Source organism: Ursus arctos, unplaced genomic scaffold (genome assembly GCF_023065955.2).
Source record: "Ursus arctos isolate Adak ecotype North America unplaced genomic scaffold, UrsArc2.0 scaffold_37, whole genome shotgun sequence".
NCBI lineage: Eukaryota > Metazoa > Chordata > Mammalia > Carnivora > Ursidae > Ursus > Ursus arctos.
The window spans coordinates 19,872,977-20,895,599 of NW_026623053.1; the positions used below are offsets into that span (position 1 = coordinate 19,872,977).

The window sequence follows — 1,022,623 nt, forward strand, 5'->3', positions numbered from 1 at the left end:
AACAATGTGAGATGCCATGAAGAAGTAACAGCGATTATAATTATTATATTTGAATTATGAAATTTCTTTACATTGATAAGCTGGGCAGATAAAAAGGTTATAGCAGGAGTGTGGAAGAGTGTGTGTGTAGAAAACTGTTGTGTAGTAAGACTAGTTGGTGACAAATTTCAACCAAACTGTCAAAAGCCAGTAAAAAAATAGTTTTCCATGGCAGGGGTGGGGGGAATGTCTTTTAATGCCAAACCCTTGAGAATAATCAAATTCTTGACTTTCAAGATGCTCAGACTCAAAGTTTTCCATATGCTATTATATTAATTTCCTTCTTTTGTGATTGAGATCCTAATACGTGAATATTATTAATTAATTATATATAATATTAATTAATATTGAATAGGCATTAACAACACTATAAAATACATCACAAAGTCATTATAGACAAAACGGATTCATACTAGACATCTAGCTTTTATATGAAATCCCTTCAGATAGAAATTAGTGGGGATATTCTTCAGAGGGACATGATTTGCTTTACTTCCTGCTAGAGCTGTCCCTGTATGTGAACTTACCAGCCTGCGTTGGGTAGGTGTGTGTGTGTCTATGTGGAAAGGGATGAGATGTTATTTTTTTTTAAATCTGTTAAAAATTCTGAATCCATTTATGATTTCTCTTAAATTTCATGTCAGGAATACACATTAAAATGTAAATAATTACTTCATTTTTAACTGATGTTTTTCCCTCCGTGACAGTGATGGCCTCTGGCCACCGCAACACAGAAGGCATTAGAGATCATAGCAATAGTGAAATGCCACATACTTTAGATTTATGTCGTTGAGTAGTTTATATGCCATTTGTATTTTTGAGTGAACACTGCGTGCTGGCACAGTATTAGATTCTGTGAGTACATCAAAGAAATAGAAAAGATTACTCTTGTCCCCAAGGCAAGAGCAGTTTTACGCACTTTTCTCAAATGAAAATGTAATGTAGCTCCTGAATTGGTCAACTTTCTTGGGAGAACAGCATGTTTTCCTTTCTGAAGATCTCATAAAACATTTTAGCTCATACTGTCCCACCAGGTGGATTCAATGGAAGCTTCACATGGATTTAATGGAATGGGGGAGAAAGTTGGGGGAAATATCAGAATGTCAGCACTTCATGGAGAACAGAAAAGTGATGCCAGATAAGATGTTGAAAGCCTGTGAAACTGTCTTATGACAAAGGCAAGAACACATTTATTTGTGATTTCTGTTCAACAGTTCTGTGACAAATTTCTGTTGCATTTGTACAGATTTAATTGGTTGCCTTAGAACATTGATTTGAGAATTCATAGTCATCCTTTCTTCTTCTTTTATAATTTGTTCAAATGTCTAAGGCAGAGGGTACAGGTTGGAATGGGGATTTATACTTTTTCCATACTCTGTGAGCTCTTAAATGCAGATTTTTACAGTAACCACTGATATATATCAAGATAATGATTCTGGGTCTCATAATGGGAAAGAATAGATAAATTACCTTAGCACAGAATGAGGTATAAAATCCATTCCTAGATGGGGAATATCTTGTGGATGCACATATTAACAAGACATTATGAATACATTAAAACAATGGAAGGAGTATAAGTAGGGGCATGTAATAGGCATTTATTCCCTAAATTATCCTCAGTGTTCAACAAGGAGAGTAAAGAAGATGAGTCTGGAAGTACAAGTGGGAAATTATAAAATTATGAGGGAAATTACTAAGTTATAGTAAAATTAGTATTACTAGAAGGGGCCAGAAGCAAGGAAGAGAAGTAGCAATCAAGTAGGTATAGACTCTCCAGGGAAGAAAACATGTTGTCTGTAAGGGAGCGTGTTAGTGTGAATATAGATTATTTGCACTTAGTACGTTTTCGGATTTCCAAAATTCAGCTTTGGCACCTGAGAATAACCAGAGATTTTTTTTTCTATATTTCTTCTGTCACTCACATTTTCATTTTTAAAAGCTAGAGTGATTGAAGTACAACTTAATAAAATGTTTTTTCTAAAGTTGCACAGCCAGAAGCTGAAACCACAAGCTTCTGTATCTCCAAAAATTTTGCCCTAAATACTTGGGAAAATGGATTTTTCATTAGATTAAGAATGGGGATGTTTCTGGTAATAAAGAGCTACTTGTTATTGTCTCCTGACCAAAATCAAACCAAGTGGGCCGAGAAACTATTGTGTCCATAAGAAGGCCTAAAAAAAAGCTAGGGTGAGTATAGTAGGAGATTTTCGCTATGTATAACCAATAGAAAACTCTAAAAAATAAGATCGTTGTTATGGTAATGGATCTGGTACACTGGGCTCTTTCTTAACTCAGCACCTGCCTTAAACGACCATGTAATTGGACCTGGAGTTAATGGTGAGGTCTCCAATGTCTTATTCCTGAAACAAAATAAGATCTCTGCTTCTTTTGATATAAAATGCTTTAAGCTTATATGTATTAATTAGATTTTGTAATATTTTATTGTTTCCTGCTCAGAAATTTTATTCAGGAGAATGTATTATTATAAGCTTAAGATATTCATTTATTGGGTGATTTAGTTGAAGACAATTTACAGTTACAGTATTTAAAATAGAAATGATTCCCAGCCTACTCTCACACTTCATTAGACTGGAGAAAAAGAGAAAACTATATATTATACATACTTCACAGACGCATTTAAAATAATTTAATACCAAAGGTCTTTATAGTGTTAGAAATCATGTTCTAAGAAAGGGCTATTAGAATGGATTTTTAAAAGTCTTAAGGCCTAAAACACACACATACTGTCACAATTTGTGATGGAGTGAGCTAATAAATACATTGAGGGTCACAAGTGTACAAAAATTTAGCAATTGTTGCCCCTCCCCAATTTATGTGAGGAGGTAAAAGGGCCTTTCTTAGGGTTAGCTCTGAACAAATGACTAGACCTGAACCATCATAACTTTGTGATGATTAGAATCACCAAGTGGATTTATCTCCCCTATTAGCTACATTTCATCTCATCAGTACTCCTCCTTCGCCCTGGCCCTGCTCCCAACCATGCAATGGCTTCATGCAAATCCTTAATTGGACATCATATTGAATTATTTCATTGCACAATATTCCATTATCTTCTGGATAATTTTCATGAGCATAAAGTTGATAAATAGAAGTTGTGATTCCTATTTCTAAAACCATACTATTTACAGGTGAATTATTATGAAATTAATAAAAAGCTTAAGCTTCAGATCCCTTCCCCTGGTAGAGGTCTTACTAATACATTAATGTGGTTGAATAATTTTATAAATTTTCAAAAAATATTATTTTAACTGCGGTTAGTTAAGACCCACCATCTTTTATCATACTTCCTTTTCATTACACTTTTCCTTTAGTCAGGTGGTATTTTGTAATGGTATGCTTGGGTTGCAGCTAAAGGGGAAGATGAATTTAGTGGGATGTATTTGTGTTTTATAGTCATTTTGTTCATAGTTATTGCTTGCTATCCTGGTGTAGGAATGGTGTGCACAATTGCTCCCACACTCACTGTGCTGATTTACCTGACTTTGTGAGCCTAAGGTGTAGGACCAGAAGTCTCATTGCTACATGAACATGGTGCTGGGCAAGGGAAATACATGCGTAGTGCAAGTTAAACTATTTTAGCTATCTGGCAGCAGAACTAATTTGTGGAACCATTTCCAATTATTGGCACGTTTGCTAATGAGTGTTGCTGATTCAAAGAATATTTAATATTAGTCATTTCACAATAAAACATGAAATGCTGTGAAATTGTATAGTTTATATATGAAAGGAACTTGAGAGATTTTCAAATTTGAAAACAATCATAAATATTTAAATATTATCACTAATGAGCTATGAAGCTGAAACATTTCTAAATCACCAGTATTAAAAATTAAATATTAAATATTACAAAATTTTTTTTAAAATTTATTTTTTGAATTCAAGTATAATTAACATACAGTGTTATATTAGTTTAAGGTATACAATATACTGACTTAACAGTTCTATACACCAAGGCTAAATATCATTTGGAATTTATCCTGGAGTATGATATGAGAAGTAGTTCCAGTTTTTTTCTTTTTAGTTATTCTCAAGCCATTTATTAAAAAAATATATTTTTCTTAATAATTGGAGAAGCCACCTGTATCACATGTGAAATTCTGAAATGCAATTGAATTTTTTTCTGGGATTTTCTATTCTGTTCAATGGTTCTTTCTTTATATTTAAGCACCACACTGTATTTTTAAATTAACTTGTATTATTTGTTTCAGGGGTACAGGTCTGTGATTCATCAGTCTTACGCAACACCCAGTGCTCACCAAAACACGTTTTCCCTAATGTCCATCATCCAGCCACCCCATCCCTCCACCCCCTCTCCTCCAGCAACCCTGAGTTTGTTTCCTAAGATTAAGAGTCTCTTATAGTTTGTCTCCCTCTCTGATTTTGTCTTGTTTCATTTTTTCCTCTCTTTCCTTAGGATCCTCTGCCTTGTTTCTTAAATTCTGCATATCAGTGGGATCATATAATTGTCTTTCTCTGATTGACTCATTTCGCTTAGCATAATACCCTCTTGTTCCATCCACGTCGTTGCAAATGGCAAGATTTTATTTTTTGATGGCTGCATAATATTCCATTGTATAGGAATACACACACACACCACACATCTTCTTTATCCATTCATCTATCGATGGACATCTGGGCTCTTTCCATAGTTTGGCTATTGTGGACATTGCTGCTATAAACATTGGGGTGCAGGTGCCCCTGTAGATCACTATATTTGTATCTTTGGGGTAAATACCCAGTGGTGTGATTGCTGGATCATAGGGAACTCTATTTTTAACTTTTTGAGGAACCTCCATACTGTTTTCCAGAGTGGCTGCACCAGCTTGCATTCCCACCAACAGTGTAGGAGGGTTGCCCTTTCTCCACATCCTCGCCAACATCTGTCATTTCCTGACTTGTTAATTTTAGCCATTCTGACCGGTGTGAGATGGTATCTCATTGTGGTTTTGATTTGCATTTCTCTGATGCCAAGTGATCTTGAGCACTTTTTCATTTGTCTGTTGGACATTTGGATGTCTTCTTTGCAAAAATATCTGTTCATATCTTCTGTCCATTTCTTGATTGGATTATTTGTTCTTTGGGTGTTGAGTTTGATAAGTTCTTTATGGATTTTGGATACCAGCCCTTTATCTGTTATGGCATTTGCAAATAGCTTCTCCCATTCTGTCGGTTGTCTTTTGGTTTTGTTGACTGTTTCTTTTGCTGTGCAAAAGCTTTTTATCTTGATGAAGTCCCAATAGTTCATTTTTGCCTTTGTTTCCCTTGCCTTTGGAGACAAGTACCATGCTATCTCAATTATAGAGGCTTTATATTCTGTTTAATGTTTGATAAAGCTATTGTCATCATTTTTTTTTCAAAGGTTTTCAGGCTATCCAAGCTTTTTTCTTTCAAATAAACTGTGAATCACCTTAAATTCTTACTTTAACTTAGGAAATATTAGTATCTTTCTTAGTTTCCAAGGCTTGTCGTAACAAAGTTCCATAAACTGGATAACTTATTTATTATATAGTAGTTCTGGAAGCTAGAATTCCAAAAATCAAGGTGTGCGTAGGTCTATACTTCCTTTTTAAGGCCTCTAGTGGAAGATCCTTCCTTGCCTCTTCCTAGTTTCTGGTGTTTGCCAGAAACTTTGCAACCCTTGGCGTTCCTTTGCTTTGTTAGACTCATCATTTCAATCTTTGCCTATCATCACATGGCTGTCTTCTTCCTGTATGTCCCTGTCTTCCCAGGACATCAGTCATATTGGATTAGGACCCATCCTGAAGACCCATCTCCAAAGACTCTATTTTCAGATAAGTCCACATTCATTCACAGGTTCCAGGTATTAGGACTGTAACATATCTTTTGGGGGGACACACTTCAGTCCTTAATAGAATCTTTATGATGTTGTCGTACTATCTCAGAAATGGAGTGCCAATGTATTCACTTATTTCACTATTGTAAATGGAGTCTCCTGTGATATCTTCTGATATTTTTTATATGTATCAGGTTTTTTGAGTTTTGCATGTGGATTTGTTAATATTCCAACTATTTATAGTAAAATGAAAGCATACAATTATAAGGTTGAAGTGTCTTATTGTTGCAAAATATTATTATTTTGCTTTCTGCATTGCTATTGTAAAGTCTCATCCTTTCTTTGCTCTAATTGTATTTGTGGATACCCTCAACACAATGTTTAACATTAGTGGAGATACTGGGCAGCCTTTCTTTTTTCTGACTTCAGACATTTTCATTACGATGCTAGGTGTTGAGATAAGGTGTGTGTGTGTGTGTGTGTGTGTGTGCATGTATATATGTATATTTGTATTACTACAAATATTCATAAGGTGAGGATTTCTATACTTTTCATTGTGAGGGTTTGGGAAATTTTACATTCATTTCAAAAAGGAGATTTGAATGTTTTCTTCTTTTCCTATGCTCTAGACCAATTAGCATTTGACATAAAAGCATTTTTAGAGTAAGTTACTATCAAGCCATATGGACCTGGTACTTTTACCTGGGGGAAGAACTACTTTCTATATCTTCCGTTGTCATTGTTGTTAAAACTTTTTATCTCTACGAGAGTCAATTTTGGAAGCTATTTTTGTATAAAAATATCAATTTCTTCTGTTATCAATTTTGTTTGAATGGAATTGTATAAAATACAAAAATATATTCCATCTTAAAAATATTAAGTCTTCCAATCCATCTGAACATAGGGTGGTTTTCAATTTACTTAGGTCTTATTTAATTACATTCAACAATATTTTTTAAGTGTTGTACATACATCTTATACATCTTTAATTAAATGTTATTTTAAGTATTGAGTTATTTTGCTGCTCATTTGAATGGAATTGTTTTCTTAATTGCATTTCTTATTCATTGTTAGAGGATAGAAATAGATTGATTTTTGTATGGATTTTCTATCCTGCTACTTTGCTAAATTCATTAATTCTGGGATTATTTTTATTTATTTTTGAAGATTTTCTATAAACAACATCATGTCATCTGTGAATACAGATAGTTTTGGTTCTTCTTTTCCAATTTGAATGCCTTTTATTTCTGTTTTGTCTAGTTGCTGTGACTAGAACCTCCATGTAAGAGTGGACATCTTGCCTTCTTCCTAATCGTAAAAAGAAAGAATTCATCCTCACCATTAAATATAATGTTAACTGTGGGTTTTTCATAGATAACAATTAGAGTGAGGAATTCTTTTCTACTGTCATATTTTTTGAGTGTTTTTATAATGAAAGGATGTTGGATTTTGTCAAATGCCTTTTCTGCTATATTATCCATTATTCTATTAATTTGGTGGTTATATTGATTAATACTCATGTATTAAACCAATCTTATATTCCAGCAAAAAATTCCACTTGGTCATGGTAAATAATCCTTTTTATATGTAGCTGGATTCAGTTTGCTATTATTTTGTTGAGCCTTTTGTATTTATATTCATAAGGAATACTGGTCTGTAGTTTTCCTGTGATGATTTTGTCCACTTTTGGTGATAGTATAACACTAACTACAAAATAAGTTAGGAAATGTTACCTTTTCTACTTTTTTGGAAGACTAGGTAGGACTGGTATTAACTATTTTCTAAATTTTTGATAGAATTACCAATGAAGCCACTGGGTGTTGGATTTTATTGTGGGAGGTTTTTGTATTAATGTTCTTTTGCTGCTATAATCACAAACTTAGTGGCTTAAAAAAACACAAATTTATTATCTTACAGTTCTGTATATTAGAAATCCAGCACAGGTCTTGCAGAGCTAACATCAAGGTATTGGCAGTGCTGCTGCTGCTGCTTCTGCTTCTTTTTCTCCTCCTCCTCCTCCTCCTCCTCCTCCTCCTCCTCCTCCTCCTCCTCCTCCTCCTCCTCCCCCTCCTCCTCCCCCTCCTCCTCCCCTCCTCCTCCTCCTCCCTCTCTGTCACATAAATAAATAAATAAAATCTTTAAAAAAAAAAATAAAAATAAAAATTACTTATTCAATTTCTTTAAATGTTATAGGTCTATTTAGATTTTCTATTTCTTTCTGAATCTGTTTGGTTAATTTTTAGATTTTTTTTAAATTTTTATTTATTTGACAGAGACAGCCAGCGAGAGAGGGAACACAAGCAGGGGGAGTGGAAGAGGAAGAAGCAGGCTCCTAGTGGAGGAGCCTGATGTGGGGCTCGATCCCATAACGCCGGGATCACGCCCTGAGCCGAAGGCAGACGCTTAATGACTGCAGCACCCAGGTGCCCCTGTTTGGTTAATTTTTGTCTTTCTCGAAATTCGTACATTTGATCCAGATTATCTAATTTGTTGGCATACATTTCTTCACATATTTTTCTTATTACTGTTTTTATATCTTTAAGGTTGATGATGATGCCCCCTCTTTCATTCCTAATTTAATAAATTCAGTCTGTTTCCTGCCTCCCTCCTCCTTTCTCTCTCTCTCTTAAAAAATGTCTTGGTCAGTCAAGCTGAAACCTGATTAATTTTGGTGATCTTTTTAAAAAACCCTTTTGTTTTCATTCAATTTCTCTACTGTTTTTCTACCTCTATTTCTTGTATTTACATTCTGATCTTCATTATTTCTTTCATTTTACTTGATATGAATTTAGTTTGTTTTTCTTTTTATAGTTCTTAAGGTAGAAGTTTAGGTTAATGATTGGAGATATTCCTTTTTTTTTTTTTTTTTTTGAAGGTAGAGATTTACACCTATAATTCCCCTTTAGGAAATTCTTCAGCTGTATACCATTTTGTTGTTGTTGTTGTTTTTATGATGAAAAAATTTATATTTAGCTTTAGCCAGCTAGACTTAGTTTAGATGATCCTGATTTTGTTGGCAACATCCAAAGCATCACAGTGAGAAGCCAGTCAAACACATGCCTTCTTCCCTCCATCGGGCCTGATCAGGGTGTTGATCTTGGTCACATCACTGTCATAGAGCTTCTTCACAGCCTGTTTGATCTGGTGCTTATTGGCCTTGATATCCACAATGAATACAAGTGTGTCATTGTCTTCTATTTTCTTCATGGCTGACTCAGTATCAGCGGGAACTTGATGGCAGAGTGGTCAAGCTTGTTTCTCCTGGGGGTGCTCTTTTGAGGATATTTGGGCTGCCTTTAGAGAGGCAGTGTCTTGGGCCATGGGAAGGTAGGTGACATGCAGATTTTTCTTTTTTTTCTTTTTTCTTTTTTTTGTAACTGTGGATGTCTTTCAGCATCGCTTTCTTGGCTTTCAAAGGCTTTATTTTGGCTTTGGTTTTGGGAGGGCGAGAGGCTTCCTTCTTCCCCTTTGGTGCCAACTTCATGAAAGGGATTTCGAATACCATAAGTTTTAATGTGTTGTTTTTGTTTTTATTCATAGCAAAGTATTATCTAATTTCCTTTGTGATTTCTTCTTTGATCTATTGGTTACCTATGTGTGTTAATTTCCAAATATTTGTGAATTCTACAACTTCCTTCTATTATTAATTTATAATTTAATTAAACTGTTGTCAGAAAAGATACTTTGAGGATGCCTGGGTGGCTCAGTCAGTTAAGCATCTGCCTTTGGCTCAGGTCATGAGCCCCATGTCAGGCTCCCTGCTCGGTTTCCCTCTGTCCCTCCCTCCATTCATGCTCTCTCTCTCTATCTCATTCTCTCAAATAAATAAATAAGATCTTTAAAAAAAAAGATACTTTGTATGATTTCAGTCCTTTGAAATTTCTTGAGTCTTGTTTTAGGGACTAGCAATGGTCTATCCTAGAGAATGTTCCATGTACACTTGAAAAGAATGTGTATTCTGCTGCTCTTCAGTATATGTTTTTTAGTTCTAGTTGGTTTCTGATGTTGTTCAAGTTTTCTATTTTCTTATTGTCAAATGTTAATCTCATGGAGGATCCCTTTATTGTGACAAGTCACGTGCCACAAAGATCACTGTTTTTGCTGAAATTCAGCCTTTTTTCTTGTATCAGTGGTCCTGGAATTATTGCAATTTTTTGTTTAATTTCTAGAGTTGTGAAAGTGTTGCTTTTCATGATTTTTCCAGTGTTCGCCCTGCTTAATAAAGGGGAGAGAGAGAGAGAGAGTGTGTGTATAAATACTTCTTTTGGACATTGTCTATTTCTTTTCCACTATAACCAATATTGAATTTTGGCCTGTCCCTTGTTGTTTGTCCTGTCTTTTGTCTTGACGTGTCCCTTGTCCCTTACTATCTTCATAACCTCAGCAAATTCTCAAGTCCTGCATTTCAGAATCTCTATTTGTAAAAGCAGTACTATCATACCCACTTCATAGAGCTCTTGTGAGGACAACATGTCAAGCAATTAGTAGAATGTACCTGAATGTGGTACATGCCAAGGAAATGATAGCTTTTAGATGTCACTTGTTAAAGGAAACCCTTTCTTTCCCAACAGAGGATGGTATAGAAGTTTCTTCGAGTCCAGATTTCCAGACTACTTAGACTGTTCAGTGATGCCGATTTTAGTAAACAATGAGAGGCACATGTGGTGGTCTGTTTCTCACACTTGTGAATTCTTTTGCTGAGTCACTGTTCGGGTTCAATTGGATATTCACCTGCCCCACTCATTTTGAAAGTGGCAGATCGCATGGTTCTGGGAACTTACGAGTTTTACCAAATAGAAAATAAATTGATTTTTGTTCAGGATTGAGGGGGTTTTTTGTTTTTGTTTTTGTTTTGTTAAAGTGCATTTCTCTTTCTATGGTTTCTTTTCTTCATCAGAACGTAACTGGCACTTGGATATGACCTGCTATTGTGCATTCCTTAGGTACCTTATATGTCTGGTAGATTAGCCTTGGTCTTTTATAATTAATGTCTCCTAAGAGTCTTGTGACGCATTCAAGACTTGATCATTTGTCATTGTCAGTGACAATTCCTCCTTCCCATTTTCCTCCTCTCCCTTAAGTATAATGTTTACAATAGGCCATTCCTGTCTTTCGTTGTAAAAGTCAGAGGAACTCCATCAACTCTTGTAGAAGGAATATATGCACTCGATATGGACTTGCTTTTCAGAACATTTATAGCTGGGACTGAATTTGTAGCAGCTGAGGCAAAATCAAAGTGCTGGTTAAAATCTGTCCATTTGTGGACTCAGCAGCAGTTTGCCAAATGGTGGCAGAAGCATTGTTCTGGGTAATTATTGCTTTCGGCCTTCTAGAACTGCTTCAGTTTCTGCTCATTTTCCAAAATGTTTCCTTTTATAGTTGGTCTATCGTTGGTCCCCATTTCATAGAACTAAGAATCCCGTTAGATGAAAAGATATGCATCATCTGGCCAACCCTTCTTGGTAGCTTCATCATTTTGCCTGTCACTCTAGCTCAAATACTCTGTGCCTCAACCACACTGAATTTCATGCTGTTTTTATAAGTAGGAAGTTCAGTTTTCAATACCTGTATTAGTTTTATGTCATTGACATAACAAATTACCACATATTTAATGGTTTAACCAACAGTTTTTTTAATTACAGTTCTGTTGGTCAGAGGTCTGATTCAGGTATCACTGCGCTAATATAAGATGTTAACAAGGTTTTCCTTCTTTCTCGAGGCTCTGAGGAATGAGCCATTTCCTTGCTCATTTGAATTGTGAAGAGGATTGATTGAGGTCACTGTTGTTGGGCTGGCTATAAACTAAAGGTCATTCTCAGCTTCTACAGGGCCACAGAATTCTTTGGCTCCCTCTTTACCCATCTTCAAAGCCAGTAATTGCAGGTCAAGGTCTTGTCATGTATCACCTTTCTGAGTCATCTCCCATCATTGTTTCTCTCTTTGACCACAGCCAGGGAAGGTTCTTGACTGTTAGGACTATGTGGTTATATATTACATATAATACAGGATCATCTCCCCACATCAAAGTCTATATTCTTAATCACATCTGTAAAGTCCCTTTTGCCACATAAATTAACGTAGTCACAAGCTTCAGACATTAGTCAATGGACATCTTAAGAGACCATTAGTCTACCTACTACAGTCCACTCTGGTTTCAAAAGATTCACATTGTTACCACATAAAAAATACATACATTTTGTCCCACATCCCAATATCCCTCAAAAGTCTTGATGCTTTACAGCATTAACTCTTAAGTCCAAAGTCTTACCTAAATCTTATCAGCTGAAAAACCCCAAATATCATTATCTATATCATCCAAATTAGGTATACGTGTGGCTGTTATAATCTGTCTTTGGCCTATTTTCTCCCCATCTATGGATATGTGAAACTAAGGAGCAGACTATCTGCTTCCATAATATGTGATGGGACAGACATAGGATAATACTTACAGATACCCCGGTTCAAAAAGGGATAAAATGGAAGGAGAAAGGAGTCATCGGTCCCAACATATTTTGAAACTCGAATTGGAAAACTGCATTAGATATCGAGACCTGGGGATAATCCTTTATAGCTTGTGGCTCTACCCTCTAGGCTCTAGGCTATCCCCTCTGAGTCATTCTTCTCTTTTCGAAAAAGGCAGCAAGTGTTTGCATCTGACGGTTTTATCAGCTTGTTTCCTGCCAGTAGTATTTGGAAGGGTGGGTGGGGTGGTGCACAGCTATGGCCTTCTTTTATTTGGGACTCCTTGTTCTTTTTGGTCCAAGCTGGTGGTGTCTCTGCTTGTATAAAGTACTTAAGAACTTTGAGAGTCTCCTTACATATGTCACTGAGATTTATGTCATTAGCAGGAGGATTGTCCATAGATCTTTCCTAGATAATCCCATCCCTAGTTTTGACTTCTGCTGAGATGGCTGAGGGATAATGCCCTTAAGCTTCCTAGATCTTTTCCTAGTTTAAATGAGATCTGTGATCCACATTTTTAGTTTGTTCAAAGAGTTCTTCATGGAACTGAGTACTCTGACCCCTTGATCTTTCTGAGGCAAAGGTTGTAGAGCCACACTCCTGGGTATTTTGGTTTGGCTTGGTTTTTTGTCAAGAGCATGCTTCCTAGCAGTGAATCTCTTAATTTTAGCATTTTTTTGTGATCTGGGTAGTCTGAAAATTTCTCAAATCTGGAAGTTCTGGTTCCTATTCATTTAACATTTTTTTCCTCCTAAATTCTCACATTTTTACTATGAGCCTCAAGAAGATCATCCAGCACTTGCTCAGAAATCTCCTCAGCCCAATATCCAGGTTCAAAACCCACAAATTCTGTTTTCCACATAACTGCAGGTCAGAGTTCCCCTAAGCTTTCTGCCACTCTGTAACAAAGGATCACTTTTCTTCTAGTTCCTAGAAACACGTTTCTCGTTTCCTTCTGAGCCCTCACTGGAAGTACCTTCTGTGTCCATATTTCTAACAGTTGATTCATGATGGTTCATAAATCCTCTGAGGCAATTTAGTTTTCATCTCCATGCTCCTTACTTCATTCTGAGTCTTCAACAATAGAGTCATCAATATCCATATTTCTCACAACAGTCTGTTCAAATATACTCTAGACAGTTTCTGTCATAATCCTCATGACGAACGAGAAAAGAAATATTAACAAATTATAAATTTAGAAACTGACAAATACCTTAAACATCTGAAAATCCAGAAAATTAACATGCTGTTTTTGTTAATGAACTACCTAAAAAACGCCTGAATACTTTTCTCCCCCACCATTTGGTAGCCTACTCTGCAATTATTCCATCATATTCCAGTAATTTTATGATGTCAATTATATTGGAGAGAAGAAAAAGATAATTTGGCTATTCCTCTAACATCAATGTTTGTTTTTTTCTTATTTTGATATGTTAGAAATGTTTATGTCTCACACTTGTAATTGGAAATGTCATGTAGAATTTTAGAATTATTAAGTTGGTAAAAGCTTTTTTGAGTATTTTCTTATCTGAATTGCAAGTTTCCAGGGCACGTACAGTTTTCCCTTGTATTTTCCAATCTTAAATACTATTTGAATTGTTCATGGTCATTAATCAGCTCGTCATTGATTCATTATAGCTATATATTATGGGGATTTTTTTGGGGGGGGTTAGTGTCACTATTTTGTGTCAACTGAGAAAATAAAGTTAAATATATTTCCCATATGTTAAAATGACTTCACTTCTCTTCAGGAATTGGATTATCAAAAAAAAAAAAAAAATACCACAGTCTATTCAATATAACAACCATTGATTTAGTGGTGAATATATTTATACAAGAGCTTTATCATTGGGAGTATATATATTTTAGGCCATTTCAGTTTCAAGGTGGCATTTTTGTAAATAATTTCAAGGAAATGCAGTCTTCATGAGAACAAGATGCAACAGATGTACTAAGATATGGCCTCGTACACTGTAAAGCATCAAATATGTGACCTCACACATAGAATACTCCCTCTTTGTGGTACTTCTACAGATACAGAATTCTGATAAATTTTTTGTATGATTCTCACAAAATATTTATTGTGATCATAATTGTATAAACTGCATCATTGTGTGTAAGTAGAAGAAGACTTCTGTTTTGACTAGCTGACAATAAATGTAGAGTCTTGCATGAACAGTCTTATGTGTGTGATTAGTCAAAGAATTTTCCATGACTGAATTCTGGTTCAGTACATTTCAATCCTTTTTTTCCTCTCTTCCCATAGTTTTATTCCTAGATGCTATAGAATGTGTTCATTTGCACTCCCCAGTTCTCACCTTTATGTCACGATGCCAGATGAGTCATCACATCGGTAGCTGGAGTATAGGAGAATGGCTAGCAATAACTTTACATGGAAGATATATATATATATATATACACACACACACACACACACACACATACACACACACACACATACACACACACACACATACACATACATATACACACACACACACACACACCCCATTAGACTCAACCTGATCATATTTTCAATTTAAATGATCTTACGTTGGATCTTACGTTCACAGGCATTTGAAGTAGGAGCAGAATTATGATGGAGGGAAGATAAGGTAAAGTGAAATGGTAGTCAGCTGATCTGAGTTAAAATATTTTACTTCAAATTTCACAGAAAGATATGAACACGTGAACTTATTTTTAGGACCTCTTCCAGGTCTTGGAATGGGTACAGACAAATAAGGGACCATAATGCTTCAAGAAAAATTCCCTTTTCTAAGAAAACTGATCCATCCTAGGCCTTCTGTAACTCAGTTGATGGCAGTTCCCTTTTCATGTACCTTAGTTCAAAGAACTTGAAGTAATATTGACTTACCTCTTTCATTCAGTTTCTATATTTATTAGTAAATCCTTCAAAATATACTCAAGACTCCAAACATTTCTTCCCATCCCACTCTATCATTGTGGACTAAGTTGCCATCAACTTTCATTTATATTGTTTTAATAACCTCCTAATTCATCTCTCTTATTTTACTCTTACTGTCTTTCAGTCTACTCTCAATATGGTGATTCAAGTGCTATATTTAACATTCAATTATATGTAAGTCAAATCATGGCACTTCTCTCCTTAGCACCCTCGCATGGAATGTCTTCTTACTTAAGTAAGAGCCAAAGTCATTATTGAAACCTGTAAGGCCTACTTGATCTGACCCCCTTAGTTCTTTTTTCTTTTCTGTCCCCCCCTTTTTTATTATTATGTTATGTTAGTCACCATACTGTACATCATTAGTTTTTGATGTACTGCTCCATGATTCATTGTTTGCGTATGACCCCCTTAGTTCTTGACCTCATTTCCCTTTTCCTCTTTTCCTCTCCTTTGCTGCTGCAGTCATGCTGGTCTCTTCACTTCCTCAGACACACCAGGAAGTCGTACAGCTTGTGGTCTTAGCCCTCACAGTTCCTACTGCCTGGAATGACGGTGTTCAGATATTCCCAGGGCTTGTTTCCTCACTTCCTTCAGGACTTGACACAAAAGTTACCTTAGTGAGGATTTCTCTTGCCATTTCTGCTATAATTTCACCCTTTATTCAGCCACAGATTCTTCAGATTACTTTTCTTGCCTTAATTTTTAGTAAAGGAGCATGTGCTTTATTTATTTTGTTTATATATATAGTTTCATGTATAATCTATATTTACTACTAGAAAATAAGCTCCATGAGGCAGATATGTTTGTCTCTTTTGTTTATTGTGCCCCTCCCTCTAGTGGCTAGGAGAATGCCTGCATAAGGTAGGTGTTCAATAAATATTTATTAATGAATATTCACCAAAAAGGAATGAATTTTTGACCTGGGGAATACATAGTCATTTTTTTGTTGTTGTTGTTTATCAACCTCTTGGATTGTTCCCAAGTCCTTCAAAGTAGAATTAATAATATTAATGTGTTACTATAGTATTTTGCAATGACCTATAAAATATCATAATCCTGATGGAATCATACTTAGTTGTTTAGCATTCTTCTTTACTCTTTACAATATTAATTATCTTGGGTCAGGGTCTTTGTTATGATCATTTTCATATTCTGAGTATATCATCTATTGACTGTAACCGGTAAGAATTTGAGTAATATTCATTAAAATAATCCTAAAACTAAGTGAATATATTGGCTAAATGCCAGTAATAAATTTTATTCTGAGGCATAGAAAAAAAGGTTGTTCTTTCCTTGAGGGAGAACTCCAGATAAGAAAGACTTGACAGGACAGAATCTTTAATTGGAAAACCCCAGTCAGAGAATCCTTGGAGTTCTATGCTCAGCAGGAAAGTAGCACTTTAGTTGCTACAGAAGTTACAATCAGAGAGTAGTCCATAATGGATTACTCAGTTAAACCGGCTGTTTACAAATCCTGAAGCATGTAAAAAAGGCACTCTTGGGCGTAAAAGGCCTTTTAGTATTTTTCCTGTCAATGAAAAGGGGAGAATAACTTGAAACGTTCTGGAGATCCTCTTCATTTGTGGACTGCATTCCAGAGAAGCATCTCTCAAAGTGTGTAAAGAACATTTGGTTCATAGGATATTGGTAAGGTTATATAAAAAGAAACAAGAAGGACCTATCAGGTGAAATAAAGCTAAAATTATTTCTTTACTACAGGATTTCCCCCAGCCTTCAATATGTGTTGTGTTTCACCAAGGAGTAGATACAGAAGCCCACATTCTCTAAAAGTTTTTGTTTACAGAACCTTTCATTTTTGCTCATTTTTTCTTTGGTACCTTTACTTCTAAATATTTTTGAGAGGTGGCTCCACAAATAGCAAGTCTTGATGGGACATATGGTTCTGGGGAAGAGGTGTCAATGACAAAGACCCTGGCTTTAGATAATGTTCTTCATGGGTTGACACCATGTGTTGTAACAATAAACCAGCCAGAACCATCTTCTTATGGCACAAAGCCTTAACAGTCATTCATACCTATTCCTGAGTCATGTATTTCATTGGTACATTGAACATTTCTTTCCCTTTAGGAAGACGCATCAGCTGAGAGTTCACAGGATCTTCAAGTGCTACCTTAAGGTGAGTTATTCTGAGAAGCTACTTTATACCAGAGTTGTTCCTCAATGCATTCTAATGGTTTGAAACTACTGCAGTCACTTTGCCAACCGCTGGAGGTATTTTCAGGCACTGTGATCAAAATATTTTGCAAATATGAAACATTTTTCTGCTAATCCTGTTTGGGACTATCTGCATTCTCATTACATCGTATGGCAGAGGCTTCAGTATCTGGAATATTCTTTGTATCTGAAATATTGCGCAAGATGGTACAACAGCTGTAGGAAAAGCTGGTTGATTTCAAAGTCATCTCCAGCCTTGTGATTGTCCAAATTCCAAAATAGAATGAGCGTGATTATAGCCTACATAAAAGGTTACAGGGTACAGAAGGGCTGGCTGCAAATCGAATGCCAAATGATGCCACCATGTATTGTACTTTAGACTTGTCTAAAGCTGAACATAGAGAAAACACTTGATTTAATTCAACAAATATTTATTGAGTACCCATTATATGCAAAATAGTTTGTTTCATGCTAATCCTTGGAGCAAAATGACAGTCTCAAAGTTTAATCAGCAAAGCATTTATTGGACACCCACCAGCATGCTTCCTTTCAATACCATGTAATTCTATGTAGTGAACACTCATCCAACCCATATGAGCAGCAAATAAAGATAATTGAATGAGTGTCATTGGGAGAGGATTAGTAATGCTGTCTTTGTAATTCCACATCAAGTCCCCTTTTGATAAATCTGCATAAGAGAAGTCAGACTTGGTTTTGACAGGAGTAGATCCTGACAGGAATATGCCAGGGATTTTACCAATTATAGGTCAATTTCCAAGTAATTGGAAACTGAGCGATTAAAACCAGAGAGTGAAAGTTTTATCTAAGCCGAGGTTATCATTTTTAAGAGCTAGTAGGGAACATAAAAGATAAATCCAGTATCTGCAAGGTGAGTGCTCAAATGAGTCCAGGTGTGAAGGAAGCTAGAACTGTTCGATGCTGTGATGCAATTCAGGAAAGTGTTCAGGACTGAAAAGGGAATCAAACCATACTTAATGTTTGATACATATCAGCAACTGAATAAAGAGATGAACCCAAGTTGGGACTGGAAACCAAATCAGAAAATCTAGACAAAAAACCTAAAGAGAAAAACATGAGCAAAAGTTAATGTGATTTTTTAAAAGATTTTATTTATTTACCTAAGAGAGAGAGAGAGCAGGGGGTGGGGAGAGGGAGAATCAGGCTCCCTGCTGAGCAGTGAGCCAGAGGTGGGGCTCATTCTCAGGACCCCAGGATCATGACATGAGCTGAAGGCAGATGCTTAGCTGACTGAAGCGCCCAGGCTCCCCTAATGTGATTTGAATGATAGGAGAAAAGGAACCTAGGGGGAGGACAGCATTTGCTCTTTTGTTTCCATGTAGAGATTAATGCAAAAGATCTGGCTTTGGGGACTCCTCAGGAAGTTTAGATGCAACACTAACATGTATGATTTTTTTTTTTTTTCGTTTCTGAAAATCGTCCCCTGAGAAAAGCAATCTCTGGTTGTACCCATTCCATCATGTAAGCAGAAAAGAGCAGGGTCAAGGGCGTTTGTCCCATATGTTCTGGTTCATCTGGGGGTGCAGAGAACCGAGGTCAGAAATTTTCACTCAGTATCCCTTGCTCACCTATATTGGGGCACTTGACCACTTTTTCTCACTCATTGGAGGAGGGCGGTGCCTCTGTGAAAAAGTAGACAGATGCTTGTAGAAAAATAATAAGGATCACATCAGGCTTACTTTCAACTGTGTGCTCTGGAGTCAAAGTAAAAATCACACCTAGATCTATTTTTGGCAACAAAGATCGTTGCCGAAATACAAAAGTTGTATTGCCAATGTGTATAATATTATGTGTTCTTGGTAGTCAAGAGTTCACATGATCTCTGCATTTAGATAAAAGTGAGGGGTAAAAACTTTGTTGACTTCCCCTAGTATGTGATTAAGATATATTAGTATAATTCGAAATATATTAATTGATAGCCCTGGGAAACAAGATGGACATTTCTCTTCATCATAGAGCTTACAATTTATTATAACTACATATAATTAGTAACAAATACCTTAAGTGTTACAAAGGAAGGCTTACCTAGTCTAGTGAGTTAAGGAAATCTTTCCTGAGTAATTAGTAGTTACACTGAAACTTGAGGCTTACAGTTTGGTAACAAGCAAGCTGTGATGGAATGTACTTTTTCTAGCCCAGTGGTAAACCTGCATCTACACACACAAAATGACCGAGCTGAGCAAAGAAAACATCCCGACATGAGAAAACATCCATAATAGCTTCAGTGAATAAAAATCGTATGAAATGAGTGTGATGTTATCACTATAGGTTGCACAAGCCAATAGTAACTAACACTCGCAGACACTTGCAATATGTCAGCTGTTTCCTCTACCTTAATTCGTTTAATCCTGACCGTAGCCCGAGAAGATAGCTATTATCCTCCCCTAGGCAGAGCGATGAATTTTCCCAATGCTGATCGTCTAATCAGGTAGACACTGCTTTTAAATACAGGTCTGATTTCAAAGCTCATAACATCTTTATCCCATATTTCTTTGCTAGTGCCGCTTAAATACACATATAAAGAGGTACAAGGGGTTTAATGGTTGTAGCAGGTGCCCTTTGAGCTCTGCACTGCATCCCTTGGCCACCTCTGATTTCAGCCTGTAGCTGGGTGCAGTCATCCAGTAGCCCACTTCAAACACTCATGCTTTTCTGTCTCGGAGCCGTCCCTGAAACCAGGGGGATTTTCTCACCTTGGGTGAATTTGTGGGGCTTATAATATCCCCTGGAGTAACCCTCACCTAATGGCTGAGGTAGTCTAGTGCATAAAGGCCCCAGTCTGCTCTCTTTCAGAGGGGTGGTTCTGAGGCACCTTCTGCATGGTTCCTTAGAGGACCTGTGGGGAATTAAGACCCAGCTGTCCACAGAGGTGACCAGCTTAGTAAGACACATTCATTTCTCTTGCTTTTCTATCTCACTTTCTCCACTCCTTCACTCTAACTTCCTGAGATTATTTCCCAAATAAATCACCTGCGTCTCAGTCCTTGTGTCAGGTTTTTCTATCAGGAGAATTCAAACTAAGACAGTGGTTTTAAGCATTGGATTTTTAATAACAATTTTACACTGCATTCCTGTTGGAACTGTTAGATCTTCGGCAAAGAGTAATATGATATGACATTCTACTTGTATTTTACTACCGTATGGGAGTCCTCAGGTGCTTCGTTTAATAAATAAATAAATAAATAAATAAATAAATAAATAGATAAATAAATAAATAAATAAATAAATAAATAAATAAAAGCAAGAGCAAAACATGCATAGAACACGGCATAAAATCTGAAGGAAATTCAAATACTAATAAAAGTACCATTGGAAACATCTTTTATTATAGAAACTCAACTGCAGAATTAAAAGTAGTAAGGGCCGAATTCTGATAGTAGTAAGTATATTTATAAAGCCACCATTGTATCAAAAAATTGTTTATGCCAACCCCAGTAATCGCATTGATATTTACTTGACCATCTCACTGATATTATAAAGAGTAACTTCCCAAAGGCCGTTTTTAATGGATACCTCCTATAAACAAATTTTAAAATGGAATTTGTGTTATTTAATTCAGTATGTTGTATGGATGTAGCAATGATTTAGAATTTATCTGAAGTGAAATACCTCATGATCTTGTTTCCTTATAAAATGCCACATATTTTTCAGAAATAGTCTTCTAAGCTTTCTTTCTGTCACTCACATATATATCAGAAGCAATTGCTGTGATAAAAGGTTAGTCTTTGAAGGGTTTCTGTGTTTTTCTGTCTCCTTAAAGTGTCAAATCTGGGGACATAGAAAAAGCACACATATTGTATTGAACGATCTGTCATTCATTGGAAGGTGATGGATGGGGTCAGACTCATTCAGGCAGTAAATTCACATCCATTTTCTCAGAAAGTTGTTTGGCATAGTTTTGGAAGTCCGCTCTCTATGTAAAATATTATCTCCTGCCTGTTGCTCTTCTGCCCATTCCCTTCTCTCTTGTTTAGAAGACAGTGAAATTTTATTTACATTGAAGACCTTTTTAAAAATCAAAACACCTGACGTGTTTAATGAAAGTCAGCGCTTTCATAATCTAGAACTTGCCAAAGAAAACAAATGACTTTATGATTTGTCTTCTCATAAAATTCATTAAAATGAGTTAGAGGCAAAGGTAATTATTTGTTTCACACACTCAGAAACAGGTGTAGATGCTATTTGGAGATCCGAATGAACGTGCCAATTAGTGCATTAGGTTTATGTGCAAATGTCGTCTCACTTAATTGCTGTGTCTGAGAAAATTTGCCATGTTTATAAAGTGAGTTTTGGAAAACTACACTGCTGTTCATTCACGAGCTATGATGATAGAATGCTAATGAGTGAATAGAGAATGTCTACACAGTGCATCTGGACCTTTTTGGAAATGCCAAATTTGCAATGCCCTGAGTTCTGCCCCGTGATTAACACTTCGCATTATTGTATGTGTCGCTGGGGTTATGATACTGCCTACTGCCTAAAGCACAGAACTACAGACATCAGTTCTGATAGAACACATATGTGTTGATGATGGGAAATACAGAAAAATATGATGTGATATTTTAGAGGAATTTAGGCAGGAAAGGGCAGAAAAGCAGTGCCTCTCAGATCTAATACTGCATTTCAAGAGAAAGAGCAAAAATTAAAAAACATTTGTTTGAAATAATCTAGCTAAGGATTAGTGTTGAGATGCCTTAAATTTATATTTTTAATCTAATGGAAGAGAGTGAGAGGAAGGAGGCTAACTTTGTGAATGTTATCATCTGGCGTATAAATTATGATATTTTTAGGTCAGGAAGATTATAAATATTCAGCAGACTGAATTTCCATGAAGCAAGCAATGTATAAAATAATTTATTATTTAGAAGACTCAATTATGCCATGCAGGCTACTATCTGTGGTAATAGGTTGGTGATCTAGAAACAGCACCTCTTATGAAAAATGCTGGTGCTCTTGCAACCCAGCCACTTGTTTGAGAATCTCTGTGCTTTATTTAGAACATGAGGTTATAAAGGTATACAAGGGTTGTCCTGGCAGTGATGGGAAAAGACATGCCATTCTTTCCTGAGCAAATTTATAGCCTTTATAAATACTGGGCTTGCTCAGAGCTCTCTGCTTTTGTAGAAAATAATGGGAAACAATTTTTAAATATGATTTTTGATAATAATATATTTCGAAAAAGCTAGTTATAAAAGTATAGGACAGAAACCAAGTAACAGACTCTTTATAACTATAGAGAACAAACTGATGGTTACCAGAGGGGGGGTTGGCGCGGGTGTTAAATGGATGATGGACATTAAGGAGGGCACTTGCGATGAACACTGGGTGTTGTATGTAAGTGTTGAATCACTAAATTCTACACCTGAAATGAATATTACACTGCATGTTAACTAATTGGAACTTCAATAGAAACTAAAAGAAAAAAAAAATAACATAGACCAGAACATGCTAGTAGAAGTTAACCTAATTTAATCCCTTTTGTTCAGGGAATTGTAGAAGCTGGTTTACCTGGAAGTTATTACTCGGCCTGTACACAAAACAGTCAATTTTAAAAAGATTTACTACATAATATGCAGAATATTTTTTTCATTCAAAAATACTACTTAAGCAGCTCCTTTACGACCTCTTGGGATAAATGAAAGTGAGTTCAAATCTATAATTGTCTCCGCCATCCCTCAACAGACTTACAGGCTAATTGTGAAGTCAAGGCATGGTCACATGAATAAAACAGAGCAACTAAAAAGAAGAAAAGAAACCATCGTAGCAGTCTATGTAACCCACATACATGAGAAATATACTTATTTTATATGCAGTTAATATTCTTTTCAGAGCTGTTTTTTTTTCCTCCTCATAATTCTTGATTGAAACAATGATGGTCTTTTCTCTCTATTGTCACCATCCTTTGACTAACTTTTTGATATTTCATTTAAAAAAAAGAAAAGAGGGCTTTAGCTTTTCTCCGTGTTTATGGCTTGACTATCATAGTCCTTTGGTCCAATTAACTGCACATAGAATGGGAAGAGCTTAGAGTGTTGTTATCATCAATAACTTAATATCAGTCTCTCCTGTTTAACATCTCTAGTGAATATATTTTTGTTTCCTCCAATATTATTCCTAATCCTCTTCATTTTACATGTATGCTTTTGCTTGTTGTTTCTCTTGGCTTAGAGTTAAGTCTATGTGTTTCTTGGAAAGGAAATATTTGTTGAGAAGCTAAAAAATCAGTAAGTAGAATTTATGGTTGGTTTTAAGTTTGATTTCAGTGATACACTCCATTAAAGAAAACAGATTTAAATATCCTCTTCAGTCTATATTAAACTTTACATAAGGTCTGAATGTCTGTAGCATTTATTTGCCATATTCCAGAGTTAAAATGAGCATTTTTGAGAGACATGACTTTGTTCTGCTGGTATAATAGTCCATTTTGTTAGTCATAGGCTCCCAGCTGCTTCTTAATGAGATACAGGCATAATTCAGAGAAAAATAGACTAAGAAACCAAGACTATTAGTAGCAAACGATGTAATAAGAGTTAGAAAGGAAAGAATATGAGCCTCCAAAGGATTTTTTATCAGGCTACCCTGTGGTACACCCTGATTGCGGGCAGACACAAATTGAGATTCAACATTACATTCAAAAGTTACCAACTGTTAAATTGGCAACTTTATGATGGCAGGAGGAGGGGAGAGACCTAAAAATTCTTGCAGCTCTGTGTAAGAGGCGTCTTTAGATTGATATTTGTAGTGTTTTAACTTTTTTCTGGATAATTAAAAAGATTTTTGATGCAAGTTGTTTGAATTGTGATTACTGTCAAGAGTGCTTAAGCCCGATAGATATCTCGGAGATAGTGTAATTTTTCAAATGTTATAAATTGATCATTTTACCAGATATTTTCTGTCCTTTTTAGTATATACTCACAGGTTAAATCTGACACCTAGCCAATGCCAAATATATTTTAGATGCATATCTAAATTGCCAAATAGACAAGCAAACAGAATTCTAGTAGACAGGTGGAAGGGTATCCACTCACCTGAAAGATGCTAGAGTAATCCATTTCTCATTTTGTTGAAGAAAGTCCTCATGGATTTCACCCAAAGTGAACGACAGCACTTGGAGGAGTTCGCTGAGCACAAGCATTCCATGCACAATAAGTAGATTAGCCCCAAGCAGGTCCTATGAGATATTACAGTTGGACACTCACAAGGAAATGTCTGCCTTTCAAATTATCATGACGATCAGTGGAATTATATAAGGAACAATTTCAGCTAAAAAAAAAAGCTAAATTCACAATGGACTTGCCATTTTATTGTCAAGATATTTTTAAACACATGTAACCTTCTAGATATTCATTCATTTTCTCAGGAGGTTATGCAGTTGCTGTGAATTAACTCTGAAGGAGTAACCAGTTCGAGGTCATCTAAATTACTAAAGTAAAAGAAATTGTCACACATTTAGTAAAGAATGTGTGTAAGTGAAATCTGTGTTCGTTGCATTTGGTCATGTATAATATCTGAGGTCTCTCCTCTTTGACAGTATCAACTTAAATTGAAATAAAAATGTTTTGTGTCTCACACCATTCCGATATATCCCCACACATTAATTAGCATTCTTTGTAAGCTTTGTTGCGTCCTTTAATTTTTTCTGTGTCCCAATTTTTTGGTGCAGAAGACCAACCACTCTGATACAAAGTATCATCCAGTTCATCTTTATGCAGATAAGGAGAGTTTTACCTTCAATTTCCAAAACACGTGGTGGTTTTCCCTTTAAGAGCTCTAGGATAGAAATGTTGTGATTTCTTTTTTTCAAAAACAATTTCATCATTTAGTCACCTTTATACCAGGTATATATCTTTCATCTTTGCATCTAACATTTTAAAAATCTAGGTTATAGGTTAAACTGTTTTTTTTTTTTTTTTTTTTTTTTTAAACTCCGAGCTTTATCTCTCTAGGAAATAGCAGCAGAGGCCACTTGAAATTACTCTTCAAGTACTTGCAGACTGTTTTGCTTCCCTTCAGGTGAAATGCTTCTGTCATGCCGACCATTTTTTGTGAAGAAGCTCTATGCTGCTTCAGTATATATTAAATAATTTATTCAAGTGGTGTCTCTGGTTCTGAAAATTTTTTTTCCCTTTTAAAACGGAACTCTTTATTATAATGTTTTTAATAGTTCTAATTTACAGTAGTATTGAGTTACCCTTGAACAAAACACAGAAAATGGGGTACATTTCAGTAATAACATTCAGAATTGAGAAAACAGAAGATAGAATGTATTATAAACATTCTGAAGTTGTGTTTTTGAACTTTCAGGAAAAGAAGTGAGCATATCAGTTTTTAAATTATAGGTGGGGGTGAGGGGGTGGGGCAGTTAATGATGATTTGTTTGAAGTTTAAAACCTCTGTATGAGGATCTATTATTATACATGATGATGTGGGATATCTAAGGACACGAAGAATGTATACATGAATATGTCCATGTCCTTCTACCTAATTAAAAAGTTGGTAGAGAGATTTGGGGGAGAATTATTTGAGGCTTAATATTGTACACATTTTGTGTTTTAGTTCTAGTCATGTGCTTTCATTGAGGAGAATTGATCAGAGTCAGGTTTTAATTTATTTAGTTCATGTTTCTCATATTTGAATAAGCCAACAATATACTTACACTCAATATCTGGTCATTTTGTCAATATCTGAGCAATATTAAATCAGTTTAAAAAATGATTACACAGAACAAATTTAAAGAAATCCACTATTAATAAAATATACAGAAATTATAGTATATCCTTTGTAAAAATGACATTTAAAAAAAAGAGCATCTGTTAAAATACAGATACTCTAGAAATACAGTTTCAAATAAATAACTTCACACCTTACAATTGTTTAATTTCTAAGCCACTAGACATAAATTGAATAAAAATTGAGTGAGTACAACTACCTAATGCATAAATTGTCAGATTTGGATGGTTTCTATACTGAAAACAAAATAAATTTTTAAAAAGAAACGGAAAATGTGATTCTTGCTCAGAATCACAGAGACAGCTGGTTATTTATACATGCAGTAGAATATATATGATGGTTTGGAATAACCTACCATTTCTATTTAGAATTAGGCTATGCTCTGCCTTCGTAGTTCGTGTGCCTCAGTTTTTCAATGTTGAGTTGCCTCTGGGTAGTGCTGGGACCGCTCTGTTTTAACAATCAGCAACAGAAAAATGTCAGGAACCATTCCCATTAGTGTTTGGTCAGATCAATCAAAATGACATAAAATAGGATTTATTAAAGTCGTCAGTGTCTCTGGTTTACACTGTTCTATGAAACGACATGACAAATGTTTTGACAATGCTAGCCGGAGTAATAATTGCAACCATTCTGTAATCAGATGTTGAGACTCACATGACATGATGTTAGAGAAAAATGTAAACAAATATTTTTTGAGGCGTATGTTTAAGAGCTTTTTAAGTCTGCTTAGAGTGCTCAGGCCTATTATATATACTTGGTCAAATTCATTTATTTTACATATTCATTGATACGACCTCATTCCTAAAGGACTTGAGGTTTGTATACTTGATACAAAGACAAAAACCCATAAATATATCTAGTACTCTAGCCAGAACATCCTTTTGTAATTCATTCAGAGGAAATACTTTGCCCATGTGCATTGATATAGGTGAAAACGATTTTAGCTCTCTGTTCTATTAATATCAATGAGTTTTTCAATTCCTATAGTCTACCTCTTGACTTTCCTTTTAAATTTTATCAAGAAACAGAGACTGAGGAATCTTCAAAACAGGAACTGCAGATTCAGGAAATTCTTTGATGTCTTTTAACAATATGAATGAAAAAAAAATTCTTCATACAATTGCTTTTCCTCAAGAATAAGTTACTCTATTTGAAACAAGCCAAGAAAAGATATAATACATGGAAGCTTAGGAGGTGTTTGTCTAGAAATTTAGGTTTGTGAAATCATATATAATTTCAATTCCTCATTCTGTAACCTCTCTTAGAGACGTTATTCTGATTAATGGTGTAGCTCATTAAAATTGCTCTGCATGTTACTTAGACTTTTTGGAAAATAGTCACTTTACTGTATACTAACGTCAACTTCCTGAGGTCTAAGTTCTACTTATGACTCTGACACTTCAGTGACCTCAAGTAAATCTTTTCATATTTAGTAGCTGTGTTTCCATATCATTAATGAAATATTAATTTGAGGTTGTGTGTATGTGTCTTTGAAATTGGTTTTGCATGTAAAAATTACTAGGTAGAAATTAATTTCAGTTTAACAAATCTTAAATTTTGAAGTTCTAAACAAAATTAATTCTTAAGCTTTAAGCTTGGACAAGATGTTTATTCTCCTTCTAAAATGCAACATATTCTAGTAATCATTGCCAAAGGTAGCTGAATAATATTTGGTTCCATTCAAAAACTTAATGTTAAGTTCTTTAGAACTTTAAATAACTTATCATGTGTAAATATAGCATATGGAATTACTCTTAAATATTTCCATTTTCTGATTGATAATCTCTCAAAGCACTAAATCTTAAAAGTTTAATATATGAAACTATAAATATGGTAAAATTCATTTAATAGTCTAATAGTTAAGATTGTTTAATTTCAACTTAAAATCAGCAATAATTTATATATTTTAAATGGGATGTGTTGAAGCATTACTCTAATCAATATTCTCTTAAATATTATAAATATAAAAAAATAAATATTCATATTAACTGAAAGTGTGAACATCATTGCTTTGATTTTATAAATATTTTTATGCTTAATTATAAATCTTCCTTTGGATGCTTAACTACTATAGAAATGTATGTTCTTTCAATCAATTTGGGGAGTACCTCCCATATAATTTGGAGTAGCCTCTCAATTTTCTGGAGATAATACAGGGATTTAAGGAAGACTGAATTCTTATCAAAGTTGCTCTGTAACTGCCATTTGGGGGTGGTTACATATTTGCATTCAAGTTGCAGATTAATTACATAATTTTTTCTTTACCTGTAGATTCATAAATTGCTCCTGTGCTTTGGTCGTTTGCTTGTTTGACTCTGAAGATATGTAAATCCTTTTTCTAGCGAACTGGTAGACATTTGCATTTGTTGAAATCTTTATTTTCTTATTTCTAGAATCACGCTGATATTATAGATTTTCTAATAATAATTATTCAGTTTTAGACTTCTTTCATTGCTCCAGATGATTATTTAATTATAACTTTCAAGATCATCCAAATGGCATGAAAGATAATTTAGCAACATTTTCAGTATTAAGATTCAACTTACGTAAAAATTGATTATGTTTATACTACGCAAAAGAACACTTCCGGGAATTTAGAGCAATAAAGGGTTCATCATGATCTTGTCTTTCAGAGAGGTCGTGTTATAGAAAACTTTTGAGGACCTTGAACAAAGCCGAAAAAAGTTAGAAGATCCCTAGGTATATTATGGGAATAACTGGACAGAGAAGGAGTGAGAGATAGTATTAATGAAGCATGTAGATACCTCTACAGAAAATAATTTTGAATACTTGGCAGAGACTCTGAGTTCCATTCTATATGCAGAAGGAATATAGCTCTGACAGTCATGGACTGGGCACGTTTCTATGTAACCAGAAGCTAAAAACTCAGGGAGAAGATTGTGCTAAAAATATAAAATGAGGGAAGTCTTCATATAGGGCTTCCATCTAAGTAATGGAACTTGGTGATTTTATAAGGAATAAAGTGGTAAAAGAGTAGAGAGATCTGATCAGTAAGATTCAGGCTAAGGATGAGCAGAACAGAAGGAGCCAGGACAAGGGTCTTTAAAATAGTAACCAGCTTTGAAGAAAGATAGCCTTGTTTTGGAGAAGAGAAGAAAAATATGAAGGGTGGGTAGCATGGGAGATATTTCCTGGTATAGAGATGAGATAACACTTTTAGATAGGTAAGATCAGGACTCAACCTCATGGGTAGAAGAGAAAAGAAAAATAGAAGCTGTAGATATAAATGCAGTGTTCCATTTCAGTAAGTTTTGCGTTGAGGAAAATGAAGGGGATTGGATAGGTATCTGTGTGTATGTGGCAGGGGGGGATCAGTATTTTGGGGGTAATGGAATGTGAGACTATTAGGAGGTAAGACCCAAGGACCAATTGAAAAGGGAGTATTGAACACCAAGAGGGAAGAATTTATAAGCAAATCTAAAAGATAAGGAGGAATACATGTCTAGATAGAGGATCTGTTGGGGTGGGGGAGTGGTCTGAGACAGGACATCCACTTCTCCTAAGCCTGGAAGGAAAAGAATAAAGGGCAGATCCAGATTTTGAGGTGAAGTGAAAAATAACAATTTAGGGAATTCATATTAGTTGCACTCAGTGCTGTGAATGATTAGTTAGAAGAAAGGCATAGGTGAGGATACTTTTCCTTTCTATGCTTCTAGGAATAACTGTTGTGTTTCAACATATTTGAGAGGCAAAATGAAATCCAACAATATATTTTATAATTATTTATTAATGATTTTTATGGTACCTCTGGTTGGGAATAATTGGACAGAAACATCCCAATGCTTACAATTGAATTTGATATCTGAAATGTTATTGTTATATCCATTTGGAACAATTTCTTTTGCAGTGTGAGATTTTATTATATGTTGGCAGAAATAGTTGAATTTGTTGAAATACCTTTGAAGAGAGATGTAATATCTATAATATGTTAGTTTCCAGAAGTCAGTTCACCAATAGCAAAATTCACAAAGGTCAAAAATAGACTATTCACAAAAGATGAAATGCAAATGTTCAGTAAATAAGTGAAAATTCTATCTCACTGGTAAGAAAAATGGAAAGTAAATACATTTTTGACCTATTGGCAGAGATTTAAAAAAAAAAAAAAGTGGCACTGCTCAGTTTTGGTGAATATAGAGTAAAAATACTTCCCTGGGAGTAAGAACACAGTTTGAACAGTGGGAACATTAACAAAGTTCCAGGACCTTTTATATATAAGCGCAGCTAAGTTGAGTTTGAAAGTTTTATTTGTCCTTCTTATCTTACCTGAAGTCAGAAAAATATGGACAATATTCCAAGTAATGAGTAACATTTTATAAATCTCCTAGTAAAAATTTTAGGGAAATAAGTTTCTCCATCACTAGACAGACAATGAGGGATATCTCAGGTATAAAACACAAAGTGAATTTTATGAAATGCACATGCCTGCACCAAGCTTTGATCAAATCTGAAAATAGACATATAATCATCAAATATATTTCTATTCTATTAGTGGGGGTAATTAAATACATTTGAAGATGTTTAAAGGTTCCTTTAGGCTTGGGATCTGGTTTCTGTTCCATTAGTCTTGATTAGGTAACAGAAATGCAGGCCATGCATTAGAAAAATCCTTGACTATGGCTTTAAAGTTTTTTCATGAATGCAGAATTTTAATCATTTTGTCTATGCCATTACTGAAGAGCTGAATTTGTATGCTGTTGGCCAAAAGGGGGAACTGAGAAAGGAAAATTCTTCTTTACTATTGATAAGACTGGTGTAATACACATAGAAAAGGCCTGTTGCAAAATTAATAGGAAACAGTATTTCTCCCAAGAACATGTTACAGCTGTTAAGTGTAATAACTACTTCCTTCTTTGAATGACTATTGCTTTTTTAGTCACTGAGAAATGTAGTTCTCCAAAACCTTAGGCTGTTAGAAATTTTGCTGTTTGAAATTGCATCAATATGAAAGAAACACTGAACTCTCGTAAGGAGCCTCTGTTGTCACTTTGACATAAACAGCTTTGACTTAAAACCAGAATGTACAGCTTCAGGTACAGGGATTTCTGAAGACAACATTCCACATCTCTGTTAACTTTGTAGTTTATAAGGAAGAGGATCATGGATTCACTTTCTTTGATAATTTTCATATTTGAGGCTATTTTTCCATTTTACTTAAGTTGTTGAATTATTGGCATTAGGTTGTATATAATATTCCCTTGTTCTTTTAATGTCAGTAGGGTCTATACTGATGTCCCACCTTTCCAATTCATTGATTTCTAGGTTTATTATTTTCTCCTTTCTTCTTGGGTTTAATTTGCTTTTCAATTATTAGTTTCTTAAAGTAGACACTTAGATCGTTGATTAGTGAACTTTTTTAAATATGAGCATTGAATGTTACAAATTTCACTCTAAAGATTGTTTTAGCTATATTCCAAAAAATGCACTTTTATACTTATTTTTGTGTATTTTAATAATTTATTTGACTTTAATCCTCTTATATAGCCTATGACTCAAAATGTGGTTGATCTTGGTGAATATTCATGTGCACTTGAAAAGAAAGTTTATTGTGCTCTGCTTGGTAAATGTGTTTAATTGATGTTTTCTTTGTCAGAATAAGTTGATTAATAGTGCTATTTAGTTATTCCACATCCTTACTGATCTAATGCTGTCAATTATAGTGTTGAAATCTTTAACTGTAATTCTAAATTTTTCTCCATTGAGTTCTATCCACTTTTGCTTTATCTATTTTGAAGTTCTTATATTGGCTGCATACACATTTAATATTCTCCCTGTCTTCTTGATGCATTGATTTTGTGATTATTAACTAATTTCCCTCATTATCCCTAGTAATATTCCTTTCTCCCAAATCTGTTTTATCTGACAGTAAAATAGTCACTCCAGCTTTATTTTATTTAGTTGTAATATAGTACATCTAATATAATACATGTAATATAGTACATTTCCATTATTTTATTTTTTTTCTTTCTTTGACTTCATAATTAACATGAGTTATTTGTATGCTGCATTTAGTTGGGTTTTGCTTTTTATCATCTGACAATCACTGGCATTTTTTGGAGTGTTTAGATCATTTACATTTAACATAATTATTGATGTGATTGGGTATCAATTTTTAACTTATAATATTGTACTTTGAGATAATGTAATATGTCTTTGTATATTGTAAGAAAGTTACAACAGTATCCTGTTTTCCTCCTCATACTTATACTTTTGCTACTATAAATTTTTCTTCCTTTTTTTTAAAGATTTTATTTATTTATTCGAGAGGGAGTGAAAGTGAGAGATATCACAGAGGGAGAGGGAGAAACAGACTCATCACTGAGTGGAGAGCCCTATGCGGGGCTCGATCCGAGGACTCTGAGATCATGACCTGAGCCGAAGGCAGACACTTAACTGTCTCAGCCATCTATGCATCCCTATACATTTTTCTTTTATGTAAATTACAAGCTACACAGTTCACTGTTATTATTTTTCCTTCAAGTTGTACATTATCTTTTAAATAATTTTAAAATGAGAAAACATTTACATTACTAACATATTTACAATATCCTGTGCTCTCCATTGCCTTGGGTAAATGCAGGGTTTCATCTAATATTTTCTTCTACCTTAAAAAGTTCTTTTAACACTTATTATTTATTATTTATATAACATTTATTTCAGTGCAGGTTTTCTGGAAACAGATATTTCCAGCTTTTTAGTTTTTTAACTAGTTTTTTTGTTTCATATTCATTTTTGAAAGATTTTTTCTCTGAATATAAAATTCTAGATAAAGGTTTATTTAAAAAATTTAACACATTAAATATATCATCCATTGTCTTTTAGTTTGTATTGCTTCTAGTGAGAAATCGGTGATTCTTACTTTTGTCCTGTTTTATGTAGTATTTTTTCCCTGTCTGCTTTGAAACTTTTTCTTTCTTTATCTTTTGATTTTAGCAATTTGATTATCGTTGGCTTTCATGTGTTTTATTGCACGTTTATTCTTTTAGAATGTGTGGGCTTAGGGTTTTCATAAATTTGGAAGTTTCAGGCCTTTATTTCAATGTGGTTTTTTTGCCTCCCATTCCCCCAGGACTCAGTTGTATACATATATTAACTGTTTGTAATTATCCACTCAGCCTGTGTTTTTTTTTTTTTCTTTTTTCAGTCTTTTTTTCTTTCCGTGCTTCATTTTATATAGTTTCTATTTCTATTTCTTCTAGCTTACAGATTTTTTTTTTCTTTTGCAGTTTTAATCTCCTGTTAAATCTATCCAGTGTACTTTCTATTAGGTATTGAATTTATCTCCACAGTTTACATTTGGGTCTTTTAAAAAAAGGTTTTAGTTTTTTTCCTTATCATGATCATTTCTATATTACATTTTTAAACACGTGAAAAATATTTAGTAGTTGTTTAGTACCCTTGTCTGCTAATACCATTACCTCAGTCGTTTGTGCCTCTCTTTCTGTTGTTTGATTTATCTCCTGGTTACAGATCATATTTTCTCCTTCCTTGCAAGTTTCAAAATATCTGATCAGATCCAAGGCATTGTGGTTATTATGTTGAGCGCTAGGAATTTTGTTATGTTTCTTTAAGTAATGTTGGCTACTCTTCTGGTATACACTTAAGTTACTTGGATCTGTGGTGGTTTGCTTTGAAGAATTTTCCATTGGCACTTGGTTTAATTAAACCCCATTACAATGAAATAGCCTTCTGTGAACTTAATTCAGTGTTTCATGTCTTATGAAACGACAGCATTCTGGCTAAGAATGCAAACTACCCCAAGCTTTGTGTGGGCTTTAGGAATTTGTATGCCTCCACATTTCAGTGGTGGTTCCCAGATTGATGTAGTTTCTACTTTCAGTTGTGCAGATCTGTACTAAGCCAGAGACTTAAAGGAAGTCTCTGAAGATCTCCAGAGCTCCTTATGCGTGGTTCCCTATTCTTTGGTGCTCTGCACCATATTTTCTAAGTAGTTCAACCTCTCAAAATCTGATCTTTATCCCCTCAGCTCAATGAGACCACCAGGCTTTATGTGGGTTCCTCTTCCCTTTGTTGAATCTTTGGGCAATAAACTGGTATAATTTTAGGGCTCTTTTTTATTGATTTTCCTTCTCACAGGGAGTAGTCCTTAACTGCTTATTGTCTAATGTTTGAAAATCACTGTTTTATATATTTTGTCCAGTTTTCTAGTTGTCTAAGGTAGGAGTATAAATTTAATTTCTGTCCCTCCAACTTGGCTGAAAGCAAACATCCTCCAAATCCATTTTAAACCTGCTGTTAACTTTCACTTTTCTTTAATCCTTCCTGTGTCATCATTCTCCATTTGAATTTTCTATGATCTGTAATTCAGTCTGTTCAGTCCTTAGGGTTTGTTCGTATTTAATTAATGCCAAGTCTTTTTGCTTTCTAGTATCTAGGATGTACATCCAGCTCTCAACAAGATCATGGTATCAGGGGTGAAGGATTATTAATTAAAAAAAATCTGAACAACTCAAGTGAAAACACTTAGATTATAACAGAGACTCTGTCAAGCACTGACACCATAATTCTGTATAAGTTCTTACTGAGGTTAAGCACGTTTAATAAATCAAAGGATATTTTTTTCCTGCCCAAATGTGTTTAAAAGAGAAGCAAAATCTCTGCTTTTAATATTCACGTCTTGCTTAGTATTATGTGCCACTCCTGATGCACAGGGTTGACCTTTTTAAAATAATCAAGCATCAGTTCACATTTTATCAATGGCTCTTATTCTGGACATGGTCCATTGCACTTGGGGTCTACTTGAAGCCTTGCAAATTGGTAGAACATTGTGTGTATATATATGTATGTCCATTGGTTCTATACCTTCTGTAATGGTATAGGGCCCCATGATACAAAAAAGTTTAATTGCAAATCACATTATAACCTAAGCTATTACTTATGCATGTATTTTTGATGTGAAGGGATCACTAAAGAATTAATGAAATTATTGATTTTACTTTATCATTTGTTTTATTCATTTGTTCTTGTATTTTCTGTATATTCAGAGTTTATAATACAAAAAAAAAGGCCCCGTTACTCTGTCTTCAGGGATGAAGATAGAAATTTTTTTAAGCTTCCATTAGTAATGTAATCCCTACTATTATTTTAAAGAATGGCTGGGAATAATGACTGGTGAGAAATAACCGGGAATTATATTTCCCACTGGAATTTCTAAGGCTCATTTTTTGACTTGATTATTTGTTTTTTGGGTAATCAAAAGTTTCTGTTACTTCTCTGAAATCTTAATATTATTCAGGGAGAGGTAACTAGAAATAAAAAGTTTTTACACTGCAGTATGCCTTTTCTCTAGTAATGATGATATGGTGGTGATATTTGTTAATGTGCAGAGTGTATTGATTCAAAGGAAATAATTTGTGAACTGCAAAATGGTGCAGTAAAGAACATTAAATCTATTTTTGACAGTTTCACAGAACATATCTTGGTATTAAAAATATGTTTTTAAAGCTTTTTTCCTCTCAAATTGACACAAAGGAGTTGGCCTTTCTTCCATATTGCTGCAATGAAAATATGGATGTTTGTTATACCTTTACACATTTATTGAGGCATAACTTAATTTACAAAGCATAAAATTCATGCATTTTCATGGTATGATTTTTAGTAACCTTATAGCGTTACACAACCATCAATACATTCTATTTTGAGAACATTCTGTGCACCCCAAAATTTCCTCATGCCAATTTTCAGTTAATTCTGCTCCCATCCCCCACCTTGGTAACCCCTTATCTGCTTTCTATCACTAGATTTTCCTTTTCTGGAAATTTCATAAAGCTGGAACCGTAAGATACATAATCCTAAGCATTTGAATTCTTTAGTATAGTATTTCTGAGGTTCATCCATATGCCAGGATGAACAGTAGTCTGCTTTTTAGACTCTAGGGTGCATTCTAAATCAACATGAAGGTAATAATTACCAGTTGCAGGATGTTTTTATCAATTTATTTTCAAAACATTTCATATGCATTACATTAGGATTTATTTTTTTATGAATACATATTATTTTAGAAAATATTTTAAGGGGATTTTGAAATATAACTGAGTCATGTTTAATAAAGAGAATTATAGTAACATATATTTATGGTATACTCACTCTGCTATAAACATGGAGTTATATAGATATTTAAGACACATCTCCTTCCCTGAAGCTAACTCTATGGTAAAACACATGTGCTAATTCTTGTGCACAGCATTTCATATTCATGTATTTGTTGCTATGTAACAAAACACTCTATGTTAGGAGATCAAAGAAGGGTTCACAAATTATTCGCTGATGGGCCAGATCTGATCCATGGCCTGTTTTTGTATGACCTATGAGTTAAGAATTATCTTTACATTTTTAAAATAATTGTTTAAAAAAAAAAACAAAGAAGAATATGTGACAGAGACCGTATGTAGTTTGCAAAGACTAAAATATGGATGGCCCTTTACAGAAAAAGAAAAAAAAAAAGTTTTGTTCTCTGGTTTAAACAAAAACTGCTACTACCTCTAAAGATTCTGTGGGTTGACTCATTCCAAATAGATGGTTCTTGCTTTGAGTCTTTCATGTGGTGGTGAGGCCGTTCTTGACTGCAACTACAACCATTGAACTTGACTGATTGTTCCTTCACATGGCTGGCAGATGATGTTTGCTGTGGCCTGGAAACTCAGCTGGGAGCGTTTGCAGGAAATCCGTGCTTGGCCTTTCTATGTGGCTTGCACTTCATACAGCATGGTGTCCGGAGCATCCCCAATGGTAAACATTCTAAGAGATCTAGGTAGAATTTGTAAGGCTTTTTGGAAAGTCATGGAGTATAATTCTTCTGCAATCTATTGAATGTACAGCATCAGCTGAGATTCAGTGTAGGTGGGGTCCAGCACTTTGGGGAGTGAATACTGGGAGGTGTAGTTCACTGCCGGGGGACAGAGGAGGGTGGTCTTTGCAGACTAACGTCCACAGTCTTCTCTCTGGATTCTAATGGCTCCTTTCCCTCCCAAGTGCAAAACATAACTCAGCCCCTCCCAAGACTCCCAAAGTTTTATCTCATTATATTATCACAGTCAGGTTTAAAAACTAGCATTTCATTATCTAAATCAGGTCCAGGTGTGAATGAGACTCCTCAAATAAGATGCTTCTTAATCTGAAGATCTGAACATCAAAGAGACAATTTGCCTGCCTCCCACACATTCAGCATAGTCTGGGGGACATGATTAATACTATAGACCTATCCATCTAAAACAGGAAATAGAAGGCACATAAAAATCATTGTTCTACAGCAATGTGAAGTCCAGGTGGGCTCAGGTGATAATTCATCCTGCTTTGGTTGCAGGAAACATGCTCATTAAGGCCCAGTTCTGCCCCCTAGGACTGTTGACTTCTGGTTTTGGCTCTATTCTCCCAGCTCCAAACTGAGCCATTCCTTCTTTTCCATAAGAAATGGCCAAGCTCTCAGCTGAGTAAATTTTACAGCCTGCTTCTTGCTCATAGAAATTTGATGCCTGAAACACCTTTTCATTGTAGCTGTCTCTTTCAGTACAAGTTGGTACAATTATTTTAAAAATTTGTTCATTTTTATGTATCAAGTTGTAAGTCTGTTCTATTGTGTATTGTGGGCCCACACCCACATTTTTTTTTCTGAGAGGATCCCTTCTCTAGCTCACAACTTTAAAGAATCCTTGTCTAGTGAAGAGTATCTAAAAGGCAAGTCCCTTAGATTCATAGCAGACTTTTTTTCGAGGCAAGAAAATCTAAGTAGCATACCCTTAAGATTTTTAGAAAACATTTTATCTAGCTAAGAGAGTATAGAAGGCATGCCCTTATTATTCTTAGAAGTCATTTTTTTTTTCCTAGTGGAGAAGGTCTACAAGGAACTGCTTTAAATCTTTCTGAAGCCTTAACAAAGGGTTTTACAGATGCTCTCTCAATCTGAAATTTATCCTGAGGCCACATTTTACAAAAAGAGCCCTGATTTGATCTTTGTCCAGATGCCATTTCTTACTTTGAGAAAGTTATGCCGTCTGGAAAGACTAGGTGTGAGAAACAATTCTATATTTTAAACAAGCAAGTCCTTGTTTTTTATATTTCCTTTAAATTCTGATAAGAAATTTAACAGTCTTTTCTGTAGCTGTACTTTCTCTATATTTTTTCATATCCAGCTAAAATAAAATAAACCAGTTGGCATTTTTCATATTCTTCCAGGAAAAAAAAAAAATCCCGAGCTATATCAAATATCTCATTAAGTAAATTTTTGATACCAAAACAGTAGTGCACCATGGGGAAAACGGTCAGAGCAGTGTATCCAGAATGCAGGTAAAATGGAGTACATTATCTGTGAATTTTAAAACATGCTGAAATGATCTAAAAGTCATTCTTTATATTATCACCATTGAACAGCAATTCTAAACAATGTCACTGTGAAAATTCTCTGCTGGGGCAGACCATTCCACTACTCTCTCTTGCGGTTATGCTGGGATATCACTTCCATGGTTATGTTAGGTTATATGGCAAGGGGGGTTTTGCAGATGTAATTAAGGTTTCTAATCGATTGAGTTCATCAGCAGTAATATCCTGGTTGGGCCTGACCTAATCATATGAGCTCCTAACAGGGAGTTTAGAGGTTAGAGACAGAAGTCAGAGAGATGCAGTCCTGCTCACCTTGAAAACACTCATTTTCAGGTCACGAAGCGCCTTGTGACTTCAGCCTGGGGAGACCCTGACAGAAAGCCAGACATACAGATATTGTGAGGTAATAAACAGGTATTGTTTTAAGCCACTAAATTTATGGTGATTTGTCGTACTTCAATAGAAAATCAATCCATTTGGTTTAAATTTTGTTATGCTATAGTTTTCTCTGAGATAATGGTTGGGAATGTTGAAAGATGCTAAGTTACAAAATTCATTGCACTGTAACATAATTACAAACTATTTAAGTGTTAAATTCCTAAAATGGAACAAAAATGCTCTTGGAGATAAACATAACATCCTTTGGAAATACAGATGATGAAGCAATTACTTACCCCTGAAGGTTTTGAAGCAAGCTGCATCATGTTAACATTTGAACTAGGCCTTTAAGGATAAGTAACACCTAGCCTGGCTAACAAAGGAGGAAAGATATTTCTAGAATGAACAGCATGAGTTGTCCCCCTGAGTGAAAGTCAGATGCTTGGTATTATGGAAAAGAAACAGATTGGGTATTAAGGTGAATTTAATGTATAGTTAAGTTTACTGCCAAGAATCTAATTTTAAAGGATACAATATTTTGTTAGAGTTTATGGATAAAAACAGTGTTTTAAAAATATGGATACCGACAGAAGAAAAGGGCTGGGAAAAAGTAAAATCTGTTGTGTTTCTGGACTTTATTGATTAATATCACCTAGCGTATCAAGGTGGGACATGTCAAAGGATCTTGAACCAAAAGTAATAAACATTTACTAATCTATGATAATAGTCTTCATACAAATATTAATCTATCCAACTTTAGAGGGCTGCATGTTTTATATAGATTCATATGCTAAAAAGTTTTATAAGAAATCATGAGATTTATGATGTACATTGAGATGCTACTTTATTTTTAAAATATTGTCAATATTAACTATATATACCCTATTTGAACATATAACCCATAATAAAATTATTCCACATTTGAAAATCTCATATCAATGATAAATGCATTATTTAATCATAATGCGTAAGAAAACCAATTCAGATTAAACAGGAAGTTTGAAATACTTCCATTTCTAATTCCATTGTATATCATTTTTATGTGAAATCAGTTAAAACAGCAAAAAATGTGGTGACAAAAAAGGTAACAAATTCTGGCCATGCCACAACAATACTGAGATACTAAGCTAAAAGTAACACGGTTATTGTGTTTTTTTCCCTCTAATTTAACAGTGCTGCAGAGATGAGCCAGGCACTTGTGCAATCAACACGAGGAAACTGTAAATTAGCAAAAGTTCAACTTCAAGATTAAGTTTTTATAGTGAAGCTACCCAGTGGGGCTTATATAACAGAGTTCATATTTTTTGTCTCTTCATCCCTTATCTTGGTTTTAAATTTGACTGCTTTACTCTTTAACTATGATGCTTCTTTTTTTTCTGAGATGAGGAAATTGAGGCTCAGAGAGAACATTACGGAGAGAACATGACTCTCCTATTTAGAATGGAACACAGAGGTCTGAGTCACGAGAACCCTGGTGTGATATCCGTAAAGCTGAAAATATGATTACCTCTTAGAGGGTAAAATATCTTTAGGCTTGATATCTAGAAAGTATTCTCATCTTGAATCAAAAAACATTTGGAGGCACATACATTAAGCCCAATATCTTTTGCATAAGACAGCCTGCCAGATATGTAAAGATTGGTCTTATCACTGCAGTCTACTATCCACTAGACTAATTTTTCAGTTAGGCCAATGGTTGAGTAGGGGTTAAAATTCAGGTCTCTTTCTTCCCATACTTTATTTTTTACCCCCACTCCCATGCTGTCTGGGGGTAAATCCAGGATGTGTAAGTAGGAAAGGGCAAGTTGCCATTTCCTTCCATGAAAATCTTACCATAAGTTTTTACTAATATTTTTATATAGTTGAATTTTCAAAAAATGCTATATAAATGTGTACATCCAGAAATTACAATAGAAATTATGTATGGAAATTAGAAGTTATGTTAGCTTATACAATTTCCAAAAGGTTAGGATAAAGAACTTTACAACTTACGGAAAGCATCAAAGCCAGTTTAGCCAACTTTCTAAGAATATTGGGTGTACCCCTTCTAGGAAAGAATGAAGGACTATATTGCATTTAAACCTGCTTCCTATTTGATCAACTCTAACAGCCATGCAGTCTGTACAGATTGGCTCATGCATTTTTTTTCCCACTCTACTGTAATGGTCACTTATGAAATAATTTAAAGCTACTAGATAGGAAAATATCATGACTATGCTTTTCTAAACTGTCCAGGGAATATAATAGTACTTGCAAAGGCATTTTTAGCCAGAACTTATGATAATCTTAACAGTTGACACATGTGATTTGCTCCTGTCTTGTCATGGTTATTTTGAATGGGGAAAGATGTGCCATTAGAGGAGAAGTTCTGCCGGCTAATTAGCACATTACATGTTTTATCAGCCTTGCTGGCTTCCTGCAAATAGTATGGTTCAGTATATTCAGGTTTATTTGGCATGAAGAAGTGGTGGTGCGTTTTACATTGGAACTGGTATAGGTAAAAATATATATATTACAATATGCTATGGTTTGAAAGTATGTATCCCCCCCCATATTCATGTATTGAAAATCTAATGCCCAATGTAATGGTATTAGGAGGTGTGGGGCCTTTGAGAGGTGTTTAGGTCGGGAGGGCAGAGCCTACATGAATGTTATTATGCCCTTACAAGAGAGGCCCCAGAGAGCTAGCTTGCTACTTTTACCTAAAATATAATGACAAATCTCTGACTGGAAGAAGGCCCTCAGCTGACCATTCTGGCACCTTGATTTCAGACTATGCTAGCCTCCAGAACTATAAGAAATAAATTTCTGTGTGTGGTTTTTGTTTTGTCTTTTTTTCCAGCTAAAACAGTTGACAATTTTATTTTCACATTTCACAAGACAAATGATTTTTTTTTTTTAATCACACTACTCCTGCCAAAACTATTCTCTCTTTGATAGGAAGGAGGAACACGTCTTCCTTGTCCTGCTGTTAAAAAAACACTGAGTAACAGCACCATGATCTCTTGGGGAAGCAGAACAAGTAATATAAAATGGGTATAAAAGAGGCTCCCCCCTCTTTCCTCATCTGTCTGATCCTGAGTCATTCCTTGCCGCGTGGGTACCATCACGGGATGGGCAGGAGATCTCATCACTGGGGGCCCTGGCATTACTGGCATTTGGCCTCCCATAGGCAGACTCATTCCAGGAGCAGGTCCCACTGGCATCATCCCAGGAGGAGGAGGGGCCATCATTGGCATCATGGGAGGGCCTCCCATATTGGGTGCTGGCATTATACAAGGGTGAGGAGGACCTGGGAGACTGAGGGGTAAGTGGGATCCTTGTCCATGCAGGAGTAGGAAATATCTTTCCTTATTGAAATGCAGCAGTTGTTTTGTTGATCAAGCCCTGAGCCTGTGCTTCCACCCATTTCTGAGAGTAGTCTTTCACATTCTCTTTGCGTTTCCCACCACTGCAGTGTGTCTTTTTCACAGATGGACAGTCCTGGGTGAGCTATGTGTTTTAGTGGTGACAATAAAACGTAGGCATGTTGCTCTCAAATTTCTGTTTTTTTTATAAGCTACCCAGTCTGTGATATTTTACAGCCTGAATGAACTAAGACACAGCACAAAAGAAATTGTAAATTATGCTCAAGGTGGATTTATATTTCTTTAATTTGTATTTCATTAATTTTAATGTATTTCATATTCCTGTCTACACTCAAAGTCCAATGTAAATGCCACAAAGTATGGTTGTCTGACTATCAAAAAGGATCAATTTAAGTCTAGAGAATAAATAATACATTCCCATAATTATATGATATTTTAACATTTTCAATAAAGAAAAGGAACATGCCTCATTATTGCACCATATAACATAATAAGGGCATTGTAGAAATAATGTTTCTAAGTAATTTTATGTGGAATACTGAAATGGGTTTATAGTAAATCAACAGTTCAATTTTTAGAAGTATATAATTTTGCTATGTTCTTGTCACGGAAGAAATTGTAAGGGATTATGAAAAAAAGATCATTTCTAGCTCCATGTGTCTAGGTTTCCAGAATTTTATTCTAAACTCTCTAGGCAAAAGTAAAAACATCTGAACTAGGACCGTGAACCAAATATTCTTGTGAATGTTTAGTTTTCAAAATAAGCAATCTTAATCTGGGAATATTGGTCTGCTAGAGTTATTGAACAAATTTAAACTAGACAAATGTGGAAAGCTGTGGACTTGGGAGATGAGATACACAAGAACCAAAATAATAGAAAAAAAAATCTTCAATGAGTTTATGCAGCTTAGTAGTCCTTTCCCCCTGTTGTCTCTTCTTTATTACTCACCTGGTTCCACAGAGTAGCGATTACAGAGATTGCATTCCTTCTCCATCTCTTCCTGTGGTTGACTCATTCCCCTGCTTAGAAACAGTCAGAGGCCTCCTTTTGTCTTAAATGAGGAAATCTTTACCCGATCTTGCCTGTCACAACCTCTGTCATTAAATGAGACTTTTACGTTCACACGCCGCACACCCACAGCTTCATAAATGTCTTAACCAGCTCTGGCTCTTCAAAGCATTATGACCAACCCCAAGCTCTGCACTGGTGTTTTGCATTTCACTTCCCATCTTTACTGTCAGGAATTGTCACTATCCTTTATCTTATGTGCTTAGCTTTTCTTTCTCTAGTGGAATTTTTTCCCCACTAATTAAAAAATATATATATTTTCAGGTTTGCGTTGATTAAAAATCAAACAACACATGAATAAAGTCCCTTAGTTTACCACCTGTCCCCCCATCACTACCACCTCATCTCCTTCCTTTAATTACCAAATAGGTTTTAAGAATTATCACTTTTATTTTTTCAGAATTTCATTGTCTCAGTATATCCCACTCCCACTTAAAGCCACACAATCTAGCTTCCTGCCCATTCTTTGCCCTGGTAGAGCACTCAATAAATTCATCAGTGACCTCTCTGCTGCTTCTCCATCACTTAAAACTGATGCCTACCATCTTCTTGAAAACTACCCTCCCTGAGTTTCCATGTTAGTGTCCCCACCCCCATCCTTTTCCTTCTGAATTTCTATCCATTCCTTCTGTATCTTCTTTGCATTTTATCTCAGCACAGTCCTGGGGTTTTTTAATGTTCTCATTCTTCACTCCCTATCCCCTTGGTGATTTGATCCATATCCAGTGCTCTGACTATGACCTATACGGAGATGAAAGCTGGCCTTGTCATCTTTCTCTTCCAATTCACTACTTTCGTTGTTACTTATCTAAAGAATGGCACCATTCAGTGGCATAAGCCAAAAGGACAAGGTCAAGCCTGACACCCTTTCTCTCTCCCTTGTGACCCTTTATTCAGTGCTTTAACAAATCCTGCCAAAATTTCCTCTTAAATATTATTTGAATTTGCCCCTTTTTTTCTCCATCTCTACCATAATCACTACCACCCTCATCTAAGCTATCATGATTTTTTGCTTGGATGATGTCAGCATGACCTGACTATCTGCATTCACTCAGCCTTTCTTCAATTAGTTCTTTTTCTTTTCTTTCTTTTTTTTTTTTTTTTTAGATTCATTTATGCATTTTAGAGAGAGTGTGTGCAAGCTTGGGGGAGGAGCAGAGAGAGAGGGAGAGAATCTGAAGCAGACTCCCCACTGAGCATGGAGCCTGCTGTAGGCCTCCATCTCAGGACACTTAGACCATGACCTGAGCCGAAATCAAGAGTCAGAAGCTCAACTGACTGAGCCACCCAAGCACCCCTTCAATTAGTTCTTTATATTGCAAATGTTAATTTGATTATGTTACCATACCCCCTCCACACACTTAAAATCTTTTGATAATATCTCATTGTTCTTTGGATAAAGAAAACCTCTTTTAGATGACTTGTAAGACCCTATATGGTTTGTAAGAAACTCTTTAGTTTCTTTGCCCCATTCACAGTGCACTCTTCAATCCTTTGTATCCAATATACTTTCCAAAAATACCTCTTTATTTATTTATTTTTAATTCTCAAATTGCAATTCAAGCATTGCTTTCTCAATGTAGCCTTTTCTATCTCCATGATAATAGTCATCCCAGGATGGTCTTTTAGGATTCTCTTGTTTTCCTCCAGTTAGAACTTTGCATTTTTATCAGTGATTCTAAAAATAACTACCTTTGCTAGTCAACTATTAGTTCCACCAGGAAGGACATTAAGATTTTTGTTCTTTATTATTACGTAATTAATGTTCAAGAAATAATGTATTGTATGACTTAATGAATGCCTCCTATATTAGTATCCAACTCCTTTCTGGAGAGTTTATAACTCTGGATTCCATCCCACTTTTATAATCCTGCCTTTTTTTTTTTTTTAAGATTTTGTTTATTTATTTGACAGAGAGACAGCCAGTGAGAGAGGGAACACAAGCAGGGGGAGTGGGAGAGGAAGAAGCAGGCTCCCAGCATGGAGCATGGAGCCCAATGTGGGGCTTGATCCCAGGACCCTGGGATCACGCCCTGAGCTGAAGGCAAACACTCAATGACTGAGTCATCCAGGTGCTCCTATAATCCTGCTTTTGACCTTTCATTCCTGGCATTTGCTTCTTGTTCTCTCTCATTCTTGACTCTAAGCATCCTTCTAAGGACTTGATTGGATTTGCCCTCTGCCGCTCTATTCTGAGAAATTGTAGACTAGATAGTACACCTAGTCTACCACAATTCTAGAATTTGGACAGAGCCTTGGACCTACTTAAAGTTGCCATTCTCCTTTTCCCTTAGGAAAATCTTGCATTCATGCCTTTTACTCAGTTTACTTCAAATCTAGGACATTTGCTCAGTAAGATTTTTGAAGGTATTGTTTGCCTCCTTATTTACAGCCTTCTTCTTTCTGTTTAATTATAGCTACTCCTCAGTCTCTTTAGTCCTTTGAATTTTCTTTATTTCTTATCCTGATAACTCATCTATAGTTACAGCTTTGTTTTTAGCAGCTTTATTAAGATATAATTCACATTCCCATATAATTCACTATTTAAAGTGTACAGTTCAGTAGTTTTTAGCATATTCACAGGGTGCATATCCATTACCACAATCATTTTTATAAAATTTTCATTACCTGAAAAATAAACCACGCACTCTCCAACCATCACCCTGCAATCTCCCACCTCTTTCCTGCAGCTCTGGGAGACCACTAATCTACTTTCTGTTTCTATAGATCTGCCTATTCTGAACATTTCTTTTAATTGGGATCACATAATATGTAGTTCTTTGTGACTGGCTTCGTAGTCATGATTTTAAACTACATTGCCATGCAATTTCTCAATAATTTATTTCTAGACACAACTCCTCTTCTGAATTCCAGCAATGAATTGACAAATGTGCGGTCTATATAAATCATTCTTACCTCGGCATAATATACCTAAAGTCGAATGGCGACTTGACTTTTTAGCTAGCTTGCCTACCTTTGTTCCTTATTTCTGTCAAGGCACATGACATCACTGACGTGTACTCTCCCCAGCGTCATGCTTGCTGTAACCCCATCTGTTCAGCACTGAGCATGTAGGTGTTTGTTAAGTGCTTTTTGAGTAAATGAGTGATTTGACGGATGCATCAGTTACCCTCTGTTCAGTCTCATAACGGTTGGCCAGGCTTTCATTTCCTCAGCCCTGCTTCCAAGGGTCTTTCTACCCCAATAAGCCTCCAATTCATTATTTTTAAAATATCACTTTCCTATTTAGCATACAGTTGAGTTTTTGCTGGGAAAGCAGACTCATGCAATTCAAAGAATATAAGGTTTAATGTTATAAGGTCTGGATCTACGTCCTAATTTAATTACTTTCCTGCTGTGTGATTATGGGTAGGTGACTTTGGCCTTTTATGGGCTCAAGTTCTTTATCTGTAAACTGGGAGAGATAACATTAGTATTGCCTGTCCCACAGGAGATCGAAACATTTGAGGTAGCTGTTATATTGCAGGTACTCAAAAATTGGGTAGCAGGAGATATTCAAATGTGATTGTGTGTTATAACATACTCTCTAATTTATAGATTAATTTATTAATTTAATTAACCCTGTTTCAAGCTCTGAGAAACAAATAAAAGGTCTAAACCATTTTCTAGGAGCAAGAAATGTTGGTCTGTTGGCTTAATACAAAGTTGGATGATTCACTTTCATTAAAATGCAGTGGTTCAATGAGGAAACAATTCAGTGTTTCAAATATTGGAGTATGTTCTTCAATGAGTTTTGAAAAGATTGGTTCATTACTTGTGTTTGTACAGCTTGGCTTCTGAAGCAAGGCTACTCTTAACAAGGGTGAGCCTATAAATTAAGAGGAGTTAGAGCCTTCTTTTAGGGCTACATAAGGCATCAGGACCTGCCCTTGGTCTGCTTTGCTGCTGTTGTCCCTGCTGAGACCCTCTGGCAAGTGAGTTGTTTCTTCTTTGCAGAAGCAGTCGGGATCCTTGAGCACTTGTGGACTGCTAGAATCACTCTCTCTCCACGAGCTCCCTTGTCAGCAGCAGAAACTATAACCCATAGGGAACAATGAACAACAATAATTCTCTTGGACCCCTTCCTTTTCTCTAAAGGCTATGGAAAAGGGTTATGAATCTATGCTAATGGTGCAAAGAATCACTCATTTTGAGATAAAGAATTGCTCTGGAAGTAAGAATTTAGTTTTAATCAAACTAACAGATTCTCAGTTACTTAAATTATTGAAATAGTCTTGGGCTCCCTTTAATAGGGCTCCATAATCTGGTCTTCATATAGTCTTATAATCTATTTGCCGCTTTATTTTTATGTTAACCATATGATCCATGAAAAACCATTGCCTCAGTCATCCACAGACATAACTTTCTCTTTCTTGCCTTTTCACTTTTTTTTTTGTTCTTTACACAGGGATGCTTTTATTTTTTTTTTAATTGAGGTATAGTTGGCATATAACATTTTATTAGTTTCAGATATATAACATGATTTGGTATTTGTATATACTGTGAAATGATCAGTACAATAAATCCAGTTAAAATTTGTTACCATACTTACAAAAAATATTTTTTCTTATGATGAGGACTTTTAAGACATGCTCTCTTAGCAACTTTCACATATACGATATAGTATTATTGACTATTGTCATCGTGGTATACATTACATCCTCTTGATTATTTTATAACTAGAAGTTTATACCTTTGACCCTCTTCACCCATTTCATCCCAACTCCCACCCCCTTTGTCAACCCACTTCTGCACGCAAGGAATATTTTCCCCCATTGCTATGAAGCTTTCTCTGCTCATGGAGGTTAACAATCATCTTACCTTTTTTAAAATTCTGTAGAATTTATATTCAGCAGCACGCTGTTTTGGCACTGGACCTCCTCCCCAATGAGATTATAAAACACTCAATATTTTTTTTAAAGATTTATTTATTTATTTATTATTTGAGAGAGAGAGAGAGTGGTGGGGAAGGGCAGAGGGAGAGAGAGAATCTCAAGAAGACTGCCCACTGAGCATGGACCCCGATATGTAGCTCATTTCTCATGACCTCGAGATCATGACCTGTGCCAAAATCAGGAGTCAGATGCATAACCAGTTGAGCCACCCAGGAGCCCCAAAACTCTCAATAGTTTTTATATCTTTTTGCCCCACCAGTGTCTAGCATGTTATGAACATAGAGTGCAGTCAATACCTGTTTTTGTACAGATAAACAGGTGATTGCTATAAATAGCTGAGAAAAACAGATGCCATTAGGAACAACTCTCTTTAGAAGGTTGATTCAAGCAATTTTACTAAAACTTATTGAAAAAGGACTTAATTTTAAAACCAGAAACAGAAAAATACCTAAAGAACAATGAAACAGTTTATCAGTTAATTGAATTCTGAAATTAATCATTTTTGTATGCATGCAGTGTCCCTGTTTCTAGTCTAAGTTCAAGTATGAATGCCAGTGTTGAATTCAAATAGTGCTTTGGTGAATGAGTAACTAGCTCAAGGTCAGCAACAGGCTAAACATGCTGCTTGTCTGCTTTCCAGTCAGTATTGTGAAAGTTATGGGTGTAGCTGAAAGGTCACTATGATACCCCACAATTTGCATTATTAAGCCTTCTGGGAATATAATCCTATATCATGCCATCTCCTAGACTACTTAAGTTTTTAAAGCAGTGAGATTTTATGACCTTGGGAAACCAACTCCTGAAGCCTAAAAGAATGACGTAACACCAATGACATTGAGCATCCTTATAAAATATTGACAGGTTGAAAGGTATATCTAGGTGACAGAAACCTAAGCAGAGATAGATATGACTTTCACTTACTGGGCACTCTAAGTCAAATCAACTAATATTGATTAATTGGTCTTGCATCTAATTAAGTGGTGTTCTTTCCACATTGGTAAAGTCATTAACTGTTGTGTGTGTGCATGTGTCTGTGTCTGTGTGTATGTCTCTGTCTGTGGTAATGATGTTGAGACCTGTGGTCTCCACTTGCCACCAGCTCAATGTTGTGGATGTTTTAGAAAAGTAGAGGGGCGCCTGGGTGGCTTAGTCAGTTAAGCATCTGCCTTTGGCTCAAGTCATGATCCCAGTATCCTGGGGTCGAGTCCCACATCTGGCTCCTTGCTTAGTGGGGAGTCTGCTTCTCCCTCTCCCTCTGCAGCTCCCCCTGCTTGTGCTTGTGCACTCTCTCTCTCTCTCTCTGTCAAATAAATAAATAAAATCTTTAAAAAATATTGGATGTTTTCCCTCTAGGAAAATATGACTGCAAAGCTCACTTGAGAACTTCTCTTAACCTGGCGATTGAATCCAAGATTATTTTGGTTTGTTTGTTTATTAAGCAAAATGTTCTGAAACACTGATACAACCATTGTTGGATTTTCAAACTCATTTTTTAATTTATTTTGAATGTGATAAATGATAAAATTATGAATATAATTTTGTATTGAATGTGTACACAAGGTATTCTAAATCCATCACATTATTATCTACTTAAAAAGCAAATCATGATCATGTTGTTCTCTACACGCTGATCCTTACCCCAGGGGTGTCTCTATGAAAGGTCAAATGTCCTATGCATACAAATTTCGAAATCTGTCCTAGGTGAGGAACAGAGAATATTGGAATATATATATATATATATATATATATATATATATATATATATATATGACAGCCAACGCTTTATCCTGAGGCAGGATGAAAAGAATCTTAGGTTTTTACTCTAACCTTTGAAATATAAATGCATCTTTCCAAGAGTCCTATAAACCATGGATGTCTCCTACATTATGACCTGGATCTAATTCCAAGTTCTAGATTCTTATTTTTTGAAATGTAAACAAAGAAACAGTGCTTCCTATTAACTTGGGGCTTAACCTAGGGACCTAATTCAGAGCATTTGGCACTCCTCGGTTAGAGCAATTAACTACAGATCTAATTCTCATGGTATGTGAAGAGTAAAATGTTTCTAGGGGACTTGAAAGCATACATTCCCTACCATATGTCACATACCTTTCTGTGTCTTAGGAGGTTATGGCTTTTCACAGGAGCACTGAGAAATAAAGGGGCATTTTTATCTCCTCGCAGGTTAGGTTCGGAGATAGGTGCTTTCCATTTTATTACTTGATTGTCACAAGAAGTCTGCATGATAGCTATCACTGTGATACTTTTTGAAGTTGAGGAAAATGGGACTCAGCAAGTTTAAACAATTGGCCCAAGATTGTGAAGCTAAAGTAGTTATTTGTTTTGTTAAAAAAAAAAAAAAAAAAAAAAAAAAAAGTTCTGCCTTGTTCCAAGCCCATCCTCTTTCTACTATACCAAATGAAAGTTAAGGAGAACAATTTCAAGGCATCTCTTGTCCAAAGGTTTCTCTGACAAATAAAACAGATTTCACTTTATTTATTACTTTCACTTTATAGAGAGTTAAAAATCTAGGGAAATACAAATCCACATTGGTACCTGGTGTCTGGGAGGAAAAAAAACAACATGAAACTTTTCTTGTAATTTTCAAAGGAAAATTTTATAAGTATCTGATATCAGAAAGGTGACCTTTCTAAAAACCAAAATTACTACAAAATGTGTTATTTGGTGGTTCTGGTTACTTCCTCAGATGGACGCATCTTCTCTACCTTTTCAATGTCTTTGCATTTTTCCAAGTTAACATGAAGAGACCTATCCTGAGAGGCAAGATAAGTACTCCTAAGAAATTGTCTGATAGCACATCATAGATCTGAGAGAAGTTTTCCACATATCTGGAGCCTAAGGATAGAAATTAAATAAAGGAAACATGCTAAAGCTGGAATGCTAGGTATAGTTACTATACTAATGGTGCTTTTCCAGCCTGAAGTCAAATGCAAGACAAGAGATAGATAGTATCTTTCTTCTTGAAATAAAGAATTCCTGTAACTTCAGCAGAGAGATCAATTAGCAAATTTCCTTATTTCCTTAGTGTTCACATCCCTCACTCCACAATAAGACAAAAGAAATTGGTCAACTCAAATCAAAACCAAACACAACAAAACATAGCGACTTTATAAGATACGATTAATATGTCCTTTGCCTTTTTCAAAATGGAAAAAAATCATAAATTAATAACTTTTCCAGTTATTTAGAGTCTTAGAAATATTTTTGAACAACAAATGACATAATATTTTATACTCCTCAAGATATACAGTTTTATATTTTAATTGTGAGTAATAGGAAAACCTCTGGGAAGTCAAATGGCTAACAGTTGATTCAAGGACTCATTTGAAGAAGAAAGGAAAGAATAATATGATCCAAAATGGAATTGAAATCTTTTTTTTTTTTTTTAATTGACATGATTTTTAGGGGGAAGGGACAGGTAAAAAAATATGAATATGTGTATATTTTCTTGATCTTTCCCCTAGTAAATTACACGTATCAGGGGAAAAAATAGAAAAACATATACATCTGAGGTTCTAAAATTTGTATCTTAGGTTCTATTTATTTGTAAAGCACTTTTCAAGACTGTTTTTAGAAAGTGCTACAAATTATAAATAGCTGAGAGAATTGTGTGAACAGGGAAATGAGGGAATATATATTTCTCTTCCAGATATAGTAATACTGTACCTAGGCACTTTCCAAATCTACTGTAAAGCTTTCCATCATGCAAAGCCTCTTCAGGCTGATCTTCTATGCCTCAGAACCTCTAAGTACAAGAATCTGCCTGATTTTTATTTCTCAAGTGTAGGTCCTTAGATACATATCCAGTTGCCTTATCAAAGAGTATATTTAGTTGATTCATAATTTTCAAGTTTTGTCTTTTAGGTTGAAAGTCCCTTGACACCATGCATTTTCTCTTACATGCTATATAGCTTTACATAAAACCCAGTGGGACTAAGATGTTACTTGCAGAAAGAATTGTTGAAAGAAGTTTTTGGAATTATGAAACTTAAGTCACCAGACCTGAATGAAACATGTTTAAGCAATTCACTTAAATAGATTTCTCCCTCAGAAATATTCTAAAGAAGTGGACACCAGTGGAAATGGCTTTCATTAAATGTTAAATATATAATGCCTTTTGTCCTTGACCTTGGGATAATCAATATGTTACATTGACAGGTATGAGTAGCTAGGCATAACATTAAGAGATTTAAAAATGTTAGCATGCATCTGCAAAAGACTGAAACTGGACCATTTTCTTACACCATACACAAAAATAAATTCAAAATGGATGAAAGACCTAAATGTGAGATCTGAAACCATAAAAACCCTAGAAGAGAACACATGAAGTAACTTCTTTCACATCAGCTATAGCAACTTTTTTTCTAGATAGGACCCCTGAGGCAAGGGAGACAAAAGCAAAAATAAACTATTAGAACGACATCAAAATAAAAAGCTTCTGCACAACAAAGGAAACAAAACTAAAAGGCATCCTACAGAATGAGAGAAGGTATTTGCAAATGACATATCTGATAAAAGGTTAGTATCCAAAGAACTTACGAAGAACTTCTAAAACTTAACACCCCACCAAAACAAATAATCTAAAAATGGGCAGAAGATATGAACAGATATTTCTCCAAAGAAGACATACAGACGGCCAACAGGCACATGAAAAGATGCACATCATCACTTAACATCTGGGAAATGCAAGTCAAAACTCCAAAGAGACATCACCTTATGCCTGTAACAACAGCTAAAATCAACAACACAAGAAACAACAGGTGTTGGCGATGATGTAGAGAAAAGGGAACCCTCTTGCACTGTTGGTGGCAATGCAAACTGATGCAGCCACTCTGGAAAACAGTATGGAGTTTCCTCAAAAAGTTAAAAATAGAATTACCCTAAGATCCAGCAATCTCACTACTGGGTATTTCCCCAAAGAATACAAAAACACTAATTCAAAGGGAATTATACACCCCTAAGTTTATTGCAGCATTATTTACAATAGCCAAAGTGTCTATTGATAAATGAATGGATAAAGAAGAGATAATATGTGTATGTGTGTGTGTATGTATATATATATATATATATATATATATATATATATATATATATATATATATTCAGCCATAAAAAAGAATAAAATCTTGCCATTTGCAATGACATGGATGGAGCTAGAGAGTATAATGCTAAGCAAAATAAGCCAGTCAGAGAAAGACAGATACATATGATTTCATTCATATGTGGAAATTACGAAACAAAACAAGCAAAGGGGAAAAAGAGAGAGAGAAACCAAGAAACAGACTCTTAACTATAGAGAACAAACTGATGGTTGCCAGAAGAGAGGTGAATGGGGGTATGGGTGAAATAAGTGATGGGAATTGGGATGCCTGGTTGGCTCAGTTGGTTAAGCGTCTGCCTTCGGCTCAGGTCATGATACCAGGGTCCTGGGATTTAGTCCTATGGGACTCCTTGCTTAGCGGGGAGCTTGCCTCTCCCTCTGCCTGCTGCTCCCCCTGCTTGTGCTCGTGCATGCACGCTGTCTCTCTTTCTCTCTGACAAATAAAAATGTTTTAAAAAATGTAAGTGATGGGGATTAAGGAGTGTACTTACCCTGATGAGCACTTTGCCTCTCACCATTTTTTCCCAACAATTTGTGGTTTGTCCTCATGGTTTTTTTTTTTTTTTTTTCCTTTCAGGAGCCTAATAATTCTTTGAAACCAGCTCAAGCTAACTATTATCTTCCTAGATTATGTCCTAATTCCAGTGCATCTTGCCCCAACTATTTGGTAGGGGGGAAAAAAAAGTTCCTTTGAGAGGCATATAAATAAGGCAGCAAGAAAGTCAGCTTCTGGATCGTCTCCAGTTTGTGGCCTATCTGCTGGCAGTGAAAATCACTCGAGTTCGGTTGTAACTACACTTCTCTGTGCTTCCTTTGACACTGACAGGTAAAAACATACAGCTGAGCTAGGCCAGACTACAAAGGGCTGGTCTGACTGCAGAGCTTTGCAAGACAGATGACTTGTCCCTGTTTAAGCCTGCTTTCCCTCTGGCTTACTATGGGAAGCAAACACTCAGAATAAAAGATCTATAACATATAAAAATTTAAACGAGCAGACACAAAATGAGTGACCTCCCTTTCATCCCTCGGTTCCTCTTTTATTTTCCCGAGTTCTTCATAGAGGTGATTTCTGTTCTTAATTATGCAACTACTGCGGCCTGTTCCTAATAGGGGGGAAAAAAAAAGTTGGAGGTTAAAAAAGCCAGAAATTCCCTGCACTTTGTGTGGATAGTGAGAGTGTATGATGATTACCGTAGGCTTTGTTGCCATATAAGACAATTTTTATTTCTGAGCCAGTTACATAACTTTGGTACTCGAGTATTTCCGATGACATGAAATCCCATAGCAGGTCTGGCTGTGACCTCCCAGAAACATTTTAGCAACGTTGGTGTTTTGGTATCAGCCAGAGTGGATTCTTGGCAAAAATGTCTAAGAATGAATCATTTACAAATAACTCATCTCCCTGGAGAGAAATAAAAGATACCAATGATCAGAGATACAAACATGTTAGTACTTAGTGAATTAAAAAAAAAAAATGAAACTGCATTTTACTTAATTGTTGAACAGTTGTTCTTTCCTTCACTGCCTTGCCTTATCATGTGAACTAGATTCTTTTTTCATTTTATGCCCTTGCAGAGCACTGTGTTTCTTTTGGTTCTGGTCAATTTGCCAAATTCCCATCTCTTGTTTTATACATTGTTTTTCATTTTTTGTTCTTATATTCCTTTGGGATATTCCTACTTTTAGATTGTTATGGAAAGTGACATAGTAAATTGAAGTAATTATACCCATTTTTTCCATGGTTAAGTTGCACATGGCTCACTGCCCTTGTTTGTTGCAAATACCTTACCATCTGGGGATCCTCATTCTATTGTAAGGTAATGGACTAAAATAGATATATAGGGATCTTAACGTCTCTTAATATGACTTGTAAACCTTTCCCAAAATTGTGGTTTTTTAAGCTCTTCCTTTTTTAGGGCACATGATGTAATGAGCACTGGGTATAGCATGCAACTGATCAATCACTGAATTCTACCTCTGAAACTAATAATACACTATATCTTAATTACTTGACTTCGAATAAAATAAAATTTTTTTAAAAACCTGCTCCTTTTTAAATACAACTTTCTGATCAAAAATCTTGGGTGATTTTTTTTTTTATTGTACACTAGATATAATCCAAACACCTTTATTGTTCATTTGGGATCTCTCATAACCTTATCCTAATTTGAAATTCTCTCTCCTGCAAGCAATTAATTTTATATGTCCATTATCCATGACTTATATCCTATCACTTATTTGGGTAATTCTTTCTTTACCTCTCATCTGATATAAATATTTTTCATATCCAGCTCAAGTTTCACCTCTTTGATATTGTAACTCCTCCATCTTCTGAACTCCTGCATGATTTATATTCTCTACTATCCATTTTAAGCTTTTCATAAAGTTTTATTTATAAACTATGTTCATACATCACATACTTTTTCACCTAGATTGGAAATGTTATAAGGAAAGAGGCAGCTTTTTTTTTTTTCGTTTTATTACTACTCTAGTATAGCTTTTCTGATAGTAACTCATTTGCTTGTTAGACTAATACAGCAGATTATACTGTATTAGGTATAATTTAGTGTAGAATATTCCTGGGGTTTTTAGTCAAAGAATAGCTAGGATAAATGGGTTAATGCTGATGATGTTCATTAGGGCACAGAATGCAAAAGATGTATTCATGTGAGGAGATCAAATGCGACCCTCATTTCCCTCTGGTTTTGAGTAGATGTATTTATTGAGATTATGGAGTGACGTTTAAAAAAGCAAAGGTGAATTTGGCAGATAGTTTATTGGGAAATTTGTATTGATATTGTTAGCTAATAACCTGAGTCCCAAGACTTTATAAACATTTACATTTTTGACCAGGACTTATATAGCATGTAATACCACCCCCGTCCTAATACCACATTATACAATGTTCCCTCCAAAATTTAGCTTCATAGGACATATACTGGATCCACCAATATTGGATGACAAGGGATATGAGGGTATATTAACAAGAGAGAAAGGATAACTCTTTGATTTTTGCCCTTGAATTTCACTCTATTTTCATTTTGGCAGGTCTCGTCTTCTTATGACCTTTAACATCCATCACTAAGTTCTAAAAAGAAAAAAAAAAAGCCAACTGTGCTAGATATATTGGTGTTGGAGTCTTTCTACCACATCCAACAATAATAGATAAGCAGGTTACATGGCAACTAGAGAGAGGTTCAGTCATTCAAAGGTAGTATGGCTGATGGAGAGTATAATTATCACTGACTTGTTCAGGCTGACAGACAAGGAAAATACAATGATTGAGGGTTGTAACATTGCTCTATCCTGTTGTAGGTATAGCTCCACAAACTGAGAATATTAGAGAGGCCAGAATACCACCCACTTCTAACTTATGCTTTTCTAACATGGATAGTTTGAGTTTAAGGTACTCATGGAACATCTAAGTGGGGATGACCTTTATGTAATTGAGCATATGTATTTGGATCTTGACAAAATTGTTAACAACAATTATAGCTACAATATTTTGTTAATGGGTATATAACATAAAAATATTTAAATTGTGATATCAGCAACATAAAATGTGGGGGACAAGTAATGTGTAAAATATTTCTATGCAATTACAGTGAAGTTATCAGCTTAAGATAGACTGTTAAAACTGTTGTAAGATGTATATGAGAACCTCATGGTGATCACAAATCAAAAACCTATAACATATATGCATGTTAAGACAGAAGAACCAAAGCGCACCACTATAAGATCATTAATTCACAAAGACAGCAAGAGAAAAAGAAAGGAACAAAGAAACTACAAACAGTCGGAAAACAATTTAAGAAACGGTGATAGTATAAGTCCTTACATATCAATAAATTTTTAAAAATGTAAATAATTTAAATCCTCCCATTGAAAGACAAAGTAGCTGAATGAACTAAAAAACCAACAAGACCCAACTATATGTTGCATACAGGAGACTCACTTAAGGTTTAAAGACATTCATAGAATGAAAATGAAGGGATAAAGAAAGATATTGCATGCAAATGGTGACCAAATGAGGCAGAGATAGCTACACTTAAGTCAGAGAAAATAGAGTTGAAATCAAAAGCAGGATAAGAAGAGATAAAGAAAGTCATCATATAATGATAAAGGACTCAATTCATTAAGAGGATATAGCAATCATATATGTACCCAATATTAGCACACCTAAATATACTAAAAAATTATTAACAGATCTTTGGAGGCAGAACTGCAATAAAGATAGCAATGTAATAAAAGTGGAGGACTTCAGTACCGCACTTTCAACAATGGAAAGGTCATCTAGACAGAAAATCAATAAGTAAATAAGGGATTTAAACTACGCTTTAGACTAAATGGACCTCATGGACATGTACGGAACATTTTATTCAACAGCAACAGAATACACATTCTTCTCAAGTGCACGTGGAACATTCTCCAGGATTGAGCCTGTTAGGTCACAAAACAAATCTTAACAAATTTAAGACAACTGAAATCTTATCTCTTCCAGGCACAATGGTATGAAACTATAAATCAATAACAGGAGGAGAGCTGGAATTCTACAAATTCAAAGATTTGTAGAAATTAAGTGACAAATTTATGAACAGTGGGTCAAAGAAGAAATCAAAAAATATCTTGAGACAAACAAAAATGGAAGCACAGCATACCAAAATTTGTGGAATGCAGAACAAGTAGTTCTAAGATGGAAGTTTATAGTTATAAAGGCCTACATAGAAAAGAAAGATCTCAATTTGACATTATACCCCAAAAGAACTAGAATAAAAGGCAAAATTTAGCAGAATACAGGCAATAATAAATAATGGAGGAGAAATAAAAAAAATAGACTGAATAATAATAGAAATGACTAATGAAACCCAGAGTTGGCTTTTTTTTTAAATGATAAAATGTGTAAACCTTTAGCTAGCCTTAGAAGAGATTACTCAAAATAATAAATTAAGGAGGAAGCATTACAACTGATGCTACAGAAACACAAAAGATCATGACACTATACTATGAACAATTATATGCCAACAAAATTAGATGCCTTAGAAGTGGTTGAATTCCTGGAAACATGCAACTTACCAAGACTGAATCTTGAAGTAACAGAAAATCTGGACAGACCAATAGCAAGCAAGGAGATTGAATCAGAATAACTGAATTCAATAAGTTTTCCAGATAAAAAATCAACATAAAAAATAAGTTGTGAGGGACACCTGGGTGGCTCAGTTCATTAAACGTCTGCATCTGCTTTCTGCTCAGGTCATGATCCCAGGGTCTTGGAATCTAGTCTCGCATCAGGTTCCTTGCTCAGTGGGGAACCTGCTTCTCGCTCTGCCTGCCACTCACCCTGCTTGTGTCCCCCCCCCCCCCCGTAAATAAATTAAAAAATCATAAAAAAAAGTTGTGTTTCTGTGTACTCATAATGGATTATCTGAAAGAGAAATTAAGAAAGCAATCCTTTTTATAATAACATCACAAACAATAAAATACTTAGGAAGAATTTAACCAAGAAGATGAAAGACCTGTACACTGATAAGACATTAATGAGAGAGTGAAAAAAACACAACTGGAAAGATATTCCATGTTTTTGGATTGGAAGAATTAATATTGTTAAAATGTCCATGCTACCCGAAGTGATCTATGGATTCAATGCAATCCCTATCAAAATTCCAATGCCATTTTTCATAGAAATAGAAAATGATCCTAAAATTGTTATGCAACCACAGAAGACCCCAACTAGCTAAAGTAATCTTGAGCAAGAATAAAGCTGAAGGTTTCATACTTCCTGATCTCAAACTATATTACAAATATTTAGTAACTAAAACCGTATGATACATATTACAAGTCTATAGTAGCTAAAACCATATGACACTGGCATAAAAATGGACACCTAAAATAAGATACGTAGGAAAGAAAAGAGAGCCCAGAAATAAACCAACATGTATACTATCAACTAATCTTCAACAAAGGTACCAAGAATATATAAAGGGCAAACGATAGTCTCTTTAGTAAAAGGTGTTGGGAAAACTGGATATCCACATGCAAAAGAATGTAACTGGACTCCTATCTTACACCACTCACAAAAATTAAATGGATTTAAGACTTAAATGTAAAGCCTAAGACTATACAAGTCCAAGGAGAAATCACAGGGAAAAACTCCCTTGACATTGGTCTTAGCAATGATTACTTGGATAAGACCTCAAAAGCACAGGCAGCCATAGCTAAAATTAGTATGTAGGATTACCTCAAACTGAAGAGTTTCTGCACAGAAAGGAAAAAAAAAATCAATAAGTTGAAAAGGCAGTACAGAATGGGACAAAATATTTGTGTACCATATATCTCTTAAGGGGTTAAAATCCAAAACATATAAACAACTCCTGTAATTCAATGGGAAAAAGGCAAATAATCCAATTAAAAAATGGGCAAAGGACCCAAATAGACAATTTTCCAAAAAAGACAGACAAATGGCCAATAGGTACATGAACAGTTGCTCGACATTAATCAACAGGGAAATGCAAGTCAAAACCATGATGAGATATGACTTTTTGTTTGTTTGTTAGGATGGCTATTATCAAAAAGGCAAGAGATAACAAATGCTATTGGTAGGTTGTAGAGAAAAGGGAACTCTTAGGCACTATTAGTGAGAATGTAATTTGGTATAGCTAGTATGGAGAATAGTATGGTGGTTCCTCAAAACATTAAAAATGAAGTCATATGACCCAGCAATCCCATTCCTGTGTATCTGGAGGAACTGAAGCTGTATCTCAAAGAGTTATCTGCATTCCCATGATAAGTGCAGCATTATTCACAATAGCCATGATAAGGAAATGACCCAAAAGGTTTTTTGAAGAATGAATGAATGAATAATTATTAAATTTTCAAAGACAGAATGAATGAATAAGGAAAATGTGATACACACACATACACAAACACACACGCGCACACACACACACACACACACTCAAACACACATGCACGCAGTTGATCCTAAATAGAGATTGAACTGCATGGATCCACTTGCATGTGTATTTTTTACAGTACTGTAAATGTATTTTCCTTATGCTTGATATTTTCTTTTTTCTAGCTTTACTGCAAGAATGCAATATATAATACATATAACATAAAATATGTGTTGTTTATGCTATCAGTAAGGCTTCCACCTAATAGTAGTCTATTAGTATTAAGTTTTGGGAGAGTCAAAAGTTATACATGGATTTTCAGCTACAGGGGTTTAGCACCCCTAACCTTGTGGTTGTACAAGGGTCAACTGTTATTCAAGGTCAGACTATTATTCAAGCCATAAAAAGGAAGGAGATCTTGCCATTTACAACAATGTGTATGAAGCTGGGGGGACTAATGATAAGTGAAATAAGCCAGAGAAAAGGAAGTACTGAATGATATCAACTATATATAGAACCTTAAAAAAAAATGATTTCATAGAAATAGCAAATGGAATGATGTTTGCCCGGGACTGGGGTTGGAGGAAAAGGGGAGGTGTAGCTCAAATGGTACAAACTTTCAGTTATAAGATGAATATATTCTGAGGATCCAATGCATAGCATGATAACAATAGTGAATAATATGGTATTATATACTTGAATTTTGCTGAGAGTAGATCTTATGTGTCCTCACACCACACACATGCAGAAAGAGTTAAGTATGTGCAATGACAGATGTGTTAATTATCTTGATCTTGGTAAGTGTTCCACAAGGTATATTATATCAAATCATCACATTGTACACTTTAAACATGTACAATTATATTTGTCAATTATTCCTCATTAAAGTTGGGGAAAAAGTTTAATTCATGAAAAGTCCATGCAGTAACCCAGAGATTCAGGCTCCTTCCTGCTTTTGGCTTTGCCAGCTTTAACATGTGGCTTCCAAAATTATTCTGGTTATCTTCATCAAGCTAACACAAACGGTCAAGTTCATGTAGCATAGAGGAAGGAGATTTTATGGTACTGTTTAGGTACTTGTTCTCATATTTTGTTGGTTAGTACTTTGATCAACCTGAATCTAGCTAACTACAGAGGACTCTGAGAAATTTACTCTAGCCATGGACCAGCAAATAAGAGGTTAGATGAACAAATTTCAGGTTTCTGCCACACTTACTGATGTAAACTATTTTATTTCATAGGCTTTAAAACTATGTAGTTCTAGTTCACACTGGGACTAAATACTGTGTGAAGAAATCCTAAGATTTTTAACAGTAGCTTAAGATAGTCTTATGATGGCTTCATGCATTTTTTTTTAAATGAAGCATTTTTATGCCTGCTTTGGAATAAAATTAAACTCTTCGCCTTTTAAAATTATATATGAAAGTAATTTTTCCTACATAAGGAGTACAGTAAAATAAACCAGAAGCACTTTAATCTTAGTTCTTCATTTATTTTTGGCATTGAAAGGTTGAGCAATGAGCATTTATTAAATGTCAAAGTGCTGTAAATGATGAAACCAAGTAGATATAAAGCATATTTCTATGTTCTTGTGAATTTTTAATGAATAATAAGAGAAATCCAGTTTACCTATGACGAAATTGAGGGAAAAAATGCTTTCCATAAAGACAAATGTGAATAACACATTTGCTTTGATATTTAATATTCCTAATACAGAAGAAATTTTAATTTAATAGAGATCTATTTTCTAAAATACCTCCTAAAGTACTAATTAACAAACAAAGGGACAGGAATCTAAGTAGCTAATCAAAAACTTCCATTTTCTTCATTCATTAAAGTAGTAGAAAAAGATCAAAACATTTTTTTCTTTTTTATCTCTTCTCTCTCATCTTGCTGCCCCCTCCCCCACATACATACAAGACAAGTGAATATCCCGAGCAGAAGAAAATCTCATACATATACCATATTTTTTATTTGTTCACATTCACAAGGACAAAATGAAATTTGAACCTTAAATAAAGCAACAAAGAACAATAAAATGCCCCCTTCATTCTATGACACAAATATGGTAATTATTTTCCTTTGAAAATCCATTTGAATTTTTCTAGTGACAGTAGGTATACAAAATTACCAGTCATTATAGTTGTTGTTCACCTTGAATTCCTAAAATTACATAAAATAAGAGATAGTCTTCTTTCCTTTTAATAAGTTAACATCTCAAAAGAGTGGTTTTTTTTGTTTGTTTGTTTTGTTTTGTTTTTTTAGAAACTAGGGCATCATGCTTGCACTTTGAATACTCAAATTTGATACCTCGCTATACGCATTGTACAAGTGAAAAGCTGTAGGGACTAAGGTATAGCGGAGGGAAGAAAGTGACTGACAAAAATCAGGTCTGTGCTCATTGTGAAGATTTTAGCATTAATAACTTTATACATGAAATAAAAACTTAAAATGCTGTTTAGACATTCTAAAAATGTAGTTATATTTAGACATTCTCAAGACCTACATAAGCAGAATGCCCAACAGTTTCTAATCATTAAACACTATCTTGTATTTCATTATTTCCATTGTTTTCATTCTAAATTTGCCCCTGAATACTTAAGCCTTTTGCATGCCTCACTCTGAGTGACCACAGTGTGGTATGAATTTCATCATGCATGCAATTGCAAACTTTGAATTTTACCATGAACAATGTGTTCTTGGAGGGAGAGAAAGAGATGTGGAAGGAGATGGTTTGGAGAATAATGCAAGAAATTCTGCCCACTATTTGTACTCAAAGCACTTATGCCCCAAGGTGAACCTAGAAAGGAAAGTAGGATTTCTGCAATTGGGGGTGAGGGCTGGATCAGTGAGGGCATAATGTCAGTTTCTGAGAGCTTCTCATAGTGTGAGTATCTTGTAGCCTGAGTGTAATTTTAGTATTTGAGGATTCGTAATTGAGATGCTAATGACTCTAAGTGCCAGTCAAAACTTCCATCTGTTGCCAGCTGACAAAACATCTGTCTGATCTATTGTTGGAGCAAAAGCCAGCTTTCGTAGCATTATTGAGATATGATGATCTCTAAATTACAGAATTTTTATAGGGTAGTCAAAGGGATTCCTTATTGATTTATATACAACTTAGGAATTAAAAAACAATTTTAGAACATTTACCCTGTGTAAGATGGAAATCCATGGGATGAGATTTGCATCGTGCTACATCATTTTTCCCTGATCCATTTGTTTAATTAAAGAGTTTCCTGCATTAGGTGGGTACATTTCTCTTTATTTTTCTGAAGAAAACTTATTGTCATTCTTTCAGATTCTCAGAACCCAGTCTTTCAAAGAGTCAGAGGGCAAAAAGATGTAAGATGTATAACCAAAAAATCTTTTCTTAAATTAGAAAAACAGCAAAAAATTACAGGCTCCAAATATTACTGGAGAAAAGTCTATAAATGTGCATTGAAATTTATGAAATATTTTATATTTCCAAAGACATAGAGAATAATATCTTAAACATCCAGTGTAGAAAATGTTAAAGCATGGGAATAATTCGTAAAGATTTGAGTTTCAAGAAAATACCTCTTATAGTTGAATTAGAATAACAAGAAAGTGAAACCTGAGGAGCTAAATAGGAAGCTTTATGATAATGACAACACTGGTCACCAAAGTAAGTGTTGTGGCTCTTGCCTGAACTGATCCATATTATGCTGGATTTGTGTATCATTATTATATATTTGAATGTTTTAAAATTAGCTTTTTTTTTTTTAAAGATTTTATTTATTTATTTGACACAGAGAGAGACAGCCAGCGAGAGAGGGAACACAAGCAGGGGGAGTGGGAGAGGAAGAAGCAGGCTCCTAGCGGAGGAGCCTGATGTGGGGCTTGATCCCATAACGCCGGGATCACGCCCTGAGCCGAAGGCAGACGCTTAACCTCTGTGCCACCCAGGCGCCCCTAAAATTAGCTTAATATATAAATATGTCATATAAATGATTTATATATTGACCTACATATTTGGGTTAGTCCTAAAATTTATTTATGGTGGTTTATTTTCATTTTGGTGATTGCCAAGCCAGATATCAATATTCCGAATAAAAGAAGTGTCTGAGAGAGACTTTGTAGAGACTTATGGAAATAAAAACTTTATTTTCTTATAAGCATTTCTTAGTGCTTTTAATGCGACTATATACTTTCCCCCTGTTGACTAAAACTACAGTGTAATTTCAGAATTGATTTTGTAGAAACTTAGCTAATATTAAAAGCTTTATCTAAAGTGGGTTATGTTGTGTAGACTTTGAAGCGGGTTATAGTAAATAAACTTTCTGCCTTGCAGAGGCAGAAAGCTACAAATAATGTTGTGTGTCTTGTTAAATTTATATCATATTCATGTAAGTTATTGAGTAGGAAAAACCCATTTCTATCTGTCTTTTATTTTCACACTACAACCCACACTCAAAACACTTCAGATGCCTGATTTGGGATTTTGTTGTTGTTGTCTTGTGTTTTGTTTTCCCTACACCAAGCAGTTCTCTGTGACACCAGCTGGGTGTCCCACAATTTAGCTCCATTCTGACACTATCTACATGATGATAGTGTCAGATTCCAAAGGTTAAGAGCTTAGTCTCACAAGACTGTCCCTCTGCTTCAGAAGCCAATTACAAGTCCTTGGATTACCATAACTTCTGTCCAACTTGGCTACACATCCAAGATTCCCATGGCTTCCTTACCATTGAATTTGATTATTTGCTAAAACAGCTCACAGAATTCAGGGAAGCACATTTACCAATTTATTACATAATAAAGGATATGATAAAGGATACGGATGAATAACCAGATAAAGAGATATTTCAGGTGAAGTCTGGGAGGGTCCTGAGCACAGGAGCTTCTGTCCTGGTGGAGCTGAAGTACACCACTCTCCTAGCATGTGGATGTATTCACCAACCTGGAGGCTCTCCAAACCCCAGACTATTGGAATTTATGTGGAGGCTTTATCATGTAGGCACAATGCATCATTAATTCAGTTTCCAGCTCCTCTTCCCTTCCTGGAGAATGGTGGGGAAGGGTGTAAAATGTGGGGCTGAAAATTGCAAGCTTCTAATCATGGTTTTTCTTTCAGTCCCTGTCCAGGAGCCCACCCAGAGTCACCTCATTAGAACAAAGGCATTCTTATAACCCAGGAAATTCCAAGGGATTTAGGAGCTCTGTATCAGAAACTAAGGTCGAAAACCAATTTTAGAACAAAAGATGCTCCTAGTGCTCTTTTCACTTAGGAAATTGCAAGGATTTTAGGAGCTCTCTGCCAAGAACTAGGAAAGGAGACATATATATATATATATATATATATATATATATATATATATATATATATATATTTTTTTTTTTTTCTATTTCAGTCATGGACTGTAATCACGGTTCCTCTATTAACTTGATGTGTGTACTCTTGCTGTCTTGTCTGCATTACCTGACCTACAGGAGTTGCACTGGATGAACCTATACCTATAATGGAAACAAGCAGGCGATGGTTTGCAAGCTTGGGGATAAGGTGACACAGAATTAACAATGCTTCTAAACTCCTTAACTTAGGTGAATAAGGTATTAGCCTTATTAACTTGAGTATTTGGAATAAGGGAGGAGGGTCAGGAAAACTAAGTCTGGTAGTTGGAGTAGATTATATTTTGAAGTTAGTCAAGTGTGTTTTCTTGGTTATCATTTATGAGAAGTTATTTACAGGTTCTTTGGTTATTTAAAAATTAAGTGAACTTTTCAGCATCCCAGTGAAACAGGTTTATGTTTTCACTTTTAAACAATAACCCAATTCAGTAAAAGTAAGAACTCTGCTAAGAGTCACAGAGGAAACTAATGAACTAGGAAAAAAGCTCTTACTTCATTTCCATGTCATTTACATGTTCTCGTGAGTAAAAGAGCTAACTAAACACAAGTTAAAACAAAACAAAACAAAACAAAAAACGGGAAATGCTCCATTTATAATCTTATTTAAAATTTTATTTTTGAAAAATTTTTACTTTCTTACAAACTGTATTTTCACTTACATATGATTATTTGAATCTCTTTTCTTAGGGATATATGATTAGGAACAAATTCTAATTTGGTTTCACAGATTGAGAATCTGGCCAATGAAGGATGAGCTCCTTTTTGAGCTGTTGTAATTCTTCTAAATGCTAATGCGAATTCACGTTTTCTGCTTACTTTTAGGATTATATTTTGAGGAGACAATATTACTTGTGAATACAGGCTGAATCCTTAGATCAGTGTTTCTCAAAATATGGGTCACAATCAGCTAAGCTGCTTGTTAAAGGGCAGAGTTGTAGATACAATTGCTGATTGCTGAATGAGAATTTTTGCATGCAGGGCAAAGAATGTATTTTGTAACAAGCACCATCAAATGATTCTTATACTTATCAAAGTGGGAAAACCACTCTTTTAAAATGTACAAAGTTTTCTGGAAAATACAATATAAAAAATCTATGCATAACTTCTAGCTATATTTATCTGGAAAACATAACATGAAAAATAGGTATCTGTATGTTTTCATAAATCTGGGATGTTCTGCTATTTTATTTCAATATTTTAAGGATGTCAGTTTTTCTTTTTAATATATTCCTCAGTATTATAAAACTATATTAAAGATATTTATTGAATGCATCATTAGTTATCAAACAGTAATCTGAAAAATCTTAAAGAAAAATCTTGAGTATAGAGCATAGGTGAATATGTATTATGTTAGTGAAAAAGGCATTAACTGACAATTACCGTAAGTAATATGTATCATGCTTTATGCCCATTAAGTGCATCATTATAAAATTTTTTTCAGCTATAGCATAACCTATGAATTGTGACATAACCCCTACAGGGTATAACAGCATTTCATTACATCACTCAGCCATTGTATTGTGGAATCAAAATTTTCCATGCAAATGAAAGACTTATAATGAAAAGCAATCAAATTAGGCATGCAGAACATGGGTATTTCCTCTGTATCAGATAAACATGTGTTTGAAATATATAAGAGGGGGGAGAAGTTAAGATGGCCAAGGAGTAGGGGTCCCCTTTTTCAGCTGGTCCCCGGAGTTGAGCTGGATAGGTACCAGACCATCCTGAACACCATGGAATCAGCCTGAGACGTAGGAAGATACACCTGGACCTATACAAATGAACATCTCCAGCACTGAGTATTGAGGTATGAAGCGGGGAGCCGTGAATCCGCGCACAGATATTGGAAGATAAATGGAAGGGGGAGGGAGCCTCCATGTTCAGGTGCCGGGAAGCGGTAGTCACCTGCACGGGGGAGTGGGCGGACTCGCGGACCAGAACCCGCGAGATAGCAGACTGAGACCGTGAGCCTGGCAACCCCCGCGGCCAGTCTGAAAACCAGAGCTCTGGAGCGAGCGGGAGCGGCTGGTGACTGGTGGTGTTAGAAACACAAAGGATGGAGACGTGCTGGCCCTGGAAGTGAGGGCTGGGACACCAGCTGTGGGGTGCACATCCCGGAACGCTGCAGGGTTTAGCAGCACCAACAGAGACACAGTTAAAGAGGCAAGGAGAGCTCAGTGGAGAGTAGACTGCAATCTCTCTGTTCTGAGACAGAGGCTAGGATATGGCCACTGCTGCTCTGACTCTCAGAAGAGGCATAGCAAACCACCAGGGAAAGCCACCAGAAAACAAAAGTCCAGAAATACCGGCTCACATTGTGCCCATCCCCATCCCCACTCACAAGGGACAGGGAGACTCTACCCAAACAGGGTTGCCTGAGTATCAGCGCGGCAGGCCCCTCCCCCAGAAGGCAGGCTGAAAAATCAAGAAGCCCACATCCCTAAGGTCCCTATAAAACAAGTGCACACTGCATGGGTCCTGGTCAATAATTTGGGTGCTGGACAACCCCACAATTTCTCCTCATCAGAATGACGAGAAGGAGAAATCCCCCGCAGCAAAGAAAAGACAATGAGTCTGTGGCCTCTGCCACAGAACTGATGGATATGGATATAACCAAATTGTCAGAAATGCAGTTCAGAGTAACAATGGTCAAGATGATGTCTAGACTTGAAAAAAATATTAACGAAAATATTAACGAGAATATAGAATCTCTAAGAGCAGAAATGAGAGCATATCTGGCAGGAATTAAAAATGCTATGAATCAAATGCAGTCAAGACTAGATGCTCTGATGGCCAGGGTAAATGAGGCAGAAGAACGAATTAGCAAATTGGAGGCTGGGATGGTAGAAGAGAAAGCTAAAACAGAAACTTGCCTCAAAAAACCCAATCGCAAGAATGTAGATTACGGGAGATTACTGACTCAATGAAATGTTCAAATGTCAGAATCATCGACATCCCTGAGGGGGTGGAGAAAGAGAGAGGTCTAGAAGAGATATTTGAACAAATTGTAGCTGAAAACTTCCCTAATCTGGCAAAGGAAACAAGCATTCATGTCCAAGAAGCAGAGAGGACCCCTCCCAAGCTCAGCTACAACAGACCTACGCCACATCACATCATAGTGCAATTCGCAAATACTAGATCCAAGGATACAGTATTGAAAGTGGCCAGAGCAAAGAAATTTCTCACATACCAAGGCAAAAGTATCAGGATTACGTCAGACCTGTCTACACAGACCTGGAATGAGAGAAAGGGGTGGGGGAGGGCATTTTTAAAGCTCTTTCAGAGAAAAACATGCAGCCAAGGATCCTTTATCCAGCAAGCTGTCATTCAGAATTGATGGAGAGATAAGGACCTTCCAGAATCGCCAGTCACTGACCAATTTCGGAACCACCGAACCAGCTCTACAGGAGATTTTAAGGGGGGGTTCTATAAAAGTAAAAAGGCCCCAAGAGTGATACAGAACAGAAAGTTACAATCTATAGAAACAAAGATTTTACAGGTGACATGACATCATTAAAATCATATCTCTCAATAATCATTCTCAATGTGAATGGCCTAAAGGCTCCCATAAAACGCCACAGGGTGGCAGATTGGATAAAAAGACATGACCCATCCATTTGCTGTCTACAAGAGACTCATTATGAACCATCCAGACTGAAATTAAAGGGTTGGAAAACTGTCTTTCATGCAAATGGACCTCAAAAGAAAGCTGGGGTAGCAATTCTCATATCAGACAGATTGGGTTTTAAACTAGAGACTGTAGTTAGAGATACAGAAGGGCACTATATTATTCTTAAAGGATGTATCCAACAAGTGGATATGACAGTTATAAATATCTATGTCCCTAACAGGGGAGCAGCAAGATACACAAGCCAACTCTTAACCAGAATAAAGAGACATACAGATAAAAATACGATAATAGTAGGGGACCTCAACACTCCACTATCAGCAATAGATAGATCACCTAAAAGGGGCGCCTGGGTGGCTCAGCAGTTAAGTGTATGCCTTTGGTTCAGGGCGTGATCCCGGCATTGTGGGATCGAGCCCCACATCAGGCTCCTCTGCTATGAGCCTGCTTCTTCCTCTCCCACTCCCCCTGCTTGTGTTCCCACTCTCGCTGGCTGTCTCTATCTCTATCAAATAAATAAATAAAATCTTAAAAAAAAAAAAAAAGATCACCTAAGGAGAAAATCAACAGAAACAAGAGCTTTGAATGCTATACTAGACCAGATGGACCTCATAGATATATATAGAACACTACACCCCAGAACAAAAGAATACTCCTTCTATTTGAATGCACATGGAACATTCTCCAGAATAGATCATGTTCTGGGTCACAAAACAGGTCTCAACTGATACCAAAAGAGTGAAATTATTCCCTGCATATTCTGAGACCACAATGCTTTGAAATTGGAATTCAATCACAAGGAAAAAATTGGAAGAAACTCAAACACTTGGAAACTAAGAACCATCCTGCTCAAGAATGATTTGATAAACCAGGAAATCAAAAATCAATTTAAACGATTTATGGAGACCAACGAGATTGAAAACACAACGGTCCAAAACCTATGGGACACTGCAAAGGCAGTCCTAAGGGGAAAATACATAGCCATTCAAACCTCACTCAAAAGAATAGAAAAATCTAAAATGCGGTTTTTATATTCTCACCTCAAGAAGCTGGAGCTGGAACAAAGAACAGGCCTAATCCACGCATGAGAAAGTAGATCAATATTAGAGAAGACATCATGAATTAGAAACCAGGAGCACAGTAGAACAGATCAACAAAACTAGAAGCTGGTTCTTTGAAAGAATAAATAAAATAGATAAGCCACTGGCAAGACTTATCCAAAAGAATAGAGAAAGGACCCAAATTAATAAAATTATGAATGAAAAGGGAGAGGTCACAACCAACACCAATGAAATAGGAAGGATCATTAGAAACTTTTATCACCAGCTTTATGCCAATAAATTAACCTGGAAGAGATGGATGCCTTCCTGGAAACCTATAAACTACCAAGACTGAAACAGGAAGAAATTGATTTTTTTAAACAGACCAATTAATTATGAAGAGATTGAAGCAGTGACTAAAAACCTTCCGAAAAACAAAACTCCAGGGCCTGATGGATTCCCTGGGGAATTCTACCAAACATTCAAAGAAAAAATAATACCTATTCTTCTAAAGCTGTTTCAAAAAATAGAAACAGAAGGAAAAGTACCAAACACATTCTATGAGGCCAGTGTTACCTTGATCCCCAAACCAGGTAAAGACCCCATCAAAAAGGAGAATTACAGACCGATATCCCTGATGAATATGGACGCCAAAATTCTCAACAAGATCCTAGCTAATAGGATCTAACAGTACGTTAAAAGGATTATCCAACATGACCAAGTGGGATTCATCCCTGGGATGCAAAGGTGGTTCAACATTTGCAAATCTATCAGTGTGATAGATTATATCAACAAGAAAAGGGTCAAGAATCATATGATCCTCTCAATAGATGCAGAAAAAGCCTTTGAGAAAATACAGCATCCTTTCCTGATTAAAACACTTCAGAGTGTAGGGATAGAGGGTACATTTCTCAATCTCATAAAAACCATCTATGAAAAGCCTACAGCAAATATCATTCTCAATGGGGAAAAGCTGGAAGCCTTTCTCTTAAGATCAGGAACACGACAAGGATGCCCACTCTTACCACTATTATTCAACATAGTACTAGAAGTCCTTGCAACAGCAATCAGACAACAAAAAGGGATAAAAGGTATCCAAATCGGCAAAGAAGAATTCAAACTATCTCTCTTTGCAGATGACATGATACTCTATATGGAAAACCCAAAAGAATCCACCCCAAAACTACTAGACATTATAAAGCAATTCAGTAATGTGGAGGGATACAAAATCAATGCTCAGAAATCAGTTGCATTTCTATACACGAACAATGAGACTGAGGAAAGAGAAATTAGGGAATCCATTCCATTTACAATAGCACCAAAAATCATACATTGTCTCGGAATTAACTTAACCAGAGACGTGAAGGATCTATATTCTAGAAACTACAAATCATTCTTGAAAGACATTGAAGAAGACACAAAATGATGGAAAAATATTCCATGCTCATGGATCAGAAGAATTAACATAGTTAAAATATCCATGCTACCCAGAGCAATCTACACTTTCAATGCCATCCTGATCAAAATACCAATGACATTTTTCAAAGAACTGGAACAAATAGCCCTTAAATTTGTGTGGAACCAGAAAAGGCCCTGAATCACCAAGGAATTGTTGAAAAGGAAAAACAAAGCTGGGGGCATCACATTGCCGGATTTCAAGCTGTACTACAAAGTTGTGATCACAAAGACAGCATGGTACTGGCACAAAAACAGACACATTGACCAGTGGAACAGAATAGAGAACCCAGAAATGGACCCTTGGCTCTTTGGGCAACTAATCTTTGACAAAGCAGGAAAAAAACATCCGGTGGAAAAAAGACAGTCTCTTCAATAAATGGTGCTGGGAAAATTGGACAGCTACATGCAAAAGAACGAAACTTGACCACTCTCTCACACCATACACAACGATAAACTCCAAATGGATGAAAGACCTCGATGTGAGGCAGGAATCCATCAAAATCCTAGAGGAGAGCATAGGCAGCAACCTCTATGACATCGGCCACAGCCACTTTTTTCATGGCACTTCTCCAAAGGCAAGAGAAACAAAAGAAAAAACTTGTGGGACTTCATCAAGATCAAAAGCTTCTGCACAGCCAAGGAAACAGTCATAAAAACTAAGAGGCAGCCCACGGAATGGGAGAAGATATTTGCAAATGACACTACAGATAAAAGACTAGTATCCAAGATCTACAAAGAACTTCTCAAACTCAATACATGTGAAAGAAATAATCAAATCAAAAAATGGGCAGAAGAGATGAACAGACACTTTTCCAATGAAGACATACAAATGGCTAACAGACACATGAAAAAAATGTTCGAAATCATTAGCCATCAGGGAAATTCAAATCAAAACCACCTTGAGATAGCACCTTATGCCAGTTAGAATGGCAAAAATTGACAAGGCAAGAAACAACAATTGTTGGAGAGGATGTGGAAAAGGTGATCCCTCCTGCATTGTTGGTGGGATGCAAGTTGGTACAGCCACTCTGGAAAACAGTGTGGAGGTCCCTTAAAAAGTTAAAAATTGAGCTACCCTATGATCCAGTCATTGCACTACCGGGTATTTACCCCAGAGATACAGACATAGTGAAGAGAAGGGCCATATGCACCCCAATGTTCATAGCAGGATTGTCCACAATAGCTAAATCATGGAAGGAGCCGAGGTGCCCTTTAACAGATGACTGGATTAAGATGTGGTCCATATATACAATGGAATATTACTCAGCCATCAAAGAGAACGATTTGTCAGCATTTGCTGCAACGTGGACGGCACTGGAGGAGATAATGCTAAGTGAAATAAATCAAGCAGAGAAAGACAATTATCCTATGGTTTCACTCATTTATGGAACATAAGATGTAGGAAGATCGGTAGGAGAAGAAAGGGATAAAGAAAAGGGGGGTAATCAGAAGGGGGAATGAAGCATGAGAGACTATGGACTCTGAGAAACAAACTGAGGGCTTCAGAGGGGAGGGGGTTGGGGGAATGGGATAGACTGGTGATGGGTTGTAAGGAGCATACGTATTGCATGGTGCACTGGGTGATATACACAACTAATGAATCATGGAACTTTACATCAAAAACCAGGGATGTACTGTATGGTGACTAACATAATATAAAAAAAAATTATTATTAAAAAATATAGAAGAGAGTGAATAGATCATTATTAACATTGCATGAATTTCGTTCTTGTCATTTCAATAATCTTTAAGTATAGGAAAATAGTCCTTTCTTTATTTTGATATTTGTAAATCCAATTATTTGGCACTCAACTCAAAGCATTATTATTTTTATTAAGACTGTATTTTTCAGGGATGCCTGGGTGGCTCAGTTGGTTAAGCGGCTGCCTTCAGCTCAGGTCATGATCCCAGGGTCCTGGGATCAAGTTTCTCATTGGGCTCCTTGCTCAGCCGGGAGCCTGCTTCTCCCTCTTCCTGCTGCTCTCCCTGCTTGTACTCTGTCTCTGATGAATAAATAAAATCTTAAAAAAAGAATGTATTTTTCAGTCATTTTAAAAACACATTTCAAGTGTTGCTCTGATAGTCTAATGTTATCCTTTAATATTAGAATTAGGCATGCCAAAATCTGCCTTCTTATTTAGTAAATGAGGCAATTTTTTCTAGCAAGAGAAAGAATTATGTAAGGAGCAGATTTTGAAACGATAAACACATTTTGAAGTTTTAAACATTCTAAGATGTCTGGATGGATACATTCAAAGAGTTCCTTGGTTTTTTAAAATACTTCTTCTTTCTTGATAATTTAAAAAATTATAATGTAACATACAGATAGAAGAGTATGTACAGTTCCATAAGTTATCACTACATGGATACACTTGTAATCTTGTTGTGTGTGGGTAGTCTAGAGAGTCTTGTGAATTCTTTCAATTATACTCGTGTAATTGATACAGTGGTTATGGATTTTTTTCAAGGAATGAATTATAACCTGTTTTCAGCTTTAATTTATAATTATTTCACTGTAATATTGTATAATGTTTAATTAAAAATAGATAAATATTTTCACAGATTATCTTCTTTAAAATATAACTTCTCATAGATAGTAATTTTTTTCATTCTTCCTAAAACTCAGTAAAATAGTTAAAGGCTTTAAGAAAGATAGGCTGCAAATCAGACTTTCACTTTATGAGATGATGTGGCTACAGTTTGATCACTTCTTAACTTCCATATGTCCTATCAACTTTTAGGGCCAAGCTGTATTATTTTCTGAATGTGAGTCTCTCTTTTTCTCTTATGTAATAGCATGGAATAAATTTTATAAATAAAGTATGTAACTTTAATTGTAAAATATAATTTTAAGCTTTGCTTCTTTCAAATGATTTAAAATGAATTATGTTTCCAATTTACCCACAAAGTCTAGGAGGAATACTTCCTAGAAATATACTCTCCTTGTTAAAGGGCTACATTTTTGGGGGGATTTTTACATAGCCAGAGAATTCCTAAAATGAACTTTGAGGCAAAGTCACGTCATCATTGATCTCCTGTTCAACAATCCTTGAAGCACTAATAACTCAAAATGGTTACAATATTTCATTACCATGGAAATTGGAAGTGATGGCTGTGACCTTGATGTTTGAGCTGGTGACCCAAAACATGTAATGGATTCAGAGTCTCAAGGTGCTTGAAAATTATGTTTGTATAACCTTTTGGGATCAAAGTATAGTGATCCTAAAATGAATCCATTTAAATCTGTTGGTAAACTGCATATTTAAAAAATAATACTGCTACTCTGCTGCTCTTTTCTATTTGAATACAGTACAATTTCTGATGAGGCTATATTGTTGAATCAAAACTACTAAAGCATCTTGAAATAATGCTGTTCTTTAAAAGAATATTTGGATAAAAGATTTTAAGATAGAAATAGTCATAGTTAGCTAACCAGCCATGCTTGTTGGTTAATCTGGAATGTGTATACTTTTCAAACTGTGTGTTTTCTTTTTATCATTTTTTTAAGCTGTTACTTTGAAATAACTATTCCCAAATTTTATAAATCCTTTTGTGACAAACATTGGCCACATGATCACTATAATTATCTCCTCTTTCCAGGCTCCCTTGCAGTTGTAGTGGGGGAATGTGACCTATTATGGTAAACAGAATACTGGCAAAAGTAATGTATACCATTCGTAGTCAGTCCCGTATCTCCCAGGAGATCTTCCACATTCTCTAGTCTCCCAGTTGGATGCGGAGGAATCAGCATAGGACTGTATATAGCCCTAAGGTACAATAGCACCACGAACTGGAAGCAACCTTGATTATGGAAGTACTGCTAGTAGGAGAGTCAGGCAGCCAGCAACATCCATACTATACTTTGCATAAATGATACATATACTTTTTTTTGTCTTAATCCACTGAGATTTTAGTTTAGTTTCTTAAAAATCAGTTAGGATGTTCTAATGCAGCCTCTTACTTCATTAAAAAAAAAATGTGTACCATATCTGAATTGTCACATTTGTGGTAGGAATTCTGACATGTCATGACTTCATTGATTAAAATTTTCTAAATTGTGTTTTTCCCTAAAAACACAGTTACACTGACAGCAGATGTAAAAAGGTAAGGTATATTCTGATTTTATTGCTTACTTTGGAGAGGGTAGAGTAAGGGTCAAGATAACATGTAATTCCTTTTGCTTCTAGCTTTATGACTATAATTTTAATACAAAATGCTATCTGATTATGAAGTCCTTTTAAAATGGCTATTCTAGGCTTTCATGTTATCTGTAAACATTTTGAAAAGCCAACCTTAAATCTCTTATTTCAATACATTTTTCTAGGCTATTCTTTTTTTTTCCCCCATCACATCCATGATTTACTTTGCTTTGGTAAAACACTGTAAAGTGAGACACAATTTCATTCAACATTTACTCAATACAAATTTATTGAAGACCTACTATCTGTCAGACAGTATGTTAAGTGCTGAGTTATACACAATGAACAAACCATATCTGAATCCTGCCCTCTTAAATAAACTTGGGATCTAGTAAGGAAACAGATTCCCAATAATTAATTGTACATGTAATCTACAATAACAATTATGATAAGTAAATAGACATGTGGAGGGATGTGTAAGAGAGTGTTAAAAGAGACCTAATCTAACATAGGGAAATAGGGAATACTTTCCGAGAAAGGAACATTTATATTGTGCATTACAAAAAAAAAGAAAGAAACAGAGAAACAGAGAGAAAGAAAAAAAGAGAAAAGTCCCAGACGTGGTTAATTTTGTAAGGAGATACTCCCGTCAGTTTAGCAAATTACATCTCTGTAATTCTGATCATAAAGCATAGATCTGGGGGCCCCTTGGTGGCTCAGTCAGTTAAGCATCTGCCTTAGGCTTAGGCTCAGGGGTCATGATCCCAGGGTCCTGGGATCGAGCCCCACATTAGGCTCCCTGCTAAGCAGGGAGTCTGCTTGTCCCTCTCCTTCTGCTGCTCCCGCTGCTTGTTCTCTCTCTCTCTCTCTGTAAAATAAGTAAATAAAATTTTTAAAACAAAAATCTTCAAAACAAAAACAAAGCATAGATCCATATTATCCAGAGGGGAATTTTAGCTTAGAATTTTTACTTATTTTTATTTTATTTTTCAGAATTTTTATGATGAAGAAAGTTCTTTGAAGAGTCAGGTTGACTTCAGGAATTACATTCTGATCTCTATAATTTGTTAAGATGGACTCTCCAGGGACGCCTGCGTGGCTCAGTTTGTTAAGCATCTGCCTTCAGCTCAGGTCATGATCCCAGGGTCCTGGCATTGAGTTCCACACTGGACTCCTTGCTCAGCAGGGAGCCTGCTTCTTCCTCTGCCTGCTGCTCCCCATGCTTGTGCTCTGTCTCTCCCTCTCTGACCAAAAAAAAAAAAAAAAAAAAAAAATGGGCTCACCAAATTTCACAGCTGAAGACAAAAGCTGATAGCAATTGAGATCACTTTAACTGCCTAAAAATTGAGACTTTTATCAGAGTGAATTGATTTACATTGTAATTTAAAGTTTGAGATTCAGAGATGAGAATGATTTTTTTTTCACATTCGGTTGGACTTTCACTTAAACTAAAACTAAAATATGTCCATTAGATTTCTTTAGCCAGACTGAAGGATTAGAAAATAAGCAAGTGATTTCATATTGGGAGATCTGTGCATGCTTATTTTTGCAGTTCTGTTCCATTAAAGACATTCTTTTTTTTTTTAATTTTTAAAAAAATTTTAAAAGAGTTTGTTTATTTATTTGAGAGAGAGAGAGAGAGAGAGAGAGAGGGTGAGCATGAACAGGGTGAGAAACCGGTCTCTGCTAAACAGGGAACCTGATGCAGGGCTCAATCTGGGGATTCTGGGATCATGACCTGAGCCGAAGGCAGACACTTAACCAACTGAGCCACCCAGGCACCCTCATCGAAGACATTATTGAAACTTTCTTGTTTTGTTTTTTTTACAGCAAGTGCATGACCATGAAGAAAATGATGACCACTAGTACAGTTTGGCACCACTGCCTTGATTGTGCTAAGGTGCTAGAAGTTTTATCCATCATGATTTGCTTTATCATTCAATATAGTGAAAGGCAAATAATGTCTTAGTGTATACTGAAAATGGGTTTGATCCTGTAACCCCCTTAAGAGATTCTCAGGGAACGCATTGACCTAGGGACTGGTTCATTTGGTTTGGGAGTAGCATGTTACCCAGTTCTAATCAATGAGAGATGAGGGAGAGTCTGCCAAAGGGCTTTTGGATGGGTTTCCTAACTCTTAAGTAGATACAATGAAAACATAACTCTGTTCTTCCACAAGTTATTGTCTTCTCTAGATATTTACATGTGTGGAGTTGAATTTTGGTACTGCTTTGACCAAGCTGAAACCATGATGGTCATTAAGAAGAAAGAGCTGACACAGAGAGAATGGCAAAACTGAAGCAAATAAACAAACAACAGTAATAATGAAGAAAGAAGCTGGATCTTTGATGATGTCATTGAGCTACTCTGAATTAACTAACCATAAAGCTGGCTAATCACCATCTATTACTACATGAGATGATAGTCTTACTACTTAAATACATTAGAGTTGAGATTTTCTGTTACTTTTAGTAGAAGATATTCTGGTAGATAAGTTCCATTTTCTTTTTATCCAAAGAAATGGAAGAATAATCAGTACATAGTTATAAAAGAAATTCTCTCTGGGTCACTCATTTTGAAAGGAAGAAACAATCCCACAGGAAAATCTCTGTGATTAGAAGTGGGAAACTATATCAGATTGCTACAGAAACAAGTGTGTTTGATTTTGGGAGACTGCTCAGACTCCTTAAATTACCTATGACTAGAGTTAGGGGTATTTCTATATTATGGGATGGGATTGAATCTTAAGGAAGAAGGCAAAAGGTTTCAATTTATAAAATTATTAGGTATAAAAGTAGGGAAATTTTTAAAAATCCACAAAGAGTTAAGAGATCAATTGATGTTACCCACATATTTAGATATTTAGTAACTTAGAATGTTCATTTACCAGCTTCTACCTATATCATAAGAAACTGGGGTTATCCTAGAACATGCATGTTATATATATATATATATATATATATATATATATATATATATATATATATAAAAGTCTTGTAAACAAATTAGACAACATCCGTTATAAAGTTTCTTTGTGAAACAGCATTAATTTTAATTCAAGTAATACTCATTGCACTCACTCTTGCCTAGAGGTAAAGTACCTTAATGAAACTTGTCAAGTGAATTGATGACCAAAATAAGACATAAAATACCTACACTGTGGATAATCCTTTGGTTTGCATAGGGGAAAGTTACTCAAATGCCAACATTTCTAATAGTGTTGAAATTGTTTTAAGTAACCACAGTACACATCACTTAAAATGGCAAAAAAAACCCTAAAAAAACAAAAAACCCACATATTTTCTTCCTTAAATCATGTTGCATTGTAAAAACAACCTGTACATGATAAAGAAAATTTAGTAAGCAAAAGAAAGATGGAAAATGTTTACCCATCATCAAAATACCCAAATACAATTTTATATTCTGTTTTTATATTCTCAGTTTAGTCTTTTTTATTTAGCATCTTTTTGCAAAGTTAAAGTCACACCATTGTATCTATAATTTATATTTCATACCTTCCATATTATAGTATTATTTAATGGAATAAGTTTAAACACTTGTGAAATGAAACACTGAATGAATTTGCATAGGTGACTTTACCTCTTGCCTCTGGGTGAATATTCAAATTATTTCTCAAAAGTTACTATGACATATAATATTGAGATGAAATCCTCTTGGCATAACTTTAATGTTTAATAAATATGTAGGTCTACCACATTATTATGGTTTTCCAAAGCATAATTACCCGATCGAATATGAAAAATAACATAGTTATTTATATATCACCTAAACGCATTAATCTATACCTATTACATAGTAAACTTACAGCTTTGTGAGCGCACCTATTTTATCAGTTCTTCCTTGTGGTGTTACAATGTTAATATTTGATAATATAAATTAAGTAGTTAATAATATAACTTCACTTGCTTCTATAATTTTTGTAACCATTTAGACATGTGTGTCTAATATGAGAAAATCCTTGGGCTTTCTAAGTATCTAGCAGACTATACTGTATTATTTAATTATTTCTGTTTCCGTATTTGTTAAATATTTAAAATTTGTCTCATAAAATGACACAGCCCAACAGGACCCAGGGAGGCAAATGACTTGGGTTACTGAATAGAGTCAGATTATTTTTTTTACCTAAAATTTTGATATTCTGTTCATTGTAGATTTTTTGCAAAAATTTTACATTTTATTCTTTAATTTTTCATTAAATATTATTGTTATTAGTGAGTTGTTATCTCAACTTTTGAACCTGGAAGTATTTTGTATATATTTGCTCAAGGTAAATAAGTCAAATATTTTCCATAAACATCTTAAACTTAATTTTAAAGTCACTCTATTCCTAAGAATAAGTTTTATTTCATTTTACTCTTCATCAAGATTACACATTGTAATTATAGCCTCAGTCAATTAGAGATGCCATGGTCATGTGGGCATACAGTACTTTATAATATATTATTATTAAAAATGTAAAGGCAGACTTTATAATAAAAATGTAACATGACAAAATCAAGCATTCCAATTTATAGAAAAAAATACATTTAATTTTAAAATTATCATAATAAGACCAATTCATATACATAAACAAGACAGATCAGAGATGCTCAGTGGAACTTTCTGTGGTGGAAATGTTCTATACCTGTGCTGTTCAGTGTGGGAACCACTAGCCGATGTGGCTGTGGCCACTTGCAATGAATAACTCAACTTTACATTTTATTGAATTTTTTTTCATTTAAATTTAAACCTAAATAGCTTCATGTGTCTAGTGGCTACTCTAATGGATAGTAGATTTGGATCCTGTGCCATGTCTTACAGAATGAGCTATAATATAAACGGCTTACTTCAATTTACATCAGATCTAAAATGTTACCTGGGCCTATGGATTTTCCCAAACCTAATGTCTGCAGCTTAGGAACAGAACCATGTATTATACATCTTTTAAAAAGTAAGGGACTTGGAAACTTGATGTGGAATATTTGACAAATAAGTCTCATCAACCACTTTTTTCACAAATGCTTTATGGCTTCCGAACCAGTTGCAAATTTTTCCCAGGCTTCTGTGTTTAGGAACATATGTGCCTCCATAGGATCCCCCTTACAAGTGATAGAAACAAATTGTATCAACACGATAATCCTGGGGCACCTGGGTGACTCAGAAGGTTAAGTGTCTGCCTTTGGCTCAGGTCATGATCCCAGAGTCTGGGATCAAGCCCTGCATCTGGCTCCCTGCTCAATGGGGAGCCTGCATCTCCATTTCCTCCTCCGCCTGCTTGTGCCTTCTCAAATAAATAAATAAAATCCTTGAAAAAGAACAAACCATGATAATCCTGAAATTTAAGTTAGCTGCAAAACAAACAAAAACCCCACAAAAACATTAGTGTATAATTTGCATAAGGCAGAGCCCAGGAAGCCTATCTTTGATAGTCGGCTGGAGAATTTTGTGTTATCATTTCAGTGTAAACCTGATGAGCACCTGAGCTCTGTACGATCACAGAGCTGAAAGTGCTGTGATCACGTGGAACTCCTTGCTAGTTTCTACATCAGGATATAATGCAAGAGCCCACAGATCCTCGAAAGGAAGGACAGGTCTTAAGGGAAATACGATGCTCTTCTTGTCAGGCATATAATTGTATTTAACAGTGTTGACTAATGATATCAGACAGCAACAGTTAATTATCTGAAGTGATTTTAAGTAGCTTGCTTTGAATAATTAGTTTCCTTAAATGATAAGCAACATTCAAAGCTCCCTCTTCTGATGGGTTTTGCAAATGATTCTTGAAAACTAAGAGAAAGCATAGTCTTTGTTGGTAGACAATAGAACTCTGTATGTGGATCTGTGGACTACTGTTTGTATGCATTTCTGTGAGTTTCTCCTTGCATCTTAAACAGATGTCAAAATAATTATTTGCGTGCTGTAACATGGCCACTGTGGATTCTGTCCTAAATTAAGAAAAACAAACAAACAAAAAAACGAAGAAGACATGTAAGAAAGCAAAACAATTTTTAGAAGAAAATAAAAAATATTTTTTCATGAATTCAAGATGGGGAAGGATTTCTTATACAAGCTTTAAAAGTGCCAACCATTAAATAATAAACATGATTGACAAATTCTACATTATGTTAAGAATACAGCGCATTGAAAGACATGAAGAAGGAAGTAAAAAAAAAAAAAAATAGCCACAATCTTGGAGATCTTTTTCATACATGTAACCGTCAGATAATTATTATTTACAATATATAAGAAAGTACAATCAATTATAAAATAAGCCATTAGAAAAATGAGCAAAACACAATAATAAGCCTATTCTAGGAGAGAATAGAGGAATGTCAATAAACATAAATGATTTTCAACTTCATTAGTAATTAGGAAAATGCTAATTAGGGCCCTGGTGGCATAACATTTTATGTAATCTAGGATGGCAGAAATTGATAAGAGCTTCTGAAGCATGTGAATGGGAGAAAACTCATATGGTAATGTTGGCATGTAGTTAGTACAGCTATACTGGAAAGGAACTTGGAATTCTCTTGTGAAGCTGAATACAGTCATTGGTATGCTCCATCAACTTCACTCCTAGGATTATAATACAGATATATTCTTGCATAGGCATACCAGGGGATATATGCAAAAATTTTCACAACTAATAATAACTGTATTAGCCAAAATCAGAAATGATTCAAATTATTTTGACAGAATGTGCACAACGGGATATTCTACAACAACAAAAATTCAATGAACAATGACCTGCAATAATTTAGATGCAGTTAAAAGAATACATCAAGTGAATTTATTTTCTGAAGATGTCATAAACATTCCTTTTTTGTTTTTTGTTTTTTTTTTTTAAGATTTTATTTGAGGGGCATCTGGGTGGCTTAGTCGGTTTAGCATCTGCCTTAGACTCAGGTTGTGATCCCAGGGTCCTGGAATCAAGCCCCACATTGGGTTTCCTGCTCAGCAGGGAGTCTGCTTCTGCCCCTCCCTCTGCTTGCTGCTCCCCCTGCTTGTGCTCTCTCTCTCTTTGTCAAATAAATAAATAAACTCTTAAAAAAAAAAGGATTTTATTTGAGAGGAAGAGAAAATGCCAGTGGGAGAGCACAAGCTGGGGGGAGGGGCAGAGGGAGAGGGAGAAGTAGACTCCCTGCTGAGCAGAGAACCTGAGCCTAAGGCAGATGTTTCACTGACTGAGCCACCTACTCACCCCCAACATTCCTTTTTTTTTCATAAAGGTTATAAAAGTCCCTAATTAAGCAGTATGTTTTTAGTAATTAATACATACTCAAGAAAATAACAGGAAAATTATTTTCTCGTGTTGCAAAAATGATTATGATTGAGATGTACATAAAAGTACTGGGTGGAGCCGTTACTGCTAATCTTTAGTTCTTTGGTTGGGATTTGAGGTTACAGATTTGTATTTGATAACTGATAATATATGTTAATAAAATTCTTATATTTTGCACATATTACATTAAAAATTAAGGTCAGTACACCTTGGTTTGTTAGTTTATTTATTTATTTATTTAATTATGTTCTGTTAGCCAACATATAGTACATCATTGGTTTTTGATGCAGTGCTCAACTATTCATTAGTTGCATGCACCACCCAGTGCTCATCACAACACGTGCCCTCTTTAATACCCAAACCTTGGTATATTTAAAACATTCCATTGCCGGATCTAGGTCTGATTTGTGTTTTGCTTTGTTTTGTTTTGCTTCTTCCAAACTTTTATTTAAATTCAAATTAGTTAACATATAATGTAATATTGGTTTCAGGAGTAGAATTTAGTGATTGATTCATCACTTATGTATAACACCCAGGGCTCATGATAACAAGTGCCCCCTGTAATACCATCTTCCATTTATAGGGTTGATTTGTTTTACCAATAGATTTGTAAATGACTTACATAGTTACAAGTGCTTCCTGAAAAAGGTCATCTTCATTTCTGTATCTTGATTAATTATTTTCTGAGATAAACTATATTTCATTCCTTAAGTATTAGGCAGGATATCTGAAGATTTAGTAGATATAGATGATGTTAACATTAAATATTTACAGTAGTTTTCTATCACATAGATTCATTTTATTTAACCATTTGTATTTGGCCCTTTTCACTGTATTTTAATGTCCCAGAAAAATGTTCTTAGCAGTTTTTAGCCTCACTGTAACTGTTCACTGATTTCAGAGAAATGATAAAAAGCCGTCTCTGCTAATTTCTAGGTAAGTGGTACCATCTATATCATTGGGTTCTAAATGCCTGAACGTAACACAGGAATACAGGTGAGGGGGTGGCACATTATTTTGTGATACAGTGATGTAAGTTTTACATTTTGTTTCTTTTTTTTTCCCCGTGATTTTGAATAGCTTGCTGATCCATGTTTCCTCAGATGTATATTTTTGCTTATCACCCAACTGATATTTCTAAAATAGTGTCGAGCAAGTGAAAGATTGAGGCATTATCAATATAAACTAAATAGTTCGCTTTAATATTTTAATATTTAAAAATTACCATGTCATTTACTATGTAAAGAATCATTACATGATTTTTGTAGATAAAAATTATACTCAAGAATTTTTCTCTTTTTAAGTGTTTCAGAGTGATAGTTTATTACCTTTCAAAATGGAAAAACTTTTAGTGTAGCAAACAACTAGGAAAAGAATTGTGGTGATAAATGATTATGCATAAAACTGGATGTTTAAGTAAAAAAATTCCACTTTCTTAAAAATTTGGGTAAAAACTTATAGCAATTGTGAAGTTATTACATATAATTTTTACAGCATATTATTTCAATAATTATATTTTTATTACAGAAAATAATATAAACAAGATTTTCAAACTATACATTTTTACTACTCCCGTTACTAAAAAGTCATTATAATTGGTTTAAAATAATTTGACATGTCTGCTTTGCATAAAATAGATATAAACATTGAGCCTTATCTAGGTGATAGGAAACTGCCCATTCTCATTTTCTTTGTCCTTCTGTTTTATGATTTGAATTTCAGCTAGCTAAATATTTTTGAGATGAATATTGCATACAATAAAATGATTTTTCTGGGCTGAACCAACTAGATTAGTTACAGCTTAGGGAATAGTTTGCAAAATAATATTGCTATTCTTGCCTTGTGCTTTCCTATTTGCTGTTTTTATTTTTATATCAGTGAAAGTACATTCCACACTAGAGCTTTATAAAAAATAAAAATCATGCCTCCAGCAAAAGTACACTTTGTGTACTTTAGCACCAAGCAAAGTATTCTACCAATAAAATCTGATGTTTGTGTTCAGCTGTTAAAGGACTTGATATCCAGAGAGTGCATTAGAAAATGCACGAGTCAAACCAGATGAACCCAAAACTTCATCTAAATCAAATCTATTTCATCTTTACGTATTAATATTTATTGAATTAGCATGTCAAACTTAAATGAATTTAATCACCAGAGTTGGTATATATTATTTTGATATTTGTTATGTTTTAAATGCCTATGTATTTGTTATTCATTAGGTATATTACCTGATTATATGAGTTAAAATGTTGTTATTTTAAAGTTATAGTTATATAGCCTTGTTTTATATACATCACACCCAATAATCATTAAAAAAACTGAACTAAATATTTTGTTGATTGACCTGGTGGGTTGTAACTTCATTTGATGTAGCATTAGCCCAGAAGAGTTTCTTCCCAAAGATATTATATGTAATTTCTAGTTACTGCCTATATATTATTAGACCAAAACTTAATTTCATTAATTTTTTTTGTTTTTGTTTTTGTTTTTGTCAAGCAAGCGTAAATATCTGCAATTTACCATTGAAAACTTTAGGCCAAAGACATTGGGAGATTTATCTCTGGACGTAAGCCAAGTAAAGGAGAATTCCTTTACATTGTAATATTAAATTCTTAATTTAATGTATGTAATTAAAAATTCTTGAGTATAATTTTTATCTACAAAAATCATGTAATGATTCTTTACATAGTAAATGACATGGTAATTTTTAAATATTAAAATATTAAAGCGAACTATTTAGTTTATATTGATGATGCCTCAATCTTTCACTTGCTTGATACTATTCTAGAAATATCAGTTGGGTGATAAGCAAAAATATACATCTGAGGAAACATGGATCAGCAAGCTATTCAAAATCACGGGGAAAAAAAAAGAAACAAAATGTAAAATGTAAAAAATGTAAAATGTAAAAAAAACAAATCCACTAAATGGATTTGCCTATTAACTCATGTTGTGGTCTGCTCTTTTAATTGTTAAAACTTCTTATTTTGTTATTTTGTTTTGACAGATAGAGAGTATATGTGCATGCGAGAGTTGAGGTGGGTAGTTGGAGAGGGAGAGAGAGAATCTTAAACAGCCTTGAGTGTGGAGTCCAACATGGGGCTCAATTTCACAACCCTAAGATCATGACCTATGCCAAAATTAAGGGTTGGAAGCTTAACTGACTGAGCCACCCAGGCGCCCCATTGTGGTGTTTTTAATATGACTTTTAATTGACTTAACAAATTTCCTAAGCCTTTGATAAGAGATGGAATTAAATGTGTGATATTACTTCGAAAGTTTAATGCTTGCAACATCTTTTAATGGTAAAGTAACATGCCACTCCTTTAATGAATACAGCAGTAGAGGATTGCCATCTGTAGAATCTGCCAGGTCTGTCATAACGAAGTGCCATAGATGGGGTGCCTTAAATAATGGGACTTTATTTCATTATGTTTCTGGAGGCTAGAAGTCCAAAATCAAAGTGTCAGTAGTGTTGATTTCTCCTGAAAGCCTCTCTCCTCGGCTTGTAGATGGCTATCTTCTCCTCATGTCTTCATGTGGTCTTCTCTCAGAGAATATCCATATTCTAAGCTTCTCCTCTTATAAGAACAGCAGTTATGTTGTATTAACATCCCCTCTAACGACCTCATTTAACCTTAATTACCTCTTTAATGATGCTAACTCCAAATATAGTCCCATTGTGAGGTAATGAGGGTTAGGACATCAACATATAACATTTGGGGTTACACGGTTCAGCTCTTAACACCATCAGAGTTTCTGGCTTTTGCTCTCTATGTTGTATTTGCTTTGCTGGTGGATTAATTATAATGAAAATACATTATGACATTGCAATCTGAAAAAATATATATTTTTAAAAGGAATTTAGTAAAGATATATCAAGTAGCCAAATAGCATGTCACCACATTTGTCTTAAAATATGTAAACTTTATGTATAAGAGAAACCATTTCAATTCTTCACTAACAGGCAGTTTACCCACTTTCTAAACACACATCTAAACATATTTGCTTATCTGCCTTTTTTCCTGCAAATTACAACCAACAAACTATAAAGAGAAAGAAGACAACTAGAGGCTTGAAAATTGATATTAACTTGAACTTCTAGAACTCAAAGTGAAAGAGGAGAGAGAGATTGACATACACATGCCCACAAGCATATATGCATGTAGAAGTTTTGGGTCATTTAATGTAAAGGCAATCATTTAAACACCTCAAAAACTCATGTAATATCACTGTATTTTTATAAAGGGTAATAACTTATAATACTAATGGTAAACCTGGATCAATAAAAAAGTGTGAGAAAAATCCTTTGTTGAATAACCCAGATAATATTTAATATAAAATAAGACTGCATTTATTGAAAGAATGTTGAGATTTGATGTGCATGTAGGTTCTCTTCGTATTAAAACATTTTGTCAGGGCACCTGGTTGTCTCAGGTTAAGCCTGGTTAAGCCTCTGCCTTCAGCTCAGATCATGATCCCAGGGTCCTGGGATCCAGTCCTGTGTTGGGCTCCCTGCTCAACAGGAATCTGCATCTCCCTCTCCTGCTCCCCCTGTTTGTGCTCTCTGTGTGTCAATAAATAAATAAAATCTTAAAAAAAACATTTTGTCTTCAAGGGATCTAACTTGATTATAATATATTATTTTTTTCAGGTTGTTAGATTAATTTTCTAATATTTTGGGAACTTTTATCATCTATGTGCAAAAATGGGATTGATTTTATGTCTCCCTTTTCATAGTCCTTTTATAGTTCTATGATTTCATATTTACTGTATTGAAGGGTTTGGACAATATTTTCTCATTTTGTATGCTTTGTAAGATTGGAATGACTTATTTCTTGAAAGATTAGTAAAATTTGCCTTTAAAATTTCTGAGCCTGAGATGTTCTTCGTTGAAAAATACTTTAAAGTTTCATTAAAGGGATAATTCGTTATTGTTTTTGTATCAATTTTCATGTTATCTTATTCTAGGAGTTTTACCATTTCATCTACACTTTCAAATTTCATTATACATTTTTTATAATCTTCTTTTACTTAGTGAATTTTTAGTCCACTTATAAATTACTAGAAACTTAAAACACCTAATATGCAGGATCCTCTCCTGATGTCTATGCTACTGTTTAGTGTTTCACTTCTGTCATATTTTTAATCTGAATGTATTAGTTAGCTATTACAAAATGACAAGTAATCCTAACACTTAGTGGCTAAAAAGTGACGTTTATGTGGCTCACAATTTGTGGTTCTGAAATAGATGCTGGACTTAGCTGGTAGTTCTGGTCTCAGCTGGACTTAGCTCGAGTGTCCACAGCTAGGTGTCGCTATACTTGGAGTGAGCTGGCTAATGGCAGGAATGCATTGATTCTCCTTTGTGCGGTCTCTCAACTTCCAGCAGGCTAGCCTTGACTTGTACAGATGGAGTTGGTAGAGTTTCGAGAGAACAAAAGCACACAAGGTCGTTTGTGGCCTAGGCTTGGACCTGGAACATCACTTCTGCTTTATTCTATTGGCTAAAACAAACCACAGAGACAGATCTGATTCAGAGAGCTGGAAAGTAGTTTCCATCTTTTAATAGGAAAAGCTTGAACATCACATTGCAAAGGGTATGATACAGCGAGGGATGGAGAACTCTGGCCATTTTAACAATCTAGCATTGTTCTTTTAATATTGAAAACATTTGTTTATATTTATCTGCATTTTTACTAATTCCTTTTCTTACCATTCTTTCATCTCAAGTCATACTCCTGGGTGATTATCCTTAGTTCTCTAATACATCAACTAGAATGTCCTTTAGTGGTATTTTTGTTGTTTTGTGAATTCTGAAGATTTTATTTATCTGAAATATCTTCATTTTGGAACCATTCTTAAAAGAGAGATTTTTCTGGGAACTCTATTTCACGTTGTTATCTCAGTGTTCCTAAGAAAATTTTCAGTGTCATCTGGATTTCATTATTGAGATGTCTGATTGCTGTTCTTTTCAGAATCTTTTCTCTGGGGCTGCTTTAAGATCTTTTTGTTGCTTTTGTGTTCTGTAGTTTTAGTGCAATATGCAAGGGATGAATTTCTTTTTTATTTGTCCTGTTCTGTACTTTACATATCTCTAGATTTACAATTTCATGAGCCCTGGACAATTTCTAGCCATCACCGCTTCCTTCTAAATACACTTACTATCTATTCTCAGTGCCGATTAGATGTGTATTATACTTTCTCATTTTATTCTCTGAGTTTCCTAATCTTCGTATTTTCATTCCCTTGTTCAATATACTACATTCTAGATAATTCCTTAATGCTTACCTTTAGATTTATTCATTTTCTTTAATCAGCTATTCAAACCATCCAGGTTTTAATTTCAACATTCTTATATATCACTTCTGAAAGTTCTTTCTCATATTTTCCTGTCCATTCCTGATAGTCTCTTGCTCTAAAAATCAATGTTTAGTATTTTTTTTTTACTTTTAAAAACTATATTATACTAAGTTATATCATGCTCTAATTAGTACAATTCCTGGGTATGTAAATATGTAATTTGTTTTTCTTTTTCTATTGGCTGTCATTCATGATTTTATTATTGTGTTTAGTCATTTTCTTATTGAAAGCTTATATTTTTGAAATTTCATCACTGAAAATCATGAAGAGCCTGTGCCTTTCTCCTTGGAAGACTTGCATATTAGATTCCATGAGATTCCATTGGGAGTCACTATAGCTAAGAAGCATGTTATCCTACTTTAACTACCCTTGGCTAAAGGTGACATTCTCATCAGTCTCTCAATCTTGAAAGTCCCAAGGCTTAGAACCCTGGTCACTGCAGCGCTAATATCAACATTTACTTTTAGTGCTACTCCATCTTAAAGGTCTCTACTGTAGCTTACTTATCAGTTACTGTTCCCTTCTTGGTTTCAACTGTTGTGTGAGTGATTTGTGTGTGTATGAGTTTGGCCCTAGAGATTTAGATTACTTTCTAGTGAATTCAGTGATGTAATAAATTATATTTATTGTGTTTCAACAAAGATACAGTTGTATTTTACTAGGAGGGTTCTTCAAGTATCTGATCTACCATCCTTTCATGACAAGAAGTACACAAGATTTTCATCCAGAATTGTTACATGAGAAGCATAATTCAAAAAGATAACATATAATTATCAGTAAATTTAATTTATGTGACATCGTTCATTCATAAATATTCCATATGAATAAAGTAATATTTAATAATTTGATATTATTATTTCCATGATTCTATTTCTGTTCTGAACAGGATACCAAATTTTTAGATATTACTGGGGATGTGATTGAGTCAACAGAGTGTTTAATAGTTTTGAGATCAGTGTGGGAGAAGCAATGAGACATAATAAGTCAGACAAAAAGTCAGACAAATGACTTAGAAGCCATGTCCTTTTTTTTTTTTTAAAGATTTTATTTATTTATTTGACAGAGAGATAGCCAGCGAGAGAGGGAACACAAGCGGGGTGAGTGGGAGAGGAAGAAGCAGGCTCCCAGCAGAGGAGCCTGATGTGGGGCTCAATCCCATAATGTCAGGACCACACCTTGAGCCGAAGGCAGATGCCTAACGACTGTGCTACCCAGGCGTCCCAGAAGCCATGTCCTTTGAGCTAGTTAAAATCTCTAGATTTCAAATAACTCTTATTTAATGGGGATAATAAATACAACCTTTTAAGTGCTATTTATTTTTTGTTTTGTTTTGTTTTATTATGTTCAGTTAGCCAGTAAGTGCGATTTAAAGGATTAATTGAAATGCTGAACCAAATCTGAAACATGGCAAGTCTCAAATGTTCAACAAATAATATCCCCGATTTGTTAAACGCTTACTGAACATCTCTGCTAGGCATTACTTTGCTAGTTTGGGGGATATAGTGTAGCTTCAAAGAATTATAAGATTCTTTAAATTTTTGAAATCTTGTTGTGAAGACAGTATAAAACCACATAAAATTAATTCAAAGGAGTGATCCCGGCGTTCCGGGATTGAGTCCCACATCGGGTTCCTCTGCTGGAAGCCTGCTTCTTCCTCTTCCACTCCCCCTGCTGTGTTCCCTCTCTCGCTGGCTGTCTCTCTGTTATATAAATAAATAAAGTCTTTAAAAAAATTTAATTCAAGAAAACTTACTGCATTCTTAGTTTTAGAAGTGCACCAAAGATGATGTATTCTGATAATAAAGTAGAGAAGGATGGATAACAAAAGGTCTTCCTGAATCTTCCTTTTCTTAGGGAGTGAAGACACCTTTTGAATTCTGATTTAAAAAGGAAACAAGGGGTGGGAATGCACACTGGTGCAGCCACTCTGGAAAACAATATGGAGGTTCCTAAAAAAATTAAAAATAGAATTACAGTATGATCCAGTAATCCTACTACTGGGTGTTTACCCAAAGAATATGAAAACACTAATTCAAGAAAATATATGTACCCCTGTGTTTATTGCAGCATTATTTACAATAGCCAAATTATGGAAGCAATCCAAATGTCCATTGATAGATGGATGGATAAGGAAGATGTGGTATATTATACAATGGAATATTACTCAGCCATAAAAAAGAATGAAATGTTGCCATTTGTAACAACATGGATAGAGCTAGAGGGTATTATGCTAAGTGAAATAAGTCAGAGAAAGACAAATACCATGTGATTTCACTCATATGGAATTGAAAAAACAAAACAAATGAACAAAGAAAAAAAAAGACAAGCCAAGAAACAGACTCTTAACTATAGAGAACAAACTGATGGTTACCAGAAAAGAGATGGTAGGATGATGGGTGAAATAGGTCAAGAGGATTAAGAGTACACTTATCATAATGAACACTGAGTAATGTGTAGAATTGTTGAATCACACTATTGTATACCTGAAACTAGTATAACACTGTATATTGACTATACTGGAATTAATAATAAAAAAAGAAAAAGTCACATTTTTGAGACAGGTTAAAACTGTAAAAAACTAAAATGAAAAAGAAACAAGGTGGGGCACCTGGGTGACTCAGTCAGTTCAGCGTCCTACTCTTGATCTCAGCTCAGGTCTTGATCTTAGGGTTATGGGTTCAAGCCGTACATCAGGCTTCATGCTGGGCATAGAGCCTACTAAAAAAAAAAAAAAAAAAAAAAAAGGAAACAAGCTATCAGTATTTCCTTTTACTTCTCTAGACCAATAACAATATTTTTTTTCTTTCTATATTCAATGTTTGAAAGATTATGACATCTGAATTTAAAATTCAGTTGTTTGCTATTTAAGTAGATAATACTGTTAAAAGGATTGTGAAAATGTATTAACCTTAGAACTCTATAAATTGTTTTCCTCATGGAAGAGAGTAAAAACAATTGTAATTTACTGAATATTCTGTTTGTCTCTTAAATATAACTGTGGATGAAATATGTTAATTTAGTAAATCACAACTATGCCATCATAAGAATTTTCTCAGTTTGTGATCCCTGCAAATGTTAAATCTATTTTAATTTCATTTAAAAATGATGTAAGCAAATGAGCTCTGTTCAACTTTATTTATTTGTCAAAAATTGCTATGGGCAAAACTTTCCAGTGAGAAGTAAGAAATGAGATGGAAAGCATTAATGAGCCAAAACAAAACTAAAAAATAAAAGAGAGCCTATGGGGTTTCTTTCATTTCTTTTATAAACTATAAATATATTTCATCAGGTGAACTGTAGCAGAATTATAAGGCAGAAAAATGAGATAGTCCCGAGAGGCTTGGGGGGAGGGTATTAATTTGGGTTTTAACTGGTGTAAGGAGAATCTAAATTTTCACATTGCACATATTACCCCCTGCCTTTCAGTTTGAGGATATTACATTACCTTAAGAGAGGAGTGCAATTTGATTTCATGTGCTCTCCTAAGTCCATTAGCTTCATATAACCTCAGATTTACTCTATGTTTTTCAAAGATGGAAATAAAATATTTTAAGTTTAAGTGTCCGATAACTAATGAACATTCTTCTCTGAACATCATTGGTAAGCTCGTGAACGCTGGGAGTAGTGCTTGTGGTGGTAGGATGGTAGTACAGAGAAGGAGAACAAAACAATCTTTTGGGGAGAAAAGAATTCTATTTTAGTTGCTTTTTGCATTATCTCTTCTACTTTATTTATATTTTTTTAATTTATGGTAATACTACCCTGTACGATACCCTTTTTCAGAGTACCAGTGCCAGTCTATTGAAATAAATTGATATTTCTATTTGTATTATCATTTGGTGGGAACAAATAAGCACTACAGAAAGCAATAGGTCAGGGACAGATATAAGAGGAAGGAAGGAAAAGAATTCTACAATGTATCAAGATAGGAATAGCAGTATTTCATTTTTTAACCCTCATTTTTGAGATATAATTTACATATCATAAATTCAATATTTTTTTTTAAAAAAGATTTTATTTATTTATTCGACAGAGAGAGAGACAGCCAGCGAGAGAGGGAACACAAGCAGGGGGAGTGGGAGAGGAAGAAGCAGGCTCATAGCAGAGGAGCCTGATGTGGGGCTCGATCCCATAACGCCAGGATCATGCCCTGAGCCGAAGGCAGACGCTTAACCGCTGTGCCACCCAGGCGCCCCATAAATTCAATATTTTAAGCATATAATTTAATGTTTGTTAGTATATTTTCAGGGTTGTACAACCATCATAATACTCTAATTCTGAACATTTTCATCATCTTCAAAAGAAACCTCATATCCATTAGAAGTCACTTCTTATTCCCCTTTCCCCCAGCAGTAGATAACCACTAATCTGCTTTCGCTCAGATTTGCCTATTTATATAAATTGAATCAGGCAATAACCTATTAGTATTTGTGACTGATTTCTTTTACTTAGCATAGTATTTTTGAGGACCACTCACATCATAACATATATTACTACTTCATTTCATTGTTGAGTGTTATTCCATTGTACGGATGTATACCAGGTTTTGTTTATCTGTTCATCACTTGATAAATATGTGGGTTGCTTCCACTTCGTGGCTGTTACTAATAATGCTACTGTGAACATTTGTGTACAAATCTGTGTGTAGACAGATGCTTTTATTTCACTTGGGTGGATACACAGGAGTGGAATTTTGGGGTTTAACAGTTTTGAGAAATTGCCAAACAGTTTTCCAACACGGTTGCATCATTTTACATTCCTATTAGAAATATATGCAAGTTCAAATATCACCACATCCTTGTCGATACTTGTTATTGTTTGTTTTATTTTTTCATGATAGCCATCCTAGTGAGTATGAAATATTATCTCATCATGGTTTTGATTTGCATTTTATTAATGTCTAATAATTCTAAGTATGTTTTCATGTACTTATAGGTCATTTGTATGTCTTTTTTTGGAGAAATATTCAAATCTTTTTCCCAATTTTAGTTGTTTGTCTCTTTATCATTGAATTATATGAGTTCTTTATATATTCTAGATATAAAAACATCAGATATACAATTAGCAAATATTTTCTTCTACTTTGTGGGTTATTTTTTATTTCCTTGATAGTGTTGTTTGAAGTTAGAAGACTTTAGTTTTATGAAGTCTAATTTATAATTATTTTTGTGATATTGCTGCACTTCTCATGTATTATTTAATAAGTAATTGCCTAAGAAAAGTTGTGAAAATTTACTCCTTCCCTCCCCTGCCAAGTGTTCTCTGTAATTTTAGTTCTTGCAGTTAGGCCTATGATTCATTTTGAGTTGCACTTTGAACATGGTATGAAGTAGAGGTCCAACTTCATTCTTTTGGACGTGGATATCCAGTTGTCGTAACACCATGCTTAGCAAAGAGTACTCCATTACAATGGCTTTAGTCTCCTTGAAATATCATTGTTTAGCTCTGAAGCCTTTGTGATCCTTGCTGCTATTATGAAGAAAACATGCGTCTTACAAACTACTTTTTTTGGTAAGAAACACCTAGGATATTTACTACATGAAAATGGGCTTTATTCTTATGCTTGCCAGAGAAGCATAATACTTGATAGTACTCTAGATGAATCTTATAATACAGTGTTAAAATAGCTATTTTTTGATATGTAAGTATTTGATTAAAAGGAAAAAAAAAAAGAATGTTAACTTGATCCTCAGTCTAGTTTTGAACTACCAACAGGAAGGTACATGGTTTTCCATTATTTTCTATCAGAGAATAAAAGAGAACAAAAGATAGGACAATACTATCTAAAATAAGTTTTTTTAAAAAGAAAATTTCAAGACTTCTGTATGTATTTTGCAAAGAAAGGATACTATGAGTAGATGATTCTCTTAAGAACAAACTTTAATGATTTCTCCTGTTTATGAGGATGTAAATGCTAGGATCTAGTCTGGAAAGCTAAATCCCTCTATTAAAATGTTATAAAAGGCTATCTACTCTGGGAGCAGAAGTAACCTTTCCAAATTTATGTTACCTTCAGAAAAAAAAATTCATTTTCTTAAGGCTTTAGTTTTTTTTTTTTTTTCATTTCAGAAAATCTGCTTGCATTTGTGTTTGCATGTATGTGTGTTATATTTAAAATTTACCTAGTAGATGCAAAATATGAAATAGGTGTTTCAGTTTTTCTTAATGTTTATGTGAAGATCTGGGAAGGTATCAAACATGCATATTGAGCTGATATTCTAACCACCTTCATGGTGATATTCTTCTAGAGTAAATCGACTCCAATAAACCTGCTGCTGTGTATTCGCATAGTATACATATTTAGGTTAGGAGAAAGTTGCTTTAAAATAAATTTGTTAATCACAGGAGTGAGGTTTTACTAAAGAGGAAAGTGAGGATTGAAAAGGGGGTGCAGAGCTCTGAGGAGAAATAAAATAAAATAAAATAAAATAAAATAAAATAAAATAAATAAAATAAAATAAAATAAATAAAATAAAATAAAATAAAATAAAATAAAATAAAATAAAATAAAATAAAAAAAATAAGCAGATTTCACCAAAGGGAAGCCAGACTAGGAACTGGAGAAGGCCCGCCTGAGAGGACTTTAACATTATTCCAGGATTTTCTTTGGCCTTTGTTAACAGCATATTTATAATGTAGTTGCAAGGATATTTTTTTCACTATGTTTTGAGTGTAGATATTCCCACATTTCTAGCTCAGAAAATGTGTGGTGTCAGGGGGAATTCAAAAACTAAGTAAGGAAAGGGTAAAACTCAGCTCTGGGCTATATGGAGCAAACCATGTCATTTTGGGTAGGAGCCGTTCTTCATTTGGGGAGCAAGGTGACTAGACTGACTCAGAGCTATAGTTGATATGTAATTGAGACCCTCCCAAACCCCTTCTCCTTAAATGTCCTTGAAAAAGATTGTTCTGGAAAGGGAAGGATGTGGGGCGCCTGGGTGGCTCAGTCGGTTAAGCATCCCACTCTTGATTTTGGCTCACATCATGATCTCAGGGTCATGAAATTGAGCCCCGCCTTGGGCTCTGCGCTCAGCAGGGAGTCTGCTGGAGCTTCTTGAGATTCTGTCTCTCCCTCTCCCTCTGCTTCTCCCCCTGCTTGCTTACTCTCTCTGTAAAAAAAAGAAAAAAAAAAAAAAAGGAGGAAGGAAGGGATGTATACTGTGGTTGATTGCTCGTGTAATCAAACGTTAAGGGTATAGGCTTCTTGACACCAAGTAATTCCCAGATAATTTATTTTTAAATGTCAGTCAAGTTACCTCAATCAAATTTCCCTGTTTCCAGTGTTACAGCCTCCAAATTGTTCTCCCTACAGAGGGGAGGTCACCAAAGCAATATCTCTCTAAAAGCATATTTAATAATCTTGTTTTCTACTTAAGAATTCTTCAATAACTAATAGTAACCTGCAGGATAAAATCCAAACAATTTTGTAGGCTATTCTAGGCTCTCCAGCTTCCCACCCGTTCCTTCTCTCTTATTTCTTTATCTTCTCCTTCAGGAAAAATTTCATTTGGTCCATCTCCTACCCATCTTTTTAGGATATTGTATTTACCAGTAGCAGCATCTATATTTTATTTCTTTTACTTGATTTTCTTCTCCACGAGTCTGTGATCTCCACAAGAGCAGGTATTAGACCTTCCATTTCTATATTCTCAATGCTTGGTTCCTTGGCTAACATGTAGTAATGAACAAGAAATATTTTTAAATATAGTTAAATGGTATATATATTTCCAATTTTTAAAAATAATTTGGATGAAAATAAATTTTTATGGTATAATTGAAATATTGAAAATTTGAAATTGAAATTCATGCCTGTGAACGTGTTTACTTTTTAAGAAAATTACATCAGATCAGATAGCTAAATAATATCTAAAATACACATATCAATATTTAGTAGATTAAAGGAAAGATTAGGATTAATGTTTTAGTGCTTTAGATTCCCTGCTTACCTTTCGTTAAAGTTATTTAATTATGCAGATTCATAGGCTTTATCAATAGAATGGCCTTCTGAATCAAATTTTGTAATAGTCTTTTCTTTAATTGGATTTGGATGATTTATAGAGCACTGGAAAAATGATTTTAGACTCTGTAGTGTTGAGGCACACATCAGCAATGGCCGTTTCCCATGTGTTTCAAATGGTAAAAGTAACCAAACAGGCTGTTACTTTCTAGTAAGGAGGTGTCTGTTTGGTATCTTCTCTGGCTTTTATTTATTTATTTTTTGCCTCTTTAGATTCAATTAGGAATTACAGTTAGAAACTCTCTAAGCATAAAATAAATATACTATCTTTTTCTGTATTTCAAGTTTTTATTTAAATTCTTATTAGTTAACATATATGTAATATTGGCTTCAGGAGTAGAATTCAGTGATTCATCACTTACATACAACACCCAGTGCTCTCCTTAATACCTATCACCTATTTAGCCCATCCCCGCCCACCTCCCCTTCATCAACTCTGTTGGTTCTCTGTAGTTAATAGTCTCTTATTATGGTTTGCCTCCCTCTCTCCTTTTTTCTTTATTCCTTCCTCTATGGTCATCTGTTTTGTTTCTTAAATTCCACATATGAGCAAAATCATATGGTATTTGTCTTTGACTTATTTCGCTTAGCGTAATACAATTTAGCTCCACCCATGTCATTGGAAATGGCAAGATTTCATTCTTTGAGCTCTGCTGATTGTAAAAACTCATGAAAATCAGCCTCTCTCATTTTCCCAGTCAGTGGTTTGGGGGAAGTGTTTTTCTTGTGCAATCCCCTGTGCACTGCTCTTTCTCTGTCTCCTCTCTCTGTGATCAGGGCCTCCTCCCTTCCACAACACCCATGATTATTTTCTCCCCCAAGTCACATCTCTGCACCTTCCACCTTTCATGATGAGGCCTCTTTCCTCTCTCTTGTGCGATTTGTTCTCTCAGTCCTCTGATTTCTGGGGTGTTCAGGATGATTTGATATTTATCTAACTGTGTTTGAGGGATGAGGCAAGCATAGGGTCCCATTACTGCTCCACCATCTTAACTCCTCCCAGAATAAATACACCTCTAACAAGCTGGAACCTCCTACTTCATTGAATCCAGCAGACTATCTCTTATTACAGTTTACGATTTTTTGAACTTTAGTGAGAGGCAGTAAATTGTAACTTTGGTTTACAGTTTGTTTATTTTTAATTTGTATTTTTTTAGTTTGGTTTTTAGTTTAACTGTTATAGGTAACAGTGTTGTTTTTGCCATTTTTAAGAAGTTACAATTACAATTCAATTTGAAAAATGACAGGCATCATATTTCTTAGTTTTTAAATAATGTGTTTACACTTAATACTATTTATGATAAGATCAAAACTGGCTTCTACATTTAAATTTTACCTACACGTTTTCCTAAGTTTTAATATGTTTATAAGTTATTCATAGAAGGTGATAGAGGGTTATAAATGGATAACTACATCATATCAAAATTAACTCCTAACTCTTGCGCTTGATGACAATTCAGTCAGTCCAGGCATGAGTCAGAAAATTGCAAAAGCATTACCTTTTTGGAACCAATTGTGAGTATGTGAGAGGGTAGTGGCCAAAATTCATCCAACTTTTGACAAAACCAAAATGTCAAAACTAAAACAAGACAGTTGTGTTAAATATTTCTGTAAGAAGAAAAAGTTTTTGATGATGCCTTTTTAAAATTACTATTATTTTAAGGTTTTGAAAGAAGTGAGGATATTTTAAGGAAGCTTCCCAGCCAGGTCTAAAGGAAGATGGCATGCACTTACAAGCATAATGATTTTTTCCTTTACTGTGCTGGGCCGTACAAGTCTAATACAGTGAGTTTGAAAGTGGTGGCCAGGATCTTTCTTTATGTTTCTTCCTGAGACTCCACAGCTTTCTTACCACTACCTGAAACAATCTATTTTCTTAAGATGAGTAGGGTTTTTTTAAACTTATTTTTTACTCTAGTACACAGAGAAGAGCAATTCTCAAGATCTATTGTTAATTTTAATACTAAACAGTTGAAGATGCTCTCTGTCGTGGATTCTAAACATATGATATACTCAAATACAAAGGTGATTGTCTGATTTATAATAAATGCCCCACCTGCATGGATAGCTGGGTTGTGTCAAGATCCTCTGATGAGCCTTCCAAGGTAACTTGGCTTACAGAATTAATTTTAGAATCTCTACTTAAGACAAATCTAAAATGATTCAGGAAGGAGTAATTGGCAGAGAAATAGTATCATGAGTTCAAGACCTTTATTATTCATCAGACTAGTTATTTGCCCAAAGATGATACTTTTGGGATAATTGTAATGATACATAAGAATGTAATTGTTACTTTGCTTTGGAGAATCTTCATGTCCAAATGAGAATGCTTATGATTATGAGATTTCTCATTTTCTCATTAGCTATAACCAAATGCTCCAGTTAATTTTACTTCATTTTTTTCTTTATTTAAATTCCTTTTCCTAATTTCAAGGGTCTTTTTTTTAAACTGAAGTCAAGCCTACCTCATACTCTTATGAGATTGTTTTTCCAGTAACTTTCTGTTATTGCCCCCTTTTGACATATTTCAGTCTATTCCATGTTTTGTTACCAGAGTAATTAAAAAAAAAAAAGTTACCATGTGACTGTCATAGTAAAACTTTGGAATTCTAATATTTTAAATCATGGCTTTGGAGGAGATACAGTGTATTTAATGGTAATTTTGTGGAGCTGGGGATTTCTGGTTTCAACTCCAACATGTAAAGAGTTTATTGCAACAAGAAAAAGTTGAATAACTGAAAGTTAACTACTTTTCTTGGACTCATCAGCTTGGACACTGAGATCACAAGGAAAACCACCACCCTGAAATATGGAAAGACAGGCAAATCCAGAGAGTCACAGCTGAGATATGCTCTCCTGGATGGAGCAGAAGTCGCTGCAGCAATAAACTGATAGTGACATTTAAATGTAGTTTTGAAGAATTGCTGGAGGCAGAGTATGGACTAGAATGAGAGTGAGGAACTTTTGGGGATTCCATACTTTTATGAATTTTAACTCCAGAAACCCCACCAGGTTCTCCCTGTGAAGATCTGAGAAGATCCTCTAATGACTGTGTCAGGGAAGGGGGAAAGTAATCATGTGAAATGCTGCCTAGAGCATTCTCCATAACAAAGGCTTACTGGAAGGGAAAGAGACTACCAGAGCCTTTTCCTCCTGAGGGAAGGGTATTTTCCTGATTCCAACCCCCTCTAGTCATCTTGTCTTACCTATGGTGGGGAGTAGTTAAGCAACACTTGTGAAGGACCCAGCCCAGGGACACAGGTCCCCTGAAATACTGATTTTAATTTTAAGATCATAGGAAGCTTCCCATCTCTCATAACTTACCACTTCATCAAGAGGGCTCTAGTATATCAACAGTGGGTTATAGCTGAAAGAACTGAGAACACGGACACTATCTAAGGAGGAGTTCATACAAGAGCCTAAAAACAACAAAAGAGAAAAAATAAGGAAACTAGAGTAATTTCAAACCTATGACACCTACAGTTAGCATTAAACATAGTCCAGCTCCTAGCCAGATTAACAGAAATCCTCAAACTAAAGGCCTATTTACCTTAGTTCCTATTATCCAGAATATCATATTTATCATTGAACAAAAAATTACAAGGCATACTAAAAGGGAAAACACATATGGTCTGAAAAGACAAAACACTCATCAGAACCAGAATCAGATATGACACAGATACTGGAATAATTAGAGAATTTAAAATAACTATGATTAATATGTTGAAGGGCTCAATGGAAAAACAAATAGACAACATGAAAAAAAAAAAAGATGAGCAATGTGAGCAGAGAAATAGAAACAATAAACATGAATTTTTAAAAATGCTAGATATAGAAAATACAATAGCAGAAATGAAGAGTACCTTTGATAAGCTTCTTAGTATGCTAGACACAAATAAAGAAAAAATCAAAGAGTTTGAAGGTATAGATCCGTATGAACTTGCTAAACTAAAATGCAAAGAGTAAAAGGAATGGAAAAAAAATAACAACATAAACAAACAAGGACACCCAACAGGATCGAACATTCAAGAGTTGTAGGTCAATTAAAAAAAAAAAAATCTTGAAAAAAGCCAGAGGAAAACCGATCATCTTATCTATGGAGAAACAAGAATAAGAATCACAGCAAACTTCTCACCAGAAATCGTGCAAACAAGAGGAGAGTGTAGTCAAATATTTGAAGTATTGAAAGGAAATAAATCCACCAGCCCTAGGATTCTAATTCATTGGCATTATTCTTCAAAACTGGAGGAGAATATGAACTTTCTCTGGCAAAAAAAAACAGGGACTCCATTGCCACTGGACCTGCCCTGTAAGATATGTACTAAAGAAATCCTTTAGGATTAGAAAATGACCCAGGTCAGAAATTTTATCTGCATAAAGAATGAGAGAGCGTCAGAGAAGAAATAAATAAAGAAACATAATCATTTATAGTAATATTAGTAAATACATATTGGATAATTGTGGCCTATGGGTAAGTGAAATGAATAAGCCATGATCATAAAGGACAGAATACTGAGACTACTCTGTTATAGGCATTACATGTGAAGCAGTATAAGGTTTTTTTGAGGGTGGACTTATATTGGTTAATGTACATTTGAACCTCTAGGGAAATCAATAAAACCATTTTTAAAAGTACAATTGATATGCTAAGGAGAGAAAATTGAATCATAAAATGTTCCATTAAAATCTGAGAAGGCAAAAAAAAAAAAAAAGGAAGAATAATGCAATGATTAGCAAACAGTTAAAAACATGGTAGATATTATTTAAACTATGTCAATTATGTAAATGGCTTAAATACATTAATTAAAAAAACATTGTTAGAGTAGAAAAAATCCAATACTTATATTTACAAGAAACTTACTTTAAATATGAAGACTCAGGTAGATTGAAAGTAAGGGGTAGGGAACATACTAACACAGAACATACTAACTAATCAAAAGAGAGCTGGAGTAGCTATATTAGTTTCCGACAAAGCAGATTTCAGAACAGGAAATTGATCACAGATAAAGAAGGGCATTTCATAATAAGAGAGTTAGTTCTCCTAGGAGATGTACTTGTCCTTAATGGGTATGCACCAAAATTCCCTAAGCCTGGTTCCTTGTGCATGAAGCAGGAAACAAAATGTCCATTAGAAGATTTTGTGATATTAGAAACTGTAAAGTGACCACTCAGTGGTTAATGTATCTTATTTTTCTTAGTGTAGTGTACTTTCCATTCACAATCTGTCCCCATTTGCATATCTACTTTCAATTACTACTACTCTTCCCCAAGCATGCTTCCTGCAGCCATGCCAATTGCCAATGGTTTCATGAATAGCCCACACTATTATTGTTCATGCATGCACTTTTCACATGTAATTTCTTTTTTTTTTTAAGATTTTATTTATTTATTTGATAGAGAGAGAGGCAGCCAGCGAGAGAGGGAACACAAGCAGAGGGAGTGGGAGAGGAAGAAGCAGGCTCCCAGAGGAGGAGCCTGAGGTGGGATTCCATCCCAGGACTCTGGGATCACGCCCTGAGCCCAAGGCAGACGCTTAACGACTGAGCCACCCAGGCGCCCCCACATGTAAATTCTTAAGTTCTTCCAAATGGAGTGTTCTTCTCTCCCACCAAACTCAACCTGTTTACCTTAAAAAAATTTCACAAACTTGCAAGAAATTGATAGTATTAATTGCTGTGTTCTCACTGTTTTCATATAAATTGTAGTTAATTTCATGGAACTTGTTCCATTGCTTTATGTATCATTCTTCCCATAATTCTTCCTCCCCTTGTAATTAGAGTTTCTGATGTAGAGGGACTGCATGGTATTTCATATTTTATCCTTTGTACTTAGCAAAACAACTTGTATAGGACTGTGCTTAATAATGAATGAAAATTAGATTATGCCCATTCCCCAAATATATAATGAATTTACATTTTTTGTACCTTTGCATGGGTTATTTTTCTCTAATTTAGATCTGTTTCCTCTCTATGGCTGATACATTCTTATTCATAATTCATGTTCTTCCTCAACTATAACACTCTTAGGGTATTTTGTAGATGTTTTATAATTTTGGCTTATGTGTTTAGGTTTATGATCCATCTCAAATTGATTTTTGTGCCTCATGTGTGCAGGGGTAGAAATTTATTTTTCTTCTTTTCTTTATTCAGTTGTTTCAATACACCACTTGCTGAAAAATTTTTTTCTTTTCCCATTGAATTACTTTGCTGCCTGTCAAAATCATTTGATTGTAATTACGTAGAGCTATTTCTAGAATCTCTTTTGTTCCATTGATCTATTCGTCTATCTTATGCCCATACCACAAACTTGATTATGACAGCTTTATAGTAAATCTTGAAGTCAGGTAGTATAAATCCTCAAATTTTATTTCTCTTTTTTAGTAATGTTTGTTCTGTCTCGGTCTTTTACATTTCCATATAAATTTTATTATTCATTTGTCAGTAACAACAGAAAAGCCTGTTATGAAATTGATTGAAATTGCATTCTATCTTTGATTAATTTGGAAAGAATTGATCTCTTTATAGTATTTATTTAGGGTCATCTCTAATTTACCTCAAAGTTTGTAGCTTTCAGAGTAGAGGTCTTGCTCAGCTTTCACTAGATGTATCCCTACATGTTTTGTTTTTTTTTTTAACTATTGTGAATGGTATTGATTTTTAAATTCCATTTACCAATTGTTTGTTACCACTTTGTAGAAATACAATTGATTTTTATATTGATCTTGAATCCCAAGACCTTAATGAATCCATCTATTACACCTACTATGTTTTAAATATATTTCTTGGGAGTTTCAATGTAAACATTTTTTTTTCTATAGACAAAATTCCCTTTCTCCCTTATTCTTTCCTTCTTTCCTTTCTTCTTCCTCCCTCCCTCTCCTGCTCTTCCTTCCTTCCTCTCTCTCCCTCCCTTCCTCTTTCTTTCTTTTTTTTTCCTTAAATGCACTAAGACCCCTACCAAAATACAGTGTTGAATAAAAGTGGTGAAAAGTACACAGCCTTTCCTTCTCCCAAATCTTAGTGGTGGTGAAGAATGCCTAATATTTCATCAATAAATTTAAGTTCAGCTGAAAGTTTTTCACAGATTTTTTTCAGATTGAGGGAGTTTTCTTCTCTTTCTAGATGCTAATAGTTTTTTTTTTTTTCCCCATTGAGTGTTAGATTTTGTCTGTTTTTTTTTTTTTTTTTTTTTTTTGCCTCTGTCAAGATAACCATTTGACTTATGTCCTTTGTTCTTTTAAATGGGTGGATTATATTTATTGATGTCTGAATGTTAATATAATCTTGAATTCCTGGGGGTAACCTCTACTTAGCCATGATATATTTTCTAATTATACATATGTTAGATTGCCTGATATTTTTCCCACAGGTAATTACAGCATTCTGATCAGTTGTTTTTACATTTTCTCCCTCTCTGTAATTCCTTTAGGGTAATCTCTATCAAACTGTCATTAAATTCACTGATCATTTCTTCTGCAATGAATTTAATTCTGGTGTTTAATTCTGTGTTAGGACCATTTTATATTGCAGATCCTAGAATTTCTATATTCTAGGAGTTTTCTTTTCTCTGCTGACATCTCCTATTTGTTTATTCATACTTTGTTCCTGTAAATCCATGTACTTATTTAGAATAGTTATTTTATAGTTCATGTTTACCAGTTACAATATCTAGGCTATCTGTGAATTGTATTCTTTTGTAATTTTATCTTGATTGTGGGGCTCTAAAAATGTAGAATATTTTTCCTTCTTCACGTAGGTCATTATTCTTTTATTGGATGCCACACACTTCATGTCAAAGAACCAGGAGCACTGGAGTACACTATCATTTTGCTTTGTTTTCCCAGGGTATGCAAGATTTTTTATGTCTGGTAGCTAAATGAGAAAGTGATCATTCAAATTTTACCAATTGTTGAATGACTTAGATTCATTGAGTTTCTAGTTTTAAGATTAAGCTCATTTCTGATTAGCCTCACCAAAAACATCCAGTCTCTGGCTGCTGCCAGCTGCCTCTGCTAAACAGAGCTACTCTCTGTTTTATGAGAATTCGAGTGAAGAGTCAGGAGAGTATTAGATAAGAGATGTGGCATTTGTATTTACTCGCTCCTGCTGCTATTAGAATGGGTATTAGAGTTTCTAAAATGTGTGAATTATTTCTATTTTTCAGTCTCAATTTCACTGCCTTTGTTTCAGCAAAATTGGGAAGAAGTGAGTTTATGAAAATTATGCAAAGAAATTTTTTTGTTGCATTTGGGATTTCTCAGACTCTAATCATTCCTGCCTGCTTATGAGTTGCCAATATCTTTCCAGACCCCTTTCCCCTTGGTACAGTCTCTGGGTCTTTGGTAGGTCTCTTTATACCAGACCCTGTTGAAGAAAGCTCATTGCTTAAGAAGGAAATCGGTTGATCAAGGCTTTCTTGGATCAACCACTCTTCAATAACCCCATAGACAAATATGGTTCTCATATCTTCTGGATTTTTCTTGGTGTTTCCACAGAGATAAATTTCTTCTTCATCTTTTTACACCAACACTAGAAGCAGATCTCTGGAGAATATGCGTGTGGGTTATCCTAGTGTTGATTTCTCAACTCTGTCCTCTGAAGGGTCTCTAGGTGTTCAATGTGAAGGAATAAATGTTCTTCTGGACCCATCTCACTCAATAATACCCTGTGGAAAGTACTTCTGAACAAATTTTATAAATATAATTTATTTCTTAAATAGCTTTATATTGCTATTTATATTAAATAGCTATATATTAAATAGCTTTATATTCACACATAGTATGAATCTATCATAATTTAACCATATTCTTAATTAGAGTACAATAATTTTATTTCTGTGTATTTACAACTATGAACAATTCTGTGATAAACATTCTTATTATATATTTTTAGATACTGATACTTTTTTCTATGATGTGAAATCCTAGGAGTGGGATTGGTAATTATGTGTAAGGTGATTGTAATAGATATTACTGGATCTATTTTTTAAGTGGTAATAATTTCTATTTTCACCCATCGTGTGGCTTCTTCTACATCCTTGACAACAGTACAAATTATCAATCTTTTATAGTTTTTGTCATTTTGGTGAGTGTAATTTTATTTTGTTGTGTGCTTTCCTGACTACCAGAAAGTTTGAGCATTTAAAAATATTTCTATTATCATTTGATGTATTTTCCTTCTGTGAGTTACCAATTCATAGCATTTTATCCTTCTTCTGTTGTAAACTTATAGTTCTTTGTATGTTATAGTTCAGAGCTCTTAATCTGTTGTCTAAATTACGAATACATCAATGTACATCTTTGTACACCTGCGCTTGTGACCTATAAGCAAGCCAAAAAAAAAAAAAAAAAAAAAAAACCAAAACAAAACCCCCAAAACCTACTATGTAATAAATAAGTAGGGTATGTGAATGTGTCTGAGACTCAGTTTGCTTCTTTCTTCCCAGTGTACTGGCTGGTTAATGTCCCCTTTTATTCTCAAAAATTTCCTAGTGTGCTAAGGTATATGGTTGCCTCATATATGAGGACTATTTAAAAGAATTAGAGATATTCAAATTAGAGAAAATTCTTGCTTACATATATGATATTTAGGATATGTGTACATGTGTGTAATTGTTTCCCATTGGAGACCCTATGAGTACAACTAAACCACTATGTGGGAAACACAGGGTGATAAATTTTAACTTACTCTAAGGGAAATAGAAATATACAGTTTCTCAAAGTTGGAGTTGGCCATTTTGGGAAATGTTTGAGTTCATCACTGCCAGCCATAAATTTTACATGGATTAACTAATTAGTGGAGCTAATACTGTGAGATTAAATCCTCCAGAAATCTAGTATGTCTTCTGAGTATATATATTGTGATTCCACATGACTGACATAATAGAAGCCACTTTGTATGGTCAAAAATTATTTGGATATTCTGCAGACTAAGTGGTGAGGATTACAGGTTTTGGAATATAGCAGGGTTCTAATTCTGGCTAGGCCATTTACTTTCTACATGGGCTTAGTAACATTAGTAGACAGCTCTAAGCCTTGGTTTTTTTTTTTTTTTAAGATTTTATTTATTTATTCGATAGAGATAGAGACAGCCAGCGAGAGAGGGAACACAAGCAGGGGGAGTGGGAGAGGAAGAAGCAGGCTCACAGCAGAGGAGCCTGATGCAGGGCTCAATCCCATAACGCCGGGATCACGCCCTGAGCCGAAGGCAGACGCTTAACCGCTGTGCCACCCAGGCGCCCCTAAGCCTTGGTTTTCTACTCTTATAAAATTATAATACTTCCTGTGGCAATCTTAAGTTTTAAATGTGACTATGAACATAAACTATGTAGCTTAATGTTTAGTATGTAGTAACCATTCAAGCCATGGGGACAACAACATTGTCTGCGGGTCACTGTTGACATTGATCTTGAAATTTTTACAGAAGTTTACTTATTGAGGAGTCAGACTAAGGTTAGTGAAATAAGGTCAAAGTAGTATATTACTTAAAGTTTTCTTAGATATGGAAGCAGGTAATTAAAACAAACACGAACTCTCATATAAAGAGAAGCTTTGTTCTTTTATAGATCATACTAAACTATGGTTGGGACCACTCCTGAAAACGAGCTTAGAAATGTTTGGTTTTATAATGTCTTCTTCTCTTGCATAGAAACAGACAAAAAGCGCAAGAGCTAGAAATGCAAGCTGTACATATAATTAAACCAAGGACGTCTGTTAACCTTAACAATCGGATATTAGAAAGGGCTGTCACAGTGGTAGGAAAAGTGCTGAAATGGGCTTTTCTAAGTACAGATCTTGGAGCAAGCTGACTGGGCAAAGTTCTTACTCTGAGGAGCAAAACAACAACCTTTGTTTTGAGAAATCGGCATAGTTTTCACAGGCAGGTGGCTTCATTTGATTCTGCATTTTTTTTTTAACCCACGGAGTAACAGGGAAGGCAAAAAATAAGTGCGTTGGAAATGTGGCATGGAAAGCAAGGGGGTATCATACATAGGACCGTAGCTGGGGATCTCCCTTTAATGGGAAGAAATCAAGTTAAAAAAACCGGGACATGAAGACAACCTATGTTACAACCCTGGAAGAATTCTTGCTAGTTTGCAATTTTGTCTATAGCATCTATCTAATAAAAACACCAGAAACACTAATAAAGAACGATTTCTTTGCATTTGAAGACAAGTAATAATAACAAAAGAGGAGCCGATGCAAATATGTAGGAGAGAGGGGCAAGAATGAAGCATACACCAAAATGAATGATGGACAAAGGAAACACCCTCTAAAATTTGTCAATGATCCGATAAACCGTGATTAAAAATGCTGGCATGAGTGAGCATATCTTAATGAAACAAGTATGAACTCACGGCTTGGAAATAAAGCCCAAGGATAAAAGGTGAGACCACAGATGTGGAAGTAGCATGAGAAACAGAAGCCAGGGAATACTTAGATGTTAAAAATAAAATAATCACACACACACACAAAATAAAATAATCAGATATAAAGTTACCATGGACAGGGTGTATATGAAGATATTTGTGGAAAATACAATAAAGGTCATGAAGGACAGTTTTTTTGTGTGTGTGTCTTTTGTTATGTTTTGTTTTTTAATAAGCTGAAAGTATTGTAAATAAACAAATAATTTTAAGGATTAGAAATAAACCAGAATTTATGGAACAAAGGATCCTACATTAGCCATAATTAGTGTCCCTACATAAGTCAACCAAACAATTAGAAGAGAAAATAAACATTTAATAATATATTTCAAGGGGAATTTCCACAAATAAAAGACTTGAATTTATAGGTTGAAATGACATACTATGTCCTGGGAAAAAAAAATTCACACAATATGATTAACAGACACAGCCTGGTGATGATTTTGTCAAATATAAAGAAAACTATTTTTCATATCCAGGCAAAACAATCCAGACACCAGTGGGGAAATAAAATAACAATGCAAGCAGACCTTTTAAAAAAATGCATTCCACACAGGATGTGGAACAATGCCCCTAAATTACACAGCAAAAACATGACCTAAAAATCTTATGCACGGCCAAATCAATCATTGAACTATAGAGGATGGATATATATATATATATATATATATATATATATATATATATATATATATACTTTTTACATGTGCAAGAATGAAAGGTAATTTCCATAGACCCTTTTTGAAGAAACTGTTCCTCAGACAAAGAGGAGAAAAATGAGTAAAGAATGTCGAAAGGACTGGTGGTCAGTCTTGAATCCATTTCCTGAAAGGGAAGACATGGAAACAAATGTGTGAGTTATTCTACAAAATTGGCAATAAAGTTATATTGTTTATAGATGACTAGATTGTTTGCTAGGAAACTCAGGGGAAATCAAACAAACAAAAAAACTATGGGAGAATTTGGTAGTTGCCAAGTTACAAAATTAATAAACAAATGTCAACAGTCTTTATAAAAATATATTTAAAATAATGGAACACATGGTAATATTTGCAGGAGCAAAGGAAATAAGGAAGTAGCTAGAGATAAAATTAAATAGAAATTTATAAGAGGTAGGTAAAGAAAACCTGAATTACTATTCACGGACAGAGCAATCAATAGATAAACGTACCTTTTAAGGATAGAAAGATTCAGTAGTATAATGATGTAAATTATTTCTACATTAAGACATAAAAGATACAATTCTAAAGCAAATAGAAACTGAACTTTTAAACAAGAAAGTCTCATTATGATATTTGAATGGAAAAACAATATTCTATAAAGGAGAGTGAAAAGCAAAATAAGCACACACAAATGCTAGCATATAATATCAATCTAAAGAAATGACTACGTGGTACTCAGAAATGAGTGACAGGTTCATCAAAGGAGAAGAGTAGAGGGTGTGTAAACAGACGAAAGCCATACAGGAATTCACTGCATTACTAAGGCAGCCATGTTTATTATTTTGAAAAGGAAGGATTATGCAATAATTGATGTTGATACCATCTGAGACACTAATGCAAGGCTTATTTTACCTTTTATCCAAAGAGGAATTTCCAGATAAATTTCAAACCCTTAATTTCTAGGAAATAAGACGGAGATTTTTTTGCCCCCGTAATTCTAGAGTAAGATACAAAATCTAGAAATTACTGATATATTTAAATGTTTAATAATGTAAAAATAGAAAATACTACATGACAAAATTCTATTTTTAAAATATATGGCAGAAGGATAATTTCACTTATATGCAAAGAGTAAAATTGATTAGGAAAAGACTCAGTAAGAAATGAGAGAAAACACAAGAACTGACAGTTCCAAGTAAAAGAAATACAAACAGGAAACTATCCTTAAATTCCCTGGAAATGAGATTTGAAAATTAAAGTTATATGAACATTTTAAATTATCCCTAACATATTATATAAATGACAATTTTAGACCATATTGGTAAAAATTAAGGTTTTCTCTTTTTATGGTGATGAATTGGATTTTTCTGAACCTCACTTCAACTTTTCAGATACTTGTCATGGTCAGATTTATGTGTCAATTTAGCTGGATTACACTCCCCAGCTATTCAGTCAAACATTAGGTGTTGGGAAGATAGTTTGCAGATGTGATTAAGGTCCATAATTGGTCGAGTAAGGGAGATTGTCCTAAACTAACTGGGTGGGCTTGAGTCAGTCAATTGAAAGGCCTTACGAGCAAAACTCAGGCATTTTTCCCCCCCTGAAATTCCTTCCTAGATTGCAGTTTTATCCTGTGCTGGAGGGTTCCAACCGGCCCTACCTGACTGCCTGCCCTAAGGATTTTGCTCTAGCCTAGCCAACCCCACAATTACATAGCCTAATTCCTTGCAATAAATCTCAAGCTCTTAATATACATATCTTCTACTCCTTCTGTTTCACTGGTTAAACCCTTAATAACATAATCATACTCAGTATAGCTGCTTTTGCTCACAGGCAGCTAGATTCCTTCATGTTCCCAAGCCTGTCTCAGGTGGGTCCATACTTTAGTTTCTAAATTTAAGCGTAGAAGAGAGCTTAAATATAATGACATACCATGAATGATTCTGATTTTGCCCCAGGACATGGATTGAAATAGATATTAACAACATGATATTTTAGGTGGGTATACGAGTCTTTAGGAAAGCTAGAATAAATGGAGACTCAGTGAGATAAGTTCGGTTTGTCACTCTGTTCTACTGTTGATGAGCTTTAGTTTTTGTTTGTTTTTATTCCTCCAGTTCTCTTATAATAAAAAAAATGTTGCAAGGAAAATTCCTGCTCCTATGTTATGGTGCGTGTGTACAAGAGTTTCTTTAAGACAATGGTTCTCAACCCTGGCTATATAATGAAGTGACCTAAAGAGCCTTTTAAATATAATACTGATATCTGGGTTTCATCCCCAAAGATTCTGAATTAATTGGTCTGGGGTTTGTTGAAGAGAATAGGATTTTTTTTTTTTTTCAGATTTTATTTATTTACTTGAGAGAGAGAGAGAACACAGGCCGGAGGGAGGGGCAGAGGGAGAGGGAGAAACAGACTCCCCACTGAGCAGGGAGCCTGAAATGGGGCTCTGATCCCAGGACCTCGAGATCATGACCCGAGTGGAAGGAAGATGCCTCACCAACTGAGCCACCCAGGTGCCCCAAGAATAGGCTTTAGAAACCTTCTCAGATTGGTCTAATGTGCCAAAAAGGCTGACAATCTTCTATAACTAGGAGTGAAATTGATTGTAAGATGTGAATATGTTTATTTTTAGTGGGTAAAGACAAATTGTTTTCCAAAGAAGATATTACTATCTTTTATTCTGGACATCAGTGTAAAGGACTTTCCTTTCCTCTCTTAGTCATGTTTATCTTAAGTTTTTGCCAGTAAGGTGCTTATAAAGGTAACATTATGATTTTATTTTACATTTCCCTGATGATAACTGAGCTTCTTTATCTTTTCATATGTTTATAAACTTTTCAAGCTACCTTTTCTGCAAAATACTAGTTCCTATATTTTTCCTATTGTTCTGTTGGTAATTTATCTTTTTAAAATAATTTATAGGAATTATCGGATACCCTAAATTATAAGTCATTGTCAGTTTATGCAAGTATCTTCTTCAAATTTGAAGTTTTTTGTAAGAGAAAGACTCCATTTTTCGTGTTTTAACCGTAAACAGCTTTCAAGCCATCTCCTTTCTCCTTTAACCTACATGTGAGCAAGCCAATAAGAAAACCTCCTTCCGCCACCCCTTGGTGCTTGCATGAAGTTGAATCCTCATCCAGGCCCCACATCCTAGCCACAGCACAACCAAAACCACCAGTTTGCTCCTGCCAGCCACTCATGCCAGCCTTCACCTGCCTTGCTTTCCCTAGAAAGTACAGTTGTGTAAATAACTATTTCATATCCTTTCGGTGTATGTAGCATCATCAGGCTCAATAGGTTGGTGAAATTACTAATTATTTTTTATTATGTTTTATTTCCCGTTTTAACTGTGTTTTTGCAAGTGTTGTTCTGTTTGTTCAAACAGATATGTGCATTGTATCCACCGGTTTCCTTATATATTTCAGATTCTTGGTGTCTGCTCGTATTTATCAGTGAGGGTCTAGAAGGGAAAGCGTTGACAGCTGGAGTAGAAGTCATCAGCATAATTACAGTTTCTCCCTACAGTAATGTATTCAGATTATGATCATAGAAATTTTCATCCTGATGATTGGACAGGATGAGGGTTGTATGTGATTTTTGGATTGTCAGTTTTCTTTAGAATGTTGAGAAAAGTTTGCTTTCTGGGTGTGGGGCTGCACGTACTCCTCTGTGTGCAGAATTTGTCTGGAGCACTGCCTGATTTTATGCCCTGCCTCAGTAACTTGTTTAGCAGACTCCTGTATCAAACTGCCACTTTACTACCCAAAGGCAACAGCTCTTGGCAGCAATACTGGGATCTGGTGTAACTGATTTGCACTTCTTTCATTGGTATCCTCATGACAAAATCCAAAATCTTTTTTTTTTAAGTTGATTTGAATTTCAGTTAATTAATATATTGTGCAATATCAGTTTCAGGTACACAGTATAGTGATTCATCACCTCCACCCAATACCCAGTGCTCATCATGGTAAGTGCACTCCTCAATCCCCATCACCCACCCGACGCATCCCCACCACCCACACCTCCCCAGGCAACCATCAATTTGTTCTCTATAGTTAAGAGTCTGTTGCTTGGTTTCCCTCTCTCAATCTCTTTTTTCCCTTTGCTCATTTTTTTTAAAGATTTTATTTATTTATATGACAGAGAGAGAGCCAGCGAGAGAGGGAACACAGCAGGGGAGTGGGCGAGGAAGAAGCAGGCTCCCAGTGGAGTAGCCTGATGTGGGACTCGATCCCAGAACGCCGGGATCACACCCTGAGCCGAAGGCAGACGCTTAACGACTACGCTACCCAGGCACCCCTCATTTTTTTTTTTGTTTCCTAAATTCCACATAGGAGTAAAATCATATGGTATTTGTTTTTCTCTGACTTATTATTTTGCTTAGCATAATACCCTCTAGCTCCATCCATGTTGTTGCAAATGGCAAGATTTCATTCTTTTTTACAGCTGAGTAATATTCCAGTGTGTGTGTGTGTGTGTGTGTGTGTGTGTGCATACATATGTACATAACGCTTATGTATGTACACATATGTGTACATATGCCATCTCTTTATCCATTCACATTCATCAGTTGGTGGACACTTGGGCTGTATTCATAATTTGGCTATTGTCGATAATGCTGCTCTAAACATCAGGGTGCATGTATTCGTTTGAATTAGTATTTTTGTATTCTTTGGGTAAACACCTAGTAGTGCAATTGCTGGATCTTAGGGTAGTTCTATTTTTAACTTTTTGAGGAACCTCCATACTGTTTTCCAGAGTGGACACACCAGTTTGCATTCCCCACAACAGTGCTAGAGCGTTCCCCTCTCTCCACATCCTCACCAACACCTGTTGTTGTGTTGTTGATTTGAGCCATTCTGACAAGGTGATATCTCTTTGTTGTTTTGAATTGGATTTCCCTGGTGATAAGTAATGTTGAGCATCTTTTCATGTGTCTGTTGGCCATCTGTATGTCTTCTTTGGACATGTATTCATGTCCCCTGCCCATTTCTTAATTGGATTATTCAGTTTTTTTGGATGTTGAGTTTTAAAAGTTCTTAATGTATTTTGAATACTAATCCTTTATCAGATTTGTCACTTGCAAATATTAATTGACCATATAATTGTGGGCTCATGTCTGGGTTTTCTCTTCTGTTCCATTGATCTAGGTGTCTATTTTTGTGCCAGTACCACACTGCTTCAATGACTACAGCTTTGTAATATAACTTAAAGTCTGGAATTGTGATTCCTCCAGCTTTGTTTTTCTTTTTTAAGATTGCTTTGGCTATACAGGGGCTTCTGTGGTTCCATTAATATTTTAGGTTTGTTTGTTCTAGCTCTGTGAAAATGCTGTTGGTATTTTCATAGGGATTGCATTAAATATGTAGATTGCTTTGGGTATATAGACATTTTAACAATATTTGTTCTTGCAATCCATGGGCATGGAATGTCTTTTCATTTATTTGTGTGGTCTTTAATGTCTTTCATCAGTATTTTATATTTTTCAGAGTACAGGTCTTTTACCTCTCTGGGTAGATGTATTCCTAGGTATCTTATGGTTTTTGGTGCAATTGTAAATGGATTGATTCCTTAATATATCTTTCTGCCGCTCGTTATTGGTGTATAGAAATGCAACAGATTTCCAGGCGATAGCAGAATCCAAATTCTGCTTTTATTTTTGTATCCCGATTCCTCTGTTCCTGGGGCTATTCTAAGGTTTTTCTTTGATACATCACTTTTTAGAAAGTGCTTCTGATCATGAAGTGGTTTTGAGTTCCTAATTTCTAATAGGTTTCTTATATCTTATATCTAATAGGTTTCTTAATTCTCTTATATCTACCTTCTATTTCTAGAAATTCTTCAGTGTCACACCTGCTAATGACTCTCATCTCAGTTCTCTGTCATGGCTATGGATGTGTTTGTATTTTTATATCCCTTCTGTTGTTCCAAAGAAATTTTAAGGAGAGGAATAATTACCTATCACCTACCTATCACAAACCCTTACCTTTGTCCTTTTACTTGTTTTATTTACTTATTCCCTCCTTTAAGTTTGTCTATTCCTGGTATATAGTCTCTTGGTACTATCCCTAGGCTTGACTTTCCTAAGTAGGCTCAGTTTCCGCAAGACACATTTCTACTCATTAGATTTTGTGCAGCTATGCTTTGGACATGCTCGGTCTGATACAGTATTTCTAACCTGTAAGGATTCCGTTTCAGTCACACTTATCTTCTGTGTCCAGTAACGTTGTCTTCCCTCCCAGATAAACCAATGATGCTCGGCTTTGGCATCAATTTGATCTTAGTCTTACTATATTTAAATATAGGAAGCTCAGTTTCTGAGAATGAATTCAATTTTCAACTCAAAACAGTGCAGCAAAACAACCATACCATAGCCATGGTCACAGTGAGTATGTAATCATGCCTTTTCTTCTACAAAATCTCTTTTCAAACAAAAAAATTTCATTTACTTAACTTTCAAAGAATAAACTTCTCTATTTTAATTCAACACATTTTCCTCCAATTTTACACACCAAAGATCTAGGTTAGTGGTCTAGGTTATTATTAGGAAGGGATGCAGGAGTGAAGAGTGTCAAGGTCAATCCCACAGAAGTCAGACTAGATTTCTAACTTAGGGATACTTGAGACCAGTTAGGACGCAAATCAAGAAAGAGAGGTATTTAAAATCAAGAAGCAAAAGGACAACAGAATAGAAATCAGTGCTCCCAAATGGGGAGATCAGGAAGATCAACAGGAATATGAGCACACAGCATGTGGATAGTGACAATACTTGTGGTGGCCATTAGAAAGACAGCCTCTTTATTAGGCACCCAATGCCTACAGTCACTTTTATCGGAGTAATGAGACATTATTAAAACAAGTCAAAGAAAAAGTTAACTCTGGATGCCATAGGCAAACTGCATAAGACATCTGAAAAAAATTACTTAGGTTTCTAGAAATTTATTGTAGTGTTTCCATTTGAGGGGGCAGGGATGGCAGTGGCAGTGGTAGTCTTGAATCTCCACAGTCAGTGGGAGGCAGAAGTTAACAAGGTTTTGTGACTGTTATTATGGTACATATTTTTTTCTGACCCATCATTGCTTTCCTTAATTCCTCTCACAGAATGCTCTGGAAATACGTTACAAATGTAAAATGTCTGCCTCATTGAGTGAATGCTCAGTAAGTGGTTGTTGTAACTATGACCACATTTTGGAGGTATTACAATTACTCTCTTTTTCTCCTTTGGTCCTGGTCACTCTCATTTTGGGAAGATTCTGGGAGACTTATAATGGAGTTTACATAGTTTTTATAAGCACCCATCTAGATGTTAACAGCTATCAAGTTTTTATTTTTAATTTTATTTTTTTTAAGATTTTTTTTTTTTAATTTGAGAGAAAGATACAGCAAGCACAAGCAGGGGGAGCAGCAAGCAGAGGAAGAGGGACAGCAGACTCCCCAGTGAGCAGGGAGCCTGACCGGGGCTTGATCCCAGGACCCTGAGATCATGACCTGAGCTGAAGGCAGACACTTAACCGACTGAGCCACCCAGGCACCCCAGCTATCAAGTTTTAGATAGCACTTCAGAATAAAACATTTCTTACCAAATCATAACACCTCTCTCTCAGTGTGGAAGTGCATGGTGCAGTATTTCCATTAGGAAAAACAGCTACGAATAACTTTGGTCACAATAATTTCATGTTAATATTAGTTAATGACATACAACAATTATTGTATAGAATATTAACAATATACTTTATATAGTATATAAGAACTGAGAAAACCTGGACTACCAAGTATGCCTTACCCTTTGTCCCCATTTAAATCTTCTCTCCCTTTGTCTTTAAAATTATTATACTTATTTTGCTAGGGATTATATAGATTGATAATTATTAACCATTTACAAAATAGAATATGCAGTATAAGGGAAAAATAGCAATTATAAAATAAGTAGCCATGGTTACAATGGGATTTATAAAGGTTAAAGTAGAATAAATCCTTTGGAAATACGACACTTTTAAAATGCATTTTAATGAAATACACATCTCTTTGGTGGTTAAGTGGAAGGAAAAATCCATTATATTAAATCTTCAAATTATTTTTAATACATTTGGTTTTAGCTACCTTTTGGAGTCAATTATTTGTCACTTTTATTACGTATTTTTCCACTCCCAAGGCCTCTAATTTGTTGTATTCATTAACATCTGTGATTCTTCCTCAGTAGATGAATGATATATTTGAGCTTATACATTAACATATTTATTTTGCTGGAAAACAGATTTTGATTTTGAAAAGTTCTATGAGAAAAAGTGACAAATAATTTCCCCAGGAATTATTTCTATTTTCTTGCAGCAGCAGTTTCTTTATTTGATAATCCTTCAGATATAAGGGACTTGAGAATAGAAGAAAATTAAATAAGAAAATGAGGTGAGAAGAAATTAACCACTCTTTTTATAAATTCAGCTATTTCTGCAAAAATTTCACATCATATTATGTTTGGCTATTGAATTTTATTCTTGTTAATTTTAATCATAATTATAGTAAATTTGAGGAATGTAAATATTATGGTAAATTTGAGGAATGCAAATAATAAAAATAGTCAACTCATCTTTTTTTAAAAAAAGATTTTATTTATTTATTTGAGAGAGAGAGCATGAGTGGGGGGAGGAGCAGAGGCAGAGGGACAAGCAGACTCGGCACTGAGCACAGAGCCCCAGTGCAGGACTTGGTCCCATGCCCCTGATATCATGATCTAAGCCCAAAATCAAGAGTTGGACACTTAACTGACTGGGCCACCCAGGCACCCAACTGATCTTTGATAAGGGAGTAAAGGCAATTCAGTGGAGAAAAGATCTTTTCAACAAATGGTACTAGAATAATTTGGCACCCCCCCAAAAAATGCATCTAGATATAGATGTTATACATTTAACAAAAATGAACTGAAAATGGATCATTGACCTGAGTGTAAAACTCAAAACTCTAAATTTTTAGAGGAAAACACGGGGAATTTAGATGATCTAGGATTTGGCAATGAATTTTTAGATACAACACACTGAAAACATGACCTATGAAAGAAAAGATTTAGAAGTACAAATCATGCAAATTTTTATCACTCTGACTTACCTTGCTTTTATATCTTTAAGTGGTGTATATTAATTATTTTTCTAATTTTTTCCCTTAGCTACATAGTTAATTTTTTTTTTCAATATTCAATCTTGAAAGTGGCGGTGGCTCTTGTACGTTTCTTTATTAGTAGTTTGGACTACCATAACAAAATACCATTGACTGGTTGGCCTACACAACAGAAGTTTATTTTCTCAGAGTTCTAGAGACCGAGAAGTCCAAGAACAAGTTATAAGCCAATGTGGTAGCAAGTTACCTCTCCTAGTGAGAGCTCTCATCCTGGTTTGCTAGACTGAAGCATTCTTGCTTAGTTCTCTTTATGCCCTTCCCACATAAAATGCATTCTTTCTATCCCAACGATCCCCCAAATCTTATTTGCTTATTTTTTGATTCTCCAAATCTTAACTCATCCCAACTTCAATCCTTAAGTCCAAAGGCTCATCTAGATATTACCAAATCAGTTTGCATGATACTCAAGGTACGATTCACCCTAAAGAAAAATTCCTCCCCAACTGTGAACTTGTGAAACCAGACAAGCCACGTGCTTCCAAAATACAATGATGGGAATGCCATAGGGGAGACATACCCATTCCAAAAGAGGAAAGGAGAAGATGACTGATCCCAACTAAGTCCAAACCTAGCAGGCAAATTTCATGAGATTTTAATTTCTAGAATAATCCTCTTTGGCTTGATGTCCACCTTTCAGCATCATTGGGATGCTAGCCTTGCCTTCTGGACTTACTAGATCAGCAGTCCCACCTCCATGGCTCTGCTGGGTGGAATTATAGCACCAAAGCTTTGCCACATGAGGCTCCACAGGATAGCACTCCCCCAATCCTTTGACCAGAGGGCTTTGACCTGTTAAAATAGAAGCAGTGAGTGCCGCCACCCTTTAAAACTAATGAGGCAGCTCTGAGGGTCTGCAAATTACCTTCAGGAACATTCTTTCCTTTTCTTGAAGAATAGTGCATGTTTGCAGCTGAGTTAACTCTATGGTCCATGCCTGTAGGATCTAAGAAGTCATCCTTCTTTCTTTGACTCTTCCTCCCATCCATCCCACCTCATTTAGTTCAAAATGTTAGTGTATCTGCTGGTATAATTCCATCTCTATTCCTGGCTGCTGCTGAGATGGGCAATTAAGTCCCTGGGTCAGACCCACAATCTCTTCATTAAGTGGTTTTTCAGCTGTACCCTTAGTGTTCTCTTCAGAACAAGCTTCTCACTTTCTGCCATATGGATAGGCTGGTAATTTTTCAAATTTCCAAGTTCTGGTTCCTTTTTGCTTAACAATTTTTTTATAATTCATTTCTCTCCTCTCATATGTTATTGTTAGCCACCAGAAGGAACCAGGCTTCTCCTTCAGCACTTTTGCTTAGAAATCTCCTCAGGTAAATATATAGTTTCATCACTTACAGGTACTACCTTCCACCAAACACTACAACATAATTCAGCCAAGTTCTTTGCCACTTTATAATAAGACTCACCTTTCCTTCAATTTCCAATAACATGTTTGTCATTTCCATCTGAGATCTTACTAGAATGGCCCTTAATGTCCATATTTCTACTAATATTCTGCTCATGATTATTTATATATTCTCTAGGAAGATGGGAGCTTTCTCTCCAGCTCTCCTTTTTCTTTCTGAACTCTCATCAGAATCACCTGTAACATTCATATTTCTAACATTCACTTCAAAACTCTTTAACCTTGGGGCGCCTAGGTGGCTCACTCAGTTAAGCATCTGCCTTTGGCTCAGGTCATGATCCCAGGGTCCTGGCATTGGGCTCCCTGCTCAGCGGGGAGCCTGCTTCTCCCTCTCCTTTGTCCCCCACTCGTGCTCTCTCTCTCCCATGCTTTTCTCTCTCAAATAAATAAAAAAATCTTAAAAAACAAAACAAAACTCTTTTACCCTGTATCTATCACCCAGATCCAAAGTCTATTTTACATTTTTGGGTGTTTATTATAGGATCCCCTCCCCCCCGCCTTCTTGGGACCAAGATTTGTATTAGTCTGCTCAGGCTGCCATAACAAAATACCGTAGACCAGTAGCTTAAACAACAGCAATATATTGGCTTACAGTGCTGAATGCTGGGGAGTCCGAGACTGAACTCCTGGCCCATTTGGTTTCTGGTGGAACTTTCTTCCTAGCTTGTAGACTTCTGCCTTCTCTCTGTGTTCTCACATGGTCTTTTCTCATTGTGAGTGTGTGTATGTGTGTGTGTGTGTGTGTGTGTGTGTGTGTAAAGAGAGAGAATCTGTCTTCTTATAAGGGCACTAATCCTATTGGATCAGGGTTCTACTCTTAAGACCTCATTTAGCCTTAATTATTCTCAGAAGGCCCTATCTCCAAATACAGTCATATTAGTTTCAACATAGTAATTTTGGGGGTCACAATTCAATCCATAGCAATTTCCAGTTGATCTTTGTTAACAACGCTTATTTTTATTTTGCAAATAGCAGCTCTTGACTTGACAAAAAAGCAGACTGGAACCCCACACTTAGAAATTTTGGTTGTTGCTCAAAACACATTAGCATTCTGATTTAACATAGGATGTGGGTGTCTTTGGGAACATATTTGTTGAAAGCCATATGTTTTGTACATCATGTTACAGGTTCTTGGGGACAACTCTTCTTCATGAAGCCCAAACCCAGCTAATAAAAACCTCTTAGATTGATAGTTAGTGGACGTTGAGCCTATAGAAGAAACAAAGAAAAAATACACTCCAAATTCAGAAAGGCAAAAAATGAAATCAATAGCATATTTTTCCCACAACCATCCATCTTTCCTGGGAATTGTATATCATAGCATTATATTTATTTGGATCTTAACAGTAAATAAGAGCCATGAGCTTTATTTACCAGCAGAAAAAAATAGGGTATTCCTACATATGCAGAAAAGTGGGATATTCAGGAAGCTATTTAGTTGACTTAGAACTCCAAATATTTTTTCTAATAAATTTGGTAGCTATAGCCTTTCTGTGTTACTTTAGAAATATAGAAGCAATAGACTTCTGGCTAAAATGGCAATTTGAATGCAAGGTCCTATCTACTTTTTCGAATCTAAATAATTAAGTAGATATAAATGTACTTGAATTAATTCTATAATTCCTATGTTTTAATCTTACTGCAGTATTGAATTCAGTGAAACACTATACACAGTCTAGAAGTAAAATATGTACTTTCATCTCCCCAAGTCCACTTAAGGCTAATTTATAGCTCACAGCATGAGCTATAAGTTTTCTTGCCTTCCCTGTCCAAGTGTCCTGAAGGCTTAAACTCAAATCATCTCACTCTGATCACCTTACCCAAATACTCCATGTTACTTAGTTCCTGTGTCTTTGAGTCTGTCTTTCCTGATCCACACTCTCTCTAGGGTATCTATTATCCACACTCCTTCTGTTATACACATTAATTTCTTTGATATATTTGATAACATGTGAGCATTAGAGAGGAGCTGGGATCCCTCTGATATCACTGAGCCCTTTGGATGCAGAGGGACTGAGCAGGTGGGATAAATGGCTGTGAGTCCCCGCAGTTGGAAAAGGAAGGCTGTTTATCTGGGGGAGGGGGGGACTTCACCCTAGGGAGGCTTCCTTTTAATTCCCGAAGTGTCTGAATTTGCAGCTTTAAACATACTCTGACCTCTACCACTTGATTTCCCAGTCCTCAAGAAACACTGCAGCCTGTTTGACAACGAAGGGAACACAAAACCCGAGCACTTTTTGAGGGGTTTATTAAATCATAAGCAAAGATGCACATACGTTTAAACTAGAAACATTTCCACCATAACATTCTACATTTAAATTAAAATTCTATGTTCTTTTCCAATATGACAACTTGCTGAAATGTTTAGATTCCAACCACCTCACTCGATAAATAGCTCTTGAAAATATTTAGGTCATCTGATGTTAAAAGCACGCACATGAAATGCGAAGTAACAAAAGGGGTATGTAGGAGACTACAATACAGAGATTCTGCTGTCTTTTATTCCCCAGTTACCAAAAGCAAACTCCTGCATTCACTCTTGCTTGATCTAGACTGTGTCCAGAAACAACTCTCCTGTGATAAATGTTCTTAACCACATTTTTCAAAATTGATGCCACAAAAGCTTCCTATTGTTTTAAGACAATACGTTTTTAATTGAAAAATTATTTTAATCAAGTGTGAATAGTGCTAAATATCCCTGTCTTAGCATTATGTATAATAAAAGACAAATGGCTTGTACGGTGTTTATTGGCATCTGTATAATTAATTCAAGCAGGTTTTATAAGAAGGTGGTATTTCATTTTTGAAAACCTCCTGAAAATTTATAGATTGGCAAAATATTTCATAGCAATGTTTCAAATGCCTGATATCCCATAGTCCTTAATACATTCTCTCTGCTGATGTACGTATAGTACTTCCAAACATAGCTTCTCTGTCACAAGGAAGTTATCTTTGTAAGGAAAAAAATAAGTAATTCTTCAGGATATTCTTTGATTCTTAGCAAATAATTAAGAGGACTGATAGCAATCAGACAGGTATAGTTAGAAGTCAGTGAAGCAAAAGTAGGAGAAGAATGGAAGCAGCCAGCTCTGAAATCAATCCTTTAGACCCTATGATTCCAGATATTATTCATGGAAATTAATCATCATGCAGAAGATAAAATGACAACATTTTTGCCATTATTTAAAAGTTTTCACTGAATATTTATGATCCGGGATAGATAGGTAAGTGATAGATTGAAATCTGATAACCCAAAGCCTAAATCCCCTATCTCAGATTTCCCCATATTGTTAACTTTAGAAGGTTAACTTTCGCCTAACTTTCCCTAAGGAGTACAGATGCCTCATCCTCACTCCTTGTATGTTTATATCTCTGTGCATTTTATGTGGTCTAAAAAGTTTTTGCCTCTTTTAGGCACTCTGAGGGTCCAATTCCTCTTAAGGGCCCAGGTTTCTCTTTACTACTAAATCATACTTATATATGTATGCATATATATGAATTTGTTGGTAAAATATTTTAAAAGGCATTCAAACATATTGAAAGTGCAGAAATATATCACAATGACTTATAAGTGTCTAAAGCATCACTGTGTAATATAGGTTTGATCACCATTTTTTTAACCCATTGGTTTCTATAGAAGGAATTCTGCAAAAAGATTAAAAATATTTTTTTATAATTTCAATCTTTCTAATTCTTATAAATCAAAAATTTTGGATTGTGTTATAGTTACATTAGATTTAAAAACAATTAAAATGCAATATTTTTGTTAAAATAGGATTCCTCAGTCTTGGAACTATTAGCATGTTGCACCAGGAAATTCTTAATTGTGGGAGGATGTCCTGTGCATTATAGAATGTTTAGGAGCATTTCTGTCCTCTATTAGATGTCAGCAGCACCCCTCGGTTGTGACGACCAAAAATGTCTCCATTTTAAAAATATGTATTTTAGGGAAGGGGGCGGGGCAGAGGGAAGGGGAGAGAATCTCTAGCAGACTGCCTGCTGAGCACAGAGCTCCATGCAGAGCTCAATCTCATGACTCTGAGATCACGACCTGAGCTGAAACCAAGAGTTGGGTGCTTAACCAACTGAGCCACCCAGGCGTCCCTATAAAGTCTCCATTTTTGATGAGTGTTCCCTGACAAATGTCCCCTTGGGGGCAAAGTCATCTTCCGTTAAGAACCAGTGCTTTAAAAGAAAATATTCCATTATTTGTCATTATTAATATATGACATTATTAATAATAATGTCCTCATTTGGTGGACCATGGTGGATGTGAATACATATAAGACTCTATATCCCAAAAGAAATCTATATAATTCATTCATTCCCATTCAGTAGACATTTCCCAATTTTAGTGAATCTTGTAGAAGTAAATGCAAATCTGAAGTTCAACCAAATAATATCCTTCGTTTTTGGATTAAACTTGTGAGGACATTTAAATTCCTCTCCCTGTGTTTATGCCGTTCTCTTCCTTTGTTTCATATGTTAAGGCAGGAGGAGATGATTTGATTATTGCCTCTACACAGTTCATTGATGACATCTGCTGCTTTGCCCTCAGCACCTCACAGAAATTTCAAGGTAAATTAACAACCAGATGGCTTTACCTGTATAAAAACTTTTCCGGATATCCAGCCTGTTTCAGCATAGTACCTTCTGTACCTTCTGTCCTAAAGAGAAAGCCAAAAGTAATGTAATGCCATTAGGCAGAGTAAGATTTAGAAAATATGGTGTATTTATTCTTTAAAATCCAATTTCTTCTAGTTTTACATGTTTTTTCACTTCGGCAAAACTGCATCATCCCTTTGTGGTGCCCTTCTACAGTTAGTATTGCCTGCTGTGAATATTGTATCTTCCTTCCTCATGAAATTTTTGTAAAATATTATTTTAGCAACTTTGAAGCAAGTTTAGCTTTACATAAAGAAGAAAGGTGTGTCCATATTTAAGAAGCAGCTGTATGTTTGTGGGCCCTATCTGACCCCGGCTGCTGCTACTGGCCTGCACCACTATGTACCCCTGCAGTTTGCCAGATGTCACCAGCCTCCACTTCAGTGTGTGCCCACAGTGAGTTCCTGCAACCATGTGAACGCACGCCGACAGCCAAGGCCCCCACCACTGCCCTTAGGCCTAGAACCAGCCCTGACACATGTCACTGGACTGCACACTATTGAGCCCACATCTTAGCCCCGGCAGCTAGGCACCTGTACGCCCTGAGCCCCAGTCCTTTTCCCTGGCCTCCACTGCTATGTATGTGCCCACAGCAAGCCCCTGCAGCTGCAGGAGTGCATACCAACAGCAAAGGCCTAAGCTGCTTGTGAGTCTAGATCTGGCTCTAACGCCTGTGACTGGCCTGTGTGCTGCAAGGGCCTGTAGCTGGCCCCTGCATCTGTGTACCTGCACACCATCAGCCCCAGCTCCCATCACTGGCCTCACTGCCACGCATATAGCCATGGCTCGCGCCTGATGCCATATGAGTCCAGATTGCTGCTTGGGTGTCCAAAGATGTCCTGACTCCTGTCAAAAGTCTGTACCACTGCATGTGTGGGCAGCTAGCCCCTGCAGCAGCACACTTGCTCATCACTCAGCCCTGACTTCCACCGCTGGCACCCACCATTGAGAACACATCTATGGCTAGCCCCTGCAGTCGAAATGCAGACGTCCTACAGATTCAATGCAATCCCCATCAAAATCCCAGTGGCATTTTTCACAGAAAAAGAAAAACATAACTAAATTCATGGGAACCACTGAAGACCCTGGATAGCCAAAGCAGTCATAAGGACAAACCTTGCAGAATCATACTTCCTAGTTTCAAACTATATTTCAAAGCTATAGTAATAAAAACAGTATGGCACTGGCGTAAAAACAGACATATATAGCCCACTGGAAGAGAATCAAGAGCTCAGAAATAAACCTCCATATATATAATCAACTAATTTTGAAAATGGAGCCAGGAATACTCATTGGGAAAAGGATAGTTTCCTGAATAAATGGTTTTGGCTAAACTAAATATTTATATGCAAAAAAATGAAACTAGACCACTATCTTATACCACTCAATAATGAACTCTGACTGGATTAAGGACTTAAATGTAAGACCTAAAACCATAAAACTCCTAGAAGAAAACATAGACATCTCTTTGACATTGGTCTTAGCTAGGATTTTGGGATAAGACAACAAAAGACAACAAACAATGAAAGCAAAAATAAACAAATGGGACTACATTGAAAAGTTTCTGCACAGCAAAGGAATCAACAAAATGAAAAGGCAGTCTAAAGAATGAGAGAAAATATTTACAAACCACACTTCTGATAAGGAATTAATAACAGTATAAAGAACTCATACACCCAGTAGCAAAAAAAAATTCCAGTAAAAAAAAGAAAATGGGCAAAGAATGTGAATAGATATTTTTCCAAAGAAAACAGAAGTGGCCAACAGGTACATGAAAAGATACTCAACATCACTAATCATCCAGGAATTGCAAACCAAAACCACAGTGAGATACCACCTGACTCCTATTATCAGTTCCTGCTGTAGAGAATGAAAACATCTCAAGTTGAGAGCAATCAGCCTGCTGCTATTTGGACCTCCCTTTTAAAAATTGAGACCAAGACTCCCCATTAGCTCATCTCAGATGTATATCTGATCTGCTCAGGATTTCCACATTTCAAGTCTGTAAATATGGACCCAATCCCATTTAACCTAATTTGAGAACAGAGTGGCATTGGACCTTCCCTTCTGAGGGCTGCATGCTACTGCATTTAAAGAAGTACATTGACTACAGGATTAGCAGACGTCATCTTAGGCAGACTTTAATGTTAGCAGCACTTTGAGAACAAGTCTGAACGGGCCCATATGTAATGATGTGCTGTGAAAAACCATTTGCAGAGTGTGTTTCATTTTTGTGTGAAAATGAAATTAAAGGAAAAATGTCATTATCAAAAAGATGAGAGATAAGTATTGGCAAGAGCATGGAGAAAAAGGAACCCTTGTATATCATTGTTATTGGGAATGTAATTGGTACAGTCAGTATGGGAAACAGTAGGGAGGTTTCTCAAAAAACTAAAAATAGTACTGCCGTATGATCCAGCAACCCTGCTTCTGTGTATATATCCAAAGGAAACGAAATCATTTTCTCAAAGAAATATTTGTATTCTGTTTACTGCAAATTATTCACAATAGCTAACATAGCTTCATCAATCGATCAAGTAGATAATAAAAATGTTGTGTGTGTGTGTATGTGTGCGTATCCATCCACAATAGAATGTAATTCAGCCATAAAAAGGAAATCCTGCCATTTGAAACAATATGAATAGACCTTGAGGGCATTATGCTAGGTGAAATAAGTCAGAGAAAGACAAACACTGTAAGCTCTCACTTATGCGTGACATCTAAAATAGCTGAACTCATGGAAAAGGACAGTAGAATGTTGGTTGCCAAGGTCTGGGAAGTGGGGATAATGAGATCTTGGTCAAGGAATATAAAATTCCAGTTATAATATGAGTAAATTCTGGAGCTCTAAGGTACAGCATAGCGACTATAGTTAACAATACTATTGTTTGTATTTGAAAGTTGCTAAGAGAATAAATCTTAAATGTTTTCCCCACAACAATAACAAAAAAGATGGTAATTATGTGAGGTGGTGGTTGTGTTAACTGATCTTATTTTGGTAATAATTTTACAATATATACATGTACCAAATCATTAAGTGGTACATCTTGAACTTATACAGTGTTATATGTCAATTATACCTCAATAAAACTGGAAAATAAAAGAAGCATCTACATGCAAATCTATACTTACAAAGTCTAAATTTAAAAATCTGTAATTGCTAGGCAAATGAATATTTTTATTGCAGTATTATTTCCAATGTTTTTCTAATTACATATGTCCATTGTGGAAAATCTTTAAATAGAGTAAACTCAATAAAGAAAATAAAAATCATGCATAAATCAACCAAGAGATAATGACTGCTAACTCAAAAGATAATGACTCTTGAACCCCAGCCTCACTATAAAAATAAAATACACACACACATATCATATAGATAGATAGATAGATAGATAGATAGATAGATAGATAGAAAGATCATTAGATACTTAAAAGCCACGTCTATAGAACGTAGCAGTAAGGTAGAGAAATAATGTATGTTTTACGCTATGTTTGTAACCTTAGTTTTTCTCTTGGAGAGAGAGATTAGAAATACTTCATTACCCTTGGAAATAATATGCCAAAACTCTAATTATGCTATAGAATTTTCTGATCATTTTAAAACACAATATTCCTGTATGACATTTGGGAAGAAGTACCAAAATATACCTAAACATCATTTTTAAATGCTTAAGGAAATGTAGCAAGTGCAGTGCTTCCAAAGTAGTGACTAATGAACCTGGTTCAGTGTCCAGGGGACATCTTTACCTCTTTAGCCCTGATCCTGTAATTAGATCTGTGAAAGCTGGAAAAATTACATAAAAAAACAAAAAACTGTGTCAGTTCTATACTCCACACAGCAACTTATTTCTATTATTTTTGTTTGTTTTGATTGGTTTGATAATTACAGATTTCAACATATGTACAGATTGGCTGGGCTAGTATTTGTAATACTTATGAAAAAAAATCTAAAAACCAGTGGTTCCTGGGGCACCTGGCTGGCTCAGTCTATAGGGCATTTGATCTCGGGGTCCTGAGGTCAAGCCCCACGTTGGGTATAGAGCCTACTTAAAAACCCAAAACAAAACAAAAAACCGAAAACTTCTTGCTGGGTGTTTTGTTTTTGTTTTTGTTTTGTTTTGTTTTTCCCCATTGCTAGGGGTGTTAATCAGGGGTTCTTTGGACAAAAGCTTGTCTTTTTCTATCATGATTCAGAATGACTTATAAGTTTCTGCATAGTGAAGGCTCAAGGAGAATGTATGTGCCTCATCGCTGTGACTGAGTTATGGCAGGAACCATTCAGAAAAAGCAGCAGAGCCACAGAGATGGGAACTGTTAAGTGATCTATGTGCAGTCTTTTTATCTCCAATGACTTCTCCTCTGTGGTACCAGATAATGTTCATACTATTGTGTGATTTCATGCTCAGACAATTTCTTTCTTTTTCTGTGCAAGCTAAGAGATTTTGCTTTTTTTTTTTTTTTTTTTTTTTTTTTTTTTTTTTGTAAATTGCATTTTAAAAAAACTACCCTCAGTGTTGCTGGGTGGTTTAAGTTACTAAGCATTGTTTGTCTTACCAAATGTTTATTTTAGTACTTTGCCATTGTATATTAAAATGATTTATTAAACATGTTGCAGTTAAAATCTGTTAAAATTGCGTTTTGGAGGAAGTATTCTACCTCTGATATTTAATTCAATTCTAACAGTGTGATAGAAATACACTGTTTATGCACTAGAACTATTCACTCAGGCCATTAAGGTGCAGTAAGAAAATTGCTAATTCCAGTAAAATTTATGACAATGTGGTATCTTGAAATGGCTGATAAACCCCAAAAAGTACTATTTCTTGCTGGATAGACAGCTATAGTATATACTTACGAACTTTTAAAAACTCAATTCATATTTAATCAAAATTGTAGGGTATTTAAAATATTATATTTGCAATCGATGGAATGAATCACAATAGAAATACTCTCTTGGTCCTAAAGTAACCATTGACATTTATAGCTATTGTAACTAGAAAACAGTTATTTATGGTTATTGCTAGTAGGATAGAATAATTTTATATCGTTCTTGAGCCTCAGTTTTTTTGTCTTCTAAATATATTCAACTATAAAAGCAATGCTTATACAAATTTTGGAAAATACTAAAAATGCAAATGAGAGTGAACATAAACCATTCATAATTTTACACACACACACACACACACACACACACACACACACAATCCCACACATACTATTAACATTTTGAAAGATTTCCGTTTTGTCTCTGTTTTATAGAATGAGAGTCCCATTACTTTATAAACAGCATATAAACATTAGGTTCATGGATTTTGGACCCGGGCTGCGCACTTTGGAATCACAGTTTTATAATACTGGGCTAGTTACTGGTTACTTAACCTCCTCAGATTCTGCATGTATAAGGTGGGAATAAAAATAGTACCTAATTCATAGTGTTGTGTTACAAGAGAAAAGAGTATGATTGAATAAGAAAATTAAAAACAGGGAAAAATGGGAAATGCAGAGAATTGTATGATGCAATAGATATGCTCTAAAAGGACTAGCATGCTTGAAATTGGGACCAAAGTAGCATATTGGTTAGGACGTTTATAGAACTGATGAAGCGTAAGTGAAGAAGGTTCAAGAGACCCCGTAAATCTCCCATAAATCTTAACTGCAGAATCAAGCAGCTGGAAGGAAAGACTTAGTGCATAGACTAATATCAGATTCATGTAAAGTTCATGCAAAGTTTTATTGGCATGCCTGGTATTTTTTGTAGAATTCCTGATATTGCATGTGGAAATGATTGAGGCCTTGAATGATGTTTACATTTTCATTGTTTTTGAAAAGATTGGATTTTCTTCTGGCAAGGCGGAGAGATGGCATGCAGATTACCTTGATCCAGTTTAAAGTGGATTTCAGGTGTCTTTCGGCCGGTCTGTTTCTCCTTTGTACTTACTTCTGGGAATAACTTATCCAGGGCATGGGTCTTCTGGGTCTCAACAGGAACACTGGAGTTTTTAACAAAGTCCTTCTTGCTTTTGAGCCGTGAACTCTGACTTCTGTCACCCCAGCTCCATGAGATTATCAAAATCTCTGCTTCAATTTTCAGGCTCCAAGCACTGCTGTCTGCTTGCTTTGTTTGTTTTTTTCAGCATTTTGTTCATTGCATGAGAGGCTTAGGATTTGGCAAATACTTTGAAGAGAAATTGAATGGAGAATTTCGGGCTTGTATTTATGATTCTCTCTTCTCTAGGATTATGGCCCCTTAAACTCCTGCCACTTTCACATTCCTGAACTCTAGTGTTTGTCTCCAATGTCCAGTGAAGCTCCCACGAGCGCCTGGCCACCTGTATACTTGTTTTCTCGTCACAGTAAAGGAAGTTTACAGATACTCCGGAGGGAGTTGGAACCACATCTCAGTGTCCTTCCCTTCCTTGGTGGATCTTGGTCACTCGAATCCTGAAGTTTGATGTTTAATCCATGTTTTAGATTTATATTCATTGGGAGTGTTAGTCTGATACAAACTTCTCTATCGAGACCAAAGAATCCATGACTTTAAGATCTGGAGAATGTTTTGGGTCTCTGTACTGACACCAACAGGCGATAGGCTTCTGAAACTGCTCAGCCCCTATAGAGGCCTTCCTCCCCAGTACCATTTCCAATTGTAGCCTTGAGTGCAATATTTAAAGCAGATGTGCTTAGTAGATAGAGCAAAGGACTGACAGATGTCTAATCAAGGAAATTTTTCTCCCGATGAGACAGAGAATCCTTGATCTCTCCAGTTGTTAGAGACCGATTAGGGCTGTGCAGTCCCCATTATTCTTCATTCTTAAGGATAGTTTAAGTGTTTTTCTTGTTCTTCTGGATCATTGTTCAAATATATCATGAGCAGGTAGCTTGTAATTTAGTTTATGTATCTTCAAACCACAAGGAATCATATCTAGATCTGATGGGAAGGATTAGACATCACCAGGAGCTTATATTTTGACCTGACTGCCAGAAGGACAGGGCTTTCTAGCTGTCTCCTTTGAGAAGGTGGGAAGTAAGCCTTATGCCTGGGGAGACATGTGTGTATGAATGTTGTGTATGGATGTTGGAAGCTAAAATATGAACTGCAAGGGAGATTATTTATTCTCTACATAATAAGTAGCCTTACTTTACTCTTTACTGATCAAACCTCGGTTTGTTGTAAGCATCAAGAACTTCCCCAAATTTACAGTTCCTAACTTTCCTTGTGCGCAGAAATAGCCCCTGACTCAGTTCTACCAAATGACATATAAGCAGGAGTCATTGAGAACTTTTAGGAAAGGACTCTGAAAGTTAGATTAGGATCTTTTTTGTTGTTCTTTTGCCCCTCCGGCTTCCTCTTGCTTTAAATACTAATGTGAGAATTGGAGCGGCAGCTCTCTCTTCATTATCTTCATTCACATTATAAAGATAGAGCCAAGAGAATCTCAGTCCTGTCCCTGACAGCCATGACCAGTTGATAAAAATGTCAGTACCTGCCTACCTTCTGATTTTTTGTAATATGGGAAAATAAAGCTCTGAGATGTTTAAAGCACTGTACCATGATCTCTCTTCCTTATAGGTAAAGTCTGCAGTTTCAAATCTGCGTCATTATGTATAGAAAGCACCATACAATATTTTTTTCCTCAAAGGACCCTCAAATCTACATTGTATGGAACTGAATGTCAATAAAATGTATCTATTTATTTCACTCATACTTTAGCTTTATGAAAAAGACTTGAAATAGACTGGCTATAATTTGTGCTTTTGAGATTGGACACATAATCTTATATTTTTTCTAAGATTTGTCTCCAGTTGTTTAAGTGATAGAGCAATTAGAATAACAGTGGGCAATAAATCAAAGACAAGAGATTAAAGTTATACATTTTTTTTGCCATCTGTATTTTAAATAGATGAATGTATAAATGAGTATCCATTCATTGCTGAGCAATTAATACCCAGATGTTGTATAACGTTAACTGTTTGTTCGTGTTCGACTCTATTGCTATTTATAGGCTACAACAAAATGGACGATTGTATGGATAGTAAGACTTGGCCATCCTTATATTAAAATTTCTAGGTATTTGTGTCTAAGTCTCAGATGGGTATTTTTTTAAAGATTTTATTTATTTATTTGAGGGAGAGATAAAGAGCGTGCGTGCGCGTGCGCACAAGCAGGGGGAGGAGCAGAGTGTGAGGGACAAGCAGACTCTTGCTGAGCAGGGAGCCCAAGAGAGGGCTTGATCCCAGGATCCTGAGATCATGACCTGAGCCGAAGTCAGACACTTAAATGACTAAGTCACCTAGGCACCCCAGATGGGTACTGTTTTTACTGTTTTTCCTCTAGGGTTCAATTTTATACACTGATCATGTAATTATTCTATCTAATGTCTATCAGAGGGTAGGGGGAAAAACAGAAGAGAGGATGAGGACTGGAATGGGTAGAAAAAAAGAAAAAGAAGGAAATAATGAATAAAAAAGGAAGCAGAAAATGTGTGTGTGTGTGTGTGTGTGTGTGTGTGTGTGTGTGTGTCTGTGTGTGTCTGTGTGTGTCTGTGTGTGTTTATATATATATCTATTATTTGCTTCTTACCAGGTACTGGAGTAATGTCATTGTATGTATAAAGTCATTTAATCTTCTCAACTACCCTATGCAGCTGTTACTCTTATGATAACCATCTTAAAATAAGAAAATTAAGATGTAGTGATTTATGAGATTTGTCCACATTCTGACAAGCAATCTGAACAGAAAAGGGGCTCAATCCATGGTGCCTGTCTCAGGAACCAATGTCCCCTGGTTACACATAAACTGTTTTCTCAGACCTCTCCTTATTACCTAAGGCAGCAGAGGGTAGTACTGTGAGAGACAGGGGCAATGATTTTTTTCTCCCACAGCTCTTCAGTTCATACTACTGCCTGAGAACCGTGATCACTGTTTGAGGTTTTATTGGGATTTTTTTTTCTCTAAGGAAATATGGAAATTTAAAAAAATTCCAAGACATTTCTTATTTGAAATGGATCAAAGCCTCTAAATTCAGTTCCTTCATGACTGAAAGATGCATTGAACTAGTCTGTGAAAAATTTGTATTCATAACACGGGTGTATCAGGTCACCAATTTGGCATACGGTATGGTCCTTTAGGGAACTTGATGCTCCTTCAAAGTGTCTACTCAAAGTGACTACATAACTAGAAGGGATTCTTACATTTTCCGAGGAAGGTAACTCAGTTTTTAATCACTCTAGGCCATGTGTAAATCACACATTTAATTGTGGCTATCTGCTTGACACTCTGCCCAATCCTACCACTCTCAGCTCCTACTTGCGTTTCCAGTGCATACAGATATATGTCTAAAGATTGAACAGTGTTCTAAGTTTCCAAGTTATTCTATTACCATTACTGTTACCATTACTCTGTTAACCTAGTGCCGTTCCTTGCTACTTCCCCCTGTCCATTGGTAAGTGATCATGTGCCTTCAGACTGTATAAGATCCTAAGATCACTGACAAGCCAGCGATGGCTTCCATGGTTGCACCTGCAAAATGAGTTTCATCTATAAGAGCAGATAGGGTAGAGAGAAAAGTGAGAAGTCTGTATTTTGGTTTCTGCCTGACAACCAAGCAGCTAAATAAATGATCATTGAATAAATGGTGATTTATAACTTTGACAGCTGTCACTGCCAGATTAAGTGGGAAAAAAACCTATTCTTCTCCCCAGTTCCAAACCTTGGCATTAAGTGATTCCATCAAAATATCTTTTTCATAAAGAGTAGTGTGATGCATGAGAATGACATTAGGAGATCCATTGCATTTCTAACCTTTGCTTGACATCAACTAAAGAGGGATGTTATATCCCCAGTATGCTGGCCAGATGATTTTTTTTTTTTAAGATTTTATTTTTAAGCAATCTCTACACCCAATGTAGGGCTTGAACTTACAACCCAAAGATCAACCCCAAGATCAAGAGTTGCATACTCTACTGACGAGCTAGCCAGGCACCCCTGGCCAGCCCATCTTTTGCAGTGTATTTTATACAAGGTCCAACACTTCATAGTCGTAAGATGCTTGTGTCCATCTTCCACAAATACATTGAACTGAACATTTGAACACATACAAAGTTTAGAATATGCTACTACGAAAGAGCTGTTATCTTCTTTTCCACACCCAGAAGAGTTGGTTGTGAAAATCTACCTATACATTTACATACGTAGCACAGATTTTGTTTTTTTCACAGAAATTTACTACTTTGAGAATCATGGCAACCATATACACATATATTCTAAAAACCCCTATAATCAAAGATAACTGTGATTGATGAAATTATCAACATGATCACCAATCAGAAGCAAAGTTAAAACTTTCCCAATGAGATTGGATAGTGTTTGACATAGTACATCATCTGTTCTTGTAGAGGGGCACCTGCTCAAGGTGATGTTCATGGAATGCCGTGCAAGACTATATGTCCACCAAGGCAGCTTGCCTGATACTATGCCAGAATTTTCCCAGCGATTTTTAGAGTGTAGTGAAAGGGTCTGAAAGCCTATGATATGACTTCTCTGTATACATTTTTCTAGACTGATTTGGCAACAATCCAAGTACGTGAAAAGACTCAAGATGCTACCATAAGTGTCACCATCGGTAGACATTATAAAATTGCTGACCAAATAAGCAATGTAAGCATTACTAGAAAAACTATAGCTAGAACAAGGAAGGTGCAGACCTGCTGTGGCAGACTACAATTCTTCATCTGTCTTTGTGTCTGCATCTTTGTCCTGTGACTTTGCAAATCCTAATTCAAGATGTATTTCTCTGCCTCTTGATTTTGAGCTTGTCTGTGTAATTTGTTTTGATGATGGGATGTTAGCGTATGTGACTCAAGCAGAATATTGAAATGTGCCTGTGTGGTTGAACTTTGCTATTTTACACTCTGGCCACCATGAGAATACATGGTCTAAGAAAGCCCACTGGTGTCAGAGGAATGAGAGATTTGTAGAACAGACTAACCAAACATGCAGCTGTGAACCAAGCTGAATTAAGTCTTGCTAGTATCAGCAAAGACACCCCCAGATGACTTGCAGACATACAAATAAGAATAAGTGCTTTTTATTTTAAGCCACTGAGTTTTGGGGTGATCTAATATGTAGCTTTACTATAGTAATAGCTAACCATTGCAGAAGTTGGTACCGGGACATGAGGTGCCATTGCAACAACAACCTAAAGTATGATTTTGATCAAGGCTATAGACTGCAAGAAAACTTCTATAAGTGGCCAGAAAACAGTAAGGAAACTACGGGCTACTAAAAAAATTGTGACCTATGGTCTATAGTATTGAAACATTTACTAAAATTATTGCTTACAACTGAAAGGAAGATTATGTAACTGATAAACATACAGAAGTACTAAAAGAAAATGATGAAAGAAACAGCCAGTTTTTCAAGCAGTATTTAGAAGTAGTAGAGACAGTACAGAATTGCAGGTTGTTAAATAAAATTATTTTTCATCAAATTAAAAATGTAGCCATTAAGATATATCCTCAAGGAAAAGACCTAATTCAGAGGTTACCATTAAAAATCACCTCAGGATAAAGAAGCAGTGAAGGGTTTTGTCACCAAACCTTTTGTTTAAACTTCTTGAATAATCAACATGCCTGGTGGGTCATGTCTCTAAAATAACAAACATGCCATTCAGCAGGAGAAAAGTGATGCTAGGAGGAATAAAATAGTATTTTTACTGAAACGTGATACATCTAAAATATACATAATTGAATCTGGAGAGAGAGGCTGTGGAGGGAATTATGGACACAGATTTTGGCAGTGGACCTGCAAAGTGTATAGAAAATCCATAACCCAGTAACATACAGTTATGTTAGCAAAAAGTACCACCACTGTAGACTAGAAGAGATTGAGAGTTCTTGAGACGTTAAGTACTTGGTCTCCTAATTTCTACAAATAATTAACAGGTTGACAAAAAAAGACATATCTTCCCATCCTTTCTTTACAAATGGCCAAGGAGGATAATAAAAAAGGAGTGAACTCCCAGCAGGCAGGGCTGAGAATAGTGGTCCATAGACCTACTCCCAGAACTTAGGTCAAAGGATATTTTCTCCTCCAGATAATGCCAAATGGGATTTCAGAATGTCTATGGTCCAGTAACTGCTAAATACCTCTCATCATTCCCCTTTTATGAGAATTTGTGATAGTCATTATGTCTCTCTTCTACCATTATCTAGCAGATAATTTGACTTTTTAGTTCATGGGTCGTCAGATCAAGAGACACCGGATCTAGATCTCATCCAGATCATGAGATCCTGAGCATTGCACCTGATGTCATGATTGAGTGAAATTTTTGCAGGTCCTGTGATGAGGAAAGGAGAAAGAATCAGATGCTTGTAGGAAGACATGATCATAACTGTTAAATGTATAGCTAAAATTGAAATCATAGCCTAGTGGTTAAGAGTATATTGAGTAGCTGGGGCACCTCAGTGGCACAGTTTGTTGGGCAACTGACTCTTGGTTTCCATTCTGGTTGTGATCTCAGGGTCTTAGGGTCAACACCCATGTGGGGCTCCACACTCAGTGCAGAGTCAGCTTGGGATTCGCTCTCCCTCTTCCTCTGCCCCTCCCACTCATGCTCTCTCTCTCTCTCTCAAATGAATAAATAAATCTTTTAAAAAGAGTATAGAGTATAAGAGTAAATTGAGTAGCTACACCAGGATTTTAAATACTTACTAAATCTTGGTTATACTTCGTATTTAAAATGGTAGTAATGATATGTACCTAATCTTGTAATGAGTTTGCAATATACTAAATGCATATCTCTAATACAGATTTTGCAGACTGTAGTGACTCAGTACACTGAGGTCTATGTTGTTCTCGACTACATTACTAGTTTTATTTATACCTATTTTTGACATTAAAAAACTGAATTTTCTTTGATGCAATAGTTATGATGACACACAAAACCTTTGAATGATGATGAAATATTCCAACTATAATTCTGTTGTATATAATTCCGCCATTAACACAGAAATTTGGGCTGTTAGAATGTCCATTATTAATGACACAGTGACCTACATATGCAGCTTTCTATGCTGGTGATACCTGCTAATTTCAACTGTAAATTCTGGTTATCAAACTTTTGTAATACTAATTATAAGAAGAGCATATTGTTAATTGCTAAGAAAAGAGCACACTATTAATTGCTTAAGGTATATTTAATAAAATGATTTTAGGTCAGATTTTTCCCCTTTGAAATGTTTCTTGGAAATATCCATTTGTTAAGAATTTTCATTTGCTAAGCAGAAATACAGCCATTAGTTTTGCAATATTCATTTTAGTTTTCTATTTTTAATTTTTGGAAATAACCATTCAACCATTCTTTTGTACAACAAAGTGCTGTAACAGCACTCCTAATGTCCTATTAATCACTCTATTGTAATTATTATGACAGTCCTATTTAGCCAACATTATACCATTTATTTCAGAAACATATCACAAGTTTTAAAGGGGCCTGTTTCATACTTTTACCACACCTGCAAACAACCACAACACTCTCAAGGTGGGGGGAGGGGCAAGTCTGTGTCATAAGTCTTAATTGCGCATGATAAAGAGCTGTATTATTAACTTTCACAGGCAAATGGATAAAATTTGTTTACATCTGTTACTAAAAGAAGGAAACATGAATTTTAGTGGGTTCATAACATTAAGCCATTATGACAAACATAAAGACCTTGCCCTGGACTGCCTCTCTCCAAGATTTATATTCAGAGCTTTGGAAATGATGTGGTTTGGGAATCCTTACTGTCAGGTATTTCTGTCCATGCCCTGAATTTCTGTCTATTAAGAATGGGTGGGTGGACAAGTGGGCTAGTTCCAATGATGTCTTGCAGCTTCATGCATAAGGAGACTTTCAGTGGATGGTAAAGGCTAATATTCCATAAATGCTTATTTGGATGTACAGGGTACAGGAATGGACAAGGGCTAGTCCCTTGGGGAGAGTGGCCATATGTTTTAGCTGTTTTGCTTGGAAGATCTCATCTGTAATCCTTTTTTCTAGAACAAGAAATAATTTCCTCTGGAATAACTAGTTGGCGCTTCTATTTCTCAGCCTGAGGTAAATGAAAATTATTTCCCATCTTGAGCCCTTCCTATTTAATGTTGAGAAGTAGAGTATCTTCTGAGACTTGTACCATGTAAACAAAAATAGTTTATTGATTAACTTCATCACTAATTATGTCCTATATATAATTGACAGGACAAGTCACAAATATATACACTTTTAAAATATATTCCATACACTTCCAAAAATAAATCTACACTTTTGGCTTTTTCCCCTGTTGTTCATGTAAGACCACAGGTATTTATTTGTATCTTTATATATTGAAAGTAATACTGTTCACATTTTGATGTTATTATAATTAACAGTTATTTTCCTTTCTCTTTCCTTAGGCCTATGAAGTATTTCTGTTACTATTAGTACAATTGTAGCATATGGAACATATACATCATTTCACTTCCCTTTTTAAATTCACTTGTGGGTGTCTGGGTGGCTCAGTGGGTTAAGCGTCTGCCTTCGGCTCAGGTCATTATCCCAGGACCCTGGGATAGAGCCCCGCATCAGGCTCCCTGCTCAGCAGGGAGTCTGCTTCTCCCCTTTCTTCTTGCTCATGTTCTCTCACTCGATCTCTCTCAAAGAAAGGAAGAAAGAAAGAAAGAAAGAAAGAAAGAAAGAAAGAAAGAAAGAAAGAAAGAAAGAAAATATTTTAAAAAATTAAAAAAATTCACTTGTGACAAAGTTTTACTCGGGGGTGAGAAAATGAGATGAAAAATCCTTAGTTCAACAACTGTCAACTCTTAAGCAGTTAGTTAACTGGTAAATTCTATAATGCATGGAGTTTTGTGTTAGTGGAAAAGTGAGCTACCTTGGAGATGGAACTTCGCATAAATTTCCTGGTGTCAATACTGTGTCTATTGAAGGAAGCCAGTCGGTTTTTTCCATTTGACTCCCAGAGACAACCAACTAGGCGGCCAGCATGAGGTTTGATAACATATGGGTTAATTAGTAAAGTCTAACTCGTCAGAGGAAGTGTTGGATTTAAAACCATTTAATAAAATTAGACTTTCAAACATTATTTGGTGCATTAATTCAAATATGCAAATTGGCACAGCCCAGAGGCCCAGGCATGGAAAAAAAAAATGCGGACAGATAGGAATAAAATTAAATTTTAGAAAAGTATTAAAATACAAACACACTCACAACCTGAGATTTAGAACTGGAATTAGAGTTCTTTAAAAGTTTGTTAAAACTCACTGCTATTTGTATATGAAGCCACTAAGGTAGGAAGATTGGCAAAATTTGCAAGCAGGTATATATTTAAAATTAGAAATTATCATTTTTTCCCCAAACATTAAATTTGAGTCTTCTATACAGTCTCTCAGGTTATCGCTGCCAATACTGGAGCATCTTAAATCTTAAAGGGTTAAAACTAGCGCAACTTTCTATGACTTGTAATTAAGGATTTTTGCTCTATAACTGGTTTGGTATTTTGGACTCATCGTGCTAATATCTAAATATTTCTTTCTGCTGTGGCGATAGTCCCCTGGTAATTCAGATATAGGCCAGTGTAGAAACTGTGGAAAGAAAAGGTAAATTTGGCTCTGAGAACTCAACACCACTTAAATCAATTTTGAAAACAGAAATTAAAAATCATTAGAAGTATTTCTTGCCAGGTACTCTAAAATGTAGTATTTGGTGTACTTATAAGACAGCACTCATTTTTGTACTGTAGTTAGTAAATTAAAACTAAAATGAAATTAAAATAGGGCCTATTTCCACCATGTGTAAATGAAAGTTACTATAATTCAATATCAGATATGAATCAGTTAATTCTATCTCTGCCAAAGCTCTGATATTTCAGAGAACAGCAGATGTTACCCTTTCTACTACCCCATTAATATACCTCATCAGTTTTTCCACTATTTCCCCTAGGGTAGAGAATAAAGGCATATTTTCCTTTCTGTTCCTTAAGCAAACCTACTTGCTCCCTGAAGCACAAGATTTAATTATCCTTATTGCATTATATTTGCTTGAATAGCTACAGAAGTTATTAATGGGCATAACATTTTCTGATCTTTTTCATGAAATTCAGCTATGATATTTATGCTGATTTAATTACCTCTAGCACATTAATTAGTCTAGCAGTAAAAATTAAGGATTTAGGATTTATAACAAAATTTAATTTATTTCTATTGATTATTATGATATGTGACAGTTTGGATAATGAGAGTGTTTAGAGATAGAATTCATGTATGTATATATAAGTCTGGCAAGAAGGATATGGTATCCTATTATTTTACCTAGCTGTTTATGGGAATATCAATCAAGAATGAATCCTGGAGCCATACTGGGTGCTAGATCAACCACTAAATGGGTGTGTGACCTTAGGCAAATATTTTAACTTTCTGTGTCTCAGTTCCATCGTTTGTCAAGAGGAAATAATGGTAAGCCCTATGTTTCGGGGTTCTTTTTAGGATTTATTAGCTTAATGTCCATAAAACACTGAGAGCAAAATCTGGCAGATCATATGCTTGATAGAAGTATCAGTCATTGTTTTTATTACTGAAAATAAGGAGAGGAGATAGATTTTGAAAGAGTGATTATGTTCAGTCACTTTGCTAGATAGAAATCTTATGAATAGTTAAGAAGCACAGGGCTATTATAATTATGCATCTGTAGCTGTGGGTATATCAGAATTATGGGGGTAAATTTTGATAACATCAAACTGTAGTTAATATGTAAAGTCAAGAAATAAAGGGGGAATTTGAGAGAAAACATGAACAATTAAGGAGAGAGTTGGGACAAACATTGGGCATTGAATGAAAGAATTTTATCAGTCAGGAAAGGAATGAGGAATATGAAGGGTATTGGGTGGAGATAGGGAGAGGGTGGGTAGGAAAAGCAAGAAAAATTACAGTACAGAGGACATGGAAAAAGTGATTTATAGTATTAAGTGCAATAACATAATGACATTAAAAAGAAGTTAGTAGCTTCGAGTATGAAATTTATTGGTATTCCTTGAGTGTAGTTGCAGAAGAATTTTGGGGAAAAAAGCATGCTGACTGCAATAAATTGGGGAGTAAAGGTGAGTTGAAGCAGAGAAAACATTTTAGAAAACATCAAAAAATTAGGTGGTCAGGCTAGCTTCAAAACTTGATAAAGGAATGGAAGGGGAACAGTAACCACAACCCACATATAACATGAAATTTCGTCACCTGACTGTCTAAAAAACTTCAAGTTTTGAACTGAGTTTGATGTGTCTGAGCTGATCATGGCTCCAGTTGCCTGGGAGAAGGAAAGGCTGAGCCTCCCTGGAGAAACCTATTTCCAGACATACCTCAAATGATTCACATACTTAATGTTCCAGAAAAGGTGAGCCTTATGGGAAATCAGAAGACTCATAAGGAAATAAAGTGTCATGAGCAAGATTCAGCAGAAGCAAAGCAAAGAAGGTTCGGAAACAGAGTAATGTGAGATATTGGACTTATCAGACACGGTATTTAAAACAAGCACTTCTTAAAGAGATGAAAGCAGTAATAAAAGTATGAACAAAGAGAAACAGATCATAAAATGATTAAGCATATTTTGAAACAATAAAATACAAATTCCAGAAATGAAAAACATTTTATTAAAATTTAAAGCCCTTAAATTGTTATATTGTGGATATTTATCCTGTCAAAACATGAAGATGTACCTTTCTGTCAAATCCGTGTTGTATTTAAAGTTATATATGCATATAGCATGTATTAGTTTTCCATGCTGTATAACAAATTATTACAAACAACAATGTAAAACAACACACATTTATTATCTCACGGTTTCTGTGGGTCACGAGTCTGGGTATGGATTCTGTAAGACTGCAGTCAAGGTGTTGGGTGGGACTACGTTCTTGTCTAGAAGCTCCACAGGTAATGAATTTACTTTCAAGTTCACTCAGGTTGTTGCAAAAATCATGTTTTTGTAGTTATGAGACTGAAAGCACTGACTTCGTGCTAGCTGTTGTCCAAGGGCTGTCCTCAATTCCTTGCCTGCGGGCCTCCCAACATGGGCCCTTATTTTCTCAAGCCAGTCAAGAGAGTCTCCAGAGTGAGCCTGCAAGACAGATAAAAGCTGTTTATAACATAATGTAATTGTGGAAGTGGCATTTCATCCCTTTGCCCTATTCCATTGGTTAGAAACAAACCACAGGCCTTATCCACACTCAAGGGGAGGGAACTATATGAGAGCAGGGAGTTATATACAAGAACATAAGTAGTGGGATGCGGAATTTATGGGCAGTCACCTTCAAGTCTGTCTACCATATGGAAAAAATTAAAGCCGTATAGTAATATAACATGAAATGCGTACAATGAAAGTAAAAGTTTCCCTCCTCCTTTCCTACTCCCTTGTTCTTCCCAATAGTATCTACTATATATATAGTTTCTTTTGCATCCTTCCTGAAAATAAAATACTTTATATTCCCCAATATAAAAAATGGCCATTAGTAGATGTTATGGACTGAATTATGTCCGCCCTCCCCACCCCCACCCCCAGCCAAGTACGTATGTTGAAGTTCTAACACCCAGTGTAACTATATTTAGAGATAGTCCTTCAATTAAAGACAAATGAGGTCATAAGGTGGAGCCCTACTCCAATAAGACTGGTGTCCTTTTGAGAAAAGAAGAGACATGTGCACAAGGCTGCTTGTGCACAAAAGGCCATGTGAAGACACAGTGAGAGTGTAACAGTCTGTAAGCCAAGGAGAGAAGTCTCACCAAAGCCAACCTTGATGGCACCTTGATCTTGAAGTTCTAGTTTCCAGAACTGTGAGAAAATAAATTTCTGTTGCAGATATCCTTCAAAGGACAATCTAGAACAAAGCTGCCAGTATCTCTTCACAAAATGTACAGAAATGTAACAGGGACTTCTGGAGAATTGTCTCCCAACAAAGTCATTGCAACCCAGAAAGTCCATTGAATTCCAAACTGGGAGAATTTAAAGAAATTCTCACCTAGACCTATATCAGAATGAAACCACAGGATATCAAAAGTAAGGAGGAATAACAGAAGCAGCCTGAGGGTAAAGACAATTCAACCTCCAAAGAATGGCAGTAGCAAATAGCTGATTTCTCAACAGTGCCAATGGATAGCAAGCAACAATCAACCAAAATGATTTAAGAAAAAAAAAATAATTGTCAAATGAGAACTGAAGAGTCAGTCCCATTTTTCCAAACACAGCAATAGAACTAAGTTTGCTACCAAGAGAACCTCACTAAATAAAATGTGAAAGGATATTATTTAGTCAGAGTAAAAGTGATTCCAACTAGAAGGCTTAAGATACATGAAGATATGATGAGCAAAGAGTGTCAAATATATTTATATGTCTACACAAATATTGATTCTTAGAAGCAATATATATATTTTTTCCTGCGGGTTAACACAAGCTCAGACAACTCAGATACACAAAAATAATAGCATGTAAGTCAGGAAGGTGGTAATAGGAACTAAAGTGCTCAAGAGAAGGGTAAATATGTAACTTTGGATGATTTTAGAATTTAATAAATTTAGAAGGCATGTTAAAATGTCTATGAAAATTACTCTGAGATCAGAAATAGAGTATGTATCTTACAGAGTAGTAGAAGAAAATAAATGGGTTGTAAATGCTACTGTGAACATCCTAATAAGATGTTTGATATAATAATACTGGTCTTTAAATTATTGGATGAACTTTGAGTAGAACAAATAGAATGATATTATTTCTCCAGAGAAAGGGCCTACAAATGCCTTTAATGAAATTGCTTTGTCCAAGACTGCTAATGTAACAATAGTTGAAAGAAGATATTTTCTGAGGGTACCTGGGTGGCTCAGTCAGTTAAGTGTTTGCCTTCCACACTGGTCATGATCTCAGGGTCCTGGGATCAAAAGCCCCATGTCCTGCTCCCTCCTTGGTGGGGTTTCTTCTTCTCCCTCTGCCCCTCCCCCAACTCGTTCTCGCTGTCTCTCTCTCAAATAAATACATAAAACCTTTAAAAAAAAAGATATTTTCTCTAGATTAGTTTTAATTTTATTGATTATAAGGGATAACTTTGAAAACTGACCATCAAAGTCATTGTTTTTACACTTTTATATGTCAGTACATATCTATTGTAAGCTTTGTTTCATATTGGGTAAGCTAATTGATTACTTTTCTGACCTATAAGCCAAATTATATAATTTTTCATAGGTTTTCCAATCTATTAATTTACCTATTTATTTAAAGCTGCCTAGTTTTTTTGATAGAATCAATTATTTCAGTGTTTTGTAGACTCAACTTCAAATGATAAACATTTTGGTTTTCCATATCATATAAATTTATATATATTTTGAAAAAAAAGTTCTTTCAGTGAAAATCATCCACAAACTATATATATTAAATTTATCAAGAAATATAGAAAACAAAGTGTTTTGTAATTTTAACCATTTTGACTTGCTTTATCCTAATGATAGGTGTTATAAACTCAATCTGCAATGAAAGCGGAAAAATAGGGAATATGTTTTAATATAGAAAAGATTTACATGAATCTAATGACCCTGATACCATATAGCAATATACTTTTAAGTATATTGAGAATAAATCAAACATTCACAATTTCAATTGCAGTATATAAAAATATTTTTTAAATGAGTATGTTGCAGTGACATCTAATTAATTCATTTCAAACATTGATAGCATTCCTTATGACAGCCTGTAATTATACCCTTCACATGTTAGAAATTAGAGACAATGTATGCATTATAAATTAAAAATGTAAGAGGACTTTCTTTTTAAAATGGAAAAAAAATTATAAATGTAGAAAATGGCCTGAATTAAAAATGTAATAGGCTTATCTCTGTGTCTATTTAATGTGTTCTTTTCAGTGCGTGGCATTCTCTGTAATGGTACTCTCCCCAGAGGCTGAACACCTTGACCTTATATGGGTACAGTTGTAAAGCTATAACAAGTTAACTTGAAAAAGGTCTAATTATTGACAGAAAGTATTTGCCCTTTACTTTTTGATGCACACAGATATCAGAATATTGCGTTAATTATGGAATAGGGATTGCTTCACGGGTTTGATTTTTTGGGCAGCAAAAATCTATTCTCTCAAAAATCATTGTAGATGCATGTATTGTATAATTTCATGCAGCTTTATCTCTGACCCATCTCCTGGCTAATCATACGTTGAATGGAAAGCAGGCTAAAGTGCTGACGGGGGATCAAGTGGTATCTTCTGGTGACGGGAGAAAATGAGTAGGCACACCAATATGTAATGATATGCCTAGAAGCAATTTTCTGCCATTGAAAAGTTGAAAGTGATGGACAAAATGTATTCCTTCTGTCCTGATGGGAGGCTCACTGCAATTAATAAAAATTTCAGAAACAAGGAATGAAACCGTGTTGTTTCTCTATTTGAGAGTTGTTATGATATTGTAAAGTTTTATTCTGTCCAGATAATCTCTGAAGATAATATTTAGAAAATGTCTTTCAGAGTTCTCTTTAGAGTCTAAGGGATCACTCAGAGTTTTATCTGAACAAATTTCAAGGCTGAACATTTTAATACCCATTGACTGAAAGACACCTATTTCAAATATTTAATCCCATCAATAATTATCAATTACATTTTCCCTCCTCTATTAATAATACAAAGCTCCTGAAAAAATGTTTCCTTGTTTGTGTCTTTAAGTTTACACGGCATACAGGAATTAATAAGATTCAGGATTTAAAATGAAGAAAAAGAAAGAGTATGAGTCTGTGTGGTGTCATGAAACAAAAGGAGCACAGGAGTAGGACAACTTTAAATAACTGGGAACTGTCACCATTGAGAAAAATCACACAACCCATTTGTGCATAAGCTTCTTTGTAGAAGGCCCATACTAAAATGAATGATATCTTCTAGGATGAAAATAATTTTGTCTTTGAGTCAATGAATTCCAATAAATTAATTTCCCTTGAGCAGAGTTCTTTCTGTAATTAAAAAAAAATGCCAAGGTTTAAAATTTAGGTAATTTAAATGAAATTATATACTTGGTGTTTGTATAATATAGATCCAAGTTTTATTCAGGCTTCATTGTTTTTAATCTAAGTTAGCAAGGTGGAGGGGATTACAAAAATAAAGTCAGCGTTCCTGTATATCATCAAGGTTCAATTTTCAAGGTTCTCAATTTCTCATCATAATAGAAAATCAACACTGAGTCCACTCTGGGACTATTAGCTTCAATTTTTATATTGCAATTATTTAACAGTGTGTATTAACAGATTTAAAACTTTCTATGAACTAATTATATATTATTAAAAAAAAATAAAGCATGTTTTGTAGCTCTTTCACTGAAAAGGCCTAAGAAAAAGTGACCAACTAACTTGTTGAGAAAGTTCAGCAAATACCTCTTGAACCCAGATTGTGGTCTCAGAATGTGATTTAAAAAAAAAAAAAAAAAAAAAAAAAAGCTGGTATTCCTTTGAGAAATAGCTGAGTTCAGATCTGGAAAAAAAAATGTACAAGATGATCCTGGAGCATACACCATACAGGAAATCTAGAAAACAATACAAACTATCAAGATGTGTCAAAAGAATTCAAGAGCCACCAGGAAGGGAATCCTATTGCTCAAATATGGGACAATTTGACCAACAATAATAAAAATAACTGCCCTTGATAAAAAATAGCAAATATTTAAAAATCCTAATGTGTATCATAATATGTCATAATAATTTATAAAATACTAATTTTCAATGTTGCAGAATACTAGTAAGGCAATTCACTATTTTGAAAATTGGTAAATAAAGTGAAAAAATTAAGCCAGAAAAAGTACATAAGAGGGAGACTTTCTTTATGGAAAATTTCTAGGTAATAATATAAGAAGGAGTGGTAGGATTAGAATATCAACATTTTCCAACCCGTAATTAACTCATTGGATCGAAGTATTAATCGTCAATCATCGCCTATAAAGAAGTCCATTTCCCCATCCCAAAATTGAACTGGAGTTTGATCTAAATTGAATGTGTATTTTATGGGAAATCTAGAAGGTAGAGGAAGATGTTTATACTATGGGACTACAATGAGCAAAATCCAGATGGAGGAACATTCCACAGGACAAGTGACCTAGTTTCCTCAACAAATAAATGGCAAAGGAAGCAAAAAAGGTAAAAGAAATATGAGGCATGTCAACCAATCACAAAATGTGTACTTTATTTGAATTCTTATTTAAACTGTCAAAAAGAAATGTGACATTTACTAGACAACTGAAATCTGATCCACTTGATTTGATTAGATATTTAAAGGTATTAAAGATTTAATCAACTTTTTCCTATATTTTCTTATATTTTTCTTTATTTTCCCTGCTGAGCAGGGAGCCTGGTGCAGCTGGATCCCAGGACCTCGAGATCATGACCTGAGAAAATCAAGAGTCAGATACTTAACTGACTGCCCCCCCCCCCAGGGACCCCTTAACCAATTTAAATTTTATACTTAAACTTGTTTTCTCAGTTTTGAATTTTTCTTCTTTTTATTATTTATAGAATTTTATTTTACGTTTTTTATTATAGCTACATTTGCACCATTGTTTCTCTTGCTCTTTCATTTTAAAATTAGTATAAAGAGAATTGTGAAAATATTAGAATCTTGGTCCATCATTGCCAAAAGGCAAGCTTGTTTGTTGTTTTAAGTTTTAATACTTACTAAAATTCTGCCACATACCCTGATTTTCATAGTAATATAACTCAAAGTTCATAAGATCTAGATCTCATAGCATTTCTCTAATATTTAAGATAATCATAATAGGTCAAAAATAGTCAAGAACTGTATAATTATACACTTAAGAAAACAAACATAAATATGGTCATACTTTTTTTTTTAATGTCTTTATATATGTACAGATTATAGTATGGAGTTGATTTTTGCTTTTCTTTCCCCGTTTCCTGACTTCCACATCAGACCTTCTCTATTTTGGAAATTAGGTCATCACAGATTCTGGTCAATTCTTAGTATTCTTTAGTCTTCTGCTAAGTGGTCTGCTCCAGAGAGTGGATGTGCATCTGCTCTTTCCTCAGGCTCACCTGGAAACCAAGGCCTCTGCTAGGGCCTGGCCCCCAGCTGGGTGGTTTCCTCATTTGCCACCCTGAGAAGGTCTGCGTGGACCTTCGGTGCTTGCTATCTCTGACCTTCCTTTTCAGTTTTTACTAAATAATTCTCAACACACTTCAAGGATTTTTCGTATGGTGCAGTAGCTTTGAAACACCTTCTGTTTCTCAAGTTTTTTGAAGAGATCAAAGAAAGATTTTTAAGTGGAGTTCAGGTCTGCAGTAAATTGGCCTCCTTCTTTCAGAATCTTCTGGATTTTGTCCTTGTTAAGTTTCTTGTGTTTCTGAGCCTCCGCCATCACCTGGTACAGAATCCCCTCAAACCCATCCACCATCTAACTCTACCTCCAGGTTCTTCCTGTGGAGCGCCTCACACATGTTCTTCACCAGCAGGTGCCGCTTTTAAAACTGCCGCTTCCACCGTAGCATCCAGGTCCTTCGGCTGCACCGCCGCATGTTCACGATGGGCCCTGTGGGTCACAGCGCTGCAGCAGCCACCAGTGAACACGGGGAGAAGGACCCAGCTCAGGAACACCCGGCGTTCATAGAAAGCCCGGCTCCGGCGGCCCCGCCTCAGACCGACTTTCCGAGGGAGGTGCCTGCGTCCTGCGTCCTGCGGGCTGCGTGCGTCAGACGCAGGTGGCGCGGGTGTCAGAACGCTTCCCTTCCTGAGAGTGTAAGCTTGAGGAGCAAGGACTGTATCCTGAAGGCTGACTCCTTCAAAGAAGTCCAACACTGCCCCAGACAGTCCACCGCAGCCCTCATCTGGGTCTCGGACAGGCCAGTCGTTCGGGGTTCAGGGCGGAGGCAGGCTCTGAACCCCCGCTAAGGGGAAGGGGTGCCTGCTCAGTGGATGGTGGGAGCCTCCTTGGGGGCCTTTTCCTGCCTTGTCTCCGGGCTCCTCAAAGGAGGTGTCAGGCCCCGTCTCTTTGCCCGTTTTCTGGGCAGGGGGGTCCTTTTGCTGATGGCATCTTCAGAGAAGTAAAAATCTAGCCTTAGGGGTCCGTTCCCTGAAGAGTCAGCCGTTTGGCCCTTGGCCCCTCCAGCCAGGCCAGCCGCGGTGGTGTTTTCGGGACCAGAAGCATCCTCCGAGCAGGCTGGGGCCTCGCCAGGCCAGGCCGCAAGGGTCCCTTCTCGCCTGCTCCTTCACGGCGAGTAGCAGGAGAGGATGCACAGGCCGAGAAACGGAGACTGTGTGAGTTTTCTTCTGGGCTCAGTGAGGGTCCTCCCTTCTGTCTTGAGAAGCCATCGCGGAAGGGTCTCCTAGGAATTCAGAGGTGGGTGTAATGCTTTTTTCTAAAGAATAGGAACTAACATTTTCCTCCAAGGCTTGGCTCAGGAGTGCGAGACATTGATTCTGGAGATGCTACTTAGTTTTCAAGACCTCCCTGGGTCTGGGGAGAGCTTGAAGGGTGTAGGAGTTTCGTAAAATCCTATACATTTTCCTGTAAGCCCCGCTTTAGCTGAGTTTTGCAAATTGTAGTAAGTCGTAGTTTAATTTTCATTCAGTTAAAATATTTTAAAAGTCTTCTGGGTCTTTTTCTTTGACCTCTGTGTTATTTAGAAATGTGCTGTTTAATTTCCGTATTAGTGGTGATTTTCGCCTTTCTGTTATTGATTTATAAATTAATTTCACTGTAGACTGAAAATGTATAATTTCTATTCTTCTAAAATTAAGGTATGTTTTATAGACTGGAATGTGGCCTATTTTGGTGAATATTAATGTGAGCTGGAGAACAATGTGGATTCTGCTATTGAGAAGAGGTGTGTCAATTAAAGCAAGTTTATTGTTCAGGTCCTGCAAATCCATACTGAATTGATCTATCAACTACTGACAGGGATGTTGTTGTTTCTGACTATAATCATGAGTTGTTTTCCTCCTGTTTTTTGATGTGCTGTTGTTAGATGCATACACATTTAGGATTTTTATGCTCTGGAGAATTGATCCTTTTGTCATTATGCGATGTCCTTCTTCAAGCCTGATAATCTCCCTTCTTCCAAATATGCTTTATGTGAAATTAATACAGCTACTTCAGCTTTCTCTGGATTGGTGTTAGCACATTGTCTCTCTCCTTTTACTTTTCACCTGTATGTGGTCTTTATATGTAAAGTGTGTTTCTTGTAGGCAGCATATTTTTGGGTCTTATTTATTTTTCTTTTCTTTTTAATCCACTTCGACAATTTTTGTTTTTCAGTTGATGTTTTAGGACCATTCACATTTAAGATGATTATTGTTATAGTTGGATTATTATTTACTGTCTTTGTAATCTATTCTGTTTATTGCACTTGCTCTTTGGTTCCTCCCTTCCCTCCTTTTTCTACCTTCTCCGGTTTTAATTGAGCACTTAGGTGATTCCATTTTATCTCCTTTCTTAGCCTATCAGTTGTGCTTTTTAAAAATTATTTTTAGGGCCACCTGGGTAGCTTAGCCTGTTAATTGTCTGCCTTCAGCTCAGCTCAGCAGGGAGCTTGATCCTCCCACGCCCTCTGTGACTCTCTTTCAGATAAATAAATAAAATCTTTAAAAAATAAAAAAAGAAAACTATTTTTGTTTCCCTAGATTTTACAAGATATATTTTTAACTGCTCTAAGTCGACCTTCAAAAAACACTGTACCATGTCAAGTGTAGTGCAGCTACACATAATAGAACAATTGCTGTTGTTGGTCTTTACATTACTGCATTAACCTGCTTGGATTGCTATAACAAAATAATACAGATTGGGTGGCTTAATGAACAGAAATTTATTTTCTCCCAGTTCTAGAGGTTGGAAAGTCCAAGAATAAGCGGCCAGCCAATTCAGTTTCTGGGGAGAGCCTCTTCCCGGCTTGTATATGACCGCCTTGGTTTGTCTTCATATGGCAGAGGAAGAGCCTGCACTGTCTGATGTCTCTTCTTGTACATTAATCCTGTAGGATCAGAGCCCCATCCCCTTCACCTCATTTAACTGTAGTTACTTTCTTATAAGCTGTCTCCAAAGATAGTCACGGAGTTAGGACTGTCAACATATTAATTTCAGGGTGATACAGTTCAGTCCCCAGCAATTTGTGTCATCATTTCATTTACCCATATAATGTAATCACCCAATACACTACTAGTATTGCTTTAAATAAACTTATCTTTTAGATCAATTAAAAAAAATCATTTTACCTTCATGAAGGGCAAAACATCTGGCAGTGAACTTCCTGTTCATTAGTCTAAGGAAGTCTTCATTTCTCCTTCACTTTTGAAGAGTGATTTCACCGGATAATAAATTCCAGCTTGGCGTATTTTTTTTCTTTCAACTCTTTAAATATTTTGCCCAGGTCTCTTCTTGCATGGTTTCTACTGAGAAGTCTACCATAACTTTCATTCCTTGTTTATCTCTTGCTTCTTTCACTATTTCCTTGTTCTGTTTGGTGTTCTGCGGTTTAAATATGACATGCCTGGGTGGTTTTTGTTTCTTTGTGTTTATCCTTCTCGGTGTTTGCTGAGATTCCATAATATGTGTTTTGGTGACCCCCATTAATTTTAATAGCCATTATTTCTGAAAATCTTTGCAGTTTCATTCTTTCATTTGTCTTTTTCTATGATTCCAATTTAGGTATGTTACAACTTTTGAAATTATCCCATGATTTTTTTTTTTTTTTTTCTCTTTGCACTTCAGTCTGGGAAGTTTCTTTTGTTTGCTGGTAGACTTTATTTTTTTAGAGCAGTTTTACGTTCACAGCAAAATTAATGGAAGATACACAGAGTTCCTAAATTTCCTATCTTCACACATATACAACCATCCCCCAAATCACCACCTCACATGAGGGTGGTATATTTGTTACAGTCAGTGTACCTTCATTGACATATAATTACCCAGAATCTTTGGTTTATATTATAGTTCACTCTCGGTAGCTCAGGAAATTTTTTCGGTATAGCTTTAAGCTGACTGATTCCTCGGTTGTGTCCTCTACTGATGAGCCCATCAAAGAGCCTTCTTAATTTCTGTTACTGTGTTTTGATTTCTAGAGTTTACTTTTGATTCTTTGATTCTGTAGTTTCCATCTTTCTGCTAGTATTACCCATCTATTATTGCATGTTGTCTACTTTTTCTTTAGCGCCTTTAACATATTAATCATTGTTATTTTACTAATTAAGTCAACATCCATATCATATTAGATTCTGGTTCCGATGATTGCCATGTCTCTTCAGACAATTTTTTTTTTTTTTCCTTTTCGGCATGTGTTTTAATTTATTTCTGTGCATCAGACAGGTTATATTAGGGAATAGGAACTGAAATAAGTAGGTTTTCAGTGTGAGAATTTATGTTAATCTGGCTAGGAGTTAGTCTGTGTTTAATGTTTGTTAATAGTGGTAGGTGCCATAGGCTTCAAATTCCTCTAATGTCCTCCTTTTTATCTCTTCTTTTAACTTTGGGGCTTCTTTATATTGCTACTCAGAGAGTGTATGTGTCGTACAGCCTTTTTGCTATAATCTGCTGGAGCAAACTTAGTGGTGGAGTGTGGGGGAGAGGAAGATTTCTTTCCTTATTTATTGAAGTATAATTGACATACAATTTTACATTAATTTCACATGTACAGCATAGTGATTCCACAAGTTTATATATTATGCTCACCACAAGTGTAGCTACCATCTATCCACATACAACACTATTACAGTACCATAGACTATATTCCCTATGCTGTAACTTTTATCCTCATGATTTATTCATTCTATAACTAGAAGCCTGTATCTCCCACTCCCCTTCACCTATTTAGCCATTCCACCATTCATGTCCCATCTGATAACCATCAGTTTGTTCTCTGTATATGTGGGTCTGTTTCTGCTTTTGTTTGTTCATTTGTTTTTTAGATTCTACATATAAGAAATCATGTGGTATTTGTTTTTTCTCTTTCTGACTGTCTTCACTTAATATAGTATCCTCTAGATCTATCCATGTTGTCACAAGTGGCAAGATCTTATTCTTTTTTTTTTTTTTATTGGCTGAGTAATATTCCTGTGTGTGTGTGTGTGTGTGTGTGTACACATCACATGTTTATCCATGCACCTACTGATGGACACTTGGAGAAGGATTATTCTATAATCCAATTAAGTACCAATCTTTCAGTGGGCCTGTGTCTTGACCCTTTCCAAGTGTTTCCCTAATTTCACAGAAATCTTCCCTGATTATAATGTTCCCAGTTTATTTCCTTGATATCTTGAACCATGCTAATTATTTCATCCCCTTATAAGATAGTAAGTCTAGAGAACACTGTAAGTTGGGAGGAATTCCTTTCCCCAGTTTGGGTAAGGGTTCAAAATTGTGCTCTGATGGAGTACTATCTCATAGAGAGTAAGCCTTTGTTATGGAGAATGTTCTGGACATGTTTTACCATGTTGCTTTTCCTCCTCCCTCTACCATGACTATAGTGGATCTTTCTTAGATCCTGATTCTAAGAACTTGATGGGGTTCCTGGAAAGAAAGTTCATGGAAATATGGGCCCCATAATCCTGGGGACACCAAGAGTTCTTTACTTTCATATCAGTACACACTCAGTGTGCAGTCATTCATCAAAACGACCGTTTCAGTGTTCCTACCCTCTCATGGCTCTAGCAGCTTCAGCTGCAGGTAAGCAGATCCTAGCTGTGATTCTCTGGATCCACCTTTGTCTTCAGATTTAATAGTGGTGGTTTCCCTGAGACCTCAGTTCTCTAATGAATCCAAGAACGATCACTGATTTTCAGTTTGTCCAGTTTTTCCTTATTGGAAGGATGGAGAGTGACCACTTCTAAGCTCTTTATATTTTGGAACTTAAAGTAGAAATCCCACAACACCTCTTTTTCTAAAATTTTAAAATTGATTTTAAGTAGTTTAAATGTCTAAGCATTTCCATCTCAACTAATTTTAATTCAGAATACCTGAACAGTACCAAGTATGCTATAGCAATAAAATTTGCATTAAATATTTTGGGGCATGCTTCTGCTAACTTTTGCATGGAATCTTAAATAGAAATTCATGCTACAATGTTCAAGGATATCTGTTGAATTTTTTTTTTTTTAACTCTTCCATGGGTATAATATGTATACAAAAACATTTTTGGCTTAGTGCATTAAACACTTTTTTTTTTTTTTTTGGTATGTGCTGTAACCATTAGCTGTAATTTACTTGAATGCAGATTTATTAAATACTTGAGCACTTCTCTATTACTGACTTTGCTGAAGTGTTATTACCCTTTTTCCCAAAAGAGCTAAGTGAATGAATTTGGTTTGAAATGCTGGTAGTCGAAGGCAGTAGAGGTGTTTGAAGTTTTCTGGCTCTGTTACTTTGAAGAGGACATCTAGATGTTCCATTAATACTCTAGGTATGGCCACAAGGGAAAGACAGCTTATATTCTTTTAATTTTAAAGGTTTTGCTTACATTAAAAATATAAATTTCATGTTAAAGGGGAAAGTAAATCATTGTGACACTATCACTGAATCAGCAGCAAATTCTATTCATTCTGCTACTGTGTAAATTGGAGACCTCCTAGGATGAATTAGAGGTGCTGATTCTAAAAATTTCAAAAGTAAATGGGAACCAAAAACAGAATCAATCACAAACCAGTAGAAAATTATAATAGCATCCCATGATGTTGATTTTTGGATATTTTAACAAATAGATTTTAGACGATATTAATGATTTGAGAGATTATCCATTCAGGTACTATAAGTAATCTGAGGTAAATACTTAAAAAAAAATCTTGAAGTATGTGGGATAATTGTATTACAAGTGATATTTTTCCTGCTTTTATATATCACCTTGTCTACATTTCATTTTCATTTCCTTATCACTTTAGTTTAGAGATACGATAATTCAAATATAATTTTCAAAATTACCCTACTTTGAAATTCCATTTCCTTTTGATATTATGCTCCGTGTCTGACATGTTTCCAGTATAATTTAGAACCAAAATGACTAGGTTTCTTTAGTCATTTCTAATGACTGATTTCTAATTTGTTCTAAATTAAATTTCTAATTTGTTTGTAAAGTTAAATCACATTCAAATACCTTAAGAAAAAATCCTAGTGGAAACCTAGTTACTATTAAATAATAAACAACTATTAAATTAATTAAATATTAAATTAGCCATTACACTGACAGAAATTTTATAATTTCTTGGGTTATCTAAGTTTTAGTAATACCACTGAATTTTTATGGACAGACACATGTGTTTTGATTTATGACATAGATTGTAGATGATATTTAAGAAAATATTGTTCACTAAGAGTAAAAAAAAAAAAAAAAAAGAATAAAAACACCAAAGGGAAAATGCACAATAAGTTTTATCTGCTGTAGTAACTAGAAAATTATGACAAGTTGATGCATACATACAGCCACTTTCTGCCTAAAAATTCAAGATGCATAAGCCTCCTTACACAGAGACCGACACTTCATCATTTTCAGGCTTGGCAACGAGTGTCTCCCCAAAGAAACAAGAAGTGTCTTGTTTGCCCAGTTCCAGAATTATGTTTGACTGGTGCTATTTCTCAAAGTCACATCTTAATTTGTTTCCTGGGCTTCACTGGAAATTGCTTGATGCATCCTCGCATTCATGTTTGTGGTCTTGGAAGTGAATCTTTCCAGAATAAGAAGACTGGAGAGGACTTTAAAAAAGTGCTTAAAAATGAAAATATGTGACAAAGATAAAAACTATGGAGGAAAATAATCCTCAGCAAATTTGAACTCACAACATGTAAGGACTTGGGAAAGCAGTAATGCAATGTTATTTATGCTATTCTGTGTTCAGTAGAGGTTTATAGTCAAATCGTTTTAGTTCAAAGCAGAGTTTAGTAATGTTTTAATAAATTTAGTAAAATTTTTTATAATAAAATAAAACAGAAGCATAATAGAAAAGAGGATATCTCTATCTGAACTTATTATTAACACTCTATGAGGCAGTTGAGCCCTGACTTCAAAGTTTCATGTAGACAGAGATAAAAGAGGGCATTAGAACAGTCCAGTGTGAACAATAGCACATAGCATAAAAATGTGGAAAATATTCTCCATAATAGAAAATACCTCACTCAGTGGAATGTATGTGGTCACTAGAATTTAGAATTGAAACTTGGATATGGCTAGTTTTTTGAAGACATGGCTTCAGAATTTAGAAATATTATTCAGGAAGAATTTCTGACGTAGAAGTAATAAGGACATAATTACAGTTCTCCAGACAGTAGGAAAATATTTTTGGTAATATAAATAAAAAACTAGAAGGTTATGATAGTTTAGAGACAGAATTAATATTATTTAGTAACTGATTAAAAATTCAGGTGAGAAAAGAGCTGAAGATAACTAATTTCAAACTTTGATCATTCAGAGCTGTTATACCGTAACAAAATTGGGGGAAAATGAAGAGCAGATTTTTTTTCTGAAGATTGTATTTATTTTTTTGCAACAGAGAGAGGGCATGAGCAGGAGGGGGCAGGAACAGAGGGAGAAACAGACTCCCCCCTGAGCAGGGAGCCTGAGGCGGGACTGGATCCCAGGACTCTGAGATCATGATATTAGCAAAAGGCAGCCTTTTAATCAACTGAGCCACCCAGGTGCCCTGAAGAGTAGATTTTAAAGTTTTGTTTTGGATATCCTCATTATCAGGTGTTGTATCTGTCAGAGAATTCTTGGATTCATCATGATAACTTTCCTATATTATAGATGATAAATTCTAAGAGACTAAAGTCATATAATCTGAGTTACTAAACAGGTATTTAAACTCAAGGATTTTGTCTACAACAGCAGTTCTCTTCTATGATGCATACTTCTCTTTTTGTAAATATAAGTGTGGCAGGTATTATCACAGTAAGGGCTGGAGACTGTGCTAAGAAGGGGGCCAAACAGGCCAGGGAGCACCCTCTCACTCTGCGGTCTTTCAGTTCTGTTACCTACAACATCTTACTCAACCACAGTCTGTTTCAGTTTATTTACATGTGAAAATGTGATAATAATACCCATAAGCTTGTTGAAAGGATTATATGCAATAATGTCATAACAATTAAAATAATATAAAAGTAGGAGAAATTTATATAAAACTGGAGAATAAGTGGGTCCTGTCCACAGCCTATAAGTATCAAAGATTTTTTTTTTCTAGCTGAGTGCATACACATTAAAGGGTGACATCAACCATTGACTCCTACTCTCTTTATGTGAAAACAAGATAAGATCCTATTACATCTATTTGAGGCAATGGAGATGAAAACAGTATGAAACTATAGGACGGTTTGGGAAATCTGTTATTGGTCTTTTTGCAACTTACTATATCGTGGTTTTCAAAATGAGCAGCTTTCTACTTGTATGTAGTTAAATACTTAAGTAGTTATGGATAATCACACCATATATTTAGATTGAATATGGTCTTACTACATTTGTATCCTGGAGGCTGGCCCTGGTACATAGAACTCTTTAAGAATAGGAAGAGTCTACATAGAGAAAACAGTTACCCACAGATCTTAAACCCCAACATAGGGATTAGAAGTCCAATCCAAATGCCAATCAGCAGATGAATGGATAAGAAAGATGTGGTATATATGCACAATTGGATATTATTGAGCTATTTGTGATAATATGGATGGATCTTGAGCACATTTTACCAAGGGAGATAAGTCAGACAGAGAAAGACCAGTGCTATATGATACCACTTACATGTGGATTCTAAAAAAGTTAGACCTGTAAAAAACAGAGTAAAATGATGGCTACCAGGGTATTGGGATGTGGGGAATAAGAGTCATGCTGTTTAAGAGTACAAATTTGTAACAAGCAGTAAATAAGACATAGAGATCTAATGCACAGTATAATGAATATAGGCAATACTATCATACTATAGTTATGTAATGTGATAAATATAGCTACATCAGCAATCATATTACAATATATAAATGGATCCGAGTAACACTGTACCCCTTAAACTTACAATGTTACATGTCAAATGTATTAAAAAGAGAAGCATAATCTAGATTAAATAGAAATCTTATCAAGCTTGTCTTGTTTTAAATTCCTTGGAAAATGATTTTATAGCCCCTGATTGTAATAAAATTAAGAAAACAAAACAAAAGGAAGTAATTATCAACTGGGACAGCCCATGGCTCAGCTACTTTACTCTTCCTTTTAAAAGGCTGGGTTATTTAACTGGTAGTATAAACTGACATCACCTCCCAGTATGGCAAGGGGATATTTTATTTTAGGGATAAAAGAGGAAGTAAACTCACCAGACTTAATTAGTGTTTGTTTCTAGGGGTTACTTAGTAATCTTCCTTGCCTTACTCTCCCAAAGGATGAGAAATATCTGTGTTATTATAAGAGAATAGTAGTGATCTTTTAAGTCATACATTACATTATATAGTAGTAATAAGCATAGCTGTTTGTGTCAGGTAAACCTGGGTATGGATATCTGATCTATAGGTATTTGACTTTTGGTAAAATATTTAATTCACTTAGTCTCAATTTACCTGTAAAAGAGAAATAGTAAAAATAATATTAAAATAACGTTGTGGGTTGCTCTGTGGAATAAGTAAGATACTCATGTAAATATATAGCCTGGCACATAATAAACAGTTACTGAATATTAACTCATATATCAAGAGTATTTCCCATGAAAAACTGAATTTATTCCCTATGGGAAGAGCTATAAGAGGGCTTAAAAATTCATCACATTTCTTAACCTCTCTTTTTTCTTCTTGTGGTATAGTCTTCCAGTTTTTTATTTCTGTGTGACAAACTATCTCAAAACTTAATAGCTTAAAATATTTTAAAAATTATTCTCTCTCACAGATCTGTTGATTGACTGCACTCTGCTAGGTGACTCTATTGGAGTCTCTCAAATGGCTCTAATCAGATATTGGCCATAGCTGAGTCTACTAAAGGTTTGACCGGGCTGGATGTCTTGATGACTCACTGACATGGCTGATGGTTGATGGCTGGCCGTTGGGGGGGAAATCAGACTCTGGCCTACATATGGCTTCTCCCCATAGCTAGGATTTCTCAGAGAATGACAGTTGAGTTCCAAAAGAGAATGTCCCAAGAGTATTTCAAGGAAAGTAAAAAGTAGAAGCTTTCAAGTAAGTTGAGATTCATGTACAGAGCTGACACAGCTTTTTTTTTTTTTTTTTTTGGTCATATTCTGTTGATAAAGACAGTTGTGAGTCCTGTCTGTATTCAAGGATTTGGAAAAATACCCTCTACCTTTTTGGTGGGGTGAGAAGTTCACGTTACAAAAGAGCATGTGGAATAGAAAATATCCTTGTAGCCATTTTTGGCAAATGCAGTACGTTATAGTAGGCTTTCTTACCAAAAACAGTTTGCATCCCTCCTACAAGCAAAATACACTCACCTCCTCCCTTACCTCACTAAAGTCTCATAATTATAGCATCAAATCCGTGAGTGCAGGAGCTCTCATCTAAACCCAGGCCCATGTGCTAATTCCTTTGGAACTGTTTCTCAAGTAGTTCTTCTTGATCTAAAACCTATACAAAATATTTGCACCACAGCATACACGAGTCATCTTTTTTCTATCATCCAATAACAATTTCCTCTCTGTCATTTCAGTGCCATAAATAGTCTTTTTGTGGCCCTTCAAGCCTCTGCTCATTGCCTACTTCCAAAGCCAAAGTGTTATACAGTTGACCCTTGAACAATATGGTGGTTATAGGAGCTGACCCTCTCTTCATGCAGTCAGAAATCCATGTATAACCTTCTACTTCCCCAAAACTTAACTAAGCATACTGTTGACCAAAAGGTTGCTGATAACATAAACAGCTAATACATAATTTATATGTTATGTGTATTATCTACTGTACTCTTAAAATAAAGTAAGCTTTTGAGAAAAGAAAATGTTATTAAGAAAATCACAGGGTACATTTGCAATATTCCTCTGTATTTATCAATACTGTAAGTTTTCATCATCTGTTTACAACAAGATGAGTTGTCTGTCATTACCTATATCAGTATTTTATGATATAGAACATTGTAGATTTATATGTATTACTAACAATAGACCTCAAAAATTAAAAAGTATGAAAAATCATACTTATTTACTAAAATCATACTAATAATACATTAGTATAATGACTTGCATATTGATAATGAAGCAGCAATATGATTGCTTAATGGTATCCCAGTGTAACTGATACAATTACTTCACAGTAGCTTAGCCTATACACTAATGAATGAACCATTATAAAATTTTTATGGCATACAGTATTATAGTCATATTAATAATATATAATATTGGAAACATTATATATTTAAAAAAGTACATGCAATAATAGGCAGTTTCTCTAGTTATAAGAGGGAGGTATACTATACAATAATGTAATTCTTTGAAATTCTTTGAAAGTAAAGCCATAGAACAGTAAGAAAACTAATACATTATTAATTTACAATAAATATGACTTACCTTATGTCTATGTGTGGATAGACTATCCACTTTCATACAATCTTAGGCAATGATGATGGTGACACAAAAATATCTCATACAATTCTCGATTTAAAGTTACTAGATTTTCATATGAAGGCACTCACCTACACAACAGATGAATGTATTAACAGTAAAGGATGATAGTTATTTCTGTTCATTAAGTAGACGTGGATGATCATAAAAGTCTGTCTTTGTTTTCCGCATGTTGAGTAGACTGAGAAGGACTAGGAAGGGGAGGGATTAGATTTGCGCTCTTAGGGGTGGAAGAGGTGGAGATGGTGAATGGAGTGGCAGGCATACTCAGTGTAGCTTAGTGTGACGTAATGCAAATACGTCATAATTTCTGTCTGTTTTTTTTTCCTTTTTCATTTTTCTGTAAGTGTTTCTGTATGGACCAATCCTCCTTCCACCATTTGGCTTTAGTTTCAGTGTCTGTATCATAGAAGGGTACATGTCATAAAGGAAGTTAAAAGCCGTCTTGAATAGTCAGAACCTTTTGGGGCACCTGGGTGGCACAGTCGGTTAAGTGTCTGACTCTTGGGTTCAACTCAGGTTGTGAGCTCTGCTGGGCACAGAGTCTGCTTAAGACTCTCTCTTCTTCTCCCTCAGCCCCTCCCCCACTCTCTCTCTTTCTCACTCTCACAAATAAATATATATGTATTTTTTTAATAATTTCTATTTTGTTATATTAGTCACCATACAGTACATCCCCAGTTTTTGATGCAATGTTCCATGTTTCATTATTTGCGTATAACACCCAGTGCACCATGCAATATGTGCCCTCCTTAATACCCATCACTGGCCTACCCCCCCACCCCGAAGCCCTCAGTTTATTTCCCAGAGTATTTTTTTTTTTTTTTTAAGAACGCTTCTTCTGCCAGATTGCCTAATGTCATTTTTTTTTTTTTTTTTTCTGGCACTGCTTCTATGTCTTCTTTCTTACTGTCTGGCACTGGTTTGGAAGCCCTCAGCTCTCTCAAAGTTATCTTCTGTTAATTCCTCTGGTGTGGTGTCTGTTAGCTCTTAAATTTCTCCAAGATCCATATCTTAAAACCTTTCACTCCCACCCCACTTTTTTTTTGCCATAGTCACAATCTCTTTCATGATTTTCTTGATTGTCTTCATTGTAAATCCTATGAAGCCTGCACAACTGACAGTTGTCTCTAGCAGGAATTTCTAGTTTTAGGCTTGAAGGCTTTCAGGGCCATAACAACAATGTCATCTTTAATGGTGTAATCCTTACAGACCTTCGGGATCTTCTCCTTATTGGGATTCTCTTTGCTAGTGCTGACAATTCTTTCCATTGAGTTCCGTACTCATAAGGTACATTACATATGGGATCTAGAGGCTGACTTGAAACATGGTGTTTGGGGGCAAGTAGACCACTTCAGCACCTTCTGTGTTGAATTCATGGGACTCTGGGTGCATTGTCCAATATCAAAAGAACTTTAAAAGGCAGTTCCTTACCAGCAAGGTACTTCCTGACTTCAGGGACAAAGTATCGATGGACCCAATCCAGGAAAAGGGTACTCATTGTCCAGGCCTTCTTGTTATACAACCAAAAGACTGACAACTAGTATTTATCTTTTCCCTTCAAGGCTTGGGGTTAGCAGCTTTATAAATGAGGGTAGTTAAAAACCCTGCTGATCATAAACCCAACTGCATTTGCACAAAACAGTAGATTTAGCTTATTCCTTCTTACCTTAAATCATGGTGCTTGTCTCTTTCTTGCTAATAAATGTCCTTTGTGGCAATTTTTTCCAGAATAGGGCACTTCTGTCTGCATAAAAACCTGTTCAGGCAGATATCCACTCTCCTCAATGATTTTCTTAATGGCATCTGGGGATTTGTGTACTGCCTGTTGAGTTGGCAGAAGCTGCTTCTTTTAAGCTAAACCTCTTTCTAAAATCATCAAACCACCCTTTGCTGGCATTAGTTCTCCAGCTTGAGATCCTTCACCTTCCTTTTGCTTTAAATTGTCATATAAGGACTTCTTTTTTTTCCTCAAATCATATTACAGGGTATAGGTGTGCCTTAACTGTAGCAAGGCTGCACCCACATAAGAGCTGCATTTTCAGTGTGAAATAAGATATTTTGCAAAAAGTGCAAGGTTTTCACACCTGCTGGCATAACTGTAGCAATGGCTTCACAAATTTCCTTTTTTTGTTTACAATGGTCCTAATGCTGTATTCATTTATCTTGAAATGGTGGACAACTGCAGCTGCAAACCTCAATCTATGATATATGTCAAGAAAAACTTTTGCTTGTAATATCATGCCTTTTCTCTCCTTGAGAGCACTTCTAGAATCATTAGGGGCACTTAAACGGGTCCCACGGTGTTATTCAAGGTTAACTGTATTGCATTAAATACAATGAAAAATACAAGGGAACTGTGAAAGATCACTTTTTACTTCAGTACACATTACTGGAAAGACAAACTGGCTGTGTGGAAAGGATTAACATCACACCACATTTTAAGTAGATACTTGCAACACTTGAGCTCATTGTAATAGCAACAGGAGGTAGCTACAAAGTTATTACAGTAGTACAGTATATAGTACAGTTAATTTTACACAGTTATGACTTAATACTGCATCTTTACACTTGTTTACATTTCTCTCTACTGGGAATGGCACCATGTTGGGTCTGTCAGTGTTTGTGTGCATAAGTTTTGATGAATTTCAACTTTTTTATAATAGATTTGTCTGTATTTTATGGTAGTAAATTATAAAATAGACTAGTACCTACATATATTTTGTGCATTCATGACATACCAGACAGTCTTTTTAATATTTCTAGGCTACATTGCTCATCTGTGAGTTTTTTCAAATTGCCACAAATCTCCAAAAGTATTTCCAATATCTTTATTGAAAAAAATCCACCTGTATGTGGACCCATGCAGTTCAAACCCATGTTGTTCAAGTGTCAACTGTATTTTATGTTTCGTTGTAGCAGTCCTCCACTTCTAGGCACCAGATTCTGTTCTCGCTATATATTAATGGGTAATAAGCTATGACAAAACATGGTGCTTTTAAACAACAATTTATGATTGTCTCTCACAACTTTGTGGTTTGACCTGACTCTGCCAGGTGGTCTCCCCTGGGGTCTTGTACATTATTTGTAGTCAGATGTTGGCTAGAGTTGAAGTCATCCGAAGTGTTGGTTGGACTATTCTTCCGAGATGATTCACTTACGTAGCTGGCAGTTGATGTCTGAAAGCTAAGTTGGGCCTGCTGAGTGAAGCATGATCTCTCCATATGACTCTGGCTTTTTAGAACATGGCAACTGGGTTCTGAGGGAAAGCATCGCAAAAATGTGCAAGAAGGGTCAGGAGCAGGAGCTTCCAGGACTGTTAAAGTCTATGTTTAGAACTGGTGCAGTGTCACTTCTGACACATTCTATTAGTCAAAGCAGTTACAGGGCCTACCCAAATTCAAAGTGGTAGAGAAACAGACTTCACATTTTGTTTGGGAGAGTGGCAAGGTTGTAAAGTAGAAGATCTTAGACATTGAGAAATTATGTTGCAGCTCTTTTTTTTTTTTTTTTTTTGAGGTTTTATTTATTTATTTGGCAGGGGTGGGGGAGGGAAGAAAGAGAGAGAGAGAGAGAGAGAAGCAGACTCCCCGCTGAGTGTAGGGCCTGATGTAGGGCTTGATCTCAGGACCCTGAGATCATGACCTCAGCTGAAATCAGGAGTCTGTCACTGAACCAAATGAGCCACTCAGGCACCCCTACGTTGCAGCTCTTTTTAGAGAATATGGTCTCCACCCATGGTAAACAGGCCAGAGCTTTTTGTTAAAGTGAGTCCTTCTCTTTTTCATTCTATCTTCCTCTTTTCCTTCTTACCTTTCTCCCTTGTGTTCACCTTTGTTGCCTTCTTCTTTTCTATCTTGTTTTCACATAGCAGCCTTGCCAAAAGTTGTTGCTGCAGTTTAGGAATGACTAGGTGGGAGATTCTAGACATTGGGGACAAACTCTTGTTTCCTACCATGTCTCTTTAGATAGATTTTCTCAAGTGCTGGTGCATCTCATCTCAGTGGAATTATAAATTTTGTTATTTGCATGGCTTAGGGGAAGTAGGTCATTTTATTTGCTAGTCTACTGCAAATGAGACTAAAGTATTCCATATGTTCCATGTCAGTTCACCCATATCATTAACGTACTGCATAGCGGTTTGGTACCAAAGGTCATGTTATTCTTTTCTTTTCTTTTCTTTTTTCTTTTCCTTTCTTTTCTTTTCCTTTCTTTTCTTTTCTTTTCTTTTCTTTTCTTTTCTCTTTCCTTTCTTCTTGGTGTATTCCTTTGTTTGAGTCATCTTGGGAAATACGTAGCAGCCAGAACCAACTCAGGAAACAATGTGTGTTTCCTGGTCAAAGCCCTGGTGACATGAGTATCATATGAATATATTTCACATGACTTATAAAAAACTTAGTATAAAGCACAAAGAAAAGGAACCAATTTCTGTATTGGGACAAAATTATGGTCTTTGAAACAGTGTTTCTGTGACAAATAGGTGAAGTTTATAAATTTTCAATTCATATCTTTAATAAAATTCAAGGACATTTGATGAGATTGAATAGGTTAAAAGCATAGTCTTGAAAAAAGGTGTAAGAAATGTAGAGGAAACATGATTGACTACTTTTGCTTAAAAAGTGCACTTGGAGGGAGTATAAGACAGGGTAGTAGGAAAACCCATTTTGTGAAATAGAGAAGAAAGTTAAGAAATTGATGAATCATAAAAACAAAATATAAGACACAGAATAGATCTCAGATACCCAGTGTAGTCTCATTTAATTAATCTTTTTGCATATTTAGTGAGCATCTTTTATTTTATATCCAAGCACTTGTCCTGATTGCTTGGGACTAACACTTAACATAGTAGGTATTGTCCTTTTACTGAAAAACACTAAAATTGAGCAAATGAGACAGAAAATTAGGTAACTATAGTAAAGCATGATGAATTATCTGATCAGGGAAGTGAAGGTTGTCAAGAGTGTATAATGGATATGCGAGAGTTACTCTAAATAGGGCCAGAAAGTCTTCTTAGGGGAAGTGATATTTAAAGTGAGATCTAAAATATAAGTAATAGGTAAAGAAGTCAGTTATGTGGAGAGAGAGTTTCAGAGGAAATACTGTATGTAATACCCAGTTAGGACCATGTAGAGGACAAAGCATGGCACATCAAAGAAATGAAAAAAAAATTCTAATGGTTGAAAAATTGGTCCATTTCTTTCAACTGTCTGATTCATTGGGTTAAACTGAGTTAGGCCAGATACTTGCAATCTCTGACTCAAGCCAAAAACTAAGAACCAGTAGCAAGGTCTACTGTATTTAGAGACCTGCATGTTTTTAGTATGACTGTACAAGAATTGAACACAGACAGCAGATTTCACAGGACTTGCCCACAGCATCCTAGTAGCTTATTGCTACTTGTTATTTTTGACCATAGGTCTCATGTTCTTGGATCTATAAATATTCTCTATTACTTTGATTAGAGTAAATTCAAAACACTTTCCAAAATTAACATTGAATTAATTTTAAATTAATAAACAATTTTCTGTTAGATATCTTTATAGCCAGTGTATCCTTTCGATCTGAACTTTGAACAATATATATATTTTTTCTTTTTTTACTTTGCCAAGTGCTGTAATAATAATAATTAATAGTTATTGAATTTGACCATTTTAAGCATCTAACATGTAATAAAGTAATCTTCACCATAACTCTGTAATGTAGGGGTTTTTGTTTAACTTTAGTACTTTACAAATGAGAAAATTAGACAGGGAGCTTGAGTTACTGTTTAAAGTCACCATTGATAGAATATGCTGGTGATAGGTTTCAAATATATTTAATTTACATGCAGATCTACATTCTTAGTCATACTAAAAAGCCTATCTAATTATAGATACTATTTTTTACAGTATTATCATTGCCAGTTTAAGAAATGCAGGGAGAGGAGAAAAACAAATACAATAGGGGAAATTAGTGAAGAAGAAGAAAACTGGAGAACATTTCTCTGAACTGAAGAAAGAAGTGCATCTACAGCTTGAAGTACCACTCTAGCTTATTATAGTGAAATTTGGTTAGTTTATGAGATTATGTTTAAAACAGTATCATTTAAGCATAGAGGCCAATAAAACCCAAATTATAGTTTGAAAAGAAGTAGATTATGATAGCACATTTTTTCTGTAACTTTTTTTTACAAATATTTTTAAATTAATTAATTAATTAATTTTTAAAATTATGTATGTTAGTCACCATACAGTACTTCATTAGTTTTTGATGTAGTGTTCCATGCTTCATTGTTTGTATATAACACCCAGTGCTCATTCTGTAACTTTTACAATTCCATAAATAAATTTACTAAGGCGATGATTGCATATTTTAATGTAAATTATATTGATCTGGGAATTTTGTACACAGAAAATACATTAATCTTGTGTGAGACACGTATGTCATAAAAGAGTTTAGAAGCTGTACCGCTAACACACTCCCAATGAAAATATCTTGAGAAAAATAATGCAAACCAATAGGGTGAGAACTGACTACGTGAAATTCATTGTCCTTATAGCGGTAGAAGTATTGTGAATTGGAGTAGTTAAAAGGCTGCCAGGTTGGCTAGAGCCAGGAGGGAAGGAGCTGGTATGGCAAGAAATAGACCTGGAGAGGAGGAAATGGTAAGTAAGATCAGATAGGATCTTGTAAGCCAAGTTAAGTGGTCTTGCCTTTTACTTAGAATAATGGGATGCCGTTAGAAGATATTAGATTTAAGTTTCAAAATAATCTCTTTGTTTCCAATGTGGAGAATGGATGGAAAGGTACTGAATGAATGAGCAGACAGAAATCAAGATGTTATTAATAATATAGTTTGCTTGGACAACGGTGTTCGTGGTAGAGATAGGTAAAGTGATTTGTGCATGGGTTGAATATGTTTAGTCACTGTATTGAACACAAAATTTAGATGTCTCCTCAGGTTCCTTCCCAACCCTTACTCCCTCCAGGTCCAGACTACTGACACCAAAGTGAAATTGCTTTGAGATATCCTGGTCCTCCTGAATGGCTGCTGACTATAGCCAGGCCAATTAACCAGCCAAATATCTGGAGTTTCTCAGAGATGCCAGAACTTCTTGGCATAATAGTGAAGATCGACTGGAAAATTCAAGAAGGTTGGAATGTTAGAATTGACTTAGTATCTGTGGCTTGAGAATCCATCAGCTTTTCTTAGTGGATCCTTCCTTACTAAGGCAGTAAAGGAGGCACTAGCTCAGAGGATACTAGAATTTTTGAAGTTTGGAAGTGGCTGTCTTCTCCAGTCAAAATTGATGGTGGAGAGGTTGCCGTTGATCTGGGATAATATTAATCTGGATAATATTATGAACAAGTAATATTCATAAATGATCTTAGAATGATAAATACTGATAGAATTGCTATTGGCAGTGGCAATGTGAACTGTGATTACTTGAAATTGTCTTCAGGGCCAGAGTAGCAATCAAGATGATTAGATCTGTAGAGATTTGTGAAATGGCCAATATAACATGGTGTTCTTTTGGCAAGGTGGGAGCTAAGTACATGAAGTTCATTGTCCTAATAGTGGTGGAAGTATTGTAAATGGGAGTAATTAAAAAGCAGTCAGGATGGCTGGAGCCAAGAGAGGAGATTTTATTCAATTTATGTAATCAGAAAAACTCAAAAACTGGAAGGGTGCTTGTATGGCTCAGTCAGTTAAGTGTCTGCCTCCAGCTCAGGTCATGATCTTGGGGTCCTGGAATCAAGTCCTGCATTGGGCTCTCTGCTCAGCAGGGGGTCTGCTTCTCCCCTCCCCCCCCCGCTCAAATAAATAAATAAAATCTTTAAAAACAAGTAAACCAAAAAGTGAAGAACACAAGTCTATATCAGCTGCTATAGTGGAGAATATCATCTCCATAATGGGTTTCAGTATCTATGCGAGTTTACAGTAAACCCATTGTTTATTGATTGAAGGGAAGGTTAGATCTCCTTGAGGGACCTGATAACTCCATCAACCTATGTGCAATAAATACTAACCCTGAACTTTCTCCTACGGTGTCTCAAGTTCTTCACCAGGGTAAGTCCATACTGGAAAGAAGGGGGAAAATTTGTTGTTGTTGTTGTATTTAATATGTCCATTACATATGGAGTCTGACACTAAGTCCAGATTACTAAAAATGCCATATGGAAACCACGTGATAAATGGAGTTTTGGCACAAGTTTATTTTACAGTGGGTTCAATAGGACTTCAGGGTGACTTTGTCATTACTTGCCTATTTCTCTCTTTTTTTTTTTTTTTTTAAATGAGATAGTTCTACCTAGCATCTGGAGGAAGCCTCACAGTGATACCTTGATCATTGAAATAAGTCATATTATGGCACGAATGGCCAGGTGGAAGACCTCAAAACCACAGTCCCACCCCCTGCCAACAGAGTAGTAAATCAGAAGTAGTAATACATTTCTGGAAGAATTGCAGATATTATCATCAAAGACGTAAAAGGTCTAGAGATGGTTGAACCTGTCATTTTCTTATCATTAGACGTAGAGTAGGAAAAACAAGTGTGGATAGTGAATCTGCTTGTGGAAGATAGACTTAAAATTACCAAAAATATTTACCAAATAACTACCACATATAGCCCATATGTTACACTAAGAAATTTAAAACAACTACCAGTGTATGATTAGACTTCATCTTAGTGAGAGACTAGAATCATCGAACGATATTAAGTCTTATAAAATAATTCCTAAAAAAATAGATGAACAATAATGCATTTGTTAAAAAATATTGTTTGTATGCTAATATTTTCTGCAATTTGATAAAATGCTATCTGTGGCTGCTTTGTTTATTAAAGGAATAGAAACTGTAGAAGTTTTTTTTTTTTTAATAAAATGCTTAATTACATTTATATCTGTTCCATAAATATCATTGAACTCATGTTGGTTAATAATGTTGCTCACATTTTCTGTATCCATACTTATTTGGTTTCCTAAATATTCTATTAATCATCAAGATAGGTAGGTTAAAATATCTAAACATCACTTTGGATTTATCTATGTCTCCATTTATTCTCAATTTTTACTTCATATATTCCAAAATTCATTTATTAGGCACATACATATTTATGATTATGTATTCCTGATGAATTGACACTTTTTCCATTTTGGAAGTGTCTTACTTAACTTCAGTAATAATCTTTTTTTTAAAGTCTATTTTAGCTGATATTAATGTAGCCTCTCCAGCTTTCTATGCTTTCTCTTGTATATATTTTTTTATTTTATTTTTTTACTTTCAAGAGATAGGTATCTTTATATTTAAAGTCCATTTCTAGGAGACAATGTATAATTAAATCTTACTGTCTGAAAATCAAGGCCTTTAGATTGGAAAGTTTAGCACATTAATATTTTAATAGTTTTTTGTTATGTTTGCATTTATGTCTGCCACCTCCTAATTACTTTCTATTTGTCATATCATTTTTGAGTTTTTATTTTTTATTCCTGTATATTTTTCATTTCTTGATTTGTTTGGACTGATTGTTTTCCAGTATTCCATTTCAGTTTCTCTACTGGCTTTATTATTATTATTTTTTAAAGATTTATTAGAGAGAGAGTGCATGCATGAACAGGAGGAGTAGAGAGAATCTCAAGCAAACTCCATGCTGAGTGCAGAGATAGTGGGGCTGGTGCTTCATCTCATGACCCTGAAATATAATGACCCTGAGATCATGACCTGAGCCAAAACCAAGAGTTACCTGCTTAATTGACTGTATCACCCAGGTGCCCCTTTACTGGCTTTAAAGCTACATTTCTTTGCATTTGTTTTTAAGTAATTGCTCTAGGCAAGATTATAGTATGCATCCTTAACTTATTACAGTATTCTTAGAGACCGTGAACATATTTGTAATTTAATGTTTGAAGCCTATTTCTGTTAATTCCAACATCATGTTTATCCTTAGATTTGTTGCTATTGAAACTGGTTTTCTTACAATGCAGTTTCCTCTCTCACACCCTCAAGAAAATGTTCGTTAACAGCAACAACAAAATGAATAAGAAACAGAGTAAAATAGGAAAATCGTATGTATTTTCTAAAAGTTAGCCCAAAGTTGCCAGCCCAGATAGCTTTATTTTTTTAAAAGATTTATTTATTTATTTATTTATTTGAGAGAGAGAGAGAGAGAGAGCGCCAGTGAGAGAGGGAACACAAGCAGGGGGAGTGGGAGAGGAAGAAGCAGGTTCCCAGCAGAGCAGGGAACCCCATGCGGGGCTCAATACCAGGACCCTGGGATCACGCCCTGAGCCGAAGGCAGACGCTTAATGCCTGAGCCACTCAGGCGCCCCCTAGATAGCTTTAAAGGCAATTTTCATTAAAGTACAAAGAATTCCTTAAGTAATCCAACTCTTCCAGAATACAAGGAATTGTGGAAACTTTATAATTCTAGCACAGTCTATTTATGATTGACATGATTAAGCAAACAGCACTTTTAGTGTCCTTGGATTAGAAAAATTAGCCATATTTCCATATTACAACAAATAATCTCTAGCAGCCACCAACACAATTAATGATAAAACTTGATGGTCGAGTTGTTCTATAATAATTCAGTGGTACTTGCTATCATTTTTTTTGATTTACTATTATTCGTAGTATCCTATCTAATACAAAAATAAGAGAAATACTTTAAAAATTAAAATATATCAGAAAAGTGACAATAAAATCATTATTTTTATAATCCTTTAATCATGACTATCTTCTTGATAAATCCAGCAAATGAACTGAAACATTGCTATCCCAAATTAAAGTTCAATAAGATCATAACTTAGAAATAGACATACTTTGTGTAGTAGAGTGAATTAATCAAAGGTTTTTTACCTCACATCTGTCATAAAAATATGACATATATTAAAAAAAACAGATTTGTAGAAGACTGTATCTACCAGTATTTATCGAACCTTATATTTGAAATGCCTTTTTCTTGTACAAAACTCAAGGCAGAAACCATAGAGGAAAATAATTATGTAGTTGATAACAAAACAATGAAATATTTATAAAACAAAACAAAAAGCATCATTGCTAAGAAAAGTTTGGAGACATTTAAATGAAGGTCCTAGGGCGATCCGTGCCAACATATGAAGCTGTGAAGAAAAGGGAAGCATTTTCTGAGTGGACCTGTGAATTATATGCAAGGAGAACAGAATAAACAAGAACAGCTGGCTATGGAGACAAAGAAGATGCAGTCCAAGAGATGAGGGGGAGAAACAGTATCACAGACCTCAAGGGATTAGAGTTTCAGTGGGAAAATGTGTTCAAATGATTTGAAGGTTGAAGGAAACTTCAAGAAAAAAATTTTTAGAATTCATTGTTGAGAGGTCATTGGTGACATGTCATTAAATGGTTTATTTGGAGATATTTAAACTGAGTAAAATAGATTACTTATATCAGTCAACCAAACTAAACATATTGTCAAATTTTATGACATTTTAAATTCAAAGAAAATTATTTAAATTACTGTATTGTAATTTTTAAATGAGGTAATGTGTTCATGTTGTAGTGACTAACACAATGTTTAGCAAAGATTTGATATTCAATAAATTAGAACTGCTGGTATTATTTTTGTTATTACATTTTATTGATCATAAATTGGAAATTGCTAAGAGTTATATTTAGTTTAATAAATATAGCTGTTTCCAAAACTTTACAAACACCTCTTCTAAGATACAGACTCGTGATACATCTGCTTGGATATCAGCTTCTTCATTCTTTGAGAATAAAGTATATTTGCAAATTGTACCAGCTTTTGCAAATTCCAGGTAAAGTCCTAGTTTAGGAACATGACTCTATATATCACTTATCTATCTACCTTTTCAAATCACACCCATAAATATGTAATAAATACTATGTTCATGTAGAAAAATATTATTTTCTGAATATTATTGTTTTGAGAAATAATTATGTTTAAAGCTCTGACCTTTTCCTTTTTACTAAGTTTGTTGTATTGCAGACCCATTCTTAGAAGACATTTGAATAGTCAACAATATATTTCATGTATCTTAATTGAAGTGAGATTTTTATCATATTTTTAACGAAGTAGGTCTCATATTTATTTTAGGAAAATAAAATAAAGATTATGGTTTCTATATTACACACACAGATGTAAGCAATAAATATTCCAAAGTCATTTTTTTAGTGATAAATCAGTGAAAAAAGAGGTTGATTTTGGCTGAAGTAACTAGATGATCTATTTAATATTTATTTATTCAAGTGATATTTTTTGTCACATGACCTAAGCACAATCATCATTTTATGCATTAAATTGCATTTTATCTCATATAGGAATGTATGCATTTTCATATTTCATGTTTCATATTTCTATTACATTTTCCATATTTTATATTATTTTCCATGCTGTTATTTCTAGAGCAAGATATTTCAAACTACTTATCTTGGTGTTATAGTCATTCTAGTGTCTTAATATCGATTGCTTATACACAAGATGAAAGAGGTTATTTTCAGGGTGTCATTGTTTTAGTGGCCTTGTTTAAACTGCTCAGCAAAAAAGACCAATCTGAGTGTCTGTTTACTGCATTATAAATTGCCTGTGTCTTATATATTGGCATTAGGGACAGACTGAAAAATGGATACTCTAAGGTGGAACTTCTTAAAACCGTAAATTTCTGAGGTCCTTAAACATCACATACCCTAGAGAGATATGTTCTGCCTTGGAATGTAATTTAAGGACTCTGTTCATAATATTGTAGGAATTTCTTCTGTCAAACACTTGTGTGAGAAAGGAGAAAATCCTTTTATATTCTTTATGAAATTCAGATGGGAAAATTGAAGCTAAATTTGAGAAACAAATGATATAGTTAAACCTTTAAACAACAACAAAGAAACATAATGTAAAATACATTTTTTACAAAAATTGATTGGCAGCAAAATATCAAAGCTTATTTTACTACTGATTATAAAATTTGACAAAAACTGCATTGCACGGGAGCATAAGATTATTTTTTATTTTGGTACGCTGATACATATCTTTGGCATGTTTTATATTTTTATATTTCTGGCAGTTGATTATCTTCTTTTCAGAAGAACAAGGAAAGAGGCGCGTTGGTGGCTCAGTTGGTTGAACATCTGACCCTTAGTTTCAGTTCAGGTCATGATCCCATGGGTTAGGAGATCAAGCCCCCATGTCAGGCTCTGTGCTCAGCGGGGAGTCAGCCTGAAGATTTTCTTCTGCCCCTTCCCCCACTCGCACACATGCACTCTCTCTTGCTCGAAAGTAAATAACACTTAAAAAAAAAAAAAACAAAAAAGAACAAGGAAAAAAATATTTCGTTGAAGCTTACTAAATGTTGACTCCTCTGGGGAAGAGGTAGTGTTTTGTGATTCAATTGAATAAGTTGAAGTTGGCCTCGAGAGAGTTATGAATAAAATATTGATTTGAAAATTGTGAAAAATTCATTTTATTAATTGTAATTTACATAAGCCATATGCAGAGTATTATTTTTTTGCTGAAAATCTTCATATATCTAGCATTAATTTAATGCAACCTTTTAGTATTGATGGTAAGGAACATAGATGTACTCTAAAACAATTTATTTCTATTATTTTACTTGCTTTTCTCTGATTCCTACAAGGTAGTTTAGAGAAACTATAGTTTTGTTCCAATTTTACATATCGGGAAACTGAGCCAAGGACTATCAAGTAACAGACCCAAGCTCATTAAAGTCTATTGCTGTAATTCTCTATTAGTTATGTAACTGAGACTGGAAGCTCTCTCTTATTTACCCACAGGGTAAATAAGTAATATCTGTTTATTTTTAAATGATGGTGAGCTGCTCCCAAAGCTAAAGCCACATCCTGTGTATGTTTGCTAATTGTGCTATTTTGTTGGACCCTAATGTTTCTGAGTCCCCTTAGCATACACTAAAATGATTAAGAAAATAAAATGTTTTAATGATAAAGCAATCCTTATTTCTATTTGCTCACTGATGTGGAACTGTAACTTCTGCCCTAGAGGTAATGACAACAACATTATGTTAAGGATTATTAAGTATGGAAATTTTTCAAGGAAGAAAGAGATTAAGAAATTTCCCTTGTCCAAATCTCTTTTCATATAAAACACATCTGTTGTTTTGCTGCCCAGCATCTGTTTAGCTTTCTGAAAACAGCACTCTGACTTTTTGTGTGGGAAATTATCCTGCCATTTGATCTAGTGAGAGAGTTTGTCCAAACCTTGTCTCAGCTTAAGGGAATGAAACTCAGGCTAGGCCAAGCTGACTTTCTTCCCTGGGAATTTGAACTTTGAGCAAACTCAGTGTAAAAAGACTGAGCAAGATTGGAACTTATTCATCTACACTAATTCTTGGGACCTTGAAGAGACTTACATTGGTTCTCATTACCTACTGAATTATCCTTGGTTTCCTTCTGACCTAAAGCATTCCCTTTAGATTTTTGAGCTATCCACTACTTTTCCAATAAATCCCCTCTCTAATTAACTTAGCCTTTATCAGTTTAAGATGCTTGGGTGAAAGGAATAATGTCTGACAATGTTAAGCTGCTAAGCCTTTTCACTTTTCTCCCCATAAATCATGCTTCTTGGTCTTATTCTAACATCGTAACACTGGAGGAGGGGTAGGAGTATGGAAGATAAGATGTTAAGGAAGTCTGGGGGAAAAAAAGATTAAGTAGAAAATGTACTTTTTGGTCCCTGATAAATTTTAAGAAGAACAGCAGGTGTTGAGATAAATATTCCTACGTCTCCCTTATGAGGACTGAAGTTACTGAAGGAGAGAGTATTTAAAAGAATTAGTGGGAAAGGTCAATGAAATGTGGGGCTTTATCTTCCTCTGCTATCTGTTTTGAACTTTGAAATCTGACTGAACTATGACAAGGTGAGATAAGTACACCTGACTATCACCTGTGCCATCGAGTGTTTAGCCCCCATGAATGCCTTCTTTTAGCTTCTTTGGGTTACCCCTGAACTTGGTTGTTCTAGCCAGACACAAAAAGTATGATGTAGCCAGACACTCATGTGCAGTGTAGCGAAGATGTGATTCTGTAATCAATAGCACAGGGGAATCAGTTGATAGAGTTTGAATAAAGTCACAAATTTCAGAGGATCTGATGCAGCAGCAATAGGTGAAGTGGGGCAAAGTCAACAGGGGACCTGTGGTGCTAATTTAGTGGAGAGCAAACTATTCTCAAACTGCAAAAAAGTGAATAGTGAGTAGGTGGAGAGTAAATGCTAATGCTGCCAGGGTCAGAAGGAGAAGTTACATTAGGCAGAAACTGGTCTTTGCCAACCAGTTAGCAGCAGGGACCTAAGAAGAGCCAGAAGACAGTGGTGATCTGAGACTCTATCCTTTTCAGAGACCTCAAGAGCATAGTAAGATTTCCTATGGCCCCACATATCATCTTGGGTTGGGTAAAAGATAGGAAGCAGAACATAGAAAGATGAATGCTTTAACAATTTGAAATGAGGCTGTAATACCATAAATTGGCTATTTTAAAAGTGGCTCTTCTTTTTTAAGTCTGTCAGTTATACTAGTTGCAAAGCAACAGAATAACTGACCAAAGTGACTCAGACAACAGGGGCTTATTTTTAATCTTACATAACAAGAATTCTAGAGGTGGACGGTCGCAGATAGCACAGAGATCAATATTGTAAACTGGGCCCAAATCCCTTTCATTGTTCTGATCTGCTATTCTTAGTATGCCAGCAAAGTCTTCCATAAAACGGAGAAGGATGTTGATGAGCAGGTGACGAAGACAAGCTTTCTTATATGCCTTTCCCTTCTTATTCAGAGAAGTTTATTTCTGAAAAACCTCAAGCAGACTTCCAGTGTCTGGATATTTGGAAATCACCAGTCCATCCTAACAACAATAAAAAGCTGAACAGAATAAAATATCCACAACTCCTCTTAGATCTATAAGGGGAAAGAGGTCACTGGACAAATTGCTGCTTTCCAAACTGGAGAGACTGACAGGCTAATGCAGAGAATCACAACTTTTTTTTTTTTCTTTTTTAAAGAGAGACAGCCAGTGAGAGAGGGAACACAAGCAGGGGGAGTGGGAGAGGAAGAAGCAGGCTCCCAGTGGAGCAGGGAGCCCGATGCGGGGCTTGATCCCAGGACCCTGGGATTACGCCCTGAGCCGAAGGCAGACACTTGATGCCTGAGTCACCCAGGTGCCCCAGAGAATCACAACTTTTTGAAGCAGAAACCTACCAGCTAAAACTCATACAGTAACCAGTGCCAGAGTAGGGAAACCTGAACTATAGTTGATGAATTTCTTCTGGCTCAGTGTGGAAGAGTAGGAGATAAAAGCTGCAAGGTGACCCCATAATCAGGGACTGCACTCTTTTGTGATTTTTGCCTCTTAAACTCTGCAAGATTCTCACAGTGAATATCAGAAAAGGAACTCCAGCTAACTCTGGCCTTCAAGCCCATTCTAGCCATCCTGTCACTCCTAAGGATGGGGATAACTAGAAAGTATATGTGAAGTTTATAATCCAGAGGTTAGGCTTATATCGTGAGTGGAGTACTATAATCATAGGACTATAAACACTTCCTTTCCTCACACCTTACCACCACATTACTAAAGGCCTATTCACAGTAGTACCCAGTACCTTTTATCCAGTACATGTCTAGCTATTAAGAAAAAAAAAATCACAAGATATACTAAAAGCGAGGGGAAAAATATAGTTTGAAGGAACAGAGCTATCATTAGAACCAGACATGACAAGGATGTTGGCATTTTCAGGCCAGGAATTTGAAACAACTATGATTAAAATGCTAAGGGCTCTAATGATAAAGGAGACAACAGGCAAGAATAGATGTAAGCAGGAAACAGGAAATTCTAAGAAAACCAAAATATTGAATTTTTTTTCACTGAAATGAAGGATGCCTTTGATTATTTTATTATCATCAAATGCCTTTGACATGATTGAGGAAAGAATCTCTGAGTTTGAGTTTATCTCAATAGAAGTCTGCGAAGCTGAAAAGCAAACAGAAAAAAAAAAAAAAAGACTTTGGAAAACAGAATAGAATATCCAAGAATGATGGGACAACTACAAAAGATATATACGTAATGGGTTTGGTATAATTTCTTCCTTATGTGCATAATTTTCACATAATTCTATGTAGAAAATCGAAAAGAATCACCAAAAAATTCCTGGAGCTAAGAAGTGATTACAGCAAAATTGCAGCTCATAAGATTAATATAGAAAAGTCACTTTCCTTTATACCAATAGTGAATAAGTGGAATTTGAAATTAAAAACATAGTACCACTTACCTTAGCACCCTCTGAAATTAAACATTTAGGTATAAATCTAACAAAAGATATACAAGTTCTATGTGAGGAAAACTATAAAACTCTGATGAGTGAACTCAAAGAAGAACTAAATGAGAGATATTCAATGTTCATGGATAAGAAGAATCAATACTATCAAGATGCCAGTTTTCCACAACTTGACCTATAGTTTCAAGGCAATCCCAATGGCAATTCCAGCAAGTTATTTTGCAGATATTGAAAAACTGATTCTGAAGATTAAATGAAGAGGCAAAAGACCCAGAATGGCAAGCACAATACTGAAGAAGAAGAAAGTCAGTGGACTGACAGTACCTGATGTCAGGACTTACTATAAAGTACAGTAATCAAGACAGTGTGGTATTGATAAAAGAATATACCAAAAAAAAAAAAAAAAAGAATATACAAATAGATCAGTGTGACAGAATAAAGAGCCCAGAAATAGACCCACATAAATTTAGTCTGTTGATCTCTGGCAGAGGAGCAAAGGTAGTACAATGGGGCAGAGATAGTCTTTCAACAAATGGTGCTAGAACAACTGGACATCCATGTGCAAAAAAAAAAAAAAAAAAAAAAAAAAAATACTGACCTTACATTCTTCTTAAAAATTAACTTGAAATTGATCATTGACTTAAATGTAAAATGCAAAAATATAAAACTCATACAAGAAAACATAGAAGAAAACCTAGATGAAAAAAAGAAAACCTAGATGAATTTGATGATGACTTCTTAGAAACAACACCGAAATCATGATCCATGAAAGAAATAATTGATGAGCTGGACTTTACTAAAATTAAAAACTTCTGATCTGTGAAAGATAAAGTCAAAAAAATGAGGAGACAAGCCACAGACTGAGAGAAAATATCTGCAAAAAACACATAAAATGCAGATAAAAGATTTACCTAGAATGTACAAGAACCTTTGAAACTCAATAATAATAAAATAAACAACCTGGTTAAAAAATGACCCTAATAGACATTGCACCAAAGAAGACATACAGATGCCAAATAAGCATGTGAAAAGATGTTCCACATCGTATGTCATAAGGGAAATATAAATTAAAGCAATGAGATATGTATTAGAATGGCCAAAATCCAGAACGCTGACAACACCAAATGCCACCAAGTATGTGGAACTCTTATTCATTGCTGATGGGAATAAAAAATGGCACAGCCATTTAGGAAGATAGTTTGGCAGTTTCTTAGAAAATTAAACACACTTTTACCATGTAATCCATCAGTAATGGTCCTTGGTATTTACCCAAAGAAACTTACATCCATGAAAAAACCTGCACAGGGATGTTTGTAATAGCTTTATCCACATTTGCTGAAACACGGAAGCAACCAAGTGAGATGTCCTTCAGTAGGTGAATAGATAAATAAACTGGTACACCCAGACAATGGAATATTATTCAGCATTAAAAAAGAAATGAGCTACCAAGAGATGAAAAGAAATGCAAGAACCTTAAATGCATATTACTGTGTGAAGAAGCCAGTCTGCAAAAGCTATATACTGTATGATTCCAACTCTATGATATTCTGGAAAAGGCAAAATTACAGAAGCAGTAAAGTGATTACTGGTTGCCAGGAGTTGGGGGGGAGAGAGCGATGAATAGAATTTTTAGGGCAGTGAAACTTGTATGAAACTGTAAGGGTGCATACTTGTCATTATACATTTGTCGGAAGCACGGAATATACAACACCAGAGTGAACCTGATGTAAACTATGGACTCCACATGATAATTATGGGTCAGTGAGGTTCATTGATTGTAACAATTGTCCCACTCTGGTGAGAGACGATAATGAGGAAGCCATGAGAAGCTAGGAGGAACAAGGGGTATATATGAGAATTCTCTGTACCTTTCATTCAATTTTTCTGTGATCCTGAAAACTTATCTGAAAACAAACTCTATTTTTAGAAATAGTCCTCAAATAGACTTCCTCTTATGTCATATTGTTTGCTCCAAGTTGTAAATGTGGTGAGAAAAGAACATCTAGAATTTTTTTTTTAAGTTTTTATTTAAATTCCAGTTACTTAACATACAGTGTAATATTAGTTTCAGGTGTACAATATAGTGATTCAGCACTTCCATGTATCACCTGGTACGCATCACATCAAGTGCACTTCTTAATCCCCATCACCTATTTAACTCATCCCCAACTCACCCCCTTCTGGTAATCGTCAGTTCTCTATCGTTAAGAGTCTGTTCCTTGGTTTGCCCCTCTCTCTCTCTCTCTCTCTCTTTTTGCTCATTTGCTTTGTTTTTTAAATTCTACATGAGTGAAAGCATAAGGTATTTGTCTTTTCTGACTGACTTATTTTGTTTAGCATAATTCTCTCTAGTTCTATCCATGTCACAGCAAATGTCAAGATTTCATTCTCTTTTACGCTGAGTAATATTGTGTATATATACCATCTCTTCTTCTTAGTCGCCTTTTTTTTTTTTTTAATACCATCTCTTCTTTATCTATTCATTAACCAATCAACACTTGGGCTTTTTCCATAGTTTGGATATTGTTGATAATGCTGCTGTAAACATCGGGGCGCATGTATCCCTTCAAATCTGTACTTTTGTATACTTCAGGTAAATACCTAGTATGCAGTTGCTGGATTATAGGGTAGTGCTATTTTTAACTTTTCGAGGAAACTCCATACTGTTTTCTAGAAAGATTGTTCCAGTTTTGCATTCCCAAAAACAGTGCAAGAGGGTTCCCCTTTCTCTACATCCTTACTAACACCTGTTTTTTTGTGTTGTTGATTTTAGCCATTCTGACAGGTGTGAGGTGAAACCTCATTGTAGTTTTGATTTGCATTTCCCTGATAATAGGTAATGTTGGGCATCTTTTCATGTGTCTGTTGGCCATCTGTATGTCTTCTTTAGAAAAATGTCTATTCATGTCCTCTGCCCATTTTTTAAATTGAATTATTTGTTTTTTGGGTATAAGTTTTGTAAGTTCTTTATATATTTTGGATACTAATTCTTTATCGGATATCTCATTTGGAAATATCTTCTCTCATTCTGTAGGTTGCCTTTTAGTTTAGTTTTATTTATTTTTTTAAAGATTTTATTTATTTGAGAGAGAGACACAGAGAGAGGGAGAGGGCACATGTGTGTGTGTGCACACGAGCAGAGGGGGAGGCACAGAGGGAGAGGGAGAAGCAGGCTCCCCGCTGAGCAGGGATCATGGGACCCTGGGATTATGACCTGAGGTGAAGGCAGATGCTCAGCCGACTGAGCCACAAGGCACCCCAATTTTATTGATTGTTTCCTTCGCTGTGCATAAGATTTTTATTTTGATGAAGTCCCAATAATTTATTTTTGCTTTTGTTTCCTTTGCCTCAGGAGACATATCTAGAAAGAAGTTGGTACAGCCAAAGTCAGAGAAGTTACTGCCTCTGTTCTGTCTAGGATTTTTATGTTTTCAAGTCTCACATTTATGTCCTTAGTCCATTTTGAACGTATTTTTTTATATGGTTAAGAAAATGGTCCATTTTGATTCTTTCACAGCATGTTGCTGTCCAGTTTTCCCAACATGATTTGTTGAGGAGACCGTCTTTTTCCCATTGGATATTTTTTCCTGATTGGTCAAAGATTAATTGACCGTATAATTTTGGGCTCATTTCTGGATTTTCTTATTTCTGCTCCATTCATCTATGTGTGTATTTTTGTGCCAGTACCATACTGTTTTGATTACTACAGCTTTATAATATAACTTGAAGTCCAGAATTATGCTTCCAGCTCTGTTTTTCTTTTTTAAGTTTGCTTTGTCTATTCAAGGTTTTTGGGGTTCCATACAAATTTTAGGATTGCTTGAAGAACATCTAGAATTTTCAGTCTCTATAATGGGAAGAGGCTCTGGTACTACAGAAGTTTATCTGTTCTAGTCATGTTGTCATAAAATCCATCCTGGTATATTTCTTCCATCAAATCAGATGATCAGTACTTGGTAATAAGACTGGGAAGTAATATTTTATTGTGAAAAACCTAAAGTTTTAGTCAGAAGGCAGTGGATCAATTCCTTTCTCTTTAACATACAAGTCATGTGACATTGTGTAAGTCAGGTAAGTTCTTTAAATCTCTTCTTGCTCATTTGCAATATGAGGTGATTTGTATCACATGCATTTATGATACTTGAAATAATGCTTATAACTGCTTTTATGTTGAAAATATTATATAGGTATTAGTTATTACATATCATATTTACTTTGTAATTATTCAGTAATGTTTGCCGAACATTACTAGGTGCTATTTGCCAGGCACTGTTCTAGGTTCTAGAGATACAACAGTGATAAAACAATGCCACTGCTTGCATGTATTTTACTCTTTAAGGTGGGGATTGTTATGGCAGAAGATAGGCAATAAAAATAAACATATATCACCCCTTGTTAAATTAAAATACAAGTTTTACGAGAGCATGGATTTTTGTCTGATTTGCTCATTGATTAGAACGTCATCTGACACAGAGTAGGCACTTAATAAATGATTGGTAGTAATATATAATTGTCATGAAAAGAAGTATGATAAGGTGATAGAATGACAAGTAGGTGCTACTTAATCTAAGGTGGTTGATTTTTGCCTCACCTCTTGGGTGAAATAGCATTTCAGCAAAGACTTGAATGGTGAGGATATCTGGGTAAACATTCCAGGAGAGGGACTGGACTAGCATGTGCAAATTCTCAAGGAAGGGATTGTACTTAGCACATTTGAGGAACAGCAAGAAACCCAATATGGCTGGAAAAAAGGAGAGAGTGGGAGAAGTTGAAATCAGAGAGACAGGTAGAGACCAGATTAGGTAAGGCTTCGTAAGTCATAGGAAAGACTTGAATTTTATTAAATGTGATGGAGGAGATGAGTAGTCACAGCCTGAGATATATCATGATCTAATACATATTTTAAAAATACTATTTTGGGGGCACCTGGATGGTACAGTAGGCTAAGCATCTGACTCTTGGTTTCAGCTCAGGTCATGATCTCAAGGTCTTGAGATCAAGTCTTGCATCAGGGCTCTGTGCTGAGCACAGAGTCTGCTTGAGATCCCTCTCTCTCCTTTTCCTTCTGTCCCTCCTGCTCATGCTCTCTCTCTCTCTCTCTAAGTCTCTCTCTCTATATATATATATATTTACACACATATATATATATATACATATATGTGTGTGTTTGTGTGTACATGTCTATATTTATTATTTTGATTGATCTCTTGAACAAGCCTATAGAAGGACAAGAATCAAGTAAAGAAAGCAATTATTATGCTATGATTGTCATTATTATCACACTATTATTATTAATATTATTAACCTTTTTTGTCCTTCTTATTGAGAAATATTATTCTTTAAAAATGTCTTCACCCAAATGTTTTATATATTAAAACTATGAGGAAAGCAAATACATTAAAATTCAGATCTGGAAAAGAATCAAATATAAGTTCTAAAAATAATTTTAAAGAACACTATTGTGGAGGCAGCCCAGTAGATGCTGAAGAGATGAATGGATAAAGACGATGTGGCATACACAGGAATATTATTCAACCATAAAAAGAATGAAATCTTATCATTTTCAACAGTATGGATAGAGCTAGAATGTATTACACTAAGTGAAATAAGTCAGTCAGAGAAAGACAAATACCATATGGTTTCACTCATATGTAGAATTTAAGAAACAAAACAGATAAACAAAGGGGAAAAATAGAGAGATGAACCAAGAAACAGACTCTTAACTATAGAGAACAAACTGATGGTTACCAGAAGGGAGGTGGGTTGGAGGGATGGGTGAAACAGGTGATGAGGATCAAGGAGTACACTTATTGTGATGAGCACTGGGGGATTAATGGAATTGTTGAATTGTTACTGTGTTGTACACCTGAAACTAAAGACTGTATGTTAATGTACCAGAATTAAAATTTAAAAATTACTGTAAAAAAAAAAGGAAAGAAACACTATTGTTAACAAAAACCTAGTGGATTAATTAAACAACGGGTTGGACACAGCTGAGAACAGAATATGTTAACTGGAAACTAATTTGACATAATGAACTAGAATGCAGTTTGGAGAAATACAGAGGTGGAAAGTGGGAAATTAAGAGATAATGAAAGATAGGTTGGCAAGGTCCAAATATCACCTCAGAGGAACATATTAGAATCAGTGAAAGTAAATTTATGCTGGCATAGATGCTGAGAAATTTCTGGAGTTAATAAAAAGTGAGCATTTTCACAGTCAGCAAACACAGGAACTGACCGAGTAAGGCTATCACTCACAAGTCATCCCTGAAAACGATTATTTCAGAGAAAGAAAGCCAAATTCCAAAGGAAGAAATGAGATACAAGTAGGAAAGGTAGGAGCAAATAAATTAGTAAACCTAAAGTCATGCAAGAAAAAATGAAAATAATGACTCATTTTGAATTGTGAAAATAAGGTCAAATAAAAGTAATCAGAAAAGCAGGAAGCCATGAAGTGATAATTGTAGTTAAAACTTTCTAAGATATTTTATATTGCTTAACTTTAAGTTTTTAGGTCAAACATGCAAGTTCAAAATTAAATGCCATCCACAAAGGCAAGAAATAGAATGTTTAACATCCCAAACGGTAAAGGGTGGGGGAAAGGAACTAAAAACAAAGAAATTAACAACATATTTAATGCTAAAGAATAAAGAGGGGGTGCCTGGGTGGTTCAGTCACTTAAATGTCTGACTTCGGCTCCAGTCATGATCTCAGGGTCCTGGGATCTAGCTCTGTATCCTACTCCCTGCTCAGCAGGGAGTCTGCTTCTCTCTCTCTCCCTCTGCCTCTCTCCCTGCTCATGTGTATGCTCTCTCTCTTTCTCAAATAAATAAAATCTAAAAATAAAGAATAAAGAATACATTACATATTTAATAATGTATGATATAATACAGCAATGTTTAAAACTAAAATTTGTATCTTTACATACATTAAAAATAAAAATTACAATTTAATGATCTAAATATCCCTATATCAGTTACTAATTAAAGGAAAAGAAACAATGTGGAAGGAAAGGATAATAAATATAGGCATATACTTAATGATATAGAAAACAAATATGTTACTAGGATCTTTGAAGCTGTTCCTATGAAGAGTTTAAATAGTAAATTTTTTTTTTTTGTTGAGTCAAACCAAGAAAAAAAAATGAAATAAAAGGTATCTATAAAAGGGATTGGAAATACTATTAAAATTTTCATTGGAATATATTTGGAAAAAGTAGATTAAATAGGTAATTTTGGAGGGAAAATATAATGAGTTTTTTAAAGGAGAAATAAAAAATTGCAATATCATAGCCATTAAAGTACTTGAAATCTATACTAAAATTACATCAACTGCAAATTTTTTCTCTTACTCTATAAAAGTAATCCAATATTATACAGTATTAGAGAAAAGAAAAGGAGAATTATCTCATATTATGTTCATATAATCATAATAGAGAAATTAAGGAAGACAAAGAGAAAAATGTAAAAGTTTCACTTGTAAATATAAATACAAAAATCATGAAAGATATGTTATAAAACTGAATTCAGTAATATAAAACATAATTTACATACTGTAGTTATCCTACTTTACTGTATCCCAGGATTGCAAATATATTTTAATATGAGAAAATGTTATTAACAAATTAACAGAATAAAGTAAAAACTTCCTTTGACCTTTCCAATATATGCAAAAAACTGTGAGTCATGACAAAAACTACCTAGTTGTGACGAAGTAAATGATGGAGAGAAGTGAATGTCCTTAACTGATGGATAGCTACAAAAGACTTAACAGTTTCACCATTATTTATGAAATGCCAGAAAGTAAACAAGTAGCTGAGATGCAGCGATAGAAAGGAAACTTTAAAACGAGCCAGAGCAAAAAGAACATATACTTGGGAACAAGGATAAGATTGACAGCAGACTTCTCATCAAAATCTCTGCAAGGCATAAGATAACTTCAAAGTGTGCAAAGAATTCATATACAGAATACAAGAGAGCTCTCCCAAATAAGTAAAAAGGAACAAATTAAAAAGAGCAAGTAACATAAAAGTATTTACAGAGAAATAAATTCAAAAGGGTAATAATTATGAGAGTACTCCACTTTAGTGCTGATAACCAAAATGTAAATTCAACAGTGATATATCAGTGTCAGTCACACCTATCAAAACAGCAACATCACCAAGTGTTGGTGAGGATATGAGGAAACACGGAATCTCATGAATGGTGGGAGTGTAAATTGACACAAAATTTGAGGAGAAAATTTGGCAAAATATCTAATAACATTGTAGATTTGTACACACTAAGCCCAGAAATTGTGATCTTAGATGCACCTTTTAGTGCATAAAGGCATGTTTATCTTAGAGAAACTTTCAAACCTATAGGTATGTACATTGAAACACTGTTTCTCAAGGCAATACAAAGAAAAATTTTTAAATAAGGAAAAACTCCCCTGTATTTCAGCACGATGAAAGGATTTAAAAAGAAAACAAACCCCTCTGTTTTCTTCCTGTGTTGGGATAGTATATATTATGCAGCAGTTAACATGAATCTGCTACGTTATTATCTGAAAGTAGTCACTAATATATTATCTGAGAGCAGCCATTAGACTAGGAAGAAGACATGAGAAAATCTTTTGTAATAATAAAAATGTTACCACTCTTAACACTACCTGGTCTCCTGAAAAGGAGTTAAAGATATTTGCCTCGGTGCCCACTGGGAGGATAGTGTCAGAGAGTAGGAACCATTTTATGAAGTTCAGTATTATTAGAAAGTCTCTGAAGGATGGGGTGATCAGGAATGAAGGACCTCAAAACAGAAACTTCTCTTGGGCATAATGGAAGTAAATCTGGCCCCAACTTTTACACCAAAGTAGATGTGTATGAGTATTATCAGTGGTTGAAAGCAGATGGAGTAGGGTTGAGTCTGGTGGTGCTTATCTCTGAATGGAAACTGAGTGATAGTTCCATTTGAAAGTAAACTAAAGAACTACTAATTTATGGGACCAATCACATAGCAGTTGTGGGTTGAATGCCAAACAGGAAATCTGCAACCTGCACAGAGAATTCGGCCAACAAGAGCAACTACTTAGTAGTGGGGAAGGATGAAAATTGTTCAAAAGATATTTTCCACATTAAAACTTGGTGAGAAATAGCAGCCAAAAATGTCTCATTCTCTAGTTTTGTCTTTGCCATGAATTTGGAAGCAGGATGAGTTCCTTTGTATTTATATAAGGACAAAAAATGAGGTGGGAGGTTCCAAGGGAGAGAAATTGAATGTCCTTATTAATATGAACAGTGAAAGCCCCAGAATTTAATAAAAATATTTAAAAGAAAGGTGATTTACTTATTCCCAAACTAGTGTTTTGGGACCTAACCAGTAATACTAGAATTGTCTACATTTGTCTATGTACTTCTTAATTTAAAGCCATGAATTTAAATATTTATTAACTTCCTCAGTAAAAAGTGGGAAAAATTGAGGTTAGGAGATATGTTGTAAAACACATTAGTGGGCTACTTGGAAGTATATATCCCATTTAGCCTTTGAGGGCTAAAATTTTACCCTTATCTTTGGCTTTATTTTGGAGGAGTTCGAGCTTTAGTTACCACCCTGGACCTGCTATGAAATTGTGTAACATCATGTTTATGAGACTGCTTAAAACCAAACTTGTATTTTGAAGTATTTTAGGCAACGAGTATTTTCCATAATGCCTTATGTAAGAAAGCTGATAGCTATGGGATTGAAATGGGAACAAGAAAGTTCAAAACTAAAATATTTCTTTGTCATGTGAACTCGTTACCATATTATTTCTCATTTATGTTTTACTTAAATGATGATCTCATGGATTGGGGGGTTGAGAGGCGAGGGTATCATCCATTGTATTGATAGTTTTTCTTACCTTTTCATATATTTTCTTCAGTATTTTTATTCACTTCATTCTTATTTTCTACTATTACCAGAATTTCCTAATTGTAAAAATTTGAGGAGTAAATATCAAATGCAAGTAAAAAATGGAAACTGTAATAAGGAAAACAAAAAGCGAGATGCACTTTCAACCAGTTATCCACCCACCTCATATTACTTACAGTGCAGAACACTCAATTTTAAATGTAACTCTCCAATTCCACAGCACAGAAAATGAGACTATATATATCATTACAATCCCCAGTAGAGATAATGAGAGCATATGCACAGCTACAACTATCCATTGAGATAATGAGATTATAAATACTGTACTCCTACTGCTTCCAGGTGTAATGAGAAGCTACCGTTTTATGGTGTATTTCTGCAGTCATCCTTGAGACCAAGAAATAGTAAATTCGAAGATAACCTAATGAGGAATAGAAACAGATAACCATTTATCATAGCCTTTCCAAAAGCAGCTCATGAAAAAGGTACAAATGGCAACAAAGTTACTGAATATATTCATTTGTTAACTAACATCTGCTATTCTTAGAGAACCATGCTCAGTGAAGGTGTTACTAAGAAGCAGTGACCTGGAAAACTCATTTAGAGAGTTAAGGTCATACGGATAGCTCTCATAAAAGTAGGGTACGATTAAGACACCTTTTGAATTATTCATTTAATGAATTTCTGTTGAGGAACCTCCATACTGTTTTTCAGAGTGGCTACACCAGTTTGCATTTCCACCAACAGTATAAGAGGGTTCCCCTTTCTCTACATCCTTGCCAACACCTGCTGTTTCTTGTGTTGTTGATTTTAGCCATTCTGATAGGTGTGAGGTGATATTTCATTATAGTTTTGAATTGGATTTCCCTGATGATAGGTAATGTTGAGCATCTTTTAATCTATCTGTTAGCCATCTGTATTTCTTTAGAAGAATGTCTATTCATGTCCTCTGCTCATTTTTTAATTGGATTATTCATTTTTTGGGTGTTGAGTTTTATAAGATCTTTATTTTATATAAATATAAATATTTTATATAAATATATATATGGATATATACACACACACACACACACACACACACACACACACACATCCATAAGCATGGAATGTCTTTCCATTTCTTTGTGTCATCTTCAGTTGCATTCATCAGTGTTTAATGATTTTCAAAGCACAGGTCTTTCACCTCTTTGGTTAGTTTTATTCCTAGGGTATCTTATTTTTGGTGCAATTTTTGGTGAAATTGGTGCAATAAATGGGATTGATTCCTTAATTTCTCTTTCTGCTGCTTCATTATTGGTGTATAGAAATGCAACAGATTTCTGTACATTGATTTTGTATCCTCTGACTTCACTGACTTTGTGTATCAGTTCTTGCAGTTTTTTGGTGCAGTCTTTCAGGTTTTCTATATATAGTATCATGTCATCTGCAAATAGTGAAAGTTTGACTTCTTCCTTGCAGATCTGGATGCCTTTTATTTCTTTTCGTTGTCTGATTGTGGTGGCTCAGTCTTCTAGTACTATTTTGAGTAAAAGTGGTGAGAGTGGAGTCGATATCCCTGTCTTATTCCTGATCATGGAGGAAAACCCCACAGTTTTTCCCCATTGAAGATTATATTAGCTGTTTGTTTTTCATATATGGTCTTTATTATGTTGAGGTATGTTCCCTGTAAGCCTACTCTGTTGAGGGGTTTCATCATCAGTGGATGTTGTACTTAGTCAAATGCTTTTTGCACCTTTGAAAGGATCAAATCGTTCTTATCCTTTCTTTTGTTAATGTGGTATCACGTCAGTTGATTTGTGAATATTGAACTACACTTGCAATCCAGGAATAAATCCCACTTGATCATGTTGAATGATTTTTTTTTAAGAATTTATCCACTTCTTCCAGATTGTCTAATTTGTGGAACTTAGTTTTTTGTAATATTCTCTTACATTTGTTTCTATTTCTGTGGTGTTGGTTATTATTTCTCCTCTCTCTAGGTACAGTGGTTTATCTGTCCCATATTCCAAAATCTTTTCAAGGCCTTTGTTCACAAAGGGCTTAAATCCATTTCCCCAGGTAGAGAATAACTTACATTCTTCCTCTAGGTATCCAAGCAGGAGAGATTTGCCATTGCTAATATGTTATTTAAGAGACCAGTCTTTCTCCCTGTCTGCCCAGTCATGTTACTGCCTCACAATACATTTCCATTTTGTTCTCAGTAATTGTCATGAACTGAAAATATATTTTATTTCTATTACTTAATGTCTGTCTCCCCCACATGAATATAAGAGACAGGAGGAAAGAAAATTTTATTGTGTATGGTGATAAAACAGGAATATAACACATACCTATTATGGAGATAGATAGGTAGGTAGATAGAATGAATAACTATGTATAGATGACCATAAAGATTTTAGAAGAGAAAGAGTTGAAGCTATATTTACCTAATGCTGGATATGTATTTCTAGATGCTTAAAATGATTATATAGATATATGTCTGATTTACATATATAAATGGTAATTTTTATGTATAAATGATTATGTGTATGTATGTATATACAAACGATTGTATATATGTGTGTGTATATATGCATATAAAATCAAGGTATCAAGGCCTAGGCGCTTTGTGCGTTTATTGCTATGTCTTAGCTTCTAGGTCCTGTCATCAGACAGAATTAAGAAATATTTGTATGTATTCTAATTCATGAACACAAAGATATCTATCTTTATTTCTCTATCTGAATGCATATAGCTTTAAGAAAACACAGAAATTCATATTGATACATCTAATTTCTGTCTGACTCCACTAGGTTTATTTCAGCCTTCCACCTATCCTATTTGTAACTTTTTTTCTCTGACAGAAACTTTGCTTTCTTTTTCTCTAACGTATTTTCTTATTTAGCCATTCCTAGCATACATCCAAAGTAGCTTCAAAATTACTAATCCATAACCCTTCAAACTTTAGAGAATTCATAATTCCAAAAGAAAGATAAAGAAGAGATTTGACTTTCTTCAAATTGAGAGATTAGTTTTTAAAAAGACCTGGAGGAAGCCCCCCATTTACCAAACCGTTCTCGGCAAATCCCCTTTGCTTGCTGTTAACTTCATCTTCAGCTTTTTTGATTCCTTGTAAACATTTCCAATCTAAATCTGTGCTTCATCTCTCTATCATCTCTTATCTTCATCTGTCTAGCTATAGAATTAACAGCTGTTTTTGTACCTGAATTGCAATCTGACATCTTTATAGCACCCAATTTCTTATCTTTTGTATCTGGTTCATTTCAGAGCAATTGCTAGTAAGAATTATCCCTGCTACTTACTTAACATTTAGGAAATCTATCCCAAAGCAAATTGAGAGGGGAACAGAAGCATTTTTAATCTTTAATCCTTTTATCTCCTTACTTCCACCATTTTTAGCCTTATTCAAGACAACTATTCTTTAGAAGTCTCTCTTTCCCCTGATGACATAGCTACCCCATTCCATCATCTTTACTACTCAGGTTAAAACTTTAGAGACGTGATGATTCTGCCTTTTACTTTGTTTTTAAATCTAATTAATTGATTCATGGTTTAAATTTTATTATTTTTCTCAACTATGACCTCTTTAATGTTTTTATGCCTATGAGAGGTTTTGGTAATAATACAAACCAGCAGTACATCCTGCATGGGAAATTGCAATTAGTTGCCCCTGTGCCCCAATGTATTCTGAATACTGCTTAAAGTAACCTCATTAAAATAGCTGATGGTATATTTTCTAGGGTCAATTAGATCACACTAGAATTAAGTACAATTTCTTAATCAAATATTCAAGTCTTATGCTATGATTTCAACCAGGACTTCTGGAAGTGATTCTTACTCTTGCCGTTGACATGCACAACCCTCAAGTAAAAATAGAAAACTCTGTGTTCCCTGAACCTATCTTAATTTTAATTTTGCCTATATTATTTCTTTTGTATTTCAGAGGAAAAATTATAGCTCTAAAGGCATATATTTGAAATTATAAAATTCTGAGTTTACTGATATAAACATCTTTTTTAAAAAGCTAGAAAAATAATAGCAAATTAATCCTAAAGAAAGTAGAAGAAAATAAACTATAAAGCTATGGACAAAAATCAATGGAATAGAAGACTAACATGCATAAATAAAATCAACAAAGGTGAAAGTTGGTTTATTGAAATGTTGGTAAATTGACATTTTGATAAGACCGGTAAGACTAATAAAAATATGTGTATAATTTATATATGTCATATCTGTTATTATAATAGCTAAAAAAACCAATGACTTAACAGACTAAAGATAATACCTGTTTTAAAAGAAATATTTTATTATACATAGTTTGTTTTATTTATTTATTTATTTATTTATTTATTTATTTCTATCTCCCCCAGAGTGACAGAAGTTGAAATTCAAAATTTTATATATTGAAGAAATTGAAACTCCAAAAAATCCTTTCCTCAAAAAAGTAGAGTTTGTATAATTTTATTAGTGAATTTTTCTAAATAGTTCAGGTCAAAAACAAAATACCATTTTTACAAGCATTTTTCTTGAGATAAAAAAAAGGAACACAAATACTTGTTAGAGGTCAGCATAATTTTTATACCAAATCATAACAATATTACAGAAAGGAAAATTATATGTTAATCTCTTTCTGTATCTGAACATGCATGAATATATGCATATACCCTAAACAAAATATTTCAGATAAATTCCAGCAATATATAAAGAGGATAATATTTTATGACCAAGTGGGATCTATTGCAGTAATGCAAGGTTGGTTTAATATTCAAAACAATCATTGCATCTTACCTCATTAAAAGAATAAAGGAGAGAACTCAAATGGTCATCTCAAGAGATGCAGGAGAAGCATCTGATAGATTCAGCCTACATTTATTTATTTTTATTTATTTTTAAGAATTTATTTGACAGAGAAAGAGAGAAGGAGAGCCTGAGCTCCAGGGGAGGGCCAGAGGGAGAAGAGGGCTCCACACTGAGCAAAGAGCCCGATATAGGACTTGATCCTAGGACCCTGGGATCATGACCTGAGCCAAAGGCAGACCCTTAACCGACTGAGCCACCCAGATATCCCTCAGCCTACATTTAAAACTGTTTAAAAATATAGAAAATTTTGAATGGAATGGAACAGTCTTAATTTGATATATTTTATTTAAAAACACAGGAACCATTTTTCTTAATGGTTAAATATTGAAAAATTTTATCCTAAGACTGGGAAAATTAGAAGGATGTCTGCTCAGACTAAGTATATTCAATGCTCTATATTTGAGTCATAAGCCATTGCAATAAGCTAAGAGACAAAAGTTATAGACGTTAGAAAGGAATAAATAAAACTGATGAATATAACATTTTAATATATACAGAAAATCCACAAGAACCTACAGATTCTATTTTTTAAAAAAAATCAGTAGTTAATTTAATCAGAGTTTTAAAATGAAAGTCAGTATCCAAAATTCAATGAGTATTTCTGTATACTCTCAACAAATTGCAAAATAAAACTAAAATATTTAATTCCATAGCATTTAAAGGAAATGAAATGGATAGGCATAAGTCTAATACAAGTTGTGTAGGTCCTCTAAGCTAGAAAAAAAAAAAAAACTGTATTGAGAGGAACTAAAGAAAACTAAAGTCTCCTTGTTTTATTTACAAAATTAGTACCTGTCCATTCAAATTTTCAACAGGCTTTTAAAATTGGAAATTGTGATAAGATGATTTTAGAATATATGGAGAAATGAAAATGGACAAGAAAGTCAAATTATTTGTATCAGCTTTTTATTTTTATAACAGTTACCACAAATTTGGCAACTTAAAATCTGTTCGTTAGCTCACATTTTCTGTAGATCAGAAAAACAAACACAGCGCATCTGGGTTCTCTGCTTAGGGTCTCACCAGGCTGTAATCAAGGTGTTAGCCAGGCTGCCTGCTCATCTGAGACTTGACCGGGGAAGAATCCCATTTCCAGTCTCATTCAGGTTGACAGAATTCATTCCCTGCAGCTGTGAGGCTGAGGCCCCAGTTTTCTTGCTGGCTGTTAGTCAAAGATGACTTTCAGCTTCCAGAGGTTACCTTCGTGTCCTAGCCACATGGCCCTCACATAACATGGCAGCTTCTGTCTTCAAAGGTGGCAGGAGAATCTTTCTCCAGTTGTCTATGTGATAGTCTTACATAAGGCAGTGTAATCACAGCAGTGATAATCCCATTGCTCTCCATATAACATAAGCAAATCAACGGAGCCATTATTCCATCATGTTCCCAGGTCCTGCCCACATCAAAGGAAGGGGACTCTGCAGGGTGTATTCACCAGGGGTTGGGAAGCTCCAAGGCTATCTTAGAATAACGCCATGCCATCGTATTCCGTAAGAAAAAGAACTAAACTGGAGGACCTATACCACCAGTCATAAAGGCTAATTATAAGCTCATTAATAATGTCTATTATTGGTTCCAAGATAAACAAATAGAGTAATAGAAGAAAATTTAGCAATAGGAAAGACACCCACACACATAGAACTGCTGTTTGGTTTACAGTATGCTTTGAAGAAACAATGTTATATAGTGTTGTGTCAGTTGGATAGTTACTTTGGAAAAAAAGGAAAAACAAGCAAATCTTTACCTCCTACCTTACACCATACACAAAAATTAATTCCAAGTGGATTGAATGCTTAAATGTGAAAATTAAAACAATACAATTTGTAGAAGATAACATGGAAATTTCTTCAGGACCCTAAGTTAAGCAAAGATATTTTGAAGAGGAAACAAAAAGCATTAATCATAAAACTTTGGTAAATTTGGCTATTTGATTTTAAAGATTTTATTTATTTATTTGACAGAGAGAGAGAGAGCACAAGGAGGGGCTAGTGGCAGAGAGAGCGGGAGAAGCAGACTCCTTCCTCAGCAGGGAGCGGGAGGTAGGGCTCGATCCCAGGACTCGGTATCGTCACCTGAGCTGAGGGCAGATGCTTAACAAACTGAGCCACCCAGGTGCCCCAAGTTTGGCTATTTTAAATTAACAATTTACATTTGTCAAAAGTCTCATTAGAAGTGAAAGTACAATGTACAAATTAGAAGAAGATATTTTGATATTTTATGAAGTCTTATCACAGTATTTCAAGAATTTCTGCAATTTGATAGGAAAACTTAGATATCTCCATTTAAAAGATTGGGTAGTAGACTTTGGGAGTATAACAAAGGAGAATATCTAAGTAGTCAATAAACATGAAAATCTGTTTAATTATTAGTAATATGCAAATTAAACTCATAATATCATACCACTACATATCCACTGGAATGGCTAAAATTAAAAAAAAAAAAAAAAAAAAAAACCTGTCACTCCCAGTCTTGGACATTATGTAGAATAATTGGAAATTTCTTACATTATTGTTAGAGTGTAATTTGATAGAGCCACTTTGGAGAAAAGGCATGATGTGTCTACAAAAGCTGTCATGTTGCAAACCTTATTATTCAGGCATACCACTTCTAGGAAGTCATTCTTCTATATGCATCAAAAGATACAGAGAATATTTACAGCAGCACTATTTGCATTTGCCCCAATTTGGAAACGATCCAAATGTTTTTCAGTGGTAGAATGGACAAGTAAATTATGGTATACTCGTATAATGGAATGTAAATGAGAGATAGGAATTTATGAATTACTGCTGTATTCAAGAAGATGAATCTCATAGATACTGAACTAGAGAAATCATATGCAAGAACATGAATTACTCTGTGATTCAATTATATGAATTATAAGAATAGGAACATCAGTTGATTGTGATAGAAGTCAGGATAGAGATGACTCCTGGTGATGGAAGGAAAAAAACTGGGTGGGCCATATGAGAGCCTCTGTACTGAGAAGTCTGGTCATAGTTACGCAAGTATGGGCATGTTGTGAAAATGTGTTGAGCTATTCTGTTGTGGTCTGTACATTTCTCAAAATATGTGATGTATTTAAAAAAACATTGTCTTAAAAAAGTAATCTTCAACTTTGTAGGGTAGGTTTTAGGTGGTTTTATTTAACTTTTTCATTAAATTCGTACACACTTTAAAAGTTTATGATGAACTGTAATAATTAAAATAAGTTATTTGTTAATGTATTTATTTGTACGTTAAATGCTAAAATCAAGCCTTGTGCTACTAGAAGTAGGCTAGAAAGTATATGATGTAATTACAAATTATTCAGTTTATATCATGACAGTGAGAGGCTTCTTGTCAGCCTGAGTCTTGATGCTGACAGTAATTTTAAGCAATTTATTGCCATGTTTCCCAAAATGCATGGCATTTTTGGTCATATGGGCAATATATTTGTCTTATTCTCCTCCCCCCCGATATAGAAGCAATATATGCTGGAGAAATTTCTCATGTCAGTTTATGTAATGCCTTCACATTGACTCATGAAAACTTAAATTTCAAAGTTAACTTTGAGATTTTTGTAATTCTGATTTAGTTTCTCCATCAAATAAGCACATCTCTAATCAAGAAAGATAACACTTGGTGGTTTTGCATCAAATACCCATAAAACATTTTTAACCTGGGTTTTAACTTTTAGAAGGATTGCTTTATATTCTATGCTAGTCTGACATTTAAAAGATTAGGAAAAATGGTTTATTTCATTTCCTGAACACCTCCTTAGTCCATTTATGTTTATTTCTGATACTTGGTGACAAGTAAACTTGGCACTTCAGTGGACTCATTTTAAGAAACTTTACTCCCAGGGGCGCCTGGGTGGCACAGCGGTTAAGCATCTGCCTTCGGCTCAGGGCGTGATGCCGGCGTTATGGGATCGAGCCCCACATCAGGCTCCTCCGCTATGAGCCTGCTTCTTCCTCTCCCACTCCCCCTGCTTGTGTTCCCTCTCTCGCTGGCTGTCTCTATCTCTGCCAAATAAATAAATAAAATCTTTAAAAAAAAAAAAAAAAAAGAAACTTTACTCCCAGCTTCTAAAGGTAAAAATTTCTCCAAGAGTTATAGAATTTACGGAGTTCACAAAGCATTCATCCATAATAATTCGCAGGAATATAGTAAAACTGTAACTGTGACATCCTCCAGATGTTGAAAAAAACTACAATATTTAATTCTAACTACACTTACTTGCCCTTATACATAGGCTTAATGCTTTATTTATTATATTTCTTTTAGGCTTAATGCTTTAGGAATAAAATGTTGAAATTTTATAAAAGTCTGTAATGTTCTTACAAAATTATGTCAGATTTTTTAAAAAATCATTTTGTTGCTTTAAAACCTATCAGACTCTAATGTATTTCTATCCATGCATTTTTTTGAGTAAAGATTTTAAGGAATTAGGAGGCAAAATATATTTTTCTTTCTTGCCTAATCAAAGAAAAAATCAGCTTGGACAGGAACATATTCCAGATAACTGAAGCCTAACTAACTAAACATCAAAATGTTAAATTTTATTATTTTTAATGGAAATCAGGATGAACTATTTCAAAAACCTTCCTGCCTTCTTTGAACCTAGTGAGGATAGTTTGGCCATTTCTAGGTGTCTTAGATATTTCAGGCTACTATAACAAAAATGCCATGAAATGGGTGCCTTAATAAACCACAGAAAATATTTCTCACAGATATAGATATTGGAGATCCAAGATCAGTGTGTCGACGTAGTCATGTTGCGGTGAGAACTCTCTTCTGTGTTGTACTGCCAACTTCTCATTGTATCCTCACATGACAGAGAGTAGAGAGGGGAAGCAAGCTCTCTCATGACTCTTACAAGGGTACTAATCCCATTCTCATGACTTCATCTGGTCCTAATTACCTCTCAAAGACCCTACCTCCTGATACCCTGATATTAAATTGAGAGGTAGGGTTTCAGCATATGAGCTGGGGGGACAAAACACTCAGTCCAAAATGCTAGGTGACTGTTATAAATGGTTCAGCATTGTTCCACATGTTACCTAATTTGAGACTCTTTTATAATGAACCGTAGCATATCTTTCACCAGTCTACAGTTTTATTGAACTAAATGTTAGTAGTATAACTTTTTCCACTTCAGGCATTTGAAATAATAAGTTTTGGGGAATGTTTAAGTATTATCAAATTTAACGAAGAAACATTTATTGAATACTTTTTATATACTGAACACTGTTCTAAGTGTTCTAACTGTGCAAGTGTGCTAGGGGATAAAAAGATGAGTTTAGGGTACCTGGGAAGCTCAGTTGCTTAAGCGTCTGACTTCAGCTCAGGTCATGATCTAAGGGTCCTGAGATCAAGCCCCAGGGGGGTCTGATTGTCCTTCTCTCCCTGCTCATTCTCTCTCTCAAATAAATAAATATTTTTTTAATATGAATTGAAAAGGGCCCTAGTCTAAAGAGCACATAATAGTAATGGTTAAATAAATGTTAATAAAGCATAAGTTCTATCATATAGGTATGTACTAAAGTACAGTGATGGTAGAAAACAGAGTGATCTACCTAAGTGGAAAGAGCAGACAATTCTGCTTGGTTTTTTTTTCTTCCTAAGTTTAGAACCATGACACTTTCAGGATTCATAAAATCTTTCCATTAGGTTATGATCAGTATTAAAAAACAATAGATGAATAGAAATTATGAGATATATCACATGTAGTAAGATTAAGGATTTTTATGTGAAACTTTTTCTTTTTTCTTTTTCCCCATGTACCTGTCATCTTTTATTGGATGTTAATTCTCAGTGAGGATATGAAAGGATTCAAGGGTTGCCAGGCAAAGGTCATGGACCTGAATGCAGAGTATTCCTTCACGCTGGACCCTCTCCAGTGGTACTTGCACAGCTGGTCATGTTTGAGATCCTTGTAACAAGACTGTGGTTGAAAAGCACGTAAGCTGCCAGCACCATAGAAATCCCAGTGACACCCCCTTTCTTCACATTGACATACTTGTAATTCTGGTAGTAACCTCTTCAGAATGCTCCAACAATGCCTTTAGGGGTGAAATCCTCCATCAGTATCCAGCTTGGCAGCTCTCCTAGTTTGACATCCATGTGCTGCTGCTTCACGGATACAGATGACCGTATCTTGAAGTCCTGGGTGTTCACTCTGACGGGCTGCTGAAACTTTTTCTTATACACATATATTCAGACATACATGCAGATATTTGTGTACTTATATCTTTAAAATATGTATCTTTTGGGCAGTCAACATCTAAAAAGTTTCAAAGGTATTTCTTTGCATTACTGGAATAAAGAATAGCAGATGCAAAACAGAGACAAATAATATAAGATACCATATTCAATTAACTATAATCGGTTTGTCTGGATTGTAGAGTACGTGTTAGGAAAGTAAATGGAGGGAAGATGTCAGTGGAAGCTCCATAGTATAATGTTTTAAATGCTTTTTAATCAATTTACACTTCTGAAACTTGTTTTTAGCAATGGGACATGATGCTTTTACTGTGACAATATAAGCTACACTTTTTAATTACACATAAAGGTTAAATTTTAACAACATGGTGAAGTTAAAAGGAAGTGTTTATTGTTTATGTGTTACTCCAGGAATTCAAGGATTTGAGGGCAAGATGATGTGATTAGTATTTTTTTTTTTTTAGGGCAGGTGCCCAATGGGTTATACCAGCGTAATCAATACCTGCCAATCAAAATGAGACAGGAGTGGGTGGGGAGCACAATCCTTAAGCTCCTAAGCAATTAGTGAGGTGAAAGAGATTCAAGGGAAGAAAGGCAAGAATGCTTTCGAATGCTTCAGGAGCGCATGGAACTGCTGATGAGAATGGATGACTTGATGTCCTGTGTGATGCCTCTTCCCCATTTTCTTTTGATGCAGTCTGCAGAAGAATTTGAATAAAAATATTATAGTATGAAGACTATTATATAAAGTCAAAAAGTAATCCAGGAATGATACAGGAGGTTTTAAGAAACTAACAGAGCCCCAATTTTGCCCTATTAATTAATTTCAGCTTGATAGGAAGAATATTATAATTTTTGAATCAGAAGACCAGATCTTGACAGACATTAAGATGCAAAGTCAAGGGTAACTGGAAGAGTTATGTGATGAGGCAGCAAAAGAAGCAACATCTAAGGCCAGGAGAAGAGATGAAGTGACTATGGGCGTCCCTGGCCACGAGCAAAGAAATAGCAGAGAGAAAGGGACCAGGGAAGCTTATGGAAATGGGACCAATATTCGCTCATTTAGTTATCAATCATTTGCTGCACACAGGATAATTATGTGATATGTTTATCTCAATAATATTAATATTAGTTAAACCTTAATCTAGATGAATCTTCAAAGTTGCTTTGTTTTTTAATTACTTCTGCTCAGCACCTGTCTGAATGTAATTAATAAAACACATTATCATAAGTATCTAATCAAATCCTCTGCACTGTAGTACATAATCCAGTCCCTCATGGAAAGTTTCTGACTTGAAACTGTTCTAGTCATTCATTTACAAATATTATTGCATTGCATTAAGCCAAACTTTTCTATTCTCCTGTATTTTTATGTCTGAGGGCAGTAGTCTTTTATGCACCATTACCAACTCAGCCTTGAGCAAACCAGCTGGTGTATTCTGTGGACATCAGGAAATACCAGCACCTCACTTTGGTTATATTTGTTTGATATGGGCTGAAAATATTGCAAAAAGTTTTATATATATAATTTACTCTTTATATATCTTAATTTTCCTCCTAGACTTATTTTTTTTTCTTTTGGATGGCATTTAAATCATATATATGTCTGAAAATAACTATGTATATATGTATATATAGGTATACATAAGCATATGTCTGTATATAAATATATAAAACATACATTCTTGTCAATGACATATTCACAATTATTTAATAGATTGATAGAGGCAGAAAACAAAACCCAGGACCTTTATTAGATGATAGGTGTATATATATAATTTTTTTCCTATCAAAACAGATTTTTTCCTTGGCTCATACTGCATATTTTCAATTCAACTAAGTATTCATTTCATTCCAGATCTTAGGCACACAAATTTAGATCAGTTTACCTTATCCTCCTCAGTTGAGACATCATTTTTTTTCTTTAATCTTCTATTTCAGTAACTTTTCTTCTCATCATAAAAACATTGTCACAAATTAAATGCTTAACCTGCCAATCCTCCATCTCTACCTTTATTTACAGGTCTACATATGTGAGTACTACTTGAAGTTGTGTCATAGATGCTTTTAAAAATTGTTTAAATTTAGTGGACATATTCTACTACAACTTGCCTTTTCACTCAGTATTTTCTGAGATAATCCAAGCTGATAAAAACATATTTTGTTATGTATTTCATTAATTACATCCTGTTATTCTGCATTTTATCAACCCATTGACCCCACTGAAGCATATTGTTTCTTAGGATGCTACAATGGATATCCTCACACTCACCTCCTTTTGTACTACGTACAAATTTCTTTAGGATATATATGTATGTGGAAGAGTGTTTCTAGGGCCTAAAGGTAAATGCGTTTTCACTTTACTACCCAATGGTTCTTTCATACTACTGTGTTATAGGGTTATCATCAGCATATATGAGCTTCTCTTTTCCCCATACCCTCAAACGTCGATGTAATCACACTTTTAAAATTTCCCTACCTGGTGGGTGAAAAATGTTTTCTCCTTGTTCCAGTCGCATTTCTTTTGAGTACTAGTGAGATGGAGCTTCATGGTTCACCTAGGAATTGCCTCCTCATAGTCTCTGCCCATATTTCTATAGTTACCATTTCTTATTTATGTGAATTTGTAAATTCATTTTGATTTGTTCTTTCTCACTACCAGTCTTACGTGTTTTCAAACACAAAATGGTTTCTTCACCTATGATATTTTTTCTACCTTTTATAGTTAATCACATTAGCTCTTTTCTTTTCCTTTAACCCTCTGAAATTTTCTGGTAGGTACGTTTTAGTTTGTCCCAACAGATTTTGTTTTGTAGTGACTTCACTGGCGTTCTCTCTAAAACTTCCACAGATTTCCTCTGTATTGTTAGATTACTCAGGGGTGAGTGTGTGGAATATGGGGGGTTCCCTTTCTCCCTATGCAACTCAAAAATCTATCTTTCTAGATTTCTTATTGCATTGCACTGTAAACTAAGAAGTTATCCTTTTTTTTTTTTTTTTAGGTTTTATCCTGTTAAGTGAAAATTATGATAATTTCCTGAGATAGCCACTATTCTCTATTATGTGTCCAATATTTCTTAATATTTTTATTATGTGATGGAGGTTTTTATTTTCTATTCCTTGGGTATAAATTCTATTACATTATAGAATTATAATATAAATTATATTGTTTCTAATTTTCTGTCTGCTTGATATATTGACTTAAGGGAGAAATACATTAATTATGAAACTAAACATTATCCTTCTCATGTCAGTTGAGCTGCTGCTGCTGGTCTACCTCATCCTCTTCCTTCTTCTTCTCTCTCTTTTTGGTTAATATTTGCCTGATATGTATTATTTTTATGATTTTATCTTCAAATTATAAAGAAAAATATTAACTATATTCTATCCCTTAGCATATTTTGATATTCATGCTTATTTTAAATATTACTTCCCCTCCTTTTGTCCCACCCACCTCTTACCCTTTTCTTCTTTCTTCCCCAACCTAGATCCAATGTTTTTAACCTCTGGCATGTTAGTTCTGGACTTTTATGGAAAAAACTATTATTACTGGATAGGCATTAAGCAAATTTTAATAATTTACTGTTGTTCCTTATATATCTTCATCTTCCTTCTAGATTCATTTTTTTTTTCTTCTTAGATAGCATCGTTTAATAATCATTTTGGAGAGTGTCTCTGGGTGATAAACTTTTTTGAATCATTCGTGTGTCTGACAGTAACAACTCACATTTAAATATCACTCCAGCTGGAAATAGTTTTATTTTCAAAAGGGTTTTTTTTTTTTTTCAACTTTTAAGACTTTTTTGATTGCCTAGAATGTTGTTGAAGAGAAATCAGATATTAGCATAAGATTGATATCTGCTAATTAACTGTAGGTATTTTAGCAATCTCTTTGATATCTATTTTTTTTTTTTGAGTTTTCCAAAGATTTATTGAAGCAGGAACAAGTTAGTCCGATACTTGTTGGGGAAAAAGCAGTTTTAATGGTATTCCAAAATACTTTTTCAAAAGTATTCTAGCGCAAGTTTTCTTCATAAACTAGATTATGTTGTCAACTTTTTTTTCTAAATCTTTTAAGAGTGTTGATTCTTAAGAGCTAGAGGTTATTCCTATTCCAAATCTATCTTGCACTCCTGAAAAACTGCAGAAAATCACTTGAAAGCTTTTTCTTTAAGATATGGATTTATTTTTTTTTTACTCTTGCTGGTAATAATTGCTGCACCAGGGGCGCCTGGGTGGCACAGCGGTTAAGCGTCTGCCTTCAGCTCAGGGTGTGATCCTGGCATTATGGGATCGAGCCCCACATCAGGCTCCTCCGCTATGAGCCTGCTTCTTCCTCTTCCACTCCCCCTGCTTGTGTTCCCTCTCTCGCTGGCTATCTCTATCTCTGTCGAATATAAAAAATAAAATCTTTAAAAAAAATAATAATTACTGCACCAGGTATGTGCAATCATCTCTCAAGGTCATCGTGATGCTGAGAAGTTTCATTGATAACCTGTCCGTCTCTAGTTTCAAGCATGTTAATCAGAAGTGTGCTTTTTGAGTGAGTGTCAACCAGAGGGAGTGAATCCAGATTGGTTTCCGTCAGGTTCAGGGAAGAAAAGTTTGGAAGAGGCAGAGCACTCCTGCTCTCCTTGCCTTCCAGCAGCTTCCTGTAGGTCGCAGTCTCAGTGTTGAGAGCCATTTTAACATTCAGCAGGTCCTCGTATTTCTGAGGAACAGTATGCATCTGCTGCAGGTGTGCATCTTCCATATCATTAAAATAGTAGCAGGACTCAGTGTACTTCTCACTGGCCGATACCATCGACACTGAATTCAAGAACACTTGCCCCAACGAGAAGGTGGAGCTGCAGGATCTGAATGACCACTTCGTCAACTAATCAAGGTGCCCTTCTTGGAGCAGCAGAACAAGGTCCTGCTGGCTGAACTCGAGCAGCTTACGGGTCTGGGCAAGTTGCACCTAGGGGACCTCTATGAGGAGGAGATGCAGGAGCTGTGCCTGCAGGTGAACCAGAACACCAGCAACAAGACCCGTGTCAAGGTGGAGTGGGATACCCTGGCCGAGGGCATCATGTGGCTCCAGGAGAAGTTGCAGCATCCAGGAGATGCTTCAGAGAGAGGAAGCCAAGAGCACCCTGCAGTCTTTCAGATAGGATGTTGACAATGCTCGTTTGGCATGTCTTGACCTTGAGCATAAAGTGGAATCCTTGTAGGAAGAGATTGCCTTTTTGAAGAAACTATGTGATGAGGAAATCCAGGAACTGCAGGCCCAGATTCAGGACCAGCATGTCCAAATCCATATGGATGTTTCCAACCCGACCTCACGGCTGCCCTGCATGATGTACTCCGGCAGTATGAAAGCATGGCTACCAAGAACCTTCAGGATGCTGAGGAATGGTACAAATCCAAGTTTGCTGACCTCTCTGAGGCTGCTGATCTTTGATATCTTTTATAAGCTTCATTTATTCTTGATTTCATAAAATATCACTTCTCTGTGTCTAGAAAGGGTTGCTTTTTGTTTATTTCTTTTTCTTATACACGCTTGTCCTTTTTAAGCTTTACCAAAACAGCATACTTTAGTTCTGAGAATCCTTTACTATCAATTCTTCAAATATTTCCTTACTATCTTTTCTCTTTCTCTTTCTGAACCTTTTATTAATAAAATAGTAGCCTTTAGCATTCATTCTTTATTTCTCCAGTTTTATTTTATATTTTTCTATCCCTCTAGTTGTTTCTGCTTTGAACTGGGCAAATGATTCTAACTTGCTAATTGAATCTTTGTCTATGCCTACATCCCGAGTATCTGCTTTATAAAAAAATTTAATAAATTTACTTTTTATTTCCAATATCTTTAATTATTTCTTCTCACAGCTAGCCCAAACTGTACCATCAGTTTCTGGATTGCTTCACATCCTGTACTTATGTCCACTCTGCCTCAGTCTTAGTCACACTATGGATTATGTTATCATCTAAAATTTTAAAGAATAAAAATATTAAATTTTATTTTATTATTTTATTATTCTATTCTAACAACAACTTCCAACTGCTTAACTTCCACTCTCTCTACACCTGTTCCTTGTTTGTTTGTTTGTTTCTTCCTTCCTTCCTTCCTTCCTTCCTTCCTTCCTTCCTTCCTGCCTGCCTGCCTTCCTTCCTTCCATCCTTTCTTTTTCTTTCTTTTCGTCTTGGCCTCTTTTTCATACTAGGCATTAACCCTCTGGTTGAACTTCACAACCAGAGGCATGTTCTAACACATCTCTTTTAGAAACTAACAGATAAACATAATAACCCCCAAGTTACCAGTAAAATATATGGTTAAAGATAGAGCACATATAAAATTTCCTGTTTATAAAAGCAGAAAGTCTCATAACGATGACTGTTCCATATCATTTGCTACATATGATGATTGGAAACACAATCATTTTTCTCTCAGTGGAATGATTTACTGGTCAAAAAATCTAGTTGGCTCTAGTCCTGTCCACTAGAAGATTCTTCATTTCTGGGTCTACACCACTTTATCAACGGATTTCCTATTGTTGCAATTATGGGGGCCTAAGAATTGTCATTGGAATTATAGGTTAGGGGGCTCTTGGGTGGCTCAGTCGTTAAGCAACTGCCTTCAGCTCAGGGCGCGATCCTGGCGTTATGGGATCGAGCCCTACATCAGGCTCCTCCGCTAGGAGCCTGCTTCTTCCTCTCCCACTCACCCTGCTTGTGTTCCCTCTCTCACTGGCTGTCTCTGTCTCTGTCAAATAAATAAATAAAATCTTTAAAAAAAAAAAAGAATTATAGGTTAGCAATACAGATATATTCAGTCTCTGAGAGGACTGTGATCTGTTTTGTTTTGTGTTTACCTTATGTTCTTAGGAAACTCTGTGGATTGGTGACTCAGTTGGAAATCTTGCCTCTTGGAGTTATCAGTGCTACAGTTAGTATATGGGAAGATGCTTGTCTTTAAATGTCTTCATTTTTTTCTATATTTATTTTTCCATCTCTTTTTTAACATTTTTGGGAAAAGTATAAGTGTGTGTATGTATATAATTACAATTTTTAAATTTGTTTCCAAGATAACAGATATCGCATTTTTTTTACATTTTAAATTGCTTATAGTTAAAATATTTAATCCTTCTAAATGTGTATACTTTTGCTTTACCTTTGCTTTTTGGATTAGGCTTGTTGAAAATAATATATATACATTACATAAAATCATGAATTCTTAAATTCAGTGATGCTACCTTTTCTTTTTTATTAAAAAAATTCTATGTGTATATGTCATTTAACATTGGTCCATTCTGTTTCAGTTACATTTGTTTAATTATAAATATTAAATTCAAGTTTAGTTATGGTTATTTTTGTTAAATAATAAAAATGATTAAAGACTGCATTTTTCTCTGAATACACTTTTGGGGAGAGTCTGTAAGCTTTGACAGGTTTTGTTCTTATTATCCTCAAAAACTGCAATTTACATTAGGATTTATACTTTTAATTTGAATCTTAGTTAATGTGTTATCATAGTTTCTTGTTTAATAACAAAAATAATTAAACATATATTTTTCTCTAAGTACAGTTTTAGAAAAACTACACATTTTGATGTTTTGTTCTCATATTTATTTATCTTTAAAAATCCTGTAATTAAGGGGCACCTGGGTGGCTCAGTTGGTTAAAGCATCCACCTTCAGCTCAGGTCATGATCCCCAGGGTCCTGGGATCAATCCCCAAGTTGGCCTCCCTGCTCAGTGGGGAATCTGCTTTCCCCCCCCGCCTGCCGCCATGCCCTCTCTCTCAAATAAATAAATAAAATCTTCAAAATAATTCTGTAATTAGTGTTTGGATTTACTCATTGATCTAGACATTAGATGGATTTCTTTTCCCTAAATGATGTTTTTTTTTCTTTTCTTTGTTTATAGTAGTTGTTAATTTTTGTTGCTTGCATACTTTTTTATATTTGAAGTCAGTTAATTTTATGGAAATATTCTACATATTAGGGAATATGGGAAGTTAACTGTCCTTAGAGACAGCTTCGTGAATTTTTATTTAATAAGATGTAAATTTTCTTACTCATATGAGCTAAAATCTTAGGTATTTTTTGCTGCTTAATCTATAAAGTACTAAACAAGTATGTCATTCATCATCTTCAATATGAAATATAATTATCCTCTCCCTTTATTTGTTATTCATGTATGTCTGTAGTAAAGTACATATGCATTGGTTGATCGGTTGATTGATTTGCTATTTTTGTGTCTACTTGTTCCCAGAAGTAATAACTTCATTGTGGATTAACCACTTAATAGAATTTTTCCCTGGCAGGTAGTAACACCGCAATTCTTGTTTTTCTTTTGTTATACATTATGAAATTTCTTAGCTATTCTTTAAACTACTGCCTTTTAATGACTGAGATTTTATTAAGTATTTAAAGTGGCACATCAGCAACTTAGTGCAATTTTCTTTACTGAGGAATCAGAAAAAATTAGGAGACTCAGAAACTCCATACTGTCATGAGCACGCTATGAGGGCACATGCACGAATTGGGTCTTTCCACACTGTCAGCTTTATTTAGTCATAAAGTGAAGCTGAATCACAATTATAAAGCAGGTCCAGGATTCAAACCTCAATGACAACTCACCATGGGATTAAACCTGGCTTCTTACACAACACACAAAGTAAGACAGAAGACACGCCACATAACAAACAAGATAACAGAAGGGTTCAGGAAGTTAACAAACCAAATGCAAAGTCAGTCCGTGGGCACACAGTTGAGATAAGGACTCGATCTCTTCTCTGTTCCGGGTCCGCTCTTGGCACTTACTGCTTCTGATGTTCAAGCAGTGAAGGATCTCAGTTCTGTTCTGAGATCCATTGGGCAGAGCCTTCAGCGGCAGATGCCTGTTTTAAGTGGTCAGACATAGAGGGGTCAGGTCTGAAGAGTCTGGCAGTTTGCTGCCAAAATCCTTCCCTTTTTAAAGGGATTTAATCAGTTTTGGGTCTCTGCAGACCTCCTCTGGTTCTGCTCATTATCAGTTCTGAGGTGTCAGCTGACGTTGGTCCTGGCGATGTCTCCTAGCTGCAGTCCCTTAACTACTGGTGTCATTGCTTGACACAGGCCCCGGCTTGACATGAGAGACTGCATTTTGCTATTTACACTGACTTTGCAAGGTTTTAGGGAACTTTGAGGAGAAGACACGTTGTATTTGTAATACATAATATTGACCCCAATCGCTGTTTAGAAGGACTGCCTGAATTCTCAACCTACGTGAACTTATTTAAGTATTTGAAGACAACAGAGGCATATCTTTCAATGCCACAGTGAGTAGGGCCTCAGGCAGACACAAGAGGATGGGCATGTGTAATGTTAGGGCACCTTTTCAAGATACACTCTTTAAGTGTAAATACAAATCTAAATACGGAAGAAAGATAGGGAAATTCCCCTGTGTATAAAGAGAAAGAGACTTACTCTCTTTTCTTAGAGCGTTTACTTTGGAATACTTGTGAATTCTTTCTCTGCCCTGTTGAGATGTTATATAAATCTTTTAAAAAGCTAAATCAAAGCTTTTGGTCAGCTTTACAATTGGGGAATGTCTTTCTCAAAGACCTGGGATTCATCTCTTAGAAAAGTAATTATCAAAGAAGATAGTCCCCCACCCCCTCGGGGCCAGGTCTTCATCCCCTGAGAGTTTAATTTAGGTCATCTTGCTTCAAATTCAAATTCTGCCTACCTTCATGGAGATGTAAGTTTATTATTCCTTTGATGAAGGTAATTTGCAAAAAAAAAATGGCCAACCCAATTGCCCGGTTAATTTAAAATGAACTATGTATGAAAAATGATGCTGTCAAGTTCTCTTACTTGAGGGCTAGTTATTGTTTATTTTGTGAACATGTATGGCAATGGTTTGTGTTTCTGTCTGGTTGAAAGAGTGAGCTTTCTTTTTGTGTTTGTGAACTCTTTAGTGGTTGCCTGTCATGTCCATTACATTCTAATTTAATGCTTATCAATCATAAAACTCTTCTCTCTTTTCTCTTGTGGAGAGATTTTCTGGGTTGGCAGATAATTTTGTTTTTAATTATATTTCCCCAACAATTTCCAGTCCGTCTTTAGCAGGTGGTGATAGGAAGGTTAACAAATTCCAACTAGTTGCCTCCAGAGCCAGTTTAGTGTCTGGAAGATGGGCTGTAGCACTTGATTTGATTTCAGAGTGGCTAAGAGCCTCAGATTGACCTATTAGAAGTATTTGGCCATTTTGCCAATGATGTTCCATAAATCCTATTTTTAGAGGATGAGATAGCCCAGTGCTTGCTTGAGAGGGGGAAAAGAGAGATAGCAGGTGGCTGTTGGCTCTAGGCAACTTTTTCCTCCCCAAGTTAAAGATGTCTTTGTGCTAGAGGAGATTAAACAGTTAGAGTCTGTGCTTGCTCTTTGATAAGTCACCCATTCTCCATTTTAACAGTTTATGAGAAAGGATTGTACTGCAGTCAACCAAACCCCGAGTTTCAGTACCTACAAAATCTCCAAGAGAACTTTTTTTTTTTTTTTTTTTTTCACCTTGTTAGTAAAGGAAATAATAACAGAAGATGTTGGGCTGTGAATGTAAGGGGATGCTTAGGGTAAAAGTGTTACAGGATTTTTTCCTTTGGTGTCATTGGTTCTTGGTCAAGTCACTTCAGAGAATGAAGAGGTAGACCAGGCAGAGTGGTGGGTAGCAAAGCAAAGTTTATTGAGTGACAATACAAAACTCCCAAAGAGGGAGGGGACCTGAGAGGGTTGCCACTGGAGTTTCTAAATCTAGGGATTTTGTGAGCTTGTTTGTGGGCTGTTGTAATCTGATGAACCCTCCCTGCACCTGTCATCCAATGAGGTTTTTGTTTTTGTCATGTATGTATCACATGGAAAAGGGGGGAGGGCTCCGTCCAGGGTGGTGTAAGATCCTTTGAAGGGTGGTTTCCTCTTAAGGCAGGGTCTCTTGTCCCTGCCTGCCTTCCAACTCTCCTTCTTCGAAGTACACATACAAATATTAAATATATTTTTAGGATCTACCAGTTTTCCCCTCTGTTTAGCCAAATATGGAGAGAGAGGTCTTTCTAGAAGTACAGTTCGAAAGAAAAACACATTTTACATTTTGGAGGTATGTGCATAGTGAACAACTTCCAGAACTGGAGGCAAAGCATACAACTAGGGGAGAAGTAGACAAATTGCTAGGATCCAGTACATATAAAGGGGTGACACTGCAATCTGCAGCCTCATTTTAGCTGGGGAATACAAGAATGAGTATAGTGTAATACAGGACCATTCCACTCTAATTTTGCTTACTATGAATTTACCTCTTAGAAGGCTGGTTTCCAACACCTGAAAACAAACCCTTTTTTCCTAAAATTTAGAGAGTGGAACTGATGCTGGCAGCCTGGGTCTTAAGATCTAGAGTGGGCCTCAGAGGACTAGCCAAGAGGGTCCTTGGCTTCACATGGGATGGAAATCAAACGTGAGCCAGCAGGAGGTGAAAGCAGGGCTTACTGAAGATATATGGAAGAGAGAGAGAGGGAGGGTAGGGAGGGAGAGAGAGAGAGGAAAAGGGAGAGAGGGAGGGACAGATGGACCAGAGTCTGGGAGACTCAGGAAAAGAGCGTGAGTTTTGTCTTTACTTGGGGTCTGGGCGTTTTCTTAGCAGTCATGATCTGGTCCATGTGTCCTCTTAAGCATCCAAGAACTGATCAGAACAAGGACAGGGTTCAGGTGTCCTTCCTGAGTAACTCAATCCCTGAAGTCAGGGGTCTTGGGTCAAAGTGTTTGGAAATAATCTTGGAGAACTTTTATGACAACCCTGCCCAGTCCCTCCTTAGATATTATCTTTTGTGCTGGAAGTCTCCAAATATATCATTATCTCTTTGTCACTTACAGGGAGGAAATACGTTATTTGCATTACAAGGCAAGTGTAGAGTGGAGTGGAGGAGTGGGTCCTAGTAAGAACCGAAGACTGAAAAGCAAAGGGAAAAAAAACAAAAACAAAAAAACCCTCCCCCGCCATGGGATCCCTTCAGTTTCCCTGTCTCAGAACTATATAACTTTACAGCATAAAACTCGAGGCACAGACCCTTTTCAGTTCTGAGAAATATAGGAAGAGCCCACTATATAATGTCCTTTGGTGGTGGTATCATTGAAGTTAAACATCAATGGATTTCAAATGACTTTTCATTTTTTATCCTGACACCAGCATAAATTTCTGTTTAGAGATTTCCAGCTCCATTGTGTGTGTCTCAAATTGCTGTCAGTTGTCTCCTTCTGAGCATATCGCAATCTTTCCATAAATATCTTAACCTGGCTTTACCAGACAAAGCAGCAACAATACTGATACAAAATACCCCAAGGGCTAAACATGAATATAAGAGGATGTGGAACTTCCTTATCTCTGTCTTGTCAGTTTTATCAGGCTGGCAGGCAGTGTTCATTGTAAGCCCATTATCTCTCATCTACATCTGAATAAGTGTGTACCGTAGTAGCATTTTGAATAGAAATTAAGGTCATTCTGTCAGTGACCCAATTGAATTGCAATGCACATCACTTTCATCTTAGTATTGCAAACTTTTTTTTTTTTAATACTTCATAATGTGTTCAGTCTCTTTAGTTACAAGCAACAGGAAATTAGAATTGAACATAAGTATATTTTTCAGATAGAATGAAAGTGCGGATTCATTCTCCAGGGTCAGTGTGGAAAACCTTGTTTCTAATCATTGTAAATGACCTGGATCATGAACCAGCTATAAATCTATTAACTGAGAAGAAAAAACTGGGAAAGCCGTATGTGCCCAGCATGAAGCAGAGACAACTGTAAACGATATAGACCTACTATATAATTTTGCTATAACATGACCACAATTTAATATTGACATATGTATTATAATGGGGCAAAATTGTGCACGTATGTAATGATGTGGCAGTGTTGGGGTTTGGGAGTGAACAGTCAAAGAATTCTTGAGATATCTTTGGAGAAAAGGGTGGTTTGATTAAAGCATGGGGACAGGACCCATGAGCAAAAAGAGCTGTCCTGGGATTGTGAGGGGTGACTGATTTTATACCTTCAAGTTGGGACAGGGTTAGGGACAGCACAAGCCTCCAAGATATTTTGGAAACAAGGTTTCCAGGATCCTGAGGAGGCTAGTTATTGTTAGGACAAGGTCATTTATTACAGTCTGATAAAACCGTAGACTTGAGACCCTTCAGATGTGTCTCAATGGGCCATATGTTTGGAGGATGGTTGCTAACATATTTTGGGTGTTAGAGATGAAGTTTTCAAAGGAATTTTTATATGTTAAAGGAGACTTACAGGATCCTGGAAATCAGGATGATGTTAAGCTAAGATTGTCTTTTGCCCTTAACAAGAGTGTCAACATCCAGGCAGTTGTTGACCTTCCATAGAGGAAGGTCACTCTGCCTGTCTCAAGGATTTGTAAGTGGGGCTGTAAGTTGTAAGGAAATTGAGTTTTTTACTTTGCCTTTGTTCCTCATATCAGGTAACAGGGAAATAGTGATGAAGAAAAGGAGACAAGTCTGGATTACTTTAGTACAGGTATTGACAAAATAAGGTCTCTGGGCCACGTAGGGCTTGGCACTTGTTTTTGTAAATGAAATCTTACTGGAATTTAGCCCTGTCCTTTCTTGAGTCATTTTATGTGGCTGTTGTCAAGCTACAGTAGGAGTGTTGAGCAGTTCCAACAAAGACCTGAGGGCTCACAAAACCTAAGTATTTACTGTCTAGCCCCTTATAGAAAAAGTTTGCTAACTTTTACTGCAGACGATATTTTAATACATCTTGATAAAGGAAAAAGTAATAGTTAAGTTCTTGATGAATATTTACTTAAGTAGGTATGATACCCATCTATTGAGGAAATCTGAGTGTAGCACAAAACTTTCATGGGTGCTGAACATGTGTACTAATTTAGTCCTGAATTATCCTAAAATTTAATTCTGTGAATAGGAAAATACAGCATGCCAAAGCCATTTTAATGAGAATCACATAATTTAGAGTAAGTCAATAATTGATAGTATAATTATAAAAGTAACACATGCACGTTAAAATCTTCAAACATCAAGCCCCCCTTCAGAGATCCACTCCCTAGAATAACTTGTTAATTTTTCTTATTTATACAGCTAGACATTGTTATAACTTTAAGTAGACTTATTTCTAAATTTCCTATCAGCATAAACAGTTTGTATTCTCCCCGAAAAGGGTTTTTAATAGACCTACTCTTCCTTACATATCCTACTTCCACTGTCTCTTTTACTATATGTTGGCTGTGTTTGTTTTACATATTTATGGTTTTGTATAATATTTTTAAACAGATTTATTGAGGTATAATTGAAATATAGCATTGTTACTGGGGTGAGGGTCTGCATTGTGTGGAGTCTCTGTTCCTGGATTGCCCACGAAAAGACTGACATGAGATCTGTGCTGGAGTAGACAGCCAGAAAGGAAGCAGCAAGCACAAAGCAGTTCATTAAATCAAAATTATACTCTCAAGGTGTGTAAGCAGGCAGGTTCTGCCAGGTGGAACCAGTCCCCGGGTTGTTTTGGGATTGTGTATTTTTGGGTCTTTCTGGACTGGGAGGAGCTGTGACCTTTAGTGGGGTGGTTTCTAATGGAGGCTGCTTCCAATCATTTGGGGGATGCCTCCCACAGGTTGGGAGGGGGAGGTTTTGACCCTACAAATTGGTACCAGAACTGTAAAGGCAGCCTTTCTCCTTGGGGTGGGAGGCTATAACCATAATGCAAATACATTATTATGAGTCTAGGGGCAGAGGTGGAAAAGTAAAGTGCGTGCCTTGCACCTATGGCTCTTGCTCTGTCAGCCCCAAGGTCTTGGAAGCCACAAGGTCAGGATGTTGTGCCCCTGGCTTCTAATGTGTAACCTATTATCACCCCCCTTACTTCGAGGTCATGTCTCTATCATTCTCCCCTCAAGGACTTGGGACTCTGTGTCAGAAAGTTCCTTCTACTGGTCATAACTAGCTTCTACCTAACAGTATATTGATTATTTGCTAGCAAATATAAATTTTAGTCTGCATTTTGCTTTTAGGTTGGTGACAAAATTGAAACTCAGTAAAATAGAATGAAATATATTATTATGTAAACATTTTTTGTTGAAGAAGAATCTTTCCAACATCAGGATCAAGCTATCAGCACCAATTCTAAAACATACTCAGTAACTCCTGTTTTCTTTTTATGTTTTTTTTTTTTTTTTTTTTTTTTTTTTTTTGCCTCCTAGGTTCACTAAATTCTTAGACTCTTTTTCCAGTTTTTAAAATTATTTTCTGAGTGATTTAAAATTCATATACATCTACACATAGTTTTATTTTAGGCTTTCAAACTTTATAGAAAGATTGATCCCACAAGAAATTCTGGTTTAATATAATTTTTTTGTCAGAACTTGCATTCAGCTCTGTTGAATAGAAGTCTGGTATTAATTTGAACTTGTATGTTATAATAGGATTACCACCTTAGTGTTAGCCAATGCCTCCATCACAGTCACATAATTACCTTTTTTTTTTTTTTTTTGTGGTGCTAACATTTAAGATCTAGGCTCTTAGCACCTTTCAAGTATATAATACAGTGTTGTTAACTGTAATTACAGTACTGTGTATTAGATTCCCGGAATTTATTCACGTTCTAAAGATTTTTTTTTTAAAGATTTTATTTATTTGTCAGATCAAGGGAGCGCGGGAGCGCACACGGGGGAGCGGCAAGCAGAGGGAGAGGGAGAAGCAGGCTCCCCGCTGAGCAGGACCCTGGGATCATGACCTGAGCCAAAGGCAGACTCTTAACCAAATGAGTGTACCCTTTTACCAGCATTGCCACTTTTCCCCTTCCCCTTAGCCTCTGGTAACCATCATTCTACTCTGTTTCTGTGAGTTCAGCTTTTTTAGATTCTGCATAAAAGTGATTATCATAAGGTATTTGTGATTCTGTGTCTGCCTTATCTCACTTAGCATACTTGCCATCAAAGTCTGTCCATCCTGTCTCTCTCACTATTAAACTATCCCTGTGTTTACTTCTTTCTCTTTATCCTTTCTTCATGTGTTCATCATAAATTCTGTTCCCTTTGGCTGCCTTTTCCTTCTATTGCAGAAGTTCTCTAACCTAACACCAGAGAGCAATACTGCCATCTACAAGTTCTATTCATAGTTTTAGGCTCTAGAACACAATTATATCTGATCACAGACCCACAGATTGGTGACATTATACATTTACCCACTTGAATGGGTTAAAGTCACCAGGCAATTCTAGTTGTTCCTGATATAAACAAGGAAAACAAAACAAATCAAAGAAACAACCCTCCCACCCCCCAAAAAAAGAAAGCAGAAGAAAACTTTTACAATCCTTATGGCAACTATTCAATGACTCTAGTCATACTTGTTCAATTTTAGCAGATAACTGTGCTTGTGAGCTCATAGAAAAAGATAAGTTTTGTGTGAATTTGCTTTTCCAGCTTGGAATTCTTAGTTATAGCTTCTACAGTGTTCTGTTCCCTCAGGGGCTATGTGGTATTCCTTTTCACTTATGTTTAGTATCCTAAAACCTACCTTTGCCAGCTCCTCTCATAGAGCCTGTAAACTCTTATTTCTCATCCTGGTTTTCCCCTCAGTTATTCAAAGAATATTTATTAGAGACTAACTCCAAGCCAGGCTCCTTATCATTTTAGCATTTTGGTATTCGGTATTGTACAGAGCCAAACTTTCTACTTTATAAGACATACCAAAGTAAGCACACACACAGGACACACACACACAAATATAAGAATCTTGTCATTTACCACTTCTTTCTCTATCTACAATTCCAACAAGTTTCTAAGAAACCTTATAGTGTTTATTATTAAATTATTAAAGGTTCATTTTTATACATAGAGATAGCCCTGGGAAGATAGTAAAATACCAATAAATGTATAAATTATTGACAATTTAGTATAAAGTGTTTTCAATAAAACTTTTAACAAAAATGAATACAATTTTGGAGAAGTATCTTCAGGATATTGAATTAGAGGTAAATTCAAACGATCATTCTTGATGAGGAGAGACCCCTTTGCCACACATCTTGCTCAGTCTGGCCGGGGTCAGTACAAGTACCATGAGTTGGGGTACAGAAAGGGTGAGCAAGAGAGAAATTGGAACCACAAGGATGTTGATGATAGGCTTACTTTACACATCTACCCAGAACAAGCTTAACCCTGAGTGGATTTTATACTCCTTGTCTGTATCAGTATCTTTGGAGACCCCATGTAATATTCAGATTTCTAGACCCAACATTGGGGCCTCTGGAACTAAAATCATTAAGTGTGGGATTTGGGAATGTGTAATTGTAACCAGCTCCTGTGGGCTTTTTATGTACATGTGTTTTGATAGCCATTACACTGAGTAGTTAATGTGATAAATAGATACGATATGTGGATTTAGTCTGCTTATGAGAATTTTGTCTGCAACTCACATTCTCAATATTTCCTTCACCATATTTCAGGTAATTAGTTTCAGTTCTGTCACAGTGATCGGCATTAGCTATTAATTTATACCATTGTTTGGATGTTTGAAAAGTAAAACAAATTATAAATGTGATTACTATTCATTTTATCAGTCATAATTTTGATTTGGCATGTCATTAACCTGCTAGAATTTTGTTTAAATAGTAATGCCTACTGACCATTTGTAATGGTATTAGTTCTGATTTTAGAAGACAGTGAGCAATGATGTTATAATGAAAATCAAGCAATTGTAGGTATTGCCAAAATAACATTCTGGAAAAGGCAGGCAATTCCTACTGGTTGAGTTCTCAAATAATAATAATAATAAAAAAGAATATTTGTAGTATTTAAGTTATGTTTGATATCCACATTTTGAAAATTTACATACAGCCATTGAAATTCAATTGAAAGCAAAGCTATGAGATTTCTACCAATAGCTTGGGGGAGAATAAATTCAATTCAAATATGTGGTATAAAACCACAGTTTCTATGTGAAAATTTACAACTATAAAATACTAGGAGAAGTTGGTAGTATTGAAAACTATGCTGAAAAACACTAAATACGAGATCCAAATGGAAAAAAAAGTCAAATGCTTGTCAATATAGGACATTTTTCATGATTTGTTTAAAGAAGTATAATTTATGGGAGACTTTTCATGAACATTGGGTAAGAAAACATTTTTAAATAGAACACAAAAATGCACGAACTGGAAAGAGGTACATTAGAACTAAGATCTTGTGTTATCACTTGACAGAATTAAGAAGGTTGGTGAAATTGCAAGCCATGTAACAGGAAATATATTTGCAGGATATATAGCCAATGAGAAGCTTAGAAAACATGAAGAACTTACATAAATCAAAAAGTAGAAACAAACCATCCCACAGAAATAGGCAAAAGAATTCAGTAGTCACTTCATGAAAACAGATAGATACCAATAAACAATAAGTATATGATTTGTTCAACCTTTAGCCATCAGAGAAATGCAAACTAAAACTACAATGAAATATAACCACACACAGAACTGATTGGCTAAAATCTGGACATATCTGAATAAATACGTGAAAAGCTAAAACAGACTATGGTGAATATTGGCAAGAATGTGAAGCAATGGGAAATATCACATACTAGAGGTGATCTATAATCTGGTGCCAAATTCCACAAAGTAGTTAGAATGTAAACTGGTTCAACTTATTTGGAAAATTGTCACTATATTCTAAAACTAAAAATATATATACCTTTTTACTAAAGCATGTCATTCCCAAATATAGCACAAAAGTACACACACATCACACAACACACATGTAAGAATGTTTGTAGCAGCTTTATTTATAATAACTTCATATTGGAAACCATCCAGATCTCCATCAAGTATAAAATAGATTGTGATATATTCATAGGATAGGTACACTATAGCTATGAAAAAAAATTTTTTAAAAGCACAGATGAATCTCACAAGTATGTTGGGCAAAAGAAACAAACAAAATTCTATAATATTGTATGATCCTACTTATCTAAAGTCCAAAAAGAGACAAAATCTTTATTGTGAGAGTAGTCAGAATAATGGTTTCCTTGAGAAAAGAGAGTGAGTCTGGCAGTTGGGACAGTGCAGGAGAGTGTGTTCTCAGATATTTGTTTCAATTTGTTTAACTAAGTAATAGTTTCATAGTTTTATTCACTTTGTGATAATTCATTGAGCTATAGACTTATTGTTTGTGCTCTTATGAAGACTATAAATAAAAAAGTTAAATAATTCAGCTTCAGATATGATTATATTTGTGTAACTTAACAAATATAGTCCAGATGGAAAGAATTTAATCAACAAATTGAGCTGAACAAATTTTAAATTTGTGGTATTTAACCAAAACAATTTTCTCTGGGGTGCCTGGGTGGCTCAGTTGGTTAAGTGTCTGCTCAGGTCATGATCCCAGGGTCCTGGGGTAGAACTTCATGTCCCACTCCCTGCTCAGCTGGGAGTCGGCTTCTCTCTCTCCTTCTGCCCTTCTGCATGCTTGTGTTCTCTCACTGTCTCGCTAATAAACAAATAAAATCTTTAAAGAACAAAACAAAAACAATTTTCTCATTGTCTCACATGGTCCTACATACACTAGTTTAAAACAACATAAAATAATGTTAAGTAAAAAAGATAATATAATACAAAAATCTTTACCTCTTGTCATTTAACTGAGAATTGTAAAGTTCCCCTCAATGATAGTGTACATGCGTGTTCTGCTTTAGTAAAATATGCTTCAATTCACAAAATATGTATCAAGTTTTTAAATATGCAAGAGGCACTGTGATAGGGAAAAGGTAAGACACAACACTTTTCTTTAGGAAGTAACCATCTAAATCAATATTAAGGAGCATTCATTTTTTTATAGTTAATATATTTTTCACATTTTAATACATAATTTCAATACAAGGTATAAAGTAATCCCTGTTATAAGGTTCCACTGTCTGTGTCCCTAAGGTTGTTAAATAAAAGGGAAAGCTCTTTAATCGAAAGGTCAAGTTCACACTAGTAGTATAAAAAAAAAGTATCAGTGTGAAAGCAATTGAAAAGGAGTTTAAAGGATTGGGGAATGGCTATACTTGTTACAGGAAATAATTAAGGGTAAGGGTGAGACAAGGGCACTCCAGGAAAAGATGATTGCTTGAGCTGAAAAGGGACTGTTGAGAACTGTGGGATATTTCCAAATAACAGCTGGTCATACTGTTTTCCAGCTTTGTAAAACAAAAATCTGAAAGAAATGTAAGACAAGGTGTGGAAGTTAGTGTGGTTACTTTATAAAGGACTTCTTTAAAGCAAAACAAAACAAAAACAAAAACAAAAAAAAAACAACTAGGTTGACAATTACCTATTTAATTTGTTAGCAATTGGAGGATCCTTTGAAGAGTTTTGGTTTAAGATAATCTGTTTAGGAATATTAAGCTACTACTGACATTTTATGGATTAGAAGGGAAGGTTTGTAGTAAATTGACCTTTTAGAAGGATATAATAATAATCCAGATGAGTGTAAATAAGCAAATCACCTTGAATGGTAAAAGCAGGAATAGAAAAAAAAAAAAAAAAACCAAAAATAAAAACAAATCCAAGGACTATTGTAGATTCTAAAGGTCCTAGTGTTTCTTTCTTTTTCTTTCTTTTTAATTAAGATATAATTGACATATTATATTCATTTCAGGTGTACATAATGATTCAATATTTGTATATTTTGCAAAATAATCATCACAGTGGATCTAGTTAACATTTATTACCATATATAGTTTACAGTTTTTTTCATGTGATGAGGATTTGTAAGATTTACTCAAATGTGCTAATAAAGTATTCTTAACTACAGTCACCATGCTGTACATTACATCCCCATGACATTTATAATTTGAAGTTTGCACCTTTGACCTCTTTGACCCATTTCACCCACCCCAGCGCCTTTCAACCAGCAATCTGTTTTCTGTTATCTATGAGCTTGTTTTTGTTTTGTTTTATTACTTTTTTTTTTATTCCACATGTAAGTGAAATCATGCAGTATTTATTTTTCTGCTTTATCTAACTTGGCATAACTCCCTCTGGGTCCATCCCTGTTGTCACAAATGACAAGATTTCATTCTTTTTTTATGGTTGAGTGGTATTCCATTGTATTTATATATACCACAATTTATCCATCCATCTCAATGGATGCTTATTAGATCGTTTCTTATTGTGGCCATTGTAAATAATGCTGCAGTGAACATGAGGGTTATAGATCTTTTTGAGTTGGTGTTTTCATTTTTTTGGGATAAATATCTAGAAGTGGAATTGCTATATCATATGGTAGTTCTATTTTTAATTTTTTGAGGATCCCCCATAGTATTGTTTTCCATCATGACTGCACCGATTTCCATTCCCACCCTCAGTGCACAAGGCTTCCCTTTTCTTCACATCCTCACCAGTGCTTCTTATTTCTTGTCTTTTTGATACTAGCCATTCTACAAAGTGTGAGGTGATATCTCATTGGGCTTTTGATTTGCATTTCCCTGATGATTAATGATGTTGAGCATCTTTTCATGAACCTGTTGGCTATCTGTATGTTTTCCTTGGAAAAATGTTCAGATTTTCTGCACATTTTTTAATTTGATTGTTTTTTGCTATTGAGTTGTATGATTTCTTTATAGATTCCGGATATTAGCCTCTTATCAGATATGTGATTTGCAAATATATTCTTTCATTCAGTAGGTTGCCTTTTAATTTTGTTGATGCAGAAGCCTTTTACTGGTGTAGTGCCACTTGTTTATTTTTTATTTTTAGTTTTGTTGCTTTTGCTCTTAGTATCAGATTCAAAAAAATCGTTGCCAAGATATAGGTCAGGAACTTACTGCATAGGTTTTCTTTTAGGAGTTTTATGGTTTTGGGTCTTATGTTCAAGTCCTTAATCCATTTTGAGTTTATTTTTGTGTGTGGTGTAAGCTGGTGATCCAGTTTCAGTCTTTTGCATGTGGCTGTCCAATTTGCCCAGCACTGTCTTTTGAAGAGACTGTTTTTTTCCCTGTGTAAATTAATTGACCATATATGCATGGATTTATTCTTGGGCTGTATCCTGTGCTATGGATCTATTCTGTTTTTATGCCAACCATACTGTTTTAATTAGTCTAGCTTTGTAATATAGTTTGAAATCAGGAAGCATGATGCTTTCAGCTTTGTTCTTTCTCAGGATTGCTTTGATTACTTGGGGGTCTTACTGTTCCATACAAATTTTAGGATTTTTTTGTTCCATCTCTGTGAAAAATGCTTTTGGAATTTCCATAGGGATTATATTCAATCTGTATAGTTTTTTTGGGTAGTATGGATGTTTAAACAATATTAGTTCTTCTAATCCATGAGCACAGAATATCTTTTCATTTATTTGTGTCTTCCTCTATTTCGTTAATGTCTTTTAGTTTTTGATATACAAGTCTTTTAACTTTTTGGTTAATATATGCCTAGGTATTTTTTCTTTTTTGATGCATTTGTCAATGGGACTGTTTTCTTATTTAAGAACTAGAAATGCAACAGATTTTTGTGTATTGATTTTGTATCTTACAACTTTACTGATTTGTTTATTAGTTCTAACAGTTTTTTGATGGAGTCTTTAGGGTTTCCTATATATATCATCTGCAAACAGTGATGGTTTTACTTTTTTCTTTCCAATTTGGATGCCTTTTCTTTCTGTTTTTGTTTTTTATTTTTTATTTTTTTTGGACTAATTGTTCTGGTTAGGACTTCCAATACTGTATAGAATAAAAGTGGTGAGAGTGGGCATCTTTGTCTTGTTCCTGATCTCAGAGAAAAGCTTTAGCTTTTTCCCTTTGTCTGTGATGTTAGCTGTGGGCTTGTCACATATGGCCTTTATATGGTAAGGTACATTCCCTCTATACCTGCTTTTTGAGAGTTTTTATCATAAAGGGATGTTGAATTTTGTCCATGCTTTTTCTGTGTCTGTTGGATTGATCATATGATTTTTATCCTTTATTTTGTTGATACGGTGTATCACACCAACTGATTTGCAGATGTCAGATCATCCCTGTATCCCCAAATTAAATCCCACTTGATCATGGGGTATAATCATTTTAATGAATTATTAAATTTAGTTTGCTAATATTATATTGAGGATTTTTATATCTACGTTTATTGTAGATATTAGCCTGTAATTTTCTTTTCTTTTCCTTTTGTTGTTGTTGTGGTTGTGGTTGGCATCCTTGTCTGGTTTTGTTATCAGGGTAATGCTGGCCTCATTAAATGAATTCGGAAGAGTTCCCTTCTCTTCTGTTTTTTTGAGAGTTTGAGAAGGGTTGGTATTAATTTTTCTTTGAATTTTTAGTAGAATTCACCAGTGAAGCATTCCGGTCCTGCACTTTTGTCTATTGGGAGGTTTTTAACTGATTCACTATCCTTGCAAGTAATCAGTGTGTTCAGATTTTCTACTTCATTTTTTTTTTTTTTTAAGATTTTATTTATTTATTTGACAGAGACAGCCAGCAAGAGAGGGAACACAAGCAGGGGAAGTGGGAGAGGAAGAAGCAGGCTTCCAGCAGAGGAGCCTGATGTGGGGCTTGAGCCCAAAGCACCAGGATCACACCCTGAGCCGAAGGCAGACGTCCAATGACTGTGCCACCCAGGCACCCCCAGATTTTCTACTGCAACATGATTCAGTCATGGTAGGTTGTATGTTTCCAATAACTTATCCATTTTTCCTATGTTGTCCAATTTGTTGGCATGTAATCTCTTACGATCCTTCCCATTTCTGTGATAGCACTTCTCTTTCATTTCAGATTTTATTTATTTGAGTCCTCTTCTTCTTCCTTTTTTTTTTCCTTTTCCTAGTTAATCTACCTAAAGGTTTTTCAATTTTGTTTATCTTTTCACAGAACTAGCTTTTAGTCTCGGTGATCTTTTCTATTGTCTTTTTGGTCTCTATTTCATTTATTTCTGCTCTAATCTTTGTCATTTCCTTCTTTCTACTAACTTTGGGATTTGTTTGTTTTTCTAGTTTTTTTGAGGTATAAAGTTAAGTTATTTATTTGAGACTTTTCTTTTTTCTTGAGGTAGACATTTATCACTATGAATTTTCCCTTTTCGAACTGCTTTGCTGCATCTCATAGATTTTGATATGTTACATTTCCATTTTTTTCAAGGTATTTTTTGATTTCTCTTTTGATTTCTACTTTGACCCATTGGTTGTTCAGTAGCATGTTCTTTAATTTCTACCTGTTTGTGAATTTTCCAGTTTTCTTTGTGTAATTAATTTTGGAGTTTCATACCATTGTGATCAGAAAAGTCGCTTGATATAAATTCAGTTCTCTTAAATTTACTAAGACTTGTTTTATGCCTGGTACATGATTATCTTGGAAAAAGCCCCATGTGCACTTGAAAACAATGTGTTCTGTGGCTTTTAGATGTAATGTTCTATAGATATCTGTGAAGTCCCTTTGGTCTAATGTGTCATTTAAGACCAGATTTCCTCATTGATTTTCTGGCAGGATGATTTATCCATTCATGTAAGTGCAGTATTAAATCTTCTACTTTTATTGTATTTCTGTCTGTTTCTCCTTTTAGGTCTGTTAGTATTTGCTTTATATATTTAGGTATTCCTATGTTGGGTGCATAACTATTTATAAATGTATCTTCTTGTGAGATTGACTCCTTTATCATCATGTAATGCTCTTCTTTGTCTCTTATTACCATCTTTGTTTTTAAGTCTGTTTTGTCTAACTATAGTTACTCCACCTTTCTTTTGGTTTCCATTTGCATGGAATAGCTTTTTTCATCCCTTCCCTTTCAGTATGTGTATGTTCTTGCATCTAAAATTAATCCTTGTAGGCAGCATATAGATGGGTCTTATCTGTCTTCTCTTTCTTTTCCCTCCTCCCCTCCCTCTCTCTCCCTTCCTCTCCCTCTCTCTCTTTCTTTTTCTTTCTTTCAATCCATTCAGCCACTCTTTGTCTCTTGGTTGGAGAATTTAGTCCCCTTACATTTAAAGTAGTTTGTTTGTTTGTTTTAAGATTTTATTTATTTGAGAGAGAGAGTGCAGAGTGAGAGAGTGAGAGCATGAGTGGGAGGGGTGGCGGGGAGGGGTAGAGAGGGAGAAGCAGGCTTCCCGCTGAGCAGGAAGCCTCTTGCAGGGCTTGATCCCAGAACCTTGGGATCTTGACCTGAGCCGAAGGCAGACACTTAACTGACTGGACCACCCAGGTACCCCTAAAGTAATTATTGATAGGAATCGCTTATTGCCATTTTGTTAATAGTTTTCTGATTGTTTTTGTAGATCTTCCCAGTTTCTTTCTTCTGTTGCTCTCTGCCTTTGGGGTTTGATTACTTTATTTAGTGGTATGCTTATATTACTTTATCTTTTGTGTATTTACTATAACTTTTTGCTTTGTGGTTACCATGGGGCTTACATATAACAACTTGTATCTACTACAGTCTGTTTTAACTTGATAACAACTTAGGTTTGACCCCATTGTAAAGCTCAACATTATTACTCTCCCTCTCCTGACATTTTATGTTTTTGATGTCATATGTTACATCTTTTTACCTACATCTTGTGTATCCCATAACTAATTATTGTAATCACAGTTATTTTTACTACTTTTGTCTTTTAATCTTCATACTAGCTTTATAAATGATTAATCCACTATCCTTACTATATATTTACCTTTCAAGGGGAATTTATTCTTTCGTATGTGTTCTTGTTACTACTTAGCACCCTTTCTTTTCAGCCTAAAGGAGTCTCTTTAACATTTCTGGTAAGGCCATTATTAAATTTGTAATGAAATTTAAATTATTTATTTTTTTAAAAAGGTACTTCAAATATCAATGTGACCAAATGTGATTACCCTCATATTCTTGTTTTCTTTTTACCTAATATATATATATATATATATATATATATATATATATATATATTTTCTTTTTTTAACATTTACTCATTTTGTCTTCTTGATATATTACCTCAGAGAAAGTTGTATATCATCTCATTTTCATGGTAAACCATTTAACCCATTTCTGTGTTGAGAGCTACTCATTATCCAGGTCTTTAGGAACATGATTTAATGTTAACCAGCTATGTTTCTTGTACTTTTGAATTTTCCCTCTATTTTAGATCCTTTCCCTTGTATGTCAAACAAGCATATATCTTCCAGTGTCTCAAAACTGCCATTCCTTTGCTTGCTACATTTCTGTTCATTCAGTGGAAAACCTTTGCAAAGACCAGAATTTATATAATTTTACTTTCTTACCTTCTTACTCTTCAAAATTTTATAATATGAATTATGTTACTGCCGCCCTAGTGCAATTCCACTCTCAAATCATTAAAGTTATCATAGTCTTCTAATAGAATATCTTTTGTAATCCTTCCTTCTTTGACTTTCTTTAACATTTATGCCTGTTGATTACCTTCTCCCTCTTAAAAACCAATTTTAGTTTGGTTTAGGGCTAGATCTCTTCCATACTCTGCCGATTCTTTCTTTTATTCCACATTTTGTGCTGGGCCTTCTCTCTCTATAGTCTTCCACTGAAGATTAATTAGGTCACTTCAGCTACCGTTCTTTGTGACATTGCCACACATTTTTTTTCTATTGAATTCCATTATGAATGAAAATATGCATTTGTATTAGTAGCTTTATATGAATAACTTACTTTTCAAACTTAATAAATCTATAAACAAACTTGTTTTTTCTCTTCAGTATTGGATATTCCTCTAGCTTATTTAAGTTCTCTAAATGACACCACTATTTGCTTTGCTTGAATTGTTTACTTCGTATATTTCAATTGGGAGAGACAGATGTGTGAATTCTGGGATAGGATGGAAGGAGATTAGAGTTGCAGTTGGGGACTATGCCCAGACGATTATAGGACTTCTGAGAAACTTTGTGGCATGTAGCTAAAAATCCATCAACTGGAAGAGTAGGAGGGATAAACATTTAGCCAATGTCTTTAGTACTTTTTGGATAAGAATTGTTCTACTTGTTAACTCTCTCCAGGCCTCTGAGTTGTAAGTACCTGAGTGCCTAAGGATTCTGCAGTTATCTGACTTCCAGGCCTCTGAAGAAGCCGTGGGACAGAAAGAGGTTCACAGTAGGCAGCCAGGCAGTACACTTGAGTTACGCTTACAAGAAGCTGGCCCTATGCTGGGTAAAAACGCTTGGAATTAGGTCATTGCCAAAATATGAGATGAGTGGAAAGAATGTAAAGCAGTGCGTAAGAAGTGTTTGGCTCATTGTGATTATCCTACATTTTAACAGAATGGATTACTTTTCATTTAGCAAACTTAACCCCTCCTTTCCCACTTGCTTATTTTCATCAAGCAAATCTTACTTTCAAGTGCCCTTCCCAGTTCTGCCTATCCTAAATCCTGTCTTTCCTTTAATTCCCAGCTCAAATTATCCCTCTTTGATTTTGTCCCATTAATAAAAAGCCATTTCCTCCTCCTCTTATATCCCAGTGAAGGATCTCTGGTTGCCCTAGTGAAATGAATCTTTGTCCCAAGACGAGAATTTTCTTTCTTGTGTGTGTGTGTGTGTGTGTGTGTATGTGTGTGTGTACGTGTGCCTCCATACATGCACTTTGTAGCATTTGCTTTAATCCCAGCTTTTGAGTTTTGAAATTCTGTCGTGATGATAGTACATTTACAGCCAGTTATTAATTCCATTGGAGCCTCAACTATTTTATCTATGTATTCTGTGTTCATAGTATCTATTTTGCTGAGTTATTTCAAGCTTTAAATAATAAACTATAAGTAATGTGCTTACACAGAATGAATGCCCTCCGAAAGTTCTCTTCCCACCTATAAGGCCACAAGACAATTGATTTTTTTTTTTTTTTTTAATGTTCTTCTAAAGAGATTCATTGCAAATGTAGATGTTCACAGCTAAGTTCTTCGGTGAGAGTGACAGGGTTTTTTTTGTTGTTGTTGTTTAACTGACTCCTTGATTGCCGCAGAGATCATATTGTAACGATTGTGGGGAGGAGGGGTGGTATAGCCTTGGGATGAAGCCGGTGCTGAGGCAGACAGCAGAGAGCAGAATGATCTCACTGAGTGTCTTATTTCTAGAGCCTTCTCTTCTTCCAAGCTTCTGATTTTATGAAATAATGAATCTCCTAATTTTTCAGGCCTGCTTGATTTGGGTTTTCTGGTTCTCCGTGTTTAAAGTACTTAAAATGACACGTACTTCAATAATTATTAGCTCTACTGTTGTTTAGTATTTTCAATTATCTCAGGCTCTGCTGTTGTCCCCTCTGTAGGGTCAGGTGCTGGCACACTGTTAAACTACAGGAAACACAACAGCCTCAGAGAAATGTGACTCAACATGCAGGGTGGGGCAACTCAGGGCCCCTCCACTGCATAGCATTTGTTCTGCTTTCAAGGTTCCCCACGGCATCTGAAGCTTTCTATCCCTGGAGGCGACTGCCCATATGTTCACCTTTATTACCAACCTGCAGTTTCGAGGCATCTGCTAAACTACAATTTTGAGTGCTCAATGGTGATTTCATTTGCGTAAAAAAAGGAGACTTTTTGCCCCTTATTAAGTTAGAATGGCATCGCACCACAGTGTAGAGCTTGCATAGGTCTATTAAAAGAAGCCGTAGAGCTAAGAGGATTAGAGGCTTATGTGTGCTGTTAAAAGGTGAGGAATCAGGTCGTGTTCATGTGTGCTTATTGTTCTTTCTCAGAACAATAACGTAAACAGATTCTCTCTTCTGAGAGAAAAGGAAGTTTCAATAATGTAGAATTGGCTTTGCTTCTATCTGGAGCCCTTATGCCTCTTAACTGCAGAGAACATATCAGGGAGTCTGTAGGAGAACACTGGCAACATAGTAACAGGCTACAGAGGCCACCTAGCTACAGATGTTCCCCAGTTTTACACAAGCTGACTCTTCATGGTGGTTTCCTTTCTGCAAAGCTTCCAGCTCATTCTGTAGCAACACCTGATTAGAGAGCAGTGCCTGCAACATTCTTGGCTGTCCTTTCTCTCCTTGTTACCTTCTCTTGTCAGGGTAGTTGAGTTATCAAATGGTATAAGTGTTATGTCAATACCGTTTCAAATATAAAACGCTAGCCATGCAAAGGCTAAAGGAAATTGTTTTCTAACTAACTGCTGGCAGCCTGCTCTTATAGATTAAGACCAGGTCTCTCCACAAAGCACTGAAGCAGCAAATTTAAAAGGAGGCAAATAGAACGTAGACTATTTGGCATCAGAGATAAAACAGTTCATTACCTGGTTAATGTTTGCATTTTCCTGGTATAGAGCAAGCATAAAATTACAGATAACAAAGTGACATTTAATAGGCACTGGACATTTCAAGAGAAATGTAGCTTTTAAAGAAGTTTCTCTTTTATTCCTGGAAAAATTAAGGCAAATGGGAGGATTATTGTATCAGGTACAAACCTCAAAGGCAGAAAATGTAGGGGAAATAAAGTCTACCTTCAATCCTATGAATTATTAATTATGGAAATCTGGCCAAGCCACTTTCTTCCTTGCAGGGACTTAATTTTTGAATTTATTATACACAAATTAAAACACCTGTGTTCTCTACTACACAGGGTTGTGGCAGAAATGAAATGAAATCACGTATGTAAAAGTGCATTAAAAACTCCAAAGCACAACAACAAAATTTAAGCCACTCTTTCAGGTGAAGATCCTGAATTTGCAATGTCAGGTGTAATAACCCGAGAGCGACAAAGACACGACAGAGATTGTCATACTTCACCAAGATGTTATATTTAATCTAACTCGGCCTCTCAGAGTTAAGAGGTACTTTAGAAACTACCTAGTCCATCTATAGCTAGAATCCTGTCCTCTCTGTCAAAGAGTGTTTCTGCCTGTATTTGGACACATCCTATAATGGGGAGTTCAGTACTTATTTGAGCCCATTCTCTGCTCTTTGAGTGAACAGTATCATTTTGTGCATAAAGCACAGGATTTTATAAGAAAAGGGTTCAAGCCATTGCTTTGCCTCTTATTGTTTTCCTAACACTGGGCAATGTAGTTTTAGATTCAACTACCCCATTTATAAAAGTATAATAATAGTGTTCCACATGTCATAGAGTTATATGCCTACCCAAGTACTTTACACATGCTAGCGATTATGCGCAAGTGAGATGTCATGTTATTTTACTACGTATGTTATCTTATTTATTGCCCGAACATATGCAGTGATAATGTAGTACCAAAGATGATATGTGCCATTTAAATCATCTTAAATAAAACTTTCAGAGATGTACAATTCATAAATGTCACCTTGAACCAAAAAGGTTATTCCATTAGCATTAAGAGAAAATGAAGGATTAATATGAACTCTGAAATCCCCTTAAACACAGTTTAGTTAAATGGTACTGTGCATTTTCTTTAAAATATAATGCAGCAAATGAGAAGAAAAGAAAGTATTTGGACATCAGTGATCTTCAGTATCTTATGGAATAAAGTATAGGCTAGTAATCTTACTTTCAGAAGGGGGATGCTAAAGTTATTTGACATGACTAGTCACAGGCAGGAGTGAGCCAGAATTGTAATGTAGACCATTTATCCTTGTCACGCTTCTGTCTCTTGCTTTCCTCTTGAATCTTTCTGGGATGGCAGACTTTTCACCTTCCCATTTCCCTTTCCATATGCGTCCTAAGCAAGGAACTTGTCTTGTTCCCTTTGAGGGGCCTCATCTAATTTAATGAACATCAACAAATCAAACTAATTTCATTTGTTTGTGTGTGTAGGTAATTAACCTTCCAAAGTCTTCATTCAGTTACTTTGTCTAAAAAATGGTCACAGTAACGCCACAGCTTTAAGAATTAAATAAGGAAATCCATATAAGGCATTTAGCATATTTTCATACTCATGGTAAGCTTCAATGATTTCTAGATATAATTATGATATCATAATTAAGATAGAGTTTTATGTTATGCTTTCAAAAGTTAGATTAATCAAATGAAAATAGCTTTGGAGCCACAATGACTGTATTTGAAACTTGGATTTATAAATTACTTGTTGTGTGGAATTAGGCATTATTTCGACTTTGTGATTTTCAGCTTTTATAGGTGTAAAACAGGGAAAATAATAGTACATGCCCTCCAGTGTTACTGTGAGAGTTAGATGAGAAAATCCTTTTAAAGAGGTTAGCACAGTAAACACTCATAGTAAATAAATAAATGCTATTTATTATCACTGTAATAGTTCAGAGACAATTTCATATTGTGTTTTCTTTAAAGTGTTAAAATAGAAAAGGCTGTATTTTGCCCGTTACTAAAAGTCTGTGCAAAGAATGACATCTAGAACTATAGGGAAAAGCAACAAAAACAATAACAAAACATTTGCATAGGAATTAGGAGAGAATTCATTTATCTGAACTTTCTTCTTCCTGATCCTCTATTTCTGTTTCCAGAAATTGAAACTTAGGTTAGTATTTCCACATCAACTATTTTGCTTCTCAAAGAATGTTATAGATCTTCCTGTATTTCTGTGGGGAGGGGATGATGAAGATGAAAACGTCTTGATGGCCTGTATTATCTCTTAATATATAATATTATTATAGTTTTCGTATCAATTCTGTTGTTTTCAACCTGCTTCTGCCATCTATCCTCCTCCTGAGTGATTCAACAGAAATGAGGTGATTTAAGCATATGATGGTATAAAGTATATGCTCTTTAATTCTCGTAGGTGATAAATAGCTGGGCAAAGTATAGGGATGATTTGCAAAGTTAAATTGGGTAGCTTAATAGTGATAATGTGTAAAACTGAGTAATAGACAACCCAGTCATTGAATATTTATCAAACAGTATCTCATACTTCTTAACTGGATTCTAACATTATTTTTTTTAATTCACTAATATTTTAAATTATTTAGATAATTTGTGTATTCCCTTATCACAAAACAGTAAACAAGAAAACAAAAAATATATATAAAAGATTTAACTGTTTAAACATAATAAAGATTTGGATGTATTCATGCAATTGTTAGGGTATAAAAGTTAATATTGTTAACTTGTTCACAATAAAAAATAAATGTATCAAATTAGTATAGATGCTATCTATTGAGATATTATTTTATTATTTTATACATAGTCATTGAAAGAAAGAGTGATTTGCAGGAGAAGTTCCTATTTAAAATTATAAAAGATAATGTTTGTTTCTATATTTAACATATCAGGAGTAGAAGGAGTGCCCCTGCTTGATGCTCTCTCCTCCTCCCTGGGCCCCTCCCCCCTCCTGCCTGTGCACACTCTCTCCCTCTCTGTCTCTTCGCTCCCTCTAAAAATAAATAAATAAATATTTAAAAAAAGAAAAATTATTTTGAAAACAAAAAAAATAAAAATATTAGGAATTTGGAGTCACTTGAAATTATTTGTATTTTAGAAAATATTGAATTTCTGTTTTGAGAGATGAAATTTACAACTGATTAAATTATGTAATGTATATACTAATATTAATACTAGTTAATATTTATACTAACATTATTAATTAGGGATTTTCCATTGAGTAGCATGGGAAAAGTATATGGCTTTAATTGAAAGTATTACAAATAGTTTGATAACTAATTGGTTATATTTGCATTGAGAAAAAAAAACCTCAAATAATATTCTCAATTTGACAATATCTTTGACTAGAAATCTAGTTGATTGTTTTTCTTCTTTATCCTTTGTGAATTATTCCTCTACTTGTACAATGGTTATGTCTAATATTAATAATGGTAACATGTATTTAAGTGTACACAGTAGTATTCAGTATACAGTAGTGTATACAGTAGTATTTCAAGTAGATATATATACTTGAATATATATATATATATTTTCCGTTCCCACTTTATTGGTAACCTTTGTCATTGTCCACTGAAGACCAGCAGAAGCACACCTGTAGTCAGACAGTTTTGGGTTTATTACTTGTTCTAGGAGAGGAGACTGAACACCTTGGGAAAATATGGGTGTTTCAGTCAAAGGATATGCCAGGGTGAGGAGGGAGGAGAGGAGGTTGTTACAGGATTTGGGCTTATATTAGGAGTTTTTGCTAGATTGAGTCATGTACGAAAGTGGGAGTTATTTCATGATTAACTTAGTAATTTTTATATAAGAGGCAGAAAAAAGGAGAGGGGCTAAAGTTGTAATGGACAAAGAAACAGTTACTAATGTTAAGAGATGAAAATCTTTCATCATTTTTATGGTTTGCACTGAGTTCTAGTTTTTGTCTGTTAAAATGCTATTATGAAATGTTTTTGTTTTTGTTTTTGTCTTGTTCATTATGGATTCAGTGACTCTAATTATTTTGGTGTATGTGCACTGTTTAAGTAGGAACATTGTAGCCTAGCTATTAGTACTAGTTGTCAAGGCTATTTTTTCTTCTTCACATTCTTTATTATGGAGGAATTGTTTTCAAAGTGTAACATCAGTATCACCTGTGAACTTATTAGAAATGTAAATTCTCAAACTCCTTCCAGACTGCTGAATCAGAAACTGGGGATTAATTGCATAAATTGAAAACCTCTGCAATTACATAGTTTTTTTTTAAATGAACTTTTATTTTGGAATAATTTTTGGTTTTCAGAAAATTGCAAAGATAGTACAGAGAGGTCCTATATACCCCTTGTCCAATTTTCCCCATTGTTTACATCTTACATTGTCATAGTATATTTTTCAAAATTGAGAAACTGACCTTGGTACATTACTTTTGACTAAACTACAGTTTTAATATCAGTTTCGCCAATTCTGCCGTTAATGTTCTCTTTTTGTTCCAGGACCCAATTCAGAGTACCACATTGCATTTAGTTCTCATGTATCTTCAGTATCCTCTGGTCAGTGACACTTTTCTTACTCTTTTCCTGTTTTTGTTGTTGTTGTGTTTTGTTTTATGGCCTTGAATGACAAGAAGTATCCTGTAGGACATCCTCCAGTCTGATTTTTGTAGTGTTTTTCTGATGATTAGACTGAGTTTATGGGTTTATGAGAAGAACACCACAGAGGTAAAGTGCCCTTCTTATCACATCATATCAGGGGGGGTACGCGATATGCACCAGACATCACTGGGGATATTAAGTTTTATCACTTGGTTAAAGTACTGTTTGCTAGGTTTCTCCAGTGTAAAGTTATTTTTTCACACCTTTCCTATTCTGTTCTTTGGAGCATGGGATTACTAAGTCAAGCCTGCCCTAGAGTGTGTGTGTCTGTGTGTGTGCACGTGTGTGTATGTGTTACAAGCTCTACCCCCTGGAAGTGGGAGTGTCTGCATATATTAAATGGATTCTTCTGTAAGAAAGATTCATCTGTTCTCTACCAGCTATTTACTCATGTATTTATGTATGGACTCAGTATGGACTCATGTATATTTATTTTTTACTTTGGGTTATAATTTAATACTGTTATTTCTTTTGCTGCTCAAATTGTTCCAGCTTTAGCCACTGGGAGTTCTCTATAGTTAGATCTTTTGTCTCTATAACATGTCCCCATTCCTTTGCATTTTGAGTACTTCCTTACTTTCTGGTACTATAAGATGCTCAAAGCTCATCTTGTATTTTGCTTGTCCAGCCCTAGAACCAGTAATTTTTCCAAGGAACCTGGTTCCTTTTATTAAAGAATGGTATTGAGTTCTGGGCGCTGGGTATACTTGTTGTTGGACTGTCATTGTTTTTAGGCCTTGTCTGCAAACAGACTATAAATATATATGTAGACATGATAACCTATGAGAAGAACGTATCTAAATTGTTTTGCTATCTGTCGATCTTATTAAGCTGAACATTAGTTTAGTCTGATGATCCTGACTCTAATTTAGTACCACATGGTTTATTATCGTCTTATTTTTTGATTATGTATAACTTCTCTCTCTGAAAGTGAGAAAGTTAGCTAAATATACTTTATTTAAAAATTCTGATTTCAAGATTTTTCTTGTATTTAATCTTTTTGGCACCACCTGTGAGTGGGACGTTTCTTATATAGAACATAAGATTCATTAATTAATAAGACACATTTATCCTTTGAATATAGGTTGTTAATTTGAAATATTTTACATTAATGTAACTACCAGCTGTGCTTTGCATGCAAGGGAGTAGTATAGCAAGAGTCTAAAAATAATGTTGAGTGAATAATCAGATTTAATAAAATTATCCTTATGTGAACTGCAGTTATTTGAGCTGTGTATCAGTGGCCCTCAGTCTCAGCTGCACATAGGAATCATCTGGGAATTTTAAAAAATGCTGATGTGTGGTTCTCACCTGCAGAGATTCTGATTTAATTTGTCTGGGGTTAAGAATGAGGCCAGGGACTTGAAAAACTCCCCAGGTGATTTTGATATGCAGCCAAGGTTGAGCCAAGGTTCAGAACCTCTGCTGCCTTTGGCTAAGTTAATGCTGATTGCAGTATCTTCTGTGCTGTCTTGTTTTCTGAATAGGTATATTTCAAGCTAGGTCACCTGTGGAGTAGTAACATATGTTTGAGTTTGGACAGTGGGGCACATTCTGTTGTATACTAGGAGTGGACACTGGGGCACAGTTGTAGCTATTATAGTAGGGCTATCAGATGTCTGTGGTGATCTATGAGGAGTAATGTAGTATGTTGCTTTTTTATTTTAATTTCTAAAATACAGGAAAGACACTAAAAAGCTTCAAAATAAGGTCCTGCAGAAATTATATTTCCATAAAACTATGACCTGCAGATCTAAGAGTCTTGCCCACCTCAATCCAAAAAGCTCCCAAGTAATTTGAAAATATCCCTTTTTCACCAAAAACATAGGCACCATTCGATAACTGGAAGCCTGTGTCTCCCACTCCTCTTCACCCATTTTGCCTTTCCCCCAATGCCCTTCCCTCTGGCAACCATCAGTTTGTTCTCTGTATCTGTAGGTCTAATTCTGCTTTTTTGTTTGTTTATTCATTTGCTTTATTTTTTAGATTCCACATATGAGTGAAATCATATGGTATTTGTCATCTCAGTCTAACTTATTTCATTTAGCATAATACCCTCTAGGTCCACATGTGTTGTTGCAAATGGCAAGATCTCTGATGGCTGTGTAATATTCGTATATGTGTGTATGTGCCACACACACGTCTTTATCCATTCATCTGTTGATGGACACTGGGATGCTTCCATATTTTGGCTGTTGTAAATAATACTGCAATAAACATAGTGGTGCGTATATCTTTTTGAACTAGGGTTTTCACTTTCTTTGGAATGATTGGATCATATGGCATTTTTTTTTTACGATTTTATTTATTTATTTGACAGAGATAGAGACAGCCAGCGAGAGAGGGAACACAAGCAGGGGGAGTGGGAGAGGAAGAAGCAGGCTCATAGCAGAAGAGCCTGATGTGGGACTCGATCCCAGAACGCTGGGATCATGCCCTGAGCCGAAGGCAGACGCTTAACCGCTGTGCCACCCAGGCGCCCCCATATGGCATTTCTATTTTTAATTTTTTGAAGAACTTCCATATTGTTTTCCACAATGGCTGCACCAATTGACATTCCAGCCAACAGTGCACAAGAGTTCTTTTTCTCCACGTCCTGCCAACATGTTATTTTGTCTTTTCAGTTTTAGCCATCTTGACAGTTATAAGGTGATAATCTCATTTAAAAAGTATAGCGTAGAGAATATAGACAGTGATATTGCAGTAGCATTCTGTGGTGACAGATGGTAGCTACACTTGTGGTGAACATAACGTAACGTACAAAGATGTTGAATCACCATGTTGTACACCTGAAACTAATGTAGCATTGTGTGCCAACTCTACTCACCACAAGAAGTTAAAAAAAATAAAAGTGCCATGTAGGATATGAGTAGAGGAGATGTGATAGATACATATAATTATAAACCAAGGCCAACTGTAATAAATAAACAAAAAAGGTATGGCTTCAAAGGATATGGGACAAATCTATGAGAAGATGGTACTTTTAAAGGGTGAAATTTAGAGTATATGAATTATAGTCAATGAATATTATTAATAATACATTAAAAATTGCACTAAAAATACAATTAAAATTGTTGGACAGCAATGCCACTTTTGGGTGTATATCCAAAATAATTGAAATCAGGATCTCAAAGAGAGCCATGCACGCCAATGTTCATTGCAGCACTATTCACATTAGCCAAGCAAGGGAAATAACCCACATGTCCATCAACAGATGAATGAATAAAGAATATATGGTATATCCATACAACAGAATATTATTCTGCCTTAAAAAAGAAGAAAATTCTGTTATATGTGACAACAGATAAACCTGGAAGATATTATGGTAAGTGATATAAACCAGAAGGACAAATGATTCCACTTATATGAGGTGTCTAAAATAATCAAGCTCATAGAAGCTGAGAATAGAACAGTGGTTGGCAGGAGTGGGAGGAAGGGGAAAATGGGGTTTAACTAGTATAAAGTTTCAATTATGCAAAATGAATAAGTTGTAGAGATCTGTTTTGCAACTTTGTGGCTATAGTTAACAATACTATATTGTGGGACGCCTGGGTAGCACAGCGGTTAAGCGTCTGCCTTCGGCTCAGGGCGTGATCCTGGCGTTATGGGATCGAGTCCCACATCAGGCTCCTCTGCTGTGAGCCTGCTTCTTCCTCTCCCACTCCCCCTGCTTGTGTTCCCTCTCTCGCTGGCTGTCTCTATCTCTGTCAAATAAATAAATAAAATCTTTAAAAAAAAAACAACAAAAAAAAACAATACTATATTGTGCACTTAAAAATTTAATAAGGGTATATCTCATGTTAAGTGTTCTTAAAGCAACAAGAATAAAGAGACCCAAGCAAACTTTTGGAGGTGATGGACATGTCTAACACTTTGACTGCAGTGATGGTTTCATGAGTGTATGCGTATGTCCAAACTCATCAAGTTGTATACGTTAAATATGTGGAGTTTTTTGTATGTCAATTATACCTCAGTAAAGCTGTTAAAATGCATACTTGGAAAAGTAAAAAACCAAAAACCACACACACACACACAAAAAACCTCTAAAAAACAGAAAGCAAAAACACAGATACCATGCCCCAGTGTTGTAGACTGAATTGTTTCCCCCAAATTCATATGTTTGAAGTCTTAACCTTGAACGCAACTGCATTGGGAGATAGGGTGTGTAAGGAGGTATTTAAGCCTAACTGATGTTGTAAGGGTGGAGCCCTAATCAATAGGACTGGTGTTTTTACAAGAGGAGACACCGCATGCCCACACACAGAGAAAAGGCTGTGTTAAGACACAGTAAAAAGGTGAACATCTGGGGGCACCCGGGTGGCTCAGTTGGTTAAGGGACTGCGTTCAGCTCAGGTCATGATCCTGGGGTTCGGGGATGGAGCCCTGCACCTGGCTCCTTGCTCAGCGGGGAGCCTGCTTCTTCCCCTCCCTCTGCCTGCTACTCCCCCTGCTTGTGCTTGGGCTCTCTCTCTCTCTCTCTCTGTCAAATAAATAAATAAAATCTTAAAAAAAAAAAAAAAAGAGAAAGTTGGATGTCTGTAGGTCAAGGAGAGAGGCCTTACCAAAAACCCAACTCACCCAGCTCCTTGATCTTAGATTTCTAACCCTCAGAACTGTGAAAAAATAAATGTCTGTTTTTTACGGCACCCTGTCTGTAACATCCTGTTATTGCAGTCCTAGCCGACTAGTACTCCAAGCAATTTCACTTCTCAGTATATAATCAATAGATAATGTACACACATATTTCAAGAAATGTTCAAAAATATTCATGATAGCTTTATTCAGAATAGACCCTACATGGGCTTTCCTAGTTAATGCCTCACACTCATAAAACCTCACTTTTTAATTTTTTTCACTACAGATTACTTTTAGCTGTTGTAGATGATAATATAAATGAAATAATAAAAACATGGAGACCAGAACTACTTAATAGTTTGTCAGGAAAAAAAAGAAGGCTTCTAGTGTTTCAGTAATAGTTTTACTAAAAAATCCAATAATATTTTGATCAAACATAGTCTGTAAATACTGAATTGTACAAATCTAACTAAACAGAAATAAAATTAATACTTTTCCATAGTTATTTATTTTCATGCTTCAGGGCACATCCTTACCTCTGCTGGTATTTATCATGGATTATCATATAAATCTTAGACATGCCTCCACAATTCACTTTGGATTAAAATAATGCATCATTCTAACATGAATCAGTGATTTACAGCAGGGAATACAAAGTATTTGCAGTCGATGATTTATTCTGTTTAATAATATTCACCTGTATGTGTGTGGTTAATGCCTTCTGTGTTTCTAAATGTTCATTTGGGGCAACTATGGATGTCCATAATATCTGAACTCAGAATATTTTAATTGCATATTTTGAAGGCATTGATATATCAATGGATTTATGGTGGTCCTTACAAAATTAGAAGAAAAATGATGCAGTACCTGAGTGCACTTTTTTTCCCAGCTCAATTTTTACAAGATATACTTTCAGTGCTTTAAAGGGCTTACCTTTAAATTTAACCAGTGTACATTTAAAATTTGTAATCCTAGTAATAAATACTAATAAAATTACAAATTTACAAATAATAAATACAATAAAAAATACAAGAAGAGAATGATCTCAGCTGCTGCCCTTCAGGCTTAGCCTCAGAAGAAAAGCACATGGAGTAGATCTAAACTTAACCCACAGCTTGAATATAAGTCCAGATAAAATGCATCCTGATGGAGAGCTGTGTAGTTAATCCCAGTCTGATCAGCTGAATTGAAGTCAATCTGCTGATCAAAGAATGTGAGGTTTTGGGGTGCCTGGGTGGCTCAGTCGTTAAGCGTCTGCCTTCGGCTCAGGGCGTGATCCCGGCGTTCTGGGATCGAGCCCCACATCGGGCTCCTCCGCTATGAGCCTGCTTCTTTCTCTCCCACTCTCCCTGCTTGTGTTCCCTCTCTCACTGGCTGTCTCTCTCTGTCAAAGAAATAAATAAAATCCTTAAAAAAAAAAAAAAAAAGAATGTGAGAGTTTGAGTCTCGTGATTATACAGTAGAAACTAATGTGATATTACACCTAGTTAACCATCAATTATCAAGTGGGAGATATGGAAGTGAAATAGAACATGATCCCTTTCTTTCAAATGTTTATAATCTCTTGGAGAATGAAATGGAAAATACATGAAACTGTGGTGAGGAAAACCAAGGTTATTGATAAACCCAGGTTATTGAAGAGCCCAGCATTAGCTGGGTAAGGATAGAGATGTTTATTTGGTGAGCCAAAATTTGCTAGTAAAAGTTCTTGGAAAACTAAATAGGTAGGCTGTCCTATATATATGCTGCATAACTAAACACCCTACTTGCTCAAAACTACGATTATTATCTTTGATATTTATATTTGTTAATGTGGCCCAGCTGAGCAGTTCTGATTTGCGTCTCTCCTGTGGTGATAATTGGGTATCAGCTGGGGCTGTCATCATCTGAAGGCTTAACATTGCTGGATACCCGGAAGGCATGGTATGGTGCTCGGTGAGGGTTCTAAGCTGGGACTTCAGTTGTGCTGTCCACTGTAGCTCCTCCACATGGTCTCTTTGTGTCGTTTGGGCATCTCACAGCATGGTGAAGCTGGGTTCTGAGAGCAAGTGTCTCCAGAGCAAACATTTCAAGAGACCCAGGGAGATCCTGCAAAGCTTTCTGTGATCTAACCTCAGAACTTCCAGAATGTTCCTCTTACCACATTCTTGTCATCAAGCAAGTTACTAAGATCAGTCCAGATTCAAGGTAAAGGGATGTAGATTCTTTTTTTTTTTTTATAAAAGATATTTATTTATTTATTTATTTTTTATAATAATATTTTTTTATTCTATTATATTAGTCACCATACAGTACATCCCTGGTTTTTGATGTAAAGTTCCATAATTCATTAGTTGCGTGTCTAACTCTTCATGTGAGAAGCAGCATGTTACAAATAGGAGGGGAAAAATTGAAGTTGACTATCTTTGGAACTTATTTACCATGGAACTTTATTTGATTTAATTTGAATAAACAGCTTTATCTCTAGAGCGTCCATATAATTTGTCATCCACATCACTACATGTCTAATAGTAAAATGAACACTAAATATGAATACATTGGAACTTCTAAGAACTGGGATATCAGAGTGCTGCTTACTAAGCTTTTTTGTGTCTGCTTTAAGTTATCTTTCTATATTCTGCTTTGTAACACTGGGGCTGTGATTCTGCAAACCCCATTTCTCCTTCACCTGCTGGATCCCTCTTAGGCTCTGCCACTAGAAGGCAGTTGAGGGATGCTCAACGGCAGCTGGAAGAAGAAGAAACTTGCTCCTTACTGTTCCCATTAATGTTGTCTGTGCAGTCTCAGTACAGGCAGTAGTTTTCAGTCCCCAAGTTTGATTTATCCATATTCCCCAAACCAACCTCAGCTCACTCCCGCAGATTTATCAGCATCGGCAGGTAGCACCTCCTTTTCAGAGATATGAGAGTCCTGTAAGCTCTAGGTTCTAATAACCCCAACCTCTTTCCTTTGCTCTCTCTTCTTTAGAGGTGTGAGCTGTAAGCCCTTCAATGTCTGTTTACCCAATTCCTTACATAACATTCACTGCCAAAAAAAGTATGTAGTTTCTGTTTTCCTATTTTTCTGAACTTGATTGATACCACTATCTTATATACCTGACTTCTTTACTGACTTGAATAGATCATATTAATCCAGAAGTTTTCTAAATAATCAGAATGATATTGGCTATATACTGGGCACTGATCAGTAAAAGAGAAAAACCCAATTCTAGGAACATTTATAGATTGCTTGGAGTGAATTTGGAATCACTGAAAAACTACATGACATGACAAGGATTGGGTTCAAATAAATAAATTCTGTTACTGCTGTAATATAATTCATTTAGTTACTATTAAATATTGGAAAATGTCCCTAGCAATATAGTTTATGATATATATGCTTCTTTAATATATAGCAAACTGATTATATTATAAGGCAGCATTCACTGATTAATATGTATGTAAACATGGCATTATGCTATAGTGTGTATATGAAATCATTTTTGATCTTCTGTTATCTTATTCATGTATGGTTAGGGTTATTTAACACAGTGTATTGATGTGTATTCTATAAAAGAATCAGAATGCTCAGTGCAAATCCCAAGAATAGCAAGCAGATATAAAATTGGTACATAGGCTTTAGGAATTTATATTCCACGTGGAATCTCTTAGTAGATAATTTCAGTTATGCAAACCCACACAAGCAATGGATGTATTCTCCTGTAAAGTTAATTATTTATAGAGAACCAAGGCAAAATATAAGTGGAACTTTTTGTGTTACTAATTAAGAAACACCTGAAAATTTTAATTTATGTATATACTTTTTGAAAAACATTAGATATGCAGCACCTTTTTTATTCTTTTAAAATTTCTAGTAGTACACCTGTTTTGCTTAGTGCAAAATCCATGAATTGTAATGGTAGAAATTTTCATCTCTGTTTTTATTCTGACATTAGCTTTTGTTTTGTTTTGTTTTGTTTTGCTTAGTTTATCTCTTCTCAGTAGAACAAGAAAACATGCTGACCCAGGTGACTGCATGAATCCTTTTGTCAGGCCACTTACAGTTCATGCCATTTCTCGCTCTCCTTTGATGGAGCCAGTAGTACTGCAGATACACAACAAACATGTGTTTTGATGGTTCTTTTATGAAAAGTGCTATGCATCTTTGATATTAGATTTGTTTATTTAAAAGCATTTTAAATTGATATTGTCAAAGTCCTTGCTGTTAGAGTCTGCTACTTAATTATGCTATGGCAGCAGGACCTACCTATATTCTATAACAGATTATATCAGCAGGAGGCATAGCAGCTTAATTTTAAAAAATAGAATCTAATGATTTTGTTTTTTCAGTCAGCAGGTGGGGGGTTCCCTATAGATACACAAACCTGTGTCTGCAATGATGCCCGTGATTTGTCACTCGATTGTTATAAACCTTTGGGAATACGAGCAAAGATTTGAGGGATACAAATAATATAGAGAGGTAGAGAAAAGGTATCTTAGGCAAAGAAAAGAAAGTATATGTTTGAAAGGAGGGAAAAATAAAATGTCTGAGAAAGGAAGTTCAGCATTTGGAAGCTGGTTATTTTTTTAAAAAGTCCATATTTGCATGCCCTATTTCTTTATTATTGTTGTTACTATTGAGATGGATCATTTTCATGTGTGCCTTTTTAATGTGGGTTGATTATAAATGAGAGCAAAGTAGCTGAAACTGAAAAATTGTTTATCAAGCTTTAGTAAAATAGTATTAGAGATGACATTTTCGGACTAATATTTACCATCTATGTCTTACATGATTATGGCAATCAAAGGACCATAATATATTTACCACTCAACCCTAATTAAAAAAATCTGTATTTATTCTTTAGTAATTAGGAAAGCTTTCAGAATCTTGTAGGTTGGTAAGGTTCTCCAGAATGAGTCAGGGGCACCTGGGTGGCTCAGTTAGTTGAGACTCTTGGTTTCTGCTCAGGTCATGATCTCAGAGTCATGAGATCGAGCCCTGCCTTGAGCCCCCCACCCCACCTCAGTCTCTGCACTCAGCGGAGAGATTTAGGGTGGTATAACCCCATCCCTCCAAGAATTGCAGCATCCTCACCCAGGAGGTACTCAGGAACCATCACTAATCACAGCTTCAGTCTTGGAAAAAAGAGTAACTTAGCAAACTGAGGGCTTCATGAAAACACTGTGAGAACATATCTACAAAGAATATCTCTTTGTAGGGCACTTACTTTCCAATACAATCATTGGTGAATTGTTCCCACAGGTGTTTTGTCTGTAATTCCTGTTCAACTGACTCCAGTACAAGAAACAGCTTTTCTGTTTGTTTTCCTAGTAACTAGTTGAGCCACGTAAGCTAAATACTCCAATAACACTAAGAAGTCCACTTACTTGGAGAATTGCATTTGAACAACAGGTTTAGTTTAAATTTCCCTTCTTACTGGCACTTTGTTTGTGGTCTTTGAAATATACATAACCCCATACATTCTTCTTCCTTTCCTCCTCTTCTCTACCACACACATGACATTTTTGTCCCATGTGGTATTCTTTATACTTATCCTGTTGTTTTCCATCACAACCTATTTTCTTAAACTATATACTAGAGATTCTATTGCTTCTTCCGTTGGTCATACTTTTGTATTATTAAGTCCACGTAGAAATGGTGATAATGTAAAATAAAGCTCTATTTGGAGGATTTTTTTTTTTAACCATTTGTTACTACATTTGGGAGAAATGTCTGATTTTATCTAAGATTTAGATAACTGTAGAACTGCATTATGTTTAGGCACTGTCTGTGGAAAGGAATAAGTGATATTGAAAGAAAGTAAATGAATTTCAGTTGTGCTTTAAAGGAATGTTTAGTAAATGCATATTCTGAGTACAATATAAATATCTTAACATATTCTCTCAATAATTTGAGTGGTTTAAAATGGAAATAAAATGAAATTTTAAGTTTTTTTTTTTTTTTCCATCTGTAAGCCTTTGGCCTTTACTGTGTCTCCTCTTCTCCAATAACAAATCAATTTTTAAGAATTTTTTTTAAATTGTGACAAAATTTGAATGAGGGTCATTTATCCATATTCTACTAAAATATGGGGAAATTTGAGAAGAGAACAATAAATGAGAATGAGAGTTAAAATCACCAGGAGTTAAAATGTTGCCAATGAGATGGAACTTCATGTATGGTGCAGTGAAGTCCCATTGCCTTGTGGAAAATTCCAGCCCTCTCAGGTGTGCATTTTCATGCTTTGCTGAAGTTAATATTCAGGAGATGGTGTCTGTCCCTCTATCTTTGGTCTTATCACAGCTTTCTGTATTATGTAACTTAGGAAAATGTCCCCAGTAATCTAAATTTTGATATATCTCTTCAGAACACCATCAGTTTCATTATTCTACATCTCACTACACATATGAAAATTCAATGAAAAACAATCAAAAAGAAAAAGACTGCCAGAATTTTAACAAAAATTCCTCATGTGTGGTTCGTCTTTTTTTTGGTGGTGGTCAGAGGTAAGACTACAATATTTAAATGCACCTGTCAGAATTTGAATTTTAATGCTTCTTTGTATAATAAAAAATGTTAGACTACAACAAATGATGCACCTGCATTTCCATATCCAGATAAATATTTTTAGGAAAAGTTGCTTCTCCAGTAAGTTAGCTGGTTCAATGAAATTACATTAAAAATGCTATCCAGTATAACTATAGTAGCCAGTCATAACATATAATTTATAAAGAGCCCTATCATATTTTCAAAAGAAATAATAAAAATTTTACAAAAGTAAAATATACCAAAAAAACCCCAAATTTTACTTCAAATGATAAAACTATCATCTTAAGGAGAGAATCGAATGGAAAGAATGTTTCTGTTTGTGGATTATGATATCTAGTTTCATGTGTCAAATTTGCTAGTCTATAGTACTTATTCAATCAAATACATGTTGCTGTGGAGGTATTTTGTAGATGTGGTAAACATCTACAATCAGTTGACTTTAAGTAAAGGAGATTTTTCTTGCAAGTATGGATGGGCCTCATCTAATCAGTTGAAAAGACTTATGAGCAAAACTGAGGTTTTCCTGAGGAAACAAGAAACCTCCTTGAAGTTGCAGTATGAACTTCTTGTCTAAGAGTTCCAGGATACCAGTATGCCTTGAGAGTTTTGTAAGCCAATCCTTGAGTATAAGCACATTCCTTGAAATCATTCAGATATATGTGTGTGTGTATCTGTGTGTGTGTGTGTGTGTGTGTGTGTATTTCTATACATGCTACTAGTTCTATTTCTTTGGAGAACCTTGACTGATTTGATACAGGGATGCTTGTGAAAATACTAATCTACTCCAGTTAAATTATTCCCGTTAAATGATTCTGAAATATGACTAAATTTGATAAAAATTTACTTGACAAAAATATAAAAAAGTGAATATATAAATGGACAATAGTCAGAGTATATATGACAATATATGATCTATATCTTCTATGGCAACCAGCCAAGAAAGCCAAACTACAACCTCTGTAGCAATTAGTCCAGAGTGGACAGGACTTGTTCAGTGATTACCAACTTTACCCCTGTTGCCAATACAGAACCAACAATATAGAGTCAAATACTTCCAAAATTAATCACCTAAGATACCCTACTTCTCATTAGCCCACTCTCAGCTTCCCCATGTGAACAACCTACAATCGGAACATACATGAAGCCTTTCTCCCTCCCTCCCCACATCTCTCTCTCTTTCTCTGTTTCTCTCTCTCTCTCCCCACCCCCACCTCTCTCAAGCTTTGCCACTCCTCTGTCAGCCTTTGAGTTTCTGCCAAATCTAATTCATGATGGCTGACTCCCTTGGTAATAGCAAACTCTGGATAAATTGCCTCTGCTTATTCTCATTTGGGTGGTCTTTGTTTATTTCCACAGTTTTCCTGGAGGTTCTGTGGAGATAGAGTTTGCACTGCCCGTTGCCGTGGTTTCCAGTCATCGACCAGGTATGATATTCAGAGGCCTTTTATGCCTTGTTGCTCATGGCTTGTGGAGATCCTGCCTATGTGCTAAGTCAGCACCAGGTCAAAACTCTCCACTCTTTGCACTGAATTCCTCAGCTATTTATTCTCAGTTTGGTACTCAGGTTTTATTAGTTTCAATTTGTTTAACATACAGGGTAGAAACAGGAATTTTTTTGTCATCCTTTTTTTGTTCTTTTGTGCTTCTATTTTTGTATCATGCTGCCTAACAAGAGTTGCTTGTGATAAGAAGGAGAATCACAGGTTGAATCTCAAATTAAAATTAGGCGTAGGCTTTATAAGCCTATTGTTGGAGCTAGCCTTACAAGACTAGTGAATTTGTGATTCTTATCAAACACGCATCTATTTGAACAAACTTTGCTGTGGGTCAGCAATAAAACTGGATGAGTTTACCCTTACACCTTGAATTTTTGTCCTGAGACCAGTAAGAATGTCCTCTCTGGTTTTCCATTTGTTGCGGGGGTGCAATTGTCAGGTCTGTGTTTAGAGGTAGCCCGCCAGTCAGATTGGAAGACCAAGACATAAAGTATACAACTATTGCTGTAGAGTTACCATCCTTACCTTTTATGGGGTTGTCTAAATCTAAATCCTGTGCTCTTCCAGGAGAGGTCTCCTGCTTCTTACGTACTTGTATACTCTCCTTACAATTCTTATTATTGTTTCAGTCTCTACAAATGACATGTCAACAAAAATGATTTGTGAGAAATGTTTAATTTGAACAAAATTGTTTATTTGAGAGGCTCCTTAGGGAAGAAAGTGAATAAGATTTCTCAGCCCTGATGGACAGCATGATTTATTAGTGTATAGGGTTCTCTACACAAAATTCTGATTCAAAAATTGCTTCATTAGAAATAATCCTTGGCTAAAGCTAAGGAGCAATTTAAAAAACTTACTTAAGCAAAAATGAACTAGACTCATTTTCCTAGTAAATCCTCCTCCCAAAATTAAGTTGTATTATATTATAACTCAAAATATAAAATAAATATCCATGAGTCCATGCTAATATAAATAAATGATTGAATCAATAAATAATTGAAGGGAACAGACTAATATCTTTATTCAGTTTAATTCAATCATTTTATGTAGAGACTCCATCCACAAAGAGGTGGAACATGATTCTACAGCCCTTAAATTTGGGCTGTGCTTAGTGACTTGCTTCCAAAGAGTACAGTATGGAAAGGGGGAAGAAAAGATTAACTTCATAGTGGAAAAACCTGTTAAACACTACCCTAACCAGGTGATCAAGATCAACATAAACAGTGAGTGATAAGTCACATTGGTAGAATGTTCCCTTGATATAATATGATGAAAATAATATCTTACCTCTGTGGTCTTCCTCCCTCAAAAATGTAACCCCAGGGGCGCCTGGGTGGCACAGTGGTTAAGCGTCTGCCTTCGGCTCAGGTCGTGATCCCGGCGTTCTGGGATCGAGCCCCACATCAGGCTCCTCTGCTATGAGCTTGCTTCTTCCTATTCCACTCCCCCTGCTTGTGTTCCCTCTGTCGCTGTCTGTCTCTATCTCTGTCGAATAAATAAATAAAATCTTTAAAAAAAAAAAAATGTAACCCCAGTCTAATCATGAGATAAAACAGCAAAGCCCAATTGAGGGACAATCTGTAAAGTATTTGACCAGTACACCTTAAAACTGTCAAGGTCATCAAAAACAAGAATAGTCTGGGAAATTGTCATAATCAAGAGGAATTTCGGGAGGTTTGACAAATAAAAGTAACATAATATCCTGGATGGGATACTGTAATAGAAAATAGACATTAGTAAAAATAAGGAATATGAATAAATTGTAGACTTCTACTTAGTAATAATATATCAGTATTGATCCTTTAGTTGTGACATACTAACATAATACGTTAGCAATGGGCAAACTGACTAGGGAGTATATGGGAACTCTGTACTCTCTCCTCAATTTTTCTGTCAATCTTAAAATATTCTAAGATAAAAATGTTAGTCTAAAGCATTTGGAGTGTATTTTTTGTGAAAATTTTTTTAAAAAATTACACATTTAAACATTTTTCATGTAACTGTGGGTAACTCAAGCCTGATTCCCTTTACAAGGCATGGGAGTTATACAGGCTTTGAAAGAATATATAATTTAAACTAGAGTCAAAATTATATTTGCATATTTGCCCATGGGTCTCTGAAAAATATTTATTGATAACAATAAATATATTTATTTTGGGGTGATTTAAATTCAGCAATTTCCATGGTATTGTCTATGGATTTTCTCTGTTTATTGATCTTTCAATGAAATATGGTCAAATTTACAAGAAGATTGTAACCATAGTATTGACTAGGTGAAATACTGCTGTTTGGTGAAACGGAAATGAAATTTTTATTTTTAAAATACTATGTCCATTTTATTCCCACTTTCCTTATAGGGAGCTTTAAAAAATAGTTTGAGTTTCTTTAGTTATGAGAATGAAATAAGAGCATTTATCACATAGCTGCATCAGACTTACCTGTAATTCTTAGGTCTTTGGTAAATCTTTCACAGGAACGTGATGACTCTTAACATCTAAAACAATGAGTTAAGATGTGAAACATTTGGAATGTTAGTAATCTGTGAAAGCTATAGTTGGGTTAGTGCTTACCTGGTTTTATTATTAAAAAAAGAATAGATGGTAATCACATAAATTTTATGACTGAGTTCTAATATAACACACTGTATTAGGCTGAAATTAAATAAGGTAAGTATTGAGAACCCCAATATCACATAATGAGTTCCCTTTAACCAGTGATGACATTACATTAATTTTTAGGGTATTATTACAATGCTATGAAAGAAACAATTTCCAGAATCCAACTTTAGGTAGTAATAATAGCACAGAAACTGGATCTTTATTCATAGACTGCGTTTAGACTATGTTTATTGTATTCAGTATAAAGTATGATATAATATTGTTCCTTGCCTTCAAGAAGCTTATTGTGGGAGAAGGGCGCAAAGTTAAAAGAGCTAAGAAACCTTTTATGACAGATCTCTGATAAAGGAAACACTGGGTCCCAGGGAGGTACCTAAGAAGGATCCTTAACTCGGATTGATTTAGGAATTGAGATGGGATTTGGTTCCTAGGAAATGCAATGTTCCCAGTCTAAAAGAACAATCAGAATTTAGGTAGAGACTAAAAAGTTTATCTTTACAGAGCATATATAAAAACCGAGGCAGAACAGAACACTTCTTGGCAAAAATTGCCGTGGTTCATTGTTCTCAGGGCAGTTGTTGAGGCTGAAGAGGCAAGTGGCAGTCAAATTTAACCAAGTCAGTAACAGTGTACAAGTAATTTGTGGAAACTCACTTCATATTCATTATTTGTAGAATGCCAACAGGTATTTTTGTAATTTCATGATATTATGAAAATCTGTGTCATTGCTGAAATAGGAAATATTGATAATTTCAAAATAATGGTTAATTTGGATGTAATTTTTTATTCAAGCATAATTAATATACAGTGTTATATTAGTTTCAGATATATAATGATTTGATGATTCTATACATTACTCAGTGCTCATCATGATAAATGTACTCTTAATCCCCTTCGCCTACTTCACCCATCTCCCACCCACCTACCTCTGGTAACCATTAGTGTATTCTCTGCATTTAAGAGTCTGGTTTTTTGTTTGTATTTTATCTCTTTTTTCTTTGCTCTTTTGTTTTGTTTCTTAAATTCTGCATGAGTAAAACCATATGGTATTTGTCTTTCTCTGACTGACTTTTTTCACTTAGCATCTTACCCTCTAGATCCATCCATGTTGTTGTAAATGGCAAGATTTCATTCTTTTTATGACTGAGTAATATTCCATTGTGTGGGTGTGTGGGTATATGTGTGACATCTGCTTTATCCATTCTTATGTGAGTGGACAATTTATTTCTTGAGTATAGTTGACACACAATTTATTTCTTATTTGTGGATGGACAATTTATTTCTTATTTGAGTATAGTTGAAACTACCTTAGTTTTAGGTGTATAACATACTGATTCAACAACTTTATACATTATGTTATACTCACCACAAGTGTAGCTACCATCTGTCTCTATACAACTATTAAATGCCGTTGACTATATTCCCTATGTTGTAACTTTTATACCTGTGGCTTATTCATAACATAACCGGGGGTGGGGGTGGCAAAATGAGTGAAAGGGAGTAGGAAATACAGGTTTCCAGTTATGGATGTAATTTCTTAATACATGCCATTGGTCATAATTATTCAGCACCTGGAGTCCTGGTTGTGAAGGAAGGGAGAAGAGAGTGATTTAGATTCTTTATCTCATCTAGAGGATTCCAGTAAATGAATGGAATTGAGGGATGATCCCTACTGCTATGTAAGTGATAGAAAGTACAGTTTAGGGGCACCTGGGTGGCTCAGTCGGTTAAACATCTTCCTTTGGCCCAGGTCATCCCAGGGTCTTGGGATCAAGCCCTGTGTCGGGCTCCTTGCTCAGCAGGGAGTCTGCTTCTCCCACTCCCTCTGCCTGCTGCTCCCGCTGCTTGCTGTTTCTCTCCGTCAAATAAATAAATACAATCTTTAAAAAGAAAAAGAACAAAGCATAGCTGGTATATTTATGTAACAATGGACTTGGGCATGCTTGTTTTTATTTTTGCACTTTTTAGGGACAACCTGGTTGAAGATAGATTCTTTGGCTTCTGTTCTTTACCTTTCTAACCAAGCAACTTTGTTTACCTGTGTCTGAAAGCCCCCCAAACAGTCTATAATTCTAACTACTGCACTATCATCGTTACATAATTTGAGCTAAAATTATACTACTTTTATGTTTGTTTATATGTTTGATTCTCTTTTGTTGTAAATGGAAAGATAGGATTTATTTTCTATATGACTTTTATTTCCTTAAAATAATGCTGGATTTTTCACCATTACCACCATTTACTCTGGCAGTGCCCCCAATATTAACATGATGAGTGCATGAAACAAATGTTTAAGGAAGTTTAATGCTTTCACAACAGGAAGGCCATATGGGAACAGGATGATTTTTACAACAGAGCAAACTGACCTGACAAGGTGGCCAATTAACAGAGAATATTTATTAAACAATACTCTTTAACAGTTTCATAAAATCCAAGCCAATACTGGAGCAGAGCCATCTTCATGGGTACCTGGGATTTGATTCAGATAATTTAGACAATTTTATTTCTTTCTACATCAGAGATGTAATTAAGCATTGTTGACATTTATCTATTCACTAGTTACCTTGGACTTTTTGCCTGCCTGACTCTGAAAAATATGAATTGTCTGATTCAGGTTCAGCCATAATGGCTGGGTTTGGAGACAAGATAACTTATGGTGTAAAGTAGATGCTTTCTTGTCCTAGAGTAAAACCTAGTGGTAATTAACTGATAATAGAAAAAAAGAGCACACAGATAGCTAGAAGGCCAAGCCCATTAAAAACAAGAATGTAGGGGTATCATACTATCATCATTATAATTAAGATAGAGAGCTATATAATGAGTGTAGTCATTTTCTAAGCTCATTTTCATTCAACATTCATAAAAGTGAGTACTAATATAGTACAATAACATATGCACTGAAAATACTGAGGAAATAAAATATTTTACCAATTAAATGATATCACAACTCACTAAAGGAGACCAAGTAAACAAGTAATCCTAGAATTTATTTTGATAATGGACAGGGCACAGTTCTCAAATAACCCACACTCAACTTAGGAGTGATGCTAGGAGGTGCTGCTTGATCTGAACATTAAAAGACAAGAATTAGGTTTTCAGAGTATTGATAGAATAACATCCCAGTGAGTGGTAACCAGAATAGATAAAATTGCAGAAAAACGAAGAAATGTGGGTTTTGGGGGGTGGGAACTTATTTGTCGGTAATTAGTCTGGCGAGCAGTTCGTTGGAAGCAGATCAGTCACCTCATTCTCATCTACTTCTTTCTTTATCCATAAAATAGAGATAACCTCTTGTACTAGTCATGATGCTCTAACAAAGAGAACCAATAGGGTGTTTGTGTGTGTGTGTGTGTGTGTGTGTGTGTGTGTGTGTGTGTGAGAGAGAGAGAGAGAGAGAGAGAGAGATGTCTGGGCCCTTAGTCCTGCATGAACTGGGTTGTAATATTTTTCTATTGACTTTAATTACAGGTCATGGTAAAACTAAGAGACGTTCTAAATGATTCCAGACGTAGTTTTCAGTACCTCCATTGTGGCGTAGAAATCCAATTTGCCCTTGGGAATCAGGATCAGTCAGCCCAGTCAGAATAGTAACTTGTGTCTTTGCTTATTGATTCAGAGGCACGAGGTGTCCAAAATGGCTGGGTGGTAGTCTTAACTTCCTATTCATGGAATTATTGTTGTGTTTCCTGCTGGAAGCATTCCTCCCTTTGGAACTAAGACCTCTAGGCCAGGAGTGCATTACGATATAGTAATGGGAAGCATCAGTTTTGCTAGTGGGTCACTTGTGGTATACTGAGGAATGCCACTTCCGTTCCCATCCCTTGATTCCTTGACCTGTGAATCCTGGCTGTGGGAGGAAGAGCACATATATTGGATGCTGATTCAGAGCATTTACTGCCTCCTGGAGAATCGTGTTCCAAATCTGCTTCAGAATGGTGGGGAATATGATAAGACTAGTGAATTGAGGAGCATGCGCCTACTGCTGCAATTATTTTGCTGTGAAGTGAGCTTGTTGATCGGAAGCAATGATACGTGGAATACCATGACAGCATATAAGGCACTCTGTAAGTACGCAGATGGTAGTTTTGGCAGATGCTTTGTGTGTAGAGAAGTCAAATATGCTCCCAGAGAAGTGTTTATTCCAGTAAGGAAAAAACAAAACAAAACAAAAAAACCCACTTCCATGATGGAAGATACATAGTGTAATTAGCTTGCCACCAGGTAGCTTGCTGATCAGCCCTGGGGAAGAGCACCAGTGTTAGTCCTGGAGAAAGAGACTTAGTTTTAGTCTCTGCTGCTGGTATATTAGGCACTCAGCAGTGGCTGTAGCCAGGTTAACGCTGGTGAGTGGAAGTCCATGTGCTAAGCCAATGGGTCACTTCCATCCCTGCCACCGCTTTATTAACAGAATATAGCAGCAAAAGTATCTTACTTTAATTATATTCCATATGGGAGAAAAGAAATGTCAAGTTTAATGATGAACTTTATTTTATCGCTTGCAACATTATGAGCTATATTAATGCCTAGCTTAATTTTTCATGATATTTTCATGAAGTAATATTAGGAAATATTTATCTCAGTTGTATAAATCTCACCTTGGCTTATGATGAAAGAAATAGTGTCTTGATTCAAAGTAGTATATTCAGAATCAGTTAATAATAAGATTATAAAATGTTTAGAAAGTTCTCAGAAAAAAAGAAAATGTACCAATCAACAAACACAAGCATATTTTGCTTTTATTTCCGTAATGAAACATGAGTGGCATATTTATTACAGATTGAGCATAGGCATCAACAACATTATTTTTGTTCAGTGTCAAACAAATCTTGATGTGTAAATAACAGGGTTATTCCATCTATAAAGTACTGATGGTCTTTCAGGCTTGTAATTATTAGCATGAAAAGCATCAGTAAGTTAGTAATTATGCATTTTTCTTTTTGATGTTTTAAGATTCATTTTTCTGTCCATCATATCAAGAAGAACAAATTATAAGTCCTGTTCTTCTTCAATAATTGCAATTTTCTTGCTTCACTACTGTTTTAAGGCTAATAAATCAATGATACCTTCAACAAGAAAAAGAGAAGGTAAAATATTTTCAGATTTTCTGGATAAAAATTTCATTTAATTTGAAGAAGTCATACATACTATTTAACTTTTAAAATTCAAAATAAAAAATAAACAAAAATGAAATGACCTAGTTATCTGAGATAGTAAATATCCATGGTACTCTCAAGTGCAGAAGCCAGGACATAATAGACACAATTCCTTCTGTGACTGTGTTGAGATGATATAAAATAATGGGTGATGATGGCATGTTCTAATGACAGAGAAGTTTAGATTTTGACATGATCCAGGACCAGTACGATTCTGTTTGCTTGTTTTATTGTATTTCAACCAAGAGAAAATCCCTTCTGCTATTTTATTTTTTAATATGATTGACTTGCCCTAGTTTTATTCAGAACAGCTATTAAATGGCAGGTATTCTTGGTTTTTAGCTACATTAGAGAATAAAATAGACAACCTCCTTGCCTTTTTGAGGCTATATACTAAATTATTTACAAGTAAATAGATTTCATAGGATATTAGAAAACTAAAGTGTTATGGGGAAAGTAGAACAGGCTAAGAAGAATTAGCCTGTTCCATGGAGGAGGGTGGTTTGAGTAGAACCAGTCAAGAAGATGGCATTTGATTGAAAGCCAGTATTTGCAGCGAAGTGTACAGTGAAAATTCTTTTTATTGATTTAACATATGGCCTCAGTCATAATCAGGCTTATCACTTGTCTATAGGTAAAAATGAATCTATAATCTTAGAAATAATTTCTTCTTAAGCAGAGCGGGTTTCATAATGACTCTTTAAAAGGTATTTTTTCTTTTTTGGCATTTTGTAAGTGTTAAAATTTAGTTTCAAATGTATATTATATTTTGAGAATTATTTCTGTTTTTTAGGAGAAAAATTGAATATATTGATAGAGTGAATATTATAGGAAAGCTGTAGTATTTTAGTAAACTTCCAAGATCTTGAAACTTCTTTAGAGGTTGTTTGAGTCAAGGTCATACCAATGATAACAGATTATTTTATTTTGTTTGCTTGTTTTTATGTTTATTTTTGTTTTGTTTCTTAGGTAAAATTTTCTATAAATGATGCATGATGAAAATGAGTCTCTTGTCCCTGCATTTCTGCTAATTACAGTTTTCAGGTTTAATTTGAAATAAATGTTAAAATGTGCTTCATAAAGATTAATTTATTTTTAATGAGACTTGGAAAAATGCTAATGGCTTTTAATCCTTGAACAAAATGATGGTTTAGGTTAGAAAATTGAATAAGAAAGGCAAAATATTCATTTTTAAATCCGAACTATTTATTTTGAATTATTACTTTGATTAAATGTTTCTATACTCCCATTTATTTTATGCTATATTTATATGGTCTTAAAGATAATTTATCTGAGGTATTTCCATGGGTAATCCAAATACAAGTGAGCACTGATACCAAAATAAATTATAAAAGTGAATTGGAAAATAGAGTATAGAAGAATTTATTCATTATTCTTTTATAGTTAAGCACAGTAGGAGTCAAGAATGAGCCAGATGATTGTGAGTAGAAGAGGAACGTAGAATGTGTTTTAGGTACATGTAGCCTCTCTGCAAATGTACTTAGGAAAATAACATGGTGCATTCAGGACATACCAGTAATTTGATATCTGCAGAAAAAGGGTTCCAAGGGGAGAAAAAACATTGAAAGGAGACGTTGAAAGATTAAATAGAAACTCTGTAATGATTCTTGTAAGAATATATAAACAGAAAGATATAGATATTGAGATAGATATATCTTTCTATCCAATATCTATCTATCCAATATCTATCTATCTATCTATCTATCTATCTATCTATCTATCTATCTGACTTTAAAACTATTTATTTTAATAATTTTTTCCAGTTTTATTGAGAAATAATTGACATATATCACTGTATAAGTTTAAGGCATACAGCTTGATGCTTTGATTTACACATATTGTGAAATGATTACCACAGTAGGTTTAGTTAATATTCGTTGTCTTATATAGATACAATAAAAAGAAAAAAAATTCCCCTTGTGATGAGAACTCTTAGGATCTACTCTCTAAATGATGTCTTTCTATATCATACAGTGGTGTTAACTGTAGTTATGTTGTACGTTACATCTCTAGTACTTATTTATCATCATGTACCTGGAAGTTTATATCTTTTCAATACTTTCCTCCAATTTCCCCCATACCCAGCCCCCCACCTCTGATAAACACAAATCTGATCTTTTTCTGAGTTTGGTGTTTTTTTCTTTTTTATTCCACATATAAGCAAGATCATACAGTGTTTGTCTTTTTGTGTCTGTCTTATTTCACTTAGCATAATGCCTTAAGTTCCATTCATGTTGTTTCAAATGGTAGGTTGTTTTTTTATGACTGATAATATCCCATTGCATACATATACCACAACTTCTTTATCCATTCATCCATCAATGGATATTTGTGTTATTTCCCTAGTTTGGCTTTTGGGAATAATGTTTCAATGAACATGAAGGTGCAGGTATCTTTTCAAGTTTGTATTTTTGTTTCCTTTGAATATTTTCCCAGAAGCGGAATTGCTAGATTATATGGTAGGTTCTAGTTTTAATTTTTGGAGGAACTTCCATACTGTTTTCCATAATGGCTGAACCAATTTACAATCCTACCAACAGTGCACAAAGGTTTCCTTTTCTCCACATCCTCGCCAGCATTTGTTATCTCTTGACTTTTTGTTGACAGCCATTCTAACAGACATGAGGTGATACCTCATTGTGGTTTTAAATTGCATTTCACTAATGACTATTGATATTGAGCATCTTTTTTTTTTTAAGATTTTACTTATTTGAGAGAGAGAGAGAGAGAAAGGGAGAACACAGAGGGAGAGGGAGAGGGAGAAGCAGACTCCCCGCTGAGCAGAGAGCTCAATGTGGGACTCAGTCCCAGGGCCCTGGGATCATGACCTGAGCTAAAGGCAGGCACTTAACGGACTGAGCCACCAAGGTGCCCATTGAGCATCTTTTCATGTATCTGTTGGCTGTTGGTATATCCTCTTTGGAGAAATGTCTATTCAGGTCCTTTGCCCACTTTTTAATTGGATTATTTATTTTTTTGCTATTGAGTTGTGTGAGTTCTTTATATATTTTGGATATTAACCCTTTATCAGATATTGGTTCAAAAATATTTTTCTTCCATTTCATAGGATGTCTTTTCACTTTATTGATGACTTCTTTTGCTGTGCAGTAAATTTTTAGTTTCATGTTGTCCCGCTTTTTTATTTTGTTGATTGTGCTTTAGGTGTGATTTCAAAAAAAAAACATCATTATGCAGACCCATGTCAAGGAACTTTGTTTCTGTGTTTTCTTCTAAGAGTTTCATGATTTCAAGTCTTACATATAAGTCTTAAATCCCTTTCGAGTTAATTTTTGAGTGTGTAAGATAGCAGTCTGGTTTCATTCTTTTACATGTGAATATCCAATTCCATAGCACCATTTATTAAACAGACTCTCTTGTGCTTGAGTATTTTTGGCTTCTTTCAAGTGTAAGTTTAGTGCTAATGGGTTTATTTCTGGGCTCTCAATTCTGTTTCATTGGTCTATTTATGTTATTATATCAGTATCATACTGTTTTTAATTATTATAGCTTTATACTACAGCTTCAAGTCAGGAAGTGTGATGTCACCTGCTTCGTTCTAAGGATTTCTTTGGCTATTCAGAGTCTTTTGTGTTTCTATATAAATTTTAGGACTTTCTTTTTTTAAAGATTTTATTTATTTATTTATTTGAGATAGAGTGAGGGAGAGAGAGAACATGAGTCAGGGGAGAGGCAGAGGAAGAAGGAGAAGCAGGCTCTCCACTGAGCAGGGAGCCTGATGTGGGGCCCAATCCCAGGACCCTGAGATCATGACCTGAGCAGAAGGCAGATGCTTAACTGACTGAGTCACCCAGGAGCCCCAATTTTAGGACTTCTAAAAAAATTCTGTAAAAAATGCCATTGGAATATTGATAGGGATTGCACTGAATTTATGTATGACTTTTGGTAATTCTGACATTTTAACAATTTTTTTTTTAATCCAAGAACACAGGATACCTTTTCCTTTATTTTTGTCTTTGAATTCTTTTATCAATGTCTAGTAGTTCTCAGAGTAGAGATCTTTCACCTTCTTGGATAAATTTATTCCTAAACATTTTATTGTTTTTGATTTCATTGTAAATGAGATCCCCTTCCTTCTTTCCTTCCTTCCTTCCTTCCTTCCTTCCTTCCTTCCTTCCTTCCTTCCTTCCTTTCTAGAAATTTGTTAGTTATAGAAATGCTACTGAATTTTGTATGTTAATTTTTATTTTGCCATTTTACTGAATTCATTAACTCGTTATAACAATTTTTTTGAGTCTTTAGGATTTTTTATATATCAAATCATGTCATCTACAAATATAGACAATTTTACTTCTTCCTTTTCAATTCTGTAGCCTTTTATTTCTTTTTCCTGACTGATTGTTCTAGCTAGGACTTCCAGTATTATGTTGAATAGGAGTCCTGAGAGTGGGTGCCTTTGTCTTGTTCATGATCTTAGAGGAAAAGCTTTTATCCTTTTACCATTGAGTATGATGTAGGCTTGTTATATGTGGACTTTATTATGTTGAGATCCATTCTTTCTTTTTTTAAATTTTTTTTTAGTATTTTTTTTGAGATCTATTCTTTCTATGGCTAACTTGTTAACAATTTTTATTATGAATGGATTTTGAATTTTGTTGAATGCTTTTTCTGCATCAGTTAAGATGGTCATATGATTTTTAAATTTTATTCTATCCGTATGATTGATTGATGTAATCTGAACTATCCTTGCATCTCAGAGATAAATCCCACTTGATCATGGGATTTTAATGTGCTGCTGAATTCAGTTTGCTAGTATTTTATTGAGAATTTTTGCATCTGTATTCATCAAGGATATTGGCTAATGATTTTATTTTCTAGTAGTATCCTTATCTGGCTTTGTTATTAGGATAATCCTTGCCTTATAAAACGAGTTTGGGAGTATTTGCTTCTCTTTCATTTTTGGGAACAGTTTGGGAGGGATCAGTGTTAATTCTTTAAATGTTTGGTAATATTTACCAGTGAAGCCCTCTAGTCCTGGGCTTGCTTTGTTGAGAGAATTTTGATTACTGATTCAATTACCTTACTAGCAATTGGTCTATTAAGATTTTCTGTTTCTTCTTGATTCAGTCTTGGTAAATTGTGTATTTCTAATAATTTTTCCATTTCTTCTAGATTGCCCAGTTCATTGGCATATAGTTGTTCATAGTAGCTTATTTGTATTTCTATGATATCAGATGTAATGTCTCTTTTTTCATTTGTAATTTTGTTGGCTTTGGTCCCCTCTTTTTGCTACTGTGTTAGGCTAAAGGCTTGTCAGTTTTGTTTACCTTTTCAGAGAATCAACTCTTAGTTGAGTTAATCTTTTCTGTTGTTTTTCTGTTTTCTGTTTTATTTATTTCTGCTCCAATCTTTATTATTTCCTTTCTTCTGCTAACTATGGGCCCAGTTTATTCTCCTCCCCTCTCCTCTCCCCTCCCCTCCCCTCCTGTCCCTTCCCTTCCCCTCCCGTCCCCACCCCTCCCCTCCCCTCCTCTCATCTCTCTTTCTCTTTTTCTCCGTTTCTTTCTTTTCCAGTTCCTTAAGGCATAGAGTTAGGTTGTTTTTTGGGATCATTCTTGCTTCTCAGTGTAGGCTTATATTGCTGTGAATTCCCACCTAGAGCTCCTTTTTCTGTAACCCTTAAGTTCTGGTATTTTTCTATTTTCATGTGGCTCAAGAAACTTACTTTTTCCCTTTATATTATTATTATTGTTTTTTGGATCTATTGGTTGCTCAGGACAGTATTGTTTAATTTCCAAGTGTTTGTAAATTTTCCAGTTTTCCTTTTGTTTATTGGTCTTTAAGTTTCAGACTCTTAAGGGCAGAGATAACTCTTAGTATGATTTTAATCTTCTTGAATTTGGTAAGACTTGTTTTGTGGCCTAACGTATGGTCTGTGTGCTCAAGAAGATTATATAGTCTGCTTTTGTTGGATAGAATGTTTTGTATATGTCTGTTAGGTCCATTTGGTTTATTGTGTTGTTCAAATTTACTGTTTCCTTATTGATTCTCTGTCTGGATGACCTATCCATTGTTGATAGTGGGGTAGTAAAGTCCGTAATTAGTATTGTGTTGCAGTTTATTTCTCCTCTTAGCTCTGTTAGTTTTTGCTTTATACATTTAGGGGCTACAATAGTGGGTACATAATTACGTAAAATGGTTACATCGTCTTGATGGATTGGCCGGTTTATTATCATATGATGAGTTTGTCTCTTTTTGTCATCTTTAGTTTAAAGTTTATTTTGTCTAAGTAAAGTTTTCCCTGCTTTTTCTTTTTTTTTTGATTACCATTTGCTTGAAAAGTCTTTTCCCATTCCTTCAGTCTATTTGTGTCTTTAAAGCTAATGAGTTTCTTCTAGGAAGATATTGTTGGATATTGTGTTTTTGTTTTTTTTTTTTTATCCATTTAGTCATTTTATGTCTTTTGATTGTAGAATTTATTCTGTTTATCTTTAAAGGAATTATTAATGTGTAAGAACTTATTATTGCCATTTTGTTAATTATTTCTGGTTATTTTGTAAATCCATTATTCTTTGTTTCCTATCTTGCTGTCCTTTTTTGTGTTTTGATGTCTTTTGGCATCAGTATATTTTGACTTCTTTATTGTGTTCTTTTGTGTAAATATATAAGATTATTTTCTGGGATTGTCATCTTGCTTACATGAACTATCTTAAACTTTTAACACCCTATTTTAAACTGATAAAAACTTAACTTCAATAAAAGTTGTATACTTCACACTTTTACTTCTCCCCCCACATTTTCAGTTATTGCTGTTACAATTTACATGTTTGTTTGTTTGTTTTTTATATTCTAATAACAGATTATTGTATTTATGGTTATTTTTGCTATGTTCCCTAGTTGTTTTTTTTTTAACTTTTAAACTAGAGTTGTGAGTTATTCACCACTATGACCATATTGTAGATTCTTACTATGACTATAAATTTACCATTACCAGTGAGATTTATGCTACCTTTTTGTTTTTGTTTTTTTTTTTTTAAGATTTTATTTATTTATTTGAGAGAGAGAAAGAGAGTGGGGGGAGGGTCAGAGGAGATGGAAGAGAGAAACTCAAGCAGACTCTGTGCTGAGCTTAGAGCCTGGTGTGGGGCCTGATCCCATGATCCTGAGATCATGACCTGAGCCAAAATCAAGAGTTGGATGTTTAACCACCTGAGCCCCCTAGGTGCCCCTGCCTTTTTGTGTTTTTATAATGTTTATCAGTGTTCTTTTACCTCTGCTCAAAGATCTCTCTGTAGCATTTCTTATAAGGCAGGTCTGGTGCTAACAAACTCTCTCAGCTTTGTTTGGGAAAGTCCTTCCCCCTCCTTTTTTTCTGAAGGAGAGCTTTGCCACATATCGAATTCTTGGTTGACAGTTCTTTTCAATATTTTGAATATGTCTTCCCATTCTTTCCAGAGCTGAAAAATTTCTGTTGAGAAATCTGCCCAAAATCTTATTCAGGTTTCCTGGTATGTAACTTCTCTCTTTTCTCTTAAAATTCTTTCTCTTTGAGTTTTGAAAATTTAATTGTAATGTATCTCCATGTAGCCCTATTTGGTTTAACGTATTTTAAGTCCTTTAGACCTCATGTAGCTGGATGTCCATCTCTGTCTCCAAGTTTGAGATGTTTTCAGCCATTATTACTTTAAATATACATGCTATCCTTTTCTTTTCTTCTGGAATTCCCATAATGTATTTTTTTTCTTGTGTCCCACAAATCCTGTCAGCTTTCTCTCCTTCCTTCCTTCCTTCCTTCCTCCCTTCCTTCCTTCCTTCTTTTTTTTTTCTCTTTTTGCTTCTCTGATGGTAATTTTCAGTGTCCTATTTTCCATGGTTCTGATTCTTCTCTATGGTTGAGTCTACTTTTGAAACTCTATTGAATTCTTCAGTTTAGTTAGTGTATTTTTCAACTCTGTGATTCTGTTTGTTTTTGATAGTTGCTATTTCCTTGTCAAACTTCTTCTTTTGTTCATGTGTTGTTTTCCAAATTTTGTTTAGTTATCTGTATGTGTGTTCTTATATTTCATTGAACTTACCTAAGAGTATTATTCTGAATTCTTTGACAGTTCATAGATCTCCATTTCTTTAGGGTCAGTTATTGGAGCTTGATTAGTTTCCTTTGTTGGTGTCATATTTACCTGGTTTTTCATGATTCTCGATTCCTTACTTTGCTGTGTGCAATTTAAGTAATGGGACTCCTCTTTCAGATGTGAAAGGTTTGCTTTAGCAGAGACAGTTCTTTATCAGTCATCTCAGTTTGGGCTTCTGCCTGTACCTGCTACTAAATGGCTTTGGGCAGGTAGGGTTTGCAATTGGACTCCATTGTTGCCTGAATTTTCTGGTGAGGCTTACTAAATGGTTAGGACTGAGTACTATATTCAGTGATAGATGAGACTGTGAATTAACTTCCCTGCCCTGGTGGGGCAGCAGGCTACAGTCTTATGCCTGTATAGCTCTTTTGGGGGCTCCCGAATCAGGCCTGAGTATGCACTGAATTCCCTGGTCAGGTGAGGCCACCAGTTTTTCTCTCGACAGGGAAGATATGAGCTGTGCTCTCTGTTCAAGTGTCACTGTATGTAGGACTATTGTATGGATACACAGCTTTGTGTGCGCTCTGGTTAGGTTCCCTGATCAGGCAGGCTGAAGGCTGTATTCAGTGATGAACAGGGCTACAAATTAGATTTCCTGCCCAGGTGCAGTGGGAGATACGGCTCTAAAACTGATAAAGTTCTTTGGTTACTTAACTCAAGCTAACATGCATCCAATTTCCCTGGCTAAACAGGACCACCATCTTTGCTGTGCAAACTATTGATTCTTTCTGCCCTTTTTGGTCAAGTGCTCTTGGGCTGCACACCTTCTAAGATTTTCACCAGTCCTTCTCAGATGAGGCCAGAAGGTACTCTCCACAGTGGGTTGTGCTATGACTCAGCACCTTGCCTGGGCATGAGCAACCCAGGCTCTAGGGTGGCAAAACTCATCTCAGGACCTGAATCAGGCAGGTCTGCACCCCACCAGAATTCCCTGGTCAGAGTATACTACCAGCTTTGTTCTGCACATGAGCAAAGCCACTGGTTGGGATTACTACTTGGGCACTGTACATATGAACTCGGTCTGTCAAGATCTGTGTGCTGGTTGTTGTAAATCCTCCTCTACTTATTCATCACATCCAGATTCCCAGTGGCTGGGCCCCAGATATTCCCCTGCAATCCCTGTAGTATGAGGTCAGAGTAGGGGATCCCACAAAGAGACCCCCAATACTGGGGGACACTGGTTGTCCCCCTGAGTTTCCCTTTCCCCCTGGAGAAACCAGAGGTAGACATCTCCATGTGATGCTACTCTGTTGGGGGAGGGGGACAATGTGGTCAAGGTGTAGCCACTTTTCTTCCCCTTCTAATGAAGTCTTTCTTTTGTCTCCGTGGTGTAAGGAGTTGCTTTAGTTTCACTTTTGTGTTCTAGGACTCTCTCAGTAGTGTCTTGTTCTGGAATAGATGTTAGTTCTTTTTGTGAGGGGGTGTGAAGTTAGGAATGACATATCACCATCTTGGTGACATCACTTCCCCCAATTTTGTAGTTGAGATTTTTAACTGAATTTATAATAATCATTAAGTCTATTATCATATCTTTTGGAAAATAAACTTCTAAAGTTGTGATTCCAATGAAAAGATAAAGTAATTCATGAAATTATCTAAACAGATAAATTATTTGAAGCATCAAATGAAATTTGTAAATAACTTTCATCATTTATTCATTTATGAATTTTTCAGCTGTTTTGACAAAACCTGTGTGTCTCTTTTACTCTCAATACTCAGCTCACTAAATATTTCCTTTCTGACACATCAAATGATCATCAAACTTACATAGGAGTTTCCCCACACCAAGTAATTCTGCGATGTCAGATGGGTGTCCTACAGTTTAACTCAACTCTGATGCTATCATCCTGGAGATAGCATCAGATCCCACAGCTTAAGGGCCCAGTGCCACAAGAGGTACCCCCCTGCCCCACAGCCACCACCACCGCCACTTCAGATGCCAGTCACAAGTCCAGGTTGTTATCTGTACTTCTGACTTAAAAGCTACAAACACTTTCATTCCTATGACCCAATTCCTCAGTTTTCAGTCATTTGCTAGAGCAGCTCACAGAACTTAGGAAAACATTTTACTTACTACTATCAGCTTGTTATAAAATATACAAGTTAGGAACAGCCAGATGGAATAGATGCATAAGGCAAAGTATGGGGAAAGTGTATGGAGTTTCTATGCTCTCTCTGAAATGTCACCCACCCAGCACCTCCATGTGTTCACCGGAGGAAGTTCTCTGAAACCCTTTAGTTAGGGTTTTTAATGGAGGCCTAGTACATAAGCATGATTGGTCAAATCATTGGCCATTGGTGATTAACCCAACCTCCAGTCCCTCTTCCCTCCCTGGAGTTTGGGGAGTGGGTATGAAAAATCCAACCATTTAATCACATGCTTGGTTTCTCAGTCAACCAGTTTCCCATCCTTAGGACTTTCCAGAAGTCACCTCATTAACATAAACTCAGGTGAGGTTGAAAGGAGCTTGCTGTGATTAACAGGAGAGTCTCCTTTTGACTTTAGTGCTCTGAAACTATTGTAGAAGCTTCAGATAAAAGCCAACTATTACAATAAAAGATGCTGCTATCATCCTTACCATTTAGGAAGTCATAATGGCTTTAGGAGCTCTGGCCAGGAGTTGGAGTAGAGACCAAATATATATTTCTTATTGTCACAATCTGGTTCCCTTAGCCTTAGAACATAAGTAACCACCATGATTTGGGGAATAGTAAGTTGTAGGAACCAAGGCCTATGACGGAGAGCCCCAGCTGAAATCCCAGCCAGCTGCTGGGATCAGCTTGCCAGCCATGGAAGAATGCCATCTTGAAAGCTGAGAGTTCCCAGTCAGTTTGCCCCATCTCCCACGGAGCAAAGATAAACTGCCCATACTGAACCTTACACAAATTGCAGATTTGTGAGCAAAATAAATGACTGTTAATGTTTAAAGCCATTAAGTTTGGCAGTAGTATGTTACACAATAATAGATAAATGTTGTAATTGAAGTAATGTAGGACAGAGAGATGTAAGTCCTGGCTTGTCCAGAACTATGCTCACAGGCATGGTAATTATGCATTATTAGTTTCTGGAGGGAGAACTGATGGCATGTTTAGACTAAATAATGTGACCTTTACAATTTATTCTTCATAAACGTTTTGAAGGAAAAAAGAACAGTTCATATATTGTTGTATATATTATTCTATTAAGTGAGATCTAAACTGATCATTAGCATCAAGATTCTGGGTCTCAGAGTGAGCAAAGCAGTTAGGCATAACCTTTATTGAGTTCTAGGGATTTGTATTTAATGAAAATATGTATTTATAACTCTCTTATTTTATTGAACACATGGGTAGGAATATCCATTTAGGAGACTTATTAAAGATAATTTTCATATATTTGCTTAAATTTTTATGTCCCCCCCTTTAATGTTTAAAAGTATTTTATCTGCATATTTGAAAACTCAAAATAACATGTGTTCCAGTGTTATATAGTAAATCTAAAGTCAGAGTTCACTTTCTAGAGAGATATAGTGCTACACATTCTAGTTCTAGTTAAGTTTGGTGACTGTATGAAAATAGAATATTGTAAACAGGGGTATTCATGGGGTATTCATTTCTACCTATTTCAAGTTGGATAATTTTTGGTTATATCCCTCCTAGTCTTAAGTAACACATATGTATTTGATATAATTGCCATGATTCTTTGAATAATGCAATATACACTTTCCCTCAACCTGTGCCTATGACAATCTTTGTGAAAGAGACATGATTTTTTGATGAATTTACTTCCTCCTATGATTATAAAATTTCTAAGTAGGAGCTCCAATGTATAATAAAACCTTCAACAATGGAAGATATACATATCTTACCTTCTGATTTTGTGACGACATGAAAAGTTGCATGTTTTAATCTTTCTTTAAAATTCAGTGAAATGTGTCCACAAAACTTCAAATGTGTCTCATTTTCTGTGAACAATTTGTTTTGGTTCATTTCCTTTTGCAATTACATTAACATTTTATAAAATACAGATTAAAAAGAAGTACTCAAAATGGTAATTTTCAAAAAGATTGTGTCTAAGAGGTAGAACAAATACTAAAGGTAAGAAAATGGATTCTAATGAATACTTTAAAATATATGGTAAAGAATAAGTCATTTAATGGATTCCTTTTATATAAATTAAATTCTATTCCTAATGAGTATCTTCTTTGGAGTATTTTGCTAACATTCATTAATTATTTTAATGTTTATCTTACAAAGAAATGACATCAGGTAACTCTCCAAGAAAAATGTTCTCATACAACAATTAATGGAAAAAATCAGGACTATCAATGTCTTTTGAGAAGATAATGATTCATTTGAATCATAGTAAAGTAGAGCTCTTTTTCTGAGTAGTCAGATGCATTCTTCATACACTATTTCAATTTATTTTATCTCTTGAGTTCAAATACAGTAATACAAAATTTATTTAGCTTTATTATTTCTTTTATTGTTTAGATTATGAGGCCTATCGACTTTCTTATGGATATCTGTGAGCCCTTAATCAATAACTACTGGGCAATTCTGAAATAGTATGTACTTTATTTGATAATATAACTATTAGGAAGTAGAAAATATTAAAGCTTTAGAGAAGCCCGACTGTTCCACCAGTTGAATGGTCTGTGTCTGTCCTCTTGGATTCCACAAACCATGGAGCACTCATGTATTTCCTATAAATTTATTTTATATTCCCATAAACTTATCCTACTCTAAATAAGCTAAAAATTAATAAGTTAAAGTTGTCCAGTAGTCAAATTTTAACCTGTATATAGCAAATTAAATAATCATAATCTATGTCAAATATACACAAAATGTACACGTTTCTTAAGGTTTTTTTCAACTAAATTTTTGTGATCTGAGTCACATCAGCTTGAAGAGATGGGATATCATTAGCAAAAATGGAAGCAATAGATGAACTGTAACTAAGTCCTAGACTCTCCTAGTTATTGTCTTGGTCATTATTGTTCAGTATTTCTTTGACCAGGAGGAGTATGAGAGGCAGATGATTATCAAGGTCGAAATTCCTGTTCCCAGAATACACATGAGATCTAATAAGAATACAGTGGAAGAATCTGTCTTTCCATTTCCCATATGTACTTCCCTCATGTCATTTCTTTTTTCTTTCTGTAAAATATATTTCTCTTTTCTAGACTCAATGGCTATAACACTATCCCAGTTTTATATGTACCAACCTGTTATTTGCAATTCACATTTCTGGGGATGAGATAGAGCAATTAATGAGCCTGATTTTTTTCAAGTCTTACGTAAGATAGAGTACTATGCTTATTCCAAAAATCTCTGGAAGTCTGAACTGACTCTTGGCCATGGTACAGATAGATTGAACTAGCTAGGAATTTATATAATGCTGTTTAAAGCTCAGAATTCTCCTGCTGTCAAGCAGGACCAGCTCATTTGCATTACTTAGGGATGAGTAGATAAAAGTTTATACTTAGTTTAAAAGGTTACACAGCATTATTTGACTAGGTGACCTGTGGAGCATAAAGGACTCCTATGATAAATTTTCTCTGAATTCTTCTGAAATGAAGATTTCAGTAGTTCATAATCCTGAGGTGAAATTCATTCTACAAGACTAAGAAAGTTCTAAGGCAATTGCATCTAGGAATTGCTTGGACCTTCAAAGCTTGCCTGTGCTTTTTTTTTTTTTTCCCCTCTTTCCTATTATACTATTACTTTACATTTATTATAGTCTGTGTGAGTCCTTTCAATAATCTGAATTTGTGATCATTGTAGATCCAAATACCCATTATAATAAACTGTAGTAAGATTATAACGTTATATAAAAATAAAGAACGTGACTGGACGTACTGTTAACATACTGTCAGAGTAGAAAAAATGAGCACTTTTCCTAAAGACGGGAGGAAGCTTAGAGGGGTCAAAAATAAATAGACATCTACAAGATGGCATAATATGAAGCTCCAGGCCCTCATTATTTGAAATATCAAATAAATAACCAGAGACTGACTAAAATAACTTTATAGAATCTTTGGAAAATAGTAAAAAATCTGTAGCAACCAAGGTAAAACCTTATCAAATAGGAACCACATTCAAAATTGTAGGACGTTATGTGGTGTTTTTACTTGGTCTTACCCCATCCCCTTCCGAGTTAGGTGTGGGGTGACTGGGAGGAAGTGGCCCAATTCCTAGTTCACTCCCTTGGGCTGGAAAAACCAGAGTAGAAATACTTTTGCCACATTCTGGCTAGTCTGTAGGCTGCCTGAGGGACTAGTATCTGTCTTACCTGACTTGGAGATGAGATAGAAATGGCAGCCTTGTTTGGATTTCAGGCTAGAAGCCACAGAAGGCAGTAGTAGGCACTGTGGTGTGTGTATGTGAGACCCACAGATGCCTGAAGGCAGGAGATTATGGGCAGATGGTACAATGGAAGGTTTTAGGCCTTGAGAAGACCAATATAGGCCAATATGGAGGCTGAAGTGAGGCTCTCTGGATAACAAATATAATAAAAATAATCTCTCCCCCCACCCCCAAAAAAAGGCAGAAGGAGAGAAAAAAATGTAGGCCATGTGAGACAAAAGAATGTAGCTAGTGATCTTATGGATTTGTTCATCAAAAACACTAGTTAATGAAAGTAAACAAAAATAAAATATCCAATTAAAAGATAAACATAGTCAGGGGCGCCTGGGTGGCACAGTGGTTGAGCGTCTGCCTTCGGCTAGGGCCGTGGTCCCGGCATTGTGGGATCGAGCCCCACATCAGGCTCCACCGCTGTGGGCCTGCTTCTTCCTCTCCCACTCCCCCTGCTTGTGTTCCCTCTCTCGCTGGCTGTCTCTGGCTCTGTCGAATGGGTAAATAAAAAATCTTAAAAAAAAAAGATAAACATAGTCAAATGGGATAGATAATGAAACCCAGCTATATGCTTTTTAGCAGATATAAATAAAAAGATGGTAAAAAGATATGCCATATAATAGCTAATAAAAAGAAAGTTTGTGTAGATATATAGTAATGTCAGAAAAAAGATTTAAGAAAAAAGAAAAAGGTAGTGTTTTTGCTATATTTTGTTTTGTTTTTATTGAGAGAATGAGAGAGAGAATGAGAGGGAGAGGGAGAAGCAGGCTTCTCACTGAGCATGGAGCCTGATGTGGGGCTCAGTCCCATAACTTGAGGATCACGACCTGAGCCAAAGGCAGACGGTTTACTGACTGAGCCATCCAGGTGCCCCCAAAAAGGTAGATTTTGAGGGAAAAATAATTACTAGAGAAAAAAGAAATGTTAAAAATATTCAATGCATTAATAAAGTGAAACAAAACTAAATTTTATTTAATAACATGACTCAAATATATATAAAACAAAAATTAATGATCTGTAAGAAGCAAATGGATAAATTTGTTAGATTGGGGAGATTTTAGCATCTATTACTCAGAAAGGTATAAGAAGCAAAAATTTGAATTTCAAACTTGACTTAATGACATTTATGATTATACTCAACAGCTGGAGAATGTCTATTTTTTTTCATTCACACATTGTACTTGTAAGTAAAAAGACTACTTGGCACTTCAAAAAGAGTCTTGACATATTTGTAAGGAATGGAATAAAGAAAATCTTATGAGTACACAGTGAAGTTAAGCTAAATATTGAAAACAAAAGATCTTTTTAGGTTTTGAAAAGGCAACACACTTCTAAATATCATGAGACTGAAGAAGAGATCACAATGGAACTTAAAAAACATTTTGAAATAAATTATAATAAAATACAATATATCAAACCTTCAAAATATTTTGAAATAAATTATAATAAAATACAATATATCAAGACTTGAATCTGAGCTATGCTTTAAGGAGAATTTGAAGCTTTAAATGCACTCATTAGAGAAAAGGAGAAAGAAAAAGCCATTTAAAATGAATTAACATTGGTCTCAAAAAAAGATAAGCAAATTCAGCATAATGAAAGAAGGAAGAAATTAAAATCAAGAGCAGACATTAATGATATAAAAGAAAGCAATACCAAAAAAGTTAAAATTTACTTCTTTAAAAAGGCATAAAGTTACCTGAACAAAAAAAAAAATTGATAAAAGGCAAAGGAGAAAAAACATCCAATGGGACAAAAAGGGAATTGATTTAGAAAATAAAATGACCTAAATCGATATTATAAATAAATTTATGTTAGTGCATTTGAAAATTTAGATGAAATGGGCACATTTCTAGATAAATGATTTCAGAATGGAGATATTACAGAAACTTAATACATTATTAAAGACCTTCCACAAGGAAACCTTAGGCCCAAATGTCATCAGTGGCCCATTTCAAATATTTAAGGAATAAATAATGCCAAACACAGAAACTCTTCCAGAAAATATGACATGAGAAAGCACTGTCTAATTTATTAAATTATTAAATTTTAGAAGACCAATATAACAAAGCCTGAAAGGGCAGTAAAAAATGGGGGATAAAGTTAAAGGGCAAGCTCAGTTCTGAATATAAATGCCAAGATTCTGAACAAAATAATGTTAATTCAAATCTGTCAGTGTGTAAAAAGTATAACCACACACACACATGCATAAGTAATACATCACAACCAAATTAGATTTTTGCGCGAAAAGAAGTTTGCTTCAAAATTTAAAAATACATCTAAAGTAACAAAATTGAGATAAAGTTAAATATTCCAAATAAGTATGGCAATAGATGCAAAAAAGCATTTAATAAATTTAACATATAATCATGATTTAAGCCACTAACTACATAGGAATTTGAGAGAAAAACCTTTATCTGATTAAGGATATCTGTAAAATGTCAATAGAAAACATCTTCCTTAAGGAGAAATATTCAAAGACGAGTATGCTTACTATTAACACTACTATTCATCACACTGCAATTTGTAATCAATGTGAGCCCAGAAAAACAGATTTTAAAAATTAAAGTTTGCACCCCCCAAAAAAACCTCTCACAACTAGCAGATGAAATTATTTTTATGTAAAAATGTTAAAGGAATATGCAGTTAAATTATTAAGATTATTAAGTGATTTTTTAGCATGTTTTCTAGATTCAGGTTAAATGTAAAAATATTTTGTGTTTGTGTGTACAAATTTTAATAATGAAATAAAAAATAAGGTTGCCATTTGCAACATCATCAAACCCACAGAATTCCAACTAATAATTCAAACAAAATATGTGCAATATCTCTACACATAAACTATTTACTATGTTTCATTAAAAAAATTAAAAGGCCTAACTAAATATGGGAAGATACTTGTTCATGGATTGGGAAATTCAAAATTGTAAAGCTATCAATTCTTACCAAAGTGACTCATTTTGGTAGCAAACAAAATCTCAATAGGATGTGTGTGTGTATGTTCCTGTGTGTGTGTGTGTGTGTGTGTGTGTGTGTGGGCGTTCATTTGTGTGTATGTTTGTGTATGTGTATTTCTAAATTACCAAGATGTTTCTAAAATTTTATGGGGATACAGAAAGCCAAGAAAAGAATAGCTGTGGCACTTTTGAAGAAGATGGAAACATTTTGAGGACTTGATTATCAAGCTTTATTATCAAGCTTTATTATAAAGCTAAATTAAGGTCGCTTTTTATAATACAAGAATACACACATAGAAGAGTGGAACTGATTAGACAATCCAGAAACAGAGACTTGCATATGTGGAAATTGATTTTAAACAAACATGTCACCGTAGATCAACTTTCTTTTACAACTGTGCTGGGCCAATCAGACAGCCATATGCAAATTTATGAAATCTGACCACTTTCTATCACACAGAAAAAAAAAAACTCAATGCAAAACGCAAAATAATATTCTAGAAGTTACAAAATGAGAATATTTTAAGGATATGGGAGTCTGGAAAACTTTGCTTTCTTTGTTTTCTTAAAGTTATTGGACTACATAAAAATTAAAAACTTCTGTTCATTTAAAAAATGATTAAGTGAATGAAAATAAAAGGAACAGAGAAGTTATTTGTAAGATACAAAATAGGCAATAGATTTTTTCTTGAATATATAAGGAATCTCCACAATACAATAAGGAAGAAACAAAAATACAAAGGAGAAATGGGCAATAGATATAAAAAGGTGTTTCACAAAAGAATATATTAAATGTCTAATAAAAATATGAAGAGTTTAATCTTATTAGTAACTATGGTAATGTTCATTAAAATCATTATGATATGCCATAAAACATCCATCAAAATGACTAAAATTAAATACATACTACAGCTCCTCGTCATACTGAAAATATAAAGAAATGGGAATCTTCATACTCCTGGTAGTAAATTGTCACAGACGCTGTGAAAACTGGCAATGTCTGTTGAAGCTGAGCGTATAAACTCTCTGACACAACAATTGCACTCATATCTGTATACCCAATATAAATCCATGTTTATGTGTACAACAAGACTTACACAAAAATGTTCACAGGCACATTATTTATAATGCTTCTGTATTAGTTTGCTAAGGCTGTTATAACAAGTACCATAAACTGAATGGTTTAAACAGCAGAAATTATTGTCTCCCAGTTCTGAAAGTTAAAAGTCCAATATCAAGATATTGGCAGTATTGCACCCTTCTGAGGGCTAGGAGAAGGAATCTTTCTAGGTCTCTTGCCTAGCTTATGGTGGTTTTCCAGCAATCTTTGGCAATTTTTAGCTTGTATAAGCATCACCCAGATTGCTGCCTTCATATTTACATTCTCCAAATTTGTATCGGTCTCCAAATTTCCAATTTTTATAGATACCATTTAGGTTGGATTAGAAACTACCTTAACGTATTTTAACTTGACTACCTCTGTAAAGACCTTATCTCCAACAAGGTCGTTTTCTGATATACTGGGGATAAGGACTTCAACATGGATTTTGGGGGGATACAATTCAACCCATAAGAAGTCCTAAACCAGAAACATTACAAACGTTCAATAACATTAGAATGATGAATAAATTTAATACAGTAGAATAACAAAGAACAATTAAAATTGATAAAATATCACTCCATATATAACAATTATATGTCATAACATATTAAACAAAAGAAGGCAAGCACAAAAATATACATACTTAATAAATATTGCAGGATAAGTTTCCAAAAAATCAGAGAAAGTTGGGGCGCCTGGGTGGCACAGTGGTTGGGCGTCTGCCTTTGGCTCAGGGCGTGATCCCGGCATTATGGGATCGGACCCCACATCAGGCTCCTCCGCTATGAGCCTGCTTCTTCCTTTCCCACTCCCCCTGCTTGTGTTCCCTCTCTCGCTGGCTGTCTCTCTCTTTGTCGAATAAATAAATAAAAATCTTAAAAAAAAATCAGAGGAAGTTAAAATATAGTTTTAGAAATCAGCATAGCAATTAACCTTGGAATGTGGCTTGAGATGGAAATTGTTAAGAATAAGAGGCGGCTTCTGGGGGCTGTCAATGTTCTATTAATTGTTTGGGTGATTGTCATACGGGTGTGTTTGTGATAATCAATTGAATTGTATATGTTTTTAACATTGTATGTGTTGTGCTTCATTAAACATTAAATAAGAACTCACTTGATAGGTAGATAGGTGGATAGATAAGTAGATAATATGTATGTATTTTATATGATTATAGAACATAGGTCTAGGCATATACACACCAAAGTGTTATATTTATTACTTTAAGAGAGTAGATTTGGAGAAGTTAGGTAAAAATATACTGTTAACTTCTTTTATCTCTTTCTGTCCTTTAACTCGCTATAGAAAATATGATTACTTTCAAATTTAAAAAATTAGAAAATGTTACAGAAGGAAAGCAATATGACAAATAATGCATTAAGAAGAAGGCAGTGGCTTTTAAGGTCACATCTAGAAGACAGGAAAATCTTTGAGAACTGGCCTTCTTTGCATCCACCTCTTGCACCGTACATGTGGAACTCACAAGTACTTTGTTAGATATAGATGCATTCTCTTGCCATAGATAAATATTAATGAAACACTATGAATAGCTGATGAGTTCCTAATAGATTGGAATCTCAGTAACATAAATATGAAATTGAAACATACTTTAAAATTGTATACTCAAAGAATAATTCAAAATAAAGTAAGTCTTTTCATCTTAAACTTCATAGTTTAGGAGAAAGAGCTTAAAACATTTTTCAGTCATTATAAATTGCAGTTCACATTTCTCAGATAATTATGAGTTTATTGGAAATTACCCATCTATTTGAAATCTCTCTAGTAATTCTAAGATATTTAAGAAGAACCTACACTTAAGTTTTGAAGTGACAAGACTGATTCAAACCTATTGTATTTTTCAATTATAATAAAATATGTTCATATGTAACTTTGCACATTAAATGCCAGATTATTTTGCTATATGTTTAGTATCATCCAAGCTTAAGAAGACATTTTGTAAATATTAAAAAGTTGGAAGGAGGAGATTCTTGTGCTACTTCCTTTCCTTATCTATAGCATGCTTTAAGAATTCATGTTTTTTAAGTTTTTATTTAAATTCCAGTTAGTTAACATACAGTGTAATATTAGTTTCATGTGTACAATATAGTGATTCAGTTCTCCCGTGCAACACCTGGTGCTCATCACAAATGCACTCCTTAATCTCCATCACCTATTTTGCCCATCCCCCTGCCCACCTCCCCTCTAGTAACCATCAGTTTGTTCTATATAGTTAAGAGTTTCTTTCTTCGTTTGCCTCTCTCCCCACCACCCTCGCCTTTGCTTGTTTGTTTTGTTTCTTAAATCCACATATGAGTGAAATCATATGGTATTTGTCATTCTCTGACTGATTTTGCTTAACATAATACCCTTTAGCTCCATCCGTGTGATTATGAATGGCAAGATTTCATTCTCTTTTAGGGCTGAGTAATATTCCATCATATATATGATATAATATGATAATATTCCATATATATAATATTCCATAAATATTCCATAAATATATAAATAATATTCCATATTATAGAAGAAAAGAAGGCCAGTAATGAAATCTCAGCATAAAAAAGAATAGTCTCAGAAAACAAGTCTTCTTTATCTGTTTATCAATATATGGGGGCTGTTTGCATAATTTGGCTATTGTAGATAACGCTGCTATAAACATCAGGGTGCATGCATCCCTTTGAATAATAGGATAGTTCTATTTTTAACTTTTTGAGGAACCTCCATACTGTTTTCCAGAGTGGTTGCACCAGTTTGCATTCCCTTTGGATTCACCTTTCTCCACATCCTCACCAACACTAGTCGTTACTTGTTGATTTTAGCCAAGAATTCATGTTTTGACTCTCTAATTTGTGTTCATAGGTTAGTTATGAAGAAAGAGAAATGAGATAACTTTACCGATAAAAATGATAGCACCTTTTTTTCTGCTTAGTTAAGCTGCATTAGCCAGAGAGGCCAAGGCCAGGGTTTCCTAAACTGAATGAACAAGAGACCTAAGAGAAAAAGAAGCACATTAAAATATTTCCTATTTCTAGAGTGCTAACGAATGACAAAATCACCCTGAATCGAACCAAAGCCTGGGACTCTTGCCCCCTTTCTCTTACTTTTTTGTGATTTGCTTTCAATCAATAGTGCCATTGTGAGCATATACGAAAATATTGTGCATATTAATGAATCGCTTACTAATTATTTAAATCTACTCAGAAACTTTAAGGGGGGCTAAGTAATTTAGGTGGTAGCTATGATTTTATTAACTTAATGAACAATATATTTTGTCACAAGTCACATTTGCTTCTGTTTCCATTTGATGCATTTAAATGGAAATATAAACAATAACTACCTTTAGATGTCAAGACTCCTCATGAGATTAAAAAATTAATAAAAACTTTAAATAAATATGTATTTTTTAGTAATCATTGTGCTAGGTGACAGACTATGAATATGAATAATATATAAACCCTGGTACCACAAATTAAAAACAAAATTGATTCACTCTCATATTATGTGATGAGTACTTTAGCCAGGCTATACAAAAAATGCTCTGAAAGAACAGGGAAAGGCAATTAATTCCACGAGCAAGAACAACAAAAAAAGAAGAAAAAAAAGAGGATTTACAAAGATAATACATGACCTGAGATGTTGAGTAGGGTTATATTTTTAGATATAAATATATTTTATGTAGAAGACAATGTATAATCAGCTGCATGAAAATATGAGACCAAAACATAGCAAGTATTTTCAGTTTGCTGGAGGTTAAATTGAAAAGGACTGATAGAGAAATATCAGCATAGAACATTAGCTTTGGAGCCTGAATATAAAAGACAACATAGAGCTATTAAAACTTTTATTTTGTAATTATCATGAGAAAAATATAATCAGATCCATATTTAAAAAAATATTTGTAGTCTTTAATAGTTTAACTATAGAGAAAGGGACTGGAAGCAGATAGAATTATTTGGTGGCTTTTATATATGTGGAAGCAAACAATAATGAATTCGTGAACTATATCACAGAAGTGGGACCAAAAGGAGAGGATAACTCAGAGAGGCTTTCAGAATGAGAAATCGTAGGATGTAAACTGTAATATTTGAGTAATAAAGAAGAGAGAATCACTTTAAAATAGTTCTCAGATTTCTAACATTGTGTTTCTCTTATTTGAGTCATTAAACAAGGCAAATTTGAGGAGTAATTATTGAACTTGAGATTCAGTAAGAGACACAGTAAAGGAAGTGATAGAAATATGATTTGTTACGGGGTGCCTGGGTGGTGCAGTCCTTAAGCGTCTGCCTTCGGCTCAGGGCGTGATCCCAGCGTTCTGGGATCGAGCCCCACATCAGGTTCCTCTGCTGGGAGGCTGCTTCTTCCTCTCCCACTCCCCCTGCTTGTGTTCCCTCTCTCACTGGCTCTCTGTCAAATAAATAAATAAAATCTTTAAAAAAATAAAAATAAAAAAATAAAAATAAGACGAGAAGACCCATGATGAAATCTCAGCATGAAAATAATATTCTCAGAAAATAAGTTACTTTTCAATGGGTTCTTAGTGTTAATTCTCTCAGAAGCAGCCAAGAGATTTTACAGCAAAACAGTCAGGCTTCACAAGAAATATAATTCCTATTCCTTGTACACTAAATATTATACAGAAATGTAGGACAGTGAAGGACATAAATTGAAGGACATTATTTGAAGCAATTTATTAATAGGCTTTTGTCTTAAATATAGTATTCCAAAAATATTCTTGATACTTTATAAAAAATTATTAATAAATATACGTATTTCTCTTGATTATTTTTCATCTGAATTGGAGAATTGCTAAAGATTATTTTTAAATAGTTCAATGAAATACAATATATACATAATCTTTGATTTAGAGAAAAATAATAAGAGAGAAGACTGGGGAGATGTAAGGTAAATCTGAATTGATTGGAGCAAGAACAGTCACCCAAATCTCAGCTAAATATTATCATCAGAAAGATTCAGGGGTCAAAAAGTTCTTTCTTTGTACAGAGGCAAGTATAAAGGTTATGTTTAGTCATATCTTGATGTCAGTTTTTTCAGTAAGGATGTTTAATATCACAAAAGTTATTCAATTTAATGCTTTTGGGACAATTATCCTCAGGTGACTGGGAAATTGTATTTAAGTTAATGGCCATTTATTATCTCCAAAATATCTAAAATTTTTCTTCTGAAGTGTGGATGAAATTTGCTTTCAAATGATGTTGAAAATTATATACTCTGAAAAATCAGGAACTAACTCTGAGATGGAGATATGTTCCATAAAGCCTTTATTCAAAAATAAATTTAAGTAAATTATTTCCCCATGGCAATTCTTAAAAGTGAAAGAGAAACTCTTGACACTTATTTCTTTAGCTCTTTTTAATATGAGGCATATTTTCTAATAATAAAAAGAGAAAGCCTTTACTTTTAATAAAGGCAAAATTTCAGGCAAAATATCTTAAGCGGTTTTATGTTTTAAAGTGTTGACATTTTTAGTTGTTCTGCTCATGGAAAAGGTAAGTATGAAATACAATACAAAAAAATATCAGTTGGATGCAGTTCCCCACAGAGAGAAAATAACCTCCATAGAAAAAACTTTGGTATAATTGTCACATTAATACTGGATATGTTTTCTTGCATTGCTCTTAAATATCAAAATGGTATGATTATGGGGTGCCTGGGTGGCTCAGTCAGTTAAGCATCTGCCTTTGACTCAGGTCATTATCCTGGGGTCCTGGGATCAAGCCCCACATTGGGCTCCCTGCTCAGCAGGGAGTCATCTTCTTCCTCTTTCCCTCTTTCTCTGCTGCTCCTCTTGCTTGTACTCTCTCTCTCTGTGTCAAATAAATAAATAAATAAATTAATTAATTAATTAATTTTAAAAAGTGGTATGATTAGTAAAGCAAAAAATGTTAAAATTATCTGTAAGTTTGCAGTTTTTTGTTTGTGTTTTTAAGATTTTATTTATTTATTTGACAGAGAGATAGCCAGAGAGAGAGGGAACACAAGCAGGGGAAGTGGGAGAGGAAAAAGCAGGCTTCTGGGATCACGCCCTGAGCCGAAAGCAGATGCTTAACAACTGAGCCACCAAGGTGCCTCTAAGTTTGCAATTTTTAAAAAATAGTTAAATATTATATGAAAGCATAGAACTGATTATCATAACTTCTAAATTCATATTAACTTGGTCAAACCCGGTGAGCATTTCTCCAAGTGGAGAATTGAGTTGTCAAGCTTACTACATGTAATTTTTAAAAAATTGTTTAATGAAAAGAAAAATATGCTACTCCTCATGGTTCAGTTTTTCTCCAAACTTTCAAACTCTGAGGAGAGTGATAATTCGTACCAATGTGCTTTATTTATCTTAGAGAAACACATGGCCATAAAATATTACTGACAAATACATAGTATGTACATTAGTCTCTTGAGTGGGTCTATTATAAGCATTAAACTTTCTGTGAACTTGACTTTGTATACTTTCTGTAGAATTCTTACTCTTATAATATGTTTTCAAGATGAAAACCACAGCACCATTGCAGATAACATCTGTTCACAAGGATTCAATGACCTTACTTCAGATGACACAGATTTCCAGGTGTCTTCTTCAAACAAATTCCAATTTGTAAACAATCACATAAAATCTAAAATACAACATAAAATGTCTTGGTGTTTTAATGTTAAAATACATCAAAAATTAAACATATTACGTAAAACCTAGAGAGCAGAAGAATGACCTGGTATACAATAACCAGCCCATATTTTTCCTAAAGCAAATCCTATTAAATTAGAATACTAGCTAAATAAGTTTAGGAAACCTTTATTTGTACATCTTCCAAAGCCGGCAGTAGCCTTGAAAACCAACAGCCTTACAACAACCTAAATAAATGAAATGATGTCCTATGCTCACTTATTGAATGTCTCCATTTGGCTAAAGTGGAAATGCTCCCCCATATGATGTACAGACAGCACAATCTCTACGAAGATCCCAGCTGCTTTTTTGCATTGATTGACAAGCAGATGTCAGATTCATAATGGAAGGCATGGCACACAGGATAGCCAAAACATTTGAAAAGAAGCAAAGTTGGAGTACTCATATTTCCTGATTTCATTTTTTCCCCATATATATATAAATATATATATATATTTCCTGATTTCAAAACTTACTATATAAGCTACAGTGGTCAAAACAATGTGTGACTGGTTTCAGAATAGTCATATTGACCAGGAGAATAAAATTGAGAGCCCAGAAATAAACCGCTGCATTTATGATCATTTGATGTGCAACAAGGGCACTAAAATAATTCAATTGGGAAAGAATAGTCTTTTGAACAAATAGCGCAGGGATACATGCATATTCACATGCAAAAGATTTAAATTCCCTTTCCTCACCTAATTGCTATGTGAATTATATCTCGATAAAGTTATAAAAACAAACAAAAAGTGCTGGGCAGATCTGAGAATACTGACACAGAAGGAGAAAGAAAGGGAATAATAAAACACAAACAAACACCTTCTCTGGGAGGTAATGACCATTGTGCATCCCCTCCCTAGGATTTATACTCTCCCCGGGTGCACAGGGACCAAAGGCTCTCAAAGCTTGAACTTGATTTGAGATGAGCATTACTTGTAGATTCCCTAGTCCTTAAGGTAAATCCCCCTCAGAGGAGAGCACATTCACCCATGCTCATCGTGGAGTCTGCTTGAGAGTCTCTCTCCCTCTGGCCCCTCCTGCTCATACTCTCTCTCTCTCAAATTAAATAAATAAATCTTTGGGGGAAAAAAAGTCCTAAAATACAGATAAATTTTGCGTAAAGGTATTACTGGAGGAAATAAATGGATAAATGGAACTTAATGTTTAAAGGTTTTTATATATTCAAGGAACATATATATATACCTATTCCTATGAATATCCCTTGAATATTTATATATTGAATATATACATATATTTATGTATGTATGTATTTTTTCCTGAGAACTGTCAAATAAAAATGTCATTTGCGTTTTTATTTTATTATTTTTTATTTTTTTAGTAATAATTTTTTATTATGTTATGTTAGTCACCATACAGTACATCCCCAGTTTTTGATGTAAAGTTCCATGATTCATTACTTGCGTATAACACCCAGTGCACCATGCAATATGTGCCCTCCTTAATACCCATCACTGGCCTATCCCATTCTCCCACCCCGCTCCCCTCTGAAGCCCTCAGTTTGTTTCCCAGAGTCCACAGTCTCTCATGGTTCATTCCCCCTTCTGTATGTATTTAAAATATACTTTTTTTCCCCCAAGCATAAAGAAGGTTTAAAATAAATGGCCAAATAATTGGCTATGACCAAGTGTCAACAAATTTCAAAGGAATGTAATCTATTTTGTTTATTTTTGACCATATAGAATTAAACTAGAAATCTAATCCAAAAGGCAACTCAAAATGTGCATATTTTTTGATATTAAAAATATGTTATGTAATAGCCCATAGGTGAAAGAAGAGGTTGTAATTGAAATGGGAATTTTTTTAACTGAATGATATAAAACCTACTACATATCAAAACATGGTGGCTGCAGTAAAAGCTGTAATTAGTTTGACATTTATGACTTATAATAAATATATTGAAAAAGAAAAAAGACTGAAAAATCAGTATAATTATCCAGCTCAAGGCTAGTGTAGCCATTCTCAAAGTTTGGCATCTCAGGATCCCTTTACACTCTAAAATTATTTTTCTCTCTATCGCCAGTTATTGAAAGAGCAGTTTACACCATCAGAGAGATTTGACCTAATATATAAGGCATTGTAATGGGTTGAATGGTGGGCTCCAAAACGATCTGTCCATATTCTAATCCCTGTAACCTGTGGTTATGATCTTATTTGGAAAAAGCATCTTTGCAAATAAAATTAAGTTAGGGATCTCCAGATGAGATCATTTTAGGCTATCCTGGATGGATGCTAAATCCATTAGCAAAAATCCTTATAAAAGCACAGAGGAGGGATAGGGGAGCAGAAGAAAAGGTCGTGTGGATTGAGGCAGAGACAGGAGTTACACAGCCACAAGCCAAGGAATGCCTCCATCTGCCGGAAGATGCAAGAGGCAGGAAATGATTTCCACTGGAGTCTTTGGAGAGAGGGCAGCCCTACTAACACCTTGATTTTGTACTTCTTACCTCAAGAACTGGGGGAGAAGAGATTTCTGTTGGTTTAAGGCACCAAGTTTGTGATAATTTGTAACAAGTCCATAGCCCTGGGAAACGAATACAAATGTTAAAGGGATTTTGGAATAACAATCTTTTAAGTCTTTCAGTAATGATGTAATTGAGACCTATAACTTAATTGGGAGACATCTAAAGCGTTGGGGACTAGATCCATATAATCAATTTTGACATTCTTTTCTGAGTACCCACTGGAGGTTGAATACTTCTAAAATAGGGTGAATGAGTTGAGAGATACTTAAAGAGCTAATAGAACACCAGTGAGTTTGCTTTTCTTGTAGCTATCAGCCTTCTATATCTGTGTTGCTTCACATCCACAGTGAAAGGTATAATCAGTCTTTCCTTGTTTAAGTGACAGGTGTTTATATTTGTTGCTGTCATTTTCAGAAAATCTAAAGACTGGCTTACAAACCAGAGAGTAATTCACATATCAGAAGCCAAACTAATGAATGCCTTTTTCTGTCAGGGGAAGTTAATGGAGAAGATCCATATTATTGGATAGAAAGTACTGATTCCAAATGAATAGAGTCCTATATTATACCCACATGCAAATAGTTTTTCTCCTACATCTCTGCCTGTTATTTTTCAACTTTTTTAATATGAGCTACTTTTCCTCTGCTTATTTATGGTAGTGTCTCCTATTCTGTTATTCCACCCATCCATTCCTATAGTTTCACTGACCACGTATATATCATTTACTTCCAAATGGGTATCTCTGGCCCTGGACTCCCTCCTAAACTTCAGACATGGATATGCAGTTGCCTAGTGACTTTTATACTTTGTTTTTTCTGCAGGCACATAACTTCAAAGTACAAGCCAGTCACTTAAAAAAATCATCTTAACCTTCTCCTTTACCTTACTTCTCTTTGAGTGAATGGCATTAGGAATATTCCAAACCAGAATTTTGAATCGAGTCCTGAATTTCTGCCTCTCTCTTACCATGGCATACAAAGTTAATCACCAAATCTTCTTGAGCTTATCTACTTTGTATTTCTTGAATCTTTCCAATTTGTTCAGCTTGTCATCATCTTTATTAAAGTCCCAATTATCTCCTGCCTGCAACACTTAAGAACTTGCTAATTTCTCTCTTTCGTTCTTGTCTTGTTTGTTGGACTATATTCTTCACCTCTTGTCAAGATGATCTTGCTAAATCATGGACTCCTACATAAACTCCTTCAATATACATTACCACATCCCATCCCCATTCTTGACTATACCATCACTGATTGCTCAAGCTAAAGTCAAAATTTCTTGTGAACTGAATGGCTGAAGGGTTGATTCGCTTAACATATTTGTTCTCTAAGCCTTTCTTCTCACATTACACTGAATTGTATGCATTTCTCCAAACTTGCCATGTGTTTCTTCAAGGCTTTTACATTCTTTCCCTCTGCTTAGAATTTTTCCCCCCTATTCCCCACGGATGAGACCAAGTCCTGATATATGTTTACCCTAGATGTCACTCACCCAGAGTGAAGATGTTCCAGATCCTCTGACACAAACGTCCAGATTGTTTGTGTCACCTGTACAAGATTGTAAATCCGTGAGGGCCTACATGTGTCTTCATCACTGTTGTAGCCCCAGATTCTGGTGCAAGTATCCCAAATTCAGATGCTGTCAAGGCCAACTGTGTAAAGAAAATGTGCAATAACATTTAGAGGGCAATATGTGTCAGAAGTACAAGATTGTGATACTGCCAGTTACTGTGTTTTCAGGCCACATTTGGCATCCCCCAGCAGTCAATCTGACTGCCAAAATATTATATATTCTAAATTAGCTGTATACTCAAGTCGTAAGTAGGTTATCAATGAAAATTCATCCTTATATAAGTTGAAATTCATCCTTTTATTAATTATTAATTAATTATATTCTGAATTAGCTGTATACCCAAGTCGTAAGTAGGTTATCAATGAAAATTCATCCTATATAAGTTGAAATTCATCCTTTTATTAATCAGCTTTTGATTGAATGTTACTTCAGTATATGAGTCAAAACAAAGATCCTTACCCACCTCCCCTCCCTGGGAAGTAATTTTGTTACTTTAGGATAACCAAAAGATAAGTGACAAACTAGTGTTGTTAATGTGATACAATGGAGGCATTATAATGGTCAGATTCCTATTATAAATAAGCAATTTAGAGATAAATTGGAGGCCATTCTATTTTCTCTGTGAGTAATATAGTTTTTTTTTTTAGATAAATTCAAGGCAATTTCAATTTCTGTCTAAGTAATATAGATAGACATATTTGAAATAAACTTAAAATATTTTGATAGAGCTTATGAAATATGTTATAAAATTTTGTACTACTTACAGTTCCTTATAAAAGAAAAACGAGTAAGATAAAAATAATGAAAGGCAACATTGATTTATATTTTTCTTAGCAGACTTTGTTATATTAATACTTGAATAAATTCTTATATTTTGTCATTCATCTGGACATATATAGATAGGCTTGACTTTTGAATATGTACATGGAATTATATTTTCAACATAATGAAAATGAAAAATAAAGTTTTCTTGAACATTTTCAGATAAAGAAAATAGCTATTCCATGTATTTTTAATGTAAATATGATTTTAAAATATTGTTTAAAAATCCTGTTGTCAGAGGAGGATATGTCAATAATAAAATATATAAAATAATTATGTACAATGGTACAATCTTGTAGAACATTGCACATTTCAAGTAATATTTTGAACTTTCCATTTTCTTTCCTAACTAGATGCATAGAAATAAATCTGGTTTGTAAAAATATTTTCCTTCTGGGACAAGAGTTCCACAAATTTCTGCTTATCAGATTGACAACATATAAATCATATTTCACCATTTAACTGAGTGAATCATATTGTACTGTAGCAACTGATTTTCTGTATGGTTGTTGCAAACTTAAGAGTTACATGTTCACCTAACTTTGAGAGGGCTTATTTGAAATAATGCTACATTAAAATTAATTTATATCTTATAACATTTTGCATATGGTATCAAAGATTTAAACCTTCCAAAAGAATAAAAAATAAAGCCTATAAGGATGAAACTTTTGTCTCCTAATAAGTAGAAAAAAGAATCTTATATATATGCTATTCAGTTATTACCGTGTGCTGGTTTCAGATCCAACTCTGACCTTAATTTTATGCTGTCTGCTTCAGTTCTTCTTTGTATGCAGAAGTGATAAAACATCTTCAGTGAGTGAATATATCATGTTTACACAACAGTTGAGTTATTTGGAATGATTTCATTTGTTAAGAATGCAACAATATGAAACTGTCATTCACTTGAAGCACTCTTGGAAACTTGCCTTCTATTGTGATAAATTGTGCCTCTGTGATATAAGCAGAAGTTTTATCCCCTGTAGGATTCCTTTTTTAGTTTACTAATGAGGATATGTATTCAGAGCCATTTCAGAGAGTATAAAACTTTTTTTTCCCTTTTACCTGAATTTTATTTTGTTAATGTGAAAATCAGCATTTTCCTGCACAGCCAATTTACTGAATATTGGAAGGATTTACATTGTTCCTTCATATTAAAGTCACTAGTCTTTGGAAATGAAATCATGGCAAGCTTCAAGTTTATTTGAGCCACATATAAGTTACTTGACGCATATAGGATTCCATTGTAGCAAAAGTTGTTTTTAGTAAGTTGAATTTTCTGAACACTCTATTAAAAATAACTCAAATTATAGCTTTATCAATACCCTATCAAGTTATTTTTTTGGTGAGAATATGTAAGTATTAAAAGATGAAAGTTCAAAGGAGGAATTGTTTAGTTTAATGTCTCTGCTGTGGTGAGGCAAAATGTTCAGAAAGGAAGAGGCATATCAGGAACGAGTTAGGTATTTTAATGCTATTATCTATCAGGGTCTTAGGGCATTATTGTTTTTCAAAGGTTAGAATATTTAAATATCTGATTAATTTTATAGGTTGTTGGGAACAAAAGCATTATTATGGCATTCCTGAAACTATTAAGGACAAAACAAAAATGAAGATTCTGTTAGACTTTTGAGAAGAAATTAATATGATACATAGTGGGAGAAATGGAAATTAGTTGGTATAGAGAAAATGAAATATGTGTGTGTATATGTGTGTGTGTGTATATATGTGTGTGTGTGTGTGTGTGTGTGTGTGTGTGTGTGTGTGTGTGTGTGTATATATATATATTTTTTTTTTTTTCTTCCTGTAACGAGAGCAATGAAAGCATATTAGTGCTGTCAGGATACAAAGACAACCCTAGTGGATCCATCATATCATATAGGCCACTTACCAAAGAAACATACAAGCATAGCTCATGGTGAGTTAAAAGTGGTAATACCTTAAAGGAGCTGAGATGGTGGAATAGTAGGAGGACACTAGGCTTGCTTCATCCCTAAATCACAGCTAGATAACTATCAAATCATTCTGAATAACCAAAAAAATTAGCCTGAGGACTGATAGAAAAAACTGCAGGACTAGAGGAGAGAAGAGGTCACATCGAGGAAGGGAGGAAGTACAGAGGTGTGGTTTGGGGGAAAAAGAGATTGCAGATGCTGCTGAGGGGAGGGAGATTGTGGAGAAAGGTAAGAGAGAGTGGAGCACATGGGATATGCATAAGAACACTTCCCCAAAGCCGTTGGCTGGGAAAATAAGAGGGGTTGATTTTCTTGAGATTTTGCAACTGGTGGGGCTCAAAGACTCAGGTGTTAGAGATCATCAGCCTTGGCTGGGACAGAGACCTGAAGGCACTGCCCTATTCCTGGAGACAGGGCAGGTAAACAGCCCCAGGGCAGACTGCAAACTGAGGATCACCTTAGGGGCATGGGGAGAGACAGTCTGTACTTCTTAACATGTATCTGTGAGAGGTGGCATTGCCCCTCTGGGGACAAAAGAACTGGTGGATGCCATTTCACTCCCCTGTCCCTCAGCATAGGTGCAGAGACACCTGCTGAGGGTGACTAACTGGGACACTGGCTGCTTAGCCTGCTTTGCTTCAAATCCCATGCCCCTGAAATCTGGTGTGACTGCCCTCCTGGGTCAAACTTTCATCAGTCCCAACATGGTCACATCCTTTCCAAGAAGACCAGCACAAGTCCCCACCACACCAGGTCCCTAAAGTCTGGAGTTTTAAAAATTTGCAGGCTTGGGGTAGAGCCCAAAGTGCACTGTGCTGCTCAAGGCAGGCAAGCAACCCAGGCAGACGGTGTGAAAACAGTAATCTGAAGAACACCTAGGAAACATGAGGGGAAAGTATTCACTCCTCTGAAAGTGCTTCCCTGAGAGCAGTAAGCATGGACTCCCTCTCTGGGGACAAAGGAGCTGGTTGGCACAATTTCCCTTCCTTGCCCCTCAGCATAAATCAACTTCAGTAAACAGCACAGTGCCAACACTGGCTGCCTAAACTGCTTATTTACACCAAATCCTGCCCCCTGTGCTCTGCTGGTACTGCTTTTCTTGGGCAAGTGTGCCTAAGAACCACCAGGTCCCTTCCCCAGAAGACCATCATGAATCCCTACACACACCATATCTACTGGCCATAGGTTTCTGCAAACTTTCAGATCTAGTGGAAATAGCAAAGTCTCATTTAACTAGCAGACCAGAGCACACCGTGTTAAAACTTGCCAAACTCTGGCCAGATCCACACAGTGACCACTGCAAGCAAGGAAAACCACTGCAGACAACTGACCTGAAGGATAGAACAGTCAAAACATAGCAGCAGAGTGCATGCAGCACACAGCAGCAACACTTCCCTGAAGTGCCAGGCCCTGGACATTATATGACCTCTTCTTCATAAAGCCATTACTCTCAGGAGCAGGAAACATAACAGGATTTTCTAACACACAGAAGACAGAGACCTAGACAAAATGACAAGATGGAGGAATTCATCCCAATGAATGAACCCTTTCCTGTCATGGCCAGAGATCTAATCAACACAGATATAAATAATATGCCTCATGCAGAATTTAAAGCAACAATCATAAGGATACTCACTGGGCTTGAGAAAAGAATAGAAGACATCAGGGATAACCTTACCACAGAGATAAAAGAGTTAAAAACCAATCAGACAGAAACGAAAAATGTAGTAACTGAGATTTGAAACCAACTAGATGTAATGACCACAAGGATGGAAGATTCAAAGGAACAAAAATTGATATAGAAGATAGAATTATGGAAAATAATGAAGCTGAACAAAAGAGAGAAAAATGATTGATCATGGGAGTAGACTTAGGGAATTCAGTGATTCCATCAAATGTGATAACATTTGTATCATAGGAGTCCCAGAAGAAGGAGAAAAGGAGGCAAAAGGTTTATTTAAGGAAATCATAGCTGAAAACTTCCTGATCTGGGGAAGGAAACAGACATCCAAACAAGACAAAAGGAGTCCCTAACTTACAGGGGAAAACCCATAAGGCTAGCTGGACATTTCTCCACGGAAACTTGGCAAGCCAGAAGGGAGTGACATGATATAGTCAACATGCTGAAGAGGCAAAATCTGCAGCCAAGAATGCTCTATCCAGTAAGGCTATCATTCAGAATAGGAGAGATAGTGTCCCAGACAAACAAAACCTAAAGGAATTTGTCATCACTAAACCAGCCTTGATAGAAATATTTAAAGGGGACTCTTTGGGAAGGAAAGACCAAAAGTGACAAAGGCTAGAAGGGAACAGAGAAAATCTCCAGAAACAAAGACAAAATAAGTAATAAAATGGCACTAAACTCATATTTATCAATGATTACTCTGAATGTAAATGGACTAAATATCCCAATCAAAAGACATAGGGTGTCTGAATGGATATTAAAAAAAAGACCCATGTATATGCTCCCTACAAGAAACTCATTTTAGACCTAAAGACTCCTGCAGACTGAAAGTGAGGGGATGGAGAACCACTTATCATGCAAATGGACATTAAAAAAAAAAAAAAAAAAGACTTGTATCAGACAAATTAGATTTTTAAACCAAAGACTGTAACAGAAGATGAAGAAGCACACTATATCATAATAAAGGGGACTTCCAAGAAGAAGATCTAACACTTGTACATATTTATGCCTCCACCTTGGGAGCACCCAATTATGTCAAACAATTAATAACAAACATGAAGGAACTCATTGATAATAATACAATAATAGTAGAGGACTTTAACATGCCACTTAAAGTAATGGGCAGATCATCTAAGCAGAAAATCAACAAGGAAACAATGGCTTTAAATGACGCAATGGACCGGATGGGCTTAATAGATATATTCATAACATTTCATTCTAAAGCAGCAGAATACACATTCTTTTCAAGTGCATACATTCTCCAGTATAGATCAAATACTAGGTCACAAATCAAGCCTCAACAGTACAAAAAGATTGAGATTATATCATGAGCTTTTCTCACCACAACGTCATGAAACTTGAAGTTAACCACAAGAAAAAATTTGGGAAGACTGCAAATACATGGAGGTTAAAGAACATGCTACTTAATAATGAATGGGTTAACCAGGAAATTAAAGAAGAAATTAAAAAAATACATGGAAACAAATGAAAATGAGAACACAACGGTCCAAAATTTTTGGAATGCAGCAAAAATGATCATAAGAGGGAAGTACATAGCAATACAGACCTACCTCAAGAGGGGGAAAAAAATCTCTAATACACAACCAAACCTTAATGCTGAAAGGAGCTAGACAAAGAAAGACACATGAAGTCTAAAGCCAGTGAAAGAAGGCAAATAATAAAGATTAGAGCAGAAATAAATGATATAGAAACTAAAAAACATTAGAACAGATAAATGTAACCAGGAGCTGATGCTTTGAAAAAATTAATAAAATTGATAAACCCCTAGCCAGACTTATTAAAAAGAAAAGAGAAAGGACCCGAAACAATAAAATCACAAATGAGACAGGAAAAATCACAACACCATAGAAATACAAACAATTATAAGAGAATATTATGAAAAATAACATGCCAACAAATTGGGTAATCTGGAAGAAACGGATAAATTCCTAGAAACTTACAAACTACCAAAACTGAAATAAAAAGAAATAGAAAACTTGAACAGACTGATAACCAGCAAAGAAATTGAATCAGTAATCAAAAATCTCCCAATAAACAAATTCCAGGGTCATATGGCTTCCCAGGGGAATTCCACCAAACATTTGAAGAGCTAATAATACCTATTCTTAAACTGTTCCAATGAATAGAAATGGAAGCAAAACCTCTAAACTCATTCTATGAGGCCAGCATTATCCTGATTCCAAAACCAGGCAAAGACCCCACTAAAAAAGAGAATTACAGGCCAATATCCCTGATGAACATGGATGCAAAAATTCTCAATAGAATACTAGCAAATTGAATCCAACAGTACCCTGAAAGAATCATTTACTATGATCAAGTGATATTTGTTCCTGGGCTACATGGGTGGTTCAAAATTTGCAAATCAACGTGATACACCACATTAATAAAAGAAAGGATAAGAACCATATGATCCTCTCAATAGATGCAGAAAAACATTTGACAAAATGAAGAATCCTTTCTTGATAAAAACCCTCAACAAACTAATATCCTCAGCTAATATCCTCAATGGGGAAAAACTGAGAGCTTTTCCCTTAAGGTCAGGAACATGACAGTGATGTCCACTCTCAGCACTGTTATTTAACATAGTACTTGAAGTCCTTACCTCAGCAGTCAGATATCAAAAAGAAATAAAAGGCATCCAGATCTGCAAGGAAGAAGTCACATTTTCAGTATTCACAGATGACATGATACTCTATGTAGAAAACCTGAAAGACCCCACCAAAAAATTACTAGAACTGATACACAAATTTAGTAAAGTTGCAGGACACAAAATCAACGTACAGAAATCTGTTGCATTTCTATACACCAGTAATGAAACAGCAGAAAGAGAAATCAAGGAATCAATCCCATTTACAATTGTACCCCAAACCTAAGATACCTAGGAATATATCTAACCAAAAAAGGTAAAAGATCTGTACTCTGAAAATACAGAACACTTATGAAGGAAATTGAAGATAACACAAAGAAATGGAAAAAACTTTCCATGCTCATGGATTGGAATAACAAATACAATCAAAATATCTATACCACCCAAAGCAATCTAAATATTTAATGCAATCCCTATCAAAATACCACCAGTATTTTTCACAGAGCTACAACAAGCAATCCTAAAATTTGTATGGAACCACAAAAGACCCTGAATAGCCAAAGCAATCTTGAAAAAGAAAAGCATAGCTGGAGGCCTCACAATTCCAGACTTCAAGCTAGATTAGAAAGCTTTGGTCATCAAGACAGTATGTACTGGCACAAAAATAGACACATAGATCAATGGAACAGAATAGAGAACCCAGAAGCAGACCCACAACTATATGGTTAACTAATCTTTGACAAACCAGGAAAGAATATTCAATGGAAAAAACAAAAAACAACAGTCTCTTCAACAAATAGTGTTGGGAGAACTGGACAGCAACATGAAGGAGAATGAAACTGAACCACTTTCTTACACCATACTCAAAAATAAATTCAAAATGGATGAAAGACCTATATGTAGAGAGGAAACCATTAAAATCCTAGAGGAGAACACAGGCAATAGCCTTTTTGACCTGGGTTGTAGCAGCTTCTTACTAGACATGTCTCCTGAGGGAAGGGAAACAAAAGCAAAAATGAACTATTGGGACTTCATCAGATAAAAAGCTTCTGAACAGCGAAGGAAACAATCAACAAAACTAAAAGGCAACCAACGGAATGGGAGAAGATATTTGTAGATGACATATCTGATAAAGGGTTAGCATCCAGAATCTATAAAGATTTTATCAAACAACACCCAAAAACAATCCAGTTTGGGAAATAGGCAGAAGACACAAATAGGCATTTTTCCAAAGGAGAAAGACAGATGATTAACAGACACATGAAAAGATGCTCAACATCACTCATCACCAGGGAAATACAAATCAAAACTACAATATCACTCACACTGGTCAGAATGGCTAAAATTAACAACACAGGAAACAACAGGTGTTGGCAAGGATGCAGAGAAAGGGGAACTCTCTTGCACTGTTGGTGGGAGTGCAAACTCGTGTAGCCACTGTGGATAACAGTATGGAGTTTCCTTAAAAAGTTAAAAATAGAACTACCCTATAACCCAACAATTGCACTACTAAGTATTTATCCAAGGGATACAAAAGTGTTGATTTGAAGGGATACATGCACCCCAATGTTTATAGCGGCATTATCAACAATACCCAAATATGGAAAGAATCCAAATGTCCATTGACTGATGAATGGATAAAGAAGAGGTGGTATCTATATACAATGGAATTTTGGTCATAAAAAAGTATGCAATATTGCCATTTATAGTCATGGATGGAGTTAGATCATAGTATGTTAAGTGAAATAAGTCAGAGAAAGACAAATACTGTATAATTTCACTCATGTAGAATTTAAGAAATAAAACAGATGAACATATTAAAAAATGAGGGAACCTAGGAAACAGACTTTTAACTATAGAGAACATATTGGGGGTCATTGTGGGGGAGGTGGGCAGGGGGATAGGTTAAATGGGTGATGGGTTAAGGAGGGCACTGCTGTGATGAGCGCTGGGTGTTGTATGTAAGTGAGGAATCACTAAATTCTACCCCTGAAACTAATACTAAACTGTATGTTAACCAACTGAAATTTAAATAAAAACTTGAAAGAAAAAATATGATACACCTTATACCTTTGTTAGAAATTGGATTCCTCTCATTTCCTTTTCTTCACCATCTTTTAAATTATTTATTTTCTTATAAAAATATCTGTTCTAGAAAAGAATAAAATTATTACATTAAAATATTCATAATTTTATTCACTAAGGGAAATAATTGCTAGTCCATTAATAAATTTACTTTTACATCTTTGTACATACAAACATATAAATGTGTTATATGTGTATACTAAAAATATGATTATAATCTCAGTCTCGTTGTAACCTGCTTTTTCACTTAAAAAAGATAAATTATTTTGATTTTAGAAGAAATCATGTTAGACTTTGAACTTAAAGTGTCAGGTGTTATTACAAACACTAAAATTTTGTTCGTTTTATGAAAATTATAAAAATATTCATAAAGTTGATATCAATTTAGTTTATTATGGAAATAAAATTTTAGATCCCCTATAGAATTTTTTCCAGAATATAATCTGTCACTAGATAAAATTGAAAGAGATTGAAATACATTTTTCATTGTAAGAATATTTAGAAAAGCTATTTCTATAGAAGTTCTGATTATATAATACTTTATGTATCTGAAAATTATACTTGATCGATTAAATACTCTTTTGACTTTTAAAATCTTTATTTTATATATGTAATTTTGCAATGCTAACAAATATACTTCAAAAGAATATAACATAAGTGAGCAAAAAATGTAAAAGGGTAATTGCCTAGATTGGACGAAGGTGGTAGTTCAAGGAACATGTCTGTTGCACCTCGCTCAGTTTCAAGGTGATCCTGGGGCACTGCTTTGGAATTTTACAGCTATTACACAGAAGCCCTGGTAATCCTCCATATATGATGTTCCAACCTGCATTGTCCCTTACCAGCTAGTAGCCTGACCTTGAAGTGACATCGATGTGACATAAAAGAACCCCCCACTCAGGAGCTCTCTCCCTGGACTTGTTCATAGACCCAGTCCCTTACATTCGATCGATTCTTTGTTTTCAGATTGGATCTAGTTGAGAGATTCTGAGTTCACTTTCAGCTATCCAGAATAATCAGTAACCAGTCAGCCCCATGTATTTCTTCTAAATCTGGTTCCCAAATTTCTAGATTGCTTTAAAGAAGTCCAATTCTAGCCTCAGTTATCTATTTGTACTTTTAAACATTTTCCGTAGAAATAGAAGAGCAATGTTGTTAACGTATTTGTATTGAATAAAGCTTGGAGGAATTACATTGATATATTCATAAACACATATATATGAATGTGTGTACACACACAGCAAAACTGACTAGAGGCATTATTCTCTTATTCAAGATTATTTTTACAGAAGTTTTTGACTCCAAAGTGAAATTATTTTTTCAACTTCCAAATCCTGACATGCTTTCTGTTCCCTTCTTTATTTTTCTACAATGCATTCACTGCCACCTACCATGTTATTTATATATTTATAACATAGAATTGTATTTATTTAAATGTAATTCATAATATATACATATAATATATATACACATAATTTGTATATCTCTCTATATATTTATTATATCCTCTCTATCATCTCTCACTACAATGTAAGTTCCACAGAAAAAGTGGATTTTTTTTTTCTTCTGTGGTCTTAGTTCCTAGAGTAGTAACTTAGTTCCTAGAGTAACAAAGCATATGTACTTAATACATATTTCTTAAATGAATTAATGGACATATTACTTAATGATTGTTTCTTTGTTAAGATTTTGTTTTCGTTTTTTATGTAATGAATATTCAAGTGGAAAGTAACTTTTGAATTTTGAGTGAATAAAAAATAGAACTTGGCTTGTGTATCATTAGTACCAACAAATCAGAAAGAGAGTAGGGCAGCTCTGTAATTTTGTAAGACAGTTTTCAATCTACAGTATTTGCATACAAGATGAAAAGAAGAAGGAAGAATTTTTCTATCATTTCTCTAAAGTTAGAGAAGCACACCTCAGGGGGGAAAAAGGTGGGGGAAAAGGGCATAACAGGCAATCCCTTCAAAAATCTAAATCCTTAAGACCATTTTCTCTTCCCTTTAAAAATACAACTCAGACAATTTTAAACCTCTCAAAGTGAGGATATATTAATATGTCCAATATTACTAAAAATATGTTGGTATCAATGCCAAGCCATTCATCTATTCAGTTAAGTATGGAATAATTCAGACTAATAGAATAGTGCGCTGCTCACCTAACTAAGCCATTACCCAAGGTTTTACAGCTGTAAAAGAATTTCAATATAAAATGGAACTAGAGGATATAAAATGGTGAATCTCATGCATCTGTCCTTAGGAAGACAAAAGTTAAAGACTAAGGCTCATTTCCCACGGAAAACTGATGGTGTTGGAATTTTCTTGAATGATGGGAGGTTGATCAGAGGTATGAACCTTAGGAAGTTTTGCCAGGAGTGTGAGTGGGAGATGACCCAGGTTGCACTGGTTCTACAAATTGGGTGAAATTGAGCTGTGTTTCTGTGACTGTACTGATTCTGTCTGTTCAAGAAGTTTTTAAGGCTGGTCTCCATTTGCTTTTTATTTTCAAGAACTCTTAACTGAACCCTACCCTGTTTATACATCCTGCCCATGAATATAACCTACCCCAAACCCTCAACAGTGGCTTATTACAGTTTGCTTATCCTGAATTGCAGTTCTTCTGCTATTCCCAAATAAACTCATCTTTTTGAGCTTGCCTCAGTTTACCTCTTTATTTAGGTCAACATAGTCTGTGAGGGGAGTCACAGGTTCTACTAACCATTATGAGAATAGCTTGGAGAGTGGAGATAGATAAATACTTTAATGACCTACTTTATCTTGCTTTTATCGTAACAGGGAAAAATAGACCAACATTAGCTATCAAGTTGCACCATTCTTTTTTTTTTTTTAAAGATTTTATTTATTTATTCGACAGAGATAGAGAGAGCCAGCGAGAGAGGGAACACAAGCAAGGGGAGTGAGAGAGGAAGAAGCAGGCTTATAGCGGAGGAGCCTGATGTGGGGCTCGATCCCATAACGCCGGGATCACGCCCTGAGCTGAAGGCAGATGCTTAACCCAGGCACCCCAAGTTGCACCATTCTTTAATGATAACATTGTTTGAGTGTGAAGCTACATTATAAAAGGACTAACACGCCTAATAACATGTAGGTGCTGTGTAGGTGCTATATAAAAATCTCATATACCTGCTTTTCTTCCAGGCATCTCACTAGAGTCAATCTTTCAACTTTTAGTCTCCTTTAGGCACATTGTGTAAGCAGCTGTACAATTAGGATTTGAAATTTAAATTCAGCTTTTCAAAATATAGTCAATAATATTTCACCATTGCACACTTTTAGCAGTTGTCTGTTGCATAATCAGCATGAAATCTAACAAAACTGTGTACCAAAGAAACTCAAAGACATCTGCCTAACTGCTTTATTGAATGTTTGAGCAATTCTGTGGAAGCTTTGCCCATATCACCTGCGGTGGAACAGATGTGGCTACTGTGTGAAGCATATATTTATTTAGGGGTATAGAATACCTGCTAGAAAGAAATTCTAAATGCAGAAAAATATATTTTAGCTTATGAAAGGGGCCTCAAGGGAACCAAATCACCTTCTCCTATTACACAGTTATAGGCTGAAAAGAACATACCATGCAAGACAGATGTAGCTGAATAAGGATTTTATATTGAAGAGCTTGAATGAATTATAGTCTTAAAGTTTCTTATTTTTTAAAAAAATATTAAAACTCTCTCTTGGGTATAAAACTGGAAGTCACAATGAAGAAGTATTTTGTTAGGGGTTTATTTCAGTTTTTAAAAATTGCTTATTTGAGAGAGAGAGCAAGCAGGGGGAGGGGCAGAGGAAGGGGGCAAGAAATCCTTAGGCAGACTCTATGCTGAGTGTGGATCTCATGACCCTGAGATCATGACCCAGCCAAAACCAAGAGTCAATGTTTAACTGACTGTGCCATCCAGGTGCCCCTATTTCATTTAATTTTTATTTTTTGTTTAAATGAATCCTTTATCAAGAGAGTTTTTCAGGGAATTATGGAAAATGTATTTTGTAATATTTTGAGTAAAGTTTACACCAGCTCTTTAGTACTTCTTGTAAAAGGATGAGATAGTGGAAAAAAGTAAAAAAGTTCTAAAAAATACCTAAAATAAGAGTGTAGGAGAAGGATTCTGTCACAGTGGGACACTTGTATTCCACTCTTGGCTATCCAAAGGGAAAGACTTCAGATAGACCACACTCTCGACTCTGTGAATCTGGCATGAAGTACGTATGAAGCATATGCTAGTTATTCTGAAAGAAAATACTAAAATTTAGGGGACAAAGGAAGCCCATATAGCAATTGACATTCATTTCTTCATTAGGATCATTTACCTTGTTACAGCTAAAAAAAGAGATTTATTCCAATATAATTGGATCTACAGGGTAAAGGTAAGGCAACGATTATGAGATTTTTAAAAAGTTTAAGAATTTCTGTGGAAATATGTGGATGAGACAGATATTAATTTGCTCAGACTTTATTTACTCTATAATTTCTTAGAGGGTTACCAACACTTAGATCGAATCTATACACATGACTTCCCATTTATCTTTCTTCTAGCCAATCAGTGGTAACAGTGGACATAAATCAGCATTAGATATGGATCTTAAATGCGAATTTAATTAAAAATAATTTAAACATAATTCAGTGTATACATTATTTGGTTAAGATTAAATCATTGATTAATCTTTTGAATTAAAAATTCATATTCATATCTCATAATTTACTACACCTCTGAAATCTCAAATATCTTAGCCTTTGTAGTTTTCATAAACCTGTATTTCCTCTTTACATGAAGAACTAACCAGGAGTTTATTAGAAAGATGTGACTAGATGTCTAGGTGTCTAACAGTCTCTTGTTGTATGTTATTTTTTGCTGGAATTTCCTGTAATGGTCCACTTAACTTCCTTGTTGAATTGTTGTTTCTAAAGTCATTTTATTTTTCTGTTGGGTTTACTTCAGGGAGTTTTCAGAGACTACACAGGGCAGCTCTGACTCTTTTTTTTCTTTTTTCTTTTTCTTTTTCCCTCTCTCATTGTCTGTTTCCTCCTATTGTCTCTTGTTTTATGTCCCTCTTAGCACTACACACATTCCATCTTCTTTCTTCCCCTCCTTTTTGTCTTTTTAATCCTTCTAGATGGAAATGGTTATGTATTTTTTCTACAGAAATCCAAATCATTTTGAAGGAAAGTCCTAACAAGTGGCAAATCGATATGCATACCAATTCCCCAGGTTACAAATCCTCCATGTTAAAATCCAGAGCATGAATTACCTGAAAGAAGTAGCCAGCTCTTAATCTTTGTACTTTGTGACTAATAGATATAGTAGGTAGTCACTCAGTAATTTGAACCTAGACCTGTTTTATTTAATGCTGCCTTTGGGGAGAGAAAGGAAAAATGGAGGTGAATAATATTGTGAAAAAGAAAAGTCAACAGAACTTTGGGATTGATAAAATATTAAAGAGTGGATATTCAAGAGAATCAATGATTTTAAAACCTAACTACTAGAAGCAAGGTGGTTTCATGAACACCAATAATGTATGCAGGGAGGAAGGATTGTAAGTGTTATTTAGAATTACTGAAATTAAGTTTAAATGGGAAACATTCAGAAATATGTTGCTGAATGACACCTATGCAGAGTTTAAAAAACTAAGGGTGGATGTGAGTGAAACCATATTGTAAAAAGGTTTTAAATACTGATTTTATTCAATTTTAAAATTTGCTGTGTTATGTACAGTTATAAATGCAGTTCCCTCATAGAACTCTGGGAAGGATAGCTTATCTGTTGGCTTATACACATGCGCCGTTTGTGGGACAATGATCATGTTATTTCAAATCAAAAGGATCACTAAATGACTTTTGAGGGGTATTTAATCTTCCTTTATTAGAAATAATAACAGTCTTTCTTAATTTCTCACAATTATATTTTTAAATTTTTGATCCTTTTTTGGAAATCATGAAAGGTTATTTATGACAAAATTCAATGAAAGAAAAAGCCTAGGGGAGTCACAGCCTTCATATTTAAAGTATATTAAGCACATTCAAATTTTTATTATTGTATAGTTTGAATAATGTGCATTGGTATGTTTTGGTCTTAGTATTTTTCCTCTGGTTTAAATAGCATATACTCCATTCATCAAACAACAAATAATCTCATCATCCATTTCACTTTATTATTCATAGTAACTCATGCCTCTGAATATTAAAGAAATCAATACGCATATCTGTGGGGAAATAGCAATTGTGACAATGGCAGCAGAGTCATATTTTGTAAGGCTTTTCAGAATATTAAAAGCAGCTTTCAGATTTATCATAGAAACTTAAAAAATTGTTCATGGTTAATTGCAATCATAATTCTATGTAGTTAAATTCTATCTATACCTTTAAGAAATTAGGAAAATCAAATTTTAACATGAATTTTGTTAAATGTTAGCCATCTGGTTACCACTTTTAGAAATCAATTTTGCTTTATTTATTTATATGCAATACTTTTGGAATATTGAGTAACACTTATCAATCATCCACATTTATATAGAATGTGCAGGATTGAAGATACCAAATGAATATGTTCCAAGAACAAAGACTGTATTTCAAAAAATTTTTCATCTATTTTCCCTTATACCTTATTCAATCTCATCACCCACTCCTGAGTGTTACCTCCTAAATATATACTATATACTTAAAATTCTTACCTATTTCAATCTACGATCTTCTCCAGTTGGTTAATATAGTAGCCTACAAACTCACTTAAACAACTCTAGGCCCCTTCTTATATCATCTTGTAGAGGCTGCTTTTAGGCAACAGTCTTATCCCACATTTGGTGGCCTGCACAGGGACCCTCTGTCAGCCTGGGACTCTCCCTGGATTCTTTTAGAATTTCTTCGGAGTTTCCCTTGGTGGACCAATTCTAGTACTCCTTGGTTGCTGAAGTTACTCCTTGGTGAAGATCCAAGGCCTCAGGGGGAGCCCGCCAGATCACCCTTGCCCAAAGTGCAAGAGGGAAAAATATGGGGCACTCCAACCAGATGGGGGCTGGAAGCATGGGTGGTGAAAGAATTTACCCAAGGCAGAACAAAAGAGGTTCTCACCAAATACACCACAAGGAAGTGGTGAGCAGTACTGTAGAGGAGAGACTACATGCAACAAGGCAGTGAGTGGTGATGGGCGACAGTTACAGGGCAGAGTGAGGAGCATGGGGATGTATGGAATTTTCCCTTTTTAGTAATCTTAGGAACTGTGCCTGGTTGTAATTGGTCAGCTGGGACCTATGGCTGTCTCGAAGTGGGTCACTCAGTGAGCCTGTTTGCATTCAGCTCTGTGGTCACTGTGAGCCCTTTTGCCTTGTTCAAGTTTCTGTTGCTCAAGCCTCTTGCTTAAAAACGGCCTCTCCACATCTGCTATTTAAATTTATATTTTTTAGGATGCACATTTTATTCTGTCATAGTCAAATCTTTTCTCCCTTCACCCTGTACGCAAAACTTAAAAACCTTCAATGGATGACTATTGCTCTTAGAATACAAACTAGCACTCTTAACATGAAGTTGGCATGGATCCATGTGATTTGATTCTCACCTCACCAGCCTCATCTGGATTCTCTGCTCTGTTTCTCCACATGGAAGAGAAACTAATAAATTAGAACCTTCATGACCTAGCCCTTGGTGTGTGTAAGGGTAAAAATGTATACATGTATATATACTGGACACTTGTTAAAATCATCAAGGAAGACTTTATTAAAGACTATTATAATAGAGGAAAGAGATTGAACTCAATTAAGTTGAAACAAAAGGTGGAAGGATTTTGAAACCCTGGGCTAGATTTTTGAAAACCTGGAGTGAGCTAAAGGAAAGTAGCGGAGGATGTTCATGGGGAGGTTGGTCAGTGTGATTAGACCATCTGTGTTTTCTAATTGTGGCTTTTTGAAGTTCTGCTCTTCCCTTCCACGGAGACTAGAAGACTGGGGCCCTACCTTTCTTGATGATTACGTTTCAAAGGGTTGGCTTCCTGATCCTTAAGAAAGACATTTCTGGGTTGTATAAGATTTACATCACAAAGGAGTAGAAAAAGAATTTACAACTGCAAGTTTTCTAAAGTAAATGCAGTATAAAGAGACATCAAGGGCCTACAGCCAGGAATAAGCCTATCAGAAATTTAGTCAAGCATATCTTGGTCAAACAGAAGATTTGGAATTTGGAACTCCCCTTCTCCACAAAGTCTGCCTTTTAAAATTATTCCCTTGCTATGGAGTTACTAGGATTTTAAAGGTGATCAAAAATATTATTTTACTTGATGGTACCTGACTTCTACTTTCTCAGGGATAGCAAGGAAAGGCACAATGATTTAAGGGAGATAAATCACAGCCATAATGAATAAACTCTTAAGACATTGCTTAATACAGAATTTTAGAGCTTAGCTTCTGATGGTGTACATTGTATGAATAGCATTTCTGCTTTCTTTCTCTAATAATCTTTCTATTACTTAGTTTATTGTAAAGTGGAAATGAGATGGCACTTAGATGGCAAAAGTTTTGAGAGAGTAAAAAGAGATAATGCATGCCAGTGCATTGATAAGATTGGCTTTTTAGCAGGCACTCAATACATGCTAGTGACTATTTTTTACCCTTAGTACTGTTGTGAAGACTTTGTTTTGCTTCTTGAAATGGAAGAGTAGTGTTGGCTGGTCTAACATTCAAACTAAGTGATTTCTCCAAGTGATCCTAATGTGAGAAACAAAGGCAAAAGCAAAATTAAATTTCCTTACTTCCTCCAGCCAGTTGACCCATCCTTGAAACAGGCAGAGTGACATTCTGCTGGGAGCTCAGCTGCCTCGAAATTGACACTTTACTAAGGGCAAAAGGCAATCTCAGTCGACCCCCCCAGGATCCTGGGAGTCTACTTTAACATATAAAAATTCCTTTGGAAACTTCTTTATCTCTGCCCACCCAGATACATGTCGGCAGTCATCCCCTAAGCATATGACCCATCTGTATATGTCTGAAGGGTCTCATGACTGAGTTTTACTAAAGAGTAATAAATGACCTTTTCCTAACAAAAGCTAGCCCCCTCAAGGTCTTGGAAACCTTGTGTCCAAAATACCTTGGAGGCTTGTGCTATCCCTAACCCCCTCCCAACTTGAAAGTATACAGTCGGTCACTCCTCATTGACCCCAGTGCAGCTCTTTCTGCTCACGGGTCCTGTCCCCGTGCTTTTAATAAATAAATTAAAAGGTGTTTTTGCAGACACCTTTGACGATGTCTTAAGAATTCTTTCTTGGCCATCAGCTCTGAATAAGAACATCTTTCCTACATCAATCTGACCTAAAAAATGAATGAGAAAAATTGTGTTAAAACATAGAAAGAGGTCTAACATTTTTCCTCCCTATATCTCTCATGCCCTTCCCTCAAAAAATTGAAAAATAAGGAAGTAACTTTTAGAATCTTATAGTTTCCATGGGAAAATAGACTACTCCAATTAGCTTTGGTATCTGGACAAGGTGCATGTATAGCCTTTCAATGAGGGCATACCAATCAGTTATTGTCTAGAGTCCTTACTGCTTTACAAAGTGTTTGTGTTTCATTAGTCAGCTGGTCTTCTTTTAAGCAATGACAACAATCTATTTCTTAGATGATAGTAAACAAAAGGAAATTTAAATAATAAACCATATGAAACATATTTGTATTTTCCAGTATTTGCAATCTAATCAGTCCAAGTCTAATTCTCTACATTTAAATAAAGGAACAGATATTTATAATTTCTTGAAATATGTAGATAATTTATATCCAGGGTGAAGACTGTTTCCCTATTTAACTGACTTCCATGCTCTATCCCATGACTTGGTATTAGTTCCCTAAATACATACATTTTCCCCAGCAAGCAGTGAAATAACATGCTTAAATTAGGATGGGATGGCATATCTATGAATATTTGATTTTATGCAAGTGCAGCTCATATTGAGTCTTGTCTTAGCTATTAAATATCTGGTATTAGATACACTCAAATTAATATTCTGACTGCTTCGAATAACCTGATTATATTAGTCTGTGCAAATGAAATTAAGAAAGTGATGTATTAAAATGTCACATAGTAAATTTCAGAGTAAAACATAAATGACATATAGAGAATAAACTTTCTTGGCCTAAACATCTTTGATTCCCATATTTAGCAATGGTAACTGAGAGCCAAAAACATGAAATTAAACTGTAATTGTACACACAAAGAAATGTTTGTGAAGACCTTGCCAAAATATTCAGTGATGTAGTGTAAAATTGCCTAGCTTCTCTTTGGCTCCATTTCAAAAGCATAATTAGTTTTTCTGATTGTTATTTCTGACTTGTATTTTTTCAAAGCAAACAATAACTTACAGAAAACTACTAGACAGATACGCATGTGGTATTAAATCATAATTATATCTTGAATATTAATCTTACCTTTGGTGTAAAATTTGAAAGTATCACAGGAAAATTGAGATATATATCTACTTGTATGGCAAAGTTAATGGCATAATCTATACTGATAACCGGAGAAGAGAGTCTTTCAACAAGCTTATGAGCTATGGAATCTAGGAAGTTATTTGAATTAAATTAAGCACATTAACATGCAAACATGTCTACAAATGCCAAAGTGACCAATGATAAGTAAATAAAGTAATTCAACACCAAGTAGTGGCTGAATTGATTTGACTCTGACAAGACTAAATCTAAAAAAGAGCTTCCTATTCAAGCAGCTTATCCTGACTAATGTTTTTATCTTTTAGAAAATCTTCATTCTGGGACAGAAAGTCCTTCTTTTGGGAGTGGACATAGGAGAATAATGAGGTTATAACTGAAATATTTCAAAATTGGTTTTGAAACTAAGGTAGCATTTCTTACATATAAACAAACAGAAAAAAGGTACTGTTGAAGATTACCTACGTACTTCAGTGGACTGACCTTCTGAACTCACATGAGAGATCCCTTATCTTGGTTCTTTCCAATGGGAATAAATTGAATTGAAAGAAATTTAAATGCACATCACACATGAATACGTAGGTCTCATTTTCTGAGATATTTAGATGGAGATCTCATCTCTCAGGGCAAAAGATGATGGGATCAAGTAAATGGAAAAGACCTATTGCTTTTGTTTTGTGTGTGTGGTTTTTATTAAGATTTTTAATTAGTTAATTTTTCCTTACTGGAAAATAAAATCTAAAGTTTAAGAAAGTAAAAGTGGTTATATTATATTGAATGCAATGAGGAAAATCATTCTTTTGGTTTTCTTTAAAATTTATAGCTTTATTAAAAATATAACTTTATGTCTTTACTTCCCTTCCCTTTGGGAAGTATGGGAAGCTGTAAAATGGTATGAGAGGAGCAATTAATGTTCCAGTATCTGAAAGTCAACTCCACTGAATTAACTTTTTTTTCTTACAAGTTTTATTAGGAAAAGAAAAGTCAAATAAGTAAACTAAATGTTTTTCAGAATTATTTCCAGAAACCAATTTACATAATTTTATTCATTACAATTCTTTCAGCACTGTAGAAATCACTAGGTATATCAAAGAAAAGGATATTTAATAGAGGGAATGATAAGCTTATGGGAATGAAGTCAGAGAAGATGCTGCTGGTATGCAGGAGATCAGAAAACAGGAATCCCAGGAAACTCCTCTTGCTTTTAGCTGCATGAAACAAAGAAGTGGTTGCTTTCCAAAAGATCACTGGAAGTTATTGACCATAGGTTTCTGGGGCAATGGTGACATCTTATTCTCTTTGTCTTGCAAAACTTGTGCAAAACTTGTCATTCTGTTATAAAAGAAACCTCAGCTGGAACTCTGCTGACAATGGAGTCTATAAAATGTACTGTGCAGAACAAGGAGAGTATTAAGGTGAGAAGGAAGGGTTCACACGTCCTGGTATAATTACCTATTCTATGGTCAGTGGTCATTTAATCTGATGTCCTGTGTCTTCTACCCTACATGTAAAATATCCTTTGTGTTTTTAAATAATTTACACATTAGTTAGTCAAAGAAAAAAATGTAAGTTGTACAGAACTATTTTATCTATGGTTAAGATGGTATTAATTTTTGAAAATTGTATATAAGACTTAAAATCAGTGGATTTTCTGTTTAATCTTGTTTAACAAAGTATAATTCAGTGACCAACCAGGATTAGTTTCCCCAGGATTAAGGAGTTTCCTGGTGCTACAGAGTGAATTGTGTACCCTCAAAATTCATATATTGAAACCCTAACTCCCAATGTGACTATATTTGGAGATAGGGCCATTAGGAGATAATTAAGGTTGAATAAGGTAGTAAAGGTAAGGCCCTAATCTGAAAGGATTGGAGGCTTTATAAGAAGAGGTAGAGAGAAATCTCTTTCTGCTTTCATTCAGAGGAAAGGCCATGTGAATACGTATTGAGAAAGCAGTCCTCTGCAAGCCAGGAAGAGAGCTCTCATCAGAAACTAGACTTTCCAGAACCTTGATTTTGGACTTTTCAGCCTCCAGAACTGTGAAAAAAATTTTTTTTCTGTGACATAAGCCATGAAATCTGTATTATTTTGTTATGGCAGGTAGTGCAGACCAATATACCTGGAGTTCAGGACTTCTACAGCTAAAACTGGAGAAATCCCAGGCAAATTGGGATGGAATGGTCACCCTAGATCCTTTGGGATGAAAAATGTGCCATAAAAGAGTCTGATGAGCCTAAAGTTAGTAAGGTTAATATTCAAGAAATTTCAAATATCTGATACATCATATGATATGATGTAAAATACTGATGAATTTTATGATTCTTAGTTGTCTTAATTGTGATAAAACATGTACTGATATTTATTAATTTGTGCACCCACAAAAACCTAGGCATATAAACATACTAATATAACAAAATAAAAATTATTAAAAAAAATAAACATACAAATAGTCTCTATCATTTTGATTGCCTAGGGAGGTATTTGCTATTATGCTCTTAAAATGGACTTTGTAACTAGATAAATAGCTAAACTTTCAGTCTAAAGAAATACTGGGGAATTATTGTGGCAAAAAGAGAAGATAGTAGAAGGATATATATATATATATACACACACACACACACACACATATATATGAAGGATATATATCCTATATGAATATATATATGAAGATATACATGAAGATATATATATATATATACATATTCATATATATATATATATATGAATATATATATTATTCACTGAGATATTTGGGTAATATTTTGATCACTGCTTATAAAATCAATCAAATGCCACAGGGAACTGCTGAGCAAACTTCTTTTCATAATGGAGGCTTGTTTGTTTGTCCTTGGCATTATCCCAGAGGTGAGATGTACCTAGCTTTGGATGACTATGTAGAAATGACAAGAAGAGGGGAATATCTGCTAGACCCCAAACAATTTGACAAATCCTCCAAAGATCACTATTATGACACATACCATGCTTTGGTAATCTGTATCTTTCCATATAATATTTGTAAATCTCTCAATTAAGTGAAAGGAAGTTGGAATTGATATCGTTTCCAGGAAGCTCATAAAATGGTGAACAATTTCATGTGATCTAGAGGAGATGGAGTGGGTCAAACAAAATTTTGCATCTGATCATTTGGCAACATAAAAAAGATCCAATAAATAATAATAGAGTGTGTTCTTATGCAATCTGTACATATACATATGGATATATCCATAGCTATAAAGGCCATTTAAAGAGATAGCATTTCCTAGTGAATTTAACTCTCTGCAAGAATGCTTATACAAATATTCTGTTTTACAGGACCATTGGGATTTTTATGAACTCTTGGATTATTAAAGGGAATAAAGGGAGGCAAATATTGCAGTTTCAATACAAAGGTTAATTGCTATAATAGAAAGTTGATAAAAAGAAAATACATTAAATACCCTCTATCTTAAAGAAGATATATATTATTTATATAGTGTACCCAGAAGGATTATAAACAATAAGATGTTAAAACTAATGTGCTGGGATGCTTTAAATCCTATGAAGAAGAGATTTGAGTTTTTGGAAAGCAGGCCTTTTATTGCCCCAAAGATAGTATCCTAATGGAAATGTATATGCATTTGACAGAGAGACTGTTTAATCCTAGAACTATAGATAGATAAACCCTGAAAAGACCACATGCAATAGCTTGCATCTAGGTCATCTAGAAGTGTTTAAGAAGAGGAAGAAAAAAAAAAAGGGGGGGATAGATAGCTGTGTGGAAAGAGAACCGATTGCAAATGCAGAGAATAGAAAAACAAAACTAGTATGAAAGAAAAAGTAAAGAAAAGACAAGCTACTAAATGGGAGAAGATGTTTGTAAATGACATCTCTGATGTCATTGTTACATCTCTGATGTAAATTGTTAGTATCCAAAATATATGAAGAACTTCTACAACTCAACACCTAAAAAACCCAAATAATTGAATTAAAAAATGGGCAGAAGATATGAGCAGATATTTCTCCAAAGAAGAGATATAGAAGGTCAACAGACACATGAAAAGATGCCAACATCCCTCATCACCAAAGAAATGCAAATCAAAGCTACAATGAAATCTATCACCTCACACCTGTCAGAATGGGTAAAATAAAAAACAAGAAGCAACAAGTGTTGGCGAGGATGTGGAGAAAAAGGAACCTTAGTGCACTGTTGGTGGGAATACAAACTGGGGCAGCCACTATGGAAAAGAGTATGAGGGTTCCTTAAAATTTAAAACCAGCTGAGGTTTCTTTTATAATAGACTTAGCACAAGTTTGACAAGACAAAGAGAATAAGATTTCATTATTGCCTATGATCCAGTAATTGTGCTACTGTGTATTACCCAAAAAATACAAAAACACTAATTCAGGAAGATGCTTGCATCCTGATGTTTATTGCGGCATTGTTTGCGATAGCCAAATTACAGAAGCAGCCGAAGTGTCCATTGATAGATGAATGGACAAAGAAGAGATTTTATATATGATGAAATATTATTCAGCCATAAAAAAGAATGAAATCCTGCCATTTGCAACAATTTGGGTGGAGCTAGAGAGTATAAGGCTAAGCAAAATAAATCAGTTGGAGAAAGACAAATGCCATTTGATTTCATTCATATGTGGAATTTAAGAAACAAAACAAATGAGTAAAGGAAGGAGAAGAGAGACACAAACCAAGAAACAGACTCTTAAAACTATAGAGAACAGACTAGTGGTTACCAGAGGGGAGGTGGATGGGGGAATGTGTGAAACAGGTGAAGAGAATCAAGAATACCCTTATCATGATGAGCACAAGAGTAATGTATAGAATTGTTGAATCACTATATTGTATCCCTGAAACTAATATAACACTGTATATTAACTATACGGGAATTTAAAAGAAATAATAAGAAAAGGAAAAAAAGCACTATAATTATGTTCAGGAGGAATAAAAAATCCTAGTAATAATAGCAATATTATTTGAGAAAGAATGTATAAGTACCTCAAAAGTACAGTTATCTGAATTCATAGCATTCACCTCATTAGATCTGCTTCAGTTTGGGGAAAAGGCACTAGTTCATCTTATTGAACTATTATCCACTCTCTTAAGAAGAAACTCATGAGTAAAAGTCACTTTATAGTATAGAATATAGATAGTATATTTCACTGTATATATTTGATTTAATTGTTTAATTAATATGATTTAGTTTTATACAACACTGATTATTAGGCATTTTTTAAGGTAAGATCTCTAAATTTTTATTGTTTGTGTTTCTTGTGAATAGTTGGAGCCCATATTTTTGCAGATTGATAGGGCACTCAACTGCTGTACAAGAAGAGAAGGAAGAATTATGAATTGTTACCTAAGCAAAGATGCTTGTACAAATTTCATTGATAAGCCTTATTAATACAGAGTTACTGAGTTTACAGAGCATTCCTATGTATCCCTCAAATATATAGAGAAATCTTATAGATTCCAGGCACTGTTCTAGGTGCTTATGGTCTATCAGTGAACAAAAAGACCCCTTTCCTTGTGGAGCTTACACTCTAACAGGAGAGACTGATAGTGAAGTAAGTCCTATGGAAAAATAAAACATTACAGCAGAATTAGGGAATAGAGAGTGCAGGAGTGGAGGTATACGAAAATTGGAGTCCTCTAATTTTGCTCAAGCTTTACAAGGGTGATAGCAAAGTCGCTAATATTTTAGTTCAATATTAGACCTAATATAGTTTAGAGTCATGTTCACCACATTATGTCATGTAACCATTTTCTAGCAGAATGGAAATCCACCATGTTCTCCTTATGGAGGTACTACTATGTTCTCTTACGCTGTCAAATGCCATCTAAAATATGAATCATTATCAAAGAATAGACCTGTAATTCTAGTTTTCCCTGTCTTCAGTTGTTAAAACAATCACACATACTTGCTTTTATGGGCTTCTCCACCATGGAACTATTATTATCCGCTTCTGCTATCCTTGCAATATTCTTTGATTGATTTGCTAATAACTTAATTTCTCATTTTGTCATCTTGCAGACATTTTATACTAATTGTATTTAATGGACTGTGAGCTACTGAAATATTTAGAGCCATTGCTAGTAAATGCAAAATATGCTTACTGATAGAATATAAAAATAAGCAATTGGTAAACCAATGAAGATATACATTATCTGGGATCATTGAGCTTATAAAAGTTTAATGGAGGCTAGAAGAAATATATCGTTACCATTCTAAGGAACTAGAAAATAAGTACTGGGCAGATTCATGTAGGAAACTAATATTTAAATATACTGAAAGTCATCATGTTATTCACTGATAACTTTTAAATTTATTATAGCGAAGATTAATATCTTCCCCCAGTTGGTTGATTTTACAACCAAGACTCATCATACTAGACTATATCAAAAACTATTTTTTTCTTCATTTACTTTTTCTGTCATTTAATGTGATTATTTTGATCATGTTTGTTGACATTACTTTGAATAACTTCTATCCAAATTAGTTATTTTAGATGTTTACCTTTGTTGTTAGAGTACTTCAAATATATAAAAAGATATTTTGGTTTCATTATTTATTTTGCATATTTATTTATTGTGATAAAAATTGTTAAATTATAGAGTCCTCAAAGCTATTTCACCTGAGACTTTTATTTTTATTTTTTTTTTAATTTTATGCTTTGCCTCTATTTGTTCTGAGATTTTGGTTGAACATAGCATAATACAAGTAGGCAAATAAGGGTGATATATGTGGCAAGAAAAAATATTTCTTTTTAAATTTATTTTTCTAAAGATTTTATTTCAGAGAGAGGGAGAGAGAAAACGAGTGCGAGTGGGGGGGGGGCAGAGTGAGTAGGAGAAGCAGACTCCCCACTGAGCAGGGAGCCCTAACATGGGGCTTGATCCCAGGACCCCAGGATCATGACTTGAGCTGAAGGCAGATACTTAACCAACTGAGCCACCAGGCTCCCCAAGAAAAAATATTTCTATGTGATTCTTGAACTGTATTAAGATGAAACAATAGGGGGGCACCTGGATGTCTCAGTCAGTTGAGTATCCAACTCTTAGTTTTGGCTCAGGTCAAATTCTTTGGGTTGTGAGATCAAGTTCCACATCAGCTCAGCACTCAGCGCAGAGTCTGCTTGAGATTCTTTCCCTCTTCCTCTGCCCCTCCTCCCACTCACACGCACACACGCTCTCTCTCTCTCTCTCTCTCAAATAATAAAATATTTTAAGAAAAGATGAAACATGGGCCGTCTGGGTGGCTCAGTCGTTAAGTGTCTGCTTTCAGCTCAGGGCGTGATCCTGGTGTTATGGGATCGAGCCCCACATCAGGCTCCTCTGCTATGAGCCTGCTTCTTCCTCTCCCACTTCCCCTGCTTGTATTTCCTCTCTCACTGGCTGTCTCTCTGTCAAATAAATAAATAAAATCTTAAAAAAAAAAACAAAACCATTTTGGTGTCAAGGAATAGTAGAAAATAAGCTTTGATCATAATAATTAAAACCACTTATTCCTATGTACAGCATGTTTTTATATATTACCTCAAATGTTTAAAACAATACTATGGCTTAACTACAATTGTCTTTGTTCTACAGTTGAGTTAACAGAGGCTGCAAACATGCTAGTAACTAAAAGCTAGAAGAGGCAGAAGGATTTTCCTGATGACTCTGATTCTGAAGTTGGTGTCTTTTACAGTATGCTTCCCTGATCCTCCAGGGTGAAACAGTTAGTGCTACCAAGGATTCTGAGGAAGAAGGAGAAAGGCAGGTTAAGAAGTGTGTAGTTTATCCTTTAGGGGGTAATAGACCTTTGAAGCATTTGATTAAGGAAGTCATATGATAATCTCAATATCATAGGCAGATTGAATCTAGCCATGGTGTGCAATCGGAATTGGTTTTGGGAGAGGGGGGGAGAAAACAGCTAGCTAGTTATTATTCTACTCTAGGAACAAGTTGATAATTATATTAGAGGGTTGGTAATATAAGTGAAGAGGAAGAATGATTAAAAGATGTTTTTAAAGAAATAGCAGCAGGGTTTAGTTGTGGGCTGAGTGTAGGTAGAATGAAAAGTAGAGAATTACTCTAGCTTTTACATATTGCAAATGCTCTGAATTCCATTTTTGACTGCCACCATCCACTTGACTGATGCTCTGCAAAACCATTTACTCCATCCTGTCTCCTTTAGACGTTTTTTTTAGAAATTATAGGACATAAAGGTCTCTGAAAGTGCTTTATAAACAGTAAAAGCCCAACAGATGTAATATGACTTTTGTACTGTGGCTTTAAAAAATTACCGAAAAGATTTATTAAAAATGAATTTCCACCTCTGTAACAAGTCTGAGGGAGTCAATATTATTCAAGCAAATGACATTTTGGTGAACCTCCAAATTATATTCATATTCCATTGTTAGCATCTTCACTCTCTGCATGGAGCAAATGCAAGAGATAACACATCTATACCTCCAGCAGAGAGTCTAAAATATGATGAGTATAAGAGAAAGCCGCAGAAGTTAGAGTAGAATCAAGTTTTCATATTAAATCTGCATATTTTGGGTAACACAAATAATCACTATTGTAATACAGTGTTTTAACAGGGGCAGAAATGTGTTATGTGTTTTAGATAACCAGTCTATTGTCATAAAAGTTTTAGGGAGATTCTTCACTATTGATTCTTCCGGAACATTGAGATGGCCACATCCATTGATTTTCTTGAGGTAAAACAGTCCCTAATTTAGTCCAGTCCAACATTGTATTTAAGATGTGTATAGACCTGTTGGATGGACAAGAAATTTGAGATGTAGGTTAGACTTAAAAGGCAGTAGAACTTCTCAGAGATTTTCTGTGAGGAGGTTTGGAGTGTGGGCCACACTCAACAGCAAGCCTCAAAGGAGGGAGAGAGAATTGATCCCACGTGTATTTTAGAAGATGTTTCTTACCATTTTCTGGTATAGTCTATCCCTGAAATGTCAACGTAACATACAGAAGAGAGGGAGTGTGGAATAAAGGAAAGAACAGAATGGGTGGGAGTAGCAATACTGGTAGAGAAAAGCCCACTGTTAACCAGAGCTGTTAACCATAAATGAAAGAGTTCAGTAATTCAAAAAGGACTTTTACAAGAACAGTGATATGGTGAGTAAGTGACTAGGTGCAGCAGCTCGGGCCAGTGGACCACAAAAATGAGGAAGAGCAGGAACAGGACCAGAGAAATGGCAGAGGATTAAATATATTCTGGATTCCCCTCTCCTTTCCTGGTCACGTGGGAATACCTCAGAAGAGTAATGGGGAGGAGAGTGAGGATAAGACTGGATTCCTTACTAAAATACTGGATGAGTGTTAAATCCGTGAAATGGAGTATTACTTTAAATGTGATACACCAGTGTTCTATGGCAGGAGAGGGCAGAAAGATAGTTTAAAAAGCTGAGATTCATATGGTAGTTACATTATAATCCTATTTTCTAATATGTGGTGTTTTAAATTGAAAACAAAATCTCAGTGAAATCAAATAGTTGTTGTACCTACTATAATTTTTATTCTCTTTAGGCAATGTCTATCTAGCTCTTAAAATTTCAGAGAAAGAAAATTAGTCCACTAAATTGTCTTGTTATTTAAGAAAGCTTTTGCTGTATGTCCGGCTATGTCCCGTTATTTTTTCCAGATACAAAATTCTGAGGGGGTCTTCTCTCTGTTCTTGGTCTCTTCCCAGAGCTGTTAAGTTTATTAATCTTTTCGAAGAACCAAGTTCTACATGATTCCTTTATTGTGTATTACCTGTTATATTAATTTAATTTTTCCTTCTGTTTCCTTTTATTTGCTCTTTTATTTGTTTTCTCTTTTATTGGTTTCTTCAGTCATTAATTAACATCTTTCTGTTCTAATTATTTAATCTTTATATTTCTCACCAAGTACGGATGTTGATGCATCCCACAAATTTGATGTTATATTTTCATTGACATTCAATTAGAAGTATTATTTCATTTTATTTTGGTTTCTGTTTGACATAGGAAGTACTTAGAAGTTATTATTTATATCTGTAATTATTAATACCTCATTATTCTCACTATGTCTGTTGTTATTAATATTGCCTCAATATCTTGAGTAGTCTGTGTTTCTATTATAGTACATCTAGGTGAAGATAGTTATTTATCCTGATCAAAATTTTCTGGGCTTATTGAGTCTGAAGAAATAAGTCTTTCATCCGTTTTGGAAAAACATCCTTAATTATTATCTCCCCTTAATATTTTTTTTTTATCTTTGTCCTGAAACTATAATTAGAAGTTGTTGGACTTCTCTTTCAAAAATGCTTTTCTTTGTCTCAGTTGCATTTGGTGTAATTTTGGGGTTCTATCGTTTAGTAAAGATAGGTCTAATTTCAGATATTGTATTTCCTTTTTAGGAATTGTGTTTTTAAATAGTATCTGGTAAGCTTAGTAGTCTTTTTCTGTTTTTTTACAATTTCCTCTTTATTTCTTTAAGCATGTACATATTACTCATTGTATCTCTTTTATCTGGTAATACTGATATCTAAACCATCTTAGATTCGGACTACAGTTTGATTTAAATTTTTTTGTGTATAAATTGTGTAAATTTGACTTTTCCATTCACTCAACAGCTGGGCTCTGGACACTAATACTCAAGGAAGGATGTCATTTTATTTCAAATCAAAACCAAGTCTTACCTAGACAAATTTTTTTTCTTTATCTGGAGTTTGATTGATTGACTTAGGTTTATCCACTTTATGGGGATGCAGATACTTGCCTCATCCTCTTTACATGGGCTTTAAAACCAAAACTTCAATCCACTATATATTATAGGTACTGTCAAGGTATTCTGCAAAGCCAGTAATCTCTTCCCTGGATTCACTTCATAACTGACTATATTAGTTTTTTGTTTTTTGTTTTGTTTTTTTATCACTGCTAATGAATTACCACAAACTTTGTAGCTTAAATAATATAAATTTATTATTTTGCACTTCTGGAGGTCAGAAATCTGACCTAGGCCACAGTGGGTTAAAATCGAGGTGTTATCAGGAATGCGTTCCTTTCTCAGGCTCTGGAGGGGCATCCATTTCCTTGTTTTTTTCTGCCTTAAGGCTCCTAACCTTTCTTGGCTTATGACCCTCTTCCTTCATCTTCTAGGACAGGAACTTTTCATCTCTCTAACTCTTTATTCTCACATCCGCTTCTCACCGCAGCTGAGAAAGGTTCAGATTGGGCCTACCTGGATAATCCAGAATAAACTCCCCATCTCTAGATCCATTACCTTAATCATATCTACAAAGTCCCTTTTACCATGGAAGATAGCATATTCGTAGATTCTAGGGATTAGGACATGACCATTAATATCTCTGGAGGCCATTATTCTGCTTACCACAGTCATGAGGATTTCTCTTATTTGATGCAAATTTACTTACACATTTAAAAAAATATATATTTAATTAGAATTTTACATTGTTACTAAATGGGAGGTTATAGGATATATGTTGACAAAATGGCAGAAGGAGGAAACTGTCAGGTACTCTCCAAGACCCCATGTCCTCATCCATCACCTACAATTACCACCCACAAACTGATAGCTAAATTCATCATTTCAAGCAAATACTAGAGAAATATCTATCTTAATCTCACCAACAACCTTAAATGGTGCGGGATTTTCTTGGGCATTCACATGAAAGTCTCAACCAAGATAATTCACAGGATTTCACCAATTCTGTGTTCCTGTGAACCTCAGCAGTCCAGAGAAGATGGGCTGTATTTGGTCGTGACACAGGACACGCTCTAAGAATTACTTGTATGCTGCAGACATGTTTACACTGTATTCTAAGTAGCTTCAGGCTTCATGGGAACACAGTGGATTGTGAGATGCCCTTTTAATATTATTCATGCATGCACCATCTTTATCATGTCAGAACTGAAAATGTGCTGCCTGAGGTTCATAATAATGCAGATCAAGGAAAAAACTCCACTTGTTTCTGATTATGCCAGAGTCAAGCTACTTCAGGGAGTGGAGATGGCTTGAAAACTACTATGAGACTGAACACAGTTCTTAATAAGAAATTCTCAATAATCACAGGAAGAGGACAACATAGCAGTCAGGTATTTAGAGTCACAAAAGATAAAGTATAAAATTTGATGTGTTAGAAATGAGATATCTTCAAGTGTTCTGAGTTATAACTATGTCATATAAATAAATGTCATATTTGAGGAGATTGAAGACGATTAAGGTAAATACATGATTAGTGACTGAAAATGATTTTGCAATCACTTAGGATAATGAATGATAAGAAAAATGAGAACTATCAGTTAAAATTTAAAACTACTGAGAATAGTGGGACTCTACCCTAGAGGTTATGTCTCAAAAAAGAAGAGGTGGTGTGGTCTTCAAAGGAGAAAATTCTTGGAGAGAAGACAAAGACGATAAAGAAATTATGAAATAAATACAAGAGGAGCCTTTGGTCCTAGGCTTAATGTGAAATCCAGGTATCATAATTAAATTCAATCTGACATATGTAACTGTCACAAAAGATTTTTGTAAACTGTCCAGTAATTCCCTGAGTAAATCAGAATAGGTTACATAATTACTTTAAAAATATTTTTTGAATGCAAATAATTTTTGTCATCTTTATATTCAATGTGAATATTTATGTGTTAGCTTTGCTTTTCTTTTAATACAGAAATAGAATTATTTTTACTATTTCTGTCTTTCCTCCTCCTCCTCCTCCTCCTCCTCCTCCTCCTCCTCCTCCTCCTCCTCCTCCTTCTTCTTCTTCTTCTTCTTCTTACATTCTTTTAGTCAAAAAGGCTGAAGTACCAGCTATTGATTGTGTGACTATAATTGATCTGTCAGTGGAAAGTGAATTTTTTCCAGTTGATGCAGTGATTAGAATTGATTTAGCAGTAGAACTCATAAAGGAGTCAATAAAATACAGAGAATAAGGCAACAACTGCTCTTAGAAAAGACTGTAATTCAATTACAACACTCAGCTCTGCTTACCTTAATTAATCTAGTCAGCATTCAGCAGGAGACTTTAGTTGCTATTTCAGGTTGGCTCTTTAGAAGACAGAGTTCTTAGAAAAAGAGTCCTTCTCCATAGACTTTTTCAAATCTAGTCACATATTTACTGTGTCTTTATACCTCACTTTCCTGTTAGATCCAGATTCCTAAAAATAGTAAGTTGTGTGTTTGCTCCACGGTGTTAGTAGTTATAAAGTTCTGAGAAGCTTTATGTTGTTTAAGGTGTGCTATTTTAGAAATTCTTAGTAGTTACTGACAAAGTACTGTTGCGTTTATGGAATGTGTTTAACTCTGCTCCCCAATATCTTTCAGTATTATTCGAAATTATAGTACATGGTTCCTGTATTAAATTTTCTGTTTATTACAAGATAATGATTATTTATTTATTATATCTTTCCTAGTTTTAACAATTTTTGTTCTTCCTCTCCTCTGCTCAGTGTTTCTTCTTTCTTCAGTATTTTTATCTGTTCTAATTTTGTCTGACTCATCTAAGGTTTTATCATGTTTTATTATTTTGTCAAAGTTCTTATACATGGTTCAGATATTTTACTTAAGAAAATGTATAAATAAGTTCTCAGTATGTGTAAAATTATTTGATTATAAGCTCCTAATGAAGGCTGCAATCTTATAAACTCTTATTTAAAAATTGATTTAAGGGCACCTGGGTGGCTCAGTCAGTTAAGCATCTGCCTTCGGCTCAGGTCATGATCCTGGGGTCCTGGGATCGAGTCCCGCATCGAGCTCTCTGCTCAGAGGGGAGTCTGCTTCTCCCTCTCTCCCTCTGCCCCTCCTCATTGCTTATGCTCTCTCTTCCTCTCAAATAAATAACATATTTTTTAAAAAATTAATTTAAATTTTATCAAAGTAATAAATGTATATGGTTGAAGATATCCTAGTGCCAAATTGCTTATAATGTAAAATAGGAATCACTTCTGTCCACCTCATCCCTACGCTCTTTGCTGTTAGCATTTTTTACTTTTGAAAGTTTGCCTCAATATATCTTAATAATTTTTATACTGTTGTTTTTTACTCATACATTTGAGATAAATGTTAATTTCCTGCTCTATAATTGGAAAATTTAGCTTTCTTTACCCATTAGCCATTTTTATTTTCTTTTCCCCCATTTCTTATAACACTTTTGTTAGAATTTTTATTTGAATTCATAGCCAGTAAGCTGTTCTAATGCAATGCTACTCAAACTGCTGGGGCTACAACAGAATAAGGAATGCACACAGTAAAGAAAATCAATACATTTCCTTCCTGGAGGAAATCTTGTATGAAAAAGAATACCCTTGGAAAAAACAGTGTGTTTATTGATGTAGTTGATTTGCTCAAGTATATTTGGCTGAAGGTACTTTCTCTTTACTACTTGATAATACACGGTTTGAGGCCTGGCAGCCAGTTCAGGGAACCACATTTTGAAGAGCAATGTTAGTGTACTTTAATTTTTCAGTTATAAAACTTTTTTTTTCTTTGAATTAAGCATAATTCACTTTTTTCCCATTTGCTTACTTAAATATTTTTAGAGTCCAAAACTTCTGTCAATTTTTCTTGCAAATACCAATACTTTTTAATCTCAAACATCAGTAATGTATCATTTGAAATTATTGTGCTTTTTAAATAGTCTTTCTTACACACTTCTCTGACTTCCTGCCGCAATATGGATTGAGAGCTCTCTCTGCCTGTCACAAGTCTTCATCTCGGTATTTCCTTCACTCCTTGACTCTTGTGAATTCCGCTCTCCTGAATTCTAGATCTTTCTTTCCATTAACTCGCTCGTGTTACTGAATAACAAAATCACTTTTAAGACCTTCCTAATTTGACTATGAATAGAATTCTGGGATGAGTAAGTCTTGGACATATTTTTTGTAGTATTCCCCTGATAGCTTGTTTCTTTCTGTTTTCTGTCCTCTTTCTTTTTAGAACTCCTGTAATAAAACTCTTTGTATTTTTATTCTAATTTTGTTTCTTAATTTTTCCCCCTACTGTTTTTAACTTTTTTTTTCCCTTTTATTTAGGCATCCTATTTCTAATATCTGAAAGTTCTTTCTTGTTCTATTATTTTATTATCTTGTTTTGTGGACAGAATGCTTTTTTTGGTTTTTAATCTTTCTAAGCATTTCAACTATAGTTTGGCTTTTCAAAAGATATCTTCTACTTGCTAAATTTTTATATTTCCTTCATGTTCCCTTCTTTGTAAATTGCCTTATCTGTTTTGGTTTCTCCCTTTTATCATGGGGGCTTTTTCTGAACTATCTGGTGATCTCTGGTGGAGCCTGTCTACTTAAAAGTAAGGCATTAAACAGATAGGAATTGATATTGCCATGACCTAAGTTTATTAAGTATTGAGTGATTCAGAGACAAGCCAGCTTTTCCAGTGAGATGCTCTCAAGGATCAGCATTTTTATTTAATCATTTCTTTTTGGCTGTTATTTTCAGTAGTCTGTTGTCTTACATTGGAATAAACACTTCACTACCAGCATTTTGTGTGCAAAACACGCAAACTCTGTTCGTGACAGTTCATCAACTGTTTTGGAAGAGAGAAGGTGATAAGTGGTCCTGTTTCAACACAGAACTTTCACACATTTCCTGATCTTTAGCCCCTTTCCCGACCACTGATTGCATGGTATGTGGAAGTGCCAATTGTAGGACCTTCAGAGTATGGTAGATAGTATCGTCTCCCTTTTTCACTTATCTCTCCCATTCCAAACATTAAGTTTATAATTTCTTTCATAAGCTAAAACAGATTCTGCCAAATGTTCCCTTTTCCAAAATTTATTGAAATCCCACATCTATTTTTTTTAATATTTTTATTAGATGTGTAAGCAATACTTTCTTCTATTCTTTCCTACTGTCAGGTTAGTGGCTTTTTGAAAGGAAAGAGATAAATGCATGCAGTCATTCTGCCATCTTTAACTAATAGTCTACAAACCTGTTTATGTGGTTATTTGTTCATAATTTCACATGTATTTAACTCTAGGCATGATAGTATTTTTTGATTAATTTTAAATCATTAAGTAAATAAAACCACAGAAATGCATGCAGTTGTTACTTCCAACTTGTCAGCTGTCAGTATGAAAATTTAAAAATTATTGACCATGATATTCACAGAATCATCAGAATCATTAGCAACTTCAGTCCAATGATTATACGAAAAATTTCCTTGGTTGAAGTGAATAAATGTATTGAAGAATTATATAAATACATTTATGCACATAACTCTGTAAGTAACTTATTATACCTACAGATGTATAGTTGTATATGTATTATTTTCTTATAAAACACTTTTATCTTTGGAAATTCCTTGCCTTTTCTTTGTTAACAAAAACCCTTTCACCTGAAAAGGCGGCAAGGGTTACTTTTCTCTCCAGATATGTAAGAGAGCTGTTGCAGAAACTTAATTAGTTTATTACACAATCTTTGTACAATTCTGTGTCTTCCACTGAATACTTGGTAAGGATTAGAATAATTATTTTTCTCTCAGCTTTGGATAGAACTGAAACTTAAGTTCATTTTAAATTCAGGGATACCAGGCAGGTTAGAATTAGTCAGTGAAGGAGCTAATCCTAGAATCTTTATAAATTTATTTCTAACTCAGTAGTGTCTTTTTGTCACCCAGTCTTAGAATTAAGCAATGTCTGATTTGTTGTCTTTTCAACAAATGTCTGAAAAGCCCTAATATAATTCCCCAAGTGCCTACTATAATAAAAGGACAATGGTAGGTATTTGGAGTGGAGTTAGAGGGGAAGATGATTCAGACACAAATCCTACTTCCAAAGTGCTTATGGTCAAATGTAAGTGATATATTGTAAAAGATGTTCCTGAGAATTTCAGTATGAAACCTACATGTATACCTTGACTTATTATATGAAACCCGAATATTTGAGGCTGACCTCCAACAATATCCATACATGTCTGATATATTTTGTTTTTACTGGATATGAGACTGTAATGGTGCTGACATGGTGTGATAATTCATATACAGTTAACCCTTGAACAACATGCATTTGAACTGTGTGGATGCATTTATATGTGGATTCTTTTAGAGAAATACAGTCCAGTACTGTAAAGGTATTTTTCTTATAATTTTCTTAACATTTTCTTTTTTCCAGCTTACTTTATTGTAAGAATATAGGCTATAATACATATAACATACAAAATATGTGTTACTCAACTGTCTATGTTATTGATAAGGCTTCTAGTGAACAGTAGGCTCTGAGTAGTTAAGTTTTGGGGGAATCAAACGTTATACACGATTTTTTGGATTTTTGACTGCAGGAGTCAGTGCCCCTTACCCCCACATTATTCGAGGGTCAACTCTATTATGATGTTAATGGACCAAAGAGATTTGTTCAGAGCTCCTTCTAGTTTTAACACATATGCACATATGTAGTTTAGCTATGTGTAATGCTTTACATATGTAGCATAATTACATATTTATATATGTATATAAAAGTCTGTGAAATGGTTTTCAAACTGAAATTGTGAGGCTTATCATAAAAAATGGAAGGAAAATGTATTCTCTCTTTGAATAATAATTTTAAGAATAAGCATAGATGTTTATGGTCACAAATTATGCATTAAGTTCATTAAATTCATCTACCTTCCTGAATTCCCCTTGCTCAGTAGATAAGGAGGGAATGAAAATGTAGTTTTCTGCTATTTATACCGACATGCCCTGTAGTAACATTGAAGTGTTTAAAGGAGAACATGAACATAAAAGAGCATATAAAATGGTGAGTGAAACAAGATGAAAAATGAAATATTTACAGATAAATTTCTTATATGTCTTTGAACAATTTTGTTGGCTCAATTTCAGTTGAACCTTTTGATTCCCATGTGGTTGCATGTTTTGTATTTGATAGAGGTCAAGTTGGAGCTCATCAGTATAATTGCTTAGCTTATATCTTTATTCATTTTCTGTCTTTGAAACTGTTCTTTCCTTAGAATTTCCTTATTAAGACCACAGAAACTACATTCGAAACAGCAAAAGACATCTCCTTGATTCTCCCACTAAATCTAAATATTTAATCTCCTCATTAAAGAAACAAAATAGCACTCCCCTGTGGCAGTAAGAACATAAACTGCTTATTGGGAAGGGAAGCTGCCTTCTGCCATGAGACTTAAATATGAAATCTGATGTAAGCTTGTCCAATTCCACTCCCTCTGACCTAACTGAAGCCTCTATCCCCTCTCATCAAGATGAATTTCTTAATCTGTAAATCTGTACATCTTTTAGCACTGTATTTTTTTTTAAAGATTTTATTTATTTATTCGACAGAGATAGAGACAGCCAGCGAGAGAGGGAACACAAGCAGGGGGAGTGGGAGAGGAAGAAGCAGGCTCATAGCAGAAGAGCCTGATGTGGGGCTCAATCCCATAACGCCGGGATCACGCCCTGAGCGAAGGCAGACGCTTAACTGCTGTGCCACCCAGGCGCCCCTAGCACTGTGTTTTTTATCTTCATGCTATCGGCATAGTTACTTTGATAAAATGTATTTAATCATGCTAAGATTATTATGTAACTCCAAAGAAAGCCCAAGCTCTCTTGTATTGCATATCAGTCTGTACATTCTTTGTTTCTAACCTAGTTTTCCTCTGGATCCTCCCTTTGTCCTCCCAGGAACTCAACCAACACTCCCGTCACTCCCGCACTACCTAAATGTGTTTGAGTTTTCTTCTCAAGCCCCAGCCTCTGCTCCTGTTATTTCTCAATCAGTATCTTCTTTCCTTCTCTTGCATATTTCTTTAAACTGCCTTTAATTCAATTAAAATACAAAAACAAAGGAAAAAAAGACTTTGCAAGAATTAGCCATTTTAAACTGTGATTTAAAGTGCATTTTGGGGCGCCTGGGTGACGCAGTCATTAGCGTCTGCCTTTGGCTCAGGGCGTGATCCCGGCATTCTGGGATGGAGCCCCACATCAGGCTCCTCCGCTAGGAGCCTTCTTCCTCTCCCACTCCCCCTGCTTGTGTTCCCTCTCTCACTGGCTGTCTCTGTCAAATAAATAAAATTAAAAAAAAAAATAATAAAGTGCATTTTAACAGTCCTGTTGATCATGCAGCTGTCATTCCACTAAGTCCTACCTAATTCTCAGGGCAGTTTTCTATGAGTAGTGCAACATACACTTTCAAACTATTCTCTTCTTTTATTTTGTTTTGACATATGTAGTAAAAAGTAATTCTAACTGATACCAAAGTGCTGGAAGCTAGTGATAGGTAATCTGAGGGTTCTGCTAGGTAAGGCTTTTAAAAGAGATGATACGTTAATTCTCATGAAAAATAAATAAGATTTTTTTTTTTAAAGCATGAGAAAAGGCAGGCAGAAAAGGGTCACAGTCTCTGATAGTTATTAAAGACATACATTGAATAAAGGTTTTGTAAGTTGTCTAAAGCCCTCCAGAATTGAAAAGCAAAATAAGATCTGAAATAAAATAAAATTCAATTGTAATTGTTTTTTTCTCCATCATACACACATGGAAATGCTCCATATAGGGACAAAACGGGGGGAAAACATCCACTTCCCTGAACATCTCCTTTCTCAGGGTTGCCTGAGATCTCTAGTAGATTTTTGAAGAAATAACAAATTCTAAAAGACTTTTGGCTTTGATTGTAAGTATATCAAGGATTTTATTTGGTATTTTATTGAAGAATTTTTTTTTAATCTCTTGGGTTCTAATCAGACTATCCTCAGATTTCTAGCATAAATAAGGAAGGTGGAAAAAACTTACAACTCTTTTTCTAGCATTTAGACCAAGATCCTTTGTACAGGGGAAAAAATTGAATAAATAAAAATAAACAAATGTACAGAGTAACAGTTGAATTGACGCATTTAGTTGTTCCTTGCTCTGTGTCTCTTGAGAGTATGAGCAAGACAGATGGGAGATATTTTATATTTATATGAATATATAAAAATTTATTATATATTTATAAATATATATTTATATTCATAACATTTTTATTCTGTATTGCAGCAAAAAAAAATTGTGTAAATGGTCAGTGTGTTTCAAAGATATTTCAGAATGATCCTTAGGATTTAGCAAAACTCTTGATATGTGAGCCTACATAGTTTTGGAAAGAGAAAAAAGCTGGATAGTTAGAAACCCCAATAGAAACAGATAAATTAAAAATGTAGCTTGGTACCAGATTTTAAGAGCTCAGATATCATTCTCAGATATTTAGACAGGTGATGGCAAGTCTTCATAAATATAGGCAGAGGCTGGGCATAAATACATTGATTCTAGGTTTTAGAAAGATAACTAATAAGTGAAATTTAAACAAAAATGTGTGTTCTATAATTATTTTGTTAAATAATAACTCTAGCACAGACATCATCCTTTATTTTTCTATCATGGTAGGGAAGATAGGAAAATGTCACTATCTTCCTTTGTTATAACAGGTGATTTTATAAGCGTTTATACAAATTAGGGAGACAGAAGTATCAACTACAAAATTATTACTGTGGTGACTGGTGATTATCAGGTTAGATCCAACCTAGACCCTTATGTTTATTTTTGAAGTTATTTTATTAAGGTACAGAAATAATTTCAAAATCTTTGGAGTCCTGTGAGACCCCCTTATTCAAATTACACTTTCAGAGACTGTTTTACATTATGGGGAATAGTATATGGGGAACATTTATATTCTGTATTGAAGCAAAAAAATTGTTATTCTTCCAAAAGTTCTCAATTTCACACTTTATCAAATCAGATTACCTAAATTAGTTAATAATGCAATGCGATATTTCCTTCTACAGATGAAGGAAGAAGGAATATTGAGCTCTTTTATCTCATTTTGTATACTGTTTGACAATTAAAAAGAGTTACACATTTGATCTCTAAAATTTCATTTGTTAGCTTTCTAGAAGCAAAATTTATCTCTGTAGATGGAGTTTAATTTTACCAGCAGAAATGGGAAAAGAGATACACAGGATTAAACCTAATAATAATAAAATAAGAAGTATTTCTCATTTATTTTTCTCCCCAGAGTGGAATGGACATTGGTTTGCAAGAGACTACCACGTGTCGGAAGCCATTTAATAATAATAATATTGTTTAATTATTTTAAAATATTTCTTATATTTTAACTTAATTCTCATAGCAATTGTATACAATTTTCCACAAAAGGTGCAAGGTTTCTCGAAGAAATAGCTAGTCCATGTCTAGGACAGAAATTATGGAAGATGATCTGGGGGCATCTTAATGTGTCAGAAACAAAGAGTTCATAGATTAAGGAGATCATGTCAAAAATATGTTAACAACTAAGCTATAAAAGCACACATTGTCCAAATTTATGGAAATTTAACCCAAGAAAAGAACAGTGATTGTAGTTCATAAAATCACACCGAATCTATGAAAAGCCAGGAATCTACAATGATATATTTAAGAGATGAAATAAAAAAAATTTAGTGGGAAGTGGAATAGTTTATTACTCTTAAATCTTGTTAATCATGTCCACACTTCTTAACTATTTATTATGTCAATGTAAAATGCAGAAATTAATGTTAAATAGATAATTTAAATATTTTTCTCTCTACATAAATGTCAATTGAACAGTCCATGTAGTGTTACTTAAAGTAAGAAAATTACATACTATATTCAAATCTCAAATGAATACTATTTAAAATATCTGTGAGTTGGATAACTCTGAGGTTATAAGAAAATTAAGATTCCAACAAATTTAAGGGGCACATAAAAATATAAGCATACATTTAAGATTGTTTTGTTTTCACTTTTTTATTAGAAGAAAAATTTCATATTTTAAGATTCTAAATACAAAATCCAATAAAGTTATTGATATTCATGAAGCAGTGAATCTTTGAGACCAAATAAATGGTGATACAGTTTAAATGTAGAGATATGTTCCACATGAACCAAAATATATATTTTTTGCCAAGAGACTGTACATAGTTGGCATTTCACATATATATAATGCATAATTTTGACTATAAGATTTATAATCTTATAACTCCAATTTACGTTTTAATATAAATTATATAAATATATTTACCCTGCTTTAAATTAAAATCTAAATTTATTAAGATAACTTTGGGATTTTTTTATTTTTTGTTTAATTTGTTAGATTTGTAAAAAGTATTTAATATTATGGGTGGTTTTGTTTTTTAGGTAAGAAATCAAAGTTCATAAAAGTGACATTTTGTTTATAAAAGAAGTGTTTTAAGATGTGTAAGTTTATAAATAAAACTAAACATTATTCACAGATTTTTAAAAGTAGTTGTTAAAATATGCTATAAATATTAATAGGAATTAAGATTTACAAGATAAATCTCAAATTCTAAGAAGAAATATGTGAGTCCCAGTAGTATTGTGGGAATTCCAACCTAGAGTGAAAAGGAATTGCCCTGTGATAGATGAGACAGAAAGACTAGTGAATTTTGCAAAGTCTTGAAATACTTGGAGACACTGAGCAAATGACTTCAGTGTTTGTGATGTGGTCTTTAAAAACTTCTGTACTAATACTTTTTAGGAGAGTTCAAATATAATTTTCTAATTTTCTAGTCTGTGAAAACATGCATTCTCCACCAGTTTACCTTCTTTCTGCCAATATCCCCTCTCACTGTGGTCTTGGGGAGCAATTACCCTATCTTCCAGAGCCAGTCCTCATCTATCATCCCAGCATGTGGTTGTGCATTTTTTTGAATAGTCAACTACATTAGGAATCATACCATATATTGCCAATCATACTAAATGTCTTAATGTGCAACTCAAAAGAATGAATTGATGTGAGCTTTACTTAGTCTTTCAAGTTCAGAAAGCCTGTGGATCCTGCACCAACAGCTCCATGTGTTCAGCATATACTTTTGCATGGTTTCCTGTGTTGAGAGAGATTCTTGAATACAAAGTACTTCTTGTGAGAGATCTTTGGCTTATTTAAGTTGGAAAGCTGATTCTCTTATTCCACATGAAGAACATTTTGAATTTCTAGGTCCTAAGCAGCCTGGGGAGTTGAGTCAGTGCTTACTCTGTCTTTCTACCCACTGTTTTTTGGTTTTTGTTTTGTTTTTTTTCCTTAAATGAGAAATAATAGTAAATTATATAATCTTAAATTGAATCTGTTGTCTTTATTTTCACAACATTGACTATGGGCAATAAGATAAACAATGAATTAGATACAATTCTAACGTTCTATTTTGAGTACTCGAAGGAGTGAGGTTGCCATTAACTGGACATCTTTGGCAGTGGAATTGATAAGTTTAGTTTAAAAAACACTGGGTTGAATAATGAATGTCCTCATAAATAAAAACATAGAGGGGGCGCTTAGGTGACTCGGTTGGGCCTCTCACTCTTGGTTTCGGCTCAGGTCATGATCTCGTGGCTGTGGGATCACATCCCTCATTGGGCTCTGTGCTCAGTGAGGAGTCTGCTTCAGCTTCTCTGTCTATTTCTGTCCCTCTCACTCACCCTCTCTCAAATCAACAAATAAAATCTTTAAATAAATAAATAAATAAATAAATAAATAAATAAATAAATAAGAACATCGGTGATTAAGCCAAACTCACAGAATTGTGAATATTATTAAATTGGTAAACATGCAAGTTTTTCCTTTTTTCTTTTCCCTAGATCACACATGGCTTACCACTTTTCCCTTACCCTCCAGTTATACATTTCTAGAACATCCCATATGTTTCTTCTTTCTCTTTATTACTTTCCACTACCTCACTTTCTTCTAATAGGAAATTAATTGTGATTCTATTTATCAAAAAAGAGGTAAGAGCCTCAGATATACTTTTGTTACTGTGTTTTATGACCTGGCATGGTTAAGATCAAGTTATTAAGCTTGGTAAGAAGAGAAGCTCCAGTTCACACTCTGAATGTCAGAGAAACCTGATTATGAGTCTTAATTTTTCAGCTTACTAGCTACATGTTATTAGGATGTTATTAATTTACTTCAGTCTCAGTTTCCTCATGTGCAAATTAGAGTCTCTACTTCACAAGTTTATTGTGCAGATTAAATTTTAAAAATACACAATAAATTCTTAATCATAGGATTAGTTTCTTAATAAGTATTTAACAAGTACTGTTTTTATTATCATGTCAAGATGATAACTGAAACTATATTAGTGAATGGAGAACCCAGGAAGAGGGTAAAGAAAAAAGAAATGAGGACCATAACTAACGCTTATATTTAAGAACACAGAGGAAGAAATAGTGATAAGAAATTGCATTTTGAATGAGCAAAGATAAAAGAAGTATAATAGAAATAAGTAGTGTTGCAGAAGTAACATTCTTTAAATTCTTTAAATATTTAGTGGTAGCAAATATTAAAGAAACGAATAAGATAATAAAAACACTAAAAAGAAAACATTACATTTTAGAAAAGAGGAATTTATTCATCACTTTTTATAGCAGTCAGTAAGGATTGAACTTGAAAAGATTGCTGTGAATTAAGAAGTCAAAGGGAAATAATGAAATCTGTTAGTGTGGCTTATATGTGAGGAAATTTGCCAGCAAAATAAAGGAGGAAATACAAATGAGAGCTTAAGGAAATTTATTTGTTTTTAAACTGAATGACCACATATCAGCTTGTTACGGCAGAAGGAAGCAGGAACAGGGAAGTCATACTAGGCAAAAATGGATTGGTTATTCCAAGATTACTTTTCGTTGTATGAACAAATGGAAGTCTTGGAGCAGGGTCTGGTAATTTGTGCTGAGCAAGCAAACACCAATTCGGTTGACCTATGCCTTCCTTTTCTGCGATTGCTGAGCACAGAAGAGGTTTGGTTTGCTGATGAGGGGTTTAGCTTGAGTGACTCCATCTTGGGACTGATCCAGTTACTTTAACAGGCTTTGTGTCTAAGAAGGAAACAGAGTCACTAATGGGGGGGGGGGTGAGGCCTCGTAGAATGGAAATAGTAGAAATAGATCACAGAGGAAAGATTGACTTGCTTAATCCTGTAGTTGGCTTTGAAATATATGATACAGTTAGGCTCATAAGAAAATCCCAAAGCCTGGGATATTCAGTATCCTCCCCATATTTTCCTAGAGTTTTTGTGTCACATACGGTTTGTTTTACTTCAATTCTAGTTTCTATTGGATACACTCCCCACTTTGCCAAAACAGTGTTACTCGTTTCCATAAAAAGTCAAATTCCTTTTAATAGTAGATTTTATTCATTTGGGGAAGAGAGAGACAGAGAGAGCACAAGCAGGGGGAGAGGCAGATGGAGAGGGAGAAGCAGACTCCCCACTGAGCTAGGAGCCCGACATGGGCTCCTCAAATGTTCTTTGAAAATTCTTCTACTCTTCAGAATGAACTGTTAGTATCTATAGTGGTTTTATAGATTGAGCAACTCCTCTGAATAGAAGCAAAATTTATTTTCTTATCTGGATCCCAACATTGATGTATAAATTCAAGGCCATTTACATTACATAAAGTGAAGAGTAATACTGTGGGCAAATTTCATTTGATTTTGGTCAAATTATACAGGGACTCTTTGGAGCTTAAAATAATATAGCTATTAGAATTGGAAGGGGGAAAAAAGCAAGCTATGTCTTGATAACTATTTTTCAGAAAATAGATGTACTATAGATTTATAAGAAATAGCTTGTTTATCATCCACAGAAGCAAAATTTCATTTAATTATGAGTTGAAGAAATTGAAGAAATCCCCTCAAATTAAACATTGTGATGATGGGACTTATTAAACAGACTGGGTTCAAAACGTGAGGCAAATTTGAATTTGTGTTCAGCAGGGAGAGTTTCCATAGTTTATGACTGTTATGACTCAAGATGAAAAGTATATAGTTTGTTTATAATATTTGCATAAATGCACTAGAGTGAATAAGGACACACACTGAGAAAAGTATTTACAAATCACATTTCTGATAAAGGAATAGTAGCTAGAATATATAAAGAACTTTCATAACTCAATAACAAACACTCAGCCTAAGAAAAAAGTGAGCAACAGACTTAAATAGATACTTCTCCAAAGAAGATGTTTGGGTAGCAAATTAGTATATGCAAAGATACTCAACATAATTATTAAGAAAATGCTATTTAAAACTGCAGTGAAATACCATTATACACAAGCCGAAATGTTTGAAATTAAAAGTTTAACCACAAATAGTGTTGGAAAAGATACGGAACAACAGGAGTTCTCTGTACTGTGGAACGCACACTTTGGAAAACAGATTGACAATTGCTTAAGGATTTAAATGTACACCTACCATATGACTTAGCCATTTATCTCTTAGGTATTTAGGGTTTATACACAACTGTTCACAAATAGTGTACACAAATATTTGTAACAGCCCCAAACTGAGATTAACCAAATATCTATCAATAGGTGAATGAATAAATTGTGGTATATCTACATAATTGAATATGTTCTCATAAATAAAAACAAGGAAATATTGATACATAGAAGACAATGATGAATCTCAAAATAATTATTCTAAGTGATAAAAGCCAGATAATAAGTTTATTTACTGTGAGATTCCATTTACATAAAATTCTAGAAAATGCAAACTAATCTCTAAATAATTATGGCATTAAGTTAACCTTAATCTTTATTTCATCTTTATTTATTTATTTATTTCATCTTTATTTCTTCAAGATTTTTGATGAATTGTTTTTCAGAATTCTGTATTCCAGGTTGTTTCTGCTGGCATCCATTGTTTATAAAAAGGAGGCAGCCTATAATTTTTGTTTTCCTGTTTGTATAATTTGTTTTTTTTATTCTTCTCTCACTGCTTTAATATTTTTTATCTTTATTTCTGCTTTTATATATTTGACTTTGATATGCTTGAGAGAGAGTGTTTATCTTCCTTGTGTTGCTGCACTTCTTGGATCTGTAGATTTTTCACTGAATATGTGAAGTTTTCACTTGTCATTTCTTCAAAAAATGTATAGTGCTCCTTTGTCTCTCTCCTCTTCTTTTGGGACTCTGCTGAGAGTAGTTTATATCGTCGCAAGTCACAGAAGATCTGCTCCTCATCACCACCACCCCCACTTCTTTTTCTCTCTGTTCTTCAGGTTGATGATTTCTATTCACCTGTCTTCAAATTCACTGGCCTTTCCCCCCAGTGTTCAACCTGCTGTTAAGGACATAGAATGAATTTTTAAAATTTGTATGCTATAATTTTCAATTCTAGGTTTTACATTTTGTTGTATTATGGTATCTATATGTATCCTAAGAATTCTATGAATTTAACATTTTATATTATTTTCCATTTTAATTCTTTAACATATTTCTAATAACTGTTATAAAGTCCTTCTCTCTGACTTCAGCATGTTTATCATCTTGACATCTTTTTTTCTCTTGATTTTAGACCATGTTTTCTGGCCTTTTCCCATAGTATATAATTTTTTTCATTTTCTGCTAGACATTTTAGATGATAATGTGTCAAATTATATGGAGTGGGGATTACGTTTTTATCCCTTAACTGCTGTTGTTTTTTGTTGTAGCATAGTGAAAGAAAGCCATAATATCAATATAATCCAAAATCTTAGTGTAAAAATATATTTATAATTTTAACAACGGTTCTATAACCACAAAGAGATTTTAAAATAATAATTCTAGCATTAATTATGTCTGCAATAATTTACTTATTGTAGGAGTGAAAGCAATGGAATTAATTTTTAGAAACCTACTAGAAATCAGTGGAACCAGAAAGTGTATTAAAGAATAACACAAAATATCTCATTTAATTTTCAGAACATGAAAAATCCCTTAAAAGGCTAATTTAACACTATGAGAAGACATCGCCATAATGTTTATTAAGTGATAGTTTCTTTTTTCTTTCTTTTTTACAATTTTATTTATTTGAGAGAGAGAGCACGCATGAGCCAGGGCAAGGGGCAGAGGGAGAGGGAGAAATAGACTCCCTACTGAGCAGGGAGCCCAACAGGGACTCAATGCTAGGACCCCGAGATCCTGACCTGAACTGAAGGGAGACACTGGACCGACTGAGCCACCCAAGTGCCCCTGTTAAGAGATAGTTTCTGAGAAGATAATTTTATAAGTCCTAGATTTATAAGATGAATTATTTTAATCAATTATTTAAATAGTGTGTTGACAAAGATTGAATGTTATCTGAAGTTAATTGGGTGTAAGAGTGTACTTATTTATCTGATCCGAGTAGGAATTGGGATATATTTTCAACTGGATAAGTAATTTTATAATTGCACGTTTTATTTTTGCTACTAAATCTGAAATAGGCAAACATTTAAAATGGTTAAAGTATGATGATTTGGATATAAAGAGTACATTCAAAATATGCAGACTAAATTTATTCCTTGTCTAGCCCAAAATGCAGTAACTGACATTGTTTGACATAAAGTAGTTAAAACCCTAAATTCTTCATGAAATAACTTTGTGGCTCTATAAAATGGTTTTACATTTTGACAGAACTTTGCTTTATGGTGGACTTCATTCTGTGGATAATCTATTTAGTTTTATTTATGAAATGGAAGATTGGTCTTTTATTTTCAGACTGAAAAACTTCAGTGGGTATAGAAGAAAACATTAACATTGCTGCTTTTTTACCAAAAGGTAATGGGCCCATCTGTTGTTATGGAGGTTATCATAATGGTAAGAACTGTAGTATAAAAATTCTATGAAATATTAAATATTATGATAATCTGTTTTTAGGAGCAATGAATGTGGAAGCATTTTATTTGCAATTCCACAGTCTAGTATTATATTAAATGTGTATACTTAGACCTCTGTGTTATTACATGGAAATCACAGGTTACATATAGTTTAATAATTTCTCGAAATCCACTGTAAATAAATGAATTCTTTTAGCTATTACCTTAGGTGATAAGATTAAACAGATATTAAGGATTCTTTTCTTTTCCCTCTTGGCTTATGATTGCTAACAGCATAGAACTTTTAAGAGGTTTCAACTAAATAAAAAGGAAGAGGCACAAATACCAATATTCTGCTGGCTAGAAAGCTGCATATTTTTCACAGTACTATTTTACTATACCAAGCATGTGAGGCCATATTTAAGTACTGTATACGGTAAACAAGTAAACTTAAGTTGTAGATATTTATGTGGATACGTAATTACTGGTACCTTCACATCCTCTGCCTTAGTGGGCAGCATTATTTTAGATCTATTGGTCAGAGACAAACATAAGCTGTAAATACGTGTATAGATGTATTACAAACAAATTCTTTTCTCACTTGAGATAGAAATTGAATGTTAAGGTGATTTCTTAATACTTAACATTTAAAAATTTTTATTAAGTACAGACGCCATTCAGTTCCGGAAAACACACAAAATACTGATTATAGTGAGGGAAATCTCAGTGCCATTCTGTTCAGAAACAGCCTCTATTTATTTGTATTCGGGCATCTATAGAATGACAAGCCAAAGTTTTGGCAAGAAGTACATTCATTCAGACACAAAGAAAGGATGACTATTGTAGCATGGGATCACAAATCACGTTCTTTCTATGCTTTCGGGTTTTCTCTTCAACATTTCTTTAGACAGTCTAGGCAGAATTGCTTTTGGCAAAAGAGTCTGATTGATAGCAAGTCAGCTTACACTATATGTTTTTATAGTACTTTTTTTCAAATCCGTAAATAACAGAGATATTATCTCCTGGTGATTGTGTTGCTATGAGACATCCATACTGTGTCTTGATTTTCCAGCCTCAGCCACTTGCACAGAAAAAGTAATTTTAAGTAGCATGATTTACCAATAGTCCTAGAATAACATATAGTAAATTTTGCTCCAAGGATTTTTATAGTTAAACGTGAACATTGGTATGACCCCATGTTGCTTATTTTATTTAGTGTACATAATTTATCCCACTACTCTGGGCAGCAAATTACTGCATAATTAAACAGTTTAGCAATCACAAGAAAGATTTTAGATTCTTCATTAGCAGATACCAGGGCAAAGCCTGAGGAGTGAAATCTTTCTTTAGAGAGCAACACCATGAAAGGAAGAGGAAGGAAGGAGGATTGCTTAGAGACAGAAGGTGAACTGCCATCTAGGCCCTACAAACCCTCCGGCAACCTGGTGGAGAGCTCTGGAGCCAATGTTGACCCATCAATATCCCACATTGGGTGAAATGTACTGGCCTTCACGTATCTTTCTTGTTCAGTCACCGTATGCAAGCTGCCCTGGCCAGGGTGCAAACTCAGGGGAGAGATTGGGCAGCTGAGGGAGGCCGTAAAGAAAATAATAGCCGGAAGCTGGCTGCTCTGCCGCCGTGCTCTTGGCTGAGGGCTGAGTAGGAAGTCTTTACTGGATGCAGATTCTGGGTAGCTCAGGTCTGTGTTCAACACAATCACTTTAGGAAGGAGGCCATTGTTGCCCTGACTGGGGTGGGAGGGGACAGCTTTGATAAGATCCATGGTCAAGTTACCAATGAGGGATAAGCCTCCAATCAATAGGCCATGTTTTGTCAATTCTAGAATTTCATATATTTGGGATTATGCACCCCTTTTTGTGTGTCTGCATTGTTTTACTTGCCACAATATTTTTCATGTTAAAAATATTTCATTTAGAGACCCCTGGGTGGCTCAGTCAGTTAAGCAGCAGCCTTTGGTTCAGGTCATGATCCTGGGATCAAGTCCTGCATGGGGCTCCTTGCTCAGTGGGGAGCCTGTTTCTCCCTCTGCCTGCTGCTCTGCCCGCTTGTGCTCTCGCTCGCTCTCTCTCTCTCTCTCTCTCGTGCGCTATCTCTAGTGAATAGATAAAAATTCTTAAAAAGGAAAAACTAATGTAAAAATTTAAAAAATATTTCATTTATTTTTTTTATGTATCAGAAGTTCCTTTTCCTTGCTTTATAGTAGTTCATTTTATAAATATTTGTTTTTCTAGGACAGGAATCTGAGTTGTTTTCAATTTTTGGTTATTATGAAGAACACTAACATGGACATTTTCTGCAAGACTGTGGATTTAAGTTTTGTTTTTTCTTGGATAAATGCTTAGGGTTGGACTTGCTAAGTCATGGAGTAAATGTTTAACTTTCTAATAAATGGCAAATAGTTTTCTGAAGTGGTTGTTAATTCCACTTCCCTAACAGTTATAAATTAATCTCCAAAATTTGGTGTTTTAAGTCTTTTCCATTTAACCGTTTTAGTAGATGTGTAGCACTACGTCACTGTGATTTTAATTTGCATCTCCTCTACTATAATTTATGATAAATACTTGTCCATGTGCTTATTGGTCATTTGCATATATTTTGGGAAGTGTCTGATTAAGTCTTCTGCCTGTCTTTTATTTCATTATTTAATGTTTTTATATGCTGAATACAGATCCCTTTTCAAATGTATATGTTGCAGATGTTTTCCACTAATTTTGATGAAGACTACTTTGTCATTTCTCTGTTATGTATCATACAATCTGTATTTTGTCTAAGGAATCTTCACTTATCCCAGGGTCTTAAAGACATTCCTCTGTGTTTTCCTCTAGTAGCTTTATTGTTTTAGATTTTACATTTAGGATTATTATTTAATACAATTGATGTTTGTGTTTGGTGTGAGGTAGGGGCCAGAGTTCTTCTTTCTCATAGATAGCTACCTTTTGTTTCAACACCTTTTGTTGGAAATATTTTACCATACTCAGTTGTTTGGACCTTATTATTGAAAATTATTTAATCATATTGAATGGCTGGACTCTCTGGTTTAATTGCTTTATATGTTTATCTTTTTACTGATATCACACTATCCTGATTAGCATACATTTTAGTAAGACTTGAAGTCAAGTAGGGCAAATCCTTTAAATTTGTGTTTCTCTTTTTTTTATTTTTGTTTTGGCTATTCTTGTTCCTTTTCCTTTATAATTTTTTTAATGGATTCTTTGTCTTTATTATGAGTGATTTTTTTTATGATTTTAGCAACAGTTTTTATTTATTTTTTATTTTCTAAAAATTTTAAAGTTTTTATCTTAATTCCAGTTAGTTAACATACAGTTATATTAATATCAGATGTAAAATATAGTGATTCAACAATTCCATACATCAGCCAGTGCTTATCATGTTAAGTGTACTCCTTAATCCCCCTCACCTTTTTAACTTATCCTGCTCTCCTCTGGTAACCATCAGTTTGTTTTCTATGATTCAGTCTGTTTCTTGATTTGTCTCTCTCGCTCTCTGTTATAGTTTTTAATATGAAGAGCTTGTACATATTTTGTTAGACTTATGGATAAGTTTAATAGTTTTTTGATAGCATTAAAAATAATTTATTTTCTAATTGTTAATTATTAGTATATAGGAATAAAATTGACTTCTGTATTTTGGTTACATATCACTAAGTTTCATTTCTCAGTTCTGGAAGATTTTTGTAGATTTTAAGGATTTATCTGAAAATCAAGAGTTTTGCTTTTTTTTAGTCTTGTTTTACTTTTTTTTTTTTCTTATTGTTCTGACAGACCTCCATTACAATGCCAAATAGAAATGGTGAGATTGTACATTTTTGTATTGGTCTCTGTCTTAAAATCAAAGCATGCAGCAGCGCCTGGGTGGCTCAGTCATTGAACGTCTGCCTTTGGCTCAGGGCGTGATCCCAGGGTTCTGGGATTGAGCCCATATTGGGCTCCCTGCTCTGCTGGGAGCCTGTTTCTTCCTCTCCCACTCGCCCTGCTTGTGTTTCCTCTCTCGCTGGCTGTCTCTCTCTGTCAAATAAATAAATAAATAAAATCTTAAAAAAAAAAAAAATAAAGCATGCTGGATTTCACCAGTATGTGTAGTATAGGTTTTCTATATATGTTCTTTATCAGATTGAGGAAATTCCTTCTATTCCTAGTGTGTTGAATGTTTAAAAATAATGAGTTTTGTGTGGCTTAGTCAGTTAAGCAGCTGCCTTCAGCTCAGGTCATGATCTCAGGGTCCTGGGACTGAGTCCTGCATAGGGCTCCCTGCTCAGTGGGGTGTCTGCTTTCCCCTCTCCGTCTGCCACTCCCCCTTCTGGTGCATTCTCTCTCTCTCTCTCTCTCTCTCATAATAAGTAAATAAATAAATAAATAAATCTTTAAAAAACGAGTGTTGTATTTTGCCAAATGCTTTTTCTTTATTTATAGAAATGCTTGTCTAACATCTTTAACTTAATGTAGTGAATTACATTGTTTTTTGCATGTTAATAATTTGCATTCCAAGTTGACTATGCTGTATCATTCTTTTATATATTGTTGGATATTATTTGCTAAGTTTTTTTTTTCCTTAAGATTTTTTAAATTTATTTCAGAGGGAGAGAGAGAGCGCACAAGAGGAGGGAGGGGCAGAGGGAGAAAGAGAAGCAGACTCCTCGCTGATTAGGGAGCCCCACAGGGAGCTGAATCCCAAGACCCCTGGATCATGACCTGAGCTGAAGGCAGACACTTATCAAATGAGCCACCCAGGCACCCCTGTTTGCTAACTTTTTATTAAGATTTTTTTATATCTATATCCGTGAATGATACTAGTTTTTACTTCCATTGTCTTGTATTCTTTTCTGGTTTTGGCCTAAGGATTATAGTGGCATAATGAAATTTTCGTATCTTATTTCTAATATATCTTCTTCCCCTAAACCAGGTAGGCTTTTGTTTGGAAGACTTATGGTACAAGCCGCTTGTCTGAACATACCCCCCTTTCTTATTAACTCCAAAGCTGGGATAAATATAGGAGCCAGTTGTTTTCTCTCAGTAGTGGTATTAATGTATTTGTGATTTTCTTGGAGAACAGTAATCTTTCTGCTGCAGGCTACTCTCATGGGCAAAATGCAGACATCTTGTCTATATTTATTTATGTCCTCCAAATGTCCCTCACATTTTGCACTGTGCTACATTGACAGAAGTATAGTGGAAAAAGGAGTAATTTTCTCAAATTGGCATGATTTTTCCTTGCATTGACATTTGGCAACATTCAGAGGAATATTTGATTGTTAAGATTAGGGGAGAGGAGGTTCTGCTCGTATCTAGGGGGTAGATGCCCAAGTAACTCCTAATACATTCTGCAGTACACAGGAGAAGAACCCCCTACAACAAAAATTATCAAGTTAAAAGAGTCAGTAGTGCTAAGACTTGGCTTAGAGGTTCAAGAGCTCAATAAAATTTTAGTGGTAGAACAAAGTTTCATTGTCCTCTATGTACACAAACTATAGACTTTTAACCTGTGACATTTAGAAGGCTTAGTTTGTCCCTTGAAAAGGGGAAAACTTTCACTTCTTCCCACGTGTCAGAGAGAGAAAAAGCTCTTTTCTTAATGCCATGGTTTTTTTTTAAGGATTTTATTTATTTATTTAACACAGGGAGAGAGAGAGAGCAGAAGCAGGGGGAGCGGCAGGCGGAGGGAGAAGGAGAAGCAGACTCCCCACTGAGTAGAGAGCCCAACGATGTAGGACTCAATCCCAGGGCCCTGGGATCATGACCTGAGCCGAAGGCAGACCCTTAACCGACGGAGCTGCTCAGGCACCCCCTTAATACCATGTTTTTAACAAGCCCCCAATCCCAATGATTCCTAGTCTTTTTATTCCATTTCAGCCTTAGCTTACTTTGGTGAATGGTAAAATGGCACTGTAAACATATTTGTTTATTCTATTTTTCTGTCTTTCGTTGAAATCTTAAGTCAGTGTGCTCTGCCTTTGGCTGAGTTGAGGAGACTCCAAAGTATACTTTCTTTTTTCTGCTACACCTACTAGCTGTAGGTCCTAGTAACAAGTTCTGGGGAAGAGCAAAAGCCTTACTTAGCATCTGTTACAATAGTATGTTACAGTTTACTAAGTATTTTCATGTATATTTTTCAAGAAATCTTTACAGTGATATTGTATATTATGTATTATCATCATTAATATAATTTGTGGCTTAAATCAGGAAAATCAGTGATGTCATTGTTATGAATAACATTTCCTTCTAAGTTGTTTTTTTTTTTTTTTTCCAATTTTAAGTTCTCTATAAGGGGGCACTTATAATTCATTTAGAGAATTTAAACTCCTAGGAGTTTTGCTGTAAAGCACTCATACACTATCTTTTATATTTCAGTCACTTACCTAAGAGTCTTATAAATTCCATTCTCTGCTCATTCAGCCACATGATCAAAATCGCTTTCCTCCCAGACATGGAATTTGAGTGAAAAAATAAAATGAGAACACATATGCCCTCTTCATTCAATGATCACCTTGAAAGTAGGTGGGAAGAGTGCCTGACATTCATTTCTGAGCAGTTGCTGTGGATAGTGGAATCCTTTTGTGAACCATTGACACAAAATAGTAATTGAAAAGCCTTATTTCAAAGTGTTGTCAGAACTGAGGGTGAGAATAGAGAGAACTAATGCTAAATATTAACAGCGCATTAAAAGTGAGCAATATGTAAGTAATTACAGTCAGGTAAAACTTTATGCTGATTTTATTTGCATAATATAATAAAGAAAGGTTCAGAAACTTAAAGTATGATATCATGGATTTTGAAATGGACAGAATAGACTCTCTGTGAAGAACCAGAAAACCATTTCTTTTTTTTTTTAAGGTGGTACACAGTACAAGAGCATTATGAACAATGATTTCATTATTATTTTATTTTTTAAAAAAATTGTGAAGATAGTACAAAGACACCTAATTTTCACTATTGTTAACATCTTGCATTAGTATGGTACATTATAATAAGTAATGATTATTACTTATTATATTGATAACATTATTAATAGCTAAAGGCGAAACTTTATTCAGATTTCCTACTTTTATCATGATCTCAGTTTTCTGATCTGGAATACAACCCAGAAACAGTGTTACATTTATTCTTCATGTCCCCTAGCCTTCTCTTGCCTCTGAGATTCCTAAGACTTTCTTTGGTTTTTATGATTTGACAGTTTTGAAGAGTACTGGTCAGGTGTTTTATAGAATGTCCCTCAGTTGGGACTGTCTGACGTTTGCATCATGATTACGTTGGTGTTATGGGTTTTTGGAAAGAAGACAAGAGGTAAAGTGCCACTTTAATCAAGGATGACAAGGGTATGTACTATCAACATGACTCATCACTCTATTGATACTGTTAATGTTGACCTTGATTATGTGGGCTGTGGTAGTATTGTCAGATCTTTTTTTACACTTGCCACGCTGTGCTCTTTGGAGGGAAGTTACTATGCACAACCTGTACTTGAGGACCGAGGAGTTATGTTCTATGTATTTGAGTTGGAAGAGCTCCATAAATTATTTGGAATCCTTCTGCATGGGTGATTGCCTATTTTTCCTACTTATTCATTTATTCAATTATTTATTTAAATCAATGTAGACTTATGTGTTTGTTATATATTAGGTATGTACCCTGTCTCTATGACATACCCCCTTCAGTGTGTGTGTGTGTGTGTGTGTGTGTGTTAGTACTCTTTTACTTTCGGGAACTGTAAAATGCTCCATGCTCATCTTATATATGCCCCAGCTCTAGAATATCCCACATGTTCAAGTAGCCCTGGTTCCTTTTATTGAAGAATGACATTAGGAACCAAGATCTGTATACTAGAAGTGCCCGTTGCTACTTGAATGTATTTCTTCTTGTTTATTAACATCTATATATACACATAGTCATAAATAGTTTATGATATAAAATCATATTAGATGTTTGAAGAAAAAAATTATAATAACATCTGGCATGGTGCTCCACATATTTGGAGGGAATTCCTAAACAATTATAGATGATAATTAGGGAAAGATAAAGGGACCTACATGGACATGTGATTTCTAACACTTCACTTGAAGTAGTAGAATGTTGACACCATGTACTGTGATAAATTACCTATGCATATATTAATACCTATAGCAAAACTAAGAAAACTTTACAAAGAAATATTCTAGGGGCGCCTGGGTGGCACAGCGGTTGAGCGTCTGCCTTTGGCTCAGGGCATGATCCCGGCATTCTAGGATCGAGCCCCACATCAGGCTCCTCCACTATGAGCCTGCTTCTTCCTCTCCCACTCCCCCTGCTTGTGTTCCCTCTCTCGCTGGCTGTCTCTATCTCTGTTGAATAAATAAATAAATAAATAAAATCTTTAAAAAAAAAAAGAAAAAAAATATTCTAAAAAGCACTACATATAAAACAAAATGTTATTTTAAAAATGTTCAAGTACACGCTGGGATACAAGTAAAGAGAAAGAGGAACAAGAAGAGGGAACAAACAGAAGGAAAACGGCAAGAATAAATCCTAACATTTTAATAAGTACTTCAATGTAAATGACTTACATATAGCAAATGACAGAGATTGGTAGATTTGATACAAAACATGAGACAACTATATGCTGTTAACAAGCTCATTTCAACATCACACATAGATAAATTTAAAAGTAAAATGACAGGGGCGCCTAGGTGGCACAGCGGTTAAGCGTCTGCCTTCGGCTCAGGGCGTGATCCCAGCATTATGGGATCGAGCCCCACATCAGGCTCTTCCGCTATGAGCCTGCTTCTTCCTCTCCCACTCCCCCTGCTTGTGTTCCCTCTTTCTCTGTCTGTCTCTATCTCTGTCGAATAAATAAATAAATAAATAAATAAATAAATAAATAAATAAAATCTTTAAAAAAAAAAAGTAAAATGACAGGACATACCAAATCCTAATTAAGAAAAACAAAGCAGAAGTGGATATATATTTGACAGAGTAGATTCTAGAAAAAAGAAAAAGAAAACTACTGGAGTGAAAGAGAAACGTTATATACCGATAAAAGTACCTATCCATGGGAAGACATAATGATTGTAAATGTGTATGCACCAAAAGTCAGAGCCTTAAAACATATAAAGCAAAATCTGAGAGAGCTGAAAGGAGAAATAGACAAACCCATAGTTAAAGTGGAATTTTAACACCCCATCTCAGGAACTGATAGAACTGGTTAGAAAGAAAATCACCATGAAAACAGAAGATCCGACAAGCACAATCAACAGGTTATAATTGACATATATAGAACACTGCATATTGTTTATCGAGTGCCCAAGGAGCATTCACCAAGATAGTCAATATTCTGGACGATAAAACATGCCTCAACAAATTTAAAGGAACTAAAATTATGTGGTATGTGTTCTCTTAGAATGTTGGACATCTATATAGTTTCCTCTAGAACCAAACCAGAAAGTAGTAACAGAAAGTGGAGGAAACTTCTAAATACGTGGAAATTAACACACTTCTAAATAATTTAAGGGTTTAAGAGGAGGTCTCAGAGAAAACAAAAGAATAATATAGAACTAAATGAAAATGAATAGACATTTAAATGCATTTGGGGGGCGCCTGGGTGGCTTAGTCGGTTGAGCATCCGACTCTTGATATTCACTCACTCAGGTCATGATCTCAGGGTCATGGGATCAAGCCCGGCTTCTGGCTCCGAGCTCAGCAGAGAGTCTACTTCAGATTCTCTCTCTCCCTCTGCTCCTTTCCCATTCACAGACACTCTCTTTTTCTGTCTCTAAAATAAATAAATCTTTAAAAAACCAAAAAACAAAAAACATTTGGGATGCAGTGAAAGTAGTACCAAGAGGGAAATTTATACCACTAAAAGCTTACATTAGAAATGAGAAATTTCAATTCAGTAACCTAAGTTCCACTCCCCCCATGGAAACAGAAAAATATAGGCAAAAGAAACCATGAACAAGCAGAAGAAAGGAAATACTGAGTATAAGAGCAGAAATCAAGGAATTAAAAGTAAAAGGATACAGAAAATCAACCAAGCAAAATATGGTTCTACAAAAAAAAAAAAAATCAATATGATTGATAAACTCTAGCAGTATGGATGAAAATAAATGAGAAGAAAAACACAAATCCGCCATCTGTCTTAAATGCACACACATCCAACATACACATGGACATAAAAGTAATAAAATCTGAATAAGCTCAGTGGGTAGTATCAGTGATAATTTCCTGTCTTTGATATTGTATTACAGTTATGTAGGTTGTTACTATTTTGGTATATTGAACGAAGGGTACCATGAGACCCCCTGAACTTTTCTTGTTCCCTTTTGCAACTCCCTCTGAATCTATAATTATTTCAAAATAAAAAGTCAATAAAAACAATATACTGTTCCAGAGATTCTTCCTTGGGCAATATTCTTTGAAGACTCTTAAAGTGATTAGAAATTACAAATTGTAGGAGGGTCAAGAAAATGATCCCTAATAAAATGTATCTGTATAGGAACACTTATACATAATGGCTTAGTCGGGTAAGCATCTGCCTTCGGCTCAGATTATGATCCCAGGGTCCTGGGATCAAGTCCTGCATCAGGCTCCCTGCTCAATGGGGAGCCTGCTTCTCCCTCTGCTTGCTGCTTCCCTTGCTTTTGTGCTCTCTCTCTGACAAATAAATAAAATCTTTTTTTTTAAAAGAATCTGTAATTCTTTATTGGTTCTCCTCATTAATTTTCCTATATAGTTTCCTCCAACAAAGATTTCTTTATGTTGAGGCAATTCTCCATTTATTAGTATTTTTTTTGTCTAACTCTTTTCCTAACTTATTTACCAAAAACAAAAATCAACCTCTCAAGCTGATGGACCACTGTGTTTCTTGTCAGAATATCTAATAAAAAATAAGCCTGGAAATGTTTATTGTAGTTAAATTGACCATTTACTATAAGACAGTTTAAACTACACATTTTAATAAGTATTCTGCCAAAGACACTGCACATACATCTAAATAATCTATATCTACTTGTGTTTAAATTTGATTTTGTGCATTTCAAAACATTTAAGAGCTATTTCTGAATCATTTATTGCGCTCCCTTGAACATGGCAACTTGGTTATATATAGAAGAGCAGGATATTTTTAAAAAACTGTTTATATTATATGATGTGGAGATGATTGGATAATTATAATTGTCTCTGAGTTGGAAATTGGCATTCTTAAAGGCAAAAAATATGTATATACTTTTTACCATTACATCTAAATCTACTATATTCAAACTTTTCTAATGGAAGGAAAGATAGTAAATAATGTAGATGTTTTATTTAAATTAGTAAGCATCAAATTTGTAAATGTATGTTTTAGTCACTCTGTCTTCAACTGCTATTTGGAATTATGTAAACCAGTTTAAGAATTAGCCAATTTCATGTGGAAATAAAAGATAATGTCTTTATTCAGGAAAAATCACATGGAATTTTATTATTTTGAAAAAAGTGACATTATTTTTATTGCTTTTTCTAATGAGAATTGTATGTCTCTTCTCTGGCATTGATCAATTGTGTGTGTGTGTGTGTGTGTGTGTGTGTGTGTGTGTGTGTATTAGTCTTGATAAACAGAGTGGTCAAAGCTAATGATACAGATTCTTTAATCAGCCAGGACTTGTTTTGTTTTATTTAAAGTAAGTCACTGGGGCACCTGAGTGTCTCAGTCAGTTCAGTATCCAATTTGTGATTTCAGCTCATGTCATGATCTCAGGGTCTTGATATAAAACCTTGGTGCGGGGTGTGTAGCTTGCTTGAGATTTTCTCTCTTCCTCTCCTTCTCTCCCTCTCCACATCTCCCTGCCACCGCTCGCTCTCTTCCTCCAAAATAAATAAATAAATAAATAAATAGTCCCTGACGAGATTAAGAAAAAAAAAGCTTACATGCAAAGAACCTTGACATTTTCTTCTCTGAATTTCCATGATGTTTACAACAAAGCAGATGTAATCTTCCGTGATTTTGTAGGCAAATATAAAATCTATTCTTATGTCTTCCATATTCCTATTGTTTTATCAATACTAATAGTGTAAAGAAAACAGAGCTGATAACCCCTTTAAAAAATACAAATCACAACCTCTTATTTAAATCATACTGCCACTAGTAGTATGAATCAGATTAAAGATTTTAACTGCTTAATTATTTCCTTCATGCTGGGAAAAATACGATAGTCATTGTTCCATATTATTTACAGTAAAATGAATACAATTATCTTTTAAGTTCAGAGTACCACTTCTGGATAGATGGTTGGTTTGTAGTGATGTGTAGAGTATTTCCATCTATAACTTAAACACAGTGTGACTATAGTATGAATGTACTATGAGTACACATAGTATAATGCACATAATTTACAATCAATAAGAAATTTTATTTGTATTAACGGGAAGCAAGAAATTTGAACGGGGAAGTGACATATGGCACCATTTAAATTAGGTCTTGGATTCTGGCACTGTGAATACGCCGTGTTTCCTGAATATATTATTCAACTTTTTTTCAAACAAAGATCTAAGAAGCAGTCTACATTTAATATATATTATGCTATTTGCCCTCTTCAGTTTTCCATTTAATTGGTGGCTATGGCAGCCAGCCTCCAAGATGGTCCCCAGTGATTTTCATCTCCTGGTATCCATGCCCTTGTGTATTTACTCTCCTACCTTATATAGGGTTTGGTCTTTGTGACCAATGGAATTAGCAGATGTGATGGTAAATGATTTCTGAGCCTAGGTCCTTAAATTCATTGTCTCCTATATGTTCCTTCCTCTGAGAACACTAGTTTTGTAGAAGGCTACTTGTCATGATGTGAAGACACTCTAGAAGCCCTTATAGAGAGATCTACGTGGTAAAGAACTGAGCCTTTTGCAAACAGCCAATAAGGAATGTAGGTTTTCTGCCAACATCCGTCTTGGAATTGGATCCTCCAGTTTCCGTCAAGCCTTCAGATTACTACAGCCTTAGCTGACCAATTAATTGCAATCTTAGGAAGACTCCAGGCTGTATTTACTCGGCTAAGCTCAGCTAAACTGTCCCCAGATTCCTGAAATACAGAAACTGTGAGATAATAAATATTAATATTGATGTTATTTTAAGGCACTAAGTTTTAAGTAATGTAATGTATTAGTAGCAATAGATAACTAATATAGATTTTGGTACCAGAAGTGTTACCTTAAGAGAAAGGGAACCAAATTTGAGTGTCCTTGAAACTAGATATTGGGCATAATCTGGAAGAACTTTGAGGAAAGTGTTACTAAAAGCTTGAAAGTTGTTGAAGTAAATGTTTGTAAAGGCATGATGGCTTTTGAAGAGACTGTGAGTGAGGGCTTAAAGAGAAGTGAAAAAAAACATTTCTGGAAATTGGAAGAAAGGGTATTTTCCTATAGTAGCCCAAAGTTTAGCAACTCTGCTGCCTGTGGTAATATAGGAGGTAGGAAAATTTGCCATTTGGTGATATAACTAAAGAAATTTCCAGACAAAATGTATCTTCTTAACATTTACATGAAGATTCCAGAGGGGAAATGTGAGATAATAAAAAGATTGTTAACAAAAAATAAGCCTAAACTTACGATTTTGAAAATTCCAACTTCTTCAGACAGCAACTAATGCTAAAATTAAGAGAGTAGATCCTAAGTGTTCTTATCACACACACACACACACACACACACACACACACACACACAGGGTAGCTCTGTGAAGTGATAGATATGTTAATTAACCTGATTGTGGTAATCATTTCACAATGATTACAAATATCAAATCATTGTGTGCAACTTTAAATAAATATAATTGTATTATTCAATTATACCTCCAAAAATGGGAGAGGGGAAAAAGAAATTACTCTCAGGGAATGAGTAAGACCCTAAAAAGATCAATTGTGCCTCAGAGGGCATGAAGTCAAACAAAAGACACTGACTAGATTTTAAGGTTGTTTCTCAGGCATTTTGTTAATCAAATAATAGAAATCCTAATAAGCTTATAGACATTTTCTTTCAGTAGAGGCTGAAAGTAGATACTGTCTGAAAGAATATTTATGGGAGGCTTTTATCCAGTGGAGTGAATTTCAGTAAAATTTATCAGAAGCCCACACAGTTTTTAAGGGTATTTTATTTGTAGAAACACCACTGGATTAGATTGTAAAAGAGAGAAAATACAAAATGAATGGAGAACTTTGGACCCCCAAATTTCTGTAAGTATGAAGTAGGCTGAGAGATCTACTTCCCTGCAAACACATGCTACCTTTCGTAAAGAGAATGGTGATGAAGAGTTCAGAGCTATGAGCCGTGGAAAATTATTCCCAGTCCCTGAGTTCTAACCAACAAACTTTCAATGTGTACCAGGCTGAATTTCAAAATCGCTATGAAGTTCTTTGTGCTTCCAAATATTCTCCTTTTTGAACAGAAATGCCTTTTGCAGTTATCCTAAGCCTGTGTTATTATTATATGCTGTATGTATGTGGAGAAGCTAATTTATGTCTTTAGTTTTATAGTTTAAGATCGTTTATAGTTTAAGAAATACTTCTTTGCATGTACCTGACTTACATGACAAGATTCTAGACTTTGAGACTTTGAGCAGATGCTGTAATAGAATGAAGTATTAAAGAGGGTAGCTAGGAAAGGGAGGAATATACCTGTATTTTGTATGTGGGTGGATGTAAATAATTTATAGCCAGAGAGTTGATTGTGGTTTTAAAACATGTCCACACATACTTTGATACTTCTCTCTTTCAAAAGCTGAAAGCTAATTTTCCACCACTTATGGGTGGGCTGTACTTTGTGACTCATTTCTAATAAGTAGAATATGGTAGAAATAATGGTGTCATTTCTAAGATAAGGATATAAGAGGCAAATAGCTTTCTCCTTGCCCTTTCTCTCGGATCATCCACCTGGGAGAAACTTTTACTGTATAAATGTTCCTACTTACAGTCTCATTTATTGATCTCACCTATTTAAAAAAGTCATTGAAACTCTGGTAAGAAATTTCTAAACTTAGATTATCAAAATAATGGGAATATAATGTATATCAACAGGTGATGTGTTTTTGATTTTTATTTCTTTTGAAATTTTATAAAATACCAGCTATTTATTTTAATAGATTAAAAATTAATTTTTAGAAATGTCAGTCGACCGTGTTTAAAAATAACTTTTGTTCTTGTACATGGAGGTTTGTTGCTTAATATTTTGAATGATTAGTTTATTTTCCACAAAGTTACATACCAGATTTTTTGGAAGATTCATTACCTACATGATCTAGATTTTAGAGAAAAACTATTTACTCCTTAATCAGGACTTTGTATCCTAAAAGATTTTCAGAATAGCAGAGAAAAATATTTTATAATATGTTGAGAATGTATAAGCTATGGTGAATTAGTCTATTTGAATATAATTTGGTGCAGTCATTTTGAATATTTTAAGATGTCTCATTTTTAATTATTTAAAGTATTTTTATATCAGGAATTCTACATTGAATTTTATGTGAAAATCTTGAAAGAAATTTAATTAGAAAATATTATTTATATTATTACAGTTCCCATTTTTAATAATAACAATAAAGAAACAACATAATTTTTTTGCAAAATAATCCATTTCTATAAGATTACAAATAAATATTTTTGAAGATACCTAGCTAGTATATACAGTGCTTTATAAGATAAAGCTTATATTAAATGATCAAAATTCCTCAATGACTATTTCATTCCAAGTTTTTAATCTCAATACTTATACTTCAACATTTTTCTTTAAAGATTAAAACCATATTTTAAGTTATATCACTAAAACATGATCCCAGTTTTATTAAATGGTTGTTCATTTAGATTTGCCATACACTACCATACTGTTGTGGTTATTTTATTTCTTTTCATACAAAATAAGTTATTGAAACCAGAAACCCTATTTAAGGTATATGGATTTTTTATAGGTGTCAATACTTTTAGGTTTCAATTCTAAATTTTTTTTTGAGTTAGAAACAATATAAGTAGATGATATTTCAGTTTTAAAGTAAAATTCCCTTTTTGAATTTTTGAAAATTGACATAATTAGTAAAAAATATTGCCACCTACTTGATTAGTCTTTCCTTACTTAATTTTGTAAGCTTAACCATAATGTATTCCCACATAATGCTGTACATTTTTCTTCCCTTGATAACAGGTTAGAATTAATATATATTTCTAGAATTTTGACACATTACCAGAGAATAAGACTGGAGTTTGGTGTAGCAACTTAGTGAATTTCTATACCTTACCTAGTGCCTCACACATTTAAGGCCTTTAATTAATGCAATTAAATGAAAAGACAAATAAATACTTTAAACTAAATAGTGCATTGCAATTTAAACATTTGACTTTTGTAAATTTTCCTGTTTCTGATGCCATCCATGCCAAACTATATGCTGAGCATAATTTTATATCTACGTATCTTGGATTTTTGTAGAAGCATTAACCAGAAGATGTGTGTTTATTCTTATAAACCTTTATATTTCTCATTAGACATTGATAAATTATCCTCTGGTTTAAACAGTAGTCCCACATGAAGAATTTTAAGCTTGAGTTAGCATTCCATAATTTGATAAATCTGTGACACTGACCAAATCAACTTTTGAAGCAAGTAAATTTTGAACCTGAGCCAGACTCTGAAATGTACCGAGTTCAGGAATTAAGACTGCCAACAGATAACTAGAATATTTTAAGCTCTTATTAATATCCTCATATAAATTTCATTTTAAATATATTTAATGTCTTGAAATTATTTAAATTTTATTTTATAGTTAAAAAGGTCAAGCATTAATTTCAATATTTAAATGCAGACATAAAAATTATATAATATTGTACTTATATACTGCACTTTGACTATGAATGAATAAAAAAATGCTACTGTGATATAGGTACAATATGGAAGGTAACATTATTTGCAAGATATACAGTAAAGCGATTAACAAAGTGTAGCTAAATCCAAGTTACTTTTGATTTAGTAAATAAGAAAGAATAGCAACAGAGGAGTTAAGATGGCCAAGTAGTAGGGGGACCCTGGGCTTGCCTTGTCCCTCAAACACAGCTAGATCAACATCAGATCATTCTGAATAACTGGGAAGTTGATCTGAGGATTAAGAAAACAATCTGCACAAGTGGAGGGAGAGAATGTGACAGACGAGAGGTTCAGAGATATGAATTGGGAGAGAGAAAAGCCATGGTACTGAGGGCCCTTTTTGAGGAGCAAAGTCAGGGATAGTGGGAGAGAGAGCAGCAGTTTGAGTGAAGTGCTGTGGTGTGGGGATCCCCTGAGTCACTTGGGGAGAGAACATTCCCCTTCCTGGAGTGCATTTGAAAGAAGGTGTTTTGCTTTTTGAAGGACAAAAGAACCACCTGCCAGTATTGAGTGGCCATTCAACATCAGGGGAGAGAGGTGCATAGAGACAGTAGATGATCTGGTCACAGCTTTTCACTGTGTTTCAGCATAGACTCTGAGCACTCACTCTGTCACTCTGGGACAGAATAGTGCTAGGCACAGTGCTGCAAGGCTCTCCTCCAGGTGAGAAGGGTGGGTCCGCAGCCAGAGATAAAACACAGGAGAACTGTGGCACCAGGCAAGCCGGGGTCTGGGCACAGACAGGTTGAGGCCAGGGATCTGACGAAAGCCTTGGGCACAGAACAGGAGATGTTCACTTTTCTGTGAGGGACTCCTGAACAGCAGTGGCTGTGAGTTCCCTTCTCCAGGGATAAGAGGGTAGGATGATGCCATCTTTCCCTTCCCCCCACCCACCAACACAGTCGGACTTCAAGGGAGTACACAGTGCTTTGAGTCGCTTATACCAAACCCTGTCCCCCAGCTCCTGGCAGGGGCATCTTTGCAAGGGCAGGTCTGACGGTGAGCCAGTGCAGCAAGCCTCCCCCTGAGAAGCCCAACACAGACCCCTCCTCATGCATCAAGGCAACTGATCCTAGAGTGCTCCAGAGGGTCAGCTTCAATTCTGGTGGAAATAGGACCAGCCTTTTTTTTTTTTTTTTTAAATATTACATTTATTTATTTATTTATTTATTTATTTATTTATTTATTTATTTTCTTTTTGGCATCAGGCTTATAGTTTTTTGTTCATTTGTTGGCTTGTTTGTTTCCTTTTCTCGTTCTTCAGATCAGGCTTTTTTTTTCCCCTTCTTTCTTTTTTCCTTCCTTTTTTTTTTTTTCCTTTGGTGTCAGGCTTATACTTTTTTGTTTGTTTATTTGCTTTCTTGTTCTTTTTCCTTTTCTTGGGTCAGGCTTTTTTTTTTTTTCTTTCTTCTCAGGCTTATCTTAACAAACAAACCAAAGCACCCCTAAAGGCCCAAACAGTCCCCACTACAAACAAGGAGGAACTCTGCAGAGGACTGGCCTGTGGGAAAGAACACCCAAAACACAATAGCAGAGTGTATGCAGCACACACCAGAAACACTTTCTGAAGCACCAGGCCCTGGACAGTGTAGGACCCCTTCTTAATATAGTTTTATTCTCAGGAGCAGGAAGCATAACATGCTTTCATAACACACAGACAGAAACCGAGACATAATGACAAGATGGAGGTATTCTCCCCAAAAGAAAGATCAAGAAGAAACCACAGTTAGGGATTTGCTCAAAACAAATATAAGCAATATATCTGAACAAGAATTTAGAACAACAATCATAAGAATAATAGCTGGGTTTGAAAGAAGCATAGAGGACACCAGAGAAACCCTGTCTGCAGAGATAAAAGACCTAAAAACTAGTCAGGCCAAAATAAAAAATGCTATAACTGAGATGCAAAATCAACTGATACAATCACAATGAATGGAAGAAGCAGAGGAATGAATAGGTGATATAGAAGATAAAATTATGGAAAATAATGAAGCTGAAAAGAAAACTACTAGATCATGAATATAGACTTAGGGAACTCTGTAATTCCACAAAGTGCAATAATATTCGTATCACAGGAGTCCCAGAAGAAGAAGAGTGGGAAAAAAGGGGCAGAAGGTCTATTTGAACAAATTATAGCTGAGAACTTCTCTAATCTGGGAAGGAAACAGGTGTTCAAGACCAACAGGCACAGAGAACTCCCCTCAAAATCAATAAAAACAGGTCAACACCAAGACATACCCTAGTGAAACTGGCAGAAAACAAAAATAATGAGAGAATTCTGAAAGCAGCTAGGGTCAAAAGGTCCTTAACCTACAAGGGTGGACACATAAGGCTGGCAGCAGACCTGTCCACAAAAACATGGCCTGCCAGAAGGGAGTAGCATGATATATTCAATATGCTGAAGGGGAAAAATATGCAGCCAAGAATACTATTTCCAGGAGGCTGTCATTCAGAATAGAAGGAGAGATAAAGAGTTTTCAAGATAAGCAAAAAATTGAGTTCATGAACACTAAATGAGCTCTGCAGGAAATATTAAAGAGTACCTTTGAGTGGGAAAGAGAGACCAAAAGTAACCAAGACTCGAAAGGAAAGAGACAATCTATAGGAACAGCAACTTTACAGGTAATACAATGGCACTATAAATTCATATCGATTAATAATTTCTCTGAATGTAAATGGACTAAATGCTCCAATCAAAAGATATAGGTCATCAGAACGGATAAAAAACAAGACCCATCAATATGCTGCTTACCAGAGACTCATTTCAGACTCAAAAACACCTCCATATTGAAAGTGAGGAGGTGGGGAACCATCTATCATGCTAATGGACATCAGAAGAAAGCTGGAGTAGCCATACTTATATAAAATAAACTAGATTTAAACCAAAGACTGTAATAAGAGATGAAGAAGGGCACCATATCATAAAAAAGGGTCTATCCAACAAGAAGATCTAACAATTGTAAATTTGTATGCCCCCAACTTGGGAGCACCCAATAATTAATAATAAACTTAAACCCTACAATAATAGTAGGTGGACTTTAACACCCCACTCACAATGGACATATCATGAAAGCAGAAGATCAACAAGAAAACAATGGTTTTGAATGACACCCTGGACCAGATGGACTTAACAGATATATTCAGAGCATTTCATCCTAAAGCAGTAGAATACACATTCTTCTCTACTGCACATGGAACATTCTCCAGAAGAGATCACATACTAGGTCACACAAATCAGGCCTTAACAAATACAAAAAAGATCATACTGTGTATATTTTCAAACCACAATGCTATGAAACTTGAAGTCAACCACAAGAAAAAATTTGGAAAGACCACAAATACATGGAGGTTAAAGAACATCCCACTGAAGAATGAATGGGTTAACTAGGAAATTAAAGAAGAAATTAAAAAATACTTGGAAGCAAATGAAAATGAAAACACAACAGTCCAAAATCATTGGGACACAGCAAAGGCAATCATAAGAGGGAAGTATATAGCAATACAGACCTTCCTCAAGAAGCAAAAAATGTCTCAAATACACAACCTAATCTTATATCTAAAGGATCTGGGAAAAGAAGAGCAAATAAAGCCTAAAACTAGCAAAAGAAGGAAAATAATTAAGATCAGAACAGAAATAAATGATATAGAAATAAAACAACCCAGTAGAACAGATCAGTGAAACTAGGAACTGTTCTCTGAAAGAATTAAAAAAATTGATAAACCCCTAGCCAGACTTATCAAAAAGAAAGGAAAAAGAACTCAAATAAAATCACAAATGAGAGAGGAGAGATCACAACCTACCTACAGAAATACAAAACAATTATAAGAAAATATTATGACCAATTATATGCCAACGAATTGAACAATCTGGAAGAAATGGATGAATTCCTAGAAACATATAAACTACCAAAACTAAAAAAGAAATAGAAAACTTGAACAGACTGATACCAGCAAAAAAATGTAATCAGTAATTAGAAATCTCCCAGCAAGCAAAAATCCAGGGCCTGATGGCCTCCCAGGGGAATTCTACCAAACATTTAAAGAGGAGCTAATACCTATTTTTCTCAGGCTATTCCAAAAAATAGAAATAGAAGGAAAACTTCCAGAATTATTCTATGAGGCCAGCATTACCCTGATTCCAAAACCAAAGACCTCTCTAAAAAAAGGAGAATTACAGACCAATACCCCTAATGAACGTGAATGCAAAAATACTAAAAATATTAGCAAATCAAATGCAACAGTAAATAAAAGGAATCATTTACCGTGATCAAGTGGGATTTATTCCTGGGCTTCAGGGGTGCTTCAATATCCACAAAACAATCAACATGATACATCCCATTAATAAAAGAAAGGATAAATACCACATGATCCTCTCAATAGATGCAGAAAAAGCGTTGACAAAAGAAAGCATCCTTTCTAGATAAAAACCCTGAAGAAAGTAGAGATAGAAGGAACATACCTCAACATCGTAAAGACCACATATGAAAAACTCACGGCTAATGTCATCCTTAATGGAGGAAAACTGAGCTTTTCCCCTAAGGTCAGGAATGTGACAGGGATATCCACTCTCACCACTGTTGTTCAACATAGTACTAGAAGTGTTAGCAGTCAGACAACAAAAAGAAATAAAAAGCATCCAAATTGGCAAGGAAGTAGCCAAACTGTCACTCATTGCCAACAACATGATATACTCTATGTAGGAAATCTGAAAGCACCAAAAAATTGCTAGGTGATGAATTGATGAATTCAGCAAAGTCATAGGGTATAAAATCAACATACAGAAATATATTGCATTTCTATATACCAGTAATGAAACAGCAGAAAGAGAAATCAAGGAATTGATCCCATTTATAATTGCACCTAACACCATAAGTTACCTAGGAATAAACCTAACCAAAGAGGTCAAAGATCTATGTGGTGAAAACTATAGAACACTTATGAAAGAAATTGAAGATGACACAAAGAAATGGAAAAACATTCCATGTTAGTGGATTGGAAGAACAAATGTTGTTAAAATGTCTATACTACTCAAAGCAACCTACACATTCAATGCAATCCCTATCAAAATACCACCAGTATTTTTCACAGAGCTAGAACAAACAATCCTAAAATTTGTATGGAACCAGAAAAGACCCCGGATACAGATACAGCTGTATTACAAAGCTGTAGTGGTCAAGACAGTATGGTACTGGCACAAAAACAGACACATAGATCAATGGAACAGAATAGAGAACCCAGAAATGGACCCTCAGCTCTCTGGTCAACTAATCTTTGACAAAGCAGAAAAGAATATCCAATGGAAAAAAGACAATCTCTTCAACAAATGGTGTTGGGAAAATTGGACAGCTGCATACAGAAGAATGAAACTGGACCACTTTCTTACACCATACACAAAAATACTCTTAACCAAAAATGGATAAAAAGACGTAAATGTGAGATAGGAAACCATAAAAATCCCAAAAGAGAACACAGGCAGCAACCTCTTTGACTTCAGCCACAGCAACTTCTTACTAGATGTCTCTGGAGGCAAGGGAAACAAAAGCAAAATGAACTATTGGAGGACCTCATCAAGATAAGAAGCTTTTGCCCAAGAAGGAAACAATCAACAAAACTGAATGGCAGCCTGCGGAATGGGAGAAGATATTTGCAAGTGACATAGCAGATAAAGGGCTAGTATCCAGAATCCATAAAGAACTCATCAAAAGCAATCCCCAAAAATAAATAATCCAATTAAGAAAAGGGCAGAATACATGAATAGACATTTCTCCAAAGAAGACATACAAATGGCTAACAGACACATGAAAAAATGCTCAACATCACTCATCATGAGGGAAATATAAATCAAGACCACAATGAGATATCACCTCACACCTGTCAGAATGGTTAAAATTAACAACTTAGAAAACAATAGATGTTGGTGAGGATGTGGAGTAAGGGAAATCCTTTTGCATTGTTGGTGGGAATGCAGACTAGTACAGCCACTCTGGAAAATAGTATGGAGTTTCCTCAAAAAGTTAAAAATTGAACTACCCTACAGCTCAGCAATTGCACTACTAGATATTTATCCAAAGGGTACAAAAGTGCTGATTCACAGGTGTACATGTACCTTAGTATTTATAGACGCACTATCAATAGCCAAATTATGAAAGGAGCCCAAATGTCCATTAGCTGATGAATGGATAAAGAAGAGGTAGTATATGTATACAATGGAATATTAATCATCAAAAAGAATGAAATCCTGTCATTTGCAACAACATGGATAGAACTGCAGGGGATTATGTTAAGTGAAATAAGTCAAGCAGAGAAAGACAGTTATTATATGGTTTCACTCATATGTGGAACATAAGGAATAGCATGGTGGACCATAGGGGAAGGGAGGGAAAACTAAATGGGAAGAAATCAGAGAGGGAGACAAACCATGAGAAACTCTGTATTCCAGTACACAAACTGAGGGTTGCAGAAGGTAGGAGGGTGGGGGATGGGGTAGCCAGGTGATGGGTATTAAGAAGGGCACATGATGTGATGAGCACTGGGTGTTATATGCAAATAATGAATTGTTGAACACTACATCAAAAACTAATGATGTGCTATATGTTGGCTAACTGAAATAAATAAATTAATTAATTAATTAAGGGCACATGATGTGATGAGCACTGGGTGTTATATGCAAATAATGAATCGTTGAACACGACATCAAAAACTAATGATGTGCTATATGTTGGCTAACATAAATAAATAAATAAATAAATAAATAAATAAATAAAATAGAATTTTCTGCCATGATTGAATGTTCCATGTTTACTTATCCACTATGACAGCCATTAATCAGATGTGATTATTGAATACTTAAAATATTTCTACTGTGGTTGAGTTATATGTGTAATTGGGGGGGAAAGATTTTTTCAAAAGTAAGAGATGAGCAGAACTTGAATTAGGACATTTTTGTAATAAATCATCATTATTTTTTATATTTTTTATTGAAGAATAATTAATATACAGTATTATATTAGTTTCAGGTGTACAATATAATGATTCAATGATTCTATACTTAGTGCTCATCTTGGTAAGTGTACCAAATTGCAATCCCTAAGATCCCCCCAATATGCTTTGTTTGTTTTACAGCATCTTCTTGATAGACATAACTTGGCATAGTCCTTAGGATCCAAAGTGTCTTACCTTCATCCTGGCACTGCCGTAGAATCGATTAAAGTACCTTGAAGAGTCCATTGCACTCTGTTGTCTCTTTGGTGGCTTCAGAACGTGGTGGTAAGTCCTCTTGGTTCTGAACCTCCCACCTTGGTTGAGGTTCAGGCCTTTATTTGTATGTCTTCTGTTGGCTTTGGTCCTCATTCATTTCTGAGGATAAGATTCCATCTTCACTCTTTTTTGTATTTGTTTATAAAACTGTATTTTATTGAGTTTTCAAAAAAAGTAGAAATGAGATGTCTCTATTATCTTTTCATATTTACATACTTAGGAAAAGGAAGAGGGATTGGGAAATAAATTTGTCTTTACCATGCTACCTGAACTTTCCCTTTTTTTCCCATTTTTGTTTTTTATTATTTTTTTTAATTGAAGTATAATTAACATGGAAACAAAAATAAACTCTTAAATACAGAGAGCAAGCTGGTGGTTACCAGAGGGGAGGTTGGTGGGGGATGGGTGAAATAGGTGAAGGGGATCAAGAGTACACTTACCATGATGAGCACTGAGTAATGTATAGAATTATTGAATCATTATACAGCTGAAACTAAAATAACACTGTGTGTTAATTATACTTCAATAAAGATGTAATAAACTGTTATAAAAATAATTCTTGTCATAATCGCTACAGTAAGCAATTGTAGCATTTTGTAAGAATTAAATATATTGTCCACAATTCAGAATGGAAGAGAAAGGAGGACTGAAGGTCTTAAGTCATTCATTCATTTATCAAACATCTATGTTCTGTTATATGGCAGGTACTGTGTCAGATGATTCACATTAAAAAAAAAACAGACAGGATGTCTGCCTTCAAAACTAATATTTTAATGAGAAAGATTCATAACCAAACCTGTTTGGCTAATTTTGGTAAATGTTAAAAGAGTGATATATAAGACGATAGCTTTGGTTAAGAAGAAACTTTCCAGAGGATGTGTTGTGTGTTGAGCAAGGGAAGAAAGGATTACTTTGGAGATGGAGTGACTCTCAGTCTGAATCATGAACAATGAGTCATTGTAAGGTATTCCAGGTGGGGGGTGGGGAGATAGCTGTGCAAAATCATCAATTCATTAGGGAATTTAGTATATTCAAGGAACTTCCAGATGTCAGAACAGTTATAGGATACCGTGTTGGTTTTGAACAATGGCCTATCAATCAGTCTCAGGTTAATAATGTGGAAACCCCCATAAGGCTTTCCACAGAGAGGAAATAATTTAGGGAATTAGATACAGATGTTAGAAGGCTAGAAAAACAAATTCAAGATAAAACGAGATAATGAACATTAAATACAGGTACTAACTCTTGGACTACAGGATCTAATAGAAGCAATTAATGCTATAAGGATAGAGAAACTTGGAAGAGGGTACCTGTGAAGTTGGGGCTCAGATCTCTGAGGGCACAATTCTGCTCAGCCAGTGCTAATACCTTTGAGAGTTCATGATAAGTTAGTTTTGGTAAACCGAAGAAGCTGGCGGGAGAAAAGCAGGACATTGATTCTCCCTATTTTCTGTTTTAAATTCTTAGTGCATCCTTTGTAGAGTCTGATAAGAAGTCAGTGAGAAAGTAAAAAGTATATTTTTAGTGTCTCCAAGCTTAGCATCCCGACTAGGAGGCACCGTTTGGAATGGAGTAAAATAATTACTATCCTGGTCTACTTCATTGGTCAGGCAGCATTCAAACATGCTTCTATACATTTTAACTTTCATGTCATGCCAATATATTTATGTTTCCACCTAACAACATGTAATAATCTTTTGTACAAAAGAAGACTATTTCTATAGTTTGTTTGTTTACTGTTTCTACGAAAGTGTGAGAAACAAAACTCCAGCAGTCACAGCATGATCTTTGGGCACCAGTCCTGGTATCCATCAGCAAGCAATGTAGATCTCTCCACTCATTCAGTCACGGTGACTACAGAATATTCTGTAATTTAGGAGGTTAAGTAAAAAAGCTAACTATCACCAGGAATTCTTATATAAAATGATGAAATGGTAAGAGTAAAGGACAGAAGAGTAGTTAATATAAGTAAGAATAATTAATATAAACCTATGTGTGTGAGAATGTATATATTTTTATGTGTATACACAAAATACAAAAGGAAGAAAATGTACATAACTGCACCAGTTCTTGTTTGTATGACAGATAAGAGGCTGTGATTAACTGATACAGTTTCCGTCTTCAACCACTGATCTCTTGGTTAAGTTTCACCCAACTAGTACTTTAATTTGTCTGGTTTCCTTGTCTGGTTAGGTAATACAACCGTTGTATTACCTTTGAAACAAAGGCCTTCAAATTAGCAGTGGCAAAAATTGTGAATATAGAAAATGAAACTTGTGTGAGTAGATTATTAGGAGCAAATGCTATTACCAGCCTTTGATTCTTGGGCTCATTTATTTGAGCTTGGGCTAAATTGCAGCATATAACATGATTACTCAGAGTATATACTTCATCCTGAAAGACAGAAACATACTTTCAGCATGTTCTCTCTCAACTGGTGCTGTAATTGAGTCATTCTCTCATGCCAGCATCTTCTAAGTGATATAGTAATACTAGTGAATTCCATAGTCAGAAGCCAATTTTAAGATTTATTTTGCTATGAAATGAATTTCTTGACAAAAGATACTTTGCTATGAAATGAATTTCTTGACAAAAGATACTTTGGGTAGAATAATGAACCATAAGTAAGTCATTCCTTAATTTCACAGATTTTGATACTGGTGGAAGAGTTGTGGACATGAAATGAATGTTAACGGCATTACATGTTTACTTTAGTGACGTAAAGTAGTTGACATCTCCATGTTGAAAGGGATCCAGTGTAAGGAGTCTGCCGCCAGTAGTCTGGCTGGTCCCCCTACAGATTTGTGCCATATTGATAGCTCTCTCAGGTCAGCATTTGTCTTTGCTGTTGACAGATAAGGTACGCAGCAGTGGTGGCAGCCAGATCAGACTCGGTGAGGAAAGTTGACTTTTGTTGAGCACATATATAGGCTCCTTCTCTGTTATCATAAGCATAGCATATTTCGGTTTATTAAAGAGGCACCAGAATGGCTGGGAAAGGGGCTTACTGATGTCCACAGAGTATGTATATTATCCACCGCCTTACACATAGATGAGCATTCAGATGAAATCAAACATTGTAACTTTCTTTGTTCTTTTCTAAACATTTATACTTAGTCATCTTCTAATCATTCAGTCTTCCATCTAATTCTTTTTGGTTCCTGACAATAAAGCCAAACTGTTAGCCATCACCCATTAATTTGTACAGATCCATATTTCTAACCATTTCTTAGTATAAAGTAGATAATGTAAAATATGCTCTTCCAGGTTCTGCCTATTGGTAATATTTCTGTTCACTATGGCTTTCAGGGAAGTTCTTTTTTTTTTTTTTTATTAATAATGATTTTTTATTATATTATGTTAGTCACCATACAGTACATCCCCGGTTTTCGATGTAAGGCTCGATGATTCATTAGTTGTGTATAACACCCAGTGCACCATGCAATATGTGCCCTCCTTACTACCCATCACCGGTCTATCCCATTCCCCCACCCCCCTCCCCTCTGTAGCCCTCAGTTTGTTTCTCATAGTCCATAGTCTCTCATGTTTCATTCCCCCTTCTGATTACCCCCCCTTTCTTTATCCCTTTCTTCCCCTACTGATCATTCTAGTTCTTATGTTCCATAGATGAGAGAAATCATATGATAGTTGTCTTTCTCTGCTTGACTTATTTCACTAAGCATTATCTCCTCCAGTGCCGTCCATGTTGTAGCAAATGTTGAGAACTCATTCTTTCTGATTGCTGAGTAATATTCCATTGTATATATGGACCACAACTTCTTAATCCAGTCATCTGTTGCAGGGCATCTCGGCTCCTTCCACGATTTAGCTATTGTGGACATTGCTGCTATGAACATTGGGGTGCATATGGCCCTTCTCTTCACTACGTCTGTATCTTTGGGGTAAACACCCAGTAGTGCAATGGCTGGATCATAGGGTAGCTCAATTTTTAACTTTTTAAGGGACCTCCACACTGTTTTCCAGAGTGGCTGTACCAACTTGCATTCCCACCAACAATGTAGGAGGGATCTCAGGGAAGTTCTTGATTGAGGTTGTGTTGTTGTAGGCATCCAGTTCTGGTTGATACTAGTACGGGATGAAAAAAAAATGTTAAACAAGCGAAACATTTTTATTTTTAATCAGCCAGTGGTACTTATGTACTTAAGGTTGTAGGTGTGGATTGAGGGAGAGGAGAGGATGTAACTCTAGACGTAAATGCCCCAGGAGTCTTGTGCAACTTCTTGTGCTTCTGGTTCCGTTGAAGCCCAGTTTCTTCTTTATCTTCTTTGTTCTTGATGATAGACTGTTGCTATGAATGCCCAGCTTTTTGGATTACTGAGTGAGATAAGTGTGTCTACACTTCATGATAGGCTACTGAGATCCCGTTATCACTTGGTGTCATGTGTCAGGTATTCATTCTATGTCAAGGGCTTAAAAACAGGACAGGTGTTGTTTCTCACAAAGAGAATAGTTATCTCCGGTAGATTTCATGGTGTTGCAGAATCTTAGTCCTAGAATCACAGTGCAGAGTGTAGAAGGGGAGACTTGGAGCTCAGAGATAACAATTTAAATAGCATAGATGGTCTATGAGAGTGAAAGGGAGCTTGAAACCCAGCAGCAAAGAGATCCTTATAACCCTTGAAAAACACTTTATTTTCTAGTAGACAATTAGCCATTGAACCAGGTTGAGTTGGAGAGTAACACAAAGTGTTTGCTTTTTAAAAACAAAATTTTGAGAGTAGCATGAAGTATTTGCAATATAATAATAGATATTGGAGTGAGGAGGATGATACTAGAGATAGGAAATCTAGTTAAGATATTTTTGCATTAAAAAAAAAGATATTTTTGAATTAGGTCAAGCCAGAGATGGTAAGGAAATGAATATGTTAACTTACTTGGTGAAAGGAACTTTACACATTAAGGATCTTGAGATGGGAATATTATTTTGAATTATGCAAGTGTGCCCAATGTAATCAGAAGGGTCCTTTTAAGATGAAGGTAGGAGTGTGAGAGTTAGAGAAAGTGTTGAAAATGCTGCACTGCTGCCTTTGAGAATGAAAGAAGTGGCCATGAGCCAAGCAATGCAGGCAGCCCCAGAAGGTGGAAAACAGATTCTCTACCACAACCTTCAGAAGGAATACTGCCTTGCTGACACCTTGATTCAAGCTCTGTGAAACTTCTGACCTCTTGAATTGTAAGATAAGTGTATGTTCATTCTAAGCTTAAAAAAATGTGGTAATTTGACACAGCAGCAACAAAAAACTAATATAAAGTAGAAGGACCGATAGGGACTAGAATAGCAAATCTTCCAGCTACCAGTATGATTTTTAGGAAATGTGAGAATGCTACAAGGCCCACTACAAGCAGGCTTATTATCGTTTATCATGTTTCAGTTAATGTAAAAGTGTGAGAAATTTAATGAAGAATTTAAGTAGTTGTGAAGTTTGAAATGAATTTGAAGGGAATTTCGTGATGGATATGGGTGAGCAGAAACGAGAAAGTTCACGTTGATGTAAGAAAGGATAGCTCAGTGATGGTTTCCATTTACAAAATGACCAAAGATAAAAGTAATGTATGGCATTATATTAAATATTCAATCATGTCTTTAATTTTAGGATTTTATTTTTAAAATTTTATAATGTCCTTGCACAAAATAATTCTCTAAAGCATAGTTGAGTTTTTGTATGTTCACCTAATCCCCTGTCGTGTTTTCTTATTTTTCTCTTTTTGGAGGAAAGTTTTTAAAAATTAAAAAGAAAATGGCTGCACAGGGTAAAAAAAATGGCTTTATAGTTCGGTTTCTTATAATAAGGAATTGCACAAGGACAATTATTTAAATACACACACACAAACACATACACCATCCATACCAAAAAGCAGAATAGTATGAGTGCCCCAAAAGACTTTGTCATAGCACATTTATCATTCCTCTAAAAGATCACCAGTTTAATGATTTCTATTACTGACTTTTCTGGTTGTTTTTGAAATTTATATGAATGAAACTATCAGTATATATTATCCTGTAATTGGAATCTTTAGCTCAATATCTTAGTTTTGAGTTTTCTTTCAGTTGTTGAATGTAGTAGTAGTAGTAGGGGTTTTGTTTTTTTTTTTTGGTTTTTTTGTTTTTTTTGGTTTTTTTGGTTTTATTTTATTTTGTTTTGTTTTGTTTTCCCCAGCTTGGGACTATTATGAATAAGACTGTTATAAACATTCTTATATAAAACTTTTGTGCACAAAAATAAATACGTATTTCTTTCAAGTATGTACCTAGGAATGGAACTGTTGTGTAATAGGATAGTCAGGTTTTCAGATTTGGTAGCTATTTCCAAATAGTATTCTATAGTTTTATCAATTGGCACACCCCCATTAGAAGAGTAAGAATGCAAGTTTCTCTGCATCCTCATTAGAAATTGTTAGTTTCATTGTCATTCTTAGCATTTCTGTTGCGTGCATAGTGGAATTGCTTCAAGACTTTACTTTCCCTAATGAGTTAATTTTTCATGTTTATTAACCTTTGGGTATTATCTTCTATGAAATACTTTTTCAAGACTTTTGCCTACTCTTAAAAATATAGTTGCCTTAATTTTTAAAAATTTATTTTAAAATGTTTTAATATATTATGGATGAGTCATTTGACAAATGTCTATTGCAAATATATATTTATGTGTAATTTAATGCTTAATACTTTATCCATATTTTCCTTTGTGAGTAGTGTTTTTATGTCCAGTTTAAATAATCCTTGTCTATTCTAAAGTCATGAAGATATTCTTTTACATTATCCTTTAAAAGATTAGTATTCTCCTTTTTAATTTGTCTAAAAATTCAGCTGAAATTTTTGTTTATATTGTGAAGAGCAAGATTTATTTTATTTCCTATGTGAATATTCAATTGACTCAACATAATTTATTGAAAATACCACCACTATATTGAGGGACACAAATTATTATGTATATATGGGCTTATTTCTGGACACTAATCTATTCCATTTGTCTGTTTGCCTATCTTTTTGCCAAATTACCCTATCTGCGTTATGTTAGCCCTATAGGAGCCCCTAATTATCAGATAGTTTAAATCTACTAACTTTGTACATCTTTATTAAGATAGTCTTGGATCATGTTGGCTCTTCTTGATCCACTGCAGTGCCATATACATTTTAGAATCAGCTTGTCAATGTCACACACACAAACATACATACATAACTCTTATGGTTTTGGTTGTGATTGACATTATATGCAGATAAATTTGGATAGATTTGCTATATTTTTCAGTATAATTTCCAATCACTTCTCTGTATTTTTTAAATGAACTGTATCTACAGTACCACATAGAGAAGGAGATGCAAATGTAGCATCATAGTGTTTCTACTCATGAAATTGTGTAGAATTAAAAATTGAATCTAACAATCTACTAGTGGGTTGTAAGTACTTAATTCATATTACAATTAGTAGGTTAAAAAACAAGTCAATACTGATGTTAAAAACATAAACATTTTCATAGTAATAATATACTATTTAATTGTTTATGCTTTTGCTCCTTCTGTTGTTCCTTCTGTCTGTTCTGCCTCTTATAGTTTCTTCACTATAATTTTCCCATGTAATGTAAAGAATAATAAACTTTTGGGGCACCTGGGTGGCTCAGTCGGTTATGCATCTGCCTTTGGCTCAGGTCATGATCCCAGGGCCCCTCATTGGACTCCCTGCTTAGTGGGGAGTCTACTTCTCCCTCTCCCCTCCTTCCTGCTCGTGCTCTCTCTCTGTGTCAAATAAATAAAATCTTAAAAAAAAAAAAAAGAAGAATAAACTCTAAATCTGATAATCTGTATTGTGGTCCTGGCCATACCTGTAAATGACAGGACTTGGAGCAATGTACTTACCATTCTCTATAAAATGTGTCCTTAGGAACATAGTCTATGGAATTAAATTGCCTATGTCAAATCCTAGTTCCACCGTTTATAGCCAGGGAAATATTGTTAACAAGTTATTTAGCTTTTCTGTTCCTTAATTCTTTCATCTGCAAAACAGAGATGATTATGTATGGGGATTAAGTGAGCTAATACTTATAAAGTACTTTGAAGGGTACCTATCATATAGTAAGCATAAGTAAGTGTTTGTTTTTAGTTATTATAGCTATCTCTTTTATAGTGCTATTTTTAAAGTGAATTATTTTATGAAAATATGTGAAAATAATTTGAAAAAGCAAAAAGTGTCATCCAAAAGTAAAACTTAGCAATCATTTTGTTTTATAGAAGTAACTTTTATCAGTAGCCCAGATTATTTGTCTATATATTCATCTCTATCTACCATTGGAATAATTTTGAAAACTGTCAATATTTTCACTACACATGTATTTTTTAATATGTATCATCCATATAATATTACCAAAAGATTTGGAAATGTCTTCATAGACATCATAACTTGTTATTAGATAAAGATGCTTTCTTCGTTATTCCCACTCTTCCTAAGACTATACTCTTAGCAAATTCAAACTTGAAGAGGTTTGGCACTTAGGTTATAGGCCAATGTGCTTGGAAAGAGGAGAAATTGGATCACTTACTTATATCACTAACTTTGTGGCATATACTTAAAATAAGTTCAGTGGAGGATGAGAAACAATTTCAGCTGTCTGATCAAATTTGAAAGTCATAAATTTTAAGTCAAATTGAAAGATATATTTGAGTGACAAGGAACGAAATTTACATCTTAAAAGCCCAATATTGAAACTCTAGACATAAAATTCAACCTTGGATATCTTTAACCCCATTTTTAATAAAACCTTGAAGGATAGCAATTTCTAGGATGTCTAATATATAATGTCAAACATTATCTCCATTAACAAATGCCCTGTAAACAAAACTCAGATACACACACACACACACACACAAAATTATTCAGGGTTAAAATGAAATAAGCAAAAAAATTACCCTTATAGAATTTGTGAAAATATATAAAGATTAATTTATATCTTAGTAAATCAATCTCTTAAAGAAATGTTCTTTAAGAAGGAGTACTAAAAACTGATAGAATTTTGGTACAGTGACTACTTAATGAAAAATTCATAAGAAATTATTCTATACATATTAGAAATATTTGACCTTTAAAGTCTGGACTAATCCTATTTAGTTGGAATGTAATGAAGGTAAAATACAAAACTTAGATATTTTTCATAGAAATACTTAAAACTAAAATAGAAACATAATGTGATTAATATTTATTATATATTTTATTTAAACAATTATATATAAACTATTATTTCAACATGTATTCAGCGTAAAAAATTGATAGATATTTCACATTCTCTTATTTATTCATCCTAAGATTTTGAAATCCAATGTATATTGTATATTTAAAACATAGTTGAATTTGGAGTGGCCACATTTTACATGCTCAGTAGCTACATGTGACCAGTGATTACTGTGTTGGACAGAACAGATGCAGATGGTATGAGAAATTATAGGTGAGGTCTATACAAATGGTGCATATAGTGTACAGAGGTAGTTATCTGATTTTTGGCAACTTTTAGCCCTGAGGCAATTTTTAGCCCTTAAATCTCCCTGCCAGGTAAAAAGTTTTTAAGATATTTATGTCTTACTTTTTATGAAATATGTATGTGATAGATTTTATGTTCATTACTCCTTAAATTTCCAGCATATTTTATAAAATGTCAATTTATCAGCCGGTCTTTAAATTAAGAAAGCAGAAGTGAAAGCAGAGGGAGCTATTTAATAGTAAGAATTAAGGGCTTATCTTACCAATAGAAATGCAGAATATAGAAATCAGAAGACTACCTTTAGGAAATTTGATGTATATAGGCCACTCATGAAGGTCATCTCCAATTATCCCAGTTATCCACATAAACTAATGGAATTTATAACACCTGAAGCAAAGCCACTTTTCCTGACATGGGGAAAAGAGCCAAAGCAAATTAAACCCTGGACCTTAAACACTGACCTAAGAGGTGATACAGGCCACTTTTTCAGAGTACCTTGACCAATCCTAACTTTGGAGGAATGTGACATGCAATTCTAACATGTACAGAAAGGAGAAGTGTATTTGTGAACAGTCCGAAGAATTACCACAGGACATGATAGAAGACATGTTAAATAAGATAATGGCAGCCAACTTTAGTGACTTGATGAAAGTCACATATCTCCAGATTGAAAAGATACACTTAAGTCCTAAAAGGTTAATAAGTATTAATTCCATATCTAAATACATAGTGGTAAAATAAATCAGTGAGAAATATTAGAAGAAACTCTAGACAGGGGCATTTGGGTGGCTCAGTCGCTTAAGCGTCCTACTCTTGATTTCGGCTCAAGTCATGATCTCAGGGTTGTGTTGTTAAGCCCCTTGTCGGGCTCCACACCAGGCTTAAGATTCTCCCTCTCCCTTTGCCTCTCCTGCCCCTCAAAAAAAAAAAAAAAAAAAAAAAAAAAAAAAAAAAAAAAAAAAAAAAAAAAAAAAAAAAAAAAAAAAAAAAAAGAAAGAAAAAAGAAAAAGAAATAGGGAAGGAAAGGAAGAAGGAAAGAAACAAACAAACTCAAGACAGAAGAGAAATTATCTAAAATTGATACAATTTTTGATACAAGACTGGCAGAAGATTTCTATAAAAACAGTACCAGAGAATGTTAGTATATTTAAAGGAATTCAAAGGGAAATGTTTTAACAAGCAGTTGTGAACACAGGTTGTGGTAAATGTACTAGTAATTTGTAAATTTGATTAAATGGCTTGTTATTAGGCATGCTTGCTTGTGTGTGACTAAGCTGGCTTCTCTACAGTGCTCTCTTTGTAATGTGTCAATTTGGCTAGACAGAACTACATTTCCTCGAATTCCCTTCCCTGTGTGTTTCTAGTTGGTCTGGGTGAGAAGAGACATTTTTTTTCACAAGATCTGGCAGTCAGTAGTGAAGTAAAAGACATTTTGTTTTTATGCTTAGAAGTTTGGGGGAAGATGTTTGTTTGTATCTCACATGTCTTTGCTTATCTGGGAGGTTACCTTATTGGGGTGGGAGAGCTTTGGAGCAACAACTGATCTACCTCTTTCAGCTTCTCTGCTTCCTGGACCAGGTATGTACTTAGCACCATAAAGACACATTCCAACTTCTTTAGGACACCCAGATTCCAACTTCTAAATTTAGGACACCCAGTTAACAAGGTTGAAGATGATAGGAAGATGAGCACGAAGTTCCAGTCTTTCCTTAGGGATTCCAGATTGCTTATGGTCATATATCCCAGCTCATTCTCATGGGATTAAACTTGTCTCTATTCTCCCCTTATTTACATAAGATTTCATATTCTTTGGACTTCAACCTCCAGCATCAGACACAAAGACAGTAGCTGTAAAGACTGTTTAACCTCTGCCACAGTTACATAATGTCAAATCCCTGCGATGCTTTGCTTTCTTCATATGTAGGAGTGGTTATGTTTCTTTTATTGAACTCTGACTAATACAAAATTTGGCATTGATAGTGCTTCTGATAGAACAGAATCTTAAATATGTATTTTCTGAATTCCTTTTATACTATCTGAAATTGATCTGGTTAGATTTAATGGCATTAATGACTCTTCAATGATAAAGAGCACAATGGTAGCTTATGACATGCAGTGGTAAATTATTACCTATAGATAATTAATGCAAGTGTCTATCTCCAAAAGGTAAAATTCCTGGTGGCAAAGCGTTTTGCCATAGGAAATGCTAGTAAATATAAGGATTATATTGGCATCTCATAAGTACACTAGAGAACATGTGGTTAGAAGATGTTAAGCTCAAGGCCTTAAGTTAATTCTCAACTGGGGGCACCTGGGTGGGTCTGTCAGTTAAGCATCTGGCTCTTGCATTTGGCTCACATAGTGTCTCATGGCCTGGCGGGATCAAACCTTGCATCAGGCTCTGGGCTCAGCGGGAAGTCTGCTTAAAGATTCTTTTCCTCTGCCCCTTCCCCCACTTGTGCTTTCTCTCTCTCTCAAATAAATAAATAAATCTTAAAAAAAAAAAAAAGTCCTCAACTCAAGGTCTGCACTGGGGACCTGAAAGCTTCTGTGATTACTCTAAAACAAGCACTTATCTTTTGTAGCCAAGAGGCAGAGATTTCTGAAAACAATATCCAAAATCAAATCCTGCAAGTGGCTGACTTATAATGCAAATTTTATTTCTAAATATGTAATATATCTGAGGAAGGGATTCTTAAAAATTAGAATGCAGCCATATGGGCAGATTCCAATGAAGCTAGGAGGGACCTTGAACTCTTACTGAAATTTCTTTGCCAGCAGAAGAAGCCCTTCCATACTCTCCATATGGGTGATATTCTTTGCTCACCTGAAGACCCATAATGGCTTCACCGATGGTGGTCCCACAAGAGATTGCTAATCCTCCTCAGTACCTATCCCCGCCGCATTTTCCTACTTCTATATCTTATAACTAGACTGAATTCCCAGCATGCCTTCAACAATGAGATACAAATGTGAACCTTGAGAAGATAATGTTACATAACAACAGAATTGCATGACTTTGTCAGTTTATAGTAACAGAAATCTGTGGATGCTAAGAATATGAGATCAGAGTGTAAAGAATATAAGCTGAATCAGCACTCATTTATTGATATGGCATTATAAGCAGAGATTCTAGATTCAATGTGTAAGCTTGAGGATAATGATGCTAGTAGTTTGCTTGCTTGGTTGAATGAATTACCAACCCAAGAATGATCTACAATAAATTTAAATGTCAGAAGGTATTTAGAAAGGTATCCAAGGGCTCAGGGGGGTTGGAATGGTAGAGTGGGTTTATCATTCAAGACCTGCTCTATTTATCCCCTCACCTGTCCTCTGTGAATTACAGAGGCTAAGAAGTCCCACGGTATGCCATCTGTGAGCTGGAGACCCAGGAAAGCCAGTGGTGTAGTTTGTCTTAGTCCAAGGCCTAAGAAACCCCCAGTTTCATGGCAGGAGAACACTAATGTCCCAGTTTAAGCTGTTAGGCAGAGAAAGAATTCTCTTTTACTTTGCTTGTCTTTTTTATTTATGCTTCCAACAGATTTGATGAGGCCCACCCACATTGAGGAGAGCAATCTACTTTATTCAGTCTACTGATTTGAATGTTAATCTCATCCAGAAATATCCTCATAGACACACCCAGAATGTTTAACCAAATATTTGGGCACCCTGTGTCCCATTCAAGTTGACACGTAAAATTAATCATCATGTTCATATATTCAATTATTGTAATCCAATATCAGTTTCTTGAACTTACTTGCTTTCAGATTTATTGCCCTTTACAAGCTGGAGAGTTCCTCAAAATTAGGGACTCATTTTAATTCACATTCATCTTTATATTCCCAAAGATGTGAGCAAATTAGATAGAAGCACTTGATTAAATGAACCTGAAGAAAAACAGAAAAAAAGTAGAGTACATATTAGGTTCCAGAGATAGAACCAGGCATTCTCACTTGCTACCATGTCACTCATTGACATTAATGTTAACATTAATCAACAGAAAGGAGTAGAGTTACTTATACAAGAGGAAAATAATTTCTGATATTGGTAAAAACAAACACAACCTCTTAAATATATTATGATGTCAAAACGAATAGGAGTCATGCATGAACATTATTAGAGATTTGCACAGTAGCGTGTGAAATTCACAAAATGCTAGTTATGGCAACCCCTTAACTTGCTATGTAGCCTAACTAAAAACATGTTCTCTGGGCGAGGGGCCGGTTGTATGAGTTGGTTTTTTTCCCCTCCTAATTGTGGCTTTGGAGGAGATAACTTTCTCAGCTACTTATTTATCAGTTGACTGTAATAATAGTTACTGTTCTGAGAGTTGGATGAGGATTAAATAAATTGAGAACAGTGATTTTGTTTAGCAAAATTAAAGGTGTGTTAATTGATGAATGAAAAAAAAATTGGTTTTGAATCTTGAGTGGGGGAAGGACACCTCACAAACCACCAAAGCAGAGTAACACAAGCTAAAACAAAACAGATTCAGAAAGCAGAAAAATAAGGGTGTGCAGAAAACAGTCTCTACTACCTAGATTTCTTTACTTACAGTAAATATAAAAAGTAGCTTATATCTCTGGGTTATTAGCAAAAATGAACTATGTAATTATACAGAATTTTGAAAAATATGTTAAATACCTCTCAGGATGCTTTTTTTTTTTTTTTTTATTTTGCCCACAAGCCAACACCTCTTCTCTTTTTTCCTGTTCATGGTATATTTCTAATCTTTAACTTGAAGAGGTTGGTGATTTTCTTATTTATAATACCTTTAAGCCTTCAGTTAAAGGATCTGGCTTCCAGAATCAGATTGCCTAATTCTGTGCACCTTCTCTTAAATCGTAGGAGTCATGTCCTAGGAACGTACAATACTAGGACCAACAGCAATCGATAGCAACCCAAGCCAGGAACTAACTGGCAGAAAGATAGTAAGAATGCAATCAATAGTTTGCGATTTCTCTTCCATAGGTTTCTAATTTTCTTTCACCTTGTCACAGACATGTACCAATCGCTGTTTCAAGACAGGACTGGATTGACCAGAATGGATAAAGTTCCCAAACTACCTTTGTAATCCAGACATTTAAAATTGAAGAGTTAGGACTATCATTATTTCATCAATGAATATTTTAGTTCTGCCTCTTTTTTTTTTTTTGCCAAATGAAGAATAGGGAGAATTTTTTCATTAAACATTATTGCTTAACGTCTGACTCTTGATGTTGGCTCAGGATCGTGAGATCAAGCCCCAGGTTCGGCTCCATGCTCAGTGTTCTGAGAGTTCGGCATCAGCATGGAGCCCACTTAAGATTCTCTCTCCCTCTCCCTCTACCCCTCCTTGCCCACTGGCCTTGCACATACCTTATCTCTGTCTTTAAAAAAATAAATTCAAAAAATTATTGCTTTAGATTTCCAGTGAGTGGTGTTTCTTAGCTGCTCAGCTCAATCAACAGTGGGAGAGTGTCCAACAATACTAGTCTAGATTAGTGAAAAAGGAACATTTCATAGTCAATATTTTATTTTATACTATAAGCATTTTTTAATGTATTATACTTTTTCATGAAAGAAATCAGGACATGTGGTAGGTGTTCAGTGTAATATTTCATTTATAGGGGCGCCTGGGTGGCACAGTGGTTAAGCGTCTGCCTTCGGCTCAGGGCGTGATCCCGGCGTTATGGAATCGAGCCCCATATCAGGCTCTTCTGCTATGAGCCTGCTTCTTTCTCTCCCACTCCCCCTGCTTGTGTTCCCTCTCTCACTGGCTGTCTCTATCTCTGTCCAATAAATAAATAAAATCTTTAAAAAAAATATTTCATTTATAACCTCAAACCCTAAAAATTAGTTGTCATTGCCATCTTACAGAGGCAGAAAAATTAAATAACACATTGAAAGTTTTAAACCAGGAATCAAATGCATATCTGAAATACCTCAAGTAGATAAATTTGTAGCTTTTTATTGTCTTACAATCTTACAATTAGTGGTATTTATGCCAATTTCTTTTTGCAGCATTGGCTTGATTTTATAATTACTCAAGTTGAAATGAAATAAGTCATCTATCTATCATCACTATCACTCCTGCATTTTCTGCAGTTTAGTACATGTCTAATTGCATTCAAACCCATTCAGAGGCTTTTCTTTTCTTTCTTTCTAAGCCATTATTACTTAGATGGTCTCTCTTCATTAGGCTGAATAAAAGTGCAGATTTTCAATTCCTTGGAGAGACTCAAAGCTATCTGTCCCTGTTACCTTTTTATTATTCCTTCAGAGTCTCATTTTTTACCATCTGGCAAATTTCAAAGGCCAGAAATGTTCTCTTCAGACATGATTTCAGATTCTGAAATAAAAGTCATACCTGGAAGCTTAATATAAGAGAAAAGAGATGGAATCTGGAAGGGTTAGGGAAGTTTCAGTGCACTAACTCATTCAATTTCAGGATCAACACTTTGTATTTAAGTTTTGGTTTTCTTCCTTAGCAGAGCATCTAGTTTACAAAAACAGTTTCTACATACACAGTTCTTATTTATTTTCTGGATTAGTTTCTAATACTTTTTCCATCCATTTCTATGAATCAAATCTCCTCTTAGGATTTCTTCCACAGTTCTTTCCTTTGTGTCTAGGTCTCCTCTTTTTTAGCCTTCTCTGACTTCTTCTTTCATTGTGCCTATCATCTTCTCTTTTCACTGCAGCTGTTAAGTTAAAAAAAAAAATCAGAAAGCTATTGATGTCGCTATCTTTCTCCTGTCACTTTCATCAGAAAAAATGGAGTTCCAATGTGCAGCATACAGTTGCTTAGCAACAATATTTTCAGCATCTCTGTCAGCATGAAGAGTGTAAAGCTGTGTCTGCTAATGCGGCTGCATTACAGAAAAGAGCATAGTTGGAGTGGAAATAGGAAAAAATAAGCCCTGAAAATTTCAACAATCTCAGGATATAATGAATGCAGAAAAGGATGAGCATTTTTCAGTGGAAACTTTCTTTCACCACATGACATATCACTTGCAGAAAAGTTCATTCTCTAAAGCAACACTTCAGGAGTTATGCAATCAAAAATACCCACATGACTATTCTGCATCAAGTTACTACACTGCCAGATTACTTTATTTTCCTGTCCATATATTTACAATTCCAGGAACAACTAACTTTACTATGAATGTGTTAGGCACAAGCAAGAGTCAAAAATTTTAATTATAGCTTTTCAAAGTTTGTTACCCTTATTTGTTTTAATGAACAAGAGCTGATGGCTTTACTATATAAGTGTGCAAATGTATTCCTATTGTTCTTGTGACCGTATTTAAATACACCACATCTTTCCTGCTCTAATGGACACATGCATTTTTTCACGTCTGACATCTTTATAGTTGGCTCATTTTCAAATACAATATTTTGATTGCTTTATATTTATGTTGTTTATGTGTTTGAAAGTGGAGAGATTCTAGAAAAACAGACAACTGAAATTCATTATCAACATGATTAAATGTAAAGTTATTCTTTCAATTAGAAAATAAAAAACTATTTAAATATGCCTTATATTTTGCTAACTTACCATTTTAAAAATATATTTATTGCATACCATTTTAGAATTCTGTTTTATCAGCTCATATGACATTTATATACAAGTTTACAGAAAACTAATTATAAATTTATTTAAGTATTATTTGAATTTAATATATCTTAATATAATGTGTGATATTCTACTGTGGCAAAAATTGCAGAAGCTGTTATCTTGTGTTACCATTTTTACTTTGACCTTTATCTGCTTTGTAGCCTGGAACATGTTTTTTAGTCTGAGACTAAGGTTTTGCATCTTTAAATGAGAATAGGATTTCATAATATCAGTTCTACTAGAAAAATTAAAGTGAGATAATGAATGCAAAACACTGGGCATGTCTGATGTGCAAAAAATATTCAGTGATTTAAAGCTATTGTTGTTTAGAAATTTTTGTAAAATAGACTGCCTAACCAGATGGAATTTTTTCCAGACGCTTTCTGCCTTTTTTATATAAATGTATTTTTTAAACACTAAGTTGTGCTGAGACTTGCAGTATTCTTGATATTAAATGTTTAAACATATAGGATCCAAAGAAGCATATGAGATATGAATAATTAAAAATCTTAATAATAACCAGGAATATTGAGGGATAGACATTAATATTTATTAATATTTTTGAATGAAAGTATCAATAGTAGACTGTAGACAACATGATCGTAAAGCTCTTTATTTCCATAATTATGGCTTTTATTTTCTTTTATAGAAGGAAGTCTTCTACTTAAAAACTTTCTGTTCCTAATGGCAAAAAATTCTCTCCAAAGATCACAAAATAATATGGAAATATTATAAATGGTATAAGTTTATAAGAATGTAAAGAAGGGATGTAAAACCAGCAGCAAACACTGAGATTTAAAAGAGTTCATAGGACAATGTCAGAAAGGTTGCTGCCTGGGTTCTTCTGTAGGATTTTAAAGGTTTCCTATCTCACATTTAGGTTTTTCAACCATTTTGAACTTATTTTTGTGTATGGTGTAAGAAAGTGGTCCAGTTTTATTCTTCTGCATGTCGGTGTCCAGTTTTCCCAACACCGTTTCTTAAAGAGATTATCCTTTTTCTATCAGATATTCTTTCCTGCTTTGTCAAAGATTCATTGACCATATAGTTGTGGGTTCGTTTCTGGGTTTTCTGTTCAGCTCCATTGATCTATGTGGTTGTGTGTGTGTGTGGATGTGTGTGTGCGCATGCGTGCGCGCATGCCAGGACCATGCTGTCTTGATGACTGCAGCTTTGTAATCTAGCTTGAAGTCCAGAATTGTGATGCCTCCAGCTTTGCCTTTCTTTTTCAAGATTGCTTTGGCTATTTGGGGTCTCTTGTGGTTCCATACAAGTTTTAGAATTGTTTGTTCTAGCTCTGCGAAAAATGCTGTTGGTATTTTGGTGGGGATTGAATTAAATGTGTAGATTGCTTTGGGTAGTATAGACATTTTAATAATACTTATTCTTCCAATCTATGAGCATGGAAATAGACAGAAATGTAAAATTTTCAAAAGCAGTAAAAACAATTCCTAGAGCTGAAGGATGAGAATATTCAATTATAACGAATTTAGTAAATGCCTAGTCCAAAAATTAAATACTATCGTTTATTGACATATAAATTTTTAGAACATCAGTGATATGTAGCAAAAGTTCCAGAAGGTGAAAAATATTATTGATAAAAGAATGACCTTCAGAAACTTTTCATACAATGGGGCAATGAATTCAATAGACTGAAGGAAATTTATTTTAGATTAGGGATAATGTGCCCAGCTAATCTATTAATTAAGTGTGAGGAAAAATGAATAATATTTTCAGACATGCAGGGTCTCAGAAATTTCACATCCTACACACTCTTTGTTAGGAAATTTCTTAAGGATCTTCTTTTGCAAAATATAAATGTAAACCAAGAAAGAAGAAGTACCAAACCTGAGGAAAAGAGAGTCTATGAGATGTTTAGTATTTACAAAGAATAATTGTTTTAGATAGAAACATAAATATTTAGGACACCATGATACAAAGATCAAGGAACAAAGAAGAGCCGAGAGATTTTTATATCATCCTTGACAGTATACTGTGACTCAGAAAGATGATAAAGGTATCAATTCTAATTTTAAAAAAATAATGGGAATTTAAAACTCCAGGAAACAGAAAAATCCTGTATTAGAAAAAAAATGTAATCCTTGCACAATACTTGCCTGTTAAGTGACTATTTAAAAGTCATTGTAACATAAAAACAGGTATTTTGAGTGTGTTGTGAGCATTTAGTAATAACCCATAGACAAAGTATTAACAAATACATGACTGTACATAAATGATAGCAAACTTGACAATGTAAAAGTAGAAATAGAAAACAAAAAAGAAATAATAACCTTGCTTAATAAAGTTAGGAGTCTATGTATGCTTTCAAGAAATAATGGAAAAAATAATTTTTTAGCATTTATAATAAAATACAATGGACAATTAAAAATCATGATTTAACAGTAATGCAAAGGTGAAAGAGATGGTTTGTGATATACCCTCAGATTAGGGAATTAATAGAAAATGCCTAAAAGTAATTAAGTCAAGAAATAGTGATATAAACATATGGTTTAGAGATATAAATTAAATAAAATGCCCTTTAAAACATGAAATGTTTTCCTGAATTTGCATACGGGTAGGGTGAGAGCCAAGGAGCTCTTTTTTTTTTCATTATTAGCCCATCTGAGATATCATTTTTTCATCAAGTGCACACATTATTTACACAATTTTATTTGCATATATTAATATAAATGAATATATGGAGAAAAGTTTTAGTTTATAATTGTAATTTTTTGTTTCTGTATTTTTAAAAATTTTTATTTAGTTTGTTATTTGAGAAAGTGAGAGCAAGAGAGAGAGAGTGTGAGCAGGGAGGAGCAGAGGGAGAGGGACAGGCAGACTTCATGCTGAGCACAGAACCTGACACAGGTCTTGATCCCACGACCCAGGCAGGAATCATGACCTGAGCTGAAATCAATAGGTCGCTCACCCAACTGAGCCACCCAGGTGCCCTGTTCTGTATTTTTATAGTCAATGATAAGATTACATGCATTTCTTAAAAAAACCAAAAACCAAATAAACCTTGAGTTTCTTCTTAGAATTGGTGAATAACTTAAAGAGTATAGCTCTTGTCTCTAAGATTTATGATTGTTGAAATTAAAAATTTCAACATAAATACACCAAAAAACTGATACAAGATATTAAAAAGAAAAACTACAGGACACATCATACTTAATAGTAAAAGACTAAACTCTTTCTTCCTATGATCACAAACAAATCAGGGATGTCTGTTCTCACCATCTGTATTTAATATTTTACTGTAAATCTTAGAGCCATAAGGTAATAAAAAGATATCAAAGGCAAAAATTTAAAAAGATGTATTAAAATTAGTTTATAGTGATAGTTGCACAACTTTGTAAATATTCTAAAAACCTTTGAATTGTACACCTTAATTAGGTGAACTTCATGGTATTAAAGTCTATCCCAATGAAGCTATTATAAAAGGAGAAGTGAAGCTTCCTTCATTTATAGTCAATATGAAACAATAAGTAGAAAATCCTATTGATTTCACTCAACACTACTAGAACTTGTGTACAACACTACAGCAAGGTGGCAGGATACACAGTTTTGAATAGAAAAAAATAATTTTATTTCTATAAAGACTCACTAAATAATTGGGAAATATTTTTAATACGAATTTACAATATTACTGGGGCAATATCTAGTACCTAGAATAAATGTAAGCCAAATTGTGCAAGATCAATCTAGAAAATGACAAAAGATTGAGAAGATCTGAAAGTGAAGTTAAATAAATATACCATGTACTCTGTACATGGACTGAAATAAATGATATATTATCATCGGTTCACTTTAAACTGAACTGTAGGGGTGCCTGGGTTGCTCAGCCATTCAGCGTCTGCCTTCAGCTCAGGTCATGATCCCAGAATCCTGGAATCAAGCCCCACATCCTGCTCCCTGCTCGGCAGGAAGCCTGCTTCTCCCTCTCCCACTCCCCTTGCTTGTGTTCCCTCCCTTGCTGTCTCTCTCTGTCAAATAAATAAATAAAATCTTTAAATACATAAATAAACTGAACTATATATATCAACACAATGCAATTTTAATCCCAGTTTTTTTTAAATAGAAATTGACAAGCAGGTGAATGCTATAACTGTTGTAGAAACTGTACATAATTTCTAAGGTTTTAGTATGTGCTGATGTAACATCATTGCTTGTAATTCTAATTATTGAAGTGTTGTGTGTCACAGAAATAACTAGATTTCATTGTCAATTATATTATAATAAACTCTGATCAAATCTTTAAAAAGAAAAAAATAGCAGTTGACAAGCAGAAACTATTATTTGTATGGAAAGGCAAAGGCTCTAGAATAATCAAAAATTTTTGAGAAAAAGAAGAGCAAACTTGAAATACTACTCAATTTCAAATGTATTCCCATCATCAAGACAGTTGTATTAGAATAAAGACATATAAATAATGTAAAGGATCAAAACTGATATTCCAAGAACAGACACACACACACACACACACACACACACACACATTCTTGTTCAATTAATTTTTATTAAAGACACCACTAAAAAAGTAAAGTCTGTTAAAAAGTAAAGGAATACCATTTCAAAAATTGATGTTGGAATAAATGTGTAGAAGGTGAAAGAACCCCTATCTACCTCACTCCATACAAAAAATTAATTATTAATTGATCATAAATTTAAATGTGTTAGAGGTCCAAGTTTCTAGAAGAAAACAAGAGAATTGCTTTGTGCAATTAGCATTAAAAATATTTTTAGATAGCACTTAAGAAGAAGTAACCCTAAAAGAAAAAAAACTTGTAAATTGGGCTTTATAAAAATCACAAACCTCTGCTCATCCAAGGAAAATTATTTTAAAAAATAATGATGAGATTTAAGCTAGAAGAAAGTATTCACATATAAGTCTGTGAAAGAAGATTTGCATTGGGAATATATAAACAACTCCAATCCAACAGCAAAAGATAAACAGCCCAATTAATAAGTGTATAAAAATTTTGAATGGTTACTTTATTAGAAATAATGCAATGTCCAAAAAGCATAAGAAAATTTCTTACCATCATTAGCCATCAAAGAATTCAATGTAAAATCACATTTAGATAACATTATAGACTTGATAGAGTAAGTAGGCAAACAAACAAACAAAAACACTGACCAAACCGAATATTGATGAGAATATGGAGCAACTGGACACTCAGTATCACTAATGGGAGTATAAAATGGCACACGCATTATAGAATGTTTTCATAATTCCTAATAAAGTTCAACAAACATCTACCTGTTTACTCAACAATCTTCCTTTCAGTTATTTACTCAAAAGAAAGAAAACATATGTCTGCACAAAGACTTGTACTATAATGTTGGAAGCAGCCTGATTTAGAGTTAACAAAAGAATGGAAAAAAGAATGCAGATGCCCATCAAAGGAAGAATGTATAAGCCCATGCTGGTATATTCATTAAAGTAGTTTTTATTTAACAATAAAGAGAATACACACATAATACCCCAGATAACATACTTTAATCTTGAAAAGTTTATGTTGAGCAAAAGAAATGAGTCAGAAAGGAAGAGTATTTTCTTCATATAAATGTGGTCACATTTATATGAATTCTTTTTTTTTTTTTTTTTTACGATTTTATTTATTTATTTGACAGCGAGAGAGACAGCCAGCGAGAGAGGGAACACAAGCAGGGAGAGTGGGAGAGTAAGAAGCAGGCTCCCAGTGGGGCAGGGAGCCCGATGTGGGGCTTTATCCCAGGACCCTGGGATCACGCCCTGGGCTGAAGGCAGATGCTTAACGACTAAGCCACCCAGGCGCCCCAACATTTATATGAATTCTAATGGGAAAACTAATCTATAATGATGGAAATTAGTCAGTGATTGCTCCTGTGAGAGGGACAGAGATTACTGGAAAGAGTCATCAGTGGGCTTTCTGAGAGGACAGACATATTCTTTTTCGTGTCTGGGGTGATGAATACAAGGGTGTATACAGTTGTGAGAATTAATCTACTGAACACTTAAGCTCTGTGTTTTTTATGTATATGCATCAATTAAAATAAATATATAATTTTTAAATAAATATGTATTCTTTAGATTTTTTAAGAGTATACATATTTACTCACTTTAAAAAATATATATTCCTGAAAAAAAAATAAGTATTGTGCTGTTACTGTATTCTGTATTTTGCTTTTGTTTCGTGCATATCACTTAAATTGGCTTATAAACATTATTCATATGATTACATAAGCCATAACATAATTCTTAGTATGAAGAATAATAGTGATTTTAAATACTGATTGTCAGTGTTTCATATGGAAACTTAACTAAATTTTATTGAAGTATGTTTTATTCAAATACTGTAACGGCTAAATTTTCCTTGATGATATTAAGGTGCTTAATTTTCTTCCTCTGTTACAGCACAATTTTTAAAAAGCTGATTCCTGATAGTTTATTAGGCATAAATTCAAACACAGTGTAACACACTTTTTGTTTTGTGAACATTTATCTTCTCATAAAAGAAGAGATCAGTCTTTTCAGCTTTTTATTATGTAGGAATAAATCTACTTTTCGTGAATGGCTGGCAGCCAAGTTCAGTTGCTTCAGAATGGGAAGTAAATTTAAAATAGAAGTAGCATCAGTATATACATACCCTGGAATATGACTTACCCATATAAAAGAACGAAATCTTGCTGTTTGTGACAACATGGATGGACTTACAGGGTATTATGCTAGATGAAGTAAGTCAGAGAATGACAAATAATACATGATTTCACTTATATGTGGAATCTAAAAAAAAAAAAAAAAACAAATGAACAAACAAACAGAAACAGAATCATAAATACTGAAAACAAACTGGTAGTTGCCAGAGGGGAGAGGTATGGGGGAAGAGTGAAATAGGAGAAGGGGATTAAGAGGTACAAACTTCCAGTTACAAAACAAATAAGTTGCAAAAATGAAAAGTACAACATAGGGAATATAGTCAATAATATTTTATAATGTTGTATGGTTGCAGATAGTAGCTACATTTACCATGGTGAGTGTAGCTTAAGGTATAGAATTGTGGGATTACTGTGTTGTATATTTGAAACTAATATAACACGGGGTGTCAACTATGCTTAAAACAAAGAAGTAGCATGCAACTTCTTGCAGGTTTATCCCTTTTTTAGTAAATATATGGCTTGATTTATATTAATTATTAGAACATGCACTTTCTATGCACACGGCTGTTTTCATGACTGATATGCTAGTGTACAATAGTATATACGAGAGTAGTTCTAAGTAGTAATGACAATAACATAGTTCGTATTTTAATTTCATAATTATCTTTTATATCTGTTTAAACCTTTGGCCTCAGAAAAATTATCTGGTAATATGAGAAGAAAATAGGGCCTTCAACATATGTGAGTGCACTGTGCCAAAATTATGCACATGGCAAGTAAAAAATAACAAGTAATTCCCTCATTTGTTTGGAAATATGCAATTATTTGGTATTGTAAATATAGCAATATTTTCTTCCCAATAACAGTCTGTGAAAATAATTAAAAATAACATACCGATCGCTAAATTGTCACATATAATTACTCACAAAGGCTTCCTCTAAGGGAAAAAAGTCTAAAAATGGTTAAAATAAAAACAGTATTCTTCCTTCTTGAAACACTTTTTTTCCCTTGGATCCTGAAGATAATAACTTTCCTAGTCTTGAAGAAATTACATAAATCTGATTGTTTCTAATAAACTCTGACATAATGATTATTAAGTTGATTACACTCAATCCACCACTTTGGTCATTTTTCCTAATTAAGAAAGCCCATTCCAAATATACAATTTAGAGTATTTTGGTTAACTATACCTTTTATTTTTGGCATGCCTAAACACATCACTTAACATGTAATAGACACTCATGAACATGTGTTGCATATTAAATATATAATTTCAAAATTGAGAAATTTTCAGTTGACATCTAGAATGATCGACTGTTATTCATCTACATGATAAACCGAAGCAATAGAAAAACTAGGAATTATCATTCAGTGAATCTATGTATGTTATTTTATTTGACTTTATTTTTTATTATTTTTTAAAGATTTATGTGTGCTATTTTAAAGATTTATGTATACTGTAATGTTTCAGTCTCAAAATAAAGCATGATAGAGAGAGAAAGGAGATGATTTCATTGAGAAATCATTCTATGCAGAGAAGAGATACTGGAATTCTTGATCAGAAGCCAGAAATTTATCAACTTAATGCTTAAAAAATTAAGCAAAAAATATATATTATATATATATGTATATATACACATATATATATATAATAACTGAAGAGCCTTACTAATAAGTGATGGTACATGATATTTTGGAATGAACTTCATGAAAGTCAAGAATTTTATATTATGAATTTCCTTGACCAGGTGTGGCCTCAAAGGACCTGAGCTGGAGCAGACAGCACATACTCCTACTCCATTCCATCTTCCTCTCTACATAAGCAATAGATTTTTCTTTTCAAGTGGCCCAAGGACTTTTACTATTTTTCCATGGGTCCACAAATTATTTTGTGTTATTTGAGAGGTGATCCACAGCTCCAAGTTGCATATTTGTTGCATACTGCTTATCTCCTATTTGTTCTTTTTTAGAAGTCTTTTATAAATCTAGTACTAAATACTTGTGTGCCTCATTATAGATATATGAGTGAATAAATTAGATTTTTTGTCAGTTATGACAGGAAAATGTATACATGAAGGAATAGAGGAAAGTCAAATGTTATTAGCCATTGCATTGACAATCTTCGACACCAAATGTAGAACATAAAAAAAATATGTTTTTCTTAAGTTTAAATGTGATATGAGGAACGGATATAGGAGGAATTAAGCATGATTTCCAAGTTAAAATAATTCCTCTGATATTTGCTATTTGTAAGTCACTAAAAGTAGCTCTTAGTTACTTCTCTTTGGTTTAAAAGCTTATTTTATGGTATGATTGAGTGTTGGAATGTAGAGAACAAAAATACCAGAGAAACACAATTGCCATTCCATGGAGAATTCTTTAACATGGTCTTTGACAGTTGTTTTATAAAAGTTATGTTATGGGAAGATGATCATTCCTACTGACATTTTGACAGAGAAAGAATTATTAAGTTCCCCCCAATTCTACCTGCAGTGTTCTGTGATGTTGGTTGAATTTCTCTGTTTGCCCTTACCCCTGTGAATGTAACCCATTTCTCTGAATAGCATATTTTGTGTTTCAACCAAAATCCTAGAAATGCAAGTTTGAACTTTTGCAAAGGACTTTCCTGAACATGGGAGGTATTTTGTGTTGACACTGGAGAGCCATCTCCCACAAACATCAATCAACCATGTTTTAGAAGGACCTTGTTGTATGAATGTTCAAAAAAAGTAAATAAATAAAGGGCTCTGGAGAAAAATGTAAGCAACCTCATCTTTGAAGCATAATGACCATGACCCTGAAGTCAGATAACCTAGGTTCATATTCAGACCCATCACTTTCAAGATGTGCAACTCTGGTGAATTTACTTGATTCTTTGGTGACTTGATTTTGTTCTTGATTAATTATGACAATAATATATTTATCTCATGGTGTTGTAGTGAGCACAAATTCATGAAACATGCTTTGAATCATGCCTGTCATTAGGTGAATTCAATAAGTAAAATCAATGTTATGTATTACTACTATGATAAAAAATTGGCATCTCATTTGTAAGGACACGTAAGGACACCACATTTGTACGCCATGAACGTAAGAGGCCTTTCCGTTTCCTCATTGGTGGGAGAAGTTCAACATGTTGTTGCTGCATGTCTTATATTAATTTTTGCTCTAGAATATCTTTTCAAGTATATTTATATAGTAAACTTTCTTGGAAGATATAGTACAACACTGGGCACAGAAGGCAGCTCTGTTTTTCAGCTAGGCTAATAAAGGTAATGTCTCCTCTCCTATAAAACTTAAGCAGGTTGGCCAGTAGTTTCCTGAAAAGATTGGGGATTTCCTAAGCTCAGAGTTCATTAGCTATGACATATACCTGCTGTGTGTGAGCATTGCCCTGGGCTCTGTTTCTCATCTCCCCAGTGTGACTTTAATTTTGGGTGGGGGGGCAGTGGAACATTCTAGAAAAATGAAGTTCATTCGACTTGCTGCATTGTGAGTAATAATGCCCTTTTCCGTGACCAGGAATCTTGGGTACTTTGCCAGCTTCTATGAAACTGTGGTAAGCTGAGTTGCTAGCTTACGATTAGGGTAAGTGTATCAGTTCCTTCACTGTTCTTGACACTCGTTGTCTAAGCTTTAGCAGAAGTGAGGGTGAGTCTTCAGCCTTTAAAAGGTGCAACGATCAGTAAATGTAGCAAAATGTAAGAACACTGCAAATATTCACCTTCTCCTGTACCTTCCATGGAGAAGTATACTTTCGTACTGAAATGACTCTGTGTTTATCCTTGAGACTTACATTTTGTGATACTGTGTGAAAAAAAGCCTTTAGATGTGCTTTTGTGGGTTGCTTTGACCTCTTGCACTCCTGTCTTCCACTATGGGAAAAATATGCCAACTAGTCCTAGAATGTGACAAGAAATAAAGCTAACTTGAACCCAGTCTTTGGCTTAGAATGAAGTCTAGCTGCTTTCAGCCAATATTAGCTGAACAACTGGCAAACAGAACTATAAGAGAAAAATATTATTTGTAGTTGATGCCACTAATATAAAGGGTTATCCTGAAAAGTATATAATAAGCCTTAAGCAGTAGATATTGATTCCAGGAATCACTGGATAGCTGATTTTTCAAAAGTGTCACCTCTAACTCCAATTATTTCTACCTGCAAGCTCCAATTTTCCTCTAAGGGGAGAATATATAATTGGAATATAATATTTATTTGCTTCTGATAATCATAAAAAGAACCTTAGCACTATTATAGGCCTTTCAGATATACAAATTACAACTTATTTTTACTGTGTGAATAAGAGAATGAGAGGATTTCAGGGGTGGTTTTTATACATTTTTTTCAAACCTAAAACTTAGACTTCTTATAAACTTGTTTAACTCAAATTTAAACTACCATACTTATTTGCTACTTATGTTAATTACAATGTACACATTTGTAACTGAATAATTCCTGAGAGGATAATTTTATGAAAAAATACTTTAATGTTTTCTTCAAACAATTTTATCAACTTTTTATACAAATACTATTATTTATATAAATTTATGACGTTTGTTATACATACAATTTATTTATATATTACATACAGCTATACGCATGCACGTGTGCTCAGGTGCACACACACACACGCTGAAAATTGGATATTCCTAACTAATAGTTTTTTAAGATAATGACTAACATTCGCCAAGTTTTGGCCAGGGGATGTAATATCTGAATCTGACTCCTGAGGAGCAATCTCTCCTCTTAAGTCCTATAAGGAAATGATATTCTGCAAGGAAATAGTGAGCAGAGCATTAACTTGGTCTTGACCCCAGATAAGAGTGCATACCATGTCACCTCTCCAAACTCCACTTAAAACTCACCATTTATCCAATAAATTCACTGGGCTTTGGTTAAACTTCTCTAAAGGTAGAAAAACAAAATCCCATTCTGCTATTTTTTTTCTCATTATAGCAACCCTTGTTTATGTTTGTTAGTCCCTAAACCCAAAGAGAAGAAACTAAGGAAACTTGAGCTAGTATAGCAAAAACTCTTGACTCCTACCAGTGCAGTCTCAGTGCGCAAAGATGGAGCACTTCCTCTCCGCCTCTTACCCACCACATATTGTTCTGGTCCTAGACAGGACTGACATTTTTTTTTTTTTTCTGGACTTATGGCTACTGGAGGTGATACTATAGATACTTTTAATTCTTTACCCAAAAGTAGTTCTCACCTCCAGAAGCAATGATATTCCTGCAGTCTAAGATCACTGAGGAAAATGATCCTTAATCCGAAAAAAGGATTCCCTTATGGGCCATAACCAGATTCTGACCTTCATTTTGCAACTCAAAGTGCTGTCTATGGATAAGCAGCACTGGCAAAAAGTTGGAGCTTTTTTCCCTAAAAAAATGCAGGTTCTCAGGCCCTACCCCAGACCTAGTGAATTAGAATCTGAATTTATTTTTTTTTAACTTTTTAAAAAGATTTTATTTGTTTATTTGACAGAGAGAGACAGCCAGCGAGAGAGGGAACACAAGCAGGGGGAGTGGGAGAGGAAGAAGCAGGCTCCCAGTGGAGGAGCCTGTTGGGGGCAAGATCCCAGACCGCCAGGATCATGCCCTGAGCCGAAGGCAGACGCGTAATGACTGAGCTACCCAGGCACCCCTAGAATCTGAATTTAAACATGATTTTCAGTAATTTAAATACACGTTAAAGTTTGTAAAGCACTTGTGTAGCTGATTTCCTTCCAGTGCAAAAACAATGCCCATGTATAGGATTTTTCTACAACAAATGCTGATAAACTAAGTTGTGAGGTATTCAGCACTGTTCAATACAAACTTCCCGTGATGACAGAAAAATTCTTTATCTGTGCTTTCTGATATGGTAACCATTTGAGAAATGTAGCTTATCAAACAATTGAAATGTGTCTAGTATCATGGAGGAAGGAATTTTTATTTTTACACTATTTTAGTTAATAAACATTTAAATTTAGATAGCCAGATGTTGCGAGTTGCTACCATGTCATTCTTTGACAGTCTAGACAATGCTGTTTTGTCTCACTGTTAATGATAGACCTTTCTTTGTGCGTTCAGGACATTGAAAACAGTTTTGTGGTTAAGAGCATGGACACAGGGATTAAAATTGTCTGAGTTCAGATGCATCTCAACCACTTCCCAGGTGTGTAAATTTCTTAGCCTATGAAGCCTCAGTTTCCTCACCTGCAAAATTAGAAAATAGTACTTATTAGTATAATATTAAAGTAATTAATAATCTAAAGCCATTAGAGTGTTAGGGAAATAGTGCTAAATATGTGCTTATTAAATTAATAAATATCCGTCCATCTCTACTTGAGGTAGAACCTTAAAAGCTAAAAGAATGAGTTCTAACCATTTTTCTAAATTCAAGTACCATATTTCCTTCTGAAGAATCTATTAAACACAGTTAATGCAAACCTTAATAGAAATAATAAAGGAAGAATAATAACCGGACACTCAGACATTAGGAGAGTAGAAGGAAGTACTGTTGTGAGGGAATGCATTTGAAAATCCTCAGATCTGAGAATAGTTTGAGAAGTTTCTCCCAGAGATATTCTGTCATCTGGACTGAGAATCACTGCCCTAGAAGTGTCTGTAAATTGTTAACCTCAGCAGGTATATTAGTTGTCTTGCTTAAACTATGTCAAATGTAAGAGATGGAACCCATAATTATGACGTCCAGGGACACCTGCCAGTAAATTGATTTTCTGTATCTCAAGGTTGAATGCATTTAGGAAATGCTCAGAAGAAGATTTAAAAAAATAAATAGATACTGGCTGGGCCTTAGGCCCAAAACTTCAAAGCAAGCTTTGAACTTGTCTATACGTGGCTAGACAGGCTTCAGGAGCCTTCTTTATCATGGACCTTATGCTCATTTCTGCTTGGTAAGATAGAGTGTGGGGTGTCTGAATGGTCCTATCACTCCAGCTGCTAAGCAGAAAGCAAGCCTGAGGTGAGAGTATATCCAAGTACACTTGACTTTTAACTGGAAAACTGGCGTTTAAAGTGTCCTTGATTTTGACCAGTAAAGGCCTTCCTCCTCCTTAGAAATACTTAAAGGAGAATATTAAGTTTGAGCTTCTGCAAAAGGCAAAAAACAAACAACAACAACAAAAACCCCCCAAAACCCCCAACATTTTAGACCTTCCCTGCATCTGCGAAGATGAAAGGCAGAGTAGCCAAACAGTATCACAGACAGGGCACTCATCATGATCTCAGTAGGGGCCCGGCTGCCTGATGTGGTATCCTTCATCCTGGGCAGCAGACCATCTGAAGGGGAATGCCTGGACAGAAGCTGGGTCAACAAGAGTGTTGCAACTTATATTGGTGTACATTTTCCTCCTGCAGGTTCTTCATCTTTTTGGTATATAAAAGTTTTCCACAGCTTAATGATGTTCTGGACTTGACACCTCATTCTGCTATCCTCTTTAGTTCAGAGACACGTTATGTACAAATACTTAGCAGAGAAAGTGTGAAATGATACGGCAGGATGAACATCAGAGAGAACATCTCATCTATTACATTATGTTTTTGAGACTAACATTGTATCTGACTAATTGGTTTGTTATATATCCTGTGATAACATCTCTTGTGCCATTGAAAGTTTGGTTTTGGGAGGCACCTGGGTGGCTCAGTTGGTTAAGTGACTGCCTTCGGCTCAGATCATGATCTCCAGGTCTTGGGATTGAGCCCCGCACTGGGCTTCCTGCTCAGCAGGGAGTCTGCTTCTCTCTCTCTCTCTCTCTCTCTCCCTTTGCTCCTCCCCCCTGCTCATGTTCTCTCTCTCTCTCTCACATAAATACATAAAAATCTTAAAAAAAAAGAAAAAAAAAAGGAAAGTTTGGTTTTGGTTTGTGTATGCATGTGTGTGCGTGTGTGTGTGTGTGTGTGTGTGTGTGTGTTTCAGTTGACACTTTTCTAGGTAAGCCCTCTGATTTAGGATGGGTTGGAGATCTTACATATCTAACTGTGTAGCTGGGCTAGATTGTGTACTACTTACAGCACATCCCACAATATAATTTTAGGACACAGTACATGACCTGCATAAAATAGATGCTCAGAAATGTTTTTCAGATTTTGTTGATTTAAATTTTTTTTCCTTCTACCTCTTTAAAGAAAAGCACTTTATGCCAGATATTTTTTTAATGAGACAGGGCTAAATAAGATTTTTTTTTTTTTTAATCTCCAGTCTCTCCTAGTGGAGAGAAAAAAAATCAAGGTGCCTTTTTATAAGTAATTTTCTCATATTGAATTTTAATTTTCAGTAGAGAATTGGTTCATTTTTCATTATACTGAAATCAGCATTCACTATGGAAGAAATAAGGACCAAACGAGGTTTTTGCTTTTAAGGAGATTACATTTAATTTTGAAATTAATCAGTGGGCAAAGAACCCACTATTATTGTTTAATAATGGTGTTCAGCTTTTCTTTCCAATTTAAGTCCAGTTGTCTAGGTGCCAACAAGATGAGCAGATATCTCATGTATTGAGTGTCTGGTTATTAGTTAAAGTTTAGGTAATATTTATGAAAATAGATCTTTTTGAAAAGAATAATTACAACATCTTGTTTATTGCTAGTTTAAAAAATTTATTGACAACAAAAATTATATTAGCATTGTAAAATAACATGTTCATGGAATCCTTCAGAAGAAAGATTTTTTTTGTCCTTATCTCCTCATTTTAGAGATGAAATAACTAGAGAAATAGTTAATTTCAGTTTTAATTTTTTTCAACTAGTTTAATTTTTAATGAAATGTGATCATTCTGTGCTTAGTCTTGTATAACCTATTTGTTTTACTCATATTTTAAGTATTTTTGCATGTCAATTTATCTCTTACCACTTCATTCTTATTTTAGGTATATTCCATCAAGGGTGAAGGACAATTTATTCAGCCTCGTTTTTGGACATTTACATTACTGCAGATTCTTCTACTTTGTTTAACATGCCTGAAACTAGATCTTTGTTTATTTACATAATCATTTCCTAAAGTTGAAATTACTGGATTGGGGCACATTCATTTCTTACAATTATTGATAAATGCTATTAAATTATTCTCTAGAATTCTTCCTGGGTTTTTTAATTTATTATTCTTAAGAGGTTAATTATGAAATATTGAGTTATAGATATGAAAATAAAGTTGTAGGGATTTGAATTTTTAGTGATTTTTTCCAGGATGGGATCACTGTATTCTTATAGGAATTTTATGTATGCAGAATAAAACCCTGGCTTCCTTCCTCCCTCCCTCCCTCCCTTCCTCCCTCTCTCTTTCTTTCTTTCTTTCTTGGAGAGAGAGTGAGAAAGAGCAAGAGAGAGCATGAATGATGGGGAGGGGCAGAGGGAGAGGAAGAAGCAGACTCCCCACAGAGCAGGGTGCCTGACTCGGGGCTTGATCCCAGGACCCTGAGATCAAGACCTGAGCCAAGGCAGACAGACACTTAACCGACTGAGCTACCCAGGCATCCCTGTGTTTAATTTTCTTATCATTATCATAATCACCATCACCACCATCATTATCTCAGGATTAGCGGGTGCATCTATTTATGTTTTAAATCACCTCTTTAATAATTAAAATGAGGAATTTGTAAAAGACAATTTCCTATCAGATAGCTATTTATTTGGCTAGGGGGAAAAAGGTAAAAAAAGGAAATTGATATATTATGAAAAGTGCTTTCAGTAATAATGGTGGACATCTTCTCAAACACTATACAATGCATCTTCTTTTGTCACAGTCGTCATTCCCTCCTGGGATCTCCAGATCTCTTAAATGTTTTTCATTTAATTTTTATACATTAAGCTTTACTTTTTGTGCTGTAGAGTTCTACTGGTTTTGACAAATGCGTAGTGTCATGTATTCACCATTACATATCATTCAGGATAGTTTAAAACTGCCTTAAAAATTCCCCTATGCTTTACATATTCAGTTAAATTTATGTACCATAATACTATCTTCCATCTATAGATTTCTAACTCAGGTCATAATTCCAACATACTACTGAGGGACAAGGATCAAATCAAACCCAAAAGGAAAACGTCTTTTCAACACTGAGAGCTAGTCTGGTAACTAGTTTGGTATCTGGCCCCCAACCATCCTTACCTTCTAGTATTCGTGCTCATATGTGATATTTATGTAAAGCATCTTAACCTGCACAACTAACTCACCTGTCAAATATTAATGATGCTTAGAAACAATGCCTTTCCAGCTAGTGTAGTTTACAGTGCAAGCTTATTACATAGAGTATCAATGATGCTTGATATGTCTGTAGCTGATGAGAAGGCAGATAGAGCCTGAAATAAGTCCTAATAAGACAACTGTAGTAGAGATTGCAGTCCTCTTATACAAGTAAATATATCATTTTTGAGAAATAGTTTTGACATAACATATGGCTCTGATAGAGAATAAATAATATACCAGGGACAACAAATGACTGTCTAACATGAGCCAAACCATTATACTGCTGATGTCCTATTTAACTAGCAGCAACTTTAAATCCTGCACTCCAATATAGTACCGCATTCCATGAGAACTAGCTAACCCATTGGTTAAATGTTGGTTACATTGGACACTTTCCATTATGGAAAGATCACATATTTGTTCCCATTGAAATAGCAGTTTATCCCAGATTTACATTTTCTTTATATGCAAAGATACTTATATCATCAGTACTACCATTCTTGGATTTTCTGAATACTTTTATTCACCATTATTGTTTCTTATACAATATTACTTCTATCCAAGGAAGTTACTTTCCAATTAAATATGACAATAACCAATTAAATCCCAAGTTTTTCTGTTCTCTCAGTTTCCAGAACCATTAGATATATAAAAGATGGTACTGATATATTAAAGCTCATTACAGCAGCAGCCCAGAGAAAACATCTTGAATATTTGAAATATTATTTTAGTGATTGCAAAATATTCTGTCAACAAATGACCAATCTATGTTGTTTTTTATACCATAGCCAATGTACTCTGAGTTCCAAGAAACAAGAGGGGAAAATAAACTTTGCCCATTCTCAACAATTCTGATAACCATTTTTGTCACTCTAGGCCCTGCTTTTTGGAGCTCTTAGAATCCAAAAGTGAAATACTTCTATCAGGACACAATCCAAGTGAATTGAAGGTTGTGACCTGCCTCCGCCACCCCACCCCAATTAGCTCTCATACTTGCAGTACATCCAAAACTAGGAAGAAATAATGTTGGATTGAGTGATAGATTTGGGCTATCAAGATTAAAGAGAATTGCCACCTTAAAAATTAGGTAAAATAAAGGTAAAATGGAACCCTAGGAAAATGCTGGGAACATCTTAGAACTTCCATGATTCTCCAGTCTTTCTGATGATTCTGGATAACGTTCTTTTTGTAATATTTTAAAAGAAACTAGTTTTTACTCTTAACTTTGGAATAGAGCATATCCCTAATACATCAGTATTGTGAAGAATTTATTAAAGAAGACACTAAATGCACAAAGCATAAAGGAAAAGGTAGATCAATTTAACTAGATTATATTTTAAAATGTCAGACAAGAAATACTCATAAACAATGAGAAGGCAACTATTTGCCTTTTACAAAGCATACATTGATTCATATTATATCTTCAGTAAACTATAAACATTTTGATGTTGGGAATTATTTTATATTTGATGATGCTAAATAATTATTTTTAATTTAATTAAGTTCTTGGGGCACCTGGGTGGCTCAGTCGTTAAGTGTCTGCCTTCGGCTCAGGGCGTGATCCCAGCGTTATGGGATCGAGCCTCACATCAGGCTACTCCGCTATGAGCCTGCTTTTTCTTCTCCCACTCCCCCTGCTTGTGTTCTCTCTCTCACTGGCTGTCTCTCTCTCTGTCAAATAAATAAATAAAATCTTTAAAAAAAATTTAATTAAGTTCTTTTTAACTCAACTTGAATATTATTACCAGAAAAATGTTGTAAATAACCATATTCTTTAGAAAATACATGTGAAAGTTTATCTTATATATTTATTTCAAAATATAAATCTAAATTACCCAACAATTGAAACAAATTATACCATGACCCATTGTTGTATTTAACAGAATGACATTCTCTAGTGAATATGGGTCTTTTATATTGACAGAACACTTAAATGTCATCACAGGAGGGACATTAGGTGTTATTTATATTTATATATCTGTTTGGAAATAATACTTCAAATATTTTATAATGCTCAGATTTGCTTAATTTCTCTGTTCCTTTTTAATAAAGCCAAATAAGGATCACCAAGAGCGTGATCAGCAAAATATGAAAGACATATAACAAACACAATTAAAAAATAAAGAGACGAGCAAGGAAGCCCTAATCATGTAAAAAATCATAAAAAGTCATTCAAGATGCATCTTGGTTAAATAGTCTCCAGATGGCAGTCTAGCACTACCTCAGCCAAAAACTTGCGCTAGTGATGCTGGGCATCTTCTGTGTTCTTAATTTTTGGCAAAGGGACCACTTAATATTTACCATTCTCCTTGTGGAAAGTAGGAGTGAAAACTCGGTTTATTCAGTGAGCTATTTAGGGCTTTCATAAAACATACAAGGAGTAGTTCTGTACCATTTAGTTACTTTTGGAATCAAATATACATAGATTTAATTTTTCTCAGACGTATATTTTTTAAAATGAAAAAGGTATATATTATAAAACTTAATTTTTTATAATATTATACTTCAATCAATATGACATCCAGTCAAAGTCTAAGGAATAGCTGTTCTTTCCACTCTTAAAATGATGATACTTCCATTGGACCCACGTTCAGATAAGATCAACTGTAGTAAGTCTCAAATAGTACCTAGTTTTTAGTTCACTGTCAATAATGTAGAAGAGAAAAAAATCTTATTCTAATGTAACATTTCAGTAATTTAAAATTATGGGCCTTCACAAATACTCCATATTGTCTATTCTTCATTTAAAAATTACATCTTTTCTATATTCTTTGTTTATTTATTGTGTTAGTCAGTTTAGGGTGCCATGACAAATACAGTGTGATTGAGTGGCTTAAACAACAGAAATGAATGTTCTTTACAGTTCTGGAGGCTGGGAAGTTCAAGATCAAAGTGCAGGCCTGTTTGGTTCAGAGTGAGAGCTCTTTTCCTATTTTGCAGACACCACCTTGCACTTTGTCCTCACATGGCGGAGATCTCTCTCTCTTACATTCTTACAAGGTTTCCAATCCTGTTGGTTTTGGAGTCTACTCTTATAACCTCATTTAATCTCAATTACCTCCTGAAAGCTCAGTCTGCAAATAAAGTCACGTTGGGTGGTTAAGGCTGCACACATGGAAGGGTGTGTGTGGGGGTGGGGGAGGCGGAGGAATTCAGTCTATAACGGCTATTAAAACCAAAGAGCAAATGGCTTCAGTGTTTTAGTAGAGCCATTTTCCTTTCTGGCCAGATTGTTATAAATGAGAATCTAGTAATATATCTGCTTTTATTTATTTGGTGAATATTCTGTTAAATTCTCTACTGATTTCCACTATGAAAATGGGGAAATCATGGTTTTTGGTATAAATGAGACTTAAAGTGAAAAGTTAAATAAAGTATGAATTATGTATACTATATTAGAAAAAGAACAATAAAACTCACAAAAGAAAACTAATGAAAATAAAAAGAAGAGTTCAGTGGATATTAGGCATAATGAATGGTTTCTTTGAAGAATATGTTTGTTTGTTTCCAAACAAAAAGAGAATGGTTATAGTAACTGAATGGAAAAGGGATCAGAGGAATAAAATTAGTTGTGGAAAAGTATTTTAAAAACAAGGCTGTGAAAAGGAACTCACTTTTAGAACCAGATAAGATGAAAAAGGAAGTAAAAGAAAATCAGTCTGGTATGTTAACTAAATGCAATGTATGAATTCAGAAATTAATAACTTTTAATCCTAATATATTATAAATTTTATAATGTAGTAAATTAAATTATGTAACTGCATCCATTATTTTAAGAAACATTATCTGCTATTTTTAAACTGTGTCACTGATTACAAAAAAGGAAAGTATATAAAATGAGCAATAGCTATTATTTTTTAAATGCCATTTGTTTATTATGAGAGTTATATATTTTCCTTAAAGGAATTTGTGAAATATAAAGAAGAAAAATATATCATCAGAAAACAAAATTGACTAAAAGCTTAAAATGTACATCTTCTACCAGGGGTGAAAAAATAATCATTTAAATCTAAGCAGTTAATTGGAAGCCATAAATAGTAAGCCGATATTAGAAAAACTTCAGTAACTTTGTAGGCCAGAGAATTTATATGAGTACAGAACAGAAAGTAAAATTCACTAGAAAGAATAATAAAATAAATGTCTTTTAATTATGAAATAAGCTCCAGTATTGAACTAGAATTGTATTTTATACTGTTTTATAAATTTGCATGGCATATAGATGTATTTGTATTTTTGACGTTTAAAAAGTAGCTGAAAGCTGAAACTGTTGAATATTAAAATACATTTAATCATTTTAGTATCATTCATTATTCCTTGGGAAACATAATTTAATTATTCATTAAATTTGGTTCTCATTTATAATAAGTAAATCAGTCTGATGGAGTCTTAGGATTTCTCAATAGTTGTTTTTCCTGAAAGCCAGATGAAATCATATAAAAATCTTTTGAAATTTGATATCATTATAATTTGAATTAGAAAATGGGTAGAAAATTATCTCCTACAATCTAGGCCAGAAGCTATTTTCTTAACCTCCTGTTGTTGAAGGATAACTCTTACAAAATATGGAGAAGACTATTTCCTGTATTACTTAAGAAGGGATGATTTTTAAATGACCCTATCACCATTAATAAAGTGGTATAGACAAAACAATGAGAGCAATTGTGAAGGGAATTTCTGTGCCCATGTGTATCAGTCTGGGTCCCAGCAAGAACCTGAGGTACTCAACAAAGGAAAATTACAGGAAGATTTTAATGAAAAGACTGTTTCACCAACGTGTACACGCAGTAGAAGGAAATTACAGAGGATAGGTCAGTACCACTGTTCTTGTAAGAGTGAAATGCAACCATCCTGAGGCTGGAAAGAATGAGAGGCAGGAGCGGTTCCTGGAAACCAATAGTCATATACCAATGAACCCTGAACTTTGCAGGGGTTAGGTACGCTGACCTCCACACAGTTGAAAATCCATGTATAACTTTTGATTCCCCAAAACTTAACTGTGTAACTACTAATAGCCTACTGTGAACTAGAGCCTTAACAAGAACATAAGGTTGACTAACACATATTTTGTATGTTATATATATTATATACTATGTTCTTACAATAAAGTAAGTTAGAGAAAAGAAAATGTTAAGAAATGATAAGGAAGAGAAAATATATTACCAGTACTCTACTGTAAAAAATCTGTGTATAAATGGACCCATGAAATTCAAACCTATGTTGTTGAAGGGCAACTATACAGAAGGAGGACAGTTCAGTCCCTGAAAAGAAGCAGTGACCTTCAGTCAAGAGACAAAGTTATACAATGGCCACTCAGCAGGAAGAGAGCCAAAGAGATGTATAACTTAACTTCACTATTCTTCACTTTAATCTCCTACCAAGTCTACTAGTTAGCTGAGTTTTGTCAGAACCTAGAGTTCAGGGAGCGCTTTGATACAGTCTGTGCAGGTCAGTCTCCTGGGTTTGAGTCTAGAGGAGGGTTGAGAAGGGCAGAGAATGTGTATTAGTCATGCTTCCTCAGGGAAATAGAACAAATAGGGTATGTATAATAGGAGGTTATAAGAATTGGCTCATGTAATTATGAAGGCTGAGAAGTCCCATGATCTGTAGTCTTTAAACTAGAGAACCAGGAATGCCGCTGGTGTAAGTTCAGTTCAAGTCTAAAGGCCTGAGAACTGGTGGTCAATGATAGAAATCCCAATCCAATTCCCAAAGCCCAAGAACCAAGAGTGCTGATGCCCAAGGGCAGGAGAAAATGGAAATGTATCTGCTCAGGCTGGCAGAGCAGTTCCCTTTTCCTTTTTGTTGTCTTCAGTCCCTTAACAGACTGGATGTTGCCAGCCCACACTGCTAAGAACAGATATCCTTTACTCAATCTGCTGATTCAAAGGCTTAATCTCTTTCTAAGACACTCACAGACACACCCAGAAGTAATCTTTTACCAGCTGACTGGGATTCCTTAGTGCAGTCCAGTTGACACATAAAATTAACTATCACAGAATGGATCTAGTTGGGCAACTGGTAGCTCCGTCCATCAGTCCTTAGGAGATACTTACGAATTGAATATGGTAAGGATAGTGAGCTTCTATTTGGCTGATAAGTAACCTAGTTCAATTCCCATCAATAGATGCTTAAGATCAAACATTTTTAAAGCTGTTTAAAGTTCTGTATTAGGTCAGAGTTGAGTGGGTCCACTTATCCATGAGTTTTTTGCATTCCTAGATTTTTTATAGTATACTTATTCCATATACTTTGTGGACTTCCATGTGTCCACGGAATATACAGATTAAATTGTGACCTCCATGTCCTATCTACCATTTAAGAATCTCCTCAGTCTAAAATCACCGTGTCATTTTCTCCTTAATATTTTATGGGTAAATATTTAAAACAACCATTTCTATTCTTTCTGAGTATTTTAGCTTTTCTGTAGAAGCTTGATAGAGATGAGATGTCAACTATGTTATTAGGCCATATGTTATGGCAACAAGGACCCAAGTTTAGCAGTCTGTATCTAGACTAGGAGAAATAAAAATACTAAGTAAAACGTATCTTCAGGCTTTCCTGAATCTGATGTTTTTTGAAACTAGTAAGTCCCAGACAGAGACTTGGAAGCTGTCTACAGAATTGTAGCAAGACATATCCTAAAGACCATATGGCTTCATATTATTTCTATACCTGCCCAATAAATTTTATTTCATTGCTTCAGAAACCATCATTTGCTGAGGTATAAAGATCACTCCTGGATAGCTCTGTGGACTGCTGCAAGAACTGTTCCAACTGAAGATAAATATGTGAATCTGCCCTGCTGGCATGCTCTGTTTTCTCTCCTATAGTCTTCCAATGAATCTGATGCCAAGGTTGACCTTAGCTGAAGTATCTAACAAATTATCAATTTAATATAAATGGCAGGGGTAAATTCAAATACAACCCATTTTTTCCATTACCGAGGTTCCAACAACTGTACTTTATGAATCAAGTAGGAATTGCATTTCACTGATAATCCTAGTGACAGAAATACAGATGCTTAAATATTCTAGAGGTTTCTTTTTCTTCCAAGTTTTAATAAAAATAGAGTTAGATGTTCCCAGTCTAGTAGTATGGCTTCTCTAAATATTGTCAGTGAGACATAGGCTCCTCCTGTCTTTCTGCTGTGCCATTCTCAGTGTGTAGCTTCCCCCTTAAAGTTGCCTCATGATTACTTAGAGGTTCAGGAATCTTCTGTGTTCCATTCAGGTGAAACCAAAGGCTACTGGAAAGATATACAAGCCAGATGAATCACCCACCTCCCCCTTTGCTTTCAAAGAGCATTCCTGGATACTATGCTCAACAAATTGTATTAAATTTTTACTAAGTTGGCGAAAAGAAGGAGGAGGAGGAGGAGAAAGAGGAGACGAGGAGAGAAATGTAGTTTTTTTAGCTGAAACGTTTCCATTAACAAAATTAAAATGTCTTTAAAAAAAAGAGGTGAGGATAATATCAACTTTTGTAGGTTACTCTTTTTCTTTACTTGTTAAGCTTTTCTACCTTTTTTGTAAGGCTAATTAAAAAGGAAAGATATAATTGACTGAAACAGACTGATTTCTGCCTCAATCCCTCTGCTGAATCTATAGCATTGCTATGTTGAGGTCAACCTCAGCATCCCCTTTTGCTCCAAAAATTTTACAAAATGAATCAGTAAGAATTTTTGAATCACATTCTGTATGTTCAATTGTGTATTCCACCCAGAACCACCAAATTGAGCAACCTTAAAATAGTATGTGTAGACAAAACATAGTAATTCAGAGGAAGAGAGAAGTGAGAGTAGAAGGTATCAGAGTTTATCCATTGAGCAGCTTAGACTTGACCTGAACATTGAAGTCTATGTAGGAGTGTATATCCTAAGCAAAGGCTATGTAAGGTATAAAGAATGTTTAAAATAAAAGCTCTGAGTGGATCCGAGGCTTAGTTTTCAAAGGACCATATGTTTTCCGGAGATGTTCCCTATTGAATGAAGCTGAATGATTGTTGAGACTAGTCTAACACCATTCCCAAATCACTTAACTGTTTCATTGATGGCAAAATTATTCACTTCATGCCTTTGTGATTGTTCATTTTTGGGTCATTATCTTTATGAGTGATTATACTGTATTACACTATAGTATATATTATACTATATTATACTTCAAATGTTCCCGGTCAAATCCAATATGGAATTTAGCAAGTTTACATTTAATTTGACCTAAGTTTTGCTACAAGCTGACATGATTTTTAAGCAAAAAAACTTACGTAGAATAATGATTATTTTCTAAACTGTAGTTTTTAAAATTTCTTATTTATATTTTAAATTTTATTTTGTTGTGGTAAGAACACTTGACAGGAGACCTCTTCTGTTAACAGATTTTTAAGTGTACATACAGTATTGTTAACTATATGTTATACAATGTGTATATAAGTATATACAGTGTAATATAGTGTACGCATGTGTAATGTAAGTGTATATAAGTGTAATATAAGTATCATACAGTATTGTTAACTATATATATGACATTGTATAACAGATCTCTAGAACTTACTTATCTTCCTTAACTGAAGAGACTTTATGCCTGTTCATTAGCAACTCCCCATTTTACCCTACTCCAGCCTCTGGCAACCACCATTCCATGAACGATGGATTTTGTCAATTTGACTATTTTAGATATCTCATATAAAGTGAAATCATGTGGTACTTACCCTTCCAAAACTGGTTTATTTCACCTAGCATAATGTCCTTAAGGTTTATCCATTTTATTTCATATTGCAGAATTCCCTCTTTTGTTAAGACTCAATAATACTCTGTTGTGTGTATATATCATGTGTTCTTTATTCATCTAAAGATGGATATTCGGTTGCTTCTACATTTTGGACATTATGAATAGTGCTGCATTCAGATTAGGATTTCAAAGAGATATTAACACTCTAATCTTCTGTTTAAGATAAAATAAAGTTCAATAACTGAATTTGAGATTTGGAAATTTGTACTAATATTACATTAAAAATTGTTGAATAAAATTTACTATATTAGAGAATAAACTTATATTTATGTTCTAATTATGTATTATCCAACATTTATTTAGCACATCATGTATATCAAGTGTTATGTTAGTTGTGAGCATAAAGTGAAAATCTAACAGATACCCCCCCCCCCAGGTACTCATGGCACAAAGTAAGATGTATTATAAAGAAGCTCTGAAAGCACTGTAGTTCCAGTCTACTGGGAAGATCCTTGAATCCTGCCTTGGAATTTGTGCAAAAGCTTTAGGAAAGTGTTTACATTCGAGATTTTTTTTGTTTCTGTTTTTGTTTTTGTTTTCCTGAGGGATACAACCAGAATGAATAGGGAAGAATATTCTAGATAGGAAAACCACATTTACAAAAGAACAAAAATTTAAGAGGATAATCTGAGGGAAGCTTTATGTGTTCTTTCAATTTTTAAAACTGATATATATATATATACTATATATATGAATATATATAGTAAATATATATATAGTAAAAGTATACTTTTACTATATATACTTTTTATACTGTATACTTTTATTATATATAGTAAAAGTATACTTTTATTTTTATATACTTTTTTTACTATACTATATATAGTAAAAGTATACTATAGTAAAAGTATATATACATATATAAGTAAAACTAGCCTAGAAAAATAAAACAAATTGTTTTTCTTTTCTTTTTTTTTAAGTTGGACTTTAATTTGACCTAGACCAGCGGCAGTTCTTAGGATGCATACCCCCCCAACATATCTAGTAGTTGTCCGCCACAGAGTTACTGATTGACTCAGCTCATTGTCCTTTCTCCTTTGCTCCTTGACCATTTCTCTCATTATTTTTGAGACGAACTCCTGGAGCAAATAGACTGGTGAGCTCATTTTCATCATTTCTATTGAGTAGAGCCCTCCGATCAAGTCTCATCTACAGAGCATAGCCCACTTCTTTACAATGTGCCGTCTAGCTCTGCTTTTCCTGAATAGAGATCAATTTCAGAAGTTTGAAAGAAATTGTGACTGAGTAGCACAGAATAGGAGTTTATTTATTTGCACATATGAAACCCCTTTGTGATGGTGCAGTGTTTGGAGAATGTGTATGAGCTTCAGAACTTCACACTGCTTTTTTTCCATTCCATGATGGTCATGTGGGTGTTTAATAGATTATCTTTAATATACTGAGGAAGTGGTTTAGAGCTTCAAAAAAAAAAAAAAATGAGAAAGGAAGAGAACAAATATAAATGTGGGTTTCTTCTAATGTTATATGAAAATTTATCATCTTATATATTCAAACTATTCTTAACTGACCATCCTAGTGCTATTTAATTTTATGTAAATGTGTACATATTTAAATCCTATTGAGGACTACAGCAGAGATGGAGAGAATTCTCAGAATATTCCGAATGCATCTCATTTAAGAAAGATTAGACTTTATGGATTTCTAGTAGGGTTAGAAAACACTGTTATGTATTTATTTTTAATTAAAAAATATATAAAGATATGTAAATGATCATTGCCTATTTTGTAAAGAGGGTGACATTCATTAATTTTGACAAAGATATCCTTATTTACTTCAACACTGTTATTATTAAGCAGTGTTGTATCTTCTCTTTTAGAGGAGTATTTGTGTTCTGTTTGCTTATTTTGGTTTTATTTTTGCTATAGTCATTCAGTTATTAACCAGTTACCCCTTGAAGCCATTTTGAATGTGAACAAGAAATTATTGACAGTTTATCACTGACAAATACTGAATCCTAAAGGAGTTATTATAGAAATAAAATTACATCTTTTTATAAAACTTTCATTGGTCTTTCTGTACAAGTGCATATAAGTTAGAAAAATAGGTTAGAGGAATATATATATTTATTAATTTGTCCTTGGTTAGTAGTTTCCTTAGACTTGAAGCCCAGTTTTCTAGGCATGGTTTTTAGAAGATGATGTACTGCTGCAGCCCCTTGTTCTGTCACTGCTATTAATTTACTTACAAATAGCACAACGAAACCAGTGAATATTACTTATTGGTACCAAAAGCAATCATATTTTAATGAACTAGGAAGAGACTATGTTGTGCTAATTCTTCCCTGTTAGCCAATTTAGGGAAAGAAAATATATGAATGCTTTTAAGTGGACATATGTTCCATGGGATTGTTTACAGTGTAGTTTAGGAGTGTGTTAAAGGCACACCAAAATGGGCCTGGGTCTGCTTAATCTAGAGGTGTTCCCAAAGCTAAGGTGTGACTAGAAAATATAATATAGCTTGGATGATTACTTTAATATCTATTCATATGCAAGGGTCTCTTACAAAAAAAAAAAAAAAAAAAAAATGAAAACAGCCTAAACTGGGTAGGAGAAAAGACCAGGATTCTTGTACTACTTTCCGGGGCCTGCATTATACTTCACTTTGTAACTGGCAGGTTAAAGGTTTAATTCTGAGCTTCAGATTCCTTTTGCATAAAATGATGTAGTGTAATTTACTTTCTAACTGGTTATGAGGCAGTTCTTTAAATAATGGGAAATCCAGGTTTTATCAGATGAGATTTTAGGATTAAAGATATTTTCCAGGGGCGCCTGGGTGGCTCAGTCGTTAAGCGTCTGCCTTCGGCTCAGGGCGTGATCCCAGCGTTCTGGGATGGAGCCCCACATCAGGCTCCTCAGCTGGGAGCCTGCTTCTTCCTCTCCCATTCCCCTGCTGTGTTCCCTCTCTCACTGGCTGCCTCTCTCTCTGTCAAATAAATAAATAAAATCTTAAAAAAAAAAAAAAAAGGTATTTTCCAGCATGCCACTTTGAATGGAAGGGAGCTACATCTTGAAAGAGAAATAAGTGAATTGCTTTTGTGGCTAAGGGTAAAAAAAATAGCCACATATTTTATTTTATTTTATTTTTTACAGGTAAAAATTTAAATTTATTTTATTTAAACAGGTAAATTAAGCCAGTGAAAGGGTTTAATATCACACATGAGATATTTGTAATAAAAGTACAAGTTTGTTTACAGATTTTTACCTGATAGTGCAACAGATTTGCCACAGCAGAAGCTTTTCATTACCATTAAAGTTTTAGTTACCAAAGCTCGACTTAAAATAGAATGTGCAAGGAGTGTGCAAAAACACGGTTTAAATATGAATACATTTGACATCAAATAATGCTACAAAGAAAAGCATGTATCTACAGAAGAGAGAAGGCAAGGCTGCCAGTAAAATACAGACACCAGAATGAAACATGCTCTTAATCAGCATCCTCTAAAAAGCTGCGTGAGCCCTGAACCTCGAAGAGCTGCCTGATAGTACTTAAGAAGCAATGAGAGGAAGAAGCCCATATGCTACAGTGCATCCCTCAGGCTCAAATGGTCTTTTGGATTCAGTTTAGTGCTTGTGGCTGCCACACAAACCACAGGGTGGCCTTCCTCTTAATCTTGCCTAAAGATTTCAAAATAGCTTCCTTGCTATGAATAAAAGGCAAAATAAATTTTTTAAGAAGTTGAAACTTGTACTGCTGCCATAGGAACAGCAAAAACTTCAGCTACGTGTGTACAGCGTGGTCGGAGGGATGGCCGTTAGTGCAGGGGGAGTTACCTGTGGCACTGGTAGCAGTGGGCTGTGGTTCACCAGCCCCAGGACAAGATCACAGGCCAGGCGAGCCAGCAGCCAACATGGGTGCCATCTCAGCAGGCCCCTGTATTTTGTGGGGAAGTTGTCACTGCTGTGAGTTACTTCCTTGCAGGTGGTGGTAAACGCGTGACATGGAATACACCGATATACAGCAAGCACATGTATTCTCAGGGATGTTCAAATTTCCCTTATAAACCTGCTCCATAGCTTGCCCATCAATTTTCTAAAAACAATGAATAAAAAGCAAGTAGAGAAAATTGTGTCAGAATTACTTTATAACATTCTCAGCCTTGAAGTTTTGGGGCAACTCAATCTTCTCTTGTCTAAGATCTAAGTGGGTAAAGGAGAGATCTAAAATCTAAAATGGGTAAAGGAGATTAAAGAGGTCATTCAAGCTGTTTTTATCTATTACAAAGTATTAATATATTTTTATGGGTTCTAAAATCTCAAATTCTTTGAGATTGTTTTATTATGTTATCACTGTCATAAAATTAGTTCAGGGACCAGTTTTCCCCAGATATGTTTTTGTTTTATCTTTGCTTTTTCCAGTTTTGTATAGGAATTGTTAGCATTATGTTTGCATTCAGGATTTTCCAAAAGCCTGAAAGGTTTCACCAGCCAAATTATTCCTGCTCTGAAGGACAATACTTGAAAATACATGTCTTTGTCCTAACTGAAAGAAAAAAACTGTATAGAGTGTGCATTTCATGAATCCGAACATCAGATCAGGTACTGAGCTTTTTTCAAAGCTATAGAAAACAGTTACCTGACAGGAAAATTTATTTTTTTTTATTTTTTTATTTTTTGCTCATGGGAAAGGAAGGATATTTGATCACACAGAGATTTAATTGAACATACTTCAGAATGACTCTTGAGTAAAACAGTTGTTCAACAATGATAAAAGTGTAAGAATTTTCAATATTGTCTTCACTGGCACATTATTGTATCATTTTCTGATTGACTTAAGTAGAAATATTTGTAGAAGATACTGAGTTACAATATGACTAATCATCATAGAGATCTAAGGCTTTGATTTCTTACTGTACTTTTTAGTGTTTCCTATACAAGAAATTCTTGTGTGTGTGTGTGTGTGTGTGTGTGTGTGCATGTGTGTTTTTTTTTTCTTATTTAGCTTGAATATTTATAATTGGACAACTTTATGACATATAAAACAAAACTTTGCTCAAATCATGTTGCTCGTTTTTTGTAAGTCCTCTTTTTCCAAATTTTTTTCATCAAAACTCTTGTACCATTTTTACTCCCTTATCATATCCTACATCTACTCTCTTAGCATCTTTTATTTCATTCATTCCAAAGAGTTTTGTTTTTATATTTTAATTTTTTTAAAGATTTCATATATTTATTTGGAGAGAGAGAAAAAGAGAGAGTGAGTGAGTGAGGAGAGGAGCAGAGGAAGAGGGAGAGAATCTCAAGCAGACTCCACACTGAGAGTGAAGCCTGACACAGGGCTTGATCTCACGACCCTGAGATCATGACCTGAGCCGAAATCAAGAGTCCAGATGTTTGACTAAGCCACCCAGGCACCCTGTTTCAAAGAGTTTTAAAACATCATTGAGAAGTAAAACAAAAGAGCAAAAGTTCAAATGACTATGTCGTTGATTGTACAACTATAAAAGATTAATTCCTCTAAATCCACAGAATTGTGAACCGTGACCCTATTTGTATTAAATTAACTTTCTGAGTACTGACACTAACTCATTCATTTTCCACTCCTCCTGTCCTTAAAGATGGTGAATATGCCTAAATTAGCCTAAAATCATCTTAATTAGTGACTTTTTAAAACTATATTTTGCATTTTGGCTTTCTCTTAATATTTCTTGGTTCACCTGCCTGCTTGATTTTACTCTGCTTTTGTGTGTGTGTGTTTTTACTCATTTCTGGTCTATAACTGACTTTATTTTTTTGTTTTGTATTGTTTTTAATAGTTACTACTTTCATTCTGAGATTTCATTGAGCATTCCTTGAACCGTAAGCGCTCTCCATAATGTGAGAAGTTAGCAACTTGACTTTCTACCTCCAGGCAGGCAAAACTCACAATTACAGTACAAATACACAGAGAACATTTTTGACAAATATTAAGGGGAACGGTATGTGACTCAGCATTTTATGGCAGGTGTATGATCAAGTTAAATACTGCCTCATGCTTTTCCTTGACTTGCACTTCAATTGGAAATCAAAGCTTAACAATTTATCATACTTAAATGGAAAGGTTTAAACTATATTTAGATCTACTTGATGTAGTCTGAAAGGTAGTCACATTAGAATTATCCTCCATGAGTAATTTGGGCACTGTCATTTCCTTACTGGTTTATGGGAAGTGTGCCAAATACTTAGTCATTAACTCTATTTCCTGTGGAGCTGTGGTGGCAGACTTCAGGAGAAATGCAAACGCAAATACAAGCTACAGCCATCTCCTCAGACTTGACAAGAGGAAAATCCACAGCTATATGACTCTGGACTTCTGCCATAAGCAATCTTGAATAAATAACTCTGAACTTAGGATATATGAGCACATTGAAATTCAAATGAGGTCTCGAGAGTTCCACGGTTCATTTAAACACCCCAGGATGAAACATGATTAGCAGTGCTCCCAATTCTCTTACACAGATTCTCTGAGGCCACTGCCTGTCTATATCCAATTTAATCCTCAAGTCACTCTGCTTGTTCTGTGTATTAGGATTATGTGGATTAAAAAAGTAGTTAAAAGAAAACAATAATAAATGATTTGTTGATAATAGAAAACATTTTTCCTCCAAAAATCATTAATGAAGCAAAAATTCTGCAATATAAAGTCATATGAATTGATTTTCTTTCTACTTAATGACAAAATTACATTTTCTTGATTCATAATTTTTACATCTGGCAGCAATTGCTGATGTTTGTTAAAAAATAAAAAAGGATAAAAAGATGAGATTGATATAAAATAAAAAAAATAATAAAAATAAAAAAGGAAAACAAGTGTGTCACGTCCATTAAAATTATAAATTGGGTGACCATATCATTCATTGTCCAAACCAGAACACTTTTGAAAATGATGAAAATTGCTTTAGAATATCTCATAAACTGGAACACATCAAGACATATGGTTCCTTGAGTTTTGGAGGATGTATATGTACTGACTTCTCTTTTCGAGAGTAACAAATGTTACTCTCACTGGTGATTCATCTATACAACCAATCTTCCTACTCTCACAAATAGATCGGAGTGTTTTAAATAAAACCACATAGATCCATGTTATTTTCATTCATTCAGTTTTATGAAGTTGTTTTAAATTCTCCTAATTTTCTGTGGCTTTTGAAGGATATTTGGCAATTATTTCTCGGTTCCCGAAGTTAATCGTCTATTTAGATTTCATTCAAGTAATAAGCACAAAGATCGTATTTCATGAAAGTTTAATTTGGATGCGTATCAAATTTATTTATATGGAATTAGGAGAGAAATTAGGATGCGAACTAATTATTTGGGATTAGGAGGGATATAATTTTACTCCTATGTAACATTTTATAGCTCATTCTCTCAAATATTTCTAATGCTCAATGAACTGTAGCACTGTAGAGATTTTTTGTGTAGTAGATATTCTACGGTGTTTCATCAGAGTATATATTTAACATCACATGTGTATTTATTTTTGGTTCTTTACAATTACTGGAAAGATAGTCTGAGGGCTAATATTTCATTGGAAAAATCAAGCTGACTGCCCTACATTTGAGTAAGTGATATTATGTCTTTGATCAGTGGTGCAAAGCGGACATTTAACATTTAGTGTGGCTTCCTATAGCCCTTACCCATATAGTCTTCGTGGCTTTTTAGAGTGAAGCCAAAATAAAATCCCTTCCAAGAGCTCCTTTATCCAAGTCAACCTACATCAAAACACCCAAAATTACTTGAGGTGATTGGCTATTACATTTGATTAATTAAAATTTGATTTTAAATTCTAAGTAGGAAAATGATTATTTTTGCCTCAAGACTAGAAGATAATTGAATTAAATGAATTATTATTATTATTGCATCTAATAGGTATATGAACTTTCGATAATTCATCATTCCATTCTTTAGCAGGGTTTGAATCGCATAACAACTGGTATTCTAGACCCTGTTACGAATCCATTGGCCTACTGCAAAATAGAGGCTGTCCTGGGACTGTTCTCGTTTAGTTTCAACATTGGTTCCAAGGGCATAATTCATAAGAAAGGAACTACATTTCCTATTTTAAGAATGGATGTGAAAGTTTTACTTCCTTTAACAATGCCCACATTTGAGGCAACATTTTTATTCTTTTCAGATGTATATACTTTTATGTGATCGTGTGGTTTTTGCCCACAAGATGTCTTTTATGCCTCTTGGTATGCCTGAAAGTTTTTTTAAATCCTGAAATTCTTCTTAACTTTATCCTCTCATCCCAGATCAATGTAAGAGAAATAATTTACTTCCCAAATAATTCTAAATAGAAAACTCCCACATTGTGAAGAATTTACTATTTCTTGTTCTAAATATAAATTATGTGATGGCTCACTTTTTGCTTTTGAAATCCTGTGATTTATATCAAGATCTGTCTTGAAATGAAAAATTCTGAGAATAAAGAAAGTATTTTCAATGTGCTTTGAACAGTACCAAAGTGCCATTATGTGCAGTTTTGACGATTAAATATATTTCTGGTTTACAAAAATATTGTGTCCCCGAAGGATAATTCTATCCCCAAGTAGATTGGCAATGCTATCATAAGTGTTATTTTATTTTAAATTCCTTAATATAGGTATAATAATTGCTTACTGGCTAAATAAAATCTGAAATGTGTCTAAGTATCACTTTTTTCTTGAACAAGTTGGCTTACAAATTATATCATATTTTCCCTTAATTGTAAAATTAAATGTACTCTTTGGAGAAATGCAGAATAGTTTAATAGGCCCAGACAAGGTAAAACTCTGTGTCGTGAAAGTGTATTTAAAAAGCAGAGAATGGCTAATATTTTTGAAGCATAATATGTGTGTGTGTGTGTATATATATATATATATATATATATATATATATATATATATATATATATTATAGTGTATAATATATATATATTATAGTGTATAATATATATATATTATAGTGTATAATATATATATATTATAGTGTATAATATATATATTATAGTGTATAATATATATATATATTATAGTGTATAATATATATATATTATAGTGTATAATATATATATATATATATATTTTTTTTTTGCTAGTTGGTGACTTTAGTGATTTAAAAGGCTGGACTAGGTGCAGTGTCTATCTAAAGCAGCTGTTGAATTATGTCTAAAATATTTCATTTCTCAGTAGAAGAGAGGTTTCAGTTACACACATCATTTATGCATGTACTATACTCCCTTTGAAAATTAGAGGTAGTTATGCTGCACTTCAACATAAGGTAGTTCATGTACTTGCCAGAACGGTGATACACAGGCACCTCTGCAGATGTCTGTGTCTAGAGAGACGTTTCTGCCTATGTGTGATTTTTCACATCTTGGCTCACATTTTAAATGCAAATCCAACACTAAGGGACACTGTGACTATATGACACATGGGAGATCTTTTAATTCTGTGGACAAGGATTACACTTCTTTATGTATTCATCTTCTTAATGAGGGAAAATGATACAACACAAAAAAATGAGGGTGTAATTTAATTAGAGTAATTTGTATGGGGTTTAATTCAATTTTTAAAATGAGATTCAAATACCTGTTTTATTTCGGTTTCATCTCTCCACATTTAAAATGATACCTAGAAATAAATTTTATTTAATGAATGGAAACAGATGAATTCCTTCATTTGCTGGCTGGCTGGTAATGACTGAGGAATGGACTAAGTGACATACTAATGATGCTAAGGCCAATTATAAAATTACTTTCTTAAAATACATTAATTAAAACACAATACCTTCTTTGTTCACTTTGACCTACATTTTTGGAAGTATGGTAATCTTAGTTTGGTAATTAAGGAGAATTCCATTAAGTGGGGTTTTTTTTAAATTATTTTATTTGAGTATAATAAACATACAACATTACGTAAGTTTCAGGTCTATAACAATAGTGATTCAACATCTCTAGGTTTTTCTGTGCTCACCACAGAAGAGGGGGTAGTTTAGATATAAGTGGATTGTTCTGATTTAAGTAACTACAGTGGTAAAGTTTAGTCCGCAGCCATTGTATTTTCTTAAAGAAATTATTTCCATCCAGTAGGTGACAAAATAATGTCTTCTGGTAGACTTTGGATGTACATCATTTTCTTGAATTTAATGAGAAGTTTGTTCAGAACAAAATCCTACTTGTTTTATTATCAAGACTTGCAACATCACTCATCCAGTGAGGGACAGATCTAATATTCAAAACAAAACCGAGTCTTTTCTTTATTCTTTATGACTGTCAGTAATCCCCATTTTCTCCACAGAATGGGGCTTGGTGTTCACTATTTTAGGTTGCTGTATTACCTAACCTTCTACACAAGAGCTATTTTAATTTCCCTGAAAATTTAATGTAGCAGTAAAACTATGGAATAATTTAGTAAGCTCTTTTGTAATTATTTATGATGTAAATGAGTACATTTAAAAAAATAATTGTTTGTTTATGAATGAAGTAATTATACAGCATTCCTGGGGTGCGTAGCTGGCTCAGTTGGTTAAGCATCTGCCTTCGGCTCAGGTCATGATCCCAGGGTCTTGGGGTCAAGCTCTGCGTTGGGCTCTGTGCTCAGCAAAGAACCTGCTTCTCCCTCTCCCTCTGCTGCTCCCCCTGCTTGTTCACTCTCTCTCTCTCTCTGTCAGATACATAAATAAAATATTTTTTAAAATGATACAGCAGTCTTTACGTTTCAAATTAGGTTGCAATCCTTTTTAATGTTAGTATTCTTATATTTCTCACATATGCTGAGAAATGATTGATAACTACATAGAAATATGACAAAGTGGTGTTGGAACTCAGAAACTAATAAGCTTGTCTGATTTTTGGATACCTTTGACAAAATTTAGAAATCTTAAACTGCTATTGTAACTCAGTTTAACAAACACTGTTTTGTGAGGGACTAGGTAATTTTGGTGATAGAAAAATGCAACTGCTCAAGTTGTTATTACTTCCTGTTTACAGGCTTCCATATTCATTCCTCTACCTTGGAATGAAATTGGCCTCTTAGAAAACTTGAAATTGTTCAACTGTGCCAAGTGCTGGCAGCTACAAGTACATCGTTAAAACGCCAACATTAAAAAAAAATCAAATCTCAATTATCATACATGATAGATGCCTGAAGCAATGTGAATCTTAAAACAAGCAAACAAAAAAGAAACAGTACCCTGATGAATTATTGAACACTACATCTGAAATGAATGATGTACTATATGTTGGCTAATTGAATTTAAATAAAAAAATAAACACTGAAAGAAAAAAGAAAAAAAGAAAAAGAAATAGTACCCTAAATCTGCAAATAAAAAGTTTAGTCATTTTAAAAAAAATTCATACCTATCCTTCATGCTTCTTGATGATGGATCCTTTTTGCCTTTTTCCCTAAATACCTAAATATCCCTTCATTCTCTCATTTTGTTTATACCTGAATACATTTAGCAAATGTATTCATTCTCATACTAATGAGAGGCATTTCTGTAAAGATGATTGAATACCTCCTTGGATTTTTGACTACTAGGAACTTTGAGTAGACATCGTACCAGTTTGGGATGCTGAACTGTGGTCTATCCCGTTATTTTGCTGTTTGTTATTATTATAAATCATTTATGAATCAAAGAGTATAATATTAGTAGAACTGTTCATTCAGGATGGATGAAGAACAGTAATTAGTTGTACCTTTTTGTTAATTATTATCTGCCTGCTTCACATATTCATGAACTCTTAAAACATACCAAGGATTCTGTAAGACAATTATTCTCACCCAAGAAGTTTACTAATTATAATGTCCCATCACTCTCAATTTATATTTGGTAGTACTGGCTTTGTCTTCTTTTACTTGTTTTTATACTGCCTCATTTAGTGGGTCAAGTAATTAGTATATAAATTTGAGGAAATGAAAATTACTGTTATTATTTTGTTTTATGGACCTTGATCTAGTAGAGTAGAAAGAAACAGGAAAAACATAAAAATAGCATGAAGAGATGTGGGTTGTGAGCAATGACTAAAATGCAAGCAAGGGTTTAGAGTAAACAGCATCTACTTTACCCTGAGTTGATCAGGGAGACAAGAGTTGAATGGGACTATGATGAAGTCATAAATTCTGCCAGGACATTTAGGTGGATGTATATGATGAGAAGGTTAGAGGTAAAGGCAGGGAGATTTTAAGAGTATTTCTTGTCAATCAGATAGAATGAATTTATGCCTCATGATATGGAATAATAGGATGATTGATCACTCAACATTTTCATTTAATGAGTGCTTACGATAGGTATCTAATCAGTTCGCTAAAGCCAGAGAATATGTAATAAATAATAAATAAATAAATAAATAAATAAATAAATAAATAAATAAATAAAATTAGATAAATTATGTATATAATGGATTTAAGTCTAGATTGTAAAGACCATGATCTTGAATACAAGACAAGCGTAATTTGGATTTTGTTTAGTGGGATTATTTTATGGTAGCGCTGTGTTGCCAGTGGTAGAGGACTGAAGTTATATAAGCAAGAGGCCAGTTAAGAAGGTATTGCAATTGCAAAATGCAGGAGATAATACCATATGAAGCACTAAAATGAATACCAGACTAAAGGTGAAATGGATTTGGGAAATGCAAAAAAGAAAAAGAAAAAGAAAAAAATTGGTAAAACTTTATTGCTGGCTCTGAACAGTGTATTTGGTGTTCACAGTTAAAGACTGACAAGACAGAGTTATAGAGTTGTTGCATTTTCAGCCCTTGAACTACATCAAAGTGTTTCACTAATCGTCCTTTGTTATTTAGTTAAATAGTATGTAAGCAGTTTATTAAAAATGTAAAAACTCTTTTTATAGGGAATTTAATAAAGATTAAAAATAAAATATATAATGAAACCTAATCCAGCACAGACATATACAACATATGTTTAACTACATTCCTAGCCATATGTTTAATTATTTAACTTTAATTTAATTTTGTGTTCAATTAATATGCAAACATCAAGTTTTATATTCTGCTTTTTAAAAGTTTATGTCAGAATGTTGTCCTGTGACATTAGTGTTTTTAAAACTGCAGTATTAAAAAGTATAGCATGCAGTTTACTGAAGCATCACCTGTGGCTATGCATTTATGTTGCTTCTTAATTGTTAGTCTTTCCTATCGTGTTCTTTTGAGATCTTTATTACTAAAATCTTTGCACATTTTTAGGTTTCCTCTTGATGTGAATATCTAAATGCAACATTAAATTAGAAAATATACCTTCAGTTACATTCGCATCAGATATGTTAGAAGGCATCTGCATTTAACAAATTTCATTTATTCACAATTTAAACATTACAATGATTTTTCAAGATCTTTGCTAATTTGGCAGATTAAAAATGGTTTAGTAATTTATTTTTTCTTTCATTATTGGATTGATATTTCTAGATATTTATTAGTAATCAATATAACCTATTTGAAATTTCTGTATATGACCTATTCTCAGTTTCTAATTTAGTTATGAGTTATTTGTATAAATAACATGGATTAATTTTCAATGATTTTTGCATAATATTTTCAACTTTGTCTCTAATTTCTTACACAAATGTCATGTCTCATACATAACACTCCTTTCATGGTAAAATAAATTTTTTCTTGTCCTCATTTTTATAGTTGCTTTAACATTTAACAGGTCATTATTAGAGTTTATTTTGTTTTGGTGAAAACACAAATAGGTTCTTTTGGTATAAAGAAACTCCAAAGTTATTATTTATTGCAACTTAGGAAATTGATCAATTCTGTATCAAATCTAACACTGATATTTAATGTTCTGTCTCCACTTAGAATATAATAACTCCTTGAAAAATATACTTCCAAAATATATGCAAACTCTAGCTTTAAATATAACCATCTTTTCTTTTGTTTGTACCAAGTTATACTTTAACTGTCAGAGCTTGTGAGTTCCCCTTTCTCCACATGTTCCCCAATGTGCTTATAACTGGTCACACTTCTAATTTTTAACCAAATTGGTAAATACAAAATTGCTAGTACTAGTATATTAGCTTACATGAGTGCTAGCCATTTTGAGTACTCTATACTTATGAGCCATTATGGTTTTTTTCTAATTTATAAGTTATTTACAAACTTTTACATTAAATTATTGTGTTTATCTAACATTGACTTAGAGAGCATCTATATAATTTTGAGACTTAGCTCTATGACAGCTACTTGCTTTAAAAATATCATTTCTCATTCATGGCTTGTATTTCATATTTTATGATACATTTTATACAGTAGAATTTCAGTATATTCAAATGTCAATGTTATCAACATGTCAGTTACATCTTGCCAAACACTGAATCAGGTTTAGTTGTGTAGTTCTTCTGATCCAAGTGGCATTGGTTGATGTCAGGACGGCTGCACTGCACTAGTGGCTGGATTGAGCTGGAAGATTCAAGAGGCTTTATTACCTACTTGGCACCTCACTACACATCCACGTTTCTGTTTCTTCATGTGGCTCTCTTGGTCTTCCACACATTGTGCTGATCTCAGGAAACTCAGGTAACTTACATGGCTTCTAAGAAAGAGTATTGTAAGTATGAAAAAGGAAGTGGCAGGACTGTTGAGATACAATGTCAGACATTAACAAAGAATCATTTCCAGCATATTTACTTGACCAAAGCAAGTCATGGGCAAGATCATTTTAAGAGGATGGGAATATAGACTCTACTTCATGATAGGATATGTGGCAGAGATTTTGTGGCCATCTTTAATCTGCAATGGATTTGTTTCAGAAAAGATGCAATTATATATCTATTTTGAGTATATTTGAATCCAGAAATACATTTCTAAAGTTGTATGTGTGTGTACGTGTATGTGTGTCCACAGCAGACTAGTAAATTCAAAATCCCATTAGGGTGGAAAGTCAGAAAAGATGTTGCATCCTTGAGTCCAAAGTGACTAGGATACCGGTCTGGAACTCAGGCATGATATCTGTATTGCAGTCTTGAGGCAGAATTCCTTCTTTGGGATATCTCAGTTTTTACCCTTAAGACCTTCAACTGATGGGATTAAGGCCTTCACCAGCATTATGAAGGGTAATCTCCTTTACTTAAAGTTAACTGGTTGTAAATGTGAATAACATCTACAAAATACCATCATAGCAACATCTTTCATTGCCTTTGATCAAACAACTGGGCACCATACCCTGACCTAGTTGACACATAAAATTAATTGCCACAGGCCTGAGGCAAATGGGTGCACAGTTCTGAAAGAAGACCAGAGGGGAGAGTACTGAGGGTGTTGCAAGCTAAGGTGTGAGTATAGACCAGACCATTTAGATCCTTGTATTTTCTTAATAAGAGCTATAAGCATTCATTCAGTTATTCTAGTCTGCTGGACCTAATAGGCATCTGAACCCCAAATACCCCAAGACAATCATTGACTGGCCTTACCCGAGTCTAACAAATATTTCCTAAAAGTGACTACATCTTCTGTTAAAACCTTGGTCTAAGCTACCATCATTTCTTGCTTGGACAATTGCAACAGCCTCTTAATTAGAATGGCTTATTTCATTTCTACCTTGCTATTGTCCCATACTCACAGAACAGCCCAATAATAGTTCAAAAATGGTTTCAGGGTGAGCCATTTCATAGCTTAAAATCCTTCATTGTTGTTTCATTTCAGTTAGATTAAGTCCGAATTCATGGGTATGAACTCTATGGCCCTGCATAGTCTGACTGCTCCTAGTTGTCTACCTACAACTTCCTTTGTTTTCTTCTTTTTTCATAATCCAACAAAAAATTAAGTATCCAAGTTTTTTGCTTTACAGAAATAAAATACACATAACTCTTTAAAAATTACCACTTTAACCAAAGTATACATTTAAGGATTTTTAGTATATTCAGAATATTGTGCAATGATGGCCACTATCTAATCCAGAACATTTTTATCTCACTAGAAAGAAACCCGGGGCCCATTAAGCAGTCACTTTCCATTTCCTCTTTCCCCCATCCCTCAACAAAACAAAACAAATCTAAATTGAAACTTATTATCGGGAAACAACAAAAGAATACATTCTGTTTACCATAGAATAAGGGTGACTATGGTCTACCTGTGTTTGAATGGAGAAAAGACATGCTTTGTAACTGGAATGTACAGCACAGTGAATGTGACATGGTTAAGAACACCCCAAGGTAGCAAAATCAGGAAAGCAGTTAATAGTGTTAAAGAGATATTATGATAGAGTTTGTTCTTACCCTTGGAGAAACTCATTTTGAATCTGGAATCTGAGCTGGGGTTTATAATTATCATTAACTAGAATAGAAACCCTCCTATTGCCATGGAATACTCAACACACAAAAATACTGAGTGATGCTCCTTCTAGAAATGTTGCATAGATATTAAACATGCTTCAGTAGAAAGCTGCACTGCATAACTGAGTGAAGGCATCTGAAACATTGTAATCAGCCTTTCTTAGAACATATTGGAGCAATTAAACGTCTCTTCATTTATTGCTAATAGAATTTGATGATTAAAAGGCGTGTCTAAGCAATGACAGAAGTATAATTTGAGTACATGCAAGAGGAAACATGCAACATAGGAAAACACATCAGCTTGTTGAAGAAATAGCATGGGTTCCACAGAGAATCAGCAAAACTTGTAGAACAGTGAAAAAAAAAAAGATATCCTGAATTTAGAGCATAGGCAAAATTCTAGCAGTACAAGTTTGAAAACACCCAGTTAAAGGGCAAAATGTTAGTTCTCTACATCCATAATCCCCCTGGTATGTACTGTTGACCCTTGAACAACACAAGGGTTAGAGGTGCTGACCCCTAGGTCAGTCAAAAATCTGCATATAACTTTTGATTCCCCCAAAACTACTCACAGTCTGTCATTGGCCAGAGGCCTTGCCAATGACATAAACAGTTGATTAACGTGTATTTTGTATGTTATATGGATTATATATTGTATTCTTACAATAAAGTAAGCTAGAGAAAAGAAAATGTTATTAAGAAAATCATAAGAAAGGGAAAATACACTTACAGTGCTCTTCTGTATTTGTAAAAAAAAAAAAAGAGAGAGAGAGAGAAGACCCATGTGGTTCAATTCTGTGTTGTTCCAGGGTCAACTGTATATTCTTTAGAGTCTGTTATAAATGTTCACAAAGAGATGTACAGGGTTATTCATTGTAGCATTGTTGCAATGGAGTCCACTGATAGGGAAATCAGTAACTTAATATGTACATGTAATCTAATAAGAATATGAAAATCAGTAGATGAAATAATGGTTACCAACTATGTATCTCAGTATGAAATGACTTTGAGAACATTAAGTAAAAACATAATATTGCATAATTTTCATTTAGCATGGCACCATTTATATAAGAAAACACAAAACTGCTATCATAAAAATTGAAGAATCTATATAAAATGTAAAAATATGGACAAGAAGGATATATACCAATTCATGAGAATGATTGCATCCAAGGTAGATGAGAGGAGAAATGAGTCTGAGGAGTGACACAAGGTGGACTTTAATATCCTATCATCTCCACAAGATATGAAACAAATATTATAATATGTTGATTTGTGTTAAATTGTAGCAGTGGGTAGACATGCATATGCTGTATTAGTCTGTGGGAATTTCATTAAAGTCAATACAGAAACAATTTTAAAAGTAAGGGCAATTCTTATATAGGAGCATAAGGCCTCTCAGGGAAATTATTTAATCAATTACTATGGCATGTATCATACTTACATGCATAAGGGTGATTCCTGATACTTGTGAATAAGAGTCAAAGAAAACAATTTAGAAATGACTTGCAGAGCAAATTTCATTGTTGAAAAGTTTATGAGTTAAAACTCATTAATTGAAAAAATATTCTTTTTGCTTTTCCTAATTTTTGGACTCAGAGATGACATTTATTTGAAAGGAAATGTTAAACTTTTATATATCCAACAACCTCTTTAATTAATCTATTAGATTAAATCATAAGCAATATTTACTTAATTTTAAAATGATTACATAAACTCTGTTAAGTTCCTAATCTTAGAGGTAAACTTTCAAGTATTACACCATTTCATAATTGACTCATATTTTTTCTCTGTCCACTATATAGAGTTTCTCAGTTATAGAAATACTGGATTACTATAAAATTTTGGAGGTAGAAAGAATTTCTATTATAATAAAATGCACTTCAATTTTATAATCTTTATGTGTGATGTAAAGCTTGGAATCCAAATAAGAAGCAGATCTATTCAGGCAAAAATGTGAAGGCTTTTCCTGTCTTCAATCTATCATGTAAAGTTTGAAGACATACTGCAGGAAAAAAAGAAGGATTTAGTCATTATCTCAAAAGGTGTTATGTAGTCTATTTGTGTAGACATTAACACACCCATGGCCATACATAGGAAATATTTACCAAATTTTAATTTGAAGTGGTACTGCTCACCAAGATTAATGTTGATTACATAATGATGATTTTGAATTATCGTAGAACAACAATTAGTAGGAGAAAAAAAGAAGGGGCAAAATACTGTAGTTTTAGCTTCTGAATGTGTCCACATGTGCGCGCGCACACACACACACACACACACACACACACACACACACACACACACACTCATGCATGCCTTGTTCATCAAAATTCATACCAGAACAAGATTTTCAAGCAAGTGACTATCTAACTAACCTAATTTAGACATGCAAATAATAATATCATTTCTCCTCAAGAAAATAAGGAGGAATTTCTACTAGTAGGGTTTTTGGATGTTTGAGATTCTAGCATATTCACTGGTGAGTGAGGGAGGCCTCTGTCTGTATATTTCAAACCCAGAACAATATCAGAAGCTGAATTTGGCTAGCACACAGATGAAGACTTCAATTTGTGAATTATGAATTTGAGACCTTGCCCTTCATTTTTGTTTGGCAAATGTCAACTACTTGCAGCGTGACTAAGATTACATCTCTCCTCTAAGAGAAGGGGTTAAGGATTCTTTTTGTTGCTGTGGAATAGCAAGCCCCATTTAGGGATTGCTACAGTGATAACTAAAGGACAAGTGTCAGATCTCTGATGGGACCAAGAGGTGCATCACAGCAGTCATTTATAACATGATTAAGCAATCCTTTGGCCATCTTGTTTTCCACTTGCCCAATGTTGCTTATGTTTAGCATTGAATGGTTAACAATTTGTGGGATTTCTTGTTAGATTAAATTCATATTGTATGATACAGAAATTTAGGATTTGGTCCAAGCTGAAATGGAATTGTTTTATACTTATTATATAAATATTCTTGTTAATGTCTACTTTCTCTTTATGTATCCTCCTTTGGGTAAACCAACTTCTCCATCAGCCAAGGTAATTGGCATTGGCTACTCCTCATCATGCCTGTTCCACTTCCTATTTTCATTACTACCTTCAACAAAAATTCTCCAAAATGGAGCTGGGAAAGCATTAGCATATGAAATGCTTAAACTTAGTGGTTTGTGTCTTCAACATATTACCTCTTTTTTTCCAACAAGCATATTTTTTCATTAGCCATCTAATTACCACATTAGTGTTGCAACTGAAGTAAATTAGATAAATACACAGAGAAAACCAACATAAAAGCAAATAATATTTTATCTCAGACTTTAAATTAGTGAAAGGAAATGCAGTTTCAAAAAATGAAAAATGCATAATTAGACTGTCAACATATCACATGAGAAAAATATTCTAAAATATGTTTATTATCAAATTTAGCAAGTAATGGAAAAAATTATACCAAGAACAGTATAATCCCTCAACTCAGAAATAACTATTTTACCATAGTATACATGTTTAAGTTCCCAATAAAATTAGAACCTTAAGTGTGTTAATACCACAAGTTTATAAATCTTATGGTGATTAGTACTAAATATAACAACTTAAGGGTATTCTATATCTAAAGCAGAGTAAATAGAAAAGTTAGAAACAGGCTGCCTCGAGAAAGGGGATTTGTTCAGTTCTCCAACTTTATTTTTTACATTAATCTAAACCTGTAGTTTTTATTTTATTTTTTATTGTTTTTGACAATTGTGAATTTTACATATTGAATGTGTACAATTTGATTATTTCATAGACCTATACTATGTGAAAAAATCACCACATTCAAGCTAATTAATATATCTATCACCTCAGATTGTTACTTTTTTTTTTTTTTTTTTTTTTTGGTAATGAGAAGACTTCAGCTTTACCTCCTTGGCAAATTTCAAGTATAAAATAAAGTGCTGCTAAGTATAGTCTGCATTGTTGTACATTAGATCTCAATAACTTACTCATCTTGCCCAACATTTCAACAATCTCCCCTTCCTTCAGCCTCTGGTAACCATTATTCTACTCTCTGCTTCTGTGAGTTTGGTTATTTAAGATTCCACATGTAAGTGAGATCTGTGATTTTTAAGTATGTGTTTGAAGAGACTCAGATATGCATAAGCCTGTTTATAATATAGATATAGGTAGTTTGAAAAATTATTGCTTCATTAGGTTGTGAAAAATGAGCTAGTAAAAATTGTCAGAAAAATTTTTTGACTACTTCAATTTCAAGAATTATATATTTTAATATAAAATAACTTTCTGGTATAATTAACTATATACACATTTGAAATAATCTAACAAAAAGTTATTAAGAAGAAAACATAAAACATGAAGGGATGAAGCTGGAGAAGGAACGGAAAAGTAAAGTGAAAGAAATTACATAAATATAATTTATTAACCTTGGGAATAGTAATATATGAATTATTATTATTATTTTTAAAGATTTTATTTATTTATTCGACAGAGATAGAGAAAGCCAGCGAGAGAGAGAACACAAGCAGAGGGAGTGGGAGAGGAAGAAGCAGGCTCATAGCGGAGGAGCCTGACGTGGGGCTCGATCCCATAACGCCGGGATCACGCCCTGAGCGGAAGGCAGGCGCTTAACTGCTGTGCCACCCAGGCGCCCCGTAATCTATGAATTATTAATTCTTTCCTCAAGACTCCCAACTTGTTTAATTTTTTGGTCATTATTATTACATCATAACAAGAGTGCATGCTATCAATGTAGCATATCATCTTTTTTTTTTTTTTTTAAGATTTATTTATTTATTTAGAAAGAGAGAGAGAGCAGGGAGGGACAAAGAGAGAGAGAGAGACTCCCAAGTCGACTCTGCGCTGAGCACAGAGCCATGTGTGGGGCTCAATCTCAGGATCCTGAGATCATGACCTAAGCTGAAACCGAGTCAGATGCTCAACTGACTGAGCCACCCAGGCGTTCCATGGCATATCACTTTTTAAAAATTGTGGTAAGATATACATAACAAGTTTACCTTTTTAATCATTGTCAGTGTATAGTCCTCACTTACATTTTTGTGCAACCATCCCCACCATCTATCTCCAGATCTTTTTCAGTTTCCCCAACTGAAACTCTGTACCCATTGAACACTAACTCCTTATTCCCCTCGCCAACTATTTTTCAAGATTTTTTTTTTTCTGAGACTCAATGTTTGGATATTTGCCTTAGGAATGAATAGAGGGACCTTTTCAAAATAGCCACATTAACTTAGAATACTGGCATAACTTGGGCAAACTTATATTAAAGAAATGTTAGTTTATACAATGCATCCAATTCTATTATAGTAATAGGAAGACATTGTACAAACATGTATATACACAAGACACACACTTATGTACATATTTATACTTATATACATATTTACACATACACCCTAGAAATAATTTTTCAAACTAGTGCTTGTTAATTAATTAAAATATGAAGTACCTAAAGAAAGATAATGGTGATGGTATACCAAACCCTATGTGGCCAGTTAGTATGTCTTTAAGTGAATTATGTCCACAGTCAGGCAACTCAGAGCTTTCAAGGAACTTGTGCGAACAGTAGACTTGCCTCTTGGTAGCATAGTAACAACTAACAAAACACTGACCACCAACCCACCCCCCACCCCTAACACAAAGGGAAATATATTCAATGTTAAATTCTCATTATTTTTTTGAGATTTAAATCATTAATTCCCCCCCCCATTAGAAACAAGGAAATTATTCCCTGTAATTGGATAATTTGTTTTTATACTCTCTTGCATTTGGACGCTTCTTTATATATTCCAAATATTAGCCCTTTATTAGACATGGGATTTACAGATATTTTCTCCCAGTTTATAACATGCTTTTCATCTTCTAAGAGATTCTTTCTCCCAGTTTATAACATGCTTTTCATCTTCTAAGAGATTCTAAGAGCTTTTAATTTTGATGTCTAATTTATTTATTTTTTCCTATGGATCATTCTGTTGGTGTGAAATCTAAAACTTCAATGCCTAGTTAAAGATCTTGATGATTTTTCTTTTTTTCAAAAATTCAGTTTTGTTTTATATTTAAGTCATGAACCATTTTGATTTTATTTTAGTGTAAGATGTGAGGTTTAAGTTAATGTTCACTTTTATGTGTTTGTGGATGTTCAGTGCTCTAGAGCCATTTGTTGAAAAGGCTATATATCCTTTCTATATGGAATTTCTTTTACGCCTTTGCAAAAATCAGTTGGATATATTTGTGTGGGTCTGTTCTGATTTTTTAATTTTGTTTTATATTAACCTATGTGTCTTTTCCTCAGCCAATAATTATCTGTCTAAACTATTGTACTGAATAATAGGCTTTAATAGCAGATAATTATTCCCTCTTTACTGTTTTTTAGTATAGTTTTAGCTATTCCAGGGTCTATTCCTTTTCATAAAAATTTTGGAATTAGCTTATCTAAATCTACAGAAAGTACTGGAATTTTGATAAGAATTACATTAAGTCTATAAATTTGGAAAGAATTGGCATTTTTACTTTGTTGATTCTATGAATACAATATGTCTCTCCATTTATAAGTCTTCTTTGATTTCTTTCTAAATAATTTTGTAATTTTCAGCATATAGATCCATAAGTGTTCTGTTAAGCTTATACCTAAGCATTTCTTTTTTTTTTGGAGTAATTGTAAATGCATTTTTATTTTAAATTTGGTTTTCCACCTGTTCATTGTTAGTACATAGAACTGAAATTGAATTTTGTGTATTGATATTGTGCCCTGTGACTTTGCTGAACTTAAAATTCTAAGAGTATTTTTGTAGATTTTGGGGGAATAGTCTTTGTACACAATCACATAATCTGCAAATAAGAAGAGTTTTACTTCTTTCCAGCCTGTATGATCTTATTTCATTTTTATGCCTAGCTGTAATGGCTAGAATCTTAGGTACTTTGTTGAATAAGAGTGATGAAAGCAGACATTCTTGCCTTATTCCTGACATTACCGGTGAAGCATTCAACTAAGTATGATATTAGTTGTAGGTTTTTTCTACATGCTCTTCATCAAATTGAGGTGGTTCTCCTCTATTCCTTACTTGCCGAGAATTTTTGTCATGAATGGTTGTTGGATTTTTGTCAAATGCTTTTTCTGCATCAGTTGATAGTATCAAATAATTTTTCTTCTTTGGCCTATTGCTGTGGTGGATTACATTAATTGGTCTTCAAATGTTGAAAGAACTTATTTCTTCACCTCTGTATCCTGGGCTGATTCATTAACCAGTGATAGAAGCAACCCCTGCCATTGATGTCACGTGAACACATCTGGGCTAGCTAGTGGGATGACAGAGACTATGTGTACTAGAGACATAACATGCCACCTGTGGCTTTTCTAAAAGCCAAATCCCACACAATCCAGCAGCTGTTTGAAGGAACTTAGAGCAAAACAACTACCCACTAACCTGAAGACTCTTGAGCTATTAAATGCTTATTGTTTTAAGCAGTTGAGTTAGGGGTAGATTATTATGTAACGAAGCTTATGTGATACAACTTCAGCCTTATGAAAACGTAGTGTCAGAAAGTTTATTTTCTAAAATAAACTGAATTTAAAAAATTTTAGGTATTCAAAGAAAACAATAGACAAAGATTATCTACTTACCCAAGATAATTTGATGTTAATAAGATGGATAAAAACATAGTTTCCACACATATGTTCTCTTCTTTTGCGAAGCCAATATGGAGAATCATTTTAAATTGGTAAATATTAAACTCACCTTATAATTTTTTTTGAGAGAAAGAGAGCAAGTGAGAGAGTGTGAGTGGGGGGAGGGGCAGAGGGAGAGAGAAAGAGAATCCCAGGCAGGCTCCACACTCAGCACGGAGCCTGTTGTGGTGCTCAATCCCAGACCCCGACATCATGACCTGAGCCAAAATCAAGAGTCCAACACTTAACTGATTGAACCATCCAGGAGCCCCTAAACCCACCTTATAAAAAACCAAACTAAATTCCTTGACAAAGCGAAAACATACGTACATGATTTAATGAAGTAATATCCAAGCTCAGATGTACATTGTCAAATACTAAAAACAAACCAATTGTCATCATGAAACCACTACAGTGAATGTAAAAAAGCCAGGAAGACAAGCAAGGAGATTAAGGGAGATAAAGGCATTAATACTATAAAAGCCGTCGAATGGAGACTGAGAAAACTGTAGACTTCTTTCTTGACATTAAAAAGAAAAAAGAAAAAATCAATACAATAATAGGGAAAGCTTATTGAATTTTTAAAACAACCATTATTTATATACTAATTTCTGTGTTCTGAAGCACATCCCCAAAATCTCATTGGAGCATCACAGCTACTCATTAAGATATTATTTTATCCCTGTATTCAAAGTTAAGATGCTGACAATTTAGGAGATTTTGAATTGCCTAAAATGTTATCATATTCAAGGAACAGAAGTGGAACTGGATAGAATTCAAGTGTTTCAACACTGTATCCAGTGTAATATGTGCTTTGTCAAATTTCCTATATCTGTGTTCAAAGTGTTTTTTGAAACATTTTGTGGAATGAGTCAGAACCAGCCTTGGAACACATAATATGAATAAGTCAAACATCCATTGGGAATTTATCAGTGTATATTAATATGTGATTAAAATTGTAGGAAGTAAATACATTCACAAGTTTCACAGGAAATCAGCCAATGTGCATTCTTTATTTTATTTAATTTTATTAAATTAGTTCTTTTTATATTAAAATATTTTCAACTAATTTTTACATAGAAGAGACCACATTTAATTGACTTTATTGATTTTTATATGAAAATAATATAAACTCACACATGACACAGTGTTTAGAAATGTATACATGTGGGGAATAATATACTAAGATTAGTAAACCAAAATTTAGGATTCAATCAAGGAAGTTCCATTGTTATCTGAGTTGACTACAGCTGGGATATAGTGTTTAGTTCTATATATTGCTGAAAATAGTCTTTTATAAATAGTGTTTAAATAAAAATTTATTAACTACCTAATGTCTATTAGCCAACGTGTCATTATGTAGGTGTACTAAGTAAAATGAGATGATATTCTTGTTCTCAAGATTCCCATGGTCTAGTTGTGATGTTGGGTAGAAATACATATCTTTATTTGTAAAATGACATAAAAAATATAAAATAATATTCTCTGTGGATTTTAATGAGGGTTTAGTCCTTGATTAAATTGAGTAGAATGAATCTGAGTATCTAATGTAAATAATTATTGGAGAATATGGAAATAGTTAATATAAATTGTGAAGATTGGCAGTTGCCTTACAATTTATCTTAAATCATAATACTATATATACTATTAAATACTAGACTCTCTCTACATAAAGACTATATATATATATATATAGATATATATTAAGGCTCTATATAGAGAGTTATACTATATAACTCTAGCAGTTGGAAATTTATGTTTTTTGTTTGTTTTTGTTTTGTTTTTTTGTTTTATTGTCTTTTTTGTAATTAAGTACAAAGATATTCTGGGAGATCCCTAGACCTCAAAATAATGGAAGATATTTCAAGCAATCGGAATGTTCCTCGATTGATTAGATTATTATGAAAGAGAGTGAGCTCTCTGACAAGGAACATGTTCAAAGAGAAACTGAATTATCTTCTGATAAAGAAATTACAAACTGGGTTAGTGCTCAGCCTAGATTATATTGAAAGACTGTTCTGATTCATAAATTCCGTGAACTTGGTAGATACTTTCAGGGAATCCATTATGTCATTTATTATAAATTAACAGGCCCAGAACTGAATGATTAAATGAGTGGCAATAAATTTGTCATATCCTATTAAGAATGACAAAAACAAAATGCACTTCAGGAAAAATATATGAATCTTGAATAATATTTCAAGTTAATGAGTTGATAAGGGGCTGTAAATACTGTTAATTCTGTCCTTTGTTTCTTCTTTCAACTCACTCAAGAAAAGTAAACACATAGTTGACAGTGACTTAGAATTTTGAATGAGTTTAGTCAGATAATTAAACTGACTTGAAAAAATTCACGGTTGACCCTTGAATAACACAGATTTCAACTGTGCGGGTCAACTTATATGTAGACTTTTTTTTATAGGATTCTGTAAATGTATTTTCTCTTCCTTATGATTTTCCTATTAACATCTTTCTTTTCTCTTATTTTAAGAATACAGTAAGCCATGCCTCCTTTTGCCTTGTATCTCATATATGTCTTTTTTTTTTTTAGTTAAAAAGTAATGTGTGCTATATAAAAGAGACCAAACAATACACAAAGAAAATATCAATCATCTGCTCTTTCTCTATTCTTCCAATCTTATCTCTCTTTAATGAACCAAAACCTGCCAATCTGGTATATTTACTTTAATATTTTTTCATGCTTTTATATAGTATGTATTAGATATCTGGGGATACATATTTTTGTTACAATTTTATTTCATAGTATAATAAGCATATACTACATGCACTTATTTACAACTTTTGACATAATTTAACAAAGACCATGAATGAAATTTCAATTGGGCAAAAACAGTGATAATTCATTATTCTATTTAGCTATATAATTTTTTGAGAAGGCAAATATAATATTATTTAGATACAATTTCCCAACAATTGGTGATTCCTTTTCCCCACCCCACTGAGGAAAGTTCCATACTACAATACTTCTGTTAGTATGAATTCCAAAATTGGGGTCATTTGGCTTATATGCATTTTTAATTTTTACTATTATTTCCATTTGTTTTACAATGTTTTAACTTTTTAATTAATCCACAAACCCTTGCCTAAGTCCATTTGCCTTTTTTTCTTCAAGAGAACATACTGATATAAAGCCAACAGAGAATTTGATAATTGAGCCCTATGGTAAATTTGGGCACACTATTTTTAATGCTGTTTGTTGACATAGCTTGGGTTTAGATGTAAACTTCTAGAGCTGTTACCAAAAGGTGCTATTTCCTCTTTAATTACTTTCTGATATTCAAAAGCCTTGGTAATGTCTTGCGTGCAGCAGTTGCTCAATAAGCTCCATTGAATTACTGAAAATTGATCACTTGCCCTTATCAAATAAGTTCCCATTACACACAATACAGCTTATTATGGCCAACTATTAAGCTGTTTTGACTAAATGTATCTTGGTAGTAAGTTTCAGGCTCTAACTGTGTTTTTACAATGTGAAGGGCTACCGTGACCTATGAACGCTTTAGTTTATCTTGCTTGAGTCCTTTATATAAAATTAAGAATGTAATGTTCTAAAAATATTTTATTTTCCATTTACCATCATGTTTTCTTGAATTGGAAATAAAATCTTGAAATTTTAATTTGAGGAAATTCTTTATTTACCAGACCATCTCTGTTTCACTTTACGTTTGTTTTTGTCATTGACAATATTTAGTCACTGGCAAATTTTCTAAATACATTGATGGGAGGAAATGATGATGACTATGTTAATAAGTACTTCACTGAATTTTTGAACCAGCAGAGCATTAGCGTGCTATAGCCTATTTCTGGAAAAAATATGTCAAGCACCACAGCTTATTGGTGTCAAAACTCAGGAAGTTTTGATATTTGTTGGGTAGTTGGTAAGGAGGGCATGAGTAGGTGTGAACCAGTTCACTATCCAGGTGTGATATACCACTGAGAATGAAGCCTCCTGGAATTATGAATTTTCGGCCGAAGTGAAATGAACTCCTAAAATAGAGATGCTGTATCAGAACAAAAGTGGCTCTGGACAGAATCTACCTCCAGTAAATGTCTAACCTAAGGCAAATTATCATGATAATTTTCTTCATTGTGATTGAGAGCCCTGTAGACCATTATAATTCTAAGTTACCTAAAATCAGTTATTGCATTTAAAAAGTAATTTTCTAAAAGACCTAGAGTAATTAAGCCTCTTTTAAAAGCAGGCATGGTTATGATTTATACAGAAACATTATAAACTAAAACTTTTTCAGGAGGTAAAATGTTATATTCTGTGAACCTGTTGGAACCCAAAAGCTGCAGGTGCTTCTTTGAAAAATGACATTTCCATCATTTACCTGACAAGCAGAGCTGAAATATCAAAGTTATAAACATTCTGCTTGTGTGCCAGCTGCTGTTTCCGTGGAAACAGCCTGAGATGCAAAAGGAAGGTAAATGTCCTTAACATAAAATTGCGAGGTTTTGAATATTTTACTAAATATGTATTTGGATATATCTGACATTTTTGAGATAATTAAAAGGTCCATTTTGATTATTTTATTCATATGTGTATATCTATATATATAAGATCAAATGTTATTAAACTATTAAATAAGGGGCACCTGGGTGGCTCAGTCGATTAAGTGTCTGCCTTAGGCTCAGGTCATGATCCCAAGGTCCTGGGATCGAGCCCCGAGTTGGGCTCCCTGCTCATTGGTGAGTCTGCTTTTCCCTCTGCCTCTTCACCTGCTCATGCACGCTCTCTCTCTCTCAATCTGTCTCAAATAAATAAATAAAATAATTTTAAAACTATTAAATAGCATTTGCCTTTATTTTAACTTTAATCTTGCATGATATAATGTTATAACTTATAAAATGAATTATACTTATCACAAATATGTTAATTATTGATTATTTAAATGTTAATAAATATTGATCAAAACCTAGAAAACATAGGGAGAATGGCATATGTAATATTTTATATTTTTATATTATCTAGTAACAACTAAAACCAAAACAAGTTAATTATTAGTCTATAAATAAACTAACTTTATTATATATTGTTTATCTAGATTATTTCTACGAGGAAAGAATCAAATACATTGTTGGATTTATGTTAATGGAATCTAATATTTTTATCTTCTATTTCTCTGCCAATATGCACAAAGTTTGATATAGCCAAAAAAAGTTATGTCATCATGTCTGATGCAAAATAGCTAAGTATGGATTAATCTTAATATTTTCTTCTGCTACGTAACATTTAAATTTGTGATATGTGATAGGTCAGTGAAAGATTTTGTCCTCTTCAACATATCTTCTTTATACATGGAATTTATAAAGCAATAACTTTTATAAATTCAGGAAAGTTTAGAGTAAAACTTTATGATACCCTTCAATTGTGTAAGAACTGATAAGATTTAAAATAAACATATGTGCTAGACTCTAAGATCATAGCACTAGGTCATATTATTAGAAGATACGCTTTGCTCTGGTATCAATGAGGCATTGTTAAATGTTGCTTCCACTATTGCAGTTACTTGGGAGATAATTTTTTTAGTAGCAATGACAGTTATTTCAAGAGTTTCCTAAAGCCCAATGGATTAACTTGAATTTCAAAGGTACATAATCATGGACTGGCTAAGCCACTGGCAGAATTTGCCTCATCATCACTTCTTAGTTAACGCTGTTATAATCCAAGATACTTCATGTGTTCATCTCATAATATTTGAAAGGGAATTGATTCTATCGCCTCTTGCTAAGTAAACTAAATGGAAGATATATAGATCTCAGATTAAACCATTTTAAGTTTCTTAACACTGTTTATTAATATGTTCAAAATACTGGGATAAAAAATATATAGTATCAGAATGATTAAAAAGCAGATAATAAACATATACACATATAAACATTTTAACAACATTGGGTGATTTTTAGTGGTTTATGTTAAAAATACAGTTTAAGTGTTTAGAATGAGTAAAGATTATGAACTTTATAGCAATGAGTTTTCTTATTCTTCAGGTTATCTATCATTCCACCTATTCTGAAAGTGCTAGAAGTTAATGCTTCTGTATTAACTTTGATTCTTTTCTTTAGGACATTAACAAGCAATAGCCTGGCTCTTAGGCTGAGAAATGTGAATTTGTTGTGGCCATAGCATATAATTCAGCAGCAGAATTAGAAACTCAGTGAGATTCTACGTTGAATATTATATTTGAAAACCAACTTTAGTCTTATTAGGAATAAATGCCACCTTCTTTACCTTTTCCATGCTTTAATTAGCTAAGATCTATTTCTTCTTCTCTTCCCCTTTTCTGTACTTTTTTCTTCCATAATAACCTAGTATAATGCTTTGACCCCACTCTGAAAAAATAAAGTAATATTACCCATCCTCAGTCTGATTATATTTCATATTATTGATAAAAATAAATTATTTATAAACCGTATTGTTGGTGGAAAATATAAACTGCAAGCTTTCATTTTATCCAGTTATTATATATTAAATATATCATGTGGCTCAATCAGCCACAAACCATTTTTTCTGCTATCCCCCTGCTTCTCTAATCTTACTCTGTATCATAATACAGTAGAACTGGAATGGCTAAAGTGTATAACCCCTTAACCATGATTACCTAGTTACCCAAGGATAGAGCTAAAACTCAAACTCAGTTTATCTGTTGATAAAATTTCATATGAAATTGTACCATAATTATTTCAGCGTCCTTATATTCCAACTGACAGTGGTCTGCTCTTTTTTCCTTAGGACAGTGTGATTACTTCCTTTTCCCTCTCATAGTCCTAGTCACACAGATTTGAATATTATAGCAGAAAATGCACTAAATATTAACCAAAATGATTTAAGTAGGTTATTATATAAACAAACATGACAAATAAAATATAATTCACTTATACATGATTTTATAATAAAATTCATATATCATCTCATTTACTTGGTAAGGGTCTCCCTGATGCCTTCCATGCTTTTCTCAAGCCCAGCGAGTATCCTTATGATTGTTGCTTTGAATTTTGCCTCAGACATATTACTTATATCTGTGTTGATTAGATCTCTGGCTGTGACAGGAAAGGATTCATTTTTTGGGATGAATTCTTCCATCTTGGCATTTTGTCTAGATCTCTGTCTTCTGCATGTTAGAAAAATCCCATTATGTTTCCTGTCCCTGAGAGTGATGACTTCATGAAGAAGAGGTTATATAATGTCCAGGGCGTGGCGCTTCAGGACGTGTCTCTGGTGTGTGCTGCATATACTCTGCTGCTCTGTCTTAGCTGCTCTATCCCTCAGGTCAGCTGTCTACAGAGGTTCCTCCTTGCCAGCAGTGGGCAGTGTTTGGCGAGTTTTAACTGGGTGTGCTCTGCTCTGCTTGTTAAATGACACTTAATGCTGTTTCCACTAGAACTGAAAGTTTGCAGCAACCTAGAGGATAAAAGAATGGAAAATAATGGAAGCTGAACAAAAGAGAGAAAGAAGAATTATTCAACACAAGAAAAGACTTAGGGAACTCAGTGACTCCACCAAATGGAGAAACATCTTTAGTATAGGAGTCCCAGAGAAGAGAGAGAAAATGGGGAAGAAACAAGGTGGTTGGGGCTGGGTGGGAGCAAGTTAGGTGGCAGTGTAGGTACAACGCTGGTTCCCATAGGTAGTGGTGTGTTTATGCTGAACAACAAGAGGAAAATGGTGCCTGCCAGCTCCTTTCCTCCTGGCTGGGTCTCCTTGTGATCCCAGCCTTTCTGGGACAAGCTCTGAGACGAGCAAATAATTCTCCCTCCCATGAGCCCCAGGCATTTTTCAAACTGCTGCTTCTAAGCTGTGTTGGTCCTGGCTGTTGGTTCTGTGTATTTAAGTGGGGATGGGAAGTGGGGGGAAACTCAGCTTCCTAATACCCTCCAGGCTCTCCCATAGTCAAGTCTGCTGATTTTTAAAATTCCAGGCTTTTAATCCTGCTGGTTCTAAGAACTCAAGAAATTTGGCCCGTCTTGATTTCAAAGCCAAATGTTATAGGGATTCATCTTCCCCATGGGGGACTTCCCAGTGTGGTAATCTGTTTCTTACCCTTCACCACAACCCCAACTCACTGAACGTGGATGGCCACAGTCCACTTCCTTCCAAATTATGCCTCAGCCTTTCCTACCTTCCTGGATATGGGCTCTTCTCTACCTTTAGTTGTGGAGTTTGTTCTGCCAGTCTTTGGGTCATTTTCTGGGTTATTTACACTGATGTGGGCATTAGCTAGTAGTATCCCTAGGATGAGGTGAACTTAGGGTCCTCCCACTCCACCATCTTTCCAGCCTGTTATATCTTATATTTGAGTAATCATCTACGTTCACTTTTTTTATTTTTAATTTTTAAAGATTTATTTATTTATTTGAGAGAGAGAGAGAGAGTACACACATGCAAGCAGGGCGAGGGGTAAAGGGAGAGGAAGAGAATCTCAAGCAGACCCTCGCTGAGTTTAAAACCCAAATCAGGGCTTTGATCTCACAACCTTGAGATCATGATCTAAGCTGAAATCAAGAGTCGGATGCTCAACTGACTGAGCCACCCAGGCGCCCCTGTTTACTTTAGAACTAATATTTGTCTTAGTTCTAACTTGATAATTCATTTCAATATGTACATATTTTAAGAAACTGTCATTGTATGTAGGATTTTTGTTTTTAAATTAACAACTGAAGAAAACCTTAAGAACTCATCACAGTCACATTTGAATATGAACTGAGATTTGTTTTCTAATTCTTTATTTCACTAGAGATTTTAATTTGTCAACTACTATTAGGATTAAACAGAAGGAACAATATTGGAGAAATATACATATCATTGCTTTCTTGGTTCAGTTGTACTATTAATTTTAACTGTATTTTATCAGTTGATAGACTAATAAATATTGTTTCTTGTTGTGAATACCTCAAAGAGAAATGATTTATTATTAGAAAACTCATAAACATCCTATCATTTTCAACCACAAGAGTGATTATTATCTAGCTTAATAGGAATAGAATTGTCTATGTGTTGATTATGACTTACTTGAATGCAGTCTGCATGACAGCAGGTATCTGTCGACGTTGTTCATTTGTTACATCTAATGTGCCTATAACAGTGCCTACCATCTAGGAGGAATGTGATTGTTGAAAATGAAAAACTCAATAGTTTTAAGTTATTTTACTATTCTTTGATAGATGAAGAATATGCTATGAGCTGATTGTGTTTATATATACATATGCTTGTTGCATGTGTAACTTATATGTGTATGCTTTCTTTTCAACTTTCTAAGTAAAAAAACAAATTATTGCATTAAAAATGATGATCTAGGAAATTGAATTATAAAAATAAGATTTAAATAGGCCAAGAGATTATTGATATGGGGCAGTCTATTTTAGAGCCAGTTTAAGTCTTTTAACATAATTCTTTAATGTGATTAAAAATGTGTCTTAATTTTTGCTTGTCTCTAGTTAGTGGTAATGTTAATAGCATCTAGTTGATCAATCACTATTCTGTAGCATGCAGGGAAATTTCTATTAAATAGAATCTTATAATTATTAGCATATATAAAAAATAATCTAAAAACCCATAGGCCTGTATGGCATTTCATATTATATCATGCCTAGTTCCTTATAAATAGCTATTTAAATATTGTGAGAGTCTAAGCCATGACAATTTGAGTTTCTATTTGAAGTATCATAGATGCCAATTGAAACTAACAATAAACTCAGGGATTTAATATATAGAGAGAGTGACTTCAGGCATGATAGTGTGAGGAGCTCCATGAACCCTCTCCCAGGTGAAACTACTCAAAATAATTAAAAATACAAAAAAAATTGAAAATCTATGGAAACAGTCTTAAGGGCAAACAGCAAATGAAGAAAATCTATTGAAGAAAATCTATGAAAATTCAGTAGGAAAGTTGAATCTGTGGTATTTATTTTTTCCCCATTCTTTTTTCCGTTCTTTTTTTTTAATAATAATGTTTTTTTATTATATTATGTTAGTCACCATACAGTACATCCCTGGTTTTTGATGTAAAGTTCCATGATTCATTAGTTGCGTATAACACCCAGTGCACCATGCAATACGTGCCCTCCTTACTACCCATCACCAGCCTATCCCATTCCCCAACCCCCCTCCCCTCTGAAGACCTCAGTTTGTCTCAGAGTCCATAGTCTCTCATGCTTCATTCCCCCTTCTGATTACCCCCCTTTCTTTATCCCTTTCTTCTCCTACCGATCTTCCTAGTTCTTATGTTCCATACATGAGAGAAATCATATGATAATTGTCTTTCTCTGCTTGACTTATTTCACTTAGCATTATCTCCTCCAGTGCTGTCCATGTTGCAACAAATGTTGAGAAATCGTTCTTTTTGATAGCTGAGTAATATTCCATTGTATATATGGAACACATCTTAATCCAGTCATCTGTTGAAGGGCATCTCGGCTCCTTCCACGATTTAGCTATTGTGGACAATGCTGCTATGAACATTGGGGTGCATATGGCTCTTCTCTTCACTACGTCTGTATCTTTGGGGTAAATACCCAGTAGTGCAATTGCTGGATCATAGGGTAGCTCAATTTTTAACTTTTTAAGGGACCTCCACACTGTTTTCCAGAGTGGCTGTACCAACTTGCATTCCCAACAACAATGTAGGAGGGATCCCCTTTCTTCACATCCTCTCCAGTAATTGTTGTTTCTTGCCTTGTCAATTTTTGCCGTTCTAACTGGTGTAAGGTGGTATCTCAGTGTGGTTTTGATTTGAATTTCCCTGATGGCTAATGATTTGGAACATTTTTTCATGTGTCTGTTAGCCATTTGTATGTCTTCATTGGAAAAGTGTCTGTTCATATCTTCTGCCCATTTTATGATTTGTTTATTTGTTTCTTGTGTATTGAGTTTGAGAAGTTCTTTGTAGATCTTGGATACCAGTCTTTTATCTGTAGTGTCATTTGCAAATATCTTCTCCCATTCTGTGGGCTGCCTCTTAGTTTTTGTTGACTGTTTCCTTGGCTGTGCAGAAGCTTTTTATCTTCATGAAGTCCCACACGTTCATTTTCTCTTTTCTTTTTTTTTTTTTTTTTTGCCTTTGGAGATGTGTCAGGAAAAAGGTTGCTACGATGTCGTAGAAGTTGCTGCCTATGCTCTCCTCTAGGATTTTGATGGATTCCTGTCTCACATCAAGCTCTTTCATCCATTTGGAGTTTATCTTTGTGTATGGTGTGAGAGAGTGGTCAAGTTTTATTCTTTTGCATGTAGCTGTCCAATTTTCCCAGCACCATTTATTGAAGAGACTGTCTTTTTTCCACCGGATGTTTTTTCCTGCTTTATCAAATATTAGTTGCCCAAAGAGCTGAGGGTCCATTTCTGGGTTCTCTCTTCTGTTCCATTGGTCTATATGTCTGTTTTTGTGCCCTACCATGCTGTCTTTGTGATCACAGCTTTGTAGTACAACTTGAAATCCGGCATTGTGATGCCCCCAGCTTTGTTTTTCCTTTTCAACAATTCCTTTGTGATTCGGGGCCTTTTCTGGTTCCACACAAGTTTAAGGGCTATTTGTTCCAGTTCTTTGAAAAATGTCATTGGTATTTTGATCGGGATGGCATTGAAAGTGTAGATTGCTCTGGGTAGCATGGACATTTTAACTATGTTAATTCTTCCGATCCATGAGGATGGAATATTTTTCCATCTTTTTGTGTCTTTTTCAATGTCTTTCAAGAGTGATTTGTAGTTTCTAGAATATAGATCCTTTACATCTCTGGTTAAGTTAATTCCAATATAACGTGTGATTTTTGGTGCTATTATAAATGGAATGGATTCCCTAATTTCTCTTTCTTCATCTCATTGTTCGTGTATAGAAATGCAACTGATTTCTGAGCATTGATTTTGTATCCTGCCACATTACTGAATTGCTCTACAAGTTCTAGTAATTTGGGGGTGGAGTCTTTTGGATTTTCCACATACAGTATCATGTCATCTGTGAAGAGAGACAGTTTGACTTCTTCTTTGCTGATTTGGATACCTTTTATCCCTTTTTGTTGTCTGATTGCTGTTGCAAGGACTTCTAGTACTATGTTGAATAATAATGACAAGAGTGGGCATCCTTGTTGTGTTCCTAATCATAAGGGAAAGGCTTCCAGCTTTTCCCCATTGAGAATGATATTTGCTGTAGGCTTTTCATAGATGGTTTTTATGAGATTGAAGAATGTACCCTCTATCCCTACACTCTGAAGGGTTTTAATCAGGAAAGGATGTTGTATTTTGTCAAATGCTTTTTCTGCATCTATTGAGAGGATCATATGATTCTTGGCTGTTTTCTTGTTGATATAAACTATCACACTGATAGATTTGCAAATGTTGAACCACCCTTGTATCCCAGGGATGAATCCCACTTGGTCATGATGGATAATCCTTTTAATGTATTTTTGGATCCTATTAGCTAGGATCTTGTTGAGAATTTTGGCATCCATATTCATCAGGGATATCAGTCTGTAATTCTCCTTTTTGATGGGGTCTTTGCCTGGTTTGGGGATCAAGGTAATACTAGCCTCATAGAATAAGTTTGGTAGTTTTCCTTCTCTTTCTATTTTTTTTGAAACAGCTTCAAGAGAATAGGTATTATTTCTTCTTTAAATGTCTGGTAGAATTCCCCGGGGAATCCATCAGGCCCTGGAGTTTTGTTTTTTGGAAGGTTTTTAATCACTGTTTCAATCTCTTCATAATTAATTGGTCTGTTTAAAAAAATGAGTTTCTTCCTGTTTCAGTCTTGGTAGTTTATAGGTTTCCAGGAAGGCCTCCATCTCTCCCAGGTTGCTTAATTTATTGGCATAAAGCTGTTGATAAAAGTTTCTAATAATCCTTCCTATTTCATTGGTGTTGGTTGTGACCTCTCTATTTCATTCATAATTATATTAATTTGGGTCCTTTCTCTATTCTTTTGGATAAGTCTTGCCAGTGGCTTATCTATTTTATTTATTCTTTCAAAGAACCAGCTTCTAGTTCTGTTGATCTGCTCTACTGTGCTCCTTGTTTCTAATTCATGATCTCTGTTCTAATCTTGATCAACTGCTTTCTCGTGTGTGGATTAGGCCTGTTCCTCTGTTGCTGTTCCAGCTTCTTGAGGTGAGAATATAAAAACTGCATTTTAGATTTTTCTATTCTTTTGAGTGAGGCTTGGATGGCTATGTATTTTCCCCTTTGGACTGCCTTTGCTGTGTCCCATAGGTTTTGGATCAATGTGTTTTCATTCTCATTGTTCTCCATAAATTGTTTAAATTGATTTTTGATTTCCTAGTTTATTGAATCAATGTTGAGCAGGATGGTTCTTAGTCTCCAAGTGTTTGAGTTTCTTCCAAATTTTTCCTTGTGATTGAGTTCCAATTTCAAAGCACTGTGGTCTGAGAATATGCAGGGAATAATTTCAGTCTTTTGGTATCGGTTGAGACCTGTTTTGTGACCCAGAACATGATCTATTCTGGAGAATGTTCCATGTGCATTAGAATAGAATGAGTATTCTTTTGTTCTGGGTGTAGTGTTCTATATATATCTATGATGTCCAACCCGTCTAGTATGGCATTCAAAGCTCTTGTTTCTTTTTTGATTTTCTGCTTAGGTGATCTATCTATTGCTGATAGTGGAGTGTTGAGGTCCCCTACTATTATCATATTTTTATCTGTATTTCTCTTTATTGGTTTACTGGTTAAGAGTTGGCTTGTGTATCTTGCTACTCCCCTGTTGGGGGCATGATATTTATAATCGTCATATCCACTTTTTGGATACATCCTTTAAGAATAATATGGTGCCCTTCTGTATCTCTAACTATAGTCTTTAGGTTAAAATCTAATCTGTCTGATATGAGAATTGCTACCCCAGCTTTCTTTTGAGGTCCATTGGCATGAAAGATGGTATTCCATCCCTTTACTTTCAGTCTGGATGTATCTGTAGGTTCAAAATGAGTCTGTTGTAGACAGCAAATGGATGGGTCATGTCTTTTCATCCAATCTGCAACCCTGTGACATTTATGGGAACATTTAGGCCATTTACTTTGAGAGTGATTATTGAGAGATATGATTTTAATGATGCCACGTTGCCTGTAAAATCTTTGTTTCTATAGATTGGGACTTTCTGTTCTGTATCACTCTTGGGGCCTTTTTACTTTTATAGAACCCCCCTTAATATCTCCTGTAGGTCTGGTTTCGTGGTTACGAAATTGGTCAGTGACTGACGATTCTGGAAGGTCTTTGTCTCTCCATCAATTCTGAATGACAGCCTTGCTGGATAAAGGATCCTTGGCTGCATGTTTTTCTCTGAAAGAGCTTTAAAAATGCCCCCCCCCAACCCTTTCTCTCATTCCAGGTCTGTGTAGACAGGTCTTACGTAATTCTGATACATTTGCCTTGGTACGTGAGAAATTTCTTTGCCCTGGCCGCTTTCAATACTGTATTCTTGGATCTAATATTTGCGAATTGCACTATGACGTGACGTGGCGTAGGTTTGTCGTGGTTGAGCTTGGGAGGGATCCTCTCTGCCTCTTGGACACAAATGCTTGTTTCCTTTGCCAGATTAGGGAAGTTTTCAGCTACAATTTGTTCAAATATCTCTTCTATACCTCTGTTTTTCTCCACCCCCTCGGGGATGCCGATGATTCTGACATTGGAACATTTCATTGAGTCAGTAATCTCCCGTAACCTACATTCTTGATATTGGATTTTTTTGAGCCAGGTTTCTGTTTTAGCTTTCTCTTCTACCAACCCATCCTCCAATTAGCTGATTTGTTCTTCTGCCTCATTTACCCTGGCCATCAGAGCATCTAGTTTTGACTGCATTTGATTCATAGCATTTTTAATTTCTGCCCTTAGAGATTCTATATTCTCGTTAATATTTTCGTTAATCTTTTTTTCAAGTCTGCACATCATCTTGACCATTGTTACTGTGAACTCCACTTCTGATTATTTGGTTATATCTATATCCATTAGTTCTGTGGCAGAGGCCACAGACTCATTGTCTTTTCTTTGCTGGGGGGGATTTCTCCTTCTCGTCATTCTGATGAGGAGAGGTTGTGGGGTTGTCCAGAGCCCAAATTATTGACCCGAACCCATGCAGTGTGCACTTATTTTATCGGGACCTTAGGAATGTGGGCTTCTTGATTTTTCAGCCTGCCTTCTGGGGGAGGGGCCTGCCTCGCCTATACTCAGGCAACCCTGTTTGGGTAGAGTCTCCCTGTCCCCTGTGAGGGGGGATGGGGATGGGCACACTGTGAGCTGGTACTTCCCAGCTTTTTTTCTCTGGCGGCTTTCTCTGGCCATTTGCTGTGCCTCTTCTGAGAGTCAGAGCAGCAGTGGCCAAATCCCAGCCTCTGTCTCAGAACAGAGGGATCACAGTCTGCTCTCCACTGAGCTCTTCTGGCCACTTTAATTCTGTTTCTGTTGGTGCTGCTAAACCCTACAGCGTCCCGGAATGTGCACCCCACAGCCGGCGACCCAGCCTTCACTTCCAGGGCCGGCATGTCTCTGTCCTTTGTGTTTCTAACACTGCCAGCCACCAGCCGCCCCCGCGCACTCCGGAGCTCCGTTTCAGTGTGGTTCACACGCACTCTGGAGCTCTGGTTTTCAGACTGGTCGTGTTTCCCGGCTCACGGTCTCAGTCTGCTCTCTTGCAGGTGCCGGTCCGCGAGTCCGCCCACTCCCCTGTGCAGGTGGCTACCGCTTTCTGGCGCTGGAGCGCGGCGGCTCCCTCCCCCTTCTGTTTATCTTCCGATATCTCTGCGCACATTCACGGCTCCCCGCTTTGTACATCAATACTCAGTGCTGGAGATGTTCATTTGTAGAGATCCAGATGTATCCTCTTCCATCTAAGGTTGATTCCATGGGTTTTCAGGATGGTCTGGTACCTATCCAGCTCAACTCAGGGGAACAGCTGAAAAAGGGGACCCCTACTCCTCCGCCATCTTAACTCCCGAATCTGTGGTATTTAAACCAAGACCACTTACCCTCTCCTTCAGCTCAATAAGGCAGAGACTGTAATCCAGACTGGTGCGTGTAAGGGCAAGGCCTTCCTTTCTTCCCAGATCTCAGTTGGAAGTCTTTCTTCCCAGGAAGACGATGATGTCAGTTTTTCTCTTCTTGCCTCCAGCTATGTGTTGCTGAAGTTAAGTCTTACATAAGTTTGGTTAAGAGATAGGTATTTTCTTTCACCTAGCCATCACTCATGGAATGAAGGTTCTTCCTTGGGTATGGTGCACTGGGAATACTGGGGCTCTGATCACTCTTGATCTTTCTTGTGAGGGTGCAGTTCCATGCCAGGAGAGATGAACCAAGAGGACCTCAGACCTTTGCTCCATCTCCACCTAGCAGTCTGCTTCTAGAGCAGAGGTGACACACAAGAGAAAAGCTTGTCATTGTCACCATCCCAGCTCCAGAACCCCAGCTTAGTAATTTTACTGGGGAGGGAAGAATGCCTTTAAAAGGGAGAGTACCTGACCTTTTACAAAAGGAAGTGATTTCATTTTCATCAAAGTATGGAGAAGTTTAAGTTTAAGAGTGCTCTCAAGCATAGTAGGATTATACTGAAAGGCAATTGAGAGGGGTTTAAGAGACAGTCTAAACTATAGTCTAGTAATTTTCAGGAGAGAACTGGGGGATATGACAGCTGAGAGGAATCCTCCTGGGTCAAAGCAAATATCGAACACTGTCTTCAGAAACTGTCTCTTCAAAAGAACCAGGATTTGCTTGGATTACTTTTTAATTTATGCCAGAAGGCATTGTTGAAATAAGAGAGCAATCAGCTGGCAGTTAGTGGAGCTTAACAGCTGGGCATGGTCACGAAAGAGGAAAGGAGCCCTACCAAAATCACTGTCAATGCAAGTGAACTAGGTTCACTAAGAGGTCATCTCCCAAAGGAAGAGTCTCAGACGCTTAACACTGTGTGGGGTGGGGTAAGGTAGGGTTGGGTAATACTTCACTAAAATAATTTAACCAGTCACTAAACAAATAAAAAAGCAAATAACAGTAAAAATCCTGGTAGAGAATGAGACCAGTACCCAGAGTTACTACAATGTGTATTATCTAAAGTGTCGTGTTTCCAACAACAACAAACACAACAACAACAACAACAAAATGTGTTGCATATAGAAACAAGAAAGTATAACCCATACACTGGATAAAACCAGGCAACCAAAACTGCCTGCAAAAGTGACCAGATGTCAGACTTAACAGAAAAAATACTCTAAAGATCCCATTATGTTTACAGAACTAAAGGAAACCATGATCAAAGAAAAAAAAAGGAAGTTATAATGAAGATATTACATTAAATTGGGAATATCAATAAACAGAAATTATAAAAAATGAGCCAAGTAGAAATTATAAGAGTTGAAAAGTGCAACAATTGAGGTACAAATTTCTGAAGGGTTCACAGTAGATTTGAATTCAGAGGAGAAAGAAAAAGTAAACTTCAGATAGGGTAGAGGTCATGCAAACCAAGAACAAAAAGGAAAACAAAGTGAAGAACCTCAAAGAAATATGATGAAGAAGTATACCAAGAAATGCAAGTTGAGTGTGTCAAGAATTGGGAGAGACAGGAGAAGAAATAATGTTTGAAACTAATGGCTGAAAACTTCCCAGTTCTTTTGCAAAATAATAACCTACACATCCATGAAGCTAAGCAGATTCCAAGTAGGATAAATGCAAAAAGATCCACAAATAGGCACATTATAATAAAAGTATTAAAAGTGAAAGACAAGGAACAAATCTTAAACTCAGTAAGGAGAAAAATAAAAAAATTATTTACATGGAAATTTCAATAAGACTAATGGCTGACTGTTGAGCAGAAGAGCAGAAGAGATCAAGAGACAGTGGGATAAGAATTTCGAAGTGCTCAAAGGAAAAATGAACGGTCAAACAAGAATTCTATACCTAGCAAAACTATACTTAAAAAATGAAAGCTGATCAGTGACTTTCCAAGATGAAGAAAAAAATGAGTGAATTTGTTGCTAGAAGAACTGTCTTACAAGAAATAGCAAAGAAAGTTTTTCAGGTAGAAAGTGATCTGATGTGGTGATTCAAATCTACACTAGTAAAGATTACTATGTACTTATGTAGTTATATAACTATGTAGTTACTATGTAGTTAGTACTAATTACTATGTAGTTATGTAAAATCTACAAAGATACTATATAGGTATATATTTTTTTCTCTTCACTGTTTAGAATGTCATTGTACAAAATTATACATATAATATATAAAAATGTGTATTCATGATATATAAAATCTGTACTATGATATATAATGCATAATTATAACGTAATTATGTAATTATAACATAACATGTATAAGTATGTATTAGTATTTAATATATATATTTTATATAAATATTTATTGTTGAGGGGCGCCTGGGTGGCACAGTGGTTGGGCGTCTGCCTTCGGCTCAGGGCGTGATCCCGGCATTGTGGGATCGAGCCCCACATCAGGCTCCTCCTCTATGAGCCTGCTTCTTCCTCTCCCACTCCCCCTGCTTCTGTTCCCTCTCTCGCTGGCTGTCTCTATCTCTGTCGAATAAATAAAATCTTTAAAAAAAAATTATTGTTGGGACTATAACACAGAAGTTATATATGTGTAACATATTTGATAATAACAGCACAAAAAAGACACATGTGAGCAAAGGTGTACTGGCCTAAGGAAATGACTACAGATGGTATATAATAACTATAATGATGTATTGTTGGGTTTGCACGTTAATGCAATATGCATAATGATAATACTACAATGGGGGAGAAATACAATAGAGAAAAGTGTAATTTTTGTATGTAACACTAGGATTAAGATGGCATAAGTTGGAAGCTGATTCAGATAAGTTGAGATGTTATATGGTAAATCTTACAGAAGATAGTAAAAAAAAAAAAAACCCTCAAGAATACAGTTGAGTTATTAACAAAATTAAAATGGTACATTAGAAAATATTTACTTAATGCAAAAGAAAACAGTAAAACAGGAATAGAAGAACAAGACAACATAAGACATATAGAAAACAAAAAGTAAAATGGAAGATATAATTCCAAATATATCAGCAATAATGTAAAGGATGCAAATAAATGGGAGCAGACATAAAATATAAAAAGACATTTCAAACAGCAACCACAAGATAGCTAGAGTGGTTGTACCCATACCAGACAAAATAGACTTTAAAACAAGAAATGTTTCTATTGGTAAAGAGGGACATTTTATAATTATAAAAATACCAACGCATCAGGATGACAAAACAAGTATAAGCATATATAGCATCAAAGAGTAAACCAAAAAAATGTGAAGCAAAGACTAAAATGAAGAAAAGTAAATTCAATAATATTATTTTGAGACTTTGGTACTCCGCTGTCAATAATAGTTAGAACGTCTAGACTGAAGATCAACAAGGAAATAGGAGGCACAAAATGTTATAAACCAAGTAGACCTAACACTCATCAATGGAACATTCCACCCATAAACCAAATGTACTTTCTTCTCAACAGCACATGAAATATTCTTCAGGATAGACCATATGCTGGGCCATAAACAAACTTAAGTAAATTTAAAAGTATAGAAATAATACAAATTATTGTCACAAATTGTAAGAGCTCATCCTTTTTATGGCTGTGTAATATTCCATTGCATATATATCCCACATCTTTTTTATTCATTCATCTATCCATGGACTCTTGGGTTGCTTCCATATCTTGGCTAATGCAAGTAATGCTGCAATAACCATGGGGGTGCATATTAGTGTTTTTGTTTTCTTTCAGTAGTGGAATTATTGAATCATATGGTATTGAAACTATGTGACATTAATTGTCAACTATATTCAAATTTAAAAAAAGCAAAAGAAATTGTATAAAGATGTTTCATTTGATAACAATGGAATGATCAGAAATCAATAGCAGGAAAGAAAGTGAGGAATTCACAAATAAGTGTAAATAAAATCACATATTCCTAAATAAGGGGTCAAAAAGAAATCAAAGGGAAATCAGAAAACCTTGAGATGAGTAGAAATGAAGATACAAAATTTATAGGATGCAGCTAAAGCAATGCTTAGAGGAAAATTTATAGTTGTAAGGACCTACATTAAGAAATAAGAAATAACTCAATAACCCACTTATTGGGTAAAGAGCCTGATAGCTGTCTCTCCAAAGAATGTAAACAAATGTCCAGTAAGCACATTAAAAGATGCTCAGAATCATTAATCATCAAGAAAATGCAAATCAAAGCCACCATGAGATACCACTTCACACCCACTAGACATATATAATCAAAAATAGGTATTTCCACATCCTTACCAACACTTGTTCTTTTTTGTGTTTGGTTTTTTTATATAATTAACATACAGTGTTACATTAGTTTCAGATGTATAATATTGATTTAACAATTCTGTACATTATTTACTGCTCATCAAGATAAGGGTTCTCTTAATCTCCTCTATTTCCTCCATCCTCCCACCCACCTCTCCTCTGGCAATCACCAGTATGTTCTCTGTATTTAAGAGTCTGTTTTTGTGTTTTTCTCTTTTCTCCTTTGTTCATTTTTTTTTTTGCTTCAATTCCATACATGAGAGAAATCATAGACATTTGTCTTTTTCTGTCTCATTTCACTTAGCATTATATTCTCTAGATCCATCTATATTGTTGCAGATGGCAAGATTTCATTCTTTTTAATGACTGAGTAATATTCCATTATATATATATATATATATTGCATCTTCTTTATCCATTCATCTATGGATGGACACTTGGTTTGCTTCCATATCTTGACTATTGTAAATAATGCTGCAATAAACATGGGGGTGCATATATCTTTTCAAATTAGTGTTTTGTTTCCTTTGGATAAATACCCAGTAGTGGATCATGTGGTAATTCAATTTTAAAAGATGAACATCCATATTATTTTCCACAGTGGCTATACCAATTTATATTCCTCCCAACAGTTCATGACAGTTCCTTTTTCTCCAATCCTTGCCAACACTTGTTATTTCTTATCTTTTTGATACTAGTTATTCAGACTGGTGTGAATTGATATCTCGTTATGGTTTTGATTTGCATTTCCCTGATGATTAGATGCTAAGCATCTTTTTATGTGTCTGTTGGCCACCTATGTCTTCTTTTGAAAAATGTCTCTTTAGGTCTTCTGCCCATTTTTAAAATAAGATTTTTTTTGTTTTGTTTTTGGTGTTGAATTGTATGAGTTATTTATATATTTTGATATTAACTCCTTATTAGGTAGATCATTTTCAAATATCCTCTCCATGGTAACTATACTTATTGTGGTGAGTATTGCATAATGTATAGAACATCAAATCATTATTTTGTACACCTGAAACTAAAATAACATTGTATGTTAACCATACTTCAACAAAAAACAATGTTATTTTTAAAAGAATAAGCAGAAAATAAATCTACACTTCCCCATGTGGCAATAAGCATCCATTTCCAAAATGACTCCTCTCTGCACCATATAGATAGATGGGTATGAATATTTTATGAAATTGGGGTCATGCTGTACAGTGTTTTGCAACCTGGCATTTTCTTATAATATGAGTTGGATGTCTTTTGGTGTCAAACATAGATTGGACCATTGTGGCATATGTCAAGGCTGTAGGCTATATCGCTCTGCTATTTAATCTGGCTCCTGTTCTTAGGTAAATTACCCAAAGAGACGGAACTCCCCTTTGAAGAGCCCATTTGCTTTAAAAGAGTATATTAATTATGTGTCATTTAAATGTTTGATTAAAAGCACTTACACTGATATTCTGTCCAACCTTCTTTGTTACCCAAGTTTATATTACTCTGTATCTTCGAAGAAATTAAGCTGACATAAAACATTTTGAAAAATAGATGGATATAATCATTGTTGCAAGGACGTGGAAAAAATCAGAACCCTCAGACTTTGCTGGTGAGAATCTAAAATTGCACAGCTGCTTTTAAATACAGTTTGGCAGAATGAACAAAAAATTGCACTTGAATGTTAGTAGCAGCATTATTCATAATAGCCAGAAGTTGGAAACAGCCCAAATGTCCATCAACTGATTAATGAATAAAGAAAATATTCCCTACAAGGGAGTATAATTTGTACATAGTGGGAATGAACTTCTGATACGTACTAAAACATGGGTGAATTTTGAAAAAAAAATTATGCTAAATGAAAGAAACCAGTCACATATACATACTTTTATGATTTCATTAATATCAAATACCCAGAGCATAGAAATATATATAGTATGTATGGAAATATATATATTATATGGGAATATATATATGGAAACACATACTTGTATATGGAAATATATATTTATATTGTATATATGGAAATAAAAATATTTATATATATATATTTATATAGAGAGAAAGTAGATTAGTGGTTGCTTAGGGGTAGCTTGGGTATGGGGATAAGGGGGAATAGCTACAAAGTATGGGCTTTCATTTTGAGATTATGAAAAAGTTTTAAAATTGACTGGTGATTGCACCTATTTGTGAATGCTGTAAAACCACTGAATTTTTCATTTTAAATGGGTGAATTGTATGTTAAATGAATTCTATCTCAATAAAGCTGTTAAAAGTAAATAAATAATGTGTCAAACTAGTTTTCAAGAAAGTTTATGTCTAGTTTTATGAAATACAATGTTATCTGTTTTCAAATAATTGACTGAATATTCCTTATCTCCGTTTCTTTCTAGTGACAAGTATACAGAGCTCATAACTATTCCTGGAAGCTGATAGAATTCCAGAGTTCTGAGTCCTGCCTAAGACATTTGATCTTATGACTCATTTGTCTAATTGATGCCATAATTTGCTTACTTGACTTATCAGGCTTATCAAATATATCAGAGAAAAAGAATAGACCAAACTTGTTAAAGAGGTATTGTAGCTGGCTTATTTATTCTAATCTGTTTCCCTTCTCAAAGTTTTGAATTATGTATTCTTTTTTGATTTGTACTATCATGATACAGGTAGCCACAATTCAGTAATTTTCCCTAAATTTTGAAGATTCAGAAAATAACAAAACCATATGTATATAAATTAATGTTATTGTAGTATTCAACACTAGTATTTTGAATGCTAGTTGTAATGCTCATTATTAAAAATAACTCAAAAGGAAATAATTACTATCATACAAAATAAGTTATTCATAATAATGACTCTACTTACATCTTCTAATGGTACATTTATCACAACACCTCAGTTTAGGTAGCTAACTAGTATACCCCCTGGTATATACTTGGAGAGGACACCCTACTCTGGGGTGTATAATATGTGGTCTCTTGGGGGCTAAGGGCTAATGAAAAAATGTTGCAGAGTAATGCAATGAGAAACTAATATGGAGTAGGCAGATTTTCTCATGTAAATAAGGAAATGTCAAGACACTGAGGTTGTTAGGAGTAGAGCTAATGTATAAAGGAAGTTGAGGTATCTGTAGGAATATTAAATTTGTGGAGGAGGGGTGCTAGGGTGGCTCAGTCCGTTAAACATCTGACCTTTGATTTCAGCTCGGGTCATGTTCTCAGAGTCATGAGATTGAGCCCTGTGTCTGGCTCTGTGCTGGGCATAGAGCCTGCTTAAGATTCTCTTTCTCCCTCTCCCCTTACCCCTCCTCTCTCCCTCTCTCTCCCCCTCCCTAAAAAAATTGTGAAGGAGAAGAAATTAAGAGTAAATAGAAAAACCATATGTGGAGAGAACAAGGAAAATGGACAAGGGAAAGGAAGTCAGAATTCCTGAAGGGGAAACCATATGACATATGAAAAACTGACAGCCAGATACATCTTGATACTATAAAGATTATCTATGTAAATCTTGACATTATTTGCACTTCAGAAATGAGCAATAGGCTTCTTTATGTAGAAATTTGACATTTACTTGGAAAAAAAAAATCTTTGAGAATCATATTAACTAAACTTCTCAATAAAAACATGTTAAAATTCTCTTTTACACTTTTTTGAGGTAAATGGATCCAGAACGTGTTTATTTCTTTAATAGTCTTTCAGAAGTCCCTAAATATTGCCATGTCATTTAACTTATTCTTGACATCTTGACCTTTTCCCCTTTAACAACTGTCTCTATTACCAGCAGCAGTTTCACATCAATGCTTTCCTTGCCGGAATGCCAGAAAAGGTTTAATCTGAAGTTTGATTGTTTTGAGAGTGATAGCTACAATTCTCTAAATGATATAGCTCTTGAGCTTTCACTCATGAAATAATGTTGTCTTTCTAAGGTAATATTTCCAGTTAAGTATATACATAATTGAAATTATGTTCAGCAATGCCAGTGCTCTCCATACATTTTGCTTTTGTCAGAATCCTTGCATTTTTCCCCATGGCTCAAAACAGTGCTTGTGAAACAAATCACCATGTTTATAGAACAAAAATTAAAAATTTTCTTGTTAATAATTCTTAATAGAAAAATGATCAATTTAAGTGTTAATAATTTCGCAAGGTTACAGTGTCTGATATACTTCTTCCACTCTTATTAAAATATATGCTACGGTATGTATTAAAAAATAATGAAACAAAAGCATTGAATAAAATGGGTAAAAAATGGAAATGTGAACTTTAAAAATTTAAACTAGCCTCAATATTTAGGCATTTGCATATTATTTTAACTCAAAGTTGTGAAATATGCATACAGTGCACCTAAACTAGAATAGTTGCATGACAGCTGAGGATGGGGATGAACAACAGGAAGAGACTAGAGACTTACTTACCCTTTCTGTCCCCAATTCACGGACATAATATCTACCTATTTCAGAAACTAGGATATCAACTGTCCAACCACAGTTAAACTAAGAAAAAGGTCAGCTGAATATTTACCCATATCATCAAAGGACCCTAAAATGTCATTATATTACTAGAGTATCATGTAAATGAAAGATCAGGAGAAAAGAAATACCTTTCCAATTACCAGCCTATACTTTATGGATCCCCAGAAAGTAGAAGGAAAAGAGAAGTAATAAAGATGTGTGAAAACTATTTCCTAAAACAGAAAAAAAAAAAAAAAAAACCCTGCAAATTTTTCAGATGGAAAGATCTACTACATATTGAGTTAATAAAAAGGAACAAATCTAGACTATTGTGTTGAACATTTAGAAATTTAGAGTGAAGAAAATATCCCCAAAAATGTTTCCAGAGAATTGAAAAGAAAAATACAATGCCATCTACCGATGAAATTCGGTTTGACTACAGATATCTCATAATTAACACATTAGGCAAGAAAGCAATAGATTAGTATCTTGATAAGATCTTTCATAATCCAGAATGCAATACCCAACCAGGGCTACATCCCTGAAGAAGGGACAGAAACTTATGAAAGCCAAACATCAAATATAGTCTTATTAAAAGGCTGAGGCGTAATCCCAAAATTATAGAATGTTCTCTCCTCTGTATGTTAACCCTACACCATAAACCTCCAGCATAAAAACAGTGATTACATAAAAAGGTTTACATATATAGACTCTCTCTGTGTAGCAATACATATGTGAATCTGAAAGCCTACAAGTGAAACAAAAACAAGGACAGTAAACAAATTTGAAGCCTCTGGTACCTATATCTACAATAAATGTGAAAAATGTCCCAAATTCTAGTCAGATTATCATAAATCTTCACACTAAGGGCCCATTTACCTTAGTGTCTATTATCTTCTGTAACACGTCGTGCTTTTAATTAAGGAATTACAAAGGCAAACCAAAAAGTCGGAAAAAATATGCTGAAAAGACAGAATAAACAGAACAAGGCTCAAATATGACATATAGATTGGAATTATCAGTCCAGGAATTTAATATAAGAACTATTTATTTGGGGGGCCTGGGTGGCTCAGTCAGTTAAGTGTCCAGCTCTTGATTTCGGCTCATGTCGTGATCTCAGGCTCGTGAGATCAAGCCCTGTGTCAGGATCCCCACTCACAGGGAGTCTGTTTGAGATTCTCTCCCTCTCCCTTTGCTCCTCATCACCCCACTCATGGTCTCTCTCTCTCTCTCTTTCTCTCTCTCTCTCTAAAATAAATAAATAAATCTTTTAAAAAGTAAAACAAAATAAAATAAGAACTATTTATGTATCATGGGTCTAATGGAAAAAGTAGACAATGTGCAAGAATGGATGGATAATGAAGAACAGTAAAGAAATGAGAACTCTGAGAAAGAATCAAAATGAAATGCCAGAAATCAATAACACAGTAACAGAAATGAGTTATCCCTTCAAAGTCCTCATCAACTAAGGCGTGTACCAGGGAACTTGAAGATATGTCAATAGAAAACTCCCCAGGTGAAATGAAGAGTAAAATATGAATTAAAAAAAAAGAATGTCCAAGAACTTTGGAATAATATCAAAAAGTGTAATATGGTCATAATTGGAATAATAGAAGAAACAGAGAATGGCACAGAAGGTATATTTGAAGTAATAATGGCTGAAATCATTCCAAAATTAATGACAGGAACCAAAATCATATCCCAGAAGCTTACAGAAAATAAAGCAGGAGAAATATAAAACCAGAACAAAACAAAATATACAACACACACACTCATTGCTAAGCATATCATAGTCAAAGTGTACAAAATCAAAGACAAAGAGAAAATCTTGTTGAAGGAAACCCAATGAAGAAAGAAACACCTTAGCTGTAGAGAAACCAGGGTAAGAATTACAGTGGCCTTCTAATCAAATCCTATGCAAGTAAGAAAAGAGTGGAATAAAATATTTGTGTTAAGGAAAAAAAATGGCCACCAATAAGTCTATATCCAGTGAAATAATCTTTCAAAAATGAAGGAGAAATAAATAGCTTTTCAGAGAAACAAAAACTGAATGGTTTCATTGTAAACAGACCAAAAATGTTAAAGGAAGCTCTTTAGATGAGAGATAAATGATTTATATCAGAAACATTGAGGGGCGCCTGGGTGGCTCAGTCATTAAGCATCTGCCTTTGGCTCAGGGTGTGATCCTGGCGTTCTGGGATTGAGCCCCACATGAGGCTCCTCTGCTGGGAGCCTGCTTCTTCCTCTCCCACTCCCTCTGCTTGTCTCTCTCACTGGCTGTCTCTCTCACTGGCTGTCTCTCTCTGTCAAATAAATAAATAAAATCTTTAAAAAAAAAAAAAAAGAAACATTGAGCTACATAAAGTAAGAGCATTGGATTCAAGTAAGCTTTTTGTAAATATTGCCAAATTGATTCTAAGATTTATATGGTAAAGCAAAAGATCTAGAACATCCAACATAACTTTGGAAAAATGAATATTTTAAAGACTCACATTGTTGGACTTCCTGCTGTAAAGCTGTTGTAATCAAGACAATATTGTATTGGTAAGATAAAAGATACATTGATCAATAGAATAGAAAATTCAGAAATAGACTTATAAAAATGTAGTGAACTAATTTTTACAAGAGCAATTCAATGAGAAAGGGTAATCTTTTCTACATTGTGCCGAAACAATTGGATGTCCGTATGCAAAAGAAACAAAAAAGAACTTAAACAGACTTTACAACCTAGAAAAATATTAAAATGGAGTAGAGATCTAAATTTAAGTTTTTTTAAATGATTAAATTATTTTTTAATGTTTCAAGTTTTTATTTAGCGGTCTAATTAAAATGTAAATCTCTAAAACTTCTAGAATAAAACATGAGAAATTTGTGTAAACTTCTGTTTGGTGGTGAGTTTTTAGATACAATGACAAATGAAAGCACTTGAGAGAAATGTTTTGTAAGTTGCACTTTATTAATATTAAAAAATTTGCTGTGTTAAAGGCACTGTTAAGAGAATAAAAAGTACATCATAAACTGGGAAAAAATATTTGCAAAGTTTATGTCTCCTAAAGGACTTGTACTGAAAATACACAAAGAGCTGATAAGTCTCAACTACAAGAAACAAAAACCCAACTAAAATAGGGTCAAATGACCTGAATTACAGCTCACTCATGAAGATATGCCAATGGCAAATAAGCATATGAAAAGTTCTCCATGATATATGTCAGGGAAATGTAAATTTAAACAACAGTGAGCTATTACTGCATGTCTGTAAGAATGGCTAACATTTTTTTTAAATGAAAATTCCATCACAAAGATAAGAAATACAAGGAATTCTTATTCATCGCTGGTAGGAATCAACAATGGTATAGTCACTCTGGAAGAACATTTGGCAGTTCCTTACAAAGCTAAACATAATATTACCATAGGAACCAGCAATTGTGTGCCTAGATATTTGCCCAACTGATCTGAAAACCTGCATGTGAAAGTTTATGGTAGTTTCATTCTTAATTGTCAAAAGCCAAACCAACCAAGATATCCTTCAGTAGGATGAGTATAAAAATGATGGTATGTCTTTTTGGAATACCATTCAAAGATAAACATTAATGAACTCTTATTATATACATCAACATGGATGAATCTTAAATGCATATTGCTAAGTGAAACAAGCCTGTCTGAAATAGCTGCACACTCTTATGATTCTATTTATATGACATTCTTGAAAAAACAATACAGACCAATTGTTGTTAGGTGCTTGGTGAGGCTTTGAGTAGATGAAGTTTCAATAGATAGATGAAAAGCAGGGGGAATAACTGTTAATATGGCAAAGTTACTCTGATACTGTAGTAGTGATTACATGACACTGTGCTTTTGTTAAAACTCATAGAAGTTTGCAGCACAAATAACGAAACTTAATATATGTGAATAAAGCAAAATTAATTAGGGAATTGGGAGACCTCAGCATGGAATGTGGCAGGTAACAAAAGAATTTAACTGTGTTAGAAATGTATGGTATAACCTCACTTAATAGAGTTGGGGAAAAGATTTTTATCTGGGTGAGCTTGGAAATAAGTGAATGCTTTTAGGACAAAAAGAACTGTACATTAGACTGTACTCTAGTTATAAAGTTATTTCTCATGGGGATGTGGGTTTACATGTTACATGTATACTGAGATTTTAAAAAAGTAAGTAAATTGATGGTGGATCGTGGGAGCCAGGTTTCTCCCTGGTGACATGGGAGGTAATAAACAACATAGGAAGGCTAGGAAGAACCATGTGGTACTAGATTAGAGCTGGGTACTTCAGTATGAATTCATTCAAATTTAATTCTAGATTGAAGTAAACATATATGATCGCATATAGATAGAAGCAATAAGCACACCTGGTGCCCAGATCTTGGTTTCTAACACCAGTAGGAAAAGAGAGGAAAATTAACAACTTGACAGTAGAATAACCTGATGAACATAACCGCCATCAGGACATAGAAGTTATCATTAGTAACTTAAACACCCAGTATAATCATAAGAAAAACATTAGACAAACCCATGTGGAAGGACAGCCCAAAAATTATATTGCCAGTAATCCTCAAAATGGTCAATGTCCTCAAAAACAAAGAAAGCCTTCAAAAGTGTGACTGCCAGGAGTCACGATGACTATATATAATGTGGTGGAGTTTATGGGGTTCCAGAAGAGAAAAGAGATACTAAGTAGGAATTAAGGACATCTGAATAAACTAGGGTTTAGTTAAAATCATGTGTCAATATTCTTCATTTGTGTGACAAATATACCATAATAATGTAAGATATTAACAAAGGGGAAACTGGACATGGTATAAAAGAGAACTCTTTGTATTATCTTTGCAGTTTTCAATAATTGTAAAGCTTGTCTATAATTAAATGTTTACTTAAAAAGTAAAGATGACAGGTATAAGAGGCGAGTTAAGTAAAGATTTTAAAATGTTTTTATGAATATGATAAAACTCATTCCAGCAAGGGAATAAGAATGCTGTGTGTATCCAAAGTAGATCTCTGTTCCAGTGAGAACACATCGCACCACCTTCCATTATAGAATTAACCCAATATGGTCAGTAGGTCCACTCAAGGAATGGGGGCATATTGTGACATCAGTGTTAGTCTCTGCTCTTGGCAGGTTTGACACTCAGCCATGGCTATAACCAGATGATTCTTGCTGAATGAAGTCCATGTTGCTGAACCCATACATAACCTCCATCTTGCCCAAGACTACATTATTCATGAACCCGTGAGGCAAGAAGAAGGGTGGCTTGGAGAGAGGCTGACTAAATACTCAAGAAACCATTTTCTTGTCCATCTGATTATTAAGATTTTCATCTGCTTCTATTGTTCTTTTCTTAGCTTTGGCATGGGGCACAAGTATGTTTATTAGAAATGTCTGTCTATGTATCTCTTTCCTATCCTCCTTGTCAACAATTTTCCAATCATATTTCTTCCAAGTTCCTGACTCTCAAGCCAAACTGTTAACCACTGCCTACCAGTTGAGGCAGACCTAAAATCCTGATCATCTCTACTTTTGGACCAAATTAACAACAAGATACACTACTTGATGTAGGATTTTGTCCAAAAATTTCGCTTCAGAGCTACCTTGAGTAAGATGCTAATGCCACCGAGGTCCATTATTGGGAGATACCAGAATATAATGTAGAATTATTTGTAAGCCAGGCCAAGGGTTTTGTCCACCAAAAAGTGAGCGTTAAGGAATGTTTCAAGGGCCATAGTTGTCAGTTGAGGAAGGGGAGGCAATATACTTGTAAGAGAAATCATGGAAACATGAGCACTTTCTCATGTGATTTATTTCTGTTTTTAGTAAGCACTTGAGCCTTATTTGTTTATACCACCTCTATTTGAAAATTGAGTGCTGTTGTGCACACCCAGCTTAAAGCTTGATGGGTCATACAACACCCAATTAATGATGAGCATATGGAATTGGTGGGCAGAGGTCAAATGTTTAGTCTTTTATAGGGCCCCCAAACGAGCATGGAATTGTTTCTCCTCAGAAACAAGAACTGTTTCTCCTCAGGAGAGTAGTTATCTGCAGAGGTTGGAATAGCTTTGCTCCAAAATTATGAAAGTGTACACTGTGATTTACTCACAGGGGCCTGCCAAACATTCCAGCCTTCATTCCTAACTTCAAGTACCATTAAATCTGTTGGGTCATATGGACAAGTGGCCTAGCAATCTGCACAGTAGCCTGGACTTATCGTACAACCTCTTCTCTGCATCCCGCTCAAGACTGGCATACTCTAAGCTAATTAGGTAAATAGATTGAAATTGCAAACACAAATGAAGTATATATCATTTCCAAAATCCAAAGAGGCCCACTAGGCACTGCTGTTTTTAGTTAGATCTGCAAGTTCAAGTGATACATATTTCTATTTTCCATATTTTCTGCAGGAAAGAGTGCTGCCAAAATTCCCAACATGGGGCACCTTTTTCTGTAGCCTCCAATAAAAATTCCCTCATTTCCCTTTCAGTCTTTACTAATATTCTCCTCAGGGCCCTTCTAGCTTGCACCTGACAGCTGGTCCCAAAGCTGATCCATGTTTCAGTACCAATATTTGTTTAGGTTATCTATGCTGCATGACAAATCCATTTTAAAACTTTCTGGATTAAACAACAGTGATTTTTTTTTTTTTTAAATCTCTCATGATTCTGTTTGTTGATTGCGGCTCAGCTGGGTGGTTCTTTTGCTTCATGTCATTGTCATCAGGTGCCACAGGCATCTGGAGTCTATACTGGGCTGGAATGTTCAAGACATTTAATTCACGTGGTTCTAATTAATGCTGGCTGGGAGCTCTTTCATGGATGTTGATGAGAACAACACAGTTTCCTCAGTGTGACCTCTCCATGTGGCTTGGATGTCAAACAGCATGGTGATTGGTTTTTAAGAGGGAATGTTTCAAAAAGGTGCAAGTGGACACTTCGGATCTCCTAAGGACTATGGAACTTACACAGTCACTTCAGCTACACTTTATTGATCAAAGATAGTAAACAGGGTGAGCCAGATTCAATGAGAGGAGACTACACTTTGTGTGAATACTAGAAAGTCTCATTCGTTGGGGTCCATCGCTGTGGATCAACTATAGCAGAAGAGTTTCAGAACTTTTGTGGTCAAATAGATAACAATATTAATGCCTAAAATTCCCTCATCTTGAGCATTGCAGTATGTTTTGCCTATCTGTTTCTCTTTAGTTTTCTACTATCCGGTCCTTATTACTTACTGCCCCCAGAATGTTCTGTATAAAAACAGATCATACATATGTTTCCACTGCTCAATACCATTTAATGATGCCTTCATACTTTAGAATAGAGTTTTTGCTCCATATTTTATAGTGTTTATGGTTTTAGTTCTTAGCACAGGTTTGAGCAGGTAGTCAGTGCAAATACAATTTTATGAATGGATGAATAAATGATGAATGAAGTACCGTTTAGTGAAAGCTTCTCTAAATTTCAGTTGCGATTTTCAAAACCAAGAAGGCATATTTAATTCCTCTCCTCTATTAGAATATGATATGATCAGCATCCTCAAATTCAGAGCTTAGTAAGAAAGACAGATACAGAAAGTGATAAGAAAAGTACAGTATGGTAAATTACATGAAAATACATTTAAAAAGTACTTTAAGAGAGAAATGGGAAAGTACTTAAAAAGCATATGTAAAAAGACATGTACACATGCAAGACAGTTTAATCTCAAACTTATTCAGTGTTCCTTTGATAACATATCTTTGCTTTTGTATAAAATTTCAATTTATATAAAACTGTGTATATAAAGATATGCATTGGGAAAATGGTTTAATAGATAAAATATAGTATGCATATTTCTTTTTAAAATGAAAGATAAATGCATAGGCAAGAGTGTCTTATTTTTATGTTGTGCACTCAAGCACTCATATATAATGTAGAAATCAATTAGATTAATTTTCATCTTGTTTTATAAAATGTGGAAATAATAGAGTAAGTCATATGTATGTGTTACCTTCTGGCAGTAAAGTAATAATAATAATAAATCTATTTTTGGCATTTCAGTGTACACATATTTTCTCCTAATTACTTCTACACTAATCAAAAAATAAGATGTTGATTTAATTTGATTTTAAAGTATTACAAGTGCATAATAGAAAGCAGATTCCAAAAATTCCTAACTGACTTTGACACTTTTTTTTTTTTAAGATTTTATTTATTCGTTTGAGACAGAGATAGAGAGAGAGAAAGAGAGAGAGCATGAGCAGGGGGAGAGACAGAGGGAGAGGGAGAAGCAACTCCCTGCTGAGCCAGGAACCCAATGTGGGGCTTGATCCCTGGACCCCAGAGATCATGACCTGAGCCAAAGGCAGGCGCTTTAACCATCTGAGCCATCCAGGAACCCCAAACAACAAACTTATTCTTTATATAAATGATTGTCTTCAGCAAATATATTTATAAATATATTTTCTTACTACCATTTGCACATTTTGAAACCTTCTGCATTCTTGTTTTACTTATCACTTGAGAATGATATGGCTTCTTGATCTAGGCATGCTTAAATAGATATCATTTTGGACAGTGTGAGAAAGAATTTGTTCTTCATCCTGCTTTCAGGATTGGTTATAAAAAGCTTCTCTCCAAGACAAAGTCCACGTATTTTAGATATACTAAATGGTTTTAGAGAGTTAAGACAATGCTTTCCATCTAGATTTTGCATGTTATAATAAAACGGGTGTGTGTATATATTTATACAAACATAAGATTACACCATGATTAACTTTGTATACAACCAAATGAAATAGGCTTAATGCTGTAATTTTACTGTACTATATATCAACTTTAAGTGATAGTTTACTAATTTCTTCATGTAGATTTGGATATGATCATGTACATGCTTAAATTCGATTTTTAAAAATTATTTTACCTCGAAACACTTTCTTATACAATCCCCCAACCCCAGGTTAAGCCGCCTTCTCCATCAAGCAATCCGTATTAACAATTGAATATGTATTCTTTTATAATTTTTCTTCATGCTCATAGGATCAGGGAAGGGAAGGCAAGCAATAAGGGCATGTCATCAAGCAAGTTAACCATGGAAGCCACTGGAACATATAAGCCATTGTGGAATTTGAAGGGTCAGTATAGCACATGTACCTCAAATTATCTCTCCAAAAGGAATAAAAGAAATGGGGTACTTTTCCACCAGTTCCCATCAATTATTAGTTGAGGGCTGTTATTGAGGACATGCATTACTGAGCAGCACTGTGAGCCTGCAGTGTCTGCAGGCAAAGTGAGTTCCTATTGTCAAGGAAAGCCCTTAGGCAAGTGATGCAAATACTGGTGGTTTGAGAGCTGGCTGAAATACACTGCGCTGGTAAGTTCTCTGAGGCTCTGGACAAGATACTGCCAACTTTGCTGTCAGAGAAACCTTATAAATCACCTGCTGACAATGGCAGAGCCTTCATCAGTCCGTATTACTGAATAACTGTGTGGAACCCCTACTCCAGCGTTGTAGATTGGACTTTAATAGAGCAAGAAATAAAATCATACATGTTAAAGAATGGAGACTAAGGATTTCTGTGTTATAGCAGCCAATGCTAATGGATATCTGATGCTTCTCTGACTCTGAAGGACTCTAAAAATGAGGAATCAAATTTTCAATAGCCTTAATCCTTTGTTGGAAATCAGGATACCATTACCTCCACTTCAAATACTTTATTTAAAATTCTTTTATTTTTTGGATTTGATGTCCTCTTGTTTTTTGTACTTTATTTTATTATTTTTTTATTAATGTTCAGTTAGCCAGCATATAGTACAACATTACTTCTAGATTAGTGTTCAGCAATTCATTAGTTGTGTATAAAACCCAGTGTTCATCACCACATGTGCCCTCCTCAATACCCATCACCCAGTTACCTCATCCCCCAACCACCCTCCTTCTGTAACCCTCAATTTGTGTCATGGAATCCAGAGTCTCTCATTTCTTCTGATTCAGGTTTCCCCCTTCCCCTGTGGTCCTCAGCACTATTCCTGATGTTCCACATATGAGTAAAATTCTTCAAAGAGGGGGGTGCTTGGGTGGCTCAGTCTGTTAAGCGTCTGACTTGGTTTCGGCTTAAGTCATGAGCTCGTGGGTTGTGGGATGGAGCCCTGCATCAGGCTCCCATTCAGCAGGGTATCTGCTTGAGATTCTCTCCCTCTGCCCCTTCCCCTCCCACTCTCTCTCTCTGTCTCTAAAATAAATAGATCTTTAAAATTCTTCAAAGAGGTACTGAAATCTCTTTGTAACTCTCATTCTGCATTGCTATGAAGTAATGCATAAGACATTAGGTACGATTTGTTTTCAACATGACAATATCTTGCCTGCTAAGGTATTACTGGAACCATCAGAACCTTTGAACCTAACTGTATTTTTGTTGATGAACAAGGTATCTATAGACTCCATCATCAATCAATTAAATAGGAACTCTTCATTCTCTAATGTCTCACCCTTCCTTTTAAAATCACTTTAGCAAGAAATTTTTAGTGCCTTCTAGACATTATGGTAAGAACAAACAGGAAGGTAAAGTTTTTAAAATCTTAAAATATTAAGAAAAATCCTTAATGGTTTATTCTCACTTGCATTTTTAGCTCTCGTATCTCCTCTGATGTGTTGCCTGCTTCTTAGGTTTACCATATGTAGTCATTTTCACAGTTATTTTCCCCCTTTGGGTCTCAAATTCTTTAAGTGAATTAAAACCCAGTATGCTTTTATTATTCTCTTATAAACTACCTTTACTGCATTTATAGGAATTAATTGGCTGCTTATTAAACATAGAGAACTCAGAACAACAGTTCATGTATATTGTGCATTTTAGTCATCGTAAACACATTGTAGAATAGGCACTGATATTTTGATTGAAAATACCAAAGCTGTTGTCAAAGATTTCGAGCTGTTAAGTGACAAGACCAAGTTTAACTCAAATATAGCTAAGCCAATATATTCACTTTTGTGTACCTCCTCTCTCAGTAGATTTATTTTCTACAGTATCTGATGCCCAATGTTATAGTAACAGAAAAAAAACAGATTAAGATCCCATAATGTAAAACATTGAGATATTTAATGATAATATTAAATTTGAGGATTAAGAACGTTTCTTAATACTGAAAATATTTGTGGATATGCCTGTTCACTTGTAATGCTTATCTTAAGTTACAACAATAATGAACTGGACAAATTTTTTTTTAAAAAAAAGTATTATGTGCATTGTTCTCAGGTTATAAAAAGATAAATCAGTTGCCTTCGGTAGTTTATTCTAGGTTCAGAAAAAAACGCTATGCATATATTTGGCAGAGTTCTCTATTTGTTATTATCTGAAGAAATCTATTAATTTCAAATGTGTGGCATATTTGAGCAAAGTAAGAGAAAATAATTAATGTGGTACAACAACATTGTGTGGGATTTACTCATGTTACTTGCCAAGATTTGAGCAGAATGTAAGAAATTAGCATTGATCATCAGTGTCTCATGATTTCTTTCATCAAGCTAAATCCAGTCACATCTGGAGTCTTTAATTGTGCCTTACAATAAGTTTAGCATACTGTAATTGCTAATTAAAAGAATTGGAAAAGTCAACATGAGGGTAAGCAATTTCATGAAATAATGTATTTCTTTTAAGCTACTACTAGCATATACAATTAGTTATACAATTACCCTTTTATTTCCATTGTCTTGTACTTAGAAACTTTACTGTAATGTAACACTTTAGTAAATAGACATGTTCTTACCCTTCCATTTTCATTGCTTCTGTCTCATTTGCTTTCAAATTCTTATTCTTTAAATTTATAATTTCATTCACATTGAATTATTTTATTTAAACATTTTTTTCTTCCCATTCAGAGTGAAGGTGGTAATTTGTTAGGAGGTATGTATGTGGTTTTTGAAATAGGATTTAGCTACTCTTAGGAAAATACTGTAAATAAGCTCCCAAAGAAAGACTCTCCTGCAGCAGTACAACATAGTGCAGTGATTTCCAAATTTTAGTATGCGCGTGTCACCTGGGTTGCTTTGAAAATTTTCAGTTTTGGGGTGCCTGTGTGGCTCAGTCAGTTAAGCGTCTGCCTTCGGCTCAGGTCATGATTCCAGGGTCCTGAGATGGAGCCCTGGGATTGGAGGGGGTGGTTACCTCCTCTCTTCCCTGCTTCTGCTCTCTCTCACCATCTCTGAATAAATAAATAAAATCCTAAAAAAAGTTTTTTCAGTTTGTAGGACCCCATCTTAAGATATTTTATTTTCATAAGTGGAGAGGAGAAGTAGGAAAATGAATTTTAATAAATAAATTGGCAGATCTGATTCAGGTGGTCTCTGGTAATGGATAATCATTTATGCAGAATCTAAGAATAAAAGATCTGATACAAATATTATCAAGGAAGCCTTTGGTTGTCAGTCTATGTTTGTTCCTGGGAAAGAGACATCTAATGCCTAAGTCACCATGTTTACTTGTGCTCCAATGGGTCTAATAATAATGTGCAACCCCAGCTCGGAAATCTTTCCTATTGGTAGAACTTAAGAACAGACAATAGTTAGATCTATCTATTCTATGTCAATAATTCCAGCAGACTTTCCACTGGTCTCCCAGCCTATCTCATCTCCTCTGAAATCTAGTGCTGAAGGAGAGTGGTGCTGTCAGTTTGCCTAAAGCACAAAGGCAAACAACTCAGCGGTCCAGCACCCTCCTCTGAGTGGGTGGCAGAACGTTCAAGTTAAAGGTTCAAGTGTACTGAAAGCAGAATGTGGAAATTAGTTTTTCCTATTCGTAATCAAGTAGCCTTTCCTCTATGTGATCCTATCCTGGTTGTATATTGTAATAGTAATCCTGGTTGAAATGGTAGTATTGAATTTGATTATGTTACAAGCTTTTTGCTTCTTACCTAAAATAATTTTGTTTCTAATAAATGAAATTTCATTTTGGAGAGAAAGAAATGAATAATTTTCTTAAACACATATAGGCTTTGCACACAATGAGAGAGCTTCACATCTACATTTGATTATTCACATTTATGCTTCATGTACTTAATCATGACTCACTGATCAAAAGTGACCACACTAGAACCTCTCATTAAGCTTCCTGTTAATAGATCATAATTGCTTCAAAATGTCTCTGTACATCTTTAATATAAAACATGCCTTTTGCAAATTTAAGAAAACTTTATTAATATGGACTCATATATTTAAGAAATTATTGTAATTTGGATAGTGTTGTGTCAAAAATGTAGCATGAAAAGCGGCATTTATTATATAAGTTTATTGTTTTTAAAACCAATTAAGTTTTAGACAAGCAAATCTGAATAAAACAGTATAAACTTACACTGTCAGATGTATCTATTTAAACTTGATCAATCGATGATTAGCATTTTTTTCAGTTTAACATATTATTTATAGCATATACGAGGTAACAGTTTAAAGAAAAACTACTTTTCAAAAGTGTTTGCTGTTGTTCTAAAGAAATGAAAAGTATTTTCTCTAAAAGAGACTCCTCTTGGTGCAGTGCTGTGTTAGCCTGGGGATGGGATAATGCAGTCAGAGTGTAACTGCCCCTCTTACTTTTCTTTCTTTCTTTTTTTTTTTATAATGATTTTTTATTATATTATGTTAGTCACCATACAGTACATCCCCGGTTTTCGATGTAAGGCTCGATGATTCATTAGTTGTGTATAACACCCAGTGCACCATGCAATATGTGCCCTCCTTACTACCCATCACCGGCCTATCCCATTCCTCCACCTCCCTCCCCTTTGTAGCCCTCAGTTTGTTTCTCATAGTCCATAGTCTCTCATGTTTCATTCCCCCTTCTGATTACCCCCCCCTTTCTTTATCCCTTTCTTCCCCTACTGATCATTCTAGTTCTTATGTTCCATAGATGAGAGAAATCATATGATAGTTGTCTTTCTCTGCTTGACTTATTTCACTTAGCATTATCTCCTCCAGTGCCGTCCTTGTTGCCCTCTTACTTTTCTAATGTGATTCTTTTGGTCTCTGTGGTCCAGGGGGTCTTCCTCTTACCTCCCTGTTCTAGGATCTTTACAATGATGTCTCGTTTATGAATATTTGCTAGTTGGTCTTCTTTTGAGGGGGACTGAAGTCAGAAACAACCTATGTCACTATCTTGATGATTTCACGTGTTTTAAATGCTTGCACAAAGGTTCCCTTCCTTGTACAAGTTAAACAACTCAGCAAATCTGGAAACTCTCTTTTCAATGCTTGATGAAGGGAATCTAATACATATTAAGTGCTTACAATGTAGCAGGCACTTTGCTGGACAGCTTGTACAGTTATTCAAATGGTAATAATAACAAAATACCAGCTGTAATTTTACGGGTTATAAAAATAAGTACAGAATTTTACCACTGGAAATTTTGTGAAATAAAGAATCCAAAACTCCTCACTTGGGGAATGCCTACAAATGCTGAGTAAATCTGACGATTCTTTAAATTCCATACCTGAATTCTCAAAAAAGAAAAATTCCAGAAGCCAGTAACAAAGAACAAAACGGAAACAAACAAGAACAATAAATAAAAATCGAACCTTAGTAATTTTGAGGTGTTATTACCTATTATGATAGCCAAGAGACAGTGATTTTCCACAGTCTCATAATTACAGAAGAAACCTTGAGCATAAGCTGGCTGGAGAATAGCAGATGAAACTTCTTGGTTAAACCATCATCCTAAAAGGGCTAAATGTTTATTAAAAGGGTCTACCAGACACAAGCAAATATATATATATAATTCCACCCCTCCCCCCGCCCCCATGGCAAAGAATGAGAACAAATCAGAATGTCTGACCTGGTCTCAAGGAGGTATAAAAAAAGTCTCTCTTGAGAATTTGTAACCACATATTTTCCCTCAGATGTGGTTAGGGTTTGAATTGAAACTCCAAGATAATGAATTAACATGAAATATTACACTGAACAATAATAGGCCTGAGGTGACAGGAGGAAGAAACACAAACTAATTGGTGAGGGCAAAACTCTTAAATCTCAAGGAACATTTGATTTCCATATTGAAATGAATGCAAACTCCAAAATCACAAGATTCACAGCTAAAATAATTCATCATGAGTTAGAATTAGCAGAAACAAAACATCAGAATTGGCTTCTAAATATAATTTACATCTAATAGAATTGTTTTATAAAGAACATAGCAAAGAATTACCGAAGATAATTTATAATTATAGGATGCTCAGTTCTTCAGGAAGATAAAAGTTTTAAATATTTAAACAATAATATGGTTTCAAAATATACTTGTAGACAAATTCATAGTGTGAGATTATAACATTACTCTAAAAAAGTGAGAAAAAAAAGAATGCCCATCCATACTTTATTGTAGCAACAAAATTTTGGATATCACTAAAGAAAACTGCAGTCATCAAAAAGTTAAAGAGGATGTTATTAAAACTTTATGCCAGTGTGTCTGAAACTTTTAGATGTGTGGCCTAATTCTTTAAAAAATACACCAGCAAAAATGGGTTAAAAAAACATAGGAAACTCAACTATTTCTGCAAACGATGAATATATAGAATAACTAGTTAGAAATATTTTTCTACGAAAAAATCTAAGAAACCAGGAAGGCCTGGAAGGCTTCGCTCATAATTGTTGTACAACTATAAAGGGAAACATTTTTCTACTCACATTTAAACTACTCCAGAAAATTGAAATGAGAAGTTTTTCCTCTCTGTATGAAACAAAAAATCTTTGACACCAAAACTCAAAATGAGAGTTGACAAAAATAAAATTATTATAGATGTAACATTCCTAAGGAACAAAATAAAACAAAGAACTTTGCAAACTAAATGCTGAAGTGAATAAAAAGATAAAAGCAATAGAGCAAAATTTAATGAGTGTTATAAAAAAATCTTCCAATGGAATATTACTTTGCATTTTATAATATATTGCTTCGTATTTGTAAACTACAGAAAAATAATGACAGAAAGATCTTTCAGAATTAAAATCAATTTGAGACACTTTAAAAGATTTTAATAATTGAGGAGTCACGTGTTGCATGGTGCACTGGGTGTTTTATGCAACTAATGAAGCATCGAGCTGTACATCGGAAACCAGGAAGTACTGTATGGTGACTAACATAATATAATAAAAAAACATTAAAATAAAAAATTTTTTTTAAAGATTTTAATAATTGTGAAGTTTTAAGAAATGCTTAGCAAAATTGATTGTAGCCAAATTTAGAAGTATAAAAATAACGTTTGATTTTTGTTCAAATTTTGTATGGCTATAATACAGTGTTTCTTTAAAATTGGAAGTATGTAACAATTAAAAATTAATATTGATATTTCACTTTCATAGAATGTAAACTATGTGTTGTGGTTATACCTGTATGTCAAAATTTAAATGCTGTGCTGCTTAGTGTTTACATCTTATAAATCAGGGAGAGATCAGGCTTACAATCATATTCTGGTGAGCTTGAACGAAAAATTTAGGCTTTATTCCTACTCTTTCCATTGGAAGAAAGAGAATATGTAAGTTCATATTACTGTCCATCAAAGGAAATTGAAAGATACAATTCCCAATGCTGTTAATGTAATATGGAAATATTCTACACTTCATTACATTTATGGCTACACATATACTTTTGTATTGAATCATTTAATACAATGATTACATTTTATGATTGGAAATTATGAATATGTTATAATTTTGTTTTTTTGGTTACCGAATTTGTCATAAGAATAAGGCAGTACAATTTTAATTATTTCATATGCTCTGCAAATTGCAGCAGAATATTATATTTTCATTTATATCTACGTTTGATTTTTGAATAAATTTGTACCTTCCATTTATAATATTAATATCCTAGAAATTAGCAATCATCAGAAAATACTTAAAGTAACATAAAAATTGTGTACATTTTGGCTGGTAGTCACTCTTTAGGTTTAAATGTAGCTAGTGTACATAAAAAAAGAAAACAAAATGCAGATTTATATAAACCTGCTGGGTTTGGAACAAATCTTTAGGAGTTTTTATATTAGTCCATATTTTGGTCAAAAAAATCTACACTTCTAGGGGCGCCTGGGTGGCGCAGCGGTTAAGCGTCTGCCTTCGGCTCAGGGCGTGATCCCGGCGTTCCGGGTTCGAGCCCCACGTCAGGCTCCTCCGCTATGAGCCTGCTTCTTCCTCTCCCACTCCCCCTGCTTGTGTTCCCTCTCTCGCTGGCTGTCTCTATCTCTGTCAAATAAATAAATAAAAAATCTTTAAAAAAAAAAAAAAATCTACACTTCTAATGGTGGGTTCAGTCACAGAGACTTTGAATGCAAACAACACCAGATGACTCTCTGTGTGTGTGTGTGTGTGTGTGTGTGTGTGCGCGCACACACGCACATGTATTTTATTGAACAAAAGTCAATGACGTTATTTATATTCACTGGTAAATATGTCTACTTTATAATTTTATTTATTTATTTATTTATTTATTTATATTTTTAAAAAGATTTATTTATTTTAGAGAAAGATTGAGAGAGAGAGAGTGCTCAGGGGCAGGGAGAGGCAGATGGAGAGGGCAAGAGAGTCAGTCTTAAGCAGACTTCTAGCTGAGTGTTGAGCCCAAAGCAGGGCTCAATCCCAGGACCCAGAGATCATGACCCTAGCTGAAATCAAGAGTCAGATGCTTAACTGACTGAGCCACCCAGGAGCCCCTCTACTTTATAACATTAAATTAATTAGTTATGTTTTAGTTATATAAGCAGGAGATATTTAAAATTGATATTTCAAATTTTACCTTTACTTTTAAAAAAATATTTTATAGTTTATCTATTAGAGAGAGAGAACATGAGCAAGGGTCCGGGGGGGGGGGGTGCAGAGAGAGAAGCAGAGTCTCTGCCAAACAAGAGAGTCCTACGCAGGGCTTGATCCCAGGACCCTGAGATCATGACCTGATCTGAAGGCAGGTGCTTAACTGACTGAGCCACCCAGGCACTCTGGTATTTTAAATTTTAAGGTTAAATGTATACTTGGTAATCTTTCCATATAGTACACAAATGTATGTAATTATTATAAATTATCTAGTGCACATGAAAGCACAAGTTTCCAGAGAAACTATATTCTTCTAGAAATTTTCTATGCACATGTAAGCAATCTTCTAGGTTTTTAAAAAGTTCTTTATTATTTAATTTTTCAATATTTATGACACAATTGATGTTGAATTAAAAATCAGTTTGAAAGAGCATAGGAGAATTAATTTTCAGAAAATGAACATACTTGGGTAATGCTACTTAGATGAGAAAAGAGAATATTGCTAGCACTTAGAAGGATGTTCTTTTAAAGCTCTAAGACAGCAGCATATTTGGAGAGCTGTTTCATTTCATTGAAATGTCGTCATTTGAACCTCATACACCAGTAGCCAAAGAATCAAAAAACAGTTCACAACATTCCCTAATGAGAATGATGGTGAACATAAGGGATAATGAGGTTAATGGTACACAACAAGGAGGAGGAACAGGAGGGGTGGAACTCCGGGGATCCTGGGATACTCCCCTTTGAATGTCTTGCCCAGTGGAAGGTTATATTTACCTTAAAGGGGGAGAGCTACCAATGTGTAGTAACTCTCAGGAATAAAGGTTGTATCACTAGATAAATGCTTTTAAAATATGGAGGCAAAAAATAAATAAAAATAAAAATATGGAGAGAATGCTGAGAGAAAAGAGAATACAAGATACATATATGGAGGTGAGAAGGAGATAGAGATACTCAGGAAAGCAATCACCTTAATTTATGTCAGAATTAGGAGAGCAGTCACCTCATGTGGGAAGAGGTAAGAGTTTGGTTAGGTGTCTATCTATCTATCTATCTATCTAATCAAACTCTTACCTCTTCCCACTTGAGGTGACTTCTTTCCTGAATCTCATATGTGTTATTTAGTGGCTTTTTTATAACAGGTGTTCTCTTTTAAATTTTAGTTGATTTTCACTTTATGAAAAAGTGTCATATGGTTAAAAGGGTTGGATTGAGATATAGCTGACATACAACACTGTATAGCATCAAGGTGTATACAGCATAATGTTGTTTTTAGAATATTCCATAGGTCACTTTACTTGAATAATGACACCTGATGAGATGAATCATTTGCTCCACTATAAACTTAACTTTGTTAAGCTTAGATTGCTTCTCAGCACTTAATGTGTGTTAAAATAGAACAAAAACAAAACAAAACAAAAAAACCTATTCACTGAAGGGCAGCATATGTTGTATTTATTATATAATCTTCCTGTGGCAAGTAAGAACCAAATTAGAGTAATTTATTTGTAAAAGTAACTTGTGAGGCTCTTTTAAGAGAGATTAGGCATCTATTCTTCTTGGGGAGATGTAATTATGCTCAGTTTTGCATATGTATTCATGTTGAGATAGACCATTATTTCAAAATACTCTATTTCCTCTCTCAATCTCTTATAGTTCATATATGGTTTTTCAGTGAAATAATAAGAAATCCTGATTCCTATTACATACAAGGAAAATGAAAATTTCCAGTGTCTATTTATTTCATATTTATGTCATATTTACATTTACCCATGACAATCAAAAATCCTGGTGGAACTGATAAAACATTTTCTAAAAGATTATATATTATATAAAACTATTAAATGGTGAACAGTATCATTTGGTAATTGTTATAAAACATTTTTGTGTCGCGTAACAATTGTCTTATCCAATTTGACAACAGATTATAACACATGTAGCCATATAAGGTTTTTCATCTTTAGATGAATATCAGAAAAAAATAAGAGACTTGGCAAAAATTTACTTTGCTTTATTTTATCTTCCTTGCATGATATGCATGATATTTAATTAAGACTTTTTATCTTTATCAATTTGTGAATACACGGCTTGATACTTATTATAAAATATATCTTTTCTGAGCATTTTAACACCTGGGGTGAATTATGATAATTAAGTACTATATCATTATGTTCTTGCTTTTCCTTTCCGGCCCCTACTGTGAAAATTCAATTTCCAGATGCTTTTGATGTTTCCAGTTTAAAGGTGTAAAAGAGATCTGTCTTTTCTAAGCCCTCAGGTTTGTCATATTGGAGATTCATTTTATAGCACTCTTTCAGTGGTTTCTTGCTTCTCCAGCCAAAATGGTACGTGCATTTTTCAGGGGAAAGAAAGATTCTGCATGGATAGGTTAGGTTTCATTGAATAGATTTTAATATTTCAAATTATTCTAATCAGTATTTTTGAGAAGACAAGAAAGGGAGGTAAAATTAAAATTACATTGAATTTGTCTGAAAACACAAATTCCAGCACAGCTATGTCATCTTGAGTGGGTCATTAATAATCTGGTCATTCCCCCCCCCATTTTATCAAATGAATACAACCGCTCTCTAATATAAATGCAGTAAACATTAAATGAAATAACCAGTATAATGCATCAGATAAACTATATAGCTCTACATAAGAAATTAAGGTGGTATTGCTGTTGTTGCATTGATCATGATTTTTTTTAGATACATATTTTAGACTTGATCTTTGATGTAGAAAAATACTATGTAGGGTGTCTTATTGTTACATAATAGATAAAGGTAATTATCTTACATCTTTTAAAGGCAAAGTATATAATATTCAGAGATTTTTAAATTAGCTTAAGGGGATTATGCCGTTTTCTTTATCTTTTACTTACCTGACAGGCTGAATTTTAATGGCAAAATATTTAATATTATTTTTGTTTAATATTCTATAGGGGTTTATACAAAAATAATTCAAATGCAAATGCATGATAAATATGTGAGTAGTTGTGTGCATATAAATATACATAAGATATGTAATTATTTTTTTCTTATCTCAAGGATCTGTATAGATTATGGCTGAAACTATCTCAGAATTAACAAGTGGCATTTCTGAAAAAAAAAATAGGATAAACTAGAAATAGTGGGAGATTTAGAAGGTGGGTCATTTGATGCAAGTGTCCCCTGTATTCAAATTTGTCTTAAGATGTTACAGATGAGATTCAGTGAAAGGAAACAGGACACTGGTATGTTTTATTTTGTTATATTTAAGTAAGCCATTAGTGTCCGACTTTATATTCTACAATTTTAAAAATTGTGAAGACATTAAGGAGGGCATGTGATGTAATGAGCACTGGGTATTATATAAGACTGATGAATCACTGACCTCTACCTCTGAAACCAATAATACATTATATGCTAATTAATTGAATTTAAATTAAAAAATGGAAAAAAAGAGAAAGCTATCAATATATTTTTTAACTTTTTAACATAATTTGGACATTTATGACAAATTGGAGTAGAGTATTGAGAAATAGGAATGGAGAATTATAATTTTTATTTAGTATGGAAATTTAGAAAAAGATAATCAAAAAGAAGAGGGCTCTGGAGCAAATATTAGTAAGTCACTCTTCCAGACAAGTGTTTATATTAGAAAGGCAAGACAGCAAAATGGTTAGGACTTTGGAACCAGACTGGTATTAAAATCCTAATTTTACTATTTTCTATTGTGTGACCTTGGACACAGAACCGCTCAATATATTACTTATTAATTAGGAAACGAGGATTAATTCAAACAAATTTAAATAGACCCTGTCCAAGATAAATTAAGTTTTCAGTCTTTCACAATTTAGCCCATTGTAACTCAAGTGAAAATAAAGATTATTTTAGGTATCTATCAAACTATCTTAATCTTATAATTTATACAGTAAAATGGATCAGTCACAGAAGTATTATCTAAAAACTCTGTCTCTGTAGGTTGCAGAATAACACTGAGGTCTAACCCATGACTTCACAAAATGTCAAGCATTCCATGTTCTCAACCTGATGTGTGAATTGGATTTCTGATACTCAGAAATGTGATTATTGATAAGTCTTTAGGGGGTTCACATGGGAGGGAAGGCAGAAAAGACAAAAACTGAAATTCAGAAAAATCTATATTTAAAAGAAATCAGGGCACCTATACGCTAAAATAGAAACACAACCGCTACCAACAAGAAGAAAAACCTGACTCATAGATGTTGCATATCCCACTCTAGTTCAGTGTTAGGGCTAGTTTGGGTCCAGAATTTGTCATTATTGAGGGGGCCAATGTTCCCAAGTTTAAATTATATTTTAATGTAGTCCTGTTTGACTCATTTAGTGATGTTAAGGTTGATCAGTGAATTCCAGGGGTAACAGCCTAATGTCTTTTGTTGTCCTTCATGATGAGAACATAAAACAGTGAGTTGCATTTGGCACCACGTAACCATACAGTTTCCCATCAAATTTAACTTTTCAGCTAAAATTTCTTGTCATTTGCTGATGATCATTGCCCTAAAAATTATAGCATATTGCAAAATAGTAATATCGTCAAATTAATAGAATTAGATTTCAATTAAATATGAAGGTGTATTAGCTTTAAACTGCACGTTCCTAATTACACAGCTTCAATATATACATCAAGAGAATTACAAGGAAAAGTTGAAAAATACACATAACATTTGGATATTTTTATATACTTTCTTGGCAATTGAGAGAGCATGAAAACAACAAACAAAAAACAGCTTTGAAGAATCTGAAGAGCATAATCCCTAGCTTGACCATGGGCATTAGAGAACCATTTAATTGAATAATTTAAGAATATTCATTCTTTTCAAGCACAGGTGGAATATTTACAAATATTGGTCATATTTTATGAGTTTGATATTAATTAGATCTCAAAGCAAGATAAGGACAGAATTGAAAATTAAAATATATGTCAAATATTTTTTTGTCAACTCAAATGAGAACGTACTGACAAAATATTGGTCACTGCATTTCATAAATGGCACTTAACAGATCTCACTATATTCAGTTTATTTTAGGAATTTGAGATTATTTCTGTATTATTTTTCATATTAGCTAATTTATCGTATTAACCAATTAAAAGATAAATGCAAATAATCATCTCAATGGGTGCAGTAAAATATTTAGAAAGTTAAGAAACTATTCATGGAGAAAAACATTCAGTAAATTGAGGATTAAAGAAAACTTGCTTACTCTGAAAAAATTGATAGTAACCACAAAACTTATACAGAGTGCTCAATGAAAAATCATTAGAAGTATACTTTTAAAATCAGTAACAAATTAAGGATGCCCAAAATTGCTATTAACATTTTTCTGAAGTCTCTGTCCAGGCAATGATATATAAAAGTATAAAACTTTTTAAGTATTGGGAAGTAAGAATTAGAGTAAGTGTGTTTGTATCTCTCTCTTTTTCTCTCTGTCTCTCTGTGTTTCTCTCTGTCTCTGTTTCCGTCTCTGTCTTGTTCTCTCTCTCTCTCTCTCTCACACACACACACAAAGCAAAGAAAGAACCAAAAATACCTATTATTTAACCTATTACTAGGATCATCAAAAGAGATTGGCAAGGTGTTTGTTAAAGAAACCAATTATAAAATTATTGTTAATTTTTAATAAGCAATAGAAAATGTAAGTTAAAACGAGATGCATTTAAATTGCAAAGGGAAAATGCAAGGGATCTAAAAATATATAAAAGACAAGTGGTACAACTCTGGAGAAAATAAAGGGAAGTCCTCTTTCATGATAGGAAAAAACAATATTCTAAAAATGTTGACCTTTAGATCCAATAAAATTTCATTAAAATCTCCCCACTTTGTGTTTTTCATAAAATTTAACAAAAATTTTCCAAAGGGTATTTCAAATGTCAAATAACTAGGAATATCCAAGTTATTACTTTCAGAGTATCCTTCCATTTGATATCTAGATTTATTATAAATATGGACTAATTTAGAGGCAATAGCTAATATTTTAGTTTTATATCTTAATATATTTTCCAAAGAGTTTAAAAGAATCGAAATATTTTTCATTTCAATATTGTTTATGTCAAAGTGAAGTGTTCCTAATTAATATATTAAAAGTTAACTTAAAAATTGTATTCATAGTGTATGTGGCTTTAAGGAAAGTGTCTCATAATTTGCATCTTTTAAGTTTTTATTTAAATTCTAGTTAGTTAACATATAGTGTAATATTAGTTTCAGGTGTATGATATAGTGATTCAACAATTCCATATATCACAACAAGTACACTCCTTAATCCCCATCACCTATTTAACCCATCCAGCAATTGTACTACTACCTATTTATCCAAAGAATACAAAAATACTAATTCAAAGGGATACATATACCCGGATGTTTATAGCAGCATTTTCTACAGTAACCAAATTAGGGAAATACCCCGAGTATCCAGATTGATGAATGGATAAAAAGGAGGTGGTATGTATATATGTGTACACACACACACACACACACACACACACACACATGCACACATTCAGTGGAATATTACTCAGCCATTAAAGGAATGAAATCTTGCCATTTGCAATGACATGGATTAAGCTAGAGAGTATTATGCTAAGCAAAGTTAGGATTACTACATTTTAATAAAAATGGAGAGTTTCTTAAAATTTTTCCTGCTCTAATTATATTTAGTTTCTATGAAGATTTAATTAGAATTATTTACCTTGAAAGCATTTGTTTGTCAAGTTTACTATAAGTAGCAGATAGCAAAGTATAATTAATTCGATTTTTACTTTATAAAGTAAATCACACGAAGCACAGAAATTAGCACTAATGTAGAAGTCAGATCCAAGATGTCTCTTTAATAATAATGCGACACATTTGCCTCCTTTCAACTTAAAATCATATCCTTGCCATTTATCAAGTGTCATATAAAAATCAACATAACCTCAAGAAAATGCTCAGTACTTTTGGGATAACTTTACTTCATGCATGAAATAAGGATAATACAATAATGATATTACTATTACTGAATTTAACTAATTTGAGATTAATTTTTCTTGACAATCTGAACATTGAACATAAAGACATTTCTGATGCTAATAAATTCTGCATAGTAATCACTATTCACATATGATTATACAGGTACCATTCCATAATGATAGTTCTTTATTACATCACTTAAGACATAACTCTTGTTTTTAACATTTTTTTGTTGTTGAGATATAATTGATTTATAACATTGTGTAAATGTAAGGTGTACAACATAGTGGTTTGATACATATATATATTGCAATATGATTACAGCTCTTGAGTTAGCTAACATCTCTATAATGTCACATAGCTACTTCTTTTTTGTGGTAAGAACAGTAAAGGTCTAGTCTTTTAGCAACTTTGAAATTTATAAGTCAATATCATTGACTCTATTCGCTAGAGTTGTGCATTAGGTCTCCAGAACTTATTTATCTACTAGTTTCAAATTTGTATCTTAAACAACATCTCCCCAATCCCCCCATCTCTCAGGCCCTGGTAACCATCATTCTATTCTCTATTTTTATGTGTTCAGCTTTTTTTTTTAATTAAAGATTTGTATTTATTTATTTACTTGAGAAAGAGAGAGAGAACACAAGCAGAGAGGAGGGGCAGAGGGAGAAGGAGAAGCAGACTCTCCTCTGAGCAGGGAGCCTGATTCGGGGCGCCATCCCAGGACCCTGGGATCATGACCTGAGCCGAAAGCAGACCCTTAACTGACTGAGCCACCCAGGCACCCCGGTTCAGCTTTTTTAGACCCACATATAAGTGATATCATATAGTGTTTGTCCTTTTCTGTCTGACCTAAGTGTCCATCAACTAGTGAATGGATAAAAAAAGATTGGTGTATATATACAATGGAGTATTATTCAGCCATGAGCAAGAGGTAAATTCTGACAATTACAACAATATGGATGGAACTTGAGGGCATTATGCTAAGTGACATATAACTTTTAAAATAAGTTTGTGAGTGTACTTACAGCTTGAACTTGAAACTTTTTTCTCTCAATGCCAAAAATGTAAAGATTAGACTTTCATTGATACTATATACATAATACATATTTTGATGAATTTGAATTCATACAAATTGATTATTCATAGATAGAATCATATTGTGTGTATGTGCATGTACGTGTGTGTGTATAAAGCATTTTATTCCCCAATCAGTCTCAACAAATTGGAAGTCATGCAAATGCACAGTATTAAAATAGGTTTTTCATCAAAGGCATTCTTTTCTCCTAACTGTGTGTACAAATATGTTTTGGTCAGAGCAATTATGTAAATTTATGTAGTGAAGTTATTGCATTAAGTGATTTAGTCATCAAAACACTAATTTTTGTTATCACAATATAAATATGAAATTGATTACAAATTATCCAAGTAAAGCTATTTGCAATGGAAATGTAATTGAGGTGATAAGACAAGGAAATTAATGTTGAGGTGAATGAGGTTATTTAAAACACCTTCAGTTGTGATTGCATTATTTTAAATTTAACTTTCATTTGAAGAATTTAAATATGCAACAAGATGATACTTAAGATATGTGATTTTCATTTTTTGTGATATTTCTGCAATTTTAAATAAACCCATCTCTAATCAATTTCTTTTTGAGAAACATACCCAAGTCTCAATTTGTAAAGAAAATTTGCATTTAGAGTATTTGTTGCGCTAGTGTTCTTCCTTGCTGGTGAGCTATATACTGTCTTCACAGGCAACTTGACAAAAATGTAAGCACACCCATGATCACGACTCAGTACATTACTATGGAGTAAAACCAAAGTGTTTTAGTATGGCCTACAATCTTTATGTTAACTTTTTCTTACCTTTTTACTTGATTCAACCCCTTCCCCTTTACATTAATTAATGCACTTATTTATCCATTCATTCATTATATATGTGCTAAATATCTACTCTATGCCATGGATGCTAGAACAAATATATCTATTGTTATTTAGAAGCACATATTGAATCACTGCCAAATGCCTCAATCCCTGAATATATCATGTTGTTTCCATACCTTAATGGATTTATTTTTTCTAGTAGCACACCGTGGTTATTTGGCAGACATTCTATAAATTATTCAGAACTTTGACCAGCCTTAATTACTGTGATGCTTTCTATATAACAGAGTTCATCATTCATAGGCGTGTATAATTATTTAATTTCACATATGCATCCAGTACAAATGCTTCAGGTTGCAAGTATAAAACCTACTTAAAAGAAAAAAAAGATCTATTATAAGGCTGCATTTCTTCCATGTCGGGAAATATGCAATCCAAACAGTGCCTCAAACTTTTAGAGCAAAGAGAGAAAAGCCCTAGCATCTGTCATTCTATTACGGTCGCTGCTGCTCTTTCTCCTTACTGACACACAATATTGCTGTTTTATGTGGTCTTTTAACATTTGGACAACAAATCAGAGCCATGCTAGAACTAAATCCTGCAGATCCAGCTGTCAGCACAGATCAATATGATTTAAAGGAGAGAAAAAATCACTAAAGATGCTTCTCTCTCAGTATTATATTCCACATAGTGTGCTCTAACCTGGGTTTTTCAGTCCATAGCTCTTAAGTTCCATATAATTCTCAGATAACGCTTAATAGACATTTTCTTTTGAGGCCATTATACCAGAGGTTCAGTCTCTAGAGTAACTTAGATGTCCACTTCTATTAGAACCAATGCAAATTTTCCCTGGATCCAGGACCTGGGTCCCACCAGGATTTTGGCTAGTTTCCTTGTTAGCCCAAGGAACACAATAGGATCTTACAACTTTTCTCCTTGTCACAAGTATTTGATTACTCTAATGGGGCAAAACTTTGGAATACCAAAGTATTGTCTTAGAGTTTCCTTATTTACTCAACAGTTTTCCTTTTGCAAGTTCAGTACAAATGGCTTATTATTCCTGAAAAAAGAGACTAAATATAGACACCTGAAAAATGTCAACATCAGTGGGGTGGCAGAGGACACAATTCCTGTGAAAGAATAGATATGGACAGGGGTTGAGAACCAGGAGAAAATACCAGCACAGTAATCTTGTAAACATCAAGTCTAACAATGTTTCAATAGTGGAAAATACTGCAAATTGTTAAGTAGGATCAAAGGTGTGGTTAGATTTGGGACTTACATTCTTATTGTAATTGTTCAGAAGTATATGATGGGAGCATTGGAAAATAGGATAAGTTAAAGAATTATTGGAAATAGTGAAATAGAACAAGCAAAGAGGAACACCAGAAAAATAATTTTAGGTATTTCAAGAAGTTGAGATAGCAGGAAAACAGTGTTCTCAGAATGCCTACAGAACCCAGATCACCATGCATGGAAGCTTTCCAAATCAAAATCCTTACCAGTATGGAGCAATGTTTCATACATAGCCCTACCCATTCCCATGCTATATCTGATTTTATCATAGGTAAGTATCTTACAAAGAGATGTTGGTTCTTTTAATTGTGTAGAGAATTTGCACTTGGCTGGATTCACAAAAGAGCTTAAACAAATAGATCATTACTTTCTTAATTTTGAATTAAGACAGAGAGAGGCTGAGACATTAGGTCACAGGCTAAAAAGATGACAAGTAAAACCTGTGAGACAACAAGCTGAAACAATATGCAAGATGGAGATGTAAGGGTACAGAAACAATGAGAAAATGGTGGATGCCTGTCAGCAACGAGGAAAAAAAAAAAAAAAGAAATGTTGTAAGCCATAGTGAAAATAACCCATGAGAGCCTGCTGTTGAAAGACTGGCTGTCCCTAGAGATGAGATTTCCTTATGTAGTTTTTGTTCCCGCTTCTTCCAATCCTTAATAATAAATTAACTTGAAGAATTTAAGCTAGTGTTTATTCGTATGTAGTTTTTGCTTTGTTTTGTTTTGTTTGTTTCTTTTTATTTTTGTCAAAAGGGCCAAAACAAAACCCATGGTAAGATTTGAATGCTGTTGAAAATTCATTTACTTTCTAGCAGCAGATATTCTTCTCATACATGTGCTTCATACTCAGTTCCAAGACTTGGAGGAAGTACGACATAAGCAATATCAAATATAAGCTATAGATAAAGAGGAACAAGTCATAGACCTAGTTCCCAAGAAATGGGACTTTATCACAGTGAGACAGTGGAAATGGTATAACGAACACTAAGAAACAAAGCATGAGTGGAAACAAAAAAGGCTACCGTAAAGTTAGATTTCCATGCCTTTTAAATTAGGACTTTATTTTATTTTGAATTCTAAACTATGCTGCTCCTGGTTTGAGCCTTCAGCTGGAGAACTGGGCATTATTTTCAATTTAGAGCGGACCTCAGTTCTAGGTATTATTGTATCCATATTTGACTATTGTTGATAATGCTGTTATAAACATCGGGGTTCATGTATCCCTTTGAATCCGTATTTTTGTATCCTTTGGGTAAATACCTGATAGTGCAATTGATGGATCATAGGGTACTTCTATTTTTAACTTTTTGAGGAAACTCCATACTGTTTTCCAAACTGTCTGGACAGTTTGCGTTCCCACCAACAGTGCAAGAGAGTTCCCTTTTCTCCACATTCTCACAAACACCTGTTGTTTCTTGTGTTGTTAATTTTAGCCATTCAGATAGACATGAGATGGTATCTCATAGTAGTTTTTTGATTTATGTTTCCCTGATGATGAGTGATGTTGAGCACCTTTTCATGTGTCTATTAGCAATCTGGATGTCTTCTTTGGAAAAATATCTTTTCATGTTTTCCATCCATTGCTTAACTGGATTATTTGGGTTTTTTGGGTGTTGACTTTGATGAGTTCCTTATAGATTTTGAATACTAGCCCTTTATCAGATGTGTCATTTGTAAATATACTCTCCCATTCCATAGGCTGCCTTTCAGTTTTTTTGTTTCCTTTGTTGTGCAGAAGCTTTTTATCTTGATGATGTCCCGGTAGTTCATTTTTGCTTTTGTTTCCCTTGCCCCCAATGACATATCTAGTAAGAAGTTGCTCCAGCTGAGGTCAAAGAAGTTCCTGCCTGTGTTCACATTTAGGTCTTTCGTCCATTTTGAATTTATTTCTAAGTACGGTATAAGATAGTGGTCTAGTTTCATTCTTCTGCATACCGCTGTCTGGTTTTCCCAATACCATTGAAGAGATTGTCTTTTTTCCATTGGATATTCTTTCCTGCTTTGTGGAAGATTGGTTGACCATATAGTTGTGTGTCCATTTCCGGGTTTTATATTTTGTTCCATCGATCTATGTATCTGTAAACAATAAGCTTTTAAATGAAAATATATAAAATATCTCCATAACTTTTGAGAAGGCAAGAATTTCTTAAATATGTCACAAAAGTACCAAACACAAAAAATAAAATTGATAAATTAGACTATATTAAAATTATTAACTTATATTAACTAAAATACAACAAAGACAGTGAAAACCAATAGCATCCAAATATTTCAAATACATATATAAATGTCTTGCATCAGATTATAGAGAGTACCACTTAGCAAAAGACAATCTAATTGAAGGTAAGCAAAAAATCAAATGAGAATTTTACAAGGCTAAATCAGTCCATGAAAAAGTATTCAGTATCATTAATCACCTGGAAAATGAAAATTGAACTATAATGGGATCCTTTTGCATCCCCACTAGAAATGCTGAAATCAAAATGATAGACAATGCCAAGTGCCAGTCAAGAAACTGCGCCATTAGAGCTCTCATACATATATGGTGAGAAATTTGTTTGGCAGGTATTATATATGCATAGCCTATGGCCCAGTAATCCCATTCTTAGGCATGTCTAACAGACTCATATACACATGTTAATGAAAAGACAGGTAAAAGAATGCTAAAATTAGTACTTTTGTTTTAATACCAAACTGGAAATTGTACAACTGTTCATGGAAAAAAATAATAGATAAGCAAATAGTTGTATATTTAGACAATGGAAACATTTACAGCACTGAGTGAGAATGAACTATAATTGTAAGAAACGATATGGTTAATCTCACAAAAATAATGTTCAGTTAAAAAAAAAAGAAAGACAAAGAGTAATACAGTTTCATTTTAGTTACATGAAATTCCAACAGACAACATGAATCCATGACTTTGTAAGTCAGAATAGTGGGAGCTATAATGTTTAAGAGAAGGAAAACTTGTTTTGAGATTCTGGCAATATATGAATTACACGGGTGCATTCAATTTGTAAAATTCATGATCTCTGCATTTGTGATTTGTGCATTTTTTGTGTGCATATTGTACTTCATTAAAAATTTTAAAATGCAGGACGCCTGGGTGGCTCAGTTGGAAGGGCATGTGACTCTTGATCTCGGGTTGTAAGTTTGAGCCCAATGTTGGGTGTAGCGATTACTTAAATAAATAAATAACATTTACAAAATTTAAATGTACATATATATTTTATACACTTTTCAGTCTTTGTATGATTTTTTATAACAAAACTTAAAAGAATAAAAGAGGAAATTGCAAACAGTTTTTGTCAGATAAGAAGAGATTACCATTGGATTTGGCAACAAATCATCAGTGACCTTGATAAAGAACATCTTACTTGTAGTGGTTGCAGATTGGTTTAACCCAAGAAAAGTAAGAAGAAAATGTGGGATGGGTAGGTTGAAGATGTGATTTTAAAAAACTCGGAATTTTCCTGTGAAAAGAAATTTGAGGAATCTTGTGAAATGCTTTTATATGGAGGCAGTGATTTCTAATGACAGGTGCTCTTAGTAATTTGGTATTCTAAAGAGTATAATCTAGTATAGAGCAAAAAGGTGATGATGTATGAGACAAGGTCTTATTTTGTTGGAAATGTTCTAAAAAATGCCTAAAAGAAAGGGATCTAGACCCCAGGTTGAGGTCTAGATCTATCTTTTCATAAGGAGTGGGGGAACTTTAGGTATAATAACAGAGTGAAAGCAAAGATTATGGGTATGCTTAGGAATAGATTGACAGTTTGGGTGGTGAAAAACGAGAGCATTATGGTTGTGTTTATACTGCCTTCTCTACGATATGACACAAGGCCATCAGTCAATAGAAGGACTTAAAATAGGAAGGTTGAAGACAGAAGAGAAATATGAAATTTTCATTTGAATGAATAGAAAAGCAGACATCATAATGAACTGTGGTATAGGTCCTTTTCTCCCCCTTGACCATGAATTTATGATAATACTAATCAGTAAGAGTTTTGTGTTGTCTTTTCACTAGCACTCATGACTGCTGAGCTGAGTTAAAATGTTGGCTGATACTTGGGTTTAAACTGAGTTTGTGTCATGCTTGGAGAGTATAGATGAAGTATAATGTAGGGATTCTGCAAGTGACTACTAGGAAGTGAAAAATGAAGGATCAGTGTATTACAAAATGATAAAATTCAAGATTTTTAATACTAGAGTAGATGAGCTAAAATACGGGGATTGGTGGTCAGAGTTTAGGATGTTTAGAGTTTACTTTCTGACATGATACAGTTATTGATAATGAAAAAGTCAAATATGTAACAAGAGTGGTTAGAATGAATGGATGTAAGAAAAAAACAAATTTGGAAATGAAGTAGTTAAGATTACAATGGCAATAGACTAGAACCAATGCTGTCCAATAGAAAGATTATGCAAGCCACGTATGTAGTCACACATATATTTAAAATTCTCAATAGCCTCATTATAGAAAGGAAAGAGACAGACAAAATTCACTTTAATTTAATAATATATTTTATTTAAAAAAAAAATTTTTATTATGATATGTTAGTCACCATACAGTACATCATTAGTTTTTGATGTAGTGTTCCATGATTCACTGTTTGCGTATAACACCCAGTGTTTCACACAATACGTGCCCTCCTTAATACCCATCACTGGGCTAGCCCATCTCCCCACCACCCTCCCTTTAACCCAACATATAGAAAATGTTATAATTTTTACATTTACTTAATATAACATTTTAATGAGATTTATGTTTTGGTTATGTATAGATTTGCTTAGTAAATCTTTGAAGTGTTATGATTTTACAGTTTTCACATACTTTAATTCAAACTAGCCACATTTCAAGTTGTCAACAGCTGTTTGTGGCTGGCAGCTAATGTATTGAACAACATATAGCCAAAAATTAATAATAACAGTGATATACCTAGGAAAAGCCTAAATCTGGAAATGAAATACTACATTTCTCATGAAAATAAATGAAACCACTAGGGAAATTAGGAAATATTTTGAATTGAATGACATTGAAAATATAAATATCAAAATTTGTGAAATAAGTTGAAGAAGACACAAACAAGTGGAAAGACATCCCATGTTCACGAGTTGGACGAATTAATATTGTTAAAATGTCCATATTATTTAAAGCTACCTATAGATTCAATGCAATTTCTATCAAGATTCCAATGACATGTTTTTGCAGACATAGAAAAAGCAATCCTGAATTTCACATGGAAACACAAAAGACCCCAAATAGCTAAAGCAATCCCGAGAAAGAAGAACAAAGCTGAAGCATCACAATTCTTGATTTCAAGCTGTTCTATAAAGCTATAGTAGTCAAAACAGTGTGGCACTGGCATAAAAACAGAACCATAGACAATGGAACAGAATTAAGAGCTCAGAAATAAATACATTCATATATGGTCAACTAATATTTGACAAGGGAGTCAAGAATACTCAGTGGAGTAAAAGGTGTTCTCTTCAGTAAACACTGCTGGGAAAATTGGATATTCATATGTAAAAGAATGAAACTAGACCCCTATCTTACACCACTCACAAAAGTTAGCTGGAAATGGATTAAAGACTTAAATGTAAGACCAGAAACCATAAAACTCTTAGAAGAAAACACAGGAAGAAAACTCCTTGGCGTGGCTCCTGACAACAATTATTTTGATAGAACATCTAAAGCACAAGCAGCAAAATGAAAAATCAATAATTGGAACTACATCAAACAAAAACCATGCAGCAAAAAAAAAAAAAAAAAATCAAAATAAAAAGGAATTTACAGAATAGAAATTATTTTCAAATTATATGCCTCATAAGGGGTTAATATCCACAATATATAAAGAACTCCTACAACTCAATAGAAAAGAAAAAAAGTAATCCACTTAAAAAAATGGGCAAAGGACCTGAATAGACATTTTCCCGAATAAGATATTCAAAGAGCCAACAGGTACATGAAAAGGTGTTCAATATCACTAAATCATAAGGGATATGTAAATCAAAACCATGCTAATATATTAACACACATCTGTTAGAATGGCTACCATCAAAAAGAGATAAATGCTGGCAAGAAAGGAAAGGAAAGAATCCTCTTGCACTATTGGTGGGGAATTCAGATTGGTGCAGCCTCTATGGAAAACAGTATGGAGGTTCCTCAAAAAATTAAAAATACAGATGTAATGAAAAGAAGGGGCACATGCACCCCAATGTTCATAGCAGCAATATCCACAATAGCCAAACTGAGACATCCTTCAATAGATGAATGGATAAAGAAGAGGTGATTCATATATATAATGGAATATTACTTAGCCATCAAGAAGGATGAATACCCACCATTTGCACTGACATGGATGGAACTGGAGGGGATTATGCTAAGTGAAATACGTCAAGCAGAGAAAGACAATTATATGGTTTCACTCATATGTGGAACATAAGGAATGGCATGGAGGACCACAGGGAAAGAGATGGAAAACTGAATGGGAGATCAGAGAGGGAGACAAACCATGAGAGACTATGGATTCTGGAAAACAAACTGAGGGTTACAGAAGGGAGGGAGGTGGGGGGATGGGGTAACCAGATGATGTGTATTAAAGAGGGCACGTGTGGTGATGACCACTAGGTGTTATATGCAACTAATGAATCATTGAACACTACATCAAAAACTAATGATGTGCTATATGTTGGCTAATTGAACATAATAATAAAAAATTTTTAAAAAATTATACTTCTAGAAAAAAAGAAGAATTAAAAATAATACTACCATATGATCCAGCAATCCTACTTCTGGAGATATAGCTGATGGAAACAAAATCACTATATTGAAGAGCTATCTCTACCCTCATGTTCATTGCAGCATTATTCACAATAGCCAAGACATAGAAATAACTTGTATCCATCAACAGATGAATGGATAAAGAAAATGTGGGAAATATATACATATACATAATGGAATATTATTTAGCCGTAAAAGGAAATCCTGCCATTTGTGACAACATGGATGGAACTTGACGGCATTATGCTAAATGAAATAAGTCAGACTGAGAAAGACAAAGACATACTATATAATCTCATTTGTATGTGGAATCTAAAAAAAAATTAAAAAAAAAAACAAACTTAAAAAAAAATCAGATTTGTGGTTACCAGAGGTGGGGGGGATTGGATGAAGATGGTCAAAAGGTACAAACTTCCAGTTGTAAGATTAGTAAGTTCTGGGAATATAATGTACATCATAATGACTATAGTGAATACTGCTGTATGGTATGTTTGAAAGCTGCTAAGAGAGTAGATCCTGAAAGTTCTCGTTACAAGGAAAAAAATTAACTATATGAGATGAATGCTCACTAAATTTATTATAGTAATTATTTTGCAATATATGTATGTCAAGTTATTATGAAGTACACCTTAAACTTATACAGAACTCTGTGTCAGTTATAGCTCAATAAAACTGAAAAAAAAGTGTCGGCAGGGCTGCCTGCATACCTTCTGGAAACTACAGGGAATTAGATTCCTTGCCTTTTCTAGCTTCTACAAACTCCCTGCATTCCGTGGTTCATGGACCCCTTCCAGAAGTGGCATTTCTTTAACCTCTGCTGCTATGATCTCTTTCTCTGATTCTGACTCTCTTGCCTTTCACTTTTAAGGACTCTTAAGATTGCATTCAGCCCACCAAGGTAATCCAGGACAATATGCCTATCTCAAGATCCTTGATTTAATTACATCTTCAAAGTCTCTTTTGCCATTTAATTTGGGGGATTAAGATGTGGTATCTCTGGGGAGGCATTAGTCTACCTACCACATCAATGCCCAAACATAAGAAGCCAGGGGAGAAAGAGCAAAATAAACTGAAAGTAATTATAAATAAATAAATAATGAAGTTGATATCAGAAATTCAGTTGAGACTATTAGCAATTAACAATTCCTTCAAATGATCAACAGAATTGACAAACCTCTAGCTAGACTGATCAGTAAAATTAAGAGAGAACCAATTCATCAGTATCAGGAATAAAAACAGGGGTTTTCATCACAGATCCTACTGACATTAAAATGTTAACAGAAAAAAGTTCTAACTGCTTGGATGAATTGAACATTTCCCAAAAGTGCAACTCACTAAGGAAAAAGAAAGGAAAAATTTGAATGTCTCTATTAAAAAAAGTGAACGTTGTTGTTTAAAAAAAACAAAACAAGACACGTTCCTTACAATAATTGCCCAGACCTGTACAACTTAGAATTTCACTGAATTCTGTCAAATATTCAGGGATGAAATAGCATCAGTAGTGCTTGTTATTTTTTTAGGAAATAGAACAAAAAGGATCTCTGTCTAATCTGTTTTATGAGGACAACATAACATTAATACCAAAATCTTATAAAAATATAACATGCTAAAAATGTTACAGTAATGCAAACAAAATTATACGCAGAATAAAGGACAGAAATAAGTAACCAAAATGGAAGTTAAGAATGGGTTGTTTATGTGGCCGGGCTTTTTACAATTTTCCTTTAGTATGTTCCTATAAACATCTTCATTTGATTTAAAGAACACTTTATTTAATGGCTACATATATTTTTTAAGAGTAAACATCACAAGTCTTTTAATAAACTCAGATATTTAACAACAGAAGAACTCACATGATTGGATAGAGCAAGAAAACCAACATAATTTGACATAGGGACAGAAATATCTAACATTCAGGGGTGCCTGGGTGGCGCATTCGTTAGGCATCTGCCTTCGGCTCAGGGTGTGATCCTGGTGTTATAGGATCGAGCCCCGCGTCGGGCTCCTCCGCTGGGAGCCTGCTTCTTCCTCTCCCACTCCCCCTGCTTGTGTTCCCTCTCTCACTGGCTGTCTCTCTCTGTGTCAAATGAATAAATAAAATCTTAAAAAAAAAAAAAAAAAGAAATATCTAACATTCAATAAAAATCTGTTAGCTCCTCTATACCTCCTAGTACCCTAATTTGTGTGGGGTGATATGACTAGTTCTGGCTAATAAATTCAATCTGAAATAACTTGTGTTACTGAGCCAGTATAAAACACCCTTATGGCCAAGCAGGTCTCATTGTCCTTACTATGTTGACATAATACCCCACAGGTTGAGATTGTGGCATCACAAGATGGAGGCAGTCTGGATGACTGAGCCTAACACTGAGCTGGCCCATACAGTTCTTCTTCCTTAGTCAAATCAGCTACCCAAACAGAGTCTCTCGTTCTTCCCTCTACTTCTGAACTTGGATGGAGCACCACACTGCAGGGTATTGGATCTGGTTTCCTTAGAGTTTGCTCAAATGGGCAGAAGGATGACCTTCAAGCAATGGAATTTAGGAGGTAGGATAGAGCCAGCATATTAATACACCAGTTTTTCTCTCATTAGATATTCCTAACTTCAGTTTCCCAATACAGTTGGTCTGGAGATGTCACACATGACCAAACAATATTTTGTATCTATTTAGGCCTTGTCATGAAGTGGTGCTCAGCATGGAAATGCATCATAATTCACTTCTTACTCTTCTCTGCCTCCATGCTTTTTCCATCACTCTGCCTGCCCTGGGGTTGCACCTTATAAATAAATCTTTAGCAATTAATTCTTACTCCAGGTTTTTTATTTTCCTCTAGTAAAACAGGGAAAAGTTTACTGACATTGAAAAATGTTTTAGAAATATATTTTCAGGATAGGATTTTTGAGTTGTATTGTGCAGAATGGCAATAAGGTGATATTCTGGTGGTAAGTGGAGTAGTAATAACCCCTGTTAGGCAGTAGCATCACTCTTACTTAAGCTTTCCTTTGTTGTTTGGGGTGAAGCTCAAGTAGAAGACAAGGCATTAGGAGATAAAAAGATACAGTTATTAATCTGGTGGGATCCAAGGAAATTACATAACATTTGGGAAAGAAAATCTGATTAGTGGGACTAAAGACCGTAAAGAAAAGAAAATGTTAGACTCAAAGCAATTGACTGCTAACTGGCATTATGATCTGACCCGGAAAATTTCAATAGAACCTTTGGAAATAACTTTCACCTTGTGTAATCACAAGGCAGACTGTGCTGAGCATCAGAAAAGAATCTACCAAAAAAGATTAAAGAGGTGAAAAGGTAAATAAATGCATAGTCCTGACATACTTCCCCCGTTAAAGTAAGGACATTGATAGGAAAATAATGGGACACCAATACCTGGAATTAAGATAATTTTGAGAATTTTGAAGCCTCACATTTTACTGAGCCAGTAAAGAAACAAGCTCTTTCTTTTCACAAGAGAATATTTTATCTTTGTTGAAGAACATGGAATAATCTTAACTAAAGCAGGTACTTCAAAAGTTGAGGCGTATATTTTTAAGAAAAACTCCCACCACCTGTCAGTGCATCCAAGTTGATAACTAGCATTCATTCCAGCAGAAAAGAATCATGTCGCAGAAAAAAAATAACCTAAATGCTAAAGATCTGGGATTGATCGATCAATCGATCGATCGATCTATCTATGTATATATAGGTGCAACACAATGGATGATGTAGTAATATAAACCTGAAGAGGGGAGAATTCATTGAACAAAGGAGCACTTATCTATAATTTGACATTTGATGTTTTTTTAAGTACACTTGGTGCTTGAAGCTGGTCTAATATTCTGAGATGGCTTTTTAAAACCTGAATTTGATGATGGTCTATAGTAGGTATTCTTAAACTTTAGTATGCATAAGAATTATTTGGAGGTCTTATTAAAACACAAATTACTGAGTCCTCTTCCCAAAGGTTCTGGTTCAGTAGTCATGGGTTGGGGCCAAAAATATGCATTTCTAACAGGACGCAAATTTTGCTGATGCTGCTGGTTCTGGCACCATATTTTGAAAACAACAGACCTACAGTAAAAAGAACATAGATACTAGAAATTCCTTGGAAATTTTTGTGAAAACTTCCTGAAAATTCCCAGAAGATCCATTTTATTTGAATGAGGTGATTATATATGACCTGAGAAACCACCCCCTGAAGATGATCCCCAAGAGAGCCTAAGGGACAACTTCTTTAATAAAAAAGTAAGAAATGTGCTAGTGATGAAAATGCCAGCATATTTGAGAAGCTCAATAGGCCTAAATAGTGGCCAGGGTTGAGATTAGGAATGCTGCTATGAAAAGTGAGTTCTTCTGTATCTACAAGGATGGAATCCTAGAAAACACAGAGGCAGAGTAGCCATACTTAAGCATTAGAGTCAGAGGGGACATAATTCCACTTATAAGCAATATGAGAGTAGTAATCAGAATGCCATCTGATGATTGAGAGCTCTGTGGTAGATGCACTTTGTTGGGCATTTAGCTGTACTCATTCTGAAATGTCCATCCACATGTATCTTCCATGGACTTTCTTTGCCACCAGCTTCCCAATCTTGTTACTTCTAAGGTCTTGGGCATCAAGGCAAACTATTACCAATTTCTTATGAATTGGTAGAGATCTGTATTGATGGCCATTTCTTACCTCAAACTAAGTAGACACCGTCAGGTGCGAAAGTGGAAGTAGTATTCATCCTCATATTTTTTTTCTGATGTATCCCTGAGTGGGGCTCTAATGCTTAAACTACCAACCTATTCAGATTATGCAGCATATAATGTGTAGTAGTCTATAATCCTCACTTAAATTTCTCCCACCTTAGTCATCTAGTCATAAGGAACCTCCCCAGATTCCATAAGCATGGATTAAAAGAGAAGAGGCAAAACAATAGGAATAAATGTCCAGAGTCTGAGCCGTCTGCTCATGCAACTTACTTTCACTTCTGGATTTGCCTGAACGCATTCTCTTATGAATCATTTTCATTTGATGATGCATTGCTGCTGCACATGCTCCACTTTTATGGCAGGTTCAATCAGACAAGGCTCAATTTATGATGGGAAGCTTAGGCCTCATGATCATTAGATCTTTTACGGTTAGACATTATCTCTACTTAAGTCCATTAACAAGCCAGAGTTATTTGTCAAAAGAGTAGATGCCTGCAGAATAAGGAAGATATACCAGAGTTCTGGGCTAATGATTTGCCTACTGATCTTTCCGGAGGCTTCATGTAATACTGACACTTCTATTTCACTAGATCGTAAGGCTCAGGTACTAGAGCAGTTATGCTGCAGGCTGAATTTGCTACAGAGCCGTCTCTTGCTCTGGTCCCTAGAAATTGGCAGCCTAAAAGGTGGATGTGTAGGTGGGTTAATATAGTCCACACAAATATGGTATAATTAGCCTGTCAAATCCAAAAAGACCTAATACTATTGTTGTTCTTTTTTCAGGGTAAGTGATGTCAGGCTTAAAAGCTTGTCTTTGGTGCATTTATCTGAATATAGTCAAAATCATAGAACTCCCAGAAACTTTATTGAGGTAGAAATGCTCTTGTTTTTTTTTTCAGGTTTATATCCCACTGTCTTTTCCATATATCTCTTATTAAAACATCTAAAGAACTTGCTATTTTCTGTTCACCAGTCAAGTCAGCATAATATCATTAATACAGTGGGCTAGTATGATGCTTTGTGAAATTTCAAGATTATAGAGATCTCTCTGGAGACAATTTCTGCCTTAGAACAAAATGGAGTAACATTAATCTTATTTACCCTCTGAAAATAAACAACTAAACTGCCAAAGATAGAAGTGTCTGTTTCAGACAATAGATATCAAACATCCCAGTCAAGGACCCCTGAAGAAAAGAAACAAATGACTGAGTTCTGATATTGCCACAGATTACAGCTGAGAGAATTTTCTGGATGCAGCGAAGAAAGGGGGAACCTAGTCAAAGCACACCAATAGTCTTGAATTGTGAGTAGATGGAGTTAGAATCGTGGGAGTTCAAGGAACATAGAGTTTGCAGAACAAAGTGTCAGAGAATAGAGGTGTGAAAGCTAAGGGAGCTCCAATGCACTGTTACTCCATCGTGGCTGGAAGAAGTTTGGCGATGGATAATTTTTTTTTTTATCTATACAAATATTACTGAGCTTTATGCTGGAATATATTGAATCTTCTTGCAGACAGTTTGACCCCTTCACAGATTATTAGGTAGAAACAGAACAGCCTTCATCTAGGGCTTATTCTTCCTCCTGCATAACAACCAAAACGTTGGTGAAATCTGTGAAAGAATACATTGAACATCACGAGAAGGACAATGACCCTTGAAAGGCAGGAAACAAATGCTATAAGCACAAATTTGTCCAAGCTTACTGTTTGAAGAAATACAGGGTTAGGAGTAATCCCCGTCTCCACCAGTTAGAATGAAAAACTTCATTATTCATGGAATATTGGGTAAAGTACTCAAAAAGAATTTTGCCTCAGTAGAGAAGAAAATTATTCCTTGAGTAAATAATGCACTAATCTCACCTAACAGAGACTCATATTAGTCCATTTCAAATCCTTGGGCAAAAAGCCATTCATATGAATTTTATAGAATCATTTAAAACTTCCTTTTTTCCTGTTTCTACTGAATATGCAAATATAGTCATAGTTGATACATGATTTTCTTTTTACATTATAAAACCTTTTCTTTCCACAACTCAAAACAGAAATTCTTGCTGAAACAACTTATTTACTTATTATACAAATCCGTGAGAAAAAAGCATGTTTTTAGTTCAAATATTATCTAACTTTCATATATATGTTAAAGAAGATGAAAGTTTTTAGCTACAGTTTACTATATCTAATCATTGTAATTAGGTTATGTTGTTTTATTTGGCTAATGAGCTCAAATATTTTTACAGATGATATATGAATATTGAATTAAAATGCTCTGTTGAAATTAAAACTCAACTCCACTGTACCATGGCGTTTGAAATCTACTGCCAAAGATTTCATGCAGTCAATTAAAAAAAATTGTATATTTAACTTATTGAAAACATAAAGTATCTTTTCTTTGAAATTTTCATAGCATTTAATTAAATTTGTATGTACATTCATTTGGCTTATTTTCCATTTATTTTCTAGAACTAACTGATAATATTTGCCTTGAGAGTATTATTTTATATTCTGTGTCTGTGAAAGAAATGTCTTTTCAATGAATACAACAACAAATATTTTTACATTTTTCTCTATGATAAGGAACCGTTGCTTTCTTTAGATTCTCACATTATATATTATACCCAGATTGCATTCATTTTCATACTCTTAACTACATATAGCACATGGTTAAATTAATTCTTTGGGGGTATACTCTACTGTTTTCAATTGGAGTGTGTTCCTATTATTTATAGACTTATAAATGTATTAGGTACTACAAAGACTCAACTACAAAATCTATGGCATGCTCACTGCCATGGAGTAAGTTGAGTAAGGATGATGAAAGTAACATTGATGACTACAAAAGAAGATAAAATACTACAGGAAAGTTATTAATGATATAGGAAGATAGCATGTAGCTGTAATTCATATAGATAGGGGATAAAGAGGTAGCTTCCTAAAGTAGGCTGTATCATTTTGGAGTCTCAAGAGCTGAGGATTATGGTACAAATTTTCATTTCTGGGGTGCCTGAGTGTCTTAGTTGGTTAAGTGTCTAACTCTTGATTTTGGCTCAGGTCATGATCTCAGGGTGGTGGAATTAAGCCCCATGTCAGGCTCTGTACTCACTGGGGAATCTGCTTGAGATTCTCTCCCTCTCTCTCTGCCCCTCATTCCCCTCTCAAATAAATAAATAAATAAATCTTTTTTAAAATGAAATCTTCATTTCTACCAAACTTAAAGCTCAGCAGTGGAATGTTAGATCATGAGATAGGTGGAGATTCCATCCAAGAACAATAAAGGCTCAGCTCAGAATGAGAAAGGTGTTCACACAGGGTTTTGATTCACAGAGAGATTGCAAAGCCAATAAGCTTCTGAGAAAGTTTGCCTATTCCAGAGTATCAGAGCCTGGATAGGGAGAAGATATCTTTCCCCTGGTAGTGCAACCCAATGTGGGAAGTGAGAGTTTGACTAGGGAGAGAATAGCATTTGTGTAGGGGAGAAGGGCCCCAGTGGAGGTAGGAGATTTTTTACTTATGGAGAATTGATTAATTGAGAAAATATATTAAGTCAATGTAAGATGCCTCACTGCCAGAGACAGTAGTTAGAAACAAAGAGAATAAAATGTACTCTGTAGTGATGGACTAGAATTAGAGATCCATATGAACTCGTGGTTTTTCAATTGACAAGTAGATGTATTGATTGATAAATAGATAAATAGATGGATAAACAAATATAGACCTAGATGTACATATTTATTACAATATTATACTTACATACAAGAATTGCCTAGTTCTCTCTCAAGATGGTCTAGGAGCAGCAGCACTTTAAAGGTAATAAGCGTAACAGCAAAGCTACCACATAACTCTTGCCTTCTGTGACATTTTTCACTAAATAAATGAGGACACCTTGGAGTAATATCTGATCTGAGGTCTGGACAATGAAAATACAAAATGAGTCTAACGCATCTTGTTCTTCCAGAAAGTGAGAAAGTGTTCCCCCCCAAAAAGTGCTCAAAGAATGATACCATATCAGAAGGACACAGAAACCAGTTACCATTGGTCAAATCTAGGACAATTTAAGCTAAAGCCTAAGTAGCCATCTTAAAAAGTTATAATTCCTTGCATAAAATATAAAGACATAAATCTATTCTGATCTAGATAATGAGCAACAAATTTAAGTTTAATAAGGGACAAAATATTATACAATTACATGGTGTCTTTACACAAAATAATTGATTACAAAAGGGAAATAAGAATAACTTCATAATGAAAAATGATGTCAGTCTCCATCTTAATGAAGTAATCAAAGGGAACTTCATCAGTACTGGGACAAATTGAAACTGTTCACCATCTGTTGGCATGCGGTTGAGAACCCAGCATAACTGCCGTGATATTCCTGCCAAGTATACACACCCTGACTCAAATCGGAAGAAAATATCAAACACATTTGAACTGATGAGCATTCTACAAAATAAATGGCCTATACACGTAAAAAGGTTATGATAGTCAAGGAAAGAATAGGAACTTATTACCTTCATACTCTTTGTTTAATTATGTTATAGCTGAGAGTGTTCCAAATAGTCTCTCTATCTTGTCTGTTCCTTCTAAAATTCATAATTTTATTAAATCAATCAGGCAAAAGCATGGCTTTTTTCATGCTAACAGGATAAATCTAAAATTTTGGCATCATTATGTATCATGCTGGTCTGGAACCTTGCCCCACTACCTTCTCTAGCTTCTACTTCTTACTTATAAGAAAATTACTTCAAATCAAATTACTTTCTGATTATCAAATAGAACTCTATTTCACTTCATTCAGTTTTTTTCCTGTGAAAATATTATTCTTCAGGACTACCTCGCCTTTTGTCTTCTTTATGAAATTTTTTTGATTCCTTAGATGAATATAGCTTATTTCTCCAAACTCATATTGATCATATTTAAATAAATCCACCCTGCATTTTTGACATGTGTAAACAAATATTTTTCCAATTTTATGTATATTCCTTATTAGTAGAAATTCTGTTTTATCTTCCACACTAATTAGCAAAAAATTAGGTGCCTACGAAATTGTTGAAACTGTGAATTACTGCTGTTCACATACTTGATTGAAAAAAGTCATTGAGCACGTAAACATAGCTAAATAAGAAAATGACATATGATACTTTGTATAAAGAGACTCCTGCTATTTGGATAAATACTGGTAATTTTCCTTATATCTTAAATACAAAGCTAAGTGAGAATTTTTTTTTAGTAGACTCCATGCCCAGCATGGAGCGCAGCACAGGGCTTGAACTCACAACCCTGAGATCAAGACCTGAGCTGAGATCAAGAGGTGAAAGCTTAACTGACTGAGCCACCCATGCACCCCAAGAATTTTATTTATAAATTAATTTCAAAAGTTGGATTTACTTATTCCTTACCTTCTAGCACCAAGGAGTCAATACCCTATGCTATTCTTTCAAGGCATAATAAATACAATAGGCTATCACTGGGTTCTGCATGACCAGAATCATGAATGATGCAGTAAAATAAAGGGCTGAACTTTATGTCTTCACATTTTATCTTTGGAAGTTGCCAAGATAGGGAATTCAGAATAGACTCTAGAAGCCTCAAAATTCATGTCCTGATGAATAAATTTTATCTTCCTTATAAATCCATAGACCTCTATATTAATATGGCTCCATCTATCACCTAAGTGTCATTCACTCATCCATTCAATAAATATTTATTGAGCACTACACTGGTCAAGGTACTGTTCTAGGTCCTGAAGTGATAGATGTTAGTTAGAAAAACTAAAGCAGATTCTATAATTACTATATATATATATAGTATATACATATATATATACTCACTATTTTAAACTAAGATAATAGTGAAAATCTGTATGGTAAGGAGACATTTGAGCTAAGATCTGAATGAACTGAGAGGGAGTGTGCCCTGTGAACATAGAAGGGAAGAGATTTTCCTTGTCTAAACAACTGTCTTCACTACCACTCCTTGATATTCTGTCATCATTTGCACTTGATATTGCAGATATCTTGAACTATTGTGACGTATGTTAACATGAGACTTTATGCCTCTAGGCTTTAAATGGGATATTTCACCTTTGTGCATACCTATTCAACTCCCAGTTTTACCAAAGTTCTAATACCCAGCCTTAAACATGCATACCCATGCAACTAACACCTAAACAAAAAATAAGCAGAACAGGGGTCCCACTGCAGTCAGTACTATACCAAGGTTACCATTGTCTTGACTTCCTACACCATGACATATTGTTAAACTTAAATGAATGGAATCGTACAGCATTACTCTATTGTGCCTGTATTTTTTTAAAACTAAGTATTATGTGTCTATGATTTATCTGTGTTACTGTGTGTGGTGTTAGTGTGTAGCTATATACTCTTATGGTTATTTGACCCATATATGAATTTTTAAATAGGATTTTTATATCAAAGATTTTATGCTCATGAGAAAGAATATATCATGATTATTTTTTCTTGTCTCTCTTTGTGTCTCCTTTTGTCGCATTTTACTATTAGGCTTACCGTTAGGCTTAAAAGAGCATTTAAAATAATGTTGAGTAACTTCCTTTCTTTTCCTATTCTCCAGAACACTACAGCATGAGTATCTGCTGGGTTGGAATGGTGACTGGCTAACAGAAGGCTATTGATAAAACGTGTATTCTACTTAGAGATAATTATATGTTTTATTTGGCGTACTGCATGAAAAATCTGATTTAACCTTTACAAATACTCATTTGGTAGAAGGTAGTTTCAAAATTGCTACCCTTAAAATCATTTTGAACTATATTTTTAGAATCTCTGATATTTCACTTTATACAATCATTTCTCAAGTTTGCCTATAGTGTTGAGCAAATATTGATGTTGATGATGCATTTTTCTTGAACATATTCCTCTTACTCATAGTAACAACTAAGGAATCTTTCTTAAGAAAAAAACAATCAAGCAAATATTCCTGGCCATTTATAAAATAAATAATAATATTACTTGTGATGTTTAGTTGAATTTTCACAGATTTTTTTGCATTATCAGAGCTGATTTTTGATACTTTCTGGTCTACCTTAAAAGACTTATTTCATTTAGCTGCTATAACTTCAAATATACTTTTTTTTTTTTTTTGACGAGGATGTTTATTCAGATTTTAACTTAGACATCACTTTCTTCAGAGATCTTCCCTGACCACCCTAGCTATATCAGCACCATTAACTCTTTACTACAAAACACGATTTGGGGGCGCTTGGGTGGGGCAGTCGTTAAGCATCTGCCTTAGGTTCAGGGCGTGATCCTGGCGTTCTGGGATCAAGCCCCACATCAGGCTCCTCTGCTGCGAGCCTGCTTCTTCCTCTCCCACTCCCCCTGCTTGTGTTCCCTCTCTCACTGGCTGTCTTTCTCTGTCAAATAAATAAATAAAATCTTAAAAAAAAAAAAAAACCACGATTTTATCTTTGTCACTGCCCTTATCAACACCTGCCATTAACTTACCTACTCATTGGGCTGGCAAGATCCTCAAGAGCAAACACTTTATTTACCCTATTGCCAAGAGCAGTGCCAGGCCCCAGGAGGGGCTCATGTTTAACAGTTGATTGCTGTGTATTATTTTTTGTTTATGGTGCAAGAAAGTGGTCAAGTTTCATTCTTTTGCATATAACTGTTTAGATTTGCCAACACCATTTGAAGAGACTGTCTTTTTCTCATTGCATGTTCTTGACTCCTTTGTTGAAGATTAATAGACCATTTAATTGTGGGTTTGTTTCTGGTCTGTCTACTCTGTTATATTGATTTATGTGTCTATTTTTGTGCCAGTACTATAGTGTTTTGATTACTACAGATTTGTAGTAGAATTTGAAATCTGGAATTGTGACACCTCTATTTTTGTTGTTCTTTTTCAAGATTGCTTTGGCTACTCACGGTCTTTTGTAGTTCTATATAAATTTTAGTATTATTTGTTCTAGTTCTATGAAAATGCTTTTGGTATTTTGATATGGATTGCATTAAATCTGTAGATTTCTTTGGGTAGTATGAATGTTTTAACAATATTTGTTCTTCCATTCCATGAGCATGGGATTTCCTTCTGTTTGTGTCATCTTCAATTTCTTTCATTGTTTTATAGTTTTCAGAGTACATGTCTTTCACCTCCTTGGTTAAATTTATTCCTAGGTATTTTATTATTTTTGGTGTAATTATAAATGGATGTTTTCTTAATTTCTCTTTCTGCTATTTCATTATTAGTGTATAGAAATGCAGTGGATTTCTGTAGATTTGTTTTTATACTGCGACTTTAGTGAATTTGTTTATCAGTTCTAGTAGTTTTTTGGCAGAGTCTTTAAACTTTCCTATGTATAGTATCGTGTCATCCGCAATTAGTGGAAGTTTTACTTCTTCTTCACCAATTTGATGCTTTTTATTTCTATCTCTTATCTGTTTGCTGTGGCCAGAACTTCCAGTACTATGTTGTGTAGTGTGGTGAGAGTGGAAATCCTTGTTTGGTTCCTGATCTTAGGTGAAAGTTCTGTTTTTCACTGTCTAGTATGATGTTAGTTGTGGGTTTTTTATATAAGTCCTTTATTATGTTCTTATATCTTCCCTCCAAACCCTCTTTGTTGAGGGTTTTTATCATGAATGGAGACTGTAATTTGTCAAATGATTTCTGCATCTATGAAATGATCATTTGGTTTTTATCCATTCTCATATTGATGGGATGTATTGCACTGATTGACGTGTAAATTTTGAACCACTCTTGCATACTGGGAATATCCCACTTGATTGTAGTGAATGATTTTTTTTTTAACATATTGTTGAATTCAGTTTGCTAGTATTTTGTTGAGGACTTTTGTGTCTATGTTTATCTATGGCCTGTAGTTCTCTCTCTCTTTTGTACTGTGTTTATCTGGTTTGGGGATCAAGGTAATGATAATGCTGGCCTCGTAGAATGATTCTGGAAGCCTTCTTTCCTCTCCCATCTTTTGGAATAGTTTGAGAAAAATGGGTATTAACTCTTTAAATGTTTAGTAGAATTCACCTGTGAAGCCATCTGCTCCTGGACTTTTCTTTTCTGGGAGTTTTTTGACTACTGATTCAGTTTCATTGCTGGTAATGGGTCTTTCAAATTTTCTCTTTCTTCCTGGTTTAGTTTTGTTAGATTATATGTTTTTAGGAATTTGTTCATTTTTTCTAGGCTGTCAAATTTGTTGGTATATAATTTTTCATAATATTCTCTTATAAACCTTTATATTTCTGTGGTATCAGTTGTTATTTCTCCTATTTCATTTCTGGTTTTGTTTATCTTTTTTTTTTTTTTGAGTCTAGGTAAAGGTTTGTCAATTTTGTTAATATTTTCAAAGAGCAAACCCCTGGCTTCATTGATTTTTTCTATTTTTTTGTTTGTTTCTATTTCATTTATTTCTGTTCTAATCTTTATTATTCCTTTCCTCCTATTGATTTTGGGTTTTGTTTGTTCTTTTTCCAGCTCCTTTAGGTGTAAGGTTAGGCTGTTTATTTGAGATTTTTCTTGCTTCTTGAAGTAGGCCTGTATTGCTATAAACGTCCTCCCTAGGATAGTTTTGGTGCATTCCAGAGATTTTGGACCAGTGTGTTTTCATATTCACTTGTCTCCATATATATTTTTTAAATGTCCTCTTTAATTTCTTGGTTGACCCATTCATTGCTTAGCAGCATGTTATTTAATCTCCATGTGTTTGTGTCATTTCCAGATTTTTTTCTTGTGTTGGATTTCTAGTTTCATAGCATTGTAGTTAGAAAAGATGCCTTATATGACTTCAGTCTTTTTAAATTTGTTGAAACTTGTTTTGTGGTTTAATATGTGATTTTTATGGAGAATGTCCCATGTGCACTTGAAAATAATGTATATTTCACTGTTTTAGGATGAATGTCCGAATATATCTGTTAAATCTGTCTGGTCCAATGTGTCATTCAAAGCCGCTATTGATGGGGGTGTTAAAGTTCCCTATTATTATTGTATTACAATTGATTAACTTCTTTGTTATTAGCTGCTTTATGCATTTGGGTGCTCCAATGTTGGGTACATAATTATTTACAATTGTTATATCATCTTGTTGTAACATTCCCTTTATAATTATATAGTGTCCTTCTTTGTCTCTTCTTACAGTCTTTCTTTTAAAGTCTATTTTGTCCAATGTAAGTATTGCTCCCGTCCCTTTCTTTTCATTGCCATTTGCATGATAAATGCTTTTCTATCCCTTCACTTTCAATCTGCATATGTCTTTAGGTGTGAAATGAGTCTCTTGTAGGTACCATATGGATGGGTCTTGCTTTTATATCCTTTCTCTCACCCTTTGTCTTTTGATTAGAACATTCAGTCCATTTACATTCAAAGTAATTGTTGATAGGTGTGTATTTATTACCATTTTGTTACTTTATTATTTCTTCAAATAAATATTATACCCCCTTTTTTCTCTCTTTTCCTTCTGGGATCCCTATAATGCAAATGTTATTATGCTTGATGGTGTCACTAAGTTCCCTAAATCTATTTTCATTTTGTATTTTTTTTCTCTCTAGTGTTCAGCTTGAATGCTTTCCATTACTCTGTCCTCCAGGTCATTGATCCATTCTTCTATTTTTTTTCCTAGTCTACTATTTATTCCCTCTAGTGTATTTTTAATTTCAGTTAATGAGTTATTCATCTGTTTTCCATCTCTATGTTAAGGGTCCTACTAAGGTCCTCCAGTCTTTCCTAGAGCCCAGTCAGAGTCTTTATGATCATTATTTTAAATTGTCTATCAGGCATATTACTAATATTTGTTTTGCTTAGGTTTCTTGCTATGATTTTGTCCTGTTCTTTCATTTGGGACATAGTCCTCCATCTTCTCATTTTGTCTGAATTTCTGTTAGGAATTTCAGTAATGTCTCCTGCTCTTGAAAGTAGTGGCCTTATGAAGAAGACGTCCTGTAGTGCCCCATCATTTAAGGTCCCCTGTTCATCAGAACCTGAACCTTCTGGGTTGTCTTCTAGGTATGTTATGTGTGCCCTACTATTGTGGCTGAGCCATGTTTACCTTCAGTCCAGTCATATATAATGGCTGTCTTTGCTTATTGTGGGCAGGGTTTGGTCCCTGTGTTGTTTCGTGGGCTGGTCACAGGCCACCTTGGTCTTGAATTGAGTCAGACCAGGCATTTGGCTGAGATGGGTTAGCACCAAACTGCAGGGCACTTTCCCTGTGTTGTCCCCTGAGATGCTTTTGTTCGTGGGTGAGGCCTGTAGTAGACCAGATGTCTTCCCCCAGCCCACTGCTGGGGTTGGAGTCAGACTATTGTGTATAGTTATCTTGCCCTTTCGCTGGTGAAGGAGTCACTTTTGAGTGCTGGCCCCTCTGAGGGCTGCTTGCACACTGCCAGGCTTATGGTACTGCTTTGGAGGGGCAGGTCTGAGAAGAATACGGGGGGAGGGCACACAGTGTTAACAAGGTTTGTGCAGGTCTGCTGTGGGAAGAGGACCTGGAATAGAGGACTAGCTGGAACAGGCATGTCCACAGGAAAACTCCAGGGCCAGGTGCTGTTAGCAAGTTTACAAACTTTCTCTTGAGTATTGGCTCTGGGCTCATTCCCACAGGTGTCTGTCTAGGCTGGGGGAGTGGAGAAGGAAATGACACTTGCCAGCTCTTTTGTTCTTGGAGAAGTCTCCCAAGGATCCCTACCCTCCAGCCCAGTCTCTGAGATTAGAAAACAAATCTCCCTCCCATATATTCCAGGCGTTTTTCAAATTGCTTCTTCTATGCTGTATCTTAGAGGAGCTGTTTGTTGTGCTGTCTCTTCAATGGTAGGGACTTTAATGGCCAGGCTCTCCCAAAGCTGAGCCTGCTGATTTTTAAAGTTCCAGGTATTAAGCCCTTCTGCTTGGAAGAACTGGCAAATTCGGCCCCTCTCGTTTTCAAACCAAATGTTATGAGGATTTGTTTTACCCATGTGGCTTCCCTCTGCCTGGATGCCTGGTGTAAGGGTATGTTTCTCTCACCTCTTGGTGCCCACAGTGTCCTTCCCTCCCATGGACAGTCTGTAACTCAGTTTAGCTCCTGACTGCATCTCTGCCCTTTCTGTCTTTTATATGTGGCTTCTTCTTTACACTTAGCTGTGGAGAGTCTTACCGCCAATCTTCAAGTCATTTTCTGGGTTATTTACACTGAGGCGGATGTTATTTAGTTGTATCCATGGGATAAAGTGAGCTTAGGGTCTTCCTACACTGCCATCTTCCTTGGAAATCTCAAATGTATTGATGTTTGGCAGGTCATTAAAAAAAATGGAGGGATGCTTGGGTGGCTCAGTCAGTTAAGTGTCTACCTTCAGCTCAGGTCATGATCCCAGGGTCCTGGGGTCAAGTCCCGCATCAGGCTCCTTGATCAGCAGGGAGCCTACTTCTCCCTCTGCCTGCTGCTCCCCCTGCTTGTGTGTTTGGTGTGCGCTCTCTCTCTCTCTGACAAATAAATAAATAAAATCTTTTAAAAAATGGAAATTTTCTTATACACAGCACATTTTTCATTTAAATATTAGATTCTATTTCAATGGCTTTGCATTTAGACTATCACATGATTGCATGTAAGAAATAAAAATTAAAATATATTCTTAGTAAGCTAAAAATTTTTAATAAATGAAGACTTGGTGTTCATAATACTTACAAAATAAAAGGTCAAATGACAGATATTTAGGTTTTACCTATATGTGGCACATTATTTTAAAATATTTTGCATTTACTTATTAGTGTTTATAAATTTGTGACTTAAAATAATTATTTCATTTATTTTTATGGTTGTATAATGGTAAATTTCCAAGTTCCTTAAGCTTTTTATTTATTCTTTATATTCTTTATTTTATATTCTTACTATTGATGATGATTTTCTCTTCATTACAAAGCTAGAATTGAGTGATCAAATCTAATTTAGGAAGTTATTATGGAAGTGATTGACATCTATTTCAAATTTTGCTTGGAATCAAAGTTTTGCAGCTGCCTTGGAAACATGACTTGAATAAGAGTTATAATTTACATTTCATGATTTGCCATAACATTATCAACTTAAAACATAATGAAAATTTGGATGCAATACTCATGCGAACATATTTGAACTATTCTTTGTATCATCAATTATTATTACAATAAAAGCTGGCACTATAATTAACATTTACATAAAATTGAAAATTAATTGGTGAACACTACAAATTAACTTCAAAACATTACTGATTTTCCAAATGTATTGCTAATTTGTTGATAAATTCATCAACTATGTAAAATATATTTCAAAACAGTATTAAATTAAGGGGCACAAACAATGAAGCCAAAGTGAACACTACTTAGCATCTATCAATAAAAATGTAAAGAAATACAGAAATGTGATTTTAAGTTTTATAATAGCCACAGTTTTAAAAAAGTTAAAATATAAGTGAAATTAGTTTTAATAATGTATTTTATTTAACCAACTATACCCAAAATATTTTTATCTCCATGCTTAATTAAAATAAAATTATTAGTGAATTCTTTTTTTTTTGTAAAGTCTTCAAAGCCTCGTGTGTATTTTACAATTACAGTACATCTCAATTTGGATTTGTTCTATTTCAAGTATTCAAGAGTCACATGTAGCCAGTACCACTATATTAGACAGTGCAGATATTAAACAGGGGTCCTTACAGTGTCAGCTTCAGACCTTGAAAATCCTGATTCCATGATGGTTGGTAACGATATTGTGACTAAAGACCTTAGACATTTAAGGCAGGTCTTAGCTTCATGAGGGAGGTAAAATATGAAAAATACGTGTGTGTGTGTGTGTATGTGTGTGTGTGTATGCACATGTATATCATCCCCATTTAATATGAGGATTCTAAAGCTTAAAGAAAACAAAAATTACCCAATGTCACATATTTAATCATTTTCAGAGTCTCTCATGCCATTTTCTAAATATTCCCTTACAGCCCACATTTTTAATTACTAAATAAATTATCATTAAATTATCATGCCACCTAAGAATCATATTTAAGACTAAAATGCTGGGGGCGCCTGGGTGGCTCAGTCGTTAAGCGTCTGCCTTCGGCTCAGGTCATGATCCCATCGTCCTGGGATCGAGTCCTGCATCGGGCTCCCTGCTTCGCTGGGAAGCCTGCGTCTTCCTCTCCCACTCCCCCTGCTTGTGTTCCCTCTCTCGCTGGCTGTCTCTCTCTCTGTGTCGAATAAATAAATAAAATCTTAAAAAAAAAAAGACTAAAATGCTGGATAGAGGTCACATCTATCACTTAACTGGGTCATTCTTTTTTCTTGGAGGAAATAAAGAATGTGATATAAATCTTATTGATTATGCTAAATAATTTTCTGTTAGATACATATTTGCTTTCATCTTCTGGTTTGCTTTTATTTAATTGTGATATTTATTTCAATGTTAATGAAGTCAAGTAACTTCAAATAATTTTATTAAATTTACTCTCAGGGGATATTAGAAGGTATCATGATCTTACATTTCTGATTCCACAGCCTAACGATTTGTATATTTTATAATAAGCTTAATGATATAAAGATAATACCAGAAATATTGTGTATATGTCGTGTGTAGAGGAGCAAAACACATTGTTTTTATATTCTTCAAAATATAGTTGCATATAAACAATATACATTTACATTAGTTGATAGAATTTAAAATAGAAATTAATGTAGGGGCGCCTGGGTGGCTCAGTCGTTAAGCGCCTGCCTTCCGCTCAGGGCGTGATCCCGGCGTTATGGGATCGAGCCCCACGTCAGGCTCATCCTCTGGGAGCCTGCTTCTTCCTCTCCCACTCCCCCTGCTTGTGTTCCCCCTCTCACTGGCTGTGTCTCTGTCAAATAAATAAATAAAATCTTAAAAAAAAAAAAAAAAAGGCTCCAGAGAACAGGTGGGCCTCCAAGGAGGCTTACTGTCTATGGAGGATTTTAAAATAGAAATTAATGTAAGCCAATTTATAAGGAACAGTACCATTATCAATATGAGATATTTAAAGCATAGATCAGGCTGCTGTTCTGCTGTATATTGGATAGTGTGATTATAACTAGATCAGGCATTTGATAAACACATGAGCAGATCTATAAAAACAAGTCTTATTTATAAGTTTTTCTTGCTTAATTTGAAGATAATTTTTAAGGTTAATTCCTCTGGGAAAAATCCCTTGATATTTTCTTTAAAAATGCATTCTTAAATAGATATGAAAATGTTAAAATATTCATTTTAATATGAGCTTGGGAAATAGATCTCTTAGAATGAGTTCTCTGTTAGCTTTTAAAATGGTCTTGAATTATTTAATGTATTTCTAAGATCTTCAGTGAATCATGGCATGATACTTTTTTTATGAGTTCAGTCATCACAATGGTAGAATTTTACGGTTTTTAAAATTCATTTCCTTTTTACTTTGAAGGCGAATAAAATAACTCTTCAGCTCATATAGACCTAGTTTTCCCAAATTGATGGGGATATGTAATGAGAACTATAATGTCTGATGTTGCAGTTTTTTTGTGTAAGTATGAAGTTATGATATGTTCAATATAAAATTTATATATTTCCTGGTTTCTGTTTCTGCTGAGGCATCAAAACTCAAAAAACAAAGAGGGGAGGGTCTGAACTGCTAGGAGATTTATGTAAAACTAGACAAGAAACCATCTCAGGTCTGATGATTCATAGTCCATTGCAAACCTCAAGGAAATATAAAGGGATGGTAAGGAATTGATCAGAAACTTAGGAATAGGGAATTCTTTGTATAGCACTGGACTTGGATATTGTGCTTTTCCTCTCTTATCCTTCAAGTTACATCAAAGGATTTTCAAGATTTCTGTTCAGAAACTCTAGTATGTGGTCACCACAACTCAGGGGAGGATGAAAACACAGGGACTAGCACCCGAGTCCTTAGTGATTTAAACAAACAAACATCCTAAAGCTAAGAGGCAGATTGGAATGATCTGTAGTGAAAGGAAGTAGTTTAAAAGATTTTACAATGGTGAGATAAGATGCATTTTCCAAATGGATCTGTGGAATGGAGCCAGTCAGTCATGAACAAAGGGACTTGCTCCAAGAGGTTCACTGTAGTGTGATTGTGTCTGTGTGAGTATGTGTGTGTGTGAGTGTGTGTGTGTGTGTGTGTGTGTGTACGTGCACTCATGCTCATGGATGTGTTACAGGGGACTGTTCTTGGGACTTCAGGAGTGGAAAATTTTCAGAATAACTTTTGTATTTCTGCCACACCCAGAATGAACTAATGTTAGATTATACCCACAACAGCCATAACACTTCAGCCACTTTTCTCTAATTCCTCTCTTCACTGACCCTAACTTTATACAATTTCAAATTCATACCTTGTTGTGAGTGAAGGGAAAGAATTCTGTGTTTCCACCTGTCAGGAGCCCAGCTGAGTTTGGAAAAGAGAGAGTGGGCTGAGTTGCCCAGTGTCAGAGTAGATGATTAAAGCAACAAACCAAAAATGATGGAGTTAGGTCTAATCACTTACTGATATGGTATAAGCAAGAGTCTAAAACTTAAGAAAGCCCCAACTCCTCCTGTTCTATTTTCCTGCATGGAAAGGTGCTGAGGTGATCAGCACAGACATGGGGGTGGTCGTCCTACTGTTGAGGGAGCCCTGAGCAAAAAGCTCCAGCGGTTTTATGGACCCTGAGCTAGGGAGGAGTATGAAGGGAAGGGCAGGCATAGAAAAATACTGGGTTCTGAGTGAGAGTACAAAAAGTGTCTCCAAGGTTTCTCCTTTGTCCCCCCACCAAGGGGGCCTCGGTGAGGCAACAGAAGATCTCTGCTCAAGGCCTCAGGTAAAGGGATGTAGAAATGCACATGCCTGGGTCAGGAATGTAAATATACAAAGAGAATGACTGGCCAGAGTGGTATCCATTTATATAAAGTTTTTTTCTGACTGAATGCCACTAGCCCATCTCAGTCAATATACAAATTATACATAGGTAAATATTAAAATATTTCCTATTTAATATTTTTCTCAATATAAAAGCAGTGTGTGTTTGGTATAAGAAACTACCTAATAAAAATATAAGGTATAACTGAATTGTCAGTAACAAGAGAGCATGTCTTCAATTTCCTCTTTGCTCATACGAGCATGTATAAGACTATATAGGTATATTTGTCTTTTTTTTAATTTACCAAAAGCATCTTATAACTTTTTCTAATACTCTGCTTCCCTAATACGTGCTGTATCCTTACAATTAAATGAACTTCTGGTGAGAACAAACCATGTAAGTTTCTGTTAGTTCCAAGCACAGGGATAACTGAAGTTGAATCAGTGCCCACAAAGCACCTAAAGATGAATGTTGATACATTATTATTATTTTTTTTATTTCCTGTACATGCCTAGTGGGTTTAGAATTCAACCACAAAGAAACAGATCATCTAGTAATTTGCAGAGGATATAACTGAGTATTCAGGTACCAAACCCCATGAGAAGGGGGAGAACCCTCCTTTTCCTTGAGAGCCAGATGAGGAGTGTTCCTAAGGTACACAGTAGGTGCCCTTGAACAAGACTCTACCAGACATATCAGTGAAGTTCTGTAGGACAGACAGTGAGACAGGGAACAATCCAGACTATATAAACTTCCCACTATATCCAGTCATTATTAGGGACTGGAAAAAGCAGAGAAACTCCTTTTAAATGGAGTAGAATGAGGTTTGATGACACCTTTGAATTTTTAATTCACCAAATATATCCAAAAATTGAATGTATTCAATTTAAAGAAACTGATTAATGTTAGAAAATGCTAGTCTACTTTAAATTGGCAAAAGTTTTAAAAATTGTGTTCTTTTAAGAGTGGGCATGAACCTTCCTGGGAAATTTGACCTTTGTTATAAATAATAAAGAAAGCTACATATTTTTTGTATATTTGAACAGAAAAGTAAGCATTTCAACTTGACTCTAGAAATGAGATAAACAATTCAAGAAATTATCATTGAGGCTTAATTAAAATTAGATAAGCCATAAGCATATATATAAATAATAGGAGATACAAAATTAGGATATGAAATAGAAAGAATCTAGAAGTTAGAGGGGTTATCTCAGCTTCTTCGGTGATATGACATTAATCTCTATAGTTTAAATAAAATTATAGTTTAAATTAATGAAACAGAATTGACCTTAAATTCCTAATGGTATTCCAGTATTTTCTCCTTAACTTTCCCTAGAGAAGGATTTAAGAAACCAACAGTGCTTGTGGAGGAAAAAATAGTTTCAACAATTCCTTCTTTTCAGTTCTTTCACCATTAAAAGGGAAATATAATATTTTATTAAATAGGAAAATGAATGTGGAGTTCACACACACATACATACATGTATCTATGTACCACATATCTGTGATTTCTTTCTGTATATATAATCATGTATATAATCATAAGTGAGAAGGATAATACTATCCTGCCCATCCTGCCCATCACCTGCTCCCACCAGGCAGCTGAGTGGTGTTTAGCCCGCAGAGACTAGCCCAGAAGCTTGAGTGGGCCCCTGAGAGAGCCCGGTGCCTTGGGTAGTTTTCTGTCTGTTCCAGAGGTGCTTCATGGATCTTCCTATAATAGCAGGTAATGGAGAGCCTTGGATCTGCCTTGGTGGCAGTCATCTCCAAGTGGGCAATGGCTATTGGCCAAGACTTGAGTCTAGCCTCTAGGATGGGACCCCAGAGCCACAGTCAGGCTGGGCAGTGCTGCTCTCCCATAAGGTTTCTGGGGAGCTGGATTTTCTCTGCTGCAAACATACCCAGTATCTCTTTCTCCTTTTATTCCTGGATGGTGGGCTCATCATGGGGGCTCTAAGCAGGATGTACCTTGATTCTGGCAATAAAAATATTCTGGATGCTATATTAAAAAAAAATTAGCCAGTTAATTTACCTGACCTTTTTTCTAAAGGACCAAATGTTTATTCAGAGTTTTATAATTTGGTCGACACAAGTATCATCAAACGTGATCAAACTTGGAAAAAAGATGTTTTAAATTCACTGTATATGGACAGTTGAATTTCAGAATATCTCTTTTTTGAGAAAAAAATTAAGAACTTCTAATAGGTGCTAACTTGTCTGGCACTTATATTATAATCCTGTATGTAAATCTGAAGCTGTCTCAATGTTAGAAATGTTCAATGACAAGCAGATTAAGTCAGCAGAAATGTCAAAAATGACAACTCCCATCTGGGGTGTGTGGATTCTCAGCAATCACCAGGATGTCTCCAGTTTGTCAAATACAGACTAATAGGAGTAACAGAAAAACATACATAGTCCTGCAAGTGTAAGAAATGGACATTTCAGGAATAACTCAGCAACCTAGTGCACAAATTTAGTTATATACTTAGGAATGGCTGACTATGGTGTTTTTAATGGCATCTTTTTATTTTATGCTAAATATGGTGCTGGATTGAAAATTAGGACTTGCACAGGCCCAGTGTTTCTGAAATGAAAACTTGAAGTGTGTATCAAAAGAATTTAGAGAATTTGTATCCGTAAATAAAATATTTAAATTCTTCATTAAAAAAATAAAATTTTTCTATTTCCAGAATACCTCCGAGCATTCAGACCTATTTCAATTCTTTAAAATTATATTCTCTGATCCCTACCCTCCCTCCAAAAAAAGACATGCTTATGGGCTTATGGGGCCTGTGACAATAGAATTGTTTTCTTATCCAGAAGAACTGTGAGTGAAGAGCTAAAACATAAAATATGCTACCAAGTTGATTGAAGGTATCTCTTATTTAAAAAATATGATTTTACCCAGTATTTTAATAACATATAACATATACTCAAAGGATTATTTTGCCTTTCATCTAGCATTATATATTTATTTTATTAAATATTATTAAAAAGCCTCTGTGAAGAAAGTTTCTTTGGGGAAAAAAGAAGCAATATTGCTGATAAATTTACATACAAATCTAAAAAATGTTAAATTTTAAATTGAGTGTCACTGACTTTAATACTGCTTGACAAGAATTATTTGATATATGAATGGTCTAGGTTGTCTTCTGATGTAATAAAATCCATTTGTTTCAGAGTCAATCATGAATTAGTTAATGTACAGTTTTTCATTATCAACCTATTAAAATTATTTAGGAAACTATTTGCAATGGCTTTTAATTCTTCTCAGATGACTTTTGTGAAGCAAAAGAAAACTGCTTTTCCAATACTTTTGTTTAGGTGAGGGCTCATTCAATCTCTAAGCTCCTCAATCTTATTAATGCACATATGGTAAATGGAATAATAGAATCATTTGTTTTTGCCCAACTTTATCTTCACATGTGATTTAATTAAGTACTTTCCAGACTCCAACTATTTCCAGAAGACTTTTTTAAAAGCAAGTTATTTTTCCCTTTTATATTATGTCTCAAATAATTGTCTTATTTTCAAACTGGAAAAAATATATTTTGATTTCTTAAAGAAAAGTGCCCAAGTATACATGATTCACAGAAGAGTAAGAAATGTATTTCCTTGATTAATTTCCTACTTTAGACAATGTAATTTTGTATTTTAAAACAGATGTTGGAGCATGCTCATAACTTGCTTTATATTAAGTACAATCTTTATTTGGTCTCTAACTTCAATCGCAAGAATGACAACAAAATACTACTTTGTATTTTGTGGAAAGTTTGGCTACAATGCTAGTTTTTTGTTTTTCTTTCAGACATATATACAAATAATTGACAGATATGCTGTATGATAACATTATAGAATAAAATTCCATTCATATCTCAGTAATTTACCAATGGCCATTATCACAGAAGTGAACTAGTGTGTATTTTACTGTATATGTGAAGTATGGAAACTTCATTCATTCAGTATAGTTTGTGTAATGAAAATACTAAACCTCATTTTGTTTGTAATATACACTTTTCCTTTCTTCAACTTTATTTCTCTGAATGTGAGAATGAATGGAAGTTGACTCTTTTTAGAAGTGTTTTAGACTGAAATTTGGTAAGGTGTACTACAACATATTTATAAAATATATTTATAAAATATATTTCAAAAACTCTGGTTAAACTTGAAGAAATGTAAAATTAAACTTTATTAATACTTATAAGTTTTAAAATATTTCTTTGCCAACCTAAACACTCATATCATTAATGAAAGATATATTAGGTTCTCATATTCACATTATTTCCTCATTTCTGAATGATATTAATATCAGTCTGGTGTGGAAATGCTCTCCAGGATCTGTAAAACAGTGGCTATTTGGGCCTCATATTTCACAGTCTCCTAGAATCTTTGTATATATGTTCAGTCTTGGCAACACCAAAATGTTGCCTCCTTCAAAACACCCTGGCCAGTGATGACAGGCTAAGTAGCATGCCATTAAGAGGCAACACAGTGATAGCATCAGATATAATCCAATCAGAAAAACTAAAAACACTTAGCAGAAACTATTTTCAGTGTACTCTCACCTGCAAACTTTGCACCTCTGAACATTAAGGAGCCTGATGTGCTCAATATTAGGAAACATATTCCATTCACTCTTTCTTTTTCCTCCCAATCTTCAACTCCTCTAATACCAGATGTCCTTCATTATTTTAACCCGCCATCCCTTTTTTCTTATGCCACTTTAGATTTTCATTATGACTGGTAGGGTATTACAGAATCCTCTTCCCAAGAAACAGCACATTCAACTTGAACAGGAAGCACTCTTCCTAAGACTTTTGCATCATTAACCATTCTACAAAAAAAAAAAAAAAAAAATGTATTCTCTTTATACTTAACTTACATGGGACTACTGATGCTTATAAGTACTGCCTGTTCTTATTATAGTTTCAAATTTTCCTTAATCATCTGAATCACCTTTGATATACACCTTTCTTTTTTTTAATAATAATTTTTTATTATGTTATGTTAGTCACCATACAGTATATCCTTAGTTTTTGATGTAGTGTTCCATGATTCATTATTTGCATATAACACCCAGTGCACCATGCAATATGTGCCCTCCTTAATACCCATCACCCGCCTATCCCAGTCCCCCACCCTCCTCACCTCTGAAGCCCTCAGGTTGTTTCCCAGAGTCCATACTCTCTCGTGGTTCATTCCCCCTTCTGTTTTACTCATTCTTCCCTTCCTTCTCCTACCGATCTTCCTGCTATTTCTTATGTCCCATAAATGAGTGAAACCATATGATATACACCTTTCTAATTCAACAGATAGATACAGAACTAGAATTTGAGTTCTACAGGGCAAGCGCCTTTTCTGTATTGTTTACTGATCCAAGCTCCTGGAATACGTCTTGACACATAGCAGTCAGTAAATAAATATTTGTTGATTAAGCAAATGATTGAAAGTAGAATTTATATTCATGGTATTATATAGAGTAAATACAAGAAGAATGACTGTATATGGCTATGCAAATCTCAGAATTTCTATTTGACTATTTATATATTTCCAAATAATTATACACCATTGTATTATCTTTTGTCTTCTCCCATCTTGAAATATTAGTTTTGATAAATGCATTCAAAGTTAATTCAGTGAATATTTGTTGAACCTCTACAAAGCACCATGTGCTGAAAATAAGCTAGTGAAAAAAATTATAAATGAGAAAACTGAGAAAGTTCTTAAATTTAGATAGTGTTAAGTTTTATTAAAGAAAACAATAAAAGAATGGAAAGCAATTAGTACAATAGGTATCTGGGAGAAATGTTAGGGAGCCTGTAAGGAGAAGATATTTGAGCAGAAATATGGAGTCATGTGAATAAACAGCTGGGAAAAGGGCATTTCAGATGGAATGAGTAGCAAGGAAATGCCCTACAGTCTTGGAACAATCAGAAAACAGCAGGAAGCCCAGCGTAGATGGCACACAGTGAGTAATTAGGAGAATGGTCATGTTTTGCAGGTTGTGGTAAGGCATGGGATTTCGCTTGATGGTGATGAAGTAGTTTGGATTTTAAACAGAGGAGTGGTATAATCTGACTGTCTCCAGTCTCTGTAAAAATAAAAGCATCACTCTGATTGATGAGTGGAGAATAAATTATGAAGGATCAAGTGTTGAAAAGCATAATGAGAAAGATTTTAGGGAAAATATAGTTGAATGACCATGCAGTAATAAATAAATGTGAGATTAGTGGTCATATGTTTCAAGTGTGACTATTTGATATTGATGCTTGGAACAATCTTTTGAGCTTTATGGTTTTGTGAAATAAAATTACATTTATTTCTTGAAATGTAAAATAATAAAATGTAAATAAATGTGACATTAGTGGTCATATGTTTCCGGTGTGACTATAAATCAAAGGTAAAGCATGTCTATTATTTTTCAATTTTTAAAACTTATATAATAGGAAATTTATCATTATAAATTTCAGAAATATAAAATTCATGATGTGGCTAATATAGTTTGTGGATGTAGTGGAGAAATGATGTGAAAGAACAGTAATTTTTTCCTCTCATATTTTAAGAAATTAAGCCCTACTTAATAAATTAATAAATAAATAGTGCAAATTTTTATACTTTTTTAAAGTTACTAAAATAATCAAAAACAATAGTCAAAAGTAAGAAAAGTTAGATAAGGGAAATACAGGGGTAGATAGAGCAGTGCAAGTTAAAGAAGAGGGAAGTAGAGATTTAAGAATACTATTTAGTTTGAGATATATTTCTTAAAAATGAATAAAACAAACATTGAAAAGTCATTACTGCCAAAGTCTTGGACTGAAAATGGAAGCAGATTGGAAAGCTTCTAGCTTTTATTTTATAACTTCCCATGACACTGAATGTTACCCCCATGCGCATGTATTATTTTGAATTAAAAGATTTCTCTATTTAGATTAGATGTATGATGTATATGGATGAAGGTGACAGCGAGTTTCCACGGCACAGTGGAGAGTGTCCTTGAGTACCATTGAAGACAGATGGATTTTAGTTGTGTCTCTATCTTTACTAGCCATTGGATTCTGGATGCATTTCTTTTTTTTTTTTTTTTTTTTAAGATTTTATTTATTTATTTGACAGAGATAGAGACAGCCAGCGAGAGAGGGAACACAAGCAGGGGAGTGGGAGAGGAAGGAGCAGGCTCATAGCGGAAGAGCCTGATGTGGGGCTCGATCCCATAACGCCGGGATCACGCCCTGAGCCGAAGGCAGACGCTTAACCACTGTGCCACCCAGGCGCCCCCTGGATGCATTTCTTAATCTTTTCATATCTTACTTTCCTTTTATGAAAATATAGTAACTACAGAATAATTATGTATTTTTTCCTCCTGATTTACAGTGTGACATTCAATATCCACAAATGTGCTTTAAAAAACAAATAGTGTAAACTAGCTGGTGATGTTTTACTCAAAGTTTCAGTGTATAATTTTTCTCTTCTCCTTCTTATAGCTCTATAATATTCACAAATCTTGTGGTTTCAAGTAAAAGATTTGCTGCCTAAATAAATTACTGATTTAGTGTAAGAAAGGCCATGAGTGGCATTGTATCTTATACAGCATGTAAAACTAGTACTGTTTCGGCCACTGAATAAATTAAATATACTATGTACCAAAAAATAAAAATGTTGCCAGAAGTCATACGACAGTATCTAAAATAGGCATGTATTTTGGGGAAGAATGTGTGAATGCTTTGGCAAAATTTATAAAGGAATAAACTAGATCCTGTAATTGGGCATTGGCAATGATTTCTATAAAGCTCAATGTTATGGGCAAAGAAAGGATTCATAGTAATTACAGCTACTACTTTATTGTCATTTTAATTAGAATCATTAGGTCTTCTAAAATGATATGAAATAGTCCTATAAGGAATCACAGTGTCTTCATATACTTTACTTTCTATTATAAACCTTAAAGTAAAAAACATGAAAGTGTCATAATCACTATTTGTAGGCATTCAATGATTATTACATATAAAATATTATGTATAATGTGTTAATATTATATATTAAAATATTTAGCAATTATATTTATTATATAATATAGTTAACATATTATGTAACATAATACATTATATATGTATGTATGTATGCATATATGTGCACATATATACAATGCCAACCATACGTCAAATATGCCAGGACCTAGAAACAAGATTAATTAATAATCTACTGGGGACTACAAAGAAATGAAATAAGGAGGATGACAATAGAGATAACCACAAGTGCACTAAGATCAACTTTTTAATAGTAGTATGGCAATGGACATTTATATTTTAACATCACTCAGAGTTTTAATGAGATTAAAATTTGTCATTGAACACATAGTAAGGTCTGTAGAATGGCAAATTTACGTTCACCTCCTTAAGATCATGTATACACAATTACTTAATAGTCATATTAAGTATATAGAACAAAATGCACAGAATTAACATTGCTGTTATAACTAATGAACCTGAAGAAACTTTGACCTCATAAAATATGGCAAACCTAACGACACAAGAAGAAATTTGGATTCTGAATATAGACACTTCTTTATTGATTCACTGGGACATGTACAATTCTTATGCTATCTCGGTGAGACCATGGTATACAGATGCTTTAAAATCGATGTGTTTTTTATTCCCTGATCTGTGCTTTTCCTGATTCATGCTGCCAATAATTTAACTCTTTATAGCCTCAAAAGCACTTTTAATAAGATGGACTTTTATGAAGGAAAATATGGTTAAAGCATCACTTTTGTGTGTTTTTTTCAATTTCCTCTAGTGTAATCTAGGTGTCATAATACTTTCTCAGCAGTATTTTCAAGGAAATTTGTTATTGTGTTATTCTCTACTACAAATAATATGTACAGCTTCAACATATGTTGAGATTATCATTATGAATCAGGATTTAATATTTTCTCTTTGAAAACTTTCTCTAAGTTTAATTTATGTATTATGTGTTTATACATGCCCCCAAATAACTAAATTCATGAATTCATATGATGCTTTTGTTCTTAGTTTGCAGCAAATACCGAAAAACTTGAATTAAAAACCAAAATGATTTCCTGTCCCGAAGAGTTTGATATGCTTTTATATGAATTTGTAGATGCAGCATTTTTGAGTCTAGAGGAGAATTATGTAATTCATGTATTTTTTTTATCCCAAGGCTGTTTTTAAGCCCTACTGTTGTTGTTTTTGAAACTGATAGTATTAATAGGAAGGATGGCCATCACTAATAGTCATGTAATTGGTTTTACACAGAATGTTACCACCACTAGAATCTGAATAGTCAGTTTGATTTGGTATATAACCAAAAATAACTTTGTATTTTTTCTAGAGTGTAATTTAGGCCAAAAAAATCTATAGCATAAAAAAATATATTAACTCCTTCAATAAACTAGTCTTGTAAACAACTGCAAAAATCATGGTTTCTTATCCACTTTGTAATCACCTAGTAGTGTAAAAAAATAACTAAAAATCATCCAATCCAGATTAGGTGTTGCCGGGGTATACAAAGTTAAAGAGAAATTTAATTATTAAAATCGATGAACTTTATTTTTAAAGATTTTATTTATTTGAGACAGCACGAGAGAAAGCACGAGTGGGGGGAAAGGGCAGAGTCAGAGGGAGAAGCAGACTCCCCCTGAGCAGGAAGATCTTGATCCTGAGACTCTGAGATCATGACCTGAACCAGAAGCAGGTGCTTAACTGACAGAGCCACCCAGGTGCCCCTAAAATTGATGAACTTTGAAAAAGTTCTAGGCTCAAAGAGTGAAGAAGAAAAATTTTCATTTATAAAATATTACTACTATAACTACTAAAAATAACAAATCAGATTAAAGGTCAAAACCAGAACATCTTGTTAGAAAAAGAACAAACTACTTGGTTTGAATGCAGCATTATGGAGAAGGATGTTTGGGTTTATGCAGTACCCAGCGCTTACTGCCAAATAATCAAGTTCAATGAGATGGGTATACAGTAGTCCTCCATTATCTACAGGAATATATTGCAAGACCCCCAATGGATGCCTGAAACTGCAGACATTACTCAACCCTATATATACTGTGTTTTTTCCTATGCATACATACCCATCATAAAGTTTAATTTATAAATTAGGTCAGTAAGAGATTAACAGCAATAACTAATAATAAAATAGAATTGTTACAACAATACACTGTGATAGGAGTTATGTGAATGTGGTCTTTCTCTCTCAAAACATCTTATTGTACTGTACTCACCCTTCTTGTGATGATGTAAGATGATAAGATGCCTATGTGATGAGATGAAGTGAGATAAATGATGTAGGCATTGTGTGGTACAGCATTTGGCTACTGCTGACCTCTGACTATACATCAGAAGGAGGTCCATCTGCTTTCAGACCGAGGTTGATCACAGGTAACTGAAACCACAGAAAGCAAAACCGTGAATTAGAGGGATTACTGCACATGATCCAGAAAGTAGCAGGTTGTTCTTGGGAGGACTGCTAGCTTAGTGGACTAGATAACAGTGGCCATAAAGTTCTTTTTCTGTGAGAAGGGGAATCGTCCTTCCTCTACCTTCAAAACAATGTCCCAGATCTGCCTGATATGTAGTAATACAAGCCATGCTGGATTGGTTTTATGATGATAGAGATGTTCATCCAGGTAAATGCTGTGTTTATCTGAGCACCTTTTGCGCGGGCATTCCATGTAGACTCACTGCTGTAAAAATCACACAACCATCCAAATGTCTGTATCAGACTTGCTGTCTCAGCTTCCTCTTATAAGTTTTAAAGATGTTTAAAAAATTAGGGTGATTCACAAGAGAATGGGAAAAGACAGAGTATGAAAATATTTTTATGATTATTAAGAAATGGACTGGGTAAGGAGACATGGACGGGATTGAAATGCAGCACTATCAGAGGTGAGGTGGAATGAGTGGAGACTTTTACCATTCAAGGACCTAAACAAATCACTCTATTTAACCCAGTTTGGAGGAATTTTTAAAGCTAAAGGCAAAAATGGAAATGAGACACCTGACATCAAATCATCAGGGTTAAATTAATGAGGAAGAGCGTTGACAAAGGGACCAGGATCCTTTGGCCCAATGCCTGCCGTATGCACATGTATGGGTAAAATGGCCAGGGGTAGAGAAGAAGAAATCTTTCTGAGGCTCCTTGACATGGGAGCCCAAAAAACTGTGATGCCAAACCTTTAATGAAGACGTAACAGGGCTACAATTAGATTGAAAGGACATATTTGTGCAACTGTTGATAAATTAAGGTGAAGTTTGGATAAAAATTGCTTTAGAGAAGATAGGTGCCAGTATAAAAATTGTGGGGCAAGTTGAATTCACTTTTAATGAGGAACGGTATTCAGCAGAAAATGATTTGTTTACTAGAATGAGGCAATTTGAGGGAATTCTTTTCCAGGAGGAAGACACTACCATGACTTAAATTTTCCTGAAGCCTAAATGCTGTGTCCTTCCATGAAGCACTTTCTGTTTACTTTCATTGCTGTTCTTTACCCATTTTCAGAAGGATGTAGTAACTCTTCCCATCATGAGCCTTATACGTTTCAAGAATTACAGTACTATCTAGTGCCTTCTCTCTTTTTTTATATTAAGATCTTTCACCCTCCTCTCTTATTAATTGAGCTTGTCTCCTCTAATTCCTCACCATCACACCACAGAGCCATGAAATGCTCTGGTAGAATGCTGCTTCCATCCCAAAAAACCTATTCACCTGACAAACACTCAAGTTGTTTTAGACAAATCTATAGTGTGAAATTGCCTCTCTTAGTTTCTTTGCATCACTTAATTCCAAATTCCTTCATAGAAAAACAGGTTTTCTTTTTTAAAAAAGATTTTTATTTATTTGAGAGCGAGAGAGCATGTGCGAATGCATGTGCACACATGTGAGTGGGGGGAGAGGCAAAGGGAGAGCATCTCAAGCAGACTCCATGCTGAGCGTGGAGCCTGCTGCAGGGCTTGATCTGACAACCCTGAGATCAAGATCTGAGCTGAAACCAAGAGTCAGCGCTCAACTGACTGAGACACCCAGGCGCCCCAGTTTTCATTCTTATGTGTGAATCTAATAATTCCATGAGCATTAGTTTTCTATTATTGCTGTAACAATTTTGGTGACTTAAAACAACACAAATTTATTCACTTTGAGTTATGGAGGCCAGATGTCTGAAATTAGTTTGGGCTAAAATCAAGGTGTTTGCAGGGTTGGTCTCATCTGGAGGCTCTAGGGAAGAGTCCATTCCCTTGCCTCTCAAGGCTTCCGTAGGCTGCCTGCATTTCTTGGCTCATCTCTGCTTCCTCATATCATTCTAACTTCTGTTGTCACATTTGCTGCTTCATTCTTTTGGCCTTCTTATAAGGACTCTCGTGAGAATCTTTAGGGCCGACCCAGATAATATCCAGGGTAATTATCCAAGAAAGAAGATAATCTTGGAATCATCCAGGATAATTATCCAGGAAAATCTCCCCATCTCAATTTAGTTACATTCACAGGTCTGTTGCTATATAAGGTGACATTCACAGATTGTGGAGGTTGTGAGGTGAACCCATTAGGGACAGCCCATCATACCAATAACATAGTTTAAATTTCTTAATATCAGCATTTTGAGCTTTTTAAATTTCTGCTATTTTATCCTTGTTTTTTATAGGCAAGGTATACAGATGTTCCATGCATCTCTTTATCTGTTTTATAACTTGATTTTCAGTTTATGTGCAATCCACACATATCTGGTGTTTACTGCTAGTGGGGAAAAATAGAATGGAAAACACTTAAACATTGTCATCAATCTTTTTTTCTTAGTAATGAGATGCAAGTGACTTCTGACTTCTTGGTTGATTATCTAATCAGAATGTTAAAAAAATGTCTTCTTGAACTCTGGCCAGCTTAGATCTTGAAGTTGCTGTTTATGGGACTCATTTCTTTCCCTGCCTCATTAGTTTCTATCTATTCAGCCCATATTACATGAAATTTATCATCAAATTAACATTAATTACTTACCTCTCCCAAATACTCCCTTTATTATTCATCTAGGCATTTTCCTGTCACCTGTTTGACACTATGGTGAATTAACATTTCTAGAGTAGCAAGGATTTTAGAAATATCTAACTTTAGTAGTCAGAAGAAATGTCTGGAAGGGCTGCTTACGTGATTAAATAATTTTAATAAGTGGTAAAGTTTTGAAACCCTCCTCTCCTAAATCAAGTGAGTAAAATCTTGAATCTGTATCACAGTGGGTATAAGATAATTTGTGGGGCTCTTAACCTGTGATATTTCCAGTTTTAGAAATAGTTGGAACTAATATGTTAATCTTAGCAATTAATTCTATGAAAAGACCCTTGTGCCATAGAAATGGCATAGGTTTTAGAACCAGATACACAAACGGCTTATCTACATCTACCACTCACTTTTTGGGTGACTTGGCAAAATTCCTACAGTCTTTGTATCTCAGTTTTCTTTTCTGTAAAATGGAGTTAACAAATACTACCCGATGTTGTAAAGTAGTTTTGAAAGGCTGAAGAAATAATGGATGTAACCACTCTGTCACAACTTAGACATTCAATGAAGTTCATTTCTGCCGGATTTATTATCATTATAAAATTTATAATTTGGTAATGAATATTGTTTTTCCTAGACCAAATAGTCCTGGTGGATTGCAGAAGGGAGAGGAAATGTTCCAAAAACTTGTTGGTAAATAACAATACCTCTACTGATTACAGTAGGTTTCCTTGATTTTATCATAAGAATATGTTAGTTAGTTAGTTAGTTAGCCAAATTATGGCTTTTAAGCAATATAGTTATTCTTTTATCTGATTTTCTGCTATTACTGTTTAGAAAAAATTTACTAACTACATTGAATTGAGTTTTCTTTAATCATTGGTTCATAAGTATTATATGCCCATACAGAATATGTCTGTTTGCTTAATGATACCTGATGACCACTTTTATAGAAGCTTGATTATTTAAACACAAATTAAAAATTATGGAAGTGTATTTAAAATTTAACTTTATTAAATAGAAGCTTTTTCTACATATTTTAGCCATATTATTATTAAAGTTAAAAATGTCAAAGAATCTGCCTAGGTGGAACCAAAATATGTTAAAAAATTAAATTTTAATCTAAAGTCACTATTAAAAAAGAAGACAAATTTTGAAAAAAATAATGTGGAAAATACTATATTTATATTTATGCTCAAGTAAATTTTATTTGATTTCAATAATATTTAAAGAAAATAAATCAAGTTAATTGGTCTGGCATACAGTGTAGAAGAAGAAAGAGTGAGGAAGTTAGTCAATTTACATTCTCATCTCTACCACTCCCTCTCTAGGACCTTCATGGTATTTGATGTTATTTTCTTAGAAAACTAATACTCACAAATGAGACTACTATGATCCTTTTACTATAACATATATTGCTGATTTTACTGTGGCTTATAAAATAATTACTAGTTCATGCTGCATTTTTCTCTTAGACTATATAATCTATAGATGATATTGTTTTTGTGTATACTTTCATTCTCTAAAAACTCCTGGAACAATTCTGAGTTCTGAGAGTAAAGTATTCCCATTCACATGATATTAAGTTGAGGTTTCTGGTATTTTAATTCTTAATCTCAAATATAGTAAGTTTTATCCTCAGTATGATAAAATTAGACACTTTTAAAGATAACATTTCTGACAATATTCTTGTCCAAAAGTCATCATATTGAACAATACAGTGGGTTGTATCCCTAAGTTGAGGGTAAGTCTTATACAGAGCTTGGAACAGAAGTGGTATTCTGACTTGCAGTAAAAGAAAAGCACTTAGACCTATAGCTGTTATTACCTCCATTTAAATGTTTTGAACATTAGTTTCATTTTTAAGGGCAAAATGATAGTTAATTCTTAGCATTTGGGGTTGCTTACGTTTAGCCAGCTATTGTGATAGGTCTTTATATTTTCTTTTTTATTTTGAAAAACTACACTATGAAGTATGGATTAATAATACCCCGTTGTATAGAGGGAGACCTTTTTGTTATAATGGTGATATGAATGGCTTAAAGCAAAGAGCCCTGGCAATGTTACACATCTGAAAATCATTATACTATGGTAGTGGTACTCAAAGTATGGTTTCTGGAACTCTAAGGGAACCCTGATGTCTAAACTAGTTTTCTAGTAATTCTCAGACATTATTGGCCTCTTTTTACTGTGTTGAAATTACACTGATAATGAAAAGGCAATGGTGGGTAATACTGCTGGTTCCTTACCACGAATCAAGGCAGTGACAACAAACTGGGCAAGTATTATCGTATCCTTTACTACCATGCACGTGTGGAAAAATAAAACAAACAAGAAAGAAACAAAAGCAAAAAGCCAGTTTGACTTTACAATATCCTTGATGAAGTTTTAAAATTGATTGCTTTTATTAAATTTCAACCTGTGAGTATATGTCATTTTAATATTCTCTGTGATAAGAAGTCCACCTAAAGAAATTTGGTGCATATTGAACAATGATGCAAGAGAAACACTTGCGTAAGCGTGCAACTCCCAAGTTGCCCTCGCTACTTCTTTTAATGCTACACAATTTTTACTTAAAAGAATGATTGAAAGACAAACTATAACCATTAAGATTTGGATATTTTGTGGACATTTTCTTGAAAATAAGTTAACTATATCTATCCCTTCAAGGAAAACAAATGAGACTATTTGTTTCCAATAATTAAAGTTGAGTTTCTAAGCAAAAAATAAAAATTTTGACAAACTTTTAACCACTTTCATGAGCTTGAGAGCTCCCTAATACTTAAAATATTTCTGATTACATCAGTAGCTTTATATTATCAAATTTGATCTTCCAACATTGTATAATAAAATTTTTCAACTTCTGGAAGATCTCTGTAATGTAGTGAACTAGTACATTTCAAATGAGCAGAACATTATATTACATGCATGGGAAAATGATTCATTCAAAGTGCAAGGTAGATCAAAAGATTTTAGCATAACAAAGTAGGAAAAGTTCATTGATATGGTTTCAGATTCCATGCTGAAATTAATCCTTAAAAGTTATTTGTAGACTTCTGATGTTCCATCAATGAAGAATAGCCATAGTTATTTAGAGAAACTAATAAGATACTTCTTCCCTTTCTGAGTGAGATTGGGTATTCTTCATATACTTCAGAAGAAAATAAAATATTAAGACAGCTTGAATGCAGAAGCGTTTATGATAATTTGGCAGTCTTTTATTTAGCCAGATATTTAAGAGATTTGCAAAATTATAAACAATGCCGCTCGTCTCACCATTTTTGTTTTTTTGTTCGTTTTTCTTTTTTTAAGATTTATTTATTTGAGAAAGGGAGAGTGCAGGCAGGTGCATGTGTGCATGTGAAAGGAGGGGCAAAGGGAGGAAATCTTCAGGCAGACACCCCACTGATTGCAGAGCCCCAGGCGAGACTCCCATCTCAGAACCCAGGAGATCATGACCTGAGCTGAAACCAAGAGCCAGACGCTCAACTAACTGAGCCAGGCACCCCATCACCATTTTTGGTTTTGAGGAATATTGTTTTTTTCCATAAGTAGTGATATTTATGTAAACATGGAAGAGGTTATTATATTTAGTTTTAAATTAATTAATAAATACATGTATTTTAACTGCTCAGTTTTAATTTTAAGTACATGGCAGTTTAATTCCACAAAAGCTTTTCAGTACAAAGTGCCTATAGGTTTGGAAAGGTGGAGAATTGTTATACTACATGGCAAGAGAATAGTTTATAGAGATTCAGGTAAAAGGCACAGAAAGAAGTTAAGAGGTAAACAGTGGGGGTTCAATTAGTGACATTAGTAGCAAAAAGGGACAGATTCAGTGGTATTTAAATAAAGACAAAATCATTGTGAAACATGAAAGAAAGGAAGATTCAGGAATGATCCAGAGTTATCTAGCATGAACAATGATTCAATGGATGTGACACCATTTACTAAAATAGGAGCAATACCAGGCTCTGTGAGTGAGGGGAGGTGGGAGGGTAAGCTAGTGTAGAGAAGAATTATGAGCTCAAATTTGAAAGTAGTGAATCCCTTCTTTGGTTGGATCCTATTCTTTATTGCCTTTTCATGAACTATCACTCACAGGAATTTATCACACTTTAAAACTCTTCCTACTCTCCTGCTGTTGAGACTTTCCAACGCAAGTTTAGGTAAAACCAATCTCTTTCAGAATCTTATGCTTTTTATGAATCCCTTATTCTTGAAACCCATTCACCTTGGTTCCAGGAATCTGCTCCCTCTTGGGAATTTTTGTCCTCTTACTCTTGCAATCTTATCCTGCTCTACCTAGGTATCAGTTATTGGTTATTTTTAAGACTTTGAGTTAACTTTGTGCTTGACCTGGAAATGCATCATTTAGCTGCATCTTCAAGGTATGGAGAAATGAGGTCAGCAGATAGCTTTTAGATTTCAGCTCCTTTAGTGTCTGCTTCAGGTGAGGATTGCCACCTGTCCAGAGGGCATGCTATTCCCAAGACAGCCTATTTCTGATGACTGAACAAGGCAAGGGTATATTCCCCAGCCATTTCAGTTCAATGCTGGTAAGCAGTTCTCACAGAAAAAAAAAATCCCTGCCAGGCTACCTCTGGCTTTGTTGGAATTACATTGAATTTCAACTTCTCCCTCTTCTCAACCCTATTCCCTCCCCATTTTTTCACAGATATTGAGCTCACAAACTGCATCTCAACATCTGCTTCCAGAGAATAAAACCTGCAGAAGTCGATATTGGGAGTGGTTCTAGGAGTAGGTTATAAGATAAAGTTTTGTAGCTAGGTGACACATGACCCAGTTGGCACTGAAAACCTCATCACCAACATTTTCTGGCACAAGATGAAAGTCCAGTTGTTAAAACATTTATTGCTGGTGAATTGGGACAGTAAGAGTTGAATGGAAGATAGAGCAAGTATGATATGTCTTTCATTTCAAACTTATTACATGAAAAGTTACCTGAAAGAACAAGGGGATTGGATGCTTTTTGCTAAACTACACTAAACTACACTAACTCAATAGAAAATAATATGTTACTTAGGGAAATTAATAAGTGATTGAAAACCAAGAGGAAAGGCCAAAGGGTTTCTTCATAAGATAAATGAAACCTTCTTCTCCTTCAGTAGAGGAGCAAAGATATCTGAGAACGAAGGTAAAGACATAATAATGGTTGAGTGGCTTAACTTTATAGAATGATGTCTTCAACCAAAGCTGGTCTAGCATTCCAGAGTCAGGGCTCTAGTTGGGAAAACGTGGGATTTTGATAGGTGCAGTGGGATATCTAGGTAGATGTCTACAAAGATTTTGACCACACAGCCTCCTCTGAAAATTCTGAGCCTGTAGAATTAACCTACCCTTTCCTACAAGAACTGGAACTCCCAAGTTGTTGGGAAAAAAATTAGGAAAAACCCTAGAAATCAAGAGTGGTCTTCTTAGGCTACTTTTGTCCATTAGATCTACAATGAGGGTAATTCACAGTATAGCACAGATATGACATAAAAAGCCTGATATAAGGGAAGAAAGGAGTAAATTCCAAAGGACCTGGAAAACCTAGGTATCATATACCAGCAGGGGTAGAGGGGATACATGTGTGAGTGGATTCCGGGTCTGTGACACAAGGATAGAAAATTGGGAAGATTTGATTGACCTGAAGCACTCTCCCAAGATACAGGATTTTACCTGCTAGGAAAGACCCCAGGAAATGGTGTGACTTCACTACTAGGATGACTCCAAGAAGAAAATAAAACATGATAACCAATTTTGATTAAAGTTGAAATGTCAAAGCTGTCATAGGAAATGTTGGAGGAAGGGACTAAAAGGCTCAAGGAATTAGACATGCTAGAATGGATATACATACTGTCTATAGCTGGAAGATGCAGTAAAAGATGATTTTTCACCAGAAAGCTCAGAGGTTATACTATTCTTAAAATCATAAGGTTTTCACTGAGAAGAGGAATACTTTTACTACTAAAAAGTCTGGGTTTCTCTCCTCTCTAGGCAAGGGTTAATGGTATTGAAAACTTATTGCAGAACTTGGCCAGAAAACATTAAAAATTGTGATAAAACCCTGAAACAATAGAAGCCATGTGGTGGTGCTTAGCCACCAGAAGGCAAGTGGATACAATTGTCATAATGAGTGTCAGAGTCAAGGGACTGCCAAGAGGGCCTCACCACGTGGACATGCTTAATAGAGCATAATCACAGAGGGAGAAAATAAATGGACACCGAAAGAGAATTTTAGATTTATGTTGAAATCTGTGGGCATCTTGAATATCAAAATAAAATAGGGGACCCGGTTCTAGTTATCCGAGCTATGTTTGTTGGTTTTATAATTGACACTTGTAAGACAAAGTTTTTATGTGTGGGATATTAGGTAGAAAGAGTAGTCAATGTTTGCAAATTACTGTGGAGAATGAGCAGGGACAGGAAGGGCATTCAGGACACATAACAATAAATGAAGATGTGAGGAGAAATGAGCTTCAAGTAGGGCTGGCAAGGGAATGAAAAGAAGTGGAATGAAAATATACAAAAACTTCACAAAGGAAAAATAATAATTGGCTACTCCACAGATTAAAAGTAGGAATGATGGAAAAATAATGGGGAGTAATGGGAAATCAAATATGAAGTTAGTTATTTCAAATTAAGCTAAATAGGAAAATAAAACTTGAGTAAAATTTAGTCTTTATTTTATTCACTCAACACATATTTATTGCATGGCTTTTCTGTGCCATTCACTATGCTAAAATGTCAGTATTAAAATTACAGTCCTTAGTGATGAAATGAGAAGTAAAAAAAGGAACAAATGTTAAGGAAGAACTCCTATGCCCTTCTTTGAACAGTTAAAAAAATTACTCTTTTTAGGAGTAAAAGGGTAACAAATTTTTTTTATAGTAGTGGTACACAGAAGAAGATTAAATATTGTGGATTAAAATATTGAAAACATTTCAAATAACAAAAAGCAAATAGAAAATCCCCTGCCCACATCTCCCTGCTTCATGTAGTATATATGTTGAAATGCCATCTTAGTTTTAGTTAGTACTACTGAACTCTTTAAAGGTTTTCCAACATCATTGAGAAATTACCTTATGTCTCTTTAAAAAACTATGTTGGTCAGGGATACATAGGTGGCACAGTTGGTTGAGCATCCAGTCTGTTTCAGCTCAGGTCGTGATCTCAGGGTTGTGAGATTGAACCCTGCGTAGGCCTCCGTGCTCAACGTGGAGTCGGCTTGGGACCCTCTCTCCCTCTCCTTTTGTCCCTCCCCCCACGCTCTTTCTCTCTAAAATAAATAAATTTTTTTAAAGATTATGTTGATCAAATTTCCCTTTACACATGATCTAAGTATAGAAAACATATGTATTTTGATTACTATATTTTAAACTATTTAGATGAAACATAATGGATTGGGGCACCTAGGTGGCACAGCGGTTAAGCGTCTGCCTTTGGCTCAGGGCGTGATCCCGGCGTTGTGGGATCGAGCCCCACATCAGGCTCCTCCGCTATGAGCCTGCTTCTTCCTCTCCCACTCCCCCTGCTTGTGTTCCCTCTCTCGCTGGCTGTCTCTCTCTGTCAAATAAATAAAATCTTTAAAAAAAAAAAAAAGCCATAATGGGTTAAATAATTTATAGTTAATATGCATAATAGAATCATTATAAAATCTTGTAAATTTAGTGTCTATTTTGTGCAAAACACTGCATATACATTTTTTAATATTTTCAACACTATGTAGGAAATAGTATAGTTATCATCTGGCAGACATAGAAAATGAAGTCCAGAGCATCGTATGACTTTATCACATCAAAAAGGTACTAAGTAGCAGAGGTATATTTTTTCAAACTTTTTTCATTTAATTTTTAACATTTTTATGTTTAAGTTATACCAAAAAATTATTTCTGTATTCCTGAACAGTCATTAATCAAGTGCTTACTATTGTGAAAATATTGCCCTAGATTTGAGATACAGGAAGGATGCCCACATTCAAAGACCCTGAGGCCTAACTCTATTCTATAAACTTGGTCTCTGGGTCATTTGTACCAGAATTGCCTTGCTTCCTTGCAAAAAAAAAAAAAAAAAGGAGACTCTGGCTGCAAAGAATCAGGATCTCAGAAAGCAAGATCATGGGATTTATATTTTTACCTTAAACCTCAGATGACCTGAATACATATTACTGTTTAAGAAACACTGACAGTACTAGAAAATGAATGAAGGTGCATGCTGTGTGAATACCAAAATGGTGAATTTGCTCTCTTACATTAGATGGAAATGAAATATCTTTGCAGCAACTCTGAACTACAAATATGGATATTTTTCTCGTGTTTCCATATGAAGAAATGATCTAGGAAATCCAGATGATATCTCCCAAAGTGATACAATTTCTGGTGAGTCAGGATTCGGTCTTAACTTTTCAGTTGAATCCTCTTAAACTTTTTCTATGGTGACATAATCATTTTTGAAAATCCAAACGGATGTTGGTCCTTTATTTGCCCATGTCAATATTTTCACTGGAAAATGATCAAGAAGTAGAATAACCATATGCATTTTTTCCTCAGTTGCTTTTTCAGACTTTTGAAAACAGTTGTATCAACTGAAATTCATGAGCACCTAGTCATAAAGAACTCTTAATTACAAAGCTAAGGCAGGGATGCCTGGGTGGCTCAGTCAGTTAAGCGTCTGCCTTCATCTCTCGTCATGATCCCAGGGTCCTGGGATCAAGCCCTGCATTGGGCTCCCTGCTCGGTGGGGAGTCTGCTTCTCCCTCTCCTTCTGCCCTGCCCTCTGCCCCAGCTCCTGCTCTCTGTCTCTCTCTCTCTCTCAAATAAATAACATCTAAAAAAAACAAAACCAAAAAAAGCTGAGGCAGGATATGCATGAACTTCCTTTTTTTCATACAGGGTTTCTAGTTCTGAAGATTATAAAGAAGCTGCTAATTATTTTAAAAGATCCCTTTCCCCTACTTCTGGGCATCAGTGAGGCCACGTTTTCTAACGTTTCTCATTACTGGTAGGACCTTGACACTGAGTTCTAACCGTGAAATAGGAAAAGAAAGGAATATTTGCCACTTGCACGCCAGGATTCTGAAAACTGCCTTCTTTGCTGTTCCATTCTCTTTTCCTCCTCTCTTTGGCAAAGATGGAAACCCACAGAACTAATGTGTAAAGTATGTACTAAAGTAAGCCTAGGTTGCCACCAACCATTCTTCTATTTTATAAACTTAAAAAAAAAAAATCCTGTGTGTTTAAACCTTTAAAACTGTAGGGATTGATCTATCTATTAATGCAGGCTGGCTACAGTAATACAAAGAAGAAAGCTAAGTTAATATTTGGTGAAGACACTTAAATTTGACCATGTGGCAAGAAAATAATTAAAGCACATTTACCAATTTTAAGCGAAAACTATAATTTCATTTTCCTGGATCACGTGGTCTATTTATGAATGAATGGTCAATGTATTAAATGATATTAGAACCTCTTCTTAGATCCAAATTCTCTTTTGCCGAGTTGCTTGGATTTTTCACAATGATGGGTATTATAATATTTTGTGAAATTAGTCTTCCTGGGGCGCCTGAGTGTCTCAGTCCTTATGCATCTGCCTTCGGCTTGGGGCATGATCCTGGAGTCCTGGGATCGAGCCCCACATAGGCTCCTGCGCTGGGAGCCTGCTTCCTCTCCCACTCCCCCTGCCTGTGTTCCCTCTCTCACTGGCTGTCTCTATCTCTGTCAAATAAATAAATAAAATCTTTTTAAAAAAAAATTAGTCTTCCTGATTATAACTACTTCCCTAAATCTCAAAGAATGATATAGCCTGATGTGAATGTTTGCTAAAGCTGAAGTGTGATAGAGAGATCTCAGATGTCTGAACATTCTTTTCAAATACCCCTTGAGTCCCCTGACCAAAGGATATTTTGATTTTTGTATGTTACCTTTTCAAAACAGATTCATCTTTTCCCTTGGCATCTGTGGTAGTTAATAATTCATCCTGGTTCCCATCTGCAGGGATGACAGGCTAGATGCCCTTCTTTAGTATTTCAGAAATAACCTTTCTAGAGAATCACATTACAGTTCTTGTGACGATGCTTATCTACTGAACAGCTAAAACGTGATTTTAAAGAGCAAAGCCAGTTTTAGCTTTTCAAAAAATGAGGTTCAATCTAATTTAAAAATACAGTTCATCTTACCTTAACTAACCATCTTTCCTTAACTAGTTTATGTAAGTAAACATATAACTTCATTCTTTGAAGAACATTAGTCATCTGCAATTTGGTGGCAACAAACACCATGGGAGAAATTACTGCCACAAATCAGAAACCACTGGAGGACTGGAAAAAAGGTCGTGTATGTTTAAGGGGGAAAAGGATGTTTTAAAATTATTTTAAGAATATGTATAGTGTTAAGTATTCATATATTAAAATAGTATGCAGATATTAATAATCGTATTTTAAAAGAACTTTCACTGCCATTGAAAAGGGCTCAGGGTATAGTGGTGAAAAAAAATAAGATTTGAAACAGTGTGAACTTACTATGTAAAAAAAAAGAGAGAAAAAGAATAAATACAAAAAAAGGAGTGGTGAGAAATACAGTAGTCATTATCTGTTTGAGGGGTTAAATGTAGTTTTTGTTTCTTCCAGGTAATCTTTATTTTCTTATGTTTTTTGTGTTAAGAATCTATTAATTTTTATTATGAGTAAAGTGTTTGAAGCAGACACCTGCTTTTCATAAGTTAAAATTTTCTGAAAATAATCAGTGTCTTCTTTTTAACTATCATACAGGTATTTTTTTCTATCGTTGGTTAAAATTATTTTACAAAAAATAATGTAATAGTTATTCAAAGACTGAATTAATAACTTTCCACTGACTCTGCATATTTCTGTAAAATTGTGGACAAGTAAATAAATTTTAGTTAACCAAATACTTTACTCTAAAATCTTCAGTACACTAAATTATCTGATTATTTTTTTATATTTTAAAGTTGTATAAACCTAATGTGGAAATAGAGTCAAGTAATCCATTAAATATGTAATTGATTTTAATGTCAGTCTTTACAAAATCTTTTAAAATACTAATTGAACCTTGGTATTCTTTACCTTGTAATGTAAATCTTAAAAAAAAAAAAAAAAAAGCATTTGACATTGCCAAACCCATGCTATTGTCAGCATCAATAATCCAGTTCACTGATATCTTTATAATCATGGATTCTTACAAAGTTCATACTTTTTAGTAAGTTCTCCTTGTTTCTATTAAAGCCACATTGAGCTTCTAATGATTGGGATTACAATCATTACAAAGTCATAGGATTCTTGACTGCTTTTGGTCAAAGTTCAGCTATTAAGGTAAACCACATTAGTTGCTCAATTCCTGGTTTTCATTTTTATTTAAAGGTGTCATATTGTAATATCTCTCAAGTATAATATAGAAAGTGAGAAGAGATGTAAAGAGAATGCATACATTAGAATAAAATTGCCCAAGGTTTCATATAGTGCTTTTCAAACCTAACTTACCAGAAGGCTGTCTACTACATCATGTGTTGGTTAACGGAGTCTTGATTTAAAATAAAGGAATATATTATGATTTTAAATGAAAAAAAATCTAGCATTATTTAATTCATCTTCACAGTTTTATCAATAGATACTATTTGTATTAATGAACATTTGACAGAATTGAATATTTTTTTCAAAATTATAGGAAACTTATAGGTTTTAATTAATTGATTTGGAAAGTTATTTAGTGGTTTCTAAATATATATCTGAATTTAGATGGCATTTTAGATTTTTTTTTGCCACGAATATGTTTATCTTAACTAATAGTAAGCCAGCAGTAGGTAAACTTCCTTTCTGCTCTGAAATAAGTAAAGGTATGTATTGAAGTTACCAGAGCAAATATTTCATGTTAGGTAACCCCTGGAAGTTTCTGTAAGCCAAGGCCAAACCGTTCACAATATCAAGGTGCTGCCCCTGTTTCTAACTAGACTGTAAAGAAAGTGATGAAAAGCAGGAGTTGCTGATTCAGTGAATACATTCATAATAGATGGTTAGCTTTTTCTTGCTACACATTTTTCTTTATCAGTTTTTCTTTCTTATTCATTGTACTATGTACTTGACCTGAGTTTCTCTTTCCTCTTGAATTTTATAATCTACCATTTTTTTCTTTTATCCTTTTCCTCCACTGAAGAGGAGGCAAATTCTGACTTTGACTAATAGAACATACAATCAGAATATTTAAAAAATGTATATATAAATTAATTATCAAAACAGTCATTCATTAATTTTTATCTGATATTACGTACTAGCTGAACAGCATCTGCCAGAGACTTTCCAGAATGCCAGTGTAACAGATTTATTGAAACTTGCCATAGAATGATTGCTTTGAGGACAGTATTTTGGTCATAGTTAGTAGACGGACCTGTTTACCCATGGCAAATTTTAATGGACTCTGTCAAAAATCTAGATGTGCCCTAATTTGGGATCTGTATAAGTTGCTGCTAAAACCATAGTGAATATTACAATGAAAGTATTAGGAAAACACATTTTATTTTGATCTGTGGAACCCATCTCTATTTCCTTGGATCAAGGTACCCGTTTTAAAATGACTGCTACTCAGCATCAAGCTAAATATCACCTTACTGCTTGGCTGTTACCCATTCCTTTTAACTCTCGAAGTAGTAATTTAATATAAAATTGCAGTAGTTAATTAAATTACAGTTGACTCTTGAACAACATGGGTTTGAACTGTGTGGGTCCACTTATATGTAGCTTTAAAAAAAAAAATCTACAGTACAGTACCATAAATGTATTTTCTCTTCCTTACTATTTTCTTAGTAACAGTTTCTTTTCTCTAACTTACTTAATTATTTAAGAATATAGTATTTAATACATATAACATACAAAATATGTAATTGACTGTTTATGTTATCTGTAAGGCTATTTGTAGTTAAGTTTTGAGGGAGTTAAAAGTTATACACAGATTTTTAACTGTGCAGGGGGTTGGCATTTCTAACACCCATGTTGTTCAAGGGTCAATTGTATTTGTTTCAAAAACAGAGGGTAAAAAAAAAAAAAAGAGGGCAAAGGGAGATTGGCTTTGATGAATGTATGTTACATTGAATACAAAAAAGTAAGGAAAGAGGGATCTCCTTTTAAAAGGTTCCTAGGGTACAAAAATGGGAAGGTGATGTAAAGAATTATGCCAGAATAAAACTCTTTATTTTTCTCAACTGTATTAGTTATCTGTTGCTATGTAACTACCACAAAACTTAGTAGCTCAAATGAACACACATTCATCATCTCACAATGTCTGTGGGCCAGCAATATGGCCAAAGTTTAACTGGGTACTCTGCTTTAGGGTCTCTCATACCAATTCAATTAAAGTATGGTCTAAAGCTAGAGTCTCATCTGAAAGCTTGACTGGGGAAAGTTATGCTCATGTGATTTGATAGCAGAATTTAGTTTCTTGAGGGTTGTTGGATTGGAGGTCTCAGTTCTGTGTGTTTGTTGCTTGGAGATCAGCTTCAGTTCTTTGCCATATGACAGCAGTTCTGTGCAACATGGCAACTTCATTGAAGCATGCAGACCATGACAGCAATAGAGTATGCTAGCAGTATGGAAGTCTTTGGTAATCTAATCACAAAAGTGACAGCCCATAAATGTTCCTGGATTTTATAAGTTAGAAGCAAATTATCAAAGTGTTAAAATGAGGAGGTGGGGATCTTTGGAAGTCATCTTAGAGGATGCCTACTACACTGGTTCACAGAAATGTTTTGTGTGCTGCTGGCACCCGTGTTTTCTTGTGTTATATTTTTAAGTTTCAACCAAAAGCCATGTTGGCACAAGGTATTATTTCTATATCTTTAAATATTTTTGTAAGTATCTCTAAAAGAACCCTGAGTATGGCTATGCTAAAATTTAGGAGGGCAGCTATAACTTGGTCCAAGATAGGAGAAGGAGAGCTTTATTTTCTTACGCCTCTTAAATTAGACAATTCACTCCTAGGAATAGATGGCAGGGAAAGGACTGATGCAATTATACCTTTGCCAGATTTATAAGTCAGTTTGTGAATTATATCAAGAGAAGGAGAGTATGAATTAATTTGTGGATAATTTCAAATAGGTGTAAGTGGTTACTGAAAGTAAGGGATTCAAAAAGTGAGAGATAATGCTATTTATCTCTTCTATAAAGAACTTCTCAGAATAAGGGAATAACCTCTCTGGGTTGTTTCTCCTCAGTGATGGGCACTAGTAGGAAAAATGATCAGAATTGTTTTTTCTTCTAAATGCTATCAGACTGAAACCCATTTATGAGCTTTAAATGATAATTTAACTGATAACTGGACTAATATTGGAACTGTCTGTATCATTTAGTGATCAGAATAAGTGTCACTGGATTGCACTTCTCATTTGCTTCATGATTTATGAACCATACTTTATACATTAGCCAATTTCCAGAAAATCTGAAGGTTTACCTCTGAATATCACAGGCCAGTGACTATACAATAATGGGGCACCTGTACCATGGGACTGTGCTACAATATGGCACTGTGTTGAGGTGGTTACCTGTTTGATATAATGTTTTGCTGTAGTTTGCCTGGTCTACCAATGCTCACCATGTATCCTGATGTCACTCCAAAAAGGACAATTGTGAAGATGCTCTGAAAAGAAGAATAAATACTTTTCCTGAGAAATTTTTTAAGACTTATTTATTTATTTTAGAGAGAGAGAGAGCACGCACACACAAGTGGGGGAGAGGCAGAGGAAGAGAGAAAGAGAATCTCAAGCAGATTCCCTGCTGAGTGCAGTCTGATGCGCAGTTCCATCTCACAACCCTGAGATCATGATGTGAGCTGAAATCAAGAGTCAGACACTCAACTGACTGAGCCACCCAGGTTCCCTGGGAAATACAATTTTTATAGTTGTATGTTTAATGTATTATTGAGACCAATCTGCACTCATGTTTTTAGCATATGGTAGAAGCATGGAAGGAGGATGGATTAATATACATATGAATCATCAGTATCACTACATTGGTAGACAGTGTGCCTGAGTGCAACATTGAGAGCAGTCATGTACCCTCATCCAAAAGTGATAATGTAAGTTGACCCTTGGATAGTGCAGAGGTTAGTGGCACTGATCCCCTGCACAGTCAAAAAACTTGTTTAACTTAAAGTTATGTGTAACTTAAAGTTGTAGCCTATTATTGCCTAAAAGCCTTACCAATAACGTAACAGTTGATTAACACATATTTAGAATGTTACATGTATTGTATACTGTATTATTACAATAACTAAGCCAGAGAAAAGCCAGAGAAAAGAAAATGTTAGTAAGAAAATCATAAGGAAGAAAAAGTACATTTACAGTACTGTACTGTATTTACTGAAAAAAAATCCATGTATAAATTTACTCCTGTATTTCAAACCTGTATTGTTCAATGGTCAACTGTACTATGTTAATGACTGTACATGTTAATGACAGAATAGGATGTGTTCTAAGGACAGTGATCAGGTCACCAAGAAAGCAAGGCAGAGTAGCACTCTTAAGGGCACCGTTAAGGGGCACCTGGGTGGCTCAGTTGTTAAGCCTCTGCCTTAGGCTCAGGGCGTGATCCCGGAGTCCTGGGATCGAGCCCCATATCAGGCTCCTACGCTGGGAGCCTGCTTCTTCCTCTCCCACTCCCCCTGCTTGTGTTCCCTCTCTCGCTGGCTGTCTCTCTCTGTCAAATAAATAAATAAAATCTTTAAAAAAAAAATTAAAGGCACAGTTAAATCTGCCCATGCTATTATTATAGTATAACACCGGAAAATGTGTTCTTCACTGTTCTTCCCTTATAGTTGGATCATAGAGTTAACTATCCTGATGGGATAAACAGAGAAAACAGAACAATCCTGTATGTACCATGTCGTTCCAGAGCTCTTAAGGGATACTTAGAAACCATTATTGCTAAAATTTTGGTTTTGTTTTGTGTGTGTATATCTGTGTAATGGCAGTATTGCTATATCCCTAGACCCATTTGAATACAGTGTCTAATCATCAGTGACCTTTCGTGACTACTCCTATTTATGTAAATATATGGTAAATGTAATAGAAACCCTTTTGCAGAGAAAGATAGATATTTGGTGTAGTAAGCATTTATTTAATGTTTGATAAATGACATTTAATTAATTACTGTAGTATAAATATATATATACATATATATACACATATATATCTATAAAACAAGGTGATAATTGGTATGGTAAACATTTCTTTATATTTTATCTAGTGCTATCAGTGTAATAAAGAAACTTTTGTCAATTTAATGGAAATTGAGATTAATATTTTTGCTGATAAGCATACAGAAGATAAAAATGTATTTGGGGAAATTGGTGGGCCTAATTGAAAGCACACTATCACTATTCTGGATGTTCTAAATCATGCATACATACAGCATTGTAGTACTGTAAGTCTCCCCATAAAAAGAGATTTAATAAAACAAAAGAACAGGGGCACCTGGGTAGTGCAGTCGTTGAGTGTCTGCCTTCGGCTCAGGGCGTGATCCCGGCGTTCTGGGATCGAGTCCCACATCGGGCTCCTCCGCTGGGAGTCTGCTTCTTCCTCTCCCACTCTCCCACTGTGTTCCCTCACTAGCTGGATGTCTCTGTCACATAAATAAATTTTAAAAATTTTAAAAAAAATAATAAATAAATAAATAAATAAATACTAAATAAATAAAACAAAAGAACAGTTTGTCCATGAAGGTATTAATCTAGAGTCAGGGGTGGACCAGCAGATCTGAACTCTTTCCTCAGACCTAGGAGTGCCTGGAATTTAATTAGAATTTGCCTTCTGAAATCACCTCTGCCCCCTCAAATGAACAGTGAGCAAAGATAAATGTGGAGTATTCACTGGACCATCATTTGTGAATATCCAAATTGGTTATTCTTTAATAACTGCAGTGACAGCAGGAGGGGTGCTCTTGGCAATACTCCCAGAGAGGCTATGTAACAGAAACATGAGTAGATAGAGAAAGAATGGAGGGGTAATTTCTCCAAGTTCGTATGGAAGCGACATGTATCTGAGATGTCATGATAATTCCGAAGTAATCAACTGTTTGGCTGAAAGCTATGTTGCCTGTTTCATGTATTTGAAGTTGATGGGGTGCCTGGCTGGCTCAGTCTGCAGAGCATGTGTCTCTTCTCTGGGTCATGAATTTGAGCCCCATGTTGGGTGTAGAAATTACTAAAAAAAATATTTTTAATTAAATTTACCCTCTTTAAAAAAAAATAAAGTTGAGTACACTAGTAATTGATAGAGTGTGTATTATGTATCATTTGATCAAGCCCTACAATTTACTGATATAGAGACAGCAGTTGTATAGCATGTAATGATGAAACTTGTTACCATTATAACTTCCTTTCTTTTCTGTAAAAACTTTTCTAATTTTTTTAATTTGAGTATAGTTAACACATAATGTTACATTATTTTCAGGTGTACAACATAGTGATTCAACATCCCTATACATTATGCTGTACTCACCACAAGTGTAGCTACCATCTGTCACCATACAACACTATTGCAGTATCATTGACTATATTCCCTATACTGTGCCTTTTATTCCCATGACTTACTCATTGCGTAACTTGAATCCTATATCTCCCAATCCTCTTCACCCATTTTTCCCATCCCTCCACCCCCCTCCCCTCTGGCAACCATCAGTTTGTTCTCTGTATTTATAAGTCTGATTCTGCTTGTTTGTTTATTCATTTGTTTTGTTTTTTGGATTCCACATATGGATGAAATCATATGGTATTTCTTTCTCAGTCTGATTTATTTCACTTAGCATAATACCCTCTAGGTCCATCCATGTTGTCACAAATGTTAAGATTTCATCCTTTTTATGGCTGAATAATATTCCATATGTATATGTGTGTGTATCTGATATATATTTTGTGTATATATATATATACACAAACATATATATATATATATAACATATACATACCAATCACACCTTCTTTATTCATTTATCTATTGACATAGGTTGCTTCACATCTTGGGTATTATAAATAATGCTGCAGTAAACACTAGGGGGCATTTTTTTTTTCAAATTAGTGTTTTTGTTTTCTTTGAATAAATATTAAGTAGTGGAATTATTAGATCATATGGCATTTTTATTTTTGATTTTTTGAGGAATGTCCGTACTGTTTTCCACAGTGGCTGCACCAATTTGCATTCCCACCAACTGTAAAAGGGTTCCTTTTTTCTCTACATCCTCACCAACATTTGTTATTTCTTATGGTTTTGATTTTAGCCATTCTGCCAGGTGATATCTCATGGTAGTTTTGATTTGCATTTCCCTGATGATTAGTGATGTGGAGCATCTTTTCATGTATCTGCTAGACATCCCTATGTCTTCTTTGGAAAATGTCTATTCAGATCCTCTGCCCATTGTAAAACTTTTTTTACTATTATTATTCCAAAAGAACTCATGTTCATTTGAATAAAAAGAAAATTGTCCCTACAATACAAAGCAAAAGGCAATTCTTCTCTAGAGTTTTGAGGAGCAAAGAGTTTAGTTTAAATTTAAATGCATCAATGTTCCAATTGGCTCAAATTTGACTTCTATTGGAGTCTACTAGAACAGGGTTTACTGATGATGGGTGATTCAGCACAGGACTGCTGTCAACCAGTCTTTCACTGTTCTATGGATATGCGTGAGGAGACTGTTCAGGTCCTTCAGGTAGGAGCAGAAATTTCCATTCTTACCTAAGATAATCATTGCTATTGCCTTGTTAATATTTATAAAAATAAATTTTATTATTCTTGAGGGAGTTGAAAAAGGGGCAAAATTTTTGTCACTTTGGATATTAGAGTTTTCTCACACTAAACACTTACATTTTTGTATCCCTTCAAAAGAAAGACGCCATACTGACTTGCTTAATCTTCGGATAATATCAATGTTTTACTTTCAAACACACCAGTGACAATTATGCATTTGTTAACTCAATCTTGTTAAAGAGAAATATTTTTACTTTTACTAATGTTAAACTCATCAAGTTTAACTTCGATTTAAATAACTGAACCAGTGATAATTAAATTCTAAAGAAGAAGTATGTTTCTGGAAATGAATTCCTCTCTTGTAATATTTAGAGCTCAGCGGTAGTAAGATCTGTGGCAAGTTCATTATGTTGTGATAGATAGGAGCTGGACAAAGAGTAGTATGAGGGGCCCAAATCCCAGTCATAAGTCAAGACTTCTGTGGTTCATATATAAATTTAAATGATAATTTGAGACTGAGCTAGACCCCTGTCTTCTATCCATTTAAAAGGGAAGCAGTCAAAATAAGAGGCCTTTTCACTACTATCTATATCCATTCTGAGGAAGAATATCATGCATTTGAGACTCCCCTTTTTTTCAGACAGAGGATGAGTGATTAGTGTATTGGCCAGGTAGTGACATTTTCAGTGGCTATGACAGTTAAACCAATTGAGTCAACACACAATTATTATCTAATACCCACTACAGGCAAACCTTAGATATACCGTGAGTTTGGTTCCAGACCACCAAAATAAAGTGAATGTCACAATGGAGTGAGTCAAGTGAATTTTTTTGGTTTCCCAATGCATATATAAGTTATTGGTTAGTGGGTATTAAGGAGGGTACTTGTGATGAGCACTGGGCATTGTATGTAAGTGAAGAATCACTCAATTCTACACTGAAACTAATATTACACTGTATGTTAACTAACTGAAATTTAAATAAAAACTTAAAACTACAAAAAAAAAGTTATGGCTATACTATACCGTAGTCTATTAAGTGTGCAATAGCATCATGTCTAAAAGACAATGTATATACATCAAATAAAAAACACTTTATTGCTAAAAACCTGCTAACCATCATCTGAGCTTCCAGGAAATTGTAATCTTTGCACTGGTGAAGGGTCTTGCTTCAGTGTTAATGGCTGCTGACTGATCAGGGTGGTGTTTACTGAAGGTTGGAGTGGTTGTGGCAATTTCCTAAAATAAAACTGAAATTTGCTGTATTGATTGACTCTTACTTTCCACAAAAAAATTTCTCTGTGGTATCCAATGCTTTTTGATAGCATTTTACCCATAGTAGAACTTCTTTCAAAATTGGAGTCAGTCCTCCCAAACTCTGCTGCCATTTTATCAACTAATTTTATGTGATATTCTGAATCCTTTGTTGTCATTTCAGTGATCTTCACCAGTAGATTCCATCTAGAGAAACCACTTCATTCTCATTCATAAGAAGCAACTCCTCATCCATTAAAGTTAGATCATTAGATTTAATCACATCTTCAGACTCCACTTCTAATTCTAGTTCTCTTGTTATTTCCATAAAATCTGCAGTTACTTCCAACATTAAAGTCTTGAACCCCTGAAAGTCATCTATCTGTGAGGGTTGGAATTAACTTTTGCAAGTTACTGTTAATGCTGTATTTGACCCCTTCCTGTGAATCACGAATGCTCTTAATGGCATCTAGAATGGTGAATCCTTTCCAGAGGTTTTCAATTTACTTTGCTCAGATCCATCAGAGAAATCACTATCCATAGCAACTATGACCTTACAAAATGTATTTCTTAAATAATAAGACTTGAAAGTTAAAATTACTCTTTGATCCATGTGCTACAGAATGGATAATTTGTTAGCAGGCATAAAAACAGCATTAATCTCATTGTACATCCCCACCAGAGCTAACCAGGTACATTGGGTAACCAGGTGCATTGTCAATTTTGAAAGGAATCTTTTTTTTTTCTGAGCAGTGTATCTCAACAGTGGGCTTAACACTATTCAGTAAACCATGTTGTACGGAGAGATGCTGTCATCCAGGCATTGTTGTTCCATTTATAGAGCACAGGCAGAGTAGATTTGGCATAATTCTTAAGGTCCCTAGGATGTTTGGCATGGTCAGTGAGCATTGTCTTCAAATTAAAGTAATCACTGCGTTAGTCCCTACCAAGAGAGTCAGGCTCTTCTTTGAAACTTTGAAACCAGGCATTGACTTATCCTCTCTACCTGTGAAAGTCCTAAATGGCACCTTCTTCCAATGTAAGGCTGTTTTGTCTACATTAATAATCTGTTGCTTAGTGTAGCTACCTTCATTAATTATCTTAGCTGGATCTTCTGGACAACTTGCTGCAGCTTCTACATCAGCAAGTGCTGCTTCACCTTTCACTTTTATGTTATGGAGATGGCTTCTTTCATTAAACCTTATGAACCAACCTCTGCTGGCTTCCGATTTTTCTTCTGCAGCTTCCTCATATCTCTCACTCTTCACAGAACTGAAGAAAGTTAGGGCCTTGCTCTGGATTAGGCTTTGGCTTATAGGAATCTTACTTATGGCTGCTTTGATCTTCTATCTAGAACACTAAAGCTTTCTCCATATCAACGATAAGGCTGTTTTGCTTTCTTATCATTTGTGTGTTCCCTGGTGTAGCACCTGTTAATTTCCTTCAAGAACTTTTTCTTTTTTTTTTTTTTTAAGATTTTATTTATTTATTTAAGAGATAGAGACAGCCAGCGAGAGAGGGAACACAAGCAGGAGGAGTGGGAGAAGAAGAAGCAGGCTCATAGCAGAGGAGCCTGATGTGGGGCTCGATCCCGTAACGCCAGGATCACGCCCTGAGCCGAAGGCAGACACTTAACCGCTGTGCCACCCAGGCGCCCCAAGAACTTTTTCTTTGTATTCACAACTTGGGTAACTGTTTGGTACAAGTGGCCTCGCTTTCGGCCTATCTTGGCTGTCTACATGCCTTCCTCACTAAGCTTAATCACTTACAGCTTTTGATTTAAAGTGACACACATGCAACTCTCCCTTTCACTTCAACACTTAGTGGCGATGCTAGGGTTATTGATTGGCCTAATTTTAATATTGTTGTGTCTTAGGGAATAGGGAGGCCTGGGGAGAGGAAGAGAGACAGGGGAATAGCCAGTCTGTGGAGCAGTCAGAACACACACATTTATTAAGTTTGTCACTTTACATGGCCGTAGTTCATGGTGCCCCAAAACAATTATTATTATTATATCAAAGATCACTGATCACAGATCACCATAACAAATAAAATAATAATGGAAAGTTTGAAATATTGTAAGAATTACCAAAATTGTCATGGAGACACAAAGTGAGCAAATGCTGTTGGAAGAAAAGGTGTAAATAGACTTGCTCAATGCAGGATTGCCACAGACCTTCAGTTTGTAAAAAACACAGTATCTGCAAAGTGTAATAAAGAAAAATGCAGTGAAATGAGATGTGCCTGTGCATTCCTGTTAATGTGGTGGGTCCTGGGTCTACAATGTTTGCAAAATCAGGCATTGTCCTGACCCTCATAAACCTTTACAGGAGAGGGCAAGATAAATAATAAAAGAAGACCATACAAATGAATGTAAAATTAAAACAGATATAATTGCTATGAATATAGTTTCTCAATTTTAAAAAAAATTGTTAACAGGGACCCTATAAATCTGGAGATTCAACGTTTATTTCTAAGGGCATTATTTCTGTAGTGACTTTGGAGGAATATTATAGGTGCTGACTGCAAGAGGGAGGTGGGTTTGAGTAGAGCTCAAGGCAGAGGGAGGAGCTTGTCCAAATCCCCCAAAGAAGGCTTGTAGAGTAGGAATGTAGAGATCCAAAATCAATGATGACGGTAGTGTAGGATGAAACTAGGGAAGTAACCATGTGCAAACAAGTAAGATTTAACAGTTTTGAAGATTTTTTGTAATCCTAAATAGTAATAGGAATCTATTAGAGGGTTTTAAGCCAGAGTAATTTATTATGAATATGAATATTTGATATGAATTTTGGAATGTTCATTTAATTTGCACTATTGAGAGTAATTTGGAACCAGATGGGTGGTGCAAAATCAACAAGGCCACTATTACAGTAGTACAGGTGAGAGATGGTGGTAGCTTTCATTGAAGGGACTACATTTAAATGCATAGAATCCTTTTTTGTTGTCTGGTTGTTAAAGAATGCTGAATTTTCCTGAAACATGTATGTATTCCAAGGAGAATTTAAATAAGCTTGTATAATGTAAGCCATTTCTACCAGTGATTATTCTTCCAGATAATGTCTGCAATTTATTTTTATTACATGCTTTCTCTAAATTATAGAATTTACCTACTGTAGAGTGACTTCAGTTCCTTAAGTGTGTTTTGTAATTTAATTATCTCAAAAACTCTATGTTGTAACTATTATTATTCTTTTTTATTTTACAAGTGAGGAAGTTAAGTAATTAGCCAAAGATTGTTCAGCTAGGAAGTTTCAGAGTAGATAATGTAAATTTAAGTAGTATGAAACTCAGCCGTGGTTTCACCACCGTGTCAAATATAATAAGTAGGTATTGTCAAATATAATAAGTAGGTATTCACAAATATTATACCAAAGGGGCAAAGAAAATGTAGCTTTTTTATTTACTGTAAGTGATCTGATTTTCCTTATATGCGTCCATCTACTGTCTATGAGCATAGGGTGGTTGTCGAGCTGAAAAAAGGAGTGTTGGAAGAGTTTCCAACTCTTGGTGCTTGACCAAGATGGCATTAACATTCTCCTCAGCTTGACTAAACCTCAAACAGGTTTCTTCCTGACTAAAGGCCCTCTACCTCTCTTTATGTAGAATTTACTTAACATTTTCTTTAGAAGATTTGCAATTGTAAATTCTTTCTGTCCGCTTTAACTGTGTATAAATATTCTCCAGCCTCTTGTCAGTTTTGCCACAGGAATTGTCTTTCTCAAGGACCTGGAAATCATCTCTTTGAAATGTAAACATTGAAGGAGATAACACTCCAGTCTCCAGTCTCTGTGGGAGGTAGGAACTTAACCTCAGTGGGGGCAAATCAGGAAACTGCCAGCCTAATCACAGAGAAAAATATTTGCAAACTCAGGAATAATGTTATGTGCTGGACACATCCAGCTTTCCCCAGAAGTCTTCCAGTATTTTTCCACAAGCTCACCCCAGAGCTTAAAACCCTCTCCCTTTTTGTTTTGGCAAAGGTGAATTCAGTCTGTCTCTGCCATGGTAATAGTCTTAAATAAAATCTTCCTTGTTTAACTTTGGTGCAATGTTTGCTTTGACATGCTGAATACTTATTAGATACATTTTTTTTTGGGGGGGGGTCCTCTTAGTTACTACAAATGATATTTTGCCCACATTTTTTTTGTCACTACCTAGTATGGACACCATTTTTCCAACTTTTGTAAGTTTCCTCACTGCCCCATGCCTAGCTCCATGGCAATGCCACGTATTTCAGGGATTCCCCCCTCCTTTGGCAGGATCCCAGTTCTAGTACCAATTTTTGTATCCGTCAGCTACATCATCATAATGCCACGTGACAAACTACTACCCCCCAAATCAGTGGTATATACATATAATTTCTTATTTGTCCCGATTTAGTTTTTCAGGTCAGCTGGTAAGGCTCAGTTTTTGACTGTGGGTCTGAAACTGAGGTGTTGTAGCTCTGCTTCAGGATATAGTTTGGCTAGGCTTGGCTGTAATTTCTGGATCTGCTCCATGTGCCTCAATCTGTGTCCAGTCTGACTGGCCAGCAATTACACAAGATATGTTTTACTCTTGATACTGCCAGAAGCATACAAAAGACCAAAACACCTTCCAAGTCCCTTCTTACATTACATCCACTAACATCATATCAGCCAAAATAAGTTACAGCCAAACCTGAAATTAAGGGTGGGGAAGTATACTCTGCCTACCATGAAGCCATGGAAAGGGTGCAAATATATACAACTCTTTCAAGGGCCATAATATTTTTCCTAATTGCATTAGTATCCATACTTCCAGAGTCCATCGTCCAAAGCTGCAGAAACACATCTTGAGGAAACAGTAATAGGTTGATTTAGTTTTTAATTTGTTGCAGTGAAGTAGAGCTGAAGGATTGTTGGCATCTCGGAAAAAGGGAAAGTGGAAGGTTAGAAAATACTCAGTAAAGGATTTGGGCCTTTGGGCCTGTGCCGAGTGATTGTGAGGGGAGTCATGGAAATGAGAGACGGTTTTGGAGTGGGTGATGATTAAAGAAAGGAGCAACTGAAAGATAACATAGCTGGGTGGCTTTTAATGTAATAGGTGAGTACAACAGGGTTAGAGTTTTCATTGAGAAATGTAGTCACCCATGTTACCTGGAAGTGGAGGGTATTTAGTTGTCTTAATAGTTGCAGTGAGTTTTGTCATGGCTTCTGAAAGGTTTCTGCTTCTGTAAGGTAGATTTGAACAGATTCAGAAAGCAAGTAGGGTTTTATGCCTGTATGCTACCAAGGAGGATGCTTGCTCTTTCAGGTCTTCTCCCTGCCTCCATCCTTTCCTCTGAGCACCAGGTGGAGACTCACAGAAAGTTGGTGAGTAGGTGAATCTCACTTTGTGTCTGGGACTTCAGGGGACTCTTAACTGTTACCCCAGGCCACATTACCCCTTTAAAAGTCCATTAAAATTTTTCTCATTTTCATACCCGTGTTTATGGCTGCCACCTCTTTCTCCTATGCTTTGCTAGAGGTAAAACAGTTTCTCCTAGGAAGGGCTTAGTTAACCCTTTGGAATTCAGTTCACCTGGTTGCCTGGAAACTCTGATAAACTCAAAAATATTTACGATTTTGGAGATTGCATAGGTTTTTCTCATTGTAGTAGTACGTACATTCTCTTGTGACTTCTGTATCCTAAACCTCTAATCTGTAAGGTTTTATTTTTAGGAAAACAAACGTCATAGCATCTGATATATTAATTACCATCATCAAATGAATTAGTTATTATTTTCTCTTTTAAAAATGAGAAAGCCAAGTCTCAGAAAGGTTAAGTAATTTGCCTTGGGTCAGGCCACTAACATTTGATATGGCTAGAATGCAAATCTTGCTGCAATGTCCTGGTAAGTAGCACTATACTGTGCTGACCCCAGATGATTTTTCCAGGCCCTGCCTCCTCCTTTCATAAGTACCAGACTAATCTGTTGTGCACATAAATTGCATTCCCATGCCCTTCTCCATATTGTTCTTTCTGCCATAGAATAGTATCTAAGTTTTAAAAATTTAACTTGTATTAAACATGTGTTTATATTTTCATTCTTTTTCTTATAGAGAGTCCTCCAAATTGGCTAAGTACCAGGCTTCACAAACTTTGACCCACCTGTGTCAGTGAGTGCTAACTGTACATTAACCTGAATTTTAAATTGATAATACTCACATAATCCCTATTACATAACCATAGAGAATTATAGTCAGTAGCACATGCATACATGAAATAAGATGCTAGTTAGGAGGAGTAATGATAAAAAATTTTTAGGTATTTATTTTAGAAGAAAAGTTCTTTCCATTTTAAAGGGCACAGTAATTTACACCCAAAAAGTGGAATCACTGAAGCACAAAACCACTTTGACATCAAAATATGTCTTGAATTTTGTCTTAACTATGATTGAATTGTGTTTTAGATGATGGATCTTTTAATATTTTTGGTCAAATTTACTCAATGGAGCAGTCACAGCCTAGTTAAAAAAATGTCAAGTGTGGCACTATAGATGTTATGAGAATATTTTGTAAAGGAGGAATTGAAGTAAGTGATCTGTCTTGGATCTCCCTTTCAGCTAGGTAATGCTATTATAGTCCTGTCTCTTTATAATAGAGATGCTTCCTCTAAATGAGAAATAGCATCAAAAAGAAGTAAGAGGTTTGTGTGATCCCTACCAATGACTGCTTCATTCTCTGTGTTTAATGATGCCTGTAGGAAAGCTTACTTACTCTGACAAGATATTTCCATCAGCATCCTTGAGTTGAGCCGAATAAAAATGATGTGAAGATCATGCCTGCTTTTCATTTGGATGAAGATCATGGCCTTAAGTGTTTGCTTTTTATGTGGCATTTTAAAAATACATATTTCCATGTTAGAATTTTTAGCAGTTAGCATATACCTGGAAAGGTAGTAAAAAGAATTTCTTCACAACCACAAGTTAAATATAATCTATCAGTAGACACTGTTTTGTCTCAAATTCACATTTTTATGATTTCCACAGGTTGATGTATCAATAGCATTACATTGCCAGAAATACCTAAAATGTCTGTATAAAATGGTAAAGACATTGTGCTCTTCATGGATTTGCTGACTTAAGAGTTTGAGACAACAAATGTTTAGATGAAGAACTTAACCATAACAATATCAACATCATTTCATTATCAAGAATGTTGCCCTTAATGTCCAAAGTATATTATCTTTATTGTCATAATGGTAATAACAGCAATCTATTCAGGATGATTCATGACAGAATTGGATACGTCCATAAATAGATTAACAAGCTTATATTAAGGATCTAGGCAAAAAAAAAAAAAAAAAAAAGGATCTAGGCAAAACAACTTGTAAAAGTTAAAAATTTTTAATTTTAATTAAATTTTAATTTTATTTTTAATTAATTAAATTTTTAATTTTTATTTTAGTAAAATAAAAATTTTAATGATTTTAAATTATTTTTTTAAATTTAAAATTATTTTTTAAAAAACTTAAAATTATTTTTTAGAATTAAAATTTAAAAAAAAATTTTTTTAAATAAATTTCAATTAAAAATTTTTAATTTTAATTAAATTTAACTTTTAATTAATAAATACTATAAATGTGGAGATATACTGTTCCTCTACAAATTTTCATTTACTAATTATAGCATCAGTTGATGATTATTGCTAGAATGAGTATTGTCTTAGTTAATTATTTCTGTTACTTGACAATTGGTGATTATCTAATTCCACCATTACTTCTACATATATTTAATTTGTATTTTATTTTAGGAAATAACTTTTCCTATTTATTTACTTATTTATTTATATTGTCATGGATTCATGGATTCCTCATTAGATTTTAATTCATTACTAACATTATGTTGGAACATTTAGGTAAAGAACATTGTCTTAATGGTTGTTACAAATTTGGACAATAGGAGTCTTATTTCATTTTGTCATATTCTTGTTCTTCTATGAATACTGTCTTACTTTCTGGCAAAATATGTTGTGCCAGGCTCCCAACGTTTAGGTTCTCTGAGGAACCTTGGTTCACTTAAGTAGGGCATAATATTTAGATACCAATTCTGGACACTAGATATGCCAATTCCTGAGTGCCATTATATAGCATAATTCAGAGAATAGAACTGGGAAAATATTTTTATAAAAAAATTGGAAGTTCATACTGATACTGAACATTGAATCCAGCACCACGTTTTTTCTCTTCTTTCCACATTTTACATTTACATCATCCATTTCCCACAATGAAAACTGTGTCCTGAACATAATATATTTACTCATTTGCCTATAGTTCACTTCTTGCATCACATAAATTCCTATTTGCTCTTCCATTACATTTAGCTCCCATGTTAAAACAGTATGCCTCTATATTAATGAAAACAGGATGCTCACTTCCTATCGAGGGCGGGGGTGAAAGTACAAGTAATTATCTACAAAGTGTTACTCAGCCTTAATTTATGAAAAAACTAAACAGATTTGGTAGCTGTAGTCATATCCCTGCAGCTGGTCCCAAAGCTGTAAGTGATTTTTGTCACCTTATTCCTCCGCGACTTTCTAGTTTTTCTCATTCTTGATCTGAAGTTTGATTGGCTTTAGCTGCTTGTTGGATACAGAGACACAACTTTATCTCTGAATGACCTTAAGCCTTAGATTCCTTACCCTTATTAAGCAACAGTTCTTGAAATTGCCTATTTGCCATTATTACTGTGCATGGAAATGCCAAGAGCCACATCCACTGATCCCTGAGTTCAAGAATAGGCCTGTTTGTTTGTCAGTATGTAATCTCTTTCTCAATCAGCCGGGATAGAGTGTCCAATTTATCCATTAGATAGTCTCAACTTCAAGTTTAGTGGAATATTCAGTTAGCCTTTGAAAGAAGATTGTATTTTATGGAAATCATCAACTCAGTCTTGTAGAGTCTAAGGTGTGGGAATGTAAAACAAATTCAAGAAGTATTTCAGTTAGAGTTACAGTATGGCAGCCAGGACCACCTATCTTTCCTGGTTCCATCACCTATGTATTCCAGTGCCAGATAATAGCAATTATTTGGCGAATATACTATGTCTCAGAGGACAATGTCCCAAACCTGAAGGAAGTTATCCCTGAGTCAGCATCTTTGCCAAGCCTATATCAGGCCATTGTATTATGACTCACTGCTTTTAGATATTGTATATAGGGATATGTATATGGTATATGGTAAGATTATATGATAACATTGTCAAGAACCCATTGTCCCCACTCTTCTTTGATATGAGTCAGTATCATGTGGAATTCCATGCTGATAGATTTAGTCATTTTGTAAGTGATGAGAAGATAATGCTGTAGGAAGCCTGTGGGCAAGGAAGGTAAGCACAAATCCAGAGTAGGTATCTGTTCCGGTAAGGGTGGATCAATGTCCCTAACAGGGCTCCATTACAGTCTCCATGTCATTTAATGGCTGACTTGCCTCCTTGAACAACATTTCCATAAAGAAGTCTCAGTATGCTCTCTGCTACCAGCAGACTGGACATTCATAGTGACAGTAATTAGACAGTTATTGAAGATAACTACAGACAGTCCCCAACTTATGAGGGTTCAGTTTGCATTTTTTTGATTTTAGGATGGTGTGAAAGTAATACTCATTTAGTAGAAACTGCATTTCAAATTTTGAAATATGATGATTTCCATTTCCTGGGCTTATAATATGCAGTGTGATACCGTCTCGTGGGCAGTGGCAGTGAGGTGCCGCTCCCAGTCAGCCACACGATCATGAGGGTAAACAACAATACGTTTACAACCATTCTCTACCCATCCAGCCATTCTGTTTTTCACTTTCGATAGAGCATTCAATAATTTACATGAGATAGTCAACACTTTATTATAAAATAGGCTTTGTATTAAATGAATTTACCCAACTGTAGGCTGATGTAAGTGTTCTGAGCATGTTTAAGTTGGGCTGGACTAAGCTATGATGTTTGGTAGGCTAGGTGTATGTAATGCATTTTTTTACTTAGGGTATTTTCAATTTGTGAAGGGTTTTGTGAGATGTAACCGCATCATTACCTGAGGAAGATCTGTGGTTCATAGTTTTAGTTCCACATGCAGTCTTATTGTTGTGCGTTTTGGCAACAGTGGAAAACTACAGAAACAGGCTTCCTTACATCCAAAGGATGAAAAATGTGTACTTGAACTTTGAGAACTTACGTTAGTTTCTTGTGGTTGCTATAGTAAATTACCACAAATGTGGCCGCTTAAAATGATGTAAATTTATTCTGTCATTATTCTGAAGGGCAACATCCTTCCTTGCCTCTTCTAGCTTCTGGTGGCTGTTGTCATTCCTTGGCTTCCTTGGCTTGTGGACATATCACTCAACTCTTTACATTGCTACCTCCTCTTCTGTGTGTCTGTCCTGTGTGTCTTCCAGAAGGACAGCTGCCATTGTCCATTGCATCATCCACAATAATATCGTCTCAACATTCTTTTTTTCTTTTTTTAAGTGGGCTCTACACCCAGGATGGAGCTCAGTGCAAGGCTTGAACTCACAACCCTGAGATCAAGACCTGAGCTAAGATCAGGAGTTGGATGTTTAACCGACTAAGCCACCCAGGCACCCCTCATCTCAACATTCTTAATTTATTTCCATCTGTGAATAATCTTTTTCCAAATGAGATAACATTTACAGATTCTAGGGATTTGGCCTGGACCTATCTTGAGGACCACCATTCAAGCCACTATACCTGGCAAGTGTGAAACGTTCCTGGATGAAAGTATTAATATCACCCACATGTAATTCATCTTTTATTAAACCTAAATTAATTGCATAATAACATCATTTCAGTGAGGACATTTAAAAAAATCAACAACAAAAACACGGACAATGTTGCATCCTCATTATTACATACTCTAAGATGTTTTATTCTGAGATTTGCCATATTTGATACATAGTACAAAATGAAAGACAACCTAAGTTCTAGTTAATGCTGCCTATAGGAACCTTTCCAGGCTCTGCATCAGAAGTGCAGTGTGGGTAACTGCTGGAAACAGGAAGATGGCCTGTGGGTGGGAGTGGCTCCTATCCACACAGGCCTAGAGAGCCTAGATGCATGACAGGTGTGTGGGAGTGAACTGTGTATGTACGTGCCTCATGTCTGAACATCCAGGGATGTCCTGGGATGGGTCTTCGTGTCCGGGCCTAGTACAGACAGGCTCCTGGGCCACAGGTGGGAACTTCTGGGGGATGCACAGTGCTGCTCAGCTCCAGCCTGCTGGAGAACAGAGATGCCAAACTATCATATTTTGAACTCACTAAGGATTTATTTCCCTTATTTGAAAATAGTACTATTTTACAAACAAAAATTAGTAATACCAAACTTCAGTATAATTTATAGTATAATGGCACAATCACTACAAGATTAATAGGGAAATATTTACAGCTACAATATCACAAACAAATATTTCATGCCTTTAATATAAATATTTAAATCTAATTTATTTATAAGGAGTCATCTAATTTTCACCAAGTAATGTTATGTGCTGGTTCTCAGTTGTAATTATTATTAGATGTAACTCACTATCAACATTAAATCATAATGTAATTTTGTAACCTGCCTTAGACTAGAACATATTACATTTTGTCCATTCATTAACAGATATTTAGTCATGTTCCTAACATATTGATGGAAAATTTGCGTTTTAAAATGATTACCTTTGAAATAGTCCTAGGGGTAAATATCAACATTTCAACATTTCTGAGTTAAATTAAAAAAATTCCTCAACCAATAATTAATTGGGTCCTCACAGTCCTGAGAAGAAGGAAAAAAAAAAAAACTCAACAGTTTTCCAATTGGGCCATTCAGATGTGTGGATTTTTAGGAAAGAATAAATAGTCTCTATACAATTTTAGTTTTTTTCCAAAAAGTCACAGGTGAAGATTCAAAGAACATGATAACTGGAAAGAAGGCAAATATTCAGAGCCTTTCAGAAGTTTTTTATTTGTTTTGTTTGTTTGTTTTTATGAGGTAGTATGATGCTTCATAAAAAGGATAAAGCCAGGGAAATTGCAAGGTGGAGCTGAGCAGATTTGTCGAAGAAGTTGAGGAAGCTTTCTGTTTTTTAAGTCTGATTCTCTTATATAATAAGTGTGCTACAGTTGTTAGTAGCACAGACTTTGGTCTCATACTCTTAGGTTCAAATACCAACTTCACAACAGGCTAGCTTTGTGCCTTGAGCAAGTTAATTAACTTTTCTACATTTCAGTTTCCTAATTTGTGAAAATGGGACTGCTGTAAAGATTAGCTAAGGGGCTGCGTGTAACTTGTATATCAACACCAGGTACATAAAACCATTAAAGAAATGGCTAAAATACAGCTAAATACAGTATTACTATTATTCGTGTTATTGTTGGCTTGATATTTCACCTCTTCCAGGTCTTTGCTCAGTTGCCATTTCTGTGAGAAAATTTTGATCTCCTTGTCAATATGCATAAGCCCTGCCCTTTCCAAGTCTTTTCCGGGGCCTGTTTTACCTGAGATCATTTATTATCATCAGAGGTACTCTATTTCATTACTTAATAATTAACTAATTAATTAATTTCCTATAGCTGTCCCTGTATTAAAATTTAAGTTCCTTGAGAAAGGAATTCTACTGCTTTGTTAACTCTGCTTTTCCTAGTGACTACATTCTAGATCCTAGAACAACGCTTGGCATAGAGTGTATGCATAATAGTTCTGAATGAATTAATATTATTAAACTGTTGTGAACTTCAGCTTATAAGAACAGTTTTAGAGTTCAAGAGAAGACTCATCTCACATCTAAAAGTTAAATCTTATCACTCATCTAAATAGCTTATCCAAAATCAAAATACAATTTAGTAGTGGACTGTGGCCTATTCCTCTGATTCACAGCAATCTTTTGCTTACTTAATAATCATGATCTTTGAGGTACCTGGGTGGCTCAGTTGGTTAAGGGTCTGACTTCAGCTCAAGTCATGTTCTCAGGGTCCTGGGATCGAGCCCTGATTCGGGCTCGCCTGCTCGGTGGGGTATCTGCTTCTCCCTCTCCCTCTGTTCTTCTCTCTCTCTCTCTCTCATAAGTAAATAAATAAATCTAAAAAAAAAAAAAAAAAATAATCATGATCTTTTATACTTAAGCTGTGTTGAGGAGTAGTACATGAGTACTCCTATAATTGATGTCTCACATATTGTGGGTATTTTAATTCTTACATTAAAGTTAAAAGAAAGATATCATTTTCTTCACTTGTAAATCATTTTAGAGACTCATAATTTATGTGGTGCCTCTCTCCTCACCTCCAGTTTTTTCCCTAGCTACCAAGTTGGGACAATTGTTCAATTTTACTGGCTATCAGCCTTCCTTGTTTCAAAGAGCTATCACCATTTAATCACAGAACCTGCTATTATGTCTTCCCTCAAATTCTCATAGCTTAGAGTAAATAACCTGACCCTAACGATTGCCAAATAAGACATTGCTTTCTATTGTGCTGTAACATCTTTTGCCTTTAAACATCCTCCAAAATAAACTCTCATAGACGGAGAATTTAACTTTCCATTACTACTGTACAGGGTCATACATAAACATGATCATTGATGATGTCTTTATGAGTGCTTAGGAAATCTTACTCCTTTATTAAGTAAATCTCTGCCTAAAATGGGACAGAGAGTTTCTAGGTCGGCCAATGAAGCTGTTCAGATTGTGCCTAATTTGCTTCTTTGGTGACAAGACACTTGAAGAAATGTTTTCCTTTCAAAAGCAAAGAAAAGAGAGAACCATCAATTAAAAAGACAAACAAACTACTATTTACAGAGTATGTACCGAAAGTGGTAGTCACTCTACATGCACCATTTCTGAAAGGTAGTACCTTTCCATTTCTTCACTGAAGGAAATAAAGCTCAGGATGTACAGTCGACCCTTAAACAATGTGTAGATTAGGGACACCAGCCCCAGTGCAGTCAAAAATCCATGTGTGGGGCACATGGGTGGCTCAGTCGGTTGAGTGTCTGACGGTTGGTTTAAGCTCAGATCATGATCTCAGGGTCGTGAAATCAAGCCCTGCATGGGGCTTCACACTCAGTGGGGAATCTGCTTGGGATTCTCTCTCTCTCTTTCCCTCTGCCCCTCCTCCCATGCACATGCCCTCCCTCTCTCTCTCTCTCTCAAAATAAATAAATAAAATCTTTTTAAAAAATCCATATGTAACTTTTGACTTCCCAAAATCTTAACTTCTAATAGTCTGTTGACTGGAAGCCTTACTGACAACATAAACAGTTGATTAACACTTATTTTGGATATTAGGTGTATCACATACTGTTTTCTTAACAATAGAATAAACTAGAGAAAAAATATTATTAAGAAAGTCATAAGGAAGAGAAAATACATTTACAGTACTGTGTAGCATTTATAAAAAAATATCTGCATATAAATGGGCCTGCACAGTTCAAACCCATGTTGTTCAAGTCTCATCTTTATAAATAACTTAGAAAAGGGTTCAAATGGATGACCATTCATATCTTCTTTCATGCAAAATCAAAATCAATTTTATTTCAAATATGCTATATTGTCACTTCACCAGGGCAAGTCATAGTAGAAATAATCATATACAAAGTATTACTGCTATTAAAACTCCACCTTACCTCCCACCCACCCTCCCTCTCTTTACTGGATAATGGGAAAAAAAATACAGGATGCTCGATTGATTATTTGGTTTACTTTTGTGTCTACTGGTATTATGAGACTAGGAAATACTATATCTCTAGCACAACTCAAATCAATAAACTTCTACAAAGATTTATGGAAGTTGCAACATATTGAACAGTATTCCCCTCAACTTATCTCTTTGCAATGATCATAGAAATCCATATTTAATGTGAATGGCATGGAAGCATTATCACAAGTATAGAAATCCTCAAAGATAATTCAGAAGTATTTTTCCTTGACAGTTGTCTGATAATCCTAATTTGTCCTTGTACATATTTGTATATATTATATTAAATTATATGCAGTACATTATATCTGTTACACACTAATGCATTATATCTTAAATGAATACAAATAAAATCAGCATAAGACATATCCCCGAGTGCTGAAGAAAAATAAAATATCTAGTTATTCTGGAAATTAGGACCCCCTATTTTGCTTAGATAAATGTGTTCCCATGCCAGCATTTATAAATACATTAAACACCAAAACTGTATAAAAACCTAAAAATTAGAAAGAGGAAAATCTCACCTCCACTTTTTCTAGAATTCTAAGATATAAGCAAAGGCAGATGATGAACTATCTGATATTTCAGTTCTTGGATGTGAAAATGTGGGGTATTGAGAATTCTGTGAAGACTGATTTCCTCAGTAATATTAGGAAATATGCTAAGGAAGAATGAATATAAATATATGCTTTTTAATATTTCAATGTAATTTTATTTCTATACCCTAATACTCAACAAAAAGAACTCTGAACACAGCGTTATGAATTTTTCAAATTGGCTATATCTCTGTATCAGGTAGAACTCCAACAGAGAAATAGAACCAGTAGAATCCCCTCAACTTTCTTTCTCCCCCCATCTCTCTCACCTCTCTCCTTCACCCTCTCTCTTTCCTCTTTCCCTCCCCCGCCCATAGATAGATAGATATATGTGTGTGTGTGTATCTTTATATATATATATAGACAAATATAGATATATATAGATAGGTATCTGTGTATCTTTATATATATATGTATATATGTATATGTGTGTGTGTGTATAAATTTGTAGGCTGAAACCTCTCAAGCAGGAGCTGATTTTAAGTTGACACATAAAATTGATGGTGACATTCACCCCTTGCTAATTTGTCACCAATACATATATTTTCCTTAAGTCACACCTAATCAACACAGAAAGACAATAACAAAGTCATACTTCCACTGAACATGATACAAATGTCCCACATATAACCAAAAATATGCTAAACTTTTCCCCAAAAAATGATTCAAAATCCTTGGATGATATTCAGTCTTCTTAATGTTTTTTATTCAAGTATAGTTAACATACAGTGCTATATTAGTTTCTTATGGACAATATGATTGAACAATTCTATTCATTACTCAGTGCTCATCACGATAAGCGTATTCTTAATACCTTTCACCTATTTCACCCATCCCCCACACACCTCCCCTTTGGTAACCCTCTGTTTGTTCTGTATATTTAAGATCCTCAAAATACTAAAAATAGCATTACTATATGATTCAGTAATTCCACTACTGAGTATTTATCAAAAGAAAATGAAAACACTAATTGAAAAGATATATGCATCCCTCTGTTTATGGCAGCATTATTTACAATAGCCAAAATATGAAAGCAACCTAAATGTCCATCCATAAATGAATGGATAAAGAAGTTATGGTATATTTATAAAATGGAATATTACTCCGCCATAAAAAAATGAAATCTTTCATTTGCAACAATATGGATGGATCTAGAGACTATAATCGTAAGTGAAATAAGTAAGAGAAAGACAAATAGTATATAATTTCACTCATAGGGGCGCCTGGGTGGCTCAGTCGTTAAAGCGTCTGCCTTCGGCTCAGGGCGTGATCCCGGCGTTCTGGGATCGAGCCCCACATCAGGCTCCTCCACTGTGAGCCTGCTTCTTCCTCTCCCACTCCCCCTGCTTGTGTTCCCTCTCTCACTGGCTGTCTCTATCTCCGTCAAATAAATAAATAAAATCTTAAAAAAAAAAAAAATTTCACTCATATGTGTAACTTAAGAAGCAAAACAAATGAACACAGAAAAAAGAGACAGGCAAAAAAGCAGATTCCTAAATATAGAGATATTCACTCTTTTTGATATCACATAACTTAAATTCTGAGATGTAAAGATATAAACTATTATTAATATATTTTATATTAGACTATAAAGGGATAAGGAGGGAAAGATATGAATATACATATTTATACATATATGTACATGCTCACACATATTCATAACTATAATAAAGAATAAATACCTCATGACAATTACAGTTACACACTCACACAAACATATTCATAATAATTGTAAAGAATAAATACTCATGAAATGTGTAGTTCTTGTTTCTGCAACTGGTCATATGGTCATAGTTGGTATTCTACTACTATTCCATATTCCCTTTTGCCCTTGGCAGGCACCTCAGCTGGCTGTCGTTTATTGCCTGATGAGGTGACCTAAACTTTCATTCCTAAAGGGTCTTGCTCATTAACAGTCATCTTTGAGTTGAGTCATTGTAGTTTTCCGTTGACTTTTATCACAGGACATGCTAATACTAAGAGATGCCTTAAGGGATCTCCTGTGTTCCAGACTTACCCTTATTGCCTGCACTATGTAGTAACAGTCTAATTTCCCCTTGGTAATCAGAATCAATGACCACATTCAGTAAACCATTTGCCACAGTACATAAATCAACATAGACTTATAACTCTGGCCATATCTCGTTTCAGTGCAAAATGAGCCATCAGGTACAATACTCCAACTTTACCGCCCACTGGGAGAATTTCTCTTCACCACATTTCCTTCAGGGATGTTCCAGAGAGAGGTTATAGTGCTATAGCTATCTACTTTTGGTCAGTACCAAAATATCACATAGAACCATCTATAAACTAGGCTAAGTTTTCTCTTCATTAGTCAACTGTTTATAGGGAACTCTCCACAAGGCATCAGGTGTTACTGGGAGAAGATAATGTAGCAAGAGTAGGAATCATGAGCTTTGGGTCAACTTCCTCATGTGACTTACTTGTGCCTTCAGGGCTTCTAAAGCCCATTATCCTTTGTTAGTAGAGTTTTGGTGTTCCCACCCAAATTTAAGGCTTGACGGATCAATGACATTCAGTACTTGATGGGCGACTCAGGTGTCATTATATCTTGGTGCCTCATGTTTAAGCATTTAGTGTTTACTAAGGCTCAATAGCTAGCCAAAAGCTGTTGCTCTGCTTGACTTATTTCACTTAGCACTAATACCCTCCAGATCCATCCATGTCAACGCAAATGGTAGGTATTCATCCTTTCCGATAGCTGAGTAATATTCCATTGTATATATGAACCACATCTTCTTTATCCATTCATCTGAACTAATGAGTCATTGAACACTACATCAAAAAAGAATGATTTTTACTAATATATATCCAGAAAAATATTTTCTAGATCAATAGCTGCATACCACATACAAGGGCATGTGTTAATTTGCTCAAGCAAATTAGGAGGATTTTACATTTTGATTCAGCAGTAATCTTTACTGTTAATCCTGATAAAACACTTTGAATAGAGCTATATATGTTAGGTATTCTGAATTTAGATTGATACAGTAAATGATGGTATTCTGAATTTAGATTGATACAGTAAATATTCCTTCTGAATCAAAAATGTAAAATGATCCTAATTTGCATACAGTTTTCCATAGCACAAATTAGGACATTAAATTAGCATAGAGCAATTTTTAAATAACTATTAACTTGTTTTCCCTTAGGCTGATTTTAAAGCATATCAACATGTCAGAATTTTTTTTTTAAAAAAGGTAAGGAAGAAAATTTTAAAAGCTGAAAAAAATGTTATGCAATGACAGATTCATAAAACATATGCATGAAGAGACTGAGTTTTTCAAACAGAATAATTTTTGCCTTTGTAATACAGATGTTATTACAAGACTCAAATTGGTACGTTAGCCTAACAGCTCCAAAATGGCAGTTTACACATCATTTAGTACAATGAGATTCCATCAAAGTCTATCATTATTATTATTCTTTTCTATAGATCTTGTATTATCATTATTAATTTTAATTTAAATTTAAGTTTAAATTGCCATTTCAGCCAATATTACTAGTGTTCTCCTTACCCCAGCAACATGCTTTTATACATGACTTTAAACAATAATATGTATGATTAATATTTACAGATAAATTTTAAGTAGGGCTTGGGAGTCCTGGTAAAGAGAAATATGGGCTTAGGTATGCATGTACCTGGTCTTTTTTTTTTTAATTGAAGTATAGTTGACATATACTATTATATTAGTTTCAGGTATACAACACAGTGATTTGACAACTATACATATTATGAAATGCTCACCTGATAAGTATAGTTACCATATGTCACTATACAAAGTTATTACAATATTATTGGCTATATTCCGTATGCTGTACTTTTCATCACTGTGACTTACTCATATTATAACTGGAAATTTGTACTTTGTTAGAACCAGAAACCTATTTCACCCATTATGAATCTGTTTCTATTTTGTTGTTATTGTTTGTTTGTACATTTCCTTGGTGTTTTAGATTCCACGTACAAGTGAAATCACATGGTATTTGTCTTTGTCTGACTTATTTCAGTTAGCCTAATAGCCTCTAGGTCCATCCATGTTACAAATGACAAGATTTCCTTCTTTTTTATAGATGAGTAATATTTCGTTGTATATATCTACCACATCTTTCTCTATTCATCTATCGATAGATGCTTCCATATCTTGGCAATTGTAAATAATGCTGCAGTAAACATACAGGTGCATATATTTTTTCAAATTAGTATTTTCATTTTCCCAGAATTGGAATTATTGAATTGTATGGTACTTCTAGTTTTAGTTTTTTCAGGTCACTCCATAATGTTTTCCATTGTGGCTGCACCAGTTTACGTTCCCACCAACAGTGCGCAAGTTTCCTTTTCTCCTTGGCAACTCTTGTTATTTCTAGTCTTTCTGATGCTAGCCATTTGGCTGGTGTGAAGTGATAAGCCATTGTGATTTTGATATGCATATCCTTGATGATCAGAGATTTTGAGCATCTTTTCATATGTCTGTTGAGTATCTGTATATTTTCTTTGGAAAAAAAATGTCTATTCAGGTCTTTTACCCACTTTTTAATCAGATGATTTGGGTTTTTTCGGTGTTGAGTTATATGAGTTCTTTATATATGTTGGATAATTAACTCCTTATCAGATATATCATTTGCAAATATCTTCTCTCATTCAATAGGTTGCCTTTTCATTTAGTAAATGGTTTTCTTCACTGTGCGAAAGTTTTTTAGTTTGATGTAATCCCAATTGTTTATTTTTGCTTTTGTTTCCTTTACCCGGTTCTTTAGAATCATTGATACTATAACTGTAAGGAAATCAAATTATATTTATTAAGTCTAATTAGATTTGAGAACCAACTCCAGATTCCCATTCTTAATGTTCTGTGTCAATAATTAAATTGACAAAAAATCAGTCAATAATTGACTGATATTGAATTGGTACCTGTATTGGATCCAGAATTGCATTCCGTGGGTCTATAGCCAAGCATTTCATATAAGAATTTGGGTCGCAGAAGTACAGCAGTTGAGAAAAACTAAACACAGAGTGGAAGACAGTGAAGTTGATGTGGAATTTACCAAGTACCTCTGCGTCTTCCTGACCCTGTCTATCCACAGTGATTCAGAAGGTAATGATAACTGATTTACTTCTGTCTCCCAAATCATATAGGTCCCTCTTTGGCCAACTCTAATTGAAACAATTCCAAGAGTAACAAAGTTGACAATGGAATTGTATAGTAATTTGAGGCTTTACCTTGGAAAAGAAGGTGAAGATAGCTTAATATAAGTGTGTATAAGAAAACACTGAGGCTACTAATTAAAGGGAACATGTGAAAAAATGTAAACGCAACAAAAGGTTATAAAAAGAGCTTTAAAGTAAGACCAAAAGGAATACACATGTACCAATATTCAATTTTTTCAACTTTCTGTATTCAGCTGTGTTACCACATTTTGGGTCCAGTCATCATTACCTGGTGGCATAACATACCAGTGTGTTGGAAAATTACATATGAAACAATCCAACTTCTGCCTTATACTGATATCGTTTACCTATATTTTTTAGTCATCTATGAGCTACTTTTTATATAGAATTATGTATTGCAGCAGACTATTCAGTTTGCAGATGTGTGGACACATCATTCCTAAAATACAAGCCGAGATGACCGGCCATAAAGTTACTCTCTGTGTATACATATATATTATGTACATATCTTATGCCTAACAATTCTCCTTCCTATATTTTGTTCACTAGAAATGCAAAGAAATGCATTAAAGATATTTGTTGCAGCATTGTTGAAATAACAAAATGTCAGAGAAAGTACATATGCCCTTTGATAAGGAAAATTTTTAATTATGCTACCTGCATAAAATGAAATGATAAGTATATGTATATGAATGTGTGTATACATATATGAGTATGCCATATATGAATGTATACATAAATACACCCCTTATGTGTACATACTATACATGTGTACGCTTGTCTGACAGTATGTGAATACATAGGATCATACACATATATGCACATACATACAGATATATATACCCATGTATGCACATATATATCAATAAACTGTCACTTGATTAGGTTGTGATAACAACAAAATAAATATATTTGGCTTATAAGAAATACATTTCTGGCACAAAAAGCATGTTCACTGAAGCTCTGCTTCAAATACTCCAAGATCTACAATGATTGAATGATTCTTAACTGAGACATTATTGTTCTCATGAGCAGTGAGAAGAGAAAATGGGAGAGATGGCAATCAGGAGATGGCTCTAAGTGCTTCCACAAAGAATAGGTATATATTAATTTTCCCCATATTTCTTTACTCCAAAATAAGTCACCTAGACAAGACTGATGTCAATGGGGTAAGGGAGTTAAATTCTCCCAAAGGAAAGGGGAAGCGAATATATATGGAAAAAGAATGTTGAACAAACACACACACATTAATTTATACACACATACAGAGGAAGGAGAGGGGATTAATGTATGTGCGTGTGTGTGTGTGTGTGTGTGTATGTACAATGGAGGAGTAGATCTGTATGTTTTTATGTTATGAAGAAGGATATTTGTGAGAACAAGGATATTACTACCTTATTTCTTTGACTTTGTATCTGAGAGGAAGAGAATCTTTCATTTTGTTTTTGCTGTACAAACATTTTTAAAAAGTAAAAATAAGAAAGAAATGGTGTTTAATATTAAACATAAAAATATGAAAACTCTTTTAATGTGAAATATAAACTAACAACTTTAGAAATCATTCTTTCATGGTTTCATTAGTAGGGAAACATTTCATTATTTTTATAACAACTTTAAGGAAGCACAATCCACTTACAGTAAACTGAGTAAATTCAAAGTTTGTGTATCCAAAATTCTCTTCTTGTTCTTTACCTTACAAAGTATTCAATCTTTCACCATGAGTATGATGTTAGTTATGGGTTTTCCCTACATGACTTTTGTCGGCCTGGGGAAGTTCCATTTTATTTCTAGTGTGATAGAAGTTTTTTGGTTTTTTTTTAAATACATTGGAGTTACATTTTGTCAAATTCTTTTTCTTCATCTCAATATGATAATACGTTTGAATAACATTATTTTAATATATTCTAATATGAGTGATTTTCAACTTATTATTATTTTTTATTTTTTAATAGTTTTTATTTTGTTATTTTAGTCACCATACAGTACATCCCCAGTTTTTGATGCAATGTTCCGTGATTCATTATTTGCGTATAACACCCAGTGCACCATGCAATATGTGCCTTCCTTAATACCCATCACCGACCTATCCCAGTCCCCCACCCCCCTCCCCTCTGAAGCCCTCAGTTTGTTTCCCAGAGTCCACAGTCTCTCATGGTTCATTCCCCCTTCTGTTTACCCCCCCTTCATTCTTCCCTTCCTTCTCCTACCGATCTTCCTATCTCTTATGTTCCATAAATGAGTGAAACCATACAATAATTGTCTTTCTCTGCTTGACTTATTTCACTTAGCATAATCTCCTCCAGTCCCATCCATGTTGCTGCAAATTATTAATTCATCATTGCATTCCTGTAATAAATCCTACTTGTACAAAATGTATTATTATTTTTATATATTTTTGGGTTCCAGATACTGGTATTTTGTAAATAATTCACATCCATGTTCATGAGGGAAATTTTCCTGTTTCTAATCTGTATTTGACAATATAATGTTGGTCTCATAAAATGAGTTTCAAAGCATGCCACTTACCTTTTTTTCTGAGATATTTATTTAGATTTGATAGTATTTCTTTTGAAGATGAATTATAGTATGACTTCGCAACTCAAAATGCAGAGATTATTCAAACAGGAAGAATAGGTAAAAACATATCATATTGTGGGCTCACAGCACTTTATCTCATTTAGTAAGAGACTTACTTGAAAAAGAGAAAATTATCATATGCCTATGTAAAGGGAAATCATCAAAAATATACTCAGATTAAAAATTATTGTAATGACAAAAATGATTAAGTTATGGCTTCTATTTTTAGCACATTTGTCAACTTCCAAAATAAATGTTTAATGAAAATATGTTAAATCCTTTTATTACACTTTCAAGATAGCATATACACACATACACATATAATGTGTTTCTGTTGTTTGAGTAAGAAAGTTATCTTCAGTTAAATGTACTGGGTAATTACATTATTTTATAATAATTACCTCATAGTTTTTCTGTGACATGATAATTTATAATTATATGTTAATAGAATCTCAATCTCCTTTAAAAATACTAATAATGATAATTTCTAATGTTAATGCCATATCCAAGTTATACCATATCTACTCTGCAGAAAGAATAAGTTGACTATGATAATTCCATCACAATTTGGAAAATATTCTATTCTGTGCCCCAAATCAACATGCAGTTAAGTCAATATTTAGTTCTAATTTTTACAATGAATGACATATAATTTTGGCTTCATTGAATTTATTATAAAACTTATGCTGGAAAATATTTTCCTCATTTCTTTTAGCTACTATTTATTTTTTTTACTACAGTAAGATCCATTTGAAACTATCTAGAACCAAATATATTGGTTCTATAATTTTGTATTTGTAAGTATAAATGTTTAGACATTTAAATATATTTTTATGATGTAGTTTTTCATATTAAAGTGATAAGCCATTCAATGAAAATATAATTTTATATTATTTTCCATACATCAAAAGTATAAATATATCCTTTCAAGTCATTTACTGAGGCAAACACTGAAATAACAAATTTATTAAAGAAAGCGTAAGTCAGAGATCAGTATTTTTTAGTTAAAAGTTAATTCCGATATGTGTACTGTTTAAAACAATTACACTTACATTATTTAATCTCCATAAATAGTTAATATTTCAATATTAAATTTCCATATTAAAATTTCAAGCACTACCCCGATTTTGAGGATTGTAGTGCTCAAAAACGATCTAATATCCTATCTGGTCTTCTCATATCTCTTACCTGGTCAGCTGTTTTGCAGGTGCATGCACACACGTCAATCTTTCTTCCCTTTTCCTTATCAACAATATGGAAAGAAATAGGGAAGAAAGTAAAGAAATAATTTTTGTAGTTTTTAAGTCTATATATTGAGATAGTCCCCAATATATCATGGTGTTATGTGCACAAAATTGTATTTAATTGTATGAGCAAATAATTTTTATTGCTCTGTAAAAATATTTTATTTAATCTCTTGGAATTTTCATCAGCTGGTCCTGCTTCTTTAAACAAACTCTTTGTTGATTTTCATGATGCAACGGTCTCCTGTTTATTCTCCTTCTTGATCTCCAGTACTAGCCCAGTTTCCTCTCATAGACATTTAAATCTTAGCTCTATTTTAGAGCTATTTTAGAGCTCTATTTCTGATTCTGCACCTTTACATTAAAAGCTCTTATCTAGTCATATGGTTTTGTGTAACATCTCTAAATGATAGTGTCCAAATTGATGTATTCCGTTCTAGAGCTCTCCTCTGGGCACAATATCATATATCCAGCTGTGTGTTTCAAACTGAAATGTGATTTCCCAAGTCAGAACTCTCGGAGTCATCCTTGAATTAGCTACCCTTCTCTCATATGAATTCTTGCAGAGTTACACTCCTACATGTTTTTCTAATCATTTCACTTCTTTTCGTCTTTACTGCTGCCATTCTTTTTCAAACCACCATTATCTCTGGAATTTTTTGCTGTGGTTTCTAATCTTCCTCTTCCAATAATGCCTTCTGCCAATCCATTCTCCATATGATATACAGTTATGTCTATAAAAATATTTATTATATTATGTAACTCCTCCACTTCAACTTAAGCTTTCACTTTACATTACTCTAAGGACAAAATCCAAACTCATTTATTTATCTAGTTAACCCTAATTATCTTAGTAGCACACTATGAGTAGATAATTGTTAATTGCACTCTATTTCATATATATTCACATTTATATATGTAAATGAATAACTTGATAAACAAATTATAGAGCTAAACTACAATATTAGGGGTATTAACCAAAATTTGGGGCTCAAAAACAAAGGATCATGAGAAGGGTGGTAGAAAAGGAGGCAAGAAAAAAAAGTAGAGTTCTTTAAAATTTTTTGGGACCAGACATACTTCAAGGACACAGATGCATCTGTACCTCAGAAATAAACTGGAAAACCATTTGCATTATTTCTCTCTAGTCTCTGCTTTTGTGTCTCCATGTTATTTCTGTTCTCCCTGAGGAACAGATTTCTTGTTAGTTATATGAAGGGGTGGATAAACTTGATAAAATTAACTGTGAAGACATATTTTCACAATCTTTTTCATTCTTTTCCTTAGGCCTGCCACTGGGAAATTTTATTCACTTCTTCCTTAATACACATCTTCCTCAATTCACAATGGGGTCACGTCCCAATAAATCCATCGTAAGTTGAAAATATCCTAAGAGGAATGTTCATTTAATACATCCAGCTTATCCAACACTACAGCTCAACCTAACCCACCTTAAACATGCTCAGAACGTTTACGTTAGCCTGCAGCTGGGTAAAATGCATTGGCAGATGCATTAGGCCTATTTTATAATAAAGTCTTTAATTTCTCATGTACTTCATTTATACCATGCTCAAAGTGGAAAACAGAATGGTTGTATGGGTATCAGTTGTTTAGCCTCCTAAACAAGTGGCTGACTGGGAGCTGCAGCTTGTTGCCACCACCCAGACTCATGAGAAAATATTGTACTGCATATTGCTAGCCCGGGAAAGGATTAAAATTCAAAGTACAGTTTCTGCTGAATGTGTATTGCTTTTGCACCATCATAAAGTAGAAAGATCATAAATTGAATTATCACAAGTCAGGGACTGTCTGTACATCAAAATGTGCCATGCTTTTGAATTATCTGGCTTCCAATTAAATCCCCCATGTCCTACAGAAATTTGTCTCAGCTATTTTTTAAGGAGAAAACTAATATGCTAAATACGATCTGAATAGAATGAAATGTTTTCATGTTATAGAAATTGATATTTATTAGATAAATAGAGCATATTACAGTTAAATACATGTTATACTACAAAGTAGAGCTTTGATAATTTAGTTTGATAAGTTCTTACTCAAAGCTTCTAAAAGTAGTTCAGTTTCTTAGACTATATCATTTGAAGAATAGACTCCAAAACAATATTTTCTAGAGGATTATATTAATTTCTTAGTGATATGCTGAAAAGAGGAAGCTACAAACTGTTGAATGTCTAAGAGCATGAACTTGATGATGCAGGGATTTGAAATCATGCGAAAAAATGATTGCAGATATTAGAGGTATTTAATCCTGATGCTTGGCTTTTTAGAGATTAGAGTGTCTGCAACAGATATTTTTATATAGTTAAGGGTGTTAAGGAAGAATAATTTGAATCCTTATCTGTTGTTTGAGAGGCAGATCATTAGAGCCATTAAAAATTTATTTAAGAAGCAACGGTAAAAGTACTAATCATCATTATATCATTAAATTTTCTGTATGAGTAGAAATGTAAATATCACATAAGAATTTTTAAATGTTTACTTTAGATGTCAATTAATAAACTGAAGTCACAGAAAATTGCGAGTATCTCACTGACCTTACTAGAAAAGGAATCAGAGTGTACACATTTATTTAACGCTCATTAGAACCATTCCCATTTCTTCCGCACTTTTTTAGAGCAAACCTAATTATTCCTGCTGCCTTGACATTTTTACTACTTCATATGCCTCATCAGTTTAAAACATTTACTTCTGTGACTGCTGAACCATTGAGCAAATTGGTTCTTCAGATCAATATTCTTCAAAAAAGGAAGAAGCTCTACACAGGTGTCTGGCAGCGTTTATTCACTGAAAGCAGTTCATCTTCTACTGTTGATAGTTGGCAAAGTGACACTCCATTTTAGGTCTTTAATCATTTATCCATTTCCTAAGAAAACTGCAACTTGAAAAAAAAAAAAAAGAGAGAGAGAAAGCTCGATGTGTACTATTAAATAAAAATAGCCAATCAGTCAACACAGACACCCTCTCTTCATAGCAATCAGTAACAGCTGTATCCCAATTAAGCCTATGATTTTGCAGGTGCTCAGAGAAGTCTATGTCAAAATAAATCCACTTATTTAAAATGTTTTGAACCATTATAAAGTCTTCATAGACAAGTTCAGGCAAAAAAAAACTGTAGGGATTTTCAGACAACTTATTTATAAGTGTCAAGATTCTTGGGTAAAAGAAGAAAATAAGATCAAAACAAGGAGACGTCTTTGGAAAAACATCATTCTCTTACTAGCTGTAAAGATAGACAGAAAAGGGGAGTTTGAACAGCACTCCATATAATTGGTGGAAACTGATGCCACCCTATTCAATACATTTCTCAACACCTTATAGGAAAATAACCCCTTGTAATATCCAGTTCAACCTATGTGTGTACATCATAGCGTAAACACTTAAGATCATTCCTCTTGAATCATTTTAAGTGGATTCTAATAAATGTTATTTACAAATAAACACTAAAACAGTTGTTTTAAATTTTACTTTACACAAAAATTACAAGATGATGTTATAAATTTAAATTCCCTCACACTTCCTCTAGGGATTCTGATTTCGTAGGGGTATACTTAATTTGTCTAAAGAATCTTTATTTTTATCGAATATACCTGGTAAATATGATACAGATATCCCCCTCAAACGGCATTTTGAGAAAACCTACTCTAAATTTGTACAAATAAAAGAATCAGAGTTTTTAATTTCCTTTCAAATATTTGTATTTTTAAAATGCTGATTTTAAAAAAATACATACTCATTTGCTCACATACACCAAGTAGTTTCTGATAATGGATACCTTTTTCTCTCTGAGTCTCCTCACCGGTATAATGATATATCTGTTTCATATTAAACAGACATTATCATGAATGTTATCTACAGTGCTAGGATACTATAAAGTTTAATTATTCAGTGTTCGCGTGATGCTTTGAAGATGAGATGTTCTGTTTAAGAGCTAAATATTATTGGAGCTATTAAACATCTGTTGTGTTGTAGTTAGAGTTTTACAGCAGCATATGAAATTATTCCCCTAGAAATTCGTAAGTTGTCAGAGTTGAATATATCATACAGAGCAACAACATATTATTGATTTATTTTAAGAGATTAAGAGAAGGGTTTTCATTGTCCTTACACTTTTTAATTGTATTGAGAGAAATTTAAAATAAATTCAATTTGAAATTAGAGGAATAGCAATTTGATTGCATCTCACTTCTCAACAGAAATGATAGAAGACAGAAGACAAAAGAATTATTACATTAAAGTGCTGAGAGAAAACTGTCAATTTAGAATACTTTATGTAGAAAAAAGATTCAATATTTTTAGAAAGCATTCTACAGCTTTTGCAGGTAGAAAGGTAGATTACAATAGCTATTTACTCATTTTACACTTTAATTGAAGTATAATATATACATTTTATTGAAGTGTGAAGTGTACCAATTGTTAAGTGTAAAGTCTGGTGACATTTTACAATGTAAACATACGCACATAAGCAAAACCCGGATCAGGTGTAGAGTACGTTTAGTGCCTCAGGATCCTTCCTCCTGCCCTTTCCAGGACTTTTTAAAAAATGTTTTTTTGACTTTAAACACTTTGCTCTTGGATTAGTTTTACTTGATCTTGATATTTGTATAAATGGAATCATGCATTATGCATTATTCTGTGTCTAGCGTCTTTTGTTCAGCAATATATATTTTTAAGATTCACCCATGTTTTGTACGTAGTGTGAAATTCACTATTTTTATTGTTTTGTACTATTCCATTTTATCAATATGCTACAACTTATTTATTTTACAACTCTATTACAGTAGATAGCCATTTGGTTGTTTCCAGATTGGGATTATATATAACTTTGCTGAGATGCTACGTTATATGACACACCTCTAGATATATATATATGAGTAGTTGTCCTAGGTAATTGCCTGTGCATTTTGATATGATGGTTTTATTATTAATCAGTTTAAGATTTAAAATTTTCTAATGTCCATTTTGATTTATAATTTGAATTACATGGTTATATGTGAGCACGCATGTGTGTGTAAATATTCTTATATGCATAAATTGTAGAATACTATAAATATTTTTTAAATATTTACTTATTAATTTTAGAGAGAGAGGGAGAGAGTATGTGCATTAGTGGGGGGAGCAGCAGAGGGAGAGAGAAGGAGAGAAACAGACTCCCCACTGAGCACGGAGCCTGAGGCAAGGATTGAACCCAGGACCCCAAGACCATGACCTGAGCCAAAATCAATGTTGGATGCTCAACAAACTGAGCCACTCATGTGCCCCAATACTACACATATTTTAAATCGTCCATAGTTTATACATATGGGGATACACACACAAACAGAAACGTATAATCCCATCAACTGTAAAAATATACATTCAAGTGTACATGTGACACATAATTTCAAGTATTATAATACATAATGCCATTATAAATGATATTATATATTATACATATTTCTAATTTACTAGTTTTTTAAATGTGTTTTTCAGTTACTCTAAGAACTGTATCAAAATATTTTACTGTGTTATGGATTTTATATATTTTATTTTTAGCTCTGTCAGGTTTTACTTTATATATTATGAGATGATCTTATTCTTTCCTGTAGGATTAACATTTTAACATTATAGAATGGAATAGCCTTCTTTACTTTAGTACTAATTCTAGCATTAAAGCTTAGTTCATCTGATACTAATAAAACTACGTTAGCTTTTTTTTTGGTATTGCATGATATAATTTTTCATCCTTTAATAATCAACATTTATGTATTCTCATATTTAAGATATCTCATAAATAGTGAAGAGTTTTACATTTAGTGTATCAGTATTTGTATTTTGCTAAACTAGTGGACTTTACAGTTAAGATAATTATAGGTGTATTTCACTTTAAATTGTACCTTTTTTTCCCATTTGTGTTATCACTCCCTTTTTCCTTGTGTACCATTATAATCTTCTTTATAATTAAATGGTACTTGGTAATCTTCAGTATTTCTCTTTTAGATATATTTTTAATTCATGTGTTTATTATTTTCTACAGTCAGTACAATACATATCTTTTTAAATTATGCATTAATTACAAGATGAATTCTTGAATCAATACCATCTACCCACAACTTTTGCACTCTCTGACATCTATAAGGACCTTGTAGATGTATTTACACTCTTCTGTTTTTTGTGAGTTGTCATGAAATTTATTTTAATATATTTTAAATCAGCCATGGTATTATTCATGTGTTTTAAATATCACAAGAATTATTTTAAACAATCAGTATTGTTTTAGATTTAACTACATGCATACTTTTGCTGTTCTCTTCATTTATTCCAGGATTACTCTATTTCCATTCAGTATCATTTTCATTCAGTCAGAAAAAATTTTCCTTTTGAGATAATTATTCTTTGATGTAGTTCTTCTTACAATGTATTTTCTCAGTGTTGATATTTTGCCATTGTCTTTTCTCTCTCCTTTACCTTTGAAAAATATTTTCTCTGCACATATAATTTTAAATTGACACTTATACTTCTTCCACATTTTAATTATATGCGTCCGTAGTGTTCTGAATTATTTATGCTTAGAAGTAAACTGTGTTATTTTTTAATCTCTTGCTGGTTTTAAGATAGTCTCTTTGTGTTTAATTTTCAGCAATTTCTCTATATTTTATGTGTATTATTTTCTTGTGTTTTTATCCATCCCATAGTGTAGAAATCTAAAATTCATAGTTTATGTCTGTTCTTTCAAATTTAAAAAAATCTCAGTCAGATTTCCTTCAATTATTTCTTCTTCAATTTATATTCTTTCTCCTTACCCTTTGGGATTACAATTACATATATGTTAAATCATTTTGCCACGGTCTATACAATGATAGCACTGTTTCATTCTTCTCTTTTTGTAATCCTTTTTGTTTCAGTATGGCTGTTTTGTGTTAGCATATGTTTAAACTCAGTAATTTCATTTCTACTATTTATACTTTGCTTTCAAATACATTTATTGAATAGTTTGAGATGCTAATTTCAGTGAAAGAATATGATATTGATTCCTTTTAATAAAGTTTCTAATTTCTTGTGCAAATTTATATATATATTCTTTAAATATTATAATTAGTGTAGTTATTTTGTAGTTATTTACTGTTTCATAATTTCAAAATCTGCATCATCTATGTATATGTTTCTTTTATCACTTTTAACTCTTGAATTTCAGTCATTGGGATTTGTTTTTATTATGTCTTGTAATTTTTATTACATGTCAGATACTGTGTTTACAAAAGTTGGGTCTCTGGGATGATGTTACCTTTGTCCAGAGAAGCTAAAATTTTCCTCTTGTACATAGGTGGAGTAAAGGCAGATCATCTGGGGCGCCTGAGTGGCTCAGTTGGTTAAGCGTTGGTTAAGCCTTTGGCTCAGGTCATGATCCCAGGGTCCTGGGATTGAGCCGTGCATTGGGCTCCCTGCTCAGTGGAGAGTCTGCTTCTCCCTCTCCCACTGCCCCTTTCCCCCCACCCCCAACTCATGCGTGCTCTCTCTTGCTCTCTCTCAAATAATAAACAAAATCTCTAAAAAAAAATAATAAAGGCAGATTATCTTGAGAGTGATTTATTTCCATTTTATTATTTTTTTCTAGGTAAAAACTTTCAAGAGTTTCAAAAAATGGTCTGGAGTGCCTGTTCTGTCCCTTTATCTTTGTGACCCTGACTCCAGTTTTTGTATCTATATCCTGTGAGATTGCCAACATTTATTTTTAGCATTTTTTTAGCCTTTTAACATCTGTTCTCTGCTTTGGTAATGTGAGTCTTGCCTCAAAAAATGGAGCTTGGAGTTACCAAATATCTTGAGAGTAATTACATACAGAATGGCTCTCTGTGTGTCCTTTTTCTGCTGTATTTTAGAAGATATCTTTCCTTCAGTTTTCATTAAGTGTTGGCCAGGTTTCCTTCAATACTGCCTCCTCCCCATAATCTTTCTTTTTCCCATCTGGGATTACAATTTGTGTGTGTGTGTGTGTGTGTGTGTGTGTGTGTGTGTGTGTGAAAATATGCTTTCTGCCTCTGTTAGGAGAATTCTAGTTTCTGTAATAAATAAAGTACAAATTCCAGTAGCTTAACAAAATATGTGTTTACTTTATAATCATGCAACAATATAATAGATGCCTTCCTGATTAATGAGAAATTTTCCTTTGCATGGCTATTCAAGAATCCAGGCTTTTCAGTCTTATAACTCTGGCATTATAGAGCCTAGGAGTCCTCTATTTTTATGAAGTTTAATTTCAGAAAAACTTGGCCTAAGTGTGACAAATATCACTTCCATTTACATTTTACTGGAAAGAACCATAGCTACATTTAGAAGCAAGAGGATTGGAAATTGCTACCCTTGAATTGTCAGCTGACTTTTAGAGACCGCACATTATGAAAAGAAAAGCATGGTTTCCCTTTTTTTTTTTCCTTTAAAATTTTTTTATTAAATTTTTTATAACACTAATAGAAAAACTGATATGGTTTGAATCAAGCAATGAGCAAACAACACAGTTATAAATATAATTCATAACATCATTTTAGCATAGAAATAAATAGGTAAAAATTCTAGATTGTTGAGGTGAAATTACATGGTAGAAATGGTGTTGACAAGTCTCAGTCTGTGGGTGTAATTTCCAGAAAACCCAAGTAAATTGAGTAAAAATGGAAAAAAAAGTAATAAGATAGTATTATGAAATAATTCTATTTTTATAAAGCTACACATATGCACACAAAATTATGAAAGTTTTTTTTTCATTTACTATTTTATATGCCCACATTAAAATGTTAAGTTAAAAATACAACATGAGGACATGTTATTATTTCATTTAAAAGTTGGGAACCACCTAGATGGCTCAGCCAGTAGAGCATGCGACTCTTGATCTTGGAATCATGAGTTTGAGCCTCATTTTGGACATGAGCTTACATTAAGAAATATTGGGTAAATAAAAGCTCTACAAGGGGTGCCTGGGTGGCTCAGCTGGTTAAACGGCTGCCTTCGGCTCAGGTCATGATCTCAACAGGGTCCTGAGATCAAGTCCTGCGTTGGGCCCTCTGCTCAGTGGGGAGTCTGCTTCTCCCTTTTTGCTTTCTCCCTTTGCCCCTCCCCCCCATTCATGTGTGCTTTCTTTCAAATAAATAAATAAAATCTTTAAAAAAAAAAAGCTCGATAGATTTAAAATAAAACTTACTTTGGGCATCATTTTGACTCAAGTTCAAGACTTAATGTTATTTCCTTTCCTATACCTCTATTTGAAACTTGTCTTGTAGGGTAGTGTATATGAACATGTCTGACACCTGACATTTTTTGTAATACCTTTAAGAAAGGTATATATTACTTGATTTTTTTATATCCCCAGTACTTAGCATTTGGTCATTTTTTAGATAGTGAATTAAAATACTGAAAGTTTGGTTGTAATTTTCAAATACTTGATAGGAATGTTGAGTGTGTCTCTGTACACCTAATGCTATCATTTAAATGCATTATATACAAGTACATGTAATTTTGTCCTTCAACAAATAAGAATAACATATAATTATTTTTGTTATTGTTTATAAAAGACAGTCAAATTATTATGCTGCTTTTAAAAACACCTTTATTTGCTTTTACAGACAAAACATTTTCACAATGGTTTTTTGATTATACTCAAGAAGTCTATTTTTAGAAATAATTCTGTGTCTGCAGTAGATTTCCTCTCAATATTGAAATATCTTTAATGATTTTCAAGGATAAATGTTTGTCCTAGAGAAATTGGAATGGATGGCAACTCTGAGTAATAAAATAAGCCATTGGTTGTCAGGATACTATTATTAGTAAAATATAGCCCATACAACTTAAAATTTGTCAATAATACAACAATATAAATGACTTCTGGCAAAGCTTGATATTTTAGGGCTTATTACAAACTTTCTATTTTCTCTAATAAATCTCATTGAAATGTGAAAGCTAAATACAGGAGTAATTGAAGTGACACATTATGTTAGCAGTATTTACTGAGAGACAAATATTTTATATCTCACTATTAGTGTCTTTGGGAAAGATCAAGTGTAGATATGTGTATTTTAATGGCAAAATCATTAGTATATTTTTTAGGAAGAAATATCAATAGGAGTATCAATAATAGGAAATAACACGCTTCAATATAGAAAAATCTTACCACTGGGTCAGGAGCATTTATAAACTTCCAGGGAAACAAAAATCAGGGCTGAATCACACACATGGATAGATTTTTAAAAAAGAAATTGAGTCAAATATTTGTTCTAAAAAGAGTCTTGCCTTACCCATCCAATATAAGTATATGTTTTTATTTTTTAGACACTAAAATGTTACAGATTTACATTATTTTCTAATATTTTGGCCTCAGTGACAGGATTACACCTAAATCATTTTGTTATTTTATAAAAATAATTTTTAAATTATCTCTTATTGCCTAAGTTAGAGTATTTTATTTTATTTTCTGAACTGAATGAATTAAAAAGTACCAATCCATTTAAAATAACATTATGAGTTTGATCAACATTATTACAGATGAAAATATTTTTCTATTCCAAACATTTGGATTTATCTGATACTTACTTTTTTAATTCTCAGTGTTTTATTAATGGCTTTTCTGGGTTCTTTAGATATATTCATAAAGTTTTTGTAGTGTATATGAATGATTATGAAAATATTGATGACACTGAGGAGGGGGACAAAAATGACAAAGTTGTAGTTTTTATAATTTTCCAGGCACTCTGAGAATACAGCTAAATAATTCATTAAAAGTTTTTTAGGACTATGCCTGACATGGTGAATACTCAATATGTTCTATTATTGATGTTAGGAAAATATGCCATTTTTCCTGATTTTAGTATGTCTTCATTTTTGCTCAAAATACTTAAATGAAAAAAAGAATATAATATAAATTTTTAGAATTTATTTCATTAAAAGGAAAGCATATATATTACTTAGAATTTTGATAATTCAAAAATTATTTTTCTTTCTTATAATAAAAACTGTCCATTCCTGTGGATATTTCTTTTCTGTCTGGTTTTTTTCTATTAAAACAAATCTTTGAATCTTCACTTCAAAATTGATCAGGAATGTGACCCTAGTTATTTATTTTAATTTTCTGTATCTGAAGTGGTATCTTTACCCCCCGTACTACTTAATATATGATGGAAATTTTTTCTTATAATAGGTTTTTAATTGATAATTAACAGTGTTATATTAGTTTCAGATGTACAATGTAATAATTCAACAATTTTATATTCAGTACTTGTCAAGATAAGAGCACTTTGATCCTCTTTATTTCACTCCTCCCCACCCCCACCACTTCTCCTCTGACAACCACCAGTTTGTTTTCTGGATTTTAGAGTCAGTTTTTGTTTGTCCCTCTTTTTTTTTTTACCCTTTGTTTGTTCATTCATTTTCTTTTTTAAATTCTGCATAGGAGTGAAGTCATGGTATTTATATTCATAATTTTGGCTTATTGCTGAACACATGACATTTGAAATTGAAATTATTTTTTTAATTATGTGAAAAAGTCTTTGTTATTGGTATATTCTTAAATTGCTTTCCAAAAGAACCACGTTAACATTCTGTTCCACCTATAAGGTAAAAGAGCATTTATTTCACTGAATTTTAATAGAGTTTAGTATTTCTGTTACCTTGAATCTTTCGTCATAGATGACTAAAATGAAAGAACAAATATATTTTATTATTTATTTGATGACTAGAGAAGTTAAAATTATTCCCATGAAGTTTTTTTATTTTGTCTTTTATTTTTATGGAAATTATCTGTATATGTTCATTTTGAACGAATATACCTCCACTACCACCAATTCACGTCTATGAGTCTATTCATTCAACCAGTATTGATTAACACCTATTATACATACAAGGCACAATTCTAGGATCTATAAATACAGCAATGAACAAAGTATGGAAATGTCTGCCCACATAGGACTTCCCAATAATAAACTAAATAAGCAGAGTGTTAATTACATTAGATTTTGATAAGTTCATTACATTAAATGTTAATAAGTTGATAAAGGTTTCTTATGGAGAGTCTGTGAAATTTTAAGTATGAAGAAGTGAGCTGCATGGATAAATGGGGGAAGAAAGTTCTAGACAGAGTGGAGAGGATGTGCAAAAGTTGTTAGAAACAATTTTACATAGGGTAATATAGAAAGAGAAAAGATTCCAGTGAATTGGAGTAAAGTGTAGGTATTAGAGAATGAAATCAGAAAGGTAATTTGTGACCAGCTATGTAGTTTATGCTGTGTAAGTGGGATAGACACCCTATCCAAAATTGTTTCATATGTTGAACTGATGTTGACACATACATATGCCAATTAAGTACAAATTCATTACTCACATAGTATAACTTTTTGGAAAGTACAGGACATACTTCACAGTGGGTTTGAAAATGGGCAGCTGACGTGGTGTGGTTAAAGGACAGCACTGGGGCAAGAGCTCCTATGCATGAATATGGGGCTTGAATGGTTTTAACTTCCTGCTTGTGCCAGGGAGAAAGCATGCCAGCTTTCTTATAGGCTTTCCCAGATGTGTAGCAAGTGAGTAAGAAGGAGGATGGAAATTGAAATGTCAGCAAACATGAAAAATGAATTCCATAGATAACATTTAACTTATAATTAGGAGGGAAGCCATTTGAAGGTATTGAGCAAACAGAGTGACATATTCTGATTTAGTCCTACCTGGTTTGCTGTAAGTGCTGTGCTGAGAACTGAAAGGGTAATAGGAAGATGCCTGGAAGGCAGATGTAAGCACTTGCTTTAGTGAGAGATAGTAGTGGTTCAAAGCAAGAAGTTAGCAGTGGAGATGGTGGGAACTGATTGGGTTAAGAATATATTTTGAAAGTAGGAATAGTAAGATTTGTTTATGAAATGGACATGATATTAGAAAAAAATTGGCTCTGAAAACTTGAGATAATGAGGCTGATGGTAACTGATAGAGGGGAAACTGATATAACCAGGTTTGAGGGAAAGCAAATAAGAAGCTACATTTGCCCCCCAATTAAATAAGAGCTTGGAAATATAAACCTGGAGGTTAGGACAAAGGTTGGCCAGTAATATATAAATGAAAGATATTAGTGCATATATGGTATTTGAAGCCATGGAATTGGGTGACAACCTAAGTAATTAACTGTAAATAGAAAAACATAAAGCAGTACAGGGAGATCAGGTAAATGCTGATGAATGAGCAAAGTAGTCTAAGGAGACAGAGTTGGGAGTAAAGAAGGTGCCTAGGATATCAAGAAGAGAAAGTGTGTCAAGGAGGAAATAATAGGGGTGCCTGGGTGGCTCAGTCTGTTAAGCATCTGCCTTTGGCTCAGGTCATGATCTCAGAGTCCTGGGATCAACCCCTGTGGCTGCCTTCAGGCTCCCTGCTCAGTGGGGAGACTGCTTCTCCCTCCCTCCTCTGCCTTTCCGCCTGCTAGTCCTCATGCTCTCTTGCACACACTCTCTCTCTCACTCCCTCTCTCTCTCATGCTCTCTCTCAAATACATACATACATACATACATACATACATACATAACATCGTTTTTAAAAAAGGAGGAAATAATAAGCTGTGTTGAATATTGATAGTAGGTCCAGTGTGATGAAGTCAGAGAACCATTGGATTTATCCAAGAGGCAGTCACTGATGACATTGACAAGAAAGGTTCCAGTGGGGTGGTAAGAATGAACTCTGCTTGGAGTAAGTTCAAGAAAGTGTGGGAAGAGAAGACTAGAAGACAAATGGGTACAACTGTTTTGAGGAGGAGTTTTGTTCTAAAGGAAGGAATGGCATGGATGATCATTTTAAAAGGTTTAATTTTTTAATCAGTGAGAGAAGTAATAGCATATTTGTGTGCCAATATGAACTGTTCAGTAAATTGGAGAAAGTATTTGGTGTATGAGCTGGCAGAAGTACTTGGATGGGATCTAGACACAAATGACAGTTTGGATTTTACTAAAGACTTTCTTAGTAAAGGGGTTTCAACTATCATAATAGGAAAATAAAGCAAAGCGTATCAGCACAAATTCAGGAGATGGAGTCATAGATCTTATAGGAGCTTGTGGAAGTTTCCCTTTCAATTTTCTTCCTTCAGTGAACTAAGCATTAAAGATACTAACTACATCAAGATAGAGGAAGAATTTTTAGAAGTAGGAGAAGAGAGAAAGGTGCAGTATATGTCTGTAGTCCTAACACTGTGCATGGAAGAACACCCAGGCACTACAATGAATTCACAAGGAAATTGCAATGTATTTTTTTAACTTATTGGAGTATTGCAGTGACACTTGATTTCAAATGGGTGCTATGCAAACTACTGAATTGAAGTAGTTCACAATTCAAATATTAGATTATGTTGCATTTATTTAGGTGATGCTATTCCTTTGCAAAACTGGGTTTTTGCTTGTTGCTCTAATAAAAAGCACGTAGTGCATGAAAATCAGTGTGGAACAAGAAATAAAGGTGGTGGCATCCAATATCATTCCAAGGTTTGAGAAATTATGCCATAACCAAGAAGGTGCACAGATCTCCTTAATGAGTAATTGTGGTCATTTAAAATTGAAATACAAATGTTTTCTGTCTATTTACATGTATGTATTTTTTCAAATGTTGGCTGTCATTTTGACATAAATCTTTGTTATATTGCCTAACTTAACTGCTTAATAAACAGACTTGTTCATTATTTCCTTTGGTCTATGGGAGGCATGTAAAAATTAACAAGACACTAAGGGCACTGTGAACATAGAAAGCTTGGGTAACTCTGATATAATCATCAAGGACAATGGAAGAATATATGGACTAGGTGAATCGTAATATGATGGCTAGGTGGCATTACAAGTGCATTTTATGTTGCCAGTCAGAATTTTAAAGTGAGATACATCATCATGAGTTTGTGTTTTTCTTCAGCCTTATTCCAGATACACAGATGCAGTATATAATTTGGGGGGATTTAATTTAATAAGGTTTGTAATTTTTTCAGCACACTAGAGCTAAGTCATGGAGAAATGATAGAAAGTTGAAAATACGTTAAAGGGAGATATTGTAATGTTTGATCATGTTATCTAAGATGGATTGAAGGAAAATGAGAATGTGAGGTAGGTGGAGTCCAGTAAATAACATCATAGGATCAGAAGGGTTTAAGGTCCCATTTAGATCAAGGAATTGTATTCAGTGCATGAGAAGGAATGGAAATGGGTATTATTATAAATAATTTCGAACTCTGTGAATATAGGTAAATATCTTAAGAGGAATGAAGAAAAAATAGTTTTCTAGGGAACTTACAAATTCTTTTCATCCTTCCCAAAATCTGCATTTCTTTTACACACTATTTTATATGAAAATTACTTTCTATATATTCTTATCACGGCTTTGAGATTTTCAATTCCAATAAAGGAAACCATGAAGAAAATATTTTTTCATTTATGACTTGTAAAGGAGGAGATTGGAACTAGCCAGAGAAAAAGAGATATAAAATGGAAAGCTGGACAGGACGAGAAATTTCTTCAGGGAAGCCTTGGAATGGTAAAGGAAATTGGGGAAAACAAACATTGAATTTTGGGCTGCATTCCTATCTCTCTTGATTTGGGTAGTGATGTTCAGACAAGAGGCAGTTGCAGGATATAAGTCACAATGGTATTCTAACAAAAAGTTACTACTTACAATGTTGTTGCCATAGAAATAAGTAGTTTTTAAAACATATACATCAGCAAGTGAGAATTGTCTTCACATTGATTAGTAATTAAAGTAAATCACACTTTTGCAATAAATTATTTTGCATTCCAGGGACCATGTGAGTGCATGTGGAGCACCCCAATATTATTCATTGGTCTGTACAGACGCAGTGGCTCTGAATACAGAACATTTGTCTGAAAGGAAAAATCAATAGATAAGTTAGCAAGAAATTTTACAAACTTAACTTTAAAAATACATTTACTGGGGCGCCTGGGTGGCTTAGTCGTTAAGCGTCTGCCTTTGGCTCAGGGCGTGATCCCGAAGTTCTGGGATCGAGCCCCACATCAGGCTCCTCTGCTGGAAGCCTGCTTCTTCCTCTCCCACTCCCCCTGCTTGTGTTCCCTCTCTCGCTGGCTGTCTCTATCTCTGTCAAATAAATAAATAAATAAAATCTTTAAAAAAAAATACATTTACTAATTTAAGAAAACATTCAACAAACCAAAATGGAGGGACATTCTACAAAAGATACATCTTCTGTAAAATGTCAGTCATGGTGAACAAAGAAAGACAGAACTATGAGAGATTAGAAAAGATCTAAGAAATATGATTAATTGCAACATGTTACCATGGATTGTGTTCTAGAACAGAAAAAGAACGTTCATTGAAAAATCAAATCAAAGTCTGTAATTTGTTTAGTCTTGTATCAAAGTTAATGTCAGTTTTGTGGAATATACCATGTTTATGTAAGATTTTACGATTAGGGGAAGCTGACTGAAGGCTTTATGGGAATTCTCAGTATTACAGATGCAATTCTTCTGTAAATCTAAAATATTTCAAAATGAAATTTTAAAAACACACCAGAACAAGGCATTAAAATATTTCTAGGAAAGAAGCAATGTTACATACGAATTATTTGTAAAATACTCATTATCTTAAATGTTAATATGTGCTTTATGATTAGTATATGGCTTCAATGTTTTCTTCTTACGAAAATCAAAATATTAATTAAGGCTCTCATAAATTCATATAAAACCTAAGTTCATTATCCTTCTTTCTTCTAAGGTGTATGTTCATCAATTATTACTTATATTAGCATATATTTAGTTAGTGAATTTAACATGTTTGAAATACTATTGATTAAGAAAATATTGACTATAAAGATATGGAAATATTATATAAAATCTTGATATTGATGCTCCTACATTTCTTTTTTTATACTTTTTTTACATTAAATCTTTTAGCATATTACTGATAATAAATTTTAATTCTGTCTGAAAGTTCCAACATCTGTAATTCTGATTGTTGCTTTGTCCCTTTACACTATTTTTCTTATCTTTTTGTATGCCTCATAATTTTTATTGAAATTCAGTAGTATTACACTGTTATATGTTACTCAGCTCTCCTCAGCCTGCTGGTGAGAGGCTGGGGGGTGGTGTAGGGTGAGGTGGGGAACCAAGGACAGGTGGGATTTTTTTTCTTTTCATCAAACCTCACTCTACAGCAGGCACTTTGATTCTGGGTTTTGATGGTGTGGCCTTCCTGGTGCTCCTGTCACTCTCCCTACTGTAGTTCTAAGCCCAATATATATTCCTGCTGCTAGCCTCTTTCCCATTGCAGAGATCAGAAATGCTCCTTTGGCTCATAGATATCTCTTCCAAATCCTCAAGAAAACCCTGAGAAAGAACAGTCCCAATTTCCCATCTTACCTCTCTCAACTTCTGTTTTTCCCCTGGATATTAGAGAACCCCTCTTTATGATACATACAGAAATCTCTTCACTTAACATCATTTTTCCATATATTTTTATTTTCTTCTGTCTTTACTAAAGTAAAAGTCCTTGAAAATAGTTAAATGAATGTATCTGTAAAAAAAATAAATGAAATAGGATCCAGATGATATGGCTTGCAGTGTTGACGGTGACAAAAGCTAGCAAACAAATAATACATTCATGTATTTATTGCCGTGGTGGGGCTTGCCTCACCAAAATGAAATAAATATGCCTTATTGGTAGTATGGTAGTTACAACAAAGGAGATGATACTCCTATGTTGTAGGTGTATGTCCATGTGCATGTGTCGTGTGTGCTTGTGCGTATTTGGTATGTGTGTTTTTTACATCTGACAAAAATTGCTGTGGTTCTGTGGTCAGTTTTGGATTAGTTACATAAATAAGGACTAAAGTAAAAATACTTTCAAATGTATTTGTTGATAAATAATAGAGAAAGACTAGAATGGTTGAATGGAGACTCTAGTGGAAAATGTGTAACAAATGTAACAAGTAAACTTTGTAACTCTTGAAGCTTGTCTGTAGGCTACCTACATGGACTGAGGTTATTACACTAACCAAACTTCCATTGCACAGATTATAGCCTGTTGACAACGTTAATTTTAAAAATTATGCAAATTCTAGTTAATGTATATGATGTTGAAGGGTGAGCAAGAGGACAATATGTGTATGTTCGATAGATTCCATAAGAGAAACATATTTTTCTTCTAAAAGTTAAATAGAAAACATTAATGTTTTAATTAATGTATACATATGTTTATTTTCTTACTCATATAAATTATAACTAGGACAAATGTAGGTCATACAGTCATTTATTGTTTTTAGTGAAAGAAAATCATAGGAGAAGGGAGGGAAAACTGAATGGGAAGTCATCAGAGAGGGAGACAAACCATGAGAGACTCTTAACTATAGGAAACAAGCTTAGGGAGGCTGGAGGGGAGGTTAGTCGGGGGTGGGGTAACTGGGTGATGGGCATTAAGGAGGGCATGTGATGTGATGAGCACTGGGTGTTCTATGTAACTGATGAATTATTGAACACTGCATCTGAAACTAATGATGTACTTTCTCTTGGCTAATTGAATTTAAATTTAAAAAAAAAAAGAAAAAAGAAAAGAAAATTGACAAATGTGGTACATAGCTTTGAGGCAGTCAATCGTGTGATCTGGTTCGGAGATAGGAGGTTCATCCAGTTTGAGCTATGATAACTGGAGGGATAAGAGTTAAATCATATATTCCAGAGATTTACATATCATATTAAGGGATAAAACTTAGCTTGATTGAGGTCTACGGGAGTCTTCATGTATTTGTCTGGGAGCAGATTTTTATTTTTGGAACGTAATCCTAATAGCAGCATAAGGCATATTATGATGTAAGAAGAGAATAATGGTGTCCATATAACTACTTCCAAAAATAAAATATTTCTCCAGAGATAGATATCAGGTCCAATTCTTAGAGCCACAGGGAAATATATCTGCAGTCCTCAAAGTATCACCTTTGTCCACATTAATGGGTTAGAAATATAAATGTCTAGTCCCAGAGTACCCAGTTACTAATATATGAACATAAATATTGTATAAAACCTTACACATGCATTTCCTTAGCCATCCTAGATTAACTCTTTGCAGTAATCAAATGGTTTATGACCGAAAACCCCCTCTAATTCCCATCACCTATAAGGACTTAAGCCATTTCATTTATCACATTGTGTATCATCAGAAACTAGTTTTCAAAAATTCACTTTTGTTACAGTGATATTGATGGTACAGTCAATTGTCTAATTTATTTTTTTAAAATACGGTTCTAACATAATCTGTGCACTAAGCTATTTCTAACAAATGTTTGGCTTACAAATAAAGCTTTTTTTTAACTTAAGGAGTTTAGAAGTAACAGCTGAAATACATGAATAAATGGGAAATTAGGATAATGTGAAAAATGTCTCATCAGGAATAAGAAGTCGCATGTCTTTCTAATAGTAGTTTGTCACACTTTCAAACTGTGCTTTTAATTTTCATTTCTCTTTAAACCAGTCTATTATTAAAAGCAGTTATATAATTAAAAATAATTTCATATCCCCTGGAAATATGTGCTCTGATCTATTGAAATGTGACTTTCTTTAGCATTCAAAATATGTCATTGATTTATAAATAGCAAGAATAATGAACATTTCTTTAATGATACCATGGAAAAAACAGAATTTATTAAAACAAGCATGGACATGCACATAACACACTGATTCTCTGACTTTGAGAGAAGTAATATAAAGATATAAAATATGTACGATATTTATTAAAATATGACCATTGGGCACATTTAAATTCTTTAAAGTAAGATATGTAAGAGACTTATAGTAATGAGTATGTCAGTTCCTGCTCTTCAGTGATCTCCCACTTAGGCAAGAAAACTTAAGACAATCACGTTCCGCAGTAGTTTGCTACAAAAACTATCTTCAGAGAATAAACAGTCCAAAGAGAATATCCTATTGGGAATATCGAAGCCTGCCGCTGCTTTGTACATAGGCACATTAGAAAAAAAAGTTTCGAAAAACAATCAGCAATGCTTGTGAAATGATTGCTTACGTTTTAATTCACAATCTAGTACTTTGTTTACAGTATGCGAAATGGCAGGTTCCAAAGCTCCTTTTCAAAATGTGCCTAATGATCTGTGAGAACACAAATTTATCTATTGTAACAAGCTGTGCAGCTCCCTGTGCTAGCTAGAGGCAAGAGTGATCTTCTGATAATCTCCTGTTTACTGACAGACCCAAATACGTCTTTGAGAAAACTGCCATTATTTCCTTCACAGATGAAGTCAAACATCCTTGAAGCAGAAGCTGTATCTGAAGAAACTACAGTTGAACCCAGTTCAAAGCCAGGAGACAAATATGATTCTAGAGAGCAAACTCTGGCATTAGGAGACAATTCCTTGGTTTTCCTAACTTTTTTCTGTGGCATTTGAAATGATCAATAGATTGGGGCAATATGTGTGCATGTCATCTAATTAAAAATAAAGATAAACGCCTTAGGTAATAACATGGCTCATTTCAGAAAGAGACTTTTAAACAGGGTTGAATAGAACTGCAGCAAAATACCTTATAGGGAAGAAATAAGGAACGTGGACTCCATGGCTAAAAGAAAAAACATTGAACAAACAAACAAATAAGCCAAGTCAAAACAAAACCTGCCAAGAGAAGCCAAGGCAAAGAAAAGAATAAGCAATCCTCAGAATAGTAGATTTACTAGAACATGACAGACTACTAAAGTCTGATTACAGAGATTAAGCAGAAAATCAAGTACACAAAATAACAATGGTGAATTAAACATGAACTTCCTACGGATCCTGGATTCCGGAAGCCCACTCATTCCTATGAGTCCCTACCCTGATGGCATTGATGTGTGCGCTTGGGTGTGGTAGAGAACTGACATTTCCCATCATCATATGATTGCACGTAAAAGGATGGTTAAATAATTTTCATAATCAAAGCATTGAAATGGGAAATACCCACGTCCTAAAAACAAAAAAAGGAATGAGGAAAACAATTCAATCTGGCTTTTAATTCTCTGCATGTATGAGTGGAACAAAAATAGACTAATAATCTAAGTGTCCCACAGGCTGAATTGAGAGCACTGCCCCAGAGGTGGCTTTTCCTGTATCCCACTCTGTGGTGAGGATGGCAACTGAAGGAGAATTCTTTCCTCTGCCTGATAGCAATCAGCATCCAGTGAGTAAAGCTAGTCAATTTTAGCCTGACCTTCAAAACAAATTCCTAAGGAAACAACTGGATACGTAGACTATAATGCCAAATATAAGAAATTATTTCAGTCCTTAACTTGGTATATTAATGTATTAGACAAATTTTGAAAATTATAATAATTTATACTAAACATATTTTTACATTTAAATATTCCACTTGTTATTTATAGAAGTACAAGAAACTGTATAATGCACCTGATAAAAAAAATAAAGTACAGTATAAATCACAATAAATGAGCTCCCTAAGGCTAGAAGAATGTTTCAACACAAAATATTCAGCATGGAAATATTGCTTCTGGCAGACATGATGGAGCAAAAGCATGTTTTAAACTAGATTTAATAATCTGCTTACTGAATTTGTTACATGGTATACACAGCATTTTCCCATTTTGCTCAATAACATGGATATATTAAATAAAAGCTTCTAATTTTATTCCCTGTTTAAAAAATATTTCTTTTTTGCTATTAGGAACTGTCATTTAGAGCTATGTTTTTCTCCTAAAATTTTTCTTAATAATGTAGCTTTGGATACACTTACTGAAAATTACTTGGGGTATTTTACAATAATCTTGCTTTTATTGAAGAAATTATTTCCACTATTCTTTTTCTTCAGTTGCATCATAAGACTGTTTATATTACAATCACAACACATGAAACTTGATGGTAATAATTTTTCACCCACACTTCATTGCCTCCTAATAGCCGAAGAGACTATAATTTTGAGTTTTTAAGTTATTTTTCGACAGTGAATAGAGGTGTGGAAGTCAGGGGTAGAGAATTACTGAGTTTGGCGTGAGGGGCAAGGAGGAGTCTCTGGAACGTATAAAGTCTCCAGTGAATGTCAAGATGGATAAAGAATGAGTCTCATGGCTGTCCTCAATATCTCTTTGGAAGTTTGTAGCTAATTATCAGTTACCTTTGAGGTGATTTTCACTTGTGTCCACGTGATCTAATTCCATACGAACTTCATTTCTGGTACTTGCTAGGAAAAGTGTTGCACCCACGTAAACTTAAAGGGACAAAATCAAACATATGGAGAAGAATAATTCCACTCATCCTCTTTCCTCATGCTGCCCATTTCCTTGCACAGTTCTTTTATTATATCACAGGCTAAGTTTAAGATATATGGTATCTGGCATAACATTTCAATTTTTTTTTAAGATTTTATTTATTGAGAGAGAGAAAACACAAGCAGGGAGAAGGCGCAGTGGGAGAGGGAAAAGCAGACACTCTGCTAAGCAGGGATCCCGAGTAGAGGCTCTAACCCAGGACTCCTGGGTCGTGACCATAGCCGTAGGCAGACATTTAACCGACTGAGGCACCCAAGTGCCCCTGGCATAACATTTCTGTGCCCTTCCTGCTACTGCAATAGGTTTTCCTGTTTTGACCATCGCAATCAACAACTACACATCATTTAGGTAACAAAGGGACATCCAAGCCCGGGTGTCCCTTAATGTCTCTTACTCCGGGGGTTTGACAGTATCAAAGTGCCATTTTATTTTAGTTCTTATGGACACTGTTGTGTAGATTTCTTTGTAGTTAAATAATCTTCTCTATAAATCCAGCTTCTCAAACTGACTTTCCTTGTATAAGTTTGGTGAATTGTATCGTTAAATATATAAAATTTGTTCCATCCAGGGGCAAGCTCCCTAGGGATCTTAGTTGCGTAGAGACCTCACTAGTTCTGAATTGAACCTGGAAGATCTGTACTAGGAATCGAGAGCTCAAAGCAGAATTTCCCAGCAGGGGTTTTAGGTCTTTCTAGTCCACATAGCTAAACCAAGCTATCTCAACTGTTATGCAGATAAAAACCATTAATAAACAAAGGTGAATCTGAGGATTGCTAGAGGAATTTAAGATTTGAAAAAGTACATCATAAATCCCACTGCCTTTATCATGGCTGGGAATAGCCAAAACCAAACATCCAGGCCTCCCCGGTGATGCAGATAGAGCTTTTTCAGTTCAGCTGTAAATCAGCTCTATCCTACACAAGTGTATATTACTTAAAAAATTTTATTTATTTATATTAGTTTATAAATTAAAATTTCACCTTTTTTTACCTAAAAATTTACAATTTTTAGGAAATCTTACTTTCTATTTTACATTATCAATTTGACAAGGTTACTACTACTATTGTTATACATGATTATAAAAAACACAACATACATTTTTACCCTGAGAAAACAAAATAATATATGTATAATAATACAGTATTATCTTGCACCTAGAACTTATTTTAGGTCTAAAACATTTTGATCAGCTATTATTTTCCTCTAAATATTATGAGCTACTAATGTAAAGTTGATAATGGACATAAATAATCAAACGAGATCTATGGCAATTGAAAAGGTGCCAAATATACAATAATTTTGCATTCATAATTTACTCTCAGCATCTCATCCAGTTGTTGCCCCTAATTTTTCTAATGAAAAGATGCCAAACTAGATTTGAGCGTGGTCAAAAATGATTTAATTACACTGCAATTCTCAGTTTTTTTCTTAGCATATTATCTTGGCCTCTCTCAGAACAGTCAAGATATCCACCATCACGTTTTATAGGTAAACTCAAAAATAAATGAACCGAAGTGAATTGAACACATATGCAATGCCAAATACTCATTAAACTCAAGTATACATTAACCTCAACTACAGTGGGAAGTGAAAGTAAAATTTTAGCTACTTCAGTGGAATAAAAGCTGAATTCCTGAAAACACCTGAATCCTGTTATTACTGATGAACAGCTACAAGAGGTAATTGGACCCACTCTTGTTTAGGTGAAAAGCTTTGGCAGTGGGTTCCCTTAAAAGCAAACTGATAACACTGAAAACTTTGCAGGCTATGCAGTGGATTGAAGTTTATCAGAAAGAATGCAGTTGGCACATTTATTCATTTACCTTGGATCACCTGCCAGAGCTTTTGGTTTGGTTTTTATTTTTTTTTTATTTTTATTTTTATTTTTTTTTGGTTTTTTGGTTGTTTTTTGCAATAGATGATTTCCATGGAAAAAAATCTTACTATTTGAGTTGAAATATTTGAAAAATTGCATATGTCTGGTTAAAGTGATAAGATAATGAAAAAAGTAAATTTTAAATTGAACTTCTTTACAAAACTAATGTAAATTCCATCAATCTGAGCTATTAGATGCCACCATGCAGTGTATTTTATATCTTCTATTAAGAGAATAAACATTTTTGTAAATTCAAAAAGATAATTCTCTTTACTTTCAATGACATTTCATTGTTCAATCTCCAAAGAAGTCTTTGAAATGCATAATTATTTTTAAAAATGTGATGCTTAATGTCAAACAACTTATTTCCTTTTTATGGAAAGTGAAAGGCCCAAATCTCAGAAGAGTTTTGGAACATTCAAAATGGTTTTCATCCATTGATAGTTCTATTGTTGCTGTGTCAATGGAAATGTATTTCAGGTTTAAACAACAAGCCACATGAATGAGTTACATGCTAAGTGAGGATTATGGCTTGCTGTGATTATATTTTAACCTAAAAAAGGAAAAAATATATATATTTCTAGAGGAGACTAATGTTGGAAAGCAGAAGTAGGGGGTTTAAATTCATTATCCTACCAATTTGTTTACTGATACTCAACACATCTAGTAATCTGCTCTTAAACATTTTCATGTGGTACAGTTGCAGCAGTTAAGATATTAATTGATTTACTGTACACTGTTGTGTTAAAATTACAGTGTATTATTTTAAACAGATTTTCATTTGCTTTCTTTGACATTGAGTTTTATTATCCATCCCCCCAAAGAAGACAGAAATAAAGAATATGTTTGAAAAGTGAACTAAACTGAGAAAGAATCACTTTAAGCATACTAACCCAAGTATTCTTACAAACATTTATTATTAATAAACCCATAGAAAGAGGCCCTAGAACTTTAAAGGAAATATCCAAATGCAATGAATAAATTAGATTTGTAGTCAATCGGTGCTAATAAAATATTTGCACTGTGCTCAAAACATTACCCAGAATTCACAACAGCCCCATAAAAAAAAAAAAAAAAACAATGCAGAACAGTTGCTTTTTCATCCCATTTTAAATGTCAATAAACTGACATCTGTAGAAGTTTAGAAATTTTGCCCCATGTTATATTGCCAACGAATGATGTCGCATTAGTATTCAGACACCTATTTCAGAGATTTTGTCTCACAACCCCTAAATTAAAAATACAGAGGAGAGGTAGGCTAGGGTTAACAAGACTTCTGTTATGTATACTTTCAATAGAATGGTTTAGTTTTAAAATGAATTTTTAACGTTGAAAAATTAGAAATTAATCACTAAATTAAAATTTATCTCTCAACCCAGAACTCTCCTTTGACTCCTGGGTTTTGAGGTTATCTCCCTGAAAATTTACCACATATAAAATATGATATTGATTTGTTATAAATGCTGCACAGGAAATAAAACTAGGTGATGTGAAAAAGAGTAATAAGAACAGTTTGCCATCTGAGGTAGGATATTCATGAAAGGACATTCACTCTATGATGTGATTTGAGCCAACATCTGAGGGTGGTGATGGAGCAAGCTTTAAGAAAATTGGAAAGGGTATTCCAGAGAGAATAAGTAGCAGGCTCAAAGGCCTGGGGTCCAGAACATGTTGGACATCATTTCTGGACACAGAAAATGCATAGATTTATAAGAGTGAGAACTGAAAGCACATGGGAACAATGTATGTATGGTAAGAAAATTTGGATAATATTCTCAGTGTAATACAATGTTTTTGCAGGATTTTGAGCTGAGAAAAAAAATAATGACTTAAATATTTTTAAAGGATTATTCTAACTGATTGTGAATAAAGGTTTTAGGGGAATAATAATGGAAACAGGATTTATTTCTGGACTCTGTTCATTTCCATATATCTTATGTGTCTGTTTTTGTGCCATTATCATATTGTTATGATTACCACAGCTTTGTAGTATATCTTGAAATCTGAAATTGTGATACCTACAGCTTTATTCTTCTTTCTCAAGACTGCTTTGGCTATCCAGGGTCTTTTGTGGTTCCCTACTTATTTTAGTATTATTGGTTCTAATTCTGTGAAAAATGCTGTTGGTGCTTTTATGGAGATTTCTTTGACTCTGTAGATTGCTTTGGGTAGTATGAGAATTTTCAACAATGTTAATTCTTTCAGTCCATGAGCATGGTATACCTTTTGATTTGTTTGCATCATCTTCAATCTCTTTCATCAGGGTTTTATAGTTTTCAGAGTACAGGTCTTTCACCTTCTTCATTATATTCCTAGGTTTATTCTTTTTGGTGCAGTTGTAAATGGAATTGTTTTCTTAATTTCTCTTTCTGCCGGTTTATTATTAATGTGTAGAAATATTAACTAATGTAACATTATATGTCATCTATACTCCAGTGAATTTTTTTTAAGAGTGGAAACAGGAAGGAGAGCTTAGATGCTCCTGTGGTGGTCTAATTGGGAGATGATGGTGATTTAGATAAGCTCATTAGCAGTGAATGTGGTGATATATTGTCCAGGATGTATTTTGGAAATAAATCTAAAGGATAATTCTTGATTGTTGAGATGTGGGACAAGATAAAAAGAAAGGGCTTAAAGATGATTATAAGATTTTTAGGTTGAGCAACTGGTACCATTTACTCACATGGGGAAACTGGCAGAGCAGCAGATGGAAGTGGAATTTAAAAATAAAGACATTAATTTTGGAAATGTTGAGTGTTCATTAGACAATCAAATAGAGTTTGTGTGTGTGTGTGTGTTTTAAAGATTTCATTTATTTGAGAGAGAGGGAGAGAGCACAAGCAGAGGGAGCAGCAGAGAGAGAGGGAGAAGCAGACTCCCCAATAAGCAGGGAGCCCAACATGGGACTGGATTCCAAGACCTTGGGATCACTACCTGAGCTGAAGGCAGATGCTTAAGCAACTGAGCTGCCCAGGCAAACCAAATAGAGATGCTAACTAATTAGCTGGACATATACTTCTATAGTTAGAGAAGTATGAATTTGGATTCATGATTATAGATAGCATTGAAGCCATGAGTATAGATGAAAGCAGGGTAATTATTATGAAGAAGAGAGGAGGTCATAGCACTAAGCTCTTGGACATTATAAAAATTTGCCATCAAAAAGAGGAGGGGAGCACCTTGGTGGCTCAGTCAGTTAAGTGTCTGACTGTTAATCTCAGCTCAGGTCTTGATCTTGGGGTCATGAATTCAAGCCCGACATTTAAAAAAAAAAAAGAAGGAAAGAAAAAGAAGAGAAAGAGGGGATAAATCCAACAGGGACAATGAAGAATGGAAGACCAGTGAGGTAGCAAGAAAATCAGTGTTTTAACTCTGAAGCCAAGTGAAGAGAGATTTCAAGAAGCAGCAGGTAATATACTATGTCAAATGATGCGCCTAACTCAGGTGAGATTATGACTTAGTGACCAGGGGACTTAGTGCTTAGTTTTGTTTTCAATGTTACCAGAAGAACTATAGAAAATGTAAGCAAAAATATTAAAGAGACTTAATTTTACTCTTTTCAAGGTGAGAATAAAATCATCTAAGTAGTGTCAGACCCATATGTAAAATTTGATGTGTGAAAGAATATTTAAAATGGGCCTTGGGAGATAAATTAGATTTTAGCAGATGGAGTTAACATGGAAGCATAAACAGAGGGACAGGGAATTAACAGTTTGTGTGGAATAGAGTATAAGATTTGGTGGTTGTGACAGATTGTTTACAAAGATAGCCACCAATAGTTCCTTCCTTCTCTATATCCACAGGCTGCACCTGCTATTGAGAGATGAATCTATTACCCCTTTCCCCGGATTTGCTTTCCTACTATTGTGACTTACTTTAAGTCATAGAATGACTTACAACCCTTGGAACCTGAGTCACCATGTAAAAAACTTTGACTTCACACCTTAGTATAGTATGAGGACATGGACATGCCTTGAAAAATGTGAGATTACAAAGAGGACTAGCCAGTCTCCAGACTTTTGAGTTACCCCTTAGCAGTAACAACCTATGTGAGTAAAGCCATATTGGATCCTACAGTCCCAGCTAAGCTGCTTAGCTAACACCACAGGAGGAGACAAACCAAATCTGAGGAGGCCTGCTTAGTTCCTGACCCACAGAATCAGAAGAAGTAAAATGGTTGATTTAAGCTACTAACTTTTAAGTAGTTTGTTATATAGAAGACAATAATTGGTCCAGTAGTTGATTTTAAGTTAGATTAAAATATTATGTGAATATATGAATGAAGTCTAAACTCAAGGTTTCTTTCTTATCAAGATGAGCTTAAAGATATTTTTAATGAATAATGAGAGAAGTATTCAAGGAAATCATCCAGTACTATATATTTCTGTTTATAAATATTGACTTAAAAAATATCCTGAAAGTTTTGGAAGATAAGAAGGAGGAGAAATCACAATACAAGACAAAAACCAGTGGGGATGCCCAATTATTTTAAATTTCTCTTAAGTATAATCAGACTTAACTAAGAATGACATTAAAAAACAGTGCACAAAAATGTGTATAATTGAGGGTAGAGGATAATCTCTACATAGCTTGTGAAAAGGAAGCAAATTGAATTTTTTAAGTATCTGTAAAGTGTTTTAGGTTTCCCAGATAAAATAAACTCACTTTATTTAGGTCGAATACCGTTATTGCTTATTTATAGAAATAGAGAAACTATTAAAAATGACCACCTACATGCATAACACAAAAATGAGACTTTGATGAAAATTTCAATATATACAAAGCAGAGAGTTTTTTTAAAATTTATGCAGATTTTATTGAACTAAGTTGTTGAATGTCATCCTACAAGTAAACTTTGCAGAGGATTTCTCTTATTTTCACTTTTCTTTATACAAAATGGCTCTTCTCCAAAACTGAAAACAATAGTGTTTTTCTACACAGTGTGTTGGACTGATATCCAGCCTTTGCTTCCTCTAAGTATATTATTTCCCACAATTGTACTACTTTTAAACCAGTGATTTTTATATGTTATTAAGTCATGCATCTTATAGAACAGCAAGATTAAGCATAATCACAACTTAGACTTTTGTTATTTTGTATAGAATCCCAATATGCTATCTCAAAAAGGCTTTTTAAAAAATAATGTGGAAACTTACATTGAAGTGATCATCTAACCAGAGGGAAGAAATCAATGAGGAATGATGAAAACATCATGTTTCATTTTCCCCCAGATTCAGTGTTCCCAACATGTTCTGACAATTGGATTTTTATTTTGAACAAATAACTCAAAGTCTTCACATAGAAAACAGCTCAACTGAATAAGAATGAAAGTTAACTTCAGTGCAATTTTTAAAAATCCATCTGATTCTTCTAGCAAGAGGGAACAACTGACTCACTTTGGCAAGGTGCATTAAACTAGGCCACTGTTTAATAAATTGCCATTTTCACTAAGGAAATGGCAACAAAATAATGTCAGGATCTGTGGAAACGTGACATCTGCAAGAAGACCAAAATTAGGAGAGTAATTTTTCTTTGATTATCTGTAAATAGGCTGAGAGCTAGGTAAATGTGGGGCATTTGGGGATAAGAGAAAGAGCTAAGGTGCTCTGTCCCCTAAACCACATCTTTCATTTTTCCAGAACAAGGGTATTTCATATAGAATACTTTGTATAATTGATGAACATAGTTTTCTTCTGCACTTTCCCTATTGGCTAGTAAGTGCTTATTTCCCAGATGGCTGCACTTTTCTAAAATCAAAGCCAAAGGCAAACAGCCTCCAATAATCCCCAGATCTTTTTTATAATGAACAACTTTGTTCCTGTTAGGACAAGGGCTGTCTGAATGGAAACTCGGGGATTTAGTATCATTATTATATATGCAAATAAGCGGTCAATGAAAATGTGTGTTTATATGATCAACATGTGGCATCAGATGCTGCATAAGAACGTGTGGGGTGGGTTGCTTCGAGTTGATAATATTACTCATAACTCATGTTCCTAGCAGTCTTTTCACCCCTGAGCAAAATGTGTTCTCTTTTCTTAAGCTGTAAAATGACACAACCCATTCGTTATGCATTTTAGATGACAAAGTGATTATGTCAAAATTATCAGCTCACAAAATGAGCTCATTTAATGATTTGCAACAATGCCAATTGGGTATTGCCCTTTTGTGCACAGCTCATCTACTGTTTGGGGAGAGGGATGAAGAATGTAATTAGGTAGCACCTGATAAATCCTAGGGACTATGATAAGCAGTTAATATCATATTCCTTAATTCCAACAAGGAATTTTCAGGGAAGGAGTAATCTCTCTGTTCCCTTTCAGATGTGAAAACTGATGATAACGAATAACAGGTGATTCGATTCAGAAATCTATGTTATCTCCAGAACCACTGCCGCCTATTTATTTTTGCAATATCCTTATCAGCTCCTAGCACTGTTCTGTTTTCCCAGAAAGGTCACAATGACCTTGAAGCTTAGTCCATCTCATTCAATTTTTTTGTCATTTTTGGCAGCCCTGGCCTTGATGCCTCATACTAAGCTTTATCTATTCATTCTCATAGTGGTCTCTATGTCCGGAAGGCACATTATGATGTTTAATTTCAACCCCTTTCTAGTATTATCTATTGGCTATTGTTCAGTCACTCTTAGACTCCCTGCTGTGTCTCCTTTCTGTGTCATATACAGTCTATTCTTATAATTCATCCTTCAAATGACATCATGTATTATCTCAACAGTCATTGACATTCTACATGTTATTTTGTTGAGATTTTCATTCGATTTGTACTATCATGGGAATTACTATCCTGAGATAGTCAAATGACAGTGATGCTTGAAGACTATGTTCTATATGAACCACTAATATTCTTTATCAACTTTTTATGGTTCCATAATTCTAGAGTTCTACCACCCAATACAGTAATAGCCTTTCCCATGTGGGGCTATTGAGCACTTTAAAAGGAGATAATCAAAAGACAATTATCATATGGTTTCACTCATTTACAGAACATAAGAAATAGGAAGATTGGTAGGAGAAGGTAGGGAAGAATGAAGGGGGGTAAACAGAAGGGGGAATGAACCATGAGAGACTGTGGACTCTGGGAAACAAATTGAGGGCTTCAGAGGGGAGGGGGTGGGGGATTGGGATAGACCAGTGATGGGTATTAAGGAGGGCACATATTGCATGGTGCATTGGGTGTTATATGCAAATAATGAATCATGGAACATTGCATCAAAAACTGGGGATGTACTGTACGGTGACTAATAAAACAAAATAAAAATTATAAAAAATAAATAAAGGAGATAATCAAATTGAGATGTACTACAAGTGTAAAATACGGATTGGATTTCAAAGATCTAGTACAGATAAAAGAAGAAAGAAAAAAGTCTCATATTTTATATTGATTACATATTGAAACATTTTATATATTGAGCTAAATGAAATAATACTAATATGATCTACATATTTTATCTCTTTAATGTGTTTACTGGAAAATATAACATATATAGCTTTTATTTGTGGCTCACATTATATTTCTATAGAGTTTCAAATTAAATTTACCTGCAATTAAAAAGGCATGTGAGGTGGGAGTGGTAGTAGAGGCAAGGAGAAATGTATGGAGGAGGCTGAGGGAGAAACTGTGAAAGGAAGAATCATTTGGCACTTCTTTACTGTTAGAAGTTGCTGGCAATTGCTAGAAGAGTTAGCAAATAACTTTTCATGTGGCACTTGATAAACATGTTAAACTGTTGATAATTGTAAACCTTTATGGATATGTGCTCTAGACTCTAGTTCTAGAGGCCAGGAAGGGGCAATTCCTTATCAAGCTAGCACCTGGCATATACAGATGTCTCAATTAATATACAGTTAGTTGAGTTGAACTGAATCAAATTGAGTTGGGAAAAAATAGAATGTGTAAATCCACTTAAGATGAGATTTGAGTAGTGAGAGATCAAAAGCAGACAAAACAAAGCTCATATTCTTCCTTACATCTTCCTCCTTTCAGTAATGGTACTGCCATCCTCCCGCAGGTTAAGCCCAAAACAGAAGGACTTTTCATTCCTCCATTTCCCTCAGCACCCACACCTAACCTAGTATTGAGATACAAACATCCTCTTCTCCCCATCTCTTCTACTAACATTGTAGGACAAGCAACATTATAGTACAACTGTAACTCTCTCCCGCGTGAACCACTGCGCCTGTGTTGCCATTTTGTCCTCTTAAACTTATTCTTCACAAAGCAGCCAAAGTAGTCTTTTAAAAAATGATCATTATACCTTTTTATATATTCTCTAAAATCCTCCATGACTTGTTGAATTTGGATTAAAATCTAAACTCTACTAGCTCTCAAAGCACGACAAACCCTACTGCCTGTCATACTGTCCATTGTCAGGTCTTATGACTGTCCATCTTGCTCACTGTGGTCCAGTCACACCAGCATTTATGTTTCTTCAACATTCTATGTATATTTCTCATTAGGGCCTTTGTTTTTGGCGTATGCTGATCCACAGATCTTTCTGTGGTGGATGTCTCAGTTCAAATATGTTTTCTTCAGAGATGAATTCCTACCGAGAGGATTTCCTACAAAGTAATATGCCCCCTCAGACACTTCATTACCATCTTTAATTTTCTTCTTGAAACTTATTTCTACCTGAAATTATCTTCATTAGTTGTTCGATTATTTTGGTGTATGTTTCTCTTCCAGTAAATTGCAGTCTTCACGAAAGCTTGCATCTTGTCTGTCCGCTTCCTTTGCATTATCAGCAACCTTAATGGTTCCAGATATAGAACTGGTGCTAAAAATGAGTCAAATTATGCAGAAAAGCAAAATAAAATGATCATTAAGATGTAAAAGAGGAGTTTAGAAATGAAATCAGAACACTGAAAGAAATGTCCCACTATCTATCATTTTTAATGAGCCACTGTATGCTGTTGGATCTATTTTATGAGCTTTATATGATATTGTAAGAAATTAGATGTTTTTAGATGCTAACAGTGACTACCATTGAGAGATAATGATTAATTGTGTATAATATCAGCTTATAAATTTATGATAAAGTTCTGACACTCAAAACTAGGGCCAGTTCTATCAAATAATAGACAATTTAGGACATCCACCTATAAACCTACTACCCCCAAGGATCTCTTGAACTAACCTCATGGGTGACTGAAATGATATGTTATAATAATTCAAAGTAGATATTCATTCAAGTGTTATAATTTTAAAGGTATCTGAGCAGACTACCCTATCTAAATATTTGGCTCTACATTAACTGACAGAGGTTTACCATTAGATATTAACCCCTTTATTAGTATCTTTTGTCTTTAGCAGTAATATTTGAAAGCTACAAGTATTTTCTGAAATAGAAACACACTAAATTTAGATCTAATATTGACATCATAAGATATGATGAAGAACCAGGCTAGCTAGCTGAGCGAAGAGCTCCAAGTGAATGAAAATTTGGCAAGAGAAACTGAAAGTAACCTAAGGGTTTTCCTGTTCTGTTTGCTGGGATAGGTGGTTCTGGAAATATGGTAGTAGCATAAAGGTGGCCGAAAGGTGAGCATGGATGTCCTCAAAGATGAACAGTGATGTACACAAAGGGATGAGAATAAAAATATCCAAAATACAAGCTTGAAATAATTCTAATAGGAATCAAATAGGGTAACTTTAATGGCAAAAGAGAGAGCATATAAATATCTTCTGATGTATGAAGTGAATACATTATAGATATTTATAGAAATTCATAGTTTACAAAACACTCAAAAGTGAATTATAATGTTTTTCTTTGGCGACTCACAATATCCCATCAAATAGGGAAATAGCATTTTATCCTTGCTATAGAGTTTTAAAAATCTTGAATTCCCAGATAATAAACAGTTGGCCCAATATACATAGTTAATGACTCTAAAACACTTAGTTTGAAACCATTCAATTTATTAGTTTTAAAGGACTATATCTGATGTAACTGAAGAAAGGAAAGGAAAGGAAAGGAAAGGAAAGGAAAGGAAAGGAAAGGAAAGGAGAAAGAAAGAAAGAAAGAAAGAAAGAAAGAAAGAAAGAAAGAAAGAAAGAAAGAAAGAAAGAAAGAAAGAAAAGAAAGAAAGAAAGAAAGAAAAGAAAGAAAGAAGAAAGAAAGAGAAAGAAAGAAAGAAAGAAAGAAAGGAAAGAAAGAAAGAAAGAAAGAAAGAAAGAAAGAAAGAAAGAAAGAAAGAAAGAAAGAAAAACGAACCACTCCTGGTTCAATTGAAGGGAGTACGGATAATTCTGAATGGTGACTTTTGTCTCCCATATTGATGGCTACTGTCTCTACTAACTCTGAAGACTAATTACAAAATAGGTACACTATAAAAATACAGGTGAGAAATCAATGCATATAAGTTTGAAAAAATTAAAAGCCTATGAAAGAGTCATCCTATGAAGGTATTTCATTTATTAACTGCTAGTCCCACAGACACACAGAGACATATTTGTCTGAGGGGCTTCCATTTTCTTATGAAAGAAAAATGACATCTTATACTTTGGAATTTTGCCATCTCACAAACGGTATAGTGATCAAACTAATCATTGTATAAAAATTACAATATTAAATTATTTCTAAGTGATCTCTCTTAGTTTATTATTTAAGTTACATTTCAATTATATAAATGTATTTTTACTCTGCTGTGTTTGATTATAATACATGTTCTCTTATTTAAGGTGTTTTAATGTCATATGAAGAAAAATACATAAGGGTGTGGAAAGAGAAAGTAGATCAGTTTGAAATAGTAAATTGGGATAATTTAAGACATTTTCATAACAAAAAAGATTCAGTGAAAAAAGAGATTATGCTTCAAACTTGGTCATTTATTTTCTTAGTTTCTTTAGGGAAGAGGAAAAACTGTGAAGAGTTATACACTATCCGTAAAATTAAGGTACAACAAATATACAGACACAACTAAATTAAAAGAAGGTTAGACATTGGTAAGGGTAATCGGTTTATAAACCTTAACAGTGTCATAAATAGTGAAAGGGCTGTCATGATATTAAAAACCTCCTTGAACAGTGGATACTATAAGGAGTATTTATGTGACAATGAATTTAAAGTCTATGGGATACATTTGACAATAGCACATTTATGATAATGTCCTATACCTATCCCAGGATAGATTTAATTACGGTGCCATTATGACTTGCTATTAAGTATACTGTGTGCTGATACTATTAAATAAGGTCTGGATGCTTATTACAAGATATTTTTAACAATTTAATATATTTCCTAAATAGTATATGGTGAATTAAATTAAAAACTGCAGGGCTTTTTTCCAGGTTTAAGTCAAAAAGTTTATGATAGAGAGAGTTGCCTAATACTTTGTAATAGAAAATCATACTGGTATGTCAACTCCTCTTCAATTAAAAAAAATTCCAATCAATCAATCAATATCATACTACATGACTTAGAAACTTCTAAAAAGATGCCTAAAAGTTTAGCTGCAGTAAATTAGTCTCAGTAAGAAACAATAATATGATATAAAAATTACAATATATGGGGTGCCTGGGTGGCTCAGTTGGTTAAGTGTCTGCCTTCTGCTCAGGTCATGATCCCATTGTCCTGGGTTCCAGTTATACGTTAGGCACCCTGCTGAGTGGGGAGTCTGCTTCTCCCTCTCCTTCTGACCCTCCCTCCCGCTCATGCTCTTGCTCTGTCTCTCTCAAATGAATAAATTAAAAAATCTTTAAAAAAAAGAATTACAATGTATTTTCTTTACTTTTACTTTACATATTAGCCCTATAGTATGTTCACTACTATGTGAAAGAACTCTAAATTTACTTTTGGATAATTAAGGTCTTACTTTAATCAACATAAAAAATCATAATTGGGGCGCCTGGGTGGCACAGCGGTTAAGCGTCTGCCTTTGGCTCAGGGCGTGATCCTAACGTTATGGGATTGAGCCCCACATCAGGCTCTTCCGCTATGAGCCTGCTTCTTCCTCTCCCACTCCCCCTGCTTGTGTTCCCTCTCTCGCTGGCTGTCTCTATCTCTGTCGAATAAATAAATAAAATCTTTAAAAAAAAATCATAATATTAAAAAAATAAAGGGATTATTATGTTCAGAAATAAAACTCTAAATTGCAAACATTTTGCACATACCTCTTTTTTTGGTAGACTTCAGCTATAAAATAATAATTGTTAACACTAACATATATATTTATATATAATAGTTGTTATATATAGTTAAGTTATTATATAGTTAAATATATAATTATTATATATAATATAATTTTTATATATAATACTTTTATGTGTCCCTTGATACATCCCCAATTATTATTCCTACTGTTACTCAATGACAAATGTATGGTTTTTATTTTTAGAATACGTTAGTATTTAATCACTTTTGAATATGTGGATTTTTTCCTTATTGAAACTGCATCTCCAGTATGATATCACTATATGCCAGGATTTTGTAGAATAACTGCGCTAGACTTTTGGTCAAGTTTATCAAGAGAAACACTTAATAAATAATTCAGTATCAGAAAAAAATTTTTAAGAAGCCCATGTTGACCTGTTAAAACTGAAGGATTGTCTTTTTCTTATTTGTATTTGATTAAGTGTTGATGTTGCTAATTTTGACTCCATCTGATTTTAGCTCTTCTTCTTCAATCTCATTGTGTTCCAAGATAACTCCTGATCTGTGGGATTTTATAACCCATACTTTCAAAACTATAAAGTTCATAGAAAAAGCCACTTAGTTTTTTCAGAATGAAGTCTGCCTTTATATGCTAACTTTTCACGTGATATAACCCTGTCACACCCGTACGTTATGATTTGGAGTCCTCATTAAATCAAGCAACTCCCCTACAGACCTGGACTTAACTTGTCCTTCCTCCTTCCCTGAAGCTGGAGTGTTTTGATGCCATTTTGGGGGTTAGATTTGGGGTGATTTGTATAAAGACCCTTCAAGTTAACATTAGCCCTGTGCTTCACTTCAATATATATTTGAAAATCCTGTGCTGGAGTATTTCTACAACTAGCCTTGCTATTAATAAAGTAGGACTTTTTTTTATAAATTAAATAGTAGGCTAATTATAAAGTGGAGAAATAGAAAATTTCCCTATTAGAAAAAATGCTAGGAAAAAAATCTCAATGCTGATCAATAAAAATGTGGTTAAACAGTAAAGATGTATAGTACGAAATGCTACTCAGAGGCCAAACGTAAAGAAAGGATTCATTTGAACTGATGTGGCAATAGCCTAAAGAACTATTGTTCAATTTAAAAAGTATACTTTGATGCACTAAGTGCAATATCGTACAACTTATACAAAAATCACACAACACAGTGATTTATAAACATGTATATGTATGTGCATATGTCCACAAATGTGTAGGAAAAGAATGGGAGCATGCAGACCATAATGTTAATAGTTGTATTCTCTGAAGATATGGAATGAGCCATGTTTTGGGGGAGGGGATGTTGCATTACTTGTAATGTAGGATGTTTTTGTAAGAGAAAATATGTATAGGAAATAATTGTTTAAATAAGTGTATATTTTTTTTTAAAAGAGAGAGACAATAGCGTGAATTATGTAAACTCTTGACAATTGTCATCTCCAGGTTCTGAGATTATGGATAATTGATAATTTCTCTTTGTATATTCTGTGTATTCTCTTTGTGCACCAAATTCTAATGGGAAAGGGATTCCCACAGCAAGCAATTCTGTGATACCATCTGGGTATCTTACAGTTCAACTCAATTCTTACATTATTCCTGGAGATAGCATCAGGTTAAAGGCCTTGTCCTACAAGACTAGCATCCTTCAGATGCCAGTTGTGAGTCCTGGTTAGCACCTGTGCTTCTGACTGACTGGCTATAAATGGGAGGTTCCAGTGATCCCCTTCTGGGTTCAGTTAATTTGCTAGAGCAGCTCACAAAACTCAGAGAAACATTTTACTAGATTACTGATTTACTATAGAAGGGTATAACTAAGGAACAGCCAGCTGGATAGACACATAGGGTAAGGTATGTGTGTCAGGATCTCAGGGCTTCCCAGCTTACTCCTTGCACACCACCCTTCCCACATCCTTACATGTTCACCAGTCCAGAAGCTCCCTGAACCCTCTCCTTGTGAATTTTTATGGAGGCTTCCTTACTTAGGCACGATTGATTAAATCATTGGCCATTGGAGATTGAACTCAATCTCCAGCCCTTCTCCCCTCCCAGGATAGGATTGAAAGTTCCAACCCTCTAAATACAGGGTTGGCTCTTCTAATGACTTAGTTCCCGTCGTTCTTAGACCTAGGGGCTTTCCAAGTCACCTAATTAACATAACAAAAGACACCTTTATTGCTCTCAACACAGGAAGTTTGCAAGAGTTTTAGGAGCTCTGTGCCTGAAGCTGGAAGAAGACCAAATACATACTTCTTATTTTAAATCACAATATCTCATATACTTTTGGGTTTTACCTGGAAATTTTTTTTGCATGGTCCAGCATTATGTTTATCAAAGGAAAATAACAAAGTTACTGTTAATTTAAATATACTCACATATACAAACGTATTTTTATTCTTTATTATTTATAATGTGCTATTCACATTTTGAGTCACAAATATTTAATATCTGTATTTGACGGGTTTAGTTACTCTTTCTATTGATCGATGTTTTCTTTGTTCAGAACAGATCATTTGCATTTCTGATATCAACCAATGTTCTTAAAAATGTACTTTTAATTCCTCTTAAATGTATTTAAGAGTCCTGGTTTCAGCTCTGATATGTTAAGAACTTGGAAGCACTCAATCCTGTCAGGATAGGTAATTACTTTTCTTGGACCCCTCAAAAATTGAGAACATAGGGCAAAGTGTTACTTTGAAATCTGGAGAGACAGACGACACATACAGAGTCACAGCCAGGATCAGTTTACCTGGAGCAAAAACTGCTGGAGCCATCATCTGGTAGGAATACTTACATGATAACAACAAATTGTTGGATGCTAACTGTGGACTATCTTGACAGTGAGAAACTCCTGGGGGAATGCAGCCTTAGGAGTCCTCAGCACATTCCGTGAGTTCACTCACAGGAAACTCAACAGATTGTCACTGTGAAGACCCCAAAATAATCCTACTGTTTCCAGCTGGGGGAGGGGACAGGTAACCATTTTCAAGTTCATGATCTATTGTGTATAAGAACTCCACTTTAAATATAAAGACAGGTTAAAAGCAAAGGGATAGAGAAAGATATAGCATGCTAACATTAAAAAGAAGGCACTAAGCAGTAAAAAAAAAAAAATTTGTTGCAGGAATAAATTAGACAAAAGTGAAACAGGATAAAATAACTATATCCCAACCTTTTCTTTAATCAGAACTTTCTTATAAGGCCTTAATAAATTGTTTTATTTAAATTTGCAGAATATAAAATACTTAAATTATTATGTGATCATATCCTATATTTGCTTATCCTATAACTATTTGACCTTAATAGATTATTAATTCTTTATAAATTTTCAGAAAAGGTAAATATTTGAAGATCATGGTATAAATAAGTATTTGAATAAAATAACTTATGAAACAGTCTATTTTACCCATATTTATAACAATCAGTATGATTGTCTTCAGGCGCATGGATTTTGATTATGACCCTAAAGTCACAAAAAATAATTTTCTGTTTCATGACTTGTAATTCATTTGTAAAATGCTAATATAGTCTGTTGGGCTTTGCCACTGTTGCTAAGTTTATTCAAAAGAGCTACTAAATTATAATTAAATGAACAGGGATCTGCCTGGCCTGTGTAAATATTATAATTGGTTCATAAATATGTAATGCTATTAATTAATGTGTAGTCCCCAGCAATTTTGAAATAAGAAGTATTGCTGTCTCCAGTGACCATCTTATACATAAAATATTTTATCTCCCAAGAATGTATTTTGAAAAAAAAATTCAAAGTTTATTTAAGTAGAACTTTCCTTAAATGTAAATAGTAGGAAAATACTAGAAATTATGTTATAATGTGGGTGAAAATTCCCAATAACGTTGACAAATCACTCTTAATAGGATTGTCTCCTTTACCACCATGTTTTATGAGAAGGGGGTGTCAGAACTTCTGTCCTGTATAATGGCTACAATGCTTTCCCATTAGAAATACCCATGGGAAGTAGAAAATTGTCCCCAACTATCAACTTCATGTCTTTACATCAATTTAAAAAATTTCTATTCACAAAGAGAGTTGATCTGTCCTCATTTAGAAACACGTAACACACATTTTTAATCTTAGAGGTAAAAAGCTACATAAAATAAGACCTCACATGACTATAAACCTGGAACTCACATTCATCCTCTCTCCTTTCTTCATTTTGATTTTTATCAAATTCACTGCTAAAATGTTACATTGTCTTCATTTACCTTTCCCTTTCTATATTTTCTGAAAGTTCTTTCATGAGCAAATTAACTTTTAATTTAAGAAGATTGGAGAATAGAACGTGTTATTTTCCGACATCTATTGATTATTCTCTCTGTGTAGATTTTAAAGAGCAAAGTGTCAAATGGCTACATATTTTCTTCCCTAATGGAACTGCTGAAGATTTCATCAAAAAAATTAACCCTTTAGACATTTTTAAAGTTATTTTATTTTCAGCAAGCCTGTTCATTCATGACTCTTTATCTGTTTTTATCCAATATTCCAATTAAACAGATGAGATAACAGGCACTTTGTTGGGGACTAAAGTTTGATTTTCCTTTAGGAACATATCTTGTCAATTCAGAATAAGCAAATCTATCCAGGAATTTTCTGGCATTCAGTAGTGTACCTATAAATTATTCATTCATTTGCATATTTCATTTATGTCAAATCTTGTTAGAACAGTTAATTTTACATGAAAGTTATTCTCAGAGGAAGTTCTTAACAATTGGACATTAGCATTTTTGAGTGAGTCAGCAGTTTTCATGTAACAAGATTCCTGTCTGGTTACATTTTCATAATTTAATCATTACACAGCATAATATAGATCTAAGAATGTCATTTCTTGAGTTATATATTAAAATTATGTGCTTAATAGTCACTTATAAGAGAGTAAAGAACAGAACGTTAGCAAGTATATATAATCAATCTGTTGTATTAGGGAATTAGCAGGAGGGAAATATGTCCTTAATGAAGTTACTGTTTTGTAATCAAAGTGTTAAATCAGTCATAAGAAGTAAGAATTCTATCATCTAAACATGCAGGTGAGTACCATACATTGTTAAAAAATACTGTAGTTGACTATAATGATGTTTTAAAGGCAATGATTCTGGATTAGTGTAACAATTTACCATGTAAGATTACTTTGCTATTAAACTTAAATTTATGGCCACTGGAAATATAAATGTTTCTCTTATTTCAAGAATCTTTTACATTTAGCACATAATAAAGTTAGTGTATCTGTATGTAAAGGTTTCCTTTGGATTCTTTAAAATAATAATAATAATAATAATAATAATAAGGCTGGTGGCTGAATTAATACTTGGGATCTTTAGCATATGGCCCTCTGAGTCGGTCTTCTACCGCTTCCGTTATTAATTCCAAACATTAGTCTCTTCTCAGCGCTTATTTGAGATTAGATGAGAATTTAGTTCTGACAAAGGCAGGCTTAACATTTCCCTCAGCTTGACCAAACTTTAGACAGGCTGTTTCTTGCTGCTAGGCCCCTAACTTTCTTCTCCCCCAGGCCTTACAGAATCCAGAAGGCCTAAAAACGGAGTTTTCTCCCTTCCCCTTTCTTAGAACATTTACTTTAAAAAATTTGTAAATTCTTTCTCTGCCACTTTAATGTATAAATCTTTTTAAAAGCTTCTTGTTAATGTTACAAGCCATGACTGACTTTCTCAAGGACCTGCAAGTGATCTCTTTGAAATGTAATCATCAAGGAAAATAGTATCCATAATTCCTGGTCTCTGTGGGAAGATAAAACCCTAACTTAGGTGGGCACCTAGCCCTGAGTTGTAAAACTACCTTCTGCCATGAGGATATAAGTAAGTTTACTTTTTCTTTGAGTAAACCCAATGAGCAAAAACAAGGCCTACTATCCCACACCCTGACTCTCACAAACCCTCCCACCCTTTTTTCAGTGGAGTTGAGTTCAAACTGTTTTCTTTTGGTCTCTCTTCTCTATGCAGTAGCTTTTTTGCTTCAACAGTTACTCTCCTTGAAACCATACATGAGATTTTTTGATTGGGTGTGGTAAGTCATTCTCATCCCTGAGTATTGGAGAGCATGGTGATTACAGAAGAATGAAATTTACTGCAAGAGACTTCAGGGAAAGGCTAGAGGACTTTTTATGCTATGCAGTTGGCTCACCATAGGGAGAAAGTGATTTCCTTTCTCCACTTGCAGGACTGTAGACACCTAGAACGATCTAGCATAAAGACCTGATTCTCAATGAATACATGGATAATTAAACAAACAACTGCCTCTCACATGCCCTCTGAGGAATATGAGACAGGGAAAAAAAGAACCATAAAATTCATAAAATAGAGCTGCTGTAGGGAGGAGATGATGATATGATTTCTCAGGAAAACAACTTAATGAATACATTAATGTTTCCTTTAAGGATCTGACATTAAATACTGTATTGTCATTAATGATCTGAAGTAGTAGATTAGAATATCAAATGGGAGATTTTTGCCGAAATAAAAGAAAAAATAGAGAAGGAATATATGAGGGAAAATCTTGGGAGCTTATTCGAAAAACACAGGGGACTCAAAATGCAAATAAGAGGTTAAAAATGAAAATGTAATATATGAGAAGAGTAATTAGTTAATAGAAAAAAAATATTTTTATCTGAAGAATGATTCATGTCTAAGTTTGAAAGCTTCATAGAGTTCCTGGGGAAAAAAGTGCCAAAAAAATCATGTCTCCAAAAATTGAAAGAATAGGTTAATAAGAAGTAAGAAGATATTAGAATATCACCATCAGGTGCTTTGAAACACTTGAAGCTAGAAGACATTAGAATATTATCTATACTCATTACGTGTAGAAATTTGATGAGTGGAACACAGCAATCCTACACCTAGCCAAGACATATTTCCATCGTTGGTGCAGAAGATATTTCTGAATATGCAAGAATTTAGAGTATATACCACAGATTTTGTAAGAGGCCATGCTCATCAAACAATGACTCCAAGCAAAAATATAAAGGATTGAAATGTAAAGCCATCAAAGTGAGAAAGATGTAGGAGAACGAGGGTGTTGAATTATAAAAATTTTATATGACTGGGAGAAATGTGAAATGGCACATCATTCTAGAAAGTAGTCCTGCTCACACACACACACACACACAATATTATCTACAACCCTACACACATGAATCTGTCAACTTAGATCAAATGAACTATTTTCTTACAAATTGCAAAAAATTACAACCCACCCAACATGAAAAGATGGTTTAAATACCATTATAGCTATATTTAATATATATAAGTATATTATATATTGTATATATAATATTTATTTTAAAATTGATTTTCAAAATACTTAGTTTTTTAGAGTCGTTTTGGTTTACGACAAAATTGAGAGGAGGTTACAGAGATTTCCCATATACCTATTGCCAGCACACATACACACCCTTCTCTGTTAGTCAACATCCACCACCAGAGTGGTACATTTTTTGCTGAGGAAGAACCTACATTGACACATCATAATCACCCAAAGTTCATGGTTTACCTGATGGTTGGCTCACTCTTGGTGATGTACATTCTATATGTTTGGTCAAGTGAATAATGACATATGTCCATCATTATAATACCATAGAGAGTATTTTGGATGACCTAAAAATCCTCCGTGCCCTGCCTATTTATCTCTCTTCCCAACACCCCTGCAACAACTGATCTTTTATTGACTCCATAGCTTTGCCTTTGGAGAATGTCAAACAGTTGGAATCATATAATATAAAGACTTTTCAGATTGGCGTCTAACATTTAATAACATGCACTTAAGGCTCTTCCATGTCTTTTCATGGCTGGATAGTTCATTTCTTTTTAACATTGAATAATCCATATTCTGGATATACCATATATATATATATATTTTTCACTTACTGAAAGACATCTTGGTTCCTTCCAGTTTTGGCAATTATGAATAAAGCTTATATAAACACCTGTGTGCAGATCTTTGTATGGACATAAGTTTTCAACTCCTTTGGATAAATACCAAGGAGTATGATTGGTGGTCTGTATGTTAAGTATACTTAGTTTTCAAAGAAAGTGCTAAACTGTCTTCCAAAGTGTCTGTGTGGTTTTGCATTTCCACCAGCAATGAATGAGTTTCTGTTGCTCCAAATTCTTTATAGCATTTGGTGTTGTCATTGTTTTGGATTTGGGTCATTCTAATTATTTAGTAGTGGTATTCTATCATTAGTTTAATTTTCATTTCCCTGATGACATATGATGTGGAGCATCTTTGCATATGTCTATTTGCCACCTGTATATCTTCTTTGGTGAGGTGTCTGTGAAAGTCTTTGGACCATTTTAAAATACAGTTGTTTGTTTTCCTGCTCTTGAGATGTAAGTGTTCTTAGTGTATTTTGTATAACAGTCCTTTATCAGATGTGTCTTTTTCAAATATTTTCTCACAAGTCTATGGCTTGTTTCTCATTTTTTTTTGATATTGCATTTTGTAGAGCAGAAGTTTTTAATTTAATGACATTAAGTCTAGCTTATCAATTAATTCTTTCATGGATCATGTCTTTGGTGTTATATCTAAAAAGGTATCACCATATCCAAGGTCATCTAGGTTTTCTCCTGTGTTATCTTCTAGGAGTTTTATAATTTTACATTTCACATTTAGATCTCTGATCCATTTCGAGCTAATTTTGGGAAAGGTTGTCTTTGTCTGCATTCATTGTTTTTCATGTGGATGTCCAGTTGTTTCAACGCCATGTGTTGAAAAGACTATCTTTGCTCTATTGTATTACCTTGCTCCTTTGTCAAAGATTAGTTGACTATATTTATGGGGTTCTGTGTCTGGCTCTGTTCTCTTGCATTATTCTATTTATCTGTTATTTTGCCAATATACTGTTTTTGATTACTGTAGCTTAGTACGTCTAGATATTGGACACTGTCATTTATTTTCTTCGCATTTATTTTATTAACTTTGTTCTGCTCCTTCAATATTGTGTTGGCTCTTCTGTGTCCTTTGCCCCTTCATATAAACATTTGCTAATGTTTGCTAATATCCATAGAATAATTTGCTGAAATTTTGATTGGTGTTGCATTGAATTCATAGGTTAAGTTGGGAAGAACTGACATCTTGACAATATTGAGTCCTCTTACCATGAACTTGAAATACCTATTTATTTAGTTCTTTGATTTTTTTCATCAATTTTGTAGTTTTCTTTTTTTTTTTTTTTGTAGTTTTCTTAATATAGATATTATACATACTTTGTTGATACATAAGTATTTCATTTTGGGGTGTTAATGTAAATGGTATTGTGTTTTTTTTTTTTTATTTTTATTTTTGTGTAGTCTTTAATGTGTTTTTTTGTTTTTTTTTTAATGATTTTTTATTATATTATGTTAGTCACCATACAGTACATCCCCGGTTTCCGATGTAAGGCTCGATGATTCATTAGTTGTGTATAACACCCAGTGCACCATGCAATATGTGCCCTCCTTACTACCCATCACCAGTCTATCCCATTCCCCCACCCCCCTCCCCTCTGAAGTCCTCAGTTTGTTTCTCATAGTCCATAGTCTCTCATGCTTCATTCCCCCTTCTGATTACCCCCCCTTTTGTGTTTTTAATTTCAAATTCTACTTGTTATTTTTGGTGTGCAGAAAAACAATTGACTTTTGTGTATTAACCTTTTATTCTGCAACCTTGTTGTAATCACTTACTAGTTCCAGGAGGTTTTTTTTTTTTTTTCTTTCTATCTCTTCTTTCAGATTTTCTATGTATATGATCATGTCATCTGCAGAAAAAGATAGTTTTATGTCTTCCTTCCCATTCTATATACATTTTATTTCCTTCTCTTGCCTTATTGCATTAGCAAGGATTTTCAGTACAGTGTTGAAAAGGAGTGGTGAGATGTGACATTTCTGCCTGCACCTGATTTTAGCAGGAAAGCTTCAAATTTCTCACCATTAAGGATGATGTTAGCTGTTAGTTTTTGTAGATAATCTTTATCAAGGTGAGGAAAATCTCCTCTATTCCATTTGTCATGAGTGGCTATTGGATTTTGTCAGAGGCTTTTTCTTCGTCTACTGATGTGATCATGTAATTTCTATTTTTTAGTCCATTGATGAGATTGATTACATTGATTTTGAATGTTGAACCAGCCTGCATACTAGGGAGAAATTCCACTGGGTTGTGGTATATAATTCTGTTCATGCTTTTTTGGATTAGATTTGTGTAGGAGTGCTGACAACACTGACTCCATCTTTGGCCCTCCATCTTGTTCATGTCTACACAATGATCTCCTTCAGTGCTATGTGTTCCAGGCCCCATGGAGGTTAATGTATGTTCCAACTGGAATATGGGAAGGCTTGTTCTGATCTTCCCTAAAGTGGCACGCAGAAGGCTCCACTTCAGATAACTAGTAGAGGAGACTGGTGCACAGATGGTGTTACTCTAGGTAACTACTCTGTGACCTCACCACCATGCTCCTCACTCTAGAAAAGCTGGGGATTAAGTTCTGGACTTGGCAGAGAGTAGGGATGGAGAACAGCTGCAGAGAGATGTGATTGCTTGTCTCTCCAATCCCTCCATCAGTTAAGGTACCCCAAAATAAAACTCTGTGTAAATATTATGGAGTGGCTTGCTTCATTTTTTGGTCTCATTGTGACTTCTCAGTCTGGAGGATACCTTACTGAGCCTCCTCTACCTTCTAACAGATTTGCTAATATTTTATTGAATATTTTTGCATTTATTTTCACGAGAGATATATAGGTCAGTAATTTTCTTGCAGTGGCTTTGTCTGGTTTGATATAGGGTAATGCTGGCCTCATAGAATGAGTTAGAAAGTATTTATTCCCTCTGCTTCTACCCTTTGAAAGAAATTGTAGAGAATGGTACAATGGGAAGAAATGTGATAGGCCTGCAAGAGTAGAGAGCCGTCCTTTGCTGACAATAAGACCTGCAGCTGCAAGGGATTGGATTCTTCCAATAAACTGAGTGAGTTTGAAATCAGATTCCTCCCCTGAGAGATGTTAGCCTGGGTGGAAACCTTGACGTCAGCTTTGTGAGATCCTGAGCACAGAACCCACCCCAGCTAACCCAAACCTCTGATTTACAGAATAATAATAAATAATGAATAGATAATGGAATGATAATAAGGTATGGTTTTAAGTTGATAAGTTTGTGGCAATATGGCTGAATTATCAATCCCAGTGTTACTCCTTTTTGCAGAAGAAAATAGATGGAGACAATTCCTTTGAAACAGATCTGTTTCCTTTGCTTCTCAGTAGCATTTGTTGATTACATATTCCATCAATCATCCACTGCTCTATGGAATGTTTTATTGTCCAATAAGTAAAACATCTTTGTTTCTAAAATGCAATTTCTGGAAAATGCTCTCAAGATTTGGCTTTCCCACAGCTGACAAGAACTGAGGAGATAGTACATAACTATAGTCTCTCTTCCCAAGTGGATTTCAATACAATTTAATTTAATCATCCCCTGTAGGCTTGCTTATATATCTTGTTGATCAGTACAGTTGACACTTCTATTCTGGAAAATCTTTTATGGTTTACTATATCTTCAGGCTTCACTCCAATTGGTAGGAAATCTATTTTGCCAAGACAATAGATTATAAATAAAACAAATAGTGCTGTATGAACTTTAGAACAGTCTGAGTCCAGTGTCAGGTCAAAGCAAAACAACTACATTCCCAAAGCCATAAAATATAATCTTAGAACTTCTCAATGATTATTTGTTAGGATAGTTCTAAGCTATTTTATTGTAGACTTTTAAACAAAATTCTAGCTGCCACCATAAATGAGAGAATACAAACAAATAAAAAAGGAGGTAATTGATTTTTTTTTGTAAAGCATGAACACATTTTCCAACCATAAGAAACACACAGACAACTCCCAGCGATACCAGCTCAAGAATAGAACCAGCAGCAGGTTGTGAGATTGTCTTTCATCAACCCTCAAACTCACTTATCTAAGAAAAAACAAATCCTTAAATATCAGGGAGTATCAAAAATTGTATTTACAATGTATTTTACCCTCTGAAGTAAAAAGAAAATATTTTTCTGACCTGAGCAATCTACTGATAAGCCAGAGTATCCTTAAAGAGAATTTTTTGTTGGTATTATTTTTGATTGATATACTTTTCATTAAGTGTTAGGTGTGCAGATGGTTACTGAATACTCAACATCTAACAAGGGAAACAGAACAGAAGTATAATACTTTAGTCTCACAATTCTTTATCATGAAAGATTTTGGTTACTTTTCTAACATTAAAAAATGAGAACATACTAAACCCCACTGAATGATAAATTTTTTAAATGATTAAAATGGTGAATTTTACCATTCACCTTTTAATGGTGAATGTTATATATATTTGCCACAATAAAAACAAGTTAATTCATATGCCTTGAGAGAAAACACATTTTCCCAAGCTCAGTAAGAAACAACTCATAGTACTTATGGGGCTCTCTTAGGATTAGAGCTGCACTGTGCAAGACATTTCTACCAATAGCCACATGTGAATATTGAGCACTTAATATGTGGCTAGTGCAATTAAACTACTGATTTTTAAATTTTATTTTAATAAATGTAAGTTTAAATTTAAAAGCTGAAGCAGTATAAAATAATGTTTCTATTAAACTCAATATTATTGTTCTGGTAAGACTTTCACTTTAACAGTTGCATTGCACAAGTTATTACTGTTGTAGTGTGCCTGTCAGATGCATACCTTGATGCCAGTAATATACAGATACAGACCACTTATCTATTTTGTGTCAATGGATTGATTTAGTGTGAATGGTATTTTCTGTACTCTGATAAACTTGTCATGTCAAGATTAGAATATTTTACTCAGGCAACATGAATTACAGTTTTACCTGTGAAATCATCAGTGGTAATTAAATTGAGATAATAATCATTATTTTAATTATAATATATTTAAATCATTTTCTGGTTTAAAAACATAAGTATAAAACACATTGATAAATTCATAATGAAAGCATACCACTGATGCTGAACTGAACAGAAATGCAGAAACTAGTGTGAAGACCAGAACATTGAAGGAAAATAAATACTGGAAAATAGTATGTCTTATATTTCATAAAATGACAATAGCAAATTGTAATGGAGTCCAACAAAAAATTGTTGTGTAAACTCTGAGATAATAATGCAGATAATATTAAGGTTTTTTTTTTTTCCAGCAAACACAATGAATTTCATAAGAAATTTCTTCTCAGAAGTCAAAAAAGAATTGGTGATATTAGTGAACTAGAATCAGAATCAACAAAAATTTTAAATTATTTTTAACAGGACTTGAGATTGTAATTTGACGAGCTATAAAATGACTTGGATTCCCTCCCAGAAATGGAATACCATTTTTAGATGGAGATATAGTAAAATAAATTACTATTTCATTTATGGAATCTTTGTTAGAAAATTACAAGTGACTAATAAATTAGATATTTTTTAGAAATGTGATTTTTCTATTAAGCATAAAATATTTGCCTATAGAGCACAAATCTTTCAAAAAATATTGAATATCAGCAAAGTCAAAATTTGAAAATTACAATTTTCTTTGGCTTTAGATGTGTCATGCATTGTAAGACACTGCCCAGTTAATACTTTGTGTGTCTTTCGTTTCATATGACTTCAATTCGTTGTCTAAATAATCAATTCACGTTATGGATATTTTGAAATTATTTACATCTGTTCGACAAAGGTATCAGTTTGATATGACATTACCTTCTATCATAATAAAATCATAATAAAGTAAAACAGTCAAAAATCAGAACTGTTTGCACTTTTAAAACAAGAGTGTTGATTTCCTTACCGATATGTTCCACTCTGTGATGCATAATGAAAACAACCGTGATACTATGAAAAGTATCATGCATGCAGTTTTAAAAGGTGTTTGATATTTATGTGCAAATGCTATAAGTTATTTAAAACAATTTATTAATTTTAGTGGTGAGCTTGATGTGATCCTTCAAGGATTCTACTCAATCTTGTGCCTCACAAAAGCTTCTTGTTCACTGCTATCCTTTTTTACTAAAGAAAAATCTCTGTAATATTCTCTGTTTTACAACCATTCCTTCTGGAGGCTAAAAGGCCTCTAGTACATGGTTAAGTGTTAACAAACAGGATTTTGTGCCATGAAAATGGCGGAATTTCTCGGAATCATAGTGGCAGCTCAATTATGGAAACTCTCCAGTGATTTGAGGTATAATCTGTCCTTTCATTAGACTTTTTCACTGGTCAGCTTTTTCTCTCCACCAACTCCACCCCCAGGCTGTGGTTCTTGGAAATTTGTTACCAAAACAAAAAAACAAAAACAAAAAAAAAACAAAAAAAAAGATTTTTTTTTTCTAGTTTGAGCACTGGAATTAATAACAGAGTATTACAAATACATTAAGCAGGGCAATAAATTTCATTCCCTCTGCACATTTTCATCTTGCACAATACACAACAGCTTTATTTTATAACAGACGTCTTAGTGCACAGATGTAATAGCTACCAGGGAAGTAGAACTAAGAATTCACAGTTGAAGACACTGTTGTAATAATGTTTACTGGGTTTTGTTGACATATGGAATCATTTGTCTTAGACCCTGGAATACATATTTTCCTCACTCTTGGGAAGAAATTGAGGAATTAGTTTATAATATAGTATTTTTTAAGTTATCATCCTTAGTAATCATTACAATGGCTATGATTTTCGAAGTAGGCAAAGAGAAAGTTAAATCAGTTTCCTGAATCCTTTTCATACAGTGACACCAAGACTATGTAGACACATTAATTTGCTTTCTAGAATTAACTGAAAGCCTAAACATGATTCTCCATGAATGTCTGAATAAAGAATTAGACTGAGCAATATCTAAAGCCACTTTCTCTTATAAACACAACATAATTTCCGCATTAAAGAATTCAAAAGAACAAGTTGTGGAATTATATCTTGTTGAGAGATGCTTTTTTTTCTCCATGTGAGCAAAATAATTTTCAAAGTACAGTTAGTGGATCAGTAGTACCATGTAAACATGAAAATGTGCACAATTATTCCAGGGTTTTCCCATTTTACTCCCTCTTAAAAGAAAAAGGTTGCTAAAAGTTAAGTACTGTTTCTGTTTCTAGTGTGGCTTTGTTTAAGATTTTAGCAGAGTAAGTCTCTCATAAATAACAACTGTAAACCCAAGACACACAAACAAAAACTATAGAAAAGATTTGGAGAACAAAACAAAGTAGAGGAATTTTGGAGAGCAAGTAGTGTTGTGGGAAAGGGCTGGCATGGGGTGGGCTGATGTTGCAGGAGGGTCTACAGGTGTGACACATGGTGAGTAAAGATTCAAGAAAGTCCATCATCTCTCTTGCCTGAGGAAAGTGGAAGCAAAATTGTGGACAACTATGGCCCATGAAGAATGAGAGCAGGTACCGAGAGAGAAAAAACAAAAAAAAAACAAAAAACAAAAAACCCTAAGCTATAGTAGTCCCAAATTCTGTATATTAGTTTTACCTAATTCTCTGGCTGACCCCAAGACAGCATGTGCAGGGAAGCCTTGAAGCAAGGAGTGGAAAGGATTAATGAATTGTCCTTCTACTATTACCATCAAGGTAAAATAGATTTTGCAGTTTGAACATAACCGGCTCAATGGCTTGATTAAATAAAAATGTCAACACTTAGGGCGCCTGGATAGCTCAGTTGGTTAGGCGTCTGGCTCTTGGTGTCAGTTCAGGTCATGATCTCAGGGTCATGGGATCGAGCTCTGCATGGACTTCGTGCTCAATGGGTAGTCTGCTGGAGATTCTCTCTCTCCCTCTCCTTGCTCATCCCCCTGTTTGTACTCTCTCTTTCCCTTTCTTAAATAAATAAATAAATAAATAAATAAATAAATAAATAAATAAATATATTTAAAACATATATCAATACTCTTCATAGCAGTATATCAGAAATACAAGAAAAATATGTTTAGGCACATCATATCCAAACTACTGAAAGACAAAAGTAAAGTATTGAGAGCTGTCATGCAAAAACACAGCATTGAGAGGATTCCAACAGATGGCAGAATAGAAAGCACCGAGAATCTGTCTCACCACCTAAGCAACAATTGTACTGCCAAATTCTATCTAATGTATCTATTTTGGAACTTTGGAGTTATTGAAAGCTTTCAACTTAACAGGAGAAGACTTGGAGGATAAATTGCAGTTAATTTCTGTCAATTTCAGCTCTTAGCACAGTAGCATCTCCCCATCTCATACTCACAGCCCTATGGCAAGTAGTCACGAACCTGTATTTTAGGAGCATCTTGCATGTAGTTTGTGGAAACCGGGGTGGACACTTGCTGTCCAACAGGTATCGGGGTCTGTGCTCTCATCACTGATTGTTGTTTTAGATATCAGCGGTACAAAGAGAAAGGTGGCCATTGCTGATGTATCTCACCACTTTTTTGCCTCTCCCACTCTTGCTGAAGTGATTTCTGGGTTATTTAAAAAGCTAGGACTCTTAATATGTAAAGAGTAAAAATGTGATGGGTACAAAAGATGTTCAGTGTTGCAAAATATCTAATTTACATACGTGACTAATGCTGAACAACCACTAGGATGATCACAAAAAAATAATGCAAAGGGACTTATAAATTTCAAAATAATTCCTAAGAAAATCAAAACATGCAAAAGAAGGGAACAGAAAAATGGAAACAGGAGAATACAGAAACAAAAAATGACACTTCCCACCATCCAACATACAGTGTACAGTTTACTTTATATTTTATCAGTATTCTCACCCTTCACAGGAATGTAACCTACCTTCATGTATTTATTTATACATTTTTAAATTAATTTCAATTTAACATTCTCTGAGTACCTGAAACATTAGATGCTTAAAAACTATTGGTTGCATAAATGAATACACTCCAGATTTAACTTAATTTTTATTTATCAAGGTAGAACTAATAATCTAATGTAAACCAAATATCCCATATGAGAGAATAAATGAAAATCATTTATATTATTCACCTGAGTGCTAAACCCAATTCCATGTTTTCTAGAGCTTACTATTACTATAATCACATTTTCTTAGTTTTGAATTGTAGTGTAAGTTCTGGTTCATCGGCAGCTCAAGTTAACATTTTAAATCCTATCAAGAAAAGCATGAGTAGAGATGAGTGATACTCAGTGACGTCTAATTAGTCTCATATTAGCAAGGGCTCCTTCCGCATGCCTTATGATGATAAAAATGCTGTATCAACTTATTTTGTTTAATTGGCCACATAGTCCTTTACAGACTCTTGTTATAAAATTTTGATATTCTGGCATCTAACCCCAGAAGCAACCCATGCAGGGGTATCTTGCAAAGCGGGGTAAGAGGGTTTCTTGAATTTAATGACCTTGTACATATTTATAGTTACTGATAATATTATTCTGACATTTGGGATTGATGCATATGTTTTACATTAAATGGTGTAAGTATATAAAGTACTTTGCAAGGTATCTGTCACATTATTTCTCTTTAACATATTAAAAAGATAGTGCTAGATGAAGTTAAAATATCACCTTCCCTTCAGACTAGCTTTATCTGTTTATCTAGACAAGTCTTAAGATTACCTCTGGGTTTGCTAAGGGTGTTGATTGGACAGAGAAAGAGACAGACAGACCAAAACAGGGAGAGAGTTCAAGTGAAATAGTTTCCAGTATTTATTTCTACTTTTCAACAGATCAAATAACGAGTGCAAGGAAACATACAACTAAATTGTGACAGGGTTCTCAGCCAAACTAAGGTCTATAGCTTCTGGGTATCTGGAAAAATTAGAATAAAGAGAGAATGAGGAGGACCCAAGAGAAATGGATCATTCCTGCAACCAATCGTATATTAATCTGTTCCCTGATCATTAGTTTTCACTTTTATGTAAGAGAAATTTTAATAAATTAAGAGATGAAAGGAGTTCAACCATCTCATTGAAGCTTACCAGAATCTTAGTGTGGAGGGGGGAGGTGGAACAAAACAGGAAACATCTATCACACATGGCCTAATTCTTAGGAAACCCAAATGGAAAATTTTTACACTGAAAAATAAGAGACAACCATTTATTCAGTACAGAAATATTAACGAGGCCACTTAGGAAGTTTCATTAAACTAGCCATAAATATATTCCTTAAAAAAAAAACTAGTAAGTTAGTTCTCAAAACTTATTTACCAATTTAACATGAGCTTAGTGGAAATTGCTCATCTCTGTTTCACAAAACATCAGCTGAAGTGCCTCACCTGGGTGCTACAGAACCTGCTTTCCTCATGGATCATGGCCTTGGCCGCCAGCTTGCTGCCTCCCACGGCCAGGTGATCAGTCTGGCGCTACACTTTTAACTAAGGTTTCTTCTCCACAGGCTGCCTGGGCTTCCTCGCAAGTAGGTTGGTTGGTTGGTTACAAAAGTGACTATCCCAGGAAAGTGGTATCTTTGTGACATTGTTTCAGAAGTTACATGGCATCATGTCTGCTGCACTCTGTTGGTTGAAGTAGTCAGAAAACTGCCCAGGTTTAAGGGAAACAGATATAGTCAACCCTGCTTGATGCAGGAGTGGTAAAATCTACAAGTGTAGTAGTGGCCATCTTTGGAAAATCTAAACTTTCATACTCAGTTCTTCTTTGACCGACGCACAGTATTCTGAACAAAATAAACATTTAGCCTTCTGTGATAAAATACCAAAAATTCATGTTTCCACACTTAACATCATTTGAGCATTTTCATATGCTTCAGTTGAACTTCGGTAAGGCAAGTTCTAATGTTTCAGTTGTTCAGCGGCTTAATTTACTCACAAATACTTATAATTGCTGGCTTACCTTTAGCACTTTACATAAATTACGCGTCTTCATGCAAATATGCTAATTTTTATTATGCTGAATAAATAATACGATTTAATTACCTTTAAAATTATAAAATTCTTTATCAAACTAGAGCATAATTAACAATTAGCACTGATTTTTACTACTCCTTTTGATTTTTTACCTCTATACATTTTAATTTCAAATTGCCCTATTCTGAACCATATTTAAATCAGAATATTTTTATAACTTTATTTTTTTGTTTCATTTTGAAGAGATAGGGAATATCAATTGGGTACAACATATCATCTCTCAGGAATTTCTTGGACTTTTCTTTGAAAACAGAGGAGGAAAACATGGAATTATGTATAAAAGTGTTTATTTATATTACATCAGTGGCGATTTCTGATTGGTTTCCAGATAAATACATTTTGATAATTATTCCTACCCATAGAAGATTCCAAATAATACTGTGAATATTGCTAAATGAAAAAAAAAACCTACTTAGTAAGTTAGTTTACAAATCTTCCAATATGTACCGATGTTATAAATCTATCTTAGTACAAAAATTCACCATTACTATCAGTTGACAGCTAAGTTACCGGTAAGGTAACTTTGGCTGAGCCAATTAAACGAGGCACCTGAATTCTAGTCTGCTGTGGTCCTCAATATATATGGTCCGCAAAGGGAAGGTCATATCAATAAATAAAATTATTAAGAATTATATTGATAACAAAGCAATCCCTATTATGTATACCGTCTATTTTTCCTCACAAACTCTATTTTCCTAAGTGTAGTTTATTATTTCTGTTTACCTCAGTAGTAGTAATGAAGCAAGTTGTGAATATAAGCAATGATTAGAAAGAAAGTATAAGATAATTGTCTTCAACATTTCTCTCATCTTCCAATTACAGTAGGATAATGTGTGATGACAGTGCATGTCAATAGGAATGATGCAATTATTTTTCTAAATGAATGAGATGAAACAGATGATTAGGTGAAGCCCTTTTACTTGGTTTGCTTTAGTTTTGCCTTTTACTGCTTTCATTTCAGCAACTAAACATTTGAGGTTGGCAACCAAAACAAATCTATCTTCTGTTGAATTTAGTTTTATGGAATTTCTAGGTTCATGAATGGTTTCCAATATGCAGAGAAATTATTATAAAATAGTAGAAATATTTAACCTATTAAGGTGGTTTTTTTGAAGTTGCAAATTGTAGGAAGTCGAGTAATTGATCATTATTTGTTGTCTTTCACATATGATATACTCCTATCAGTGAAGTTTCAATTGCTTAAAATTTTTTTGGAAATGTCTCTTCTATAACTTTGCCCCAAGATACAAATAGACCACAGAAAATTACTGTATTTTCATATCTATTATGGACAAAAAATATTATTTCTTATTATTAGTTTCATTATTTCTAAAAAATTCAATATATCTTTAAATGATAGCAAATCTTGTCCTGGAGATAATGAAACTAAATTGATTCATATTTTACCCTTTGATAGAAAAATATCCTAAAAATCATTCAATATATGTTTTCACCTGTTGATTTTACAAATCATTTTATGCCAACTATTGAAAATTTGGAATATTTAGCCCTTTTGATTTTCTGTACTTAATTCAAAATTTTAAAGTAATTTTATCACCAAAATAGCTCTTAGTTTTCTCAATTTCAGCATTTTATGTCATGTTTCTCCAGAAGAATGTTTTCAACAATAAAGTAAACAGCAATAGCCTAAAATATAAATACATTTTTTACAAACTGTATCTGTCCCTGAATCACAAAATTGCTGAGAAAATATATGTTAAATGATTCCCTTATAATAAAAATCACTAAATGTTTGCCTTCTTTTGGTTTTATATCTCATTATGTCATTATACAGTTGAATAAAATAATGTACTATGAAACCTGAATTCAAAAACACTGTCAGAACTGTATCCTAGGGGGCACCTGGGTGGCTCAATCGTTAAGCATCTGCCTTCCGCCCAGGGCGTGATCCCGGGGTCCTGGGATCGAGTCCCACATCAGGCTCCTCTGCTAGGAGCCTGCTTCTTCATGTCCCACTCCCTCTGCTTGTGTTCCTTCTCTCACTGGCTGCCTCTCTCTCTGTCAAATAAATAAATAGAATCTTAAAAAAAAAAAAAAAAAAAGAAGAACTGTATCCTAAAAATAACCCCAGATTATTCAAGCATCCATCATGCCTGGTAAATATTTAAAACTGTCCCAGATTCTTTTGTCAGATAACATGCCTTGATGCCTTCTTAATAGAATATAAATTCTGGAGCCAGACTACCTGGGTTTAAATCCTTGCCCTACCATTTCTTGTCACCTCAGAAATATTTTACCAGTCTCCTCCAGTTACCATCTATAAAATGGTCAAAGTACATGATTTACAATGATGGGAATTAAATTAAACATTTCATCTAAATGTTTAGCATACAATCTTTTTTTTTAAGATTTTATTTGTCAGAGAGAGAAAGAGACAGAGCAGAAGCAGGGGGAGCTGCAGGCAGAGGGTAAAGCAGGCTCCCCACTGAGCAAGGAGTCCAATACGGGACTCAATTCCAGGACCCTGGGATCACGACCCAAGCCAAAGGTAGCTGCCCAACCAACTGAGCCACCCAGGCATCCCTATGATTCGTCTTTTAAAAAGTATATAGCTTTTTTTTTTAAATAATTTTTCTGCCCAGGACCATCTGTTCAGCTGATGCAAATTTTAGTTGGCCATATCAAAAATAATTGTTAGCAAAGTAAATACTAATTTTCTTCAACAAAATCAGTTCTCTCAACAGCAAATAAAATAACATTTAAATTTTTCTTTTCTTAATATTTGTTCTATAACTTCCCTGTATTAGCTTGAAAAAAGGAAAAGCATCACTTTATCTCATTGTTTCTGCCTCATGAACACTGACTTTTAGAATATAGAAAAATAATTTGGTACTGATTGCAGATTTTTTAGTGATTTATTTACTGATTCAGTATGCTTATTTAATAATGAGCACATATTCATTTCCTGTTTGCAAATTTTACGGTACAATTCTGTAAGTGCTGTACATGAGACGTTTCAATATTATAAATAGCTTTTAAGCAAGTGCATCAAAGCACAATTCACAATTGACTTGTTTCTTCATATTTATTCATTTGCTTAACCACTAGAGGGAAATAACACATATAATCCCTGTCCATAGTGAATTTCAAAGGTTGGGTTATAAGCTTTTCTCAAGGCTCTGTCACTTTTATTCTAGTAGCTATGTTCTTCTCTTAGAGTAAAGGCAAGAGATACTATTCCTTCAATTACAAGGTTTTCAATATGTTGATAACCTTTAATCTCAGCTAGATTGTTCAGAGCTAAAAAAGGAAAAAATAAATCCAGGGCATAAACTCACTTTCCAAATGTCCCTTTTGGGAAATGAGGAAGATATCTCATAGAATGTGCTTTGAAAAAGCCTAAATTATTTTAAACTAAAAAAAATTTTATATGATTACCAGTTTATATAAATTAGTTTAGAAATGTGAGAATAATACTAACAATTTCCAAGTATTTATAATTTCTTATTGATTTATTCCACATATTTATTATATCTTAATTATGTTCAATGACTCCATTAGATAAATGCTATGAAATATGATAATAATAATAGTGAAGTTACAATAACATAGTTTAGATAAGGGCCAAATGGTAATAGTTTTGTTTTTCTTTCTTTTCTGCTTCTTTAAAAGGAACAATTGAAAAGGCTTTAGATGATTCAATGCATGCCAGATAAGTCAGCCCTTAAGAAGTTTCATGCCTTAGTAAAATAAGAATGAAAAATGTCATGATGGGAATGATTAAATCTCTTTTTCAGTTTGGATGTATAAGGTTAGAGTAGGGCAAAATTAGACAAATGAAAATAATTGGTAAATAAATATACTGGAGTGTATTTTGTAATTCTTTTCCTTTTACATGTATTTTATTGAAATTTCGAATGTCAATACCACTTTTCAAAATTAGGACCATCCCTTCGGTATACCAAGTGACTTGATTTTTTGAGTCTTCCGAGATAGTAATTCCTAAATCATCCAGAAGTAACCAAATGTGCTAAAATGCTAATGGCAGTTGTATATTTGTTTTTGATAAGTACACATGCACTTAAGTTGGTAATGTATTAATTCATCATGTTGCTTCTCTTATCTAATGCACCAGCCCACTGAGTTCAGCTCAAATGTATGTGCTCCAAACGCTTTGTCAGTTGAATTTGAAGATGTACATTGTTGTCACTTGTGTATTACAAATTATGTCTTTTATGCCAAATTCTACGATTACATAATGTGACAAATATGATCAAAAACTATTAGCAGAGTTACTCTTAATCCCCTTTTCATATTGCTCTGCAGAATTATTAATACAGTTAACAGTATAAGTATATTGTTTCCAAAATGATTCTGCTCATAACTATAGTACTAATTAAAATAATTAGTTTTCCATAAGATTTTTACTATTTTAATTTTTAATTGTGACACACTTTAAACATAGAGAAAATGGCAGAAAATATTATATATATCTGTCCGTTCATTATTATAATTAAACATACATTATATTACCATTAGCTGATTTTGTTTCTCATTTTAGAAATTAAATCAGACATAGACAAAATTCCTCTTTCTCATCCCCAGAGTTAACTAAATTCCTAACATTGGTGTCATTTCCACATTTCTTATTATTCATTTATTGCGTAAGTTTCTATATGTAATAAACAGATCTTGCTTTTCTTTGCTTCTTGAAATGTTACATAATGGATTCAAGAAGCTATCTTATTTAAGATTTTAAATGTCACTGTTGAAGAAGTGAAATTGGCCAGTATTATTTTACCCATCTGTTGCCCTTTTTGGTTTTAGTACAAAATAAAATTATACTAAAAATATTTGGGTTCAAATTCTGGATAAGATGTATATACATACTACCTGTGTGTCCTAATGAATGCTGAGAATACTCACAAGTAAATAGAGAAGAAAGAATAAAAGGGAAGACCAGAATTCAAGATATCATCAAAGCTTTAGTGAATTTAACATTTTTTTCTCTCCCCTGGTACATCCTCCTTGAATCCATGCCCCAGCAGAGGCCAATGAAGCAAAGAAAGAGGTCCACAAGAAAGCCTCTAGTTCTGGCTCAAGGAGTGTGAAAGGGAACCCCTGATACTCAGAGAAGGTATATAATGTTTTCTCTTTTGTTTTCTTTCCTCTATTCTCCTCTGCCCCAGGCCTTAAACAACCCCATCGTGGCAGCCATAGCTGGCAGCAATACAAGCCTGAAGGAGCCAAAATTCAAAGGGAGAGGAAACTTCATCTTCCTTTAATGAAATGTGTTTCCAGAAGAATGGGTAAAGTTCCATTAAATTTTTTACTTTCTCTGTCCTTGTTTTGCCAGGCTCTGGATGCAGGAACAGCTTGGGGAATGCAGACCAAAGCCCCAGCTTTCTGTGTAGAGTTCCAGAGATGAACCCAGAAACCAGGAAATATGGTGGAGGTTGTAGACAGGAAAGTGCTGAGGAAGAAGATACACAAAATTGTTCATGAATTTCTGGGCTCCTCCTCAAGCTCCATACATGTGGATCTGATCTCATTCAGTACAACAAACACTAAATTGAACAACCACCAGGTCTGGGTATGGAACAGATCAGAATAGTTCAGTAAAGGATTTTAATCAGAATTGACCTTGAAACTGTAGCCCACAGAAGGCTATCAATATTATCTGCAGTATTTAATCATGACCCAGAGTCTCATATAACATTCAAAATATCTAGGATACAATTCAAAACTTCTTGGGACTTGAAGAAAAAGGAGAATTTCATCCATAAAGAAAAAGAAAATCAAAACACAGCAGTAATAAGATGACACATATATTGGAATTATTTGACAGACTTTAAAGAAGCTATTACACAAAGCTTCAGAAAACAATCTAAATCATACTTGAAACCAATAGGAAACATAATTTTAGCAGAGAAATACGTGATGCACTTACTTAAAAAAATAAAAATAAAACTCACTGCAGAGACTAATTAGCAGAATAGAGATAGCACAGGAAATAATCAGTGAGTTTAAAGAGAGGTCATGATACATTATCCAATCTGAGCAATAGAATGAAAAAAATTTTAATGACCACGGCCTTAGTGTTATGTCCTATAAAAACAGAATGTACATTATTTGTTTCTTTGGAATATCAGCAGAGAAAAAAAAATTGCTGAGAAAAAATATGAAAAAAACTATGCCTAGAAACTCCCCAAATTTGGTGCAAGATATAAATTTACCAAGTAAAGAAGCTTAGTGAATTCCAAATAGGGTAAATACGAAGGACTCTGTTACCAGACCCTTATAATGACACTACTAAAAATTAATGATAAATACAAAATCTTAAAAACAGAAAAAACAAACACATTATCTATAGGGAACAATAGTTTGGATGACTGCAGATTTCTTAATAGAAATCATGGGCACCGAAAGTAGAGACAATGTGAATAAATTATGGACTATAGTTGATAATGGTGCATCACCATTGGTTCATTGATTGTGACAAATGTGTCATACTAATGAAAGATTTTAATCATGAGGAAAACTGGTTGTGGGGTATATAAGAATTCTCTGGACTGTCTTCGCAGCATTTCTTTACTGTGAAAATATTCCAAAATAAAGAGTGTATTTAAAAAACAAAAAACAAAAAACCTTCCATGATTAGGCTCAATAGTAGAATGAATAGAAGAGAGCAAAGAATAAGTGAACTGGATGAGAGATTATAGTGAACTGGATACAAATTATCAAACCTGAATCAAAAAAAGAAAAATAATAGGTTAAAAAAATGAACAGAGCCTTAGATACTATTACAGATGTTTCAAATTAATACCACTAGAGCCCCAGAAGGAAAGGAGAAAGAGGGCAGGTTGGATAAAACACTCGAAGTGATAATAGCTTATAACTCTCCAAATTTAGAAAAAAAAAATACATTGACAGATTTCAAGGAGCTGAGAATAACCCAACTGAAAAAACCTAAAGAAATCCACACTAAGACACATAATAGTTAAAGAACTGGAAATTAAAAACAAAGAAAAAATCTTGGAGCAGGAAATACTTAACTATATATGAAAAAACAAATCATGATGTATTTCTCATCAAAAACCACGGGCGCCGGAGGAAGTGAAACATTTTTTTAATTACTGAATGAAAAAAAAAAATTCCACCCCAGAATTCTAAATCCACTGAAATTAATATTTAGGAGTGAAGGGGAGAAAAAAGACATTCTCAGATAATGGAAAACTGAGAGAATTTGTTGCCAGCACATCTACCCTAAATGAATGGCTAAAGGCAGTTCTCTAAAAATATTCACAATAAAAGAAGGAATCTTGGGACATCAGAAAGGAAGAAAGAATATGGAAATAGCAAATATGTGGATGCGGGAAAATACAGTGTAATTTTCTTTTCTTCTTAACTTTTCCATTTGAAGTTGAAATTTATATTGGAATATGAAGATGGTTCTAAATATATGCAAAGGGATTGTTTAAGATAATTATAGAGCAAAATAAGCCCAAAGCAAGCAGTAAAGATGATAATAATAAAGTGCAGAAATCAATGAAACAGAGTAATGAAAAGCGATAAAGAGAATCAGTGAAACAAAAAGCTGGTTTTCTTGAAAAGATCAATAAAATTGACGAACTTCAGGTTAACAGAAAAAAAAAAAAGGCCAATTACCAGTATCAGGAATGAAAGAAGGAATATCACTAAAAACCCTGTAGACATCAAAAAGATTATAAGTGACGACTAAGAACAACTTTATACACAGAAAGTTGAGCTTCTGATAAAATGGACCAATACCTTGAAAAGCATAGTTTGCCACAACTCACCTAATACGAAATAATAATTTTAATAGCCATATAACCATGAAATAAATTGAATTCATTTGTTTAAAAATTCCCAAAAAGAAAGCTCCAGTACCATTCTCCTTAAGAATTATGCCAAACTTACATAGAATAAATATTGAATCTCTTCCAGAAAGTAGAAAAGGAGGGAAACTTTTCAACTCATTTTTTGAGGCCATCACCCAAAATAAGAGATATTATATGAAAAGGAAACTATAGACCAATATTCCTCATGAATATAGATGAAAAAAATCATTTACAAAATACTAGCAAATAAAACTCAGCAATATATAAGAAAAATTATATACCTTGACTAAATGGAGTTTATTCTAGGGATACTAGGCTCTTTAATTACTCAAAAATCAATCAATGTGATCCATTATATTAATAGGCTAAAGAAGAAAAATAACATAATCATATAATTATCTTCAGAAAAATCATTTGACAGAATTCAACACCCATTCATGATAAAAACTCCCAGTAAACTTGGAAATCTGATTTTGATAAAGAGCACATACTGAAACCCTACATCAAGGGTCATACTTAAAAAAATGTGTTTTCCCCCTTGAGATTGGGCACAAGGCAAGAATTTCTTCTCTCAACACTCGTTTTCACATAGGACTGCAAGTTCCAGCCAATGGAATAAGGCAAAAATGAATGAATGAACTAATGAAATAAAAGATAAACAGATTAGAAAGGAAGAAATGAAATGGTTCTCATTTATGGATAGCATGATTTTTTTGTGGAGAAAATCCCAAGGAATCTAAGAAAATAAAGAAGAAAAAACAATCACAACTTTAGAACTAAGTGAGTTTAACATGGTCACAGGATGCAAAATAAAACATACAAAAAATCTATTGTATATCTACATGTGAGTAGTGAACATGTGATCACCAAAATTAAAATGTTACAATGTCATTCACAATTGCTCTAAAAATGAAATACTTAGACGTAAATATAACAAAACATGTAAAGGGCTAGTATGCTTAGAACTGCAAAATCCCAATTAAAGAAATAAAAGATTTATGGGGCGCCTGGGTGGCACAACGGTTAAGCGTCTGCCTTCAGCTCAGGGCGTGATCCCGGCGTTATGGGATCGAGCCCCACATCAGGCTCCTCCGCTATGAGCCTGCTTCTTCCTCTCCCACTCCCCCTGCTTGTGTTCCCTCTCTCGCTGGCTGTCTCTATCTCTGTCGAATAAATAAATAAAATCTTTAAAAAAAAAAAAAAGAAAGAAAAGATTTAAATAAATCATAACTTGTCTAAATAAAACAAGCAGTGTTCATGGATTGGAAGATTCAACACAGTAAGAATATAATTTTATCTCAATTGATAAACAGATTTCTATCAAAATCCCTGACAGATTCATTATGGAGATAGGCATGATTATTCTAAAATTTATGTGGAAAAGCAAAGGAAATATAATAGCTAAAATAATTTTTAAAGAGATGAAGAAAGTAGATGGATCAGTGTAGCTGGAATTTAGTTTTACTACATAACTAGTTATCGGTTGCCATTGGCAAAAGAAACACATTGATCAGTGGAACAGAAAAGAGAATCCAGAAATAAACCTGCACAAATATCTCCAACTGAACTTGAAAAGGAGCAAATCAATTCAATGGTGGAAGGATAGACTGTAACAAGTTGTGTTGGAGTAGTAGGACTCCCATAGCCCCCTACCCCGCTCTCCAAAATCTTGACCTAAATGTTACATTTTCTGCAAAAATTAGCACATAACATAATAACATACAAAATACAATACTATAAGTAATATACTATACATACAAAAAAATACTATTAAACTGTTAGAGAAAAAATAGGAAAATGTTCAGGAACCAAGGAGGGAAAGATAAGCATACTTTGACTCAACTCCAAAACATGATCCATAAAAGAAAAAATATATATAAATGAGACTTAAAATTAAAAACTTTTACTCTATGAAAGTTTCACTTAAGCGGTTAGAAAGACAAGGTATGGACTAGGAAAAAAACATCTGCAAGCCACATATCTGACAAAATACATGTGAAAATAAAGGAAACCCCATTTAAAATGGAGATACGAGGCCCTGAAGGAGGTTCTCACACACGTACCACCCCTTGCATCCTACTTAACCAGCAAGAAGAAGAAAGATAAGAATTCTTTTACAAGGGAGGACACTTTTTAGATAGGAATTTTATTTTCTGTCTTTAAGGGAAGGAAGATCCCTCCCTGACCCAGCCACAATGTACTAACCACCATTTACAGCCAAAGAAAAACCACCACTACCTCAAAGTCTTGTTCTTCTCCAATAAACTTTTGTTCAGAACAACCTCCTCAATTTTCTCCAGAACCTAATAAAAGCTGACCTACTCTTTGTCTCTTCAGACTTCCCTATGGTTCACCATAACTTGCTTTTCCCAAATTGCAATTCCTTTGAGTTCTCAGATAAACTCATTTTTTCACCTAAATAAAAATGCTTTTTGCTCAGTTTAAAGATTTCATACCGAAAATACATAAAGAGCTTTCAGTCCTATAAGAAAACAGACAGAAGACATCAACAGACATTTCACTGACCAGGATAGACAGAAAATAAGCATATAAAAACCCATTCAATAGCTTAAGTCATGAAGGAAATACAAATTAAACCATAATGAATTAAAAATACACATCTACTAGGATTTCTGTAATCAAAAAAAAAAAAAAAATCAGAAGACAGCACCAAAGGTTGGTAAGGGTGTGGAGAAACTGGATTAACTCACACACTGCTGGAGGGAGTGTAAAATGATACAGCCACTCTGTGAAACAGATTGGCAATTTCTTAAAAAGCTAAACAAACAATGACCATGTGAACCAGCAATTAGCCCAGAAAAATAAAAATTTATATTTACAGTAAAGCCTGGAAATGGATGTGATTCATAGCAGCTTTATTTGTAATAGCCCAAACCAGAAAACAACGCAAATGTCATTTATGGATGAATGGTTAAATAAACTATGGTGTGTACGTATCACAGAATACGATCCAACAATAAAAAGGAATAACTACGGATAATAAGCAATTCCTTGGATGAATCTCCAGAGTATCATGTTGAGTGAAAAAGGCCCAAACCCCAAATGTTATGTGATTTATGACTCCTTTTGTGTAACATAATCACAATGTTAAAATTATACAGATGATGAAAAGATTATTGGTTGTCGGGGCATAAGGACAAAGGTACAGATGTGGCAGGAAGTGGGTGTAGTTATAAAAAAGCAACATGAGCAATTCTAGTTATAAAAAAATTATTTTATATCTTGACTACATCAATGCTAATATCCTGTTGTGATATTATACTGTAGTTCTAAAAGATATTTCCATTGAAATATTAGGTAAAGAGTATGTGGGCTGTGTCTGTATTCTTACAATTTTATGTAAATCTGAAAATAAAAAGTATCATTAAAAATAAGAATTTTGCTTACTATAGTCAATGAGACAAAAGTTTAAGATTTAGAATTTCAGTAGATAAATGAAAATGTAAAAATAATAGATTTAAAAATTAGAACTTATGGAACTGAAAAAAGTCAATACGTAATATTAACAAGTTGAGGTATGTAACATTGTAACAGAGATGAGGAGAGGATTAGTAAAAGGTTGAGTAAAATAGCCAATGTGGAACACAGAAAAAATAACAAGATAGGAAATACAGAGTTGCGAACATGAAGTAAAGAAGATAAAAGGAGTTTGGGGCACCTGGGTGGCTCAGTCGGTTAAGCGTCTGCCTTCAGCTCAGGTCATCCCAGGGTGCTGGGATCGAACTCCACATCAGGCTCCTTGCTCAGCAGGGAGCCTGCTTCTCCCTCTGCCTGCTGCTCCCCCTGCTTGTGCTCTCGCTCTCTCTCTCTTATTCTGACAAATAAATAAATAAAATCTTTAAAAAGAAAAAAGAAGATAGAAGCAGAAATCCTCATATATATCTGATCAGAACCCTAGAGGAAGAAGTAAGGAAAAATGGGGCACAAGTAATATTGCAAATGATGACGAATGTGGAATTTCTAAATCTGATAAAATATATCAAGCTACAGATTAAAAACTCTCTTAATTGAAAGATGGAACAATAAGTAATCAACATTATAGGAGATCATAAAAAAAAAAAAAGAAGAAGAAGAGAACATCTCAAAAACAACCATAGGAAAAAGAAAGTTTATATTCAAAGGAGTAATGACTAGACCAATAAAGTTGTTCTCAACTTCTATTGCTTCTTAAACAATAGAAGTCAAATAACTGACTAAATTTTAAAAATCTGTCAATATTAAGTAAATTCATTAAGAATGAAATTAAAATAATCCTTTTCAGACATAAAAAATGAAAGAATTGTTGCCAGCACACAAGTAACAACAATAAAACTTCTAATGCATATTTGCCAGATAGAAGAAGTATTATATAAGCTGGAGGATCAGAGATGCAGGACGTGTTTAAAAGCTGGGACAATTTTAAGTATGTAAGTAAATCTTTACATCAATTTAAATGTGTAACATAACAATTATAACAATAAAGTAATATTTATAATGATATAATGGTATAATGTTTTGGTATACATACAGATACACACATACAGTTGAATTGTGTTCCCCCAAAATCTGTACACTGAAGTCCTAAACCCCAGTGCCTAAAAATGTGACCGTATTTGGAAATAGAGTTGCGGATGCAAATTAGTTTAGTTGAGGTTATACTGGAATAGGGTGGGCTGCTAATCCAATATGAATGGTGTCCTTATAAATGGAATGCAAGTTGCAGTTGAAGGCAAAGATCCAAGTGATGCAGCAGAAGCCAAGGAGCAGGGAAGATGGGCAGCAAAGCACCAGAAGTTAGAGGAGAGACAAAGAACACATTCTCCCTCACGGCCCTCAGAAGTCGCAAACCTTGCCAACACCTTAATCTCAGACTATGAAATGATACATTACTGATGTTTAGGCTACGCAGTCTGTTGTACTTGGTTAATGCATGTTTGTCAGATGTCTATGAGTGAGTCAAAAGTAACATATGCTAAGGACCTTATGCTGTGTGCAAAAAATAAACAGTAACAAAGTAATTTGGTATGCTGGTAAATCAAGTTTACATGTTGCGATCTCTATGTTAATCACTAAAAATATAGTGAGCTAATGTTTAAAAGCCAAGCAAATAGTGACAAAGAAGACAAACTATTTTTTTAAAAAAAATCAATTAAAATAAGAAGAGGAAAAATGAACAAGAGTGGGGAAAATAGAAAAGTTATCATAAGATGGTGGGTTTAAACAAAAGTATATCAGAAATTTCTTTGAATATGAACCTACTAAAGCTGACATATGGTCAAGTCGGATATAAGTGAGGGAAAAACCCTCTATGTTGTTCAAAACCAAAAGTATTCAGCAAGTTTAAAAGAGAAAGATGGACAAAGTTGTCATGCCAACTGTAACCAAATAAGCTTGGTGGAGCTATACTAATATGAGACAAGTTAGTCTTTAAAGCCAAAACCATTACTAGTAATACATTGAATCACCTTATAAGGATAAAATGTTTAGTTACCCAAGATGATGAAAAATTTTTAAATGTGAAGATACGTAATAACATAATAAAAAATAACCCACAAAAATCATATTTACAAGAAGAAATAGGTAAGTACAAAATGTAGTGGGAGATCTGATGAAAACTTTTAGAAAATGATAGAATACTCTGAAAAGTGTTAAGTGAGGAAATAGAAAACTTGGAAGAGAATCAGAAACTAATGAAGACTACAGAAGACAGAAAAAGAACAATATGTGCAAAGAAGTAGAAATAAGAAAATAAAAAACCAATATGTAGTTGAGTAGAACAGCAAAGCCAACATTTATTCTACAGAGGCTGACCTTTATAAAATAAAAAGACACAAATACAACTGGGTGTTTTAATACCTATGATATTAGGTATTAAAATAGTGATATCACCATAGCATCTTCAGATACAAAAGGTAATAATATGAAGGTGTATTGAACAACTTTACCACAGCAACCTTGAAATTTTACATAAAATGGGAGAAATTTCAAAGAAACATAAAAATATTTTTACAAATTTTGGCTGGTTAAATTTGACATGATCTTTTTAGTCCAGATTCCAGCTTCCCAGTCTACACATTTCTTCAGGTCTGCAGTCCCATGTTCACATGCTTACTGCTCCTGCACTTCTTAGTTGAATCTGACACATCGTAGCTCCCATTCATCCTCTTGATCTCAGTTCTGATTTCAGTTGAGACTATGGAGGGTCATTTCACATGAAATTTGATGGAGTTTGAGTTGGCAACATATCACTTTAGTTACTTTTGCTTTTCCTCCCTTGGGACTATCTGCCGGTGAATTTCTTCCTCAGAGTTACTCAGATGTGTGAGGATTTCATACCGCGGGGGAAACCTCCAAGTTTTTTGGGGGGGGCGGGAGTGGTGGACTGAACAGGTGGATAAAATGCTCCCACTTCCCATCCTTTAGGTAGAGAATAATGGCAAGCATTTGGACGCATATCAGGAGATCCTGGCAAAGTTGAGGACCTGTTGCCCAGCATAGTAATCTTGGTAATGCACACTGAAATTGCCTTTTCCTCTGCTCCCGTGTCTTCAAATAAACTAAATCTTTATAAGACCATGGCACAGATTTTGCCCTTGTAGAAACTTAAGATAAGACAATAAAAGAATCTGGAGATTTTTTTTCTACGCTCTTGAAGAAATGCTGCAAAATATACAGCTGTGGGAAATGTTGGTTTCACATAGACCCTCTCTGTACAGCAGAGGGAGAATACCAAACCCTGCCAGCTTTGATAGAACAACAGTATTTGAAATCGAACTACATAGAAAGCCACCTCACTTTGTGTAGGACAAGTTATTCTGACATGATTACAAACATGACTGTACTTAAATAGGTGTAGCGAAAGGAATATTGTGGCTACATGTATATGGATAACACAGTATGATTTACAAATGTTAAAAGTCAGGATCCCAACATTATTAGTAAAGGGTTCAACTAATGTGGTAATTTTATCCAAAGAAATATAAATAAATAAAAAGCTGTGTTTACACTGACATCAGTAAACGCATGTGTGGAATATTGTGTAGGCACTTTTCCCCCTAATTTTTATTACAACAGTCCCAGATAGGTATTATTCACATTTTATAGATGATACAGTGGCCTCAAAGACATTAAGTAGTTTTCCTAGTGAGTGGCAAACAGATGAGTTTGTCACTGTTCTCTTTGTCCCAGACTCTACACTTCTTCATCTGTGCATGCCCTTACTAAATACAACCTGTATTTCTGCCTTGGCCGCCATTCCCAGTGGTCCAGGTCTCTTCCAGGACTGAAGATTTCTCTGAGCCCCCAGTCAGTCGCAGTGCTTCCCTCCGTGTATTTAGGGGTTTATTTAGGTGCTATTCTTTCCCCTGTAAGCAATAACTCCAGTTTGTGGGCACTACTCAGTGGGGTTGAAACCTCAATGTTGACAATTTAAATATCATGCCTTTGTATCTTGGGAGAGCCATCAGTCTTCTGCTCCTTAAGGCAGTTTAGTGTAACCACCTACTTCCCCTTCACAAGAGATGATTGCTGTAATGGGCTGACTCTCTCCTCCTCCTCACCAACGTAGTTCATTAACGACAGATCATATAAAGATGTAATTATGAAAGCAAGTATAAAATGATTTTGTTCACAAATCCTTGAAGAGAGGAACTGAAATGAGCCTTAGGAAAGAAAAAAAAAAATTCCGCCAGAATATTAGCAAATGAATCTAAAACAACTAAAAATAGAGGGGTTTTTTTGTTTGTTTGTTTTGGGCTATGTGGTTTTTTGTTTTGTTTTGTTTGCATGTGTGTGTGTGTTTTGTTTTGTTTTGTTTTTTAACAAAACTCTTTTTTCAAAGACTTAAAAATAAATAAAACCTTGTCACCAGACTTCCTGAAAACTCCAGGAAATGACAGGTCACTCTGATCCCAATGGGAAATGACCTTATGATTAATTAGGTGCAATCTTATAATTTGTATCTAAACATAACTACTGTATTTAAAACGTAAGTGGTAGAAAACTATGGCTTAGGTCATTTAAGTGACTAAACAGATTTCTAAAACAACATCTGCTTGACATTGGAAAATAAGCTATGACTAGGAGTCCAATACTTGTTGAAGAAAAGATTATTCTGATATTCATTAAAGGTGGTAAGAAAGATTTTATTCAAGCAGGGGCCACTGGAATGGGGTTTGTAGCGGGGAGGGTTTGGGCTCAACTCTGAATACAAGAAGAATAAGTGGGATTCATTCAAAGGAGGGTGGGGGTCAGTCAGTGGAAAAACTGCTAAGAGGAAACATCAGGGGCAGAGGAGGATTCTGACTGAACAGACCAACGAGTTTCTTGCTGAAGGTAGGCCAGGATTTTCAAATAATGCCCTGGCAGGGATGGTGAGGGATGAGGAATTTGATCAGATATCACAGGTAGGAGGCTTCTGTCTAAACCAACTTAGCAAGATTCTTGGAAATGCAAAGATTGACTTAGAAGTTCAAAGGTGGAAGCCTACTTGAGAAAATGGCTTAGAGGAGCCTGACTCAGGTTTGGTCAAAAAGAGTGCTTGTCATATTTTACAATGTGCATCCTGCTAAATTCTGTTAGCTATAATATTATCATTAGACTTGTGATTTATAATAACATGTATATCATTTTTTACATGTATATTTGTTTAGAAATGTGAAACTCTAGAGTAGGAAGGGAATTTAGGTGTGATTAAACACAATCTGTTAATTCTATATTGTGGAAATTGTGGTGCAGGAATATGAGAGAGGCAAGGTCAGATCATACATTTTTGTCAGAACTGTTTCTTGGTTTTAGTTTTGTATCATCTTTGTTATATAATACTGAGATATGAACCTACATTTTTAATGTTCAAGAGCTTTTTCCCTTTTAGCAAAAGAACATTGTGTTTTTAAATGAAATTGTTCAATAACTGCATCCAAATCGAATAACATTGGCTTCATTCATAATTTATCAGTTCCTCAAAGAATAACTTTGGAAGCCTATTAACAATGTTTTATAGTTAGGTAGTTCTAACTTCATGCGTTTCTTGATTTGATTCTAGTTGTGTGAACCATTTCCTTTTTATGAGGTTCTTAGGTATACATGATTAATATAAGCCAATATTTGACCAAGTCATAGTCCATTTTCAGGAAAAGATTCCATCAACATCAGATGGGTGAATCATGTGCCTCTGAAGTGTGACTGGTAATATTAATTACAATCTCACTGTCCATTTGGAAGTAAAACTGTGGACGCTCTTTTTGAATAACAGCCACCATTGGCTTACATTTCTACTTCCAGCTGATTAAGTGTGAATATATGATTCTGAATTTACCCTCACATAGATTTTCCATGTTCCTTTGAATGAAAAACAGTACATGTTAAGGATATTTAATTTTATGCCATATGCTTATCAGATAGCAGCCTCTGATCTTACTTTTAATTGATTTTGAACAACAAATATACACAAGATCGCCTTTTACAGAATCTAGTTATAGTGTCATTGATTTACTTGAGATATCATATAGCAAGTTCTCCATGCTTTATAGAGTGTCCTGGGTTCCACTGATCTTGGCAAAAGCTCTCAGCCATCATTTCAAAGCCAGCATTTATATTGGAAGCTAACTAATTTATCATGAATTCTACATAAAATAGCATCTGATAACATGTTCTACTTTTGAAATTGCGAAAGTATTCAATATTTCAGGGTAAGTTGTAATTCTCTCAATTTGGATTCCATTTGAATTATAGAACCCCAGAACAGAAATATGCTGATGACAAGAAACTTGTCCTCTAAATTGTACATATTTCTTAAATGCCCTAAGCAAGGTGGGATCAAAGATAGTGAGAAACTTGCCTTGAAATATGATTGATCTCAACTTCAGGGCCTGGGATAATTATGTTAGCTTCTTGCAACTATTTCCTTAATAATCAAGAATTTAAATTTTTCATCATCTTGCCAGAACCAAAATTACTCTCCCTTGCTACATATACTATGTCTCAAAAAAAACTAGTGTTTAGAAAAACTACATTACTTATTCATTTTACATTTTTAATTTAGATTTGTGGTGCTCCTTGTTGCCTACATAAAGGTTAGCTATTATTATAATTGTTGACAGAAGAATTTGTGAGAACCACTAACAAAAATCAATCATTTTAATTAGAGTCCTATATTGAAACTCACAGGGGTGAATAGCAGTGACAAAATTTGTTAACCCTTTACTTCATTAAAGAAAGTACACGATATTTACGAATATTATTTCATTTACTCTTCATTTAACCATCTGTGGTCATTCTGTTTTCCTCTTTTGCAGGTGTGGTCATCTACTTTGACCAAAGCCACACAGGTATAATCTGAGCCTGGGCCATTGCCTCTTAACTATTATGTGTACTGCTGCCCAAATCTTAAAACCTATCATACCCTAATGAACACACGCACACACATACACACTCCATGCCCACCATCAACAGCAGCAACATCAGCATTGTCTTATTATCTTGTTGTCTAAGACTTGGCAAAATTTGAATTACAAATGTAAATTATAAAAACGGTTAGAAGTAATGAGACTTGAGAAGGCTTTAAGTAAGGAAGGAGGCTAAAAGTATTACTTTTAATCAATGTCATGTCAACAGGTATATGTAAAACAAGAAAAATTGTGAAATTATGATTAATGATATTGATAATAACTCTTATTGTCTATGAGTGACCAGTATGTGTAAGACACGTCACATGTACCATTGTCTTTAAGCTTTCAATTACCTCTCAGACATTTATTATCTCTAATAAGGATGATTGATTCAGAAAGGTAAAGTTAACTTGTTAAAAATAGCCAAGGTAGTTAATGGTAAAGTCATAATTAAATTAATTCCTATAAGAAAGGAGTTCTGTTCACCCAGTTATGTTGGCTTTCATTACAAACGTAGTAAGGGGATTTATTTAACGACTGAACTGTGTCAGATGACTACAGTAAAAATGGTGGGGATTAAATAATTGACAAAAAAAATTCAAGATAGTCATTGTGATTTAGTTGAGCAGTGCATTTATATTTCTTTGATAATTTTTGTTAAATTAGCAAGTATTTTAGCTTGTTAATGATATGCAGTCTTTTCCATTACTAAGAAATGACAGAAGAAAGAAAGAAAGAAGAAAGAAAGAAAGAAAGAAAGAAAGAAAGAAAGAAAGAAAGAAAGAAAGAAAACGGGGAAAAAAGAGAAAAAAACAGAAGAAAGAACAAGAGAGGTAAGAAATGAAAATCTATTGCAAAGATGAGACAGATACATAAATACTAAAAGCAGATGTAAGGAAGTAAGAAATATGAGATTAAAGGAGTAAATATTGTATTGAAAGACTATTAGTTAATTTCCTTGTACCATATATATATTTCTTGCATGTGGTAGTGCTGTATTACTATAAAGGAGACTCAGAAGATAATGATTTCTCCTCTCCAAAGCCAAGTATAATGAAATGAGTGAAAATTAAAGAAAAGTGGACAGTGATGTAGGAAATGGGCTTCAGAGCCAGTGGCCAAAAAGAATTCTTGAGAGGTCTTCGGTGCAAAAAGGTGGTTTTACTAAAGCACGGGACAGGACCCGTGGGCAGAAAGAGCTGAACTGGGGTTGTTGGAGGGTGTCTGATTATATACTCTCAAGTTGGGAGGGGGTTAGGGACAGCACAAGCCTCCAAGGCATTTTGGAAGCAAGGTTTCCAGGATCCTGGGGGGGGGGGGTCTAGCTATTGTTAGGAAAGGTCATCTATTGCTATTTAGTAAAAAGGCGACCCTTCAGATATATATCAGTGGCCCATATGCATTGCCAAACTATACCTTGAGGGATAGAGAGATAAAGGAAGATTCCAAAGGAATTTTTATATGTTAAAGAAGACTTACAGAGTCAGTGGGGGGTGGGGGGTTGGCGGGATAATGTTAAACTAAGATTTGCCCTTAGCATTAACGTGGAGGCGACTGCGTTCCTCTAGGAACCTCACCCTCACCATTTCAAGGACTTGTCAATGAACTGTAAGTAGCATGGAAATTTAGGTGTTGGGTTTTTTTGTTGTTTTTTTTTTTTTTTTTTTTTTGCTTTTGTTTCCCACTTCAGGCAATATGACAATTCCGAGATTATGGACAGGTTTCGATAATATTGTTGATAGTTATTATCCTTTATCAAATGCCTCAGATATGAAAGGTACATCATATATATCTTTCATTAGATGCGAAAGCGTTCTCTTCCTTTTGTCTTCTTTCTCTAACCACTTCATATTGAGGCAATTTGTGTCTTTTTCCTTGTCTGCTATTTGTTTTTTCTTTTGAGGAAAGACATAAAGAGATTAATGAAAAAGAAGAAAAGTTACTTTGTTTTCACATTTACTATGAGGTAACAAATTGTAAGCTTGTTAGTGAAGGAAGGGTTGTGCATTTAAATTCTTATTTCTTGGGGCGCCTGGGTGGCGCAGTCATTAAGCGTCTGCCTTCGGCTCAGGGCGTGATCCCGGCATTCTGGGATCGAGCCCCACATCAGGCTCCTCTGCTAGGAGCCTGCTTCTCCCTCTTCCACTCCCCCTGCTTGTGTTCCCTCTCTCGCTGGCTGTCTCTCTCTGTCAAATAAATTAATTAATTAATTAAAAAAAAAACCTCTTATTTCTTACCTTCATGTTTAATACCGTTCTCTATTTACAGATTTCTTTAATGTATTCATTGCCTTGTTGCTGGCAATCTCAACTTGATTTTTCTGTCTCCTCTGCTCTAAGAGTGAAGTTCATCAGGGGCTGGTCACCAAGGCTCTTTGTCCTTATCACCTTTTCTTTCAGTGTCATAAGTATTGATAGGATGTCCCTGATACCACCTCCTCATACAAGGTCACAATTCAGGTGTCACCTTCCCAAATGACATCTCTGAAAATTGCTGGATTAGAAAAACAAGAAGAGTTCTGATTTATGGAAAATACGTCCTTTATGTACTGCCCGTACCAATTGAATCTCCTACAGATACCAGAAGAATTCAACTTCCTGATAGTTATAATTGGGTTTAAGTCACCTAAACAGAATCTGGATGATTATGTAAGAGCTGGAGGAGAGGCAAAGTGATTAGCTGGATGTAGCTAAGATGTCACAATGGCTTAACTTAAAGTTTAGTGAATGTTCTAAGTGATGTGGAAATGTTGAGGTTTGGAGCCTACGGCCAAGAAAGAATTCTTGAAACTTATCAGTGCAAAAAGGTGTTATTATTAAAGCACAGGGACAGGACCCATGGGCAGAAAGAGCTGCTGCCCCGGGGTTGTGAGGGGTGACTGATTCTATACTATGGAGTTGGGGGCATAAAGACAAGGGAGGTTTCCAGAAGGATTTTCATATGCTAAAGAAGACTCAACAGGATCCTGGAGGCCTGGCTATTACCAAGCTAAGCTTGTTTTTCCCTCTAGCAAAGCATTAACACTAAGATGTTGGGAGTTCCTGGAGGAATGTCTTCCTCTGCCTGCCTCAAGTTTTTGTCAATGGACTGCAGATTATAAGGAAATTTAATTTTATCTACATTTCTTCCTGCCTTTGTTCCCCCACATCATAAGCACTTTACTAGCATTCTTTCACATAATCATTGAAAATGCACTATGAGATAAGTAACATTTTTATACCTATTTGTTCCATGGGAAAAGAAACTGAGGCACAGAGAAATTAACTCCTCTAAGCTCCTACATTTAGTCACTTGTGGCACACAGGTTCTGAGGCAGGTCTTTCTTTCCTTTTTTTTTTTTTTTTTTTTAAGATTTTCTTTTTTTTTTTTTTTAAGTAATCTCTATCCCCAACGTGGAGCTCAAACTCAAAACCCCAAGATCAGGAGTTAGCTGAGCCATCCAGGGATTTCTAAGGCAGGTTTTTCTTTTTCTTTTCTTTTTTTTAAATGATTTTTTATTATATTGTGTTAGTCACCATACAGTACATCCCCGGATTCCGATGTAAAGTTCGATGCTTCATTAGTTGCGTATAACACCCAGTGCACCATGCAATACGTGCCCTCCTTACTACCCATCACCGGTCTATCCCAATCCCCCACCCCCCTCCCCTCTGAGGCCCTCAGTTTGTTTCTCATAGTCCATAGTCTCTCATGTTTCATTCCCCCTTCTGATTACCCCCCCCCTTTCTTTATCCCTTTCTTCCCCTACCGATCATCCTAGTTCTTATGTTCCATAGATGAGAGAAATCATATGATAGTTGTCTTTCTCTGCCTGACTAATTTCATTTAGCATTATCTCCTCCAGTGCCGTCCATGTTGCTGCAAATGTTGAGAATTCGTTCTTTCTGATAGCTGAGTAATATTCCATTGTATATATGGACCACAGCTTCTTAATCCAGTCATCTGTTGAAGGGCATCTCAGCTCCTTCCATGATTTAGCTATTGTGGACAATGCTGCTATGACATTGGGGTGCATATGGCCCTTCTCTTCACTACGTCTGTATCTTTGGGGCAAATACCCAGTAGTGCAATGGCTGGATCATAGGGTAGCTCAATTTTTAACTTTTTAAGGGACCTCCACACTGTTTTCCAGAGTGGCTGTACCAACTTGCATTCCCACCAACAATGTAGGAGGGATCCCCTTTCTCCACATCCTCTCCAACAATTGTTGTTTCTTGCCTTGTCTATTTTTGCCATTCTAACTGGCGTAAGGTGGTATCTCAGTGTGGTTTTGATTTGAATTTCCCTGATGGCTAATGATTTTGAACATTTTTTCATGTGTCTGTTAGCCATTTGTATGTCTTCATTGGAAAAGTGTCTGTTCATATCTTCTGCCCATTTTTTGATTTGTTTGTTTCTCGTGTATTGAGTTTGAGAAGTTCTTTGTAGATCTTGGATACCAGTCCTTTATCTGTAGTGTCCTTTGCAAATATATTCTCCCATTCCGTGGGCTGTAAGGCAGGTTTTTCTGATTCTAGAATTCACTACCATGCTTTCTATTCCCCCATGAGAAAAATACAATATTACCAGTTTTCTTTCCTTTAGCAGATGAATCCTTGAGGTTAATGATAATCAGTCTCTCTCCATATGACAACAGATAATTACTTTGTGTTTTGTAAAATTTTCATTGTGACCTCTTGATTTCGTCTTTAAAAAGAGAGCAGGAGAAAATGTCACATAAAATCTTGGTGATTATTTTCAAAGCTACTGTAAAACAAATTTAGAAAACAAAGGCTAAAAATACACAAAGAACAAGGCTGAGAAAGAGAATTGAGTAGAAATTAATTAGTTTCCATGTCTCTTCAGTCTTCTTGACAACATAGAAACCTATGATTTCACAGATCTTAGACTTTATTTTGTAATTCATAACTGATCTACACATTTACATAACTTATTTGGAAATTTTTTCTGACCTATTTAAAGACCAAAGGAGTCTTCTCAATGTGCATGGCAAGTTAATATTTTGAAACAGAGGAAAATGTTTCAAAATGAGACTGATGGAGCACGCAAACCCTGAGCAATGTACCAAGACAACAAACTTTGGAATTCTATTTACACTCATAATAATTAAAACAAAAGCTTTATATAAAATAACTTATTTATTATAAAAATCTCTGGGTGGCAGTTACTATTAATCTGATTTTACTAACAAGTATACTGAGATTTATATTGAGCAACTTGTATTTTACTTAAACAAAAATAAGCAGTAATTTAGGATGCAGAAAAGCTAAAAGCATAAGCTACGTTCCTAATTATTGACACACTTCTCCATCTTTTTCTTTACTATTATACTCTGAGGACAGAGTCCATGTATTCCACTTACTGTTACTACTGTATTAACAATGGCAATTTAAGTACCAAATATCGAATCATAGTTCAATATATATAGTCCCATTGTTGGATATACTGTACAGATACTTGAATTTCAAGAAATCTATTCAGATGTTTTTGCTCAATCTCAGAATATCTGTTGGAGTTTGTCTCATTGTGGTAGATCACTATACTCAGTAGGATGAAGATTTGTTTTTTATTTATGCTTATCAACACTTGTCCTGTTTGGGTCATTAACAGCTTTGGAGTAATACTTGCTTTGGTCCTGGGAAGATATTAAAAAGTATTTACTTTTTCTCCCTATTTAATTAACTCATTAAGGTGATGGATGTTAACCAACAATATAATGAACAGAAAGAACAAAAGCTAAACTTGGAGTAGAATAATGCCAGATGTCATGTAATAGTATACTTTTGGGGAAAGATGAGGAAAGTAAGACAAACTGTTTTTTCTACTAACAATTTGATAAAACTCTTATTAAGAGAGTGATAACTGATGCTTATATAAACTTTTCTGTTAATATCTGTCAATAGATATTACTAGTACCCCTCGATTCTTTCTGTAGAACAATCTCATATGGCTGTGCCTTAGAATGACAGCTCATTAACTTGACAGAGATGTGTTCCTACCATCAAATTTTCTGCAAATTAATTCAGACATATTTTCACTCCTTTTTTTTCTCTTTAAGGACTATCCATAAGAAAAGTTTTTAACTATGAGTTTTAAAACGTTTTCTTATATGCCAAAATAAAAATAAAAGATATTTCTTATTGTTTGTGATCTTGACGTGCTTTTCCAGTGATTTCGTTGCTGTACTGTCTCCATTTTTTGTAAGTAAAATTGTCATATACAATGCATTTGTATGACCTAGAAATCAGGTAAGAAAACAGCAATCTCTATGACTATTCTGTAAACAGTGATAGGTCACTGATGATAGTCTAATCTGAGTGGTAAGAAAGGAAGATACATTTTGTTACATTTTTCATTGAAACCTGCCTTTTTTTCCTTTAGCCAATATCCTTGATGTGAGTTAATCTGAGCAAATTGGTGAACAATTTTTCCGAAATAGGTAAAGAACACTATTTGAAGATTATAAAGAATTTACTGTGTAGAATTGAAATCGCAAGTTATTACTCAAAGGAAGCTCTGAGTATCAAGTCTCAATGATTTATTCTCTCTATATATTTATAATTTCAAATCAGATTCAGTATTCTCAAAGAAGGGCATTATAAATAAAATAGTCAATCTCAAAAACAATTTATGATGATGAATAAATATTCAAGCTTAATTTATTTTGATGGATTTGATATAGCTGAAACAGAGGGAAATTAATTTCATGTTGCACTTTTATTCTAGAAATTATTTGTTCTTTATACTTGGATATCAGGTAAAGACCAACCACCAGGTCTCTGTTGCAGCTGCAACTGCAGCTGCTGCTTTAATAAGCTCAGAAAACACCATTTCCTCACCTTTTCTCTTTGCTCTGTTGAGTCTTAGATCCTAGTGCTTTGCCATGTGTGTAATGTTGAAAAACCCATGAGCCTAATTGACCTCCAAATTCCTACTGTATGAAAATAATCTACTTCTTTGTGGTTTTGATTTGCATTTCTCTAATTAGAGATGTTGAACAACCTTTTCATGTACCTGTTGCCTGTTTGTACCTCTTCTTTAGAGAAATGTCTATTCAAATCCGTTGCCCACTTTTTAATCAGTTTTTTTTTTTTTTTTTTTTTGCGCTTGAGTTGCAGGAGTTCCTACAGTTAACAACATGGTGTCATGAACTTAAAAACTTAAGAGGATAAATCTCATGCTAAATATTCTTAACACAAACACACACACACACACACACACAGGAAAGAACAGCAAGGGGACTTTTAGAGGTGGTGGATATGTTTATTATCCAGAGATATGTTGGTAAGAATAGAGTGACATATTAATGAAATAATCAGTTATATTCAGTAGCTTTATTGAGATTTGGGGAATTTTAATTTAAGATACATATTTTACCATATAGAAAATGAGCACTGTTTTATTATTATTTTTAACTTAACCACAGATGCAACTTTTCTATCACTGGTTGCTAAGCAAACAAATGATCCCAACTTTGTGGTATCTATCTGTGTCACTTCGACAATGTCTATGAAAACATGGAAATGTATAAACATGACATTTGTATTTCAGAAAATTTTTTCACGCTGAATGTGAATAGAAAAAAAGATGAATAAATTCACGGTATTGACTTAACATTTATATGACTAGGAAATGAGCATAACATTTTTCTTTCCTTCAGGCACAAAGTTGATATTCCCTCATGGCATTATTCTCTAGTCTTACAAAAGTTCTTGTGTGTGGCAAGAAGTCCTTTTCCTACTTGACTTTGCAGATTAATTGAACTATAGGTGTACAAATGCATTCATGAATTTTATTTCCATCTTTTTTCAACTCTACATGCATATGCATATATATATCACACTGAATTAAAACATGTTAATATTATTTTATATTTTTCATTAATATGTTTTATGTGACATACAGGCAATCTAAAAAACTTCATAATCAGCAAGAAATAGGAGAATCCAACCTATACATTAATGATGGGTTTCTGAAAAAACATAAGCTAAATTTGAGCCTTATTTAGATAGAGTCCACAAGTAATTTTTAAAAATCTGTAATATCTTGAATAACTAAGAGATTTAATGCAAATTAAATGTCCCACAAAAATTCTCCTTGAGATTGTAAGTGTATTGTGTAATGGATTGACTATGTTTGTAGAGTTTGGTGAAGTTTCTTCGTAACTGTGCTTCTTCACTTGGGCAAGTAATTTAAGATTCATATTATCTTTGTGGAAAGCAAACAGTACAAAAAAAATTTTTTTTTAAAGAAAGGATTACTGGGATAAGCCAGTGATGGGTATTAAGGAGAGCACATATTGCATGGTGCACTGGGTGTTACATGCAAATAATGAATCATGGAACATTACATCAAAACCTAAGGATATACTGTATGGTGACTAACATAACATAATAAAAAATTATTATAAAAAAAGAAAAAAGAAACAGCAAATAAATAAATAAAATAAAAAAGAGAGAATCAGCATAACACCAACAACAAAAACTAACAATAGTAACAAAAGCCTTTAGAGATTTGTGGGAGTACTAGTCAGGGTTATCCAGAGAAGCAGAACCAATAGGATATGTATACAGACACATATATAAAGAGATGTATTATAAAGAATTGGCTTATTTAATTATGTATGGCTTAGGTAAATATGGAGGCTGTCAAGTCTAAAGATCTGTAATTGGCATATTGAAGACCCTAGAGAGCAGATGGTGTAACTCCAGTCTGAAGACTGGCAGTCTTGAGACCAAGGAAGAGCTGTTGTTTCAGTTTGAGTCTGAAGGCAAAAAAAAAAAAAAAAAAAAATGTTGCCCTAGCTAGACGGCAGTCAGGCATGAGGAATTCCCTTATACTCGAGGGATTGTCAGACTTTTTGCTTTATTCAGGCCTTCAACTGACTGAATAAGGCCCACACATTATGGATGGAAACCCACTTTGATCAGTCTATCAGTTTAAATGTTAATTTCATCCAGACATTTCACAGTAATACCCAGAATACTGTTTGATCAAATATTAGGACAACCCAGTAAGGTTGATACATAAAATTATCACAGTAGAGTTAATTAGAAATTATGTAGTTGTAAGGCCTTTCACAGTGTTTAACATATAGTAAATACTAAGAAGATGGCACATATTAATAATAGTAGTAATTAGTTGTAAAATTGCAACAATTCATTAAACATAGACCTTGCAATAGGTATGGGGTAGTGAGCATTGTATATTCTTTTTAGAATGGTTATGATTGAAATTAGTATGATAGTCTCAGTTCTGCTTATATCACAGAGATCAAGGGCCAAAGCCATCCTACTTAATTCTCTAGGACTTTTCATTTCCAAGTAGATTCAAACAAAGCCACTCTGGGTCTTAGGGTATTATACTACAACTTTCTCATAGTTGATGTATGATCCCAGACATGTGCTAGGGACCCAACTGTTACATTTGGTCTCCAAATAACTAGTAAAGCCTGGACCACTGAGTAATAATTTATGGCATGACCTAAATTCAGGAGCTCATAGAGAGATGCTAAAAGAGTCCTTCCAAAGCAAATCTCTTTGCCAAGGCAGAGTGCCCAGTGTAAATTGATGCTGGTTGTATAATGTTGGAGGAGAATGAAATGACAAGCTTACCTTGGCATATTTTTATGGAAGTATATGGTTTTTGTTTTTCTCATCCTGAGGTTGGTCTTATTGGAGTTTGGCAGGAGATAACTGTTGACTTGGCTACTATGACTCCCAGCTGGAGTCTTTATATGCAAGATACAGGTTTATTTTCTTTAAGTGACTTCAAGAATTCAAACAGCCATAGCTAATTTGTGGAAAGTAGAGCAAGGTATGGTGAATCGATCCCATCTCATGAAATTGTAACAAAGTCAGTGATTATATTATGATGTGTGTTCTATTGTGCCTGGCCAAAAAAAAAGTATGTGGGTACAAAACCAGAATTCAGAATATAGAATTCATGTAATTACACACATGTGAAATTTGACGGTTTAGATTTAGCATTTTTCTACTCCTGAAAGAAATACCCACACAAATGTAGTATGTAATAAAATATACTTTTAATAGGTATAATGCAAAAACAGAACTTTTTACATAACGTATATTTATGTGACACAAATATGTAGCGGTCTTGTGAATAACATCAGTTTGTGAAGTCAAATTGATTTTGCATCTGAAAATATCAGATCACACCCTAGAATATCTGAGGTGTTTGCTGAAAATTACAGAAAAATCTCTGGAACTTTTTTTTTAGCACATTCTGTTCCTCGCTGTAATCATCACCTAACTCTAATAAACTTCTTACTATAAGCAGATGCACTTATAAACTATACTCCCAAGAGATTCATTTCCTCTAAACTTTGATTTATAAATGCTGACGTAAATTAACTTGAGCTATCAGTCTCAGCATTTACATGAAATCTCCTCTCAGCTATAGGCCAGAGATTTGCATCCTGAAAGAAGTCTATGATCTCTAAGCAGAGGATGATTTTGGAGAAGATGCTTCCAGAGTAAGCTGACATCACAATGACACACGCAACTGAAAGATCCAGGATGTCTAGGAATATTTTGATTAGAAACCTATGACTTTGAGAAATGGATTGCTCTGCTCATTCTAAGCCAACAAAGCAAAACTTATTACATGGGCCTGCGTGAAAACCCGAGGGAAATTTGATTTATGCTTATTTATAAATATGTGAATATTCTTGTCACTATTTCCAACCTTCTGTTTTCTAGTGCTATTAATAAAGCCCACTTCTCTTCTTTTCCTACTTTATCTTTAACCCTCCTTTTCTTGAGGTATACTCAAGTAGCCTAGAGTGAACACTCTTTCTGAAAAAACCATGCTAAGGAGTCAGTAACTCCAAGTACTTCATCTATTGGCTGTTTAAAATTCCTTCTTAAATTAATTTATTGTTGAAACAGGCACTTCAAAATCCACTTAAGAAATCATATCTGGATCTCAGATGATCCCCCTTTGGGAAGTCAAGGATTATTCCTCAGAATAATCCCAACATTGTTTTAGCCCACCAGAATCAAGGAAATACACAGATTTCCCTGGGGGGGGGGGGATCGTAAGAAGGAAATTATCCTATAATAAGCTTTAAAGTGAAAAATTGCTCACACAGGCAAATGTCTCTCAGGAGAACTGAAGCATGATGCTGGTAATGATTGGAATTCAGAGGAGTGTCTTACTCTTTTGATCAACCTTAGAAAAATCATAACCATCTTGATAAAAAGACATTATGTTAAATTTTACTATTTTTAACTATATCACATTTGAAAACAATTAAACATATTCCTAGGTAGTGTCTCTGTCAGGGCCTAAAATTATTATGTAAAAATAATGGCTTTATTTGCCACATAAATAGTACACATATTATTTGAAGTACCTTTACTGGTTCATTTACTCTTCATTGAAGTATTGGTGTGTTTATAGCTTCAACAGGAATTAGTTTTCCTTTGTACCTGGATATAATTTTTTTTAAGTTTGTGGAGAATGTCACAACCATGAATATATTCCTTTTATTGAATATGACAAGCTACTACTATGGAATAGGATCAGTCCTTCATATGTGGTCATATATGTACCTAAAATGTCCCACCAGAGCCAGAATTTTTGTCCAGTATTTACTCTGTGGCTTAATTTGCTCCCAGTTCTAGTAACGTGACTCACATGAATAGATACGTGAGAAAAGCCTGAGAGGAAGCATTGGATGCTTAATCTCTGTCCTCTAAACACAGAAGGTAATAGGGTAGTAAAACATTATTATTTCTGGGAAAATAGAAGTAATCAAAAATACAACTCTGATTTCTTATTTTAGGAATTTTCCTGACAAAAGTTAATTCTCTTACCTTAGCTCGTGCACACCACTTGTGTTAGAACCAGACCAGGAGGTTTACGTATGTTAAACAATGCTTTTGTACTTATAAAGAGAGAGGGGAGTGGGGAGGAAAACAAACAAACAAACAAGAAAACAAGGCAAATAAATTCAAGCATACAAAATACAAAATTCCAGGTGCAAAGACTAAATGAAATATCCACCATAGAAATTGAATCACAGTGGGATTTTGTGGAATGAACTACTATTACACATAGCACCATGGTTAAATATTAAAAACATTTTATTGACTAAAAAATCTAGCCGCAAAAGTATACGTACTGACAATTCCATTTGTATGAATGGAAAATACTCACCTACAATGATAAAAATAGTAAGTTCCACGGGCATGTAGGAACTTACTGAGATGAAGAAAATGTGCCATATCTTTATGGGAGTTTTGGTTGCAAGGATTTAAACATTTGTTTCAACTCATGGAGTGGTACAGTTAAGATATGTATACATGTTAGTATGTGGATTTTTCCTTAAAAAATATTAACACTAATAGTTGAGAAGGAAACCGGGCTTTGTATTTTTTATTCCTTTGAAGGAGCATGCAATAATGAAATACAGTTTTAGGAGACAGGATGCTTAATTTTGATTCTTGGCTCAATCCTTTTCATTGTGAAATAATGGGAAAATTACTGACCCTTCCTAAGACTTATTTCCCTATATTGCAAAGTAGGAATATGCTTGGTACCAATGATGGAGTGTTGTGAGAATTAAATGCAACAATATGTCTGAAGCACTTGGTAGACTGTGATCATTGTTTAAATTTTCATTCCATGTACTCACAGAACACATATTCTGTACCTACAAAACTGATACTGCTCTGAAATTTTCCTTTGTTTTCTTCTCCCAAACTTCTTATTTCGTTGACCTGAAAAGGGAAAAGGCAGTTGATCTGACAACTTAATTCGAATTTTCTTCCTTATTTTGAGAAGAGACTGCCACTCACGGAAAGATATGGGCACAGTAAACAAAGAGACAAAATAATTGCTGAGCACAAGAGCCTAACCTGTGCTACTTTGTAATGATCAGCTCTTCCTTCCCTTAGCTGTAATCACTTACAGAGAGAAGTTGTGGGAAGATAGTTACTCTTATCCTGTAACATGTAATCAGATAGTTTAGTTGTGCATATTGTCAAGTGCTATAACATTGACCTCTTTCTCTTCAACAGAGCCTGTTGCCTTCCTTTGCTATCTTGCCTCACCTTTCAGTCTCCCCACCAGCAGCATTGCAAGGAAATTCTTTCTGGACTCCCTTTTGTCTGTCCACACCCTTCTGTTTCTTCAAGGTCACGAGCAAACTCCATTTGCTCCATAAGTTTCTCTCTGGGTATTGTAGCTAACTTCAATATTTCCTTTTTGAACTTTGTTTGAAATTACAATATAACACCTCACTGTATTTTTTTATTTATTTCAAGAGTCATCTCTTCCCACCTTCAAATCATAAGCACGCAAAGAATAGAGACACCAAAAGCAGCACATTCTTTAGAAATAAACACAAAGATACGCTTTTAGATTATGAAATGGACCTGAAAGAATATCTGGTTAAGCTACTTGGCTTTTTAGACAAAGAAGGTAAGGTCTTGGAAAGCCTGAGGGACCTGTAAAAAGTTCTCAAAAAAGCAGAACATTATTTGCTTGAATGAAGAGAACTTGGCATCATGGTTGCAAATCTTTTTTTTTTTTTTTAAGATTTTATTTATTTATTTGACAGAGACAGAGACAGCCAGCGAGAGAGGGAACACAAGCAGGGGGAGTGGGAGAGGAAGAAGCAGGCTTATAGTGGAAGAGCCTGATGTGGGGCTCGATCCCATAACGCCGGAATCACGCCCTGAGCCGAAGGCAGACGCTTAACTGCTGTGCCACCCAGGCGCCCCCATGGTTGCAAATCTTAATCTGCCACATGTTCAGCTTGTCATCGTGGGCAAGTTTATTCAAGTTGCTTCCCCATCTGTAAAATTTTGTCACCTTTTTCTCTGATAAAATTTGATCTTATAAAAGGAATATTTTGGAGAGGTTTTTTTTTTCAAGTATAACGAACATTCAGTGCTATATTAGCTTCAGGTGCACAATATAATGATTCAGCAATTCTGTACATTTTTCAGTGCTCATTATGAGAAGTGTAGTCTTAATCCCCTTTATCTGTTTCACCCACCCCCCACTCACCTCCGCTCTGGCAACTACCAGTTTATTCTCTGTTTTTCATTCTGTTTTTTGTTTGTCTTTTTTTTTCTTTGTTCATTTGTTCGGTTTCTTAACATAAGTGAAATTATATGGTATTTGTTTTTCTCTGAGTGACTTATTTCATAAGTGAAATTACACCCTCTAGGTCTGTTGTTGCAAATGGCAAGATTTCATTCTTTTTTATGGTGAGTAATATTCCATTATATATATAGATAAAGATATAGATATAGATATAGATATAGATATAGATCACATCTTTACCCATTCATCTATCAGTGGACGCTTGGGTTGCTTCCATATCTTCGCTATTGTAAATAATGCTGCAGTAAACAGAGGGGTGCATATATCTTTTTGAATTAGTGTTTTCATTTTCTTTGGGTAAATATCAACTTATGGAATTACTAGATCATATGACAATTTTGTTTTTAATTTCTTGTGGAATCTCTGTACTATTTTCCACAGTAGCTGCACTAATTTTCATTTCCATCAGCAGTACATGAAGCTCTTTTTTCCCCCGCATCCTCGCCAGCACTTGTTATTTCTTGTGTTTTTGTTTTAGCCATTCTGAATGGTGTAAAGCAATATCTCATTGTAGTTTTGTTTTGCGTTTCCCTGATGATTAATGATGTTTAGCATCTTTTCATGCGTCTGTTGGCAATCTGTGTCTTCTTTGGAATAATGTCTATTCAAGTTCTCTGCCCATTTTTTAATTGGATTGTTTGGTTGGCTTGGTGGTAAGTTGTATAAGTTCTTTATATATTTTGGACATTAACCCCATATCAGATATATCATTTGAAAATATCTTCTTCCATTCAGTAGGTTTCATTTTTGTTTTGTTGATATTTTCCCTTACTATGCAAAAGTTTTTTATTTTGGTATAGTTCCAATGGTTTAATTTTGCTTCTGTTTCCCTTGCCAGAAGAGACATATCTAGAAAAGTGTTTCTATGTCAAAGAAATTACTGCCTATATTTTCTTCTAGGAATTGTATGGGTTCAGGTCTCATATTTAGGTATATAATCCATTTTGAGTTTATTTTTTTTGTTTGGTGTAAGAAAGTGGTTCCAGTTTCATCCTTTAGATTTCCTCACACTATTTGTTGAAGATACTGTCTTTTTCCCACTGTATATTCTTGCCTCCTTTGTTGTAGGTTAATTGATTATAATCATATAGGTTTATTTCTCAACTCTCTATTCTGTTCCATTGATTTGTGTGTCTATTTTCTGTGCCAGTGCTATACTGTTTGGATCACTACCGCTTTGTAATATAACTTGAAGTCTGGGATTATGGTACTTCCAGTTTTGTTTTTTCTTTTTCAGTGGCTACGTAGGGTCTTTTTTCATTCCATACAAATTCTAGGATTGTTTGTTCCAGCTCTGTGAAAAATGTTGTTGGCATTTTGATAGGGATTGTATTGAATCTGTGGATGGCTTTGGATAGTATGGCCATTTTAACAATATTAGTTCTTCCAATCTATGGAATGGAATGTCTTTTCATCTGTTTGTATCATCTTCAACTTCTTTCATCAGTGCTTTATAGTTGTCAGAGTACAGATCTTCCACCTCCTTGGTTGAGTTTATTCCTAGATATTTTATTCTCTTTGGTGCAGTTGTAAATGGGATTATTTCTTAAATTCTCTTTCTGCTACTTCATTGTTCGTGTATAGAAATACAACTGAAAAGATGGATCTTAAATGAGCATTTGCTAATTTACTATTTTGCATTCTATTTATTCATTAAATCGAGGAAGTTCTAAGAAAATCAAGGAAGTTATGTACTATCTTATTTATGCTAATATTTTTCTCCATAATCACATATCAATCTGCTTATTTTGATATTTTTCCATAATGAATGCCATTATTTAATATAGAAATGATAGCAGAAATTTATCCATTGTCATATCTAATTAAACCATAATATGAGACCAATCTTAATTAAAATTTATGTAAAATTTATATATAAGTGTGTGTGTGTATGAAGCCAATATTTTGTAAAGCATATATATATATATATATATATATATATTTAGAGAGAGAGAGAGAAAATGAGGCCTAAGAATTATTTTTAAATAATTGGTCATACAACCTATATCCTTATTACTAAATTCTAAGTCAATTTTGTTACTGAAAGAGATAATAAAATTCATGCAATAGGTGTCAGCATTAGTACATAAGATTGAGGACATTAGAAGCACATGTGAATTTGCAAAAGAGTACAATTTTTATATTTCTAATTACTTGATATTTTGCCTTTTAAGATAAAGCCTTGTTTCTCATCCACACAAAAGCATTTCAGAAGATTAATTAGGGCTTCATTAATAAATAATTAAGCATTTTATCTCTACATTGCCTGAAAGCAATTGTAAATTACATCTTACCCATGTTGCTGATTCGATGTCCAGCAAACAGACTTGCCTGTGGCAGTTTTGTAATTCCAGCTCATGATATATTAGCCGTACTTTGCTTGCCTTCCAATTCCTCTTAGTTGTTGATAATGCAAATCAAGCCACATGAGTGATAACCTGTCAGGAGACACTGCTTTGGAAAGCCATACTCACACTAATACTAACCATTCAGAATTGTTATATGGAACAGTTCCCTCCATAATTAAGAAGACAAACATGGCAAAGAATATGCTGCTTCATCAAGTTTTGCATGTGAATCATCCCCAAAGTGAACTTTTAAAAAAGAGCCCCATGAGTTCCATCAGGAATGAGGAAAATAAAACATCATGGTGTGTTAACATAGCTAAGTCAGCAAATAAATATCAGATATGAAAAATAAATTTGATATTTAATTATGCATACTGTAAAGTTTATAAGCCAAACTCTACTTGGAAATAATGAAGTATGCATGATTTTACTAGGACAAAATGTGAGTTTATCACCTGACTCCATTACATTGAATTTTAGACATGCTGTTTTCTTGAAGATGACTTTCTCTCTGAGATAACCCAGGCGTGGCATCAACTCACTGACAGCTTGTCTCATTTTTCACTGAACTACTAGCACCTAGACTAGATCCTCATACATACAAAGCATTCAGTAAAAATTGTATTTTAGTAAAATAGCTATAGAAAAATTATTAGATCTTAAAAGCAAATTTATTTAAGCCTTATCATTTAATCTAAGTCACTCATTTCTGTTCAGAAAAACTAGTTATGTCCTGGAGAGGTCCCTTAAGTAGCGAAGAGGAACACAAAGCAGAGCTCTGCCCCTGGAAGAACTGATGATGGAAAGAGAAGACGGAATGTGTGGTAGTTTAAACTGTAAAAGACTGCTGACCTCAAAGAGACAACATAGAGAAATAACACATGCCACACTTTGGTTGAAGCCACTGACTGCAAAGACTAAGTGCAGATCCTACTTCGGAGCCTTTTGAGAGTAGAAAATGAGTCTGCAACTCAGCATGGTCTCCTACTACTTGCTTCCTGAGTATATTGTATAAGACAGGCTCTGAATGAAATTTTGTTTCATTAACTCAACAGTGGATGAAAGGAAGCTTAAAGAAGGGTAGAAATCCTTAACACCTTAGTAATGGAAAAATTTTCACATTGGAACATACATAATTTTTATAGAGGTCATAGTTCATAATAACACCTTACTATTTCCTCAAATGGAAATCATATTGAAGTTTATACGTTTGCCATACATTAAAGTCAATTACTAGTTTATATTGTTCTGCATTACTGTCCTAGAATCATTTTACATCTGTCTCTTGGCAGGTGTATTCACAAAAGTAGATCAAGACACAAATAATAAACTAATCAATATTTTATTCTTTTCTTTAAGGCCTTTTATTTTACCATGCGGGGTTTCAGTACATTAAGCTGGTGCTTTATAATGTGAAACAATTTTGATGATATGCAAATAAGGGACCATTAAAAACAAATGACATGTTTTTGGCAAAGCGTTTGATTGTTTAAATTATCTTTCTGTAACTGAAAATATTCAACATTCATGCATTAAAAGAGTTTGCATTAAACAATAGCTACAAAGTCGAGATGTAGACTCCAGCTTCTCAAAGTGGAAACAGAAGTTAGGTTCTGTAGAGGGCAGATTTCAAAGGACAAAGCTAAACACTCATTAAAAGTTTAAATAGATATGTTGTACCTACTTGGCTGCTTACATAAGTATGAGTGTCTGAGACAGAAAATGAATGTCCCAGGCGGAAGTAAATCAATCTCAAGGGAATTATAATGTAAAGTGGCATAATGATGGGCACACAATGCTCTCTCCACAGCTGTTCTTTCACTTACAACACGAAAGGCAGCACAAGACAGAAGGGAAAGACTGACGAATTGATTGGTTCTGCTGTTTCCTTAGTGTTAATGTGCCATGTCACTTTCTGAGGTTCTTAGATAAGATCCAGTTGCTCCTTAGGCCTTGTTAATTACCTTTCAGATTTCCTTTGTTACAGGATTTGTTCCCGTGAATCTAAGAGACCTTGTCTTGGCACTTGGACAGAAAGGATTGGACTGTTTAACCAGAACTAATGAATATCTTCCATTTCCTTCACGAGAAAGGTAATAAATGTTATGCTGTTTCCTGGATCGCATATGTAAGTGACAGCAAGAAACACCCTTGGAATAGTAATAGTAAAATCGCCTTTGTTAACTCCAAAACATAACAATAGAAATGTGTAGCAATATAATCTGAATCTCTTCTATTTCGTTGTTCTCAGACAAAATACACTGAGAAAGCACTTATGAATTCTGTATAATTCTCATTTTATAATGAAATAAGGGATTTATTCATTTTTTTAGGTTTAATCACAACTGACCAAATGATTCAGACTTTACATTAGACAGTGGCTATCACATAGCACACAACATGCTCATAGAGAAAATGTTGATAGTTACTAACAAAAAAAGATCACTGGTATTCTCTAGCCACTAATGACACATATCAGAGTATGAGGGTGTTTGCACATTATTTTCGTTTGTTGTTTTCTCTTTCTGATTATGTGATTTATCATTGCCATGTTTATGGTTCCTTTCTGTGCAATAAATACGCCTCAAACCATTACTGGCAAACATTCTAATAGTAATGCAACAAAGCAGATTGAAATTTCCATCTTTTGACCATCGATACAAGATTTGTAAGTGTAATAGATTACTTGAGATACCAGTAGATGCTAAAATTAATATCATTTATTCATATATTACTCTAACTTATAGCATATTCCTATATTAAAATCTATTATATTTAAATAAGCTCTTCTGAAATTTTCAGTAATATTCTTCTTCCTGTGGAAATATATCTCTTTACTTGAATGTAATTCTCTACCAAATTTCAAGATTAATATAATTTTATAAAAGTTCCTCTTTGTAAGACAAAAATTTTAGCTTACTTTATTTAATATGGAACCACACCTCCCACACTTACTGATTTGCATTAAAATAAGCTAGGGTTTTAGATGCAGAGTACTACTTTTCAATTCATAGATTTTGTATAATATGTCCTTTTTGCATGACTGGTTTAAATGATTTCAATCATTTTCTTTTCCACATTTCTTATTCTTATATTGTAATCTTCGTTTTCTTTATGATTTAGTTAATTAGAGGATATTTTCTTCCGAACTTATGCGTGCTTTAAAACATCTTGTTTTTTGCTTTTCCTTATGTCAATATTAAAATTATTTCATCCTGCATTTTAGAAGAAGGAACACACCACAGCACAGCAGTTCTGCTCTAAGGCCTGAGGTCCCAGCTGTAATTCCTGTGTCAATCACTTCATACGATCTAGCCTTAGATAATAATTGTAATTCCCCTGTGCGTCAATTTTCTCACTTTTTAAAGAGAGATAACACTAGTTCTTACGGACAGGGATTTTGCTGTGGATAAACTGTGTCCGACACGTAGTGAACCCACAATAAATCATTATCATTGCTAACTCCATTACTTAACACCATGCTGACTTCTGGCATTTATTGCTGAAGAGAAAACCGAAATCCAAGGCAAGTCTGAATGTCATTACATAATGGGTAATGTTTCCCCCCAATTGGATGCATGCAACTTTAATTTATAATTTTAAAAGACAATTATGTTTTATGTTTGGGATTCTTGTTTCATTGATTTTATCTTGAATATGTGGAATTGTTTTGAACTAATTTCTCAGGTTATCTTTCAACTGAGAAAATAGCTTCACCTGGTGTTTTGTAATTAAGAGGTAAATGACACTTGTTCCCGTTCTCTCTTTACTTGCTTATTAATTTATTCTCCTCTCAGAGCTACAGTTACAGCCAGAAGTTAGGTGTATGTGGAAGGTTCTATCCAATTCCCTGTGATAAATGCAGTTGTGCTTTATTGAGGTAGAATTCCTCGTCCAAATTCCTCTGACACAGGGTAGAGTAAAAAGGTCTTGATTCTGTCATCATATACTGTTACTCAAGTGGTTTTTAATTTTAGGAAGCAATTGGAACCCTAGCCCAACCCTGCTCCCACTTTCTGTCCAATTATTTCCATGAATGTGTAGCCTGTGACACCATGTAGAAAAAAAGGAGGGTGATTCCTCAGGAAACAGTATCCCACACTCAAGAGGAAGAACTCAGGTTTCTCATCGATACAATACTTGCATTTATGAACCAGGTGCTGAGAAAATGATTCCAGAATCACGCCCGTTTTCAAATTGTAGTAAGACTACAACATGAGACAGAACCTCTTAAAAAGTTTTTTAGTATAAAATACAGTACTGTTACCAGGCACGATGTTGTACATCAGATTTCTAGAACTTATTTATCTTGTATAACTGAAATTCCGTACATGTTAATTAGTGATTCCCCATCTCTTCCCCACTCCGGGCCCGTAGAAACTACCATCGTATTTTCCCTTTCCATGAGTTTATCTCGTATGCTTCATATAAGTAGAATCATGCAGTATCTGTGCCTTTGTGACTGGCTTGTTTCACTTAGCATAATGTCCTCCAAGTTCATCCATGCTGTCACAAAGGACAGGGTTTCCTTCTTTTTTATGCTTAAGTAATATTCCATGGTATGTCTATATCCCTTTTTTTTTTAATCCATTCATCCATTGATGGATATTTAGGTTGTTTCTATATCCTGGCTGTTGTGAGTCACACTGCAATGCATATTGGAATGCTAATATCTCTTTGAAATCCTGACTTCAATTTTTTGAATAAATACCCAGAAGGGGAATTGCTGGATCCTATGGTAGTTCTATTTTTAATTTTTTGAGAAACCTCTGCACTGCTTTCCATAGTGACTGCACCATTTTGGATTCCTACCAAGAGTGCACAAGGATTCCAATTTCTCCACATCTTTGCCAGCTCTTCCTGACGTTTGTTTGTTTGTTTTGATAATAGCCATCCTAAAAGATGTGAAGTGGTATCTGATTGTGGTTTTGATTTGTATTTCCCTGATGGTTAATGATATTGAGTCATTTGTGTATCTTCTTTGGAGAAATGTGTATTCAAGTCTTCAGCCCATTTTTAAATTGGATTATTCATTTTTATTTGCTACTCAGTTGTAGAAGTTCCTTGCATATTTTGGAAATTAACCCTTTATTGGATATAAGGTTTGCAAACATTTTCTCCCATTCTGTACATTATCTTCTCACTCTGTTGATTGCTTTCTTTGCTGCAGAGAAGCAAGGAACATATTCTGAAGGTTAAGGCATATTTAGTGTGACTTTCCTGAGTAATACTAAATAGCATTTTAAAAAATTTCGGTATTTTATTTTTTAATGTAACTTGTGATACATATATCTGGTAGTTTGTGAAATAATATCCCCCAATATTCTCCATATTAAGTGCTAAATGTCAAAAAATTAAAAAAATAAAATTATGGAATAATTCAACAGGCATTTCTTAAGTAAATTTGAGGAAATATCAAAAATGAAAGCAAAAATAAAATAGATAAAAATGTAGAGAGAAGCAAAGACCATGGATTACTTCAAGAGGGGCAGCTTCCCATTTTCCTGACCATTGCTTTATTTACATATTAAGATAAAAAAAACAACTTTATCTTCCACCATGAAAAAGTCTACCATTTATAATTGAGGTTTTCTTCACTCTAAAACATAGCTTCAAATCTGAAATGTGATTCTTCGCTCCATAACTTTATTTTTAACACCCCAGTTTCTTTTTTTGTTTGCTTTTGGTTTTGTTTTTGCGCTTTTCCTAAAACACTCTACATTGTTCACGGATGCAATATATGCTCTTATTCACTGAGATTTTGGAACTGTCTTCACCTGGCATGGTTTCTTTTTCCTCCAAGTTCTTTTATGTATTTGTTTTGATTTAGTATTTCTTCTTAGACACTTTCTTCAGATATCTGGTTATTCTTGGCTGTGTACTTATAAATGAAGGGAACACTAGACACTGAAGGGAATCTCTGTGCCTGTGTGCACAGCCATCGCCTCTGGCTTTATAGGAGGAATAAGGTGGGCTATTTCATCTGAGAATTCCCTATCAATATCTACAATATGTTTCTCTTGAGTGTTCAGATTTCATGAAGTTTCTTTCAATCTCTAGCTCTGAGGGAATAAACCTTGCTGCCAGTATACTGAGAGTTAAGTTTGGAACTTGTTTCACAATTCCAGTTTTCGCTAGAATATTTAAAATCAGCCAGGTCTGAATTTTCTAAATATCACATGCTTTTGTTTTATTCTCTCCAGGGAATAATTCTCCAGTCTTCTTGTGGCTGTGTTAAATGGGTAATTGCTTCATAGAAGCTTTCAGCTGTGTATCACATTTAATACCCTCCTTAAACCCTATTTCCAGAGGCACCTATTGCCAGATAATCCTGAGGTTTTTGATGTTTTTTTATTTTAAGTCGTGCTGCTTTTCACCTTCTCCCACTGAAAACTTAGGGTTGCCAGATACGATACGGGACTGTCTGTTATATATGAATATACTTTTATTCTAAAAGAAGTGTTCATTGTTTTTCTGAGATGCAGATTTAACTAGATACCATGTATTTGCATTTGCTAAATATTGCCATCCTATTTAAAATATGACCTCCTCGGGTTTGCTCAATCAGCTACTACCTACTATTTATTTTACAGTTGCCAAAATTTGTAGCTATCATTACACTCCTGTTCTCTTTGTACTTGTGTGTTTACACCTTAAAAATCTGTTTGCTATCATTTTAGTGTGGCTTGAAGAAGAAGCAGATCTTTTCTTGTTCTGTCCGCTATCTTAATCAAAAGCAGTTGTTTTCAATGTAAATCTCAAGATGCCTTCTTCATTACCAAAAGAGAAGCTTGAATCCTCTTGATTTAACCATGCTTAGAAATATATTAGCCACCTGATATATACATTAATTCTCGTTTAAAGTGATGTCATCAGTAGGATTGCAATGTCACCAAGTCCAATAGAAACAAATTTTATAAGCTGTGAATGTGAATTTTTGGACATGGAAGCTGAGACATGCATTTTATATTTATTACTGTCACTTAAAGAAATAGTCTCATAAAATAGGAAAGATGAAAATATAAATCTCCTCAGGAGTTTTTGTTAATTCATTGATCTGATTGACAGTTTTAGCAGAGTGCTATGTGAGTTTGGGCATAAGACGATTATTCGTGGATTCATTATATAAAGTTCATGCCAAGTTTAATCTACAATCCAGTCCATAAAATGATTTATAAGAGAAATATTTGAAAGTTTTCTGGGACTGGATAAGATCTTAAAGACCATTTTTCCTCTGTCTTCTGATGGGTCATTATATAACTCTTGTCTCCTTCACAAGTTCCAACTTTTTGACTTAGTAAAGCATATGCATTTTTAAGTAAAGTCTTAAAAATAACACAGTGTACAACATACCAGTTGGGATGCCTCCTCTGAATTCTAAGAATAATTTAAGTTTAAAGTAACCTGATTTTATATAAAACCTTAATCCCTTAATTTCTTACCATTAACACTCATTCTCTCCTCTTCAAACGCAGTTTGAATTTAGGCATAAAGTATTCATTTAGAAGTGATATAATGCACAGAAGTTTTTATTTTCCATCCTGGGACATCTTTAGTGAATTTTGATGGTTGAGGAAAGCTAACCATAGATTAACAGTGTCCACCAGTTTTGTGAAATTTTTGTCAGAACCATTTCTATTACTCTAAAATCATCTTGGATACTGGTTTGTTTGTTTGTTTTTTTAAGATTTTATTTATTTATTTGAGAGAGAGAGACAGAGAGCATGAGCAGAGGGGAGGAGGCAGAGGGAGAAGGAGAAGCCGACTCCCCGCTGAGCAGGAAGCCTGACGTGGGGCTAGATCCCAGGACACTGGGATCATGACCTGAGCCAAAGGCAGATGCTTAATTGATTGAGCCACCCAGGTTCCCTTCATCTTGGATACTGTCATGAGAAGTTGCCATTTCCTTCATTTCCTTTAGGGAACTCTCTGGAATATTGTTTATATTCCAAAGTCCTTTTTTTATTTTTATTTATTTTTTATTTATTTTTATTTATTTTTTTTTAGAGAGCGAGCGTGAGAGGGGGTGGGGGCAGGGGAGAGGAAGATAGAGAATCCTAAGCAGGCTCCATGTTGAGAGCAGACCCTGATGCGGGGTTCCATCTCAGAACCCTGAGATCATGACCTGAGCCAAAACCAAGAGTTGGATGCTTAACCTACTGAGCCACCCAGGAGCCCCTATTATAAAATCCTTTAGCTTTTAGTCTTAAGGACGGCATTTGACTTCTATTACATGGACTTTTTATATGTAGTCCTGTGTGTCTGTGTGTGTGTGTGTGTGTGTGTGTGTGTGTGTGTGTAATACAGGGATCCCTGGTGTGTTTGTTTCTCATTTCGACAGTTAACATTATTGCACTCTGACAATTGGGTCTGTGTTACCATCTGTCACTCGGGGAATGTGTCTGTCAATTAGCACTTCTACAGCACTGTCGACCCACCAAACTTACCAGGAAAATAGCTTGAAAGCTACTGTCAAGAGGAAATTGAACTAGGTATCGAGTTCTTTGGAAGTACATTTATTTCACAGCATCTGCGTGTCAAGTAGTGAAGAATGCCCTTTCTAACTAGGTGAGAAAGTGAAATTTGTCTTTTTAGAGAAACTTCCATAAAGTAGGATATGCTCTTCCAGCAATACCAATCGATCTATAACATGTTTTCAAATTTATTCATTTATTTATATACAATTTTGAAGTATGTTCGAAAAAAACGCATCATAATTTTTTTAAACAACCCTATATTTACGAAATAGCTAGTACCTTTATTTTGGAAATGACTTAATGGAAATCTCTGATATTTCACTCATCCCACTATAATCTAACCCATAATATCTTAAGGTTAAACTATTAAGGGTGAATATCTTTTCCAAAAAAACATTTCCTTGTATAATGACTAGATGTTTTTCCAAAGTTCATTTTAGAAGATTATCCATAGACTCTGGTCAATAACAACCTACTTATGAAGGATAGATTTCTAAAACAAACACACTGGAGTCACTGTGAAGGTCTAAGTGAAAAAGATTTCTCAGTTGCCCTTTGTTCTGCTTGTTCAAATGCGTCCTATAATTATACATTTTAGAACCTGAAAATAAAATTTCTTTAGTCCAAGAGTCTCATCAACAAGCTTTGTTATTTATGTTTCCAGCACTAAATAGAATAAATGAATTTACATACAACTGTGCATGTGTGTGTGTGTGTGGTGTGTGCACACATTAACACATGCATATATCTTCACAGTTTCACGCTAAAGGGACTCTATTGTTCTCTTAAAGTAATTTAATCTGCTTTTATAATTTTCTATTTTTTCTAACCTGACCTACTGCAGGGGAGTACACATACATGTGTATGCATACAGGGGAGTACACATACATGTACATGCATACAGGGGAGTACACATACATGTGTATGCATACAGGGGAGTACACATACATGTGTATGCATACACACACATATATTCAGACACGACCTTTTATGTAACTCTGGGTATATGTATATGTACATAAATGCATGTATTCATCTGTAGAATAGGTTAGAAAAAATAGAAAATTACAAAAATAGATTAAATTACTTTTTTTTTTTTTAAGATTTTATTTATTTATTTGACAGAGATAGAGACAGCCAGTAAGAGAGGGAACACAAGCAGGGGAAGTGGGAGAGGAAGAAGCAGGCTCACAGCAGAGGAGCCTGATGTGGGGCTCGATCCCATAACGCCAGGATCACGCCCTGAGCCGAAGGCAGACGCCCAACCGCTGTGCCACCCAGGCGCCCAGATTAAATTACTTTAAAAGGACAACAGAGCCCATTTAGCGTGACAACTGTATGTACACTTGTTAATATGCAGTGGTTTTGGAGTCAAACAATGGCTCAGATCCACCATGTTGGCAGTGCAATAGCAAACTTTTTTTTTATATCTCTCAGCTTTAGGTCCCTGATCTATAAAATGAGAATGGGAACATTTTCATGAGTATTCAATAAGGTAATAAATTGAATGTGCCCACCTAGAAAATGGTACATGGTAAGAACTCAGTTAATGTTAGCTAAAAATTGGTAAAAATTGTTTTACACATCTCAGGTACCTCTAAAGGCATAATTATATTGTCAGACAGTAAAAAAAAAAAATTCATAATAATAACATTGAGTCATCTGAGTCATACATATCCTTAGATTTTATAATGAGAAAAGAAAATTATAAAATTTTCTTATAAAATAATAAATAAAATAATAAGAAAAGAAAAGAAAATCCATTCTTCTCTTGTTAGATAGTGAAACTAAACCCCTTAAAATCCTTGATGAAGAAAAATGTAATTATTTTCAATTTCCTATGTTAATTGAGTTACAGGAAAGCATAATAAGTTCTTGAAAACACTTCACATCATATGTAATATTTCTGTCGTTGTTGTCTAGCTTCCAAGTTATTTCAATTATTGGTATCAGCCCTTCAAATCACTAGGATGGTGTGTTTCAGCATAGCTCCTAGAAAACTAACTCTGCATGCCACAAATTGATCATCATCGTCACATACCTAGAAAAACGGTGCTTGTAACCACGAAAGACCATACTTACGCTGGTGTTCAAGGGATGTCTTTGAGGAATATGAAATTTTTGATAAGCCGCAACTTGGAGCCTTCCCAAATCTGACACCATTGCCACCAACTGAAGTGTTTTTCACATGAAAACCTACTGAGGTCAGTAAAACTTTTCGCCAGTTATATTTGATGTCGTTTGCTGAGAATGTTTCCTTCAAACATTTGGAAGTAGATTGTATTTCTGTAAGGTGTATATTTTAGAGGGCTCATTTTTATCTAACTTCCAGCTTTATCCTCTGTGGGACTTCTTTACATGTCTGCTCTATTTTTATTATCAAGGAAAATATTTATGCTTTTCAATGCAAGGTAAAATAAGGAAATATTTCAGTAAAACACAAAAGAGGAATTGTTGCCTTTTGTGTCAGTTTGAGATTCTCCCCAATATTATAAAACACAGCAGTATTAACTCAGAAGGCTTCTCTGTGATTTTTCCAGTACATCAGTCTCCACACTCTGATTTTGCCCATTAGTAAAGTGATTTTATTTGTTTGTTTATTTATTTATTTATTTTGAGAGAGAGAGAGAGAGGACGTGCATGCACATGTGCGAGCAGGTGGAAGGTGGGGTGAGGGGCAGAGGAAGAGAGAGAGAGAATCTTAAGCAGGCTCTACATCCACCCACTCAGGGCTTGATCTCACAACCCTGAGATCATGACCTGAGCTGAAATCAAAATGTTTAACCACTGAGCCACCCAGGTGCCCCAATTAGTACAGCAATTTTTAAAAAAACATACCTGGATTTGAATGTCAAACGAAAGTTTTCAATATCCATTATGACATTTGGTAGGATGGTGCTAATTGTTTGCTTCATCAGACAGAATTGCATTTTATACATAAGAATTATTTAGCTGCTACAATTTTTTTGGTTTTTTTCCCCTTTTCTTCTTACTCTTAATCTCTCTCTCTCTCAATCTCTCTCGCTCTCTGTCTTCCTTCCATAAGGGAAAAATGCAAACCTGAAGAGCCAAGAGTAGATGAAGTGAAAGATAATAAATAAGAGCAAGAGAATGTTGGAGGGACATCAGCAAGATGGCAAATTAGGTGGTTCCTGACGGCAGTGCCTGTCACAGAAAAAGCAACTTACAATTATGCAGAGACGAGACAACTTTGCAAAGATGTTAGAAACTGGGAATGAAGCTGATGAACCCCCTCAGACCATAAAAATGGAGAAAGCCTACATTAAGAAGGTAAGAAGAGTTGTTTCACTTTGACTTCATTGTTCCTCTCCCAAGCTGGTGAAGCGCTCCATTGGGTGGTGGGGGGGGGGGTGCCCAGGCCTGTAGTTTCTTCAGTGGGAACATGCGAACCTAAAGTGGACATTCAAATTCCCCAGCATTTGGGGATGGTTTTGGGTAGGCACACGTAGGTATTGCCTCATGTGATTCACCTGGGGAATCAGCTAGAGACTGAGAAGGGTGGGGCGCTCACAGCAAAGAGCATGTGGATCTTTGCAGACTGAACTTCTCTTAGTGATGAAACCCAAATAGACCCCAGCCAGTGGTTCTGCCCATCTGCAGAGCAAAACTGGGGCACCATCCACCCTGGGAGCTCTGTTGGCAGTTCTGCCCAGTTTGGGTCCTCAGCCACTGAGCCATCATGACTGATCAGATGATTTTTTGGCCTTTTCTGGACAGGGAGCCAAGGCAGTTTCCCCACCCAACTGTTGAACATAGCATCTGGCCCCACCTAATTTGGAAGTCTGGATAATAATTCCAGGCAACCTTGGAGCTCAATCTATGTTACCGCGGGGCCACAAAGCCCAGCTACAGCCCAAACTGGTAGTTGAGCTCAGCCAACAGCCCCACGCAATTGCTAAGCACAGCCTGCAGCTTTGCCAGGAAGAAAGCCAGTGACCCCAACTGACCTTGGAGGAGAGCGTCTAACCCTGTCCAAATGTGGGGTACAGCTGATGGCCCCACTCAAGCAGGGTGCCAGGCCAGCAACCTTGCACATCAGGGGAGCACAGCTAGCAGACTGACCATTAGCAAATCATCAACTATAGCCATGTCCCACTTTGGGGCACAGCCGGTTCACCTTCCTGATCACAGCAGGGCCTAAGGCTCTGTATAATTGCAGCACCCAATAACCTAGAAGAAATGGATAAGTTCCTAAAAATATACAGACTACTTAGACTGAGTCATGAAGAAATAGAAATTTGAACAGACCACTAGTCTGCAAGGAGATTGCATGAGTAATCGAAAAGCTCCCAACACAGAAAAGCCCAGGACCAGATGGTTTCACTGGTGAATTCTACTAAACATTTAAGAAAGAATTCATGCCAATCCTTCTTGAATTCATCCAAAAAAATTAAAGAGAAAAGAACACTTCCAAACATATTTTATGAAGCCATAATTACCCTATACCAAAACCAGATAAGGACACTATAAGAAAAGGAAATTACAAACTTATATCCCTGATGAATACGATGCAAAACTCTCAAAATTCTAGCAAACCAAATCCAAAAGCACATTAAAAGGATCCTACACCATGATCATATGGGATGCAGAGATGATTCAACATATACAAATATATCAATACATGTGATACACTGCCTTAATAGAATGAAAAATAAAAATCATGCGATGGTCTCAATAGATGCAGAAAAAGCATTGACAAAATTCAATCCTTTCATGGTAAAAAACATCAACAAATTAGGCATAGACATGATGTATGTTGACATAATAGAAACCATAAATGAAAAGCTCACAGCTAACATCATATTTAACAAGTGAAAGATTGAATGCTTTTTTTCTAAGATCAGGAACAGAACAAGGGTACACACTCGTGTTACTCCTATTCAATGTAGTACTGGCAGTTTTAGCCAGAGAAATCAGGAAAAATAAAGAAAGCATACAAATCAGAAAGGAAGAAGTAAAATTGTTTCTGTTTGCATTTTTATACACTAACAATGAACTGTCTGAAAAAGAGAAAATCCCAAGGTCTTACCATTTTTTATAGTGAGCCACCAAACAAGCCAGTCAACGTTTACTGGAAACAAGCTGTCCCATGAGATTCATGCTGTATTTACCTTGACTTATTTATTTAACTATATGAACAGTTACAGAAACTAGTCAGTATCAGGGAATAGAACAGACTTGCAGTTTGGCATTCATCAAAAATGTGCAGGAATTTTCAGGGCCCCTGCTGGACTGCTTCACTTAGTAATTTCGTTTTGTTTGTCTGGTTATATTTTTCTTTTAATCTCAGATGCACAGAATTGAGGAAAACATATGTTCACTTTAGACCCAGTATTTTAGCTGAACTCTCATACTATAGCCCTAGGCTTTGGTTGATTATATTGGATTCTTTACTTAATAATTTCATTTTGAAATAATGATAATTCTTCTCGTCTAAACCTGAACAATAATTTTTTATTAAATTCACCGTAATCATTAAAATATTTATGATGATAACAGGCATGACTGTCCTATTCCTGACTGTTATTGAGAAAATTCTTCATAGATCTCTCATTTCTGCATGTCATACAAAATGAGACACTAACTTCCTTTGTCCTGTACTCTAATTTCAAGCATGTCTATATAGCAAATAGCCCTAAAAGATAAAGATAGTGTCTTCAACTGGAACAAAGAGCAGTCATTCTCATTGTCCAAAGTAATAAACAATGTCTCAATGTGGAGCAAAATGTAGACATGGTTACCACCCATTATAATGGCTCCTAGTTTCCTAAGCTCAGGGTTCTTCTAAATGTAACCAGTCACATGTACAAGTATCCATTGGTTCTGGGGCAAGTTGAACAGACAAAAATAAGTGGATGCTTATATTACTTATTGTACTGTGAAAAAAAATGAAGACCTTTCTGTTAGACTCAGAAATTATGTGCTCTATCAGCAGTCAGGAAATAGTGGCAGATTAACTTGTAACATCTCCCTTAGAGCAAAATCTCAGACCATTCATACTTACAATTTTGCCAATCAGAACGGGATTCTGTGAGAGCTACGACTTTATGGAAGAGAAAGGACAAGGTTCCTGTGTGTTAGATTCAGTGATGTAAAAAGATTCCCAGAGATCCAGCAATTTTATGAGGCAGATGAATGCCACCTAAAGATGGTGTACCATGCTAAAGGCATTGTCAGCCTGTGACCCCGAATTGATGTAGGTCACTTGGAAGGACAAAAATTGTAAACATTTTTTCCAGGGGTACCGCGTGTACTTCAGGAACTCCACCTCTTGTGTGAGGGCCCAGCGTTAATTTTTAATGTGCCACCCTGCCCTAAACATAATGACTTCTACTATGAAAGTATCGCAGAAGACATTCAAGTGTACAAGGAAATTCCACTAAAGATCACGTAGTTTTCAGATGTCAGCAGAAATATCTCCAAAATAAAGATACCCTTGTTTGCTTAGGGGAGCTTTCCAGAGCAATGGAATATTACTCAGCCACAAAGAAGAATGAAATCTTGCCATTGGCAACAGCATGGGTGGATCTAGATTGTATAATGCGTAAATGAAATAAGTCAGTCAGAGAAGCCAAATACCATCTGATTCTAATCATGTGTGGAATTTAAGAAAGAAACAATAAGCAACAAGAAAAAAGATACCAACAAAACCAGATTCTTAACCATAAAGAACAAACTGCTGGCTACCAGGGGGAGGTGATAAGGGGATGGGTGAAATAGGTGAAGGGGATGAAGAGTACACTTATCATGATGAGCACTGAGTAACATATAGAATTATTGAATCACTATATTATATACTTCAAACTAATATAACACTTTATGTTAATTATATTGGAATTAAAATAAAAAAATAATAAAAAGTATAAATAAATAGATAGATAGATAGATAGATAGATAGATAGATAGATATTTTTTTTTAAAGACTCATTATCCCTACAATGGGATGATCCAGTGAGAAAAGCTGAAATGATCAATGAAACCACTTCAGCTATACGTAGCATTTAGGTCAGTCTCTGCATTACTGACCAAGGTTGCTATGGATGACAAAATTGTCCTAGACTTCCAACTTTTGGGAAAGGCACTGTTTGTGCAATAGCTAATGCAATCAGTGCATTGGGGCAGAAGGAAAGACCAGTTTAAAAAGGTAAGGAGGAATACCCCGATGGTTTTCTTCAGCTGCTTTGGGTCCAGAACCTGGGGATAAGTTTGAGCTCAGTACTGCAGTTTAGTGTGTTCTTGCTGCTTGGAGTCCTGTTAATAGTAGTCTTAATTAAATGCTCTATGAAGCAAATTGAATAGATTTGATACCAGTCTCTGTTTGGTTAATCAGAGTAGCCACCAGGGTGGAGTACTTATGGGAAAATTAACCTGAGGCCAAGATGGTTTATGACTAAGGGGTACCTGCTGTTGGAAGGCAATTCTTCATGGATATCTCATGTGTCTGCATATCTCATGAAAGGAATCATGACTGCCTTTAGTCAGGACTATTGCTAAAGGATGTTTATAATGTAAATAGCCTTGTAAGTTGGGAGGGGTGATTCTCTAGGTAGGAAAGGGTGACTGTGCTTACATAGAACCTTGAAATGTAGAGATAATGGTTTTTCTCCAAAGTAAAGGGCAGGCATTCTTATTGTCCAGCATGATAAAGATAACATCTCATGTTGAAGCAAAGGAGAAGCATGTTTACTAAGTATTATAATAGACTTGGGTTCCTAAGTTCAGGGTTCTTTTCCTATAACATAGTCCACTGCATGGAGAAGACTCCATCTAGGGCCATTTAGTTGCCTCTATGGAATGTGGGGATAAGGGGAACTGACAAAATATGCTAATGCTCAGAGTGCTTGCTGTACTGTGATTAATACAGTCCTTTGTCTTGAATCTTAAGAGTTCCATTTCTTCCATCAACTTCGGTGAAACTGGCAGGTACATTGTAGGTTTCTGTACTTTTCTATATTTGATAAGATATTTTTCTGTTATAAAATGTTTTGTGATAGATACTTTTTTCAAATGAAATAATTTTATTTCTATTTTTAGTTTAATGAAACAGAATTCATCAAATGCTTTTTCCACATTCCTTGACAATTTTCTAAGTTCATTGGTGAAGTGATTTTCATAAACACATTTCTGATATTAAATCACTCTTATATTCCCAGGAAAAAAACCCAATTTGATCACAGTACATTACTCTGTAACTGCATCGTTGACATCATTTGGTTAATATCATTTAGGAGTTCTGCTTCTATTTTCTCATGCAAAATTTGCATTATCCAAGTTTTGGCTCCCCAGCTGACAGAGGGATGGCTCTTCTGGTGGGAAGGGCCTGTGGAGCTTGACTATCCTTTCAAAATTGTAAACCAAATGTGATATTCCATTCTTGGGGGAACTACAGAAAGAAGTACCACTATCAATTATTTGAAAGGTACAGAAATGGGACTCCTGGCATTTCTTTATTTCTCTCACTTGATTAACTTTTGAATGTGTGAAGATTATATAATTTAAACTTGGATTTGCTGTTAAAGATACTACCTCATATCTGGGGAAAAAAAAATCACTTCCTGGAATTTGGTATGTAGCTATTTTTCCTGGTAAATATTTTCCTTCTATATCTCTTGTATTTGTCAGGGTTCTCCAAGGAAACAGAACCAATAGAATAGAATAGAATATATGAATATAAATATAGTTATTTAGATAGATGTGTATTATAAGGAATTGGCTCAATTGATTATGGAGGCTGAGAAGTCACTTGATCTGCAGTTGGGAAGCTCCAATCTGGGTACAAAGACCTGAGAACCAGGAAAACTGATGGTGTAAGTTACAGTTTGAGGGCAGGAGACTGATTTTGCTTCTCAAGCAGTCAGAAAGGGAGTGAATTCTTCCTTCCTCCATCTTTTTATTTTATTCGAGCTCTCAAGGGATTGAATTATGGGACCCACACTGGGGAAGGCAGTTTCTTTCACTCACTCTACCCATTCAAATGCTAATCTCATCAAGAAACATCTTCACAGACAACACAGGAATAATATTTCACCAAATACTTTGGCACCCTATATTTCACTCAAGTAGACACATTAAAGATAATTATCACATCTATAGACAAGAAAAACTGGACTGGAATTTATTTCACATGGTAGTGAAAGGTGTGCTTTCAGAGCAGTGTATCTGCCTGGTCTTACCTTGAAGATATTTCAACTATCTTGGTTTTTGCCAGATTTTAGTAAACAAGAACATTTATTATCTCAATATACCACAGAATATTACAGTGTTTCTCAGAAATCACAGTACTTACTACACCTGGTAAGCAGAAAATAGAAGCCATCTTAGAAGCTTTAATAAGTCATATGAATGATAGATCTTGGGTGAAAAACCTCAATAAAAATTCGAGAACCAGCCTCTTTGGTTAGGTTACCAGAGACACAGTAGTCTATCTGCAAGATGGACCTGTACCACCTGTCAGCAAGAAAAATTCCAAAGTCTGGTGGTAATCTTTATTTTTTAAAGAAACATATACATATTTAAATGTGCTTTTCTGAGTCACTTACCAAGTAGCCAATAAAACTTGGAGTTTTAAGAAGCCACATTTAGACCTCAGTGCAAGTTTCCTTCTGTTTGGATGTCCAAAGTAGATCTAAATGTGCTTCAAGCATCTATGGCAGTGGTTGGAAAATTACAACCTGATGGCTAAAACCAGCTCATGGCTTGTGTTTGTACGTAGTTTCATTGGAAGAAGACACTTGATTCCATATTTTTTAGGTCTTGTTTTGCATTACAACAGTAGAGTTAAGTGGTTGTGACAGAAACCACATGGTCTTCAAAGTCTAAAATATTTACTATTTGGCCTTTTACATAAAATGCTTGTGTATCTCTGGTTAATGGCAATTAGAATTCATATAAACATTTACAAAGAACTCTTCTCCTTTGCTGGTGGGCCTTGCTAGAGAACTGATGGCCTCACCTTGCCACACCAAGTGACATTGTAACCTGAGCTGCCCATCATAAATTAGGCATTTTCTGATTCACTTAGCCATGATGTTAGGTGTAGAGCAGCTCTATATTATCAAGCGGTAGTGGAAGATTTAAATGTCACAAGCAGACAGGTCAGATTCCCACAGCATCTATTCTTGTTGCTTGTATTTGTCCTTTCGTTAACACCTGTGTCTTGTAAATGTAACCATGGTAGTCTTGGAAGCACAATGATCACTTCACATGTTTTGTACTTTTGCTCCACCAGCCCTAGGGATGGTAGCAGCTTCCAGCTCTTCTTAATTTGTGGGGTAGAACTTATTATTCTCCTTTTGTTTCTCCAGCACTTTCAATACTTTTGTAAACAAATTCCATATTCCATATCCTCTATTTGATGTTTCCAGAGTTTTCCTGCCTAGACGCTAATATGACCTTCATATAACTCTTTTGATGATGTTATGCAGTGAAACTTTTCTGTACGAAATTGTAATGATGGATCCATGTCATTATATTTGTTAAATATAATGTTTTCCTGCCTAGACACTAATATGACCTTCATATAACTCTTTTGATGATGTTATGCAGTGAAACTTTTCTGTACGAAATTGTAATGATGGATCCATGTCATTATATTTGTTAAAGCCCATATGGTGGATTTTTTAAGACCCGTATGGACTTCGGGTGATAATGATATGTCAGTGCAAGTTCATCAGTTGTAACAAATGTACCGCTTTGATGGGGGATGTTGTTGGATGGGTTGTGTATAAGGGGGGACAGGAGGCATATGGGAACTCTTTGTACTTGCCACTTAATTTTGCTGTGAACCTAAAACTGCTCTAAAAATATGGTTTATTATTTAAAAAAACAAGTCATCTGATTTTGCTAATGATATATGTGCCATTAAAAATTCTTTAGACAAAAATCCTTTTTTTTTTTTTTTTTACATTATCTAGAACAACATTCGAAGTTAGGAAATATTTTTTTGCCTACAAGTTTAGTAGAAATGGCTTTTAAAACAATTTGACTACTATTATGATCTGGAATTACTCATAGCGCCAGATACGAATCTAGTCAGCTAGGGTTATTGAAGTTATTCATTCAAAAATATTATATTAATTTTTAAAACCTATTATATCTATAGTCGCTTCTCCCTTTTTCCTTTTTTATTCTAGTTGGATTAGTTTTAATTTTTTTTCATCCATTTGTCTTATGTTTAATCATGTTGTTAGTCTTTGTCCATAGTATAGATTTTTGTTCACAATTATGTGGGATTTTTAGCTACCTTTTATTATGTATCTCTAATTTTATTGTGTTGAGGTCAGAGAATAGCATTTCCCTAGATTCTTTGGATTGTGGCCTAGTTCAGTAGTTCGTTTTTATGAATGATCCGTGGATGCTTTTCAGAGTTCAACCGGAAAAACAGAACCAGTGGGAGATATATATATATTAAAAGAGTTAGTGTAAGAATGTGAATTATGGGGGCGCCTGGGTAGCGCAGTCGTTAAAGCGTCTGCCTTCGGCTCAGGGCGTGATCCCGGCGTGGCGGGATCGAGTCCCACATCGGGCTCCTCCGCTATGAGCCTGCTTCTTCCTTTCCCACTCCCCCTGCTGTGTTCCCTCTCTCACTGGCTGTCTCTCTGTCACATAAATAAATAAAATCTTTAAAAAAAAAAAAAAAAAAAAAAAAAAGAAAAGAATGTGAATTATGTGATCATGAGGCCTGACTAAGCAAGTTCAAAATCCATGGGGCAGACTGTCAGGAAAGGCAGTCCGGAACCCTAAAGCAAAAGCTGAAGCTCTTGTCCATAAGCAGAATTTCTTCAGGGAAGGCTCAGCTTTGCTTTTAACTAGTTGTGTTAGACCAACCCAGATTATGTCCCTTAAAGTTAACTGATATACATTTTAATTACAACTACAAAATATCTCCTCGGCAATACAAGAATAGTGTTTGATTTAATAACTGGAAACTGTAGGTCTTTTTGAAGTAAACACACAAAATGACCATATTCATATGCTAAAAAATGTGCATTCTATGTTATTTGGCTGCAAACTTTATTTCATCTCTCTGTATTTATGCAAAAAGCTGATAGCTACTAATTTATTTTGAGGCACTAATTTAAGTAATGTGCTCTTTTTGTCAATTAGAACATCCCCCTAGTGTTTTTCATATCACGTTCAGATTTGTCAGTTATGAATGTTACCATTGTAGGTATTTTGATATTTGCCTAGGATGTCATAATCTGCCTGTATCATCAGCTCAGGAAATGAAAAAACAAACCAAAAACCAGAAAGAAACCAACAAAAACAAAACCCTAATATTCTCTTTGTGGTTGTCTTCAGTGCATCTATCACAGCAATGCGCTTTTGGGTTTTGTTTTATCTAAGAATCTCAGGATTTTCTGTCATGGTCATTGTAGTGACTGCAAGCCCTCGCATGTTTCAGAGCATGCTTCACTGAAAGGAGCCCTCTTTGAGGTCCGTGAGTTTCTGCTATGTCAAATACGGACTCAACCCTACAGTGTTAACTATGGGCTCTCAGTAGGGCACCTCACTTTATACATACCCCCAAAACTGCTCTTTGTAAAAAATTTTCTCATTCTGATATAATTATATTGCTTAAAAGGTGAAGTGAAGAACTGGCAAAATGATGCCAGGTAGCCTGTCTATACTGATTGTTTTTGGATCCTCCCCATACCAAGCAGATTCATTATAGTCATAATACTACCCACTGCCTTCAGCTGATATCACTGCTTTTTGAAAAGCAAAGAAGCAAACACTGATCCATGCAGGCGATGTAGAGAAAAGAAAGGGCACAACTCAAAAGCTCTTTCTTACCTTATCTTCTCCTTATGGCACCCGGCTGTCTCCTTCTTTGGGCTCCTTTCTGAAGGACCCAAACATCTCATAGAATCACAAGCCCATATTTTATTTTCTTATACTATGAATAAAATCAAGGATAAACCTAATTGTACTGGCTAGAAAATTAAAACTTTTGTATGCTATTTTACAGATTTATGTTTTTAGGCCTAAGAGCTACTCCACTACTGTAATGTTTCAATGATATTTATAGATATGTCAAAATATTACACATTGAAGTGACAAGATTGATTTTAAAGTGGCTTTTTATCAATTTATTTCTACTTTGCTCTACGGTGGAATATTGTAAACTTGTTAAAACACACAGAATATGAATCGAACAGAAGCTCTAATATTCTAAGTTTTCTTTAAAGAGAAATTCACCTGTTTTCTTAGAAAAATTAAATTCATTTTCTAATGTGCATATACTGGTTTGTTATTCACGGCTGTAGGCTCAGAGAATAGCTCTGCAGCCAAAAACGTAGGAAGTTGATCATCCTCCCCAGACCTATGTCTGCATGCTCTTCTCTTCCCTCCTCCACCTCACCATCGTCTTCTTACCTCTGCTTCTTGGATACTCACTATAGTTGCTGTCCATTCTCACTTCTTAACGCTAGTACTCACCTCCGTTTGTCATGGGCCAGGACAGGTTTAAACCATCCCTTGAGAATTTTAAAATGGCTGTTAAAATTGAACGTTGGTAAGATAACCTAGATAGCGGCTAAATCAAAATAATTTATGTGAGTGTGAGAATGTCTGGGATCAAAACTGTGGGGGTGTTGATATGACTTTCAGAGGTCCTCTCAATTACAGTGATATGGCAGCATGTAACTCTTCACAGTCATAACCCTGTGGACCACAGAAAATGCAATGCAGTCCATTGTAAAGCCAGCTTATGGGCTGGTAAAAGAGGAGGCCATATTGTCCATGCAACATTGCTGTTAATATTATTATAAAAATATTAATGCTAACATTTTAGCAATTGCATTCAATTTGAGTATGCAATTTCTTCACAGATACCTACAAGCACTCATGATTGCATGGATGTTTTATGGCAGCAGTAAATTAACTCACAAGGTAAATTAGTAACAACATATGCATTTACCTGTGGTATACAAATTTAACAAAAATGGATCTGTTGTTGAAACTATTTTCACTGCAGGAAATAGACCCTAATCTTTAATATGAGTCTATGAATATAGGAAGACATGATATTTACTTAACAGTTTCCAATGAAATTATTCATAAATTTTAATGAGTATTAAATTTTAATAGCTATCCAGTTTTATTAAATTTTAATTATATAAGTAATGGATGAATATGTTCTCTCTTATAACATATGCATATTATTAATAAAATTAAAACTACTCCCTAATTGTCATTCTGTACTGTAGTCACCTCTCTTCCTCACCAGAGTTGATCATTATTTTCTTGCATCATTCTTGACTGATTTTTGAAATTTTATGTATAGTTAAAAACATTGTGAAGACCAATAGACAATATTTTGTTAAACTTTCTGTATTTTTTCAGATAAATTCTATCTTACTTTAATACTCTTAGGAGCTCACTTGTTTTTAACCAACTTTTTTTTCCTTGAGAATATTCATATTAAAACATGCAGATCAAACATTCCTTTATACATGCTTTCTGTTGAACTGTAGAAATGCACCATATTTGATTTAGACGTTGATTTTTGTTGAACATTTAGATTGTAAGTTTTGTTTTTTATGTACTAAATGATGCAGTTAGTATCTGGGATGTCTTGTGTATAGTTGGAAGTTTCTCAAAGTTAGACACTTGAGGTTGAAGTTCTGGGACATAGAAATATTCTTAGTTTTAAGTGATGGTACTAAGGCACTGTGATGTTGTGATTTATAATAAAAAATGTTTATTTGGTCTTTCTCCCTTTTCCTGTAACACAGCTTCAAAAACCTTTGTAATTTCCTAAGCAATAAGAGTCATGGGAGTATCTTTTGTTATAATATTTGGGCTTTTTTGTCTTCAAATCACTACAGTTCTTTTTTTTTTTTTTTTTTAAAGATTTTATTTATTTATTCGACAGAGATAGAGACAGCCAGCGAGAGAGGGAACACAAGCAGGGGGAGTGGGAGAGGAAGAAGCAGGCTCATAGCAGAGGAGCCTGATGTGGGGCTCGATCCCGTAACGCCGGGATCACGCCCTGAGCCGAAGGCAGGCGCTTAACCGCTGTGCCGCCCAGGCGCCCCCCCAAATCACTACAGTTCTTGAACTCCTTCCAGAGTGAAAAGGTGAAAATGTCTTTTCTTATTCATAGCAAGCTTTTTTTAACCACACTTGAGTTCAGGTTAATAAGGTGACTTTTGGAAAAGCCCTAAGGATGGAGCCCCATTGCCAGGGGAACCACGCACAGATTCAGAGTTAGAACTTTTAGCCCACTTCCCTACCCCTGGGTAGAGGATAGGGGCTGGAGGTTGAGGTAATCACTAATGACCAGTAATTTAATCGATCATGTCTAGGTAATGAAGCCTCCATAAAAAATTCTAACTGAAGAGGTTTGGAGAGCTTCTAGGTTGGTGGGCATGTGGAGGTGCTGGGGGAGTGGTACTCTCAGGGAGGGCGTGGAAACTCTGTGTCCCTTCCCCCATACCATGCCTTGTGCATCTCTTTTATCTGGCTGCTCCTGAGTTATAATCTTTGTAATAAACCAGTGACCTGGTAAGTAGACTGTTTTCCTGGGTTCCGTGAGCCATTCCAACAAATGATTGAATCTCATGAGGGGAGTCATGGGAAACCCTGATTTACAGTTGGTCAGTCACAAGTCTACATGATAACCTGGACTTGCAGCTGGCATTGGAAGTGGGGGCAGTCTTGTGAGACCAAGCCCTTAACTTTTGATATCTGACACTCTGGGCAGATAGCATCAGAACTGAGTTAAATTGCATACTGTGTGACCCTGAGCAGGGTGTTTCCACTCCGTTCCAACCAGGAACTCAATTACTAGTCTCAAAATGTCATCAAAATTAACACAACTTCGATTTTTTTTTTTTTTTTTAGATTGTGAGTGTGAAAGGAAGTATATATTTAATTTTATTTTGTGTAATAGAATTCATATAGAGAATCTGTCTGCTTTGGAGAGTTTAAATATAATCCCACCAGGTTTTCTTTATTTTAGAGAAAACATTACTATATTTATTTGGCAGACAGGGCTTTGGTGAGAATCTTTTTTCCAACAAAGCAAGTTAATGGAATGCCATTGAAAAGTGTTCTGATTTAACTACATAATGGTACATTTGGGAGTCCTTAGAAATGGACTCCTTTGTTTATATTAGGCATAAAAACATTTTAAATCCAAGACCTGCGTTGGGGATTCACACATATTCTGTCTTACTGAGGCTAATAAAAGCATTTTGCTTCATTCTTTCATTTTAATTAGGTATTTTCTTCTTTTACTAGGGTTCTCTTGCTCTAGGGATTTCATTACTTTATAATATTGGCTCCAATTGACATTTTATTTGGTGTTTCAGAGACAATAAGAAAAAAGTAGGGAGTTCATTTGTAATTTGGAAAAATAATGAGCTGGCTATCATCATCTACCAGTAGAGAAGAGCATGCCCCCAGGCACAGGCATACACAATTAACTGCCAGACCCATTACTCCTCTCCCCATTGATCATGGTCCCTTTTCAGAGTTCCCAGCTGATCAATACAGTATGTTAAGGAACAGTTCACAGAATGTCCATTTAAGAGTGATAGATGCATTCAGTACCAGGGCTTTCACTATAAAAAAAAAGATTAAGATAATTCCAAAACTTGTAAAATGGCCTCCCAGAGTAGACTTTGAGACTCTCTTTACTTGATTTTAAGCAATTAGAATCTTATTAGGAGACAATTTCTTGTTAAAGTCACTCTAATCAAAAGTAAAATTCCCTGAGGATTATTTTTCCCCTTGAGAACAGCTATTAAATCAACAACACCTGTATGCTAAATAAATATGTATGTTACAAATATTAAGAAAAACATAGTTAAAAAGCATAGCAATATCTTAATAGAAAATGCAGTGCTTATTAAAACAATCTGACTTCCAAGAGTAATAAATCCTATAACTTTGTAGTTGGTACTTTAGAATATCCCCATAGGAGACTAGTGGATCTGAAGAATTTGCAATACAAAAATGTAGGAAAATAGCAGGGGCTGTTGTTATAAGAAGGTAACACTAGAGAATCAAAACACCCACCAGGCACAACAGTTTATCAATAATGGACTAGAAATCAAGGAAAGTGTGTGTGTATGTGTGTGTGTGTGTGTGTGTGTGTGTGTGTGTGTGTGTGACAGAGAGAAAGAGAGAGTAAACAAACAATAGCAGCCAGAGACATAATCCAGATGACATTTCAAATGTCCAATTAAATAGAATAAAGAGAAAAGAAACTCAACATCATACATGCTGAATATAGAAATGCAAATTAAAATCATAATGACATACCTCTATGTAACCACTAGAATAGCCATAAACAAAAAGACAATAATGAGTTGAGGAAGACGTAGAGATACTGGAACTCTTCTACATTTATGATGGGAATGCAAAGTGGTAGCCAATTTGGAAGATGGTTTCCCAGTGTTTTAAAAAGTTAAACAAAAATTTACCTTGTGACCTAATAATTCCACTTCCGGGTATCTATCCAGGAAAATATAAATATACACCCACAAAAGACAAATGTGAATATTCATAGCAGAATTATTTGTAACATCCCAAAAGTGACAACAATGCAAAAGTTCATCAACTGGTTAATGGACAATCAATTGTAACATACCCGTACAATGGAATGGCATTTAGCAATATAAAAGGAATGAGGTGCCTGTGCATGCTACAGCATGGATGAATTAAAAAATATTATGCTAAGTAAAAGAAACCAAAGGCAAAAGACTACATACAGTGTGAGTCATTGTATCTGAAATATCCAGAAAAGACAAATCTGTAAAGACAGAAAGCAAATTAATGGATGCCTGGAGCTGGGGTAGAAGGAGGAATTGACTGTTAACAGGCAAGAGTTATCTATGCAGTAATAGAAAGGTACTAAAATAGGTTTGTGGTGATGTTTGCAGATCTCTGTATATTTAATAAAAATCGTTGAGTTGCACATTCAAAGTAAGAAAAGTGAATTTTGTGGTATATAAATTACATCTCAAAAATGCTGTTGGAAATAAATATAAGAACATTTTCAATATATCCCAATAAGAAATGAGGAAGCACAGACATTACGACTAAAGGCAAAAACTAACAAACCACACAGAAACCAAACCACGTGGCACAGATCATGTACTCTTGTGTCTTTTCCAATTTAAATATGCTAACCTGGAGTTTGTTTTCCTGGTAATTAGAAAAATCCTGCCAAGCTCACTAGCAGAGCAGTGAATGCTGTTGATGGGGCTACAAAGACAGAGGCTGTGTTTATGAAAGCATCTGTACCCTAACGGGTAGTAAATATATTGATGAACCTTGTGAATCCTCATAGAAATGGTAATACATCTCAATATCATTGGAGGAGATTGCAAATCAAGAACACCCCCTTGAAAGGAGGCTTGGAGATACTTAAAGTTGGTTTTATTGTTGTCATAAGGAGTCTGATTCCATCTTTTGATAATGAACCACTGACATCTCTTAAACCTCAGCCTTCCCTCTTTCCCCTTGTGCCCCACATCCCTGCCAGCAGATAAGAAAACCTATATCCCTCCTTTGGTGAAAGTGAGTCATTCAAACTATATAAGCTCCTTCCCTCTCAGTGGGAGCCCTCCCCCTGGCCTTACTCCCTGGCCACGATAAAAACCCAAGCCAGTCTCCTTTTTGTTGCTCTCTCAAGCTATTTCACACCTGCTGAATTACATAAGTCATCAAGATTTTCAGACCTTCTTTGTACTCATCAAGCATGTGGTGTCATCAGCCTTGATATCTGAGCCAAACTTTTGAGTCTAGCTGCCTCTGCAGGTGACCATAAAAATTGTCTTTTGTCATATAGGACTTGATGAAAATGTGAAAAATGGGGAAAAAGATAGTTCTTAATTCTTTAACTTGGACTTTGATATTGTGTGTGGTAATTATAACTATTTTCTTACTCCCTATTTCTCCCCTTCATGCTTACTGAAATTTTTTGTTGTTCCGACTGGTAATACACCTAATTAAAAAAAACCAAAAAACAAAAAACCCACACCTCCATAGATTCACAGGTCCCCTTATAATTAAAAGATTACAGCTTGGTGACTATAATTAATAATACTATATTGTACACTTGACATTTGATAAGCTCTTAAGTGTTCTTACCACATGCACATACACAAATGTAACTATGTGAGGTGATGGACATGTTAATTTGTTAATTAGCTTAATTGTGTTAATCATTTCACAGTGTACATGTATATCAAAACATCAAATTGTATGCCTTAAATATATACAATTTTTAATTATCAATCATACCTCAATAAAGTTGGCAAAAAAATCCCCCAAATCAATTCCATTAAACAAATGATAGGCTTTCTTTTTGTAATAGAGTCAGAAGTCATTTCTAAAAAAATATATTATGCCAAATTATCTGACTTTCACTTGAGTATGAACTCCAACTTATTTTTGGGGGGGCGTTCTCTTTGTAACGATATTATTTGCACATAGTTTATGAGAAATGATAATATGGTACCGTTTTTTGTGTTGTCATCTTCAAAATACATAGCTACATGGGATTAGAAGGAGGAAAGTCAATCAGACAATTTGGGGGATCCAGACTGAATGAAAAGAGAATTTATGACAACTTCATGTCATTTTTCTTTTTGTCGAAAATAGCATTGGCCATCCTTTCCTCAAGGCTGCATATTTCTCTTTCCAAAGTGGTCTTTCACTTTCTTGGAGTTAAAAGCTTTTGCAATAAAGAATCTTCATATTAAGTGACGCCTGGGTGACTCCATTGGTTAAGCGTCTGCCTTCAGCTCAGGTCATGATCTCAGGGTCCTGGGATTGAGCCCTTCATGGGGCTCCCTCCTCAGTGGGGACCATGCTTCTCCCTCTCCCTTTGCTGCTCTTCCTCCTTGTGATCTGTCTTTCAAATAAGTAAATAAAATCTTAAAAAAAAAAAGAATCTTCATATTAAGACATTCTTTTGGGGGAAGGCTTTTCAAATTATTATGTAATTAAGAATATGAAAAAAATAATTAACCAGTGCCAGAATGGCCAGCAATCCCTGTACCGACCAATGAAAGATCACTCCAAACTTTGCTGTGAAAGAGAGAAGGCAAGGGGGCTAACGCTCAAAGACAAAGACCCTTTGCTCTTTGCTCCTGCTTTTATTGGTCCTTCAGGGTAATCACAAATCCTTATCACTGTTTCTCAAGCACGTGATGTGTAACAAGGGGTCTTACTGAAACTGGGAGGATCTGTTTATGGGAACAATATGATATGCTAATCTGCATGTTCTAAGAGTTCTGCTAAATATAGCCTAAGGGACAACGTCTACATCTCTTAGATCACAGGGCAGCTGTTTGGGCTCGGAAAGTTTCCGGAAGGCAACTCCCCCCGGCATTCCAATGGCAGAGCGGTCACACAGGCCTGGCATTCCAAAGGCCTACATCCTTCTCTGAAACCTTCCCTTGCCCCCAGCAGCTTCTGTGTCACATTTTAGCAAGCCAGGCATTATGGCTGATTTCATGCTCTACATTAACCCCAACAATCAAGTTAAATTTCCTACCTGTTATAAAAAGTAAAATAAGAAGTCTGATATGTGGTACTATGTTATGATAACTATGAACAAAGAGTTCAGATTTTTTTCAAATGCCATTAGAGAATCAGGATAAAAATGCTGTTTTAGGGGCGCCTGGGTGGCGCAGTCGTTAAGCGCCTGCCTTCAGCCCAGGGTGTGATCCCAGCATTCTGGGATCGAGCCCCACATTAGGCTTCTCCACTGGGAGCCTGCTTCTTCCTCTCCCACTCCCCCTGCTTGTGTTCCTTCTCTTGCTGGCTGTCTCTTTCTGTCAAATAAATAAAGAAAAAATCTTAAAAAAAAATTTTTTTTTAAATGCTGTTGTAGTTTGGACTTCCTTCTTATATATCATCTGATTTAAAAACCCGTGTGACCAAAATTGCAGTACACTTGTGGGTTAAGAAGCATCATATGTAATGGACTTAATAGGCTTACCATCCAAACTGTGTCATGATTGAAAATTGGAATGGACATTTGTAATATCTCTTAACCAAATTTGATGATGGTAAGTGACTAAGTAGTTGGCACTATGAAATCAGTATGGTTAAAAATTTATATATTCCATAGATTATTGAGATGTTGTGTAAAAGATAAGAAAGATGGGTTGGGGTTAACCCTGGAACTTGCATAAACTTCTTTCCTATCTGATCTAATAGTACCTGGACCTGGATTGCCTTCATGGGTTTCAGAAGAAGGATCCATTGCAAAGACTCACACCAGGTCAGTAGTTCAAAATATAATTGCCTGAATTCCTAAAAAGAGATTATGGGATGAGTTGTTCCTTCTCCTCTACTGTCTAGTATAAGATTCAGTGTTTCTCACTCTTGAAAACTAGTGGGCCAGACGATGAGCACAATCTGTAAGATTGTACTTATCTAATCCTACTCCATACAACTGGAATGAAATAAAGAGAAAAGCATTGTCCACACTCAAGCGGTTACTGCTTTATTGGTAACTACTCTTGTTGAACTAGATGGTTATACTCCCAGGAAGGAGAGGGGAGTTGGGGGGTAGGGGGACAGGTATGGATAGCACTCAACAATAAATGAAAATAAAAGAAAAAGGGTAAAACTAGTATTTCTTTGATGGCTTGTTAGAGTTTGAGAGCATGGAAAATAATACTGACTCTTAGCTACATTCTCAGATGGCAAGAAGGATAAAATATTTGCTCTCTAAAAAAATCACCGTTATTGGAAATTGAGGAAATAAATTAGAATCCAGAAAACCTTAGGAATATGACCTACGTGAGGCAGATTGAATAATTGGAAATGCATTTTCAGTAAACATTTGGAATGATTTTAATATGGCAATACTTTTGTCTCTAATTTTACAGGTCATATCTATTATCAAGGAAAACCTCTGGGAGGCACAGGAAACAGTTTCTGTCCCCAGAATAATCAAATGGGATTTATTTAATATTAAAGGTACTGATTACTGTATAGCTATTAGCATGGGCGATAACTATTTGAGAAAAATGTCTGACTATGATGAGTGAAGATTCTTATACATATGTTCTGACTGCCTGAAAATAACGTGCTTCGATACCTATAGGCCTTAGTTTTGTAGACAGAAAGCAAACGCAGGGTGCAAAATGTTTGGCAAATCAAGTGTAGTATGTGCCTAAGACTGACATGGCAGGCTTTCATATCCATAATTAAAACCACTGACATTTACTGAGGGCAGCTATGGAAAGTGCTTTGGAACATTCAAACTAAATTACATTTAGGATTCATTTATACTCACGTGACTTTCTGTTAGGATACTTAGTGTATGTTTGATGCAAAATATATATCCAAATTAAACACAGAAAATTAGTACACAGTAGAACCAACAGATGTGGCCCATAAACCAACATTGGTCGAAACACTTTAAGCACTTATATGAAGGAAGTATTCTGGGAATGCCCACCAAAGACTTGGAATTTGAAACACTGAAACTTAGTTCTTGAAATATAGTTCCCTCTATATTAATAGTTCATGTATGGATAAATTAGGTCATTTTTTCTGGGAAGGAATAGATATTCTTACTGTAAATTAACATATTTATTTTATAGTAAAATTCATTTGATTGTTTAAAAAAAAAACAAAATAATGATGATAATGATGAAAAATAAGCCAGTTTCTGTACGACTCAGCAATGTTACTTCTAGGTATATACCCAAAAGAATTGAAAGCATATACGCACACAAAAACTTATACATGAAAAAAGGAAAAAATGATTAAAGGAGAATCCTAAGAAAGCATGAGGAGGTAAGGTATAAAGTATACATAGATGGAGGACTAACCCTAGAGCAGAAGGGTGATGCTTTTTTAATGAAATGAAAAGGAAGTGTGTAAGTAAGTTGTAGTTAATACAAAGGCTGTTTTAGGTGTATAGATGCATGACGTGGAGTTCTCTAATGGAACATGTCAAAAAATAATGTCTTATTCCAGTTCCCATAATACTGTGATAGTTACCAAATTTTTATTTATAATTAATCTAAACCTAGGTGACCACACTGTACTTAAGGATTTTCAAATCACAGTGAAAATAGAAGATAACTCAGAAAATTACTCTGTTCTGTTATATTGTGCCTTAAAACAAAACAAAACAAAAACCCCTAGATTTTGCCATAAATCACTGTACTTTTGTAGCATTTCCTCTCCAAACTTAAAGACTGAATTCTTTTAAAAGCTCCCTGGTATAACTTTTGCGTTTGTTTGTGTGTATTTTAGGAGTCCATTGTAGTTCATTCAAGATTAATCTTATGGATTTGTAGATATATCATATACAAACCAGTGGGGTACAAGTGAGAAGGGAAATTCCTCCATGGTGGAAACTACCTTTAGAAATGCATGCATTGGGGCACCTGGGTGGCTCAGCCGATTAAGCGACCTACGCTTGATTTTGGCTCACATCATGATCTCAGGGTCCTGGGATTGAGTCACTTGTTGGGCTCCGTACTGGGTGGGAAGGGGAGGGGTAGTCTACTTCAGGATTCTCTCTCCCTCTGTCTCTCTCCCCCCACCCCCCACCCTGCACTCTCTCTCTCAAATAGATTAAAAGAAAAGAAAAGAAATGCACACGTTTATTTCTTTTCGTTGAATTAATTTTATGTTGGAGTTTTAAAATACGCATTAATTTGAAGACAATTTTAAAATTCAAATATCATAAATTACTTAATTTTCTTGTTCATATGCAAATGGTTAAAATATGCTGACTATGCATGCATTAGAATTAGTCATCCTTCAAGAAAACCATTTGTCTCAATATTTCTGAGGAAAATGGCAATAATTTTAATTGCTATATATTGTAATTTATATCATAACATCATAAATCAAAGTTAACAATTTCTGCCACATAATATTTTCTGTTATTTCAAAGAGAACTGAGAAATATCTATGATATATAAACCATTAATTATAGTTTATGGTTTAATTTTATTCTTATGTATATATTTTAGAAGTTCATATATACATAAACTTAATTTGACAAAACTTATAATCTGATTTTCCTTCCCTGTTCTACTATGCATATTATATTTTAATTTATTTTCAATTAAAATTACATCTTTTTTATTGAATTCTTATAACCCTTATGGACAGAACATAGCTAATGAATTGTGAATTGCCACTGATTTACTTGGTAAATAAACTTGCTTTTGAATATAAATATTTTATATTCTCTATTTTATCTTACTGGAAATAGCTTTAATAAAAAATTATATATAAGTATTAATTACTATAAGCCCTCACTTCTCTACATTTCTAATTTTGTCCAAAAATTCTGTCTTTATTAAATAGCTAGCCTTCCTACTGAGACTGTTAATATTGAAATCAAACCATTTACATAAAAGCAATCGCATAATCTTTCACAGTAATATCAGATATAAAAATATTTGCTAAGGGTGCCTGGGTGGCTCAGTCAGTTAAGGGTGTGCCATTGGCTCAGGTCATGATCTCAGGGCCCTGGGATCAAGCCAAGCGGCCAGCTCGCAGCTCAGCAGGGAGTCTGCTTTTCCTTTTCTCTCTGCCCCATCCCATTCCCCTCATGTTCGCTCTCTCTCTCTCTCTCAAATAAATAAATAAAATCTTTTAAAAAATGTATTTGCTTTATGACCAAGAATAATGTGTTTTTGGATTTTTATTTATTTTGATGGACTGCAATATATTATCAGTGTAATCCTCTATTTCACATTATCGACATTTTTTTATCCAGATTTGGTAAATGATCTTCATGATTACATACTAACTGTACCTTTGGCTCTCTGATAACATCGTGATTACCCCTGTATTCTAATAAGTAATAAGCAAGTGAAATGGAAAACCCATTGGACTTGGTATCAAAACATCCTATAGAATAATGTCAAATTGGATATCTGGTAAAAGAGTTACAGATACAAGAAATCATCTTGATGCCTATTTTCATCATCCATAGCACTAATTTTAAAACATAAGTGTAACAATGTCATAGACTGAAAGAGTTCTAAGTAATAATTTGTATTTTAAAATAACTCTACACATACATTGAAAAATGTTATAAGAATTTGCATGGTTTTAATGTAGGCAACAATGTTCAAGGATGCTATAAAAATAACAAGAGGACAGAGGTGTATTTCTCATTCAAAAATCATTTATAAGGCATTTACAATATGCTACTATTGTAAACACCGTGGAATTAATAATGAATTATGGCCTCTGCCTTGAATCAGTTCAGCCTACAGGGACGAGTAAGCAGAGCTTCAATTCAGTATGACAAGTGTTTTGATAGAAATTGCTTTAGATATCAGCAAGGGAAAATCCATTGGTGGGTTATCAAAAACTTTCAGGGGAATATAACTGACCAACAGATTTTATAAACGTAAATATGTATTTTAATCTAAAATTTTTGTTGTCCTTAGGAGAAGGGTCTTTTAAGATAGTCTAATTAGATGTATACTTCTGGAAAAAAGCAGATTGATGTTGGCCTTAACTCATCTTTTTATTTTTTAATGTTAAAATAGCATATTTTTGTATTATAATCCACACCCATCAGTATTTAACGTGCTTACTATATTCTTTTTTTTTTTTTAAGATTTTATTTATTTATTTGATAGAGATAGAGACAGCCAGCGAGAGAGGGAACACAAGCAGGGGGAGTGGGAGAGGAAGAAGCAGGCTCATAGCAGAGGAGCCTGATGTGGGGCCCGATCCCATAACGCTGGGATCACGCCCTGAGCCGAAGGCAGACGCTTAACCGCTGTGCCACCCAGGCGCCCCTGTGCTTACTATATTCTGATTACGATATTGAACAAATTAAAATCTGACATTTTGTTCCTTAACTTTCAAACAGGATAATTTAGATTATATTTCATTAGTATTAAACAAAACAAAATATTTTTCTTATACTTTACAAATGAAGCCAATTTAGTTTTTAAGGAAAAAAAATGATCAGTCAGTTCTTTTTATGAAATCAGTATTTCAGCATTTGTCAAAATCTTTCTGTTGACAATTGAGAACAAGTCTATCTACTTTTTCTTACTGATAATGGGAAGTTATTTTGGAGAGAATTTTCCTATAGGCTAGATCTGTATTTCTCCAGATAAATACTCAATTCTTTTAATGTTCCCTCAAAGAAAAGGGTTCAAATCCCTGAATGCCCTTAGTCAGTTCTCTTAGAAGTTCCTTGAACTCAAGGAAACTATTTTTGGATGACCTGAATTTACATAACTCATGAGATGATATCTCAATATCTTAGAGAATTTTGAAAATCTACTTGGAATATGTTATCTATGTGGTCATCTATATACTATTAATTGTGGGTAATTTGTGAATTAATCCACAATTTCCATGCAAGTAATCATATTAGTAGTACATAGTAAGTGCACAATAAATATTTATAAAATAAATTAATGAATTATTAAATATATCATTTTTAAAGCTAATCTTTTTTCAGATTCATCTCTTTTGAAATTTTACTGTTATATTTAAGAATAAATATTCAAGTATTTACATGCATTGCTTTTAAGTTAAATCTTATAAATTTATCCCATTTCACAGACTAAATCTGATGCTCTTTTTGTCATCAATTTTCATCATTAATACCTTTTAAAAGCATATCAAATATGTTCTTATTCAGGTAATTAATTAAAAATTCAGGATAGGTTAAGGCAGAGAAGAAGCCCTTGCACATAACTATTACTCTTGCTAGAAGATGGCATTCATTCTTTAATCAACTTTGTGGGGGCTGTTTGATGTGTTATTAATTTGCCTAATGGAATTGGCATCAAGTTCGTAATTCTTCATTTTAGCTATAAAAATGCGAAAGACTTAACATTACATTTTCTTTGGATTTTCCAGTGATATAATATTGTGATATTTAAAGTTTAACTTTGAGTAAACTAGAAATACTGGAAAATGTTTAGTGTTAACATGTTGCAAATAATTTGAAATTTGTGTTTACTTAAGCATTTTGTTTGACCTATGTCTATTTTCTTCCACATAAAAACTGAGTTTTTCTTGTCATCATTATTGACTTCTAGTGAATAATTAACCCATATGTAACCATTAATAATTTTTCAGTATATAAAATACTGCTTCTCTCAAGTAACTTAATAACATTAAATCTTCAATGAAACTTTTCTGAAAATAATGTCTTATGTCAAAGAATCAAAAATGTGGAAAAAAACATTGAATAGGTGGGATTACTGAAAGAGTTGATTTGTGCTTTCTAATTTGAATCATTTTTAATTTTTAACAGGAGGCACATTCCATTGCATTAAAATTATCTGTAAATTTATATAATTTCATAAATTTGATTCAAATGGAATTCTAAAATGTCCAATGCCATGTTATTTCAGATATTAAAAAACAATTTAAATGCTTAAGAACAGTAGAAGTTAGGTGCATTTTGTTAAATTCATGCAAATCAAAATATGTAACTAGTTTTAAGCATGATATATTTACATACATTTTGATTCAATGATTGCACTAAAAGCTTCATAATCAAATAGAAAGGGAAATAGAGAGCCAGATTACAGATAAAGAGATTTGAAGACAAATATACAGAGAGATAGTAGACAGATAGATGATAGATAAATAGAAAGACACAAAAGACAGGTAGCTATATACATAGATACATACATACACATATATATTAAGAAGTAGGTGTATAGATGGATGGATGGACAGAAATAGAAGATAGAAAGTCATACAGATAAATAGACAAGTAGATAGACTTATGGACAGACAGATAAGCAGAGATCTATAGATAACATACAGAGAGAGAGAGTGTGAGGCATGGATAGAGAGAAAAATAAACAGATAAACAAATAAAATGACATACATATATTCATATAGCCTGATAAATAGAGGAATATGACCCACATACATAGAGAAAGAGGGAGAAAGAGAGAGACAGAGAGAGAAGATGGCCGTGTATTAGCCTAAGACCTGGAACAAGCATTTTTTTAGGAAGTCATTGTTACTTTTTAGGAGAAAATTCACTAACACTTGAGGTAAAAGTGAAAAATCTCAAAATGTGTTTCCCTGGGAAGCATGATGAAATTACCATGAAGATAGCTAAATTGCTCACAAAGAATGAAAATTATTTTCACCTAAAAAATTAAAAATAGATGAGAACCCTAAGCCTGAAATAAGATGGATGTATAAGTTGATTTATATCACTGATGAAAAGTTTCTGCTGACAAAAATGGTTAAGAAAAGGGAAGTCTTAGTGTTAATTTTGAAGTTATTTTCTATTTCTATTATTAAAATTCCTTCTTCACCAATCAAGTCACAGTGAAATCAATCAAACTCAAAAGTCTTGGGAACAATTTGTATTTTACCTGGTAATATTTTATAAAGGTATAAAATCAGATTAAATATTATCAGCTCTTCTGGAATCGATTGATTCCAATAGAATAGAGGGATGATTTAATGACTACATTTTTATGGAGGACCACATACTGCCAAGACTAATATGGATTCTTTGGATATATTAGTAAAAAAAATTAAATCCTTGCCTCTGTCGAACTTATTTTCTAATGTAACTGTATAAGCAAATAAAAAAGTTACTGTATAACCTATGATAAGTATTAAGTGCAATGGGAAAAAATTAAAGTTGGATAGGAAATATTGACATGGAAATGATTGATGTATGTGGTGATCGAAAAGGCTTCCCTTAAGAAGAGACCTGAAGAGGAAGTTAGTTTGTTCACATGAAAAAAAAAAAAGGAAAAAAAAAAAGTTTCTAGCAGAGAGAAACATGCAAAGACCCTGAGTCAGATAGTTTCTGGCATGGTAGAGGAATATCTGAGCGGCTTATACTACAGAACAGTCTTCAAAAGCAGGAGGAGGAGGGGGAAGAGGAGTTGGGGTCACAGGAGGTGAAGTAAGAGGTAGCAGGGGGCTCTATCATGAATAGCTGTTAGGCTGTTGTGAGGATTTCAGGAGGTAACTTGGTCAAGGCTGCCTATGCTGTGCTCCTGTAACGTATATAATCAAATTATCAGTGACATAACTCACACAATATTTACTTGCTTGCTCACAGAAAATTTATAGGTCAGGTAATCATCATACAGGAAAAGAGAGTATAATTCTTGGTCAAATATTCTATCATAGATGAGAGGAAGTAGGATTTAACACACAAGTGGAGGGGTGGCTTTATGTTGAATTGAGGACGGTTTGTATGAGAAGAGATGACAGAAAACGTGGGAACTTATTCAGGTATGTTGGTAGGGAGGTATGGCACTCCGAGTATACGGAAGTTCTGCTTGTTTCCGTCTTCTCAGTGACTTTGGAAATAGTCACCAGCTGAGAGTATGAATCTGAAGAAGTATTGGTGGTTTGAGGAGAGAGAAACTGAGAAAGTGCCATCTGGAAGAGATAGCAGGTCAACGGATTAGGGATACACAACAGATTCCTATGCAAGTTAAAGTGCCCATTTGAAGTTTATAGTCCAGAATTTAAGGTGACACCTGGCAGCAAATTTGTGTGATTTTCTTCATCCACATTCATTTGCATGTGGAAGCTGATAAACACAGAATTGGGTTTTTCCCCAGGTGAATAAAATGAGGAGGAGACTGAGCATGTAAATCGAGGGTTAACACAAGTGAGTGGTGACAATAACGGTCATTTGAATCTCAGCTCCGTTAAAAGGGAAGTGAGCATAGGAGGGGGTGGAGGAATCGTTAAACAAGTGTAAGTTCCATTGTATTATAGGTTGAGCTGAATTGGAAGACTTTCTTGGCAGGGTAATAGAAAGAGTGAGCTATAAAGATCATGGGTGACACAATGCTGATGCTCAAAACTGAAAGAATAGATTTGTTGTATTTATTGACACAAGTGAAATGTGGGTAAGTGATTTTATCAGTGAGAGGGCCAATAACAAGGGACACAATGGAGCTGAAATAGTTTGACGTCTTGTTTGTAAAAGTGTGGGTATAAGGGAAGCATAAGGAATTGTGTATTAATACGGGATTAGTAACAGCCCACTTGTAGATCCAGAAAGGAAGAGTTTATAAGAAACTGGAGGGAAAGAATCAAAAAGAGTGAACATATTTAATGCTTGTTTAGAGAGAATCTTGAGTAGGCTATGCCATGCCCAGTGTGGAGCCCAACGTGGGGCTTAATCTCATGACCCTGAGATCATGACCTGAGACAAAACCAGGAGTCAGTCGGTTAACTGACTGAGCCACCCAGGGGCCCCCAGGGTGACCATATTTAAATTTGGACAGCAAACAAAAGGTATATAGCATTCAGATATAGAGAATAAGATTATTTTTTAAATGGAGCACAAGGTACTGAGGGCACTCTGATTGAATATTGGAAGGGTTATCTGTTTGGATATTGGGATTACTTAAAAATATGGCCTGAGTAAATTTGAAGAGTGTGACAGTTATAGGAGAAGAAAATGGCTGTTACAGGAATAGGAAAAAGGTAAGTGAACCCTTTTAGGGGTTTAATGTACGTACCTTAGATAGGGAAGGAGGGTTTTGCATAGTTGGACAGAGAAAGCCCAAGAAGACTTGTTCGGGTATAAAACTGGATATATTGTTTAGGTTCTTGATGGATTGATCCTTTCGTCATTATGTAATGTCCATCTAACTCAAGTAATTTCTTTGCTCTGAAATCTACTTTATCTGATATAAATACCCACTCCTGTTTTTCATTTTATTATGATTTGTCTGATATATCTTTATCCATCCTTTTCGGTATTTTTGTAAAGATTTTATGTATGTATGTATGTATTTGAAAGAGAGAGAGAGCAGGAGCAGGGATGGCAGGGAGGGACAGAGGGAGAGGGAAAAGCAGACTCTTCATTGAGTAGGTTGCCGGATGCAGGGCTGGATCCCAGGACCCTGAGATCATGACCTGAGCTGAAGGGAGACTGTTAACTGAATGAGCTACCCAGGCACCTCTACATATTTATTTTTTTAAGTTTTTATTTAAATTCCAGTTAGTTAACATGCAGTGTAATATTAGTTTCATTTAACTACCTGCTGTTTTAAGTCAATCTCTAACCCATAACATACTGTTGGATTGTATTTCTTTGCAATTAGTTTTAGAATAGTTTTAGATTTACAGAAGAAATGTTAAGATAGTGTAAAGTTCCTACAGATCTCACACCCAGTTTCCCCTATTAATATCTTACATTTCAATGGTACATTTGTCACAATTAAGGAACTAGTATTAATACATAATTATTAACTAAAGTCCAGACTTTATTTAGATTGTTTTAGTTTTTGCTTAAAATTCTTTTTCTGTTCCAGATAGCCCTTCAAGGATACTACATTACATTTAGTTGTCATGTCCCCTTAGGCTCCTTTGGGTGTAACTGTTGCTCAGAATTTTCTTGGTTTTGACGTCTTGACAGTTTTGAGGTGTAATGGTTAGATATTTGGTAGTCTATCTTTAAATTGGGACTTATCTATTTTTTCTATCAGGTTGGAATTATGTGTATTTGGGAGGAAGAACACAGAGATAAAGTACTATTTAAAGCACAGTATTTCAAGAATATGGATCATAACATGACTTTCCAATGTTGTTAACCTTGATCACCTTGAGATAGTGTTTGGTTTCTCTATTAACAAACTTACTCTCTTTTCTCTCTTCACACTTCCCTTTTTGGAGGAAGTCATTGTCTGCAACCTACACTTAAGGAATGAGGAATTAGACATTATATTATTTCATTATTTCATTATATTATTTCATTTATGTGAAATGTTCAGAACAGACAAATTTAAGCAGGACACAAATCTGTGATTACCTGAGACTGAGTGTGGGAGTGGGAACTGGCTCTCAACAGGTTCCCTGGAATTGTTTTAGGGTGATGAAAATGTTTTAAGAGTGGATCATGGTGATTATATGACTCTATAAATTTATCAGATTAGTTATAAATAACTAAACTTTATTGAGTTGAGAATAATTATGTGTGAATATCATAATGTGTAGATTATACCTCACTAAATCTATTGACATTATCACCAGAAAGTAAAAGTTGAAGAAGATTGGAGAAGAAGGTTTACTCAGGTAAATGTACTTTTCGGGTGTTTCTGAAAAGTACTATAGTAGAATGCGGTTACAGTATGGCTCATTCTCTGTGCTTCTGGACAAATATTGTAACCTGATAGAATGACTGCCTGGGAAAATAATTGTGATACTTACCTTTATATGGCAGCTACTGTTTATTCTTGTGAAGATTAGCATTATAAAAATTCAGCTATGAGTTTTTCCATCATTTTATTTTGCATATGGCATACTTAAAAGGGAAAAAATTATTGCATATGATAACATATTTATTGAAATGATTACTTTATAGAGTGATCACTTGCCAAATTCTTAAAAATATATAAAATGAATGATGGCTGCTAGCAGATTTTCTGTCACCTTATTTCCAGAATTCTAATATATAATGTTAGTTCCAAGAACAAAGCTTCAGAAATCCTCATTAGTGGTTTTCTACTAATCTCAGCTATGATAACAAACAGTTTATCATTATAATAATTTAGGGATTCATGATTTGCATAACCTGTTCATTATCACTTCTTATTGATCCAGGTTTTATATTGTTTTTATGTAGTTGTCCTTACATGCTTTAGTAATATTAGATGATAAGAATGAATGGAAGAAAAACCGATATGAAGTTTGAAATCAAAGTTTAATATTTAAAACAGGAAATATGATAGATACATGGCATTCATTTTTTTTTTTCCTCCTGAAGACAGGGAAAGACACATTTTTCCGTATCTAGTTCTGGCCAATATAATGTAACCAAAAGTGATGTAAACCACTTCCAGGCTGGGCCTATACATACATCCCACACAGAATTGTATCCCATTCTTTCCTTTTCTAATGTAATCTTGGGTGGGAATGTAAAGGATGGTGATAATCCAAGAGTGAATGAACTACACCTCTTAATAATTTCATGGAGAAGACTCCTTACCGTAATCTCATCTCTAATCTCATCTTCTAATCTCATCGAGCTGTGAAGCGATGAGCAATAAACTATGTTAAGTCACTGAGATTGGTGAGGCAGATTTTGTATTAGCTTGTTTATAGAATTCTAATTTATATCGTGAGTTCCCACCTAAAATAAAATATTACATTGGAAATACACATGGAATACACATGGCCATAATTTCTGGTTAATATTTTTGCCATCCTTCTTTAGAGCTCTTAAAATGCATATTGGGGATGTTGTTAAATATTGTATAAATGCACATACACATTCGAAATTGATTTTGGTGTATTGAGCACTTGCTGTGTGCTATATAGTGTTCAAAATATTTTATATGCATTCATTTATAAGATCCTATCAACAACCAGTAAGATTGGTGCTATTATTATCATCATTTAACAGATGAGGAAACACAGGGTGAGTGAACTTCCATGCTAATGTTAGAATATTTCTAGAAAGTGGACTAGCTGGGACTGGAACTCGCAAGCATGAGCTCTTCACTGCTAGGAAAAACCAGGAGGTATAAATGTATATGTGAAACCAGTTCTGCACATTTTTCCTCTTGTAATTTTAGTATATGTCTCATTACCTTACAACCCTTTAAATATATACAGATTTATGCATAATTCTTTAAGTATTAATGAGTAATAACATCAATGATAATAATAATCACAATCATAGAAATAAGAGCAGAAAACACTTGATATTGTATGTCAATATATTAAAGATGTCCTCAGAGCTAATACTGATGCAGTAGTTTCTCTAAGGTTAGTGCTAAGAATAAAACTAAGTCTGCAGATCAGGAAACCCAGAGAATGTGACCCCATACTTTGTGCTTTTAACCATGACAATATTTCTTTTCCGGGTTAATTCAGTATCTGCCATCATCTGATAGGAAACACAACCATGATTAAAATGGCAATCATACCAACAAATCTTTTGTAAGGAATTGTATTTAGTGTGGTAGATATAAATCTGTGTCTGTACTTTACAATTATAGCATTTTAACTTCTAGCCAAAATGAGCAATAACAGGCTTCCCTAAATGACAGTCCCAATTCCTTTATTAATCAGCTGTGTTCAGCATGGTGAAAACAGGTTCTAAAACCCTAAACTGTGAAGCAAAGTAACACTTTAAGATTTTATATGCTGCTCACCTTTAAAACACTCTGTTTTAAATTGGATACTCAAGTTGCAGATTTTACTAGCAAACTTGCTGACTAGGTAGGAATTTCCTGACATGCAGATCAGACCACTTGATACGCATTGCCATTTGAGGCCCACCAGGACTTTTCAGTCTCCAAATACTTTCTCACTCACTTAACGCATAAATGCCAGCCCTAAAGTTTTAAAGATGACAGTTAAAATTTAAATATGTTTTCTGGAAATGGTACCGCTATAAGCCATTGTCAGCCACTTATCAATTCAATTATTAATAAATGCATTATATTATTTATAAAATGAAGCCAGATCTTTACAATATAATGGATAGAATCCCTCTTTGCTTTATCGTAGTCTCTTTTGCATTTTCTTTCACAGTATTTACCAAAATAGATACTCCCCAAAGCAGTAATAAAGATTTGCTTACATAGAGCTTATTTAGAGCAAGTCACTTTTAATAGAACCAGGACATATCTGAAGCCAGAACACTTGTAAGAAAGGCAGGCTCAGGTTAAATATTACAGTAGTCTCCAAGCAGGTGGAGTGACAGCAGGAAGATACTGATCAGAACCACAGGTCTCGGAGTCGGGAATCATGTCAAAACTGAAAATTAAGCTAACCCAAGAATAAAAATGTAAATGGTAAGAAACTATATTTCTATCCAAATTTTGCATAGGAAATATTTTTATTGGGTCATTCTAATGAATTTTAGAAATGTAAATACTACACGTATCATCAAAAAAATTGACTCAGAGATTTTTATCTTATCTTTACCAAATATTCAAAGAACAGTTATGTCCAATGAAGTACAACATTTTTTTTTTCTCATGAGACAACAACAACCAAAAACTCTACAATTCATTTTGTCAGGTTACTGAAACACTGGTAACAGCCTGACAGGCTACGTAAAGAAGTATATCATTGGCCAATATCAATAATAAACATATAGTTCTGATGCAGAAGTATTCCCACATATTTTTAAAAAAATCTAGCGCACCAGATATAAAATGCAACTTGCTTAACCTGGCAAAGATAACTGAAATAAAATTCTAGCAGTCTCAATGCATTAAAATACTAAAAAGTAGTCCTTTAGTCAATAACAAGAAATATATTTGCTACCACTTTTTCTATTTTACGTTGCAGTTTTAGACACCAGCTATATACACACAGTTTGAAGCACCTGTAAATAAAACAAATCAAAACCAAGAAAATGCAATAAAAATTTGAGAGATCTCAAATGAATATCTTCATGATCTTATGAAGAAAATTTCAAAAGTGTCTTGAAAGATATTTTTAAAAAATGTAAATTAATGAAGTGGCACACTGTATTTATAAAGGAAAATGTGATATCATTAAAATTTTAATATTCCCCAAATCTATCTATATTTACAATGCAATTCCAGACTCAGAAATGAAATTTTCATGAAATCTTATGGCAAGCTGATTCTATAACTTATATGAAGATCCAGCAATCAAAAATAGCCAACAATCCAAAATAACCAAATTCTGGAGGGAACAAGGAAGGGGAATTTTAATTGCTTATGGTAATTATGAAACTGCCATATTTAGGATAATGTGCTATTGTGCAGGAATAGAAAATTAAATGAATGAATAGAATAGAGAACCAAGAAAATGACCAAAATTCTCTGTAAACTTAATGAAATAGGTGGCATTTCAGATCGGTGGGGAGAAGTTAGAGTATAAAGATATGGTGCTGGGAAAATTGATTCCCCATATGCTTACAAAAGGAAATTTGACCTCTTCCTGGCACTTCACAAAAACTTAAGTTCAGACTAATTATAGACTTACACTACTTAATTGTGGTTGGAGGATAATTTCTAAATAAGACATAAAACCACAAACCATAAAGCAGAAGATTGATATCTGCAACTATATTATATTGAAAATATTAAGTATGGATGCCATAAACGAGATATTTTTACAGTTCCTAACTGAAATAGATTTTAATATAAATAGAATATAAAATAATTACTATAAAGTAATAAAAATAATGTGTTCAATAAAAAATGAGAAGAATGATAAGGGCTGTCATTTCACAGAAGCACAATGTTGCAAAAACATGAGGATATGATAAAAATGCTCTATCTCATTAGAAATTGAGGTGTGTGAAATAACATCATGAGATAAATTTTCATACCTACCAGGCTGGCAAAAAAGAAAAAAAAAAAAAGATATTACCAAAAGGTAATGAAAACAATAGTGAAATTCTTTCACGGCTAACCACAGTTTAAATAGGTAAAAGCACATAGAAAAACCATTTTTCTTTACTAAATATACTTAAAAATGCATATATTAAATGACCTAAGACTTCCAAGAATAGAATATACTAGAAAATCTTTCACAAATGGTGTAGTAGGTATATGCAAGATTACACGTGGCAACATTACTTGTAGTACAAATAAATCTGGACATGACCCAAATCTCCATCAACAATAAAATGGATAAGCAAATTGCTGTTTATATATTCAAGAGAATAAGGAGCTAAATGAATCTCAAAATATCGGTATGAGGTAAGCAAACCACAAAAGTCTCTTTACAGTATAATTCCATTTATATATGTATCTAAACCCATGGGGAAAAAAGAATATTTTATGCATAAATACAAATGTGGAAAGTCAGCTAGAAATTATGTTGAATCCCTACTAATAGAGACCTTACTCTGGTAGCTCAGATAATTTCAGATCTTATTTTTCAACTACAAGAAGCCTGCGAAGTGAGTACCCAGGGACTGCATGGAGGTTCCACTCCTTTTTGCGGCTGCTCCTTACTTAGCATTGCCTTGTGTTCAAGTTCCAAAGGTGGTTGTTGAAGCTCAGACATCAAGAACACATTATTGATAGCAATAAGGAGAAGAGGAAGAAAAAGGGACAAATAGAAAAGTTCTCTTGAGAGCCCCACTCAATGCCTTTCACTTAGATCTTTCATCTCAGAGGTCGCAGAAACCAGAAAATGCAGTAGTTTAGCTGAGTAGATTGCCACCTTCAATAAAATCAGGGCTCTGTATTAAAAGGGGGAAGAGGAAAGATATGGGATAAATAACTGCAGTGTCTCGCACATACAGTGTAATGGCAGGGAAAGGCAAGAAGGAGATTAACACAGAAAGAGAAGGTGTCTTTGGAGACTGGGAAAATGGATCCTTTGCACTGGAGTGCATATGGTTTCACAAATACATTGGTATCATTTTATATATAAAACGTGATTGTAAGTGCATGGATGTTCATTTTTAAAGTGTACATTATATGTTACCTACATTCTTCTCTACTCTTATAAAGAATTTAAAATAAAATGAAACAAAAGAGAAAAAAACCTTTTCCAGTTAATCTTTCAATTCCAGTGTGAAAAAAGCAAAATTATGAGATTCTTTCTTTTAATGATTGCTGAAAAACGTACTATACTTTAACTGTGATTTTGGCTTTGTCTGTCTTCTAGCAGCAGAGCCTAGCATGTGGCTCATTAGATGGCTTAGTTGAAACAGGGACAGGTTTTAGGTGTATACGTTATATTCCTTGTGTGAAAAAAAAAATTCATTTGTCTTTTATTAGCAGTAGATGATCTCTTTCTATTTTTAGAAGGAAACAAGAGGGCAGTTTGCCATCTCAAAGTAATAGAAAATTGTTCTGTGTGTTTTCTGCAAAAAGAAAACAAATTTAGCTTTGAAGTATCCACTGTAAGTTCTCTGCGTTTATTCAAAAGGTAGAGAAGGAAATGTGACAAAGCGTTTATTGTGTGCCAGGCACCATGTTCGGGATTCAGCGTTCAGAGTGGGTCCTGTCTGGGTTACCTCATCTTTTGCAGCAAGTCTCAGGACAAATTCCATGATCTCACACAGTGTGGGTTAAAAGAATGGCCTGCATAGGAGTATCACAAGAAGAGGGCTTTGGGGTTTCCATGCCTCCGGCTGTCCCCCGAGAAAGGCATGCTGGAGCCAGGACACCCTATTGTTATGTGGTCTATTTATACCTTCCCTGGGGGACCCTGTCTCTCCCTATTGCTCTGTCTTTCTACAAGGAAAACGTGATAAAGCATGTTGTCGGAAGAGGGAAAAGTAGACTTCTGGGACCTAGGCAATCTGGATTCCAGTGTCTTAGGCTTAGAGGAATTGTATGGGAAAATAAAATGCCCAGGACATGTGGGTCATAGCAACTGTATTATTATATTTAAAACTTAGTATTACATCTGAGCAAACTGAACTCAGGGATATAAATTAACATGTCCAAACTCACAGGTAGTAAGCTTCACAATTAGATCTATGATGTGAAAGCTCATAGTGCTATTCTGCCTTGCTGTTTTGTTTCTTAAAGTGAATATGATTGAAGCAGCCACAGAGCTTTATCAAATTCTATCTACCCTGGGGATGCTTGGGTGGCTCAGTTGGTTGAACGCCTGACTCTCGGTTTCATGATCTCAGGGTTGCGAGACTGAGTCCTATGTGGAGCCCCACATGGAACCCTGCCTGGGGCTCAGTCTGCTTGAGATGTGCTCTGTCCCTCTCCCTCTGCCCCTTGTCCCACTCATGTACGCTCTCTCTCTCTCTCTCAAATAAATAAATAAATATTCAGTCTACCCTAAATTTCTTTTTTTTCCAGAATTCAAATATTTATTATTAGACAAAGTTTTACTCATATATATACACATGAACACACACATGTATATCTGTATGTGTATATATAAATATGTCTGAATCATCATGTATATATACATGTATATATATCTATAGTTGGAAGGCTCATTGTTAATTGTCCAAAATTTTACTAGAAAATGTGTAAAACTAAAATACAGTCAGCAATTTCAAACACCTCAGGAAATGAGCAGAGAGGAAGTATGACATAATTTTTAAAATCAGAATATTACAGAGTCAATGAAAGCTATATTACAAATTATTTCCATTTTTTAAATTTCTGTTTATTGTCTTTTATAATAAGATATCATGAGAGTCAAGAAATCCAAAGTTTAGTTATTTAAAAATCAAGTGTGGGGAGCAAATTCAGAAAATTACATTAAAGATTTGTTTCATTATTCCATGAAGATTCAGTAAAACTGATTTTGAAAATATAATGAAAATAAGTTTAACAATGGTTTAGAGCATTAGTCTGAAACTATTTGGCCAAGTTGGTTAATAACTGTTAATCAGGTCCTGGTCAAAGGTTAATTTACTCTTGAGAACCGTTAGCTTCATAGCTTCACTGTTTCACCATAATCAATTGTACCGGTAAACCTTATCGGTCAATTTGCAAATTTGGAAAGAAACTGTCATGATAAAATGGACATGAATCATAACTGGATTTTGCTACTACTAAACATTAAAATAATATACCTTGTGTATTATTGGTATTATCTACATATGTAGAAGAGTATGTTTGCCACAAAAATAGAAGTAAAGGAGAAAAATATTTTGTCCTATTATTAGTTAATGTCACAGAAATGTAAAATTAAATCTCAGATAGACATCACTTGATTATTCTTATATATACTTAGGGAGAAGTATCCCTTATTAAGCCTATCTTGATATTCAAAATGGATGACAGGGAAGATTGAAATGTTAAGATAATCTTAAACCAACATACAGCTATTAATCTTAAGCTCCTTGCTTTTGTTGCAATATTTTAATAAAGGAATGTTGATTCATCATTATGCATTTCTGTCCAAGTCTGCATTTCAGTGGAATTGCTAATGCATGGAAATGTATTTCATTTTAGGCAATAGATAAATATATGTAGAGTTGAAATACAATCAAATACTTAAAGTTATAACTTTGTAGATTATTGTGTTAAGTGTTAGGCTTTAATTTCTTTAAGGCTATGAGATTTCAGGAATTCAACAAAAGTCGGTCTGTAGGAGAGCCAAAATTAACTAAGCAAAGTTCTGTCCGCTATCTTCTGTCTACACTACACAAGCACATATGAAATAGGTCCAGAATAATAGTTAAGGACTATAGCTTAAATCTTCTCATGAAACTTATTGACTTGTGCTTGAGATAATACATTATATTACCAACAAAATAAATCTTACTTCATAAACGTTTTATAGGTTACTTGACATTTTTGAACCCTATCTTTCTTCGTCTTTGCTCCAAAAGATATTTTTTTTGCTTGTCAAAACTGTCCTCATCTCCTGGAATAAGCCTTTTGTTTCTCTGGCCTAGACTTCTATCTGTCAAGGTCCTGAAACTTAGGAAAGTACTAGTGATCCTTTGAGAGAAGGAATTTTTTATATCAGAAGCTGGCAAGTAAATCTGTGTGGACCTTCTATATGGTAATTTATCCTGGAAACTATTCGATGTATTCATTCCATCAAAACTGCAATTGCAGACTTCACTGAAATATCAGTGTGTTTTTTTCTCCCCCTCTGTTAGGAGAATAAAAGTAGATAGAGGAGAAGAATTTATTCTCTCTCCCCTTCTAAGAATTCTGTACAATTTACCTCAAGTTACCTCTAAGTGCTTCCTTAAAAGCCTGTATATTTCCCAATTTATTCTCCCACATTCATAGAAATTTCTCTGGCTTCACCTGGAAAAATCCTTTTCCCCTCACCAGGCACGGATGAACCAGCTCCTTAGATTACTGTGAATACTAGATGCAATCGAAAGTAACTTGAATATATTCCTTCCCCTCCCCCCATATAGACACTGCCACTTGCTTCTGCTCCCACATGTTCTGGCCTCTTTTCTGTTACTAGGGCTCTAACGTCTCCTCTTTGTTCTGAAATCAATTTCTCCCCTTTCTCGTGACATCCCATCCCCTTTCTTCTACTCAAACACACAGTGTCAGTAATTTTTTTTCACCGACATTAATGATTTTTCACCTACGTTATGAATTCTTGTCTGTCTCCTGGATAATACCTTTAAGCCCGTACATAAGTTGTATTTTTTCACATCTTGAAATTTTATGTCTTCCCCTGGGACCTCTCTCCTCAGCTGAACACATATATATTTAATTGCTTGCTCTTTATTCGACTGTGCACTTCAAACTTGCCATGTTCAAAACCTAAATTCTCTTGCTCTTTTTTAAAGCACATGCATAGTACCACCATTTTTTTCTTGCCTGTTTTATTGCTTGACTTCTAAAAGGCCCCCTGGCCTCTGCTTTTGCACCTTAAACTCTATTTTCAACCCAACAGTCAGAGAAATCCTTTAACACAGTGTCAAGGGGGACTGTGTCACTTCTTAATGTCTCTGATGGCCTCCTCTCCAGCTTATAATACAAGACAAAGTCTTTGCCGTGGTCAGTTCTGGTCCCACCATCCCTCTTTGACTATGTTTTCCACCACACTCTTCTTTTGTTTTCCTTACTCCTTTGGCTAGGCTGTCTTGCTGTTCTTAGAAAGTGCCAAGCATGCTCCCATTTTAGTATTTTTACAGTTATTATTCTCTGTACTTCTGACACTTTTCTTCCATATAATATGCATTCCACTTCATGTTTTTCAGGTCTCTACTCAAATGTCTCATTATCTTCCCTGACTGCTACATATAACAGAACATGCACATTCAGAACTCTTTGTCCTCTTTATATCATTCGTATTTCTTCAAATAATTTATTTTCTATTTCCCCTTACAGAAATATATCGCCATGAGGGCAGGTTCTTTTCCTATTTTGGTTCCTCATAAATTTCAAGTGCCTTATTGGTGCCTGGCACGTAATACATTCTCAAGGTATATCGTAATGTTGGATGCACTAATGTTGGTCTATTTCAGATTTGCTATTCCTTTCTTATCAAGTTCTAAGGCTTTAAATAATCATGTCTTTCTAGGCTAGTTTTAAACTCTGAAATTAGGGAAAATCATTTAACCCCAGTCAAACTAGCTAATGCAGCATGTACAATCTTTTTAGGCAATATAATATATATAAATATATCCATATATATAGTACTGATTATCTTCTTATCTTTTGTAACATTTATAAACTGCAAGGACTAACGGCAGAAATTATACACAATACTCAGAACACTCGGTGGGGAAAGAAAAATGGGAGCCGTGAAAACAGGCTTGTCAGAGGGTAAGTGATGATGGAGAATAGAATAACCACAATGAGAAAAGTCAAACAAAATTCCCAAAAGTCTGAGTTTTTTGGCTTAGGGATCTTTTGAGAGTTATTATGTTAACACAAAATACCTATTCAAGAAGACATCTATGGTATTATCTTGCTAAAATGTAAGAAATAAAGTTACAAGAATCCATTATATCGAGTCATTTATTGAAAATTAGATTGCATTGCTTCTTACAATTGTTTTAATGTGGCAAGAAGTGCACACTATATTTTAAAAGGTGTTTTAATTTAAAAACTTATTTAGATAATTTTTCTGGATTTATGTTTTTATGTACTTATTTTCTGATATAACTGGGTGAGGGAGGCATTATTGGATTTTACTTTATGCCAAATTGTATTTATGGTTGTCTCAACAAAATGGAAATTATACGTTTGTACTTTCATAGCTAGAACCTGAGCGTTTCTTTTTTTTTTTTTTTAAGATTTTATTTATTTATGTGACAGGGAGACAGCGAGAGAGGGAACACAGCAGGGGAGTGAGAGAGGAAGAAGCAGGTTCCCAGCGGAGGAGCTCGAAGCGGGACTTGATCCCAGGACGCCAGGATCACGCCCTGAGCCGAAGGCAGACGCTTTAACGACAGCGCCACCCAGGCGCACCTGAGCGTTTCTATCTAAAATTGTCATAATTACGTTCCACAGACCCTTGAGAAATCTGAGATATGAAGATCTCGAGGTAAGATATGTTTAAGTAAACAGGATTAAACATTTGATCAGAAACATAGCAGTTTTTTAAAGATCACCAAAATATTATTCAGCTACAAATTAAAAATAAGAAAGATTAAAGACTCTGGAAACACCAGAAGAGGGCAATTTAAGAAAAAGAAACAGCTAGGAGAATCTGTAGCAACTTTCTTCTAGTCTATGTACTTTGGACTCTCCTTGACCCAAGGTATGTAGCTAAGGTATAAATTTAACTGAACCTTTCCTTGTATATCATAAAATCACTACCAATTTCCTTGCTCAGTTGGTTACCTTTATCTGTAGAGCAATTCCAACTATGAGTTATATGTGGTATTAGAAAATCAGAGTATCACTATTTTTCCCATTTGTAGTTGAGGCAAATGGAGGCTTAGGTATCAGCAGCTGATGATTTCTCTTCAAATAAAGTACCTCTGTTTATTAGATATCCATTATTTAAGTCTTTTTTTAAAGATTTTATTTATTTATTTGACAGAGAGAGAGAGCGCAAGCCGGGGAAGTGACAGGCAGGGGGGGAAGCAGGCTCCCCGCTGAGCAAGGAGCCTGATGCGGGACCCAGTCCCAGGACCCTGGGTTCACGACCTGAGCCAAAGGCAGACTCTTAACCGACTGAGCCACCCAGGCGTCCCCATTATGTAAGTCTTAAAACTCTTTTTTCTTATTCTTCCTCTGGGATCAGAAACATCTAGAGAAAATATTCTGAGGGTTTTCTTTTATTTATTAAAACTTTTTCTTCTTTTTAATAACAACATGATTTTACTTTCCACTTATTTATTTAATAAATATTTATTCAATGTAAGTATATATGCCTGATCCTGAACTTGTTTGAGATAAAGCAGCGAGCCAGAGGGAAGATGTCCTTGGGCCCATAGTGGTTAAATCTCAATGAGAAATAGTGTTTGCTGGGGTGCCTGGGTGGCTCAGTTGGTTAAGTGGCTGCCTTTGGCTCAGGTCATGATCCCAGAGTCCTGGGATCAAGCCCTGCATGGGGCTCTCTGCTCAAAGGGAAGCCTCTCTCTTCCTTCCCCTCTCCCTCTGCCTTTTGCTCTGCCTGCTTGTGCTCTCTCTCTCTCTCTCTCTCTGTCAAATAAATACTTTAAAAAAAATAGTGTTTGCTGAAGCACTAAGACTAAGATGATAGTATTAAGTCTATTGAGATAGTAGCCAGAGATAATAGAGTAATTAAATGAGCAGTTGTTGGTAGAGATTATGAAATAAGCAAAAAATTGAGATAAATTGATAGATATTTTCCCCCCAAAATTTCATTTTGTAAAATTCAAATAATTCAGGCTTACATGACCCTGATTCCACTTTACAGATTGAAGTACTCAAAGAGGCCATGCTAATTGTATTTCCCCTTAGAGTCTTGCATGCTTCCTAAATATTTGAGGAAATGCAACCCTGGTAATACCTATAACCAATGTATTGGTTATCTATTGCTGTGAAACAAGTTACCCAAAACAGAGTAGCATAAAACATTAGATATTCGTCATTTTAAAGTTTCTAAGTTTCTGTGGGAAACAGCAGCATAAAATAACAATAAATATTTATTATTTTATAGTTTCTGTGAGCAAGGAATTCTGAAACGGTTTGGTTGGACGGTTCTGGCCTAAGGTCTCCCATGAAGTTACAGTGAAGATGGCTGCTGAGGTTACAGTCATCCAAAGGCTCGACTGTGGCTGGAAGATCTACTTCCAAGGGGCTCGTATGAGAGGTCTGAGTTCCTTTCCAGAGGGCTGCTTGAACGTCATGATGATGTAGCTGCTAGGTGAGTAATTCATGAGACAGAGCAAGGCAGAGGCCATAATGTCTTTTATAACCTCGCCTCAGGAGTCATGCAACATCACTTCTGCAATATACTATTGATTACACATCCCTACTTAATGTGAAAGGGGACTGCATAAAAGGGGTGGATTCCATGACGTGAAAATCCCTGGGGACCATATTGGAGGCTGGCTACTCTATCTGGGATCGTTTCATTTCCTTTTTCTTTCAATTTTTTTTTCCATTTAAAATCTGTTTTACTTGGAATGAGTTGTGATCAGACTCAGCATATTTTCAAATCTGTGTGACAGATGCTGTCTTATCTGTAATTAGATAAGTTCTTCCAAAGCCTGAAGGCAAGGCCCTCAGAACTAAACACCCGTTGTGCTTCCTCTTTTTATTAGATGATCTAAATTATGAAAAGTGTCTATCCGTTTTGGAAATTCATAGGATGTCTTTTGTCCCTGATGTTAACATATTTTCATGCAAGGCTTTTTAAGCTGGAAATAACATTTGTTATTTAGAGACAGCTTTCCCTGCCCTTTTATTTTACATGTGAGGTTACTAAGGTCCAGAGAGGTCCAGTAACTAAGGTTGTAAAATCTGGAATAGAATTCAGGTATTGTGACTCTTAATCCTTCGTCTTTCCTTTACAACTTGCTAGCAGCTGAATAGTTTTCAATAATTTCATTCTAGTATAAGAAACTATCCATAAATTTAGCAGTAGAGATTTGCAGGCTGGTTATAATGGAATACTTCAACAATGCCAGCAGCTATAAACTTTTTCGTGTATGATTTCCTTCTTTTCATTATGCTGGAGTTTCTGCTCAGCATTTCAAAGATGTAAAACAATGAAATGGGACTTTCCTCAAAGAGAAAACAAAAACAGTGAAAATGTATAGGAAAATTGCAATTTTTGAAATGTGTTGATTTCAGAGTTCTGACAACAAAATGCAATTTTTAGGAATTTATCTGTATAATTATGTGTTGCTTGACATGCCTTCCTGAACAAATAACAAGACTATGGAGTCATTAAATTTAAACACGCACATATATGGTTCCCTCAACCCTTAATATCTATTTAGCACATCTGTGTTTGCAAATATATTTCATTCCCTTTCAAATAAAAATGATTTTCCCCTTCCCAAACCAGTTTATTGGTGTTAGAAGCACTATGCCTAAGGGTTTAATCACTTCGGGAGTTGTGAATCAACTGTAAAATGAAAATTAATTTATCAGTGAACAAAAGTAATACAGGTAGAATAGTGGATCATCAGCTATTAAACTCTGTTATTTGCTTGGTATGTTGATGTATGACATGATATTTTGTGATTCTTTACCACTTCCTTTGTTCTTGACATTTTATTCTTTATAATAGGATTTAAAAACAGAAGAAAATGCCACAAAGCTAAATAAAATAAAATTATATGCTAGAATATTTTAGGCTTTGTTTTTAATTGATTGTCTCATCAACGTAAGTGCTCTGCAGTAGCCCGTTTGTAAAATGATCAAAATGGAACTAAAAAAAAGGAACTGCCTTATAACTCCCAAATGTTTTGCAAAGAGGAAACTTGTCTTATACTCAGAATTTAGTATTAACATTTATTATTTTATACCAACTATAATATCTCATAATGCAGCCCCATTTTAAAATGAACTTTTATTTAAGACTGGTTTTAGTTTTAGAAAAAATAACTGAATGGTGGAAAGAGTTCCCATACACCATACACCCAGTTTGCCATATTATTAATATGGCACATTTGTTATATTTACTAAACCGATATTGATATATTATTATTAACCTAAGTCCATATTACATTTGGATTTCCTTAATTTAATCTCCTCTTTCTATTTCTGGATCCCATATTATGTCTAGTTAACATGTCTTCTTCTGACAGTCAGCCATGACCATTTCTCTGACTTTCCTTGTTTGGGTGACTTTTAGAGTTTTGATGATTACTGGCTAGGTATTTGTAAAACGTGCTTATATAAGAGTGCTTTGGGTTTTTCTTATGGTTAGATTGGGTTATGCATTTTGGGGGAGGACGACCACAGAAGTAAAGAGTGACACTTTTTTTTAAGCCCATATATAACTGATTAATTAGTACTATTATAATCTCTCATTCTATCTATTACATAGTCAGCTTAATGTTTTCATGAGCCTTTGGACCTGAATCCAGATAGTATTATTACTCAAGTGTGTGGGATTAACTTCATGCTCTTGATGCTTACAAACAAGTTTGATAAAGTCTGGAGGCTTTTGTGTTTATATTAATAAAAACGTATGAATTAAATACCCAGCTTTCTTCTTAAACTTTGGAACCTGAAGCTCTGGTTATCCTCAATTTGATGACTGTAATATAAATGTCATCTCCACCTGCATTATAAATCTATAAATACTTAATGTTTTTTTTCTGTTGAGAATAAATTTCCTAAGGTAGATTTTCTATGAATTAGCTTAATGCACCCTTATGAATGGTATTCATTCAAATTTTATCACTCCATCCATAAAGTTTTTCTCTCATAACTAGTAAAGTTCAATTTTGATTAAGTTCTGAATATATTAAATATATTGTCTATTAATTTTGCATAATTATTTCCTGACAGTGGAACTGCAAAGGGCATGTATATCAAATATAGTATGTGTATAGAAGTCAGCTGCTGCAGAAGTGCTAACTAGATATATGGAACATAAGCACGTTTATGAAGTGTAATAAAATTCTGACTTATACTTAGCATTATATTTTTGCTGTCATATGAATTAATAATATGAAAGGTAGGAAATCAAGTTAAAATATTTTTTGGTTGAAGCTTTTATCAGAGTATTATTGATAAGGCTGAGATCAACTGTAAAATTCTGTTTTGAGGCCCTCTGTACCCAGGGTATTGATATGACAATAATCACAATGGCTGAAGCACTCCTTCTAGGAAAGCATCCAGTGCATCTCATCTTCCTTTGAACATAAACTAGTCATTCTTGGCAGTACTGCTGAATTGAAACTCTTGACCTGGGCTTAAGTGTAGTTAGGATGGTGCTTCTCAGTCACTGGAAGATGTTATTTTATTTTATTTATTTTATTTTTTTCCAAGATATGTTAAAACAGAATTCCGGGCCCTTTCCTTAGAAATCCTGGTTCAGTGGTCTGACAAGGGGCCTGAAAATTTGCATTTTTAGCAAGTCTCAAGGAATGTTGATACTGCTGTCTCCCATCTACTACATACTTTAAGAACCAAAAAGCTAGTGTATGAGATGTTATACTCCTTTCTAGAAGTGGTCACTTCCTTTTAGGGACAGGATTCTGGGGAGGAAGTCAGAGAAGTCAATTCAAGAACAAATTCCAAGGGGCAAAAAATGGAGTTAATTTTTCCAAAATTCAACTGATTTTTTGTATAAAAATCAGCTACCTGTCCTCACATGTATATAATGTATTCTAAAACACTGCATCCCAAAAGGCATAGTGGCTTTTATATCACTATGGTTCTGGAAGGATTTTGTGAGCAGTTTTCAAAAATGTTCACATGCCCAGTATTTATTTGTTATTTGTATAGGTTGGTGTCTTATTTTCCTACTGGTTTTGTGTTATTAAAGTGGTATGACTTTATTTTCCAATCTTTGTATTACTAAACAGAAACTCAACTGAGTAATTTAAAAGATCAAATTGGCTTTCTCGAACAATTCATGAATCAGGCCACATCCCATCTAGTAAATAGAAAGGAGCTGTGTCTGTAGGAAAGGAAAGGTTTTTAAAGGCAGTGTGTGAATGGGGGGGGGGGATTATTAGCCAAGAATGCACTGTTTTAGGCAAAGTCACATTCCTAAGGGGAAGAAAAGCAGTCTATCAGTAAATTTCTCAGTACTGACCGGGAAATTCCGTGTTGACGCATTAAGGGTTACACTGGGATGGGGGTTAGAACTACAGTTAGGTTAGGAACTAAATTTTGGTTTGCTGATGTGGGGTCCTGTCATAGAAGACCTCATTTGTGGCCTGTGGTTTTTCTTTTTAACAGTTTTTAAGGATTTCAATTACCTTCAGTGACACTGATGATTCTGTTAAAGTTGGTATTTCTGACATGGTTTTAACATATACTATCAAAATTACCATTTCTAGAGAATTGAGTAAGACAATTGTATATATAACATTGAAAAATAAAATAGTATAGCCATTACCAAGCTATTATTTTAGTTGAAGCTTCCATATAAAAGAGTTAAAAAGGAAAATACTATCATCCTATTGTAGAAATATCCATATGCTCTTTATTAAAATTTCACATATATTGAAATCACCTTCTGAATATTTAAATCACAATAACATTCAAACAATGTCTGCTGTTTGAGCTAATATTTTTAATCTCATTCTAGCCTATCTTGCCAATAATAAACACCCGATTTTAAATCATCACTAGTTTAGAAATAATGTCATGTCAAACCCATATACCTATATGAAGTACTGGCTTTCTCTGCAATCAGTTCATAGCTCTCTACACTAAACTCTGTGGTTTCCACAAAGATACTTACATTTGCAAGCTTATTTATAATAAATTTTCCTTCACATCATAGTTGTAATTCTGCTCCAAAGTATGTTTCACCAGAAAGGAGAGGGTTTACAGGAATAAATAAAAGTCCTTTGAAATTCAGCTTAGATGTTTCCACACCACAGTTTCTTAAAAAAAAAATAAAAACAAAAAAACATACCTTTGGGTATTTAGTAATTCCCTGATATTTTCATCATGTATTCATTTCAATTAAAGAATAATTACAAAGTAAATCAAACTATGGTGGGACAACCACCAAGATGAATGCTAAAATGCGATTTCCTGAGCTTTATGTCAATTCTCATTAGAGTTACGCACACTATAGACATGAAATTATATGTAGAAATTGTTTAGCAATGCATTAATGAAATTTCTATTCCAGAATATATTATATGTTGGTGTAACTGCACATCAGCTTTAGCGTAAGATGTAAACCATATTTTTCATTAGTGACTTATATGTATTGAAATGGTTGACCCTTATGTAAACTATTTTTTCTTCAACAAACTGAATGATTTGTTTAAAAAATAATTATAAATTTAGTTTAAAGTCAATTCCAATTAATTTGGAATACTAGGGATAATGAAATGTCAATTAGAAAAATCTTAACCCAAATTAGGGGTGCTTGGGTGGCTCAGTTGGTTGAGAACCCGTCTCTTGATTTTGGCTCAGGCCATGATCTCAGGGTCCTACAACTGAGGCCCCCATAAGGCTCTAAGCTCAATTCAGAGTCTGCTTGAGATTCTTTCCCCATCCCTCTCCCTCCTGCTATCTCTCTTAAATAAATAAATAAATAAATAAATAAATAAATAAATAAAATTTTTAAAAACAAATCTGAACCCAAATTGTACTTTAATACTATTTAAAACACTTTTTCAGAGCCATTTCTGAAGAATGTAAAAAACTCTTGATCCATCTTGATAATTTAAAAAACTTGCACATTTTTAATTTGATTTCACCTAAAATCAGACAAAATTCCAAATTATAAAAATTATGAACAAGGAACATACTGATTCTTTCATAAAATGGAATAAGAAATAAATAACAGAATTGAAAATGGTATAGCTTCAAATAGGTGCATCAAAACCAGGCCTAATTTATATCTTTTATCTAACTTTTTTTCTTTGATTGGAGAGGAATGAGGGAAGCAAAATAGAAGTGCAGAGCTTGAGAATTAGAATTTTTTCTGTTGATGCTAGCACAGGGTAAATTTAAGGAGTCAGTCAGCAGTGGAGAGAGGTACCCATTTTGCTGAAACTGTCCTGCAGAGATTATGCACCAAATATCCCATAAATTCTCACTGTAGCAACAGGAGTGGCAGCTCCTTTTAATCATCTCTTCATTTGCTATATCAGCAGTTCTGATGCACCCCCAGGCGCTTTGTATCTTTTCTGAGTCTGCCCTTCAAATGTTGTTTAAACTGATTTATTCTACATAATGTTATTGGTGGACAGGGGTCCCTAAAGAAAGATTTCGTTGAACTTAAAATTGGACCTGAGTGTTTCCCATTGGGGATAATACTTTATGCATGTGAAATTTTAATAACCTAATAAAAATTGCTTGCCATTTTTTCCAGTGAAATTTCTTTCCACCTCCAAATATTAAACATTTCTTCGTAGCTTCTGATAGTAAATAATATCGGTCAGTGACACTTTGTTGCATTTGGATCTCCCGATTCCAGGACACAAGACAACAGTAGTGTGTATTTATTTTGGTAAAAATAAAACAGTAGAACTATTTGAGCTTTTAAGTAGAAATTAGCTAATTTCCCTCTGGATTTCCAGTTTGGAACATTTACATTTTGTATTAATGAGAGAAACCACTCTGAAATCATGTATGCAATATGAAATCACTACAAATTCATGAACAACAATCAACTAGGTCTTCAGTGTGGTCTATTAAATATTCAAATAAATTAATTTTGTTAAGAAATGTCATCAGTCACTAAAAAATAATACGTCAATTAGGTGTCCTGGCAAGAAAAATAATTTAACCCCATTAATTCAAATGAAATGATTTTTTTAAGTTTTTATTTAAATTCCAGTTAGTTAACATACAGTGTCATATTAGTTTCAGGTGTAGAATTTAGTGATTCGACACTTAACATACAATATCCATTGCTCATCACAAGTGCACTCCTTAATTCCTATCACCTGTTTAGCCCATCCCCCTACCCACCTCCCCTCTGCTTGCCATCAGTTTGTTCTTTATAGTTAAGAGTCTATTTTATGGCTTGCCTATTTTTTTTCTCCTATGATCATTTGTTTTGTTACTTAAATTCCACATGTGAGTGAAATCTTACGGTACTTGTCTTTTTCTGACTGACTTATTTTGCCTACCATAATGCTCTGTAGCTCCATCCATATCATTGTAAGTGGCAGGACTTCATTCTTTTGGATGACTGAGTGATATTCCATTGTATATATATAACACCTCTTCTTTATCCATTCGTCTGTTGATGGACATTTAGGCTCTTTCCATAATTTGGCTGTTGTTGATAATACTGCTATAAACATCTGGGTGCATGTGTCCCTTTGTATCAGTATTTTTGTATCCTTTGCGAAAATACCTAGTACTGTGATTGCTCGATCATAGGGTAGTTCTATTTTTTAACTTTTTGAGGAACCTCTACACTGTTTTCCAGAGTGGCCACACCAGTTTGCATTCCCACCAACAGTGCAAGAGCGTTCCCCTTCTCCACATCCTCACCAATACCTATTGTTTCTTCTGTTGTTAATTTTAGCCATTCTGATTGGTGTAAGGTGATATCTCATTGTAGCTCAAATGAAATGATGTTTTAATAAAGGGACTACTTAGACACAAAGATTAAAAAACAAACAAGGGATGATAATGTACCCAGAGACCAGCAACAATAGGAAACTCTACTTTCACAGCTGAAGGGACAAGGGAAGACAGTGTGTCTCAAGCACCAGGTGAGAGCTGCCCCTTAGATAGGTGGGGGATGGGGGTCATTGTCTGGAGCTGTGCTCTTAAGGGCTGCAGCTAAGATAATGACAAGAGACACTGAAGCAGGGAGTGGGAAAGAAACATCCTGCATGATTTCTGCTTGTGTTTCCCTCCTGCCTAATCTAACCAAAGCCAGCAAGAAAGAGAATCTGGGTGATACCTGCAAGAGGCTCAGCCTCTAGGGACACAGCAGAGGAGGAGAAAGCAGATAGGGAGAGGCAAACAAAACAGAACCGCAGGAACATTCTGACAAGGTTAGGGGAAAACACAATGAGCTCCCACAGCCCACTGGGTGGTGCCATCAAATGTTAGCTCTTTGCCCTATTTCCTTCAGGGTTTACCATTAGCATTTTTGTATTTCTAGTCACCTTATGCTCCCTGGGTGGGGGAGAGGGGACTTTCCTTTCAGCACTTCCCTCAAGTGTCATATTTTATATGTCCACCCTGTACCACTCTTAGCAGGCAAATGCTGCAACTTGTGGAGAGAAGAAGCAGGAGCAGGAGCAAGAGTGAGAGGAGGAGGGAGAAGGAGATGAGGTGGGGGAGGGGAGGGGAAGGAGAAGACAAGCAAAGAACAAGTTATATAAATCCCTTCTTAATGTGGCTCATGCTTACCTATTCCTCTTTTTAAATATACTAGTGCTTCTACATTTGTGAATAGAGAAGAATTAAATATCCAAGGAGATTTTCAGAAAGGCTTCAATTATTTTTTCTTTTTCTCATTTTTCAAACTCATTTTTACCTTCACTGCTGCACACCACCTGGACTGAGTAAAGATTAAAAGTTTCATAAGCTTTCCTGTAACATTCCTTAGATCTTGTTGTAATGTCTGTTGGCATCTAATCTCATGGGAGAGTCTGAGGCAAGCTTTATTTCTTTGGAGAATGACCTGTTATTATTTCTGGATAAATTTGAAGATTTTTGTCTTTCCTTGAATTTAGTAATTTCATCAAGGCTAAATTCAATCTTTTCAATTATTTCTTTGTTATTTTTTTACTTTTTTCACAATGTATCTTTCCAGTTTCAGGTGTTCCTTCATATATATATATATATATATATATATATATATATATATATATGTGTGTGTGTGTGTGTGTGTGTATACACATATATGTATATAGGATGTTTTTCTAACAGATTATATATATATATATATATATATATATATATATATATACTTATATATATAGGATGTTTTTCTAACAGATAATAAACATATATTTTTTCTTCCTTCAAAAATAGTAAACATGCATATTTGATCTTTGTTGATTTTTTTCCATGTGTCTTCTTCTCTAAATCATGCTTATATTTCACCTCATTTTGCATACTGTTATTTGTTCAACACATCACTGATGCTCACAATGGTGAGAGGCTGCCTAAAATGGGCTATTACAACCCAGTAAGGTTTAAGTTTGTGAAAAGCTGCATGCTGGGGTCTGTCAGGACAAAGGATATATGAAAATGCCCTTCCCAAACCAAAACAAACTACAAGCATTAAAAAAAAAAAATTGCACATGTGAAGTCCTCATAGATAGTCTTAAAAGGATGAGAGAATGACTCATAAGAACCCATGAAAATACCCAGGAGAAAGATCAGACTTTAATATGTGCCAAAGTCAAGAAAGAGCAAAGCCAAAATCATCAAGTTAGAAATTTTGGGTCTCTCCTACCTCTTTGTTCTGATCTATATATTCTTTGCTCCAAGCCTGGAGGTACTCAGACAATTTTACATGAATGGCACCATTCTGATAACTTGATGAGCCCCTGCACTGTTTTGCTTTTAGGTAATATTAAATTTTCTAGTGAATACTTAAAATATCCTTTCTCATGAAATCATTAACACTCCAAACAATTTAAAATTAAGTCCTCTCCTTAATATCATGGTTAAACATGTATTCTAAATTATCTCTGAATTTTACATCAAGATTGTTACATCAAAATTGCTAGATTTTCCCTATTTTTCATTATTTACACATAGCTAGCTTATAGTACTGCTAATTAGGCTAATTATTGTGTCTAATGTTCTGAATAATTCTTGGTCTCTTAAAAACACAAATTGGTTCTTTCTATAAACCAGATCTACCTATTCAACTCTTATCTATCTTTAATTAATAATAGATCTGACTGCTGTATAATTATAGCTAATATTTACATAATGTTTACTCTATGCCAGGGACTCTTGTATGTTCCTTATATTTAATCTTTAAAACAGTCCTATGGGACAGGACCTAGGAACAAATGCATTTTATATATGACAGTTTGAAGCACAGAAATTTTTATGATTAATTCCTGGCCACATACCTCCATAGAAATACACCCAGGATTTAGGCTCAGATAGTCTGACTCCAAAATTGTCCTTTAATATATTATTTCTCTTTAAAGCATGAGAGTAATAGAAAGTGAGGTCTATGAATAATCCACATTAAAATCACTAGTGGTCTTTGGTAAAACATGCATTCCTGGGTTCATCTGCTTCCATATATGTTTAATAATCATTTAAAAAGGAAGTGCAGGGGCGCCTGGGTGGCACAGTGGTTAAGCGTCTGCCTTCGGCTCAGGGCGTGATCCCAGCGATCTGGGATCGAGCCCCACATCAGGCTCTTCTGCTATGAGCCTGCTTCTTCCTCTCCCACTTCCCCCGCCTGTGTTCCCTCTCTCGCTGGCTGTCTCTATCTCTGTCGAATAAATAAATAAAATCTTTAAAAAAATAAATAAATAAATAAAAAATAAAAAGGAAGTGCAGGTGATTCTAAGAGACCCTACCATTTCAAAATCATTGAAATTATAGATATTCTTTTTTTAAAAGATTTTATTTATTTATTTGACAGAGAGATCTAGTGAGAGAGAGAGAACACAAGCAGGGGGAGCAGTAGGCAGAGGGAGAGGGAGAAGCAGGCTCCCTCCTGAGCAAGGAGCCCCACCTGGGTCTTTGTCCCAGGACCCTGGGATCATGACCTGAGCCGAAGGTAGATGCTTAGCTGACTGAGCCACCCAGGTGCCCCGAAATTATAGCTATTCTTATGTGTATTTTCTTTGAGCATAAATTCAAAGCAGAGTAGATGATATCCTTGATTTTCAAAGTATTTGATAACACTCTAATTTTCTTTGCTTTGTGATAACTTTAATGCTAATTGAGATGATTTCTGTTTTCACAAATCCTAGTAAGTATTCTTTTATTTTATCTACATATTCCACAAGTAGTCAAACAATTAACATATTATCTGAGAAAACTAAAGATGTCTTTGAGGGAATGAAAATTGGTGCAGCACTGTGGAAAACAGTATGGAGTTTCCTCAAAAACTTAAAAGTAGAGCAACCCTATGATCTGAGAATTGCACTATTGGGTATTTATCCCCCAAAAACCAAAAACATTAATTCAAAGAGATACATACACCCTTGTTTATTGCAGCATTACTTACAACAGCCAAACTATGGAACCAGCCCAAGTGTCCATTGATAGATGAATGGATAAAGAAAAGATGGTGTATATACACAATGGAATATTATTATAAAAAAGAATGATATCTTGCCATTTGCAACAACATGGATAGAGCTAGAAAGTATAATGCTAAGTGAAATAAGTCAGAGACAGACAAATATCACATGATCTCACTCATATGTGGAATTTAAGAAACAAAACAAAAGAGCAAAAGAAAACGAGAGAGAATGAGAGACAAACCAAGAAAGAGACTCTTAACAAAATGATGGCTACCAGAGGGGAGGTGGGTGAGGGGATGGGGGAGAAAGGGGTTGAAGATTAAAGAGTACACTTATCATGAGGAAAAAATAATAAAATAAAATGAAAAAAATAAAAATTAAAAAATAAACAAAATAAAACAAAAAAAATGTCTTGGACTACAACTAAAAAAAAAAAAAACCCTATCAATAGGCTGAGATTAGCAAAGTTTTATTTATTTGAAATCAAATTCTTCCTTTCCCCTATACCTTCCTTAACGTGTTAACTTTGATGTTCACAGTTTCATTTCATGTATTTAAGATGACAGCTGGACCTTGAGACTCATAACTGCATTCCATGCAGGAGAAATGGAAACAAATATGTTTCATTTAAAAAATTAAAATTAAAAATTAAAAATGGACACTTTTCCCAAGGACTCTTAACTGCTTCATACTGTCCTAAACTCTATTACGTGGACATCCTTTGTCGGTTGGCAGCTGGTTGAGGAATTGTATTAGGTGTTTAGTCAACTAACCAACAGTGAAGGCCAAAGTCAACCCCTATACCTATGCATTGACTATATTAATTTTTCCCCTATACACACAACATACCATCTCCTTGATTCTATCATTCAATTACTGTACCTGGCTTGAAATTGGAATCTCTTCATCATATGTGGATGTTGTTTCTTAGGGTCTGGTAACCTGTCACCTAAAATGCATGACCTCACCATTCCACTTTTCCTCTATAAACAATAGTTTTGTGGTTTCTCTCACCATTTCATTTGGAAAAACCACCTTGGTGGATGGTGCTTTAAAAAGTGTGGGGTTCCAGTTGTGTATATTTTAAAGCTGCTGCTTGACATTTTCAACTTCTGGTAGAATCAGTAAGTAGAGAGGCATGTGGATTTTTCAACCTAGCAAGGCTCTGTGCTAGGGAACTCCCTGAAAAGTTTGATTTCAGGCTGTTAAGAAGAGAGTGCCGCTCTTAACGCTGGTTTTATTCCCTGCCACCTCCCCTGGGAGTCAAGTTAATTCTGGTTTCAGTTCATTCATCTCTTCTTGACTTCACCGACAGCTGCACAAAATTATCAAAAGCATAATAACACAGTACATTTTGCTCAATTTCTTGTTGTTTTTATACTACTTCCTCTAAATTATGGTGTCACTGAGTATGCGGTCTACATCTCAATGAACAGAGCAGGTGATCCTTGCCCGAGTATTTTGCCATCACATAACAGGGAGCTCAGTAGCTTTGCAACGTGCAACGGGTAGGTACTCATCTCCCCATGATTATTAATAGAGTAAACCAGTATCATTCATTTGCCTTATTGCCCATTATTTATTGAACACTTTTCTATAGTTTGGGAACATTTCCACCTTATCTCCCCAAGGTAGAAATTAGAACATTTGTTTCCCCATGCTTCTTTGCAGCTTGTGCACCAGGAGGTGATGTAGACTGTAGATACAAAAAAACAAAAATCGTGCTGAAACAGGACACCTGGGTGGCTGAGTCGGTTAAGCATTTGCCTTTGGCTCTGGTCATGATCTCAGAGTCCTGGGATCGATCAGCCCTGCGTCGTGCTCCCTGCTCAGCGGGGAGCCTGCGTCTCCCTCTCCCCCGCCCCTCCCTTGCTCATGCTCTCTCTCTTTTTTTCTTTGTCTCTTTCTCAAATAAATAAAATCTTTAAAAAATGGTGCTGAAGGAAGGTGGAAACAGAAGCATCCCTATTTTGTAGTAATGAGTGGTTGCAAGATTGCATTCGTGTTGCACAGCGGCTTTGTTGCTCCCAGCGATAGCAGCTGCTGAAGATTATGTTCATGGCAGGAATACAGACACTTCTTGGCTATTGCATTCACAGTGGCAAAGGTATTGGTGACCTTGTGCCAATTATGCAAAGTAGATTAAGGCATGATTTCTAGAAACCTAGCCTCCAGCATGTTTCTCCAGCCCTCCCAAATTTCCAGTATGATAACTCCACTTCCTTTTACTGCACTCCATTTCTACTTTTTTTCCCTCTGGTTTGCTTCAAATTAAGGACACTAATAGATAGAAGGGCATTACATTCTAATTAGATACATGCTTGGAAGCAACAAACATAACTAAATAAGAATATAAATGTGAGTATATATTTATTAGATGATTTTTAAAAAGTGTGTATGTTTGTATATATGGTGTGTGTTTATCCCATTCATTGTATGTTGTAAATGCCATTTAATTTGTTTCATAATATCCACACAGAGATATACCTGCATGCACACAAACACATGCACACAGATTCTATGTACAAACACACACACACACACACACACACACACACACACAATAAAGAAGTAGTTATAAATTTGGAACCAAATACTCCTAGGCAAATTGATTATAGAAACGGAGACACTTTTTCTTCATTAAAATGGGGCATCTTGTTCAGGGTGCCTGGATGGCTCAGTCAGTTAAGCAGCTGGGTCGTGATTTAGGCTCTGGTCATGATCTCAGGGTCCTGGAATCAAGCCCCATGTCAGGCTCCCCACTCAGTGGGTAGTCTGCTTCTCTCTCTCTCCCTCTCCCTCTCCCCCTCCCCCTGGTCACACATGCTCCTTCTCTCTCTCAAATAAATAAATCTTTTTTTAAAAAGGGAGAGGGACACCCAGGGGGGGCTCAGTTGGTTAAGCCTCTGACTTCATCTCAGGTCATGATCTCAGAGTCCAGGAATCGAACCCCACATCGGACTCCGTGCTCAGCAGAGTCTGCTTCTCGCTCTCCCACAGCCCCTCCCTCTGCTTGTGTTCCTTCTCTTTCTTTCTCTCAAATAAATAAATAAAATCTTAAAAAAAAAAAAAAAAAAGATGGGCACTTTGTTCAAAATAAAGATAAATTTTTGCCCTAGGCAAAATTACTCTTAGTTTCATGCCCTTTTATGCTTTTGAAAAATACTTTATAAGACATAAAACTTCCCTATGCTCTAGATCTATCTTGAAGCAAAATACAACGAATAATGAAGATTATTGATTAAAGTTGTTTTAAAAGAATTGACACAAAATTCTTTTTAAAAAAATTTATTGTTAAAGGGAAATCTGGCTTTTTTAAAGATTTATTTATTTATCTTAGAGAGAAAGAGCTCACACAGGTACATGCTCACGAGTTGGGGGAGGGGCAGAGGAGGAGAAAAAGTTTACTCAAGTGGACTCCCCACCAATCAGAGTCCAATGCGGGGCTCGCAGGGCTTGCTTCCAGGACCCCAAGATCATGATCTGAGCCAAAATCAAGAGTCCACTGTCCAGCCAACTCAGCCACTCAGGTGCCCTAATAAAAATAAAAATTCTTATTAAAATAGTTCATCTTACATAGCTGAGCCCTATTTATCAGTGTTCTCATTTTTCTTTTTTTTTTTTTTTTTTTTTTTTGGTTCAGATGAGAGAGGTTTTATTTTTTTTTTCTATTTTTTATTACGTTATGTTAGTCACCATACAGTACATCATTACTTTTTGATGTACTGTTCCATGATTCATTGTTTGCTTATAAAACCCAGTGCTCCATGCAATACGTGCCCTCCTTAATACCCATCACTGGCCTATCTCAATCCCCCATCCTCCTCCCCTCTGAAGCCCTCAGTTTGTTTCCCAGAGTCCATAGTGTCTCATGTTTCATTCCCCCTTCCGTTTACCCCTCCTTCTTTATCCCTTTCTTCTCCTACCGATCTTCCTACTCCTTATGTTCCATAAATGAGTGAAACCATATGATAATTGTCTTTCCCTGCTTTACTTATTTCACTTAGCATTATCTCCTCCAGTCCCGTCCATGTTGCAGCAAATGTTGAGAAATCGTTCTTTCTGATGGCTGAGTAATATTCCATTATATATGGACCACATCTTCTTAATCCAGTCATCTGTTGAAGGGCATCTCGGCTCCTTCCACGATTTAGCTATTGTGGACATTGCTGCTATGAACATTGGGGTGCATATGGCCCTTCTCTTCACTACGTCTGTATCTTTGGGGCAAATACCCAGTAGTGCAATTGCTGGATCATAGGGCAGCTCAATTTTTAACTTTTTAAGGGACCTCCACACTGTTTTTCAGAGTGGCTGTACCAACTTGCATTCCCACCAACAATGTAGGAGGGATCCCCTTTCTCCACATCCTCTCCAACAATTGTTGTTTACTGCGTTGTCAATTTTTGCCATTCTAACTGGCGTAAGGTGGTATCTCGGTGTGGTTTGGATTTGAATTTCCCTGATGGCTAATGATTTTGAACATTTTTTCATGTGTCTGTTGGCCATTTGTATGTCTTCATTGGAAAAGTGTCTGTTCATATCTTCTGCCCATTTTATGATTTGATTATTTCTTTCACGTGTATTGAGTTTGAGAAGTTCTTCATAGATCTTGGATACCAGTCTTTTATCTGTAGTGTCATTTGCAAATATATTCTCCCATTCCGTGGGCTGCCTCTTAGTTTTGTTGACTGTTTCCTTGGCTGTGCAGAAGCTTTTTATCTTCATGAAGTCCCACATGTTCATTTTCTCTTTTGTTTTTTTTTTTTGCCTTTGGAGATGTGTCATGAAAAAAGGTTGCTACGATGTCATAGAGGTTGCTGCCTATGTTTTGATGGATTCCTGTCTCACTCGAGGTCTTTCATCCATTTGGAGTTTATCTTTGTGTATGGTGTGAGAGAGTGGTCAAGTTTCATTCTTTTGCATGTAGCTGTCCAATTTTCCCAGCACCATTTATTGAAGAGACTGTCTTTTTTCCACTGGATGTTTTTCCCTGCTTTATCAAAGATTAGTTGCCCAAAGAGCCGAGGGTCCATTTTTGAGTTCTCTATTCTGTTCCATTGGTCTATGTGTCGGTTTTTGTGCCAGTACCATGCTGTCTTTGTGATCACAACTTTGTAGTACAGCTTGAAATCCAGCAATGTGATGCCCCCAGCTTTGTTTTTCCTTTTCAACAATTCCTTGGTGATTCGGGGCCTTTTCTGGTTCCACACAAATTTAAGGGCTATTTGTTCCAGTTCTTTGAAAATGTCATTGGTATTTTGATCGGGATGGCATTGAAAGTGTAGATTGCTCTGGGTAGCATGGACATTTTAACTATGTTAATTCTTCCGATCCATGAGCATGGAATATTTTTCCATCTTTTTATGTCTTCCTCAATGTCTTTCAAGAGTGATTTGTAGTTCCTAGAATATAAATCCTTTACATCTCTGGTTAAGTTAATTCCAAGGTAACGTATGATTTTTGGTGCTATTGTAAATGGGATGGATTCCCTAATTTCTCTTTCTTCAGTCTCATTGTTCGTGTATAGAAATGCAACTGATTTCTGAGCATTGATTTTGTATCCTGCCACATTACTGAATTGCTCTACAAGTTCTAATAATTTGGGGGTGGAGTCTTTTGGGTTTTCCATATAGAGTATCATGTCATCTGTGAAGAGAGACAGTTTGACTTCTTCTTTGCCGATTTGGATACCTTTTATCCCTTTCTGTTGTCTGATTGCTGTTGCAAGGACTTCTAGTACTATGTTGAATAATAATGGCGAGAGTGGGCACCCTTGTCGTGTTCCTGATCTTAAGGGAAAGGCTTCCAGCTTTTCCCCATTGAGAATGATACTTGCTGTAGGCTTTTCATAGATGGTTTTTATGAGATTGAGGAATGTACCCTCTATCCTTACACTCTGAAGTGTTTTAATCAGGAAAGGATGTTGTATTTTGTCAAATGCTTTTTCTGCATTTATTGAGAGGATCATATGGTTCTTGACTCTTTTCTTGTTGATATGATCTATCACACCGATAGATTTCCAAATGTTGAACCATCCTTGCATCCCAGGGATGAATCCCACTTGGTCATGATGGATAATCCTTTTAATGTACTGTTGGATCCTATTAGTTAAGATCTTGTTGAGAATTTTGGCATCCATATTCATCAGGGATATCAGTTTGTAATTCTCCTTTTTGATGGGGTCTTTGCCTGGTTTGGGGATCAAGGTAATACTAGCCTCATAGAATGAGTTTGGTAGTTTTCCTTCTGTTTCTATTTTTTGAAACAGCTTCAGGAGAATAGGTATTAATTCTTCTTTGAATGTTTGGTGGAATTCCCTGGGGAATCCGTCAGGCCCTGGGGAGGTTTTTGATCACTGCTTCAATCTCTTCATAATTAATCGGCCTGTTTAATTTCTTCCTGTTTCACTCTTGGTAGTTTATAGGTTTCCAGGAAGGCATCCATTTCTTCCAGGTTGTTTAATTCATTGGCATAAAGCTGTTGATTAAAGTTTCTAATGATCCTTCCTATTTCATTGGTGTTGGTCGTGATCTCTCCCCTTTCATTCAAAATTTTATTAATTTTGGTCCTTTCTCTATTCTTTTGAATCAGGCTTGCCAGTGGCTTATCGATCTTGTTTATTCTTTCAAAGAACCAACTTCTAGTTCTGTTGATCTGCTCTGCTGTGCTCCTGGTTTCTAATTCATTGATCTCTGCTCTCATCTTGATCAACTGCTGTCTCGTGAGTGGGTTAGGCCTGTTCTTCTGTTCCAGCTCCAGCTTCTTGAGGTGAGAATATAAAAACTGCATTTTAGATTTTTCTATTCTTTTGAGTGAGGCTTGGATGGCTATTATTTTCCCCTTAGGACTGCCTTTGCAGTGTCCCATAGGTTTTGGACCAATGTGTTTTCATTCTTATTGGTTTCCATAAATTGTTTAAGCTTTTCTTTAATTCCCTGGCTTACCCAATCATTCTTAAGCACGATGGTTCTTAGTTTCCAAGTGTTTGAGTTTCTTCCAAATTTTTCCTTATGATTGAGTTCCAGTTTCAAAGCATTGTGGTCTGAGAATATGCAGGGATAATCTCAGTCTTTTGGTATTGGTTGAGACCTGTTTTGTGACCCAGTATATGGTCTATTCTGAAGAAAGTTCCATGTGCATTCAAAAAGAATGAGTATTCTGTTGTTCTGGGGTGTAGTGTTCTATATATATATATCTATGAGGTCCATCTGGTCCAATATGTCATTCAAAGCTCTTGTTTCTGTGTTGATTTTCTGCTTAGGTGATCTGTCTATTGCTGAGAGTGGAGTGTTGAGGCCCTCTACTATTAACATATTATTATCTATATGTCTCTTTATTCTGGTTAAGAGTTGGCTTGTGTATCGAGCTGCACCCCTGTTGGGGGCATAGACATCATAATTGTCATATCCACTTGTTGGATACATCCTTTAAGAATAATATAGTGCCCTTCTGTATCTCTAACTATAGTCTTTAGTTTAAAATCTAATCTGTCTGATATGAGAATTGCTACCCCAGCTTTGTTTTGAGGTCCAGTGACATGAATGGTTTTCCATCCCTTCACTTTCAGTCTGGATGTATCTTTAGGTTCAAAATGAGTCTCTTGTAGACAGCGTATGGATGGGTCATGTCTTTTTATCCAGTCTGCAACCCTATGGCATTTATGGGAGCATTTAGGCCATTCACATTGAGAGTGATTATTAAAAGATATAATTTTAATGATGCCATGTTGCCTGCAAAGTCTTTGTTTCTATGGATTGTAAATTTCTGTTCTGTATCACTCTTGGGGTCTTTTTACTGTTATAGAACCCCCCTTAATATTTTTTGAAGGGCTTGGTGATCACATATTCTTTCAGTTTCTGCCAGTCTTGGAAGGTCCTTGTCTCTCCGTCAATTCTGAATGACAGCCCTGCTGGATAAAGGATCCTTGGCTGCGTGTTCTTCTCACTTAGTGCTCTGAATATGTCTTGCCAGCTTTTTCTGGTTTGCCAGGTCTCTGTAGACAGGTCTGATGTTATTCTGATGTTCCTCCCTCTGTAGGTGAGAATTCTCTTCCCCTGGCCACTTTCAAGATTGTATCGTGGGATCTTATATTTGCAAATTGTACTATTATGTGATGTGATGTTGGTCTGTTCTTATTGATTTGGGAGGGGTCCTCTCTGCCTCTTGGACACGAATGCTTGTTTCTTTAACCAGATTAGGGAAGTTTTCAGCTATAATGTGTTCAAATATCTCTTCTAGACCTCTCTCTTTCTCCACCCCCTCGGAGGTGCTGATGATTCTGACATTGAAACGTTTCATTGAGTCAGTAATCTCCCATAATCTACATTCTTGAGATTGGATTTTTTTGAGCCAAGTTTCCATTTTTTCCTTCTTTTCTATCATCCCATCTTCCAACTCACTAATTCGTTCTTCTACCTCATTTACCCTGGCCGTCAGAGCATCCAGTTTGACTGCATTTGATTCGTAGCATTCTTAACTTTGCTAGATTCACTCTCATTTCCATCCTCAGAGATTCTATATTCTCGTTTATATTTTCATTAATACTTTTTTCAGGTCTACACATCATCTTGACCATTGTTACTCTGAACTCCATTTCTGACAATTTGGTTAAATCCATATCCATTAGTTCTGTGGCAGAGGCCACAGTCTCTGTTTCTTTCCTTTGTTGGGGATTCCTCCTCCTTGTCATTCTGATGAGGAGTGGTTGCGGGGATGTACAGAGCCCAAATTATTAACCAGGACCCGGGCAGTGTGCACCTGTTTTATAGGGACCTTAGGGATGTGGGCTTCTTGATTTTTCAGCCTGCCTTCTGGGGGAGGGGCCTGCTGCACGGATACTCAGGCAACCCTGTTTGGGTAGAGTTGCCCTGTCCCCTGGGGTGGGGGGAGGATGGGCACAGTGTGAACCGGTTTTTCTGGGCTTTTGTTCTCTGGCGGCTTTCCCTGGCGGTTTTCTGTGGCTCTTCTGAGAGTCAGAGCCGCAGTAGCCGAATCCTAGCCTCTGTCTCAGAACAGAAAGATCGCAGTCGGCTCTCCACTGAGCTCTCCTGGCCACTTTAACTCTGTTTCTGTTGGTGCTGCTAAAAACCCTGCAGTGTCCTGGGTTGTGTGCCCCACAGCCACTCTCCCAATCCTCGCTCCCAGGGCTGGCAGGTGTCTGTCCTTTGTGCTTCTAACACCGCCAGCCACCCCTGGTTCCCATGTGCACTCCTGAGTTCCCTGTTTCAGTGTGGTTTGCGTGCTCCCAAGCTCCCGGTTTCAGTCTGATCACACGCGCGCTCCCGAGCTCCTGGTCTCGCTCAGTCTGCTTTCTCGCGGGAGTCAGTCCGGGAGTCAGGCCGCTCCCCAGTGCCGGAAGCTACTGCTTCCCGGCGCGCGAGGGCAGCGGCTCCCTCCCCCTTCCGTTTATCTTCCGATATCTGTGCACGGTTTCACGGTTCCCCGCTTCGTACCTCAATACTCAACACCGGAGATGTTCATTTGTAGAGATCCAGATATATCTTCCTGCGTCTCAGGCTGATTCCGTGGGTGTTCAGGATGATCTGGTAGATATCCAGTTCCATTCAGGGGGCCAGCTGAAAAAAGGTCCTCTACTCCTCCGCCATCTTTTTTTCCTTCAGTGTTCTCATTTTTTTAATGAGAGTAAAGTAGTTAAAGATTTAGACACAGATGTATGTATATATTATATAACATATACATATAATCATGAAGCCTTGTGTGTGTGTATATGAATTAACAAAAACATACTCTGTGTGTGTGAATTAGAGGAATATGGAGACTTCTGGGAAATATTTCACATAATTATCATAAATTACATCTTACGTAGCTTGTTTGTCAGAATTGTTCCAATTCACCATTTACCCAACTGATAAGAAAGCTAAGAAAACAGTACATGTATCTACAGGTATTTCACAAGAGTATGTGGAAATTCTATTTCTTTTCTCAAAGTGAATTAAATAAATATTACAGATACATTTTATTTTTAAACATTGAGATCACACAATCTCTGTAACTGTATACTCCTTTGTTTTTATTGAGATTACTTACTTATTGTCTACAAATTTCCTTCATATAAATATTGAATTTTTCTACATATAGGAAATTATTAATATAACCAATTAAAAATATTTAAAATTATGTGTTAACTACTTTGTTAATGTTTTCCCCCTCTTACAGGTGCTGGATATCTCCCCTTGGATGTGCTTCTGGCATCTCACCATCAGTAAGTTAAAAAATGACCTCAATAAGTTTTCTATCCTGGCCTCCACTGATTTCCCATATTTTGGCTAATAAGTTTATCATTCATATAGTCATTTAAGTTGGATGCCTAGAAATTATCCCCTATTTCATCCTTTATCCATATTTCATATTTTCTTGATGAAGATGTAATGAGATTCAAGGACATTTCGGAAGATTCCATTTAATTTGTTTCAATAGATTCTGAGCACTTGAGGGTAGTGAATCTGCATTATTCCTCTTTGTGCTCACCAATGGGATCTATAAAACTAAACAAACGTTAGTGTTAAACTTTAATTTTTTTCAGGAAAAGGAAAATTTGCTTGTCTATAGATCGATAGATGGATAGATATAGATATATACAGTGCACACAAAACATTTACCCATATAGATTTGTTATTTTGTTCATTGACATATACGCTTTTCATTTAGAGGTCCCAATCCAATTCCTATACTTTTTTTAGATAGATCTAAGCTATAATATTCTCTCTTTATTAATTGAATCAGTAAGGTTAAGCTCCTTCAACTCAGTAGCTTAGAACATTGATATGATGTCATGAATTGGGTCTTAAAGTACTGGAGTTTTCCAAAACAATGCTGGAGGAAAATTGAATATTGATTAAAAAACTTGATTATTTCTGATTTCATGTTGAAAAAATTGTACATGTTCACAATCTACTAAACCTATGACCAAATATGATTTTATCCTTTTGATTGTTTCTATTTTTATATGTTTTAAATTCAGCAAGGGTAATTCGTTAGATTGTTTTTGCTTACACCTGACAATTGTGGTAGTACACAGGCAATCTTCAACTTAAGGTCATTTTGAGTTGAAATAGACAATGTTAAACAAAATTGTGCGTATGTAAAGCATATGACAGCTATTAAAACCATTCTTTCTAGGAAAAAAGCATTGAATTTCTTATAAATATTAAATGGCTTTTGAAAAATGCTCACCAGTAGGAGGAACAAATTATTGAAAAGGAAACTGTAACATTAAAACAGCATTCTATTTATCATCTTTTAGTTTATTGTAGAGCTAAAAAGAAGGGAAAAACAACTGAAGCGTTGCCTTGTGTTAATTAAGAAACATGCGTATTTATCATCTGCATAAAATAACTTCTAAGATGTTTGAAATGTTTATAAAACTGTTATTCTCGAAAGGAAGTCTCACCTTTGCCTATGTTTTTGGATTTGGGAGTATTCAGAACAGAATTTGTCTTTCCTCGATGCAGGCTTACTTTCTACCAGCTGAAAAATCATATTTAGGATATTTGATTTTCATACACATAGGAAATATCTTTCCAGACACTCCTTCCCTAAGTATCACTATTGGCAGGGAATTGAATGGGATTTTAATTGATCAACTAATTTAAAATACAGTCATAAAAGAAGAGGAATATTAATAATAGCTTAGCAGATACTTATCTTCTCTGTTGTCCTCAAGAATATAAGAATCTGCACTGATCCTAGGATTGTTTGCCTTTCAATGTATTACATATTTTGAAATCTAGCACAATGTTAAATTCAATCATAATGTTAAATCAGAATACCTTGTTAAGGATTTTTGCGGGTTTTGGGCTGCTATTACATATAATTTGGTTAGTTTTCCCAGAAATGTCAAATTCCGCTTTGCTGGTCATCACTCCTACCCTCAATATTCTCAAGGAAGGACTGTGGGATGGGGGGGGGGGTAAGATGGCAGTGCAGTAGGAGGACCCAAGTCTTGCCCCTCCCTTGAGCACAGCTAGATAACTATTGAATCATTTTGAATACTCAGGAAATCACCCTGAGACTGATAGAACAAACTGCACAAAGAGGTAGAGGAGAGGCTACTTCAAGAAGGTAGGAAGTATGAAAATATGGTTTGGGGTAGAGACAGATGATGGATGCTGTGGAGGGAGAATGAGCCCTGATTGCAGAGAAAGGCTCTAAGAGAGAGTGGAACAAATGGAGATAAACACATACTCTCCCAGAGCCATTGGCTGGGAAAATGAGAGGGGCTGATTTTTGTGGGTTTTTGCAACCAGTGGGGCTCAAAGACTAGAGTTTCAGAGGTCCCCAGGCTTGGCTATAATAGAGACCTTGAGTGGAGGCAGGCAAATAACCTCAAAGACTGTGCCATCTGAGGATCACCTAAGTGACCGAGGGAGAGACTGTTTGTTTTATTTGGAGTGCACCTGTGAGAGGTGGCATTGCCCCTCTGGGGACAAAACAACTGGTGGGCATCATTTCCCTCCTCTGCCCCTCAGCATAGGCACTGAGACACCTGCTGAGCGCAGCTAACTGGGACACTGGCTGTTTTGCCTGCTGGCTTCAAGTCCTATGCCCCTGCAGTCTGGTGCTCCAGCCCTTCTGGAACTAACCCACGTCAGTCCCAGCATGGTGAGATGCTTTCCCAGAGGACCAGCGCAGGTCCCCACCACCCCAGGTCCCTGAAGTTTGGAATTTTGAAAGTCCACAGCCTGGCTAGGGTAGATCCCAGGGTGCTTTGCACTGCTCTGGGCAGGCAAGCAACCCAGAGACACACAGTGTGAAATCAATGATCTGAAAAATGCCTGTGATGCATGAAGGGGAAATTGTTCACTTTGCCGAGAATGCTTTCTTGAGAGGAACAGGCACAGACTCCCCTCTCCAGGGACAAAAGAGCTGGCTGGCACCATTTGCCTCCCCTGCCCCTCAGCATAAACCAACTTCAGGAAACACACAGTGCTAGCACTGACTAAATGGCTTACACCAAATCCTGTCCCACTGTGTTCTGCTGGTACTGTTTTTCTAGGGCAAGTGTGCCTAACAACCACCAAGCAGACCCCACACCCAGAAAATCAGCACAAACCCTGCACACATGACATGTACTGGTCATAGCGTTCTGCAGAGCCTCAATTCTAGTGGAAATAGCATCAGGTCTCTTTTAGCAAGCAGACTAGAGCATACCTCGTTAAAACTTGTCACACCCTGGCCAAGGTCCAAACAGTCCCCACTGCAGACAAGGAGAAACTCCACAGAGGAGTGACCTGAGGGATAGAGCAGCCATGACACGGCAGCAGAGTGTACATGGCACACACCAGAAATAACATCCTGAAGCGCCAGGCCCTGGACATTATATGACCTCTTCTTCATAAAACCATTACTCTCAGGGACAGGAAATGTAACACGGTTTCTTTCTTTCTTTCTTTCTTTCTTTCTTTCTTTCTTTCTTTCTTTCTTTCTTTCTTTTCTTTCTTTCTCTCTTTCTTTCTTTCTTTCTTTCTTTCTTTCAAGATTTTATTAATTTATTTGACAGAGAGAGAGACAGCTAGAGAGGGAACACAAGCAGGGGGAGTGGGAGAGGGAGAAGCAGGCTCCCAGCGGAGCAAGGAGCCCAATGCAGGGCTTGATCCCAGGATGCTTAACAACAGACCCACCCAGGTGCCCCCAAAACAGGGTTTCTTTTTCTTTTTGTTGTTGTTGTTGTTGCTGTTTATTTTATTATCTCATTCTTTCTTTTTAATGTTTTTTTTTATTATATTATGTTAGTCACCATACAGTACATCCCTGGTTTTTGATGTAAAGTTCGACGATTCATTAGTTGCGTATAACACCCAGTGCACCATGCAATACATGCCCTCCCCATCCCCATCACCAGCCTATCCCATTCCCCCACCCGCCTCTGCTCTGAAGCCCTCAGTTTGGTTTCTCAACACACAGAAGACGGAAACCTAGACAAAATGGCAGGACTGAGGAATTCATCTCAAAAGAAAGAACAAGAAAAGGTCATGGTCAGGGATCTAATCAAAACAGATATAAGTAATATGCCTATATAGAATTTACAGCAATAATCATAAGGATACTAACTGGGCTTGAGAACAGTACAGAAAACATGAGGGACCTTACCACAGACATAAAAGAGCTTAAAGCCAATCAGGCGAAAATTAAAAAAGAAAATAAAAACAGAGATTCAAACTGATTAGATATAATGGCCACAAGGATGAAGAAACAGAGGAATGAATAAATGATATAGAAGATAGAATTATGGAAAATAATGACGCTCATCAAAAGAGGGAAAGAAAAATCCTGAAGCATCAAAGTAGACTTAGGGGACTCAGTGACTACATCAAGCATAATAACATTTGTATCATAAGAGTCCCAGAAGAAGAGAGAGAAAAGGGAGACAGAAGGTTTATTTGAACAAATTATAGCTGAAAACTTACCTAATCTGGGGAAAGAAACAGACATCCAAATCCAGGAGGCACAGAGAACTCCCATCAAAATCAACAGAAGCAGACCAACATTGAAATGTACCATAGCTAATTTGAAAAATACAGAGATAAAGAAAAAATCCTAAATGCAGCAAGAAAAAAGAAGTCCCTAACTTACAAGGGAAGACCAATAAAGGTAGCAGCACATCTCTCCACAGAAACTTGGCAAGCCAGGAAAAAGTACATAATATATTCAACGTGCTGAATGGGAAAGATCTGCAGCCAAGAATTTGGATACACCCAGCAAGGCTATCATTCAGAGCAGAAGGAAAGGTAAAGAAAGAAAGACCAAAAGTGACAAAGACTAGAAAGGAACAGAGAAAATCTCCAGAAACAAAGACAAAACAAGTAATAAAATGGCACTGAATTCCTATCAATAATCACTCTGAATATAAATGGACTAAATGCTCCAATCAAAAGACATAGGGTGCCAGGATGGATTAAAAACAAACAAACAAACATGTATATGCTGCCTACAAGAAACTCATTTTAGACCTAAAAACACCTGCAGATTGAAAGTGAGGGGATGGAGAAACATTATCATGCAAATGGACATCAAAAGAAAGCCAGAGTAGTGATACTTATATCAGAAAGACTAGATTTTATTTTATTTTTTTTTAAGATTTTACTTGTTTATTTGAGAGAGAGAGACAGCCAGCTAGAGAGGGAACACAAGCAGGGGGAGTGGGAGAGGAAGAAGCAGGCTCCCAGTGGAGGAGCCTAATGCGGGGCTCGATTCCAGAACTCTGGGATCACGCCCTGAGCCAAAGGCAGACGCTTAATGACTGAGCCACCCAGGCGCCCCCAGAAAGACTAGAATTTACACCAAAGAGGTAAAAGATCTGTACTCTGAAAACTATAAAATTGAAGATGACACAAAGACATGGAAAAAAATTCCATGCTCATGGATTGGAAGAACAAATATTGTTAAAATGTCTATACTACCAAAGCAATCTACACATTAATGCAATCCCCATCAACATGCCACCTCAATTTTCACAGAGCTAGAGCAAACAATCCTAATATTTGTATGGAACCCCAAAAGACCTCGAATAGTGAAAGCAATATTGAAAAAGAAAGACAAAGCTGGAGGCATCACAATTCTGGACTTCAAGTTATATTGCAAGGTTGTAATAATCAAGACAGTATGGAACTGACATAAAAATGGACACATAGATCACTGGAACAGAATAGAAAATCCAGAAGTGGACCCACAACTATATGGTCAACTAATCTTCAACAAAGCAGGAAAGACTATCTAATGGAAAAAAGACAGTCTCTTCAACAAATGGTGTTGGGAAAACTGGACAGCCACATGCAGAAGAATGAACCTGGACCACTTACTTACACCATACACAAAAATAAATTCAAAATGGATGAAAGACCTACATGTGGGACAGGAAACCATCAAAATCCTAGAGGAGAACACAGGCAGCAACCTCTTTGACCTTGGCCACAGCAACTTCTTACCAGACACATCTCCAGAGGCAAGGGAAACAAAACCAAAAATGAATATTGGACTTTATCAAGATAAAAAGCTTCTGTGCAGCAAAGGAAACAGTCAACAAAACTAAAAGGTAGCCTACAGGATGGGAGAAGATATTTGCAAATGACCTGTCTGAACAAGGGTTAGTATCCAAAATCTATAAAGAACTTATCAAACTCAACACCCAAACCCCAAATAATCCAGTTAAGAAATGGGCAGAAGACTTGAATAGACATTTTTCCAAGGAAGACATCCAAAAGACACATGAAAAGATGCTCAACATCACTCATCTTCAGGGAGATACAAATCAAAACTACAAAGAAATATCCCCTTACACCTGCCAGATTGGCTAAAATAAACAACACAGGAAAACAACAGACACTGGTGAGCATGCAGAGAAAGGAGAACCCTCTAACTGTTGGTGGAAATGCAAACGGGTGCAACCACTCTGGAAAACAGTATGGAGGTTCCTCAAAAAGTTAAAAATAGAACTACCCTATGACCCAGCAATTGCACTACTAGGTATTTACTCAAAGGATACAAAAATACTGATGTGAAGGTACACGTGCACCCTGATGTTTATAGCAGCATTATCAACAATAGCCAAATTATGAAAAGAGCCCAAATGTCATTGACTGGTGAATGGATAAAGAAGAGGTGGTATCTATATACAATGGAATAAACCTCAACCATAAAAAGAATGAAATCTTGCCATTTGCAATGTTATGTGGATGGAACTAGAGTGTATCACGTTAAGCAAAATAAGTCAGAGAAAAGCAAATACCATATGTAGAATTTAAGAAGCAAAACAGATAAACATAGGAGAAATACAAAAAAAGAGAGAGGCAAACCATAAAACAGACTCTTAACTATAGAGAACAAACTGAGGGCTGCTGGAGGGGAGGCGGATAGGGGTTGTCCTAGATGGGTGATGGGTATTAAGGAGGGCACTTGTTTTGATGAGCACTGGGTGTTGTATGTAAGTGATGAATCACTAAATTCTACCCCGAAACTAATATTACAATGTACGTTAACTGGAATTTAAATAAAACTTGAAAAAAAAAAAAGGGAAAAAAAGATTCTCAAGGAAGATAAAAATCCCTATGCAATGCACACAGAAATTTATAGCTAGTATAATAATGTCATATTGATTATTAGCTGTTTTTGATTGCCTGAGAGAAAAACATAAGATTCTTACATAACTTTGTTAAACCCATTCAGCTCCACATTTAACAAAAAATCTAGAAGTACATCACAGAATCTGACTTACATTTTTTATTCTGATTTGCACACTTGATTATTTATCATATGCATTCAATTCACTTGAATCATTCAAGTAGCCAGGGTAAAAGAGGGTGAAAAATCCAAACCAGTCCTTGCTTATTTTTATCAGAGGTTTATACCACTGACATGGATCTTGGAAGTTGCAACTAAATTTTCCCATAAATTACTCTTCAGTAATTTTACATATAATTTAAAATTTTATATCCTAACTCTTAACATTCATCTTTCCCTTTCATAGTTTCTATTTTCTATTTTATATACTGGAAAATAGACTCCAGTGTAAAACTTATTCTTGCCAAAATATACTGAAAATTATTGGGTTTAGTGGAAAAAAGGCAGGTTCTGAGTTCCTGAGAAGAAACTTGTGAGAGTTGAATTGGTTTCCGTAAGTAATTTGGAAGAATGATAAGCAACTAATGAATCACTGAACACTACATCAAAAACTTATGATGTACTATATGTTGGCTAACTGAACATCATAAAAAAAATTTGGAAGAATTATTTTTTTTTTCTTGTTGTGCCTTTGTTGTACTTACTGTTTGTTTTCCCAGCTGACTAGAGAGAGGGAAGAGGGGGCCAGAGAACACAGCTGAACGGCTGACTGTATTTTAATAAGAGTATATTATGTACAATATTAGATACTTTATCTTTGCAGAAAAATAATCACTTTCTCCTCCTCAAAATTTGGTAAAGTCAGACAAACACAAAAGCAATTTAAAAAGAAAAATTGAAACACGTATTATGTTATGATTATGTGTGTATTTACTTGATCCCTTTACTTGACTATAAGAATTTACAGACCATTCTCTCTATTTTAAATTGTCCTTTATTTCCTGAAGTACCAGATACTTGTACATGGTAATGGTTGAATAATTATTTGTTGAGTGGGATTACATATTAGACTTTATATTTATTCAAAATATATTTGGATTTTAAACATGGTAGTTTCTGAGTTTTTAAGTCAGTTTTCTTAGCACTCAATAAAAATTATGAAATAAATCAGGTGTTACAAAATTACTGTCAAATTGGTTTAAGATTTAAGTTTCCATGGTTCAGTATCTCTTTTTTTATTTATCAGAAGGACCTGTCAACAAATATTTTTGTGGAGGGCATATGTGTGAAGTTAGGAGTACATATGCATGTGCGGTAAGCATAGGTATGTTTGTAAAGGGAAGCTGTTTTTAATCTGTGTATAACCAGTCTCCCCTTTGGCCTGTGCCCTGACTGATTCCTGTAGTTCTGGTAGGCAATCTTATCACCCTGATATCCTGGCCACAAGGATGATACCACACCCTGAGCTATGTTTATTAGATTCTCTTACTAAGAATCTATGTTTTGAATAAACATACTCAAGGGCAGAAGTCATCTGAAAGGCATACCAAAGAGAAAAGTCTAATAGATTTTCCAAATTCCTACACTGTTAGAGACATATTATCTTTAATTTATTAATTTAGTTACCTGACATTGTTCATATATATGATTATATATTTTGGAAAGAACTACTATAATTTGCTAAGAATGGCAAACTCTGGGGAATGGAATAATGAGTTTATCTTCATTTTTTTCAGTGTGGCCATAGGTTTTGCAATAGCATCCATACATTTCTTTTAAAAAAGATTTATTTATTTATTTGAGAGAGAGAGAGAGGGTGTGTGTGCAGGTGAACATGTTGGGGGAGGGGCAGAGGGAGGGTAAGACCAGCAAATTCCAAGCTGAGTGGGGAACCAGATGCAGGGCTCGAATCCAGGAGATCATGACTTGAGCCCTAATTGAGTCAGATGCTTAACCAACTGAGCCACCCAGGCACCCTGCATCCATTACATTTTTATCTTGTTTAAAAAAATAGCATGATAGGGTTTTCTATATACAATATGAAAGAATAAATCCATTTCTCTTTTCAAGTGTTCTATGCTTTTGTAGAGTTAAAAATACAAACAGTATAAAAAGTTTAAAAATATGAGTATATAAAATTCTTTAAATATTCTGGAGAGATTGTTATTATATAATTTATATGCAAAAACAAGTAACAAACGTGATGAATTTTTTTTGTAAAGGAAGCAAATCCAGAACAATACTGCCATAAAAATACACACAGTCTTTCTTGGTAACAGACCATTTATTCAAATGAAAAGAGTTTGATAAAAGTGGAATCACACTGTAGTTAGACATTCTCTCTGTACTAAAATGGAATTTAACTGAATAGTTACAAGTATGAATTGAGAGTCAGAAATATAAATTCCCACACCAGTTCTAGCATTTACTGGCCATTTGATTCAAGAAAACTCTCTCAAGTCATCTGAGTCTAACTTTCCTCACCCATGAAGTATATACTTAAAGTAGTTCGATGTTTCAAAATAAGAGCCTCTTGATAAATACTTGTTAAAACATAAATAGTTGGCCATAATTATAACATGCAGAAGAAACAAACCAATTCCTTTCAAATTATCACTCAGAAGTCCTTAGAATAACAGCTTGCAGGGTTGGTTGTTTTTCTTTAATTTCTAGTCAACTAGTCAGATATTAATCTTTCTGAAATGCACTTAATGTAACATAATCTTTAGCACATTCGGTGTGAAGTATTCTATGTCTGCTGCCACAGGGTACACGTTCACTTGACAAGACAATGCTGGGTGGAAAAAGGGAGACATCATTTGGGTTTTACCTTCTGCAACATGGAGCTGGAGCTGTGGTAGATGGGGAATGGTGACTATTCATCTTTCCTAAGGAGATACCAGATATCCCAAATGACTGGGGGCTGAGAACAGAGGAACACCTGTTTTCATGGAAGGGAAGAAATGGTCTGGTGGAGCTTCTATCACGTGACGCTGGAGGATGAGAAAGAGGCCATGGTTTGTGGCTTAAGTACTATAGACGCTTGATATTCTTACTGAGATTTAGTAGATTTTCTTGCATAAATATTTCTTTATTTGCTCTATGTCCCTTGGACAATTTCCACAGGCTTTAACACTTTTAATAATTAAAAAAAATTTAAATATTTCATCAATTAGGATATTTTCACTGAAGAGTGTTTTGTTCGTACTCCTTATATCACAATTATAGAAGTCATCTTTATCTTCTGCTTTATTTTGTTTCTATTTCTATTTCTTTTTGGATAATTTCAATTGAATGACACTCAAATTTACTAATTCTTTTCTTGGCTGTGTTGAAATCCCAGAAGATCCTGTTAGAACGTTCTTCATTTTTTTATTTGTATTTTTTTTTTTGGTATTTATAATACATTATTTCTTAGAGTTTCCATTTCTCTGCTGAAATCACCCATCTGATCTTGCATGTGTTTCACTTTTTCCATTAGAGGCAACTTAATTTTAGATATATTAAATTCCCTTTGTCATATTTGAGAGTTTTGCTTTACCTATTGGGTCTCATTTTTTTATATGCTTTATATTTTTTAATAAATGTCAGACATCTAGTATAAGACACTAGAGACTGAGATAAGTGTTTTTTATGTGTGGATATGGCACACTTTTCTTTCTATTAGACCTTAAGGCAGGGGACTGAGTTAATCTAGTTGAGTCAGGGTTTAGTTCTGTTATTGTTATGATTTACCTCAGTAAACCGTACACTTCAGATTCTTCCAATGATATCTGTGCTTGAAAAAAAAAAAGGGGAACAAAAATGAAGCTTAAAGCCAGCAGAATAAGGGAATAATAAAGATTAGAGCAGAAATAAATGATACAGAGTTGTGGGCTGATTAATAAGATTTTTTTCCGTAAGAGTATACTCTGCCTTCCGCTTCTATCTTTGTACTGTGAAAAGCACCTAACATATATTGGATGTCTAATTAATATTTTATGAAGAGGAAAGAAAGAAAAAAGAGACAGAAATGATTCTTCTATACATTGGCTTTGAAAAAAATGTCAATTTTATAACTACAGAAACTTAGGAAATAACTGGGTTTTTTTCTCCCAACTTTTTCTCTCTTTGTTTTTTCTTTTTTTCTTTTTTCTTACCTCGGAGTTAGTAACAGGATAGACATCTCAGATTAAAAATTGGTAGGTCTTTCCCTATTTACATCTCCAAATTTAGGGGCTTTCTTGATCTCCAATACAATTCTTTTCTTTTAGCCTTTCAGTTGAAATATTTCCAAATTTGAAAAGTTGTGAAGTATAAAAAAAGAGTGCAAATATATCATACACACTCTCTCAGATTTCCTAATTTTTAACATTCACCACATTCATCTTATCATTTCTGTCAATGTATTGGTATGCAAATATTTATCTACCTACCTACCTACCTACTTACCTACGTATCTATATACATAAATTCAAAAAATTTCCTGAAACACCTATTCTGCAGGTATGATGCCAGATTTCTGGTTACTATTTAAGTGTGCTTTCCGAAAAACACCAATGTTTCCTTTTATCACAATAGTACAACCATCAGAATGAGGACATTTTCACTGGTAAAATTCTATTATCCATTCCAGAGATGATAAAATGTTGCTGAGAATTCTAATTGATTTTGTAGGTTCAGCATCCAATTCAAAATCATGCATTACATTTAGTTGACATACCTCTTTAGTAGTCTTCAGTCTGGAGTACTTCCTAAATTGTCCCTTGTCTTTTAGTACTTTGGCATTTTTGACTCAAACAGGCACTTAATTTGTAGAATGTCCCTCAACTCAAAGGTTCATCTGATCATTATTTGATTCAGTATAGACGTAGTATTTTTTTAAAGGCCATGCCATATGTAATTATATTATCTACAAAATCATAATATTGCTTTAAAGAGATACCAAATGAAGAAAATAGATAAAAGATATATACAGGAGAGTGACATTTGTTTCATAAAATAGTTACAAACTATTTTTTTGTGGAATGCTTATCCATTTTTTCAAGTCAAACAACTAATCCTGATGGTAAAGACGTGGCTTATTCATTCTGTCTTATTTAGAGATGTCTTTTTCTTCCTCCAAATTTTCATATATGTCAGGAGAACAGGACCAGTTTATTCCCTGAAGTTGTGAGAATAAAGTACCAATTCCCAGCTTGTAATTTTGTACAGAAGCTTTCATTACTGCCTGGATGATGCCTTTCTTCTGACATACAGTTTCCTTAATTACCCTGAATGTAAGCTGACTGTTTATATTTGGTAATCATTCAAAAGAAGCTCCTTAATCAAACTGCTCTTCATTTATGCAAAGATTGTAACAGTTTGGTTTTTGCTCTATTGGGAACTTTGAGATCTTTAGGTTTCTCATGATCACTATGCCAATTACTTTGCTGTAATTAAAGATAATGGAACTTTGATAATGACTTTGCCACCTATGATACTCAAGATAATAGGCTGGTGGAAAAATATCAATAGTTACATGACATTGTTTTGAATGGTAATTGATACAACTGTGGCATGCTAATATGAGCATAGCAGCTGTCTACTTCTTCAAGTGTATGTGAACCCTAACCCATGACAGCTGTGCTGGGTAAAGATGCTGAACATTAGTCTGACTCAAATATAAAATTACTTCAAAAACAGCTTGAATCATCTGTGACCTAGGAGTTCAGACTGAAAAAGGACTCAGTAAAAACATGATAAATCAGGAAGGTTGCTGTTTTTTATTTGTTTTTGTGTTTTGTTTTGTTTTGTTTTGCATTGTCCACAAATACTCCCTAATTTGGTGCATTAAAAAAGAGGGTAAAATGTCATTCTGATAATAGAAATCATTTTTGCATTGTATTTTGGTTTTGCTTTTCATCTTCATGGATAAATGGAAGTTTCAGAAACTGTTGTACATATTCTGATGCATCAATTATTTCTCAGAGGCTTTTCATTTTTTAATTGAAAAAAAGAAGCTATAATTACAACAGTGTCTCTGCATGAAACCTGGAAAATCTACAAGATGTGGTTAAGAATGAGTGTCAGAAGCCGGGTACACTTTAAGAAAGTTGTCAGTGAGGTACAATTTAGAACCAGGAATCAGTGATTTTGGAGACCATTTCTTCCCTTTTATTTTTCAACTTGCATATACTATTTCATGTAAACCACTTTTATGACATATGTTATGTCTATACTTTCCTTTACAAACACACATTCGTACAAAGAAAGGCATTATTTTTGAATCACCTCTTACCTCAAATATAAAAGGCATTTCCTCTTGTAATCTTATTGAAAACATCTTATAATGGAATTTTTACTTTTAGATTACATTTATTGTTCCTTTATCCCTTGTTTCCATGACATACTATTTTTTTTCTGGACCATATTTTCAAGTATGTATTGCAATCCTTTATTTTGATAACCTTATAAAATATAGAAGAACTGATAAACACCTACATACTTTCTACCATTTGTAGTACACTAACTTCAATTCTGTAAGTTTCTCTTGTAGTCTTCTTCACGTCTGTTCTTCATCCCTCAACTTCTTGGCTTCTCTCATCTGTACTTTTATGATATTAAGATGGAAAACATTAATACTCTGTTCTATGATTATGAATAAATACACTAATATTTGTCTAAAAGTTGATTCTAAAGGCTAAAAAAGGAATATATAGCATTTACCTTGTATTGATATGAATATAATGTTCACTGTTGTATCAGACCACAAAATCTCAATAGAATACACTAATAAGCATTTATTCCTTGCCTACTCATCTACATGTTAGCTGGAGTTCAATGAAACGTAGGTGGGCTCAATTTGATCCAGGTCTCAAGTTCAGATTGGGTCCATTTCACATATCCTATTATAGCAAGGCTGGCTACCAAGGGAAGGGTTCTCTCATGGAGGTGGGGGAAATGTGAAAGGAAAACCTCAGACAGGAAAACACATTTTAGAGATTTTTCTTTGTTATAGCTGCTAACATTGCATTAACCAAAGCAAATCACTTGGCCAAGTCTAAAGTAAAGGGGTGCGAGACACATTCCGACCTTGCTAAAGCAATACCAAGTATGTTAATGTATACTCTAAAATTGTAGTAAAAAACCAGACCAATAATTCAATGTAACAAAGTTGTATAATTACATATTCAAGTAAAATGTTACAACTATACTTCCTCTCTATAGAACAATTTATTTTTTCATTTTTTCTTTTGTCATGAAATTTAATGCTTAAAGTAGTTGTAGCTATTCCAGTGTAATATCTATTTTGTAGAATTTTTTCCCTTGAATCAATCCAACCAATTTCAAGTATACAATATGGTATTACTATAGTTACCATGCTGTCCTTTGGCTCCTCAGATTTTATTTATCTTGTAACTAAAAGTTATACATGCGGGACTTCAAATTGATTTCTAAATAGAGTTGATGGAGGAAATCATGGTAACTACTAATATCTTGATAGAGAAAAACAGCAAAACTGGAAGAGGTAAGAAATCAAAACGATCTATTTAAATATGAGGAACATTAAGTAAATGTTTCACACATATTGCTTTATTTAGTTTCTATCTTAACTTAGTCCTTAAAGAATTGATTTTTGAATGGATAAAGAATATATATATAATATATATGGTATATTTTTTATATATGATAAATACTTATATATGGTATATATAAAATGGAATATTGCTCAGCCATAAAAAATGAAATCTTGCAATTCATGACAGCATGGATGAATGTAGAGGATATTATGCTAAATGAAATAAGTCAGACAGAAAAAGGCAAATACTACCTGACTTCACTTATACGTGAAATTTAAAAAACAAAGCAAATGAACAAACAAAATCAGAAATAGCCCTGTAAATACAGAAAACAAACTGGTGGTTGCCAGAGAGGGGGAGATGGGAGATGGGTGAAATAGGTGAAGAGGATAAAGAGGTGCAAAATGTCCCGTTATAAAATAAATAAGTCATAGGGATGAAAAATGCAGCATAGGTAGTACAGTCAATAATATTGTAATGACTTTATATGGTGACAGCACCTTTTTCATGGTGAGCACTTCATAGTGTATGTAATTGTTGCATCATTATGTTATATGCCTGAAACTAGTATAGAATTGTATGTCAACAATGCCTCAAAAGAATTTTTTTTAATTAAAAAATAAACCTTTTGCCGAGTTTTGGATTCACAGCAAAATTGAGAGGAAGGGATGAAGATTTCCCATATATTCCCTGTACAGTTATAGATATACATGCATAGACTCCCCCATTATCAACATCCCCCACCAGAGTGCTGCATTTGTTACAATTGATCAGTCTACATGTATGCGTCATAGTCACCCCAAAGTCTATAGTTTACATTAGGGCTTTCTCTTGATGTTTTACATTCTATGGGTTTGTATAAAGATATAAAAATATCCGTCTTTATAGTGTCATAGAGAGTATTTTCAATGCCCTAAAATTCTTTTGTGTTCTACTTATTCATCCCTCACTCCCTGAACTCCTGCCATTCATCGATCTTTTTAATGCCTCCATAGTTTTGCCTTTTACAGAATGTCATATAGTTGGAATCATATAGTGTGTAGCCTTTTCAGACAGGCTTCTATCACTTAGTAATATGAATTTAAGCTTCTTTCTGTATCCTTTCATGGCTTGACAGCTCATTTTTTTTCAGCACTGAATAATATTCCATTGTCTGGATGTACCATAGTTCATCTATTCATGTATTAAATGACATCTTGATTGCTTCCAAATGTTGACAATAATGAATAAAGCTACTGTGAATATCCATGTGCAGCCTTTTGTGTGGATATAAGTTGCAACTCCTTTGAAAAACGAAGGTGGGCAACTCCTGGATTGTATGGTAAGAGTATGTTCAGTATTATATGATACTGTCAAACTGTCTTTCAAAGTAAGTGTACCATTTTACATTCCCACCAGCAATACAAAAATTTTGGTTGTTCCACATTCTTGTCAACATTTGGTGTTGTCAGTTCTTTAGATTATGCCATGCTAATGTGTGTGTAGTGGTATCCCAAATTTGTTTCAATTTGTGTTTCCTTAATGACATATGTTGTAGGGCCATCTTTTCATAATGCTTATTTGTCATCTGTATATCTTCTCTAGTGAAATGTTTTAGTCAGTTTGAGCTACTATGACAATTACTATAGATTGGGTGGCATATAAACAGCAAAAATTAGTTTTTACTATTTTGGAGGTTGGCAGTCCAAGACCATGCTCTGAGTTTTGTCTCTATAAAGCAGAATTCAACCAGAGAAAATGAATAAGACAAAAAAAAGTGTTTTATTATTTTTAGAAGAATCTGGATATTTTGCTAAATGGGCAATTGAGGAAAGGAAGAATATGATATATAATTACCTGTGGAAATTACCTATAATTACCTGCACATTATATACGTGCAGAATTGTATGTAATTGGTTTAATCACAGCAAGCAGTATGAGTGCTAGCCTCATTCAGGTGCCAGGGTGGTCAGAGGCAGGTGGAAAGTAAATTATTTAAAGATAAGAGAGGATAATTTTTTAAAGATTTTATTTATTTGAGAGAGAGAAGGAGACAGAAAAAGCATGAGTGGGGGAGTGGCAAAGGAAGAAACAGGCTTTCTTCTGAGCAGGGAGCCCAATGCGATGTGGGGCTCCATCCCAGGACCCTGGAATCGTGACCTGAGGTGAAGGCAGATGCTTAACCGACTTAGCCACCCAGGTGCCCCAAGAAAGAATGATTCTTAAAGAAGTAACGTCAGAGAAAGTGAGAATAAATTCTCTCTGAACTAGCAAGGTATTTAAAAGGGCTCAAAATTATGTAAGACAGAGAATGATTAATAAAAATGCACTTTGTTGTTTGATATATCCATATTAAATAACATGGAAATTTAAAGTAGTAACAGCGTTAAGGTGAAGCTGGGTCAGAAAATCTTCATGGAAAACATATTAGGGCTTATTTTTTAACAACACTATCCATTTTATTGTATCTGTTTTTAACTCTCCATAAAGATTGAGATGAATGCACTTGTATCACATTTGCTTTTAGTTTTGATTAAAAACAAATTTCTTGGTCATCCTTTAAATATACAGGTACACACATGAAATAATTAATTCTTACAAAATCATAGAGTTTAACTTGAAGTTAATTTGTTAGTTTAGTAAATTTAAATTGAGACTGACTTTTTAATTCTTTAAAAAAATCTCATAAAGTTTTAAATTTGGATTACCTGGTTGGCCCATGAGCATTCATATTATTCCCAGAGAACTAATGGAAACACTAAAATTGAATTATGAAATTTCTAAAATGGTGAAGCCATAAAATCTAAAAGAATGGACAAATTGATATGAAATTTAACCCAGAGAAATGTGGGTCCTGTTTATGCATGTATCTAGAGGCAGTTTTCACCAGCAAACTATAAATTAAATTACACATAAAAAACTTGAACTAGACTTTGTCAGCCAATATAAACACATTTAAAAATCAAATAAGAAAACCGGATTTGTGCTGTCCTAAGATACTTAGTAACTACAGAGAAAAGACATTAACTTTAGAGTGGATAATCTTGGCAGAAACCTTCTTAACTAATTGAAACCAACATCACCAGTAATAAGCTGGTGATAAAATATAACATGATGCACTAAGAAGGACACGTAATTTTTGTGGTACCCTGGAAAAATTAATAACTTTAGTTCAACATGGTGAGAACTCCAGACAAATCTAATTTGAGGAACATTCAGCAAAATAACTAGTTATTGCACTGTGACAATCAAGGACAGTTGACGTGAACAAATACAGTGTGGGATTTTGAACGAGATCCTGGAGCAAGGGGGAAAAAGGTAGTGGAAAAACTTGTGAAATTCCAAGGTGGTCTTTAATTTTGATACTGGTTCTGAAAATTTTACAAAATTATGTAAAATGTTAACTTTAGTGGAAGCTGAGTAAGAAATATATGGAAACTTTCTTCCTATTTTTATACTTTAAGTCTAAATACAGTTTGAAATTTAAAAAAGGTACTTAGGGAGGGGCAACTATAGGAAGGGCAGAAAGATTAGATTTTCTCAGGAGTTGATGTAAGGGTGGCTTGGTTGCCAAATAGTAACAGGAGGGAGTTCCTTTTGATTGTGAAACTATCTTGATTATGATAATGGTTACATGACTTCTTTGCACTTGCCAAGATGCATAGAGAGGTAAATCAAAAATAGTGCATTGTATTGTATGTAATAAACAAACACATAAAAAGAGAAAAGAAAAACAAATAACCAAAGAAAACATTTGAAGCAAATATGATTTGTCAATAATGAAAAATGAAAGAAGTATTAATATCAAAGCTCGGTACCTGAACAGCAATTTCACTTCATTGCAGATGACAGCCAGAAAAATAACTGCGACAATTGTTCAACATCTTATTTACTAATTAGGTATACTTGAGTAAAATATAGTGATAGAATAATTTTAAACGTAAATAATACTCAATTATTTAAAGATTTGGTTAGTCATGGTTGGTAAGTCATTGTATTTGACAAAACATTTACATAGATTTATTATATCATGAGGCTATAAAATTAATCCATTAATCCGTTTTTTGAGTCTTCTTAATTTTATTTTACCAATTTTGGGGTAAATATAAGTTGAACTTGTACTGTGTACCAGATTCTATGATATTGCATGTACCCACAATGGTGCTAGACAGAGGTAGAGAAAAGTTAAAACACTAAGTAACACACTAAGTTGATGCAAAGACTCCCTGCTGCGAACAAGGAACTATACAAAAAGAGTCACACACACGCACACACACACACACACACAGACTTGAGTTTGTACCAGTTGACAGAATGAAAAGGTACCATGAACTCAGAATTGAAAGTTTAGGCTGGTGTCAAATTAGCTAGTGGTGTTTGGACCTGGATATTAGCCCCTGCAGCTGGGAGCTGGGGTTGTAAAGCACAGTAGAAGAAACAGCCTTCCACAGTGTGGCAAGATTTAGCACTCAGTCCCTAGTTACATGTGTAACTCTAAATGGTCTGATCTTTCTACATAAAGGAGATCACAAGTACTTCACCCAATAGCTTTGTAGAAACAGTGTGCAATACTACTGATAGTTTAAGATCCAGATGGGTTAAAATGTGTTCTGTGAGAAAGCCCATATTAAAGTGTGCTGGATGTGTTCACGTTGCTCCTTGCAATACACTTAACCACAGTTTCCTTCTTGCTTTCTGCCTGAGAGACTGCCCTGGGTGGACGACAGTAGTGGGGCCCTTCTCATTCCAGCTTCTGGTAGCTGGAGCCCAGAGAAAGCTCTGGCTGAAGACCACAGAGAGTGGGAAAAGTTAATTTAGGGCATTTAGTCCAACAGCTAATCTTTCAGATTAGCTTTCTTTAGAAAGAAAAAAAAAAGATATCCAGATAGCTTTGGATTTCAGATAAACAATGAATAATGTTTTAAAGTAAAAGTATGCCCATGTAATGTTTGGGAAATACATATACTAAAAAAGAGTTGTTTATCTGAAAATCAAAGCTAACTGAGCATTCTGTATCTTATCTGGCAACCCTGCGTCAGTGTTGTTGGCTTTGCAAATCCCTCGAAGACTTGTGATGTAATGGAGGTGTTATTAGCTAACCCTACAGCAAGAAACATTTTGTGATATATAAGTGTGTCAGATCAACACACTGAACTCCTTAAACTCATATAATACGTCAATTATGTTTCCATAAAGCTGGGGAACAAAGATCATGACTGTTTTTAAGGCAACCCCTACAAACAGTTCCCTTATCAGGATTCTGGTGTTTTCAAATTCTCTTTTAACTCTGTTAGGGAATACCAGTCTAGCTGTCTGGCGAAAAAGGTTCTCATATTTTCTGGCAATATTATTAAGAAATGTTTGTAAGGCATTGCATTTTAATAAAAAAAAATCCATTTTCTATATCACCCTCAAGTCCAAGTAAAGTAGAAAATTAGAAAAGAAAAATGGTATTCTTAAACTTAAATTAGCCAACCTTTTATAAATCCTGTATTTCTTTGATCTGATGGGTTGCTTTTGGCCGTAATTACAATGGGTCATTTCTTTCAGTCTCTCATTGATTGCTGACACTCTTCATGTGAACTGATGAATGGACATCCTATGAATCTGGGAATACCACCCCAACCTTAGATTCCATTTATCACAAGCTAGTAAGGCTCTGAGACCTCGAATTTAGGAGTCTTAAAAATTGCCTCGAAGTAGACGATCTTGGCCTAAGGGCAGATAAATCAACACTTTTAAATCAAGACAATATTGGCACAAAATAAGAAATCTTCCATCCACAATAACAGAAAAATAGTCTTGTTTTGAGATCAGTGGTATTCTGTTTCTCTGTTTATTTTGTTATAAATCTTCATATTTTATTTAAATGAAGCTTAACAATTGCCTAAAAGGGTTTTTCAAAGTTATGTTATACACTGACACCTTTACCACACCCTTAACCACCCTCGACCTTCCTTTATCATGTGAAGAGGCCACTTACCTGTGAATTTCTCTGAGTCTTTATGATTGCAGAATCTATTTACTCTCACTAATGCCCCTGATAAACATCCAACTTATGTTTCATTAAATACTATCGAAGGCAAATTCTCTATGACAGGTGTGTGTGTGTGTGTGTGTGTGTGTGTACTGGAATTAGTCTCATCAACTCCAGCTTTCAATCTTGGCAGTAATGGATCCTCACCACAAATCACCAGAACGTTTCTGTATAAAGCATTCCACCCTGTGGGCATAGCTGAGCTCACCAGGGGGAACAACTGATCCAGGAGTTATTCTCACCACAGTAGCCAGTCGGTTCTTTTCAGAGATCCTCCAGCCTGCTTCTCAGGAATTATTCATTTCTATTAAGAGAATCTACTAATCTTGAGGATGGATAATTGGCTTATCCCTGATGTGAAAAATTGTACGATATATTCCTCACCAGGGTATTAAATCTTAAGTGGAAAGCAGACTTTCAATTGACTACTATGGGATGCAACCCGCCTTGTGTTTATGCTACAGTTACTAGAGATTTCCATATATTAAAAATCTCTACCTCTCCAGGGGATCATGTTTCTCTGGGAATTACAACTGGAAATCTCCAAACTAAGGTAAACAGAGTACTCAGGATTACTACCTAGAGGGACAATAAACTTTTTTCATATGCACAGTTTGGGCTGCTTTTCTAACAGCAAGAATACAAGCAACAAGAAAAATTGAACCAGAATTTATTATTACCCTGGCAGAAGTAAAAAAACGAAAGGAAGGAAGGGAGGGAGGGAGGGAGGGAGAGAGAGAGAGAGAAAGAAAGAAAGAAAGAAAAAGAAAGAAAGAAAGAAAGAAAGAAAGAAAGAAAGAAAGGGAAAAAGAAAACAGACTAATTTTATTTTAGAGGCCTAGCTTAAATTTATTAACCAGGGTTCAAGCACTTCTCTGACTTATTTTTGCTGAGACAAGAGAGTTAATAGTTAATGGTTCATGTTGCATCAGTATAAATAGCACTGGTCAGGTGAAACAATATGCATCCAAACTTAAGGAAAAGACCACCTGACTTCCTAAGATTAAACTCAACTGTTCATTAAGACATGTTATTACAGCCTAGGCTTACCAATTATGTATGTGTACTCATTTATTTTTAGAGAGACTCACAATCAATTTGCTTCTAATTATTTCTCTTATTTTAGTTGATTTTTACTTCTATTCAGTCTTAAATGTTAGTAATGAACCATTTCATATCAGATGATATAAGAGCTCCTGTTACAATAAAATAATAAAAGAATGCTAAGGAATTATTTTGGTCCAAATAAAAATAAAATTTGTATATCCTTCTAAGACCAAAATTTTTTTTCATGTGTAATTAAATACCATTATATTCAACCTTTCAAGTACAAATCCATGTTTCTTAGTGTATTCACAAAGATACACAACCATGACCATTATCTCTTTCTGAACATTTTCTATTTGTATAAATTTTTGTATATATTCTTTAGAGAAGTGTCTATTCAGATCTTTTGCCCATTTTAAATCTGCTTATTGGTCTTTTCACTGTAGAGTTGTAGGTCTTTCTATATTCTAGGTACTATATACTTCAGTCAGCTATGTGATTACAAATATTTTTTCCCCTTTTTATAGGATGATTTTTCATTTCATCATAGTGTCTTTTGAAACACATTTTTTATTTCTATAAAGTTTATATATGCTCTTTTCATCTGTGGTTTTTCTGTAAAATTTAAGAAGTCTTAGTCTAACTCAAGATCATGAGGATTTACTCATGTATTTTCTTCTAAGAGTTTCATACTTTTTTCTTACATTTGGGTTTGTGACTCATTTTTTTTTTTAAGGTAGGCACAATGATGGCAGGTTTATGACTCATTTTGAGTTATTTTTTATATTTGGTGGGAGGTAAGGATCTAACTTCATGCTTCTGCATATAGATATTCATTTGTCCCAGAACATTAGTCAAAAAGACCATTTTTCTCCATTAAATTACCTTAGCTCACTAGTTGAAAATCACTGGCCACTAACAACAGAGGGCCAAATTGTGTGAGGCCAAAACTAATAGAATTGCAAAGATAAGTAGATGAATACACTATCATAGCTGAAGACTTCAAAACCCCTTTCTAAGAAATGGATATATCCAGCAGGCAGGAAATCAGTAAGGACGTAGGTGAGGTCAACAATCAATAAACTGGATTTATTTGACCTCATTCTTTTCAAGCTCACGTGGAACATTTATCAGGATAAGGGCACATTCTGGACAATAAAACACAACTTAAAAATTCTACTTTTTTTCTTTTTGTTTTTTCCTTTTTCTTTTTTTTTTTTTTTCCTTTTTCTTTTTTTTTTTTTTTTTAGAGAGAAAGGGAGAGAGAGTGGGGGGAGGGGCAGAGGGAGGGAATCTTGGGCAGGTTCCGTGCCCAGCAGAGAGGGATGTGGGGCTCAGTCCCACAACCCTGAGATCATGGCCTGAGCCAAAATCAAGAGTTGGATGCTTAACCAACTGAATCACCCAGGGGCCCCCCAACTTAAAAGATTTAAAAGAATAGAAATAATACAATGTCTTCTTTCAGATTATAATGGGATTAAACTAGAAATTAGTAACAGAAAGATAACTAGAAAATCCCAAACTACATGGAGAAGGAAAAACACACTTTTAAATAAACTATGGGTCAAAGAAGAAATCTCAAGAGAAAATAAAAAATATTTTGAACTAAATAAAATTGGAAACACAACTTGTCAAATTTGGAGGATGCTGTGAGAGCAGTGCTTAGAGGAAACTTTGTATCACTGAATGCATATATTAGAAAAGAAGAAAATCAAAAATCTAAGTTTCTATCTCAGGAAACTAGAAAGAGAAGAGCAAATTAAATCTACAGTAAGCAGGACAAAAGAATCAGAACAAAAATCAATGAAATAGAAATCAGGAAATCGATAAAGAAAATCAATGAAAGCAAATCTGATTCCTTGAAAAAAGCAATAAAATAGATAGCTCTAGCCAGGCTATGAAATAAAGAGAGAAGACATAAAATACTAATATAAATGAAAGAGTGGACATCATTCTAGATCCTATGGACACTAAAATGATAATAAAGGAATACTATGAAACTCTTTGCTTCAAATTTGATGGCCTAGACAAGATGAAAGACACAATCTGCTGAAGCACGCACAAGAAGAAAGAGATTATCTGAATAAGATTACATCTATTAAAAGAAATTGAATCAATATTTAGTAACTTCTCGTAACAGGAAGCATCAGACCCACATGGGTTCACTGCTGAATTCCACCAAATATTAGGGAAGACATTATACCAATTCTTTATAATTTCTTTTAGAGAGTAGAAGCAGAGAGAATAGTTTCTAACTCATACTGTGAGGCCAGCATTATCCCAATAGCAGAACCAGGCAAAGAGATTACAAGAAAAGAAAACTACATACCAATAACTCTCATGAACTTGGATGCAAAATCCTCAACAAAACATTAGCAAATTGAATCCAATAACGTATAAAAGATTTATAGACCACAACCAAATGGTTCTTGCAGATATGCAAAACTAGTTTCACATTTGAAAATCAGTTAATATAATCTATCGCATTAACAGGCTAAAAAGAAAACTCACATGATTAAATCAATAGATGCAGAAAAAACATTTGAGAACTTCCACAACCCATATGAAAACATACAGTATAGTAAGAATACAAAGGAACTTCCACAATGTGATAAAAAATATCTACCAAAAACCTATAGCTAACATCATACTTAATGGTGAGAAACTCAAACATTTCCCACTAAGATCAACAAGGCAAGGATGTCCCTTTTCATCACTCCTTTTCAACACGGAACTGGAAATCCTAACCAATACAATAAGACATATTTAAAAGCTGATTTAAAGCTTGTTTGAATAAGTCTAATGTCTGGACTTGGAGACAGTTTCTATTGCCTCTCTTTTTTTTTTTTAATTAATAATTCACTAGTCAGTTCATTTACTAGAATTATCAATGAAAGTGAACTTGAAAGAGAGAGTAACTGGTGTATGCCCCCAATCATTTCATTTTTATAGTTAAATAGTTTGAATTATAAAACCAACCTATTCAGAGGTGCCTGGCTGGCTCAGTTGATAATAAAGCATCAGACTTTTGATCTCGGGGTTGTAAGTTCCAGTTCCACTTTGGGTATAGAGATTACTTAAAAGTAAAATCTTAACAACAAAACAAAATAAAACAGGCTATTCAGATAACTTAGTACCTATGCTCTTCTCACACAACTGCTAATCGCACAACTGTTTATCATTATTGGTATCAATTTCAATTCTATGAACCATGGTTTTTTTATCCTGTGTAAACTAAGGAGCAATCCTTTTTTAGAGATGAACTTTATTTTGTGATTTTCTGTGATAAAACAATGTATAGGGCATAAATCTTGTATTGCATAGCTTCTCAATGAAAGGAAATATTGAAGATGAAAATGAAGGTAAATTTAATATAAAATAAGAATTAAATAATAATATTTACATTGAAAATGTTATTTTTCTCATAAATTTCACATTCTTTTCATTGAGCAAATCATAGCCAGAAAATTTTACTGTACCAGTGGTAAAATGCCACTCTGAAAATGATATTTGAAATGCTTACTTAATAATAAGACCAAATATTAAAAGTAGAAAAATTGAGGAAAGAGTGATGTTTTCTAGTGATGATGTATCTTGACAATCCTTCCTCCAAAAAGCAGTCCCAGTTTATCCCAACCATATAATCTTATTATCTTCAAGTGTTAGTCAGTCGGGGCTACATCATGGCAAATATATGGATCCATACACACAGGGCATAATTACCTCACCAATACTAATTTTAAAGTCTGCTAGCTCTTCAGTGTTCCTCATTAAATAATTATATATGTATATACACAAGCCCTAGCGTCTCCCCATTATCTTACCTGTTATTTCTGAATTCTATAGTGGATCTTGAGCTTTCTCTGTAACATTCTTTCCACCCTTCACTATTGTATAAGCATGTGGTTTGAATAGACATTCCCTTAGCTTTATGATTTAAACCATTTGTGACAATCCTATGCCTCTTGCCACCATTGATTTGTTCCTATATCCCAGGCCCAGAAAAATGGTGTCTGTGTGACCTTGGCCTAGGCACAGGAAGTGATTGAGGTTTGGTTCAGTGTACTTGAATTTCAGATAACTTGCTGGGAACATTGAAGCAGAGATTTGTTTTTTCATGATGTGATATGTAACTTGAAGACTGGATCTCCTGAGACCATTTGCTTCTTTGAGAGAAACCAGTTTGACATGGAGAGGAAAGCTGACATGGAGAGGAAAGAATAATTGATACAAGCAGAAAGTAATAGAATAAGAATCCTGATTTAAAGAATAGAAAAAAGGTCTTTTGAAATCCTTTGCTCTTTTAGCTGGTTTTTGTTGCATGATTATTTAATCAGCTTTTGAAGGTACCAGATACATAAATCACACATGATTGTTTTTTTTTTTTTAAGATTTTATTTATTTATTTGACAGAGATAGAGACAGCAAGTGAAAGAGGGAACACAAGCAGGGTGAGTGGGAGAGGAAGAAGCAGGCTCATAGCAGAGGAGCCTGATGTGGGGCTCGATCCTGTAATGCTGGGATCACGCCCTGAGCCGAAGGCAGACGCTTAAACTCTGTGCCACCCAGGCGCCCCTGACTGTTATTTTTTTTACGTGAACAAACATATATATTTAAGAACACATCTTACATCCATTATCTACATAAAATCTCTGCCTTGACTGATCAACTTTGGCTAGATAATTATAGTAAAGATCAAGTTTGCACCAATAAAAAATAACAGGAACCTAATGGTACTTATTACTTGTATTAGTCAGTCATCAATACTGTCAATGATTCAGTTGTATGACATTTATCTAGCTCCAAGGACTATTTAATCTGGTTGAAGAAATATCTGAGAGTTTTTGTTCAAGAGCAAATATTTTGTATACCTTTATAACTAATATGTAACTTATATAACTAATATTTCATACTAGCATAACTGTGAGCAAGCCCCAATTCACAAATTCTGTGTTGTTTTACTTCATGTAATCAAAGTGTGCTTACGCTCATTTATTTTGATATGAATATCAATCTTATAAAATCATAATTATAATATTGAGAGATACATGTTATAATTTGCTTTTATTAAAAATATACACAAACACTTATTCATTAATATCTTCTTTTTTAAAAAACTAAACAAAAAACAAAATCTAGTTTCAGTCATTTAAATTGAATGTTCTTTTATTATGCTGTCAGTGAAATCAATACCTCTCAAGCTAGAGAGAAAAGAAAAATATAAAATAGAGGGTTCAATTTATAAGAAGTCTACATAAAAATTGAATTTAAGTGCTGCTTAACTAAAATTATTTGAAATTTTGATAAGATTACAGGTAATTGTCTACATTTGAAAGATTTATGTTCTACAGTTCATTTGTTTGTTTGAGCTATATAATTGTTCAATGTTATTTATTCATTGGTTTCAACAAAAATTTATATCACATTTACTCTGTAAAGATTGCTGACATAGGAACTGGAAGTGTAGAGTGGCATAGGACAGAGTCCCTGCTTTTCAAGGACTTATATTCTCTACTTGCTGGGATGCTGTGGACTTTCCCAAGTACATGATTCAATCACCGAGATGCTGTTCTATTTCTAAATGCTAATTTTTCCTTCTACTCTCTGGCCCTTTAGCCTGTGGTCAAATTGTCTACCATCTGTACACCTGTCTACAATCAGATGTCTCTGATTACATCTCTCTTGCACTATAGAAATTATAACCATATCAGTGGAAGCTAAAATGTATTAAACTTTTTTAAAGATATGCACATTTTAATATATTATTGCATATAACATGGCTTTAGTTACAAGGTAGGAAAATATGTCTCTCACTAATTTTGGAGATTTAGCTGAATTTTTTATCAAGCATTAAATTAATATATTTATTAACATGATAAATATTAAACAGCTACTATGTGATAAGCACTATGCTAATTGTAAGAAGACTATTGATTGTTGAGAATCGTCTTTAAAAATCTAATCAAAGAGGAAAATACATACTTTTGGAAATCAAATAGTATGGAGATAATGACTTGCCCAAAGGAGGAGTCAGTTTGCATTGTAAAGATATTCACACAGGGACAGAAAGTCTAATCTTGGTAAAACCACATGCATTGTGCGTTTTTTCCCTCTGGCTTAAATGGCTTTGATATTTTGTGAATTAGTTTAGGAAGCCTTTGAAATTATGCATTTTAGAAAACATATTTTCCCTTTGTGGTTGCTCAAGATTTTTTTTAATTTTTTAAATTTTTAATTTTTTTTTTTTAATAGGGTCTATGCCCAGTGTGGAGCCCAGCATGGGGCTTGAAACGCACAACTCTCAGATCAAGATCTTAGCTGGGATCAAGAGTCACTTTACTAACTGAGGCACCCAGGCACCCCAAGATTTTGTTTTTTATTAAAAAGTTATATTTTCTAAACATGTGTTAAGGAAATGCTATTCATTGTTCTATTTTATATATTAATAGTATCAGCATGGATATACTGATGATAATAAGTATCCAGTATATAATTGTTTATACACAATTCAAATCACTTGAATATTTACATTATTACTGGAAACATTTCTACCCAACAGTTCTAATTTTAAATTATGATTATGGTTTGACTTACGGAAGCCAATATGCACTTATAAGTGACATTAAATTTGAATCCATTAAAACAGTAAAAAACTTTTAATGAAACTCTTTGGATCACGCTACTTATTGGAAATATATTCACCATATAGATATATAAAATGCATGTATGCATAATATCACCACCTTGACACAGATGCTTAAAATTTTCATGGACCTCCCCTTTTCCTTTCTTACAAATATGAAAAATATAATATATAGTGCTATATCTTGTTTTTATTTATTATATTTTGACAACTGAAAAGTTATTCTTCAGTACTCCCAGGCATGGTTTCCTTGGCTGCAGAAGATTATTTTATGTAGATGTATTGTAATTTTGATATTATTCCTATATTTAGGGGAACTATGTTGTTTCCAACGTATTCTTTTGGGTAAATAGCTGTATTGTGAACAATCTATATACAAGCCTTTGAAGAAGAACTATATTTTGCTTTAGTTAAAAGCTATTAAAAGTAAATATACCTTCGTAAGGATCATGAAACTTATTATCAAATTACCCACTAGACAGTTGTACTAATTTACAAATGGCACTCTATCAATGCATCAGTTGGGAAAAACTAAGGACTTACACAAATATAACCTAAAATTTTTCTGGTGCAAAAAATTAAACATTTTTTTATGAGTAGTCATTTCTGTGGGGCCATTGTCATCCAATCAGTCATGAAGGACTGAGTTTTTTCCTCTTTGGCATCTGTATCAAGCGAGCTGGGAACTAGGAGAAAAAATGACTGCTTTAAAAGCCTTAGCCTGAAAGACATTTCCGCTCACATTCCTTTTCCATTATCTAAACATATGGCTACAAGGGGGCCGGGACATTGCTTCCAACCTACAACTGCATGCTATGGAAGGGGACGAGCTAACAGTTTTGCTCGGATCCACCTCTGGGCACCATTGACCTGCAGAGTATACGCCTCCATCCTTTCCACCTCCTCCCCAGGGAAAACAACCCAAATGTACATCTTTTTACTTTTTACTGAGCTCAAAATCCAGGTTAACTGGCTGATGCACAGCCCTCCTCATAGGTGTAGATGTGGTTCCTTTTGGTCTAGCAGTTGTTCAAGTTGGAGGATACCTCCACTTCACGAGGTCATTCAGCTTTTCACTCTGCCTTAAATACCTGTGCATTCTCTGCCACAAAAAGAGTGTCTTTTTTTTTTAAGCACTAGCCATGCTAACACTGGGTTAAATTATGAAGATGAATTCATTAATGTATTAGCATATTTGTCAAAAATAATTCCTGCATATTTCAAATTGTGGTTATTTGCTTTTAAGTGACTATAGTAGGTATACTGGTCATTTGTGATCTTCAATTTTTATTATTAGCATTTTTTTCATGAATTCTATTAAGCTTGGTATCTAACAGTAAATTATTTTATTAATTCAAAAATCAGAACTTTAATAATCCTTCTTAAAATAATCTGTCTCCTAGATTTCCATCCATTGTTTCAGTTTTTCAAAAATATGTTTTTTAATTTTTTTATTGTTTTGCATAAAAATAAACTCAGCAGAAACAACTAAGTAGCCTTCTGCTATGACATCAGAATTTTTACTTTCATTCCCCATCCCTTGGGTACTATAGACTGCCCAAATGGATATTGGAATATTTTAACTTGCCCCTGCGGTCTGTTATTCTTACAGTTTGTGACATAGTTTGTGACAGCTTCCTTGAATCCACAGAATACTTTTCTAAATATGTCAGAATTATTTCCCAAATTCGTACCATATCATCTCCTATTTCTTTTATATTTTAATATCTATTTGGAGGATGCAACACTTATTATGAAATTGCAGTGTGCTAGAGATAGTTAAGACAGGAGAAAATGCACTCCTCAAAATCCTCCATTAGCTTGCCATTGCATAACCAATGTATTGAGAATAATGTCAACACACTCTGCCTGATATCACAATGCCATTTGTCTTGGTCCATTGAGACTGCTATAACAGAATACCACAGACTGGGTGGCTTATAAACAACAGAAATTTATTTCTCATAGTTCTGGAGGAAGAAGTCTAAGATCAGATTCCCAGTGTGGTTTGGTTCTGGTGACAACTGTCTTTAGGTGCAGACTGCTGTCTTCCTGCAATATTTTTACATGGTGAAAGTGGTAACAGAGATCTCTGGGATCACTCTTATTTATTTATTTATTTATTTATTTATTTATTTATTTAATAATTCGGAATGCGGTGATACAAAGAAGACTAAAACATGTATGAAACAAACATGCATACAGCACATTGAAATTGAGGCACAATAAATAGGAAGCTCATAAGTTACAACTCGAAGCTTTACAAATGGAGAAGAAAAATACAATTAGAAGAAAAATGAAGAAAATGATGTGCAGTGGGTTAAATTTGAGTAGCTTTCAAATTGTAAATGTCAAGATCTCAAGGCCACCGAGCACTTGGGTGTCTGCCATTATGACCTAAAAATTAGGTATGTAATTCATTTTTTGGTCAGCAGGAATTCATAAAAGGAGGATTGTAGTAAGTACGATCGAATTTCTTTTAGGAGCAGCAATACAAAATTGACAGAGGGTGGCTCTTGATATAATTTTATGACCTTTAAAAAGGCCTTTGTTACAATGTTTTACAAAGGACTATAATATAATGGAAGAAAGTATGGCCTTGAAGACAAGCCACTTGAATCTATGAAAAGATGCTTTTTCTATCAAAGGAAATGGTACTAATTGAAATGGTTTGGAACTGAATAGAATATTTGGGAACTTAAAATAATTGAAATCCTAATTATTCCCTTTGCTTAACTGAACAATAATTTAAAAGAAATGTCACACAAGAAAGATAGGACATGTATATCTCTTACAAGGCTTGCATGCTGGGGCAAATGCAATTTAGTCATTCATAAAATACTGTAATTCATTGAAATTTAAATTAAGCTAAATTCATTCAATTAAGCATGAAATGATATTGACATTACATATATGAGCACTTCATATTGGAAATGCATATATTATTTTCATAGATATATACTCTTGACAAAAAGGATACATCATTGTGAGATTGAGCCATAAGCTGCTTGCCATTTCACAACAAATAATCAAATTTAAGGGAAAACCTGGCTAAACAAATATATATGTATATATATTTATACATAAAAATAATTTGCAACTGCACTTAAAACAACAAAAGAAAAAAAAAACTCATAGACTAGAAGTGTCAATTTGAAACCAAATTAACCCACTTGTGCTAGAGAAGTAACCCCCTCCTCCCCCAGAAGCTGTTGAACTTAGTGTTCTACCAGATCGTTTTCATTTTTTAATTAATTGATTTTATTGTTATATAACTTATATACGGGAAAAGCACAGATCTGAAGTACAGTTTCATGAGCTTGGTATATATATTGGAAAAATGACTGCAAATTATCCCTCTCCCTGTAACCAAGCCTTTTGCAAATATGGTCGTAGGTTGACTCTGGGCTGGCCTTGGGATATCTCAACATGAGATACAAGTAGAGCTTTGAACAGCGCTGCTTTCACCTGGGACTTGCTTGCTTGTCGCTTTTGGGAATCCTCAAACCACATTGTGAGAGGTGTGACTTTTGTTAAATTAATATTTGTTAAGTAGAGCCCCAGGGTGTTGGATGGTGAACCCTGGATCAACAAACACCACAGGAGAAAATTAAATAGAGAGAAGTTTATTACTCCCGGTCCTGGAGGAAGTACATGGCTGCCTGCAGGGGCCATTTGGAAGTTCAAGGCAGGGTGCAGGCAGAGAGGGAGCAGCGGTGTCTGGGACATATGTCTTTATTAGCATCTGAGTGTGGTGGAGTGCTTTTGGCTTTTGTGAACTAAGGCCGGATTGTCAATTTGAACCAAAAAGAGTGCGGTTTTGGTGAGTTCCAAGAGGGTTTTATTTAAAGGATGCACAAAGAGGAAGAGCTGTGGTGCAGGAGAGAGCGCTCATCACCAGGGAATGAGAGAAGTCCCATCAAGAAGTGACTTGTGACTTTGTAGGCTGTTATGGGAGGCAACAATGTAATGTAGTTTAAACTCTCAGAGATGAGGAGGCAAGTCAGCCTGTTGGATGACGATCAGCCTGTTAGTCAAGTCATCTCCTTTCCTCTGGCTGAAACCCAACCAACTACCATGTATGTGGGCATGGTTATCTGAGACATCCGGTGCAAGCCAGGACTCCGGCTGACCTCAAGTATTGCCTGAGTTGATCCATATCATCACCTCCATGGTGACATACAGATAGATGGCTTCATGAGTGTGTCACTGCACAGAGCTCTGGGATGGTAAAAGGTTAAGAATCTTACACTTGTTGTTTAATATTTTGTGGTTGCTTTCTTGAAATTCCTAATAATTGTATCTTTGAAGTCGTGTTTTGTAAGTAAATTCCTGTGGGACAATGGAGCATGCAGGAGGGCTTGGATTCTTGGTTCATAGGGAGTCCTGCCACCACAGCCTCCTGGCTTCCCAGGGACAAATTATCAACAGTTTTTCTTCTTTCTCTTAGTGCTTGCGACTCTTTCTTGCCTTCCTTTCCTGCCTGGCCTTCTCTCCCTGCCCCTGCCCAGTGACCACTGCTGCATTCATGTTTTGGTGCAAGCACTGGTCTAGTGTGTGTCATACTTCAGCATCTCAGGGTGGGGCACGGTAGCTGCCGTCCGCGCTCCAGATGCAATGCCATGCAGTTTCTAGGTGGACAAGACTTTGGCTCAACTTTGATCCAGGTTGTAATCCTTTGGGAGTCATCTATCTGCCAGAGGTGGGGGCAGCAAGTCCATAGTATGGGTAGGTAGGTTTCCTTGTCTTTAGTAGGAACGCCTTGCATTTCTCTGGTAGTTGACAGGAGAGGGAATCTTGCAACCAGTATGCCACCCCCACATGCCACATAATAAGATGTGTCTCCCAGCACCTGTGAGATTCATACCAGTGAATATCCACTGCCAAAGAGGAATGACATTAAATTAAAAAAAAAAATTAAAAACCACCATGACAGGTCACGAGACAGAACATCTAGAAAGAAAGAAAAAAAAGTTTTACATTTAATACCTTTAACAGTTTCTCTACCGCATCAGGTTTTTGAAGAAGGGAATCCACATTTTCCATTTGCACTAAACCCTGCAAATTATGTAGTCAGCTCTGCCCACGGAATCATGAAAAATAAAAAGTGGTTGGTGCTTTAAGCCACTAAATTTAGATATAGTTAGTGTGTTATGTAGCAAAAGCTACAGATGAGTTTTGACAAATATACAAACCCATGCAATTAATACCCCAATCATGACATAGAATGTTTCCATCATCACAAAAAAGTCCTCATACCCAATTCCAGTCTGTGTCTTGTCATATATATATTTAAGGCGTCAACTGATGACTTTCTTTAGCAGAATACTTTTTTTTTTGAGATTCACCCATGCTTTGGAGTGTGACAACTTATATTTTCCAAAGATAGATTTAACAATATCTCCCAACCTACATGTTCTTTTGCACTGTAATTTTGCTACTACCTCATCAAGAGATGGAGTTTATTCCCACATCCTTTTAAATCCAGGCTGGCCCTGTGACTGCTTTGACCAATAGAAAAAAAATTGAAGTGACAGTGTGCCATTTCCAGGTGTGACTCTTAACTGAATTGACGTTTTTTGCTTCCTGCCATCTAGAAAGCAAATATTTGCCTGCAAATGGACAGAATTATAAGATACAAAAAATTGTTTTATCTTAGTCTATTGATCATATTTGTGAGAAAATTTCTCTATATCTTTCATTTCTTGTCTGTATCTGGGCACTTAATTTTTCCCAATTTCTATTTTGCTTATCCTTGCAACAATAACACACTGTCTCAATTACTGTCGTGTTATTGTAATTATTGAAACTAACTTAGGTAAGTTTTCTTTGTGCTTTTATTTTCAGAACATTTATATATTATAGCTCCTTTGTGTTTCCATTTTAATTTTAGAATTAGATTGTTGATTTATAGGACACCTGGATGGCTCAGTCAGTTAAGTGTCTGCCTTTAGCTCAGGTCATGATCCCAGGGTCCTGGGATAGAGCCCCACATCGGGCTCCCTGATCAGTGGGGAGTCTGCTTCTCCCTCTTCGTCTGCCTGCTGCTCCCCCTGCTCGTGCTCTCTCTCTGTCAAATAAATCTTTGGGAAAAAATAGATTGTTGACTTTAAAAAAAAAAAGGCTCTGAAGGTTTGTATTAAATTGTGTTCAGATTTATAGATCACTTAGGTGAGAACTGACACTAAAAATACTGAGTCTTCTAATCAATGAATATGGCGTTCATCATTTATTTAGCTCATTTAGATCTTTTTAATTTCTCTTAACAATGTTTGTAATTTTTAGAGTACAGGTCTCCTCACATCAAAAATATATATATATATTTCTAGATACTTTAAGTGTTTAATTTTTTAAGTTGTTTATTTTTGTTTCAGTTTCCAATTTTTTGGCTGTAATATATGGAAATTCAAACTATTTAGTATATCGTCCTCTGCTCTATGACCTTACTCTATTAACTTAGTAATTCGAACATAAATTCCTCAGGAATTTCTACATATAAAATCATGGCATCTAAAAATGCATATATTTAATTTTTTTACTATAAACTATAAGCCTTTTATAAAACTAGATTAGAAATTTGAGAATTTAAGATATTAATGGACTATAAGTAGTTTTCATAAAAATTATGCTTTATTTTTAAAAAATATAGAATAAGAAAATAAGTGAAAAGAATAAAGCCCAATAAAAATGGTGCAGCCTTAATTGAAAAACTATCAAATAAAAATTAAATAAAGAAAAACACACAGTCTTTAAAATTAGAAAGTAAATGAAAGAAGAAATGATAGAGCTGAATAAATTACTGAGAAACTAACAGAGAAGACATTGAAAATAAAAGCTTAAAAAACATAAATGATTAAATGGAAAAATTGGAGATATCTCTAAGAGACGGACAAGAAGAGAAAAAGGAGATCGCAGAGAAGCAATATTTTTCAATGTTTTATTGGGAAAATTCAAGTGTACAGAAAAGTTCAAAAGTTTTATGGACATAGAATTTCACAAATTATTAACATATTCCATAAATTAATTTCCATGTCTGTGTGTCTCTTTCAATCACTTCACCTATCTTTCTGTAGCTGAAAATTTTCAAAGTAACGTGAATAACAATGACACTTTATAATTCAGCATTCATGTTCTAAAAGCTATTCATCACAAATTAGAAAATATAAAATCATTCCCTAAAATGTAAGATCCATTGCATATTTAACCTCCCCTTGTCTTTTCCTACTAAATGCCTTCTATAGCTGCTTCTTCATTAAATGATCATATCAAGTTTCAAGAATCATATTTGGATTTTATAGCTCCTTGTTCTCTTTTAATTCAGAATAGATCTATCATCTTCATCCTCTAAGTGACGTTTTTTAGAAGAGGTCAGTGGAGTTTTACAATATACCTTTCACAATCTGGATTTGTCTGTTTATATATTTATCTGCTTTTTAACTTTTCTATTAATTACTATTTTCTGTATACTGGTCATTTTTAAAGTTTGATTAGATATGAGTTAAATAGTTCTGGCAAGAAGTATTTATAAAGGGGTGCCTGGGTGGCTCAGTCGGTTAAGCCTTTGCCTTCTACTCAGGTCAGGATCTCCTGGGATCAAGCCCCCTGTCAGGCTCTCTGCTTAGTGGGGAGTCTGCCTCTCCCCCTCCCAGGTACCCTGAGACCTTTCTTACTAATTGGAGTTTTTTTCTATTATTTTATATTCAATATGAAGCATATTTTATTTTTGTTCAATATGAAGCATAATTTTTATGATACCGATCTATTGGTTTTAATATCTTAAATTCTCTGTGCTCTAATACTAATTATTCTATAGTGCTTAAAGTTTGGGGAGATGGCATATTTCTTGACTTGCTTGGTGGGTTCATAGATACTTTCCTTCCAAGAGAATTCATTATGTTGAACACCTTTGAGAATAAAACATTAAAAATTTTAAATAAAGCTCTGAAGCAACAACTTTGCAAAGCATGGATAGAATATCTAATTTCCCAGAAAAAAAATATTACTTACCAAAACTTACTCTAGAATAAATATATAATCTTAATAACCTGATGAAAATCGATGTAACAAATTTAATTGTTAAAATCTAGTCACCATCCAGCTCTAGATCATTTTACAGAATTCTTATCACTCAAGAATGCAATAATTCTAATTACATTTTCACTAATTCTAGGAAAGGCAGGTAGAGAGGAAAGGTTCACAGGGAATTTCAACTATATTTTTTATTTCATTAAAAACTCTGAAAACAAATGACAACATAAGAAGATTTAACATAGTTCAATTTGTGTACACATGAGTATATGCAAGTATTGTCTGTGCCTGTATATTTGAAATATGCCATAACAGTTATGTGCAATAAATGATCACATATTTTAAGAGATAAATATATTTGATATTTAAATTGGTTTTATATTTTAAAAAGAGTACACTATTCATATTATGTATCACTGTTACTTTGCAAGTACGACCATTTTTGATTTACCTAAAGTAGAAAACAATGTTGTTCAACATTGTTATTCCTGGAAAGTTAGCGTAAGTGATGGACATTTTCCAATTGACATCTCCAACTTTCTAAATTGGGCTGGCATACCAACTATGACTCTGAAGCATCCACTTTGATCCAATTAAAGAGGCCAAGAAAAATTTTTAGTTTTCAGCCTTTCAGTGACTATCTGTAAAATGATGTCATAGGGCTACATGCTTCCTAAGGGTTTTCTACCAGTAATTATCTCTGAACTAGCTATTTCATGAACTAGCTATTATTTCACATTTTTTTATTACATAAGTAATTGTGACTATTGTAGGAATGTTAGAAATGTATATTTTTACCTTCACAAATTGTTAGATAATATAGAAGAATGTACTTTGCAAATGAACTGTATAACTCCATTACTAGCTACCTGATGTCAAAGTATCTGTCTCTGCTTCACTTTTTTCATCTGTAAAATTAGGATAATAATACCATCTGCCTCATGTAATGGTTTAGAGGATTAAATGTAAAAAAAAATGCATGTAAAAGTGCTTAGCTGAGTGTTGGCATAGTAGTAGCTGATCAGTAAATACAAATCAAATAGTCATTATACCTAGATGATGGTTTTATATATATGGTTATATATATATATATATATATATATATATATATATATATATATATATAAATATATTGCATATTATTACATACATATTACATAATATATATTACATATATACACATTATATATAGTATTATAATATATAATACTAATTCACATATATGTTGTGTATATATGTGAATTCATATTCTGTATTATTATATGTATGTAATATTAAGCCAAAATAAGGCTTAAACTCTTGGGGGAGTGAAATCCCAGAGAGGTAAGCTTGAGGGAAAATGGGGAAGGGGGAATATAACAGGGAAGTTAGGAAAATAAGTACATGGGAGGGCATTACCAGTCTGTCCAATGCTTCACAAGAAATTACACCCAATTGCTTTGCTTCACATAATGTGTTCAGAAAGTCTGTGTGAAACCTAGAGATTCTCAAAACAGTATGAGGGGACAGGGGCACAGGCAAGGAGAAGAATTTACCCATGATCTCCATGCCATCCCCCATCTTCAGAGATCATCAAAGTTAGCACATATGAGGGGTTCATTTCCTCAGACATATTTGGTGGGTTACCTGGACCGTCCAGCCAGTACACAGCCAAGGTCTCCACAGGTCCAGTCCAACCAGTGCAATTATCTGGTCTTGGTGATGATAGCAATCATGTGATCTACCTTCAGGTCAGCTCCAGCTGGAAAGCAAGGTGAGTGTTGAGGGCCATGATGTTTGGGGAGAAGAGCTGTTGTCCAGAATAAGTAAATATGAATCAATATTTTAACTGAATCTATTACACAACCTTGATCCACATAATGTTTTGAAACTTTTTTGTATGTTCAAAAATACACTATGCAACATTTTTTTCTACACTGAAGAAAATTCAACTGTAATAATATGCCTGTATTTTTCAATAATTGAACGATTGGTGGGAACATTTTTTAGCAATTTCTTGCTATTATAAATATTTCAAATAAATACTCTTGCTACCAAATCTTTGTAGTCAGTTTCTGAGTGTGGATAAGTGGTCTCCAGTGCTATATATACATTTTAAATGCTAAGTATGTTGTTAGTTTTTCCTTCTTCCAGAATGGTTGTGCTGACACTTCCTAAGTCATTTATGAGTTTACCTGCTTACCTACAAACTCGATGATCTAAGCTTTTAAATAACTTTTAACTCTGACAATTTAACTTGGAAAAATGCAGAATAAGTTAGTTTTTCACTGGATTGTTTATTTGAAGTGATTTTGCATTATTTTCAAATGTTTATTGTTTACACATATTTTTCTCTTAAAGTGTTTTACTCTCAAAGTGTTTATTTCCTATTGCCATTTAAACATACTTTTATATTTAAGAATATATATTCTTTGCAGGAAATTTTCTGCATCATTCATTTGTCTTTGTCTTTTCACTACTAATGATTATGCTATGAAGGTCTATTGTTTTTGCTGTTATTATTAATAGAAGCAGATCTAACATTATTTTTCTTATGGTTGCTTTTAATTGTCATGTTTAAAATTTTTTTCACATCCTTATGAAATTATACATTTTCAGTTCATTATTATTAAAATTAGTACAATTTAATTTTATTCAAAACATTTTAATAAACTTAGATTTTCTGTTAACATATGTAGCATAGTGATTAAAAATTATGCATTACTACTGGTAACATTATTTATTAAATAACTTTCTATTACATGTAGTTTTTAATGTCACCTTTATCCTATTCTGTTTCCTAATATGTATCTGCATCTCTTTTTGGATTTTTTACTATGTTCAATTTATCTATCTATTCCTGTGTAGGTATAGATAGTTTAGTTATTTTATACTGTGTAGATTTTAATGCATGGTTAATTTTCTTTATTAATCTTCTTTTTAAAACTTCTTTTCCATTTTTTTTATTCCAAGTGTTATTTAAATCTTCTTGAGTAAGTCTCTGAAAACCTCACTGACTTTGGTTAGAATTAATATTATAAATTAAATGAGAATAATTGACTTTCTTATACAGTAGTTCCATCTAAGAAGAATCCGTAGTTAACATAATATGTTCTGATGAGAGGATATTCAGCCTTGGTCTTTCCTTATTTTTTCCTTTTTTTAATATTTTAAGATATTTTGGGGCACCGGGGTGGCTCAGTCAGTTAAGCATCTGCCTTCAGCTCAGGTCATGATCCCAGGGTCCTGGGATCGAGTTCCGTGTCAGGCTCCCTGCTCAGCGGGGAATGTGCTTCTCCCTCTGCCCCTCTCCTCATGCTTGCGCTCTCTGTCTCTCTCTCTGTCTCTCTCTCAAATAAATAAATAAATAAAATCTTTTAAAAAGTATTTTAGGATATTTTACATTCTATTGCTTGTTTCATTAAAATTTGTGGCTGATTATAATTAATCTATAAAAGGATTTAAAATTGCCATATTTATTTAGTGAAAGGTCATCTTTCTATACTTTGTTGACTCATTTGATTATATTTGGTTATCTATACATCTCCTTTCAAATAGTAGACTTCTTTTCTTGGTTACAACTAATTTTTATAAGATCCTTGCTAAACAATATGCTGTTGACAGACTTCTAGCATTGGCATCACCTAAGAACTTGTAGAGATGCAGAAACCCGGGTCATATGCCAGGTCTACTGAGTATGAATATCTATTTTAACAAGAAGCCAAGGTGATGCATATATACCCATTAAAATTTGAGAAGGCTGTATTAGAGAGCCTTCAGAATAAAATTTTGGTTAGGCTTTCTGCATGCCATCCCCAGATTTATGTGTCTTATCAGTGTCTGCCACTAGTGAAAGCCACCGATAACTGGATTTTTTTCTTTTCTGCCACTTGTTCTTAGATAAATCCTCATGCTGTCTTTCTGATATCCATGTCTGGACACCCCAAGTGTGTGCTTTTTCATTATAGACAAGGCATACGAATGGATCCCTTCTTTGCTTTTAGTTTCTTTATGGTCTCATCCACTTACCCAGGCACACTTTCCTTCAAGGCAGAGATAAAAGCAAACTGCCCTTTTGCCTCCTTCATTTTGTTCCTTTCCAAATTCAGTGTAAGAGAAATGATTCTAAATTTACTTTATTCTTACATCTTTCTTGTCTAAGGAATATCCTCTAGCATTCTGTATTTTTCCGGTAGGTTAAAAGTACAACAGAACCTCATTTCTCAGGAGATGGCATTACCAAGTCCAAATAAAGGCTAGAGTTCAGTAGTGTCTAGGCATATGGATGGCAGATGGCAAAGACCATTTGACGATCAAGATATAGTTGACATAACTGTAAAAGTCATTATACGCCTTTGTGAGTCAATCCCAGATTGAAGTACTGGAAATAATCCTGAGTAGTGTTCAGTATCTAAAAGTCAGTACCATCACAGCATATTTCTTAAGTAATGAGTAATAAAATATTTATTTAACAAAATAAACACAGAGTTATAATTATTCTTAATAATTACTATATGGAATTAAGAAATTAGGTATTTTTTTCTATTTATTTCATTAGGCATTGACCACATTCAAAGTTTGGCATTCTTTTATTTTGCATTTCTCGATATGAGCATTTTACACACACATCCAAAAAAGCTGACAGGAAGTATAGGAAAAACTAAAAATTCTTAGCAGCGGCTTTTTTATCCGTAGCAGCTGTTCCAGGAAGTGACTCGGCTGATATTCCTCCATGAAGCATTAAACTGACTACACTCAGCAATATCTGAAGCAAACATTTAAAGGCTACATAAATGAATTATTTGTGAATTATGAATGTATTTTTCTTATATTCATTATGAGGATGGTACACACACTAAAGATTTAAATGCTTAAGTGCTTTCAGACTTAATGATTGCGTCTCTTTTCACTTTTGCAATCTCTCTCCCTTCTTCTTTTTCTTTCCTACTGAATGGGAGATTTATAGTTAATACACATTATATTTATTTCTAAAATCCACCGTGAATTATTTCTGAGGGTGGTATCAGTGTTAATGTTTTCCCATTAAATATAACACATAATGAGTCCATCCAATTTGTAAGAAAGGTCATTCTATCATTCATGCAAGAAAAAAATTGATTTTATATAAATTGATCTATTTCTGGAATCCCTATTCTGTTATGCCAATACTGTACTTACTTCACTATTTAGACTGAAATAAGTCTTGAAATCAGGTAATAGAAGTCTCACAACTTTGTTCTTCTTTTTCAAAATTGTTCTAGATATGCTGTCCTTTTGTTTTACCATAAAATGGTATAGTCAGGATTAATGTTCACATAAATCTGCTTAGATTATTAATGGAAGTGGTTAAGTTTATAGGTCAAGTTGGCTACAAACATATCTTAAAAGTATTGATCTTACAATTCAGGAAAGTTGTATATCTCTACATTTATTTAGCTCCTCTTTTATTTACCTCAGGTATACTTGTAGATTTTAGTGTAGAGTTAGATAATCTCTATTTCTAATAGGAGTATTATATTTTCATGTATGCTGTCACTGATATTAGCATATTTAGATCTACCAATTTTTGTTTATTTTCTATTTGTCCCGTTGGTTTTGTTCTCTGTTTCTCCTCATCCTGCTTTATTATAAGGGGATGGAATGTTGTTTTAGGACTTCATTGTATTTCCACTGTTAGCTTTTTAGGTATACCTCTATTTGTCATTTTTATTGGCTGATCTAGAGCATGCCATATGCACCTTAAGCTTACTACTGTTAAATATAGTGACTACTATGCCAATCACTTAAATTTATCAGAAATTTTCAATATTTTTATTTCTATTTCTTTCCTTTTGCATTAGCTAGAAACTTCCATGTAATGTCAATAAGGAGTGGTCAGAATGGACATCCTTTTCGTATTCCCAATTATAAGGGGAAAATATCACTTTACTGCAATAATAGCTATAAATATTTGGTAGATGCCCTCCATTAAATTGAAGAAGTTTCCTTCTATTTCTGGTTTGCTAAGAGTTCTTAATATGAATGCATCTTGAAAATTTGTCAATTGTTTTTCTTGCATACACTAAGATGATTAAATTTTGCTTCCCTTATTTTGTTAGTATGGCGAAATGCATTAATTTATTTTCAAGTATCAAGGCTACTTCTTTTGAACACATTCCTGAGTGGCATTGATCTATAGTTCCCCTTCCTTGTCATGTTTTCAAGATTTGCCACCAGAGGAAGGCTGTCACCATAAAAAAGAGTTGTGTTCTCCACCAGCTCTTTCAGTCTAAAATATTTTGTGTAAACTCTGTTACTTCTTCCTCATACATTTGATAAAATTTGCCAGTTCAGTTGCAATAATGTGTATTTACTTAGGTTTTCCATTTTTTTCACATTAACTTGCTAAGTTTTATTTTTCAAGGAATTTGTCTATATTACCTATGTTATCAAATGTATGGGCATAAAATTCTTCATGCTCTTTTCTTATTATCATTTACTCAAATGTAGAGAGTATAATAATACACCATCTTTCAGTATTGACATTGGTAAATTGTATTTTCTCTTTTGTTTTTCTGTACAGTCTTGGCAAGGTTTTGTCAAATTTATTAATTATTTCAGTGAACATAATTTGTTTAGAATTGTTTGCTTGTTTTCTGGTTCATTGGTACCTCTTCTTATTTTTCATATTTCCTTCGTTTAATAATTTTGGATTTAAATTTCTTACTCTTTAAGAATGTCTAGGGTGGATATTTTAACTACAATGAAGTAATTGTAGTTAAAGTTATTCTCCTTTACTGATAATTTTACTTAATACTGTGAATGTCTTTCTAAGCATGCTTCAGCTGTGTTCCACAAATTTTGATATGTTTTCACATATGCTTTTTAATGTCGTTAATGATATTTTTCTTTGACTTAAGGTTACTCAGAGAAGTGTGCTGCTTTATTTCCAAACATATGGTTTTTCAAAATACCTTATTTTTGTTATCTAATTTAATTTATGATGTGTAAAACATTTTTACCTGTTTTCCATTTATCCCACGTGTTTTTGGTTCTTATATTTCCCTCTTTCCTGACTTACTGCAGGTGGATACAACACTTTTTTTTTCTAGGATTTAATTTTATTTATTCAATAGGCTTTTAGCTATTCCACTTTATGTGATTCTTAGTGCTTGCAATAAGGATTAGCACATGTATTTTAAGACTATCACAATGTAGTTCGAGTTACTATTGTAACTGATCGCATAAAATGTAAATATTTTGCAACTTATATGCACCCCCTCCTAGTTTTAATGCTGTTACTGTCATATGCTTCACATATACTGAATTCCACAATTCAGTGTTTTTAAGGCTCTAATTTGTTATATGTGTTTCAAATAAATAAATTGGATTTTTAAAAGGGATAATCTCTTAATATTGCCATATTTTAGATTTGTTTTTCTTCATATTTTTACTCTGGACCCAAAATTTCCCTGTCACCATTTACCTCTGGCCTGAAAACTTATTATTTCTTCCGCTAACAAATTATCATAGTTTTTGTTTATTTGAAATATCTTCATTTCAACTCTTAAAAATGTTATTTTATTGTGTTCTGGTCCCCATTATTTCTAAGGAAATACCAGCTTACTTTGTACTGTTAATTCCCTTTAGGTAATACATTGGTATTTTTCTTTGGCTGCTTTTAAGTTTTCAGCAGTCTGTCTACATTGTTGATAGATGAGGTTTTCTTTGAATTATCATGGTATAAGTTTGTTGGATTTCTTGGAGTTATAAATTTAGATTTTTCCTCAATGGTGAGAAATTTTAAGCTATTAATTTGTTCTATTGCTTTTGCTTTATTCTCTCTGTCCTTTCCTCTGTAGCTCTAATTCTGCATTTGGTCTACCACAGGTATTTTCCTACAGATGACTGAAGACATTATCACTTTATTGCAATCTGTTTTTTTCCCCCCATTTTCCATGGAAGATTAGTTTCTATTAATTTAGCTTCTACATTACCAACACTTCCTTTTTTTTCCCCCAATATAATGTAAAGGTCACGCAGTCAATTTTTCATTTCAGATATAGTTTTCACTTTAGGAATTTGTACTTTTTTACAGTTCTCATTTTTTTTTTCTTGTGATTCTTCTCCATCTGTTCACTTATTGTGACAGTATTTTGCTTTAGGTCCTTAAACCTATTTATAATATTGCTTAAAAGCCACCGTCTGTTAATTCTAACATCTGTTTTGTTTTTGGTTTTTTTGCAGTTTCTACTTACTTATTTTTCTCTTCTCTATTGGTGTACATTTTCCTCTTTCTTCATATTTCCATTATTTTTAATCGCATACTCTATATTGTGGATGACGCATTGTAGAGTTCCTAATTCTGTTATCTTTCACTGAAGAATTTTTGCTTTCATTTTTAGTAGATTTTCAGCTTTGGCTACACTTAACTTCCAAACTCCACCTCTCTTCAAAAGTAGGGGAACACCAACCGAAATTCCTGCTCAGCCTTGTTAGTGTCTCTAGTTGATGTTTCTGCTGGAAACCTTGGAGAACCTCCTGCATGGGTGTCATTCAGGTGTCCTCTCAAGAATTTGAGTATAGTTTACAGAAACGGTATATCTCTCCAATTTCTGCCTGCTTTTGGTCAGTCTCCAGTGCCTTCAACCTCTTTTTCCTTAAGTCTGGAATTTACAAAAGTTACTTTGTTCCTGGAACTTGAACTTCTGTTTGTCTGCTTTTACTTGCAGACTTCTTCGAGTTTCATTTTCAGGAAGGTCATGCATGCTGATCTCTAAATTGATCAGTGAATGTAAATAATAACTACCAAGATGGTCTATAACAAACCAAGTTTTGGGGCTCAGCTTTCTCTGTAGTATCTGAATATTAGAAAGAGGTTGTAGGCAGATTAAAAGAGGTTTTTGTTTTGTTTTTTCTGATAACTCAGAGTTTGCCACAAACCTCACACTGAGAAACGAGTATAGAATGTGAATCTTTCTATAGGTTTTTTCCACTTCAGAATGGATTTGCGGGGCGCCTGGGTGGTTCAGTTGGTTAGGCTTAAGTATCTGCCTTCTGCTCAGCTCATGATCCCGGAGTCCTGGGGAAGAGCCCCACATCATGCTCCCTGCTCAGCAGGGAGCCTGCTTCTCCTTCTCCCTCTACCACTCCCCCTGCTTGTGCTCTCTTGCTGTCTCTCTCTCTCAAATAAATAAATAAAATCTTAAAAAACAAAACCAAAATGTATTTGAGTACATTCCAGGAAAGGTATATGGTTAAGTTAGGATATTCAGAATGCCCAATCTAAATTATATATACATATCTGGAAGAAACATTATACTTGGTATTATGCAATAATAAAATATTATTTTGATATTAATTGTTGGAGTAGAATAAATTTTGTATTACAGTACACATTTAAAATTAATTTTTATGGAGTAATTATAACAGTTACACTGATGCACATTCATCCTTGCTAGATATGAGTCAAAATGATTAATTCAAATAATTATAAACTATAGGTATAAACATTCGTATGTATCAAAATTAAACTAAATTGAGTGATTTTGGCATAAAACAAATATTTTCTTAATATCCTGGTCTCCATTAAAAGTTTTAAACTATTTTATAATGCATTCAAATGTTTTTCTTGAAGATTTTATTTTTCCTCCTTTTGTATGGATTGCCTTCACTTATTAAAAGATAGTCCTCTATTTATTCTATTTCACCTTTCCTTTTTATCCTGGCTGCTCCTAGTGTTCTTTAATGATGCACATTATTAATACTGACAGGAACTTAGACAAGTATAAATCGGATGCTCGTGTGGAAGATAAATTTGTAAAGTCAAGTTATCATTATTTCATAATTTATTACCTGGGTAAAAAGCCGCTACATGACATCTGTTTGATTTTTTGTAACACAGTTTTAATAATCAGATATTAGTTGCATATTGACTTTTTTTTTTAATATAGGTAAGCTATATTATTGGTGTGTAAAGGTTAGAAAGCAGAAGCTGGGGCGCCTGGGTGGCACAGCGGTTAAGCGTCTGCCTCCGGCTCAGGGCGTGATCCCGGCGTTACGGGATCGAGCCCCACATCAGGCTCCTCCGCTATGAGCCTGCTTCTTCCTCTCCCACTCCACCTGCTTGTGTTCCCTCTCTCGCTGGCTGTCTCTATCTCTGTCAAATAAATAAATAAAATCTTTAAAAAAAAAAAGAAAGAAAGCAGAAGCAGTTTTAAAGTAACAAATTTCTGGGCTATAGAAAGGTAAGACAATTAATGATAACTTTTGCTGATTCATTGTCTTCTTTGGTCAAATGACCTAAGTGTTGTGATTTATTATAGGAAAGGACTGGAGGGAAAATACTTCCATTTTTTTTTTTCTCTTGACAAACATCAACTGTTGATAGGCTAGCTGAAGTCACATTTATCAATTTCCACTCTGCTGTGGGAAAATTCTATTGAATTATAAAGTATCATAGATTTATTACAACTACTAGAGTCACAGATACAGGTTTTGAGTAAAAGAAAGTGTGCATTTATCCGTCTGTGTTTACTTTTCTTTGGTCTCATTCTCCTGACTCCTGGGGTTACTTGATGCCAACAATAATTCTGCCTTCCTTCACCTGAAAGTATAAATCTTCAGAAGAGGCAAGAAGAATTCAATAGCATATAGCCCAGTTACCTGGGCCTGTGTTTGTTGGTCTCTGATAGATTCTAACTACAGAGTTTTCAGTTTGTTCTTGAGGTGTCACCATTTTCCTGTTTCACCTCACAAAACTCAATCCAAGTCCCCATTCATTTCACCAGTTTTATTGAAAGAAATTTAAGTTATGCTCTCATAATCAGTTCTGTGTATCCAGGTTTGGGAAAGCACAAATCCCTGCTTCTTCCCTGTGTACTCATTTCGTTAACACTGTTATATTCAAATCATCCACCTAATATTCTTTCATGGTTAGTTTTCTTGGGGAGAGGTTGTCTTTTAATAGTCATAGAATATACATGAAGCACAATTTACCATTGTAACCATTTTCAAGTATACGCTTTAGTAGCAATAAATACCTTTACCTTGCTGTCCAACCATCACCACTGTCCATCTCCAGAACTCTTTCAGCCTCCCAAACTGCAACTCTGTACACATCAAACAGTAACTCCCTATTTCTTCCTCCCCCAGTCCCTGGTAATGACCATTTTTGCTTTCTGTCTCTATGAATTTGACTATTTTAGGTACCTTCTGATAAGTGGAATCATACAGTATTTGTCTTTTTGTGAGTGGCCGATTTCACTAAGCGTATCTCCAAGCTTAATGCATGGTGTAGCATATATCAAAATTTCATTCCTTTTTGAGGCTGGATAATATTATATTGTATGCAATACACCGCATTTTGTTTATCCATTTACCTGTCAGTGGACATTTGAGTTGTTTCCACCTTTTGAGTATTGTGACTAATGCTGCTATGAACACTGGTGTGCAAATACCTGTTTGAGTTGCTGCTTTAAATTCATTTGGTTATAGTCTTATAAGCGGAATTGCTGGCTTATATGGTAATTCTATGCATAGTTTTTTGAGGACCCATCATATTCATATTGTCTTCCACAGAAACTATATCATTTTACCTTATCACCAACAATGTACAACTGTTCTAATTTTTCCACATACTTGCTAACACTTATTTTCTCTCTTTTTTTATAATAGCCAGCATAATGAGTGTGAGATGATATGTCATTGTGTTTTCGATTTGCATTCCAAAATGATTAGTATCATAAATACTTTGAATATTACATTTTCTGCTTAGTGTTTAATTGAGCACAAAATTACAGTAACATCTTGATCTCAAAGTATTTTAAGACTTAAATATTCTGCCTAAATCGTCATCTGCATAGATGATAGTTACCCATTTAAGGATGAAAACTGGGTATTTATAAAAAGCATATTAATATAAATAATTTCAAATCATATTGCTTACTTTCTTGCATAAAGGGAAATATGTTGACTCTGTTCCAATGATTAATCTGATAATTAACTATATAGGTAAATGTATGATGGAAATATAAAAGGCTTTGGGGTCAAACAAACATGTCTTAAAATCTGCTTCTTGTGTCTCCTAAATATAAAGAACTAGGCCTATTATTTAACCACCCCAGCCTTGATTTCCTCATCTGAAAATTAATAATAATAAAAACAACTATATCATAAAGGTTGGAACAGAGATTCTTAGAATAGCTTGGATTATACTTCAGTAAATATTGAACTCCCTCTTCTTTGAGCAAAGTATACTTCCCCACCTTACTGGTGTTGGCCTTGGCCAGGTGAGCTGTTTGGCCAATGAAATATTAGTAGATCTGTTTCAAGCAGGCCTTAATGTCCTTGTACAGTTTGGCTCAGCTCTTATGATCATTCCATTTGTTAGGAGAATGCTATACCCCAGTTACCTACTGGTTCAAGAGTTATTTATAGGTGAACCCTGAAGTAAGCTAAGGGGTCTGGCTAATAATGATGTGCCAATGTAGGTTCATCAGTCATAACAAATGTACCACTCTGGTGGGTGATGTGGATAATGTGAGAGGCTATACATATGTAGGGGCAGCAGGTATATGGGACATCTCTGTACTTCACTCTCAATTTTGCTATCCTGCTCTAAAAAATAAACTTTATTAAAAAATAAATTTGAAAGATATTATTATAGCATTTTCTTTATCACATGTTAAATAACAAGGTCCATTAGTGAATCAATTAAGTACTGTACCATAATTTTAAAGATGTGATATTAAACAATATGTTTAAATATATATAGTGTCTGTAATGTTATGAAAATATATGTGATTTCTATTGGTGACAAATATGCTGAAAATGTTAAAACTACTATGTTGCATGTTTATATTTATAACTGAAGGATGTATAAATTGAGGTAAAGAGTTTAGTGAAAATAAAGAGCAAGCTCTTTAACTTCCTTGCATGTCAATTTCTCCTTCTACTAGCTGATGTTTCTGCTTATTAAACAGAACATCACGTGAAAAGTGCATAGCATGATGCCTTGCCTTAGGAGATATTTAATAATTATGCATGTATGTAAATCTGTCAAAATCACCTCCAAAAAACATATCCCAATAAATTTTTTAAATGTGACCAAGTCCGTGAGCATTTACAATTGTAGAATCACCATCACCACAGAACAAATAACAGCATTTGTTGGGAGTCTAGCAACTATGAAGAATTCTAGGGAGAATTTAGTTCTTTTTTTTTTTTTTTTTGAGCTTTCGGCAAGTTGTATTTTTTTTTAATGATTTTTTATTATATTATGTTAGTCACCATACAGTACATCCCTGGTTTCCGATGTAAGGCTCGATGATTCATTAGTTGCGTGTAACACCCAGTGCACCATGCAATACGTGCCCTCCTTACTACCCATCACCGGCCTATCCCATTCCCCCACTCCCCCACCCCCTGAGAATTTAGTTCTAACTGGAGATTAAGAAATTCTTCGGGATTGTAGTGCCTAATAGAATGAGGAGACAGCTTGAGTATAAAAAGGGAGAAAGGTTGATTGTGTGTACACATAGGAAAAATAAATAGAAGTTTATGGTTGCAGTGTAGACATATCAGAGTTTTGAGGGGGTGAGAGTAAGAAGGCAAGTTATTGCTTTTGTGACAAAGTGTGGTGAATATAAAGCTAGGATATTTTGGGTTGTTTCTGTAAGTAATGAGGACTCATAGACCAAATGTTCAAATCTGTATCTTCGGAAAATAGTAATCATTGGAGTTTGCATTCAAGCCTGAAGAGGATTAGGTATTTTCAGGAAAAGTATGCATAAAACTGCAAAATCAGAAAAGAGATAATGATAACTTGAAACATGGAATAGAATTGTCAAGGATGTCACCGATGCCAGCCATATATAAACTCAATCCTCCACTTACTATAATAAGATTCTCATCTTACAAAATTATTCACATGGCTTTTTGCTTCCCTATGTGTTTAGCAGTATATACACACACACGTACAAACACACATACATAGATATATGCCAAATTTTACATCTAAAAATGTTATGAAAATTTCCTACTTTCCTTATATATTAAATGTATATTATGTATCTCACATTATGGGATATAGTATCATGACAAGTTTTCTTTTGCCACTTTTCATTATTTATAAGACGAAATAAGAATAGCACTTTGATTGAAACTCAGTCACTAGGAGACTCAGATTAAATAGTATTTACCTAAGATTATTCAAATATCAAATAGAATTTAAGTACACCCTGAAATCTCAACTCAGTATAACTCCAATTGAAATAACTTCTCAATTTGAACTTTAAGTGCTTAAAGTCTCTGTTCTTAGCAGGATACTAAAGTATTGAATTTTATCTGGGATGGGAGCATGTGAGAAAGCTAAAAATCAAAGTTACCATATAATCTGATCTCTGAGCAAAAGTATATAGGACAAGGAAATAAGTACGGGTTTAAGGACATCTGAAGACATGGATTAGTTTTGTGGAGTTTTTCCCCCAACAATGGTGTGAAATCATCTTCTCTCTGAAGCCAAAATGAGTATATCACTACTTACCATATGATATTGTTTTAAGGATTGAAAAATTAATGTTGGCAAAATATATTAGCATATGTAGCTCATAGAGGACTTTCGAGGGTTTAACTGGGAAACCAAGTCCTGTGAAACACTCTCACCCACAATATCACCCAATCCATGCAAACTATCTACCACATTTCCACTGCACGTCTTCACAGACAGAAGTAAAAATAGAGGAAATACTGCAAACCCCCCCAAAACCAAAAAAAAACAAAAATCAAAAACAGCAAGTCAAAGATTAATCAAATCTATCTGCAGAATAAGAAAGCCCAACTTATGTATTAAAATACTGAAAAAGTCTATTAGTACGTCAGAGCACTAATTCCAGAGAAGAGACTAAAGGGTTCATAGGAGACACTGGAGGCATGAGAGGATAGCCTTGGGATGATAGTGCCCTAAGGACAGAAGGGAAATAGAAGCAAGTGTGAGGTGCTCTAAGGAAAATAAGCAGTGAAGATGAAAGCAACAAGAAGAAAGGGTAACTTAGTACAGTACAAGAAAAAAGAAAATTAAACATGTAAAGAAACACAATGCTTCCCCAAATTTTCTTCGAAAGTTACCCAATGAAGAAACCATACTTTGCTACACTAAAGGTAAGGAATGGTCTTAAACTGAAAACCTGATAAACGAAAATTGTCATCTCTGTCCACAGCAATGCAAAAGTGCAAACTGTCTTCATCTGTATAAACTGTATTCATCTATATAAAACATTAAAAAATAAAACAGAAAATGAGAATCCCAACAAGTCAGCAAACAATGGCAAGGTAGAAGGTATGTAGAATTCAGTACTCCATGGTGAATGAACTATTCTCCGTATCCTATGCATCAGGCCAGGAGACATGGGAAGAAAATATAGCATATCGAAGCTTGTGAGTATCATGTCTGAAGATGATATGCATCAGTTTCACCCATATCTCATGGGCCAGAGTTAATTTCATGGCATTAACTAAATCTGAGAGGGCTGATGTGCTGAAGCCATACCAAGAAAAAAAAAAAAAAAAGAGTGAAAATATGTCATAGATACCGGTGAGAACTAGCCGCCTCTCTTGTGACATATTTAATGGCCCGTGATTTGGCTAGTATGGCTCCATCAGGGTGGTGAGAATGAGTGTAATAAATGAAATAAAGGAAAGAGGAAGGGTTCAGAGCAGAATCAAATAGGGACCCCATTTAGATCTTTTTTTCCTAATTGCCAAGATAATGAGATCCCTTAAGGAGAGAACTCAGATGACCAGACAAGGGGACAAAGTTCTGGAATGCTCCAAAACATGGAGATGGAACAAGAAACAGAAGCCACAAAGGAAACAGTACAAAAGAAATACGGAGACTGGAAAAAAAAAAAAAAGAAAACAGAAAACAAAGCTGAGGTACAAGCCAAAGAATCCTCAGAAACAGTTATCTTAAAAGGGAATATTAAGTTATTGCAAATGCTGCTGAAATGCAAATTAAGATGTGGACATAGAAATAATAATTGAATTATGATAAAATGATGCCATTTGGTAACATTTTTATTGGAATCATTGGGGATAAAAACCAACTAAAATGAAAAGGAGAATATGGGTGACTAAGAAGGAAGACAATGATTCAGACCAGTCCTTTAGGCTCCTTAATGAGTCATTGCTGCACAAAAGAAAGCACTAGAACAAATAAATAAAACATAATTTCAATTCTCAAGAAACTCATAATTTAGTGGGTAGCCAATTCACTAAATCCCTTTTAATGTTTTAGGCTTTTTGCTAGTTATAGAGAACATGGCTCACAGGGGACCCGAAGAAGGACATTATTAACTTAATTTAATTAAGTATTCTATTGTCTCTGAAGACAAGTGGTGAATAAAGTATATTTTTCCTCCAGTCAAACTTAAAATATATTACTGGCTTGACTTTTATTTGTAGCTCTGTCATTCATTAGTGCATTTACATTTCTCTTGAATAAATTTCCACCACGTGCCTTTTTAACTTTTCGGAATAAGGGATTATTGGACCATATTTACGATATAATATTGCCTTTTATTTTCCTTAACCTCTATATTATCTTCCATTTCTCTTATTTTGTATGTTATACTGAAGTATTGTACTGAATTATACTTATCAGTCCAGTCAACTCGTTTGTCTCATATCATGATAGAGTTCATGATCAATTATTATCCTTTTAGTTATAGTTTAAAAGAAAGATTATACAGTTTTGAAATATGATTCATTTTTTAAGATTTTATTTATTTACTTGTGAGAGTGATAGAGAGGGAGAGCCCAGAGAGAGTGAGAAGGAGAAGCAGACTCCCCACTGAGCAGAGACTCTGACTCGGGATTTGATCCCAGGAACCTCAGATCATGACCAGAGCTGAACGGAGACGTTTAACTGATTAAACCACCCAGGTATCCCAAAACATGGTTCTTAAATTTAACAAAGAGATTTTTGTGAAATGATTGTGTATAATATTAGCATACAATTATTTATCTCTTTTCTCTAATCTGAGGTAACTAGAGAGAAATGTCTTAATAAATAGTGTTATGTTTCTTGTTAAGCCGTATGATAATTACATACTGAATCCTTGCCCAGTTAATTAAGCTCCAAGCACAATATATTCAACAAATGCATCTGGTATTCATGTGCTTTTTTTTTTCCAAAGAAAATCTCAGTAGTGGAATGCTGACATAAATTGATAAGAATAAATATTTCATGGTTCTTAAAAATGACATTACAGTCCTTTTACCCTCATAAACTCATAAAAATCTAAAATAGGTAAAACTCTATTATACTTCTCATAATAAATTGACAAAGTGTGCTATTTTATACATATATTTTGTTGTATTTACTCAACTGCTTTTTACCAGTATCAGTACTTTACAGTTTTTTTTTAACATTAATGTATATAAATGGCATTATTCTTAAATCTTGCACCTAAGATTTTTTTTTTTAAGATTCATTTATATATTTGAGAGAGAGAGAGAGAGAGCTGGAGCAGGAGGGTCAGAGGGAGAGGAAGAGAGAACCCCAACCAAACTCTGCACTAAGCATGGAGCCCAACACGGGACTCGATCCCATGACCCTGTGATCATGACCTGAGCCTAAACCAATAGTTGGACACCTAACTGACTTAACCACCCAGGCGCCCCCATACCTAAGATTTTTATTGTTAATCCTGCTGTTGCTTTTTTCCTATAGGTTTTTATACTGGTCAACATTTTTTTCAATATATTTGTAACAGGCAAAACTTTCCTAACATTTAATTGACTGGCTACTATTTCTTTTGCGCTTGTATTAAGGGAGTTGTTGCTTCTTCTGAAAATGAAAGTTGTTTCTTCATCTGAAAAATGGGACTTTAAAAGATTGAGTGAAATTCAATTTCAGCTAAAAAGAGGAAGTCATCCAAAACAGATCATCTAATGTCTGGTCTAGTTATAAAGCCATGATTTTGATAAGAACATTTCCCCATAAACATGGCTTAATTATTTCCCATGTTTAGAACTTAAATTGTGTGTTAATCATCTTAACCCTTTAGCAGCTCACCAGAGAACTACAGTCAAAGCCCTGGATATCATCTGGTCCAATTCTTTTATCTGCGAACCCAGTGTGTTTACAACCCTATGCATCACACAGAGCTCTGAAAAGAATTTTATCATTTTGATCTGATCCAGGCATTTCCCTTTTAGTCCCACTGTAAATATAATTGCTTATCACTGGTGGTACATCTAAATAGTAGACCATAAAACGAAATTCTTTTTATGTTATGCCTCTGTCAAGTTTCTCTAAGGCTCTCCCTTCTCAGAGTGAAGGTCAACGCACTTGCCGTGACCTCAGAGATCTTCTTGATTGGGCTCTTTGTTTCTCATCTGTTCTCATCTGTGACTCCTTGCCTGTTTTTACTGTCTTTTATCCACTCTTCTCCTTCCTGTTCCTTGAACACATCGGGCACATTATCTGCTTTGGCCTTTGTTCTTACTCTTACCTCTCTTTGAGTATTCTTCCCCTAGATGTCCACACAGTTCGTTCCCTTACTTCCTCCTGGTTCTTAATTAAAATTCACTTACTCAGAAAACTTTACCTGAAGTGTCGACAGTCCCTCACCGGCATTTCTTATCCTCTCTTCTTATGTTCCTCCTTAGCAGTTTGCACTAAATAACAACTATTTAGTTTACGTTATTTATTTTCTTTGTCTCCCTCTAGAATGTAAACTCCACAAAAGCAGGGAGTTTGGCTTGTTTTATTTATTACTAATGATGTTCCCAGCATCTAATACACTGCCTGACACATGGTACCTTCTCAACTTACAATGTTGTTGTATAGTACCTTCCCAAAGTAAAATATTGTTGAAAAAATTAAAATCTCATTTAACTTCACATTTGAAATATGTGCCTCAAGAATATATAAAACTTTCAAAAGAATTGGTGAATACAATATAAAATGACTTCTTAACTTCTTTTTTTTCTTCCATTTAAATTTACATCTCATTAAACCATTTATAAATGCTCTCATTTTGATGTGGTAAAAATCTTTTTTCATTTGATGCATATTGCAGAAACACTGATTAGTTTCTACTGATATTATCTATGGGCACTGCTGTTCAATAGTATTTCTATTTCTTAGGTATCTTTCCTCCAAGAATTTCAAGTTTTTGCAAAGCTTACTAGCAACTTAGGCAACTGTCTTTCCCAAATTCTTTTAGAGATTGATGTTATTATTACAATTAATGTGCTGGGTTGAAAAATTTAAGTAAAAAGAAAAACTGAAAACTACAAAGAACTATTTCTGTCTTCCCACTTTGATCTCCCTTCTTTCACCTACTCCAAAAATTTCATCAGAGAAAACCAGTATCAGAGAAAATAGCACCCCATAGCACTACTGCAAAAAAAAAGAACAACAACAACACATAAATAAATGGTAATTTGAACATCCTTAGTGGGCATGGTGTTCCTGATATTTCAGAAATTCTCTGTTATTAGGAGAGAAATGATATATTTGAGTCATTTTGATCTCAGTCTGTTGTGATGTGAGAGACATGTATTTTACAATAAATGTCTTCTATTAGAAAGATGCCTCATAAGCAAATTATTTACAATATACCAAGAAATCCTATATTCCACGATGACAATTAATGTAAAATTAATGGAAAGGAACAAAGTATAGGCTCAGAAAAAACCATGCTGAAAATATCATTGGAAATCAAGAAAATATATATGCTTTTTATAAAAGCAGCTATGATTATTTAACTTTACTCTCTAAATAAGATATATTCAAATGTACGAAGGAAAAATATTAAATTGCTAATCTAAAATGTATCTAAATTTCCTTTTCAAAAAACAAACAACCCCATGGTATATGTTCTAAGCTTTAAACTCTTCCAAGTCAGAGAAATAATATCCATTTTCAATAAGCAATAGTAGCACTGTTCATTAAATCTTCAGAAGAAATTATCCTTTATCATACATCATGCCCATTAAAATATATATATATATCCTCATGCAAATAATAGAAATGTAGATAAAAAATTTTAAAGATCACAAAGTTTAATAGCAAGCTGTGTTGAGTGTCTGCAAAAAAATACACTCACACATTGTTGATACTGTATAAATTGCTACACTCTCAATGAACAATAAGATGAATATAACTTTAGAAAAATGTTAAAATTAAGTACACATAGAACAAATTGGACATGCAGTTAGTTGCTTACTGTTAGTAAATGAATATGGAGAAATTCTTACACATGGGAGTCAAAAGCTTTACAGTGAACATTTTATTTATTTATTTATTTATTTTAAAAATTAATTATTTTATTAGAGAGAGAGAGCATGAGTGGAGGCAGAAAGTTTTAAGCAGACTCTATGCTGAGTGTGGAGCCCAACCTGGGGCTTGATCTCAAGACCCTAAGATCATGACCTGAGCTGAAACTGAGACAGATGCTTAACCAACTGTGCCACCCAGGTGCCCCAATAATGGACATTTTGAAAGGAAGATTTCAGATATGTCCTGTTTGTAGGCTGTTGGCATGAGGAAGCCATGGGTGGGCTAACCAGAAGTGATTGGTGAGGAGAAATACTTGGATTTCTCTGGTTGGGCTTAACTGGAAATGGGAACAAAGTTTAGGGGAGCTGTCAGTTATTAATCAAGTCTTGCTGTTTAGGGTTGATTGTTACAAGGGTTATGCTTGGCTTCTTGGAGTCATTGCTAGAGACAGTGATCAGACTTCCCATAAGTCTGACTTCTAGATAGTAGGTTAACCTCTTGGACTTGTTATTGAAGGTAATGGATTTGTTTCCTGGGCTGGTTGCTGCAGACTGTAGGTCAGAGGTCTCTTTTTACATACGGTCCAATCATTATCCATTTGTATATTCAGTCTTTAACCACATAATGAAAAACATGTGGAAAGATCTGTACCCAAACTGGAGACAAAAGCCCAAAGACTTTAAGTCCAGTCTAGCCCAATGAATTTCAGTTGACTTGCAGATATATGAATATGGGAATACTTGGTTAGTGATTTAATTTCTGAGTTTTAGAGTGGTTTCCTATGTGGTAATATCATGACAAGAATGGACTAAATAAATAGTCCCAGTCCTAGATATCTGCATCTAGGGCCAACAAATAGATATCCATTTGAGAGAATAGAGAGAATCCAAAGAGAAAATTACCTACATGTATTTGACCAGCACAGTGTACTGAGTAACATAAAAGCACAAGCTTCAGAGCTAGACTTGCTGGTTTTCCTTATTGTTTATTGAGTGTCTATTGTGTATATGGTCTTGGTCTAAGTGCTGAAGATATAGTCATGGTCAAAGCAGACAGAGTCACTGTTTTCTTGTTTATGCAGTTCTGGAAGAGTAAAAAAAATGTACAAGGACATTAAACAAAGAATATAATTGCAAATTACAATAAAGTATATGAAAATAAGAAGGGCTATGACATAGAGACTAACTCCTATCCCAAACTTCGTTATTTATTAGCAACTTACTTAATCTAAGACTCAGTTTCTTATAATATGTGCATGACGACTCACATAGCTGGATAAATCATGTAAATTATTATAATTGCACATGACCCATAGTATGCCTTTAATCAATGAGGTGGTGATGATGATGGTGATGGTGGTGATGATGATGATGATGATGATGAAAACTTCATCTATTTCTTAGAGTATGGCCAAATCTAACCCATGGTATTGAATCAGTGCAAGTCAGTTATTTCTTTTCTTCATTAAGTAAGTCACAGGAATAAAAGGCACAGCATAAGGAATATAGTCAATGATATTGTAATAATAATGTAATAGGACAGATGGTAACTATACTTGTGATGAACATAGCATAATGTTTATTCTTGTCAAATCACTAAGTTGTACACCTGAAACTAATGTAACATTGTGTGTCAACTACACTCATATAAAAATAAATAAATAAAAGATAAGAAAAATAGGATAATAAAGAAAAGAAGTCTCAACCTCTTATGGGCTCCAGAGACTCTGTTGGGATACTGTTGTAATAGTCCAGGTGAAAAAAAATAGAGAGCAGTGTCAAAGGGGTGGGAAGATAGGGATAAATGTAGCAATATTTGGAAGCTAAATTGACATAATTTAATATCTTATCAATTGCAGATAAGTAGATAGGGTAAAGATACAGGATTCATGAAACTACCAAGATTTTATCTCCACAGTATGTTGGAATATTGGTAGTATTCAGTGAGCTAGAGAATACAAATGAGCATTTGGAGGAGGAAGTTAATGACTTTTAAGCATTCCATTTGAGGTTCTATGCTTATTCAGACAGAGATGCTCAATAGGCCTCTGGAGTTGTGGAAAGAAATTTTGCTTGAGACAGTGATTCTGAAATCAATTGCATATAAAATGATAATGAATGCATCAAATAATAGAAAAATCTATTATCTATCTATCTATCTATCTATCTATCTATCTATCTATATCTGCTCCTGGTTCCTGGCATAGAGCTCTTAAAACCCTTGAAATTTCTTACGTGACAAGAGAACTAGGTACATCTTTTGTTCAAATATTAGGTCTTTGGCTCTGTTTTCCTAACTCTGTTGAAACTTCCTGGTGATAGAAGTGTCTTTTGTGTTCGAATGAGGCAACTCCTAGTGAACTCCTGAATAGCTTAAGAATAGGGACTGGTCACCAAAGAGCAAGCCATAATTAGAAGCTCAAGGAGAGGAAGAAGGACTTGAGGGTAAGTTAAAAAATGGATCACGTCTGTGATGAAACCTCCATAAATATCTCTAAGATATGGGGTTAGATAGCTTCCAGATTAGATAATACACTCATATGCTAGGAAAGTCATGCAACCAAACTCCATGGGAACAGAAGCTCCTATGCTTGGGAGCTTTTCAGACCTTGTTCTGTGTATCTCTTCATCTAGCTGTTCATCTGTATCCTTTATCTTATACCTTTTTAAATATAATAGACCACTAAGCATAAGTGTTCCTCTAAGTTCTGTGAGCCATTCTAACAAATTATCAAATCCAAAGAGGGAATCATGGGAACCATGCTTTAGAGCTAGTTTATCAGAAGTACAAGGGATAATCTTGTACTTACAACTGGCACGTGAAGGGAAGGGAAGGTAAATAGTTTCAAAATTGAGTTAAATTGTAGGACACTCAGCTGATGTCAGAGAATTGCTAGGTGTATGGAAAACCCACATATCTGGTGTTAAGAAGTGAAGTGAAGTGTGTTGTACTGTGAGTGAAAAGGAGAAACATAAAAGTGTTTTCCTTATACAGAAAGTTACAGATAAAATAAACACTTGGAAAGTTAAAGAAGTAAGAGAAAATAATTTGAGAAATATGTAGATGTCAACAGGGAAAGATTATTTCAATAATGAAGAGGTGAGAAATTGTCAAAGGAAGGTGAAAAGCCCAATAAGATAAATTTTGAAGCACGACCTTTGGATTTGAAAATCAAAAGATTATGAATAGTCTTTGAAAGAATAATTTTATGTAAGAATATGTATAAAAAGCCAGCTAACGTGGGTTGAGATGTAATTCAGACCTTAAGATATAGAAAAAATAGGTATCAATTGCTCTTTAGGGAAGTTTGGCAATGCAAAGGTAAAGAATAGGACAAATGAAAAAGGCACATTAGAAATAAAGAACTTTCTGGTTTTAAGATGAGAGGGATTTATGTGCACTTGGGTGATGAGGGGCAAGGAGCAGTGGAGTGATTGAAGCTGCAGGAGTTAAGCATGATTCCTGGGAAGCGGAAGGAAATGAGCAGGCTGTCATCTAAGCCACAAATCTCTCTCAGGGGTAACTTCTCTGTGGGAAAGTGTTATATATAAGATAAGCCCCTGTTTTTAAATGTAGTATCTCTGAAATATAATTTCCTTTCCTGGTATATAACATTTCTACTTTGCCTCAGAACAAACTACAACAGAACTTTCCTTTCTTTCCAGCTCCGCAGTGGATAAGGAAACAAGGATATCCTAAACTAAAAACCAAACCAAAACAACAACAACGAACACAGCAAAAACAGTAACAAAAACAAAAACCAAGGATATCCTTTCTTTTCCTCTTTCCAGTGTAACTTAACCACTTCATTTGAGAGTCCTCACCATTTAGACACTATTTCTGACTCCCAAATTTCTTAGGAAAGGCACCCTACTTTTTGTGTATGGACTGAAACTCATTCTGTTTCCAGTCCTTTCTTTTTCCCACTTTCTTCGTCACTAAGGAATGATATGGGCCATTTTATTCACGTACAGCTAAGAGTAATATCCCTTCTTTGGTTCCAAATCTGTTCTACTATGTATTTGCCTTCCTAATTATAATAGTTGATTGTATCTTATTTTTTAATTGCTAGTATGCACTTAAGTTACCACTAACTTTTATTGAAGACTTTAATATTAAATATTAAGTTCAAACATTAAATGATTCATAATCAAGTATTTTATACTTTATCAAGATAAGTCCCCTTTCTATAGAACTCCCAAAGTTTGCTATATAAGCATATTCATAATCTTTCAATATATTTTACAAAATTTTCCATGGATTTACTCATTGTTTATGTTTTCTGATCTTAGTCTACTTTTTTGAAAAATGCCTGCTTTAGCTGTCTTTATCATCTGGAGTGTCTCTTACACAGCTGCCTCTGAGTTGTACTGTAATGAAGGGGTTGTATAGGCTTTGTATCTGGACAGGAAAAGACACTTCTAGATGAAGTCTCAACTGAAAAAAAATGGTTCTAAAATGAGCAGAAATAGTTAACTCTATAAAATAACTTTTTAAAAACTTCCTCTCTGATAGAACAGCCACAGTTTTATCGCTTATCCGGTTTCAGTCCTCTATCCCATAAGATACCAGTATGATTTTAGAAGTTTGACTTCAGGAAGCATACCCTAAGATAATCAGAGCATTGGACAAAATGCTTTTTTGTGTGAATATCATATCATGCTATTTAAAAATTTTTATATGTTTTATTAATACATATGGCATTTTTACAACTTTTTTGAGGTATAATTGATACGCAATTACACCATTTAATGTGTACAATTTAATGAATTAGGACATAGGCAAACAACTGTGATATCATCACCACAATCAAGATAATAGACATATTCAACACCTTACAAGAAACCTTACAAAGTTTCCTTATGTCTCTGTTTTTTTTTTAATGGTAAAAATACTTAACATGAGATCTACTCTCTTAAATTTTGAAGTGCACAATACAGTGTCATTAACTGTAAGCATTGGGTTGTATAGCAAATATGTATAACTCTTTAATCTAGCAAATGTTAGGCTTTTTAAAAGTAATATGGCAATTTGAGGTGCCTGGGTGGCATAGTCGGTTAAGCATCCAGTTCTTGGTTTTGGCTCAGGTCATGATCTCAAGGTCATGAGTTCGAGTTCCATGGCAGGCTTTGTGCTCAGCTCAGAGTTTGCTTAAGACTCTCTCCCTCTGCCCCTCCCCCAGCTCTCTCTCTCTCTATCAAATAAATAATTAAATAAATCTTTTAAAAAAGTAATATGGCAATTTGAAAAAATGATTCTTTTTTTTTTTTTTCCAGAATTAGTTTGTGTTTTTTTGTTTTTTTTAGAATCAGCTAGATATAGAACTAATGATACCTGGTCACTTTATTGTATAATATAGCTAAAAAGCCCATTTCAAGGAAAATCAGAGAAAGGCAAAAGATTTTCTGATTCCTATTCATAGCTGAGGACACAGAAAAATAAAGAAGAAATCTATTAAGACATTGACACTCTAATTAAGTACTGAATTGGTGTTCATTTGATTTTTAACATTGAACTGAACTTTGCCATGAATATAGTGAACCCGCAATCTTTATTCTTCTAATTTAATTAAACAGAAACTAAGGATCCCAGGATTTACATTATGAATTACATATAGATTGGATAAGACAAAAAGTAGTCAGATTTATGTCAATATGGCAAAAAAGCTACTTATTATTTATTATCTTATTATTGTTCACATTTCACAACTGAGAAAATGAAAGTTCATTGAAATCCTCCTATTGTATGTACAGAATAAATCACTTAAATTCTTTATTCAAGTCATTGATTAAAGAACTCTAGTTCAAAGAGGTGAACTGCACATGGCATTTTGTATCCTCTGAAGAGAGACTCTAAACTTCAAATGGTATGAGCTCACTACATCAAGTGGTGAGCAGGAAAAAAGGGGGAAAGCTAGATTGACATTTCATTGTGCAATTTTGAAGGACTGGAAAGAAAGAGAAAATGTTAAAAGCCCCTAGAAATGGAAATATGTCTTTTACAAAGGAATAAGATTCAGGTTAACTTCAGGTTGACTCTGATCAGAAATAAAGAATACAAGAAGACACTGAAGCAAGATCTTTCCAAGTTTGGAATCAATATTATTATGGACCAAGAATTATATATGCCATTAAACAGGTAAGTGTGAGACTGGGTACCCCTAAAACAACAAAAAGAGGCATTTTCAAGGATAAGACAATTTTGAAAAATTTACCATTCATTGTATCTCAAATGACAAAAAGTTAACAAAGCAAAAATAAAAATAAAATAAATGGAAAGCAGGGAATGAAATAATTGTATATCTAAAAAATAAGTTCCAAATAAAATAAATCCCAAACCTAAAATCAGTTGGTAAAAATTAGAGAAAGGAATTCCTGGGTTTTAATGGAAATGTCTTCAAAAACAACAACAAAAAAAGAAATGTATTCAATATAATAAGTTAAAGCACTATTTGACTGTAGTATAGCAAATAAGGCTCTTGTTTCTTTTCTTCAAAAGAAAAAAAAAAAAAAAGGCCAGAAAGTCAAATTAGAATACAAGGAAAAGCCAGAGTCAATATCTTTAGCAAATTTATGTTTTAATATTTCATTATTTTTGAATAATTGATGGCTCCATAAAAAATAAAATCTAATTTGACCTATATATGCTAACAATAATTTTACGACTGAAACAGAAGTTATGACATTTTACCAATAAAGAAAGAAAAGTAATCCTGCCCTACTGTTTGGGCCTTAGGTAAAAAATTAAGTTTGCTACAAAATATAATGCAATTATTGTTTGTATATTTTCCAACTTTTTCAATCAACCTATAGAGCATTTATAGTAGAATTGAATGTTGTTACAGAATGTAACTTAAATATTATCACTTTGATGGGTCTTAAAATAAGAAGTAGGCAGATGAAAAGAGAGAGAAGAGCAGAAAGATATTTGGGTTGCGTATGTGTTATTCTTATATAATGAGTACATGAAAGACAAAATTGAAGCAAGATGTGGAATTTTTAGTATTTCTCTTAAAACAGGGTTTTGCAATATCAGTAATACTGGTATTTTGGACTGGCTAGTTCTTTTTTGTTGGGGTCTCTCCTGTGCATTCTTGGTTGTTTAAGCATCTCTAGTCTCTATACACTAGGTGGTAGATAACAACCCCTGCCCAAGTTATGATAATCAGGAATGTCTCCAGACAATTGCCATAGCTTGTCATGTAGCTTAAAGTAGCTATAAAAATTAGGCAAGGGGAAAAGAATGAAATAGTGCAAATAAGCTAAGTCCTTTCAGCTCATAATATTAATACATAATATTCTAAGTAAATAGGTTTAAAAAAGATATAAGCAAAAACTTAAACAAAACTTGAACAAAAAAAAAACAAAAAATTAAAATGGGTAACCAATGTTTGTTAATGTTAATTTGGTAAATTGAGGGCATATGTGTTACATACAAGTATGTTAATGAGAAAAATAATTGTTGGGAACTTTATAAAAATAGCTCCAGGGGCTCCTGGATGGCTCAGTCGGTTAAGCATCCAACTCTTGGTTTTGGCTCAGATCATGACCTCCTGGTTCTGAGATTGAGCCCCACGTTGGGCTCTCTCAAATAAATAAATAAATCTTTTAAAAAAATAGTTCCAATGTCTATAACCAAATCCCTTTAGATAACTTCCTGAAAAGATTTTACTTTCGCTTTTGAAAATCTGAGTGAGACAAAAATGTGATTTTATGTTAAGTATTTAAATTATGATCATAGAACATTTCATGATGTTGCTCAATTTCTTTAAAACAATACAATATGAAATTATGTAATATGAAAATTCTTCTTGACTTCATATTTAAATCCCCCTTTCTTCTTTCAGTTATAATGTTGAAAGACATATTTTTTATATATAATGCATCATACCACAAAGCCGTGATCAATTAAGTTTACCATGGCAGTAACTAATGAACAAACACTAAAAAGCATCAAAACTGATTTATAATTGAGCAGATTTCCTGTCTCAATGCTAAAGATTTTAGAATATGTATTCTGTTGCTTAGTAATAATATTTTGATCTATGCTTCTTCATATGCAAAATGGAGGGAAATATCCATAGGAAAAAAAGACTAAAAGCTAAAAAAAACTCTGGTAGTTTACTGTTAACATGTAATCCTCTCACCCAGTGTACAGACGCAAACACTGAATATTTATCACATGTTATTCTTGTTCATTTAGGGGATTACATTCTATTTATGTTAAAGTTTTGGGGTGTAAAGTCTCCAAATATTTTCCAGGTATTTTCTCCCATAAACAATTTTATTATCTTTTTTCAAAGGTACTCTCTAAAATATCATATGTGTGCATTTATAACAAGATAGCATTTAATGTATTTCAGAAAATTTGATTTTTATTACAAAAACTAATTCAGAGATCTTTTTGTTCTTTCTACCATATAAACTGTCCTCGTATAGTCAGTGATTCACTTTGATTGTTCATGGGCAAAAATGTGGGGAAGAAAGTTACTCACAATTATATTTAGGTCATTTTTCTGTATAATCAAAGAGATAGAATAAAGATAAAACAGAAAAGGTAGAGAAAGAACACAGATGTAAAATATCCTACCTTTGATGTTAAAATGTTTGACTAATTTTATATATCAACAATTAACTAGTTTCAGTCCTATTTAGATTATTACAGTAATTCAGTCAGCACTGTAAATCTTAATATTTTTTATGATTAGCTTTTATTTTGTAAAAAAACGATGTAATTCTTATAGAAGACTATTATAAACATAATATTTATTAAATGGGAACATAAAGGAGGAAATTACACCAAAATTTTATCTAACACTAATAAGCATTTATTAAATGGTAACATAATGGAGGAAATTACACCAAAATTTTATCTAACACTAATAAGCAGTCTTTTCTAATCAGATGGTTTCCAAGGAATTTAATTTCATTACTACATAATTATCCCTTATTTATTTTTCACAAGTTCCTTTTTCAGACTTTTATTGCCCTATTTAAGCAACCAAACACTTTTCAAAATATATTTACATTCTGCTATTTGTGTTAGAAATATAAATGTAAAATTTTGCCTATTTGATTGAACCATGAAAATGTAATCTATATTCAAATATCATTTTTCCCTGTAGTAGTTTAACACCTGGAGACTGGGTGGTTGCATTTAACAGGTTACAATATATGTTGCAATCCTCTCTGAAAAATGTACCATTATTTTTATTTCTGTAACAAGAAAACTCAAGTTTTTGAAGGGATGTGATATATATATATATGCAATATATATAAATGTACCAGTGATTTCTTATAAGTAAAGTTTAGCTATAATTTTAAATGTATATAGTTACTAACTGCAATGCATTTCACTGATGTTAAATGGAAAAATTTATGAGAAGTTGGAAACAGAGGAAGGAGAATCTACAGACAGTATTTCACTTTCCCCCATGTTCTCTTTGAAGCACAACAGTACTATCAACATGACTCCAATACTGATATCATCGTCACCATTCTAGCATACTATAGAACTGTGCCTGCATGAAAATCTAACCCAATTGAAGAAAGTTTCTTAAGAGTGCCTTAACCTGTGGAGTTACTCAATAAAAAAATACATTTGAAATAAAATAATCACTAAAAGATAAGTCCATAAATCAGCATAATGTAGTGAAAAAGAAAACTGAGGATATGAGAAAATAAATAGAAAAACAAAGCAGTTTTTTAAAAAGTAATAAATAGGGACACCTGGGTGACTCAGTTAAGTGTCCAACTCTTGGTTTCTATTCAGGTCGTGATCTCAGGGTCATGAGATCAAGCCCATTGTTGGTTCTGCACTTAGCACAGAGTCTGCTTGAGATTCTCTCTCCCTCTCCCTCTACCCCCTCCCCCTGTAAAATAAATAAATAAGTAAAAATCTTAAAACAAATTAAAAATGTAATAAATTCAAAAGTATACTAAAAAAGAACAAAAGAGATATTCTAATTTGAGAAGCAAACTGAATATCAAGGAAATTTGATAAAGAAAGAAAAACTCTGAGACTTTTTTATGTTGCAGAATGTGAGAAACAAATTTTTAATATATTCAACATCTTGGCATAATAACATGCATCATTCCCAGGAGGAAAACATGGACCAGAATGAGGGCTTCTCTATAATAGTTGTCAATACCGAAAACTGATGTAACGATGTTTATAGATCTTAAAGGGAAAAAAAATGTAGTCTTAAGAACATTTTATCCAGTCAAGTCTTCATTCAAGTATAAAAACAACAGACATTTGCTAACATAAACACACATGTAAACAGTTCTTGAGGAAAAGATAAACCTCATTTAGCAATTAAATTGAGCCAGGTAAAGAAATGAATAGAAACTTTAAAGATCCGAGATAAAATGGCTGATAATGAGTATGGATCGACATGATGAACATACAAATAAAGAAATTAAATATTTTTGTCACTTATGATTATGTAAGAGTATGAAATGCCACAAGCAATGTCATTATAAAATAATGACTAATAAAATTGAGATGTGCATGGAGGGGAGAAAAAAGGAGATGGGAGAGTGCCAGTGCCCCTAAGACATATAGCAGGCTATCAGCAGATATTTTAGAAATGAAAGGATATGTTTTTAAAACCCCAAACACCAAAATGACAACCTCTCACTGTGTTTCATAGTTCTTTTTAACATTGTAGGGAGATTTTAGAAATATATTTTCTGTAGCAAAGAAACACTCATTTGAAGGTAAGAAATACCTTTAGTTTTATTTCTGATTAAAGAAAAGTATTTAGGAGGCACCTGGGTAGCTCTGTTGGTTAAGCATTTGACTCTTGATTTTGGCTCGGGTGACGATCTCAGGGTTGTGAGATCGAACCCCACCTGGGGCTCCATGCTGGGCATGGAGCCTGCTTAAGATTCTCTCCTTCTCCCTCTGCCCCTCTCCAACCCTCTAAAAAAATAAAATAATAAAAAATAAAATAAAATAATAAAATAAAATATTTGTGGTCCTGGAAAGGACCAATGAGATTTCTCCTGAACTTTAACCACAAACCCACTTAAAATTTCAGTATGTACTGAATAGAGTTGAACATCTCAGTCTGAAAAATGAATATGTGCATGTTTATGGTGCGTGTTTTCATGTATACATCATTCAGCAGCAATCGTACTTAATGATGAAATCTAGTAATGTTCTTTTTGAAGTGAGGAACGTACAATTAATGATTATTAGGAATACAATGCTAAAAGCTTTTTTTGGAAATTCTGGTTACTATAATTAGATAAGAAAAGTGAAATTAGCTCCACAGATTTTTAAAATAAGAAGTAAATATATTGGTATTTGTGGATGATTTGTCTATCTAGATTTAAGAGATTTAGTTGTGTAAAAGGAAAGAATCAATTGAAACGTTCAGAGTGTGGTTAATGACAGAATTTGTGCACTTAATCAATTTTTTCTTACATTTTTTAAATGTTGATAGATTTTTATCCATGAGTCTACTGCATTTCTGCACATCTTAGTGCAGCGGCATTGGCTTCTTTGACTATATTTTCAAGGATGTTTGCATAGCAACATCTTTGAGTGATTGAGATCGTGTCTCCCTCTGGTGAACAGGTCATACTTGTTTACTGTCCAGTATAATAAACAAAATGTCCTCCTTCAGTCATTTATAAAAGATTCATAATTCCCTAAACTTTAAGTTTCGCAGCTGTGATGCAATCATGCACAACATCTACGTGGGCTCGACTCCACATACCCTTGGGAGTTAGTGTCAGGGCCATCTAACCAAAACATAAAGATCAGACTGCTTGCAGCATCATGAGTAATAAAGTCCTTTGTCCCTATCCCAGAATACGTGTGTCTCCCATCAGCGTACATGAAATTGTGGCAAGCTAATTTGTTACCTATAAATAGGGTAAGTTCCCAGAATTTTCACAATTCTCTTTTTTTAAGATTTTATTTTTTATTTGAGAGAGATGGAAAGAGAATGAGCAGGGGGGAGGGGTAGAGGGACAAGCAGGCTCCGTGCTCAACAGGGAGCCTGATGTGGGACTTGATCCCAGGACCCTGGGATCACGACCTGAGCAGAAGGCAGACGCTTAACCTACCGAGCCAAGTAGGCACCCAGAATTTTCACAATTCTTGACATAAAATGGCCACTTAAAAGATATAGTGAATGTGACATATTTAAATAGAGATAAACTCTAGTATACATGGAAATGTAATATGTTATATAGTAGGCATTTAGAGATTATAAGGAAAATAAATTCTTCAGTAAATGATGTTAGGGCAACTGGCTGGAGTGGTTGCTAGTAAGGAGTAGGAAATAACCTCATTCCTTTCTCCAAAATAAATTATAATTGATCAATGTGATGATATAAAACTGTAAAACATTTATTGCAAAGCAAACACACAAAAAAACAAAAGTCTGAGCATAAACGAGTTTAGAATACAAAAAAACCTGAGAAAGAAAAAAAAAAAAGAGGAATAGGTCAATAAAGGTAAATATTCATGTTTAAAATAAAATGGCCCAAGAATATCGTAGACAATACAGAAATCAATACATATATGTATATATATAGAATGTATATAAAAGCACCCTCAGATGGATTTCGGAGAGAATTTAATAATGGAATATATTCACAGGTATGGTCACATTTAAGGAAAATACCAGGAAATATTAAGTAACCCAAAGACCAGCATTTGTAGGAGACAGTCGTCGATCTTGGGTCTGAAAGGGTAAAGAAATGCTGCTAATAGAGCCAGCTAAGAGCTTGACTCATGGAAGAGACAGCAACAGGTCCAAACTCATGCTGAAAAGTTCTAAATGCCAGTGTGTTGAGGCAGGCAGGACAGAGAAGGGAAGGGTTTTCAGGGCTGGCAAATGAAGACCGGCCAGAATCCCACTCTTGGAGGGCATGCAAACAAAACAAAATATTATTTTTCATAAATAGTAATTCTGTATTTCCAAATCTATATGGGATTAAAGATATACATCTGTGGAACCAAAAGTTGGTCCAAGCTTTCTAGAGGACATTCTGACCATTCATAGATAAATACATGCACATTTTTATTATTTAACATTAACTTGTGGCTATAATCACTCTCATCACCATAAATTGTATACAATTTATATTTATATTTAAATTGGTGATTTCTGGTGATTTTAAATTTATTTCAGTATAACTTGATAATCTAATTTTTTTGGGGGGGGGGCAGTAAGCTGCTTTTATTTTTATTAAGACAAACAAGGAGAGCCTGGGTGGCTCAGTGGGTTAAGCATCCGACTCATGGCCTGGGCACTGGTCATGATCTCGTGGTCATGGGATTGAGCCTTGCGTTTGGCTTCGCACTCAGAGCAGAGTCTGCCTCAGATTTTCTCCTTCTCCCTCTGCCCCTCCCTGCTCGTGCACACACTGTTTCTCTATAAAATAAACAAATAAAATCTTTTTTTAAAAAAAGAGAAACTAATATAAAACAATTTGGTCCTATAGAGAAATTTGAGTAAAACGATATTTTGAAATGCTTGAGATCCAAAATATAATATTAGAACACTGGTATTAACATGAGGTTTAACACTGGAATACCCCCAAATCTCCTCTAGTTTTATATTTTCTTTTAAAACATTTTTTTATTTATGCAATTAGATTTTCATATATGCCTATAAAATTGAAAGTGTTTTAGTTTTATTTCCAAGAAATCTTATCACGCTCCTCCTGTCCAGTTCGTGGCACTCTACAGCTACTGTGTATTTACATGGACATTTACTATATTGGAGATGGTAAAGAATTGGTTGTTTTTTAAGTTTAAAATTCTTGAATTTCTCTGTTATACATTTTTATTTCATTTTAATTTCAACTTCTAAATGTTTCCTTTTGCCAGGCCAAGTATTGTTATCTGTGGATAGAGGATGAGATGCTGAAGAGGCTTTTAGACATAACTGTCTCTTTAAAAGCAAGAAATCTAGCCATCGGTGTACATAGTCAATTTTCTCCTTTAGAATTTTCTCCTCTTCATTATGAATAAGTCAGAAGAATAATTCCTGCTTAGAAATTCCAAGTGTCGCATGAAACACAGTATCTCCACAGTGCAGACTGAAGCAGGGCCCTAGGCAACTTGTCTAATCTTAAACATGTCATAATTCATATTATATGGAAGGCAGAAGAGTTTTGCAATGTGTACTCTTTGTTTCTCAAAAGATACCATTCATTATTTAATCTGTCTTGTGCATTTTGTATTTTATTATTAGTAGTATTTTTTTTTTACTTAGGTGCAGGGAGGTGTGTGTGTGTTTTGTTTGTTTGTTTTTGTTTTTTTACATAGTATAACAAAACATCTCAGATATGTGAAATGTTACAATTATAACTTAGGTTTATTTCACTGGCAAGTTCTGTCCAAGTGCTGGTGCTGCCGTTGTTCTTTTCATATCATCTCTGCCCTTCCGAGTGTCACAGTCTCTGACCTCAGTGGTGTTGCATTAGGGTTAGCTCAGAGCCCTGGTGGTATTTTGTTCTACGGATGAGAATCCTAAAATTCCTACAGTGGAATTTCTTGTACTCCCAGCAACGGAGGACAAGGAATAGCCTCTTCATCCAAGAAAGGTGTTGTTCAGCCTTTGCCATTGTTGGCTCAGTTCCGCGGGTGTCCAGGTCCCGGCCAGGTAAGACACTCAGCAGCGCCCTTTGCATATTTCTAGACTTTGTGGTGAAAATCCAAATGCCATCTACTATCCAGTTAGTCTCCCTTTAAATCATATTCGCATATGTTTCTTCCCTTAATTTCCTTCTAGTTCTATTGTTGTGATATAAACCTTTTGCCTATTTTCTAAGGTCCCCCTCTTTTTATTTTCAAAGTATCATTTTAATGTAAATTAATTAATCAATTAACGCATCTTAATTCTTTCTTATTCACTTTGTCTTGCATATTCCCCTGGCACCAGGGAATTTTGTTTGTTTGCAAACCTGAGAGATTTGGTTGTTTCGTTTTTATTTGATAAAACAAGGATCTCCAAAATGATAGTTAAGTTACCCGTCAGCATTACTGCTTAAAAAGGACTTACTAAAGGGCAGGCATGCAATTTGGTAGTATAAGATGATTTTGATTTTTTTTCTTGACATTTGCTTTGTGACCCTGATTAACCTACATGTTTACATGTAAAACTTGGAGCTTTAAGTTGCGGTCAGTGGACAGACCTAGATTTGTAAATAAAGCATGGCTTTTATAGAGCTGAAAGTCCAGTACACACTGTCCCCTGCAGCTGGGCTTGCCCCGTTGCACATGGTATCGGACTCTGCGGTGAGCAGTCCGTGAAGGTGAGTTCAGCTGGCTTCGCAGGTAGATCTCCCGGTAACAGTTTAAGTGCGAATCCAGGGAGTTACGCTTAAAAAACGTTTCCAATCCACTGTCTACAGGAAGAAGGGGCCTTTTTTCCAATGGCATCAGACTGTTTTAAGGTCATGTTTTGTACTCCAAATATTGGTCTTCCCTTATCAGTCTATGAATTTTTTTCTGATATTTTTTTCTGCTAGATTTATTCTCATCTTCTTCAACTGGGATATTTGAGTCCTCTGACAGATTTATTTTCCAGAAAGTAACATAGAATAATTACTGTGACATGAGAGAATTTAAGAGTAATATTATAGGTTTAGCAAAAGAGTAAAATATATCCAGCTGACAAACTCTTTTAAGTGCTAAATTCATACATACTTTTATTAAAGGAATAGTGAGCCATTGCTGTAGTTCAAAATGATACCTAAGTTCCTGTGAAAACTTATTCAATATTGTCTTATTGAAAGGTCCCATAATTATTTATTCTGAGCATTACTTAGTAATGTAACTGATAGCTCCTGAAAAGAAGTGCATGACTCATAATTAATTGAGAGCTGAATTAAAATATTTCTTCAGTGGACAGAACTACGCTTAATTTATAAATTCCATTTCCATATAAGAGCAACCCTTGAGTAGTTACCTGAACTTTGTAATGTTATATGCATCACAGTCCGTGAACCAGTAACATTGTAGAAGTAGTCCCTTTACCAGGAAAAATACTTAATGAAGGTTTCCAGTTAGTTTTACTGATTAAAATGGAAATTTCAGAAGAATGTTCCATGGTTATCCCAGGTTTTCCTGCACTATAACACATAGTTACCCAACCTGCGTTACCTTCACTTGTTTGCAAAGCTCAGTCATCCAATGACTTAATATTTGTCTTTCTTATGGTTTTTTTTTTTTAATTTGTCAGAGAGAGAGCACACAAGAAGGGGGACCCACAGAGGGAGAGGGAGACGCAGGCTCCCTGCTGAGCAAGGACTCCATTCCAGGACTCTAGGATCATGACTTGAGCCAAAGGCAGACACTTAACTGACCCAGCCACTCAGGCGTCCCTATTTCTTTTTTTAAATTCCTTTATATTAACATAATACTAATAACTGTTTAAAGAGTCTGAATATATATCATGTGTTATATTCTTCCTATAAATGCTATTTTGAAGGGGGAGGTGGAGGTAAACAACTGAGACTTTAGCTCCTTTACTTATGGTAGGGTAACCACAAACAGAACAGAAGTATTGTTTCACATCCAGATTAAAAGCTAACTAATCTTGAATTCATTCCCAATTTAGAGAACCATATCCCAATTAATCATTTTCTTAATTTTCCAATCCCCATAGTGGTCAGATGATAAGACAAAAGTTTCAAAAAGACTTAAAATGAGATTTACTTTTTTAATTCCTTAAGTTTTTTTTTAAGATTTTATTTATTCATTTGAGAGAGAGAGAGAAAGAACAAGAACAGAGGGAGTGGCAGAGGGAGAGGGACAAGCCAACAGCAGTCTAACACTACTTGGCAATGCCTGTGTGTTTCTTCTCACTTCATCTCATCACGTAGGCGTTTATCACCTCACCTTATCACAAGAGGAAGGGCAAGTGCAGTATGATAAGATATTTTGAGAGAGAGAGTGACCACATTCACATAACTTTTACTACCGTATATTGCTATGATTATTCTATTTTTTATTATTGTTCTTAAACTATTACTGTGCCTTATTCATAAATTAAACTTTACCACAGGTATGTATGTACGTGGGAAGAAAACATCATACGTATCAGCTTCAGTACTAACCACAGTTTCAGGCAACCACGGAGGCTCTTAGAATATATCCCCTGTGGATAAGGGGGACGATTGTATGTTTTCCCTCAGTGGATAAAACTAGTCCACACAGAACACAGAAACCTGAAGGAATTAATGGGGCACCTGGGTGGCTCAGTTGGTTAAGTGTCTGCCTTTGGCTCAGATCATGACCCTGGGGTCCTGGGATCAAGCCCCAAGTGGGTCTCCCTGCTCAGCGAAGGGTCTGCTTCTCTCTCTCCCCCATCTTGTGCTCTCTCTAGCTATCTCTGTCTCACTCTTTCAAATAAATAAATAAATAAATAAAATCTTTAAAAAAAAATCTCAGTTGAAATATCTAACTAACTTAGCATAGATTTTGTTTGGGTTACCCATAAAGTAACATAACTCAATGTTGAGCAAGCATATAACTACCAAAAATAAGTCTGTTATTATTCAGCCTGCTCCCAAGTTTGGGCTATAATATGATTAATTACTAGTCAATGTGAGCAGAAGGAGGAGGGGTGTACGCAATGTCTAATTTATATATTTATAAGAAAACACAAGATTGTCCAGGCCCTCTTCTCCCCTTATCATGGGTTACAAGGTGGCTCTATGGTAAGCCATCTTGCACCAGCTGAATAAAGGAGCATCATGGGGATAGAAGAGTGAAAAGACAGAAGTCGCTTTGTTTTACTTGAGAGCAGACCTGCCGTATCAGCCTCGATTTGTATGTGAAATATGAACTTCGCAATTGAGCCCCTGTGGTTTTCGAACTTTCAGAGCAACCATAATTATATCCTAACTAATGCAATCCTTAACCTCTTCATGGCATGTAACTTTCAGTTCTTGTTCTAAATAAAACCTATGATTTCAGGGAGAGGAAGTGCGATGATTCAGTTCAATTGAACTAAAAATCGACTTGCAAAGGTGAAAATACAATTTAGAAGGGAAAATAAAAGGAATTTGAGAGATTAAGGAAAGTAAAGAAATACAGAGAACCAACATTTACATTTTAAACTTGAGCAGATATCTGGAATTAGGACAGAGCTTTAAGAAAATTAATTAATGAAAATTCAGTTTGCAGTTTGTCATTAAGAAAAATTCATTTCCAATCTCTCATGCTAAATATCACATGCCATCATTAATAGCAACTATATTACAAAGAGATATTAGACATTATCTACTTGCCTGGACTACCAGAGCTAAAAGAGGTCCAGTGGATCACCAAGGTCATATGCCAATGTGCAGAAAAAAAAATCCAAAGTGGTAGAAATCTAGCTCCTCCTACCTCTGCTTACATCTACTTCTAAAGTACTTACATTTTTGCACAACTCAAAGATAGTTTTGCCATTTTGACAAACCGTAATGATATAATATATTAAGCCAGTCCCATTACATGTGAGTATATTGCCATATATATAATTTAAATAGCATTTTTATTTTTACCTATTGAAAGCCATCTACCCTATTTTGAAATATGAAGCTGGGTATGAGTCAGTTTTTACTCTCATTAAACTCATGAAGCAATTTAAAGATCTGTAAATATTAATGTAATTACTATATTGGGTTAGTTACCTTCACTGGCACAAACAGAAACATTATTTTATTGTCCTGAATTTAAGATAGTCTCTAAATTTATGGTATAATTTCAAAGATTATTTGAAGAGCAAAAATATAAGCTTCCAAGCTGATATTTTTGTAATAACTTAATGAAACAATGACTAATTGTCTAAGGTTTTACAATTTACATGACTCCTTCAGATGCATTATGTCATTCAAATCATTCTCTATGAAGTTTTCTAAGGGTTATGGAGGGGCTTCACTGTAAAGTGAGGGAAGTTGAAAAGGAGCAATATTAGGAGCCTCCAAAATACAGTCCATTGTCTTTTTTGTGTTATTTTCATGTTCAGAATACTTTATTACATAACCATAATTTGATAATTATCAAAAAATTGTATCCCATGACAAATGGAAGTTTTATGATTATCCAATTTCAGTGTCCATAAATAAAATGTTATTATTGGACTACAGCCACATTCTCACTTACTTATTGTCATGGCTGCTCTCATTCATGGCAAACTAGAGTGGCTGCAATTGAGACCATATGGTCTACAAAGCATAAATTATTTATGATCGGGCCTTTTATGGAAAATATTTCCTAACGCCTGCAATGGGTCATTTCTGCAAAATATTACTTACATTCTAGGAATTTATACAATAATTTTTTTAGAAACAATGTTCTGCAACTAATTGATTTTAAGAAATCTTGTAAAACACCGTAATGTATTATTTGGTCTTCATAAGAATCCCGTGCCATTGGTATGATATTACTTTACCGATAAGGAAACATTGTTGAATGACATACCTAAATGTTTGTGGCTAATAAGTGTCAGAGCAGTTATAGTAACTAGCTACCCTGACACCCCCTAGTCAGAGTCCTAGTCCAAATCCTTCAATATATGGAAAGATAATACAGCAACCATATTATTTTCTGATCTGACTAATCTCTTATTTTGTCTACCATAATGTGAAAAAATAGGTATATAGCACCCAAATTTTACTATACAGATTTACTTCTGGTTAAGTAGGAGGATTTATAGAACAATAGAAAATTTTCTCCTAAAACCTTTGTGGGAGCCTAAAGTAACCATTTGGAAACTTTTATTTACTTAAGCAGCCAGAATGGCTTACTGTTCTCCTATACTAACATCTCAAGAGTTAAGTGGGTCTAATCAGATTTTTTCACTAACAACTGAAAACAGACTGAAGAATGTGCAAGAGCAGTAAGAGAAAACACTGACCCAGAAATCTCTACAACGCATAACGTTTTATGTCCACTGAAGGCCAATTATCTTTTTTTTTTTTACTGATTAGAAAAAAACGTGTTAGAAGAAAGCCTCTTTCTGTGGTAAATTATACCGTGTCCATTATTTGTTTTGAGATAGATGAAACTATTATATTTGTTAACACTTGAAGGAGTTCCTCTACTGGATGCCATTATAAAACAATTAGAAAAAGAATAATTCATTATGGCAAAACTCAGCTAGCATGGTGATACAGTTTAGCATTTAATAAATTTTGTTAATCGGAAACAATAAAAATATGTATCTGTTATGAGAGTCCCTCCAGATTTAAAGACGTGAATTTTATTTCCAATCTAAATTTATTTCCAATCTAAATCTATGTATTTCCACTACATAATAATTGTTTTTTAAAAAAACATTCTTGGGAGTCAAGCATCTGGGTTAAGTATTGAACAAATTTATGTAAATCTCCAAAGCTATAAAATAGCAATTTATTATCTTGATGAAAGTTTTCCAGATTGAAAAAAACTCTCTACCATACTTAAATTAGTATATAATTAGTATGGCAATTTTTTCTCTTTCCCTGATTTTTCATCTTGACCTTTTCTGGTACTTTAAAGGCATACAAAGATGAAGAAAACTATTATGTTTGTCATTTCATGAGCTTAGGTTACTCACTAAGCTGTTCAGCTTTGATAGTTCTCTCTGTTGTAGAAAACATTACTCTTTATTTGTTTCCTACAAAAATATTTATTTTCAGGCTTTTAGAAAATCAAAATATTTTAGGCAGTGTAGTTTCAGCTTGCATGTAAAAGCAAAGGCTCATAATGAAAAAAAATTTTTTAAAGAAAAAAGTTAAAACAGTTCACTTTAATACATTTAAACATACTGTGTTAGAGCTGAAATTGTCTAGTTATTGTGGTTGACTTTTTGGCCATTCTTTTATATTTCAAAAAATACATTATAAGAAATGTTCAAGGAAAGATACTGCCTATAGACTTGTCTATAGGCAGATAATCTATAGATAGATAATGATCACTGAAAAACCAAATATTTTTATGGGGAAATAGAGTGCTATAATATCACCACACATTTTAAAGGAATTTACAATTCAGTATACTGAATTTTACTGAAAATTATGCATTGTCTATAACATACCATTCCAATTTATATAAATCTGATTTTATAGGAACTATTTTATAATTCTATAAATCATAAAATATCTGGTAGTGATGCAAAACCACTATTTCTTATAAATTCTTTTCTACATAAATTCTAGCCTTTTTGATGGAGTTTCAATTGACTTATTCCCCCCACTGGAACAATGGAGTTCTGTGTTCATTTTCATATTTATTTAAATATTTCAGTTTTATAAGGGAGTCTCTTTGAATTCTCCTTTGAACTTGTTAAAATATTTGCTTCACTCCTTTGTTATAGTTAAATAAAATATTTAGTATAGATTCATTTGTATATTTGAATAAGAATTGTGATTTTAATTTTTATTAAACTTATCCTTAATAGTTTTGAAGGTTTTCCAACGTGTGCCCATTGGATCACCTAACACAACTAGGTAAATTTCACTACCAGAGAAGCACACTTCATAAACAGATTAAATCCAGTTGACTGTTTTGTTGGGTCACAGAAAATCCAAAGGGTTAACAGAATTTTTCTATGTTTTCTTTTTTTTAACTTATTTTATTTAAATTCAACTAATTAACATATAGTGTATTATTAGTTTCAGATGTAGAGTTCAGTTATTCATCCATTGCATATAACAGCCAGTGCTCATTACATTCTGTGCCCTCCTTAATGTCCATCATCCAATTGCCCCATCACCCAGTTGCCCCATCCCCTCCAGCAACCCTCAGTTTGTTTCCTATAGATTAGAGTCTCTTATGGTTTGCTTCCCTCTCTGATTTCGTCTTGTTTTATTTTTTCCTCCCTTCCCCTATGACCCTCTGTTTTGTTCTATGTTTTCTTAATTTCATTTTTCCTTCCTACTACTTTTGCATTATATATTTTGCTTTAATTTTATATTTGGCTTATTAGCGACTAATAATCATTGTAGGCAGCAATAATTGATCAGTTGATCTTATGTATGATCATTTGATGATCTCTGACAATTGTTAATAGTTTATGGGTATTTATTTTCTGATGGATGAGAGATGAGGAAGAATCTAATTTGTAAGGCTTGTCCTGTTCTTGATCCATGGCTGAAATATGTTGACACTGTAAGGCTCCGCACTGTGTATCTGTTTGTTTATGTATCAGCAAGGCTTTTAATTGTATGGATGTATAACATTTTCATAGCTCTGGATGTTATTAACGAATTATATTATAAAGTCTCTTAAATGAAAGGAACACACACAGTGGGGAATGTGCTTTGAAGACCACAGCCATAGAACATCATTTCCAGGAGAAACTTTTCCAATTGGGCATACAGTGCCAGTAATATGGAGTTAATGGTGATAGCTTTGGCAGTGTTTTCCTTACCACACATCTTCTGTGGTATTTTGATTGAAATTTAATCTCTGACCCTTCATTTATTGAAACCCATTTTCTTATCTCTCTTGAGAACCCTTTTAGCTACAATTAATTTTTCTTATAAATTCCCTTCTTGTTTTATTTGGCAGATTTAATTTCTGTTGATTGAAGCTAAAATCTATAATTAATCTGAATATTTTCAGCAGGAATCACTGCCAAAGAGCAAATCAACAGGCCAGTGTTTAGAACTTGGGAGATTTTGCTTTTAAAACTAGTTTGAGTTGAAAGTGATGAGAGTATTAGAGGATGGCTTTTGGCAAAATATGGCAATACTTTGCAAAGAATCCTAATTCTGTGTTCACCAGTTATCTTTTAAAGATTTCAAGAATTTCTTTTTATCTCTTTCGCTAGTTTCTCTGTAACGTGTACAGTTACGGTTCTTTTTGCCTTTACCCTACTTGAGATTCATTGGCCTAAATCTGGTTAAGATAGCTGGCAAGACTATTTTCCTTCCAGGCTTCCGGGATGGTGAACATGTGGAGATATGGGGAAAGTGGCCAGCCTGGAAAGCCATGGAGGCCCTTTCCCGATATCTTGCCCTACGCAGCTCTTCTCTTTGGCTGTTCCTGAGTTATATCCAGTGATCTACCACAGGACGATGTCTTCAGACTGCCTGCCTCTCTCGGGAGCCTGGGCTTGAACCAGGTGCCACCCTATGGAAGGGAGATGACTGAGAACCGGGACTGCTGAGACTGCTTCATCAATCACACTTATGCAGGGCATCCCTTTTGACGACTCTTGGTGAGAAAGCTGCCAAATCCTCCCTCCAACCCCTCGGAGGATGGTTTGGTTTCGTAGTCCAGGGTGAAAAGCCAGGGGTCCTTTGTTCCTAACATGGGGTGGCCCCTCCGAAGACAAGCTGATCCTGGGAAATCAGATTGTATTGATGAACGATGAGCCAGTCAGCGCTGTGCGAGGGAGTGGTCATCGACCTGGTCAGAAGCTGCAAAGAATTGAAACTCCTCACTGTCATTCCGCCTTACCTTGTAACTGTCCTGTGAGTAAAAGTGCACCAGTATGATCCCAGGATTCCAGTCTCCTCCTCCCAGTCCAGTGCGACCGTGAGGACGAATAACAGCAGAGAAAAACAGCATGTATTCACTATATGACTTAAGAAATCGTCACTAGTTGTATTTTATGTACCATGATAGCAAAACCACTCATTGGAGAGAAAGGAAAATAACGAATTTCCTGTAGATCTTGAAAACCAGCTATTCAGTCCCATGGGACTCACATCTGGAAATTACACAAGACTCAAGACTTTCTTAGGTTTCCAGCTTAAGAATCACAAATGTAATGGAAATATTTAAAGGTAGGATATTCTAGTGTAATTCTTTTTCATATCCCCTTCTAATTAATTTGGTAGGTATTTCAAGGAGATCCCCCCTTTAAAGTTGACTATTTGAGGACATTCGGCCGTCAGAAGTTGATTTCAGCAGCCTTGGTCAGGAGGGTGAGGAGTGATTAAAATCAGACTGCCTTCAGTGCCGTGATTTTTTTAAAACAACTTTATCATGGTATAAATTGTGTATCCTAAGAACCACCCTTTTAAAGTGTAAAATTCCATATCTGGATAAAATTTACTGAGGTATGCAGCCATCGCTACCATCCAGTTCGAGAACACTTCCTTCATGCCAATGAGATCCGTTGTTCCCATTTACAGTGAATAACCCCTTCCTACCCTCAGTCCCAGGCAATTACTAATTGACTTTCTATTTCTATAGATTTGCTGTTGCTTATGAATTCTATACATTGACAATTGAACTAAAAAATGCCAGTGCAAATTCCTTCAGATTTTCCTCATACGTTTACTATCGGTGCCTTGTGTGGCCTTTGCAAGAACTTCCAGAGATTCCCATCTCTACACTTCTGTTTTCTTCCCCGTGTAGTGGAGATTCTGCTAATGGCCAATCTCCATCTCCTGACCAAATTCCTCCTCTCCCCTGTCCCAGCAATTTCCTCCTAAGCCATGGCCTAAGCATTTCAGGCAGGAAAAAAAAATATGTATTCCAGATTCTGATAGGATGGCAAATAGAACTAACCGAGACAACGAATTGTGCCATCCAGGACATAACTACTTACAATAAAAACTTTGTTTACTATTGAAAAAAAAAGTTTTCCTTCAGGAGTTTTGACATTTCTTATCGTTATTCATGATATTATAATAACCCAAACAATTTTTTGTGAAAGTGTTAAGTTTGGAAGTATGTGAGGATGTTGAGTAGTCGAAGTGTCAAACCAGAGCACATGATGTCTCTCTTCTCAGCTCCCTGGCTCCTGTGAACTCTTTCTGCCTTTACAGATGTCTCCTTATAAGAAATCTGCTGGGAAGCAAAGTACAAACTTCCTACTTTGAAGCTAAAAAGTGTCATCTCACTTTCTCTTAGCCTGTTCTAACTTGCACACTTGCAATATCACATCTAACCCACAGTCCCATGTCTTTTTCTTGGGATTCTGATAATCATCTACTGACAAGTTTCTGTGTGACCAGTCCAAAGCCTAGTTCGTTTTAAATCCCCAAATCAAGGCCATATCTTTGTAGGATCCGATCACCAAGGTTGGGCTAAACATTTGTTGTGAACTATGAAGGTCTGATACGTACAAGACTTCAAGGAGCCAAAAGACTAAAATTTATTTTTAAAAAATGATTGTCGATATTGTGTGAAAACTAATTTCCAGTTTAATAGATACTGAAAAGTTTATTAGATGTTTCCCAAAGAGTAAAAACCATACAGTGTTAAATCATTTTGATTAGCCCACCTGTGTCCCAATAATACAGTGTGTCATAACAGACAAATCAGACACCAGTTTTACAATATTTCTTTGGTTTATGGTGATATTTCAAGAAATATCAAGGTTAACATTTGATTGACCCCTGTTGCTTTGCACTATTACTCCAAAGTCTGAATATCATTGTTAGAGACTATTTTTTTTTAAGATTTTATTTATTTTGAAAGAGAGAGAGAGAGGGAGAGCATGAACAGAGTGGGCAGGGAAGGGGCAGCGGGAGAGGGGAAAGCAGGCTCTCGGTGGAGCAGGGAGCCAGACACAGGGCTTGATCCCAGGACCCTGGGATCACGACGAAGTCGAAGGCAGACGCTTAACCAACTGAGCCACCCAGGTACCCCTTCCCCTGTTAGGGACAATTTTAAAAGCCTCCCGTCTTAGATGCAGAGAGCTGATGTAAACACAAGCCGCAGCTGACGCTTCACCTCAGATATAAAGGCCTAAAAAAAAAAATTATGAAAGATGTAACACATCTGAGTCTTAAAGCCACACATTGCAAACTAAAAAAAAAAAAAAAAAAGTTACACTGATGAAAAACATCAACTCTCAAAAAGACAATTTAAAAGCATCTTATTCTATCAATTTCCCAAGTTGGAATTTATAACTAAAATTATTCTGCACCATTCTCTGTGCACATATCAGGGAGCAGACAATGAGGATTTTTCACCTATTGATAATAATAAAATTCATGAACAAGAGAATTCTTCAAAGGTTTTTTTTCTGTTGTTTTTATTGATGTGAAACTGACATAACTGTAACCATTTTAAAGTGAACTATTCGTGGCTTTTCTTGTATTCAAAATGATGTGCAACCACCACCTCTGTCTATTTCCAAAACATTTCATCTCCCCCAGAAGCCCTCTTGTATGGCTTAACCTATTCTAATTCCAGCTGAAAAAAGAAAGTGGCAACAATCCATTAGGATGGAGCAGGCACGCTTGCAGCTCTTTCTAGTAAATCTTGTGTTCATTCAAAGTAAGTTTACTCTAGATCCCAGTATCCATCACAGGGGAAAGCATATCCACGTCTATCTCAGGTATCCGAGCCTGTTCAGAATTTGCATTCCCTTCACATATATTCTCTGAAATAAAGTAGGACCTGGATGTGCATATGATGTTCTCCTGAGTTTCCACAAAGGCAGAAGACTTTCTTGTTTGCAGCAGCCCCTGGACGAGAGTTTATGCTAAGGATATAATAGGAAAACATGTTCGTGACCCTATGGGCTTTAGTGTAAACATCAGAGCAGGAGCAGTTGGGAACGCCCGGCTTCCTCAGGGTGGAACGTTGCCCTTCCCAAAATCCCCCAGATAACGAGCGGCCAGGAATGCCTGGTCTGCTAAAGGGCAGAACGCTGCCCCAACCGAAACTTGGTTGCTCTTGACAATAGCCCGCTGGGTCCCTAGAAACATGTTTAAGAATAGGCCTCACTTGCTGAACGTTACATCACCTAATCCCGTGACCTTCCCCGTGATGTACTACTATTCACTAGGATCACGAGACTTTCCTTGATTGTATTTGATCGTTTACCACCAATAAATACGCAAGGTTGTAGCTGTTCGGGCGGTCGCACTCTTTGCGGTCGTCCCCTGCACCAACGCTTTCTTTCGCAGCTAACCTGTCTGTGCTTCGTCCTTCTCCCGAATCACGCCGTGGCTCCGCGGGTGGTGTCGGGCACTCGTTAAGGCAAAGTTTCCTTGAAAGAGCGGTTTCATCTTCCAGAAATAAACTGATCTCAAACAAAGAGGATAGATCGTATAGAATTTTATCTAAGGTTGCATAAAACCGTTCTACCTATTATCATCACAAACTTGAGGTTTAAAAAATACTATACTGATGATTTAATTTTTACTCTATTACGGTGTTTTCATTCAAGGTAAATCTTCAGCCTCATCCCTTGTCAATAGGAACACTAGCATCAAACTTGTTCTAACATTAAAAGTAGGAAATGGGGAGATGGGGGTGATAAATATGGTACTTCTCAGTCATGTGCCCTATGGCTCAAGCCCAGAGCATCCATCATCTCAGGATGCCTTAACACCGCAGTAACACAGCATCACGACTTCCACTGAGGGATGAGGAAACAAGCTCAGAGAAGTGCTGTGACATGAACAAAGCAGCAGAGCCAGTAAATGACAGACTGGGATTCAATTCTCTATATAATTACACAATCCCCAGTTCCCACTGCCTGAGGCGTCCATATTTTTACCTATCTATTAGCATAGGCATGGGGGCTACATAAAGGGATACCAATGTTGATATTCTCATTTGATGTTGTCTGCCTATTACTTTTATAAGATACAAGGACTTGTATTTGAAAACTATAGGAAAAGGAATTCAAAAGGTTGATAATATATCAAGATGTATCTAAAAGTAAGAAAAAATAGTTAAAAAAACACTATTTCCTATTTTCTTTTTCTTTTTTTTTTAAGATTTTATTTATTTATTCGACAGAGAGAGAGACAGCCAGCGAGAGAGGGAACACAAACAGGGGGAGTGGGAGAGGAAGAAGCAGGCTCATAGCGGAAGAGCCTGACGTGGGGCTCGATCCCAGAACTCCGGGATCACGCCCTGAGCCGAAGGCAGACGCTTAACCGCTGTGCCACCCAGGCGCCCCTATTTCCTATTTTCTATTCGTTCCTCCTTTCAAGAACTCTATAATGGGGGTGTGGGGGAATGGAATAGACTGGTGATGGGTAGTAAGGAGGGCGCGTATTGCATGGTGCACTGGGTGTTATACGCAACTAATGAATCATCGAACTTTACATCAGAAACCAGGGATGTACTGTGTAGTGACTAACATAATATAATAAAAAAAATAAAAAAAAAAGAACTCTATAATAGGAAAGTAAGTTTGAAGCTGTACAATTAACCTTATTGTGTATAAAAGGTGGTTTAAATAAAGAGAAACTTATCAGACTGAAATAATACTATCAGAAGCATCTTTGGTAATTCATTATTTTTATATACGCTCTGCTTTCTCAAAACTGACTATAAGATTAAAATTGACTATTAAAATATCAACTGGTTAACTAAGATTAAATGAGTATTTAATGAAAAGTATCTCTGTAAACACAGTATCTAAATACTTTGTGTACAAAATATGGATCTTCCATTTAACTAATTTTGAGAGAAATAAGAAAAGGAGGCCATCTTTCCTATCCTTTTGCCTTAGAACAGTTAGTAGTGAACAGATGCACTTTAAAGTCTGGTGTTTTAGGTGACAAAAGAGTAAGTAACACTCCATCACTGTCTCAGAGAGAGGGGACAAAAACAAAATGGATAACCTTTTCATGATAGATATCTTTGCAAAATACTAATTTTTCTTCAAATGCCATAAATCATTAAACAATGCATTATATTGTTGCTTGAAACATTTATCTATTTAACTCTACGGTCTTTTTTTCTTTTCACCTGGGAATTATTTTAGTTTATTCAAGATTTATTTCTCACATATGTTCAGTAGGACAAAAAACGTTTCTATCACTTTTTAATAAATTATATTAGAATGTATCGATTACTTCAATTGAACAACAAATTCAGACCATACAAGCAGACAAAGCAAAACTCTGAAAGCATTGAGTTATATAGTGTCAAAGGTTCAAAACAGCCAAAGTAAAACCCATGAATCACTAAGATAGTAATTAGTGAAAATCTGTTGTGCACGCACCAGAAAGACTGCTTGCAAGCCAGGAACACTCAAACCAGAGCACGGAATGAGGCTCAGGGGTATATTGTTATAAAGCAGCTTATGTACTGAGAAAGCAGTGACTGTTTCCCCGTCACGGTGATTGGCTACAATATTATAGTGTTCAGTGGTTGCCTCATATCAACCTTGAGAAACAGTTCAAGTTTTGCTTATTTCCAGAGGCACAAGCAAGAAACGATCCAGGTCAAGTTAGCCTTACAAAATAAGCTAAATTAAGCTTTGTTTGTATGATGAAACTACTTTTCTCTGCTCGGGATATTTTCAAGGCTGGTCTCCGTTTGTTTCTGATTGTAACAATAGTATGAGAAACATTCAGAAGGAGAATTATTTGTAGAGGCATTCATTTATACTGCCATTAAAACCTGAAACAATTAATAATGCAAATATTTTAAGATGAGATCTACATCATTTTAATTAGAGAGCTTTTTTATAGAAACATTGTTTAAGGAATTATTTCATAATATATTATTTCATAATATAACTATAATTGTTGAACTAGAACTTCAGTAATAATGAGGTTTAATTTTAATGAAGTGTATATATATATGGGATATATATATATATATATATATATATAGGATATAATAAACCACAGAGATAACTTAGAGTATATAGATTAAAAACAGTAAATCTCTCAATGAAATAATATCCTAGGAAACTTTAACACGTCTTGAAATTCACCTACTCCAAAAGCAAAAACTCTAACAAGATACAAAACTACAAGTTCTATGACTTTACTTACACAGAGAAAAAACATGCTTTTAAAAGTAGACCTAGAGAGAAAGGTAATATAAATTATATACCAAATAATCCTACATATTGAGGAGTAGTAGCTAAATATATGCAAAGTACATTGTGGAGATGCCAACAGATGAGATCAATATTTTTTTCTAATACAAGAACTTAAGGTTGACCCACAATGCAACAAAGACTATGGGACAACTCGGAGGCAATTTTGCTTTAGGAGACTTCTAGGGCATATATGAAAATTTGTGTCTGAAAACTGTCCCTCTCTAAGTAGGTGCCTTCACACGCTAATAAAAACGTTGAAAGAAACCACCATTCATTTGAATTGTCACAAATGTCCCTGATATATACAGAGAGCTGATAATCTAACTCTGTGGACTTAATCCTACAGCTTTCCCAAAATCTTTATTTATTTATTTTCCCTTTAAAAGTTACCCTGGAAAAAAAGACCGAAAACCTTAACTCAGTTTTAATGCATACTTAGATTTATCTGGCAGTTCTTGTTTGAGGAGGAAGTCTAACCATAATTTTAGACTAGCTTGGGGAAGAGCACTACCCAAAGGGATATAAAACAAGCAATGGTAGCTGTTCAATGAGCTATGAAAATCAATAAGGCGAAACTATTTTTTAACTCTAAATTGATTTTCCTTGCCAATTAATTCCTATTTGGTTACTCATTATTAGTCATTTTGTTGATGTTCTGTTACATTTAGTTTGTCACTTTTTCCATGAGTGTTCAAGTTCCAGGAATTGACTTTCTGAAAGCTATTATCTTTAAAAATAGTATGACAAAAAAAAAAGAAAGAAAGAAAGAAGATAATCCTTGATGATTACAATTAAAATCTAAACTGTGAAACTTATGGAAGCCACTTATAAAACACTGCCTTAAAAAGAATTAAAGTGAACGATTTTAGATTTAGTTCTATTTTGTTTAAAAAATGATTGAATACTAAAATATTGTAAATAGATGACTTAGAATTGAACAAAGTATTCATTGACCATCTGCCTATATTCTAATTTAAACAGTTGACTATCCTAATTTCTGGGAAGAAAAATCTTAATAGTAAAGCTAGGTTTAATTTTATAGGACTTTAATCATCATTGAAGAAATAAAAATAACTGTGAATAAAAACTTACAACTTTTACAGGCTAGAAAAATTTAGAATTTCTTTTAAAAAATCTGCATACAATTATCATAAAATCCAACAATTGCACTCTAGGGCATTTATGTCAGAGAAATAAAAACTTATGACCACACAAAAACCTATGCACAGATGTTCATTACAACTCTATTTGTAATAGCCAAAAATTGGGCTCATTCACAGGGAAATGTTAAGCTGTGGTACATACATACTATGAAATACTACTGGGCAATAAAAAGGGAGGAATTATTGATATACACAATTACTTGGACGGATAGCAAGGAGGTTATGCTGAATGGAAAAAAAGAAGCCAATCCCAAAAGATTTCTTACTTTTTTTTTTTTAATAGTTCAAGATTTTATTTAAATTCTAATAAGTAACATATAGTGTAGTATTAGTTTCAGGGGTAGAATTTAGTGATTCATCACTTATATACAACACCCAGTGCTCATCTCAGTAAGTGTCCTCCTTAACCCACCACCCATTTAACCCATTCCCCACCCACCTCCCCTCCAGCAACCGTGTTTGTTCTCTATAGTTAAGAGTCTGTCTGTTTTATGGTTTGCCTCTCTCTCTTTTTTACCCCTATGTTCTTCAGTTTTGCTTCTTAAATTCCACGTATCAGTGAGATTATATGGTATTTGTCTTTCTTGACTGATTCATTTTGCTTAGCATAATAAATTCTAGCTCCATCCACATTGCTACAAATGGTAAGACTTCATTCTTTTGATGGCTGAGTATTATTGCATTGTATATATATATACCACCTCTTCTTTATCCATTCATCAATCAGTAGACATTTGGGCTCTTTCCATAATTTGGCTGTTGTTGATAATGCTGCTATAAACATCAGGGGGCATGTGCCCCTTTGAATCAGTATTTTCGTATCCTTTGAGTAATTTCTGGGTCATAGGGCAGTTCTGTTTTTAACTTTCTGAGGAACCTCCATACTATTTTCCAGAGTGTCTGCACCAGAATATTACTCAGCCATAAAAAGGAATGAAATCTTACCGTTTGCAATGACATGGATAGAACCGGAGTGTATTATGCTAAGCCAAAAAGTCAGTCAGAGAAAGACAAATACCATATGATTTCACTCATATGTGGAATTTAAGAAATAAAACAGAAGAACATAGGGAAAAGGGTAAAAAAAGAGGAAGCAAACCATAAGACTCCTAACTATAGAGAACAAACTGAGGAGAGTTGCTGGAGAAGAAAGAGAGATTTATAATAAAGTTACCTCAGGTTTGTTGCTTAGGACCTAAATTTTGCATAATATCATGGTATATTTGAAACTCAGAATTAGAGCTACCAACCTGGAAAAGAAAGTTTCCGTGCTTCTCTTGAGAAATGTAGTCTGCGAGAAGAAATCTGGGTAGCTGTGATTTTCTGTGATTTTTAATGTTTTAAAAGGAACATGGAAGTATAGCAAGTTTTGTTACTTCAGCTACAGTGGTGAAAATCCCCTGATAATTAAATTTTTTTTTCTTTTATGGGGGCCCAAGTGATCTAGTTTCATTTTGACTTCGAGCTTATATTAATATGGCTTTACAGGGTGCATTTGCTCTAATTTATACACACACATACACACACAAAAATCTACAGACAGAATCCCTATATAAAATGGATCCAAGTAGTAGTTCCTAAATTATTTCTTGTTATAACTCTCCACTGAAATTTACGTGAAGAAACATAAAATAAAAATTCAAAACTAAAACTAACAGTTGAGCCTATTATCTGAACCATTTCCCTATCTTTGCTGCTCTATTGTAAATAGTGCAAAATTATCCGAATGAGGAACAGTGGAAAGTTGCTATCTCAAAGTCTCTAACATGGTTCAAAAACACAAAGGATGTGCAAATAAGAAATCAATTCCTTTATGGCAGGAATTATTTTTTTAAGGAAGAAGGGATTATTTTCCTAACTCTCAAGGAGCATTCCCTTTTTCTTTATGTACTTTCCAACAGATATATAAATAGAAAAAACGATTGGCAGATTTATTCTGGGGAATTTAAATTTGGGGGGTTCGTCCTCTATAGGTATCATTAGGTAAAAGCAAATTAAAAATACGAGATGACAGATTCTTCATCCAATCCATGAGCTGGAAAGCCAGGAAACATGGAAAGAAGACAGTCTTGTCTCTGTCTTATGAAACCACAGGAGACTGGTTTCAAATTTGCTCTGTGGGGAGGTAGTTCTCCATGGGACTCTCGTACTTCTGTCCATCTTGTCAGCAGAGGCACTGACGACCCTCTGTTTGCAAACTACTTTTCCAAAGATGTTTGTAAAACAACCTCGGGAGAGTTTTTCTTTGCTACAGAGAGTCGGTTTGTTTACTATTGTTACAGTACAATAAAGATAATATTTTTTTTTCTGGAGCAAATGTTGGGCAGGTTTGCTTGCATCCAATTATAAAAGACTAGGATTTCCTGATTTTAGGGTTCACCTGCAATGTCACAAACCAAACGTGTGCACACATTCATCCCGGCTCACCAGGGACTTGGGGGCCACGGGAAACTGGCATGAACATGAAGCTCCTGCTGCTCGCTCTATGTTAATAGACTTGACCTCTGACCCAGGAGTCTTCTGTCTTCTGTCAGCGTGCGTGAAACTCTACAGGCTAGCTTGCCAGCTTACAAACAGGGTAAGATTCAGACTCTTCAGAGTTCTATTTGATATGCTTCCCCTGGGGATATACACTAGAACGTCTTCCGTATGGACGCGGATGTGGAAGGAGATTTAATCTACAGATAAAAAGAGCAAAACCAGGCCACAAGGCAATGAGTGCTGTTGGGGTTAACGTAGCGCGTGAAATCAGCCGTAATACCTGGCTCGCTACAATGTAACACCGAGGCCGCGGGGGGCAGGGAAGGTTTTGGAGAAGGGCGTGGGCCTTTGGAATGCCAAGGCGTACGTGACCACTCTGCCGTTGGAATGCCCGGGGGAGTTGCCTTCCCGAAATTTTCCGAGCCCAGTCACCCTGTGATCTAAGAGGTGCAGGCATTGTCCTCTAGGCTATGTGTAGCAGAACTCGTAGAACACGCCCAAATTAGCGGGTTGTATCTTTCCCGTAACAGACCCTCCCAGTTTCAGTAAGACCCCCTGTTACACATCAGGTGCTTGAGAAACAGTGACAAGGATTTGTGATTATCCTGAAGGACCAATAAAAGTGGGAGCAAAGAACAAAGGGCCTCCTCTCGGAGGTTGACCTCCTTGCCTTCTCCTCTCTTTCACAGCCAAATTTGCAGTAATCTTTAATCGTCGGGCCAGGCATCGCTGGCCATTCCCGGCAGACCACAATCTAGGGTTTATAGTCGTTGATCCTTTTCCAAGGAAAATGAAACAGGAAAAGACATATACATGCATATGTAATATATAGAGGTTATAAAACACTTTCACAGAAATACCTTTTATTTTAAAGATGTTTTATTTACTTATTCGAGAGAGAGTATGAGAGAGAAGAGGAGAGGGGGGAGGGTCAGAGGGAGAAGCAGACTCCCGATGAGCAGGGAGCCAGATGCGGGACTTGATTCTGTGACTCTAGGATCATAACCTGAGCCGAAGGCAGTCGCTTAACCAGCTGAGCCACCCAGGTGCTCCTTCTCACAGAAATATTTTAAAAGTTAAAATAACTTATTTCTGAAAAGCATTACTGCCAGAAAATCCTGGATAATTATTTTCATATTCTTTTTGTGTCTTAAGATAGTATAAGAATCTTATATATGCATATACTTCACAAGCTACTACTGGGACGCCAGGGTGGCATAGCCAGTTAAGCATCTGACTTTTGGTTTCAGCTCAGGTCATGACCTCGGGGTCCTGGGATGGAGCCCTACAGCCGGCTCCCTGCTCAGCACAGAGTCTGCCTGAGATTCTCACTCTGTCTCTCTGCCCCTTCCACTCGTGCTCACTCTCTCTCTCTCTCTAAAATAAATAATTTTTAAAAATCTAAAAAAAAAGCTACTATTCACACATATACAATTATTATATGAATTTATAAGTAAAGACATAGTCCTATAAAGCAAATGTAAAAGAATTAAAAAATGGAGACCATTTTGTAATAGGACATTGAGTTATTGATACAATTGTACTTAATAATGTCAGTCAATTTGCTGAAGATGCCCATTAATTCATTAGAGTCTAATATTATAATCCAGGGACAACCAGTTTCATAATTCAAACAAAATCAAATAGTAAGGCAATGGAGCGATTAGGTGTTGAAGTCAGAAATCCTACTTTCGAATATCAAACTTACTATCTGTGAGAGTATGACAAATTACATAATCTTTCAGACCCTTATTAACCTCAAATATAAAGGATCGTGTAGGAAACAAATTGATGATGAACAGTATCACAGTTTTTATATCTTGTAACCAGAAGTTGAGACAGATTTTAGAATGCATTTATTAGGAAATAAAATTTCTGAAGGGAATGGGTTTTCCCTTGAGAGAGAAAGAAGTCTAACTTCAGTGCCAGCTTAACAAAGATTCATATAGTCACAAAGCAAATTCTGGGATAGTAAAACAAGTATTTTGCATTCTTGGGATAAACCTCAATTAGTAATGACATATTATTTTTATATTTTTGGATCAATATGCTAAAACTTGGTTAAGAATTGTTGCATCTATGTTTATGAGGGATTTTTCTCTGTAGCTTTCTTTCTTGATTTTTCTGTGCTTTTACTTTTGGTATGAGGATAATGCTTCCTCATAGAATATATTACTGATTGTTCCATCTCTTATGTTCTGAAATAACTTATGGGAAATTGGTATGATTTCTTCCTTTCGTGCTTGGAAGAATCCTCCAGGGAAGCAACATGGGACTCGAGATTTTTGTAGGTACGTTTTAAACTTCAATTCCAGTTTTTTTGTTTGTTTTACAGATACAGGGTTATTAAGCTACCTTTGTCTTCTTGTGTGAGCTTTGACAGGTGTCGTTCAAGGATCCTCCATTTTATCTAATTTACCAAATTTATTGTTATAAATTAGTGTTGAATATGAAAAGGATAACTTATTATTCTTTATCATATATGTGATGTCACTTACCTTTTCTGATAATGGTAATAAGGTTATTTATTTATTTATTTATTTATTTATTTATTTACTTATTTATTTATTTTGGTCTGATTTGAGTAGTGGTCCTCACTGGCAGAGAAGGGAGGTGATTGTGCCTCTAAGGGAACATTGGCAATATTTCTGAATGCTTGGAGATGCTCCTCTTTTTTGTCACACCTAAAGTGGCATCAAGTGAGTAGAAGCAGGGATGTTTCTCAACATCCCACAATATACAGAACAGTCCAAATAGTTCTTCAGCCCAAACTGTCCGTAGTGCTGAGAGAGAGAAACATTGGCATTTTGTATCTTCTATGTTATTGGTTACACCTAATGTTATTATTCCCTTTCTTCTGTTTCCTTTGTGTTTAATTTGTACTTCTTATGTTATTATTTTCTTAAAATGGAATCTGGTTATTCTTCTGTTCTACTGCTAGGGTTTAATGCTGTTTGTTTCTGTTCACTGCCTTTGCTGCATCTCACAGCTTGTTTTATTTACTTGGTTTTCATTCAGTTCATATATTTTCTAATAGACCTTGTCATTCTTCCCTTGACACTTAGGTTATTTTTTAAAAATTTAGTTTAAAAATAGTTGAGATTTTTAAGATACATTTGTTATTGATGTATAATTTCATTCATCATAATAAGAAAACATATTTTATATGATAAAACTCTTTATAGAGACTTGTTTTACAGCCCATAATGTGGCATATTTTGGTAAATGATCAAATTGCATGTTGAATAATTGTGCACCCTGCTGCAGTTGAATAGACTGTTGTATAAGTACGAAGTTGATTGATAGTATTGTTCGGGTCTACTGTATTCTTATCAATCTTCTACTTGAACTTCAGTTTTTGAGAGCAAGTGTTGAGATCTCTGAAGATAATTCCTTGCCTATTTTATCTTTTTCTTTTTGTTCTTTTATAGCTTTTTACTCCTTTCAGCTTTGTTAAAAGGTGTTTTTATTTTTGTTTTCTGTATTTTTTAATTGCATCTTTATTTAGTCATATTCTTTTCCTTCTGAAATCCACCTTTCTGATATTAATATAACCAGTTTTCATTCTTTTTATTAGTATTAGTATGATGTATATTTTCAATTTTTTTTTTTACTGTAAGCTGCTGTTGTCTTTTTTTTTTTTTTTAAAGATTTTATTTATTTATCTGACAGAGATAGAGACAGCCAGCGAGAGGGGGAACACAAGCAGGGGGAGTGGGAGAGGAAGAAGCAGGCTCATAGCGGAGGAGCCTGATGTGGGGCTTAATCCCATAACGCCGGGATCACGCCCTGAGCCGAAGGCAGACGCTTAACCGCTGTGCCACCCAGGCACCCCTGCTGATGTCTTTTTTACCTAACAGATTTCTTGTGGCCAACTTGGAGTTGCTTCTTGCTGTGTTATCATCCAACCTGACAATCTTTGATTTTAGTTGCAATATTTAATTGGGGTTTAATTTACTTTTAATGTGAGTATTGATTTGGTCGTGTTTAAATCTACTTCCATTCTACTTATTCGATCCTTTTTTCCCCTTTTGTTTCTACTTTCTTTTAGATGAAGTGAGTATTATTTAAGATTCATTTTTCTTCATTACTAGCTTATTATCTTTACCTGCTTTCATTACTTGCTTTAGGGTTTATATATTTTCAACTTATCAAAGACTACACTCAAAAGATGTTATAGCATTTTGCTACAGTATAAAATTGTACAGCTTCATACTTTTATTTCTCTCCTCCTGGCCCTTGTGCTATTGTTGGCATACATTTTCCTCTAGGTATTCCTTTTTCCTGGCCGAGTTTCACGTAGGTAATAAAAGATATTCAACATCCACTGTGTTTTAGACATTATGCATTATATTCTAGGCATGTATTCTAACTTAGTTCTCATAGTCTCATAAGATAACAATCATTCCTTTCATTTTTCAGATGTGAAAACTGAAGCTCAAAGAGATTATATAACTCTCCTAAGTCAGGTATCCATTAGGGGGAGATGAAAATCAAACCCAGGTCTTTATAATTCTAAAACCTATGTTTGTGTTTATTATATACCACCCTTTTCATAAGTACTTATCGAATGAACAAACGAACTTCTAAATTGGTGTAATTTGAGGGACAAAAGAAAGGTACTCTGAATTCCAAAATATTTACATTTGCTTTGCTTTATAATACCTAAAATTTTTGTAAGTGGAACATATCCCTCCAGCTTAAAATGATAAGCAGCTAAATATAGCACCCACAATGTTTACTAAGAGTATCAGTGGACACGGGAGTGGTTAATTAATAAACCAAGAACCTCTGGTGCTTAAAAAGATGTTTAGTGAGTGTTGCACACACACAAAAATAAACTAGCACTACTGAGAACCGGGTCTGTTTTCTCCTAAGTCTCAGTGAGGAGGTGGTATGTCCAGCCGCAGCCCCGCAGCCATCCCCACAGGCAAGGAAGAATAAGAATTCAACAGAGTGCTGGAATTAGAGATTTCAGAGACGAACAAGTGGAGCTGGAGGTTAGTACTCTGCATATTGACATGCACAGCCTATGGAGACACTGCTGATAAAGGCTGCTTGTATAAGCACATTTATAAGCAGAAACTGCAAGTTTTCAAATGAGTTGTGTTCCCTCAATAGCTATCTCCTCAGTGAAATGCTGAAAAAGGAGCAATACAGCATGAACCAAGACCACATTGCTACAAGAAAAAATGTGAGGAATTCAGGGGAAAAAAACAGAAAGAGCCATCCAAGAAATATAGATGAAAGGATTGGCAAACATTTTAAAATTATTTTGTGGGATTTGAACACCGTTCCGTAGGACACCAGCTTCCTAGCAGTAACAGATAGCGAGTAGTGTGGCAGGTGAGACAGGGTTCTCCTTCACTGCTTAATAAGGATTGCAGTGAGAGAGAAAAGAGGGAGTTTGGGGGAAGGTGCAGGGGATGCTGATTTGCTAGAGTGAAATCAATGCTAACTAGAGTAGTAGAAGGAAATTAATTGATGGACTAAGTGAAATGTGAGGTTTTGATTGATTTTGTAAAATTAGAAACTATAGAAGTCAAGGCATGTGAAGGAAAGAGAATGCTCTGAGTATCACCTTGGGAGTGGAACAGTTTCCTCTAATCGCAGAGTTTAAGGTTGTGCCAGGTAGATGGACAGCTGAAATTTATTGGTGATGGAAGCCATTTAGATTAAGGATTCTTAACTATGATGATATAAACTGATGGCTGTGAGTTTTTAACTGACCTTTTGTTAAACCAAACTTAACAAATATTTACTTTTTGAATTTAGAACAGTCATTGGATGAGCATATTAAGAAGCAATAAACAAAAATATGCATATGAATCAAGGCTTTTTGGATCAATAGTTGTTCTGCCTTGTATGAAGCATCTTAAACTCTTCTTCTGTACAACTAGAACTGATTTCCCAAGAAACATCCAGTTCCTCAGTCTCAATGTTAAACTTATTTTTTATTTACTCTCACCATTAAGTTTTATAAATTACTACATATACTAACTGAAAATATTGAAAGAACAGTTATGGTTATTGAAATATCTGTTTAGAATTTTAGGAGAACATTTTTGCAAGAACGATTTCTTTAAAACAGACGGATTATATGTATATGTTATGTAAATGCACATATGTGTGTATATATGTAAATGTATTTTTTTCTAATCTTAATTGGTAAGAGATATTAAAATATTATCTTGTGAGTCTTTAAAATAACCTGAAGCTTATAATACTAACAAGACAAGGTACTATCCCTGCATTATTGAAATTTTTTTTTCTCTTTTAAGTTTCCAGGGCCGCCTGGGTGGCTCAGTTGGCTAAGCATCCTCCTCTTGGTTTCAACTCAGGTCATGATCTCATGGGTCGAGGGATCACCCTGTGTGGGGCTCTGTGCTTAGTGAGGAGTCTGCTTGAAGATTCTCTCTCCCTGTCCTTCTACTCCTCTCCCAGGTCACGTTCGCACTCTCTAAAATAAATAAATCTTAAAAGAAAGAATTTCTGAACATCTTTTTAAGGGTAGAAAAAGACAGCAGATCTTCCGTCCTTGTTTAACTGCATGACCGGAACTGAAATTGAGGGGATATCCAAGAGAAATAACAAAGTGCGCCTTAAACTTGTTTTCAGATAACAGGGTCTCTATTTCAGAGACAGGTGGTACAGAGCTACTGTCTGTTATGTTTATAATTGGAAACACTATCTTGTGGCTCCTGTTATTAATCCAAATTAGATTACTTCATCAGGATAACAAAATTTTTCAGTGGTGCATTAGCAGGTTTTCATAATAATTCTGACCTTTAGTGCAGACAAGGCATTTCTTTCTATCTACCTATTATATGATTTTGGGAACACAGACCACAAAGTTTCACTTATTTCTTACGAAGGTATTATATAATCTCTTCCTATTCTGGATGATTTATTTGTTTGGGGACTTCAGATTTATTTTTAGTGTTTTACTAAGCCTGATATTTAATTACTGCACAATTTGCAATTTAACCCTTTCCCCAGTTTTAAGTTACTTCCTCTAAAACACTTTTCATGGCCTCGTAGGCTTGGTTAGTTCCATCCTATTCCATACTTTGACTCTACTGGAGCTGCTCACATTAAAACTGTGTCATTTCACTTTATAATTTTATGTTCATTTTGTAGTACAATGATATAACTTTGAAAAAAGTCAAAAGAGCAAGTCTTATAAGCAGGGTGTTTATTTATATACCTTGCTTTTCCAGAGACAGTCTCATTTTTTAACCGTTTCTTTAACATCCCATGTATCAGTCCCCTTTCACGCTCAAAATGTCCTAGTTTGGATGATAAATGATACATATGGTTACTACACTTATAAAAACTATACCCCTAACAACTACCAAAAGCTTAGTTAAGCAGTGGTCACTCAATAAAGATTTGTGGAATTAGTAAATGAATAAATAATAAAGTCAGTGAATGAATTGACCATACTCATCCTTAATTCTGTTTTTTAAAAACATATTTTGGAAAGTCCTCTTTTAAAAACTCGATCCCTCACCTTACATTCATAACAGAAAAGGAAGCAGTAAATAACAGACTAAAATGTCTTGAGCCAAAACTTGTGAACATTTTCATATATTACTTGGGAGACACTACTTCTGCAATTCATATGAAGAATTATCTATTTTCTGTTTACTTCTTTTTCTGCCTCTCTTTCTCTTTAGGTCCCCTTTCTGTCTCTCTTTGATTCTTTTTTAGTGGCTTGTTATTTTTCATAATTCTTCCTGGTATCAGTGCAGACAAGACTTAAAAGATCTTTATGCTGTGCCTCTGTTAAGTAGAAAAATATTTCATTTATAGCTTTCAGTATTTCCTATCTATTTCTTTTTGAAGAATTTGGTCATGAATTATACATACCAGCACAGTATGAAATATTCAACTCATGTTCTTTCATTCCAGTTCAGCCTACCAAACAAAGAAGGGTGGTTTGAACATAGAAAAAAGAAGGTCTGATAGCCATATGCCAGTGCTATTTAATAGCATTTTTTCCATAGGAAGGCCCAGATGAAAAGTCCAGCATAACTAGATTTTATACACTCAGTGCAACTCATGTAAGTTATTAAATTAACTGAAACAGAAACTTGGCTTTAAGCATATAAAATAGACTTCTCAAACTACAAGAGTTGTTTTTTAAAAGTCATAGAGAAATAGTAATTATTGTTGCAAAAGTGAATTATCATTATACAAGGCCACAGTTAGACATATTTTAGGAAATTTGGAAAAAATATAGATGTATTAGGTCAATGACTACTTTTTAATTAGTAACTGAAGATGTTCACTATCCATTTGAATTAGTAACTGATTGATTATTCTGTTTAGATTCTTTACCATGAAAAGTTTCTTACACCATATCTTTCTAAGTCTAGAAAGAGTGAAGTCCTTTCTTGTTCCTGAGGAATTCTGAGTTATATCTGAGGGGAGTGATTTCAGGTTATTGCTGGCAAACTCTTCCTTAGGAAAAGCACAGTATAATAATATTCTTTATTAAGCTAACTTGCCCCTCAGACAATCTTCAGACTTCGTGGTTTGGAAATTATTTGATTTTAAACTGGCTGCCACAAATATAAACTCAGTCATCCTATTCAATGGAAGCTTTTTTGTTTTCACTTAGAATAGCTATTTTAGCTTGTCTGAAATCTTTTCTTCAAGCTAAAAAGTTAATTTATGGTTGAGAGTCTCTGACAATATAATCTTGGATATATATTTAAGACCTCAGAGCGATCCTTTTTCATTCTTGTTAAATATGATATAGTGTCCTCCAAATTTTGAAGGCTCCTAACTCTATTTGTTATTATTCAGTTCATTTCAAAATTATTTAATTGAATATTAGTATTGCACAGAGTAAATGGAGCATTTTACAAAAAACATACTAAATTTTTTATTCTTCTGTCTCTCGCCACTTAGATAATCTAGTATAAACACAAAAATTGAAATTGGATCTTAAATAATTTAAATTTTATCCTTGTAAAAAATATTTATAGAGCACTGATTCTATACCAGCATTTGTTTTTAACACCTTTATGTGGATGTCATATTAATCAATGTTTTCCAAAAAAACAGAACCAATAGGAGATGATTGATGACAGATAGATAGAGAGAGAGAGAGATGATAAATAGAGAGATATATGAAAGATTTATTGTAGGAAATTGGGTCATGTGATTATGGGGGTGGAGAAGTCCCACAATCTCTCATCTGTAAGCTGGAGAATGAGGAAGACGATGGTGTAATTCAATCTGAGTCCGAAGGCCTGTGAACCAGGGGAGCTGATGGTGTAAGTCCAAGTACAAAAGCACTGGAAATAGGAGCTGGATGGTGTAAGTCAAGATCTGAGTTCAAAGACCCAAGAGGGGTGCCAGCATCCGGGAGCAGGAGGAGATGTATATCTTAGCGCAAGCAAAAAGAGCTATTCATCCTTTCTCTGACTTTTTGTTCTATTCAGGCCCTCAACAGGTAAGATGATGCCCGCCTGCAATGGTGAGGGCAACCTTCTTGAGCCACTGTACCAGTTCAAATGCTAATCTCTTCTGGAAGCACCCTGATAGACACAAGCAGAAATAATAATTTACCAGCTATCCGTCATCCCGTATCCCAGTCAGGTAGACCCATAAAATGAACCATCACAGATGTGTTATTTAATGCCTCTCCTCCAAGACCTCCTTTAAGTCTTCTCAAAATAGCATTGTTCTTGTCCTTGTTTGATCTTACACATCTCTTTTTCACTCCAGATGATTTCTTCCAGTTTAACTTTGTGCCTGCCAATTCTGTCTTTTAAAATTTTTTGACTATCATTCAACTAGCTGTTGGCTTTTTTTGTTTTTTGCTAATGGCTATTAAATGTTAAAGATTGCAACTTGTTTTCCTTCTAGTTGTTCTGTTTAATTCTTTTGTCAAATGAGCCCTTCTTTTGCCATGGTGGACTTTTCCCCTGTTATAATCTATGTTCTTTCTTTCATTTATTTAATAATATTAAATATAATTATGGTCTATTAATTATTTTTTTTTTATTCCAAGTTGTTTGGAGCACAATATCATTATGCCTGTTTAACTACCCTGGTGGACTATTTTTTTTTTTTTTGGTGTTTATCATTATTATTATTAATAACACTAAATTCTTTTACTGTTGTACTAGTTTTCTACTGCTATACAGCAAACTACCACAAACTTAGGAACATAAAACAACACCCTGTTACTATCTCACAGTTGTATAGGTCAGAAGTGTGGACAGGCTTTATTGAATTCTCTGCTTAGTCTTTGAAGGCCAAACTCAAAGTGCTGGTCCAATTGGACTTTTAACAGGAGGCTCTGGGGAAAATTCTGCTTCCAGCCTCATTCAGATATTTGGAAGAACTCAATCCTTATGAATCTGAGGATCCTAATTCCTTGATGCAGCCTTGGGCCACTCACACCCTCAAGAGGCAGCGCACATTCCTTCTTTTGTAGCTCCCCACATCTTCAAACCAGCAATGACATGTCAACTCTTTCTCACACTTGAAATCTGTCTCTGCTGATTCCGGTCAAAGAACATTCTTCTTTTAAAGGCATGTGATTATAGTAGGCCCACTCGGATAATCCTTTGAAAAAAAGAAGAAGAAGAAGAAGGAACTCAGTCAACTGGTTTGTAACTTTATCTGCGAAATCCCTTTTGTCATATAACAAAATTAGAACATGATATCTCGGGGCGCCTGGGTGGCACAGCGGTTGAGCGTCTGCCTTCGGCCCGGGGTGTGATCCCGGCGTTACGGGATCGAGCCCCACATCAGGCTCCTCTGCTATGAGCCTGCTTCTTCCTCTCCCACTCCCCCTGCTTTTGTTCCCTCTCTTGCTGGCTGTCTCTATCTCTGTCAAATAAATAAATAAAATCTTTAAAAAAAAAAAAAAGAACATAATATCTCAATATATTCACAATCAAGGATTAGGAATAATTAGATAACAGTTGTTTTAGTTTGAATATTTATCTGTTTATAATATTCAAAAATATATTGTTATAGTATGATTTCAGCCTCTGTTTTTTCATTTTTTTATTTGCTTTTTCATTTTTGTATGTCTTATGGTCATATTTCAATGCTATTTTCTTCATTGGTACTGCGCTTGTAGACTTTTTTTTTTTTTAACTTTACTTAACTTTTCAAGAAAGACTTACTTTTCCGTCTACCAAAAACTCAGAGTAGGCGTCAACCAGGATATTTCTTTGTTGCTTCCCTAGATGCATCCCCGATGATAGAGCACTTCCAGTCTCCCTTCCTTAAAAGGCATCCTTTTCAGTGTTCCTACTGAAAGTAAGGATCTCAGCTCCTCCTAGCAGTTCAAAGACCAAATGTTCTATTTCTGCTTGTGCATTAAAACTCCAGCCTCAACTCTAGAGAAACATTGATCCAAAATATACAAGCATAAAGCACTTATAAATGTAGGCTCCTTGTTTTTTCTTGAAGATCCTGTGAGTGAATAACTGCATTTACCCACATGTCAGTGAGAAGGCAGGACCTGGAAACTGTGTTCACAAGTCTCCTCAAATGATGAAGTCGAGAAGTCTCCTGTCTGAGGTAATATTCCATTAAATTCACAAGGTAAACTTGTTCACAATTGAACATTTTCTGACAATAGCCATTTGTCCATGCCCTATGGAAGGTTTTTCTAGAGGTGTTTTTGTTCTTTCTCTTCTCATGTACAGGTTACAGTGATACAAGGAGCGGGAATGTTGTTACGGGTCTTGGTCCCACACTTCAAGTCATATTTTGACAGTATCAGTGGTATTGCTGGAGTAACACAGCAGTGCATTTTACTCGGGAAATTCCAGTCTGTGGTTAGGTAGAACTGGCATTAAATTGTTCTATGAAGACTACTAGACAAACAACACAATTTTCTCTGTCTTGGCTCTGAGTTATGTTTGTGAATGGGCAAAACGAATTAATAATGGTAAAGATCAGAACAGAGGTTTCCAAGGATAGGATAGAGTTGGTTATCGACTGCAGTTGAGCATGAGGCAATGCTCTTTGTTGAAATAAGTCTTCTCTATCACGATCTGGATGGTGATTACATTTGTAAAAGCTCATCCAGCTGTGCAGTTGGGATTTGCACCTTTCACTTGCTGCATGTATTTTAACCTCAATTAAAAAGCACAAATAGAGAAAAGATCAAATCGATAAAACCACAAAACATCTTTTACTTAGAACTATTAGTCATATATATATAATATATTCTTATCTCTCATTGTTTTACATGTATTAAATATATTTACATGTACTAAATATACTTACATATATTAAAGATGAACTTTCTAGTATGATTTTAATTTCCCATTTTAATATTTTATTGAACTAATACATTTCTTACATGTTATATGAGTGTATGTGTCTCTATTTTTATTAAACTACAATATAAAATAAGGACACCTATGAAAAACATGGTTATATAGAGCCCTTGTTTGTTCTTTGAATGTTATTTAAAATTAGGCATCTGAGAAACAGACTTAGCAATATATATTACTTCAGAAATTAGTAAGGATTCCAAAAGCTATCCATTAATTAAGGTAAGAATAAAATCCATCTTGTAGGTTGAGAAAAAAATAGTTAAATATAAAAAGAGAGAAGATAAAAGAAATATCCTGAAAAGGACGTGTAGACAAGGGTTTGTACCTTGAGTTTAGTTAAATCACATTTTCTTGTCCCTTAGAGGAGTCTTTAGCTGACTGTGAATTCAAGGTTCAAAACAATTTAATGGCACCATATTATTTTTTTCATTATAACTTTTTCTGTATAAATATTTAAAATCTTCCTGTACCTATATTACTTTGCTTTCTTCGTAAGAAAAGTAGTTGGGTATCTTTTTCATATTTTGTGGTTTATTTGCAGGAAGATTTTCTATATATCCTAGAAAATTATAGTAATCTTTGGTTTTGAGTCACAATTTCTCTAAAAAAAATTATGTAGTGTTATGTTCCCCCACATTCCTATGTTAAATACCAAACCCAGTGTAATCATTGTATTTGGAGGTATTTGAGTTTAAATGAGATCATGGGAGGGGCGCCTGGGTGGCACAGCGGTTAAGCGTCTGCCTTCGGCTCAGGGCGTGATCCTGGCGTTATGGGATCGAGCCCCACATCAGGCTCCTCCGCTATGAGCCTGCTTCTTCCTCTCCCACTCCCCCTGCTTGTGTTCTCTCTCTCGCTGGCTGTCTCTATCTCTGTCGAATAAATAAATAAAATCTTTAAAAAAAAAAAATGAGATCATGGGAGTGGAGCCCTTAGAAGAGAGGAAGAGAGAAGAAAGTGCTTTCATCTGGCAGGCATTTTGACCCTGGACTTCCTAGCCTCCAAAACTGTGAGAAATAAATGTTTATTACTTAAGCTGCCCAGTCAATGGTATGTTTTTATAGCAGCCCAAACTAAGATAATGGTTATTTACTTATAAAAATACTTCTGAATGATTTTCAGTGGATACTGTCCATCATAGGTTAAAATTATAAGTTCAGTGCAGATTTGCAACTAACCAGAACCTTCTATATTTGACAGGGAATAGAAAGTTGTAGAAGCAGGGTCTTGCTGATCATCAAAGGGCCAGTAAACAAGAATAAAGTTCTCCTTCTTCAATCATCACTACCATCTTTGTGACAGAAAGTAGGATGCAAGGAAATGTTGTTTATAAAGAGAACGTAATAAGAAAAAAAATCACTTTTTGTAATTTAGGGCACACTATGGTGGCATTTTATTTTTTACTCCTGCCCTGCTAACTTACCTATATTTTTTAGACTGAATTCTAGATACAAATACATATGAATATTAAAACAATGGTATGGCCAGGTTGATTAACGAGTGGTCATATCCTACATTGTAATTATTAAAAATATTCTATTGGAATAGACATCAAGTTTCGTTAGTTTCCTTTAGTCTCAGAATTATTTGAACTATTCAAATTTCATCATCTGTTCTAGAAAAATGACATTTATAAATGAAGTCTTAGTGCATTTAAAAATAGAGGATTTGGAAAGTTTCTATCACTATCTTGTCAAGTAACTGTAGATGACTATTGGTGAGACATTTTTTCTTTGGCAAATTGGACTTTAATCGAGTGTGATACGATGTACTGATTAGAACAGTGATATCTTAACACTAAGAGATCTGAGACCCTCATCAATTTTTTATTTTATTAAATTATAGAAATACCAGGGCCGCAGGGGGCACCCTCCTTCTACCCACCATTCTCACAGTTCAGTGGAATTGTTCCCTGTGGTGATATTTCACATAACACAGAATAATTCATCTTCATGTGTGCTGACTATGAACTGCTCATTTTTCATAAATATTTTTATTTTTCTTAAATTTCTTTGAAGCTGATTCACTCATCCCTTGATCAGCATTTTTTAAAAAATTTTTAACATAATTGCTACCCATTGACATGGAAGAAACTAGAAACTTCATTCTAATCATCTGGAAAGAAAGTTGTAGTAAAAGGCTTACTAATTATGTGCTGAGTCACAGTGATAAAATGATGCAAAGTTAAAAATCTGTCATATTTTTAGAAAGTTGGGTAATGTCTTTGAGACTTTTTTCCCTGAAAGATATACTTTTATAGGACTAATAAAGTAATTGTCTAGAGGCACCTGGCTGGTTCATGTGACTCTTGATCTTAGGATTGTGAGTTCGAGTCCCACGTTGGGTATGAAGATTATTTAAAAATAAAAATCTTAAAAAAAAAAAAGTCACTGTCTGGATGTAATTACATATACTATCACATCTGTCCAAGTATACTACTTTGAGAAGAGTTACATATCAGTCAGAGCTGTCGTGGATTAAATCCGCATCGCAAACTTGCTCTATCTATGGTGAATTCTACTTTATTTAATACTTCTAAAACTTGAAATTTTTAAAACACTTTTCTCTGGCATTTACTTTATTCTATTTGTAATTGAATGAGTTTTCTGGGGCTTCTGTAACAAAGTACAACAACTGAGTGGCTCAATCAATAGCAATGTATCATCTCACGGTTCTAGAGGCTGGAAGTCTGAGATCAGGGTGTGAGAGGTGCCATACTCCCTCTGAAGACACCAGGGAAGGATCTGTTCCATACCTGTCTCCTAGATTCTGGTGGTTTGCCCCAATCTTTCCTGGCTCGTGGCAACATAATTCCAGTCTTCACATGGCATCTTCCCTTCATTTGTGTCCAAATTCTCCCTTTCTGTAAGGACATCAGTCACACAGGAGTGTGTACGTTGGGCGGGGGGGGGGGGGGGGGGTGCATCCTACTCCACCATGATCTCATCTTGACTAATTACATTTGCAATGACCTTATTTCCAAACAAGGTCAGATTCTGAGGTAATGGGGGTTAGGATTTAAACATGAGAGTTTGGGGGAGGGGGTGGATATAATACATCCATAACAATAATATAAATACTTCTTTAAACATCTGACAATGTATTTATTTTTAAAACTAATGTTCTATTTGAAACTAGAAGCAAAAAAGCCTGTTATCAAATTTGAAAGCATATCTTTTGTAATTTGTGAGTGAACTGTGTGTGCCTGAAGATTTTATTATATCAGACTTATACGACTGGGTATGTAGTAGATATTACTGTACACTAATGAAACAAAAGGAGGGAGGATACATCAGTTCAAAACTCAACATGATGTAAGGTCCATAAACACTACTATAAAATAAAAACAGCTAAATGTTTCATATTCAAGTACACTTTTGCAAAATCCTACCATCGACCTCAAAAGGAGGGCATTACTTTGGATAATATAGATGATGAATAAATCTTCAATTGTGCACCCCTCACTTTGATGCCTTCCATTCTCAAAATGTATATTTTATTGTATTTTTCTCTGCTAAAATTTGCCTCGCCAGGGGATTCCTTCTGCCAAATAAAGAGCAAACTTTCACATAAAGGGAAAATGTTTTTTACCCACAACAAAAAGTTAGATCCTGCTGAGTGTTTCCCCAGGCTTCTATAAAAATTCACAGGTGAAGCTCTGCCACCTTAAAAGAAACCCAAAACAGCTTTGATCAGCTAAACAGAAATAGTTTTTATTCTAAGTACATTAAAATACACAAAGAAAGCACAGTATAGGCATTGCTTTTGGCTGTTATTTCCCTGTTTATGATACTTTATAACAAAACTTTAAAATACTCTTAAAAATACTTTCTAACTTAAAAGGCATCATTTGAAACAATTTCATGCTGGGGTGATAATTAGTTTTATTTCCTGCCATGCTATGACCCTGACCCTTATTTCCTTACTTTTTTGAGATATCATTGAGAAATAATTGTGTGCTTAATAAAAAAAAAGAAACTTTCCATAATTTTAAAGTACTAACTTATGTCTTTTATTACATAAAAAACTATTAAATAGTGCAAATTTGTTTTGATATTATAAAAAAAGTCCAACTCTAAAAATATCTATGTTAATGTCCTTCTTTTTTATAAAAATTTTATTTTTTGGAATATCTAAAATCTAGGGTTTTTTTCTGATTAAAAATGTAATACTTATTCAGTTTATATCATTTGGAATATGGAGAGAGTTGGAAGTAATTTTAATAACACATATGTAAATCCACAAATATAGAGGCCCACAACTAATGTAGTTGATATAAAGCTAGTCTTATATACATATACATATTATGTGCATACATACATTGAAAAAATTGCATCTCAAAGAGGCAGAGGGAGGATGTACAATTGCATATTTTCTATTTTTTTCTTCAAATTTAAAAAAAAATTCTAGTTAGTAAACTTAGAGTGTAATATCGGTTTCAGGAGTAGAATTTAGTGATTCATCACTTCTGTATAGCACCCAGTGCTCAACATAACACGCTCTTTAATACCCATCAGCTATTTATTTATTTATTTAAGATTTTATTTATTTGTTTGACAGAGAGAGAGACAGCGAGAGAGGGAACACAAGCAGGGGGAGTGGGAGAGGGAGAAGCAGGCTCCCAGCAGAGCAGGGAGCCTGATGCGGGGCTTGATCCCAGAACACTGGGAGTGCGACCTGAGCCGAAGGCAGACGCTTAATGACTGAGCCACCCAGGTGCCCCCCCATCACGTATTTAGCTCAGTCCCTGCCCATCTCCCCTCCAGTAGCCCTCAATTTGTTCTCTATAGTTAAGAATCTCTCTCTCTCTCTTTTTTTTTTTAAAGATTTGTTTATTTGAGAGAGAGAGAGAACGGGGTAGGGGGCAGTGATGGGCAGAGGGAGAGAGAGTGAGAGAGTCTCAAGCAGACTCCATGTTGAGCGCAGAGCACACATCCCTGAAGTGGGGCTCAATCTTACAACCCTGAGATCAGTGTCCTAAGATCACAACCTGAGATCATGACCTGAGCTGAAACCAAGAGTTGGATGCTTAACTGGCTCTGCCACCCAGGTGCCCCTATAGTTAAGGGTCTCTTAGGTTTTCTTCCCTCTTTTTTCCCCCCTTCCCTTATGTTCATCCTTTTTGTTTCTTAAATTCCACATGTGAGTGAAATCATATGGTATTTTGCCTGACTATTTACTAAAATAAGTATACGAAGAGAAGGGATGTGAGGGGCCTAAAACTGGAAAGATATTTGTCTAAAGTTCAGTCAAGCAGAGGAGAAATTTAAGGCCATTTTGGTCCAGACTCTCATAGGATTTTATTGCCTTTGGTAGAGTTCTTTCCTAATCTGGGTTTTGTCGGTCATTTGTGGAATGCTTCTAAGGGATGGGAGTACAACTTCTGACACTTCCTACATGACTTGCCCATGAGCAGAGCAGGCTCTGTCAGCCAGAAAAGCCCAAGGGCAGAAGGACACAGGGGGTGGCAATTGGAAGCAAAGCAAACATGGCTAGAAATTGTAAGGGCCAAGAGGGTATCAGCGGGGCATCAACAGAATCTGCCAGAGATCCCATCATTGTCTGGAACACTACTCGAGGCTTTGAAGGTACTAAACCATTTTTAAAAATCGAAGTAGATATTGAAGAATTCATGCTCAATGTATGCTTGAGTAACCAGTCCCGTCTTATCCTGCAAGTCTTCAGCAAAACTGTTCTATGGCAATAAGAAATCATAACTTGATCCTTTCTTAAAATGCACCTTAGTATATAATAACGTTGTCAATAAATAACTGCTGATTTTTATTGTTTTCACTCAAGATAGCGTATTGAATGGAAAGAGTTTATTTTTTTGGTAAAATAAGGGCATATATATGTCTTAATTCAGTGATTTACATAATGAGTACATTTACATAATGAGTGCTGGGTAGAAATTTCTGTAGCTGGAAACGTAATAGAATCTTATGGGCAATTAAATTCTCTCTCTAGAAGTTTTTTTCTCACTATAGTTTTTTCATAGTGAAAACATTACAGAGTAATAAATCCATAGCCTTTGATGTTCTGGTCACAAAGACACTAAAGAAAATAAATCTCGCTCATATTTGTTTAGATAAAATAATCATCAATCTTCACCTCAGGGCTGTTTCAGGAAACTTCTCAAACCTTCAGTTTCCTACTGAGTATTAGCTAATAGCCTTTGATTTGATAGTTGTTTGGATGGCAATCTATTGGATTAAATGATGCCCTAAAGCTACCTCTCGGCAGAATTAAAATTCAGTATTTCTGTCGGTAAATTATGCTAGCTTTATTTAATTAGAGATTTCAAGGTGTCTAATTTGAAGTCTGACATCTATTGAGCTTTGCTCTAACATGTTATTAATTGCAGGGTTGGAATTGAAATTTTATGCTTAAAAAGAATATCAAATTCCAGTGATAAGGAGAAAAACAGATTCATAAGACAATGTTTCATTAAAGAAGGTATTAGAAGTTTCAAGAGAACAGCATTCTAACTGCAGCACACAGGAATTTGCTGGTGGATGGCCAAAGCTATTTTATTTTATTTTATTTTATTTTATTTTATTTTATTTTATTTTTATTTTAAAGACTTGAGTTTGCCTATAAGCGAAGCATCAGATATGAAAGGTATGTAGTCACATTTTCATCAGACATTGGACAAATTTTATGAAAAACATTGTAAAGTATAGAATGTTTATAGCGCTCTTGAGAAATATAAATGCAGTTTCTTGGTAGTACAACTAAAGAGGAACATTTTAAAAACATTGCATTACATTTCTTGGTCCTTATACATAAATGGAATTGGAAATAAACATTGTTGATCTCTTTTACAAGAAAAAAAAAAGAGCCAAACTTATATCTAGGCATATAATGGCATACATTAAAGAAAAAAAAATGAAGAAACACTTAAAAACAAGGAAAAATAATGGTGAGTTTGAGGTCAATGAAAAATGTATGCAAGAGAATTTTTAATTAAAGTGGCACTTAAGCATGTAACATTTATTTTTTCAATTATATATTTCAATGGCAGTACTTCTTCTAGCATAAGAAGTAGAGAAATTATAATTTTTACTATAAAAATGAATCAGTATTCTGTACCATTTATTATAATAAAAATTTAATAGTTTAGTACCATTATATATCAATTTATAGTTAGTGGAATATCTTATTAAGGATAACAATTCACTATAATGCTAAAAATATTATGTAAGTTAGGGGCGCCTGGGTGGCACAGCGGTTAAGCGTCTGCCTTCGGCTCAGGGTGTGATCCCGGTGTTCTGGGATCGAGCCCCACATCAGGCTCCTCTGCTGTGAGCCTGCTTCTTCCTCTCCCACTTCCCCTGCTTGTGTTCCCTCTCTCTCTGGCTGTCTCTATCTCTGTCAAATAAATAAATTAAAAAAAAAAATCTTAAAAAAAATATATATTATGTAAGTTAATAAGGTAATTGGCCTGAAGTGTAATAAATATAAATGAACAGAACAAAAGTGTTTAACCTTCACTCCATTTAGCTTTTTCTAGTTTTCAGACATAGTTTAATTATCATCTTATATATCTATATAAATGCTATGCTATTTTTTGGCTCTTGGACAAATGACTTAAACTCTATGCATTAGTATCCTCAGCTATAGAACAGATATGCTAATGAAGCTATTAACCTCATACTTAAGAAACACTTTAGAATAGCAACTGTCACAGAGTAAATATTATATAGATACTTGTCAAATAAAATAAATAATAAGTGTCTGTGCAGATAGCTAAATTCCCAGTAATTCTCTATTATAAAAGGCATGGTGGGGAGCCTGGGTGACACATTCCGTTAAGCCCCCAACTCTTGGTTTTGGCTTAGGTCATGATGTCAGGGTCATGAGATCAAGCCCCACGCTGGGCTCCATGCTCAGCTAGGAGTCTGCTTATAGTTTCTCTCTCCCTCACCCTCTACCCCACCACCCCATTCTTTCTCTCTCTCTCTCAAATAAATAAATATATATATATTTTTTAAAAAGGCCTGAGTATTGAAAGACAACAGTAGTAATTAAGACATTCTGTGCCATGTAAAAAAATGTCTTTGGCTTTCCAGAAATTTTTTTGTGGTTTTCTAATTTTGTTTGTATTTTCAAATAATGATTCAAAAGAAGAAAGAGAATTTTAGATAAGCATACTTTATTCTCCATTAATGCAGTAAATATCAGCAAGACGAAAAACATATGGCACAGGATAAATAATGTAAATTATTCTTTAAGGAAAGCATATGTACTATATATAGCAAAGTTTCTGTCAATCTTTTATATAATGCAATTTGTTTTACCCAGATAGCCAGTGTAAGATGTTGGATGTTTGTATAACATGTAGAAAAGATAGACTTTAATATGACAAGAAATAAAATATTGTCATTACTGTTATGTATTTCCTCGTCTAATACCTTTGCTTGTCCTTTCACTTTATGGAGTACCCTAAAGTATATTTCTTATCAGATTATATAAACATGACTTTGGACAATAAAATACAATCACAAAATCTGAAGTAGGTGGTCGATTTCTTCTGTTTGTCATGTGTACTGTCTCAGATAATGAGTTTTTCATAAGTTAGAGTGCCATTCTGGAGTAACGCTGAAGCCACAATAAATATTTAACAGGAAAATAAAATGTAGAAAATAGACTTCTCTAAAGACATAAGTAGACAACCTGATTTAGTTCCATAAATCTAGGAACATTACTCTCCATTTACAAATTTATAACACTGCATCCTTTGTATTATGGGTTATATTTATTTTCAAATAGCTCTGTTTTCTCATATCAATGAATTTTTAAGTGAAGAATGACGTTTTAAAAGCTATATATGTCTGAAGTAATAACTGGCTTATAATTCATGCAGGTATTTTGTTCAGTGTAGGTTGTACTTGAAATAATTATTTGGCTTACAGTGGAATTGGTACTCCATCCATATCAATAGACCTCCGCTGGGCAAGTTCACACACAAGGTTTTTCTTTCCACTCCCATGGTTCATAAGTCAAGAGGCAAATAAATGTATGACTCAGATTTGGTCTGTCATATGCTCTGTTCAAGAATTTTAAAACATGAGGGGCGCCTGGGTGGCATAGCAGTTAGGCATCTGCCTTCGGCTCAGGGCGTGATCCCGGCGTTATAGGATCGAGCCCCACATCAGGCTCCTCCGCTATGAGCCTGCTTCTTCCTCTCCCACTCCCCCTGCTTGTGTTCCTTCTCTCGCTGGCTGTCTCTATCTCTGTCGAATAAATAAATAAAATCTTTAACAAAAAAAAAAAAGAATTTTAAAACATGGAAAAGAGAAATAAAATCCAGATGTGCTTGAATCTAAATCTTGTTATTGAGAGATCTCTTGAAAAGAGATCCATGAACATTCTTATTGCCGAGAAGCTAACCTGCTATTTGTCCTTCAGAAGGCTTAGTTTTCAAAAGTTCCTTTGATCTTGCAAACTATCTCATTTTTACTCCAAAAGTTCCGTTTTATGCTTAAAATGTCCAGACTTAGTTTTGCTGTTTACAACTAAAATAACTTTGATCAATACATAAATCTAAAGGGAATTGCTAGATAACGTCTATGAGAAAAAAACTAATGAGAAACTGCTATGTGAATATAAAGTGAGTTACAAATAATAATAAAGTGACTTTGTATGAATAATATAGTACCTACTTATTGTACAAACATCAAAATAAAAATATATGTAAATTCTTGAAGAAGGTGAAGTAAAAATAGCATGGTCTTTTGTGTCAAGAAGAGATGGCTTCCCTCCTGAGCCTTGGTTTTTCCTATGTCTGTGACTGTTGGCAAATCTCTGAAATTATCTTTATCCTCATCATTGAAATACAGACAATAATTAACTCCTATTGTCACTTTAGGATTTAATAATCTAATTCACATGCAATCACTATTTGAATGCCTGTTCACACAAAAGGTACTAAAGAATGTATGTTCTGTCTCTCCTCCACAATGACTATTTGTACATTTTGGGGTGTGTAAAGATCTAAGAAATAGTACTATTTTCCCTCCACAAATTCATAACTAAATGGGAAAATTAAAAAATGTGGTTAACGAGGTTCAAATATCAAGGGTAGAGACAATAGAAAAGGAATTCTGCCTATGGGAGCAGTGGTTTTCCAAGTGCTGAATTTCAGAGTCAAACTGAGATTTCTGCTGACTTACAGGGCCAGCTACACATCCTGAGGCCTGGACTGCAGAGATGGAACTAAGTTTATGGTATGCCAACAGCAAAGTGACCTCTCTCCAGAATAAACAAGAAAAGTAGGAGCCAAGCTACTTATGCCTTTTTTTCTTCCTTTTACACTCACCAATCCAGAGTTGTTGAATAGTGAGTCTATAAAACATTAAAACATGGCAGGAAATACCAAGAATGGAGAAAATAATTTTATAAATAAAAGCAAGTCTTAGAGTGATTTGGATAGCATTCATAACGCTATAATTGTTAAAATACAGAACTGATGTTTTTGAATAAACTAGTGAAACTATGTGTGGCTTCAACAGTACTGGGAAAGCTAAAAGGAACGGGAAAATTTGTAAACAAAGACTGGAAGTCAGATGCCAGGAAAAAATAGGTGAGGGTTAGAAAGAAACTATTAGAAGAAGGGAGAGCATGATGCATGATCAAAAGTCTGAAAAATAATAAAGAGCAACATGATTTAAAGAAAATAAAATAGAGGAACAAATATGAAGTGATATTAACAGGAATTTTTAAAAACATGAACATTTTCAACCAGAACACTTTAGAATTTTCTATTAAAGATTATCTATGGATTAATCCATAAAATGGGTTTGCTGGAATAACACATATAGAAATATCAAGGAAGAGTAAGAAATAAAGACCATCATTAACAAAGAGTTACTTATACACACAAATGTGTGTGTGTGTGTGTGTGTGTATTAGTGTATATTCTATTAACTCTTTTCTTTCTACTTTTGAATATTTTTAAAAAATATTTTTTTCTTGAATATAATTGTTATGGTCAAAATAAGGGCCTCCCAAAGATGTCCATGGAACCTGTAAATGTGTAGTATATGTAGCAAGATGGAATTTGAAAATATGACTAAGGTTATGAGCCTTGAGGCAGGGAGATTAACTTGTATTATCTGGGTTGGCCCAATCTAACCACATGTACTCCTAAAAACATGGAGAGCTTCCTCAGGCTTGAAAAAAAGGAGAGATGAAGCAAAAGGACAGAGCAGAGAGATTCAGAGTGGAGAAGACTCAGCCTGCGGTTGCTGGCTTTGAAGATGGAGGAAGTGACCACAAGAATAGGAACACGGTGGCATCAGGAAGCTGAAAATCTCTCTGACCAGCAGCCAGCAAGGGAATGTGAACCTTAGTCCTACACCCAATGGTACTAAATTCCTCAACAACCTAAATAAGCTTGGAAGCAGATTCATGCTGAGAGACTCCAGAAAAGAATACAGTCTTGCCCACAGCTTGATCTCAGATTTGTAGAACGTGGAGCTGGGAGTCAGCCAAGTGAACTCAGACTTCTGAGCCACAGAACTGTGATACTGAGGGTATCTGCTTTTAAGTTGCTAAAGTTGCAGTAATTTGCTATGGCAACAGGAAGAGACGAATACAATATTAATCAGTTATTTGTAATGTTTTTGTATCTGTTGTTTTTCTTAATTCATAAAATTGGAACCATGTTACAGGTGGTGATGAGGAGATAGGCATTCAATTTTAAAAAGGTACGCCTGCACCAAGGAAAACAATGTGTGACATAAATGAGTTATCTAAAGCAGATGCTGTAGAGAATGGAAGGATTTTAGTTTGTGTTCAGATTCAAATAGGTAAAAGATGATATCTGGACAGTCCTTGCCACTATATAATTCTATTATAATAGAATTATAAAATTAAATGCTGTGCTATAAAGTTGTCTTATATTCAGTGGCCAGTGGAAGAAAGAAAAGTATATTTATTGTGGTTGTATGTGTATGTGGTGGAGTTAAAAGAATCGAGACACTCAGATCTGTGTTTACATAAGATTGGTCTTATATAAATAAGGATTCTTAAATTGTCCTAAGAAAACGTTAAAGCGGGTAAAAAAGTGCAATCAAAGAAACAATTTTAATAAATGTGATGTAAGGATGCCTTAAAATCAAAAATTGACTGTTAGTATAAAGGAGGAACTAAAAATACATTTTGCCAGTTACACCCAAAGGATGGTGGATTGATAATATAAAAAAGCAATGGGAATAAGGACATCAGGGTCCTAACTCAGATGATGTAAAAGTTGGTAATGCTGTATCTGTGATACTGAACATACAGAGAAGGCCACATAGATCCTTCTGGATTTAGTACCATGGAGAAAAAATAGCAGCATTACTGTATCAGCACAAAGAGAAAGTCGCAATTTGAATTACTTTGCATAAAATATTAAGTTGAAAAAGTTTCTTTAGTCTACTTCTTTCAAAAGATATCTCATGCCCTTCCTTTTACTTAATTACCTCGTAATTATATTTTATATATATTTTTTGTATAGCTTTATTGTTCAACATCCCATAAGTGCCTATCAATGTACTAGGAAGAGAACAAATTCTGCTGGGAAAGATGAATGGCAAGCACATTTTCCTTGATGTTTTGATGAGGTATTGTTCTTGTCTTTTAGAAAGAACTGAAAACTAAGGACAAGTTACTTTTAAATTATTTGAATTTTTGAAAGCCAGATGGTCCCCCCAAAAAGCATGATTGAATACACACATAAATTTCTTAATTTCTTCTTAAATTTAAACTTTGGGTATCTTATCCACACATTCTCATCTCTAGTGGAATATTGCAAAGAAAACAAAGGAAAAAAAAAAGAAAAGGTAAGAAAATTAAAATATTTTGTAATACAATTGAAATTGTCTTTGTGCTATTGTCACCCTAGGGTGGTGAATGTGGCACTGTCTCTGACACCAGTTATCATACACTATCCATCATGTGGGCTGAGGATGGAGCCAGGCTTGCCTTCCTAGAGACTTTTGATGAATGAGTTGCCAACTAAGGTCAATAACAACTCATTTACAGCTTCAAATGGTAACTTTGAACTAGAACTAACTTTGAACTTTGAGCTAGATACACAGGTTTTTGTCCATTCACAGCCGATGCCTAAATACTCCCAATCATACTCCATTCCACTAATCAATATGTGTGTGTTTGGGGGAAAAGACGTGTTCAGCACAGATGTTCCCTATCAATGACGCTCTCCTAATGGGAAAGACTCATGTATCTCAGTATTTGATTTTACCCCTTTTCCCAGGATATTTATCAGACAAGGAATTCACAGATTGTCAAACATAAGTTAAAATAATGATTTGAACATCATTTACTACTTATTTTTACAAAGTCAGATGATATGCATTTAGATCCTGGGAAATCACCTGCTTTCAGAAGCCCTCCAACAAATTCTTTTTCTCACTCTTACCTAACTCTGGCAAAACTGAGACCAGAGGGTCAGCTGGTCAACTTTGGACATAGGATTTGTGTCTTGGTAAGATGGAGGAAAACCAGGTAAGCCCTCGAATTTTTATTTCCTATTTTACCTCATTTGGAGTGCTTAGAATTGCTCCCTAAATATTGCCTTTCTTTTTTGTCATTGTCTGTTGTTTTTGTTTGCTTGTTGTTTCAGGTGTTACAAAAAGCTGAAAGCCAAAGCTAGAGGGTAAGTACAACAGGAAGAAGACCCAGTACTCAGCCTTATCTCCCTCGGCCCTGTACTCATTATAGAGAAAATGTCCTCCTTACATACAGGATTTTAGCAAAAATCTGAACTGCAGATTTTAATTACTAACATAAATATTCAGCTTGTCTTAAGAAGATTCTAACACTCTAACTTTGTGGAATGAAGGGAGGTGAAGGCCATGAACGAACAGTGGCTTTTGTCAAAACTCATTCCCTAGGTCAATGGAATGCATCAAAATGGGTAAAAGAAGTCTTCAATAATAGGTTTCAACATATCTTCCAGAACTTTGTTCCATCCCAGGAGTTGCAAATTCATTTAAATGTTAACACTGTACAAGTGTGTGTAAACACTAGAATGCTAACGCCTTACACTTTTAAATAGACTCATTCTGAAGAAATTTCCAAAATTTATCTGTGATATTCTAAAAATCATGTCACTTTTGACCTTCAAGTGGATAACCCAAAGTTAATTTTATACTTGCATACATATCTATTAGTAATAAAATCCTAGTATAATAACAGCCAACCACATGTATCATGTACTTAATTTGCTTGCTGGATCAATGTAAGATTGCAACATTGCCACACTGTGTCTGATAAAAAAAATCTATAGACATTATTTTAAAATAGTGTATGAATAAAATTCTCCTGTAAGACCACATAAATTAAACATAAGTAATTACAAAAATATAACATGAAACTTCAAAGAGACATTTTAAAAATATGTCACATGAGTGTTAGTCTTATTGTCTGCACACCGAATGCAGTGCAAAATATACGTAGGGAGTCTGGCTCCAAGCCCAAATCTTACTCGTGATTTTTCAGGTTCAACCATAGCCAATTACAAGGCTTTGCCTGGCAGGTTTCGTGGAGGGAAGCTGCTCTCCCCACCACCAGACTGTGCAAAACCAGTGCATTATAGTTTTTCTGGAGGGAGTTAAGTCAAAACCTTAGGTCCTGCTCACCCGTCGGCCAGAGCTCACATGCGTGTCTGCATCCTAGCCCAGGTGTCTCCATGAGGCCTCCTTATCAGGGACAGTGGCTAAGTCTCTTTTCTGCATTTTTATTTAGTACTTTTCCACCCATAGCCCTTCCTCCTCTCCCCATCCCCGGGGCACACTGCTCCATAAAAATTCAGGAGCCCCGTCATTCATGGCCCCTCAGCCATTAGACAATACCAATATATATATACCAATATATATATACCTATATATATATATATATATATATATATATATATAGGTATATATATAACAAGGAATAGCTGTGTACATATTTCTTTGTACACATATATGTAGGTAAGGCTACAGAATAAATTATTATAAATGGAATTACTAGACGAAAGTGTTTAAGCATTTAACTTTTCTGATAAACATTGCCAAATTGCCCTCAGCAACGATGTTTGAGAATGTTTCTACACTCAACCTCACAGTAAAAGTGTTAGTAACTCTTGTATTTGCCAGTGTCGTACAATGGGAACGTGGCTCTCTAACTGCCTTTGATTAACATTTATATTATTTTGCATGGGACTAGGATTCTTTTCAAATGTTTCAGGACCATCTGTATTTTCTTCATTGTGCCGTTGTTGTTCCTGCTTTGGCTATTTTCCCTTGGCTTTTGTTTTCTTAATGAATCATAGGACCTGTTACAATACTAAAATGTATCCTTTTGTTATATGTGTTATAATATTCTTCCAGTTCCCTTGTTTTTATACATCATTCGTGGTATTTTTTTACTATATAATAATTTGTTATTTATATACAGGTAAATTTATCCATCTTTTCTCTCAAGGCTTCTAAATATGCATTCTTCTAAGAAAGGCAAATTCTACGAACAATGTTTATAGAACAATCCATCTTTCTCCCACTAATAAACAGTAAGACCTTTATTATGTATTTGAGTATCCTTATAGACTTTGAGTATACTTATAGACTCTTATTTTACATTGAACTATTTATGTATTTAATAATATTATATTGTTTTAATTAAATTGTATATATCATATTTAGTATATGTTAATAGATAGTCTCTAATTTTATTATTCTTTGCTATTATTACTAATAATAATAGCAAAGGATAATTAAAATCTGCTTCTGAACTTAGGAAACTGCTGTAGATTTTTTAAAATTCTTATTGAGCTAAATATATAGACGAACCACTATGCTATATGGCAAACTTGTATGATAGAGTTTTTTTACTTGCTTTGGTTTTGTTTCCTTCTCTTTTTACAATACAATTTTTTTCTTAGTATTATTGCAAAATGAGCTGTCTGAACCATTTTTATATTTCAGAAACTATCCTAAAAAATTGTTTAAATTCTTGTGCCCATTAAGTGAGCCCTTAAGAAGTGGGTTATTTGGGAGGACTTAAATCTGTATCATCCTGATAATTCTTGTTCAGAGAAACAGTTTACCTTTCATTAGTTTAAAATTACCTGATCTTTTTAAATAAATGTTTTAATGTAATGTTTGTTTTTCTCCTTTTTGTTTAGGTCCATTTTGATTCATATATCATTACTTGGGTTTGAGTATAATGAGGGCTTCCTGGGCCTTCTTGTAGACCCATAATAAGATAAATGATGGCAGTGTTCCAGGCTGGTAGGTATTTTCCCTTCATACCCAAATGAAACATGATTGAGTGCTCATAAGTTGATTGCAGATTTCCTGCTTACTTGGTTTACAAGGATCAGGAACTTTGGATCAAAATTCAGTACCTCTCACTTCCTTCACTGCTACAGTCATGTGTTGTCTGTGCGTTTTCTTATTCAACCCTTGTTCCTCTGCTAGTTAGTGTTGGGGGCTAACCGTATCAATAAGAGCTGCCATGGTCAGACTGTGTATCTTGTCCTGTTGCTCTCAACACGTCCGCGGTTAAACACGGTAGGAAGCACACCTCCACTGGCAGATCTTTATGTTCTACAGGCTTCCTCTGAGGTCTGCAGACATCTCTGTCGGATATTTCACTTGTGCCCATTTCTCACAGTAACCTTAGAGTTTGCACCTTACTGTCCGCATTTTGGAAATGAGCGAAGTGTCAAAAATCATAAACCGCTTGCCTAAGTCTGCACAAGAATTAAATGAAGGAATCATTACTTGAATACAAGTATGTGCTCACAAAAGAAATCTTCTCTTTTTTCTCTTATTTCTTGTTTCTTATTTCTTGTTTCTTCTTTTTATCTCACACAATAGCTGTTACCATTAACTTCATATGATGGATACCTAATGAAATTTAATTAAAAGAAAGTTATCACTTTTCATTACATAATTATATCTTAATACTTGTAATATTTTCTAAACATCATTGTACTTTATTTATTTTTTAAAGGATTTTTATTTATTTACTTGAGAAAGAGCAAGAGCGAGAGAGCACAGAGGGAGAAGGAGAAGCAGACTCCCCTTGGAGCAGAGATCCCCACGTGGGGCTCGATCCCAGCACCCTGAGATCATGACCTGACCTGAAGGCAGATGCTTAACCAACTAACCCCCCCCAGGCACCCCTAATAGCATTCTACTTTAAAAGGAAATTTGTGCTAACATATTTGACAAAGATTTTTGCCCAATGCCCTGTGAATAGCAACTCCAAAACATCCAGGACCCAATTCATTGGGAAGGAAGTCTCTTTTGTGAGAAATGTAATTATCAGAGTATGCAGATGGTGAGGAAATCCCGTTCAAACCTGTCAAGACTGACTGCAGATTTGCCCAGTAGGCTAGAGAGTTTACGCTTGAAAAGCAGCGCTGGTCTGGTGGAGCCCGGAGTGAGGGGCAGGACAGAGTGCTGCAGTCTCAATCCCTTGACCAGGACTTGAGGCAGCCTCACAATTTGGGGTATTTTCCAGCTGCTTGGTTTCAGAGTAAAATACAGCTTCTCACCCATATGGTTTAACCCTTTGGAAAAGAGAACATAAACATCAAATGGCTGATAGGTCAACTAGCACAACTAACCAGCTATACCGACTGTGGTGCTGTCAATAGATCAGGAAGACCGTCAAGTGATTCATCATTGCCTGCTTTTTCTGTGCATGATAAAAGCAAGAAACAAATATTGATTTTACTCAGAATCAAATCAATCAAAACAACCAATGGCTTAATAGCAACTGCAAATCCTCAAATGCCCTGTTATCAACACTTCCATTTAAAGTCACAAGACCAATTTTCTACTGTGTTCTTTTATCTCCCATTAGCCATGTAATTTAGACTTTTATAGTATATCGTGTATAGGTGTATCATTCTCCACTCTGACAAAGAAGAAAGTGGGAGCATCTTTACCTTTTTATATAATGCTTTTTTATTATATTTGGTTTTTTTCTTTCAATTTAAGAGAACAGCGTTGATTGTATGGACTTATTCCTAACACTATTAATTTGGAATGAACCTGCTGTGAGGATATTCAGAGTTGACCTTTCACAATGAATTTGAATTCAGTATATGCATTTAAGAATCATCATTTATAATGCATTATTTAAAATGTATATTCTAAAATGTATTTATGACAGGACAATGGAAATGTTAAGTTTACTAATCTTTATGAACACACATTAGTAGTTTGACTCATTCTAGTGGGTTTTCCACAAGATGGAGTCTTAAAAATAATTCATGGAGCAACTAAATTACCCAGAATCTGGTGCTTCCTAGTTCATTTTTTAAAACCTGCATATTTTTCCATGTATTTTCGGAAAATTGCTCAGATTAGAACAATTTTGACAGTTACCAGTATCAATGTTAGTAATTCATTACTATTAACTATCAGTGCACAACGGGTTCATTGAGATAGCAAGAATCAAAGAGATTATAATCAATAAAAAGGTACATTTTAATTTTAAGAGGCTAATCCATGAGATTTTCAATGAAAGTGTATGCATATATTAACGTGTTATATTTTTAATCTGAATTTCACATAACATTGGGAAAGTAGGATTCAGAAAATATAAATTATTTGCATCCGGGGGAAGTAAAAAGTAGCTAATGATACATAGAGAGGCTATCATTTTTATGCTGAGAATCATAAGTATTTTTTAAACTTGTTACAAAATATCAAAGTCTACCTGCACTGCATTGATATTATTGCTGTAAATTTAACTGTGAAATTAATGCATTTGCACGGTAAAATGCTACATCTTTTGATAGATGTTCAAAAATTTTTATTCAAAACTTCTGTGCCTAGTTATACTTTGAGCAACTGAGTATAAGAGTACTGAATATAGATGCTAAATAACACATTTCCTAATATTAAAAACATTATTTAATGCAATTTTATTAACCTGATTATTGTCTGTTGAGATCTTCAATTTACTTACACTCTTTCACCATTTCCTTCCAAACTGTGAAAAATGAATGTACCAGTACGAGAAGACAGGACTGGTAAAGGGTTAAGTCATGATTTGTAAGGAAGCCCACACAGAAAAGATTTTGTTCTCATATGAGCCAAGGTCTGAGGTGGGAATAGAAGGAAGAGGCTGAAGTAAAAAATAGTGCTCTATTGCCAGGAAAAGGTGAGCCCTCAGAAAGCTTTTCACCCCATTGGAATAGGGTAGCACCTTACCATTTGGAGGCCCTACCTGAAATGACCTGCCAAATATTCCTGATCCCTGAGAAAGAGTGTTTCTACAAGGTCAGCAAAGATAAGGGATCTCTAATGCAGAGATTTCAGAGCCCAGATACTCCTTGTGAGGAAGAGAACAAAGAATGTAAATGGTAGATCTATTTCTCCTGGATTGAAGACTTGAATTACCATTTGAAAATATTTCCTTGAAATAAAAAAGTTAAATTACAAGGGAAAAACTAATAATAGCCCATAACTAAATTATCAAAATATTATGGCAAAATCTAGAATTTGAGTGCTGGATTGAGAAGGAGAAAACAAAAGCATTATCTCTACAATGTTATATTCTGGGAAAGGGAATCATGGAAATATGGAGGTTTTGGTTGTAGGACAGAGTTGATATATTTACATATGGTGGAAACATATATAATGATTATTGACATTGGGAATGTTTAAAAAAAAAAACACTTGACAAATGGAAAGTCTTAAAGGACCTTCCACAGTAACTGAAGTAAAAGTAAGGGTGAATAAAAAATAAACCAGCAAAAATAAGCAAAAGGTAGAAAAGAATGCAACAAAGTAAAAAAATAATTTTAAAAATGAACTAAGATGAATGGAGTAATCATACAGACTAAATGTAAATTAATTTACATTTTTAAAAACAGATTTTAAAATTGAGTTTAATCAACTTTACTATTCATTATAAAAGAGGAACTCTTACAGCAAAGAACTAGATGTTGAAATGTTGAACCATGTCAGATAATAAGTACTCAGGCAAACACAGTAAAAGAGGAAGCAAGAGTGGCAATATTAATATCCTTTTCAGAATCCAACTGATTTATTAGAGAAGAATAATTGGAGAATTTGAATAATGCAATCAACATACAGCAATAGACATGTTAATAAAGTTGCATTCTATAAATTGAAATTTTATTTTGTATGAAAAAGATAAAGTTCTGGAGGATCCTAAAACAAGTGATACATCAACATCAAGCAGATCAAAAATAAGCACAGATATTGAATATCTGCCAAGTATAATTAATAAATCCAAGATACGCTGTATTTCATCTAGTTCAAATTTTTTTCATTGTAACCATTATATTATATATCACCAAGGAAGAAAAGAATGCTGTCAATTAACTTACACATGTTTTGTTATCATTTAAAATGTTTTGTATTTATTGAAAAATGTATTTTAGTTTAGTATAGCAAATACCACTACGGTGCACCCATGGAGGTGAAAATATAACACAAAGAAGTAACTCCCTTCACCCTATTCCTGTTTGTGGACTTTGACATTTCCATGTTCTGAAATTTTTCACACTCTTACTTGTAAATTAAAGTCTGTCATATATCTTCTCATATTAACCTTTAATACATCTGAAATGAAGAAATTGCAGGAAAAAAAATGCATCATCAAAGTTTATCAAATCAATGGACACGCCCTTACCCAACTGAATATATAACAATTAAATACTTCCCAGCTGTGGAGTAGGGGTCTAACCAAGACCTGATAGCAATCATTCTTTTGTTAAAACAGTATCTAGAATTTAAGATCAAACCGTTCAATGGCAAATATTCTTTCTTTTTTTTTCTCTAGGTACTCTGTATAAATTACTTTTATAAGAATAATTCTTTTTGCCCCCAGCTTACTCATAAACTTAACTAGTAAAGTAAACAAGAGTGCTAAAATGGAAAAGAAAAACTGGAGACTAATAAAAATGGTGAAACAATGGGTAACAATGTGTTCTTAAAGACATAGTATCAATTGATGTAAATACAACAGATTTAAATGCTTGAAAGAATAAATTGTCTTCTAAATGAATTTGCACAACAAAATTATCCATTTAAAATGTGCTTCAAATTTTATTTCTGCTTGTGTCTTTAATTTGCCTGCTTTTCCATCACTTGATTGCTTGATTCTAGAATCACTTCTGCTATTTAAATACTACTTTTTTCCTGTCTTGTTTCCTTGATTAAAACTCAGTTGGGTGTTTTCCCTTCTGTCTGATGACTACATTAGTACTCAGAACAAAACCAAAAAGTTCTGAATGAAATCACTCCCAAGCTTTCGCATTTTAAAATATGTATGAAGACTAAGTATTTTATCGAAAGCATTTCCATTGTTTCATGAATATTTTACTTTTCTTTTCTCGTCCATAACCATGGGCATATTTTTATTTGCATTTGTTATTTTCCATATTTGAAATCTATTGCATGATATTATTATTGTGTATAGCAAAAAAGTAAAAACGTCAGCAGGAAAAGTAATAGAAAATACTGGAATCCATCTCTAAAGTGGAACGTTGTAAATTATAGTTAAAGATACAGTTTTTTCTTTAATCAGTTTGGTGGAAATCAGTATAATTTGGAAAATTTATTAAATTACTTATATTACACAACATTTTAATTAATTTTGACTAAATGTTTATTAACTTAAATAAGTTGAATATGAAAGGGACGAAATTCTTGTCCTTTTTGTTCTTCCCTCTGCACTACAAAGTCCGAATGGCTCATCAAAGGATTGATATTCCAGTCATCCAGAAGGGGTTCAAGTAGCAGAAAAGACCTGCTTCTTGCATTTAATATTACAAACCAGAATTCACATGTCACAACTGGCCGATATTCTATTTGCCATCACTAGTCACGTGGCCACACCAGGGGGAAGGGAAAGCCATGAAAAGGACGGCCATGTAAGGAATGCGGAGACAACCCAGGGGGACAACTAGCCGAGTCAGGCACACCAATTTACTTAGAGGGTGTGTTGATGGTCATTTAAAAAAAAAATTTTTTTTAAAGATTTAATTTATTTATTTGAGAGAGAGAGCATTAGTGGGGCAAGGCAAAGGGAGAGGGAGAAGCAGACTTTCCGCCCAGCAGGGAGCCGGATGTGAGGCTTGATGCCAGGCCCCTGAGATCACGACCGGACCAGAAGGCAGACTCCCAACCGACTGAGCAGCCCAGGCACCCCTGTCATTATTCCTTTAATAATATACAAGAGTAATATATTCTTTCATCTATCCGTTTCTTCAGAATTTTTTCTTACTGTTTTAGAAACGTTTAGGGAGAAGTTACAATATTTTACATTTTTAAAAATAACCTGTAATTCAGGGCGACTGGGTGGCTCAGTCAGTTAAGTATCCAGCTGTTGGTTTCAGCTCAGATCATGGTCTCAGGGTCCCAGACTGAGCCCAGGGTCAGGCTCTGTGCTCAGCGGGGAGTCGGCTTGGGATCCTCTCCCACTGCCCCTCCCCTTCCGCCTCTCCCCCTGCTCGTGAGTTCTCTCTGTGTCTCTAAAATAAAAAAAATAAAAATAAATCTTTTTAAAAAACCCTGTAATTCATGCAAGATGGCACATATGAATATGATACATTATTCCATAAATTAGAAAGAAGGCCTTAATTATTGCTTAAGTACACCATTAATTCCATTTTCCACTTTTGTGCTTTCTTTGAGTTTCTTAATTAGATTGGACAAAACTCTTCACAGTTCAAAATACACCATTCTTTTCAGAATATTTTTTCTTCTGGAATGAAATAATACATAAAATTTGGAACTACTTAATGTGTCATTTGTTTACTTTTATTTAAAGGAAAATTTTCACCCTCTTCTTATTTTTTTAGTGATAAAAGATAACTAAGCACAATTAGCTTTAGTTTCTCGGTCAAGAATAAATAACTTTTGGGGGAACCTGTGTGGCTTAGTCGGTTAAGCATCTGCCTTCAGCTCAGGTCATGATCCCAGGGTCCTGGGGTTGAGTCCTGCATCGGGCTTTCTGCTCAGCGGGGAGCCTGCTTCTCCCTCTCCCTCTGCCTGCTGCTCCCCCTGCTTGTGCTCTCTCTGTGTCAAATAAGTAAATAAAATCATAAAAAAAAAGAAGAGAAGAATAAACAACTTTTCATTACATAGACATTTGAGCACTGTGCTGGGACTCATTAAATGTCAGACAAGAAAAATAGACATTTGAATTGGAGTTAAAGATCAAGATAAATTATTTTATATTGCCACGGTCTTCATATCAAATCTATCAATATCTCCATACACATACACACAAATGTTTATGTACGACAGAATATGCATACATGATTATATTTTGTGTACACACACACACACATACACACATCCAGCAAGAGGCTTGGGCACATAGTCAGTTTAATATTCACTAACAAATATCACCAGAAGTCTTAGCGAGCAAATAATTGAGACAGGTTATTTTAGAAAAAGGGTTTGTTGGGGGCGCTTGGGTGGCTCAGTCTTTAAGTGTCTGCCTTTGGCCCTGGGCATGATCCCAGGGTCCTGGCAGGCTGGGAGCCTGCTTCTTCCTCTCCCTCTCCCCCTACTTGTGTTCCCTCTCTCGCTGGCTGTGTCTCTCTCTGTCAAATAAATAAATAAAATCTTTTTTAAAAGAAATAAAGAAAGAAAAAGGGTGTGCTATATCCAATATAATGAATAAACTGATACCTATTCCCATAGAAAGGAATGGAAGTTTTCATTTTGAAATACAGATTAATCCTTGTGATTGTTTTCCTATAAAGCAACCCATAATCCTCCAAAACCGCACCCCAAGAAGAAAGCTGTGGAAACTCAGCACAGGAAGACATTTTCTGTAGGCCATTTTGTATGGAAGGTAACAAGGAGAACCTCTCAGAGAGCAGAACCAGGGCTTAGAGAGAACAGCGGGGCGGTTCCTTCCAGAATGCTTATAGGTCCCAGAATCTCAAAAATGTTGCTGATGGAGGCAGGGCGGTGCATTGTACAGAGATAAAGAACAAGATGCAGGAATTGGATAACTTCAGGTCTGTCTTGTTGAGAACTGGCTGAGTACATTCTTTTAATAATAAGAAGAATGAGTGCAGATGTTTGGGTAACTAGAGGGGGGGCCTATAGAGGAGAATATAGTTGTATATTCAAACGCATTCTCAATACACTTCTTATTAAAGGAACCCAGTTTTATTTAAGAAAGTAATACACACAGCAAAGCAATATAGTTCGTCTAAATGTTTTGGATGATGATGGGTCATTCTAGGGATGATCCAGGTGAAAACTTACAACTATACTTATGCTTGATTTTACCGTACCATGCTATACCATTGGATCTTACTAAATTTTGTTTAAATCCAGTGTATCTTAAGAATGGAATATTTATTACCTTTCCCCTTAGCATTGATGAGAAATCATGTATTCTTAAGCTCAGAGGTTTTTTCCTATGTGATCTGTTATCTTACACTTGTCATTGACATTAAGAAATATAACAGATTGTTGTGTCACATTAAACTATTAACTAGCTAGAAACAGTTTACTCCCTCTACTTCCCTGTTTGCCATCTCTCCCCCGAAATACTCATACAATCACACCAAGTGATTCTAAGTGGTCATATTAGAGAAATCAGGTATCAATCAACAATTTCCAGAAACATCGAGCAATTACTACTAATCAAAGATTTAATGGATTCATAAAGCCAAACAGCAGGACTAAAGTAAAATAGGTTGAAAGTCCAAGTGTCACCTCATCCTTTTGCCCATTCCGGAGCAATTGTTAGGCAAAAAGCCAGTCCTATTGACCAAACAAAATGAGTAGTTCTTATTGTATGTGTGTTGGGAAATGAATTATTGAAAAAGAAGGAAGTGGGAAGAAAACCATAGGAGAGAGTCTTAAGTTAGTTACTGTGTGTATTATCACATTGGGAATAAAAGAAGATCTAATGAGGCAATGCTTTCATATTTTGTTTTGTTATTTTTGCAGTTTGTTTTTGGTTTTGTTTTTATGTGCCCATTTTATTGCAGCAAATAATAACAGAGCACTCCTCCTAGAAAAACATTCTCATGCACATCTTCAATTCCAGGAAAAACAAGAGAAGTAAAAATAAAATATCCCTTCCATTAGAATTGACTCACATGACAAATTCTTAAAAGGTTCACCTAGGGGCGATGCCTGATTAAGATGTAAATTCTTTTTTTTAATAATAATTTTTTATTATGTTACGTTAGTCACCATACAGTACATCCTTAGTTTTTGATGTAGTGTTCCATGATTCATTATTAGCGTATAACACCCAGTGCTCTATGTAAATTCTGACTGCAACCAAATGTATACTGAGGATGAGGGGAGAGACTCTCCTTCCCCCTCTATTGGAGAATCCCAGGATAAAAGTCTCATTGACATACATTCTTTAAAAATATTTTGCAGCATGAGAATAATAGGGAAGTTTTCACAGAAGACTTCACTTTCAAAAGTGATTTACCACAAGAGACTAAAGCAAACTTGAGAAAGTAACTATTTTGGTGTTCTCAAAATCAATTCATATTTTAAAATCTGTGGTATTCTTTTATCATTGTAAGGTCTCTAAAAATATTCCCAGTACTGTTTTCTGCTCTATGCTGTGTTGTCTGCATAAGATATTTATTGGACGAATTTTTTGGACTAATTTTCAAAAATGAAACAAAAAAGAATTAATAGCTTGCTGAACAAATAAAACATATTTCTTTCACAATTATTTAGAGTTTCATTTTACTATTTGCCTTTTGTCTTACAAAAAGCAATGAAAACTGGATCAAAAGTGAAGATGGAACATAGATGTCTACAATACCCACACCTATAATCTCAAGAAATGACCACTAGGCATTACGAGAAAAACTAATAAATCAAAAATAATGAAAACAAAACATGAAAGATGCATCAGCAGATCCAGAAATTCTTCAAAAATAGAAAATATAAGATGACATTTACAGAGAAAAAAACAAACTAAAATCAAAAACAAAAACAAAAAAAAACACACAAATACATGTGTGTATATATATACACACACTGGATATATATACATATATACACACACATATACTGGAAAGAATATCATAATATGATGAAGTTTGTAAAAATAGGTTGCTACTGGTCTTACATGTTATAAAATTGCCAAAAATGCCATATATTTGGCCCAAGTAAAATCTCAACAATTTCCAAAAAGCAAAATTTTTCCAGGTGCACTGATTAAAAAGCATTGTTTTAAATAATTTTTTTAAAAATTACATTTGGAAATAAAATATGCTCAGTTGGAAAATTAACAGATAATCTTTCTTAACAAGGGTTAACCCAAAAGTGAAATTATAGTAACTTTAACATGAGTTATGATAAAAGCAGTCCATACATATCGAAGGCTGAAGTTAATGACTAAATGACACTCATGAGAAAATATGATTTTATATTAGAAGACTCTATGAAGACAAACTAGCAAATATTAACTTAAAAAACTATCATATTAGAAAAAAATATTGAGCTAACAAATGATTTAAAAGAAGAAAAAGCTAAAATGGACAACACAATTCATAGTTAAGAAAGAGAACAGTGAAACAGTAAGAAATAATAAATATACTTATCAATGACATTGATACATGTTTTTGGAAAATAAAAAACAATAGATAAACATCTAGTGACTCCAAGGAAAAAAATAAAAACCTTAAGGTAATAATATATAATGCATGGAGTAGGTTTTGAAAATAAGAAGTGTATGTAATTGTACACTGATAATTTTAAAATTATTTCACAATGGATGGTTTTTCATAAACTTAAAATTAAGACCATTGCCATGAAAGTGCTTGAAAGTATGATCAGATCAGTAAACATATTAAAAATCAATTTGGTAATCAAAAACTTATTTGTAAAAGGTACCCATCCCAGAGTGTAATCTGGGCAAGTCCCATAAAATCTCCAAGAAAAAACAACACATGTATAAATACTTAATACAGAGAAATAGAGTAATAGTTTCTCAAATAATTATAGGTGCTTAAATTGATCACCAAATCTAAAAAAGGAATAAGGAAAGATTATGGAAGTAACCATTTTATATGCATGTTAGGATATTAATATAACAATCTGAATTAATCAAGTCCAAATAGGATTTATCACAGGAAAACAAAAACGCTTTAAGATAGAAAACTTCAGAAATGAATTAATGCCACTGAACTAACAGAGTGAAGAAAATAGAGGATATGCATTCAGGCAATGTATTTGATTATCTTCAATATACATTCAGTTCAGGAAAAAAAACACAGTATTTTTCAAGTTTATAACATAACTAAAGCTAAGATATTTATAAGCATTCCTTCCTGATTCACAGCGAAGATCGTGATGTCTTCTACCACCACCACCATCAAATGAGTTTCTGGCAAACCTCAAGAAAATAATATGAAGAAATACATAGCTGGAGGGGAGGGAAGTAATAAGGGGAAATTTGGATACAGACAAGGACAGAAGAAAGATTATGTGAAGACACAGGGAGAAGATAGCCATCAACCAGCCAATGAAAGAAGGCTCAGAAAAACATCAACCCTGCTAACACCTTGATTTTTGTCCTTTACTCCACCCCCTCTGTGATACGTGGAAATGACAGCCCTAGCAGACTAATACAAGTCACCTCTGAGACTCATTTGTTGAGTCCATATTTAGTTAAGAAAGAGAGGATCTTTCCAACCAGCTGCTTAAGAAATGCCAACATTAACACTGCACGCCCATCTGCTCTTCAATAAGGAGGGACGTTTCCGTGCGCTGCAGGCTGTGTAAAGGGATGAAGCAGGAGAAAGATTCATCTTCCAAGAATGCTTCACAGTCTAACCTCAGAGCCAAACAAAAACTATGAATGGAAGCTTGGGGCTTTTCTCCAATACATAGCGACTAAAATCCTCCTCACTCAACTTACACCTGTACACTTTTGTGAAGATACTCTTTGAAGTTATAGGTATGTTGGAGGAACACTTTTCTGCATCCTAATGATGATAGGGGATTTGTCTGAATTAAATATTTTGGATTATCTCATTGACAAGCTGGGAGACAGGATGTGTCATAATTGTGTCTTCGCACAAGTGCTGGAGATTTAAACTATCTTTCAACTAAAAATTATTTTTCAGCACTTTGTAACCGTAAGAAAGACACCGAGCATTGTAAGGAATGTTGTATGAGTTGTAATAAAGAGACTGACCCCAGTTTTGATGACTGCTGACCCATGTCTAAGCCTCACCCTCTCTTTCCCCCTTGATCCCACAGGACAGGCTGATAAGAAAGCTCTCAGGTGTCTCATCTTTTGGCTGGAAATTTAAACCTGCTGCCTTCAGAGAACTTTTCTCCAGTCCTACTTCCTAGCTGCTCTAAAAACCCAACAAAGTCCCTCTGTTTTGCCCAAACTAGCCCGGACCTGCTTGTGTCCTTCCAGTTCTCCCTGGAGTCTCTTGTGTAAGTAATAATATACTTTCTATCACATTCCTTTGGTGTGTAGAATATCATAATCCTGGACACAATACCAAATTTTAGATAGAACCCACCAAATTCTGCAGAGTAACACAAAACACTGTGAAACTCATTTTTGAATTTTCAGTATAAGAACTAAGGAAGAGCCACTGTGTTATCTTTTCTTAGTAGTTTATGAGTAGAGAAAGTAAACTCAAAAACCATGTAGATAAGATTCAATTCCCATTTCTTTAGCAGCTGTGTTAACTGGGATAATTATTTAGTTTATATTTATCTCAATTCCTTCATCTGAAGAAGCATGTCTAATAATGCTTACTCACAAGGTTTTTTAATGATTAAACCAAAAATATATAAATTAAGCTTCTGGTGTAGTTCATGATATATAAGGCTCTGCATATGTTATTTTGTAATATACCAGCGTAACACAAAAGTAAAACAGTTTAAAGAAAACAGAAAATAATTTTATAGTATTCACTTCCAGATAACAAATCATAATTCGCAAGGCTTATTTTTAAATAAATCTGTTTCCAAAAAATATCTTAGAATTTCCAATGGGTAAAATGCTTAGTATCTTAAAAGTTCCATGGTTATGCTCATAATTTCTACTAACTAAAAATAATTCAATGTTTTCAAATCATTATCAGTAAATGTTTCAGCTCTAAAATATATCACTTTTTCAGTGTATATGAACATATGTTGTACCACTAATGTCTACTTGTAAAACTTGTCCTAACTGTTGCATAAGACAATGGATTATTTAAAACTGCAGGAATATTGCTTCATTGTTCAGCATAAGGCATTCCTATGGTGGTCCGATAGTCCATTAATAAAATTAGAGTGGGGCATGGAATAGTATTACTAAACCAAAGGTTGCTTGTAATGGAGTTTTGTAATAGCACAACTGTTTATATATAGAATATGCAATGCATATGATCAAATAGTTTACTGGTTGATCAGTAGCCCAAGTATTATTTAAAAATAAAATATGAATTTCCCTACCTTTGCATTAATTTTTCTGTGAACTTTAAAACTTCCCTAAAAAATAAAGTCCATAAAAAATGAACTAAAATATGTTTTATGAGAAAAATAACCTTTTTTGAATATAAGAAATTACTTTATCACAATTATAATTTAAAAAGATAATTGAGAGCTTTTACTCATTGACTTTTCTTTTATTTCTTTTTTTTTTTTAAGATTTTATTTATTTATTTATTTATTTATTTATTTATTTATTTGACAGAGACAGAGACAGGCAGGGAGAGAGGGAACACAAGCAGGGGAAGTGGGAGAGGAAGAGGCAGGCTCCCAGCGGAGAAGCCTGATGTGGGGCTCGATCCCAGAACTCCGGTATCACTCCCTGAGCTGAAGGCAGACACTTAAAGACTGAGCCACCCAGGCGCCCCCATTCTTTTATTTCTTTTTAAAATCTAGTCTTATTACAAGGACACTAAGTGGAATTATTAAATGTATATTGCAGGCTTGACTTACAGTAAGTATCCTTAGGGTTACAATAAAAAAAAACCCAAATTAAGATAAATTGTATTCACGCATTCTTTAGCCCATTACCTACATATATTGTCTTCCTTTTCTTTAACTGTTTCCTTAATTCTAATTTATTAAGTAGCTACCATGTCCAGTTCTTCTATGTATATCACAAATAAATGTTTACCCTGGACTTTCATGGATAAAGACTTAGAAACTATGAACCAAGCTTCTGCACAATACTCCTTTCTTTCACAACTTTTCTGAAAATAGTCAGCAGAAGAATTTGTGTGTATATGTGTGATCTGTGAAATGGAAAATAGTTTGTGTGTCAACTCTCTAGAAAAAGGAGCATCTGATGATTAAAAAAAATTAATTGATTCCATTTTCTGGACCGGTAAGCCAGAGTGTAAAGTGGAATATTAGACTCATATAAATTAATATTACTATCTTAGTTTGTTTCAGCTGCTTTAACAACAATAACAAAACAGACTGGGAAACTTATAAACAACAAAGATTTATTTCTTTGTGAAACTATATATGCTCTGTGTTTCCAAAATACAGTAGTGGGATGACATAGGATAAACATTCCCATTCCAAAAAGGAAAGGTAGGAAAGAAAAGAGTAACAAGTCCCACTGAGTCCAAAACCTATCAAGGCAACAACATGATGACTTAAGGCTTGAGAATAATCCTCTTTGGTTTGAAGATCTGACTTCTAGACCCATTGGAAGAGCAACATCACCCCTACAGTTCAGTGGGAGGGACTTGCAGTGGTTCCCTGGCTGGCCTTGCTCCCATGGTGTCTTTCTGCTTGGGTTTCATGGCTCTACTGCCAGGGGTCTCATGAACACCTCTCTCTCAGTCTAGACTGGTATCTGGAGTCCTGGTTTCACTGGTAACCCTGTCCTTTGAAATCTAGGTGGAGGCAACGATGCCCACTTAGCTCTGCTAGGCCCAGCCCGTGTCACAGCTCTGTGCAGGGGTTCTACCACTGGGGCACTGGGTGGGGTTACCCTGGCCCACCTGAAGACACTCCCCCTTTGAAACTACTTTATCTCTCATACCCTTGCACTCTAGGCTGATGATGGGAGTGCAGCCCCAATGACCACTTTGGGGTCATTCTTCCATCTTCTTGGAAATTAACTCCTGACTTCTGTTGAGAGGGCTGATTCATATTAATCTCCTGATCAAACAGTGGCTTGGGCATATCCTTAGTGTCCTCATCTCTTTGCAATATGGTTAGGCTGAGAATTTTCCAAATCTTTAATTTCTGCTTCCTTTTTGCTGGAAAGTATTAGCTTTAAGTCATTTCTGTCTCCTCACATCCTGCTGTAAGCAGTTAAGAGGAGCCAAGTAACACTTTCAACACTTTGCTCAAGATTTTCTCAACTTCATATTCAATTTTATTGCTCCCAAGAGCACAAAACACCAGAATATGAAAGCAATTCAACCAAGTTCTTTGCCACTATATAATGAAGATAACCTTTCTTCCAGTTTTTTTTTTAATTTTTTAAAAGACTTTTTTAATTTATTTGAGAGAGCAAGAGAGAGAGAGAGCACAAAAGGGGGGAGGGGCAGAGGGACAAGGTGAGGAAAAGGGAGAAGCAGACTCCCTGCTGAGCAGGGAGCCCTCTGGGGCTCCGTCTCAGGACCCTGGGACCACAACCCAAGGGGAACGCTGACACTTAACCGACTGAGCCACCGAGGCACCCCATCCTTTCCTTCAGTTTTAAATAATATGTTTCTTATTTCCATCTGAGATCTCATCAAAATGGCCTTTGTGGGAAAGCCCTACCAACATCTGTTCACAATTACTTAGGTATTCTCTAAGAAGATCGAAGCTTTATCTACATTTCTCTTTTTCTTTCTCAGCCTTCACAGAATCACCCTTAACTCTCTCTGTTCATGGTGATGGTTTTCCCAGCATGCACTTCAAAACTCTGCCGGTTTCTTTCTGTTACCCAGTTCCACAGCCACTTCCACATTTTTAGGTATTTGTTGTAACAGCACAGCTTCTGTTAGCAACTACTGTCTTAGCCCGTTTGGGTTGCTGCAACAAAAACACCTTAGACTAGGTGGCTTACAAACAACAGAGACTTATTTCTCAACAGTTCTAGAAGCTGGGAATTCCAGCATTAAGGCACTGGCAGACTCAGTGTCTGGGGAGAACCACTTCCTGGGTCATAGAGGGCCATCTTCTTGCTGTGTCTCATGGTTGAAGGGCTGAGAGAGGAGTGCTGTGGGGTCTCTTTCATAGGGGCATTAATCCCGTTCGTGCAGGCTGCACCCTCATGACCTTATCTCTTCCCAAGGTTGTCCACCTCCAGGTACCATGATATTGTGAGTTAGGATTTAAACATATAACTTTGTGTTTCTTTTTCACGTTTTTATTTAAATTCTAATTAGTTAACATACAGTGTACTATTAGTTTTAGGAGTAGAATTCAGTGAGTTATCACTTACAAACAACACCCAGTGCTCATCACAAGTGTTCTCCTTAACACCCATCACCCATTTAGCCCATCCCCCCACCCACTTCCCCTCCAGCAACCCTCAGTTTGTTCTCTATAGTTAAGAGTTTCTTATGGTGTGCCTCCCTCTCTTTTTTTTCCCTTTCCCTATGTTCATCTGTTAAACATATGAATTTGAGAGGGACATAAACATTCATCTTATAGGAACCACTATCTGCTCAGTAAACAGGTTAAAGAACTTCAAAACTTTTTTTTTTTTTTTTTGATGCAAAGCTGTCTTTCTGCCTGTTTGTGATGGCAGCCCAGTGAGGGATACTTATGTTCAAGTTGCTATAACTTGTGCTTGGAAGTGGAGCAGTTAATCAGAACTCAAAGCTGTCTATCTACTGGAGATTGTAAGAATTCTGATATTGTAAGAATCTCCTGATGAAGAATAAGAAAAGAAAGATTTTTTTCCTCCACTGTGGTCAAAAAGCTTGTTGTTGTGTCCTGTGAAGTGAGAGAATTTTTTTCAAATAAAATGTTCATATTCTAGAATTAATGAATCTATCTTTTAAAACAAAATAAAAATTAGAAATGTTTAACAGTGAAGTATTATACTTAAAAGAAAGTTATTTGGCATTTAAATTGAAAATCCGTTCCTCCAAGAATAGTTGAATTCTAGATACTTACCTTTTGGACTTTTATTATTCCAAGCCTTATTAATCAGTGCATGCTGCAACTGACATTTCCATGAGAAGAAATTTTTAAGACATAAAGACATATGCCATCTACACGAAAATCTGAAAATATTCTGAGAGCAGCAATTTACAGGTTTTTATATACAAAAGGATACTATTATTCCAATACTTAAATGTCATAAAGATATTAGCTACTTTCAAAGATATTGAAAGTTTTATAAAAGAACCTTACACCTTAGTTCCTATCATTACCATTCCATAAACCTCAAAAAGAAACATTTCCATAAAAAAGGAGGCTATTATATTTGGTAAGTTTTCTTGCAACATGAGATTTGTATCATAGAGATAATCTTTACTTACATTGAATTATGAAGATAAAAACAACATTTTGTGAAGGAAATCATTATGTAAGTGAAATGTTGACTATTAGATGTGTCTTATTTCTAGAATTTTCTTATCAAGCATTTAATGTTAGTTTAGTTATTTAAATCAATTAGGATAGTTTATGCCAAGCAGATATATTTACTATTCCATGTATTTAAAATGAGTAGAAAATAACATCTTCATGTTTTCTAAGATCTTTTTAATCTTGGCCTACTTTATTGGGACCTATATACCTCCCACTGTATTTTTAAAATGACATTAGGTAGAATGTGAATTACTTTTTAAACATCATATGAAACTGAGGTAATTAAAGAAGAAAAATGACCAATTTTCTGGTTCTTTACCAACCATACAGCTGTTGTGTTGTCTTCCTTAATCGATTAGTTCCTGCAGGAGTTAAGCCATCATGGTCACCCTGCAAAAGTGGGCAGCACTTTCACTAAAATTTGATTGACATGTCAAGAGTAGTGACCCAGGGGGGTGCCTGGGTAACTCAGTCAGTTAAGCATCCTTTTGATTTCAGCTCAGGTCATGATCACAGGGTCGTGAGATTGAGCCTGGAGTCAGGCTCCACGCCCAGCCTGAGATTCTCTTTCTCCCTCTCCCTCTGCCCCTTCCCCTGTTCATGCTCTCTTCCCTCTTTTTCTCTCCCTAAATGAATAAATAAAATCTTAACAACAACAAAGAAGAGTAGTGGCACAGGGCAGGGCTCTCAAGGAGTTCCGAAGTGTCTGGAGAGTACTAGAAAAAGAGACTGGCTCAGGAGTTTTTATTGTGGTTAAGGTGCGGTAGGGGTGAGGTCGGGGCTTAAGTGGGTTCCCGTTTCCTGCAGGTACTCCAGGACAAAGCACTAGGCTTTCTTATTAGCTCACCCAGATGTGAACACAGGGGATGAGGAGGGGACGACGTTTAAAAGTTGTCAGCAGGTAAACACTGAAAAATGGAGTCAGATTCCTGCTTGGTGACACGTCTGCGAGTGGTTGTGCCTGGTAGTTTGATCACTTAATAAAAGCAAAAACATTCATATTTTGTGAGACATTATTACAAATGAAATCATTTTAACAGTGTATCATTTCATTAATAAGTTAGAAAGATAGTGTCTGAAGAATTTAGAGTAGTAATAATACTTAACATTTTTGAAATATTTTGTTTTTCCTGAAGTACTTTTCTATCAGAAACCATATTATACTCCTCAAATTTCTTAAGGCATAGTATTATTCATATTTCAGAATATTAAAAAATATTAAGTCTGCATAGACAAAGTAGCTTCTTTAATGTTCTACTACCTAGAATAAAATATATTTCTTGTGTCTTGAAAAGTTCTTAATTTGTAAACAAATTTAGTCTCAATTCATATTTTGTTTTCTGTCTCCCAAGATAACATGGTTGGGGGTAGAAATGAGTTATATTATAACGATCTGTCAATATAAAAAATTATGTTACCACACTAAATTAGTGCAAGACTATGAAGTTATTTATATCCTAAATTTGATTACTCCAGTTACAAAATAATCGAACACAATCCAGAAAAATTTTGATTAGAAAAACTTTTATATTGATTCAGCAGTGTTGAAATAATAATGATGACAATAACACCACCAACAAAAATACCAACTATTTTTTTCTGGAAGTAGACACATTTATTCTAAAGCTCATATGAACAATATAAACATTCAATGATAACTGTGAAATATGGAAAATAAAATTAAATGTTGGGAACTAGGATAACATACTGTAAAGTCTCTATAATTAAAATACTATATTGGTGACCTGTTAAAAGTTATATATTTGGAACAAACTAAAACATCAAATACAAGGACATGGAAATTTACTTTACATAAATGTAGCATTTCAAATCACTGAGGAAAATTATCTTTTTACTTAAAGTTTGAAAACAACAATATAGCCATTTGGACACAGTGACAATTGAATCGAAATATACTGCTTATACCTCTACATGAAACAAATTGAATTGAAGATCTAAATGTTAAGATATATTTGATATTATAAAAAAATAATAAACCTGGATATATTTCATTATATCCTAAATGTTGGGAAAGCTTTTGAATTCTGGCCCCAAAATCTAGGTGCAATTTTTTATTGCTGGTATATATTGTATAAAAATAAAATAGAAAGTTCTGAATGACCAAGGAACAAATAAACAGAAGGACAATGTCCAAGAAAATGAGTGGGAAAAAAATCTTGCATTATAGTCACAAATAAAGGGTTAATATTCCTAATTTAAAAATAAATCTAAAGTAATATGTAAGTATAAAAAATTCAAAAGACTTATATAAAATGAAAAAAAGACAAAGTTCACACACACACAAATATGCTCATCTTCCAATTGACTACAAATATATACTACATCTATGAGTATGTATATATACACATATATGTGTATATACTCACAAATATATTTGTATGTGTATTTACACAATTAACGGGAATAGCATACTATGAAATTGGAGTTGTAATTTTCAGTCAGGAGACAAAGAATATCTCATGATGCAAAAGATATACTTTGGAGTTGGAAGTGTGACAGCAATTAATTCATGATTTATGCTATCAAGTTCTGTCTCAGTCTAATCTCATGCATAAATAATACCTACACTTGACGATGGGATGGCAAAGGACTGCTAGACATGCCTGGCATAGTAGCCAGAGAGATCTTTTTCATGATGTGCCTAGGTGGCGTGATCAAGTACCTTTCTTCAGTACTTTAGTCTCAAAAACAGCCCAGTAAAGTCAGAAACTATGTCTCTGTGGAAGAATAGTTACTTGCTAAAAGGTGGCTTTGTCTACAAACCCTAAGCAATTCTATTGACATTCTTCTCCAGGGCTCAGAACAGGCTCAGATGTGGCCTCCAGGTCATGTTCACGTGCTGAGTATAACGTATAAGGACCAAGTTTCTATAATAGACATATTTGTACTGGACACAGGCAAGAGATGTTGACCAGCTTCATTTTTTTTTTTTTGCCTCCATGCAAATCTAGAAGCAGAAATATAGTATATGCTCCCCATTTTAAGTTACCAACTTCAAGTACTCTGTTTTCTTTTTAAAGGTAAAAAAAAAAATAAATGTATGAGCTTCTTCCATGTCCTTCACTCTAGTAAGAGAAATCCTTATGCCCACACATCATATTTATTGAATAGAAAAAACTCTACGGAATGGTGTATTTAACTTCTCTTCTCTGGAATGTGACTATTGTCAAAACATGTAGCCTGGGGAACTTGCTGATAACGGCTGTCTAGATTCTTTTAGCATGGTGTAGAAACATGGTGGATCAGTGATCTGCAAAGGCGAAAGACTCTGGTCAGACACTGAGATGCTCGAAGGTGACGTTCTGAAGATGGTGGAGGTATTAGTGACCTTAGAGTGTAGATTAAGACGATGGGAATTGTTAATTTAGCTCAGAGAGGGAAAACATGATTGAATGGAGGAGCAGAAAGATCCAAGAGACCAGAATGTTGACTATTTTGAACCAATCTTGTATAGGAATATTAAAGTGATTATAAATAATGACAAGAATAATGCCAAGGAGTGAAATACTAAGAAGTGAATAGAGTCAGTAGTAATTTTTAAAATGTGGGGTGGGGTGACCCCTCAAATCAGTAGTGGACAGGAACAATGATGTTAAAGTCTAATAACATTTGTTTTTCAAGTGAGAAGAAAGCATTGAAGAAATAAGAAGAAATATTTACAAAGTGGCCTTGAGATGCAAAGCAAATACAAACTCCACTCTAAATAATTTGGGGGAGATGAGCGTCCTCTGGGGACAAGCATGTTTGAGTCGTGCACTAAGCTGAAATAAGCAGCTGGAAAGAAGTTGAAGGTTTAAAAACATATACTAATGATATATCATGAATTCCAGCACAAGTAATAAAATGGTTTAGGCAGATACTGAGGAATGTGTGCTAGAGTCAATTTCAGGAAAAGTCTATAGGATAACTGTTTGGGTTCTGGTAGTCCAGGAAATTAAGTGATCATAGTAAGTCATAGTTTTCAGCAAGAAATTTTGAGCCCACTGTCAACCGGATCGGTGTGTGAGCTTCCGGGATGGACAAGAACCATGGTGTCATGACCTGCAATACTACAGTGGCCATTTGGTGGGGTTATTTACTTCAGACTAGACCTTGGGACCTGGGTAGGGTTGACAAGTAAACTTACAGAGGAATTCTGTTCATGAATTCCAGAGGCTGGAGGTGTTGCAGCAGTTCGAGTAACATTTAAAAATGCAGATGTTAGAGTGCCTGGGTGGCTCAATCAGTTAAGTATCCGACTGTTGATTTCGGCTCAGGTCATGATCTGAGGGTCGTGACATTGAGTCTGCAGCTCCATGCTGGGCACGGAGCCTGCTTAAGATTCTCTCTCTCTCTCTCTCTCTCTCTGCCTCCCTAGCCCCGTCTCTCTCCCTCTCTGAAAAGAAAAAAATGTGGATATCTACTAAGAACTAATGTTAGAAGGTTTCATTCTGAAGTATTGGCATTAATAATTTCAAATCTCTATCATTTACTGACATATGTAGAGGTCACTAGCCACACTGATCAGCTCAAGTAGTCCATCTACATCTTTAATTCCTAGCTGTATTTAAATTGGATCATATAGGTTTGTATAAGTTTTATAGTTTGTATACTATTAATAAGAAGTATCTCTATAATTGCTTTTAAAAGAGTGTGAATCTCTTGGTATATGAAAATTCTCAGAATAATTTACTAACCCTAATAATTTACTAACACTTCTTTGATTTGAGACAGGAAGCCACTGAGATTAAATATTTGTGAATAATATACAAATACGCATTAAAAGATTCGGATTTGCTTTTTTATTGAAATTGATTTCCCCACATTGTATCTGAATCCTATAGGCTAGAGGCAAATCCCATCAGCCTGACTTGGGATCTTCACAGTTGGATGGTCTCCTGCTCTTCTCAGTCAGGTGTCCAGCTCTCGTTACAATGAGTCTGATTCCAGAGGCACTGCAAATCTCCGGGTTCTTATCCAAGTTCTTATACTCTTATAAAAACCATTTCCTTTAAGGCCTCCCAAATCTTTCCTCGTTCCCTTTCCTCCTTCTAGGTAGCCTTTCAAATGCAATGTGGTCAGCCTTGATTGAAAGGTTTTTACTGATTTGTATTCTTCTTGAGTATACGTTCCCCTTTTTCCGCTTCTCTGATTGATTATCATAGTTCAAGACCCAGGTAATTCCTCATTGTTCACAATCTGTTTCCAAATTCTAAAACCATGTGTTGAAATTTGTAAAATGCTGTGATCTGTATTATTCATTTTGTCTGCTGCTTTAAAGTTCTATTTAACTGTGTCTTAGTGTGTAGGACTGTATATAGTAAATGAAAGGTGACTTCAGGTGCCCAAGGACTTCAGGTTTATGCTTTCACATATCAAGTTATTTGTTAAATAGACAAATGCATATTTAGAAACACATGAGTGATCATAGTTATTGTCTTTGTCTAGAATCTATATTTATCTTCCCTGTACACCTCTTTTCTATTATTTTTAACAGAGGGCTTAAACCAAAAATTTAGACACGGATTTGTCAAGGTTCATATTCACACTTTTAATTTCTGCTTTGGTAGAACATAACTTGTACTCAAAAATTCAAGCTATGGTATCTTTACAGTAAATGTGTAAAGGAAAATGTCCATCATTGTATTAGCTGATCCTACTGTTAAAAAAACCATCATGCCAAGCAGGTGAATAGCTGAACTTGATTTTATTTTGATACTAACGCCAGCAATAAGGAAGAGAGCATACGGAAGGATAGAAACAGTTCTACTGAAATAAAAGGCAGGAGAGTTTTAAGAAGGAAGTCGTTTCACAGCTTAAAGCAAGATGCCCACTGAAGTTAGACTCCTACCCTCCCCCAGAAACTGAGAGATAGGGCACTATCCCCCTTGATGATTACACTTCAAAGGGATGGCCCCAGGTCCTTGAGAAAGACAGTCTTGGGCTGTAACACTGGGAAGAAGCTTTTAAGAAGAGTGAAATCTTGTAAGGGCACAGAAAAAAAAATTGCAAGTTTTCTAAAGAAAAGGATCCTGGAAAAATGAGGTCAGGGACCTAGAGTCAGAAAGAAAGCTGTCTAAAGTTAGGTCAAGTTGAGGAAAATGTTAAGGTCATTTTGCTCTTTATTCATTAAAGGGCAATATACATCCTTTAAGTCCAATTATCTTTTTATAAAAGAAATTCTACTTTAAGTAGAATTATATATTATATATTAATATAAATTAATATATAATGTCACAGTATGTATTAATAATATTAATTATATATTAATATTCTTCAATGAAAAGCAGCAGAATCTAAGTTCAGAGAGAGAAACAAAAAAGAGTACATTGTTCAGCAGGATAAAATTTTAAAACATAAAGTAAGTTTCTTTTAAAACTCTAATTCACATGATATTTATTAAAAGCAGTGTATTATGCATTCTGATATCAACTTTGGAACCAATTAAATTACATGAACCCTATTATTTGTTTTCCTCAGAGACTTTAAGATCAATGTTCCATCCATAGCTCATTAAGGATAAATGTTTTACCCATCTTTTCAGTAACCGTGTTGGTAGCTGAAGCATGTGAAAATTTTACCGCTGGGAACTTTAAAAGAAACAGAAAAAAATACATCCACAAAGAAATATTTGAAAGGAAAATTCCTTCAAACTGGACCTTTCTACTATCACAAGTTTTTTTGTGTCCAAAAGATATGTGTACATATGGTAAAAATTTGTTACATGTGAGGAAATATGAAAAATATAACAGGAAATAAAATGGCTTTATTTAAAATAGCCAATAGTTGTATTAAACACTTCAAAATTACTTCTTGATACCTTGAAACTATTAAGATTTTTAAATGAAATTGTTCACAAATGTTGTGCAGAGTAGCAGAATCAGATACCATTTACCTCATTTGAAATACAAGGAAATAGACACAAATATGGAGGAATTTGCAATGTACTCAAGATTCTAGCATAACCAAATGGAATATTTTTAATTCTATTGTGGTCTGATTTGGGGACACCTGTTTTATTAGGCAGTTTGGGGACAGTTATTTTAAAATTCTGTCCACTAGGTTATATTGAATATATTGAATATATCTATCTATCTATATATATATCATATAGTGTTTGGTCTGTGTAATGCTCACTCGTTTTTTTGTTTGTTTTTGACAAGTAGTTGACTTCTAATCTACAGACATTTATTTGAATTTTAGAAATTAAACTTATTCAACATCAGTGCATTACAGCAGATGTATAAAACAAGATTTAGTTCTCCATCTAGAGGTTAAGCTTAATAAATGAATATCCTACAAACGACCTGAAGACACTCTGCCAAAGAGACTGGTTTATTTAGTCCTCATACTGGATATGTTCAGTTTCAGGCACTTTTTGACTATTCAAGGTATTCCTTCTGCTTTCTTTTTCTACATTATATTTTTAGCCTCACCAATTAGTTATTTTTTCCTTCAAAGAAAGGATACCGTATATTTTTCATTCAACAATTCTAATTTACACTGAAAAGAATTGAATCAGCAAGTGGATCCTTACATAAAGCAGATAAACTTAGTATTAAATATATAGTTATTATAAGTCTTTTTTATACTAGCGCTCCCTTTCTCATAACAAGTCGAAGCTTTATGATCTGCATTTCTCACGCTATTTTATAGAAGCTCTACAAATCTTTTTTTTTTTTTTTAAGATTTTTTATTTATTTATTCGACAGAGATAGAGACAGCCAATGAGAGAGGGAACACAAGCAGGGGGAGTGGGAGAGGAAGAAGCAGGCTCCCAGCGGAGGAGCCTGATGTGGGGCTCGATCCCATAACACCGGGATCACGCCCTGAGCCCAAGGCAGATGCCTAACCGCTGTGCCACCCAGGCGCCCCTAGAAGCTCTACAAATCGTAAAAGATGCCATTCACTGGAACAAACCCCATAATTAGAGTAAATAGTTGTATATGCAAAACTCACTTGAGAAAAGATTCTCAAAGCTCTAGAAAAGATTCATGATCATTATGAAAGTGAAGCACAAGTGGGATTTATTATTAAAGACAATAAGCCAGGAAATCGAGCCATGTTACCCTGATATTCTATAGGATAGAGTTTAGTCACAGAAATATGCGTGTTGTCTTGGATATCAAGTTCGATCATATTTAAATCATTGTAAGGCATTATTTTTTTTATTGATGTCATGGAATTATGATGATTATGTAAACATAAAAATAAAATATTTTTTGAAGTATCAAGTTAAATAGTCCACGTATTTATAATACGATTATAATTTAACCTAAACACGGTAGATCTATCTGGAAGGAAATATAGTTCTGGAATTAAATGTAGCGAGAAAAATAGTAATATATTTAGCCACAAAGTCCTCTGCAGCATTTGTACTCTAAAAGGTACTTTTTAGTTTTTTGTGCATTTTATGTCTAGGTTACAAATTTCTAATTGATTCAGCTACAACTTTACACTCCCTGTGGAGCATAGGTAAAAAACTTAGAGTGTCATATTCCTTCTGTTTCAAATTAGCTTTTTCCCATTATTCTGGTATATATTACCAAGATTTTCCATATGTGGGTAGGCACAGTTTGTCCTCCCTATAAGACTCATGTAGAAACAAAAATAAAGTGAGAATATTCATTGTATAAATATGTTCTGTAACGTTGTGGATTTTAAGTACCTTAAGGGGACCAAAGGGAATAAGCTCATTTAACTGAGAAGTAAATTCTCTATATTCACACAAGTAACTACAATATGTTTTCTGAATTTAATACCAGACTGATACAAAAACTACTGATATCCAAAAAATGCCCATGTGATCTCTATAGACTAAATATAATTTAAAAATTGATTGTTTATTACTTTCAAATATTGATCAAATCTGCAAGAGTCTAATACTTGTTTCTGTCTTTCTCCTTATTTGCATTCAATTAAAGCTTTGTGGGGGCACCTGGGTGGCAGACTCTTGGTTTTGGCTCAGGTCGTGATCTCAGGGTTCTGCTATGATGTCATGAGCTAGAGCCCTGCATAGGGTTCAGACTCAGCATGGAGTCTGTTTAGGACACTAGCCTTCTCCCTCTGCCCCTGCACCCACCTCCGACCCCCACTCCCTCTCTCTCTAAAATAAGTAAATAAGTCTTTTTAAAAAATAAAGCTTCTTTGTTGGTTTGTTTTTTATTGTTGCCTTGTTTGCTTCTCTCTCTCTCTCATTTTTTGTGTCTGTCTACTCCATGCTCTAAACTATTTTCATTGGCATTTTCTCCAATCTTTTATATTGATTACTCCCTTTTATGTAAATCAAATGAATTTCTATATCTTCAGGTCTGACCTCTCTTCAAGTCTTATCTTTCATTTTCACAAACCACTAGGCAATATGGCAGACATATAAAAAAAATAGACTAAAAATTGGATGTTGATTGTATAATATCCCAATTTCAATTAATACTGTTTTTTATGCATTTCTTACCTATCTTGATGTTGCTATAATTCTTGCAGCCACCTTGTTTTGCAACATTGAAATTATTTTAGGTAATGCCCTCTTGTTACGCATATCATAGGAGTTTACCAAAACCATCTACTCTAACTTTGTGCTTTTTCATCTCTAGCCATCTCTAGTCATTTCAAATTTTTCATGTTTTCATCTACATAAACCTAGTAGCTTCCTAATTGATCTCCACTCTCCTAAATGTTGACTCTTTCATTTTTTTCCCATGAACGGTTGTCAGTTCTGAAGACCAATTTCAAACATCTTAGTTCCTCAAAAACCTTTCCATGAAAATTTTACAGATAAATTACATCTTTTTTGTAATACTATGCTGTGTTCTTCACAAAATATTGTAGTGAAAAAATCAAGATAGAATGTGTAGCATGCTATTAATAACATAATAAAAATAGAAAAATCATAAATATATTTATGTGATTTTTTTCCGTAGGAGGAAAAGAAGTAAATGGTGATAAAAGCTAATCTTCTTATATATACTTACTTTTTTTCTTATCACTGAAAGATGATACCCTTTTATCAACCTCTCCCTATTTCCCCCACCCTGCAGCCCTTGGCAACCACTTTTCTACTCTACTTCTATAATTTTTGGATTTTTTGTTACAATTCTGCATATAAATGATAACACGTATTATCTGTTTTTCTCTTGCCTGGCTTAGTTCATTTAACATAATGCCCTCAAGATCCACCTACGATGTGCAAATGGCAGGATTTTTTTTTTTCATAACTCATCTAGATATATAGTAGCTTACATTTCCTTTATCCATTCATCCATCGATGAACACTTCGGTGGTTTCTATATCCTGGCTATTGTAAATAATGCTGCAATGAACATAGGAATACAGGTAGGTCTTTGAGATTCTATTTTTATTTCTTTTGGATGTATGCCCAGAACTAAGATTGCTGGATCATATGGTATTTCTATTTTTAATTGTTTGAGGACCCTCCCTACTGTTTTCCAGAGTGGCTGCACCAGTTTACATTTCTATCAACAGTTCACAAGGGTTTCTTTTCTCCACATCCTCACCAACACTTGTTATCCCTTGTCTTTTTTATTCTAGCCATTTTAACAGGTGTGATGTGATCTCACGGTGATTTTGACTTGCATCTCCCTGATGATTAATGATGTTGAGTAACTTTTCATGTACCTGTTGGCCATTTGTGTGTCTTCTTTGGAAAACCGTCTATTCAGTTCCTCTGCCCATTTTTCAATCCTGTTGTTTGTTTCTATTTTGCTTTCTAGTTGTATGGTTTTTTAATAAAGATTTAGAACATTATTGTTTTGGAATCCTTAATTAAATAGCAGATCTGTCAATGATCATTAGTGGAAATGTCTAAAAACAAAGGCAGCCAGACATACATAGATCCCCTTATATTAGTCAGGGTCCTCTAGAGAAACAGAACCAACAGGATGTATATATAGAAAAAGATTTATTATAAGGAATTAGCTCACATGATAATGGAGGTTGAGAAGTCCCAAGATCTCAGGAGAGATCCAATAGTGAAGCTCTAGTTTGAGTCCTAAAGCCTGAGAATCGGGAGAGCATTGTGTAAATTTCAGTCTGAAAGCCAGCAGGCATGAAATCCAGGAAGAACGGTTTCTGTTCAAATCTGGCGACAGGAAGAGATCAATATTCCAGTTCAACCAGTAGGAAGGAGGAATTTCCTCTTATTCATGGGGTGGGGAGGGGGAGCAGGGTTTGTTGTATCGAGGCTTTCCATGAACTGGGCAAAGCTCATCTACACTGGGGAGGACAATTTGCTTTACTTAGCTTACCATAATCTCATCCAAAGATACCCTCACAGACTAACCCAGATTAATGTTTGATTAAATATCTGGGCACTCTGGGGCTCAGTCAAGTTGGCATATAAAATTAAACATCACATCCTTGAATGGAAGGACGCACGATTTTATATGAAGCAGTCTTGTCAAAAATAATTGAATGTGAATATGATCAAAACTATAAACATACCAAGTCGTAAGAAACTAGTTTGTGGCTAGCATCAGTGTCCAGACTACTGTCTATTAGATTTACGAATTGTTTTCTTCAATAAAAAATACCAAGTAAACAAAAAGAGATAGAAGGAAACTTGAAACATCAAATGATATTTAAGAGCCATTTCCAAGTCACAATATATAGAAATTGTGTGTGTGATGATTGAAACAGTTTTTAAAAATAGTATTTGATGAAAAAGTTTTAGAAGTAGATGGTAGTAACGGCTGCGTAACAATATAAATGTACTTAATGCCATTGAGCTATACTTTCAAAATGCTTAAAATGGTAAATTTTATTTTACGTACCCTTTACCACCATTTTTAAAATATTTAAAATTTAAAAATTTTTAAAAAAATGAAAAGTTGATATTTGAACACATTAAAAATGAGTATTATTTTGGGTTTATAGTGGTGTTGTGATTGTTTTTTAAAAGTGCAACTTATCTAGGGATACCTACTAAGTGTTTTCAGTTAAAGTGATGCTTCATCGACTATGATTCAAAATAATCCAGGAGGGCATCAAAAACTAAAGATGTACTATACGGTGACTAACATAACATAATAAAAAATCATTATAAAAAAAAATAATCCAGGAGGAGACATGGAAAGTGATGTAAACAAATTGATGTATTCGTAATTGTTGATGAGGATAGTGGGTATTTTATATTATACTCAAAAATTCTGCATTTGTGTAAAATTTCCAAAACAAAATTTTTCAAAAATACAGTAATATTTATTTATTTCCATTTTTCATTATTCTTTGGACAACTATTCCTATCTCTGTACATTCAAATGTCATACATTCTATTTCTACCATTTTTTAAGTAAAATAGATATGAACAAGCATCTCTCTTCAGAGTTGAGACATTTTCTTTGTTAAAAAAATGGGAATAATAATATCCACTACATATTATGATCATGTTGCATAGACACTAGACCAGATAACACTCACATAAGCACAGTTGCGGTGTCTGCTTATATGCGTTCGTGTTCTCTCCTTCTATTAATTGACAAAACATTTCTGATCCTTAGAGGGTTCATTTTCCAGAATTCTCCTTTTAGTTCCAGCTATTATTTGTCATAAAAACAAATCTTAGCCCTCTGATCTTTTGTCTGAAACAACACTAACATTTGTTTTTCCAAATCACATTTTGTAACAAAAGTTGTGATAATAACTCAGGAAAAAAGGAAAGAAAGAAACCACAAGTTATATAAATTTATTTTATCCTTTGTGAATTTTGGCAGCTAGAAAAGAGTTAGGTTACTTACGTTGTTTCAAACATTGTGTAAAGTTAGACATAATCCTTAACCATTTCCATGTCCAAAATGGCTCAGGCTCAGTGAATAGACATTCACCCAGCTGCTCATACTTTGCAAGTTATCACAGGGGCTGCAATTTCTATCATTAAGAGACAGGCTTCCTGTCCCTCTCTGGGACTCAGAAACCTGGGTCCTGAGATAGGGATGGTCACGAATATACACTATCAGGATGGATAAGAGGAAAATCAATAATCTATGATTAAAATCATTCTTATGTTCAAAAATCAAATGGAGAAAAAAAGAAAATAATGACTGTCAACAGTCCAAGAAGGAAACAAGATATTTGAGAGCAAAAATCATTACACAATTTAGAAAACAGTTTCAGACATTTAGTTCCAACTGTACGGCTGCATGAACTTTGTCTCTACCATATGTGAGAACAGGCTCTGCATGAAAAGGACATGCTGGATGAAAAAGAGATTAGGGAAGATGGAATTGTCTGTGCTACCACTGTGCCTGACAAAGCAATAGGCAGGAGCATGAGATGGTTTTCTTAATTCAACAAGTATCTAGTGAGCAGAGCTACCCTATGACCCAGCCATTGCACTACTGGGTATTTACCCCAAAGATACAGACGTAGTGAAGAGAAGGGCCATATGCACCCCAATGTTCATAGCAGCATTGCCCACAATAGCTAAATCGTGGAAGGAACCGAGATGCCCTTCAACAGATGACTGGATTAAGAAGCTGTGGTCCAAATATACAATGGAATATTACTCAGCCATCAGAAAGAACGAGTTGTCAACATTTGCTGCAACATGGACGGCACTGGAGGAGATAATGCTAAGTGAAATCAGTCAAGCAGAGAAAGACAATTATCATGATTTCTCTCATCTGTGGAACATAAGAACTAGGAAGACCGGTAGGGGAAGAAAGGGATAAAGAAAAGGGGGGTAAACGGAAGGGGGAATGAAGCATGAGAGACTATGGACTATGAGAAACAAACTGAGGGCTTCAGAGGGGAGGAGGCTGGGGGAATGGGATGGACTGGTGATGGGTAGTAAGGAGGGCACGTATTGCATGGTGCACTGGGTGTTATACACAACTAATGAATCATCGAACTTTACATCAGAAACCAGGGATGTACTGTATGGTGACTAACATAATATAATAAAAAAAACATTAAAATAAAAAAAAAAGTATCTAGTGAGCAAACTAGTGTTGCTCCGAAACTCAGAAAAGCTGCAATCTTTAACAATCTCATTCAACAAGAAAGACTTCAGGCCAGGCTAAAGGGTTAGTTACCAGAAGTAATGGCCCTATTTGTATTTTGTGGGGGAAGAAATGTTAAACCATGAAATACAAAATGAAGAAGTGAAGAGAGAGCAGGGGAAAGTGATTAACTTGACACCAATACTAAATGTCAGTGGGAAGAAAGGAAATATTCAAGCATGGACAGTCAGAAGTATCTAGTACTTATGTTAATTATTTTATGATTAAAAAACATTATTGGTATTATAAGTGCAAAACTTATACATGTGTAAAAACACAGAAGAGCAAATAATATGTTAGCATATTTATTTCTGAATATCTATTTGGTAAATTTGCAAAGATGTTCTACTATAAAGACTTAATATTCATCATAAAGAGAAAAACTTTAAAAAAAATAATTATATGTGAACTATATGTCTTCTGGAAAAGAAAAGTTTCCACACCCTGTCTCTCGAATAGTTTAAGTCTCTAAGCTTTGTATGGTGACTTCAGTTTTCTCACTTTGTCATTCCAACAGATCATTTTAATACCTATAACTATTTCTCATTTAATGCTTCTTGTCCTCTGAAACCATACCAACCTCAGAGACTTTTTAAAAGTCAATGCCACAAAGTCTGGACTCCATGCTAGGGAGATTTTATGAATCATGGAATTATTAGAATGTGGAAAAAGCCTTATCAACTTCACCTAGTGATTTAGACTACATGCTTTAGTTTTAATTCCCCTATATTCTGCTTTACAGATTTCTCTAATGACCTACTGAGAAATTAGTCAATTTATTCTCCATTTCCTCTCTCTCATTGAGGTCAGTTAGTATGTTTTTATCTCCCCACAACCTTTATATCTCTTCCTCATGTTGAAAGAGATGATACAATATTTTAGAGGTAATCATTTTATATTGCATATATTTTACTTCAAACATGTTTTATTATCCAATATTTGTTAACATATTTTAAATGCTACAACATAATTAGTTAATTTGAATACACAACAACAATCCTTTTATAGAACAAAATCCTTGGTACTATATCTGTCTTTTCTTCCCCGTATTTTGTCTACCTTCTCTTAAATGGAAAGCTGAAAGTAAATAAGGAATGTGTCGGGTCCTGGATATTCCCAACAGAAGAATATTATGAGTTACTTTAGCCTTCGGCAGTTTCTGCTCTATTTTTGCTAAAGCCCATATACAATATGACCAATTGATTATGGCTCTCCTCCTTCCTGGCCCAGGATATATATTTTTCAACCACAAGTTGAAAAAGAAAATAACTCCCTTGACAAATTCTCAGAATTGCTACAATCCACTGAAACCTCATTGCTCACTGTTTGGTGTAGCCACGTACACCTGTGGTTCCCATTCTGGTCTTGTCAGTCACCTTTTTAGTAAAACAGGAGCAATCATGCAACCTTAAGACATTTGGTTTGCAGGGCAGAAAGAATTGAGCTACCATATATTCCCCGTTCCTTTTAAGTGCTTACACAGTGGGAAGTGCAACTTAATTCCACTAACTCACATTATTAAAGAAGAGCTAAAAACACCAATAAAATCATGACTACATCAGTTGTTCTATATTGCTGCATGTATAACCAATTACCCCAAATTCTGTGGCTTAAAATAACATACACCTTCACCATCCCTCAGTTTCTGAGTTGGGAGTCTTGGCATAGTGTGGCTGGGTCCTCTGCTTGGTGTCTCACAGATTTCAGTCAAGATATTGGCAGGGCTGAGTTTTCACTAGGGGCTGGCCTGGGGAAGAATCCACTTCTAAGCATCCAAGTTACTGGAAGAAGAAATTCCTTTAGGTTGGGGGAACTGAGGGCTCCGGCTCTTTGCTGGCTATGGCTAAAGGCCACCTTCAGGTCCTAGAGATCACTCACAGTTCCTTGCGGCTCTACTCAGTCTCTGGCCCCAAAGAATTCCCCGAGATAGCTGCTTCATCAAACCAACAAGGATAATCTCCCACTGCAGTCTGCTCTGATAAAGTCTTATATATAATAACATAACCAAAGGAGTGATATCCCTATGTCCCCCATAGGAGTGTCATGTTCTGTTGGCTACAAGCAATTCGCACATACTGCCTGCCCTCAAGGATTACACAGTGGTGTGCACGCTAGGAGTTGGTAAATCACAGGGGCGGGGAGGGGGGCATCTTACAGTCTGTTCATCACAATAACGCTCATACAGATATAAATGCATCAAAGATTTTATTTAATTCATTAGTATTTTAACTGGTTCAGAGTAGAATTGAAAGTAAAGCACTTGTACAGTCAGATAAGGAATGCTGGAATGAATTTACAAATCGATGCAAAAATTCACGAATCTGGTCAATAGCCACAAGGCATTGAAATCAGATACAATCTATATTTCAAAAAGTCATCTGCACTCTTGGTTTTCGACAACTGATAGTAGTATAGCTCATAAACAAGTGATCGTGGAATAACTCGGGGCAAAGAAAGACGCAGAACCTCCGTGGAGTCAGACAACCCAGCAGAAAAGAGACCAAATCAGGAATTCTTTTGTCTGTTTCAAAATCTTTGACCTTTTTCCCCCCTTATTTACAGCACCCACTCTTCCCCTGTGATTATAATAATCTCAAATAGACAAAAAAATTTTTTTCAAAATCAGGCTGATCTCATCTGATTTGTACTGAGATTTACATAGGTACAGCAAAAGTATTGATCAATCATATAGACCTCCTTGAGTTTGTTTTCCAAATGTAGAGTCATAGAGTATTAACCAGTTAATAAATCTATGAAATTCCCTTCTGTCTGGAAGTTTCCATAAGGAATCTCAGATTGGATTTATAAAAAGTCTCTATTGTTTACAATAGTGAGACCAGAAGCCAAATCCAGAAACTCCACCAAATTTTACCTAATTTATCTTAAATTGGGTGAATCGCTCTGTTTTAGAGGTTCTCAAAATATTCTAAATTTCCTGGTCCAAAAAATGAACTTCCTTACCACCTGTCAGGCTGGGACATCATAAACAAGACACCAGGATAGTTTTTCCAGAAGGACTTCATAGGCATTTGCTCCTTAAATACAGCTAAACTTGGTTCCTTATTAGTGCTTGTCAAAACTGATTAAAGAAACATCATTTTTTAAATATGATACTCCACCATGATCTTAGCTGCATGATCAATGTATCCAATTATATCATGGAAAAGAGAAAGACAGATGCTTACTGAACCTATGCATATAACTATATCGCTATGAAAGGTAAGATGATTTAATAAGAGTTTATGTTTTCTCAGGTGTCATCTCCGTTTACAAAAAAGCAAAGTCACTACACTGAAATGGGATAGCTTAAAAAGAAAAAGAACTTTCTTATAATTATGGAAAACAGAACATTAGGACAATATCAACAATATTCCAAGCAAATAGCCACCATAAAATTCCCTTCTTCAGTTTAATCAGTTTCTTATGTTTTTAACTCCCCTTATGTTGTATCTGGACTTAGCATGAACCCAACGTAAAATTGTCGTCTTCTTGATTAAAAGGAATCTTGAAAAGTCTGGTTCAGTCTACTGAGGTAGTCTAAATATCATCTGAACAGTGTCAGCTCAGAAGCTGCAAAGAGGAGTCCGTTTTTGAAGCGTCAGTAGTTTGAAGTATCTGCTACTGTTTTTTTCCTGGGGTTTTGAGATAATCCTTCTTTGTTGAAGATAAAACTCTGGTCAGCAGATGATAGCAGGGGATCTAGGACATAGCAGAGTAAAACAAATCCCATTTGGGCCAGAGACAAAAACCCTGTAGTTTTTTCTATGATTTTTTTTTTCTAATGATAAATTTCAAATGTGAGAAATCTGATTATGATTCATAATAAGATTAAGACAACTGACAAGGAAATCTGTTTCTGTGGCATGAGGAATAAAGATAATAAAACTATTCCCCCCAAATTCAGACAAATTTATCTCTAAAAATAATGAATAAGCCTATTTTTAGTGAAGACGAAGAGTGTTACACATCTGACGTATAAGAAAAAATGAACATCAATTTAATAAAAAAAATAATGAGATAAAACAAAACAAAAAAATTCTGAGACATACCAAACCATACACACAGAATATCAGGTGTGGAGACTGAGTAGCTCTGGAGAAGGCCTGGATGTAGGTGTCAAAGACCCACCTCTGTGCTCTGGAACCGCAATAGATCGTGAAGACAGAGTTTGGGGATAAAGATGAAACGATAGCTGTTTTTTGTTTTATTGTTTTTGTTTTTTTTTACTTTGCCAGCAAAGGAGGCTACAGCGGGCTAATGCTTTCAAAACTGCAGACCCACTGGGGTAAAAGGCTGAGAGGTTTTATAGGAAAATACAGGATCTGGCGGGTTTTGGTAAGAATCTGGTACTTGCGGCCTGCCGCAGCAAGTTCTAGGTGGTCTCATGACTAGCCCGGCCACCGCCATCCGAGTCTCCTTCCTAAGTACACATCAGGTCAGTGAGATGTCCACACCGACACCGCGTTCCTGGGACGAAGGATTCTACAGAAAGCAAGTGAAGGGTCGGGGGAGGTTTCAAGAGTGAGGAAGAGAAAAATGTGTTCAGTTTAGTCAAGTCTTGCTGAAGCATAATAGAGTGAGAGGGGTCCCAAATGGGTTGCCACTGTGGGCGATGATGGGCAGGCTTTTCCCGAGAACTGCCTGGGAAGCTGGTGGCATTGAGATTTTTGTGACATCTTTACTCGAGCAAAGACTATTGATAACAGCCTTCGTGGCTTACTTCTTCTTTGAAGGCTGGTCATTTTCTGTGATTACAACGTAGCTGCCTTAAAAAATTACCCACTAACATTCAGGGCAAGGTGGTCTGGTGTGTTCCCTTATCTCCTGTTCTCCTTTGTCTCAGCGTCTCCTCCTGCCAGGAACAGTTCTGGAGCCCAGTCAGGGGCCTCCGATCTCTCGCAGCCTATGCCTTAACGTCTTCCCTGCTCCGCATCTACTAGGCTAGTGGTTCTCGATTCGGAAAGTACGTTCAGCTTTTCTATGCAGTTTATTTTTTTATTTTTCTATTGTGTTTTTTCACATTCTGGGACAATCTGACATTTTATTTGATGATAGTTCTTCAGGGATCTTCGAGAGCAAAATTACATTTATGTTAATAATATGATGTTCCTTCTGTTAACATGCAATGTGTTAATTATTCTTATCTTCAAATTAATCTATAAATAGGTATTTAACATTTCTCAGCTTGTATTTCTAATATACTACATAAACTCACACCCACGTAAACAACAACAGCAACAGCAACAGAAATCCTTCGGGGTCCTCAATTCTCAATAATTAAGAGTTGTAAAAGGCTGAGCGACCATATGTAAAAACAAACAAAAAAACCACTTAGAAACACTACCTACCTTAGGACAAAACTACTCTTTTTTTTTCTTAAAAAGCAAAAGTACATTCACAGCCATATTTCTCTTTCACTAATACTCCTAGTGGAATACCAAGCAGTAAATTGATTACAACTTTTAATCAGATGAAGTAACTTTTATCTCACAGATAAAACTGGAAGTTAGATAAATTCGCTCTTTCATCATTCATAACCATTTGTTTTTCTAGTAGAGTTCATAAGTATGTATAACACAACATTCTATGGCCCAAAACATCCATATGCAGCTTCTTAAAGTAGCCAAAGGATCACATTCATTGACATGAATCAAAGTTATAGATTCTCCATAACATGTAAATATCTGAATAAAATTATATAACCTTAAAATCATGCTTACAATGAATGTTTCCTTATTCCATATTAATTAGAGAATATGAAGCTATCTGGTGACTATTGTTAGTAATTTACTCAATATCAGTCCAAAAATTTAAATTCCCAAAGATCTTAAAAATTATCTTCAATATGGCATATTCTAAAACATAATTAACTTTAAAATTAAAAAGTTTGTTAAAATAATGATTCAACTTAATGGAGCAAATAATTGTGCTAGTCGTTTTATCAATAAACCTCTCTATGTTTTGGGAAAAGTAAGTGAAATAGAATAAAATGTACACTTGTATTATAAATAACACTGATAAATCAAAAGAAACATAGAAGTTTTTATTAAGCTAAGATTATTAAACTAGTCTCATTTACATAAGATTACCTAAAAATCATATATATTTGGATTCTTAAAAATTTTCTGAGCTTGTATAAAAATAACTTTCAAGTACGTTTACAGTATTATAAGTTCAATTTCCTTATTTCTGGTAATATTAGGCATATTTAATGTATGTAAGTGCTTAGCTATCTCTAGAAGCCAATTAAAAAAATCCTTTATAAACTAATTTATTAATATTCTCTGAAGATAGGCAATATTATATAGTCACACAAGGAAAGACCTTTCAGGATCACAGCATAGACACACAGATACAGCTTTAATTATACAATTTTAGCCACAGGTCAAAAGACACAGATGTAAAAATTCATTGGTTCTGATATCAAAGAATGATTCTGCTTTCCAGTGAGTTGATGTGTGTTCAAAATTGACAAATATGCACAGAATTAATAATGATAGGAATCGACAAACCAAATTCTTTGTCATCTCCAACTCAACAGATAATAGATCTCTATAACTCATGTATGGATCATCAAAATATCAGACTATAAAACCAAATTCACAAACACTGCTATCACAACCGGGGAATCACTTATCAGATATAAGCAAAGCAGAAACAGAAATAAAACAAAATCAGTAGAGGAGGGGGGAAAGTGCTAGTGAAACGAAAAAATCAGTGAAATTAAAGCTCTGTTTGTGCTTGGAAATCTCCCCTGGACCAAGGTAAGTCATGTCAGAACCTAAGCTGCCCATTTAGTGTATTTCTCCAGGAAGACATTTACCTAGCTCCTGGTAAATTCATCGGGCATCTCAGTTAGTAAAACCCACAATAGTTAAGAGATTTTTAAGAAAGAGATTATGACTCTCATAGGAAAATAAATTGCTTAAAAGATTCTGTATGACTCATTAATTAATGAGAGAATTTGTAAGACCTCCCAACTAGTTCAAAGGAAAAAAATCAAGAATTATATAGTCCAGATATGAAATGTTAAAATAAATTTAAAAAGAGAAGTAAAAACCTAAACCTTTTTTTTTTTTTTTAAGATTTTATTCATTTATTTGAGAGAGAAACAGAGCACATGTCGGGGGAGGAGCAGATGGGAAGGAAAGGCTATGCTGAGCATGGAGCCCCATCCCGGGACCCTGGGATCATGATCTGAGCCAAACCCAAGAGTCAGATGCTCAACTGACAGAGCCACCTAGGTGTCCCCAAAACTTAACTTTTTTATATCCATAAGGCAATAACCAATTACATCAAAACACATAATTTATTCACCTATGGAAAAAAAGGATTTACACTGCCGCAGGTTATCGACATTTTACAATTGCAAAAGATCTCAAAGTCAATGAAAAGTGCAAAGCTCCCATAGAACAAGATAATGAAGATGGGAAGATAATCAGGAATTTCTCAGTTCTTTTCAAGTCTTTCACAATTTTTCCCTATAACTGCAATTAAAATACTCTCAAATGGAAATGTCTTGTTGGTCTCTTTACCCTTGACCTTTCAAGCATGGAGTTTCAATGATACAGGATTACCCATACACTTACTTTCTCAAGGCCTTGTATTTTCCTTGGTCAGTAGATATTTTAACCAATTTTGTTCATTCTTTATTAATTGTATCCCATGTATCTTATATAAATGAGAAACTTATTAAAGTTCTTATATTTTAATTCTTTCTTTCCCTGGTTTCCAGAGAGATTGTAATAGTCTCATTACCATTGCACACCCTTGGTTATAAATTAATACATTCAAATCTATCTCTTTTCTTTCCTCTCTCTTTTACACACAAACTTGACACATAGTAAACTGGAAATACATATTCTAACATATCAACTGGGATCAACTCTTGGTGCTATGTTGTATGATAGGCTTTAGTAGTTCTTTTACACTCCTATTTTTAAAAATATTTACAATAAAAGTAGTACTTTTTTTTTTTTAAATATTAAAGAATATAACATTAAATTTCAATAAACACAAATTGTTCTAAAATAATGCACTTTTTTTTTTAAGATTATTTATTTATTTATTTGACAGAGAGAGAGACAGCCAGCAAGAGAGGGAACACAGGCAGGGGGAGTGGGAGAGGAAGAAGCAGGCTCATAGCGGAGGAGCCTGATGTGGGGCTCGATCCCATAACGCCGGGATCACGCCCTGAGCCGAAGGCAGACGCTTAACCGCTGTGCCACCCAGGCTCCCCTAAAATAATGCACTTTTAACTTATAACTCATCATTGCTAATTTGTAGAAAATTATATTTTATATATTATTATATTTTATTTTATATTATTGCATATAAATAATTTATTTTCTGTGAAAACTCAAGATGCAAAGCATGCTATGCATTTATTTTCTCAATGTTTTTATATTTCTTTGTGAAAAATAGATGTAAATAACTTCTTTAATAGGACTGAGAGTTGAGTCTTTAAAACATACATGCTGCCTTGGAATATTGCTTCTTTTATTTTCCATTTTGAGTAAACATTTAATATGTCAAAGTAGAAAATTTACACAAAAAGAACAAACTTACCTTTCTATTTCTCATTTATACATTTATTGTTTTATTAGCATTCTAAATCTTATTATATTTTAAAATAACTCCTCCCTGCTTAATTTACTTCGTCAATTATATAGACATTTTTATCTCCCTCTGTGGCTCAAAGTCAGGCACATTTTTAGTACCAAATAAATGTTTACTCAACAAATTTCTGTTGCATGTACTTAAAGAGAACTGGAAGATAAATAATAATAGTAATGATAATATGTACCTTAGAAGGTACTTGTCATATTATAGGAACTCTGAATCATTAACTTGTTCACAAATGAACCTCAAGTGAAAGCAAGTCTAACTTTTCCTTTTATCATTTAAAAAATTCTGTGAAGGAAATGGGAGGTTGTTTTTCATTTCTTTATGATAAAATGCAGTTGCCAAAGAGACTTTATATTTTATGAATTTTCAGTTATATATCTTATTCCTCCTGTTGTCACGCTTTTAAACTTCTGGCAAAGTACATATTCTCTGACACTAATGTCACCTGAGTGAAGGATATTTTAGGTAGAATTCTATAGTGTTTTATAAGACAGAGACTCATTTTTACTTATTTCGAAAATGTATTTGAGGTTAACTTTTTTCCTAAAGATAAATAGATATTTTTTCAAAGATTTTATTTATTTATTTGTCAGAGAGAGAGAGAGAGAGCATACACATAAGTAAGGGAAGGGGCAAAGGGAGAAGGAGTCTCCTCGCTGAGCAAGAAGCCTGATGAGGGACTCGATCCCAGGACCCTGGGATCATGACCTGAGCTGAAGGCAGATGCCTAACCGACTGAGCCACTTAGGTGTCTCAATAAAAAGATATTTTTTAATAAGGAAAATAGTCCTGAAAAGAGGTAATTTGATAATAAGGTAATGTACAGAGCAAACATGAAACTATGTGTATATCAGTTTTTCTGGTTTTTTTTTTCAGGCCTATAAGATTGTGAAAGAGAAAAGATTATTTGATAGAAATGGTTTAGAATGATTTTTATATCAAAATAACATTTTATATAGATACATTTTGGTTTTAATATTCTACTTTAATTTTTTGAATTATATTCCTCAAAGGCTCAAAAGCTTAATGATTTAGACAAATGTATTACTAAGATTGACCAACTTTTAATCCACTAAAATAGGATAGGTCTGCTTTAAATAATATAAATTCACTTTAAATAATGTTTAAATATTATCTTTTTGCTTTTAACACCACAAATTTTTTAAAAAGAATAAAAAACAGATTTAATAAAAATAAAAATATAGATTAATAATTTTGGAAACAGAAAATGTAAAGGATGCATTTTCTTACTGAGTGGCAATAAAAATAAATACAAAGTAAATGAATAAATCATTTCATATAGCATTTAAAAAGTATTTCCAAAATAATTTTATTGCCACAATAAACACTTAGATTGCAATGATAGAACAAAGACAAATTAACAATATTCAAAAAATGCCATCAATATTATGGAGTGTAATCAAAGTCTTACTCACAAGTTAACCAAAGCTTACATATTTCGCTTATTTTATTTTTTTTAAAGATTTTATTTATTTATGTGACAGAGAGACAGCCAGCGAGAGAGGGAACACAGCAGGGGAGTGGGAGAGGAAGAAGCAGGCTCCCAGCGGAGGAGCCCGATGTGGGGCTCGATCCCAAAATGCCAGGATCACGCCCTGAGCCAAAGGCAGACACTTAATGACTGCGCTACCCAGGCGCCCCACATATTTCACTTATTAAGCAATATTATCAGGAATTTTAAAAGGTACTGCTGTTAACAAAATAACAACATTCAGTTTTAAAAGTAAAAGGAACTAAAAATAAGCTAAATAATAAAGAATAAAATGTTAAATTAGGTTAATATACCTAAAACCTATACTCTTGATAATTTAATCAAAGAGGTTAAAAAAGAAATTTCAGCTGCAAGAACACAAATTAAGAATGAAAAATGTAAAACTCACAAGTATGAAAGTAGCCAAAAACATTTAACAGAGTATTTGGAATTTCATATGAATTTGAAAAGAAATGCATAATATTCTAGAGAATAAAAATTGATCCATTCAAACGTAGATATAAAATAAACAAAAGAAAAAGATGAGAATAGTTTTTGTAGTACTCTTCCCCATAACATTGAATGCACAAGGTCTTTGCAATAATATAAGAGACAAATATAGATAGTACTATTTAAAGCATTCTAGAAAAAAAAATAAGATGGAATTTTTTCTATTGATTTCAAATATATAACAGTCCTGACACAACTCTGAATGAAAATATCATGAAAAAATGCTATAGGCTCATAAAAATTTGTATATATATAAATTATAAGTAAAATAAAAATTTAAAGTAGCACACAAAATAAAGTTTAAAACAAAAAAAATTAAACTATATTGCTTAGGAATGTAGATACAGCTAATAAAACCATAAAAACAATCAAACTGTCATAAAAGTCAGAATGAGCAGATTGATCATGGGGAAACAGGAGGTCTCTTCAGTGACATAAATGTTTAATTAATCGCCCTCTGTTGTTCACAATATAATTCTTCATATATATATATACACACACATATACATATATGCATGTATATAGAAAGAGTTTGTACATTTCCTATGTGTTTTATGTTGCACAAAAAAATACTGAGAGAGACAGAGACAGAGAGAGACAGGCAGAGAAGGCAGAGCTCGCTAAGCAGGCATCTCTAGGAGTTCCACTCCCGATTTAGTATAAATTCCCATTCTAATTGTGACCTTTCATTACAACCCTTATTTCATTGTCAAACCCAGTAGCCACTACAGCAAGATGACTAAGAGTGTGAACTCTTGAGACATATGCTGCCTCTGGCACTAAGCTTTTTTGTTTGTTGGGGGGGCAAGTAGAGGAATAAGTAAATAGAAAAATAATTGATTCATAAAACATAAGAATAAGGCAAAAGGAGAGTCTTTGGAACCACTGTCTGGATTCAAATCTTGGTTTAACCATTGATGAATCATGTCCGTAGAGAAGTTACATAACTTTCAACTGCTTCATTTTTCATATTCTTAAAATAAGTATAATTAAAACATGTACCCTCTTGGCTCATTCTGGGGGTTCTAAAAACTAATATACTGAAGCATTTAGAACAGTTCTAGACACAAAATACGTAATATATATTACTTGCTTTTTAAAAAAATAATGTGCACAGATATACTATGGAAAAATCCAATCATAGAAATGAAAAACAAAATAAGGAGAAATGGTACTATAGATATATTTCTATCTTTTTATTTTCACATTTCAGAGAAAATTTAACTAAGCTACCACTTTTGAAATTATTTGAAATCAGTGTGTGAGCTCAATCTATTTATTTATTTATTTATTCTATTTTATATACTATCTATATACTCATATAGAGAAATATCTGTATAATTTAATTGTGATGGAGAGAGGATATGAGTATACATTTTAGCCAAAAAAAGATTTCACATAGTTATATGGGTACTAATAATGTGTTAAGATGACTAAATTTGGGTATAATCTACAACGTTTGTGAATTTTGTCCCCAGATAATTATCACAGGTTATAAAATGTTCCTTCTTGATTATTACTAGGTGACTTTGATCAAAACTGCCTATGAACATTCTTGTAATCTGAAACCATAGGGAAAATCACCTATGGGTAAATAATTTTCGGGTTACCATGAGTAAGATGACATGATGCTTATCAAAGGCTGATTCTCATGAAAGAAAAATGAAGACTCATTTAAAATATAAGTTTTCTGGGTCTACAAGTCTAGGCTATATTCAGTTTGAAGTTCCTTGGTATATAAGTTTATCACTACCAATTTAAGTACTTTATACAATGTTTTTAAAAAAAGAGGCAACAAAAAACAAAAGCAGGAAAAGATGTGTCACTAAGGACCTTCGTCATGCTGGTCAGCATTAATGCAGCTCTATTCAGTAAGACGTTACCCAGAGTGTTAAAAAGCCAAGTGCATAAACAGTGCAGAGCTGTGCACCAGAGCTCTTTGATATGCAAACTAAAGTCACATTTCTAGAAAGCCAGCACTAACCAAACATGGAGATTGGCACATTAAAATGTTCCCTTACTTACAGCATTTTAATTAAAGCAAGTTCAGGGGAGAAATCTCATTTTCACAGGCATCAGTCATCTGTAAAATCCCTAGCTTTTGCTGATGCAAATTAGTTCTAAAATGCACATGCCAAAAGATAGGTAACGTGTACCAATTTTCCCGGTAGTTCTAGGAGTATTCTCTGATGGTTCGGGGATGAGTAATTTTAATTCTTTAAATGTATTTTTCTAAATTACTAATTTCTCATTTATTTCCATCTAATTTCAGAAATAGTAGGGCACAGATTATTTTGTGAATCTCTCCTTCATTTGTTCACAAAAACTATGACATTATAATAAAGGCAACAGGTGGTTGCAGATTTGGAGTAGGGAAAACAAGGAGGGATTTGAGAGAAGCAAAAGCAAATAAAAAAATAAAATACAACTCTTAGGCAATTTGGCAAGTATCTTTAATTTAGGTCAAATGATCTCAATTCATTAAAAAAATTAAAATTAAAAAGCCCTTTACAGGGGCTTAAAAACTGTTCTTTACTGAAGAATGAAATGTAAATATACATAAAATGACGATTCCCTAAATCAGAAAATTTTATCCTAAGGCTGAAGATGTTAAATGATAAAGTTCAATGGCTTGTAGCTCTCAGCATCTTCAGCACTGGTCAGTTGATAATGAACAAAAATGTGGACACTTTGGTGCCTTCTTGCCTTTTCCCCAGTGGTATCCATTACCTGGCATGCTCTTCTTCCCTTTTATTTGTATCAACTTGATCGAATTCTACTCATCCTTCGTGATGCTGTGATTTATAATAAAGATATATTTCATCTTCAAAGAACTAAAACCCTTGGAATTTTCTAAGTGATGAAAGCAATAAAGGTATCTTTTGTTGTATTAATGAGGTGATTTTTGGAAAGCCCCTGGGTAACCAAGAGATTGCAGTTGTTTGCCAGGAGAGCCAACCTTCTGATTAGAGGGTTGGAACTTTTAGTCCCACACTCTCACTTTCAGGGAAGGAGAGGGACTAGAGATTGTAGAGATTGAATCAATCACTAATGGCCAATGATTTCATCAGTTCTGCCTCTGTAACGCAGCCTCCATAAAATCCCAAAGGACAGGGATCAGAGAGCCTCCAGGTTAATTAAGACATGGTGGTGCTGGGAGAGTGGCACCACTGGACAAGGAATGGAAGCTCCGTGTCCCTTTCCTTCTCCCTTGCCCTATGCATCTCTTCCAGTTCCTATTATAAGAGTTCCTCTTATAATAAATCAGTAATCTAGTAAGTAAAATGTTCTGAGTTCTGTGAGCTGCTCTAGCAAATTAATCAAACCCAAAGAGGGGTTCAGAAGCCAGTGGATCAGAAGCACTGATGAGAACCTGGACTGGTGATCGATGGCTCAAGTGGGGACAGGGGACAGTCTTTTGGACTGAGTCCTTAACCTATGGGATCTAACACTATCTCCAGACAGAGAGTGTTAGAATCGAATTAGATAGTAGAACACCCAGTTGATATTGTAGAATTGCCAGGTGGTGTGGGAAAAATCTCTCCCTTCCACATTAGAATTGAGTATCAGAATCATTAGTTGGGATCAGAATTGAAATTGGTGTTCAGAAGTGGAATTGGGTGCAAAAAGTTACCCTTCAAGGTGTTTACTAGACTATAGCAGGGTGGAGTTCACATCGTATGAGAGCCTATAAACCGAGCACTCCACAAAGTGTCTATAATATTTTGAGTATTCAGTGTGTTTGGTGGATGAAGGTTCAACCTAGCTATCTTCTTCATTTTTATGCAACATGCTTGCTCTCACCTTCAGACTACCCCCACATTTCCAAAACAGACTTAACAATTGTGTCTATCCTAAATTCACTATAGTACACTTCAAATGATTCTTTTCTTAGAGGATAAACGATGTGGTACCCATTCTCTAGTCACATACCTATATACACTATATCTCGAGCTTCTTGAGAGCAAGGAAGCCATTATCAACTTTTAGTCCCTAGCATCTATCACAGTACGAGTAATATGCTAGGTTTTCAATAAATTTCAAAATTAAATTCAAAAGTAATTGGAAGAAAGAGAATTCTTGGAAGATGGCAGATAGGAAGTACTAGGAATATGTCTCCCACCTAGACAACAGTTGCACTGGCCAAATCTGTATAACTATTGCGCAACTCTGAAGTCTATCCAAGTCTTGCAACTTCCAGGGGAAGACTTTGATGGTAAATTGCAGTCAAGCTGGGCCAATTGCCACACAGCATTGTGATTATATTTAATACCAATGAACTGTACATTTAAAAATGGTTAAGATAGCAAATTTTGTGTTATGTGTCTTTTACCACAATGAAAAACATTTTTGAAGTAATTGGAAGATCTTTTCTGCCACATATAAATAAAAGAAATATTCACAGATGGTTTTCTACATAGGTACTTGCATGGGAAAGTGAACGATCTAACAGGAAAATTACAAACACAATCTCATTTACAATAGACAGCATCAGAAAAACAAAAAAACCAAAAATTTAGGAATGAACTTAACCAAGGAGGTGAAAGACTTGGCCAATGAAAACTACAAAACATTGTTGAAAAATCAGAGATTTCCAAGCATCTCAGGAAATAGAGATAAGTTAAAACAAAATGAGTGTTTTCTTAATGCTTTTACTGTCCTCAACTCACTAAAAATAGGTGGTATCTTCTACATAATCATTTAGTAATATGTGTAGACTAATCGAATCTACTTCAAATACTGTAAATTAAAACCTATATTTAAAAATCTGTATATAACTAAAAACAATTAATCTCTTTCCTTTTAATTCCAAATAAGATACAATCTCTTTAAGGTAGCTCTATTGTCTCAATTTATTAATTGCATCATTTGATATTAAGTGCCCATTTAATCCCAAATATCAAATCTAGTAATTAAAATGAGAAATTATGTAAATATTTTTAAGAATATTTAAAGAATATTTAAGAAATATCATATTTCTTTACACATAAATAATCAACATATCTGACACCAACATTAACAACAATATCAATAATGCATGTATGGTATTGATATTTTTGAATATGACTATTCAGATTTGAAGCAAAAATACACATAGTGTCATTATTTAATGAATCCTGTTTTCCAATGAAATCTTTTACTTTTCAAATAAATACCTATTCAAATGTATTTTTATGAACTTGGGATGTATAAAATTTTAATTCTTTTACAACATTACATCTTGCCTCAATGACTTCTATTAAGACACAACAAAAATGACATGAAAATTCAGGAGGAATTTAAGAGATAATGTGGGCAATTAAATAATCTAGACTGCCCATACATTTTTTGAGAAGCAGTTGGCTTGCAGAGAAAATGTATCAGTGCTCTTCAAACTAAACACCGTGTCTGCAGAATAGCGCTAATAGGAGGTACAGAATTGAGTTACAAATATGCGAGACTGGACATTTTCGTCAGTGTGACTTAGATAGCATCAAAAGTCATAAAAGGGTGGCCTAAAAATATTCTGGCATTTTTTTGGCCCCCGCCCACAACCACTATCAGTCTCTTTCCTATTTATGCAGTGAAACTCAAGTAAGCAAGACATCATCTGAAAATTTTTTCTAAACCTCTTGGGGCCTCTGCTGTTGCCTCAAGCCTCCTCCCATATAGATACATTATCAAATGCTTCTGCCCCTGTGATCCTATTGCACCCACTGCATTTGATACATGGTGTTGAAATCCACTGTTGATTCCGCTAGAAAATAACTTCCTAGATGTCAGGACCACATAATTGTCATTGTATTCCAAATTGCCACGTAGTCCTGGGCACAAGCAGACATTCAAAGTGTATGAACTGAAGCAATACTCCTCATAAGTAGAAAAGTTAAAAAAAAAAATTACACGTGAAATGGAAGTTCCATGCATATTTTTTCTTCTTAACTAGTACGTATCAAACCCAACAATCAAACAAACAATCTGAAGACATTGTTTTGTTAATGGTTAATATAGGATTTTCAAGATGTGCTGTTATAATTCAGAGACACAAATATTTCTTTTGTGAGAATTGTGTATCTTTTAAACCGAGACGTTTCCATAGTAAATCTAGTCCATCACCTACTTATTAGTAAAGAATATGAAGAATGGTTGCAAAGCTACTAATGATGAAATGCACAGAAATACAAGCTACTATCTGATGCGTGTTTTTGTTGTTGCTGGCTTCTCCCTCCTAGGACCGCATGGATCTCCTCAGCCCCTGGCCCCAGAGCACCAGCCAGGAGGAAGCCTGGGTTTGGCTCTAGCCAGGTTTAAGGAACCACATTCCTTCCTTGACTGACTGCGAGTCATGACTTAAACTGATAGTTAACATGCATACATGTTGCAGCAGTGGATTTTTATTCAACTTTCTGTCTGATTTACGTTGTGGATGACATTTGTATTGGCTGCCTATAGCTGTTGCAAGAAGCATTTTACCAGAGCTGTTGTTAGGGCAAATCTGGCACTGGGGCTTCCTTGCCTTTCACATAGAGTGGGAAGAATGGGGGGCATTGGCAATTTATGCTAAATTCAGGATTTTAACAGTAAATGCTACCAGTTTCTCACAGCTGTGGAAAAAACATTGGTTCACAGTCTCTTCTGCCATGTGAACATGAACTCACATGGCTGTAACCCTAACAGTAGAGGGACCAACTCCCGAGCACTGGGAGACACACTCATCTTTATCTCTGTATTTAACACTCACAGAGCTCTTCCAGCCTTGCCTCTCCCTCTCACATAAAGCTTGCATAAACTCACCAGACTTTTTCCTATGTCTTGACATATGAGTTTAGACTTTGTAAAATGACCTGAAAATAGCTTTAAAAGTATTATAATATGCATTCCAATGTACTTTAGATACCGTAGATTTTAGTTGACATTTGAAGCTTGCATTTTTCCCTACGCTTAAAGAAAGCTGTTAATAATGATGCAATGAAATAACATATACTCCCAGTTTTTAGTAGTTTTAAGAATATTTGCCAAACCTGGGATAAATGCACTCATTAAGTTAATTGGCAGCTCATTTTAAGCCCCGTGTTCTGTAGCTATCACCAAATGATGGATTTGTCTAACTACATATCTAAAAACAGTACTAGAAAAATATTACGCCCTATGTAAGTAGAAGTAAACACTTAAATTTGTATTGCAATATTTTTGGATGAACTTCAAGTAGATTATTTTTTTCATAGGAAAACTAATAAACCTAAAGAGGTTAAAATAGAAAAATCTTGAACAGAGTGAACGTATTTTCCTTATGACAGATTTTCTTTATGGTATTTATTCTCATATCATAACAAGACACACAAGTGGAAATAAAACTTTGCCCTTAGTCGGCAATGTAACAGTTGGGTCTCAGAAAAAGAATTTTTAAAAAATTTTCGTGAAGTATTACAATGTCGATTAACATAAATTGATGTGTTTAACAATAGAAGACTTTTTTTCAGTGAATTTCTACCAAGTGACTTCATGAGATTATTTTTGTACGCTAAGAATTTTATGTTGAAAATACATTATCTGTGTGCAGCTGTTGAAAGATAGAGTACCAGTCCCACTGAGGTTGAAATATCGGATGAGGGTTAGTTTTTGCATGGGACTGTGACACACTTTGGTTTTAACAACTGCTCATTTGGCCTCAGGTTCTTTTGAGCAAAGAATATGGCAAACAGATGCTTCCGTTGGTTTATAATATCCACTCAAGGCAGTCAAGCTGATACTGGATTTGAGGTAATATATGCGATCACACATATTCACAAACACGCACAAAAACCACATATGCTATACAGACGTGTGCACATAAATGCATGGACAACACACAGGTGACATATACATATAAACCTATACACACACTCTTCTCAGACTTGGCTAGTTTCAGGGAATTTTATGTTGATTTCAAAGGATTCATTGGAGTCATAGGTATCCATATATAATTAAAAAAATACATATTTCTGAGGGAAGCAAGTAGGAAGGGAGAGTTTAGGGTAGTCTTGGAGGTCTAGATTTTAAATAAAAAGTGTGGCATGACTTCAATTATTTTAATTATATATTATATTTTATATATTATATCTTAACAATATATATATAACATTTATATATATATTAACAATATATATTAACATTGATGTTAACTATATTTGCAACACATACCATAAACATTAAAAACAATGTTAGTGTAAATTGCTTTTAAGAGTTTATGTGAATATTATTGGTAATATCAACTGCTTATATTGGTTCATATCCTTCGTAATTTCCAGAACGGGTTTCTGCAAAAAAATAGTCACTTACAAAAGACCTGCCCGTTTGGCTGTCATTCTGTATTTGCTGCTATCAGAACTGTTTCTGAGTTAGCTCGGTAAATTTAGGCAGTGTGTTTCATTTTCCCCTGGTCTGCCTGCACGTGGGATTTAACTAGAACTCTGTTCGTCAAGCACTTAAAAGTAAAAAGTGGCTGTGGTTAATATGCTGTTGCACACCCAAAAGGAACCTGGACCAGTCTGTCCATACCCAACGCCCCTGTCTCTACTCTGGATAAGACCCCTGCTCTGCCCCTCCCTCGATTTTAATTTAAGGAAAATCAAGGCAGACAGATTTCCTCCTCTTTCTGTAAAGTCCCATCCCTCTCCATCCCACCTCACCATCATTATACTCTAAGGATTATCAGATAAGTAGCCTAAGGGACTCCTGCGAAGAAAAGAAACTGTAAGAATTGATTTACATTTCCCCTCAGATGGCCTCAAAAGTCATCTCGTGCCTTATATAGCCCAACTGTAGAAATGTAAACCATGAAGAGACTGTGTTTAACTAAAGAGAACATGATTATATCACGCTAAGTGAGCTGATTAACATTCCAATTTAGTTAAGGTGTTTTTTATACTCCTCTGTGTTAGCTCCAAAGGAAAAGCAGATAAACTATAAAGAAATAAAGTACATTTTCCTTTGTATAAATAAGTGGAATGTTACTAAATTTGTGAGCCTCTTATAAGGCAACTGAGAAATTGGAACAAAATATTAGCAATATCTGTAATAAATGATAACAGCCTTAATCCATAAAGAGTTAACTACAAATAAAACTTGGCAAAGTATGTAAACAGGCAAATCATAAACAATTGCGTGAACAGGGATGATACATATATATGAAGACTTCCTCTTCTGTAGCAAGAGAAACACACATTAAGATGAAATGCTATTTCTCACCTTTCAAATTTGCAGTCACTTAAAAACTAAAAATATCCTTTGCTGGGAAAGTGTAGACAAGTGAATTTTTCATAGTCAATTTTCTGTTAAGTCCATTTTTTCAAGTTTATAAATTTGTCTAGTATTCAGCATTTTTGTATTAATTTCCTCTATACCATTTGCCTTAAATGTTTTTACTTCTCTAAGAAAAGATATATTCCTTTTACATACAGAGTATTATTTATCTATAATATTATTTATATTTAATATTTGATCATTCTCAGGAGAATTTTGTCTATTTTTTACTTTTTCATATTCATTGATATTCTGTTTCCTTTTCTTTTTTTTTTTTTTTTTTTTTAAAGATTTTATTTATTTATTTGACAGAGATAGAGACAGCCAGCGAGAGAGGGAACACAAGCAGGGGGAGTGGGAGAGGAAGAAGCAGGCTCATAGTGGAGGAGCCTGACGTGGGGCTCGATCCCGTAACGCCGGGATCACGCCCTGAGCCGAAGGCAGACGCTTTAACCGCTGTGCAACCCAGGCGCCCCTCTGTTTCCTTTTCTTAATTTAAAAATGCTGTTCTTATAATTTTACAAATTCCCTTTTCTTTCTTTGTATTTGTTGAAGAGAATAGATTACTTCTCTGGCACAGTTTCCCATTACATGGATTTTGCTGATAGGTCCCTCTTGTTTATCTATCTTCTGTATTTCTTGTAAATTGGTAATTGGATCTAAACTCTTGACCAGGTTTTAGCTCTTTTTTCTCTTTCAGTGAGTTTCTGTATTATGTTCTGCTATGTACTTCTGACACTAGGCCCAGAATGTCTGGTTGTCTCTCTGTTTTCATGTTGTTGCCATCTGTTTATAAGACTGCCCAGATACATTAAATCATTAGGAATTTCATTATGGCAAAGTTCTATTATTTCTTCTTTGTTTATATGTTATAACATTTTAATAAAAAGATACTTCTTATAAGCTAATTTTTTAATCTCAAGTACCAATTGCATAAAAAAGGCAGGAAAATATTTAATCCTTTTTTACTGGTTTCAAAACTGTGTAAAGTTTCCCTAGAATCTTCCAAATGAAGTTTCATTTCTTTACTTTTTCTTCGTTTTAGAGTATCATTATTTAATCATGGATTTTATGTCTCAATAATGTAAAGTTTATCTAAATGACTGTATATGTATAAATGGGTGTGTGTATATATTTATATATAAATAAGAAGTATATTTTCTATATTCATATATAAGTATTCTTATATAAATATATATTTAAATTGCTCAATTTTGGGGCAATTGGCTCCTGAATCCTTTTGATATGAATTTTTACAGTTTTATGACTTTTTAATGTATGTATTTCAAGATCATCTTGTTTATTTCTTACCCCATACTTGGAATGAACAGTTTATTCTAGGAACCCCAGTTTCTTTTAGTGCAAACTAGTATTTTGAGACCCTATTCTGACCATTCAATGCTACCAGGGTCATCATTGTTTTTAGGGGTTTTTTTTGGAAGGATCTGTGAAATATTGTTAAAGAGTAAATATATCATAAGTTTATACCAAGACTTACAATACAAATGTAGGACTATGTAAAGTGTTTATTTAACTCTGTATCTTTCAAAATGTTGAAAATCTTGTTTTCGATAACATTAATTATTCATTAGCTTTATCCCAAAGCATATAAAAACAGTCTCAAAATAACCATATTAATAGTCCCAAAACATTATGATTATTAAATATGGTGTTTTCTTGTTTTTGCCATTTTTTCTTCTTTTTACTGTACATCCCACTAAGACTGAGGTACAGTTAGTTTATTTTAAATCTCTGAGAATAGTTCTTTTCAAAAATATTGTGCCACCCAATTTAATATAAAGTAAGATTCATTCATTATATTTTGCTCTCAATTTTTACTGTTTTTAAAAGTGAATTTAATTTGATTTTAATCTTGTTTTTCAATTATGCATAATATTTATATAACTCCAAATTCAAATATAAAAGCAAAATATTTTCAGTGATGACTGCCTTATGTTTCTGGCATCTCCACTATGCATATAAATATGAAAATCTGTATGAATAACATTTGTCTTGGAAACGTAATTTAACAAAGTTAAAAGAACTAATAGGAGGTGTAAAGAGAAAATTTTTATAGAATAAATACAGTAAATTGTCAAAAATATATCCACTCCAAGAAATTACAAGGTCATGAGTTTACTCTAATAAATCTTTAAAAAGCAGATAACCTGAACGCTATTTTCTTTTTTTATTTTTTATTATTTACTTAAATTCAATTTAATTAACATATACTGTATTATTAGTTTCAGAGATAAAATTGAGTGATTCATCAGTTGCATATAACACTCAATGCTCATTACTTCAAGTGCCCTCCTTAATACCCGTGACCCAGTTACCCCATTCCCCCCACTGCTTCCCCTCCAGCAACCCTCAGTTTGAGAATTTTTGTTTAAAGACTACAGAATTCTTTATGGACTGAAAAGATAATTTTGACATAGATAGTGGTGACAATTGAATAATAATGTGAGTGTAATTAATGCCACAGAATTAATATGAAGAATTATTGTTATAATGAGAAAGAGAATAAGAATCTGAGAACCTGGTATAAAATGATAATTGCAAGTAAACATCAAATTTAACTCAGAACATACTAGAACACTGTACACAAAGAACTAACAAGGATTATCTGTTAAGTGGTAAAATTAGTACTTTTTTAAAGTTTATCTTTCACTTTTGTATATTTCCACTTATGTACAGTTTTGCATGTATACTTTATCTTTGAATGATACCATGGGGAACCAATGTTACTTTGACAAAAATAAAGTTATAGCAGAAGACATTAAAATTTTAGATAAATCCATTTTATTCTCTTGTTCTTCACCATGATTTTTGATCTTCCACAAATAGGTTTTACTTTTATACAAAGAAAAATAATAAACATTTAAAATTCTAAAAAAACTAATAACCTTTTTTATTCTTTGTAGAACTTTTATTATAGCATATTTAGATTTTTTAGTGAGTTTCAAACTTATTTTAATATCTTATTAAAACAGATTTATTTATTTTCCCAAAATATCTTAAAAATTCTCTTTATGAAATCCAGAACTCGAGTTATTTACTGTTTCAGATTATCCTTCCTAGGTATTGCAGCTACTTTTAAGACTCAAATTTCTGTTATTTCTTCTCTTTCTACCTCTACAGAAATGGTTGCAGACTCTTTCCTTCCTAGAATTCATCATTGGTAATCCAATTTCCTTAGTTTAACCATTTGGTCATAAAATTCCTTTTGTTCCAAAGATATAATTTTGGCATATATTAGTTTTAAGTCAACTATATAATAAGAAAAATGATAAAAACTTTTTAATGAATTTTACTTTTTAAGAATTATCATTACACATTTCTTGCTTTTTTGCTTTGTAATCAAATATTTGTAAGGCATTTTCAACTTTAATTTCAGTTTGTCCAAATTCAATTCACATAGTATGATGATGATAATATGACAAAAGTAAGATTATAATAATAATTCTTTACCTTCCATATTTACTCTACAATTGATTTAAACGTATAGTTCACTAACACAGTTGAGCTAATATTGATAAAGATGTATATGGTAAAAAAATATATACGTATTAATTCTGAAGTCACCAATTTCCAATCAAATATAATTTGCAGTCATGATTTAAGATTATGCTTGAATTTATTTTTACGTATTTATAAAAGTTGTTTTGAATGATATTAATGAAAACATGATTAAACTACTCTACAGTCTTTTTAAAAGGCAGATATTAATCACATATCTATTGCAACTTTTTATTAAAACAGATCTAGAAAAATATGCATTGTGATAATAGTATTAAAATTGCTAAATTTTCAAGTAAAATAATTCTTCACAATTCTATAGAACTTAAATGTTTCTTTCCACCTCTGACAATCTCTGCTAATACATATTTTTTTCTGAAATTCTATAATACCTTTAGTGTGTTCAAAATAATCTCCCCAATATTTATTGTATTTCTGGACCATTTATAAAGTGCAAAGTAATGACATAATAGAAATATAATTTAGCACATCACCAGTTGTAAAGGTCTTATAAAAGTCACAATTTGAATGGACACAATAGTTGTAAAGTTAAATCTTAACAACATGACACATTGAACAATATTTTTGGAGGCTATACTTGAAAACCAAAGGTTAAACATTTAATCATCTATTTTTATATTTGTAAAAAAGACAGAACTACTCTAAAACTTATATCCTGTCATCACAAATAGGCTTTGATACGTTCAAGTGTCCCAAAAAAATAATAATAGTAAAGATTGTGTGCTACGGTCATGTCTGTTCTCCCACATTTTCAAAAAATGCTGCAATCATTGCATACAAATTTTCTTTCCTTTGGTTGAAAGTCCCGCTTAGTTTAAGGCCCAAAGTAATTGCTTTTCTATCTCAATGAAGTCTTCTCTTTCTGCAAGAGCCAAAGAGATTGTTCCCTCTTCTCTGGTCCAAAATCTCCCTAAATTTGCATCTATAATTGTATTTGTCACATTAAATTGCAAAACATGCATGCATATATTTGCCTTCTCTTCCTAGCTATAAACTGAAAGAAGGAACAAATATTTTTTAAGTCTGTAACCTTAGCATCTAAAAAAGGAGAGGCATCCACAAATAATTATTGATTGAATGGACATGTTATTTTTAAAAAAAATTTTTTTTGAAGATTTTATTTATTCATTTGAGAGAGAGAGAGACAGAGAGAGCATGGGTAGGGGGAGAGGCAGAGAGAGCGGGAGAAGCAGACTCCCCACTGAGCCGGGAGCAAAACCTGGGGCTCAATCCCGAAGGACCCTGGAGATCACGACCTGAGCCGAAGGCCGACACTTAACCATCTGAGCCACCCAGGTGCTCCTCGAATGAACACTTTCAATAATATTCAGGTCCAAGGCCTATCATTTACTATCATCTATTAATATAACCTTTTAAAATAAAATAACATGAATATGAACATTGTTATCAACATCTAAACACTTCCACTGAGAGCTAGTGTCAGTGAGACAAAAATTATTGTGTTCTTAAAACATTAATTTTATAGTAATTTCCATAGTTTGATCACCTTTCATACTACAGTTAAAAATACCTGACAGAGTATCTGTGTTTTGAATTATAAATTTTCTGTATAATAATATTATGCAGGTTATATAGTTTTGTTCACATAAATAATTTACAAGTGAAATATTATGGTAATCTGGAGGTCGGTTTACCATTGAAGCAGTCTAAAGTAGACACAGGCCCTTTTCAAACTAGATTAAATAAGCTAGAAAAATAAAAATTCTTCCCTATTTGGAAACACGAGAGAAAAAAGCAAAACAATACACGTAGCTCCTACATATTATCCTAGAAGTTCTATCTTTTTTATAAGTTTATGTTTGCCTGATGACATAGTGAGGCTTTTGGAATCGTCAAGCAACAAGGAATCCATCTTGTCTACCTTTTACGCACAAGCCAGTATACACTTGCAGGCGCCAGCGTGGTTGGACTCCAGCAGCGCCGGTTGTCTGATTCTCTTCTTAGGGGGAGTGGCTGGAAGTCCTGAAGAGCCCTTATCTCTGCACTTATCAGTAAAGAGGCTCCACTTGTTTTCAGTTCCTTTACTTAAAGATTTCAATCAGTTCTAAGTTCAGTCTGTAATGGTAGCAATAGTTCCAGAATGCACACAGACAAGTGTTTTCAAAGTGTTGGGCAGTCATCGCCTTCTAGAAAAATTCCCGTGCCCTTCAGTGCCCCATAGCTACGATCCCACTAATGCCTTTACAAATTGGTCTCTGCTAGTGCCTCTCTGAGCAGTAACGTTGTTATTCAAGTTTTTCAAAAAGAACAGTTTGAGACTTAGCCAAAACCCTTAAAAAAAAAACCAGTTTCTTCCAGTGAGAGGAACAACTGCGGTGGATAGAAATCAAGATTTTCTTTAAGAAAATATTCTTAAGTATTATTATTTTTGTGTTTTTGTTGTAGCAATAATGTGTGCTCAGTAGAACTACTGCAAACTTTATTTTCTTCAATCTCTTCTAAATGTGAATTAGTAGAATTTATTAATGGTATTAGTTCGATTTTCAATGATTAATGGGGTTATTCTTCCTGGTTATTTTAAAAATCATAGTATTACAATTTATTCTCAAAATGTTGCTGCAATTTTACAACCATAAAACTTATCATTAGTAATAAATGTAACAGCACAAGCCTGTAAACATATGTCATTCTCAGCAAAAGTTTGTTTTTATTATGTGAGGCCCAGAGCACACTACATTTTCAATGTTGAAATCAATTTCTCTCCATATTTTCTTTCTAAACCATAGCACGTTGTCTCTTAAGGCATTTAACATAGTCTGCCTTGGATTGTGGTTATGTACATATATTTTTCTACCATGTTAAATTTTGTCCTCCTTCAAGACATTATTTATTTTTAGAGTTCTAGTACAAACACCATACAGTGAAGGACAACAGAAGTGTGTAAAGAGACTAGATTAAGCCAAGTTTGTATTTCTGCTGAATAGCCCTGAAGGGGCCAGTTCAACCAATTTGTAGCAAGTGTGAGACTGACCAGTGACCACTGCAAAAAATACTGTGCTACACTGCAAACCCCTTAGACAAAATCATTACTACATGCAACTATTCTAAATGCAGCGCATTACACATTTGCAGATATTACTATTCTAAAGTTTGATCTTGTTGTATCTTGTGCTCTATTATAGCATTTGGTTGTTTTCATGTTTTCTTGCTCTATTCTAAACTACCTGCCTTTCCTGGTTCTCTGCTACAACACAAGAATAGCTTCTAGTGTCTGCCATGTGCATGTGACTTGAGAACATAAGAACTCTTAACACTCATTGTCTAATAATGGCCATGGACTGAAATTTTGGGCCAAGTGATATAGTACACATATGGGTTTCAAGATCCTGAAATGTCTGCATAATCTTTACATGAAAAATATTAGTTGGTGATTTTTAACTGCCATGTCATGAGTAAAAATAACTATATCAATAGGTACCGTATTTGTGTTCACTTTTTGAGGAATAAGATTTGTCTCTGGATGGTAATTTCATTCCTTAATCATGGTGCTACTAGCATGAATCTGATACCAATGGGTTTGAGCCTCCCAAAGTCACTTTGGCTGTGTTCCGCGCCCAGTTTGACACCAGTCAGTTATGTCTTAATTCTGTATGTGGGGGGATAAAAAGCAAGGTAACACACATGAATCAAAAAAAAAAAAAAAACAATAAAACGTGTTGGGGAAAAAAAACTGTTGGGAAAAAATATATTATTGCAAGTCTACTGGCGGATAGTGATTGTTCATTCTTTTATCATTAAAAATGTCCCAGTATCAGTTTTCCTTTTAAAGTACACCTTAAGAGACGTTCAAGCATTCTTTTTGTTATTCTTCATCTTTGTACGGCAAATATTTTTTCACATTTTTAATTTCACCTATTTATGTCACTGAATCTAAATTATCTCTTCTAATTTTTAGTCTGATAAAATAGAAAAATACCGAAGAGTTATGAACAAAGCACAGAACTGATTTGTCTTATAATTTTAAAAGATCACTCTGATGGTTGTGCTGAGTCGTAGAGATAGTGTAACGGTGAATGAATGGTATTATGCATCTGGCACAGAACCCATGGAACTACAACACAAAGAGTGACCCTAATATAAACTATGCAATTCAGTTAATGATAATGTATTGATATTTGTTCATCAATTGTAATAATGTACCACACGATTGCAAGATATCAATAAAAGGGGAAATAAGGTGAAAGAGATCAAGGAAGAACCTGGTACTTTCTCCTTAATTTTCCTGTAAATCTGGAACTTGCTCTCAAAAGTAAAGTCTACTAACTAAAAAAATAGATTGCTGTAAATGTCCCTTATTCATTTTTTCCTCATCAATCAACATTTCTTAAGAATTTCATAGGCAATTGGGTCTGTTGTGAAAGACAGCCACATTTTTGAAGAATTGTACAGTTTTCAAGCTAATGATTCCCTTAGTATCAATGATCACCGAACAATCACTGAAAATCAACATGCTCAATTGTGCTTGTTAATGGAAAAGCTACATATGTGTAAACCTTAATTGGAAGACCTACATTTTCCATTATCTGCATTTGCACTTACATATGCTCAAGAACTCAAGAGCTCGGAAGTGCTAGAGAATCCTACCTTAACTAAGAAATTTTAAAGGCTTAGGTCTTACCTCAGTGTAAACATATATCCCAACACACTAAAATGTAAATTAGAGTAATCATGGCAGATATCTTTTATATTTAAGAACATGAAAATATTTTCTGAATACACACAATTTATCTTTTATTTTACATGGAAGAAATCATTTCCTGTGGAGATGATGTATTTGTATTACAGTTATTTTTAGGATATAATATTTCCTTTACTCTTTACTAATAAGGTTTCTGGAGCAATTTTTCCCAAAATATGTTCCAGAGAACACTGACCCCACTGGATTTTATTTGTTTTTCTGCAGAAAGTATGTGTTAAAATAAACTGGGAAAATGAGTTGGAGAATCACTGAATAGTAAAATTCTCTCGCAGAGTTTCAGTTGAACATTAGCATTCTAAAGACCGTAAGCTATCTTGTACTAAAGAAAGCTCTTTACTTTAATTCAGCATTTCCAAACGTGACCGCAGGACACTTTTTCTTCAGGACAGAGCACTGTTACCATCTCAAGGAGAGTATATGTTCCACAGGAAATATAAGGGACACATTCTGGTCTTATTTAATCCCCTTGTTTTATAATTGGGGATATTTAGGGCCCAGATTCATCAGATAATAACCCCAAATCATATAGCAAGCAAGTGACAAAGATGAAATAACAAAGAAGATCCAATTATTTCTAACCTACGTCATTTTCTATCTCACAGTGTTTTTCATTATTGAAAAAAGTGTGCTATTCCCCAACATAAATAATTTGAAGGATATCTATCTAAACGTGGTCATATTTTCTTTTAAAGATAATCTGTATGTGTGTGTGAATTTATTCACATATTGAATTTTCATATGTGTGTGTATATATATATATGAATCTTAGATGTGCTTAATGTACCTGAGTATTTTGTTTATTTCTTTACACCTAAACAAGAATTGAGAAAGAGCAGTGGCATGTATACAAATTCCACTACGTAAGAAGCTTAATTTATTTTAATTTAATTTAATTTTTTAAGACTTTATTTCTTTATTTGACAGAGAGAGAGAGTGCACAAGCAGAGAGAGCAGCAGGCAGAGGGAGAGGAGAAGCAAGGAGCCCGACGTGGGCTGGATCCCAGGACCCTGGGATCATGACCTGAGCAGAAGGCAGGTAATTAACTGACTGAGCCACCCAGGCACTCTTGAGGGGGTCATTTCAAACACTCTAAGGTTGGCTGTTATGTAACAGGGAAATACATAACTCTACAGAGGACAGAAATAGCTCTCCGGAGTGTGCTGGATTATGTCATTAAAGCATTGGGGACAAAGCTCAAGTTGACATGATTGATTCATTCAATGTGTCAGGTATTAATTCCATCAACTATAAACTTAGAGGATAGTAAACAGAATGGAGGTAGAACAAAGAGGGAGACACATGGCTAAGAAAGTGGCTTTCCTTTTCAGTTTAGTAGCCAAATTGAGCACCATTCAGCAAGTTCCAAATATCGGATAAAATTATGTACCTTGGTCCATTCTCAAATTATTCTTACATTTGTAACTGTCTTGATTTTCCTGGCAAATATAATGTAATTCACATAATTGCAGGTGAATAGAAGACTATTTTCCCAAAAGAGAAAATTTCAACCTTGTCTCCTCATTCTCTTTTGAGAGAAATAGAAAGCATTTTAACAAATCAAAATACATTTTTAATATGAAATATGAAACTGGTTTAATATTAAATCATTTTCTTTCTTATGAAACTTGTATTTTTTTACTCATGACTTTAGCACAAACTATTTGAACAAGGAAACCCTGAGTCACTGAAATACTTGATTGAACATTTAATATCATCTCTTATGAATTATAATTGGACCTGTGTTTCTGTCCAAAGGGGAAATCCATTTTTAGCTTGGTCCACAACGTGTAAGTTATTCCTGCCAGAAAAACATATCCAAAAAGACTCCCATCACCACACTTGTGTGGCTAGAATGCTGAACAGAATCATCTGGGCCAGCGACACAGACAGAAATGCTAATTAAGTGTGGCCATGAAAAGAGAAAGGGATGTCCTTCCTTGCATAATAACCACTGCAAGAGTATTTCATGGACCTCACTGGAGAAAACATCTGTTGTTAGAAAAACAGCTAATAAAGACAATGATGTTTAAAATCTGAACATTGATATTCAGTATGTGGAGACTGAAAAGACATTGTGCAGTCAAAACAGCACTAGATGTATTCATTTTCTATTGCTGCATAGAGATTATCACTATCTTAGTAGCTTAAAACAACACAAACTTATGATTTCCTAGTTTCTGTGTCTCAGAACATGGGTTACATGGGTTCTCTGTTCAGGGTCTCATCAGAATGAAATCAAGATGTCAACTGTGGTCGTGGTCTGTCCTGAGACTTAGTGTTCTCTTCCAAGGTAAGCTCAGAATTGGAACTGGTTATTGGTAGAATTCAGTACCTGTGGGATAGGAATGAGGTCCCTGTTTCCTTGCTGGTTGGTGGCCAGGACTGTCCTCAGCTCTCAGAGACCATCCTCAGATGCTAGCCATGTGGTCCTCTCATGTAGTTACCTTTAGTAAGGTCAGCAGAAAAGTCTTTCTTCAGTCCACAACATTGGAGTCTTTAAAAATGTAAAATTATATGTAATCATGGCTTTGACTATTTCATCATCTTTGCTATAGGACATAACCAAAGGAGAAAGTGTCCCATTATAGTCACAAATCCCACCCGGCCTCAAGGGAAAAAGAACATGTAGCATGAGTACATCGGGTCATGGCGACCATCTTAGAATTCCACCTACTACATAACAACCTTCCACTTTACAACAGGTTCGAATAAAAAGAGCCTGAGAACATGGAAATGGTTCTAGTGAAATCTGTAAAACTCAACATAGGTGGGATGAAAATAATATTGTTGGGGCGCCTGAGTGGCGCAGGTGTTAAGCATCTGCCTTCGGCTCAGGGCGTGATCCCAGCGCTCTGGGTTCGAGCCCCACATCAGGCTCCTCTAAGAGTCTGCTTCTTCCTCTCTCACTCCCCCTGTTTGTGTTCCCTCTCTCGGTGGCTGTCTCTCTGTCAAATAAATAAATAAAATCTTAAAAAAAAAAAAAAAGAAAAGAATATTGTTACCCAAATGCAAATAATGGAAAATGTAGGCTTTCAAATTAAAATTTACTTCTTCTCTCATGAAAGACTTAACATTTCTCTCTGTAGATATCTTTTCATTTCATAAAATGTGTATTTCTTACTTTAATTTTTTTACATCTATCGAACCTTTTAAACATTCAAAAAATGGTACTGGTATTCAAATTAAAAGTCCTCTTTATATAACTTTAAATTTATCATTTGTAATTAGCAGGATTCCATATTGTTCATTCAATTTTTCCTAAGTAATAATTTTGTTTTCCTAAAGTCTGACCAAGAGCTTTCAAGTTTCGTCACCTTAACTAAATTTAAACAGATTTCTTCTTGACTGTAGGTTCCTGATCTCTCTTTTCTTAGAGTATTTACTTTAGAAAACTTGCAATTATAAATTATTTCTTTGCCCCTTTGAGATATAAACCTTCCATAACCCAGAAAATGCCTTTCTCAAGAAGTGGGAGCCATCCTTTGAAATGTAATTGTCAAAGGAGATAGCACTCCTATTTTCCAGTTTCTGTGGGAGGGTAGGAGTTCAATATGAGACAATTAACAAACACAGATGTCTAATCACATTCACCAACCTCCTTCCTAATGCCCCTCAGTACTTTTGCATTAGTTCACCCCATGCTTAAAAATTCTCTGATTTTTTGTTTCAGCAGAACTGAGTTCAATCTCCCTCCCCTATTGCAGTTGTCTTGACTCTTACTGCAATAGTGTTGAATAAAATCTTCCTTGCAGTTTTTAAAGTGTCCAGTGCAATAACATGGATAGAACTAGAGAATGTAATGCTAAGAGAAAAAAGTCAGTCAGAGAAAGACAAATACTATATGATCTCACTCATATGTGGAATTTAAGAAACAAAACAAGTGAGCAAAGGGGGGGGGAGAGAGAGAGAGAGAGAAACCAAGAAACAGACTCTTACCTATAGAGAACAAACTGCTGGTTATCAGAGAGGAAGTGGATGGGGGGGATGGGTGAAATAGGTGACGGGGATTAAAGAGTACATTTGTCATGATGAAAATAATAAAAATAATAATATAAATAAATAAAATTCAAAAACTAAAAATTAAATAAAAAATTTTAAAAAACGATTTCTCTTCCAACAAGTCTCAAATTAAGAAACCATGAAAATTATTGTACAAGATGGACCTCAAATGACTATTTTATTTGGATTTTTTGATAACCAGAAAGGATACGTAACGCATAAAGGGAGGACCCTTAAAGACAGTGACCTCAGTAACGTTACCTGTGGCTGGTAGTGCTGTATAGTGCGTTAGCTGCCCCCTCTGTACTCCCGTGAATGCTTGCAAAGTAGGGTCTACAAAGTGGTCTATTCTCACATTAGGCAACCAGCAAAGAGCCTTATGGTATTCTGGACTATGTAGCAAAAAACCGTGGGCTAATGGAAAAGTTATAACCTTTGACTAAGATTTACTTCATCTTTCGTGATAAGCTCAAAAAACCACACTGTAGGTCTCTTTTGTAAATTTGCTTTTTTCATCTTACAAATTCTAAACACACTATAACTTGTACACTTAGTTCTTACTGATTAAAAGGATGTAAATGTATTTATGCTAATGATGTTAGATGAGCAAGCTAAAGTGCAGGGAGGTTGTTTTTGAAACACAAAGGAAAAGCTTTATTACTTTGTTTCAGGTTTGCTCAGATTTGGCCTTATTGAGGTTTAGGGCTGGGTTCCGTCTTATGCATTACACGACGGTTACCAGTATCCCTAGTCTCTTCCCGCTGAGTAATAGTAGCACGCATGCTCCCAGTTGTCACAACCGAAAACAATCTCAGACATTAGCAAGTTGTCTCTCACTACATAAGGGAAAGGGGGATAAAAGCCACTCCTTGGCTGAGAACCACTGCTTGTTAGATTAGCCGCTAAAGACATTGCCTTCCATCTACTATATTTGGAATTTATTAAACTTTTGAAACATAAACCAACTAATTCTTTTCCTTACATTTGGAATTGTAACAAAAGCAGGAAATCTTTATTTGACATTTATTTACCCATTGATCTCTAGGCATGCCTGGTCTGAGATGAGAACATCTATTACCAAAGTAACCTGACACTGCTGTTTGTTGGGTCTCTTGGGTATGCAGCTTTAAAAATAATGGAAAGATAATTTAACCTTTCAGACTAATCCATATAGGGAAAACCAGACAACACTACCTCGATAAAGGAAACCGGTTCAGAATTTAGGAATTGAAATGAAATGGAATTGATGCAGGCTCTCAACTTAGATACTTTCTCCGAGAACCTCAAGCCAACAGTGTAAAGTAAATTCCACCAGGGGGCAATGGTGCCTTACGATGGTACCTAAAGAAGACAAGGTACCTTCGGACCAGCCCATATCCAAGGGAAAGTAATAATAATGGTGGTGCTTCACTTATACTACATAAAAAAGGCATTTGTTGAATAATATATTACATCGTCCTTCAAAACTCAGCCCAAGTATCAACTCTTCCAGGAGGCTCTCTATAATCTAAAATTTGGATCGGCTCGCCCACTGCTATGCTATAATACAACTCTGCATTCTTCTGTCATTGCATTTATAATATGTTGAAAAGGCTTATTTGTCACTGACGTTTATTACATTGGAAACACATTTAAGAGTGAGGATTGTGGCCTCTTTGACTTTATATTCCCAGTAATATAGACTGATACCTGAGTGCAGTCACTTTTTGAGGAATGAACATATTAATAAACTAAATAAAACATTTAATCAAAGTGGCACTCCTTATCAAAATAATAAATTAAACTCTACAGAATATAGAGAGGCTGAAATATTAAATTCATTAAGACACACTCTAGTAAAGTCGTAACATTCTGCTGTATTTGATAGACTGGTATTTACTTGCTTATTCAAATTCCTTTTCCCTGACACCCACCTCTCAATATCTCCTTGTTTAGGATCCATAAAATTGAAATCAGAGGATAGGAAGTTTCTGTTATTTTTTTTAATTAGGACTCCAAGGTTTCATTTCCCAAGCAGGAAGTATTATCTGAGTATATTTACCCTTAATGTGTCATATACCACTCTATCACTGCATTACATTTACTAACAATGAATAAAATTCTGTAAAGTAGTAGCTACAAAGTTTATTTAAAGTACAAGTCTTTTTTTTTCCTGATGAATAAAAGCCCCTTAAATGTTCATAGTAAGAAGAAAAAGAAAGAAGAAGAAGAAGAAGAAGAAGAAGAAGAAGAAGAAGAAGAAGAAGAAGAAGAAGAAAAGGAGGAGAAAAGGAGGAGGAGGACGAAAGAAAAAAACCTCAGAACTTTCAAGCATGAAAGATATGACTATAAGAGATTTGTTGAAGTGAGTGATTTAGTGATGTCACTAACAGAAACATTTCTTTATAACTTGGTGCCAGATATTCGTATTGATGTAAAGCTCAGCCCATGAACTTAAAAAGTTGAGACATGGAGTCATAATTTCTTAAAACCATCATGTGCCAGGAAATGTGATGGATAATCTACTCTCCAAATGCATGTGAATTATATGCAACCATTTTCTAGTAGACAGACTTCTGCTGAATCCACATGAATGCTCCTTATGTATATTTAATAGAAAAACAGTTTGCCTCACACAGATATTCCCTGAACAGAGATAAAATGAATAGAGCAATAACAGAATGAAAGTTAGCTGTCCCACAGAGCTGACTACAAAGAGATCTATTATGATAAGGGAAGAACAGAGTACAATGAGGGAATCTAATTAAGGCAGAGGCAATAAAAGAATAAGTTTAAAAAGTTGGGCAGATATTTAAGATAAAATGAAAAATAACTTCTGACATACTGAAACAGGAAAACTAGAAAAATGTATTTCTTTACGGTGCCAGAGATTGACCAGAGAATTTTTGCCAGAGTCCAAAAGTGTTAGCTCTAGAACAAGTAAACTAGAGCATTTCCTCAAACACTAGGAGACTCAGGAAGAGATCTATTACAGCACTAAACTAAAAAGATAAATATCAGTAAGAGAATAGCCATCAGAGTTTCAAAAGAAACTCATAGTTACATAGTATGATGAAATTTACATTTTATCTTAAAATTTCCTCTGCAGTAAGGTTGAGAAGATTTCCTAAGGAGAAAGGAGATTATTAAAATATTAAGAGTGGAGTTTTATTTTAAGTAAAAGTTTAACAAACAGGTCTCCCATAAACCCCTTGCATGGGGGCACCTGGGTGTCTGCCTTTGGCTCAGGTCATGATCGATCCAGGACCGACTTCTGCTTCAAGCTTCCTGCTCAGCGGGAAGTCTGATTCTCCCTCTACCCCTCACCCCACTCGTGTTCTCTCTCTCTCTCAAATAAATAAATACAGTCTTGAAAAAAAATACAAACAACAACCACTACCAAAAAAAAACCCTTTGGGTGAAAAACAAGTATGGCCTGCAGATACTCAACTTTTTCTAGGAGTATTATTGTCAATATCATCATATGTAAAACATATCAGAAGATGTATCAGAAGTGATTACCACTCAATTGCACATTTCTTATTTACCTCGCTCTAGTAAAACTACTTGGAAGCTATTCCTCCCTAGTAGGCAGGGAATTTAACACCTCCAATGTTCAGGAGATCGTGAACTCCCTAGCTAGGACTGATCAACAGTCTCAGGGTTCTCAAGCAGTCTTAAGGATTCAGAAAAGACACCCGGTGTTAGTCCAGCCCGGACACAGCTGTGATGCTTTGCTTCAGAATGCAAGTATTTTTGGCAAGGTTGTTTGTGTAAGAGCTCAGGGGTCTTCGCCCAGGTGGACCTCCACTCTATTGGCAAGCTTCCCTCACCATACCTGCTAGACACGCTCATTTCCAGTACGTCCACATCCGTGGCATTACAACAAATTCTGGAAACACTAAAAACTTTCATTTCCTTGGAAAACACCTATCCAAAACAAAAACAAACAAAAAACGTGGCAGCTTTCATTTGAGTATCTCACCATTTCTATTTGGGGGACCTAAAATTTTAAATGAAACAAAACAAGAACTCTTAGTGACTTACCAAGCTTAGACAGACTCAGAACACAAAGCCTACCTTCCAAGAATGAAGAAAATAGGCTTCCTCTTGTTCTTGCTATAAAAATAATAAGATCAAAACTCAATTTTATAAAGCTATATTTTAACCTACCATAATGTCTATCTGTAATTGAATCTGAAAACAGAAAATATTATAAATTGGGCTTTTAAAAAGACATTTATTTACTACCTGAAACTTTTAGATATTTATGTATGAATGTCAAAATCTAACATTGTGATACTTGTTATATTGATTCTTTTGCACTGGAGGAGTCTGGGGAAAAGGAGAGACCTTATAAACAGTAATTCATGGAAGATTGATAATAATCCAAGTAGACTCAGAAACTAATTAACTTTACACAATATAATTTTTTTGTGTAGGACCGAGTATTTTAATAATATTTCTGTAACAGCAAAATCTGAAAGTGACATAAACGTCCACACTTTGGTGAAAAATTAAATACATTATTAGTAGAAGCTATATTTTAAAATATTCACCTATAAAAGATTATGTTCAAAAAATATTTAATATGTAGAAAAACAAAATTAGAAAGTTTGTACACTTTAATGTGTTTCATTGATACATAAGGGCTAACTCAGGCACTCTATAAATATTTAGCTAATACAAGTGCCTCCATCACAGTTGTCCTACCCTATCTTCTAGCTCACCATTAATTATTTAAAGGGTCAAAAATTAAAATATGATGGCAATGTTTACTGTTAAATGGCCGTCATGATTCAATTAAAAACACTCCCACCTCTTGAAAGAAAATTGGTCACAATCACATCTGGTGCATTATAGGTATCAAATAAAAAGCCATTAATTGGGGGCGCCTGGGTGGCACAGCGGTTAAGCATCTGCCTTCGGCTCAGGGCGTGATCCCGGCGTTATGGGATCGAGCCCCACATCAGGCTCCTCCGCTAGGAGCCTGCTTCTTCCTCTCCCACTCCCCCTGCTTGTGTTCCCTCTCTCGCTGGCTGTCTCTGTCAAATAAATAAATAAAATCTTTAAAAAAAAAAGCCATTAATTGTTTTGAATAAGTGAATGTTCAATTTTGGTATATAATGTTATATTACATTAGACTATTTATTTATTATTTTACTTTGAAATATGACCAGTAGATGAAACTGCTGTTTATAAGGATGGCCAAATATCAGAGCAGACTTTTTAATATTGTCTTTTGGTCTATAAAATAATTTTAGTGATTAATAGGAAAGGTTACAAATATTGAATAAATGTTCATGGCCAGTAAAACGACCCATACTCTGAAAGGATACAAGGAGAATGAAATTTATTCATACTCTAAAAAACTATTTAATGTTTACATATTTTAATCTCCATTTTGCTAATCTTTGGCCAGAACTGACCTCAAGAAACAAAATAAAACAAAATTTTTTCTTTCATATATGACCTAATGGCACAGAAGGCAGGTGCACGCAAGGACAAAGATTACATGTTACATCTGGACTGTCTTAGAATAGAGAAGACACGGTTTCCTTGTCTGCATTCAAGTACATTCCATTCCAGCTATGTGTCTTGAAAATACAGAAAAATAACACATTAGTAACAGTTTAGGCATCTAAAACTTTATAGTAGAAAAAGTTGTAGAGTGTGCCTATGTTTTTTGAAAATAAGTAACTTGTCATAACTGAGGAAAAACAGACTTGCTCCCAAAAAACAGATGCAAAAACATATGGAGAGTGGGAAAAAATAGTGATAAGTCAGAGTAACACCAATTATTTTAATAGAAAGTAAATTTTTTATTCTCAGTTTTGGTTATGAAAGCAAAATATAGATTTGAGGGAAATTGACTAGCTCTGTGGTTATGTGCACAGATTACAACTGAATGGACACATGAAAAGATAATTTAGGGACCAACCTACTTTACAACTTTTAATGCTATCATTCCCCGAGGAGCCGGAGGCCCAGGATTAAGGTGGGTATTGAAGTCAGCAAACTGAAGGCTCCTACAGAATCGTTGGGACTTGAGAAATCCTGGGTGGAAGTTTAGAATAGAGCTGAAGGAGGGACCAAAGAAAGGAGGGAGGAGGTGCCTGGCTGGCTCAGTTGGTTGAGCATTTGACTCTTGATATCATGGTCCTGAGTTCAAGCCCCATGTTGGGCATAGAGCTTACTAAAAAGAAAAAAAAAGAAAAAAAAAAAAAAGGAAGATGAAGAAAGGAGGCAGGTGATTTTAAAAGGAATATAAAATCAACCATTGATGTTTGTTTTTAAAGATTTTATTTATTTATTTCTCAGATTGAGGGAGAGTAAGTACAAACAGGGGGAGCGGCAGGCAGAGGGAGAAGTAGGCTCCCCGCTGAGCAAGGAGCCTGATGCAGGACTCGATCCCAGGACCCCAGGATCATGACCTGAGCGGAAGGCAGATGCTTCACCGACTGAGCCACCCAGGGGTCCTCAACCATTGATGTTGAGATTATGTATATTACTTCGCTCTTACTACTGATTGACCCAGTGTAAATTAATCAAATTACAAGACTGGGTTGCTCTGTATCCTGTACGCCAACAGGTATCTCTGAAATGGCTATTTCCTAACAGAGCTTCCGAGTTACGTTTACAACGGCTGATTAGGAAAGTTGAAAGTACCTGGAACAGGAGAGAGCTAGGGATCAGGACAATTACCACTGAAATAAACCTACCCTTCATTTCACTTCCCCTTTCACAAAGTCAATATTTTCTCCCACTGAAAACTAAAATGGTTAGAAAGTGTAGATTAAGTGAGGTGAAATCGAAAAGAGTGACTGAAATAAAATGTAATTCAATATTTGGAACGGCATATTTTTTGGTTGTATTTTGTGTCCGTGTGAAATCGGATATGCGAACTCTCTTACATGGAAACCTAATGGCCGGATCTACAAAAAATTGCACACAGAAGTAGGTTATTTTTTTAAATGGTAAAACCTTCAAGAGAGGAAACAATGATAGATTTAGAGGAAGATATATTTCTTGTGCATGTTTTATAATTCCTGGTCACATCCCCTTGCCACCTGGGAACATTAAAGCTAAGGAACATTAAAGTTTGCTACATATGTAATGAAACTTAATGAATATAAGATGATTAAAGAGTTGGCCTAATCCTAAAATAATCAGAAAAATAAAATTTAAGCCCAAACTCCCAGTAAAGAAGATATATTCCAAAACAAAACAATAACAGTTTATTGTTATTTATTTAGTTTTTAAAGATTTTATTTATTTGTTTGTCTGTTTATCTTGAGAGAGAGAGACCGCATGAGCAGGGGTGGGGCAGAGGCAAGGGAGAGAGAGAGTCCCAAGCAGACTAGTGCTGAGTGCAGAGCCCAAGGCAGGCTCGATCTCATGACCTATGAGATCATGACCTAAGCCGAAATCGAGAGTCGGACACTTAACTAACAGCTGCCTACCTGCTTCAAGATGATTTTTATTTTAATTATGTAATCCAGTAGCAAATGTATTTGAAATTTAGCGCTAATATGCACAAGTTGATCTCACCATGAATCCCTTCTTCATGTTTAACCACTCAATCAGAAACTTTATAGTTTGATCCTACTTAATTCATATTTCAGTTTAATTGCATGGAACAGACTCATAAGTGCATAGTAACAGATTAATCAATAATGGGAACAAGATCTTTAAAAAAAAAAGAATGGGAACAAGCAGTACACAAAAATATAGTCCTACTTAAATTTTTCCAGAAAACATTTGATGTGTAATAACTATAAATATACATGCTCTATGCTCTAAGATGCCTTATTTTAAGTAAACAGAAGTGGTTCTTCCTATGTTTTTCAGTTAAAAAAATCAGAAAGGCCTCATGCAAGGTTGAATTATTCCAAATTTTGTTGGAATAAACAACCTGCAAGAGCATCTGTAAATGTGTAGTCCCAAGAGAGCCATCTGGCTCCGTGTAATTACACCCATTTTTCATCCAATTCCAAATTCTAAACGTAAAAGTAGGTCCAGGAATATCATACGGATTTCTGTTATGTACTTGGGAACTGTCGATCCATAAACCAATTAACAGGTTTTATTCATACGGTGTGTTCCTGTCTTCATTTATATTACACATCGAAATAGGATACAGATTCAGAGATTACTTAATAAGTTGCTGCTGGTGTGAATTACTTCTGGTGAAGTATTTCAGTGTGGAATGAAACAGAAATTAAGACACAATAAGACGTAAGATAAAGGGTGGAGCCTATCAGACTCTCACTTGTTTTTTTGGTAAGATCTTTGCATCAAGTTGTTAGATGCCTTACAAGTATAGAAAAAAAATATTTGTGACCATGTATTGTACAGGATCTCTGACTTTGGAAAGGTCACCGAGAAGGATTTGTTGCTGGCATGTTAAGGCCAAACATTAATTTATTAGTTTATACTTTGTCTAGATTACCTTTCTTCAGAATAGTACGTTTCTGAGGTAGAACAGAAACAACTAATGAAATGTAACCCTAATGCAGTAGCAGTCCAGCCATACATATTTTATTGTATGGATTACATCCTCCATCCTTATGTGAGTGTCCTCAATTACTCCATCTTCTACCGAGATTTGCAATACTGTAAATCCTTTGTTTTCATAGGTTACATTTAATAACATCAATTCTAGGTAGATGTCTTTTTCATGTGTTATTAATCATTCAGCCAGCTTATATTATGGCAATTCATAGGTGCCTTAAAAACAACTCCTACTTTATGGCAAATGTAGGACTAATTTTCATAACTTTTGTTTCATATAATAAAAAATTCAGTTACACTGTGGCTCTAGTAACTTGGCCATATAACATTATTTGCAGGGTTGTATCATGATTCTGCCATAGTAGAAAATGTATGTCAATTCATTTACTATAAATACATGTTTAGGGAATAATTTTAAAAGTATACAAAGATGTATGAATATAAATATTTAGATATGATATCACCTGTTCACAAAGGAAAATAGCATACAGATAATTTTTAACTAGCTTAAATGTCCAATAAATTTTAAAGCATCGAGTGGATAATAACCAATTAAAATCTTGATTATTGGCATTGAAGACTAAAAATGTTGAGAAAAATCACCTCACAAAAAGTATGCGTGGAATGTTCTAATTTCTACTTGTACTTTTAAATTAGGTATAGCTCTAAAATATTTTATATTTAATAGTAAATACAATATATAATTTTATTTATTAAAAATATACATACAAATATATTTTTTTAAGATTTTATTTATTTATTTGACAGAGATAGAGACAGCCAGCGAGAGAGGGAACACAAGCAGGGGGAGTGGGAGAGGAAGAAGCAGGCTCATAGCGGAAGAGCCTGCTGTGGGGCTCGATCCCATAACGCCGGGATCACGCCCTGAGCCGAAGGCAGAAGCTCAACCGCTGTGCCACCCAGGCGCCCCCATACAAATATTTTATATAAATTATTGGTCATGTTTTAGTATATTTTAAGAAACACAGATGTGTTTATTTTGTATGCATGAACATATGTAGGATACTTTATGTGAAAAATTGGGAACAAAGAAAAATATTTATAAACAGTGAGTTACGTGGGACACCTGGGTGGCTCAGTGAGGTTAGCGTCTAACTCTTGATTTTGGCTCGGGTCATGATCTCTGGGTTTTGAGATTGAGCCCCACATCAGGCTCCCCGCCCAGAGTGAGTCTGCTTGAGATTCTCTCTCTCCCTCTTCGTCTCCTGCTCATGATCTCTCTCTCTCTCAAATAAATACATAAATCTTCAAAAAAATAAACAATGAATTACAAAAATATAACATACACAAGTCAAAGTCTTTAAAACTTTAATATGAATTAACAAGTATTTTAAGAATGTCATAAAATGAACTGTTTCTTAAAGATTTTCAACAATGAAAAATTTTATGCAAAGCAGTAGTAAGATTTTTGTTATTAAGCCAAAAGATTGAAGATTGAGGAGCAGAGTAGATGAAGAGAAAACATGAGGAGAAAGGGAAAAGAAAATGGGGGAGAGGGAGAAGCAGAAGCAGAAACTGGGTGGCAGAAAAAAAGTTAAGAATCAGTAGTGAGAAACACAGTGTGTGATCCACTTTCCCTCCCAAGAAATGAAAAAGTCAATTAAGTGTGTTGCTGTGGGTTCTTGGCCGGAGATTTTTCTTCAATCATTAACTAAAGAAACTGTCAGAACAGCAAAGCCCTTTCTGGGACCGGGAGAAATGAGAAAATCTTTATAAAGTTATGCTTCTGGAATTTGGCTATGCTTCTGGAATTTTTCAGAGCAGAATATCTCATTTGTTTCCAAACTCAGGCTATTCCTAAAGAGAAAAAGATCACTAACCTATTTTTTTTAAGCCTTAGAAATGACCAGTGCTCACCAGAAAACATATCTGTCTATAGAAGTTAAGGGTCTCTAGAAAGGAAGAAAAGTGGTGGCCAAGAAGATTGGTGGAGCACAAAGTGTCAGTGGTTAAGGGGTTGATGGTCGTGCTACGGGACAGAGGACCGGTTGCGAGCTCAGGTTCAAGTGTTTGCTGCTCGAATATCAATACTCTAGAGACAAGCGATGGTGGGGAAGGAAAGGTTGCTTTATTCAGGAAGCCAGCAACCTGGGAAGGTGGTGAACTAACACCTCAAAGAGCATCTTCCCCATGCAGGGGAGGCCGGAGGGTTTTAAAGGAGAAAAGGTGGAGGGAGAGGGTGCTGTGTGCAGAAGAAGGTGTCCAGGCTGTTAGTCACATGTGGACATGGGACATGACCCTGAACAGACTCACTGGCATCTGTAGCAGCTGTTTTTTTTTATTTTTATTTTTAACTTATTTTATTTAAATTCAGTTAGTTAACATACAGTGTAGTGTATCATTAGTTTCAGATGTAGAGTTCAGTTGTTCATCCATTGCTTATAACACCCAGTGCTCATTACATCACGTGCCCTCCTTAATGTGTGGCAGCTGTTTTTGAATGTGGTCAGGCCTTATCTTCTGGGAAAGTGTGGTCCTACACTCCTCAAGGCCAGTGATCTGCAAATCTCAAAGTAAGTTAGTTCTGCTAGAGATCAAGGGACTTAGCAAGCAAGGAGTACATAAGATTGAAGCAAGCTAACCCTTAAGACTGGTTGCATGCTGCTATGATTGGAGGTAGATAATGGTACGAAAAGCCCTGGGGTATCCAGGAAGAGGAAATGTATCCTGCTTAATGGACAGTTGGGGAAATTTCATTGGTGAAATACTTATACTAATATCTGAGCATCCTGGTTCAAAGTTGGAAAACACGATTTTAAATATTAATGAAACATAACCTGTCACCTTTGTCAAGAAGCAGCATAATGTCAACACTTCTGATACCAGAATATAATTGCCCATTTACAATAGCATTTAATCAACCCTCTGTTTTCTACTATACTAACTTTAAATTTATTTATAAAGAAACATACAGCTCTCTATTCCTTACTAGTACAGATAAACTAAATACCTTCAACTTGGCAATGCCAGGTGAGGTGGTTTTCATCTTCTTAGCTAGACAAACAATAATGATTATTTTAAAATATAGAAGTCATTAATTTATTTATTCAACAAATATTAATTAAGCACTTATTATATTCCAAGAACTATACCAGTATATTCTAAGCACTTACCTCAAGTATCTGGGATACATTTTAAGGATCATTGTCCTTGGAGACCTTACACTCTGGCTGGAGAAAATAGGCAATATTTAATACAGTAAAATAAGCAAATTCTTTAGCATGTTAGAAAAGTGAAAAGGACAAAAGCAAAATTTGGGTAAAATACGGCTGATCTAGAGAGCCAGAAACTTAACATGGACCTGCATTTTTAAGTCAATTGCTCAAGGCAGCCTTCTTTACGACAAGAGGTGCAAGAGGGGGTAGTTTGTCTTCTAATCTGAAGGATGTATTCCCTTAGCCTCCTGACCAATAGACCCCTAGAAACTTGATGCCAGGTCCTTGAATCTCCTTAGAGTTATTTTCTTACTTTAGGGGTGCGTGCATCTTATCAAGTCCACCACTGTACTTGCTGCCTCCTGTTAGTTCTAATAAGCTTGATGCTATCAACAAAATATTCTTTGGAATGTTAACATGATCTGCTTCTGACAGAGAGCAGGAGAAACGACTTACCCCTGAGGAAAAAAATATATATATAAATAAATATTTTTAATATTCCAATATCAGCAAAGCTGTTCTGCTCATTTTTTTCCTAACAGGAATAGTAAAGAATAAAAAGTTACCAGATCAGTGGCTTGTCACGTACATAAGCCCGTATCGGTCTGCACTGGCCACAATATCAAGTCCAGCACAGCATCTGCAATCGAGCTACTACTGTTCTGAGTCTGTGAGCGCTGATAGTCATTCTGCAGGATCCATCCAGCTTCTGCGGAGGACTGATTCGTGAAGTAAAATGATATATAAAAGGGACCGTCATCCCTACAGCCTTTATGGTGGTGACTGTCATCCCTACCTATCTACCCACAGGAAGCAATATTAGTTTTGATGTATTCTTTCGGCTAGGAGGGTGGGGGCAAGCGGAGTCAGAGACTGTGGTCGTTGTATAGAATCTGCCGTGGTAACAAACAACCTAAGATCGAGGTCGGAGGTCTGACCAGATCCAGTGGGTGAAAACACCGATGCCACCTCTAGTGGGGAGGAACATATATTATACTGTAAGATCATCCTGCGTCACGGGTGATATTGTCCTGGTACAATGCCGTGTACAATCTTGAATGGTAACTGGAAAAAAGAAAAAGAACTGAAGCAACCAGGCCAGCACTGTGTAAAGATTTTGCTTTATTTCTCCTAAAAGTAGCAAATGCCATTTGACTTTTTTAAGGCAAAATTTGACAGAGGGTGGAGGTTGGATTTGAGGAGACGAGAGTTATCCAATTACACGAAGTCATCTTGGTGGGAGTTGATGACAGCTTTGGTCCAGGGTAACGACAGCAGAGGTGAAACCAATTGGATTTGAGAGATACTTGAGTTATTAAATGTGAGAGATTGACCAGAGTAGGTATGGGAAGTAAATATCAATGGTGACTCCCAGGTTTCTGGCAGTACACAAAGATGAGCGATGCTGCCATTTATTTGGGTGAGGAATGAATCCTGACGAGAAAGATCCTTATGGTTTATTTTGCAGATTTCACATTTGAGGGTCCTTGTATCGTCCACCAGAGGACTGGATAGTTAAGCCTTTGTCTTAGTAGAGAGATAAGATCAGAGATTTAAACACGTGAGGAAGCTGGAGGGTTTGAAACTGTGGTGAGATTACACACTCACGGAGAGATTGTAGAATGAGAAGAGAAGGTCCTCCAGGGCAGAACCGTGTTATTTCGTATGATTTCATCTAATAGATTAGAGCAACCCTGCAAGGAGAGTTCTAATGACAGAACAAACTGGAAGAGAGGTTTTGTTTATTTTGCTTTTCATAGAAGCCACCTGACTCATATGAATGTTAACGCCCTATTATCTATAATGTAATTCTTAAAATGAATTAATGCAATGTAGGAAACTATCCGCAGCCTAAAAATACTGAAGGAGGTAAACATGAACTCATGGGTACTGCTTTGGGAAAGTAATGAAAATAAATGTTGGAGTTGGGCTAACTAGGGCCTTTTCTAGAAAAATGAATGAATGCTAGATCTCTCACCTGTTTTAAAAATCCTGAAGCATACATTAAACAAAAGCGAAATAATACTTGGCAAGCCTAAGTTGTCTTACATATTCTAAGTATAGAAGTTGCTAAATGGAATTCTGGAAAACTTGTAAAAATATACAGGAGAGGTTTGCTTCAAGTAGTGCTATTTGGATATTTCTAGAAAACTGGTGGTAAAGCAAATTTGTTTACATTTTAAACAATTTTTTCCCAGAAGTCACATTTTTGGAGGTTTGTCACAAATTTAACTCATTTAATAACAATTTTTCTGAAAGTCCCAGGGATTTATTGTCAATTGGGACAAAATTGTATTCTTTATAAATAGCTTACTAAGTTATTGTTATTAATGTAGGTTTGTTCAGTTTCCTAAATTTTATTTTAGACTTTTACCAGGTTATATGTCATTGTATCAATTAAAATTACTGATGTATCTATATAATCAGGATATCAAGATTAACTGCAGAGGAAATGCAATTTTTATATTGTATGATTACCTCCACAATCCCATGGATGGCTTAAATGGATACTTTAAATTTTACTTTAAAGCAAGAAAATACTCTTAGTTGATTTAAATGTTGGGAAAAGAAGAAACATGCAAGGGAGGAATATATGCACTAGAGAGAAAGAGAAATGAGAGAGGGAGGTGGGATCTGTCTCTCTCTCTCTCATCAGAAAAGTGGATCCACATTTTTGTGCATTTAGTGCAAAGAGATTTGGGGTAACTGTCAGGTTCTGAGTTATTGCCGGCATTTTCTAAAGCTTACAAGAATAAACAATATTTATAAATTTTTTTTAAAGATTTTATTTATTTATTCAACAGAGATAGAGACAGCCAGCAAGAGAGGGAACATAAGCAGGGGGAGCGGGAGAGGAAGAAGCAGGCTCCTAGCGGAGGAGCCTGATGTGGGGCTCGATCCCATAACGCCAGGATCACGCCCTGAGCCGAAGGCAGACGCTCAACAGCTGTGCCACCCAGGCGCCCCAATATTTATAAATTTTGATATGTTTATGAATGATGCTGTGGGGGAAAAAAACAACAGGAAAATAACTGGGAATCAGGAAGTTTGTTTTTTTTGTCTGGCTGAGTCACGGACTGTGTTTGTGGCCAATAACTGTTTTCTGAAGATCAGATCCATACAACTAACCATCAAAACAGAATGTACCAGTTACTGCATGATTTGAAATTTGTGTCTGGCTTAATTTGTTTCCTTTATTCTCTCAAATCCTAAGCTAGAGGAAGAATGAAATTCAGATTGTTTCAACATTTGTAAATGTGTTGCATGATCTCAGGCTCACCTGGTAGATGTTGAACTAGGTAAGAATAAGGACTTTATCTTGATTAGTATTCTTTAGCCAGCACCCAACTAACACAGCATGGAGACGGCGCAGCTTGATTATAAAAGATTGGATGAGTATGGTTTATTCTCTTTCCCCTACCTGAGTTTTCAAAAACAGGATTCTTTTGTGTACCCCCTTCCTTTCCTCTGAACTCTTCCCTCTCTTTTCCATCTGCTCAATTACATGTTTTCATGTGTAAGGTTCGATGTCTTTCCCAAGTCTCCGGGCCGTGGCTACGTTTATGTGTAATTATCAGGACTTTTGGCTGCAAGGGGCAGAGAACCAGATTAAACTGTTTCAGGGAAATAAAGGTTGGGTTTTTACTGTTGTTTTGCGGGGTTTTTGCGGGGTTTTTTCATAACTAAATATTCAGATCCAGAGATGGCTTAGGGCATAGCTGGATCCAATCTTTCAATAACATCACCAGGCCTTGGTATCTCTGTCCCTCTTATGCTCACATCTTTCTTCTGTGGAGGCTGTTCTCCTCTGCTGCTCTCTCAGTACTAAGGACCCCAACAGTTCCAGCTTAGTCTCCTCTCATTTTCTTGAACAAAAGAAAAATGAACTTTTCTTTCTCCTTGATTTTAACATCTGCCAAAAACAATGTCTTGTTGGCTTGACTTGGCTTATACATTTGAACTAATTACTGACCAGAAGAATGGAATATTCTAATAGACTGATATACCTTACACGTTTACTCCCGACATCGGAGGATAGGTGTATTTGCTTTCGAACTGTGTAAACTGAGAGTACTAAGAGGGGTAGGGTTCCCCTAAAGTAAGATGCTGTTACCAAACAAAAAGAGACACACTGAGTCAGCAAAAACAAACACACACAGGATCTCTAGTTGAGTGCATAGACACCATCCTGTACTCCTGCTATCATATTATATTATAATTGCTTTACTACCTAAGATCAAAAGAGTACAAGTTACATTTGTCAATTATTGTTATCTAAGCATACATCAAAGTGGCTGGAGTATGAATCTATGAATTAAAATTAAGCACTTGCTGTATGAGTGAATAATTAGATAGGGCAAATAATTGTATCTCTTTTCCAGTTGCTATTTAATAATAGTGGCATACTAACTAGGATAATTGCATTAATGGTCTAAATTAGTATAATTATTATAATCAATGTAATAATACTTCTGAAATAAAAAAATTGGTTGTAAGTCTTAGATAAACTGATACCTGTATGTTCTTAGAATGTCCCTGACTCATAATGAGCACTCAATAAACGTTAGGGCTTGCCATTTTTTATTATCAATCAAATCAGATTATATTGGAAGACCTCGGGAACACTACAACTTCATGTAATTCTAAAGTTATGTAAGTCCGTATTAGTAGTTTGATAATTGATTGATACTAAGATAAATGCTTGGAAATGTCCGGGGTTTTGTTTCTGCTTCTAGTGAAATTACTTTCTAGTATTGTTTTCAGAGAATTTCTCCAGAGGAAGTAGCATGATGCTTTGCTCTAAATCCATGCAGGATAAATGATGTGGAGTCATTAGAATATGGTATTATGCACAAACAACTAGACAGGAATTCTATTACAGATGATTAGTCAACCGTGAATACAGCACCCAGCAGATGGACAGCTCCACGGTACCACATGAATTACGTGTATTACAGCTGCAGTGCTGATAAAAACGAAAATGCTCCTGATGAACAGCTGCAGTTTTCTTAGAATTCTAGACAAGGGATACCAGTTAAGTTTTTTATTGCCATAGCACATGGCATAGGAAGACCTGATTACCTTGAAGAAAGGTGGTATAAAAAGCTTTTATAGTTGGCTGTGTTCATTTTATATTTAAGGGACTTTCCATATTTACAGTTTGAGCACCTGCACTGTGTTATCTGATGTGTATTTTATGTGCCTGTAACTCAAAATGAACAATGGTAAAAATTGTTCAGGCTATTAGCTGATGACAAGAGAATGTGCTTTACATGGGTCTATAAAAAGACAAAAATTAAAATGCTGAGATATTGAGTTTTTAAATGGTCAATTGCTTATATTCAATAGCCGGACAAAGCCAATTTGCATATTTACTCTTGATTACAGATATTTCTTATTTCAAAAGTAATTCAAGAACCATTGTCACACCTTTCCACTGCAGTAAAAAGGCCTCCAAGTTCTCTTGTTACATCTGAGTACTGAATGAGGGGAGACCTGAAGAATAAACAAGTTCATGATAGAATTGTTTAAAAGAATCATAGTACCAGGTTTAAATAGATTTCAGGCTAATATTAAAATGCCTATCTTTAAAAAGATAAAAATGCTTTCACTGAGTGCAACTTTACTGCACATGAAACTTACAGGCTTTATTTTTATATGTAGTGCTTTGTTATTCCATGCATTTTCTAGAAGCGTTTGTTTTATTTGTTTGGGTGGTGGTTTTATTTATTTTTTCCATAGAGCCACCTGTATATATGAATTCTCTAATAAGTACATTCTTATCTGTAAAACTTACTTATCTTCATAATGTTTGATGAAGACCATTCTTCCTTATTTCACATAATTTTGAAGTCTGTCCTGAGATACGAAATGACCATCCACATAACTAATTTTATGAAACTAAAGCCATTTTTTCCTATGGGAAGAATAGAATAAAAGTATTTCCCTCAGAGTACAGTTCAGTAGAATCACGTTTACTATAATAAATCTCATAAGTAATATGAAAGTCCTTCAAAATTTTAAGTAAAAAAATGTAAAGCAGTGTAATTTAAATTTATTTAATTATTCTCATAAGTCATATTTTAATGCTTTGCCTGCTATTCTGAATTAGTGGCGTTTTATGAAAATAAAATAAAAATGTATTTTACTAAGTATACATGCTGAATATATATATGTGTATATATATATTATTCACTTGAATGTCTTATATATATATTTCAAACATTGACACTTTCTAACAATCTTGGGTGTTGGATGTACAAAAACAGATAAGGAAATGCTATACTATTTCAAGGAATTTATTATTCAAACGAGAAACCAGACAATCAATAATATATAGCACTGAATGAAAACTATTTTACTAAGTGTATGATTAAAACATAGGGGCACAAAAATAGGGGTAATTAATTCTGCCTGGGAATGACAGTAGGAATACTTCATCAGTGACTAATAAAAGAAGCAAGTTTACAACTCTTTTTCTGGAAGCCACTCCCCTATCTCATGCTTAGAATATACTAATCCCCCTCATTTGTACCACCACTGAACCCTGGATATAGCATTATAATTTCACTTGCGATTCTATATTAATAAATTCCTTGTTTACATGTATATTTCTTCAGCGAGTCTATGATTTTTGAATCCGAGAAGTAATTCTTATTCATTGTTACAGTCTCAGGGGATAAAGTTGTGCCTGGCATTTATTTGTAAGTTCCTCCGTATTTTCAAATGATTTAATTACCATAAAATGCATGCATAACTATACAAATTTTAGGACTATTAAAAACTCCTTGTTTATAATATCATTAACTCAAAGATAAATTGACGTTAACCCAGAAAGTAGCCTTCCAAAATGCAGAGATATCGCTATGCTTTTACAATGAGTTGGTACTTTATGCTTTACATGTACAGATGAGTATTTGCACATACATATGAATGAATGTATGATAAATAACCAAAATAATTGCTATTGCAGGACATTGTTCTCATATTTTTAAATATATTTCACAGTATCTATTAGGTTATGTTTTCATTTTTTGATATCCAGAAGCACTTGTATTTTCAAAATTAATACTTGCACTAATGTTTACCCTACTGCTATTAAATCTTTCATTCCACACAATTAGGTATCACTTTCTTCCTGTTTTAATTCATTAAGTAATGTTAAAATTGTTTTTATATATTAAATGCCATATGTAGACTGTAGTACCTACTTTTATATATCTCTATAGCTATACCTATATATCTGACATGTTGATGTTGGTCAGAGAATGGACTAAGAGTGTACCATCCAATAGGGTAGTCACTAGCCACACACAAAGCTGTTTAAATTACACAAAATTGAAATGCATTCCTTAGGCCCATTGCAAATGTTCAGTAGCTATGCGTGGCTAGCTACGGTTTTCTTATTGGACAGTGCAGATATAACGTATTTCCATCATCACATAATCTACTGGTCAATGCTGATATGGACAAGGATTTAATGTCAGAATATCTATTTATATCTAATTTAGATATTACATTACTTAAGGTAGGTACTTATAATGGACTGAATGTTTGTGTCCCCCAAAATTCAGATACAGAAGCCCAACTCCCAGTATTTGAAGATGGGGCCTCTGGAAGGTAATTAGGGATAGATGAGTTCATGAGAATAGGGCACTCATGATGGAGTTAGTACCCTTATAAGAATAGATACTAGTGAGCTTCCTCTTTTTCAATCATGTGAGGACATGGGGAGAAACATGCCATTTGCAAGTCAGGAAGAAAGCCTCACTGGAACCCAACCACGCTGACATGATTGATCTTGGGCTTCCAGCCTCCAGAACTGTGAAAAAATAAATGTCTGTTGTTTACGTCACCCAGTCTTTATTTTGTTACAGCAGCCAGAGCTTACTAATACCTTCCTGAGGATCAAACTTACCAGGTAATAAAGTAACTTCTTTTTTTTTTTTTAAGATCTTATTTATTTATTTGACAGAGAGAGAGACAGCCAGCAAGAGAACGATCACAAGCAGGGGGAGCGGGAGAGGAAGAAGCAGCCTCCCAGCAGAGAAGCCTGATGTGGGGCTCGATCCCATAATGCCGGGATCACGCCCTGAGCTGAAGGCAGATGCTTAACGACTGAGCCACCCAGGCGCCCCATAAAGTAACTTCTTATGTTAGAAGACAGAGAGGCTTTCTAGAGACTATTTCCAGAATTTAGCTTAACTCAAATAAAAAATGGAAGAAATTGTATGTTTGTGTATATATGTGTTTGTATGTTTGTGCGTGTGTGATTTTACTAACCTCAGATTTAAAAAATGAATGTATTTCTTTGAGATGAGCATAGAGAAATCAGGGAGCATGTTTCTTTGAAGCTTATTAGCTTATGAAGATAATGAAATCTCCTAAGTTATACAAGCCATTCTGATCTTTTTCCTTCATTAATTAACTTGTCAACTCCAGGGACCATAAATAGTGGCAGGTTGTCCTGGTAACAGTAACAAATATAAGGCAGCCTTTCAAAATGTCATAATGTTTTCGTCCACCTAACAGCAATCACCATTTTGAGGATATGTTAGTCAACTAATATTTTAGTACAGCAAATTTGCCAACGAATATTGATTCAAATATTCTCTTCTCTCAGGGGTAAATTTTACATTTTCATTAAATTTTAATGCACACCTTTGGGTTCAAAATATGAACATATATTTTGTCTTGTCTGAACATTTTTTCAAAAAAAGAATACGTTATGTTTCATAAAACATAATGAAGAAAATGAAGAAAAATTTAGATAAATGCAAATGTTATAATAAGTGAAAAGCTAGTATCTTAAATAAAGGTAGTACTCTGAAAGAGGAGATATTCTCTTCCTTCATTTGCCATTAATATGTCCATGTTAATATCTAAGTTGAAAAAAATGCAGAATGAATTTTAATTATACGAATTTTGGATATTCCAGTATCCAAACGAAGACTTAACAGTGTTCTTCAAGAATGAAACAATAATTAGAAATGGAACAAAGATTTGCCCATTAGATTTTTATCTTGAACAAAAAATACATACTGGTGTATGACTACGATTTGGTCCCATCTAAAACCACTGAAGTTCTCTAATTGGGAGATATTTGCCGATCAAGATGTGTGGGCCTTTCCTGTGGGAGAAGCAGAAGCCAACACAACATGATGACGAATTCAGGGTTAGTGAGTTGAGCCACTCTTAAATCTAGCTAATTTAGCAAATCGCAATTAGCCGTAGCCAATTCATGGAAACCCAATTGCCCAATAGGCAATTTAATTAACTTACTTGTTATTTTAAATTATTTATAAGATTTCCTGTAATTCATATTAAGTATAAAGTGTACTGTAATTCACATCAATTAACACAGTAATTCAATGGGATACTGAAGGTTTCTGTGACGTTTCAGTTGACCTTAATTCCCCCCCCCCCTAAATATCTGGGTATTGATTCCGAAAAGACAGGAGACCAGAAGGAGGAGAGAGAAACTGTTGTCATACATCCAAATTACCCTATTAATAGTTAATGGTATAATGTTAGTAAATCTATATGTTAATTAAATTTAGCAAATTAGTTTTATCAAAAGATGAAGCAGCCATTTAGGCAATTGACTTTTTGGAGATGAATTTTGGGGAAATGGCCTCCATCCAGCTACTATCACTGATAGCTGATTGCTAAGTGCTCAGACGAGATCGGGCACATTCAGGGTGGTATGGCCGTAGACTGCTAAGTGCTCATAGAGGGCCAAATTCTAGCTTTGTCAGGACAGGAGAGCAGTTCCTTAGAGCAAATAGTGACTGAACAGGGAGGGAAACGACCAGCAGAGGGTCAGAGGTGCTAGAATTTGCCCCAAAGTGGCAAAATCCTAGATCATTGTAGCGGCAACCAAATCACAGGGTCTTTTCTTCAAAATTCAACCTGGTATATCCTTTGATTCACTGGGAGATTTAGAGAGATCTTTTACCTGTACAAAGAGGTAAATGATTTTTTCTGCAGTAAATACTGCCAAATACCAGAAACAGCTGCACACATCATTAATCAATCTTATCAGAGATTCTAAAGAATCTGCAAGTGTTTGTATGTAATAGAAATGCAAGAAGGGAAATGCAGATACCTCCAAGATTAGACTTGTAAATATTCTTCATTTTGATATGAGTTTTTAACAAAACAGTTATAATCGCTTACTGATATCTGAAAAAACAAAGAGTGGTGAAAATATAACGAGGCATAAAGACAGATTAGAGAACAAATATTCAAGTTGAAAAGTTTTCCCAAAGAAAAAGCCAAAATAAACCAAACAAATTTGCTAATCAATGCTAAAAGAGAAGAAAATATTCCTGCAATTATGATTTCGGGGCTAAACAACACAACTTACATCTACCTCCCAAAAGCATGTGTACGACACTAAAGCAGAATCATAATAGCTTTAGAATTATTATCTACATCATCAAATCCCAGAAGATGGTCAAAACTGTATCATCAGTATCTAAAATTGCTAGAGTGGAAAGGGTAATGTTCCAAAGATTCTATACTTCTATTGTCTCTGTAAGCATCCAAAGGAAAAACAATGAAATATATACAAGATTTTGGAAAACATACTACTTTTACTCTCAAATGAAAGATGAAACATTTAATAATATTTTTTAGTGAACAAAGAATTAACCAAGAAATACATGTGTCTGAGCAAATATGGTAGAGAATGAGAGTCTTCGTGTAATTCTTTGTAGCAGCAACAAGTAGAACATTGGGTAAATGCTCTGTGCAGATTATAAGTAAAAGGGTCTTGATGCTATCTAATGAATCAGAGGAGAAGAACCAAGGCTTCCACGGGTGGCAAATATTCCGTCACTTAAGGCTAATACCCAAGTATGTCTCTTGGGTCCTTTCCACAAAGGTACAACTATGAGGAATGTGTACATACATTGCACAGACATAACAATTTGGTAGTTGAATTCCAGCTCAACCCAACAAGCTTCTACAGCCATGCACTTGTTTCTTTGATGTCAAAATTAAACTGTAGAACTATATAGACGACATTCTGATGAAGACTTTCATATTGAAGACAAATTTCATGCCTTCTTTGCCCTTGCCTGTGAGAAGCTGTGGAAAGCTGCATAGCAGTGGGTCACACACATGGCCAATATCATGACTGGAGGAATGATGCCGAAGAGAAGCACACATACACATGCTTATATTGATGCCATGATATGGTTTTTCAGCACCAAGATCTGGCTCTTTTGGCACCAAGCACCAGTCTCATGAGGGGCCATTCTAAGTTTGCACCCACAGAGTGGCAAGATACTTCAGAGAAGAGAGAGTTTATCTCCCATTTAGGAGGTACTATTGGCTGTCTCTTTGTTTTACCTGCAAGACATTGGTTCTATACCTTACTCTGATCATGGAAGATAGTGACAACTTTAATAGTTTTATAATTTATCTAATAATTAAAGCTTTGGTGATAAAGCACTTTCCACCTGCAGTTTTATTCTCTGGAGTGAAAACTAATTATATACAATGTAGACACACAACAAAATATATCAGTTACTTGAGTCTGATTCCAACTGAGCTAACAAAGGCTCTATTTGGCTGCCAACGTAACTTCCTCGCAATAATGAAATAGTAGCAAAAAATGGAAATTCAGCTTGGATTGCATATGAATCCAGGACTCTCAATAAGAAAACATGAGTGTTCCAGGTGGCTCAGTCGGTTTAGCGTCCAACTCTTTGATTTCAGCTCAGGTCATGATCTCAGAATTGTGAGATCAAGCCCGGTATCAGGCTCTGCACTCAGTGCGGAGTCTACTTGTCCCTCTCTCTCTGCTCCCTCCTCCACTCATGCGCATGTGCTCTCTCTCTCTCTCTGTCTCTCTCTCTCAAATAAATAAGTGAATAAAATCTTTAAAAAACATGAGTGCTCTGTCCCTTCTTAACACAAAGCTTTGTTTGCTACAGAAAGAGAATAACACATCTTTCTGTTTCTGTAATACAGAAATATATTGAAGCCCCATCTTTGTTCTAGCTAGTAAAGGTTGTCACTCCAAAATGTGAATGCTAACATACGATACTGATACATGAAAAAACACTGTTGGTAGGAAATGTGAGTTTATCAGGTACCACAAATACCAAGCAATTATTTATTATTTCCTGGAAGATGATTATTTACTTGTTTTTAGCTTTGACTGAAACAAAATTACAATATGACACCCAGAGCCATGGGAGTTTAAATATACATTCTGTCAGTAAGCTGAGAAAATACGGAAGCTTTACTTTGGGAGATTGTGTCTAAGTATCTTCTTGGTACCACTGAAAATGTCATTCTTCACAATTGGAATCTTCCCAGTTGTACATTGGAATGAAGCACAAAATTAAATGCTAGGGTTGTATAACTTGATCTTAATGTGGAGAATATTGAAGTAATATCTTAGTCTTCAAAAAATTTAAATTTATTTGTGTTTAAACCCGGTGAGGTAAGGCCATTTTGTATTCAAAAGAATATCTCCAAAGAGGAAGTTCACCGGGGAGTGTTTGATCCTGGAGATATCTCTGAATAATTCACATCAGAAGTGTGCCAAAACCCGGATCACAGTTTTACTTAGAATTTGGCTTACAAAGTCAGTTTATTGAAATTCAGACGAAAGTCTCCAGAAGAAACTTTGGACTGAATCTTTAAAGAGACAAAATTCAGCTAAAAAAAAAAATGGCTAATAGCAGAAAGAAAGTTGTCCCACAATACCATTTTATTTCAGTTATAAAAGCTCCAGCACCAGCAGGCTGAATAAATAAATAATTAAATAATTAAATAAATAAAGTTTTGGGTAACGACTGGTAAAACTACATTTAACAGAAAACATACCCGCAATTAGTGAGTTTCTTTCTATTCTAGCTTAGGTACCGCCCTCTGTTTTTTATGCTCCATGTTTAATTTTTTTTTTTAATTTAAATTCAATTAGCCAAGGTATAGTACATGATTAGTTTTTGATATAATGTCCAATGTTTCTAAATTCATGGCTGCTATCCAAAAAGAAAGTGATGATTCAGATTTTTAAAGTTATTTTATTTGGATACTATGTGATACCAATTTTGGCAAAGACACTAATCATGAAGGCAAAAAGCCTAAAAAACTAAGGAAAGTAGATAATATCTAGAAAACTGTTCTTTAAGTTTTTAGAGCGAGGATGGGATCTGAAACTTTGATTTTTATGTTTATATCCCAAAACTAACAATTTAAATGTTATTCCTAAAAATATTTTAAAAATATTCTAAAAATATTAAGGATGGGCAAGTAAAGTTAGGAAGTAGAGGACTGGAAAATAGAAGTATAGAAGAGGTGAAATAAGCATAGAGCACATGACTATGTAGAAACAGGTATAACAAATTATATAAATGCCATTATAAATTTAAATTAAGTTAAAAAGCCAAAGAGTATTTTTAAATATTGTATTAGCAGTAAGTATAACGATATGTTTGAATACCTAATTATTCATACCATTTTAATTTAATGAATAAGGTGTAGATCATAAAAACACAAAAGGGAGGCTAAATTAATTTTCTCATGTAAGGGAAAGTAAAATGATATAATTTTGTTCATCCCTTGATGATTTATATAAATATATATGTATAATAGAAAATGAATTTGATTGCCTAGGGATAACCACCATTTTTCAAGGCATCAGTAAACATTAAAGAACACTTGATTCATATGAAACATAAAAAATGGAAATTCTCAGAATGTAAAAATTACAAAGCAAGGTATTATATTTCAAAATATTTAAATTAGAGCAATTAACTCAATTCCATAAGAGAAAATCTTGGGTTTAAGTTGAAATGATAAATTTCAACTATATTCTGTTTACCATTATTTCATTTAAATAACTGAGAATAGTTAAGAATAAAAGATGACAAAAACATGTCAGGTGAACGTATCCTCAAATTAAATAAGAGCAGCAGTGTTATTTGTAAGCAAAAAAAAAAATTCCAGGCAGAAAGCTGCTCTGCATATTACTAAAAACATACAGACAATTCCATGTATCCTAATGCACAATGCCATGACCCCAGTGCCTTTTCTTAATTTCTCATTGATTTAAAGTTCTCTTGTTCCTGGTATCATCCGATTGGTTGACATGTATTTTTCATCAAAACTCAGTTCAAGAGTTACCTTCTCTATAGCCTCTTTCAAATAATGCACTCCACCCTGCCAGACCTCCCAGACTCCCCAATAGCTAATTGTATCTGCTCTCTGCTGTCATAGCTTCATTTACATATATTTATTGAAGTTCTTATCACTCTGTACTCTGTTCATCTGCCAGCTTATCCAAACAGATTGAGTTCCTTAAAGTTAAGATACTACGTATTATTCATCTTTGTGGCAGCTATAGGCTAGTCATTCACAAAACCTATTTTCTTTACTTCTTGGGCACACAATTAGACAATATTTCTCTGCCTTTCTTGTAATTGGTGTAGCTCTAAGTTTTAACTAACGGCGTGTGGGCACAAATGATAGACACATGCTCAAGGCTTTGTCCATACAAAGTTTCTCCTTGTCATCCTCTGTGCTGTTCTGCCTTCTCCTGGCTTGATGCCTGTGACAACGGTGACTTGAAAGCTGGAAGAAAATGGGTTCCCTAAATGCCACTGTAAGAAAAGTGCCTCTTGAAGTTTAGAAACATAGTTGCGGACTTCTCACTAGAGGAAAAATTAATATAAACTTCTATTGTATCGACCACTGAGATTTTGTGGTTAACCTCACATTGGCTAACATTACTCAATTTAATGCTGGTTTGGTTTTTTTTTTTTTTTTTTTTTTGTATCTTCAACACCTGGCACTTGGTTATGTCTTAATAATATTTGCTGAATAAACAAGTAACATGTCCTTAACTATCCTCAGTTCAAAGTAATAACTTGTACCTCCAATGAACACAAAACATCTCTTTTCAACCATCTAACGTACCCTTTCCTTTGTAATAATCTGAAATGTGATGAATAATCAGTTACTGTGCCATTCAGAATCCAATGAATACTTTGGCTTTAGTATTTTCATTGAGTTTGGAGCTTAAAAACTTTCTTAATAAAATATCTTATTTTTTATAAAATTGAAATAATTGTTTCATAATATCATACTCAGAGTTACATATCTTTATTAAAAATTAATTCAAATAGGAAATCAAATAAAATCCCTTCCTGGTGAAGCTAGAATATAAGTTGTTCTTGACATGGAAGACCATTTATTAAGTTTTATAATACAATTCCTTAAATTATTAGAAAATACATGGAATTGTTGCTGTACTCAAATTGTTTTCCAAAACACTGTATCAATACTGCTTTGTCAATATTACATTGTCAAAGTATAATAAAATACTTTTTAGCCTATAATGGCATATTTTTAAAAAGAATGTTTTAATGTTGGGGGCCCCCTGGGTGGCTCAGTCAGTTAAGCGTCCGACTCTTGGTTTCAGCTCAGGTCGTGATATCAGGGTTGAGACACTGAGCCCTGTGTCAGGGTCCACGCTCAGCGGGGAGTCTGTCTGAGATTCTCTTTCTCCCTCTGCCCCTTCCCCTGCTCATGCACACGTGCTCTCTCCCTCTCTCTCTCTCTAAAATAAATAAATCTTTTTAAAAATTTTAATGGAAGGACATATATTTATTTAGAAACCACATAGATTATAGTTTCTATGAAGTATATACAAATAGAATATATAGAAACTTTTGTATTAATTATCCTTACAATATAGTATCTTTTATCATGTCTTCTTTATATTAAAAGACTATGTTGGCAGTTGTCTAACCCATATATTTTATTTTATTTTATCTTTATTTTATTTTAACCCATGTATTTTAATAGCAACTTCCAATTTGATTACTTGACTCATATTCATTGAGATCTGGTGGTGAAGTTAAGGAAATGGGGATAAATACAAAACAAAGGCTCATCAAAAGTAGTGGGTTTGCAAAAGTATAGACAATGAAAGAACTATGAGCGATATCTGAGGCAGAAATTATGATTGCATAGGTGCAGAGTTAGGACTGTGATCAAAGCACAGAATAAAGGCTTTAGAGAGGAATAAGAATACTTTGACTCATGAGGTTGAAGGGAATGAGGTTTTTTGTAAATACAAAACTGTTTCAGTGCTGGAATACTAAGTAGATCTTCCATTTTAGTTAAGGAGGAAGTCATTTTGTTTAGAGACAGGTTTAGAAAAAAGGAAGGGAAGTCAGTCGGGAATTTGATGATATAAAGGCAGAAAGGCAAGCCATTTAAATTAAGTTATAAGGGAGCCTGGGCTAGGTCAAGAAAGGACCATGCAGTTGTTAATAGACAAATTCTGAATTAGACCAAAAAGAGGTCACTGGATTCCAACTAATAATGCAACAATACCATTTTGGGGGTAGTATATAAATAAGTACTTACTTAATTAGAAATTTACTGAATTAGCAAAAGAGGCAATGATATTTTTAAAATGTATTTCTATTAATTTACGTATTTTCTATCTTGAGGAATAAACATAAGAATATTTGATCTCATTATCTCCATACCATGACAAAATAGTATCAATTAGACAATTCTGTTACCTAATAGGAAATGAACACTGCTGTTATTTTTATATTTAAGAAGAAACTATGAAATAGGAAAGATATTTACATTCCCATACAAAAGAGATTTAAAAAGCAAAGGGCACTCATGAATATTACTTCCATGCTAAACCTAGCAGGGGCGTTTTAAGCACCATATACATACTAAAAAAGTCTCACCGAAGAAACCAAACAGTGGAAAAGTTAAACTGGCATCATGACAGTGATCTTTTAAAAGGTTAGACAGACCCTAACTTGGAGAAATTCTATCCCTCTTGGAAGTAGACTTAACTAAGGTGAATTACTGCTGAAATTCAGACCAATGACTTAACGTGTGATGTGATTCTGTTTGCTGTCTACCAGGAGACAGGGTCTTTCAACTTTAATAGTATAGTGAAGGAAAAAATTACCAGAATATAAAGCCATACTAGAGTTGTAGATAGTGAGGAAATGTATAGTATCTCCCTTAAAAAAAATTACTGGATGTTCTGTTCTTAAGAAGAGAAGAAGTTAGTCAGAGGGACAAAATAGGTAGAAAAAGAGATGTGGTTGAGATATTTTTAATAGCATAATAACAGAAATAAGCATAGATTACATATGGCAGATAGTATTGTTTGATGTATTTATTGCCCTTTTCTTGTGGAAGGATATATCCTTGGCCCACTGACATCAAGCTTAGCTATGTGACTTGCTTTGGACAATAAAAGTGAATAGAAATGATATGTGAGAGCCATCACAAGGTTCTGCTATGAGGATGATGTGGGGCAGGGTATCAGCAGGAAGCATGAGCAAGAAATAAATATTTTCCCTTTAAGTCACTGAGATTTGTTACAGGAACATAACTTACCCTATGTGATACTGTGTATCACTCTTTGCTAACTTGCACTGAAAAAGACTCCATATGATACTATAACTTAACTTATGAATAAAGAAGAACTTCAAGGAAATATTAATCAGTGCATTTGGACAAGTACTCTTTCTATCAAAATTATGAAGAGGTTCCCAGGGAAGCACTATTTACAGAATGAAAGGAAACAAATGCCTTTGCAATTGAAACTCAAGCAATATGGTCCTTAGCAGAGCACAAAGAAGGAGACTGGTATTTTGGAAATTACATAGAATGACAGGCAACAATTAAATGGAAAGGATATATAGAATGGGAGGGAGGGATAAGTCTAGGATTTTCATAAATCCAGGTATGTTCCTATTTGTGATTCAATTATCAAGGGAGTCCATATTTAAGTTTTTTGTTTTTGTTTTTGTATTGTTTTGGGGTTTTTTTGTTTTTGTTTTTGTTTTGTTTTGTTTTGTTTGCTCTATAAGCCTTTTCAGCAAGACACAGGATTTCGCTACTACTCCTAAGTGAGTGGTTCTCAAAGCTGGTTTTCACTTCAACATCTGCCTTTGTGTTTCAGATCTATACAACAAACCACTAAAAATCTCCATATGATATTCCACAGGTACCTTTCCATTTTTCATCAGAGTTAATAGTAATAACATTCTTTTATTACCTAGGCCAAAAATCTGGAGTTATTCTAGACACCGCTCTTATTCAATTAATGGTTAATAAGCCCACTTGATTCTATTTCTTTAACCCTCCTTTGATTAGGGTCCCTCTTGCCTAGGCTCCTCATTAATTCACCTGGAATGTTACAACCATATCTTAGTTTCTTTACCTTTGGGCTCACTACAAAACAATATTAGTCCTCAATGCTATCTATCATCTTAAGAGCCATCAAAAAATGTAAATATAACCATATACGTGACTTTTCTGTTTTGAAACTGTTTAGTGAATCTCCATTTGCTAAAAAAAGAAATGCGATAAAACTTTGTAGCATATAATTCCAAGCTTTTCATGATCTTCTCGAGTTTCCTCTCTGAAATAATTTTCTACCACTTTCTTCATACGACCTACACACAAAGCTTATTAACCTCTTCCATTTGCAAAGTATTTCCTCATCATAAAACTCATCTTATATGGAGCCATGTCAGAAATATGGTAAATGAGTGCTCAAATACATTAAAAACATTATTTATTTCATATTTATCTGATTAAGCATTTCATCTCTAATTTTCAGCCAAACTATTTCAATTATTTCTTCATTTTTTTCATGCCATTGATGTATACAGTATCCAGACAAAGAAGGTAAGTATTGGTAGTGCCAGACACCAGGTAAAATCATCTCAACCACAAATATTCAATCTCTTCCCTTATACATCATATAGTGCCCGTAGAGACACAAAAATGAGCTGTTGTTACTTCATAGTGGGTGCACAGATAGCTTGTGAAAAACAGTGTTTTTGTGTTCTATTTTTTTTTAATACGGTATTTTTAAAGCAGACTCCACTTGTATCTGATTCAGGGAATTAATTTAAACTGACAAAATATTTTTAAATGAATCATTCACGTTGTGCACAAATGAAAAATCTAGGACAAGTAGTTTATGTGTGTGCCTCAAGCTTAAGAAACAGCTCCCTCTTCTCATTGTTTGTCACAATGGGGGGTTTCAATGGATGAATGGCTTTGAGATCACATTAAATGCCTTGCGGCTTATCCAGATGCTGGAATAAAAATGTAGAAAACAAATATGCCCTCGTGGAAATCAGCCCTGCACAAATCTAGGTGCAAAGATCCACTGCAGGGCATTAAAAAAAATGCAGGGCCACTAGACCAAGCAATGATGCCTCACTTTTCTTAATCATATTTTCAATCATCCTAAGAGTAGGATAAAGCCAGAATTTAGACAACAGTAACAGGAAATACATGAATGCACACGTTCATTTCTCAGTCTTCTGAATTCTGACATTATATAGTTGAGATAAACGTGATTCTTACTTTTCTACACATATTATCACTGAAACAAGTGATTACATTAGTTTTACCTATGATGAAAAACAAGAAATATTCAAAACTTCCCAAAGTCAGAGCACCTTTTGTTATACACCTTACATTAATAAATTGTACTATCTCTTTTTAATATGTAAAGCTAAATTTATCTTGTTTCCAACATTTCCTGAATTTATTTTTTGGGTGAAGATTTTTATATCTGACTTGCTCAATAATTCCAAGAACATTTAAATTTATTTTTTACTCTCACCTTATCATTATAGAGCCTAGGTCCAGGTAACAAGACTTAGATGAGTGGTTCTCAAAGCTGCATATAATTGTAGCATATAATTCCAAGCTTTTCTTGATTTTCTTGAGTTTCTTCTCTGAAATTGGGCCTATGTCCAGGTAACAAGAGTTAGTTGCATAATTTAGGACAAGCACACTTTGCAGAGTAACTGTTTCATTGAGCAATATCATAAACATGGGCCAAATACAAACAATTTTTTTCTTAACTGTGGTAATGCTTCCCCTCTGTTCAGTTGAATAATTGAGTTTATGGTGCAAAATTTCAATATCACTTAATATTACGTCAACTTGCAGAGAGGCTGTTGGCCCTCCTACTCCTCCAGATAGCATCTAACAGGCTAACGGTGAGGAGAGAGAGAGAAAGAGGGAGAGAAAGAGAGAGGGAGAGAAAGAGGAAACAGGGAATCAGACAAACAAAAAGGAACGAAGTTTGTATTGTCTGTACAGATAGGTGTAGAAACTACATCAAGAAGTTTCTGGAAAGAATTGTATGTGTTATTTTCTTTCCGGTTACTTTTTCTTCAATTCATTCTACCACCTACTAAAACCTGATTTTTCTCCTCACCAAATTTTTTATCTTATTTTTAAAACATCAGGGGCGCCTGGGTGGCACAGCGGTTAAGCGTCTGCCTTCGGCTCAGGGCGTGATCCCGGCGTTATGGGATCGAGCCCCACATCAGGCTCTTCCGCTATGAGCCTGCTTCTTCCTCTCCCACTGCCCCTGCTTGTGTTCCCTCTCTCGCTGGCTGTCTCTATCTCTGTCAAATAAATAAATAAAATCTTTAAAAAAAAAAAAAACATCAAATTACTCACATTTCTCATCCTCTCCTAGAAATTTACTTACATTCACATCCGGTATGAAATTATTCCTATCCATTCACATTTATTAATCTAATTTTCTGTTCATACAGAATTTCTGTAGCTTCCTGTACTCTTCAACAGCTTAACTTCTCAGTCTCAATTAGTTCTTTCTCTTAAAACTAGTAATATACATTCACATCTCTGAAGAAAAAATAAATTTAAAATTAAAAGTCTCAAAAGTTTCTTTCTCCCAAATGGAACACAGATAGTTTGGGAAAAAGAAAAAAAAAAAGATGGAAAGTATAATTAACTTCAAAAATTTCCTCAAAGAGATGAGGAAATGCTTTAGGATTGGCACAAAGAACCAGAGGATTTCATCCCTACGTGCATTGACACACTGTTGAGATGACTAAATCTATGAACTTTCAGGAATATTACAAAATTTTCGATAAACCAATTACATGGAAGTCTATAGATGTTTGGACTTTTGAAACTGGCTGCTGGGGAGAAAACGGTGAAGTTTGGAAAGAGGCAATGAGTTTGATTTTCTAAGAAGGAAATTAAATCTTGGCAAAGCAATCCACACCGTAAGGGTATGGAATATAACATGTAAGTTTTTGGAATCTATGACTGTGTAAAAAAAATTAACCTAGTAAGAAAATCAAATCAAATCAAATCAAATCAAAATCATAAAAAATGCATATGAATAAAAACACCCAAGCATGAACAAGACGAAAAGATATAAAGCAGGAAGCATTTAAAATACTACAGCATACAAAAAGAAGAAGATAGAAACAAAAGACACACACACACACACATCATAATAGGAAAGTTTAAGGAACCCGAAAAATGCTGTAGATCAATGAAATAAAAGCATGAGTTCTTAAAGATGAGATAATAAAGCAAAATAATTATAAAAAGTAAAATTCTAAACTTAAGAAAACATATTGACAACCAAGGAAATACCACTAAAGAGTTAATAAGTTAATTAAAAACAGTGAGGATTAGTACAATGGCACAGAAAACTGAATTATTATTAAAAAAAGACTTTAAAAATCATATTGAATATGGATGAAAAGTGACAAATTGATTAAGCAGTTAGACATAAAGAAATGCATATGGAAGACAAAGGAAATTCAACATCAAATATAATCCATATTTCTGAAGCAGAAAAGTCAACAGATGGTAAAGAAGATTTATTCCACAATATACTCTAGAGAAATTTCTGTTATATTGGGGCAATCTGAAAATGGAGTTTTGATAATATGAAGCACACAGCTCTGGGGACATTAAATGCCGAATGTTCAGTACACCACATATTGTACGTAAGTCATTGTTCCCCAACTGTAAAGAAACCAGTGAACAAAACAAAACAAAACAAAATCCCTTATTTCACAGAGCTTTCATTCTTTTGGAAATATGGCATGAAATTGACAATGTCAGTAACAATTAATTCCAGATGATTTGAACAAGGTATTTTCTACGTTCTTCTTTGAACTTCTCTGTGTTTCTAAAGTTTCTGAAAAAACAAAACAAAACCCATGAGTTGGCATTCACTTTTACTAACTCCCTTATCAGCCAAACTTTCGTTTCCCCCAAGACTACTTTTCTATTTACTGTAAATATGCTGGATCGGCTTATTAAATATTTACACAGAATTTACCAAAATCCTACAGGGAGAAAAGAAGAACACTTCAAAACATGTATATCTAAAAAAATAATTACAAGAATAAATTGTAATGTAATTATCTGGCTTTAGGTTGAGCAGAGAAGCAATTTTAGTTTGTGGAATGTGGAATCAGACAGATTTTGGTTCATGTCTGTCCTGTACTGCTGAATACCCGGATGACCTTGTGAAATTCACTTCAATGTCCCAAATTTTGGTGTGGGTAAAAATGTCTACCTACAAAAATCATGTAATGTAAAGTATGCACTGGGTTTCACATTCCTCCTATAAAAACTACAGGGTGTAGTTAGTTCTTAATATTATTTTCATTTCCCCTTTACTCTTCTTTTGTTTTATAAGTCAAAAGCACATCTGGAAAATGATTTAGACGGTGCTCAATACTGCATACACATTAGAATCACTAGGGAAGCTTTTTAAAAATACACATGCTTGAATCCTATCACTAGGGATTCTTATATAATTGGTCTTAGGAGGGAATGAAGCCTCAAATTTTTTTAATCTCCCCAGGTAATTCTTATGTGCAGCCAGGTTTGAGACCCACGTATTTAGACACACTGCAAATATTATTATCTCACTAGATTAGTTTTAATTTCTTTAAATTCTTTCATCCACATTTTTTTGCATTGTGTCTGCCCAATAAGACATCAACATCAATCAAATGCAAACTCGTGTCAATTTCACCTTCTAAATATTTCTCAAGTTCATCTTCTACTCACTTTCCCTCATATTAGCACTCACCTTCATCATCTTCCGTGTGGGTATTACATAGTTTCCCAGCTGCTATCTCTTTTTCCATGATGGCTATTTTCAAATTTCTTTTTCAGGCTAGCAATAGAATCTAATGCATCTACTAAATGTTTTCAATGCTTACTTACCATGCAACATGGAACGCAAGCCCTGCACCTTGTCCTTCGATGTCCTCCACCCACTTTTCTCCTGCTCAACAATGAGAAGCATCTCTTGCCACTTCCACCCCACAACCTGTGTTCAAGCACCATTAAATTGTAGTTTCATAACACTGTATGAAATGTTGTGTACCTTGCTTGTGCCTATGCTCTTTCTTCTTCTTGAAATGACCTTCCTTTCTTTCTTTTCTAGGATCATCCTTTGAAACTTATCTCAGAAATTCAGTCCTCCTGAAAAACCCTAAGCTCCCTGTCCCAGGCAAAGAATACCTGCCTTATGCTCATAAAACTTTCCTCGCACTAGCCACTCTATTAAAATTCTTCTATTAGACTTTAAGTTCCTCAATGAAGGTATAGTGTCCGTCCTATCCCTGTTTCCCAGAGCTTAGTGCAGTACCTGTGGTGATCAACAAATACAAATTGATTAAATCGGTCCAAGAAGCAGAAAAATAGTAGAGACTTTATGATCAATAAATAGAAATTGATTAAATCGGTCTGAGAAGGAGAAAAATATATCAGTAGTGACTTTATAGAGTAGAAAAATTCCTCACTGTAAATGGCATTTAAGAACATTTTTTTTTACCAAGCTCTTAAGAGTATTTTAGTATTACTTATAGCTAAAATGAACTTTAGCATTATCACATACAGTGATGGGAATGTTGTACTATATGTTTATGGAGTTGTTATTTGTGTCTTGGAGTATATGGAATATATGAATTGTGCAGGTCATTCTGGTGACCTAGGCTAGCTCTAAGCAAATTTGCTAATAGATCGAAGAGGTAACTTATTAAATTATGGCATTTCATTTTACTTATAAATTAACAGAAAAATATTCATCTCAAATTAAGCCAAAAATATTTTTGAATCGGCAGAATTGAAAGTATCATAATTTTAAATGTTGTCTGTCTCAAATCTTTTTTACAACAAAGGCATTTCACCAAGCAGCCCCATTAATAATTTCTCACTTTTTTAAAGTACCTTTTCTGCTCAAAGTATTTTTGTTGAATTATTTTGATTATGAGAAATACATTTATATAATGACAAGTTATCAGAGAGCAGAAATAAGAAAATTAACCAGACTTTTTGGAGATTTGGTCAACTGGAGAACTAGTTCTGAGACGATTCTTTCATAATTGATTTACACGGTTGTGACAGATACAAACATCATATTCAGGTTTCTTCTTGAAAATGTCTTGACTTTTCCCTACCCAGCAGGCTTCTGCCCTGCTTAAATGACACCCATAGCCTGAGTTACCTAACACAATGAATATACAATCATCACAAAGAAAGAGTCTAAGAGGTAGTCCACAAGCATAAACTTGATAGGATCATGTCAGAAATGGCAAGTCAACAGATTTTAAGAATTGGAGGCTATCTTAATAAGAAAATTAATCCTCAACTTCAGTTTGGTACATTTGCACACAACACAGTCTGAGATCTCATGTAGACTACAACCCTGATATATGACTTGGAGGGTTTGGGATGATGACCTGTTTAGGGCATTCAGAACTTCCACGGTAGGGCAAGTATTGTTGTTGCCAGTCACACTGTCCAGGCCAATGATATATTCTTGACACTGAAGCTTCTTAATTACCTAGAATAATTCCAAATGTTGTTACAATTTTTTCATGCTGTAAAAATGTTCTTAATGCCAGAACTGATTACTTGATAGTTTCCTTATATCTTTTATGGTTATAAAATGTAGGATTTATTTTGATAGTACAATCAGATATTTCCTTTAATGTATACAAGAAAGTTTTATATATACGTAACTGTCAATTTCTTTAGAATCCATTTTCAAATTCAACAACCCAGTCTGAATAGTTAGTTATAAAATGTCTGTATCATGGTTATGACAAAATCTTATTCTTGGTAAGATACATAGTACTTTCTGTTCCCAAATTACCACAAAGAGATGTCAATAGAGACAAATTTAATTTTAGACATCAGTTTATCCAAGAAACACATTTGAAGAACCACTTTGTGATTTTACCAGCTTCCTTCTCAAATTTGATTATTCTCAGGAAATTTTAGGATTCCTACCACATTTGTAGACCTAATAAATACTAAAAGTGGAGGTAGCTCGGTATGAGTTCACCTATGATTAAGATACCGAGGAAAGAATCTGTATTTGACTCGTAATCTATTCTAATGGAATAATTTGATAACTGAGATAGACGCACAATAATTTATTATATGCAATAGATTGAAATAAAACTTTATATGTCCCCAAATAGAAATAATCAAGTAAATCATGATGCATTCTATAATGAAATGTATGTTTTCATTAACATGTTGCTTATCAAGGGATGGATGATATTTAAAGCAACATAAAGCGGAACACAGAATTGTATATCAAGATATCCAAAATATATAAAGAACTTATACACCAACCAGAAAACAAATGACAACAAAAAACAAATAATCCAATTGGAAAATGGGCAGAAGACATGAACAGACATTTCTCCAAAGAGGACATACAGATGGCCAATAAACACATGAAAAAACGCTCAGCATCACTCAGCATCAGGGAGATGCAAACCAAAATGACAATGAGGTACCACCTCACACCAGTCAGAACGGCCAAAAAAACAAAAACAAAAACAAAAACAAAAAAACCGCTACAGGAAACTACAAACATTGGCAAGAAAATGAACCTTCAGGCACTGTTGGTGGGAATGCAAATTGGCGCAGTCACTGTGGACAACAGTACGGAGGTTGCTCAAAAAATTGCAAGTAGAATTACCATATGATCCAGTAATTCCACTGATGTGTGGATTTGTAAAACCAACCAACCAAAAATAAAATTATCTTGTTATTTTCATATTAAGTGTTTACCCAAAGAAAATGAAAACACTAATTTGAAAAGATATATGCATCCTGCTGTTTATTGCAACATTATTTATACTAGCGAAGATATGGAAACATTCCTAGTGTCTATCCACAGACGAATGGATAAAGAAGATATGGCATATACAATAACAATGACATGAATGGAGATAGAGAATTATGCTAAACAAATACGTCAGTCAGAAAAAGACAAATACCGTATGATTTCACTCATAGGTGGAATTTAAGGAAGAGAACAAATGAGCAAAGGGCAACAGAGAGAGAGAGAGAGAGAGAGAGAGAGAGAGAGAGAGAGAAACAAACCAGAAAATGGACTCCTGACTATAGAGAACTAACTGATGGTTGCCAAAGGGGAGATGGGTGGGAGATGTGTTAAGAGGGTAATGGGGATTAAGGAGTGCACTCACTGTGATGAGTACTGGGTATCACGTGGAAGTGTTGAATCACTGTGTTGTACACCTGAAACTAATATTACACTGTATGTAAACTAACTGGAATTTAAGTAAAAACTTTTAAAAAAGAAGATATGGCATACACACACACACACACACACACACACACACACACACACTGGAATATTACTCATCCATAAAAAAGAATCAAATCTTGCCATTTGCAACAACATGGATGGACCTAGAGGATATAATGGTAAGTGAAAGAAGTCAGTCAGAGAAAGCAGATACCATGTAATTTCAAGCATATGTAGAATTTAAGAAACAAAACAAATGCACAAACAAAAAAGGAGGCAAATGAAAAAAACAGACTCTTAAATATGGAGTACGTACTGGTGGTTGCCAGAGAGCAGGTGGTGGGGAGATATATGAGATAATTCCAGATACCTGGCGTTGCTCTGTATTTTCTTTTTTTTTTTTTTTTGCTATAAATCCCTTGTATTATAAAAAATAGAAAGCATTAATTCAGATAACATTAGATAATAACAAAAAGAAATATGCTCACATTTTTATGCTTTATTTCTATAGCATATTTAGGTTGAAGGAGAAATTATGTAGAGAGATAATATATGTGAATAATACATTATCAAGGGATGTATGATATTTAAAGCAGCATAAAGCATAAAATTGTATATCAGGATATCCAAAATACTAACTCATTTGATCCTCATACCAGCACTACTGAGGCTGGTTCTATTGTCATGCCCATTTTACTGTTGGGGTTGTGGAGACTCAGGACACCAAAGAATGAAGTAACCTATCTAAGGACACACAGTGTTGGTGACAGAGCCGGGATTCTGAAGTACATGCTATTAACTGCTATGCTGTATTACCGTTTATAATGACTATACAGATTTTATCCACTTTTTAAAATTGACGGGTTAGTTGTAATTTTTTGAATATTATCACAGGCTTCGTTCAAAAACCAAACTAGCATCTGTAAAAGCAACCCAAAATAAAATTATCCTGTCATTTTCATTCATAGTATCCAAATCTGACAAGTCATTTTCATAAACTCGAGGACTCATACCTCTCAAGCAGTACGTTCTCAAAATGTACGGTCATATCATTTGGCCTTAAAATGTTTCTAGGCCTATTACATTTTTTAGATTTCCTTAAAATGCTGCAGAATATTAATTACCATCGCTAGCATTTTGTAGAGTCTATGGAAGGAATTTTTTTTTTTTTTGCATTGGCTTCATAAGCATTTTTTGATTCAAGACGCACTTTTTAGAGAGACTGCTGAGCTTGAGTTATAAATGATAAGTCCTTTTTTATCACAGCTGGTTCAGTTTAATCGCTCAGCAGGGATAACCACGTGGTGAAATGTACCTCTCCTCTGTGCACATTACTAAACATTATTGTTGGGAGATATTTGGATTTGTTAACTTTGCAGCTGCCAGATATGCCTTGTTTGCTTAACATGCTTAAATACGAGTTTTTAAGAACATAAATAAACAGTGTTTTTGATAACAATAGCTATCACTCTCACAAGGAAGTGGGCTGTAATCTGCCAAGTTTTCAAATGAAAATGTAAAGAAACTATGCTAAATAAGCCCCATACCAGAACAGATGTTCTCCTGCTTGATTTCCAGAAAGTTTACATAATTTAAGTGATGTACAGTTTTCAATAAACATATTTCCATAAACCTAGATTATTTTCATTCTCCACAGCAAACATTTACCATTCCTTGATGGGTGCTGCAAATTCTGCTAGATATTATAATGCAAAGATACAGTCTCTGTTCTCGAAATTGTGTATGGGACAGGATAAATCATGGGAAAAAATCAGATGGCTGGATGGCTAGTTGAATAACTACAAAAATGACTAATAGCTAAACAGAGAGATAGCAGAGGAATTTGGAATCTTAAATCCCAGTTGAACCCTCTCTTGACAAGAATGACTTGTGACTTTTGAAAGATGCATTTAGTCTTGAAGCCGCCATCACAATCAAGATCCAGGTCCATTCTATCGCCCCCAAAAAACTTCCTTATGCTCTTTTGTAATTGGATCCACTCAACACTCCCAGCCCCTGGCAACCACAGACTTGATTATTTTTTGCTCCTGTTGCTTTTTCCAAAATATCATATGAATGAAATCATATATTACGTGGCAATTTTGTCTAACTTCTATCACGTAGGTGCTCAAATGCATTGGTCACTGGGGAAATGCAAACTATATCACAATACTATACTCACTAGAATGGATAAAATGAAATAGTACAGAAAATACTAAATGTCAAGAAGGATATGGAGTAACCAGAACTCTAATAACCTGTGGGAGGGAGGATAAACTTACAAAAGTGCTTTGGAAATCTGTTCAGTAGTGTGCACTACAGTTAAGGGACTGCATGCCTTCTGGTCTGGTGGTTCCACCCATACACTAGAGAAGACGCATATGTCTGCTTAGCAAAAAGCATATACTAGAATTTCATAGCACTATATGTAATAGCAAAAACAAGAAATTATCCAAGTTTCCAGGACATCTGCGTGGCTCAGTCAGTTAAGCATCTGCCTCTGGCTCAGGTCATGATCCCAGGGTCCTGCAGGAAACCTGCTTCTCCCTTTCCCTCTGCTCCTACTCGTGCTTGCTCTCTATCTCTAGTGCTCTCTCTCTTTCAAATAAATATATAAAATCTTTTTTTAAAAAAGAAATTATCCAAGTTTCCATCAACTATAGGATCAATTAATTACTGTATTCTCAGGGATCAATCTCACAAATACAATACTGAGTGAAAGAAAACAGACACAAAAGGGTACACAACTTTCAGCCTCAGAACAGTAGTTATCAAGTGGGGGCAACCTAGTCTCCCAAAGGACATTGGGACATGTGTAGAGACACTTTGGGTTGTCATAATTGAGTCTGTACCACTGCGCTAGAGTAGAGTCCAGGAAATGCTGCTAAATATTTTGCAACACACACAACAGCACCCCCCAAAGAGAGGACTGTGGAACCCAAAATGACAATAACATTGTGGATGACACTCCCTGACCTAGAAAGGAAAAAGCTTGAGTGTTGCTCCCATCTTTACAACAACAGGAACATTAGATGATCCTTAAAAGCATAACTGTATTAAACTAATGAGAGAGCAAAAGTCACAGGGCGACCAGCTAACCTGAAATGTAAGGAAAGATAAGAAAAGATGGGGCACGATCACTTGCTGCCATGGGTATTAGTTTCCTAGAACTGTTGTAACAAATTACCTCAAATTTGTTGTCTTGAAACAACAGAAATGTATTCTATCACAGTTCTGGGCGCCGGAAGTCTGAAATCAGTTTCAATGCGCCAAAATCAAGATGCTGGCAGGGCGGCGATCTCTCTGGAGGCTCTAAGAATGTGCTCCTTTCCTCTTCTAGCTGCTTGCCGTGTCACTTCAGTCTCTACCTTTGTGGTCAAACTCCCTTCTCGTCGTCTGACTGTGGTAAACCTCCCTCTGCTTTTCTCCCATAAGGATGCACGTGATTACATTTATGGCCCATCCAGATAATCGAGGGTCATGTCCTTATCTCAAGATTCTTAATCACTTCTTCAAAGTACCTTTTTTTTTTTCATTAAATTAACATTCGCAGATTCCAAAAATTAGGATGTGGAAATCTTTTGGGTGGGGTTCATTATTCAGATTACCACAACGGAGCAGACATCAGATGAAACAGGTAAAATGCCATTTAGAATTTTTAACAAATTACTGAAGACCGAACTGGGATTCTCATGAGGATTTAGAACCCGTGGGAGCCACAGACACAAAGGGAATCCTCAGCACTCTTGGGACATTTTCCACAAACATCATCTTGTGCCCGTGAGAGACAGGGAGAAGGCAAGAATCCTGGGAACATTTGTAGGCAGCTAATGGCAAGGAACTGCAATCCCTCAGGGCGGGGACAAAACTCCATTCTTTTCCTTCCCTATCTTTCCTATGGAACAGAAGTCCTCCTCCTTGCTTGGAGGAGATCAATGCACCTGTTATCTTGGGGGCACAAGCGAACACTTTTTACAGTTAAGAAAAGAGAACAGGAATAAACAAAACAAAACCCTGTCGCTGTGGTAGGGCTAGGTGTGCGTCCTGGGGGCAGAATATGGAGGCCTATAGACGTGGAGGAGGAGAATTCCTGAAAGGACCCCACCCCTGAGGATCCAGAAGCCACAACTGTGTTAAGTCTGAGGCTGAAGCAGAAAAACAAAGAACGTCCCCACCCCACCAGCAGTCTACAGCTAAAAGAAAAAAAGAGAAATGAAGGAAACGTTTTCTCTGAGGCACAAGTACAAAGGGAAGACCTAAAACAGAGGAGAGAGCACACATGGAGAGAAATCTTCCGACACACCAGCCACCACTCTAAGCACTAGGTAACACCAGTAGAATTTGAGAGTATGGTATATTAGAGTAACCATAGCAACAACATTCCTCAAACCTGTTAAACTCCTGATTAGATCACTCAATATCCCACACTAAAGACCTAGCAAAAACCACAAAAGTTTATCATTTTATCCACAAACATAAATCAATGTTACTAAGTTATTTTGGCTTGTAACATACTAGTTATTATGTTCTGATTTAGAAATAATTTAAAAATAGAATATACCAGTTATCTAATTAATTCCTAAAATGTGTGATCATAAATTGAAATGCAGTAGATTCGGTGAAGGGAATTTGTAACTTGACACATCATACTGGTGTCAAATAGATAAGGGCAAAAAAAAAAAAAAAAAAAATCTTGTACCTAAGTGTAGAGATGGCCAAATTTTGCACCCTATACATTTTCTACTTTCTCAAAAATCATTAGTTGAAATAGCAAACATAAAGATGATTTTGCCACTTATTCAATGAAAAGTTTATAAGGTAAATATAAGTATATTCCTGTAATATTCTAGCACTTTCATGAAAGTATAATATTCATCTTGTAAGCAAAACAAAAGTTCCAATTAATCGCATCATAGTACAAGAAAAGACACATTGTGTCTTTTGGAGAAAGGTTGCATTTCACTCTCTCATTGTAAAAGATCAATCAATGTCTCTGTGAAAAGTATTAGAAGCTTATAAAAAGTAACAGATTATTCACAAAGAAATGAAGAGCTGGTGTGGAAGCCAGTTGCAAAATACCTGTGTGAAACTTCTAATTAATGCCAAACAACAATGAGCTTCTGTGAACTGAGCTGGGTGCCTGGCACTCTAGCGTTGAATATTCAGCCTAAGGAGAAGTTTCTGAGTAATATAAGAAGAATTCTAGAAGAAAATAAAAGAAGTGCACATAGCTTTGGAATGGTATTGTGTCACCAAAAATCAATAGCATTTACTTGACATAGAATTAATATAAAAGCTTCCTGAATGAATACATACTGTTTTACAGAAATCTGAAGAGTATATAAGAGGAAAGAATTCAATTAGTAATTATAATAACTATCCCTATGGATAGCTTGATAAAAGAATGTTCAAAACTGAAATTAAACCTACATGACAATAACTGATCATTGATTCTTAGACTAAATGTCATTGCTTGAAAAACTGGTTCGAATCTATCCTAGAGTAAAATTAACTGGCATCTAAAATAAATCCTCATGTGATTCATTAAAAATCAATAATGTGGACATATAAAAACATGTCTAGTGTTTGGAAAGGAGCTAATAAATATCTTTTTTTTCCCCCTCCCAAATCTTCCTTGTATCACATATCCCTAAAAAGTTCTGATATTTAGACCAACTGAAAAAATACTTTTGGAGTAAAGCTTCCAAAAGCTTTTTGATGCCAATGATGACTCACTTTTTACAATTGATAAAAGGACTTCGACTACTTAGAATTTAATTGTGACCAATGTTTTATATCACTTTGCTTTAAAGTGTTCTCTTGACTGACTTATGGAATGGCTAAATGTTATATTTTGTGACTGACAAGATTTGGTAATATCAAGGCCATTTGTATTTACTTGAAATTATTTTGTCTAACCATTCATCTTCAAAGGAAGTGAGTAAAATAGAGAAAATCCTTGTATTTTGCCTAATGATGTAAAGCTAGCCTTAAAGACCATCAAAACCATTTTATGCCAGTTCTAGTGAAGAATAATAAACCCATATCTAATTTCAGAGGATGAAAATATTTCCTTTGTAAGAAATTTAATTCGTTAAAATGAATCTTTTTCAAACATTTTTCTCTCTCAAGTGGCAGCTCTCTGAAGGCAGAGATTTTTGTTTAATTTTTTCACTTCTTACTTGTTTGATGTTGTCTTTGTTGTTCAACATCAAGAACAGTGAATAGCATTAAAAAATAAGGTTTTGAAAAGTGGTTGTCAAAGGCATGAACACAAAAACAATTTTTGAATTCCATTGAAGATGAAAAACAGAGAAGCACTCTGGAAGAGTTGACAGCCAAAAAAAGGGGAGCGAACGCTGTCACATATACAGTAGGTATTCAAGAGTTGGAGATATTCTGCACAATTTTTAAAACTTAATTTAATAAATACGCATGAGAATCCAGAATTATCTTTTCAAAGCTTAAAGATAATCATATGATTTCCTTATTTGGTTTTTTTTTTTGTTTTTTTTTTTTTAAAGATTTTATTTATTTATTCGACAGGATAGAGACAGCCAGCGAGAGAAGGAACACAAGCAGGGGGAGTGGGAGAGGAAGAAGCAGGCTCATAGCGGAGGAGCCTGACGTGGGGCTCGATCCCAGAACGCCGGGATCACGCCCTGAGCCAAAGGCAGACGCTTAACCGCTGTGCCACCCAGGCGCCCCTCCTTATTTGTTTTTTAGTAGCTATACTTTGGCTATTCCAGTCAGAAATCCCTTAGTTGCCAAGAATAGGAACCCAATCTGACTAGTTCAAATAACAACTTATGAGGATAAAGATCCTATAATATTCTAAATAGAACAGAATACTGATGTGTGGGAAGTGCAGAATTCAAGTTACCTCCTGGGACTTCACCAGCAGAAGCCCATGGAAGAGGCTCCCTGTGCATCCCAGTTACCTTTCTTCAGCTACACTCTGTAATCTGCTTCTATCCTATCATGACCAATTCAGCCTCTTAACGTCCTGAATCTATACTCCTCAGAAATATTTAGCTCAACACAGTCTAAGGATTTCTATCTTGTACAGTAATGTGTCTACCCCGGTCTAACTTTTAGCTAATTGGGTCATAGACTTATCCATTGTCCATTGTAGTCTCCACCACCACCACCACCACCACCACCACCATCACCACCACCACCCCGCCCCCAGGAGGTTTTAATAGAAGAAAAGGAAAAGCTAATAGTAATAGTCAAATTAACTACCATCTAAATTTTAAATCTTCACAATAAATTCCAAGCTTCTTAAAATATGTTCTAATTAGCCTCAATTTACCCTTTATTTCTCATCTTTTGCTGCTTAGTCCCATATTTCATACACACACTTATATTGCTTCTGAGGCTTAAGCTGAAGCTTTGACTTTATTTCCTTCTGACTGATATGCTGTCTTCCTGCTGGAAAAGTCTTTAAAGCCTCATCTTAACTGTAATCTCTTTTGAGTCAGCAAGGACATCCAATAGCCACCTTGACCGAAACCCCTTGGCGCTTACTCATCTCATTCACGTGGCTGCTGCGCCGAGCTCCAGGTGCCTTTGCCGCAGTCATCACAGAAGGATCGCTAGAGCACATTCCACAGTGTAGTGTCCGTTTTTGCATCTTTCCTTTTATTGCTCCGAACTTCATCTTAAACATCTGTTCTTCAGTCCTTTCATCTGCTTTTTGTCCACTTTTCTCCTCCTAACAACATACCACTGTCTTTGTTAATGTTATTTCCTAATTTTATTATAAGGAACTGACAAGGGTAGTAGGTGTTTTAGGCCATTCTGGCAGCTCTCACAAAATACCATAGACCGAGTGGCTTATAAACAACAGAAATTTTTTTTCACGGTTCTGGAGGCTGGAAAGTCCAAAATGAGCACTCAGTGCTCATTACATCATGTGTCCTCCTTAATGCCTGTCACCCAGTTGCCCCATCCCCTGAACCCCCTCCCCTCCAGCAACCCTCGGTTTGTTTGCTATAGTTAGAGTCTCTTATGGTTTGTCTCCCTCTCTGATTTCATCTAATTTTATTTTTCCCCTCCCTTCCCCTATGATCTTTTGTTTCTTAAATTCCCCAAATGAGTGAAACCATATGATAATTGTCTTTCTCTGATTGACTTATTTCACTTAGTATAATGCCCTTCAGTTCCATCCACATCATTGTAATTGGTAAGGTTTCATCCTTTTTGGTGGCTGTATATACCTACCACATCTTCTTTATCCATTCATCTGTCAATGGATATCTGGCCTCTTTCCGTAGTTTGGCTGCTATAAACATTGAGGTGCAGGTGTCCCTTCAGATCACAACATTTGTATCCTTCGGGTATATACCTGGTAGCGCAATGGCTGGGTCATAATCATTAAATAATTAAATAACGGATCAATTCCTTAATTAGCATCATTCCAAGAAGCAGCATAATAACTAATTGTTGGTAAAACGTGAAGCGTATGATTGACAATAAACTTTCTGGTTTATCGAAAAAATTACTGCTTTTTCTTCTACTGGTTTGGGAATTTTATACTCTATTTCTATTATCTTCGTGATGATGAAAGTTTTGTATTTTTCTTTCTTTTTTTTTTTTTTTAAAGATTTTATTTATTTATGTGACAGAGAGACAGCCAGCGAGAGAGGGAACACAGCAGGGGGAGTGGGAGAGGAAGAAGCAGGCTCCTAGCGGAGGAGCCTGATGTGGGACTCGATCCCGGTACGCCAGGATCACGCCCTGAGCCGAAGGCAGACGCTTTAACGACTGCGCTACCCAGGCGCCCCGAAAGTTTTGTATTTTTCAAGTTAATTTAAAGTTTTATACGGAAAGAGTAAGGACAAAGAAGAGAAAGACACTCCTGAATAAGAATAAGGTGAGGAAACTTGTCCTGCCAGACAGTAAAATTTAGTTAAGAGTTATAGTAATTAATACACTGCAGCTGTGTGTATATGTATACATATATAGGCACGTATGTTTGTATGGACATATAATTACATAGTTACACGCACATGGTACTTATAAATTCAGACATGTTTCTGCATATGTAAGGTTATGGTAGAAAAATATAGAAATTGTAGAAAAGTCTCAAGGTAGAAAAGTCTTATTTTAGTACCATTTGAACTTTTTAAAAACTATTTCATTTATAGTCCTAAAAGAGAAAAATATTAGGCCTTTTAGTGTATCAGAAAAATCTCCCTTGTATATGGAATTTCAATAAAGAGTATCTTGAACAAAATATACTTTAAGTAGGTATGAATTTTTAAAAATGCCTTTGCCAGAAACTGATTAGCAGGTCAATTAAGTATGAATCTCTGGGAGTGGGACCCAGCATCAGAATTTGTTAAAACTTATCAGATGATCCCAGTGTTCCCCCAAAACTGAGAGCCAGAAGTCCTGAGGAGAATGGAGTGGAGAGAAGAGGTGATTTTTGTGTAATTAAGCCAGGAGCTCTTTGTTTGTAATTTAGTACAATCCATAGTAAAGCCTTACTTACAATTCTCATCCATTAATTAATTAATAATACACACACACACACACACACACAAACAGCTTGTATTTCATGAATATAAAATTAGTATCTCTATTTTGCTAAAATTCCACCTCATTATGTTGTGCAAAGCTAATAATGAGCCATAATTTTCAGAGACTGGCAGCTCCTTCCAGATGTATTATAAATACTTGACATGGTGATATTCCCTGTATTTATAATTATCAATGCCATAAAAGAATTAAGTAGATTATGTATCTCCATTAAAGACAACCATAAACAATAAATGGCTCTCCCCAAAATATAAAGGGGTGCTAAATAGGATTGATTCTGAATATAAATATATGAGAAAAGTTTTATTAAAAGTCAGAATGCAAATTTACGTATACATTTCTCAATACTTTAAATTGCTATCTTTTTAGCTAATAGTGATTCTATACATCATAGATTTCATCCTGGGTTATTTTAATATGAAGATAAAAGAAACAAATATAAACTGTGCTACTTTATTATAACAGTTTCTCAAATCGATTTCCTTGTACAACTAAATAATGGAAAATTGTGAATTATGTTTTTGACCAATTTGGCTGAGAATATGAAGTTTGCATAAGAGATACAGAAACCTTATTTTCCGGGGCGCCTGGGTGGCACAGCGGTTAAGCGTCTGCCTTCGGCTCAGGGCGTGATCCCGGCGTTATGGGATCGAGCCCCACATCAGGCTCTTCTGCTATGAGCCTGCTTCTTCCTCTCCCACTCCCCCTGCTTGTGTTCCCTCTCTCCCTGGCTGTCTCTATCTCTGTCAAATAAATTTTTAAAAATCTTAAAAAAAAAAAAAAAGAAACCTTATTTTCCAGAAATCTTTCAAAACATGCAGCTTCTTTGGAGACCATGAACAATGACAAAATGACTCCTTGTTAAACACTGGAATCACTAGGTGAGGTTTAAAAAAAATACTAACACCTCTATTGATATCCAGAAAATCCGACTTAATGGTGGTGGTGGTGTAGACATTGTGGTGTGGTCTAGACTTTGGGACTATAAAATATTCCCCAGTATTTTACCCTTTATCACAGAGTTAGTGCACATAGATTGCAGGATTTAGAATATGATAGTTCAATGTTTGGTGACCAATAATTTAACATAAAAATAAACATTTCCCTCCACCTGTGAACCAGGAGTTTTCCACATTTGCCTGGGGTTATCAAGAGAATATAGTTATTTCTGCTGAAATCACAAAAATCAAAGGGACTTTGATAGTTATTTATTACATAATTTCCTGCTGTCGGAAAAATTGCAGACGTGGCAAGCCTGCCTCCTCCACCCAGTAGTTCTAGCTTTGTGCAGTGCTTATCAGTTGAAGTAAGACATACTATTTAGGAAGGAAATGGGAAAGAAAATGTGTATCACACAAGTAACAATATATCAGCATATCTCACTTTAAATATATAATATATGTCCTTTCTCCCATGGTTCTTCATTTTAGTGCCCCCCACTCAATTCTGTTTATATCTCCACTCTTTTTGTTCACCTTTAAGGTCACTATTGTTAGTCCACAAACTTTACTTTTCATAAAGCTCCAAAGTACACGAATTAGTCCCCGTTACCTCTCTTAGAAACAGTCCAAGGACGATGCATTATTACTCGAGCATACGCTAGGTAATCTTATTGCCAGCCACCATCTATTCAACTGCAAGAAACTTATTGAAATGTTCACCCAGGTAAAAAACAAAACAAAAACAAAAAGAAAACAGTAAAAGACAAGGAGGATGAAAGTATGGGAACACCTCTGCTAGTAGGAAAATCAGACTTTCCCACATTACACTGTATGAAAAATGTCTAAAATCACTCTCTGTTCTTCCTCCCAGTGTATCAACCTGAGATATTCAACCCTGTTTTAGTTAAATTAGTGAAAACCCTTAGACCTGAGCAAAGGAGGCAGTGTAGTATTGTTGCCATTACTGATTCATGTGGAATTTATGTGGTCAGGAATGGAAGTTTGGGTGAAAACCTCAAGTGCCCATTAATTTTGGAAACCTCAGGGAGCTGAGCTTTTGGAGAGCCCCTTCCAATATACAGCCAAGTTAAGAAGGAAATGCCAAGAACTGTACAGTCAGTCACTGCTGAAGCCTGCTGTGCCTTACAAGACATGAATATGAATATGATATCATAATAATTAATAATTAAGTTAATGTTATTTGTTACATTTCAGGCATTGCTCTATTTGATTTAGAGTTTGACTCTTTCATTTCTCAGATCAAGCATATGAGGTATTGATATCTATTTTCAGAGAATAAAACTAATGCTCATAGAGGTTAAGTAAAATGATGCAATTCCAGAAACTACAAGAAGATTCTTTACTACTGTGGTGTGGAGTGTTGACCAGCAAGCCTAGAATCATAATTTGTGAACAGGGTATTATATTTTATTAGCAGGTACACTTCTCTGGCCATAACTCTAGGATGCTTCTGACTTGCACCATGCTGATTGTTTCTAAGTTCCTCCAAACTGCCATCAGTACATGAATAACCTTTTCTTCTAGGCCAGAAATCTGAAATAATCCTAAAAGGACACTCGCTCAACCATAAAAGAAGAAAGGAAGCAAGAGAGAAGATTGCCCTTGTTCCCTGTGATCTTGGCACCCCATGGTTTTTATTTTTGCCTCAGTTTTGACTTGATAGTCCTGGATTGAATGGATAAAGCATATATTTTTGTTCTTCAATTTATTTTTTTAAACCAACTACAGTAAATATTAAGTCATAACAAGTTTAATTTCCTTGTAATTGGAATAATTGACCAATTAGTGGTAAAAACAATGATCATGGTGATAACAATAATAGCAATGGGTCTAAGCCCTTAAAATGTATTACCTCATTCAATCACAGTCATCCTAAGTACGTTCTAGCATTATACCTATGCTATGATCAAGATTTGGAGGATCTAAGAGGGTAAATAATTCACCTAATTTCACACAGCTGGAAGAGACATAATTTGTAGTCTGTTTTCTCCCAGTTTGTGAGACTATGTGCTTCAATTATTTTAGTGATTCAACAGAACTGGTATTTGCTAAGTAACAATTCATGCCTAAGTTTTCAGACCAATGAATATTTTGAGTGGTCATTATTCATAAAACTCAAAATACCTTCTATAGAAAGTAGCCATTTTGGACAGCACATATTTAAACTTAATGACTCCTTGAAAGGATACAAATAAATAAAATAAATAATAATAAATAAAATAAATAAAATCATGAGGGAAAGAAGAGAGACTACAACCAACAGAAATACAATTATAAGAGAATATTATGAAAAATTATGTCAATGAATTGGGCAATCTGTAAGAAATGGATAAATTCCTAGAAACATATAAGCTACCAAAACTAAAACATGAGGAAATAGAAAATATGAACAAACCCATAACCAGCAAAGAAATTGAATGAATAATCAAAATGTCCCACAAACAAAAGTCTCCAGGGCCAGATGGCTTCCAGGGGAATTCTACCAACCATTTAAAGAAGATTTAATACCTATTCTCAAACCTTAAAAAAAAAAAAAAATGGAAGGAAAACTTTCAAAGTCATTCTACGAGGCCAGCATTACCTCCACTCCAAAACCAGACAAAGACCCCACTAAAAAGGAGAATTAAAGAACAATATCCCTTATGAACATGGATGCAAAAAGTCTCAACAAGACACGAGCAAATCCAATCCAACAGTATATTAAAAGAATTATTCACCACTATCCAATGGGATTTATTCCTGGGCCAATTGGGTAGTTCAATATTTATAAATCAATGTGATACCACATTAATAAAAGGAAGGATAAGAGCCACATGCAATAGATGCAGGAAAAGCATTTGACAAAGTACAGCATCCATTCTTGATAAAAACCCTCAACAAAGTAGGGATGGAGGAAACATAACTCAACATCATAAAGGCTATATACCAAAAGACCCACAGCTAATATCATCCTCAATGGGGAAAAGCTGAGAGCTATTCCTCTAAAGTCAGGAACAAGACAGGGATGTCTGCTCTCACCACTGTTATTTAACATAGTGCTAGAAGTCCTAGCCTCAGCAATCAGACAATAAAAAGAAATAAAAGGCATCCAAATTGGCAAGGAAGAAATCAAACTTTCACTATTTACAGATGACATGATACTCTATGTAGAAAATTCAAAAGACTCCACCAAAAAATTGCTAGAACTGGTAAACGAATTCTTGTCTGCATCTTTCTTATATCAGAATAACTCCCTTTAAACAGGACACATGCAAGACCAAGGTATCACATTGTCTTGGCAAAGTGATTTTATTCATTCTTCCTTTCATTGAACATACCAAATATTCAAGTATTTATTCAGCACATAATATGTCCAATGCTCTGGATGGTAGAAATGCAGGAATAAATAATCCAGTAAGATTTCTGACCACATGGAATTTATTCTCTATTTGGTAGAGAGAAACAATAAACAAAAATAAACCGGGAAAACTCAGTAGTGATCAGTGCTATGATTTTTAAAGGAGTCAACATAAGTAAGACTCATCACTAACACCAGTTCCAAACATGCTCTCTCTGCGTTTGATTTCCCAAGCCACTTTTCTGGGCTTATAACTAGTCAGAGCATATTTCTATTGCATTTACATTGCTTGGAACACCAACAACAAAAACAATAACTGTTGACCACACTATAGTGTCACTGAACCCCAAATCTCTTTATTGCATCTGAACCATTATCCCCTGTCCCACAAATCCCTAGAATATGAGAACTAGAGCTTTCTCTGTCATGAACCTTTTTCTAAGGCCCTGGATCACTTAATCATTCCCCAACTTATAACTAATGATCTTCAGCATTGCACCTCATTCCAATGAATTAAGTACTTGGGAACATTTTTGCATATATAATTCCTATCCTCTCTGTAAAAAGTTACTGAGAAGGTTTGCATTATATTTGGGATGCTGGTTTCCTCTGATGTCTGCACTTCAAGGCTTGCCTCCCATTCCCTTTTCCCAAAAGACAAATTTGGCCTATGACATACTGTGTCAAGAGCTCGCTCATCTGTATTTGTCATGGGGTTGTTTTCTGGTGTTTCTATAGTGACCTCAGTTATTCTATTCAGCATTTACTTATTCAGGATTCACTTTAGTAAAGATAGTGCTATCTATTTTCCCTTTTTCTATTACCACCTTATATGTTAGACTAGTCAACGTTAATATTAGAATAACACTTTTTTCCCCACTATATAGTAAGTGATATGACATCTGACCTGATCCATTCTGTGGTTCACAAATAACCTAAAGCATCTGGACTTGAGAATGTCAGGTTTTCAAGGTCTTCTGTTTGCCTCCTTCTCTCTTACAGAATATTGAGAATGTGCCATAGGCAGGTGTCCAATGTCTTCTCCTCCACTAGTGGGGCAGCATCCCCTGGGAAGACCCCTTTTTTAGTTAGTTTTTTTTTTCTTATGGTTTATACAATGGGCTAAATCACATTTCTCTCTTTGGAGAAGAGCATATCCAACTCAAGGTGCATATCCGAAACAAATACGTAACCCAAGGTTCTTTCTAAACTCGTTTGACATTGTTTTTTCTAGTACAAAAGCTAGACTTTTGCAATTAAAGATCTGAGGTAGAAATAAAATCATTTTGCTGCACTTACTTTTCTGATATCTACATAGACATTACAGTTATTTTCATTTTTTGCTCTTATCATAGTTTCACTGTATCCTACAAACCCATGTTGACCTCTGGGAGGCCCTACTCACTTCCATCTACCAAAGTCACTGCCATTCTTGCAGTCAACAATTTTCTCCAATTCTAGGACTAGCGAGTAGATTTTAGCATAAAAATGCGCTCACAAAAATTCATATAAATGTCAAATGAGACTGAAAAAATAAGACAGTGTGTCCTATTCTCATTCTTTGGCACCCTCAGAGTAGTTCTATTTTTTACATGCCCTCTCTCTCTCACACACACACACACAGTGCAATTCAAATTGCACACAAACTAGCACCACATCTATGAAATATCACAGGAAATAGTTAATGCCAAGTAGTTCCACTAAAACTCTTAGACCATATTATATATTCAGAGCAGGTAAAAAGGAAAATTATCATAACAAAGAGTTTTCCTCTAACCTGTTCAGTTACATCATTTATATGTACTAAACATATTCTGGTCATTATACACCACACTAGAAAGAGTGAAGAAGGGGTTCCTGGGTGGCTCAGCCAGTTGAGTGTCAGACTCTTGGTTTTGGCTCAGGTCATGATCTCATGGGTCATGGCATTGAGTCCACGATGGGCTCCCCACTCAGTGTGGAGTCTGCTTGAAAATTCTCTCCCTCTGCTCCTCCCCCCACCCCCCTCAAATAAATAAATAAATCTTTTAAAAAAAATAAAAGAGTGAAGGAAAAAAAAACCTGGATACTGAAGACACAGGACACACTACCCAGGAGCCAAAATTAAGCAGCAAATATAAATAAATGAAAAACGAAGCTAACAGGCAAGTCTAAACTGTATCACAATAATTTGGATATGCACATACGTAATTTTGTTGTTATGAAATGAACTTGATATAACAATATCTTATTTTCTTTTTTCAAAAAATATTTTATTTATTTGACAGAGAGAGAGAGAGAGGGAGAACAAGCAGGGGGAGCAGCAGAGGAGAGGGAGAAGCAGGCTCCCTGCTGAGCAGAAAGCCAGACATGGGGCTCGATCCCAGAACCCTGGGATCATGACCTGAGCCAAAGGCAGATGCTTAACTGACTGAGCCACCAGGTGCCAACAGTATCTTATTTTCTGAAAAAGCATGAACTTGATGTTCATGGTAATGTGATCATTACCAGTTCAAACTTAATCTTTCTCATATTAATTTAGCTTTTCTGGACAAATACTTAGTCTTTCAGAGTTTTTCCTCATGCCCCTTCTCCTTGCCTTCTCCTCTGGTGGCACTTGGATACATGGGGCAGTGCAGCAGCTTCCACATCATAACGTCAATTTGGGATCAAGCTTCAATTCTACATAAAATACTTTAGACTCACTGCTTTCCATTTAGGTAGCTCACTCTGCTTGGCCTATGAGACATATGCAGGTATTTGCTGTTGTCAACATCCATGTACAACACAAGACCTCTAGACAGAAGATACTCTTGAACCGTTTCATAAAATTCCTAAATCCTTTCCAGTCCACTAGCTTCTCAGCACTTTGGGGACTCATTGGACCTTTTGGATGTTCACACCACATCACATTATGGGAAGACAGAGGCAGGGGAGGGTGGTAGAGGCACTATCTCTCAGAATGGAGATCTCATGCCTTCTCCTGAAATCTGTTCCATTGAGAAGATTCCTTGTTATCATGGGCACGCTTCCAATTACCCTGGTCACAGACTTCTTAGTGGGCAAAAAGGCAGAAACCACATCTGTTTTGTAAGTCCCAAAGCTATCTAAGAATCTTTATTCTCAGCCCTCCAGTTTTTCAGTTACATGTGACGGACAGGGAGTTGGACTTCTGGCCGTCTGACCTCGGAAACTCTTCAGCCTGCTCTCCTGGCACTGGCAAGAATTTGACAGTTTTCTTGGGGGTGGGGATGGAAACCAACTTTAAGTTAGACCTCACACCTATCTGTAAGTGTGATTAGCATTAATAAACTCTGCTGTAGACATTTATGCTCTGACTGGATAGTTCACCCCAAGATCTTTCAGATTTCAAAGTAGAACTATTTTCTATTCCAGTGAGTTGAGGTAATTTCAAGTCAATACTCTCCTTTCTGAGTTTTAAAAGTCATGACAAATTCAAACTGACTTCTATTTCCTAGGCTGTATCTCCCCTTTCTCTAAAGAAATAAAAGGCTTTGATCCAATGAGTGGAGAGACTTGGGGCAACATTAATCATTTTTGAAAGAGAAAATCATTCAAAAATCTCTAAATTTGATTTAGCTATAATAACATATCGACGAGTGTAATCTACCAATCTATAAATAAAACTTCATTTTTTATCTACAATACTTCATACAAAAACCAACTCAAGATGCTTGTTTGAAATGGGCAAGTCAGTTACATGGGCAAAAATACACAAGGAAAATACACATGCAAATGATTTAAATATCAGATTAATATGTAATCTGTAAATGAATATCATGAAAATTATTTGTAAATCATGAAAGTGGTATATCCACAGTATTGTAATTTGTCCTACAAATGCATAATCATGAGTTTATTGACTTAAAAGGAGAAAAACTAAAATCTAATGGATTATTCAGTCATTTACCAACAGATATTGAATGCTTGTGTAACAGAAGTTGTTACAGGCACTTTGTAAACATAACTAAACATACAAAAATACATTCTATCTTTAAATCATATTAGCAGATTTTTTACAATAAAAATGCTAATACTATATTTCTGTAAAATGTTTTATACACTTATAGTGAACAATTTTAAACACTCAGTTTTTTTATGTTGTGAGGATTTTTTTAAGGAGATCATTTTTTTCCTCAATAAGAATGCCAATATATTTAACTATTAGAGGTTCCATCTGCATGCATTTCCAATAGCTATATAAATTGGAGCAGATGTTTTAAAGTCCAAATGCTAGTATAAAATTATACATAAATATGAGTATCTGTCCATTCATCAGGATGGAGCAGCACTAAAATAATATCCAATTCGGGAAGAGACTGTAGCAGCCATGAGAATGCATCTTGGAGACCTCCAACTACAGGAGCAGTTGACCTAGGGTACCAGAGACTGCTCTGGAATCTACCTCGGTACTTGCTCTGGAATCTCCCATGGGCTGCTCCTAGCCAATGACTGAGAACAACAGGTTCTTTCTTGGGAGACAAGGGGCTCCTCTCCATGCCAACTTTGGCTAGAGGAATCCTTATGGCCTTGGCAGACAGGACTTGGTCTCTAAGTAGTCTAGGACTTGTCCAGCCAAACTTCTTTTCCTTTCTTTTTCACTTGTGGTCATACTTGCATCATGACTGGATAGCTATCCCAGCCTCTCTTCCCTATTTCCTCTCATGGGTGTTTCCTCTAATAAAATCCTTGCACACTGAATTCTGTCTTGATTTTTTGCTTCTCTGAGGACCTGAACCAACACAAGCCTAAATGTTTTGACAGTTAAACATAACCTATAAAGAAAGAGCTAAGTACTATATTGGGGGAGGGAGCAATTTGAGAGAACGAACGTCAGAAGTCAAATTGTTTTCATTATTATGTTTACTAATTTCTTAAATGCATGTGATAGTGTTTCTCCAGGGTGGTATTGTATGACAAAGATTCAGATTGGTATTTCAGTTTAAGAGACTAAGCAAAAAATTAAACTGATCTCTCACAAAAATTTAAACTTATGAAAAATTAAACTCAGGAAAAATTAAAGCAGAAATGTGGTCTACTAAGGAGAAAGGTCCTGGATATCCCTGAACATTTTTGCTAAGGTTGTCCTACTACAAGACTTATTCTTCTCCTGATACTAATTGCATAGTTAGTCACATAGGCAACTAAATAGGTCAAGACTAAGAAAAATAAATGTTCTTTCCTTGCAGGGAAGAGGATTGGCTTGTTTGCTCCTTGCAAAAATGTTTACGCTAGCTCAAATACATGGGTGAACCTGGAGACATTATGCTAAGTGAAATAAACCAAGTACAGAAAGACAAATACTGCATGATCTCATTCACATGTGGAATCTAAAAAAAATCAAAACTCAAAGAAGTGGAGAGTGGAATGGTGATGCCAGGGCCTGGTTGGTGGGAAAATGAGGAGATATTGGTCAATGAATACAAAATTTCAGTTATACAGGGTCAATAAATTCTGAAGATCTAACGTAGAGCATGATGAATATAGTTAATAATACTTGAAATTTCCTAAGAGAATAGATTTCAAATGGCCTCACTACACACACACATACACTTGTACACACACCACTCTGTGAGGTGATGTGTTAGTTAACTTGATTGTAATAATTATTTCACAGTGTATACATATATCAAAATATTATATTGTACACCATAAATGCATATGATTTTTACTTGTCAATTATTTCTCGATAAAGCTGGAAAAAATTACTGGGCTCCTGACCCTGAGCTCCTTTGCTGTAAGTCAATCCTCTGCATGTGTAAGGTGTCATCTGTCACTCTGTGTCGTCCTACAGGATTTGGGGGTCAGAAATCAAAGACAAATTTGCCGACACTCGTCATTGCTTTTGCTGTGGCTAATGATGTCTTTTGTCTCTGCTGCGGGTATCTCCTGCCTTCGGTCACCAGCTACACATTATGGCTAAGTTGTTACCTTACAAGTGAAGTAAGATGTCATAACCTCCTCAGTTGGTGATACTCACTACTTCTTTCTTGGCAAACCTGCTCTGTATGCTCCCTTTGCAAGTGAATGAGAGCACTATTCATCCTACAAAGAAGAAAATTTCTCAAATATCTAAGAACAATAATTGAAGTCCATTGTAGAATATAAAGGAAATCAAATAAACATTTTTTGCTCAATCAGAAAACACCGTTTTAATTAACTCAATGTAACTGGCTACTATTCACTAAAGACTCATCCTATATAGGATTTAATGAGACAATATTCATGTTCAAGTTATGGTTAGGAGAATAATAACCACGCATTTAAAAGATTATACTGGCTTGAGTATAGCATCAGTTAATGAGCTGCCTTTTTCATTCCAATGGTTTCATTCCAATCTTGCAATTTGCTTTAATTAAGTATTTGGGACAAATTATAATTTAAAGGGTTTGAACGAAGCCAATTTAACTGTTCAGCTCTTGAGTATGTTTTGTTTGAGCATAGAATCCTGGATATGTGTCTATAAATTCCTATGCAATAACTTCACAAAACAAAGTACGTTACATAATTATACTCTTCCTACTGGCTTTTGGCCCACGTTGGTTAAGCATCCAAGTGTCCAGATGTTTCCGGAAATGCTCAGATAACTAGAGATTACATATAAAAATATCCATGCCAAATGAAAAATTAATGTTTCTTTTAATATCTAAGAAACATTTGTTAATGACTTCATAATAGAACTGAACTCTGGATTTGAATCGGAAATATCAGGGGAAAAAAAAGAAATGGAAATACCAGGGATGTAGAATTTTAATGTTTTTAAGATCTAGTTAGATAAACTTACAGAACCAAAGCTTCGCTATTTGAAATATATCATTTTCTAAAGCATACAAATATAAGATGATGTTGAGGAATTATTTTCCTTTTATATCACCTTTAGTTGAAACACACCATGAACTAACAAAAGCCTCATGTGTCCCATATGTGCCGCTCATACATTATTAATGATTTATTAGCAGCATTCAGCTGTGCACTTTACATGACATTCATATTATCTAGTCAATTATTTCAGAACTCAACATTTATTAAGGAGAGAAGAAAGCAAAAGTGACCGCCATATTTTGCCTTCTTTCATTTATTGTCCATTATCTGTAAGTTTTTGATTCCTAAAATACATCAGAGAATAAAAAGTATGAACCTTACCAAATGGTGTACTAAAATGCTCTTTTTAATGACTGCAATCTGTTAATGGATCACTAGCAAAAGCCCTATTACCATTAATACCAAAATTATTGTCACACATAGAAATGAATCGGAAAAAATTCTTTAGTATATATAACATGACCAAAAACATGAGCTAATGGTCTTAAAATTTTAAAAATGGAAATTATGAGTTTTGTAGCTAATATTGATTTTATTGACTGTGCCTTATCTCATAAATAGCACACTGGTTTTGTTGAAATGAACTAATTATTATCTGGTTTCTGCTTTTCACTATTTATATTCCTGATAGTGTTTTTTTGGTATGGGCCCATTTCATATTATATAAAATGTGAATCTGAAGTTACAATTAAAATTTAGTAAATGTCGGGGTGCCTGGGTGGCTCAGTCATTAAGCATCTGCCTTTGGCTCAGGGCGTGATCCCGGCAATCAAGCCCCACATCAGGCTCCTCCGCTGGGAGCCTGCTTCTTCCTCTCCCACTCTCCCTGCTTGTGTTCCCTCTCTCGCTGGCTGTCTCTATCTCTGTCAAATAAATAAATAAAATCTTTTAAAAAAATAAAATAAAATTTAGTAAATGCCTAAAGTGAAGAAGTAATAGAGAAACAAAAGGACTCTGAGGTTTGAAATTAGATAAATCTCTGGGTGCCTCAGTCCAACTGGCTCAGTTGGTTGAATGCCCACCTCTTGATTTCATCTCAGGTCATGATCTCAGGGTCATGAGGTTGAGTCCCACATTGGGTTCAGTCCTAGGTGTGAGGTCTGTTTAAGAGTCTCTCTCTCCTTCTCCCTCTGTACCTCCCCTCCATGCACACCCTCTCTCTTAAATAAATAAATCTTTAAAATAAGAAGTAAATATATAATAGTCATTTTCATCAGCATAAGTATTTCACAGCACTCATGATTTGTTAATTACATCTTAAATATGTTTATTTATAATTTCGGGACCATATATCCCAACTTGTCCAAGATAGTCCCAGTTTATGCCTGCTGTTGCAAGGTAAATAGGGGTTTCCATTTGATGATCAAAGTTCCCAATTTGGACTATGAATTAGAATAGACCACTGTACTTACATATAATTTAATTATATGTTCTCCGTATTTTGCCTTTATAGTGTTCATACAGATTATACTTTTATAAGCAATATATGATACATGCTACTTTGGGGTTTACTTTTTACTTATGATGATAAAAATAATATTAGCTGCTTAATGCATAATGAATATATCAAATATGTCATCCTTGACCTTGAAAATATGTGAAAAATTATTTTGTCTCAAGTTTATCATTTACTATCATTTACTTAGATCCATTCTTTTTATCAGTTTTTGAATTAAATCTATCCATGGCTCCATACAGAAAACTCTAACACAGTTACAAAAGGAGTGAAGTAGTCTCCTGAAGATGACACAGTTCTAAACTATTAAACACTGACCCACTTGTATTCCCAACGATGCAGCATCCGTCCAGGAGTAAGAGCCGGAGAGGAAAACACCAAGCTAGTTGCAGTAGATTACCTTTCCGTCAGTTCCGAAACTTCAGGTGTTCACCCATGCTCCCCTAAATTGACTCCCGTGCCCAGCTACTTTTCTTTCTCATTTCAAATAACAATAGACAGATTCCGCCACACAAAAGCATTGCATTTTATGGCAATTGCAATAGAATGCTATTGAAGACTTCCATTATATCAAAGCTCAGCTATCGTTTCTCAAAATGGTTCTTTTGCCTAATACAAATGTTCCAAATTGAAAGCAAAGGATAGATAACTTTAATTATCCACATAACCTGGCATCTGTGGTAATGCCATTTGCCAAGAATTTTTCAGGGGATATAATGGATATTCTCATATGGAACCAAATTGTGTCGACCACAGTGTTCCTCATAATTAAAAAGATTGGTCACAGGTGTAAATTGTAGTACATGAGGAAAACAAGAAAAACCAGGTTTTTAGTCATTAAAGCACCACCAGGATTCGGGTGGGTAAGCATTACAAAGGCAACACAGCTGCACACCTGCTTCATGAGCACCGTGAGTATTTGATGCTTGATTAAATCACCATAAGTATAATTTAGGGTGCCACCCTCAAGTAAGAATATCTTAACTTTAATGATCTGTCCAGGAGTTACTACTCTGTTTTGCATAGATATGAGCAATCATGTTTAATGATAACACAACAAACCAAGTTTTAAAACTGCCTTGAAAACATTTTCTAAAATAAATAAAAAAGCCATTCATGCAGTGTAATGTTTACTGTTATTTTTATAGAAAGTTCTTACATTGATTATGTGTATAATTATATATATATAGTTTATATATAATATGTATGATATTATATTGTGTGTGTGTGTGTGTAAAATTAACTTACATCAGAGGTAAGTGATGAATAGAAGAGGGGATTCACCATTGCAGAAATTTTCATTTCATAGAACAAAGAATTTGAACAATATGTTCACAAAGTATGTTCACTATTACTAACTGTTGAACAGTTTATTGGAGGTTGTGAATGATTTACAAGTATTTTTAACATTTCTCCCTAAATTAAGTAAGTTTCCTTTCTCTAGGGCTTCACCATACACCAGCTGCGCACCTTGGCTAAGTTCCTGAACACCGGTGGCCTTAGTTTTTCATTCATAAAATGCGAATGATAATGATACCTATTTACTTTAAGGTGTAAATCAGTAAATAAATGTGTATTTCCTAGAGAAATCCTTAGCACATAGCAAGAGATCAATAAATGTAGCTACAGTTTTGAAGATAAAACCAAGAAACAGGAAGGCTAAATTTTTTATCCAAGGTGCTACTAAAACAAGACAGGTTAAAGCAATATTCAAATTAAAGTTTATAATTTACAGGCCGATTATACTAAAGCTAATTATATGATGTTGCATTTTTTTGTTCCCTAAAATTTTTCTAAACGTTTTCAAAGTGGATTGTTCACGAAAAGCTTCTACTAACAAAAAAGATAATGTTATCTAATAACAGAAGACAGACTAACATATGAAAAGCAGTGGCAAGTCTATGTTACCTTTAGTTTTTTAAATTGATTCAAGTAGGGCTTTGGGCACTTTGTCACCACAGAGGTCATGAAAAGAGGAAACTAGGATCCAGAAAGTTTAGATGGTCGCACTAAGTATTCCTGATAGTGCAAACGTGGATCTAGATACATATTCCTGATGTCAGCTTCTGGGGTTTTTCTGTTTACTACAGACTTCTCTATTAACCCATACCATATCCCCACTAATGCCCCAATGAAAAGATACACAACACATACCACACATGCACACACATACATAAGCTTCCACACACATATGCAAGAACAAACCCTCTCCCCCCACACATATGTACTTGCATTTATGGTGTTAGACTACTATACACTGATGTCCTGAATTACCTACTATTTCCCTTTTCACTAGGGGTGTAGCTAACACCCAGATTGGTGGCTAAATCAGAACTAAAATAGAGTCCCCAGTGATTACCGAAATGTACCTTAAAACAACTGCTTATAGCTTCCATTCCGTAAGGGAGATCAAAAAAGATCAATGACAAGATCTCATTTCAGGTGACAAAGACATGCTGATTTTACCCTCTACTCAAAATGAGAGCTCCTTCCTCACTCCGAACGGTTAAATCCTGCACATCAGAAATCCTCCTTAATTTAACACTAATATTAAATCGTGTCTTTCAAAAGCTAACATCAAATTATTTTTTATCTCTCAAGCAGATTTTTTTTTAAATTTTTATTTATTTATTCGACTGAGATAGAGACAGCCAGCGAGAGAGGGAACACAAGCAGGGGGAGTGGGAGAGGAAGAAGCAGGCTCATAGCGGAGGAGCCTGATGTGGGGCTCGATCCCAGAACACCGGGATCACGCCCTGAGCCAAAGGCAGACGCTCAACCGCTGTGCCACCCAGGCGCCCCCCTCAAGCAGATTTTTAACTCTCTCCATCATAAAATGTCATCCCCATTATCACCTCTATTTGCTTATACCAAAGTGCCTACAATAGTCTATATTTATTTATTAAGATGGTGGCCCAGCAGGTCTGTCTATCCAGCTTGTGTTATAGGGTATGGTGCATAAAAGATGTTTTGAATGAAGGAATATATGCATGAAAATATAGAAGTGATATTAAAGAAACTATTCAATATCAAAAATGTAAAATATACAAGTGATATAATATAAAATATTATATATATTTTATAAAATATAAAAGTGATATTAAAGAAACTATTCAATATCAAAACTTCCCTGAATACAGCACAGATCTATTTAACCTCCAGCTTCTTCATATGTGAAAAGATAATGGTAACAATAAAAGTCTTATAAGATAGTTGTACACAACAAAATGAGTGTATATATTAGAACTTTAGTATACCAAATATTATACAATTATGAGTTATTTTTATATCTACTTTCTATTAATCTTTTATTTATTTTATTTCATTTTTGAATTTTTTTATTATGTTCAGTTATACACAACTAATGAATTTATTAATCTTTTAAAGGAGAGTTCTCTTTCCCTTTAAAATACGGCTCTAATTAATTCTACTTCTCTTATTTCCGTGGACCCCACCCTCAGCCAAGATGCCAACTCTCTAGTGATTGAACATAAGTAGTCAGTCACACACTATAATGTTCTACTGCAGTTGAGTTGGGAATATCAGAAATTCTGGATACACACTTCTTTCTCAGTGGAAAAATTTTTAGTCACATTTCACTGCCAATCTCTTCCCCCTTCTTATACTTCATACAAGGCTGTAATTGGTCTTTATTGAATGAATCATGTGTATTTCACTACAGTAAATTCTCTTCATCTCTTTTGCAACATTTCTCCTACAGTCAAAAACTGGATACCCTCTGTGTTTCCTTGAAAGATGAATAATCTATCCATTCTGCTTTCTTGATTTTTACCTCCCCCCCCCAAAGTGTGAGCTTCTCCCAAGATTTTATGCTTGGGAAGCACCAAGCCTTCTCCCCTACTGCCTGATATTGTAGTGAAGACATTTGGGGAAAGTCCTCCAAGAGAATATGAGGAATTATTTATGTAATGATATGATCTCCCTTCTGAAACCCCCAGGAATATCTAAAATAGCATAATATTGTCTCACATTTCAAATGGATTAATTAAATTTGAAAGACTTGATTTGATGATGGCAATAATTATATTTGAATTAATGCTGCTCCTGTCATCCGATCCCAGAGGAACATAGACACATTACACAACTTCTGAGATATGTAGCAGCAATGGGGCATTAAAAAAATGCTTTTATTTCACTTTTAAACATATGGCTTCCATTTTTATTTGAAAGAAAAAATAATCTTGAAGTATTTAACTTAAATTATACACACACACATATATGGTGGAACTTCTAGAAATAGACGTAAATTACATGGGCATTAACTAGCTAATTTATTAAAAACACTTGTACTTGCTCATTAAACAAGAAGTACAAATATTTGAGAGTTTAAAAATACACTAAAAATTTTTTTTGAAGACAGGCAGTTCTATTTGGGAAACAGGGATCAAATGAAAACTCTTAAGGAGGTGACTAATGTAATGTATCTGTGCATACAAGTGACACCATGTTTTAGGCTTCTATACTTACCCTGAGGCACTGGTCTCATTAGGAAGGGAGAAAATAATGCCCTATATCTTGTTCATCCTTTGAAAGTGCAAGATCCTCAGAGAGAGGAGCTGAAAGTTTCTTAGATAATTTTTGTTTTATGGATGGAAAATAAGTACAGTTTTATACTCAAAGTTTAATATGTTTGAATACTTTTGAATTTATCAGTATCTTCAATTAATGCAAATAAGACTGGATATTATATGAAGTCTTGTTATAGTTCTTTTTTTTACAAAGTATCATTAATAATAATAAAGCAAATCTGTGACTGTCACTATAGAATATGAATAAATTCTGGATAATTCTAAATTGCCTGTCAATCACAGCTCTTCATTGTATTTCAGCAATTCAAAATTATATTTCAAATAAATTATTTGTTATTTTGGAAGGCAAAATACAAGAATATTTTGATATTTCATTAGCTTGCATAACATCAGCTAAAAAATAAGTAAAATACTGACATATCAGGCTCATAACTATTTACTTATTTAATTTATACAAAACGTGATGCTTGACTCCAGAAATCCTAAGACCTGTCTCTGTCTTTGAAATCAAAAGCTCAGTTGAAATTTCTTTTGTTTTCCTTTCTAGGCTTATAAAAATGTATCCTTTGCTTGCCTCCCTTCCTCCTTCCACACAGCCTCGACAAATGCGAATACAATTAGTCACCCTTGGATTATGCCTAAAATGTTCCTGGCTTGTTCAATAAGATTCAGTCATCACAATATGCACTAGATCATAATAATGAAAGTTTCAATAATAATAAGCTGACATTTAATGAATGTTAAGCTTCAGGTACTTTGTGAACGGCTATATATTCATCACTCAGTTTTAATACTCATAACAACCCTGTGAGCTAAATAGTATTATCCCTATTTTACAAATAAGTTGACAGGCTTAGAGAAGTTGAGTAACTTGCTCAAGGTCACAAAACTAATAATTGACAGATTTGGTATTCAAAACTGGGTCTATCTCAACTACTATGTTACATTGCCTCTCTGTATAACTTATGAATAAAACCCATTGCTAAATCGAAACCTACGAAAACTTAGATCTTGTCTGTCTACCTCATCATTGTATTTCTCATGCCCTAGAAAACAGTGCAGTGCTCAACAACATTTGTAGAATGGATAAGAGTATCCATTATATTAAGTCAAAATTTTTTTGTCGTACAAAAAGCCACAGTCACTATGTCCTATACAAGCCAAAGCAGAAATCATGGTGGTGTGGCGGCAATCTTTTTGTTTTTTTTCTTTTTCCTCTAATTCATCCCGTTTAACCAATCTTACTCCAGTACGACATTTTCTCCCAAGACTTCTCTTGCTTTTGTTGTACTGTTTCACCTTTGTGCGGATCTTCATTGCCTATGCTTCCTAAAAGCGACTCTCTTTCATTCTCTGGCAATTTATTCGCGGGTGGAGATCTGTCATCTTTACAAGTCAGTTACCATTTAGCTTTTTTTGTAAGAGAAACACAGAAAATAATATATCTAGATTTTTTTAAATACTTTTTTTTAACCCGGAAGGGTAAATAGCAGTCTCTCTGTCCACTGAAGAATGGACTGGCAAAGCCCCTGTTATCCACTATCCACAACGAAAGAACTGTGCCTACATTTCCTTTGTGGGAAGAGTTAGTAGGGGGAACATACGGACAAGACAAGACTTCCTATGCAGTGAGCGTGTGGGGGCAGAATACAGCATCTCTGAGCATAAGTATCCTCTATAAGGATCAGAAACCCCTGCCTAAAAGTTCTTTTATTTCTCATTTTCCTCTTTTCTCTGTTTTCCTCTTTCTTCCTTCTTATCCTCTATTCTTGCTTCTAGTTTCTTTGTTTCTTCTGACTCCCTCAAGGAATAACCACAGATCTTTTCCTCTCTCTCTTTTTCTGTTTCTCTCTCTCTCATCTTTCACTATTTTTAGTCTACTTTGAAGAACTTTTAGACATACCAAAAAAAAAAAAAATCCAATATCCCACAAAATAAATCTGGTTAATGTTACTAATGGGCCTTATGAGTGGCAATTGTGTAGCATTACCTAATTCGTGTAAGAGAATGAAAACTTTTTTTCATTCCATCTCAATAATTAAGACCAAAATTCAAATATTTGCAGAAGTCACCAAGTGACTTAGGCTTATTTGTTAAATAAGATTTAACGAAAAATATTTATCTGTCTACTGGTCTATGACCTTTGTTCTATAACAAACTTCAAAATTATGTCCCAAACTTAATAAAGATTCCTTTACCCAACACTCTTAATGGATTCTCCTCTCCTTACTAAACTACACACTGAAAATCCTGTTGATTCATATTTTCCAAGCCCACCAATATTTATAAAATTAGGAAAAAAACCTTTCTTTCTACCCCATCTCCAGTGAGATTAGGGTGATCTTCACGGGGATACAAGGCAGAGCACCAGACGTATCTGACGCATCGATAACAAGACTTTTTGTAAGCGTGCTGCATGAAATAAATTTACCCTCTATTTCTGGTTTGCCAGGAATATTTCCTTTCTTTTTTTTTCTTAAATGATTGATGATTTCTTTGAAAAATTCTTAAAATTCTGTGCCAAGAATAAGAGATTATTATTTATGGTTTTTTTTCTTTAGTCTATTGGTTTGGTGCATTAGAGTTATAGGTCATGTATAGTCATGTCATTGTATGCTTGCGTTCCTAAGTTGAACCCAATATATTTATGATACACACACATACACACAAAGTTGAATAAGGACTGATGACATATTTAAAGGATGTTTGACAGAAACATCAAAAATGAGATTGTGTAGGCAGAATAATGCCCCCCGTTCAAAGATATCCACAGCCTAATTCTCAGAACCTATGAATTTGTTACTTCAGACCAAAGAGACTTTGCAAGTTTGATGAGGTTAGGGATCTTGAAAAGGATTATCCAGTGGGCTCAATCTAATCAAATGGGTTATTTTTTTACCTTAAATAAAATTCTGTTGAATAAAAACATGTAGGCAGAAAAGTGCACACAGCCTTAGTGAACAGCAAGATGCATTTTTACAATGAGCGCAAATAGGATCGGGAAGCAGTACTGAAAAGGTCTTGTCATGATCGCCGTCTCTCACTAACCTTAACCTTTTTGACGATAACCGGTGTTCGGACTCTAAACACTATAAATTAGTTTTGCCTGGTTTTCAACTTAATATATATGGAGAGAGAGTATATACCCTTTCACGTTTGGCTCGTTTCACTCAACATTGTTTTTGTGAGATTCAGGTTCCATATAGTAATCAAATGGGTTCCTAAAAGTGGAGGAACTTTCTCAGCTCTGGACAGAGGGAAACGTGACTATGGGAGAGCGGTCAGAAAGAAGCAACGTGTGGGCTTTGCAAATGGAGGAGGGAGACTAGGACCCAAGGTATGTGGGTGACCTCTAGAAGCAGGAAAAGGCAAGGGAACAGATTCTCTTCTAGAGCCTCCAGAAAGGAAGGTGGTCCTGAGATGCTTTGATTTTACCCAAGTGAGATCCACACTGGATTTGCGACCTATAGAAATTTCAGATACTAAATTATGTTTAATTGCTAAATTTGTGGTAATTTGTTACAGCAGCAGATACTAACACAAAGATTAATCTAAAAGGTTCCTATTTGATATGTCCTCTCCTAGTTTAGATAGTCTGATAGTTTTGATCAAGTTTATTCTGGCCTTAAGCATTGTGTTGAAGTGCTTTTCTTCAGTTTTTCCTTAACAACTTTGCAAACCCACATACGATACTAGCTGGAACATAAGTCGAACGTAATCTATTTGTATAGATTTATTTAGTAATTCAATTTCTTCTATGATTATTAGTTTATTAAGAAATTATATATTCTCATGATTTATTTTTCTTAAGAAGAATGACCGTATCATCTTTTTAAATATAACTTTTTCCTGAGTTTTTTTCTCATTTTTCTCTTGATCATTCTTACTAGAAGCAAGTCAATTGTATTACATTTTTGGTTAAGAACTAGCTTTTGGTTTTGATTATCCTCTCCAATGATTCCTGGTTTCTGTCTCATTGAGAATTTATTTTTTCCTCCTACTTTCTTTATGTTTATTCTGTTAAAATGTGTCTAGTTTCTTGAGTTGAATGCTAAATTCATTTATTTTCAAACTTCTTAAAACTAAGTCATGTTAATGCTATAACTTTATTTCTAATTACCACTTTCATTCCATTCCAGAATTTTGATATGTGGTGAATTCATTTCATTCAGTTGTAAATATTGTATTATTTCCACCATAATTTCTTCTTTTTTATCAGGGTATAACTGATATAGCATTATATTAGTTTCAGGTGTAATGACTCAATATTTGTACATATTGTAAAATGATCACCACAATAAGATTAGTTAACATTTGGGGTGTCTAAATGGCTCAGTTGGTAAAGCATGTGACTCTTGACCTTGGGTCATGAGTTCAAGTCCCATGTTGGGTGTAGAGATTACTTACAACAATAAAATACTAAAAAAAAGAAAGATTAGTTAACATTTATTCATTACATATTTATGGGTTCTTTTTCTTGTGAGGAGGACTCAAGATCTACTCTCTTGACAACTCTCAAAAATGCAATGCAATATTGTTAACTGTAGTCTTTGTACTACACCTTACATCCTCATTACATGTTTATTTTATAGCTAGAAGTTTGTACCTTTCAATCCTCTTTACCCATTTCATCTTACCCCCGTCTCTGGCAACCACCAATATGTTCTCTGTATCTATGAGCTTGTTTGTTTTTGTTTTTACTTTTGTTTTTTAGATTCCACGTATAAGTGAGGTAATACCATATTTGTCTTTCTCTATCTGATTTATTTCACTTAGCATAATGCCTCAAGATCAATTCATGTTGCTATAAGATTTTATTCTTTTTATGGTTGAATAGTATTCCTGTGTGGTTTGTGTGTGTGTGTATCACATCTTCTTTATCCATTCATACATCAGTGAACACTGAGGTTGTTTCCATATCTTGACTATTCTAAATAATGCTGCAATGAACATGAAGGATCATATATCTTTTCAAATTAGTTTTTTTTCATTTTCTTCAAATAAATACCCAGAAGTGGAATTGCTGGATCCTATAGTAGTTCTATATTTAACTTTTTGAGGACACTCCATACTGTTTTCCATAGTGGCTGCACAATAATTGCTTCTTAACCCATGAGTCATGTGTGAGTAGGTAGATAGATAGATAGATATGAGATTTTATAGCTATTTAAAACATTTTTGCATTGTGGCCAGATATGGACTGTACAATATCATTTTGAAATTTGTTGAAAATTCCTTTGCAACCTACTATATCGTCTTTTTTTGTGTTATATGATGTTTTATAAACATTGCAAATGTTAAAATCAATGTATATTCTGTATTTATTGCAGGCAGAGTTCTCTATACATCTTTTCGATAAAACTTGTCAACATATTCTATATTTTTATTAGTTTTTGCCTTTCCTAATCCTTCATTTTATAAAAAAAGTATAAAAACTTAACTATAATTATGAATTTTTTCAATTTCTCCTTGCAATTCTATTTTTGCTTTTTGTAATGCAAGCTATACAGTTCGCAAGGGTCTCCTCTTCCTGTTGTATTGTTCATTAGTGTACAGTGTTCTATTTATATTTATTGCCCTTTTTAATTTAAATTCTATTTTTCTAAAATTAATATTTTTAGTTGAATAATCTTTTGGCTTATAATATTTTAACATTTTAGATTCAATTCTCTATTTAAAACTTCAAAGAATAATGATATTTTAGACTGACTCTTGGCAGAATTTGATCTGAGAGTTCTAGACGCCCCGCAGGTTTGAACTATCCTACCATGTAGTTGTGGGCATGACTGAAATTGTGAAACTTTTAACAATTCTTAAACTTTCTCATATAAGAGTTTTCCAGATTTCACTGAAAACAGACTATAAAACATAGATTTCGTCAGTCACTCATTCTGTAGAAATACCATATATTTACATCTCTTTCCATCATCATGTCTTCCTCTGGACACCAAGGAATCTTGTCTTCTGTTTGAGACTAATCCTTCCACCCGTGTTCTGCGTACAGATCTGCATCACAGGCCCTGCTCCCTTAGCTACTCACTCTGCTTTCTCTTGTATGTTTAACTTCCGCCTAAGTGAGTTAGAGACTCACTTCTTCCGCAGTGGGATAAGAAAATCTACCAGTATTGCAGATCCTCTATAGTTCTCCAGGGACCTCATATCTCCCACTATGTACTCTTTCCCCTAATATCTCCTCTTCTTTTACAGACAAGCCACTTCACTAGCTATAAGATATCACCTTTCAAGTCTACAGGATCTAAGTTTATATTAAAAAAAAAAAACACTGAAATTATTTAACCCAATTAACCTGTATTCTTCTACTTCCAAATCCAATGCACTATTAGGTTCTCATCAAGAAAGGTCTCAGAAATACTGATCTTATTATTCTCCTTCACTGTCCCTTGAGATAACATTACTTTCTTAGTTTCCTACTGTTTTGCTCTCGCTCAGCAGCACCACCATTACCACGCCTCAGTCAAATGTTATCCCACCATATTCACCTTAGAGTTCTTATCTCATTTCATACACATGTTTTGTTGATATAATTTTATTATGTTAACTCTTGTCTACATTTTTATGAATTCTAAATCCATACTTCTGGCTTAGTTCTCTCTTCCCAGTTTCTGGGGAAATATGTTGTTTATTTGACAAAGGCTTAATGGTCCACATTGCTGGACTACTTTTTATTTGTGATGAGGAAAGACTTGAAAGAAAAATAAGGAAATGAGGTTTGCTGTCAGATTATGGCAGATCATGACAGTGAAGAAATTTGAATGCTGCTAAATAGGCAATGAAAAAGCATCAAAAAATTTGGATGAAGATACTTACTTGATAGATAATATGCTTCAGAAAAAGTATCAATTTATGGTGGACAAATTAGAGAGAAAGAGAGGAGGAGAAGAAGAAGAAGAAGAAGAAGAAGAAGAAGAAGAAGAAGAAGAAGAAGAAGGGAAAGTTGGGAAAACATTAGGACAAAAAATTAGCATAAAAAATCCGTGACATAAAGTAAGATGGGAAGGGTAGAAATGTAAAGTGAGATAAAGATTCTAAAGAGTTTATAAAACAAAATATACAATGATTTGTGAATGTTGAAGTGTGAGGGAAAAAAAGAAAAGAAGGACTTGACAAAACTGCTTAAATATTCACTCTGGCTGAAGAGGAAAAGAACACTCCAATAGGAAAAAAGGATTAGTTCATTTTACCTTATATTTAAGGTATCCATTAGACATCTCTGCGGAAAAAAAAAAAATCTGTAGGCAATTAGAAAAGGAATTCTGATATTCAAGAAAGAAGTCATGCAAGAAACAAAATTAAGGAAATTACTAAAACTGATGGTGGATGTTCTATAAATGGGAAAGGTCCTCCAGAGAGGGTATCTTAGACCAAGTAGAGTCCTAGAGAGTGACTGCATTTGTGTAGGAAAAAAAGGCATTGCTATGGGCAAAAACATTGCAGCAATCACAGAAAAAAGAAACAATATCACCAGGTAAACTAAGAGAAGAGAGAATTTCAGGAAGAACAGTATGAACAACATGGATAAAAGTAGAAAAGTTAGTATATAGGATATAAAAAAAAAGGGTTTGGGAAATAAAACTATTTGCATAACACTGAGTACCATAGTGTCATTTAGTCAAAATACATATATTGAATTTCCACGAAAGTGAAGCCGCAGCTCTTCCTGATTGAAGGCTATCACCATGGCATGCAAAGGACAATCAAAAGGTCTTCTATTTGACAGAAACAGTCCACTGGAAAGTTTACTGCAGATTTACTGCCCTCAAGGGTATCCTATCTGGAGAGAAACAGCTACTCTTATTTTAGGGAGAAATAGCTATGTAACTGAATCAGTGCACTAAAGTATACCCTTTATGTACGGTGAAAAAGATCACTGTAGGTTTTGTGAAAAAACAATGTTTTCAGTAAGAAAAAGTCTGAGTCGTTAATATTAGACATGAAGCTTAAAAAGAAGTAGAGTCAACCTTAGAACTTCTTAGACATGGGGAGTGACAGGGCTGAATAGGTAGCTAGAAACCGGATCATGAAAAGTTTGGACACTATGCCATGTGAATTATGGTAGCATCTTAACAAGAGGGACTGTTTTCCAGAGAATATTTTAACATGTTAGCAATTATCCCCCTATTTCTTTCTCCCAATAGTCTTGTCCCCATTCAAACAGAAAGCTGTTCTGTACAAATTACCAAAATAAAGGACGGTAACTTCATTCCCTAGGTAGATAACGAGGGAAGGAGCAATCTTCTGGAAACAGAAAATACTGCTTGAAGTGCTTCTAAGTAGGGCCTCGGACAGCCTTCCTGAGAATCTCGGTGCTCCTGCCTGACAGCAGAGCAGCAGAATGATTTCTGAGCTTGCAAGAATGGACAGGCCATATACAGAGTGCTGCACGACCTAAAAGGACCTTGTGCACAGGATCCTGAAGCGTCTCCGAAGACGCTTGTCTAGACAACCGACATGTAAGACTAGACGCTCCCCACGTTTAGTAGTTTGATTCTATATAAGAGAGTTCAACTTCTACCACTCAGCTTGCTCTTTTCATTCAGATTACAAACAACTTCAGTTTTTCAATTTGTACAAATACAACAACACATGAATCCTTCCCTTGATTCTACATTTTCTTGAAATGTACTAGGCTAGATTTCTTTCTTGAAAGAGTAGGCTAGATTTAGTTTTTTTCTTTTAAATCACTAATATGTTATATAGCAGTTACTTAATATTAGAAGCAAGAAGGAAGTCTTTCACAAAGAAGGGACTATTCCAGCAGAGCTTCACTGGATGACTATCTGAGAAAAATTATGTTTTGGCCTACGGAAAGGAAAAATGGATATTGAAATATCTCTCATTATATAGTATATATCCGTCTTTACTGTTTCTCAGTGCAATGATAAATTATTTATGTGAGAAATTACATATTGCAGTATTTCACTGATTAAAAGCCAAATTAAATACCCGGAGTTAACACTGAAGAGGCACTCTCTGTTAAAGATGGCCTAATATTAAAATGAAAATGTCTTTGACACATTAGGAAAACTTTTGATGACTCTTTTCCTTTTTATGTCTCCCTTCACATCTGAAGATATAGTGTAAGTTGATAATACATTATAAGGTGACCTTCACAAATCTAAAATAGTGACTGCCCAGAACAGATCATGGCATTATGGATTACCCAATGAATAATGACCAGTTTTAATGAAAAGGCATAGTGAAACTTATTTGACCCTGCCACTTCTATATGTCCTTCTAAAGGGTCATAATAATATCCCAGTCCATTCATTCCCTATGACTTAATGATTTCTGATTTAGCCTGTCTAGATCTGCAAAGGAAAAATAAATCTCTAGAAAATTTAATCCTAGTTAATAAAACTAAGTTAAATGATAAAGCAAAGTAGTAAAATTTCAGTGACAATATTTAAATTAGAATCTGATTTATCTGTACAACCAGCCACAGATGGAAAGTGAGAGCATGTAGGTGTATTATTTTAACAAAAAATATGTTGAAGAAAAAATTAGAATAACTTTCTTTTCCCTAGAAAACATTTTAAAAAATGAAATTTAAGAATTTAGAAGCTGAGACATCTAAACGAAATATATAATCTGTTTGAGAGAGATATATGTCTGAAACCAAATAATCCATGGGCATTTGAATGTTCCCACTTACTAAAGCTTTTATTTGGAGGAATTGACTATAGTTTGAGATTGTGGGATCATGTAAGTTTTGCCACAGTCAAAGAGATTAATGAAATTTAAAGTCGTAGCAGTAATACCATTAAAATAAAAACTGGTAAATTAAGATCAGCACATTTCACATTGCTACTTTTTATACAGTGCCCTAAAAGTTAACGAATTGTATCAGACAAATTCCATATGTAGGATTTGCCTCAGTTAAAGTGCTAAAGTAGACTGAGGCTAACTTTGCTCTCTGAAAGGAGTTAATATTTTTTCATTTTTGCTGCAATAAAGACTGATTCATATTTTAGCTTTCAATGTCATATTGCCAATACCCAATTTTTATTGTCACCTCTACTATAAAGCACGTCCTCTTCTTGTCAAGCTCAAAAGGGCACTGTGATGAACCTTGCATTGCGTTGGCTCGTGAACATTTTCCTGTCAACATCTATCACAATACTGCAGAAAGAGCATCTTTGCTACGGTTACTTCGATGAAGCTATTATATAATCGGCACTTACTAGGCTGAACATCACTGCTCAAAAATGCATTTATCAGGAAAACAAAAAAAAGGAAGTCTTGTCTGTTTTCATTAATGATGAGCAGTAAGACGTATATGCCAAGGAATTACTTTCCAAAAGAATCCCACATTTAAAAGCAAACTTGTTGAATTAGCCAAAAATATTAATAAACAGTGAGAATGAAACAAATGTGGGTTAACTTCAAACCTGAGTCTAAACATTGCTTGATAGCTTCATAAAGCCAGGGGGATTTTATGTCTTCAAAGGAAGCTGATGTTCTGGGTAATTTAATAGGGAAGTTGATGGAGAAAAATCAAGAAGGTTACCAACTGCAGGGAGACCAGATGAACAAACTCCATACGGTGGAACTATTAAGAGATTACACCCTAAGAAAACTGAAAGACTAGTCTGTGAAACGTGGTCAACTTGCCAAGCGAATTTTCTGTGGCAGAGATATGGAAAATCAGGGTCACTCCCTCTCCACCTTTCATTTTTTTAGGTGACCTGAAAATGCTCAGTCTTAAAATTGGACTGCCCTGGGTTCAGTTTTGTGCTCTGCGGCTTTCTTACTAGCAACGTGGCACTGTGACTATAATTTATATTGCTTATCCTTCAGTTTCATAATTTTTCAAATGATGCAAGCTTGGAAGGTGGATTAGAGCAATTTTTACAAAGTATATAACATCATTCCTGGTTATTTTTAATTTATTATGATGATAAAAATGGACGCGAAGATAGTTTAAATAATAATGCGGCTGGTTTAACAATTCCAGTCTCATATCAGAAAGCCCTTTTTGATCTTAAAGGTACATCAAACATGAAGAACTATTTAGAACCCCTCTCTGAGGTGATGCCGGGTAGAGAGCTTTCTAAATGGCCTATTTCCTAAATGGAAAGTATTTCTTCAAGATTAGATAAAAATGCCTCTTACTTCCATGTAGAGAGGAATTTGTGTGTGTTTATGTAGCAGTTACATTTCCCATGTAAAAGTGAGCGCAATTTCAGCTTCACAAAGAGAAAGAGACCAACGACAACTAAAAAAGAAACAATTCCAATTAAAGAAACAGGGGTTGTTTTTGTCTCAAAGCAGCTAAAACCCAATTGAAGTAACTTTGGAATTGACTATTTCAAAATGATCTTAGTGGCAGCTACCACTGAAGAGAGAGACATGGACCCTATCAAGCCTCTCTGTTTTGTGATCCATGTGTCCCTTGGTCAATCTCATATTTTCCATTTGGTTTTCTCCTTAGAACTAGAATCATGCCTACCAACAGCCCTGGGCTCAAATATGTCTAGCAACACGACATAGGAGAAAACACCCATCTCCAGGATAGAAACTCCTAAGGACATTTTCTTATTGCCTTAAGTTGGATTAATTCCCCAGCCCTGGAACAGTGATCACAACCAGGTATTGGAAATACCAGAAATGTCCCAGGCTGGGGTCATTTGACTATCACTGTGAGTGATTAAGAATCTACATTTGCACCTTCTAATAGAAGAAAAGTTTGATCTGAAGGGTCCTCATTGCCCTGGGGTGTAAAGTACTAGTACCAACAAGACAGAAATATATATGTACTGTAAAAGGAGCATAAAATGTTGTATATTATGCATACGTTAGCATATATTAATATAAATGTATATATTAGAGTAGAAATCCCTTTTTATGCCAATGTTCAGCAAAAATATATTCTTGTCCTTCAAACTACAGACAGTGAAAAACAGTATAACATAAAAATGATGATCGTGAAAGGACAGTGGGAGTAATAAAGAGAACAAGGTGGGTTAAGGCAGAAAAGAAACAAGACTGATGTTAAATTCCAGGTAGACGCTCTTTCCTAACAACTATTTATATCTCTCTGCATTTTATATGTATATAGTTTATAAATTGTCTAAATTACTTTTTCAATACCTTATATAAGTTTCCCTTAAATCAAATTTAACTCACTCATTCCTAAAGGACAAATTTAATAATCCTTTTCATAAATTGCCTTAAAGAATGATTCCCCGTACATGCTTATTCTCATAGGGTCAATGATGTATCACCTAGTCATATGCTATACTACATACACATTATTATTAAGTAAGGTATGTTCAGCCACAAGTAACAAAAAAAATTGTAAACAGTGGCTTAGAAAAAATAAGGCTATTTGTTTTGTACGACCAGAAGGTCATGGTTAAGCAGTCCACATTGATATGGAAGCTCATCCACGTCCCCAGACCCCGGTGCTCCTTCCTTTGTCCCACTCTGTCATCTTTGGCTCGTGGCAGTCACATTTCCAGGTATCTGATTTTCATTTCAAGAAAGAAAAAGTATAAAAGGGAAAAGATGAAGAGCGAATAAAGAGAGACAAGCAAGTTGTATTTCTTTTTATAAAAACTTTTCTGGAAGTCTAACCCAGCGACTTCTTGAAGTCCATTGGCCAAAACTGCATCATAATGGCCTTCTGTGGCCTCAAATTAATTGAGAAGATAAATATTTTTAATTAGCACATTTTCACCCAATGAAACTAATTTCACTGTATGAAATTAGGTAGAGTTCTAACTAATAAGGAAGGCAAGAATGTCAATTGAATAAGCAACTACTTGTACTGAGAGTGCTATCACAATAAAAACATGTCATCTATAATTTACATCCCACGCAGGCATTCTACACATCTGGTGTTAAAAGTGAAAATAATAATCAAAAACTATGATAGCTACAGCTAGTTAATGTCTAAAATTTAAAAAAAATTCCAGTTACCGTGGCCGAGTTAAAGAGTGTGTCAGAAGAAGTTTTCAATTTGTTATGCATCCCACATGCTTTTTAAAAATTCCATATAACTAAGTTATTACGTAGGCGTATCTTGATTTAAAGACTAGAAAGCCAACTTTCAGAGAGTTGAAGTGATTTTCCCAAGTTCCTTAGCTAGGGCCAAGAATTTAACTGAGATATTTTCCATTTCACATCTTCTTTTTATTCACCATGCTTTCCTACCCATTCATGTTTTTAGGCTAAACTATTCTGCCTCTTGTTTCTCCCCCAGGTGTCTGTTGATGTTCATTTCAACCAAAATGCAAACTTTAAAAAGTAAGTGTAGCTTAGGGGGTAGTTCATTGTTTAATTGGTTTTAGGCTTGAACTTTTGGAGAAATAAATCTGGAGAATTTTTATTACACTGATTATTGTTAAAAATTATAATTATAAAAATAAATAAACAATTAGACTGTTGATTAATTAATTAATAGGTCCTTCTCTACTGTGCTAAGTGTAACTGGTAAAGACCACTTTTTAATCATACCAACACATGTATACCTTCAGTAGCAATAGGTTTTTCAAAAAGGTCAATGATTACTGCAATGATAGATTGAGTTATAAATATACATAAAGGTCTTTGATTAATTCTGACAAGAAAAGTGTATCTGAATGAGAATGAAATCTTTGAAGAAATTCTTGAAGCAAAACACAAAAGTTCTTCGAGGTAATTAAAATTCAATTTTATTCAGGGTCTCTTACGTGGCTACAACTATAGAAGTTCCGTGGAAACAAGAATTGTTAATGTAATATTTTCCATCAAAGCAATGACAGACCAGGACCTTTCATGGCATCATGAAATAATTGGAAAATGTTATATTTTGAAAAGAAAATAAGAAAACAGTCACTCTATTTAGCACTCACTGTAATCCCTGTTTTTTGCTAGGTAATTTATGAGCAAATTATCCATGAATAATATGGACTGTAGATTGCTGCTATTGACATGTAAATGCAAATTGTGTTTGATCTTCCCTACTGATGGAGTTTGGAAAGAAATTACTTGCCACATCAATGGCAATATATCAAGAACTAGAAGTTTGTCTTTTATCTGCCCTGATAAAGATCTCAAAATCTACATAGCAGCTGCGGTTGGGACTATCGCCTGCTTAACTGGGTGGCAATCCACCTCTCTTTTTCAGGATCCATCTAGTTTCTCTTGGCCAAAATAAATAAAAAATGCATTAAACAGGAATATGATAGGGACCTACACCTTTAAGTGGGTTACGGTGATGCTAGTCTCAGAATTCCCTCCTTCCTGCTATGCTATTTCTAATTACTGTATTGCCTGGGGTGGAAAAGGGCAGTTTCTAGATTTTCCTCTTAATCCTTCCTATCTTAATCACACCTTTTTCTTCTTTCTTCCCATAGGTTTTGCATGAGGTGCTAGATTTTCAGGCTCATGAATCCAGTTGTTCCTATCTCAGATCTAGGACATATGTAGTCAGTCCCCATGATAGTTCTGCCGGCTCTACAATTAGACCCTTGACCCTATTTTCTGGCACAATCTGCCTTTCAAATATTCCATTGTAGACCACAGTTTTTATAAGATCTTAGAGTTGACAGTTGGCTGCCCTGGGCCCACTTTTTTATTTTTCCAGAGCTTCCAGTATTTACACCAGCAGCCACCCTGACCCATGTGTCGTAATGATCATTGTTCCGATACCTTTCACTGACCACGTCCACAGCATTCTTAGTGTTCCACCTTGCACCTGTAAACAGACCCAATTAGCCACAAGGTAAAACCTTGATCAACTGTGATCCCACCGTACACAAAGTATTATTACCACCTCATTTGGCACCAGACAGAAGATCCTAATTGCCAGACTACTGAAAAATCTGGCTCTATATCTCACCACAGGAGCTGCTTTCTAGGCTCATCTTGGTTCCAACCATCACAGCCTTAGTTTTTATGTCAGTAGCACATGACAGAGCCTTTTCTGCTCTTACTATATCAGGGTTTGCAGTCCCAAATAACAGAAATGAGAAAAAAAGAGAAGCAAAAGAGAAAAGAGAATGACCACGGAAGGGAGTTTTGCCAAACTGAGTACCGTTTAGTATCTAGTGCAACTAATTGTTTAACTTTCTGAACCGTTGTCCTTTAAATTATAGAAATGGTTGCTTCTCCGAACAGTCTATTGGGTGAAGGGGTGGAAGAATTTTATACACTAGCTTTCATTTCCTTTTGATCAATAGTTTACTCCATTGAGTACTAAAACTCTCCTAAAGTTTCTTACTATGAAACCAGTAGATTTCATGGCATCCTAGCACCTAATATTGGCGGGAAGGCCTGAAGCAAGAAACATGGGTATGAGTGACTGCTACTGAACTGTGCCTTCAGATAATCTTTTGGGGCATATGCAGATTTTGTCATTGAGATGTTACCCAGGGATAGAACTTCTGACCTAATGTCCTGGATAGAGGTGAAACCAAAGGTACCTAAAATGGAGCCTAAGAATTCTGTAATAGCTGAGAAGTTTGTGTTGAACATCAAATAAACAAAGATGGCTCCTACCTCTCAGCTTCTAGGCTTGCTTCCTTGTTACAAAATTCATGTCTATTTGCAAATTTTATACAAAAATTAAACAAATTTATCATAGTAAATTATGAGATATTATGATAAAGAAAATAATATGATCTATCTGGCAAGGTACTCAAATTCCAAAGGCAATCAAATGATTAGATGATCAAATTTAGGATTTTTAAGCTAAAAGAATATTACTTATACATCATTCCACATAATCTGCAATTTGTTCCATATAAACTGTGAATATTTTTTTTACAAAGGATTGATTTTTTAATAAAGTGAGCATTCTTGAAGAGACTTCCCACAACACTAATGTTATTCCATAAACCGGGCTATCTTTTCATTGAATTATGTTTACTTTTATTGATTGTACTGTATTTGTGTGTGTGCGTGTCTGTGTGACAGTGTGATAGGCTGATTTTGATCTTCATAACTTTATTTAAATTATATAGTTTGTATCTTTAGTGGTCTCTTAGTTATGTTACCATTACCTGCAAAAATCATCTAATCTGTTGTTTGTTTTGTTTTGTTTTTATTCTTCATTTGACCTATGATCTCTCTCTTTGTCCTAGGTTTTAGATATGCTCCTATGCTATGCTAGTAATTTTCATGTCAACTCTTTTCATTTCTCTTTTAGAATAATAAACCACGAGACACATATTTAACAATACAATTTGTAAAATGTCTGTAGTTGATGCTCTAAATGTCCAAATTAAAGGCAAACACGTTGTTTTACAGTAAATCTTCAGTAGAAATTTCAGTTTGTTGCATAGCTTTAGAGAAGGTAATTAATGCTTAGGTGAGAAATTTGTTTATTTAACATGTGTTTCCTGTCATAATTGACATTTGAAAGTAAATAGTCTATTTGAAGATGAGTCCCTATGGCACAACTTTTAATATATTTTTTCTTCTGTCAATAATCTTAACTTACCTCTATAAAAATACTTACAGTGTAATTCAGAACATCAAGATGCATTTCCATATATCTTTAAATCTCATTGTATTGCCCATTTATTTATGTATTTATTTATTTTTTTAAGTAGGCTCCACACCAGCGTGGAGCCTGACATGGTGACTGAACTCATCGCCCTGAGATCAAGACCTGAGCTGAGACCAAGAATCAGACGTTCAAGTGACTGAGCCACCCAGGCACTCCTGTTTTGCCCTTTTTGGAACCAATTTTTCAAATAATATTCCATGACAAATAATGGTTCATAACGTTTTTTTAAACATAAGTTTCCATAGTATAACCACATTGCTTGATATGGAAATGGCGTTTTATTTTTTAATATTCTTTAATATCCTTTCAGAGGACCAATAGGAAATGATTTTTTTGTCAAGGAAAGATTTCTTAATGCTAAGAGGAGCATTCACCTTAGGCTATCAGACATCTCAAGATGTACTTATTCCTTCTTTCGTTTATTCATTTTTTGAATAGTAACATGATATAAACTATATAATGAACATTAGTAACATGGCAACTGAGCAATAACATCCCCAGAGATATGCCTTCTAACCTAACCCTGCTATTTCCAAGAGCCTCCCTTGGCTATGAATATAAGCTCACCCTAATAAATTTATCATTGCAATAGGCTGTGTTCACAGATTTTAAATCTTTTTTTTTTTTTTTAAAGATTTTATTTATTTATTTGACAGAGAGAGAGACAGCCAGCGAGAGAGGGAACACAAGCAGGGGGAGTGGGAGAGGAAGAAGCAGGCTCATAGAGGAAGAGCCTGACGTGGGGCTCGATCCCAGAACTCCGGGATCACGCCCTGAGCCGAAGGCAGACGCTTAACCGCTGTGCCACCCAGGCGCCCCAGATTTTAAATCTTTTTAACCTATCATTTATTCTCACCTGAATTTGTTAATGTATGCATCTATTTATAGAGGGTCCTAAAAGGTAGAGCTGATTTTAGCTAATGATAAAAAACATAATTCTGCCCCAGTAATTACAGAGACAGACTCTTTTGATGGAAAATAGCCACCCAAATTTAAATGGTTAATTGATGAAATTCACAAAGAAATAGTGAACGGTACTGAATTTACAACAGATAGCAATATTAAAACTAATTTTCTGAAAAAATAATAAGAGCTGATTGACAGGAAAGGGCCTTTTAATATATAATAGCAATAGCTAATTGCAGCCTCGTGTTTTGTAGAAATGTTGTGTTTTTGCTAATGAGGGGTATAACTTTTGGCTCTTTTTGTTCGTGTTTGTTTTTGTTTTAGGAGGAAAAAAACCAACAGTTAGGGAGAGGATAAAGGAACATGAAGGGTGGAGCATTCAACCCTCCCCTGCCCAAACACAAGCAGACTATTAATTTGTATCACTAAAGAAGAAAGGTGGGAAGAAGACATCTGAAAAAGTTTGTTGACCTGCTAGGTCTCAAGGTGGTTAATTAAGACAACTGGGACAAACCAAAAGCAAAAAGTAACAATCAAGACTGTACACACGTGTTGTGATCGTTCACGTAAAAGGCAAAGAAAAAGAAATGTTCCATTTTTTTCCCCACGGAACACCATCAGGTATGGGTTAATTTGATGACATTCAGAGCAGGCATGTAAAATGTCCCTGCAGAAGAAACTTGACCAAAAGTTTCCTGCTGTTTTAAGGAGCTGGAAAGCTGGGGAGACTGCAAAGAGGTCAGCCTCGGAGCGAAAAAGTAGAAAGTCAGAATGGAGAAAAATGTCTTAAGGTCACAGAGACGACAGAGAGGTCTAGGCAGAGTTGCTGCAAAGTGCCTTGGTCAAGGCCTCCAGATAAAGAAGACTTTGGAAATCAGTTGCTTGAGATAGAAATGCTCACTTCTGTATAAGCATGGTGGGCCCGAGGGGGGGAATATGGCCTGGGCCCCTGCTGCAGCTCCCTGGAGAGACTGCAATGCACTTGTCATGCACCAGGTCTGGCGGGGGGCGGGGGCGGGGAGGGGGACGTTTTTCCTCTTGAAGCCTGTTAGACAAAGCCTTTGTAATTAGCTGTAGTCAGGCGTGAAGCATCGTACATATGATCTTGGCCTGGACTCAAACTCATGAATGTTCTGGCCACCAGAGATTATGTGATACTCTGGGAACAATAATTATGCTGCAGGTTCCTGGAAGCAAGTGAATCATAGACATGAAAGAGTCATTTTCTCACCCCCTACAATTTGGCAAACTATAAAATGAGGATGGTCATCAAACTAGCTCCCAGCAGAACATTATTCTTATTAAGGGCTCCAAGAAAGGCAATACTGATGCATTGATTATCACAGGAAGTCCCCAAAGAGCTGAAAAACTTGAGTAGAAATGTTCTGCACCCAGGTGAGATTCTGGGGACAGAATCTCTAAAGCAACTTCGAGGACAAGTTTGTATAGGTTATGGTGAATCCAAGTATGGATGCTTGTTTTAAGTACTGTAGGACTCAGAAAAATGGTCTCAGGAGATAGCTCTCTGTGTGAATGCAAGAGCCGTTTCCATATACTGCAATACTTAACGCCCACAAGCCACTTGCATCCATTCCTCGACTGTAACTGGGGGTGGGGAGAACATTCTCATTTTATGGAGCAACTACCGCCTAGGCAACTCAACTGAACTCTTCAGATACATTAAAGCCAGTAGGTATGAGAAAGTGACCAAAATAGTTTCCTTTTAGGTCTCTTCTGCTTTAACCCATAAAATCTTGGACTATAAAACATAAACCTGGACAAATTTACTTCTCTACTTCTGGTGTGGCTGAAGAAGTAGTGGCATCCGTCCTCAAACTTTCTGACTGAACCACAGGAATCAGGGCGCTTGACAAACCCAAATCAAAAGATAGGGATGAATATATTGAGAAAACTCATTCTCAAGATCTGCAGTAGAGCAGAAGTTGAAGGATCTGCCCTCAAGGACTCCCATCCCATCACATGCGGTGAGATAAAACCAGAACAGACACAAGAATGTATGAAACTCTAGATGGGCTTGGAAGTCCTAGAAAATGCCTGGAGTTCCATTAGTCAAGATGGGGGACTTGGAACATTTACGAGTCAGGATAACTTAGAAGATATGCTGAGGTCATAAACAACCCCCATATCTTAGTGAGTTAGTACAATAAAAGTTTATTTTTAGTTTATGCCATGTTGGCTGAGGCTCTGAGCAAAAATTCAGGACAACTGTTCTCTTTGTAGCAACTCAGCAATCCAGGTTAATGAAGTCCCCAACGCTTTCTAGCTGCTCTGTCTGCAACACATAGTCTCTCCAATCTATGTGGAAGAGAAAAACAGTGCTGGAATGTCTCCCTGCGGTAATTAAAGGCTTTGGCCCTGAAATGACCCATTACATTCATTCACAAAGCTTTTGCCAATTCTAGTCACATGACACTGTCTAACTACAATGAGAAGTCATGGCTGAGCAGTGGGAGTGTCTAAGGCAGGGTATCAAGCTGTGTGATATGGTAAATGTAACCTACTTTGTACTCAGGGTGGTAGAGTTTAGAAATCTAATAGTAGGTACATCCTCCACACTAAAAAGATTGAAGGATGAGATGGGATAGCAATGATTCAACTGTTCTCAGAGTTCTTTCTCCACCAAATAGTTCTTTCTCCTGTCCACATATATTAACATCTCTTATGATTTAAGATTATGACACTAATGATTCCAGTTGTATATCCACTGCCTTAGTCATCATTATTCAAGCAGCAATAAAAATATATTTATATCTACAGTGAACTGAGCTCCGGTGGACTCTTCGACAAAAATCAGAATTAGATTCTAGATGTTAACTCCCCTTCCCAACAAATATGAAAGTTTCTTGTAAAGTTTAGAATTTTGTTGAGTTTTGACACCTAATAAACCAACGCTCATTTTATATCTAACATTTCTATTACTTAGCTTTTTAATTTATTTTTATTAATGTGGGGAAGGTGATATGAACTGGAAAACCTGGAACAAATTATGGTCAGCTTAAAGACACCTGCTGTCAAGACTTTTAAAGAAGGCATATTTATTAACTTGAATTTACTACTCCTGATTGTTTTTTGATATATCATCATTCTTCTTTTCCTCCTTGAGGGGGAAACTTTTATGGAAGGTGTTACTGCACAGCTGTTATTTCCTCTCACTAATAATTAGCTCATTGTAAAATTCACTCTGTTGTTACTTTAAGCCTAGCTCTTTTCCTAAGTCAGCTGCCAAAAGCATTATGTAACTTACTTATTCATGTTTATTTTTAAAAATGGTGTGGAAGTATATTCCACCTGATATCAGCACAATTCATTTTTATCTTTAATAAGTTTTATTTACGTGTCTTTTGCCTCACTCTAACTCCTATCCTCATGGTACATCACACTTGTTCAGTATTTTGGGGGGTTATTTTAGTTTGGGGGCGTGTAAATATTCAATATCTTCCTGTATCTTGGGCTCTCTGTTCTCATCTGTTAAATATAGTGTGTAGGGGAGCCTGGATGGTTCAGTCAGTTAAGCGTCCAACTCAGGTCATGATCTCAGGGTCATAAGATTGATCCCAGTGCTGGGTTCCATGTACAGCGTGCAACCTGCTTGAGATTTTCTCTCCCTCTCTCTCTGCCTCTCCCCTCCGCTCGCACTCTCTGTCTCTGTCTCTCTCTCAAATAAATAAATAATAAATAAAATCTTTAAAAAAAACCCCAACATAGTGTGCAATCTGGATTGTAGGGAAAACCAGACATGAGAGAGGTGGCTGGGCAGGACAGCATAGAATAAATGTAGTGTATCCAGGAGAAAAATAAGCTTAGGACATGACTGGGCATCAAGACATAGATATGTTCATTCCACTAGGCAAGAGGAGAGGAAGTAATGGGCTATTCGTATTCCATCCTTACTTCCAATATTCTGATCTTCTTCTGATTCTAATTATTTCTCTTCCTATCACAACCATGCAAATATAATACAGTAATATTTTATCAAATGCGACAAATAGGTAAGGATATTAAGTACACTAGAGGACATATGTGTGTACGTAGGATATGTGTATATACGCACTGGCATAGCATGCCCAGGCACACACATACCAAGCACATAAACACCACCCACATACACATAGTCCAACACCACACACGTAAAACCCATACCCACAACATACCACATATCCATCCATATCATACATGCACACAGTACAAACCACATTCTACATAGTACTCACCACGCTCACGTGCACGCCGCCTGTCCTATCCTCACACACAACATTCGACACTCTGACTTCTGAAATCCACAAACTTTACATCACCGGCACGAACAAGTATGAAGTTTCATAGTCCTTTAGGATGCTTTGTTGAACATTTGTGCTAAAAAGAAAATTTTCTTGCTTCCTAAGAACACCTATAAAGATAATTTATCTGTATGCCTTTGTTTTAAAAAATGGCTTTTCAGTATTTTTTTTAAAGATTTTATTTATTTATTTGACAGAGAAACAGCCAGCGAGAGAGGGAACACAAGCAGGGGGAGTGGGAGAGGAAGAAGCAGGCTCCCAGCGGAGGAGCCTGATGTGGGGCTCGATCCCATAACGCCAGGATCACGCCCTGAGCCGAAGGCAGACGCTTAACCGCTGTGCCACCCAGGCGCCCCGCAGTATTGTTTTTGGAATATCCCAAGGGTACAATATTTATTTATAAAAGTTTGCAAAGAAAAAGTTAATTTTCTTTCTGACAGTTTTATTCCTCAAAAAAGCAATTAATTATTTCTAATATTGTTAAAAGCATCACAATAAAATGATGAAATCATTAAATTAGTTCTTAACCTCATAAATGACTTTTATCATAATGCACTTTAGTATTAAGAATTATTGCAAAAATAAGAGTTTTAAGAGGTAATTATTCCCAATATTAAGTTAAAACCATTAACCCCTGTTGTTAGATATTTGTCCCTGTAGGTTTATAAATACATAGTGATAAAAATGTAATCATAGACTTTTGGACATAGACATCTTTATTCCAAAGCTGTTTATTGAAAACATATTTTATCTTTACCATTTGACCAAAGAATCAGAAAATATTAGAAAAGCAAAAGATTGTGAGAACCCTGATCATTGAACCAACAATGGATTTGCCCAACCCTTACTATTTATCCTCTTCTCTCTCTTTTTAGTGGGAGAAAAATGGTGGTGAGATGAGGGAGAGAAGAAAGTAGGCAGGCTAGAAGGGGATTAAGTCTGCTGGGATAAGGCACATGACAGATGTAATTTTTTTTTAAGGCATTAAAGACTTAGACTAAATTAAGGGAGGAAAAAGACCTAAATTTGAACTACTACGTTTCAGTGTATTATCTAGCAAAGCTAAATGCTTAAAATTATGGAAAACTATTAACTGTTACAGCAGTTTCTCTGGCCACAGATATTCGTGTTTGTACACACGCGCACGTGGACATGGACGTAGATACTTACAAATATAAGTAGAGAAGCAAAGGAATGTGAAAGACATGGTAAAGGGAAGAGAGAATAACTTAAAGGATATTTTTTCTAAGACTATTCATGACTATGATTCCGGTTCCCTTCTACTGTGAGAAAAAAAATCTTGTTTTCTAAGTTTATACAATATATACAACACACAAGCACACACACACATTTTTTTCTTTACTTTTACATTCCTGACAAGGCATTCTTCTCTCTGGTGCCATATAGGAGGGCATATCAGAATAGCACAATTAATCCTGAAGACCAAAGAGATGAGGATGTCGAATCCATTTTCCCATCTCACAACAACCCCAGACATTATTGAATTGTTGATAGAGAAAAACAACCAACAAACAAAAAAACAAGGTCTGTGTTGTATAGTCCTGATGTTGTTTCTCAGAATATGTGAGCATATATGGATGGACTATGCATTGTCCTTGCCTACCAGATGACACTGTAAGGAAAGTGGCCCCAACAATTTTATTTCAATTGTTTCCATTGTTTCCTCTCCATTCCTTGGTTAATTTCCTATTTCTTATACCACGTGCTTTGCTTAGGAGATGAAGCCCTTCCACACCAAAAGCTGCAGACGTCTGTCCTGGGGAATGTTGCACTGGCTGGAAAGTAAACTTATGAAATCAGGGCATGGGAGAGATTCCTAGGTTTAGAAATAAATGACGAGAACTCACAGAGACATATCACTCAGATTCGCACCAAATTAAACCAAAGCAAATCTCACTTTTCAAAATATAAGTGCAAGAAAATAGAAGAGAAGGGCAAATCAGTCAGATCAAATCGCTGACTGAGCAACGCTTCTCAAGCATCTGACCATCTTCTGGGGGTTCATTATCTATCTCAGATGTGGAAGAGCAGTTGACAAAGATAACTGCATGGCCAGTAGAGTAAATTCCTCTTCTAACTCAAATCACTATAGAGGTTCACAACTAACTACCAGCTCTGAAAGTGGAGAAAAGGTAACTGCTATTAAAAAACAAAATAAAACAACAGCAACAACAACAACACTCACTAGAGTCTTTCAGCATTCTGTAATAGGGCAGGATTTTGTTTCATTTGCACGATAATCTTTAGAGAACAGGTTGATTGAGCTCGATTGATCATTGCATTGGAGAAAAGGAATTCTGAGTTTTATGTTTATGTTTTCGAGTTGCCTTGGAGAGCTCTGAGTGGATAAAGGCACTTGGGGATGAAGAAGGCATTTGGGAAGTTTTTCATAGGGCCATAAAATGAGGTAGGGACCTAGATAATTGGCTACCAAAAAAGATAAATGTGCCCAAGAAATTTTAGGGAAAGTCGTGAGGATGCTTGTTCAAACTGATTACTCTTCTATGCTCTAATTTCCTCTCATTATAGCAAAAATTTCACGAAATTATTGTTATCGCATAACACATTGTTTAATGGTGACTTGGAAGATGGCATATAACCCTTATTCACTCCCGGGTAAAGGGAACCAGGAAGAATAAGAGAATTCAAAGTGATTGATAAATAAACCTGAAGCAAACTTGCAGAACAAAATGCAATAGGTAGCCAACAAGAGAGGGTAAGCATTTATAAAACAAGAATGTGTGAATCTAGGAACCATTAAGGAAAGCCTGGGCTTTGAACAAGCCCATGGGATGAAAGCCCTTTACTTTATATGCATATGTTAAATGAAAGGGCCATCACCAGAGGAATAGGGTAGATGGATACTCACTGTTGGTCCTCTTATAAGAGAGATCTATGCCATCCACTGAAATCCATCTCCAATCCCTGGCATACAGCTAGAATTTTTTCAGCCTTCTTTGTACTTAATGTGTGGCTAAATGGAATCTCTCTAATGGAATGTGGTTGGTAGTGATGTAAGCTAATTTCTGGCACATTAAAATCTAACCTGTAGCTCCTCCATTTCTTTCCCCTTCTACCAACTGCATGCAAATCATTATGTGTTCTTAGGAGATGACATAGCCACAAAATATAAGATGTTTAGTTACCAAATCACCACATGAGGGAAAGCCATGCCTCTCTCTTGACCACTCAACTGATTGTATGGGTAAGAAACAAGTTCCTATTATACTAAACAACTAAAATTTTGGGATACAAAGGGAAAAAAAAGAGAGAGAGAGACAAATCAAGAAACAGACTCTTAATTATACAGAACAAACTGATAGTTACCAGAGGGGAAGTGGGGGGGGGGGATGATGGGGATTAAGGAGTGCCTTGTTGTGATGAGCACTGGGTGATGTATGAAGTGTTGAATCACTATATCGAATACCTGAAACTAATATTACACTGTATGTTAACGAACTGGAAATAAAATAAAAACTTAAAAATACATATATCAAAAAAAATAAAATAAAATATTGGGATGCATTATTTTTCTGAGTCCATCTCTCCTAGCTACCATGTGCTACTTTGCTGGAAACTTGAGAAAGAAGAATGTTTACAAGGGTATAGGCATCTGACATCTAGGAGGTTACTCTGATTTTGACACATTTCCAGAAATTCTGTATATTCCTATTTTCCTTATTAACCCCAAAATAAATAACATGAGCCTTGTGCTTTCTTAAGGCTGAAGATAAAACTTCATGACAAAAAAATCATGCAATCAAACTTAGTAGGTAGAAAGCTAATTAAATATAATACATTGTGATACGGGCTCTGATAGGAAAAGAAAGCCTTAAGGAAGAGAAGAGTTGGAAATGAGAGAAAGGTGCTATAACAGATGAATCCGGAGGGCTTGAATGTAAAGGGCATTCCAGACAGTGGGTGATGCAGGTGTGAAATTCAAAAAAACAATAACAGAGCAAGGTATTTTCCAAAAATAGAAAGTAATTAAGAGCTTTAAGAATAGTATGTTCTGAAGTCAGAGAGAGATCCATCAGACTTCTTATGGGACGTAGGGATTATAGAACATGACTCAGAGTCTGGAAGGTTGTCCTAGGCATTGGAGAGTTAAGCAAAGAAGTGATGCTGTGGCATTTTCTGTGTGAGAAAGATCATTGCTGACCATAAAGAAGGTTGGATTAGAAGGGGAGGGACAAGATTGATGACAGAGAATGCCAATTAGGAGGTTGTTGCATTAATCCAGACAAGAAATAATGAGCCCTGAGCTATGCCATGGCCCTGGGGATGGGAGAAAAGCAGTTTGGAGAGATGTTGAGGTATTTTCGGTAATTGGATATATCAGATTTGAATGCCAGCAGCTCGCTTTTTAGACGCTACCTTATTTACTTGCCAATACAATCTTCTCTGAGTCATTCCTAGAAGAAAAACATATCCGAGATGTAGTATCATTTGTGGCCAAGCCAACTTCTACTGGTTTTAAACACTAGATGGTGATAAATAATTGCATTAATTACTTCACTACGTTAGTGACCCAAAGCAAAGTTGCAGCTGGTATATAAAGCTGTCAGGTATTCCCGTCAAAGAAATATAAAATAAAGGAAGTAAATTTGCTCTGAGAATTAAAACGGAGAATTTTCATAAAAGTGGTCAAAGTCACCTCGAAAGGACGGAAGTATCTCAAGCCGCCAAGATTTGGCTGAAACCACACTATTTTGTTCTGTATACTTCTGGTAACGAAGATCTGTGCTTTGGTTCTAAAACCAGTTATATGAGGCTGCTAGATATGAATTTACATCTAATGAGGCACTCCATTCTCAATTTCACGGCTTTGAGTGTTTGATCTATGGTTATACTCAAACTTAGTTTAGGGAAGGTTGGTTTTATTTTTTGCCTCGTCTTCAGAATTTGCCATCCTGGTCACCCCAAATAAACATAAAACCTAAGTAAAGTCCATGTTGTTCCCATGCAAGCCTCAGCTGAAAGAGAATTCCTAGAGATCCCCCAGCCCACCAGAGATTGCTCCCTCAAAGTCCCTCCTTTTAAAGAAATTACAGAGTGGCCAAACTTATTCACGTGGTAATGTTGCTGGCCAGATCCTTCCCTTGGGAAGTTCAATAAGATAATGACATCTGTGAGACATCTGAGGACACAGCTAGCTTGTCTTCCCTGCTGGTTACCTTCCTCCATTTTTCACCTTCTTCAAAAGCCTTCATAATGTAATAAAAGTAACTCCCCTCTAATCTGTACATTGACAGTGTTTTAAGTGTACCTCTTTCTTCTTCTCCTTCTTTTTTTTTTTAGATTTTATTTATTTATTTCACAGAGAGAGAGAGAGAGAGAGAGCACAAGTAGGGGGAGCAGCAGAGGAGAGGGAGAAGCAGGTTCTCGGCTGAGCAGGGAGCCCAATGCGGGGCTCAGTCCCAGGACCCTGGGATCATGACCTGAGCCGAACGCAGACGCTTAACTGACTGAGCCACCCAGGCGCCCAAGTGTACCTCTTTCTGCCCGTTATAATGCAGAAGATAACACAGGAGTAGGGAAGAACCCTGCAAGAGAACGCTTAATTTAAGTTGCTAAAATGACTTCGCCATGCATTCAGTGTATACACTATTCCCGACAAACTGCAAAGTACAAGCTACATAGGAGAAGTAACTTTATCAAGAGAAGAGCCTAGACAGTGAGTGACGCATTCTCTATCACTAGTCCCACGCTCCTGAAGTAGCACTGGCTCTGCTTTAGTAAACATGTGGACCAGAAAGAGAATTTGAATAAGTCTGATTCTCAGCAACTTAGAAAGTGATTATTCTTATTAAGACATTAGTACTAGGGGCGCCTGGATGGCTCAGTCCATTGAGCATCAGACTGTTACTCTCAGCTCAGGCCTTAATCTGAGCGTCATGAGTTCAAGGACCTCAGACTTATCAGTACTAAGTGCTAAGCATTGTGTTCATTTAAAAAATAGCTTGAGGGGTGGCTCAGTCGGTTGGGCGTCTGACTCTTGGTCTACGCTGGGGTCATGATCTTGGGGTCATGGGATCGGCCTGTCAGGCTCCGCGCTGAGTGTGGAATCTGCTTGATTTTCTCTCTCTCTCTTGCTCCCCCTCTGCTCCCCCCACCCTGCTCCTGAGCAATCTCTCTCAAATCAATGAATGGATAAAATCTTTAAAATTAAATTGAATTAAATTTAAAAAATAGCTTGAATTATCAAATATAACCTAGGAAAAGATGAGCTATAGTTACAGCTCAAAAGTCCAACTGATTAGAAATTTATAACTCTTAACACAGCAGTAGCTGTACTAAACCCAGGGAAAGACACAATTCAACCACTCACTGAACGAAAAACGTGGTTTTATCAAAAAAACCGTATTAAACTCTTATTGCTGCTGCAACAAATAACGACAAATTTAGTGACTTAAAACAGGACAAGTTTATTACCCTATGTTTGGGAGGCCGGAAATCCAAAACTGGTCTCGCTCAGTTAAATGTAAACTGTCAGCAGAACTGTGTTCCTTGTGGAGGCCCCACAGGAGAAATGGATTCCTTGCCTCTTCCAACTTCTAGATGCTGTGCACTGCATTTGGCTCAAGAGCCCTCGCCGCGATCAGTGCATCTCTCCTAACTACTTTCATCAACCCCTCTCTTTCTTTTAGTCTCCTGCCTCTGTGAAGACCCTTGCAATTACATGGGGCCCACCTCCGTAAGTTAGGATAAGTTCCCCTCCAGATCCTCCCCTTAGACATATCTGAAAAAGTCCTTTTGTCATGGAAAGTAACATTCAAAGATCCTGGAGACAAAGACCTGGGCTTTTTTGGAAGGCCGTTATTCAGCCAACCCCAAAGACTACGCCGTGTGCCTCGTTAAGTGCCAGCCAGTGAAAAATGGACTTATTGTTACTCTTTGATAAAAACAAATGCTATGGTTGTAATCTAGAGTCTCAGATGATAGCCTTTTTTCAAAGTTAGGAAGATTAAACTCATACATTTGTCATAGGACACTCCAGAGATAGTTTCCAGTTTGTCTCCACACTTGAACAAAATTTAGTGACAAAAAAGGGAGAAGATGACTTTATGCTACAAAATGCTCAAGATTAGTCATTCCCTATTGTAAATGATAAGCAAATTGTAACTTTAGGTTACAAATGTCACAAGATAGTATATAATTCCAGGCTCAGTTTAGAATAGGATGGACGGTTGGGGTAAATATTCTTTTTTTAAATTATTAAACGGAATTATACACACATAGAGATGTCTTTGTATAGAATGTGGACATGTTCTAATATCCCTGCTCCCGTGTATCTGCAACAAGTCACCTGAGCTATATGACCAATTCAGATAAACACTGGCCTCTGGCCAGGGACATATTTTAAGATGGCCTTTCTCAGTGTCACTTTTTCTTATATTGTTGCATTCATAAGATGATTTCCCCCTAAATAAAACACTAAAAGATAGTCTTCCAAGATATTATATTGACTATGCCGCTGAAGAAAATGATGTAAGCTTAGCCAAATTAATTTGACATGGGATTGAATAATTACAACAGTCAAGTGAGTGAAAACAACCAATTTATTGTGTTTATCTAGAAACATAAAAGTCTGAAAATAAAATCAAGATCAAACGTTAAAATAATATATTCAAGAAATGTGTTTTATAGGGGTTAGTATAATTGTTAATAAATAGCCTCTTTTTCCTGACTATCTATTATATTTTTAATTTTGACAGTCATCTCCCAAATGTGACTCATACAGTTAAGTGTCTTCCTTCGGCTCAGGTCATGATCCCAGGGTCCTGGGATTGAGCCCCACATTGGGCTCCCTGCTTAGCGGGGAGCCTATTCTCCCCTGCCTGCTGCTCCCCCTGCTTGTGCTTGCTCTTTCCCTCTCTCTCTCTGTCAAATAAATAAATAAAATCTTTTAAAAAAACAATATTTCTTTAACATAATAAATGCATGCAAATAAATATTATAAATTGGACATATTTAAAATATGATTTAGTTAAAGATAATCACCTTATTGTTAAAAAACTCTGTTTTGCTCAAACACAGAGAGAATAAACTCATAAACTATTGAAGATGTATAGCCTATCTAATGAATAATCCTCAGTGTTTCAAAACAATCACTTTTACAAAAAAAGTCTCGCAGATCAGATGGATGAAGACATCTGCTGGGGTGATATAATCTTTCCTATCAAGAGAATTCCCTCTTGAATGGAATAAAACAAATCTGTAAATGCAAACAGGCAGAGGAGAACCCTGATTTTTTTTTTTTTTTCATTTTCTGTTTTTACCTTAAGAGGCAGATCAGGCCAGAAAGTCTGAAAGGGTAATTAGAAGATCATTCCACTCACTACAAAGCCTGAGTTTCTCTGGAATTACTGCAAAGATGCTTAGAGGTTTCCAGAGCTAATTAAAAATGCTAAGAAGCAAATTAACACTTTCTCTCTAATAAACTGCAAACACACAGTTAAGTCCTTTTAATAATGCTCCAAAGCCTCCCAAACAGATTGAAGTGGATAAAGCAGGGAATTCAAAATAAAAGCAACATGTTTGGGTATTTGGATGACCTAAGACTGAATGGGAGAAAGTTCAAGTTCCATGCAGAGTGAGAATACAGAGTTTGAGTAGAACAAAGGGAGGTTAATAATATAAAAATGCAGTAACCTATTCTTCCTTTTGGTTTAGTTCAGTACCATTTTAATTTGATACATTGTTATGTTTCTATAGTTCATCGTTACTATAAATACTTCTTTGTCATTTTCTCCATCTGTGTCATATCTGTCTGGTTTGCTGTTGGTTTTCTAGCATCCAGCATAGTGCAAGACCAGAGTAAAGCTTCAGGTTTTTTTTAAACAAATGAATGGATGAATAAGTTAAAGAACGAATGGGTTGTTGAAAGGAAACGTGTGGCAAAGCTGAGAAATATGAAGATATTTACAATTTCATTACAGATAAAATATTTCAATTTGTAACAATTATTCATTTGTATAAAAATGAGTTTGTAGGTCTTGTTTTTCTGTCACCTATTTTTCAGAATCGTGTTTACTTTTTTAAACCATATGCAGATCATTTCCCGCTCCCATTCCCCAAATCCCCAATGGGCTCTTAAATCAGTTAAGCTAATGCTGCAGCTCGGCCCTTCACCACTAAGTCCCTGACTTCCCCAACTCATCTCTCACCTTGCTCACTCACTTGGCGTCAGCCACACTAGCCACGCTGTGTGTCTCTGGGTCATAACAGACTCTTTCTTACCTCAAAGTCTTTGAATTTGCTCTTTCTTCCACGTAGAATTATGCCCTGAGTTTATACTGGTCTCTGATCAAATACTAATTTATTGGAAATATCCTTCCCAAGCATAGTATCTGTAAAAGGCTCACTCTCCTTGTCAGCTACTATCTGTTTATCTTGCATTACATGTCTTCATAGCACTAATCCATCACCTAAAATTATTTTATTTTATTTATTTTTATTTATTTTTAAATAAATAAAAATATTTATTGTTTACTCTCTCCTCCTGCCAAAAATAAGCCCTCAGTTTGTGCCGTTCACTTCTTTATCTCCCAGGCTATAGAACACGCCTAAAAAGTACTACAATACAATATGTATTTGTTGAGTTAATTAACATTTATATGTAGATATATAAATGTACACTTATAAACAACAGTGTTTATAGATGGTGAGATTCAGCATTATAAAGGTCAAATTAATTTCCAAGTTCTGTGTGGCAGTTATGAGTTGGCTTATCAGATTAATTTGTAAATTCAATGTAATTCCACCACGCACACAAACACAAACAAAAGATTTTTTTTTTAGTTTGCCAACTGATTCTAAATTTTATTTAGAAGATTACATGTACATAAATAGTTAAAACAATTTTGAAAAAAAAGATTGGATGAATAATTCTATCATATATCAAAATGTTTTATATTTAATTTTATCAAACTTAAACTCATTACGTCAGTTCGATATTAATGCAGAAATAGAATAATAGATATTGAAGCAGAATACAAAGTCCAGAAAAAGTCCAAGCCCGAGTTAGGCAAACTTCGAGGTTTGGAGGTGCAGTCCTCACAAGACTGTCCTCACTTCTGACACCAACGACAAGTTTAGGGGTTTCCCAAAACTACCCTCCTATTAAGTAATTTGCTGGAAGATTTCAGAAAACTTACTGAAAGCCATTATACTCATGGTTACAAGGTTCATCACAGGGAAAGGGTACAAATAAGAAAGATGCATAGGGCAGAGTCTAGGAGGAGTTTTATATATGGAGCTTGAGGTGCTTTCCATGCGTGGTCATGGATGTGTGACAATACTAATAAGGTATTGTCAGCCAGGAAGCTCACATGAGCATGTGTGTCTGACTTCCGTTGGCACTGTTGATTAATTGATTGTCCATTGGTTAAAGTCAGTGTCCAGCAACACCTCTCCCCAGTGGTTTGGGTTCACATCAGATGGGATTCAATATCTTATTGGCATAAACTATCAGGTGTGGTCAGAGGGGTCCGTCATAAATCAAGACAAAAAAAAATAAAACCTATTCCTATCACCCCAGGGTTTAGAGGTTATCTTCAAGAAGCCCAGGACCAAAGCTAAAACTCTTTTTGGTCAAGGCTAAATTCTTTACTACACAGAACTGTGGATATTTGGTATAGGACAGGTTGGTATCGCATTTGGGAAAACAGATATATAGCACATCATGTTTTTAAAAATTGACTTTCCTTAAGGGAAAATGAATAAAACTAGATCACTATCTCCAGCACTAAAAGTAAATTCCAGATGGATCCAAGATCTAAATGTGAAAAACATTTTTTTATAACAATTGAAAGAAAATAAAGTAAAACAATGTTATGACCCTTGAGATAGAGAAACTTTCCTGATGAAGAAAAAGAAAATACAGGGACACCTGGCTGGCTCAGTCAGCAGAGCATGCAACTCTTGATCTTGGAGTCGTGAGTTTGAGCTCCATGTTGGAGGTAGAATTTACTTAAAAAATAAAGAAAATAAAATTTTTTTTAAAAAGAAAAAGAAAGCACATACCATAAAGGAAACAATAGATAAATTGAGCAATGAGAAAGTTTAAAAAACCTCTGTACAGAAAAGACTCCAAAAACTGTTGACAAACAACAGTCTAGGAAAACATATTTGCCCCCCATTGGGGTAAGATCAATCTTCAGAACCCCTATACATCCATCAATAAAGAATAAAGCAATAAACCCAGTAGAAAAGTAGGTAAAGGATATAGATGAGGGACTTATATGAGAAGAAATGTGAATAACTCCTGATTCTTAAATAAATACATTTATAAATCAAATCATAATGAACACTTACCTTCAGCTTATTTAACTGTATTTTTGTTAAGAGAAGACCCTACCCTCATTCCCAAAGCCCTCACTGTAACAGAAGGATGATACCTTTCCTTTCGGCCTCTTGCTCTCCAGATTCTTTCAATAGTCTACAGCTCAGACCCACAGCCTAATTAGCTGACAGTTAAAGTTCAACTTTGCAGGTTAATTAGCTGGTGGTTGAAATTACTTACTGACTTCTACTTCAGCGAAAATCATCATAGGTATCTGTGTTCCCTGGCACAAAGTAATTTCACAAGGACAATTTCAGAAAAGAATCACCACTCAGTCTGATAGTTAGAAGTGAATTTCTGAATATAATCCAAATTTCTGCAAAGGTGTTAATCTTGTCTTTTCTAGCAGTTCTATTGGAATACCAATTGCACAGTGATTAGGAGAAAAAAAATCTTCATTTGTTCTAGCAAAAGGCAATAGATTGCAACCACTTCCTGGAAAAATAAAATAATTTAAGCTATATGTATTTTTTAATTGACTCTAACTAAGAAAGGGCAACTTGAATATAACTTTCTGTCGGTGAAGGAATAGCTTGCCTATGTGTTAAGTGGCAGAAACCATAGCTTCACAAAATCTCGATAATTCTCCCCAGTCTGAAAAACAAAGACAAATGTGGGGCAGTCAGAAGGTGCATTTGGGTAGAATCAGCTATTCTAGAAAGGGCATCATAGGTTAAAGGCCACTGGTTTAGATGGACGAGCCAAACACAAAATGCTACTATTACTGACTTCTAACAAGGGAGGTTATGTTAGGCAAAATGAGAGCAGCACCCCAACGAACTGCTGGTTACCGCCTGAAATTGAGAAGAAGATTTCTTTATTGCAATGCCAAAGCCAAGCGATGTGGCTTCCTCTACGTGGGTGCCTTTCTTCTCTGCTAGGGCTGCTTTTAGTGCTGAACCAGCAAAGTCACTTAATGACAAATCTAAACTCTTTTCTCCTTCATTGTAGTTTCTTCTCCTGCACTGATTAGAATTTACAAACTTATCCCAGTGCCAGCTAAGCCTAGTCTTTCCATTGCAAGGATGAGCGGGAAAATACACATAAATTTAAGGTGTCTATGTGAAGAATTAGAAAATGCTTTCTTACACAATAGAATTATTGCATAGTGCTAGGAAAGCTAGCATAAGACTTTTAACGTGATCTCAGAAAGATAACAAGGCATGTCATCTATGGTACTAGAGTTTTGTTAAGGATTCAGAAAGCAATTGCTAAAGCAAGAGAAGTTATTTTGTGTGTTGGCAATATTTATTGGTGAACCTCAACATGTCCCGCTGTGAATTTTTAATTTCAAGGGTTTAAAAAAATCCTATAAAGAGCCAGAGCAAAAAAACAAAACGAGAAAACATTTTGCCTGCATTCTTCTCAACGAGTATAAAGAAGAGTGCATATTAATAAAAATAACCTTTATAATAACCCTCTGCCTCTGCTATCTCTGGGAGTAACTGTTACTTAGAAGGCTAAGACTCAAAAATTTTATGTTCAGCAAATTTCCTTTCCTATGCAAGCACAAGAAAATACATTTACACACATATTTCATATATATATATATATATATATTTTTTTTTTTAGAAAATAAACTTTCCATGCAGACTTGCCAGTAGGAAAAAAAAATGCTTAAAGGTGTACTCCTTTTAATCAGATATACTATTCAAGAATGGAGAAATCAGGGTACAAAAGTAGTGGTGATTAACCAAAAAGTATTGGTTATATTTTGATTAACCAAAAGTATTGGTGATTAACAAAAAAGTATATTAAAAAACCCATGAAACAGTATGAATTCTAAAATAATCATTGTTACATTTCAATATCAATATCAAGACAATTTCTTTAAGAAAAATTGTGGTCAAAATTAATAAAATTATTCTGCATCTAAAAGTTAAGATTATATTTTTAATAGGAAAATTAAACAGAAGAAAAGGAGGAAAGGAGGAGGAAGGATATTGTGTCGAATTTGTAATGTAAGAATGGATACTATTTCAATCTTTGTAGTGATAATTAGAAAAATGCAGGTCTAAGTAAATATTTTAAGTCTGAATTTTAAATACTAACTAATAGGCTAAAATAGGCTGTGCCTGCAAAAAACCCAAGTTTTAAAGTATTTATCTTCCCATCTTCAGAAATTTAAGTTCTTTGGCAATCAGGGAAAAACATTGTTCCAGTTCAATTTCTGTTGACTTCCCTTATCTTTCTTAGCCTGCTCCTCTCCTCAGACAAGGATCTTTTTTCTTCTTATTTTGATTCAGAGGCCTAGCAAGGTTGATTTAGTTTGACTTACTGTGTTTTTGCTTGCAGGATGTATTTATTTTTATTTAGACATGCTCATGGGCTCATTTTGTGAAAATTTAAAGTACATTAATTCTAAGTACTCCAGGGAAGAACTAAAACATTTGTAGTTATCTATTCAAATGCCAACTGCAATTATTGATAAGTGGGAAGTTTGCTTGGCCCTCAAAGAAGAATATATTCATTTAAAGTAGTAATATTGAAGAAACTTGCTTAGAAATTTAATTTGGTGTGTGCATGCATGTGTGTGTGCCTTTGAGTTCATAATGAGATTTTCTGATGTGAAAAACCAAGAATAAACTAATAGGAGACTACCAGAAGAGGACCCAGGGACCACCTGAGTACCAACATATTCCTCCCTGTCCCCATTATGAGGCAGCATCTTACCTCTCATGATGACCAAACTCAGTTGTCTCTGACAGGGTACTAACTCCTTTCTGTGATTGATGGCTCACTCCCACAGAAACCCTACATGAACAGATGGAAGCTAAGGCCTTAGTTTTAGTAGGATTCTTCTTTTCCCTCCTCCGCCTGGGAAAAGTATCACCCCTTGGGAACCCAGATCCACTCGATTCATGAGCCCAAAGTTTCAGGGATAGGAATATAACTCTCATACTGGTCTTTGGAAGTAATGGTGAGTAGGGAAATTCCTACTTCTCCCACCTTGTTTCCAGAGCCACTTAATCTCCTTAGGGACACAATAACATCAAATGACCATTGCTTAAGGTGTACACTTCGTCTTGAAGAATAATGTCCCATTCTCACAGGGTATCATCTTCAAGCTGGCACTTCAGCTACACTAAAGGAGGCTGTTTAACTGCACTGTTTGGTGGCAGTTTCAGAGCTGGGTAGTGTATGATAGCACCAGTGTTTCCCATGGTCATTTCCTCTGCCACGACGGAGGGAACATCAGGGTTTACTTGGCTTTTTTCTATTACATGGGTATTTACTTGACTGGTTGAAGAACAATGTGAAGAGTCTGTCAAATGCCAATACTCACAGGTAGCATGGGCTATGATTATACTGATTACCTGTGAACTGGTTTCAGCTCAGATCTTATGTCCAATAACCTTCACAAATCTAGGTGCTTCCTTTTCCATCTTTTCCAGTATTCATTTACTAGGGAATAAATACGGGAAAGACCAAGAATGGATGAGCCAAAGGCGGAGGTAAGCTTTCTGTGTGTGTGTGTGTGTGTGTGTGTGTGTGTGTGTGTGTGCATGATCAAGAACACATGTATGTATAGGGACGCCTGGGTGGCTTCGTCAGTTAAAGCATCTGCCTTCGTTCAGGTTATGATCCCAGAGTCCTGGGATCGAGTCCCCCCTCCGGCTCCCAGCCTGCTTCTCCCTCTGCCTGTTACTGCCCCTGCAGGTACTCTCTCTCTCTGTCTCTCTTTCTTTCTGACAAATAAATACATAAAATCTTAAAATAAAAGAAAAAAGAAGAACACACACACACACACACACACACACACACGTAGCTGGGTAAATACAGAGAAATATAGAAAGATAGAAAGATATCAGTATATAATGTGGACAGATACAGGTACAGACATCCTTGCTGGATGCGCATATATTCTGCACCCTTGAATACCTGATTCTCTTAACCAGCTCCAAAGATCCCATAGACAGGGCTCCCTTGCTACAATTCAACCTTTCTACCTAAGTATTAAGGTAATTACACTTAACATTGCTTCTAATAGTAAAGTACTTCCACTAGGCCCTATTATCTCTTTTTTTACTAGAAAACCCAATTCTTTAATAGCTTTTCCTACCATCACCTTGGCCTACAAAGGGCAACAACTAATGAGCTTCTCAATAACGTGTGTACTTCTCCTTACTGACTTGATAAATGGAATACTCTCCAGCCCTCTTATAGAATAGAATCAGTTGGGGGGTTTGGGGCCCTGTAGAGTATACCCACTCTAGCATGCTTACTTCTCTGTTATTTTACCTCTTCCTTTCAAGTCTGTCTAACAGTTCTGGCATCATTTAATGTGTGCCTTCACTTTTATAAGGTCTCCAATATCCATCTAAGTGGTGTATTAGAACAATCTGGATCCTTTCCAGTATTTACATCCTATGTCACAGGAAAGAGCCCCCATATGAACAAACTCATAATTTAGGAGAAAAAAAATCTCGCAACATAGCCCAGTTGGGATTATTAACAAGCTCCTCCTTATCTACTGTTTTTTTTTTTTTTTTTGATCCAAGCCTCTTAAAATCCTCATTCAGATTCTCAGACATATCCTCACAGTTCCTGCTGGTGATGTTTGCTAGATCTCACAACGTATTTAGCATATAATGCTCTTTTTTTAAAAAACCAGGTCTAGAAATACTCCCTTTGAGTTCTGCTAAGATTTGCCCCAAGTATGGGAATCTGAGAGTTTGAGGATCCTCATCCCAAATTTGCACATCAGCCCACAGTCGTCTTAGGTCCCTGATTTACCTAGTCTAAATAATCAGCTTCTTTGAAATTGTGCCACTCCAAAAATTAATATTCAGCTCTGTCTGCTGTGCAAATGCTGGAGAGGAGTCTCTTGCAATGCCGCCAAGGAAGCCTTCTCACTCTCACACAGCCCAGAAAACACTAAAATAATGGGCATCCTCTAATAACAGAATAGGAGTGAAAATTAAAACGCTGATAACTTTTATTATTGGCACAGACGTAGGCAAAAGGAACTCTTGTGTCTTGCTCTTATAAATTATAAATTGAGAATAAATTGGTATATTCACATGCTTTTGAATAGAAACATGGGACTAATTAATGTGATAGATCAGATTTTTGTTTAGCAAATATTTATCCCCCCTTCCCCTCCAACTTCCATAGAAGGAGTACATTTCACCATAACTTTGATATTGGTCGTGACTAATGATTTGCCAAAGTCGACGAAAAGTTAGCAAATGTGAGATGAGCAGAGACTTCCAATGCGTATGTTCCTTTCTCTTGCCGTAAGAAGAGCATGCCTAAGGCAGCGGCTGGAGCGAGGAGGATAAAAGAGAAGAGTCTCACCCAAGCCTCAGCTTAGAGCAAATTCCAGCCAAAGGTGGCCTAGGATCAGCTGAACAGCAAGCATCTGGCAAACATATAAGTGAAAACTCAATGTCTTCTGTTACAGGCCACTGAATTCCGCAATGATTTGTTACACATCATTATTATGTAAATGAGTGATTAATATGACTCTTAAGTGGAAGAGGTCCATAACTCTATGACCTGGGAATTCCATTTCTATCGGTCCTGCACAGATCCACGCACGTGTGTGTCAGGAGACTTGTAAAATGACGTTCCTTGCTCTGCCTCACTTGACTCACCTGCAAGTTTAATGTTTTTTATGCTATATCGCCTTTGAAACACGCGAGCCAGCCAGCACCAGCTGAGAAGGGTTTGTTGTTTTTCTCACCCCGGCGGACGTGACCATTAATTTTTTTGGCTTTCAGCGTCACAACAATACCATCCACTACACTTTTTAAAACTTGATTGCCATCTCATAAATCCATAAATTCAGCTACATTTCAATTTTTTCTATAGCTTTATTGCACACTGTGCGTGTTACTTCGGCATTTTCCAAAGCGGTCTCATGTACATTCAGTGCATTCATCTCTTCCCTTTTCTGAATATACCACACTTTTGGTTCATTAACATTGAACTCCCGGCCAACAGCACTGTAACTCATGCCTGAATGGAGCTTATTGAAGACACCTATTTTCTTCATAAAGCGCATCACAGGCTTCTTACACTTGGGAGCACTAGATAGCACTTCAGTATTACCCTGTGAGCCATTTTAAACAGCAAACTCACCGAAAATGTAAAAAGGAACAGAGATGTAAAAAATGTGGCAGTAAATAAATTGCAAAAATTCTAGTTATTTATAGAATGAGAGCTGCAACAAGAAGGCTGAGCCTTGTTCAACCTCAGCTAGAAACAGGTGCATTGGGCAACTCGAATTTTCTGTGCCCCTGTGCAAGCCTGTGAATGACCAAGAAAAGTGCCATGAGTATTGGTTTTGGCAATACAAATAAATTTTAGCTGGTGAGCAAATTTGCAACGACATACCCCATGAAGAAAGAGGATCAACTAAATTTAGTTTAAGTAAAATGCAAAAATACTCATGGGAATGATCTTAGCAAACATCAGGATAGTGCTTACATCTAGTAAAGGAGGAAGTGAAAAAGATGCTTATGTGGGTCTTAGTTTTATTTTTAACATTTTATTTTTAATAGACAAGAGATTTTAACCAAATACTGCAAAATGCTGATGTTCCTATAATCTCTGGTAAGTAAAATTGTCTTTGAGTTTTGGAGTATTTGAAGTGTTTTCTGACTTTATATACTTTTTAGTCACAATACGAACTTTCATTTAAATAAGTAAAAAGGCTCCTGTACAAATATTACCGTTCAGGTGCAGTCCACAGAGCCATGGTTGGAGATGCTTAGCCCTGTAAGGAAGTGCTTCTGTAGGTTCTTAGGTGTAGAGATGACACCATCTGGATACCTTGGCTTGAACCACGCAACCACATTTGGTTCTAGTAGGTGGATCCCATCTAGTTGGTTTCCATGGGTGATCCAGTTGGGCTGCACGTTGTGTGGTCGTCCAAATAACTCAATCTTAAGCGTGCCAGAGGATAGTCTCAATCATGACGTAGATTTCATCTGGTTTATGACTGGTAGAATGAACCTCACCTACAAGCACGTCACAATCCAGACCCTGGTTGAAGCCTTGGGGATTTCCTTTGACACCAACAAACCCATGTTCCTTCCTATGGTTCAACCAGTGACCTGTACAGCTTGTCCAAATGAGGGGTTGCAGTTGATCTGTCTTCACCCAGATACATTTTCTCTTTACACATTCTCTTAGAAAGAAAAAAAAATGGTGGGACCTGGGAACTTGAGATAGGCCATCTATCCTGGCACAGACGGCAGCTGCTGAGATATCAGCTAGTTGAAGCACAAATCTGGTCAATGAAGTCACAGAGGTACAGACCTCCATTGATTCCTGAAAGGGTCTCTCATCCTGCATTTAGAAACCATTCAATTATAGTTTTCAAAGAATATTTTGACTGTGGGCTACTAATATTTTCAGGGTTCAGTTGATTTAAAAACTTAAATCCGTTAAAGTATTCTGAGAAGTTACGCGAGTGAGCTCTAATTATTGACGTCATGCTCTTCATGCATATCTCCTACAATCTGGACCAACTCTGAAATGGTGACCTCTACTTCTCACAAAACATTGATTTACTTCTTTTGGGTATTCCATCCAAATACAATGCCAGCTGTTTTCCTGGTCAGGAGGTAATCTGGAATTACTGGTTGAATATTGACGGAGGAACAAGATGTCTTTTGTTACTGCTTTTCCACACAGGTCACTTTTATACCTCTGGAATCTCCCAAGAACAATAGCTATTTCTGATCTTTCATTTGATCCTTCCTAGGCCTTGGCAACTGTGGCTAGAAATGGTATTTATAGACCCGTCTGCATGAGCTCAAAAATTACGACCATGATTATTGATAGCACTCAGAAACTGCATCATACTACTGTGCAGAATCAGATTTGGTAGGAACATCAATTAGAGTAGGTAGAAATTTCTAGAAGTATAAAACAGATTCTTATTCTCTTCCTTATTTCCTAAAAGTTATATATTAACCATCTTTTGCTTAATTTGTATTAGGGTGTCCTATTATAAGTTATAGATCAGTACTGAGTCATGCAAATCATTGTGTATGGATAATGGTATAGAAGAGAATTTGGCTTCACCTAAGGAAAAGTCAGAAAATAGAAAAAGCTTTTTTTCTGGCTTTGGGAGAGAAACTCTAAAACCTTGTATTCTCCAGTGTTAAGAGTACCTTTTTTTCTTCATGGTGGTCCCCTCAGAGCACACCAGATATTTTATGCTTATGAGATGACTGAAGGTGAGGCTGGCCAAAGTGATAATTTTAGGATGGAGCTGGACATACTGAAATGACCAACTCTATGATTTAGGTTAGGGGCTCTGGATTATGAGATATCACCTTGTCTCTGGGAGGTGAGGGGGCTAGAGATTGAGTTCTACAATGTGGACAATTAATCAATCAATCATGCCTCAGTAATGAAGTCCCAATAAAAACTTTGGACACTGAAGCTCAGTGAGCTTCCTGGGCTGACATACACTGTGTGTATTATCACTTATCAATATCAAAAGTAATGTATCCTGAGGATAAAGCATGGTTTGTGTTTGGAACTTTCCTAGACTCTGAGCTATCCACCTCTTTTCTTAGTTGATTTTAATGTACCCTTTTCCTATAATAAATAAGACCATAAGTATAATCATTATCATTGAGTCCTATCTTTCTAGTAAATTATTAAAAGCGAGGATGGTTTAGGAATCCTGCAAACTTCTGCCTCGGGCAACCTTGGCAGTCTGGAGGACTATGCATTTAAGGTCAAAGTCTGGCTAACTCAGGGTAATAATAAAATATATATATATATATATATATATATATATTCTAGAAGTAGATATAAACTGAAAATAAAACTAAAAATTTATTTTCTAACATTTGGCAGAGAGGAGCTATATATTTAATATAAAGTATTCCAAAACCAAAATAAATCTGGTTGCATATTTTTAAAAATGTAATAGGTTTATAAATACTACAGTCTATTACAATAAGATAGCTTACTTGTATTCCCTGGTATATATTTCCCAAAAGCACACCCAGAATTGTTATAAAATAATATTGCCCAAAATCATGCACTCTTTAGATGGATACTTGTTGGAAAAGGTCATCCAGAGGACATGACTGCCAGTTGACCTCAGACCTGGACCTGAGCAATCAGAAGCTTCTCACTCCCACCCCTGTTCTAGGAATGTACATTCTATCCACTGTTTCCAGACTTGGAGCTGCTGTAAAGACATAACCTTAAGAGAGTAAGGTAAGTTTTGAGACCATCTTGATTGAATATATGACTGAACTCAGTTATGGTCTCTATGTAAACTTTTAAGTTTCTGGCCTATGAGTGCAGAGATCTACCCTTCTTGTAGCCACATAAGACCAGCCTCTTATATAAGTTCCTTTGCTTACTAAACCTGTCACCCATCAATCTGGAGTGCTTTACATCTTTCTTTAGTCTCTCCTTGCACTCTGTGAACAGAGGTCAGTTTCAGATTTTGCCTGAGAAGCCCCCAGGGTTGTGAACCAACAATATTTGATGCAGATTTTGTTTAGGTTGGCTGATACTGGATTACCCCTAACTTAAAAATCTTTCTGAACAAAACCATTCAGCAATGTTGAATGGAAAAGAACTTTAGGGTGTTAATTGTTCGTCCTTTATAAACTGGAACAGAGTCAAAACAATTATGTAAAGAGAATCAAGACTTTTTCTGTGATTGTGCCCGCAGCTCACCTAAGACTAAAAGAAAAAACAACTTGTACTGTGGTATCCATGTTAGTGAGGCAGCTGTCTTCCATTAAAAACAAAGCAAAATAAATACCATGACAGTAACCTACTTTAAGCTTGATTATTTGTTCAAGTGTATGTGTCTGCTCAACTAGTAATATAGAATAATTGTAGATATCTATTAGTGAGTGTGATTTTGAACTCACCAACAATCAAAATCCCAGCTAATATAAATATTCATATTTCATAAACTTTATGTGTAATATCTATCTTTCTGTATTCTGAAATATATTCTAGATGAAGCCATACTCATAAAGAATAGAACGCTGCGACAGTGGCTACTCATTCTCTACTAATCATTTTGCCCAATAAAACATTAAAAATAAAAAAAAAACACCTGATTTTTAGTTGGATACATCACTACCCAGCACAAATACTGCATTTTCTATTCCCTTGGCTCTAGGTATGTTTGTGTGATAGAGGCTTTCTTAATAATAGCTTTGAATGGATGAAATAGCTACCTCGCCATACAAAGATACAAGCCTACAATCAAAGATGAGACTACTCGGCTGCCATCACACCCAAGCCATTTTTATCAGATGACCCCCCAAAACTGCTACTATTTGTGGAAGAAGAAGGACTGGGATGGAAGGGAATAAATAAATCACAATCAGTAAGAAAGGATCACAGTCTTCAGACTCAAACACTACATTTGGGCAAGATCTCTAGTTTTGACTATGTACACATAGTCCTAAAACTAAGTTTTCAGAAGATCACTTTGACAGAGAACCAGTCTTGCCTTGCAAAAGGCAGTAATTGTTAACTCTTAGAGTTGCCAAGAGTTACAGCCCTTCCCTGCAACACCCACTGCACACAAACAAACTGCATCTCCAGGACACTGGCTACAAAAATTGTATAGTCCCCAAGAGAGACATTCTTGACAAGGTTCACTTAAAATATGAGCATGGAAGAAAATAGTCAAAGAAGAACTTCCCAGAGAGCTATGGATTACCAGGTAGCTAACCAAAGAACTTGTACTTTATATTCACAGACAGTTAAGATTTGGTCATTGCTATAGACCTATAATTACTATGTGTTTCTCATTCTCCTTTTCTGCAAATTAGTGTTTCTTAATTATTTTTGTGTATATGCTGAGGTGGGAAAACATGGCCCACAGGCCAAATATGGTTTGCTACCTGGTTTTGCAAGTAAAGTTTTATTGCAACATAGCATGCCCATTCATTTTTGCCTCTGGTTGTTTTCACCCTTCAGTGGCACCTGAATAGCTGTAGCAGAGAAAGTATGGCCTACAAATCTGAAAATATAAACCATCTCACCCTTTACAAATAAAGTTTACTGACCCCTGGTCTATATCATCATTTTATACATTTATATAGGAGCATGCCAAGAGCAAATGACTTGTTCCTGAACTAATGATAACTATATCAGATTTAAGGCAACAGATTACACAACTACTAGAGATCGTGGACTTTAAGCTTGATACAGTAACTCGATGGAACTTTATCTGCCTTAGAGAAGGATGCCTTAGAGACGGAAGGAAGTACATGGAGAGTTGGGTATTAAAAGAAACAGATTGTGTCGCAGAAAACATCCATTCTTTATTTTTTCCATTGAAAGCAGAAACTTTCACATACATCGAAACTGCATGTTGTTAGCCCCATGAAAAATAGTTTTCTCAAAAAACAAATAATCCAGTCAAGAAATGGGCAGAAAACATGAACAGACACTTCTCCAAATAAGACATACAAATAGCCAACAGACACATGAAAAGTGGTCCACATCACTTGCCATCAGGGAAATATAAATCAAAACCACAATGAGATACCAACTTAGCCCAGTTAGAATGGCTAAAATTATCAAGACAGGAAACAACAAATGTTGGCAAGGATGCGGAGAAAGGGGAACCCTCTTACACTGTTGGTGGAAATGCAAACTGGTGCAGCCACTCCAGAAAATAGTATGGAAGTTACTCAGAAAGTTAAAAATAGATCTACCCTATGACCCAGAAATTGCACTATTGGGTATTCACTACAGATGTAGTGAAAAGAAGGAGCACCTGCACCCCATTGTTCATAGCAGCAATGTCTACAATAGACAAACTGAGGAGGGAGCTGAGATGCCCTTTAACAGATGATAGATAAAGAAGATATGGTTCATATATGCAATGGAATATTACTCAGCCATCAGAAAGGATAAATCCTACCATTTACATAAACATGGTTGGACCTGGAGGGTATTATGCTAAGTGAAATAAGTTAATCAGAGAAAGAAAATTATCATATGGTTTCACTCATATGTGGAATATAAGAAATAGTGCAGAGGATCATAGGGGAAGGGAGGGAAAACTGAATAGGGAGAAATCAGAGAGGGAGACAAACCATGAGAGACCCTTGACTCTGGGAAACAAATTGAGGGTTACAGAAGGGAGGTGGGTGGGGCGATGGGGAACTGGGTGATGGGCATCAAGGAGGGCATGTGACGTGATGAGCACTGGGTGTTACAGGCAACTAATGAATCATTGAACACTACGTCAAAAACTGACGATGTACTATATGTTGGCTAACTGAATTTAAATTAAAAAAAAGGAAGTTGAAATTTTTTTAAAAGAAAAAAATAGTTTTCTTTAATTGTCCTTTTAAATAATAACATCTGCTTATATTGTAAATAATAGTCTTATGACATTTTTTAATTTGGTCAATTATAAAGATATTGTTCAATTTGTTAATTCATTATGTCATTATTATACTATGCATTCATTTCTACCAAGAGAAATGATCATGCCTCCTAGTCATGTTCTATTTTCTCAAAAATTTATTTATCTCAAAAATGTAATAAATTGTATAAATTACAAAGTTTCTCTTTTTTCAAATTGCTTGTAGGTTATGACACGTGTTTCACTTACAGAACATATGTATTATTTTTGTAAATATCTTACTTTATCCTTAGTTACATTTCACTACAATCTTGTTTTGCTCCACTTTTAATTTATAGTACAAATATGTACTGTTATACGCTACCTGACATCTCTTCTAGAACAAGCAGATAGAATAATACACAATCACTCAAAAATGAACACTATCTCATTTAATCCTAAATATGACTTTTTAAATTCATTATTTACACTTTACAGGGAAAAGACTAATTACAGGTAAAGACAGTCAAAATATAAGTCAAGAACCTAAAATTTAAACATATACTTAGCTCTATACTTTTTCCACTTTATCATGTTGTTTCCCTTTGGACTCGAGGTAGGAGTACAACAATATTATTCTAAAGTCTAGATCAAATTAAGTTAAAGGTTGAAACAGGCCCGAGGATAAATTCTAAAACCTTGATTTGACAAGTCTCATTTTTACGTCTGACAACGTTGACAAGGTTAGTATGTGTATCGGTAGCTCTAAAAACCTTTAAGAAAACTGTAACTTTGTTATAGAATTGGCATATTTTAAAAAATTACAAACCAGGGGCACCTGGGTGGCTCAGTCAATTGAGCGTGGACTCTTGGTTTTAGTTTAGGTCATGATCTCATGGGTCGTGGGATCGATCCGCAGGTTGGGCTCCATGCCCAGCAGGGAGTCGGCTTGAAGCTCTCAGTCTTCCTCTGCACCTCCCGCCAATCACATGCACACATGCACACTCTCTCTCTTTCTCTCTAAAATAAATAAGTAAATCTTTAAAAAAGATTGCAAACCACTCCAAAAGTTCATAACAAGTAACAATTTTTAAAATTGCTGAAGCTGCCGAAATAAATCAGTGATTAGGCTAATATGGCATAGGAAGCCATGGCTGGAGAGGAAGCCTGGCCTGCCACGCAGTATCCGGCTTTCCATCCGGTCTCCTTGCTCTTTCTGGTCTTTGTGGTGTTAATAACTCAAGAAAATATAAATAAAATCTTATTTTTACAGGCTAAGAAAGAAAATTCTAAATTAAGAATAAAATAGCAAATTCTGAAAAGGTTCAGATCTATGATATTCAAAATTATTATATGTATTCACTCAATAAAAACAGTTCATGGACCAGGGCAAAGTTCGCTCAATGACAGAGATAGAACTTCAGTAAAATTTGAAAAATCAGGTAACTTACCTTTGAGGTTATATAGTGAGGAAACATAGGACTATTTCAGAGCTCTCTGCATGTGTGAAAGTACAAGAGAAGAGGCACAGCATTAGTCTTTCTTCCTGAGGAGCAGGGGAGGGGGCATGACTTAGAAAGGAAGGGTTGTGAGCAGAAACAAGGGTTCAACACTGATAAAATCCACCTGGTTTTATAACAAAATGTTTACAGAAGGGGAGCATCCTGGTTAAATGCAGCAACGCATATACCGTTTCTTATCAGGTGCCAATGTGGGATGTTTGAGCCACGCCTACTCTACAATAATGTTAATCTCAATTCACAATAACAAAACAAAGAAAAATCTCCTCCTTCCATTCAGACAGTCTATTAGAAAACTTGCATCATGGCACTTGATTTTAACATGATTTTGCAATTATATGTGTGCTTAAGTGATAATTCACAAATGTGAGGTCTTAAAAAGATTATGAGTGATTTTGCTTATGAATGTCAGGATTCTACTCAGATTTCTTTGGGCAAAGCCACTTAAATTGAAATGATCCCTAGCCGACTGACATCTTCTCCATAACCAGTCGTCAAACTGTTTCACTTTAACAATATAACTGAAATCCAGCTGGCTCACACTCAATTATAATAAAAATCCAAAGTGTTGCTAAGTGACTAGGGAATAGTATATGAAATTCTGACAAGAAATATCCCTCACCCTTGATTGAGGAGAGTAGTGCACAGATGGTCAAGGTGATGCACATTCTTGGGCCCTTCAAAGACTAATTTCTTCTCAATTCCCACATAGAAATAATGCCTAATATAAAAAAATAATAAGTGTCATTTTTAATCTCTGATTTAAAGCGCCCATCATTAACTCCCACTATAATTTAGGTTTTTAAGTGACACATCCACCCTTGCCTCTAGTTTAGATTACTGCATGCACTTCCAATTCTACTACAAGCAGAAGTTTCTGGGGCAATTATAGTTCTTTCCGAGGACAGGAACACTGAGGTCACATCACATCAGTACTTCCTGCCCTGTACTGATTCCGATCAAATTCTGAAAATAATTTAAGGTTTTGGTCCTTAGCCTTAGGGCACAAAACTCGATAGAATCTAGCAATTTCAGAAACCTTATCATGTTCGACACCACATTACTCTTAGCAACTATTTTCAACAAGCAGTCTGTAGTATTGATCCTAAAACTGAAATGGACAAGATTCTAGGTCAGAATACATCTTTCAAATCAATGAAATTGTGGAAATTAGTTTAAAAATGTCTGTCAGGACATTAGAACATTTTCAAAGAAACTGGCAACAATTTAGCAGGTTCATTCTTTCATTTATTTATAAAAATACCCATTTTCAAGAGCTTTATTCAGCTCTTTCTCCCATTCCTAACAAGAGTTCTTTCAGGTTCTCCAAAGCCCCTCTGCCATTCAGGCAGCTTACCTCTCCCCAACTTTACCTCAGACCCGACTAGACAATCCTAAAGTCAGAAACGCCCTCTGCTTGTGGTCCTCCAGCCCACCCAATCATTTTTAAATCCAAGTGTTTCTCAAGATTCACATTTGTAAATAATGACTATTTAAAAACAGTTCAAGCAGCAAATCTATTTATTAAATATATTAACTCCATTTCTCTCTCTCTCCATCTCTTTCTCTCTTTTTCCTCTCTCTTTCGCCAACTGAACATGAAAAGGGAAGCCGGTAGCCATCATGGCTGCTGGCCGCTATCTTTTAACTATAACGTGAAGCTAGACTTGGGCTCAAACCAAAACTAAGAGCAGCAAGCAAACAGAGAGAAAGAATCTTGAAGAGATGGCTACCTGGACCTCATCAGAGTCATTAATCTGGACAATAGGTATCCGACATCAGCCCATGAAGCCATGTGCTTCCTACCAAACTGATCCCATCTCAGAGAGTGGACTTTGCTTAATTGTAAGCAATATCCTGAAATATCACTGGGAAAGGTGTGCTGGGGTGGCTCTTAGAAGGTTTTACTCATTCTTAAAGACAAAAAAGTAGAAAGGATCTTTTCTGCTTCTATCAATGAGAATACAATCAAAGACGCAGAACTACACCTATTCTTCATTTCTTTAAAATAGGGGACAAAACTCTCAACAAACTAGATATAGAAGGGAAGGTCTTCAACCTGATAAAAATACCTACAAAAAAACCTACACATCACACTTAATGGTGCAATAATGAATATCTTCCTAAGATTAAGAACAAGGCAGGGATATCAACTTTCAGCATTTTTATTCTGCGTTGTCCTGAAGATTCTATCCAAGACAATCAGGAGAAAAAAGAAATATAGATATCTTTTTTAAAAAATTATATAGGTTGTAAAAGAAGGATTAAAATAGTTTTTATTCACAGATGACGTGATTCTGTATATGGAAAATCCAGAGAAGTGTCTGTGTGTGTGTGTGTGCATGTGCACCAACTAGAAGTAATAAACAAGCGTAGCAAGGTTGCAGGATGTGATCAATATATAAAAGAAGTGAAGGTTTATGCACTGAAATACAAAATAAAAAGGATTAAAGGAAAGGAGAATCATTTCGTTTTCATGGATTGAAAGACTCAATATTATTAAGATGGCAACTCACCCCAAAAAATTTAATGCAGTTTCTACCAGAATAATTGCAGGTGTTTTTACTGAAATTCGTAGTCTGATACTGAAATGCATATGGAAAGGTAGAGGACCCAGAAAAGTTAAAATAATCCTGAAATATAACAAAGTTGGAGGACTTGCCTTCTTGATTTAAAACCTATTACAAAGCTATAGTAATCAAGACAGTATGGTACTGGCATAAGGATAGATATATAGATGAGTGGAATCGAATTGACCTTCTTAATAACTCTTACTTTTCTAGTTAATTGATTTTGGCAAAATTTCCAAGATAATTCACTGGAGAAAGGATACTGTTTTCAACAACGGAACATTTCCCTCCCTCTACCGGTTTGGGAGTTGTCTCTTTAATTTATATCTCAGTGATAGCTCCAGACAATTTACTATACTTACTAGAAACAGAGACTGCAAGATTTCTAACCAATATTCATACTTTCAGTCTCTTGTTCAAAAAGAATCTTGATTTAATTGGAGACTGTTTGAAAACCCCACTCTTCAATTTTCTGTGAAATTTTAGCAAATGTGATTAAATTTATAGACAATAGAATGTAGATGGAAATTTTGGGTTTGGGTTTCCTTTAAAGAGGGGTCAGAATTAACTGGGAGGCCGTTTGCCTTTGACACTTCTTACTGCCTTATTTCGTTGTCTTGGTACCTGGCAAGTGGCCATGATGGGGAAAGATTTGGTCACTGACTTTCAACCAAATGCAAAAGAGAGAGCAGGGCAGAGAGTCTGGATTTCTGATAACAAAAAGGAGAAGCCATCTCTGCCTTCGACTGTCTACTTCTTGTCTTATTTTATGTGATAAAAAATATACCCCTAACCTGTTTAAAACACTTATTTTGGATCTCTGTTACAAAAGGCCAAACACAATTCTTAATAATATATTAAACGGATGTATTCATCAAATCCATTAAACTCTCTGTCATATTTTACATTTTATTTTCTATCTGGTCTGCATTCTAAGGAGAATCTTCCAAGAGTTCTTCTAGTTTATAATTTTTTTTTTATCTGTACAGAATCTATCAATTAACCCATTCATTGTGTTGTACTTAATTTGTTCCTAAATTTTTTACTTTTAAAAGTTTTGTTCTGTTCTTTTTCAAATTTGCCTCGTGATTTGAAGATATATTTGCTTATTGCTCATTCTTTAAAGGTTTATCTCTCAATTTTCTGAACATTTCATGTGCTATATATCTGATAATTCTATTTTCTTTTTTCCAATTTTATTGAGATATAATTGACATATAATTTTGTGTTAGTTGAAAGTATATGACAGAATGATTTGATAAATGTATATATTATAAAATTATTACCGCAGTGAGTTTAGTTAATATCCATCACCTCACACAGCTACCAAATTCTTTTTCTTGCTGTAAGATCTTTCAAGATCTATTCTATAAGCACCTTTCAAATACAGAATATAGTACTGTTTATCATAGTCACTATGCCGTACATTGGATCCCCAAAACTCACTGATCTTAAAACTGTACATTTATGTCTTCTGACCACCTTCAGTCATTTCACCTAGCCCCTGCCCCTTGCCCCTGGCAAATACTAGCCTGCTTTGTTTCTATAAGTTTGGTGTGTTTATATTCCACATATAAGTGAGATGACACAATATTTAATGCCCATGGAAACAACCCATCCATGTTGTCACAAACAGCAGCATCTGTGTTCATCAGGGATAGTGGTCTGTAATTTTCTTCTTTTTTCTGTGTGAAGAAAATAAGGAAGGTCAGAGTGGACATAAATGAAATAAAGACCAAAAAAGACAACGTTCCTAAGTAAGATGAAGTGATACTAAGCAGAGCAGCATCAGCCCCGGGGAAGCAGCTGCAGAAACCGTCTCAAATGTTCTCTTTCTGCCAAGAGGTCAAACATCAGAATATTGTAATCGGCTAGTGCACTAATGTGGTGATCAAGACAAAGCGGGCCATGGAATTATCGGCATTCCTGTAGGTAATGGTTTTCAATGGGAGGGCCCTAGAATAGCAGCATCAGCACCAACCTGGAACATTAGAAATGCAAATTATTGAGCCCTGGTGCAGACTTACCAAACTGGAGCTCTGGGGAAGGGACTCAGCAGTCTAGCTGCTTGGGTGATGGGGATACGTGCTAAATTTGAGAAACACTGTTCCGGGGATTTCTCAAATCTT

General features: G+C 34.8%; 2 long non-coding RNA genes and 3 pseudogenes across 3 annotated transcripts; 3 read left to right on the plus strand and 2 right to left on the minus strand.

The window, feature by feature from the left end:
* Nucleotides 1-8,848: 8,848 nt before the first annotated feature.
* LOC125282819 (60S ribosomal protein L23a-like) lies at nucleotides 8,849-9,338 on the minus strand (annotated as a pseudogene).
* A 10,492-nt stretch (nucleotides 9,339-19,830) lies between these two features.
* Nucleotides 19,831-42,449, minus strand: LOC123001861 (U1 small nuclear ribonucleoprotein C-like; annotated as a pseudogene).
* A 161,956-nt stretch (nucleotides 42,450-204,405) lies between these two features.
* On the plus strand, nucleotides 204,406-205,125 carry LOC113266065 (vimentin-like; annotated as a pseudogene).
* An 18,036-nt stretch (nucleotides 205,126-223,161) lies between these two features.
* LOC113266163 (uncharacterized) lies at nucleotides 223,162-627,790 on the plus strand. Its single transcript, XR_008957146.1, has 5 exons — nucleotides 223,162-223,344; nucleotides 246,023-246,090; nucleotides 355,306-355,449; nucleotides 620,691-620,810; nucleotides 627,646-627,790. It is a non-coding gene; the product is annotated as an uncharacterized LOC113266163 (long non-coding RNA).
* A 6,678-nt stretch (nucleotides 627,791-634,468) lies between these two features.
* On the plus strand, nucleotides 634,469-724,579 carry LOC113266164 (uncharacterized). Of its 2 annotated transcripts, XR_008957147.1 has the most exons (9): nucleotides 634,469-634,584; nucleotides 652,226-652,331; nucleotides 660,639-660,919; nucleotides 661,762-662,006; nucleotides 679,923-679,986; nucleotides 680,600-680,690; nucleotides 701,351-701,579; nucleotides 703,167-703,373; nucleotides 724,486-724,579. It is a non-coding gene; the product is annotated as an uncharacterized LOC113266164 (long non-coding RNA). The 2 variants fall into 2 exon arrangements; XR_008957148.1 differs by lacking the exons at nucleotides 701,351-701,579; nucleotides 703,167-703,373; nucleotides 724,486-724,579 and adding an exon at nucleotides 700,771-700,864.
* The last annotated feature ends 298,044 nt before the right edge of the window (nucleotides 724,580-1,022,623 follow it).